Source organism: Lissotriton helveticus, chromosome 2_1, assembly GCF_964261635.1.
Source record: "Lissotriton helveticus chromosome 2_1, aLisHel1.1, whole genome shotgun sequence".
Lineage (NCBI taxonomy): Eukaryota > Metazoa > Chordata > Amphibia > Caudata > Salamandridae > Lissotriton > Lissotriton helveticus.
In genome coordinates, this window is record NC_136059.1 from 747,649,583 (window position 1) to 748,803,015 (window position 1,153,433).

The window sequence follows — 1,153,433 nt, forward strand, 5'->3', positions numbered from 1 at the left end:
TCTATTTGCCATTTTATTGCCTATCAAAGCATCTCATTTTTATTAAAGGAGACTCAAATAACTGATTATATTTGCCATTTTATTGCCTATCAAAGCATCTCATTTTTAAATTTTTGATGATCTGCAATTCATTTACTATGATATACAAACTGTTAAGCACTCTAAAATGTCTCACATTTGGGTAAGTCATGTTGATCTGCTTAGTGCCGCTATAAAAAAGTACATGTAAACAGTCATTTTGTATCCAGTTGGCACCTAAATAATTCCACAGGAAGATCTGATTCCAGCAGCAGTGGATACTAATTGGAAATATATTGCAATCTCACTTTAATGTGAAATCAGGTTTTGCTATTTTTATGGTATACAGTAAACTTCAGGGGATGGCATGCAGCCTAGTAGCAGGTTTGATCATTCCTGGGATGCTCTTACCCATAGAAAAGATACGGCTACTTTTTAAATAGACCAACCCGCATAATCATTATTGAGTTGGCAAGATGTATTGTCACTGCCTTTGCTAGTCATGCACACACTTCATATTAATGGGAGAACTCCCACCAAAACTCCCAGCCAAAACACCAAGCATGGTCATAGAAAGAAGGCAAGACTGTGCAGTGATCATCTGTAAACAAAATATTTTATTAAATCACCATTGCTGATTGACATGAGACCTGGATAAAAAAATACAATTTATGCTCAAATTAAACAGCATATTTTTATTTTATTTTATATTCTTCTATAGCGCAAGACTAAACCCTCGGAGGGGTATCTCCGCGCTTTGCCAGTGAGAATAGCCTTGGGTGGTAATGAAGAGTTGTATGGTGCATTATGAGAGAGGGGGATCAGTTACTGGGGAAATAAGTGTGTTTTTAGGACCTTACGAAAGGTCAGATGGTTGGTCAATGATCTCATCTCAAGGGGTAGGGAGTTCCAAAGCTTTGGTCCAAGATAAGCCAGGGCTCGCCCTCCTTGTCTGGCCCTTTTTATTCTAGGCACCTGCAGAAGCTGCTGGCTACCGGAGCGCAGGGTTCGCCCAGGGGCGTATGGCAGGAAGATGTTGGTCAGATATTTAGGGCCTTTGCCTATCACACTTTTGTGGATTGTGCATAAGGTCTTGAAGTGCACTCGCTTCCTCACTGGTAGCCAATGGAGTTTAGTCAGCAGTGGGAGGGAGGGAGTCCTGGGGGGGACGTTGAGGACAATCCTTGCTGCCGTGTTCTGGATTACCTGCAGTTTTTTAAGCTGCCCTTCATTTGCTCCCAAGAGAAGGCCATTGCAGTAATCCACTCTGCTGATAACTAATGCCTGCACTAGTGTTTTTCTATGGCAGTCTGGCAGGTAGGGAAACACTCTCCTTAGCATTCCGATGGCTCGGAAGCAGGTGCTCGCCACCTGGTTTACGTGGTCCTTGTAGGTAAGTGTTTGGTCTAATAACACTCCTAGATTTTTCACTGTGTTTTTGGGACTGGGAACAGGACCTAATTCCAGGGGCCACCAATCCGGTGTCCAATGTGTTACTGCTTGTCCAAACAGCATGACCTCCGTTTTTCCTATATTGCATTGGAGACAGTTTGCTGACATCCAAACAGATATTGCTCTCATTCCCTCTGCGAAAGATTTTTTTATCGCAGGTGTCAGTTCTTTAAAGGGAAAGAGGAGTTGGGTGTCGTCAGCGTATGACACTGGTGTAAACCCAAATGTTCTTGCTAGGTTGGCTAGGGGGGCCACATACACGTTGAAAAGTGTAGGGCTTAAGCAAGAGCCCTGTGGCACCCCCTTATCGAGCTCCCTGTGGATGGATTTGTGGGAGCCCAGCCTAACCTCTTGAGAGCGTCCTGACAGAAAGCTTTCCATCCATGCTAGTGCCATACCCTCCAGACCTACGTCTTTTAATCGCTCAAGAAGTACTTTGTGAGACACCGTATCGAAAGCGGCGGAGAGATCCAACAGCACCAGAATCATAGAATTGCCCCCATCCAGTGCCATTCTGATGTTATTGGTCACTGTTTGGAGGGCAGATTCGGTGCTGTGGTTTGGCCTGAAACCAGATTGGGAGTAGTCCAGGCCCTCCGTCGCTTCTAGATGTTGTGACAGGTAGGTGTTCACATGCTTCTCGGCTATCTTACTGATGTATGGTAAGAGTGAAATAGGACGCAGGTTAGAAAGGTCGGTCCATGGGGAAGCAGCTTTCTTGCGTATTGGGTTTACCACCGCCCTCTTCCAGTCTGCTGGGACTTGTCCTTTTGTGAGAGATGTATTGATGACATTCTGTATGAAGGGGCCCAGGAGAGGGATCAGGGGGGGAACCATCTTAGCAGGAAGGAGGTCGTTTGGAGACCCTGATTTGATGTGAGTAATGAGATGAGGGAGGTCAGCACTTTCAATGAGAGGAAAGTGTGATATGGGGCTTGCACTGTTTTTATCTTTAGGCAGGTTTGGAGATGTGATCCTGTTAGTGCCATTCGTACTATTATTGGCAGCCACTATTTTTTCATATATGGTATTGATTTTACTCTCAAAGAAGGATGATATCTCGTCGCATAAGGTCTGTGAGAACTCTTCCGAGCTTTCACATGCGGCGGGTTTGACAAAATTTTGGAGGATTTTAAAAAGCTCCTTAGGACAGTTAGTAGCTTCTACTAGTTGTTGCAGAAGACGGTTTTTTCTAGCCTGTCTGATGTTTTTATAGTATTGAGATTGAGCTTGATGGAAGACCGCTCTTGTTTCCTCGGTCTTGTGTTTCCTCCATTTTTTTTCGGCTTGCCTGCATTTTTGTTTTTCTTCCCTTAGCTCCTGAGTATACCAACTTTCTTGTTTGGAGGCGGGATACTCTTTGTATAGTTTTAGAGGAGCCAAAGTGTCAATGGCTAGCTTGATAGAGGCTGTAAGCTTTGCCAGTGCTACATCTACTGTATCTTCTGCTAATATGGTGGGTTGAACCCAAATTCCCTGTAAATTGCTCAGGGAAATTTTGTGCCATTGACGGCGCCAAGTAGGAAGGGAGGGTCCTTTGTTTGCCGGTCTTTTGGGAACTGAGAGTATGATTTCTAGCAGGAAGTGGTCTGTCCATAGAATCTCTCTAGCTGGAAGACAAATAACCTTGGAGCAGTTGGAAATAACAAGGTCTAGCGTGTGGCCACCATTGTGCATAAGCATAAAGACAACAAAGCTACTGATCGGCTGACAGGGATTAGTGAACTGCACCTCTAAGGCTGATAGGACAAAGAGATGAGTGTGCCCCTGTTGGCATGGAAATCATGCAGCAAAAGGCATGTGTGTGTAGAAAGCAAGCCAGCAAAGCAGCTAAATGTAGGAACAAGAGGAGAAATGACAATGTGCTGGAGCAGCTGAGTGTGAGAGCGAGAGGAGAGCTGGCAATGTGGTGTAATGGGTACCTTCTGGGATGGAAAGAGAGTGGAGAATGTATAGCTCACATTAACACTTATAGCTGGAAATCATAGAGTTTCTCTTGCTTTGCTGAGAGGGGCTTGTTTGGTGATCAGTGCATATTGCATCTGTATATGCCAACATTAGGCAAACTTCCTATTAAGGGAAACTGCTCTCCCCTTGTGCAGCTTCATCATTGCGTCCCTGCCCCCTGATCCTCTCTGTGAGTTTTTTGTGCTGGTTCTTCTATTTCCCATTTTGCCTTTGCTCCCTTTTACCGCAGCTGATGCCCCATGAGCCCCTTCCCCCTGCATTTTCCCACTCCCACTTCCAAGCTGCTCTCCCTCCCTCCGACCCTAATCGGTGGCCACTGTGAGACAGTGTGAGCAAGACCTCTGTCCTCCTGGTCAAGGAACCTGCTCTCCCCTCGCGCAGCTCTGTTGTTGCGTCCCCTTCCCCAGCACTTTTCTGCTTCCAGGTAGGAGTTTGAGGCCCTCCTCCACCCACAGGCTCCTGTCTGCACCTCACTGCAAGTGGGAGAGACTTGCTTTTCTGCTGGTCCGCTCTGCCAGCCTTCTTTCTGTTGTTTTTCTCTCTTTCCATTTTTTTGTCTATCTGTGCCTGCTGTTTTTATTTCTTTGTGCCTTTTTGTCAATCTGTTGCAATTTTGTCTCTTTGTGCCTTTTTTGTACCATTTCTTCTATTTTACCGTTTTGCCTTGACTCCCTTTTCCCACTGCTGCTGCCCCCGTAGCCTCTCCCCCACATTTTCCTGCTCCCACCTCCCAGCAGCTCTCCCTCACCCCTACCCTCACTAAATGGTGGCCGTGCCGCAGGCACGCCAAAGATGTGCCAAAGTCAAGCCTTGTGCCAGGGACCTTGGTCCTCCGAGGCCCTGCTGCTACAACTCAGCAACCCTCCACACACTCAACCCTGGACACAACAACAACTGCCAGCTCTCTCAACCGAGTGGCACCCAAGGTCTGTTCTCCTGCTAACACTGCTGAAGCACATTCTCCCACAGTCGGACCCCGACAGCTACCCCCAACCCACCGGATGCCAGTGTGCCCAAAATCCCGAGCTGCATCCTCTTCAATGTATGCTCCAAGCACAGACACGCAGTAGAATCTGGGACCTCCTAATCACCCTCTCGCCCGAAGTGACCTTCCTCACAAAGACCTAGACCAATGCCAGCTCTGCACCTGACATCGCAACGGCCTTCCCCGATGGGTACAAGATCCAGAGGAAAGACAGCCCCAACCACCTGGGAGGTGGACTCGCCATCATACACAAAAGCTCCCTGCGACTCACAACCACCAGTTCGAATGAATCCTAGCCACCATTGAACACCTCCACCTCCATATTCAGATCTAGATCAACCCCACAATGATGCTTAGCGGTACTCTTGCCTACACACCTCCCGGACCTCGCGCCCCATTGCAGACCTCACTGCGCCCCATGCCCTCACCTTCATGTACTATGCACTGCTCGGAGACCTGAATTTCAACCTCGACAACCACAGCACCCCAAACTCCACCACCCTCCTGGACCACCTCGCCAACATTGGACTCAAGCAGCTAATCACCACCCCCACCCACAAGGCAGGACACACCCTCAACCCAATCTTCGCAGGAGGAAACAACTTTCGCTTCAGCCACACCATGCAACCACTGTGGACAAACCACCATTGCATCCATTTCTCCTTTTCAAAATCCACCGCACACAAACCTGCTCCTCGCCCCATGTAGAAACTGGAGCAAGGTCATCGAAGAGCACCTCAACTCTGTCCTCTGCCACATGCCTCCACCCACCATGGCCGACGCCAACTCTACAGCCAACAAACTCAACAGATAACTCACCAACTGCGCAAACACGCTCACCCCCTCAGGAACTTCGACAGGCAACGCACCTCAAAAGCAACAGGGTTTACCACGGACCTCCGAGAATCCAAGCGCATGTGCCGTTGACTCGAGAATGGTACAAAAGGGGTTGGTGATGGACGGAGTATCTGAACCAATCAAACACTCACACCCAGTCAAGAGATCTGGGTTTAATCCATCACCGTTCTTTAGCCCACTCTGCCACCCCAGTTCAGACATGGCCATATGCAAATCAGTCTGACCCTGTGCCTCATGGGAACAGTCCAGCCCGAACTGCCAAGCCATGCCTTCCCTGGACCGGAAACAAGCTTCCGAGGACCGGTTTCTGGCATTACAGCCGTCTTCAGCCCGGCTTGCTTGAATCCAGGGGCAAAGTGAACCCCCTTTTGTACCGCGTTGACTCGAGAAAACATGGAGGAACAGCGAAACCTCATAAGCACGGACCACCTACAAGACCGCCATGACAGAACACCAACAACTCAGGAGGTCCATGTAGAGGAACTTCATTCAGAACAGAATCTGCTCCAACTCCTGCAACTCCAAGGAACTCTTCAGCATTATACAAGACTTCACCAAACCCTACACTCTAGAGGCGGGGGAGATGCTATGCCGGTGAGCCACACCTCCGGATAGCCGATAGTGTGCAGGCGCTGCAGATATTGCGAGAAAACACTGGGAAAAGCCGCCGAGAAGAGCCCAGGCTGCCGCTGCTGAGTGGGAGTCCGGCATTTGCCTACTTTGTATTCTATTTTATAAACGAAGGGACGGCGGAGCAGAGGAGTGATTTTTTTCATCAAGATCAGAGCTCTGGTTGCTGGGTGCTTTGAAATGCTTGGAACACTCTGAAATGATCTGACGAGTCGAGTGAAAGGTGAGAGGTCAGGAGGTCAGGAGGGGCAGGAGAGGTGTTGTGCTGCGAGGAGAGGAGAGGCAGAGGCAGTCCAAGTTAAGGACTTGAATCTAAACAAGGAATAAGGAATAAGAGGAATAAGAAATTTAACTAAGGAAGCTTCAATAAGGACATTGTGCACTGTCTTTTTGTAGACAAAAAGAAAGCTCGGATTGGAGCAGCAATTTTTTTTTTCTCTTTTCTTCTTTTTTCCTTCTTGCTTTGTTCACTCCTTGTTAGAGGTAGAGGTCGATATGGGGAGGCATAATAGATTAAACCAGCCAGCCACTGGACTAAAAGCAAAAACTGTGGCTCTGGCAGAGAAAAAGAATGCGTCTGTGGGAGGAGGCAAGACAGGATTGCTGGGCAATCATCAGGGACTGAATTCTAGCTTTGAGAGCTCTGAAGAAGAATCAGTGCCAGAACCTACGGCAGAGTCCTCTGGCGCACTCCAGGGAGCCAGTACCTCCCCAGCAGTATCTCTGTCTGGTTCACCTAGCCAGGCAGGGACACCCGAGAGTGCCAAATTTGAGAAAAAGCAGAAAAAAAGTGTGAAGAAGTTTCCTCTTTTTGAGAAAAAATTAGCACCATCTACCCCGACCCAGCTTAATACATCCCAGAATGTGGCTTCAGATCTCGCCCCACCTGGGCAGCTACCACTGGATTTAAGCGCTTCATCATCACCGGTTAATCTCATGGAGATACCAGCTCTCTCTACCACCCAAAAACTGCCAGCCTCTCTCCCAACCTCTCTGTCTCCTGAATTGGAATCTAATGAGTTAAACTTGGTCCTGCCTTCTGGTTCAGACTCTTCTGGTTCAGACTCTGTGCAACAGCATTCTGCTCAGTCATTAGACCAGACAAATAACATAGACCGAGATCAGGATTCTAATGGGAGCGGTCCGACACCTCCTATGGGGTCACAGGGCCAGGAAAATCAGCAAGTGACACTCCTAGAGCTGGAGCTAGTATCTCTTAAAGCCCTAATGGAAGATTCAGCTGTCGTTGCTACTACTAAACAGATGGAAGTCAAAACACTACTTAACCTTATTTTGGAAGAGATTAGGGACATGAAGAGATCACAGGAGAACGAAATCGCCTCTCTTCATTCTAGATTAGATAAAATAGAAGAGGCCGTTGCATGTTTTCCCAGAAAAATTCAGGAAGCGGAGACAAGGATCTCCCAGTTGGAGGACCAGATGTCTGGACTGCTCATTAAAGTGCGTGATGCAGCAAAGGATAAAGTTTCATTAAAAAACAAGCTCGAGGAGTTGGAAAACCACTCACGTCGTTCACATTTACGCATAGTGGGTGTTCCCGAGAGAATCGAGGGGGCTCAAGCGCCACAATGGGTGGAGTCCTTTATCAAGGAAAAAGTCCTCCCGGAGGTTAGTGGAGATTTGACAATTACCAGAGCCCATAGAGTCCCTTTTCACCCTTTGCCAAGTTCAAGTGGCTCACGCACAATCTTAGTCAATTTGTCAGACTATCGGATCAAGGAGAAGATCCTCGCCAAGGCCATACAGCAAAAACAGTTCCCAGTGAACGAGACTTCTAACTGTAGATTCTTTCCAGACATGTCCGCAGCTGCAGCCCGGAGGCGAAAGGAATTCGTCAAACTACTTTTTTTGTTTAAGGCACAAGTGGCACAGGCATCGATTGCCCAACAGTCAAAACTACGTGTCCTTTTGAAGGGGAAGTTCCATATGTTTACTAACATAGAGGATGCACAGGAGCTTCTCAAGGAGATGACAGGGCCTCAATAAGTTGGCGACGAGTGTGGGGTCAACGACTGGCTCCGGTCAAATGGTTTGGTGGAGGGTCTTTTTATTTTTTTCTCCAGAATTCTAGTTGGAGATGAAAAGGGCATATAAGATTTAACGGTCTAGCCAGATGGTTTATAATATATTTACCATGGGGGGGAGGGTCAACCTGGGTGCAGATCCATGGCACCCTTCAAAGCAATTGGGGAGGGCAAGAGGTGGAGTGTGTGGGAAATTTGGGGGTCCACTTCTAGGGGGAGGAGGTCGGGGAGGACAAGGGTAGGGTTAAGGGGGGTAAAAAAAATTAGCAGTAAAAAGAGCAGTAACAGAGGCATTGAACTAAAAGAATGTGAGAATTGGTGTGGAGAGACATTTGAAAAACTTAGATAAAAATTAATAATAAGTGTCATATCTTATCTATCAATGTTAATGGTATGCTGAATAAGTCCAAATACGGCGCTCTAATAAGGTGGTTGGCTTTCTGTTCACCACAGGTTTTATTTTTTCAAGAAACCCATTTGAAATCAAATTGTCCAAAACTATATCTTCCCAGGTGTTTCTCCCATGCTTTCTTTGCCTCGGCAGGGATAGCTAAAAGAGGAGTTGCCATATATTTCTGTCGTAGTCTTCCATGGGAGTTTGGACAAATTAAGAGAGACCCAATGGGGCGATGGATTGTGGTAGAGGCCAAGTTAAATGGGATGTGTTTAAATTTTGTTAACTATTATGGCCCGATAAGTGACGATACCACGCCACTAATGAGGATTACTGAGCTACTTAGAGGGATCCCGGGAAAATTAGTATTGGGTGGGGACTTTAATTTTATCCAAGATTTAAAAAAGGATACCTCTAATAAAAACAAAAAAGAGTTGAAACCACAAACTAGGAAAGTTTTGGAAGCCCTAATGCAGGAACATCAGTTAGTGGACCAATGGAGAAATGGTAATCCGTTAGCGGCAGAATTTACGTGCCATTCTAACCAATTCCATACGGCCTCGAGGATTGATTTCTTTCTTAATTCATGATCATTGTTGGTGTCAGATACTTCTATAAGGATAAACCCCTTCTCAGATCACTCTTTAATATCACTTGAGTGTGTGATTGAAGGGGGAGGAGAGGCCTATTCCGGGTAGCAGATGGATCGTCTACTCCTCCAAGACAATAACTGGGTGACCCTAACAAAAGATTGGATATTAGATTTTTTTTAAATAAATGAAGGCACTGCAGAAATCTTCTCAGTCTGGGGCGGGTTTAAAGCAGCTATCCGAGGTCAGATGATCGCACGCACAGCCGCTCAGAGGAAAGAAAGGCGGGACAAGGTCAACAACCTCCACCAGAATGTGGCTAATGCTATGAATAATAGTAATTTGGGAAGGGAGGATGCGAAATTACAATTGGCTAGGGCGAAGGCTGCCTTAAAAGATTTTTTTGTTATTGAAGAAATAAATAGCTCTAGAACGTACCAACAGAGAGTTTACGAGGAGAGGCAAATGGTGGGAAAGATGCTAGCAGGGCAAACTAAAACCAAACAGGAGAAAGCCACTATAATTGAGCTCATTGATCCTATAACGCAAAATATTGTTAGAGAAAGAAATGACATAGCTTGGGTATTTCTGGACCATTATTCTAAGTTATACTCTACAACGTACGCGGTTGGGCCTGATTGTATCTATAAGTATTTTGACGAAGTAAATCTCCCCATTTTACCTGGTCCATCATCAGTACAAATAAAGAGCGAAATTTTAGCTTCGGACGTTTCAGAGATAGTGAGATTAATTGCTGGGGCAAAAGCGTGTGGCTCAGATGGGCTCCCAATCAAATTTTACAAAACCTTTGTTAAAGAACTGACCCCTTTTTTGGTTAATTTATTTAATTTTGTTTGATTGGGAGGTGCGGTTCCTTCGAGTTTTAAAGAGTCCATTATTGTTAGTTTTGTTAAAAAGGGAAAAAACGAGAAGGATGTCAATTCATATAGACCGATCAGTCTTCTTAATGCCGATTTTAAGATTCTTATGAAAATATGGGCACAGCGGTTTACACCAATTGCTCAGGCGTTAATTCATTCTGACCAGTCAGGTTTCGTTTCAGAAAGGTCCATGTCAACAAACACCGCCTTTTTAATTCAGGCGTTAGATTTTGTTTCGGTTAATAAAATTCCAACTTTAATTTCAATGGTTGATGCAGAAAAAGCTTTCGACCTGGTGAATTGGGAGGCACTCTTTATTGGTTTGTTAAAATTTGGGTTTCCAGAAATGATAATAAGCATGTTAAAAAACATATATCAGAATGTGCAGGCAAAAGTGGTAGTTAACGCCAACTCGATAGGAGTGATTAATATCCACCGTGGCACCAGGCAAGGCTGTCCGATGTCCCCTATCTTGTTTACCTTTTTTATTGAGCCTTTGGCAATAAGAATACGCAGCAACCCAAATATCAAGCCACCTATAGAAGGAATGTCAAAAGTTAAATTATTTGCAGATGATATTATTTTATACCTTCATCCCGATAAATTTAATTTTGATAATGCTCTCCAAGAGTTTAATCATGAATAGTTACCCCTAATGCCTGTGCGAGATCGTGAAGGATCGGGCTGTGACTGTGTGGGCCATTTTATGCGACTGGAATGCCGGGTGCGAATCGCGCACACAAAGGGAATAGATAAGGTCAGAAGCTAAGGACGCAGCGGCCCGGAGATATCTGTTTGGCGCCTTGGAGGAGAGGACTGGGTTGGCGCTGTCGGCTTCTCACAGTGGGAGACGTAACCGAGGAGATCCTAAGCGTGCCCTCCATTATGGGATCTAGGGCCTCGTACCATACGGAGTTGCCACTGCAGGGAGTACTGCTGTGTGGGCTGCGACATGGGTAGGACTGAGAGAAATCAGCCTAAGTTGGTGTTTGAGGCAAAGAAGACCACCATGTCTACCGCGCAGGAGCCACCGGTCACCGACGCTGCTGGAGCAACGTGCGGCACGCCGAATTTGGAGGGGGTCCTCGTCGCCATGCAGAAGACATTGCAATCCATTGAAGGCACCATGGAGGCGGTTAATCATAGATTGGACCACATGGCCACCCAATTTGATAGGCAAAATGAACAGATGGGGGAGGTGGAACAGAGGGTGTCAGCCACGGAGGAAGGTTTGACCGCGGTGTCTACGAAAGTGTTTAACATGGAGCGCGTCCTGGCAGTCATACAGGCCAAGAATGAGGAGTTGGAAGGGAGGTCCAGGCGCAACAACATCCGCGTCACGGACCGACCCGAGTCCAAAAATGTTGGTCGCATGGAAGATTTTCATGGAACGGCTGATCACTGACATATTTGGGATGGACCAACTGTATCGAGTGTTCATAGTTGCTAAGAGACCGGTGTCCGGGGCGCTTCCGCGACCAGTTATTGCTCGAATACTGAATTATAAGGACAGGGACGTGATCCTTCGGCTGGCGCGAGAAAAGGGCACCATAGACTGACAAGGCAGTAAACTGGAGTTCTATCCCGACTTTACGGTGGCGGTGCAAACGGCAAGGAAAGAATTCCAGGCTGTGAAACAACTTCTTAGGGCCGAAGAAGTTCCGTACGCAATGCTATATCCCGCCAGACTCCGGATTGGATCGCCGTCCGATAATAAAATCTTCACCTCATCAAAAACGGCTATGGACTATGCGAAAAAGCAAAAGAAGAGAAAAAGAGACGCTGATGCGGCACGGAATAGGGATGAAGAAATTCTGGAAGAGGCTGAGTGATCGGGTGCCCCTGGATGGCAAGGACATTCCCCTATTACTCTTGTGCTGTGGCGTTGGTTCATACTGATCTCATGATCGTGAGTTAGGATATTGTGAACTAGGTGTTTGCAGTTTGCAGGCGGAGTCCGGACTGGAGGAGATAACTGGACTGGCCTTCTGTACACTGATTACGGGGATCTGGAATTAAGTACCCTGTTAATGTTTTTGCTTGCGGTGCTTTGTGGAGCTCACCCGCTGGAACACGGGTGGGGGTGGGCCGTCTGAGCTCCTTTGATAGAGGGGTGGAATATGGTAAAGTTCACTGTTATATCTTGCGATGTTATGATTACTGTTGGGTGAGTAATGATGGCCTCAGGGCCTGTTCCAGTATTTACAACTTGTACCTTACATTTTACTATGTGGGCCGGGGGGCTTGATTAACTAGGGTGGAGATTTGACTGATTATTCCGATCCTCTTCCACTACACGTGTTGGTGGAAGATGGGGCACCTCTACGCCCCCGCTTATGGGAGTTCCCCACGATGTGCTCCGAATAAGGGATTTGGTTGGGGGGCGGGGGGTTGGGGAAGGCTTTGGCAGGTTGGGGGTGATGAAGTGGGTGGGGGGAGGATGGGGGCAGTTCGAAGGTTTCAGATGGATCCGTTGCTCAATGAGTGTGTGTGCGAAGGGGGGGGCTATGATTTCATGATAAGGGCTGATGTTACGTAGTATTCTCTGGCTGATGATTATACTTCCTTGCGTGCTGGGTTCCTACTTCTACTGTTGGGAGGCGAGCTCCACTTGCAGGCTGATGGATTGTGAAATGGACGGCTCTTATGGCTGAGAGTGGGAAGCTCTGTTGGATAACGTGGAATGTGCGCGGACTGAACAGGCCGCAGAAATCTCGACAAATGCTGTCCTTTCTTTCTAAACATGGGGCACAGGTGGTCTTTCTACAGGAGACACATCTCCGGGGCAAAGCTATTGAGGCCGTGGCTAAACAATGGGCGGGAGTGAAAGTGGCAACGACTATTCATCCTATGCACGGGGGGTCATGATTTTAATCAAGAAACAGGTGCAGTTTGATTTGATGCATAAAGAGATTGATAAAGAAGGCAGGTACATTATTCTACAGGGGAAACTCTATGGCACATTGATAACGCTGGTAAATGTTTATGGTCCAAATGTGGATGATCCAGATTTCTATATTGATATGTGGAACCAGGTGTATGCCCTGCCGCCATCGGCTATTATATGTGGAGGCGATTGGAATGTGGATGTGTGGAGGTTGGGACATCCAGGCTTGCAAGAGGGTACTTGCTATACTTCTGCCCATGACACTTGGTCGAGATTGGACTATTGGCTGGTTACCCGTGATGTCAGTGGATGGGTCAAGCGTAGCGCCCATCTGCCCAGGACACTTTCAGATCATGCTCCAGTGCTACTGGAGGTGGGCTGGCCATCGCATACTCCAGCTCCTTTTTCATGGCGTTTAAACCCAGGCATGCTGCAGGATCAGGTACTGCGGGAGGATTTGAGAACCTGTATTGCAGACTTTTTTGATAGAAATATGGGATCTGTGGAGAGTATGGGAACAGTTTGGGAGGCGTTCAAGGTTACAATCCGTGGTGTGTGTATAGGTATGCAGTCTGGGGTGCTTAAATCACTGAGAAACTCTATGAGCAGATTGGAGGAGGAGCTGTTGGCATTAGAACGGCAACAGGAACAAGTCTCTACAGATGCTAGAATGGCTGCGATTCGAGAGAAAGTCACTGAGTATAACGAGCTAGCTGACCAGGAGATTAATTTCTTATCCAAACGCACCAGGGTGCGATACTACAGTGAAGGGGGCGTGCGGGTCGAGGCCTAGCAAATAGAATTAGAGAGGCATGGGCGAGGTACTGTGGCGTTCAGGAAATAATACATGAGGGCGACAAGGTCACCAGTGCTTCGGGTATCCTAGATTGCTTTGCGCAATACTATGAGCAGATGTACAGCTTCAGGGACACGGCTGATGAGGTGGAATTGGTGCACTACTTGGACGATATCGCTCTAGTTTGGCTGTCTAAGGGGCAGCAAGATTTTTTAATGCACCATATCACGGAAAGGGAGTTCCGAGATGCGATTTCTGCTCTCCCCAATGGCAAGGCGGCAGGCACAGACGGTTTACCGTCAGAATTTATAAGGAATACGCTGATCTGTTGTTGCCACGACTGGCGGCTGTCCTGGAGGACTCTTTGGAACAGGGACAATTACCAGCCACAATGAGGGAAGCTCTATTGGTGGCTTTGCCAAAGCCAGGCAAGCCTCCTAATCTGGGCGAGTCATTTAGACCTCTGTCTCTCATAAATACAGACGTTAAGATCATCGCTAAAGTGCTGGCGACATGGTTGAGGCTGGTTCTGCCTGTGATGGTTCTACCGGACCAGTCTGGTTTTGTTCCTATGTGCTCCACGACACACAACCTAAGGGCCTTGTTCGCGATTTTACACCTTCTCAAGCCGGAACTTTCCGCAGTGGCGGTCCTATTGGATGCGGCCAAAGCATTCGATTCGGTGGCTTGGAGATACATGCTGTTGCACCGAATGGGTGTGCCGTATTTTTTCACGTCCTTAATCACTTTACTGTACACGAAGCCGATGGCCAGAGTGAGGATTAATGGCCACGTGTCGGCGACATTCTGTATTGAAAGGGGAACTCGACAGGGGTGCCCTCTTTCGCCCCTGCTCTTTGCTCTTATGCTAGAACCGCTGGCCTGCATTTTGAGGCAAAGATATGCTGACGCAGCGTTGAGGTTTCCGCTTAGATCATTTGCAGTATCCATGTACGCGGATGACATGGTGCTATATATCAGAGATCCGGCTCTGCATCTGGAGAGAGTGCTCAGGGAGTTCATAAGGTTTGGGCTTTATTCTGGTCTCTCGATAAATTGGAATAAATCCATTCTGTTGCCACTCACTGACGCCACCATACCATTCCCGCTAGAATTTCCATTAGAATGGGCATCGGAACCGGTGCGCTATCTGGGAATCTGGGTGCACAGGGACTGTGCTGCGAGCCAATTATGTAGTGGCGATCTCGAAATTGGAAGTGTTGCAGGGTTTCTGTACTCACACAGAACTGTGCACAGAGGAGTGGAACCTCGGCAAATTAGGATGTCCCAAAACTTACCTTAGCAACCAACTCACCCCTTACCGAGCTAGCTACAGTGTCTCATTGGACATATCAAACACCCAATGTTTAGACAAACCAGAACATGAACTTACAGTACCTCAGGGTACGTGGGACTCATGAACACTCTTTCGTTATATTATCATTACAAACCAGAACATGGAGTAAAGAAGACACATGTGCATTTGAAATGTTTATTTACTAATGCCGTCTTCTCAGGCGCAGTATCTTTGATAATACAAGTATACTTATTATCAGTAGCAAAATTATCAGCATAGTTACTAAGACATAAAAAGCGAATGGTGACAGCATGTTAACATGCTGTAATGAATAAGAGTTAACAACACTTATATCTCACCCTCCCTAACACATATATTATATTATTATCTAAGAAGGTCTCTTTGGGTTGTTTTAGGGCGGGCCCATACCTTAGTGTCCTAGCATGAAGGAATCACATCAGCATACACCAGCTCTCTCTGCATGTGCACCGCATCAAGTGTGTGTACCATTCTCGTGCAAAGCAATATCAATCCCGCCTCAAGCCCAAGTTGGCAAAGGCTGCACTTGTGTTATGACTATGAAGGCGTGGAGATCAGACCTCATAACAATTCCATATCGTGTTGCTCCTGAAACTTCAGCACTCTCCGTGCAGACATGGTTTATTAAACAAAACTGATATCAGAGCAATAACATATTATTCTCACATACACCACGGCAAACCACTAGGTTGAAAGCTAAGTCAACAATTAAGGGTCGTGTGCAGAAGTTGCAAGAAAGGAAAAATGGCGTTTAAATCTCAAATGCACCTATGCTAACTTAACACGATATAAGGATATATAGGAGCTATACAACACCCCCCCATGATCCGAGAACGGACTAAATAAGGTAACAGAAGTGCCATCACATGAGAGCAGAATCCATTTATAAACGAGCATGAATAAAAATTCAATTATAAAAACTAATGCTAAAAAATAGCCAATATAATGTGGCTCAAGCCAATAGGCAAGCAAAAATAAAATGTCTTGACCAAAAGTCAATAAAATCAAGGAAATGCTATCAATCAGCATGTCAATTTGAGGCAGTGTCTATGATAAGACTGTATATGAAAAGTAAGGTGCAACAGCCTCCAGGAGGAAGTCACTGTCCTCATCCGAAAACAGTTCAGCCATCCAATTTAAAAGATGAAAGGAACATACGTGATCCTCCAGCACCGGATCCTCTATAACCATCAGAGGACAGCTCGGTGGGTTCTCAAGAAAACTTAGTTCCAAGAAATTTTGCGCTGCCGACAACACATCCCAGGGACCCATTAGTCCATGTGCCACCGCCAAGGCCATAATCCTTTCGTCAGAATAAACCAACTCGTGAGCAATGATAGGACTCATCAGTTGATTAAAATCGACGTCAGAAGATACTGGTCCGCAGAGACACAAATCAATGGCCCAAAGGAAATCACAGGTCAGACAGCGAAATACAGGCTGGACACAGGTGAAATAGGAGAACCGAAAAGATAATCCAAACGCCGTGCTTAGAGTCGCTAACGGCAGTGCGCCATAGTAATCAAGCATGCGGTTGCGAAACCGCGTCAGTAGTAGCCGTGCGTGGTCTTGCACAGGAAGGGCATCCATATTTAAAAAGGCAGAAAACCACCAATGCGCCAGCCGCTAATGCAAGCAAAAACGGGAACCCTCCAAATAAGGATGAAAAAATAGAATGGAAGAAGGCAGGGATGACTCCAAAAATCTTCTCAAAGGAAGTCACGAGACCACCGCTAACAACTTTAAAAAAATGTGCTAGGCCCGTTGTGGAGGATGCGTTAAAGATAGAACGGACCATGGCTCCGAAATGCAAAGGCAAATCAGTGTTTAAAAGAGCCTGAACCTCCGTACGGGTGTTAGCAATGTGAAGCACGAAAGTTTCACGGGCCGAGCTCAAGGCCACCTCTTTCTGGGACAATAGAGCTCTTATTCTAGCCATGCCGCTGAATTCTGCTCCCAAGGTCGGTATCTGTGGCCAAATGGAAGACTCCCTATGTTCACGTGTGGGAGGATAAAGAACATTTCTGCAGCAAATAACTCGCTCACTAACCGTTACTATGAAAGCTATACCTTTAATTAAACCACAACAGTTTTCATTATTGAGCATTAAATAACTACCATTCTCTAACAATTTAAACGTGGGGATGATAGCAGGAACTGGCGTGCCCTGTAAAACGCAAGCCATATTCGGTCTGTCCTTGTTACATGAACCGTGTAACTGTATGTGTCTACACATTAAAGAATGATCTGGCGTCTCAGTACACTCATCCCCTGTTAGATAAACCTCTTGTTCATCCTTGAAACATCTGTATGTGTATGGGAGTGACCAGACCTCATGAAGAAAACCGCTACCTAAGGGTTCAAAACGACCTATTGGCACATATTTCATACAATTTGAAAACTTATATAAAGCAAAAGGCAGCGTTATTAAACCGTGGATAAGCCACGTCGCAGCAGTGGTCTCTGCCACAGAAAAAGGTAAAGATTCCAATCTTTCAATATGGAGCATAGAAAAGGAAGCATCACGCATTGAAAGCAAGCGTTGTTTGTCTGTCAAATTAAATGGTGCAAATAAAGAGGAAACGTTCATGTATCCCCAGGGAACTTTACCCATTTTTAAAGTCTGTAGTGTCCATGCAAACTGCATGATTGAACGTAATTGATTTTGACCATGGTATAATACAGACACTTCATCATGCACAATATCAACAACAGACGACACAATATTATCTAATGTGTAAATTCTAGAGGAAAGCACGTTAATGCTATTGTCAACAACTGCAAGAACTTTCTCAAGATTTGCCTGATCAATAGCCCTAAGGCGTGAAGCAGCCTCAATTTGTGAGAGTTTCCAAATTTCATTGTAAACACCATATAACCAGCGTTTCGACCTGCCACTAGCTGGGCCCTTAATGAAATCATTCAAATCCACGTCTGCATTCAGTTTGGAAAGGTGATACTTAACCGCAGGTAAAGTTGAATGTTTCAGCCAAGCTTGACACAACTTGCCCACTGAGTAAGAGGTGACAGTATGACTCAAATCAAAACGGGGATCAGATCTGACAGTCTTAAAACCGTCAGTTATGTTTAAAAATCTCTTTTGGCAAGAATCAGCACTACGGTGCCAAAGCAGCCAACCCTTGGGATTCATACTGGAAATGTTAAAGGAGGAATTCAGAAGCAGAGCCTGTATATCTCTAATGGACAATTTAGTAAAATTACTCCAATTCTCATATTCCTCCAACTCCGGGAAAGACGGGGTGTTTAACCTTTTAGATGTAGCCAATCCAAAGCACGTGGTCTGGGAAATGGTTTCATTTAAAAACCACATATGATTTGGGATGAGACATGCACGGTGCAAAGCCTCAGTGCCTTGTACCTGCCAGGCCCTTGAGCCCCAAACTGATTTAAGGTCTATGGTATCCTTCCATAAATCATACCCTCCAGTAACTAATTGATCCAGGAAGGCCTTTGAATATAACAATTTTGTATTTGTAAGTCGAACCTTGGACAGTGGCTGTTTGTGAAATTTAAAATAAAAGGACTCGGGATTGGACTGATTAAAGTCAGTGAAATAAGTATACTTTTTAAGAAATGTTTCTGAACTCCCTTGTGTTGGTGCTGGGCAATGTTCCCACTGAGTAAAATTAACCGCATCCCTTCGGGAAGATGTCTTGTGTAAGAAGTGATTGCCATAATGTTGGTAACAGAACAATTCACCATAATTAGCAGATTCTAAATATAAATCCTCAGCATCAAAAGCAGCATAATATTTCAAATCAGAAAACAAACTTTCCACAGCATTAACATCCCAATCATCAGAACGAATGTTTTGTTTCACCACATCCCCCATATTAACTCTTAGTACATTAGGGACATTAACGACTTCCGTTGGACCATGAATCTGAAAACGAACTGCATCCCACGCGATTCCATCCAGAACAGGCCACGCTGTGATGTTAACCAAAGTCAAGTCTCTTTTTAATCTGTGTGTAGAATGTGAAGAGGAAAGTGGGGCCAAAGTTCCATTCAAATGAGTAATGCAAGTTCTCTCCTCGACATAGTGTCCATTCATAATCCGAAAAAAATAAAACACAAAACCAATTGACATAAAAAGGTAAACTGAAAAAAGGACCAGCCAAATGTATATCCAAGGAGGTATCAAAAAATGTTTTTTAAACAGGCTAGCATATAATGCAATTTTAGAGGGTTTTTTCGAGGCAAGGGAAGCAGAGTCAAATGAAAATCTGGATTCCGTGGCTAAACGAGCTTGCAGGTCAGGCATGGACAAATCAGTTGGGTATGTATAGTCTGTCTCATCAAGGTTAGTTCCTGGTAAATTATTCAATAATGGACTGGAAACAGCAGGTAATTCGATGGCCACCTCAGGTTCATTATTAGAAGCAGTGGGCATAATTGAATTTCTCACAATGGAAGGACAGGAAACAGCCGGTGTCATGCTAAGAAGAATCGGCCACTCTGTGTATCTTGACATTGTCAATAGAAATAAACCTGTTTTCCTTACGACCTGGAAGTGGTGGTAAAATGACTGTTCTTGTGCCCTTCACTCCAAGCACTGGGACCGGAGCTCGATAGGAGGGACCAAACTCTTTCTTGTTGTCGATCTTCTCTCGAACCAGTTCTCCAACTTGGGGTAGCCAGCCAACTACCGGGATCTGCAACGCATCATCCGATGTGGAGGGCAAATGTTCCTTTGCAAGAGTGTCTCTCGTCTTTTGTAGATTCTGTAAAACATTGCAATGTTCATCTGCGTCAAAGGAAGTGGCGCGAACCACCGAGTCTAGACCGTCAAGGTCAGGGACGAACATCTTGATGCCAAAGAGCATTTCGTATGGGGTCCGCCCACCCAGAGACCTTCTAGGGAGATTATTAAGAGCACGCTGCACGCCATAGAGGTGAGCCAGCCAGTTTCTGCCAGTGCCTATAACTCGGGCTGTCAAAGATTGCTTTAAATCACGGTTCATTCGTTCAACTACACTATTACCCTCGGGTCTGTAGGGTGACGAAAACTTGACTTGGACCCCCATCGAAGTCATGGCATCCTTATACGCCTTAGAGGCGAAAGCCGGACCCTGATCCGAATGGAAGGTACCACAGGCAAAAATCCCTATAAAGATACGCAAATCTCTGATGACAGTCCGAGAATCAGCGCTGCGATGTGGCCATAACCACACAAAGCGTGTGCATGAGTCAACCGCTACTAAGATGTATTTATACGCAGTATCAGATGAAAATGGACCGCAGTGATCTAAATAAACACAGCCTAGTGGTTTATTAGAAATGTACAACTGAGTCTGTGGCGGACGCGTAGCAGTTGAAGGTTTAATCTGCTGGCATATGTCACAAAGAAGGACATAATCACGCGTCTGTTTGTACAGTCCCCGCCACCAGAAACGTTGTTGTAGTTGCGTTACAGTGGCTGAGACGCCCGCATGCGCAGACGCCACACCTTCATGAGCCGCTGTAATCAAGTCTGTTCTGCGATCCGTGTTGGGAATCAGCCGTTCCCCAACATCAGGAATTGTCACAAAAGGAACCTTTTCGGGACTTAAGTGGTATTTATACTTCGAAGGGAATCCCGAAGGATGTTTACTTCCCTTCTCAGAGGCAGCAATCGCTGCCAAGATGTCGCTATCAATCTTGGTTTTAGACCTAGTAACTGCTGCAACTAAGTATGTAGATACTGCTGATTTCGCTGCTTCATCAGCAAGCGAGTTGCCAACAGCGTGAACTCCCACGCGCTGATGACCGAGAGTATGAATCACATAAACGAGTGGCAACATAGCCTTAAGCTCTGCCACTCGAACCCAGATCATTTTATGTTTTATTGTGCTACCCTTGGAATCATGAAAGTCATTTTGAATCCAAAAGAACAAGTTTTCATTGTAAGACTGGACACAGTAGTAAGAATCACTTACAATCAGAGTAGTAACACTTGGATCTGCGTACTCCAAAGCTAGTAAGAGAGCACGAAGCTCTGCCAATTGTGCGGTGCAATCGCCCAGGGGCAACGTGTGTACCTCCCTGGAAATGAACTCATCATTCAACATAGCACCGACCACAATGGCGCATGCGGAAACGTAGGCATGTTTAGAGCCATGCGCAACCTGCGCCGACCCATCAGTGTAAATGATGCAATGGAAGTCCTCCAAAGGTCGCATCGCCAGAGGAGCAGGATGAACGAATTCATACTGCAAGTACTCCTGTGACCGTAAGGAGGCGTCAAAAATAAACATGACATCTGCGGATGACAATGACGCAGCCCACTGAATCCACCGAGGGTGCAAAGCCTTTGAATTTGGTACACTGGCTTTCGTGACTGCCTCTAAATGAGGACAGGGTGTTACCACTAGCATGCGTTTCCCCTGTGACAGAGCACGTTCTTTTAGAATTGCCATCTGTACAGCAGTTAAAACCTTTTCTATGGTGGGAAACCGCATCTCAGCCGAGGTGTACAAGTGTGACTTGTAAGCAATAGGTACAGTGTCACCTTCATTAAAAGTGAGGTACGTGAAACCCACCGTCCCAGGAATTATTCTTATGACCAGGTTGGTGTGGTTATCACGAGTCAGTAAATATTTAGAAGCGAGCAGATCAGCCTGCAAGGATTGCAAAATGGCTGAATGCTCAGGCAGCCAGCATGATTTTGAGAAAGTTGGTTGTATCAAAGCATACAAAGGCTTGATACGCTGGGCATATTCAGGAATGTAAGTTCTGCCGAAATTCAAAAAGCCCAGTAAGGATTGTAATTTTTTCAGAGTTGTTGGTGCGCGCAATTGTGCGCACTTCTCCAAGAAGTGAGGCGCTAAACCTCTACCTTCATTGTTGAGCTCATAGCCCAAAAACAACACTGTGTGTTCAGCAATGTGCGATTTTGCAAAGTTGAATTTGTAACCCATGTCTGCGAAGTTGCAAACAAGAGAATTAACACGACACAGATGCTCCCAAATATCGTCGTCTGTGAGATATATGTCATCCACATACGAAAAAGCATCAGGGTCGAGTGCCTCCAGAATAGAGACAATTCGAGCGGTAAATACACCAGGACTATTCTTGTAGCCCATTGGAAGACGCCGGAATTGCTTTTGGACTCCAGCGCTTGTAAAACTGGTCCATTGGGAGCTAAGGCTGTCCAATCTGTGGGCATAAAAACCATTGGATATGTCAAGCGTTGTCTTGAAACGCTTACGCACGAGACTATCCACTAGGGCAGAGCCGTGGGTATTCTGTACTGCACAGTTACGGCAATGCGAGTTCAAATGCCGGTAATCCAAAACCAAACGATATGATCCGTCAGGTTTATTCACAGTAAAAAGGGGATTATTCATCGGTGACACACACGTTTCAATAACTCCCTGATATTCCAATTGTTCAAGGATTTCCGCGACGGAAGATTTTGCTTCACGTCGAATGGGATATTGAGGTTGAGGCTGCGGCTGAGACCGCAACGGAATTTCGTGGCAAGGCGACAATTTATCCCAACCACATTGGTTACGGTACAGAGCCGGCGCGAGAGCCCGAGCCCACTCTTCTGCAAAATGCTGCGCATGCTCTTTCGAGACAGTGTTCGCGAAACTGGGTAGGATTACCTCCTCCCCTCGCGGCGCCGCGAGCACAAAAGGTGGGGGCCAGTCAGCCTCCGAAAGTAAAATATCATATGTAGAAGACAGATTCTCCCAAAATACACCTTTAACGGTACGCTGTATGTCACCTTCAATTAACAGGACAATTTCAAAAAGTCTTTCAGGGGGAGCAAGTCTCGTATCCGCTGTTTCTATCACAACGTAGACATCAGTCGCTGTCACCCTCAGTAGTGGACGCAGCGCCTCTCTGACTATGGTTATCTCCGCCGCGCTGTCCAGCAAGGTCAGAGCCCACGTCAGATTCCGAAGCCGCGTTCTCACTATCTGTGGCATATCGATGCGCTGTTAAGGCAGCGACTTTCTTTTTCGCAAACTGCGGACGCCTAGGCGTAGAATCCTCCTGCTTCACTGCGCCGTCCGTCTGGCGGGACTGACCACGTCCTTGTTGGCCACCACGTCCACGTCCACCCCCTCCTCCTCCACCGGTTTTCGGGGCCGATGTGTCCTGAAAGGAACGAGGAGAGCGTTGATCAGAACCCTGAAAACGATCAGGTGATTTAATCATCGCGCGGTCGCGCAAATCATAAACTTTTTCGGGTGGCGCAGGAGCTAGTATTGCAGGAAAAGTACCCTGAGTCTGCGTTGTCAGCTTCCCCTGTGTCTGTTTTTTAGGCCAATTTTGTTTCTTGGACTTGGGCTGGGCATCTGTCACTGCAGATTGTCCCTGTGGTTGTTTTTTCTCCTTCACTGGAAAATATTTCAGACCTCTACTTGTGCGGCCAATCGTTTTATAAGCGGCCACCACAATCTTTGCTAACTGGCGGGGTTTGTCGGCATCGGGCAGAGCAGCCAAAGCATTCGACACCTGAAAGTTAACTGCATCTCCTTTAACATTGGAGAGAATGAGATCACTAACTATCTCAAAAGAACCACACAGGCGCATACCCAATTCAACCGCTGCCTCTGGACCGTGATCATTCTGAACACGTCGAACGATTTCAGGCAGGGCAGTCATAGACGGGGTGCCGAAGCACCTTGTATAAACTGCCGCAAATGTTTTTCCCCAGCTGTCACAGTCAGCAAGTTCAGGAGTAATATCCTTCGGTAGAGTAATCGTCAACATTCTATGTTTATCAGCAGGAGTAGAATTCGGAAAAACCGCCTCCAGTTGATCAAACTTCTCTGCTAGCCAGAATGGGAAGTCATCGTTGTCAACAGGACGCGCACCAAAAACCGAATTTACCATCACTGGATTGAGACGCATTCCGCCTCGTTCCATGGGAGCGGCCGCACCCCCCTGGGGACCACCAGGAAGATGTCGACCAATGTATTGCACTAAAGCACGAATCACGGAAATGGAAACTACATGTAGCCTGCGAATTTCCGCCAGGGTACAAGCCCCGTGATTCGGGTGCGGGGTAAAGCCACCCAACGCAGGCCAATTAGTACCTGGAATTGAGAGTGGACCTAACCTCGCAGGGGACAAAGAGTGGGGGAGGGCGCCATCAAACCAAACTCGATGCTGCCAATGATCAATAGGTATTTCCAATGCCCTGTATGGCGTATATTCAGCCGGGACATCCGAGGCGGTGTAGGAGTGGAACAAACCAGAATTAGCGTCCACAGCCGGAAACGTAACCCAAGAGTAAAACAACTCGTAAGGAAACGCCGGATCTGCACTTACCACGAAAATCACAGCCATCCCATCTACTGGGACCTGGTACGTCTGAAGATGGTTGCGTATCGCTACGCGACTATGCTGCGCAATAGCCACCGCTGCCGCCATTACAGAATTGGAAACAAGAAAACACAAAGAACACTTTGTAGCACAACTGGGTAGTAATTCAAAGAAACCGTTTGAGTAAGAATCAAGCTTGAATAAAGACCTATTTCAAAAAATAGGTAGGTTTCACCGACACCCCGTTTTCCGGAAACGGACGTGAAGGGGTTAAGGCATGAACGATAAACTACTCGAGTGTCATGATATAAGACCACCGAAACCGTTGGGCGCCATGTTGCAGGGTTTCTGTACTCACACAGAACTGTGCACAGAGGAGTGGAACCTCGGCAAATTAGGATGTCCCAAAACTTACCTTAGCAACCAACTCACCCCTTACCGAGCTAGCTACAGTGTCTCATTGGACATATCAAACACCCAATGTTTAGACAAACCAGAACATGAACTTACAGTACCTCAGGGTACGTGGGACTCATGAACACTCTTTCGTTATATTATCATTACAAACCAGAACATGGAGTAAAGAAGACACATGTGCATTTGAAATGTTTATTTACTAATGCCGTCTTCTCAGGCGCAGTATCTTTGATAATACAAGTATACTTATTATCAGTAGCAAAATTATCAGCATAGTTACTAAGACATAAAAAGCGAATGGTGACAGCATGTTAACATGCTGTAATGAATAAGAGTTAACAACACTTATATCTCACCCTCCCTAACACATATATTATATTATTATCTAAGAAGGTCTCTTTGGGTTGTTTTAGGGCGGGCCCATACCTTAGTGTCCTAGCATGAAGGAATCACATCAGCATACACCAGCTCTCTCTGCATGTGCACCGCATCAAGTGTGTGTACCATTCTCGTGCAAAGCAATATCAATCCCGCCTCAAGCCCAAGTTGGCAAAGGCTGCACTTGTGTTATGACTATGAAGGCGTGGAGATCAGACCTCATAACAATTCCATATCGTGTTGCTCCTGAAACTTCAGCACTCTCCGTGCAGACATGGTTTATTAAACAAAACTGATATCAGAGCAATAACATATTATTCTCACATACACCACGGCAAACCACTAGGTTGAAAGCTAAGTCAACAATTAAGGGTCGTGTGCAGAAGTTGCAAGAAAGGAAAAATGGCGTTTAAATCTCAAATGCACCTATGCTAACTTAACACGATATAAGGATATATAGGAGCTATACAACAGAAGATCAGGTGCAAAGATGGAGTAGGTTGCCGCTATCGTTTGCAGATAGGGTATCCATCATTAAAATGGTGGTGCTACCTAAGTTTCTATACTATTTTGTCAATGTGCCCATCGCCCTGACGTCACACTTTTTTGCACAACTTCAATCGTTACTTATCACGCTGGCCTGGGCCGGTAAGAAAGCACAGGTGCGATGGGATGTGCTAACGAAGCCATACGAACTAGGGGGATTTGCAGTGCCGGATATGAAACTGTACTATCTATGTGCGCAGGCTCATTTCGCTTCCTATTGGATATCGGCGCCGCCATACACACCGCATGTCGCGCTCGAGGCTGGCGCAGTGACTCCGCGACCATTGAGAGCCATGTTAGTGAATCGGTACTCTGTGTTTGAGAAAGGGGAAGTGGACACGGTACGTAGTACACACCGCGCTTGGCAAGAGTTAGGCAAACGGTCGGATAGATTACCGCTGTATGATCTGGATATGCCGCTGCTATATCATACTGAGATATCGGTCTCTAACGAAGTGGGTGCACTACAGCTTCTCCAAGGAGCTGGCATATATTTAACATGGGGCATGTGTTCCCTGCTGCTACGTTCATTCAGCTGCAGACTCTGTTGGATAACACGACTAATCCTACTATGGCCACATTCCTCTATGTTAGGCTACGCGCAGCGCTGCGGGACTTATATCCCTCCTTCCCGGCTGAACCCCCAGTGTTGAGTGCCTTACAGTTACTGTACTCGTCAACGACACGTGTGAAGCTGATATCGCGTTTATATCGAGCTTCGCAGGAAGATGAGGGCGGGGGTGGGGCGCTGGCGAAAGCGAGATGGGACGCAAGTTTACCAGATCCGCTGACTGATGAGGAATGGAATGAATGCTGTTCTGGGACGGGTGGATTTGCGGCCAATGGGAATTTCCGTCTCATACACTATAAATATCTACAGCAATGGTATTACGCACCTGCACAATTGATGAGATATGGGTTACGTGATCACTCTAGATGTGTGAGATGTGGCGCAGAAAATGCTGACTTCATACACTTGGCGTGGGGCTGTTCTAAGGTATACGAGTTCTGGACTGCTGTGACGAAAGCTCTGTCTGAGATTACTTCCATAGAGGTGCCTGCGGAACCGCAATTGTGTTTGTTGGGAATAGCTTCGGGATTGTCTGTTGGAGCTCGACATTTGATAGTGTTGGCATTGCAGGTGGCCAAGCGTAGAGTGGCTATGACGTGGGGAGGGAAGCGAGCACCGACTGTCATGCTATGGTTGCAAGACATGGCGTATTGTCGTGACCAACCGACTTGTTACTATGAAGAACTGCCAGAAGCATCGAGGCCTAGAGATGTGTGGGGACCGTATACACTGTATATGTTGTCAAGGGCAGCAATGGAGGGGAGTCCCTAGATCGTGACTGGTATGGAGGGCAGCCTCTGCTAAATATGAGTGACATTAAAGTGACTTATTCTTGCAAAGACTACTGATGGAGTGTCACAGATGGTTCATGACTTTGCCATCCCTCACTGCATGCTAGTTACGCACGCCTTAGAAGTTGTTCTATGTACCTCTCTGGATGCACACTTGAATATAAACTTTGCTGAGATTCGATCTGAAACCTGAAATGTTGGATGGGGGGTTGTTCTATGGTTATGTACTGTTAGGTTGCCTATGAAAAGAGACTGCTTACTATATGCATTAAGAATACTTACGAGACTCAGCCTCCGTATTATTACCTACTTTTGTTTAACTACTTCATATGAATGGAGATGATACGTTTTTGAATGCGATGAAAGACAGATGCTCATTGCAGCCGGCCCATGAATGGGTTGTAGGCTTCAGGCTGTGTTCTTGTACTTTGACCAATAAAAGTCTTTAACAAAAAAAAAAAAAAACAGAATAAAACCGAGGTGCTAGTACTGAATTCGGACTGCTATTTTTTAACATCCCATTTAAGATCACAAGCACTGAATACCGAACCGATCAGATACCTAGGCATTTATGTCTCCAATCAATTCGATCAACTATATAGCTTGAACTATCTAGCAACTCGGAATAAAATTAGAACTCTACTGGAAAGATGGACTTTACTGCCCTTAACTTTGATTGGCAGGGTCGAACTTATTAAAAGGTCGATCCTTCCTTTGTTGGTTTTTCTTTTTTTAAATGTTCCACTAAAAATCAATTCGCGCTATTTTAGGGAAATTGACTCAATGATCAGGGATTTTGTTTGGAATAAGAAAGTTGCAAGGGTGAAATTAAGCACACTACAGCTGGGAACTACACAAGGGGGCCTAGCGTTACCAAATATACGAACATACTACACGGCCGCGATATTGGATCTTGCAGCTCGCTTATTGGCACCTAGTAGACAGCTTGACATGTTTTTTTTATGAAAAAATGGTCCATGAGGCAGGCCGATATTTTTAAAAACAGCAAAGTTACCAAAGAAGACCAGATATAAGACCATTAGAGATATAACAAAAAGATTACAGTCCTTTCTTAATCAGGAAGTGGGGGGTGGTTTGCGCTATTTGAGAATAGAGGAGTGCAAGAGCCTCGGTCTTCAAATCCACTCAAGTAAAATTCAAAAATGGATGGAGACAGGCTTTGGGGATTTGGGGTCCTTCTTTGTTTCAGGGAGGCTCATTACTTGGCAGGAGGTTCTGGCCAGGTCCGATAATAAACTAACAACAGGGTTTTTGGAATTTTTTCAAATCATAAATTTTATACATAAATATAATGTGCCGGCATGGGAAATGCCACTGGCTATTGCCCTATACAAAGTAAAATTAACAGGATTAGGGAATTTGTATAAATTCATTAGGAAGGGGGAAGCTTCTCCTTTAGTTGATGGAATCCTGGCCAAAATATCCCTGGAAACCAAATGTTCCATCTCGTGGCAGGAGTGAGAGCCGATCTCAGAAGTGGGTCGTAAGTCTCTCAGAGCGGCCAATTTTAAAAGAATGTCGTTCCTATCCTGTTGGCTGCCGTACCTCACTCCTAAGGCAAAAACAACAGGTGATGGACAGAATGCAGAACATTGTCATACATTCACCCCAGTACAGAGATCTGGGCCTAAATCCATCGTTTTTTTGCACTCCACACCACCCCAGGTCAGACATGGCCATATGCAAATCAGCCTTGACCCTGTGCCTCGGGGGAACAGTCCAGCCCGTACTGCCAAGCCATGTCTTTCCTGGACCGGAGTCAAGCATCCAAGGACCGGTTTCTGGCTATCAGCCATCATCAGCCTGGATAGCTTGACTCCAGTGGTGTGGAGAGCATGGGACTCACGTCTGAGCATACCCATCCCACTCGGGGCGACAAAGGCAAAAACAACAGGTGATGGACAGAATGCAGAACATTGTCATACATTCACCCCAGTACAGAGATCTGGGCCTAAATCCATCGTTTTTTTGCACTCCACACCACCCCAGGTCAGACATGGCCATATGCAAATCAGCCTTGACCCTGTGCCTCGTGGGAACAGTCCAGCCCGAACTGCCAAGCCATGTCTTTCCTGGACCGGAGTCAAGCATCCAAGGACCGGTTTCTGGCTATCAGCCGTCATCAGCCTGGATAGCTTGACTCCAGTGGTGTGGAGAGCATGGGACTCACGTCTGAGCATACCCATCCCACTCGGGGCGACAAAGGCAAAAACAACAGGTGATGGGCAGAATGCAGAACATTGTCATACATTCACCCCAGTACAGAGATCTGGGCCTAAATCCATCGTTTTTTTGCACTCCACACCACCCCAGGTCAGACATGGCCATATGCAAATCAGCCTTGACCCTGTGCCTCGTGGGAACAGTCCAGCCCGAACTGCCAAGCCATGTCTTTCCTGGACCAGAGTCAAGCATCCAAGGACCGGTTTCTGGCTATCAGCCGTCATCAGCCTGGATAGCTTGACTCCAGTGGTGTGGAGAGCATGGGACTCACGTCTGAGCATACCCATCCCACTCGGGGCGACACAGGCAAAAACAACAGGTGATGGACAGAATGCAGAACATTGTCATACATTCACCCCAGTACAGAGATCTGGGCCTAAATCCATAGTTTTTTTGCACTCCACACCACCCCAGGTCAGACATGGCCATATGCAAATCAGCCTTGACCCTGTGCCTCGTGGGAACAGTCCAGCCCGAACTGCCAAGCCATGTCTTTCCTGGACCGGAGTTAAAGCAGCGATAGGGGCGCTTGCCAGGAACAAGGCCCCAGGCATGGACGGCTTCCCCCTCGAATATTACCAGACATTCTCAGTTCACCTTGCCCCACGTTTAGTGACTATGTTCGAAGACGCACTCAAAGCGGGAGTCCTCCCACGTTCCCTTAGAGAATCACTAATAGTGTCGTTCCTAAAACCACACAGGGACCCCCAGCTCACATCATCCTACAGGCCGATCGCATTACTCAACTCAGACTGTAAAATCCTAGGTAAACTGTTAGCGATGAGGTATGCCCAGATCGTGCCCCAATTGGTCCATCCTGACCAAAACGGATTCGTGCCAAACCGCAACACATCCCAAAATCTCCGTAGGCTATTCCACATCCAAGACATAGCACGCGCCCAGTTCCCGAATGCAGCTTGCCTCATATTAGACCTCGAGAAGGCATTCGATACCCTCCTATGGCCATATCTGTTTGAAATCCTCACTAAGAACGACTTTGGCTCACGCCTAACCCCTTACACCAGGCTCCTTTACACACAGCTCAAGTCCAGGGTCCGGATAGGTACCTACATCTCCTCGGAATTCACCGTAGACAGAGGGACTAGACAAGGATGCCCGTTGTCACCCCTCTTGTTCGCCTTGGCAGTCGAACCCCATGCGATACGCCTAAGACGAGAGGGTGAGGACTGGGGTATTCCCCTAGCACACTCAGGGCACTGTGTATCTCTATACGCAGATGACCTCCTGATTTATGTTAGGGATGCCACGAGCGACCTGACATGCATTTGGAGGACGCTAGAGGAGTTCGCCAAGGTGTCGGGCCTTAGGGTCAACTGGGGGAAATCCTCCATATACCCGTTGAGCCCCCATATGGCCCCCTTCAAAACTCGGGTGGGTACCCAATCACTCCCCTGGAATGCTGACGCCCCCCGTTACCTGGGAGTGCGGTTGTACCACACCTCGGAGGACTTATACGCAGGCCTACGATCAGCGGTCAGTTTCTGGAAGACACTCCCACTGGCGCCTATAGGCCGAGTGGCCCTGGCAAAAATGATTATGGTCCCCCGCCTGTTGTATAGCTTCGCGAATCTCCCAGTGATCCCACCTCGATCATTCTTCGGAGAACTGAACACTCTCCTGATAGACTTGATATGGGGAGGGGGTCGGCGACGGGTGGCGCTTTCCACGCTCTACCTGCCTACCACGGAGGGGGGACTGGGTGCGCCGGCCTTTGAGGCATACTTCCTAGCGGTCCAGCTCCAGTGGCTGTCCTACTGGACGGCGGGACGTCACACAGGGGAAACCATCACAACTAATGGTCCTATCTCGCAAGCCGCGATCGTCAGACTTTTGCTGCCAGGCACTAAACCGTTACGGACTCGACCCCTGCAAGTATCCGTTGCCCGAACTTGCATGATGCGTATCCACCGCATGTCCAAAACACAGCCACCATATTTGCCTTTGTTGCCACTGGTGGGTTTCCCTCGCAGGGATTCATATTATTCCCCGGGCGCGCTTCGAGTCTGGACAGAGCTGGCGGTCACGGAGATCGAATCCCTGTTCGAAGACGGACAGTTAAAGACATTTGCGCAGATGATGGACCAATACAACCTACCCCCAGGACAGTTTTTACTCCATAGGCAATTATTAGATAGCAGCCGCACACACTGGAACCCAGAGTCCGGTGAACCCGCGACACATCCAGTGATTCACGCGATCTTGCACATGGGGGTGGGGAGACACTTAGTAACATGGCTCTACAGAGCGGTGCGTTCTTTACTCCTCCCATCCCTCCAATCACTACACCAGAAGTGGGAGACAGACTTCGGCAGAGTGGTCCATGACGGGGAATGGAGATCAGCCCTGGAATATCCCAAAAAAGTCTCCAGAAACGCAAGGTTCCGCAACATACAATTCAACGTCCCCCATAGGGCCTATCTCACACCGGGCCGCCTCCAACGGTTTTTCCCAGACACCCACTTCGAATGTCCCCGCTGTCGAACCCTGGGGGCAGATTTCAGACACATGTTCTGGGATTGCCCCACCCTCCGCCGTTACTGGGACACGGTCCACCGAACCCTGGAAGAGGTCACGACCATTGCCACCATGAACACATGGGAGGCATGCGCGCTCGGAATTTTCCGTAGACGGAAAACCGAGAAAATGCAATGTCGATTCCTATCACTAGCCATCCTCCTAGCAAAGCGCGGTATCGCCATGCACTGGAGGGCCCCCGCGGGACCACCGGAGGCAGCGTGGATCGGCGCGGTAAATAAATGGGGTAAGGCGGAGGAGGAGATACTCCGGGAGGAGGAGGTACATGGACATCGCAAACATCCCATATCCCTGGAGTGGGCTCAACTACTGTATAACTTCACACAGGCGACACGCCCTCAAGAGTCACCTACAGCCTCGCAATCCCAGGTACGACCGACAACACCGACCCCTACGCATCCATAAACATGTCACGAATTCTGCATACATGTCGTGAGTGGCCGCACCCAGCGACCCTCTGACACCCGGACACATATCAACAACGCCCGCTATGTGCTTACGCCAGACGACCTGAGAGCACGGACTCTGTGCTTAGACACGGTGACCTAGACCCCCCCTCCCGCCTTTCCCTTACTTCCATACCTCTCCCACGTTATTCAGTTCACCCCCATGGTTCCTGGGTAGGTTGTCAAGCTCAACTTAGACAGGGTGCTACCCTTACATATGGTTCACTGATCGAACTCACAGATAACGATACCACGATGCCACATGTTATCGCGAATCACGCCCACATAGTCGGTGCCCCCGGCACCGCCCCCATAGTGCCTGACACAACACGAGTTCACCCCCCCACGGGTGCAGCTGACAGACTAACATGATCAAGACGGTCCCCCCCTGGGGGGTGCATACGCTATGATGGGACGTCACGTGGTACACACTACTGAGCACACAGATAGGGGCGATCGACAGACAACAACCCCGAACTGAGAAGTGCCAAACAGAGACTACTCCTAAAATTGTATCTCTATGACCTCATTTTGTAATGCTCGTTTACCTTGTTTGATCATTGTCATGTTGTTAATGTAAATGCAACCTAAAACCCAATAAACAAATTCAAACAAAAAAAAAATATAGGTACTTTTTGTACTTCTTGCACTGACCTCTGCTCTGCTCAATGAAAAAAAAAATCGAATCCCTATACTTAAATAGGTAAGTACAATAATATTGAATCAACAATATCAAAGTAGAAAATATAGATGTAAAAAATATCGACTTAAAAAATATATATATCTTAAACAAAATATTATAAATAATATTAACATTTTTAACAAAGTAAATTATATTTAATATTTATGTCAACTAAATATAACAAATAAACTTAATTTAAAAAATATAAACACAAAAATGTGTATATAAACATATATTTACTTAAATACATTTTATTAACTATTATCTTTATTTAATTTATAACCTTTTTAAATTATATAAAAATAAAATATATACATATATCAATACTTTAAAATAAAATAAAGCGTCCTATAAATAATTAATACATTAAACTATTTAAAAAAAGCATACATTTCACAACACAATAATTACAATAGCAGGGAAATTGTTGGATAGCGGAGGGTTAAAAATGACTATTCCCACTCCAGGGAGTGTAGCAGTAGGGAAAGTGCTGGATACCACACAAATAAAAACAAAAACATCAAGATTGTTTTCAAATTTAATTTCCATTATTAACATAAATAATATTGGAATTAAAATATAATATTATTAAAAAAGATAATACATATTCATTAATAACACATTGTTTAACACTATAATATCCAAAACACATGCCTAAAATAATTACACAATTACAATTAATAATCAATAATTAATTCATGCAAATTAATTAACAAATAATTAATAATTCAGCAATAACAAAAATTACTTCCCACCCTTCCCAGCATTTACACCTATAAACACAACAACATACACCTCCAATTAATTAAACAATTACCATAATTAATTTAAATTAATTAACAACGAATTAATAATTAATTAATGTACACATTTAACTCAATAACGCTATAAATTATATTCCGCTATAAATCCACAACCGCTACAGAACTAAAAATGCTAAATTCAATTTAAAAAAATGTATTAAGTACTATAAATAATAAATAAAATCTATAAAATTTAATTTCTTCCCTCCCTATTCCCCGATAACCCACAACCCGCTACAGAACTAAAAACGCAAAATTGTAGTTACAAAAAATATTAACTACTAAAATGATAACACATATACTAAAATTGCAAACAATTCTCTTACAAAATACTACAATAGATAAGATTATTAATGAATAGATATTTTTAACAACTATATTTTTGTAAACGATATTTAGCACTTCAATATTTTTGCAATCAATATTAGTTACCTAACAATCGATATTCTTGACCAAGATATCTTTTCCATCGATATTTGAATCCCACAATATTTTTACCTTGATATTTCTGTACATCGATATTTATACATCGATATTCTAGCTCTGTAGCACCTCAACAAAAGAATCTCCTTCCACACCCCTAAAAAAAACCTACACTTCGCTGACTTCGCCCTGGCCAAAATCCCCCATATTTGGAGAGCCAGAACAGGAGGAAAAGCCTTCGCCTACATCACAGCCAAGACCTGGAATGAACTCCCCATCAACACCATCCTCACTGCCCAATATCCCCCCCATCACCTTGAGACCCTCACGGGGGAGCATTGCACTTCACAAATCCCTGATTGATTGAAATGATATCACTCACTCTGCCTGACAAGCCAAAGAAGGAATGGCAGATCCAAAATGTGACTTACGCTGCCTAAAGCCTAAACGGGGCTCATCCAGTCTTCCAGTGAGCCTGACCTATTATGTGAATGTGGAATTACACTCAGAAAGAGCAGTGGCCAAAGGAGGTAGACTTCAATGTCCTTTTATATCACTATTCCACTCTATGCCACTGCAGTCTACTCTACTCCATTCTACTCTATTACACTCTATTTTACTCCACGCCACTCCACTTTAAGCCAATCTACTGTACGTCTCTCCACTCTATGCAACTCCACTGTATGCCACTCCACTGTATGCCACTCCACTGTACACTATTCCACTCTACACCAATCAACTCTGCGACTCTCCACTTTATGGTAGTCCAATCTACGCCACTCAACATTGTGCCACTCCACTCTACCTTACTTAACTTTATGTCACTCCAATCTATACCGCTTCACTATATGCTATTCCACTATGCTTCACTCCACTCTATCTCACTCCACTCTAACCACTCCACTCAATGCTATTCCATTGTTTGGCACTCCAATCTACGCCACTCTACTGCATGCCACTCCCTTCTACAAAGAGTTAAAAACTGGAGAGTGAAGTCTAGTGGAGTAGACTGGAGTGGCATAGAGTGGAGTGGCATAGAGTAGTGCAGCATAGAAAGGAGTGGCATAGAGTCAAGTAGCATAGAATGTAGCAGCGTTTAGTGAGTGTTATACAGTAGAATGACATAGGACATAGAGTGGAGTGGCATCAAGCCAAATAGCATAGAATGGAGTGGCATATAGTGGAATGGCATACTCCTCTCTATGTCCATCGCTCTATGCCACTCCGCTGTATGCCACTCCAGTCTATGCTAGTACCCACTATGCACGACATTCTATGCACCTCCACACCACGCACTCTACTGTATTACACTCTACGCCACTCCACTCTACACCACTTCACTATACTTCACTCCAGTCTATGATATTCAACTCTACGCCACTGCACTCTATGCCACTACACTCTTCTCCACTCCACTCTTCACTATTTTACTCCATGCCTCTCCACTTTAAGCAACTCTACTGTATGCCACTCAACTTTGTGGAACTTTATTCTACACTACTCCACTATACGTTATTCCACTGTATGCCACTTTACTCTATGACACTCCACTCTATGGTATAATATTCCACTTGATGCCACTCCACTCTACACCACTCAACTCTATGCAACTCCACTCTACTGCACTCCACTCTATGCTATTCCACTATATACCTCGTCACTCTCTGCAATTCACTCTATGTCACTGCACTCCCCTCTATGCAATTACACCTTACACCACTCCACTAAATGCCACTCCACTGTACACCACTCCAGTGTGTGCTATTTCACTATACTCAACTCTACTCTGCGCCTCTCCACTCTACACCACTACACTCTATACCAATCCTAATTACACCACTCTCCACCACTGCACTCTAGGGTATTCCACTTTACACCACTCCACTCTATTGCTCTCCACTCTACTCCATTCCACTCTATGCCAATCCACTCGTTGCCACTACACTCTATGGCACTTCCCTCTATGCCTCTCCACTAAACCCCACTACCATCTATGCTATTCCACTCTATTCAACGCCACTCTATGCCACTCCATGCTACTCTATTCCACTCTATGCCAGTCCAATCTACATCACTGAACACCACTCCGCTTTATGGTATTCTACTCTATGCCACTCCAATTGACTCTGCTCCACTCCACTTCGCTCCATGCCATTCCATTTTACTCAACTCTATGCCACTCCACTTTATGCCGCTTACTCTTACTCCAATCCACTCTATGCCACTTCATTCTATAGAAGTCCACTCTTCATTATTCCACTCCATGCAATTCTACATCACACTACACTATGGCACCCCCCTCTATGATATTACACTCTATGCCACACCACTGTAATTTCCTCCACTATAAGCCACTCCAGTCATCGCTATTCTACTCTATGCAACTCCAATCTGTGCTACTCCACTCTACTCCATTCTACTCTATGCCAGTCTACTGTACATCAATCTATGCTTCTCATTTTATAGTATTCCACTTTAGGCCCCTCCACTCTATTCCACTCCACTCTACACTGTTCCAATTTACATCACTCCACTCTACAAAGATCTACTATATGCCACTCCACTCTATGCTGTTCCACTGTACACCACTCTATGATATTCCACTCTACGCCAGTCCATTCTACGCCACTCAACACTATGCCACTCTGCTCCATGTCACTCCACTCTATGGTATCCGATTCTGTGCCACTCCTCTCTATGCTAATTTACTGCATTCCACTCCACTGTACGCCACTCCATGCCTCGCCACTTCGCGCTATGCAATTCCACTTGACTGTACACCCCTCTACCCAACCCCACTCTGTGCCACTCCATTCTACCCTTTTCTAATCTGCATCATTCCCCTCTATGCTATTCCACTCTCCCTCTACACCACTGCACTGTACACCACTCAACTCTATGGTACTCCACTCAATGCCACTTCGCTCTACGCTATAGCTCTATTTGTCATCCACTGTACAACAGTTCACTCTATGCCACTCAGCGCTACATCACTTAACTCCATTCCACTCCACTCTACTCTATTCCACTGTACTCGACTGGACTCTTTTCCACTCTACACCCCTTTTCTCCATGCTATTTCACTCTACACCACTCCACTGTATGGCACGCCACTCTACGGCATTCCACTCTACACCAGTCCATTTTACTCCACTCTACTCTGCACCATTCCACCCAATGTCACTTCACTCTACTCTATTCCAATCTATGCCACTCCACTGTACACTACTTTACTCTATGCCACTCCACTCTACATTTCTCATCCCTACACCACTCCACTCTACATTCTCCCATTCTATGCCACCCCACTCTACACCACTCTACTGTACACCACCCCACTGTATGCCATCCTACACTGCTCTAAGCCTCTTCACTGTATTCCTTTTTTTTTTTATTGAGTTTTTTCCCCTTTTTTCCCGTGGTGGTGGGAAAGGTAGACCATCAAAACATACATCAAACAAGATACATACATAGAAAAAGAAATTATATAAGCTTAACAAATAGAATGAAAAAATGATCATAATTGATTAATTAGTTTGCAACCCATTTTTCAAATGGTGCCCAGTTCTTAGAAGCGATTAGACGTCTTCTCTTTCCTCTGAAAGCCTGAACTGAAGTCTCAAGTTTATACCAGGCCAACATCCTGGCTTTCCAATGACAAAAAGTACGAGGTTCAGGATTTATCCAGAGTGATGTAACACAGAGTCTAACCATGGCCATAGAGATAAAAAGAAAAGCTTGCAAATGTCTTGTTTTTTCCAAGGCCGTAGAATATTCATAGCCAGTAATGACCATTTCAGCGGTAATTTTACCTGAAATTTGAGTAATCTGCATAAGAAAAGTTTCAATTTGGTTAATAAAGAGAGATAACTCCGGACAGCTATAAAACATATGAACAGAATCTGCGGAGGGAAATTTGCATCTTGCACAAAACGAACCTTTACCCCCACAAACAACCCCCCATCTAACAAGTTTTGCAGGTGTATAATAAAGATTGAACATAGCCATATAGCTTTGTGAGCGAAGAGTACCTGATACCAAAACCGACCTAGCTAATACCAATGGAAATTTTAAATCAATACAAGGTACTCCAAATTTTATCGCCCACTTATTGTTCTGATCATCTAAGTCATCAGGAAGTTGGGATAGAAAAGATTGGTATAAACTGCCAATTTTCATTTTCCTTCTAATAGATTCAACTATAGCAAGTTTTTGAAACATTATTGGATTTTGAGAAAGCTTTTTATCCAAAAAACTTCTCAATTGAAGATATTTAAAAAAATGATTAGAATGCAAATGAAATGTATCCTTTAAAAAGGTGAAGGAAGCTATTTGCCCTAGATCGGCTAAGTCACCGATCTCCTTTAAACCAAGGGCTATCCAGATGTTTGCCACTCCCTCTTGAAATATCATTGGGAGTAGTCCAGAGGCAGTTAATGGGGTATAAAAAGTGAGCATAGAGATGTGAAAATGTCGGCAAACTTTTTGCCATACCGAAAATAATGCCCACAATACCTTAAATTTCGTTTTTTTTAAATAACTTGGTTCGAGTATACGAGTAAGTACCCCTTTTGTGGAGTCTCCCAATGATATTGAGTATATTGAAGGTGAAAGATGGACGGGAAGCTCGGCAGCAACCCCTAATAGAGGGACAGCAAAATGTTGGACCATGGCTGCCCAGTAATAAAGGGTTAAATTTGGGACTGTCCACCCCCCACGGTCCTGCAGAAGACAAGTCCACTTAGCTGCCCGTCTTGGTTTACGATATGACCATAAAAATCGTTGGCAAATTCTTTCTGCTTTCTTTAAAATTAAAGAAGGGATTAATAATGGGATAGATCTAAAAAAAATATACAAATTTAGGGAGAACAAACATTTTGAGGATATTGGATCGACCGAACAACGAGAGATGTAAGTGATCCAGCCGCTCTAATTATGAAGAGAATCAATAATAGGGGAGTAATTTAGGGATGGGCGGATTTTGCGGATCCACGATCCGCGGATTTGCGGATTTGCGGATTGTGGATCCGCAAAATCCGCGGATTTTGCGGATTTGCGGATCCGCGTATTTGGGCATTTGGTCCCTTGGGTGAGCTGAGCTGTCCATCATAGTGGGTCAATGGCGGGAATATGGTGCACACCGTGAGTGTGTGGGCGGGGCTTCCATGCGAGTGCAAATGCCTCTTGTGTGTGTAAAAGGTCTGTCTGAGACCGATCAGAGCAGTAGATGAAGAGACAGAAGCTCCTGGTCACAGGAACAGCACGAGGATTGCGCTCGTGAAAGTCAAGGATGCAAAGGCCTCTATCCAGCATCACAGCTGATTTTCGACGGTAGATTTGGGAAGAATACACACCTGCCCAGCCTCGATGACGCGCACTATTGTTTTTGGGCTGATGACTGAGTCACTGAATTGGAGCTTCAACTAGTTCCAGCGACCATGTGTGTGTGTGTTACAATGCAATCTCCCCGAAGGGCGCAGGGGTGCCTTGGGTGAGCTGTCCATCATAGTGGGTCAAAGGCGGGAAGACGGTGGACACCGCGAGTGTGTGGGCGGGGCTTCCATGCGAGTGCACATGCCTCTTGTGTGTGTAAAAGGTCTGTCTGAGACCGATCAGAGCAGTAGAAGAAGAGACAGAAGCTCCTGGTCACAGGAACAGCACGAGGATTGCGCTCGTGAAAGTCAAGGATGCAAAGGCCTCTATCCAGCATCACAGCTGATTTTCGACGGTAGATTTGGGAAGAATACACACCTGTCCAGCCTCGATGACGCGCACTATTGTTTTTGGGCTGATGACTGAGTCACTGAATTGGAGCTTCAACTAGTTCCAGCGACCATGTGTGTGTGTGTTACTATGCAATCGCCCCGAAGGGCGCAGTGGTGCCTTGGGTGAGCTGTCCATCATAGTGGGTCAAAGGTGGGAAGACGGTGGACACCGCGAGTGTGTGGGCGGGGCTTCCATGCGAGTGCACATGCCTCTTGTGTGTGTAAAAGGTCTGTCTGAGACCGATCAGAGCAGTAGATGAAGAGACAGAAGCTCCTGGTCACAGGAACAGCACGAGGATTGCGCTCGTGAAAGTCAAGGATGCAAAGGCCTCTATCCAGCATCACAGCTTATTTTCGACGGTAGATTTGGGAAGAAGGCACACCTGACAGAAGCTCCGGGTCACAGGAAGGGCATGTTGTAACTATTTTACGATGGCGCCGGCAAGCTGCCAGCACCATCCTAAAATAGTTACTAAATTAGCTTCAACAGGAAGCTCTAATAGATAAAATAAAGCAGGTGCTCGAGCACCTGCTTTATTTTATCTATTAGAGCTTCCTGTTGAAGCTAACTTAGTAACTATTTTAGGATGGCGCCGGCAGCTTGCCGGCGCCATCGTAAAATAGTTACAACAGGCCAGCCAGGCTTCAACTTTTGCCCCCGGAATCCGCCGCTCGCGGATTTGCGAATTCGTGGTAAATTTGCGGGAGTTCGCGGATCGCGAATTTACCGAAAATTCGCAAAATCCGCGAGCGGAACGGATTTTGCGCCCACCCTTAGAATAATTCAGATCTAAAATCTGATCTACATCAGACGAGATTTGAACACCAAGGTATGTTGCTTCCGAAGTTATGGGAACTTGAGAAATGGGCATAGCCGTAGATTGTAGAATTTGAGTTTTTGCAATATTTAATTTATAGCCTGAGATTAAACCAAATTGAGCTGCCAGAATCTCCAATGCAGGAAAGAATTGAGCGACATTATCTGTTAAAACTATGATATCATCAGCATATGCCAATGACTTATATTTAGTTCCATGAACAATAACAGGAGTAATAGTCTGGGAATTTTCTATTAAACATAAAAAAGGATCAATGAATAAGGCAAAAAGAAGAGGAGAACATGGGCATCCTTGCCTGGTGCCCCTGCTAATAGAAAAATAATGTGATTCGCTACCAGAGATACGGATTTTAGCAATTGGGGATATATACAGAGCTTGTAGAGCTTTAATACACTTTGGAGAGTAGCCCTTCCAGGATAAAACACCCCATAAATACCCCCAGGAGACCCTGTCAAACGCCTTCTCGGCGTCTAACAGGATCACCCCGAGAGCAGAGTTTGTAGTCTTTGCCCAGTCTAAGAGAGCTACTACTCGCCTGATGTGATCCGCCGTATCCCGACCAGGAATAAACCTGTGCTGACGGATAGAACCCAGAGAGAGAATTGTTTGATTTAAACGAAAAGCAAGTATCCTTGAATAGATTTTAGAGTCTGTATTAATTAATGCTATCGGTCGATATGAAGCTGGGTTTAATTCATCCTTACCTTTCTTTCTAAAAAGTACGATAGTAGAGTGTCGCCAAGAATCGGGGATTGATCCCGTCTGGGCGAGACGAAAAACTTCTAGCATTTGCTGCCTGAATAGGTGTGAGAAAGTTTTATAGAATTCTAGATGAATGAGATCCGGCCCTGAAGCTTTACCATTAGAAAGGGATTTCATGGCGGTCAGAACTTCCTCCCAGCTAATAGGTTCAGCCAGGATTTGATTCTGGTCGTCTGTAACTTTTTGGGTGTCCATAAATTGGAAAAATTGATTTAAACCAGTTTGTTGCTGTAGAGTTATATTGGTAACTTCCGTATATAAAGTTGAATAGAAATCAGCAAAAACGTTTACAACACCGGTAGGTGTGTCCTGAATAATGCCAGAACGGTCTTTAACCCTAATAATCTGGTTGGCTACAGCCCTTTGTTGTAGACGTTTTGCTAAAACCTTACCAGAGTTTTCACCCAGTTCATACATTGAAGTTCAGAATTGAAAGTATTTAGTTGCTATATCTTTGTAAAAAGGCTCTAATAAGTTAGATTTGGCTATAGCAACTAATTTCATGCTAGCTGCTATGTCTTCCCCCATATGGATATTAGAACTTAGATCCAATTCAGCTTGTTTGAAAGCTGCAAGTCCAGTTTTAAGAGTTTGCTGCTCAGTCTTCCAACGATAAGAGGCAAATCTTTTAGTTTCGCCGCGTAATGCAGCTTTGAATGTATCCCAGACAATACCGACTGAAGCAGTACCAGTATTAATTGCAAAGAACTCTAAGATCCATAAATTAAGTTGCTCTTGATATAATTTGTCAGTTAATAGTTTTCTGTCAAATGTCCATCATCTAATTTGGTTAATGGGACGATCCCAGGGACAAGTAAAGACAATAGGGTTGTGGTCGGATATAGTTCTTGAGTTAGTTTCAATCTTGATAGACCCAACAATTTGGAGGGAGGTGAAAACGTAATCAATACGAACCATTTTATTGTGGGGTATTGAATAAAAAGTATAACCCTCTTGATTTGGATGATGATAATGCCATGTATCCGACAAACCGTGTTCAATCAGGAGAATCCGGAGCGCCTTATAAACTTGGGGCTTTCGTCCAACATACATATTGCGCTTTATTATATCTAAATGGCTGGGAATATTTATATTAAAGTCCCCACAAAAAAACAACGGATGAGGCCACATAGCTAACTCTAAATTTAGATTCCTTATAACCTGTGGGTCGTCTAAATTGGAGGCATATATTGAACAGATAGAGAACAAACGACCATTAATCGCTAGTTCTGCTATTAACCATCTACCAAAATTGTCTTGTTTTACTCTTTTAACACACCCTAACCCGGTCTTTAAAATAATAGCAACTCCTCTGATTGTAGAGGTTTGTCGGGTACAAGCCGCTAACTCATAACCTAGAAATCTAAGATATGCCCGGTTGTCCCAAGGGATATGGGTTTCCTGCAGGCAGACTATATGCACCTGCATCACCTTCAGCAACTCATAAAAAAATCTGCGTTTCTTAGGGTCGTTTAATCCACAGATATTCCAAGTTGCACACTTCAATGTAGAGGGAGCCATGAGATTTGATCAGAGACCGACAGCCCCAAACAACTTTGAAACATTTTATAACAGATATAATTACAATCAAACTGTTTTTTGCTGAAGAATGAGAAAATTAGTGCTGCATCAAATACATTGGAAAGATGAAACCAATTATGGATAAATAAAGTGGTCATCTCTGTCCACCACCACCACACCACCCCACAACCCACCCTGGTTGACCCGCCCCCCCATCTGATCCCACCCCCCTTCCCAATGAACCCCACCATCTCCCTCCCCCCACACTGGGCATTAGGACCGTAGTCCTTGTGATGGTTGAGTAAGCGTTACCCCACACTCCGCTGAACCAATAGTGTTCCCCCTTTTCAGATATCAGATGACCCTAACACATCCTAGAAGGACAGAAAGAATGACATCATTTTATATATATCTAACGGGTCATCAAGTAAGAAAAAATAATAAAGCACAACAAAGGGATGACTACTGTCATATGTTAAACAGTCAAACTAATGATACACTGCCTGACTTAGGCTATATTGAGTCCAAGAATTCCTTAGCGGTAATCTCCGACATAAAGAACCTCGTCTGGCCCTTGAAAATACCTTTTAGTTTTGCCGGAAAAAGCAAGAAAACCTGGGCCTCCCTAGCCTGAAATAGAGGGATCTGTTGCCGGAGATGCCAGCGGCGAGTGACCGTCTCTGAGCAAAAATCAGGACGAACGAAAAATTGACATCCCTTAGCAGATCGCTTCTTGTTAGGTCTAGCGAGATCAAATATACGTTCACGGGCAAGGAAGTTATTGAAGCAGACCAAGATGGCAGAAGGTTGTTGGCAGTGGTGGATTGTTTTTTCCTGTTTAATGGAAAGCGATGTGCCCTTTGAATCTCGAGGTTCCAATCCCACTGGGTGACGTCCGGGAAAGCCTCGGTGAAAAGCTCAACTATAAACAACCGGACATCGTCGCCCTCTTTATTTTCCTCTATCCCCAAAACGCGGAGATTGTTCCTTCTCGCCCGGTTTTCAAGATCTGAAAGCTTCCATAAGATGTCCTTGCGTTGTTCTTTGACCTCTATAACTAACTCTTTCTGAGTAGCAGCAGCATCTTCAAGAGCAGAGATCCTTTCTTCAGCTTCGGCGACCCTGGTAGTGGTCTCTGTACATGTTTTACTGACCCGTCGGAGAGAGTTCTGCATTTTGCGACAGGCCCCCTGCGTTCGCATGTTTTCTTGTTTAGTTGCTTCCCTATGCATCATGATAGTTTGGTAGATCGTTACCAATGAGACCTCTTCAGGAATGTCTGGCATGGTCGAAATAGTACCTCCACAGGCATTCTGCGAGTTTGAATCAGATTGTTCATTAGGCGGGCGTTGGAGGAACATGGCGGCAGGCTGACGTCTGCCGAGGGAGCTCCAGACCGGGAGGTGGTTTCCCCCGAAGAAAAGGCAGCGACAAAGGCACGAAAACGGTGAGAGCAGAGCGGTTGATTTCTAGATTAATGCGAGAGGTACCCTGATGCGTTTATCTCTGTTTTTCCTCATAAAACGGAAAAATAACGAGCAAGCGGAGGCGGCGGCGTTTACACCAGTCTAGGAGCGCTCCCGGCACTAGGACCCTGGAGGAGCGGAGGGGCGGAGAGAACGAAGACGAAGACGGAGACGGAGTCAGGAAGTGAAAGCGGCCGGCTGGGAGTGAGTCACCCAACGTGCATCGGCGGTGTGTTATGAGCTCGATCAGGCTTCTTCCAGAATTTAATTCTGGTCCTACGGATGGTGAAGTTAAAGGAATCTGTATCCCTTCCACAGCACATGAGGAGAGGAGGTATCTCAGCAGAATAGTGCGGGGGTCGAGGGACTGGGCTTATGCGTGGGGGCAAGCTAGGCGGCTGTTGGCAAGAATAAGCCTCAGCTCGCCATTAACCAATAATTTTGTTTATCGTGCCTCACTAAAGGAGGGAGAGGAGAAGGGGGTCCAAACATCCAGGCACCAGAGGGGCTCGGTTGGCCTGGAACTGAGCAGTGGAGAGGTATTATGTAAGCTACAGCGTTTGCTACAGGATAAGGGCATGGACTTAGGAGTAAGTTCAATACCTGAGAATCTGCTTATACACCCCAGGCAAGATGAGGAGATAGTCGTGCTCCCAGAGAACCTGGTAGGTGAGGAGTATAAGAACAAGACTGCCACTAAAGATAAGGGAAAGATTAAGGTGCCTTCAAACATACCTTTTAATATACCCTCCAATATACCCTCTAACGTATTTTCCCCCCCACCCTCCCTTACATCCAAACCTCTAGTCAGGAATAGGTATCAGTTGAGGTCAAGATTCGCGTTACAGAAGTCAGGAGTTGAGGTTCCCGCCACCGTCTCTACAGGTGTCATCCCAATCTCCCCGATAGGAAGAAGGAGGGGTAGGAGTAATATCGTGGGGGAAGTGATTAAGCAAAAGCAAAAGCAAAAGCAGAAGTTGCTGAAGACCTGCGGGACAGTCCCAAAGCCCACCCCTTCCTTAAAGGCCTATTTTAAAATAATGGAGAAGGTAGTTGACACCCCAACAGGGGGAGGGAGTATCCCCTGTCCCAGCTCTTCAGGATCCCCAGGTCCATCTAGCCACCCTACGTCAAAGGACCCACAAAGTGTCAGAAATTTATCAGATCATACTTCTCCTGATATACCAGGCATTTCCTTCGCTGTGACTCTAAAAAATAGCTATACGGTATTGGGACAGTTAGAGGATGCAATAAGTCAAGAGAGTCAGGAGAGAGCAGAGGAAGAGCTAGTGCAAGATGATGAAACCGGAACCAGAATAGAGGGAGGACCTTTAGGTCAGAGGCCGGCACAGGCCGCCCTGGCTAGCCCCCCACCCCCTGCAAGATCGTTGGTGACAGTCCCGGACGCAGGTTTGTCACAGGTGGGAGCCCTCCTCTTAAGTCTTAGAGAGGACTTGCTGACGAAACTTGATCAGAAGTTTGACACATCCGAGGCCAACCAAAAAATCATTCATGATCAGTGCGCCAGTTTGGAGCAAAAATTGGTGGATGACAGTAAGCGCACAGAGGAGCTCGAGGAAGATGTTAGTCTCCTAAAAGGAGCCTCACAAAGACATGAAAGAGATATTGAGACATTAAGAGCGCGAAACAGGGACCTTCAGATGGACGTGGAAAGATTAGAAATCCACTCAAGAAGGAACAATCTGAAGTTTTTGAAAATACCTGAAGGGTTGGAAAATGGGGATGTTAAAGCCTTTATCTGCAAAATCCTCAGAGAGGGCGTCCTAAAAGACAGTCCAGAAATAGATCTTGAGAGAGAGATACAAAGAGCCCACAGAGATCCTTTCAGGCAGCGCTCCGGAAGGTCAGAACCACGAAAGATCCTGGTGAATTTTCTATCCTTTTCGGTCAAAGAATTAATCTTGAGTAAAGCTCTGAAGGAAAAATCCCTACAATTAGGTGCAGCAAACTATATGATCCGTTCTGATGTAGGGAAAATAACAGCACAAAGACAATGGGAGTTGGGGAGTCGAATGCCTGAGCTGAGGAGCTTAGGGGCACAGGTGCAGATGAAGTTCCCTGCCTTCTTGAGAGTGGTTTGGAAAAACAAAACTCATAACTTTAATTCAGTACAAGATGTCGACTCCTTCCTTATTTTGATGCGTGAGAAAACATCTGAGTAAGATAAATAGGACTCTGAAAAGCCCCGGGGGGGTTGAGAGCAAAATTAGTCAGATAATTAGCTTAGAATCTAAGTAACACGTGTATTAAGGTAATTAATGGTGTGTGTGGGGTCTCGGGGTGCCAGTAGTTTTCAAGAGCAAAGAAAGAAATGGTAAAGAAAATTAGGAGGTGGAAAAAGAAGGGAAAAAAGAGGGAAAACAAAAAAAAATAATAATATAAAAAAAATAAAAAAAAAATTCTTACCAGATAAAGGGTGTTTAATTTGGAAAAGTAGGGAAAGGGGAAGAATAGATTAATCTATCTAGCTTTTGTCGTACATATATAGTATAATAAACCACAAGGGTTTCCACCCGGGGGTCTGGAGAGCTCCCGACTGGCGACATGATCGCCGTAGGAGTAAAGGGGGGGGGGTCCTCAGGGGAGGGGGGGAGGAGGGAGGGGAGCAGGGGGAAAAAGTAAAATAAATCCTCATATCGGTTTGAAAATAATTCTTGCTCAGGTAGGGAGCTGGCTCAAAATGCTTAAGGTGATGTTAGAGAATTATGGCCGATATGACATATAGCATAAAATGTATAAGCTGGAATGTTAATGGGTTAAGAGACAGGACCAAAGCAAGAAGGATCATAGATTTTTTGTTTAGATCAGGGGCACATATTTGTCTATTAGAGGAGACACATGTGGAGAGGGAAGAATGCAGTCAAATATTTGGGAGATGTAGATGGATCCAGGATATTATTTCCTCGGGACAAAGCGGTAGCACAAGGGGGGTGGCCGTGATTATTAGAGCAGGCATGGGGATTAGGTTGATAAAACACGAAACAGACATTTCAGGCAGATGGTTGATAGCTTCTTTGATGGTAGGAAGCGCCCTCTTGTCTGCGCAGTCTACTATGGCCCGAATCTAGACGCCCCGGGGGCTTTGATGAAACTTAAAACCAACTTAATAGAGACAACAGGCCCAATAATTGTAGGGGGAGACTTTAATCTTATTTTTGATAGAGTACTAGATAGAACATCAAGAGTGAGATTTTCCCCACCAAAAAAAACCAGTTTAGAACTTAAGAATATTATGAGGGATTTTAATTTGATGGACATTTGGAGATTCAAAAATCCAGGGGGAAGAGATTTTTCTTTCTATAGTAGAAGATATGGGCATCACTCTAGGATAGATTTCTTCCTGGTAGATAAGAACCTCTCATCGGCAGTCAACTCTATATCATATGTCCCTGCAATTCTATCAGATCACTCAGTGGTGGAATTGGTAGTCAATATGAAACAGAAAAAACATTACAGGAGATGGACACTGGATCGGACGCTGCTGCTGGATGAAGGGGTCAGACAGGATTTAGTGACCCAGTCTGAAGAATTCTTTACAGTCAATACAGGGTCAGCAAATAAACAAATCGTCTGGGAATCGTATAAAGCTTTTTCCCGAGGTGTGTTAACAACCCTGATGATCAGGAGGAATAGACTGAGGAAAGAGAAAAGGGAAGCATGGATTTCAAGAATTAAGCTTAAGGAGCTGGAGTTACAGAGGGCATCGGCGGAGGAGTCGGATAACAGGCAAATCCTTCAGAGAGAGCTCGATTGTCTGCGAGCAGAATTTCAAGCAGGGTTGGACAAGGATCTGAAGGAAAAGTGGGACATTAGTAATTTACAGCAGTTTGCTTACGGTGAGAAGTGTGGGCGTCTCCTGGCCTGGAAGGCCCGAGCGGACAGAACAAGAAATCAGATAGATAGTTTGGTTTTATCAAGTACAGGGGAAAAAACTAACGAGGATGACTGTATAAGAGAAGAAGCAAAGAGATACATGCAGTCCCTATATGGACCTAACTCCTCTATGGGTAAGCAACAAGCAGAATCCTGGTTTGCAAATGTTCAGCTCCCTAAGTTATCTGAGTCAGACAGCTCTTACCTTAGTTCAGAAATCAAAGAAGGGGAAGTCAGGGCTCAGTTGGCGAAAATGGCTAAGGGCAAAGCCGCAGGCCCAGATGGGCTTCCAGTGGAGATGTTTAAGATCGTTTTAGAGCAGATCATAGGGGTTCTGACCCTATTATTCAACGAAGTTTTACTCAGGGGAGGACAGGTCCCTAGGTCATGGGCGGAGGCAACGGTCACATTACTGTTGAAGCCAAACAAGGACCCGAGTAGGATAGAGTCCTACAGGTCCATTTCATTCCTAAATGTGGACTATAAAATATTTGCGGGGGTACTGGCTACGAGACTAGCAAAGGTAGTAAAATCGGTAGTACATTGTGACCAAAGGGGCTTCATTCCGGACAGGCAGCTCAATGAGTTGACTTTTCAAGTGGTAGCAGCGATTGATCTGGCTCAAGAAAAGAAGCTGCCTCTGACCATAGTAGCAGTAGACGCCGCGAAGGCATTTGACCAGGTAGACTGGAACTACATGTGGTTGGCGATGGAAAAATTTGGCTTTCCGATGAACTACATAACAGCCATTAAGCTTCTATACTCAGCCCCGACAGCAAAGGTCCTAGTAAATGGTTCATTGACTGAGCAGTTTCATATCTCCCGAGGTACTCGACAGGGATGTCCCCTATCCCCCCTTTTGTTTGACTTATATATAGAGCCTTTCGTTTGTTTATTAAGAGCTGATCCAATAATTAAACCCTTTAAGATGGCGGATATGGAGCTTAAGCTGGCATTGTATGCTGATGACCTGTTAATGTATACGATAAATCCGGATGTAGCGATTCCCAGACTATTAGATGTTGCAAAGGGGTTTGGTAATATTTCGGGGTACTCAATTAATGCCGAAAAGACGGAAATAATGGAATGGAATCAGCAGTCTAGTTCGATGGGGAAGAAGAATAAAATGAGGTATCTGGGAATCCATCTGGTCAATGAGATAGATGAAATCCCCAAAATTAATTTAGAAAGGGTCATTAAAGACACAATTGTTTTATTGCAACGTTGGTCCTCTCTGCCTTTAAATATATATGGGAGAGTGAATCTCCTGAAAATGATAGTGCTTCCTAAGGTCACTTTTCTATTTAATGCAATCCCATTATCTTTTCCAGCACCCTTAATTAAAAAACTACAAGGAAAATTGGGCTCATTCATTTGGAATGCCAAAGGCCCTCGTATAGCATGGAAGAAATTAAGAAGGGGTCTCAAGACAGGAGGGCTAGCGTTTCCAGACTTAATGTTGTATTGCCATGCTTTTCATTTTAAGCATTTCAGAATTATGGCGGGCTATATGGACCAATCATCAATGGGGTTGCTATTCTCTGTTTTATTAAAGGACGTCCCTCAGGGATCTAGTTTCTTTCTTTACAAGTTTGGGGACCCAAAATTCTTCAAGAAAGTAAGGTTGAAGATTTTAAGGTCAGCTTTGAAAAATTGGGTATTTGTAAGGACTAAACTAAACATCTCTTATTATGCGCCGCAGGCACCCATATGGGACTCACCAGGCCTCCCTGCCTGCCTTAATGATCAACTATCACTACCTTTGAAGCAGGCAGGGCTGGAGAGGTGGGGAGACCTGCAGGGAGATGGCCAACTCTTAAGCTGGGACACTTTGTTCAATCTAACTAGGGGAGCCCTGACGCGGTTTAAATACTATCAATTGTCAGGCTGGTGGACAACGAGATCTGTGATACCCAATGATAATAACCCCCCTAACCCTAAATTTGAAGCGGTAGCCAGAAGGGGTAAGTGGAAATGCCAAATATCTTTCTGGTATTCGGCAATGTTGGAGGGGGAGGATGTGACGGAGGCTGAAATCAGTAAATTGTGGTGCAACGCTCTTACCCCGGCCAACGGGCCTTTTATGGATTTCTGGCACAACTCCTTCAGGGTGTTAAATGCTGTAATCAAGCCGGCTGCGCTGAAAAGAAATCACATATACACCATGTATAGGGTTTATATAACTCCGAAGAAACTGGCAAAATTCTCAAATATTGACTATAATTGCCCAAGGTGTGGCCTCTTGAGGGCAGACGATGTTCATATGTTTATGGATTGTCCTGAATTGGCGGACTATTGGGGGAAGATAAAGGAATTTTTGGAAGAAGTACTCTCAATGCCTATAGCACTTCCAAGGTTTACAGTTATGTTTGGGCTTGTTACGAACTATCAGGTGAATGACCTTCCCACTAAATTCGTATTCTTTATCATCCTCTTAGCAAGGCGTGAGATTTGTAGGGCATGGAAAGACCCAACTCCCCCTACCTTTGTTAATTGCCTGAGGCAGATTATGTTAACCTGCAAATCAGATGTGGCATGTGATCCCAGAAGTGAGACGAATGTTTGGGCAGCCTTGGTGGCATGGCAATCTCGATGATTGGTTTTCCAATGATTTGTCTGGAGCCCTGCTGGTTCCCCGTACTCCTAAGTAGCAAGGGGCGCACACAGATCGGCGAAAAAAAGGAGTTTGGAGGGGAAGGTAGTGGCCGCTTGAGGGTACGGGCAAACCAACTTGCATCAGGCCAAAACTAACGAGGGTCGGTGCAGAACGGCCAGTAGTGTATGGAGGAGCCAGTGTCCCATCAAGAGTTCCATTTGTGATATATGAGGATTACCAAAAAAAAAAAAAAAAAAAAAGATTGTTCATTAGGCAGATCCTTCTGCGGATTTTGCTGACTGGACAGGGATGATATCTTAATACCAGAGACTTTGCGAACTGTGTCGGTGTTCAGATCTTTCGGTAACTGACTTGCACGCCAATCTGCAGAATCGCTGTCATAGTCCGACCACTGAAGCTTCGGACGATCAGCGTCGTCCTCCCCAGATACAGAATGGTCAGAAACAGAGTAAAAATTCTCAGTAGACTCGCTGACCTCAGACCCCCTAGTATCATAGGAATACTCTGTAGGCATCTCCAATGAAATAGGTATGTTGCTATTAACAGACTGGACTGCATTATCCAGCATGCACTGGGCTGGAGAGATCTGATAGACAGAGGGATCGAAAACAGAACCTGGAGTCAAAACTGATTCTTTTGCTGTAGTGGGATTGTTAGCTAGTGCAGGGAGTTTGGAGGGGGGGGGGGGATTCTGCCGAAATGGAAAGCAGCGAGACAGGCACAGTTACAGAAGTACTCACCCCCCCTTTGTAGCAGAGTCTGCAGACCTTAAGTTTTCCCCTTGCACTGCAACGAGGGAGCCATCGTCTGTGGTGGAAGTTTTCCCCTTCACTCCAGGTTTCTTGAACATTGCCGGTAGTGTCTGGCCCTTGGTAACAATTACAACGGGAGTTACCGGTGCGGGTTTGTCAGAACCAACAGAACGAGTCTTCTGCGCCGCGGTTGCAGCTGCGGCCGCGGAGCTCTTCTCGTCCGCCTCCTGTTGACCACGAGCTGTACTACGGGATTTCAGAGAGGCAGCTGCCGCTTTCGAAAGCACCTTCGGCGGCATCGTTTTCCCTGTTGCCGGTAGCGTGAAGCAATAGCCTGCGAGACACCCAGGAGAGCAACCACTGAGCCGGAAAAAGGAGGATCCCGGGCTGAACACCAGACCAGGTGAGCAGCTGCTAGAGCGAGACGGAGCTTGCCAGAGCCACAAACGTTTGCGAAAGGCTGCAGGTCTGATGATATTTAGACGAGAAATAAATGCCATAGATCAAATTGAGTCTGTGATTCTTGCCAAGTAGATAAGGAGTTTTCAGGCAGTATTTTCGTTAGAACGCAGATAAGGCAGTCATACAGGGTCCGCTATGGCTCAGAGGAGAAGAACGCCAACTCACTAGGCCGAACGCACGGCCGCCATCTTGCCCCGCCCGAAAGCAAATCCTCTTCACTCTATTCCAATGTATGCCACTAAACTCTGTACCTTTGCAAGCCCTTCCCTCTATGCTATTCCATTCTACACCACTCCACTGTACATCACTCTGCTCTAAGAATTCTACTTTATACCGCACCACTGTAGTTCACTCCACTCAAATACATTGAACTCTATAGCACTCAACTGTATGCCACTCCACTGTAAGCCACTCCACTGTACACTATTTCGCTGTATGTCGCTCTACTCTACCCTACTCAATTGTACACACTCCATTCTACGCCACTCCATTCTACTCTATTGAAATGTAGTCCCCTCCACTCTCTGACACTTTACTCTACGACACTCCATTCCACTCTGCGTGACTGCTATCTACAGCACGCATCTCTCCATTATTCGAGAAAAATCTTTACACACAAGGGAAAATCAAAACAAAAATTGTACTAACCAACTAATTATCTACCCTGGGTTTCAGACTGCATGCTACTCACTGCAAAAAAGTGCTTTAATGCCTAATCAGGGGACATAAGTGCAATATAAATACATTTACAATTTGCAAGCATGGAGAGCTTAGAAATGTTTCTAACAGTATAAGCACAAATAGTTCTGTTGGAATTATTTACAAAAATATTTAGGAATGTTTGGAGAGAGCATTAATCTAATTTTCATATTGTTCCATTATTGAATACCTTAAACAGAAAAATAAAGACCAGCAATCTCAATGTTAAAATTGTCCAATTTATTCAAACAATACTGTTATTATTATAACAGAGAATTTTGCTACAACACTTCATAGGATCCGGAGGTGCTGATATAATACTGATAGATAAAGTGCTTATGCAATGGGACAAAGGTGATAATGTTAAAACCAAGACAATTTCTCAATAAAGATTCACACAATTCATCATCTAACAACTTAGCTACATTCCATTAACCAACAATGTGCTCTTAACACAGGTCCCTTGCTCACTTTGCCACTAGATTCAAGCTAGTCAGGCTGATGAGGGGTCTTACTCCCAAAACCGGTTCAAGGATGCTTGTGACTGGTGCAGGGAAGACCTGGCTTGACAGTTTGTGCTGGACTGTTTGCATGAGGAACAGGGTTAAGACTGATTTGCATATGGCTGGGCCTGAACTGGGTGGCGAAGTGAGCTAAAGAACAATGATGGATTCAACCCAGATCTAATAGTGACTGGTTGTAAGTGTCTGAAATGTTTCAGCGCTCCATCCATCATCTCCTTGTGTTTGATTCTCCAATATTGTGGGGAGGGGACTTAAGTTTTATCTTCAAGATGAGGGAATGCAGAAGACGGCACATTTAGGACCATGCACACAATTGACTAACCCCCACATGCATCAAGCATTTTTGTAGTCGCAAACGGTGCGATTCCTTAAAATCGGCCGTTTGCGAATGCAAAAGTGCTTTTTGGGATGCATGAAGCAATTTTAGAATTCGTAACATGTTTGCGAGTTCTAAAATTGCGGGTGCTTTTAAGAAGTCGCAGATGTGCGATTTCTTAAAAGCAATGCATCATTAAATTTAAAACTGTTAAATCGCAATTAGGGTGCCAAATTTACCGAGTGGTTGAACCACTCGGTAAATTTGGAAAAAGTGTTTAAAAAGCTGAAAATGTTTTTTTTTCAACATTCATGTTTCACACACACATGTCCTTAGGACATGTGTGTGTGAAACATGATGCGAAAAATACATTTCAGGGGTGCATGGGGGGATCCTTTGGACCCCCCCCCCTGCACCCATGAAATTTTCTAAGTGCCACTCGCAATTTGCATTGACTCCTATGGGCCTTTTGGCCCATAGGAATCAATGGGAATTGCGAAAATTAACTTAAGAATTCGGTATTTATTTGGGATTCGGTAAAAATTGCGATTTTTACCGAATCACAAATGAATACCGAAAATAATGATGCATAGCATTTTGCACTTCTTAATTTGCGATTCCTTATTTTTCGCAAATTAAGAAGTGCAAAATGTCACAATGATGCATGTGGGGGTAAATGTACTGGAAGAGATATAACGCTGTGCAGGAAGATGAATTGAAAAATAAATTTCTCAGCTTTCTAAAGTAAAAAACACAAGGTTGCTCGATGGTTTCAGTCTGAGGAAGCATTGACAATTATTTTTGATATAACGCGAACGGTTTAGAACTGTAGGTTGGCCCAATGTATCGATTACAAAAGGCGACTCATAACAAATGAGTTTTGGGAAAAAGTAACAGCATTATACTTTTAACCTATCGTAGTACACCGGGAGTCGAGGCCACACAGGAAGACTTGAAATTAATAATGGTTGCTCCTATAGACACTGACAACATGCAGTGTTGTTTGGATTGAGTGTATAGCTAATTGTGCGAATGTTTAAGGTTTTTGCTATTCAAACATCTACCCATTCAATATTTGTAACCGTCTAAATTAAAATTGGGGTGAAAAACTACAGAATATATTGCATACACTAGCAAAATTGACAATCCCGAGTTTTTTTTGTTGCTACTTTTGGTGCATCGGTTGCACTGCTAAAGTTTTTAGTTTTACTTCCTCCTCCTAGCATATTTTTGTTGTTTTGGAACACTGTATAGCTCTTTGTACTACCGGTTGACATTGCTGAAAAAAGCATGCACAAAAGCAAGCTTTCGAGAAAAGAACATTGTTTTCATGAGTTCTACATATTACATTTTCCTAGGTCGACAATTAGATTTTTGGTCTGCAATCATAGCTTCGTGTGACCCACCGGTTAATTTCCTATTTTATTAGATAATATTATTCCTGAATCTCAGTTAATGCGCAGAATACAATTATTTTGAAAGACTGTCTGTTGTTCTTGCTCATGGCATCATCAAGTAATTGCTTGGCCTTTGTTTCAAAGAGCACCAGCAGACACAGCGCATAATTAGCAGAATGATCTGTTTTCGGTATGGGGTAAAATGCAGCTTCATAATTAGCTAAGCAAATATAACCTAAAATCCCACAAAGCATAATAATGTTCCAAACCATTATTAGTTCACAGTGGCATTTAGAATTGTAATTGCTTGATTGATTCACTTCCGAAAATCATTCTGGGATTGTTTTAAATGGCAGACACACCACTTTGCATGATCCAATTGTGTAGTGCATGTTGAAGAAAATCCGAAAACACCACTATTGTTATTAACGTTATCTGTTGTAATTTCTACTCCAAAAGAGAACCACATCCTCCTGCATTGATATCTAGAGCCGCCTTATTCGAAATTGGCCCAATATCCTTCTTTTTCACCTTAACTTAATATTAGATCAGCCTGCTAAAGGGCTTGGGCAATGCAATGACTTGCTCTCGATATCTGAGATCTGACTTGAAGGGGCAACAGGTCAGTAAATTGAATCAACTTATAGGCCACTATCACATTACTGAAGTAAAATTCATGCAGGCTTAGGTACCTCATTTTGAGATGGGTGGTAACTTTATTTATCTTAGGACCTAAAGTTGACATATTCTTTGCGTTGGAACAGGCTACCCTGAGAGGCAAATAGCTCATTACAAATCTAATACTCTTATTACCTTTCTCCCATTGTTTTCTTATAAGGTATGTTGTTTGTAGTAACATATACATGTGAAGTTTTGTATTGTCTAACGCATATTAACTCTTTACTCCAAGCCAGAGACTTTTACATCCTGAACATGCTGTTGAGCGATTAAGGGAAGAAAACATTCTAATGCATTAAAAGTCGAGAGGGTGATTATAACCCTGTGTACATCGATCTGTGTATGCTATATTATTTCAGCTAGGGCATCGTGAATAAAGTGACTTTAGAGGAGAGAGATATACTGTTACATTTTGCCTTGTTCCTTCGGCTGCTAAATGCTACCACTAATCAGAAACAAACCCTTGCTCTCAGACTAAGTGGTTGAGCCAGTCCAGGCACAATACGCGCTCCAGATGTGGAAAAGCCTGAGGATGAAGTATGCTGCAATTTGTGGGTGAAGGCCTTTCATTTCTCAGAGAAAAGTCTAAGAAAACCCATAGGCAGACTAGAACAATTGGGGTCCTACTCTTTCTCTGAAATGAGGAGTATTCTCAAACCACTTGTCCTGGAATTTTTGAGCTAGAAATAGATAGGAGCACAGATGGTATCAATAAGGATCACGCTGTGCCTAGCTCTTCTCACAAATGAACTCAAACTGGCCCAAGTGTGATAAAAGATTTTGAACTGAAAACCATCCAAGTCATCTTGTCCCTGCATTCAGTTGAAGAAGAACCCAGTTTCAGAACCATCCAGGGGAGATATGACAGGGTTGAATAATCTCATACGGTCAAGTTCTATGTCAAGTTATGAACTCTAGGCTCTGCAACAAGGGTCCTGGCATCTAAGAAAGCCAGAGAGAAAAAAAGCTTGGGATAGTTTCTAGAAAATCAAACAGGAACTCCTGAAAAAGTAGACAGCTTGGTCTCTGCAAATTATTGTTGGATTCAGTTAGAGATTGCCAACAATTATTAGCATAGATTGCTTTTTTAAACTGTATTCCTATCACTTGCTTCTCAAAACAAAACTATTCTGGTGATGAACCAGAGAAAAGATGTTCTAAATGGACCTGCGTATTAAAAAGACTGCAGTGTTACCTCATCTCCAGTTTTATCAAGAAATTGTAAGTGCACTCTATAGGGCAGTTGGTTGGCCACCTGTTAGCCACAAATACAAAATAGGCTAGGAAGGGCTCCTCCTGTCTGAAAGAACAGAGGGGCATATTATCAAGGGGGTTTATCTCCGCTTTTTTGGCTTTAAAAGCCAAGAAAGCGGAGATAAAATGATCTCCCTATTACCTAGCTGTCGCTAACACCAGTTAGCGACAGCTAGTAGGAGATAGCGACCATCTTGGGCTCCGCTTTGCATGTCAGTGAAATTTATCACTAATGACATGCAAAGTGGGCGTGCCAAGATGTTAGCGACTGGAAACAGTCGCTAACATCGCTATCTCCTATTACCAACCTTTGGAGATATTCGCACTAAGCGTGAATATCTCCAAAAGCTAACACCTGCCCCTGAGCAGTTCTTAGCCATGTTATCCAATGGTAGGTGGATAACATGGCTAAGAGCATTAGCTGTTTAATGCATGAATATCGCTGACTTTTCAGCGATATTCATGCATTTCGGCCGATTTTTATCGCTTAGGAGATAAACCTTGATAATAGCAAGGTTCCTAAGTGATAAAAATCGCCGCAGCTCGGCGATAAAAATATTGCCGCTAAGCCAACATAGCGATAATTATCGCTAGTTGTTGGTAATATGCCCCAGAGTGTTCTGCACTGGATAATGCTGTGGAACTGGCTGTAGGAAAGACCGGGAGGACATCTTCCAGCTCTTACTTAAAAGTGAGAGGTAGACCTTACAGAGCTTCTACAAGTGAATTCAGAGGCTACCGCCTGTCATGAGCATCGTTCATGCCCTGATGAAAGATTTTGATAAGCACAAAAGTTGTCTCTTCCCAAGGTGAAACTTGAGACAAGGCATCAAAAATATCCCAGTATTGATGCAACATCAATAGCTACACAATCCATCTTTTTCCTTCTCAGAACTTTTTTGGTACCACAACTGAAGCCTTCAGCAGGATTGCGAACTTGATATATAAATCTTTGAGGGACCACTGCTGGCTACAGCATCCTGACTTGTCAGAGTGGAGGATATTGGCTCCTAGGAAAAAGGTAAGGGCCTGATTTAAAATTTGGCAGATGGAGTACAGTCCTACACAGTAGAAGAGGAAATTGCTTTGGCTACCCTGACGGACTGCCATCTACCGAATTTAGGGATGACTGCCGGCCTAGTGTTCATCTTAGTACCTTTCCTGGAACCACCATCATGGTGGATCCTTTCAAGTTACAAAATGTTTGGTGGGCTGCTCCCATCACTTATGCTTTTAAACTTCATTGGGCTTTTCTCCAAGCAGGAGCTTGTTTCTGAAAAACTAAAAATAACGATCTGCTTTTTTTCTGCCCCCCACCGCCAGGTGTACCCAAAATAAAGTACATTACACCATCTACCCTTAATATGGCAAATGAGTAATGCCCTTCCTCAGATGGCTCCTACTCCATCGACCAAAAGCTAAGGGTCTGCCCATCTCTAAATGACTGAGAATTTGGCATACAGGATACATTTGCAATGGAGTACTCTGCCCACCAAACTCAAAATCAAACTCTAAGAGGCTCACTTAGAGGTTAGATTCGAACTGGCGGAACTGCATGGCTTCTTCAGCCTGTCTTAGCTGAAAGTGTCAGTAAAAATTCGCAGCCTGGTGGCCTGTCCACCAATTAACTAGCTAGTCACAATAACAGATACCAGATATCTAGCTATAGTTAAGGCAGGGTGATCGTTTTTGGATTTCCCTCTTTGGAACCACAACACAGCTCATGCAGTCCTGGACAACTGAAGCAAACAGTCACCCTAATGCTCAGAAATAAATCTCCCTGTGTAACAAGGCCATTCATTTTTCCGTTTGACTGAAACAAACTCCCTCTTAAAAAGTTGGTTTCAGTTAAACATAAGAGGGGTTGTTTTTTGGGGAAACAAACCTAGCACCTGCTCTGGAATTCTTAAGAGCCTTCAATGCATCCACAGGAACAGCAAATACATGGACACTGTAATGATTCCTGCCAGTCAGGAGGGAATATTTAGTTGTTAATGGTGGTCGTTTATGGTATCAGAGGCCATACCCTCTGCTGACCTGGTGAACTGGAGGGCAACCTGCAAAAGTTTAAGTAAGGACCTATGGCCCTAAGTCCCAAAATAAAATGTTGACTAGAGTAACCTACTACACTTGCTCAACTCCGGCTACTTTTGAATCGACCTGAAATCATGCTAAGGTCGTCATCGACTCAGCCATTAACATATATTGGCACTTTGTAGCTTCTTTGAGCCTTTTGCCTTAAATGTTATTCAAATTTCCTGTCTCTGTTCATTTAATCAATAATCTAATTCTGACCATCTGTGGTCAGTTTGTTCAGCTATTTTTTCTAAATACAATAAATTGATTGGGAATGTATGGATTTGTTTTGTAGCAGTAATAGTTTTGTGCAGCTTTAATATGGATTTCTCTAGGGAAAATGCTTCAGGCCACAGCTGCAGGTGTTGAATTTCGTTTTGTATCATTGAAACTGTGTTTTGACTGAGCAAGCCATTGTTTTTTTAAGTTGTGGGATGTCTATCCTTCCAATCTAATAAATCAAAATCTCTACTATATTTATAGAAAATCTTTAGTTGCTGTTAGTTGGCATATGTAGGGTGGCAAGTACAAGAGGCACAAATATTACTGCATATGTATTGAACTAATATCATTTGTCTTACACCTGGTCAGGAAGGAGTACCTCCATTGAAGTAATATAAATGAATCCGTACAAATTCATCATAACTTATTTGCCTTCAATTTTGTGAAGTGAGTAGAGGAATAGTGGAATCCCATGTATACAATAGAATAGGATGTTTTCAGCCTTTCATTCCAACCACAACTAGTTATTAGAAAATGTCAGTGTTATCTTAGAAGCTGTGTGGCAAGTTTCTTTATGAATTCCACAGGACCCTGGCTAGATAAATCTGTAAGTCACTTAAGTTACTAATGGTGCCATACATATCTGTAGCGGCTGACAGTGTGTTAGCTTTCAAGACTTCATTCACAAATGATATATACATACATGTTGAGTTCATGGGGTGTTTTAATAAGAAGGCTTGTAGGGAATTTTTCCATAAAGCCATTAGCTCAGCCTGCTAAAGGGCTTGGGCAATGCAATGACTTGCTCTCGATATCTGAGATCTGACTTGAAGGGGCAACAGGTCAGTAAATTGAATCAACTTATAGGCCACTATCACATTACTGAAGTAAAATTCATGCAGGCTTAGGTACCTCATTTTGAGATGGGTGGTAACTTTATTTATCTTAGGACCTAAAGTTGACATATTCTTTGCGTTGGAACAGGCTACCCTGAGAGGCAAATAGCTCATTACAAATCTAATACTCTTATTACCTTTCTCCCATTGTTTTCTTATAAGGTATGTTGTTTGTAGTAACATATACATGTGAAGTTTTGTATTGTCTAACGCATATTAACTCTTTACTCCAAGCCAGAGACTTTTACATCCTGAACATGCTGTTGAGCGATTAAGGGAAGAAAACATTCTAATGCATTAAAAGTCGAGAGGGTGATTATAACCCTGTGTACATCGATCTGTGTATGCTATATTATTTCAGCTAGGGCATCGTGAATAAAGTGACTTTAGAGGAGAGAGATATACTGTTACATTTTGCCTTGTTCCTTCGGCTGCTAAATGCTACCACTAATCAGAAACAAACCCTTGCTCTCAGACTAAGTGGTTGAGCCAGTCCAGGCACAATACGCGCTCCAGATGTGGAAAAGCCTGAGGATGAAGTATGCTGCAATTTGTGGGTGAAGGCCTTTCATTTCTCAGAGAAAAGTCTAAGAAAACCCATAGGCAGACTAGAACAATTGGGGTCCTACTCTTTCTCTGAAATGAGGAGTATTCTCAAACCACTTGTCCTGGAATTTTTGAGCTAGAAATAGATAGGAGCACAGATGGTATCAATAAGGATCACGCTGTGCCTAGCTCTTCTCACAAATGAACTCAAACTGGCCCAAGTGTGATAAAAGATTTTGAACTGAAAACCATCCAAGTCATCTTGTCCCTGCATTCAGTTGAAGAAGAACCCAGTTTCAGAACCATCCAGGGGAGATATGACAGGGTTGAATAATCTCATACGGTCAAGTTCTATGTCAAGTTATGAACTCTAGGCTCTGCAACAAGGGTCCTGGCATCTAAGAAAGCCAGAGAGAAAAAAAGCTTGGGATAGTTTCTAGAAAATCAAACAGGAACTCCTGAAAAAGTAGACAGCTTGGTCTCTGCAAATTATTGTTGGATTCAGTTAGAGATTGCCAACAATTATTAGCATAGATTGCTTTTTTAAACTGTATTCCTATCACTTGCTTCTCAAAACAAAACTATTCTGGTGATGAACCAGAGAAAAGATGTTCTAAATGGACCTGCGTATTAAAAAGACTGCAGTGTTACCTCATCTCCAGTTTTATCAAGAAATTGTAAGTGCACTCTATAGGGCAGTTGGTTGGCCACCTGTTAGCCACAAATACAAAATAGGCTAGGAAGGGCTCCTCCTGTCTGAAAGAACAGAGGGGCATATTATCAAGGGGGTTTATCTCCGCTTTTTTGGCTTTAAAAGCCAAGAAAGCGGAGATAAAATGATCTCCCTATTACCTAGCTGTCGCTAACACCAGTTAGCGACAGCTAGTAGGAGATAGCGACCATCTTGGGCTCCGCTTTGCATGTCAGTGAAATTTATCACTAATGACATGCAAAGTGGGCGTGCCAAGATGTTAGCGACTGGAAACAGTCGCTAACATCGCTATCTCCTATTACCAACCTTTGGAGATATTCGCACTAAGCGTGAATATCTCCAAAAGCTAACACCTGCCCCTGAGCAGTTCTTAGCCATGTTATCCAATGGTAGGTGGATAACATGGCTAAGAGCATTAGCTGTTTAATGCATGAATATCGCTGACTTTTCAGCGATATTCATGCATTTCGGCCGATTTTTATCGCTTAGGAGATAAACCTTGATAATAGCAAGGTTCCTAAGTGATAAAAATCGCCGCAGCTCGGCGATAAAAATATTGCCGCTAAGCCAACATAGCGATAATTATCGCTAGTTGTTGGTAATATGCCCCAGAGTGTTCTGCACTGGATAATGCTGTGGAACTGGCTGTAGGAAAGACCGGGAGGACATCTTCCAGCTCTTACTTAAAAGTGAGAGGTAGACCTTACAGAGCTTCTACAAGTGAATTCAGAGGTTACCGCCTGTCATGAGCATCGTTCATGCCCTGATGAAAGATTTTGATAAGCACAAAAGTTGTCTCTTCCCAAGGTGAAACTTGAGACAAGGCATCAAAAATATCCCAGTATTGATGCAACATCAATAGCTACACAATCCATCTTTTTCCTTCTCAGAACTTTTTTGGTACCACAACTGAAGCCTTCAGCAGGATTGCGAACTTGATATATAAATCTTTGAGGGACCACTGCTGGCTACAGCATCCTGACTTGTCAGAGTGGAGGATATTGGCTCCTAGGAAAAAGGTAAGGGCCTGATTTAAAATTTGGCAGATGGAGTACAGTCCTACACAGTAGAAGAGGAAATTGCTTTCGCTACCCTGACGGACTGCCATCTACCGAATTTAGGGATGACTGCCGGCCTAGTGTTCATCTTAGTACCTTTCCTGGAACCACCATCATGGTGGATCCTTTCAAGTTACAAAATGTTTGGTGGGCTGCTCCCATCACTTATGCTTTTAAACTTCATTGGGCTTTTCTCCAAGCAGGAGCTTGTTTCTGAAAAACTAAAAATAACGATCTGCTTTTTTTCTGCCCCCCACCGCCAGGTGTACCCAAAATAAAGTACATTACACCATCTACCCTTAATATGGCAAATGAGTAATGCCCTTCCTCAGATGGCTCCTACTCCATCGACCAAAAGCTAAGGGTCTGCCCATCTCTAAATGACTGAGAATTTGGCATACAGGATACATTTGCAATGGAGTACTCTGCCCACCAAACTCAAAATCAAACTCTAAGAGGCTCACTTAGAGGTTAGATTCGAACTGGCGGAACTGCATGGCTTCTTCAGCCTGTCTTAGCTGAAAGTGTCAGTAAAAATTCGCAGCCTGGTGGCCTGTCCACCAATTAACTAGCTAGTCACAATAACAGATACCAGATATCTAGCTATAGTTAAGGCAGGGTGATCGTTTTTGGATTTCCCTCTTTGGAACCACAACACAGCTCATGCAGTCCTGGACAACTGAAGCAAACAGTCACCCTAATGCTCAGAAATAAATCTCCCTGTGTAACAAGGCCATTCATTTTTCCGTTTGACTGAAACAAACTCCCTCTTAAAAAGTTGGTTTCAGTTAAACATAAGAGGGGTTGTTTTTTGGGGAAACAAACCTAGCACCTGCTCTGGAATTCTTAAGAGCCTTCAATGCATCCACAGGAACAGCAAATACATGGACACTGTAATGATTCCTGCCAGTCAGGAGGGAATATTTAGTTGTTAATGGTGGTCGTTTATGGTATCAGAGGCCATACCCTCTGCTGACCTGGTGAACTGGAGGGCAACCTGCAAAAGTTTAAGTAAGGACCTATGGCCCTAAGTCCCAAAATAAAATGTTGACTAGAGTAACCTACTACACTTGCTCAACTCCGGCTACTTTTGAATCGACCTGAAATCATGCTAAGGTCGTCATCGACTCAGCCATTAACATATATTGGCACTTTGTAGCTTCTTTGAGCCTTTTGCCTTAAATGTTATTCAAATTTCCTGTCTCTGTTCATTTAATCAATAATCTAATTCTGACCATCTGTGGTCAGTTTGTTCAGCTATTTTTTCTAAATACAATAAATTGATTGGGAATGTATGGATTTGTTTTGTAGCAGTAATAGTTTTGTGCAGCTTTAATATGGATTTCTCTAGGGAAAATGCTTCAGGCCACAGCTGCAGGTGTTGAATTTCGTTTTGTATCATTGAAACTGTGTTTTGACTGAGCAAGCCATTGTTTTTTTAAGTTGTGGGATGTCTATCCTTCCAATCTAATAAATCAAAATCTCTACTATATTTATAGAAAATCTTTAGTTGCTGTTAGTTGGCATATGTAGGGTGGCAAGTACAAGAGGCACAAATATTACTGCATATGTATTGAACTAATATCATTTGTCTTACACCTGGTCAGGAAGGAGTACCTCCATTGAAGTAATATAAATGAATCCGTACAAATTCATCATAACTTATTTGCCTTCAATTTTGTGAAGTGAGTAGAGGAATAGTGGAATCCCATGTATACAATAGAATAGGATGTTTTCATCCTTTCATTCCAACCACAACTAGTTATTAGAAAATGTCAGTGTTATCTTAGAAGCTGTGTGGCAAGTTTCTTTATGAATTCCACAGGACCCTGGCTAGATAAATCTGTAAGTCACTTAAGTTACTAATGGTGCCATACATATCTGTAGCGGCTGACAGTGTGTTAGCTTTCAAGACTTCATTCACAAATGATATATACATACATGTTGAGTTCATGGGGTGTTTTAATAAGAAGGCTTGTAGGGAATTTTTCCATAAAGCCATTAGCCTATCATCCCATTGTAGGTGTGCTGAGGCCTTTGCATAAATCTTTTGCATGGTTGTCTGAGGCAGGAATTGGCAACGATTCTTGCTTCATAGCATTTATTGCACCAGACTGAAACTGTGGAAACCAGGTAAAGGTCACTCCTCTCTATATTTAAAATGTGAGGACGAAATATGAGATTTATTACATGTAGTTCCGGGTACTTCTAAAATAATGGAAGGAAGTGAGGAAAACGTATCTGACATTGTGAAATGTTCTTTTACTCTCATCCCAAAAAAACTCTATTAAATATCCTAGGCGACAATTACACTGATAAATACCAAAAGGCTTTAATATGTTTGATGATGTTTATTGCCAAAAGAACTGATTGAACAGACTTGGAGGGTGTCTGTAGCCCCAAATCTTTCCAAATGCAGAACTGGTATGACCAATGTAGGGTTCTAAAAAAATATTAAATCACTGGCTGTCCTAAGGAACTCAGGGACATATTATCAAGGGGGTTTATCTCCGTTTTTTGGCTTTAAAAGCCAAGAAAGCGGAGATAAAATTATCTCCCTAAAATTATCTCCCTATTACCTAGCTGTCGCTAACACCAGTTAGCGACAGCTAGTAGGAGATAGCGACCATCTTGGGCCCCGCTTTGCATGTCAGTGATATTTATCACTAATGACATGCAAAGTGGGCGTGCCAAGATGTTAGTGACTGGAAACAGTCGCTAACATCGCTATCTCCTATTACCAACTTTTGGAGATATTTGCGGTAAGCGCCAATATCTCCAAAAGCTAACACCTGCCCCATAGCAGTTCTTAGCCATGTTATCCAATGGTAGGTGGATAACATGGCTAAGAGCATTAGCTCGGTAATGCATGAATATCGCTGACTTTTCAGCGATATTCATGCATTTTTGGCCGATTTTTATCGCTTAGGAGATATACCTTGATAATAGCAAGGTTCCTAAGTGATAAAAATCGCCGCAGCTCGGCGATAAAAATATCGCCGCTAAACCAACATAGCGATAATTATCGCTAGTTGTTGGTAATATGCCCCTCAATTAGGTATCTGGAAGGTGGGTGGAGAGATTTTAGACTACACGTAAAGATGGCAACCCAGTTTAATAAAATATTTAAGAAATGTCATGTCAATTGATGTGTGATATGCATAGGTTCTTGCATGGCAACTTGATATTCATGAATACTTGTATTAAATTGAAACAAAATGTGTTTAGTTTGAACTTTTGAAAAAATGCAGATTGCAAGAATAAGCTTGTTAGAATGTGATTTATTATTAGGGGGTAGGTAGGTACCTACCACTAATAATAAAATAACCCTCACAATATTGGGCCGCGCCAAAGTCCTAATAATGTGAATGTGAAAGGTAGAGCATGTACTAGCAGGTGACATGCTCTGGTAGTGAATCACAGCCATTTTCGTTTTTCACTATTGTAAGGCTATCTTGTCCATAGGCTATCATGGGGAATGCCGGTTACAGTGGCTACCAGCATATCTTCTCATAGGAGCAAGATAGGACATAAAAGTTTGGTATCCCTGAACTCAGAATGTAATAACAGATCTTTTAGGAAAGGTTGTTTTTAAATCCTGTGTTTGAGAACAGCACTTTTAGAAAGTGGCTGTTCTCTTGTCTGACCTTTCTGTGTGCCTTGGCCTGTTTGTGAAATGACTGTCTGGTTTGCGAGTGACAGGGGCTGGGTGGCTCCCAGTGGTTGAGTGGGCCATCCCTGGGCTGAATAGCTCCATCTGCAAATAGAGTGGTGGGGGGGATAGCACCTGGGCCTGAATAGGGCTGTGCCTGCATTCCACAATGCTGGCTCCACCTCCTGCTGGGCGTCTGACGACCCTTCCCCTCTCTCTGAAATGAAAGGAGAAGCCAGGAAAACAAAGTGCTCAAGTAACACCCAGAACTTTTTCAGACTGGGCTCAGAGCCCTCCTGCGCAAAGGGAACAAAGACGTTTAGGGGTATAAGTATAGGACCCCAGACCTGAGAAAATTAGATCATCCTGGAATCAAGAAGTAACCTCTGCCAAGGAGAAATCTGGAAGACTGAAGAAGGAAGATTGTCCTGCTTTGCTGGACTGACCTGCAGTTTCTTTGCTGTCAAGGAGAGGGGAAGGGATTTGTTGTTGCTTTGTCCCCTTGTTTGAACAGATCTCCAAGGGCCTGTTGTGAGCTGGCCTCCTGTTAAGGAGTCCCAGGAACAAAAGGACTTCACCTCCAGCTTTCCCTGAACTCTGCTGACAGAGTTCTGCCCTTCCGGAGTGCTGAATCCGACTGAGGGGCCTCTGGATGTTGTGGCCTGCTGTTTGGAAAGCTGGAGAACAAGAAACTAAGACTATGTGCAAATTTTCATGCATCGCTCGCTTGCGGAGCGCATCCCCGTCAGTGCGAGGACATTTCCGCCCCCGCGAAGATCGAGATTGTCGCAGCGCCTGTTACCGCTGCAAGAACTGACGCATCCTTCACTTGCGGAACGCAACGCTCCGGTGCGGGAAAAGTACCATCGCTGCGAGTATCGTCTCAGAGCCTGTCATCGCTGAGTGAGATCGCCACACCACTTGCTTGCGGACCGCATCACGTCGCTGTGAGTATCGTCGCAGAGCCATGGCATCAAGGCGCTGAGAGAGGCGAAGATCAACGCTGCGCCGCGCATCGCTACCGCACCTGAGATCGTCGCCGTCCTGAAGATCGTCGCATAGTGCCTTTGCGAGATGCTCCCTATGGAACCTACGCATCGGAATCCATACAAGGTATCGCCTCCCTCCCCATACAGACCGGATTCATCACAACACGCCTGCTGCGTCCAGCGGGGCAGTCGCATCGTCTCCCCAGGGTCTCAGGAGTGACGCATCGCTTGTTCTCCACCACACCAGTTTCTGTTTTGGAACATTGTCGCCTCTAAAGGTAATGTTGGCAAAAACGTGACGCAACTCTGAACTATTTCCACGCAACTGTGGATTATTTTAACGCAACCTTAAGAACTCATTTGAAACTATATTCTTGAACTGTGTATGTTGGATTTTTGTTCTTTTGGTCTTGTGTAGTTTAGATTAAATACCTTTATTTTTCTAAACCGTTGTGGAGTCAGTTTGTGGTGTTTTCCCTGTGTTACTGTGAGTGTTGGTACAAATACTTTGCACATTACCTTTGATACACCTGACTGCTCTTGCCAAGCTACCAAGGGGATGAGCAGGGGTTATCTAAAGTGTGGTTCCTCCTTACCCTGACTAGAAGCAAGGGTCCCTATTTGGACAGTGGTACCTACCCCTGCCAACTAGAGACCCCCAGTGCTAACAGTGCCTAAAAGTCAAAAGCGCTACTTTGGGGCATCTGGTCATGCTTGACAAAGTTAAAAGTTTCAGGTCAATGCGATGGACCGTGGATTGGATACACTTAGCAGTTGGACACGGTCAACTTTCTAACTTCTGAATTAGTCACTTTTTTCGAGATTTTTCTCTTGACATCAAGTGAGACTCCTTCTCAGGCTGAGTTTCGAGTCGACAATGGTGCCTTGGCTCACTGTGATGCCTTTGTCAACTCCTGGATGTCTTGTTGATGAAAAAAAGCTCTGGAGCTTCCGTGGGGCAAACCTGAATCTCAGACCGGGTCGTTGAATGAAGTCGCTGGCTCGATTCTCATCGACTCGTCGGCCACCTTTGGGAGCTTTTTTCCTCTCTCAAACTTCTGGATCTTCTTCCAGAAGGTATTTTTGGGATTACAAAGTGTCCACAATACCAACTGACTTTCTCCTTGGGATGTTGAGACCACATCTTCCCTGGTACACCTGCCCAAATCGTTTAAAGTACAGCTGAAGATGGTCAGCCGGTTTCTTGTTGCCAGAGATAATGCAGGTGAAGCTGTATTAACCTCACACTTTCAGGAAATCGACTCCTTCACTTTTTGAAGCAAGGTGAAGTCCTCAGGCCTGTATTCCCAAAATGTGCAGCAGGTGTAGTCATTCAGAGTGCAGGCCTATTGGAGCTGGCCAGGGTTCCAGAAGGGCTGTCCTTCTTCTTCTTGTAGTTTAAGGCAGGGATCTGACTTGCTGGGCAGCTGTCCTATAATCATCCAGTGTTCTGGGGTGACAGGCATGGGGCACTCCTAACCAATGGGGTAAAGGGTTACACTAAGAAGTATTACACTTTGCACCAAAGCGTGGCATATTTTTGTCCCAGAAAGAATTATTCCATTAAAATCGAAAGTGGAAAAACTTTTTCCTGGAGGTTAGGACCTGGCTAAGCCACCCTACCTGCTTGGTTAAGTTTCCCTAACACTCCCTTTTCAGCCCATCTGCAAAATCAATTACTGGGGCTACTGTCTGGCTGGGGGTGCAGGAAGCCAGGGTGCGCATATGTCCTGTCCTAACTGTCATTCTCTATTTGAAAACAGGTTTGGCTTCCCCTTCCTGTCCTTTGTTCTGCAGCTTGCAGATCTTCTCCCACCAAATGCCATTTGTCTCTATGCAGGCCACTTCACACCTCAACAAAGCAGTTTGGCTCAGCCTGCCAGAGGCTGGAAATCAGGAGAGGCTGCTGGATGGCTGGATTTGAGTTAATCCGGAGATAAAGTTCTATAACTTGTTTTTTGTAATAGTTATAATAAATGTGACCGTGGGAAGATGTCGGATTTATTCTATCATTTTAATACTTTGAAGTATGAAAGCCTCTCAAGAAAGACAAGGACAATGCACTGAATTATGTACTAGTCCTGAGATCTCACATGGCAGAGTACATGTACAAAACAAGCAAAAAACTAGACGGCAGCCAAGAGCTCATGAAGCCCTCTGATAGTCACTGGGCCAGCTCAGTGGTGCTGGTACCCAAACATAAACCCCAGGGGTGAAGATGGAATTAAGGTTCTGTGTGGGCTATAAAGGATTGAATGCAGTTACTAACACAGATGCTAACCCTATACTGAGAGCTTATGAGCTCATTAAGAATTTCTGGGCTGTAAAGTTCTTGAGTGCATTTGATTTGACTTCAGGCAACGGGCAGATTTCCCTCATTGAAGAAGCAAAGGAAAGGTCTGCATTCTCCACAAGAGTATGGGTTGGAGCAGTACAGTGCATCTCAATTGGATGATATATATTTGTACAGTTTCACCGGGGAGGATCACCTACACCACCTTATGGGAGTGATTCAGGCCTTGAAGCAGGCGGGCCTGACTATCAAGGCCAGTAAGTGCCAGATAATGCAGAGTTCAGTTGTGTACCTGGGCCACCTTATAGGTGGGGACCATGTGCAACTTCTCCAGCCCAAAATGCAAACCATTCTGGATTGAGAAGCTTTTACAATGCAGACACAAGCCAGGGCATTCCTTGGTCTGACTGGGTACTATAGAAGATCTGTTGAGAACTAGGGGGCTATTGTGACTCCCCTGACAGAACTCACTACTAAAAAGCAGCCCAAGAAAGTCATTTGAACTCCGGAGTGTCAGAAGTCCTTTGTTCATCACCAGTGCTACTGGCCCCTGACAACACAAAGGAATTTTTGGTTCAGACAGATGCTTCAGAACAAAGGATTGGGGCATTGTTTGCATACGTAGGTGAGGAGGGCCTAGATCAGCCAGCTGCCTTCATTAGCAGGTGACGTCTCCCCAGAGAACAAAGATGGAGTGCCATTGAGAGGGAAATCTCTGCTTTGCTTTGGTCCCATAAGAAGTTGAGGTCATACCTGTTTGGTACTCACTTCCGCGTTCAAACGTACCACAGACCTCTCATATTGCTCATATTGCGCATTCGGATGAGCAGGGAGAATCCTAAACTGTTGATATGGTACATTTCCCTATGGGGGATGGACTATACAGTGGAAAACAGACCTGAAAAATAATTTCCATGTCCTTTAAGCAGTGCTGTGCAATCCATGCTGTTAGGTTATAATATTCTTGGTAAGATTCACATTTTTAAATGTTTTTTATTTACAATGTTATTGATTATGAAACAAAGGTGAATATATTAATACCATGACACCGTTACTTCTTGACAGTACAGATGTCTCTCTCTCTCCCTCTCTCACCCCCACCCGTATTACAACTATAGATCTTCTGATGTGTAATCCACAATGACAGTGGCAAATCCCTCACCCCTTGGCCATGCATATTCTAATCCCCATGTCTCCAGTCTTGTGTCCCACGCTGCACTCCTTCAGGTTCCAATTCCTCCATTCTCCAAACTGCCTAGCGTGTACCCCCCAACACCTCCCCCCCCAAGTCCCAGGCCTGCTAAATCAACTCAATTTTCTTCTCACATCCTCTGTATTTCTCTTTATACAATTGTACAGAGTTCCATCCCTGTTTTCCAGTCTCTAACCAGTATGAATCTGTCCTTCAGGAGCCCAAAATCCTGCTCCACTGGCCGCTGTGTTCTCCCAAGGGCCTCTATGAAGCAGACTTCCCTTGGCGTTGTTAGATTCGTCAGTGGTGTTTTCAACCATGGGTGTTTGGGGTACACTGAGTCTCCTAGATGGAAGATCCTCATATGTAAATTTAGTAGTCACACATTGGTAGAACAGACAACCTGACATCACACGCAAAAAGTATTGGATATTAGATACTCACCAACAAGCCAGGCCCTCTCCGGTAGTAGTCGTGACATCAGCTGTGATACGGTGCTGTTCCTCATGATAAAGGAGTCATGGGTGATCCTGGGAATCTGGCACAGATGTGTGAGATGTATAGATCTACTAAACACACCACTTGCATGTTGGTAGAATGGAAGTGCTTTCTGTTCCTATACACCTGTTCTCTGACTTGCAGTGGTACTAAGGCAGTATGTGTGCCATCGATAAATCAAACTACATGTGGGATGCAATCAAAATCATAAAAGTGACCCTTCACATTGGACAAATCTTCCCATCTGGTGAAGTGAATGTATCTGTCCATGTGTCTCAGGAATGCTGCCAGCACATCACGTAGCACACCACTAAACATTGGTTGTGACATTCCACCAGCTATGATTGTGGTGTGGGTCACGCACTCCTCGTTGTATCAACCTATACAGTTGTGGTGTGCTTCAAGGATATCACCCCCCTGGCAAAAAGGTGTAGTAATCCAATTCAGTCAGTGGTGCCAAAGGTAGGCACCAGCTCCCTGAGCACAACCTTTAAATGAAAAAATTCACTCTTTAAACCAAAGTTGCATAGAAGCGCTGTCCATGTTTAATTCACATGTCTTGAATTATATCCATTGTCCAATCTCACTCAAATGAATTATGTGTTCAATCCAATTGGTGCATTTAAACTTTTTCACAATTTCCCTCCCGATGCATTTCGGACCTCAGTCCTTCGTCAGGGGAATCCTAAAAAGACAATGACATCGTCTAAGAATCGTACCCCGGGGATCATTAGATTGTTTAAATCAAAATTCTAACGGTGACTTACAGTGCTCAACATATAATAAAGTGTTGTATGAATATCTTAATACAAAATCCATCTGTTAACATAATCACCGTGCTAATTCAATAAAACAGTGAACGTCATTGAGTTCATGATATAGCAACCAATTCCATGGTGTCCAGTGCTCAAATTAACGGTGCCAGTGTCCAATTCATTAATAAGCAGTCGCGTGCTCTGTGCCTAATGTTTTAAACAAAAATACCCTAGAGCGAAAATATATACAAATTAAGCAGTGCAAATTTTAAACTTACAAGCAAAGGTGTAGTGAGAGCCCGCGTCCCACCCGTGTGCTCGCCGGCGTCTACAAACCGAGTTCGAGTGTGAACACTAACATAAATAAGGGATAGTCAACTGCATGCAAACACAGAAATCCGTGGCGGCCATCTTATAATGGTGTAAAAGACGTCTCAAATAGTGTTCATGAATCTTGTGGTGTAAAGTAAGCTAACAGACAAACCATAACCAAAACAAATAATGTTCAGTGAGTTAACTCTCAGCTTTCTGCTGAAGGTGAAACATGTCCAAAGTATTAAAAAGATTCAAAAATACAGTAAATTAATATACAGGCATGAATGTAAAGGCAAGTATCAGAGTCCGTGATAGTGTATTACAGGTAACATATAAATTCCATCCGATCATTGAGACCGGATGGTTTCATGGATTGAAGGAACTTAATCCAGTGGTTCTCACGTTGCAATAGAAAATCGTTATTGTCTCTGCCATCCCGTTTGTTAACCACTTCCACAGCAGCGAATCGCAGTTGGCTGATGTTGTGCCGGTTGTCTTTGAAGTGTAAGGCAAGATTAGATTTCAGATTCATAGTTCTTATATTGCTCTTGTGCTCGTTTATTCTCAGCTTCAATTTCCTTGACGTTTTTCCCGTGTAAACCAATCCACAAGGGCATTTAATGATGTAGATCACATTCTCAGTGTCACATGTTGCATTGAATTTGAGTTTAATATCTGTGCCTTTGAGAGGATGTTTAAGTATAGGGCCTTTTATCGTGTTATTACAGTTCTTACAATTTAGGCAAGGTTGATTTCCTCTGAAGCTGGTTTGTTCATGTTGCCCAGGGTTTTTGATGATTTCTTTCAAGTTTCTGCCTCTTTTATAGGCAAATAGTGGCTGTTGATTGAAAATGCCATTGAAATCTTGTTCTCCACTTATGATCGGCCAATGTTTCAAAATTGAAGCCTTGTATCTCTTAGAAGCTTCTGAAAATTTGGAGACTACCACTGGTCTCTTGGTCTCCCCTTTGGCTTTTGTCACCAATGTGTCTTGTCGTGTCAGATTATCACATCGTTCTTTGGCTTTGATCAAAATGCTTTCAGGATATCCCCTGTGCTCAAAACGTTCCAACATTTGTTGTGCTTGCAATTCATATTCATGTTCACTGGATACAATCCTTTTCACACGAAGAAGCTGCGAGAAAGGGAGGTGGTTTTTTAATGGTCTTTGGTGATAGGAATTGTAATGCAAAATGTTATTTTTGTCAGTTTGTTTTTTGTACAAGTTGGTTTCCAAATGGTCCCCAACCCGTGTCACTCTGACATCCAGGAATGTGATGGTTGACTGGTTCACTTCATGCGTGAACTGTATACGATCGTTAATGTCGTTCAAATTTGTTAATGCTGATAGTAATGATTCAAGGTTTCCATGCCATAAGACAAAAATATCGTCTATATACCTCAGAAACACTTTGGCATGTGACATCCACTGGGTCTGGTTCAAGATATGGTTGTTTTCAAAATATTGCATGAATGCGTTAGCGTACGCAGGTGCCGCACAGTTGCCCATGGATGTCCCGGACAGCTGCGCGTACAGCTGGTCACTCCAAGAAAAGTAGCTTTGGTATAAGGTAAAATGCATCAGCTGCATGATGAAGATTTGAAAATCATTGGGCAAGTCTGAGTGAAGCAAGATATTTTCCACCGCTTCCATCCCCAAATCATGGGGAATGCTTGTGTATAAGGATTTTACGTCAATAGAGCAGAGCCAGATGTTGTCATCTTCCTCAAATGTGATTTCCTGGATATTTAACAAAAAATCAGTAGTGTCTTTTACATATGTACAAGACTGTTGTATCAGAGGTTGCAAATATCGGTCAATGAGCTTGCCAGTATTCTCATGTATACTCCCACGGGTCGAGACAATGGGCCTAAATGGTGGTGATGTTAGACTCTTATGAACTTTAGGAAGCATGTACATGCTGGGAATACGTGGGTTGGTGTTAGTCAGATACTTCCTGGTTTTGGAATTTATGGTTCCATTTTCTTCAGCCATTGATATTATGTTCGTTAATACCTCATTGTATTGGGTGGTAGGGTTAGACAGTAGGAGATCATAGGTGTTGGTGTCTGAAAGATGTTCTTGAACTCGCTCATTATAAAACGTAGTGTCCATCAGGACTAGTGCCCCTCCCTTATCAGCAGTTTGATAAGTAATATCTTTCATCTTTGCCAAATTGTTCAGTGTTGAATATTCCTTGCTAGTTAAATTCAAGTGTTTCTTCTTTCTGGTGAAGGTGATGCTGCTGATGTCATTTTTAACCAATTTCTCAAACGTGTCAAAGGACTTGTGACTGACAGGTGCCATGAAGGTGCTCCTTGCTCTTAATCCTCTCAGTTGGTCAGTGCGTTCACCAACAGGTGGTGGCACCACATTTTCAAAGAAGTGCCTCAATCGCAAATTACGCATAAATTTGAACAGACTGATTTCCAATTCTAGCTCGTTGGTGTGACTAGTAGGGATAAATGAGGTGCCTTTTTGTAGTACTTTGGTTTCCCGATCAGACAGTGCATAAGAGGATATGTTAATCACGAGGTTGTTTTCTTGGTTTTCTCCACTCTCTTGTTTAGAGTTGAACTCCTCATGTCTCTCCCCACCTCTTTTTCCTTTTCTTTTGGCCTGGCTCCTCCTGGGTCGTCTCTTTCTTCTGATCCCTCGACTAAAAAAGGGACCGCAGAGGGGGTGGATGATTCGGTGCTAGTTGTGGGTTTGTTCACGTCCGCTCTTCTTCGGTCACCACGTGTATCCTCCTCTGAAGATGAAGTTTCCGTTGTGTTGGTCTGATCTCTTTGTGGTCTGTTCTGTCTTCTCCTGGCGTAGACCTCTGCCCAGGAGTACACCTCCCCTAACTTATAATCAATAGTATCTCTTCGATACTTCCGTATCTTCCGTTCATTAATTTCTCGAGTGTGCTTGTCCATTTGAACAGTGATGTCGTCCAATATCTTCGACCATTCCTCAGCGGATAACATGTCACTTAGTTCCTGTTTGCATTGTTGTATCTCCTTGTTTAATTCTTCCAACGCTCGTGATAACTCGTCAACAATTAACAGAATTAAGTCTAAAGAGCATTTATTTAAGATGGCGTACCATCTTTCCACAAACTTAGAGCTATTCCTGCACAGGAGTGGCTTTAGTGGGATGCGGAGACCCCTGGGTATCCGCTGTGCGCGGTGGTAGCGTATTAAAGTACTGGCATGGAGCCTTTGACTAATTTCCTTCCTTGTAAAGTACAAAAGTTGTTTCAAACAGTTTTCTTTATTTCTAGTAGGACCTTGAGGACTTGCCACCTCGGGGATTAAAGCGTAGATTTTGTCAATGTCATCAGTATTGAATGCAAAAGTGTCCGCTTTCAGGTCGGTTAATGCCGCAATATCATCATATACCATGGAGGCCATAATTAAACGTTTGATTTGGGGTGCAGCGGCCCTGGTCAGGGTCAGAAACGATTGTGGTGTGGGTCACGCACTCCTCGTTGTATCAACCTATACAGTTGTGGTGTGCTTCAAGGATATCACCCCCTGGCAAAAAGGTGTAGTAATCCAATTCAGTCAGTGGTGCCAAAGGTAGGCACCAGCTCCCTGAGCACAACCTTTAAATGAAAAAATTCACTCTTTAAACCAAAGTTGCATAGAAGCGCTGTCCATGTTTAATTCACATGTCTTGAATTATATCCATTGTCCAATCTCACTCAAATGAATTATGTGTTCAATCCAATTGGTGCATTTAAACTTTTTCACAATTTCCCTCCCGATGCATTTCGGACCTCAGTCCTTCGTCAGGGGAATCCTAAAAAGACAATGACATCGTTTAAGAATCGTACCCCGGGGATCATTAGATTGTTTAAATCAAAATTCTAACGGTGACTTACAGTGCTCAACATATAATAAAGTGTTGTATGAATATCTTAATACAAAATCCATCTGTTAACATAATCACCGTGCTAATTCAATAAAACAGTGAACGTCATTGAGTTCATGATATAGCAACCAATTCCATGGTGTCCAGTGCTCAAATTAACGGTGCCAGTGTCCAATTCATTAATAAGCAGTCGCGTGCTCTGTGCCTAATGTTTTAAACAAAAATACCCTAGAGCGAAAATATATACAAATCAAGCAGTGCAAATTTTAAACTTACAAGCAAAGGTGTAGTGAGAGCCCGCGTCCCACCCGTGTGCTCGCCGGCGTCTACAAACCGAGTTCGAGTGTGAACACTAACATAAATAAGGGATAGTCAACTGCATGCAAACACAGAAATCCGTGGCGGCCATCTTATAATGGTGTAAAAGACGTCTCAAATAGTGTTCATGAATCTTGTGGTGTAAAGTAAACTAACAGACAAACCATAACCAAAACAAATAATGTTCAGTGAGTTAACTCTCAGCTTTCTGCTGAAGGTGAAAAGTTTAAATGCACCAATTGGATTGAACACATAATTCATTTGAGTGAGATTCGACAATGGATATAATTCAAGACATGTGAATTAAACATGGACAGCGCTTCTATGCAACTTTGGTTTAAAGAGTGAATTTTTTCATTTAAAGGTTGTGCTCAGGGAGCTGGTGCCTACCTTTGGCACCACTGACTGAATTCCACCAGCTATGGCCACATTGTACTGAAAAGAACCGATGGCCAGGAAATGCAGTGCTGCCATAAGTTTCACCATTTCTGTCAGTGATGTGGGATAGTTTCTTCAAGGACATAAATGAGCCTCCAACTGGTCACATAGATCTTGTATTGTCTGCCCATTGAGACGAATCTTCCTGATGAAGTCTTTCTCTACCATAGTTTGTAGGTCTGGAAATGGCCTGGTGCACAGGATGCTGTTGTCTCTGCCCTCTACCAGGGTACCTATGTTTTGAGGTTACGCACGTATGAATAATGGTCAAAGTCTACACAAGAACACATACCAAGACACAGCTGTCAGCAGTACACAGCAATACACATCATAAATGAATGACATACCATAGCATACACAGCTACTTCTTGGGTGAGGAAAGTGGGAGAGATGCCGGCCAAGGAATCGGGTGATACATATTACCCGCTGAACACTGTTGTAGGAAAGGCCATCACAGGTGGTAAACAGCCTAAAGCACTTTCAGAGAACAAAGCAAATGAGCGGGAAGATTAAGACACAATTCTATGACTGCAAGCTCCACCTATCATCGCCAATCTGGGGTTTCTCATGTGTCTGTTCCAGCACTGTGCCCATCATACAATCTAGTACTGTATGGTGGACACCTTCATGTTGAGGAGTCTGCATTGCACATACACCTACCATCATCACTGGTGTGCCCTGGCCCAAGGTAATCATGTGTTTATGCACAATCATGTACAACACTGATGTTTGAGGATTGGTGGAGGCAGAGGAAAAGTCTCATACATCAGGGAACATGTTCCAACAATTATGTACTAGTGAAGGAGCATTAAGGCGATTGTTTGTCAATGAGGCCTTCAGCACTGAAATGGTGGATGCATGACCTCATTAATGGGACATGTAGAATCGCAGACCACTGTCTGTTTGAACCTCTTGGTAAGCGATATTGACTACTTCAGTCACAGCCATAGGTCAAAGTTGAAAAATGTGACCGCCGCCATATGAGTCCTATATTCGTCTCCAGATGACACAGCCTATGTGGATGCCTGGAGCATAGAATGAGACACGCTGATACGTTGCCCCCTGGCTGTTTTGAAACGCATGGTAGGCGGTATCGATTATGGCAGTCAAAGCCATAGGCCAACATTGAAAAATGTGACTTTTGCTGGCTAATGGCTGTGTCTATATGTACAGAAAGGCACCTATACTGCATACTTACAGGAGGCAGTTGGAGCATCAAATCAATTGCCTTTAGACACTGCTACTTACTAAACCTCCTCACCGTCAGCTGTTTTTGCCACCTCTGGAAGCAGTAATCACATGCTGTACAGGGAGCAGGGCCCCTGCCTTTACTCCAAAGCAACTGCAGACCCTGGTTACTGAGGTCCTCCCCCTGTACCACCAGCTCTATGGCTCCCCAGAAGAGCAGGTGAGTACTACTATACAGACTGTCATCTGCAAAAACTGTTAGTATCTAAACCCTTAGTCCACATTGTGTCTCAGAGTCCCAGACTGAAGTCAGTGTTGTCTATGTAAGAAAGTGTGAGCTAAACATATGGCTATGATGTAATGGTTTATATTATGCTGTACCTTTTGGGCAATCACATCATAATGGTGAAGTATATACAGGCCTAGACCATGCCTCTGTTGTATGCACATACCTAAGCATATTTAGACCTAATGGTCATGTGGGAACAGCATGCTGAGCATGCAGAGAGCAGACACTGATATGTGCCTTGAATGGTCCATGGTACAGGCTGTTGCAGAGTTGAAGTGGAAGTGCTAATGGAACTGTTGCACAGAGTACACTACCTGTTTCTCAGACGTGGCATCAATCAGTGTAATGGAACATGATTTGGCCTTTTTGCACCGATTATAAGCTCATTTAGTTTTGTGCATGATGAGAAGGCCCTACCTGAGACTATAGTCTATGGTCCCATAAGGTCACTGAGTGGCATTGCCTTAGGAAAGGCATCTTAGTCCGACATGTCTGTGATCTTACCATCATGTGAGTAATGGTGGCATTGTACTGGAGCTTTGCTCATGTGGCACATGTACACTGCAGTTAATTGGTTACATCTGCAATGCAGCTCAAAAGTGCATCACCAGCTTTATCAGAATGACTTAGCATTCAGTATGTACAATGGAATGTTTATGTCGTCCATAAGATACGGCCACATTTTCCATACAGTATGTCCCCTGATGGCAGGACTTCCCACACACAGAAACTCTGACATACTATTATGTCCTAATGAGTACATCACATGTCCACTGATCCTTAGAGTGGGAGCTCTCAGTGACAAACATGCCAGCCCTTTCATAGTGACCCAAATATTGAAATGTAGTAATGAGAATGATAGCAGTGAGGTTTCAAACTGTATGGACCAAGTCATTTGTCGAGACTGTTTAGGTGTCAGTCCAGTGATGCACTAGTACTGTACCCTTCAGGCGTACACAATGATGTGCTATGTTAGATGGTAACTCATTAAAGACTACATTTGGTGTGGCCCAGGGCCACGTGATTTTTGTGTGCTGGCCTAGTTAGTATTGGCATGATAATGATTGAGGCTACTCCTCAGATGACATAATCAGTATGCCGTACAGTTTTTGTATTGCTCAGCTTGTTCCCAGTACACATGTAGTGGGTACGTTTTGATTGATGGGTATGCTATCAGTCTACAACCTCGTTGTCACCCTAGCAGATTACCTATGGAGTTAGGAAAACACTGACAGCTCTGGGTCTCAAAGAATCTTTAGATAGGCAAAATCCCCCCAGAAAGGTAGAGTTGAAACGTCTGTATTGGGAATGAGGGGATAGCCAGGACCTCAGTAATCCAAACCCAGGCAGACCAACGGAAGAATTTTATCATCACGAGCAGAGGCCTGGAACCATATTTACATATAATCCAGGTACCACAACACTGGTTGCTGTACATTCATTTTAGGTTAGGTACGCTCCCTGTCCATGCACTAACTTCAAAATGTCACTCTTCAAAACAGACACCACAGTAATGCCCTTGCTGCAAAGCCCCATTGGAGTGCATTGGCCATGTTATGTTTGCCTGCCTGGCATGCAATGCAGCAAGGTCTAAATGGCTAAAACCAATCTGCAGACAACTGGGCACACCGGACCACTGGGTTGCTCTGCAAATTCTGAAGTCCGATGCAAGAGCTCTCTTTGCTTGCAGAGTGGCCAAGTTTCTTAGCCACGCCTGGATAGTTAGGCAAAAAGCCTTGCTTGGTGTGCCCTAACATCACATCCTAGGAGCCATGGAGGACTTACTCCAGCCCAAGATGAACGTCCAACCCACAGCTAAAGCTTCTTTATATGCACTAGCACTTTATACTAGGTCATCTTACCATCATGTGAGTAATGGTGGCATTGTACTGGAGCTTTGCTCATGTGGCACATGTACACTGCAGTTAATTGGTTACATCTGCAATGCAGCTCAAAAGTGCATCACCAGCTTTATCAGAATGACTTAGCATTCAGTATGTACAATGGAATGTTTATGTCGTCCATAAGATACGGCCACATTTTCCATACAGTGTGTCCCCTGATGGCAGGACTTCCCACACACAGAAACTCTGACATAATATTATGTCCTAATGAGTACATCACATGTCCAATGATCCTTAGAGTGGGAGCTCTCAGTGACAAACATGCCAGCCCTTTCATAGTGACCCAAATATTGAAATGTAGTAATGAGAATGATAGCAGTGAGGTTTCAAACTGTATGGACCAAGTCATTTGTCCAGACTGTTTAGGTGTCAGTCCAGTGATGCACTAGTACTGTACCCTTCAGGCGGACACAATGATGTGCTATGTTAGATGGTAACTCATTAAAGACTACATTTGGTGTGGCCCAGGGCCATGTGATTTTTGTGTGCTGGCCTAGTTAGTATTGGCATGATAATGATTGAGGCTACTCCTCAGATGACATAATCAGTATGCCGTACAGTTTTTGTATTGCTCAGCTTGTTCCCAGTACACATGTAGTGGGTGCGCTTTTGATTGATGGGTATGCTATCAGTCTACAACCTCGTTGTCACCCTAGCAGATTAGCTATGGAGTTAGGAAAACACTGACAGCTCTGGGTCTCAAAGAATCTTTAGATAGGCAAAATCCCCCCAGAAAGGTAGAGTTGAAACGTCTGTATTGGGAATGAGGGGATAGCCAGGACCTCAGTAATCCAAACCCAGGCAGACCAACGGAAGAATTTTATCATCACAAGCAGAGCAGAGGCCTGGAACCATATTTACATATAATCCAGGTACCACAACACTGGTTGCTGTACATTCATTTTAGGTTAGGTACGCTCCTTAGCCACGCCCGGATAGTTAGGCAAAAAGCCTTGCTTGGTGTGCCCTAACATCAAATCCTAGGAGCCATGGAGGACTTACTCCAGCCCAAGATGAACGTCCAATCCACGGCTAAAGCTTCTTTATATGCACTAGCACTTTATACTAGGTCACCTGCCCCCGATAGAGGGCACAACCCGTCCGCTTACTGGGTATGCACAGGGGGCTCCACACTCTTTCCATTCCTTTTTGCTGTGATGTCCCTACGGGGAAGGATTGTTATGACTGAACTTTTTAATTGTTATTATCACAATAATTTATGGTTTTATCGATACATTTTTACCGCTTTTAATTGTGTAGCTTTTGGCAACTGATTTTATTGTTTGTAGCACAATATTGCACTTCTATGTTTTGGTTGTACATAATTTTTGGCCTATTGCTTGTCACCATGTACCTTTTTACTTGTTCTAAAATGCTGCTTCATGCTTTCATGATACCAGTTATCGAAATAAAGCAAATGATGAGGATGATGATGATTAGCTATACCTTTCATGTCAGCTCATTCTCTTCATGTCTTGCATCCATGCAGGTCAACACCCATCTGAAGGTATCCATGTAGAAAGCCATTGCCCAGAGAGTGCGGACCATGGAGGCGGCTTGTCGATGCAGTGTCCACTGCAGAAAACAAATAGGAAGACTTGAGACGCTGGACTTGGAAGATCATGGAGGTCCAGCTGGGGCTGTCCTCCCCAGGTACTAGGGGTACGTACTGGACCCTGACCCCCTGACGGCCTGCATCCTGGTGGTGGCGTACCCGGATCTTGATGGGCAGCTAGGAGGGGGTGAGTATTGTCATGAGTGAAATGTAACCATCTTTCTTCTGTTTCAGGCAGCTATTTCTCCATCAAGTTTGAAGGTGGTTCATGGCCCGTGCAATGGGAGAGTTGTTGTATGTGTATGCTGACACCCATAGACTATTGTCCATGTGACCAGATACTAACTAGGGTCCAGTAAAATGACATTCACACGAGTTTACCAGCCACAGGGCTGGCCAATGTAATAGGTTGCCTACTAGTTATCCTTGTGTCTGAAGTAATGCTTGCTCACTAATGTGTTTCATGTGAAGGTGGTCCACAGACTTGTGGCATGGCATAGAATGTACTCTGGATGCATCCAGTGTGCACTACGTCCCCTTGTTATGTGGGGAATGTACAGTATTCTGATGTGGCTGACACAATTGGTGCCCCCTGTTTTGATGCCTACATGCTGGCATATATACCTTTAGGCATCCTACTGTCATATGTACAACTGCTCCATACATGATATGAAGGCCTATATGCATTTCATTCTGATTCCATCAAATGGGTATGTTTTGGTCAATGTATTCATGACAATACTTTTTGTGTGATGGATGTACAGAGCAGGTGTAACCACATACAGGAGTGTGGAGACATGGGTAGGTGAGTTACACATACCCAATGACATTGTTAGATTTCATTAGGCAGGGAAAACGGTTGTAGCAATGACCCATATGATGGGAAGAGTTGCAGTACTATCTTGAAATGTGAGTTTGCGTGCCATTGAGATGGGTGTATTCAGTGAGGTGTGATGAACATGTGCATTTTTTGGATGCTGATACATTGGCTGGTTACATGCATCAGGGAGATTAACACTGACATGTTGCGGGCCATATGTGTGTGTTAACACTAAGTACAACATTGGTATGAGTGCTTGTGAGACAAAAAAGCTACAGTCATATACTTTTAGTGTTGTAATGGCATTGACATGTTCAATGTTCAAAAAGTCTGCTGACATGGGAAATTATAGGCTGGGGATGTTCCTAGCAAGACTCATGTATAATGCTCAATTGTACTTGATATGTAACACCGCTTGGAGCCACAATGTCTCCATTCTACACTTCGGGACTACATGTGACACCTAGCTAAACCCCTCATTTGCTACTTTCTACAGCCTCATCTGGTAGTTGACAAATGTGTAAGTGTCACTTGGGAAGTTTGAACAGGGTGGAGTGTACACTTCCATGTCACCTCATTCTTAAAAGTTACAAATTGTTGTGACTGAGCTGTAGCAGGTGCCCAGCAGTTCTCCGTGTTGTAGGTTAGGGAAACCTGACCACTTGCTGATTACAGGGCCTTGTGTGAATAGGTAGAGTTGGATTCCATGTGGACATCCCATTTGATGACATCAGGTAACTATGGTATGCTACAAAGGCCTAGGTTTACAGACTGATGAAATATCTTGCAACACACATGTGGCTTGATTCAAAAAAGGTCACACATGCAGCTGGAGCAGACAGTGGTAATGACACCAATATGTGTAACTGTGCACACGTCATGTAGACATCATGCAAGTGCTCATGCCAATGTGGGAGCCAATATATTCATCTTTGTAGGTGTTGTGATCGGTGCAATTGTGTAATGTGTTGTGTTTAAGCATAGGCCTAAAATCCGTTCCGTTCGCGGAATTTGCGGATTTTTTTTGCAATTTCGCGGTCTGCGAATCTCGCGAAATTGCAGAAAAATCTGCGAAATCGCGTTTGGGACGGATTTTCAAAAACTGAAGTACATGAAGCACTTACAGGGTTACAGCAGGAGCTCAAGTTGAAGCTTTTTTCTTTGCAACCATTTACAAAATGGTTACAAAGAAATTAACTTCAACTTGGGCACCTGCTGGAACCCTGTAAGTGCTTCCTGAGCGGCTCCTTCAGAGTTGTTGCCTACTTACTATTCTGTGACCCTGCTCTGACCCTCGAAGCAGGGTCAGAGAATAGTTACAAATATGGCACAATGCTCCAGGTTGTCACAAAAATTAAACCACAACAGGAAGCACTTACAGATGAGGAAGCAGGTGCCGGACTTAAAGCTCAAATTCAGTAACACATTAACCAGCCCCCGGTTGAGGTTGGGCAGGTGTGCTTTCTCCCCATAATCTACAGTTGTAGATTATGGGTGGCAGGGGTGAACCAGAGGGTGCTGTGATAAACCAGAGGGTGGCAGTGATGAACCAGAGGGTGGCAGTGGTGAACCAGAGGGTGCTGTGATGAACCAGAGGGTGGCAGTGATGAACCAGAGGGTGACAGTGATGAACCAGAGGGTGGCAGTGATGAACCAGAGGATGGCAGTGGTGAACCAAAGGGTTCTGTGATTAACCAGAGGGTGGCAGTGATGAACCAGAGGGTGACCGTGATGAACCAGAGGGTGACAGTGGTGAACCAGAGGGTGACAGTGGTGAACCAGAGGGTGGCAGTGGTGAACCAGAGGGTGGCAGTGATGAACCAGAGTGTGGCATTGGTGAACCAGAGGGTGGCAGTGATGAACCAGAGGGTGGCAGTGATGAACCAGAGGATGGCGCTGCTAAACTGCCCGGGAGCCCTGTGGGTGTGTGCCTCTGCGCTGCTGAGCTGCCCAGGGGTTGTGAGCCCACCCGCTACTGAACTGCCCCGGGGCCTAGTGGGTGTGAGCCCCTGTGCTGCTGCACTGCCCCGGAGCCCTCTCAGTGTGAAAATCATTCGTGCTCAATTGCCTGGGAGCCCTCTGGGTGTGAGCACAGATTGTGCTAAGTGTCCCCCTGCCCCCAGTACATATATACCCGTATCGCACAGCACCATTATGCTCTTGCACCATGAAGTCTGGTGCCTGGATGCTCCTGATCCGTGTAGGTGGTACCACCATCTGGTGCAGTCAAAATGTAAAGTCATAACTTGCTACACAGCACCAATAAACACGTGTCCCCCCTGGCACAGGTATGCGCATGTACCAGGCGTGGAGCACCCGCATGCCACTGCACCCTACTGCCCAGCGCCAGCATATGCCTGTACGGGCAGTTTAGTATGAGATGGGACATTGTCCAGCAGCAGCAGCTGCATGCGCCTGAACCCCCTGAACAGGATCAGAATGCCTTTGTACCAACACGCGCAGCGGAGCTATCTTGGACATCTGAAGGATTCTGGGGTCCTGTGCCAAACTTATTTTTGCTCCCATGAGTTTCCCGAGTGCCATCCCCGTGTAGCTCCTGTGACCAGGAGGCTGCTGTCTCCTCATCTGCTGCTCTGCTCGGTCTCTGACCCTTTATAAACAAGATGCATGTGAACTCGCACAGAAGCCCCGCCCGTTTGGCCCCATCCACCACACACTAGCGGTATGAAACGTCTTCTCGCCCATCCCCACTGTAATGGCCAACTCACTCAAGGGACCTGGGCGCCTTTTGGCGCGCTGGCAAAGTTACAGGCACACTTGGTCACATATTTGTGCAAATTGCACAAAAATCTGCGAGTTCGCGGGAAAATTCGCGAACTCGCTGACTTTTTCTGCAATTTCGCACGAATTTGCGGACCCCGAATTCTCAAATTTCACCCATAGTTAGTTGTGTTAGGATCTGTTTGCCTAGTGTGTTCACGCAATAACCATTAACCTATTTCTATTATTCTGGCAGCATCAACCAAGGGCAGTGGAAGAGACAGGGAAGGGACTTTGTTTGATTTTCTGTCCGGTCACTTCTCTGTCAAGTTACAGATGACCCTGTGCTGACATATCACGAACTGTTGGCCACAGACCTAAACGATTCCATAAATAATAGTATTGAGACATCGACGAAGTGGACTGGCGTAGTGCAACTAAATATGACTTACTGATTCTAATAAGCCTGCTCTATAAGGAGACCTAACCCTGCTGATAAAATATGTGTATATATGTATATATGTATATATGCTTCAGTTAATGCAGAGTACATGCAATTCTTCTGGAATGTGGCACATATATTTAGAGATATAGCCAGACAAGACAATATCTGCCATTGGCCCACTCTCGCAGAGTATCAGCACCAGTATTCCCTGGGTATGTCAACATTAGTCTGATATCTGGCTACGGTCCTGAGGAAGGTGGTGCGACCGTTCTTTAAGCCACCGAAAGGCACGTCGACCATTGCTGTTCAGATCCTGCTATATGCAGTCACTTTATTTGGTCGCAGAGATTTTACAAACTTTTTCTTGTTTTTCTACTCGGGATTAGTGATGCAAAGACTGTTTTGCATGCAATTGTCATGTTACAATTATGTAATATTGTTTTAAAAATGTTTAACATATTGGTTTTATATTTAAAAGAAAGGCAAAAGAAAGTATAAATATTTTTGATAAAAGAAAGAAAATATGTAAATAATGTGAATATTTATAAACATGGTTATCTTTTTGGACTTTGTTGTTGTTTAGCCCATGTTGAATTGGGTGTCAGCTTGACAAAAGAGATATGGATGACGAGGGAGCCATTTCAGATTGTGGGGACAGTGATAATGACACCAATATGTGTAACTGTGCACACGTCATGTAGCAATCATGCATGTGCTCATGCCAATGTACCCATCGTTGTAGGTGTTGTGATCTGTGCAATTGTGTAATGTGTTGTGTATGGATCTGTTTGCCCAATGTGTTCACGCAATAGCTAATAACCTATTTCTATTATTCTTGGAGCATCAACCAAGGGCAGCGGAAGAGACACGGTAGTGACCATAGGGGAAGCAGCTGGCCATAGGGGTATACATCACATAAGTGACACCAATACAACCAGTGGCAAGAAGGGTGGTAGGAGTACCCTGGAAGAATAATCCGACAAAGCATCTACAACATCAGAGTCGTCCTCCAGTGGCCAATCCCTGGTGATGGTGGATCAGCCAGAACTTTCATCCACTACATCCATCTCCACCACCCCCTTCCATCTCCACCCTCCTTGCTGCTCCCCAACAAGCTACCATTTAGTTCCCTTAACAAGAGGGCAATCTTCTTCTCCCTGGACACCTCACCCATTGCCCTAGTCTCCTCTGCTGCCCTGAATATGTAGGCCATTGACATCCTGATGCAGATCTCTGTGGGTCAGATAGCAGTGCTGAATGCAATCCAGGTGCAGGGCCCACAGCTAATACAGATGGCCTCAATCCTTGAGGGCACTCATTCTGATATGTCTGCCCTAAACAAATCTTTTCAGGCTCTTGTTTCCACACTCACTGCAGCCTTCTACCATATTGCAGTTTCCACCCCACCTCCTGCCTCCCCTTCCAAAATTCCTATTCCCACACCTGCACAAAGCACATGCACATATAGGCATGCATACATCTCAACATCCCCACAGGGCACACACAAACACAAACATAAGGAAAAACAGAGGCATGGATTCACTATGAAGGCATGTGCACCCCTCACCACCGTATCCACTGATATGCAGCGAGACACCATACCACCAGACACTACACCCAGGCAGCAAGACACCCCACCACCACACAATGCCAGTACCCATATTACACTCCCAGACACTACAACACCACAAGCCACATACACATCAGACGTTGCTACAGACAAGACACATTTCACAACCACATATACATCAGATCAGAGACACATGCACGCACAGCCACACCTCAGAACTCACATGCCTCTACCTCCAAAATTCCACCCATTGTCTCACCTCCTTCCCGTCTCCCCAAGATCTCTGCTTTACTGCCCTTGACTTCTTTCCTGCCACAACTGCCTGCCCCAGTCCCAAACACCAGTCTAGTTTCCCACCCTCACCCATCCCTCTCACTTGTATCCCTGCAAAAACCCAAAGTTAAAAGAGAGGTCAACATCCTCAAACAGACCCACCCTCTCCCAAAACCTCCAAACCCTCAAAACACAAAAAAGAACAAAATACCTGGTGGATCCCCTCCCTACACCCATAGTTACTCTTAAGGGCTGTAAAATCTCCCAATTGGTCCAGCCCTACCCTCGCTAGCCTGAGCGCAGCCCTCCCACAGCCCAAACAACCCTCCTCATCCTGAGCCTAGACTTCCTAGAGACAAACCCAGTCCTCCCTATCCCGATACCCAACGTCGCACAGACCCACCAGGCCATCCCCATCCCAAACCCAGTCCACCCGAGGGACATCATTGAGGTGCTGGCCTCCCACTAGATGCCCCTTCCAGGGGAGGTTTCCCTGGCAGTGTTCATGAAGGCAAGTTTGTGGCACAGCAGTGTGCTGGACTGCACTAAAGACAATGGACTGGCAATTGGCCGTTTTTTAACAACCAAACTTTCTTGTCTGTAATGAGGGCTTTCCTGTTGTTGATTACCTTGGTTCTGCCATTGCTGCTGATGCCAACTGTTGTCATTGGATATTTTGGAAAGTGTGTCTATTATTGTGCTTGTTTGACCATGATGGCCGACCCATTTGCAGTGGTAAGTATAGTCAAACCTTGGGACAAAAATATGGAGTTGCAGATGCTGAGGGTCTAGGTTGAATGGAAGTATGTGTGGGAAGACTTCTTATTGGGGCAGACATGGCATTGTGTGATATCTGCTATGGTAATTATTGCAGCTTGACTTGGCCATTTTCCAGGTGTTTGGGCTTGCGGTAGCACCTGGGATATAGGGGGGATATGTATTTGATGTGTGGCAAGTTGCTATTTATTTTTCCGCGCATGGAGGTGTTGTATTGTGATACCCATTCGATACTTTGGATGCTCATGTAACCATTTGCATGCCTGCTCTTTCCATTTTGTTGTTGATGTCTGACAACTGTTGTTCTTGCTATATATTTTTCTCTAAGGACTTGCACTTACAAAATGGCCACATGTGCATGCCACTTTGTGAGAATATTGTTTATTCCTGCTCAACATCATGCCACATGTCCTGTGCACATGGTGACTGTGAGGCAGATGCAATATGGACTTTGTCCTTTGCCTGCCATGAGTTGTCACAGAAGTTGATTGCTTTATCATTGATGAGGAGGCTGTTTTGTGGCACTGGTTATTGCACACATTAGTACACAAGCTTCCAAGATGATCACTCATTTGTCCACCTCATGTCATTGCACAACATTAAGGTATGTGATACTAGGAGTTGCATTGCAGACAGAAGCCAGGACTGTTGGATTTGCCAGTGTTTGTTAGTAGCATTAGGCATTAGTTATTAGGGATGTCAACTGTGGCATCATTGCATTGGATTATGATATGGCCTCATTACTGATCTGCCAACACTTGGAATGGAGTATTGTGAGTGTCTTTGTAGTTACATCTGCTGTAGAGGATCTGCTGCAGGTGATTTTATGTATCGCCCTAAGGCTGAGAGCAAATTAGTCCGATAGAAGCATCTCTGCATCACCTTTTTTCAGCCTGCATGCAGGGTCAAATTGGGATCACAACTCTGCATGGGCACTCCCAAAAATGTGGCCCACATTTCCAAATTGTTAGTATTATTTTGTAGTTTTATTTAGCATGAACTAGGTCCAAAGTCATTGGAGCATTTTCCATGAGCACCAGCTTCATTGCACAAAGTCAAATTCTTTTCTATTTTAGGTAGGGACATTAAGTGATTTGTCCAGAATCACTTGATGTAGAGCTGATGCTAGAACTTGAATGCACTTCCCCTGTTCCATCTTCATCAGCTCTGAGACCATAACGCTACATCCTATGTTTTTTTTAGGGGTGGGCGTAGTTCGCGAAGTAGTGCTACGCAAAGTGCACTTCGCACTACGCGAGCTACGCGTAGCACTATGCGAACTGCGTAGTAGCATGTTTGCACTGTGCAAGATGTAGTTTTCAATGATTGCACAGTGCGGTCACGCATCCGGCACTGTGCATTCATTGAAAACGGCATCCTGCACAGTGAGAGCTGTACTTTTCTGCAGCTCAAGTAGATTTTCACTCGAGCTGCAGCTTTCTCAATGCGGACTGGTAGTTTCTCATCGCGAGCTGTCGCGAGCATGCGCGACCACTCGCAATGAGAAACCTGACTTCCCCACGTTCAGCATATCGCCGGGAGGTTTATTTTCAATGCTCGCGATCGGCAACTTCATGTTGATGATCACAACCAAGGAAAAAGTCTCGAGAGGATGTCAATTTGCTTCCTCGCGGTCACCAACTTGCCATTGAGGACCGCGAACAAGCAAAAAATTACCGCTGCACTACGCATGTTTGCACTGTGCTATGTGCAGTTCGCGTAGTGCGAAGTTGCGCAAACTTTGCAAACTACGCAAGCATAGCGTAGTGTTTTTCTCAGAGTTCGTTTTTGTGTTTCCTCTGGGGAAGGTGACTTCACAGCGAGGTCTATGCAAACACTCCCTGACCCCTTCACCAAGGCCTAAAAGACACTGGGGCAGAGGTGAAAACACTTAGTTCCTAGCGAGGCCACTTCTCTTACTCACCCCTCTAAATCCCAATATTGCCTCAGGGTATGACCTGGAAGAGAAGGGGGTCCAGAAAAGCACAGGGCTGCTGCTGCTACTCCAGGGGGGCTTATTTGAGAATGACTCAGCAGGAAAATGGCACAACTTCTTGGCAGGGCCGGCCACACGAGGTAGGAGGGCAAGGTGAGAATGCCCTATATGCCAGAGCAACACCTGGAACTCAGCCTCAGTTTGACAGCATGGCCCTTGATTCTGGTGACACTTTACAGTGGTCTGGCAGGGACTGTGGAAGACAGTAAAGTTTCTGTGGGCCAGTTTACAGAGCCCCTAATAAACAAGCCCACAGATGACCCTGAAGCACGTGCCCATCGCTCAATGCCTGACTGCCCACCTCCCAATGTGACCCTGCCTGAAAGTGGTAACCACGGGCAGACCCCCAACCACTTCAAGCCCTGCTACACTTCTTTTACCACTCGCTCTGTCAAATGTCCCTTCAGGCCCCCTCCTATCTTGCTTCTGATACAATATGTATTGGCAACATTTCCCAGTGTGATGACTTAGGAACATGTTGCTTTCTCCACCACCCCACTCATACTGAGCAAGCTCCACATGGTGGTGCATAGCTTGGCAGCGGACTGACTATAAAGAGGTAAGTGTGAGACTTTCCGGAAGTTGCGTCCACAATGATATGTATTTTGAACGACACCGAGCAGGTAGAGCAGTGACAGGAGGTTTACGAGGCGTTCCATGGTGGCACAGTACATGCAGAGCTGTGTACAGGTGGGTTTGGCCCTCCTCTCCCTCCTATTCAGCCAGCTCTGATAAGCCAGTTTGACAGCCAAGATTATGTTGTCAGGATGGCGCATTGTAATTTGGCAGTCAGATTGTGAGGCGTTCCATTCTCCGATTGCCTCCATTGGTCCTTTCTGATACAACCGTGGTTGTAATTTCCTGTCGGCGTCGAAGGAACTGTGGCAGTTGGACAACTGCCTATTTGCATGCATTGTAATACAGTGATCAGGCCTACCGCTTCCGACAGTACCGTGGAGGTCCGATCACCATCAACGGGACTGAGGAAGTCAGTCCTAACTCAATTGTGAAGAGGCCATGGAATCTTCTAGGTACTGGTGTAAATTCTCTTCTACACAATGAGTCAGGATGTGCTCTTTGGAGAAATGAAGTGTACAGCCCCTCATAAGTGCTCACCTGGTTACCTTGAATCAAGCCCTCTAGATCTTTCACTGAGATGTCCACAAAGTCCACCCAGGACGGCGTGCTCACTTTTTGTGTGTCTATGAACTTCACTGTATGCTGCTCTGGGTTGAGACCAAATGTACTGATTAGACATTTTCTCATGTAGGAATAAGATTCTGCTTCAACCATCTCAACGGTAGCAGCCAGTATTTGGTGTGGACCCTTCTCATGCAGTCACCCATTTGTCAATGTCGTCCACCTCCTGGTACTTGGGAACTATCCTCCTGGGAAGGCTGGGATCAAACCCATCTGGACATCTCATCATCTTCCTCATTTTTGTTGCCACCATTTCTTTTCTCTTCCTCTATTGCCAACTTTTTCTTAGATAGGTCCAGTTTGTCCTTCTCTGCCTCTATGTATACCAGCTGAGCTACAAGCTTTTACCTTCTGAGGGCCCTGTCAGTGTCATCTGTGTGGGAGCCTTCCCTCCCGCCATAAGATGAAAGTCTGAACCTAGTACTAGAAGTTATGGACGAGTTGTCATCACCCTCTTCCTGAAGGTGTTGGAGGGGTCCTGTTTCTCCTCCCCTTCATCCCCTGGAGCTGACTCTGACCAGACCTTAAGGAATCTAACCACCTATGCCTTTCTAATTTGATTAGCACCTGGCAGCCTCCAGCCCTACATTGTAATTGAATCCCAGCCACTGTGAGGTAAGTCAGGTTTGACAGATGAAGCGCCATGGTATTCCTAGTTTGGGTCACTAAAAAAATCTTTTTCAAACAGAGGTAGAACAATTTAAAAAAAAATTAAATTGAATTTTAAAAAGTTTCATCCGAATTCAAATATTCAAAAAATCTATTTAATTCAATGTATGACATTTTTTAAAAGATCTTCAGTTAATTACTGTATGATGTGATCAAATACAAATACTGTACCTCTCCACTGTACACCAAATGTTGGAATGTGATTTATCAGTAGGGCAAAGTAGGTCCCTACCACTAGCAATACGGTCATAATCAAAATATAAGGCCCTGTCCAGGTCTCAATAAAATATCCCGGTTAACCCTTGGTAGTTGGCTGCTAGAAGGCAGGCTTAACTTATTTGACAGGTGCGCAAATCATTTAAAAATACCAATTCATTAAATAGGTAAGACACAACATAATAAATTCCAGACACCAATTTATAAAAATGGGAAATATTTTTAGGATTCAAATGACACCAAAACTACAAAAATCTGGAACTGGAGATATGTATTTTTAAAGAATGAACAATTTCTAGTGTCTAAAAGCCAAAAGCACCGCTTTGGGAAATCTGTTTGTAATTGACTGAGACAAAGTCAACGTTTCAGGCTGACTCCGATGGAGCGTGGGTGGGATAAACTTAGCGAAAGGACCCAGTTAAGATTTTACCTTCTGACTTAGTCACTTTTTTGGAGCTTTTTCTTTAGACATCGAGTGAGGCCCCTCGTCAGGCTGGATTTAAAGTTGACGATGGTGACGTGGTTCACAGCGATGCCTCGTCAACTCCCGAAAGTCTTGACAATGTCGAAAAGCTCTGGAGCTTCAGCGGGGCAAACCTGAATCTTAGGGCAGGTTGCAGTTTGACGTCACCGGCTTGACTTTTGTCAAGGGGTTGCTCAGTCTATAGAGCTTTTAAGCAAAAACTTGCCATTCTTCTCTAGACTTATGTGCCTTCTTCATGAAGGTCGTTTTGGTATTTTAATGTGTCCACAACACCAATTCAAGGTTCCAAAAGCTCTGAGTTGCCCTGTGGGATGTTGGGACTACATCTCCCACAATGCACTTGGCCAGATCATTTAAAGTCAAGCTGAAGGTTGTCAGCTGGTTTCTTCTTGCTGGAGACGATGTAGGTGTAGCTCTCTAAATCTGTTGCTTTCAGGGAGTCCACTCCTTCAGTTTTTAAAGCAAGTTAAAGTCCTTAGGGCTGTAGTTCCCAAAGAGTGCAGCAGGTGCAGCCATTCAGGGTACAGTACTCTTGGTGCAAGCAGGGGTTCCAGCAGGGCAGTACTTCTTCTTCTTGTAGTTCTAGGCAGAGATCTAAGTTGCTGGACAGCTCTCCCATATGTATCCAGTGTTCCTAGGTGACAGACAGGGGGCACCCCTGACCGATGAGGTACAGGTTGACACCCAGTAGTATGACAACTTCCTCCAAAGTGTGGCATATTATTGTCCCTGACAACATTATTCCTTTGAAGTCTGAAATGGAGAAACTCTCTCCTGGAGGTTAGAATCTGGTTAAGCCAAACTACTGTTGTGGCTATGTTTCTCTAATGCTCCCCTTCCAGCCACTCTGCTAATTCAATTACTGGGGCTCGTGTGTAGATAGGGGTGCAGGAAGTGGCGGTGAATGTCCTGTCCTAACTGTCATTCCCTCTTTGATGACCAGTTTGGCTACCCAGCCCCCTTCCTGCCTTTTGGTCTGCAGCTTGCCTCCATGTCAGATGTCGATATGCAGGTCATTTCATACCTCATCAGAGCAGTTTGGCTCAGCCTCCAAGATGCTGGCCAATCAGGAGAGGCTGTTGGAAGGCTGGATTTTAGTTAATCAGAAAAGAAAGTTCTATAACATCTTTTCTGCAATCGTTATAATAAATCAAGCCTTGGCAATACTTTAAAGTATATTTTTAGTTGGCTCCTGTCAATATTTATATTTCGTTAGAGTATTCCTAGTTTAACCTATGTAGTCAATGTGCTACAATGGGGAAGAGCTAAATTCACAGGTTTTCCTCACCAGGGCATACAAAATATTGTTTATGATGTCCCTACTTATAGTTACAAGGAACTCTACCCCTAGCGCACCTAGTGGTGACTTGTGTAGAAATAAGGCAGTTTAAGACTTTGAAAGTATTTTTAATTCCAAAGTCAAATTTGGATATTATTTACTTTTAAAAGCATGTTGCAAAGCAGGGCCACGTTTAAAATGACAGAAGGCAGTACAGAAGTGCATACTTAAGTGCATAAAATGTGCTGAACCAAAAATCCTACATGCCCTACCACATACTAGGGGCTTGCAGGTAGGTTGTCTTATCAGTCATAGCTACACCTAATTATCATACACCTTTTACACAGAACAGTGGCCCTGGGTCTGGTTAGCAGAGCCCAGGGCACAACCAGACTCCATTACCACCAGTATCAATCAAAAAATGGGGGTGATCAGGGCAAAAAGGATGATTTTCTCACAGTGCTAATCAGTCCCAGGATGCAATGTATGCAATAATGTCCTTACGGCTAAATCTCATTTTATCAGTTCAACACCAAAATCATCCTAAAATTCTTTAATGATGGATAAACGATCATCCCCTTGCATCTATGTATTCAAATTAATCTGCAATCACTCAGTGTATTTCTACAAAGTAAAGTTGTCTTTTATCCTTCTGTGAAAATATATCTTTACAACATACCATTAAAAAACAAATGTTAACTCTCAATGCATTTAGGGTAATGAAGACCAGTGCTTAGTTTGTAAAAAAAAGAAGGGCCAGGGCTTTCGTCAGGAGGCCATTAAAGCATGCACCACACATTGCCCCAGACATGCTGCCAGTTATAGTAAATACATAGCTACTAACTGTGACATGCCTGGAAGTGTGACAATTCAGATTTTTTCAGGCCCCCAAAGCTATAAGAATGGCTTGGGCGGCAGGTAACAGTAAATTTTAATTAATATTGAATTAATAATTAACGGTTGTTGTGGTCTTTTTTTAATTAGCCAGACTGACACAAGCACCGGTGTTGGCAATTAAGTTCCGGCGCTGAGCACCAGAAACCACAGGCTCAAATTAAGCACTGAATTGAAGACCCTTCATCATACTGAAAAAAAAGAAACACACTCAATCCTTCAGTATCTACGAAACTTGATTGTTGCAATGGAAATGCACTTGATCATCTGATAATAATTGTACATACTGTACCATCTAATCAACCACCTATTGTGAATGTGATCAAAGAATCACCTATGTGCTCTCAAGTGCTTATGCTTAAATGACAATATTAATTCATCACAGTGAACAAGATGCGCGCAACAATCCAAATTCAACACAAAGCCTCTGTGAAAAAAGCTTCAGTGTCATTCACGTACAGCCTCCACCAATTCGATAATGTGAGAAAATGATGAATTAGAAACTGCTAAATAAAAAAGTACGTCAAAGCATAAAATATATATAACAATGATAAAAGAAGTAAGAAAGAAATAATAAGGATGAAACGATTAGTACCTTCCACCTGGGATTCTGAGCAGACTATCCCCGGTAGAAGTTAATAACCGTTTTTTCCTAGTTTTTTTCTTCTTTTCATCTATTATACGCTTTGACTTGCCAGTGCCTCAAACTGATTCTTTTTTAGATGCTAAAGTATGGTCGGCAAACTTGTTTGTGAGACTAAGCAGTCAAGAGTGAGTCTGAATGATCTATGCAGATCCAGGAAGAATGCGCAATGTCTCAGAACTTTTCAAATAGCACAACTCCAGGATTCTCTGCACTAGATCAATGGGAGCAGCAAATACCAACACATAATGATTGACATTAATCACTGAGCAACTATATAATTGTTTCATTAATTTGCATTTTGATACATTAATCGGATGGAGCAAGAAACTCCTCTGGAGTGCCCACTGGAGGTGTGGAAGAACATGTTGTGGACTTTTAAAATGAATTCCCTGTATAATCACTATAACAGTCAGCACTCGGATGCTTTGCAGAATATTTATACACACTGTGAAAAATGGATAGACCCTGATAGCAAACTATGGGGTATATTCACAAGAACATGTGCTAAACATCACATGAGAAGCTAACGCACCTTTACACATCGCAGACGATTGCAGGAAAATATCCCCGCGTTAACGTGGAATTCACAAGGTAGTAGCATGCGATAGTCCGCCGAAACCATGGCCAATATCCGCGATACAACCACCTTGACGGCGATAGAAAAACAAACCCCAACGCGAAAAAATATACGATGGGGCAAAGCGCGATGAGGAAATCAGCGATAAGCAGTGCCAGGCCTGCAAAACACCCACATGGCAGGTGGGAAAAATCACTACAAAAGTAGACAAAAACACCCAAACACAAACTGACCAACACCCAAGCACCATGAAGGCAGCCGGAGCAGGTGCAGAGGACGAGCGCAACCCCACAATCACCCCGGACGACCAGCCTGGGACCTCGGGGACAGAAAAGGGCAAGGACAAGAAGAAGAGGAAGAGGAAGTTCAGTCCGCAGGAAAACAGTATCCCAGTCACGGAGGTGATGGAACACCATGAACAACAGTTTGTCACCTCCAACTGTCATTGGGAACAAAAAAATGGGATATGGTGGAACATCATGGACAAGGTGAATGCCGTCGGAGAGCATGGGAGGTCAATGGATGAGGCCAAGAGGCGATGGATTGACATCAAGCGAAAGACCAAGGAGAAACTCACAGCAAACCAGAAGGCATCAATGCAGACTGGAGGTGGGGGCCCAGTGCCACAGCTCGTGCTGGATGACATGGAGGAGCTGGTGTTAACAGTCATAAGTGGGGAGACTGGCCGGAGTCGGGGGGACGGACACTGCTCGACAGGACACCAAACAACCACAACAAGGTGAGTGACCACTATGCACTGTGTGGACAGCTCGAGTGGGACACAATGGCACACATGTACAATCAAGCAGTGCACACCAACAATTACTCTGGGTCATGGCCCTGATCCACTCACTGTCACAATGTACAATGCCATGCTGTCTGAATGTCAACATGTACCATGCAGCTACATGTGGACACATTATAATACACCATCTACCCTTCACATTGCAGGGGCACTGTCAACACCCCCTGCAGAGCAGTCCCAGCCACTCTTCACTGATGACGAGGAGGACAATGCCAGCATCGACACTCAAACCCTCCAAAACACCCACAGGTGGGCTGAGCACACATACGACGAGGAGGACGTGGATGGGATTGATGTCAGAAGGAGGTAGTAGCACTCATCTCCGCCACCTGGCCTGTTTCTGCTTAGTGTTGCACATGGCCTCATGACCTCCCCCTGATCCCCGATACACTCCGCCGCACTCACATTGGACCGCGACATGAACTGCCATATCCTGTTTGATGACCAATGACATGGCGACCAGACTGCAGACTGTTCCCTTCCTCTTCCGCAGCACCTTTCATCCCCTGATGGACTCTGGCTGGCCCTCCATGAGCCCATATTGTGTGGTGTGCTTGGCATGGCCCTGTACCACTCCAGCTGCAACACTCCACTGGCAATAAACATCCAGTAACGCACTGCTGTGTCATGTCTTTCATCATTCCTGCATGAATGTGTGGATGGAAGTGGGGACAGCGATTTCCTTTACGTCAATGATGCTCATGTAGTGGGATGCCTGTCACTGCCTGCTACATTGCCTAATGTGTCCCAGGTACAGTGGACACCACAACTGGGACACGAGCATTAGTCACTTCCTTGTCCGGAGAGGGACTGGACCACAACCAGAGCCCCCAGTCATTGTTGCAAGCCCTGCGCTGGTCCGGCGTACGCCAGGCCAGACCACTCCGCTTACAGTCCGAGGGGGGGGGGGCCCACATAGCTACCTGTCACAGACATACTCGCTGGTGGTGTGCAGGTCACTGGTCTAGTTGTCAGCATGTCACGGCCACTATCTGAGGGCAGGTCTGCACATTCACCACACCCATATGGCACAGGCGTCATAGGCCATGTGACCCTGCTAATATAAGGGGCCGACAACGTAACATTTCCCTCTACCGGTGGTGACTGGATCGCTCCACGGTGCTCAATCCTAAAGGGCCCATTATTTGCTGTGCACAGGTTTGGATGGCACTCCGCCATTGATGACTCAGGACTCAGCATCATGTATGGGACATGCTGGTCCACGGGGTGGACCCGCATGATGTGGACCGTGCTATGGTGATGTTACGGGGCCTGGAGCTTGCACGGGCACACGGTGTGCCTACTGATAGACACACCGGTGACATCAGGTGAGCAATGGGGCCTGTGTGTGCAGGGGCAGCTGTTTCTCTCTCTTCCCCTGCTCTCTCTCTGTCTCACTCTATCTCCCTTCTCTCTCTCTCTCTCTCTCTTGCATTTCGTTGTGAAAGTGGTGTTGTAGATTTGTCGTATGTTTTTGCACGGGAACGCCTACTCTGCATTTCATTAGGGTTAGTTGGTGGTGTCCACAGTGGTGATAAATTTTGGGACAGTTATAGCGGGAATTCAGGCGATGTCTGCAGTTTGCACCAGCTTGTGAATGGGGTGTTAATTCTTTCTCCGAATTTGTTGTGTTAGGGTGGGGATAAATTGGAGTTGAGTCCTTGTGAATATCCCCCTTTTTCTGAAGGTAGGTATGGTTTGGGGTGGTTATGTAAGACAGCACGTATACAAAGAACTAGATTTGCTCCGTTGTTTACATGTATACTTTGTGAGAACGCTGGATTAACAATCAAGTATGCTGTGATATTATAATTTATAAATATATTTTGTTTGCAATGCATGTTTTTCACAGTGTTATATTTTTCTATTGATGGTTGTCCAAACATTTAAACAAATGCGCTATTTGTCCGTTCCTGTCCAATCAATGCACAATTTTCAAAATACTATATTTATCTCACTGTTTGTTCCTTTAGGAAACTCAATATTATTAGCAACAAAAGACTATACAAAGTCAACATCCTGGCAAGTTTTCTAACAGAAGGGGCTAGAAACTTTGTTCAATTGAAGCTAGACTAAGTTATACATATATATTAGTCAAGGTAGATTATGTCTTGGATTTCTTACTTAAAAATGGAGGTGCCTCTTGAAACTATGAATGGTTCATCCGTTCATGTCTACCACAATCTAGTTTTTTATTAAAGAAAGACTGCCAATATTTCCAATACAGTGTTGGTTTTCATTTGTTTTTTCCACAAGTGAACACACGTGCAATAGTAAGAATAGAATATAATGTGTGCAAAGGTGATAATAGAGATGGCATAGAAGAAAGCTACAATGACCGAGGCTCCACCAGACCCTTTCTTCTGAAGCTTCACTTGCCCTGCCCCACAGAAGACGCTACTTGTAGCAGAAAGTGAGCTGCCAAGGTAAGTAAATAGAGAAGAGAGCAGCCAGGTATTAAGATAACTAGGTAAGACAGTGGCATGGACTACATCTTGATGAAAAGGTGAAAGACTGGGGAGTAGGGGAGTCTGGTGCTGAGCTAAGTGTTGGGGTGCGGGCTTGGCATATTCTGGGCACTGTGGTGGGAAGGCGCTCTGACGTGAGGCTTGGGAGTTGATGGGCCAGGTGCAGAGTTGATACAATGGGATGAGGGTAGTCAGGCGTTGAAATAAAAGGAACAGGCATATGTTTGGATGGAAGCAAACCAAAACTATAACTCCTGGAATGCACTATTTTACCGAATCACACCACAGAAATCTTGTATTCCTATGGTACAATATGGACTGTATTTTTATGGGAAGGCTCTAAAAAAGTGACCATCGACAAAGCCGGCATTTTTTTATTTTTGTTGCCTTTTGCAATAAAAAATTAAAACAGCAACTTTGGGATATCACTACAAAATTATTTTAGAATTGGCGAAACTATTACTAACTGATTGATAGAACAAATCAATATGCTGGGCACATACTCCCCCTCGCGCCCTCCCGCCACAAGCGGAGGCCACGCCCCTTTTAGGCCATGCCCCCTACCTCCACCGCATATAGCTGTTGCGGTCATAATAACCTAGCAAAATTGAAAGGTAAGCTCCTGAGGCGGAAGCCGGGAGCGAGGCACTATCTTTGTAAATAATTGCATTCACAGATTACTTGTGATTTTAAAACTTTGTTTGTGTCACTAATTTTGCCTGTGTATTTTAAGAAAACAGACTGCTTGTATTTCTGAAAATCTCACCTTCATAGACCCAGTTGGTGCACGCAGCGGAGCCAGCGCTGATGCTGCACGCTGGGCACATACTCCCCCTCGCGCCCTCCCGCCACGAGCGGAGGCCACGCCCCTTTTAGGCCACGCCCCCTACCTCCACCGCATATAGCTGTTGCGGTCAGAATAACCTAGCAAAACTGAAAAGGTAAGCTCCTGAGGCGGAAGCCGGGAGCCAGGCACTATCTTTGTAAATAATTGCATTCACAGATTATTTGTGATTTTAAAACTTTGTTTGTGTCACTAATTTTGCCTGTGTATTTTAAGAAAACAGACTGCTTGTATTTCTGAAAATCTCACCTTCTTAGACCCAGTTGGTGCACGCAGCGGAGCCCGGGCTGACGCTGCACGCTGGGCACATACTCCCCCTGGCGCCCTCCCGCCACGAGCGGAGGCTACGCCCCTTTTAGGCCACGCCCCCTCTATCCTTAGCCCCGAACAACATAAAATATGTGCATTTTTCGGTCGCGCAGCGGGAAGGCGCGCCTAAGGCAAGCCCGTCTGCGCCCGTCTGCGGTCGGGCGCGGTCCAGGGCCAAAACCCCTGCCCTTTCTTCTACAGACCGGCTAACCTATAACAGACAGGCCTTATGGAACCTATGCCCGCCGATAAACGAGTGTTGCAAGCACAAAATCGAGGTTATATCCTCTAACAAATGCCGACATTGTACATTTAAAACCTGTAAACAGATAGGCAACAAAGAACGGACTAGGAGCCTCAGAGGAGGCCTGTTAAATTGTCGTTCCCCCCCGAGACACGCCCTACTAATTTGGGACCTGTTCTTAGATGAGGGCCTCGATATACTCTTTCTGACGGAGACATGGGTGGGGGTAGACTCTGACCCCGAGATTATCAAATCCCTTCCACCCGGCTATAGCATAGCCAGAGTGGATCGACCGTCTGGTCGCGGGGGTGGGATTGCAAGGATCAGTAAGGCCCCCCCTGGTATGCTCCCTCGAACCTCTTGGACTAGAGAACTGCGAAGCTGGCAAATTCGCACTGAAACTTGGCCCTCAGGATCATATCTCGGGTGTCCTCCTTTACAGACCTCCTGGGACCCTGGGAAATTTTAGGCCGAGTTTGCAAGAACACCTTGATCACCTAGCACTTAGACATAGGAAGGTTCTCCTTTTGGGTGATCTTAATATTCACTTTGATGATACCCAGCTAAAGGAAGCTACGGAGATGAGGCAGGAATTACGAAATGCGAATTTGGAACTAATCAATCAAACACCCAGACATACCCACGGCCATTTATTGGACCCGGTGTTTGCCAACTGGGAGGGCTTAACCATGAGTACTCCCTACCCACTTCCCTGGACAGACCATTTCCTAGTCCCTTTTGAAATCTGCACTTTAAGTAAGCCTACCCCCCAGTTGAATGGCAATAATAGCTACCCTTACCGGAAATGGAAAAAATTTTCTCAACCCATCTTTAGTGAGATGTTACGTTTAGGTGGGATGCTGGGAGGCACAGATAGTGAAAGTGCAAATCAAAATCTAGAAACCCGGATCCTTGATGCCTTGAACAAGGTGGGTCCCTCTAACCACGGCCAAACAGAGGAACAGAGCTAGGAAATCGGCCCCTTGGTATTATACAGATCTGCGGTCCTACCCCATGAAGGGCTTTAAAAACCAGGCGGAGCGATTTAAAGTGCACTCTCTGTCTCAGAGGGAGCCAGTGAAGTTTTGCCAAAGCTGTAGAGGCGGAGGACCTTCTAGGCAGACATAAGACTAGTTTGGCTGCTGCAGACTGGATCCTTTGTAGTCTGTCCAGCAGGAAGTTGGGGGAGTCCAGCAGGAGGGCGTTACAGTAGTCAAGCCTACTGAGGATGGTACACCTTGCCACTAAGGCGCGCGCCTGAAAAGGTAAAAGCGGAAACATTTTGCGAAGGGACCTAATGATCGCGAAACAGGAGGCTGTTGTTTTTGTGACCTGGCCTTCAAGAGAAAGCTTGCTATCTAACATAATGCTCAGGTTGCAGACAGTTTTTATAGGCCGGACTGTGTTTAAAAAACCCGGGGGCCAGAAATTACCAGAAAGAAGATGAGGGATCCTATTTGCAGCACATATGATCACCTCTGTCTTGCCAGCGTTAAATTGTAAGGAATTGGCCTGAAGCCACCAGGCCGTGTCCTGCAGGCAATTGTGAAATACCTCGACAGACGTTGAGTCCTCTCCATCAAAGGAGAGGATCATCTGAGTGTCGTCTGCATAGTTTACAATATCAATATTGCGAGACTTTGTGACCGCATTCAGAGGTTTTAAGTAAATGTTAAATAAAATAGGACTAATTGCCAATCCCTAAGGTTCATCATGCAGCACATTTGAGAAGGTGGATTGGAAAGGAGGGAGGGACACTGCCTGCTGACTATCCTGCAGAAAGGAATAGAACCAACGTAAGGCGCAGCCTCTCACCCCAGCCTCACTAAGTCTTTCCAGCAGGATTCCATGATTTACCGTATCATAGGCGGCAGACAGGTCGAGCAGGATCGGAGCAGCTGCCTGCCCCCTGTCTGCCCACCTCTGAAGCTCGTCCATAACGGTCACCAGGGCAGTCTCTGTCCCATGTGCCGGTCGAAAACCAAACTGAGCCTCTTCTAACCAACTATGTTGTTCAAGGTGCGTGAAAAGTGTGATGCAACAGCACGTTCCACAATTTTAGATGGGAACGGCAGTAAGGAAATGGGTCTGTAATTTTGAGAACATTCCGGATCTAGAATTAGCTTTTTCAGTAAAGGGGACACTAGGGCTTGTTTCCATTGTCTGGGCACTACACCACTCACTAACGACTGATTACAGATCAGGCGAAGGGTGGGGAGGAGTTCATCCTCATACTCCTTCCAGATCTTATGTGGTACTGGGTCCAGGGGTAAACCGGAAGTGATACCCTGTGCCAAGCGATTGAAATCGTCTGCCGAAAATGACCTGAACTCAGATAGGATTTCAGGATCCTGCCAACCCCGGCCATAATCCACACCCTCCGACTCCTCCCTCACAGGAGCATCAGTGCGCCTAGCCTCGGATGCAGTGTTCCCGAATGCCAGCCGACCTCCTGCAAGGTCATCAATAATCAACTGGATCTTTTCGTGGAAGAAACTAGCCAAGTTCTCACAAAGTTCTTGAGAAGGAGCTATTTCATTCCTGGAACAATCAGGGCTGGTGAGACTATTCAGAATGTTAAAGATGCTTCTAGAACTATTAGGGCATTACAGATTACGGAGGTGAAGTAGTCAGCTTTGGTACCTAATTTTTCCACAGCAGCTTGTCTGTATCCTTATACCCATGCCTCCATCTCCTCTCAGCCTGTTTACACCCAAGTTTCAGGTCTTTTAGTGCGGCATTAAACCATGGGGCACAAACTTTTCCTTTACCTCTGTGTTTTTTGAGAGGGGCACAAGAGTCTAGGATCAAAGTGATCCTTAGACACAGAGAGGCATAGTTCTCCTCAACAGGCTTATCAGGGGAGAAGCTTTCAACGACTTTGAACACAGACCCACCACTCCTCAAGCGAGCGAGAGAACTCCAGTTTCTACTAACTTATTCAGTTGTCGGACGCAGGACCTGGGTTTGACGGATCTTAAATTTAACAAGGAATTTCACCAAAAGTGGTCTGTCCAGTCCATAGGTAAGATCTCACCAATGTGGAGAAGATGGGGTTCGGAGATAACTAGGTCAAGGAGATGGCCAGCCTTATAGGTGGACTTTGAGACCTGCTGATAAAGGCCAAGACCTTCGCAGGAGTGGAGCAGGTTATAAAAGCCTGAATCAAGAGATCCATTAGACCACAAATTGAAGTCCCCCAGGATAATCAATTAATGGTGAGTGGCCGCCAGGTTAGTGAGGGAGTCAAGCAGTGAGTGTTGCTGCTGGGCGCTAAAAGCCCCAGAAGGCCTGTAGCAGACAATCCCTGTGCAAACGAGGCCCGATTGATTTTTTATGGTAAATCCAAGTAATTCCACATCAATGTTAAAGGTCACAATCTTCCAGGAGTCTCTATAGATAATTCCAACTCCACCCCCCCTCCCATGAGACCTGGGTTGGTGAAGAATTGTGTAACCCGGTGGACATGCCCATCCTAAATCGACCTCACAGACGGGCTGGTCCAAGTTTCAGTCATAAATAGTGCATCGAGCATGTGTAGTTGCAGGATCACTGACATTATATCGACCACATAAATATCGAGATACAATAATATCAAGGATGAAATATCGAGGGACAAAATATCGACTGCCTATCTTCAAATAGGTAAGTACTAAAATATTGACTCAAAAATATCGAGTTACAAAAATATAGACTGTCAAAATATCGTTTTTTTAAAATGTCTTTAAATTAAGTTAAAACTAATATATTAATAAATATATTTAATATAAACTTAGTTAAAATTAATAAATAAATGTAATATTAATAAATAATTAATGTAAATTCAAAAAAAATATAACAAAAATAGTACATATATATATATATAAAAACATATTCAATAAACATATATAATATTTTTACCGTAGCATAGCAAAATGGTTAAAATTTATTGTAACAACTCTAGTGAGTTCAACAGTAGCAAAAGCGTTGAATAGCGTAGGGGTAAAATTTACTATTCCCACTCCAGTGGGTGCAACAGTAGGGAAAGCGTTGGATAGCGTAGGGGTAAAAATTACTATTCCAACTCCGAAGAGTGCAACAGTAGGGAAAGCGTTGGATAGCGTAGGGGTAAAAATTACTATTCCCACTCCAGTGGGTGCAACAGTAGGGAAAGCGCTGGATAGCGTAGGGGTTAAAATTACTATTCCCACTCCAGTGGGTGCAACAGTAGGGAAAGCGTTGGATAGCGTAGGGGTTAAAATTACTATTCCCACTCCAGTGGGTGCAACAGTAGGGAAAGCGCTGGATAGCGTAGGGGTTAAAATTACTATTCCCACTCCAGTGGGTGCAACAGTAGGGAAAGCGCTGGATAGCGTAGGGGTTAAAATTACTATTCCCACTCCAGTGGGTGCAACAGTAGGGAAAGCGCTGGATAGCGTAGGGGTAAAAATTACTATTCCCACTCCAGTGGGTGCAACAGTAGGGAAAGCGCTGGATAGCGTAGGGGTTACAATTACTATCCCCACTCCAGTGGGTGCAACAGTAGGGCAAGCACTGGATAGCGTAGGGGTTAAAATTACTATTCCCACTCCAGTGGGTGCAACAGTAGGGAAAGCGCTGGATGGCGTAGGGGTTACAATTACTATTCCCACTCCAGTGGGTGCAACAGTAGGGAAAGCGCTGGATAGCATAGGGGTAAAGATTACTATTCCCACTCCAGTGGGTGCAACAGTAGGGAAAGCGTTGGATAGCGTAGGGGTTAAAATTACTATTCCCACTCCAGTGGGTGCAACAGTAGGGAAAGCGTTGGATAGGGTAGGGGTAAAAATTACTATTCCCACTACAAAGAGTGCAACAGTAGGGAAAGTAAAAACTTCATAAATAAATATAATTAATAGAAATATTATTACCAAGTAAATTTAATTTCCTATACCAATTACTTTTATTTACCAATTAAATTTTATTTAATGGACAATTATTAATTAATTCCCAATTTTAAATAATTTACATAATTAATAAATTATTATTAAATTACTTCCCACCCTATCCCCCTATAAACACACAACCCACTACAGAAAATAATTTACTAAATATTAATTATTTATCAATTAAATATTTATAATTAATTACCAATTATATTTTAATTAATTACCAATTAATAATTAATTAACAATTATTATTATTTTACATAATTAATTCATTATAATTAAATTACTTCCCACCCTATTCCCCTATAAACCCACAGCCCACTACAGAAAATAATTTACTAAAAAATAATTATTAATCAATTAATCAATTATTACTAATTACCAATTATATTTTAATTAATCACCAATTAATTATTATTTAAAAATTATTATTAATTTACATAATTAATTAATTATAATTAAATTACTTCCCACCCTATTCCCCTATAAACCCACAACCCGCTACAGAAAATAATTTACTAAAAATTAATTATTTATCAATTAATTAATTATTATTAATTACCAAATATATTTTAATTAATTACCAATTAATAATTAATTAACAATTATTATTAATTTACATAATTAATTAATTATATTTAAATTACTTCCCACCCTATTCCCCTATAAACCCACAACCCGCTACAGATTTATATTACACAATTATTAAAAACTTACCTTATTTTCGATTTTTTTGTTGTCTATATTCTATCTAGTCGATATTATGTCTAGTCTATATTTTTGATTCGATATTTTGGCTATTAATATCGATATAACTCGATATTTTTGTAGTCTATAGTATGTCTGGTCGATATTTTGTCTAGTCTATATTTTTACCTCGATATTATGTCCAGTCGATATTTTAGAATCGATATTATGTCTGTTTACCGTAGTTGCACAAGCAACTGGATTTCTACACTATGCTTAGGAAGTGACCTCACAATGAGGAGCCCACACATCAGCAGATCTTTATTAAGGAAATCTCCTAATGGAGTCACCGAAACTGAGAGATCAAGTGTCCCTTTGTCAGCATGAGACTCACCAACTTGAAGGAGTAGTTCTCTGGAGTATTTTATAGGACCCAGATCCTCAAAGGAAGCACGTCCGGAGCACAGCCGGGCAGCGTGGCTGTCGCTGAGCGCTAACTTAGAACAGATGGACGGAGACGGGCTTGCCTTTGGCGCGACTTTGGCGCGTCAGCTGCGCACGCCGCTGCGCGCATCCGCTGCACGCTAGCGCAATCGGGGATTAAGTAGCCCTGACCACTAGAGCGTCAGCCCCCACTACCTCCAAGATGGCGGGTCTGATCGCACGAACGGACCCCGCCGGTGGAAGAACTCAGTAGGACCAGACTCACTGCTCCAGCCCCCAGCAGTGCAATGCAGGTAACAATTTTAAAAGCCAAGAGTTAAGATCAGTTCACGAAGTTAAAAGCACTATGGCAGTTGTTCTAAACGAACCGTAATGAGGGTGTGTGACCGCGCTGGCAGGTCCCTGCCAAGCACACACAAACCACCCATGAGCCGCTAGAATCTAGGACATGGATGTACCTCCAAGGATGCAAAGCTTTCAATGGCCAGCTTTTCATAGACGCTAATGACGCTATTCTGCATCTATCTTGAACATTCATATCATATGCATCACATAGTGCGTCAAATCGTTAACGAAGGAAAATATACAAAACTCAGAGGTTATCCATATTGGAAAATGTAATCAGCAAAATGATGAAAGGAACAGAGAAAGTAACTCATTGTTCGGCAACAATTTAGTTTTCAAACTATGATATTAATTCTAACACCACCTTGCTTATATTACAATAAGAGCATTGCTGCTCATTACTGACATGTTACACGTGACACCTTCATTAAAACCAGACATTTTAGGCAACACAATTTTGCCATCTGGTATCACTTTTAACATTGAAAGCATGGGCCTTAAAAATCACAGCATGCAAGGTTTTGTTACAAAGGATTGCTGCACATGATCTAAAACTACTAGCTACATGTAAAATAATGATAGAGAATTGAACAGCGTATGTTTAACATTGTATAATAACATGGTAAATGTGGGATGAAATCTGACCCATGTTGGCAAAGGAATGACGATATTTAAAAAAGGAATGATGATATTTAATTGGTGACAGTTGGATCAGTGCTGACTGATGGATGAGGTGTTATTAAATGCTTCTCCTGCATGAAACCTATACAGAAGTGCTTCTCTTCTTTTGTGGTTGGAGCACCATATTTTGCGACTGAGATATGCGTAAGATGAAGAATACACCTCAACATCACAAATTGCTGTCCTAACTGTTCAAGTAAAAATAGTTTGTTCTGTATTGCTGCTAGTCTCTTGGTCCCGACTTTCAAGGTGAGGAGGTCAGCTGTGGAGGACTACTAGGGGAATGTTTTTTGAAGAAGTTTTGTGGTGCTCCACGTCGAGTGGGCCTTTCAGGCTGGTTTTTCTTGAGTAGAACGCATTTGAAGCGCCACCGCACTGTTTGTGAAACAGTGTGTCTAATCCCAAAAAGGGGGGACCCAGGGAGAGCTGTGCGCGAGCCGGTCTCTCCCTGGGTACGTTTGCGCGAAGGGCTGGCCACGGGCAGGTGCCTGATTAGGTAGCGCGAGGGACAGAGGGGATAAATAGGGCTAGTTTAGAGAGGAAAAGGACTGCGAAGACGGGAGGCGGGTAGCGTAGATAGTTTTGCGCTCGTGTCCAGGCTTGCGGCTGCGTCACTCACCAGTTATTTCATGGAGGAGTCTGCGGAGGTACGGCGGTCCATCCAGGTCCTCCGTGACGTAGGCCGGGAGGACCTTCTCTCCCAGGGAGTTTCCGGTGCAGCAGGGGTGGAGCGTGGGCGCCCTGTAAGGAAAGTGGTGGGAGGCGTGGCCAAGGCGGTGTCGGCCTGTTTGGCATCACAGTCGGACGAGGAGGACGCCGCCATGCCCCTCGTGCTTCTGGAAGGCGAAGCTCCGAGCGCCCTGTCGGATGTTGGCCCCCCCACGCTGCTGGGCGCTCCGGCACAGGTATGTTCTGTCCCTCCTGGGGCAAGGGTCCGGAGGGGAGAGTCCGGTGGCAGGTGTGGGCGGTCCTTTGGGCGGGTTGCTCGGGTGCGGGGCAGAGCATTTGGCAGTGTGGAGCACAGGCTTGTTTCTGGAGCTCGGGGGAAGCGGGGGAGGAGCCTGGTCTTGGGAGCTGCCCTCGCCCGGCTGTTGCTGCCCTCCCTAGCGCTCCTGCCCCTCTGGTGTGAAGTGGGGCTGAGCAGGTTTTGGCTCAGTCCCTTCAGTTCAATGGTAGGCTCTATGTGCTGTCCCCCTCTTCCCAGCAGGTTCTGCCTGGGCCCCCTGTTCCTTCTGTTTCCACTGATTCATTGGTTGTGGGGCATGGGGGTGTCTTGCCTGCGAGCAGCGCGCCTATTGCTTTGGGATGCAGGGTGGTTGGGCCTGACCCCATGTCTGCTACAGTGCCCTTGGCCAGTGGTTCTTTGTCTGGTCCTGTCTCCTCCTCGGCCCCCTCCCCCGCTATCCTGAGCCATACCCCGGTGTCACAGTGCTTGGAGGGTGTTGGGGCTCCCTCAGAGGTACAGCTGCCCCCCCTTTGGCGTTTTCTCATAGTCCCCCTGTAGTGGGTCGGGAGCCTGCGGGTCCGAGGGTGAACAAAGCACAAGGTGGCGGTCAATGGGTTTGGCTTGGGTCTGGTGCAGATTTGGCGGTTGTTTCCACTGGCACAGCGGGGGCTTGTGGGTCTCGCAGTACAGGGTAGTCTGGCTTGAGCGGGTACACCGGCAAGGACACAACAACAGTGTGCCGGTCTTCAGCTGGCAGGACATAGTTACGCGATGAGCAGGAGGCTTTTCAGTCTGGGGTGGAGGGCTCTGGAAGGGGATTTGGAGCGGATTTCTCTTCTGGGATGCGTGGCGCAGTGCGCAGTGAGGATATTCAATGGCAATATTACGAAGGTGGAATTGGTGATGGCGAGTTGCCAAGTGGCAGTGGGGTTTATGTTGGACATGAAGATGACCTGCTTTTGGATGTATATGATGATGATTTGGAGGAGGGTGAATTACGAGATGAGGAGATTGCACATGCTACAGTCTCAAATGAGAGGGGTGTTTTGGGGCAATCTGGTTCTCTTAGTCTTTTGCAAGAGTCAAGTGCAGACCACGCAAAAGTTCGAGTCTCATCGTCCATCAAGTCACGTCAAGGGGACCCTGCTTTGTTTCAACAGAGATTATCACAGTTGCCAAAAGGTAAGGCAGGGTGGTGGTCTGTTTGGCAACAAGGGGAGAGTCTTCCCGCGAAGCGTACTCGATCTATTGGTATTGGGGTTGATGTACTTGGGGAGCAAGTTGCTGCAAACACGCTGCCTGTGTGGCAGGCTAATGCGAGTGATACATCCGCTGCTATTAAGAATGGGCAGACAGGGGATGCTGTTCAATCCAAGGATCAGGTGGAGGAGGATAAGAACATACATAGAAAATTGCTGTATACAGGAATTGGCATGCCTTTGGGTTCTCACTTGTCAGAAAAGACGAAATCTAGGATTTGGCGTACTGAATTTGTTGATGTTTTTAAGTTACTTCATCGTAATATTCAGGCAAAGGAAGGGTCTAAGGAGGAGGAGTGGGAGTTGGCTCGGTGGCCTAGGGTCCCGAAGTCAATTGAGAATTGGACGTCGGCCTTCCTAATATACGCTAGTGTTTATTGCGAGCAGCACCAGGATAAGCCTGTGGATCTGTTCAAGTATGTGGACGTCATTAGTAAGGCACACATTTATTTTGGAGGCTATGCCTGGCTTTCTTATGACGAGGAATTCCGTGCTAGGATGAGTTTGTTCCCTGAGCGTTCTTGGTGGGAAGTGGATGCTGAGCTGTGGTTGCAGTGGATGGCTTCTGCCCATCCATCTGCGACTACTCACACGGCTAGTGGGTTACCTGTGACGTATCGGCCCTTTCAATTTTGTCCCGCTCAGTTTGGGGCGGGGGTCATGGGCAGAGGGCAGACAGCAACCTCCGGTGCCTGCTGGCATTGTAACAAAGGTTTTTGTACCCGACAGTACTGTAAATATAAACATGAGTGTTCGCAATGTGGGGGAAGGCACCCTCTCACACAATGCTTCCCGGGACAACGCTTTGGAGAGCAAGGGAGGGGTCCAGGGGGTAGAGGCCAGTCTTCTCAGTTTGTCCCAAAGGGCTCCTACTCCTATTAGGTTTGCGGTCTTGGAACAATGGTTGCAGGATTATCCGGATTCTGATGCGGCAATGCATTTGTTCTGGGGCTTCAAAGTGGGATTCAAGATTGGGCATCGGGGGCCCCGGCAGGGAAGGTGGTCAGATAATTTGAAGTCCGCGAAGGAAAGTCCTCAGGTGATACACAAAAAATTGGAAGCTGAACTTGATGCGGGCAGGGTTGCTGGTCCTTTCACACAATGTCCTTTGCCTGATTTGATTATTTCCCCACTGGGAGTGGAGCGCAAAAAGACAGCTGGTGAGTTTCGCCTTATTCATCATTTGTCCTGGCCTGAGGGTTCCTCCATCAATGATTTTATCGCTCCGGAAGATTCTAGTGTGTCTTACGCTTCGGTGGATGATGCATTGGGGCTGGTGAGGTCGGCAGGGCACGGGGCACAGTTGGCTAAAAGTGACATCCAATCAGCTTTCCGTCTTTTGCCTATTCACCCTTCTGATTTTGGCCTGTTGGGAATGTATTTTCAAGGGAAGTTCTATATGGACAAGCTCTTGCCGATGGGGTGTTCAGTGTCCTGTGCTTCATTCAAAACTTTTAGTACCTTCTTACAGTGGCGTTTCACTTTCATCAGTGGGCATAGGCTGGTCTGTCACTATTTGGACGATTTCCTTTTCATCGGTGTGAGACATTCCGGTCAGTGTCAGTCGGCATTACAGACTTTTCAGACAATGTCTGGGGAGCTGGGTGTACCTTTGGCTCCTGACAAGACGGAAGGTCCATGTACCACATTGACTTTTTTGGGGATTGAAATCGATACTCTGGCCATGGTGGCGAGGTTGCCGGCTAACAAAGTTCAAGAAATTTGTGACTTTTTGTTGCTGGTTGTGGAAGAGTGTAAATTGGAACTCAGAAAGGTGCAGAAATTGTCGGGATACCTGAATTTTGCCTGTAGAGTGGTTCGAGCTGGTAAGACATTTTGTAGAAGGTTGGGTATGTCCTTGTCTGGGGCATATCTTCCACATCATCGGGTGCGCATTACAGCTGCTGTCAGGGTGGATCTGTCCGTTTGGTTGACTTTTTTGAAAGAGTTTAATGGAGTGTCCTTTTTTTTTGCGGATGAGGACACTGTTTGGCAGGTACAACTTTACACGGATGCGTCTGGTGCCAACGGTTTTGGTATATTCTGGGAGGGGCGATGGTGTGCTGTAAGTTGGCCTGTTCATTGGCAGAGTCAAGGTCGCAGTGTCGCTTTCTTTGAGTTGTTCCCTTTGCTGGTGGCACTGTACGTCCGGGATGAAGAATTCAGGAACAGGACTGTGTTATTCCATGTGGATAATTTGGCAGTAGTTGACTTGATTAACAGACAAAAAGCAAGCGATCTGCATGTGCTGAAGCTATTGCGTGCTTTCATGTTGAGGTGTCTACAGCTGAATATTGTTTTCAAAGCGAGACATATTCCAGGGGCCACTAATTGTACAGCAGACGCTTTATCTCGATTTCAGTGGAAGGAATTCCGCGGACTGGCTCCCGGGGCAGATCTCGAGCAGACACTGATCCCACAGTACGTATGAGCCTAGGGGAATTGAGGGTCGCCCAGTTTGTCGAGAGTTCAGTAGCTGTTTCTACTCGTCGGAGTTACTTGAAAGCATGGCAGGAATTTCTGAAATTTGGTGATGAGTTTCTACTTCCGGAAGGGGGGTTGTCTGAAGAACAGTTTTTATTGAGTTTTGTTTTGCAGTTGGTTGACAAAGGTCTTTCACACACCACAATTTCTGGTAAGCTGGCCAGGATTTCTTTTTATGGGCAGCTAAGGTGGGGCAGGGATCCTGTGGGGGGATTTTTGGTCAAAAAGGTTCTGAAAGGGTTGGGTAGGTTACAGGCTGGTTCTAAGCGGCTGCGGAAGCCTGTTACTTTTGATTTACTTCAGCAAATGTTGTCCCAGTTGCCTTCATGCTGTTACAATGCTTTTGAGTGCGTCAAATTTCGCTTGTGTTTTGTGTGGTTATTTTTTGGGGCATTTCGGGCTTCAGAACTGTTGGGTTTGAGGAACAGGTCAGCTCTGACTAGTAACGACGTCATTGTGGAAGGGGATAGGTTGCGTCTTTGGCTGCAAGTCTCTAAAACGGATCAGTTGGGTAGGGGTAAATGGGTTTTCCTGGGAAGGAGTGGTTTAGATTCTTGTTGCCCGGTTCGGGAATGGGAGGTTTTCCTGGATTCTTCTTCTTTTCAGCCGGGTGTTATCTTTTGCCACGCTGATGGCAGCCCACTTTCTGTTGCTCAGTTATTGTCTGTTTTACGAAAGATGCTGTTGTCTTTGGGACAGAATCCTTTCCATTTTGGCACTCATTCTTTTCGAATTGGGGCGGCGACTGAGGCTGCCAGGTTGGGGTGGGACTGGTCTCAGATACTCAGAATTGGGAGATGGAGGTTGAGATGCTGCAAGAAGTATGTTAGAAAGTAGCCCATTTTTGTCTCTTGTTAATACTTGTTTTTCTCCTAGGTTCTTTACACAGGATGGTCAGAGATAAAAGAAGGGTGTGGATTGTTGGACATTCGTTCGTGAAATGGGCCGCAGTCTCTGCAGAACATTTAATTTGTGGGAGATCTTTAGGTCTCAGCAGTTTAACACATGACGTTTTTTGGTATGGTAAGGGGGGAATGCGTTGGGGGGGATTGTTTCCTTTTTTGTCTAAACTTTGCGAGGGAGGTGGGGGTCCGCCAGACTTGCTGGTAATTCACCTGGGTGAAAATGATTTGGTATTCTTATCTGGCTTATCTTTGATAAAATTGATGCAACTGGATCTAGAAGTCATCAAGGACGCCTGGGCGAGCACCATGGTGATCTGGACGGAATTTGTGCCGCGGCTACAATGGACTGGAGCACGAAATCACAGCGCTATGGACAGAGTGAGGAGGAAACTGAACCGATCTATGAGACTTTTTTGTAAGGATTTTAGTATTTACAGTTTGGCTCATCCTCATTTGCAGATTTCTGAACGGCACTTATTTCGTGCGGATGGGGTTTACCTTTCCCAGTTGGGTCAGTCCTTTTATTTATTAGATTTACGTGATTTGCTTGCCAAAGTACTAGACGTTCAGTTGTGGTGCTCTCAAGGTCAAGTTTAATTTGCTTTTCAGGTGGGGCAGGAAAACTCTAAAGGTTTTCCTGGTTGGCGGGTTTTTAGTGGGGGGTGGGCAGCCTGGAGCGGGTTGGTCCATCCTCAAAGGGCAGTTAAAGGAAAGGAGGGGGTAGCTACAAGAGTTAGTTGTTTCTGGGTTTGTTAGGGTTAACTTGGTGGGGGGTTTACTCTTTAGTAAATATGCTCAGTTAAAGCTGAAGGAATTTTGGTTTATTAAATAAATAATGAAATATGCTTTTAAGATGTTTGTTTTCACACCTGTCTTAATAAAGTGGCATTTCTTGCTTACTAAGAAGTCGTGGACAGTGAGTTTTTGCGCGATGCACATTAGAGAACTGCCTGTATCTCCAAAAGAAACAAACCCAAATGTATGCGTGATAGTGCATGGCAACCATCTTGGCGAACTGTGGAATAAGCTTGATTTCATGCAGAAATAGGCCGGAGGTGTGTGTTTGATGACGCATGGCTGCCATATTATTATTTTGGGAAGGGCTATATCAAACAGTATTGGCAGTTAAGCATTCCATGGCATATGATAAGGACACCAGTTTAATTAGTGATACCTTTAGCAGGTGTTGCGATCCGTAGAGCCTGTCAATTGTGGTGACAGACACGCTATTGAGGGAGTAGTGGCTGTCAATCTATAATGATCTTTGGAGCCTATCAGCTATGGTGATAGGCACACCAAGGGCTATGGGTGGAACTCTGAGGGCATTGTGAAATCGGTGATGGGCACACCCTCACATGCTGACTGTTTTGATTCGAAGTTTCTTTGTGGGGCCGATATAATGCATATAGCCAGACCTTTTCATATGTTCATTTTTTATGGTGTTTTTTCGTGATGGAGAAATCTGGTGTGGTAGTTATTTTTAGTTAAGTAGTGACGGCACAAAATAGAGATAATATGCAGAATGTCATACCTTCACCATTTTTTTAAAGTCATTCAGGAGAACCTAGGATGAAACGGAAGAAATAGAAAAAGTTTTAGCAAATTACGCAAGGATTGTGACACAAATTTAAGTGCAGAGCATAAATATTGTCTGGGGAGAAGTGGGTAATTTTAGAAAAGTTACCTTGGTTAAGTGCTATAGAGCAGAGATCGTTAAATGAGCATGAGATCTGCATACTAAAATTGGATTGTCATCATCTTCCATGGATGAGCACTATAATGGACCATTAATATTTTGGGTTTAGAGCTCAAGGCATATAACAAGTCTTTGGAAGTTGGAGTCACGTTATTAATTTGAGGAGCGACAGATGAGAGGATACAAGATCAGTTACGTTTACACTTTTGGTGACCTGGTATGGATTTGGAAGTGGAGTGTGTAGTTAGAGATTTTTGTTCAATGTAGTGTGAGTAACAAAGTTTCTAATTGTATGTAGAGAGCTCTCAAAATGTATGTGGGATGAGATTGTCAATGATATACTAGGACTGTTACATGGGGAACACTGCGCCGATTATCTCATACTACTGATGGATTTGTATTCTAGGTGCATAGAGGTTGTATACATGTATGACATTCCCACCAAGAAGGAAAGGTTTTGGATGACAATGGAGTTTTCTGTATAGGAACCTTTGTATGCTAACCATTCTTACGCTGTGTGCAAAGAAATGCTGTTATTTAATTATTGGTGAAATTGTTATTGCTCATTTTATGGCCCTATTGGGGAATGATAGTCTTGTCCAGAAGTGCGAGATTTTGGCCTGTGTTCTTCTGGTTATAGCCAGGTTCTGCAACAGTGGCATCATCCTGTTGAGTGTTCTTTTTATTACAAATACCATGCAGATGAAATCACCACATATGTAAGTGTTAATTCTATAAAGTGGATCTATGGCCCTCACATGATGATGATATCCTTATGGCCTAAAGTGCAGGACTTCAAAGTGGTATCTAGAACAGATAGCGACCACAATTGTCTCCTCTTGGAAATTCAGCACCCAACCTTCGCTGTAGGGTTGGTAGTCACTGATGCAGGAGGTGACCAGAGGGACATACTCCTCACCTCAAGTAGACGACGGGTGAAATGGGGGAAGTTGGTCAATAACGAAAAAGCCATGAATAAGTTATATGGTATAGCACTCCCCATGCTTCAGGAGGTGGATGCTCTAATTAGTCAACCCAGACTCTCTGACTATAATGAGAGACTTTCCGGCATCCATCAGACTTTGGTCAGGGACCTTGCTGATGTCTTCAACCCGGTGGTGCCCGCAAGAAGGAAAGCTACCCGTACTGCGACTTGGTACACTCCCACCTGTAGAAAAATCAAATCCGACCTACTTTCAGCCATCAAAGAAGGTAGTGATAGGGAGAGGGTTGCAACCCTGAGGAGGGAGTGCAAGTCTGCGGTGGCTAGTGCTAGGGCTGAGTGGGATTGGAACCACTGGCAGGAATTGTTTGAAGCCCTGAAGTGCAGAGATTCTAGGAAGTTCTGGGCTCTGGTAAATAACGGTACTGGGGTGCTCACGCCTGCGGTAGAGCCTAATATTGCCCCCTCTGTGTGGGAGGCCCACTTTGGAGCATTATACCATGCAACTACACTATGGCCTGATGGGTTGGCGACGGATTTTCCATGTCCCTCAGACTCGCCCCTGGAATTCTCTCTAGGCGAGGTGAAGACAGCGTTGGAGTGTCTGGCCTTGGGGAAGGCACCGGGTTTGGACAAGCTTCCCGGGGATTTGTTTAAGTACCATCCCGATATCTGGGCCCCGTACCTTCTCATTTTATTTAACGCTATATTAGGAGGTATGGCGGTTCCTTCCTCTTGGTTAGGGGCCGAAATTGTCCCAATCCATAAGAAAGGTTCCCCTCTAAATCCAACTAACTACAGGCCAATTAGTCTTATAGATGTCCCCCAAAAGCTCTTTGCGCGTCTCATTCTGAACCATCTACAAGACTGGGTAGATGACAATGACATCTTGAGTCCTCTGCAGGCTGGCTTCAGGAAGAATACGTCGACCATGGACCAGATCTTCCGCCTCGTCCTCCTTTACTGGAAGACCGTGATCATCGAGGGGGGAAGACTGTACATGGTTTTCGTAGACCTGAGGTCAGCCTTTGACCTAGTCCCGCGCAGAAAGCTCTGGGAGGTGCTGGAAAAGCTGGGAGTTCCCCCCCAGCTACTTAACATCTTAGTCAGGCTGCATGAGAACAACTATGCGCAGGTCAGGTGTGGGAAGGATGGCAAATTGTCATCAAGGTTCCCCGTCTCTCGAGGAGTGAGGCAGGGTTGTGTCCTGGCACCAACCCTGTTTTGTTTGTACATCAACCATGTCATCTCCCACCTGGAAAATGTAAATAACAACGACGCCCCTTGCCTGGCAGGAAGGAGGGTACCGGCAATTATGTTTGCCGACGATACCCTCCTTCTTTCCAAATCCCCCATGGGGATTCAGAGGATCCTGGATGGATTTGGACTTTTCTGTGCTCAGCTCGGGTTGGAGATAAACACAGAGAAGACAAAGTATATGATTTTTAATCCACCCACTAAAACAAGACCTAATCCTACCCTGGGGACGGCCAGCCTCGAGAGGGTGTCCACCTTCATATATTTGGGGGTAACATTACAGGAACACTTATCTTGGGACCACCAGATAGCACGCTCAAGGGTAAAACTGTCTCAACTGTCTGGTGCAATTCTGAAGGTGGCCAATTCTTCGTCCTTTAAGCCTGTGAGCCCGGCCCTCGAAACCTATAGGTCCCAGGCCAAGGCAGCGGCCACTTATGGCTGTGAACTTTGGGGGCATAAAGCGGCGAGGGATTTGTCTACAGTCGAAAACAGTTTCTTAAGGCGTTTATTGACCCTTCCGCGTGCAACGCCACTGCTGCCCCTGAGAATGGACCTGGGGCTACCCCCTATTGCAGAGGAGCTTGTGTCCAAACCAGTGAAGTTTTGGCACAGGCTTTGGTCCACGAACGAACTGCACCATTATAGGGAGGACCTCACGCACGTCATGAGTCTTAATTATGGTGGAAAAATTCCTTGGCTTGTCTCTGTTAGAAATGAACTAACTTCAATGAATCTCCATGACCTTTGGGAGGACCCAGCGCGAGGCTGTCAAGCAATCTCGCGCAAAGCCCTGTCAAAAATTTTCAAGGACAGGTCACTTGCACTTCTGGTAAATGCACAACACAGTGGCACCCTTACTCTGCGATTTTTAGAATCCAAAAATTCATATATTTTCGAACCTTTTATGGATTTTATTTTTCCCATCCTGGCCAGAAAACTTTTTGTCCAGTGGAGGCTTGGCACACTGCCTACTAAAACCTTCACATCCAAGTGGTCCAACACGGCCGATAAATTTTGCCCATGCTGTAAAACCCACTTGGAAGATGATCTTCATATCTTATTCGTGTGCCTCGCCTACCAAAGGCCTAGGAAACGCTGGATAGCACCACTTTGTAAAAACCTAGGGTTCAGAGAATATGCACAGGCATATAGGATTTTGAAAACTAGTACCCTGGGTCACATCGTGTTTGCTGTCTCAAAATTTCTCATGGCTATATGGTTGATCAGAAAAAAGAAAGGATCTGCTGAACCCTCTTGAATTTTTAGTGTTTTAAATCACCCCCATGCCGGGATGGAGCATTTTATAATATGTAATTCTCTTAAATATGATGTGTATTTTAATGTATGTGTGTTTTTATTGTCTCTTTTATGGTCTATATGACCGAAATAAAGAATTTTTGGATTGGATGATGATAATATTGATGGCCGCTTTATACCACAATCCTCATAGAAGTCTCTAGGTACTGTACAGCCTGTTCCTTGAACGAACCAAAAGGTAGTGTGAGATTTAAATCACGAGAATAATAGTTCTAATCTCACCTGAACAGGCAGTGTGTTCCAAAACAGGACGCAATTTGTGAAAGAACGTTGGTCCCCACAGTTTTGAATTGGAATAGGAGGGGGGTCCTAGATATTCTCTAACACGTTTGTCTGTCTCCTATCATGCCCACCCCATAACTTGGCATAACTCAGTGGGAGCAATGAAAGACACCTATCACTTTTTATTTTCTCCAAATGGTCTCAGTTTCCCTTTGGAGGTTCATGAAATCAACACTGTGCAAAACTTAACATTTTGGGTTACATCACAGTTGTCTGTTGTGAGCACAAATACAGCCAACATTATGCCTATCTCTGCTGCGGTATGTTGGATATATGCAAGTAGGCATGCAACGCCCATTGAGCTGAAAGGGTTTTGCCCCTCCATCATGTCTCTTAGCTCGGGCTGCTCAGCTTCAGCTTATAGGACTCACGCACAGTTCTTCACCTGCTGTGGGGTCGGCTGGGGAGGGGCTGCAATCTCAGCTTCATCAATGCACATACGTCTTTAAAAGACGATTTACTGTTAGCGAGGCTTTGTTTGTGTTTTTCACAATCTCCCAGCACACTGCGGTGACGCTAGGCCTATTTCTTTAATTTCTAATGGCTTATCCTGCCGGAGTGGGAGAATGTATTAACAGAAAAGAAACTAGGCATATGGAGGAAAGTGAGACTTTATTGTAGGATCAGTGAAACATTTATTTGATCAACCCTAAAACCCTGATTGAAACTATAATAATAATACATTAAATTACATATGAACATCCCAGTTGCCAACAGTCAGTGATATGGTGAGTTACTCAGAGTTTCTGAGGATAGATAATCCTGCATTCAAAACACTCACCTGTCACTCACATACTTCACCCTTCACGCTCCTCTCTTACCTTGTACTCAAATGGTGGGCACATCTCACACTCTGCATTTGGACCACTCACCCTATACTCACTCCTTTAACCAGGCACTCACATGGGCACAAAGCTCACTCTGCATTCACACAGCCACTACGCTCATCGGTCACTCACAAAGACCATTATTTAGTCTTTACGCTCATCCTGCACTGGCACATGCACAATTTTCACATAAATATCTTACCCTGCATTGGGAGGGGCACATGGCTTCCTCTACTCACCCTGCACTCACAAACACAGTCCACTCTCCTGTTACTTATACAGCTCACCTTTCACTCTCACAGATCACCCAGTACTCACATGAGCAAAATTATCTGACAGCACACACACAGGTGCACCACTCACCCTGTCCTCAATTGGGCAGACCGCTCACCTTGCACTTGCACCAACTATTCAGCGCACAAATGGGCACTCCCCCTGTACTGACATCAGTTAACTTACACTCACTCCTGTCACCCACACTCTCTGGTTACCAGGGACTAACATGGCTACCGTGGCTACATGTCAACGTGCACTCACGTTGACGCTTCTCTCACTCGGCAATCATGGAACTGAACCAGAAGTCATATGGGCCCACCTCTCACTCTTCACTTGTGCAACTCAACCTGCACTCACATGGGCCCACCTCTCACTCTGGACTCATTGAACTCAACATGAACTCTCATGGGGCCACCTCTTACTCTGCATTTGTGCAACTCAACCTGTACTGACCTGGGCCACCCTCTGACTCTGCACTTGTACAAATTACCCTGCACTCACTTGCGCAAACCTTTCACTCTGCACTCACAGCTCTTAATACTCACTGACACCCATCACTTACATGAGCATACCGCTTGCACTGAATACACAAAATTGCCAAATTCGTGTGCACATATGCACATTTCTACAAACCTACAAATACCTGCTCTTTCCATATGATTAGATGCCTAGTCAGTTTAATTTGCAACTATGAAGCCGGTGCAAGAGGGGAAAGTGGACTGAGCCTCTGGGGTGGTGTGAAAAGGAAGCTCAAGCTGAGGCTTTGGGATGTAGTTTGGGATTGGGGATAGGTCTCAGGCTGTGAGAATCAACTAGAAGGGAGTGGTGAAGAGGAAGAGAAATCAGGCAAAGTCTGCAGGAGGGAGATGCAAGTGAAAACTAAGGGTGAAGTGATGCAACTGAAGCTGTGGGCCGTGTGAGGAGCAATTGGGGACTGCAGGCTAAGGATGCAATGTGAGGGGGGAGGAAGGCACAGGCTCCAGAGGTCCTTTTTAATCCTGTCCCTCGTCCTATTGCCCTAAACCAAGGCTTGCTGTTTTCAGTGCTGCCGAAGCCAAGGTGTAGATCAGCATTTGGTCCGTATTAGCCTACATGGAGGTAGTGCTATGCAGATGGTGGTACCATACTAAACAGCAGGTTGGGGCTGTGGGCATAGATGCCAACTTCTATAGAACACTGAGATTCAAGACGCAGCAATATTATATCTTCAGCGCTGAGCCTTGAGGAGGCACACCAATGCCTAGACTTGCCATCCTAACACAGGTGCCAGCAGTGAGCATTTCTGTTTATGTTCTCAATTCAGACTCGCTCCCTTGTTGCTGCTCCACAGTGGGACCTGAGAATGGGTGGGGTTTGCAGGTGTTGCTATGACATTGGTATAACAGCTCCTGTGGGCTGTTACTGTGATGGGCAGTCAAGTTTGTATCAGACTCCATTGATTTAGCTGTCCTTAGCATACTGGAGGTAATTTCAGACATAAGTGGGGAACCCATGACAACATTTTAAAATAAGGGGTCTCCTCTTGGCGCACCATGAAAGCATTAGAATATTTCATGAGAGTTCTTTCATGGTCTATGGCTTGTTAGCAAATTTATGTGTAAAATGTGCTTTGAAATGCACAACTTGATCCCATACTTTTTTTAAATAAAATAATTTGATTGATTTTCATGTTGAAAAAACAAACAGGTGTGTCTCACCCTGGACAATAGAACATACAGGTTATGACAGAATCAACTAGAATTACAAAAGCCCCATACATTCACCAACAGGTCACAAATACCATACCCCGTTGTAGGTGCTTCTAAACTTTTTAACTCCATCATCCAGTGAGCTATGCTCGTATTCATGGGAAATACGTATAACTCCTCAGTATTGGGCCCAATCTTTCCAGATTTTAAGTTTCTGTGGGCACCCTCCTGCCTGGAATAGGTTGCTCCAAATGCGTGTACTTTACTAGACCTTTTTTCCACTTCTCCAGAGTGGGAGTGTTTGCGTTCTTCCACTGTCTAGTCATTGCCATCTTCTCAGAATGAAGCCCCAATCGTGAGTACCAATTTTTATCTGTTTGAGTCCGATTCTACGTTTATATGAAGGATGGTCATCTTGGAGTCAGTGGGCAAATCCCATGATCCCATATTTTAAAAACAATTCAGGGGGAAATCTCAGGGGAACGCTCCTACTCCTCCCAAATCTACCAAGAAGAAGTCTGTGTATTGCTTTGCTTGATAGCATTAGGGGGAAGTATTACAGTGAGCATGCCATGATGCCTCTGCCGGTCATACAGCTGCTGCATCGTAGAGAAATATTCTTAGCCAATTCATTACAGTATGGAAGAGGGGTCTTCCCTTTGTAAACTGATCCATGTTAGGTGAGGTACTATACCTCAGACGTCAACAGGAGTGCAACAAGCACTATTTGGCGGTGGCAGTAGACAATGTTGCCCAATTTAATGCTCTTCTCGTGGTAACCAACATATCAGCATAGCCACAGCCCCTCTCTCAAGTGTGCTTCTAAAACTCTGTTGATCACAAAAGGTGAGACAATAACTCAGTTGTGAGGTCTGATCTAGAAAGTATATCTCTAAATTTCAGAAGTTCTGAAACACATCCTTTAGCTAAGGTGCTTTAAAAACAAAGCCCATCACAACACTAAATTAACAGAATTAAATTTGGCTCTTCCCCTAGATATCTACAATCTCTGGTACATACTTACCTTCCGGCCCGATGCCTGAGATCAGCATCACAGGGCTTGTTCAGCGTGCCCAAAGTCTGTCGAGCCAGGATGGGTGGCAGGTCCTTCTCATTCTTGGGACCTAAGTTGTGGAATTCACTCCCCCTTAACTTACGTACAGAAACAAATTATGTTCAGTTTCGCAGAGGCCTAAAGACTTGGCTGTTCAATCAGTAATATAACCCTGCCTTGCATCCGAGCACTATGACCTGCTCAACGGCTATCTTTTTCTTCAGCGCCGGGAAACCCTTTTTGGGTAACTGTCGCGCTTTAAAAACTCAAAAAATAAATAAAATAAAATAAAACACTATACAAGTGTTTCGAATTTTCCAAACTAACACCTAGATTTATGTAATGTTTTGCAGAGTACTGGTGACTAGCCAGAAGCATAAAAACGAATTTTATTAAAAATCAACTCGTTTTAATTTCTTTAACTTTAATTCCTGTAGTGTCAATAATTCTGCACAGTTCCTGCACACACTGTGGCCTAAACTCCAATTGAAATCTAAATACTAAGTGAATAAAAGTCACTTTTTTATAGAGGACATGTTCATGCATGTTATGTTTTCCTAAATTAGTATGGCTTCTCTTGTAGTTTGTTTATACTTACATGTTTAGTCAACCCCTGCAAGTATGAAATTGAGTGGTTAGTAAAACTAATATAAAGTGGGGTTTGAATTTATAATTATTAGACAAAATATATATATTCCAATTACTGCCCATGTCTATTCCGAGCATGCCCCCACAAATAGCCACTGTTCATCCTTTAAATGGTGACCTATATGGATGTTTAATTATCTTTTCTTTTTAAGAACACTCTAGAGTAGGTAGCAAAGAAAGTTGATTGGAGCCAGGACACCTGATGCCAGCCATACTTCAGGGAGGCCTGTCTTATATCCTGTAGAGCTTATATATATCCTGAAGAGGTGACCATTAGCCTGGAGAGTAGACAATGGTCAAGATCTCTGAACATGAAACAAGAAATTTGAACAGGAAGAGCTAAAGAGTGGCCTTACAATCACAAACAATAGAAGAGTTCACAGAAAAAAAGTGTCATCCACCTTAAGTACCTGAAGTGGTAATACCGTAGGACATCACAGCAGAAGGCATCAACGCTGGCCCTTGCTGTATGCATGGTACATCTGTGTAACACCCAACTCTCCAGATAGTTCCAGACCCAATTTCCCTCTCCACTGCTCAATCACAATTCCAGCAGTGCAGCTCACTAGAAAAAAAATCATGAAAACAATCAGTTAGTCACCTTTAACATCGTGACCCCCAAGACTTCATCAAGGCTGTGAAATCTTGGGGCCATCATGATCTCTGTCAGCCCTGTGTCCTGCTCATATATACAAGAACATCCTCATGAATAGCTCTGAAGCTATTCCGGTCAGACCTATAAACTACTCTCTAAATGTTAAACCCTCCTTAAAACAAACAGGCCTCCAACCAAAGGTGCCTTCTAACTTTTGGCCAATAACCAGCTGTTTCTAGGTGAAAAGAATTAAAGATCTTCATTTATCAAAGGGAAAGCTGTCTTTTAGCCAAGTAGGCTGTGGCCCCACTCTCTTCTGGGATACCAAGAAAAAGCAGTAGTCAGCTTCTCTTTATTTCTCTATCCTGTATTTCCAATATAGCCTTACCTACTTCCTGCCAGATGGACAGAATACCGGGACACTGAATAAACATGTTCACATCATCCACCTCCTGAAGCCAGAATTCTGGCCCCTCTTCTTCCTCAGATTTCCCATAATCGATACCCTTTTCAGGGTCCAGTATACTCTGTGAGATGTAAATAGATGATGCTCTCTCTCACTTCCTTTAAGGAGTGAATTTCATTATTTTGTACAAAGCGCACATAGATACTTGCCACTTGTTAACGTTCTCCAGCCTCTGCAGGTACCTTCTGCAAAGCTCCTCTGGCAGTGTGAAGCCTCCATCTGGTGCGTACGAGCATGGCCAATACCATCTTGCAAGCTCTTTTTGTCTTCAGGAGAATCTCCTGTAGCTGATGCAAAAAGAGTACATTCACTGCGCACTCCGGTGTCACGTCCGATGGCCATCAAGACAACTGATAATATTTGAACCTGTACAGCCTATATTTAGTTTTCAAATAGATTACTTCCCACTTTATCAAACTCCCTTACTGAAAACGTTATCCCCATCTATCCATTCCAGCCTTCGTCGAGGGTAATGCTTGTGGGTCAGGCAACAATTCAGTGGTGCCGGAAGAGTTCCAGATGAGGGGGAGAGAATTGACTGTAATATGGTATCCCACATAGTGCCAATATCGGCCCATACCCCTGACCGCTCCTTCTCCAACTTTCCCAAATAACAGACACCACACTATGATTTGTTGGAGAAAGTTGTTGCAGCTTTATTAGCATGTACATTATGCAAACATATAGGTTATCTTACTGGTGATCCAAGAGCCGGCCGCCTCTCGCGACCCGACCACCTGATGAGCCATAACCCCCCGTGGTGTTAACCGCGGGGGCGTTGTCAGTTTTGGGGGAAGGTCTAACCCCTCACCCCGGCGGACCTCTATTCCGCCCCTTACTCACGCCCCTCCCCCTCCGGGGGGGCTGAGCGTTGTAGGCAACCCCCGGTTGCTCATGTCCACAACCGCCCGAAGGACTAACGGGGCGCCGTCACTCCTCCAGGATCCCAGCGTGGATCTCCCTGGGGATAATTTGCTCTCGCACCCTTCCGGTGCTCCTGTAGAGGGTACCCTTCTGTACCTTCCTGCATTGGATTGCCCTGTAACTCCGCCTGCAACACAAAAGACAGTAATATTAGTAGCAACAAGCCCCCCCTTTCTGCCCGAAAGCAGGGTAAGCGGAAGGGCAGGCAAAAAGCACGCGGGCAGCCACCGTCCGAAGTCCATGGGGGAAAGGGGGGTGAGGGTCGGCTCACCACCGCGTCCAGGAACAAAGAGGGCGCTTGACCCTCGCCCCCTGGGTCATATAGCCTATATTGCCCCTCCCCCTGGACAAAGGAAGTGACATCACAGGGGGACCATCTGGTCCCCCCAACACTAGACCGCTCATGGGTCTGTGCCATCCTCTGGCACTAAGGGTGGCCGCCCTCGTAGGTGGCCACCTTTGGTGGCCCGGGGCAGCCAGTCATAGTGCCAATATCGGTCGATACCCCTGACCGCTCCTCCTCCAACTTTCCCAAATAACAGACACCACACTATGATTTGTTGGAGAAAGTTGTTGCAGCTTTATTAGCATGTACATTATGCCAACATGTTGGGTTATCTTACGGGCGATCCAAGAGCCAGCCGCCTCTCGCGACCCGCCCACCTGGTGAGCCATAACCCCCGTGGTGTTAACCGCGGGGGCGTTGTCAGTTTTGGGGGAAGGTCTAACCCCTCCCCCCGGCGGACCTCTATTCCGCCCCTTACTCACGCCCCTCCCCCCTGGGGGGCTGAGCGTTGTAGGCAACCCCCGGTTGCTCAGGTCCAAAACCGCCCGTAGGACTAACGGGGCGCCGTCACTCCTCCAGGATCCCAGCTTGGATCTCCTGATGGAGCGAGATAGAAAACAAAATTTTGTTTAAACTCGCGAAGTCACATTTCCATAACATGAATAAAAATATTAATGATTTGTGATATGTTGTGCTAATACAACTTAGATTAAACTTTACACGTGGGGGAACTAACATGTGTGCTCATAAACGTGCATAAATGTTGCATCTTTTTGTTCGTGCAAAATAATAAAATAATTTATTGTTTTCGTTTTTGTCATTACTAACTGCTGCAAACTTAAAAGAAGCATGTGCTTGTTTTGCTTTTCCTTGTCTGTGTGATGTCATTTCTACTATTCTAGGTGCATATGGGTCTCATGGAATAACGGAGACTGGTAGATATAAACGCTGCTTTATTTGTTTGCAATGGCTAGGTAACATTTTGATTAATCGGGTGGGTTAATTAATTAGTGAACCAAGGGGTGGATACAGAATCTACATTATTTCTTACATTAATACTTTTCTTGTGTTTGTTTTATATTAGAAAACATAAGTTGCCTGCTTTTGGGCCTAGTCACTTGAGCCGCAGAAAAGAGCTGACATGTAATTCTGCAGAAAGTCACGAGACGCCCATTCTGAAATAAATTAGTCGTCAAAAGCTGCGTTCACAAAGCAAAAACTAATGCTGTCATCATTCTGTCGGACATGGCCAAGGTCGAAAGTGAACATTTTGTCAGTCCTTAACTTGGCATCCGCGGAAGTATAATGAAAGTCAATGGACGCTGCGAGAATGACTTTATACATTTGTTGCAATATGAGGAAGCTTCTGGCTTCATGTGGAAAGAACAATGGTCTCTATGAAATATGATTTAGTGGAACTTTTTGAAAACTGGGTGACATGTCACTTGTCACTCTCAGCCAATGGGACGTCGAAGATTTCTGAAAACTTTCCTTTGCGTAGTTTAGTTAGCATAGAAAGGTATAAAAAGTCATGCCCTTAGGGATGGGCTGGCTGCTGCTTTCTGACTTTCCGATGAGGGTGATGTGCTGTTGGACTTTGCGTGGAGCACGTAAGAATCCTCAAAGAACTTTACTTTAATTTCTATCTATTTAGCTCAGTTAGGGAATTAGATTTTAGAAATGCTAAACTTTAAATATTCACTTTGATTTTGATTCACTTGCTTAAATTGTATTTTCTCATATTTCTTTACAATCATGCTTGCTTTATTGCAAATAAAATTCATTTATAAAACTATCAACTTATATACCATAATTTAGTAAATAAAATCTTACTTTTGACAAACAAGCTGGTCTTGGTTATTCAGGAGTGTAGGTTACTATTAGCTAGATCACGTCGCCAATGGTGGTCATTTAAATGGTATAGTTTTATTCTAATGACAACATTCCTTTCGCAGATGTATAAAATGTATATAGTTTGTAGATAATGTGTATATAGATTTAATTTGACCACCTGATTCAGTAGGCCCAAAATATGTCAGGTTTATAAATGGGTCCATATTTAGTATAGAATTTTGTTTATAGGTTATGAAGTTGGGTAGTGTAGTTTATGATATATTTTCTATAGGCCGCTGGATCACTCCCTGGGGATAATTTGCTCTCGCACCCTTCCGGTGCTCCTGTAGAGTGTACCCTTCTGTACCTTCCTGCATTGGATTGCCCTGTAACTCCGCCATGGCTCTGGGTGTGGCAGCCGCCGCCCCAGAGCCCCCCCACATACTAGCTTTCTTTTTAGTTACAACCTGCTGCTCCCATTGCTTCCGTTATATCAAGCAGAAAAATAGCCATCCCTACTTCGGATAAATGAACACCGTCTTCATCAAAGCAACCCGTGCATTTAGTATGTAGCAAACCGTGTCTTATGAACCCAAAACCCCTTTGCTCACAGAATTTGCGCATGGCGCTGTTAAGCCGCCTGCGGGAGGTCTCCATTGCCACCCCTGACCTAGCGCCTTTTCTAATGAAGTCTCGGTGTGATTTCGGACCACCATAATTCACAGGTCCCCAGAAGGTTGCTCAATTCGCACAAAGTGCTCCTCATCCTCTGCAACAGTCCCCTGCGCCCCATGTGCACCAACTGCTCGCCTCCTAAATGTATCATTAACAAGTCGGGTGGTAATTCACCCCCGTCCAGTATCTTCCGAATCCTGTGCTTCAAGGTAATCCAATGTATGTCAAGCCACACTATCCACCTTATCTTAGTTGCTGTGAAACCATGTTTCCACTTTCCGCTATCAGCCCACCGGGCTACCCTTCGGGTTCCCAAATGTCCTGTCACCCAGACCGATTTACCTAGTAAATAAAAGATGCAGATGTTTTACACCTCATTTATTAACAACACACAAAGTTACAAACACTGCAAGCAAATGACACTGACTGAAAGTCACACACATTAGCACATCAAAATTCGAGAAAGATGCTTGTTACACCCTCCTAAGAGCGTATGTAACGTTTGTAGCAACTTGACTCCCAGCGCCCCACCTGTTTTATATTTTCAACTGGCAAGCCTGCCTGGAAAGCCGTGGTTGCTGCCCCTATCCTAAAAGAATGGGTACAACATTTTTTGCCCTGCACTCTGTTGCCAGACAAGTCTAAACAAGTTTCCATAACACGCTGTACATGGTATTTTGTCAAAGGTGTTTCGTCTGCATGTAACAGCAGGTACCCCTTAGTAGTTCAGTGCATTGAAAGGTATATCTCAACCAGTCGTACCGGGCAGTAACTTGTGTAGAACTACTACTCTGCCAACCCCTTCTTGGTCCGTTTTAGATTGTCTCAAACTTAGTGATAAGCAATCCCCTGACAAATGAGCATCCTGTCTACACAAGGCTATGCCTGATCTATCATTCTTCGATTTCGCTACTATCTCCCCTATCCTGAAGGCCCCAAAGAAGGCCAGTGCAAATGGTGGCCCAATCCTGGGTCGCAATATATCTTTAGGGTGTATTGTAACACCAACGTACTACAAATCACCTCGATAGTATATGAGGCGCACTTAAAAAATCTGACGCCACTTGATACTGGCACCCTGTAAGCCTTACAGGGTGCCAGTATCAAATGGCGTCAGACCCAGGATTGGGCCACCATAACTTTGATTGAATTGGTTTGACCAAAACGCGTGCGGTAGTTTACTATGCTCTATTTATTATCTCCTTATTCCAATGTGGAAAATATTTAACTAAGTACTGAGTCCCCCTTGATTTCTTTCATCTTGCCATTTATTGTGGTTTTTCATTTACGTGGGACTCATATGGATAATTTCATTGTGGTTATATATTGAAACTCATAGTGTGGAATCTCCATTGATACTCATCCAGTTATATCTTTGTGATCCACCTATTCAGGATAATTTGGACTGTTGTTATTTCTCTGGAGCCGCAAGTTTACGTTATCATCTACATGATTTGATGATATATGCGCCGCACTTGTCAACCTCATTAGCCTTGAAAAAGTCCTTGTACTAATTGAAAGTATGGACGAAACACGTGTCGGCTGTCGTTTTATCAATTGGAAAATCACTTTTAAGGATTAATAACGAAAAAGATGATACTAAATATGAACTTTATTCATCTATTTGTCCTGTCCTATACGAGAAGTTGCTGACTTTATTTGGATTCATTGCTGTTCTGACTATAATCCATATTAGTCTTGAATATATCTACATTGTAGGATTGTGCTCTCCTGACCATCTCTGTCTAGATGTACATTTGTCAATCCTTCGGCCTGACAAGTTTGTTCCTTCCTGGTAGTGGGGGATACTGGTCTATGTAGTACTCCGTCTTTGATATTTAGAAAGATTCTATTGACTGTCCAGCATTGTCTCTCATTTCACTAGTAATAGTGTATGTGCGGTTTTTTCCAATTCTTTGGAAACACCACTACCGATCACTGTATGCTGGATTGCAATATGTCAGAAGAAAATAAGCAAAACAATGTTATTTTATGTACTTCTATTTCAGATAGGATTGCAGCAACAAACACAATGATTTAACCAACAATTATTGGATGGTTTGACACTTATTTTCACAAACATGTGCAGCTCAATGAATGGTCTTGCCTATAGACCAGACAAACACCATCAACAGAATTGCTCATACACTGGTTAATGAAGAATTGATGCGCAATTGTGTCTGTTCTTATACTACTGCACAACACGTATTTATTTATTTTTTTAGACCTCATTTAAACTCCAGATGCTGGTTTCTCTTCTTGCAAAACAGTCAACACAGCCGATCCGGCACTCATACATGAGCATGAGTGGGACCTTCTCCATCATGTACCCTAAGAACTATAGGACAGGTAAATTGGTCATTTGGACAAATCATAGCACAGCCCAGACTCCCTTTCCACCCTTGCAGCATTCAATCTCTCCCACCATTGGACTGTCCACATCAACATCTCTGCCTTTTTACTTGACAGGTGTTCCCGATCCAACGTACTACGAGGCAGATCCAATTGTGCCCACTCTGTGAACTCGGGGGAGGCCGAAGAGACCCATTAATTGCACAACTCCCTTCCAGCCAGTAAAACTAGATAAAGTAGCAGGGAGAGCCGTCTCAGATAAATAGGCTGTGATCTCGCTCTCTGCTAGGATACCAAAAAACACCAGTAGCAAGCTTACCGTTATTTCTCTATTCCGTATTTCGGATAGAGCCTTCCTTCCAGGAGGGCTGAACACCGGGAAACCGAATAAACACATGCACATTATCCAGCTTTTGAAGCCAGGATTCTGGCTCCTCTTCTCCTCCTGATTTCTCATCATTGATACCCTTTTCAGGGTCCAGAACACTCTGTGTGATGTAAACAGATGATTCTTCCTTTAAGGCGCAAATTATACCATTTTGCACAAAGTGCGCATAGACTGTTGCCACATGTTAACGATCTCCAGCCTCTGCAGGTACCTTCTGAAAAGCTCCTCTGGCAGTGTGAAGCCTCCACCAGGAGCCTCCGAGAACGGCCAGTACCATCTCGCAAGCTCTATTTTCTTGTGAGCCTCTCCTGTAGCTGATGCTCAAAGGGTTCATTCACTCGGCACTCCTGCATCACTTCTCGTGGCAAACTAGACAACTGATAATATTTGAACCTGGACAGCCTATATTCTCTTTTCAACTAGATTGTTTCCCACGAGAGTAAACTATCCTTGCTGAAAAGGTTATGCCACCTACCTATTGCAGCCTCCTTTTGTGGTACAGCTATTCGATCCCGCAAACAACCCGTGGCGCCGGGAGAGTTCCAGATAGGGGTGAATTTACTGTTAATATGGCCAATTAAAACAAATAGCACAGACAGCGGCTTGTCGGTAGCTGTCTGGTCTTGTAAGGTAGACATGTTAGTTTTGCATGTTACTCTGCAGTATCCTCGCAGCCTGTATCTGACCGCCGCCGGAGTGCGTCGGCGTGCAGTAGTTTCTTGGATGGATCAGCCGCGAGGCTGAAAAATAATGGCACGTTGCTAACGTGCTGACCCCTGTGAGATGTGAGTTGTGTCAAAGCAAAGGCTGCATCTGGAGAGGTTCACAAACACCCACACTCACAACAAGCCAATCACTTCAATGTAACCACAAACGCACCTCCAATCAGCTCAGGCTAATGACGACAGCAGGGTATAAACGGAGGCAAACCAGGGAGGCAAGCAGTGTGCAGATGGCTTTGTTATGACTTGTGCGTTTGCACCGGCTTCCAAAATAATGAATGCTGAGTCGACGGGGAGCTGAAATTACAAAGCTGGGACACTTCCCGTGTTGCTGTTTGTTTTCTCAGGGAGAACTGTGAGATACACAGCTGCTGTCTTTCTGTTGGAGAGATAATCTTTTGTTCGTGGGTGTAAATTAAAGTAAGGTGCTAATTGAAGGACGTGTTTTTCTTTTCAGAACATTCAAACAATAGATGGAGTCAGTGCTGGCTTTTTCATGTTACTGTGCAGCATTTTAGCCATGAATTTCATATTTTCTTGACTTTTACCAAAACATGTTTATTTTGAGAAGCATTCAGGCGCATTGACCTACGCGTTTAGTAGTTTTAAAAATAGTGATTTTAAGTTTATATAGCGGTGTGGTACTCTATAGAGCATTTTAAGGTCCTTTAGGTGAAAGTACGCGGTTACTGATCAACACAGGCCTCTCATTAACTGGAAATAAATATCATTGTTTCTTTCATAACACTTTATATTACAATGCTGGAGTCTCAAAGGACGGTAAAATAACAGGTCTTATCATTACTCTGTTTAAATGTAGCTACTTTACTGACCTTGGTGGAACTAATCAGCCATGCTCGGATGTGATCTCATTACTTATGTCACAACAGATGTTCGTGGTGAGTGTTTAACACGCTTGCTCGTCTCAGTGACGTCTTTACTAGTTGGAGGAAGATCATGCATTGACGTGATGAGATGTGTGTAATATCCACAGGCAGCAGAAGTGAAGATAAAGAAGGTTTAATTGTAAGAATAGCAAGTTCCTCGCGCGTGGAGCGGGCGAGGGGAGAACACTACAATGTGTTTACCCCCTTCTGAAAACAATACATCCTTATTGAGTTCTCGAACATTTAGAGTATGGAGCGATCTCCTGCAAACGTGTACTTCATTGCTGAATAGTCAGCAAATGTTGGTGTTTATATGTGCCTGATATCAGGGCAGTGTATTGTAAACCGAAAGCACACTACGAAGACCCCTTCGCCCCGTTATTCAGTCATCCTGGCAGACAGAAGGTAAACACCATGCGATCCAGATTGCATGAGTCAAGTGAAGCGCTAACTCAGTCTGCTCCCAGTCGATGGTGGGTTAAGATCACACACTGACTCGCATCGTTTTTCAGAAAATCCTTCAACATTTTTTTTTTTACCACCCAATTTTCAAATAAATATGAAGTTGACGCTTGTCTCTTGTGGAAGGCGGTGTACATATTATCTGATCAAATTGAATGCCTCTCTGAGTGTGGTGTTAGAAAAAGAGTTCACAAGCACATTTCAGTGAGCACACCGGTAAACTCCACTTCGCCTGCAGTGGGGGGTGTTCTTGTCAAACTCTGCACTCCAAGCAGAGTGTGGCGTGGCAAAACTCTGCGTAATCCGACCACTCGTATATATCGCTATACTTATAGGTAAATTAAATATGCCAATTGGGCATAATCCAATTTTAGCATGTTATAGGGGAGTGAGCAAAAGCATTTTAGCACTGGTTAGCAGTGGTAAAATGAACAGCATCCTAAGGCTAACAAAACGAGTCCAGCGAAATGGAGGAAGAGAGGAAAAAGAAAAGGGGGGGCCAATCGGCCCCCACGCAGGCATGGCGGGGCCCGGCCCCTCCCATATCCCGGTTCCTTCGTGGTGGCTTGCCCCCCGCCCTCGCCCCGGAAGTAGTTGTGCACTTCCGGGGCGAGGGGGCGGGGCCGCGACGGCGAAGGGGTTAAGAGCCTGGGGAGCGCAGGAAGTGGCCTCTTTGTGCCCGCGCTCCCAGGCTCGCTCCTCGCCCCACCGTGGGGCTGTGTAATTTTCAGTTTTTCTCTCCCCTGCAGGGCATACGATGGACGCCGGAGCTACAGGCCGTAGATGAGGCAATCAGCGGGCGTGTCCTGGAAAGGCAGCAGTGGAGGCAGTGGAGCCCGCGATCAGGAGCAGCGGAAGTGTTTGCAAAGAGCCTGGATAGGAACGGGAACGGCAGGCCCTCGAAGGTGGACTCCTCCAGGAGTGGGGCTAATGGCACGGTGAGCGCCTGCTGTGTTTTACCCTGTAAGGGGTGTTGGGCATATATGGCAGTCTCTTCGGCGGGGCTGCTAAGTCAGAGTTCCAGGGGGTGCTTTAATAACTGCCAGAATAATGCACAGAACCAACGGGGTGTGTGTTTTTTATTCTGAACTACCTTTGGGGTGTCTAAAATAAGCACCTTTTCAAACACCGCTACTCGGTGCTTTAACCCATTCCTCGGTGTTTATCCCACTCCTACGGACAGGTCAGCGCATTACACCACGTAACCCACTTCTAGGGAGACTGATCAGCGTTTGGCATTACATGGTGTTTGGGGTGCAGCAGCCTCGTGCAAGACAAAAAGTCGTTGTTTTAAGTCGACCAATCGGCAGGCAAATGCGGACCGGAAGTCGTCAGTGGTGCCAGGGAACAGTATTTAATTTAAAATACATCTGGTTCGATTCCGGTACATTTTTAACCTTTTTTGCGTAGAAAAGTATGTGTGAATGTCATGGAAACTGCATAAAATTGGATTGAAACCTTCTGCAGACCCCATAAGCACCGGGAGTGGTGCGGATGGAATGGTTTATGACTGATTTGATTACAGGAACTGATAGTGTTTTTGGGGTGAAAGTAGCTTGCTTTACGCAAAGCTCTTTTGAACATATGGTACTCCGCGGTATTAGATCACAGCACGTGCTTCAGCCTGCGAAAGAGGGCGCTCGGCACCTCGGGTTTCCTATTTCTGTCGAAATTAAAGGTCTGTAGGCGGGAAGGATTCTACTCGGGGCTGAAATATAGATAATGGCGCTGCATGAAGCACTGCATGCGGTCTTGACGCACATTAGAACAGATGTCGGCAACCTTTTAGCAGGTGTGTCCAAGCATTTAGTGGCCTGTTAAAACAGTTTCTCAGAATAGGGTTACGCTGTCAAAAATATGAATTATGTAGCTAGACATACGCTATTAACACTTTAACTTGCAAATTGGCAACTGCATTGCTATGCAATCTGGTAACGTTCTTAAGCGCAGTTCATGGTAAAGTACAAAGGGTTGCGATATATGCGACACGTACATAATGTTTAAATTGACTGACCCGAATTATGCAATGCATGTAATGCGATACACTCAAGCTAAACATCATGAGAAGTTGTTTCCGTGTTGCTGATAATGAGGTCAAAAAAGCCATGTAATTAGGTGGGGAGGAGATACCAGCGCGATAGGCTTTCCGTTGTACAATAGCTTTGATACAGTGCCTCAGAGATTTAATCTGCAATGCGATACACTCGAGCTAAACATCACGAGAAGTTGCTTACGTGTTGCGGATAAGGGGGCCAAAAAAGCCATGTGATTAAGTGGGGAGGAGATACCAGCGCGATAGGCTTTCCGTTTTACAATAGCTTTGATACAGTGCTTCATAGATCTAATCTGAAGCCCAGCACATAGCCATCGGTAGCAAGTTGTGTGGGATCCTTTTAGTATACAGGGAATTGGATCTAGCTGCCTGTGCTGCAAGTGTTGCGATATATGTGACAAGTACATAATGTTTAAATTAAAACTGACAAGACTTATGCAATGCGATACACTCGAGCTAAACATCACGAGAAGTTGCTTACGTGTTGCGGATAATGAGGCAAAAAAAAAAAAAGACATGTAATTCAGTGGGGAGGAGATACCAGCGCGATAGGCTTTCCGTTTTACAATCGCTTTGATACAGTGCCTCATAGATCTAATCTGAAGCCCAGCGCATAGCCATCGGTCGCAAGGTGTGTGGGATCCTTTAGTATGTAGGGGACTGGATCTAGCAGCCTGTGCTGCTATCTAGTGACAGGTTGGGTGTGGCACTGGATATCAGGGTCATCTTTCTGTCTTGGGGCTCAGAAAAGCCTAGGGCACGCGGGACATTCGGGGGAGTACCTCTAAGCCATTCACCAGTTTACGGCAGGTCTGTTTACTGAATAATAACGTTATGATACCCAGTGGGGGCCACTAACTTATTAGATGCAGTACGGGGCAAGGCGAAATGGGCTAGACAAAGAAAGGGTAAGGGGGGGCAGATCAACATAATCTAAAAAATGGCGATTGGGACACTGCTGGCCATTATACACCACGACCGGATGCTTACAGCAGTGGATTCCCTACACCACCGCCAGCAAGTATAGATCATACCTTTTAAACATCAGCAGGCTCCTGCCGCAGTGGGTTTTCCTGGTACTCACTAGTCCAAGCGTTGGTGTAGCAGTAGGGCAAGACCTGGGAATGCTAATGCAGGGGCAGAGCAGAGTGTTTCTTCCTTTGGTGGTTACTTATACATAAAGGCTGATGTATGTGTAATATTACAGTTCTACTCGCCGGGTGGTGATGCTATATCACCTGGGTGCTTTAGTTTGCTCCGTGTTACCACCTTTCTGCAGTGGTTAAACGTGTTGTATTACGGCATGGTGCTGTTTCATTGTGTACCATGTTTGTAACTTTCGCGCTGTGATTACAAGTTTCCTTAGATCACCCGGGTGCGGGTGTTAAACACATTCCTTAATCGCCGTGATGCCCTGGCTACACATGCCTTTTGTGTTCATCCTGGGCTTCTTTATTGATGTCCCCTGGCACTTGCAATATTTTATCCAAGCCATGGTTGCTGCTTATTTATCTTACGCAAGGAACAGCCATTGACATAAGTCAAATTTTGTCACTCTAGAATTACTATCATTGGTATCTGCTGAGGTGATAGTTAGAACAATCGTGGAACCATTCGCGAATAGGGTATACCTCTTTTCTTGGGGTCCTCCTGGTGAGTAACGCATATCTAAGGGTAGGGCTTGACGAGGCTGTGAAAGCCAGTTTCCCAGGTCCCACATTCCTTTGCAAGCCAAAGCAGAAAGCCAAACAAGGGACTTATTTCATTGTGAAGGTAATCAACATCTGAGGTGCTGTTCACTATTCTAGGGGGCACATTGCACCAGTCCAAACAACCCTTCATTGATGGTAGGTTAAAGTCAACCTTATTAGAAAGCTATCCTAGTGGTAGCTGTGGGGAGCAGCCTTCAGGCTAAGTCTTGAAGGAATGTAGAGCAGCTTGTTTTACCAGTCTATAATCTCATGAATGAGTAAATGAAAAGAGAACAGGTGTATAACAAATATATGTATTTGTTCTAAACACATCCCTCTAGTTCCTTTACGAGGCTAAAGGCAAAAAAAAAAAAAATTACAGTCAGTAAACTTATTTAACACACAAGTAAATTGGCACAATATACGTTGAGCCTATGATGAGATTAGAGGCAAATAATTACAGTCGGTAAACTTATTTAGCACACAGTAATTTGGCACCATATACGTTGAGCTCTAGGGGTGTACCAAAGCCATATATCAATAAAGTGGTAGGGGAACCGTGAATGGCATAGAGACAGGGCCTAGAGCCTGTAGAACTGCTGGGGGCCACCACAATGGCATCAACCGAACTGATGGTCACATCAACAGTGGGAAGCTCTACACGCTAATGACTTTTTTCCTGAGGTCTTGATATTCCTACACCCTGGCCCTTGTTGTTATACCTTCAAAGGTATCCCGGTGCTCCGTTGCAGCATCAATTAGGCAGTGGGGGATCGGTGTCTAAACCCCGGGGCTACATGTGCTGGTAGTGCGCTTTGGTAGCGATGGCAAGTAGTCATGAAAGGGCTATGGCAGTCACTGGGGTATACAGGTTTATTATTAGGCAAGGGTATACTAATAGGCACACCACGGTAGTATTGAGTTAAGTGCGCTACATGTGACTCAAGTGACACAAGCTGATGCTATGCTGACCACTCGCAAGTGACGAGTAAGGAAGGGAATACATACGGGGTTAATGCCAGCTAGGGCCTAGCATCTGAAGACAATGAATGCAGACACGGGTGGGGCAGCTTTAGTTGGGAAGCCAGGAACCCTACCCATCATACAGCGCTACTGCACAGAACTTCACACTGTGTATTGTCAGGAAGGAATCAGGGATGGGCTATTGCATTTACGGTGGACTATAGGTCTAGGCTTTCACGAAGGTCATACTACCAGGCACCCTCACGGTTGCCATGATGTAAATGCCCCGCAGGTGGCACAAGACGGATGCTATGGGACACACTGGCGGTTGCAGGTTGATTGGAAATGCATCTGGGGCAGACTTTAGCTATGGCTTAGCGTGTTACAAAACATAGTACGGGCATGTGTACTGTATTTTTCGTACGGAAACCAGAAACACTAATCGTTCTGTGTCTGTTTTATTTTATGTCTGACTGGACCCATGGTTGACACCCGGGAAGACCCCACACCACAATTACAGGAGGTGGACAGCCAAGAGGATCAGTACACCGGCATCGGGAGTGTCGAAGAAAAGCATCAAGTGTGAGGAGCGGGCATTTCAACGGTGAAATCGGTGCCGGCTGGTAAAGGTGCTACCCATGTATCATAATTGTAATGTGTGATGGTCACGCATTGGTGTTGCCAGGGGCGGGGCCCCCGTAATGTAGCGGGATGTTGCATCACATAAAGTGGCAGGGCCCCAGTAATGTAGCGGGATGCTGCATCACATAAAATGGCATGGCTTATCAGGAAAACTTATTTCTACAGTAACGGCGCCCATGCTCGCAGGGCCACCAGGGTCAGCATGGTCTATTCATAGGTTGCCAATTGGTAGGGCCAGCGATGGGGATGTGGCAATACATAGTGCTAGCCTGGGCAACCCCAGGAGTAGTAGGCGAATGCAACACCTCAGCACCCGGACGGCGGAGGCCAGGTAGCGTCACCGAGAAGGGGCGTTAGGTGCCTATGCGTAGGCCAGCCCCGGCTTTCGCCCCTGCAACTTGGGCAGGCTACTGAGTTAGGTGGGGTGTACACGTATAGGGCCAGGATACCCCGGGTCACAACAACTACAGGGACCCAAAAGATGGGGTTTGGCTGTCCAGAGTGGGGAGTGAGAAGTACTCGAGAGGCACACCCCTCCACCCTCAGTATTTAACTGCGGGTAGTGACGATTTGGTTCAACTGGGCAGGTGGTTTCTGGTGGAAGGGATAATCTCAGTAGTAAGCGGGTTAGCAAAAATAAACCCAGACGGCACCAGGGGGGTCTCAGTTGTTTCCTAGGTTACAGTAAAGGGGGGTGGACTCTGTTAGTGCGCTGAATCACGCAGTAAAGAACCACTCGGTAAAGAGGACCAACACGTGGATTGAGAAATTATTTCGAACACCTCAATTGCAGTAGAGTCAGGCAGTGAGCTGCAGACAAAGAATAGTTGGCCATGGTGGGAGGGTCGCTTCTACTTACAGGATGGGGCATATTTGACGGTCAGGGAAGGCCCTATTGATATGGAATCTGCTAGCAGGGGTAGAGGGTTTTTTATTAGGAAGATATGACCTTTCAGGGTAGGCTGTTGGGGGGGGGGCAGATAGTCGGTCAACTATGCTGGCCTGTGGCGGTAAGGTCATAATCGGTGAGCAGCAATTTAAGGTCCTTATGGGGGGCGGTGCCATTCACGAAAGGGGCCGCCCAGGGGGAGGGGCCACTGGTCTCTCCCAGAACTTCAGGGGCAGGATATCCGCTTGCTTGCACATACACTACGACGTCATCAAGGTGCGCGAGTGTAAGGGCCCTCCTGTTATGGTTAAATGGAGGTCAGGGAGCGCACGTGGGTGAAACGTGCCCTGGGTTGCGCATGCGCATCTCGAACGTGAGAGCGTAGCTGTAAAGGATCCGACACCGGTTAGCGACCTTGCCGTACGACTTAATTATTGAAATGCAGTTAATTTTTCAGGATGTTAGATTCGGTTAGGAAACACGCTGTACTAGCTATTTGTTAAGGTTAGCCCATCATACCATGTAAAAATGGATGTTAATCTAATGTTCTGAAGTGTGCATTTAATAATTGTCTAAATGTTTATTTTATTAAATTTTTTTATTTTGTTTCATATTTTAATAAATACGGCCAGGGGGGCCCTGACCCCCTGACTTCCAAAGACCCATGTGTTGAATGGTTGAATTAAGTAATGCTGTCAGTGTGTTAAGGAGGGGGGTGGCCGGTAGTCCCAGACCATAAGAAAAGGGGGGCCAATCGGCCCTCACGCAGGCATGGCGGGGCCCGGCCCCTCCCATATCCCGGTTCCTTCGTGGTGGCTTGCCCCCCGCCCTCGCCCCGGAAGTAGTTGTGCACTTCCGGGGCGAGGGGGCGGTGCCGCGACGGCGAAGGGGTTAAGAGCCTGGGGAGCGCGGGAAGCGGCCTCTTTGTGCCCGCGCTCCCAGGCTCGCTCCTCGCCCCACCGTGGGGCTGTGTAATTTTCCCCACCCTCCATCCCCTTGATTAGCGGAACTTGGGTACATTCAATGGTAGCTATACTGTCTAGCGATGTGCAGGATCATAGGAATATCATGCTTGCTTGATTAGGCCTTTTTTCCCGTTTACAGGTGGAATGTACATATGGAGATTTTTTGTGCTTTGCTGTGGTTTTTTAACTAATTCTCTCCTTAGGCCTTTTTCTTCCCGTTTACAGGAAAATGTACATATGTATATGTTTTGTGCTTTGCTGTGTGTTAACTAATTTTCTCCTTAGGCCTTTTTTCCCTCTTAGTATAGCAATGTCGTATTTATTATGTGTGTCTGGCGGTAAGGTCATAATCGGTGAGCAGCAATTTAAGGTCCTTAGGGGGGGGCGGTCCCATTCACGAAAGGGGCCGCCGAGGGGGAGGGGCCACTGGTCTCTCCCAGAACTTCAGGGGAAGGATATCCGCTTGCTTGGGTGCGGGGGAGGGGAGTCAACGCTTTCCTCAGGCTGGTAGCCACCCCGCACATACACTACGACGTCATCAAGGTGCGCGAGTGTAAGGGCCCTCCTGTTATGGTTAAATGGAGTTCAGGGAGCGCACGTGGGTGAAACGTGCCCTGGGTTGCACATGCGCATCTCGAACGTGAGAGCGTAGCTGTAAAGGATCTGACACCGGTTAGCAACCTTGCCGTACGACTTAATTATTGAAATGCAGTTAATTTTTCAGGATGTTAGATTCGGTTAGGAAACACGCTGTACTAGCTATTTGTTAAGGTTAGCCCATCATACCATGTCAAAATGGATGTTAATCTAATGTTCTGAAGTGTGCATTTAATAATTGTCTAAATGTTTTTTTTATTAAATTTTTTAATTTTGTTTCATATTTTAATAAATACGGCCAGGGGGGGCCCTGACCCCCTGACTTCCAAAGACCCATGTGTTGAATGGTTGAATTAAGTAATGCTGTCAGTGTGTTAAGGAGGGGGGTGGCCGGTAGTCCCAGACCATGATGTTTGGGGGAAGGACCATCCTTAAGCTGAGAGGTCAACAGACTTAGTTGACAAGAAAGGCGAACTCAGGTAGCATTGAAATCTTGACAATACTGGATTTACCAAATATTGTAAACAGAAGATTCATCTAAGTTTTTAGAATGTATTTTTGTTTCAGCGATCACTTTATTATAATTAACTTATGTCAGTTTATGAAGCTCTTATACCACCTGTATCCCAAGATTTCTTATCTCGCTCTTCACTAAAGGGCCCTCCTACAGAGTATTCGACATCCTTATTTCAGTTTTTGCAGTGTTGACTAAACATCCAGAAGCCTCACAAAATTTCTTGATTATTGCTGTCTTATAGGTCATCAGTATGCCTGGGTGGAGTTTGCGTAGCTGTACATAGCGGAACTCCGCAAAGAGGTAAAAAACTGCACTACACGGACTTCTGCGAGTGGGCGGAGTTGCTTGCTCCTCTTTCTTTTTACTTCCTTTCTTCTTCTCCCTTAATTTGTTACTGTCTACATTTTCTTTTCCGCCCGCCCCTCCAGCATCATGGCAGAGAGTGTGAACCAGGCAAATAGGAGCCACCTTCCTTGCAGAAGGCGGCGCACGAAAAGGGTGCAACCCCAGGCCTTGTTTTTCAAGGTGGAGGTGGCAGTGCCTGTTTTTTTGTACAGCGCCACCTCTCCTCCACCCTCCTCCACCCTTTTTCAGCATCTAATAAAATCATACCGAGTGGGGTGGAATTAGTTGCTGCTACGTCGAATGCTGTTATCGCCATATTTACGTGAGCTGTAGTGTCCCTACCTATCACGAAGCTGTGTTGTTGTGAATTGACTAGTTTTGGCATAAGAGGATCAAGTCGCATGGCAAGAGCTTTAGCGAATACCTTTGCAACCACATTTATCAATGAAATGGGTCTATAGGACCCACATTCCATTGCAGATTTATTCTTTTTTAGAAAAAATATAATCTTTGCACTCCGCCAGGAATCAGGAGCCTATTTCATCAATCACGTTAATAACCATGCAAAAGAGAGGGAGAGTTCTTCAATGCAGATTTTGTATAATTCTATAGGAAGCGAATCCTCCCCTGCAGCCTTGCCTGAGGGAAGAGATGCAATCGCACGTCTAAGCTCAGCAAAAGTGATCTCCTCCTCTAGCTGTTCCATACCTTCTCTGTCTGTATCTTTATTAACTACCATGTTCTGTCGAACATACGATTGTATACTGTCCCCCGTAGGCCAACTTTCCGGTGTATACAGTTTCCTGTAATAGTTAACAAACTGCTCCAGTATTTGTGTAGGTTGAGTATAGGTGACATTATTGGGGCCCCTAATAGACTTAATTAAAGTATCAGCCCTTTCATCAGCAGCTTTGTATGCAAGAATTCTCAATATTCTATCTCCGCTCTCATATTGCGATAATTTGTACTTGTGCAGTTTGACACAACTTTTTTTCCCTAAAATAATTTTTGATGGTGAACCGCAGACTTACTAGTTTCATTTCCATACTAGCAACCATATTTTGCAGGCTTTGTACTCCTAATTGAAGGGTTTCGGCCAATTATTTTTCCAGTGACAGAATGTGAGATGTTGTAGCTTTTATCTCATTCCTTCTTTCAGCATTCTGTCGAAAAATAAATTGCTGGGCAAATCCCCTAATACTTGCCTTAAGAGCATCCCACACATAGATAAGTGAAGCAGAATTGAGATTGATTTCTATAAATTCCTTAATATGCTCTTTTAGCCGTATAACAAATGTTGAATCCACTGGTAAATATCTAGGAGATGAGAATAACCTTAACTCCTGTACCCTTGGTATAATGCTAAACACCAGAAGTATTGGAGTGTGGTCCGAAGTAACCTTTGGGCAAATCTCCATAGTGCAAGACTCTAGTATCTTATCAGATGCCCAAGCCATGTCATTCCGCGAGCACAGTTTGTGGAGTGCCGAATATTAAGTATATCCAGCTACGTTAGGGTGTAAATTTCGCCAGATATCCTTTAAATTATGCAAGCGAGCAAGTTCGAGTATAGCAGCTCGCGTCCTACACATCCGTTCAGAGGCACCATGCCTCGTAGTATCCAATTTATAATTCATTATACAATTAAAATCTCCATCAGTATGAGTTCTCCTTCCCAATCCAATAACTCGATGTTCAGCCAATCAAAGATAGACGAGTTATCAATATTGGGTCCATAGACCGCACATATTACATATTTACCCGTCCCCAAAACTATTTGTGCAATCGGAGGCAGTTTTGACTTCCTCCAGTTTTAATTGCCTTTTCTTAAGAATAGCGACCCCTCTGATAGAAGCATTTAGTGTAGAGCTAACCACTACCTCATAGACCAATTGTCCTTATAGGTTCAATCAATCAATCAATCAATCAAAGCATTTATATAGCGCACTACTCACCCGGAGGGTCTCAAGGCGCTGGGGGGGGGGGGGGGGTCCGCTACTGTTCGAACAGCCAGGTCTTGAGCTGCTTCCTGAAGGCAAGGTGGTCTTGGGTCAGGCGGAGGTGGGTCGGAAGGGAGTTCCAGGTCTTGGCGGCCAGGTAGGAGAAGGACCTTCCTCCTGTGGTGGCTCTTCGGATGCGGGGGACGGCGGCGAGGGCGTGGCTGGTCGATCGAAGCTGGCGTTTGGGAGCGTAGAAGTTGAGGCGGCTGTTGAGGTATCCTGGGCCTTGGTTGTGTAGGGCTTTGTGTGCGTGGGTGAGGAGCCGGAAGGTGATTCTCTTGTTGACCGGGAGCCAGTGCAGGTCTCTCAGGTGTCCGGAGATGTGGCTTCGGCGGGGGATGTCCAGGATGAGTCGTGCTGAGGTGTTCTGGATCCACTGGAGTCTCTTCTGGAGTTTGGCGGTGGTTCCAGCGTAGAGGGAGTTGCCGTAGTCCAGACGGCTGGTGACGAGGGCCTGGGTGACCGTCTTCCTGGTCTCGGTGGGGATCCATCGGAAGATCTTACGAAGCATGCGCAGGATGTTGAAGCATGACGAGGAGACGGCGTTGACTTGTCTGGTCATGGAGAGGGAGGAGTCCAGAATGAAGCCCAGGTTGCGTGCGTGGTCTGTTGGTTTGGGTGCGCTGCCCAGGGCGGGGGGCCACCAGGAGTCGTCCCAGGCGGAGGGTGAGGATCCCAGGATGAGGACTTCCGTCTTGTCCGAGTTCAGTTTCAGGCGGCTGTTCGACATCCATTTGGCTACGTCTGTCATCCCTTTGTGCAGGTTGGCTCTGGCGGTGGCGGGGTCGTTGGTGAGGGAGAGGATCAGCTGGGTGTCGTCGGCGTAGGAGATGATGTTGAGGTTGTGCTGGCGTGCGATGGCTGCGAGGGGGCTCATGTATACGTTGAAGAGTGTTGGGCTGAGCGAGGATCCTTGAGGACCCCGCAGATGACTTCGGTGGCCTCCGATCTGAACGGGGGGAGGCGGACTCTCTGTGTCCTTCCGGCGAGGAAGGAGATGATCCACTCAAGTGCCTTCTCCTGGATTCCGACGTTGCTGAGGCGCTGTACTAGGGTACGGTGGCAGACAGTGTCGAAGGCCGTGGAGAGGTCCAGGAGGATGAGGGCCGCTGTTTCTCCGTTGTCGAGCAGGGCTCGGATGTCATCGGTAGCTGCGATCAGGGCGGTCTCGGTGCTGTGGTTGGCCCAGAAGCCAGACTGCGAGAGGTCGAGGGAACCGTTCGTCTCGAGGAAGGCGGCCAGTTGCTTGTTGACGGTCTTCTCGATGACTTTTGCCGGAAACGGGAGTAGCGAGATGGGGCGGTAATTCTTGAGGTCGGTGGGGTCGGCTGATGGCTTCTTTAGTAGAGCGCTGAGTTCGGCGTGCTTCCAGCTCTCCGGGAAGGTGGCGGTGTCGAAGGAGGTGTTGATGATGTCCCGCAGGTGGGGTGCGATGACAGCGTCGGCTTTGTTGAAGACGTGGTGAGGGCAGGGGTCTGTCGGAGATCCGGAGTGGATGGAGTTCATCGTGCGGATGGTGTCTTCGGTGCTGATCGGGGTCCAGGCGCGGAAGGTGGTGGTGGGGGGCGGTGGTTCGGTCGCGGCGTGCGTCGGTTGAGTGCTGAAGCTGTTGTGTATGTCCGCGATCTTGTTGTGGAAGTAGGAGGCGAGAGAGTTGCAGAGGTCTTGCGAAGGGGTGATGTCGTTGTTTCCGGCGTTGGGGTTGGAGAGCTCTTTGACGATGTTGAAGAGTTCCTTGCTGTTGTGTGCGTTGTTGTCCAGTCGTTCCTTGAATGCGGTTTTCTTGGTGGCGCGGATCAGTTGGTGGTGTTTTCGGGTGGCGAGCTTGAGGGCAGTCATGTTGTCAGGTGTTGGGTCTCTGCGCCAGGTTTTCTCGAGTGCTCTGCAGTTCTTCTTGGAGCTCTTGAGTTCGTCGTTAAACCATGGGGCTTTCTTGCTGCCGGGTCTGCTTGGCTGGGTCTTCAGAGGGGCGAGGTCATCTGCGCAGTCGCTGATCCATTTCGTGAGGTTGGTGGCCGCTTGGCTGGGGTTCGTTGGGCTGGTGGGAGGGTTCTTGCTCAGGGAGGTAACGAGCTGGTCTGCAGTGATCTTGTTCCAGCTTCTGCGGGGAACCTGTTGCTGGTGATGGTGGAGCGTGGTCCTTCTGAAGCTGAAGTGGACGCAGCTGTGGTCCGTCCAGTGGAGTCCCGTGGCGTGGCTGAAGGCGATGTCCTTGCTGGATGAGAAGACGGGGTCGAGTGTGTGTCCGGCGTAGTGGGTGGGGGTGGTCACCAGCTGCTTGAGTCCGAGGTTGGCGAGGTTGTCCAGCAGGGTGGTGGTGTTGCGGTCGTTGTTGTTCTCCAGGTGGAAGTTGAGGTCCCCGAGGAGGATGTAGTCGGCGGAGGGGAGGGCGTGTGGACTGACGAAGTCGGCGATGTCCTCGCTGAATTGTGTGCGTGGTCCCGGGGGTCTGTAGATGAGGGTGCCTCTGAGGGTGGTCTTGGGATTGACGTGGATCTGGAAGTGCAGGTGTTCGGCGGGAGCGAGGGTGTTATCGGTGTTGGTCGTGATGCGGATGGTGTTCCTGTGGATGATGGCGATGGCTCCTCCTGTCTGGTTGACGCGGTCCCTCCGGATGATCTTGTAGCCGTCCGGGATGGCGATGGCCATGTCGGGCGCTGAGGAGGCATTCATCCAGGTTTCCGTGAGGAAGGCGACGTCTGGGGCTGTGGTGTCGAGCAGGTTCCAGAGCTCGACGGCGTGTCTGTGGACGGAGCGGGTGTTGAGCAGGATGCACTTCAGGTGGGTGCTGCTGGTGTTCGGCTTGGTGGGTGCTGGTGTGGCGTGGGTCCGGTTGCAGGTGAACTTGCAGGAGTGGCAGCTGAAGGGTCCGTGGGTGCGTCTCGGTGTGGCTCGGTAGCAGCCCGGGGTTCGGCCGGTGTTGAGTGCGATGAGTTTGGTGGTGTCGTAGGTCCGTCGGGTCGGCTTCTGTCGGTGGGGGCCAGGGGTCCTGGCACTGGGCGCGGTCCAGGCGCGGACGGGCGCAGACGGGCTTACCTTTGGCGCACGTTCGGCTCTCATTCGGTGCTCCCGCTGCGCGGTCGCTGAGGGGGCGTCATAAGTAGGGAGCCGGTCGGGCGGGTCAGCTGGGAGGCGGGAAGGGGTTGACCAATCGTCTGGCGAGGGGGCGGGGCCGCAGGCAGGAAGCGGCGGGAATGGGACAGGCAGAGCGGGCGGCCCAGCGGCGGCTGGGGCGCTGCTGTCGGCGGAGAAGAACTCGGGCAGCAGGGGCTCTGAGGTAGGAGAGGAGAGGAGCAGGGGGGCGACCAGGCCAGAGGCGCAGTGGTCGCCCCCCTGGTTCCTGTCTTTATAGCATATGTGGGTCTCTGTCAGCAGCACCAAATGGGGGTTATACATTTTAAGTTCTTCATATACTAATTGTCTCTTGATCTTACTATTAAGCCCTGCCACGTTCCAGGCTAAGCATCTAATTTGATACATTCCTAAAAAATAAATAAAATAAAATTTCGAATCTTTGCATATGTATTGACTCTCCCTTGCATCCAGTTTCCATATTTCTGATTCCTATGTTGCCATTTTCGCTATTTTTTACCTCCTCCCCAATCCCACCCCTGCATCCCCCCACCCCTTTGTGCCTTTGGGAGGCACCACCCCCTAGCTCTTGCTGCCGCTGTTGGGGCAGCCTCTCAGAGAAGTAGCATTGAAATCCCCCATAGCCCTCTTAAACCAATCACAAAAACCAGTAAAGATGAGTACCTAACTATAGAGCATATTGAAGAGAAAAATAAAAAAAGAAGAAAAAAAAGAAGAAAGAAGTTTCAATTAATCAAATTTTATTCTATAGAAAGAAGAAACGCTGAAAAAAAGGATAAGAGCATGGATTGTATCATATACAAATGACTCAAGAACATTTTTTCCCTTTTTTACCCAGATTTGGAAAGTACTGCCTCAGCCTCTTTAACATCAGTGAAAAAATAAGTATGACCGGCTTTAATAACTTTAAGACGTGCCGGTTCTTGAAGGTATGCCTGCCCACCCTGAGATTTGAAGGGGTCAATGAGCTGACGCAGCTTCCATCGCCTCTCCATTGTTGCCTTACTCAGGTCAGATCTAACAAAAAAAAAGTTGAATTCTCTACTGTAACTGGAGAGTTAGGCCTTGCTTTGAGCGATACTGCCTGCCTGAGTAAAACATTTCCAAAGTAAATCACGATAGGGCGGGGAAATTGACTCTCTTTGTTCCAGTTAAACGTTGGTAATCGATGGACCCTCTGAAGCTGTGAATCCCAGTCCCAATAAGCAAGATCTGGGAAAGCCCTTTAAAATAGTCTTCCAGTATAAGCACGGAGATCTGAACCCTCTGAACCCTCCGGAATGCCAAAGAGTCTGAGGTTTTGCCTCCGTTGTCTGTTCTCCATGTCCTCCAGCTTTCTTTGTAAGTTCCTGATCTCCATGTCATGTTGGTTTGTTGACGTCTCGGTTCGAACAGATAGCTCTTCCACTCCCACAACCCTCTGTTGCAGTTTTTTGATTTCTTGTGTTACATCCCCAAGTTTGTTGGTCACTTCTAATAGACAGTTCTGCATTTTAATATTGTCCTCCCTTAATTGTAAAAAATGTTGTTGTACTTCTTGTCTGCGCAGTTAGGGTTTTTAGAATCAAAGCAAGAGAGGAAGATTCTGAAGCAGCTGGAGGAACCATCTGTCTTGTGTTGTCTGCGTCCACTAGAACATCTACAGCTGGAACTGTAGATATGGACGAGGTTACTATATCAGTTTCCTTTGTTGTTGTATTTGTTGCAATATTATCTATTTCCAATGGAGACTCAGTCTCTGCAACAAATGTTTTTCCAAATCTTGCTTGTGTAGGTGAGGCTATAGAAACCCCTGGGGGGGTATATTGCAGGCAGCCTTTTTAAGACAAACTCTCGGGTGTTCCCCTTCCGGGGGACTATTGCCTGACAGACGTAATGCCATATTCTTAACCCTTCCCTTGGCTTGAATCCACTTTCGCAAAGGGCTTTGATCACTAATCGGTTTACCTTGTGTATTTGAGGACAGTATTGAGGTAGAGAGAGCAGCAGGGTTCGCATTCTTTCCTTTCTTCAGCTTATTCTTTGCATTAGTTCTCCCCTTTTTACAACCTAAGTGTTTAACTGCATCTGAGGGAAGTTCTGTCATGTCAACCTCATCTTCGTACTCATCGTTCGAGCCCTCCTCCGTTCTCTCCGCAGCCATACCACTCCTCTTGATACTGTCATCCAGTATACCCATAAGATCAGGAGAAATTACATTAAAGGCTTAAGGGGTGAGTATCAAAGAGTCCTCCCCTACTTCAGCAGGAGGGACAGATGCTTCATTATTTTGCATATCCTCGGCTCCCTTTAATACCTCTTCTGGGCTCTCCTCTGTGACCAAGTTATATTCAGTCTCCAAGTCAGCATTCAGCCTCTGTTCTATATCACCATTAGTAGGCTCACTGTCAGCTGCATCTATGCTATTATCAGTACGATTGTCTCTGCCCTTAATTTCCTTGCCTGCAACACTGTGGTGTATCTCCAATACGCTAGGGGATAATGTCATATTATTGCCAGAGTTCAAACATACTGCAACATTGTTTCTAGTGGAAGTATTTCCAGTGTTTATTCTAACCGGTAAAGGCTTGTCTGGAGCAACAAAGAAGGAAGGGCGAATTAGCTGTAGCTTACCAGGCTGTACATCCGATTTGCCGGGCTTCCCTGTCTTCTCAAGCGGTAAAGTCGGCAGTGGTATTGGCAGTGCGGCCATCACAGTAGCTACACACTCCCCACTGCAGCTCTCCCAACACCTATGTCTGCTCCTTCAGCAGCCGTCGTCGTCAAAGTCTCTACCAGGGCTCCTCTGCCAGCCCGAGTTGTTCTGGAAACGTTTTTAGGCGCCATTCATCCAGAACAATGGCGTGTTGTTTCCCCGCAGCGTCCGATGCTCCCAAAGTAATCACTGCAACACGGACTGGGAACGACCCAAGGCCAGAGTAGCCGAGCCCCGACCCGAGCAGCCAGACCGCAAGACACGGCTTCTCCGATAATCGGATGCCGAGCCGTCTCCAGTCGCACCGCCCGCGTAATAGCAATAGATGCAACACCAGCCGTTGCTCGCCAGATAAGTAAACAGAAGCAGCTCAGTTTCTTTTTCCTTTTCCGACTTTTCCTCTTTTTTTAGCGATCTCCTTCATGCTCCCAAAACACCATCGCAGGTAAACTTCTTTGGTTCATTTTCAGAGGGGATATGAGAGACTTCAAGAGGCTACTGCTCTGTGGCGTCTTCAACCCGCCATCTTGCCTCGCACTAGTAGTAGTGCATCCATGATGTAGACACTCGAGACAGTCCTCCTATCAAGCACACGGCTTACAGAATGACTGACAGGGTCAGAGCTTACATCAAGGAGGAGTTCTCTAAGATGTTTGCCTTAGGGGTGATCGAGTCATCTAACAGTCCTTGGGCCATCCCAGTGGTTTTGGTCCCAAAGGCTTCCACGCCTGGTGCCACACTCGAACTCCAGTTCTGTGTGGATTACAGAGAACTCAATTCAGTCAACAGGACTGACGCACACCCCATCCCCAGAGTGATGAGTTCATTGATCAGTTAGGGGCTACACAGTACCTCAGCATGTTTGATTTGATGCCTGGGTACTGGCAGATCACCTTGACTGATGGGGCCAAAGAGAGGTCAGCATTCTCCACAACAGATGGGCACTACCAATTCAGGGTTATCCCTTTTGGGATGAAGAATGCCCCTGCCACCTTTTCAGAGGTTGGTCAACCAGGTGTTGGATGGACTGGAAGATTTCAGTGCCGCCTACCTGGATGGCATTGCAGTGTTCAGCGCCAGTTCGGAAGAACATCTGCACCACCTCTGGGAAGTGTTGATGGCGCTGCACAGAGCAGGCCTCACTATCAAGGCATGTAATGCCAGATCGGGCAGGGTTCCATGGTGTACTTAGGGCACCAGGTAGGAATCTGCCAGCTGGTACCCCTACAGACCAAGATTGATACCATCCTGGCATGTGAACCCCCCAAAACCCAGACACAGGTGGGAGGCTTTTTAGGACTCACAGGGTACTACAGGAGGTTTGTCAAGGGGTATGGCAACATTGTTGCACCCTTGACTGAGCTGACTTCCAGGATTGACACCTGTCAGGAAGCTTTTGATGCCCTGAAGACTGCCATGTGCACAGCACCCGTGCTTCAGGTGACCAACTTCTCAAAGGAATTCAATGTCCGAACCGTCACTTCAGAGCATGGTGTGGGGACTGTTCTTTCACAGATCAATGAGGAGGGCCTAGACCAACCTGTAGCCTTCATCAGTAGGGGGTTACCTCAACGGGAACAGAGGTAGAGTGCAATTGAGCGTGAGGCATTTGCTGTGGTCGGGGCACCGAAGAAGTTGAGACCATACTTTCTTGGGACTCACTTCTGGGTGCAGACAGACCACAAGCCCCTCAGATAGTTGATGCAGATGAGGTTTGAGAATCTAAAGTTGTTGAGGTGGTCCATTTCCCTACAGGGGATGGACTTCATGGTGGAACACCACCCTGGTACAGAACACACCAATGCTGATGGTCTTTCCAGGTGTTTTTGCCTTAGCAAAGAGGACTCCCAAGTGGTTGGGTATTCCTCTCCACATTTCAGCTGGAGGGGACACGTGTTAGACCTGGTACCATTAGCTTGAGTCTCCCTTCCATTTTTTGGTGGAGTCTCCTCTGTTTTTTCTATATGTTTTTGCTGTTTAGGTGCTTTGGGCAGTGTGCCACTGCTATTCAGTGCCACAGTGCAAGTGTTCCCTATTGTAAATTATTGAATGGATTAGTGACTCCACGATTGGCTTATTTGATTTACTTGTCAGACCCTAGTACAGTGAACCATGTGTGACCAGGGCCTATAGATCAAATGCAGCGAGTAGATTTGCAGCACTGATTATGCCACCCACAGAAGTGTGTCTCAGGCCTGCCATTGCAGAGCCTGTGTGCAGTCTAGTACTGCCATGTCGACTTGCACCCACTTACCAGTCCCCAAACCTTCTCCTTTCTACATGTTAGTCACCCCGAAGGTAGGCCCTAGGGCAGGGTGCATTGTATGTGAAAGGTAGGACATGCCCTGATGTGTGTTGCATGTCCTGATAGTGAATTACAGCCAATTTCATTTTTCACTATTGCAAGGCTACCTGTCCCCATAGGCCAGAATGGGTATTTTATTATAACATCTTATAATCCTGACTGACCCAGGGAACATGGTAGAAAAACACATTTTGTATGCCTGAACTCAGAATGATAAACTACAGCTTTTAGTGAAGTTAATTTTAACATTCTGTTTGAAAATAACACTTTTAGAAAGTAGGTATTTTCTTGCCTAACCATCCAAGCCTGCCTCTGCTAGGTTGTGTATTCCATGTCTGGTTTGTGAGTGACAGGGACTGAGGGGGATCCAGGAGGCAGGGTGAGTCAGCACAAGGCTGAATAGACCTATATGCATTTGGAGTGGTAGGAGGAGAAGCACCTGGGCCTGAATAGGCCTCTGCCTGCCTTCTACAATGCTGGCTCCACCTCCTGTAGTATGTCTGATGACCCTGGCCCACACTGACAAAGGAAGAAGTTGTGCACTGGCAGAATGCTCTCAGAACTGGATTGGACTAGTTACAGACACTCTCTGCCTTCAGAGACAAAGGATTTGTGTGTAGAAAAAGGGGGACTCCGGAATTTTAGATCAATTCTGGACATCAAGACAGATTTTTTTGCGAAGGAGAATAACTAGAGAATCTTCAGGAGTTTCTGACTTCTCCTGGGCCAGTTGCAGTTGCTGGGTTTGGCCTGCAGTGGTTTCTTTATTGCCAAGGAAAGGAAAAAGGCTTTTGTTTGCAACTTTCATCATCTTAAAGCAGAATCTCCAAGGGCTTGAACTGTGCTTGCCTCCTGCTGGAGTATCAGGGATACAAGACTTCACCACCAGCTCCCCCCCTGAATTACATTACGGGGAATTCTGTCTGACTAAACAAGAGGAATCGTGTTGCATCTGCAGCTTTCGCCGTTGCATCAACGGAGAAGCGTGTCGCCACCGCAAGGTTCGCCGTTGCATCACCGGTGAAGCGTGTCTCCGTCACAGCTGTGTGTCGTCACATCACCGGAGAAATGTGTCGCAACCGCAAGGGTCACCATCGCACCATCGGAGTAGTGTGTCGCAGGGCTTGTCCCGGCTCCAAGGTTATAGAGTCGCCGCACGGCCACCAGCCATGCACGCATCATCGTCACGTCATTGCATCGCATCAAGGGCGCCATCTTCTCACATCGGAATGGATCATCACAGAAAAGTGCCTTTTTTGTCGCATCGCAACAGGGTCGCACCTCGAGATCGTCGCATCACCTCCCCTCCAGTAAGGAACAAACGCATCGCCTACTTTGCGCAAGCACTGAGGAACAGACACTTTGCCTCCCTTGAAGCAAGGAACCGGCACATTGTTCTTCCTGCAAACCTTTTGTTTATCTTGCATGATGCATCAAAAGGTACTTTGTGGGAAACGTGTCGCATTCATCATCTAAAGTGAACTGTGTTATTATTTCTACCATCTTAAAGTCATTTTCCTAATACTGTATAGTGGATTTTTGTCGTTTGGGTCTTGTGTTAAGTCTATATAAAGAATATTTATTTTAATAAAACCTGTGTGGTGTCCATCTGTAGTGTTTTCACTGTATTACTGTATGTGTTCACTGTTTTAGGAGTGTAGCCCCCTTACTCTGACTAGAAGGAAGGGTCCCTATTTGGACAAAGGTGCAGGCCATTGCCAACCAGAGACCCCTCAATTCTAACAGTATTTATCTGATGGATGATTATTAATGGATAATTTGGCCATGGTAAGCAACGTCATTTTGGGGTTTGCCTATGAGGGCTACAAATTTAACTTGAAAAAATCAAAAATAGCCCACCTCAATGTCTTATTTTGGGGATATGAGCTTTCAAGTGAAGGAAAAAGCCTAGCGGCTAATTTTTTAGAAAAGCGTGTGCTACTCCAACCTCTAAAATCTTTGAAAATTGTATAATTCATATTGGGATTTCTAAATTTTGGCAGAACATACATTGTGGATTACGCAGAAAAAGTAAAACCTTTCTACGGTTTAATCAGACCTGATTTTTCAATTAGACATTGAACACAGGAACACACGGATATTCTTTGTTCCTTACAAGCTGACATGATAGCTTTCAAAAACCTACACACAAGTAAATACCACAAATTTGGTGAAACACTGGTCATTCAGGTTACAGTTACTAACTTTCAATGAAGGTGAAACAATGCCCATAGCATATAAATCTTACCTCTTACACAAATACTGAAATGCATTTTGCATCTCAGAAAAAAATCTGACAACAGGACAGACTGCTGTAGTGAGAGGAAGATGGGTGGCGGAGTTAGCTAAAGAATGATGGATTAAACCCAGATCAGTTGACTGGGGGTGAGTGTTTGATTTGCTCAAACGCTCCGCCCATCATCCCCTTTTGTATTGCTTTGTTTGCCCTAAGTTGGCAGGGTATGCTCAGACGTGAGTCCCTTGCTCACTTTGCCACTGGATTCAAGCTAGCCTGGCTGATGACAGCTGTAATGCCAGAAACCGGTCCCAGGATGCTTGTTTCCGGTCCAGGGAAGACATGGCTTTGGCAGTTTGGGCTGGACTGTTCCCATGAGGCACAGAGTTAGACTGATTTGCATATGGCCATGTCTGAACTGGGGTGGCGGAGTGAGCTAAAGAATGATGATGGATTAAACCCAGATCAGTTGACTGGGGGTGAGTATTTGATTTGCTCAAACGCTCCGTCCATCATCCCCTTTTGTATTGTAGTGAGAGGAAGAGCACTGGCTCTGGGGAAATTAATAATTATCATAACTCTGGCACCAGCCTTAGAGGCTGTTATAAAGACAAGCGTTCCAAATGCTAAAGCTTTATATCCAAGATGTAAACAATGGGCTAATTTTCCCGCTAAACAGATGTAGACTACAAATTTGATTCTACACTAAAACATAGGCATTCCTGCAATACCAACAAGAATATTCTCTCCCAAATTAAATAATGCCTCTGGATCAGTATGAATACATTATTTACACTGACGGTTCCGCCCAACCTGCCATAGGAAGTAAACAGCAATACAGCACAGCCTGTGCGATTGTAAAAGGATATATGCAGGACTGCAAGTTCTATCCTAGCAGTACAAATTCACAGTCTCTAGGAGATTGCACAGCACAGCTGACAGCATTAAAAGCTTTATTACTGGCACTAATACAAACTCATCAGGACTTCCCCACACTTATAGTGTGTGATTTGTTCTACTGTGTTCAGTATTACAATTATTATCTTCACTACTGGGGTCAGAATGGGTTTAAAGACTCAAAGTTGCACAATCAATCAAAAAATGCTTGGGGAACAAGTGGTAAGGTCGAAAAAAGATTTATTGAGAGCTTACATGATAGACATGCTGAGTAATCAACATGATGGTGTTCACGTTGAAGGGCATTCATTGGCTGATGAAGCCACCAAGGGAACAGTGCGAACTGCTGATATAGCTGCAATAACTCGTTCTAGCATGGGAATAGATGGAAGCACAATGGTAACTGTCATTGCTTCATGCAAAAATAGCACAGCCTTACCGAAAGGTTTTCCACTCTAGTACTCCTACAAGTTAGATGCAAAATATATCTGTATGCTCAAATTCCAGGAGTGGGGAATAGAATTATACGAAACATGGATCGCAGATCAGGTTTCACTCTAGGTGCACATGAGGGCCTTGCTTCTACACATGCAGGGATTACTCCGACTGTTTCATTATTGAATCACTGCTATTGGTGGCAAGATCTAACTAAACAGATGAAAACGTTTGTACTTAAGGGTGACATCTCTCAACAGTTGATGGGTTTGACCGTAGCATGCCTACCACAAACACCATTACTAACATTATACAGACCTCTCGACCACTGCGGCCCCTTACAATCTGATGGGGCTTACAGGTACATCTTGGTGGCAATGGATTCATGCTCTAGATTCCTGTGCGTTTGGCCTCAACTCTTGTTCAAACTGTTATAAAAGATAGGGACATACGCAGTTGGCACATTACATTCTGACCGTGGCCCTGCATTTAGCTCTCAGGCTTACAAGGAGGCCATGGGATATTTGGGTGTTGCATTGCGGTACTCCTATCCATACCATCCCGAGGGAAATTTGATTATGGAGAGCAGAAACAGGAGCTTAAAGCAATCTCTAACAGCAATAGTATTAGGCTTGGGTAGTAGTTGGGTCAATCACCTATATGGGGTCCAGAGGGCACTCAATCCCATGCCAAGAAGTACCCTAGGAGGTGTCATCCCTCACAAAGTCCTATTAGGGACAAGAATGTGGGTACCTGATCCCGATTATGAAAGCACAGTGGCATATGAAAAATCTCTTGACATCAATAAATGTTTGGCTGTTTTACAGGATCTTAATGAATTTCTGGCACAGTACAAGCAACATGCAGGTAAAACGCACTGCCACTGGGGAAGTTAAATCAGTCATGGCAAGACCTGCCTGGATCCCAAAAGTTGGGGATCTGGTCAGAGAAAAGATTGTGGACAAGAACGAATTTGGGCCATCATACAGAAAGGCTGTACTTGTCCTAGCTGTCTAAGGAACAAGAACAGTACTTCTTCTGCCACTTGCCAGCAAGAAAGAGAATATATATTTATCTCAATTGATCTGATCAAACCACACTTTGTGGCCGATCCTGATTAGCAGGCCATATAGGCTTCTGGGTAGCCACCACTCTCCTCTCGCTACCATACAGGAAGTTCAGACAGAAAGACTGGTAACATTTAAAGAATTAACAATTTGAAGCAAAGGAGTTTCCAACAATGAAATGGAATTTGTTTCAATTAAAATTGAACAACAAAACACAAATGAAACAGAGAAATCATTTTGGCCTAGCATCGACATCTACATCAATATGCCTCTACAGGACACAGCTGCCAGTTCAACCAAACCTGCTGAGCTACCAAAGATAGATCGAACAACAGTTTATCACAAGAGGAACGATGTGCCCTCAAGAGACTCAGGATGGATCAAAGTATAGTTCTTCGGGAGGCAGACAAAGGGGGCAAAATTGTGGTACAAAATAGAGGGGATTATTGCCAGGAAATCAAGAGATAATTGAAGGATGAGAATTGTTATGTCAAATTGGGCACAAACCCCACCAAGGAAGCCATCAGACTACTTTCACAACAATTATTTTCATGGAAAGAAGCAGGGTTGTTGGATGAGGCGGAATTAATCCCTCATACCCATTCATCTACACGTTACCAAAAACTGCACCAATCTAGATTAAATCCCCCTGGTAGACCTATAATGTCAAGCATTGGAAGTGTGACAGAACACTTATCAGAATTTGAGTATGTGCTTTTAAAACCTCTGGTAGTGAACCTACCATCCTACATAAGAGATACGATGGATGTTTTAAACAGGTTACAGGATGTGAAGTGGGAAACAGGCATGAATCTGGTCACACTAGACGTGGTCGGATTATATACTTGCATACATGATGACAAAGGGGAACAAGCTCTGAACCACTTCTTAGGTAGTCGGAGTGCAAGTTTGAATGACCACTCCAAAATGATTGTGGAGATGGGCTCCATCATTCTGAAAAATATTTTTTTTCATTTCCAAGAGGAATGGTTTCATCAGATAAGGAGGACAGTGATGGGCTTCTGGTTTACTCCTTCTTATGCCAATCTATTTATGGGCTGGTTTGAGAAGGAGCATGCCTGGAGCAGGGAGGCTGCCAGATGGACTGACTTTATCCTTTTTGGGGTCGCAACATTTTATTGTTGTGTAGAGGTACGAAGAATGATTTGACTGAATATTTTGACTATCTTAATCATAATGAGTTTAATGTGACTTTCACAATGAATCACCATCATGAAAGAATACAGTATCTGGATGTAGAATTATTTGTGGAAGGTGATTCTATTAAGAGCAAGTTATACAGAAAAAGTACAGCTTCTAACTCTATATTAAGAGCTGACAGTGCCCATCTGGTATCAGTAATTAATGGAATACCATTTGGGGAGATGGTAGGGATTCTCAGGAACTGCAGCTCGGATACTTGTTTTAGAGAAGAACTAGATAAATTAAATCACAGATTACTAAATAGAGGCTATGCTAAAAGAACTCTGAAAAGGACAAGAAACAGAGTTAAGTTTATCCAGAGGGAGACCACGTTGGTGCAAAAGGACCGATCACAATCCAATCAACAATTGGCTTTTGTGACACCATATAGCACACAAAAGGACAACATTTATAAAGGCCTCAGAAAAAACTGGCATTTACTTGAAGGGGTTCCAGGTTTAGTAAATATAATGGGAGACAAACCAGGAGTAATTTATAGAAGGAGCCCCACTATAGGCAGTTTAATAATGAGGAATTACATTGAACCTACAAGAGCAACCAACACTAGTTGGATACCGCAGCTACCAAAGGGTTTTTACATTTGTGGTACATGCAGTATTTGTAACTTGGGCTTTAATCGTATAAGGAGTTCCGATATCATACAGAAAGGTGCTATCAGATCAAAGAAATCATCAATTGTAACAGCACGGGTGTTATTTATTTAACACGATGTGCTTGCAGTAAAATCTACATTGGCAGTACCAAGAGAAATCTAAAGACTAGGATCCTGGAGCATAAATGGGCAATAGTAAATCAGGATCCTAAATCACCCATTTATCAGCATATAATTGAGAACCATAGTACACTAAAAGAATTTAAGTTTCACAGAATACAGAAACTAGCTCTTAGGACTAGAGGTGGTGACTGGGAACTTATGATTAGAAAGCAGGAAGCAAGGTGGATTAGTCGGTGTAGAGCGGTCACTTTGAGATTGAACAGCAACTCTGAACTGCATTATTTTTTGGCGTGAGATTGGTTGGTGAATAGATCTTGATGATACACTGAGGTTGATGTAAGAAGTTCAGCCAATATGTTTGGAATTGTGTTATAGGGTTAAAACATAAGGGAGTGGACTGATCATTCACTTGGCGGGGAACATATTGTATATAGATGTTGGTAAAAATGTTGAGCATTGTCTTTGGTCGAGATCATATGGATGAAGGAGGGAGAGTTAAGGCTGTCTACCGAGAATTATCAGAAGTGGTGGGATCGCAATGGTGGTGTGAAATACAAGGTTGAGGCCTTTTGGGGCAGCGTTGAGGTTTGTTGAATAGTGGTTGAAAGGTTGTTTAACTATGGGGACAATTAAACCCTTTATGATGACTTAGGGCAACGCTAAGTAATGACTGACAGATTAGTGTTTGCAAGGATGTACAAACCGTGTAGGGATAGGTTGTGAGAAAAGCAGGGTTTGGGGTGCAAGAAGGAATGATGTTTACTTGTTTGTTTGGCAATAGCTTGAGTAGATTATTGGACTAATTTCTTAAGGCGTGGGAAACAAAAAGTGGAGAGCGGGCATATTACAACCACAAAGGGATAGGCAGTATACAAATTAGAGTCTTGGAGATAGTGCTTATACTGAGAGTAGATAGCAGGAGGGATATAACAACTCATTGCTTGAATTTGGCGGCTTGTGCGAATACGGACTGGTGTTTGTGTACATGTTTTGATTGTGATAGGATTGGGTGCGGGATAAGTATAGGTTTTGATTTGAGCGAGACAGATATAAACAGCGGCGGAGATATACAAATACAGAGGGGACAGTTTAAGTGACATGATAGCTGATTGGAGGTGGTTGAGAAGTTAACTTGAACGTTATTAGTGCAGTAATAGAAACGGATTGTGACAAGATCGGGTGCATGAAAAGTGCAGTCATTAGTTTGAGCGAGACAGATATAAACAGCGGCAGAGACATACAAGTACAGAATAGACAGTTGGAGTGACTAGACTACCGATTGGAGGTGGTAGAGAAGTTATCTTGAATGCTATTAGTTCAGCAGCAGAAGCGGACCAGAGAGGAAACTGGTAGAAGGCTTCGACTTAGTGAAGGGGATTGGTTGAACAAAAAGGCCGGGTGAATAGAACTGTTTATTTCCGGCTTAACATGGATAAAACACCAGATATACTGGGTGCGGACTGAGATGGGTGCAGGGGTGGAGCCATGCGTGGCAATAAGGACTTGAATTGTGAAATTGTGATTAGATGATAGATGTTTGAAAATGGCATGGTTTCCGATGAGTACTTGCAGCGTGATTTATCATGCCTGGCTGTCCAAGAAGAAAGATATACAGAGAAAGTTAGCCTAAAAACAGGTGAGAGGTGGAGAGCCTTTTGATAGAAGGGACTGTGAAATACTTGAGTTGGTGTGTAGTAATAAGTAGAGTAAGAAGGGTTATATATTGTTTATATTTTATTTACAGATGGGAGGCTATTGACTCAAAACAACAGACTTAGAAAAGAGATGGGATGTTTTTGGAAGAAAGCGTGACAATATTGAATTTAATGGAGGTGAGTGAGTTTAAAGTGGAATAACCGATTTACATAGTGCAAGGCGGTAGGAGGCCTGAATAGGCTTTATCCTTATACTTTATAGGTGATGAGGAAGTAAAAATAAGATTTATGAAGACTACATTTTAATTGATGTGACTTACGAAGGATACCTGACCGAAAACATGTGGTGAGGAGATTGTGTTAGGAGGAGGCGGGTATCTTAGGTAACAGACCTCACCCTGGTTTAGGACACTCATGATAGTTGGTTTCTTTTTACAGATAGATGTTCTTTTCTTTTTGGGTTTCTCCCATAAGGAACTCCACGATTACTCATGATGGCACATCAAATTTAATCAGATTTTAGGTGAGTCAGCCTGATTAACAAATCAGATATTAATGTAACTTGAAGTTTTATAATATCAGCAATATTAAAATTCATTTTTTTTACGTGTAGCAGGCACCAGTGATATTCTAAACAGATGAGTTAAAACAAAGAAGAAAGAAGTGATACAGTGCATAATATTCAATCGTCAGATTAAGGATTAAAGGTGAGATATATGACCTATGATGGTAATATGAGTTATATGGGTAAAGAGACACTCCATCTCCTACAAAACCTTTATGTAAAACATTATTACTATATAGAATAGTATCATTAGATTTAAGAGTAGGATGACACTCGGGCAAGGACCAAGAGGGTCCAGTAAAATTACAGGGCCATGCGTGTTTAATCAGAAGTCTTTAATATGCCTGATTAATATATCAATACCTAAGGGTTTTAATGCAAACTATTTTTTGAGCTGTGCCTACCTTTTTTGTTGATCAGTTGCACAAGGGGAAGAAGATTGTTATATAGGCAGGTTCATGAATGTAATAATCATTGATTGGTATGGTATATATTGTGTTTTACATGAGTGTGTACAGTTTTTGGGAAAATGCATTATATGAAGTACTATATTGAGATTTTGTAGATTATTAGGCATCAGAAATTTAGAATTTATCAGCATGTTCTTTTTCTTTACAGCCCTGATGATGTCCCATGAGGGACGAAATGCGTAGGCTGTGGAATGTACATGTATACATTTTGTAAATATCTTCTTGAAGAATTTTTTTTGTTGAATGATATGAAGATGAACAAGTAAAAATCAGCTTACAACAATAAACAACTGTATACAGTATAAAGGAAGCTTGTGTTGGATCTTGATTCTTTATGGACTACAATATTTAATTGTTAATATTATTGTTACTTAGACGCTCATTCTCTTTGGTAGTTTACAATGATAGATCAAACTGCATCTGGCTACTTCATTGATTTCAACACAGTCTCTCTGGATCCAAGTGAACCCGAGTCAATGCCATTTCCAGTTTCCCATCCAAAAACCTCTTGATTTCTACTTAAAAAAAAAGAGCCTTACCTAGTGTCACCATGGCTACTGCTCTGGATAATAACTGGAATACTGTTCCTACTATTCTGGATAGGTTTAGTGACTGTCATTTTTTTACTTGTGAATTGGACACTGTCTTCCAGAACGCTCCACAGTATCACATGTGAACTTGGTATTGAAACCTCATATGTCATCTCATCGTGAACAGAGAGCCCTGTCCTATGTGAACATTACTACGGTTCCAGTTCCTGACAGAATAGTTTAGGACAGAGTTACATATGATGTATTCGGTCCCAGTGAACTTTTGAAAATACTACATGTATTCAAAAGATTTCTTTAAATTATATCATTACCTCCAGTACGTACTCTGACGATTGGGATTTTGAAACTGTTATTAATATGTTGTCTGATTTAGAATTGTCTGCAGCATTTACGAATAATGAAATGTTTAATGCCTCTTCTGATTTTAATGCAATGTACTGTTATCAACACTATATTCACCATTTGTTGAATAAAACAAGTGCATCAAATATAGTTTTTGCATACCACCAATGGGAACATTGGCCAACACCACCAAAAGGTAGTTCAGAAACATTTGCACAACAGTTTGCTTATTTTTCTGGATTCATTACATCAGATCCTCGCTAATATTATTATAAGTTTGCACCTACATCTGCAAAAAAAAGTATGCTCACTAACACAAAACAGATATACTCTGCATCCTTTATTGCCCAACTGTCTGAACAGGGCTCCGGCTTATGCAAAGTCACTATAGACATTAAATCAGTCTGGGAACTAAAGAATGGCAGGTTCAGGGAACTGAGGCACTATTTAGAGCATGCCTCATATACCACAACAAATTATTTTGCGGAATGACACTGTGCAACAGAATTCCTGACTTGGGTTAGCCAAGATTAAGGACTTGAACACACCTCGTATTCCCTCGCTTTTACACTTGGAGGCTTGACAAAACTTTACTGAAAATGGTGAAGGCACACTTTATGACATCATGCATGATATTTCGTACAGCTCAACAGACCCCAATTGGAAGGGATGGTTAGTTTGGCCTATAGACACACATGGGTGTCAGTCAAGATTCAGGGGTACCGCCGAACGGTTTAGTGGCCATAGGTCTGACTTCTGCTACGTACACCGAGAACATCTGGGGGTGGTGACATCATACAGTGTTGGGAAGTTATGCCTACATTGGCTAAAAGCCTCAACACTGGCTCAGGTGAAACAACACTTGTCCCTACTCTCAGATGACAGAGATCTAAGGGATTTTTTATTAGGTCCCCGAAAGCCACGTCAGACACACTTCTTATATGCTGTTTATAATGAAATTTGGAAAATCTCTAAAAAGGAAGCTGCAGAGAGGCTGAGTGAAATTGCCTGAATTAACCAGATAAGGGGGACACTGATGGGCTCCTGGTTTACTCCTTCTTATGCCAATCTATTCATGGGCTGGTTTGAGAAGGAGCATGCCTGGGGCATGGAGGCTGCCAAATGGACTGACTTTATCCTTTTTGGGGTCGCAAAATGTTATTGTTGTGTAGAGGTACGAAGAATGATTTGACTGAATATTTTGACTATCTTAATCATAATGATTTTAATGTGACTTTCACAATGAATCACCATCATGAAAGAATACAGTATCTGGATGTAGAATTATTTGTGGAAGGTGATTCTATTAAGAAAAAGTTATACAGAAAAAGTACAGCTTCTACCTCTATATTAAGAGCTGACAGTGCCCATCCGGTATCAGTAATTAATGGAATACCGTTTGGGGAGATGGTAGGGATTCTCAGGAACTGAAGCTCGGATACTTGTTTTGGAGTAGAACTAGATAAATTAAATCACAGATTACTAAATAGAGGCTATGCTAAAAGAACTCTGGAAAGGACAAGAAACAGAGTTAAGTCTATCCAGAGGGAGACCACCTTGGTGCAAAAGGACGGATCACAATCCAATCAACAATTGGCTTTTGTGACACCATATAGCACACAAAAGGACAACATTTATAAAGGCCTGAGTAAAAAATGGCATTTACTTAAAGGGTTTCCAGGTTTAGTAAATATAATTGGAGACAGACCAGGAGTAATTTATAGAAGGAGCCCTACTATAGGCAATTTAATAATGAAGAATTACATTGAACCTACAAGAGCAACCAACACTAGTTGGATACCGCAGCTACCAAAGGGTTTTTAAATTTGTTGTACATGCAGTATTTGTAACTTGGGCTTTAATCGTATAAGGAGTTCCGATATAATACAGAAAGGTGCTATCAGATCAAAGAAATCATCATTTGTAATAGCACGGGTGTTATTTATTTAATATGATGTGCTTGCAGTAAAATCTACATTGGCAGTACCAAGAGAAATCTAAACACTAGGATCCTGGATCATAAACGGGCAATAGTAAATCAGGATCCTAAATCACCCATTTATCAGCATATAATTGAGAACCATAGTACACGAAAAGAATTTAAGTTTCACAGAATACAGAAAATAGCTCTTAGGACTAGAGGTGGTGACTGGGAACTTATGATTAGAAAGCAGGAAGCAAGGTGGAATAGTCGGTGTAGAGCGGTCACTTTGAGATTGAACAGCAACTCTGAACTGCATTATTTTTTTGGAGTGAGATTGGTTGGTGAATAGATCATGATGATACACTGAGGTTGATGTTAGAAGTTCAGCCAATATGTTTGGAATTGTGTTATAGGGTTAAAACATAAGTGAGTGGACTGATCAGTCACTTGGCGGGGAACATATTGTATATAGATGTTGGTAAAAATGTTGAGCATTGTCTTTTGTCCAGATCCTATGGATGAAGGAGGGAGAGTTAAGGCTGTCTTCCAAGAATTATCAGAAGGGGTGGGATCGCAATGGTGGTGTGAAATACAAGGCTGAGGCCTTTTGGGGCAGCGTTGAGGTTTGTTGAATAGTGGTTGAAAGGTTGTTTAACTATGGGGACAATTAAACCCTTTATGGTGACTTAGGGCAACGCTAAGTAATGACTGACAGATTAGTGTTTTCAGGGATGTTCAAACCGTGTAGGGATAAGTTGTGAGAAAAGCAGGGTTTGGGGTGCAAGAAGGAATGACGTTTACTTGTTTGTTTGGCAATAGTTCGAGTAGATTATTGGACAAATTTCTTATGGCGTGGGAAAACGAAAAGCGGAGAGCGGGCATATTACAACCGCAAAGGGATAGGCAGTATACAAAATAGAGTCTTGGAGATAGTGCTTATACTGAGAGTAGATAGCAGGAGGGATATACCAACTCATTGCTTGAATTTGGCGGTTTGTGCGAATATGGACTGGTGTTTGTGTTCATGTGTTGATTGTGATAAGATTGGGTGTGGGATAAGTATAGGTTTTGGTTTGAGCGAGACAGATATAAACAGCGGCGGAGATATACAAATACAGAGGGGTCAGTTTAAGTGACATGATAGCTGATTGGAGGTGGTTTAGAAGTTAACTTGAACGTTATTAGTGCAGTAATAGAAACAGATTGTGACAAGATCGGGTGCGTGAAAAGTGCAGTCATTGGTTTGAGCGAGACAGATATAAACTGCGTCAGAGACATACAAATACAGAGTAGACAGTTGGAGTGACTAGACTACTGATTGGAGGTGGTAGAGAAGTTATCTTGAATGCTATTAGTTCAGCAGCAGAAGCGGACCAGAGAGGAAACTGGTAGAAGACTTCGACTTAGTGAAGGGGATTGGTTGAACGAAGAGGCCGGGTGAATAGAACTACATATGATGTATTAGGTCCCACTGAACTTTTGAAAATACCACATGTATTCAAAAAATGTCTTTAAATTATATCATTACCTCCAGTACATTCTCTGACGATTGGGATTTTGAAACTGTTATTAATATGTTGTCTGATTTAGAATTGTCTTCAGCATTTACGAAAAATGAAATGTTTAATGCCTCTTCTGATTTTAATGCAATGTACTGGTATCAACACTATGTTCATCATTTGTTGCATAAGACAAGTGCACCAAATATAGTTTTTGCATGCCACCAATGGGAACATTGGCCAACACCACCGAAAGGTAGTTCAGAAACATTTGCACAAAAGTTTGCTTATTTTTCTGGATTCATTACATCAGATCCTCGCTCATATTATTATAAGCTTGCACCTACATCTGCAAAGAAAAGTATGCTCACTTACACAAAACAGATATACTCTCCATCCTTTATTGCCCAACTGTCTGAACAGGGTTCCGGCTTATGGAAAGACACTATAGACATTAAATCAGTCTGGGGACTAAAGAATGACAGGTTCAGGGAACTGAGGCACTATTTAGAGCATGCCTCATACCACAACAAATTATTTTGCTGAATGACACTGTGCAACAGACTTCGTGACTTGGGTTAGCCAAGATTAAGGACTTGAACACACCTTGTATTCCCTCGCTTTTACACTTGGAGGCTTGGCAAAACTATACTGAAAATGGTGAAGGCACACTTTATGACATCATGCATGATGTTTCATACAGGTCAACAGACCCCAATTGGAAGGGATGGTTAGTTTGGCCTATAGACAGACATGGGTGTCAGTCAAGTTTCAGGGGTACTTCTGAACGGTTTGGTGGCTATAGGTCTGACTACTGCTATGTACACCGAGAACATCTGGGGGTGGTGACATCATACAGTGTTGGGAAGTTATGCTTACATTGGCTAAAAACCTCAACACTGGCTCAGGTGAAACAACACTTGTCCCTACTCTCAGATGACATAGATCTTAGGGATTTTTTATTAGGTCCCCGAAAGCCACGTCAGAAACACTTCTTATATGCTGTTTATAATGAAATTTGGAAAATCTCAAAACAGGAAGCTGCAGAGAGGCTGAGTGAAATTGCCTGAATAAACTTAGAAATGACTTTGGCTGTGGTTGGTAATGGAATGACCACACTCACATCCAGGATTTATCCACTGGGCTACATTGTATCTTCTGCTGGAGATATAATGGAGCAGGATTTGTACATCTTACAACACGGACAACCACAGCTATGTTCTATTGTATCATTGCCTGGACGCTACAATCATTGCGCTCTGGTGAAATGCCTTGCGATATATCAACATTACATCTCTGTTCTCTGCATATAATCTGACTGAAAATCAGACAATAGTGGAACAAAGGGATGCGAAATATACAATGCTGTGCATTGAAAAATTAGACCAATTACCTTTCACAGTTGCAAAGTCACTGTCCACAGAATGGTTAATTCATGGCCATATAAGATTTCCAGTAACAACTTTCCAGTTTCAATATTGCTTAGAACAACACCAGGTGGGCAGGTATGAAGCAATGGGTAGGGAATTCATCCACAAATGTTGGGAATTACCGTATAGATTTAGATGCAGGAACGGGGACACTCAAGTGTTTCTCAGCGGTACAGACTGCCAGAATTCTTTGAGTGGATCTTTCATTTGCCAGTACATTATGCTTCACAGGGCCTGTAATGGTTCAGTAGCCAACTTATCGTGTCAATTGAGAGGTTCCCCAGCTGCTGTGATTATTCCAGTGTTCAGGTTGCTCTCAAATGGGAGTTACCTAATGCTGAATGATCAAAGTTGTTGTGAGATGCTTCCAGGCATCACATAGCTTGTCACTGTCAGTTCAAGGGTAACTTGTTGTATGCAAGTATTGTTTCCACCAACCCACACAGTCATACCTTTATATGGTTTGATACTCTGAGCCGAATGAAAGCCATGCTTTTCCAAAAAGATGTGCCCTTAAACACAACACAAGAGACTTTTGATCTCTAGGTTGCAAGGTCCTCAGCTGAGGTACAGGCACTAGTATGAACTAACTGCCCTTTCCATTTCAGAAAAATGGTACAGCATATCTTTAACATCTCTGATACGAAGGGTATAGTACACCTATTTAAGACCATATGTTCTGGACTGTTAAGTACCTTTCAGACAGTCTTCGGAGTCATTCCCGCTTTCATACAGACTGTATTCAGAAGCATTTTTTGAGGACTTCTGCTGATCCTGATACTGGTAGTGGGAATCCTGATTTTAATTTATCTGCTATCCCAGTCACCAAGGAGATGGAAAACATGCTTTTGGAGCAACATTACTGTGATCGCATGGTACTCTATCTTGGCACATCTCGCCTTCGGGTGCTGAGGGAGTCTTGGTTCCTATCATTCCGACCAGTCTGGATTGACGGTGTTTTGCCTGTTCTCAGCTGCTTGTTCTGTGGACAAGAATGCATGTTGGATTTCTGTCTAACACTTCCATCGGTTGCACCACTGGACGTGGATGCATTGCTGGACCCGTTAACTGCCCACAAACTGCAATGTCCCCAGCGTATTCCGTCGTCTACGATGGCAAGCAGCAGTGATGTTGCGTCTCCCACGCAGGACACATAAATATTTGGCTCACAGTGTGCTGGGAAGAATTCAGCCTTTTTACATAACAACAGAAATTTGAATTTTAAACAACACTTGTTTCTTCTCCACTATGGCACCATGACTTTCAAAAGGCTTTCATATTCTCAAGCCATATATACAAACATATTTTAAAGGGCTTTTTAGAGTTTTTTAAAGCAATTTTATAACTTATTCTAGAAGTTTTATACTATGATCATTTTATTAGAATGTGTTATGATTGTAAGGACATTCCTTTTTATATAGTATATATCATCCAGTTGGATGAGGAGTGGGTGTTATGTTTTGTAATGAAGGCCTGGGTGGTCACCTAACCTTTCATCTACATTTTCCCTGCCATTGTACTACATAACGGTTTTTGGTACTGACCTTTTACCTATTTAAGCTGCTGCGTATATATCATGTGGTTTTCCAGGAAAACTAGCCTCATTTATTATGCATGAGGACTTTCAGAATCACAGCAGTATTACCATCTTCTGTATAATAACTATGTATATGGGCAATCCCTTTTGTCATCCTCAACCGACATGACACAGCAAGGTAGAACCCCTGAGAAAACCTTTTGGGTATATTTACACCATATCTTTGGGGAGGAAAGCAGAGGAGGAAAGACTTCCATGCTGACACACTGACGCAAGATGATGAGGTTTCTGCATGCAGACACTCCAGCTTGCAGTGGTCTGACATCCCTCACGGGGTGTCCATCGCGAGACCAAGACTGGGTCCCACAGTCTCTCACACCAGTTAATGGGGTTGATTTCAGCATAAGGGGATTTTTTACTCCACACCTACATACATGCTAGATGAATTTAGGTACATCTAGTTAGGGTTGCATTAATGGAGTACGTAATATTACTGTCATGAATTTATACACTTGAATATATTCATTGTTTTAGCCCTATGGTAGAAATCTACCACCCTTTTACTCTTTTGGTGCTTACAATCATTTAAATCTGTTTCTGTCTTCTGGTTGTTTCAGCACACCTATTTTACACTAGAATGACGCTGGTTTAATAAATGCTTATTGAAAGTGTCCCTACCGTTTATTCTGTGTATCTCTCTTAGACAAAGTGAGCACGAGTGACTGAGCGAAAAGTGATGTACTGCTTCCACGACCCCTGATGGGACAGGGATGTCATGTTCAATAGTTGCCAGAAACTATTCTCTCGTTGGTAAGAGGAATTTGCAGTGGCACTGTGAGCTAGCTGGTATACAGGCGAACATACCCGGTGGGGGTGTCTGGAATCAGTCTGGACAGCAATTCCACAGTCTATGTTGTCTCAACGAGCAGATCCACGACAACACTGGCTACGGGGCAAGACAGATAGTTTATTGCCAGCTTACTGAACACTGGCCCTTGGCGCCTCTTCTCATATCAATACAGCAATGGGTTTTGATGAAAGTAGACCTCTGTTGGGACGTCCAGAATGGCCTAAACCATCCGTTCAACGGACATGGGTGCTCTGCTTTGCTTGGCCTCTTTTGCTTTTGCCTCAGCACTGGGCTTAAGTCCTGCCAATATAGACTATTCCTTTGCTGATTTTGGGGCTGATGCTCCGGTTCTTGATGTTGTTTTTGCTGTTGGTGGTTTTGGCTGCTGTGAGCCAACTGCACTGCCCTCATGCTCTGAACTTGAAGGCTGCCCTGTGATACTTGTGCCCTGGAGGAGCAGCCCTCTGATGCCGGGCCGTTCTTATTCTAGCTGACCAGCTTGCACAGCTATCCAAGTTTTGTGGTGGCAACCTCCCAGTCTGAAAAAGGATTGAAAGTAGCCAGTAAAGGCTTGTACTGTGGATCAAGAATTGTGGACAAATGTAATGGTTGGATGACACAATTTCTCTTTGCACACTTGTATTTGCAGATAAGCAAAGGATTAATCTCTCCAGGAAATCAAATGCTTCTTTTTTTCCTCCACACCTGCGTACATTGCAGATACTTGCTTTAGCTGTTCCTGTAGTCTGTTCAGCAATAGGATAGCTTGGCCCATGGTGCTGTCCTCCTTGCTGACTTCACTTGTGAACACCTCGAAAGGAAGCAGCATCTCTGTCAGGCAGTTAACTAGGCCCCATTGGTCCATCTCAATGATCAGGCCTTTCACAGTTGCATGCCCTCTGTGCATGACAGATTCATTGATTGGTTAGACCTGCTCAAACATACATTCAAGCATGTAATAAGTGGAGTTCCAACATGTTGGCACCTCATGGATGAATGCTTTAACTGGCATTCTATTGTCATGTAGAATGATCCTCAGGTGCTTCCGAGCTTTAAAAGAATGGCTGAAGTATGTGCAGATTTTTCTGCCGGTGGTCAGTAAGTAGCTGACTACGTCTTCTTTTATCAGAAAGTCTTGAACAATGATGCTAATGCAGTGCATCAAACACAGGGCCCTGAAATAGCCACCATCGGCCATGGCCCTAACTATTTTACTGCCATTGTCTGTGGCAACAAAATCAATGTTATGCCCTCATGGTTGCAGCCATTCAAAGACCATAGTGTGAAAGTGTTCCAAAATGTTTGCAGCAGTATGGAATTTCTCCATGGCAAACATGGCTAATGTTGCATGCTTCCGAGTGCCATTAAAAATCTCAGCGTTGTCAACACCTGCAGATATCTTTTCTCTAACCCCCTCAAAAATATCCAGTGTGCAGTGATGCAATGTAATCATTGGCTTGGCAACTGGTCCACATGTCTGTCACCAGGTGGATAGTGTGAACAGCAGTCTGCTGCAAGGCTTGTCCTTGCAATTCCAGCACATCTTGATGTAGTGCTGAAACAGCAGCTCTGGCTAAAGAGGGCCTGCCGGGAACTGTTCATTTCAGGCAAATGTCTGTCACAAATTCAAGAACCCCCCCCTTCCACAAAATAAAAAGGGAGGAGGTCCAGTGCTCACATGTTAGCCAGCTTCATGTTATACAAACGTGCCGTTGGGTGGTTGCGTTCCTATTGCCCCTCTGTCCTACACATGCCAAGAATTGCCGTCAGGATTTTTTCTTTTCTGGTGCCACCACTGATGCAGGTGACTTATTGAGAGCAGACATTGTTATGCTCAATGCATATTTTGGTCCGGCAGTCACTGTACTCACTTGCCTTGGACCCCTTGGTGTATCGACCTGACTATTGTGCCATCGCAATGTTGCCGATTATGATGTGGGTGCTACCACTGCACTGCTGGGGAGAGGGCTGCTTTGTGAACTGGGTAATTATCTTCCTATTCGTCTCCTTCCACTGTGATTGGATCCTCACCCCCTCCACCCACAACTCTTGCAGGTTTTTGGCTGTTAAGATGTGCCTTCCACTGGATCAAGTGGTGTTTTTCTCAGATTGGTTGTTTGGCCTCTGGTACCATAGTTTGTACCAAGCTTACCCCAACTAAAACTTGCTCCACAAATGGAGCATTGAGCAAATTTCTCGTCCTTGATGCTAATCGAAAAGAAGTCCCAAACTGGGGAGGTCAACTTTCTGACGCTGCTGGTGCCACTAGCAATGTCAGATGAACTGGTAGGCTTGCGTGACGTTTGGCTCTCTGCAATACCTACTTCAACTGAGGTGGTTGTGGTGCATGTAGGCCTTTGCTGGGACTTTGTAAATATGGCAGCTAAAGGTGATGTTGGTGGTATCTGTGTTGGTGGTATCTGTGGTGCCACATCCCTCACAGCAATTTGGGATGGGGTAATGTCGGTCTCCACTGGAGTGGGGATAACGTCCATGATGACTGGCTCATCATCATGCTCCTCTTCTACATCTACCTCCATAACTCTAAGGCTTTCAGGAACCTTCCTTTTTTCTAGCCTTGTCATGGCATGTCTTACTCTCAGCCTAAGGTGGGATCCAAGTGGTGTCTAGATCATCAGAAGGAAGGCTTGGAGAAGAAGTTGATGGACTAACCCTCCTTTTTCTAGCTGGGGATCTGAAAGACAATGGATCTTCTGAAAGAGTGGTTTGCTCTTCCTCAGCAGGAAGCTCTATCTCCTGAACTGCCCCCACTTTTGGAAGAACTACTACTACTGGTGGATGCAGCTGTTGTTGTCCACTTATCTGAGTTTCCTGCATTGATTGGGTACTACTTTGCTATAAAGATAAGTCAATTTCAGCATCACTTTTCGTCAGCGTTGCTGTGATTAGACTTCCTCCTTTGAGACAGACATTGGCTTGGGCCTAGGTAGGTAGGGTGAGTCCGCTGATACTCCCAGCTTGCTTCCCCAGACACCGCTGCTGCAGGAGCAATTTTTGGTTTCCCAAAAAAGGTCTTGGGCAACATACCAGTGGTAGTAAGTGGCAGTGCCTTCCTCTTCTCACTGGCAATTTGACTTTCTTGGTACTGGTACTTTTCTTTGGGGCCATCTTGAAGCTGTCAGTTAGCACACAGCAGCACTCATCTTCGATTCACAACTTGAAGAGATGTCTGTGGTCACACATCACGTCATGCGCAGGCCTTCTGTCAGGCAGTACATTGAGTGATGTTGTCTTCTCCTCTTGTGCACCTAAAAGCAAAGAAGCAAAAAGAACATCAGTGAAAGGGCATTGTTGTAGTTCAATTACTAGTACAAAGAAATATAATATAATTCCTTTAGTGTGTGGTCACACTTGTTAGCGTTACCTCAGTTATTAAACAAATGTAACAATACAGTGTCACCATTTGTGAGACTTTTAAAACAACAAAGGCTTTCATAGTGTGCTGTACAGTACACTCTGGAAAGATAGGAAAGAAGAAGAACAACATTTAAATACAAATTTAACAGTTTGCTTTATGTGCCTTGTGCATCAAGTGGGATGAGGCACTCAGAAGGCTGCATCTGACAAAGGACAATGGAACAATTCCTAGACAATGAATACTGTTGTGCACGTCATATAGCAGACATGGGGGTTCATGGATGCCAAATCTTGTTACTTATGAAAGTGAAAAAAAAGAAATTGAAAAAAATAAACAACATGCAGGAGATCTGGAAAACAAGGAACACAAGCAAGCCTAATGACACAGACTTTAAATAATGCCCACGCCACATGGGAAACTCAACCAGGGCAAATGCATTGCTGGCCTACTATTGCAATGTAAACACTCTCACAGCGTGGCCAGACAAAGGAGGCATGCTAAAACAATGTACACAAATAGGCCTATGGACACAGACTTTTCAAAATGGCCCCTGGCCACATGGGGAACCAATTCAAATGCTGGCCTCCTATAACAAACACACTCACATCTTTAATGCAACAATACTAAAAATGAAATTACACAGGGCTAAAGAGGTTTGCAAGTTGCAACCACACACATCCAACAAAGGTATAAACACACATAAGAAAGTAAAATACCACAAAAAAACACATTTAATTTTTCATTCCACTGCCATCCATGGGCTACATGATGTTTAAATTCAATAGACACCACAGAAACAGTTGTTTCATGCACGCATGTACAGCTCTGGGCCTCTTGACTGAAAAACCATCGGCAGTCTAGGCCACATACTCACAGTGAGTGAATCAATTCAAATCAATATTGCAAATGTATTCAAAAACATGGACGAAATGTAGTGAACTGTGCTACATTTATTTTTGCTGGATAAAAAAATAAAAAAATTGCATGCAAAACTACAAACAGCAAGAAGAAGACATGCCCACAACAAAGAAGGCATGCAGGCTAATGGCAGCAGCACACTGGCTGCCTTCACAAAATGGCTGCCAGCCACATGCAAAACCAAGGTAAATGATGGCCTACTATTACAAACACACTCACATCTTTAATGCAACAATTCCAAGAATGAAAATCCAAGGGGTAAAAAAGGTTTGCAAGTTACAACCACACATATCCAACAAAGGCATTAACACACATGAAAAAAATGCGAAATACCACAAAAAACACATTTTATGTTTCAATCCAATGCCATTTATAGCCCAAATGATATTTAAAAATGTTAAATTCAACAGACACACTAGAAACAGCTGTTTCATGCACCCATAAGTAGCTCTGGACCTACTGGCTGAAAGGCCTGTTGATATTGGCAGTATACTGGGCTACATAGTGAATTAAATCAAGAATACTGCAAATTGATTTCAAAATTTGGGAAAAATGTAGTGAACTGTGCAACGTGTTTCCCTTATAAAAGGAGAAAAATTACTTACAAAGAAACAGCTAACCCTCTACTAAAACCACAGATCACCCACCACAAAACATTTAAAAGAAATTATGAAAAGTACAAATAAATCTAGGTACATGGCCCCAATCAAACAAACAACACCAGTTTACCAACTTACTTATGAAATCTCAAATTCAAAGCCCTCAAATTCAATGACATATTATGCAGCAGGCACAAAGAGTTATCTTTGAAGCTCCAAAATCCAAATTAAAAGTGACCAGGAGATGGACAAAGCACTGGGAGGAGCCTGCTGGACAGGAACAGGAAGTGGGAGACTCTGGGGCACTTCCGTCTTCTTGAAAAAAAAGTTTAAAAAATGACTTCTTGCACAATAAACTATAGCCAAATGTCAATCTGAGGAGTTTTTTGTCTCCAGTTGTCATTTCGAGAAGGTTTTGATGCTGCCCTGGGAGACAACATTCTCCAGATTGCAGTTGTGGTAGTCGTTCAGGATCATATTCATCACAAAACCCCAGCTGGAAGTCTGCTGGCACGTGCGAATAACATGTTTGTGACAGCAAATTCTTGCGAGACCATGCGGTCACCTAGCATATCTCGTGGTGCTTGCGAACGGCTCAGAAATCTTGTCCGCGATCGTGGACACCTGGGAAGTCGCTCTCGCACATGTGAAAACCCATTTTGGGTGGCCCAACGTGAAAAAACTCCGCTCCGTTGCCGTGCTCAGCATTCTACATGGAAAGCGTAGTTGGCAAAACTTTGCAAACTCCGTGAGCGGAGTTTTATGCCCAGGCTTAGTCATCAGTATAAAGGGTAACCTTCCTTTCTAAAACGTTGCATTGAGAGGGCACAATGGCTAGCTTCTCCCTGAGCCTTCTTGCAAATTATCCTCTAAACTGATTAAATAGAATGGGCTACAACGGGCATCCGTGCCTTGCTCATCTTCTTATTTTGATCTCCCTCATCACTCTACCATTTGCCACTATTCTCAAAACATGCTCTCTACAAATCAATTGGGTTACGCTGGAGACCTTCTCACCAAAGAATTATTCCTATGCACTTTATTTAATTGTTGCCAGCGCACCCTATCAAATGTCTTGGAGGCATTAGACATCAAGATAGCTAATGATAGGCTCCATGCTGTTGCCAGGTCGACTGTACCAACAAGCTGGTGTGTTATTTCATGCAGCCGTCACCCCTAATGAACCCCTTCTGATCCTCAAATCACTTTGTCTAGTCTATTTGCAAAAATCTGTTTAAAGATCTTATCACCACAATGCAGCAAAGAGATCGGTCTATAGGATTCTCACACATTTGGATCTTAGTTTAGATTCAAGATTACACTAATTGCGGCTTCATCCGATGGTTGTAGAAGAGTGCTACCTCTTGAAATTATTTCCCCCACTAATCTAGTGTATAGTATACTATCCTCCAGGACAATGTACAGCTCACTTGGCAGGTCTTAAGGGGTTGCTGCCTTACCCTTTTGCCCTTCTCACAATACTTCCTTAACCTCCTCCTGCCCTATCTTTTGATTTAAGAAAGTCAACATCTCTTTTTCAAGCTTCAGTAATGGGTCCTCCCTTAGCCAGTCTTCTATTCAAACCTCTCTCTCCACCGACTACTCTGTATGTAAATCTTGACCGTATCAATATCTCTAACATCTGTCTGCCATTCCCCAGTTATCTTGCCTTTTATGCCCTGAATCAGGTTCATTGTTTTGGCCAGCTTAGTTTTCCAGGTTGGAAGCTCTCCGTATCCTTTTCCATCTTTGAAGTTGGATAACCATCTTCTCAAACGCCTCCATAGAGTGACCCACGTTGTCCTGAACAGGCATTAGTGGGGCCGTCAAGAAGGGTGGTACTGTATCAATAACAGCCGAAGCGCAAATGGCTGTCCCTGTGGATACCGGTCCTGCGGTGCTCTCGGGGGAGGGACCCCTCAGGGGCAGGTACCTGGGATGGTTAGTGGTCTTAGATGGGCAACCCTTTCTAGTGTGATTTGCCCTTTTCCCCTTCCTTTTGATAGGCTCCTGGATGGGTTGCTTTTTGGTCGGCGCTTGTGGGACGGGAGCAGGAACCTCAGGGCAGTGTAGGGACTGAATGCCAGGTGCACCTACTAGAGAGAGCTCGTTGCATGGATCTATAGGCACGGCACATGGACTGGTACCGTGGACACCAGTCAATGAGCTTTCTAACCCCTCTAAACCACCCATTGGGGGTGCAATAAGAGAATCCCCAGGTAAATCCCCAAGCAAAAGTGCAGGGGGAGTAGGATTTAGAGGGGACAACACTATTGCTGGCGATGGACTTTTGGCAGGAGGGAAGTCAAGTGAAAGGCGCCGTTCAGATATGGCAAGTTCATTGTCTATGACAGCCGCCACCCTTGTCAGGAATTTGTCCATAGAGCCAAACATAGCACCCCCGGGGGTACTCTCCCCGCAACCCCTCAAGGCCTTACCGGAGCGTGTTGACATGCTGAGATGCGGCACCACAAGTTGAAACCGGTACAGTAGATGGAAATGGGGTGGCCCTGCCCTGCCTCCTCCTGCCCCGGACGGCCACAGACGGCCCGCCCTCTGCCCGGGCTCCGCCCGGCGCCGCCCGCGCGCGTCCGCGAGGCGGAGGGGGCTGTTGCCTTTTGTAACGCCTCCTGGCGCTTGTGCAGGAAGTGGGCGGTCAGTTCAGCAAGGCACGCTGGGAGTTGTGGTCCGCTCCGCTCCGCGGCCGTGCGATGGCGCTGCACAGCGGCGGGGGCGGCCACAACGTCAGGGACCCAGTGGCGCTGAGCAGTGCTGGTGCTGGTGGAAACAGACGACCCCTCCTGGAGCCGGTAATTGTCAAAAATGATCCCCGCTCCCCTGCGGGTGCTGTCGCCTTTTGTAACGCCTCCTGGCGCTTGTGCAGGAAGTGGGCGGTCAGTTCAGCAAGGCACGCTGGGAGTTGTGGTCCGCTCCGCTCCGCGGCCGTGCGATGGCGCTGCACAGCGGCGGGGGCGGCCACAACGTCAGGGACCCAGTGGCGCTGAGCAGTGCTGGTGCTGGTGGAAACAGACGACCCCTCCTGGAGCCGGTAATTGTCAAAAATGATCCCCGCTCCCCTGCGGGTGCTGTCGCCTTTTGTAACGCCTCCTGGCGCTTGTGCAGGAAGTGGGCGGTCAGTTCAGCAAGGCACGCTGGGAGTTGTGGTCCGCTCCGCTCCGCGGCCGTGCGATGGCGCTGCACAGCGGCGGGGGCGGCCACAACGTCAGGGACCCAGTGGCGCTGAGCAGTGCTGGTGCTGGTGGAAACAGACGACCCCTCCTGGAGCCGGTAATTGTCAAAAATGATCCCCGCTCCCCTGCGGGTGCTGTCGCCTTTTGTAACGCCTCCTGGCGCTTGTGCAGGAAGTGGGCGGTCAGTTCAGCAAGGCACGCTGGGAGTTGTGGTCCGCTCCGCTCCGCGGCCGTGCGATGGCGCTGCACAGCGGCGGGGGCGGCCACAACGTCAGGGACCCAGTGGCGCTGAGCAGTGCTGGTGCTGGTGGAAACAGACGACCCCTCCTGGAGCCGGTAATTGTCAAAAATGATCCCCGCTCCCCTGCGGGTGCTGTCGCCTTTTGTAACGCCTCCTGGCGCTTGTGCAGGAAGTGGGCGGTCAGTTCAGCAAGGCACGCTGGGAGTTGTGGTCCGCTCCGCTCCGCGGCCGTGCGATGGCGCTGCACAGCGGCGGGGGCGGCCACAACGTCAGGGACCCAGTGGCGCTGAGCAGTGCTGGTGCTGGTGGAAACAGACGACCCCTCCTGGAGCCGGTAATTGTCAAAAATAATCCCAGAAGAAGTTGGATAACTTGTTCACTTCCCATTTCCTATGGCAGATCTACTCCATATGGGAAGCTAGATACTCCCTATTGTCTCTATGTGGCCTACTCCCGAGACCCTAACCACCACGGGTTCCCATACCACAGACTAAAACCTGGAGATTCTCTCCTCAGGTTCCCCAAGTTTATTCCAAACCTCTTTATTTTTGTGCATTGCAATGCTAGTATTCTACCCCTAATGAATGCCTTTAAGGAATCCAAAACTATATGGCGGGGGTGTAATCCCACATTTATTTATTCCCTATCTGCTCTCAGCTGATCAACCACCAACTGATCCAACTGCAATTTTCCACCCAGTGTTCAACTTGTGGGGTCCATCCTCTCACTCAGGAATATCTCAAGCATGACTGCTGAGTTTTCTAATAAATGCTGATGTAGGTGAACCACATTCTTCACTTTGCTAGGGATTTTGCTGCCATTTAGAAAATAATCGATCCTGGAGAGGTGGACATAGTTCTTATTATAAAAAGTGAATTATCTGACCCTGCCAGCATTTGACCTCAATATGTCACATCGCCACAAGTCCTTAATCATAAACCTGACCTGAGCTTTCATCTTTTTTGGAGTGATGTAGCTGTTCAGCAGGACCAAAAGATGGGGTTGATCCCACTTTATCGCAACCAAGGAGATGTGCAAACAGGGGTGGAGCCAAAGTGCTATTATTATTATTATCAGCAGCATTAACCCTTTCGCTATATGCCTCCCTTATGCTAAGCCTTTTTTTGGCAATTTCAGGTAGTTAGCGCTGAGACCCCTGTAACGTTTTGTCCACAGAAGGAATCCATGCCAAATTTGTGTCTTTTTCTTCCAACATCATGAGGATTTTAAAGGGATTCAGGGGTTGTGAATTCCCCTGGATGGGACCCAGAAACTAGCCAAAATATAGAGAAATGGGGAAAAAGTGCTGCGGAAGAAAGCATCTGGTTTTTTCCCTGCAAATGGTATCAACAAAGGGTTTGTGGTGCTGAGATCACCATCTTCCCAGCTTTCAGGGACAGGCAGACTTTTTTCAGAAAACCAACGTTTTCTGCACAGTTTGGGCGTTTTTCTGGGACATAGCCTACTTGTGCTACTTTTTGTGCTTTCAAACTCCTTCCAGTTCTAGTAGAAATGGGTTTGAAAGCAATAATGGATACCGGAAAGCCATAAATTTCTGAAAAGTAGACACAATTCTAAATTCAGCAAGGGTTCATTTGTGTAGATCCTTCAAGTTTAAAAAAAAATAAAAACTAACTGCTGAAAATGAGAAATATTGAAAATTAGTTGAAAAACAGACATTTGTGTCACGTTTTCACCTGTAACTTTTCTAAGTATGACAGATATTTCTGGTTATGGGGATATATAGGACTTGTAGGTTCACCAACAACTTGAGGAACCCAGAGCCAATAACTGAGCTGCGTCTTGTATTGGTTTTTCATTATGTACCAGGTATACAGCAATTCATTTGGTAAAATATAAAGAGTGAAAAATATGTACCAGGAAAACCTAAACAGGAACAAAACAGGAACAAAATATAGAGTTTAGAAGCAGTAGTTATTTGCACATCTTCGATAGTGTGGGTACCTAATAATAGCTTGTGAACTATAGGACATTTTTCAAAGTAACTTCTTTTTAACACATTGTCTTACATTTGGAAGGCAAAAAAGCATAGAAAGTCAATAGGTAATAACAGTCGCTCTACAATTCTGTATTTCCCTAAGTCTCCGGATGAAAATGGCACCTCACTTGTGTAGATAGGCCTAGTTCCTGTGACAGGAAACGGCCTAAAATGCAACATGGACATATCACATTTTTCTAGTGAAAACGGCCCCTTTTTCGCAATGTGTCTAGCTGTGGATTTTGAACCCTAACTCAGCCGGCACATGGGGAAACTTACCAAACCTGTACATTTTTTTAAACTAAACGTCCAAGGAATCCAGGATAGGGTGACTTGTGTGGCTCTCACCAGGTTCTGTTACCCAGAAGCACTTGCAAACATCAAACTTTGTTAAAAAACAAATTTTCCTCACATTTCTGTGATGGAAATTTCTGAAATCTGTGTGGATCCACAACATTCCACCCACCCCGAATCCCCAAAGTCGCCAATAAAAATGGTACCTCACTTGTGTGGGTAGGCCTAGTGCCCACGACAGGAAATGGGCTAAACCGCAACATGACACACCACATTTTTTACAGTGAATACTGACCCATTTTTGCAAAGTGCCTAGCTGTGAATTTTGAACCCTAGCGTTGCTGGCACCTAGCGATACCTAGGAAACCTATACATTTTTTAAAACTACACTCTCAGGGGAATCCAGGATGGGGTGACCTATGTGGCTCTCACCAGGTTCTGTTACCCAGAATCATTGCCAAACCTCAAACTTTGTAAACAAAAAGCACATTTGCCTCACATTCCTGTGATGGAAAGTTCTGGAATCTGCATGGATCCACACAATTTTATTCCACTCCACATTTCCCAAAGTCTCTTGATAAAAATGGTTTCTCACTTGTGTGGGTAGGCCTAATGACTGTGACAGGAAACGGGCAAAAACGTAATGTGGACACACTACATTTTTGCAGTGAAAACTGATCCTTTTTTTGAAAGTGCCTAGCTGTGGATTTTGAACCCTAGCTCAGTCGGCACATAGGAAAACTGAGCAAACCTATACATTTTAAAAAACTAGATACCCAGGAAAATTCAGGATGGGATGACTTGTGTGGCTCTCACTAGGTTTTGTTACCCATAAACCCTTGCAAACCTCAAACTTTGTAAAAAAAAACACATTTTCCAAACATTTCTGTGATGGAAAGTTCTGGAATCTGCATGGATCCACAAAATTCCACCCACCCTGCATTCCTAAAAGTCTCTCTATGGAAATAATACCTCACTTATATGGGTAGGCCTAGTGCCTGCTACAGGATATGGGACAAAACACAATGTGGGCACACCACATTTTTACAGTCAAAACGGACCCTTTTTTGGCAAAGGGCCTAGCTGCGAAATCCGAACCCTAGCTCTACCAGCACTTAGGGAAACTTAGAAAATCTATACATTTTTTAAAGGTAGAAACCCCGGGGATTTCAGGAGTGGGTGACTTGTGTGGCTCTCACCAGGTTATGTTACCCAGAATCCTTTGGAAACTTCATACTTTATAAAAAAGAAAACACATTTCCTTAAATTTCCGTGATGGAAAGCTCTGGAATCTGTGTGGATCCATAAAATTCCACCCACCTGCATTCCTCAAAGTCTCCCCATAAAAATGGTACTTCAATTGTGTGGGTAGGCCTAGTGCCCGTAGCAGAAAACATAACAAAAAGCTAAATGGACAAACCACATTTTTACAGTGAAAACAAAGGGGCATATTACCAAGCAATAGCGATAATTATCGCTATTGCTTGGTTAGAGACAAAATTTTACCGCTGAGTTGCGGCGATTTTTACCGCAGATAAACCTTGGTATTACCAAGGTTTATCGCAAATGCGATAAAAAACGGCCGCAATGCATGAATATCGCTGAAAAGTCAGCGATATTCATGCATTACCGAGCTAATGCTCTTAGCCATGTTATCCACCTCCCATTGGATAACATGGCTAAGAACTGCTCAGGGCAGGTGTTAGCTTTTGGAGATATTCGCGCTTAGCGCGAATATCTCCAAAAGTTGGTAATAGGAGATAGCGATGTTAGCGACTGTTTCCAGTCGCTAACATCTTGGCACGCCCACTTTGCATGTCATTAGTGATAAATATCACTGACATGCAAAGTGGGGCCCAAGATGGTCGCTGTCTGCTACTAGCTGTCGCTAACTGGTGTTAGCGACAGCTAGGTAATAGGGAGATAATTTTATCCCCGCTTTCTTGGCTTTTAAAGCCAAAAAAGCGGAGATAAACCCCCTTGATAATATGCCCCAAAGTGCCTAGCTTAGATTTTGAACCCCTGCTCTGCCGGCACCTAGGGAAGCCTAGCAAACCTATACATGTTTGAAAACTAGACACCCAGGGAAATACAGGATGGGGTGACTTATGTGGCCCTCACCAGGTTCTGTTACCCAGAATTCCTTTAAAACCTCAAACTTTGTAAAAAAAACACATTGTCCTCACACTTTCTGCGATGGAAAGTATGGAATCTGCATGGATTCACAAAATGTCACCCACCCCGCATTCCCCAAAGTCTCCCAATAATAATGGTCCCTCACTTGTGTGGATAGGCCTAGTGCCCGTGACAGGAAACAGGCCAAAATGCAATGAGGACAGATCACATTTTTCCAGTGAAAACTGACATTTTTTTCTGCAAATTATCTAGCTGTGGATTTAGAACCTTAGCTCAGCCAGCACTTAAGGAAACCTAGCAAACCTTTACATTTCTAAAAACTAGACACCCAGGGGAATCCAGGCTGGGGTAACTTGTGTGGCTCTCTCCAGGTTCTGTTATGCAAAATCCCTTGCAAATCTCAAAGTTTGTAAAAGAAACCCCACATCTTCCTCACATTTCTATGATGCAAAGTTCTGGAATTTGCATGGATCCACAAACTTCCATCCATTCCGCATTCCCCAAAGACTCCCAATAAAAATGGTACTTCACTTGTGTGGATGGGCCAAGTGTCTGCAGCAGGAAAGGGCCCAAAATTTATAGGGAACACAAGGGGGGCCACCTGGGTGTTAGGCCCCGGGCTCAGCGGCCATCTATGGAAACCTACCAAACCCAAACATTTCTGAAAAGTAGACTCCTGGCGGAGTCCAGGGAGGTATAGCTTGCATGAACCGCCCAGTGTTTTATTACCCAGAATCCCCTGCAAACTTCAAATTAAGCTGAAGAAAATCACATTTTTCTCAACTTCTTGTGAGGGAAAGTTGTGGGATCAATGGGCCAACACAAATTTCCTATCATCCAGAGGTCCCCCGGGTCTCCCGATAAAAATAGTACCTCACTTTTGTGGGTGGGTCAAGTACCCACGACAGGCAAGGGCCCAAAACTTATTGTGGAGACATCAAAATGACATATCACAAAACAACCTGATTTTGCAAAGTAGGCACCTGCGTTTTGGGCCCAGCGCTCAGCAGCCATGTAGGAAAACCTACAAAACACACATGATTCAGAAACCCCAGGGGAGTTCAGGGAGGTAAGGCTTGTGTGGACTCCCCAACATTTTCCTACCCAAAATCTGCTACATACCTCAAATTTAGCTGAAACAAAATCTAATTTTTCTCATGTTTGTGTGGGAAAGTTGTGGGATCAACGGGCCAATACAAATTTCCCATCACCCAGAATTTCCCTGGGTCTGTCGAAAAAATGATACCTCACTCGTGTGGGTAGGCCAAGTACCTGTGACAGGCAAGGGAATTTTTTTTAGAGGTGGGGCCATTCGCATGCCAATTTTGAGCAGCCCCCACCCCTATGTACATAAAAAATCCCTGGTGCCTAGTGTGCTTTCTGCCCCCTCCTGGTGGGGCAGATCGAGGGCTATTGCCCCTATCGGCCCCCGAGGGTGGACAAAAAAGACTATGGAATTAGATGGGGCTGGGGGCTCCCACGCAAAAATGTGCTGAGAAAAAATCACTGGTGGCGAGTGCGCATTCTGACCCCCCAGGCAGGGCAGAAAGGCTGAAAATGCCGGAAAAATATTTGGGCAGAGCACAGGCCCTTGCCCAAGGGGTTGCTCCCCTCTCCCTGGTGTCTAGTGGGTGGATCCCTGCTTGGGGATTATCCCCCTGGGGTGATCCCCAAGCAGGGATCCACTAGGGACCCCTTTCCAATTATACCTTTGCTGTCTTTCTACGTGCCTGGGGGTGCTGAGATAGCCCCAGAAGCACGTAGAAAGTGAAACTGAAATGAGTCTATCAGCACATTTTAGTGCAGTTTCTCTGAAATTATGTCAGCGTGAAGTGCGTGCTAATAATCATTTTGGAGAAACCAGGGGAAGAGCCTTGGGAGCTGGAGAAGCTTTTCCCCAGCACCCGAGGTTGTTGGGGGGGAAAATGAATAAAAAGGGGCATATTTACTGCTAAATGGAAGGGATTCATGGAAATTTAAGGAGTGGTTCAAAGAGAAGGACCTGAATAAACACTCCCAAAGTTCTAATTTTGTTTATATCTCCATATATTCTAGAAGTACTACTGACAAAACAGGTTCACATCTATTCCAGCTAAGGCTTGGGGTAATTTAATCTGCACACTTGGTCAGCCACTGGTACTGCAACACACTCCTATAGAAATTAGTGAAGTCAAGGAATAACATTAACATCATATAGAGATAAATATATACATCAACTCATTTTATAAGCTAACGACCATATAAAATGTAGCCACAAGTGACAGGCAACAGGGCAACATTCACATTAAACACAACTAAGGGCAGGAGTTGCAAGTCAGCAATACACCTATCCCTCAACAGTCAACACTCTACCAAACTTAGACGTCGATTAGGATGGCGGATGGACGCCGAGGTGGAGGGACCGTCCGCAGGGGCAGCAGCGTTCCCTCCATCGGAATTAGGATGTGACCGCCACCCTGGAGGTCACATCCCGTATAGTTAACATTGCGGCGGGTGCTGCTTAAAGCAGCACCCGCTGCAATGTTAAATATGCATGCTTTGCATTTGCATGAACAAAGCGGTATGCACCCCCCGCTCCCCGACACCCTGGGGGCCCGCAAGGGCCCCCCAGAAGCAAATCTCCACATGCATTTCCACGGCGGAAAATCCGCCGCAGAAAAGCATGTTTGCACACACATCGTAATTTGGCTGGTGGTGTCTTGCAGACCCCGCCACCAAATTGCGGTCACAACACCGCGGATCAGCGGCGGACGGACCTGCCGTCCACCGCTGATCCCACCGCCATCATGATCTGGCGGGGGTGTTTTCAGGGTCCGCCGCTGTGAATCCGCATCCTCCGGGCCGGCGGTGGCTTCCACCGGCCCGGAGGATGCGGATTCACCGCAATCATAATCGACCCCATAGTTATTCACAGTCTTCTACTGTAAGAAGGAAAAACACAGATTTGGGTGTTGACAACTCAAACATAGTCACAGGTACTTCACCACATCCAAAATAACACACATAACACTAAAACTGAATAAACCCATGATTACATAATGTAGGACATTTTGGAATAAATCACTTTTTAAACAAATATCACATGTCTTTGTTGCAGGTGATGCCTGATATACTCTGTCTCTCCCTGTCTCTTCATATCTTTCCAACATCTAGCCACACATCATCAACCGGTGTAAAGTAGGGCACAACACATGATTTAATACACTGTTGGTATCCTTAAGCCATGCTTCAGATGATTTCAATATACAGGGGGAGTTCTTATGTACTCTCCAGAACTTCCGTGTGAGATTATTATAGCCTGTTGTGCCTACCAGTGTTTTCAGTTTAGCCTGAGCTGCTTGTTTACCTCCAACATCACTGTGGTTGGACAGCGTCCAATGTAGGATGGTTGGTGAATGCTTAAACCATCCACATATACCATCTTGAGTTAGCATTATTGCAGTTCTGTGATGTCACAATGAAAGAAGCAGGTTATATTGTAATATACAGGCACTAATACATCACTCCCTCCCTCTCTCAAGCATACATTGATTACCCATTGTTAATACAATGATTAGTCACATTCAATATAACATTCTTTTAATGTATATATGTTAGGCGTTAAATGTTGTAACACATATTCTGTATCATATTCAGGAAGTAGATTGTCCCTGATCATTCATCACAACAAAATCCTCCTCAATCCTCCTGCTCCTTTTGGCAATTATTCTCTCAAAATGTCTGAAGCACATGCAGAGAGGGCCCCCAACTTTGCAGACAAATAATTAGATATTATTCGTATGAAGGTGCTCCAAGCTTGCTATTAGCTCTATTGAGTTCCAGATAACTGATTGAACAATGTAGGGTGGACCCATATTTGGTGAGAGATTGTCATGTGATGTAGTGCAGTGGGTGTCCACATCTGCAGAAGAAAGGAGTGTAATAAGTGGTGGTAGTGCCTGCCTTACAGCACATGCTGTGCTGAGCGTATTCTCCCAACCACATTTTCAGCATTCTAAAGTAATTTCACTGCACTGGAGGTTCTAGAAGCAGCTTGGCCGACCGTCCATGCTTAACTAGGGGCATTTGAACAGCAGAAAGGTGGTGAGTCTGATGCCATAAGGGCATGTTTTTATCATGTTTTGTGTTTACAGTCTTTTGTTTTTGTTGATGTTGTATGTAAGAGTTGCTGTGCTTTCATATGAATGGTTGAATGAGAATGTTTTGTTGATTTAAATGTTGAAAATGTAATATGATCACTTAGGTAAAATTGACTTTCACTCTCATAAAAATCAGGTAAAATGCAAGAATCATTAATTAAGTATTGCCAGAAGGCTCTTAACAATGTGTTCACGTTACCGGTGTGCTATGTACATAATCCTTATGATTTGTCTAAATAAGATTGCAGCTTTACAGGTTTTATGCATTATACAAACATCTTTGTCTTATTGACAATATCTGATACACTACATGTTCATCAACATTTAGTGAACATACAACTACCATTTTTAATGGTTGACAATAGCCATGTTTGTTACATCCATCAGGCAATACTATTGCATCTTTAACATAAATCTAGGTTCATGGTTAACAACTGCATATGCAACAGTGTTGTTTTGCGGGGTCCAACAAATATGAATGACAATTATCAGAGTTGACATTACATATTTGTTTGGGTGTTTATAGTTTTGTCACATCCAAAACACATTCGACTGACACTTTTGCATCATTAGCTTTTCCATGATAGACTGTAGTCTTATAAGAATGATGCCTGAGCTGCAAGTGATGATATGACACTGTTATGTTAATGTTACTTGATTCAAAGGAGGACAGTCTTTATTTTAGACTTTGTTTTAAGATGTTTAATTTCCACTTTTGTACTTTAAATAGCAAATATTAACAGTGTAATGTGTGAATTACAAAATAGCACAGCAAAGGGGAGACAGTGTTTTTCCTATGTCAATCTTTGACATATGTAATGCAACTATCTTCTTCATAAGTAACTGAATGTGGACATACACTCTCATAGGTTTTTCATTTTATATACATTTTTATCTAGCGGAGCAAGCTGGTGAAATAATAGGAGAACCAAACCCCAGGGAAATATCAACAAAATCCTTGACTGCTATGTGGGCATGTCCATTTGGCATGACAAGTGATGAGGAGAAACCAAGCACCATCAAGAAGAGTTCATCTGTCCTGAAAGTCACTCACTCTACTACAAAACGAGTTCAAGCAGAGGCTGTTGAGGCCACTGAGGGAGCAGAATAAATGGACATCATATTTCAGGAGGAGGTGGTCTATGCAGCTTCTTCTGGCCAAGACAAACTTACAGTGGCATGCCATGAGCAGGCCGCAGGATCATCTGAGTCTGCAGCTATCAACTTGATCATTCCAGAGACCCTCAACCCCCTGCTTTACTTCTTATTTCTACAAATTCCACCTGGAGGAGCAACAGATGAGTGATCATTTTGACCAGATATCCCTGAGCCCTAATATGTAAAGTACCCCACCTATCGTTAATATGTCACAATGGATGCTTCAAGACACCCATGAGGGAAGTACTTTCTGGTCAGTTAGCCCTCTCTCTGGATGTAAAGGAGATGAGCGAGTAGTACAGTAGGATATCTTTCATCAACTTCTAAATAGGGAGTGGTTTGCATAATCCCTCCCCGGATGTGACGTCACTTCTGGTCTGTTTGACCCGCTAGTGATGTCACCGCTGACCCCTAACTGCAAAGTCCCCCCCTGGAGGTGACATTACTTCCGGCTCATATGACCAGATGGTGATTTGACCTGTGACTCGTAACCCGGAAGTCCCTCCCCAGAGGTGACGTCACTTTCGGCTCCTGTGACCAGGTGTTGATGCCACCTTTGACCCCTAGACCGGAAGTCCCTCCTCTGCAAAGGAAGCCAGCTCATGTGACCCATGACCCAGATGTTCTATGAACAGGAAGTGATGCTGCCCTGACCCTTTACCACCATGGAAGCACTCATGAATCCTGACCTTAACGGCCCTCCCAGGAAATTATACTTTCTTTGAGGCCTAACTCATAAGGCATTCTCTTGAAGTGGCTTTTACACCATGGCCCATGTGACCAGGAGGTGACCTCATAGAAAGTTAATTTTTTTAGCGAAGGGTAGTTATATAAGTAGGTCCTGAGACAGTTCCTGTTAAAGCCAGTGCTACGCTGCACACAAGAGCAACATGCTCTAGGAAGAGATATAGTTACTGATACAAAAATATGCCTTCTGCTAGAGGTCCCAATAATATTGATAAATATTACAGTTGATTGACGCTGCCATTACTGGAGTGGGAGTCACAGCGTCTTGTTTCTAAAGATCAAAGCCATTATGTCACAGGGTTTGAGGAAAAGCTCTACCAATGGTTATAGAACCTCAGATTGCATGACGTGCCACAGCTAATATCTTCTATTAAGGAGGAGCGATGCAGTGCTGCCTCGGACGTCGAAAAACCCATCAGAAAACCAAGTTGCTGATATGGAAATTGTCAAAGAATCTATAATTGTTCCTGACTCACCAGAGTATGAAGATATGGGATTTTTGGATGATATGATTCCTGATGCTGCTGGTTCCCAGAGCCAACACCACAACCTTGAAGAAGGCTATACATTTATAGAAGTGTATGTATGACTCACCGGAGCCAAGAGGGGCATTTGGGCAAGCAGAATGCTCTGAAGCTAATGAAATATGTTCACTTTGTGTTGTTAAACTGTATGCACATACATCTTTAATAGGAAGTAATAGATTGTCCTTCCTTATTTTCAACTATAGAAAGCATCTATGAAAATCGACGGTGATAAGTGTCCACAGCCAGCAGTTACAACTGTACATTTTTGCTGCTTATGCTGTTCAAAACAGAATGTAGTTTACCTACCCAAAGTAAAGAGATGTGCAAGAACTGTGTTTATTATGATAATATTGAAGATTTTGAAAAGACAGTCCAGGGTGTACCCCTCAATGACATTCAGGAGGTTAAAGGTTTTGTAGCTGCTGTTGTAAAGGAATGTTTCAAGAGAGATTTTTATACTGATTGTTAGGGACATAACATCAATGATCCTCAACAGGACGCACATGACTGTCTACAAGCCTCATAGATGTCAAGAACTAGTCACCGTATATGTTTTTTGTTAGATCCTTACAAAGTTTATATATTGTTAAGGCTGTTGTATAATCTGATAGAGAAAAATGTGCATGCAGATATCATACACATCTTGTCAAAAACATTCAGAGAGACCCACGCTATGTATAGCCCTGACAGAAAACTTGAGTAAATACAAGGCAATGTTCAGTTTTTGTTAAAAGTTTGATTGAAAGAGCTATAGAAAAACGTGTGTGTTATGTTTATTCAAAAAAATAGACATCTTGGAAGTTCTTTAGCTCCTATGAGGCTGTTTTTCAAATGTGGTATGGTTATATATTGGTTGTATGTTTATATAATCATCATTTAGGGCAAATTTCAGAATGACCATCCACAAACTGACTGTTATATAAGACTTGCATACACAGGCCCACAAAGTTGCTATACTTGCTGCTTAAAGAAAGACTAGCAGAAGACCAACCTGCAACTTTGAAGTTTTTAAAGTTTTGCTTTCCATCTGAAACACCACAGTGTAGTAGCCACAGATGCATTGCCAATTAATGCGTAACTGCATGATTACCTACAATGGATCAATATTGGTACTTATACAAGTACCATATGAGTGGATTGAGTTTACCACCAAAAGTCAGTGTGCAAGAAGGCTTCGAACATTTCGTAGTGGATTATTTCAATAATAAGGGTTATGTACATTTTGACAGAGAAATGTATGAACTAATGAATGCCACAAATGTTCTATGTGTCAAAGCTATAGGCACAGAGAAAGGCAAACCTACTTTATCCCATTAATATTATAACCAAAAAAAGAGCAACGATAGTGGCTTTACGTCAGCGTATCTATGAACAGTGCATTCATAAATGCACAAGATGTCCTTCCCTGAATACAAACTAATAGGTATGGTGACATGTAGTTAGTATACTGAAGGAGCCTTAATATCTGCAAGTTTTAAATATTAAAAATGTAAACCATGTGTTTGTAACTATTTTTTTTAACACAAAACAAGTCTCTTTCATTTTATCAATTGCACCTGTGAGTAGCATGACTGATGTGCTGCTGAAGAAGCTTTATTTTGATGAAAAAGGGGTTGGAAGTTTTGGAAGTGCCGAAGCTTTGATCAGAAGGGTCAGGCCTGAAAAAGAGCTGCTTGCAAGAACTTTGGTTAAGGAGTGGTTATCTGGGAGAAGATACTTATTCCTTACATAAACCTGTTGGGAAGCAATTTAGGAGAAGACAAAAGGTTGTGGAGACTAAAGACTATCAATGGCAGGCAGATCTAGTTTGCCTTCAGAAATTTGCTAAACATAATATTGGTGAACAATATACACTGATTGTCACAGATGAAGACAACCCCTCTCAGCAAGAGGGAATGAGCCGCACACATAACAATGAATCAGGCAGGTTTTATTGCAATTTCAAAAGCGCTGGCGTTTCTTGATCCCTGATGCATTTCGGTCTTCCAGACCTTTTTCAAGGGGGAGCCAGGAGCATTCAAGAGGCGGCAAAAAACTAAAGAAACCCAATTGCTTCTATTTAAAAGTGTTTGCCCCCTGGTGGGCGCCTTGATAGACTTAACATTTAAGCATTATGGTTTCTGTAGTTCGTTCTCAGTCCCGCAATAGCTACCCTCCAGTGGGTGATGCTTTATAATTTTTTGTGCCTTAAAATTTCATTCTCGTGATCCCCATGCATACTAACTTTGGAGTTTGCTGGGGCCCAAACCAAAGTCCAGTCCTTGGTGGCGACGGTGTCCTTTGTTGCTCTCGCAATACTACAAAAATGGTCCATTTTCGGGCAGTGATGGCGCTCTTTACACTGGTGGTGCGTCGCTCGCGGCAGGACCAAGCCGTGAAACATGAAGACAACCCCTCTCTGCAAGAGGGAATGAGCCGCACACATCACAATGAATCAGGCAGGTTTTATTGCACTTGTCACAGATGTAGAATCAAAGTATGCCATTGCAGAGGCACCAAAGGAGAAGACCTGTCCAAGTGATACTGCAGCTTTTAAGGCCATATTTAGCAAAGACCGAACACATAAAAAAACTACAAACTGATGCTGGGAAAGAATTTTTGAACAAGCCTTTTCAAAGATTATTAAAACAGCATGTATTTTATCATTTCATTACACACACTGATGTGAAAGCAGCAGTATGGAATGTTTTAATTGAACTTTAAAATCTAAAATATGAATGTATTTTATAGCATACAACACCTTCCGCTACGTGGATGTATTACAGTCATTTGTACATCATTATAACATTAATGAAGTCAAGACTTCACTTGATTCTGTAACACCCCAGAATGCTTTAGCAGTTTTGAGGACTGTATACAGTGAACGATTAATGGATAGGTTAAAGAAGCCTTTTCTAAAAGATGGGAATCACATTAGAGTGTTTAAGCTGAAAGATTTATTTACAAAACGTCATCAACAGACTTTCTGTGATGAAATATTTATAGTGGAGAAGATTGAGATTAAAGATGATGTTATATTTATCATTTCCGAGATTAAGATGTTGAAGCTGTTTCGGGGGTCTTGTTCAATTAAGAGTTAAAAAATATAATGGAGAATCCGAGGATAATCTTTGAAGGGTCTACTGTGTTGAAAAGGTGTTAAAAAGGAAAGGTAAAGGTGCAAATAAGAACGCATTTGTCAAATGGCAGGGATTGCCAAGAAATGTAGCAGTTGGGTGATGCTTCCTGAAGGACATAAGAAGTAAAGGCTCTTAAAGAAATAACAAAATGGAAAAAGCATCCTTTCATATTTCCTAACAATCAACTTTCTAACTTTACCGTGAAACTGGCTAAACCGGTTGGATTTACAAGGAGATTTGTAAGTCAACCTCACAGGAATCCAGGACCCCTGGACCTGGAATACCTTTATTAAATTCGAAGCTACGATTACTATTAAGCGGCATTAGGCTATAGAGTTACTTCATGCCATATTTCCTTTTCATGGAAGTCTCACCTTTAGTAATTTAAACACCTCTAGTCCCAATAGAGTTCTTTCTATCGGGGTCTTTAGACATGTATATGGATCTCAACAATACTCTTTTACATCTGATTTGTAAAATCACAAAAGCTAGTGGGTCCAATCTAGAAGCTAAGGTGGTCGACCTCGGACCTGGGGATCTGGGTTTGAGTCTTGGTAACGACGCCAAACATCCTGTGATTCTAAGCAAATCACTTAATCTCCCCGTGCCTAACAAAAATGAATGTGTGTCCTCATGTAACGTAACTGGTGCTATGTAGAGCGCTCTGATACCTGATTCAGTTCGGGTCAAGTTCTCGCTACATAAAACTCTGTAAAAAAAACAAACAAATCACAACAATTTCTTACCCAATTGCTCTTATTTTTAACCAAGAAAACATCACCCTGGTTGATCGTCTCATAAGCCAAAGTGATAATATGTATGCTTATTGAGTATATATCGAGAATGTTCACAATTACAGCAATGACGGCCTAAATATCCAATTTTCTGCAGGACTCTTTTACAAAGACACATTTTCTCACCTTGAAAATACAGATCAGGAAGGTGACCATGGCGGTTTCATAAAGAGAGCAATATTCTAATCTGCAACTAAATAGTTTGACCTCCTTCTTATATACATTCTGATCTCTTTTTTCAAGACAAACTACTTATCAAGTGGGTTGATCCTAAGCTAAAACTTTCCTGCAACAAAGATGCATTTTGCCTCATCAACGATGATTCTGAGCAATATAAATTGGTGATACGTTCAGCCAGTTTATTCATAAAGTGATTGAAAATGTCGTCCAGTGTCAGATTGGTGTACGCTGAAGCTTTACAACTATCAAACATCAAGTACGCTAGATGTAGAAACGCGAGGTGGATCATGCAACTACGGTCAGTATAAAGGGGTATAAATATTGACCATAAACTGCAATATTTGTTGGGGGAGTGATGGAGATATTACGACATGTGTGCTATGTATATACCTTGGATGTTTTTGTTTGATATCACAAGGTCATTGGTTTGAATCTATAGCTTGGTGGGTTCCCATCATAGTGTAATTTGAACCTGCAGGCAGATCAACGGTAGTAGGTTGTATCATGGTCACGAGTCTGCACTCAGAATATATAGCTTATAGGAGTCTAGGACAACAAGGAGACTCACCTAAATGCAGAGCTGATTGTGGTTTATTAATAATGACAAATCTGAATGAGTAAATGATTTTAGTAAAGTGCTAATGCAAAACTGAGTAATTGAGCTACACCTCGACATACTTATTTAGAATACACAGTTTTGTAAAATATTGTAAAATGGTGATATGATCATTTATATTACTTGCCATTATGCTTGGCTTTGCACATATACACAGCGGGAAGTGAGTTACTATCACGATCGACAATATATTTTTATTCAGTACATAAACATTTTTTCAAACTATATCTCCACCAACTTAATCATAAGATCGGAGTATTAATGAAATTCTGGATGGTACCAAGTAATTCACTAAAACTATCTCCTCCTTCTGTCTGTTTTGTGACTCAAAGCCAAATTAAATGGAATCCTAACAATGTTAGTCTACTCGGATAACAATTCTAGTATGGTGACAATTTTCGCTCAGGAATTAGGCAGCTTCAGTTGGGTTGGCTGTCCGTTATCTATTTTGTGTGTTGAAATACAAACTCAAAATGGCGCCTGTGTATTTATTTATTCATTTATTTATTTTGAAAGTTTTATAGAGCGTGAACAAGACCCTTGCGGATACAACAAAGTGAGGTTAATTATTTCAAGGTAGATGGTTATCCAATACATACAATACATCAATCAGGTATACAAAACAGCTTGTGCAAGGCGCGCAAAGTAGATGCTAGCGAGTAAGGTTACGTTGAGTCAAGGCCAAGGCAACTATATTGACTAGGTAGTCGAGTCGGGATGTCATATGACAGATGTCAAAGGAGGAATAATATAGTGACTAGGTAGTCGAATGGACATTTGTCATAGGAGGAATACTGGTGAGGGTAAGAAAGAACATCAGAGATTCATATGTCTATGTTCTTGTGAATTTAGCCATGAGGATCGATTTTACTTCCTTTTTGAAAGAAACAGTGGAGGGATTGCGTCTGGTTTCCGGCGGTAGAGCATTCCAAATCCTGTGTGCCATCCCTGAGAAGGATCATGTATATGTTTTTTTCTTGTTGAATTTTTGTGGTTCAGGAGTAGATTTTTTGCGCTTCTTGTGGATCTTATACCACCAGAGATTGTGAGTTTCTGTGAGAGATATTTTGGCGCATTGTGGTGTAAAGCCTTATGCGTCATGCATGCAATTTTCAGGTGGATTCTGGCTTCAAATGGTAGCCAGTTCAGGGATTTTAGGTCTGGTGAGATGTGGGCCCTTCTTTTAGAGCCTGTGATGAGTCTCGCTGCTGCATTGATGGAGGCTCTAAGGGGTACTGTTGTTGCTTTAGGCAAGCCACATAGAGAGATATTTCATTAATCCACCCGCGGGATGACTAATACTTGGACTGCCAACTTGAAGTCATTGTGGGGCAGGAAGGGTTTCAACTTCCTTAGAGTATTTATCTGGAAGTTTGCTCCCTTTGTTGCAGTGCTAATGTGTTTCTGCATATTGAGGTTACAGTCTAGGGTTATACCTAATGGTTTCGCTGAGTCAACCAAGGTAGGCTGAGTGTTGAATGCCGTTAGATGTTTGAGCCAGTCCTGAAAGAGGGGGACTTTGGCGGGTGGGGCTATTAGGAAGAATTCCGTTTTAAGAGCGTTCAATTTGAGGTGGTTCTCTGCCAACCATGTCTGAGTTTTCCCCAGCGTTGTATTAAGAAGTTTAAAGTCCTCCGGGGTGTGTATCTTAAGGTAAAGTTGGGTGTCATCTGCGTACATGTGGTATTGCATGTTCGATGCTTGCAGCAGTTCGGTGAGTGGTTACATGAATAAATTGAACAGTGTTGGTGATAGCGAGGACCCTTGTGGGACTCCCAGCGTTACTGGAACAGGTTTGGATATGGTGTTATTGACCTTAAATTTTTGGGTCCTGTTTTGAAGAAAGGAGGTGAACCAGTTGAGCACTGAGCCTGATAAGCCCATTCTGTGAGTCAGCAGATCTATCAAGTTTTCGTGTTTGACCGTATCAAAGGCTGAGGATAGGTCTAGCAGGATAAGCAGGCAAGTACCGTTCTGATCAAGTATTTGTAGCGCATCATCAATTATGTGCGTCATAGCTGATTCCGTACTATGGCCTGCTCGGAAGCCCGATTGGTGTTTGTTAAGCAGGTCAAAGCGCTCAATGTGGTTTGTCAATTGGAGGTGGACACATTTTTCCAATAGTTTGGCCAAGGTAGGCATGTTTGAAATAGGGCGATAGTTGTCAAGGTCTGTCGGATCTGCTGTGGGTTTCTTTAGGATGGGAGAGACCTGTCCCAATTTGAGGGTGTCTGGAATGCAACCTTGTTGCAGTGAACTGACTGATTTTGGTCCAGAGAGGCTGTAGCAGTGGGGTCTAGTCTTTAACAGCTTTTGCTGGAAGTGGATCGGTCGGTGATTGGTGGGCTTCAGGGTGCTAAGCAAATTGCCTATCGCATCTTCTGTGTAGGTGTCAAAAGAGGACCAGGCTGCGTTGTGTTTTAGATTAGTCTTTGGCGGGGTTTGTTGTGGCAAACTTGAAAGTATATGGGGTGTTTTGATGCGGCAGCTCGAATGTAAGCTTCAGTCATTGAGGAGGTCTTTCTTGATGTTGTCAGTCTTAAGGTTAAAGAAGGTAGAGAATTCTTCGCATGTGGGTTGGAGACGGGCTATGTCTAGTGGTTGTTGAGGTGCATCCTTAGATTGGGTTTTGATCAATTCAAACAGTTTTTTGGGACGGTTTCTTACTTGGTCTAATTGGTGGCTGAAGAAGTCTGCTTTCGCACGCTTGATCTTTCTATAGTATGCGTTTCTCTTTTTTCTTAGAATTTTAAGGTGTTTAGCAGAAGGTACTGATCTCCAGATGCGTTCCAAAGTTCTAAGGGAACGTCTGTCTTCGTTAAGTAGGCCATTGTACTAGGGTTTAGAGTCTTTCATGGAGACTCTCTTTAGTTGAAGAGGAGCAGCATCATTGATTATCGAAGTCATGGTGCTGAGGTAGTGGTTGGTGAGATCATGTACGTTGGATGAGTCAGCAGGGGGCAGAAGACGCTTGTAACAGGTAGAAGGTAGAGTGAGGGGGGCTGAGTTTTTTTATGGTCTCTTTTCCAGACCATAGGTTTTGTGGATTGAACCGCATTAAATTTCAATGATTCATTGATATAGAAGGTGATGATATGGTGATCAGACCAGTCACAGGAATGGATCGAATCTAGCTGAATGGAGTAATTTTTGAAGATTATTAAATCCAGGATTGCGCCTTTATCGTGTGTAGGGCTGTTGCAAATTTGGGAGGGGTCTTAAGCGCAGAGGAAGTTTTTGAGAATATTGACCACTGAGTCGTTGTGGTCATTTCAATGGAGATTAAGGTCACCAAGGAATATTTGGATATTTTGTCGTCCGGTGTTAGTTGTGATCATGTCCATGAGGTGTTCGGTGAAGAGGAGGTTGTCACCAGGTGGGTGATAGATAGTGTGTATGGAGCAAATTGGTATGCCGTTGCTATTGATGTCTACTGAAAAAAAGGGGGAGTAGAGCCCATGGGACAGAAGGGTTGGCTGGGCCAAATGAAGTTGCAAAAAAAGATTTGCCTACCCCTCATATATTTTGAGTTTTGCAATTACTAAGGCAACAATGATAAACACTTTTCTTCTGTTTATCATAGACATTTATTTGTCATTTCATACAAAATTTTCGTTATTTTTTGAACATGTATGTATGTGGAAAAAGAAACAATTGCACTTCCAACTTCTGCTCACATATCACAAATAATGAATTTCATAAGAAACAAGTGATTTTTATACAGTGAAAAATTAAACAATATGTGATTTATGTACAGTGACAAAAAAGTGATGATATTTGTCAAAACAACGATGCAAGATAATGATTTCAATCAAGCATATACCGCTTTTATACAATTTAGTACATTGCGAACAATGAAGTTATTTTTGAAAGAACTCAAAGTGAAAGACCAACTTGTCTATTTAAAACAGACATAAATCAGTGCGCCTCGTTTTATTACTAGGCTTGTGCCGACGCGTTTCGAGTCCAGACAATCAATCGCCAAACTCTCATTAGGGCTTTATTGTTCTGATCTACAAAATGAAATGTTTTGACAACATTAGGACGGAACCTCTCTTTGTGATTACTGCACTAACTACCGTTACGTTAAAAAGGGGGTACCTGAATGAATGGTTTCGCCTTTCAATGTAATTTAGGAGCGTTGTGGCCATCCAACAAGCACCTGCAGGGGAACATATTTAAAACACTCTCAGTGTTTTGATTCTTTTCTGTGAGTTAATGTTTATGAGGCATGCAGGGAAGAGTACATACCGACAGAGGGTGCTCCTGGACCTTGATTTACTCACGAAGTTGATCAAAAATTGGGGACTATGTTGTATGTATCTGAAATTCAAAAACGTTTTGGTTTTTGATTACATGTCCATTCCTTAATCATCGTTATAAGTGAACCACAAGGATAGAGTACGGCGCAATGGTACCTGGATTAGTCGTTATTAAGTTGTAACATTGCTGGGGATCGCTTAACCACACCCGGTTGGCCAGAGGGATTATACTTCAATTGCTGTCTGCAATAAAGTGACAACACAATTTTGAGTAATCTCTTCTCCTAATAGTGTCATAGTTGCGTGTATTTAGGCTGGAGAAACTCACCGCACTTAGGCGCTCGTTTTCCTGGTAATCAGTCTCTCCTGCCAAAAACGCCATTACTCCTTCACCAAGTGTTTGCTCAAAGTGTTGTTTCTATAGGGTCATGTGATCAATCATGTGACCTGATATTTCCCCTAGGCATTGTGGGATGTGTAGTCCCTCTGTTGTGCCACTGCTGAGTTTCAAGTATTCAAAACCTATTTACTTCGCTCATGCTGTTCAATCCACTCAGTACACTGTCAAATTTCATTATTAGGTAGGCCTCCCTGCGCAATAATGTAGATTCAATATCAGTGGAACTGGGAGCATTTATGACTGACAGCACAGTCCACTGAAATTCGTTTTCACCATGTTTTTCTTCCATAAAGTGTTCCACCATGGGTGCAGTGGACACCTTATTTTTTATGCGTGATCTGTGCTGCGTGATCCTTGCATTCACTTGCTGATTAGTTTTGCCAATATATATTCGACTGCAGGGGCAGCGGATGGCATACACAACGTTTTTCGTTCTGCAATTAGTAAATTGCTCATGTTTCCACCTTATTCCATTGTGGGCAAATTCTATACCTTCAATAGTCTGGCTACAAGCCACGCAGTTCCCACACTTGCGATGGCCTTGTATAGGTTTTAAATTCCATTGGGAAATCAAATCACATTTTTGTTTGGGAATCGAGACATCGGCTCTCACTATTTGCTGGCCAATACTTGTGTTCTTCTTCATTGCAAATATTGGTTTTTGTAAGGGAGTCTCAAGATTCTCCAATAAGTGCCAGTTTCTCAGCACTATCTTTTTGAATTGATTTGTTTGGGGGCCAAAAGTAGTTACACATACCAATTTTTCAAGTTCCGATTTTTCTTTTACTTGCAACAATGTTTCTCTAGGCGTGAACCTGGCTCGTTTTTTAGAGTGGTTTAGCAGTTTCTTTGGATAACCCCTTTTACTCATTGCTTCACAGAAAACCGAGGCATGGTTTTCAAAGTCGGATATCTCAGTGCAATTTCTCCGAATGCGGAGTAGCTGCCCATAAGGAAGGTTATCTTTTAAACTCTTTGGGTGTGAGCTCCTGTAATGTAAAGTGGTGTTTTTATCCGTGTCCTTTCTAAACAATGATGTTTTTAGTTTCTGATCATGTATGCTGACTTCCACATCTAAGAAGGTCATTTTAATTTTGCTGGACTGAATGCAAAATTTTATATCCCTATGTCTGGTGTTAAGCCAGTCATAGAATTCATTGAGTTCCATCTGGCTCCCCTGCCACAGGAGCCAGATGTCGTCAATGTACCTCAACCAATGTAGGATGTGTGTCTTGTAGGGATTATTGTGTTGGATAAATCTTTTCTCGTATTGCGCCATGTAGAGCACCGCCATCTCCGCATAAGGACAACCCATAGCTGTGCCCTTGATTTGAACATAAAAGTTATCTTCAAATTTAAAATAGTTGTTTTTAAGGGTCACCTCTGCCAGCTGAATAATGAATTTAGTTGGGACACGATGAGGGCGTTCTCGTTGGTCAAGGTAAAGTTCCATAACCTCAAGTGCCTCCTCCTGGGGAATTTGTGTATATAGTGATGCAACATCTAGTGTTGCCATCACTTGGGTCTCCTCATTAAACACTGTGTCCTCAATCTTTATGATGAAATCGGTGGTGTCTCTTAAATAAGAGTCCACCCCGTGTAAGAAAGGCTTAAGAAAAAAGTCGATGTACTTCGACACTGGTTCCAATGCCGAGTCACACCCCGAAACAATCGGGCGTCCTGGTGGTCTAGAGCTGTTTTTATGCAACTTGGGTAAAAAATAAAGTATGGGGGTCCTTGGCGATTTCTTATTTAAAAATTCGAACTCTTTAGGACCCAAGTATCCTTCATCTAGGCCGTCTTGAGTGATTTTCAAGATTTTTCCTTGGACTTCTTTTACTGGGTCAGCGTTGACTAGCCTGTACCATTCTTTATTATTGACATGTAATCGTCCTTCCTCAAGGTACATCTCACGAGGCCAGATGACTACTGCCCCGCCCTTATCTGCTTGTTTAATGACCACGGACGTATCTTGTTTCAAGTTTTGGATTGCTTTGATCTGGTCTTTACTGATGTTGTTATGATTAAAATGTTTTGCCTTTTCAAGTTTTGAGATTGAGGATAATACCGCTTGTTCATAGGCAAAAACCTGCTTTGGTATATTGAAGGAAGGCATGAATTTTGATTTGACTCTGAGTCCAGTAGTTTCTGTTCCAGCAGGAATCTCAGAACCTGCAAAAAAAGTTTTTAGTCTAATTTTTCTACAGAAATCTAATGCCTCAAGTTTTAATTTAGTAAAATCAGTCTTTCTCGAGGGGACAAATTTGAGACCTAGACTTAAAATCTTTTCCTCATCTTCAGTCAATTGTTTGTTTGATAAATTCACTATTGCGGATGCCTCTAGGATTTGTAGACCCGGCTGCGGGTCTGCATTTCCCATGGCTGTTTGTAGCGGTTTCTTGATTGTCCTCCCTTCTCTAAAAAAGAGACTTGTTTTTTAGGGTTAGTATCTCTTGAGTCAGACCCTGAGGACTCCGAAGAGGAGGCACTAGAGAAGGTAGTGAACCTATTCCTTGATCTTCCTTGAAATGTATTTAACGCTCGTCGTGACTCAGGTAAAGTGTAAAAATCCTCTTTGAGGAAGGGATAAACTTGTTCAATGTTAAATGACTTTGAATCTTTCTCAAACTGTGTGGTTTTAGAGTTGATGGTGAAATCCCTGAAGCTTTGGATTTCTTTCTCGATTTTATCTAGTAAAGCCTTGGCATCCGTGACAGTCTGATTGTCATTAATTGCCTTTATCAGTTCATCAATCTCACCTTCCTCTTTACTGCAAATTCTCTGGCACTATTAGGAGAAGAGATTACTCAAAATTGTGTTGTCACTTTATTGCAGACAGCAATTGAAGTATAATCCCTCTGGCCAACCGGGTGTGGTTAAGCGATCCCCAGCAATGTTACAACTTAATAACGACTAATCCAGGTACCATTGCGCCGTACTCTATCCTTGTGGTTCACTTATAACGATGATTAAGGAATGGACATGTAATCAAAAACCAAAACGTTTTTGAATTTCAGATACATACAACATAGTCCCCAATTTTTGATCAACTTCGTGAGTAAATCAAGGTCCAGGAGCACCCTCTGTCGGTATGTACTCTTCCCTGCATGCCTCATAAACATTAACTCACAGAAAAGAATCAAAACACTGAGAGTGTTTTAAATATGTTCCCCTGCAGGTGCTTGTTGGATGGCCACAACGCTCCTAAATTACATTGAAAGACGAAACCATTCATTCAGGTACCCCCTTTTTAACGTAACGGTAGTTAGTGCAGTAATCACAAAGAGAGGTTCCGTCCTAATGTTGTCAAAACATTTCATTTTGTAGATCAGAACAATAAAGCCCTGATGAGAGTTTGGCGATTGATTGTCTGGACTCGAAACGCGTCGGCACAAGCCTAGTAATAAAACGAGGCGCACTGATTTATGTCTGTTTTAAATAGACAAGTTGGTCTTTCACTTTGAGTTCTTTCAAAAATAACTTCATTGTTCGCAATGTACTAAATTGTATAAAAGCGGTATATGCTTGATTGAAATCATTATCTTGCATCGTTGTTTTGACAAATATCATCACTTTTTTGTCACTGTACATAAATCACATATTGTTTAATTTTTCACTGTATAAAAATCACTTGTTTCTTATGAAATTCATTATTTGTGATATGTGAGCAGAAGTTGGAAGTGCAATTGTTTCTTTTTCCACATACATACATGTTCAAAAAATAACGAAAATTTTGTATGAAATGACAAATAAATGTCTATGATAAACAGAAGAAAAGTGTTTATCATTGTTGCCTTAGTAATTGCTATTGATGTCTAGGCATATGTATTCACACGAGGTGAATGGGGGGAAATGGCTCTGATTACAGTGATGTTGCTTCGGTGTATACATGCGATACCACCCCCTGTCTTGCCGGACCTGTCCAATCTGATGATGTCGTAATTTGGGGGGGCAAGAATGTCGAGGAGTGGTGAGAAGGATTCTGAGAGCCAGGTTTCCGTTAGTATTATCAGGTCTAAGTCATGTGTGATAATGATGTCAGCTATGCCTGCCAAACATCCTGTGATTCTGGGCAAATCACTTAATCTCCCCGTGCCTAACAAAAATGAATGTGTGTCCTCATGTAACGTAACTGGTGCTATGTAAAGTGGTCTGATACCTGATTCAGTTCGGGTCAAGTTTGCGCTATATAAAACTCTGCAAAAAAAAATAATAATATGGTGGCCGTCTGCATACCCTATGTCATTCTGCTGCAACTGCCCTTTCCAACGCTGTATTGGGTGTTGTGATTGGTGCTGTGGTTACTGAGATACCCGCCTCAAAGGTTTGGGCTCTCTTTATAATATTAATATGGATATATATATATATATATATATCGCAGTTGTGAAATAAACTAACTTAAAACTTACCCAGCGGAGTGCCAAGAGTAATTATTTTTTGTGTGGAATATATATATATATATATATATATATATATATATATATATATATATATATATATATATATATAAATACCCATATATACACCCCTCCAATGAAGAAAGGTGAGAGGCCACACGGGGGAAACCTGTTGGAGACTTTTATTAGGACAATGCGGCATGATGCATTTTGGGGCAAGAAGCGCCTTCCTCAGATGCCCGTTCAAATACAGTCTCATTGGTCCCACGCCTGCATATACCTCCTGATGTGCTCCCATTGGTTGGGGAGCTCCTCCCCATGGTCACATGTCAGCACACCCTCTGCAGTATGATGAAAAGACTACAGGTCCCAGAGTTCTCTTTCCCGGGACTGGTTTTGCTGGGGGGAGAAATGGAAGACCCACATAGGCTGAATTGCAGGGGTAAAAGGTGCAGAGTTCCAACGATTGCCCCCGTATTTGTTAGCATGTCCTCATGCCTCCTTGGGTCCCCACAATCGTTCTAGCCCCTCAGACAGGCATCAGGCGGGCTTTGCGACTGGATGCAATGATTCCCACCACTTCGTGCAGTCACAAACTGCTGTCAGCAGAAGCCCTGTCCCTCGTCTGTCCTCCGAGGCGGGCCGGAGCAACCAAATCCTTGGTAAAGTGAAGAAAGATCAGCGTGAGCTGGACCAGCAACGATCCGGCCTCTTTGCAGAAGAAGGGCTTCCAAGCACGCCACTGCCAGCGCGCAAACATCCAGAAAAACACCCCTCCAATGAAGAAAGGTGAGAGGCCACACGGGGGAAACCTGTTGGAGGCTTTTATTAGGACAATGCGGCATGATGCATTTCGGCGCAACAAGCGCCTTCCTCAGATGCCCGTTCAAATACAGTCTCATTGGTCCTCCACCTGCATATACCTCCTGATGCGCTCCCATTGGTCAGGGAGCTCCTCCCCATGGTCACATGTCAGCACACCCTCTGCAGTACGATGAAAAGACTACAGATCACAGAGTTCTCTATCCCAGGACTGGTTTTGCTGGGGGGAGAAATGAAAGACCCAAATAGTCTGAATTGCAGGGGTAAAAGGTGCAGAGTTCCAACGATTGCCCCTGTATTTGTTAGCATGTCCTCATGCCTCCTTGGGTCCCCACAATCGTTCTCGCCCCTCAGACAGGCATCAGACGGGCTTTGCGATGGGATGCAATGATTCCCATCACTTTGTGCAGTCACGAACTGCTGTCAGCAGAAGCCCTGACCCTCGTCTGTCCTCTGAGGCGGGCCGGAGCAACCAAATCCTTGGTAAAGTGAAGAAAGAACAGAGTGAGCTGGACCAGCAACGATCCGGCCTCTTTGCGGAACAAGGGCTTCCCAAGCACGCCACTGGCAGCGTGCAAACATCCAGAAAAACACCCCTCCAATGAAGAAAGGTGAGAGGCCACACGGGGGAAACCTGTTGGAGGCTTTTATTAGGACAATGCGGCATGATGCATTTTGGCGCAACAAGCGCCTTCCTCAGATGCCCGTTCAAATACAGTCTCATTGGTCCCACACCTGCATATACCTCCTGATGCGCTCCCATTGGTCGGGGAGCTCCTCCGCATGGTCACATGTCAGCACACCCTCTGCAGTACGATGAAAAGACTACAGGTCCCAGAGTTCTCTATCCCGGGACTGGTTTTTTGGCGGGGGGAGAAATGAAAGACCTAATTTGTCTGAATTGCAGGGGTAAAAGGTGCAGAGTTCCAACGATTGCCCCCGTATTTGTTAGCATGTCCTCATGCCTCCTTGGGTCCCCACAATAGTTCTAGCCCCTCAGACAGGCATTAGGGGGGCTTTGCGACGGGATGCAATGATTCCCACTACTTCGTGCAGACACAAACTGCTGTCAGCAGAAGCCCTGTCCCTCGTACTCCACTGTGATTGAGACATTTACGGAAAAATATTTGGACCTGGGAGATTAGGTGTAACTTGTTTTTGGCCAAGAGGGGCCTGTGGTTCTCGAGTTATTCCTTCATTTTCGTGAACTATTGTTATTATCTTTGGCCCATTGATGATATTGAGTTATTGTACATGAGAAGAGGCCACACAACCCAAGGACACAGGGCACTGCTATACAGTGAAGAGAACAAGAAATCCCCTTGGAAATTGTTACAAGCAGTAAACAATGCCAATGTGATATAAAGTAGAAAATTCTCTTTAATAAATATATATATATTTTTTCTGGATGTTTGCACGCTGCCAGTGGCGTGCTTGGGAGGCCCTCGTTCTGCAAAGAGGTCGGAGAGTTGCTGGTCCAGCTCACGCTGTTCTTTCTTCACTTTACCAAGGATTTGGTTGCTGCGGCCCGCTCCAGGGTCTCAAGGCCTGCCTAACTACACATTTCTGAGTTAAGTTTGATGTGGAGATCATAAGGGGCAAATTTGTCAATAAAGATGCAATTTTGTTCTTGTACTTGAATGTATTATTCACATTGACATCAACTATCTCAATGTTTACACCTATATCGTGCATTGTGGGAGCTGCAGTTTATTCCCTTTCCCAAATATGTTACATTAACTGCATTCAGATTTAGAGTGCGTGTGGCTACATTTAGGTTTACTCTTGTTGTCTTACAATGTAGGTCTATCTTCAGGTATTGAGATTCATGTAATGCCATACATTAAAAAACTATAACATAGCAGTGGTTGGATTGCATACATATCTGTTTGGGGTATATGATTGAGGATTGTGTGGTTAGTAGGTAATGTGAGATCAAGGGTAGGTTCAGAATAATTGTGTGATGTATTTGGGTGACTCCAGTTTGTTAGTATTTTTAGTGTACACTTCTATTTCCAGGTCTTATGATTTCCTATGTCCTGCATTGTGGGAGATGTAGTCCATTCCCTTTCCTACATGTGGTAAAGTAACTCAAAAGTGTTGTTGTAAGGGCTACGCTGAGTGTGTCTGTCATTCAGAGTAGGTGAAAATTTAATATGATTATGCAGGTGAGGCATGTAGTCAGACAGGAAAACAAGGTAAATAAAAAATAGATATGGTTTGACGAATATAAACTTTATGTTAGTGTCATTGGTAGTTAACATAGTGCATTTAAAATAGTTTAAAACGTTGATTTTAACATGTTGTGTTTTGTGTTGTGGTTTATCCATCCACCATTTCCAGATAGAGTCCCAGGCACTTAAGTAGCAGGATGATGTTGATGGAGCAGATTTTGTGGTTCAGGTGCATATGGTTTGGATATTTCTGCTTTTTTTCCTTCACCAGAGGTGTGTCAGAAGAACCGTCCAGTGTCTGTCCATGTAAATTATTCTCGAAATATAGCAGCCGGATCAGTGTCTTTCTGTCACGCCCTCCATCATGTTTAGGGTATCCTGCTGTCAATGTAGTACCGAAAATGCAGCAGGGGAGTCTGTTCTGCCTATCCCCTGTTAGAAATTAGGGTTTCTAGTTGGCAGAGTTATACACCCTGACCAAGTACAGACCCTTCCTTCTAGTCAGGGTAAGGGGATTACACAGACAAGATAACCCCTGCTCACCCCATTGGTAGCTTGTCACGAGCAATCTGGCTTATCTCAGAGGCAATGTGTAAAGTATCTGTACATAACACACACAGTAACACAGTAAAAACACAGTACAAACACTGCAAATGGACATCACACCACTTTATAAAAGTAAAGTATCTTTATCTAAACCAAACAAGACCACAATGACAAAAATCCAACATACGCAACTCAAAATATAACTTTTGAAAGGTTTCAAGCAATTCTTCCCATAGAACTACATGTATGATTTTACAAAAAGTACCTCAAATGCATCAAAATCCACAAGGCAAAACAGACGCAGAGGAGGGAAACATCAGAAACACAGCCATGCATCAGTTCCTGTGTCTTTGGGAGGTGATGCAACAGTTCTGCTGCACGCAGGAGAAGTGATGGTTTCAATCCGGTCTTTAGGGGGAAGCGATGCATTGATTCCAAGATGGTTCTGGTCTGCGGGTGCTGTGCTGGAGATGCGTGGCGCACAGGTGGGATGCGTGGATATCCTGAAAGCACTTGAAAGTGATGCAGAGGCGGCAAACAGGTCCCAAGATGCGTCAATTTTGACATTTGCATAGTAGCTCCTGCGTTAGAGTCAGTGTGGTGGGTTCAGACTTCAGAAATACGATGCGCTGAACTCACCGTGCAACAGTTCTCCGGGCGTCAGGCAGGCACTGTGTATATTTCTTCAGCTGAACAGCTGCAGTGCATGGAAAGTTCTACCGCATGGCAGTGCTTCGTCAGAAAAACAAGTGCTGGAAGGATGATGTATCAATTTTGCAGGTTTTCAGCAACAAAACAACTGCCAAGGGCTTAGAACTGAAATTGGCACCACAATGCAGGTCAGAACTCCCAGCAGTGGAGTTCAGAGATGCTGCAAGTGAAGTCTTTGTGTCCTTGATACTTCTTAACAGGAGGCAAGCGCTACTTCAAGCCTTTGGAAAATCTTCGTAATCAAGATACAGTAAAGTAAAAGTCCAGTCCTTTCAACTGCCCACAGACAGAAGCAGCAACTCCAGGCCAACCTAGCAAAGCAACATGGTGCAAAGTGGCAGTACTAATTCTCTTCAGCTCTTCTTCTTGGCAAGGTCCTCCTAGTTTAGAAGTGTTCTAAAAGTCTTGGGTTTTAGGTCCAATACTCATACTCCTTTTGGCCTTAGAAGTAGGTACCCTTCAAAGGATTGTCTTTGTAGTGCACAAGTTTTTGTTCTGCCTGGTTGTGGCTCGAAACACACTCCAAGGGGGTGGAGACATCATTGTGATAGGCCAGGAGCAGGTGCCAGCTCCTCCTGCCACTCTAGCTCAGGAAGGCCCATCAGCCTGATGATGGGCCACCAGGATATGCAGGGCACACCCCAACTCCTTTTGTGTGACTGTCTAGAATAAATGCAAAAACAGGCCCCTGTCAGTCTAGACCGAACTTTGGCAAGTGGGTACATTTGCCTGGTCAACATGGCAGTTTAAAACTGCAATCACAGGCACTGCAATGGCAGAACTGAGATACATTTGCCGGGCTACTCATGTGGGTGGCCACAACCAGTGCTTTACAGTGATTTACAGGCCCTGTGCACACACATTCCCCTTGCTAGGGAATAACTAGCAAATCAAATATTCCAATCACAGAGAACCAATCAGAATTACAATTTGCACGGAGAGCACTTGCACTTTAGCACTGGTCAGCACTTCTACCTAAACTAGTAAAAATGAAGTGCAGCATAATATCAAAAATACAGGAAGTAAAGACAAGAGAAACTGCGCAGAGGATAAGAGTTCTAACACCCCAATACTACAAATATGTCGGACAGGCCTACATGGCTGCAGACAGGTAAATAAATACTTTTTGATGGCCCTTCTGAATCCGCCGACCTTTAGATCAGGCCAGGAATTTTCATATAATGTGCATTAAATGGAACCAAAAATTAAAATTTGGATTCAAAATTATTAAAGTACCCTTAATTCATTAACTAACTGCTCAATTTCAAAACAGATATATAGGGGTATTGAAAGCAAGCCCATGTATTTTCCTTTTTAGAACACGTTCAAGTTCATGATTGTTGTGATTGCAAAGGATTTCCAAGCATTCCTATCTCCATGCATTTCTTGAGCGAAAATTGCGTTCTTCGTCCATTCAGACAGTCATTCATACATGCATTAACCCGTGTGTTTGTTTGTTCAGACACTCACTCACAAACACACAAGTAAACATGGCTGTGGAATTGATATCTTGAAAATATATATTTTTTAAAGGCAGTTCGATATTCAGCAATATTTGTCCTACCAAGAGAGAGCTTGCTATCTTTTAACTCTGGTACAAGTGAGACGTTTGATACTGAGGTAAATAAGCAGGAAGGTGAATGGAGCATCAGTCACATGTCTGAAAAATGAAGTCAGTAGATTGCAAGTGACAGGTTCAATTACCAGGCTGTGGACCAATGACACATCTGCCTTAAACTCTGCGAAATGGGCAGTAGAAAACCGATGAATAACTCCTCAGATTTGAAGAAAATATGTAACCACTGATGCAGAAAATTAGCAATTACATTTGGTGCCATCTGTAATAACTGCTTCAACAAAGATCTTAGGTTAACATAAGACTTTGTTGCTGTGTATCAACTGATACTGTGTTCAATCAGCAGACCCCTCCCTCCTCGTGAAGTTATTCCGAGCAGTTTATTTCAAACCTGGATTGTATTCTGATAATCACTGTCATTTACATCACTAGCAAAATTATTCACTAGAAATCACTTATCAGGTCATTATGCTTGATGTCACAAAAGAATATGTATTGCTCTCACCTGTCAATGCTGAATGAAATGATGCTATTGCCATCATCATACGTCAGCTAGTATGTATAAAACACTATGCGGCATATACTCAAGGTGCTATCGCCGGTTAACGGCACTTTATCGCAGCCAAAGTCGCCATAAATGTATCGCCCCATTCACAAGCTGGTGCTAACAGCCCATAGCACCAGGGCCCCTCCCCCTCCGGACAAAGACATGCCACATAAACTACACAGAATCATGTGCCAACATTCCTCCTGATGTCGCACAATCACATCTGGTTAAATGCATCTGTTGACACAAAAATGAGCTTCACGCATTCACCTTCGAAGCAACAAATGAAAAGATATTAAAACAAACACAGAACAGAAATGAAGACACATGGCAGCACCACTCTGGCCACTCCGTAGGTCACAGCCTGCAAGACAAAAATCATGATGAGAAGGTGTGTCCTGCACACATCAACAGACAGAGAGAGAGTGAAGGGGAGAGAGAGATAGACTGACCGAGAGGGGGAGAGAGGGATAGACAGACAGAGAGGGGGAGAGAGAGGGACCAACAGAGCGGGGGAGAGAGATATAGACGGACAGAGAGGGGGTGAGAGAGAGATAGACAGACAGAGAGGGGGAGAGAGAGAGAGAGATAGACAGACTGAGAGGGGGAGAGAGAGATAGACGCACAAAGAGGGGGAAAGAGAGAGATAGACGGAGGGGGAGAGGGTCAAGGAGAAGAGAGGGACAGGGAGAGAGAGTGCCGACACTGCGCACTCAGGTCGCACTACTCATCTGCTGCCACCTGTGTGTCTCCAACCACGTGCCGGTATGTAGTGCAGAACACCAGGTCCCACATCTGAGACAGACCTGTAATCTGAAACAGAGTCTAGATACAGGAATGGCAAAGTATATACAATTGCAAGTGACATCATTGCCTGTCTGCACCTGCGCACCTAGGCAGCTGCACCCCAGCTCCTCCCACCGCCCAGCTGTACATGCCGGCCCCTGCTCAACCAGGGCTCACTGCTCACCTTCCTCCACTGGCGTGTAGGAAAGAGGGCCCACCACATGCCGCTGCAAGCCACAAGCCCGGGGCCCACGGACATGGCACCCTCCACATCATGCAGCCCTGCTCCATGGGCCACCAGGTCTCACATTTGGTGCTGGGTCTTGATTTCTCCATGGAAGAGGACCTACCAGTTCAACCAGCATCATCGCAGGCTGAATACCCTCTCAGCCTCATAGGTGCCACTATCTCTGTGATCGAGGAGGCGACGCCACATGGCGGTAGGCCCGCGCTGCCCGCAGGCTCAGGCCTACACTGCAGTTCAGCAGGACACAAAAAACCCGAGCCGTCAGTGCATCGAAAGTCACCACCCTGTGGTGGTGTGCCTCTGCTGGCCGCATTGTATCTGGTGCCACCAAGTCTGTGCCCCGCTAGTCATGTTCCCTCTATGATTGGGTATTGTGGTGTGGGTGCCATCATGTCACCTCCGGGCAAGCGAAATATGATGTCGCAGGCCACTGGGTCCCCATGCCTACATGCCCACCACATGGATACACCCTGAGAGAGGTTGGAAATGGTGTCATACATGTGCGTCCTGCCCTTTTTATTGTCAGGGTCACATGTGCTGTGACGCGTGTGCTGGATGGGTGTGGTGTGGGTGTAAACCAGCTGTGAGGGAGTGGCCGTGGCATGCTGACAACTAGACCTGTGAGCAGCAGGTCACTACAGGGGAGTCCTGGCACATGCTGCGTTGTTGTCCCCCCTGGAGCATAGTAGGCTGGCCTGGTGTATGCCAGTCCAGTGAAAGGGTTTGAACAATGACCCCGGGGCTCTGGGTGTGGCTCCGCACGGGGCTTGACAAGGAAGTAACAAATGCGTGTTTCGCTGTTATTGGATCGGCTCCACACGGACTACCTTTGGCAATGGGTCACCCTGTGACCCAAGTACAACGTCATGAGCCACATGGACGTAGGGGGAATTCCCTGACTCTACATTCAGCAATACTACCACACATGAAAGACCATAGACACAACACATCTGTGTGATTCGGAATGTTTAATGCACATTGGAGTGTTGCATTAGGAGCAGTACAGGGTTATTGAAACCCCACTTTACAATGTTTGCCCGTGGAGGGCCAGGCAGAGTCCTTCAGGTAATGACAAGTCCAAAGGAAGAGGGAGATTTCAGACCACACTCTGATTGCTCTGTCAATGGCGATCACACAGAATATGGCAGTCCATTGCAAGGTCCAAGGTGAATATCTCTGAGTGTTTCGGGGGACAGTAGAAGGTGATGATGCAGAGGGCAGAACCAAGCTGAAGCCGGCCATATGGCGGAGATGAATGCTAATGCATCCTTCTTACCATGATGGCTGTTTCATACGTCTCTTCGTCCCTCCTGTTCCATGTGCCTCATGTGTGGGTGGTGCTGGTCTTACTCCAGCACTGTGTGGCAGTGACACCTCAGGGAACAGAGGTGGAATGTCTACAGTACTGTGTGGCACTGACACTTGAGGGGGTGGAGATGTAAATGTAGTCGTAGCAGCAGCATGCATCAGCGCCAGGCTTTGTGGAAGCAATGCCATGAGGATGGTTTTGAGGTCAGTGAGAAACCCAGATACCGCTCGCTGGTGTGCAGCTGTGGCAGCCGCTCTTTCTGCATTGGTCCGCTCCATGGTCTCCATGAGCCTCTGCATTTTTCCCACCTCCCGGGTGAGCTTGATGGAGCCACTCTGACTAGTAAGTCATTCTTGTCTCTGAGTCAGGACTCTGGTGATACCAGCCATGGTTCATTGGAGAGCATGAAACAGACTGTGGGTGTCTGTTAGGGACTGTGAGTGGTCCCTGATGGGACTTAGACGTCCACGTATGGCATCTAGTTTGTCTGCCATGCGGTCGAAGCCCAATCACACCTGTTCAGCCAGCTGCTCCTGGCATCCCAACACCCAGCTTTGGAATGCCATGTGTTCTTCATGTGGGTCCTGGGAGGCAGGTGTGGTGTGGGTGCTGCTTTCTGTGCGGTCTGTGCAGGGAATGGGGTCTCCTCGTTGCAGCTGAGCTGCTCTGCTCCTGGGGGTGGGCTGTGGAGGCTGTCAATGAACTCTTGGAGCGCGTCAGAGTCGAACCTGTGGTGGTCCTCTTTGTCATCAGAGAATAGAGGGTCGGGCTGCTCTGCAGGAGGTGTTGATTGTCCCTCCGCAATGTGAAGGGGAGATGCAGTTTAACAAAGTGTTCACATGTGTGTTGTCGCATTGTACTTCTCTACATACAGACTGCATGACTGTTTTTATCGTGGCTATTTAGGAGGAGCTGCCTATTTGATGGGGTACAGTGGAGAGTTTCAACAACAGATGTGTGTGTAATGAATGAAATGAAATGAAAAATTCCACTTATATAGCGCATAACCACCCGGAGGCCTCGCAGCGCTATAGACTGATTACTGTGTGCGGCTACAGGGTAAAATTAGTACGCTTTTGAAAACAGGTAGGTTTTTAAATCTCTCCTAAATGACATCAAGTTATTGTTTTGTCTGAGGGGTAAAGGCAAGGAGTTCCATGCACATGCCTGTGTGTGTGTTTGTACTTGTCATCTCACATTTCCCTGCAATGCCACTTGTGATTGCTCAGTATCTACACCCAGTCAGCACCAGTTGTGTCCTGTTTTCTGCTGTGGATGTGTTGCGGTGTGTGACACATTGTTGTCAGTGTTGATGTGCTCTGCATGTTATGTGTGTGTGCTGCATTTTGGGGCACTGGCCTCTGCTGCTCTGATTTTGCTGCCCCTTATCCCTTTCCTGCGATGTGCCTTTGACTTCTGTGCTCATGCAGTGCTGAGATGTTGCATACTTGGGTACATTGGTCTCCTGGTGGGAGTTGGGGGTTGGGGCATGGTTTGTCCACACATGTGCTCAGCTCAATTGTGCATGTGTGCTATTGTGTCCATCTCCCCTGTTCCCCCAGTCCCTGGTCCTTCCTCACCCTGATGCTGTTGTGTCTAGTCATGTTGAGCAGTCTCCGGTCCCCCAACTCTAGTCACCGACTCCCCACTGATGACTGTGGAAATCATTTCCTCTTTTATCGTCCAACTCCTCCTGTGGTGCAGGACTCCCATCTCCCGTCTGCATTGCTGCCTCCCGGTTGTTGGCGAGTTTCAGCTTGGTTTTGCGCTTGACATCATTCCAGTGCCTCTTGACCTCTTCCATTGTCCTCCTCAGCACTCCCACTGCATTCACCTTGTCCACGATGGACTGCCATAGTCCATTTTTGGTTGCCAATGACACAGTGGAGCTGATGAACAGTTGTTGATGGTGTTCTACCAGCTCCGTTATCAGGATCCTGTTTTCCTGGTGACTGAAGTACTTCTTCCTACTCTTCTTCTCTTTGGCCTTCCCTGACCCGAGGTCCCAGGCTGGTCCTCCGGGGGGCTTGTGGGGTTCTGGTTCTCCTCTGTACTTGTTGCGGACACATCCATTGTGCTTCGCTGTTGTTTGGCATTTGTTTGTCTGTTTTTTTCTACTTTTATGCTGATTTTTTCCGCCTGACGTGTGTGATTTGCAGGCCTGCTGCTGGTTTTCGCAGATTTTTGTAGCGCCCTAAGCCTCATTGCAGCTTTTATTGCGCTCGTGTTTCACATTTTCGCTGCGTGGCGTTGATTTTAACGCTGTAATTTGACAAGTAAACTGGAGACTATCACATGGTACCGCCGTGTTGTGAATAATTACGGCATAATGTTCCTGCTATAGACTGCAATGGTGAAGGTTGCGTTAAGTTACTTTTTTGATGGTTATCACACATTCTTGAGAATATCCCCCTACATGTTTTTTATATGAACATTATACAGCCTTACTACTGTACACATTATTACAGCACTTTTCATTTTATAAATGTATGTTAAATGCGTAAATGGGCTCAATTGACATTTCAACACTGCAACATGAACCAAATTGTGCCATTGCAAATTTTATTAGTCCATGTGCTTGGGTGTCTGGCCCATATATAGATGTCAAAAACCTTGCTGCTGCTGTATATTATATTTGACTTTCATGTCAATTATAGATTTTGTGATCGCTTACTGTGGATTTACAGAAACATACGAGTGTGCAAAATGCGAGTAACTTGCTTTTGCCTAATAACACAAAATTCAAATAATTTCACAAATTTGTGCGAGATGTGAATTCACCATTTAGCAGTATAGTATAGCGTGAAATTTGTACTTGCGTAAATTTTTTGTTGCAAGGATGCATTTTTACCGTAAAAAAGAACATATAAAACACAGTTGCCATGAACAGCTGCTCACATTCTGGTTGTCCACATTGTTCTTGTAACCTGTGCTATGTATTTTGCCATGAAGGGAAGTGTAATTTGATGGGGTGCAAAGGCATCATTTCAGGAATTTCACATAACAAGCCAAATAAGAAATTCCCGAAATTGTTCCAATTGTCCTATTGTAATTTAAATTTCTCCCATAGGTATCAAAAACCCAATTATTCCAATGAAGCTATTCAAAATGAATATCCATTTTTAGGGGAAAATACATGTAGTCGAGTTGTTTAGCAACATACCACTGCCAGCTGGAAACATACCAGCAATCTGGATACACAGAAAGCAAAAAATAAGGAAATACATCTGGAAAAAAAATTGATTTGCTACACTTTCCATAGCCAATGGCAAATGGGAGAGGATATAATATAGGACTCTGATGCCAGCATTACAGTTGCTAGTGAGGGCTATATTCAGTGGCGGCTGACATGGTTTGCGAGTGGCGGGGCGGGGGGGTCATGCTGGGGATGGGATCGCGTGCAGGGCGCGCACTTAGTGCATCTAGAAAAATAAATAAATAAATGTAACTTTGCGCCGGGTCCCGTGCCTCTGCTCCTGCTCTTTTCATGTAACTTGAGGAACAGGATGCAATCCCCGGTGACCAGTCACAACGCTGCATTGCAGTGTTGTAATTTGGTAACCACCCAGGCTCCCCTGACCAATCACAACGCTGCAGTGAAGCGTTGTGTTTGGTTTTGAGCGTCCCGGAGCGACGTTCAATCTGGGAATGGGGGCCTGCACTGGTTCTCTACACAGGCTGTAATTAAAACTGCATTGATAATGGGAAAAGTGCGCTTGACTGCTTTGGGCGGCCCGAGAGGGCCAATCAAACAGTCATAGCTCACTTAGGAGTAGGCAAACTACTCCTCCCCTGCCCTGCTCTGAGAGCAGAGCAGCCCCTACCGCCGAAAACCCTGCAAAGCAGCAGGAAGAATAAAATGATAATACCTTGAAGTTATTATCATTTTATGTTTCTTCTTCGCACTGCCTAAAGGCAGTGGGGCGACTCTCCTCCAGTATAGTGAAGGAGCCGCTGCTGGCTAGATTGCTCCACATTGATTTGGAAGCAGAAATGGCCTTTGACAGCTCACTAAAATTCTACTGCCAATTATTGATTTGCAGGTTGAAAGAAAGATTGAGTTAATTCAGGTGGGAGTTAGGCATGACCCTTCAATTGATTTTCTACTCGGCAGCAATCTTTTTGAGTTGGGAATGGTGGAGGCTCAAATAAACCACTCTAGCTGTCCTGGATTAAACCCTGTGGAGATGTTTGGCAGTCGAAATTTCGTGGGCCCCCTGACAATCTATATCCTAATACATTTTTTATTTTACCAAACATTTATATTTAATTTAACATTTTCATTTCTTTGAGATGATTTATTCTTTTCTATCTTTTGGAAACAATTTAAGGAAGCTTGATTGTAATTTTCTTTCATGATCAATCAATGTTATATTGATCTGTTGTCACGTGCCCCTAAAAGGAGTGGGGGCCCATTGGCCGGTGCCTACTTTTGCCTATTTGGAATCTGGGACTGCACTCTAGGGAAGTACCAAAGGACCTACTACTGGGAAGAAGGCTCTGTAACAGTAGGTGATAATGCAGCTGTTCCTTGCCACAATTGAGCCTTGAGTAGAACCCTCAGAGGTTTAAACCACACCAAAGAAAGCTCAAAGAAGGAGTATGAAATGTACATGTTTTCTCTAACAAACCTTTCAGAATGATAAATGCTATAAGATGGCAAGAGGTTCATACAGGGCAGAGATGTGCAACACAACAGGAATAAATTGATGGAAAAGAATCTAGGCCTTCAGAGGTCTTCCGGGTTGACAGATTGCTTTACAAAGATCTGTCCTTAGGAACCTGGTGCCAATCACGAGCTGTATGTACCCATGTAACTCAGAAGGCTCCCAAAGTTACTTGCACATTAGATGTCTTTTGCAGGGCATCAAAGATTTAAATGGACCAAAAAGTGGCTTTACCCTTAATTTTTACTGGCTTGACGTGTGTGAATTTAACACAATACTAGAAGTCTGACTCACTTGCTGGAACTATGATATGTCTCATTATTAGACAATTAATTCTCTCAAAGCATTTTAGTGCCTAGAGTTCCATTTGAGAGGGTAGGGAATGAAAATAGTATATACCTGGGTCATTGCACTACCATGGATGATGAGTAAATACTACCTGACACCCAAATGTTACTGTTTTTCACTTTGATTGCTCCAGTCGTGGCCAGTGTAAAAAACTTCATAATAATTTGCATAAGACAATTTCTGAGAAGCATGGGGTTAACTACAGTTTCTCAACCCTATATTCTGGTCCAAAGGGTTAATGAGAAATTAATAATACACTCAAGGGGATAGTGGATACTCTAGAATCCCCATTGAGATGGTGGATCATCCTCCTAACATGGCAGTTTTTGCATGCAGGTAGTTGCCACAGAGGAGTGTTGCTTTCGGCATCTTTGAGATGCTTTATGACCACCCTATTTGGGGCTTTGTCACTCTTATCAATGAGAGGTGGAGCACAAGGACATGGTTTATCACCTGCTGGGTCTTTGCAGGAAGACCAAATGCTCATTGATTGAAAGAGCTATCTCACGAGCACGGACCTTTTCCTGACCTTTTGGTTGGAGGGAGGGTTGACCAAAATAACACAGTAGAGAGAGTATAGCACTTACCGGACCTGAGACCACAGCAACAGGAACATTGCAAGTCTCTGTTATGAAAGTTATCTGAGCTGTTCACTTTGATATCTGGTTTGACTCTGGGTGACAGTATAAACAGATGAAACAGCCAGCCTCTCAAGTCAAAGAGGTACCAGATGTCAGAAAGGAATGTTTCAATCTGGAGATCAATGAGAATCTAGGTGTAGGAGTTAGGGAGCTCCACAAGGCACCAGAGATGGTGCAGTAGTATTGGTAAACACACTTCCATTTATCTGAGATAATTTCATAAGCAAGTTGTCGGCTTCTCATATTCTGAGTCCTTGCATTTGTCTTGACCAATAGTGAAGCAATATTGGCTTAACTACTGGTTCCGTGAGAATATTGCGTTCTCTGCAATACAGGCCTTATTCCAATTAAGCTCATATTTTTAAGGCAGGGTTTACTTTAGGCTGGATTAACCGGTGCAAGCTAACTGGGCGCTGACCTTGGGGCCAGGGCACTGACTTCCAAACAACTTTTAAAAAACTTGCTGCAGGTTCGTTGAGTGTCCAGCTTTCAGACAGCCATACAAATGTCAAGAGATCTCTTGGGATTAATGTTCCTGTTATAGAGAGAGATCTGAGATTTGTCTAGTGGCAGTTTTGACAGACCATAAAGTAGTATATAGGGTTGATATGCCTGCTGCAAAGAACACGTACCATGCAGATCACAGGTCTGTAATTTATGTGGATAGCTGAGGGGATTACTGTTGGAATGTGAATTATTAGTAGGGGTAAGTAGGTACCTACGACTACTAATAAGGTAACAATCAAAATATAAGGCCCTGTTAAAGTCTCAATGAATTATTCCCTTGCTAAACCCTTGGTAGTTGGCTGTCAGCAGGCAGACGTAACTTATGAGACAGGTGTGTAAAGCTTTTAAAAACAGCAAACAGCAATATATTCAATAAGTAAGAAACAACACACAATAAAAATCGAACATTAATTCATAAACATTGGAAATAAATTTATGATTGACAAATGACACCAAAAGGAGAAAACCAGAGATATTAAAAGTAAAACAATAGCTTAGAAGCAAATAGCGCTCAATGGGTTACAAAAGGTCACACTGGACTGGGGCAAGGTTAAGAGTCCAGGCTGCTCATGATGTAACACTTTTACACTTACTTCCAGAAGTGCTTCTTGATGCAGGAAAGTGGCCCACAGCACGAGCCAAGAGTTCAGAAGCTTTGTTTAGCCTCTTGGGGTTTGGGACTTCAACTCCCTAGCGCACATTGTCAATCCAAGTAAAATCCAGGTGAAGTTTTTTCAGCCAGAGTTGCTCTTGTTGTTGATGTTGCAGGTAGCCCTTCCAGCACTTTTTTACCGCTACCTGTTGCTGATCAGGGAGTCCACTACGCATCCTTTAACAAAGGAAAAGTAATTTTCTTGTGCAGGTCAAGGGTCCGGCAGGGCAGTCTTTTTATACAGATGTTTCTTTTAGGTTTTTGAGGGTCCGGAATGCCAACCCAAGGTTTAATGATCTCCGAGGTGTGCCTTGGGACATTAGGACTACAAGACCCACAATCACCTCACCGAATCCTCAAACGTTTACTGAACGCAGGCCAGTTGGGTTCTTCTTGCTGGAGATGATGCAAGTAGAGCACTTTTAACTAATTGCTTTTAGGGAGTCCTCTGCTTCAGCTTTCAGAGCAAGGCAAAATCCTTTTTGGGATTATTACCAAAGTGTGCAGCAGATGTAATCCTTATGAGTGCAGTCCTCTCTTGTGCAGTACAAGGGTCCAGCAGGGCAGTCCTTCGTGTAGTTTCAAGACAAGGATCTGAGTTGCTGGGCAGATCTCCCATATTTAAATAAATGTTCTTGGGCGACAAGCAGGGGGGCACCCCTGACCCATGAGATACAGGGTGCCCATCAAAAGTATGACAGCTTCTTCCAAAGTGTGGTCTATTCTTGTCTCAGAAGGCACTCTACTTTAAAATTCAAAATAGAGAAACTCTCACCTTGAGGTTAAGATCTGACTAAGCCAACCTGCTGGTGCAGCTAACCTTTCCGAACACTCCTCTTGCAGCCCTTCTGCTAATTTAATTACAGCAGCTCCTGTCTGGCTGAGTGTGCAGGATGTGGAGGTGAGCCTGTGTGCTGTCTGACCATTCCCTCTTTGAAGACCAGTTTGGCTACTCCACCTCCATCCTACCTTTTGTCTGCAGCTGAAGCTCTCCTCCTAGCAGATGTACTTTGTCTCTATGCAGGCCACTTCACACCTCATCAGTGTAGTTTAGCTCTGTCTGTCAAAGGCTGGTCAATCAGGAGAGGCTGCTGGAAAACTGGATTTTGGCACATCCAAAAAGCAAGTTCTATAACTTCTTTTCTGCAAGATACATAATAAGTCTAACATTGTCAAGTATTTGAATGTACCCTATCATTTCAATACTTTGAAGTATTTTAGCTCACTCCTGTCAATAGTTAATAGTTTATTAAAGTATTGCAATGTTAGCCTATGGAGTCAATGTGCTACAATGGGGACAAATTAAATTGGCAGTTTTCCCTCACCAGTGCATACAAAACATATTTTAAAATGGCCCTGATTGTATCTGCATAGCACCCCACCATTGGGGCACCTAGGGTAGAGCTTCGGGATGGCTTATATGTAATATTAAGGTAGTTTTACCTCCAAAGTCGAATTTTCATCTAATTTATATTTTAAAAGCGGCCCACAAAGTAGGGCTGCCTTTAAAATGACAGCATGCAACACAGCAGTGCACACTTAGCTGCATTAAATCTACGGTGTCTCTAATCCTACATGCCTTAACATGTACTAGGGACTTACAGGTAGATTGTCAGTACCAATTTCAGTTTTACCCAAATGCTGTGTCCGTTTAATCAGAACACCGGGCCAGGGCACAATCGGAGTCAGAAAGCCAGTTTCTAGCAGCCGGAATGGGGGCAAAAATGTGGGTAGCCACTGCAAAAAGCCCGGGTTTCTTACAATTACAGCTTTTGTCACAGAGAACCTTTGTTACTCCAGTTCATAAGATACAACTCAAATATAGAACAGTGACTGTTACAAGCTCTTCTCAAAGATCTACATACAAACTACATAAACTAGGCTAGGACTTTATATTTTTGTCCCAGTCTTTCATTATCTATTCCTAATGTTGCTAAAAAGGGTTCATTTTAGGTGCTGTAAAACAAATGTAATGTAAGTGAGAGAAGGGCTATGGAGAGATGAGGGGCACGTTTGCCCAATAGTAGTGAGGGGATCTGAGGACAAGATTATGGTGCGGCACCAAAGGTGATTGTTACATCCTGCCCCACCAGCCCTAAAGCAGGCCGTGTTTTAAGGTTAAAGAGCATGCCTGCTACTTTCTAGTAGATGGGAAACCACACCCTGAATGTGCTAGATACATTTTGTGTCCTCTATCTATACACATTATAAAGCAGTTTTCAGAGAAACCTAGATGGATCACATTGAGAAAGGCATTGCAGGTACTTAATAATCCTATGCAAATCGATCTTGCAATAATTTCAAATTGTTAGTGCTCGTTCGTCTTTTTTATTTCAAATTCATTACAATTTCTTTTGATGGCAATGTGTTGTTTAAGAAACATTTCCATCCTGTAAGGATGTCTTGGCATTCACATTCTTTGTGACTTAATTTGTTTTTGGTTCACAATTTTTATAGTAACTTCTATCATTTATGTCTTGCAAGTGTGTTTGAAGAAATATCAGTTATCTACCAACTCGAATTAGGTGGTAGACTGGCATATACATTCCATCGACACTTCATCTCAAATTTACCCTAGGACTCCCTCATTGATCTACTATGAATTTAAATGTTTGGCACTTTAGAAGATATTCATTTATTTCTTGGCGTACACTTTATGATCAATGAATATTAAGAGGGACCAGAAGTGTCTGAAATTGTGAAATGTATGCAAATTCATAAGGTGTTTTTGCTTTAAAGAAAATCATGTTCTAAAATATCAGTTACTGGAAATGTTATCAAGTATGACCTTATGGAAGAACAGAATCAAACTAAATAGTTTGTCATTGGACATGAACTTTCTGAAAGTAAAGTAGTGATTTGATTGCAGGCAAACTCAAGAAAATTATGCAGGTTCACGCGAGAATTATCTGAGGAGGAGATGGCAGCAGAATTATGCGGAAGTCCTAAATATTTTTACAAAGACTTTAGGCACTGAAGAAAAGCTTCAATGTCTAAAGACTTTAAATAAGCACATCTATATTTGTTAATATTAGAAACTTGGAGGCCTATTTACAAACCCCTTGCTCCACTGGTGCGTCACTTTCAGGGCCGGACTAGGAACAAAAAACGTCCCTAGCAAAGTGCTCGGCTGCCCCCCCCCCCCCCCCCCCCCCCCCAGGGGAGAGGGGGTGCCATTGGGGGTGCGACCGAGCTCTTATCGGGCCTGGTTTTCGCCCGATTTTGTTACAGGGCCGATTTTGCAACTATGGTGCGAAAAACAAAAACAAAAACAAAACAAAAACAAAACAAAAACGGCCCCCAGGGGCCCAAAGCCGGCCCCCAACCTTGCAGGGCGCCGGGGGATTGCCCGGTGCCCGCAACGGCCAGTCCGGGCCTGGTCACTTTTTACGGCAGCGAACCGAAATCTACAAGACCACAGAAACCACTTTGCGTGGCTTTTCATGCCCTCGTAGATATGGTGTAAGGCAACACAGCATATGTAGCTGCGTTGTCTTACACTGCATCAGAGAGGTGTTGCATGGGCATTGCAGTGGGTGTTCCCATGCAACACCCTTAGGTTTTGATGTATTTCCAGTTTTACAAGCATCTGTAAATTTGGGAATGTGTCAAAAGTGTACACCTCCCCAGAGCTGGTGTAACAAGGAGAAACAGTGTGGACACCCTTGCACTGCTTTGAGTGCCGGATGAAAGGACAGGACTGTACCATATCTTTTAAATGCTGTACATTTCTGCCCTTTCGATTTTGTGTAGGGCAGTGCAGCAAAAACATGGAATGGAGTTTGCAGGAGGGCTGAAAAGGGAATGTTAATGGAAATGAGCCACACCAGTAGGTTGGTTCAGCTAGCTCTTAATCTAAATCATCTTGAATTTTAAAGTGCAGTACTTTGTGGGACAAGAATATGCTCATAAATGAAGCCCGTAGCCTTCAGAGGTGTAGCTTAGTCAGTAAGATAGGGAGGAGGAGTTGAGCAACAGATTTCCTGACAATTACTCTGGCATATGATGTTAAATACATTATACGACAAGCAGGGCACCTGAGAGGGGCTTAAGAGGCAGTGAAAATAGAGAGGAATGAGGATTGGTAGGAGTACTAAGTGAGAGAAACACAGGGCCATTTTATCAAGAACAGCGCAAACAATATCGCCGCTTTAGCGGCAGGAAACTGCCGCTAAAGTGGGGATAAGGAGCTTGATAATATGCCCTGGAGAATTCCAATAGAAGCCCAGATTTTGGTGTCAAGGGCATCAAACCTTGGCTTCTATTGGATAGTCTAGTGCACATTATCAAGCCCCTTATCGCCACTTTAGCAGCAGTTTCCTGCCACTAAAGCGACGATAAATGTTTGCGCCGTTCTTGATATTATGGCCCTCAATATTTTGTAAACTAATCACAATTCTTAGGGTTTTCAAAAACGAGATGAAAGAGAGAGTGTGTGTGTGTTTTTGTCAGTGTGTGCATGCGAAAGTCTCAGGTGAAATCTGACAGACACCTCACCATATCCGACAGAAAGCCCCTGAACCTAACTATTCAGCAGAAAATACATTTATTAAGGGGGTTTAACAATCCAACCCCCCTCCCCCCTCCCCAAACCCCTGTGAAGCTACAGCCGTTAGCCTTATCTGTCTTCTCTTAAAGTGCTGGGTACATATCATGGGGATAGTGTTCACATAGATTTCGGTCAACGTCTACAGGGAAAATAATGGACAGCCTGCTGCCCAGCGATATATCTGCGCTGCATTTAACTGCGCTCCTATAGAACTTCACAAAATGGTTCCCTGCAAATTAGGCAAAGCAGAGCTTGATTGCTAACATCTTCCCCGAGCAAGAGCATGCATTGTCCACGGGAGCCCACAATTAAAACGAGGTATATACATCTACCAGGCTTCTTGCAAACTTCTACAATCTTAAAAATCACATTTACGTTTAATATTGGTATCCAGGAGAACAACCAAGGCAAAACTGCACTCAGAAAAACAAAATGTAAACAGCTTGAAAGGAGATATAAATGGAAAACCTGTTCATTGGAACAGTTCCTGAACCATTCAAAAGCAGGAACACCTGTCCCACCAAACATACAGACAATCAGAGAAATGCAATTATTGCTAACGACTTAGTCACTTAGCAAAGTAGAAACGACACAAGACCGTATGCGCAGGGCTCGGAAGAGGCAAATGATTGTCAGGAGATGAACACGAATGAAACTTGCTGACTACGTAAAGTAATCCCTGGTAACATGGCGCGGCAAGACCACTACCGTTCTACAGATAGGGCGCAATCAGCTCCCGTTGAGCTAGGCAGGAAACGGGAGCTAATTTAGAGCAACACAGCACCTACGTCTGATCATAAAAAAAGAGTTTAGAACATATCACGCACCACACAAATAAAACAGCTCATAATTAGGTTTGACCAGTTTACATCAAAATCATGCTAAAGGGAATTTGAGCAATAGCCAACCCTGGTAGCGCGTTTGAAACTAAACTAACATTTAGAGGAAGGCTGCACTAAGAAAGGAAATGATTAACAGATAGAGATTCCGGACTGCGTGTGATCGGTAGTAGTGTCCTAAGCATAGATCAAATGTCTAACAGGTTCAGAGTCAAGCATGAGTCTATATGAGAAAGATGGGCGCAATTAAAGGGTGCCTGTTCATGGCTGATAAGAATTATTCTTCCCACAAACTCCACTCACACTGCAAGAATGAACAGGGTAGGTGACACAATAGCCACGTGTCCAAATCTAATAATCACCAATTGGCATGCAAGGAGGACATGACTGATTACGCTCTATCTCACCGTCAATAGTGCTGTAATGAAAAGGGGGGGCCCTCGGCCCCCCCGCACGCATGGCGGCGCGGCGACCGTCGCCCCCCCTTTTCCCTTTGTTGTCATTCGGCGGTGGGGGCGTGCCCTGGGGGGCGCGACCCACCGCCGATTGGCCGGCGGCCTCCCTGACCCGGATCCAAGGTAGAAGGTCCGGGTCAGGGGGGACGGGCTAAAGGAGGGGCCGCCTGGCCCCTCGGGAATAAAGAGGTGGGGAGCGCCCAGGAGACCCCCTTGTCCCTGGACGCTCCCTCGCTGAACGGTGTGCCCCGCGCTCGGGGCTTCTTTGTTTTGTTTTCTATTTTATTTCCCCTTCCAGGTTCCAAGCAAGTCGGGATCGGTCCAGCGGGAAAGGGAGGATGTCCCTGGTCGGTCGTGGACCCGGAATGGACGGAGAATGGCGACCGGCGATGCTCCACGTGGGCAGGATGACCGGGGGGCCAGTTTTTCCGAGAGAGGTTTCGGGCGGGTCGATGGCTCGTGGAGAAGTGCGCCTTTGACACAAGTTAAGTAGGGGGAAAGCAGGGGTGTTATGGGGGGGGGGGGCGGCTCGGCAGGCGATCTACACGAATGGTTTAATTCCAGTAGCATGGGCTATGGAAAGCCCTTGCCGTCGTTGAGCGCGCGTGCGTACAAATAGCATGTATGTCCTTGCGGAGTAGAGGGGGAGAGCAGAAGGTAACCTCATTCTGGGAGTTCTGCAAGGTGTTAATGTTGGATACGTACATGCTTGCTCATTCTGGGAGGGAGAGGAGTTGGCCTAACGGCTAGGGCGCTCGACCTCAGACCTGGGGATCTGGGTTCGAGTCTCGCAAACGACGCCAAAAAATGTGTTTCTGCATAAAATGAAACTCACTCAGGTACGGGAAGCGAAAGTATTGCATTTTATACGTTCATGCTTGCACACGTTTGGTAGTTTTCTGCAGACTACATGTAAATATGGCAGCATTCTATTTATCTATGTGCATGGCCCTCTACTTGAAACTTGTCTTTTATATGAGTACAGGTTAGGTTGTCACTTTTTCTTTGGTCACTTTAGTATTTCCCCATCGTCAGTGAAAATCCTTACTTGGCGGGTTGACATTTCCCCTCCGTAAATCTGACCTCCTGTTTGTTTGGCTTTTGTGCCATAAGATATATACACCTTTTTTATTTCGTTTTTGAACTGACCTCTGGAATTAAAGAGGGAGTCTCCTGATTTATTACACTCTCTGCATGAAAATGAGGCATAATACGGCTACAATCTCTGCCCCGCCTTCATAGCGAGATAAGCAGCTATCGCGGACAGGTTGAGCCAATTTTGTACAGCAAGCTGTTCGTTTGCTTCCACTGCTTGGAGAGTAAGGCGCCCTTGGTGTAATACTCTGTAGCGTTAGCTTCTCTTAAACAATGTCTTATCTGTCTTCAGTGCTGCTTAAAGGAATGCCAATAGCTAGAGGAAAAGTTGAAAGTATATCTAGCAAGGACGGAATTTACGAGATACAGCAGGATGCACGAGGGATAAAGGAAAGTGTAGCTATTATTTTCTTGTGTAATATTTGACTGATCTGGCAGATTGAATGCAGGATGTATTTCGGATATCCTGCATAATGTGTACTGCTGGAGGCGGATGTGTGCGGTGTTGTGATTGTGTAAAAAATTTTCATATTGGATTTATGTATGTTGCGTAAGCCTAGCCAGAAGTGCAGCTTTCTTCGAGGCGTGTTTTCTCAAAAAGGTCTAATGACAGTAGGCGTGGTTTACTATGGTCATCTGAGCAGAATGAAAGTAACCTTTCTAGGTCACGAATTTCACCTTCCCACACCTCCGAGAAAGTCCAGTTTGGAGCAGCGGTGACACTCAAAACCCGTTTTAGTTTGGCATTTAAATAATATGCATTGGATTACGTGCTGGCAATTATTTTGTCAACCTTGGAAGAATGAAAGGTTGAGGGCTTTATGCAATTTTGAAGTTACACACACATCACTTCGGTGAGCACTCAACAGTCTGAGCTGTCCTATCTTAAAGAAACAAGGGATAGTTTTAACAGTGTCTCAAGATACAGGCAATTTGCGAACAAATGTATTTCAGTGTTTTCCTCTTTATAATGTGTATCTTTTAAGTTTCATTAACTGCGGGCTGGGGGTTCCCTTCATGCACGCTCATGCACTTTGGCAGAAGTTTAATTGGATGCAACTATGTGAAGTAATTTCTGGCGGAAAATAGACTCATTTAGCTGATCAAAAAATCTTTTGTGTTTTAGCCCAGGGGCGGCTCAGTCTTCCGGCCCCATCGCTTATACCCAGATCAAGGGCTCTTTAATGTGATGCTTACAAGAAGCGCCTTTCAGGCTCGAATTATCATCACTTCCCAGTCCAAAGCTCGTGCTGGCACACAGCACGCGCGCGAACTATAGCTGGGCGTTTTCAGGGATCGGTGGCGGGCCAGGAAAAGCAGCTATGCCCAGGTTAAGCGTAGAGGGTGATTCGAAAGGCCAGAGGGCCTCGTAAAAGTGGCAGCACAGAAAAAACGGCTTACATCACGAGACACCAGCTGCAAGCTGTGGCGTGGTACGCTTTCATAGTCCTATTTCCTTGACAACCAGTCACACTTGTGGATATTAATAGGGAGATGGATTTGTTCTTCATATTTGATTTCCTCTTATGTGATGTTTTGGCTCGTTCCAGTGCTTAATTTGTGGAACGAGGAGTGCTAGGGCTAGGGCCAAATTTATTTCTAAGGAGTCGATTGCAGCTGGCAGTAGCACCCACAGCTCCTGGAACTGCCTCCGAATGCTGTTTTCAGTGTTTACTCACTAATGATGAGTCTCTGAGAAGTGCGACATTGTGGACCACTCCTGGACATATCAACACTGTATTAGTGGCATGGTTTCCCACATGGTCCTGGCGGGTACCCAGTGAAGAAGCGAGGCAGCAAGTTCACACCCTACTGTGGCCTTTGCATCGGTCCTTTCGACTATTTTATTAAGATAAGAATAGTAGTAAATGCACAAGTCTAACCTCCTGTGATGCAGGGCAAATAACGTAATCACCCCGTGCCCAAGGCAAGGATATTAATATGTTAAGGAGTCTTCATTTTACATCAAATTTGAAGGTGTTTTATTGCGAATACACTGGCCGAAGTGTAAAATGCGTACTTTGCTAGAAAGCGTTGTACAATGGTTCGACAAAACTATTGGGTCTTGCCTTGGGCCGGGGTCTGCTGAGAGTTTCTATTGGGTAATGCACCCTCCATGATGACGGTCTGGACTGCAGAAAAGGGTTATACGGCTGCTTTCACTATACAATTGTTCCTAGTATTAACAGCAGTGTTGAGGGCCGACTATACAAACAATGTTTGGTAGGCATCCCACCAAGGCCCCACATTTTTGGGCGTTTCCAAGGGAATACACTGTATTATAATGGTACAGGGCACGTATCAGAACCAGAACGCAAACACTCTGCGTCCATGTTGGACACACCAACTGGTTTCTGAGCTGCGGAGCACAAAGAGTAGTAATTTTGGTGTTAATTCCTGGGCTTCTTCATTGATGTCCTCCAGGCACTTGCAATATTTTATCCAAGCCAGGGTTGCTGCTTATTTATCTTACGCAAAGAACAGCCATTGACAGAAGTCAAAATTTTTACACTCTAGAATTACTATCATTGGTGTCTGCTGAGGTGATAGTTAGAACAATGGTGGAACTATTCACGAATAGGGTATACCCCCTTCTCTTGGGGTCCTCCTGGGGATTAACGCACATCTAAGGGTAGGGCTTGACGAGACTGAGAAAGCCAGTTTCCCAGGTCCCACATCCCTTTGCAAGCCTAAGCAGAAAGCCAAACAAGGGACTTATTTCGTGGTGAAGGTAATAAACATCTGAGGTGCTGTTCACTATTCCAGGGGGGACATTACACCAGTCCAAACGGCCCTTCATGGATGATAGGTTAAAGTCAACATTATTAGTGAGCTATCCTAGTAGTAGCTGTATTGCGTGCAGCCTTCAGGCTAAGTCTTGAGAGAATGTGGAGCAGCGTGTTTTACCAGTCTATAATTTCATGAATGGGTAAATGAAAAAAGAACAGGTGTATAACAAATATATGTATTTGTTCCACACACATCCCTTTAGTTCCTTTCCGAGGCTAAAGGCACACAGTAATTTAGCACCATATACGTGGTACTCTAGGGGTGTACCACAGCCATATAGTAATAATGTGGTAGGGGTGCAACGAATGGCATAGAGATGGGGCCTAGAGCCTGTAGAAAGACTACTTGGGGTCCTGATAATCATACACACCCTCATGTCACACATAAAAAGGTGCCCATGAGCTTAGTTGCGGCATCACATAGTTCTGGGGATGCTTGTGATCATGTCCGGTTGGCTAGGATGATATTTCCCGGAAGCCAAAGTGGCGAGCCAAAAAGGCCCTTGGGCCAGCTTATGGCCTGGCGGAGTTAGGGCTGTGCTAATTGTTTTAGCTAAAGACTGTGATGCTGCACTGTTAAGTAGGCTGTCTTGTGTCACACATAGATCCTATGCGGAAAATGGGTGGAAAACCAGGAACAGGAGGTGATATCCTGGTTTACGGCAGAATTTTTACGAACCATAAATGTGCCGTGGCGCTGCCACTGGGTCACTGGACTGCACACGGGATAGTGTGACACTGCCGCTGGGTCACTGTACTGCACACGGGGTATTACACCTATTAGAGGTCGTTCTACAGGGCACTCTTGGTAGCACTAATTCAATCGCAATACATGGAGCACAAACTGAGGCTATGCTTAACATTTACTGTCAACGTGTTAATGAGTAGTCATCTGGCGCTAATATTATCTAAAACTTAGCAACTGAGGGTAATGTAAGACTAGCACGTGGACAGCAGTTATCGCCAGAAACATTAATGGTGTGTGTTTATCTTTCCATTTTATGTATGGCCGGGTCCATGGTGGATACCTGGAGTGCTCCACATCACAACAGCTGCAACAGGTGGACAGCTCAAAGGATGCTTACGTCAGTCACGGCTGGGTCCATGGCGGATCCCGGAGGGGTTGCTCCACACCGCAACATCAGCAGCGGGTGGACGTCAAAAGGGAAGCATACGTCGAGAAAGAGGACACCAAGGGCCCAAGTATTGCTGGCAGGTGTAAGTGCTACCCATTCCCTAAGGTGGAAGTGTGAATTGTCCCCCAGGTTTTTCTTGGTCTTTTCCTGGTTATTGCAGTTTCCCAAACCTGTGACGCAGGGGAAGAACGCATCACCGGAAGGGGAGGAGCTACAACGTGCCAGCACAAGCAACAGGCTGGACACGGGACAGGGTAGATTTTGTTTGAGGGGTCTGTGCCTTGGTCACTTCAGGAACTTCTTTCAGGGACTCTTAGCGCAGCAGCCCGACCCCCCCGTCAGTGGTGATACTTCACCTAGGGGGGAATGTCTTGGCCAAACTTGGGAGGCGAATACTCAGTGATGAGCTCATCTCCACTGCGGGTGGGTCTCCTGGACATCTCATTCTTCTGGAGAGGGGGGTTATGTCTCAACCAGTTTAGGGATTACTTCCGAGGGCTGTTAGCGCGCCGGCACTTTCCCCCGTCAGTGGTGATACTTCACCTAGGGGAGAATGATTTGGCTAAACTGGGAAGGCGCATTCTGATTGAGGAGATTATCTCAACTGCAGGGTGGAGTGCCAGGATCTGCCCGGGTTGCACGGTAGTATGGTCGCAACTCATAACTCTGTAGTAGGGGTGGGCGGGGGATTCGGTCAGGGCGTTGAATCACTCGGTAAAGAGGATCGACACACAGTTGGACAAGCTGTTTCGAGCCCCCCCCTGTTGCAGACGATACCTCATGGGCGTGTCGGGGGGTGGACGGTATTACGTGGGGGATGGAGTTCACGTGAATGGAGCAGGTAACGTCTGGTGGTCTGACAGTAGCTGGGCCTGGTTGGAGGGATTGCCAGACGGAGGGGGGGAAGGTCCTGGGGTCTGATAATGTGAGGGCCTGGTTGGAAGGTTTTTTCCTAAAGTGAGAGTTTTCTAGGGTAGGTCAAGGCAGGGGGAGGCCAGATCGTCGGTTAACAATGCTGGCCTGTGGCGGTAAGGTCATTATCGGTGAGCACATATTTGAGGTCTGAGGGGGCGGGCATCATCCTATGGAGGTTCCCGCCCAGGGGGAGGGGCCTGCGGGCCACTCCCAGAACTCCAGGGGCAAGGTAATGGATGCTGCAAAGGAGCGCGGGTAGGAGTAGTTCACGCTTTCCTTAGGCTGGTAGCCACCCCGCGCGCGTGGACTCATGACGCCACCGGCGCAGAGTAAGGGCCCTCCTTTAGTGGGTAAATGGAGTTCAGGGCGTAGACCGGGAATTCCCGGGGTAACACTGCGCATGCGCACGTCTCTAGGGGAGGCGCAGCTTGTAGGACCTGACACCGGTAGTGACCCTGCCATATGGCCAGAAATGTACAAAAATCAAGTGAGGATGTTTAGTCTCGGTTAGGAAACAACATGTATTAGAGTTTTGTTAAGGTCAGGCTCTCAAACTTGTTGATAATAATTGTATATCTAAATGTCCTGCTGATTTTTGTATGAATTGTTGATTATGCAATTAAAACCTTTTTTAATTTCATACTTTAATAAATACGGCCGGGCGACTAGCGCCCGCCTTCCAAAAAGTAAAGACGTCTCGTGTCCCCGTTCCTGGGTGTTGGGTGCCGGATTGGGGGGGAGGCGGCAGCTAGTCGCTGACCATGTAAAAAGGGGGGGCCCTCGGCCCCCCCGCACGCATGGCGGCGCGGCGACCGTCGCCCCCCCTTTTCCCTTTGTTGTCATTCGGCGGTGGGGGCGTGCCCTGGGGGGCGCAACCCACCGCCGATTGGCCGGCGGCCTCCCTGACCCGGATCCAAGGTAGAAGGTCCGGGTCAGGGATGACGGGCTAAAGGAGGGGCCGCCTGGCCCCTCGGGAATAAAGAGGTGGGGAGCGCCCAGGAGACCCCCTTGTCCCTGGACGCTCCCTCGCTGAACGGTGTGCCCCGCGCTCGGGGCTTCTTTGTTTTCCCACCCACCATCCCTTGGAACAAAAAGTTTTGTAGGAGTTCTTATGTCTGGTTGAATGGTAAGTTTTGATGGTACGGTCCACAGGTCTCACAGGGTAGTAGAGATGGAACTGTTGTTATATTGTGTTGATGCTTTTGTTTAGGAATTTTTTCCCCTTTCTAGCAAACAATGTGTGAAGTGAATTGTATTTGATGCCAAGTGTCTTTAGGCCTTTTTTCCCTTTGTAGCTATACGTTGATACTGTATTTATTAGCCAGTGTAGCTGTCCTTTAGAATTTTTTCCCATAGGTCGTCGTATTTATTAGGTATGGGGCATGCGGTAAGGTCATTATCGGTGAGCACATATTTGAGGTCTGAGGGGGCGGGCATCATCCTATGGAGGTTCCCGCCCAGGGGGAGGGGCCTGCGGGCCACTCCCAGAACTCCAGGGGCAAGGTAATGGATGCTGCAAAGGAGCGCGGGTAGGAGTAGTTGACGCTTTCCTTAGGCTGGTAGCCACCCTGCGCGCGTGGACTCATGACGCCACCGGCGCAGAGTAAGGGCCCTCCTTTAGTGGGTAAATGGAGTTCAGGGCGTAGACCGGGAATTCCCGGGGTAACACTGCGCATGCGCACGTCTCTAGGGGAGGCGCAGCTTGTAGGACCTGACACCGGTAGTGACCCTGCCATATGGCCAGAAATGTACAAAAATCAAGTGAGGATGTTTAGTCTCGGTTAGGAAACAACATGTATTAGAGTTTTGTTAAGGTCAGGCTCTCAAACTTGTTGATAATAATTGTATATCTAAATGTCCTGCTGATTTTTGTATGAATTGTTGATTATGCAATTAAAACCTTTTTTAATTTCATACTTTAATAAATACGGCCGGGCGACTAGCGCCCGCCTTCCAAAAAGTAAAGACGTCTCGTGTCCCCGTTCCTGGGTGTTGGGTGCCGGATTGGGGGGGAGGCGGCAGCTAGTCGCTGACCATGTGAATGTTGTCATACAGCACACCAATAATTAGGCACACCGTGGAAAAGGATTTCTCGGCTGACAGAGAGATGGTGGCAGAACAGTAGAATATCTTGATGCAGTGGGGAGGCACCGAGCCTTACTGGAGTGTGGCAGTCTAGCTTGGGCAGGCAGCACTTAGTTTGTCAAAGAAAGAGTGATGTCGCCCGAAGCTCAGCTCAGAAGCTGGCAGTCAGTGCAGTTAAAAGTCGTGGCATCGAGTACCAAGGCTGGTGGTCTTAAATCCATCTCATGCGTCTTTAATCCACTACCAGTTGCTCCATAGTCTTTTATCTCACAATGTCCTGCTTTCTCCATATATGATGGGTATGCGTTTTCATCTTCCCCTCGAGTTTCAGATTTGGGGACTGTTCTCTCTCTTGCTCACACTAATTATCCGTTGAAAAACAGATAAGAAACCGGTCCCCAAAAAATAATTTACGGCGTACTCCTTTCTCTCCCCCCTCCCCATCCACCAGCTCAAATTAAGCACTGCTGGCAGAAATGCAGGAGCTACAGTGTCACTGTTGTAAAAGGTTGCCCATCCAGGATACATTTAGTGAAAGGGGATGACAGTAGTTGACGTGTGTGCAAGCAAAAGACTTCTGGAAATGAAAGGATTCAAACAGGACTCATTCAAAGGACATTGCATGACTGTGATTTTAGTGCATTCAGTGAGCTTTCTGCTCGGTAACTTTCAACAAAAGTGATGTAATTGAGACTCTTTTGACGTTCAGATGTGACTCAATCCGTACCCACTGTATCTACTGGATATGATTGCAAGGAAACTCCAAATGCGGATATTGGTTTTCTGATGCTACCTTGTAAGAGCAGCTTGTCGCACACAGTAAGGCCGTGTTTAGCTCCAATAAATTCTAGCCACTGCAAAGAGATTCCGTCTAGTTGTACTGTGCCTTCATATGTATTGGCTTTCTGTGGCTACTTCACTGGTCTCAGGTAGGCCTATCTGTTGTCTAAAGTCTGTGGTTATTTCTGTCCAACATTATTCCAGAACACTTTTGGCCAAATTTACTAAGGTTTTGGCATTACGCAGTGCAGCAAGGCAACTTGCTACACTGTGTCAAATAGAGAGAGGAGGAACGTTCCACAATTACTACTATATGGCACATTCATGCTCCCTCTGCTCTGGCGCACTTTTGGCAGCCAAGCGGCAATGCAGACACACATGCACCATGGTGCAAGGGTGCCTGTATTACAGGCAGGATTGTTTTAGTGCAGGATGGGGCACCTTCCTGCACATAAACAATTCTTAAAGGCATTTACTTCTTTCTACATGTGCAACAGAAAGCTACACACTTAGAAAGAGGAAATAACGAGGAGAAATAAACATATTTCGCCTCAGTATGCCTCACCTGGCAAAGTGCAGCATTTAGACTCATTCCGAGATGTGCAAGTCTTAGTAAATCTTGTAATGCACCAAAATCAATGGGTAGATGACTGGGAACACCCATGCTCCACCCATGGACTGGCTTCCCAAGGCAGAGTAACTTAAGGCTGCGACTTGCGCTGCCTTGCTTTACTCTGGATTTACTAAGCCACACACAGCAACACAACTTAGCTTTGCAGGGCTTATTAAATCTCACTGAAGCCCTTGTGTTGCTTTGCACCACCTTTCCTGATGCAATAGAAATGCAAGGGCTTTTTAAATCTCTGCCTTTGTTTATAAACAGATACCAGTACGACATAGGCCAACAAAACCCCCTGTTAACAACTGAGCTGCACCCTGAAGCACGCTGCCTGACACAGAACACATAACATTCATTAAGGTATTCTGGGTCCGAATTAAATCTTGGCTGATGGGTTATTCTGTCACAGTGGTGATGGATATCCCGTCCACCTGAAATGTAAATCCAATAGGATATAATGGGATTTAAATTTCATCGGATGAGATGTCTGTCTTCTTTGTGGCAGAGTAACGTGTCTGCTCAGATCTAAACCTGGCCCTCTGTTGGCAGCAGAGTAAACGTACCACAGGTTGATGCAGATTTTTATTCTAGGCATTATGTATAATTACATTTTCTCTTTTGGAGGGATGGGATATTTCCAAATGGTTTATTTCTCATTTAAAGGTTTTTTAATACTCGTTTTATTGCACAAATGCAGTACCAATCCAATGTTCTTCCAGCAATAGTGAACCGTTAAACTAGCATTGTTACTAACTTTAAGTATAAACAAAACAAGATACTGAGATTTCAGAGACAAACCTCCAAACCTAAAAGTACTACCATAATTACACCAATTGAATTTGATGCTTTTTCTCTTTGTCTTGCTTGTTACTTCCTAGAAAGCAATGAATTCGACGTGGTGAGAAGAAAGAACACCACAGACCTTGTGGTGTAAACTATATTGCACCATGTTCTTTGCTTGAAATGATATATAATAATAACAACCAATCGGTGACACATATTTCTCATGTTTTTCCCTTACTATTTAGCCATTGTATTTAACTGAAACCATCTCTGGAGGAAACATAGGGCCTTCCATAATGGCAAGTAGATGAGAGAATATAAATAGTACTAATCCAGAAAATAAGCATTATAAATTATTCACAATATAAAAAGTGATACTGATATAAAGACAAGCATTATTAACTACTGTACTACAATGCCAAACTTAAGTTGCTTGTTCAACTGAGAACAGTTAAAGTCAAACAGAAGTGGATCATTTAAAGGAGAGAATAGCAAACATTTAAGTAATTTAGTGTATCTGGCTGGTAGATTTTGGGTCTAGAAACTGACCATGGGAGCACTTGCAGGGAAATATTAGGTTAGTTTTTCTTCCTCTTGAAAGATAAAGTTTCCAGAACAAAAAGAGCAAAGGTTGGTGGCCTCCCGAGCTAGGAGCCTCACTCACCCTGATCGACCACGCCCAGAACCATGGCATCATCCTGAACTGTAAGCTCCCATGAAAAGACAGATAAACACTGATAGAACTGGGGTCTCTATTTGGCAATGGTTTGCACCTTTGTCCAAGTAGGGACCCTTCCTCCTAGTCAGGGTAAGGGGGATACACTTCTAAAACAACCCATGCTCACCCCCTTGGTCGCTGGCACGAGCAGGCAGGCTTATCTTAAAAGTAGTGTGTAAAGCATTTGTGAACACATACAGTAATACAGTGAAATCAGTACAAATGGACACCACACCAAACAAAAACAAGACCAAAGTGACAAAAATCCACAATACCATACTAAAAATTGGATTCCTAAAAGGTAGAAACTGTTAATTTCCAAGAAAATGTGAAATGCAACACTTTTATACAAAGTACCTTGAATGCATTGAAAAATGCAAGCAAAAAGGGTCGCAGGGAGGGTAATGGGTCAGTTCCTTACACTCAGGGAAGGTGATGCGTTGGCTCCTTACTGCTGCGCAATGGAGGTGATGTGTCGGTTCTTTACCAGAGAGGAGGTGATGCTTCGATTTATTACTGCGTCGGGAGGTTATGCATTGGTTTCTTACTCCAACCCCCAATGTTGTAACAGACTTGACACTTCAATGCGATGCATGATGATCCGGTATGATGCGATGCGTAAAGACCCGGAATGTGCTGCAATGATTTCAGCCGTGTCCCCTTCGATGCATCAGTTCTTCCACAACAGGGCCTGTTTCAGAATTGATGCAGTTATCTCGGACGTTGAAGATCGTGCACAGGATTCGTCGCACAGCAGACACCTCAGCTGTGAGCAGGCACTGCGTCAATACTTCGAAGACGGTGATGCGTCGGAAAATTCTTCTTACACTGCTGCGATGCGACAGAAACAGGCGATGCATCGATTTTCACAGTGCCTGCATTTTCCAGTCCCAAAACAACCTCCAGAGGTATAGAACACTGGCAGACACCTCTTAGCAGGTCAGAACTCCCAGTAAAGGAGTTCAGGTGGAACTGGGGGTGAAGTCTGTGTGTCCCTGAGACTTTGGGACAGGAGGCAAGCTCTATTTCAAGCCCTTGGAGATCTTCCTGAAGCAGGGGGCACACAGCAAAGTCCTTCTCCTTTCCTTGGCAAAAAGTATCCCCTGCAGGCCAACCGCATACAGTCTTTTCTATCCTAGACACTTCAAACAGGAGGCAAGCGTTACTTCAAGCCCTTGGAGGAAACTCTAATAGCAGGATGATGAAAGCACAGTCCAGTCCCTTCCTTGCCAGAAAAAAAGCAACCACTGCAGGCCAACCCCAACAGCACACAGCACAGGGGCAGTACTCCTCCTCCAGATTTTCCGGTCTTCTTCCTGGCAGGTCCTTTAGTTCAGCAGTAATTTAAACTTCAGGAGTCTGGCCCCACATTGTATAGCACAAATTCCTTTGTTCTCTGATGGCAGAGAAGCTCTTCCCACCACTCTAAATGCAGACCGGGCCTAGTGCTAGTGAGCACTCCTCCCCCTACCCTGAATGCAGCCCAGGTCTAATCAGCCCAGCTCTGACTCATTCAGGAAAGGCAGGACACACATCACCCCTCCTGCCGGTGGCTCTCTAAGAGAATGCACCTCCCCAGCCCCACTCACTCCAAAGTCAGACAGTCAATACACAAACCAGCGGAGGCACACAGGATGGCTAAGCAAGAAAATACCCACTTTCTAAAAGTGGTATTTTCAAACACACAATATAAAAATATTCTTTACTAGCAGATGCATTTATATATTCTAAGTTCAGGCATACTAAACTCCATCTTTCTATCTTATCCCAATGTGAAGTTATATTTATAAGCTCTTATAAATAAACCCACATTCTATTCTATGGGACAGAGAGCCTTTCAATAGTGTAAAACGATATTGGAAGTATTTCACCATCAGGACATGCCACACACATCAGGTCATGTCCTACCTTTCACATACACTGCACCCTGCCCACAGGGGTACCTTGGGCCTACCTTAGGGGTGACTCACTAGTAAGAAAAGAGAAGGTTAATGCCTGGCATGTAGGTGCACTTGCCAGGCCGACATGGCAGTACCAAACTATGAACAGGCACTGCAGTGGCAGGTCTGAGTTACATTTACAGGCTGCTCATGCGGGTGGCACAACCAGTGCTGCAGGCCCACTAGCAACATTTGATTTATAGGCCCTGGGTACACATAGTGCACTGTACTAGGGACTTACCAGTACATCAAATATGCCAACCATGGAATCACCAATCCATAAACACAATTTACAGGGAGAGCATATGCACTTTAGCACTGATCAGAAGTGGTAAAGTGCCCAGAGTCATAAAACCTGTAAAAAGAGGGTCCGAAACAGAAGGCCAAAAAGCAAAAATTCAGGGGTTAAACTCTCTGGACAAGCCAGGTTTAACAAACACCAGATGGAGAGTCACACAGGCCCTAGTCACCAACTGACTTGATTATGGAAACACACTGTATATAGGAATCATCTCACTCCTGCTCATGAGAATGTAAACAATACTGAACTCAGCGGTAAGAATCATCCTAGACCTCCTTATACTGACCCACGTCACCCCACCACATGAAACTCCACTGGTTCCTCATTCAGAAGAGATACCAGTGTAAGATGTTGATCCACAACTTCAAAGCCCTCCACAAGAAGGTGGCAGCTCATTTCAACCACAAATTGAACTACCATTTTTCCTCACGACACCTGTGCTGCCCCCTCTCTCTACTCACCCACGCCACCAGCATCCACCGCAGCAACAGTGGTGTATGCTACTCCTCCTACCTCGCTGCAAAGTTCTGGAACAACCTCCCACTTCACCTTCGGATCTTATCCTCTCTGCTGGAATTCTGAAAAGGACTCAGGATATGGCTTTTTACTGAGCCTCTCTGTAGCAGTGCTCTCAGCACCTGCATACACTCATGGGTGATTAGCCATGTTATACAAATCCAGAATGATCAAATGATTGATTGAAAGCTCCTCAGGTTGTGTTGATCAATTGAGCAGACCAGTTAGTGGGCAAAATAGTTTGGCAATATGGTATGGAGTGATTTAAAACTGTGCAGAACAGTATCACGAATCATCTTGCTTCGACATGTAGCACACTAGTGACCAGTCTGGCAGCAGCGTGTAGACCAGCTTTGAGAAAGGCTAGGTGAAGCTTGGAAATAGCAATGCATACGGAGTTGCCACATCCCAATCTGTTACACATGGGATTAAACACCTTGCTTGAATTCTTATTAATTATTCATGTGTTTTATTCATTGCAAGTGTCTAAATTGAGATTGTGCAACTTAGTACTGTTCAAACTCTTGTTCAGGTTAAAGCCAAGTAATTTTGTTGGCACAGGACAGGAGCAATTGGGAGAGTAAATCTGGAGAAAATCATCTTTAAGTGGTTTTGAGATTTTTTTAGGTAGGAATCTTAGTGTGACATATAGCAGTGAATGTCTTTGCGAATCTGGAAAAAGTACATTATCATTGGGCCAACACAATAAGTATATTGTTGATGAGCTATCCATTTCTGACATAATAAGACTGAAGGTAACGAAATGCACTCATTTAAAAAAAAGGCAGCACTCATTCACTATGTATTCAGGATCTGAAGTTACATCTTGATATCCCTCAAGACCACCTCACCCCATTTCAATGTAGGAACGAGCTGAAGACACATATCTTTAAAGAACAATAATCATGATGCAATAACTGTCCCCATCCACTCTCAAGCCCAATCACTCATTGATTGTATCTTTGATTTTGACCCTGTGCAGCTCTCACTTCCTTTCACTTAGGTTTACGCTATACAAATAAAACATCATACAAGAAAACATATGGGGCCAGATGTAGGAGCCCTAATACCGGTCGGAAACGGCCGATTTTGGCCGTTTCCGACCGGTATTAGGGTTTTCAGATGTAGGGCATGCATTTACAGAATCGGTATTTTACCGAATCTGTATTTACCGATTCGGTAAAATTACCGAATCGATAAATACAGACTCGGTAAAATACCGATTCTGTAAATGCAGATGTAGCTGGCACATGTCAGAGTGCCACAGGGCTTTAGGAATCGATATTTTACCACCCAATCCAATTGGGTGGTAAAATACCGAATCCAGGTGTGCATGCACATGTGTGCATGCACACCTGTGCCATCTGACACACAGACATGCCCTTAGGGCATGTCTGTGTGCCACATGGCGCACATGCCTATTGTGGGGTGCCAGAGGGTGTCAAAGTGACACCCCCTGCACCCTTGCTGAAATCGGTATTTACCGAATCTGTAAATACCGAATCGGTAATGCCCATTGATTCCTATGGGCTTCAATGCCCATAGGAATCAATGGGCATTACCGATTCGGTATTTACAGATCCGGTAAATACCGAATCTTAACGATTCGGTATTTACCGAATCTGAAATACCTACATCTCCCCTCCTCTTTTTTACCACTTCTTAAATACCGATTCGGTATGAATCGGTATTTAAGAAGTGGTAAAAAAGATTTACCTACATCGGGCCCTTTGTGAGGCAATTTTCAAGTATGTCTGAGTTGTGTTCCTTTCTAAATCATACATGATTTTGAAGTGCTGAAGAAGTGAGTTAAGACTTTGCATAGATACGTTGAAACAAATAGGGCAGAAAGAATCCTATAGGGCTGAGAACGAGAGAGAAAGAGAGAGAGAGGGAGAGAGAGAGAGAGATTTCGGTTTTCAGTGGAGAATGTGGTCAATAAAGGAAACTGACACACACCTATTCTCTCTTACGGGAATTTGAGGAGAGTGAGACGGTTAACTGTGTGAAATGGCACAGACAGTTGCAGGAATCAAAGTGATTTCTTGGGGTTTCAAAGGTTTAAGCAAAAGGTTGACCAAAAACTATAGTTCAAGAATTCTCCTCCAAGTTTTTGCTCAATGCAGAAAGACTCATTTGATATTGGTGTTAAAAAGCCTAACCTAGGTTTGCAGCATTATGTATCCTTTGCCGATCCTTGCCTTGATGTTAGCATCTGTGCCACCCTGCTTGTCTATGACACTTCCCAGGTACGTGAAGGACTCAACCTCTTCCAGTGCATCGCCTGCAAGAGTGACTGCAGTTGTGCTGGCCATGTTAGCCTTCAGGTTCTTGATTTTTTTCCCTGTGAATGTTGAGTCCAAGTTGGGCTGATGTGGCTGCCACCTTGTTGGTCTTCTCTTGCATCTGCAGATGGTTATGGGAGAGTATGGCCAGGTCATCTGCAAAGTACAGGTCTTCGAGCTGAGTCCAAGATGTCCACTGGATTTCATCTCTTCTCCGAGCTCTCGATGTTTTCATTGATCCGGTCTATTGCCAGCAGAAAGAGAAAAGGCAAGAGCAAACAACCCTAGCGGACTTTGGTCCTCAATTGGAAGGCTTCTGTCAGTTGTCCTCAATGGACTGTCTTACAAATGGGGCACATGTAGTAGAGTTCCCTCTAAATGGCATAGTAGAAACAAAGGAATGCATTAGGCAAAGCAGTACTGATCATACAAGTTATGATGGTATTACTTAGAAGTATTTGTGTCTGTTGCAGTATAGCTGTAGAACATGTTTATACCCTTTCCTTTTCCAAATTTGTACCTAGAATTTGATGCACATTGGCTCTCCATCCTCCGATTCCAGCAAGAGCATATTGTGTTTTGACCCTTTCTTTGCCGCAACAAGTAGGCAGCTGCAATGATTGCACTTTTGAAACACATCTGGCATCATGGGGCAAGATCAGCTCCAGGGTGCTATGTATCCTTTCCAACCTCTGACTCCTAAATGTAATAAGATACTTATGCACACATTATTACACTACAATTTAGGATCTAGTACATGCTACTTAATATTGCTTAGCAGTATTTATGTCTGTTGCAATACAGATTGAGAAAAATGTTTACATAGTTTATTTTTCCGGATTTATACCTAGAATTTTATGTACATTGATTATCTATCCTTCAAATATCTCAAGTGCATATTAATTTATCTCCTTTCTTTGCTGGAACAGGTAAGCAGCTCCATCAATCACACACATCTTACATCTTGTTGCTGGATCAGCCCCATGGTGTGGTGTATCCTTATAAAATCCTTACAATCGGTCCCATGCCACAGTGTAGCATTATACTACAGTTTAGGATCTTGATACATGCTACTTAGTTTTGCTTAGTAATATTTGTTTCTATTACAATAGAAATGAACACATGTTTATATAGTTTCATGTACTTAGACTTTGATGCACAATAATCCTCATTTTATTTATTCCTTCATCGTTGGTTTTGGAAATAGTAAGGCAATGGCAATTTAAATGTTACACTTTTCTGTTGATGAAAGACATCAGCAATAAATGGGTGCATACAGGAATTGAAAATTAGGATGTCAGGTTGGCTTCTAAATTAGGAAAAGGATATTGAACCTGTCCATCTATGCCTGCTTAAGCTCTCTGTTCATAGACAGATGTTCACTTCCTTTTTATCTTAAGGTCACTCAGCCATTGCTAATTGGTGCCACTTTCATTTCAACATTATCACGTCAAGGATTTGAACTACATTCTGTTGGGGCATCCTTCCCTCACCATTATCCACAGTACATAAATATGGACAGAACAAGCAGCACTTTTTTTACCTAGTGTGCCACAGTATATTAAAATAATGAGGGAAGAGCTACAGAAACACAGATGGCCTGCTTATTCGAACATGCCTCGTTTATTCCATAGGTCCTATTTAGTTAATTAAACAGATGTGCATCCGTAACCTATTAACCTCCCTTACCATTAGTCAGATGTACTCATTTGTATCTTTGATTTGATGGTACTGTAGAAGCGCCAGAAATTATGCCCAACTCATACGTGTATTTAAACATGGATACAATCACAGCAAATAACATTCAATATGGGAAACAACTGTCAATAAGAAGTAAATCATGGAATTCAGAGAATGCACAGTAAGAAGGAAACACATGGACCAAAAGGCAAAAACACAGGACCATTTGAAATTGTATTAATGATACCAGCAACAATAATGCACATAATTATAACAGCTGTAATAATAATAACAGCCACAATAATAATATTACATTTATTATTATTAAAGACTGATCCAGGTGCTCACATGAACAGTTCAGCTCTGTGTGCTGCTGCTTCACTCTGTCCTGTGATGCAGGGATGCAGCTGCTAAAGCTGCTCTCCATGACGAGGTGTCTATGCTGACAGGGCGAGTTACTTCCAAGTAGGGCAATCGGCAGACCCCAAGAACAGTCTCTGTAGGATAAAACATGTGCATTTTCATATGATTGTGACTAAACTGGGGTGGCATGGTGAGCAAAAGGAGATGGATTTAAGCAAGATCTCTTGACTGGGTGTGAATGTATGATTTATTCAGCATTCCGTCCATCATTTGTTTGTGTAACAGGTGTATTTCTTCCTGACACAGACACAAGGGGCCTGCGTGTAGAGTGGGTGGGTATTCCTGATAGGATCGCTGGGAAGGAGTGATTCCTTGTGCTGATTACATTAAAAAGGACCCTGGATGTAGCATACACAAAGGAACTTAACACTATGCTTGCCCTTGCATTTGTCAGTCTAGGCAGTTTGGAGCCAATCCTAGGGGAAGGAGAACAACTGACCAGAACAAGTTTGGGAGTAGGCATGGAATTGTTCCTCATACAAAGGCTGGAACTAGGTATAAATGTGACCCCTTCGAAACCTCTCATCAGAACGCTCCTGGACCAGAGGAAGATTCAGAAAAAGGAATGCCCTGTTGTCTGAAGTAGGTAGACTGGACCTGCTTGCCTTGAACACAGGCTCCCTAAAAGTGACTCCAAGGCTCATTTGGCTGACCTCCTATTTGTGCTACAGGGGCACAATAAGCTTCCACAGTCCTCCCTGCAACTGCACAGGTGACCAGTACTACCTGGACCTGCCTGGGCCCTGATGCTGGCCTTTGCTGGAGTGAGGCCTGGTCCTTAAGAGATGCCCCCCAGGTCACTGACCCCTGGCTGGTATCAGAGTGTGCTCCTCCTGCCTATAAAGAGAGCTCCTGGTGAAAATCCAGACATTTTGAGCGCCTTGCGACTGTGAATGGCATCCTTGTGCTACGGAACTATTGTCCATGATGTTGACTAATAAAAAGCTGCAGCACTGACCTGCGCTTCATGTCATATAACCATCTGCATCAGCAATGACTACCACATACCCACTAATGCGTAGCTCCAGCAATGACCTACTCTCTGTGCTAAACAGTGACTATCCACGTCAAATCCCAACACGAAGTTCCAGAAGCGACATGATCCTTTCACCAACAATGGACTCTTCAAAGGTCCAGCCAACATGAAGATGAAGCTAAGGCTCCCCACATAGTCTTGGACTGTTAAAAGGTAACTTCTCCAAAGGTCCCTGTATCCAACCCTTTTTCCACTGGGATCAGCATGAACTTGTGACTTTGATCTAGTCCAGTGCAACCAGGTGGAGCTTTGCACCTTTTGGCGATATTTTGTCTTCGAAATGTAAAAGTTTATAACTCAGGTTCTATAATTGGAGTTCATTTTATTTATTGAATTGTACTCTAATTTTCTAAATTAGATGGGTAGTTATTGTGTTGTGTTTTTACTTTATTATTGTTTGAGTGCTGCATAAATACTTAATACATACCTCTAAGATTGCCTGACTGCTTTGTGCCAAGCTACTAGAAGGTGAACCAGAGGTTTATTTAATACAATAATAATGATGATAACAATGATTAATGTTAAGATATTGTGACAGAAGTCACCAGGCATAGATTTTGTGACTTTTGTATTTGTGATATGAACATCTTTAATGAATTTTGTGCATTATTTTATTTTAGTCTAAATAGATGTCGCTGAGGCTATAAGTGGCAGAACCTACTTTTTCCCTGCCTCTACCTTCCCCTAGAGGCTCAGAATGAAGGAACACACACATTTACTCATAAGGCTGTCCACATGCTTTTTTTATGCATGTGAATGTAAATGACCTTCATGCATATGTCTGGATATATCTACCTTAATGCACACACAGAAGCCAGAAAATGTGCTTGTAAAGCAAAATACACAGAAATGTGTGTGTTCCCTGTCGAGCCTTTGGGTGGATCAGTGATGCGAACTGGGAACTAGCTAGATGTATGCAGCCTCAGAGAATCTTGTGCACTTCACATGGCTAATAAACAGGAAGTAAGAAACTAGTCTGTGGTCTACTGTGCTTTAATGCTATAGTTCCCAAAATTAGGGTGACCAGAATGTTAAAGCCAAAAACCGGGACATTTCACAAAAATAGAAGAAGGACTACAATTTTACTTCAAGCGATGAGAGCGCTCCTCAGCAGAGAATTACAGAACAGGCACTAAGAACATACATAAAATGCAATTTTTAAGCCCAGTAGCTTGCCTGTTAATTAAATTGCTTTCTTGAAACAACTGCTAAGTATCCCTGCTTTGTAAAACATAAAAAACACCTCCCACCATTTTCAGTCGACCCTCTCCAAAAACGGGGACATGAGCTAAATTTCTTGAAATTTGCTGGGACAACTGGTTAAAAACAGGGACCGTCCTGGCAAAACGGGGATGCCTGGTCACCCTACCCAAAATGTGCATCATGGCACCACAGTGCGCCATCAGAAGTCACCAGGGGTGCCGGGCACTGCTTGGGAATGTGGCAAAGGTACTGCTTTAGTACCGTAACTTTAACCTAATGCTTTTCTTTCATTGGTGATGAAGACTGCCATGCGTTTGTTTTCCCTGCGTTAATTCTTTTTCATACTTTAGCCCCCTTATAGAGTCATGCACTTACCTTTTTTTGTAATGTGCATTTGCAGGCCCTGAGTAAACAATGTATGAATGCCAGGTGGGGGAGTTACGGAAGGTGCACTGATCAGCGTGTGGATTGGTTTAGATGAGGTGTGAAGTGAGACAAAAAGCCCGTGGGCTTAGGCGGGGCCAGGCACAATCAGGACAGTGATACCGAGCAAGTGTTGTAAACATGATCATATGAAGCGAAGGCATCAATTATGATTAGCTGCAAGTGTTTCTGGAGTTTTGGATGGGTGTTTGAGATTTCTGGTTAACTGTGCTATGTACTTTGTATGCTTTACTGCCACTGAAAATACCATGTTCTCAGTTTCCTTGCCTTTCCTTATTTTCCAAAGTTAAAAATCCAAACTGCTTATGCTCTATTTATTCAAAATGTTCACCATGCTGTGTGTACTGTAAAACGAAGTACAGCAATGCAGAGACACACGCACGTTTGAAAACGCCCACACATCCATTAAAATGGGCTTATCTAAACACATGGGTTTTTCAATGTAAGTTTGGAGTAGCTAAAACACTATTGAATGATGGGCTGCAGCTATTATACTTGAATTTTGTTTATTACAGCCCGGTTTCTCATTTATTACATCTCCTTCTTAATCACTGTACATTCCAGTGCCTGTGGTCAGGCTTACATCACCCCACCTAAAAATAATTGACATTATGGGAGCCGCGGCCAATGGTCAATTATGTCAAGGGAGCCACAGGTTGAAAAAGTTTGGGAACCACTCCTTTAATGCATACTGGTGAGACCGAAAAAGAGTGATTGGCTGTATGGGTGCATGAATATGTGTGTGTAAATTTGTGTATGGATGAGTGAACAGGTGGTGTGTGAGTGACTGTTTAGGCGAGTGAATGGATATAGGAGTGGTGTATGTGTGCGTGAGTAGGTGTGTGAGTACCTGTATGGGGACTGGTTCAGTGTGTGAATGGCTGTATGGGTATATGAGTGGGTATGTAAGTGTCTCTATGCCTATATGACTGGATGTATGAGTTGCCGTATTGGTAAATGAATAGGTACACGAGGAGTTGTAAATGAGTGGGTGCGTTAGTGTCTGTATGGGTGAGTTGATAAGTGAGTGGCTGTACAGATCATTGGGTAGATGTGTGAGTGTTTGTATGGGTCTTTGAATGGGTATGTCAGTGGTTGTGTGAGAGTGGTTTTATAAGATGTTATGGGGGAATAAGTAGGTGTGCGAGTAGATCTGTGTATAATGCCATCAGTGATGTCATTTGAGATGTCTTCAGTGATGTCATTGGTGATGTCATTTGAGATGTTACCAGTGATATAATTAGGGATGTCACTGACCATGTTATGAGTGATGCAATATGGGCGGGAGTAAGTTATAGTTAGCTCAGGTACCCATAACTGTTGAATTTTTCTGGTTTTGTATAAGTGAAATCTGAGCCTTACTATAACGTCCCTGTAATTTTTTTTCAGTGAACTTCTAAGGTTTTTTTCATTCTATTTCCTAACTACAATATCTCTATAACCTTTGTTAGTGATTTACTAATAAAGTCCTAAAAGTAATATTACTATAGATAATATATATACTAAGTAATATTCATTTAAATCCTAAAAAAAAAATCTGGAGTCGTGACTCCATCATGGCTCCACAAAGCAAAATCACAAATTCAATGCTCAACAACACATTTAAGATTTTTACAGTTTTGAGTTATTTTACCAGTGTCTAAATGTGTGATTCAGTGGGTGCAGGCATCTGAATAGGTCTCAAAATACCTATGTCAGTTCCTGAGTGAATGTGTAAGTGGGAGCAAGAGTGTTCAAGTGGGTGTCAGAGTGTCTGCATGAGTGATTCTATGACTGGGAGCATGAGTGTCTGAATGATTCTCTTACTGAAAGTTTATGTGTCTAACTAGGTATGGGAGTGGGTGAGTAGGTCTCTGAGTGGGTCTGTGAGTTGCTGTTTAATTTGGTGCATGAGAGTATCAGTGGGTCTACAGATGAGAGCATAAGTGCATGTAGATGAGGCTAGGCCTTCATGCATTTGTCTGGATATATCTACCTTAATGCACACACAGAAACCAGCAAATGTGCTTGGAAAGCAAAATACACAGAAATGTGTGGGTTCCTTGCCGAGCCGTTGGGTGGATCAGTGATGGGACCTGGGAACACAGTTCGGAGAAGTTTTAAGATCCACGTACTATCTGTTTATACAACTACCTATGCCATTGGATTGTTACCATCGATCTTATGGATCATGTCGCTGCCATTTGGAGATTAAAGGTCATTATTCGACTTGGCGATATGTATCAGGCTGAAGAGATATTATTTTTGTTATCAGAGCAGGTGGATAAATATCACTTATCTACAACTTAATTCTTTAAGTTCTGCAATTAAGGGACTTTTTAGAAACACATCCAATTAGTACTACAACATATAAAATTGAGAAGCTATTAGAAAACAGGGAAACATTGGCTCATTATAGAAAATATTATTAGAGGGAAGAGCAGACAACTTAGAGAAGTATCACTGTAAATGGGGAACCTGGTTGGGAAATCCCTCAATTTCATTAGAAAAATCGATCAATCTGTCTGGGAGGATTCTAATGGCAGCTAATTTAAAAACCCAACATTATAAAATGCTATTTAATCTGTACCATACTCCTGCCAAGGTGATGAAGTGGGGGCCATAATGATGGAAAGTGCTTTCGGTGTGGAGCGGATAATGCAGATATTCTTCATGTTTTTATGTATGTACTTCTCTGAATCCCCTGGTGGGAACTATGGAAAGATTCTTATCAGAGATCATGCGAGTCCCTGTTAAAATTCCCAAATCTATGTTGTTAGGAATTGGGGAAGAACTGAGCCAAGGGAAACCAATGTATACATTTTGGTATTTAATTTTTATGGCCACGGCGGTGGCACGGATATCAATAGCTTCCTTCTGGCTACAACAAGAGGCTCCATCTTTTGAAATGTGGCGAAGCTGCTCAATATTTTTTATATGGAATATAGCCTCTATTCTGTTAAAGGACCTAGAAAAAGAAAGTTAGGATTACTGGGTTGGGGGGCTTTGAGGGATTATGTGGCGGGATAATGTGTTATGGTTATAAGAAATCTGCTAGTTTTGATTTATATAGATTGAGAGCTCTATATTAAAAAATTGGTGCTCCTTAAGAGAATAAGAATGCATATAAACTATGATCTTTCAAGCAGGATTCAACTTAAAAGTATCTCTACGAATTCGCTGGATTTTAGCTTCCCAGACTGGTGCCGCTGCTATCTGAATGAAAGCCTCTCCAGTCTCTCTGCTAAGTCCCGCTCTTTCTCTTTTAGTCTAATCACTTCTTGGGAGTTATCCCTTACCTCTTGCCCCAGTTGAGTGACCCGAGTCTCGGCACCCACGGTGTGTTTTCCCTTCCTTCCGATCTGACCTTCCAGGTGGCGCCGGTCTTCGACTGAGATTCTGATCTTGGATTGTCGTGACGTGCCGTTTTGGCTGATTTGACCACAGAACTTGGCAGTTGGACTTTGGACGTTTGAAAATATACCTGGTAAGCTTTTAGGTGAGGTAGTCTACTGACACTTGCTATGGCTTTTTGAAACTTTGAATTTGAATTTGAATTTGTTGTTAGCTAACGTTTTGAATCTTTGAATTTGAATTTGAATATGTGGAGTGCACCTCACATAGGCAGGCATGTAGGGATATTTCTCTGATTTATTTGATTTGAACAGTGCACCGCGGTAGGTGTCATTTTGAAGTATCACGTTTTCGTGGTGCTTTTTGAAACATGCCTGTTTTTAGCACACTCCGTAGGATGTGCTGTTCTGAAAATGGTACCAATTATCGATTAAGTGAACAGCAGCCGGCTCCCCCAGAGGGGACTCCAAATCGTGAAATGTATGTCAAGTTTGGTATTCCACCTATAATGTATAGTACGTTATGCCATAAGTATACTAAAAACGATCGTGAATTACAGTGGCCACTATATGGGTCGTTTGACCTTCGAAAGGTACAGTATGTAGAACAGTGTTTGTTTCAGCGAAGGTCTAGGCAAGATATGTTTGATTGTGTGCGTATGTGGGAGAAAGAGGTGCGTGAACGAGCAAAGCGTGAGATAGCCTTGGCGGAGAAAGTGCAGCAGAAGGCTACACATGATAAAGCTTTACAGCTACAGGAGAAGGAATTACAGGAAAAGAAAGAGAGGGAGAGACGAGAACGAAATTTACAGGTTAATGGTCAATTCCCTATCAGGCGTCCTCTTTATCCGGTCCTTACTAATGAAACAGATGATTTTTCCTTACTAGATCGTTGTCCGCCTCCGTACGTCGTACCTACGGCTCCGAACGAGGACTCGGATGAGGATAGTGATCGAACACAGCGTACCAGGTTACATGCGGAACGAACTGCGGAATTACGCTCATTTGCACGAAAGCTAAATATTAATACTGTTACTGTTTCTGACGTTACTGACCTAATGAAACAGTGGCCTGATAAGGAACGACTGTATTTTCTAGATCATTTTGGAGAGGAAGTTGTTGAGCGGTTTAGAAAATATTCTACTGAGTTAGAGCCAAAGGAGATATCCAAGAGTCGTGAGAATTTTCGTAAAGGTCTTTTTGTTCTTTCAGATGCGGACGACTTCTTCAAGCGTTTGATTGAACTGCGTAATGAGGCGACACGACTACGGGAGTTGGGAAAGTCGAAGAAGTCATCTACGTCCGGAGCGACGGGGATATCCAAAGAATGCTCTATCTTTGAAACAGATAAGATCGCTGCGATTAATGTTAGACCTATGCGAGAAGCTGCGCCTTTATATGTCCCTCATAAAGGGGAAGGCACAGATGACGATAAAAGATCGAAAGATGCGAAAGGGTATTTTGTATATAATTGGGTTTATACGCCTTGGAATAGAGCAGATGTTATGGCGCTTAAAAATGCTTTACCTGATCCCCGTAAAAATCCTGCGGCTTTTTATGAAAATGTTGAAAGTGCAATTTCTTCATGTATCATGACGTTAGTTGATATTGATTTATTCTTCGGGTTGATATTGCCCCCTGATATGTGGAGAGCGATTCGCAGGTTCGATGACCTCACAACTCTCGGGGCCACTTGGAAAGATCTTGTTCAGGCTGATTTAGACAGAGAACCAGCATGTAAGCCGTGTCAATTAATATTAGACCTTCCAGGGGCCATACTAACAAAACTAAAAACTCTTGCTCCCGCTAAAAAGATTGATTGGACTATATTAGCCTCTTGTAAGCAGAAGGCGGATGAATCGGTTTCTGATTTTTTCTCTCGCTTCGAGGAAGCGTTCCATGATTACAGTGGTCAATTATTGACAGAAGATACTGGCAGGCATTTATTCGTTGATAAGTATGTGGCTAATCTCCTACCGGAGATTGCGAAACGATTAAAAGCGAGTGAAAGTTCATGGACCACAGCAACCCCTGCTTCTTTATTGACTATGGCTCAATATTATGAAAGGCAGGAATTGGAGGCGAAAGAAAGTAGTGAAAAGAAGGTGAAGGATTTAAAGACGAAGGTAATGTTAGCTCAGGTTCAGGCTACGAGGGGAAACAATAGAGGAGGGCGAGGGTCATACAATAATGCTCCTCCCCCTCGTTCTGACATTTCTGTGAATCAATGTGCATACTGCAAACAGTTTGGGCATTGGATTGCAGACTGTCCGGTGTTTCACGAGCAGCGTAACTTGAGGGGACGAGGTAGTGGTAGGTCTAGGACTTATTATGGAGGGTCAAGAGGAGGTTTTAGTACAAATGGTCGAGGAGGTTTTAGCACGAATGATCGTGGAGGATATGGAGCAAGGGGTCGTGGTCAGTCTGATTATAATACGTTTGATAATCGCAATCAATATCAGATAAATGAGGGTGGTCCTGCTGAACAACGGGATGAATATTATGCATAGGATTGCGTAGGACAGGGTGTGGAATCGGTTGAGGTACCAGTTGATCAGAGGGGTCCATACATAGAAGCACATGTTCTGGGTTCTACTGATCAATTTCTGGTCGATACAGGAGCTACTCGTAGCGCTTTGTCCAAACACTTGGTTCCTAGGGCTCCCCTGTCTAGCGAGGTAATTACAGCAATAGGGTTCGATGGAACGCCTACTTCTAGCCCACTGTCTCAACCAGTTGCATTTCATGTTGATGAATTTGCTGCCCATTGTCCCTTTTTGTTGTCCCCCAATACACCAGATAATATTATGGGACTTGATATGTTAAAACACTTCCGAGCTACTATTCGCTGTGCCCCAGAAGGAGTGCGAGTCGTGTTGAATGAGAATTACCCAGAACTGGAGCGAGTGTGTTTTCTTCATGAAACGGAAGTCCTGGCCTCCTTACCGGAAACATTGTGGGCCACTTCGGATACGGATGTAGGACAGATGTTAATTCCTCCAGTGCGTATTACTGTAAAGGAGGGAGTATCTCTGCCACGTGTCCCGCAATATAAGATTTCTAGAGAAGGTGAACTTGCTTTGATACACATTGTGAATGATTTGATTTCGGCAGGAGTAGTTGAGGAAGTCCCCTACAATGTTTGCAATAGCCCAATTTTACCGATCCTTAAAAGAGATACAGATGCTAAGGTTTACCGGTTTATTATTGATTTGAGGGAAATAAACAAGATAGTAGTGCCTCAGTACCCGGTGGTGTCTGACATCACCACGTTGCTTACGTTGGTTCCATCGACGGCAACTACTTTTACAGTCATCGATTTGAAAAATGCCTTCTTTTCGATCCCTGTACATCCTGATAGTCGATATCTCTTCGGCTTTACATTAAATAATAAATCGTACAGATTCTGTCGAGTTCCTCAAGGCTATACTGAAAGTCCTAGCATTTATAGTCAGGCATTAAAAAGACAGCTTGATTCCTTCGATTTACAAGAGGGAGTGGTTCTTATTCAATATGTAGATGATATCTTACTTGCTGCAGACACGCCAGAACAATGTGAGAAGAGTACCTTTTCTTTGCTTTCCTTTCTGGCCAAACATAATCATAAAGTTTCGAGGAAAAAGCTGCAATATTGTAGACCAAAGGTGACCTACCTCGGTCATCTTTTGTCTAAGGAGGGCCGTGCATTGACACCAGATCGAATTCAAGCAATCCTAGATACTCCAGTCCCTCGCACTCAGAAAGATGTTCGCGCCTTCATAGGTTTGACGTCTTTTTGTAGGCAATGGATATTGGGTTTTTCACATATCGTTAAACCATTGTTGGCATTGTTGTCTAAAGATACACCGATTCCCATTGAATGGTCGGATGAATGTCAGAATGCTTTTGAGCAATTGAGACAAGCTCTTTGTTCTGCACCAGTGTTGGGTACACCTGATTACACGAAGATCTTTACATTATATGTACACGAAAAGGATGGGTGCGCATTGTCAATGTTAGTGCAGACACATGGAGACAAACAGAGGCCTTGTGCATACTTCTCGGCGGTACTCGACCCTGTGGCTCGAGGATTGCCTGGATGCTTTCGAGCAGTTGCAGCAACAGCAGTAGCGATACGACAAAGTGAGGGAATAGTTTTGTCACACAAATTGTTGGTGCTAGTTCCCCATGCGGTAGATGCGTTACTGAACCAAACAAAAACGCAGCATCTAACCAGTGCCCGTCTGACAGGATATGAGCTAACGTTGTTGGCGCCGCACGTCACACTAAAACGATGTGCGACACTAAATCCTGCTACTTTATTGCCGGATCCTGTTGCTGGGACCCAGAAGGAAGAACAACATGATTGTGTTTTTCTGACTGAGGAACAGACAAAGGGTCGTATCGATTTACAGGATACGCCATTTCCAGATGTAGATGGGGAACTGTGGGTTGATGGATCGTGCGTGAGGTTACCAGATGGTACGACTTCCGCAGCTTATGCAATCACGACACTTAAGACTGTGGTAGAAGCAGCACGGATACCCCAAAAATCGGCTCAAGCAGCCGAATTGATAGCCTTAACGAAAGCATGTGAGTTAAGTGCTGGACTATGTGTGAACATTTATACGGATAGTCGTTATGCTTTTGGAGTAGTGCATGATTTTGGCCTAATTTGGAAGGAACGAGGATTCCTAACTTCACATGGAGTACATATCATGCATGGAGAATTGGTACGCGATCTCCTGAATGCACTGTTATGCCCAAAGAAAGTTGCAATAGTCAAGTGCAGTGCACACAAAAAGGTGACGGACAAAATAGGGCAAGGCAATGCTTTCGCAGACCGCATTGCGAGAGAGACCGCTATGCTGCAAAATCATTTCCCCATGTATGTGGTGAAGTCACAAGCTGAGCGGTGGCATGATGCTAGAGAAGAGATATTAGATATACAGAAGTCAGCATCAGAGGCAGAACTTGTGAAATGGGCCACCGAAGGAGTATTGGATGATGAGGGTTGCTGGCGTAGTAAAGATATGGAAAGATGGAAACTACCCATGGCCTATTTACAAACAATGGTGCAAATGACGCACGGGCTGGCACATATTGGAGCTCTCGCAATCACTAAATTGCTTACACGAGTTTGGGAAAATGCTGACATTGCTAGCACGGCTAAGAGAGTAGTGCAGACCTGTCTGATATGTTTGCAGCACAATCCTGGACAAGGGACTCATACTCCTAAAGGAGGGTTTGTTCCACCTATTGCACCATTCGAAGTACTACAAATGGATTACATCCAGCTGGAACGCTGTAATAATCTCAGGTATGTCCTAGTAGTGGTGTGTGCCTTCAGTAAATGGATTGAGGCTTACCCTACGAAAGACAATACAGCATTGACAACAGCTAAGGTGTTACTCAAGGAGTAATTCCCGCGTTATGGTGTTTGTAAACTTATGTGGAGTGATAATGGCCCTCATTTCATTGGGAAAGTAGTGGAATACGTCCTGAAAGGATTGGGAATCAAGCAACGATTCCATGCTGTCTTTCATCCGCAATCAGCAGGTTTAGTAGAGAGATACAATGCAACTCTGAAGCTGAAGCTAGCAAAGATAGTGGCATCGACATCTCTGAAATGGCCGGACGCTTTGCCTCTGGCATTGCTGTCCATTCGATCAGTGCCCCATTCTCGATCTGGCCTCACACCCTATGAAGTGGTGTTTGGAAGGCCTATGAACATTTGGGGAGTTCCAAAACCTCGTTTGATACATGATATGCCTTGTATAATGATGAACGATTATCTGGCACGATTAACAAATGATTTGCTTTCTATTCATCAACAGGTTCGAGAGGCGCTCCCTGATAACTCTGCTGGTGAGGCTCACGATCTCCGCCCTGGGGACCACGTGATGGTCAAAGTCTTTGAGCGATCCAGCAGTTTGGAACCGAGATGGCATGGTCCTGAGCAAGTGCTGCTGGCTACGCGAACTGCTGTGAGAGTCACTAATAAGAAGCGGTGGATTCATTCAACGCATTGCCGACGTGTCTCTCCGGATTTGGTGAGCCCTGTGGTGCTATCCGATTACAGAAAGATTTTGGATACAGAAAAGAGCCCAGCTGTCACGCCTGATGAATTGTGAGTGAAATATAATCTACGCCTTAGGAAATAAGATTTCTTTTGTGTTCTTTTTGAAACTGGTTGGTGACCGCTCTGAGGTTTGTGAAACGGAAGCCGGGAATATCAAGGGGGGGGGATCAGTTCTGTCCAGTGTAGCGACACCCGTCTTGAATCCCGGAGAACAAATCAACGGCAGCCTCAGTCCAGAACCATCGGGGTTTTTTTTTCCTCTTTTCGCTTAGTGTTGCTTTTGAAGAAGTATTATTTTACTATGGCATCTCCTCTGACACGAAAAGGGAGAATTCTTGGTGCTGTTTTGTTTGTCTTGACCGTAGTGGTGATCGCAGTATTAGCTTGGACTATAGAACTGTTGTTTCCTGTACGAGAACATTTGCTGCCCACCACTCCAAGTCCATCTGAACATTTTCATTTCACTCTGCCTTTTCATGAAGAAAGACATAGGCAGACTTATTTGAATAACAGTTTTATTAAGATTTTGCATCATACTCATAATATGACCAATACTTCCAATTGTTGGGTATGTGGAATGTTGCCCGGACATCAGAAGAAGGGAGGAACACCACTCATTCCTCTCCCGTTTTCTCATAATGGTTCTTGTCATGCTTGGTACACTCTCCTTTTTACTCTGCGATGGCCAACGAAAGGTGGACTACTTTTTCGGTTGAACAAAATATGCTATAACGATAAAGATGGCTACCCACACGCTGAAGGAACTAAATTCGAATGGGAAGAATATCGTCCGGACAATGTTTCTACACCTCGTGTATATACGAATCAAAGACTTACAAATGTGACGAGCATGCATATAATAACAGTTATCGATACAAAAGCAGATTTGTGTATTAGAAATAAAGGTACAATCCCTGTAGGCCGTAGTGAATGTAATATTACACTTACCTTTGATACACCGACTGGAATTGCATTTATAGCTTCACGTAACACATATTTCGTTTGCGGAAATAAGGGATACCATCGTCTACCATTGGGATGGTTGGGAACGTGTTATATAGCTTTTGTATTACCACCTGTATTTATTGCTCCTCCCATGTACCACAATGATTATGTTCTATACCATGATTTCATATTGAATAGAGTGAAACGAACAATAGATCTTGATGAAATAGACCAGACTGATACTACTTTGCAACAATATGTAGATTTCAATTTAGGGTTATTCTCATTCGTAGGAGCTGCACTGAATAGCAGGAAGATAAGGCGGCTTACACGTGTGGTGGAAGCCGTTGCCAATGAAACAGCCTCCGCTTTAGGGAATATTACTGAGGAATTGCAAATTACCAGAATTGTGGCGCTCCAGAATCGAATGGTTCTAGATGTGATATTAGCTGACAGGGGTGGAGCATGCCGCGTCATCGGAAGTAGTTGTTGCGTGTACGTGCCAGATAACTCACCTTCTGTATATGATTCGATTACAAGATTACATAAGATAGCTGCTGAGATCCACCCAGAAAATGGAACATGGACCTTTTCTGGTTGGTTCTGGACTCTGCTTAGTACTTGGGGTTGGAAATTATTAACGATTCTCTGTGTTTTTATTGGAGTACTATTTTTCCTTTGTGTATGTATTCAATGTGGCCCTACATTATGTTCTGTATGTATCACAGCCTGTATTCCGTCCAAACGAGCTACTGTCAAGCAAGAGAAACTGATCAATGATGAAGTATTAAAAATAATGGCTATTGACATTGAGGACGAACATTCTGACTATGTTCGCTATGAGGTAGCTTTTGCTAAACGCTAAAAGGGCCGTCTGTCGTGTTTTGGCAGCTCCTGAGTTAGCGTTTAGCACAGCTACACGGTCTTTTCTGTTAACTTGACCAAAATGAACGGGGGCCATTTTGAATCCTTCTACCTTCCGTTTCCTATGAACACGCTGCCTCGTGGTCAGTGTGCCCTTTTCGTCCTTTCTCGATACCCATGGTCACTATTCTGCTCGGCAACAGGCTATTTTTAGTACTGGTCAAGCGCGCACATGCGCACTATGCATCAACTGGTCACTCTTTAGGAATGTGCATATTAACTGACCAGTGCTGTTTAACTCCTCCCACGTGCTGGCTGTGTTCCAAAAATGACCTTATATGTACCTAAAATGTGTAACTTGTAACCGCCTATCTTTTTATTGCTATTAAATTGTATAAAAGAGGTCGCACATCGATGTTCGGTGTGCTACTTCTTACATTGCCGAAGGGTGCTGTAGGAATGTATCACCACCCCATGGGGTCTTAATAAACTTGTCTTTTACCTTTTCCAGTGTCCGTGCCAACTTCTATACTAAGGTGTTCGAGAATTTAGCAGAGTATGTAGGCCTGATTTGAACCCAACACCACACATCCTATGTGTCAATGCCAACACATTTTCCTCTAAACCAGTACAGGTGTCTTGTATCTTTTTTTGATTTGCTTCAGAGGTAGAGAAACGAGCTCCAGTCTCTAGTGACAGCTGTCTTAACATTCCATGTACTGTATCTGGACTCTGAGCTACAGCCTCGGATAACATATACCCTACCTCCCCTCATTCTTCTTGTCCACCCCCCTGTTGTAGAGGTCATCATGCTTAAGGGAGCGAAACGGTAAAAAAGTGTAATAGAGGGGTTTACTTCCAGGCTTTCTCCTCCTGCAGCTACTAGCCCACCCTGTTTTACGGGTTCCATATTGCCCTGTGGGTTAGCCAGAAAGTAGGACCTAAGTGAGGGTGTCACCATTGCGGGAAGTTAGTGGCATATTATCAAGAACGGATTTAAGATTATCGCAGCCTTAGCGGCAGGAAACTGCCGCTAAAGCGGCGATAATGGGCTAGATAATATGACGTAGAGAATTCCAATAGAAGCCCATGTTCACACCAGAACATCGGCTTCTATGGGAATTCAGAAGGGCATATTATCAAGCCCATTATCACCGCGTTAGCGACAGTTTCCTTTCGCTAAAGCAGCGATCATTTTAACGTTGATTCTTGATAATATGCCCCCAAGTTCTTATTTTTCTTCAGGCTCTTTGCTGGAGCGAGCTTCTCTGGTTTATTGAGAGGCTGCCTGTGCTTGTGCTTTTGCCTACTTTCACCAGTCTCAACAGCTTGACACGACTGTGTCGCAGGAGGATCCCCCCAAAAAAGGTACGCAATCTAAGTTTATATCTCTTGCCTAGGGGTATCTCGTGATAGGAGCAATAGTAGAAGCCCCAACTCCAGAAATATTTGAGTTTGACTGACCCTCCTTGATGATCTCGGTGTATCCAGGTTGCTGAGTAGTTACCTCCATGGAGTAGAGGCAGACACATATCTCAGCTTTGTTGTCTGCTTTGACTGCCCACAGGGTGTAACAAGCCTGGCCACTAAAATGCCCTTTCCTACAGCCCCTCTTAACTCTGTGCCAAATTCTGTTCCAGAATTAATCTCAAAATCGCCCTTGCTAAAAGTGGGGGTGAGACTAGCCCTACATTGGTTTGATCTATAGTCAGAATGTTGATCATAGAGGGAGCACCAGGCACAACGGCACTCTGCTAGCACCCCAACTGCCCTAAAAAGTGTAATCACAAAAAAGTCATGCATCTAGGGCCCAGAAGAGCGAGAAACAGAACTGTTACCCCCCTCTTACCACTCCATTTTCCACGACTTCTCTCTGAGCTCTCTGAACTCTCTCCGCTTTGCTCCACACTTTGCTTCGCCTCCCTACACTACGGAAGGCCTGAGGCGTCAAACACCCATCAGCCAAGTTCCTGTCCCCCGATCGCAACTGGGCAGTCACTCACCGTGATGAATCTATGTTATCATTTAATGAGTGGCATGCAAATGATGTTTTTGTTCTTTTTTTTTAGGATGAAAATGGAAATCAGAGATCTTTGAAAAAAACTTCCATGTGACAAAATATATGGAGAAGGAAACAATAGTTGAGGAAAATCGTAGAATGAAACTATTGCCTGGATGGGTATTTCTCTTCCTGTAAAGCGTATCCTGGGTAAGTCTAGTTGTTTCAGAAGAAGAAACACTTTGCTTACACAACCAGCAAAACAGAGCCTTGTTTAAATAGACAGGATTGGCCTCAGCCTAACTGAACAGAACTTCGTTTTGTAGTGCATCCCCATGTGCAAAAGATGTACAACCTTATGATATGTTGCCTATTTCAGAAGAGCATGCAATCTGACTACTGCAAAATCTCTGTGGATGCATATATCTTAATTTTATCTATATACCAGTAGTGCTCATGTTGTAGTCATTCTTTGTTCCTCTGATGAATTCTTTTGTATAAAGTTTGCAAGTCACAAAATTCTCATTTACCTTTTTTCTCCTGCTCTTGTATTAAAACACTGTCTAACAAGAGGGTGTTTTCAAAGTTGAGCAGCTTGAGCTGCTGAAACTGCTGAAGCCTGCTGATGGTTGTATTCTTTCTTTTAGAATTGATGATATAGTTTATTGATATAGTTATTTTTGGTGTGTAATTCTGGTACATTTTAGTAATGATTTTATTTACTTATTAGAAATGTTAGATTTCATTATTATTACAGCATTGGAATGTTAACTGAAGCAGCCACTTCCATCTCCTCAGACTGCATTGTTGTTCCTGGAGGTATATGTGTCTATACCGTACTATGCACTTCTTTTATGCCAGTGAGCAGTGTTAGTGGAAATGCCAGCTATTTGTAGGTCTTTCTATGTGCACTTAACGGAGTGAGGTCTCAGTAGAGAGATCAGTCCTTGTCCACACTGTGATATGTGTCTCTCCACAGCCTACTACACACTTCAATCAATTATAGACATTTGAAAAGTGCACAGTGCATCTTCAGAAGCATCCCAGTACTCACAGCTTAGAAAGAATCACGTCTAGTAATAGCAGATGGGGACTAATCTAAAAAAGAAATGTTTGTAGCTCTATTATAAAGATAGAAACAGAGGCAGAGGTTAACTGCGAGAACATTCCACAATTTGGATGTCTAGAAATGTAAAGGAAATACACTTTGGAATTGTGGGATCTACATCAGACTAAGGTTATGACCTGAGGGATCTACATTGCTTATAAGATCAAAGTCTGTTTCTCAAATGTGTTACTCTGGGGAGAGGTCTGAGCTGATAGTGCAGTCTCTCTCCCTCCCCAAGTCTCTATCTTTATTACTGTGGTGGAACATGTCTTGGGAGGAGTGTTTTGCACCTGAGATCCCGTTACAATCATTAGCTGTCATGAAGAAAGGAGTGAGTGGATAGAAGACCTTCTCTTCACATCATACTATGTACATCTGTTTGCTTGGTGAGAAGTGTGAGTAGAGAAGCAACTCTCTCTCCATAACCTGCTACATACACTTGTTGCCCTGTTATTTACATGTTTCATCATACTGGATAGAGATACTCGTGGAGAGGTATGTCCTCTCCACACACTACTACCCATGCATGTCACCCTGAAGACAAGCTTTAGAAGACAGGCCAGGTTCTTCTTACATGCAAGTATGTATGCTTTTCACCAAAGGGAGCGATCTAAGCAAATAGGTCACTATTTTCTCGTACCCTACCATGCATATATGTTATCAGAGAAAGTGGTATAAGCAGAGAGGCAGTCTGTTCTCACACACTACTATGCAAATCCGTAGTGATGGGTAGAGGTTTCAACAGATAAACCACTCTCTCCTCACATCCTAGAGGACACAGTTGTGATCCTGGGGAGAGGTCTGTGTGGGGAGTATCCTCCCTCACCACACTCGACCATGCACATGGATGGAGAGAGGTGTTACTGGAGAGGGCAGTGTCTTATCATACTCTACTCACACAGCTATTGCCCTGGGGGTGAGGTGTCAGAAGAGAGTTCACTGCTACCCCATGCTCTAATATATACAGTTGTCAACCTGAAGAAAGGGCTAAAAAAAGAGGGTATATCTCCTTACACCATCCTTCACACTTTTGTCACCGTAGGTAGTGTTTTCAACTGTGGTTGGTGTTTCCCCACACTCTACTCTAAATCACTCATTGTGATAAGAAGTCACAGTGAAGGAGCCAGTGTCTCTTTATACCCTACGGCACACGCTATTCACCCTGGGGAAAGGTGTCAGAGGTGTGGCTTTTTCCTTCTACACCCTACAATGCACATTTGCCGCTGTGGAGACAGGTCTCAGTGGACAGGTCAGTGTCTGCTTACACCCAACTATGCACATCCATTATTTTGATTTGAGGTTATAGTAGAGAGGCCACTCCCTTCCCACACCCTACTATGTGCTGTTGTCGACCTGGGGAGACATCTCAGTGGAGAGGCCAATAACTCACCATACCCTAGTATGTTCGGACATCACTCTTGTGACAGGTCTAACTTGACAGACCAGGGCCCATCTACACTCTACCACACACACCTTTTACTCTGGGGAGATATCTAAGTAGAGAAGATAGTTTTTTACCTGACCCTACTGTGCATGGCTGTTATCCTGGGTGAGGACTCAGAGGAGATACCATTCCCTCTGCACGCCTTACTATGTACACACATTACTCTGGGGAGAGGTTTTAGAGAACAGGTCTGTCACATCCTACATGCTGCTACTTATGGATATGAACTTGGGGACAGATGCCAGCAGAGTACAGTTGTTTGACACAATGTACTACACATAACGCTGTTTGGAGAATTGTTAATGGAGAGGACATTCTATCCTCACACTGTATTATATTTGCTTATTAATCTGGAGAGAGTGGGTAGTTCTTGTTTATACCTTAGTATGTATTACTGTCACACTGGGGAGAGCTCTTAGTGCAAACCCATCACCAAAGACAGAGTTCTGAGCATAGAGGCCAGTCACTTCCCACAGCCTACTTGCACATCTGTCACCCTAGGGAGAGCTAAGTCCCCGCACACACCCTACTATGCACACCACTCCCTCTGTACAAAACTAGAGACTGTGGTGGTGGGACTACTTCTGTCTCCTCATCAGAGTCAGTGGAAGACATTATTTTTTCAAATAGATTTCCACAGTGTAAAGAAGATCATTTTGGGAGAACTGCCCACCCCAAAATCCAAAACACAAATGAGGAAAAAGGATGGATTCTTTATTTTACAGTTAATTACATTGATAATACCAATCATAATGTGTTTCATGGTTGTGTCTTTCCTCTCATCAACCTCTCCCAAGTCGCTTGTGGGTATCTGGCGAGATTGCAAAAATTTGAAAACATTATTCTATGTTTGTAATGTTACCACCAACTCCAAGTTGGTGGTAAGTAGCGATTTCCTTACAAAAAAGCACTTTTTTTTAATGTGGCATGTGGCACACATCCATGCCCTTAGGGCATGTATGTGCACCACATGTGCAAACATGCAGGCAATGCAAACATTTCAGGCATGCAGCAGGGTGTCCTTTGGACACCCTGGCACCCTTGAAATACCTCCCGCTATTAACGATTCGGTAATATTGAATCGCTAATAGTGAATCTCTTCCCATTCATTCCTATGGGCCTCCTAGCCCATAGGAATGAATGGCTAGGTATTCCTTAATAAAGAATCGAAATTACCGATTTTTTATTAAGGAATGTTAAGGAATCGCAAATATTTTAGCGATGATTTTAGCGATTCGTACCTACATTCCATTTAGCAAGTCCTTAATAGCGATTTGGTAATAATCGCTATTAAGGATTCGCTAATTCGTGGAGAAGTGTGGCTCAGGGGTTAGAGGCAGCAGACCCGGAAGCTGAGATCGGTCCTGGACCAGGGTTCAATTCCCCGCCTCGGCGGGTCTTGGGCTAAAAATTCCACGGACTCGATAATTCTCGCCCCGGTTCCTCCTCGACTCACGGGTTCACACTCTGCGTCTCTGGGCAATAGCTTGCTTAATCTCCACAACGGCCCCTCGCGGCGGGATGCCTGACTTTCACCTTGTGGATACCCTGCTATCTCACAGGGGAATACCAGGACGGGTTCCCTAAGCAAGCGCCGGGAAACCCACTGCGGGTAGCTGTGCGCTATATAAGCTCAACTACATTTACATTTACATTTACATTGGAAGTAACCTACATCTGGCCCTGAATATGTTATCCAAAACAAAGTGTGTATTTGGTCCCTGTATTTGCGACAGTGACATCCAATACATAGGGACAACTGCTGGGCTCAGCACATATAAAGAGACAAGGGGCAAACGGGGGAGAAGGAAGAACGATTTTCTCTCCTTTTGACTGAACCTTAAAGTAAGAACAAAGTGATGGAGTGATCTTCACTTGATCAGCCTTTTGCAGGTGCTTTCTTCCTGCTCTTTTAGGTAGTGGTTTGTCAGTCATTGATTTTGGGGCCACATAAGAAGGAGGTGGGGAAATTCAGAACCCTTTATTCGAGGATGTTTTTCTCTGTGTAACCTGAGGGGGATTCTTTTTTGTAGAAAAATGTACTGAACCATTCCCTTGTTTAGGGAGAGGAGCACTCAGCTGACAGTGCAATACCACCGCATGTCGGCCTTGCAGCTCAGCTGATTTCTGTTTACCAACTTGAGGGATGTTCAGCTCTACACCAAGATGGAAAGCTTGATAACACTTACTCGCAGGTAGTGGGGAGTTAGTCCACTCGGCAAAGATTTGGCATGTCACCCACCCTATGCAAGAGTTAGTTAGGGAGTTCAAGGTTTGTGTGCACTGTACCTAGAATGTATATGCCCGCATATATTCACTGTCTTAGTACAACGGTGGAATTGTTCTTCCTTTTCACTGTTCTCATAATGCTAATTACGCTAATCTGTTTCATTCTACTAATTATAGCAGTGCACGTTTTTTATGCAAGAATCACCATGCTTCAATACATATTGAAATGCCTTGCTGAGTATATCATGTGTATTTCTTTGGGTATGTATGAGAGGACAAATGAAAATCTTATAGATCTAATATGACAAATTCCTTGGGGGATCAGGGTTGGCAAGTTCTAAGGTTTCACAAACGTTTCTTGTTACCATGTAAAATTAGCTGTGCAGATGCTGCACTGTGCACTAGCAGGACTATAGGCCAACATATCCTGAGGATGTGCATGAAATCATTCTGGAACAATCCTGACGTTTATGTTGCCCACCAAGCACACAGTTTTACTGGTGAGGAACAAGCCATACCACCATATGTAGCAAACATGTGTCATGTGCAACATTGTCCTTATTCTGTACACTTCATGAGAAGCCTAATTTACATTAACAACAAACCACCGATATATGGGAAACTCATTGCACACGGTGTTCAATATGAATACAACTGTTCAGAAAAAGCTAATTCAATAATGAATACCCAACTAGAGAAAAATGTCACCAGTTTCAAACCCCTCACAGTCACTGAATCTATATTAAGAAATAAAGTTGATATGAGTAGGAAATTGAATACTGTAATCACAGTTTACTGTATGGAAATAGTTAACTCTGTACCACATTGCTCTCATGACAAATACACCACAGAGTATTAACAAAGTATCTAGCAAGAACAGTAGATTCTCTGTGGAACACGTAACCAAAAAGACTCTATTCAGGTAAAATAACCAAGGTCTGAAGGTGGTAAAGATCATTCTGTGGTGAAAATTTACAGATAGCCCATCTTCTGAATTAAAAGAATCTCCTGTGCATAGGTTAGTTGTAGTACCTGCTGCACACAGTTTTCTATGGTATGTAGAAATGTTCATGCTGAGATAAGTTTGTTTAATAAGTAAAAAATGATTACAATACTTAGTATCTACTATGTAGAACCTTACCCTGTTGGGTACTTTCTCTGTAGAACCAAAAAAGTTGGGTGGAGCATACTGGACACAAGTCGCAAACTGAAATCTGTACACAGAGGTACTCTTCAATACAAAGATTTATAATGTGTTCAATACTTCTACAATCCTATCATAAATTAGGAGCACATGCCTTTTGAAAAAACTTACAACCATTAGCTAGACACAGGCTTTACAAAATTAGGTACAGAAGTACTTTGGTAGTTACCAACCACTATGTAAACTATAAAACAAACTAGCACAAGACGCGCTAACGCGTCAACCAAGACGGCCGCCGCCACCGGAGCTCCGTGATTACTACGGCCCGAATATTCCTATAACGACGAATTTTGTTTCAGGAAGTTGGCGAAAATAGCGGCGCTTGCATGTACTTGCTAATTCCTACCTGTGGAGTGAATTTTGGACGATTTCCTTCGACGGAAGTGTTCTTCGTGGCTCCCTGGTTCCTGTTCCCAGCCGCTCCTGCAGGTACTACTGGCTTTGAGTGCCTGGGGGCGGAGTAATGTTTATGACAGAGCCTGGCTTTGGCCTAGCCACGCCTACAGTCCAATTTAGCTGCTGCATCTTGTAGTTTGAAGAGATTTTTGGTGTTTTCTTCAATAATTCCATCTTTTTTCTAACATTTTGAGGTTGTCTTCCTCATTTTATTATTCTTATGTACTGTTGTGAATTATTTCACCTCTGAATGGATTCCAAGAATTCCATTACTAATAAAAGGAAGCAGCAGGTTTCTCCTCCTCCAACCAAATCTAAGGCGGTAGAATCCTCAGAGCCTTCTCCTGCACTTATTTTGAAGGAAATTAAAGCATTGCGTCTAAATACTGATACTATTGCCTCAGAAGTCAAAAACGTCCGTAAAGATATGGCATCTATGTCTATGAAGGTTTCTGACAATGCCATTAAAATTCAAGATAATAAAAATAAACTTGACGCTTTCACGACTTTAACGGCCAAAATAGTTCCAATGCATGCTCAACTATTGGATATGGAAAATCGTAATAGGCAATACAACCTTTGTATTTTTAATTTGCCTGAGGATGTTTAGGGGACAAATTGTCATTTATATCTTGAATCTCTTCTACCTGGTCTTTTGAATATTAAATTTGCAGACAAATTTGAGATTGATAAAGCCCATAGAGTCCCTTCACATCGGAATCCTCGACATACTAAACCCAGGCAAATGATTTTCAAGGTCCTGCGTCATCATCTTCTGGTTCTCATTCGTAAGGCTGCCAGAGAAATTCCTTCATTATTGGTGAATGGAACCAAAATCCTTATTCACCAGGACTTTGCTAAAGAAACTGTGGCTATTCGTAAAGAGTTTTCTACCTTTCGTCCACGGCTGAGAAGCCTTGGATTTAAATATGGACTTTTTGATCCTTCAACGATGCGTGTGTGGAAGGACAACGTCTCTAAATCTTTCTATCGACCTGAAGATCTTCGGATGTTTCTTGACCAGCAAGCTCCTCCTTCTATGGACACTCATGATCCTAATACTTGAGCTCGCTTAGTTTGACTTCACTTGTCACATCTTTGCATAATATTATATTCATGGGCTTCAACCGTTTCTGGCCATACTTGTGGAACGGGTGTGCGTTTCCTTGCCTCTATTTATGTTTCTTGTTTGTTCCTTCCTCTTTCTTTTCTGTTTTTCCCATTCATATTTTCTATATAGAGTTACTCTTTTAACCTGGCTATTTCTTCCTTCTTCTTGTTCTGATTCCTTTCTTTCCTTCCTTCTAAGTCTTAATGGCTAATATTCATAATAATAAAATTGTTTCTCTTAATGTAAAAGGTTTGAGACATCCAATTAAACGTACGAAAATTCTAGATTATCTAGGTAGTTGCAAAGCCGATATTTGTTTTGTTCAAGAAACTCATGCTGAAGATAAGATCCTACAGCACATGAATAAAAAATGGGTAGACACTATTGTCTCCTCACCTGCCAACGGTAAGAAAAATGGGGTCGCTATTTTCTTTGCTAAAAGATTACATTGCCAAATTCTCAGTAAGGTTTCAGATTCTGAAGGGAGATATATTATAGTTAAAATCAAAATTCATGACTCTATTTTCTTTTTGCTGAATATTTACGGCCCTACAGCAGATGACCCAGTATTTTGGACTACTATTTCTACTGAAGTTTTAAAGTTGGGAAAAGTTCCATTGATTCTTGGAGGGGATTTTAATGTTATTGCTGACCCATTGCTAGACAGGTTATCTACCACTCGATTCCGACCATCCAAGGTTTTCCATGCCTTTAAAGCTTTTATTCATACCACCAAATTAGCTGACACTTGGAGATTACACTTTCCCACTGGTAAAGATTTTTCTTTTTTCTCCAATCCTCATAATTCCCATTCCAGAATTGATTATTTTTTGCTTTCCCCTTCTCTTATTCAATCTGCAACTAATCCTATCATTGGTACCATTGATATCTCAGACCATGCCTTAATTTCTTTTGTTTTGAATGTTTCGTCCACTTTTGCTAAGCAAACTAGATGGCGTATGAATACTGGCATTGTCCTTAACGACACTCATAAGCCTAAATTAGTACAAGCGATTCAGGATTACTTTCTTTTCAATCCGGAAGACTCTACGTCTATAGTAAATAGATGGGACACGTTTAACGCTTACATTAGAGGTTCTATAATTTCTATTATGGCCCATGAGAATAAACAATTCAACTCTAACATTAAACTTCTAGAGAAGCAAATAGCTAAATTTGAGCGTTAATTTATTACTTCCAATGATCCTCAATATAAATTGAAACCACAAAAACTTAGATAATGGTTTAATGCAATCCTTAGTACTAGGGCTGGGGTCCAACTCTCTAAATTTAATGCTAGATTTCGCTTTAATTCCAATCGGTCTGGGAAACTCCTTGCAAATTATTTGCGTATTAAAAGGGACAAAACACAAATTACTTCCATTCGGGGCCATCAAGGGAAAGTGCACTCTCCCATAAGGATATTGTTCAGGAATTTTTACACTTTTACTCCAACTTATATAACAAACCGGATCTTTGTGATAATTTCTCAATTGATTCTTTTTTAAACACATGTCATTTACCTCACATTTCTCCTTCTGACAGACTTGGGTTGGATTTACCTATTACTAATGATGAAATCCTGAATGCCATCAAATCACTACCAAAGAATAAATCTCCAGGTCCTGCTGGGATCCCTGCTGAATTTTATAAAGAATTCCTATTTCATCTATTGCCTCATTTATACCAAATTTTTTCACATTTTGGGTCTTCAAGTACCATTTCGGGCTCTTTTTCAGAAGCCTTAATTATTGTGCTCCCTAAACCTGATAAAGATTCTACCCTCGTCTCCAATTACCGTCCCATTTCTCTAATTAATCAAGATTGTAAACTATATTGAACTTCTTGCCTCACATTTTGGTCCCCACCCATGTCAAGGGTCATACCCTTGACCAGATCTGGTCATTTCGCCGTGATGTCTCACCCCCTTCTATACTTCCCTGTATTTGGTCTGATCATTTCACTATCTCTTTTTCCATTTTTTCCGCATCTACTGCCAAACCGCTTTTACCTAAAAATATACTAGCTCGCAGCTGGAACCAAACGAATCTCAACCTACTCTCGTCTTCCCTGGCCTCCTCAATGCCTGATCTTACTGGTCTCTCCTTAGATTCGCAGACAGAAGCCATTAGCACCTGGCTCTCTTCCTCCTGCGATCAGGTTGCCCCGCTTAAAAAGGTTAAATCTGTCCACCCCTACGACGCACATAAATGGTTCACCAGGGAGCTCAAAGATCTTAAACTCGATCTCAGGCGTTCGGAACGCCACTGGAGACGTAACTACTGCCCCACTCTCCGCGCTAAATATAAACTCCTCCTTAACTATTATAAAAAAGCGATCTTGACGGCCAAAACCAACTACTTCACCGAGAGAGTTGCTCTCTCTGCCAATAAACCCCGAGAAATGTTCTCACTGGTTCATCATCTCGCCACCTCCGACCGCACCAGCACCAGTCTTGTCCCTACCCAGACCCTCTGCCTCTCACTTAACGACTATTTCATTGACAAGATCGCCAACATAAAGGCCAAAATTCCCTTGCAGCATACCGGTGTTCCCTGTCCCCTCCCTCTGCCCCCCTCGTCATTGGACCACTTTTCTCCCATTTCCGTTGATTGCTTTTTTAACTTGCTCTCCAAAGTCAAATCTGGCTCGCCAGCGGACTGTGCCCCGGCACGGATCCTCAAAGCTCTTTTCACCAGCTGTCCCACTCCTCCTCTTGCCCTTCTTAACGCCTCTTTGGCTTTGGGCTCTGTTCCTTCTTCCTTTAAAACTGCAATGGTTCTTCCCATTCTTAAGAAACCCGGACTAGATCCCTCTCTCCCCTCTAACTTCCGGCCTATTTCTCTTCTCCCTTACTTGGGGAAGATCCTTGAAAGCCACGTTACATCTTGCCTGTCCTCTTATGTCGAGGAGAACCACCTCCTGGCCTCCCATCAGGCAGGCTTTTGACCAGGACACTCCACGGAGACAGTGATCATCGCCGTCCTGGACGAACTCAAGGGGAAAGCTGACACCAATCTTCCCCAAGCCCTGGTTCTCCTCGACCTGTCCGCTGCATTTGACACGGTCGACCATGCTACTCTTCTCGACCGTGTCAGCGCAGCGGGCATTCGAGGCGTAGCCTTTTCTTGGCTTGCGTCCTTTCTTTCGGGCAGGTCCCAAGCGGTTCACCTCTCGGGTTTATCCGCTCCCCCTCGTTTAGTTACCTGTGGGGTCCCTCAAGGTTCCTCCCTCTCCCCTCTTCTTTTTAATCTCTATATCCACCCCCTTATCATTTCCCTTCGCGAGCTGGGGGTCTCTGTGTATAATTACGCGGATGACCTCCAGCTCGTCTTTGATCTTTCTTCCCCCTCGGTTTCCCTTCCTAAATTCTGCTCCACTTTAGTTTTTATTTCTGAATGGATGAGCACTAATCATTTAAAGCTCAATCCTGATAAAACGGAGCTCGTCCTCACGGGTGGTCCCTCCAATCCTTGGTCCTCGATCCACTGGCCCCCTTCCTTTGGCTCCCCTCCCTCTCCGGCCCCCTCCGTTCGGACCTTGGGCATTAAGGTCAGCCATGACCTCACCATGCATGCCCAAGTCAGCTCCGTCGTATCCTCTTGTTTTTTGTCCCTTCACCTCATCCGGAAGATCTCCCGGTATTTCTCAGCGGACGCCCTTAAATCCATAGTCCTGGCCCTTATCACCTCTCGCCTTTACTATGGGAACGGCCTGTACGTAGGCATACCTGCTTATGAAACCCGACGCCTACAGGCCATCCAAAATCAGGCTGCCCGCCTCATCCTCCGCCTTCCCAAATCATCCCACATCACGCCTGCACTCAAGTCCCTCCATTGGCTCCCCGTGCACCTCAGATCATTTTTCAAATTGGCCTGCTTGGCCTTTCGGGCCTACACCCACTCAGCTCCCCTCTTTATTAGTTCTATGATTACTCCCTACACCCCGACCCGTACTCTTCGTTCCTCTTCTCTCTCCCTCCTGCATGTCCCCCACTTTCGCAAATCCAGAACGGGGGGCACCCGTTTCTCGGTTCTGGCCCCCCGGTTCTGGAACACTCTCCCTCTCTCTATCCGTTCTATCCCCATCTATGCCCACTTTCGTAAAGCTCTGAAAACATTTTTGTTCTCCCAGGCATTCCCCTGTTAGCTCCCTCGGTCTCCCCCGCAGAGTCTAGTCTAGTCTCAGCGCCAGGACTTGGCCGCAGTGCGCTTTATTAAGTTTCTTTTTCATTTCATTTAATTTCATATGCTAAAATCCTTGCATCTAGATTAGCTCCTATCCTCCATTCCATTATTCACCCAGATCAATCTGGTTTTATGAAGAACAGATACTCCGCTAACAACACTAGAACATTTTTACATGTCATTGAACAGAGTTCTACACTTCTTGTCCCTGCCGGTGTCATGCCTTTGGATGCAGAAAAAGCCTTTGATAAAATCCATTGGCAGTTTTTATTTAAAACGTTATTGTCTTTTAATTTTGGTCCCTCTTTTATTCGTATGGTTTCGGCTTTATATCATGCTCCCACTGCCCGATTGTTTATTAACGGTCAAATTTCTACTCAATTTTCCCTTTTTAGAGGTACACCTCAGGGATGTCCCCTCTCCCCTCTCTTATTTTTATTAGGAATAGAGCCTTTTCTTAATTACATACGTAGGTGTGAGGATATTCAGGGGATCACCATTAAAGACTTTACTGTTAAAACTTTAGCATATGCTGATGATGTGCTACTGTTTATTAGCAATCCTCTGTCTTCTGTTCCGTTTTTACTTGACAATATTTCCAAATATTCAGCTGTCTCAGGGTATAAATTAAATGTTAGTAAAACTTAATTTTTCCCTTTAAATATGCTTTGTACTTCCGATATGTTTCCCTCACCTGATATTGTTTGGCAAAAAAACAAGTTGAAATACCATGGCATATTATTTTCATCTTCCTTACATGCTACGTTAAAATTAAATTGTAATTTTATATCTGACTATGTCAAGCAGAAAACTTCTAAATGGTCTTCCCTTCATCTTTCTTGGCGGGGAAGAATGGAATCTATAAAAATGAATATTGCCCCAAAAATATTTGATCCCCACTCACTTCCCACTTAAATTTTATAAAGATATTGATAAACTATTGTCCAAATTTCTTTGGAATATTAAATCTCCTCGTATTGCTTATAAAAAATTGAAGATTCCTAAATGACAAGCAGGTTTTGCCCTCCCTGATTTTTATTTGTACCATAAGGCCTTTATCTTAAAACAGAGTTTGTTGTGGTTTAATATTTCTCATGTTATTAAGCCTCCTGTCTGGTTTCATATCGAAAAATCACTTGTAAAACCTTTTCCACTACCCTCCCGGTTAACCATGTCTCATACCTCTAAGGTTGTACATTACTCGTCCATAATCAAATCATCCAGATTAATTTTTAATGATCTGGATTCAAAGTTTGCCTCTCCTTTACTTTCTACAGTACATTTGTCACTATGGCACAGTGCTTTAATAAAATTAAATAGAAATGTCACTTTTTGGTCCTCATGGATTACCAAAGGCATTTTCTTTCTTAAAGATGTTTTTTCTAATGGTGCATTTATTCCCTTTGCTCAACTCCAATTACACTACAGCTTGCCAAAGTCCGATTTGCTAAAATACCAATTTTTGTGTAACTCCATTTTAGACTCCTTCCCAAATGGTATTCCATCTACATTCTCAGCTGATTTTTTAATTTACCTCAATACTGTTTCTGCATCTTCTAAAGCAGTTTCTGTATTTTATAAAAAACTTACTTCTTCATTGGGCACCAACATTGATGTAATATCTACTTTTTGGAATGCTGAGCTCTCCATTTCCCTCTCTGTTGACTCTTGGTCATTAATCTGGACCTATAGTATTTCTGGATGGTTACCAGTATCACTTTATCAAACTAATGCGTACATTTTGTTTAACTCTTTATGGACCCCACTCCGTTTATTTTGTGCTAAATTATTGCCCTCAGATCTCTGCTGGCACTGTAAATTATCCCCTGGGTCTTTAAGTCACATGTTAATTGATTGTCCTGGTATTATGAAATTTTGGTCTGAAGTTTGGGATGTAATATTGAAAATGTTACCTATTTCTGATGTGCTTTCTTATAAATTACTAATTTGCAAATCAGTTGTTTTGACACATCCTCTTGAAGATGCTGAGGCAAAGTTGTTTAATTTTCTGGTTTCAGCTGCGTTAAAATCAATTACTTTTTGTTGGAAGGATGCTACCTCCCTTTCAGTTCCTGCTTGGTGGTCTTGGATTATCTTTACAAGAAGAGGTGCTCAATTTTCGTTACAAGGTGTTCATCATAATTCTATGCATTTTCAATCTTTTTGGTCTCCTATTGATTCATATTTACTGTTATGATTCATGTTCTACATTGTTATTGTTTTATTTATTCTTTCTTATACTCATGTTTAGCTTATTATTGGTAACTCTATTTATTAACTTTTTTATGCTATGACATGTTCTACTCCCTTCCCTTCTTCCCTTCCCCTCCCTCTTTCCTCTCTTGATTTTGATTTCTCCTTTTATTGACTATTGCGTATTGTATTGCAATTTTTTATAACTGATTATTTGCTTGTAATTTACTGATATGACTTGTATTTTTCTGTTTTGTCTTTTTGTGTCCTTTCTCTGCAAAAAAAAAATTCAAAAAAATCATTTTTGAACTTAAAAACAAACTAGCACACCTATTGGATAATGTCATTAGTGATGTCATCAATGATTTAATTTGAGATGCCATAAGTGATGTCATAAATGCTGTCGTAGAACATGTCATGAGTGACATTATTTGTGACATAAGCAGTGCATGGTGGAGTGAAACATATAGCCAGCTCTGCTAACTTTAACTGGTGAATTTCTCTGTTCTTTTTTAGTTCAAAATGTTAATGTTCTCACTGACATATTAACCTAACTATAACGTTATTTTAAACTTTATTTTATTCCAGTTTTTCAGTGTATTTATATTTATTTACTGAGAAATTTAGAGGTTACTGGGGCGTTATATTTAGGTCCAGATTTTACAAACACAAGACCATAGAAATTCAGCAGGTATAGTTATCCCAGTGACTATAACTCGTGCCTTAATGTAACTATAAATCGCCCCATGCACTGTTTACTTATCAATCATTTCAATCCAAATGTTGCAGTAATATTATCAATGATGTCATAGAAGATATCATGACTGATGTAATATGTGGGGAAATTAGCAAGGCGTGGGGTGGGCGTGAATTATAGTTACCTTAGGGCATGAGTTATAGTTATTTGAGATAACTATAACAGCTGAAGTTCTATGGTTTTAGGTGTGTAAAATCTGAACCTAACTATAATATCTCTGTAATCTTTGTTTTTTTAGTTATTTTCTAGGGTTGTTTCCATTCTATTTCCTAACTGTAATGCCCTGTAACCAACTTCAATGTCCCTCTAACCTTTGTTTTGTTGGAAATTTAACTGTATAAATTGTACTACGCTTAGAACCATAAGTTCCATGTACAAATATACATTTTCACAAGTTTATAAATACATTTTATTCACACATTCATTGCTATTATAGATTTTTTTTATTTTTTAAATAAGGTAAGGTATCTTATGCAGACTTTCTATAAATGCAAAGCACCAAGTCTTTCTCTTTTTTTTAAATTATTTTATGGATCCATGGATCGGGCGCAAATCCTCAGGCAGGGAGTCTGCTGGTTATATTGCACACATTCAAAAGTAAAACAACAACACATTTAATACAAACATATGCTATTGCAATTTCTGGCAATCATCAGACAGTAGCAATAGTTAGGACCTAGTTTCCATAGCCAAAGCATAACTTTGGCACCGTGTGACGAATCTTCATGAAATGTTCCAAACTGATATGCCAGTCACTTCAGCTGCTGCATGGAAAGTTTGCAGGTGATGTGTCAAGTGGGGTCTAGAAAAATTGGGGTCCCAAAATGCATTTTCTTCATAGGGATTTTAGACATGACTACAGCCTGAACCTATGAATAGAATTGCACAAAATTTGAGGGAAAGTTGCATCTTGGTCCAGTGAGAGTTATTTTACTAATTTGGTGTAAATCTGTTCAGTAGTTTGGAGTTATTAAAGAAAAAATATTTATGTATATCTAGAGACGGATCCACCACTGATGATCCACAAATCCACGGGCCAAGATAATTTCTGTGATTGGCTGACCACAAGCTGAGGGAAAATTTGTGGCCGGCATTTTGTGAACCAAGACATGGTTCCTGGAAGGGTAAATAAAGTAGAAATAGGATATTAGGAGTCACAATAGAGGTATCCTAACACCATGGGACTGATAGAGGTATCTGTGAGGGACCTCTCATGGGAAAGAAATTGTGGGAAAACATTTTTTTGGGAGCACACGAGGATCTCGGGATCCATTGCGGTACTCGGTGTGTCCCCATGTGACTCAGCGGCAGATCTGCAGCTCTATACTCCAATTTAAAAAACACATTCTGTGAGAGCGGGGCCACTCACCCGAAAAGGACATCACTCTGCACTACTGATATGGTACAGGAATTCCGGCAGCTGTCCCAAAAGGGAAGGGGGATAGGAAGAGCAGAAAAGACACTGCTACACCATGGTGCCTTGTCAAGCTGAGGCCCCCGGGTCTTCGGGAATGGTGAAGCTCGTCAGTGTCATTGTGGAAACACGTTCTGGATTGGCAAGAAAGGACACAGGAATAGTGAAGCATTATGCTTATGAAGGGGACTAGCAAATTGTCACTCAGTTTGTTCTCATTTGTTTCAATGGATTGAACAGATAAGGAGTTTTTCCTGACATGTACTTTCTTTAAGAATTAGGAGGGTCTCGTGTAGTACTTAAATCTCTTTACTAACACATGTGCTACTCTGGGACCTCAGTCAGTTCAATCTCTCCATAATCAATAATATAATCATAAGGAATACAAAGAAAGTAAAGCTCTCATGAGTTGCCAGTAGGTGGCAGGATGCTCAAGGAAAATCTAACGGAAAGGAACATCTAAAAGGCACTGGCTCTCATGCATATAGTAACTGTGTCTGCTTGTTCAACCTGAGTCTCTCTATATTTCAAATGTGCTGCCTAAGAGCTTCAAATCAAATCAACACAACTCAATTAGCTCAACATATGTGTGTTCAAGAATTCATTTTGGAATGTTCATAATCACACAAAGTCTCTGTTTCCAATGTTATAGTGTTGCTTGCATAATTCACATGTGGCCCAAAAACACACGCAGTCTCACCCAGAAGCATTCGCCGCTTAGCTGCATTGGAGTACTGCTGCTGGTGAATTTGCAGGGTGCTGGAGCCAGAGCAAGCCAGAGGGCTCGGATAAAGCCAAAGTGAGGAGCTGGGAGGCAACCAGGAATTCACTTTGCAACAGGAACAAAGCCAACACTGACAGGTGCGAGGCAATGGCTTTTATAAGTAATCAGGGTTGCCAGAACAACTTGATTTGTGTGCCAGCTAACCAAAGTCTGAAAAAGCATTGGCAACAGCAAAATTAATACACAATTAGAACCCCAATAAGCATTGGTAGTTCCAAACATACATTGTCCCAAGCGCTAACTATAGCCCAGGAAGTACTCCCTAAAAGGATTATGGTGACATGACAACGAACACCATATAATATCCCATATACCTAGGCAGTAAACGTACATGACTGAGTCATGATCTCTGGAACAGCTGACAAATGATGCAGGCCTGGGACGGGAGCTAGGGAGTCCTGATATATATACCCACTCACAGACCCACTCACACACTCTTCGCACAACCACTCATAAATCCACTCGCACATCCATGCACCTGCTCACAAACCTATACAGTCACTCACACATCCTCTCACACACAAATACAGTCACTGATAAATCCACTTCGAGACCCAGAGCACCACTCACATACCCACTCACAGACCAACACAGAGATTCACACACCCACTCAGACATTCACATACTCACTCACACACACAATCATATACCCACAAAACCACTGGTAACTAGTCACAAAAAATATTGAGAAAAAAATATCGACTGGACAGAATATCGAGTTTTTGGTATCAAATGGACAGAATATCGAAATGCAAAAATATAGTGGTGCAGAATATCGAAATGCAGGTAAGAAATATCGAGTTTAACATTATCGAAGTTAGCAATATATAATTATTTTTTGGGTGTTTTAAGTGTTAGTATATGTTGTAAAAGTATGTATTATTTTTGTAATGTATGTTTGAGCTTTTTAAAAGTAATACATTTTATGTTAATTAATTTTTGTGTAATATAATTCCTCAGTGGGTTGTGGGTTTATAGGGGAACAGGGTGGGAAGTAGTTTAATTCTAATATATATGTTTCGCATTATTTAGAATCAATGAATTATATGTTGAACATGTTTTGCATAATTTAATTCTGTAGCCGGTTCTGGCTTTATAGGGGAATAGGGTGGGTAGTAATTTAATTGAAATTCATTAATTCATCATATTTAATAATGTATATTGTTAATAAAGTCAATTAATTTATTATTAATTAATTATGAATTGATTAATAATAATTAATTGGTATTTATGTTAATTGTGTAATATGTTTTATTAATTAGTAATTAATTTGTTGTTAATTATTAACAATTAATTTGTAAATATGTGAGTTAATTATATTAATGTATTATTGTGTTACAATATTGTAGGTGATGTTTATAGGGGAAAATGGTGGGAGGTTAATTATTTTTTACAAATATTTAATTGTTTATTAATATTAATTATATTTCAGGAGTGGGTATATTAAAGTATTCCCCTACGCTATCTAACACTTTCCTTACTGTTGCACTCACTGGAGTAGGAATAGTAATTTTTACCCTCCTGCTATCCAACGCTTTTCCTACTATTGCACTCACTGGAGTGGGAATAGTAATCTTTACCCTCCCGCTATCCAACGCTTTTCCTACTGTTGCACTCACTGGAGTGGGAATAGTAATTTTTACCCTCCCGCTATCCAATGCTTTTCCTACTGTTGTTATGTTAAGCGCATTTTTATAGTGCACGACTCACCTGGGGGCATCTCAGCGGGTACATAGTGATAGGAGGCTGATGGAAGAAACCAGAATCAAATTGATACATAAATTCAAAACAGAAAGGCTTTTAAATGTTTCCTGAAGATGCTATAGGAGGTACATTTACGCAATTGGTACCAGTACCTAGGGGCAAGGTACGAGAAAGCTTTGCCTCCAGTGCGGCTGAGATGTATTTGGGGGACCTTTAGGAGAGCTAAGGAATTAGATCTAAGGTTACGACCAGATACCTATTTGGTAAATTTATTTTGCAGATAATAGGAGCCTTTGCCGTTTAAGGCATTGTAGGTGAGGCAGCAGATCTTAAAGTTAGATCGCTTCCTTACTGGTAACCAGTGAAGCTCTCTCAGCAAGGGGCCAGAGGGGGAACCTGCAGGGCGATTCAGAATCATTCTTGCTGCGGTGTTTTGAATCACTTCCATAGTCCATAGTCCAGGCAACTAATCACCATAGCCAGGACCAGGGTTCTGCGGTGTTTGGTGGGCAGATAGGGCAAAATCTTGTGTAGGAGACGTACGCTACAGCAACAGGAGCTAGTAATGGCCGCAATGTGATCTTTCATAGATAATTTCTGATCACGTTTTAGTCCAAGATTTTTCACAGATTGTTTGGGGATGGGGCAACTCCCAGCTGAGACGGCCACCAATCACCCGCTAAATGGTTGATGTTTTCCCCATTAGCATAACCTCGGTTTAACTTGGATTCCACTGAAGGCAGTTCTCCGTCATCCAGTTTGATATGACGAGCATACCGGCCGAAAATCGGGTTTTCGCAGCTTCAATTTTGGAGCCGATTGTAAACGTAAGCTGAGTCCCATTAGCATATGAAATTATCTCAAACCCTAATGGTTCTACAATTTTCGCCAAAGGGGCCATGTAAACATTAAATAATGTTGGACTTAGACAAGAGGCCTGGGGTACACCCTTGTATGAGTGAATTTACTCTGAAAGGTAGGGCTCTAGCATACTCGTTTGATGACTGTCAGATAAAAAACTCTGCAGCCATTTTAGGGCTGTGCCTTGAATACAACAGGAATGTAGTCTCTCCACCAGCTTTGAATGTTGCACTCCCTTGAGTGAGAATAGTAATTTTTACCCTCCCTCTATCCAACACTTTCCCTACTGTTGCAGTCACTGGAGTGGGAATAGTAATTTTTTATCCTCCCGCTATCCAATGTTTGTCCTATTGTTGCACTCACTGGGGTGGGAATAGTGATTTTTACCCTCCCGCTATTCATCGCTTTCCCTACTGTTGCACTCACTGGAGTGGAAATAGTAAATTTTATCCTTCGGTTATCCAACGCTTTCCCTACTGTTCCATTCGCTGGAGTGGGAATAGTAATTTTTATTTACCCGCTATCCAACACTTTTCCTACTGTACCACTTGTTGGAGTGGAAATAGAAATGTTATCTTTTACGCTATGCAATTTTTCAGTATTGTTATATTTAATAAAGTGTAAAATATTATTATTTTTTAAAACACATTTGAATCTTTCAACTTATATATATGTAATAACAAATAATGCATGTTTATTTTTTTTACTTACATTTAATATTTATTAATTTTAAGGTTATTTAAGTATTTTTAAGTATATTTTACTAAATTATAGTTATTATTTCATAAATTTTACATTACTTTTAAGAGATTTAAAAAAGTTGATATTTTAGCAAACTATATTATTTACAACGATACTTAGGATTCAATATTTTTGTACTTACCTGTTTGTAGATAGGAATTCATTATTCTGGTAGTCGATATTTTGTCCGCGATATTCTGGCAGCTCGATATTTTGATCGTCGATATTCTGTCGGTGATCCCACTCACATACCCATCCCATATTCACACTCACACAACTACTTGCACACCCATTCACATACCCATACAGCCACTCACACACCCACTTACCGACCCAGAGAACTACCCACACACCCATTCACAGAACCACACTAGCACTAACACATTTACTCTTATACCCACAACACTCCACATACCCAGTTACACTCCCACACAACAAAAGGTTACAGGGACTTGATAGTTAGGAACGAGCTTTAAAAAACCATAGAAATTCACTGAAAAACAAGAGGTTACAGAGACAATATAATTAGGAAATGGAATTAAAAAAACTTTGAACTGCGTTGTCATCAGTAAAGTCATTAGAGATGTCATCAGTGATATAATCATTGATGTCACTGATCATGTATTGAGTGATGTAATATGTGGGGTCATAAGCAGTGCATTGTGAGGGTGTAAGTCATAGTTAGCTCAGGCAACTTTAACTGGTGAATTTCTATGGGTTTGTGCATGTAAAATTTGAGCCTATCAATAACATCCCTGTAACCTTTGTATTTTTTCAGTGAATTTGTAAGTTTTGTTTCTGTACTAACCTCTATAAGCAGCCTTGAGTTATGAGAGAGAATCATGTCAACATGATAATTTATATTTAGGGCTCCCTGTTTTATGGTATTGTTTTTTTTTGCCATTTCCGTCTTTATTCATCCATATTTATGTTTGGGGCATTTTTTCTGTATTTATCCACATTTATTTTCCCACAAGCAAAAGACGAAGCTACAGCTAGTATTTTTCTACATTTATTTAAATTGACAATGCACACATGCGCTCACTTAAACTAGTGATTTGTTGTGGCTTTAGCACTGCTTTGAATGGTCCGATACTGAGTAATTTGAAAAGGAGAGGAGCTGTGCTTCTCAGTTCTGTTATAAGACACTTTATGATAGAGTACAAGCACTTATCAGGAGTAAACATGTGGCAGCGCTTCTGTATCTCCATCTAAAGCCCTGGGGTGGAGGTTGGTTGAGATGCATGGAATACAGGGTGCATGCTGTGAGCTCGAGCTGCTGGGATCTGCAGGCTGTGGTATTGCAAGTCATTATGTCATGAACATGCGGAGTGGTAACACAGAAAGGGGGCATGAGCAACCAAGGGCGCCAGGTGGGAGTGGGCGATAGTGATGGACACTCAAGGCAGAGACAACATATCTGTCTGGGGGTGGGTGGGCTAAAGGCATCAGTGGACAGAGCTAAGCAACTGTATGGGGCTTGGGACAGGCGGAGTCAGGGGCATTGGGGGAGGCTATGGCATGATGTTGGCGCCCCTGGTTGGAGAAGGGACAGGTGAGAGCCCGGACAGCACTGATGTGGGAGTGTGAATTTTGGGGACTAGTTACCGTAATAGGGTAGTACTGGAGAGGAAGTGCCGATCTGCCGGGCCTCGATGAGTGGGTGGTGGTGTGCCTGGGTTCTTTTAGGAGTCTCAGATATTTGCTTTTTACATAGGGGAAATACACGTACCTTTTAAGTTGAAATAGTGGAGGGTTGGCGCAGAGGTCACTTGAGAGGCAGAGCCTTGGAGATGGTGAATTCTCGGGCAGCAACGAATGCCCCTACCTGTACACAGATTCCAAATGTGTTTCAGAATATGTGGGGAACGGAAGCTGTCTTTGTTCAATAACGTCGTACTTACTGGAAATATGGTTCCCCTAAATGGAATGGGATGCCTTATTTTCCAATCAATGTGTACACATTAGGCAATTCTTCAGGTTTAAAAAACAGGAGCGTTAGCCAAGATTCTATGAGAAGGCCCTATGTGTATATATGTACAGTATGATACAGGTACTTCATGCAGGCGTGCCAAAGGTTAACATGGGGAATTCTTTAGGTAACAATGTTTCTGCTCATTTATTTTATTCCTCATTTTAGCATTCTCCTCTGCTTCTCTGCCACCAGCCTTGTGGTATCAGTTGGCAAAGACTGGAATTAAGAAATAGGAATGTACCTAGCGCACTCGGATTCAGTTTTAATCTCTTTTTTTCGATAGGTGTGCAATGTTGTAATGAATGCCTACTGAGCATAAATAACAATGAATAATAGAGGCCCAGCCCCACATGGGCGACTAGGACTACAACATGCACCAACACTTGAATTATTTTTAGCAATAAACAAGTTCAAACCATGTTATCATTTGCTTATTCATAAACTTTATCTTTATCTTTCCATCAAAAATTGTTGAAGTTTTTTACATAAAAAAACTTTTCAGTGACATTATACAATTCAATGTTTTACATACATACAAAAAATACATTTTAACTTCACACCCAATGCATTTCGAGACCTTGGTCTCTTCTTCAGGGGTACAGCTGTAAAAGAAAATATATCATGAGACCAAATTATTCAAAAGATAATTTTTCATGTCTAAATTCTAAACTACTCAAGCCAATTAGTGCCATGCTCTATCACCAACACCTGTGCATCACACTGGTTGAAACCACAGCTGACTTGAAGTCCTCAATGCTTCCCTAAATGAAACAACTGAAAAATAAATCAAAAAGTAAACTGGGGTCCAACTGGGGTCCAAAAGGGTAAATTTATACTCTTTCTTAACTAAATGCAAAGTGTCAGATCATATGTAAAAATGCCTTCATTTCACTAAGTGATTTCTTCTCGAGATGGGACGGTCAATGAATTCCTCAGTGCTGGTGAAACTGTAATATTATATAAGCCTTAGTCAATATCATGAACTCCAAGATGCATAAGAACGAGTAGAACAAGATAGCCTTTCCCTTACCTAAAATCGTGTTCAATTGTAGTTAACCCAGAGTGAAAGTTCAAGGATTATCTGAGAAATAATTCAAGAGAACGACCTGTCAGAATCAAGTTCTCATGAGATGCTAGAAGTTAACGCGATCGAATGCGTTATCTTTCTGTGAATAGATGGGTTCCTTACCTATAGTTCAGTAGATAGTAGTTTGTTCATATATAATCCTCCATTCCCGACCCTGTCCCAAAACGCCATGACAGTTTCTAGATTCGACTATTCAAGACATACTTCCGTGTCACATGGTCGTTGGCTTTAGTTCATGAAGCTAAAAAGCGGACTGTATGTCAACACGGAGCTCCGTAATGAAGCAAATAATGCTTCAATAGTCATATATCGTGTTTCTAATCCCTGAAGTGAAGGTGACGCGTTTTTTCAACCTTCCACTAATAATATTATTAATATGCCTCTACCGAATATAGGAACAAGAATTAGTCACGCAAGTTAGAGAATAAACGAGTGCGTACACAAAATTATCTATCCTCAGAAATATACCCCTGAGAGTCTAGCTGACAGAAAATCGACTTAATTAACGTTGTTTATATGATGAACCAGCTACTACACGGATCCAGATCATGGTGAAATCAAAAAAGGACTCAGTCTACCATGGTATGATCTCAGGAGTGTCCAGACCAATAGATTTGGACGTACCGAGATCAAAAAATGACTCATTTCATGCCTTCTGACATAATACTTATCACCTGAAATAAATAAAGACTCTCTAAGTGGCTACAGCAGTAATACTAATTCTCAATTCAAGTACTCGATAATGAATATGTACAAAAGTATACACTGATAAGTAAAATAAAACACTTCAATTATATACATTCATGGTACTTTGCCAGTATGGCATTGTTACCATGGATACAATTCCAACATTTAAATGTTCCTGTTTTTTGCAATTTTGCTCTTTTCTTTTTTGTCAATAGTTCTTTGAGATTATTCGCCCTCGTATACGCGAATAATGGTTTACTTTCAAATAGTTGGTGGAAATCTTCTTCTGTCTCTAGTATTTCCCAGCGGTTAAGTATACTTTCCTTGATATCCCAAGATGCTGTGGAATATTTGAAAACAAAAACAGTTCTCTCTTTAGTTGGTCTTAATGTTTTTTTCATGAGTTTTTGTCTTGGAATCAGACATGCCTTCTGAATTTGATTTTCAATTAAATTCTCAGGATATCCTCTGATCAAATAGTTCTGTTTTTGATGCAAACAGGACTCTTCACATACTCTGTCATCAGAAGAAATGCGACAAATACGTAGGAACTGTGAAAATGGTAAATTGTTCACTAAAGAAGAAGGATGAAAGCTGCTGTAGAGTAACGCGTTGTTTTTATCTGTGGCTTTTTTATACACACTTGTGTGTAAAGTTCCATCTTTCAATTCTATTTGTACATCTAAGAAAGAAACTTTCCTCTTGTCCATCTGGTAGGTGAACTGAATCCGTGGGTCTACCAAATTTAGTGTTTGAATGTTATTTTTTTATCTTTCTTCTGTGCCCTTCCATATTTTAAATATGTCGTCAATGAATCGAGGAAAACATATTAATCCTTGCTTCCACGTTTCGTCCTGTAGAATATATTCATTCTCAAACCTTGTCATGAAGGTATTTGCGTATACCAGCGCTCGCGGAAAGCCCATGCTTGTTCCATTCAGCTGAATGAAGAATTTATAATCCCACATGAAATAGCTATTCTGCAAGCAAAATTCCAGAATTTCTAAAATGAAACTTTTGGGTGCATCCAGATTTTCCTGGTTCAATAGAGCCCACTCTACCGCCTCTATTCCGCTCGCATGTGGAATAGAAGTGTATAATGACAATACATCAATGGTACACAAGATCTGTTACTTCATCCTTAATGTTTTGTAAACATCTCAAAAAGTCAGATGTGTCCTCAATGTATGTTACCCACTGTTGGACAAATGGCTGTAAATAATAGTCAATGAATCTTCCCAAGTTTTCAAATAGGGAACCACATCCTGCCACGATGGGTCTGAACGGAGTATCTGTTTTGTCTTTGTGAATTTTTGGTAAAAAATAAATTCTAGGACGTTTAGGATACATGTTCATTAGGTATTTTTTCGTTGTTGTATTTATCCAGCCTAGTTCTTCTGCTTTATCCAAAATTGTATTCAAGGTCTCCATTATTTCTAAAGTCGGATCAGTATCCAACATTCCATATGTTTTCCTGTCATTGACATGTTCTAATGCTTTTTTGTTGTAAAAATCTTTATCCATAATTACCAACCCTCCTCCTTTATCCGCTTTCTGGATTTGGATATCCGTTCTGTTAGCCAATTTCTTAAGTGCACTATGTTCTGCTCTACTTAGATTTTTCTGTTTTCTCTTGTAGTTTATTTTTTTCAAATCTTGTTTGACAAGTATCTCAAAGGTGTCAAGGGATTTGTGTGAACGTGGTGCCATAAAAGTACTTTTGGCTTTGAAGACTGGAGTTTCTTTGGTTGGATCTTGTGGACAAACGTTCGCAAAAAAGTTCTTTAATCTGAGAGTTCTCATGAATTTAAATATTGCAATATCAGTTTCAAGTTCGGATGTGTTGTAGGTGCTCACAAAAGAAGTTCCTTTGTTTAAAACTTGGTTCTGAAATTTAGTCAACTGTAGTTGTGATATATTTACTACTAAATTCATTTCTGAGTTTGACTCCGTAATCCTGGCTTGGATTTTTCTTTTTCTTTGTCTTTTTCCTTTTCCTTTGCCTCTCCTTGTTTTTTGTTTACGGGTTTGCTTGTCTGTGTTGTTGTTAATTCCTCTGGTGGGCGTCCTGTTTGGGCTGCCCCCTCTAAAAAAGACACACTTGGTGATGGTTTTGAAGTTCCGGGTGTTGAAACTTTGGTTAAATCAGTAGTTATTGTAGATCGACCTGCTGGTTTTCTTGAGGTGTCTATATCTGCGTCGGAAACTACGCTTTCTTCAGATGACATTTGGGTGGTACGTTTGGTGAATCTGCGTTGGGCATATACTTCTGCCCAAGTATATGCCTCATTCAATTTATAATCTATTGTATCTCTTTTGAACTTTCTTAGTTTTGTCTCTTGTGGTTTCAACCAGTGTGATGCACAGGTGTTGGTGATAGAGCATGGCACTAATTGGCTTGAGTAGTTTAGAATTTAGACATGAAAAATTATCTTTTGAATGATTTGGTCTCATGATATATTTTCTTTTACAGCTGTACCCCTGAAGAAGAGACCAAGGTCTCGAAATGTATTGGGTGTGAAGTTAAAATGTATTTTTTGTATGTATGTAAAACATTGAATTGTATAATGTCACTGAAAAGCTTTTTTATGTAAATAAACTTCAAACATTTTTGATGGAAAGATAAAGATAAAGTTTATGAATAAGCAAATGATAAAATGGTTTGAACTTGTTTATTGCTAAAAATAATTCAAGTGTTGGTACATGTTGTAGTCCTAGTCGCCCATGTGGGGCTGGGCCTCTATTATTCAAAGACTGGAATTAGTCATGTGGTGTGTATGTAAAGATTCTGGAGTGTACATTGAAATATGGGAGTGTACATTTTATTGTTGTGAAGAATCGCTGTATTTTTTTCCATTCGTTCCAGAGCCCAAATATTGTTCTCCTCATATAGAGAATAGATCAAGACAGTACTGGCTTTTGAGCAGCTGAGGCCCTTTAGGCCCAATCGGCTTTGCGCGCATGGTATTAACCATTGTGGAAGATACAGGTCCCACGTTCAATCTCTGTGCGGTCTTGGTTTTTAACCCCTCCAAAGCTCTGCACATTATCCCATTTGCAGTGCTATGAATTCATAAGAATCTGGCAGCAAGCACTACACAAAAAAGTGTAGTTTGCTGTTTTAACTTCCTTTCATTGTTCCAATGTCCAGGTCGAAGGAGATAGCTGAAAATCGGTATGGTTCCCGAGTAGCGCTAGAGGGCATATGGGTTGAATCCACGAGCTATGTAATTATTTATTATTTGCACCATTGTTGCCCTTAAACAGATCTTCAGCAGAGGTGTGTGTGAGTATGTGTGCGTCTGTGTGTCTCACCACCAGTCTGTGTTTGTCCTAAAAAGCTGGTGATTTATGTTGCCTTTCACACTCTAAATCCAAGACTAGAAAGCTGACTATAAACCCGGTCAGAGTGATGCGTTTCCTTTTTTTATTAAATAAAATCAGTTTATCCGGGACCTTCTGTTGATAAGGAGTTTGTATGAAGAACAGGTCACAAATCCTTGTTATAAAATGTTCAGCCCAGAGGTGCAACTAGAGCGAAATTTCGGGGGGGAGGGGGTGTGGGGGGGTGAATGTTAAGAAAAAAATTCTAGGGGGGGGGGCTGAATCTGTAAGCAATAGCCAGAGTGGAGCTGCAGGGGCACTTAGAAGGGCTGAAACAACAACAAAGCCTCATTAACATGCAAATGGTCTTTTAAAGACCTGTGAAGTGCTTGGTGCGGCTCTGTGTGTGCCCGGGAAGCTGTCTCATACCAGGCTGCCACACACGACGGGGGGGGGCTGGTTCAGCCATGTAGGGTTGTTTAATATGGGGGTGCAAGCCTTGGGCAGCGACTCAGTGCCACTCAGAACCCACTCAGTGATGCTTCAATCCGACCAAGATTGGTTCAAGGGCACAGCAGTAGGTCACTAAAAGACCCTGGCTGGAAGGATTAGAATGAATTTCCAGCAGCAGGAAGGGAGCGTGGCGAGATAGCTCTGGATTCGAGCACGGCAGCGCCGCAATTTTCTAGTATTTTGCCGTTTTGACATATAAAAACAGATAAAGGAAAAAATGTTTAAACGAAAAACCGGGAGCCCTATTTATATTTATCATTGAACAGTGTGTGCACCAGATCCTAACTTATGTATGCATGCTTTTTGCTTCAGAAGACGGATTCAATGCAAACCTTTCACCACAGTATGAAGGATACATGTAGTATGCTCTTTAGCACTATCAGATCTTGTTTTTTTTTTAGCAAATAGTTTTGTTCTTGACAACTGTAGAATGTACACCAAATCCAGTTCATGCAGTACGCCAACGACCTGGTACTCCCGGACCATACTAAAATAGGAATACAAAAGGCGTTGACCGCCCTGGCAGCATATAATGATGAAAACAGGTTGGTGGCAAACCCTTCCAAGTCAAAAATAGTCATTTTTGGGCACTACCCAAATAAAAACGAGCGAAATGGAGGCATGGTCACCTCTCCCTGGAAAGCACACAGTGATACACCTGCCTGGGAGTCTGCTATCATGAGTCAGGGCTTTCTGGCACCCAGCTAAAGAAAATCCAAGGCAAAGGGAAAACCATCACCTATGCACTCTGCAAATTACAAGCCTCCTTACATAGCCCATATACAACGGCCATTCAAAGAGTACTAAAGGCTAAACTAATGCCGGCCCTAAATTACGCTCAGCAAGCGTTCCTGGGAAAACTCAATAAGGAACTTGAAAAAATCCATTGCGGAGCATACAAGAGATTATTCCACCTTCCGAAGTGCACCAGAAACACTCTCGTCCGCCTAGAATTCTCACTTAACCAACAAATTCTGGAAGAGATGGCGGCCTTAAGCAAATATTATTATCTCACAACAGTGGCAAAAGATAAGACACTTAAGGCAGTTCTGAAACAGATTTTTATGGAACCCGGGAATCCTTGGTCAGCTACTCTCAGTGCGGCAAAGGGCCGCCTCAACCTGGCCACCGAGCCTTGGGACCCTGAACAAGTGAACTACATGGCAATCAAAAATGCAATCATGAAACAAGTTCGTGCCCACTCACGCGAACTGAATGTGGAATCACTAGCACCAAGAGACTTGCATGAGACCCTATGCCTCCCGCACACTGTGTACAATCCTAAACACCTTCTCACGCAGGCCGTGGGCCGCTCAGCCTTTCACAAGATTTTAGCCTACAGACTACACACCCTGCCCCTTAAAGAACTATACGCCTCTGAATGGACAGGATTGGGAGTTTTGGAATGCAGGCTCTGTAATTACAAACGCGAGTCTCTTGCACATCTGTTACTTTGCTGCCCGGCCCTGCGCGTAGCACGCAGCCTTTATCTCAGGCCCATCTTAAGACAAGCGGGGACCCGCACTGCAAAGGAGGCGGTCTATCAACTATACACATTGTCCATAGTAAAAGACATGGCCTCATTTGGCAAGTTCATCCAAGTGACACGGTCCAAGCTGATGGCCACTCAGGGCACAAATTAATAGAGACTTTGTAGATGCATGCTGGGCCATGCTATAGTGAACATTATCTCTTGAACTTACCAGCGCCCCGGGTTCCATTATACAGATTCGTTTGCTGACATATTTCCCTTTTTAACTTTTGTAATTTTATACTTGGTTTTAATGTAATGGTTTTGAGTAACCAAACAATAAAGTTATTCATTCACTGTATTTTTAATACTCTCTGGTGTATTTCTCATGGGAGTTTAACTGATTGCAGTTTTTTTTGGGCCCTGGGGTGTCCCTCATGGCCCAACCAATGGGACCAGGTGGTCAAGGTATCCGTATCCTGCTACTATAAACTACGCTGTCCAGTTGCCAATAAAATAGCCTCACCTGAATTTCCCTGCTTGTTGGCTCTTTCCTTCCACACTGCTGGAGGGCGGATGTTGATATTTCGTGTCAACCAGAAGACACGTAAAGGAGCCCCGTTCTGCTAAGCGGCTGCCTGCTTTCTGGATTCTACGTCAGTGGAGCAATGGAGTGCGCCCAGGTATGGGCTAACAGGCAGTCCACCAACTGTGCGCCGGCACGCGAAGGACACTGCGAAGATGCAGACCGTGACTTCACGGGAGTGTTGGTGCAATCTCGCCAACCTATGTCCCAGCGAGTCAGCGTCCTGAGGGTTGGAACGTTATGCAGGGACTCGAGGAGCCAGGACTTCATAAAGCGACCTCATCAAGTTTGCCGAGTCTCACAACGTCTACAAACTACCAGAAAGAACTGCAGTTTCCCACATCACGCCATCTCAGACACATTGCATTCTGGGTGTTGGAGTTTTCCATTATCTTCAACAGGGCGGATGATCACATGGTTGGGAGGCGTTGGTGAGCATACCGCTTTAAATAGCTGCGGACATTTAATTTCGGCAACACGGACATGAGGCGCGGCAGCAAGAGGTATCTGAAGAAGGAACAATCCAAAATGCATCATACCTACGCTGTCCAGTTGCCAATATAATAGCCTCACCTGAATTTCCCTGCTTGCTGGCTCTTTCCTTCCACACTGCTGGAGGGCGGATGTTGATATTTCGTGTCAACCAGAAGACACGTAAAGGAGCCCCGTTCTGCTAAGCGGCTGCCTGCTTTCTGGATTCTACGTCAGTGGAGCAATGGAGTGCGCCCAGGTACGGGCTAACAGGCAGTCCACCAACTGTGCGCCGGCACGCGAAGGACACTGCGAAGATGCAGACCGTGACTTCACGGGAGTGTTGGTGCAATCTCGCCAACCTATGTCCCAGCGAGTCAGCGTCCTGAGGGTTGGAACGTTATGCAGGGACTCGAGGGGCCAGGACTTCATAAAGCGACCTCATCAAGTTTGCCGAGTCTCACAACGTCTACAAACTACCAGAAAGAACTGCAGTTTCCCACATCACGCCATCTCAGACACATTGCATTCTGGGTGTTGGAGTTTTCCATTATCTTCAACAGGGCGGATGATCACATGGTTGGGAGTCATTGGTGAGCATACCGCTTTAAATAGCTGCGGACATTTAATTTCGGCAACACGGACATGAGGCGCGGCAGCAAGAGGTATCTGAAGAAGGAACAATCCGAAATGCATCATACCTACGCTGTCCAGTTGCCAATAAAATAGCCTCACCTGAATTTCCCTGATTGTTGGCTCTTTCCTTCCACACTGCTGGAGGGCGGATGTTGATATTTCGTGTCAACCAGAAGACACGTAAAGGAGCCCCGTTCTGCTAAGCGGCTGCCTGCTTTCTGGATTCTACGTCAGTGGAGCAATGGAGTGCGCCCAGGTATGGGCTAACAGGCAGTCCACCAACTGTGCGCCGGCACACGAAGGACACTGCGAAGATGCAGACCGTGACTTCACGGGAGTGTTGGTGCAATCTCGCCAACCTATGTCCCAGCGAGTCAGCGTCCTGAGGGTTGGAACGTTATGCAGGGACTCGAGGGGCCAGGACTTCATAAAGCGACCTCATCAAGTTTGCCGAGTCTCACAACGTCTACAAACTACCAGAAAGAACTGCAGTTTCCCACATCACGCCATCTCAGACACATTGCATTCTGGGTGTTGGAGTTTTCCATTATCTTCAACAGGGCGGATGATCACATGGTTGGGAGGCGTTGGTGAGCATACCGCTTTAAATAGCTGCGGACATTTAATTTCGGCAACACGGACATGAGGCGCGGCAGCAAGAGGTATCTGAAGAAGGAACAATCCGAAATGCATCATACCTACGCTGTCCAGTTGCCAATAAAATAGCCTCACCTTAATTTCCCTGCTTGTTGGCTCTTTCCTTCCACACTGCTGGAGGGCGGATATTGATATTTCGTGTCAACCAGAAGACACGTAAAGGAGCCCCGTTCTGCTAAGCGGCTGCCTGCTTTCTGGATTCTACGTCAGTGGAGCAATGGAGTGCGCCCAGGTATGGGCTAACAGGCAGTCCACCAACTGTGCGCCGGCACGCGAAGGACACTGTGAAGATGCAGACCGTGACTTCACGGGAGTGTTGGTGCAATCTCGCCAACCTATGTCCCAGCGAGTCAGCGACCTGAGGGTTGGAACGTTATGCAGGGACTCGAGGGGCCAGGACTTCATAAAGCAACCTCATCAAGTTTGCCGAGTCTCACAACGTCTACAAACTACCAGAAAGAACTGCAGTTTCCCACATCACGCCATCTCAGACACATTGCATTCTGGGTGTTGGAGTTTTCCATTATCTTCAACAGGGCGGATGATCACATGGTTGGGAGGCGTTGGTGAGCATACCGCTTTAAATAGCTGCGGACATTTAATTTCGGCAACACGGACATGAGGCGCGGCAGCAAGAGGTATCTGAAGAAGGAACAATCCGAAATGCATCATACCTACGCTGTCCAGTTGCCAATAAAATAGCCTCACCTGAATTTCCCTGCTTGTTGGCTCTTTCCTTCCACACTGCTGGAGGGCGGATGTTGATATTTCGTGTCAACCAGAAGACACGTAAAGGAGCCCCGTTCTGCTAAGCGGCTGCCTGCTTTCTGGATTCTACGTCAGTGGAACAATGGAGTGCGCCCAGGTATGGGCTAACAGGCAGTCCACCAACTGTGCGCCGGCACGCGAAGGACACTGCGAAGATGCAGACCGTGACTTCACGGGAGTGTTGGTGCAATCTCGCCAACCTATGTCCCAGCGAGTCAGCGACCTGAGGGTTGGAACGTTATGCAGGGACTCGAGGGGCCAGGACTTCATAAAGCGACCTCATCAAGTTTGCCGAGTCTCACAACGTCTACAAACTACCAGAAAGAACTGCAGTTTCCCACATCACGCCATCTCAGACACATTGCATTCTGGGTGTTGGAGTTTTCCATTATCTTCAACAGGGCGGATGATCACATGGTTGGGAGGCGTTGGTGAGCATACCGCTTTAAATAGCTGCGGACATTTAATTTCGGCAACACGGACATGAGGCGCGGCAGCAAGAGGTATCTGAAGAAGAAACAATCCGAAATGCATCATACCTACGCTGTCCAGTTGCCAATAAAATAGCCTCACCTGAATTTCCCTGCTTGTTGGCTCTTTATATATATATATATATATATATATATATATATACTAGCAGCCCGTCCTGACGTTGTCCGGGTATGAATTGCTGTCGGCAAGTAGTATATTGTTTTGTAGGATTTCGTTTTGATAGCATTTCTTATCAGTGACAGGCCTGTGAAACGCTCCGATTCACAGTACACTGCTGATGCATTTAAGAGTGCGCGTTCAGTAGTGTGTGAACTCGAGTTTCCCTACTTTATTTTTCGTTGCAATATTATGTAGCTCGAACTCGACAACATGGCATGAGCACAATTTACATTACAGAAGAACACATTCATTTGTGGTAGGCCCGCGGAGACAAAGGGATTTGCCTGGAATCACAGGATGTTGAGCTGATGCCGAGATTCGAACATAGCTCCCCAGCTCTAAAGTTCGCAATTCTAGAACTTGTGGCGGGAGGTGTGTCTAAAAGTGTATGTTGGTGCTGGCCATCAATGAGAGAGACCTGTGCATTTTTCAAATGGGTGGTGAAAAAATATGAGTATGTTGCTGGAGATGTGGGCCGCCGTGCCACCAATGTACTAACCGGGGGAGGGTAAACACCCATTTTTCTGCAACTTTCTTTCCGCATACCATCACTCCGCATACTTTCATTACGAAAGTACCATGACTCCGCAATGCCATTATAACGCATGGCATTACATTTTATATGCTTTTACCACGCATACATTTACAACGAAATTCGTTGTAAATGCATGAATGGTAAAAGCATGTTTTTTTTATGTTTGGATAAGGTAAGTATGGGTATAGGGGTATATGTTTTGGGGGTACTGAGGTGTTTTGGGGTGTTTGGGTATTTTAAGCGTTCAGATATAGTTTAGGTTTATGGGGTAGAGGGGTTGTTTTAGGGTTTAGGGATAGGTATGGGTTTTGGGGTACAGGGGTATTTTTAGGGTTCAGGGCTAGGTTTGGGTTTTGGGGTATAGGGGTATTTTTATGGTTCAGGGGTAGGTTTGGGTTTTGGGGTACAGGGTTCTTTGTAGGGTTCTGGGCTAGGTTTGGGTTTTGGGGTACAGGGGTATTTTTAGAGTTCAGGGCTAGGTTTGGGTTTTGGGGTACAGGGGTATTTTAGGGTTCAGGGGTAGGTTTTTTTTTTGGGTACAGGGTTATTTGTAGGGTTCAGGGCTATGTTTGGGTTTTGGGGTACAGGGGTATTTTTAGGGTTCAGGGGTAGGTTTGGGTTTTGGGGTACAGGGGTATTTTAAGGGTTCAGGGCTAGGTTTGGGTTTTGGGGTACAGGGGTATTTTAGGGTTCAGGGGTGGTTTGGGGGTACGGAGGAATTTTTAGGGTTCAGGACTAGGTTTGGGTTTAGGGGTACAGAGGTATTTTTAGGGTTCAGGGCTAGGTTTGGGATACAGGGGTATTTTAAGGTTCAGGGGTAGGTTTGGCTTTTGGCGTACAGGGGTATTTTTAGGGTTGAGGGGTAAGTTTGGGTTTTGAGGTACAGGGGTATTTATAGTGTTCAGGGCTAGGTTTGGGTTTTGTGGTACAGGGGTATTTTTAGGGTCTAGGGATAGGTTTGGGTTTTGGGGTACAGGGTATATTTATAGGGTTATGATGGGTTAGTGTTTAAGGGTGTTGGGGTATTTTAAGGAGTAAGGGTGGGTTATGATTATGGGGTGCAGGGGTATTTAAAGGGAGCAGGGTGGGATTAGCACAAGATATGAGACATGGCATGAAGGGCGGAACGTACCACACGCCCCCAGCGTTTGTCAAGCCCCCAGCACGCGCCCACGGCACAACGCAGACACGCCCACAAGGGACTACTTTGCTGGCACGGTTCTTTTACCTTTTAAATGTATATGGTGGGCGTCTGCATAGCCTATGTCCTTCTGCTGCAACTGCCCTTTCCAACGCTGTATTGGGTGTTGTGATTGGTGCTGTGGTTCCTGAGATTACCCACCTCCAAGGTTTGAGCTCTCTCTTTATTATATTAATATATATATATATATATATATATATATATATATATATATATATTCACTGAAAAAACCATAGGTTATAGACCATATATAGTTAGGAATTAGCATTTACAAAACCTTGAAAATTCACTGAAAAAACCATAGGTTATAGACCATATATAGTTAGGAATTAGCATTTAAAAAACCTTATTTTATTCACACAAAACCATTGAAATTCCATATATAGTTAGTTGTACTAACTATATATCGCGCACCCGCAATCCACTGCTGATCATGTCACATATTACATCATTCATGACATGGTCAGTGACATCACTGATGACATCACTGATGACATCTCAAATGACATCACTGATGACATCACTGATGACATCTCAAATGACATCACTGATGACATCACTGATGTCATCTCAAATGACATCACTGATGACATCACTGATGACATCACTGATGTCATCTCAAATGACATCACTAATGACATCACTGATGACATCACTGATGACATCTCAAATGACATCTCAAATGACATCACTGATGACATCTCATTTGACATCACTGATGACATCACTGATGACATCTCAAATGACATCACTGATGACATCTCATTTGACATTACTGATCACATCACTGATGACATCATTCATGTGATATTATGATGAACCTCTTCAGACTCTTATATAATCTTAGATACACTCAGTATAAACATACACTCACAGACTGTCACTCATCCATGGAGTTACTCACACACCTAGTCAGTCATGCAAAGAATCAATCACACCTCCATTTCCTCAACTATACAGTTATACACACCTTACTTATTCAAACATATACTAAAACATATTTACTCACTTATACAATCCTGGATACAAGTTCACAATGATCCATACAGCCACTCACACATTCACTGGCTCTTATGCACAGTTATTTATATATGTCAACTCTCACATGTACTGTATTTTACATATGTACTTACTTTGACATGTAGCACTGAGATATCCATTCACTCACCAATACACTCATGCACACAGTCAACCGCCCATACAGCTGTTTCCACATGCACTTTTGAACCCATACATCTAGTGAATCAACTGCTCACACATCTATGCAGAGAGTCATACACCTCCCAGCCACCCACACACACACTCAGTCTCCCATACAAATGCTTGGGCAACCAATCAATAACCCATATAGTTAATCATATAGCTACTGATCAACACATGCAGCAGTTTACAGAACAACAGACATAATGATGCACAAATTAAGACAGTTTAGTCACTAACCCATGCACTCAGTGAGACACATTTAATCAGTCACTCATACAGTCAGTCATGCCCCTACTAAATCCATCATCAAGACACTTATACATCCACTCATTCTTCAATATGTAAGACATATTTTAACTTTACAGAAAAATACAGTCACTGGATGTTGTCATCAGTGATGTCATCAGTGATGTCATTTGAGATGTCATCAGTGATGTCATCAGTGATGTCATCAGTGATGTCACTGACCATGTCATGAATGATGTAATATGTGACATGATCAGCGGTGGATTGCGGGTGCGCGATATATAGTTAGTACAACTAACTATATATGGAATTTCAATGGTTTTGTGTGAGTAAAATAAGGTTTTTTAAATGCTAATTCCTAACTATATATGGTCTATAACCTATGGTTTTTTCAGTGAATTTTCAAGGTTTTGTAAATGCTAATTCCTAACTATATATGGTCTATAACCTATGGTTTTTTCAGTGAATTTCATTGGTTTTTTAAAAGCTAATATCTGTAGCTGTAAAATGTATTATTCTTTAAATCCAAAAATATATGTTATATGTTTATTAATAATTTTTTTTTGTAATATTTTTTTTTCTTCGCTCCCGGTTCGCGAACCGGGAAGCTTCCCGTTAGCTCAATTTGATGCCGCGACCCGGTCCGCGAACCGGTAAACGTTCCGTTTGCGCAACTGCCGCGTTAGAAATCAACATCGTGACGCGTCGCGGAAGCGCGTCGTATCGCGTTGTCGCGTAATGCGTCTTATGACGCGCCGTGCTAGCGCACCCGGAAGTGCTCCGGTAGCGAACTGAGACGCGAAGCGCAGCTCCCCAGAAGCGATCAGGGGCGCGTCGCGAAAGCGCGACGTATCGCGTTGCCGCGTAATGCGTCTTATGACGCGCCACGTTAGCGCACCCGGAAGTGCTCCGGAGCGCGAAGCGCAGCGACCCGGAAGCGATCCGGGGCACGTTCCGCAGCGCGTAACATAAGCGTAACAGGTCATGTGACTTGTTAATAAAACTTTTCATTGGTTCATTTCACTTTTGGTTTCATAATGATGTAAGGCTAGGTCAGGTGACCTAAAAATAACACTTTTCATTGGTTTAGAACTATTGTTTTTCCCAAATGATGAAAACCCCTCCTTCTTTCCTCACTCTGACTTTCATCTTTGTGAGAGGAAGACCTTTTTTGATAGTTCAGCAATGGCTTCATTGGTAGCTTCAGCTGGTGGACCCCCACCACCACCACCACCTCCTCATGGGAAGAGAGGACCACCTCCCCAGTTCATCAGCAACACAGAGGAGGAAGAGGATGAGCAAGAGGAAGAGGAGACAGAAGGACCACAGTTTTTAGAAGAGCAGCCCCGGGTTTCTCATCGGAAAACCAGTTTTATTTGGCAGTTTTTTTCGATCCCTGAAGGGCAGAAGAAAGTAAATGCCAGATATGTCACCTGCCTCATATGTAAGGAGAAGTTATCTAGAGGCACCTTAAAAAAATACAGCTTCGGTAACTACACCATGCATCGTCATATGAGCAGGTGGCATCCTTTAAACTACAGCCGGGCAGAGATGCGTGACCAGCAGGACAACCCAACACCTCCTGTGGCCAGGTCATCATCACAGATATCTTTGACACCAGCAGAGGCACGGGAAACCGTGCCAAACATTCAGGACAACTTTGTCCATATGAAGTTTACCTGCTTGTATTGTGGTGCATTATTGTCTTGTGGTAATATGAGTATTACCTTAATCAACCGAGCTTATGAAAATCACAATTGCCCTAAACGCCCCAGACAGTAATTTTTTTTTTTGCTCCTGTTGAGCCGTTTCCAATGCCTGTTTTTTGTTGTTTCCCCTCCATCAAAAACAAAAAAAAAACATAAAACTGTTCAAAAAAAAAAAAAAAAAAATGTTCAGAAAAATAAAAAAATATATAAAACAACAAAAACATAAAAAAAACAGTTCTTTTCAGAACTACCTCCCCTTTCAAAAAAAATTGCTAGAATGTTTAGCACTCTGGCAAGCTCTATTTCTTTTGGTTCGCTTCCCCGTTCGCTTCCCGGTTCGCGAACCGGGAGCGAACCAAAAAAAAAAAAAAAAAAAAAAAGAAGAGTTAGTATAAGGGAAGTAAACAGAGAGTAATGTTGAAAGAAAGACAGCTATAGGGATTAAACCAGAGATACTGTTTAATAGATCTATTTACCGAAGAAAAGATGGAAGAGGGTATAATTGTGAAAAACAAAATAAAAAAGGAAGTGAAAGAAAAAAAAGAGAGTAGAACAATAACAAAGAAGAGTTTCTTGGAGAATGTGAGTGAATGTTCAAAATAAGATTAAAACATGTGGAATAATAGAGAGAAAAAACAGAAAACAGAAAAGAAAAAATAACAGAAAAAAATTAATTGAAACAGCAAAGAAATGTAAATAACATAGAGCCATATCATCAACATAGCCAATAAAAGTTTTGCAGCTTTTATCGTCAGAAATGTGTCGCTAAAGCCGCTTTTGCGGCAGAAAACTGCCGCCAAAACCACTTTTGCAGCAGTTTTCTGCCAATAAAAACAGCAATAATTTTATTGGCTGTGTTCATAATATGCTCCTTAGTGTGCTTCAACTACACAGAGAAAGCATTATGAACAAGTAGTGAAAGAGTGATCAGTCAGAGACACTAAGAGTAATAGAGACGGAGTGAGTGAACAAGAGTGAGGAACTATGAGAAGAGAGGGACTGAGAAAAAGAGTGGAAGGAGTTGAGTAAGTAGGTAATAGAGAAAGGAATGAGGAAAGTAGCAAAGGCAGGAAACTGAGGGTTAAAGAAATGAAGCTGTGGAACTAATAGTAGGTGAATGTGATAGAAATGTAACGAAAAGAGTACAAAACATTTACCTTATAATTGTCGTTAACTTACTCACTTTTTATTTTTATACTTTCAATCTGTGAAAGAGAGAACAAACATTTGAAAAATATTAAAACATGTATTTAAAAATTAGAAAAGACAAGGGAAAAGATTGAAGGACAAACAGTTTTTCAACAACTTTGACACTTACAGAAGCTTCTGCTTCTCCAGGCCCCCTACACAGTCCTAAAGATATACATTTTAAACTAACAGTATCTTGATGCAGATGAAGTGAGGCCTATCTTAAAACATGGTGCATCTTTTGCACTGCTGTTGTCTCACAAAAGTGTCGCAAGACACTAACATTTTAAATGATTGTTTCAGGATGCCAATAAGATGTGTCCTATCCAGAGGTTTGTTTGAGGTGAGGCCTACTCAGGGTTCCAAATGAAATTTCGAGTTGTTGAAGAGAACAGAGGACATAATACATGTGAAGGCCTACCAATGAAGTAAGTCATGTCCACTTCACTCTTGAACAAAGGCCAGACCTCTTCTGTGTCCGTGGACAGACCTAAAGTTCATCTGCACAATGTCATTCATAAACTTAGGAAACACTGGTGATGTAATTGAAAAATGTGGAGTTTCTTTTCCTCATTTCACAATCACATCACCTGTGTTGCCTTTGGTTAGGTATCTCATAGTGCAGATGGAGTCTAGCATATCAAAGAGTACATAGAAGTTGAGCAGTATATACAACAATTTTGACATTTACAGAAGACTTAGCTTCTTATCTTGTTGGAGATGAAGTCAAGCCTGTCTTGCAACATGGTGCATCTTTTGCATCACTGCTGCATCGGTTTCATGTGGCACGGGTTTTTTACAGCATGACACATCTGCCTAGATGCATCAATTTGTAATTTTGTCGCCTCATAGCAAATCTTTTGCACCGCCGCTGCATCACAAAAGTGACGCACAGTGGTGCAAAAGAGGCATACACCTATCATAAATCTGTCCCTAACATTTGAACTGATTGATTCAGGATGACGATAAGGTGTGGCCTCTCCAGAGGTTTGTTTAAGGTGAGGCCTACTCAGGATTGCATATCAAATTTATGCTTGTTGAAGAATACAGAGGAGATAATACATGTGAAGGCCTACCAATGAAGTAAGTCATATCCACTTCACTCTTGAACAAGGGCCAGACCTCTTCTGTGTCCGTGGACAGACCTAAACTTCATCTGCACAATGTCATTCAGAAACTTAGGAAACACAGGTGATGTAATTGAAAAATGTGGAGTTTCTTTTCCTCATTTCACAATCACATCACCTGTGTTGCCTTTGCTTAGGTATCTCATAGTGCAGATGTAGTCCAGCATATGAAACAGTACCCAGAAGTGCAGCACTGTATGCAACAACTTTGACACTTACAGAAGCCTCACCTTCTCCATGCCTCCTACACAGTTCTACATGTACATCATAAATGCAAACAGTACAGAATTAATTATACATGTTAAATGGTTTATTTTTGCTGTTCTCAGAATGTATCAAATTTCACTAAAAACAGTGACTTGAAGGTATTCATCATATAACAGCGGGGAAAAAAAAACACAATCAAAATGATTGTGTTTAAAAAACCCATACAACATAACAAATCAGAATTCAGAACTCCTTAAAGTTAACTTACTTTCCATGACGTCGAAGGATGTCCTATGAACAGCTTACACTCTGTTGTGCTGTTATTACTTTCAGCCCGCCACTTTCTGAAAGAAAACCTCCATCGTTTTGAAAAATATGTTACATACAATAAATGACTTCTCGCTCTCTACCACACGTTTCCACAAGGCCAAATCATGTCAGAGCCATTTATACTCTTGGAATTCTTATAAGCCAATCCCGTCATGTTGTATTTCCGCAACTTTCAGAATTAAAATGTTGAAGATCATTTTCACAATCCTGGACTACTAATATCTTACCCTTCTTGCTCACTCATGTTCTACATTTCCTATGACACTGATACTGCTTACTATGAAGCAGACTTACACTACCTCTATGACTACTACAATTATTTAATTCTCTACATCACTTTTAATCACAAAGCAATATAAAACAGTAGACAGCATTGCAGACTTACATTCCCTCTACTCCATGTTTTGATTGGCTGCTTGAATTAGCTTATAAAAAGAAATAGTTTTTCTGAACTCATTCAAAGTGCACTTATTTTTCCATGACGTCCAGTGTTACGGTAAGAAGTTATGTCTCTGTACTACACTTATCCTCAAGGCCAAATCGTGTAGGAGCCATTAGAACTTCTTGAAATTCCTCAGAGCACATCCCGAGATTCTTTCCCTAAAATTTTGGTTTTAAAAACACCAGGTAAGAATTTTTAAGGTCATACGGCAATTTTGTTTTGAAAATTAAAACAGAATCGTTGCAGAATGACCAGCCATTTCTAGACTTTAAATAAGCTGTGTAATGTCCTGATGTTATTGAAGGACCGTCATGATATATAATTGCTACAGTTACAAAAGTCCTTCCTGATATTGACAACTGTGAAGCCACAACATTTTTAATTAAAGTTGTCAATTTTGTTCCATCAGGCCTACATCGTTGGAACATTAAAATGACATACTGGCCATATGTTCGTATAAATAATGTTGACATCATTTCAGATTTACATTGGCTACATTCCATGTTGTGATCAGCTGCTTTTACTAGCTTATTAAAGGAGACTGATTTACTGTCTGGCAAAGTTAACTATATAAATCTTTCTGAGTCTACACTAGTAGTACTTGATACCCTACAGTTCTTGCAGTCATGCTGCCATTGATAAGAAAGCCCAAACAGGTGATCTACATCTACACATTCAGCATGCAATACATCAAGAATATACATTAAAAACTCCTGACAATCTTGCTGAATATTTTGAGAGAATTGTGTTTGGCCTGAACATCTGTCTAACAGATTTCGAATTTCAGACACACTTTCTATTTTTGTTCTATCAGTGCTACATTTCTCTAACACAGAATTTAACAAACTGCATAATCTTTGATCAGAATTGACCACAATCTCTTCTTTTACATTTTCTAGAGAAAACAAAACATTAACCACTACATTAGCATAGCAGTTGACACCAGAAGTGTTTTCAAATTGAAAACCAACAACATCTTCAACAGAATCCTTTTTGTTTCTGCTTATAATTTCAGGTTCATCGACTTTTCGTCTTTTTGCTACAACCTCCCCAGTATTGGTCACATTTCTTCGTTTCCGGCCTACCACACGTTTCTCAAACAAAGGATATTGAGGCAAATGTGGTGCATACTCTCTTCTCAACCTATTGTATTCCTTAACACAATCTAGATCCGCACAAATGTTTGTGACATCACACTCAATCAAGTACAATCCCGATAAAGTTCTAACTCTTGACAATGCCACATATGCCATACCCTCCTTGAACACAGAACTGCCGATATTCACCAATGCACTGTCTACACTTAAACCTTGTGATTTATGGATTGTCACCGCATATGCCAAGCAAACAGGAAACTGCTTACGGCGAACATATAAGTCTTTTACAAGCAAAAATCTAGCAGAACAACGACCAATTAGCTGTACTTCCTCAATGCCATCAAATTTAATTTTTAAAAATTCAATTCCATCTCTATTTCTGTATTTCACAAAATCAACAACATTACCCATTGATCCATTTACCAGACCTCTTTCAACATGTAAATTCCTTCTTAAAATTATACGGCAGTTCAAGCACACATTCAGACTCTTTTCAAAACCTGCAGTTTTAGATATAGTCTTCTCTAATGAATCCAATTTTGATTTCAAATTCTCAGACAAAATAATTGTTGATCCCATATGCTCTACTCTGTCAATAGCTTCCAGTTTCACAATCTCTTGCTTTTCTAAATTCAACATTTTGTTGTTGAAGATGGCACATTCTGCAAGAGTTGGCATCAAACATATTCCAGATTTCTTCTCAGTAATTTTCTGAAAAATATTCTCAGGTACAACATCTTGTTCTGGATATAAATTTGACAGTAATCGTGCATGTAAAGCTTCTTTCCCATGCTCGGTCACTTTTCCTATTCTAACATCTTGTAGAATATTCTTGTAAACTTCATCCTTCGCCTGACGCATATTTTCATGCAGTTCAGCATAATTGAAGTTTAACAATATATTGACGTTGCCAATGCTCCCTAGGCACTTCCTGGTATCTTCATGCGTGAGCATTTTGAACACAGGTTGCCCTTTCACTGGTGTCAGCTGCAGAAGATCTCCGAAAACAATGATGTGTTTGCCACCAAATAACACATCATACTCTGTTTTGAGAACTTCTTGCATTCTCAAATGCACAAAGGCAAGCATGACATTGGAAACCATGCTTACTTCGTCAATGATAAGAAGTTTCATTTTCCTCAAGATTCTTGAAACTTCACAACAAGCATCTCCAGATAGCTTGTGATATTGTAATTTGTTGTCATGCTCCACTGGCAGCATCAGTAAACGATGTAAAGTAATCCCTTTAATGTTATGTGCTGCCAGTCCAGTTGGAGCGGTGACAACACAAGACAGCGATGACTCAGTCCTTTCCTGCAAATAACATGAAATTGCTTTAATAAGGAAACTTTTTCCAGTTCCCGCTTCTCCACTCACGTAGAGTCGGACAGGCTTCAACGACGTACATGAGCACTCTTTCTTCTCATGACTTAATCCATGATCAATTTGCATGGTAACTTCGTCATATATTTTCCTCTGCTCAACGTTGAGTTGTCTTTCCAACTCTTCTAAGTTAACCGCATCCTCCTGAGCATGTGCCATGGCTCTTCCCACTTCATTCATAGCAGTGGCAGCTTCATTTTCGATAACAGGTCCTCCTAGTGGATCCTGACTCAATGAAGCAGAACTCTGACTGTCCTGAGAACTGTCTCTGGCAATCTCGGCTGCAATCGTTGCTTCCTGCTCGATTTCCACATTCAACATTTCTACATATTTGGGAAAAGCAGGACATTCTATGGTCTCCTTGGCGGCAGTGAAAGAGTCTTCGTAACAGAGGAAATCTCCAAGCAGTTCCTCTTCTGCACGCCAAGGCTTGAAAAGTTGCAAAAGTGCTAAATAGAAAAACTCCTTTTTTTCAGGAGATTCGCCACTCAATTTTCGATGGTTTACGAAGTGGCATTTTCTTTGCTTGACCAGACATCCCTCACTTCCAATTACAGCATACACTCCTTTCTCAGTATCTTCTTTGATGTTCCTCTTGAATATGTAATTTTGAAGAACCTCATAGAGACAAACATTCTCGAGGTGACTGCTTCGATTTGGATAATATGTATCCAACATGTTGCTCTTCAAAATGTCGGTACTGTTTGGCTCCTTTTCCGCCAAATACTCAATTTCCCGCACAGGTTTCAGAACTCGATTACGCGTTGCAGCAAGACCAAGACTCGCCCAAACGATACTCCTGGATTTGGCATAGAGACTTGCTGAAGACAACCGGTCAGAACATTCGTAAGCTCCGATTTCTCGATGCGACAACATCTTCAGACTGAAACTGTACAACTTCTTGCTGAGGCTCTTTTCATGGGAAATGTCCTCCCACATATCCTTCAATTCTGTCTTCTCTTTTTTGGTGATGTAAGATGTCACATACCGAGCCACAGCCATACAGTTATCAGCCACAAACTATATATCCATGTTAGCATTCCACATGGACAAAATCACCGGGTTGTAGTCGTTGATGTACTTGGACTCTTCGTTCCTCTTCAAATTGTATGTGTTTTTAGGTGATTTCTTCATCACATTATGTCGCAGCGAAGACATCAAACTGTTTACTCTTCCTTTAGAAATCAACGGTCATGGAAAGCCGAAACGACATTTGGTGTAGAACTTGTCCTTGTTTCGGAATTTACGACGACAGTACTTTCCACAATGATGGCTTTGGAAACGTAGAACTTTTTCTCTTAGGCTTTTCTTCTCCTTTGCGTTTGGAACAGCACACGTAGAATACTGTTGTATGAAACTCATCACTGAGTCTTCTGGATCTGTTCCAAATTTAGGTGCATCCTTGATCCACAACAGCATATGTATGTGAGGAGCACCTCTTGCTTGGTACTCCTTTCTCCAGAAGAAATCCAACACCTCTCCAAGAGGTGGATTCTTCTTATTCATGATGAAAGACATCATAGCTTCAAATCTATGATTGAAGTACCGGCATACATTGACTGGATCCAAAGAGCACAGTTCTCCGGGTGTCTTGAATTCGATGTTTTCGATGTTTCCATTTGCCTCTCGTAGAAATTCAAGTAAGTCTTCCCAGCCATACTCGGCACAGCTCAGAGTGAGGAACCATGTGGGAGTTCCTAAGTTCCTCAGCATACATTTTAAATCACCATGACGACGGTACCAGTACTCATTAGTACCACGCTGACACGCCATGAGATTAATCAGGTGAGAATCTAAAATACTGTCTTGGACATTGACTTTATCCATAAAGTCACTTGCCGAGATGTTTTGCATGTGTATACCACTTTTCAAGATGTGGTTCACTGCATATGACAGTCCAGACAGATCGCTTTCAAACAGGAGATGAAACAAATAGGGAATACATTGTCGAAACCTAGCATCTCCTGCATACAATCGCAAAGTCCGGTATTCAGAAGCAGGAATTTGATGAGGTCGCTCATCATATCTTCCTCCCTGACCTGTTGGAAAAAGCTGTGGGAAACACCGAGCTTCCAAACTTTCCTCCCAAACACTAATGGGACTCCCTTTGGCTTGTTTCATTTGAAACAACTCAATAGCATTCCCCATGACTTCCTTGGAATGCAAAGGATGAACACTATAATGTTCATATATTTCTTCACTAGTAGAGGGTTCTACTTTCTCAATTTGACCAGCACACAAATCGCTATCCTCTTCCTCACTTACTTCCTCTTCTGCAACATAAACATTCTTATAGTACTTATTATTTTTTTTCAAATACAATGTTGCCTTTTTGATTTTCCTAACATCCACTAAATCTTGCCATATTTTCTTATTCTTTGTCGGAACCCCATTAACTAAGATAACCAGAGGTTCCTCTTCCACTTTTTCTACTCCAATTGTGTTAATGTTTTTCTTCAAATCTAGAGGCAAATAAACAACTCTTCCCTTTAATCCTCTCTGTAAATCTGATGGAGGCAATTTCCCTGTCTTTGGCTCCATTCTTACAATAGCCTGAAAGGGATGGATACTTTGAATCAAAATAGATTCATAAGTATTTAAATCCTTCAATTCAGAAGGAATCTCAACCAATTCCAGATTATTATGAACTGCTCTAGCAGGCATCTGGTTTTGATTTAATTTGCTACAACAATAAGTACACACACGTTGATCCGATCCCAAATCAAAACAATTTTCTACCATCAAGTATGTTGTGAAATCCTTCCATTCACTATTATTTTCCCTTTCACTTTTTGCATATAAATCCACTAACTTAGTCTGATTCTTATAATAAGTGCGTCGACAACACACACAAGTGAAATTAGGCCTCTCACTTGATTTCACCTGAAACGTCGCAATTTCCCTCTGAAAATTATCTGTACTGGAAACCTGTACTCTATCTTCCACATTACCCTCTTCTTCTTGGTCAATTTCAACATTCTCCTCTTTACTTCCAAAGTAACCAAACTCAATTTCTGCACAAATATTCTTCACATCTACTTCTGAACCATGCAAAAGAGCAGCGCATAATTGTTTAAGCATAATTGCTGGACTCTTAGCATAATACAACATTCTAACTAATTTCCTCACTTTATTATGATGCACTGCTAGCATCCTGAAATGATGAAAAACACTCTGGCATACTCTCCTGGAAAGACAAGCCAGTGAATGACCTTGCAAACCTGTCACTTCTCTCACTCTGCAAGGATCTAATTCTTGCAACAACTTCATTTTCTGCTTCAAACTTTTCTTATTAAATGTCCATACAAAATCACAAAGCAAATTGATGGAATCCTGTCGCACACTGCAAATACTACTACACTTCCAGGTGTACACAGGACCCTTAGGACGTCTTCCTAAAACCTCATTACCTAACACCTCTTCTGTCTCTGTTGTCACAAGTTTTTCTTTTTCAACTGGACAACCATCTTTCACTTCATAAGCTCGACCACTGGTGTCAACTGCATGCACCAAATCATTATCCTGGAAATAACTCTCCTCATTAAAAAATGCCTCACAACTTGAACTATGCATCCATTCTCCGGAAAAAACTTCACAAAAATTACTACGATTAACTATTCTCTTCCATCTACTATTTCTTTTGAAATCATAAATCGCCTTGTTTAGCTTCCTAATTCTATTGATTATGAAAATAAATAACTTACGTTTAATTTCAAATGCCTGATCAATAACTTTCTCAACTTTTTTTTTTCTCTTATAAAAAACCACTTTCTGTTGACCTTTCTTAATATTTTTTAACAAATTGCCAATTATCCTGTTGCGGAACATTCGTTTACGAATGTCCCTAAACTGTTGTTTCCTTCTACTATCATGCACAGAGTTATCTCTTGCTCTAGCAGTAACATTTTTGATTGGCCTTTCCTTTCCGTTTAAAATGCTTCTCTTTTTCTGGACTGAAACATTTTCTGTAGTAATATTTTTTTTACTACAAATATTTCTTATAAATGTTTTTGTGCTCTTACCCGGTGCTTTCTTGGTGACTTGACAAGTTTTTTTGTTAGAGGACTGCTGCATTATATCATTTACCTGCTGTCTTTGACGTTTTGCAGCCTTTCTAAGTCTTTCTTTAGTTGGCATGCTGAAATCTTGAAATGACCTGCAGTTGAATCTGTGGTAAAATATAATAAAAAATGTTATTAACCACTATTACCAAACAGTAAATCAATAACAGTCATCAAAAACTTAACACACTACTTGACATTTTTAGTGCTTGGCAAATTTAGAATACAGAAATAGCAGAAAAGAAATGGAATTCATATTCATTTTACCTGTGCTGTTTTATATGTGAATCTGATCTAATTTTATGAGCATATTTTAATATGTTATTGAAGACACTACACATAACCTGTTTTTGAAGGTGTCTTTATTTTTAAATGAAACGGTTTACATTTTTACTTTTCATTTATTATAAATTTTTAAAAATAAATGTTTATAGTTCCATAGGCTTAAGCACGTCAGCTTCCCACCCTATGTCATACAATTTTGACAAATCTGCATCCTCATCATGTTCTTCTTCATCCTCAGGATTTAAATCATCCAAGGGATCTACTTCCACTGATGTTTCAATTACGAGTTCAATTATGAGGTCGAGATCAACTGATTGCTGATTGTCGCTCATGTTGATGTTGTCGTTATCTTTAAAGAAAGAGAACAACAATGAGATGTTGCAGAGTAAGGCACAAATCTCAGAGACTATAATAGTAAAATTGTTTAACAAGAGTAACATTTTGCAGCTATTATTTAGCCATGACCAGCGATGCTGAGGAGGTAAGGCCTATGTCCAAGTTTTCAGTGAACAGGACTCATCTCTTCTTAACCTTGGATAAGCCTCACCAACTCTGTGTCCCCTGCTCATACTTAAATGTAAAGTGGCAGATTTATGTTAACTGACGCATTCCCAGGGATGCACCAGTTAATGTGCACCGCTGCTCTGCCACCCATGGTGTGCCGCATTTACAATGTGGAGCACCATTGAGTGAAAACAGCACAGATGCGTCACGCATCTGTGCCGCAAAAGCAGCACATTGCAGGAATCACGTCGTAAGCGCAACATGTCTACTGCAATGCACAGGAGCAAGCCACACATTGCATGGTGCATCACTCCTTATGCCTGTTTCAAACAGGCGTAATGATTTGATTCAGCAATGCTATAAAGCTGAGTCAGTGAAATCTTCTAAATTTCACTGTGTTAGTTTTACAGGGCTTTCTTGCAAATTAATGCATACCTTGCAACAAAACACCTATATGAAAACTGACGCAGGTTTCATGTGGCACAGGACTTTACAGCATGACACATCTGCCTAGATGCATCAATTTTTAAATATGTCGCCACATAGCAAATCTTTTGCACCGCCGCTGCGTCACAAAAGTGACGCACAGCGGCACAAAAGAGGCACACGGCTATCATAAATCTGTCCCTAACATGTTAAATGATTGATTCAGGATGACGATAAGGTGTGGCCTATCCAGAGGTTTGTTTAAGGTGAGGCCTACTCAGGGTTGCAGATTAAATGGAGATGGGGCACCCCTGAGGCTTGCTGGAGCTGCATGGCACTTGCGATGCAGCTCCAGCAATGCGCCACCTTTACGGCACAGATGCGTCACGCATCTGTGCTGTTTTTGCCCCATGGTGCGCCGCATTGTAAATGCAGCGCACCATGGGTGGCGGAACAGCGGCGCAGGATTGTGAAAATAATTGGGGGGCACTACCAACCAGAATATAAGATCCTTAAGTATTTGCCCGGCGGTGTCGCCTCTTGAACCCACAAAGAAGTTAAACTATTGAAGAGGCAGGCGCTGGAGACTGGAAGGCAGGAAACAAGGTTTTTATTCTCTCCGGAGGAGAACACAACGAAACGGACAGAAGGTATCGTTCTGAGGTGCTCTAACTGCATCCCTGAGGCCTGGCCTCTTATACACAAGTTTATCTTTTTATTGCATGTAACACATTCTCGTCGATACTTTGATGTACGGAAAGACATCCTCCGAATCCCCCCTTCCCAGCCCGTTCCCACGCAAGGTTACAGTGGGAGTCCCCGCCCCGTTCACAACAGGTGATGATCATCGCGCAGCTGGATATTCCGCCGATTCACGGAGTGTGTGGGGTTTGATCGGATCTCGTAGGGCGGGGGGGCTTTGATCAACCCGGGGATCCCTTGCTGGGGGGAAACTTTCTATTGCACGGGGAGGGGCAAGGAACAGTATCGGCAGAGCTGGGTGTCGGCCTGGGAACGAGGAAGACAAACGGGCACACGGGGAAAAGGGGTTTGCATCAAAGGGCCGGGGATCATAAATGGGAAGAAGGGAGGTGTCGCGCTGGGAACAGGACGAGGGCCTGGCGCAGAGCAGCGCTGAAGAGGGGTTTTATGATTCGCGGCAGGTGCAGGCAGGGGGGTTGTCAGTATGCGGGGGATGCCGGCGAAGCTAGGAGTGGGAGAGAGGCGCGCTGGCTCTCGGCGGGAGCAGGGAAGCCATGGTGTTCAAAATGGCGGCTGTTTTACGCGCACAAAAAGGTTAAGGAGAGCAAGAGGGCGCCGATAATGTTGACGGTCTCAGTCCAACTTTCAACAGTCCCCCCTTTTCAACATATCTAGCCACCTTGCTTTACTCAATGTCAATTTTCATCAAATTCCTAACTTCGGTATCATACAATGCTCTCATATGTTCGCTTCCAATGTCCACAGTTTTGGGAAAAATACAACTCGCACATAAAGAACACATAGGTGGCAAACATTGAATTCCTAAGCATAGGCCACATATTATAACTACGGGAATCAGGATAATGGTGAGCAGTCTCCAGCCCCAGCTTTTGACGGTGTCCCAGAACCAACCACCAAGCGACCATTCTTCTTGCTCTTGGTGAACTTCCGAAGAGAGTCTGTGAAGATGTTCGATGGCTTTGTACACTGAGGGTGAGTTGTCCGGTATGTATGTACAACAGCTGGACCCAATAATGCGGCATGCTCCTCCACGGTCCGCCAGAACCACATCTAGAACGAGGCGGTTCTGAAGAGCCACCAAACGGACCGCTTGGAGTTCGGCAGTGTTGTTGGCAAAGATGCCCGCTGTGATGTTCATGGTTGTCTCGACTGCCTGAGTCAAATGTCGGATGGCACGGCTGTTTGCCATCGGGCCCCAGAGGGGGACGAGTCCTTTCATAGCATCGAGGAACTGCGCCCCTGTTGAGTCGGCTTGCTCAACGTCTTTGGCTCGTTTTTGCCGGTGGTGATTCGCTGGGGCCACATAAGTTGGAGGAAGGACGAAGGAGATGTAGCAAGTGCCCCCCCAGCCTTTGGGGAGCCAGGTGTAGGCCTTCGTGCCGCAGATGAAATACATGTTTGGGGATGACACAAAGGAAGGTGGATCCGTGGAATCCAGAGTTCTGGTAAAGCGGCAAGCGCTGCGACCCACCAGCTGTGTCCCAAGTCCTTCTACACACATGTGGCCTGTGACGTTGATGACCGTCAGGGCCACAGTCAGAGTGGCAGCCGTTCGTTTCCGCAGATAGGAGAAGGTGGGTCTGGTTGGATTGTTGAACACCTGCATTTCGATTCGTTCTTTAGCCGGGATGTCCATTTGGATCGAGTCGCTGGGGGTCAGCGGGCAGAAGTGTGTCTTTGTCTTGTTTCGCCCGGCCCCATGAGAAGAATGTGCTGCAGTTCTGCTGGAGGTGGCATTGCCCGTATAGCTCTCTTGCAGGAGGATCAGCCAGGCAAGGCAGGAGCCGTGGACAGAGAAGGGTGAAGGGATGAATGGTATTGAATGTCCAGTGGCATGGGGTAGCAACCCACAGATCCAGCAGTTGGTGGTATTGGTGGCAAGATTGTGCTGGTGAAGTAGCTGCACGAAAGAGTTGTTCCAAAACTCCTTTCGCCTCTCTCTTAGTTGAGGAGAGAGCGAAATTAGATAATGTTCCTTCATGGTGGTAGGCTGAGCAGTGGTTAGGAATGTTTCGTGAGCAGGTGCGTGTTCTTCCATAATCCAGAGCGTAGTCATGAGGAGAAAACAGAGGAGGATTACGATGAAGAGTGCAATTGTCTTTGAGCTATGGAGTCTGTCTATTCTCGGATTTCTGTAGTGGGTATTTCCTGCTGTCTTCGTCGGCTTCTTATTTGGCGCTTCCATCATCTTCTTATCTGGCGCTTCCATCATCTTCGTCTTCAAGGTGCTCGGTAGTGGGCAGGACCACAGACTTAGTTTTAGCCTCTCTCCAGGTAACCCTTGGTAGTTTGGGTCACCGTTCTGAGATCCTTTAACCTAGTCCGTGGCCTACTTAGCCGAAGCTCCCTCCTTTCGACGCAGGAAATACCCTTCTCGAGATGGCACAGTGGGGTCAGGATGTTTTGAAAGTTCAAGTGTCTCAGTATCAGGGTAGCAGTTCAACGATGGTCGGTCCTGGTTCAGGAGCTCTTCTTGGGTGTTGACGGTGTCTGTCGTGGCCAGGGCTGGAGAGACCTTTTTGCAGTGATGAGCGTGCAGCCAGTGTTTCTTCCCCTCCACTCGAAGTGCGGTCCGAGTGGTGATCAGCACTTGCCAGGGGCCCGTCCACCGGGGTTCCAAACTCTTTGATCGCTGAAAATTTCGGATCAGCACGAAGTCCCCCGGCTGGATGGCGTGACCCGGACCCCTGGAAGCATCGGGGATGGCCTGCTGCACCTGCTGATGAAGGACAGACAAAGTTTCAGTCAATTTGTACAGATAATCAGACATTAGGACATCCGGAACGTCATGAATGGAAGTTGGTTTCGGGGCAGACCAGACGCTCATGGGTCGACCGAAGACAACTTCGTAAGGGGTTAAGTGATGTCGGGTGGGGGTAGAGCGCATCGATAGCAATGCCAATGGGAGGGCGTCTGGCCATTTCAGGCCCGTCGTAGCCACTATTTTGGCCAGTTTAAGCTTTAGTGTGGCATTGTGTCGTTCGACAAGCCCAGCAGATTGAGGGTGGAAGACTGCGTGGAATTTCTGTTTAATACCCAGCCCATTTAGGATGAGCTGGATAACTTTGGCTATAAAGTGGGGGCCATTATCACTCCATAAAACACGACAGAGGCCATAACGGGGGAAAAACTCCTTTAACAGAACCTTTGCAGTGGCCATAGCGGTGTTGTCACGGGTTGGATATGCTTCCACCCACTTGCTAAATGCGCACACCACGACGAGTACATATTTCAGGCCTTGGCATCTGTCTAGCTGGATGTAGTCCATCTGCAGGACTTCAAATGGGTGGTTTGGGACCCCAAATCCCCCCCGGGGTACTACAGTTCCTTTCCCGGGGTTGTGTTGTAGGCATATTAAGCATTGTTGGACCAGGCGTTTGGCGGAATCTGGGATCTTGTCATTGTGCCAAACCCTGGAGACAAGTTCGATCATGGGGGCTGATCCTATGTGGGCAGGGGAGTGTGCCATGGTTAATATGGGAATCAAGTACGAATCAGGTAGCAACCATCTGTTCGTGTCTTTTGTCCGCCAGCAGCCTTCATCGTCTTTCAATCCCACCCGTGTCCATTCAGTCAATTCGTGTTGTGTGCTAGTCGTTTGTATGTCTCTAATCGTGTCCTTGGCGTCAGTCCAGTTTTCTGCTTGTGACCTGGTCACGTACATATGTGTTGTCGTTCTATTTTCAGCTGTCGTTCGGGCGGTGATGTCGGCTAGTGCATTTCCCTGTCCAATAATGTCTGTCACTTTCTTGTGTGCCTGGCATTTGATAACGGCAAGTTTGTTGGGGAGGAGGACAGCTTCAATTAAGGCGGAGACTAGATCCCCGTGCAAAATGGGTGTGCCGTGTGAGGTCAAGAATCCTCTCTCCCTCCAGAGGAGCCCAAAATGGTGAACCACCCCGAAGGCATACTGGCTGTCGGTGTAAATGTTCGCTGTGGTCCCTGTTGCCAGGATGCAGGCTCGCGTCAAAGCAATCAGTTCCGCTGCCTGGGCAGATCGCTGGGCGATGCGGGCTGTTTCTACTACAGTTCGAGCCGTGGTGACTGCATAGGCAGCGGAAGTGGTACCATCGGGGAGTTTGATGCAAGAACCGTCCACCCACAGCTCCCCGTCGGGGTCAGGGAAAGCCGTGTCTCTGAGATCGACCCTACTCCTGGTCTGTTCGTCCGTAAGAGTCACGCAGTCATGTACGGGGTGCACATTGGGATCGTTCTCTGGCAAGGGTAACAGAGTTGCTGGGTTCAGTGTGGTGCATCTTTTCAGGGTGATATGGGGGGCAAGCAAGGTCAGTTCGTATCCAGTCAGTCGTGCACTCGTCAGATGTTGCGTCTTGGTTTGGTTCAGGAGGGTGTCGACTGCATGGGGTACCAGTACCGTGAGGGAATTCGAGAGTACAATCCCCTCACTCTGTCGGATAGAGATTGCAGCAGCAGCTACAGCTCGAAGGCAGGCAGGCAAGGCTCTGGCGACAGGGTCAAGAGTGGCAGAGAAGTAAGCGCACGGTCGTTGCTTAGGGCCGATGGCCTGGGTCAGGACAGATAAAGCGCACCCCTCCCTTTCGTGAGTGTAAAGGGAGAAGGGCTTTTTGTAATCAGGGGTACCCAGGACAGGGGCTGAGCAAAGGGCATCTCGCAGTTCTGTGAAGGAAGTTTGACACTCGGGAGTCCAAGGGAGTGGGAAAGGGACGTCTTTGTTTAGCAGAGAAAGCAGTGGTTTTACAACGAGGCTGAAGTTTGGTAACCATTGTCGGCAGAAGGAGGTGAGGCCTAATAGGGAGCGAACCTGCTTCTGGGTTTTAGGGACAGGGGTATCTAGAATGGTTTGGATTCAATCAGGGGTGAGTTTTCTTCCATCTTTGGACAAAAGGTGGCCTAGGTAAGTGACCTGGGGTAGGCAGAATTGCAACTTCTTCTTGGAGACCTTGTGGCCATTTTCCGCAAGGAAGTGCAAGAGTTGAATGGTGGCGGTAACCGCTAGAGGGGTGGTGTCGGCTGCCAAAAGGATGTCATCGACATATTGTACCAACACCACCCCGTCGGGTAACTGGACTTGGTCTAGTTGTCTTTTGAGGGCCTGGCTGTAGATGCTAGGGCTTTCCGTGTAGCCTTGAGGCGCTCGGCAAAACCTATATGAGCGGGCTTTTAGGGTAAAGCCGAAGAGATATCGGCTGTCTGGGTGGATGGGGATGGAGAAGAATGCGTTCTTGAGGTCGATGACGGAAAAGGCGGTGGCAGTGGATGGAATCAAGGTCAGGATGGTGGTGATGTCTGAGACCACAGGGTACTGGGGTACCACCACTTTATTGATCTCTCGGAGGTCGATGATGAAACGGTATTCTTTCTCATCTCCCTCTCCCTGCTTCTTGATAATGGGCAAGATAGGGCTGTTGCAAACGTTGCTAACCACTTCCTCTACCACTCCTGCGTCTATCAGTGACTGGATAATCATTACCAATGCCTTCTCGCCCTCTGGCGATATCCGATATTGTGGGAGTTTTGGGAGTGTTGCGTCTGGTCGGACAGTAATGTGCACTGGGTCAATTAACATACGCCCTACGTCCGAATCCGCTTTGGCCCACAGATACGGAGGTAGAGTGTCAAGCAGGGACGCGTCAACGTCGGTGATGGAAAACATGTGTCGGGGAGAGCAATGTCTAAGCAGAACGGGGTTGTCGTAAAGAAACACTCGAACTCCATCTTGAGAACACCTAATCGTCGCTCGGAAGTGTTTCAGTAAGTCAAGTCCCATAATGGCGTCAGGGCTATTGGAGGAAAGCAAGAACGTGGTGTCGGTGGTGTTGTTTTCTACGTCAAAGAGAATCGGGGCAGACAAAGGGTTGGTGGAGGGCGTTCCATCGAAACCTGTCGATGTTATGAGTGAGCCAGACAAGGGTGCCCTTGGAATCAGTCGTTTAGATAACGCACTACGTGTTGCGCCAGTGTCCACCAGAAATGGAGACTTGGTACCCAGGACCTTAGCAGTGACATAAGGGCCCTGCTGGTCAACATAGAGCTCGACTGGATCCCTCCCTCGCCCTTGGCTGTCCTATGCGAAGGTGTGAGTATCGTCATAGTCAGATTGTTGATATTGGTTCTGCCTGGGTCGATCGAACGTATTTGGTCTGCTTGATCTGTCATTAGTCGCGTCATTTGGGGGCCCTCGTTGTTGTCCCTTAGGTCTCGGTCCGTTTGCTACATCCCTGGGGTCTTTGTTTCTGATCATTTCCAGAAGAACTGGGCACTGGGATTTCCAATGGCCAGTCCCTTTGCAGAAAGCGCACTGGTCTTCTCTAAGGTCTGTGCGTCCACTGTAGGAAGTCACAGTGCGGTCCTGGGGAAATGTAGTCTTAGGGACGTTTGTCTGGTAGTTTCCCCGGTATTGGTCTCGTCCTATAGTCACCCCTTGCAGTTTGGCAATCATCACCCTCTCTTTTAAGTCCTTCTTCTTTTTCTCTGTCGCCCTATCGTTTTCATTTTTCTGATGCTCATAATATTGGGCCATTTGGAGAATCGCTGTAGGTTTGGAGGCTGCCCAACTACTCTCGCTGGCCTGTAGTTTCTGGGAGATTTCCGATGATAGGCCCTTAACATAATTCTGGACAAACAGATGGTGTCCGGTTGCAGTGGTCATGTCCTGGCCGCTGTAATCGGAGAACACCGTTTCAAACCGGGAGAAGTATTCCGATACATCCTCCTGGGGTTTTTGGCGACAGGCTGTTACTATCGACCAGTCCACTTTCTTTTCTGGGATTAGGGTTTTTAATTTCTCTACGATTTTATCTGGGAGGTCTAGAATGGATTTCAACGGCTTTTGTCCTGGTCCCCGTTGTTTGTCCAGGTCATCGAGTTGTGACCAGGTATGTCCAAACAGCTCAAGGTGGTCGACTTTCCGGATTTGCTTCCACACATCAGCTGGTAGACATAACCCGAAGAACAAGTCGATGTCAGCCAGGGTCATGATCGTTGAACCCAGGGCTGTACCCAATTCAGTATAGAAGGCAGTGGGGTTTTTACGTAGGTCGGGTAGAGATTTCCGGAATGTCAGTATCTCTTGCCGGTCCCATGGCTGGTAGACCCAGTTGTACACTACCCTTCCCTTCGCATCTTGGTTGTTTGCATCATCGTGAGTCCCTGTACCCCGAGGAGGAACCCAGTAAGGGGCAGCCTCACGTATCGGCATCATGGTGTTAGATTGCTCGGTTGGTGGTTCGGTCACTACGGGGGCTGCGGATTTAGCTCCCGGCTTTCGTTCAGTGAGGTGGCGGAAAACCTCAAGCGTACGCGTAAGGAGGTCCGACACATCACACTCGCCCTCATCCCCGATATCGACCTTCCGGTACAGAGTCCTTAGGCTCTCGGGACCTTTGTCTCGATATCGGTCCTCGTATGCATTCAAGACATGATAACACAGTCGTACGGTAAAATGTCGTCTGTGACTCCCTGTATACGAGCTGAACATATCTGCGATGTACTCTTCATCATCCTTCCTTTCTACCAGTGTCCTTGCTATTTTGTCGATCCCCGCTCGCTCATCTTTGTCTAGTCTGTTTGTTCTTGCAGAGCCAGCCCCTCGAGTCTCATGGTCGTCTAACGTTGTTGTTGATGCGGGTTTTAATACAAGGGGTTCGGCTGGCACAGAGGCCATTGGGGCCGACGCTGTGGTGGTACCTTCGTTTGTACCTGGGGGTGGCGCGTGCTGCGCCACGGGTTGAGAAGGGGCATATGGAGGGGGCATGTAGATGATAGGAGGACCTAACAGCAGGTCCTCATTGGCTTGTCGTTTCGAGGGTAAATCAGGGTAGAGCATGGAGGGGGTTCTAACCGGACACTGGCTTGGCGTTTCCATTTCTAGTTTCTGTTTAGCTTTCTCTCTTTCTTTTATCTCTTTTTCTAGTTTCTGAGCAGCTAGGTGGGCTGCTTTTCACAGCTCTTTTTCCAACCTACTCTCAGTTTTCTTTTTACGTTGTTCAGTTTCTTTTCGCCACATGCCGAAGCTGTCAAGCATAGTAGGTGTTGTCTTGTTTTTACCCAGGGCAGTTTCTAGCGTTTTTATTTTATCATCATCGAAGGATCCTATCAGGGGCCATTGACTTTCTTGACCCTTTTTTGTATATTTATGCCATAGTTTACTATAGGCTATAGCGGTCAATCCATGCTTCATGAACATGTCCTTATTAGGGGTGCCTTCCAGTGGGGCTGGATGGTCCATCTCTAATAGGCGGTCCGGGCTAAACAGGCTACTAATCAGTGGGGAGAAGACAGACATGACGGCTCGTAACGAGGGACTAAAAAGTCAGCACTGCCTATCTTATCACTAGGTGCAAAAGACTGGACAGAATATTTCTATTCTACGTTGTTTGCAGGCAGTGAATACCTCATGGATCAAAATAACAAAAGACCAATAAATAACAATGGGGAGAATGAGTAGGTCCGCAAAGATCTGCGTTACCTACCCTTTTCACTATCTGCAAAAAGGGTGGTCTCTTCCCTGTTTGCAGACAGGGAATCTCCAGGAAACAATAGTTTTGCGAACAACAGTTCAGTTTCAAGTGATTATTGAGTGGGGGAGAAAAAATAAGCACGGCTGCTGCCCTACCTATCCTCCACTGCTTGCAAAGAGAGAGCCCGTTGTTTCTCCGTTTGCAGACAGTGAATCTCCAAATAAATAAAAAGAGCAATACTAGTATTTTTAAACAAACAAGCAATCAAGCAATTATTTCGTGACTTGTCGTGGTTACACGACCTTACCCGGACCGCATGGACAGTTTCCTGTCTTCCGAATCCAGCGCCCGATCGTCCTCTCTTCTTCGTTATCCTCGCGGCATTCCTGATGGTTCCCAGTCAGGACCGTAGATCACTCGAGAGAGGTCTGTTCGGAACCAGTGAAGTTCGGATGATCGGCTGTCAGACGAGGGTCTATCGGACAGACGCGTTCCCGATCGTTGCAGTCGTTCACTTTGTCGTCAGGACCTCTCCCACTGGATCCATGGGTCGCTGATGGGCCCCACGCTTGGGACGCCAATTGTGAAAATAATTGGGGGGCACTACCAACCAGAATATAAGATCCTTAAGTATTTGCCCGGCGGTGTCGCCTCTTGAACCCACAAAGAAGTTAAACTATTGAAGAGGCAGGCGCTGGAGACTGGAAGGCAGGAAACAAGGTTTTTATTCTCTCCGGAGGAGAACACAACGAAACGGACAGAAGGTATCGTTCTGAGGTGCTCTAACTGCATCCCTGAGGCCTGGCCTCTTATACACAAGTTTATCTTTTTATTGCATGTAACACATTCTCGTCGATACTTTGATGTACGGAAAGACATCCTCCGAATCCCCCCTTCCCAGCCCGTTCCCACGCAAGGTTACAGTGGGAGTCCCCGCCCCGTTCATAACAGGTGATGATCATCGCGCAGCTGGATATTCCGCCGATTCACGGAGTGTGTGGGGTTTGATCGGATCTCGTAGGGCGGGGGGGCTTTGATCAACCCGGGGATCCCTTGCTGGGGGGAAACTTTCTATTGCACGGGGAGGGGCAAGGAACAGTATCGGCAGAGCTGGGTGTCGGCCTGGGAACGAGGAAGACAAACGGGCACACGGGGAAAAGGGGTTTGCATCAAAGGGCCGGGGATCATAAATGGGAAGAAGGGAGGTGTCGCGCTGGGAACAGGACGAGGGCCTGGCGCAGAGCAGCGCTGAAGAGGGGTTTTATGATTCGCGGCAGGTGCAGGCAGGGGGGTTGTCAGTATGCGGGGGATGCCGGCGAAGCTAGGAGTGGGAGAGAGGCGCGCTGGCTCTCGGCGGGAGCAGGGAAGCCATGGTGTTCAAAATGGCGGCTGTTTTACGCGCACAAAAAGGTTAAGGAGAGCAAGAGGGCGCCGATAATGTTGACGGTCTCAGTCCAACTTTCAACAGGATGACTGGCACATCCCTCGGGATGCACCAGTCATCATAAATCTATCCCTAAGCTTCTTATCTTGTTGGAGATGAAGTGAGGCCTGTCTTGCAACATGGTCCATCTTTTGCATCACTGCTGCATCGGTTTCATGTGGCACGTTTTTTTTACAGCATGACACATCTGCCTAGATGCATCAATTTGTAATTTTGTCGCCACATAGCAAATCTTTTGCACCGCCACTGCGTCACAAAAGTGACGCACAGTGGCGCAAAAGAGGCATACACCTATCATAAATCTGTCCCTAGCATTTTAAATGATTAATTCAGGATGACGATAAGGTGTGGCCTATCCAGAGGTTTGTTTAAGGTGAGGCCTACCTACATTCATGGGGAAATGAATTAAAATGTCCTTAAGACAGATGAAAGCATTTTTTTAAAGCCTTTGCAGCATTTTTGGGTCACTTTTAACATGGCTATGTAACTTAAACAATCAAAATCTAAATTTGCCAAGCACAGGTGGGAGCATATTTACAAGGAATTTGCACCACGGGGAAAGGTCTTACATTAAAATGGAAAAATGACATCAGAGACACTCAAATGCCTTATAAAGAAGCATACACCATTATGTCCTTCTCATAAATGTTAAAAGCATTCCTTTTCCTCAAAAACGATTTTCAAGTAATTCATAATTTGAAAACACTGCACAGCTCCTATGCACAAAAACACCCTGTCAGTACTAATACTTCACATTTTCTCCAATTACAATTTCTCAAAGAAACAAAATCTATTTGTAAAACACTTGAGGCAAAGCAACATTTTAAAAACACAACTTTCTTCATAATTTTCTCCTTAAAGCACACTATTCTCTATCTAAATTAAATAAATCTTTTCTCACCTTAGCAAATACTTTATGAGTTTCAAAACAGTCTCTGAAACACACCACTTTGTCTTTAGCAGAGCAAAAGGTATGCACTCCAGAGTCTGCAGCTATCAAAAGCACAGAAATGCTGTAATTCTTCACACATATCTCTCATGTCACCCAATCAAAACTCTTCCCTCACTTTTTTCAAATCAAAACCCTTCCCCCCTCTGCCCTCTCTGCCTTTTTTGCATAGCAACCACCTCTTGGAAGACCTCTGGTGTTTGCAAGTTCACACAACAATGTTTCAATTGAACTCTGAACTCTCAGTGCACCTGCATATCCAGTGCAATCTTTCATTTAATGATTTTTTCTTGACCATTCAAAATACATCTTTCAAAGAACTCATCCATGCACCCTAACTTTCTGTTTTCAGCAATCAAAATCCACCAATCACTGTTACTGCTTCATTAACACAGAAACTCCACAGTTTTTTTCATTTTAAACTCTTATTTTTTCAACTGCCATTTCATTGCCACACTTCATCTGACTGCAGCAGAACCTTCTCTCACCATGTTTTCTGTCTGGATTGTTGGACATAGTTACATCTACTGGGCTCAGAGGTAAGCTGATAACAGAAATTTACCTAACCTCAATTTACAAGATGTGGAAATTAAGTGGTTTGGCCACAGAGGATTAAAATGTCACCAATTGAAACCATTGGTGAAAACATTTATGCATTTGCCAAAACCTGACCTGTTAATTGTGCACTGTGGAGGTAATGACTTGGGCACTTTGACTGGGGTAGGTCTGGAAATGCTTTTAAAGGACACCTTTGAGCAATTAATGGCACTTTTTCCTCAGACTGCCTTAGTATATTCAAATATATGCCAAAGACAGAAATGGAGGTGGTCGAACCAATTTTGTCCACAAATTGAGAAGTCGAGGAAGCATGTAAACAAATCTGTTTCAGCTTACATGAGACACCATGGAATGGGCTCCTTGTACAACAATAACTTGCGTTACTACATGCAAGATATCTACAGAGGAGATGGAGTTCACTTCTCAGATGAGGGCAACAGAATTTTCATTCTGAATTTAAGACTGTGCATTGGTACCTACTTATAAGTACCTACATGTACCATAAACCCAAAATCTCTTCTCAGAGCTACCTTACATCTGATCACTCACAATTATTATTTTACTCTAACTTTTTTCACTAATTTTCAACAAAGTACGCTCCCCGGGGCGCTACCCGTTACGCGAACCGGAAGCTAACCTCGCGAAATTTTAAAAAAAATTGTTTTTTTTCGCACATATGGGCCTCCTCAGCCACCCTCAGAAAACCTAGGGGGTCAAGATAAGTCTACCGTGCCCCCTTCTACCCATTCTGAACATTAGTTGCCCTCCATCTTGTATCTTAATTCGACCGAAACACAAAATGGTGGACTCCCGTAACGCTTCAGGTTCGCGTACCGGGGCGCTCGCCAGTTCGCGTACCGGGGCGCTCCCCGGGAAGCGCTCCATCAAAAAAGGTGGGAAAGTAATTTACAGAAAAACGACTGGAGACACTTTCACCAAATATAGATTAGCTCATACTACATACCAATCCCTATCATTTTCACAAATTTGATTGAAATTCCATTTAGCCATTTAGCCTGTAGACCTCTCTAAATACAGTGAGGTAAATTACTTCACAAAACACATCTGAAGTGTTGGAATTGACAACCAATGAAAATGTTACTTTCATTTTCTACTTTTTTTACCTGACATTTGATTGGTTATATACCTGAATATATATAAAGGAAGAGAAGGAAACACAGCCATTTTGACTACTACTTCCTAGTGTACATTTCAATTGGATTTTCACTAATCACTTCAACTTCTTTGTAAAGGTAAGTTGTTATTTTAAAAACTGAAGTATATTGTGCACTATCAGTTAATATGGTAAACTTTTTCTGATAGTTATATACTATCCCTCTGTAGTAGTTATAGATTTAGATAGACTTCTCTGTTATAGTTATGGATGGAGTTAGGTTTCTCTTGTATAATTATGAATTTACTTACGTTAAATCACATACACTTTTTTATATTCCTACTTCCACTCTGATACTATACACTGCCCAAAGATAAATTCACTGATAAAAACTGCCTATCTAAAATTAATCCCAACAGTGCCCTATCTCTACTAATATATTTTTTTTTTATCCAAATTTCAGGCAACATGGAAGGCAAACAGAAAGTTTCATTTCAAATTGTCCTGCAAGAGAGCAGCCAAGAATTAATTGATCCAAATTATATAGAATTTATGGATGAAACTTGGGACCAAGAACTACTGCAATGTGTGCAAGCAGTAGATGACCTCCTTCAAAATGAGGACATTTTACACACTCAGAGATTACAAGCTATGTTCAATGAAAATAACGACATTTCAGACAGTGAAATGTTAGAAATGTTATTAAATTTTGAAACACAATCACAATAATAAATAATTGCTTAAAAAATAAAGAAATTAAAAAATAATCAACAAAACCAACAATCAATTAACATACAGTATTTGAAAAGTCTATCATTCTTTTTTCCTTATAGTACGCTCCCCAGAACGCTTCCCGGTTCGCGGACCGGGCGCTCCCCACGCAAAAAAACAAAAAAATAATTATTTTTTTTTTGCACTGCGGGGCCCTTTTAAAGCCTCCACATCAAACCTAGGGGGTCAGGGAGGATCTACTATGCCCCCTTATGGTCATTTCCCCCTTTGTTTTGGCCTCCTCTTGTCTCTCGATCCTACCGAGAGACAAGATGGCGGCCGCTCCGGACTGTTTAGAATGTTGACAGACACCGGAGAGCCAATCAGCTTCGCTACGTGAAGTTCCGTTACGCGTCAGGTACGCGAACCGGAGCGCTGCCTGGAGCGCGCTTACAGATATATATCTTTTTTTGAACGTTAATTTCTCAAAATCCACTGGAGCACATATATTGAGACCTAGCAAAGGCACATCGGGCTAACAGTCCCTACAATTTTGCCAAGTTTCGTGCAAATCCATTCAGCCGTTCGGCCTAAAAGTGAGGCCAACCGCCCTATGGAAATTAACATGGGAAAAACACGTTTTGGGACCCCCCTTTTTTCTCGGCCACCCCTTGACGAACCCCCCCCCAAATTTCCAGGGGATGCTCAGAAACAAAATGTTCCATTTTCCTGAAAATTTCAGCCAATTCCGTCCACAAACGCCAAAGTTATTAGACATAGAATTTTCAAAAATCCCATAGGGAAAAAATCCTAACTATATATACCTACTGGCGACCACCAGTAGGTAATATATATATATATATATATATATATATATATATATATATATATATATATATATATATATATATATATATATATATATATATATATATTTTAGAACTTCAGGACAGGAGACTAAGGGCTTGATTACAACATTGGCGTTCCTAGAGCAGATGGTTCAGCATGCCGTCTGCTGTAGAACCGCCATTGCCGTGGTAATGCCCCTGCCAAATAAGGAGTCAAATCCTGGTCTGGCGGGTGGGGCTGCTAGAGTCTGACAGCAGCGTTTTGTCAGTCTCATAGAAGAGCCTAATGTGCACATCAAAACTGTCCAATCGTGGACTGTACCTTATTGCATGGTGAGGCATTGTGCAGGAACTGGGGGTGCAAACCAGAGGGGCACTACATGTTCCTTCCCACATGCACCCACTGGGCCCAGAGGTGGCAGAGGTAGTTGCCTCACAGCCATATTTTTCATGGCAGGCTCACTACCTTGGAAAGTATGGTGGTTTGGCAACTCAGAATATGTTTTTGCAGTGCCGCTGTGGCACCACCAGAATATTCCTGCCTCAGACCACCACACTACAGGATCTTTGATCTCAGCAGGGGTAGTGGTCCTGTGGCGGTCTGACCACCATACTCAGAATGCAGCACACAGTCCTGTAGTGTGGCAGTGGTCAGACCGCCACCGTGAGTGTCAGCCCCTCAGTCCCTAAATTCTGCAATGTTTGACTGCAATATTTTTCTTGTGTTGCTGGCAGCTAATCAGAAGTCTTGCAGGAGTCTGACAGCCTCAGTGAATATATTCACCAAAACAACAAGGTTTACAGGGAGGTTATAATTAGGTTCAGATTTTACACACACAAAACCGTAGATAATTCAGCAGTTATAGTTATATTTAAATCAAGAGACTTACTCTTCACCTGCGCTCCCCCCTAGATCTTGGTCCACAGATTGTGCTTTCTGTGATTCTGTGTAAAATCTGAAGCTAACTATAACATCCCTGTAACTTTCGTTTTTTTAACTGAAGTTTTTAAAAATCCAATTTCCTAATTTTAACATACATGTAACCTTTGTAGTTTTCAGTAAATTTCTAGTTTTATTTTAAACCATGCACATTGCAGCCAATCCCACGCCGTGCATGGTGAGGGTTGGCCATAGGCTCTAGCCGCAATCTAGGCACTGTGGGAAACCTCCCAAAGGCTGCCAACCCGGTGCCCATTTTGGCCCTGGAGACCCCATTCCCAAGTGACTTACACATATTTTAGGTTAAGTGGTATCGGCCCTCTCCACAGACCATTTTTGCCCCCAGGGACCCCATTCCCAAGGGCCCACTGATTTATGGGGGAGGGGGACAAACAGTCCCGTTACCCAGGCCCATTTTGGCACGGGGGCCCCATCCCTCGGAGACCTGTACCTTTTGAAATAGGTAAAGGGCACCCAGCCCCCAAGGGCCAATATTTGCACCAGTGACCCGATCTCCTGGTGCCCTACTAATTATTCAAGGGGAGTTGTCCATGCGGCCCCCTGCCCCTGGACCAATTTTAGCCACGGGGACCCTATCCCCCGGGACCTGGCCAATAAAGAGTGAGTGCCATGGAGCCCACCCAAGGCACCCACTGCATCTTTGTTGGGTGCTGGGGGGGGAGTACCAACATCCCTGCAGTTCCAGGCAGCTCACAGCCTCCAGGGGGAGCCAGCATTGCTAAAAATGCTGCTCCATGCAGGCGGTATCAGTATTTTCATCTGTTTACCTGTCCACTTCAGGAAAACAAATGAAAAGTCAGCTTCCAGCAGAGCATTTTCCATGCTCCCACCCACTGGGAGCTCACTTAGTGTTTGGACCATTCCCCCTTACCATTATATAATAATTATCCCCCCCGGAACCTGGCTCATCCAGGGGGGCTAGTATAAACAAGTATTGGAAACCGCACTTGGTTTTTTTTCACCATGGATTTGTTGGCCTGGAGCTGTACTTACAGGAAAATTAAAATAAATTTTTTTGGGGCACCAGTGGGGTCCCTGTGGGACCCCACCATTAGGCCTAGGGGTCAGGGTATTCCTACCTGAGCCCTTGTCTTTTCTAAATATTTTTCTTGGAACTCGGCCAAGTCCAAGTCTCAAGACAGCCGCCACCATTGCTGGTTGAAGTGGTGGCAGCCAATCAGATTTCATTGTGATATCTGTTGGATTCATGGACCCTCTGCGTCACTAGATAAACATATAAACCTTTTATCTTGAATAACTCCAAAACTGCTGAATGGATTTACACAAAATTACAAAAAGCACTCTTTTTGTACAAAGGTCTAGCTTTTTTTCCGAATTTGGCGTAATTCTGTTCATCGGTTCGAGCTGTAGTTGTGTTAAAAATCCCTAGTATTGCCACCCTCTTTTTTCTTGTTCCAGCTTAATGAATTACCCCAAAACTTTCCAAACAGCAGCTACAGTGAGTGACAAACTTGTTTTGAAAAATTCAAGAAGAGTTGTCAAACGGCTCCGAATTAATTAGCACCAAAAATTATTTGTAAAAAAAACAAGCTCTGACTTCCACTCCTGTTTTCTTAATACCCACCAGGTGGGCCAGGTCCGTGGAGGGAAGTGCATGTGCCTCCCTCCATGAGCCAATTTTGGTCCCAGGGATCCCATTCCCGTGGCCCTGCCTTTCAAATATATTGGGATTGGTGATGCACAGACCCCCTCCCGGGCCAAATTTGGTCCTGGGGACCCCAAAACCTGGGACATGACTATACATTTAATAGTAAGGGGGCATGGAGATGGTGGGTACTGTGGATGGGGGAACCAGGGAAACCAACCATTGTTGGCTGGGCCTCAGGGGATGGGGTCTCCAGGGTCCAAAACATGTCTGGGGAGGGGGGCAATGTGCTCCCTTTAATCATTGTCTGGGTCTCTGGGGATGTATTCCTCAGGTCATAATAGGCCTGGGGAGGAGGGCACAGGCCCCCTTTAATCATTGGCTGGGACTCTGAGGATGGGGTCCTCAGGGACAAATACTAATTGGCCAGGTCCTGGGGAATGGTGGCCCCCGTGGCCAATATTGGCCCTTGGAGGGAGGCAGCATACCCCCTTCCCCCATAATTATAGTCTTGGGCCTCAGGAGATGGGGTGCCCAGGACCAAAAAAGTCCCTGGAGGGAGACACTTGTCCCTCCCCAACAAATGTGCCATGCCCTGGACCAACCCCCAAATGCACAAGGCCGCGGTTGAGTGACCTAATTGTAGCTAAATATTACTGAATTGAAAAAAAAAACTAGAAATTCAATGAAAAAAGCACAGGTTACAGGTACTTTATAGTTAGAATACAGCATTAAAAAACCATAGACATTCACTAAAAAAACAAATGTTATCAGATGCTGCCTCTGGGGGTGCAGATACAAAAGGGGATGATAGACGGAGCGTTTGAGCAAATCAAACACTCACCCCCAGTACACTGATCTGGGTTTAATCCATCACCATTCTTTAGCTCACTCGGCCACCCCAGTTCAGACATGCTTGTTTCCGGTCCATGGAAGACATGGCTTGGCAGTTCGGGCTGGACTGTTCCCATGAGGCACAGGGTCAGACTGATTTGCATATAGCCATGTCTGAAATGGGGTGGCTGAGTGGGCTAAAGAATGGTGATGGATTAAACCCAGATCAGTTGACTGGGGGTGAGTGTTTGATTTGCTCAAACGCTCCGTCCATCATCCCCTTTTGTATCGCCTCTGGGGGTGCCAGCAGGTAGGGGAGGAATTATTGCCCTGGAAGCTAACCAATTTTGTACCTGGTACCTTTTTCACCCTTGGCTACTCCTTACCTTAATGTCATCATAATGTCTCATCATGATATATGGCGCTGGGGCAGCTGCATGGGACTGCTAATAGCTTTTTATGAAAGTATTCGCAACACACTGAATCTGACTGAAATGCTCCATATGCTTGCCCTGTAAGTGGCTACTGACACAGATTTTCCTGAATAGATGGTCAACAGCTCATGCACTGGTTTCACACCTAATATTTTTACTAAAACTGAGCAAAACCAAACTTGTCTTTTCTAGAATAGCAGCTCACAATCGATTTCCAAGATTGTTTGATGTCAAAGAGGATACCCAGGGATGAAAAACTCAGAGCATCACCCACCCCACAGTTGCTAATACAAAAGACAGGATGTTTCATTGACACAGGATGATTCTTTGTCTTTTCCTAAAATTCATTATAAAGTTTTTACTCTTGTTGACCTGTAAATTCAGCTCATGCATAAAGGCAATGTAGTCCTCGATTAGACCTTACGGTGCCCTTCCAGTTCTCGTTAGGAGCACTGCATCATCCACATAGAGGAGCATTGGCAGAGGATGTATGCTGATGTAAAGGGTATCTCTGGGTCTCCTCATACGAGTTGCTTCAACTCTTTTGGTATACAAGGAGAAGAGGAAGGGGGCAAGAATACACCCTTGCCTGACCCCTCTTTTGATCTTAAATGACTGTCTGCCGTCACCCTCCCATCCATAATGCTCACAGGCATTCCCCTCAAAGTACAGTTGCTTGATAAAGGTAATATTGGGAACCTCAATATCCATCTCAGGCATGAATGGCCAGAGTTTGGAGTGAGAAACACAATCAAACACAGCTGTTAAATCCATTAATTGAGGTGAAGAAAGAAAGGAAAAAAGAGGGAGTTCATGAAATGTGGGACAATAATAACCCTGTTATGGTGCTGGGTGTCCACTAGAGATGATCTAGAGGACAACTAGCACCATAACAGGGTTAGTATTGTCCCACATTTCATGTTTTTAATCATCCATCCCTGCACCACCAATGAATAAAGTATAGAATAGGAGATTGGTAGGTGGCAAGGATTTTTATTGAACGCCCCCTTCTGTTCTTTCTTCGGCTTAGTTTCCTACTAATACTGGAACTACAACCCTAACATGGGCTCGTTCACCATTATTGGATACTTTGGCGAATGTGTGATGGCCAATGATGTAGCCTGACACCTGGAAGTGTGTGAGGCCATTCTGTTTTTTTTTTTTGCACAATTGTGCTGGTTCATAATATTTGAATTTTTTGAGTAGCTAGAGATATCCCTCCTCGATGGAGAACCTTCACTGTAAGGTGAAAAAAGTCACAACAGGTGGGTTTACCAACAGATGGACCCGTTTGTTTCTTTGGTGAATTCAGGATCAGTGAATTCCTCAAAGTAGGGAGCGTTTATCACCTTACAAAAGCTGGAACCATCATACTCCATACTAGCTGTCCGAAGAGCCTCCCGGGCCCTCTCCTTCAACTCATTTATCCTGGCTACTCATGCCTCTTTGTAAGCAGCATGTGCCCATCTGATTAGTTCCCTATCTTTCGGGTCAGTGCACAAGGCAAGAAGTAAGTTTGTTAAGGCTTTTGTGTATGTTGTTTCAAACCAACTCCAGGAATGTTTTATTTTTTGAGGCAGTGTTTGCTTCATAAGGCTAGCTTGATGTTAGTCATGATACCCAGAAAGATCCGCTTAGCTTGTGATGGGTCCACATCCTCGTTCAGGCATGCAGTGGCTAAAAACACCTGGAAGAAAAATCACTTCATCCACCTTATTCCACCTAATAAAAAAGCAATTTTCCTCGCTAGCTGTGGTTTGAATCCCACCCTAGGTCAGACTTTGCTCGCCCCCTCTAGCTTCAGACAACTGGACAGTTTGGCATGAACACAAAAACCCAAGATAAAAACCTGAAAATTGTCAATCGGAATGCCTAATCCCTTGGATGCTAGGATCTAATTAATTGTGGATTCTCTATTGGTCTCCCTAAAAGTAGGGATAAGACTACCTGATAGTTCTAATACCTTGTTCATTATTGCAAGATTACATTTTACCAGAGGACTACAGAGGGCATTACCATAATCACTGTGTTCAAAATGTAGAGGTGTGCTCATCATTGTATAATAGCCCACATACTGGCCTCCAAACGTTTGAACAATGGTGAGCATTATAATCACTTACCCAGAGTAGCTTCAGGGGTCTGGGATGATCCTGACCAAACCACCATAACTCTGCTTCAAGGGGTGCCATAAGTGAGGCGTGTCCACCAAAGCAGTTGTTGTAATAATTAATCATTAGCTAGTCCCAATCCCCAGCAACGTCACACGCAAGGCAATGGAACTATGTGGAGTTGTTATAAAACATAATCACACCACATAAAAAGTGTTTGCAATCACAGTGAGTAGGCTACCTTAAGCTCTGCCAGTATTTGAAGGTAGAGCTAGAGAATGGTATGTACAAAACTTATCTAAGTAACTAGTCTCAATCTCCCAGGTTTCTTGTAGGTAAATCATGTGATAACTAGCCACATGATTGATCCAGTCATGGTCACCTAACTTTCTCCTCAATCCTGCAATGTTCCAAGTTAAGACCTTAGTTGACTCAGAGGTGTTAACAATCAGATTGACATCTGCCAGTACATCAGTCTCCATACCCCCCTACTATCGATGGCATCTGTTTTGGTTGGAGCATTCAGTCAATCACATCTCTGAAACAAATTCAAATGTGCATATTTGTTGCTAAGGAACACCCCGACTGGACTAGAAAAACAGACTTCTATGTTGTAATCCCTAAGAATTGGTCTTCCTGTACTAGGGAGGAAGCAGGGATTGTGAGGCTTGTTTAAATACCCCAAAGGGAAGACAGAGATCTGAGAGCCTCTTGATTGGAGGGGTGGGGGTTGCCTGAAGAGGGACGCAACAAGTCTCGGGTTGTTAAAATTGACCTCAATGCAGTCACCAGCAATTGTTTTATGAACTAGCCCTACCCAATCAACACTCCTGCCATCAAGAAATGTTCAACTGAAAGGTGATCATACCCTCTGAATTTAGTTAGTCAGTGGAAAACTTTTAAAACCAACTGGTCTGTGGTCTAAGTCTGTGCTAGTTTGAGCCTTGGGACATTTGTGTGGTTCTAAGCAGGGGCACAATGCTGGGGGAGGATTTAATACTTGTACTTCCCTACCGGGCTTCCCTTATATGTCTCCCTGAACACTGTGGCTGTACTAGAAACAAAATTCCCCTGCCCCCATAGAATAGTTGCCCGGTAAGTGACAATGGAACTATTTATAAGGGAGATAGAATGGGTGCCATTTTCTCATATACCTGCAAAGAATGTGTATATCTAATGTAGGTCTCTATCAACGTAGCCCCTCCACCAGAAAAGAGCAAGTAGAGACAGTAGGTGGGATTAAGTGATTTATATGGGTTATGCTACACAAATTGCTGGATTCTGTGAATGGATGGGAGGAGACCGTTGGCGCCTCAGGGGCTGAATTAGGTAAAGGTGGGCGGAGCTGGCGTAGTGCCTGTACGTGGAGCTCCACGGAGTTTGAAAAAAACTCTGTGGATCTCAGCTTCGATCCGCTCCCTCCCCCTCCCAATTGATTTAAAAATGAAAAAGGCACTTACCTTCTTTTTTCATTTTGAAATAATTTGGAAGCTAACTCCGCTCCGCCACGGGTTGGAATTAGGTTACGCAAAACTAAGCATTTTGGACACGTTTTGCTTTTGGTAAGGTAAGTTCTATCCTGGTACATAGTTCCACAATAGAAGGAGTCATCAGTGGTGAAGCATTATCCTGCTTAACTTTGTTTCCATTGTAATCTAATGTCCCATTTTTACGCTGCCTTTCTTCTTTTTAATCAGGGATTTCATGCATAGCCAATTGTTAGGGGGAAACAAACAGGCACTCCCCATTCTTGCTGGGGAAGCAAACAATTAGGGAATATCTGCACACTCATTTGAACCCACATGATTGGCTCGACAGTTTGTAGTAATTGAATTTCCCCATACCTCTTCCAGAGAAAGGTGTCTTTCAGTGAGTTTGATCTCCTTCGAGACGACACCAGCTGCTCGCATCAGGAATGATCCAATGGAGGCTATTGGATCCCCCCACCTGTTGCACCAGGCAGTGGAACAACACTATGCGCTATATATTAAGCCCGGGCGGGTAACTACGCTCTGCCAGCGGAGTTTACATACTTTTGCCTACTCTGTGTTCTGTTGCGAACGTGGAGTTCAGGCAAAACTACAACTCTGTGGCAGAGCGTAGTTAGCTGGCCCCTCCACCCTCCCAAAGTAATTAAAAGTAAATAAAAAGGCACTTACCTGCCCCATGGCTGCCTCCTCCTCGACATGGCCGTTCTGCTGCCTCCACACGCAAGACGTACAATGTAGGGGTAATTAGTGAAGAAGGATGGTGAGGATGAGGCAGGAGAGCGGCCATGTCGAGGAGGAGGCAGCCAGGGGGCAGGTAAGTACCTTTATAATTACTTTTCATTACTTTGGGTGGGGGAGGGCACGGAGCAGAGCTAAGTTCCACGGAGTTATTTTCCAACTACGTGGAACTTTACATAGAGGCACCATGCCTTCTCTGCCCAGGGTTACAGTATATAGTGCTGAACTACCCCAAGGTGCACATAGGTTGTTGGAGATGCCTCCTGACCCAATGGTGTTCTAGAAAGCACAATACTGAAAGCAAGAGGTCTGCAGCTCCCCAGGCAGTGGAACAACATGATTTGCTATGTAAGGATGAACTGCCCTCGGGTGAAAGCAGGATAATGGGACAGCCTCCTGGCCTAAGGCTGATGAAAATAACTTTTGATGACATTGCATAGTCATCTGTGACCCCCTAAAGGGGTCAGCTTCACCAAACCACATGTCAAAAATTCACCATCTTAGGATTTAATGCAACAATTTAATATAACCATGAATGAGGACACTGATTACGGCCAATAAAGCAGATGTGCTGTGATCACAAGTGACTGTCAACATCATTATTTCAACAACACATTTCACCATTTTAGGAATAAATGCAACAATCTGATATAGCCATGGATGGGAGCACTTCTTACAGCAATAAGGCATATGTACCTTGATCATGAGTAGCTCTAAACATCCTTATTTCAACCAATAAATCATGTACCAGAACTGAGCTTCACACCTGCCTGGGCACTTTTTGAATACTTGAAGAACTGAAATTGCAATGGTAAAAACAGCCCCTATACAAATACATTTTGCCCCTAGCGGGGACTGCACAACATGTACATTTCTCTCACCCCCTTTAAACCACAGCAATTACAGCCAAAGACTTGGCCCCTAGAGGGTGCAGCGCTCCTAGCTGAAGAGCACATGCTCCAGCCTAGGTAGAGCTCGAACCGCAGGAAGAATCCTGGGGAAGTCATCTTTTTAGAGTCCCCTCCAACTTAGGGTTAGTTCTCCTCAATCCATTGGGGGGATTCTGCACAAATCCTGCAGTTCTCCTGGCACTCCTTTTGGGGCATTTTGGTAGTAACCCAACCGTCCTGGGTTCCACTAAAATATAAAATATGGTGCTTTCAGATCAAGCCCCACAGCCATTATGGGGCCATCCTCCATGAGCAATAAATAATTAATGTGAGGCTCGCGAGCTGAGCTGGGGAGAGCCACCGCCCTTGTTTCATTTCTGTTTTCCTTTTTATCCCGCCACACAGCCTTCTGCTGCGCAGTTTCGTCATTTCATTTTGGGGTGCCATGTCCCACCCCGGTACCCCGTCAGCCAGAAGAGCTTGTGGGAAGCACAGGGAGCCCACTAGTCTGGAGCAGAAAATCAAATTGGGCTTGTGGAGTTGCCTGAACTTGGTAGTGCTGCGCCACACATGTAACGTGGAGTTCTGGCCAAATTCCGCCAATCGGTGCATGGCATAACTATTCTGCTGTTGGCACCTCTCGGTGTTCACATGAACAATGCAAGACACCTGTAACAGATGCCCATTCAAGATGGATTTGTTGGCAGCTAGCATGATTTCTGGTCACCCCAGAGCCTTCTGGTGCCATTTTGTGATTCCGGCGACGGGTCAAGGCTGCTTCTTTCATAGACTAGAGAAGCAGGTAAATCAACTTGAAAATAACTTTTCAAGTTGATATTCTACTCAAACAGGTTGTTTTTTAGTATAAATGACATTTATTATGATAATAATATTAATAATAATAATATTTATTATTATTATTAGTATTATTATTCTTATTCTTATTAATAGAGGAAGGGAGTGCACAGAGGCTACAGCTTCCTTTTCCTGTCCAGAAGGCTCACCCACTGCTTTTTCCATCTCCTGGTCACTTTTTATTTAGCTTTGTATTTTGAAGTAAGTTAAAAATCTTCTCAGAGAGAGGGCATGGACCAGTACACAATTGTACTTTTATGTATTTTTCAAAATGTTATTTTGGTTACGGTGACTGATCTGGATGTTCAAGTAAGAGCCTAGTGTTTTTTTGCATAACATTTTTGAGCTTTTGTAACTGAAAAGGGTTGCACAGTTAAGTATACTTTCTCCATGTTTGGTAAATTTGAACTATTTCATTTATTTGACCATGTTGCCTAGTCTTCCCACTTGCCATCTAGCCAGTGCTAGCCATTGGGTATATAAAACAACTGTTTATATGGTATATGTTGCTTTAAAATGTTTATGAGGTAGAACAGGAATGTCATTGGATTAAATTATGCACTTTTTTCTGCAAAATGTGTATTTTATTTTGATGGGTAACATATTTTGATGCATTGAGAGGATTTGAGTTGTAAAATCTTTATAGCTGACTTAATATTCGTTTTTAACATTTGTCAATTAATGTTACTGTTTTCTTCATTGTTTACCTAGCCATCTTTGTGTGGCCAGTGTGTGTGTTTGTGTGGGCGTGATGTGATGTGAAGCACCCAGAAACTCTATAGTGGGAGGCGCAGCAATATAAAAAAGTTCAATCAATATGGGAGAGGGACTATAAAGAGTTAAGGGGCATTGGTACTTTATATTCGTTAAACAGGCTTGTTATTGATTTTTTAAAATAAGACTGCTACTGCTTTTATACTTGCTGCACTTTGCACTTTCAACAGGGACTTCATTGCTCTTCCTGCCCGCACCCCGGTCTGTCACGGCAAGTGCCGATTGAACGGAGGTTGATTTCTGGGCCTTACCTTTCATACACTTCCAAGGACATTGCTACTTTTGGGTGGTGAGCGGGCTAGTTGTTCCCGCTGCTTACTCATCATAAACCAATGCCAGAGTGGAGACACAGCGGACGCGCTGAAGGCGCGCCAATGGCAAGCCCATCTGCACCCGTCTGCACCTGGCTCGGGCCTAGGGCCAGAACCCCTGCATTTTTGTCGAATAGATCACCTGTCAGAACTTACACTCGCAACAAGTTATATATGCTCAAGGGTAAACCAGGATATCCACTCTTAGACATGCAGACTGAGACCAAGCAGTGTGAGCATTGCAAACTGACGTTTACTCATACAAACATTAACGTGCTACAACCAAGGTGTTCCCCCCAACTTAAGAAGGCTACTAAGGTCATTATGGCGATGCTACTTAACACATGATCTTTAGTGAAAACCAACACGGAGGTGGCGAAATTGATTGAGTTTCATAAACTGGACCTGGCTTTTATAACAGAGACTTGGGCAGATAGGGCCTCAGAAGTGGACATCGCGCTAGCACTCCCAGCCGGCTACTCCACTATTCGAGCAGACAGAACTTGGAAGAGGAGAGGCGGGCAGGCGATTATTTTCAGAGAAGAGCATCCATAGCAGGTAGAGAAGAAGGGGATCCATAGCAGGTAGTTCCCATGATTACGAATTTCTATCCTTTCAGGGTTCACCTGACAGTAATCATACCCTAAAAGGTCTATTGCCTTATAGACCACCAAGGGCACAGACTCCTCTCCTGGATATACTTAGCCCTATCCTAGAATCAAGTTTTATTTGCCCCGATTTCACGATTCTAGGAGATTAGAATTATCACCTAGAAAAACTAGCCAACAACAACCTTACTTGTTGACGCTATGGCCAGTGTCGGTCTAGATCAGATTGTTAAACAGGATACACATGTGGCCGGGCATACGTTGGACAGGATTTTCTCCTCTAACTCCAACATTAAAATTAATGAAATGATACCTGTTCATTGATCAGACCACAAAGTTATATTGTTCTCTGTAACTATAGATTAGAGACAGCAAACTCGCATAAATGAGCATAGGCCAGTCACCTATCAGGACTGGGCCAATATTAATGCCCCAACGCTACACGATTTATTAGCTAGGACTAAACCGAAAGTAGCGCCTAACAGCAACGTGGCCGTAGATAGGCTCTGTTCATGGATTACTTCCACGGTCAATAGTGTAGCCCCTACAAAACGTTTTGTTTCTAGGAGGAAACATCCGTCAGGACCATAGTTCATGGAAATACTCAGGACACAAAATCAAATCTGCAGAAGTGGCGCAAGGAAATGGAGAGCTAACTATGAGTAAGATAGGAAAAGGGAATATGCACACACACTGGCGGAATATAAACAACTGCTCATATTGGAAACAAGCAATTATTATACACAAAAAATAAGTGAGGCCAAGAACTCTTGAAAGGAGCTTTTCGCCACAGTCAAAAAACTCGCACATCTTCCTGCTGTGAAACAAATGGAAAGTAGTACAGAACTCTGCAATACTCTCGGAAAGTTCTTTGTAGATAAAGTTACATCAGTTTATGAATCTTAATTAACTAAGTAATAATAACACCAGCAATTTAGTCAAAGACTTCAAGAAGGGCATGGATTTTTCTACTTCCAAAACTGGGTCCTGCTTTTTACCTCCCTCAGCAGAACAAATCAGTCTGACGGTAAAGAGGTTTAGGTCCGGGGGTTCAATTGACCCATGCCCACCCAAAGTGATGCACATATTCTCAGAAATTCTTAGCAAACAACTAACTCTTGTGTAAACTGAGATAATTCAGTCAAGTAAATTCCCAGACACATGGAAAACAGCATAGGTGCTTCCACTTTTAAAAAAGCTAATCTGGACCCAAAACAACCCAGCAGCTGCCGGCCAATTTCCAGAATCCCATTTCCAGCCAAAGTTTTTCAATAACTGCTTAATAACCAATTGACAGATTTTATAGCATCTAAAAACTTTTTAGACCAATCACAGTATGGTGTCAGGGATGAGCACGGAACAGAAACTGCATTGGTTATGGCAGCAGAGGGACTCAGGAGTATATTAGGTGCAGGAGGGAAGGCCGCCCCTTATTCTACTGGATCTTTCGGCGGCCTTCAACACTGTGAACCACGAGATACTCTGTGCTAGTCTAGCTGATTTGGGGCTTCAAGACTCTGCACTCATGTTGATGCAATCTTTTCTAAGAGACAGATCACTCTCGGTCAAACTGGGAGATTTTACATCTGAATCCTTTAAATCTCCTTGTGGAGTGCTGCAGGGTTCTTCCCTGAGCCCCACGCTTTTTAATTTTTATGTTGCTCCTCTGCCAGAGAGTATCAGGCAGTGTGGGTTTCTTCTAGTATCGTATGCTGATGACACCTAAATAGTGGTGTCAGTTACAGGCAATATGGAGGAAACAGCTGAGCGATTCAATGACTGCATGACGCAAGTAGATCAGTAGATGCTGCTGAACTGCCTGAAACTGAACGGTGATAAAACCTAGGTTATGCTGTTGGGATCAAAGACATACTTTTGCTTTCCCAATTGGTGGCCAGCCAGGTTGGGCGTCTGCCCAAAACCAGTGCGCAAGGTTAAAAATCTAGGAGTCATATTTGATAACAAATTGACTTTTGACACCATGATAAACAACCTCTATTCGACCATCTGCTATATTTTAAAGATGATTAGAAGAGTCTGCCAGTTCATTCTCCCCAATTCACGTATAACGTTGGTCACAGCATTGGCATTGTCCAGACTGGATTATGGCAACGCCTTGTATGCAGGTATCCAAGCCCAACATCTTTCAAACTCCATTGTCTGCAGAATGCTGCTGCAAAGCTGGTCCTCGACATTCCCAGATCTGACCCAGTTGGATAGTGTCTGAGGGCCCTTCATTGGTTACCCATGGCAAAAAGGATTATGTTTAAATCACTGTGCCTGGCCTTTAAGGCCTTGCATGGATCAGGACCACAGTTCTTGAGATCACATCTGAAATGGTATGTACCAACCAGAAGCCTAAGATCAGCCCTCACAAAATGTCTACAAGTCCCTTGGTTTAAGCAGGTGAGGTGGGGCGGGAGAAGCTTTTTGTTGCGGACTGCCAAAAACCGGAATCTCCTTCCGATTGCAATAAAAAGCAGTCCTTCACTTTTGCTTTTTAGAAAAGCCGTAAAAATGTGGCTCTTCATCTGTTAAGGAAGCACAATACTTTTTCCAGGAATCCTTTGTGCCTCGGACCCAGCGGCAAGACGCCTTCGGGCAATCACGCGCTTTATACATTTTTAATCAAATCAAATCATTGTTGGTGGGCAGTTGTGAGTGAGGAAATCAATGGAAAAGAAAGTAACTGGGGGGTGGCAACCTAGATTGCAGCACTAGGTGCCCTCAGTGCTATAGCTGGCCCTGAATTGATAAGAGTGTATACCCATGACAAAGCGAAATTGAAAATTATTAAATGTGCTGAAATTGTGAAGGAATTTAAAACTGGAGGCTAAAAGTTAAGGTTGCTATCCATAAGTCGGAATCAAAACCTTTTGTTGTGCCCCCTAAAAATTTACCAAACCTTTGTCCTGAAGAGAACCCCCAAAGAAAGCATTGGTTCGAAACGCGTAGACCGGGATCAACAGGGGAGCCTAGTTCAACCAGAATCAATATGGATGTATACATTAATTTGTCTAAAGAAACCATTGGAAGCCCATATTAGCCACGTAGCTGGCACTAGCTCTTTGTGCATTGCTCTCACACAGTGATACAAAGGGATGCAAGGTGCTGGTAGGATGGGCTACTCTTGCTTAACAAGGGGGAGAAGCTGTCACATACCACACTTGCACATCAAAAAGGCCCTGACTGATAACTCTCACAAATGGTTTATCACTGGTCTTTGTGCCCTCAGACAAGCTGGGGCTAGGCCAGGGAGGAAGGAGATGACCCCAAATCTTAAGTAAACTCCCAGGCCTAAGGATGATAGAGAAGAAGAACTGATATCCAGCTGTATTGCCAGAAGGACTGCCACTCGACTACCCTGCTGCTCTGCTGACTGCTGTCCTGCTTACCAAGAAGGAAGACTTGACCTGCACCCTTCATCCTAGGCTGTGGTGACATCAAGGGTCAGTCAGGTGACCTCCTGTTCTGATCTACAGATAGTTAACAACCTCTAGAGGTTCCCTACCACTGTCCAGCTGTCCTGCTGCCTGGACCTCCAACTAAACTTGAAACAGTAATTAAGTAAATTTTTTATTGTTAAGTTAACTAAAACCATAACATTTTGAATAAAAAGTCAGATAAAATTACGATAATTTCCATCTTTTTAAAAACTCAAATTTCATTGTTTGTACAGAGCATATTTGACCGAGTGATCAGTGGGGTTCATTCACATAGGAGTGTTCTTGATTTTGCATATATCGTGCTCAAATATCCTTGTAGAGGATAGAGTAGCTGCAAACACCTATTAGGCAGCACATTTGCAACAGACCTTTATGGGCACTGCTGGCCTCCACTTGAGTAAGTTCCTGACACCCAAGAGGTACCCTTCCGGTTCCTGGACCCATTTGTGGGTTCTCAGTTGAGCTCCTCTGAAGTTTTTTAACTGCTCATAAACAGGCTAATTCACACCAAGTCCTTGCTGCTCATGCCACCACAAACATGAAGTTCTGGTGAACCTGACTCTCCACTCTACAGTGACCACTGATGATGCCTGACAGTGTGAGATCAGCACTTCACACTACGGCATTGACAGCCTACGGTGACCGCCAATTTGAATCTCCAGTAATGACCATCCATGACAACCGGCCTGCTCTTCGCACTTCTGTGATGGCCACACATGACTCAATCCCTGCCCCTCACTGCTCCTTCCACTGCAAATTAAACTCTTTGTGCTGGACTTTGAAGGTAGCATTTTCAGTTGGACTAATCTCTACCCTGTACCCGGCCCATGCTCTATCGCGGTCAGCCTGAACTTGTAACTTTCAGGCTCCCTTTGCCCTGGAAAAGGGCGATGGTGATCCCCCTCCTCAAAAAGCCGGGATTGGATACCGGGGTTCTGGCCAATTATCGGCCAATTTCTCTTCTTCCGGCCCTTGCGAAGCTCACGGAGAAGCACGTGTATGGCGTGCTCTCGGGTTTCCTTGAATCAAATGATCTACTGCATCCCTCGCAATCCGGCTTTCGGCCTAACTTGAGCACGGAGACGGCACTCCTTGAGGTGTCAGAGGTCATCCGCGAGACACTGGATGCAGATGGGAAGGCTATGCTTGTCATGCTGGACTTGTCGGCGGCCTTCGACACCGTCCCCCACGAGGCCCTACTCACCAGACTCTATGACATCGGTCTGAGGGGGACGGTGTTTAAATGGTTTACATCGTTTTTGGAGGACCGCGGACAAACGGTCTGGGCCTCTTCGAGCTCCGCTGAGATGCCGCCACTGGGAGTCGGAGTTCCACAGGGTTCTGTGTTGAGCCCGACTCTTTTCAACATCTTTATGACCCCTTTGGCGGCACTTGTGGAGGCTTCGGGGGCCCAGATCGTGTCATATGCGGATGACACACAGCTTCTCTTCACCTGCAGGAAAGATCAGTCATTTGATGGGGAGAGCATCCGGGGATGTCTGAAGAGGGTCTTTGACTGGTTCCAGCAGAATGGTCTCAAGGCCAACTCCAGTAAATCGGAGGTTCTGCTTTTTGGTTGTGCTTCGGAACCGGAATGGCGTGAGTGGTGGCCAGCGGACATGTGTCCCCCCGCCCAGCCATCTGTGGCTGCCAAAAATCTGGGAGTAAAGGTCGATAATAACCTCACGTTCAGATCGCACATTCTTGGTCTGACGGGCACCTGTTTCGGCATCCTAAAGATGCTCCGGAAGTTCCTACCCCTGCTTACAGAGGAGCATAGAAAGATCACTGTCCAAGCTCTAATAGGATCTAGACTGGACTATGCTAATGCTCTTTATTTAGGGCTTCCAGGTTATCTGGTCCAAAGGTTGCAAGTGGCGCAGAACTCTGCGGCTCGCGCCATTTTCGGCCTTCACAGGCGGGCAAGAACATCTGGGGTGCTACAGTCACTTCACTGGCTCCCCATCCGAAAGCGGATAATGTTTAAAACCTTCACGCTGGTGCATAAAGCACTCTCTGGTTCCGGAGCAAAGTATCTGCAGCGTAGACTGGCCCTCTATCGTCCGGCCCGCTCTTTGCGGTCGGAATCTTTGTTCATGGCCGTGGTTCCCCGCGTGAGGAAGGCTCGCACTGGGGGTCGTTCCTTCAGCCTTAAGGCTCCCCAGCTGTGGAACTCTCTGCCCCTTGCTCTACGCAGCATTCCTAGTTTGTTCCTGTTCAGGAAAAGCCTGAAGACCTGGCTTTTTAACCTTTAGGTTGTTTCTTTTCTTCTGCTCTCCTGTGTTCTCTGTTATGTTTTTTAACCGCTGAGTCGCCCTCATAAAGCGCCGGGACACTTTTGTTGAGTAGCCGTGCGCTATATAAATAAAAGTTTAACATAACATAACATAACATAACATAACATAACTTTCTTATCTGACCAGATAGCCGTGAGTGGAGCATTGTGCTTTTTGGTGCTATTTCCACTTGAATCTTTGAAGTTACATACCTCCTGTTCTACCGATTTGATTTTTGTTGTTTTGATGTTGAATTATTTATTATGTTTTGTTCTATATTTCTAAATTAGTGTGTTTTTTTTTATTGTGTTGTGTTTTCACCCTATTATTATTTGAAGTGCTGCATACATACTTTACATATTGCCTGTTAGTAAAACCTGCCTGCTTTTGTGCCAAACTACCAAAGGGGTTAAGCCCAGGTTAATTTGATGTTTGCTTGTGACTTCACTATGGCAATGATTGTAGGTGTTGCCTGAGTAGGATTTCACTTGTTCCTAGGAATGTTCTTTAAATGCATTTAACCATGTTTACGTAACTGTTGTGGTGTTGAGTTAATAGAAGGACTGTATGCTCCTATACAAGAGCAAGTTAACATGCTTCATAACATCTTTTGTATGTGAGAAATTGGCTAGCTGTTTGAATGGGGAGTGAGCAAAGGTCAAGTAACAGCCTGAATCCCCGGAAGGGTGAACCATAAAAAGTCACTAAATTTACCTGTGCTTAACCCTCTGTAGCTTGTCACACAAAGCAGTCAGACTTAACTTAGAGGAATTGTGTAAAGTATTTAAGCACCACAGAAACAGTAATAAAGAGAAAACACAGAATGAGAAAAATTCCACACCAATTTAGAAACATAGAGTAAATGTGAATAAATCATTTGAAACCAAAAATACAAAAATCCAATTTGTAGAACTGGAGTTATGCATTTTCAAAGATTTTAGTAAAAACTCGCACCTAAAATATCAAAACGTCAACTAAGTACATCTGGTCGTGCAAGACCGGGTCAAAGTAGAAAAATATGGCAGACCACAATGGAATCCATTTCGGATTCAAGAAGTGGATAGGGCCCGATCAGTGGTTACCTATGAACTTTGAAGAATTTCAAAGAAAAATGTTTTAAGAAAGTAAGTTCAGTGGGACAAGGTTGCAGGCAGTGTCTGGGGAGAGAGCAATGGAATTGGATAGCCTCTGGAAGACGTTGCTGTGAAGATTTATATGTTCGGACGTTGTCACTTTTTTGAAAGTCAAAAATCTCCAGCGAGATGAGGCTTGAGGCTGTAACTGAAGACAGTTCCAGGTGGTTGGATACATCTTTGGCAAAGGACCGCTGAACAGGATTAGCTGCTGCAGGGCGTACATAGCGGGAGGAGCCAGGAAGTTAGGTTGGCTGGTGATGCATCTTGGGTGGATAGATGAGCACTTCGGACCTGTTCTTCCTTCGGTTCTCGGAGCAGGTTTAGGCCAAAACTTTAGAACATTTTGGTTTTTGGCTGTCTGGGCACCTTTAGCATCACAACCAATGTACCAGGACTGCTAGGACACTGCTTGGGGGTTGAGAGGTCACTCAGGATGGGTCCAGGTGTGGGTTCAAAATAGTGGGAGTCTTGTGTCCCTGTGGCTCTGAACAGGAGGCCAGCTAGCTACTCATTTGAATCACTCTGAAAGTCCTTGGTTTGGGTGAAGATGCAGGGCTCAAATTGCAGGATTGGCTCCGAAGGGTTCCAGGTAGGCTCCAGGTAGAAAAGCAGTTCTTTCAGATGCAGCAAAGCAGTCATGTGGCGTACACAGCAGGTCACAACAGCATGCAGTCTTCTGAGAGTCCTTCTGTAGTTCAGTAAAGTGAACTGAAGAGTGGGTCTGAGGGTCCTAACTTTATACCTGATGCCTCCTTTGAAGTCGGGAAAAGTTTCTAGAGGTTTCTCTTGGAAGCACTTGGAATTTCCTGGCTTCTCTGCCTTGGCTAGCAGCAGAGACAATGAGGCAGTGTCAAGCCCTTTGTGCGAAGGTAGATCACAGCCTATTTACGTGCAAGTGGGGCTGTGCCTAGCTCTATCCCCATCATGCCAGCAGATGGCCCCCTCGGGCACACATTGTCCATCTATTGTGTGACTGTCTGGGAGGAAGTCTAACTGTCAGGGAAATGCCACTTTTTAAAAGTGGCTTTTTAAAAATTGTAATTTAAAACCCAACTTTACCTAGAAAGAGAACTTTTCATTAAATATCATAGTTACCAAACAGGAAAATGCTTACGTGGTCAGAATTAGAAGTCAGCACTTATTAAATGTAATAAGACAATCTAATGTTATCCTAAGGGACAGATAGGCCTCACAGTAGTGAGCATATATTTAAGACTTTTGAGCTGCCAGGACATGTAAAACCTAATTGTACATGTCTATCCTTTTAATTACAATGCACTCTGCACCATGGGCTACCTATGACCTACCTTAGGGGTTACAGGTGCAGTTAATGGGGAGCTCAAGGCTTTGCAAGGGGCAGTATTGTAAAGTCGAATTGGTAGTTCAAAACTTCATTTTTGCTGCAAGGGCAGACCTGGGACATAAGGGGCTACTTAAGTGGGTGACACAATTTGTGCTGGATGGCCTACTAGTAGCTTTTGAATTACAGGCCCTGTATATATACTATACCACTCTTCAAGGGACTTATAAGTAAATGATGTACTCCAAACAGGTGTAAATCAATTTAACTATGTTAAAGCACAAGCACTTTAGCACATGTCAGCAGTGGTAAAGTGCACAGAGTACAAAGGCCATAAAACGAATTTCAGCAGAAAGAAATGGAGGAAAGAGGGCAAAAAGACCACACTATGCAAGACAGGTCAAACATAATACAATATTTGCAATAGAAAAAAATATGTACTTCTTTCAAATAAATCGTTGTTTAAATCTAGTTGAAAACAGGGTGTGCTTCTTTATAAAAGTCAGGTGTATAACATTTGTTCGGTTACTTTCTGCACTTATCTGATTCAATAACAAACTCGTTTTAAAAACAGCCATTTTCATGTAATTTAAAATAATGGCATTTCACATGTTCATTCAGGTTTCGTTTAGACGACCCTGGTGGAAAAATACACCAATAAGCCTGAGAATGTGAGTATTTTGTTTTATTTTTTCAAAATAATTTTATTGTTATAAAGAGGTAAATGAAGATACAGATCATAAGTAAAAGTGATACAATTGATAGCAGATAAATAGTAATCAGGAGCTGACAATCAAAAATGAATCATATCAAATACATCCATAGATAAAAGTAGTCTGCCAAAAAAAAAACAGAAAAAAAAAGAATTAGATAAGATAAAAGCAGTAACTTAGGCAGAGTCCTCCAACAAGAGTATCACTATCAACTGGTATAAACATGGGAAGCGAGGGAAAGAGCAAAGAAAGAAGAAAGAAAGAGAAAAAGAGTGAAAAAGAATAGAAGAAGAGATAAAAGACAGAGAAGAAGGAAAAGAAAGAAAGAGAGAAGGATTTCCAACAAACTAACCCTACAAACAAGACGCCATTCAACCAGACAAATCGAAGGGATACTGGTCAACCAACCCCTTTGAGGACAACTCCATGTAAGTATCTAGAGCATTCCAAACCCCACTAGCAATAGATGGAGAAATGTGAGCATGGTCAACCGAGGTATGAGCACTTCGTAAAAAGGAAACCCAAGCCCACCAAGTATGATAACAAACAGAGGAAAATGATTTCCAGTCCATAAGAATTACTTTCACTGCAATAGTCAATAGGAGATCCAAGAGCTGTAATTCCATGGGCTCCAAGGGGAGAGGGACTGGGGCAGCTAATGGACCTAATAGAATTAATGGAAATGAGAGTGGGAACCTAATACCAAAGATAAGCATGAGGTGTTTGTGAATGAGGTCCCAAAAGGGTTGGAGGAAGGAGCATTCAAAAAACATATGCGGAAAGTCACCTGTCACTAAACCGCAGCTCCAGCATAGGTTATCATCTTTGAGATTGAGCGAGTGTAAGCGGACAGGAGTCCAATGAAGAAGGTTGACAGAGAAAAATTTAGATTGCATTAACGATGGGGCGATTTTATTGCGAAGAGAAAGTTTACCAATCAGCTGCCAGGTGTCTGAAGAAATATGGTCAGTAATACTCTGATCGAAATGGTGCAGCCCCTTCTGTTGGGCAACCGTATGAGTGGGTAATGAAACCGTTGATAAAAATTTATAGATTTTAGAGGCTACATGGCCAGTTTTAATCCAAGTTTGAAAAAGAGTAATCGTAGGAATAGTAGGATAAAGACGCACCTTAGCAAGTGCTATTTTGATTTTGAGAAAAGTATAAAAATCCAAATTAGTTAAAGAATGTTGTTGAGCTAAGGAGGAGAAAGGTAGTGGCTGATTATCAGAACCATAAAAGTGTTTAACAAGGGAGATCCCTTTAGTAGCCCAATAAGATATCAGAGAAGGATCAATATTAATTTTAATTTTAGAATTCCGCCAAATAGACGACCACCTAGATTTGTGGATTGGAATCGCCACTTTCTTGTCCATCTTCCGGACCGCAGCAAGAGTATCTAAAATAATAGATCGGGAGAAGGGGATGGACAAGGTAGATGCAGTGCAAAAGGAAGCAGTCGGTAAGGGAGAAGTCAATTCTTGTTCTATTAACAGCCAAGAAGGCACATGGAGAGGGGGAAAAGAGAACCATAGAGCTCCTTGAGACGCCAAAAAGGCAGTTTGGTATTTTTCCTAATCCGGAAAATTACATCCCCCATATCACAAGGCTTCCGCAAGAATTTATATGCAATTCTAGCCCGTTTATCATTCCATAAAAATGTAGAAGTCAGAACATCAATTTCATGAAAGAAGGAGTCCAAAAACTTTACCGGGAGCATAGAGGATACAAAATTAATAATAGGTGTGATCATCATTTTAAGGGTCTGCAGGCGACCCCACCAGGAAATGTGTTTCGGAGACCATGTGTCCAAAAGACGCCGTATTTTAAGAATAGTCTGGGTTTCATTATAGGTAATTGTAGCCGATAGGGTAGAGCAAAAATAGATACCCAAGTACTTTAATTGCTTAGACTGCCATTTAAAACCAGCAGAGCCCATATGCGTAGAAAAGCAGTAGGCATTCAAGGGGAACATCTCCGTCTTATCCTTATTTAAAGTGTACCCTGAAACCTTTGAAAAAAGGGAAATCGTATCCGAGATAGCAGGAATAGCCAAGGCAATATCATCCGAAAAAATAAGGACATCATCCGCATACGCAGCAGTTTTAACACGATGAGGACCAATAGAAAAACCTTTAATGTCTGGGTGTAGCTCAATCAATCTGAGGAGAGGGTCGATGGACAATAAAAACAAAAGTGGAGATAAAGGGCAGCCCTGTCGGGTTCCCTGTCGAAGATTAAAAAAGGATGAAGTAGCACCGTTGACTCTGATGTTAGCTCTAGGTTGAGAGTATAGGGACATGACCATATTAATAAAGGAGTCACCAAGATTATGTGCAGACAAGACAGCACGAAGAAAGGGCCAAGAAACCTTGTCAAAGGCCTTTTCAGCATCAAGAGCTAAGGCTGCGGCTGGGAGATGAGAACGTTTAGCTGATCCGAGAATATGACAAAAAGTACGTATATTATCACGCGCAAGACGGCCCTTTACGAAACCAGTTTGAGAGGAGTGTACCAGTTTAGGAATGAAGGATTCTAATCTCTTGGCCAAAATTTTAGCAAAAATCTTAGCTTCCATATTAAGAAGGGAAATATGACGGAAGTTTTTGGGATCAGAATGATCCTTTCCCTCTTTTGGAATCACTACAATGGTAGCCTCAGCCGCTGTGCCAGAAACAGACCCATCCTTAATAAAAGTGTCAAAGACAGATTGAAGCTTGGGAACAACCACAGGAAGAAAAGTCTTATAGAACAGAATAGGGTAGCCATCAGGCCATCCCAGAACGAGTGGCTTTAATTGCGGCAATAATTTCTTCAGGAGTAATTGGACCATTTAAAATGGTGCTATCCTCCATGGAAACAGACTGCACCGGGACAGATTTCAAGAAGTCCTGACACTGCTCAAAAGAGGCCTGATTAGAAGGGGTGTATAAAGTATTGTAGAAGTCGCGAAAGACCTCAAGAATTTCCTCAGTCTGAAATTTTTTAGAACCAAGATGATCAGTAATAGAAGAGATTTGAGAGGACTTAAAGGAAGAATCCTGAAATTTTAATGTAGCCGCGAGAATCTTCCCAGCTCGATTTTTTAACAGTAGCCTTTTGGATTTCTGAGCCTGAACCCCAATATGTGCTCTTTTGGTAACTATAGTATTGTATGTGTATTTTAACTGCTTAATTGACTGTAGGCAAGATGTATCCCTAGAATGTCGAAAGGTAGATTCCAACTGTTTAATTTCATTCGCCAGATCTGTAAGTTCTTTTTTAATAGCGGCATTTCTTTTTGACATACATTTAATAACCTGGCCACGGAAAGTACATTTAAACGAATCCCAGAGGACAATTGGGGAAGAGACTGAGCCTTCATTCTCGAGGAAAAAGGTTTCAATTGCACTAGAGAACTCATCGATCTGAGCAGTATCATGCAAAATTTCTGTATTTAATCTCCAAGAGCGAACTCTTGACTTAGGAGCAAAGGACGACAATGTAAAAGTTACCGCGGCATGATCAGAAATCAAAATAGGGTGAATAAGCGGAGCGGAGGAAGACGAAACAAGAGAGGAGTGAACCAATAAATAATCAATACGAGAAAAGGTAGAATGAGGTGAAGAAAAGAAGGAAAAATCACTACCAGTGGGATTGTGAAGACGCCATACATCCTGAAGATGAGTTATGGAACACATGTTAAGCATTTGTTTATGGGATTTTGGAGGTCGAAAGTGAAAAGCTGAATTCCTATCGAGAATAGGATCCATTGGTAGATTAAAATCCCCACCAACAATAAGATTCCTAGAATGAGGTGTATCATTTAATTTTTTGGTAACCGTTTTCCAAAAGGACGGATCGTCCTTGTTAGGGGCGTAAATGTTCATAACATAAAGATCAGCATTACCATCAGACAACTTAGTTAATAGCCAACGACCCTCAGTATCGTGATCAGACGAGATTATGGATAAACCTGAATTTTTTGAAATTAAAGTAATGACTCCATTTCTTTTGCCACAAGCATCGGAACAACCAACATCTGAAACCCATTCCTTCTTTAGGAATATCGCCTCTCTGGTAGAGACCTTTGTTTCTTGAAAAAGGACAAGATCTGAAGAGAGAGATTGGCAATAATCTAAGATTTTTGACCTTTTCACTGGATGATTTAAACCCTTAACATTAAGGGACAGCACATTCAAACCCGACATAGACATAAATAGAAAAAGATAACATAATCCATAGATGAAAAACAAAAAGCAACCAGCACGAAGACAAGCATGCAAACATCAACCATTAACGTCAAAGAGGGAGAGTCCATGGAGGAAATCCGAAAAAAGAAAAAAGACAAGAGAGGAGAAAAGAGAAGAAAGAGAAGAACCAGCAGGGGAGGTCTGAAAGAGACCAAATTCATACTAGGGGGAACGTGGGAAGGCGAGCAAGGGGACCGTCACGAGGAATGATCACAATCGATATCAAGAACCCCAAGGCAGTCCAGAACTGAGAGTACTTAATTAGGAGAAAGGAGCATCTAAAATATAAAATAATACTAGTATAGTACAACAAAAACAATGCATTACGGAAATCTAGAAAGTGAATACGCATATATCAAGTTACTATACATGTAGCATATCAAGTAGACATCTAATAGAATAAATGTAATAGCAAGACTTAGTCATATAAATATCTTATTATAAAGAAAGAAACATCAAAAACATCAGTAAAGTAAACGAAGAGTGGATAGAGCAAAGGTGAAACCATCATTATAAATAACAGGAAAGAAAGATTAGAAGAAAAAACATTCTTCACAAGAAGACGACAGGGTGCAGTATAAAGAAATAGATGAGATAAAATAGAGAAAGGCACTAAAAAGTGGAGAATAGAACAATTAATGAAGCACCATGCTAGATGAATACAAGGAACTATACTATAATGAAGAAGACTATGGAAAAAGGCAAGATAAACAATTAATTAACCGTCCTTAAATATGGAAACCTTGTTATAATACTTTGATACGAAAACGCAGGAACATGTGGAATGTGTAATAATAGAAAGTAGGATAACAGGAGACGAAAGAGTGCAATAAAAATAAAATATCATATCATAAAGTACAAGAAAAGTACACAGCTTGCAAGGAACTAGCACCGATAGAGGAAGATATTAAATAGTTGTGAGGCAGAACAAATAGTGAAAATAGCAATGTAAATATATATCAAAACTATATACATAATAAATATGCAAAGGCACTTATAAGCAATTAATTACCATGCATAAGGCATATAAACTTTGTTATAATTAGCTAAAGTAAACAGGAAGGAACAATGAAAAAATAATACAGCCATATATGATACTTAAATAAGCTAAAAATATAGTAGAAATGAAATCCACTACCTTAGTCCTAATATAGAAAAGCCAGTGATAATGGTAAAGCACTCTAAGCAGTAAAACAAAAACTAATTAAGCATATAAATAAATGCAAAATACAGTAACTGTAACATGGTGGGCGCAGCTAAACACCACTATCTACAATAGATAGTAATAAACCTATGACCAGGCTTGTACCAGAATACGAAACAGTACAAAACACGCTTAAGTCAATAAGACGAAAGACATACAAGTAGAACGACCACACAAAATGGAAGAACCAAGTACAAATCAGGTGAGAAACTAGACTACGCAAAAAAAAACAATAAAAAACCACGGATGGGGGAAGAGAAAAAACCAAAACAGACGATTACTACAAAGTGGAACAAGGAAATAGAAATGAGATATGCCCAATATAACAATAAGGATGGAGGAAACGAAGACAAGAGGAACTACCCATAAGGAAGAAGGAAGAACACTACCAAAGCGAAAAAACAACAACAAGGTGAAGGAGAACCGATAAAAAACGAACAGGCACAACTACACGGATGAGAAAAAGACGACAATTAGAAAAACTTACGACAATTAGAAAAACTTAATGCGCCAACGGACACCATCATAGAAATGGAAAGGAGACAGCACCAAAATAAAGGAAAAACACCATCCAAAAACATGACTAACAACACCAGTCACGAAAGAAAGCCATAGACGAACCAACAACCATGAAACACACAGGTCTAAAAAGGTAAGCTCAATAGACCCGGAAACAAGAGAAAACCAAGTAAGGCAGAAGAATCACATCAGGTGCTAGAAGCACCATGAACAAGCGAAGCCTCCATTTGAAGTTCCATCTGTAGTTCCATCTGATTATCCAAAAAAAAAGCCAGATCAGCACGTTCGTCGAAGATTCTGGAGCGACCTTTAAAGGTAATGCGAAATTTGGAAGGGCCCGAGGAGGAAAAAGGGATATGCATCTCTGATAGAGGCTTCCGAAGATTGAGAAAGCCCTTCCTCCTTATCACTGTGTCTCTGGCAAAGTCTTGAGAAATTGAAATACGGTGGCCTTCCCAAGAAACAACTTTAATCTTCCGCATATGAGCCAAAATTTGTTCCGTGTGCTGATGACGCAGCGGCTTAAAAATGATAGCCCTTGGTTGCGTAGCAGATTTAGAGCGAAAAGAGGGGACACGATGTGCGCGTTCCAGCTCAAAGTCTCTTTGAAAAGAAATTTGCAGAGTAGAAGGCAACCATTGGTGTAAGACGTCAATGATAGACGGAGCACCTTTCTCGGCTTCTTCAGGAAGGCCAAAAATGCGCAGGTTGGATCTACGATTACGGTCCTCCTGCTCAGTGAGATCCCTCCGCAATGCCGCCATTGAGCGCTCTAATTGTGAAAGAGATTTAGATTGCTTGTGTATGCTATCCTCTGCGCCACTAATACGTGTCTCAGTGGCAGAAACACGAATGGATAGAGCCTTAAAATCATTCCTGATGGCTGATACCTCCACCTGTAATAAATCTGTATTAGTTTTGGTAGACTGCACAATGTCATGGACATCATTGAGACGCGTCAAAATAGCCTCTAAAGTGGAGTTAGCATCTTTTTGAGATAAATCAGGTGTAGGAGATACTTGTTTGAGTCTCTTAAGAGAAGCTTTCGACTCTTTTGAATCTTTAGCAGTCTGCGACAAGCCCATATTGGCCGCCATAGAGCTTCAAAAACAAAGGTAAGAGAAACAACCACTTCAGAGAACTGAGGAAAGGCAGAAGGCACGAGGATATTGGTGTACTCAGTAGGCAAGGAGAGAAAAACAAGAATGAGCAAAAATGTGAGAGCACAAAGTCAGCAGGTATCGCAAAACCATAAATAGCGGCGGGCTTACATGCACAAAAAATTAAAATCTCAAACACCGTAATGTCAGGATCCTGCCGATATGAAGCATACGCCTGCATAAGCTAAGAAGACAGCAAATAGGGTCTCAAAGAGCAGGTATTGTTATTAAAAGGCACTGTAGGCGCTCCAAAGAAAGGCAAAGTAAAATAAAATGCATGAAAAAAGTTTCATTGAAAGCCACACAGCATCGAGAACGTAAAAAAAAAACGTTACCAGCTTGCAAAAGTTAACATTCGTCACCAACACCTGATTGTTCGCATTCCGAATAAAATAGCCACCATGGTACCTCCGTTCGTGAGGAGACTCGGAACTGCGTGTGTGAGGCGAGACAAAATGGCGGCCGCTCGTAGAAACACCGAGCGCCACCTCGAAGAGTCAAAATAGCAGGCACCAGCAGCTCCAGGGCGCAGGAAGGACTTTCCACAGGCACACGGCACCTTCCGATATATGAGGCTCCGTTTCTGTTATTGTGGGGACCCTGGAAACGGAGATGAACCTCCGACGGCCCTCGCTCGTCTCGGAGCTCAAGCGCAGACCGCCATTCCAAAGCGGCGCGCAAGCCACGCCCCCCCCTGAGAATGTGAGTATTAAACCATTGCGGCACGCAATTTATTTTATGAATACATTTTATTAAGCAGTTCCTTTCCCCAAAAAGTTGTTTGAAGCTCTATAATTCAATTATTCCTGCAAGATTTAGAAACAAATGAAAAAAAATAGTTAAAAAAAAAGGTATAGCTGCATTCTGAAAACAGAGGCAAAAATTATTCTGGATCTGTTTTTAAAAAAAACCCACATACATCATATAAAGGTACGCAAAGAAAATACATTTTCAAATGAGTTGTTCCAAAATCTAGAAGCATCTCTTTTTAAAAGTATGCAGCTTTTGAAAATGTATCGCTAGAATATTTAGCATGTTTAATTCTTTGAATTTTTAGAAATAAAAAAAATATTTCACCATGTATTGTGCTATCGAGCACCTATATCAATCCCGTACACACACCCATGCACCTTGACAAGTCACTTGGCAAGTAGGATAACCTAAGGAGATTGGATTTGCTCAACCTCAGTCCCAACTCCATGACTCTGACTGAAGCTGGTAATTCCTGGTTTATCATGGTGACTGCCACCTTCCTGCAGTGAATGCGGAGCATTACTAGTCATCAGTTTCATGGACAGCAATCATTAAGGCAGGAAAAAGTAAATACCAACACCTTGTAATCAGTGAAACTGCAAAAAACTGGGGAACAAGATAGAAGAGTACAGTAGCCACGTATGACAAGCACTTTCAAAATAAATAGGATGCTATACCAGTTCATTAGCAAATAGGCCCCATCCAACATAAACAACTCTTAAGATTGGAGCAATAATGAATGGCAATAATTAAGGCACATTACCCGACAGGCGAAAGGCAGCACAGAGCACAGGGCCCACGGCCCAGGTACATTGCGGGAACTCCATCGTGAGCAATCTGCGACCAAAGAGCAAAGTAGTCACACCAGCTACAGCTCCAATACTTTGGTGCATTTAGATGTCTAATTGTTTCAAAACCACTTCAGAGATTGACAATGGAGTGGAACACTCACTTTTCCAGGGCTACACCATGGTAGAAAAATTCAAGCAGTTTCAAAACCTCCTCTGCACAGTAGAAGAACATTTTGACAGGTCATCAATTGCACTAGAAACCCACATCAACCCAAGCAAAACCATCATTATGAGACATTTAAATGAAGAGCTCAAAAACAAAATAACAAACCCATTGGCTGCTTCTACACCCAAGTGCTCAACCTCTTCTGTGCATGACCAGATGACCCAAGGTAAGAAGTCTGCGCAAAATCTATTTACCTTTGTAGGTCTTCTGTACTGTGGCACCTGATACAATGGCAAGCAAGGATGTCATTAGATCTAATATTGACAATTGGAAGGGTCCATGAGTTACCATATCTCAAAGCTAAACAAATGGAGACCACCCTTTCAAAACATTCCATGAAAACAGAGCACGATGAACCCAAAACCATCAAGTCAAGTCTAAAATCTATTAACCTAAAAAAAGCAGATAACTCCACAGAGGCAATGCACAATCAAACAACAGATATTACTAAGGCCATTACAACTTTTGACACTACCTGGAAAAGTAATGATTAACAAAAGCTAAAACATGTTGCAAATATGGGAAGCCAAATTACTTTCTTGGAGTCTGTCATGGAGGATGTAACAGCAAAACACTCAAAGGTTGTCGTCAGTTCCAATATCACCATTCATGATACAGCACAAACAGGAAGACAAACTACTCTACCTATCATAGCCAATGCCTACTGGCAACTCTGAGGATGAGGGTAAGGAGGAAGTAATCATCATAGCTTTACCAAACTCTGTGTCAAAGAGAAGCGGAGCCACGACCAAAGCGCATAAACTCACATGCAAGGTCTTCCCAACACAGTTTTTATTGGCAAAGGGGCATTAGTGAACTTTATGATTGAAAAGCAGTTCTAAGAGTTAAAATCGCACCGAGACACACATTTATGTCTAGGAGGCCTGATACATTTTACTTCATAGACACCCTCATACTTAAAAAATTAGCAACTGGATAACAATGACATATTCATAACTGAAACTGGCAGGGCAGCTGAACAGCTTGTATTGCCTACTTTTGCAAACAGTATCAAGTGCGTAATGTTGAGGATTTCAAGGACTTGGGTGCCTCAAGGCTCAACCCATCAAAGTGTATACTGATTTTACTGTCAAATATGTTGTCCTGAGGCACAGAAGCAAACATTTCAATCTGAGATATAGTGTTAAAGCAGATCTACAAGCTCTAGGGACATTTGAATTCTGGTGTCTGGGCTCACACCAAAGGTGTCACCAATGATTCTTACTTTGAATATCCATCAACCTAATGCAATGCAAATCTGAACAAACATACAGTCGACCTTAAAGCCATTAAAAGGGGAAAACACCACGGCCTCACCATAGACAAAATCATGACAGATTATTATTTTTTTTTTTTCAAAAACCTTTATTTGAGCAAGCATAGAAAAATACAAGAATGGGACTACAACCTCACGGGCTGGCCGCTAATAATAAGGCACAAGGCATGAATTAGAAATGTACACCCGTGGTCAGGCACAAATGCAGCACAAAGCATTACTCCCAACATATCACAGAGCATATTGAATTTTTATTTTATACAAAAAGAAAAACAAACACTAAAAAGGCGAATGCATGGTAATCAAGGTCAGCCCAAAGAACGGAGGGGATGGTCTACAATCAGGAGAACATAGCAAGAGCCCTGAGACTCTAACAAGGTCGGGGGGGGGAGCAGCGGGGAGAATCGGAAATTAAAAAAAAACAGTATGAAAGGGTTCCGGGAACGCTCGCCTAGGGAGATAGGACAACATCAGTAGTGCCTACAAGGGGAGGGGTACAGATATCCCCACGATATTCATTCCACTGGCCCCAAATCTTCGTCCACGCCCTGGGTCTGCCCCTGGCCACATAAACAGTCTTCTCACGAAACATGGACCAGTCCATGTTGTCCTCCCATTGCGAGACCTCAGGGGGCCTGGAAGCGCCCCAGAGTTGCGCAATATCCCGTTTTGCAATCATGTAACCCAAGGTAGCCCATCTGGTCTGGGCCACAGAGTAGTCAGTGGGCTCCCACACATTCAACAGACATCGTCGAGGCTCCGGCCGCAGGGCTACATCAGTCACAGCAGTCATCACCTCAGGCACAGCAGTCCAGTAAGCCGCCACGACCGGGCACTCCCGAAGAATGTGTAAAAAGGTAGCACTGGACCCACAACCACGCTTACATAACCCATCCAAGGAAAAGCCCATCGTCACCAGACGCAGACCAGTGACATACACTCGATGAAGGATTTTAAGTTGAACCAAACGGAGACGGGCAGGAATGGCTACCTCCTTGGGAGAAGAGAGTGCCGATTGCCAATCCTCGTCGTCCAGTTCCAACCCATCGCCAACCCAAGCCTCCCGAAGTCGGACCAATAAGTCCGCCCGATTATTGATCAGCTTCTTATAGATCAGGGAAATAGTGCTATCAGGCAGGTGCCGATCAAGGACACGATCTTCGAGGGGGGAAGACTCGGGCAGGGCCCTATCAGGAGTCAAGACTGAGGCGAGGGCGTGCCGGACCTGCAGATAACGAAAAAATTCCCTACCATTCAAACCATATTCCGCCTGGAGGGCCTGGAACGACTTCACACTACCTTTCGAACATACATCACCCACCTTACATATCCCAATCATATCCCAGCGGTCGAAGCCCTTAGTAGACCAGAGACACCCCAGACGTTCCGAGGCATAAAGCGGCGTTGCCAGCGTCATTCGATCCTCCCACCCCAAACTCACATTCGCGGCTCGCCACACAGTTACTGCAATCCTGGACGGGCCCACAAGATGGCGCCCGGCTGATCGAGAATAAAGCGCTCTATTAAAGTCCCCACCCGGCAGCTGGAGTCTATCCATCTCGAATGCAGGATTTCGACCCGGTGAAAACATCACGTGATTAATAGCAGACAACTGGGAAGCCCAATAATATCGCTTGATATCGGGGAGCGCCATGCCCCCGTCGTACCAAGGGATGGTGAGTTTCGCGAGGGCAATACGTGGACGCCCGTCCCAAATCAATTGCCTTTGAAGACTTTCGATCTCTCGGAAATAGGTCTTGGGGATAGTGTCATAGGAGTTCTGGAGCGTGTAGAGGAACCGCGGCAAGGACATCATTTTAAACAGGGCCGCCCTGCCCAGAGGAGACAAAGGAAGCTTACGCCAACGGGCCACGTCCAGTCGCAATCTAAGCAACGGGGGGAGGAGATTACGCTCAAATCGGAGCGAGGAGTCCAACGTAATAAAAATCCCTAAATATTTGAAGCCAGACTGGACCACCTGGATAGGAAGTCTGCTCGGCAATGGGGGTAAAACACCCGAAAGAACATACACGCAGGACTTGGCCCAGTTAATAACGAGGCCTGAGTTGGCACCAAATGAAGTAAGAATGTCAAATAAAACAGACAGAGATTTACGCGGGGAGGTGAGATATAAAAGAATGTCGTCCGCGTAAAGCGAAACGCGGTCCTCAAAGTCCGGAGACCAGCGAATCCCCTTGAGCGAAGGTTCCCACCGAAGCCAAGCAGCCAATGGTTCCAAGGCGAGTGCAAAAAGCAACGGAGACAAGGGGCATCCCTGACGGGTACCCCTACCAAGGGTGAAAGGGGCCGAAACTCTACCATTTACCACTACTTGTGCCAGAGGTTCCGCATATAATAACTTGATCCAATCAATAAACTCAGGCCCGAAACCAAATTTCTCAAGAGCCGCCCAAAGATAAGGCCACTCCACAGTGTCAAAAGCCATTGAGGCATCCAACGATGCCAAAATGACCGGCTCCGTCAGAAGCCCCGCCCTCGCAATCGCGCCGTGAAGACGACGTAGGTTCAGAGCCGTGTTGCGATGCGGGATAAATCCGGATTGATCTGGATGGACCAAGCCACCAATGACTGTCAGGAGGCGGGACGCCAGGAGTTTCGCCAATACCTTGGGTTCAACATTTAGCAGGGATATGGGCCTATAGGATGAACAAAGGTCCCGCGGTTTACCATCCTTGGGGATGACAACTATCGTGGCCAGTCGCTGATCATAAGGGAGAATACCCCGTTCCCGGGACTCCAGAAACATGGCGCGAAGATATGGCGCCACCCTGTCGGGACGTAACTTGTACAGTTCAATTGGCAACCCGTTCGGGCCCAATGCTTTGCCCGAACGGAGTGAACGGATGGCAGTAGCTATCTCATCAACAGTAAAGGGGGAATCCAACGCTGCACGATCCAAATCGGAAACAATGGGCAGAGCTATATCACGCAATAGAAGGCGAGAGTCAGCCACATCTCTCACAGACACAGGGGTATACACCACACGGAAGTACTCAGCAAAACGGTGAACTATTCCAATCGGGTCCGTCACACTCTCACCACTCGAAGACTGAATCACGGGTACCACACGATTAGCTCTCTCCTTCTTATCCAGCCATGCCAACAATTTACCCGCTTTTCCACCCACATCATACAAACGACCCTGTTGCTCCCGAAACATCACTTTAGCAGCATCCGTGACCATGGACTTATAGGCAAATTGTTTCAGACCCAGGGCGTGGAGTTTCGCAGACGTGACACCAGATTCCAAAGCATCCTCCAATGCAGAAATCTCTCCCTCAAGATCCACCACCTCCCTATTCCTCGCCCTCTTAGCTTCAACAATAAGGGAGAGGGCCTGCCCACGAATCACCGTCTTAAAGGCCTCCCATAGGGACACAGCTGAGGAAACCGACCCCTCGTTATCCAGAAAATACGCGTCCAAAGACTTAAGCAAAAGGCTGCGGGTCTCGGGGGAGGTAAGGTACCACGGATTGATGGGAGCCACCCGGCCCACTGCCTCCACTCCAACCTCAAAACGAAGCCAGAGCGGAGAGTGGTCAGAGATACCCCTGGGTAGGTGTACAATCTCACGCACCGCAGGCGACTGAGCCGCAGGCATCAGGAAATAATCCAGCCTAGACAGACTCCCATGGGCCCCAGAATGAAAGGTGTATTGAAGCTGAGTAGGATGCAAAAGCCTCCAGCAATCCACCAAGCCAAAGGTATCCAAAAATCCACCCAACCACTGTTGGGCCGCAGGAGTATCTCTAGGGGGGTGGCGATCGTGGAGACCGGAGAACACCGAATTAAAATCACCAGCCAGAAAGAGAGTACTATCAGGGAGGTCCAACAAGACACGGCCCAAATCTGAAAAGGTAGAAGTCTGCAAGCCGGGGGGCACATAAACAGTAAATAAGGAGAGGGCACGACCCTCATAGCGACCCACAATGACCGCATATCGCCCCCGATCATCCTGAATCACATCATCAATAGCTAGGGGGAGGGAAGCCCGAACAAGGATACCCACACCCCTAGAACCCGAGGTAAACCCCGAATGTGCTACGAGGCGATAGCCCCACCTATTCATTGCATGACAAACATTGCCTACCAAATGAGTCTCCTGCAGGAAAACAATATCAGGAGATAAACGTCGTATACATTTCAACACCACACTTCGTTTGATACGATCTCCCAGACCGTTAACGTTTCACGAAACAAATCTCAACCCGCTACCCCCCATCCCACCCAACAAAGCCAAAACCCCCCACCAATGAGCATGACACCAGAAACTTCTTCAAATACAGGATAAAGTCGCCTTGAAAACAGAACACACAAACAACGAACTCCTCAACCACCCACCCCCCAAACAACAAGAAAACACCCCCCACCCTGCACCCCTGCAAAAAGCTAAAAAGCCACCCCAACCTGCAGTGTGCCTGTCGCCCAAGAACCCCTATTCTACACAAAGACCCCGGAGGAGGAAAGGCTCCGTCCCACCCGCCACCCCGATCAAGACCAATGACGAGAAAAAGAACATACATCAAATCACATAAGCAATAGAGGAACATAGGCATACACTCCTGGAAGAGTTATTCAAAACAAGGTACCAGGCATAAACGAAATGTTCAGCTCTCTACACCACCTTCAGCACCGCCCGGGTGGGCATCGGACTCAGTCTCAGGAGGTCGGCTAGGCAAGGAGTCTAGCCAGTCATTCACAGCGTCCGGCCGATCAAAGAAAAAAGTTCGGTCATTATACTCAACCCGCAGCCTGGTCGGAAAGAGCATAGCGTAACGCATCCCCATGTCCCTAAGGCGCTTCTTGGCACCACGAAATCCCATCCGCTGCTTCTGGACCTGTTGGGAAAAGTCCGGATAAAAGTTCACCGTGGCATTCTCAAAGGCCACCGGGCCCTTCACCCGCGACGCCTGTAGGATAGCGTCCTGATCTCTATAGTGGAAAAGCTTTGCAACAATAGGTCTCGGCGGGGCGCCTGGCTTACCCTGGCCCCCCGGAACACGATGTGCACGCTCCACTGCGAAAAATTTACTAAGGCCAGATGGGGAAAGGTGGTTCTGGATCAGGTCTTCAACCAGGAGATCAACCGAGTGGGGTTCTGGGTTCTCCGGCACACCAACCACGCGAACATTACAGCGACGTGCCCTGTTCTCAAAATCTTCCAAGCGCCGGGTCATGAAATCGTTCACCCTACGGAGATTGCCAATCTCCGTCTGTATCTCAGAGACGTCCGCCGTGAGGCTGGATGATTTGATATCCAACGACTTCACCTTTTCGTTCGTTTTGGAGAGATCGGCTCGAATTAGGTTTACCTCGATTGCCACGGTGTCAATTTTGTGGGCCAAGGTTTCGTACTGTTGGCCTATTGACTCCTTCATGCCAGAAATGGCGCCCATGATGTCCTGCAAGGAAGGCTCCGTCGACGCATCCACGACATGGTCAGACGCACTGGGACCGGGCAGGGCAGCTCCGGGGGACCCCTTAGAATGGGTATAACGGTCCATAACATTAGATTGGACCGGACCCCCGCGCAGAGGTGTCTTCGTCTTGCGCGTCTCCCGGTCCCATCTGCCCGCCATTTTGGAGATGCGTCACAAGGAGATTCACCAGGGTCAACGGACCGGGCACCAGAAATGGAGGCCTCGGGACCAAAGGACCAGAACAAGGGTATCACTAGGAGAGGGGCAGCCAAATAGAAGAATAGTCCAGCCAAAGGCCCGACAGCCGACGCGTGTCCTGGAACCAGCTCTGGCCCGACCCTCTCACCGATGTCCCAGTCAGAGGCAGAATCGAAACCGAAACTTAAGAAGGGGACCCACAAGGCCAATCCCCCTGCCGTTGTTGTTCAACTCCAAGACGGCCACCGAACCTCACCCAGTCCCGGGCGCACCTCAAGGGCGGAGCCCAAAAGTCCAATTCACCATAACTCAGGCACCCGGTGTCAAAATAAAGTTCTGAAAGGTCCAGGTAGATCAGCCCAACGTCCTCTATACAAATCCTCGCGAAAAATCAGGATTCATGCAGGATATTATGCCGGGAGCGGCGGGGGTCCGGGGAGCGCTGTGCTCACGCGGCCATCACGGATGCCCGCCAAGCTCCTCCCCAATCATGACAGATTTGATAAGGGAGAAAAGGCTTTCAAAGGCAGATCTTAATTCAGGAAACCATCAGCTGAACTAAATTACCTACATATGGAGACCTGCAGCATAACAAATGCTTCCATTTTGGAACTTCATTGGCAGCCACAGCCTTCCACAACACAATCAAAGTAATTTCGACACTAGAATCTCTTGGGCACACCATTGAACATATCTTGATTCATGTATAAATAATCACCATTGAGCAACAATGCAAATGATCTCTCAATGTGGGCTCATGCTTTGCTTCTACAAATGTGAACTTTTCACAGAGCACAAACGTATGCGACTAAATACTCTCCTGGTTTAGGTTTGCGCTGGTGAGTGCTGTGCTGAGGGCTACGACCACATGTAAACTAACTGGGAATCAACCAGTTCTTTAGGTTTTTCCTGAAAGAGATTTTATTAGGCAGTGATCTAAGGTCGAGTGAGAGGTCATTCCACAGCCTCAGTACCAAATGGGCAAATGATCTGCCTCCCCATCTTGCCCTTTTGACTCCGGGTGTCCTCAGGAGCTGCAGGTGGGGAATCATAGGTGTCTGGTAGGAGTGTACATTGAGATCAGTAGTCTGAACTTTACTGGAACTTTTTTATTTATGGCCCTGTGAGCAAAGCAGAAGGATTTGAATTTGTCTTTGATCGCTAGCCAGTGGATCTGTTTGAAGGATTATTTTACTATATGTGACTTGGGAGTTTTAGTAAGAGCCTGGCTGCCACATTTCGCACCACCTGGAGCCTCTTTGTTACATATTTCGGTGGGCTTACGTGAAGGGAGTTTCCATAGTCCAAGCAAGAGACTATAAGGGATTGAATGATGGTTTCTCTTAAGTGATCTGTGATCTGTTCAATAATCTTACTAATTATTCTGAGTAAGGCAAAGCATGTTCCAGATAGTTTATTGGTTTGATAGTCCATTGTGAGAATACCCTCCAGCCAAATTCCTGGATGTTTTATAACGGGTTTGGAATCATTAGGGTTGTCCATATCATTTGGCCAGTGAATCAGGGGTTTGTGCATGGTTGGGTTTCCCAGTATCATGAGCTCGGTCTAATCTCCATTTAGCTCCATGCAGTTGTTTGGCATCCAGTTGGCCACCTTCTCCAAACAGGGAATCAGCTGTTGGTTTCCTGAATTAGGGTCATTAGTCAGAGACACCACCAACTGGGTGTCATCTGTGTATGATACAGCTGGTCTATAGAACTCCTGCAGTATGTTGGCAAACTGTCGTACATAAATGTTAAATAGTGTAGGGCTGAGTGATGAACCCTGTGGGACACCAGAGACAGTTGGCAAGAGGTCTGAGAAGCAATCCTGTTCTATCACTTGATAGGATCTGTTCTCCCAAAAAAAGTTAGCCAGTCCATGTCATTATCCTGTATTCCTACTTTCCTTAGTCGGTCTTTTAAGATGACACGATCAACAGTGTTGAATGCCACGCTTAGATCTAGCAGGAGAATGGCGGCCAACGCTCTGTTGTCTAATAGAGCCTTGAGCTCCTCTGTGACCACCATTAATGTGGCTTCTGTGCTATGAAAAGCACGAAAGCCCACCTGGGAGGACTGAAGGATGTCATTAGCTTCCGAAAAATTGGCTAATGTCTGATTTACGTGTGTCTCCAAAAGTTTGCAGAGGAACGGCAGTAATGAAATAGGATGCAAATTGGTGAGTATTGCTGGGTTAAGATTAGCTTTTTTTAGTAAGGGTCTGATAACTGCATGCTTCCAGAGTTTTGGAACCAGCCCTGTGTCTAGTGAGTGCTTAAGTAATCCCTTTATAGATGGCACAATGATGTCCATCGCTTTAGCTAGGACATGCAGAGGTGCTGGGTCAAGAGGGGATCCAAATTTACTCGCTTTAATTATGATGAGAATAGTATCTTCCTCAAGCCTAGGGAATTGAGCTGGCATTGGAGATGAGGGTAACTCTCTGACCTTAATTTCCTTAACTGGTACAAATTCAGTATTGCTCAGGAAATGGTCATATATGTCTGTCACCTTTTTAACGAAGAAAGATGCTTTCTCATTGCATCTTTCTTTTGTGGCATGAGAAAAGATGTTGCTTTCATGAGAGGTGATCAAAGTTTAGACCACTCTGAAAAATTCCTTCGGTGAGTTTGAAGCCTGCGTAATTTTATCCTCATAGTATTTAGCTTGCGCTACCTTCATTTCGTTGTGATAGGACCTAATTGTGGATTTATATCGGGTTTTGAGGGCATGGTCGTACTCCTTTCTCCAGAGTCTATCCATTTTATCTACATTGTTTTTTCAGTAAAATGAGATGGTCACTGTACCACAGTGCTGTTTTAGGATGTGTTTTGCTGTTGGTAGTTTTTCTTGGGGATGCATGCATCTAACGACTAGGTAATCCAGCTCTCTCATTGCTGATAATCATCTTCTAGGTTTCCAGCAAAATTGGGGATATTGTCCCTCAAAACTGTTCTCCAGGTGTCGGGGAATAGCTTGGGCCAGCTTCTAGTAGCAATGATCTGGGCCCTAACCTTAGTCTGCTGAGTGGGTTTGGGTAGTCTGAAGGGAATAAGGAAATGGTAAGACCAGGGAACTGGGATTGCTTTAGATACTGTGATTCGGGGATTGTGTAGGTGTGGACACATGTTGGGATAATTGTAGTGCCTCAAGGTCTCCCTGCAACCTTCTAATGGTGGGGTTTCTGGTGCACCGAAGTGCAAGTTTAAGTCCCTTAGTATTGTCATGTGGGATTTTACTACCGCAAGACTGGTCAGTGAGACTTGTATTGCCTCCATGAGTCTGGAGCAAGCACCTGGAGGTCTATAGATTAGTACCCCTAAGAATGTGAGAGTGGGGCAGAGTGTGATGTGAAACTGAAAGCTTTCACACTCTGGGAGAGTAAACAGGGAGGTAATACATTTAAAATAATCTTTTAGAATAATAGAAATGTCAGCCCCAATTTTGTCTACCCAATCTAATCTATGTATCTGGTAGCGTAAGGGGAAGGTGACATGAACGAGCGTTAATCATTCCCAAATTCCATGAGGCTGCTTGTTGGTTGGTCGTAGTTAGGTGTGTTTTCTTGTTTGTTTGTGGCTCATGTCTGCAATGAATACAGGCTCCTTTGGGAAAGGGTGGGTTATTAGCTCCTGGCGAGGGAGCACATGGTGAGTGTAACACGGGTCTAAGCAATAGAAGCTGATTTCTAGTGTATTTATATGGGGCTGTGTTGCAGGGATCAGTGTCCCTGGCCCCTGGACCCGTTCACGCCGGACAGGTGCAGATGGCTTGCCCACAGTTGTAATTTAAGGAGCAGTGGAGACGGCTACCCTCCCACCTCTTCCCACCCCTCTATGGTTAGTGAGGCCAAAAGCCTCTCTGTAATTCCTTTGTGCTGCAACTCGCGGTAAGAGGATATCTCTTTATACAAAAAGTATTCCCTCCAAACTTCAGAACATCAAATTCAAATTCAATTCAATTTAAGACAACATTTAGAGCATAAAACAAAGTCAGTTAAAATGTTAATTAAAATGTACAAATTGCAGGGGTTAAGTAAGTTAGAGCTCAGAAAGCAGCAATCTCACCTTCGCGCCCAGCCCACAGCTGTCATTTAAGGAGGAAGTGGAGTTGGCTACTAGACTGCCAACCTACCACCTTTTCCCACCCCTCTATGTTTAAAAAAATAGTTCTTAGTAGCATTTTTCCATTAATTAACATCATACGTTATTTAGACCATTACACGTACATAGTGATTTATACAATATTACTGTATCTCAGGTAGGGTGAAAAGTAGTAGAACATAGGATCACAGCAACATTTCTAAATTTGCTATCATATCTTAATCCTCATTATTTTAATCTTGAAATTTGCTAGTATCTTATCTACCAATATTGGGTTTCTGGTAAATAATGTTCTTGGTATGGAGTATGTAGTGCTCCTAGATCTTTTTAAGTATTCATTTTCTATGTGCTTTGATTATAATAGACAAATACATCAACTAACTGCCACATTCTCCTGGGGTCCCTCATGTTTTTCCTCATACGAAAAAGTTCTGCATATGATTCGGTTACTGCCTGTCTAAAAGGAGGGTTGGCGGTGGGTAGATCAGGGGTTGCATGCAGGGAAGTGTGCCTACGTATTCATCTTTACAATCTTTTACACTAATCTCTCAAATCTGGTGGGCCTCCCCTTGCTCGACTATGTTGAAGCAGGGAAGGAGGGGTGCCCTACCTCTTCTATTGATGTGGGGCCTTCACTATTTCTCTCTACGTCTTCAGATCCTCTGAACTCCCGGCCCCCAATATTTCAAACCAAGGTTCAGCTAGAATCTTGCGCCTTTTCGTTATTTTGTCCTCCCTGTCTAGCGCTCTTTCCTCCACTCTGGCCGAAGTCAAGACTTACAACTACCAGACAGACAACCTGGGGCTCACTGTTGCTCACCATTTCCGAGCTATTTGCCTTTTAGGCTAGGACCTAAGCCAGGTCAATGAACCTGTGGCCCAGTTTTCTGGCTTTGGGTCTCGGTGAAAGCCCTGCAGGCAGACCTTGGGACTGCACCTCAGAACTCGTGCCAGTACTCCATTAAGGGTCTCGATTATTTTTAACAAGTACCCTTGTATTTCCCTACATCCCCATACCATGTGTGGGAAGTTAGCATTTAATTCTTCACATCTGGGGCATTTTTTGTCAGCAATCCCTTACATGATGTTAAGCCTATGTAGTGTGAGGTATGTCATATGGAGAATATTAAACTGCATACGTTTGAAATAGGAATTCCTGGTTACCTTCCTATTGTTCGCTAAGGATTTCTTCCATTCCACGTCAGTCAAAGGTCTACAAACTAGTTCCCCCCACTTCTCCTGCAAGTGTGTGAAATGTCTGGCAGTTCCTAGTGTTATCATTGCCTGAAGGACTGGGTGTGTGTCAGGTTCCTGTGTGTCCCTGCCCCAGAGCGCTGTCATAGCGCCCCTAACTACATGGTAATTCAGAAACTGGTGTTGACCTAATTTGTGGTACTTTCAAGAGGGGTAGTAGCTCTCCGTCTTGGTAACAGTCACAAACTGTGAGCACCCCAGGCTTCCACCCATTCTTTCAGCTGGCCGTGTGTGAAGGGACATCCGTCACCCTCCCGAGGTAGTCCTACCACAGGCAGGTCAGCGGCATGTACAGGGATACCCAGTCCCCTTTTTTGCGTCTGTCCCAGCATTTCTGGTCTATCTCTAACAGCACTCCTATGTGTTTAATCTTATATTAGGTTTGCAGCATTCTGGGTAATAATAGCCTGTGTGTTTGTTTCCCAGATAACGCCAGCATCTCCCTTCCCAGTCCGCCCAACCATTGCGCTAGCCACTAGAGTTGCGCTGCCAGGTAGTATGCTTGAAGATCTGGGGCACCCAGTCCCCCCATATTCAGTGGCTGTCTTTACACCATGAGAGACACTATGTGCCATCCACTATCCCAAATCAAATCCCTTAGTAGGGCGTCCGTCTCTTTGAACTATTTCTTGGGGATTACAACAGGAAGATTCATGAAGTAATACAGTAATCTTGGTAATATAACCATTTTAGAGAGAGCTATTCTAACCATGACTGGGAGCTTGAGAGTCCTCCAAAAGGTCACATTTGATTTCAAAGCACGAACAGCCTTTCCCAGGTTCCCTTTCAATAGATCCATCTGGTTATGGAATACCTGAATACCTAAATATTTGAAGGAGGGTGGTGACCAAGTTAGCCCCTCTGGCAGTCCCACTGGTCTAGTCAGTGCGGGTCTCACTGGGAAGATTTGGGTCTTACGTGTATTAACGATAAGTCCAGACAGTCTTGAGAATTCTTCTAAGATATGAAATGCTCTCCGCATGCCCTGCTCTCCATCCCTGATGTACAGTAGGATATCACCTGCATATCATGAATTTATATGCACTGACCCATCTAGTATAATCCTGTGTCTACCCCTTCTTGTCTAAAGCACTCTGCCAGGGGCTTCATGGCAAGGGCAAAGAGCAGTGGTGAAAATGGGCAGCCCTGCCTCATTCCTCTCTATATAGGGTAAGATGAGGATACTACTCCGCCCGTGCGTACCCTTGCCATAGGCTTTGAGTATAATAGGTGTATTCATCATAACCACTCAGCTCTCAAACCCATAGTCCTCATCACCTGATGCATTGAAATCCCACTGTAGCGAATCCAAGGCATTTTCCCGGTACATTGTCAGATCTCTGTGGAATAGCACCTGGTATAGTCTCCTCAGGTTGTTAGAAGTCGACCTGGTCGGGATAAAACCATGTTGGTTGATGGCGACTCGTTTTGGCATATATGACATTAGGCTGGTGGCCAAAACTTTGCTCAAGATTGTAAAGTTAAGATTCAGCATCAACAGTGGTCTAAAGTCAGCTGTGCTCTGTTATTTCGATTTGTTTTTTGGCAAGGGAACTACTAGAGCCTTCCTGGTGGATGCTGGGAGTAGGCCCCCCCTTTAATGCCACTGCACACATTTTTTTCAGGTGCGGGGCCAGGGGTGGCAACGTAAAGCCTATAAAATTCTGCCTGATGGCTATCCGGCCCGGTTTCTTTTCTCTGGCCATTTCTTTGATTATTGTGCTAATTTCCTGCGCTTGATCGTCTCCTCCAGGCCCTCCGGTGCTGTCTGGTCTACTCCCTTGAGCCCCAAATCCTCTAGACACGCTACCATATCAACCTTCTGTACTTCCCTCGGGCTCTGTATAACACAGTAAAATAGTCCCTGAACGTTTCGTTAATTGCCTTAGGCGAGAATAGTGTGTGCCCCACAGGCGATAATAAATTGGGGATCGGGGAACCCCTGATTTCGGGTTGGATCAGCCAGGCTAACATTTTTCAAGCCTTCCCTCCTTCTACATGTTGTCTCTCTTGATATGTTCTAGAGTCTAATAGCCTCAGCCTTTCCCAAGTCTCACTTTATCTACTTTTTATATCTGATAATTGTTTCCTGTGTCCCATGGCATTCCCAGCAGCCCTGCCCAGTGTCTGTATTTGTGTCTCAAGTGCCTGGAGCTTGTTGTTTATCTCTCACCTGGTGCCCACATTCTGACCCATGCACTGTCCTGATTACCACCTTAAATGCATCCCATTCTATCAAGGGGGTACCAACGGAACCCTGATTAGGTTCAAAATAACTTGAGATAGAGGTGGATAACCCTTGCCTAAAGCAGTCATCCTTAAGGAGGTTAGGGTCTAGTCCCCACTATGGAATAGCTGCTTTCTCCATGGAAGGAGCAAATCCTAATAAAAGGGGACTATGGTCCGATTGGGAACGTCCTAGATATTCTGACCCCACCAGATTGGATGCTATTTGTTTAGAGCAAAGGAACATATCCAGTCTAGCATGTAGGTCTTAAAGTGGCAAATATTGAGAGTATTCTAGCCGTTGGTCGTTTTGCAACCGCCAAATATCTAACAACTACCACCTGTTCATCCATTCCATGAGGCCCTTAGCTATTGCTGCAGCCACCGTACCCTGCAAAGATGTTCTGTATCTATCTATAGTCAGATCTACCACGCAATTGTAATCTCCCCCCAAGATCAGGTCGCCTGCTGCTATTTCGGACAGAGGACCCGAGAGCTGCTGAAGGAATTGCATCTGGTGTTGAATCGAGGCATATAAGCTCCCGAGTACTATTTCTTTCCCGTTCAGCCTCCCCTTCACTAGTACAAAGCGGCCCACTTGTCTATGATTGTGTGTGTAGCATGAAAGGGGGTTCCTGGTTTAATCCATATATGGGCCCCTCGAGCATAAGCAGAATAAGCTGTCACAAACCGCTGAACCCCAGATCTACGCTTAAGCCTGGTGAATTCCTCTATCATTAGGTGCGTCTCCTGGAGCATCACCACCTGTGTGCCCCTACGTCTAATATAGCTGAGGATAATAATTCATTTGGCGGATGACCCAATGCCCCTAATGTTCCAGGAGACCATCTTAACCCCTACGCTTCTAGGCCTTCCCCCCCCCCCTGTGCTAAGCCTTTTTTTACTATTTGGGGTAGTTCGTGCTTAGGCCCCTGTAACGTTATGACCACATAAGGTTTCCACTCCAAATTTGCGTCCTTTTCTTCCAACATCCTGGGGATTCCAATGGTACCCAGGGTTTGTGGATTCCCCTTAAGGGGACCCCGAAATTAGCCAAAATACAGCTACATTTTGTTTTTTAGGGGGAATGCCAAAACTTTTCCACACAAAAATGTGTGAAAAAAGTGATTTCTTCAGCTAAAATTGAGGTTTCCAGAGGATTATGGGTAAGGTAACGTTGGGGGATTCACACAAGCCATACCTCCCTGGAATACCCCAGGTATCTAGTTTTCTAGTTTGTGTGGGTTTTTTAGGTTTCCCTAAATGGCCAGCGAGCACAGGGCCAAAAACCCAGGTGACCCCCTTGCAAGTTGTATGGTGATAGGCAATTTTGATGTTGCCTCAATACGTTTTGGGCCCTTGCCTGTCGCGGGTACTTGGGCCTCCCACATGAGTGAGGCACCATTTTTATCGGGAGACCCTGGGGAATGCTGGGTGATAGGAAATTTGTGTCAGCCTGGTGGTGCCACTACTTTCCCACACAAAAAATGTGTGGAAATAGTGATTCTTTTCAGCTAAATTTGAGGTTTGCAGGATATTCTGGGTAAGAAAACGTTGGGGGATCCATGCAAGCCATACCTCCCTGAAATACCCTTGGTGTCTAGTTTTCAGAAATGTATGGGTTTGGTAGGTTTCCCTAGCTTGCGGCCGAGCACGGGCCAAAAACCCAGCTGACCCCCCTTGCAAAAGCAGGTTGTTTTATGATAGGCAATTTTGATGTCACCTCAGAAGGTTTTGGGCCCTTGCCTGTCACGGATCCTCGACCCACCCACACGAGTGAGGTACCATTTCTATTGGGATACTTGGAGAAAGGCGAAGGGGTAGGAAATTTGTTGTTTCTTTCTGCAGCATGAACATTTTGGCACAATATTGCAAGGAAAATGTGACAGACATTTTGAGGTTTGCAGGACATTGTGGGTAAGATAACTTGTTGGGATCCACAAGAGAGACATCACCATGTACTCCCATGGGTGTTTAGTTTATGACAAAATCTACAGTTGGTAGGTTATTCTTAGATGAAATGTACACCTTGGCAGAGAGACTTACTGCACAGCCATCTATTTCTCAAGCACACACACATACTGGTTGGATTTGGCACACAAATGAAATGCACTGTAGATAATTAAAAGGACAAAAAACTGAACCAGTGACTCGCAGCTCGTGAGCTGTAAAGCCACGTCAAGACACCAACCGCTTTACAAGCCATTCACACATTTTTCATACATGATACACACAAGACCATTCACACCACCAGGCACAAAACCAACACATTACAACATTCACAAAAAGGGACAAGGCATACCCTGCTTGACAAAAACAGAAAAGACAAATGTTTCTGCACAGCCACCTATTCCTGAAACACACCTACATACTGGTTGGATTTGGCATGAGGGTGAGTGATGGTTCAGTATATAGAGTTGTATTAACCAGAGATTTCACAAAAATGAAATGTACTGTTAATAATTGAAAGGACGAGAAACTGAACCATTGACTCACAGCTCGAGAGCTGTAAACAAGGCACCAACCTCTTTACAGGCCATTCATACACCTTTCATACATGTGACACATACAAAACCATTCACATTGCCAGCCGCGGGCTCATCACATTACAACACTCACACCAGCAGACAGCGCCATTCAAGGGCCTATCACTTTCACTCGCCCATATTCCAGACACAGCAACCACACCAGCTCATGGATTGCGTGGAGTGGCGTTAGGCTAGCAGTGTGTGTAGTGACCAGCAGCTAGTCACTACTCACAGACTGCTAGTCAAGCACAAGTCCTCATACACCACCAGCCGAGCACCAGTCCACACATACCACCGGCCAAGCACCAGTCCGCGCACACCGCCAGTCAAGCGCCAATCCACGCACAGAGCCAGTCAAGCACCAGTCCACGCACACTCCAGCCAAGCGCCAGTCCACGCACACCGCCAGCCAGGCGCCAGTCCACGCACACCACCAGCCAAGCGCCAGTCCACGCACACCGTCAGCGAGGCACCAGTCCACGCTCACCACCAGCCAAGCGCCAGCCCACGCACACCGCCAGACAAGCGTCACTCCACGCACACCGCCATCACATTTAGGATTGTTTTATACAAATAAGAAAACACAAACAAATTGCAAATAGATACAAATCTACTAACACAAAATCTGAAACTAAATACACTACACAAATGCCACCCTTGAAACTGAACAAAAAATATTAAACAATTGGTGCCAGGCAGTTCACTTTACCACTCATGGATGCTCCCAAAAATTATTTTCCATGTGGTACGTTCTAAAACAAGCCGGCACACACATCCCAGGGTTAGAAGGACACTCGGGGCAGTACCTACGAGTCTCCTTCCGCGTACGTCTTCGCCAACAGACTCTACATCTCCTACTGGGAAAGTCTTTTGAGGGTGTGGGAGGCATGTGATCAGGAAAGTGGCGATCTTTCAATCTAAGGATAATCAGAGGAGGGACGAGGAAAACGTGTCCATTTATTTCCCCAAACAGTATCAGAGTTAATCAAGTGAAAAATGGACACTTGTAACAAGTCCAGACCGTTGGTTGGAAAAACTATGGTACCCTCAAAAGACCCAATGTGAATAGGTATAGCGGTATATATCGTTCCTCCGCCCCTACATTGTGGTTCGTTGGCAGTTATCATTGGGTACCATAGATAGTGTGGGTGCCTGCCTCAACCAGAGGCTCCTCTGGTCTGGGTTGCAGTGGCCAGAGAAAAAAAATTTTGTGCAAAGAAAGATCAAATAAATTCAAAAAAAAGACTGTTAAAAATGAGATCAGCACCTAGGGAAATTTTAATGAAATGGTGAAGATCTTATAATAAAACCAATGGGTACTTGTCCTAGATCGGATTATGTGATCCAGAAGTATTCAATTACAATAGTGTCGACATGTTTCAGCCCCCCTTGGCTCAAAGGAGTCTACGGGGCTTTCGTCAGGACGGAAAAGGACAGACAAACATGAATGTTCTACTCACACTTATTATGTGGAGTTCAATGGAAACAGCGAGGGTCAGTGTTTAAACCACTCGAGTTTGAAAAGCCTGCAAAAGAAATTACATACAGACATGTTGTGCAAGGTAATGAAACATTTGTACCATATTGCATGAATGAGAAAGGCACAGTAGTAAGCATTAGTCTTAACTACTACCACAGAGCCTAATTTAAGCTAGACACATTGTATTTCATTTCTAAACAGTAGGAGCATTCCCTGGTAGAGTAGAGGAAAGAGGGATGAGTTGAGAGCGGTTGAGAAAGCTGTAAAGATGTATGATACAGCGCCATTAAATGCGTGCGTTATGCCCGTGATGGAATGTGGCCCATCATACGTACTGATTGTTGGAGAGTCTATCACCCCTATAAACTCGTTGGAGACCAATACAACGAGGATATTTACGTTGCTGGTGAGGGATACGCCCTGCTTATGAGGAACGCGGAGTGCCTGACTCTAATGCGGTAAAATAGTGAAAGCGCGCTCAAACAGACGTTCTAGATGAGGCACTTACCCCCTAATGCGGAGATTGTTGCTTTCATCGGGGAGGTTCAGAGCTGTAGAGAACAAGTATAAGTAGTTCAAAAATCTCTTACCTACTCGGAGAAGAATTTGGAAATACCGAGAGAGATGCGCGTTTCGCCATTACCCGCGTGTCAGCGATCCTACGCTGCTTGTGCTGACTCTGCCCCCGGACGTCAGGATAGCGTCTGTGGGAGGGTTTAAAACTACGTTTCTTTGAAGAAACTTTATTGAGTCGTTACACAGTCACCTGGATGTTAGGATCAGCGAGTGTGTGTATAACTCCTCAGAAAGAGTGTGATATTAGATTATAAGATTATAATGTTACATTATAATGCAGTACAAAATGTGGTATGATTTGCGAGTGGGTTACTTGACCACAATCGGATGAGAGTAAATGCAGCGACCCCTTATGGGAAGTTGTAAGATTCCACACTGGACAGATTCAGTACTGAACTTGAGATTTCTTTAGATTTATAAAGCGGTGTACAGACCTCAATTTGAAAAGATGTAAAGTAACTTCAAATTTCAGGGTGTCTTTAGTGAACCGCAAATTGGTGCCAGGGCACGTTATCATTCATCCCAGTGATGTTGGTCTTCAAACGGTCCACCCACCGTTGCTCTTTTTCGTGCAGAATTCTTTCTGTGTTATGGGTTTTATCGGTCAACATCTCTATGACCGTCCATCTTATGTCATCACAGGAATGTCCTTTCTCTAGAAAGTGGGCACACAGTTTAGTAGTGGTTTTCTTCAGGCGAATGTTGCTGCGATGTTCCCCTATTCTGATTTTGATTTTGCGGCACGTCATACCTATGTATAGTTTTTTACATGGACAAATGACCAAGTAGATGACACAGGAAGAATTACAGTTCGTGTGCTGTTTTTGGGTCCAGTTTAGAGTCTCAGATAGTTGAAGTTGTTTTGAGTGGGTGGTGAATTGACAGGCTGTGCAGTTACCACAAGGATAGTGACCACTGACCGGGGACATTGAGACGCTCCTGATGGTTTCTTGACTGTACGTTTTACGTGGCCGGGTGTGGACCAATGTGTCTCGTAAGTTTTTGGATCTTCTATTTGCAAAACGTGGTTTTGGCCAGTCGAATTTCCCAGTGTTGAGGATTTTCCAATTCTTGTTGACCAATTTTTGGACCTCATAGGTAGACGGGCAGAAAGTAGTTACACATGTCGTGAGATCTGGAATGGGGTCTTTAGGGTAAGTTTGTAGAAGACATTCCCTCGGTTGATGGTTAGCACGTTTCATGCATTTCTGGATGGTCCTCTGCGTGTAATCTCTCTGTTTTAATTTTATACACAGATCTTTCGCTTGGGCTTTATAGTCATTGTTCTTTGTACAGTTTCTTTTCAGACGTAAAAATTGACTATAAGGTAAATTGTCCCTCAGTGGTTTGGGGTGATGGCTCTTATAGGATAGTAGACTGTTTTTAGCAGTAGGTTTGGTGAAAGTTTTTGTTTTAAGTTGATTGTCTTCTGCAAAAATAGTGAGGTCGAGGAAGTCGATGGATACATTGTTGGCCATGTGTGTGAATTTCAGCCACGGGTCTTTTTCATTTAGCCATCTCAGGAAAGGATCCAGGTCAAGTTTGATGTCCCAAATAAGGAAGATGTCGTCTATATATCTCTTCCAGTATAAAATACTGGAAGAGTATGGGTTTACCTCATTGAGCACGAATTGCTGTTCAAAGTTGCTGACGTACAATCCTGCCACCGAAGGGGCAAAGGCACTGCCCATCGAGGTTCCGTGTTTTTGTAGATACAACGTTCCGTTGTATTCAAAGAAATTATCTTTAAGTGCAAGTTGACAACACTGTAAGATGAAATGTCTAGGAGTGTGGTATTCCCAGTCTTCACTGTAGAGGACATCTTCCAGCATTTGTAGAGTGTCATCTTGGGGCAGGCTGGTGTACAGTGACTCCACGTCAAGACCTACCAAGAGCATCGTGTTCTGATCAAACGGTATATCCTTGATTTGTACTAGTAGGTCACGTGTATCTTTCAGATAGGTAGGTGTCCTTTGCACTATTGGTTTCAAGAACTCATCTGCGAATTTCGATAGGGGTTCGAGCAGTGATCCTATGCCAGCCACAATGGGGCGTCCTGGTGGAGGTGATCTGTTTTTATGGATTTTGGGTAAGGAATAGAAGAAGGGGATTTTGGGTTCCTTAGTACAGAGGTAGTCTGCTTCCTTCCCTGATATCCATCTGTTGGTTTCAGCTTCATTGACCATTATGTTGATTACGTTCTGGAGCCTTTCTGTAGGATCCTCCTCGATTTTCTCATAATATTTAGTGTCTGATAGAAGGGAGAGGCATTGTAAATCATAACCCTCTTTGCTGAGGATCACGATCCCTCCCCCCTTGTCTGCTGGTTTCAAGACAATGTCTGTGTTGGATTCAAGGGTTTTTAAATCTAGCCACATCCTCCACCACTCCAACTCTAAGAACACATGACTGTTCCACTAGGACAAGGCTGCCTTTTAGAGACTCCTGAAACTTAGCAAAAGTCATCTTTGACTCAGTACAAGAATCCTTAAATACAACAATAGCATTAAAGGTTGCCAAGTGGAAAAGGTGGATAGCCAACTTCTTATACCAAATGTAAGCCTTACAAAGAGCAGCGTGAGGTTCCAACCTCTGATCTACTCTATCAACTAATCCCATGTGACTGTTATAGTCTAAAATGCACACAGGTTTGCGTGCTTCAGCGACCTGCCCCAAACAGTCACAGGTGAAATGCTTTCATCATGGATGGTAGTCAGCATACAGACATCTCTCCTGTCCTAAAACTTCACAGCTAGAAGCTCCTCGCAACGCACTGCACTGTCCCTGCACAAGCCATTGACAAACACGTTCTTTTGCCCCCGGGGGAGCAGAATACGCGTACAAAATCAATATGCCTCCTGGAAGCGACCCTTGCCCATGAGGTCACTTCCATTTTAATTTAAAAATTAGTCACTTGTGTCTGGTGGGGTTTTCTGCCCCCCTGGGGGCAGAAAGGCCCAATAAAAATGCTGATCTGCAGCCAGGGGGGGAAGAATACACATAAAAAAATGTGCCCCCTCGAGGCGACCCTTGCCCAAGGGGTCGCTTCCGTTTAAATTTTACATAACACCCAGATGTCTAGTGGGGGTTTCTGCCCCCATAAATGGGCTGATCTGCTCCCAGCGGGCGCAGAATTCCCATTACAAAAAAATTGCCACCCTGGAAGTGACCCTTGCCCAAGGGGTTGCTTCCATTTCAATTTAAAATAATTCCCAACTGGCTGATTCCTATACTAAAAGAATTGGCCCCCTGGAAGCGACCCTTGCCCAAGGGGTCGCTTCCATTTACATTTTCTAATAATCCCTGGCTCTAGTGGGCTTTTCTGCCCACTGGGGCCAGAAATGGCCCAAAAAACAGCTGATCTGTCCCCAGGGGCGGCAGAAAAGTCTTAAAATTAATTAGCCCCCATAGGAAGTGACCCTTGCCCAAGGAGTCACTTCCTTTTTTCCCAAAAAGACATCCCTGGTGTCTAGTGAGGCATTCCTGCTGCACGATCATGATGCCTCGATGTGTGTGCATTTGGACCCACGGGAGCACACAACACTCACCCTCCTCCTTAGGATGCCTGGAAGCAAATGGCTTCCAGGCGTCCCAGCGTTTCCTGATGAGGTCGGCGCGTGCTCTGCGTGCTAACATCACAGGATCGCTCTTCCGCTACCATCCCCCTTTGTGGCAACATGTTGGGCAGCCCATGGCGGGAGCGCCAGCGCTTCCCCCATGGGTGGCTGCCATGACGGAGCGGTTCCGTCATGAGCACAGCTCAACGGATGCTCATGACGGAACCACTCAGTCATGAGCATTGAAGGGGTTACATTATTCAGCCCCAGCTATGTGGCTAGCCATAATCTGCATTCATTGACCCTCCTTCCCCCCACCGACGGACCTCATTCCATCTCCCGAATATGGGACCCAGGGCAGCAAACAATACACCCCCCCAAAAAAGGGGGAGAAAACCACAAACCCCACACCCAAGAGCAGACCGGCAACGGCCAGCTGCCCAAACCTGCAAAAAAACATTAGATCTTGAACGCCACCTTCAGTTTCTCAGATGGATCACTCTAGTGGGGGGAGTAAAAAAGGATAGGGGCCCCTGGAAGGGCATTGTGTCTGTCCCGGTACTCCAGTTCATGGTGGAGGTCAACCATTACTCGCCCCTGGGGATCATAGTGTGCACAGTCTTTAGGTTTCAGCTCCTCGTGCGGGTGGAGGTCACACGCCATCCCTTCCACTAATATTATGTAATCTGCCATGTGTGGTGTAATTTTCAGTAGGTCTGAATCTTTCATGTATTCTCTTCAGAGTCCGAAGATCGGGCAAGATGATCAGATGATGATACCATTATTTTATATGAATTTTCGGAAGACATCAGCGATTCCACAGCTTGCAGAGTGGCTTTCCTGTCCTGCTGTGACTGTGATATCATAGGTTTCTTGTGACATCTTTGTCTGGGCCTTGCTGTACGTTTTTTCCCTCTGGGGCCCTGTTGTGATTTGGGTAGAGGTGTGCCTTTCGCTTACGCATCTAGCCAGGTCCATGTTTCCTCAGGAGTGTGGCAGAAGTGCATTGAGCCATCTAGCATGATTTTGAGCTTCACCAGGAAGATCAAGGAGTAATGTAGGCCAGCCTCTCAGAGGGCATTCTTTGCTTCAATGAAGGAAGCCTGCTGTGCCTGCATGTGAGCAGTCAAATCCGGAAACATCAGCAACTTATTGTTGTCCAGGATGTTCGGCCCATGGGTCTGGGCCTGTTATAGATCGTGCCCTTATCCCTACAATGCAGGAATTTGACCACCACTGGTCTTGGAGGTCTCCCTGGGATCGGTGGCCGGCCTGGCACTCAGTGAGCTCTTTCTAGGGCAAGCAACTTAGAGAGGGAGTCAGGGGGCATTTTGTCATTCAGCCATTTCTCTATGTAATTTATAATGTCTGTGCCCTCCAGAATACCTACTATCCTAATATTATTTCCCGTATTTCTCCCTTCTGCATCTTAGGCCCTGTGCTCCAATTCAGTCACTCTATAGTCCTAGCCCCACTGATACTGCCCCTATATCTTGTTGGAGTGACACCTTGGTATCCGCTATGGTAGCAAGTATCTTGTCAATATGTAGGTGTAGCATGGATTCAGGGCTCGCAGGGTCTCCATTCTCAATTTCAGGGAGGGCTGGGGAGGGCTCCCGTGTGGTAGGCTGAGTTACCCCTGTTTTGCCTTTCGGTTTCAGCATGTTGACATCCACCCGTTCACTTCAATGAAGGAAGCCCGCTGTGCCTGCATGCGAGCAGTGAAATCCGGAAACATCAGCACCTTACTGTTGTCTAGGATGTAGGGCCCATGGGCCTGGGCCTGTTGTAGAATCGTCTCCCTGTCCCTGCAATGCAGGAGGTTTGCCACCACTGGTCTTGTAGGCCTCCCTGGGACCAATTGGCCGGCCTGGGACTCGGTGAGCTCTTTCTAGGGCGAGGAACTTAAGAGAGGGAGTCAGGGGCATTTTATCATTCAGCCATTTCTCTATCAACTTTTTCATGTCTGTGCCCTCCGTAATACCTACCAGCCTAATATTATTTCTCGTATTTCTCCCTCCTGCATCTTCGGCCCTGTGCTCCAATTCAGTCACTCTATAGTCCTAGCCCCACTGATACTGCCCAAATCTTGTTGGAGTGTCGCCTTGGTATCCGCTATGGTAGCAAGTATCTCGTCAATATGTAAGTGTAGTGTGGATTCAGGGCCCGCAGGGTCCCCGCTCTCAATGTCAAGGAGGGCTGGGGAGGGATCACGTGTGTGGTAGGCTGAGTTGCCCTTGTTTTGCCTTTTGGTTTCAGCATGTTGACATCCGTCTGTTTCCTTAGTTTCTCTCTACTGGATATGGGCCCGATAATCCTTCCCGGCGTTGTCTCTCCTCCCTCACCATCGGCAGCGCTCTAAGCAGGAGTCTGCTCACTGTGGGGGCCTGGCTGGGCCTCTCTTCTCTGCAGTGCAGTGCTCAACTGGTAGTGCCCTTAGTCGTGGAGTGGTCCTCTTCTGCATTTGGGCCCGGGCTTTCAATGGGCGCTACCACTCCCCTGTCTATGTGTTGGGCACACCTGCGCATCTCAGGCCTCCTACCCTGCCCATAGCTCCTTGCTCCCTCCATTTTTTAATTTAGTCACGTTTTCCACGCTCCATGTTTATAGGGCTCCGGATCTGCCTATGGGCCCCAAGTGTTATAGGCCGACTCTGTTCCTTACGGCTCGAGTCTCTCCAGCCTGGCTTCATCTGTCTTATCTGGCAGCGTTCTCTGTTGTTGGGCACTTAGGGATCAGTTACTCTGCACCTGTGGTGGCGCTGTGTGTGAGGCTGGGATCTCGGGACCTTGTCCTCCCCAATTTGTGGAGGGATCTGGGGTCAGGCTCCCCGCTCGTCTCCACTTCCGGAGCTAGGCTTCAGGTCTGGGACCCGATCCCCTTACCACATTCTGTGTTATGATGCTCCAATCCATACATGCCAAAATTTCAGAAGAGCAAAGTGGGAGATTAACAAAAAAATCGGGAGAATCTGGCCTTGAATCGGATTACTGGCATGTACGGGCTTTGGAAGTGTGCCACTGCAGGATCGGACATTTGAAACGCAAATGCACTTTTTTTCTTACCTTTCAGAAGTATGGAGCGCAATGGCAGGCAGAGAGAGGGTAATGCATGTGTTGTGCACTGGCCTGGCAGGTTGCTGGCAGTGCATGCATCCGCCCCACCCCCTGTGTGGCAGCCCGGGCTGAAACAGCTTCCTGGACACACAAACTCCCCCGGAACATCACAGGTGTTTAAAAGACCATTCCTTTGTTAAAAACGCTTTGTTGGTTTTTCACCCCTTCCTGAGCCCCTGCATCACACGGACTATTGCTGAAAGAATTAACAAGTTACACAATAAAGACCAAGCCCTGTCAGCTGAATCCCCAGAGGAATCGGGTTTTTGCTTGCAGGAATCGGGAGGCGGGAGACTAGCCTTGAAATCGGTAGTCTCACGCCTGAATCGGGAGAGTTGGCATGTCTGCTCCAATCACCCCCAGTTCTCTTGCTCTGAATCCGTTTGTTCGTTCTACTGGGATTCCGCTTCTGATCCGCTACATTTTGGGTTCCAAGGAAGTCTCCCAGACTACTGCTTTCGATTTCATATCCTCCGGCGCCTCGGGTCAGATTGACAAGGCAGGTCTGTCACTCATTTCTGCTGGCTCTCTACGGTTCGGAAGCCTTCTTTTCCTTCTCTTTGCACGCTACAGAGCTTTAGTGCTGTGTTTTTACCCCCATGGTGTGGGTCGGCTTCGTGCCTTTAGGCGGATAAACAAAGGATTTCTGCTTCACAGGGACAGAGCTCCGCACCTACACAACCGCCATGTTGGTGCTCCCGGCCACGCCCCCCCTTCCCAACTCTCTATTGTTAGTGAGGCCAAAAGCCTCACTATGATTCCATTGTGCTGTTCCTACGTGCCGCAACTCGCAGTAAGGGTAGACCTCTTTATACAAACAGTATTCCCTCCAACCTTCAGAACATCAAATTAAAATTCAATGCAATTTAAGATAATATTTAGAGCATAAAACAAAGGCAGGTAAAATGTAAGTTAAAATTTACAAATTGCAGCGGTTAAGTAAGGTAGATATCAGAAAGCAGCGTGCTCACCGATACACACTCACTAGTAGGGAGTGAGTGTGGATCTGCAGAAGGTGAAACGTGTTAAAGAGGCAAGCACATCACAAATGCATCAGAACTTTACCATTTTATTAGAATGGCAAATTATTGTTGGTACTCTATTGTAAATACGGCCAGCCTAACAGACGCTCTACAGCAACTCACTAAAGCTTCTCCTAAATATGCTCTAATGTCCACAACAAGCAATTACCCAAATGAAAAATGCGTTAATATATAGCGCTGTTTTGAAGTATTTTGAACTAAGCTTGCAAACTGTAATGGTCATCGATTCCATTCTCATGGGCCTGTGAGCTCCACCTTACAGGTTCAAAGGAGGGATGCCATAGTGCTTGTGGCAGTCATGAGCAGATTCTTGCCGACAAACGTTCCAGATATTTGCAGATCAAAATGTAATTGGTTCCAATCAGGTGTACTGCATCTATTTTCCCATATATGTATATATACGGGCAAAAATTCACTATGGTTAATTAACAAAAATCACTAACATACACCTTTGTGTAGAGTTCCCGTCAGCCCTTTCGAGTATTAGGAAAATATTGGTACTGCAACTACAGATATAGACGATTTGTTTATTGTCCGTGCTGTGACAATCCAGTGGTTTACCTATAGAGACAACATAGAAGCCAGTTACACAGATCTCTGCAACTACCTGTTGGGGCACAACACATTCAACTTGTACACAAATGACATAAAGCACTGTTGATGACGGGAATACCTGAAACCATGGCAGATGATGAGAGTTCCATGACAATGGCTCTATCTGACGACAAAGATAAGTCAACACCAGCCAACAAACCAAGACGGCTCTGTAGAGAATTTTCAATGAATAGGCTGCAAGAATGATGCTGTGAAAGCGAATTGGAGCAGACGAGTGATCCCTCAATCACCAAAGTGATCCGGCTGCCATACCAAGGTCTATAAGGCATAGTAAAAAATAAAGTGAGACCGTGAAAGAAAGTCTGGTATGTTCATATTGATTTTCTTATAGAAAATATGGTCAGTGATTTCCTCTTATGCCAAGTTACTTGAATGGGTAAATGCTGAGCGCTGATTATCGATGAAGAAGTTCGTGAGATGTCACAGAACCACCTCCATGCTGCCATCCACCTACTTCAAGTAGGCCGCAACTGCTATTCATCATAAATGCCTGTGCCAAATACTGAGTGGCAGAGATTGTGCCGTCAATTGCTTTTGCTCTTGTTGTTTTTGCATTTGTCACCCCGAGTGGGATGGGTATGCTCAGACGTGAGTCCTATGCTCTCCACACCACTGGAGTCAAGCTATCCTGGCTGAAGACGGCTGATAGCCAGAAACCGGTCCTAGGATGCTTGATTCCGGTCCAGGAAAGACATGGCTTGGCAGTTCAGGCTGGAATGTTCCCATGAGGCACAGAGTCAAGGCTGATTTGCATATGACCATGTCTGAACTGGGGTGGTGTGGAGTGCAAAAAAACGATGGATTTAGGCCCAGATCTCTGTACTGGGGTGAATGTATGACATTGTTCTGCATTCTGTCCATCACCTGTTGCTTTTGCATTTGTCAATTGTCCTAAAGCACGTTCATCCAAACTAGAAAAAAGTATTGTCGCATGCATCATCTCAACCATGCTGAGAACAAAAAACATCCCCTGTTCTCTACAATTAGGAATCTCTCACCACAATATCATACTTATGACCTTAACCTAAGTAGAGGGTTTCATGCAGACTCTCAATACGGCACAAAAGCTATGAATAAAGCAGAAAATAAATATTTACTGGGAGATCAGCAGCGTTTTGCGCAGGTATAAGAGTGGGTTTCCAATAACAGGCTGGCAGGCTGAGTGTCAGCTCTGCAATGGAAATTGACTGCAGGGCTACACCAGTACCACACCGGGACCATGTAGAGCAGTAAGAGACTGCTGGAACATCTTGAGGTGCAAGAGAGATGTTTCTGAAGCATTAAGACTGGTGGTACATCTGGAGCAGTATCAGACAGTGTGCATCTGGCAAAGGGGAGGACTGGTTACACCGGGAGCAGTAGGCAACTGCAGTCACGTCCCAGTGGAAAACATTGGGGCATCTGGAGTAGTAGGAAATAAGGTGCATCGGGTGTAGGGAGAGTCAGTGTGGATTTGGAGCAATAAGCCATTGAGTACAACTCCAGTGTTCCGTGTTCCAGTAGAGACTGGTGCTACGACTAGAACAATAAGAGACTCTAGTGCCATGATACACAGTGTGCCATACCAGGCAAATATTGCTTTTGAAGCAGAGAGACAATGGGGTCACACCTCAAGCAGCAAAAACATTTAGCACATCTGCAGAAAGAAAACCTTGCATCTATTTAAGATAAAAGCTCCATATGTGCCTTTAGAGACGAGGGTCACCTCTGGAGCAGTAAATCACGCCAGTTCAACATCAGGGGCCGTATTAAACGTTATCATTGATAGCCCCGGCACACCTTTGAAAAGGTGCGCCGGGGCTAACAATGATAATGCGCACTATTATGATGACTGCGCTGCCCTCAGGTAAGCTGTGAGCTTATGTTGCCCTGGCGGCAGTGCATTTATGTGGAAACACGGAGCAGCTGCTCCATGTTTTCACTGTGCAGGGGGCACCCGCCTGCAAGGGGATGTCTGGGGGGATCCATGAGACCATCTTTAACCCCTGCAGACTGCTGCTCTCACGGGGCGCACTGACAGTGCACTACCTTTTAAATGGTGCACTGTTAGTGCGCCTCCTGCGGGCTTCTCTGACTCTGCGCCCTTGTCTGTATTATGGCATGGGTGCAGAGTCAAAGTAATTCCCTCATTTACATACGGCACGCCCCAATGCAAATGAGGGAACACCCTCAGAAGGTAGCACTTGAACGCTATTGGTATGACAGAAGGGGACATACAAGCGTCTGCCCCCCCTTTTGTTATACCAAAATGCCCCGGTGGCATGTAGAGTGGGCGCAAACGCCCATTGCGCCCCCTGGGTACCTTCTATAATTTTGTCCCAGGAGCACAGAGAGACTTGTGTCATCTAGAATGGTAAGCAATCAAAATATCGAAAAAAATATATCGACCTACATTAATATTGAGATGACAATATCGAAGGCACATAATATCGATGTTAAGAATATCGATGGACAGAATATCGACCCTAAGGTAAGTAATATCGATTTTTTTATATTGATGTAAGTAATATCGAAGTTAGTAATATCAATATCAAATATATCGATGTTACTAATATCTATGTTACTAATATCGATTCTTATATTATTGTAATGTATTTATTATGTATATGTTATATGGGTTTTGTTAAGTATTCTACTTGTTTTAAAATATATGTATACCATTTTTACATGTTAATAATGTTTTTTTAAGTTATTTTTGTTTTTTAGTACCGTAGCGGGTTGTGGGTTAATAGTGGAATAGGGTGGGAAGTAATTTATTATACTAAATTAATGAATAATTTTTAGGAATTATAAATGAATTTTAATTCGTTTTTGCATTTAAGTTCTGTAGCGGGTTGTGGGTTTATAGGGGAATAGGGTGGGAAAGAATGTTAATGTAATTAAGTATTAATTTATTTCAAATAATTGGTATTGATAATTATATTATTGTTAATTAATTAATAATTGCAAATTAATTTTCAAGAATTGGTAATACATTTTTATTAATTGATTAATTGATAATTATTTCAAGTGCATTATTTTATTATTGAAGTGTGTTGTGCATTTATAGGTGAATAGTGTTGGAAGTAATTGAAATCTAATTAAGTAATCATTACCTTTATTTTTGGGTATTGATAATTAATTTATTCGACATTAATTATTAATTGGTAATTATTTTAAACTATAATTTTTTTTATATGAAAATGTATTTATGGTTGCTTTATCATTAATTGGTAACTACATATTATTACATTTTATTTATTGATACATGTAATTAATATATTTTCAAGTAATTATTAATTGGTAATTAATGTTTATTGAATAATAATTGTGGTATACAAATCTTTTAGTTGTTCAATATTTGTTAATTGGAAAATATGTATTAATTATTATTTATTGGTATTTATTATTAATTTATTGTTAATTATTCATTGGTAATTATGTTTTTAATAATTATTTATTGGTAATTGTAAATAGTTTATTTATTTAATAATTAATTCATTGATTATTTGTACCATTTATTTGATTTATATGAATGTTATTTTTAAATTCTACGCTATCCAGCACTTTCCCTACTGGTGCACTCTCTGGAGTTGGCATAGTAATTTTTAACCCTACGCTATCCAACACTTTCCCTACTGTTGCACTCACTGGAGTGGGAATACTAATTGTTACCCCTACGCTATCCAACACTTTCCCTACTGTTGCAATCACTGGAGTGGGAATAGTAATTTTTACCCTCCCCTATCCAACACTTTCCCTACTGTTGCACTCTCTGTAGTTGGAATTGTAATTTTTACTCCTACTCTATCCAACACTCTCCCTACTGTTGCACTCTCTCTAGTGGGAATAGTAATTTTTACTCCAACGCTATCCAACGCTTTCCCTACTGTTCCACTCTCTGGAGTGGGAATAGTAATTTTTACCCCTACGCCATTCAACGCTTTTCCTACTGTTGCACTCTCTGGAGTTGGAATTCTAATTTTTACCCCTACGCTATTAAAATCTTTTCCTACTGTTGCACTCACTGGAGTTGGAATAGTAATTTTTACCCCTACGCTATCCAACTCTTTCCACACTGTTGCACTCACTGGAGTTGGAATAGTAATTTTTACCCCTACGCTATCCAAAACTTTCCCTACTGTTGCACTCTCTGGAGTGGGAATAGTAATTTTTACCCCTACGCTATCCAACACTTTCCCTACTGTTCCACTCTTTGGAGTGGAAATAGTCATTTTTACCCCTACGCTATTCAACGCTTGCCATACTGTTGCACTCTCTGGAGTGGGAATAGTAATGTGTACCCCTACACTATCCAACGCTTTCCCTACTGTTGCACTCTCTGGCGTGGGAATAGTAATTTATACCCCTATGCTATCCAACGCGTTCCCTACTGTTTGCACTCTCTGGAGTTGGCATAGTAATTTTTAACCCTACGATATCCAACACTTTCCATACTGTTCCACTCTCTGGAGTGGGAATAGTAATTTTTACCCCTACGCCATTCAACGCTTTTCCTACTGTTGCACTCTCTGGAGTTGGAATTCTAATTTTTACCCCTATGCTATTAAACTCTTTTCCTACTGTTGCACTCACTGGAGTTGGAATAGTAATTTTTACCCCTACGCTATCCAACTCTTTCCACACTGTTGCACTCACTGGAGTTGGAATAGTAATTTTTACCCCTACGCAATCCAAAACGTTCCCTACTGTTGCACTCTCTGGAGTGGGAATAGTAATGTTTACCCCTACACTATCCAACGCTTTCCCTACTGTTGCACTCTCTGGCGTGGGAATAGTAATTTATACCCCTATGCTATCCAACGCGTTCCCTACTGTTTGCACTCTCTGGAGTTGGCATAGTACTTTTTAACCCTACGCTATCCAACACTTTCCCTACTGTTGCACTCACTGGAGTGGGAATAGTAATTGTTACCCCTACCCTATCCAACTCTTTCTTTACTGTTGCAATCACTGGAGTGGGAATAGTAATATTTACCCTCCCCCTATCCAACACTTTCCCTACTGTTGCACTCTCTGTAGTTAGAATTGTAATTTTTACCCCTACGCTATCCAACACTTTCCCTACTGTTGCACTCTCTGGAGTTGGAATTCTAATTTTTACCCCTACGCTATTAAACTCTTTTCCTACTGTTGCACTCACTGGAGTTGGAATAGTAATTTATACCCCTATGCTATCAGACTCTTTCCACACTGTTGCACTCCCTGGAGTTGGAATAGTAATGTATACCCCTATGCTATCCAACTCTTTCCACACTGTTGCACTCACTGGAGTTGGAATAGTGATTTTTTACCCCTACGCTATCCAACACTTTCCCTACTGTTGCACTCTCTGGAGTGGTAATAGTAATTTTTACCCCTACGCTATCCAACACTTTCCCTTCTGTTCCACTCTTTGGAGTGGAAATAGTCATGTTTACCCCTACGCTATTCAACGCTTGCCATACTGTTGCACTCTCTGTAGTTTGAATTGTAATTTTTACTCCTACTCTATCCAACACTTTCCCTACTGTTGCACTCTCTGGAGTGGGAATAGTAATTTTTACTCCTACGCTATCCAACGCTTTACCTACTGTTCCAATCTCTGGAGTGGGAATAGTAATTTTTACCCCTACGCTATCCAATGCTTTCCCTACTGTTGCACTCTCTGGAGTTGGAATTAACATTTTTACCCCTACGCTATTAAACTCTTTTCCTACTGTTGCACTCACTGGAGTTGGAATAGTAATTTTTACCCCTACGCTATCCAACTCTTTTCACACTGTTGCACTCACTGGAGTTAGAATAGTAATTTTTACCTCTAGGCTATCCAACGCTTGCCATACTGTTGCACTCTCTGGAGTGGGAATAGTAATGTTTACCCCTACACTATCCAACACTTTCCCTACTGTTGCACTCTCTGGAGTGGGAATAGTAATTTATACCCCTATGCTATCCAACGCTTTCCCTACTGTTGCACTCTCTGGAGTGGGAATAGTAATTTTAAGCCCGGACGCTATCCATCATTTTCCTTAATGTTGTTTTTTTTTAGTTGGAGTAGTAGTATTATTCCCTCTGCTATTTAATATTTTGTGTATTATTTTAGTTAATGTAGTGTATAATTAATTAAAAAAATATTAAAGGTAAATTTAAGTTTTTTAAATTTGTTATGCATAATTTTTTATTTCATTTATGTTATTGTTTTATGTGTATAGATGTATTTGTAATTTATAATATTTTAAAATAATGTATAAGTTATTACAATAATTATTAAAATTGATTAGGTATATATTATATGTATTTTTTTTAATTTGTGTTTTATTAAATTATATATATATAAAATGTATTAATTTTAAACATTATAATTTGTTTTAACTATATTTCTTTTATTTACAAATAATATTTAGTTTATTTTACATATTTTTTTTAAATAAAAAAAACCTGATATTTTTAAGAACAATATTTTTGACATCATTATTTTTGTACTTACCATGTTGTAGATAGAATATCAATATTCTTGACATCGATATTCTTGCTCCAATATTTTTGTAGGTCGATTTTTTGACCTTCGATATTGTGACAGTGATCATCTAGAACAGTGTTTCCCAAACTGTGGTCCGCGGACCCCCAGGGGTCCGTGACACATTCCCAGGGGGTCCGTAGGCAACAGTTTTAAAAGCACAGAAACATTTCTTGTATAATTAGCAGCTTTCCAGCCAGCAACAATAAAAGTGTCAAGAGAATGCCAGTGATTAATGTACCTGCTGGAGAGAGACGAGAGTTTTGTTCAGTGGCAGCTTTGATTTAACTAATGCAGCACAGAGGGTTAATGTGCCTACTGCAAAGAATGTGTAACATGCATCTTAAAAAGCAGCATTTTATGTGCCTAGGTTCGTGGTCACCGCTTTTGTCACAGAGATTCCTTTATTACTGTGCACTTTATAAGTGACAATCGTAATCTAGCAGAGGGACCTATAAACTGCCATCAAAGAGCTGCTTGCAAACTGCATTGTACCAGTTAGTAACTTATATTTTGTCCCAGTTATTCATTATCCTGATGCTGCTAAAAAGATATATTTGGTGGAAATACATTTTTTATGTTAAAGTCAATGCTAGCCACTGTGTTATGCTCTGAATCCTGAGTTTGTGCTTTTCCACACCAAGCACACTTTAAACATTTTATATACACACTGATTTACATGTATGATTCAATGTCTCTATATGTGTGTGATGTAAAGTGCTCTGACATCCTACAATTGTATGAGAGATGCTACAAAACAAATGAAATACATGTGACAGGGGCTATTACTTCAATATAAAATACTAAGGGCCAGATGTACGATCTGTTTTTATATGCGCGAACGGGTTCGCGAACCCGTTTGCGCGTGCAAAACCTATTGGGCCATGTACATAGCCTATTTCGCGAGTCGCAATTTGTTTGCGACTGTCTAAATAGGTTTTGCAACTTGCTATTTGGAAGGGGCATTCCCTTAAATAGCGAGTCTCAAAACCATGTACAAATGTTTTGCGTTCGCAAAACAGTCACAATTACCACCTACTTCAAGTAAATGGTAATGAATTCGCAAATGGGAAGGGGTTGCCAGGGGACCCCTTCCCAAATGCATGCATAATTATTTTTGAAGGTCAGGCAGTGGTCCCAGGGACCTCTGCCTGCCCTTAGAAAATGAAACAAAAACGTTCCATTTTCTTTTTTTTTTTTTTAAATGCATGGTAAACAGGCTGCATTTTTTTTTTAAACTGCTTTATTTAAAAGCAGTCCGAAACATGGTGGCCTGCAGAGCCCAGCAGGCCACCATCGCTTGGAGGGCTGGCATTCCCAATGGGCTCGCAAATTGCGAGAGGCTCATTAATATTAATGAACCTCGCAATTTGCGACCCCATTGAGAATCCCAAACAGTGTTAAACAAACTGTTGTACATTTCATTTAGCGACTCGCAATTTGCCAATCGCAATGTGTCGCCAATTGTGAGGCGCTAAATGAAATGGTCGTACATCTGGCCCCAAAATCCTTAGTACTTTGAGTATTTGTTTTGTGTGCACACGTGTGTTTTTTTCGAATTACTGTTTTAACCCCTTGGCCGCGGCGGTAGTTTTGCCGCGGTGCTAGGGGGCAGGGGGGCCGCGCGGCGCCGCCATGCTCGTGTTGGAAACACTCCCTCACGAGCTGCGGTGGCGCTGTGCTTGTGACGGAATGGTTCCGTCACGGCCCAGCCGGCTCAATAGAATGCGCCGCGCAGATGCGAAATCAGCGCCGCGCAGGTGCGGCGGCCGGGCCGTGACGGAACCATTCCGTCACCAGCACAGCCCCACCGTGGCTTGTGACGGAATGGTTCCGTCACAAGTGCGCAGGGGGTTAATGTTTGAAATTTAACTCATAGAAATTGCTTGGGGGTCCCCGGATTCCAGTGGTGACTCAATGGGGGTCCTCAGGAGTCAAAAGTTTGGGAACCACTGATCTAGAATATTATGACTAGAGTGTTACGTGTGGAACCCACAGAGACTTGGTCAATGTTGAGCAAAAATCAGCTCTGCAGTCACATCTGGAGCAAGGAGAGGCGGATGCTGCACATGGAGAAGTAAGGCACAGTCACATATGGAGTAATAAGATGCAGGGCCCACATGTATCTGTAAAGATAAGCATGAGGTCTGGAGCAGTAGGTCACAGGGGTGTTATACTGTGAAAAGTAAGACTCTCCAGTGCCCCATTTGCATACGGGAGAGGCAGGTGGCAGCTAAAGAAGTAAGATACTGGGGCCACATGTAGACATTTTTAAGACTGGGATTCCTTTGGAGATAAAGGATACTCTGGTACCATAGCTACAGCAGTAGGCACATCTTTTGCAGTAAGTGTCAGGTTGTGTTTTGAGCAGAAGGAAGGAGATTCTGCATCTGGAGCAGGGAAAGGCAGGCTACATCTAGAGCAGAAAGAGAGGTGCTGCACTCTCATTATGTGCCTGCAGATATTCTGATGGTACATCTGGATAGAAGATTAGTCTCACATCTGAAACAGAACGTTGAATCACTTATGGAACAGTCGGATGACAGTTCACATCCAGAGCAGTAAGAAACTGTGGCCATCCCTAGAGCTTGTAGAGACTTGGGCCACATCTGAAGCAGTAAAAAAACAAATGTTATCCATTGCAGGGGAGAGGAATCAGTCATATGGAAGTAATACACTGGGCCAATATGTTAAGCTTGCTGATACTATGGGCCCCATTAGTATGGCGGCAAACCCTGGTGCACCTGGACCGCCAGCGGAGGGTGCAGGTGTCCCGCACTCCTGATAAGCATGTGCTTGCCACACTGGCGGGCACATAGAGCATCTTCAACGTAGCGGCGGGCGGTGCAGAGAGCACCGCCCGCCGCAATGCCGCAGAGGCAAGTTGTGCATTTCAATGCACAACGTGATAGCGACCGCACGGTACCTGCCACGTTGTTCATTGAAAGGCAGGGGGGTTCCATAGGTATCCCCATGTGCACCCCCCACCCTCCCCGGAGTCCCTGGGGGCCCACAACGGGACCCCCAAGCAGACTCCGCATGCCTTTCCGTGGCGGCAATGCCGCCACGGAAAGGCATGTTCAAGGCCACATTCTAACATGGCTGGCAGTGTCTTTCAGACACCCCACCATATTGAACCCTTTTCCGCCCGGTTGACATGTCGACTGGGCGGAAAAGGGGTGGACGGTCTTTCCCTCCACCGCAGACCACTGTAATATGGCAGAGGGGCCTTTTCTGCAAGGATGGGGGGCGGATCGACCCCGCCGGGCCGACAGTGACTACCGCTGGCCGGGAGAGGGGTGATCCACTCGCTATCCTAATGGGGCCCTATGGTCCCACCAGGAAGAGAAAGTGACTTTGAGGGTGTACATTTGAAACTCAAATAGCCTCCTAGGTAGTAGCGTAGAGTCACATCTGGAGATATAGGATGTGAAGGGGGGAACACATGTCACCTAAGAGATAGAGATCCTATCTGAACTGGTGTCACATTTAGCCTAATGTTACATTTTAGGATGAGATTATAGGGGCACATTCTTATTTCAATTTTTTTAGGGGCAAACACAAATCAAACAGATCACTACGCTTCATGCTTGCACTACTTATCATCATTCCACCTTACCATTAGAAATCCATAGGAGGCACTGCTTTCTCAGTACAAGCAGCCAAGCCCTAAAACTCTCTACGAGCCAGGATTAGAAGCCCCCAAGAGCAAGTCCCTTGTGCCAGCACCTCTGTTGCCTCGTTCTCACTTGCTGTTCCCTCTGCATTGCTATTGCTAATCTCTGATATCTGTAACTTCTGCAGTTGTCAATTCCTTGTTTCATTTTCTCTGCTGTTGCTATTATCTGTTTTACGCCTTTTACTTTAGTTATTTTTGATGTTGACAATCATTGTTTAATTTCATCTTCCTGTTGTTAATGTTTGCAAATCTTTTACTTTATTTTGTTTCCTTTGCTGTTGTCATTTACTGGTTGTATTTTTTGAGAAAGAAAATGTTATTTTCACCACTGTTACTGCTATTTTTCTCTACCCAACTGTCCTCACATTTTACCCACCATTTTGCCCTCCAGCTTCCAGAGCCCCTCACTCCTCCTAGACGTACTTAATAGAGGCAGACTGCACCCATTCATGCATGGTACGTGCCCAGCACTAGGAATCTTGACTCTCACATCACTCAAATATACACAGTCACTGACCTTGTAGCCCTGGAACCCGGAGTTGCACCAACAACTGCTGCCACACTTTGCCTCGATCGACAGTAGGATCTATTTTCCATCCAGTACTTTCTTTTCTCCTACAAAACCAAAGCACCTCCTTTCTCGACGGCCACCACCACACCAACCACAAGTACATCAGAACAACTCCACTGCCTCCTGCTCAACGTATGATCACTCTGCAAGCAGACCACCAAGATCTGGGAGACCATCACCTCCCCACCTCCTACATCCTCTTCCTCACCAAACTTGGCTCAACCCCACATCCACTCCCGACATCACCCCCGCAATCTCAGACGGCTACAAGATAGCCCACCTAGGCTTCATCAACAAACATGTGGATGGGATCAAAAAACACCATCCACTGGACTACCACCACAGACAAAACCACCTCAATCATGGAACACCTCAATTTTCAACCTCAACCCACCAGCAAAATCACCATGAGAGGCACCCTCACCTATAGACTCTAGCTTCTGTGACGCCATCCCCGAATTCATTGCGCTGCTTTGATTGACTCCAAACAATTCATCCACCTCAGAGACTTCACCTTTCACCTTGAGGACCCTAACAACACCAACATTGCCAACCTTCTCAAAAGCATCAACAGCATAGACCTCACCCAACTAATCACTGACCCCATGCACAACACAGTACACACGCTCAACCCCTTCTTCAGGTACAGCCATGTCACCAAGCTCACCTGGGTAGACTGCGCCATCCACCATTTCACCATCTCAGGACCTCACAGATCCTCTACCAAGCCTCCCAACACCTCACACCACAACTGGAACAAACCTTTAGAGAGCCAGTGGAACAAGGCCCTCAACACAATCATCCCTGTCAATGCAACCAACATAGAACACGCTTGTCAAGAACTTCTCCCCCTGGATCAGAAACTATGCCAACAGTGTTGCTCAGGTCAAGTCCACCAAACTTAAGAGATCCACCAGACTGGGCATTTGGTACACCATGGAACAGGAAAAACCAAACACAACTGCAAGCGACTAGAAGGGATGTGGCTGACCAGCAAGGAGCCCGTAGACCGAGTCACTTTCAAGACTTCCCTCAACCAATACCACCAACTGCTGAAAAAGATGAAAAGGAATGCCCTAGCCTACCAAATCGAAGCCAGTGCCGACCACAGCAAATAACTCTTCATCCAACCCCACAGCCACCGAAACCATCATTATCCCATCCCAGGAACTCTGCAACTCTCTGGCGGACTTCTTTCATGACAAGATTTCCACCATCTACAAAAAATTCCAACCTCTGCCACTGATATCCTCAGCCTCCTCGCATCCACAGAGAGAAACCCGACCTCCTGCTCACCACCTGGGACCAGCTGACCATGCAACACACCACAGCCATCATGAACACCATCCATTCAGGAGTTCCCACAGACCCCTATCCCCACCACATTTTCAACCTCCGAAGCAAGCTGATCAGCAATAAGCTCATCTCCATATTCAACACATCCATCACCATGGCCACCGGCCCCGAAAAATGGAAAAATCCAGACATCAAACACCTTTTCAAGAAACCGGCAGCTGACCCCAGCGAAATGAAGAATTCCAGCCCCATCTCCCTGCTACCCTTTCATGTCAAAGTCCTTGAGGAGATCGCAAACTCACAGATCACCTGGAGAGTAAAAATCTTCTGGACTGTTCACTACTGTTGCACAGACTGAAATGAAAATAATACATTTTAAACCTCTGCAATTCAACACTTTCCCTACTGTTTCACAGACTGGAATGAAAATAATGCATTTTAAACCTCTGCAATCCAACACTTTCCTACTGTTGCACAAACTGGAGCTGGAATAGTAAATCTTATCCCTACTGAGTCCAGCGCTTTCTCTACTGTTGTGCAGACTGCAGTTGGAATAGTAAATGTTATCCCCCCTTGAGTCTAATTCTTTCCCTGTCATTGGCTTGAGTAGGAATAATAAATGTTACCCCATCCACAATCCAACACTTTCCCTACTGTTGCAGTGACTGGAGTGGGAATAGTAATTTGCACCCCTCCTGAGTCCAAAACTTTCTTTATTGTTGCAAGATTGGAGTTGGAATAGTATAGGTATTTATTGCTATAAATGTATAGTTTTCTTTATATTGTTTACATTTATATTATTATACTGTTTCTGTGTATTTAATATTATAACATTTATATTTATTAATGTTTGTAATATGTACTAAAATGTAGTTTTTGTTCATATTGTTTCCTTTTTATGTTTAAGTACATCAGTATGTTTATAAGAAATTCTTCAAGTTTATTTGTTGCACATAGATATGTTTTTTAATGATTAAAAACTGTATATATCATTTAAAATTATTTAACTATATTTAAGGTATATTGTATTACTGTTTAAAGTAAATATAGTCAAAAAATGGGGATCTGTTCCATGAGAGACTGTTATTCCCCTTCTCGAGAGCAGGCAAAAATTCACAGCAAAACATGGCTGCTCGGAGCCTCTGCTCCGTTGAAGCCCCGCTTTCAACAACCAAGCAAGGTGCTTAATCCCCTCTTAAACGACGGATTGAGCCATCTCCTGACATCGGAAGATTGGGAGCGTCTGACGCTGTGGCCGCCGTTCCAACCGGACCCTGCAACGCTGAGATATTGGCAAATGTCTGGCCCGGTGTTATAGCCTCAAGATGGCGCCTGGGAATGAACTGACCCGCTTTTAGAAGATTCGGAAAAGATCCATGGGAACCTATCCCTAATTAGCGGCATTACCGGGGGCTCCACTACTCGCTTCCCCGGTGGACGCCCGCAGTTGTAATTTGACCAGCTACACTTTTTAAGATACTTCACCTCCGCTGGACAAGGCTCAGCCAGGTGGCGAGGCAAACCTGTTCCCCGCCATGCTACAGTGCCCACCGCAGCCCCCCAGGCTGCAGGGGAAGCCGCTGGGGGCCCTGGCTGCGGGGGGGGCAGCTTCAGCGCCCACGCTCCCCTGAACCGAGGTCAGGAGCGGATCTTGGAGGAGGCAGCCAGCTCGGTCTGAGTCTGAGCGGCAGAAAGCTGAAGGAATTGCCCTGGACTTCACAGAGCCTCGACCTCTTGGACATGGTGCAGGCAGGCTGCCAGGCCGGTGAGTGGGGAGTGCGAGACCTGAGGCGCGAATAGAAGAAAGGCGCCGGCCCCGGTGTATAAGTGGTGCTTTCAACGACGAGATTTGTGTGAGGTTCCAGTGCTGCTGCGACTTGCGACACTGGCAAGCCTGGGGTCGGTTGGGGTTCTGAGGCTGCAAGGAGCGGTTGAAGTTGGGTGCCTGACTCTAAGATGGCGCCCAGCTGAGACGCTCCATAAGCGGAAAATCAGCAGCGCTCACCTTGTGGACTCCGGAGCATTACTCACTGGTGAAGATCCTGCATTGCAATGGTAACCCCACCTGCAGAATCTGTTCTTGGTCCGGGCCCTGAAAGTGGTTTAAAGTTTGCTAAATTTGGGGGGGCGCTAGAGGGCGCACTGCGGGATGGCTGGCTCCTGAGTCAGCTCCGCCGGACGGTGGACCGTTTAATGAATTAAAAACGCTGCTGAAACTACGAAAACGAGCGGACATTGCTGGGCGAGCGATCGGAACATTAGCGGCGTACAAGGCTGTGATTGCTGAGGTCCACAACTGCTGAATTCGGAACTTGTGGAGTGAAACAGCGCAGACCTCGGACGGACTTCCAAAATGGCGGACATCGCGATGTAAGGAGACGGCAGGCATAGCGACCAGGTAGAAGCCTCGGATCTGGCTCTGAGCACATCCCTCGCATAGTGTGGAGATCGTATACACGCCGGGATGGAGGAGGTTCTGCCTGGCAGAGGTAAACACAAACTGTGAGTCTTCTCGGCTGTGCGTTCCACATAGCGCAAGATGGCGCCCGCAGTAAAACGCACAGACTATTGCGAGCCTTTGCTGTGTAACGGCCGACACAGTAATGTCATTCACCACGTCCGTTAGCTGAACATGTCAGCCTCTCCCTGCTTACATGCCCCATTGTAGCGACTGTCCATCTGCTGAGTGCTTCATACCTGTTGGTGGAAGCGAGAGCGTGTGGAGCTGATGGCTCTGGAAATGACCCCTCGGCGCAGAGCGTAGGAGCTGGAGTGATCGGAGCTGACGGGCTGCTGTGGGTGAACAACTAGCCTATGCCCTCGGAGTGCCAGGACCCTGGAGACGCGAGGTGCGTGCACCGGTCCAGTGAACGGTGCTCGGAAGTGAGAGTGTATGCTTTACACATGCAGTGGGGCGCTGTGAGGGTTTCGTAAATAACAGCCAAACTGCGTCGTCGTTGAGCAGGGAAAAACAGAGGCTCTACCAGACGTTGTGAGCTGCTTGCAACTAGTGGGCTGATCGCGCTCTGAGTCACGTTCATATGAGCTCGGTGGTATAGATACGCCTGGGAGCGGAGGTGTGAGTAACCAGCTTTTGGAAGGAAATAGATACCTAAATCCCCCCTGGGCCACGGGTGCGGTATTGGCAAAGACACGGTCCCTAACATACGTCGCCGCAGACGGCCGGTCAGTGTCACTAACACCGGATGAACATGGAGACTAGAAGGGCACCCGCCAGTGACACTCTGCCGCGCACAATTCGCAGAGGGTCCGACATAGCCAGCGCAATGGGGAAGCCAGAAAAACAGCAGACAACGCTGCAATTTGAGGCAAAGAAGCAAACCAAAGGTGCAACTGGTGGTTCGGAGACGGAGGGTGACCACGAGTTGGAGGACGGAGCTGGGATGGAAGGAGTACTACGCGCTATACAGCGCAGCCTACAAGAAATGAACGGTAAATTGGACACTCTCACACAGCGTGTGGATCATATGGCTTCCAAAATCGACAAACATGGGGAACGGTTGGTGGAGGCGGAAACAAGGATTTCGGCAGTTGAGGACGTCGCTAATACCAACACTACAGCCTGCACCGCCATGGAAAAGGCGATGGAAGCACTACGAAGTAAGGCGGAGGATTTGGAAGCGAGGTCCCGCCGCAATAACATTCGTATAGCGGGTCTTCCGGAGTCAACAAACACTGGCAAGACGGAGGTATATGTTGAAAACCTCCTTAAAGATCTATTTGGGGCGGAAGAGTTCTCGACGGTATTCCTGGTGGAAAGAGCCCATCGATCCTTAGCACCGCGTCCGAAGCCTGGGGCACTCCCGCACATTATAATTGCACGATTGTTAAACTATAGGGACAGGGACATGGTCCTCAGGAAGGCACGTGAAAAAGGCAAAATCACTCACCAAGGAAATAAACTCGACTTCTACCCAGATCACACTATGGTGGTCCAGTTGGCCCGCAAGGAATATAACTCGGCGAAAAAGAAGCTCAGGGACTTGGGCATGGAATACTCCATGCTCTATCCCGCAAAACTTAAAGTCAATCACGAAGGAAAAACGATGGTTTTCACCACACCGCAAACAGCGCACAAATTCATCAAAAAACTGAACAGGCGACGACGCACTCCAGAACGTGAAGAACGGCAAGATGAAGCAAGCTGAGGGGTGCCCACAAGGTAATGTTGTACCAGTATAGACTTATGATATACAGAGCCACTGATGCGTTGTGCCCGAAGACTGCACTGTAGTTGGACTGAGAAACGGCAGGACTTCCGACTACTTCTCCCGCACACGCTGACCAATGTCCGAATACACAAAGTGTCAGACAGATACTGTGTTGTTGATGGGTGCGATGCCCTGTGCGCTCACATGGGCAGGGTAATACAAACTCACGACAGTTAAATTTGCCGTAATTAACTCGTGCTCGATGACTATGGTTCGCGTGTGCACGGCAATTACGAGGTGCAAGGGCACAGGAGACTGAGATGAATGCACCGATCAGACACGAACTACAGTAAGTTGTTTGGCATTGTTGTGTTGTTGCAAGGTGTAGCCCATATTGATGCACAGGTAACCAATTACTTGGTAACTCTGAGAGATGGGGTACATTGCGAGACCCAGCTACTCACTCATTGTCCACAGACACTGCACAGGCATTGGTCTTGACAGGGACTCCACTATCGATGGTCTGCAGACTGGCATTGTAGATCCTTCCTGTCATAACGATGTGGCACTAATAGTCTAACATTTTGGCGCTCCCACAGTGCAGGGGGCAAGGACTTGAACTAGGGGCTCAGTAGCTCCGTCACTCTGCATGGCAACACAGCAGTATGAGCAGGAACTGTAGCTTTATAGCACCATGATTACGCTAGTTGAATAGGATGGTCTACCCGTCCACATCCACAATGTGGGTGGAGATGTGTGAACCTGGCGGATCCCCTACATGGGTGTTCCCCAATACATGTTGGTTGCTGAGTTTACTTTATTTGGGGATTTGGCTTTGGCAGAATTGGGTTGCTGAAGTGGGAGGGGGGTACGAAGGAATGCTTGGGGATGTTTATTGCAAATCACTGTATCTAAGAAGCATTGCGAACTCCAAATCTTATTTTCTGTACGTGAGGATAAGGTTCCCAGTGGTAGACACCTGGACTAATAGCGATTGCCAACATTTAAATAACGTCTGGATAAAGAGTGTTAACACATTCACACGCTGACATTCAGAGGGGCACTAACCTGAATTTTCTCAGTTGGAATGTGAGGGGTATGAATCATCACAAGAAAGTGCGACTGATATTTGCATACCTCACACGTCACAAGATAGACATTGCCTTCCTTCAGGAGACGCACATAGCGGCACATACAACGGGTACCATGGGGAGGAGGTGGGCGGAATCCGTGCATAGTTCCAACTACTCATCGTATGCACGAGGTGTAAGCATACTAATCAGAAAAGGCATTAATTTCCGAGTGTCAAAGGTACTTGCAGACCCGGAGGGTAGGTATGTCGTAGTCCTTGGCTTACTCCGGCACCACACAGTAGCTTTAGTAAACACATACGGACCTAACACGGACGACCCAAGTTTTTTCACACGAATATGGCGTGTTCTGTCAGATTTAAATGTACCGCATTTGGTGTGGGGAGGCGACTTTAATATAGCTTTACATGATGGGTTGGACAGGTCACCTGCCACGGTAGGATCACACAAACTTGCACGCGATGAACCACAAGACGCCATGGCAGAGTTACATCTCAGGGACATTTGGAGGTCGCGATACCCAGAATGCACGGAAGCCACACATGTCTCGGCAGCACATAACAGCTGGTCGAGAATAGACTATTGGCTAGGGTCTAGAGATGTCTCGTTGTGGACAGCAGATGTGAAACACTTACCACGCACACTCTCTGACCACAGCCCAGTACTATTGTCACTGCAACTGCCTGATTATGTACCCCCTCCTTTCACATGGCGATTCAATGCAACGGCACTACTGGACACAACATACACAGAAACCATACACAAAGCCATTGCAGAATACTTCGAACTAAATGCTCCAACAACGGAAGACAAAGGGCTTTTGTGGGAAGCTTTCAAAGCAACGATAAGGGGAAAGTGTATTAGCACAACAGCAGGGATACTAAAAGATATAAGACAGCAGCTACAGACTAGGGAAGCCCAACTGAGTGCACTAGAGCACCAATTTGAACACACACAAGATATTTCAGTACTGGGAGATATCAAACAAGTCCTGTCGGAACATCAAGAATATGCTAACGCAGAGATTAAGTACACCACGAAGCGGGGTATAGCCAGGGCATATGGGGAAGGCGGCAGGCCAGGCAGGGCACTCGCTCAGAAGATATGCACAGGACGTGCCCCACAGCGCATTCATACAGTTAGGGACGCCAATGGCAACAATAGATATGACATGAAGGGGATATTGGAGGAATTCTGTAAGACTTATGGCCGACTGTATAAATCGACCGTATGCGTCTCACCTGACACCATCTTGGACTACATGGAGGATGTTGAAATCGCTTGGCTATCAGATGGTCATAGGGCATATCTGTCCAGCCCGATCACGGTAGAAGAGGTAACCGAGATTATTAAAGCTCTCCCTAACGGTAAGACGCCAGGACCTGATGGGTTTACTGGATAGTTTTATAAGGCGTTTGTTGATCAGTTGGCCCCGCACCTGGTGAGGATGTATGGGGAAGCGCACGAGAAACAAATTCTCCTGGCATCTCTCCGTGAGGCTATGTTAATCACACTGCTGAAGCCCGGGAAGGACCCAGAGTTTTGTGACTCATATAGGCCCCTATCGCTTATCAATGTTGATGCCAAAATCCTAACGTCATTGCTAGCCACACGCCTAAAACCACTGATGCCGTTGCTAGTTAGACCAGACCAATCCGGTTTCATACCGGATAGAGCAACAACACATAACACAAGGACCCTATTTGCCCTTTCCCATTACCTAACACCAGACACTAAAGCGGCGGCGATCCTTTTGAACGCAGCAAAAGCTTTTGATACTATTGAATGGGAATACCTTCACGCAGTACTGAGGTGAATGGGCTTTCCGATAATGTTTGCACAATGGATCAATATGCTGTACTCAGATCTGTCGGCTAGAATAAAGGTCAATGGTTATGTTTCGGATCCGATAGCGATCGGTAGGGGGACTAGACAGGGCTGCCCCTTGTCCCCCCTGCTATTCGCATTGGTGCTGGAACCACTAGCATGCAAAATCAGGCAACATCACCACTACTCGGCACTGCAGTTTCCGACACGACCATTACATATATCCTTATATGCCGACGATATGGTGCTTTACATGAAAGATCCTGCTCAAAACCTCAACCCGCTGTTGAGGGAATACATTAAATTCGGTCAACAATCTGGTCTGCAGATCAACTGGGCCAAATCCCTAGTACTGGCACTAACTGACAGCACCAACCCTATTGTATTGGATTACCCATTGGAATGGCAGGACGAACCCACAAGATACTTAGGCATTTGTTATCACCGGGACCCTGAACTGGTCATCCGCACAAATTATGGCAGGGCCATTTCCGACATGGAGGAGAAAATAAACAGATGGAATAAATTGCCACTCTCGTTAGTAGACAGAACTGCCATAGCGAAAATGGTGCTTCTACCTAAGTTTCTCTACTTGTTTAACAACATCCCTATCAAACCACCAGCTGCAGTCTTCCAAAACATAAACAGATTGGTTCTGAGTCTTATCTGGGCAGGAAAGCAGGCTAGACTCGAACTCCGGACATTAACACTACCATATGCACAGGGTGGGTTTAAGGTGCCAGATCTTTATCTCTATTATCTGTGCGCCCAAGCGCAATTTGCTTTTTACTGGTACCACGAGATACCATTTATGTCACACGTAGCTATTGAGACAGGAGATGCCCAACCTATTCCATTGTCAGCGATACTCCCTCACAAGCGTCCACCATTGCATTCAAAAGACATAAATACGATAGATACCACCAACGCAGCATGGCAACTGATGGCAAAAAAAGCAAAGAAGCTTCCACTGTATGCACCTGACTTACCTATAGCACATCATCCGGAGCTGTCGGTGATGCAAGAAACGGTAGGCATGGAACTGCTACAACGTGCAGGAATTGATAAAATGGGCGACCTTTACGAGGCAGGGCGGTTTAAAACACTTGACACATTGAGTTATATCAGTAACCCGACATTACTTTTCACTTTCACTTATTATCGGTTGCAGAGGGCTATGAAGGAGTTATACACTGTGTACCCTAAAGAGCCTCAGCAACTACTCTCCCTACAGTATCTGTTGACAACGCCGACAGCAGCGCATTGGGGGCCAGATGTAGGTAGGCCTTTACCGGTCGGTAACGGCCGAAAATACCGATTTTCGGCCGTTACCGACCGGTATTGAGCGATCGGTATGTAGGTGATAGAAAATAGGCCGAATCGGTAAATTTACCGAATCGGTAAACTTACCGATCGGTAAAATACCGATTTGGGAAAAATTACCGATCGGTAAACTTACCGATCGGTAAACTTACCGATCGGTAAACATACCGAATCGGTAAAATACTGATTCGGTAATTAAGAATAGGTAAAATTGAAGATTGAGATGTAGGGAGGCCCTGAAAAACCGATTTTGCTTCAAGATCGGTATTTAAGAGTCGGTATTTACCATGGATTCAAATCAGGTGGTAACCAGGTGCAGCCTATAAAAATGGACCCAAAATGCAATTCTGTTTGCACAATGGCGGCATTTTATGTCATTGCAAGACGGCTACGGCTACAGGAGGAAGGAGAGAGGGAATGGCTGAGACAGGAGCAGGTCTATAGGCAGAGGGTGACCCTGTTCATGCTCACAGAGGAAGAGATACTGCAAAGGTACAGGTTGGCTCCAGACACCATCTTGGAGCTCATCAGGGACCTACAACCACTGTTGCAGCACCCCACCCCAAGGGCACATGCAATTCCACCCCATGTACAGGTGCTGTGCAGCCTCCACCTGCTGGCATCAGGGAGCTACCAGAGCGTGGTTGCTGCGGTGGGAGGGGTGACCCAGAGCAGCCTCTCAAGGTTTTTTCACACATTCCTTGACGCCATGTTGCATAGGATGGAGCATTACATTTCTTTTCCATCCACCCATGCTGAACTGGTTCAAACCAAATCTGAGTTCTACCAGATGGCAAGATTTCCCCATATCATCGGATGCATTGATGGCACGCACATCCCCATTTGTCCCCCTGCTGCCACAGAATACATTTACCGCAATAGGAAGTCAAGCCACACCATCAACGTCCAGGTGATTTGCAATGCAAAGTACGTCATCACAGACCTTGTCGCAAAATTCCATGGAAGTACCCTTGACTCCTATATATTTCAGAACAGCGGCATCTATGCACGGCTGTCAGCAGGGGAATTTGGCGAAGGATACCTCCTAGGTAAGACAGAGTCAGCGACCCCTTCAACACCTATTGCAGTGAGAATTACAAGTATGCATGTGAGTAATGTATTTCCATTTCCCTTTTAGGAGACAGTGCATATGCCCTACGTTCATTTATCCTCACTCCCTACCTCAACTCCTCCACACCCAGCCAAAGGAGGTATAACCGGGCCCACAAAAGTACACGCAATGTGGTAGAACGGACCTTTGGCATCTGGAAGAGCAGATTTAGATGCCTTCACAAGAGTGGAGGTGCAAGGCAGTATATCCCCATCACCTGCTGCAAGATAATAGCTGTCTGTGCCATGTTGCACAACTTGGCTGTTAAGAAGGGTACTGAGGTGGAGTTGTCTGACTACGAGGATCATGACGACGACAATGCTGTGCCTGACAGACAACCTGCTGGAGTCACAACACCAAGTGATGGCAGATACAGATGTGAGGAAATAACAAGCAACTATTTCTGAGTAAGTAATGAGACACAGACAGGTTGTGTATGGGACAAAAGTATTTTTATGTTGCCACAAAGTTAAAGCACTTAAGTGCAACTAATTAAATTAAAGAAAGGTGGGGACAACATGTCCTGGGTTACATCACCCACACTGGCAAAGTCATTTGCGCGCACGCTTCCCAGAGCCACTGGGATGTTCCCCACTGCCTTCCTCATGGCCTGCAGGCTCAGCTGGGCGCCTGCTGCTCCTACGAGGCTGAACCACAGCGCTTCCTGCGGCTACTGCTGTCCTCTCCCTCAAGCACATCCAGGGCAGGATTGTTTGCAGTTTGAGATATCATCATTGCCTCTAGGGCACTGGTGATCCTGGCCATGCCCCTGATGACCTCGGCCATGTTCTGGGTGAGGCTTTCCTGCATGTTATTGCCTCTACGGCATAGCTGTGCTGTGGCTGTGGCCAGGCGATTCATGGGCCTATTGGTTACTCGGGTGTCCCTGCGCCTTGTGTGCTCCATGCTGTCCAGTTTTGTGCACAGCTGCGTGATTGCAGTAGTAATTCCTGCAGCTAGGTCAGCATCCGATTTTGCAATCTCCCTGTTGCTTTGTACCATGTCACTGATGCCCTTCCCCATTTCTCCAATTTGTTGGTTTAGGGCACGGAATTGGCGGTGGCAGGCCTGTATTGATTTACCCTGCATGCGTTGGATGTGCACCATGCTTCCCTCCAGCCCACGGAACACAGTGCCATCTCCAGAGCCACCTGCACTGCTGGGCCTGCGGCGACGTCTGCGCATGGTGTCAGATTCTGTGGTGGGCTGCAGTGCAGCAGGACGCATAGATGCAGTGTCTTGAGCCTCAGCCTCTGCTGCCTCCATCACTGGCAGTGGGGCCACGACTCGCCTCCTGGCTGGTGGGGTTGCAGGTGCAGGCAGTAACATTGATGGGGAGGTCTCAGGAGAGAATTGCAATGAAGGGGATTGGGAAAGGTGTGGGGAGTGTGGAAACTCGGGGGTCAGGACTGTCTCCTCTTCCTGGGTGATGGCAGTTGTGTCCTCCTCATCCTGCGATGCATGGACATGGCTTGGCCCTGCCTCGTCACTGTCCTCCCTCGGTGCTGCAGTCCATGCTGTTGGTGTGACTTGACTGGCTGATGTTGCCCCTAGGTGTAAATAAGCGTATGTCAACTGAGTGCTACTGTGTCACAGTGACTAAAATAAAATCTTTACACATTTTACTTTCATTAATCAGCATTACTTTCACTGCCTTGCTGATGTCTGTTCAGTTATACATGGTCTAATATTAGCAGACTACATTTCCCATAATGCATTGCTCCTGTATAGTGCTAGCAGTACTGGACTGGGGTTGGCCTGTGCACAAAGGGTTAAGGGATGCTGCTTGGTATGGGGTGTCATGCTGCGCATGCGTCTTACCTTTTGCTTTGGCTCTGGCTGAGCTGTCCACATCTCCCACTCCCACAACACTGTCTGCCTCGATGGTTGACGCCACCAACTCCTCCAGGTCAGTCAGGGGGGGTGCTGGGTTCCTGCCTCCACCGGTGAGACCAGACTGTTTGTGTAGCTCTGCCATCTTTTTTTTGTGAGGCTCCTAATGTCGTAGAACCTTTTTTTCAGATCTTCAATGCTCCTGCTGGTGACTCCCACAGCATTCACCCTTTCACCAATGTGTAGCCAGAGCTTGCGTTTAGCTGACTCAGCTACAGTGAGGGAAAGCTTTCCAAAAAGTTGTATGTGGACTCTAACCACCTCCTGCACTAGTACCTGCAGCTCCATGCTGCTGAACTTCACTTTCCTTTTCCTCTCTGCCTTCTGACTCTCACTGCTGCTAGCCATTTTCAATGTAAAACACTCCCAGAAAACACTCCCTGCTGCTCTGTGTCTCTGCTCAGCTCTGACTGCCTCTCCAGAACCTTCTAATAAGTTGCAGCTGCCTGGGTAGCCACTTCCTGGTAGGAAGGGGGAGGGTGGTTGCACCTGATTGGCTGTTGTATTAAGTTTCACTTTTGTTTGCTGCCCGTTTTTGTGAATACCGATCGGTATTTACCGATCGGTATTTACCGATCGGTATTTCCAATGCATTCCTATGGGCCTTTTGGCCCATAGGAATGCATTGGAAATACCGATCGGTAAATACCGATTCGGTATTTACCGAATCGGTATTTTCCGATCGTCCGATACCGACTTTTACCGATTCGGTAAAATATACAGATTTTTTACCTACATATCATTTACCGATTTTTAAATACCGAATCGGTAAAATTCAGTATTTAAGAATCGGTAAAATCAAATTACCTACATCTGGCCCCTAGTTTCCAGGCTCTACGCCAGATTACAGGAAGACATTGCGAACAACACTGACAAAATGAGGCTTAAATGGAATAGCGTTATGGATGACCCACTGTCTACGGAGGAATGGTCTGTAACATGTACGTTAACTGACATGCTTACCCCAAATGGCAACCTAAGAATCATTCACTACAAATACTTACATCAAACGTACTACACACCACACAAACTGCATAGGTACGGTTTACGTGAAGACTCAAGATGTAAGAGATGTAGAATGGAAGACGCAGATTTTATACATCTAGCATGGGGTTGTCCAGGAATAGCGGACTATTGGGGAGAAGTGACAGAAGCACTAAGCGTACTGCTGGACACGCCTATAGAATGTTCAGTAAAAGTGTGCCTATTGGGTCTGGTCCCGAATATAAGAGCAAGAAAGCGTAAATTCTGTGTAATCGCATTGTTAATTGCTAAGCGTAGAGTCTCAATTCTCTGGAACAGCAGAAAGCACCCTAAGTTGAAACACTGGTTGGCAGATCTAACATATTGTAAAGACACGTTAAATACGTATGAGGAAGAACTACCAGCAGGTGCTAGACCCATAGACTATTGGATGTATCTAATTGAATACCTGAAGGGGAAGTCGACCACAACGGATGAATGAATAATGTTTTCCCTTAATTTTCCTTTTTTTTCTTTTGTGTGATTCCACTGTTGGCAAGGCTCGTGGTAACATGGGAACATCATGTCAGAAATCACTAACAGTATACAACAAACAAGACAGGAGTGAGAATGTTGTGATACAGTGCTTGTTGTTGAATTTTTGAAAAGTTAAGAAAGTTGATGTATAAGAAAAATGTACGAAATGTTCAGCTGTGACGACATATTGAAAACGTATTCGCAGTAAAAGCAATGACTGTTAGCGCAAAACATCGCCGGGCCTCCGGGATGCCGGTAAAAAAGGCTGTGTCACACCAGTTGCTATCTTTATATTGTTTTAATTATCATGCTGCCGGCCCCAGGGTTGTAGGCGCTCAAAGCGGTGTACTGTATATACAAAGCAATAAAACAGCTTGAACTTAAAAAAAAAAAAAAAAAAATTGCTAAATTTTGTTTCCTGGCAACAACTCTGTGTTGCTCCTTTTGGGACAAACCATGACCTTTAAATGGCTGTGGCAAACTCAAAACGGGGAGCCCCGATCTGAATACAGCGTGGATGTGAAGGGCAGCCCATGCATGTGTGATACCGCTGCTACTGCAGCGCATGTGGCCTAGGTGCAGCACTTCCTGCAGAGACGGATGTCATCTACCTGGCAAACTTACTAAAGAATGGTTCCTGACCCCAAATGGAGGTCAAATGAAGACAACGTTTTATTGTTTTCCCCTGTTGATAACAACTCTAGTGTGTGAACATGTATATTGCCACAGTGCCTGCTTCAAATGGGGAGCGATCCAAAGCTTGTCAAATTTAGTTTCCTGGCAACAACATTAAGCCGATTGACCCCAAGATGGCTGCCAGAGTTTCTCCCTACTACCGGACTCCGACTAGACCTTGATCACATCCCCCATCGGCCTGTATGGTAGCCCTAGCTCCCTCTCCGACTTGTTTTTACTCCCTCCCCTCCCCCGCCTTCTTGTACCTCAACCCTCGTAGCCTATGTATCTATTCAAATCTGTTTTTACCGAACGTTGAGACTTGAGAAACATGGCTGATGCCCGGTGGAGTTGCTAGACAACTAATGAGGAGATTGGCCCTGGTTTCCCTCTCGACCATCACCTACCCAGCCGTACATTGGACACAGTTCTTCCTCGTCTCCCTGTTATGGCTCCTTCTTCCCCTCCTTTCCTACAAATTCTCTCAACCTCATTGTTTATTTACTGTACCTTACTACACTATTGTAACTGATGTAACTTGTAACACAATGTTCCTCTGTTGTAGCGCTCTGATACCTCCGGGTCTAGCCAGCGCTATATAATCCTTTTTGATGTACCTTGTAATGCAACGATCCTCTGGTTAAGCACTCTGATACCTCCGGGTCTAGACAGCGCTATATAACCATCGCAAATCAAATAAACTAAAAACTGGTTTTCCCTGAATGCTGAGACCTGAGCATCATGGCTGATGACCGATGGAGCTGCAAGACATCTAATGAGGAGATTGGCCTTGGTTTCCCCTTGACTGTCACCTACCCAGCCGGACATTGGACACAGTTCCCCCTCGTCTCCCTGCTATTACTTCTTCCTCCCCTCCCTCCTACGAATCTTGAAACATTTTTTATGTGTACTGTATCTTACTATGCTCTTGTATCTGATGTAAATTTTAATGCAATGATCCTAAATGTGAAGCGCTCTGATACCCTCATGGGTCAAGTTCACGCTATATAAAACTTTATAAATAAAACAAAAAAAAATAGAATAGTATTGTCTTCAATTTTAGTGTATAACAGTATTTGTTTTCTGTATTTTTGTTATTTAAATCATAAGTATAGGATAACGAAAATTTGGGTTCGATATTTATGTCCCACGTTATTTGTTGTTTAAGTATTTTGTCAGAGAACCTTCAAAAACACAACTCACAGCAAAATCGCATCCAGGGGTAATATCAAAACAGGTAGCCCCCAGCAGGAGAATCTTCTCGGGAGGGGGTCGCACAGCAACCGCGCTCTTATGCATGCACCGGTTGAGTCCTTTTTGGAAAAATGATTGACACCCATAGGACCCCTGCAAAAGCCACAATCCTATCCCTCCCTGAACTCACAGGACCACTCCACAACATCCCTAACACTGAGCTGACCACCCAGAGGCAAAATGTTAGAGAAGGTCCAAAAACACCCTAGTAGGACAAGCGGGGCTCAACGGCTTATAAAAATAAGATCTGTCTTGTTAATAATGTACATAGCAATCACCCTTACCCCCAAATCACTGAAAGACATATCCAACAGAGGTCACCTTCCAATACCTCACCAGATTGCGACTAGTAGGTTGATGGGCTAACTCCCCTGTAGTAAAATAAAAGTTCTCCAAAACCAGTGAGAATGGAATTTATGTAACTAAGCTGAGTTAACAGTCAACAAAGTTCCTATTCAAAACAGGTATCCGCAAGGACAACAAAGTGCACCAATGCTGAATTATCATCAACCCCCATGACCCGAAGAAAAAAGAAGAACATTACTAAATTCGTGCAAATTCAAGGAGAAAAAACTACGGACCCTCTGCGGGGTGTTTGCCTAACAGCCATGGCCCTCAAAAAGGAGGGGATGGGTGCGCTGTTCCAACGAACAGTCAAGCTCTTCCACGGTGCTATTACCCTAGAACTAAAAACTGTGAACTTTCATGAACTGGTCAGAAAGAGCACAGCCAAAGGAGTACATGGGACCCATACATAGAACTACAGTGTCGCAAAAAAAGTTATGTATATTTATATGGTTATGTACAATCTGTCTACTATGGATAGTCACACACTTGAGATCTACCAAGCAATTGTAGAGGCAAAAGAAGTTCACTAACAGGGTACTACAGCACGTGCATAGGGATCTCTCATAGGTTACCTCTAATTACATTAAACAGAACACTCGCACCTATGTAGAATAAGGGCCAAGATTCAAACCAAAAAAGAGAACCACATAGGGTAGTTGTAAACATAACCCAATATGACACCCACCCAACAGCTCTATACATCCTAACTGAATCCACTGTTATCCAAACCAAGCTGGACAGGATGCATAGAAAAGGCTATATAGGGGGAGATATCACATGGCTCTAAGATTTCCTGCAGGAAAGATTTTTGAAGGTTGAAAAAACACCCAACTCAGTGCAAAAACATGTTTGCTCCGGCATCCATCTGTGAACCAAGAGTTGCTCCTAGTGTAACCGGGGTGGGCTTCATAAACAACAAATGGTCTCCTGACATGGAATTTCTACTGTCCAGATCAGGGATAAAAAAGGGAATGGGTCGCATCATTGAGGATTGAATTAAAGTATGACCACCCCATGCCAGAAAATATGGGACACCGAGGTGTGAAAATTCACTTGGTTAGAAGGGAAAAGACAACCCTTGATTATATGAAAATTAGCACTGTATTCCTTATGTTTCAGAGGAAAAGGAAAGCTTCTGATGGGCACTACTGCTAACTGCTGATTGATATTGCATATTCTGGCTATGCAATGGAGCACCTCCATGTTGATGGACTACTACTAGCAGTGCGGCGAGTACGCCTACATTCAGCTTGTTCCCGGATAGAGGGGACTGTGTTCCCAGGTCCCTATGCACATCCGACCCAGGTCAATTTTAGAAAAGTGCTACCAGACTTGTACCAGCCTCCGTTAAGGAAAAAGACAACCTTGCTACACCAAGTTTGTGAAAGGAGAGCTGCAAAATATTTGGCTAAGCATAATTTAAAGACATTCCAGAAGAATTTAGACTGGTCATGGAAGCACAGCTGGGGCATGGGGTTCTATACCCTTCTTCACACTGCAAAAAAAAAACCTATGCCCATTGGTTACAAATAACCTGGTGGGATATGCTCAAAATGACAAACAGCACTGAGTTCAGCCTCAATTCTATCAAAGAAGAAATGAGAGCCATTTGCCTCATGGTAATGCAGTACTGATATGTACTAGACTTTATGACCATAATGGAGGGAGGGGTCTGTGCCAAGATTGGGGCAGCTTGCTGTATAGTCATCCCAGGAAATGAAATGGAAATTGAACACTAATGCTTGACATTCAAGCACTGCACAATATACAAAGAAACATGCACAAAGAGGGAGGTGTCCCTGAGCAGGAGTGGCTTTTAAATTGGTTCTCCGGGCTCCCAAGATGGATATCTAGTTTATGTAAATCACTGTTCACAGTTATCAATATGTTGCTATTGGTATGAGGAGTTATAAAATTGGGGATCACCTGCTGTGAAAACGCAATCCTATAACTGAGAAGAATGTAAGTAAATTATAAGGTAGTTGTTGTCAAAAGCAAGCATAATGAACAACAGGCCCTAACAAAGTAACTGTCAAAATGCATGAGTTAGGTAGTGTAGTTGAAGAATCAACAGGGGGGTAATGTTAATATGGAAACCGATGCATTCATCGATAAAACGAAATGTTTTCCTTATTAACAGATTCACCCATTGTGAGCTCCACATCAACCTTGAATCACAAATATGTAGTCAAGCGGGCCTTGAGACCAAGGCCCAGGATTGCTGATTGATAGGTCCCAGGAGGGAGGGTGCTTAGCTGGCAGGCAAACGCTTGGGCAGGAAACTCTTGATCACTCCCATGGATAGGTGCAGCAACATTACAGGGATCAAGGGAGATTGCCTCAATAAAGCATACATGGCCAGAGAGGGGATGCACACTCCTAAAACACAATAAAAGTCAAATGCCACATTAGGTAGGAACACATAGCCAATCAGGACCTAGCATGCCAAATGCAGACAAAAATATTTGCTTTTTCAGTAACCCATTCACAAACAGGAAGGGGCTCCCAGGGGACCACTTCTTCTTTGTGAATGCATGCAAAAACATTTTTAAGAGCAAGCAGTGGTCACGCTGACCACTGCCTGATCTTAAACAATTAAATTGAAACATTTAATTTTTTCTGAACCACATCCTGTATTTCTTTAAGGAAAATGGGCTGCAGAAATTGCTTTATTCAGAAGCAAACACAGACATGGTGGTGTGCTGTCCCAAGCAGGCCACAATACCTGAGTTTTTAGCAATTCCCAATGGGTTGAAAATGGGCGACTTACCTCATGCATATTTAAGAGGTAGGTCTATTTGTGACCCACTAGGAATCACAAATGAAACTCAATACAGTTTTGCACATTTTAACTTGAGATTTCCTAATTGTGATTTGCATGGAATCACAATTAACGTATGTGCATGAGACCCAGTAACATCTCCATACGGTTGCAGTAGTTACCCATGGCATTTTTATATGCTCTTTTGTTGTTTCTTAACTTCTGTAAAAGTGCAATATAAACAGTACCATTAATATCCTGTCATTTACTACCCTAGCAATTTGTACATGCATGTTTAAATTATTATATCTGAACATTGGCATTCATGTCTAAACATGCAACCTAGTCCAACCTAGGAATGCTTCCTGTCCTGTCATGGGAACATTTATTAACAAGTAACAACAGTCTTTGTAAGAGTTCCGAAAATACTCAAGAAAAAAGTTAATTATTTGTGTTCACCAGCAACACGACGAGTACATCTCTGGATTCCCAGTATTCATCAATATGAATCCCTAGGAAGCAATACAGCAATTGGTCTTAGCAAGAGAAATCGGAGAGCCATGTAGTTAGTTCCTGGCTTCAGTATCATATCATCATGATTGCCTAGAAAAGGACTCTGTGAACCATGAGGGAAGGTATAACCGACAATCCAATGATGCTGCATGGGGTCATGTAGCACATTTTTTGCTCATGAACAGCCTCAATTCAGGCAGTGCTAGTACTCTGTGATGGCCACCCACCTCCCCTTTGCTGAAACAACTTAGTGTAAACATGTTTGAAGTACTGCTTATTGTGGAAGTGTCACACTGAGTAGTAAGCAATATGTCTAGCCTTCGATTCCTAACAATTTCTTCTAAAAATCTAACTACTGGTCTGTTTCTGAAAAACTTTCAAGTCTGTGAAATCTTAAATTCATAGATATTTACCCATGATTCATGTCATTTTACATCTTTTAGAGATTTTTGAAATGTGCCTAACGAAGTCATAGTAATGTCTCAGGGTGTATGTCCATAACACCACAATTAATTATTGCAGTGCAACCTTACTATTTAGAAGCATGCTTACCCAAAATCTTCCAGGATAGATGTGTTACTATTTCCATCATGACAGTGGCCATATAAGTATGTTTGTGACTATCAACAAGACAATTGTATGAGTTCTAAATACTAGACAATTACTTTGACCTCCCTCCCGCCACACTTTAATGTTTCATACTCAAAACCTCAAACTGGAGAAAAGTTGCTATGCTAGAATGTCAGACGTTCTGTCTCCTGTGTATATCTTGATTATATGAGTTAGGTCTGTGAAACAACTTCTGCACATTGTGCAAAAGTATTGAACACATTAAATAAATGTGAGGGTAAAAAGTATAGCAAAAGCCTTAAACACCTACTGAATGGCCCTACATTCCTCCTGCTACTAAAGCCACCAAGCTTTGCAAGCAAACCAATAGGTAATAAAATGCAAATAGTACTTCAAAACATGTATACCCACCAAAGACATAGCATTTCTGGATAGAATATAGGCTCAAGCACCGGTTGGAAGAGCAAGGTCTGCTTCATACTGGTGGTGAAAGGATACTAGGTTGATTTCAGTTGGCTACCTGAAACAGGAGTAATCCAGACTCCCATTTAAAGTAATACAATATATTTTTAGGTGGTGAAAGCTGACATCTATTCCAATCTTATTCGGTAAGAAGGCCTATTGACATTTCTGGAGGCACATACGTGAATTTTTCACTAATGAGTTGATTCTTTTCTAACTTGCTAATGGTAAATCATTAGGTGGGTGCAGACTGTTCATAGTATTAAAAGGCAACAACTACTTAAACCCTGTCTTAAAATGTTAAGAAAAAAATATTGCAACAGACTGTCATTCCAGGTGAGAATTTGCAACACTTGACTCTGCAAGATGCCTATTGAATATCCTTTTCAAAGAGAGGAATATTGCTTTCTCTGAAAAATCAATACTGGCAGGCAAATTCACAACTGTAGAAATTGCCCCTCCATTCCTAAATAACTAGCTAAGCCAAATTCCTCCTATGGAGCAGACAGCTAGCACATCCTTAGAGACCTGTTGGTTATTTTTGTGACAAGGAAAACTGCTCCCTTTACTTATTTGAGAGTATATGATACAGAACAGGTCTGTTGTGAACTCTGCTTCTCCATTTTTGCTTACATATTGACACAACAGTAAAATAATGAATGTCAATCCTGGGGCACATGTCAGCTAAAATCTTCCTTGTTCATGATTATACCTCAACCTGTTGGTTCGTTCCAAATGTATGTTTTTGTTTTCACCTATGACAGAGATGGAATTCTTCTATTCCAGTAGGTCCTTCCATCAGTGAGGACATGCATTAATTCAACTCTCAATACAGCTTGTACAGTGCGATTCATGAACTCCTATTGGCATCAAAAGTGGTAAAAATAGATGGTAGTCGGTAGAACTAGTGATTGTCATTGACTTGTCTGACACTGCATGGTCTGTGGTCACTTGGGAACAACTGTGGACATGTTTTGGTTGGATCCCTTGGGGGAAATGTTTCTCTCCAGACAGGAATATTCTCTAATATGGAGGTTCATATTTAAATGGAGTCAACAGTTAAGTTCCTGTCAGGTCTTTCCTATGTGTACCTGCTTGCTTGCAGTGGAAATGCTTTGTTTCCATGTTCCCATACCCATTTCAAGGTCCTGATGGTAGATATCAGTAGCCAGATGAGATTATATATGCATGTTCTCCCTTCCTCTTTATTTGCTATCAATCACAGATAATATAGACAGACAAACAGATGCTTTTATTTTAGCCAAGTTTTGTTAGAGAGGCATCCGTATGGGTCCAGGCAACCTACTGTCTCCTAGTATTGCCATATGTCAGAACCCCTTTTAGAGGGCCACAAGGCACAAAGGGGTTACTGGGCCCAACCATGTTGGCTGAGGCAATTTAATCATGATATCCCAGGCCCAACATACCAAGAATCCTGAGCAACTGGGTCCAATACCCATTCTGCACTTGACTCTCAGCGGCAGCTATGGACAAACAATCAAGCCTTCCTTGAGGGTGGGGCGAGTTGTAGATACAGGTCAGTGAACACGACTTTCAACTCAAAGTGCAAACAGTACGAGCAATAACTCAATGTCGAGTCAAATACTTGCTTTTATGAGAAAAAAGTTTTATTTTATTTCCAAGCCTGCATGTGCAAAGGAATATGACATTCAGAAGCAACAACAAAACCCCCTTGAGGTCAGGGCTCTAATAGTTGTCAGGCACATCCCTGTCCAACCCTCTGTTGTGTAACGGGTTTCGGTTATTCACTGGTAGCCGCATCCAAGGAATGCTCACTGTTAGGCTACACTGAAGTGATACCCCTGACTATTCAGGTTTAGTCAAAAGTGTCTATGCTGCCGCAGCACCGTTAGCACTGAGTTCCCAGGGCCCCAAACAGCCCAGTTTACCTCTTACTCTCGCAGCACAGAGGAGTTCAGAGGTGCCACAGGTGCCCTCAGCGTGAGCAACCGTGAGACCTGTTCTGCTTGGAAAAGTTGGGATGCCAGTAGGCACTCTATCCTGAGTAGCACTGCCGGAATTTTCTTAGTTGTCAGAGCAGCTCCCAGCAGTAAAAAGGCTTTACTTAGTGGGGGTGGGGGTGAAATCCTTTCTTCAGCTCCCAACTGAAGCCTGCCAGGATGGATTGTCATCCACAACGTCATTCGCAGTCCTCAGTAGTGAGTCAGGGGCATTTCCCTTGCTGTGCAGGTCCAACCCACCAAATGTAGCATCAGTCTCTCCTTTGGGCAGTGGCCCAAATACTTTGGCAACATAGTTACTAGAGGCCCCTCCTGACATATGGGGTTGCTGTGGTATGGGATATACAGGCACAGGCTCCCCAGCACAAGCACCCCTGCCAAGAAGATTGCATGTCACAGCACTTCCCAAAAGTAGCAACTTTATATGTTGCCCCCTCTGGCATATTGGGTCACCACAGGGTGCTAGTATGGGCTTAGCAAGAACCGCATGGTGCTCAACATATGGCCACAACAGTCCTCTCCTGAAATGAAGGGATCATTTTGTGAGCACTGCACATGGGCAGCAACCCGGTTGGTAAACAGCTGAAACCTCAAAGCTTGCACAGAATCCCCACTGGATCTAGCCTCCTCCAATGCTCTCCTCTTCCACAAGACATACTGGTTTTGGCATGCAGGCAGGAGCTGGTGCTCAAGGGCAGGTGGTCTTGGTTTCCCTAGGTGATGTCCTCTTACCCTGCAGGGAGACTAGCAGGTCTTCGCCCCCAGACCTTGTCAAAGGCATAAGTCTTGCAGAGCTTCCCCTCTTCACATAGCCTGCCTGTCTGCTTGGCAGATGACAAAGGTTGGTGTCTCAACCTCTCTTACTTGTAGTCCATTTCCAGACAACATAATGCAATTTGGAGTCTGAGTCTTTGAAGTTTTGTGTTGTGGCTCTGCTTCTTTTGAAGTGGACACTTTTTCTTCTTTCTTCATGGAAGATTGTCTGTAACAGCAGGCAAGACTCTGAAGTTGATTATCCAACAACAAATGTCATGAAGGTGACGAGAGTTTACACCTAAATGTCAGCAACAGTGATAGTGTGCCTCAAATGGTTAATCCTAGACTCCCAGCACTACTCTTTATGATTCTCTTATCACCCCCTCTTCTTTCCTAAGATGTGTCCAGGCCCCTTCCTTGTGATCTAACATCTAATCAAAAAACAGTAATGAAGTGTTAAGTGAGCCTCTTCCAGTATGTGTCACACCCAGCTCACAGGAATGCAGCAATATACAAATTTGCCTGGGGGATTACTCTCCTCCTCATGCCTTCACCAGGCAGGTCTGAACTTCCCAAAATGAAACCCAGGGTTCTCCATGTAATGTAAATTGCAGACACATTTACTCAGTGTAGATTCACAGCACAATTACCAGCACTGCTACCTTCATGCATTGTACCATTACAAGTACACATGCATTCAGGACCTTTTCAGTCTGCCCTCACTAATCAGCACTGAAGCTCTTGTGTTTTTAACCGGGGTGCACTATTTACACACACACACAAAATGCCAGCACACACACTCACCATGTGTGCGCTGCACAACACTTTACCCTTCATGTATTGTACTTCACCAAGCACAAATACACCCAGCACATGCACACACACTAAACATGACCACATTGCTCATCTATGCATTTCTCACAGGCATACGTACACCCAGTACATAAAGTAAACACACATGCAACGCACAGTATTGCTCTATCACTGCACTATACATTTACAAGGCACCAGCTCAGAGGTACTACTCCTGCGCTATGCAGCACTCCACATCTACCTTATGTAGGCCAAAGGATGAGTTAAGCACACATAAGCAGAACATTTTTAAAGGTGAGTGAGCCTGTAGGCCTCACTCCAGCGACACAGAGTAAAACTGTCCTGTTCACTGCTACTGGTGACTAAACAGTATTCTGAGACTCCACTTGTGCTTCTTAACTCATGGTGAAGGCAGTATTCTTCCACCTCTATGTGGGTAGTGCTTTGGGTGCCCCTCCCAGTTCAACAAGCGAGCAGTCTGTGAGACTGAGGAAGTGGTGTACATTTTATAATCTTTCTCAATATCTTCAATATATCATGAACCAAATATACACCATTATTTTCTATAACCAAGCGTTTGGGCCCAAAGAAACTCCATAACCACTTACAAATCATGAGGTCCTCTTATTGATCTTTGTAAGATCTAATAGGGACTCAGATAATTAGAGACGGATGCTATTTCTTTCATTAGGACCTCTAATGAAGAAAATGCCTAACCAACAACGATAGTTAAAATACATATCATGTCAATAAAACACATCAATAAAGACAAACTCTATATTTAAGTTCAAGAAAATTTTATTGATGGTAATAAAAGAGAAAACCAGGTGTCAAAACAAAGTACAATATGATATTAAGGTAAAAACTCTGAGCAAAAGAAAACAAACATACAATAGCAAGCAGTATAATAAAACAAATCGAAGTGCAAGATGAGAGAAGGGAAGAAGGCATTGAGAGAACATGTTAAGCATGGAATAAAATAAGCATGAAAACATGAGAAAGAATCAAACAAAATGGTACAATGGAGAATAAGTGGAACGTATCGGGGATTAAGGCGGTTTAGAGACTTCCTGTTGTGGAGGCAGAGGATGGAACAAGCGTGCACTGCATGAGTCCAAATAAAGCGTGATGGGAGTCCATAAGATCATACGTTTAGTAGCCATAGAAGCCGGATAAACAAAAGCAGTGTCGAGTCGGTGATTATGACATACATTAAACCACCACGCCTTGAAGGAAATTTTTGAGAAGTCTTTCCAATTAACAGTTATTTGTTGGAAGGCAGCGGCAATTAACAGATCAATAATCTGGGGCTTTAGATCAACATCAGCCCAACAAGGGGAAAGGCTTCCCATAAAAACATGTGTGTGGGAGAAAGGGATAGTAGTGTGGAAAATTAAGTTAATTTGAGCCCAAACCTGTAACCAAAAAGTACGAACAGGAATGCATAAAAATAACATATGAAATAAATCAGCTTGTGGTGATAAACAAGACCAGCATGTGTGAGGAGTATTAGAAAAGCGTTTGTGAAGGGCAAAGGGTGTGAAGAGGAGTCTATTGTAAATAAAAAACAGAGTCTGAGTAAGTGTCGCTGCTCTGGAGGATTTGCGAAGTTTGGTCCAGAGTTTGTCCCAGAAGGAAACCGACCAAGAGACAGATAAATCGTGTTCCCAGGACTCCTCCACTTTAGATTTAGGTCTTGGAGACTCACCAGCATGAAGGTATCTGTAAATAACAGCAGCTTTCGGTGTAGTGCGTAAGAAGGAATGGAGTGTGGAAGCGGGAGTGGAAGAAGGAGGAGGAGGGCAAGGCTGAGAAAGGGCAGAGTATTTCGTGAGGACAGCATCTTTGAGCAGCTGATATTTGCGTGCAAAGGAAGTGGGTAGGCCATAGAGGGAGCAAAGGGTGGCAAAAGAGAGGAAAGAGGAGTGAGAAAAAAGTTGGGAAATCCATCGAAGGCCTCGGGAATGCCAAGTTTTCCAAAAGAAGGGTCTGGCACGTATGAGTAAAGACGTGTTATGCCATATGGGGGAGGAGAGGAAAGCAGCAATGGTAAGAGGAGGTAAGTGCGTGGAAGAGAGGAGTAATTTAGCGGTAAACTTGTGAATCGGGGTAGAGATAGAAGTAGGTTTACGGGAAAAAGAGAGGTATTCAGCAAAGGAGAAGGGAGAGAGAAGTAGGCGTTCAATTTTAGTCCATAGAGGGCACGGGGTCTCAGGATCTTGCAGCCACAGAGAGGCTTGCTTTAGCTGGAACGCCTTGTGATAAGCTGGGAAGTCAGGAAAATTAACCCCACCTTCAGTTTTAGGACGAATCAGACGCACTAAAGACATTCTTGGTTTCTTTTTACTCCAGAGAAAGGACATGAGAATAGAATTGATCTTTTTGAAAAATTTGGAGGGGATAGGGACCGGAATATTGGAGAGGGTGTAGAGAACAATGGGAGACAACATCATTTTTATGGTGTCAAGGCGCCCCCACCAGGATAGGTAAAGGGGATGCCACTTGGAAGTGAGATCTGTTAATTTCTGAATGCATTTGGACATGCAGAGAGAGACAGTGTCTGGGATGAGAGGGGTGATATGCATTCCCAAGTACTTGATATTGGAGGGTTTCCACGTGAAAATAGAGGCGGCAAAATCGGGTTGAAAAGTAAATTTAGTCAGGGGAAGGATCTCGCATTTGTCATGATTAAGTTTATAGCCAGATATTTGTGAATAGGCATGGACTTCACTGAGAAAGGCAGGAATGGAAACGGATGGGTTGAAGATAAAGAGCAAAATGTCATCTGCATAAGCAGCTAATTTAATGTGGGAATCTGACATTTGAAAACCATGAATGGAGGGATGTTGACGGAGTTTGGAAAGGAAGGGTTCTAAGGCCAGGTTAAAGAGAAAGGGAGATAGGGGACAACCTTGGCGCACCCCCCTGTTTAGATCAAAAAAGGAGGATATTTGACCATTAGCGCAAACCGCTGCGCGCGGATGAGAATAAAGGAGGGAAATTAAGGATATAAAAATAGGACCGAAACCAAACCAGCGTAGGGTGTGAAAGAGATAGGTCCATTCGACTCTATCAAACGCCTTTTCGGCATCCAGGGCAATGGCCGCAAGGGGGTGGGGCAAAAGGCGGGATTTAGAAAGAATATTGAAAAGGAGTCTGGTGTTATCAGTGATGTAACGACCCTTGACAAAGCCCGACTGTTCCTCGCCCAAGAGGTCTGGAAGGAGAAGGTCGAGACGTGCTGCAAGGGATTTTGCAAAAATTTTATAATCAATATTGACAAGAGAGATTGGCCTGTAATTCTTGCAGTGTTGAGGATCTTTTCCCTCCTTGGGTATGAGGCAAATATGGGCATCTGAGAAAGAGCCTGAGGAGGAGCCTAGGGAAAGGAAAGTGTCAAGAATGGAATGAAGTCTAGGGAGAAGGAGGTTTGAAAAATGAAGGAAAAATTCTACAGTGAAGCCGTCCGGCCCAGGGGCTTTATCTTTCTGGAGGGTTTGAAGTGCTTGAAGTAGTTCTTGTTGGGAAATGGCGAGTTCTAAGTGAGAAAGGTCAAGTGGAAAGTGAGATGGCTTTTGAATGGAGGAAAAAAACGTGTCTAAAGAGTGGGAAGAGGGCTGAGTTTCAGAAGAATACAATGTCTTGTAGAAGGTAGAGAATTCAGTAAGGATGTCAGCATCAGTGTGTTTGAGATTCGAGTTGGCATCGTAGATTGAGTCAATGTTTAATCTATTGTGTTTCACCTTGAGATAGTTGGCTAAGATTTTGCCTGCCTTATTTTTGCCTCCATAAAACTTGGCACTAGATTTTAATAAGTACAGAGATGCATCATCCGTAGATGTTTTGTTAAATTTCATTTTAGCATGAACCAGGGCGGTTAGAGTTTGCTGTGAGCGGGAAGTAAAATAAGAATGCTCCAATTTCTTAATGTCCAGAAGGATAGCCTTTGTAAAGTCGCGAGCAGCTCTACGCTTTGTAGAAACAAAGCGAATAATGAAATCTCTCGCCGCCGCTTTAAAGGCATCCCAAATGGTGTGTTTGGGGACAGGGGAAGTATCATTGAGGGAAAAAAACTCGTGGGAAAAAGAGGTAAAGGAGGTAGTGAACTTGGGGTCCAAGAGGAGGGAGTTGTTGAAACGCCAGCGCTTGGGACCTGTTCATTTGGGTAAGATGTCCAATTGAACTAATGTGGGGGCATGATCAGAAAGCAAAATTGGACCAATTTCCGCATAAGTGAGGGTTTGAGCAATGTGGTGGGTAACAAAAACATAATCAATTCGGGATTGGGAATGGTGGCATGGAGAGTAGAAAGTGAATTCCCGAAGTTCAGGGTTACAAAGGCGCCAAGCATCTGTAAGTTTGTGTTGGGAGATAGCTTGAGAGAAGGATTTATGAGATTTGTTGGGTATGAAATGTGCTTTGGAGTGCCGATCTAGGAAGGGGTCTAGGGGCTGATTACAATCTCCTGCCAGTATAAAATTATCATCAATGAATCTGGTGATGTGCTGGGAGAATGAGTGCCAGAAAGCGGGATCACCAGTGGTAGGGGCATAAACATTGAGGAGAGAAATTGGAACATTCTTAATAGAGAGTTTGGCATATATCCACCGGCCCTCAGCATCTGACTCTTGAACAATTAGGGAATGGGAAAGAGCTTTATGACATAGAATAGCAACACCATTGCGCTTACCATCCCCAGGAGAATAGTAAACATCGCCCACCCAACTTCTTTTCAATTTAACAGATTCTTCAGCAGATAAGTGGGTTTCTTGTAAAAAAGCAATATCTACATTCAAACGAGCAAGGTGAGATAAGATTCTCTGCCGTTTGATGGGGGAATTAACACCCCTAACATTCCACGTAATAACTTTCAAAGACATAGGAAATAAGAAGGAAAAAAAAGGTCATGAGAGAGAAGGAAGATACAGTAAGAACCCAGAAGGAGAAGAAAGCCGGAGAGAATGAGAAAGACAACGAAAGGCAATACAGTAGAATGGTGAGGAGAGAGGTGATAAGGAAGAAAAGGGAGCAAAAGAAAGAGAGAAAGAAGCAGTTGATAGGAGAAACATGAGAAGGTAGACCATAAAATAGCAAGAATAAGAGTGAGGAAATGATAGAAGAAGAGGCGTTGAGGAAGAAGAAAGAGAGACACCTGCGGAAAAAAGGAAATTAGTGAACTTGAGGGAAAAAAAACTAGAACAAGGAAAGTGAACATTTGGGAAAAAAGGGAAAACATACTTACGGAGGGCAGAGGCGGGGAGGAATGATCACCAGGGAAGGACACGAGAAGAAAGAGTGAGGGGGGAGCACCAGGCAAAGGAAGCAAGCGTCCAATGCAAGCGAACCAACAAGTCGAGGGGAAGACGCCATACAAATGGTAAACCTGCGAAAAAGAGGAAGGAAAAATACAAATGAGGGAGACTGCTTAAAGAGGGAGGAAACAGCATAACGTTAAAAGAGAAAAAGGGGTAAAGGAATAACGTGAAAAAGAGAGAAATGAGATAAAACAACAGTGCAAAGGAAGACAACATAGAAAAACACTAAGGAAGGTTACCTGTCCATCCAACAAAAATGCGAGAAAGGGAAGAGAGAGTCAGGGGGAAGCACAGAAATGGAAGGAAGCAAGGTGCCTAGGAAAGGCGAACTGTAAAACAGCAAACGTCAACCAGAAAACATGTAAAGTGAGTAAGACAATGAAGCCACATTAACAAGGTTCATGGAGGAAAAGCTGATGAGGTGCCAGAGAAGTCCATGTCAGACGACTGTGCAGCATTCAAAAAACTTCGGAGGCGAACGGGATCCTCGTAGGTCGTAGTCTTGTTGTTGTGGGTCACTCTGAACAAGCAAGGATGGAAAAGGCCGTATCTGGCGCCAATAGCTCGTAATTCTGGACGCATATCTAAAAAGGCTTTGCGACGACTGGCCGTGGCTTTGGCATAGTCCTGTGCAAAGAAGAGGTTGGATCCTGACCATTGTAGACGAGGAGAAGCACGAGCCGCTGTGATGACTTTGAGAAGGTCAGTGTATTCGAGGAAGTACATGATGACACCACGCGGCCGTGAAGAAGGAGAGGGAGTAGAGGGGAGACGACCCAACCTGTGTGCTCGTTGAATATTAAGCATGGTACCTTCAGGTAGATGAAGAAGTTTGGGTAAAAATGATTTGAAGAAGGCAATGGGATCAGTCCCTTCGCAATTCTCCTCCAGGCCGTAGAGACGGAGATTATTGCGCCTGTTTCGGTTCTCCAACTCTTCAACTTGCTTCTGAAGAGAAGAAATCTGGGACTGCATGTGAGAGACTTTGGAAGAAGATTCCTGAAGTGAGGTCAAAGAATGTTCCACTGTGGTTACTCTGGCTTCCATCTGAGACCAATTATCGGTTAGAACCTGTAGCTTGGAGTTGGTGTCCTCCATGAAGGGTTTAAGAGCACGGATTTCCTCCAGCAGGAGCTCCATGGAGACAGTTGAAGTAGATCCAGGTGGTGATGGAGGAGCTTTTTTAAGGCGTTTCAACGCAGCTTTCCCTGATGGCTGGGCAGACCCTTCTGTACTGGATTGCGACATCTGATCTGCCAACGCTTGAGAGCTTTCAAGGTGCGCTAAAGCTGAGAAAACTTTAGAGTTTTTAAGGAAGACACCTTGCGAAGTTTTGGGAGTGCGTGAGGTTTTCTTGCCTTCCATAAGAAGGAGGTGCTGATGAGTAGAAGTAGAGTTGGAAATGAATACCGTGAGTCCACCGACAGCCGGACGCGAACACAAGATCTGTTGGCAGAAAGCTGACAAGTAGGTGCGCAGGAAAAAGAAGGCTACCTGCGCAAAAGTCAAGAGTGTCCAAGGTGAAAGCGGCTGACGGGATAGTAAGCAGAACGTGGAAAAAGCGAGCACACCAATGATGAAGGCAGGGAAGCACCTCAACGTGTAGAAAAAATAAAACAGGCGAGTGTAGGACTGAAAGAATCCATCAGGAGATAAACCTCAGTAATGAAGAAGAGCGCAGAGAAAAAACGTGCAGGAACCTCGAAAAAAACACTTCAAAGGTGTAGCCAGCAGTGAAAAATAGAGCGCATTTGAATGAAATAAAGTAGAATGCTTGAATAATTGCACGCAGGTTACTTGAGGGAGAAGAGACAGCAGTGCTCTAAAATGGCCGCCAGGTTAACAGACTTGAATGTGACTTGCTGAAGCTTATGACGAGGAGAAATGGTCACATTGGACAGAGTTCAGCAGCGTTGGAGGCAAACGTTAGAAGATATCTCACCATGTGAAGCGGTGGGCGTGAGGAGCTCCGTGGTGTGTACACATTGCAGCAAGCGGGGGCGCCGCGGTACGCGGTAACAGGAAGCAAAATGGCGGACGCGACTTTCACTCAGTCGCGTCCACTACGAAGCAGCAAAAAGGAGCATTTCACCACACAGGAGAGCCACCGCAGGGAGCACGCTGATGTCGACAGCCTCCGATGCACAACAAGCCGCTTTGCAGGCGAAAATGAGGGGATAAGGTAGGCGAAAACCCCTGATGACCTGGAGCGCTCACATAAGAGCCGCCGTCCTCGCCGGGCGCTAAGCCACGCCCCCTCACAAACTCTATATTTAACAAGGTACATTTATCTAAATCGTCAAATATGAATGGACAAAACACTGAAACACATAAGAATGTCAGTACTTTTGTTATTGCAATGATTACAGGTAAAATCACAAACGAAAATACATACATCAAAAATCAATAACTAGAGTGAGAGAGAGAGAGAGAGAGATATTCATTGTAATTTCAGTATGCAATTCGAGATTTCATGCAAACCTAAGTTCAAGAACTAATGCTCAGCATACAAAAGTCAGAATCAGCTAAGCCTTCTGTCCTAAAAGGTATAGCTTGTGCAAGATCACCAGCCAATAATGTGCAAAGGGTAATCAGGATAGTTCAGTTCTGGGAGGGAGTCAAAGTTCAGACTGACAGCATGTCTCGCCCAGAATCAAAAGGAAAACAGCCAGCCAGCCAGAGTAGCGTCAGGAGCAGGTGCCAGAGCACATGGGCATAAGCATTTAACAGTTATTTTCCCACAGAGTAGTTATACCTCAAAATGTTCACAATTCCAGCCCCCAAATGTAGCTTCTTCACAGTTTGACACAATCCCATTGTTTAGGAGCCTAGTTCATCTGGCACTTTAACCATTTCATTCTCAAAACACCATGTCACCTCGGAAGTAGGAAGCAAATTAAAACTTTTTTATATTGACACGCTCACTTCCACATCAGCTTGCAACATAGTCAACCCAATTATTCATAGAGAGAAATACTCTAACCATAGGAGGGAAACTCTAGTGATATGATAAACATGTATGTATGACTGAAGCACAAAGTTCAGCATTTTAAAAATAACAAAAGACAAAATACATTCTTCTGAGGCCTATGTTAGGAACGAAAAATAACTCTATTATTATGTTTTGAGGCCTTCACAGAAAAACCACAAATCATCATTTTATAAAGAAGGAAACCATTGTTAATAATATATATGAAAATAGAAAATGCATATGAAACCATAAAAGAAAAATATCATTCCAATTAAAATCATAAGCATAGACTGATTTCGAATTTTAAAAGTATAAGCAATCACTTTTCTAATATGATTTTCATGATCAAAGAAAACATAAACAAGTATCATTTTACTTTAAGCATTAACATTATCATATTTCTATAATTTTACTTGCAAGTAACTTTTGCGCTATATTCTTTAGTACACTTAATCCGTTTCTCTCTCATGACATAAGGATCTCTCATAACACCAGTTTGCAACCTATCTGCATGCTTTTCATTGCAGTTATTTCTAACTCTAAATGTGTTGTTTATTCACTCTTGCACTTTTTCACATTGCACTATTTATAAAAGCTCGTGTTTTCAAAACCACCACACTGTTAGTTATATTTATAAAATAAATATTACTACACACTTGATGAGCAGACTTGCTCGAGCAAGATTATTCTCAAATAATCATGCTCTATCAGAACTTTAAAAAAGGTGAGTGAGCCTGTGGGCCTCACTCCAGTGACACAGAGTGTAACTGTCCTGTTCATTGCTACTGGTCACTACAAAGTATGCTGCCACTCCACTTGTGCTTCATGAATCCTGATGCAGGCAGTATTCTTCCACCATGAGGGTTGCCCTTCGGGTGCCCCTCCCAGTTCAACAAGTGAACAATCTGTGAGACAGGCCTATGTCATGGCGCACATGCATAATTGATGTCTGCCTCTGGCACGAAATCAGCTTCAAGGATCCAGACAAATGAAAGTTTAGGCACTCATGGTAGGGGTTCACATCATCTCTTACCATGCAGAGGAATTTTTGCTGTCCCAATGGCATAGTTCTTAAACAGTGAATTCTGCTGTCCTCTTAACCACACATATCCATCCTCACATTCTAAAGCTACAACTGGGTTTCTATTAAAAAGGCATGAATTAGTGGGTAATGATATACAGGCATAGCAAGAGGTAGCTCATTTCCAATTTGTTTAAAACATGGGTCTAAAAATGACTATTTTTTTACTGTTTTGTGATATTAGCCTGCAATCTAGGCAATATGGAATCACTGAGGGAATTTGTCAGAGATAAATGGGTTTCTCAAAGCATTAACTTTCTCCAGATCAGTCCAAAAGTCCCCATTATCTGCATGGTGTCCATCTCTAGTGCTGCAGTTCTATAAGAGTTATCCATTCAAAAATTAAAGTTAGATGGTGATTAAGTTTATATGAGACATATTTTTTTCTCATAGCTATCATACAAGACAGTTCTCTGAGGGTACTGGAGTACCTGAGGTGACTTCTATGTATTCTATCCGATCTTAACATTCAAATTTAACCTTTATTTGTCCTGAATCACCTGTCAGCAAGAGGCACTAGAAACAGGCTTGGTTAGGCAAAAACATTTTTGCCAATGTGGTGTACTCTTTGTAAATATTGATTGACGATGAAAAGGATAACTTTAAGATGTATTCCACAACAGGTAGAATACACCTTACACGACTGTGGTTCAGAACAAGCTTTGTGAGATTCAGGGGAAACTGATGCAAAGTCTCTTCAAGTCCTGGGTTGAAGACCAGTGAGTTCCAATTATGTGGTGTTGTTTCTCAGGTAATTTGCTCAATTTTGATATTGCAGTACATGCAGCAAGTGGGCACCTATGTCATTAGATGTTGGGTCTTTGGTCCTGTCACTTGTTCAGCACACTGATTTGCTCAGCATTAATAGAGCTAAGTGAATATTTCACAAGTTATTAAAATATGGTTTTAGTACGGGTGTTGTGTTCTTCTCCAAAGTCTCTGAAACTGAGTAATGGATGGCATGAGAAAGTGGTCAACAGTGGTAATGTTGTTATTGTTTGCCAGTAATGTCCGGTAATCACAAGTACTGCAAGACATCTTTTTCTTGTTCTATTACTTAGTGTGCTCTCTCCCCAGGAACTAAGGAGTGCCCAAATACTTTTTTTTCTAGCTACCTTTGAATGTATTCTGGGACGATGGCTGCTTTATGCCACATCCCCGATGGGAGAGAGAAATGAAATGGGTTAACAAAGGCAAGATACTTTAGTTCTGTTGATGGCAACCAGTGCCTATGTGTTGAAGGGCTGGTGCACCTCTGAGCATGGGCATTAGAACGAGGCATAGAGGATGGACATGGAAGTCTGTATCTATGTGGGTGGTATTTGTTTACAGTGAACGTAGCTAAAAGGCAATGGAGCACAGTATAGTACAAGTATGAGAAAAGACAAACCTGGGCAAGGTTGATTACAACAAATACGGGCAACACAATTTCAATGTGACTTAAACCATTGACATTCACATATTATATTCAAAAATAGAGATTTATTTAGTAAGTAAACATATAAAAAACACTTTTCTCCATACAAATATGTATTTTTTTGTTATTATTTAATTTTTTATAGTCAAGCTAGTCGATCTATTTAATATTCATTTATTATAAGACTAGATAATTTTGAGGAAATTGTTTTAAAAAGCTCATTCAGTGAGTTGACATATAGGACAATTTCACAAACAATACATTGATAATATATACATTCTCAATTGTAAAACACATTGTTTACAGATAGACACGGTGATCAGGAACTGAAGATGTGTTCTTGAACGCACAGTATAGTACAGCCATTCGGTGACTGGAGTGAAGCTGGGTTCAGAGAGTGGATGTGAACTGTTTGCTGTGATGTAGTGTCCTTTAAATAGGTGTACCTGCAACTGTTTCCTAAATTAGAGCAGGGTTGGGGAGGGCCTCATGGATACAGTGACGATATTTTTGAACCCTGGGGCTCCACTGGAGATGGTGAACTTTTCAGCCAGGTTAAGGCACCAGTCTTAATGGCTTGATAGATTACCCCGCTGATTTTGAAGATCTTACAGGATTTCAAGGAAAGTCAAATGAGTTTCGTCGCTCTGAGAGTGACGGAGATTGTTTCTTGGTATCTAATGAAGACTTTTGCTGGCCCACGTATCTCCTCTTTTCAATCTGTTGCTTGGACATATGTATACCGCCTGAAGTGTGTTGCTGTGCAGTAGCTTTGTACCATGGCAATAGATTTTATGAAACCCCCTTATTTTCTACATGTATGTCTATTTTGTGCTGCTGTTTACGTGATTGTAGTAGGTGAATATGCTTGAGCACTATTTCCTTTTTGTTAGGAGATCACGGGTTGATCCCATCCATACAGCTGTTGTTATTTTTGACGACTATATTTTGATTCAGTTTGGAGATATACACTTCTTCGTTTTATCTGATCATGGCTTTGCTGGATCAATGCTCCTCACATTTTTGTATCTGAAAGAACTTACATATTAACCCTGTCTGGGAAAGAGAAAGCTTCCTAAATTAAAATTAGCTAATACAGAATAACTGTGATATTTTATTTTATTTGGCGTATGCCCAATAAATATATCCTTTATAAATATTGCAAAAATACAACTCGAAACATGGTATGCAATTATTTGAGCTAAATCACCATTGACATTCATTGTGGAACTTTGATATTTTGCCTCCTACTCTTAGTACATATTGTGTTAGAAAATCATCCTCAGTGTAATACACATCATATTTTACATTTATATAAAAGACACTGACATTTTCTCCTTTGCAGAAAAGTAAATTTCAAAGGTTTAGTTTCGTTGGGTTTAGCTCATGACTCTTTGCTTGTGGGATGGTTGAAACACACATGGGATCTATCATCTGCAATGGAATGAAACTCAATATGAACAGGAGGTTGGAAAGCAAGAAGGTTTAGTAGTTAATATTCTAACCTTTTGCACACTGAGACCTGGTATTGAGGAAACAATGAAGTAAGTCTTATGGCAGTCTATAAAACAAGCAAATGTAACTGAACGAAGTTCTGCTCAATTTAAGATGAGAAAAATAAGTGCTGCATGTGGTAAACACATGAATCTCGAGAAAAGTATTTTTTATGTAAATCGATGCTAGTTTTTCCCATGTTTATTTCATTCATAGCAATATTTCATACCATCAGACTCGCCTTCTAGTATGGCGTGGTTAAGCAAGTACGAATGGTCTTTTCAATGCAGTCAAAAAAGATTTGTCTAGAGAGAACGTGTGTCACACTAAAAGAGAGTGAGAATAGCACGGCCTTGCAAGGGAAACCAGTGGAGCTTGTTGTGTTGGGCACATTTAGTGACATTTTAAAAAATATTTGGAAGTTTTCTAAATCCTGCAACAATTGCAAACATGTTCCCGAAACAAACCTCATGGAACAAAAACTCTCAGTTGGAAAATTATCTTCCAGTAAACATTTTATAGGAAACTCCTTCCAGATACTCATGGGCATATTTATGAGTCCCATTGTACCGCACTTGCACCGAGCGATGCAAGCTCAAAATGAGATTTATGAAGCTATGCAAGGCCACTTTGAGTAGTTTCATAGATCTGGAGTAGCATGACGCAGCACACATAGAAAGATAAATATGCTTTAGGGGATTGTTTTGTGTGGGAAGGTGCCCCTTCCTGCACAAAAACAAGCCTACATGCAAGTGACTCACCCTTGCAATATGGTGCCAGGGTGCATGGGTTGGCGCTACGCTGCCAAAAGTGCAGTTCTGCCCTTTCCCTGTGAGGAAGCACAGCGCAAGTCAGCGCCACTTGGCTATAAATCTGGCCCTCAGTTTTTGCAAAACAAACTTTTCAAAAATGTGTAGCTTACTAAACTTTGTGCCTGAATGCAGCACATACATTTCAAATGCCAGCAATCTATAAATAGAGTTGGACAGGAGGAAAGAACACCATTAAATAAGATGTGTTAGAGAAGACATAGGAGTAAAGTGATTTTGCATTTACTTGGACCTGCAAACATGTTTGTTTGTTGCAACAATACGTAGTCAAGAGATAATCTGTAACTTTATTGTAAAAGGCCACATTTGGTGTTGCCGGAACAATGAACTTTGTCCATTTAGGAGTTACAGAAAAATATTCTTGCTCTTCCATTTTAGGAAATAGCGCTGGCAGTGCTTACAGGATCGCACTGATGATGGGCCCAGGAGTAACATGGAGATTTGTAGGTTGGCAGACAGGGCACTCTTTAGCGAACACGATGGAGTATTCTGTCTCCCAAAATTAGGGTCCACCGTATTGAAGACCTAGATGACTGTCAGCTTCAGCTTTCTGTTGACATAAACTCTTCTGTCTCTGTCAACATAAGACATAAGTCTTCTTCTGGAGACCTAATGGATGAAAACCCGTCGCAGGTAGGGCATTGCATTGCCCACTCTAATTAGGATTCTTTTCTATCCAGCACCACCAGTTAATACCTTGTCGTGAGGGACAGAAACATCTAAATATTGACCCCCCAACATCCTGGGGAAAAAGTGTCTGGGTGTGGGGGGGTAATTCGTTTATTTTGCTTCACTTTATCGAACTCCCTCTTTGGGTGCTTGCTTCTGAAAAACAAAAACCGTGTAAAGATTTCGTTGAAGGCCATCAAAATCATTGGTAATCATCCACCAAACGTATTGTACCTTGAGAAGAATTCCACGATGGTGCACTCATTCAAGTGACAGAGATCATCGCTGGAGCCAGTGGTAATCTCTAAATTTGGCTGGCTGTGGTCTATCTGGGTGGTGGACGTAATGTCCTCAGCCATCCTGATGGATGGAGTTTAGCCCTCCAAATTCTAGGTCTGGTCCTAATCCTCAAAGAAAATAGGACCTGCAAGGACCTACAATCATAACTGGGCTCACCTTGGTTGCAAATAAATCAAGCACTCCCTGAGTTCTTCTGCTGGCTCATCAAGTCGTATATTGCTTTCAGAATACAGCAAAGAACTATATATTTGGTGAAGGCAAACTGCATGGCTAATTTGCTTTGGGCAAATATATTTACATATTCAATTGCAGTAGTAATGAGACAGCTATAATGCTATAAGTTGTTTCACGAAATGCTCTTTAATAAGCAATAGAGTACTTTTACTTTGTGAAAATGTTATAGTCCTACAGTCTAAAGAATATGTTCAAATTATTTTAGTCTAGAATAATTCTGATAATTGTAGCACAGCTATCATGATGTAGGTATTCCTCGACTTCAATGGCATTTTTAAAACCTTATGATGGTTGAATAAACGTTACTTAAGTTTGCAGGTTTTTGCTTGGCTCTGATCAGATTTGGGAATGGTAAGTTGCGTATCTGGGTGAATGCATAATTTTGGGCTTTACCACTTCCGAACTCCTTTATTTGGCCTATACCATTGAGCAATGTATACACAACATATTACTTGGAACTGCTACCAGACAGCATACACATATATAAAAATGCATACATAAATAATGCCCAGAGTACCCTGATACCATTTACCTTGGATGTATAAATAAGTCAGCTTATGCCAATTGGTAGTAGTCAATTCAACATACATTTTTAAGGGGTTAGAACTCGGGCACTGAGGTCTGGTTAGCAGGTCCCTGTGCACTCTTAGATTTAAAAAAAAAAATGCAAAATGCCTGTTCCCTCCCAGGACCTTACTCAAGGTGTAACTTGGCACCCTGAACTGAAAGTGAAGGTGAATAAGAAAAACATGGAACAATAAAAATAATAATCTTTTCATAAAAGAATATAACATTATCCAACTAACATGGCAGTGTGTGAAAATTCAAACATTGTTAATTGATATAATTATTTCAATGTGTTAAGGGGGCAATTGGTCGGGCAATGAACGATATAGAAAGACAATTCTCTCAAGATGTGGCCTTACCAGTTTTATGTTTTCTGTGCCTATATAATTGGCACACATTTTTGCATCACCAATTCTATTATAAACAGTGAGCATTCAATAGAATATTTTAGGTTGTGTTTAAGCAATGTATGCCTCTTTCTATTCAAAAAAAGAATGATAAAGCTCATCTAGAATGTACAGTTACTGTATTTTCTATATCAACTCACCTGGGATCAAGTTATTGAGATAAACACTGTGGATATGCTAGCACATAATTCTGATGCCTGTGCGCATTACATTTGATTAAATATAGGTCTCCTCTGGATTAGTTCACTGGTATCCCAATGCTTCTTTTAAATTACGTTCCTCGGTCTCCAATTACAAACTAAAAGTGATGATTTTTCACACTAACCTAATTTTGGAGGATTCATTAATGCAGTTTAATGTTTAACATTTGAAAAAGGTCATCCCCAAAGAGAAGATTTATGATTGTATTTTGCAGCATGAATTACATTTTTTGAAGCTCCTTTTTATCAGATCAATCTGTTTTATTTCTCCTTTTCGCTTTTGATTGAAGTGTCTTTGGAAATCTGCATGTTCTCTTTCATCACTAGACTTCTAGGGCAGCGATACCTATCTGAGCTAGTCAGACAGAGGACACTAACAGTAGTACCCTTTGATCTCTGGCATTCAGGGAGATGAACTTTCCATTTAAAACACTATTATAACAGACTTTTAAATGAGGTGGTACGTCCTTTCGTGTCTTGTACTGCTTTGACTTTGCCGACGGTAATTAAAACCTTGTAAGTACACAGCGAGACTCACACGTTGAAATGCCATGCTCACCTCGCTTCTGTGCTTTAAGTAAAATTCGCGGGAGTTGAGCGTAGCAATTCATAATCTGACAGCTGTTTAAACCGTACATTTTTGTAATTGGCTGCATCAGTAATGGAAAGGCAACATGTGCTGGGCAGCCTGTACAGGGCCGGCTCTAGGCTCATGGTGGCCCTGTGCAGGGAGCGTAGGTGGGGGCCCCGGAAGAGGGGGTCCGGACGGGGCGGAGCTCAGGAAGGTGTTTTAATAATACGATCACAAGAACAAACGTTACGTTCATAGGCAAAGGCAATGGTGGCACTTGTGCAAGTATCAAAGCAAACAAAATGCCATTACCACGCAGTCCCCAGCCTAGGGCTGCTTACCTTGCTGCCAACACCAATGGTTAATCTTTTATGTCCAAGAGGGACAATTCATGAGGTGAAAGTAATTTTAACAATAAATGAGACAAACAAGCCAGGATCCACAAAGACAAATCCAACATCTGTAGATATGAAGTTTGTGCTGCCAACATAGTCAGATCTAAGAACGAAAGTAAGACCTGCCTAGTGAGCACCAATTCTGTCCTGCCTGAAGTCACCTTCTTTTAATGTTCAACAATGAAACTGAGTTACCACTACCCAGTGACACTAGCAGTAGTACCTGTGGCCTAACAGGAGTATCCCCTGGGTTTTACTGACCCAAGGTCAGTACAGCTTCCACAGCATGTCTCTGCCGCTGCTCAGATTAATGCACCAACCCCAGGTTGCACCACTGTCCACCCAAAAAAGAAATCTAAACAAAAGGGCCCGCAATTAGGCCATTCCAAATTCAGAAAACTAAAGTGGAGATAAGAGGCTTGATAATACTCCCTTGAGAATTCCAATTGAAGCCCATGTTCTGCTGTGAACATGGGCTTCTATTGGAATTCTCAAGGGCGTATTATCAAGCCCATCATTGCCGATTTAGGGACAGTTTTCTGCCGCTAAAGCGGCGATAATTTTAACTCAGTTTCTAGATGATATGCCCCTCAGTGCGTGAGGTCGTTTTTTCCAGCCATTAAATCACAAGGAACCCCATATTCCATGTGGATTTGCCACATACATTTACCACCTGCTGTAAGTAGGTTGAACATTTATAGGGGGACCTGTGCATAGGGTAAGGGGTACGAAAGGGTGTGGGTGTTTTGGGGGGGGGGGGTGATGCATTGTATGAATTTTCTGGTTAAAATACAGTGGGTCAAGATCTTTCACATCAAGTAAATCCAGATCCGGAAAACCTAAATACTAATAATCAGTCAGAGAGAAATTAAGGCGCAAACATCCCTTAATTTTGACAGTTTGCCTTATATTTAACTAAAGCCAGGCAGTCGTCAGGAAGGGAACCTAGCCAAACAGCCAGTTTACTTTACAATTAAATGTCATTGTAATGATAAGAAGTGCGTCCCTTTTAATGTCTGAAAAGTCTTTGACTACTTCCAGAAGGACGTTTGATGTCACACTTTTCTTTCGGCGCTCTCTATTTATCATTAACATGGTACATTGTCAGGAAAATAATAAATAGCCTGTGAACACTGATTTGGAAGAAAGAAAGCAAAAGACTTTGTGATATCTAGCCAGCATCTGCATTACAAATATGTGCAGATTTCACCTCAGTGACAATGTCGCTCTGTAAAGATGGCATGTGCTGCGGGATGGTGACAATGTCCGACCTCAGTCAAAGTAATTGTAAAGATGCACTTCAGTAAGAGTACTGTACACAGTCATGAGCGCATTGCAGAACTGCCGGCAATACCTGGCAATCCGGAGACTCGGAGTTGGACATGGGACAGGTGTTCTTCTCTGATGATCGTCGGTGGCCGCGTAATATTCTCACAGTCACACTGCAGACACGATGACGACGCCCAGTCAGTGGCACCACCGCTCATGCACTCTCCTGGGCCTGGCGGGAGCGTGACCCATCGTGACGCGTCAGAGCGGCAGCAGGTGTGCAGTTCCGCACTGCGCACAGCGCGCGGGGGCTGTCCCAGGGCCGTTACGTCATACGGTCATTGGTAGTGGGCTAAGATTGACGGCCCTGGGACCCCGTCGCTGGGCAAAGTGAAACTAACAACAAGATTGTGAACAACGCTGCCATTGCTAGCCGGGGTCGGAGCCGGAGGCCACCAAATCCTGCCAGGGGGCCGCCACTGCCTCGATTATCAGATCCTTCCGATCCGATCCTCGTCGTGGCGGCCCCTGGGGTTTGGCAGCCCTGTGCAGGTGCACACTTTGCACATGCCTAGGGCCGGCCCTGATGGGCTCACAGTGTTATTGATGTACTGAAATATAACAAGGCGAGTTCTGGGAACGCCTAGGTGAGCTGCTGACATTTCGATTCATTAAGGAACAAAAAGAGGTGCAGATTATTTCCTAACTCCTGAGAAAGTCAAAATGTGCAACCCACTGATCATGTTAGAAAGGGTGAGTACACATTTGTATTTTAAATTTAAATAAATTACTGTAGATGAAATGGTATTCTGTAGCTTTATTTCTGAAACAGTTTAAAAGTATTAATACGCATGCGTAAAATACTGCTGCTCTAGCTTTCAACAGCGTTAGCAGGTGATTACATGTTTGAAAATGAGTATACTTTGTTATTTCATATTATCATTACTCGCTGGTTAGCTAGGCTCAGATTTACCATGAGTTGCACAAGAGGGATGAATCTAATCTGCCAGTCTTTCTTTCTGCTCATTTAATCATCAGACACTTTATAAAGCAGCGAGGTGGTGTAAGGCTGTAGAAGTGCACTGTCAGGGTATAACTGGAAATACATGAAAAGCGGCTGCTGTGGTCAACATATGGCGATTCAATTCATCTGCAAAATGTGCTTTATTTATCGCCAAAAATGTTACATTTTCTTGGTTGCCCATACTACCCAAATGCATATGGTTCAAAAATGTTTCAGCCTTTTCATAGTGTAAAATGTTCTTCCTTACTTACAATCGTGACCCTGGCATTTTATTGGGCCTTTGTGTTTCTTCAGCGTGCTCTCAGATCACAGACCAAAGGCGTCCCTTTGTCCGTAGACCTCCTGAAGAGGTAGGAGGCCCGCGGGCCTCTATAATTTTGGATATTTTTATTTCATTAAGGCAGGCAGTTAAAATGTTGCACCTTGCTCAGTCTGGACACAATAAAGCACTTAAGCAGCAGAGCATTAAATCCCAGTCCAATATTTACTGGGAATCCACAGTGAAGCCACAAATTGAATTGGGGTTTGCTGTAGTCAGCCCAAATAAATTGTCAGTTCTTCTGAAATGTTTCAGTCGAGCAGCGTGCCATCAGAGGACAGGCAAACAATGCAAAACCACTATTTATTTTTGCCAATTGTCCTCACCTTAAGGAGTCGGGGTCGGAGCCGGAGGCCACCAAATCCTGCCAGGGGGCCGCCACTGCCTCGATTATCAGATCCTTCCGATCCGATCCTCGTCGTGGAGGCCCCTGGGGTTTGGCGGCCCTGTGCAGGTGCACACTTTGCACATGCCTAGGGCCGGCCCTGGCCTGTACACGTGTAGTAGAACTGCAAAACCTATATAGTATAACCTAAAAGATGTAAGATTCAAGATCATTTTAGCAGGTGCAACCGCTCCTCTTCAACCGTTAAAATGGGCTTTTAAGTACTGAATACATTTGAGGAGTTCGTAGCTTTTACCCACTCCTAAAATGTCTTTGGGGATAGATACCAATTCGTAATTAGGAAAGGAAGTTGAAGGAATCCATTTCAAATAGTAAATTGGTATTAGATGTACCAATGTTTTGCAACTGTCATCTGGTCACAAAACATTGAACACGTATTTGCAATGCAAAAGGTCTCGCATTTACGCAAGTTTAAGCTATTGGCATTGTAAATGATACTGCCTTTTATTTATGTTTTAAAAACGAAAAAATAAATAAAAGGCATTGTTATTTGCAAGGTCAATAGATTAAACCCGCGTAAATGCGAGACCTATTGCATTGCAAATGCTTATTATGGCATGTCTTGTGGGCCAAACGACCGGCAGTTCATGCTTAGAAACTTAAAGTCCGTATGGTCAGGAGGACATAGGACAGACTCCTCCAATTGGAGTTGGAATGAGCAGAACTTACATTTAAAAGGGCCGTTCAGGGGAACGCTTATATATATTGCAATGTAAATTTGTCCTAATCTGTTTCTTCTGAAGAGCACTATGTAAGGTTTGAGAAGTATTGTTAGGAGGGTTAGGGTTGGGTGTGGATGAGGCCATAATAGAGAGGGCGCAGTGAGTAATGTAGCAAAATTCTAGTCTAAGGGGGTAGATGTATCAAGCCTTTTGCGATGCGCAAAGGCCGAATTTTGGCCTTTGCGAATCGCAAATGGATTTTTAGAATTATTTGAAATGTAACAAAAAATCCCAAAATAAGGAATCGCAAAAATGTGCGATTCCTTATTTTGCTTAAGCATTTAAGGAATCGCAAATTTTGCGAATCCTTAAATGCGATGTATGTGGCTTTTACAAATTGCGAATTTGTGTTAAGAAATCGCAAATTACCACCAACTTGTAGTTTGTGGTAATTTGCGATTTCATTTAAAAATGCCCTATTTGGCATTTGTGAAGGTGGCATGTGACGCAGATACATGCCCATAGGGCATGTATGTGCGCCATATGCACACACATGTAAATTTCAGGGGTGCAGAAGGGTGTCTTTGAGACACCCCTGCACCCTTGAAACTATTCTTAATTAGAGAATTCGCAAACTGCGATTCGCAAATTAAGAAATATTTCGCAATCATTCCTATGGGCCTCCTGGCCCATAGGACTGCATGGGAAATTATTCCTTATTTGCGAATTCGCAAAGTGCGAATTCGCAAATAAGGAAGACTAAGAAATCGCTAAAAAATAGCGTTTTTTTACATACATTCCATTTTGAGAATTCTAAATAGCGATTCCTTAAAAATCGCTATTTAGAATTCGCAAAAAGGAATTTTGATACATCTACCCCTAAGTCTTAAGATGCCTAAATATCACTCATTATTTATAATTGGAATTGAAGAATAAACTTCACAATTATGAGCACAGTATCGTGTCTATGTGTGATGATAGAGAAGGACTTAAATTGTGTAAAGGGAAGAGGGCTTCGATTCATAAGAAATACAACAATGTTTTGAGTGAGGTATCAATTCAAAATAAGACTAGTATTTTGGTAAAATTAATATAGCTATATGATGGGCAGTCAATATCAAAGAGTCAGGCAAGTCATGGAGCTCAAAAGACAATTTTTATCAAAAGTTCACATTTACGAATAAGTAAGTGGTCATTGTCAATAAAGTGTAGACTGGCTTGATTCATAAAGTACATTTTGATGTACTACAAAATGTATGTTTTGCTGATATATACATGCACAGAGTTCTTTACTGAGACTGCAAAGTGTCTGCACGTATGGATTTAGTAGTAGAGTAAGCTAATTGCATTTCCCTGGGGGTGGAGACATGTGTTTTACACATTTGTAGTAAGTTTACACTCGGAGCTTGTGAATACCAAAGTGGCAGACTTACGAAAAATAATGAATGTGGAAATGATGGTGTGTTATATGGTATGGTTGTACTATCTCTCTGTTTAATGCACTCGCAGAACTGTCTGGGGTCCAGTTAGGCTTGTTTGTAAAACCTTTAGTTCAGTCCTGGGTAGCTGTTGTTTAAAACATCAAGGCTTAAACAAATGATCTAGTGTAAATCATTTAGAAGCACCAAACAACTAAATATGAAAGCCAAACAAAAAGAAATAAATCTAACACAAATTTATAGAAGTAAATTATATGTGTATGGATTTTTAGATAACAACATTAGCAGAATATGCCAGAGGGTTACGGAGATATTGATTTTTTTGTAAAACATAAATCTTTGCTTTTTAGTCCAAAGTGCAAACAAGCATTGGTAGCATTAAAGCCTAGAATTTGAAACCTTTGAATGAATTGTGTTCAGCTACTACCCATGCCCAAGTGGGTGACCAATTCCAACAGGGAGAAGGTCAGGGGGCCCAATAAGCAGTATTTAGACAGTTACCTGACTACCGAAGCAGTCTCAAGTCCAGTTCCCCACTTTCCATCAAGACCACCATAAACTTCAATGAAGTGCTCCTGATGCTGTGGATTCTGGATGCTGAGAATGCTGAAAGATGCTCTGGGTATTGTGTGGTTGTTGGGTGTCTCCTTGTGGGTATTCTTCAGTCCACGAGTAAGGTTGGGTGACATTGGTCACAAGGGTCAATATCCAACTTTTGACTGCCGAAGATTGGTCTCATGGGCTGACCATCAGCAGTCAGCAGTGATTCGCAGAATGTGGCTACTGACTTGCTGGCGTGGGCTACTGCAGCTTTGATGGCCCTGTTGTTCGTTCCAGGGGGTCAGTCGACTGATCCTTGGGGTCACTTATTTAGTCTGGAGCTCAGGAGGGACTTTTCCATTACCCAAGAGACACAGAGTCTGTTTTAATGTTACACTTAATTTGATACACGAAGTACCCATTTTAGTAGTCCCGTTCAGAAGTTAGCTGGACTGAGAGGTCAGCCACTACTTCTGTGTTAGACAAAGGGCTACTAACTTTTCCACAGCAGAAACAACAATCTGGAGGTTTTACCGTTGGGGCGTATTAAAAGTGTATGTACTACTTTATAATATATGGTTCCCTGCCCTAGGGCTCCAAAGTCCTTCTTAGGGGAGGCATATATATTTTTATGAGAAGTGGGGACTCTACCATTACTATAGATGTCAAAGTCGAATTAGCAATTTTAAAATTGCTCTTCCTTACTGCAGAGGCAGGCTAGGGGCCATTTCTACTTTGACTCACACAGAGTGGCACAATCAGTGCTTCACCACTGAATTGAAGACCCAGCTGAACGCCAATGGGACAGGACACAGACTGCAGATGCCCCCGACAGGTCTTCCGCATCTCACCCCATTCAGAACTAAATAGCCATTCCTGCCACCAATGGGACCCCTGGAGCTGATTATCATGACCTTGCAAGTACCCTGTTTGGGTGAGCTGCAAAGGTAGGGTCTTTTTCTGCTTTTCTACGAGGTCGGTCTTTGGCTCTGCTGCAAGTTGAAGACAAGATGGCAGCTTCTGGACTGACTCCCCCAGTGTTGCCGATGCCCACACTCTAACTCGGGAAAGCCATTGGGGGCTCTCCAGTCAGAGTGAGAGAATACCACCCCACCACCGGCATCCACGCTTCAGCCTACTGAGCCTTGCATCTCACTGGTAAAAAACGTGGTAAAGTTTTGACCTGCGGGCAATGAGTCCCCGCAGCCCGTAGGGAGAGGCTCCTGTCACCTACTGCCATTGCGGAGCCCCGGGTATATTATTTGCATCTTGCGAGGGGTGATCAGCAGTTCACTCTTCATCACGAGGCGCCACACTAAGCCACAAGAATCTACTGGCAGGGGAGTGGTCCCTCTCAAGTTTGTGGGAACGCAAGGCTCCCACTACCAGTGGACGCCTGTGCCACAGTGAGACCCCGAAAACAGCGCCAGATGGCCAGTGAGGTTTTGGCTCAAGGGAAGGCCGTCACAACTGGAAGGCAATGCTGCAAGAGGTGGTGCTGTACAGCCACCCCAGTACTGCCAACAGTAGGCCTAGGCTGGTGGAGGAAGAGAAGAGTGGGTCACCTGTTGCCCAGTCATGTCCACATTGTGAAGGACCTATGGCCAGACTTATCTGCTTGGGCCTGGCGGATGGCTCGTGGTGTGCCGCATAGAGGAGGCTGGGAGTTTATCTGTTTTTATCTTTTATGTAATTCATGTACTCTCAAGTCCTTATGTAATGTAACTGGTTCTATTGTAAGGTGCTCTGACTCCTTTGGGTAAAGTTTGCGCTATATAAAAATGCATAAATAAATAATTCCCAGAGTACCCTGATACCATATACCTTGGTTGTATAAATAAGTCATCTTGCGCCAATTGGGAGTAGTCAATTCAACATACATTTCTAAGGGGTTAGAACTCTGGCACTGATGGCTGGTTAGCATGCTTCTGTGCACTCAGAGTTAAAAAAAAACTGCAAAAAGCCTGTTTCCTCCCACAGGACCTTACTCAAGGTGTGACTTACCACCCTGACTCAGACCCAATGAACTGAAAGTGGAGGTGTATAAGAAAAACACGCTGCAATAGAAAAAATTATATTTTCATAAAAGAATATAAAATTATCCAACTAACATGGCAGTGTGTGAAAATTCAAACATTATTAATTGAAATAATCATTTCAATGTGTTAAGGGGGCAATTGGTCGGGCAATGAACGATATAGAAAGACAATTCTCTCAAGATGTGGCCTTACCAGTTCTATGTTTTCTGTGCCTATATAATTGGCACAAAAATTTGAATCACCAATTCTAGTATAAACAGTGCGCATTCAATAGAATATTTTAGGTTGTGTTTAAGCAATGTATGCCTCTTTCTATTAAAAAAAAGAATGATAAAGCTCATCTAGAAGGTACAGTCACTGTATTTTCTATATCAAGTCACCTGGGATCAAGTTATTGAGAGAAACACTGTGGATATACTAGCACATAATTCTGATGCCTGTGCGCATTACATTTGATTAAATATAGGCCTCCTCTGGATTAGTTCACTGGTATCCCAATGCTTCTTTTAAATTACGTTCCTCGGTCTCCAATTACAAACTAAAAGTGATGATTTTTCACACTAACCTCATTTTGGAGGATTCATTAATGCAGTTTAATGTTTAACATTTGAAAAAGTCATCCCCAAAGAGAAGATTTATGATTGTATTTTGCAGCATGAATTACATATTTTGAAACTCCTTTTTATCAGATCAATCTGTTTTATTTCTCCTTTTCGCTTTTGATTGAAGTGTCTGGAAATCTGCATGTCCTTTTTTATCACTAGACTTCTAGGGCAGCGCTCCCTATCTGAGCTAGTCAGACAGAGGACACTAACAGTAGTACCCTTTGATCTCTGGCATTCAGGGAGATGAACTTTCCATTTAAAACACTATTATAACAGACATTTAAATGAGGTGGCACGTCCTTTCGTGTCTTGTGCTGCTTTGACTTTGCAGACGGTAATTAAAACCTTGTAAGTACACAGCGAGACTCACACGTTGAAATGCCATGCTCACCTCGCTTCTGTGCTTTAAGTAAAATTCGCCGGAGTTGAGCGTAGCAATTCATAATCTGACAGCTGTTTAAACCGTACATTTTTGTAATTGGCTGCATGAGTAACGGAAGGGCAACATGATCTGGGCAGCCTGTACACGTGTAGCAGAACTCCAAAACTTATATAGTATAACCTAAAAGATGTAAGATTCAAGATCATTTTAGCAGGTGCAACCGCTCCTCTTCAACCGTTAAAATGGGCTTTTAAGTACTGAAGACTGAAGACATTTGAGGAGTTCGTAGCTTTTACCCACTCCTAAAATGTCTTTGGGGATAGATACCAATTCGTAATTAGGAAAGGAAGTTGTAGTAATCCATTTCAAATAGTAAATTGGTATTAGATGTACCAATGTTTTGCAACTGTCATCTGGTCACAAAACATTGAACACGTATTTGCAATGCAAAAGTTCTCGCATTTACGCAAGTTTAAGCTATTGGCATTGTAAATGATACTGCCTTTTATTTATGTTTTAAAAACGAAAAAATAAATAAAAGGCATTGTTATTTGCAAGGTCAATAGATTAAACCCGTGTAAATGCGAGACCTATTGCATTGCAAATGCTCATTATGGCATGTCTTGTGGGCCAAACGACCGGCAGTTCAAGCTTAGAAACTTAAAGTCCGTATGGTCAGGAGGACATAGGACAGACTCCTCCAATTGGAGTTGGAATGAGCAGAACTTACATTTAAAAGGGCCGTTCAGGGGAACGCTTATATATATTGCAATGTAAATTTGTCCTAATCTGTTTCTTCTGAAGAGCACTATGTAAGGTTTGAGAAGTATTGTTAGGAGGGTTAGGGTTGGGTGTGGATGAGGCCATAATAGAGAGGGCGCAGTGAGTAATTTAGCAAAATTCTAGTCTAAGGGGGTAGAAGTATCAAGCCTTTTGCGATGCGCAGAGGCCGAATTGTGGCCTTTGCGAATCGCAAATGGATTTTTAGAATTATTAGAAATGTAACAAAAAATCGCAAAATAAGGAATCGCAAAAATTTGCGATTCCCTATTTTGCTTAAGCATTTAAGGAATCGCAAATTTTGCGAATCCTTAAATGCGATGTATGTGGCTTTTACAAATTGCGAATTTGTGTTAAGAAATTGCAAATTACCACCAACTTGTAGTTTGTGGTAATTTGCGATTTCATTTAAAAATGCCCTATTTGGCTGTTGTGAAGGTGGCATGTGACGCAGATACATGCCCATAGGGCATGTATGTGCGCCATATGCACACACATGTAAATTTCAGGGGTGCAGCAGGGTGTCTTTGAGACACCCCTGCACCCTTGAAACTATTCTTCATTAGCGAATTCGCAAACTGCGATTCTCAAATTAAGAAATATTTCGCAATCATTCCTAAGGGCCTCCTGGCCCATAGGACTGCATGGGAAATTATTCCTTATTTGCGAATTCGCAAAGTGTGAATTCGCAAATAAGGAAGACTAAGAAATCGCTAAAAAATAGCGTTTTTTTACATACATTCCATTTTGAGAATTCTAAATAGCTATTCCTTAAAAATCGCTATTTAGAATTCGCAAAAAGGAATTTTGATACATCTACCCTCAAGTCTTAAGATGCCTAAATATCACTCATTATTTATAATTGGAATTGAAGAATAAACTTCACAATTATGAGCACAGTATCGTGTCTATGTGTGATGATAGAGAAGGACTTAAATTGTGTAAAGGGAAGAGGGCTTCGATTCATAAGAAATACAACAATGTTTTGAGTGAGGTATCAATTCAAAATAAGACTAGTATTTTGGTAAAATTAATATAGCTATGTGATGGGCAGTCAATATCAAAGAGTCAGGCAAGTCATGGAGCTCAAAAGACAATTTTTATCAAAAGTTCACAATTACGAATAAGTAAGTGGTCATTGTCAATAAAGTGTAGACTGGCTTGATTCATAAAGTACATTTTGATGTACTACAAAATGTATGTTTTGCTGATATATACATGCACAGAGTTCTTTACTGATACTGCAAAGTGTCTGCACGTATGGATTTAGTAGTAGAGTAAGCTAATTGCATTTCCCTGGGGGTGGAGACATGTGTTTTACACATTTGTAGTAAGTTTACACTCGGAGCTTGTGAATACCAAAGTGGCAGACTTACGAAAAATAATGAATGTGGAAATGATGGTGTGTTATATGGTATGGTTGTACTATCTCTCTGTTTAATGCACTCGCAGAACTGTCTGGGGTCCAGTTAGGCTTGTTTGTAAAACCTTTAGTTCAGTCCTGGGTAGCTGTTGTTTAAAACATCAAGGCTTAAACAAATGATCTAGTGTAAATCATTTAGAAGCACCATACAACTAAATATGAAAGCCAAACAAAAAGAAATAAATCTAACACAAATTTATAGAAGTAAATTATATGTGTATGGATTTTTAGATAACAACATTAGCAGAATATGCCAGAGGGTTACGGAGATATTGATTTTTTTGTAAAACTTAAATCTTTGCTTTTTAGTCCAAAGTGCAAACAAGCATTGGTAGCATTAAAGCCTAGAATTTGAAACCTTTGAATGAATTGTGTTCAGCTACTACCCATGCCCAAGTGGGTGACCAATTCCAACAGGGAGAAGGTCAGGGGGCCCAATAAGCAGTATTTAGACAGTTACCTGACTACCGAAGCAGTCTCAAGTCCAGTTCCCCACTTTCCATCAAGACCACCATAAACTTCAATGAAGTGCTCCTGATGCTGTGGATTCTGGATGCTGAGAATGCTGAAAGATGCTCTGGGTATTGTGTGGTTGTTGGGTGTCTCCTTGTGGGTATTCTTCAGTCCACGAGTAAGGTTGGGTGACATTGGTCACAAGGGTCAATATCCAACTTTTGACTGCCGAAGATTGGTCTCATGGGCTGACCATCAGCAGTCAGCAGTGATTCGCAGAATGTGGCTACTGACTTGCTGGCGTGGGCTACTGCAGCTTTGATGGCCCTGTTGTTGGTTCCAGGGGGTCAGTCGACTGACCCTTGGAGTCACTTATTTAGTCTGGAGCTCAGGAGGGACTTTTCCATTACCCAAGAGACACAGAGTCTGTTTTAATGTTACACTTAATTTGATACGGGAAGTACCCATTTTAGTAGTCCCGTTCAGAAGTTAGCTGGACTGAGAGGTCAGCCACTACTTCTGTGTTAGACAAAGGGCTACTAACTTTTCCACAGCAGAAACAACAATCTGGAGGTTTTACCGTTGGGGCGTATTAAAAGTGTATGTACTACTTTATAATGTATGGTTCCCTGCCCTAGGGCTCCAAAGTCCTTCTTAGGGGAGGCATATATATTTTTATGAGAAGTGGGGACTCTACCATTACTATAGATGTCAAAGTCGAATTAGCAATTTTAAAATTGCTCTTCCTTACTGCAGAGGCAGGCTAGGGGCCATTTCTACTTTGACTCACACAGAGTGGCACAATCAGTGCTTCACCACTGAATTGAAGACCCAGCTGAACGCCATTGGGACAGGACACAGACTGCAGATGCCCCCGACAGGTCTTCCGCATCTCACCCCATTCAGAACTAAATAGCCATTCCTGCCACCAATGGGACCCCTGGAGCTGATTACCATGACCTTGCAAGTACCCTGTTTGGGTGAGCTGCAAAGGTAGGGTCTTTTTCTGCTTTTCTACGAGGTCGGTCTTTGGCTCTGCTGCAAGTTGAAGACAAGATGGCAGCTTCTGGACTGATTCCCTTAGTGTTGCCGATGCCCACACTCTAACTCGGGAAAGCCATTGGGGCCTCTCCAGTCAGAGTGAGAGAATACCACCCCACCACCGGCATCCACGCTTCAGCCTACTGAGCCTTGCATCTCACTGGTAAAAAACTTGGTAAAGTTTTGACCTGCGGGCAATGAGTCCCCGCAGCCCGTAGGGAGAGGCTCCTGTCACCTACTGCCATTGCGGAGCCCCGGGTATATTATTTGCATCTTGCGAGGGGTGATCAGCAGTTGACTCTTCATCACGAGGCGCCACACTAAGCCACAAGAATCTACTGGCAGGGGAGTGGTCCCTCTCAAGTTTGTGGGAACGCAAGGCTCCCACTACCAGTGGACGCCTGTGCCACAGTGAGACCCCGAAAACAGCCCCAGATGGCCAGTGAGGTTTTGGCTCAAGGGAAGGCCGCCACAACTGGAGGCCATGCTGCAAGAGGTGGTGCTGTACAGCCACCCCAGTACTGCCGGCAGTAGGCCTAGGCTGGTGGAGGAAGAGAAGAGTGGGTCACCTGTTGCCCAGTCATGTCCACATTGAGAAGGACCTATGGCCAGACTTATCTGCTTGGGCCTGGCGGATGGCTCGTGGTGTGCCGCATAGAGGAGGCTGGGAGTTTATCTGTTTTTATCTTTTATGTAATTCATGTACTCTCAAGTCCTTATGTAATGTAACTGGTTCTATTGTAAGGTGCTCTGACACCTTTGGGTAAAGTTTGCGCTATATAAAAATGCATAAATAAATAATTCCCAGAGTACCCTGATACCATATACCTTGGTTGTATAAATAAGTCAGCTTGCGCCAATTGGGAGTTGTCAATTCAACATACATTTCTAAGGGGTTAGAACTCTGGCACTGATGGCTGGTTAGCATGCTTCTGTGCACTCAGAGTTTAAAAAAAACTGCAAAAAGACTGTTTCCTCCCACAGGACCTTACTCAAGGTGTGACTTACCACCCTGACTCAGACCCAATGAACTGAAAGTGGAGGTGTATAAGAAAAACACGCTGCAATAGAAAAAATTATATTTTCATAAAAGAATATAAAATTATCCAACTAACATGGCAGTGTGTGAAAATTCAAACATTATTAATTGAAATAATCATTTCAATGTGTTAAGGCGGCAATTGGTCGGGCAATGAAGGATATGGAAAGACAATTCTCTCAAGATGTGGCCTTACCAGTTCTATGTTTTCTGTGCCTATATAATTGGCACAAAAATTTGAATCACCAATTCTAGTATAAACAGTGCACATTCAATAGAATATTTTAGGTCGTGTTTAAGCAATGTATGCCTCTTTCTATTCAAAAAAAGAATGATAAAGCTCATCTAGAAGGTACAGTCACTGTATTTCCCATATCAATTCACCTGGGATCAAGTTATTGAGAGAAACACTGTGGATATACTAGCACATAATTCTGATGCCTGTGCGCATTACATTTGATTAAATATAGGTCTCCTCTGGATTAGTTCACTGGTATCCCAATGCTTCTTTTAAATTACGCTCCTCGGTCTCCAATTACAAACTAAAAGTGATGATTTTTCACACTAACCTAATTTTGGAGGATTCATTAATGCAGTTTAATGTTTAACATTTGAAAAAGGTCATCCCCAAAGAGAAGATTTGTGATTGTATTTTGCAGCATGAATTACATATTTGGAAACTCCTTTTTATCAGATCAATCTGTTTTATTTCTCCTTTTTGCTTTTGATTGAAGTGTCTGGAAATCTGCATGTTCTTTTTCATCACTAGACTTCTAGGGCAGCGCTCCCTATCTGAGCTAGTCAGACAGAGGGCACTAACAGTAGTACCCTTTGATCTCTGGCATTCAGGGAGATGAACTTTCCATTTAAAACACTATTATAACAGACATTTAAATGAGGTGGCACGTCCTTTCGTGTCTTGTGCTGCTTTGACTTTGCAGACGGTAATTAAAACCTTGTAAGTACACAGCGAGGCTCACACGTTGAAATGCCATGCTCAGCTCGCTTCTGGGCTTTAAGTAAAATTCGCCGGAGTTGAGCGTAGCAATTCATAATCTGACAGCTGTTTAAACCGTACATTTTTGTAATTGGCTGCATCAGTAACGGAAGGGCAACATGATCTGGGCAGCCTGTACACGTGTAGCAGAACTGCAAAACTTATATAGTATAACCTAAAAGATGTTAGATCCAAGACTATTTGTTAGAAGTGATGGCCAAATATAGGAGGCATCATTTTAGCAGGTGCAACCGCTCCTCTTCAACCGTTAAAATGGGCTTTTAAGTACTGAAGACATTTTAGGAGTTCGTAGCTTTTACCTACTCCTAAAATGTCTTTGGGGATAGATACCAATTCGTAATTAGGAAAGGAAGTTGCAGGAATCCATTTCAAATAGTAAATTGGTATTAGATGTACCAATGTTTTGCAACTGTCATCTGGTCACAAAACATTGAACACGTATTTGCAATGCAATAGGTCTCGCATTTACGCAAGTTTAAGCTATTGGTATTGTAAATTACAATGCCTTTTATTTATGTTTAAAAAAAAAAAAAAAAAAGCATTGTTATTTGCAATTTCAATAGTTTAAACTCGCGTAAATGCGAGACCTATTGCATTGCAAATGCTTGTTATGGCATGTCTTGTGGGCCACGCCGGGAGGTGGGGGGGAAGGAACACTTACAGCAGAAGACAGGGACAGTGAGGTCAAAGAAACACAGACAGAGAGGCAGGGGCAAAACAACACAGACAACACGCAGGCAGGGGCAAAACAGACAACATTTGAAGAGTATCGGGCAAAGCAACACGGACTGCAGGGAGGGTGAGCAAAAAGCCATAAGTACGGTGGAGCAAAGCAATTCGGATAGCGGTCAGTGAGGGTGGGGGCAAAACAGCAAGACACTGCTCAGGAATAATTCCATTTTGATTTTGTTTAAACTGCATGCAGGCACCGCTCCCTTTACACTTCGTCCCATGTGCATTAGATCCAAAGATGGTTCCTCAGTTCAGTGGTTTAATGTGTACACCACTACACCGAGGAGCCATTTTAATGGGGCAGTCACTGTAGGTCAATGTACTCGAACTACAGAGACAACCCCGTTAAAAACACTGGTCTGCACTCTGTGGGGAGACTGAACGTGTGCCAGGGATCCACCTCTGCGCTCAATACTACATCCCTGGTCTATCACTGCGAAGGTGGAGTGTGCCTACGGGTAGGGCAGAGGGAATGGAGGGAAATGGCTCGTTAGCATATTCGGCCCCCTTCACCGCTTACCATTGCCTCTTTCCTCGCAAGCACCAAGGTTAGGATAAAGCTCCTCCCCTCTTTCCTTATTGCGGCACAAACAACAAACAAAGACGTGCAGGCACACACTTGGGTTCAAGCAGTTACAAACACACAGGCGCATGGCGTCACAAACATACAAAGACATACAGGCACATGCATGAGTTCACACAGTCACAAACACACAAAGGTGCAAGCAGTCACTAACATACAAAGACATACAGGCACACACTTGAGTTCAAGCAGTCACAACACACACACAGGCGCATGCAGTCACAAACATACAAAGACATACAGGCACACGCATGAGTTCACGCAGTCACAAACACACATAGGCGCATGCAGTCACTAACGTACAAAGACGTACAGGCACATGCTTGGGTTGAAGCAGTCACAAACACACTCACAGGTGCATGCAGTCCCAAACATACAAAGACATACAGGCACACGCATGAGTTCACACAGTCACAAACACACATAGGTGCATGAAGTCACTAACGTACAAAGACGTACAGGCACACGCTTGGGTTCAAGCAAACAGAAACCCGCACACAGGCGCATGCAGTCACAAATACATAGAGACGCGCATGCACGGGTTCAGGTAGTGACAATCATGTCGATGCTCATACAAAAGCACACATCCGCACCAGCAGACACAGATACACACTCACACCAGTGGTAGAAGTGGGCGGGGACGGAAGGGCACGGCATGCCCCTACTTAAAAAAAAATTTCAGTCCGTTCCCCTACTTCTTTCTTTCAAAGAAGCATCCCAGGACGGCAAGAATAGTTGTACTTTATTAAAACAATAACTTTTTCATTCAGCTTGTGTGGTGGCCCAGGGGCGGCTCGCACTTCTCTGTTGAGCTCCAGAGGCTGCAGCAGCCCCTCCCTGAGCTCTCACAGACTATAGGCAGGCCCATTGTCATTCCGATTGAGGCTGATTATCCCCTTTGGAATGACAATGCGCCCGCCCGCTGCCTGCCTTTTTGCATATCATGTGCCAGACAAAGCCGTTAGGTCTCGCCTGTGTGAGCCATTATAAATGGCAATGGTTTTCAGCAACGCTTCACAGCATCAGTGATTCAATGCAGGGTGGCTAAAGTAAAAAAATTAATAATACGAAAGCCTTCGACATGGCCACCTGTGTATATTTATAGGCACACACACCATACATGTGAGCCCCTACAAAATTACGTGTTGCTTTAAAAACCTTTTTATTACTGATCCAAGTTGTACCAGGTAACTAAAAAAATGAATGTGCAAAGGTCTGTTTTTTTGTAAGTGAACGGGAGGGTGGGGGGCAACGCAGCAAGACAGTAGGGACGCAGGAGCAACAGATGGAGAGAGCTGAAGGGGACACAAAAGCAAGAGTGGAAAGGAAGGAGAAAAAGCAATTCAAGGATTGGTGGAAAGCAACACGGAGGCCGCTTGTGGGGAAATAATGGGGCAAAGCACATGGGCGAGCTCAAGAAAGAGGAGGGCATAACAGAGGAGCTTTCCCCAAACAGAGTATTGTGGGGAACTTGCTCCCTTGTGTAATTTGTCAATGTTCTACACAGAGTGAACTGGGCAGGAGCAGTGACGGGACAGATGAGGCAACGGGAAAAGAGAGGTGATGGGGCGAAAGAGGTGACCGGGCAGGAGAAGTGACAGGGCAGGAGAAGTGACAGGGCAGGAGAAGTAACGGGCAGGAGAAGTGAAAAGGCAGGAGAAGTGACGGGGCAGGAGCAGTGACGGGGCAGGAGAAGTGACGGGGCAGGAGCAGTGACTGGGCAAGAGCAGTGACGGGACAGGAGAGGCGACAGGAAAGGAGATGTCATGGGCAGGAGAATTGACGGGGCAGCAGAAGTGAAGGGGCAGGAGCGGTGATTAGTCATGAGCAGGAGCGGTAACCGGGCAGGAGCAGTGAACGGATAGGGGCAGTGAACGGATAGGAGCAGGGAACGGGGCAGGAGAAGTGATGAGACAGGAGAAGTGATGGGGCAGGAGCGCGTGATCGGGCAGGAGTGCTGAACGGGCAGGAGCGGTGAACGGGCAGGAGCAGTGATGGGGCAGGAAAAGTGATGGGGCAGGGGCAGTGACGGGGCAGGAGCAGTGACGGGCCAGGAGCAGTGACTTGCCAGGCGAGGCAACAGGAAAGGAGAGGTGACCGGGCAAGAGAGGTGACTAGGCAGGAGAGGTGACCAAGCAGGAGAGGTGACGGGGCAGGAGTGGTGACTGGGCAGGAGTGGTGACGGGGCAGGAGAAGTGACGGGGCAGGAGAGGTGATGGGGCAGGAGAGGTGACGGGGCAGGAGAAGTTATGGGGCAGGAGAAGGGACGCAGCAGGAGAAGGGACGGGACAGCATCACAGCATCATAGCACCACACCTTCGAGACGTCATCAACTGCTCCCTCAACTCCGCGACCTTCCCGGAAAGCTGGAAACACGCCGAACTAAGCGCCCTTCTGAAAAAACCCACAGCGGACCCCACCGAACTCAAAAACTACCGCCCTATCTCACTCCTTCCATTCCCGGCCAAAGTCATCGAGAAAGCGGTCAACAACCAGCTCGCCGCATTCCTCGAAACCAACAAATCCCTCGACTCCTCACAATCCGGCTTCCGAGCCAAGCACAGCACTGAAACCGCCCTCATCGCAGCAACAGACGACATTCGATCTCTACTGGACAATGGAGACACAGTCGCCCTCATCCTCCTGGACCTCTCCGCAGCCTTTGACACGGTCTGTCATAGCACCCTTTTACAACGCCTCAGAAACGTCGGAATCCAAGGAAAAGCACTGGAATGGATCACCTCGTTCCTCACCGGAAGAACCCAGAGAGTCCGCCTTCCACCATTCAAGTCCGAGGCCACCGAAGTCATTTGCGGCGTACCACAAGGATCTTCACTCAGCCCCACCCTCTTCAACGTATACATGAGCCCCCTCGCGGTCATCGCACGCCAACACAACCTCAACATCATCTCCTACGCCGACGACACTCAACTGATCCTATCACTCACCAGAGACCCTAACACTGCCAAAACCAACCTGCATGAAGGAATGAAAGAAGTAGCCGAATGGATGAAGCACAGCCGTCTGAAACTGAACTCAGACAAAACAGAAGTCCTCATCCTAGGCACCTCCCCCTCCGCCTGGGATGACTCTTGGTGGCCAGAGGCCCTTGGAAAAGCACCCATCCCGACGGACCACGCACGGAACCTGGGCGTCATCCTGGATTCCTCACTCTCGATGAACAGACAAGTCAACGCCGTTTCTTCATCTTGCTTCAACATTCTTCGCATGCTCAAAAAAACATTTCGCTGGATCCCCACCAAAACTAGAAAAACAGTCACCCACGCTCTGGTCACGAGCCGACTGGACTACGGAAACACCCTCTACGCCGGTACCACCGCAAAACTCCAGAAAAAACTCCAACGCATCCAGAACGCTTCAGCCAGGCTCATTTTAGACATCCCGCGCAAAGAACACATCTCCGGTCACCTGAAAAGCCTCCACTCGCTCCCCGTCAATAAGAGGATTACTTTCCGGCTCCTAACCCACGCACACAAAGCACTCTACGAAATCGGACCCGAATGCCTCAACACACGACTGTCCTTCTACACCCCCCCCCCCGCCAGCTACGATCCTCCAACCAGGCCCTTGCCACTGTACCTCGCATCAACAAAATCACCATGGGAGGTAGATCCTTCTCATACCTGGCAGCTAAAACCTGGAACTCACTTCCCACTCACCTACGCCTTACTCAGAACCACCTAGCATTCAGAAAGCTACTTAAAACGTGGATATTTGACAAGTAAGTCCCCACCCTTCTTCAAGCGCCTTGAGACCCTCTGGGTATGTAGCGCGCTATATAAATTTATTGACTTGGCTTGACTGACTTGACAGGAGAAGTGATGGGGCAGAAGAGGAAACTGGAATAACATGGTGAGCAAAAAAACAATGGATTTAGGTCAAGATCTCTGTACTAGGGTGAATATATGACATTGTTCTACATTCTGCCCATCAGTTGTTCTTTTTGCTTTTGTCACCCCGAGTGGGACTGGTATGCCCTGTGCTCTCCATGCCACTGGAATCAAGCTATCCTGGCTGATGAGGGCTGAAAGCCCAAATGGGTCCTAGGATGCTTGTTTCCAGTCCAGGGAGGACCTGGCCTGGCAGTTCGAACTGGACTGTTCCCATTGGGCGCAGCATCAAGACTGATTTGCATATGGCTGGGTCCAAACTGGAATGGCAAGGTGAGCAAAAAACTATGGATTTAGGCCCAGATCTCTGTATTGGGGTAAATGTATGACATTATTCTGCATTCTATCGACCAGTTGTTCTTTTTGCTATATTATGATTGAGCAGCTGGCTAGCTGACAGGAATATGAAGGAGCTTTTGTGGGTTTCCTTGAGTCTAGATTCTCCTGAAGAGTCCCTTTCTTTTCTGAACCCTCCTTAATACATGTGTACAGGAGGAGCCATGTATTCATGTCCTCAATGTTTGAAACAAAAAATACTCATGGATTTCTGAACAATGAGTGTAAAGGCATTAAGGTAACATGTTGTTCCTGCTTATATTTTGCACGCTTTACATAAACCTGTATTCCCTATGAGTGTTTGCTTTTTCCTTAATTAAACCTCAAATACACATGTGTATCCATTGTTTGAATTAAATACCATAATAAGCTGTACCTGGTCAGTGAAATGCTAAACGTACAAAAAATTGGTATGTTTTGCTACTTTTAGCCACACCCCTGACTCCGTCCACTGATCCAATCTTCAGTTATTCCCGCCCCCTGATTCTCCACCCACAGTTCCCCTACTTTTTTTCCCCACTTCGAACCCTGACTTACACAACACAGAGGTGCAAACAGGGAGACACACCAAAACCCTTGAGAACAAAGGAAGGAGACGGCCTAGTGGCGTAGCGAAACTTGAGGGGCCCCTGCAAATTCCACGGATGGCCCCCCTCGCTCTGGACCAGCCAGGAGCTTTCAGGCCTGCGTCCTGTGCACAGTGCCGGAGGGGGCCCTCAGGAGCTATGGGGTCCCCCGCACAGCGGAGGTTATTGTTAAGCCACTGAACCGGCCTCATATTTTATTTTTGCTGTTCTTTGAACACATTTCCAGTCTGATCCATTTTAGAAGGCTTACCTGACCGAGCATAGGCTCACAAATCTTCTGTGGTGATCACCACACACAGACTGCCACGCGAAGGGCGTTAAATTCTCACACAAAAGGCTAGTGCCCTTAGACCTTGCAGACACAGATTCCATTGAGCCTTGTTTTGGTACTTAACCGATTTCCCATTAGGCATCGTATCTGCAGCATCCTTGATCTCACCATTAACTTTCACAATGTTCATGCGCCTCAGCCCCACAACCAAAAGAACCACAATGAGAACAATCTGATTTGTGAAGGGCACCATGGCTGAACGTCTTACCTGGACCTCTCACACTGGGTGCCAAGTACGGGGCGTGCTTTGTACTTCTCTGCCAAGGACACACTGCCCTGACAGGGGAGCCAATCTGCATTTAGCGGTGCCTCCGTCCTTTATGAAATCCTGTTTGTTTCCACTGGAAGCCGCGGCAGTGAAAAGAGACCCCACGGCCTACTGATGGTTTACAAAAATTAACGCACTGTCTGTGGAGCTCGACTTTTTCTGGAGGGGCACTCGAGGGAGAGTTATTTATTAAGCGGGGTTTGGTTGCGCCGATCGGAGGCATGGACTTTTATCACGGGACTTAGTAAAGCATTGCTCAGTTTGTGCAGGTGTTAGAGTGCCCCCTGTAGGATGGAGGTGGATAGGGTAGGCACGCAGAGGGAGAGACGGGGGGCCTGAGCAAAGTGGATGAAGCACTGGGATGCCTTTGCATTGACTGGGCCATGCATTCAGGGTTTTTTGCAATGGATTCCCAGGAGGTGGACCAGGAGGATTATCGCTCGCCGTTTGACTTTGACGGTGAAGTCAATCGAAATGATCTTTTCCTGTCACCTGGTGAAAGCCTGGCGCAGCCCAGGTCACCATCTCTGCAGCGCTCTGGTAAAGGCTGTCTTTCTGTCGCTCATGTAAAGTAAGCCGCTAGGGAAACCAGCCACATACATATGCGCCACTACATCCTTTACCACAAAGCATATTTACCTAAAATAAGTGGTAGTACTCGATGCTGGATGTAAGGCATCCCACACCAATGAGCTGTAAATACGAGTGCTCAAAAAAGAGAATAACCAGCAGCTTTGTGTTTGCCCGAGGCTTCCCTTAACTGGTCTTTCTCATCGGAGTTGATTCCCACGTGATCTCGGCGAATCGCGGTCACTTCCATTATGCCCCATGGGAAATGTAGTTCCTGGGTCCTGAAACAGGATGCAGGCCGCATTGCTGTGTAGTGCTGACGCAGGGACGTCCACGGAATCAGAGACCCCGCTTTTGGAGCACCAACTCGACAGCCAAGACCAAGGCCCACCGTAGCGTGCGTGCAGAGGCGAAGCCCCATTGCCCACATGTATGTCCACCGACTGGCCGGAAATTGTACCGGGGCTAATGGAATGTGTAACATCAAGAAGCAAAAAATAGAAATGTGTCTGGCCGCCACACAGACCAAGCGTGGTGTGCCGCTGCATAACAAAATATAGTTTTCATTAAAAAATTATTTGGCGAGCTGCATCTTCCGTTGATGCAAGCGCGGCTTCACAAGCGCGTCCACACAAGCGTGTCCACAGGCTCCGACTGCCTACTGCCTTGAGCCTAATTAATGCGGCGTCAAACACCACCTGTACATGTTGATGCAAGCGCGTCTTCACAAGCGCGTCCACACAAGCGCGTCCACAGGCTCCAACTGCCTACTGACTCAAGCCTAATTAACACGGTGCCAAACACCAGCTGTACACGTTAGATGCAAGCGCGTCTTCACAAGCGTATCCACAGACCCCAATCGCCAAAAGCCCTCTGCGTGCCCATCTCCATCCCACTTCCGAGGCAGGTCAGCAACAATAGATCTCGCTGGCGACAGCTCTTTCGCTCTGCCTTCGCCAGGCGAGAACTAAAAACGACAGGCTCCTGAGTTGGGGGATAAAGCATTCACAAAAGGGAAGGGGTCCTCATTGGAGCCCCTTCCACTTTGTGAATCTTGAAAAAAACAGTGGTCCAGGGTGCAGTGCAAATTCCTGAAAAACTTTAAATAAGAAGACACTTTTTTTAATGTAGCCTGCCTTTTCTTAATGGAAAGTGAGCTGCGTTTAAAATAGAAAATTCTTTATTGAGAGGCAGTCACAAACATGGTGGTCTGCTGACCCTAGCAGGCCACCATCCCCGTGAAGGCCTCTAATCGGAGTTAATCACCATTTGCAATCTACCCCATGAACATTAATGAGGTTGGTAGGATTGTGACCCACTCTGAATCCTTTTCATGCGAGCCAACCTATTCGTATATAGCTGATAGAATGTACGGTCAGGGAGAGGGTGGGGGGAATTGAAGCAACTTAGAAAGAAATCAAAATGCTAAATAATCGATTTAGAGAACAAACAGTGCAGTGCAAAAATCTGGTAATGGTGCCATTAGTCAATCCCACTGGAGGACAGGAGGGACTGACCCTATTTTATGACTAGGGGCAGTGTCAGGGTCCCTACCACTGAGGCTGACACTCCACGTGGAGGGCCAGGAGAGATCATAGATACATGACCTGGGAGGGGCAGGGATTATAAAGTGGGGGTGTGGTCCACAAGGCGCCATCTTTTATCTTCCATTTGAAGCTTGATATCGCTGCTTGCCACTGACAGAATCACACACCATACCAGCATATAGAAAGGCCTGGACAAATTATTCCGTGAAATGTCAATGCGTTTCAAGGGCACCAGAGCACACAAGCGCCGATTCTCTTCAGGAGAAGTTACCTATAGGATGAGGCTGGTTGGAAGAGGGCCTCGGCTGCCAATGGTCATCTTACTTCCATCTCTGACTCGGTTATCCCGGCAGTGTTGGGGCATGACATAAGCTGCCCAAGATGCCCTGGCAGGGACAAGGCTGTATGCAGACCCTGGAGAAGCATAAAGACGTAATGTGAATTTTGCTTTTGGCATGCGTGTATGTTTCTGATATGTTGGCCGGAATTCACCCTCCTGTCCTTGAAAAGGGATGCAAATAGGAAATGCGTGCAATTTTCATTTGTAATCTTTAGGGTGGTGTAAGCACTGTTTGATGATGTGCATTGTATATTGTCATTGTTAATCATTTTATGTCTTGCTGAGCGTGTGTGAAGTAAAATTACCATGTTCCAAACCAAGTCAAATGGTGTCCTGGTTTTTGTGGATAAATGTGGATATGGGGTCAGGACCATTGCCATAGTACAAAGGAGCGCCCTAATGCAGATGTACTTATTCTAAACGTTTTTAAACAATCGACCTCAATTTCCAGATCACACAGGGCTGTCTGCAAGGCATGAAGACGAGCATAAAGACCAGCACCACATGCAAATGCAGCTACTCCTGCACATATCCTGGCCAATTCCGGATAAGTTGGAAATCACACAGTAGAAGATACATAGATCCACAAAGTGAAAAACGGATTAGGACGTCAGGGGCAGGGAATTTACCCGGGTGTATTGCTTATCAAAAATCTTCAGTGAGAATATTCTCTGCAAGATCAAAACAACACATAAAACTCAAAATCAGAGCACTTCAGATCCTGTTTGCTGAGACACATGCGTCCAGTTTCCTTGCCAGAGGTTATTTCCAGAGTGCCACTGGAAACACTTTTGAAATTTCATAACCAAACATCTGCATCTGCAAGTTAATCTTGCTAGCCACGGACACAGCCTCGAATCAATTACACAGTTTGTGTGCTAGTGAGCTGCACAACCTGCCTGTAGAGACTCATAAATCTGTGCAAGTCCGCTTTACCCAGTACACTCATTATCCTGCCAGTTTTGGTGCCAAACCCATTGAAGCCATTGTGACTTTGGGTGACTTAAAATTAACGGTGTTTTCCAGTTTTGTCTCAACTGTGTCGTACCAAGAGCATCATCTTGTCACCCAGGCTCGCACCTTATTATGTTCTATGTAAAACATTATGTTTGAGTTGTTCTGGCAGCAATACAAATGTTCTGTGTAAAGCGCTTCGATGCTCCCCGCGCTATATTTCGGCTAAATCGGATATCTATAAAATATACATAGCAACACTTCTTTCCATTGTGTGAATTAAAAAATGCTCACACCGTCGGAAATATCAAAATTGTACTTTACAGCTAATCAGAAGAACAAGAAATATTGGATACAATAATTTACATGCAGTTTCATTGGCCCTTAACCATAAATAATGTCGTTTTTGTCATTTTCATGTCTGACACAATGTGTTTCATTGTGTTAAAAAGTTACAGTTATTTTAGCAGACCCATTTTCCAATAAAAACCCACTTAAGTCAGATCTGTTAACGCAATACTGAGAACAGACTGAACCTGGGTCTTTCCAATTCCACACCAGTAGCTCTATACATTAAACAGAGCAGTTTGCTGCCCCTTTATAGTAATTGAGACACTTTGAAAAAGTCACAAAACACATTTGCAGGGAGCACTCAACTCGATTGATGTAATTCTAATGATCAAATAGGTAAAGAAAGAGTTTGAAAAGCTCTGCATCACTTCTGACAGCAAGGCAGATATATCTGACACTCCTCGTTCTGAGAAAGAGCTATTGCATTGGATGTGAGTGACATGTTGAGCAACATGATTGAGTGAGAGCATTTAAAGCTAAATACAGCACCACACCAGGGCTGCAAGCTGCGGAAAGAAACACACACTTGTGATTCCTAAGAGCACACGCTGCTGTCACATGCCATTAATAAGAAGGAGATGTTTACGGTGCAAAACACTCAGGTTGAAGTTTGCTTTTTGTAGGTTTTGGCAATTAGGTTTATACACATGCAGGTTCGCCAGTCGGTTTAGTTTGCAGAGTACACTTGCCTTTCTCTGACCAAACAATGGTAACATGTACATGGTGTACTGTAATGTAAAGTCGCAGAAATAAAATAGTTTTTCTGGGTGACTTGACTTCCACAGTCTCTGCACAAGCCATTTGATTAACATTTGATGGGTGCCACGATATGGTTGATCACTCTAACTATTCATTTTTAAAACGGGCTTCATAGAGCACATGTCGGCGTGTTAACTTGTCTGTAGCCGGGACAGCCTGTTATGCTGATTCAATGCGTTCAGACTAGGTTAGTCAGTCAACCCCTGGCGGCCTCGCAGCCTTAAAGCTGTGTTTCTTCATTTGACTGTTTAACAAAATTAAAAGAACAGATGTAGCCGCTGCAAAATGTTATCTCTACCTGTCTTTTAGTCTCATCTTAATAAATAAATGATCTTTTGAAAGACAAATTTCCGTATATGCATATAATGGTCTCGGGTAGTGTCCAGTACTTGAGAGCAGAGGCAGTGAAGAGCTATTGCAGGCAGTCACTACTAATGCCCAGTCAACAACAGACAATTGTGAGCTGCTCTTCTTGAATTGCTGTGCTGTGTTGCACCAGGATCTTTGTTTTTACAGCTTGTTCGCCCACAAGGTTTTTTGGTTTCTGGTGTACAAGCACTCCCCTGACGTAAATGTGACTGTTTCACCAGGCGTGCACCTCAGTTGTAATAAACCAACACACTTCCCTGCAGAAGCCAGACTACTGGGGAGGACCCCCAAACTGGTTCCTAAGGGACACCACTACAGAGTAAGCACAGCACATTCTCCCTAACTAGGGATATATACTTTCTCCCACCAGTGGCCATTGCAGCAGCTCCATGCAGCATCAGAGCATTTGTTTGACCAACACTCTCATGGTAAAAGCCAGAAAGATGCCCAACCTCCAAATACACTTGGAAGGCCACCAGTCTGCACACAGCACACCCACCCAACCACTTATTAAATACAGCAGAATCTAGTGACAGTCACAGCATGCCCATTCAAAGTACCCTTCATCCTACTGACTGCCCAAGCAACAGCTCTGGGCAACACCAGAGAATACAATGGAACATTGTCCTCCAAATAGTCATAAGAATTCATCTCATCATGATAACAAGAGAAATCAAGCAGTGCTGCTTATGGTGCCGTATGTGCTTTGTAATATTGCCCTTCCCTACCTGTCGAAATAGAGTATAAAACAATCCCTACTACCTACCGACTAGCGACAGTGGGCACACTCCATACAGTCTTCCTCAATTATACCCATGTTATTCTTGCCCCCCAAAGGCCAATGGACATAATTAATCATGGGGTACTATGCTGTGAACCCTGTGTACTGGGTAGCTGTATTACCAGCAGTCACCAGGGAGCTATAGCGGCGTCAATATAAGTACTGGCTTTCCCAGACAAGGAATATACTCCCGTATGAACCTTGGGTTCAAGAAAGAAGAACCAAACAAACCTCCTTGAAATGCTGGTCAGCAGACTTAGCATGTTCCTCTTTGCCCCCCTGCAGAAGAAATACTACCGAACACAAGGACTGTGTCAAAAGCTGGCTCCAGATGATTTACTTGTTGCCTGTTTGCAAAATGTTGTCTGATAAAGAACCCTACATACTCGAAAGGTCAACTTTTTACCTTGGCTATATAGAAATGGCTATAAGTGTATGAAATGGATCTTTGATATTATTCTGCTGGACCTCCCCCTTGCAATCATTTGAAGGGTAAGAGCCAGCTGGCCTTCTGCTGACTTGCTTAGCATAATATGATGTATTACTGTCTTGAGTTTTGGCATAACCTGTGATATAGCGATCCCCCAATGTATGTACAGTATGGTTAACTAGTATTGACCCTCTCTATGACTTGAGCCTACATGATAACTCTTTCTACCATCCTTCAAGCTATTGGTGCCTTAGCATGTGCCTTGCCAACTTGGCCCCTTAAACGCCACTAGCGGTGCTGCAGTTGTCATCCATCAATTTGGAGACGCAACTCCATCTGAAGGACATTTCTACCCCCTTAAATCTAAGTCTGTCCCACTGCGTGTAAAGTTTAATTCAACTTTCACAGGGATCAGGATCTCAAGATGAGAGCCCACTACAACAATCTGTGGATTTTACAAATTAAGTGAATCTCCAAATTGTAATGTAATCTGTAATTCCTACTATTCTCTTTGACAAAATAAGTAATTGTTGTAAAAGTGGCAAGAAAATGTATGGGCTAACTGCAAAAAATTATTTTCCTTCCAATGGTTCCCAAGACTCATAATTTAATGTGTGCCCTAAATATCATTCTTTGTGCTAGCTGGGCAACATTGTAATTGGGTTAGCCTTAGCCTTCAGGCTATCACAGAGCACATAGCCAATAAGAGTTTATGAACATAGCATCCTTTTGTTCTTATTATAGGAAATGATGTTCTATGTCTTTGGGGACCATGACTACAGCGACACTACATCTACTGACAGAATAACTTCCTTTTTGAGTTCCATACTCTGGTGGGCTTTTGCACAATGTAGGCCCTATATATGTGCTTTCTGTGTTGTAATCACTGACTCAAGGAGACATTTCCCATCACTGAGTTAATTTTTCAGCCTTTTACAATGACTATCTTGTGATTTCTGAGCGACATACCACTTTTTACACATACCCTTCAGTAAACTGGTTAGAAAAAAACCTTTTCGTAAGGATAAAAACGTATCCTTCTATGGTCTGGGTCTGAATGGCCCTTTTAATATTTAGTCTTGATTAAAAACCACCATATGTCAGGTGCAATGAGAAATACACAATACATCTATCTTGTGACTAATTTAAGTTTGCATATAGTGTATAAAAGGAACGAGAAAAGATGATGTTCACAGAAAAATAGAGGATGAATTGATCTAGGGTAAATACCCCAAAAGCATTTGGCGTGCAGGCACCAGGTGACTTCCAAAAATAATACAACCATTTGCTTATAGTGCTACCTACATCAAAGTTGTAGTTAAAACACAGTACATAGCAAACATCACTACTAACTCATTCTCAATACTCGAAATTTCCCCCTCAGGAAGCTGAGAACTGGCCCTGTCTCGTCGAAATTCGAATCCACGAACTGCAACGCACCGTATCTGCTCATCAGCGAGTGATTGGCCCCTTAAACTGTGACAATGGGTGAGCATGTGTTTACATTGTCACCGACTGGCGAAGTAGCAGCTGTTGCTTTTTCTTCAGGCCGTAATGGTACACAACCAGAACACATGCACGCGGTTTGATATTGCATTTGTAATCGAGTATCAGCTCTTAGCGGTGGCCAGGCCCATCGTTATCATTAGCAAACAAATGGCCTCCACATCTGGCAAAGCTCCAAAGTGACCTGTTGAGTGACTGCACAGTGGTGTCTCTTAATTCAGGTTATACCCATAGGAGTAACAATATACTGAACTCACAAGGCTGTTGGCATTACAAAATGAAATGCCCTTCCAGGGTTCAATCTTCCGACTTGCAGTTGCACAAAGGTGTCAGAAGTGCCGACCCCACCCCCGCTGCTCCTTTGCCGAAAGTGTTTAATAAGATATGGACTACGAATGGAGGGGGTACGAATTACCGAACCGTAGGCGACAGCCCCACTCTTACCAAGTTGTTTTACTATTTTTTAAGAAGGATTTAACATCAATCACCTGCCATTTCCCAGCCACATAAATAAAATATGCACCTCTCTCATTGCTATAATGACATTAACTGTCACTGGGCTCAAAAGAGGGCCTTGGTAGCAGAGTAGGTTCTCCTAGTCCAAACAGGTGGGGCCTTATTAGGATCAAGTTATAATGCATTTAAATGGGATGTTTTCCAAATAACAGCTCTTTTGCAGCAATGTTTTGCCAACATTAGATCGGCGAGCCATGCATGATTACCTTCACATTAGCAAAGCAGTGAGATAACATACCTGCCCCTTCTCCCTGCTCATGCCTGTTCACCCTCTGTTTCAGCCTGGACCGGACAGGCCTTCCTTCATGGTCGACAACGGACCTTTTTCGATCCGCTTGTATTGTGCCTGTGACACTTCTGCTGACTGCTGGCATATAGATATCCTCGACATCTCATTTGAAGAGGACCGCCTTTTGGATAGTCGAGTACTTGAGTCTGAGCGTTTTCCGATAGTGCTCCCTCTCCATAGACTGACACATTAAATAATTAAAGGGGGAAGAGGTGAATCATCAAAAAGGAGATGCTCCCACCAATAAAGTTTTGCAGTGTAAGACTCTTTATCAATGCTGGTGCCCTTCATAGCTCAGACACACACTTGATCCTACATATTTTTAGACTTTAAAGACATGATATGTAGAAAGTACGAGACTCTAATCAATCACGGAGCGACACGACACTTAAACGATGAGCATATTATGCACTGATCATGACTATCATTAGAAATCCCCCTTTGCAATAGAGCAATCAACGGTGCTGCAGGATTTAGTCTTCATGATCACACTAAGAAATCATACTGAAAGTGCAGGCTATAGAGTTAAAATGCAAGAATTCTGTCAGCACAAAATGTTTGGTAAGGTTACAATCTACATCCACCCATTTCAGGTAAGAGCAATGTATTGGGCTTCAGACAGTCATCTTTCTGGCTGTTAGTACATAACACACTGTGTTAGCTCAGTCCTTACTGATATTTGAATCACTTGACATACAGAGGAGACAATGAAAGTGCACTCTCTAATGGTTTCTGATTGACTGCCTGCCGCTTCACCAGAAAGTGCTGGAAGGAACAAGTCACTGAACCCGGGATGTAACTGCGTCAAATACTGGAGAACTAGCTTATAATTGAACTACATGACCTGTTAACCATGTTACCAAACCAGAATTAGCAGGGGCGGAGACTGCTGTCTGCAGCTGATGTGTGATTTGTGATTAGGGCTGACTTTCTCCCCTGCCCGCTGTGCTTGGGGCTGACATTGTTGCATCATTGTTAACTCAATTCTGTGTCCCTCCTTACCTGCTCCTGGTTCTCCCTGCCTAGACTTGCAGGGATAACTACGCAATCATCGTGAAAGGAGACCCTCCGCGTGAATGGATAATGAAAAATATAAGGAAATAATCATCAAAAATAAAGTATTAAAAATAAGGCATGGCTAGATTGTGTGCATTATAATAGTAGCGGGACATTAGACAGCAGAAAAGATAACAACAAATTCAAGCGGTGACTGCAAAAGTGTTCTGAAACCTAGTAGTGCAGCACCCAGTATGAGGTCATGCACAGCACACTCTTTAAACAAGCATTTGCAATGCAATCGGTCTCGCTATTGGGACCTTGTAAATGTTTAGCCAGAGCTATTGGCTCTGCCAATATGTTTAAGTTATGTTATTAATAAATAACTTAATTTAACTACAGCCCACAAACCACTCTGTACAGACTTCCCATTGTAAGGGCTACTAGAATTATGTCTCAATGTATGTAAATAATCCGACACAGTGAATGTACCTTTTTAGCGCAGACTGCCGGCTTATTAACATCTAGATTGGTGTATGCTCGTGACGGAACCACTCCGTCACGAGCCTCGGGCGCGCTGTGCTTGTGACGGAGTGGTTCCGTCATGGCCCCGCCCGCTCAATAGATCGCTCAGCGGAGGCGCGAAATCGCTGCCGCGCAGGCGTGGCGGCGGGGCCATGACGGAACCACTCCGTCATTAGCACAGCCCATCCGTGGCTGGTGACGGAGTGGTTCCGTCACCAGCACCCAAAGGGTTAAGTCACACTGGAATTTCCATATTAAGCATGTCCATAGAGTGTTAGGATATGGAGAAAGGGTGTGAAGATGGATATACCTGCACCGCTGGCAGTCAGGGAGTTAGGCACCTCTCCACGTATTGTGGCATTAGTGCTACATGCACATTAAGGTTATTTGCGTCCATTTACATCAGCAACCATGAAAACCTTTCTCAACCCAACAGTGCTGCATAGGAGTTATTGATGTGGAAGGGTGGGGGCGAGCGGGGAGAGTGGCTGCACTGCAGAATAATGTTGGTTCCTAGGGGATATCTGTTGAAAGTATGGAACAGGTGGCATGTATGTTATAGATCTGAAACAGATAATATGTGTACATCTGCTAGGTGTTGAGCAGCCACAGATGCTGAGAAAGAGTTACTTAACAGGAATCTTCAATTCTCATTTATCCAGTACAGTAATCTGAGAATTTCTTTTTTTTGTATCCAACCAGGAGCCTACTAGAAATAAGTACACTTTTTTATTAAATTCAAAGTGTACTAAATGTGATTTAATACTACACCCCCCAGCAGTCTTCAGGGATAAGACAATCCAAAGGAGGTCACAAGTTGCCTGTGTCTGAGGAATCTACAATAAGACGTTTTAGGCTCTGGCGTACTGCACCATGTTTCAGATCTTTACTATTTTTCAAGTACATCAAAACACATACAAAGGAAACAGAGTGCATGAAAGCGAGCAATATGACAAAATAAGCAATACCTTCAGAGTGCATAACTGGTCTTTAGGTACATCCATAGCACACCCAATAAAAAGAACCCGAAAAAACCTGACAGAAGAAATCCAAACACTCTGCTAGAAAATCACACACACCCTACAGTGAATATTTAGACCCAATATCCATGTACATCCCACAGAGCCAACACAATGCCAGTTGATGGTATATCATGGTGCCCTCAACACAGACACCTATACGGCCAGCAACACTAGAATTAGCCTACTTCTAACTGCAGCACAAATGGAAAACTACTTGCCTGGAAGACAGCTGATCATGACACCGAGACCTACCAAAGATGGACCAGAACACACTACCCAGAACATATTATCAACATAATATTACAGGAAGACTCAGAGTCTGGTTTGCAAAGGAAGCCCCGCAATGATGTGCTAAAGCGCCATCTAAAAGACGGCGAGCTATAATGGAATGTGGGATTCTTGTAAAGCGCACTGTTACTCTACCCGAGTGTCCTGGCGCTGTAGACCGCTGGGGAACCCGTCCTGGTTTTCCCTGTGAGATGGTCCCTTTCTGGGTATCTCCAGGGTGAAACCAGGCATCCCCGGCGTCTGTGGCGGGCCGTTGTAGAGATGAGGCAAGCTTAATGCCCAGAGTTACTGAGTGTGTTCCCTGGTTAGAGTAGGCACTGAGGCGAGAATTATCGAGTCCTTTGACCCTGGTCCAAGACCCTGCCGCGTCGGGAATTGAACCCTGGTCCCAGGCCGTTCTCTGCTTACAGGTCTGCCGCCTCTAACCAGTGAGCCACACCACTCCAATGACATACTAATGGCAGACGGTGTACTATACAAATCCCCAAAGCATACTACATTACTTCCAGTGAGGTGCTATGGAACTGTTAAAGAAAATTGTTATGCCCTTATGTACCATGTCTGCTGCTTTGTAGTCCTCACTTGCAGGAGTGCTATTTAAGGAACTCATTAAATAGAATTAAAAAAGAAATCACATTTGCAGCGCAGATGCTTCCAGTGAGATGTTTCTCTCTTGTACGGATCACTTAACCGAATCACACTTACAATTGAGTAGATTTAATAATTTGTTTAATTTCATGTTCGTTTTATTGAAGCCCTTACAATCTTGTGCACGTCATCCTGAACTTTAGTGTTTTAACTCAATAACAACTCGCGGAAACAGAAAGCAGTAGCTGAATGGAAAAGTTTTAACAATCCTTAGACGGGAGAGAAAAATAATGAGAAGAGAAAATGCAAATATGTCAGCTCAATCAAGGTGCTATCTCGTTTTTTCTCTCGTTTTAACACAGGATTATTCCTAGCCACCTATGTATGCAAACACACAGTTATTTACTGATATACTAATATAAGAAACATACCAACCCGAGAGGAGTTGAGGGTGTTGTGACGCTGTGATGATGTGAGTAGTAGTATGATGAAGGTGGCTGGTTTCTCTTGTGCTCACTCAAGCTTCAGTAACCTGAGGTTTCATAAAACATATTTTGCTGGCGTCCTCTACCAGTCATCTGCTGCCTTCAACCGGTTGCTCCGTGCTTTCATAAGTTCCACAAAAGATTGCGTTGGGCTGGACAAAGAGCCGGCGCCATGGTAAACATGGATGCTGCGAATGGTGGAAGGTCGCAGGTAGCACGAGCCAGAGAGCTCAGGTGGGTGCACACACCGGAGAGGAGCAGTGCTCTTGTTTTGTGCAGCATGTGCATTTTAGATGGTGTTTTAGACCACTTGAGTCTGTAACACCTAGAGAGGTTCACTCACACATACTACTAGATTGTTGCCCTTGATGTATATATAGCCTTCATCATTTAACTGGTTAGTAAAATTGTTGTGTGACATTACAACGTCACTGCACAACGGCACATCAGAATGCCTTACTGCTAGCAAATGGGAAGCAGGCTGCATGTGTTAATGGATGTTGTTGTGAAGTTGTTCTTTATTGGAAAAGTGGATTTATAAAACGTCCCGTTAGTCTCTCGGTTTTTGTGTTAATAAAGAAACACATAAAAACATCTAGAAACGGAGTAGAGAGCGACTTTGTTAGAGTTTAATATAATTTTAATAGTTTGACAGGCTACTTTTCTAAGCGCCCTCTTAAATCCTTGCTTTGTCCTGAGACAGATCTCCCAAAGGTGTTAAGTGGACATATTGATGCTTCTCGTCCTGATGGTAGCTCACCAGTGTAATGTGATTGACGTGCTTTGTGGGCAGAGACGCTCCACAATTGCCGTTATCATTATTGTTGTTGTTATATTATCTATGTTTGCAAAAGCGTGTTTGCTGAATGGGATGTCTGTGGCGTCCCATTTCAGAAGAGAAGGACGCTGTTGAAGTGGTTCAGAAAGACTTTATTCTACAGGGTTCTCAAGCACAGAAACATCGACCCCAGCCACAGCTGACCGACTGTCACGCTCCAATGACAGCTCACTCAAAGGCGCTCACTTTGGAACGCTCGCAGCAGTGACATTCTAAATGATGTCACACGGAGCGCTCCAACGTGGGCAAAGGGACAGGAGGGTGGTGGGTGAACATTACATCACTGTAAAGTGGGCGATACCACACATCCCCCTTCCCTACGTAACACAAGAAAATAACACATATGGAACAGCATATGAACAAGAATTGCGCTACATAGTTACATATTGCTCCAGGTATCTGGGACGACTAACCACCCTTTGGCTAGTTCTGCAAGCAGTGTGGCATACCCCAAAACGCTCCCTACCAAGCAGTTCACCCTGCATCTGGGGTCTGTCTTCCCTCCTGACCTCAATTTCTTTGTCTTCAAGGGGAGGGTGGTATCTCACTACTCTTCCCAGATTCCAAATCTTCCCCTCCTGAGTTTTCACAGCATTTTTAAATAGTTTGACAATCTTTGTGGGTTCGGTAAACTCAGCTCTGCCTGTGGGTGCTTTATTTTTTATTGCATCTCCTACTTTGAACCCAACCTCTTTAGTGGAGTGCAATTTATCAAACCTGTCTTTTCTCTCTATCATGGCTTTGCACTGTCTGTCCAATCCTTTTGACTCTCTAGTGTGATCTGTCCATCCTTTGTGCCACCCCATCCATCCTGGTGAGAGTTTCATATTAGGTCTTCTCGCTCGGAGCAGTTCAAAGGGGGTGGCCCCTGTCGTCTGGTGGGGAGTCAAACGGTAGGCTTCTAAACGTCTCTCAATCTCTTCCCTCCAGTTTATTCCATTAGTTTTTGCTAACTGGATGCTCTCCTTGAGAGTTTTGTTAAACCGCTCGACCATCCCGTTGGTCTCTGGGTGGTATAATGCGCAGCGTTTGTGTTCAATCCCATTCTTCTCGAGAAAGTCTCTCATTTCCTTTGAGCATAGTTGCACTCCATTGTCTGTCAACAGACTACTAGGTAGGCCTTCCCTGAGGAATAGTTCTTGTTGGAACTCAATGATTGCCTTCGTGGTGATCTCAGATACAATGGCCACCTAGAATATAGATCCACAAGCACTAAGATATAAGGAGTGCGTAACTCCCCCGTCAGGGGACCTAGTATGTCCAAAGCCACTTCTTCCCATGGCCCGATGGGGGTGGCCTCCACTGCATGGGCAGCGCATGCTGTATCAAGACTTTGTCACTGACTGTGCATGGTATGCAGTCTCTCACTTTCCTCTCGATCACGTTGTCCATGCTCGGCCACCAATAGTCTTCCCGCATCCTCTGTTTGGTGTTGGTGATACCCAGGTGTCCTTCATGGGTCAAATCTACTAGGTACTCCCTCAAAGTTTTGGGCGGGATCAACCTTGTACCACGGAACAGACACTTGTCAGCGATGGACAGTTCATCCCTGACCATCCAGAACGGCCGTAGGTTCTCGTCTTGTTTGTCTTTGTGTTTCCAATTCCCTTTTACCCTCCCGCATACTTCCATCAACTGGTCATCTGCTCCAAGGGCTTCTTTCCAAGATTCTTCCCCAATGGCCCCTTGGGTAATTACGCAAACTTTTTCTGTTTGAGACTCATCCTTATCTTCTCCGTTCTTGTCGCCTACCTCATCTTCTTCCGTTTCTCCCACCAGACGCGAAAGGCAGTCAGCTGCTAGATTCCTTGTCCCAGGCACATAATCTACGCTGAACGTCTATTCCTGGAGGTTCACAACCCAACGCCTGATTCTACTCGAGATCGCGTCGAGTCCCTTCCTATTGAATACTTCGACTAAAGGCTTGTGGTCAGTTCGCAGGTTGAACTTAGTTCCCCAGATGAAGTCCCGGAACTTGTTCATGGCCCAGTGTACCGCCAAGGCCTCCTTCTCTATTACCGAGTAGTTGATCTCGGACTTCCGTAGGGATCTCGATGCGAAAGCTATGGTCTCCTCACCACATGCCCCCACTTGTGTGAGGACTGCCCCAAGTCCTTTTGAACTCGCGTCAGTTGTCACCACTGTCTTCCTAATCGGTATGAATGCCTTAAGGGTGGGCACCTCTGCAAACGCTTTCCTCACATGTTCAAACTCCTCCTGGCACTCCTCATTCCAACTGAACTCCACGTCCTTCTTGAGCAACTGCCATATGGCATAGGTCCTGCCTGCGAAGTTCCTTACAAATTTTCTGTAGAACTCCAACATGCCCATAAACGATTTTATTTCTTCTTTGTTTTTCGGTGGCGTCAGGTTGATTATGGTGTTCTGGAGTTCTGCTTTAGGACGAATCCCACCTGGTGTTACCTGCTGTCCTAAGAAATCCAGCTCTTTACTGCCAATCCTGCACTTTTCTCTTTTCACCGTGAGGCCTTGCATTCCGAATTTTGCCAGCACCTGTCTCAATCTCGTGTTGTGTTGTTCGTTATCTGTGCCAAAGACCAGCACATCGTCTTGATAACACAAAACGCCAGGAATGCCTCCAAGGATACTGCCCATGATTCTTTGGAACACAGCCGCGGCCGAGACTAGACCGAAAGGCATTCTCTTGAATTTGAATGCTCCCATTGGTGTACCGAACGCCGTAAGTTCCTGCGAGTCCTCATGTAACCTGATTTGGAAGTAGGCCGAGGTCAGGTCTAATGTTGAGAATACTTTCGCTCCTTCCAACATGCTCATAATTTGTGCGATATTGGACAGCGGGAACTTGTCGACCACAACCTCTTTGTTCAGTGCCCTGAGGTCAATGCATAGGTGGACCGTTCCATCTTTTTTCCTTGCTGCGACGATCGGCGCCAGCCACTCTGTGGCCTCCACAGGTTCTATGACCCCTAGGTTGCACAATTTTTCTAGTTCAGTTCTAACTGCCTCCTGGATCGCTATAGGGACGTTCCTCACTTTAGCTACTGCTGGTACTGCATGTTCTTTCAGTTTTATCTTGTGGGAATAGTTCTTTAAGCACCCTAGTTCTCCACTGAAAACTTCCTTGAACTCTTCTTCGATGCTTCCCCAAGATTCACCTACCTCCTGCACTAAAATCTGTGGTGTTTTGTTAGGGTTGAGATATACACCTAGTTCTTTTTGGGCTTGCCACCCGAGTATGTTGTCCCCCACTGAGGATACATAAATTTTAGATACCGTCAGTCTATCCTTATAGCCTACTGTGCCCCAGAAATAACCCTTCATGCAAATGGGTTGTCCACCATACCCCCAGGCCTCACATCCAATTTGCTCAATTTGAGTTTTCCTTTAGCCACCCTTTCAAATTCTTTGGCATTAATGATCGTTATCTTGGAACACGAGTCAAACATAGCCTCTACTCCTGTCTCTTCAACCTTTATGGTGTCCTTGGGATGCTGACTTGTCCACTCTGCACCTGCAGGATGATCTCATCACACATCCTGGTAGTGCTATCCTTTCCTTGTTTCTTATATCCCTGACCACTCCTGCAGTACTGTCTAAAATGACCTTTCCTGCCACATTTACCACACGTATATTTCAGCGCAGGACAATCTTTGTCACTCGCCATGTGTCCTTGCTTGCCATACCTATAGCAGTTGCCTTTGAAAGGCCATCCCACTTTGCTCTCCTTTTGTTCTTTCTGCATGACATTCTGCTCTTTGACAACCAACACTCCATCACCTTCTCCCACCACTTCACTCACCTTAACCTTGCACTCACTGACCTTACTCTCACTGTCTTGTTTGATTTCATTTACACATTGCATCATGTGTTTCACTTGCTTGGCAACTATGAGCACCTCTCTTAGTGGTGGGTCATCCTTTAGCCACAACTTTTCACGCATACGCTCAGTCCTGCACGCTAACACAAACTGGTCTCTGATTCTTTCCTCACATGCACCCCGAAACTTGCATGTGGCAGCCAGTTTGTGTAGATCTGAGACAAAGTCTTCGATTGATTCCCCTTCCTTCTGCCCCCTTTTACCAAAATGGTATCTTTCCATAATGGTGCTAGTTTTGGGAAGGTAATGTAAATCTAATTTTTTGAGACTTATTTTGAATTCATTTAAACCCCTAGCTTCATGTGCACTTAGCTCTGGGAGATGCTCCAACACATCTTCTCCCTCTGCCCCCAAATAGTACAATAGCAAAGCAACTTTTCTTTCCAACCCCAAATTCGGCCCGCAGACTACTGCATAATTCATGAAAACCTTCTTCCATTTGTTCCACTTGATGGCAGGCTCCCCTGGACTTGACAAAAAGAAAGGGGTGGGGGGGCGTTATATTCTGCATATCTGTACAGGTAACCTGCTATGCTAACACACCTAATGTAAGTTCGTATAAACCACACTATACAAGTCTGGATGGGGTTACAAAAAACGAGGCACAAATCACACTTTGCTAAGTCCGCCAGAAATTTGGCAGTTAACTCTACACGTTTGAAGATGAGGATAGTACGCCCTGGAGCCCACTGGATGGCGCTGTCTTCTACTGAGAATACTTTTTTTTTTACAAGATCTTCCACACCTTATGCAGGGTCCCAATCCTTTATTACAGTTCCATTTCCCTTTGTGTGACAGGAACTGCCAGAAGACGGTGAAGACACACCTCCAGACACCTCAGGCTACTTTCACCAGAGTTTAGCGAAGGAAGTTCCAAAACGCCTCCTTCCGCTTTGCGACTGCACTTTCTCACACCAGCACCGCTTATTTCCCGGCTCTAGCCACTCACCAAACAAAGTCCGTGACGCTCAAGGACCTTGCAGAGCGTTTATACGGGGCTCGTCCGATCTCTGTCAGCACACCATGTCGTGCAGTGTCGCCCCTTACAGTTGCTCCCCGCTTACACCTGCCCACGATCGCCGCCAGTTCCTGTTGCCTCACCACTCCATTGATGCAATGGCTTCGCCAGCACTTCTCTTGCCATGCGCTCATTGCTGATTGCGCTCAACAAGCGGCATTAGCAGTGTTTATTGCTGCCTCCCTTTCCATTGACGCTATATCTTCGCCAGCACTTTTACGCTGTGCGTTCAACAGCCGGTATTATCAGTGTATGTCGTATGCCAACTTGCCCCTAAGCCCTATAATCCGCTATGCTGTTTTTGCTACGATGGAGGGTGCGCATCCCAGTCAGCCCACGATCTCACTCACCGGGTATGTTCCAATATTCGTCCTGGTTACTACGTACTCCAACGCTGAAGGGGATGGGTGCTCCGGACTCCGCGACAGCTTGCTGGTTCACAGGTGAAGCAGGTGAGTGTTGTCCTGCTCCCACACCAGTGGCGAATGCGGCTTCACACAGTTAGTCACACCCGGATGACTAATTCCTTTTCCTCCTTTAACAAAGTGAGCCAGTATAATAACTGATTTCTTCTCCGTTACTGCTTTCTTCTGTTGCGTGTTGGGGCCGAAAATTTCTTTGTACAATTCGTTTGTCCTCGTCGCCAGTGTGGCGTCCAATTACAGAAGAGAAGGACGCTTTTGAAGTGGTTCAGAAAGCCTTTATGCTACAGGGTTCTCAAGCAGAGAAACATCGACCCCAGCCACAGCTGACCGACTGTCACGCTCCGATGACAGCTCACTCAAAGGCGCTCACCTTGGAACGCTCGCAGCAGTGACATTCTAAATGATGTCACACGGAGCGCTCCAACGTGGGCAAAGGGACAGGAGGGTAGTGGGTGAACATTACATCACTGTAAAGTGGGCGATACCACAATGTCCTTTGCTCTTTAGGGCACCTTTTTCATCAGATTGAATGAAAGCCTTTCTTCACAGCTCTGCCTCGCAATACCAGTTCCGCACACCAACTTTTACCTTGGAGGCACTTAAAATCCCCTTTGAACAATATAATTTCACAGACCCAGGGACCGAAAGATGTGCGCATGTGTGGTTACAAGCCAGCGTGCTCTTGCAGCCTCATGACCACATTGAATGATAGTGCGTGCTTCTTCATGTCTTGCTGACACACATTCAGAATATGTGGATAGCAGCCTATGTGTTTATATAATCCTGGGGAGAAGGCAGTGTTTCTTTAAAGGAAGGGTGTACATGGAATATTCTGTTTGGTTGTATAGTGGGCTTGCTATATGTGATTTGTCGCCTGGTAGTGCGGTCAGTAACCAGTGTTGATAGAATGCAGCTCAGTGATTCTGTTTTTATAGACTTCGTAAGTATAAAAGTCTGAGTTGGCACTGCTGGTATTCCATGCTGGCCGTAGTGCATACACATCTGTAAAGCCTTTATCCTAACTTGTATTCCCTGAACTGCCACACTGGAAGCGAGTTGCCGTGTTGGGTCACACAACTTTGTATTAGTCCACATGTTCCCTGCATTGTCTGCCATTTGCAGGGTAATGTGCATCTGGTTATAAAAAGCTAAAGGTAACCCCACCTCATGCACAGATTCACTTTCACAACTGTTAACATGCAAGTCACCACAGAACCAATGCTCTAAATTCTTTCGGATTTTCACTTTACATGAAACCGCACTTGTGGCCTTCAAAGTGGTCACATGATTTATGTGGATAACTACACCACCAAGTCCCAACCAGTTTAGTTTGATGCTCCTGAGATGCCTTCTATGATTTTTGTCACAACTGTAAATGCAAAATAATCTGTTAAGCACTCTGTCACAATAAAAAACCTCATACAAAATGTGCTACGTTAGTCAATCGCACAGTGCAAGAGACTGTGAAAGATGAAAATGGGAGGATTTCGTATGGTCGCAGGAAGATTTCAGCAGCCTAACTAGCATGCTCTTAAGAACCTTCTGAAAGCCAATAAAGTAGACGCCAATACTGAAATTGAGGGGAAAGGTATTCAAACGTTTTCTACCTTTAAAACTAAAGTCAACAATGGCTGGCTCTGCTCCAGTCATGAATGACCAATGCTATGGATGACGCATGGAAGAACGAGATGGCTTCTGTGCCTTTGTTTCATCTTTGCTGATGAGTAATGCTCTAATTGAAAACTAGTCTCTACCAGGCTGAAAGTGAAAGTACGCACGGCACTCTAAACGTAAGCAAAGCACATCGTGACAGTTAGTACTGGGATTTCTGGTTGGCTAAGGCTTACGCCAAAGCCAGGCAGAAACCACCATTCTAGTCAGGGCAAGGGGGTCACATGCCAAGATAACCCCTGCTCAACCCCTTGGTAGCTTGGCACAAGCAGACAGGCTTATCCCGGAGGCAAGGTGTAAAGCATTTGCGCACGCACACAACAGCAACAACATCCTAGGCACACCACAAAAGGAACTACACACAAGGTTATATAAAAATAACTTTTGTATTATCAAAAACACATCAGATAGTAATCACACAATATACATTGTGCCAACTGTCACGGGCACTATTCACATGGGATTATTTACACCAGGACAGGGCCACAAGGGCCACTGTCAGAATCAGCACTTAGTAGAAATAGCACTTCTAGAACATAGAATAATAATCACTTTAGCACACCTGTACTAGAAAGAACAACCACCTAAGTATCACCATACATTTAGGGGTATAGGCAAGAACACATTACACATGATGCATCACAATATTCAGAGGTGTAGGGAAGGAAAACCCATGATGCATAAACATACATTCAGCGGTGTAGGTAAGACACATAATGCATAAAACACATTCAGAGGTGTCACAGGCATAATGGCATAGCACATTACGCATAATTCACATTTGGGCCTAACCGGTAAAAATACAGTAGGCAATCTCCTCACTAGTCTAAACACATTAGACTCTGCCTCCTAAGAATAAATCATATTTAGGGGTGTAACTCACATAGTGAAACCATCTCACTAGCATAAACCTACATAGGTAAAATAACCTCATAGTCACATTAACATCACATTGCGCAAAAATCACATTAGGCAATTACCGTCATAAACATAGTGGAAAATCACATTGCGCAAAAATCAAATCACATACCAGCCCCATGGCCAATGGGCCATCTAATAAAGGGACTTAAAAGCCCTGTGTCCAGAATGTCAGGGTACGCTGCCAATGCAGCACCAGTCAGGGGTGCTCCACCGGCGCAAAACCTAAACGTTGCAGCTTCCCACTACTTGCTGGGCAGCTGGGAACAATCATAGGGCCTAAACGTTGCAGCTGGCACTAAGTGCTGTGCAGCTGTAGAAGGCCTGGCACCTCTGTGCCATCTCTGTCCCACACAGGGACTCTCTGATTGCGCCTAAATGGTGCAGCTGCCCACTAAATGCTGGGAAGCTGGGAATCAGCCAAAACTGCAACAGGGCCCTCACTGGACCTTAGGACAACACTGCGCCAAACGTTGGAGCCACACAAGCTCTACAAACAAATACAAGGTGCCCCCAAAACTGGAGCTCTCTGGCTCTAAAACGAATGTGTCCCAAGTCCCTCGTGGGGACTCTGCAAATCAATGGGTGACCTCGTGGGAGCAACACGGCCCTAAAACAATTATGCCCCCATAGGTAGGAGCAGCCCGCGGCCAATGGGGCTGCTTTGAACACTCGAAATGCCCCTTCAGCTCTGGGGCCTCGTACTAAACAACTGGGCCCCCCCAAGCCCCTCACAGGGACTCTTAACAAATATGGGCCCGGGTTGGAGCCCCCCTGGGCTCTGGAAAATGTTGGGGCGGCCCACTGCCATTCGGATCCGCCCTACATGCCACCGTCACACTGTGGCTCGTGTTGGCACCCGCCTGGAGCCCCCAGCCCGTTTCTACTCACTGGGCTATTCTCTGCTGGGGAGGCGCCTCCGGTCGGCGGTGCGGGTGGCAGCTCCACGCTGCCTCCTCTTCTTTTGGAGCATCGGTCTCTGGTCACCGGACACCGCGGGGCTCGCTCAGCACAGGGGAGCCCCGCAACAGGCCACAACACTCCTCCTCTGGTCGCGGCGGGGGGCAGCCATAATCTCCGGTCTCCCTCTCCCTACGGGAGACCGGCAACCACGGCACGGCTTCCTCCAGGCAGGGGGAAGCGGAAGTGAGTCCATCCCGGCCCCGCCCACAGTCAGGCGGGCGCGGCCCAGACTTTCGGTTTTGCCACGGCTGCGGCCGCACTTTCTTTACGGGGCTGCACCGAGGGGTGGGCACCCTCGGTGCACGAAATAAAAGTAGAAACGGGGTTGGCACCCATCAAGGCTCCTTTTAACTGGCAAATAAGCGAGGTGGGCACTCGCGCCAAAAATGAGCCAGGGGCAATCCCCACGCCGGGGAATTCGTCGCACAGGATGCAGTCCAGCGCGGCAGGGCTGAGATAAAGCGCTCCCTCAGGAGATACAACGCGCTCACTAGGATAGCATGTTTTTTAAATGTAAAATACAGCATTTCCATGCTGCCAGAAATCCTGGGGGACAGTAATGCCACAAGGATTCCAGGGCAAGGCAGAATGGCCCCAGAAAGCAGTCCTCCAGCAATCCAGGGGCTGGGCAGGGCCCAGGGAGGCAAGCCGTCCGCTGGGCCCCAGCAGCAGCATGCCCCTGGTAGATTCAAGTGTCAGAACAAGAACATTTTGTAAGGGGACACCGCCCCTTTTTATACAGCAAATCCCTTTGTCTCAGGGTGCAGGGTGGGGGAGAAAACAGTTGCAGCTGGTTTTGGAGTACTTTGTTTTCCCCAGACACCCTTTCCATTCACCAGGCAGGCTAGGTTCATCAGTCGCACCACAGGGGGCGGAGCCAGCATTGTGTGGGGAAAGCCCAGCCCTATTCAGGTCCCAGATGCACCCCTCCCCTCACATCAGCATGCTAATCTCAACACTCACCACTGGGTAGACCCATCCAGACTCCTGGAGCCAGGCTCCAGCCAAAATTTGTGTCAGCACACTCACTACACACACACACACATGTCTAGAAGTGGCACTACCACACTAGACACATTCATGCCGCATACATCATTACGCAGCATTAAATCTCACGAGTTCGCACATACCAAACTCGACCCTGCACTCCCCACACATGAGGAACTACCATGGTCACACATTTTCCCCATGCATTCCTATGGGAGGGCAGGTCTCACACCACACACACAGAGAGCTCACACACTTTACACTGTACCACAGTGAAAAAGTGCGCAGAGGCCTAAAATCACCAACACCAGGTTACAGAAACAGGCTCGGAAAAAGCAAAAAGTTTTGGGGTGAACCTGCCAAAAAGGTCCGGGTCCAACAGTGACATAGAGAACAATAGTGCTTATAAGAATAAAAAAGAAACATTTGCAATGCAATAGGACTCGCTTTTATGCGAGGCCTGTTGCATTGAAAACGGTAGTGCCGGCAGGCAAGAAGACACAAACGGGAGTGGGGTAGCTGGGTAGGGCGGTGCGAGAAGTAACAGATTGAGAGAGGGGGTGGGGGAAGACAGGAAAGAAAATAGTGTTACGTGTAAAGGGGCCAATAGCCGTGGAAGGATACAAATGATGATGGATAAGGGTCTAACATGCCTCAAACGAATCAGAAGGCAGCATTTAAGACAAAGGCCAATGGGCAGAGAGTGGGCAGAGCTTCCATGAAGCTTCTCCGCTACAGTATATACTGCATGCCTCACAAAGTGATGCAATACATTTGGGCTGCAACGCAAGGTGAGACCTAAAAAGGAGACAACATTGTTATTCAAACCACCTCGGTCCGCAACTCACCACCCATTGTCACATTCTCAACATGTAAGTAATTTGTCAATCAATAACCTCTAAATTGATCCTTAAAGTGAAAGAAAAATAAATACATTTGGAAATATGTGCCTAAATGGAATGAAAGGGAAACTGAGCAAAGTAAAGCTAGAACACTCAAAAAGCTATGGGCTTCTTGTCCTCACCAATGCCTTTACCTGCACTGCAAAAGAAACAATTGATGGATGGAATGCTGGACAATGCAAACATTCACCCCCAGTCACAAGGATCTGGGTTTAATCCATCATTCTTTTGCTCACCACACCACCCCAGGTTGGACCCAGCCCTATGCAAATCAGTCTTGGCCCTGTTCCTTAAGGAAACAGTCCAGCCCAATCTGCCAAGCCAGGCCATCCCTAGACCGGAAACAAGCATCCTGAGACCGGTTTTAGAGCATCACCCAGGCTATCCTGGCTGATGAGGGGTGAAACCCCAAAATTGGCCTAGAATGTTTGTTTCCAGTCCAGAGAGGACCTAGCCTGGCAGTTCAGCCTGGACTGTTCCTATTAGGTGCAGGGTCAATACTGATTTTGCACATGGTTGGGTTTAAACTGGAATGGCATGGGGAGCAAGAAAATGTTGGAGTTAGGCCCAGATCTCTGTACTGGTGTGAATGTAAGACATTGTTCTGCATTTTTTCCTTCAATTTTTCTTTTGGCTTTTGTCAGCCCGAGTGAGATGGGTATGCCCAGACGTGGTCCTGTGCTCTCCATGCCACTGGAGTCAAGCTGTCCTGGCTGATGAGGGGTGAAACCCCGAAACCGGTCCTAGGATGCTTATTTCCAGTCCAGGGAGGACCTGGCCTGGCTTTTCAGACAGGACTTTTCCTATTGGGTGAAGGGTCAAGATTGATTTGCATATGGCTGGGTTCAAACTGGAATGGCATGTGAAGCAAAAAAGTGATTGATTTAGGCCCCGATTTCTGTACTGGGGTGAATGTCCATCAATTGTTCTTTTTGATTTTATCACCACAAGTGGGTTGGGTTGCCCTTCCCCAAAGGCTATTTTCTTCCTTAGAATGACATTTGTTTGTCTGAAGATGAAGGGACTCTCTGAAAGAAGGAAGGAGTGTACTGGACCTCCTGGGTACACACAGGGGTGGTGGTCTTTCACAGGAAGGGATAGGTTTATAAGCCCGGACAATCCCCATTGAGCCCTCCTAGTCTTTACTCTTGTAGGTGCCTACATGAAGCAGTAACTTGAAGATCCTGCTGCCCTTCAAAATACTGACATGGCTGTCATGGGGAGGGACTAACACGATTAAAACCAATAAGAAGGCAGCATTTATAACCTAAGCCAATGAAGAAGATGGGCCTGAGAGTGGGCGGAGCTTCCACGAAGCTTCCACATTATTATGTATACTGCATGCCTCGCAAAGCGATGGCAGCGCATTTGTGCTGCAACTCTAGTACAGGGAGAGAACAGAAAGTAGCTTTAGTGGGTCACAAGCAGCTGAGCCTCCGTTGACTGGAGTACGCAACGCAGTTTCTCGCCATTAGAATGGCCTTCAGCGTGGGATGTCTGACCCAAGCATGAAGGAAGGTGAAACTTCTCACAGCAGGAAAAAATTTGATGTATCTACAGCTCCGTGGGAATCAGTGGTGTAGCTGGAGCACCAAGGGCCCTAATGACGTAAAGAAAATTGCCCCATGTCATGGTAGTGAAAACAAGTCATTAACTGGGGCCAGGCAGACCCTCAAGGCCCAGGTGCCACTTCACCTGTTGCACAATTTATAGCTACTCTTCATAGTGGGATCCTCCAGCTTCAAAGTGTCAGTATACTTTGAACTTTGAGGGCTGCCTTCTGGTAATTTTCAGGGCTGGCAGTGGAAGTGAGAGGCTCTGGATAAGAGCTGCTGTGGCCACTGCAGCAAAGAGAGAGCTGCTGCCGCTGAGTGCACGCACCTATGTCAACTTTGCATCACCCTTCGTCCTCAGGGCCGAAAAAAAGGCTAGTAAAATTGGATACAATCTAACATGTGCGGTGGGTTCTTTAGCAGTAGATGTCTTTAGCTGCGAAGGGAGGGTTCCGAAAGGCGGTTTTTAATCGCCAAGGGAATAGTAGGAGGATTCCTCATGAGTGGGCAGGTCGGGGGGAGCACAGGGTGTTGGGAGCAAGGGGGAAAAAACAAAAAAATGAGTCCTCATACAAGTCCTAAAAATTCAGAGTCGGGAGGGAAGAGCCAGGGGAGTTGTAAAGATGAACAGGCTAAATAAAGTTAAATTAATAACATGGAATGTGAATGGGTTGAGGAGTAGGAGAAAGATGTCCCGGGTCATTGAATTCGTGAAGAATAGTGAGGCACATATTTGTCTTTTAGAAGAGAACCACTTAGAGTCCCATGAGTGTAAACAGGGTTTTAGCAAGGCGAGATGGATACAGGAGGTGTTTTGTTCTGACCAAACAGGAAGCACTAGGGGAGTAGCGCTGATCATAAGAAGCAATGCAGGTATAAATGTGGTAAAGCAAGACACAGATCAGTCAGGGAGATGATTAGTGGTCACTTTGACAGTTTGGAGTACACCCCTAGTATGTGTAGTATACTATGGCCCGAATGAAGACAACCCAAGGGCACTTTTGAAACTTAAGGCCAGTCTGTTGAATACTACTGTACCAATAATAATAGGGGGGTACTTCAATCTGGTTTTAAACAAAGAGATGGATCGCACTTCGAAAGCAAAATACAACAGTCCACCAAAAATGTTTGTGGCGTTAAAAAATATAATTAAAGACTTCAATTTGCTTGATATATGGAGAAGCAAGAATGGGGAAACTAGAGATTTTCCGTTCTACAGCAAAAAGTAGAAGCATCATTCAAGAATTGATTTTTTCCTTGTAGACCAGGCGCTATTTTCAGAAGTTGAGGAAATAAATCATATCCCCGCTATTTTATCAGACCATTCAGCAGTAGCTATGACTCTGGGGCTTAAGTAAAGAGAGATACAAAAAAGGTGGACGTTAGATAGGACAATGTTATTGGATGATGGAGTGATAATGGAGGTAGGAGACAAACCGGATGAGTACTTTAAGTTCAATATTGGCACAGCCAAGGATCAGATAGTGTGGAAGGCTTTTAAAGCCTATATAAGGGGGATACGTAGTTCTATAATGGTAGGAAGAAAGAGAGTTTTGACAAATGAAGAAGCAGATAGTATAAGTAATATTAAGGAAAAAGAAATAGAAATACAGAAAGCATCAATGGAGACCCTGAGTACAGTGCCATGTTTGGAGAAAGAGTTGGAAAATTTGCGGGCCAAATTTCAAGCCAATTTAGATAAGAAGCTTTTGGATAGGTGGAAAGCTAGTAAGCTTCAGCATTTTGCTTATGGAGAGAAATTCAGTTCTCTATTAGCATGGAAGGCGAAAATGGATAGAGCAAGGAAACTGATAAAGAATTTAATCCAAAGAGGGCCAGGAGGAATAATATATGAGGATGATAAAATTTGTGTTGAGGTCAGAACTTTTATGAATGATCTGTATAAGGAGGATATTAGATGAGGGCAAGAGGCAGCTCAGGACTGGTTAAAATTATTTAACCTCCCTCAGTTGACAGAAGAATATAGGGTACTCTTGCAAGCTAATATCACTGAAGAAGAAGTCAGAGCGCAATGCAAAAAAATGGCTAGGGGAAAAACCGCAGGCCCAGATGGGCTACCAATTAAGTTTTATGTAGGTATTCTAGATATTGTAGTGCCAATTTAAAAAAAACTTGTTTAATAAAATCGATATCGGTTGAGAAGATACACCAGGTTCATTGGCTGAAGCCACAGTGACCCTGATATTAAAACCTAACAAAGACCCACAGATGATAGAGTCCTATAGACCAATATCTTTATTAAATTCAGATTACAAGGTTCTTACAGGTATATTGGCAGCAAGGGTGGCAGAGGTTATAAAGGCAGTAGTCCACTCGGATCAGAGAGGTTTTATACCAGGGAGGCAGCTAAATGAGCTTACCTTCCAGGTAATGGGGGGCATAGATATATCCAAAGTTTAGAAGACTCCTCTGACAATAGTAGCAATAGATGCTGCAAAAGCCTTTGACCAGGTTAACTGGTTATACCTCTGGGAGACAATAAAAAGTTTTGTTTTTCCTACAACGTTGTTCAAGCGATGACAAGTTTGTACATGAGCCCCAAAGCTAAGGTTTTGGTAAATGGTGCCCTGACTGATTGGTTTAATATTTCGAAGGGCACTAGGCAGGGGTGCCCCTTGTCACCACTTTTATTCAATCTTTATATCGAGCCATTTGTCAGCTGGATCAGGATGGATCTGGTTTTTCACCCCTTTAAAATTGGAGAGTTAGAACTTAAGCTTGCTCTCTATGCAGGCGCTTTGCTTCTATATACAACAAACCCAGCAGAGGCAATCCCTTGACTAATTGAGAAGGCAGAGAGAATTGGTGAAGTTTCAGGGTATAAAATCAATTATAAAAACTGAAATAATGGAATGGAATCAAGTAAAGGGAAGTCAGGGGGTAAATAGTCAAATTAGGTATTTAGGGGTTCAGCTAGTTCAGAAATTGGAGGATATTTCTAAAGTGAATTGGAGGAGGGTTTCTAAAGAGGTTGCCAGTTTACTTACACAATGGGCAAATCGCCTTCTAAATATTTATGGGAAGGTAGATCTTGTGAAAATGATAATCTTGCCAAAAATTACCTTACTATATAATTCAGTCCCATTGTCATTCAGGGGAGAAGATATAGCTAAGTTACAATGCAAAATAGGCACTTTTATTTGGGCAACGAAGAGTCCTAGAATAGCCTGGAAAAAATTAAGAAGAGGTCTTAAAGTGCGTGGGTTAGCACTACCAGACCTACTCACATATTGTTATGCTTTCCACTTTAAACATGTTAGGATGTTGCTAATAAAACGGATTCATCATCATTAGGTCTACTGTTTGAGGCTGTGTTAAAAGATGTGGTGCAAGGGCAGGAATTTTTCTTATATAAGTATGGAGATCCAAAGTTCTATAAAAAAGTTAGGCTAAAGATCTTGGGAGCTGCTTTAAAGACTTGGATGCATATAAGAAGAATGATGAAAATACCATACTATGCAGCACAGGCCCCAGTCTGGGACTCCCCTGGAACTCTGGAATCCTTATAAGACCATCTCAGTCAGCTTCTAAAAACAGGTGGTGTGAGATGATGGGGTGACCTGCAAGAGTATTTTAAGCTTATGAGTTGGGAGGCGTTTAGCAGGTTAACCCGCGGAACTTTGACGAGGTTTAGGTTTCATCAGATATCCTCTTGGTGGGCGACGCAGAATTGGCATGAGGAGGAGGTAACCTCGAAAGTAGATCTAGTTACTATGAAATGAAATGAAATGAATTTGTACTTGTAAAGCACACTTATACCCCAACCGAAGTTTCCTGGTGCTGTGCATACCGCTGTGGAACCCTTCCTGGCTTTTCCCTGTGAAATGTCCACTCCTGGGCACCCCCAAGGTGAAGCGAGGCATCCCAGCATTGTTGGGGCCATTGTGGAGATTAAGCACGCTATTGCCCAGAGTTGCAGAGTGGGACACATGATTAGAATAGGCACCGAGGCGAGAATTATCAGGTCGGAGGAAATTGAGCCCAAGACCCGCCGAGGCGGGAATTGAACCCTGGCCCCGGGCCAGACCTCTGCATCAGGGTCTGCCGCTCTAACCATTGAGCCACACTTCTCCACTTCTCTACTAGAACAGGGCATATGGTAAAAGGAAGTCTTGTTCTGGTATTGGGCCTTATTGGACGCTGAAGATGATGGGGAGTCTGAGGTCATAAGATTATGGGACGAAGAATATGGACAAAGTGAAACAGATGTTTATAAAATATGGTCTGATTCTTTTGTTATGTTGCAGGCTATAGTTAAACCAGCTGCACTTAGGAGAAATCACCTGTACACTGCCTACAGAGTTTACTGGTCTCCAAAAAATGTATCTAAGGTGATAGGGAACATATATAGCTGTCCCAGGTGCAAGCATTCAGCAGCGGATGATATTCATATGTTCATGGAATGCCCAAGAATCAAATCTTACTGGGTGGAGGTATGTGAATTTCTGGAAGCTGTGTTGGAAAGGCCGATGGAAGTGAGTGCCAGTTTGATTTTCTTCGGTCTATCGAATGACTAATATGTGAATGCACCTGTATCTAACTTCATATTTTACGTGATAATCCTTGCAAAGAGAGAAATCTGTAGGATCTGGAAATCAGAAATTCCCCCGACCTTTGCCGAATGTTTGAAGAACATTATCTACACTAGCAAATCAGATATGGCCTGTGACCAAAGAAGCAAAATTAAGATCTGGTCGGCTTTGTTAAACTTAAGGGAGAAGGAAAGAGGGTCCAATGATTGAGCCAATACACCGTCGGACCTGGCCTCCTAAGTAACATCCAGGGGGCTCCCAGAAATGTGAACAGGAGTGGGAGAAGGTAACGGTATTATCTTGGAGGGAAAGCTCTTTTTCTCTCCATCTGCCTCTCCCAAGGGTCAGCAAAGGTAAGCATTTAGTGATTGGAGGAGTCCCATCAAAGGTTTTGGCAGTATGAGGACAAAAAAAAATAACCCTAAGACTTTGCAAATCTCAAGCTTTTCAATGACAAGAAACTGTTTCAAATTAGACACTACCGGCCCTATCACAGGTATACGTGTTATTTACTGCTCATGCTAAATACCAATACTCTCTGTGGTTTGATATTAATCAGGTGCAATAAATCGACCCTATTATGAGTTTCTGGGGAATAACATGCGGATTTTGGTGTTTGACGCACCAAAATTTGTATATGGTAATTACTGCATGGTTCTTCCCTGTTAACTTTCTGCAGGTTTTATTGTTCAAAACAGATTTTATTTGGTATTTCCTATAGCATTTGCGTGTGAACCCTACATATATTTGTAAGAAAGCATTAATTTGCAGAGACACCATCTTTTCACATTTCATTTAATACATGCAGGACAATCAACAACAACAATATGCAGACAGATCCAGAGTCAGCCAAACAAAACCCCAGGAGATACATCAGGGATCTAGCAAAGCCCAGCGTGGAATCAAGGAGAACCATGTGTACCTACTGAGGTATGCCATTCAATGGTCCACTGGTGGTAAGGGGGGAAGCCCAGCGGGTCCAAATTTTACGGTGCATCTACGGCCACCATGCACCAAAAACATGGCTGTTTCTGCACCCATGCATTTATCCAGTCAGCCTTCATATTTAGCAATGGTGAGGGCCAGGAAGAGTAGGTGCTGCTCATAAATAATGCGCCCAATCCCGTCTGTGCAATTCAGAAGAAATAAACGTGGATTATGAGGGAGCTGCCATGCTAACACAGTGCTGAGGCATGAGGAGACCCTGCACCAGAAGGGCTATAGGGCGGAACACTCTCAAACTGTATGGAGGAATTTCCCTTCTTCTTGGTCGCACCACAAGCATGTAGGGGATTGAATTGTGCCCATAACCCAAACTCTAGTTCAGGTGTAATACACGCGATGCAGGTATTTGAATTGTATGAGTCTATATCGTGTGGAAACCGCAACTTTCAGCAGGTTTGACCTGCCAAAATTTACCAAACGTTGAGTTATTTAACACATTTGATAATTATCAGATGAGTTAAATAAAATTCAAGGGTTTCAGCAAGGCTCAGAAAGAAAAGAACGACTCGTAATCAGGCTCTAAGTCACCTCAAATCACAGATCTTCAGTCAATTGACTTATAGGCTACCAAGGCAGAGGCCAAACTGATTCATAAACAGTCATGTTGTCTGCCCTGAAACTTCATATTAGATGTATAGTGCAGGGCACTTTTGCAGAATTGGGGATTCGTATTTCTAAGACTAAGCTGAGGTTTTATCCCCATCTTTCTTCAGGTCCAAGCTCAAGAAGCTAAGGGTTCTATATTAAAAGTGAAATGTGCCACATCAATATCCATACAAACGTGATGAAAATGTAAATTTTCATAGGAAAGATACAGAATCTCAAAGTAAAATCAGAGTTACTTGGGCAAAAGTTATTCACTCATGGATGAAGGAGGGCTGAGGCTCATAACATTAAAGCATGTTACTGGAATCTGATATTTTACTCTTTCAAGGTTACTTCCAGACTCTCACAGGTTTATAGTAAAATCACTGAAAGTAGCTAGCTTGATTGAGCAATGTAGAACTTTGCAATTGATATTACTTCTTACTTCTGCATTAACCTTATGATAGTGCTGTTGACTGTCTCCTTCTTTGTGCTTTTTAAAACAGAGGGGTATAGTTGCGGGGTGCTAAATAACAGTTGGCTGCTAACAAATATGAATAGAAATCCATAGCCATGTATAAGATGGCTATTGATTTAGGGGATTATTACCAGCCTGGTGGTCCACGGACTGTCAGACTCGCAGGGACCTGGCAGTGGTACTACCAGGGCATGGTTCAGTGACCTTGAGGCTGAAAAATGTTTGGGAAGGCTGCTACAGCCCCAGCAAGCATATAACAAGTTTACTCATGCCACTCATGTGCGACCACCATGAAAAGTGTGATGATGAGAAAAAAAAGGGGTCCTACAGGCCCCCTTTGTGCCTCTTCGCATTAGGGTGCATGCAGAGGGGCATATATTGTGCCCCCTTGTGTGCCTGCATCCCAGTACCTCCACGGCATGGACTGCAGCAGCCCATGCCGTGCAGGTACTGATTTTGACAATCCCAATGTCATGCTTATTTATTATGTACCGCCGTGGGAATGCCAAAGAACCGCCCACCAGACAGTAGAAACCCCCTAACTGGCACGCAGTTCCGGCACTCGTCTGGTGGTGCAGGAGCGGGGTGGCCCTGTTCCCGCACAGCCAAGCTCATAATAAGGCCCTTAGACTTCATTGTCCTCTTGCTAGTCATTAAAGGAACACGTAGCAAAACTAGGTACTGTTTGGATATTTTCCTTTTATTTTGACAGTGAGACATCTGGGCAACAGCTTATTCTTGTGAGGGCTGGGATACCACATATTGTTCAAGTCCTATTCAGAAGAAAAATAAAGAAGCTACTTCTAAATTTTTTACAACACTTTGGGATGAGGTGTTTGAATGCCAGTAACTATTTATCCATGCCTTGGATTTTATTATCTCTCAGTGGCTTCAATTACGTGCCAGGATAGAGAATATTAGAAGGGATAGAGTGAACAATACATTTTCTAAACTATGATTATGCATTGAAAAGTACATGCCAAGTCAATTCTTTAATATGCTAACTAAATCTGTTGTCAATTTCGAAGTGGGATGAGTGTGTATGAAAGGTTAATTGTTTACCTTTAACAAAATGTAGCCTCAGAAGCAGCTAATAAAGCTATTTATTTCAGTGACTACATAATTATAGCAAATATATTTTGCAGGTTTTAAAAGATAGAAAGAAAGAGCTTAATAGGTAGGTTAAAAGATTAAACAGATAAGGGCAATTTGGTAGCTGATTTAAAATAAAAATAATGGGTTTTATCATTTAAGGTTTGAAAAAAAAAGACTCGGGGAAATATCTGAACAATCTTCGACAGAATATTGTGTTTTTGTAACAATGTCGCTCCACAGATTTGTGAGTAAAACATTGTATTGTTTTATGTAACAGATTGTCAGGGTCTCTAATTGCTTTAGTGTGTTTACTATCTCAACTAATATTAAGCACAGCCCTTAATGTATAGAAGAGTCAATAAAGACCAGGATGAATAATGGCCACCCTGGTGCGAATGGTCTCCTGTTGCACTATTCAAAAGAGACGTGATACACTGAATGTAATGGTTGCACTCATTGGTCGCATACTGCCTGAAAAATGCGACGATCCCCAAACTGTGTAGTCGATCAATTTTAAAGCATTATAGAAAATAGGTTCCTCTCCTTGCCCTCCATCTATTTTTTTCCCACATTATTACATTCAGGTGCCATACGTTATTATAAATTGCACACCAACAGATGTACACAACCAAAATGATGCATTTTGCTTGGTAACTAAGATGTTGATTGATATGTACCCAGGAGATGTATTACTACTAACTGAAACGCGCCTCATTACAACATCAGTCCACTTATCACTACTCCTTTTTCCAATAGAAGTAGAAGGTGCCTGTGAAGATCACAGTGCTCTATTGTAATGTTTGAGGTCATAGTATGGTACAAAAGGGGGTGGTGATGGACGGAGCATCTGAACCAATCAAACACTCACACCCAGTCAACAGATCTGGGTTTAATCCATCACCGTTCTTTAGCCCACTCTGCCACCCCAGTTCAGACATGGCCATATGCAAATCAGTCTGACCCTGTGCCTCATGGGAACAGTTCAGGGAAGGCATGGCTTGGCAGTTCGGGCTATTGACTGGGTGTGAGTGTTTGATTGATTCAGATGCTGCGTCCATCACCACCCCCTTTTGTACCGTTGAGGTCATAGTATGTGCATGGCAAGGGCACAAGTTATAGTTATACCTGTCCCTTGTATTTGTCAGTGCTGCTGCTGTACCATGATACCACTGCAAACTTAACCGCATGCGCGCTAGCGGTTTTCCCGCTGCGCGTTGCATTTTTAAAAATACCGCGTTACGTGACGAGCTGAGCTCGTCATCAGCGTAGCGCAGGTTACGCTCATGACGAGCTCAGCTCGTCATCAGCCCCGAAGGGGTTAAACGGGGACTGTGCTGAGCACTGCGATAATACTGGGGTGCCGTCCCACTGGGGAAAATATATTTTTAATTTGCACACCGCCCCCCCTATCCCCCCATCCCCCCATCCCCCCTTGGTGTCCATCTGGGACAGACCGACAAGGGCCAGGAGGTCCAGGTACCCATACCATGACCCTTATTGCTTATATTCATTATTTTTGACGAGTCATAAAACGATTTACTGATTCACACCTAATCATGAACATTCTGACAAATTTAGTGTAATTCTATTCAGCGGTTTTGGCTGAGCTATGTCTAAAGTTCCTATGGGAAATTGCATGGGAAAGTGCAATTTGGGAACCTCCTTTTTCTCCTATCCCACTTGACGGATGTCCCCAAAACTTCCCAGGAAGGACCTGAGATGGATAAACCTCTCTTTTTGTAATGACTTGGGAAGGTTTGTCAACGGTGCCAAACTTCGAACTGTGGATGTTTGGTTTTCAATTACATTTGGGGCACCTCTTGCCCTTATGACACTAACACCTCCTTCATGTGGGTCAGCAGAGATGTTGTCACTTGAGGCACTGTTTCTAGGATTTACTGCTCTAAGTGCACTGTCTGAACTCCACTTTCCAGGGCTGCCAGTTTGAATCCAGACTTAACATGGGACTCGGAGGACATTGAGTCGAAAGAATAGCTCGTCTGAGTGAGGGGATGTGTCTTCTGTTTTTAAATACAACAAAATGGAGGTACCAATACCATTTATTTTTAAAATGACTGCAAAACGCGAAGGCAGAAGAAAACGCAGCAGACAAAATATTTATAGGTAACACTCAAATTAAGAATAGCAAAAATGTGACTGCTAATGGCAGTGGAAAAACAAGCCTTATTTCAGACATTTGAAAGACCCTCAACAAAGGATTTACAGAAATGTGGGAGGAAACTGCACTTTAAAAGTAAATAGAAGGTAGGATTCTAAGAGGTCTCTGAATTTTATCGATTCCTTCACTATTCCTTTACGAAGGTTCAGGCAGAATACTGTTAGAAGAAAGGCATGCTACTAAAGAATGTTTTTCAAAGACAATGCTCGAATTCTTATAAAGTATGCATTGAATGATTGTAATCGAAATATGAAGCACATAGAAAAAAATCTGTCTGATTTGATGAAAAGTGATGTCCAAGAAAACATTGAACAAATATTCAGTATCTGTAAATTAATGACTAGAGGAGCAGAAAAATGTTAAAAATGCTACAAAAAAAATTCATAGAAAACTAACTGACTAAACAACAGTTGTTGTGCTCATCTCTGATATAAAAAAGCAGCCTCACCATGTGGCAGACTGTCATAGTTATCGGTGCAGACAATGAAGTGCCGGTTCCGAGCACCGGAAACCACGGGGTCAAATTAAGCTCCAACATTTGGTTACAATTTTGATGGCCTGTGGAAGCAAACACAAGAAGATGATGGATGGAGCGCTGACACTTTTTAGTCACTTACCCCCACTCACAGATCTGGGCTGAATCCATCTTTGTTCTTAAGCTCACTTCGCCACCCCAATTCAGACCCAACTATATGCAAATCAGTCTTGACCCTGTGCCTCATGGGAGCAGTCCAGCCGAACTACCAAGCCAAGTCTTCACTCGACCAGAAACAAACATCCTGGTGCAGGTTTTGGGGTAACACCCCTCATCTGCCCGGCCTGTGGAAGCCACATCAAAAAGATCTGCGGCAAATCAAACCTGATGCAGTATTAACAAGGGAAAATATCTAATACAGGGGACAAAGGTGATGTATTGGACCTGGGAGAAGAACCAAGCACAAGCACTGAAGACAAATAACAAGAAAGAGATCCGTCTAGGAAATTTGTAAATGAGTTTAGGCTGCTGAAAAAGGCAGGACTCAAAATGGAGGAAAGAGAGGACGCCGAAGAGGTGGAGGAGGTGGATGAGCAAGAGACAAAGGAGAAAGAAAACCAGGCGAATCTGGAAAAAACACCAAAGGCTCTGTGGTAATAGAAAGAAGGGGCAGCCAATTTAAGAAATTATGAAAAACAATGACACTTGAGGAATTAATTCATTCAAAAGAACCAAAACGAAGCCTTAACTAGAAGAACCATAAAAAAATATATATGCTTAATGGCAATTACATTTTACAGTTTTCAAGCAGATTATCATAATTTCCTCTAGGTGACATTGATCACAGCGGTGCATCTACAGCATAACATTATTCTCTACATACATTACAAGTAGTCCATGTGTCTGCAGGTCTTATCGGGAGTCTGAGAGAGGTCACATATAAGATACAAAAGCTGCTGGTCTGTTTGCTTCAGAGACTCTGTCCATCACCACCCCTTGTTGTAAATATTTTTGTCCACCCTAAGCGTGGAAGGGTATACTCAGATGTGAGTCCCTTGCTCATTGCACCATCAGGATTCAAGCAAGCCGGGCCGAAGACGGCTGAAATGCCAGAAACCGGTCCCCGGAAGCTGGTTTCCTTCCCAGTGTAAGAATTGGCTTTTGTAGTCTGGTCTGCCCTGTTCCCATGATGCACTGGGCCAGGGACAGACTAATTTGCATACAGCCAGGTTCTGAAACTGGGATGGTGCAATGAGCTAAAAAACGGTGTTGGATCTAGCCCTGATCTCTTGACTGGGTGAGAGTATTCTGCTTAATTCAGAGACTCTGTCCATCACCACCCCTTGTTGTAAATATTTTTGTCCACCCTAAGCGTGGAAGGGTATACTCAGATGTGAGTCCCTTGCTCATTGCACCATCAGGATTCAAGCAAGCCGGGCCGAAGACGGCTGAAATGCCAGAAACCGGTCCCCGGAAGCTGGTTTCCTTCCCAGTGTAAGAATTGGCTTTTGTAGTCTGGTCTGCCCTGTTCCCATGATGCACTGGGCCAGGGACAGACTAATTTGCATACAGCCAGGTTCTGAAACTGGGATGGTGCAATGAGCTAAAAAACGGTGTTGGATCTAGCCCTGATCTCTTGACTGGGTGAGAGTATTCTGCTTAATTCTGAGACTCTGTCCATCACCACCCCTTGTTGTAAATATTAATGTCCACCCTAAGCGTGGAAGGATATACTCAGATGTGAGTCCCTTGCTCATTGCACCATCAGGATTCAAGCAAGCCGGGCCGAATACGGCTGAAATGCCAGAAACCGGTCCCCGGAAGCTGGTTTCCTTCCCAGTGTAAGAATTGGCTTTTGTAGTCTGGTCTGCCCTGTTCCCATGATGCACTGGGCCAGGGACAGACTAATTTGCATACAGCCAGGTTCTGAAACTGGGATGGTGCAATGAGCTAAAAAACGGTGTTGGATCTAGCCCTGATCTCTTGACTGGGTGAGAGTATTCTGCTTAATTCAGAGACTCTGTCCATCACCACCCCTTGTTGTAAATATCTGTTTGCTTCCCTAAACACGAACCTACGGCTTGTGCACTACAATGCTTGTGAGTGATCTCCCAATGTGCTGTCCCACCAGTCAGGTGGAGCAATGCATCCCAAAGACGTCTCCTACTTTTTTCACAGAATATGCCAGTGCACGAGGCTTACACTATTATGCATGTGATAAAGCGCGGGCTCACCTGCCCGAGAATTTTACCATACTCACCTGGGCCCAGAAACACATGCTTACTTTGAACAGGTAAACCTAAGCTATACCAGTGATTTAATTTTAACCTTTTAGGACCTATACCTTAACTTACCATTCCTAGTCACCGGTACCTAGAGTCCTAAGGGATCAAGGAAGTTAGCAAAAAAATAGGTAGTAAATAACCATTTGCACTCATAAAATAACCACAGACTCTGGAAAGGTTTAAACGCTTTATCTTAATAATTTCTTTAACTGTCAATGCTCATACTAGAATAATCAGAGCTTGATCAATTAGAAAGAATAAAATCAAAGCAAGATGATGTGAAAGTATCATGAAATGTTCTTTAAGCATTGAATGATAGGAAGGGTAAGAAGAGGGAAACAGCACAATGACATGCAACTTTATATTTACCTAGAATGGTGTGAAGACCAACCCTGGCCACGGGCTGGGATAAAGGACAGCACCCCCAATAGTGCAGGTGCCAACAGGATAGAACAGGTGCAGACCAGAATCAGGATAAGTACGGACCAAATTAGATCAGGACAGGACCACCGTAGGTCAGGACCGGCACCCACAGCTAAAGTGCAACGCCAGCGTCACACCCCTCTCTGCAGCTAACAGTCGGACCCCGATTGGGTTAGCAAATCTTCTCCCTCAGGAACCCTGATTGGGTTATCGAACTCCCTATCAGAACCCCGATTGGGTTATCGAATCTTCTGACAGAGTGGTCCGCCAGCACCTCTGCTCTCGAATCTTCTGATAGAGTGCTCCGCCAGCACCGCTGCTCTCGGTCGCCTATTGAGTGCGTTGGGTCAGTGACAGGTCAGCTATTTGGACAAGTCGGACAATCTAACTAGCTAAGCCTACCTTAGATATACCATTTTCCAGGGCAGTGTACTACCCCCTATGTTGCAAATGTGTGAATTCCCTCAATTTGATTGGTCAAAAGACGAGGAGAGGTCATCACAGCATAACAGTTATGAGGTCAAGCTCTTCAATATTCAGATTTATGTTCCCGCCCAATATTTTATTTTCCCATGCACTTTTATTCCACCCGGCAGTGAATGTATCAATAAGAACTAAAATGTAATATAACAATTCGGTTCAGCTTCCTCTCCATGGGTCAAGAGGTAAGGTTCCCAAGAACATCTTCTAGCAAGTCAAGAGTTTGCCGGGTTTCAATGTCAGTGCTTCAGGAATTTGAGCTTCTCTGCACAGGCGCAGTTCCTCCAACGATGGAGTTCAGAAGTACATTTCAGGCTCAAAGTACGATACATGCAAAGTAGAAAAGAAACAGTTTTAGAACAAGAAATAAATGAATGCACTGTATGCCACTTATCTCTACTCTATTCCTATTACTTTAATTTAACTAAAGCATTAGAGATTATGCAGAACAAACAACTTAGTAAAAGCAATAGTGCAAGCGTTAGCACGTTAACACACAGAGTAGACATCTTAGTTCTAGTGCGCAGAAGCAACGTTTTTCAACCAAGTAGTAAGTACGTCATGTCACGTGAGTGTGACAGACGCATGTGCAGAAATGTTCCCGCGTTGCGGTAGCCATTTTAATGCATTTGAGTTACTGTTAGTAAAAGCACATAGAAAAGCTTCCCCTAGATACTAGAAATGTCGTTTTTTGCATTGTTAATAAGACAAAACATGTTTATTAGTGTATTACAGTTTATTTCGAGAGGGCTGAGTCCAAGCAAGTCACTTTACATTCAGAACCTTGCTCCATCACATGTACGAACGCTGGTTGAACAGTAGAAAAAGATAACAATTACATGGTGTTAGAAATGGGATCTCTGGTTGGCTAAGGCATGCGCCAAAGCCAGGCAGAGACCAACACTCTAGTCAGTGCAAGGGAGTTACACACCAAGATAACCCCTGCTCACCGCCTTGGTAGCTTTACACAAGCAGTCAGGCTTATCCCGGAGGCAATGTATAAAGCGTTTGCGCAACACACACACACAGCAGCAACACACTAGGCACACCACAAAAAGGGACTCCACACAAGGTTATATATAAAAATAGCCTTTATATTACCATAAACACATTAGATCATAATCACACAGATACACTGTGCCAACTGGCACTGGGCAGTATTTACAGGGGATTTTATACACATGACAGGGCCACGTGGGCCACTGTCAGAATCAGCACTTAGTAGAAATAGCACTTCTAGAACATAGAAAAATTGTAGCACAGAATAACAATTGTAGGACACAACCAGTAACCACTGGTAAAAGGTAGGTACACACTATGCAATACTAATCACCTAAACTCACTAGCATAAACTATACTATGCAAAACAACCTCCTAATCTTAAAAACACCTTTAGAGGTATATGCATAAAGGCATTGCACATTACGCATAAATCACCTTAGGCATCATGTAATTACCATCATAAGTACATTAGGCAATCACCTTGCGCAAGAGTGACATCAGGTACTGACCCCAGGCCAACTGGCCTTCCAAAGGGCAGCAACGCCCTACGTCCAAAAGTCAGGGCTGGCTGTGCATGCAGCCAAAAGCAACAACGCAAAAGACCAGCCTAAACATGGCAGCTGCCCACTAGTTGCTGGGAAGCTTTGGAAATGAGCATGGGCACCCGCGTGCCCTATGAGCCCTCGGTGAGACTCTAACTGAAAGACAAAATGCCCCAAAGCGTTGCACCTGCCTGCGCTCTCGCAGGACAGCTGGAAGAATGTACAAATACAGCCTGGCACTCCTGGTGCCTCCTGGGCTTTTCAACACAATCTGCCCGGGCACCACTGTGGGGGCCCCACTCGGGGGACTCTTGCACCCACTTGCCCCCAACTGTGCACTTCAATGTGCAGTGGACGAGCTGTGGGAAAAAATTGCTTCCTCCCGGGGCTCCCCTTTTAAGAATAATGCCCCCAACATCAGAGTCCCGCTCTGGGACTCCTACAGAGACAATGTGGCCCAAAATGAAGATAGCACCAGCAGGAGGGAAGGGGCGGGCACCGGCAATGTGCCCCGACGCCCCCTCTACAACACTGAACACAGGGGCCCAACTCTCCGGCTTTGCAGGACTCCTCCGAACACTGTCACCTACTCATCCGGTCCCGCTCCTGGGGGCTGGGTTTTCTCACAGGCGGCGGGCGGGGCTCTCTTACTTGTGAGAGCCTCGCTGGGGGATCTGGTGGTGCCTCCCTCCTTCACCCGGTCACTTTAGGCCGCGTGGAGGCTCCTTCTCCGGCTGCAGGCTCCTTACGGCGGGGTAGGCTCCCGCCTAAAGGTCGAGGTGCCGATCTTCTCCTTCCTGCATGTGCAGGGCTCTCCTAACAGCACAGGAGTCCTGCTGGTCCATACGTGCACGCAGGGCTCACACCGCGGCCACGGGAGCGCGGCCTTCCAGGCTTTACTTTTCTTCTCGGCACAGGAGAACTGGGTGGTCTGCCGTCTGCTTCCTGTTTCCTTTTAAGCACTTCCGGGTCGTCGCTGGCAGAGCAGCGGCCCTCGGTATCCCAACTTTCTGCTGCAATACGGGGTAGGCTCCCGATTAAAGATAAGGTCCCTGGCGAGGTGGGCACCCGCTAGGGTTTTCACAGCACGGCAAGGTCCCTGGTGGGGTGGGCACCAGCTAGGGTTTCTAAAAATCAGCAGGGTTTCCTAAAAACCGGCAAATATGCGGGGTGGGCACCCGCGCCAAGAATACAGACGCAGGGGGATATTCACGGTGCAGCTCCTCGCTGCAGTTAAAAACAGAAGCACTGCTCCTCCTGACAGCACAGCAAGAGGTTCCTTATGGAAGGAGAAATAAAGCGCTTCCCAGGCACTTCAGTCCAAGAACAAGTCTTTCAGCAGGCAGGGGGGGCAAAGGCTGGGCCCAGGGGGCACTCACAGGGCCCTCCAGCAGGGAGGTAGCACCTAGTGGAGGTTCCTCCTGTTGCCCAGCAGCAGCAGGCCCCCCTTTAAGGCAGGATCAGAGAACCACTTCATGGGGTCACAGCCCCTTCTTATACACATTTTCCTTTGTCCTCAAGGTGCAGGGCAGGGGAAGGACCAGTTACAACTGGTTCTTGAGCACTTTGTTTTGTTCAGTCCCTCTCCCTTTTCACAGGACAGGCTGGGGACATCAGACAGCCACAGGGAGCGGATCCAGCATTGTGGAGGGAAGGCCCAGCCCTATTCAGGTCACAGGTGCACTCCTCCCTGCCATCAACATGCAGATCTCCGCATTCACCACCGGGCAGACCCATCCTGACTCCTGGAGCCAGGCACACCAGCCAGCTCCAGTCAATCACAAGCCAGACATCAAGTCACATTTACTGCACAGACATGCCTACTTCTAAAAGTGGCACTTCCACCATAGACACATTAAACAGACCCCCCAGGATATAGCGGCATGGATTAGCAAATTTAGCGGCACAAAAATGGAAATTTAGCGGCACAAATATGGAAATTTAGCGGCAATTTTGCGGCATTTTATGTGGCCATTTTTCCTACAACAAACACAGATATCTTAGTTTTTTTAGTTATTTAACAACATGAAGCTCTCCTGCTGCGGTGGGTGAAGGCTCACAGCTACGGTAGGTTTCATGTCTAGCTGCCACTAGCGTTTCCATGACCATTAAATGACAGGAGAGTTAAGAATGTTCTAAGGACACGAAGGATGGCAAAGCCCATGCCCACCACAGAGTTGATTTGAGTATGAAATGATAGTTGCTTGTTGAATTTAAAGCCCAGGGGGCAGATTTATGATGACTGGCGCATCCCTGCAAATCAGCAGAGATGTGCCAGATGAGATGTGTCATGCAAGTTTACCCATGTGCCACCACAGATGCGCCGCATTTACAATGCGGTGCATCATGGCGCAAGGATAAACAGATGCATGACGCATCTCCTGTCAGAAGGGTGGCGCATTGATGGAGTCGTGTCGCAAACGCGACGCAACTCCAGCAATGCTCTTGGCCTGCCCAATTACATTCACTCAGCCACTTTTAGGAGGCGTTCCTGTGCCGGAACGCCCTCCCACCCCCCCGCGCCAGAACACCTACATGTGGCGCAGGGCTTTACAACGTGATGCATCTCCCAGGTGCGTCACGTTGTAAATACCCCGCAGCATGGCGATGGCTTTGCGCCACGGCTGTGTCACAAAAGTGACGCAACGGCAGCGTAAAAGAGGCACAAGTGGCTTGTAAATCTGCCCCTCTGTACTTTAGTAAAGCTTTTAAAACCAGACTACAAAGAGGCCCAACCTGTGGACTTTGTCAATTCCTGTTGACCTTGCTCTGTGGTGCGAGTTCCTGTTCGCGCAATATGTGGGCACCCCTGCGTACTCACCAGTCTGACGATGGTTAAGCCATCGCTTTTCATTAAAAAAAAAAAAAAACATTACAATCCAACAAGTGTTATCTGACAGCAGTATAATTGAATTACCCTTCAGGTGTGACATATTATCCAACAATCTGAATTGTATGAGCTGACTATTACAAATCGAGTGTCTTCCTCCTCTTTTTATCATACCTTAATTTTCAACTCTTTTTTTAAAGCGTGGCTTGCGTAGTATGTTAAAGGTCCCAGGGCTTGGTTTCAGTTTCAATCCTGCTATCCTACCCACCCACCAATACAGCGAGGCTTCCTTTGGGCAAGGGGGCGAGGACACCCACTGAGCGGGTTAAATTTCCGGATTTTCATTTAGCAAAGTGGACTTCCAAATGCGTGTTCTTTATTAAGGCCAACACCTCACGTTGTTTTTTTCGTACAGTACAGAAATGTATCTGAAATACAGAATCAGAAATCTAGCCAAATAAAAACTAGAGACAATACTTTGCAGACATCAATGTACTCATGAAGCAAACAGAGTGTCATTCCCCTTTAAACAGATTAGTCACAGGTCGCACGGGGTTCCTCAGTCCCTGCATCGGTTGTAACCCATAATTGTTTTGCTAGGAGGCGAGCAGCCGAGAAATGCTAATAAAAGGCCAGCACACAGAGGTACCGGTGTCAGACGTGCTTACCATGGCGATAACATAGAAGAGAAGACTGCCGAAATTACGAGGACACATGAGTTTAAATATGCCTGACACTGAATAATGTATCCCGCTTCTAACACGAGTAATCAAACCTTCGGAAAGAAAATAGAAACGCCTCGTAATTTTACACTTTTAAATAGTATAAGCACACAAATGATGTGTTTGAAATGGAAATGTGCCATAGCACCCAAGAGGGATCTCTCTGGCCGTCTCGGTCTGTCTTAGCTACAGCCAACAGTTAATTATTAACACAATTTAACAGACCCCCCAGGATATAGCGGCTGTTGTAAAAATGCCGCGCGATTTCTACAAAGTGCCGATTTCGCGGGCACATTTGTAAAAATTGCGGAATTTTTACAAAAGTGCCGATTTAGCGTCAAACTTCGAAATCGCGATATCCTGGAGGGTCTGATTAAATCTGCGTACACCGTCGCGCAGCATTTAATCTCACCAGTGCCCACATATTAAACTCGCCCCTGCACTCCCCACACATCGGGATCTACCATGGACACACATATTCCCCATGCATTCCTATGGGAGGGCAGGCCAATCTCACCACACGCACTCAGATTGCGCACGCACTTTACACTCGGACACAGTGTTAAAGTGCGCAGAAGTCTAAAACAACTAACAACATGTCACATCTAAAAGCAAAAAATGTAGGGGTGAACCTGCCAAAGGGGCCAAGTCCAACACATGGTAAGGAAAATAACTCTTAACTTGCTGTCTCTAGGGGTTGCTGCCACTGCCTGCAGGTGAAAGATCCAGAGTAGCCACTGGGGGTGGCCCCCAAGGAGCTAAGGGCCAGATGTAGGAGGCCAAATACCGGTCGGTAACAGCCATAACCAACAGGTATTTGGAGATTCAGATGTAGGGGGCCTTAAATTTACCGATTCGGTAAATTTACAAATTCTGTAAATTTACAGATTCTGTAAATTACCGAATCGGTAAATTTACCGAATCGCTGTTTTGTTATGTAGGTGGCACTGAAAACAGTGCCACAGGCCCTTCAGAATTCGTTATTCACCATGACATACTATGTCATGGTAAATAACAAATTCCTGTGTACATGCACATTTGTGCATGTACACCTGTGCCATGTGTGCCATGCATGTATGTGTGTCACATGGCACACAAGCCAGAATCAGGGGTGCAACAGGGTGTCAAAGTGACACCCTGTCCCCCTTGCAAAATCGGTAATTTTACCGAATCAGTATTTACCGATTCGATAATTGACATTGATTCCTATGGGCCTCAAGATTCGGTAAAAATTACCGATTTTGTACCTACATCTTATTTACCGAATCTAGAATACCGAATCGGTAAAATTAGGTATTCTAGAGTCGATAAATCAGATTTACTTACATCGGGCCCTAGGAGTTTCAACACAGTCAGGGTGGATCGCCCAAGTTTATGGGGTGACGGGGTGTGGGTTTAAAGACTGTCAATATTAGAGGGGCATACTGGACCAAGGATAACAATTTCCACCTGACTAGGCGGCCACCCACATTGTCTTTGGTCACTCAGCCATCTGCTGGGTTAGGCATGGTTTTGCTCATCTTGTTCTTCAGTCCGGATTCGGATCCATCTACTGGGCTCTCCCAAGCCTCCAGTACCTCTGCCCACAGTCTTGATACCTGAAGGCTATTCAGTTACTCCCCTGGCTTCTTCCCTTATCAATGCTCTTTCCTATGCTGTGACCCACTTGGTCACATCTTTCACAGGAACAGTAAGTTTACAGCTGACTGTATAGCCCCAGGTCATGTGGCACTAGTCAGCCTCAGTGTGCATGCATCAGGAACATCCTAAGTTAAAATATATGCGTGTTCCAGGACACCTTGTGGGGGTATACTAGTGGTCGGCGTCACTCATATTTGGCAGACTGACCTCAAGCTATCTAACAAGGGTCTGTCATTTTGCCCTACCTACACTGGTAATTCTTATCAGAAGCGTGTTGTTTTCTCCGTCCCCACGGCCACCATCCGCACCGACCCCCTGCTCTCCTGGACCAAAATAAGTGACGACGACACCATCCAAATCATGAGCACCATCCACTCCGGATCTCCGTCAGACCCATGCCCACACCACATCTTCAACAAAGCCAGCACCACCATTGCACCCCATCTCCGGAAAGCCATCAACATCTCCTTCGAGACAGCGACCTTCCGGAGAGCTGGAAGCACACCAAGATCAACTCCTTACTCAAAAAAACCAAAGCCAACCTCAATAACTTCCGGCCCATCTCCCTGCTCCCGCTCCCAGTGAAGGTCTTTGAGAAGACTGTCAATAGACAACTGACCCGCTAACTCGGGGTGAACCACATCCTGGACCCCTCCCAGTCCATGTTCTACAGCAACCACAGCACCGAAACTTTCCTCATCGCCGCCACTGATGACATCAGAGCCCTGCTAGACAACAGAGAAACTGCAGCCCTCACCCTCCTGGACCTGTCAGCCGCCTTCGACACTGTCTGCCACTGCACCCTACGCACACACTTCCACGACGCTGGGATCCAAGACAAGGCTCTGGATTGGACCACCTCCTTCCTCTCTGCCGGAACCCAGAGTGTCCGCCTCCCCTTTCCGCTCCGAAGCCACCGAGATCATCTGCGGCATACCCCAGGGCTCATCCCTCTGCCCAACATTGTTCAACATCTACATGGAACCGCTCGCCCACGTCGCCCGCCTACTTGACCTCAACATCATCTCCTATGGCGACGATACCCAGCTGATCCTCTCCCTCACCAAGAACCCCTCACTGCGAAAACCAACCTCCATGAAGGAATGAAAGCCGCCACTGAGTGGTAATGCCCTATACGCAGGAGCCTTAGCCAAACTCCTGAAATGACTTTAACGCATTCAAAATGCCTCGGCACGCCTGATCCTCGACATCCCTCCCCGCAGCCACATCACACCCTACCTGAGAGACCTGCACTGGCCCCCGTCAAAAAAAAGGATCACCTTCAAGCTCCTCACCCATGCACACAAGGCACTCCACAACACTGGACCAGCATACCACAACAGACGACTCAGCTTCTACACCCCCAACCACCAGCTCTGGTCCGCCGACTTCGCCCTTGCCACAGTCCGCCGCATCCGAAGAGCGACCTCCAGTGGCAGATAGTTCTCGCCGCCAAGATCTGGAACACCCTCCCCATCCTCCTACAGCAGACCCAGGACCTGCTAACCTTCAGAAGACTCCTCAAGACCTGGCTATTCGAGCAGTAGCAGCACCCCCCCCCCCCCCAGTGCCTTGAGACTGATCTTACAGTAGATGATGAGACACGCTGAATGCATTGCTGTCTTTTGACAATGAAAATGTTGCTATTAACGTTAATCGATGTGGATAGGGCGCTACAGGGCACACAGCAAGGTGGCTGCCCCTTAGTGCAGCTCTGTCCACCGTTCAATAATCCAACAACAATCCAGCTTCCAGACCTGGCAGACAGCTACAATTCACATGCTACTGAAACAGGCACCTAGGACAGGTTTGTGGTAGCAGGAGACTCTGAAGTTGCTGCAGAGAGTTATTTTTTCAGAACTTGCGGTGCCGCTGCGAGAAAACCAAAATGACAACCGTCGCTGAGGGTCAGGCTTGCTCCCATGTGCAGTTGTGGATTCTGTGGGATAGGACGTGGCCGCAGAGTCCCTGGAAGATTTACCCGCTTGTGATATTGACAGCGGAGATCGCTGTGGAACAGTGGAGGCCTGAGTAAATAAGAGGTCTGATCCCGGTTGGCCCACTGGGAGGTGTTGATGTCCTAGGCGTACACTGCCGATGGGCCTGCGAGGAGCCTTGGTCACAGCAAACGGGTGCCATTTTGCATCCCCCTTCTATACCTAACCACACAGTGCAGATAGTGATAGACACAAAACAATACTCCTCTATTTCTAGACAAATAAATGGGGATAACTTGTTAACTTATACACTAATAATTTCATTACACGTATCAACTTTCAAAACGCATTATAGATGATCATAATCAAAATTATCAATGTTCAACCAAACATTTTGTTGTGAATATATCGAAAGCGTATTTTATACCAATGCTATTGTGTGGAATTGCTTACTCATTGATTACTCCATTCATTATTATAATCATATCTTGCAATTAAAGTCCCACAATTAGACCCCAGTGGGCTTGTTCTCTTTCTCAGGTTTCTATATTATGCTCCACTGGGGTCCTGTTGCATATTAACTTCCTTGCAGTATCTTACTCTAAGACATGTTCCTCATGTCATTCTATTCCATATAACGTAATCTTCAATATTCTAATCTGTGTTACCCAGATAGAACTGATCCCCATGTATCAATTAGTAATACATCAAAAAAGGTTGCAAAACGAACACAATATAACATTCTTATGGCAAAGGTTACATGTATACATTTACGTGAAGAAGGCATGATATATGTGAGTTGCAGATGCTTCTGGTTTCTATTAATCTGTTCATAGGTGTACAAAAGGGTGTTACTTCATGTTTAAATTATGGGGTTCAATTGTATTCAGTTCTATGACATTCTAGCACTTAGAGAAATTGAGTAGATGTTACTAAATTGCAATAGGTTGAAATTACCCACATGGTGTGCCTAGAAATGCTTACCCATGGTATAACTACTTTCCTTGTTCTATATTCCTCGTTCTATGTATCCCTCATGTGCTGTTGGATTCTTTTACTTTCATTTCATTCTCTCTATATACCTTTTTGGTAAAGGGTATGTAAGAATGTATACTACATGGTCAGTCAATCAATCAATCAATCAATCAGGGTTTTATAAAGCGAGCTACTCACCCATGAGGGTCTCAAGGCGCTGGGGGGGAGGGGTGCAGCTCCAAATCAGTCAAAGAGCCAGGTCTTGTGGCTCTTCCTCAAGGTGTTATAAAAATGAAGGCGGACCCCACACAGACTTATAGGGGACTGGGGGGGAAATAGTTTTCAAAGAAGAAATGTCCCCACAGAAAATGGACAAATTAAGGGTGTCCAATTTCAATGAGTATTCACTCGAGTAGACCTGTTATCTTAAGGACAGCACGCCATCAATTGGGCGGGAAAGGCAAAGGTACAAGGCTTTGTGTTAAACTTATCACAATATGTTCAAACTGGACAACTAAAAAGTTATTACTCAAATACTACTGTGTTTGATGGAAACCAAAATTAAACATTGAAGATTGAAAAAGAGAGATGATCCCCACACTATGCGTTTGGTAAAAACTCTGTTAACATTTATTCTAATACAACATTTTTTTTTCATTATCACAATATTAAAAACACATGTCATACATTTTATTAAAAAAATACAATTAAAAACACAAAGAATCAAAAGAGTCGACGCGGCGTTTCGGTATTCTGATAGTAGACCTTCTTCAGGACTGATTCTAAATCAATTTAAAAAACACAGAGTTACCATTCTTTTTTTGGTGCAGATTCAACATACATCTCTCTTTTCTCAAAATCATGTCTTCATCTCATGCTTGGAATTCGACCCCTTATTTATTAATCTTGTGTTGCCATTCTTCTATACACTAGTTCCTCTTAATACATTAAGGTACTACACATTATGTAGATCCAGTTTGTGTAGCATTTTATGTACATATCATCACTCTAATAAATATATTGATCACTATACCTCCACATAACTACACTTATAACAAAACTAACGATGTTTACCTTTCCCTTGGACTTATTGTCCAATGCTGTTGACCCCTCGCTTAGGCATATTGCGAACATATTTATGGTGTTCTTATCATGACGCATACCTTATTCCAGATGGATTTAATATCTCTACTGGGCAATGTTGTTTCTTTCATAAAAATCCTAAGAGCTTCGGAGTGATAGACCTGTCCCAGGATTCTCTACGCACTTTTCAATTTATGGTGTCACTGAATGGAATAAACATTTTTTAATTCTTTATTTATTCCAAGACCCTTCAGTGATATTTTTCTTTATCTCAAAGAAATTTCATCGGGAACTAACTGTTTTGCATACCTTGTTGGATGAAGAAATATTCTCAACGTTTCTTTGGGTTGTCGTATATATTGTTATTTCTCCTGCTCGACAAGTATCTCTCTGCTATATGGACCAAAATGAATAAAAACTTATTTTTGTAGCTAACATTTCTCTTATTGCCTTATTCATTTAGTACTTATTATTAATTAATGTACCTGTCTTTATGGCATGGATTTGCAGAGTATTTAACCACCAGGAGGAGCCACCGTTTTATTGGTCGTAGTTGCCGTATTTTTACCTATTCAATTTAGGTGACGAATGTACTTTCTTTAGACCCTTGAATCCAATACGGTCCGTTCTCAATTCGGTCCATTCTGTATTATGGCGACAAAAAGACAAACAAGAATAAGGGGTGTCTTATTCTTATTCCTAATGATCTGTTTCACAATTTATCTTATCCACCTCTTTCTATTTCTATTTTTTACTTAAAGGGTGTTTTCAGGGGTTTAAATACCTCCACCCCAATCCCTCCTTTTATTATTATGGACGGGAGTCCCGCCCAATTGATGGCGTGCTGTCCTTTAGATAACAGGTCTACTCGAGTGAATACTCATTGAAATTGGACACCCTTAATTTGTCCATTTTCTGTGGGGACATTTCTTCTTTGAAAACTACTCTTCCTCAAGGTGTGCAGAGTAGTGGCTTGCCTGATGTTGACTGTGAGCTCATTCCAGGTCTTTGCTGCAGGTCTTCCACTTGCTCTGGCTCTGTGGTTCCGCAGCGAGGTCGGCAGAGCTGAGGTTCCTTTTGGGTGGGTACGTGGAAGGAGACTCTCTCGTTGAGGTATTTGGGTCCGATGTTGTGGAGGGATTTGTAGGTGTGGGTGAGTAGCTTGAATGTTACTCTCTTCTCAATGGGAAGCCAGTGGAGGTCTTGTAGGCACTGGGTCAAGTGCTCGTGTCGTGGGGTTCCAAGGACGAGTCTGGCTGCGTTGTTCTGGATGGTTTGGAGCTTGTGTAGCAGGGTTCTGTTGATTCTGGCATAGAGGACACTGCGGTAGTCCAGTCTGCTGGTAATGAGTGCTTCAGTGATGGTCTTTCTGCATTCGGGGGTGATCCACTTGAAGGTCTTGAGGAGGAAGTTGAAGCAGGTGCAGGCGACGGCGTTGATCTGGAGGTCATGGTGAGGGAGGAGTCTAGGATGATGTCGAGGTTTCAGGTGTGGTCTGATGGAGTAGGTGGGTTTCTGAGGGTGGAAGGCCACCAGGTGTTGTCCCAGGCAGAGGAGGAGAGTCCGAGGACGAGGACTTCTGTCTTCTCCGAGTTGAGCTTCAGGCAGCTGTTGTTCATCCAGGCTGCAACGTCCTTCATTCCTTCATGGAAGCAGAGTCTAGTGTCTTTGGTATTCCTTGTGAGGGAAAGGATGAGCTGGGTGTCTTCGGCATAGGATACAATGCTGAGCCCATGCTGTCTGACAATGGCAGCGGGGGACCATGTTGATGTTGAATAGCTTGGGGCCGAGCCAGGATGGTTAGGGTACTCCACAGTTGACCTCTGTGGGCTCAGAGAGGATGGGTGGGAGTCTGATCCTTAGGGTTCTGCCGGAGAGAAAGGAGCAGATCCAGTCGAGGGCGCTTCCTCGTATACCGGCATCGAGGAGTCTGGCTGCGAGAATGCGGTGTGAGACGGTGTCAAAGGCTGCAGAGAGGTCTAGTAGGATGAGGGCCTCAGTGTGGCCCTGGTCGAGTAGGATGCGGATATCATCAGTGGCAGCGAGGAGGGAGGTCTCGGTGCTGTGGGTGCTGCAAAATCCGGATTAGGAGGAGTCGAGAATGGCATTCTCTTCGATGAAGGTGGTCAGCTGGGTGTTGACGAATCTCTCGGTGACTTTGGCTGCAAAGTGAAGGAGACAGATGGGCGGGTAGTTTTTCAGGTCCGTCAGGTCGGCCGAGGGTTTCTTGAGGAGAGGCTTGACTTCTGCCCACTTTAAGTCATCAGGGAAGATGCCAGCTTCGAAGGAGGCAAAAATGGTCCGGCCTAGTTTGGGTGCTGTGGCGGTGGCTGACCTGTGGTAGATGTGAGGCAGGCAGGGGTCTCTTGGGTCTCCTGAGTGGGTGTTCTTCATGGTCATGGTGGTGTCTTCTCTGGTACCAGGTTTCCAGGTGGTGATGGTGGACTGGTTGTGGGTGGTAGAGAGGGGGTTGGTGTCTGGAGTCTGTTCGCTGAAGTTGTCATAGAGGGCCTTGATATTAAGGTGGAAGTAGGAGCTGAGCTTGTTGCGGAGTTCCTGGGATGGGGTGACGTCTGTGGCTGTGCTTGGGATTTTGGTGAACTGCTTTATGACGTTGAAGAGTTCTTTTGCGTTGCTGGTGTGGATTTTTTTCTTGATAAAGGTCTGCTTGGTGTCTCTCATGCACTGGTGGTATTGCGTTCCTGTAGGTGTTCTGGTCTTTGTGGTTTTCCTGTTTCTCCAGAGTTTCTCGAGGTGCCTGCAGGAGCACCTGACTTCTTGGAGGTCGGTGTTGAACTAGGCGGCCATCAGGGGGCGTTGTTACATTGGGTGGCGGAGGGGTGCGAGCTTGTCTGCGCAGCTGGAGATCCAGCGGTGTAGTTCTTTGGCTGTGGAGTTGGTGTCAGGCGTGGTGGAGGAGGGGTCATGGAGGAGGGTGGTGTTGAGGTTTTCATCTGTGATCTTACTCTAGTTTCTTCATGGTGGGCGTGGGGCGGGTTTGAGTGCGGAGGTGTTGTTGAAGGTGAAGTGTACGCAGTGGTGGTCTGTCCAGAGGGGCTGCGTTGTGTGGCTGAAGTGGATGTTTGCCCCTCCTGCGAAGATGGGTTTGAGGGTGTGTCCCACTCTGTATGTGGGGGTGGTGACGAGCTGCATGAGTCTGAGGTTGTCAAGGAGGGTGGTGGAGTCGGGGGTTGCTGTGGTTGTTGAGGTGGAAGTTCAGGTCTCCGATGAGAATGTAGTCCGTGGAGGCGTTGGCATGGGGTGTGACGAGGTCGGCAATGGTGGTGGCAGAAGAGGTGCGAGGCTCGGGGGGTCTGTAGATGAGGGTCCCATGCAGCATGGTTCTGGGTCCGGTCTGGATCTGGAAGTGGAGGTGCTCTGTGTTGCAGTCACTTAGGTAGGCTGGGATGAAGTAAGTAGGTCCAGTCGTCCATCTCAGACATAATCACAACAAGGGGCTCAAGAGGGAAAAATATAAATCAGGTCGCCCTTCACTCAATAACCATAATGAACAAAAAAGACCTGATTGGAAAGGGCATACACTAACTTAGTGCTGATTTTGAACCTTTACCAGCCTTATCTAGTCCTAAATGCCCAAATATTTCTTTTTAAAATAAAATATGCTTGGCAGTCATCTCCATATAGATATACCCCCTACTAAGGAGGTGTATGAAAACAACCGAGAGATATTTGCAGAAAAATGTGAGTAAAGGAGAGAAAGTACCTCCAAGGGTCATAAGGCTGACCTCCTGCTAAGGCTGCGAGATGCCTTTTTCCTTTGCCCAGCTGTCCAGTACCATCTAGACATGTCATGGGACTTCCTGTTGGAGGGAGGCCTGACCCCCCAAAAGCTGTTCCTGAGGTCCTAGAACCCTTGACTGTGCCTGGCTGAACTTCTTCTGCCGCCCTTGAAAACCTGGGACTTCATCTTCAAGAACTCAGGAGAACCAGGACAAACCGTGTAAGTCAATCTGCCCAAGATGCATTAAAGCTGGGTTGATGATCCAGGTTGCTTCCACTTGTAGCTTCTCTGCAGCAGCAAATCCAATTTGGCAGGATTTAATGGGGAAGCTATCTGGCCTTGCGGGTACTCTGTGGCTGCAGCCTGCAGCCTTGTCCAGCTGCATGATTCTGAGCTCTGGAAACATTACTAAGAGCAAATGTAGAAATCTTGGCTGGATGAAGGCTCCAAAAGTATCTGCCTGGCGAGAGTACTTCCCTAGGTGTGAAATATGAATTTCTCACAATCTGAGCATTCCCATGAAAAACCAACAGGTTCATTGGGATCACATCCAATAGCTATCGGACTTCATGGAGCCTTCTTCAGCTACAGCCTGCTGCCTTTCCCAGCTGATGATTTTGGACTTCCATTATTGAGACAAAGTACCAGGGTAAACCTCCAACTGTTTCAAACCCGGTTTCTTTATCTCATCTGTGCTCCATCATGGTTGGACTGAAAGTGCTGCTAGGTTTCAGTCTACCCTGAACAGTTGACCACAGTTGATGCCTATTGCTTTTATGTGCTATTTCATTCAAAACTTTAAAAATCCATATCTCTGGGTCCTCTTTTTAGACTCATGGCCTTTTGGTGTATTTTTATATTTTTTAAGGTTACTCTAGTTTTCAAACATGCCTGTCTTCTCTGAGCTATATCTATAGCTACCAGGTAAAGTTTGTAGCTTGGAGGGTTGACCCTGACAAGAATTGTCATTGTTACTCAAGGAGCTACCTCCTTGACTAATACCCAATTTTGTACACTGTACCATTATCAAATTGATGTTTTGAGCATGGCAGATGGTGTGTATTGCATGCCTTGCTAACTGTAGTAGGCGAGTTTCAGTAGTTTAATTAATTTGAGCTAAGTACATCAGATCATCCACCCTATTTAGAATGGACCCCCTATGCACCTTTTTCCTAGGACCAGTAATAAAAGCCTGGCAGTTCTGCAAAAAAAATTGACTTACATACCCTACGAGAAAATGTCTATGATCAATAGAAATGATGGCAGCTGAGCAAGTGTTGAATGCCTTCAGAGGAAATTCAATGGCGGCAGCTCCTCTGAAGGCATAGGGATCTCCATTAGGCTGATGGAGTTCTCTAAAATTGCTGGACGGTCATCCACCAGGGTAGCTGAGGTTATTACCTCTGCTCCCCTTAGGGATTACAGCCCACCCACTGATCTTTAAATCGTGCCTCAAGTCTGAATGTAAAATCTTCGACCAAGATGACCTTCTTAGTGTATCTCAGCTCCGCTCATCTTTGTCAGTCTGATATTCTGCCTATGTCATGGGTCCACTGTGAACTGCTTTCTAAGTATGGGCGAATTTTGCGGATTCGCGGTCCGCGTATTCACGCGAAATGCCCAAAAAAACGCGCTTTCGCGGATTTTTCTGCGAACTCACGTTTTTTTGGGCCATTTGCACAAATAATGTGACATGCGTGTCTGTAACTTTGCCACCGCGCCGAAAGGCGCCGAGGTCCCTCGAGTGAGCTGTCCATCATAATGAGGAAAGGGCAGGAAGACCTTGCATACCCTAGTGTGTGTGTGGCTGGGCCAAACGGGCGGGGCTTCTATGCGAGTTCACATGCCTCTTGTTTATATAGGGTCAGAGACCAATCAGAGCAGCAGATGAGAAGAAAGCAGCCTCCTGGTCACAGTTAGTACACGGGGATTGCGCTCGAGAAACTCGTGGATGCAAAGACCTCCATCAAGGATTATATCTAATTGTAGGGGGTAGATACGGGGAGGAAGCACACCTGGACCGTGCTCACTAGTTGTTTGGGCTGATTATAATGTGCGACTGAATTAGAGCTTCAACTCGGGCACCTGCTTATATCTGTAAGGGCTTCCTGTTGAGGTATGATTTTTGTGACAGAAGCATCGTGCCAGAATGAATCCTGCCTGCATATTTATCCACGATGATGCCACCGGTTGTGCCATACCTCTATTCAACTGGAGTACTTTCTACTGTCTAATCAGTAAGTGCTACCTCGTTGGGTAAATGTATAGTGCTTTTCCTACACTGCAGCTGCGTAAAGGGCCAGAAGATTTGCCTCCGGTGACTGTGTGTGCCTGTAACTTTGGTCCCTTGAGTGAGCTGGCCATCAAAAAAAATGTAAAAATACGCCCGCGAGCGAATGTGCGAATTTTTAGGCAATTTCACGAGTTTCGCGGATCGCAAAATTGCCGAAAATCCGCAAATTTCGCGAGCGGAACGGATTTTTGGCCCATGCTTAGGCAGTACAGGAGAAGAAAAATTATTTATTGCCAGTGGACTACCCTAATTGAACTCAGGGAGGAAATGGATATCAATGTTATCAGCTGAGGAGGAAGTCCATTGTAGAGCTGCAATACTTGATGGCACCAAGGCTCCAGCTAACAGCTGCAGGTCTCCCAACATCCCTCCAAAGGTAAAGCTCATAGCGGTACAACACATGCTGGCATCAATGTTCTTCCAGATAAAAGCCCCGCAGAGTGGCCAGAAGTTCCCAGCCATCTTTCTTCATATTCCTTCCCTCCATCCTGGATGCCATCATCTGTTTGACTCCCGCTACCTCCTCTTCCCAAATGCCCACAAACTACAGTTGGAGACCAAAATAGGGTTGTATGCCATTGCTGGGTTCCCACACATCCTTGTGCCATGGACTGTGCAGATATGCAACTGGTTTCTCCACCAGCCACATCCCATCCCTACAGGAACCAGAAGCAAATCTACTCAATAAATGTCCAGGCCATCATGGACTATTGGGGCCTGTTCATTAAAGTGCTGATCAAATACCCCAGGAGTGTGCATGACACATACATATTTAGGCACTCCATCATAAATGACCACTTCCAGAATGGAAAATATGGGAATGGATTACTTGTGATAAGCAAAGCCTAAATGCCAAATACACACTAGCAGCTAGGAATGGATGACATAGTACCCAGCTCTGTACCTGTTGATGTTGATAGAGACGTACATATGAGGGGTGTGCCTCATGCATGCACCATGCATCATGTTACATGTGTCATCCAAAACCATAGGTTACACATGTCAAGACATGCAAATCCACTATGGTGGACGTTCAATGGTGGAAGGATACAGATCAGTGCATTGCTGGGCCAAATGCTGTGTAGCATCACTGTGTGCAAGGGAGGAGTTCCATGGGGGTTGTGGAGGTGTCTACCTGCCACTCCAATGGTTTATCAGACTTGTCATGTGTCCCACCACCAAGATCTGTGGCTTTACATATGCATAAGTGTAAGTCATGTCTGCTATGTCACTGCCTGCCTAGGGAGAATCAACTACCCAAATTCTTTATCCCCAATCAGCCACTTCACACATGTAGAGGGAGCACATATCATAGAATAGTCAGGAGAACCTCCAAACAGACATCACAGAAACTTCTGGATCAATGTAACAGTCAGGATGTAGAAGTGTACAATGTATCAGCCCATGCTCTGTATTTGCTATTAACCAGAGTAATGGAGGAGATATGTGTTATCCTATGAAAAATTGTATGGCTAACACATATTGTGAAACCAATGTTTGGAATATGTATGACAGTGTAAGTATACATACCACACTTGGTTTGGCATGTATCTGTAATACTTACCAAAAGTCTTGACAGTGGTTATTTATTTTCACTTTCAGCTGACCAGGGATATGGACTTTAGCCATGGGTAATGACTCAATTCGCACAACCCTAGACTGAGCCAGAGAAGGTCTATAAGCAGGCACTCAGCGAGACACCAAATATTGTTGAGCGCACCTTTTGCCTGCTCAAGGTGAGTTTTTGCTGTCTGGATATTTCATGGGGTAGATTGCCCCATTCCCAATATGGTGAGCAAAATAATACTAGTGTGTGCCATACTGCATAATATATGTGAGTGAACCAATGTCCCATGGGACGGGGACCATTTACAGCAGGACCCGATGGAGGAGGAGAAGGAGAGAGAGGAAGATGCTGATGGTGGAGACATCCAAAACACTACGGATGGCAATTGCAGACACACACATTGTGCAACATTTCTTCACTTGATCCACATGTTCGTGAATGGACATACCAACATGTTCTAAGGGTTCAACATGACAAAAAATGCTTGAAACCATTAGTTGTCTTTACATATATGTCCCAGATCCAGTAAACATCAACTTACACACATCTCATCAACTAGAAGTAGCCCTCAAAAGTTTACAATCAGGTCGGAAGGCAGGCATCAATGTCAAAACGTCAGAAACAATGCACTGTTCACTGTCATGTGTTCTGTGTAACTTCTGCTTTTCCTATTTCCTTAGCGATGCATCAGTAAAAGACCACACTTTAGTAGGAAATGTGACACTCTAGTAGGAAAGGTGACACTTTTCTAGGAAAGGCTTACACCAGCTACTCCCTGGATTGGAAGCAAGAATCCTGGGATCAGTTTCAGGGTATGTCACCATTCTTCAACCAGGCTAGCTTGAATCCAGTGGCACAGTGAGAAAAGGTCCCACGCCTGGGCACACCCTTCCCACTGAGGGCGAAAAGTGTTACAGCAAACAAATGATGGACGGCATGCTGACAATGCAAACATTCTCCCCAGTCAAAATATCTGGGTTAAATCCATTGTTCTTCTGCCCACTACGCCACCCCAGTTTAAACCCAGCCATATGCAAATCAGTCTTAACCCTGTGCCCCATGGGAACAGTCCAGACTGAACTGCCAGGCCAGGTCCTCCTTGGACCAGAAACAAGCATGCTGGGACCTGTTTCAGGGTATGTCACCATTTTTCAGCCAGGATAGCTTGAATCCAGTCGCTCAGCAAGCAAGGGGCTCACGTCTGGGCATACCCATCACACATAGGGCGAAAAGTGTTACAGCAAAAAAATGATGGACAGAATGCTGACAATGCAAACATTCTCCCCAGTCAAAAGATCTGGGCTAAATCCATCGTTCTTCTGCCCACCACGGCACCCCAGTTTGGACCCAGCCATATGCAAATCAGTCTTGACTCTGTGCCCCATGGGAACAGTCCAGACTTAACTGCCAAGCCAGGTCCTCCCTGGACCGAAAACAATCATCCTGGGACCGGTTTCAGTGTATGTCACCCTTCTTCAGCCAGGCTAGCTTGAATCCAGTGGCACAGTGAGCAAGGGATCCACATCTGGGCATACCCATCACAATTAGGGCGAAAAGTGTTACAGCAAACAAATGATGGACAGAATGCTGACAATGCAAACATACTCCCCCAGTCAAAAGATCTGGGTTAAATTCATTGTTCTTCTGCCCACTACGCCACCCAGTTTGGACCCAGCCATATGCAAATCAGTCTTGACCCTGTGCCCCATGGGAACAGTCCAGACAGAACTGCCAGGCCAGGTCCTCCCTGGAATGGAAATAAGCATCCTGGGACCGGTTTCAGGGTATATCACCCTTCTTCAGCCAGGCTAGCTTAAATCCAGTGGCACAGTGAGCAAGGGACCCACGTCTGGGCATACCCATCCTACTTAGGGTGAAAAGTGTTAAAGCAAACAAATGATGGACGGAATGCTGACAATGCAAACATTCTCCCCGAGTCAAAAGATCTGGGTTAAATGCATCCTTCTTCTGCCCACTACGCCACCCCAGTTTGGACCCAGCCATTTGCAAATCAGTCTTGACCCTGTACCACATGGGAACAGTCCAGACCGAACTGCCAGGCCAGGTTCTCCCTGGACTGGAAACAAGCATCCTGGGACTGGTTTCAGGGTATGTCACCCTTCTTTAGCCAGGCTAGCTTGAATCCAGTCGCACAGTGAGCAACGGACCCACGTCTGGGCATACCCATTCCACTTAGGGTGAAAAGTATTACAGCAAACAAATGATGGATAGAGTGCTGATAATGCAAACATTCTCCCCCAGTCAAAAGATCTTGGCTAAATCCATCGTTCTTCTGTCGTTCCTCTGTCCACTACACCACCCCAGTTTGGACCCAGTCATATGCAAATCAGTCTTGACCCTGTGCCCTATGGGAACAGTCCAGACTGAACTGCCAGACCAGGTCCTCCCTGGAACGGAAACAAGCATCCTCGGACCGGTTTCAGGGTATGTCACCCTTCTTCAGCCAGTCTAGTTTGAATCCAGTGGCACAGTGAGCAACGGACCCACGTCAGGCCATACCCATCCCACTTAGAGTGAAAAGTATTACAGCAAACAAATGATGGACGGAATGATGACAATGCAAACGTTCCCCCCACCAGTCAAAAGATCTGGCTTAAATCCATTGTTCTTTTCTAGGAAAGGTGACATTTTAGTCGTAAATGTGAACCATTTGTAAGAAAAGTGACGCTGTAGCACAAAAAGTGATGTTTGAGTAAGAAAGACTTACACGTTTCTAGTAAAGGAGGCTTTTTAGTAGTGAACATGATGCCTCTTGAAGGAAAATTGACACTGGAGCAGAAAATGTGATCAACAACAAAGCATCAGAAACAATGCATTGGGCACTGTTTAACTTGTGTCTTGGCTATTTGTCTAGCGAAGCATCAGAAAAAAAGAAGATGTAGTGGGATGAAGTTTAACGGCTAGAGCGATGGACCTCAAAGCTGGGCAACTTGGTTAGAGTCTTGGCAACGACACTTAGCATCCTGTGATTCTGGCAAATCACTTAATCCCGCCATGCCTAACAAAATGTAATGTGTTCATCTGTAATGAAACTGGTGGTCTTGTAAAGCGCTCTGATGCTTGATATCTTCAGGTCTAGTCTGCGCTATATAAAACTAAAAAGAAAAGTGATACACTTCTGGAAACGTGACACACCCACACATGAAATGATATAATGGTCCAGCCATGCTGCTAACCAGGGAATGTGAAGTTCCTTTCAATTACAGTCTTTTTATCTGTGCTGACTGATGGAGGTGTTTGTTGGTTACTGAAGAATTTGGTGCTGTTTCTTGGTCTCGTTGGTGTCTGTGCTGTCCCTGTTGTATCCCAAAACTGTCATTTTGTGTCTTGTAATTGCATTTTGGTTAATGTTGTGTACTGTATTTTGGGTTGCTTGTTTAAATAGGGGTTATAGTTATAGGGGTAGGGGGAATAGATAGTGTATTTTGTTTGGTTAGTGTGGCTAGTGGAGGTAGTGAGCTGTCTGGCAGGGCCAAAAAGCTAATGGCTGAGGAGGTTGTGGGCTTGCTGTGGCTGTTAGACAAGTACCTGCCCAATATGGTCAGAAATGGATGCAGGGTTAGCCAAGTGCACCCAGCCATTTAGAAGCGGCACCAGTGGGAGATGGTGCAATTCCAGATGAGTCAAATATTTGGTGTCCAGCAGATCATCCACCAACTCAAGCACCAGTGGGCAGATGTCTCCAGCTGGGAGTAAGATCTTATGGATCACTTGGGAAAAAAAGTTGGTGGGGCTACCTGTAAGTACCTATATACCTTGAGCTAGCAGCGCTGTGGCTTTTGCACAATACTTTAAACTGTTTACATCCTTTCATTATACAGGCTAACTCCATTAATTACACTGAACATGTCACAGTGGATGTTCACAGGGGCATTATGATAGCCAAAACATACCATGCAGGTCAAGGGAGACACTCACATATCATCAGGCCACAGGCTGGATGGGGTATTTGGTTACCCCCAAAATGGTCACACGTACATCTATATTACAAAAAATGACAATCATGCCTTTATGAGTCTCTACGGTCACATCTAAGAAGACAAAGAAGCATGGGAACTGTCTGATGTGTGTAGCATTATAAAGAACACATAATGACTTGAGAATGCCCCAGCATTGTCATACTATGCAGAGTGTGGTCAATCAAACTGAACTGGTCACATAGCCATCAAAGCCTGGCACCCTTGCACATCTTGCATGATGTTCCTTGTATTATGTAAATATTAACTGGGTGGTAAACTCCGCTCTGCCTATGGAGTTCCTGGAGCATTCGCAAATCCCCATCGGACACAGAGTTCACAAAACTCCAGCAACCACTGGTGGAGCATAGCTTATCGGTGCATTAAGAAGACAAAAACACAATTGCCTCACACCCCTGCAGCCACGTTAAAATCAGCAAGGAAATTATATGTTGCGCATCACGTCCTTCTTGACCCAAAGAAGACAGAATATTATAGCTCGCCCTTTCATGTCTAAAGAGCCTGTACGATCCTTGTAGGTGCTAGGTGGGGCCTGCTCTTCCCGGGCCTTCGAACATAGCCACAAAGGAGCCCACTGCTCCCACTGCAGCTCTGGGCAGATGGCCACCCTGTTGCCAATAAAAAGTGCATGTCAGCGCTTAGAAGCTGTAGGTGCCACTGCACTCCTAGCGACACTGAAAGGAGGGTGCGAGAAGATCCTGCTGTGACACAATACCAAGCCAGGCCAGTGAGGTGGAGCAGCCAGGATCCTTATAACCTTGCCAGTTGGTGGGCCCAGAGCAATAGATAAGTCTCGGAGGAGCCCTGATTCGTACACTGCATGCATTAATGCAAGGAGGGGAGGTGGGCGCAGTTGTCACTGGTGCCTGACTGGTGATGCTAACATTGCGAGGACATTTTTGTTACTGTGTGCTAGAGAGCTACAAACTGGGGGGAGGTTCCGTCTATGCAAAGGTCGGTCCAGGGGATATCATCATCTACATTTTCTGTTGTTTATTTCATTAAATGCAAATGCCTACATTTCCTCCACCATGGATGGTTACAGTGGCCCATGTTGCCACAGGGGGCTCAGGCTCAACTTGCAAGTATTTAGGAGCAAACTTTTCTTTTACCTTGCCATCAGAAACCCTGCTGACGCAGAGTAACTGCTCCCGGCTCCCGCGAAGATGTTAGAAGCCCATCTTAATAAACATCTGGCTGCATTTGTGGAGAGCTCGGGTTGTTTGGATCTTTCCCAGCATGGATTCAGGAGGGAACATAGCACCGAGTCTGCCCTCACCATAGTGCTTGACAACATCCGCACTAGGGTTGATGAGGGACAGACCTCCCTCCTGATCCTTCTTGATCTCACGGCTGCCTTCGATACCCTATCCCCCTCGGTGTTAACATCTCGACTGAGGGAGATTGGGGTTCGCGGGTCGGCCCTGGGACTCCTTTCCTCTTTTCTCGACCATAGAGAGCAAAGGGTGATGCTGGGATCGTTTCTATCTCCATCCCTGTCTGTGCAATGTGGGGTCCCTCAAGGGTCAGCGCTTAGTCCTACCCTTTTTAATATCTATGTGACCCCCCTTGCCAGACTTATTAGATCTTTTGGGATGGAGGTAGTTTCCTATGCGGACGACACCCAGATCCTAGTCTCTCTCTCCCAGTCAGTCACGTCGACTGCAGCCAATTTTAGATCTTGTATGGAGGCAGTCGGCCAGTGGATGATCCACAATTCACTGAAACTGAATGGGGAGAAGACGGAGGTGATGGTATTTGGAGGAAAGGAAAAGATCTAGTCTGATGAGTGGTGGCCGAACTCGCTGGGCGTCTGCCCCGATCCTACCTCCTCAGCAAAAAATCTGGGGGTTATGATTGACCCCAACCTTAGCATGTGCCAACAGGTCAACAGGACTATATCGACCTGTTGGGGGACTATCCACATCCTAAGGAAAATCAGGCACTATCTGTCACTCCAGGCAAAAAAGCAGCTTGCCGTCGCACTTCTGGGCTCCCGTCTGGACTATTGCAATGCGCTGTATGCAGGACTGATTAAGAGTCAGCTACAGCGCTTGCAGGTGGTCCAGAACGCGGCTGCGAGATTTGTTCTCGACTTACCCAAACGTGCCTCTGCCACTGAAGCCCGGAAGCAGATCCACTGGCTCCCCGTTGAGGATCGTATCCTTTTTAAATCCATGTGTATGGTGTACAAGGCCTTAGCCAAAACCAGCCCTACAGGCATTGGATTGATCCTTTCTCAGTACAACCCTGGCAGGAATCTCCGTTCCACACATAAGCTTCTTCGTTCTGTGCCGCGTGTTAGGAAAACAAGATGGGGAGGCAAGGCCTTTTCTAATCTGGCCCCCAAATGGTGGAATGCTCTCCCTTTGGAAGTAAGGTCCCGCCCCACTCTACAAGCTTTTAGATCTGCTCTGAAGACCCACCTTTTCACACGTGCATACCTGTAGTGGTGCTCTGCAAACTTTCTGATCTGTTTTGATAGGCGCCTTGACACCTTCGGGTTTAGTTTGCGCAATACAAATTGCAAATAAATAAAATAAATAAATAAATCCCACTGTCAGTACCCATTCGTCATCACTGCTTGGGGGGCAGTGTCTAGTGTGTTATTGTGCTCACAGCACTACACACTATGCCATGGCAAGGAGGAGAGAGTTTTGCTTCAAGTACTGAAGGCAAGACCAGCCAGGATTCATGTTTGCAGGAGTCCAGGGGCTTACAGTGGCTGGGCTGTGGCACATTCTCATGGAAGGCTGCCACTGAATATCCAGGATCTTGGAAGTCTGAGGCAGTCCCTATGATAGGGCTGAAGTGTTTGTGTGCAGAAGCAAGAGGAGCCCGAGTCCGCATGATGACAAATCAAGTGAGGTGAAGTGTTACTAGGTGAGGCCAGTTTTAGTGACTGAAGGCCAGCTTCAAAGCCTGCTACTAGTTGCACTGTGTCCGTAGTGCAAAGTCCAGGATCAGGTTGGCTGCCTCACCCCTCCTGAGGCTGGGCAGAGTCTCCTCAGCTCCTGGGCCACATCCCTCACATGCATGCGCTGCTTCCGCTGCCTTCCTCCGCCTTCCCCCTCCATGACCCGCAGCTGCATTGTCAGAGCGGTCTCCTTCCTCCTTACCAGGGAGATGCTCGTCTGACTTCCACTACTCCCTACCTCATTCAAGGAGGGCCCCATCCACTGGTGCAATTAGCACAACACTGAGCACTTGAAGTACCATAAAAATAACATAAAAGAGCTATACCTACCAATAGCCCCAATCCCATTACCAAATAATCAGTCAGTTGGCAGTGAAGAAAGTTCAATCATTTATTAAGCAAAAATACTCTATAGAGGAGCCTCTCCAACCCTGACCGATCAGGTGCGCGGAGAAGACTGTTGGCTCGCATTCAAACATGAGGTTATATACTTTTCAGTTCAACATATATGATCACTGTAAAAGGAAAAACACCAGTTGGCCCTCGAGCTCCAGGAAAGGACCATATATGGCACACATGATTAGTTCAAAGCTTAACTATTTATTACTGGAAAGGTCAGGAGGGGTGACTCCCTTTCGTCTTGGTGCCCGGGACTGTAGGCACAGCACCTCCAGGGATGCGCTTATCGCACCCAAAGCCAGATGCGACCTTGAGTCTCAGGACAGTCGAGTAAACAGCCTACGTTCAGATGCTCCCAGAAATTCAGATGAACTGGGGCTGGACAACTGCCAGAGACTAACACGTGATCACAGCCCGTGTTTGAGCATAGGATCAGATAATGGCGTCTGTATGGTTCTCGGCCTACCATGTTAGCAGTGTCAACGCAAGAAGTGAATAAATGCTGTCGTCCCTGCAAAAGCAATATATATATATATATATATATACATATATATATATATATATATATATATATATATATATATAAAGCAAAGAGGGTACATATAGATGCATCATGCTAACATAATATGGTCCGATACTCCTTATGTACGGGAAATCTATTTTTTATCCCTCAGAACGGCCCTTTTAGCATGATGTAGCTAACTAAAACAGCTCAATCTTCAAATATTCCTTCATCAATCTGCATTAAATCATTGAGCTCCTGCTGAACTAACTGAGCCTTTACTGCTGCTGGGGATGGACCGGCCAAGAAGGAGGTGAGTTTAGTTGCGCAATAAGAGCAACATGCAGGTCCACATTGTACACAAAGGCGACACCTGATTATGATACCGGCTTTACCTGCCAGCACTATCAAAATTGTCCATCCCCAAGTAGACAACAACAGACCCCAGAACCAACCAGAGAGGGACCACGCACCAGTCTCTACATGTATTTTGGAAGCCAAACGATGTAGCTTCTGGATAGACAAATGAACGGATGAGGTGTAGTCAGGGATATAAACACAGCAAGAACTGCCGATCACAAGTCCTGCTCCTCCTTGATCAGTCAAGATAACGTCTAAAACCATACGATTTTGTAGCAAAACGAGTCTGGTCACTTGTAGCTCTACGGTCAGATTAGTCAATATTCCTGCAGTGGTGTTAATTACCCCTTCAACTACTCTGGACAAACGGCGTACTTCTTTGCTGGTGATTATAGGCCCCCAGATGGGAAACACTCCTTTTACAATGTCGGTAAAATGCTGTTCAGGAGTATCTGTCTGATCTATATCGGTAGTATCTATCATTCTTTTATTTCTCCTAACAGGCATACTTCGTTTATCTAAGCGGTGATCCTTGTTTTGCATAATGTGACCATGACGGCATGACCACGTGTGTCTTTAACTTTGCCACCGCGCCGACAGGCGCCGAGGTCCCTCGAGTGAGCCGTCCATGATAGTGAGGAAAGGTCGTGAAGAAGTTGGATACCCTAGTGTGTGTGTGGTGGGGCCAAACGAGCGGGGCTTCTATGCGAGTTCACATGCCTCTTGTTTATAAAGCGTCAGAGATCGATCAGAGCACCAGATGAGAAGAAAGCAGCCTCCTGTTCACAGGAAGTACAGGGGGATTGCGCTAGAGAAACTCGTGGTTGCAAAGACCTCCATCAAGGATTACATCTAAATGTAGACGGTAGATATGGGGAGGAAGCACACCTGCCTAGCCTCGACCGTGCTCACTAGTTGTTTGGGCTGATTATAATGCGTTACTGAATTTGAGCTTCAACTAAGGCACCTGCTTTATTTATATCTGTAAGTGCTTCCTGTTGAGGTTTAATTTTTGTGACAGGAGCATCATGCCAGAATGAATCCTGCCTGCATATTTATCCACAAAGATGCCATTGTGTTGATAGTATCTACTGCAAATTTGCGGATTTTTCGGCAATTTCGCTTGGTTCGCGGATCGCAAAATTGCCGAAAATCTGCAAAATCCACGAGCGGAATGGATTTTGCGCCCACCCTTACCCAGAAGCGCATCTAACAGACATTCGTGGAACAAGTCTGTACCCTATCACTCAAGTCTCTCCCTACCTCCTACCATATTCACCTGGGCTAGCCCGTTATCTTCTGGACCGCAGGTTGTATCGAGCATGGCCAGGCACTTCCTGATCAGAGAACAAAACAGATGATGATGAATCTGGTGCATCAGGGGTACTGCGAGCCTCTCGTTCGACTGTAGGGGCAACAGTGCCGCGCATGCGCATTTGGATGGAAGACGCGGCGCGAAAGAGAAGCGGGAGCCCCAGGACGCCGCGGACCAGGTAAGTGCCTTTAATATACTTTTCAAGTATTTTTGTTGCTGAAATTAGGTATGTAGAAGAGGGCAGGAGGGAGGCGGGCCGCGCGTAGTGGGGCTACGCGAAGGGCATGGGTGTTGGCATAGTTTCATGCCCACTTCACGTAGCCCCACTACGCATACTACGCCCACCCTTAGACCAAACTCATCCACCATTGGTGAGATTGTGACCTTCAGAGAACCCAGTGCAACCAGTGAATACCAACTGATGGTTCCTGTGCTCAGTGAATAGTGTGAGTGTTCCCATAAATTATCTGCAGTGACATGTGCAAGGGGTATCATGAGTCAGCCAAAATATGCTTTACATGTAGAATCACAAGAAAAGTAGGACAAAGTTGCATGAGCTAATGTCACGGACAAATTGCTGTGGGGAATTAATCCCAATGTATGTAGGCTCACATGGTAGATACCTCAGAATCTGCAGTGCAAATTCTGTGCAAGCTATCAAGTGGATGCTCATGGCACATGTCCCATCTCCTGCCCAACACCCAAATTATGATTATTACCTAAAATGTCTCCTTCTCACACTTAATATGGGCAGAGAATGATAACATGTTGCTCGGAATATGTGACAGAAATGTGCCTTATTTACTAAGAACTGGTGTAGGGCAAGTAATTTTGCAGCGCTGCCCTACACCAATTCAAAAGGGCAGGAAACCACTTTTTTGACATGATACAGTACATTCCTGTCTTTTCAGCCAGCGCAGGCACATAATAAGTAGCCTTGCGCAAACACAGGCACCCTTGCACCATAGTGCAAGGGTGTCTGTGTTGTTGGCATCATTGTTTCTGTGCAGGAATGGACACTTTCCTGCACAAAAACAATTACAAGAGGCATCCCCAGTTCTATGTGTGCTGCAGAATGCAGCAAATGTGGAATGAGGAAAAACGAGGAGAAATGTAAACATTTCCCCTAGTTATGCCTGCTCTGGGGAGGCGTTGGTTTTTGACCCTACCCCATTACAGCATGCATGGTTAAAATGCTCACCACTCCGGCAGGGCTGGACTGGTAATGCCGGGCAATCCCCCGGTAGGCTGGATGGTGTGGGGCTGGTTTTGTGACAGGGTGCCGGTTTTGTTGCCGAGGCCGATTTAGACCCTGAGGGGCGTTTGACCGACTAGCAAACAAGCACATTTATCTGCATAAAATGCAGCATCTGCAGGTACCGTCCGTGTCCGTGATGCTGCATGTTATGTCACCTAAATTTTATTTCTAGCCACTGCCAGGAGGAGGACTAAATTTATTATTTTATAAATCCACGCACTGCCACTGGCTGAGTAGCTGCCTGCACGCACCATGATTGATGCGCAGCACGCAGTGATGTAATTTTGCCACCGCGGTAAACATTCACCCTTAGGGTGTGGTCTGGTGCGCGTGACTGCGAGGCAGAGAGAGGAGGCCACGGCCCCTACTCCAGAGAAAGAGAGGCTGGAGCGGAGACTGGAGGCACTCCTTTAATTATTTCCCCTTGTCTCTGCGGCCCGGCACCCGCAGGTGAGGCACTGTCTGGGACCTGGGACTGGGGTGGGGGTGTTGCGACCCGGACTGGAATAAAAAAAAGTAAAAGCCTGTTTGGTGGTGGTTACTTAGGCCCCTGCCCAGTTCCGCGACCGCAGCGCAGTGGATTTCCTGAGTGAGAGCAGTGCAGTGCTCACAAAATAAATCCTGAATAAAATCAATGCGGTGCGGTCGCAAAACCAGGCCGGGGCCTAAAAGTAGTACCGCAATCTAAGAGTCAGCCTGCCAGGACTCATTGAGAAAGCCGGCAGCCTGGACCGAAGTCTAAGGTGGATAGCTGCTTTTTAGAATGAGTTGCTGACGCACCAGTCACGCTGGCTTTAAAGATCATTCAAAAGACAGTTGTTTACCAGCCATTTGCTACCCCAGACTGTTTGTTAGTGTTAACACAAATTAAATGACCAGTGCCTAGGAGCAGCCATAAGGGCGCTGCTGCAGCTGCTTGCTGTCTGTGTCACTTAGTGCTCCATCACCGAGATACAGGTGGGTCCGTGACTAACTGTTGTGCTGAGGCCTATCACATGATCCCTGCTGTTGGACCGGGTGACGTCAGCCGTGCCACAGAGAGCGGCCCGAGTCCTGAGATGGTGTTCTCCAGATTGATTTGGCTGTCAATCTCAGTGCTCTGTCTGTCTCTTTCCAAAATTTTCTTGAGGGAAGAATCCCCCCAGACCCTCCTAGTAGTGGTCGGGCATGCCCGCTGTGCTCGCTCGCTATGCGCCAGACGCAGCTTGTCTGCCAAAATTTGCCAGGGCTGCTTTCATTGCCCCGATCCTACCTCCTCAGCAAAAAATCTGGGGGTTATGATTGACCCCAACCTTAGCATGTGCCAACAGGTCAACAGGACTATATCGACCTGTTGGGGGACTATCCACATCCTAAGGAAAATCAGGCACTATCTGTCACTCCAGGCAAAAAAGCAGCTTGCCGTCGCACTTCTGGGCTCCCGTCTGGACTATTGCAATGCGCTGTATGCAGGACTGATTAAGAGTCAGCTACAGCGCTTGCAGGTGGTCCAGAACGCGGCTGCGAGATTTGTTCTCGACTTACCCAAACGTGCCTCTGCCACTGAAGCCCGGAAGCAGCTCCACTGGCTCCCCGTTGAGGATCGTATCCTTTTTAAATCCATGTGTATGGTGTACAAGGCCTTAGCCAAAACCAGCCCTACAGGCATTGGATTGATCCTTTCTCAGTACAACCCTGGCAGGAATCTCCGTTCCACACATAAGCTTCTTCGTTCTGTGCCGCGTGTTAGGAAAACAAGATGGGGAGGCAAGGCCTTTTCTAATCTGGCCCCCAAATGGTGGAATGCTCTCCCTTTGGAAGTAAGGTCCCGCCCCACTCTACAAGCTTTTAGATCTGCTCTGAAGACCCACCTTTTCACACGTGCATACCTGTAGTGGTGCTCTGCAAACTTTCTGATCTGTTTTGATAGGCGCCTTGACACCTTCGGGTTTAGTTTGCGCAATACAAATTGCAAATAAATAAAATAAATAAATAAATCCCACTGTCAGTACCCATTCGTCATCACTGCTTGGGGGGCAGTGTCTAGTGTGTTATTGTGCTCACAGCACTACACACTATGCCATGGCAAGGAGGAGAGAGTTTTGCTTCAAGTACTGAAGGCAAGACCAGCCAGGATTCATGTTTGCAGGAGTCCAGGGGCTTACAGTGGCTGGGCTGTGGCACATTCTCATGGAAGGCTGCCACTGAATATCCAGGATCTTGGAAGTCTGAGGCAGTCCCTATGATAGGGCTGAAGTGTTTGTGTGCAGAAGCAAGAGGAGCCCGAGTCCGCATGATGACAAATCAAGTGAGGTGAAGTGTTACTAGGTGAGGCCAGTTTTAGTGACTGAAGGCCAGCTTCAAAGCCTGCTACTAGTTGCACTGTGTCCGTAGTGCAAAGTCCAGGATCAGGTTGGCTGCCTCACCCCTCCTGAGGCTGGGCAGAGTCTCCTCAGCTCCTGGGCCACATCCCTCACATGCATGCGCTGCTTCCGCTGCCTTCCTCCGCCTTCCCCCTCCATGACCCGCAGCTGCATTGTCAGAGCGGTCTCCTTCCTCCTTACCAGGGAGATGCTCGTCTGACTTCCACTACTCCCTACCTCATTCAAGGAGGGCCCCATCCACTGGTGCAATTAGCACAACACTGAGCACTTGAAGTACCATAAAAATAACATAAAAGAGCTATACCTACCAATAGCCCCAATCCCATTACCAAATAATCAGTCAGTTGGCAGTGAAGAAAGTTCAATCATTTATTAAGCAAAAATACTCTATAGAGGAGCCTCTCCAACCCTGACCGATCAGGTGCGCGGAGAAGACTGTTGGCTCGCATTCAAACATGAGGTTATATACTTTTCAGTTCAACATATATGATCACTGTAAAAGGAAAAACACCAGTTGGCCCTCGAGCTCCAGGAAAGGACCATATATGGCACACATGATTAGTTCAAAGCTTAACTATTTATTACTGGAAAGGTCAGGAGGGGTGACTCCCTTTCGTCTTGGTGCCCGGGACTGTAGGCACAGCACCTCCAGGGATGCGCTTATCGCACCCAAAGCCAGATGCGACCTTGAGTCTCAGGACAGTCGAGTAAACAGCCTACGTTCAGATGCTCCCAGAAATTCAGATGAACTGGGGCTGGACAACTGCCAGAGACTAACACGTGATCACAGCCCGTGTTTGAGCATAGGATCAGATAATGGCGTCTGTATGGTTCTCGGCCTACCATGTTAGCAGTGTCAACGCAAGAAGTGAATAAATGCTGTCGTCCCTGCAAAAGCAATATATATATATATATATATATACATATATATATATATATATATATATATATATATAAAGCAAAGAGGGTACATATAGATGCATCATGCTAACATAATATGGTCCGATACTCCTTATGTACGGGAAATCTATTTTTTATCCCTCAGAACGGCCCTTTTAGCATGATGTAGCTAACTAAAACAGCTCAATCTTCAAATATTCCTTCATCAATCTGCATTAAATCATTGAGCTCCTGCTGAACTAACTGAGCCTTTACTGCTGCTGGGGATGGACCGGCCAAGAAGGAGGTGAGTTTAGTTGCGCAATAAGAGCAACATGCAGGTCCACATTGTACACAAAGGCGACACCTGATTATGATACCGGCTTTACCTGCCAGCACTATCAAAATTGTCCATCCCCAAGTAGACAACAACAGACCCCAGAACCAACCAGAGAGGGACCACGCACCAGTCTCTACATGTATTTTGGAAGCCAAACGATGTAGCTTCTGGATAGACAAATGAACGGATGAGGTGTAGTCAGGGATATAAACACAGCAAGAACTGCCGATCACAAGTCCTGCTCCTCCTTGATCAGTCAAGATAACGTCTAAAACCATACGATTTTGTAGCAAAACGAGTCTGGTCACTTGTAGCTCTACGGTCAGATTAGTCAATATTCCTGCAGTGGTGTTAATTACCCCTTCAACTACTCTGGACAAACGGCGTACTTCTTTGCTGGTGATTATAGGCCCCCAGATGGGAAACACTCCTTTTACAATGTCGGTAAAATGCTGTTCAGGAGTATCTGTCTGATCTATATCGGTAGTATCTATCATTCTTTTATTTCTCCTAACAGGCATACTTCGTTTATCTAAGCGGTGATCCTTGTTTTGCATAATGTGACCATGACGGCATGACCACGTGTGTCTTTAACTTTGCCACCGCGCCGACAGGCGCCGAGGTCCCTCGAGTGAGCCGTCCATGATAGTGAGGAAAGGTCGTGAAGAAGTTGGATACCCTAGTGTGTGTGTGGTGGGGCCAAACGAGCGGGGCTTCTATGCGAGTTCACATGCCTCTTGTTTATAAAGCGTCAGAGATCGATCAGAGCACCAGATGAGAAGAAAGCAGCCTCCTGTTCACAGGAAGTACAGGGGGATTGCGCTAGAGAAACTCGTGGTTGCAAAGACCTCCATCAAGGATTACATCTAAATGTAGACGGTAGATATGGGGAGGAAGCACACCTGCCTAGCCTCGACCGTGCTCACTAGTTGTTTGGGCTGATTATAATGCGTTACTGAATTTGAGCTTCAACTAAGGCACCTGCTTTATTTATATCTGTAAGTGCTTCCTGTTGAGGTTTAATTTTTGTGACAGGAGCATCATGCCAGAATGAATCCTGCCTGCATATTTATCCACGAAGATGCCATTGTGTTGATAGTATCTACTGCAAATTTGCGGATTTTTCGGCAATTTCGCTTGGTTCGCGGATCGCAAAATTGCCGAAAATCTGCAAAATCCACGAGCGGAATGGATTTTGCGCCCACCCTTACCCAGAAGCGCATCTAACAGACATTCGTGGAACAAGTCTGTACCCTATCACTCAAGTCTCTCCCTACCTCCTACCATATTCACCTGGGCTAGCCCGTTATCTTCTGGACCGCAGGTTGTATCGAGCATGGCCAGGCACTTCCTGATCAGAGAACAAAACAGATGATGATGAATCTGGTGCATCAGGGGTACTGCGAGCCTCTCGTTCGACTGTAGGGGCAACAGTGCCGCGCATGCGCATTTGGATGGAAGACGCGGCGCGAAAGAGAAGCGGGAGCCCCAGGACGCCGCGGACCAGGTAAGTGCCTTTAATATACTTTTCAAGTATTTTTGTTGCTGAAATTAGGTATGTAGAAGAGGGCAGGAGGGAGGCGGGCCGCGCGTAGTGGGGCTACGCGAAGGGCATGGGTGTTGGCATAGTTTCATGCCCACTTCACGTAGCCCCACTACGCATACTACGCCCACCCTTAGACCAAACTCATCCACCATTGGTGAGATTGTGACCTTCAGAGAACCCAGTGCAACCAGTGAATACCAACTGATGGTTCCTGTGCTCAGTGAATAGTGTGAGTGTTCCCATAAATTATCTGCAGTGACATGTGCAAGGGGTATCATGAGTCAGCCAAAATATGCTTTACATGTAGAATCACAAGAAAAGTAGGACAAAGTTGCATGAGCTAATGTCACGGACAAATTGCTGTGGGGAATTAATCCCAATGTATGTAGGCTCACATGGTAGATACCTCAGAATCTGCAGTGCAAATTCTGTGCAAGCTATCAAGTGGATGCTCATGGCACATGTCCCATCTCCTGCCCAACACCCAAATTATGATTATTACCTAAAATGTCTCCTTCTCACACTTAATATGGGCAGAGAATGATAACATGTTGCTCGGAATATGTGACAGAAATGTGCCTTATTTACTAAGAACTGGTGTAGGGCAAGTAATTTTGCAGCGCTGCCCTACACCAATTCAAAAGGGCAGGAAACCACTTTTTTGACATGATACAGTACATTCCTGTCTTTTCAGCCAGCGCAGGCACATAATAAGTAGCCTTGCGCAAACACAGGCACCCTTGCACCATAGTGCAAGGGTGTCTGTGTTGTTGGCATCATTGTTTCTGTGCAGGAATGGACACTTTCCTGCACAAAAACAATTACAAGAGGCATCCCCAGTTCTATGTGTGCTGCAGAATGCAGCAAATGTGGAATGAGGAAAAACGAGGAGAAATGTAAACATTTCCCCTAGTTATGCCTGCTCTGGGGAGGCGTTGGTTTTTGACCCTACCCCATTACAGCATGCATGGTTAAAATGCTCACCACTCCGGCAGGGCTGGACTGGTAATGCCGGGCAATCCCCCGGTAGGCTGGATGGTGTGGGGCTGGTTTTGTGACAGGGTGCCGGTTTTGTTGCCGAGGCCGATTTAGACCCTGAGGGGCGTTTGACCGACTAGCAAACAAGCACATTTATCTGCATAAAATGCAGCATCTGCAGGTACCGTCCGTGTCCGTGATGCTGCATGTTATGTCACCTAAATTTTATTTCTAGCCACTGCCAGGAGGAGGACTAAATTTATTATTTTATAAATCCACGCACTGCCACTGGCTGAGTAGCTGCCTGCACGCACCATGATTGATGCGCAGCACGCAGTGATGTAATTTTGCCACCGCGGTAAACATTCACCCTTAGGGTGTGGTCTGGTGCGCGTGACTGCGAGGCAGAGAGAGGAGGCCACGGCCCCTACTCCAGAGAAAGAGAGGCTGGAGCGGAGACTGGAGGCACTCCTTTAATTATTTCCCCTTGTCTCTGCGGCCCGGCACCCGCAGGTGAGGCACTGTCTGGGACCTGGGACTGGGGTGGGGGTGTTGCGACCCGGACTGGAATAAAAAAAAGTAAAAGCCTGTTTGGTGGTGGTTACTTAGGCCCCTGCCCAGTTCCGCGACCGCAGCGCAGTGGATTTCCTGAGTGAGAGCAGTGCAGTGCTCACAAAATAAATCCTGAATAAAATCAATGCGGTGCGGTCGCAAAACCAGGCCGGGGCCTAAAAGTAGTACCGCAATCTAAGAGTCAGCCTGCCAGGACTCATTGAGAAAGCCGGCAGCCTGGACCGAAGTCTAAGGTGGATAGCTGCTTTTTAGAATGAGTTGCTGACGCACCAGTCACGCTGGCTTTAAAGATCATTCAAAAGACAGTTGTTTACCAGCCATTTGCTACCCCAGACTGTTTGTTAGTGTTAACACAAATTAAATGACCAGTGCCTAGGAGCAGCCATAAGGGCGCTGCTGCAGCTGCTTGCTGTCTGTGTCACTTAGTGCTCCATCACCGAGATACAGGTGGGTCCGTGACTAACTGTTGTGCTGAGGCCTATCACATGATCCCTGCTGTTGGACCGGGTGACGTCAGCCGTGCCACAGAGAGCGGCCCGAGTCCTGAGATGGTGTTCTCCAGATTGATTTGGCTGTCAATCTCAGTGCTCTGTCTGTCTCTTTCCAAAATTTTCTTGAGGGAAGAATCCCCCCAGACCCTCCTAGTAGTGGTCGGGCATGCCCGCTGTGCTCGCTCGCTATGCGCCAGACGCAGCTTGTCTGCCAAAATTTGCCAGGGCTGCTTTCATTGCCCCGATCCTACCTCCTCAGCAAAAAATCTGGGGGTTATGATTGACCCCAACCTTAGCATGTGCCAACAGGTCAACAGGACTATATCGACCTGTTGGGGGACTATCCACATCCTAAGGAAAATCAGGCACTATCTGTCACTCCAGGCAAAAAAGCAGCTTGCCGTCGCACTTCTGGGCTCCCGTCTGGACTATTGCAATGCGCTGTATGCAGGACTGATTAAGAGTCAGCTACAGCGCTTGCAGGTGGTCCAGAAAGCGGCTGCGAGATTTGTTCTCGACTTACCCAAACGTGCCTCTGCCACTGAAGCCCGGAAGCAGCTCCACTGGCTCCCCGTTGAGGATCGTATCCTTTTTAAATCCATGTGTATGGTGTACAAGGCCTTAGCCAAAACCAGCCCTACAGGCATTGGATTGATCCTTTCTCAGTACAACCCTGGCAGGAATCTCCGTTCCACACATAAGCTTCTTCGTTCTGTGCCGCGTGTTAGGAAAACAAGATGGGGAGGCAAGGCCTTTTCTAATCTGGCCCCCAAATGGTGGAATGCTCTCCCTTTGGAAGTAAGGTCCCGCCCCACTCTACAAGCTTTTAGATCTGCTCTGAAGACCCACCTTTTCACACGTGCATACCTGTAGTGGTGCTCTGCAAACTTTCTGATCTGTTTTGATAGGCGCCTTGACACCTTCGGGTTTAGTTTGCGCAATACAAATTGCAAATAAATAAAATAAATAAATAAATCCCACTGTCAGTACCCATTCGTCATCACTGCTTGGGGGGCAGTGTCTAGTGTGTTATTGTGCTCACAGCACTACACACTATGCCATGGCAAGGAGGAGAGAGTTTTGCTTCAAGTACTGAAGGCAAGACCAGCCAGGATTCATGTTTGCAGGAGTCCAGGGGCTTACAGTGGCTGGGCTGTGGCACATTCTCATGGAAGGCTGCCACTGAATATCCAGGATCTTGGAAGTCTGAGGCAGTCCCTATGATAGGGCTGAAGTGTTTGTGTGCAGAAGCAAGAGGAGCCCGAGTCCGCATGATGACAAATCAAGTGAGGTGAAGTGTTACTAGGTGAGGCCAGTTTTAGTGACTGAAGGCCAGCTTCAAAGCCTGCTACTAGTTGCACTGTGTCCGTAGTGCAAAGTCCAGGATCAGGTTGGCTGCCTCACCCCTCCTGAGGCTGGGCAGAGTCTCCTCAGCTCCTGGGCCACATCCCTCACATGCATGCGCTGCTTCCGCTGCCTTCCTCCGCCTTCCCCCTCCATGACCCGCAGCTGCATTGTCAGAGCGGTCTCCTTCCTCCTTACCAGGGAGATGCTCGTCTGACTTCCACTACTCCCTACCTCATTCAAGGAGGGCCCCATCCACTGGTGCAATTAGCACAACACTGAGCACTTGAAGTACCATAAAAATAACATAAAAGAGCTATACCTACCAATAGCCCCAATCCCATTACCAAATAATCAGTCAGTTGGCAGTGAAGAAAGTTCAATCATTTATTAAGCAAAAATACTCTATAGAGGAGCCTCTCCAACCCTGACCGATCAGGTGCGCGGAGAAGACTGTTGGCTCGCATTCAAACATGAGGTTATATACTTTTCAGTTCAACATATATGATCACTGTAAAAGGAAAAACACCAGTTGGCCCTCGAGCTCCAGGAAAGGACCATATATGGCACACATGATTAGTTCAAAGCTTAACTATTTATTACTGGAAAGGTCAGGAGGGGTGACTCCCTTTCGTCTTGGTGCCCGGGACTGTAGGCACAGCACCTCCAGGGATGCGCTTATCGCACCCAAAGCCAGATGCGACCTTGAGTCTCAGGACAGTCGAGTAAACAGCCTACGTTCAGATGCTCCCAGAAATTCAGATGAACTGGGGCTGGACAACTGCCAGAGACTAACACGTGATCACAGCCCGTGTTTGAGCATTGGATCAGATAATGGCGTCTGTATGGTTCTCGGCCTACCATGTTAGCAGTGTCAACGCAAGAAGTGAATAAATGCTGTCGTCCCTGCAAAAGCAATATATATATATATATATACATATATATATATATATATATATATATATATATAAAGCAAAGAGGGTACATATAGATGCATCATGCTAACATAATATGGTCCGATACTCCTTATGTACGGGAAATCTATTTTTTATCCCTCAGAACGGCCCTTTTAGCATGATGTAGCTAACTAAAACAGCTCAATCTTCAAATATTCCTTCATCAATCTGCATTAAATCATTGAGCTCCTGCTGAACTAACTGAGCCTTTACTGCTGCTGGGGATGGACCGGCCAAGAAGGAGGTGAGTTTAGTTGCGCAATAAGAGCAACATGCAGGTCCACATTGTACACAAAGGCGACACCTGATTATGATACCGGCTTTACCTGCCAGCACTATCAAAATTGTCCATCCCCAAGTAGACAACAACAGACCCCAGAACCAACCAGAGAGGGACCACGCACCAGTCTCTACATGTATTTTGGAAGCCAAACGATGTAGCTTCTGGATAGACAAATGAACGGATGAGGTGTAGTCAGGGATATAAACACAGCAAGAACTGCCGATCACAAGTCCTGCTCCTCCTTGATCAGTCAAGATAACGTCTAAAACCATACGATTTTGTAGCAAAACGAGTCTGGTCACTTGTAGCTCTACGGTCAGATTAGTCAATATTCCTGCAGTGGTGTTAATTACCCCTTCAACTACTCTGGACAAACGGCGTACTTCTTTGCTGGTGATTATAGGCCCCCAGATGGGAAACACTCCTTTTACAATGTCGGTAAAATGCTGTTCAGGAGTATCTGTCTGATCTATATCGGTAGTATCTATCATTCTTTTATTTCTCCTAACAGGCATACTTCGTTTATCTAAGCGGTGATCCTTGTTTTGCATAATGTGACCATGACGGCATGACCACGTGTGTCTTTAACTTTGCCACCGCGCCGACAGGCGCCGAGGTCCCTCGAGTGAGCCGTCCATGATAGTGAGGAAAGGTCGTGAAGAAGTTGGATACCCTAGTGTGTGTGTGGTGGGGCCAAACGAGCGGGGCTTCTATGCGAGTTCACATGCCTCTTGTTTATAAAGCGTCAGAGATCGATCAGAGCACCAGATGAGAAGAAAGCAGCCTCCTGTTCACAGGAAGTACAGGGGGATTGCGCTAGAGAAACTCGTGGTTGCAAAGACCTCCATCAAGGATTACATCTAAATGTAGACGGTAGATATGGGGAGGAAGCACACCTGCCTAGCCTCGACCGTGCTCACTAGTTGTTTGGGCTGATTATAATGCGTTACTGAATTTGAGCTTCAACTAAGGCACCTGCTTTATTTATATCTGTAAGTGCTTCCTGTTGAGGTTTAATTTTTGTGACAGGAGCATCATGCCAGAATGAATCCTGCCTGCATATTTATCCACAAAGATGCCATTGTGTTGATAGTATCTACTGCAAATTTGCGGATTTTTCGGCAATTTCGCTTGGTTCGCGGATCGCAAAATTGCCGAAAATCTGCAAAATCCACGAGCGGAATGGATTTTGCGCCCACCCTTACCCAGAAGCGCATCTAACAGACATTCGTGGAACAAGTCTGTACCCTATCACTCAAGTCTCTCCCTACCTCCTACCATATTCACCTGGGCTAGCCCGTTATCTTCTGGACCGCAGGTTGTATCGAGCATGGCCAGGCACTTCCTGATCAGAGAACAAAACAGATGATGATGAATCTGGTGCATCAGGGGTACTGCGAGCCTCTCGTTCGACTGTAGGGGCAACAGTGCCGCGCATGCGCATTTGGATGGAAGACGCGGCGCGAAAGAGAAGCGGGAGCCCCAGGACGCCGCGGACCAGGTAAGTGCCTTTAATATACTTTTCAAGTATTTTTGTTGCTGAAATTAGGTATGTAGAAGAGGGCAGGAGGGAGGCGGGCCGCGCGTAGTGGGGCTACGCGAAGGGCATGGGTGTTGGCATAGTTTCATGCCCACTTCACGTAGCCCCACTACGCATACTACGCCCACCCTTAGACCAAACTCATCCACCATTGGTGAGATTGTGACCTTCAGAGAACCCAGTGCAACCAGTGAATACCAACTGATGGTTCCTGTGCTCAGTGAATAGTGTGAGTGTTCCCATAAATTATCTGCAGTGACATGTGCAAGGGGTATCATGAGTCAGCCAAAATATGCTTTACATGTAGAATCACAAGAAAAGTAGGACAAAGTTGCATGAGCTAATGTCACGGACAAATTGCTGTGGGGAATTAATCCCAATGTATGTAGGCTCACATGGTAGATACCTCAGAATCTGCAGTGCAAATTCTGTGCAAGCTATCAAGTGGATGCTCATGGCACATGTCCCATCTCCTGCCCAACACCCAAATTATGATTATTACCTAAAATGTCTCCTTCTCACACTTAATATGGGCAGAGAATGATAACATGTTGCTCGGAATATGTGACAGAAATGTGCCTTATTTACTAAGAACTGGTGTAGGGCAAGTAATTTTGCAGCGCTGCCCTACACCAATTCAAAAGGGCAGGAAACCACTTTTTTGACATGATACAGTACATTCCTGTCTTTTCAGCCAGCGCAGGCACATAATAAGTAGCCTTGCGCAAACACAGGCACCCTTGCACCATAGTGCAAGGGTGTCTGTGTTGTTGGCATCATTGTTTCTGTGCAGGAATGGACACTTTCCTGCACAAAAACAATTACAAGAGGCATCCCCAGTTCTATGTGTGCTGCAGAATGCAGCAAATGTGGAATGAGGAAAAACGAGGAGAAATGTAAACATTTCCCCTAGTTATGCCTGCTCTGGGGAGGCGTTGGTTTTTGACCATACCCCATTACAGCATGCATGGTTAAAATGCTCACCACTCCGGCAGGGCTGGACTGGTAATGCCGGGCAATCCCCCGGTAGGCTGGATGGTGTGGGGCTGGTTTTGTGACAGGGTGCCGGTTTTGTTGCCGAGGCCGATTTAGACCCTGAGGGGCGTTTGACCGACTAGCAAACAAGCACATTTATCTGCATAAAATGCAGCATCTGCAGGTACTGTCCGTGTCCGTGATGCTGCATGTTATGTCACCTAAATTTTATTTCTAGCCACTGCCAGGAGGAGGACTAAATTTATTATTTTATAAATCCACGCACTGCCACTGGCTGAGTAGCTGCCTGCACGCACCATGATTGATGCGCAGCACGCAGTGATGTAATTTTGCCACCGCGGTAAACATTCACCCTTAGGGTGTGGTCTGGTGCGCGTGACTGCGAGGCAGAGAGAGGAGGCCACGGCCCCTACTCCAGAGAAAGAGAGGCTGGAGCGGAGACTGGAGGCACTCCTTTAATTATTTCCCCTTGTCTCTGCGGCCCGGCACCCGCAGGTGAGGCACTGTCTGGGACCTGGGACTGGGGTGGGGGTGTTGCGACCCGGACTGGAATAAAAAAAAGTAAAAGCCTGTTTGGTGGTGGTTACTTAGGCCCCTGCCCAGTTCCGCGACCGCAGCGCAGTGGATTTCCTGAGTGAGAGCAGTGCAGTGCTCACAAAATAAATCCTGAATAAAATCAATGCGGTGCGGTCGCAAAACCAGGCCGGGGCCTAAAAGTAGTACCGCAATCTAAGAGTCAGCCTGCCAGGACTCATTGAGAAAGCCGGCAGCCTGGACCGAAGTCTAAGGTGGATAGCTGCTTTTTAGAATGAGTTGCTGACGCACCAGTCACGCTGGCTTTAAAGATCATTCAAAAGACAGTTGTTTACCAGCCATTTGCTACCCCAGACTGTTTGTTAGTGTTAACACAAATTAAATGACCAGTGCCTAGGAGCAGCCATAAGGGCGCTGCTGCAGCTGCTTGCTGTCTGTGTCACTTAGTGCTCCATCACCGAGATACAGGTGGGTCCGTGACTAACTGTTGTGCTGAGGCCTATCACATGATCCCTGCTGTTGGACCGGGTGACGTCAGCCGTGCCACAGAGAGCGGCCCGAGTCCTGAGATGGTGTTCTCCAGATTGATTTGGCTGTCAATCTCAGTGCTCTGTCTGTCTCTTTCCAAAATTTTCTTGAGGGAAGAATCCCCCCAGACCCTCCTAGTAGTGGTCGGGCATGCCCGCTGTGCTCGCTCGCTATGCGCCAGACGCAGCTTGTCTGCCAAAATTTGCCAGGGCTGCTTTCATTTCCCAGTCCTCCGGCACCTGGCTGCAAGACTTGTACCGTTGTAAATTAGCAATCACACTGCCGCATCGCAGCATTGTGATTGAGGGTAGGGAGCCTGGTGCCGAATTCCCGTTCCTGGAAGCAGACGCAGGGGAGCAGGAGCTATGAAGGCACGGGCTCGGCTTCGAGGTAAGACTTCCTTCATTACAATATTTACAACATGCGCTCACACACACATCCCCGCGTCCAGGCACCATCCAGAATTCTTTCAGACATTTACCACCTCACAGCTGTCCCACACCCTCCAGCACTTCTTAATGTGGCCGCTGTGCGCACATGCACAGCGGGACTAACACTCATGTGCCAAAGGTCATACGTAGTTACAACGCATTACATGACATTGCATTCCATTCTAATGCATACTAATAGTAGGCACATTGCAACAGTGGGTAAGGCGTTGCATTGCAGAGACATGAACATCACTATTCCCACTCAATTGAGTGCAACCCTAAACTAACCTTTGCACCCCAATCCCAACCGTGAACTCAGAAATTCCTTTTTGAGACCCCATTACACAGCCAAATATCTAAATCGACCCAAATGCACACCTCTAGTTTCATATTTTACCCCAAATCACACCCAAAATATCATATTTTACCACAAATCACATCCCAAATTTCACATTTTACCCCAAATCACACCCCATATTTCACATTCGACATCCAAAACCCATCCCACACAAAGTACTTAACATTACCCCATTACTGACCTCACAATGTGTTGTACTCAAATGCAATCTAAGGGCACCTGCTTTGTTGGAGTTACGTAGTTAATGATGTACTGCCTGCGTTGTACTGGACGTCTCCCGTGCCAAATGCAAACCATAGGCTGGCCTGTCTGCATCCGTCTGCCCCTGGACCACCACACTCAGCACCAAGGAGCCTTTATATTAGACACTCCACCACTACGACGCCAGGACCCTCCTTGTCATCAACCCTGGATGCCACCTCGCCTGCCAGGACCAACCTCTGCTCCAGACCGGACATCGCTATCGCCATCACTGACGGCTGCAGTATCACCTGCAAGGAGCATCCCAACCTTCAAGGCCAATGCATTGCCATCACCTACAGAGGCACACTCCCACTGACCACACACCCTAATGAGCAAAGTGTGACCATGGACTACCTCAACTCCCATATCTGTACCAAGCCCAAGTACATCCAATGCGGCACCCTCATGTGCAGGCCCCCTGGCCCTTGGACCCCGGTTCTCAAATACCATTGTTGACCTATTTGCACCCCAGGGTCTCCCATCCACCGACGACATCCTACTTGATTATCTCAGGTTCTATCTGGACAACTCCAGTGAGCAGAACACCACCGCCTTTCGGGGAAGGTCCCCAACATCAGACTTAAGCTGTAACTCACCTCAACAGGACACATAGCAGGACACATGGTCAAGCATGTCACCTCTGCCAGCGGGAGCTTCACTTTCAGCCACAACACTGGACTCTCCTGGAGTGACCATCATTAGGTACATCACGTCTTCACCTTGCCTACCGGTCACCACCGCCATCATCACAACCCCTCGCAGCTGGATCATGGCCACCGAAGAACATCTCGTCAACCCTCTCTGCACCAACACTCTGCCACTGCTTCCAACTGATGACACCGCTGCGCACAACCACCATTGATGGTTCTCCAACAGTGCAGACATTCGGGCACCCCTCTTGAATGGCACTGCGTCAGTACCTTCCACCTGCCTGATGGCAGGCATGAGGGTGAGGCAGAGCCATAGGGATAGGCTGGCCCCAAGCATTGTTGGAGTTGCGTCATGGTTGTGACACAACTGCAGCAATGCGTTACTTTAGCGTAGACAAATACATCAGGATTCCAGACGTATCTGTTATTACTTGCATCATGGAGCGCTGTCCAGTGAATCCATCCTTCTTGTGCAACTATTTTGCATTGCATATGATCACATTCTACTTAGGCTTGTCGCCATCATGGGCTGCAATTAGAGGTTTTAACCATCTATTTTGCTCATGGTAAGCATATGCGCCAGTGACTTGCCCGCAGGGGCAGCTCAGTTCGTCGTGCCAAAGCTGGTCCTTCCCTGACACCTATTAGTGTGCAGGTGCGAGAGATCAGTTTTCCCACGGACGGCGATTTTGTCCATTGAATGTTAAGTATACTGCCAGCGAAATGTTCCTGTATCTATTATTAGCCCCGGACTCACTCTAGTGCGCACGCGCAAGAGACCAGTATCTCGGGCAGACTCCGCTATTTCAGTAGACGGCTCCCAGCTGATCCCTGATTTACGGCGCATGCGCGAGGGAGCAGTGCTTGGAGAGACGCCGAGCAAGACGAGGATACTTTCACTAGTTGGTGAGCCTAATTCTGAGACTAATGTCTGATTTTCTACAAGTGTCTCGCGGCAATTGTAAATACTAATGCCCTGGACTCTGTTACAGGAGTCAAGTACAGAATCAGTACAACCCTTCAAAAATACGGTGGGGACGCCCTTCAACAGAGCCCGGGTGCTGTCCTAACACAGGTGATTTTTACCGACCGGTTTTTGAATGCCCAACTAGCGGGCCATGTTGTCATGATTGTTGGGCGACAGTATGCCTTTGGGTGGGTGTCAGTTGTTAAGACACTGCCCCTGACCCTTCCCTGGGTTTCTTCTTAGGCCACCAGCCTTGACTTCGTCTGAGTCACCTGGTCGACGATTAAGGGGAGAACGACTCCGCATTCGACCCCGGGAAACCACTTTAATTGAGCGAGGTAAGAACTATTCCTTGTAGATATTTCTCACTACATTTTGGTACAGTGAGAACACTGGAGGCTAATGCTTGCTACCTACCTTTCAGTGTGACCCGGCCATTCCATAAACAGAGCACCACCAGCTGCGCCCATACTTTCTACACCCTTTAAGTGGCCTTGCAGACCAGTGGGGTAAGCTGTTAGAGGAAATTGGTTTTTGCTCAAATATTTCCTTAAAGGTCTTAAAATTTTTTACATGGAGATATATATCTTTTTCTTCCAGATTTTTCCTTTGGCCCTGATGAGAGTCCCCTCACTTTATAGGACTCGAAACGCGTAGGCCCTTGTACAAAGTGTTGCTCTCCATAATCAGAAATCTAAATAGTAACAACCTGTAGGTGTTAATTTGAGTATATACGTTGTTTTCCATCGTTGAAGCTGATTAGGATTAATCTCTTGGTGTATATATACATATATGGTATACTACAGATCCCTATGTTTTGAGCAACCTTTGTTCTCCCCTCTTGTTTTTTCCCCATGGTAATTCTTTAATTTTCCCTTGTCATTCCTTGGTTTTTGTACATATGTATGTTTGGTCTTGCATGAGTGTGATATGGATGATTAGCTGAATGAGCTTTAGTATGAAATAATGGTGTAGTATTGTATATAAAATGAAAAACTTTTTGTAAAAAATTATTTTCAAATTGAATGAATAAATCGCTATTTGCTAGCAATATTGCAGGCTGAAATGAGTTTTTCTACCTGACAGAGTAAAGTTTTTGTTCAATTCACACATCAGTTTAGGCATGTCTTTTTGGTCAGATGTCCAGTGAATACAGCGCATCCATGGTGTTGCAAGAAGGGGGTAGTGAAAAGTGTTGTGACGCTGTCTTGTTGCAGCACTGCAACACTTTACATGCGTGAGGACCAGGAATGCGCACTATCTTATTGATGGTACCCAGTCCAGCTCTGTAATTTTGTAGCAGGCAGCACAGCAACATTTCTTGCAGAGCAGTCCAGCAACAAAACATGCAGAAATAAGGCCCTGTAGGTTATCTCCATTTTAAGACCAGATATTTTCTGGTCTAAAAAAACTGCCCCTAGTTGGAGTTAGAGACACTTCTTTTGATCCTCTGGGCTTAAGGAATCCCCTTGTGAACATGGAGATGTTGGGTTAACGGCGGAATTTGCATTGGAACGCCTCCCTTGCATGTAATTAGTGATCATTATCACTAACAGAAATCGCGATCTTTAAAATGGTAGTTTTCACATGAAAGCTGTCGCTAACGGCTGTTAGCGACAGCTTGTGAATAGTACGATAAAAATATTGCCACTTTAGCAGCAGAAAAGTGCTGCTAACACGGCGATATTGCCTTGTGAATATGCCCCAATATGTGTGATGGTTGACAATGTGGACAATTGCAGGTGGCAACCCTCATGCAAATCGTGCGGAACTTACAGCAGACTATGGACCATATAGAGAATCTAATTTAGGCCTTCCCTCCAACTTTCTGGCCCTCCCCAATTATTTTTGCTTGTTTTAATAGTTAGACTTTTAGCATAGGTTAAGATGGGTCTTAGCAGAGTGGCAGGTTAGATTAGGTTAGTTTTAGTGTTTTTATAGATTTAATATTTATCTGTTTTTAGGTGGGGATATGTGTGCGTATGTTATTAAGTTGGTTAGGGGTTAATGTTTATTATGTGTATAAGTAAACAAAAATAAAAATGCAACCAAAAAATATTTCTCAGGTTTTATTGTTTAGGTAGTTTGCTGCAGATTTAGAAGTCCCTTGCGCCACTTTTGCCTCATTTTTAACATGGGAAAAGTGACGCAAAAGTGGAGCAAGGGCCTTGTAAGTAAGCCCCTTTGTGTGTAGATGTAGCTTATGTTAGTCTCAAGTGCAAATGCATTTTAAGGGAGGTAGGTTTTGATGTTTAACCTGTATGTTATGGTATATGTGTAGAGTAGGACAAGTTAACGTTAGGTAGGTTAGGTTAGTTTTAAGTTAGGATAATGAAGGTAAGTTAGAATAAGTTAGTTTAGGCATGGTGTAGATTAGTATACTTAGTGTAGGTTTTAGATTTTAGAATTAGTAGTGTGTGTTAAATAAAATCTGTTTTCCACTTTCACAAATGCCTACCTATTTTCTTCATGGCAGCTGCGACATCTGCTTACGTTGGGTTCAGCACATGCAGTAGGATTCCCTGCCAGTGTATGTATATGTGTGTTGCTAGGTGGAGCACCTAAGGAGCAGATCATTTCAAGTTAGCAATAGAGTCACTTAAGGTATATTCAAACATGATTGTACACTGTAAGTGGCCCTCTTGCTGTGAATGTAAACACAGCCTAAAATAAGTATTAGCCTAATGTTGCACTGTGTGTGTGTGTGTGTGTGTGTGATACTATATGTTTTGTATGGATGAATGAGTCAAACCACTGTGACTAAACGTGGAAGTGTTGTATGTCACACTGATGGCAACCACTTACACATCCTCTGTAGCACCATTTGGTTGTCACATCAGTGTTTTCTGCCGGCCAGTATGCATGGAGGTGTCCCCCACCTGGACTGAAATTTCATTCAGTCAAACCATTGAATGATTGCTTATTGTGACACTTCATGCAAGTGACCTTGGGTAACTATTTGCTAGTTTAGATTCACATAGGGATCACAAATACTATTTCACCCTGCCTGTGCAACTCTACCCCAGGGTTTTTAAATACTCATTTTATTCTACATAGTAGGTAGTATATTTAGGGTCAGCACCTCCACCATGGTCTGCTTAGTCAAACCATGAACAGACAGACAACACGCTGGTTCTGGTTAGTGAATTTTTTGGTACATGAACCAAGGAGCTACGTGCAGTCCTTGGGGCAACAACCCCAACATAGTTTGTGAGTTCTTAGATGCCCAACAGAATCCATGGGGATACATGTCATGGGACATGAGGAGTAGAGCAGAGTTCCAGTGAGAAGGGGACTAAATTGACTTTAAGGAAGATAAGCGACATTGACAGTTCATAAATGTGTAAGATCAAAAGGTGAGAAAGCTAAAGGAGGACAGTACCTTTTGAGATGTGCACAGGCATGGCCATAGGCACAGTTAATTAGAGAAATTGCCCATGTGGCACAGAGAAAAGCTACCGGCCAGTTTTTCAGTGCAAAGAGGGGCGGTGCACATCATCATTCTCTGATGTGTGTGATGACTCCTATGAGGAGGATGTTGTTGGTGCCAGAGGCAACAGAGGCAAACACACATCAGGAGATGAAAATGTGGATACCCTGTCTCCAGTGTTTCTCTCCACTAAAAATTAAGACAGCACAGCAGTAAGAAGGGTCTACATGTCTGTGGTACAGCATGTTGTTGTCAATGTGCTGGCAACCACTGCTACAATGTAGGAGTCATGGTACCTCTCCATGGACTCCAGGATGTTCTGGATTGCCCCCAGCTTCTTGGCAATGTCATTGGTGCCACTTTGTCGGGGCAGTTGTTCATGCCTCTGCCTCACGACAGCAGCAATGCCAGCCAGGGCCTGCTTCAAGTCATGAAGTGGAGGATAGGTGCCTCTTATGGCCTCTGAGGTCTTCTTATTGGGGCTGAAGCGCCTAAAGACTCCCTCTAGGGTGCCCACCATGGTCCACATCTCTGCCCACACTGCATCTATCAGCTCCCACTTGACTCCTACCACACAACGCTGGAATTCAACTTGGGGGTTCTGGGAGTCAAACTCTGGGGGTGGGCTGACTGGTGGTGTTTGTTGGGTGAAAGGCAGACTATGGAGACATTGTGACGTTGTTGGCCCTTCTTGCCACTAGAGATGGTGGCCAAATGTAGTGCAGGATTTCTTAGAGGAATTGCAGGCTGTCATCGCCAGCAGGATCGTCATCCAGGACATGCAGCTGCTCTAGAATGTTGGTACAGCCTCTGAAATGAAATAGAAATATGTTGTTCTAAATTTATGTTAGATGGTGACATGAGTAATCATATTGATATTCCGATGTCCTACTGATTCACTGTCTGGTCAAAATTGATGGTTTGGACATCTGTTTCTCACAGGTATAGAGGCCAAGCTGCAGTGTAGTTGCCTTTCAGATGGAAGTATCTCCACATTGTTGAAACAACCAATGTGTGACAAGGCTGACTTGTTTTGTCATGAGACTTGTTGCAACACAGTTACTATTTATTGTGTTTTTGACATATTGGCACATCTACTGTGCACATTGCAGCTAGTCCCTAGGCTGTCTGCATTCCCTGTGACCAGTACTCAACCCACAGCTTGTGTGAGGGTGAAGTAGGTTTGTTCATGACTTAGTTATGTTCCAGCAGTCTGCCTTTCACACAATACACTATGGTACTAAGTCTTGTTGTGCTGTATTGCATGTACATTATATACATGCATGTGCCCAGTGGTTCAGTTATTCACACAAATTCTTAAAAACTCTACACAGCTTCCAACCTTGCTACATTGCAGAAATGTGTGAGAGTTTCCTACTTGTGTTCACTCATGTGAATTCATAGCACACACACTTGGCTCCATATTTGTGGGCAGTAAGCACTGTGCAGCAACTCTTTTGGTATGTGCCCAGTAAAACTGGGTAAATTGCTAAAACTCACACTCAGGCAATTTCAGAGTTGGTCATCTGCAGACTTTCACTCCTTTTTTTACTCAGGCCCCCTTATAAGTACATATATATGTCTCCTCTAGCAATCCTAATTTTGGACCAAGCACTCAACTTACTGACACACATTGATGGTATCCAGTTACTACAATGACTCTCATGTGCCTACAATACCAACAGTATGAGTGATAATATCCAAAGCACTGACATGACTGTCAGATTGTGATGGCTATGGGATTAACTGTAGCCCACATGGTAGTAGCACAGGACTTGGGGACATATACCTACCCAAGTTAGCCACACAATTGGGCATATCCACCCCATTCTCCAGCCATCCCTGACTCCTAGGCTCTGTGTTAGGAAAGAACTTCAACCTATCCCTTGACAGATCCCTGTTTCACATCCTCCGACTTTGACATGGTGAGGCATTTTGGCTTCAGACTCCTTCCTGCCACATGCTACATCTTCACCCAGACCCATATCACATGTAGGATGTGAGTCCTCACTGGTGTCTTCTCTCTCATCCCTCCCCAGCTGCAACACAAGTGTGACACTGTCAGACACAGCAGTTTCTTGGTCATGCATGCTACCTTGCAATATACATATTATATTTAGTTGTGGCCGATGTGCGGCCACGCCGCTGGCGCACCACAGGCAAGCCTGTCTGTGCCTGTCCGCAACCCGACTGCGACCAGGGCTAGGGACCCTGGTTTGCCGACCACCCACCGCTGTAACTCAGCTGCCCCCTCTGACTCAACCCCGGAAGGAGCAACAACTGCCAGCTGTCTATGCCAAACACCACACACAGTCATTTCTCCTGCCGACATTGCCAACAATCCATTACCACCCTCCGCACCCCCATGGCCGCTGCCCCCTTGCTGGTCTCCAGCACCCCTGAAGCCCTGAGATGCATCCTTCTCAATGTGCTCTCCCTACACAGACATGCTGTAGAGACCTGAGACCTCCTCGACACCCTTTCGCCAGATGTCGCGTTCCTCACAGAAACATGGACAAACCCCACCTCTGTCCCTGACATCGCCAACCCCGATGGGTACACGATCCAGAAGAAGGACGGCCCAACCAACCAGCAGGAGGACTAGCCATCACACACAAGAGCTCCCTCCGAATCACAACCTCCAGCATGATTGACACCCAGCCCACCACAGAACACCTCCATTTCAGAGCCAGACCATCCCTAGAACAACCCTACACAGCACCCTCACCAACAGACCCACTGGACCTCGAATTGCACTTGCCACAACCATCGCCAACCTCATCGCACTCCACGCCATTGCCTCCATGGACTACATACTCACCGGATGCTCAACTTCCACCTCGACAACCTCAGCAACCCCAACTCCGCCACCCTCTTGGACAACCTCAACAAACCTCGGACTGAAACAGCTCGTCACCACCCCCACCCACAAGGCAGAACACGCTATTTGACCCCATCTTCGCAAAAGGGAACAACATCCACTTCAGCCACACCACGCAACCCCCCTGGACCAACCACTACTGCATAGACTTCCACATGGACAAACCCACCACCCCCAAACCTTCACCCCACCCTCTGTGAAGGAACTGGAGTAAGGTCACAGAGGAGCACCTCAACTCAGCCCTCAGCAGCAGTGCTCCCGACCTCTACCAACTCCAAGCCTGCAGCCAAAGAACTTTACAGATGGATCACCAACTGCACCAGAAGTCCACCAGGAAGGCCACCTGGTGCGCTGCCAACCTCCAACCTCCAAGAATCCAGACGCACCTGCAGACGCCTAGAGAAGAACTGGAGAAACAGCTAAACTTCAGAAGATCACACCACTTACAAGAACGCCATGACAAAATACCACCAACTCATCAGGTTCACTAAAAGGACCTTCATCCGAAACAAAGTCCACGCCAACGCGAGCAACTCCAAGGAACTCTTCAGCATCGATCAAGAATTCACCAAGCCCCCCCCAGTGAAGCCACAGACATCACACCCTCACAGGACCGCTGCATCAAACTCGACTCTTACTTCCACCATAAAATAATATCCCTCCATGACAACTTCAATGAACAGACTCTAGACAATGAACCCACTCCTCCCCCCAGCAACGACAACCAGCCCACCATCCTCTCCTGGACCCCAGTCACTACCGAAGACACCGCATCAACCATGAAAGGCATTCACTCAGGAGTTCTAACAGACCCCTACCCTCCATACTACTTCCACAGAGCCACCGCCTCCATTGCACCTGAACTACGATGCACCATGAATGCCACTTGCGAACCCAGCATGTTCCCCGACAACTGGAAACATGCAGAAGTCAAGCCCCTCCTGAAGAAGCCCTCAGCAGATCCAACGGACCTCAAGAACTATCAACACATCTCTCTCCTCCCTTTCATGGCCCAAGTCACAGAGAAGATTGTCAACGTCCAACTCACTAAATTCATTGAAAGGGAACTCCATCCTCGACCACCCCAATCAGGATTCTGCAGCAACCACAGCACCGAGACGGCCCTACTCGGCGCCACAGACGACATCCGAACCCTTCTCAAGCAAGGCCACACCACAGCCCTGATCCTACTTGACCTTTCTGCAGCCTTTGACACGTCTCCAAGGACACTCTCCCCGTCAGACTCCACAATGGTGGCATTCATAGAACCACTCTCGGCTGGATCCGCTCCTTCCTCACCGGCAGAACTCAAAGAGTCAGACTTACACCTTTCCCCTACAAACCCACAGAGATCAACTGCAGAGTACCCCAGGGATCGTCGTTCAGCCCCACGCTAGTCAACATCTAAATGGTCCCCCTTGTCGCCATAGTCAGACAGCATAGACTCAGCATACTATCCTACGCCAAAAAACACCCAGCTCATCCTCTCCCTCACCAAGGATCCCCTCACCACCAGACTCAGCTTCCAGGAAGGAATGAAGGATGTTGCATCCTGGATGAGCAGCAGCTGCCTGAAGCGTAACTCAGAGAAGTCATAAGTCCTCATCCTCAGAACCTCGTCCTCTACATGGGAAAACACCTGGTGGCTCACCGCCCTCGGCAGGCCTCCTGCCCCCATGGATCAGGCCCAGAATCTCTGCATCATACTCAACTCCTCCCTCACCATGACCCGACACATCAACACCGTTGCCTCCACCTGCTTCATCACTCTCAGCATCCTTTGGAAGACCTTTAAATGGATCCTCGAATAAAAAAAAACATCACCCATGCACTCATAACCAGCAGATTGGACTATGGAAACGCCCTCTATGCTGGATCAACAAATCTCTATTCCGCAAGCTCAAGACCTTACATAACACCGCAGCCAGACTCATCCTCGGCATCACCCGACACAAACACATCACCTAACACCTGCAAGACCTCCACTGGATCCCTGTCGAGAAAAAGGAAACTTCAAGATACTCACCCACACCTACAAATGCCTCCACAACACCAGACCCCAATATCTCATAAAAAAAACTTCATTCCACATACCCAAGATAAACCTCCATTCTGCCAACCTCACCCTTGCCAAAATACCACTCATCCACAGAGCCATAACGGGTGGAAGAGCCTTCTCCTACATAATGGGAAAATACCTGGAATGAGTTCCCCATCATCATCAGAAGTGCCCCTACTCTACACATCTTCAGGAAGACCCTCAATATCTGGCTCTTCGACTGACCGTAGCTGCTCCCCCTGGCCCCCCCATTGCCTTGAGACCCTTACGGGTAAGGAGCGTGCTTCACAATTCCCTGATTGATTGATCCCTTCTCACCTCCTTGATAAATATGTCTCCCCATTCAAATACATTGGTAGTTGAACGTGCTCAGCCAGCGCCTACAATGCACTGCACTACCAGGGGCCCACCAGGGCTAAACCAATCATCTTACCCAACTTTTCATTTGTCAATCACAGCCTCCTCTGCTCTTAGGAGGGAGTACAACATTGCTTCTGTCAATAAAGGAGAGCCTATGTAACAATATAAAGCGTTATCATACACAAAATGGTAAATGCATGCATTTTTTTATGTATGAAAATCAGCAGTATCAATACATTGTTTTCATTTGGTGGCTCCAGATAGAATATAAGAAAAAAAGGTGCTAAAAAAAGAGTTCCCTTGAGTGGAATTGCAATAGAGAAAGGATGGAGAAAATAGATCTCTTACATTTATCATAATCATTACAGATAAGCCTGTCTGTTACACTTATTTTTTATTTTACAGCATACATGTTATCTCATTAGTACAGGCTTATTGATAAAAAAAGAATTGCCCATTTATGGACCAAATATCCAATTCAGGCTGCATAAATCGACCTGGAGAAAGGGAGAAGGGCCAATCTAAGCCTCAACAGCTGGCATTCATTAGGACTGGGTGACTTAATAGAAGGGGAGCAACCTTGAGTTATCAATCATTCGGTGAATGATCTGATTAAATTATCATTGGCCATGAGAAATGACTTAAGTGGCTCATCCGTTTCAGTCAGAGAAGAAATTTGTTAGTAGACGGAGAGCTCAAACGGATTTGTGCAATATAAAAGGTATCTTTTTACACTGCAGTTGCACATAGATTTTCTGTGAGAATCTGGAACTTAAGCAGAAACTTTCACTTGAGTCTTTCCTCACAGCCAATGGATATAAGGAGTCTGACTAATTCTCCTTCACATGAGGAGCTGGCTGCCATTCGCCACCTAGATTATCAATTTAACAGGTCACCCACTGAATGATTGATAATTCCAGGTTGTGTCCCTTCCATTCAGTCAACCAGGTCGAAATGTCAGAGACATATGCCTTACTCCCTTCCTCGGAGCGTAGGAGGTTGTGATTGATTAATGAAAAGTTGGGTAAAGTAATTGCTTTGGCCTTTTCCCATTTTTTTTAACGGTATCTCCAATTGGACCAGTGTTGTTGAGTATCGCAAGTTACCCAAGTCCTTCGGGTTATTTTTAGGTCACCCCTCATGTTTTATGTAATGGCTAAACTGAAATGCTAACATGACAATAATAGTCATGGCTTCTCTTGCTCTTATGCAGCGTAGTCGTTCTTAGGACCTAAATGTTCACTCCCAGACACAGTAGCCTGGCGGCTGATTGCAATTTTTTTTGCATGTCTGGCTGTAAGGTCTTCATTGCTTGGGACTCATTATGGTCAGAAATCAGTGTGACACAAGACTGGAGAAATGACTCAATGTTGTTTTGAAATTCATGGCTGTATATGAGTGGTGCCTCCTTTTACCCGCTGCATTCCCCCTCCTTTCTTCCCAACCATCATTCCTTTTCCTGAATCCTTGGAGAAGTACTGTGACTCGTTTGTTTAACCAAATAGCATTCTTTATGATACATAAAAGTAGACAGTTATTCCTCTATCTTAATTAGGGGTAGATGATCTCTATTTGGCAGCTCCAGCACTGGGCTATGAAGAAAAACTTTGGCATGTGCACTTTTTTATTGTACAAACTGAGCATTTATCACATTGCATTGACTGCAATCATTACAAATATTCAAAATATAATATTGATTAATTCCTGCAAGAAACCATTTATCTGGTTTCTAATTAGCGTATTGTACACATTAACAATATATTTCCTTATTGAAAAGTGTTTAAAAATTACTGTAAAGGTGTTTGAAAGGAAAACGTTTGAAAGAGTAGTGCACTGTAGGAATGAACATGGGTTATTTTCCATACATTTTAGGATAGCTAAATTTCAATTTTGTTTGTGATTTTTAAAGATGCACATCTTTATAACAGTTATTTCTAAGCCATAGTCAGAATCCAATTAGCAGCAGATGGAGTTTTTAGGTAGTCTATTTGCAAACATGTTCTACTTTTGAATTGAACTAAAACATTAGGAAATGAAAAAGAAGGAAGATGAATAGTGGGCCAAATACATTCTTCTCTTGATGAATAACATAATGGAAGGAGTGGGAGTACCGAACTCGTGGAAAGAAGCAGAGGTAATACCTATCTACAAAATAGGCGATCGCCAGGACCCTGCCAACTATAGGCCTATTAGTCTACTAGACTGCATGCAGACAGTGGTAGGCAGAACCCTCCTGAACAGGACACAGCTCTGGATGGAGGAGGAGGAAATCCTCTCAAACTGCCAAGCAGGCTTTAGGAAAGCCACCAGCACAGTCGACCAAGTCTTTAGACTTCTTCTTCTTTATTGGAAGGTGGTAGTCATTGGTAGGGGAAGTTTATATCTGGCATTCATTGATCTTAAGACAGCTTTTGATCTGGTCCCACGCGCAAAGCTATGGCAGTGCTCCAGGATATGGGTATCCCCCCCTATATTTTATCTCTCCTAATACGCCTCCATGAGGACACCTTTGCTTGAGTTAGATGGGGGGACCATGGACAAACCACCAAGAAGATACCAGTAAACAGGGGTGTCCGCCAGGGGTGTGTGCTGGCTCCCACACTCTTTTCAGTGTACGTGAACGGTGTGGTTGACTTTTTGAGCCAAGTTCCAGCAGATGCACCTACCCTGGCAGGGGAAAAAATTGCTACCCTCCTCTTTGCGGATGATACCCTCCTTATATCTAAAACTCCGATGGGTCTCCAAAAACTCCTTACTCTTTTCCAACTCTTTTGTACCTTAAGGGGCCTCACCATAAATATTACTAAGACCAAGTTCATGACTTTTAATCCTGGGAGCCACTTTAGACCTAAACTCTCCCTGAATGGTTCTCCTTTAGAGAGAGTCCATTCTTTTGACTACCTGGGAGTTAGGCTTTCAGATAAAATGGCTTGGGGGTCGTATCTGAGTAAGATGTTACTAAACCATGAACGGGCGACGGGTGCCATCTCAAGAGAGCAGCGTTCCTCCATGTCCCGATTGGTTGCTCCGGCTCTAGTTGTGTATGAGGGCAAAGCGGTGAGTTCGGCAATTTATGGTGCCGAACTCTGGGGCTTTGAGAATATTGTAGAGATCCAAAGATCAGAAAATAAATTCATCAGAGACTTGGTCTCCGCCCCATCCATACACCACTGAAGCCAATATTTCTCGACATGGGCAGACGCTCGTTCAGTGAGAAGGCCAGACTCCGTTCCCTATTGTATTGGGCAAGAGTAAGAAGCACCCCAGAACTGACACATTATGCGGCTGGCCTTACTGAGTTGATTGCTCTGGATACAAATAAAAGAGTAAAATGGCTAAGGGATCTGAAGGATCTACTGTGTAAATTAGGCCTAGCAGAATCCTGGGAGGATCCGGCCTCCCTGTCTAAGGTAGAGTTTAAAAGAATTTACTGGAACTGGGTTAATTACCAGCTTGTGCATCATTCCAGGTTTGGGAGACTAACTGACGAATTCCTCCAACACAAACACGTTAGTTACCAGGAACCTTACTTAGATTTTATTAGACTTCCTATAGACGGGATTCTCTATATGCAGTTCCGCTTTGGCTCCTTATACTTAAATTCTACGCTTGCTCAACGGGACTCCACAAAATATACTTCAGCCGACTGTCCGTGTTGCGGAGCCCAGCAAGAATCGGTAGCCCATCTACTATTTGCATGTCCTGCCTATAAACAGGCCAGGACAAAATGGCTCACCCCAATTTGCACCCAACTGGGGACCAGGGACCATCTAGTGGCACTTCGCATCCTGCGGACTGATGCCTCTAGGTCTCTGTTCGTATGCGGAGTTGCCAAGTACTTGGGCTGTGCAATGCTTATTATCACAAAAAAAATTATTATCAACAAGGCAGTGGTTTAAAGCTGAACAATGATTCTCTGTGCAGGAAGCACTTCCATGATTGTAATTTTGTTATTAACTGTTGCCTAGAGTTATGATGGGGATATTTTGATAATAACAGAAAATGTGTCCTGTAAAAGAAATGCACTACCTTTGGGAAACCATGTCTTAAACCTCTGTTTTTAATAACTTAACTTATCTTTTTTTAAATGTTTTAACTTGTTTATATTTTACAAATGTATTGGCATTCTATATATTTATGGTTTTGTAACGCTTTTATGATACTTGTGATCGGATAAAGCTTATTTGATTAAAGAAGATGAATTTTCTTTAGGAAAGCGAAATATTTACTTTAGGGAATGGCAGGTAAGTATTTGAGGACTGTTTTAAAAAAGTACAGGTGCAACTGAAAAAGACAGCCTGGCTGGAGATTTAAGAGATTTCCTAATAAGCAGATGTCTACAGCAGCGGCATTTTTGCCTTTGGTATGTTTCTATTCCTAGCGCAGATATCGCATCGTCAGGATGCATTGAATAAATGCATGCAAAGCAACTATCCTAAAGCAAATGACTGAGAGCACACCCGTTTTGATTGGAGAGAGTTATGTTGCAGATTTATTTGAAAAGTCAATTGGTTAACTTATGGGCGATCCAAGGGCAGACAGCAATGATATGACCAAAGCTGGCTGCCGCCTGATTAGCAAGTTAGAACTGGGAATACACAACATCTGGCGATGATTCATTGGGGGTTCACCCCACATTTGGCCCCTTAATCCTGTAAATAAGGAGACGTCTACAGCAGCAGCATGGTTTTACTACCATTGGTATGTTTCTACTCAGTTCCTGGTCACATATCTGCACCAAAGTCATGACATCCCTCTGAAGTCGGCTGCATTTACTGTAATGTCAGTGGGCACCCCAAATCCATTGCAAACCAAATATTCGGTGGTTTCCCACACGAGGTAGATAGGCACAGTGGAGTGGAGCTATCTAGGGGATTTCCACCTCCTGCATCAATGTTTTCCTATTCGTGATATTTAAGCATTAAGCGAATAAAAATGATGCAACAGCAGATGAATGCATTTATGGAATATGGGGTCATATGTATCATACTACCGTTTTGCGAATTCCAAATAGCAAATTTTAAGGAATCGCTATTTGGAATTCGCAAAACGGTATGTATGTACAAAATCGCTATTAAATAGCGATTCTTTACCATTCCTAATTTGCGATTAGCAAATTGCTAATCACAAATTACCCATTTATTTCTATGGGCCAAGAGGCCCATAGGAATGAAGGTGCAATTTGCGATTAGCAATTAGCTAATCGCAAACTAGGAATTTCTTCAAGGGTGCAGGGGTGTCTCAAGAACACCCTGCTGCACCCCTGAAAAAGACATTTGGGGGCATATGGCGCACATACATGCCCTTTTTTTGAAAAAAGCTTTTTGAAAAGAATTCGCAAATTACCACCAACTAGAAGTTGGTCGTAATTTGCGAATCTTTAATGGCATTTTTTGAATATTTTTTGTTTGATACATTGCATTTAAGGAATCGCAAAATTTGCGATTCCTTAAGTGCAATCGCAAAATAAGGAATTGCAAATTTTGCTATTCCTTGTTTTGCATCAAACATGTTTGATACATACCATTTGTCAAAATAGCATTCGCAAAGGTTTCGGCCTTTGCAAATGCTAATTAGCTTGATACATATGGCCCCTGGTCATCGTTTCGGAATGCATTCCACTGTTATAAAAAAAAGTCAAATTAAACCTGAGAGCTAATTCACAAATAAGAAAATCCATTCGAACCTTCCGTATATGCTATATATTCTCAAAAAGCTGTATGGACATGCTGTTCTCTTCCATTTTCGGCGGTTCACGTCATTTTCCGCGCAGTAGCAGTTTGCAAACATTAGGAAGCTATTAAACCCAGCTCCCTTATTAGGGGGAGCACTGATCACACGTCAGCAATCCTCGGGCAGCCACCGAATCACTGACTTGGACGTGAGCGGATGTGTGAATTTTGACTTGATCAATCTCCCTCATAACGCAATGTGTTGAACTTGATTTTGCATTTAATGGACTGCAGCGTAAATACCTCGTTTTTCACGTGGTGATGCGAACTTGCCATTCAGTTACTGATTTATTGCTGGGGTCCACTACTTCAAAGAGTACAGAAAAATAAATATGAAAGTCTTATTCCACCAGGGATCTTTTTATTATTAACAGATGCAATCTGACTGCAGAGTCTCATCATGCCGTGAAATATGAGCTTTAGTTTGCTACGTGTTTATTCAGCATGCGCCTAGAGGGTCTGAAATGTAGAGAAGCTGCGTCTGAGTGGTTTGCTTTTGGATCGGGCTGTGGTCAGCCCCCTGCGCGCTTCTTCTCACTGCAGCCTCTATGACTCGCCCAATATTTTCCTTCCTCACTGGATAAACAGTAATCTGTCTGCTTCCACAAGTGGGGACCATGTCTGCCCCCTCAACTCCACTTTGCGATAATAAAAACCTAATTTTTCAGTCACGGGAGGATATTCACTCATGCCCTTGCATTTCTCAAACACAGAGCACCTCAGCTTTCCGAATTTAAGTAAACAAAAAATGCTATCTTTCATGCTGACAACCGCGAACTGTAATATATAAACAGGAAAAATATAAGGGCACCTGGTATAATCTTTGAAAATCGTTATTTTTCATCAGCCCCATTTATTTTCAGGACATTCGAAAAAAAATGTTTTAAATGGAATTGAAGCGCTTGTTCTTTTAAAACTTTGTTCATAAGTGTTGGAAAGAACTTTCATTAGAGTCGTTCCTGAGGTGTCGATATAATATGTTGGAAATGATTGTCAGTGTCATTCAGTGAAATAACGATTACCTGTTTCTGAATAAGAATTAAGCAATTAAATTCATGTCATTCTTTAGCACGTTATCTGCCAGAGTACTACATTTAAAATTATTTTTCTGTGTCATGTGATGGAGCGAGATAGAAAACAAAATTTTGTTTAAACTCGCAAAGTCACATTTCCATAACATGAATAAAATTATTAATGATTTGTGATATGTCGTGCTAATACAACCTAGATTAAACTTTACACGTGGGGGGACTAACATGTGTGCTCATAAACGTGCATAAATGTTGCATCTTTTTGTTCGTGCAAAATAATAAAATAATTTATTGTTTTCGTTTTTGTCATTACTAACTGCTGCATATTTAAAATAAGCATGTGCTTGTTTTGCTTTTCCTTGTCTGTGTGATGTCATTTCTACTATTCTAGGTGCATATGGGTCTCATTGAAAAACGGAGACTGGTAAATATAAACGCTGCTTTATTTGTTTGCAATGGCTAGGTAACATTTGATTAATCGGGTGGGTTAATTATTTAGTAAACCATGGGGTGGATACAGAATATACTTTATTTCTTACATTAATACTTTTCTTGTGTTTGTTTTATACTAGAAATCATAAGTTGCCTGCTTTTGAGGCCTAGCTATTTGAGCCGCAAAATGAGAGTTGAACTATAATTCTGCAGAAAGTCACGAGACGCCCATTCTGAATTAAAACGTTTATTGAAGCTGCATTCACAAAGCAAAAACTGATGAGCTGACATCATTCTGTCGGACATGGCCAAGGTCGAAAGTGAACTTTTTGTCAGTCCTTAACTTGGCATCCGCGGAAGTTGCACTGTAAGACTATGGAAGCTGCGAGGATGTCTTAAAACAAAGTTGCAATCGCAGGAAGCCTTTGGCTTCACGTGGAAGAGACAATGGTCTTTGTAAGACATGATTTTGTGGAACTTTTTAAGAATCGGGTGACATGTCACTTGTCACTCTCAGCCAATGGGACGTCGAGTATTTCTGAAAACTTTCCTTTGCTAGTTTAGTTAGCGTAGAAAGGTATAAAAAGTCATGCCCTTAGGGTTGGGCTGGCTGCTGCTTTCTGACTTTCCGATGAGGGTGATGTGCTGCTGGACTTTGCGTGGAGCACGTAAGAATCCTCAAAGATCTTTACTTTAATTTCTGTCTATTTAGCTCAGTTAGGGAAATAGGTTTTAGAAATACTAAACTTTATATAATTTCTTAAATTGATTCAATTGCTTAAATTGTATTTTTCCCATATTTCTTACTATCATGCTTGCTTTATTGCAAATAAATTTCATTTATAAAACTTACAACTTATATACCATAATCTAGAAAATAAAATCTTACTTTTGACAAACAAGCTGGTCTTGGTTATTTAGAAGTATAGGTTACCTTTAGCTAGATCACGTCGCCTATGGTGGTCGTTTAAATGGTTGGGTTTTATTCTAATGACAATATTCTTTCTGCAAATGTATAAAATTGTATATAGTGTGTAGATAATGTGTATATAGATTTATTCTGACCACCTGATTCAGTAGGCCCAAAAATATATCAGGTTCATAAATGGGTCCATGTATAGTTTAGAATTTTGTTTATAGGTTATGAAATTGGGTAGCGTAGTTTATGATATATTTTCTATAGCCCGCTGGATCAATTATCTGGTAGCAGAGGATGGTTGCTAAGGAGTAACCAAGGTAACATGTTGGTTGCTAAGGATTGCGTCATGGTATGCAAATAGGATTAATGTTTTAACACTCGTTAAGTTCGTTTTTCGTGCCTATCTGTAAGCTATACCGGTATAGATTGTGTGGCGAGAAATTAGTCACGCAAGCCATCTGTTCGTTTGTAGTGATATCGCCGAGTATCACAAGAGGTATCGCCGTGTACCATAGTGTTGTCGCCGAGCAGCACAGTTTTAGGGCTAGGTCTGAATCTTGTATAGTGAGGATTTTCTAAGAAATCAAAGCAGCATGAGAATAGGGACAAAGTGCCTTCCATAAAACTCACTGTGATGAGAGTATTAGTTATATCCGAGCTTGAGTGAAGGGTAAAATTTTACGTCGGTGCATGATTATCTATAAACAGGTTAGAGTCCTGTACGGGTACATGTTTCATATCTATAAATAGGTGAAAGCCCTGTACGGATAACGTCGTTATTTTGCTAACGGTGCATGATTTCTATAAACAGGTGAGAGTCCTGTACGGATTTCGTGTGTGTTTGAAATTAGGGGAATTTTCCGTGTAAAAGTGCGAGTTTGAATTGTATTTTATGTTCAAGTGGAACTCTTAGAACTTTCACTTCGCGGTGGGTTCAGAGCAAAGCGAGTTCATAATTATACTTGCTTGAAGGGTGGGGTAAGGTTACTCTACTAACAATTGAATATTATCCTTAGTGTGAATAGCGCCGTCTATTCCGAAGTGTGGATACTTGAATGTATGTAAACTATCCTAATTAGTGAAACGAACAGATGTTGTCTTTATAAGTCATTGTTAAGAATTAATTTACACTGAAAAGTGTTCTTAAAATGGCGCTGTGAAAAGATTTTGTGAAGGAGGGGTAAGCGCCAGGAGAGAGAAGCGAGAAACCGCAGCTGCTGTGTACGTCACAGAGCCGCGCTGGGATTGGGTGACCTACGTCACAAGCTGTATTCTGATTGGCTCCTGAGTCTCTGACGGCCTGTGAGCTGATTGGTCCTTAGGAAAATCTCCAAAATTATTGGTTGAGCAGGAAACTGACGTAACTCAACTGCCATTGGCTTGTTGGTGTGTTTCGCGCACGGATTGGTTGTTTGCGGAACATCCCGGAAATATTTTACGAACGATTTTGTGAATTAAATTTTACTTTTAAAAATGAGTTATCATTTTAAACATGTTGAGAAGAAGACAACATTATTTCAGAAATTTAAGAATTTATTTTCACCTGACAAGAAAATCGAAACGCGAGGTGGTAAACTACTTCATAAGTATAAAACACCTGCAGCGTACATGGAAGGTGAATACGGATATCATACTGTCTTATGGTTCGACAGTTGGAAACGTTATACTAAAAACGATGGTGTTTTGGCTTGGCCTGATGATGGTTCATTTAATGTAAGAGTTTTAAGAAACTTACGAGAGAAAATGAATGCTCTTGTTCCAAAACCGAGACCAACTCAATTTGAAGCTTTAGTTGAGTGGGAAGATGAGATGTATCAGTTACAAAGAGAAGCTAGTGGAATTAAAAGACCTTCTAAAAGTCCATCATGGAAAAGAGAAACTCATGAAGATAGATTACGAATGTGGAGACAGGGAAACATGAGTGAAGGATTGTATTTAATTCATGAAATGGTAATGGGTTCTCCTACAGGAAAATCTATGGAAAGTGAATCTGAGGATGCAATTATGGAAGAAATATATACAACTTCTAGAAATAAACAGCCTAATCAGCCTTTGAGACCTTCTAGATCATGGTCTACTCCGGTGGTTTCTACTGAAACTTCACCGAGTGCACCTCCAATTAGTGAAGCTCCTAAACTTTATCCAAATAATTGTGAAATCACTGAAACTCCTAGAAGACCAGAATTTGAGAATGCTCGAAATGAGGGTAGACATTTTTCAATGACTCCAAGAGCAAGGGAACCTCCAAAAGATTATACAAGAGAAACAAGAAATGTTGAGGATGATGATTATAATGAATACTTAAGGTCTAAAGAAGAATTAATTAAAAGAATGACAAAAGGCATGGAAGCTGTCACAGTTCCAGTAACAATAGGTCCTGTTCAGCCTGTATTTGATCAAAGAAATACAAACAAAACTGGATTAACTATTCCTTTAAATACAGAAATTCAAAAGCCTGCTGAAAAATTTTATTCAGATTTGACAGAATTAAACACTTCTAGATCGAGAATGCCTGATTTAACCTTTAATGAGGATTTATCTCCAAAAACACCAATGGGTGCTATATCAGATATAGGGAGTCCTGAAGTCAGGGTAACCACACCAAAACTTGATGTGGCCAAATTAAAAGCGAATATCGAAGAATTAATAATTGGAACAATTGGTCCAGATAGTTTAAATTACTATCGAGATGATGAACTACTGTTCATTTGCAAAAGCATACAGTGGAAAACGAAAAACAAATATGATCAATTAGAGGATCTAGCTGCAGAACTTGAAATTGATGTGAGTAAACAAAAGAATTTTGCAAAACATTACAGATTAGATTTCTCAGAAAGCGACATTGAGAGTTTGAACTCAATGGGAAGAATAGTTCACATTAAAGATTTAATTGTCTATATCAAAAAGCTAGGAGAACTGAATAAATGGAGAGTGAAATGGACTAAAAGGAAGGAAGATGAAAGATTAGAAAGAATGTCAAAACAATTTCCAATGAGAGAAGTTGCAGGTGGAGGATATGTTCATGTCCCATGGTCGAGACAGGACATTCTGTTATTCACAAATGACTTTCCTAAATTAAGAGAGAAACCTGTTGAGTGGTACAGACAAGTCGATAGATTTATCAAAGTGTCAAAAGTTCTGTGGATTGATTTGGATGGATTTTTTGACATTGTTGTTCCATCTGATCTTTGGACAGAATGTAAAATATCTATTAGTTGGCCAAAAACAGAACCTGAGCGAATTAAAGAAACAGGTGCCCCAAATCCACTCGTAATGGATTTTTACGAGAAAGTAATTGTTTGGATGAAAAACAAAATTCCACCCAAAGAAGTTGATTGGGTTAAAATAGAAAGAACAGAGCAGGAAACAAAAGAATCAGTTCATTCTTTTTATGAAAGACTACTGTTAATCTTTAAACAATACAGTGGTTATGAAAAATTAGATGAGAAAGACATGAGTCATTTTATCTATAGATTTGTTTATGGACTAAAACCTGAAATTGGAGAAATGATCAGAACTAGTATTGTTGGATGGCAAGCACTATCTATTGATGATATTCTGAGAAAGGCAAAATATTGTAGCGATGAATTAGAAGTAAAACAGAAGAAGCTGAAGGAGAAAGCCATGTGGGCACAGGTAAAAGTGGCTGAGCAACAGATTGCCAGCATGGGAAATAAGAACACTAATTTTGTTCAAACTGGAAATACGAACCAGATACAAGGAAAGTTTAAAGGTAATAATTTCCAAAAGAAATTTAGCCCAAAGATAGAAGAGCTGAAACAAAGATTACCTTGTTTTAATTGTGGCGAAATTGGACATTGGAGGGACGAGTGTCCTCATCCTCCTAGAAATTTAAAGAATCCCTTATTGAATCCACAGATGCAGAATGGTGTTAACGTGCAGCAACAACTACAGATGCAACAGGGGTTAAATGAATTTAATATTCAGCGACAATTACAACAACAGCAACAACAACAGGTGAATAATCGTCAGGACCAGTTGCCACAACCACCTTTTCCGAATTGTGGGGGAGTTCAAAAATATAATCCAAACGTGGGATTTCAGGGATGTGAACAGGTAATAAAACCACAAAAACAGCAAAAGCAGCAAAGGGTTCAAATGCAAAATGCTTCACAACAGTTTTTATTGACAGAAAGCCAAGACAGTGATTCTGATGATTATTGCTGACGGTGCCCGAGAGAGGAGGAAGAGTGTGTTGTTGGAGCCACTCTTGAGGTTGACCAGTCCGGTCCTTATGTAAACGGGAAAGTTAATGATGTAGACATCACTTTTCTAGTGGACACTGGTGCTACCCGTTCTACTGTTAGATCAGTGGAAATTGAAAACCTACCTCTCTCTGGGGATACCATCCAAGTTGTCGGAGTAAGTAATCAGCAAATTAAAACAGATTTAACTGATCCAGTACCAGTTGAAATTGGAAATTACAGAGACAAACACAGATTTGTGGTTTGTAATAGTAGTCCAGTAAATCTATTAGGTAGAGACATCCTATGTAAAATGAATTGCAGAATATATTGTTCTCCTGAAGGAGTTGAATTACAAACAATGGAGGAAGATGGTTTGTACAGAATGACAATGATGATGATGGAAGCAGAAGAAACAAAATTGTTTCCTGCATTTGAGGAAAAAGATTTACCTGAAGAGCTAAAAGAAACAGTGAAATCTGAAATATGGGATTTTACTGGGAATGAGATGGGTCTGATGAAAAACGTAGATCCTGTTAAAATTGCATTGAAGCAGGGAATAGAATTTCCAAACACTCCACAGTATAAAATGAAAACAGAGACAATTGAAGGTATTACACCTGTAATTGGAAAATTAATCAAGCAAGGTGTATTGGAAGAAATGAAGAGTAGCTCTTGTAATTCACCAATTATGGGAGTTAAAAAGGCTAACGGAACATTTAGGATCGTACAAGATCTGAGAAAGGTTAATCAAATTGTTATTCCATGTTGTCCTGTGGTTCCAAATCCAGCAGTAATTCTATTTCAGATTCCATATGATGCTGAATGGTACACAGTCATTGACCTTTGCAATGCATTCTTTACTGTTCCTCTACACCCAGACAGTTATGAAATCTTTGCTTTCAGATTCCAAGGTAAGACCCTTGGATGGACAAGAATCCCTCAGGGCTATACAGAAAGTCCTTCAATCTTTAACGAACTGTTAAAAAGATCATTAGAAGATTTAGACTTACCAGGTAGGTCTACGTTGGTGCAGTATATTGATGATTTGTTAATAGCTGCAAAGACAAGAGAAAATTGTGTAACAGACACAATAATTCTGTTAAATCGCCTTGCAGAAGAAGGACATAAAGTGTCCCCAGCAAAACTACAGTTTTGCAAACAGGAAGTGAAATATCTTGGTCACAGAATTGCAAAGGGAAAAAGACAAGTAACAATAGAGAGAATAAAAATGATTCAAGCAATGTTACCGCCAAGAACACAAAGACAGGTCAGAATGTTCCTGGGAATGGTAGGTTACTGTCGACAATGGATAAGTGGATTTTCAGTAATTGCGAAACCACTACAAAGACTGACCAAATCAGATGTAAAAGATCCAATTATTCTCAATGATGTTGAGATGGAATCTTTTGAAAACTTGAAAAAGAGCTTATGCCAAGCTCCTGCTTTGGGTATGCCAAATTATGAGAAAGATTTTGAACTGTATTGCAGTGAGAGAGAAGGATGTGCATTATCTGTGTTAATTCAGAGACATGGAAACCTAAAGAAACCTATTGCATACTTCTCTGCAGTTCTTGATCCAATTGCAAAAGCATTACCAGGTTGTTTAAAAGCAGTTGCAGCTACAAGTATCAGTCTTGAACAAAGTGAAGGAATCATTATGGGATTTCCTGTGAAAGTTTTTGTGCCTCATTCAGTTGAAATATTACTGACAAGAGGTAAGACTCAACATTTAACAAGTAGCAGATTGACAAAGTATGAGAAAATCATACTAGGAGCAGATAATGTTTCGATTTCAAGATGTTTGAATCTGAATCCTTCTACATTACTGCCTGATTCAGAAATCGTTAATGACATTGAGACAGAACATGAATGTTTAGATGTCATGGAATTCTGCACAAAACCAAGAAAAGACATCAAAGACAGACCTTTGCCTGAATCGGATTTTGTCTACTTTGTAGATGGCTCATGCTTAAGATCCGAAGGTGGTGTCTTGAAAGCTTCATACTCAGTTTGTACAGTCGAAAACATTAAAGAAGCATCATGTCTTGAAGGAGTTCGTTCAGCACAAGTGGCTGAATTGATTGCTTTAATTCGTGCATGTGAAGTATCAAAAGATATAAGAGTTACCATCATTACTGATAGTCAGTATGGGTACGGAGTTGTGCATGATTATGGACAACTCTGGTCACAGAGAGGATACATGACATCAACAGGGTCACCAATTAAAAATGCAGTTTTCATTAGAAGATTAATTGAAGCAATACAATTGCCAAAAGAAATTGCCATAGTCAAGTGTGCAGCGCACACTAGAGGAACTGATTATATTTCCAAAGGAAATGCCTTCGCAGATGAAACAGCAAAGTACTGCGCAAGGAAAAATTATTCTTACAATCGGAATAGAAGTACAGAAACTGATTCAAATTCATTAATGCTAACAACTGTTGTAGAAACATGGAATGAGATTAGAGATTTACAAAACGAAGCAGATGATGAAGAAAAAGACCAGTGGTTAAGATCAGATTGTAGACAACGTGATGAAGATGGAGTGTGGGTTTACAAAGATGGCAGAGTAGTTTTACCAAATTGCATGATTTCTGACATGGCCAGATTATATCATGGTCCTGCACATTTAGGAAGAGATTCTATGGTCAGACTGTTTAAAGAAACATGGTTCAATACCAAATTTAGAACCATTGCAGAATCTTTTTGTCAAAGGTGTTTGTCATGCCAACAAATGAATCCAAACAGAAAATCAGTGGTGGGGACAGGAATAATTGGTCGAGAGGGTGGTCCCTTCACCAGGTTACAAATAGATTTCATTGAAATGCCCTTACACAACTGTTTGAAATATGTACTTGTAATTGTATGCTTATTCTCAAGGTGGGTAGAGGCTTTTCCTACACGACATTGTGATTCAATTACAGTAGCAAAACTAATGCTCAGAGAAATCATCCCAAGGTACGGTTTTCCAGTCACTATTGAGAGTGATGGAGGAAGCCATTTTGATAACAAACTGTTGAAGTTAATTTGCGAAGCTATGAGCATTGAGCAGAAAATACACTGTGCATACAGACCAGAGGCATCAGGTGTAGTTGAACAAATAAATGGAACTATCAAAAACAGAATTGGAAAAATGTGTCTAGAGACAGGAGTGAAGTGGACTGATGCTCTTCCACTTGTTTTGATGTCAATAAGAAGTACACCAGATAAAAAGACAGGTTTGAGTCCTCATGAAATTTTGATGGGAAGAGTTATGAGGCAAGCTTTTGTACCTGTAGGTAAACTGTTGAGCATAAATGACAGTGCAATTTTGGATTACTGTAAAAGGTTATCTGATATGGTAACTTCTGTGTCTAATCAGGTGGGAACTGAAGCACAATCAAATGACAAAGTTTTGACACATGATCTGAGACCTGGAGACTGGGTCAGAACGAAAGTACATCGGAGGAGGAATTGTCTATCTCCTAGATGGCAGAAACCTAGGCAGGTAATCTTGATCACTACTAATGCTGTAAAGTGCAGAGGATTGAAGCGCTGGATTCATCCAAGTCATACTATTCCAATACCAACTCCTGAGAGTTCTGATGTTGAAAGTGATACCACAGATGACTCTGATTCTGAAGCAGAAGACAGAACAGAAGGTGAAGTAATTCCAAATTCTGAAGATCGACAAGAAAGTCGACATCTGGAAACTGTGCCAGTGAATGGAAATCTGACAAGAAAAGACTTAGAAATAATTGAAATAGATTCTGAAGGTGAAGAGAATCTGCTAAAAGGAAAGATAACTGAGGATTCGGTTGTCTATATTGAAGACAAAGAAGCTGAACCAAAAGAAGTTTCAGACCAGGAGAGTATCGAAAGGCAGAGAACAAGCTCTGAAGTAAGGAACAAAAATCCGAAATCTGGGAAGCTAGAGGTAATTGAGGAAGAGGAAGAGAACGAATTACCGAGTACCAGTGATGGAAGACAAAGTGAAGTTCCTGAAGGAGTGAAATTGCCGAATAGAGAAGTTCCTGAGTCAATTGAAATTTCAGACTACGAAACTGAGGAAAGTGACGTGGAAGGTGGAAGTGAAAGCAGAAAGAAAAGGACTTGGAAATCTGAATCGAATAATTCTGAACCAAAGAAAAAGTACGTGAGAAAAGCAGACTACTGGCCTGGTGGAAGATTGAGAGTCAGATTGATTAAAAAGCCAATAGAACAAGTTGAAGAAATCAGTAGTCAAAAGAGTCCTGGAAAAGAAATTGGAGTTGGAAGAAAAATAGAAGTGATATCAAGAAAAGGGAAGAGAATAATTAGACCAAACCAGAAATACAAGTCTCCTGAGTGGACTTACTTAGTAATTCCACCTGTTATTGACATATATGATAGTAGTGAAGAAGAAAACGAAATCCAAGAAATTAGTGACAATGATTGAAGTACAAATTTATTAAATTGGCATAAGGCTGAAGAAATCCTGTTAGTTGACACAAGGTCGAAGAAAAACTGTCTAGTAGAAGAAAACTTATGTATGACATAAGGTTGAAGAAATCTTGTTTAGGGTTATAAAAGAAAAATATATTTTAAAAGGGGGGTGTATATAAATTTTAAAATTTATTTTTATTTTTTAATTTTATTTTTGAGGCTAAAACTAACCTAAAAATGCCTTACATTAAGGAGAGCACTTCAAAATGCTCTGTTTTTAAAAGATGCTGTAAGATGACTCTGGTGTGTCTGCTCATTTTAGTTCTGCTCTGGTTGATACTAGCTGTGATTATACCTTTAGAAATGAATAGAGAATTACACAAAGTTAACTTAACAAGCAAAGCTCTGGTTAGCCAAACTAAACATAGTGCATCTGCAAAAGTAATTGATCATCAGCCTAACATTCATCAAGATAAATCAATAGGTGATTTTTCAAGCAATACTTTCACAAAGCTTTTGAGTGAATATGTAAAGGTAATGGATGCAAAGGATTGTTATGTATGCGTTAAGTTACCCGCTTCTGTTTCTGAGGGAGTAACATATAATATGCTTCCTCTCACTTATGCTGTTACATGTAGTGTATTAACTAGTTTATTTTATCAAACTGGTCGTTTAGAATATTACTATTCAAATTATGATGAGATTTTTGCTAATGTCAAGATTGATAATGCTTTAAATAAGCATAAGAAAGCTAAACAATTGAGAGAATATTTCCTTGTTACTAACGAACTCACTTATGAGTATGCTTACAAGAATAATCTAACATGTAAATTAAGTGCTGAAGGAAAGAAATTTTTGAATATGGTTGAGGAGAGAAGAGCAATTTATAAGAGAAATGAATTAGTCAAGCAGACTAAGTCATCATTCTGGCAAAAAGAGGATGAGAAACTAAATGGCAAAATGCTTGAAAATATTGCAATTCACATAGACAAACCTGTTAGTGGAAAGCTTTGCATTAGAAGAGATAACACACTTTTTGATAATTATTTTGTAGGTGCAAGCAACTGTGAAGATACTTATCAGATTTTGGGAGGTTGGGGATTTAAAGGTGGAAAAGATCCTATCTTTCCTGGAATTTATTTTGTTTGTGGTGACAAAGCCTACTACAACCTTCCAGACCATTGGTATGGAACTTGTTATGTGGGAATTGTTTTTCCTAAAGTGTTTCATGTTGACAGAGATTCAGAAGGATTATTTAAAATTCATAATTATGTAAATAGAGCTAAAAGAGAAACTTTTACTGAAGTTCTGGGAGATATTTTTCAAGCTGTAATACCTTTTGTTGGTATAACCCTAAATGCAGGGAGAATCAGAAAATTGTCCACTATAGTTGATAGATTATCAACTGACACTGCTGATGGGTTTCAATTAGTGAATGTTGAAGTTATTGCAATTAGATCCATGGTAATTCAAGACCGTCTTGCTTTAGACATACTCCTAGCAAAGGAGGGAGGAGTCTGTGGCATTTTACATGTCCAACATTGCTGTACATATATACCGGATGAAAGTAAAAATATTGAAATGTATATTAAGAATATTACACAAATGCATTCTGAAATAATTCCTTTAGAAGAAGAAGATTTTACTGGGAAACTTTCAAATAGGTTTCAAGCAATTAAAAACTGGTTTCATAATATCGGAAGTTCAATTCTTGGCAAGATTCTGGCACCTTTGATTATAATTATATTCATTTTTATTTTGACTAAAGTAGGTTGTTTGTTGCATAAAAGAAAGAAGCATTTGAGAGAAAAGAAGAGAATTTATAAACTCAGAAAAGAAGAGGAAAGGGAGATTGAGTTGCAGGAGTTACATAGAGAGCGTCATGTTAATTGCAAGGATTATGCTGAAACAGACTTTTAGGTTTACTAATACAATGAATTTGAATCGATTTCTTATAAAATAAATTTACCAAATTTTTGAGTGCTGGTGTGGTGATTTGTTAATCACCAGATGAGGGAGTTGATGGAGCGAGATAGAAAACAAAATTTTGTTTAAACTCGCAAAGTCACATTTCCATAACATGAATAAAATTATTAATGATTTGTGATATGTCGTGCTAATACAACCTAGATTAAACTTTACACGTGGGGGGACTAACATGTGTGCTCATAAACGTGCATAAATGTTGCATCTTTTTGTTCGTGCAAAATAATAAAATAATTTATTGTTTTCGTTTTTGTCATTACTAACTGCTGCATATTTAAAATAAGCATGTGCTTGTTTTGCTTTTCCTTGTCTGTGTGATGTCATTTCTACTATTCTAGGTGCATATGGGTCTCATTGAAAAACGGAGACTGGTAAATATAAACGCTGCTTTATTTGTTTGCAATGGCTAGGTAACATTTGATTAATCGGGTGGGTTAATTATTTAGTAAACCATGGGGTGGATACAGAATATACTTTATTTCTTACATTAATACTTTTCTTGTGTTTGTTTTATACTAGAAATCATAAGTTGCCTGCTTTTGAGGCCTAGCTATTTGAGCCGCAAAATGAGAGTTGAACTATAATTCTGCAGAAAGTCACGAGACGCCCATTCTGAATTAAAACGTTTATTGAAGCTGCATTCACAAAGCAAAAACTGATGAGCTGACATCATTCTGTCGGACATGGCCAAGGTCGAAAGTGAACTTTTTGTCAGTCCTTAACTTGGCATCCGCGGAAGTTGCACTGTAAGACTATGGAAGCTGCGAGGATGTCTTAAAACAAAGTTGCAATCGCAGGAAGCCTTTGGCTTCACGTGGAAGAGACAATGGTCTTTGTAAGACATGATTTTGTGGAACTTTTTAAGAATCGGGTGACATGTCACTTGTCACTCTCAGCCAATGGGACGTCGAGTATTTCTGAAAACTTTCCTTTGCTAGTTTAGTTAGCGTAGAAAGGTATAAAAAGTCATGCCCTTAGGGTTGGGCTGGCTGCTGCTTTCTGACTTTCCGATGAGGGTGATGTGCTGCTGGACTTTGCGTGGAGCACGTAAGAATCCTCAAAGATCTTTACTTTAATTTCTGTCTATTTAGCTCAGTTAGGGAAATAGGTTTTAGAAATACTAAACTTTATATAATTTCTTAAATTGATTCAATTGCTTAAATTGTATTTTTCCCATATTTCTTACTATCATGCTTGCTTTATTGCAAATAAATTTCATTTATAAAACTTACAACTTATATACCATAATCTAGAAAATAAAATCTTACTTTTGACAAACAAGCTGGTCTTGGTTATTTAGAAGTATAGGTTACCTTTAGCTAGATCACGTCGCCTATGGTGGTCGTTTAAATGGTTGGGTTTTATTCTAATGACAATATTCTTTCTGCAAATGTATAAAATTGTATATAGTGTGTAGATAATGTGTATATAGATTTATTCTGACCACCTGATTCAGTAGGCCCAAAAATATATCAGGTTCATAAATGGGTCCATGTATAGTTTAGAATTTTGTTTATAGGTTATGAAATTGGGTAGCGTAGTTTATGATATATTTTCTATAGCCCGCTGGATCACATGCTAGCGAATGTAGTTCAAATATGCATGTGGCTTCTGTATTTCACAATCGCCAACCTACTCAGTAGCGGCTGGCATTTAACAGTTTTCACGAGGGCGGGGCTTTGAGGGGGTAGGAGAAAATAATAAAATAAACAAGTTTCTGCTGCCTCCTCTAGTTCCTCTTTGCCCACGTCCAGGGCAGTAAGCAGTAAGCACCAAGCTCCCAGCCTCCCCATAGCCAATCATAACGCTGTAATGCAGCCTTGCGATTGGTCTGAGCGCTGTGGTTTGGTGCTCAGCCAGAGATTGGGAGGCTGGGGATGTTCTTCATGCAGGCTGTAATGCAGCGTGCTTGGAGAATATGCAAACTGCGAATGACAGTTTGACTGCCTAAGTGCCTTATCACTTGGAGTGGGCACACCACTCCTTCCCTGCTCTGCTCTGTGAGCAGAACAACCCCACCCCTGAGCAAGGGGAAGAACAGAATGATATTCACAATGAGCTATTATCATTATATTTTTTCCTTATTCGACCTGCTCAGTGAGGCGATATTTCTCCGCCTTAGTGGAGGAGCCGCCACTGCCTATATACTCATGTTGTGATGCATACTATATGACTAAATATCCTATCTGCTCTGCCAGACAACGATTGGCATGAAAAAGATAAATAATAAGAATATTTTGCATCTCATTTGTCTTATCCACAAAGACAGTGCAAGAGAGGAATGCTTATAGGATTTAGCTACTGAGAGTCTAATGTGGAGTCCGGCAGACAGGATACTCTGTCAGAAACTCAGAACATGTCTTGTCTCCATATCACAAGTTCAATATAAAAAATAATACTGTTAATATGGTAGGCGGGTCATCCACCACATTTTGTGGCAATACCCTGTCCCCCAAACACTAAATAAAGTGCTAAGCGTCACGCCTTAAGCTACAAATAAATGTTTCATCATCACTGACCATGCTGAAAAACCTGCAACAATGAGGTTACAAGGTTACTGCTGGTATTAATGATTCAAGTTGAGTATGAATAATGCAGTGATTCTGCGCTACTTTATCAGGATAGCACTAGCTAAAGGCAGATGAGGAGAGAACACAAACATTGGTAAAAAAACACAGTACTAATTGCACTGCCTTTTCCACCACTTTTAAGACATGATTTTTCTCATGGACACCGAGAGGCCGATTATGATGCCGGACGGAGCAAAGTCTGTCCGGCATCGTTCTGGAACTGGAACTGAACGACCTACAGTCGTCGGTTCCAGCCCAGGAATTAGGATGCGACCGAATAATACTTTGATATGAGAGCATGCATTCCAAACGGAATATACAAGGGGGCTTATTTACAAGTCCATTGAGTTGCCGGTGGGTCAATTTTTATAATGCACTGGAGCCTCAGTGTGCCTGTACATATTTACAAGGCCAGGCAAATTCACCCTGCATGACTTTTTATGGCCTTGTAAATATGGGCCTCTTTCACACATTACTCTGTGTGAAAGGGGCATTCCATGGGTGTTGCTGTGGGTGAACCCACGTAACATCCATGGAACTTGGCACATTTCTAGATTTACAAAGTGTTGTAAACCTGGGAATGTGCCAGAATCCTGCACCTCCCCAGGGATGGCATATGAGTGGGTGCATCGAGAAGAAAAACTTTTATTTCTTCACTTTTTATGCTCTTTCCATGTGTGCTGCATTAATGATTGTTTTTGTGCAGGAAAAGGTCCCTTCCAGTACAACAAAAATTATCCCTGCAGCGCAGTCACCCTTGCACCATGGTGCAAGGGTGTCTGCATTGCCGCACGGCTGCTGTTTAAGCGCTGGTACAGGGGAGAAGGACAGGAATGCCCCATATCTCGTAGATATAGTGCATTCCTGCCCTTTTATTTTGATACACAGCGTGCAACAGGAAGGCTTGCTGCACTGCTGTGCGTCAAAATATAGTAAATGAGCCCCTCGAGATACTAGCTCTCTTTCCAATTGTAGTAACATATTAGAATGCTACCTCTGAATTTGCTGTCTATCTCCAAAAGGACAGTTGAGGTGGGTTGTAAATTCAAGGACCGTAATGGCTTCATTAACAATGAATTGGTGTAGGGCAGAGCCACATGACTTCTTTCTGCGCTGCCCTATGCAAACTCTTAAGGGCAGGAGTTTACCATGTGTACAAGCTACTGTGCATTGCTGTCCTTTCCAGGAATGCACAATTTGGTGCCTAGCGGCAAAGCATGTGCAGGTGTCTCTGTTTTGTTAGCAGGATTGTTTTTATGCAGTGACGGCACACATAGAAAGAGGAAATAAATAGGTGTAATAAACATATTTCTCCTCATTACCCCACCCCTGGGGAGGAGTACAGTTTTGATACATTCCCAGGTTTACAGATCCTTGTACATCTGGGAATGTGTCAAAACCCACTGGAATGCCCCCTTGATGCAGTTTAAGGCAACACAGCAACTTGTGATGCGTTGCCTTACACCATATCTTCAAGGCCATGAAAAGCGATGCAAAGTGGAGTTGCTTAGCCTCGTAGATAACCCTGGGCGGAGAACTACGCTCTGCTCGCGGAGTTTGCGAATTTTCAGCAACTTTGCGCTCCGCGGTGAGCGCGAAGTTGTTGACTACTTCGCAATCTACAGCGTAGCGTAGTAGTTTTTCTTCCTCGCGCGCTCAATAGCATTCTTGCATGCGCGGTAATGACTTACGTGGTTCTGCGTTCGCTTTCTCGCTTTTCTCTCCCGGTCGCGTTCGCCACGATGTTTGGAATCCGGCCGCACAATCCCATGCAACTGTGCGAACGCGATCACGTCATTCGGATGCGCAATCACGTCATTAGGACGCGCGATCTTCCTTCCGGCGCCATGTTGGTAAGATCGCGTTTCCGAACACGCAGAAACTGCAATCTGGCACAGAATATCTCCCGAGCATGTTAAAACCTTCTAAAAAATTATCATTTTGCTAAGGAAAAGCCCTCAGATTGTGATTTGGCAGTATTTTTTTGTGCAAGGAGTCCTCTTTTTGTTTCTACTCTTTTTTTCAGGAGAAAGGAAGTGCCCCTGAGTCTCCAACTTCATGTTCCTGTCCACCAGGCTCCTCTCAGTACTTTGTCCATGTGCTGTTCACTTTCATTTTGATTTTGAGCTGGAAGGATCACTCTTTGTGTATGTCTGCTGCATCATAGCATTTGATTGGATTTATTGAGGACTTTTGGATTTGAAATGCTATTTTACAAGTAAGTTTGAGAATTCAGAAATTGGTGTACTGTAAATGTTTGTTTGATTTGGGTTTTTTTTAACTACAGTTTTCTGGGCTTTTCAATCTTTCTTAAACATTATTATTGAGGGAGGCCTGTACTTTCATGAGGGGCCAAGTTGTATTTCTTTGAAATTTCATCCAGTAGGCCTAGAGGTACCCATGGGTTCAACCATGTTTCTGTGGTGTCTGTAAAATTTCAAGTTTATAAACATCATGGATTCAATTGCAAACTCTGTTGTAGTGGAATTTCAGTTTTTATGTGTGTAATTACATTTTGGTTTTTTTCAGCCAATAGGTAACCCTAGTAGTTCATGTAGTTAGTGTAGGCCTGCTTGAGTTCATTTACTTTCTGTGGGTGGCTTGGCCATGTGGTGGTGGCCATTTTGTGTTTTCAGCCACTGTGCTTTTGCCATAGGCCTCCAAGCTTGTGGCCTACTCTGCCAGTAGGCCCAAGGGTACTACTAGAGTCATCATGGGTGCATGAAAGTTTATCAACTGTTATTGTGGTGTTTAAGTTGTAAGTGTGACATCATGTACGGCATGGATGGCTTTGGATTGATTTGCAAAATGTGTTTTTGGTGTTGAATTGCAGGTTTTGGGTGTGTGTTGAATAATATGGCTTTTTCTGCCCATTAGGTAACCCTAGAATTCAGCTCGCGTAGTTTTGGTAACTTTGCACAGTGCGACAATGCAACCTTACAGTTTTTGTCTTCTTTGAGTGCTCGGGCACGCGATACTGCTGCCGAACATGCCAAATTTGCAATCTCGCGAGCAATATGTCTCTAGTTGCATAAAACCTTCTTGAAAATGTTGATTTAGTTCATTTTGCTAAAAAAAACTCCCCAGGTTGTCATTTGGTTGCAGTTTTTGGAGCATGGACCATTTACTGTTTCTGTCCTCTATGTACTTTGTTTTTTGAGGGTGGGCTGACCATGTGGGTGACGGGGTGGCCATTTTGTGAAGCCAAGCATTGTCCTTTTGCCATAGGCATGTATTGTCTGTCTTCTCTTTCTTTTCATGTTGTTGGGGGTGGCCAGGCCATGTGGTGGCGGCCATTTTGTGTGACCTTCCATGGTGCTTTTGCCGTGGGCCTACAAACTTGTGGTCTATATTCTGCCAGTAGGCCTAGAGTCCCAGAGGTAGTCAGCGGGGGTGCTTGAAGTAGCTGTTTCCATTTTGTCGGTTGAATTTAACATCATTTAAGGCATGGATGGCAATGGATTGAATTTCCAAATGTGGTGTTTGGGGTGTAGTTAACTTTTTGGGTGTGTGTAAACTGTAGATGCCTATGTTGTATGTGTTGTTGTTGTGTAACTTTCCAACTTTTTAGCCATGGGGATTTTCTTTTTTTCATTAAGCTGTGATGTGTAACATGCATCCTCCTTTTTCTGGCCATATAGGGATATAAAGGCCTGCTTGAGTTTATTGTTTTCTGGCCTTTACCCATGTGCCTGTGATGAGTGCCCATGTGGCTGGGAGCTGTGGTGGTGGTAGTAGTAGTGTGCTGTTTTGTTTTTGCCACATAGACCTGTGTGTCTTTCCATTGTTCCTGTTGGCTTACTGTTCACATCCCCATTGCTATCTGCTGCAGGTCACTGATGATGCATCCATCCGAAATGATGCACAAATTAAGGATAGACAAGTTCCACTTCCACTACATTTGTATTTTAGTTCTTTGCTATTCTTACTCTTACTGAGTGTACTAATACTACTAGTAGTAATTAAAATTAAAGCTAAACAAATTCCACATTTGACTGATATTCTTCTGCCTTCTGTGCTTTGTAGGTGCACAAAAGACTGAGGAGGAGGTGTCTGTCATCATTCATCGTCCGTTCTGCTGCCAGACGGACGTCCTTCTGTTCTACGTCACGTGTGGTGTGACTCACCTGACCAGACATCTCAGAAACCTGTGCAACTGAGTGCTGCTGCTGACATCTGAAGAATATGGGCCCAAAGAAAGCACGTACCAGGTCTTCCAAGACCAAGAAAGTTGCTAAGAAGAAGAAAGAAGAACAGAAGAAGGAAGTGACACTTAAGTCTGGTGTTGACCCAAAAACCTTTTTTGGGAAAAAAAAGTACGCCTGCAGCAGCGGTGTCCGGGGTGCAAAGCTGGGGCCAGCACCTCCGCATTAGTGGGCCCAAGCCACCAACCCATGCCCAAGCAGATGAGTGGGGAAGAGGTAGCCAGCCTAATGGTGGAAAGCAGTGATACTGAGCCTGACCTAAACTTATCGCTATCTCAAATTAGTACACAATCAACGCAAGAGCGAACACAGCAGAAAAGTGGTGAACAACAACCACCGCCCGCAATAGTAGATGTTCAACAACAGCATCCACAACCACCGCTCGCAATTGTAGATGTTCAACCAGAACCACCGCCCGCAATAGTAGATGTTCAACGAAAACAACAACCACAACCACCGCCTGAAATAGTAGTTGTTCAACAATCACCACCCGCAATAGTAGTTGTTGTTCCTACCAAAGTCGGGGCAGTTCAGGAAATTGAGCCTCATGCAGAGCAAGAAGAAGAGGAAGCCACTCATGCAGGAGATTTATTGTTTTCCAAATTCCCACCAAGGAAAAGGAGGGTTAGTCCATCGAGTTCTTCGTCAAGCATCCCTTCTGATGGTCTTGATCTCAATTGGGAGCCACAACAATCTGAGCATGAGCGGGAGAGACATCCCAAGACCAGGCTAGGGAAAAGGAAGGTTCCAGCAAGCCTTACATTTATGGAGTGCGATGTTGAACAGCCGGATAATGATGGTGATGACGAGTCAGACCCAGTCATCACAAGCATTACTCCTGGCCCTGAGGACATAGAGACCAACATTTTTACCCTATCGAGAATGGCTGCGACTAGTAGGGATGTAGCACGCATACCTCCAACACAGGCAACACCAAAACAACCTCCAGCTTCCATTTTTACATTTGCACAGGGCCGGCAGCGTCCTACATCCAGCACAAGCTCCACCTCAGCAGAAGTAGGTAGTGGTACTACTGCGCAGCCACACAGTGAAATTCAACACACACCCTCCAGTTCATCCGGCATTGGAAGTGGCACCTCTAGCAGGAGACAAAAGTTAAGCTCCCCAGTGTGGGACTTCTTTACAGTTAGCACAAATGAGGACAACGTTGCTATATGCTCCATTTGTCATTCCTCTGGTAGTCGTGGTAAGCTTGGTACAAACTATGGTACCGGAGGCCAAAAGACTCATTTGAAAAAACACCACGCAATTAAGCGGGAGGACCACCTACGTAGCATAAAAGCAGGAACCATTAATGTTGGTGGGGAAGTAGTAGAAGGTCCACTCACGGTTGAACAGAAAGAAGAGAGAGACATTCTATCTGGTAGTGGTACACAAAGTACCCCTGTCCCCAGCACTACAGTGGTACAGCCCACATCCTCCACATCAGCAACATCTCAGTGGCACCAGAGTAAGAGTAACCCAGAGACACCAAGGAGTACGGGTGCAAAGTCTGCGATGCGAAATGCTGCATCGAGCATAACCAACAGAAATACTAAGCAGCGTACCATTTTTAGCATGTTTAGGCAGGAGGGAAGTACGAGCGCCACCACCCAATAGCACGTTTGTACAATGCTAAGCTTGCTAAAATGTTAGCACTGGACCTTCTCCCTTTTAGTTTCGTTGAAGTGGTGGGTTTCCTGGAATTTGTGACAACCATCTGCCCAAAATGGAAAGTTCCCAGTCGCTACTATTTTGTCAGAGTTGTTGTTCCAGCATTACACCACGACGTGCTTGAATTGCTTGGAAAAGCCTTACATCAGAGTGTTGTTCATAGTATACACCTGACAACAGACATGTGGACCAGTTGCCAAGCCACTGATTACATTCGCATCACTGCACATTGGATCTCTTTTTCAGGTTTTAGAGGCAAGCTATCTGCAGGCGTTGACACTGTTGAGATTTTTAATGATACTCGCATACATGCAACTGTAGCCATGTTTGCTATGGAGAAATCTCATGCTGCTGCAAACATTTTGCCTGAGTTTAACAGCAAGGTCTTTGAATGACTGCGACCAAGAGGCCTTAACATTGGTTTTGTTGCCACCGACAATGGCAGTAATGTAGTTAAGGTCACGAACGATGGTGGCTATTTCAGGGTCCCGTGTTTGGCACACTGCATTAACATTGTTGTTCAAGACTTTCTGAAAAATGAAAGCAAAGTCAGCAACTTACTGACCAACTGCAGAAGAATATGCATGCATTTCAACCATTCTTTTAAAGCCCGAAAGCAGCTACGGGTCATTCAACGTGAGCATAAAATGCCAGTCAAAGCACTCATCCAGGAGGTCCCAACACGTTGGAACTCTACTTATTACATGCTTGATCGGCTGTTTGAGCAGTACATACCACTTAATGCTTATGTCATGACAAGAAGATTAGGGGATCCTACTGATAAAGCCATGGCCGTTGAGATGTGGCAATGGGACCTCATTAAATGCCTGACAGAGATGCTACTTCCTTTTGAGGTCTTCACACATGCAGTCAGCAGAGAGTACTGTACTATGGGCCAAGCTATCCCATTGTTGTACATGCTAGAGCAAGAGCTGAAGGAGTTGTCTGAAACATATGAAGGTGTGGAAGAAAAACTTGAAGCATGTTATTTGGCGAACGCCTTAGCCGGCCGCTTATCTGAGAATACAAGGATTCAAAATAAGATTGTGTCACATCAACATTGCATTACTGCCACAATTTTGGAATCCCCGGTACAAATTATATGTGAACGTTAATGCAGTAAATCCTTTTTCAGAAGGGGATGTTGCCAAGTACAAAACTTTAATAGCTGAGGAAGCCACTGATTTAGAAAACAAACGGCTCTTAATTAGAGGCCTGCCAGTGCCAGCCGAGGACAGTGCAAGTACTACAGGGCATCCTCCAGAGTCAAGTTCTTCTTCACAGCATGAGGGTAGTGTGTTTGCTTCCTAGCAGTCACCAACACAACCAATAACAACAACAGCACCAACAGGATCTGATTCATCAGACACAACCAAAAAAATAGCTGCTTGGTTTATACAGAAAGGGATGGGTAAGTCCGTTGCTGTCACAAACCCAAAAGAGGCCAAGCAAATCGGAGCACCACTGAACATTGAGCGGATGGTCAAGGCCTATCTTTATGACACAACAGAGGTGTTCATGGAGCAAAGCCCATTGATGTATTGGTATGGGAGAAGAATCCAATGGCCAGTGCTCAGCAGGCTGGCGATAAAGTATCTTGCCTACCCTGTTGCAAGTGTCTCTTCTGAGTGTGTTTTCAGTGCTACTGGTGTCATTGTAACTGTGAAAAGGACCAGTCTCTCGCCCAAAAGCGTGGAGAGGTTAACCATGATCAAAATGAATCAGCACTTCATACCACCAGACTACAAAATACGTGAATCACAGCAGGAAGAGGAGAGCGAGTCCGAAGACATAACTAGTGGGTTACAAGACAGACTTCTGTCAGAAGAACCACGAGGGTTTGAGGACAAGCTCCTCTTCCCTCACAACTAGGCTTTTAAATTGTTACTTTCTCCCTTCCTTCATTTGTGTGTATATCTGTCTTTCTGGTTCAAACTTCAAATCCATCACCACCGTCTCTTATTTTTATTTACCTATTGGAATTGCAGATCTGTGCATTTAACTGTGCACTCCACTCCTCAAAGTCCTGCTCCATCTTCCTGACTCGCCCTAAATACATTTCCATCTTGACATACATTGGATGGAGATGGGGAATAGTACAATAATGTAGCCTCTAACAGTCCCTCCATAACAAGTGAAACGCACGTGACTATAGCCATCTTCTGTTTTGTTTCCAATCTGAAACTCATCACTGTCTTAAGGCTACCTCCTCTGTCTGCAGTCATACACAACTCTTCACTGTCAGAACTTGAGCAGGGCTCCAAAACTAAAGTAAACTCGTTATCACTTTCAGAAGGCTCTGCAGCATCTGTGATCTGACAGTCACAGAGAAGAGCAAGACAGGTATATGAAATGAATGATGCCATGCATTGCATTGGATGCTTGCTGAGCCTGAGCAAATGTGCATGAAGTAGAACTATACTAGTAGTTTAATATAATAGCGAAGTACTTGTGCCTCACGTGATAATCAATGTTTCCATGATGTTTAATAATATCCAATTGTACTCCTACTACTGCAGGTGCAGTCTGGACTTACTTAATCGTAGTCACTCACTAGAGACTGAGTTGCTGTTGGTCTGTTTGACAACACGTACACGTGCCACACCGGATAATTTTGGTGATGACCACCATACTATCTTTGCACGCTGTCAGTCAGTTTGATCTCAGATGATTGATGGAATACGTTCAGGAAGTGGAATACAAGGTAAACACAACCAATCAACAAGAACCACAGCAGACCTAGGCTACATGTGTGTGCAGTGATGGAATAGAATAGTGGTAGCATTGACTGACAATGGCGCATTGATTTAATCACTTGATTTGGAAAATGCTAGGTTGTTGTATATGCCTTTTGTCTGGCACTGTGAAAAATTTAGGTAAATGGAGTTTGGGTCACAGACTCACGGCCAGGTGTCGTGGCGTGGTCCTGTTCTGTGCTGGCTCCTATCTTGTTGTCCTTCTCGATGAATGCTGTGCAACTAGTAGAGTAGAGTTACACAATGTATCCAAGCTGCCTCAGTCTGAAAGTCTACTCGCTCACGAGTCGTGTCTTTTTGCACTACACTGTAATTGATTTTTATGTTTTCATTCAGTTATTTTGTAATCCCCATTTCTTTTTCCATCAACACTTACAGGTCGGCCTTTTACCCAGTGCTATTATACTTGGAGCAACAACTCACACTTACCTTACCAATCCTCCTCATCATCATCCAGCCAGTGGCACCCAAGAATGATATTCAGTCACAGTGTCCATGGAAGGGAGGACAAAGATGAATGACGAGATACAACTACACATTTTGGACCTGGATAATACAGTAACTTTAATATCATTTTCGTAATTTATTTGATTACTTTTTCCTCTCCATTTATTTTACGCTTGTGTGACTTTGTTTGGTAATTGTTCACTAAAACTATTTCTTTATTTTCTTTGCTAGCTTTCAGCCCTTCTACAGCAGGTATTACGGTTTCTCTGAGGGCATACAGCCTAGGCAAATGTCATATTCATATCATATATAAGAAATACTTCCTTGTAGTGTCGAATTGTGTAGTAGTAGTTAAGTACCACTCATTATATATTATTAACCATCAATTTATAAATTATAACTTATCTTCATCATGCATGCATTTCCTTTTTCTACCTTCACTTTAGATTCATTGGGTAGTAGTGGATCATCAATCATCGTCGTCATTGTTTTGCTTTTGTTGTCTCCATGCGTACTGTTTTTCTTTGTCAAACCTTTCCCCAAACCCCCGTTCCCATCCATTCATCAAACCCTAACCTTCTTCCCCCGGGCTGTGTGGTTTTATATTGAGGTGTGATGTGACTACATTAAAACTACACCAACAATTGATCACACGCTTGCTGGGGCAGATGTGGTGAAAGCAACACTAATTAAATGTCAACGAGGCACGGCGAAGATCTTCTCCTGCTTGCCCACCCAAGCTCAGTGTATGTACTAGTGTACAAGGCAATTAATTTTCCAAAGGGACCCACCAAATACATCTAAATAATTGGCGGCATTGTTTGAATTGAATTTTACAGCAGTAAAGTTTACTAATTAGGATTGTGTTTTAGTGGCTCCTTCAACACAACTACAGTTGAACTTCTTCTTATCTTCTTGTACTTGGCAGTCCCCGACACCATTGATTTCTTTTAGTTTAGCAGTTGCAATATTGTTTTTATTTTTTTGTCAGTCTTATGTACTGTACTTTTCTACTACTCCCACATTCTCTCTCAGGAAAAGTCTCTTTGTTTTTGTTTGCCAATGCTAGTGCCCGTGTCTAGTCTACTACTACCAATTGCATCCAATGTGGAGATTCACTATCGCCGCTAGACGCTTTCCCGACTCTGGGTAAAGCCCACGGCCGTTAAGGACAACGCCGCTTACAACGCATTAACTGCAGACTCCATTGATCCATTAGAGACGGGAATAACGCCGCTTACAACGCTCCAACTGCAGACACCATTTGTCCATCTGAGACGGCATTAATTCCGGTCCCGGGACAAGATCTATATTGTTCAACATATAAATGACAAACATCTATATCCTGCATTGCCCGCTTCTTTAGGCGGGTAAAACTCTACTGATTGAATATCACCTTTGACTGAAGGCCCTTTTGATCTGATTGGCCCTGATGAGAATCCTGTCAACCGTGAGGATTCGAAACGCGTAGGCTTTTGTTGTGGTCTACTGTCTAGGTCTTGGTGCTAATTGGAATTAGTGCATCTTGACTTTTTTGTACACTTCAATTGTATTAATTGAGATGTGAACTACACTATAGAAAATTCTGTATCAAAGTGTACTGTTGTGAATTTTATGATTAGTCACCTAGAATACAGCAGACTTAGTTCTCACCCCACTGGTTTACATTTTTCCTCAGTGGGTGTTGGGCATCTTTGTTTGATTGTTTGAATGTGAGAGGTATGACTGTGAGATGTGTCAAAATTATGAATGATTGTTTGCTTGAGGAGTTTTATTCCACTTAAGTGTCTTTCCTTTGATTGTTTCCTTCTATTTAGCGTTGTCTTTTTGAACCCCATGACTAATTTAAAAAGTGTGTTCAAACAAAACTCTTTCAAATAAATTGCTATTCAGTAGCACACAAATGTATTGAACTGTGGTCTTTACATTCGGAATTTATTTTGTAAATCAATTATCAGTACTGGCATTTTCCTTTTGTTATATAATCACACAACCACGGCATCTTCTTCATTGTATTAGGAAACCATGCAGCCCCTGCTGTGCCGAACTTAATCATCATCAATCACAGGAAAGAAGATAAGTTTGCTGGGAGGTATAATGGAGGAGAGACTGGTAGTACTAATATGAAGAATATAACTCAGTGAGGGGTACCGCATCTATCTGTTGGCGTGTTACAAATGTCACCAATTAATACATTATTTAAATCAAACACTGGCCGCTGCCCTGCATCTAGAAGTAAACCTTGTGACATACATTAATTCGTGAAACAGTAACCCCACCACAAAACAACATCATATGTGTACATTGAAAATAAATAACATTTATTCATGTCCATCAAAAAATATCCTCCTATCCCACACCTCACCCACCCCTCTCCCGTCCCTAACCCCAACCAATGTCAAAGTCCAAAGAATGTCCCACAAAAACCCCAACACCCAATTCCCACCCACCAACAAAAGTATTAAAAAAGGGGCAAATTAACAGGGTCCATTATAGTCGGCGGGCTTTGAGGTGTTTGTCCACTATTATTTTCACGCGCTCCTCTAATTGGTCCTCCAGCTTTGCCACCCAGAGGAGAAGTTGTTGCCGAAATGCACGGCACCTGCATTTGCCTCCATGATGTGGGAGGGCGGCATATGTTGCGAAATGCTGGCGGTGAGCGGCTGCCTCACCACGGCGCCGTACTCCTGCAGGTGGGGCCTGGCAGGGGCCTGGGACATTGGAAGAAGCAGCAGCTGCTGCTGCCGCAGCCGCCTCTTCCTCCTCAGCCTCTGCCACCAGCCGGCGGTACTCATCCACAATGGCTTGCGGTTTCCTTTGCCGGGCCCTGGCTGCCAACTCCTTCCGGGGTGGTTTTTGGGAAGGAGTATGAGTATCGATAAAAAAAGAAACAGAATTGTAACTGAAACTCTTCAAAATTAATTCAACACATAGTGGCATAGTAGCACTAGCAAGCGCAGTACATACAATTGGTGGCAACTTTAAGTATCTAATCTATCCTCATGCTTCCCCTGCCTGTAACATTTGTTGACGTTTTTTCCGGCATTATACTTGCCCTAGTACTATGGGTGGACTTCAGTACACAGAAGAACACCCGTCTTTTTTGTATCTCCTTTTATATTTTCAAAGTAAGACTCTGCTTCCAGTGACAGTCTCCACCTAAAATAAATACAATACATCCAGGGGGCATCCATCCATTAAAAGTAAATGTCTATCATTCTTTATTATCGCCTTAGCTGGGTTCACTTTCACCAACAACCACCCATGCATCTACTCCTTCCTTGCCTTGGGTTTGACACAAACACCGCTGATGATTCTCCACTATATCCATCCACCCATATTGTGTTGCCCACCCAGGCATGTATCTTCTTTCACCTTCCACCCATCCTTCAACAACCCATGCATCGTATTCCTATCAGCCACCTGCATGAACCTTACATCTCTTTTGTCCTTCCTCCTTCCACCCTAGTTCACTTCTTTCCCTTTTTGTTCAACACATCCCTCAAGGTCATCTGATCTCACTTTTAGTCTTCTCCATAACTTTCACAGCTGAGTTGGAGTCTGATAGAGGCCTTGTTTACTCAACTCACGTTGGTAATGCTGGTAAGGGTGTCTCCTTCAACCATTGTATATTGTCCAGTACAACTTCAAGTTCATACTTTCTTAATAAGTCTCATAGCACAGTGAGGGAAATGTACCCCTTCCACCTAGTAATGCAAATAAGTAATGAATATAACTTACCACCGCCCACCGCTGATGTTTGTTCCTCCCCCACTGGTGCTCCTGCAGGTGCCGCAGCCACTGTCCCCTCCTGGATGGCAGCAGATTCGCTACTGGCCCCGTCGGCACTGGTGGTTGGTAGGGGTTGTGCACCTATAAAAACAAGTACACCTTTTTAGATGCCTGCACACCTCCCCCTATTTTACTAGTTGTACTTTTTTCACCAGGAAGGAAGATTGAAAAAACAGTTAAGTACAACATAAATCATCGTAACTAGTTCAAATTGCGTGCTACTGTACAGCACAGTCAGTAGACAGACATTAGTATTAATTTATTAGATGGTCCCTAGGGCCATCTCATCTCTACTCCTACTCTAGTCTTTGGAAAGTTAGCCTGAGCCATGTAACCATTTTAGATCCATGTCTACTGTTTTTCCCATGTTACCTCGCAGCTTGTTGCACAGTAAGAAAGACACCTTTGAGGCCACATGAGTGTTGCATACAACTAAAGAGGTTGAAAAACAAGGCACGCTTTTGTATGGAGTTTAGTTAGTCCCTTTTGCTTATCCATAATGTCACACTTTTGTCATGACTGCAAAAAGCCCACACCATTTTTCTCATAGGCAGATGAGAAGATTGCCTTCTACGAACCAGAGATTTGCAGAGCTTTTGAAAGATGCATGTGTAACCAGTATACGTTCAACGGTGAGGGGTCTCCCACAGTTCTCTATCGTGCACCAGTTGTACAAAATGTATAGTATTTAATCTTCTTTATTTTGCATGGTGGAGCCGGATGTTATTCGTGGTACAACTTAAAAGTTACAACAATACAAAGCTTGTTCTTAAAAAAATAAAGTTTTTGAACTTGCACATAGACTCTGTGGTATATTTTGAGTGTCTGTGGTGTTGTGGACTTACACGAGTGAGTGAGCGAAAGGGTGTTACTTATGTTCTGGGTTGTGTAATGGGTATTTAATCTATCTTCATGTGGGGGGTCGGGAGTTGGACAAATGACTATGACTGAGACACTATAGGTAGGTACCTGGTCAGTGAATTGTGGGTTCTTCTGAGTTCTGTGACTGGGGTGTAAGTAAGGTCCAACCTCCCTATCACCAACATCCTATTTTCTTGTGCATAGTTCTGTATGTGGCTGTGCAGAGAATAACCACAACAGTAGTAGTAGTATACTAACCCAACAAAAATTAGTAGACAAACATCTGGTTGCGCATTTTGTTGGTGGGAATTGACAAAGCCTAGAGATTTCAGAGGACAACACAAAAGACAGGAGTGGACCCAGTGGCTACAGCTATTCTATCACAGCTTTATTCAAAAGAATAGCTTAACTAAAGAGTGGCCAACAGGGCAAGCTTAGCTACAGGCAGTCTAATAGTAGTAGCACAGAGAGTCATAGGGCAGAGGCAGTTTGAAGGAACTGAAAGTCAGCAATGGATACCCAAAATTTGAAAACAAATTGAAGACCAAAGAAGCTTTTGCTAAAATTGAATTAGGAAGGAGGCTTAATTAATAGGTTGGAAAAAATAAGGTGCGTTAAAAAGTTAGGGAAATATAATTGTTAATAACATAAGCACTGTAGGAGTTACTGGGGCCAGCAGCAGGATCCTCGGTAGAGGAGCGCTCCTCTGGTAGTTGTCCCGCCGACTCGGACCCCGTCTTCTTGCCCCAGGGTGGTGCTGATCATGTAAGAAATAATAAAGAAAGAGTAACTTTGAGTGCTGTGAAACAAATACATCATTCAAAAATCCGCTCAAACATTTTAGGAAACAACAATTGCAATAAAATTTACCTCTAAATGACTACTGGCTTGCAGGATTCACAGACCGTCTACTTATAGAACACTAATCAAATGTTCCATAATCATTCTGATTGCAAAATATACTAACGAAGCCAGTATCACCTGACCTACACCTATTCCAGACGGGCCAATTGTTCAGTAAGTCGGCATTTCCATTTTATTTTTGCCCGCAAAAATGCATAGATGAGATGGAGGACACATGCATAAATTTGTGCATACACGACATTGTTGGTTGCTTGCGTCATATGAACTGCTACTGACTGACGTGACAATGCTGTTGATGCTAAGCCTACCACTGAGTAAACAAACTTCAAAAAGGTTCTATTGAGATAAATAAGAACTAACTAAGCATTCAGTGACAGAGGAGGCGTCATGCAGACCGTTAAAAAAAATATGAACTAAAACTAAGTAAACCTATATCCATCCACAACTATTTCACTAAAGGACAATGGAAGGACTAGACTCTAGCAATAGCATTAACTAACTTCAGTTCTCTAAAGTAAACTCTAACATCAATAATCAACCCAAGCTAGCTCAAAGTTACAAACCAGTAAGAGAAGTTGTGAGCAGCACCTGTGTCACAGACGATTTTGAAACAGAATTGATCTGCAATGCAACTAAGCGCACCAGTAATCGTGTTACTTATTCGTCCAAAAATTGTACACAATACTTATACTACAATATATATATTACTAGCTACTCACCAAGCCCCACAACCTCGACACCTAGCAGGTTCAACAGGTCCTGCTCCCTGTCCAGAATGTCTGCCCACCGGTGGGCCAGCTGCTGGTGGTTGCGCCGGATACACAAGCGGCGGAAGACTGCCCGGCACACCTTCGCCCACCGGTGGTGACGCTCCACTGAGAGGTAACCGGAGCTTGGCCTGCCGCCTTCTGCCAAGGTCAAGGGGAGGTGGCGCTGGATAAAAAAAACAGGGCGGCCACCTCCGCCTCCCCGAATAGTTTCCAGGGCTGCACCCCTGCAGGTCGCATTCTGCCGCAAGGTAGCCGGCTCTTGGGCGCAGGCGCCTTGCCCTTCGAGCCGGTACTGCTGCTGCCCTTTGCCATGGTTCTGGGGTGGGGCGGAAAAGAAAAGTTAGAACAAAAGGAAAAAAACTTAGGGGGAAGAAGTAGGAGCTTAAAGAAAGAAGTCAAATAAAACAGTAGAAAAGTAAAAAAAAAAGGTGTAAAAGTAGAAATAAATGCAAAATATAAACTTAGGGACAGAGAGAGAAAGATGATAAGTAAAAAAAAGTCAGAACAAATGTGAAAATAAGTAAAGATTGCAAAGATAAAAGCTGGATAGAAAACTAGGCCCAGAACCATAGCATAGAGTGTGAAGAACAAGATGGCTGCCCCCATCGTGACCACGTGGGTAAGTTTGCGCACGATTTCTCACGAACACGCACTTTGTCGGCGTGAACAAGTAGATGTGTTCCTGAACAAGACTTGCACAATGCGAACACATTATGCGCGACCTGGTGAGGAAATAAGGCAACGCGAGCAGGCGGGACAATAGAAAAAAGAAGATGTCCGCACCCATAGCCCACCGCATGGGTAAGTTCGCGCGCTACAATCCCCGAGCACGCATACTTCACCCCGAACACGCACAACGTGCTCCCGAGCAAGAAAAACAGCTCGCGAATGGTTCCAACAAGCTACTACGCACACTCGCAAAGCTCGCGTAGTGCGAGAACGTCTTCGCGTAGCGCGACTACGCGTACTACGCCCAGGGTAACTCGTAGATATGGGTCTGTGCTCTTCGCCACTCGAGATTCATAAAAAGGGACATACCAGTGTCGCAGGGGGCTTGTAAATAAGTCCCTATGTGAATTTCTTAGCAGTTCCTCATTGCAAGCATTCACCAAGTATTCCCACAACACAGTTCAAATAAATGACTTCAGAAAAATGGATATATATGACAATGATAAAACAAGACATATTACAATTTGCACAGCTCTGTTTATTTTTAACATTGCAAACGTACAATTCATTCTTGCAAGTGTTAAAATGGTTAAAAAGCTCTGTTACTTCCAGACCATACAAAAATGGAGATGTGATTGGGTGTTACCATGCCAGTAAAGAAAGTCACTTATTCAAACAGGGGTTGTCCCCATAATTTCTGTAGGGTATGCAATGGCTGGCTCAAATATCATACACTGGGGTCCACAGGGGGAATAGCGGGGCCTACTCCAACCGTCGGCACCAATTAGTACCGATTAAATCTAGATGTATAATGCTAATATTGTCTGTGGGATTTTGCTTTTGTTTTTCTTCCTTTAAAAGTGCAGTGCATCTCGGACGTCTGGAATATTACAATGAAGGCAAAGTGTCTGCCTCAAATTGAATCTCTACTTTTGTGGCTGCAGGTTGGGCACCGCTTTAAGTTGTTTTGCAAAATAAAAATACCTTAAAAAAAGCTCTATTACTTTCATGAAGTGATATCCAGAATATTAACTGTGATATTTAATATATATATATATATATAGCCAGTTGCTAGTAGGTAGCTTTAGTTAGGATCATGTTTCCATAGGAAAAGAGTTTTAACTTGCCTATCTCTTTGACACCATTTGATAAATATTCAGGAACCTTTCCCAAACAAGTGTGCCTGTGACTCTTGTTGTACATGGAAAGGTTCAGGGTGATCCGTCAAGTGGGGGGCCAAGAAAAAGGGACAAAAAATGCATTTTCCTATGTTAATTCCCAAAGGAGTTGTCAATACGCCTACAGTCCGAACCGCTGTACGGAAGTAAGCCAAATTTGGCAGGAAGGTAGTTTTGGTTACGCAGATTTAGTTTTTTCTTATTTGGTGTAAATCCATTCAGTAGTTGTGAAAAATGTAAGTAAATACAGTTAGTGATAACAGCAGTCATGATGGCTTTGTGAAGGTAAATGCAGACCTCTGATTGGCAGCCAAAACTTTAACTAGGAAATGTTGGCAGGCATCTTGGGACAGAGAAAAAAAAAGGGGGACAGTGTAGTAATACCCTGACCCCCAGATCTTGATCTTGGCCTCCCACACTTGCCTATAAATGACCACAGGATGGATCAGGTCCCAAGTGCATAACATAAAATTAGGGGGGTGGGTGCACAGGGCCCTTCTGCCCGAGCTAACAAAAGCCCCAGCAACTGCACACTGCCCCGGGACAGGGCTTATAATTTATGTGGGGATTGTCACCTACTAAGGGGCTAATCTGAAATAAATGATGGGGGGACCTGTGTGCCCCCCTGCAGATTTAGGGTCCACCACCTTTTGGGGGAATTTAAAAGTATGTGTGAGGGCGGTCCTTGCCCTGGGGACCGTTACATCCCTGACCTAAACCTAAAAAGAATCTGGGGAACCAGTACGACCTCCCCCGCAACCCCAGGGACTGCCACCTCCCTAGGAAAATTTACAAAAAATATGAGGAGTACAAGGGCTCACCCACAACCACCTGCCAAGGGCTAAAATAAATGAATGAAGGGAGTGTGTTGGGGACCCTGGCCCTGGGCACCCCACCTCCCTGGGGCTACTTCGACGATGGAGGGGAGGCCAGGCGGCCGTACTCTTGAAGCCATTTATGGCCCTTGGGACTGCCACCCCCCAAGGCCATCCTGCTACCTCCTGAGATGCCTACACTTGAAAGGTAGCTGTTTGCTTGGGGACCCCAGCTGTTTACTTTTGTTTGTTGGGAGTTGACAGTTCCCACCAAACAAAAGCAAACATAACTCTGCTTTCTGTAAGTCAGAGGTGTCAAATAGCTCTGGCTTGCAGAAAGCTGAGTTTTCATCTGTTTCCCTGGATGTTAATATGCCTGAAGGGAAACGGATGAAAACATTTTATCTGACAGACAGGGAGCTGCCTTTCAGCAGTCTCTTGCCTGTCATGGCAATTCCAGCTGGGTCAGCGGGGGCATTGAGGCTCATTCTGCAGTCCCTTTGTACACTGGGTACACTGGGGGCACCCAGGTGACATGGCCAGGTCCCGGTGAAAGGGGTTCCCATGGCCAAAATAAGCCCAGGGGGCTGCCAGTCCCCTCCCTAAAAAACATTTATTTTTGTAAAGTAAAATCCTCTTAGGGTGTTCTGTAATCTGTTATGGAGGAGTTTGAATCCCTGCTTATCTCAATCTCAATATCTCATGTAGTGTCTGAGATGATTAGGTTCTTGTTTGCTATCTGCTGCTGAGACCACAGATCATGTTCTAAACTTTTAAAAACTAGAAGTATGTAAACTTGCCTACAAATCCAGCACATTTGGCCCGTCCCGTATACATTAGATAAATACACAGGGCAGAATTCATTCTAGCACAATGATTCCATGGATTTTATGTGTAAGAAATAGAATTAAAAAAAACTAAAGGTTATAGGGATGTTATAGTTACACACAGTTTCACTCATACAAAACCAGAGAAATTCAGAACTTATAATTACCTCAGCTTACTATAGCTTACACCCCGAACACACTACTTATGACCTCACATTTTACATTACTGATGGTATGATCAATACTATCACTAATGGCATCACTGATTGAATATATATATATATTCACTTACAAAATCAAATGTTACAGAAACATTATCGTTAGGACGTAGAATTTGAAAACTCTTAGAAATTCACTTAAAGACCAAAGGTTACTGAGTCGTTATAGTTAGGAAATAGAATTTAAAAAAGCTATAGAAATTCCCTGAAAAACCCCAAAGGTTACAGGGACATTATATCTAGGTTCAGATTTCACTTGTTCAAAATTTAATGTTTTTTTAACTAGTAGTCGTGTTTGCATAATGACAGAGAAAATGGGCTGGCCTCCAACCAGCGCTCAGGAATCCTGCTGTGTTGGACTTACTACAGATAACAGGGGGGTTTCCGGGCCCCCAACATTCCGCAGCATCCAAGAGGACTTCATCCCCCAACCAGCAGTGCACCAAGATGTGTTTGCAGAGTGGTGAATAAATGGGGGTGGTCTCTGAAGACCTCTCATCATTTCTGCTTTGTGGGACTTACTGAAGGTAACAGAAGGGCTTGTTGGCCCCCAAGGACACTCTAGAGCCAAGGGGACTTCATCCCCCAAACAGACGGGTGGAGGTGGAGAAAGGGGGTATGGCCTCTAAAGGACTGAGAGGACCTCAGCAATTGTGCGTGTTTGACTTATTGGAGGTAGCAGGAGGGCTTGTTGGGTACCAATGAGCCTCAGCATCCAAGAAGACTTCATCACCCAACCAGCAGTGCACCAGGAGGTGCATTTGCAGAGTGATGATAAAAGGGGGTGGGCCTCCGATGACTTGCCAGTCCACTTTATTTTACCTTATTTTTCAGGCATGAAGGGAGGGGGCTGTATGATCCCCCATTCCTAGGCAGATTTTCCCTCCAGGTACCCCATCCAACGGGGCTTGGCCTTATTTATATTTTAATTAAAGGGAGCGAGGCTGAGTGGCCCCTCTCGCAGGCTCATTGTGCTCCTCTTCTAGCAAGCAAGAGCATGTTTTATGCTATCACTTGCTAGAAACAGAGCTCAGTGTGCTATGGCTTTGTGGGAGCAGTAAAACTTCTGTACAGCTATTCAAACAGCTATTTCCCGGGGGTGGGTACCTCGATTCTTAAAATGTTTCCCGGGGAGGTAGTGATCCCCGGTGCTGTGGGTGCACAGAACAGCCCCCATTGCATTACATTTGACAAAAGCACCAAGGAGGTGGCAGTCCCCAGGGCTGCGGGAGTGGTCGTGGCAGCCCCCTGCCTTAATTAAAATTAAAGCGCTGGGGAGGTGGTGTTCTCTGGAGCAAGTGGGTTTCAAGAGGCCCTCCCATTGATAATTAATTAATCCCCTGGGAGCTGGTGGTCACCAGGGCATCAGATACCCCCTCCTTTATAAAAATGCCCTGGGACCTGGCCCACCTGGGGGCCGATTAGTAGCAAAGCGTGGGAACCCATGTTTAATTTATTTTCAGTTTTGCTCCAAGTGCACTTGTGGCAAAATTGAAAACAAAAAGGCTTTAAACACCCGGTGGTTTGTTTGTGGGACCCCCTACCACATCTGGGTGATCAGGGTATTCCTACACTGTCCACTTTTCTTTAGTTTGTAAATTGTTTGTGAGACTCGGATTCAAGCTGAGTCCCAAGATGCCTCAGACATTTTCTGGTTGAAGTGTTGGCAGCCAAACAAATTTCAGCACGGGGACTGTGAATCTGCGAGTCCACTGCAAGAATCTTCTTCACAGATAGCTATATTGTTTAACCTTAAATATCTCTAAAACTAGAGAAGATATTTACACCAAATCACAAACAGCAAGCTTTCTGGACCAACATGTAGCTCTCAGACTAATTTAGTGCACTTCTGTTCAGTGGTTCAGGCTGTAGTCGTGTTCAAAATCCAACATGGGAAATTGCATATTGAAAACACTTTTTAGGATACCCTTTTTTTCTTGAGCCCGCGTGACAGATTACCTAGAAACTTTCAGCATAGCAGCTGAACCGACTAAAGAAAACCTTTTGAAAATTCAGTGCAGATTCTTCATGCAAACCCAAAGGTATTGGCAAAACAAAAAGTGCACTTATTATAGAAACTAGGGGCTCTGATTTACCGACTCTAGAACACCGAATTTTACCGAATCGGTATTCTAGATTCGGTAAATCAGATGTAGGAATAAATTCAAATAAATTCGGTAATTTTTACCGAATCTGTATGAATTCGGTAATTGCCATTGATTCCTAAGGGCCTTGAGGCCCATAGGAATCAATGTCAATTACCAAATCGGTAAATACCTATTCGGTAAAATTACCGAATTTGCAAGGGGGGCCAGTGTGTCACTTTGACACCCTGTTGCACCCTTGATTCTGGCTTGTGTGCCATCTGGCACACATACATGCCCTAATGTGCATGAACACAGGAATTCGTTATTTACCATGACATAGTATGTCATGGTAAATAACGAATTCTTATGGGCCTGTGGCACTATTTTAAGTGCCACCCACATCTAGATTTACCAATTCGGTAAATTTACCGAATCGTTAACATTTGGGCCCCCTACATCTCACAAACCAAATACCGGTAGGTAACGGCCGAAATCGGCCGTTACCGACCGGTATTTGGTGTCCTACATCTGGCCCTAGGTCCTAACTCTAACAAGCTACTGGCAAATGCAAATAGTTTGGTGCACCCAATGATAGACCTATATATAGACCCAAAAATATATAAATATATATATATTACCTACTGGCGGTCGCCAGTAGGTATATATAGTTAGGATTTTTTCCCTATGGGATTTTTGAAAATTCTATGTCTAATAACTTTGGCGTTTGTGGACGGAATTGGCTGAAATTTTCTGGAAAATGGAACATTTTGTTTCTGAGCAGCCACTGGAAATTTGGGGGGAGTTGGTCCAGGGGGGGCCGAGAAAAAAGGGGGGTCCCAAAACGTGTTTTTAACATTGAGTTTTCCATAGGGCGGTTAGCCTCACTTTTAGCCCGAACGGCTGAATGGATTTGCACGAAACTTGGCAAAATTGTAGGGACTGGTAGCCCGATGTGCCTTTTGTAGGTCTCAATATATGTGCTGCAGTGGATTTTGAGAAAATAACGTTCAAAAAAAGATATATATCTGTAAGCGCGGACCAGGCAGCGCCCCGGTACGCGTACTTGACGCGTAACGGAACTTCGCGTAGCGAAGTTGATTGGCTCTCCGGTGTCTGTCAACATTCTAAACAGTCCGGAGCGGCCGCCATCTTGTCTCTCGGTAGGATCGAGAGACAAGAGGAGGTCAAAAGCGAAGGGGCAAATGACCTTAAGGGGGCATAGTAGATACTCCCTGACCCCCTAGGTTTGATGTGGAGGCTTTAAAGGGGCCCCGCGGGGCAAAAAAAAATTTTTTTTTTGTTTTTTTTCGTGGTTAGCGCCCGGTACGCGAACCGGGAAGCGTACTGGGGAGCGTATCACAATAAAAAATGAATGATGTAATATGTGACATCATCAACAGTGGATTGTAGGTAACAGTATCCTTAGTTTACTCCCTAGAGCTGTCTTTCTTTTAACATAACTGTGTATTTCCTTCCCTTATAGTTACTGTTCTTTTTAAAAAAATATTTTTTTGGTTAGCTTCCGGTACGCGTACCGGGTAGCGCTCCGGGAGCGAACTAAGAGAAATACAGGTTGGCAGAGTTCCAAATATTCTACCAATTTTTTTATAATGGGGAGTTAGTTCTGAAAAGAACTTTTTTTTTTATGTTTTTGTTGTTTTATATTTTTTTTAGTATTTTTTGAACATTTGTTTACTTTTTTTGTATTTTCTGAACGTTTTTAAAAATTTTTTGGTTTTTTTGGGGGGGGGGGAAACAAAAACGATCCATTATAAAGGGCTCAACAGGAGCAAAAAAAAAAAAAGAATTTATTTTTTGGTGCGTCTTGTGCAAACATTAATATGATTTTGAATTGCTCGCAAAATCAAAGTGATGCTACTTTCTCTGTAGCAGATGAAAGCGCCACATTCCACGCACACTTGTTTTACGTGCCCAAACAACATTTGGATGTTTGCAATCACCTCCCTCGCCTCTGGTCCCGACACCTCTGGAACCACCGATCTTCTTGCCATTTGGAGGGGATTTTGTTGTTGGTCACGTAGCTGGGCAGCACTATAATTATTTGGGTGCCACCTACTCATATGCCGATGCATAGTATGATTGCCATAACTATATTTTTTATCAGTGCCCCTTGACAATCTGTCACCGCATATGCGGCAAAACACGTAACGAGCATTCACTTTCTTTTGCCCCTCAGGAATTCTGTAGAATTGCCAGATATAATTCTCCTGTCGATTGTACCTCCTGGGCTCCTCTGGCAAAAACTCATGCTCTTCCTCCTCTTCCTCCTCTTCCTGTTCTTCCTCTTCTTGCAGAATTACTTCTGCAGGTGGTCCTCTCTTTCTTGGATTTGGTGGAGGTGGTGGGCTAGCACCAGCTGAAGCTACTAATGAAGCCATCACAAAGTCTCAATAAAGGGTCTTTCTCTCACCAAGATGAAAGTCAGAGTGATGAAAGAAGGAGGGGTTTTCATCATTTGGGAAAAACAAAAGTTCTAAACCAATGAAAAGTGTCCATTTTAGATCACATGACCTTGTATTACATCATTAGGAAACCAAAAGTGAAATGAACCAATGAAAAGTGTTATTATCGAGTCACATGACCTGCTATGTTTACATTACGCGGTCGGCGCCGTGCCGCGGATCGCTTCCGGTTCGCGTACCGCTGCGCTTCCGGGTACGCGAACGTAGCACGTAATATGACGTATTACGCGAGAACGCGAAACGTCATGCTGACGCGAAGCGTCGCGATGTTGTTTTGTAACGCGAGAGGTGCGCTAAAGGAACGTTTACCAGTTCGCGTACCGGGTCGCGCCTCCAGATTGAGCTAACGGGAAGCTAACCGGTACGCGTACTGGGAGCGAAACAAAAAAAATACAAAAAAAATTGTATAAAAAACATGTAAAAAATATTTTTCTTTTTAAAGAATAATACATTGTAAAGGTTTTGATATTAGCTATTAAAAAACCAATGAAATTCACTGAAAAAACCATAGGTTATAGACCATATATAGTTAGGAATTAGCATTTACAAAACCTTAAAAATTCACTGAAAAAACCATAGGTTATAGACCATATATAGTTAGGGATTATCATTTAAAAAATCTTATTTTACTCACACAAAACCATTGAAATTCCATATATAGTTAGTTGTACTAACTATATATCACGCACCCGCAATCCACTGCTGATGATGTCACATATTACATCATTCATGACATGGTCAGTGACATCACTGATGACATCACTGATGACATCTCAAATGACATCACTGATGACATCACTGATGACATCTCAAATGACATCACTGATGACATCACTGATGACATCTCAAATGACATTACTGATGACATCACTGTTGTGATAATACGATGAACCTCTTCAGACTCTAATATAACCTTAGATACACTCAGTGTAAACACAGACTCACAGATTGTCACTCATCCATGAAGTTACACACACACCTAGACAGTCATGCAAACAATCAATCACACCTCCATTTCCTTAACTATACAGTTAAACACACCTTACTTACTTATTCAAACAAATACTAAAACATATTTACTCACTTATACGATCCTGGATACAAGTTCACAATGATCCATACAGCCACTCACACATTCACTGGCTCTTATGCACAGTTATTTATATATGTCAACTCTCACATGTACTGTATTTTACATATGTACTTAATTTGACATGTAGCACTGAGATATCTATTCACTCACCAATACAGTCATGCACACAGTCAACCGCCCATACAGCTGTTTCCAACATGCACTTTTGAACCCATACATCTATGCACAGAGTCATACACTTCCCAGCCACTCACACACACACTCAGTCTCCCATACAAATGCTTGGGCAACCAATCAATAACCTATATAGTTACTCATATAGCTACTGATCAACACATGCAGCAGTTTACAGAACAACAGACATAATGATGCACAAATTAAGACAGTTTAGTCACTAACCCATGCACTCAGTGAGACACATTTAATCACTCACTCATACAGTCAGTCACGCACCTACTAAATCCTTCATCCAGACACTTCTACATCTACTCATTCTTCAATATGTAAAACATATTTAAACTTTACAGAAACACACAGTCACTGGATGATGTCATCAGTGATGTCATCAGTGATGTCATTTGAGATGTCATCAGTGATGTCATCAGTGATGTCACTGACCATGTCATGAATGATGTAATATGTGACATCATCAGCAGTGGATTGCGGGTGCGTGATATATAGTTAGTACAACTAACTATATATGGAATTTCAATGGTTTTGTGTGAGTAAAATAAGATTTTTTAAATGATAATCCCTAACTATATATGGTCTATAACCTATGGTTTTTTCAGTGAATATATATATATATATATATATATATATATATATATATATATATATATATATATATATATATTACCTACTGGCGGTCGCCAGTAGGTATATATAGTTAGGATTTTTTCCCTATGGGATTTTTGAAAATTCTATGTCTAATAACTTTGGCGTTTGTGGACGGAATTGGCTGAAATTTTCAGCAAAATGGAACATTTTGTTTCTGAGCAGCCACTGGAAATTTGGGGGGAGTTGGTCCAGGGGGGGCCGAGAAAAAAGGGGGGTCCCAAAACGTGTTTTTAACATTGAGTTTTCCATAGGGCGGTTAGCCTCATTTTTAGCCCGAACGGCTGAATGGATTTGCACGAAACTTGGCAAATTTGTAGGGACTGGTAGCCCGATGTGCCTTTTGTAGGTCTCAATATATGTGCTCCAGTGGATTTTGAGAAATTAACGTTCAAAAAAAGATATATATCTAGAGCCGCGCCTGGAGCGCTCCCACGTACGCGTACAGGGGAGCGCTCCAGGCGCGCCACGCGATCTGCGCACGGCAAGCTGATTGGTTCTCGGGTGTCTATAAACATTCGAAACAGTCCGCAGCGGCCGCCATCTTGTGTCTCGGTAGGATTGAGACACAAGAGGTGGCAAAAATCAAAGGGGGAAATGAGCAAGAGGGGGCAGGGTACACACCCCCTGACCCCCTAGGTTACATGTGGGGGCCATAAAAGGCTCCCGCGGGTGAAAAAAAAAATAAAAAAAAATTCGATTTTCGCGGGGGTGAGCGCCCGGTACGCGCACCGGGGAGCGTACGGGGGAGCGTACCATGGAGATTAAAAATGACAGACTTTAAAAAAAATAAAGCTTCTTTTTAAAAATTGGAGGTAGTTCTGAAAAGAACTTTTTTTTTCATTTTGTTGTTTTATATATATTTTTTTTTTGTTTTTTTTGTTTTATATTTTTTTAGACTTTTTAAAACAATTTTATATTTTTTTTGTATTTTTTTCAAGGGAAAAACAAAAACAAGGATTCCAAAACTGCTCAACAGGAGCAAAAAAAATTGAAAATTTAGGGACTGGAAGAGCAGCGGTGTTGCTGTTTCTTTAGGGCAATCAGTTCAACACTCTGCTCCCCATAGCAGAGCAGTTCGTCACACTCTGCGCACAAAAATTTGATGCCCGCAAACACCGGCTGAATGTTAGGGATCATTCTTCCACGGGGTGGTCCCGAAGGTGTTGCTCCACCAGTGGAGGTGCTGCCGCCATCTGTTGGTACATTCCGTGCCAGCTCTCTGACACTCTCCCTGGCAAAGTTGTTAGGGTGTCTTCTTTTGACATGCCGGATCAAATTGGCATTGCCAAAACTATATTTTTTCAGAGGATTGCCTCTGGATAAACTACTCCCACATATTTTGCATGTTACTTTGGGAGCGTTCACTTTTTTCTGTCCTTCTGGGATGTCGTAAAATTTCCAAATGAAATGGGTTTTTTTCTTTTGCTGAGGAGGGTCCTCATCCAAAAATCCCTCTGAATCACTGCTGGATGACTCTCTTGCAGCCATTGCTGGAGATCAGAAAAGTAGGAGATAGAGTAGACACAACAGCTCTTGCTCTCTCCAAGTACAAAGCAATAGTGAGAGAAATGGGTGGGTTTCACACAATTTGGAAAAAAAAAAGTTCTGAACCAATGAAAAGTGTTATTTTAAAGTCACATGGTTTGACGCGCTTACGCTACGCGCCCGGGGCGCGTCCCGGGCGTGTATCGTAAGCGCATCGGGGCGCTTACGTTGCGCGATCGTATGCGCTTCCGGGTGCGCTTACGCGGTGCGTCATAAGACGCATCTCGCGGCTACGCGATACGTGTCTTATGACGCAAGGCGTGGCGGCTACGCGATACGTCACGATGTTGTTTTCGTTCTCGACAATAGCGCTTCCGGGACGCGCATTAGTACGCGCCTCGGGGCGCGCCGCCAGATTGCGCTTACCCGTGCGTTCACCTGTCCGCGCCCCGGGAGCGCACTAAAAATAATATTAAAAAAAAATAAAAAAATTATAAAATATAAAATTAGATTTAAAATGTATTATTTTTATAAAGATTTGCTATTAAAAAACCTATGAAATTCACTGAAAAAACCATAGGTTATAGACCATATATAGTTAGGAATTAGCATTTACAAAACCTTGAAAATTCACTGAAAAAACCATAGGTTATAGACCATATATAGTTAGGAATTAGCATTTAAAAAACCTTATTTTACTCACACAAAACCATTGAAATTCCATATATAGTTAGTTGCAGTAACTATATATCGCGCACCCGCAATCCACTGCTGATCATGTCACATATTACATCATTCATGACATGGTCAGTGACATCACTGATGACATCACTGATGACATCTCAAATGACATCACTGATGACATCACTGATGACATCTCAAATGACATCAGTGATGACATCATGACACACCAATACCAGTTACTACATACGCACTCACTGATTCCTACGTCTACACACACATTCACTCATTCACCCATACAATCACTCATAAATACAGTCACTCATTATTACAACACTATCATATGCACTCATACACCTAGTCAGTCCTGTGAAGAATCAATCACACTTCGATTTCCTCATCTATACAGTTAAACACAGAACACCATACTTTTCACACATAAACTAACACATACTTACTCTCTTATACAATCACTGATACAAGTACACATTGATATGCACAGTCACACACCTCCCAGCCAGCCACACACACACTCAGTCTTCCATACATCCACTCATTCTTCAATATGTAAAACATATTTAAACTTTACAAAAACACACAGACACTAGATGATGTCATCAGTGATGTCACTGACCATGTCATGAATGATGTAATATGTGACATGATCAGCAGTGGATTGCGGGTGCGCGATATATAGTTACTGCAACTAACTATATATGGAATTTCAATGGTTTTGTGTGAGTAAAATAAGGTTTTTTAAATGCTAATTCCTAACTATATATGGTCTATAACCTATGGTTTTTTCAGTGAATATATATATATATATATATATATATATGCCAACAACTTTTCCCCAAGGGGGGAAAGAACGGGTCGCACAACCAGTTCGAATTTTACAGCAATCTCCTTTTATTGCTCAAAGTTACACAGGGCAATAGCGCATATGATCTACGCGTTTCGGTGTCTCGCCACCTTGCTCACGATCAACAGGTTTGCCCCACCCCTTTGCTTTTTAAAAGATTACATTTTTTTCGTTACTCTCATTTCCTGTCACATGTTTCCCAAGGATTCTGGTCCTTGTAGTTTTCACATTGTTTTTAACAAAAGTCAACCACAATAGTGCACATAGTGATGTTTTTTACCAAAGATCTTTTCCAAAGTCCTATTCTTTGCTTTGTTTTAATCTCCTGTGCGTACTGCCTTCCAATAGGCTTCCATATTTTTATTATTGTTCTGCCTTCCAATAGGCTGACTTTTTCTATAGCCATTTCAGCACAGTTTATCATTGTTCATCATGAAATTCTTTTTTACTTTATTTCATATTTATAAGTGCACATATAACTCCTCCGATTGATTTAATCCATTCGGATGCAGGCTCCTCAGGTTGATGATAAATCTCGATTCTGCTTGCCTCAATTTTCTCTCCCGATCACCTCCACGTTCTCCTTTTGGGATTGTTTGTATGCCATAGAATCTCAATTTTTGTGAGAAATTGTGATGGATCGCAAACATTCTAAATTCCTTAGAGATACGAATGACTATGCGGAAGGCCGTATCTTCTCTTTTGCAAGAAAATTTGATGGTCTGAAGGAACAAATGGCTTGGGCAAGTATGTCTAGCATGTCTAGCTCGGCATCCTCAACGGTATCCAATGAACAAGTACCAAGTAAGGAAATGGATGCAAATAAAAGAACTCCTTTTTTAGGGGATATGCGCCTCATGTTGCAACAATGATATTGGGAGCAGAATCGACCAACCCCACAATTCCAACCACGAAGAGGAAGAGGAAGGGGAAGGCAATGGCCAGGAAAAAACACAACAGAAGAGGAAAAAGGAGCAAGTGGTGGAACAGAGAGAACAGGGGTGGAAACGAGGAACATGCGACAGAGACGGAAGTAACACCTGATGAGCTACAAGTAATAAATTTATCAAGCAGACAGTTAACAGCCACCGAAACATCCTTACTAAAAAGGGGTATACATTTTTGCCCGAAAAGTCATATGAATTTGGCCCAGGTCAGGATTGATCTATACCTGTATATCAGGAAAATCAAATTGGCAAAAGTCTTCAAGGAGAAGATACTAAAGGAGAAAGTGCCTAATCAAATGGAAACAAATGATGAAATGTTACAAATAAATGACGCAGCAGGATTTTTTACTCTAATGAACATTGACCAAGATTCAACGGAGGAATTAACTTTATCACAAGCGGTAAATCAACGTGGGGCAGGTTTGAGTGGAAAAAAACCAAAATCAAGATTTTACCCACAATTGAATCCAGGAAACAAAGTGGATTTATTCCAAGAAGCTGTGATTCAAGATCTCTATAAATTAAAATGGAATTTTGACCAGGATAATCTAACAAAGGAGGAACGGATGGCACTAAAAAACTTATCAGAGCATGACAAGATAGAAATAAAAGTCGCCGATAAGGGCGGAAACGTGATAATAATGGATCGAAGTGCATACATGATAGAAGCTCATCGTCAATTAAGAAACAACAATCATTATGAAAAATTGAAACAAAATCCAGGAATGGAAATCAAAAACAAAATCGATGACAAATTAAGTGTATGGACATCAGAAGGACTCATTGATGAAACGGAGAGGAAATTCCTCACAGTGACACACCCCATATTGGCAACTATATATTTCTTGCCAAAGATACATAAAGACCAAAAAAAACCTCCGGGAAGACCAATAATATCCGCCAAAGGATCTTTATTGGAACCGATGGCGGAATATATAGATCACTTCTTACGACCGTTTGTTGCAAATCTAAACTCATACATTCAGGATACGAGTGATCTACTGCGAACACTACTGGACACACCTTGGCAAGAGTCTTATTACCTGATTGCAATGGATGTAATCGGGTTGTACACCAATATTGACAATGACATGGGAACAAATGCATGTAATTTTTTCCTAAAGGAGAGAAATCTGGAATTCAGTAGTCATAACAAAATGCTACTGGAAATGATCACAATTTGTCTGGAAGAGAACATTTTCACGTTCGGAGGAGAAATTTTCAAACAACGGAATGGGACAGCAATGGGATTTTCTTTTAGTCCCTCCTACGCATGTCTCACTATGGGATGGTGGGAGCAAGAAATAGCATGGGATCCAAAACATGAAACATCATTTGATAAAATCGTGAGCTGGAAAAGGTTTATCGACGATTTGTTAATAATCTGGGACGGTACAGAAGCAGAATTCCAGGAATTTTTTCAAATAATAAACAACAGTGTAACAAATTTGAAATTTACTTACAATATGAGTAAAGAAAGAATCATCTTCCTGGACACTGAAATTTACATCAAGGATCGGCAGATTCACACAACTCTGCATAGAAAATCAACCTCCACCAATGCCACCCTTGAAGCTACTAGTTTCCACCAGAAAACATTACTAAATAGCATACCGTACGGAGAATTCTTGAGAGTCCGTCGGATATGCAGTGAACAAGATCAGTGGGAAACAAACAGTAAAAATACTATGGAGAGATTTATAAAAAGAAAATACCCACAAAAAATCGTACGAAAAAGTCTGAATAGAACAAGGATAAAGACACGAGAGGAATGTCTAGAGACAAAAAATCCGGAAGATGATACAGAAAAAGGAAAAATCCGTTTGATCATGGATTTCTCTCAAGAAAGTGAAAAAATTGGGAAAATCCTAAGAAAGAATTGGAAACTGTTACAGTTGGACGACACAGTGAAGGAAATTGTGGGAAATCATCCAACGATAACATACAGACGTGCAAAAAATTTGAAAGATCATTTGATTCACAGTCATTTTCAAAAGAAACGACAAGATGATTGGCTCAAGACCAAAGGGTTTGTGAAATGCTACGGATGCAAAATGTGTCAAATAGCTAAACCTACAAAAGAGTTAACCTTAGCAAACAAGAAGAAGTGGCAAATTAGACAGTGCATAACCTTTAAAACTCCATTTACTGTGTATGTAGTTGAGTGCCCATGCCCAATGAAATATGTTGGCAGCACAACAGTGGAATTGAAAAATCGAATATTGCAACATATGCGGGCAACAATCCACAAGGACCGTTCGAATGCCATAGCTAAACATATGGAACAATGCCATCAGGCAGACTGGCAAAAATTGAGATTCTATGGCATACAAACAATTCCAAAAGGAGAACGTGGAGGTGATCGGGAGAGAAAATTGAGGCAAGCAGAATCGAGATTTATCATCAACCTGAGGAGCCTGCATCCGAATGGATTAAATCAATCGGAGGAGTTATATGTGCACTCATAAATATGAAATAAAGTGAAAAAGAATTTCATGATGAACAATGATAAACTGTGCTGAAATGGCTATAGAAAAAGTCAGCCTATTGGAAGGCAGAACAATAATAAAAATATGGAAGCCTATTGGATGGCAGTACGCACAGGAGATTAAAACAAAGCAAAGAATAGGACTTTGGAAAAGATCTTTGGTAAAAAACATCACTATGTGCACTATTGTGGTTGACTTTTGTTAAAAACAATGTGAAAACTACAAGGACCAGAATCCTTGGGAAACATGTGACAGGAAATGAGAGTAACGAAAAAAATGTAATCTTTTAAAAAGCAAAGGGGTGGGGCAAACCTGTTGATCGTGAGCAAGGTGGTGAGACACCGAAACGCGTAGATCATATGCGCTATTGCCCTGTGTAACTTTGAGCAATAAAAGGAGATTGCTGTAAAATTCGAACTAGTTGTGCGACCCGTTCTTTCCCCACTTGGGGAAAAGTTGTTGGCATAAATGAGCGGCGTGGGTTCAGCCGCAGGATAACGCACATGCACGAGCGCTGCAAAAATCCCGAGTGGTGAACCAACGTGGAGGTGATATATATATATATATATATATATATATATATATATATATATATATATATAAACGAGCAATGCGCCAGGCGCTTCAGGAGGGCTACCCACAGCGTATCCAACCATCCAGTCTTTCTTTGCCCCATCAGCTACACAGCTTTCCTCCAGAGTGATAACAAGGAAGTCCGACGCGTTTCGGGGCAGACACGCCCCTTCCTCATGGACTGCTGCAATAAGCACATTCCACCCACCATGATGATTTAAATGCATTTTATTTAAATCGGGCCGCCCTGAGTGGGCGTTGCTCTTCATGACGCTACACAGTATGCTGGTAGCTGTAGTTCGTATGGCGAGTGTAATAGTGTTCCTTCAGTAGGCTGTGCGTTATTGTTTTTATAAGTCATCTTGATTTATTACCCTTAGTTTTCAAGGTTGGAGGTGGGTTGTGAGGCTGATGTTCATTAAAATCGATGCGCTGTGCTGAATGAGCAAGGAAGGGTTTCCTCGCTCCAGTCCCCGACTTCAGAGGCTTGAGCGTCTGTCGAGGTGGAGCCTCTCCCACGGTCATGGCAGACCGGAAAAAAATAAACGAGCAATGCGCCAGGCGCTTCAGGAGGGCTACCCACAGCGTATCCAACCATCCAGTCTTTCTTTGCCCCATCAGCTACACAGCTTTCCTCCAGAGTGATAACAAGGAAGTCCGACGCGTTTCGGGGCAGACACGCCCCTTCCTCATGGACTGCTGCAATAAGCACATTCCACCCACCATGATGATTTAAATGCATTTTATTTAAATCGGGCCGCCCTGAGTGGGCGTTGCTCTTCATGACGCTACACAGCATGCTGGTAGCTGTAGTTCGTATGGCGAGTGTAATAGTGTTCCTTCAGTAGGCTGTGCGTTATTGTTTTTATAAGTCATCTTGATTTATTACCCTTAGTTTTCAAGGTTGGAGGTGGGTTGTGAGGCTGATGTTCATTAAAATCGATGCGCTGTGCTGAATGAGCAAGGAAGGGTTTCCTCGCTCCAGTCCCCGACTTCAGAGGCTTGAGCGTCTGTCGAGGTGGAGCCCCTCCCACGGTCATGGCGGACCGGAAAAAAATAAACGAGCAATGCGCCAGGTGCTTCAGGAGGGCTACCCACAGCGTATCCAACCATCCAGTCTTTCTTTGCCCCATCAGCTACACAGCTTTCCTCCAGAGTGATAACAAGGAAGTCCGACGCGTTTCGGGGCAGACACGCCCCTTCCTCATGGACTGCTGCAATAAGCACATTCCACCCACCATGATGATTTAAATGCATTTTATTTAAATCGGGCCGCCCTGAGTGGGCGTTGCTCTTCATGACGCTACACAGCATGCTGGTAGCTGTAGTTCGTATGGCGAGTGTAATAGTGTTCCTTCAGTAGGCTGTGCGTTATTGTTTTTATAAGTCATCTTGATTTATTACCCTTAGTTTTCAAGGTTGGAGCATGCTGTGTAGCGTCATGAAGAGCAACGCCCACTCAGGGCGGCCCGATTTAAATAAAATGCATTTAAATCATCATGGTGGGTGGAATGTGCTTATTGCAGCAGTCCATGAGGAAGGGGCGTGTCTGCCCCGAAACGCGTCGGACTTCCTTGTTATCACTCTGGAGGAAAGCTGTGTAGCTGATGGGGCAAAGAAAGACTGGATGGTTGGATACGCTGTGGGTAGCCCTCCTGAAGCGCCTGGCGCATTGCTCGTTTATTTTTTTCCGGTCTGCCATGACCGTGGGAGGGGCTCCACCTCGACAGACGCTCAAGCCTCTGAAGTCGGGGACTGGAGCGAGGAAACCCTTCCTTGCTCATTCAGCACAGCGCATCGATTTTAATGAACATCAGCCTCACAACCCACCTCCAACCTTGAAAACTAAGGGTAATAAATCAAGATGACTTATAAAAACAATAACGCACAGCCTACTGAAGGAACACTATTACACTCGCCATACGAACTACAGCTACCAGCATGCTGTGTAGCGTCATGAAGAGCAACGCCCACTCAGGGCGGCCCGATTTCAATAAAATGCATTTAAATCATCATGGTGGGTGGAATGTGCTTATTGCAGCAGTCCATGAGGAAGGGGCGTGTCTGCCCCGAAACGCGTCGGACTTCCTTGTTATCACTCTGGAGGAAAGCTGTGTAGCTGATGGGGCAAAGAAAGACTGGATGGTTGGATACGCTGTGGGTAGCCCTCCTGAAGCGCCTGGCGCATTGCTCGTTTATTTTTTTCCGGTCTGCCATGACCGTGGGACGGGCTCCACCTCGACAGACGCTCAAGCCTCTGAAGTCGGGGACTGGAGCGAGGAAACCCTTCCTTGCTCATTCAGCACAGCGCATCGATTTTAATGAACATCAGCCTCACAACCCACCTCCAACCCTGAAAACTAAGGGTAATAAATCAAGATGACTTATAAAAACAATAACGCACAGCCTACTGAAGGAACACTATTACACTCGCCATACGAACTACAGCTACCAGCATGCTGTGTAGCGTCATGAAGAGCAACGCCCACTCAGGGCGGCCCGATTTAAATAAAATGCATTTAAATCATCATGGTGGGTGGAACGTGCTTATTGCAGCAGTCCATGAGGAAGGGGCGTGTCTGCCCCGAAACGCGTCGGACTTCCTTGTTATCACTCTGGAGGAAAGCTGTGTAGCTGATGGGGCAAAGAAAGACTGGATGGTTGGATACGCTGTGGGTAGCCCTCCTGAAGCGCCTGGCGCATTGCTCGTTTATTTTTTTCCGGTCTGCCATGACCGTGGGAGGGGCTCCACCTCGACAGACGCTCAAGCCTCTGAAGTCGGGGACTGGAGCGAGGAAACCCTTCCTTGCTCATTCAGCACAGCGCATCGATTTTAATGAACATCAGCCTCACAACCCACCTCCAACCTTGAAAACTAAGGGTAATAAATCAAGATGACTTATAAAAACAATAACGCACAGCCTACTGAAGGAACACTATTACACTCGCCATACAAACTACAGCTACCAGCATGCTGTGTAGCGTCATGAAGAGCAACGCCCACTCAGGGCGGCCCGATTTAAATAAAATGCATTTAAATCATCATGGTGGGTGGAATGTGCTTATTGCAGCAGTCCATGAGGAAGGGGCGTGTCTGCCCCGAAACGCGTCGGACTTCCTTGTTATCACTCTGGAGGAAAGCTGTGTAGCTGATGGGGCAAAGAAAGACTGGATGGTTGGATACGCTGTGGGTAGCCCTCCTGAAGCGCCTGGCGCATTGCTCGTTTATTTTTTTCCGGTCTGCCATGACCGTGGGAGGGGCTCCACCTCGACAGACGCTCAAGCCTCTGAATTCGGGGACTGGAGCGAGGAAACCCTTCCTTGCTCATTCAGCACAGCGCATCGATTTTAATGAACATCAGCCTCACAACCCACCTCCAACCTTGAAAACTAAGGGTAATAAATCAAGATGACTTATAAAAACAATAACGCACAGCCTACTGAAGGAACACTATTACACTCGCCATACGAACTACAGCTACCAGCATGCTGTGTAGCGTCATGAAGAGCAACGCCCACTCAGGGCGGCCCGATTTAAATAAAATGCATTTAAATCATCATGGTGGGTGGAATGTGCTTATTGCAGCAGTCCATGAGGAAGGGGCGTGTCTGCCCCGAAACGCGTCGGACTTCCTTGTTATCACTCTGGAGGAAAGCTGTGTAGCTGATGGCGCAAAGAAAGACTGGATGGTTGGATACGCTGTGGGTAGCCCTCCTGAAGCGCCTGGCGCATTGCTCGTTTATATATATATATATATATATATATATATATATATATATATATATATATATATATATATATATATATGTATATACATATATATATATATATGTATATATATATTCTCACTGTTTGGGTCCACTTTGACGCCGGCGCTCCAACTTGGTGTGGTACCTCCTTCTGTCGACAGGACCAGTTGATAATTATTATTGCGGGTCTGACACTCGGTCGGTGAATGAAGAAGACACTCACTCAGGTATAGTTGCTCAAACCAGCAGCTTTATTTTTGCCAGCTTCTCGTCACTAACCCACTAACCCAGCAAAAAATTCACAAAAATGTGATAAAATCCGTTGAAATGCTTTATAAAACTCTTCCTATGTTAATGAAAAGCCATTATGAGCACTCTCACCCCTTTTTTTAAATTTAAGTGTTAATATCGAAAGATATGTGAAAAACTACATCACCCACAATACAATTGCATATATATGTTTTTTCAATTGTGCACCAAACATAAAAGAAGGCTCAAGTTAGAGCTCAACATCCCATGATCAAGCCTTCAGCGCAAGGCGAAACACGTTGGGTTAGTGACGAGAAGCAGGCAAAAATAAAGCTGCTAGTTTGAGCAACTATACCTGAGTGAGTGCCTTCTTCATTCACCGACCGAGTGTCGGACCCGTAATAATATATAAATATATATATATTCACTGAAAAAACCATAGGTTATAGACCATATATAGTTAGGAATTAGCATTTACAAAACCTTGAAAATTCACTGAAAAAACCATAGGTTATACACCATATATAGTTAGGAATTAGCATTTAAAAAACCTTATTTTACTCACACAAAACCATTGAAATTCCATATATAGTTAGTTGCACTAACTATATATCGCGCACCCGCAATCCACTGCTGATGATGTCACATATTACATCATTCATGACATGGTCAGTGACATCACTGATGACATCACTGATGACATCTCAAATGACATCACTGATGACATCACTGATGACAACATCCAGTGACTGTATGTTTCTGTAAAGTTAAAATGTGTCTTACATATTGAAGAATGAGTGGAAGTATAAGTGTCTGGACAAAGGATTTAGTAGGTGCATGACTGAATGTATGAGTGAGTGATTAAATGTGTCTCACTGAGTGCATGGGTTAGTGACTAAAGTGTCTTAATTTGTGCATCATTATGTCTGTTGTTCTGTAAACTGCTGCATGTGTTGATCAGTAGCTATATGATTAACTATATGGGTTACTGATTGATTGTCCAAGTATTTGTATGGGAGACTGAGTGTGTGTGTGGCTGGCTGGGAGGTGTGTGACTCTGTGCAGATCAATGTGTACTTGTATCAATGATTGTATAACAAGGTAAGTATGTGTTAGTATATGTTTGAAAATGTAAGGTGCTCTATGTTTAACTGTATAGACAAGAAAATGGAAGTGTCATTGATTCTTTACAGGACTGACTAGGTGTGTGAGTAACTCCATGGATGAGTGGCAGACTGTGAGTGTCTGTATAGGTGTATGAGTGCATATGATAGTGTTGTAAAGATGAGTGATTGTATGTATGAATGATTGTATGGGTGAATGAGTGAAGGTGTGTGTAGACGTAGGAATCAGTGAGTGCGTATGTAGTAACTAGTATTGGTGTGTCAATGGTTTCAAAAATTATATTCTGTATTTAACACTGGGTGAAACAGAGGTTATATTAAAATGTGAGGAGATGCATTGTATTGTCACATGAATGATATCATCAGTGATGTGGTCATTGATGTCAAATGAGATGTCATCAGTGATGTCATCAGTGATGTCATTTGAGATGTCATCAGTGATGTCATCAGTGATGTCACTGACCATGTCATGAATGATGTAATATGTGACATCATCAGCAGTGGATTGCGGGTGCGCGATATATAGTTAGTGCAACTAACTATATATGGAATTTCAATGGTTTTGTGTGAGTAAAATAAGGTTTTTTAAATGCTAATTCCTAACTATATATGGTGTATAACCTATGGTTTTTTCAGTGAATTTTCAAGGTTTTGTAAATGCTAATTCCTAACTGTATATGGTCTATAACCTATGGTTTTTTCAGTGAATTTCATTGGTTTTTTAAAAGCTAATATCTATAGCTGTAAAATGTATTCTTCTTTAAATCCAAAAATATATTTTATATGTTTATTAATACATTTTTTTAAATATTTTTTTTGTTTCGCTCCCGGTCCGCGAACCGGGAAGCTTCCCGTTAGCTCAATTTGATGCCGCGACCCGGTCCGCGAACCGGTAAGAAATCAACATAGTGACGGTATCGCGTTGCCGCGTAATGCGTCTTATGACGTACTGCAATAGCGCACCCGGAAGTGCCCCGGGGCGCGGACCGAGGCGCGAAACGCAGCTCCCCGGAAGCGATCCGCGGCGCGTCGTGAAAGCGCGACGTATCGCGGTGCCGCGTAATGCGTCTTGTGACGTACCGCGTTAGCGCACCCGGAAGTGTCCCGGGGCGCGGACCGAGGCGCGAAGCTCAGCGACCCGGAAGCTAACCGGGGCACGTTCCGCAGCGCGTAACATGAGCGTGAGAGGTCATGTGACTTGTTAATAAAACTTTTCATTGGTTCATTTCACTTTTGGTTTCATAATGATGTAAGGCTAGGTCAGGTGATCTAAAAATAACACTTTTCATTGGTTGAGAAGTATTGTTTTTCCCAAATGATGAAAACCCCTCCTTCTTTCCTCACTCTGACTTTCATCATTGTGAGAGGAAGACCTTCATTACTATATCAGAAATGGCTTCAGTAGTTGCTTCAGCTGGTGGACCCCCACCACCACCTCCACCTCCTCATGGGAAGAGAGGACCACCTCCCCAGGTGATGACCAACACTGAGGAGGAAGAGGAAGAAATGGATGAAGAGGAGGGAGAAGAACCACAGTTCTTAGAAGAGGTGCCCCGGGTTTCACATAAGAAAGCCAGTTTCATCTGGCAGTTTTATTCGATCCCTCCTGGCCAAAAAAAAGTCAATGAGAGGTATGTCACCTGCCTCATCTGTAAAGAAAAATTATCCAGAGGGACGGATAAGAAATATAGTTACGGAAATCATACAATGCACAGGCACATGACAAGGAAGCATCCACTCAATTATAGCCGGGCGGAAATACGGGATTTGCGGGAAAATCCAAGATCAACTCCTGTGGCCAGATCAAGAATACCCATTTCATTGACACCAGCAGAGGCACGGGAAACTGTGCCAAATATACAAGAAAATTTTGGCCACATGATACACTCTTGTATGCACTGTCGTGCGTTGTTAGCATGTGGCAACATGAGCATAAATGCTATAAACCTGGCGTATGAACACCATAATTGCCCTAACCGCCCCCAGTAATTTTTTTTTTGCTCCTGTTGAGCCCTTTTCAATGCCTGTTTTTTGTTGTTTCCCCCCCCCAAAAAAAACCAAAAAATATATAAAATCGTTCAAAAAATACAAAAAACCTAAAAATGTAAAAAAAATTAAAAAAAATATAAAACAACAAAAATATATAAAAAAAAGTTATTTTCAGAACTACCTTCCCTTTCAAAAAAAATTGCTAGAATGTTTAGCACTCTGGCAAGCTCTATTTCTTTTGGTTCGCTTCCCGGTTAGCTTCCCGGTACGCGGACCGGGAGCTAACCAAAATTTATTTATTTTTTTAAAAAAGAGTAAGTATAAGGAAAGTAAACAGAGAGTGATGTTAAAAGAAAGACAGCTATAGGGAGTAAAGAAGAGATACTGTTTAATAGATCTATTTACCGAAGAAAAGACGGAAGAGGGTATAATTGTGAAAAACAAAATAGATAACGAAGTGAAAGAAAAAAAAAGAGAGTATAACATTAACAAAGAAGAGTTTCTTGGAGAATGTGAGTGAATGTTCAAAATAAGATTAAAACATGAGGAATAACAGAGAGAAAAAATAGAAAACAGAAAACAAAAAATAACAGAAAAAGATTAATTGAAACAGCAAAGAAATGTAAGTAACATAGAGCCATATCATCAACATAGGCAATAAAAGTTTTGCAGCTTTTATTGGCAGAAATGTGTCGCTAAAGCTGCTTTTGCGGCAGAAAACTGCCGCTAAAACCACTTTTGCACCAGTTTTCTGCCAATAAAAAGAGCAATAATTTTATTGGCTGTGTTCATAATATGCCCCTTAGTGTGCTTCAACTACACAGAGAAAGCATTATGAACAAGTAGTGATAGAGTGATCAGTCAAAGACACTAAGAGTAATAGAGACGGAGTGAGTGAACAAGAGTGAGGAACTATGAGAAGAGAGGGACTGAGAAAAAGAGTGGAAGGAGTTGAGTAAGTAGGTAATAGAGAAAGGAATGAGGAAAGTAGCAAAGGCAGGAAACTGAGGGTTAAAGAAATGAAGCAGTGGAACTAATAGAAGTTAAATGTGATAGAAATGTAATGAAAAGAGTACAAAACATTTACCTTATAATTGTCGTTAAATTACTCACTTTTTGTTTTTATACTTTCAATCTGTGAAAGAGAGAACAAACATTTGAAAAATATTAAAACATGTATTTAAAAATTACAAAAGACAAGGGAAAAGATTGAAGGACAAACAGTTTTTCAACAACTTTGACACTTACAGAAGCTTCTGCTTCTCCAGGCCCCCTACACAGTCCTAAAGATATACATTTTAAACTAACAGTATCTTGATGCAGATGAAGTGAGGCCTATCTTAAAACATGGTGCATCTTTTGCATTGCTGTTGTCTCAGAAAAGTGTCGCAAGACACTAAAATTTTAAATGATTACTTCAGGATGCCAATAAGATGTGTCCTATCCAGAGGTTTGTTTGAGGTGAGGCCTACTCAGGGTTGCAGATGAAATTTCGAGTTGTTGAAGAGAACAGAGGACATAATACATGTGAAGGTCTACCAATGAAGTGAGTCATGTCCACTGCACTCTTGAACAAAGTCCAAACCTCCTATGTTTCCCTGGACAGACCTAAACTTGATCTGCACAATGTGATTCATAATGATAGGAAACACAGGTGATGTAAATGAAATACGTGCAATTTATTTTGCTCATTTCACAATCACATCACTTGTGTTTCCTTTGCTTAGGTATCTCATTGTGCAGATGTAGTCCAGCATATGAAAGAATACGCAGAAGTGCAGCACTGCATGCAACAACTTTGACACTTACAGAAGCCTCACCTTCTCCATGCCTCCTACACAGTTCTACATATACATCATAAATGCAAACAAACAGTACAGAATTAATTATACATGTTAAATGGTTTATTTTTGCTGTTCTCAGAATGTATCAAAATTCACTAAAAACAGTGACTTGAAGGTATTCATCATATAACAGCGGGGAAAAAAAACACAATCAAAATGATTGTGTTTAAAAAACCCATACAACATAACAAATCAGAATTCAGAACTCCTTAAAGTTAACTTACTTTCCATGACGTCAAAGGATGTCCTATGAACAGCTTACACTCTGTTGTGCTGTTATTACTTTCAGCCCGCCACTTTCTGAAAGAAAATCTCCATCGTTTTTAAAAACATGTTACATGCAATAAATGACTTCTTGCTCTCTACCACAAGTTTCCACAAGGCCAAATCTTGTCAGACCCATTTATAACTCTTGGATTTCTTGTAAGCCAATCCCGTCATTTGGCATTTCCGCAACTTTCAGAATTAAAATGTTGAAGATCATTTTCACAATCCTGGAATAGTAATATCTTCCCCTTCTTGCTCAGTCATGTTCTACATTTCCTATGACACTGATACTGCTTACTATGAAGCAGACTTACACTACCTCTATGACTACTACAATTATTTAATTCTCTACATCACTTTTAATCACAAAGCAATGTAAAACAGTAGACAGCATTGCAGACTTACATTCCCTCTACTTTATGTTTTGATTGGCTGCTTCAATTAGCTTATAAAAAGAAATAGTTTTTCTGAACTCATTCAAAGTGCACTTATTTCTCCATGACGTCCAGTCTTATGGTTAGAAGTTATGTCTCTGAACTACACTTATCCTCAAGGCCAAATTGTGTAGGAGCCATTAGAACTTCTTGAAATTCCACAGAGCACATCCCGAGATTATTTCCCTAAAATTTTGGTTTTAAAAACACCTGGTAAGAGTTTTTAAGGTCATACGGCAATTTTTTTTGAAAATTAAAACAGAATCGTTGCAGAATGACCAGCCATTTCTAGACTTTAAATAAGCTGTGTAATGTCCTGATGTTATTGAAGGACCGTCATGATATATAATTGCTGCAGTTACAAAAGTCCTTCCTGATATTGACAACTGCGAAGCTACAAAATTTTTAATTAAAGTTGTCAATTTTGTTCCATCAGGCCTACATCGTTGGAACATTAAAATGACATACTGGCCATATGTTCGTATAAATAATGTGGACATCATTTCAGATTTACATTGGCTACACTCCATGTTGTGATCAGCTGCTTTTACTAGCTTATTAAAGGAGACTGATTTACTGTCTGGCAAAGTTAAATATATAAATCTTTCTGAGTCTACACTAGTAGTACTTGATACCATACAGTTCTCGCAGTCATGCTGCCATTGATAAGAAAGCCCAAACAGCTGATCTACATCTACACCTTCAGCATGTAATACATCAAGCATATACATTAAAAACTCCTGACAATCTTGCTGAATATTTTGAGAGAATTGTGTTTGGCCTGAACATCTGTCTAACAGATTTCGAATTTCAGACACACTTTCTATGTTTGTTCTATCAGTGCTACATTTCTCTAACACAGAATTTAACAAACTGCAAAATGTTTGATCAGAATTGACCACAATCTCTTCTTTTACATTTTCTAGAGAAAACAAAACATTAACCACTACATTAGCATAGCAGTTGACACCAGAACTGTTTTCAAACTGAAAACCAACAACATCTTCAACAGAATCCTTTTTGTTTCTGCTTGTAATTTTAGGTTCATTGACTTTTTGTCTTTTTGCTACAACCTCCCCAGTATTGGTCACATTTCTTCGTTTCCGGCCTACCACACGTTTCTCAAACAAAGGATACTGAGGCAAATGTGGCGCATACTCTCTTCTTAACCTATTGTATTCCTTAACACAATCTAGATCCGCACAAATGTTTGTGACATCACACTCAATCAAGTACAATCCCGATAAAGTTCTAACTCGTGACAATGCCACATATGCCATACCCTCCTTGAACACAGAACTGCCAATATTCACCAATGCACTGTCTACACTTAAACCTTGCGATTTATGGATTGTCACCGCATATGCCAAGCAAACAGGAAACTGCTTACGGCGAACATATAAGTCTTTTACAAGCAAAAATCTAGCAGAACAACGACCAATTAGCTGTACTTCCTCAATGCCATCAAATTTAATTTTTAAAAATTCAATTCCATCTCTATTTCTGTATTTCACAAAATCAACAACATTACCCATTGATCCATTTACCAGACCTCTTTCAACATGTAAATTCCTTCTTAAAATTATACGGCAGTTCAAGCACACATTCAGAGTCTTTTCAAAACCTGCAGTTTTAGATATACTCTTCTCTAATGAATCCAATTTTGTTTTCAGATTCTCAGACAAAATAATTGTTGATCCCATATGCTCTACTCTGTCAATAGCTTCCAGTTTCACAATCTCTTGCTTTTCTAAATGCAACATTTTGTTGTTGAATTTGGCACATTCTGCAAGAGTTGGCATCAAACATATTCCAGATTTCTTCTCAGTAATTTTCTGAAAAATATTCTCAGGCACAACATCTTGTTCTGGATATAAATTTGACAGTAATCGTGCATGTAAAGCTTCTTTCCCATGCTCGGTCACTTTTCCAATTCTAACATCTTGTAGAATAGTCTTGTAAACTTCATCCTTCGCCTGACGCATATTTTCATGCAGTTCAGCATAATTGAAGTTTAACCATATATTGACGTTGCCAATGCTCCCTAGGCACTTCCTGGTATCTTCATGCGTGAGCATTTTGAACACAGGTTGCCCTTTCACTGGTGTCAGCTGCAAAAGATCTCCGAAAACAATGATGTGTTTGCCACCAAATAACACATCATACTCTGTTTTGAGAACTTCTTGCATTCTCAAATGCACAAAGGCAAGCATGACATTGGAAACCATGCTTACTTCGTCAATGATAAGAAGTTTCATTTTCCTCAAGATTCTTGAAACTTCAAAACAAGCATCTCCAGATAGCTTGTGATATTGTAATTTGTTGTCATGCTCCACTGGGAGCATCAGTAAACGATGTAAAGTAATCCCTTTAATGTTATGTGCTGCCAGTCCAGTTGGAGCGGTGACAACACAAGACAGCGATGACTCTGTCCTTTCCTGCAAATAGCATGAAATTGCTTTAATGAGGAAACTTTTTCCAGTTCCCGCTTCTCCACTCACGTACAGTCGGACAGGCTTCAACGTTGTACATGAGCACTCTTTCTTGTCATGACTTAATCCATGATCAATTTGCATGGTAACTTCGTCATATATTTTCCTCTGCTCAACGTTGAGTTGTCTTTCCAACTCTTCTAATTTAACCGCATCCTCCTGAGCATGTGCCATGGCTCTTTCCACTTCATTCATGGCAGTGGCAGCTTCATTTTCGATAACAGGTCCTCCTAGTGGATCCTGACTCAATGAAGCAGAACTCTGACTGTCCTGAGAACTGTCTCTGGCAATCTCGGCTGCAATCGTTGCTTCTTGCTCAATTTCCGCATTCAACATTTCTACATATTTGGGAAAAGCAGGACATTCTATGGTCTCCTTGGCGGCATTGAAAGAGTCTTCGTAACAGAGGAAATCTCCAAGCAGTTCCTCTTCTGCACGCCAAGGCTTGAAAAGTTGCAAAAGTGCTAAATAGAAAAACTCCTTTTTTCAGGAGATTCGCCACTCAATTTTCGATGGTTTACCAAGTGGCATTTTCTTTGCTTGACCAGACATCCCTCACTTCCTATTACAGCATACACTCCTTTCTAGGTATCTTCTTTGATGTTCCTCTTGAATATGTAATTTTGAAGAACCTCATACAGACAAACATTGTCGAGGTGACTGCTTCTATTTGGATAATATGTATCCAACATGTTGGTCTTCAAAATGTCGGTACTGTTTGGCTCCTTTTCCGCCAAATACTCAATTTCCCGCACAGGTTTCAGAACTCGATTACGCGTTGCAGCAAGACCAAGACTCGCCCAAACGATACTCCTGGACTTGGCATAGAGACTTGCTGAAGACAACCGGTCAGAGCATTCGTAAGCTCCAATTTCTCGATGCGACAACATCTTCAGACTGAAACTGTACAACTTCTTGCTGAGGCTCTTTTCATGGGAAATGTCCTCCCACATATCCTTCAATTCTGTCTTCTCTTTTTTGGTGATGTAAGACGTCACATACCGAGCCACAGCCATACAGTTATCAGCCACAAACTGTATATCCATGTTAGCATTCCACATGGACAAAATCACCGGGTTGTAGTCGTTGATGTACTTGGACTCTTCGTTCCTCTTCAAATTGTATGTGTTTTTAGGTGATTTCTTCATGACATTGTGTCGCAGCGAAGACATCAAACTGTTTACTCTTCCTTTAGAAATCACCGGTCATGGAAAGCCGAAACGACATTTAGTGTAGAACTTGTCCTTGTTTCGGAATTTACGACGGCAGTACTTTCCACATCGATGGCTTTGGAAACGCAGAACTTTTTCTCTTAGGCTTTTCTTCTCCTTTGCGTTTGGAACAGCACACGTAGAATACTGTTGGATGAAACTCATCACTGAGTCTTCTGGATCCGTTCCAAATTTAGGTGCATCCTTGATCCACAGCAACATATGTATATGAGGAGCACCTCTTGCTTGGTACTCCTTTCTCCAGAAGAAATCCAACACCTCTCCAAGAGGTGGATTCTTCTTATTCATGATGAAAGACATCATAGCTTCAAATCTATGATTGAAATACCTACATACATTGACTGGATCCAAAGAGCACAGTTCTCCGGGTGTCTTGAATTCGATGTTATCTACGTTAGCATTTGACTCTCGTAGAAATTCAAGTAAGTCTTCCCAGCCATACTCGGCACAGCTCAGAGTGAGGAACCATGTGGGAGTACCTAAGTTCCTCAGCATACATTTTAAATCACCATGACGACGGTACCAGTACTCATTAGTACCACGCTGACACGCCATGATATTAATCATGTGAGAATCCAAAATACTGTCTTGGACATTGACTTTATCCATAAAGTCACTTGCCGAGATGTTTTGCATGTGTATACCACTTTTCAAGATGTGGTTCACTGCATATGACAGTCCAGACAGATCGCTTTCAAACAGGAGATGAAACAAATAAGGAATGCATTGTCGAAACCTAGCATCTCCTGCATACAATCGCAAAGTCCGGTATTCAGAAGCAGGAATTTGATGAGGTCGCTCATCATATCTTCCTCCCTGACCTGTTGGAAAAAGCTGTGGGAAACACCGAGCTTCCAAACTTTCCTCCCAAACACTAATGGGACTCCCTTTCGCTTGTTTCATTTGAAACAACTCAATAGCATTCCCCATGACTTCCTTGGAATGCAAAGGATGAACACTATAATGTTCATATATTTCTTCACTAGTACAGGGTTCTACTTTCTCAATTTGACCAGCACACAAATCGCTGTCCTCTTCCTCACTTACTTCCTCTTCTGCAACATATACATTTTTATAGTATTTATTATATTTTTTCAAATACAATGTTGCCCTTTTGACTTTCCTAACATCTACTAAATCTTGCCATATTTTCTTATTCTTTGTCGGAACCCCATTAACTAAGATAACAAGAGGTTCCTCTTCCACTTTTTCTACTCCAATTGTGTTAATGTTTTTCTTCAAATCTAGAGGCAAATAAACAACTCTTCCCTTTAATCCTCTCTGTAAATCTGATGGAGGCAATTTCCCTGTCTTTGGCTCCATTCTTACAATAGCCTGAAAGGGATGGATACTTTGAATCAAAATAGATTCATAAGTATTTAAATCCTTCAATTCAGAAGGAATCTCAACCAATTCCAGATTATTATGAACTGCTCTAGCAGGCATCTGGTTTTGATTTAATTTGCAACAACAATAAGTACACACACGTTGATCCAATCCCAAATCAAAACAATTTTCTACCATCAAGTATGTTGCGAAATCCTTCCATTCACTATTATTTTCCCTTTCACTTTTTGCATATAAATCCACTAACGTATTCTGATTCTTATAATAAGTGCGTCGACAACACACACAAGTGAAATTAGGCCTCTCACTTGATTTCACCTGAAACGTCGCAATTTCCTTCTGAAAATTATCTGTACTGGAAACCTGTACACTATCTTCCACATTACCCTCTTCTTCTTGGTCAATTTCAACATTCTCCTCTTTACTTCCAAAGTAACAAAACTCAATTTCTTCACATATATTCTTCACATCTATTTCAGAACCATGCAAAAGAGCAGCGCATAATTGTTTAAGCATAATTGCTGGACTCTTAGCATAATACAACATTCTAACTAATTTCCTCACTTTATTATGATGCAGTGCTAGCATCCTGAAATGATGAAAAACACTCTGGCATACTCTCCTGGAAAGACAAGCCAGTGAATGACCATGCAAACCTGTCACTTCTCTCACTCTGCAAGGATCTAATTCTTGCAACAACCTTATGTTCTGCTTCAAACTTTTCTTATTAAATGACCGTACAAAATCACAAAGCAAATTGATGGAATCCTGTCGCACACTACAAATACTACTACACTTCCAGGTGTAGACAGGACCCTCAGCACGTCTTCCTAAAACCTCATTACCTAACACCTCTTCTGTCTCTGTTGTCACAAGTTTTTCTTTTTCAACTGGACAACCATCTTTCACTTCATAAGCACGACCACTGGTGTCAACTGCATGCACCAAATCATTATCCTGGAAATAACTCTCCTCATTAAAAAATGCCTCACAGCTTGAACTATGCATCCATTCTCCAGAAAAAACTTCACAAAAATTACTACGATTAACTATTCTCTTCCATCTACTATTTCTTTTGAAATCATAAATTGCCTTGTTTAGCTTCCTAATTCTATTGATTATCAAAATAAATAACTTACGTTTAATTTCAAATGCCTGATCAATACTTTCTCAACTTTTTTTTTTCTCTTATAAAAAACCACTTTCTGTTGACCTTTCTTAATATTTTTTAACAAATTGCCAATTATCCTGTTGCGGAACATTCGTTTACGAATGTCCCTAAACTGTTGTTTCCTTCTACTATCATGCACAGAGTTATCTCTTGCTCTAGCAGTAACATTTTTGATTGGCCTTTCCTTTCCATTTGAATTGGTTCTCTTTTTCTGGACTGAAACATTTTCTGTAGTAATATTTTTTTTACTACACATATTTCTTATGAAATATTTTGTGCTCTTACCCGGTGCTTTCTTCGTGACTTGACAAATCTTTTTGTTAGAGGACTGCTGCTTATTTTGTTTCACCTGCTGTCTTTGACGTTTTGCAGCCTTTCTCTGTCTTTCTATTGTTGGCATGGTGAAATCTTGAAATGATCTGCAGTTGAATCTGTGGTAAAATATAATAAAAAATGTTATTAACCACTATTACCAAACAGTAAATCAATAACAGTGATCAAAAACTTAACACACTACTTGACATTTTAAATAGAAGATTTTTTAGTCCTTGGCAAATTTACAATACAGAAATAGCAGAAAAGAAATGACATTTATATTTATGTTACCTGTGCTATTTTATATGTGAATCTGATCTAATTTTATGAGCATATTTTAATATTTTATTGAAGACACTACACATAACCTGTTTTTGAAGGTGTCTTTATTTTTAAATTAAACGGTTTACATTTTTACTTTTTATTAATTATAAATTTGAAAAATAAATGTTTATAGTTCCATAGGCTCAAGCAGGTCAGCTTCCCACCCTATGTCATATAATTCGGACAAATCTGCATCCTCATCACGCTCTTCTTCATCCTCAGGATTTAAATCATCCAAGGGATCAACATCCACTGATGTTTCAATTACGAGTTCAATGATGAGGTCAAAATCAACTGATTGCAGATTGTCGCTCATGTTGATGTTGTCTTTATCTTTAAAGAAAGATAACAACAATGAGATGTTGCAGAGTAAGAGACAAATCTCAGAGATTATAATAGTAAAATTGTTTAACAAGAGTAATATTTTGCAGCTATTATTTAGCCATGTCCAGCAATGCTGAGCAGGTGAAGACTATGTCTAATTTTTCAGTGAACAGGACTCATCTCTTCTTAACCTTGGATAAGCCTCACCGACTCTGTGTCCCCTGCACATACTTAAATGTAAAGGGGCAGATTTATGTTAAATGGCACATCCCCAGGCATGCACCAGTTAACGTGCACCGCTGCTCTGCCACCCATGGTGTGCCGTATTTACAATCAGATAGGAGAAAGCTGCGTCAAAACCCTGCGCCTGCTTTAAGCAGGCATAGGTCTTGACGCAACATTGTGGAGATGGGGCACCCCTGAGCCTTGCTTGAGCTGCATCGCACTTGCGATACAACTCCAGCAATCACTACCTTTACAGCACAGATACGTCACACATCTGTGCCATTTTTGCCCCATGATGCCCCGCATTGTAAATGCAGCACACCATGGGTGGCGGAACAGCGGCGCAGGATGACTGACACATCCCTGGTGATGCACCAGTCATCATAAATCTATCCCTAAGCTTCTTATCTTGTTACAGATGAACCGCCATATGTACCATCAAACTATTTTGCATTTCCTAAATAGCGAATTTTAAGGGATAAATAGCAATTCTTTACCATTCCTAATTTGCAATGAGCAAATTGCTAATTGCAAGTTACCCATTCATTTCCATGGGCTAGGAGGCTCATAGGAATGAAGGTTTAATTTGCGATTAGCAATTTGCTCATCACAAATTAGGAATTTTTCCAAGGGTGCAGGGGTGTCTCAAAAACACCCTGCTGCACCCCTGAAAAAGAAATTTGGGGGCATATGGCACACATACATGCCCTAAGGGCATGTGTTGGCGTCATATGGGACCTTTTGTTTTTGGGAAAAAGAATTCACAAATTACCACCAACTAGAAGTTGGTGGTAGTTTCCAAATCCTTAATGTCATTTTTTACATATTTTTTGTTTGATACATTGCATTTAAGTAATCGCAAAATTTGCAAATCCTTCAGTGCGATCGCAAAATAAGGAATAGCAAATTTTGCTACTCCTTATTTTGCATCAAACTTGTTTGATACATACCATTTGTCTAATTAACATTCACAAAGGCCGAAATTCGCAGAATTTTGATCTTTGCGAATGCTAATTAGCTTGATACATATGGCCCCAAGTGAGGCCTGTCTTGCAACATGGTGCATCTTTTGCATCACTGCTGCATCGGTTTCATGTGGTACGTTTTTTTACACCATGACATATCTGCCTAAATGCATCAATTTGTAATTTTGTCGCCTCATAGCAAATCTTTTGCACCGCCGCTGCATCATAAAAGTGACGCACAGTGGCGCAAAAGAGGCATACACCTATCATAAATCTGTCCCTAGCATTTTAAATGAATAATCCAGGATGACGATAAGGTGTGGCCTATCCAAAGGTTTGTTTAAGGTGAGGCCTACTCAGGATTGCAGATTAAAGTTACGCTTGATGAAGAATACAGAGGAGATAATACATGTAAAGGCCTACCAATGAAGTAAGTAATGTGCACTTTATTTCGCCAGTCATCATAAATGTATCCCTAAGCTTCTTATCTTGTTACAGATGAACCACCATATGTACCATCAAACTATTTTGCATTTCCTAAATAGCGAATTTTAAGGAATAAATAGCAATTCTTTACCATTCCTAATTTGCAATGAGCAAATTGCTAATTGCAAATTACCCATTCATTTCCATGGGCTAGGAGGCTCATAGGAATGAAGGTGCAATTTGCGATTAGCAATTAGCTCATCACAAATTAGGAATTTTTTCAAGGGTGCAGGGGTATCTCAAGAACACCCTGCTGCACCCCTGAAAAAGAAATTTGGGGGCATATTGCGCACATACATGCCCTAAGGACATGTATTGGCGTCATATGGCACCTTTTGTTTTTTGGAAAAAAATGCTTTTTGAAAAGAATTTGCAAATTACCACAAACTAGAAGTTGGTGGTAGTTTCCAAATCCTTAATGTTATTTTTTACATATTTTTTGTTCGATACATTGCATTTAAGTAATCGCAAAATTTGCAAATCCTTCAGTGCAATCACAAAATAAAGAATAGCAAATTTTGAATTAAGGACATTTTAAGTAATTTCCACATGTGCAGTGTTTTCAAATTATGATTTGAAAATCGTTTTTGGGGAAAAGGAATGGTTTGCAAATTTATGACAAGGACATAATGGTGTATGCTTCTCTATAAGGCATTTCAGTGTCTCTGATGTCATTTTTCCCATATTACATTATAAGACCTTTCCCCATGGAGCACATTCCTTGTAAATATGCTCCCACCTGTGCATGGTGAATTTAGATTTTGACTGTTTGAGTCACATAGCCATGTTAATAGTGACCCAAAAAAATTGGAAACGCTTTAAAAAAACACATTCATGTGTCTTAAGGACATTTTAAGTCATTTCCCCGTGGACAGTGTTTTGTAAGTGGCGCAAAAGAGTCATACACCTATCATAAATCTGTCCCTAGCATTTTAAATGATTAATTCATGATGACGATAAGGTGTGGCCTATCCAGAGGTTTGTTTAAGGTGAGGCCTACTCAGGATTGCAGATTAAAGTTACGCTTGATGAAGAATACAGAAGAGATAATACATGTAAAGGCCTACCAATGAAGTAAGTGATTTGCACTTTATTTCGCCAGTCATCATAAATGTATCCCTAAGCTTCTTATCTTGTTACAGATGAACCACCATATGTACCATCAAACTATTTTGCATTTCCTAAATAGCGAATTTTAAGGAATAAATAGCAATTCTTTACCATTCCTAATTTGCAATGAGCAAATTGCTAATTGCAAATTACCCATTCATTTCCATGGGCTAGGAGGCTCATAGGAATGAAGGTGCAATTTGCGATTAGCAATTAGCTCATCACAAAATAGGAATTTTTTCAAGGGTGCAGGGGTATCTCAAGAACACCCTGCTGCACCCCTGAAAAAGAAATTTGGGGGCATATGGCGCACATACATGCCCTAAGGACATGTATTGGCGTCATATGGCACCTTTTGTTTTTTGGAAAAAAATGCTTTTTGAAAAGAATTCGCAAATTACCACAAACTAGAAGTTGGTGGTAGTTTCCAAATCCTTAATGTCATTTTTTACATATTTTTTGTTTGATACATTACATTTAAGGAATCGCAAAATTTGCAAATCCTTCAGTGCAATCGCAAAATAAGGAATAGCAAATTTTGAATTAAGGACATTTTAAGTCATTTCCACATGTGCAGTGTTTTCAAATTATGATTTGAAAATCGTTTTTGGGGAAAAGTAATGGTTTGCAAATTTATGACAAGGACATAATGGTGTATGCTTCTCTATAAGGCATTTCAGTGTCTCTGATGTCATTTTTCCCATATTACATTATAAGACCTTTCCCCATGGAGCACATTCCTTGTAAATATGCTCCCACCTGTGCATGGTGAATTTAGATTTTGACTGTTTGAGTCACATAGCCATGTTAAAAGTGACCCAAAAAAATTGCAAACGCTTTAAAAAAACACATTCATGTGTCTTAAGGACATTTTAAGTCATTTCCCCGTGGACAGTGTTTTGTAAGTGGCGCAAAAGAGGCATACACCTATCATAAATCTGTCTCTAGCATTTTAAATGATTAATTCATGATGACGATAAGGTGTGGCCTATCCAGAGGTTTGTTTAAGGTGAGGCCTACTCAGGATTGCAGATTAAAGTTACGCTTGATGAAGAATACAGAGGACATAATACATGTAAAGCTCTACCAATGAAGTAAGTGATGTCCACTTCATTGCGCCAGTCATCATAAATGTATCCCTAAGCTTCTTATCTTGTTAGACATCAAACGCCATATGTATCATATAACTATTTTGCATTTCCAAAATAGCGAATTTTAAGGAATAAATAGCGATTCTTTACCATTCCAAATTTGCGATGAGCAAATTGCTAATTGCAAATTACCCATTCATTTCCATGGGCCAGGATGCCCATATGAATGAAGGTGCAATTTGCGATTAGCAATTAGCTCATCGCAAATTAGGAATTTTTCCAAAGGTGCAGGGGTGTCTCAAGAACACCCTGCTGCACCCCTGAAAAATAAATTTGGGGGCATATGGCGCACATAAATTTTAACAACATTCCATTACCTCAAAAACGATTTTCAATTCATAATTTGAAAACACTGCCCACAGGGAAATTACTTAAAATGTCCTTAAGACACATGAAAGTTTTTTTTAAAAGCCTTTGCAAGTTTTTGGGTCACTTTTAACATGGCTATGTAACTCAAACAGTCAAAATCTAAATTTACCATGCACAGGTGGGAGCATATTTACAAGGAATGTGCTCCACAGGGAAAAGTCTTTTAATGTAATATGTGAAAAATGACATCAGAGACACTGAAATGCCTTATAAAGAATCATACACCATTATGTCCTTGTCATAAATTTACAAACCATTCCTTTTCCCCAAAAACGATTTTCAAATCATTATTTGAAAACACTGCACATGAGGAAATGACTTAAAATGTCCTTAAGACACATGAAAGTGTTTTTTGATTGCCTTTCCAGCATGGTTGGGTCACTTTTAACATGGCTATGTAACACAAACATTTAAAATCTAAATTTGCCATGCACAGGTGGGACCATATTTACAAGCAATTTGCGCCACAGAGAAAGGTCTTACATTAAAATGGGACAGTCAATTGCCGTATAAAGAAGCATACACCATTATGTCCTTGTCATAAATTTAAAAACAATTCCTTTTCCCCAAAAACGATTTTCAAATCATAATTTCAAAACACTGCACATGGGAAAATTACTTAAAATGTCCTTAAGACACATAAAAGCGTTTTTTGATTGCCTTTGCAGCATGTTTGTATCACTTTTAACATGGCTATGTAACACAAACATTCAAAATCTAAATTTTCCATGCACAGATGGGAGCATATTTACAAGCAATTTGCGCCACATAATTCATAATTTTTTCCTTAAAGCACACTATTCTCTATCTAAATTAAAGAAATATTTTCTCACCTTAGCAAATACTTTGAGTTTGAAAACAGTCTCAGAAACACACCAATTTGTCTTCAGCAGAGCAAAAGGTATGCACTCCAGAGTCTGCAGCTATCAAAAGCACAGAAATGCTGTAATTCTTCACACATATCTCTCATGTCACCCAATCAAAACTCTTCCCTCACTTTTTTTCAAATGAAAACCCTTCCCCCCTCTGCCATTTCATGCCTTTTCTGCATGGCAACCACCTCTTGGAAGACGTCTGGTGTTTGCAAGTTCACACAACAATGTTGCAATTGAACTCTGAACTCTCAGTGCACCTGCGTATCCACTGCAATCTTTCATTTAATGATTTTTTATTGACCACTCAAAATACATCTTTCAAAGAACACATCCATGCACCCTAACTTTCTGTTTTCAGCAATCAAAATCCACAAATCACTGTTACTGCTTCATGAACACAGAAACTCCACAGTTTTTTTCATTTTAAACTCTCATTTTTTCAACTGCCATTTCATTGCCACACTTCATCTGACTGCAGGAGAACCTCCTCTCACCATGTTTTCTGTCTGGATTGTTGGACATAGTTATATTCACTGGGCTCACAGGTATGCTGAGAACAGAAAATTACCTAACCTCAATTTACAAGATGTGGAAATTAAGTGGTTTGGCCACAGAGGATTAAAATGTCACCAATTGATACCATTGGTGAAAACCTTTATGCATTTGCCCAAACCTGACCTGTTAATTGTGCACTGTGGAGGTAATGATTTGGGCACTTTGACTGGGGTAGGTCTGGAAATGCTTTTAAAGGACACCTTTGAGCAATTGATGGCACTTTTTCCTCAGACTGCCTTGGTATATTCAAATATATGCCAAAGACAGAAATGGAGGTGGTCAAACCAATTTTGTCCACAAATTGAGAAGTCGAGGAAGCATGTAAACAAATCTGTTTCAGCTTACATGAGAGACCATGGAATGGGCTCCATGTACAACAATAACTTGCGTTACTACATGCAAGATATCTACAGAGGAGATGGAGTTCACTGTGCATTGGTACCTACTTATAAGTACCTAAATGTACCATAAACCCAAAAGCTCTTCTCAGAGCTACCCTACATCTGATCACTCACAATTATTATTTTACTCTAACATTTTTCACTAATTTTCAACAAAGTACGCTCCCTGGGACGCTACCCGGTACGCGAACCGGGAGCTAACCTCGCGAAATTTTTTTAAAAAATGGTTTTTTTTCGCACATATAAGCCTCCTCAGCCACCCTCACAAAACCTAGGGGGTCAAGATAAGTCTACCGTGCCCCCTTCTACCCATTCTGAACATTATTTGCCCTCCATTTTGTATCTTAATTCGACCGAAACACAAAATGGTGGACTCCCGTAACGCTTAAGGTTCGCGAACCGGGGCGCTCAACGGTTCGCGTACCGGGTCGCTCCCTGGGAAGCGCACCATCAAAAAAGGTGGGAAAGTAGTTCACAGAAAAGCCACTGGAGACAATTTCACCAAATATAGATTAGCTCATACTACATACCAATCCCTACCATTTTCACAAATTTGATTGGAATTCCATTTAGCCATTTAGCCTGTAGACCTCTCTAAATACCCTGAGGTAAATTACTTCACAAAACACATCTGAAGTGTTGGAATTGACAACCAATTAATATGTTACTTTCATTTTCTACTTTTTTCACCTGACATTTCATTGGTTATATACCTGAATATATATAAAGGAAGAGAAGAAAACACAGCCATTTTGACTACTACTTCTTGGTGTACATTTCAATAGTATTTTCACTAATTCCTTCAACTTCTTTCTAAAGGTAAGTTTTTATTTTTAAAACTGAAGTATATTGTGCACTATAAGTTAATATGGTAAACTTTTTCTGATAGTTATATACTATCCCTCTGTAGTAGTTATAGATTTAGATAGACTTCTCTGTTATAGTTATGGATGGAGTTAGGCTTCTCTTGTATAATTATGAATTTACTTACGTTAAATCACATACACTTTTTTATATTCCTACTTCCACTCTGATACTATACACTGCCCAAAGATAAATTCACTGATAAAAACTGCCTATCTAAAATTAATCCCAACAGTGCCCTATCTCTACTAATATATATTTTTTTAATCTAAATTTCAGGCAAAATGGAAGGCGAACAGAAAGTTGAATTTCAAATTGTCCTGCAAGAGAGCAGCCAAGAAATCATTGATGAAAATGATATTGAATTTTTCGATGAAACTTGGGACAAAGAACTACTGCAATGTGTACAAGCAGTAGATAACCTCCTTGAAAATGAGGACATTTTACACCCTCAGAGACTACAATGTATATTCAATGATAATTATGAAATTTCTGACAATGAAATGTTAGAAAGTTTAATAAATTATGAAACACAATCACAATAAAAAAAATGCTTAAAAAATAAAGAAAATAAAAAATAATCAACAAAACCAACAATCAATTAACATACAGCATTTAAAAAGTCTATCATTCATTTTTCATTGCAGTACGCTGCCCAGAACGCTTCCCGGTTCGCGGACCGGGCGCTACCCGCGGGGCCCTTTTAAAGCCTCCACATTAAACCTAGGGGGTCAGGGAGGATCTACTATGCCCCCTTATGGTTATTTCCCCCTTTGTTTTGGCCTCCTCTTGTCTCTCAATCCTACCGAGAGACAAGATGGCGGCCGCTCCGGACTGTTTAGAATGTTGACAGACACCGGAGAACCAATCAGCTTCGCTACGCGAAGTTCCGGTACGCGCCCCGGTCCGCTGTTACAGATATATATCTTTTTTTAAACGTTAATTTCTCAAAATCCACTGGAGCACATATATTGAGACCTACAAAAGGCACATCGGGCTACCAGTCCCTACAATTTTGCCAAGTTTCGTGCAAATCCATTCAGCCGTTCGGGCTAAAAGTGAGGCCAACCGCCCTATGGAAAACTCAATGTTAAAAACACGTTTTGGGACCCCCCTGCTCAGAAACAAAATGTTCCATTTTCCAGAAAATTTCAGCCAATTCCGTCCACGAACGCCAAAGTTATTAGACATAGAATTTTCAAAAATCCCATAGAGAAAAAATCCTAACTATATATACCTACTGGCGACCGCCAGTAGGTAATATATATATATATATATATATATATCAAAAGCTCCGATTACACCATTCAACGAGTCACTCACAGAAGCGGGTGCTGTCACACGACGGTGTCCGTGTGAAAAATGCAAGCTCCAGAATCCTAAAAATACCCAGCCGGGTTTAAGGAAAAACAGCACTCACGCATCTAGCAGCATGTCATCAAAGGGCTTTATTCAGAACAAACGCGTTTCAGGAAAAAATCCCTTCGTCAGTGTTCACATCGGAAACACGCTATGTGGCACCATTATCTATGTTTGCAGATGTCATAGAAACAAACAGTGGACTACATCACCGGCGCTATTTCGCGCGCCATCTTTAAGTGTGTGGTAAGTAAACAGGCATCATTTGAAACATAAAATGGGTTATTCACTCCATATTTAAAGCCGTGTATCGGCAAACGTTGATTCCAGTCATTGCTTGTAATCATTAGTAAGGCAAAATAATCCAAACTAAAAACAAGAATAGACATCATGCAAAATATCGCAACATCCACATGAAAACCACATTAAACGATGATCACGGGGGCATATATCTTGCCGTGGATCGGCACAGGCAGCCAAATATTAGCTGCAAAAACTAGGAATTTATTCCCAATTGTTTCCTGATGCAAGAAATACAATAAATGTATAAGTTTAGGTGCAGCTTAAGACAAAAACCCATTCTTATGCATATTGTTTTACAAATCAGTCAAACTTACACATAAAAAATTCAAAAAATTCAAAAAATTCAGAGAATGCCATATCAAAAAATTGCAGAGTTATAGAATTACACATTGATATATTACTGATTCATCATCCTAAGTGTGATGCCAGTTCTTCACCCATGTTCAGGCCCTTTGGCGCCCTTGTCTCTAGATCAACAATATATCGAGATTCTAATCTCCTGAGTGTTTGTAACCTGTTGCCTCCTCTAGGATTTTCACTGACATAGTCTAGGCAAAAATATCTCAGGAGATTCCTGTCACTCTTGTGCTTCAGAGCAAAATGTCGAGCCACCGGATACGTGAAATCTCTATTAGTGATGGCTCTCATATGCTCGAGCACCCTTAGTTTGACGGGGTTGATGGTACTCCCAACATATCTCAATAAACAAGGACATGACAGACAGTAAACCGCATGGTCCGTGTGACAAGACATGAATTTGTCAATTTTCTTGCCATCTCTACAGCCAGGGACTACATATGTTAACGTTCTCTTGCTGGCTGTACAGTCTTTGCATTTCCCACAGGGAAAAAACCCTTTTGCATCTTTTAAGGTACCTGTTTGTTTTTCTTGAGGCTGCAAGTAACTATGGACCATCTGATCACGTAATGATCTTGCCCTTTTGAACGTGATTAGTGTTTTTTCTGGAATATCTGGCCCTACAATCAAATCCGATTTCAAAATGTGCCAGTGCTTGGACATTATGGATCTCAATTTGTTAGAGTTAGCAGCATATGGTGTTATCATGCGGAATTTACCATCTGAAATGGGGCGTGTTTTCTTAACAAAAAGGTCTGTACGGGGTAGTTGTCTAACTTTATTCAAAGTATCCTGGAGAATTTGTCCACTATATCCTCTAATTCTGAATCTCTCCATACTCTCTAATGCAGCTTGCTCAAAATCCTTGGTCTGACTACAGTTCCGTTTGAGTCGTAAAAATTCCCCGTATGGGATACTATTAATGAGTTTACGGGGATGGCTGCTTGACGAGTGCAATACACTGTTCCCAGCTGTTGGTTTTCGAAAGAGTTGGGTGCATAAGTGTCCCTCTCTAACACTTACTTGTAAATCTAAGTAGTTAACACTGTCTTTACTCACATCACCAGTGAATTTTAGATTGCACTCATTCTGGTTAAGTATTTTTATGTATTCTATGGCTTCCTCTATAGACCCGTCCCAAACAAGGAACAGGTCATCAATGTACCTGTGCCAAGACACCACCTTGTTAGTCCAAACTGCGTTCTCCGGGGCCCAGGCTACCTGCTCCTCCCACCAGCCCACGAATAAATTCGCGTAGCTGGGGGCGAAGCAGGAACCCATGGCCGTGCCAGAGAGTTGGCAGTAGATGGTATCAAGAAAGAGAAAGATGTTATTACGCAAACAAAATGCAATCAATTCTAGTAACATTTTGTTGTGCATTGCGTACTTCAATTCTCTTTTCTTTAGGAAATATTCCACTGCATGAAGACCTTGCTCATGGTCTATGCACGTGTACAAGCTTGTAATGTCCAATGTGATTAGTACATAAGAGGATCGCCAGGTTAACAATTCCACCTTCTCAATGAAATCAGTGGTATCTCTGATATAAGAACTCAAAGATAGCACAAAGTCAAAAAGAAAATGGTCCAGAAATTTAGAGAGATTCTCGGTTAAACCTCCTATAGAAGAAATAATGGGTCTCCCAGGGGGACTGTCACTGTTCTTATGGATCTTAGGTAGATGGTAGAAACAAGGCAAAATAGGGTTCATGATCTTCAGAAAAAGGTATTCTTCAAGATCCAACATCTGTTTATCATGCCATTTTTTTAGCAAAATGTACAAGTTGTCAATGCTTTTCAGATAATCTTGTTTTTTTATTGGCTTGAAGCAGGACACATCTTGTAATTGGCGCATAGCCTCTGAGACATAACTCGACCTTGACATGATCACGATGTTTCCTCCTTTGTCGGAGGGTTTGCACACAATTGTTTTGTCCTCCATTAATGTTTTGATTGACAGTTTTTGTTCTTTTGTGATATTATGAGATTTTGTTCTCTCTTGATTATGGTCTCTCCTCATGGCCATCAGATCCCTAATGACCGCATCAGAAAAAACGTCTATTGCATCAGTTGCAATCTGGGGGACAAATTTTGATGCCAATTTGAATTTGCTTTTGGGCGCCTCTTGATCAACATCAATGTTCCTCAATCTCTGTGTGAGAGTGTGGCCACTCCCCACTATTTCCATGTCTCCTTCTTGTCTAAGATTTTCCAGGACCTCGCACGCTGTTAGGTCATTGACAGATAAAAGGTCAGTGTCTTTCTTGTTGTGTCGCAGTTGTTTTGCTTCTTTCCCAGTAGGTTTTGTCTTGAAGAACTTATGAAGTTTGACCTTTCGGATGAATTTGTATAGGTCAATCCGGGTTTGGGTGTATTCCATGTTGTTATTTGGACAGAACGTGAGACCCAGCTTAAGAACAGATTCCTCCGCTGGTGTCAATGTTCGCTGGGACAAATTCACGATGGTTAGCTGGTCAGATGCTCTCACCATCTGCCTCTCCTCTTGCTCCTGGTTACCCTTGGGACTGTTCCTGTTTGTGCGGTTCCTTTTCCCCTTCCAACCGCCACGTCTGGTTTGTCTTGATGTGTTTTAGTAGTTGGTACTGCTGCTGTGCTTGGAGTTTCATCTCCTGATAATTCGCTAGCAGTCAAATCAGATTCTGAAGTTACAGCCGCTGATTCTACTGTAACATTGGATATGTGGCTCTTTCTTGCGACCTCCTTGCGTGGTTGGTCGTACTTCTTAGAGAACGTGAGGACCCTATCCATAGCGTAGTCCCGCTCGTCCCGGTCAAACTTTTCTTGTTTTCTTTGTTTGATCTTTGTTTCACATTTATGTAATCTCTTTTTCATATTTTCCCTCAATTTCTCTTGTTCCTCTTTATCGGTATTTTGGGCAATCAACTCCTCCAGAATTTCGATTTCCTTAACGACCTTATCGCGATCACTCCATGCGAATTGGACTAAGATCTCCAACATACCTTTGCAGGAATTCGCTATGTGGCTCGCAGCAGGAGGGGGTCAGGGTTTTCATTCGCGGGTACAGTAAAAATTCGCAAACCTCGCGGTACTCTCTGTACCTCAATGTACCCCTGTAGAGATGTACCCTCCCACCACTTGCGGAGTTCACGTTCGTATAGTCGTTCTAGTTTCTGGAATTGAGTTGTCAAGGTATTATGAATTGGACCGCTGGGTGTAGGTGGCGGTTTCGAAATGTCTGGGTTTTTGTTCTTAAAGATGTCACCAGCCGCATCTCTGCGTTCCGACATGTTGAACATGTTCCGTTATTTCGTTGTTAGTCACTTTGGTCACCCGGTCCCGGGGACCAACAAATGCCCGATGACTGTTTGCTGCTAATGCCTCGCTTCGCTGCCCACGACCACCAAACACAGCATCACAGAATTGTAGTTAATTTGACTGGCTTAACGATTCTAGATGAGCCGGTCTCCACAATGTCAATGCGCTGTTCCAAGCTGTGTTCACAATGTGAGGCGATCACTCTTTACTCCTCGTTCCTTCAGGTCGGTGGCAGCGGTGCACTCGTTTTCAAAATCCAAGCTCTGATTACACCATTCAACGAGTCACTCACAGAAGCGGGTGCTGTCACACGACGGTGTCCGTGTGAAAAATGCAAGCTCCAGAATCCTAAAAATACCCAGCCGGGTTTAAGGAAAAACAGCACTCACGCATCTAGCAGCATGTCATCAAAGGGCTTTATTCAGAACAAACGCATTTCAGGAAAAAATCCCTTCGTCAGTGTTCACATCGGAAACACGCTATGTGGCACCATTATCTATGTTTGCAGATGTCATAGAAACAAACAGTGGACTACATCACCGGCGCTATTTCGCGCGCCATCTTTAAGTGTGTGGTAAGTAAACAGGCATCATTTGAAACATAAAATGGGTTATTCACTCCATATGCACTCAAGATTTTTTCCTGAAACGCGTTTGTTCTGAATAAAGCCCTTTGATGACATGCTGCTAGATGCGTGAGTGCTGTTTTTCCTTAAACCCGGCTGGGTATTTTTAGGATTCTGGAGCTTGCATATATATATATATATATATATATATATATATATATATATATATATGTATATGATTTCTTGCTCAATCACACAACCCTTTACGGAAAAGACGAGGGTGGACCCAAGTATTGCGCAGAAATGTTGTCTTTATTTAGCCAGCTCTGCCACTACGCGTTTCAGGCGCTCCCACCCTTGATCACATGACAACAAAACAACAACTCTTGTCAGAGCCACCCTAGTACCGGAAATATCGTTAATTCTCTTGAAGAAGATCCTTTTTTTCCAGTTTTGGGGATCCACTCAGAGACTCACACACCCAGTCATGGGCCCACTCAGACACTCACATATTAACTCACAAACCCACTGAGAGAGTAATACTTCCACTCGCACACCCTCTGATAGTTTGGTGCACCCACTGATAGACCTAAACATAGATCTAACAAATATATATATATATATATTACCTACTGGCGGTCGCCAGTAGGTATATATAGTTAGGATTTTTTCTCTATGGGTTTTTTGAAAATTCTATGTCTAATAACTTTGGCGTTTGTGGACGGAATTGGCTGAAATTTTCAGGAAAATGGCACATTTTGTTTCTGAGCAGCCCTTGAAAATTTGGGGGGGGTTCGTCCAGTGGGGGCCGAGAAAAAAGGGGGGTCCCAAAACGTGTTTTTAACATTGAGTTTTCCATAGGGCGGTTGGCCTCACTTTTAGCCCGAACGGCTGAATGGATTTGCACGAAACTTGGCAAAATTGTAGGGACTGGTAGCCCGATGTGCCTTTTGTAGGTCTCAATATATGTGCTCCAGTGGATTTTGAGAAATTAACGTTTAAAAAAAGATATATATCTGTAACAGCGGACCGGGCAGCGCACTGGTTCGCGGACTTTTCGCGCAACGGAGCTTTGTGAAGCGAAGCTGATTGGTTCTCCGGCGTCTGTCAACATTCCAAACAGTCCGTAGCGGCCGCCATCTTGTCTCTCGGTAGGATCGAGAGACAAGAGGAGGTCAAAACAAAGGGGGAAATAACTATAAGGGGGCATAGTAGATCCTCGCTGACCCCCTAGGTTTGATGTGGAGGTTTTAAAAGGGCCCCGCGGGGCAAAAAAAAATAATAATAATAATAATAATCGAACGGCTGAATGGATTTGCACGAAACTTGGCAAAATTGTAGGGACTGGTAGCCCGATGTGCCTTTGCTAGGTCTCAATATATGTGCTTCAGTGGATTTTGAGAAATTAACGTTCAAAAAAAGATATATATCTGTAACAGCGCACCGCTTCGCGTACTTTTCGCGTTACGGAGCTTTGCGAAGCGAAGCTGATTGGCTCTCCGGTGTCTGTAAACATTCCAAACAGTACGTAGCGGCCGCCATCTTGTCTCTCGGTAGGATCGAGAGACAAGAGGAGGCCAAAGCGAAGGGGCAAATGACCATAAGGGGGCATAGTAGATCCTCGCTGACCCCCTAGGTTTGATGTGGAGGTTTTAAAAGGGCCCCGCGGGGCAAAAAAAAAAAAATAATAATAATAATCGAACGGCTGAATGGATTTGCACGAAACTTGGTAAAATATTAGGGACTGGTAGCCCGATGTGCCTTTGCTATGTCTCAATATATGTGCTTCAGTGCATTTTGAGAAATTAACGTTCAAAAACAAGATATATATCTGTAACAGCGCTCCGCTTCGCGGAGATAAAATTATATCTGTATTACCTAGCTGTTGCTAACACCAGTTAGCGACGGCTAGTAGGAGATAGCGACCATCTTGGGTCCCACTTTGCATGTGAGTGATATTTATCACTAATGACATGCAAAGTGGGCATGCCAAGATGTTAGCGACTGGAAACAGTCGCTAACATCGCTATCTCCTATTATCAACTTTTGGAAATATTCGAGATAAGCGCGAATATCTCCAAAAAGTAACAGCTGCCCTGAGCAGTTCTTAGCCATGTTATCCAATGGGAGGTGGATAACATGGCTAAGAGCATTAGCTCGGTAATGCATGAATATCGCGGAGTTTTCAGCGATATTAATGCATTGCGCTCGTTTTTTATCGTATTTGCGATAAACCTTGATAATAGCAAGGTTTATCTGCGATAATTTCTGACGGTAAAAAAATCTTTGCAATGCATCGTTAGGGATAAATATCGCTTAACTTTGGTAATATGCCCCAACGTCTGTTAACGTTCGATTCGAAGGAAATCAGGAATTGTTGAAAAACATTGTGTGCGCCATCTTGTCTTTTTTCAAATGCCACACTTTTGTCGTGCACGGCAGCCATTTTAGATGCCTTGACCAGACCCACTCTGTGCACGCTGTCGATCCTTAGCATGGCTCCCCACCCTCGCAAGCATCTCACCCAGGCAGTGGTCACCCCCGCTCTCTGTCTTATGCATGGGTAATAAACCTCCCCCCATCTGCGCTGCTCTTCCCTGAGAATCACACCCTGTGCCCGCCCGACACCTCCCTTTCGCCCTATTCACTACCGCACCCTCTGACACTCCTTTTCCTCTGTGTCCGATTGTCCAGGCCGGTCCTAGGCTATCAGCTAGCCCTGCAGATGTAGTTTATGGCCACAGCTGTAAAGAATCACCCCTCTTCAAAGGAGTTATAGTAGATCAAGGCCCACACTCGATGAGATCCGTCACAGCAGAAGCGTTGCTATTATCTGAAAACCATCCTGTATTGTGATTGGGGAGGGGACCGAGCGTGAAGCGGAAGATTCCAGGGATGACTCTTTGTACATCAAAGTTTTTACAATTATGTGTCACATTAAAAATATATAGCACTCCGACAAAGTAGTAAGATTATAAAACTTTAATAATTTATAAATATATACAAGAAAACAAAAATAGTAATAACATATAAACATTTTTAGAGAAAAACAACGAAGTAGCGGTCGGCTGTGCGAATAGTCCCAACGCAGCACAACGTCCAGATTTCCGGCGTGGGGCGTCGCGGGGGGTGGGTCATCAGTAGCAAACTGTTGTGCGAATAGTTCCAAGGCAGCAGAACGCGCCGAAATCTAGATGACACGAAAGTGATGTCTAGTAAGTTGCCACCCAGCAAATAACGGCGTGGGGCGTCGCGGGGGGTGGGTCATCAGTAGCAAACTGTTGTGCGAATAGTTCCAAGGCAGCAGAACGATGGCACCAAGGTGATGTCCAGTAAGTTGCCGCACTGGTTTTGGTATCCTACAATGCTGCTCCGAATAACGGCGTGGAGCGCCCCGGGGGAGGCGGCGTGAACGGGCCTCTCCAGGTGGAGTCTCATCTGTTTTAGTGGGGCGCCCCTTTACCGTTTCAGTTGCCATTCCGTCCGCTTTTGGTCCACTGTGTCAAAATCCGCCATTCAGCTGAGTTGCGCCCACTCTTGCGGTGCAGCGATAGGCGGCTGCCACAGGACTCTCAAAATGGCGGCAGGCTCTTTCCTTTTTGGGCGTGGTCCACTGAAATGGCCCTGGGACACCTTGGAAATCGGACGCTTGTCTGCTAGGTCTTGGACCCCATTCTCGAAAGCGTCCCCTCCGCCTTGAGAATTCATCAAAAGTTTTGGGGGCCCCGACTCCTGCAGGCTTCTGGTGGGGAGCGGCTGCCATGATTGCTCGCGGAATGACCACGACGGAGCTACGAGATGGTGGTGCTCTCATGCTGACGCCAGTTTAGTCTGAAACATCCAGAAACAAGGTGGGGCTTTCATCGTTTGGGGGAAAAAAAAAGTTTTCATCCAATGAAAAGTGTTGTTTTTAGGTCATATGATCAAGCCTTCCATCATTCGGAAACCAAAAGTAAAATGAACCAATGAAAAGTTTTATAAACAAGTCACATGACCTGTTATGCGGCATAGGGTATAAAATGCGGAGAAAATACGTTGGCACGTGAGGCGGCGTCAGTAGCGGACCGATGTGCGAATAGGCCGAAGGCAATACAACGCGCCAAGATCCGGATGGCACCGAGGTGGTGTCATAGTTGAGAGTTCTGAGCAGCGGTTGTAACACTGTCTGAAGCTTATTTGCAGCTGCTGCAGCTTCACTACGCGCCAAGATCCGGATGGCACCGAGGTGGTGTGTAGCAAGTTGCCGCACTGGTGTGGCCATCCTACAATGCTGAAAGTCGGCGTGGGGCGCCCCGTTGGCCTGTGAGTTTGCATCAGTAGCGGACCGATGTGCAAATAGGCCGAAGGCAGCACAACGCGCCAAGATCCGGATGGCACCGAGGTGGTGTCTAGTAAGTTGTCGCACTTCTGTGGCCATCCTACAATGTTGAAAGTCGGCGTGGGGCGCCCCGTTGGCCTGTGAGATGGCGTCAGTAGCGGACCGATGTGCGAATAGGCCGAAGGCAGCACAACAATATTTTCTGACTGACACCACAAGGCGCTGAGATGCCAAGATCCGGATGGCACCGAGGTGATGTCTAAGTTGCGGACTGATGTGCGAATGGGGCCAAAGGCAGCGTAACAATATTTTTTGTATGGAAGATACCACTAGGCGTTGAGATGCCAAGATTCGGATGGCACTGAGGTGATGTCTAGCAAGTTGGTGTGGTCATCCTACAATGCTGAAACTCGGCGTGGGTCGCCCCATTAGCCTGTGAGATGGCGTCAGTAGTGGACCGATGTGCGAATAGGCCGAAGGCAGCACAACGCGCCAAGATCCGGATGTCACCGTGGTGGTTTCATAGTTGAGAGGCACTTCATCTGCAGTGGGGCGCCGAGATCCGGATGGCACCGAGGTGATGTCTAGCAAGTTGCTGTACTGGTATGGTCATCCTACAATGCTGAAACTCGGCGTGGGTCGCCCCATTAGCCTGTGAGATGGCGTCAGTAGCGGACCGATGTGCGAATAGGCCGAAGGCAGCACAACGCGCCAAGATCCGGATGTCACCGTGGTGGTTTCATAGTTGAGAGGCACTTCATCTGCAGTGGGGCGCCGAGATCCGGATGGCACCGAGGTGATGTCTAGCAAGTTGCTGTACTGGTGTGGTCATCCTACAATGCTGAAACTCGGCGTGGGTCGCCCCATTAGCCTGTGAGATGGCGTCAGTAGCGGACCGATGTGCGAATAGGCCGAAGGCAGCACAACGCGCCAAGATCCGGATGTCACCGTGGTGGTTTCATAGTTGAGAGGCACTTCATCTGCAGTGGGGCGCCGAGATCCGGATGGCACCGAGGTGATGTCTAGCAAGTTGCTGTACTTGTGTGGTCATCCTACAATGCTGAAACTCGGCGTGGGTCGCCCCATTAGCCTGTGAGATGGCTGTTCTTTGGATTTGGGCCTGGTCCACCAAAATGGCCCTGGGACACCTTAGAACTCGGACGCTCGATTTTTTTTTCCTTTCCTGTACATGCAAAAAAAGGTAAATGCCCGGTACGTTACACGCTTCATCTGCCACGATGAACTCTCCAGAGGAACCGAAAAAATATATAGTTGTGGTAACTATACCATGCATCGTCATATGGAGAGGTGGCACCAATTAATTATAGTGCTGCATAAAAGAGAGATTTGGAGGAGAACCCCTGACCTGCTAGTACATTCATCAAAGAAGTGGCACTGAGAGCTTCAGAGGCAAGGGAAACGGTCCCAAATATTTAGAAGAACTTTGGAAAGATTAAAATGACATGTTTAGATTGTGGCAAATTAATTTCATGTGGACAGATGAGTGTTACTCTAATAAATACAGCATATGAACATCATCATAGTCGATGGTTGGTAGAGACATTTTGACTATATCCTGGACCTGCCCGTCCTCACCCAAAATGGCGCCAGAATAAATGGGACTCGTAACTCCTTGTTGTGTACTGGTTGCAGAACCTTGAAATCACGAGATACGTATGCAGTTTTGAAGCACATGGCGGGCGGGGACGAGAATTGGTTGAATATTTCGACATCCCTATTGATATTAAGTTCTGATGTGTTATTGATTACTGTACTGTTGAAAGTTCGAATTAACGTCACCCATGGTACTTGCCCGCAAATGTATATCTAGATAATTTTATTGTAACTGGCCCTGTCGTATTTTAATTATAAAATGTACGTCCACCGATTCCGTAACTGTTAGACACCTTAGTTCTTGCAACCTAATGGCCCGCCCGTTACGTTCCTCTACAGTGTAAATGTCTATTCATCATATACGATTACAGTTTGCTCTGTGGCAGGCCCACGTGGTTATAGGCTCGTATTTGTATAATGAAATTTTCTCAATAAAGGTTTTTAAAAGAAAACATGGTAGTAGTATATACATTGGTAAAGTTTTTAATAATAGTGACTGTTTTAGAATCATTAAAAGGCAAGTGAAATAAAGCAGACCAATTACATGAAGGGTAAAAGGTATAATACGAAGGAACGCAGTAAAGATAAATGGTCAAGGGCTGTTGTGTTTTCTATTCCTGCAACATAAAGTGATCGATAAGAATCTCATATTCAGGCGTATCGGCGACTAAGACAGCAGGTCGACCCTCTTTTGCTCAACGGCTCCGTCATGGGACGAAGAAACGCTCTTTTTCTCGAAAAAAGAATATATTTTACTTGCAGGACAGTTGTAAAATTTCCGGGAAAGTACATTAGCCTGGAACATTATAACATATATTTAAGAAAAAATAATGTTCGGAAGTAATGAAAAGCGTAATTTTTAGGTCATATGACCAAGCCTTTCATCATTACAATAAGAAAAGTAAAATGAACCAATGAAAAGTTTTATTAACAAGTCACATGACTTGTTATGCTTACGTTACGCGCTGCGCGCCCCGGATGACTTCCGGATGCGCTAACGCGGCGCGTCATATGACGCATTACGCGACAACGCAGGTACAGAATATAGTCAAAATGTCTCCACCAACCAGCGGTCGGAACACAACCCCTTTCAGCAGGCTAAATAGTTCTGTTAAATGACAACAGAAGGGACAGGCAACAAGAACCATCAGTCAAAGAGGGGAGAGCTAGTTCTTCTCTACCGGGTTACATTGGGGCGCTACCGGAACTGATCGAATTGGTAGTCTACAGTGTTTCTGGATGTTTCAGACTGAAGCTGGGGTTAGCATGAGAGCAGCACCATTTCGTAGTTCCGTCGTGGTCATTCCGCAACCAATCATGGCAGCCGTTCTTTATCGTTATTTTGGGCGGGGTGGGTGGCGGAGCCGAGCTGTTTTGCAGCCATCATTGTGTGGAGTTCAGTTCATCTCACTAGTTTTGTATTTGTCATGAGGGGTTGTTCCTAATGTTTCTATTTTAGCGAGGTCAAAAAGAGATCCCATTAGTGGCCTACTGATTTTGCTCGATTCCTTTTCTTTTTTTTTTACACGATTTTTCGTTATCTGCAAAGACTAAACAGAGTATTGCGACTCTGTGTTTGTTTGTAAATAGAGAATGAACCAAAGAGAACTAATTCTAAAACAGTAAATACTTGGATAACAATCAATCAAATGGAGAGAGAAGCAGGCACGACGGATTACAATGGGGGCAAAGACCTGCGTTAACTACCTTTCACTATCTGCAAAGAGAGAGTACTCCTAATAGAAATGAGGGGGGGGGGCACCATTCAAAGCAGATCAGTGTGCATAAACACGAAAATGTTTTCACTTACCACGTACTTGACATTCGACAGCTTATGATATTTGCTATTAAAAAACCATTGAAATTCACTGAAAAAACCATAGGTTATAGACCATATATAGTTAGGAATTAGCATTTACAAAACCTTGAAAATTCACTGAAAAAACCATAGGTTATAGACCATATATAGTTAGGAATTAGCATTTAAAAAACCTTATTTTACTCACACAAAACCATTGAAATTCCATATATAGTTAGTTGCACTAACTATATATCGCGCACCTGCAATCCACTGCTGATCATGTCACATATTACATCATTCATGACATGGTCAGTGACATCACTGATGACATCACTGATGACATCTCAAATGACATCACTGATGACATCACTGATGACATCTCATTTGACATCATTCTTGTGCTAATACGATAAACCTCTTCAGACTCTAATATAACCTTAGATACACTCAGTGTATACAGACACTCACACACTTCCACTCATCCATGGAGTTACTCACACACCCAGTCAGTCATGCAAAGAAACAATCTCATCTCCATTTCTTCAACTATACAGTTAAACACACCTTACTTATTGAAACATATACTAACACATATTTACTCTCTTATACAATCCCTGATACAAGTTCACAATGATCGATACAACCACTCACTCATTCGGTGGCTCTCATGCACAGTTATTTATATATGCCAACTCTCACATGTACTGTGTTTTACATATGTACTTACTATGACATGTAGCATTGAGATATCCATTCACTCATCAATACACTCATGCACACAGTCAACTGCCCATGTAGCTGTTTCCACATGCACTCTTGAACTCATACACCTAGTGAATAAACTGTTCACACATCTATGCATAGAGTCACACACCTTCCAGCCACCCCCACACAAACTCAATCTCCCATAGAAATACTTGGGCAAGCAATTAATAACACATATAGCCTCTCGTATAGCTAATGATCAACACATGCAGCAGTTTACAGAACAACAGACATAATGATGCACAAATTAAGACAGTTTAGTCACTAACCCATGCATTCAGTGAGACACATTTAATCACTCACTCATACAGTCAGTCACACACCTACTAAATCCTTCATCCAGACACTTATACATCCACTCATTCTTCAATATGTAAGATATATTTTAACTTTACAGAAACATACAGTCACTGGATGTTGTCATCAGTGATGTCATCAGTGATGTCATTTGAGATGTCATCAGTGATGTCATCAGTGATGTCACTGACCATGTCATGAATGATGTAATATGTGACATGATCAGCAGTGGATTGCAGGTGCGCGATATATAGTTAGTGCAACTAACTATATATGGAATTTCAATGGTTTTGTGTGAGTAAAATAAGGTTTTTTAAATGCTAATTCCTAACTATATATGGTCTATAACCTATGGTTTTTTCAGTGAATTTTCAAGGTTTTGTAAATGCTAATTCCTAACTATATATGGTCTATAACCTATGGTTTTTTCAGTGAATATATATATATATATATATATATATATATATATATATATATATATATATATATATATATATATATATATATATATATATATATATATATATATATTACCTACTGGCGGTCGCCAGTAGGTATATATAGTTAGGATTTTTTCTCTATGGGATTTTTGAAAATTCTATGTCTAATAACTTTGGCGTTTGTGGACAGAATTGGCTGAAATTTTCAGGAAAATGGAACATTTTGTTTCTGAGCAGCCCCTGAAAATTTGGGGGGGGGTTCGTCAAGGGGGGGCCGAGAAAAAAGGGGGGTCCCAAAACGTGTTTTTAACATTGAGTTTTCCATAGGGCGGTTGGCCTCACTTTTAGCCCGAACGGCTGAATGGATTTGCACGAAACTTGGCAAAATTGTAGGGACTGGTAGCCCGATGTGCCTTTGCTAGGTCTCAATATATGTGCTCCAGTGGATTTTGAGAAATTAACGTTCAAAAAAAGATATATATCTGTAACAGCGGACCAGGCAGCGCTCCGGTTCGCGGACTTTACGCGTTACGGAGCTTTGTGAAGCGAAGCTGATTGGTTCTCCGGCATCTGTAAACATTCCAAACAGTCCGTAGCGGCCGCCATCTTGTCTCTCGGTAGGATCGAGAGACAAGAGGAGGCCAAAGCGAAGGGGCAAATGACCATAAGGGGGCATAGTAGATCCTCCCTGACCCTCTAGGTTTGATGTGGAGGTTTTAAAAGGGCCCCGCGGGGCAAAAAAAAAAAAAAAATAATAATCGAACGGCTGAATGGATTTGCACGAAACTTGGCAAAATTGTAGGGACTGGTAGCCCGATGTGCCTTTGCTAGGTCTCAATATATGTGCTCCAGTGGATTTTGAGAAATTAACGTTCAAAAAAAGATATATATCTGTAACAGCGCTCCGCTTCGCGTACTTTTCGCGTAACGGAGCTTTGCGAAGCTGATTGGTTCTCCGGCGTCTGTAAACATTCCAAACAGTCCGTAGCGGCCGCCATCTTGTCTCTCGGTAGGATCGAGAGACAAGAGGAGGCCAAAGCGAAGGGGCAAATGACCATAAGGGGGCATAGTAGATCCTCCCTGACCCCCTAGGTTTGATGTGGAGGTTTTAAAAGGGCCCCGCGGGGCAAAAAAAATAATAATAATAATAATCGAACGGCTGAATGGATTTGCACGAAACTTGGCAAAATTGTAGGGACTGGTAGCTCGATGTGCCTTTGCTAGGTCTCAATATATGTGCTTCAGTGGATTTTGAGAAATTAACGTTCAAAAAAAGATATATATCTGTAACAGCGCTCCGCTTCGCGGAGATAAAATTATCTCTGTATTACCTAGCTGTTGCTAACACCAGTTAGCGACCGCTAGTAGGAGATAGCGACCATCTTGGGCCCCACTTTGCATGTCAGTGATATTTATCACTAATGACATGCAAAGTGGGCATGCCAAGATGTTAGCGACTGGAAACAGTCGCTAACATCGCTATCTCCTATTACCAACTTTTGGAGATATTCGCGCTAAGCGCGAATATCTCCAAAAGCTACCACCTACCCTGAGCAGTTCTTAGCCATGTTATCCAATGGGAGGTGGATAACATGGCTAAGAGCATTAGCTCGGTAATGCATGAATATCGCTGAGTTTTCAGCGATATTAATGCATTGCGGTCATTTTTTATGGCATTTGCGATAAACCTTGATAATAGCAAGGTTTATCTGCGATAATTTCTGACGATGCTTAGCGGTAAAAAATTTGTTGCTAAGCATCGTTAGGGATAAATATCGCTTAACTTTGGTAATATGCCCCAACGTCTGTTAACGTTCGATTCGAAGGAAATCAGGAAGTGTTGAAAAACATTGTCTGCGCCATCTTGCCTTTTTTCAAATGCCACACTTTTGTCGTGCACAGCAGTCATTTTAGATGCCTTGACCAGACCCACTCTCTGCACGCTGTCGATCCTTAGCATGGCTCCCCACCCTCGCAAGCATCTCCCCCAGGCACTGGTCACCCTCGTTCTCTGTCTTATGCATGGGTAATAAACCTCCCCCCATCTGCGCTGCTCTTCCCTGAGAATCACACCCTGTGCCCGCCCGACACCTCCCTTTCGCCCTATTCACTACCGCACCCTCTGACACTCCTTTTCCTCTGTGTCCAATTGTCCAGGCCGGTCCTAGGCTACCAGCTAGCCCTGCAGATGTAGTTTATGGCCCCAGCTGTAAAGAATCACCCCTCTTCAAAGGAGTTATAGTAGATCAAGGCCCACACTCGATGAGATCCGTCACAGCACACGCGTTCCTACTATCTGAAAACCATCCTGTATTGTGATTGGGGAGGGGACCGAGCCTGAAGCGGAAGATTCCAGGGATGACTCTTTGTACATCAAAGTTTTTACAATTATGTGTCACATTAAAAATATATAGCACTCCAACAAAGTAGTAAGATTATAAAACTTTAATAACTTATAAATATATACAACAAAACAAAAACAGTAAAAACATATAAACATTTTTAGGGAAAAACAACGAAGTAGCAGTCGGCTGTGCGAATAGTCCCAACGCAGCACAACGTCCAGATTTCTGGACGGCACCCAGGTGATGTTGCCTGGGTGCCGCACTGATTTCGGCATCCGGCGTGGGGCGTCGCGGGGGGTGGGTCATCAGTAGCAAACTGTTGTGCGAATAGTTCCAAGGCAGCAGAACGATGGCACCAAGGTGATGTCCAGTAAGTTGCCGCCCTCCGAATAACGGCGTGGGGCGCCCCGGGGGGGGGGGGAGGCAGCGTGAACGGGCCTCTCCAGGTGGAGTCTCGTCTGTTGTAGTGGGGCGCCCCTTTACCGTTTCAGTTGCCATTCCGTCCGCTTTTGGTCCACTGTGTCAAAAGCCGCAATTCAGCTGAGTTGCGCCCACTCTTGCGGTGCAGCGATAGGCGGCTGCCACAGGACTCTCAAAATGGCGGCAGGCTCTTTTCTTTTTGGGCCTGGTCCACTGAAATGGCCCTGGGACACCTTGGAAATCGGACGCTTGTCTGCTAGGTCTTGGACCCCATTCTCGAAAGCGTCCCCTCCGCCTTGAGGATTCAACAAAAGTTTTGGGGGCCCCCAACTCCTGCAGGCTTCTGGTGGGGAGCGGCTGCCATGATTGCTCGCGGAATGACCACGACGGAGCCACGAGATGGTGTTGCTTTCATGGTGACCCCAGCTTCAGTGTGAAACATCCAGAAACAAGGTGGGGCTTTCATCGTTTGGGAAAAAAAAAAGTTTTCATCCAATGAAAAGTGTTATTTTTAGGTCATATGATCAAGCCTTCCATCATTAGGAAACCAAAAGTAAAATGAACCAATGAAAAGTTTTATAAACAAGTCACATGACCTGTTATGCGGCATAGGGTATAAAATGCGGAGAAAATACGTTGGCACGTGAGGTGGCGTCAGTAGCGGACCGATGTGCGAATAGGCCGAAGGCAACACAACGCGCCAAGATCCGGATGGCACCGAGGTGGTGTCCAGCAAGTTGCAGCACTGGTGTGGCCATCCTACAATGCTGAAAGTCGGCGTGGGGCGCCCCGTTGGCCTGTGAGTTCGCGTCAGTAGCGGACCGATGTGCGAATAGGCCGAAGGCAGCACAACGCGCCAAGATCCGGATGGCACCGAGGTGGTGTCTAGTAAGTTGCCGCACTGGTGGGGCCATCCTACAATGTTGAAAGTCGGCGTGGGGCGCCCCGTTGGCCTGTGAGATGGCGTCAGTAGTGGACCGATGTGCGAATGGGGCCAAAGGCAGCGCAACAATATTTTCGGAATAGAAGACACCACAAGGCGCTGAGATGCCAAGATCCGGATGGCACCGAGGTGGTGTCTAGCAAGTTGTGGCACTGGTGTGGCCATCCTACAATGGTAAAAGTCGGCATGGGGCGCCCTGTTGGCCTGTGAGATGGTGTCAGTAGCGGACCGATGTGCGAATGGGGCCAAAGGCAGCGCAACAATATTTTCTGACTAGAAGACACCACAAGGCGCTGAGATGCCAAGATCCGGATGGCACCGAGGTGATGTCTAGCAAGTTGCTGTACTGGTGTGGCCATCCTACATTGCTGAAACTCGGCGTGGGGCGCCCCATTAGCCTGTGAGATGGCGTCAGTAGCGGACCGATGTGCGAATGGGGCCAAAGGCAGCGCAACAATATTTTCTGAATAGAAGACACCACAAGGCGCTGAGATGCCAAGATCCGGATGGCACCGAGGTGGTGTCTAGTAAGGTGCACTGGTGTGGCCATCCTACAATGCTGAAAGTCGGCGTGGGGCGCCCCGTTGGCCTGTGAGATGGCGGCAGTAGCGGACCGATGTGCGAATGGGGCCAAAGGCAGCGCAACAATATTTTTGGAATAGAAGACACCACAAGGCGCTGAGATTCGGTTAGCACCGAGGTGGTGTCTAGCAAGCTATGCAGCTGAGTTGCGTGCGCACTTGCGGCGAATAGGTCGAAGGCAGCACAACAATGTTTTCTGAATAGAAGACACCACAAGGCGCTGAGATTCGGTTACCACCGAGGTGGTGTCTAGCAAGTTGCTGCACTGGTGTGGCCATCCTACAATACTGCTCCGAATAACGGCGTGGGGTGCCCGAAGGGGGGGGGGGAGGCGGCGTGAACGGGCCTTCCTAGGTGGAGGCTCTTCTGCTGTAGTGGGGCGCCCCTTTACCGTTTCAGTTGCCATTCAGCTGAGTTTTGGCCACTCTTGATGCTACAGCGACAGGCGGCTGCAACAGGACTCTCAAAATGGCGGCCTGTTCTTTGGATTTGGGCCTGGTCCACTAAAATGGCCCTGGGACACCTTAGAACTCGGGCGCTCGATTTTTTTTTCCTTTCCTCTACATGCAAAAAAAGGTAAATGCCCGGTACGTTATACGCTTCATCTGCCACGATGTACTCTCCAGAGGAACCGAAAAAATATATAGTTATGGTAACTATACCATGCATCGTCATATGGAGAGGTGGCACCAATTAATTATAGTGCTGCATAAAAGAGAGATTTGGAGGAGAACCCCCGACCTGCCAGTACATTCATCAAAGAAGTGGCACTGACAGCATCAGAGGCAAGGGAAACGGTCCCAAATATTTAGAAGAACTTTGGAAAGATTAAAATGACATGTTTAGATTGTGGCAAATTAATTTCATGTGGACAGATGAGTGTTACTCTATAAATACAGCATATGAACATCATCATAGTTGATGGTTGGTAGAGACATTTTGACTATATCCTGGACCTGCCCGTCCTCGCCCAAAATGGCGCCGGAGTAAATGGGACTCGTAACTCCTTGTTGTGTACTGGTTGCAGAACCTTGAAATCACGAGATACGTATGCAGTTTTGAAGCACATGGCGGGCGGGGACGAGAATTGATTGAGTATTTCGACATCCCTATTGATATTAAGTTCTGATGTGTTATTGATTACTGTACTATTGAAAGTTCGAATTAACGTCACGCATGGTACTTGCCCGCAAATGTATATCTAGATAATTTTATTGTAACTGGCCCTGTCGTATTTTAATTATAAAATGTACGTCCACCGATTCCGCAACTGTTAGACACCTTAGTTCTTGCAACCTAATGGCCCGCCCGTTACGTTCCTCTACAGTGTAAATGTCTACTCATCATATACGATTACAGTTTGCTCCGTGGCCGGCCCACGTGGTTATAGGCTCGTATTTGTATAATGAAATTTTCACAATAAAGGTTTTTAAAAGAAAACATGGTAGTAGTATATACATTGGTAACGTTTTTAATAATAGTCACTGTTTTAGAATCATTAAAAGGCAAGTGAAATAAAGCAGACCAATTACATGAAGGGTAAAAGGTATAATACGCAGGAACGCAGTAAAGATAAATGGTCAAGGGCTGTTGTGTTTTCTACTCCTGCAACATAAAGTGATCGATAAGAATCTCATATTCAGGCGTATCGGCGACTAAGACAGCAGGTCGACCCTCTTTTGCTCAACGGCTCCGTCATGGGACGAAGAAACGCCCTTTTTCTCGAAAAAAAGAATATATTTTACTTGCAGGACAGTTGTAAATTTTCCGGGAAAGTACATTAGCCTGGAACATTATAACATATATTTAAGAAAAAATAATGTTCGGAAGTAATAAAAAGCGTAATTTTTAGGTCATATGACCAAGCCTTTCATCATTAGAATAAGAAAAGTAAAATGAACCAATGAAAAGTTTTATTAACAAGTCACATGACCTGTTATGCTTACGTTACGCGCTGCGCGTCGCGCCCCGGATGACTTCCGGATGCGCTAATGCGGCGCGTCATATGACGCATTACGCGACAACGCAGGTCCAGAATATAGTCAAAATGTCTCCACCAACCAGCGGTCGGAACACAACCCCTTTCAGCAGGCTAAATAGTTCTGTTAAATGACAACAGAAGGGACAGGCAACAAGAACCATCAGTCAAAGAGGGGAGGGCTAGTTCTTCTCTACCGGGTTACATTGGGGCGCTACCGGAACTGATCGAATTGGTAGTCTACAGTGTTTCTGGATGTTTCAGACTGAAGCTGGCGTTAGCATGAGAGCACCACCATTTCGTAGCTCCGTCGTGGCCATTCCGCGAGCAATCATGGCAGCCGCTCTTTATCGTTATTTTGGGCGGGGTGGGTGGCGGAGCCGAGCTGTATTGCAGCCATCATGGTGTGGAGTTCAGTTCATCTCACTAGTTTCGTATTTGTCATGAGGGGTTGTTCTTAATGTTTCTATTTTAGCGAGGTCAAAAAGAGATCCCATTAGTGGCCTACTGATTTTGCTCGATTCCTTTTGTTTTTTTACACGATTTTTCGTTATCTGCAAAGACTAAACAGAGTATTGCGACTCTGTGTTTGTTTGTAAATAGAGAATGAACCAAAGAGAACCAATTCTAAAACAGTAAATGCTTGGATAACAATCAATCAAATGGAGAGAGAAGCAGGCACGACGTATTACAACGGGGGCAAAGGCCTGCGTTAACTACCTTTCACTATCTGCAAAGAGAGAGTACTCCTAATAGAAATGAGGGGGGGAGGGCAGCATTCAAAGCAGATCAGTGTGCATAAACACGAAAATGTTTTTACTTACCACGTACTTGACATTCGACAGCTTATGATATTTGCTATTAAAAAACCATTGAAATTCACTGAAAAAACCATAGGTTATAGACCATATATAGTTAGGAATTAGCATTTACAAAACCTTGAAAATTCACTGAAAAAACCATAGGTTATAGACCATATATAGTTAGGAATTAGCATTTACAAAACCTTGAAAATTCACTGAAAAAACCATAGGTTATAGACCATATATCGTTAGGAATTAGCATTTAAAAAACCTTATTTTACCCACACAAAACCATTGAAATTCCATATATAGTTAGTTGCACTAACTATATATCGCGCACCCGCAATCCACTGCTGATGATGTCACATATTACATCATTCATGACATGGTCAGTGACATCACTGATGACATCACTGATGACATCTCAAATGACATCACTGATGACATCACTGATGACATCTCATTTGACATCAATGACCACATCACTGATGATATCATTCATGTGACAATACAATGCATCTCCTCACATTTTAATATAACCTCTGTTTCACCCAGTGTTAAATACAGAGTATAATTTTTGAAACCATTGACACACCAATACTAGTTACTACATACGCACTCACTGATTCCTACGTCTACACACACCTTCACTCATTCACCCATACAATCATTCATACATACAATCACTCATCTTTACAACACTATCATATGCACTCATACACCTATACAGACACTCACAGTCTGCCACTCATCCATGGAGTTACTCACACACCTAGTCAGTCCTGTAAAGAATCAATGACACTTCCATTTTCTTGTCTATACAGTTAAACATAGTGCACCTTACATTTTCAAACATATACTAACACATACTTACCTTCTCATACAATCATTGATACAAGTACACATTGATCTGCACAGAGTCATACACCTCCCAGCCAGCCACACACACACTCAGTCTCCCATACAAATACTTGGGCAATCAATCAATAACCCATATAGTTACTCATATAGCTACTGATCAACACATGCAGCAGTTTATAGAACAACAGACATAATGATGCACAAATTAAGACAGTTTAGTCACTAACCCATGCACTCAGTGAGACACATTTAATCACTCAGTCATACAGTCAGTCATGCACCTACTAAATCCTTCGTCCAGACACTTACACATCCACTCATTCTTCAATATGTAAGACATATTTAAACTTTACAGAAACAAAAAATCACTGGATGTTGTTATCAGTCATGTCATCAGTGATGTCATTTGAGATGTCATCAGTGATGTCATCAGTGATGTCACTGACCATGTCATGAATGATGTAATATGTGACATCATCAGCAGTGGATTGCGGGTGCGCGATATATAGTTAGTGCAACTAACTATATATGGAATTTCAATGGTTTTGTGTGGGTAAAATAAGGTTTTTTAAATGCTAATTCCTAACGATATATGGTCTATAACCTATGGTTTTTTCAGTGAATTTTCAAGGTTTTGTAAATGCTAATTCCTAACTATATATGGTCTATAACCTATGGTTTTTTCAGTGAATTTTCAAGGTTTTGTAAATGCTAATTCCTAACTATATATGGTCTATAACCTATGTTTTTTTCAGTGAATATATATATATATATATATATGATCAAGGTCCAGGAAGGACCGAAACGCGTCATGGCCGACTAAAGGAATAAATGAAAATTTTGCACAGAAACGTGGTCCGTGCCTGTTTTAATATTCCCAGATTGGGGTCGAGATGAGCAGTAGTAGAAGATATATATATATATTACCTACTGGCGTTCGCCAGTAGGTAGTTATAGTTAGGACCTAGTTTCCATAGGAAATCTGCAACATTTCATTGGGAATACCTTTGCCGCCGGTTGATGAATCTTCGCAAGTTTCTCAAAGAAGATGGCCCGCTCTGCTCCGCTCCTTCCCTAAAAGTTTTGGGGGGATTTGTCAAGTGGGGGCTGAGTAAAAAGGGGTTCCCAAAACGTGTTTTCCCCATGTTATTTTCCATTGGACGATTAGACACAGCTACAGCCCGAACTGCTGAACGGAATTAGAAGAAATTTGGCAAAATGGTAGAGTATGATTCGCGGATCACGCTTTTGCTTCAATGGTGTAAATCCCTCCAGTAGTTCCTGAGAAAATCAAAAGAAAAAATATATATCTAGGAGCGCGCACCGTGTGCGCACCCGTGTGCGTACAGTGCGTGTATCGGGTGTGCGCGCGCAGAATTCTGATTTGCTGTTAGACATCTGTCAACATTCCAATCGGTGGAAACCAGGAAGTGTTGGCCACCATTTTGTCACTCCGAGGCAGAAGAGAGCCAAAAACAAAAGTGGAGAACGTGAAAAGGGGGCGGGTAGAGACTCCCTGACCCCCTAGGCCTTCTCAGGGGTTCCCTGATGGACCCCAAAGGCCCAAAACACATTTTCTTTTTTAAATTGCAGGGTGCGCGCATGGTACACGCACCCGTTGGCTGCCATTTTGTCACTCCGAGGCAGAAGAGAACCAAAAACAAAAGTGGAGAATGTGAAAAGGGGGAAGGGTAGAGACTCCCTGACCCCTTAGGCCTTCTCAGAACCCCAAAGGCAAAAAAACCCTTGTTTATTTTTTTAAATCGCGGGTTGCGCGCACGGTGCACGCACTCGTACGCGCACGGTGCGCGCACGTCGGCAAAAAAAGACAAAAAAAATACAGTTAAATAACAAGTTTGAGTGTTTAGACGTTGGTCGGCTCTAAAAAGAGCAGTTGTGTTCAATGAGTGTTTTTTTCTACCTACAAGTAAGTACCGATGCAGAGTCTAAAGTTCAAGAGGAAGACTCTGTTCCCCTCATCTGTGAAATGTACACCGTCTCCTCTATAAATGCCTTGCATGTTGTAACGCAAGTTGTTGTGGTATATAGAACCCATACCATAGTCTCTGAGGAAAGCTGACACAGACTTATTCAAATGTTGCCTTGCTTTCTCAATCTGCGGACAATATTGGTCGGACCAGTTTCATTTTTGCCTTTGGCATATATTAGAATATACAAAGGCAGTTTGAGGAAAAAGTGACATCAATTGCCCAAAGGTGTCCTTTAAAAGCATTTCCAGACCTACCCCATTCAAAGTGCCTAGGTCATTGCCACCACAGTGCACAATTGTGAGGTCGGGGTGTGGGAGATACAAAAAGGATTTTACCAATGGCATCAATTGGTGACATCTCAATCCTCTCTAGCTAATCCACATAATATCCACATTTGGTAAATCAAGGTTGAGAAAGCATCTATTTGCTGCATACCTTTCACTCGAGAAAATATAACTGTGTCCCACAATCCACACTCTAAGCATCTTGAAGGGAGATCTGGTTGTACTCAGATGGGCTCTGGAAATGAAATCGCAGTTTGAAAAGTAGGAGTTTAGAAGAAATGTGGATGAGATTCAGTGCACTTGAAAAAAAAGAAATGGTTGGTGGTTTCTGAAAATTCAACATTGAAAACTAGGGTGCATGCTACTGTTTTTTAAAAGGAGAAATGCTAATGGTTGAGAAAAAGTCATTGAAAGCAACATTGCACATGATAAGCTGGTGTATTGAGAAGTCAAACACCCTTGCTGGTTTGGTTTGCAGATGAACTTTTCACCTGTGTGTTCAATTAGGTGTTCTATGGAGTGTTACCATGGTAACAGGCAGAGAGAGCCGGGGGGGGAAGGTTGAATATTATTATGTGAGTTTGAAAGTGTTGAAATGTAGAACCAATTAAAATGTTAGTTTGGTTTTGAATTCGTGTGGGAAGAAATGTCATTGGTTATCTATATGAATATGTATGGAAAATGAGAGGGAAGCAATGCTATTCTATGGTTCCAGTGACTGGTGCACAATTTAGAGATTCTGCTTAAGAAAATCTGGTGTGTGATTGACACTGTTCTAAATTAAGAAAATCATTTTTAAAGGTGAGTTGTTAATTTGTAAGGGGATCTATGGTGTGCCCTTTAAGTTGATAAGAAAAATGTGTTCTAATGTAGAAGCAGGAGTTTATTTGTATAGAGTCTGATTCTGAATCTGTCTGCTTTGGGAAAAACATTGTGATAGGACCTTTTGGTATGTTAATGTGTTTGAGGGGATATTTTTTTGCAGTACAGTGCTGTTGTTAAAAATGTAGAGTGTGTACATGAAGTGGTCTAACTACTTACACACTTGTATATCAGGGTTAGAATTCTCAGATAGTCTCCTTGCAGTCTAGTAAACATTCTGGGTGTGCTGCACAAATGCCATAGAACATCTTTCAGTAGCAGATAGTAATCCCACCATGACCCCTTATACTGCCTGAACACCACTGCACTGTCCTAAACCCTGAAACACCATCCCTAGCAAAACCTGCTAAACTCTTTCAACACTACTGCACTGCTCTAACCCCTGAAACAGCACTCCCAGCAAGACCCTCTTTCACTGTAGTAATCATTTTACTGTATTGTAAGGGATACTGTCATTTGTCTAAGATCACAGTGTGAGTCAGTATTCATTTCAGAAAATTGTGGCAGAATAATTTGCTTAGTTGATGTGTTTAAAAATATGGGAATACATGTACTCATGAAGTGAATCAGGCTTTAGGACATGTAGTGCTAGAAAGTCCTATGCAGCATGTGAGTCAGGCCTCTGAATTCCCAAATAGTCTCCATGCCGTGTAATAAAGATCCTGGGTGTGCTGTAGAAATGCCATAGCAACTCTCTCTGTTGCATGTAGTAATCATTTCAGTGAATTGCCAGGGATATTTTGATTTGTCTAGAATCAGAATGTGAGTCAGTGTGTTTTTGGGAATATTGTGACAGGATCACTTGCTCGGTGCATGTGTTTGCAGACATGGGAATACATGTACTCATGGATTGACTTAGGCTTTAGGACATGCAGTGCTTTATACTCCTAGCCCTTGCATGATACCATACACTGCCCAAACATAACTACACTTCTCTAAACTCAGAAATATCAATCTTAGTATGACCCCTTACACTGCCTGAACACCAATGCACTGTCATAAACCCTGAAACACCATCCCTAGCAAAACCTGCTAAACTCTTTCAACACTACTGCACTGCTCTAAACCTTGAAACAGCACTCCCAGCAAGACCCTTTTTCACTGTAGTAATCATTTTACTGAATTGCAAGGGATACTGTCATTTGTCTAAGATCACAGTGTGAGTCAGTATTCATTTCAGAAAATTGTGGCATAATAATTTGCTTAGTTGATGTGTTTAAAAATATGGGAATACATGTACTCATGAAGTGAGTCAGGCTTTAGGACATGTAGTGCTAGAAAGTCCTATGCAGTATGTGTGTCAGGCCTCTTAATTCCGAAATATTCTCCATGCTGTGTAATAAAGATCCTGGGTGTGCTGTAGAAATGCCATAGCAACTCTCTCTGTAGCATGTAGTAAACAATTCAGTGAATTGCAAGGGATATTTTGATTTGTCTAGAATCAGAATGTGAGTCAGTGTGTTTTCGGGAATATTGTGACAGAATCACTTGCTCGGTGCATGTGTTTGAAGACATGGGAATACATGTACTCATGGATTGAGTTAGGCTTTAGGACATGCAGAGCTTTATACTCCTAGCCCTTGCATGATACCATACACTGCCCAAACACAACTGTATTGCTCTAAACTCAGACATATCAGTCCCCCCTGACCACCTACACTGCCTGAACACCACTGCTCTGTCCTAAACCCTGAAAGACCAGCCCTAGCAAAACCTGCTAAACTCGTTCAACACTACTGCACTGCTCTAAACCCTGAAACTCCATTCTCAGCGAATGCCCCATAACGTTGAAACACCACTATACTGCCTTAAACCCTGAAACCGCACTCCCTGCATGATCTCCTACACTGCCCGAACACTGCTGCCGTGCCTTAAACTCTGCAAAAACACCCCCTGCTATACCGCCTACACTGGGTGAATACTACTGTAGTTTTATAAACCCTGAAACAGCACTCCCAGCAAGACCCCTTTCACTGTAGTAATCATTTTACTGAATTGCAAGGGATACTGTCATTTGTCTAAGATCACAGTGTGAGTCAGTATTCATTTCAGAAAATTGTGGCAGAATAATTTTCTAAGTTGATTTGTTTAAAAATATGGGAATACATGTACTCATGAAGTGAGTCAGGCTTCAGGACATGTAGTGCTAGAAAGGCCTATGCAGTATGTGTGTCAGGCCTCTTAATTCCCAAATAGACTCCATGCTGTGTAATAAAGATCCTGGGTGTGCTGTATAAATGCCATAGCAACTCTCTCTGTAGCGTGTAGTAATCATTTCAGTGAATTGCAAGGGATATTTTGATTTTTCAAGAATCAAAATGTGAGTCAGTGTGTTTTTGGGAATATTGTGACAGAATCACTTGCTCGGTACATGTGTTTGCAGACATGTGAATACATGTACTCATGGAGTGAGTTAGGCTTTAGGACATGCTGTGCTTTATATTCTGAGCCCCTGCATGAGACCATACACTGCCCACACATAACTACACTGCTCTAAACTCATAAATACCAATCCCACCATGACCTCCTACACTGCCCTAACACCACTGCACTGTCCTAACCACTAAAAAAACATCTGTAGCAAATCCTGCTAAACTGCTTGAACACTACTGCACTGCTCTAAACCCTGAAACACCATCCTCTGCAAATGCTCCTATGATGTTGAAAAACCACTGCACTGCCTTAAACCCTGAAACAGCACTTCCTGCATGATCTCCTACACTGCTCGAACGCTACTGCTGTGCCTTAAACTTACATATGGAGTGAACAACACTTTACAACATATAGTGCTTCGAATTGCTATGTAGTATGCTAGTAGTGGTCTATAATTGTAAAAAAAAAAGAATTGTACATGGTTTTTTTTCTTCACAACAGATTTTAATTATCTACAGAAAGAAAAAACATCATGCCTTCAAAGAGTGACAAAAGAAATAGATATAAACAGCCTTACTTTTCCAAGAAAAAACAAGTACAAGATTTATCTAAAAAGCAATGTGTGGAAAAAAAAGAAGAAAGCTCCTGGTAAGACAACAAAGGATTTTATAAGGAAGAAACCACAAACTAAAAAAAGTGTGGAGAATCAGAAAACATTTTTTTATCTGTTACTACAAAGAAAAACCAGACAAAAAAGAAAAATGATGGAAAACTATGTGGTAAAGATATTGTGTACAGTAATAGACGAAAAAATCAGTTTGTTGAAATTCGGAAGCAAATGTTTTATAACAGAGTTGTTTTAAATTTATTAAAAAAATATAAAGAATCGTAAAAGAAAAATAGCTTTTTATAAGAAAAAGAAACATATTGAAACAATTGTTGAGAAGGCTTTTGAATTAAAAAAACGTTGTTCATTTTAGTAATCAATAGGATTCGAACACTAGATAAGCCAATCAATGTTATGAAGGCCAAAAGTAAGTGGAAAAGACTAATTAAAAGAAGTAATTTTTGTAATATTTTTTCTGGAGAATGGAAACATAGTTCAAGTTGTGAGACGTTTTTTAATGAAGAGAGTTACCTTCAGAGTAATGATTTGTTACATGCAGTTGACACCAGTGGTCGAGCTTATGAGGTTAAGAATGGTTGTCTGATTGAAAAAGAGAAAATGGTCCCTAGAAATGCGGAAGAGGTGTTAGCTGATGACGTTTTAGGGAGATATCCTAAGGCTCCAGTATACAGTTGGAATTGTAGTAGTATTTGTAGTGTATGATAGGATTCAATTGATTTTTTTCTCAATTTCTTACGTAAGTATAGTAAGAAAAGTGTTAAACAAAAGATTAAGATGTTGCAAGAATTAGACCCTTGCGGAGTGAGAGAAAAAACAGGTTTGCAAGGTCATTCTCTGGCTTGTCTTTCTAAAAAAAGTATGTCAGAGTGTTTTTCACCATTTCAGGATGTTAGCAGTGCATCATACTCAAGTGAGGAAATTAGTGAGAAGGTTGTATAATGCAAAAAGTCCAGCACTTAAGCTTAAACAGTTAAACTGTGCTCTTTTGCATGGATCTGTATTAGATGTAATCAACATTTGTGAAGAAATTGAGGTTAGTTACTTTGGTCCTGAAGAAGACAGTGCAGAAATAGATACATTAATAGAAGGAAATGTTGAAGAAAATATACAGAATTTTAGTACAGAAAATTTGGAGCAAGAAATTACAAGGTTTAAGGTCATTTCGGGTAAAAAGGCCAAACTTTTCTTGTATTTGTTGTAGACGAATTCATTATAAAAATCAGACCAGGTTAGTTGATCTATATTTAAAAAGTGAAAAGGAGGATAATAATCAGTGAAAGGAATATGCAACATATTTGTTGGTAGAGAATTGTTTTGATTTGGGTTCTGATCAACGTATTTGTAAATATTGTTAAAATAAATGAAATGAAAACAAAAGGCCTGCTAGAGCTGTACATAATAATCTTGAGTTGGTAGATATTCCTTCTGAACTGATGGATTTAACTACTTATGAGTCTATTCTTATTCAATGTGTGCATCCATTTCAGGCTATTGTTCGTATGGAGCCTAAGACAGGGAAATTTCCTCCTTCAGCTTTACAGAGAGAATTAAAGGGAAGAGTTGTATATTTCCCTCTAGATTTAAAGAAAAATATTGAAACAATTGGTGTCAAAAATGTGGAAGAGGAACCTCTAGTTAATCTAGTTAACGGCGTTCCTACGAAGAGTAAGAAAATCTGGCAAGAATTAGTGGATGTTAGGAAAGTGAAAAAGGCAACGTTGTATTTGGTAAAAAATAATCAATACTATAAAAATGTATATGTAGGAGAAGAGGAAACAACTGTAAAAGAGGACAGTGATTTGTCAACTGGACAAATTGAAAAAGTGGATATGTCCAGAACTGAAGAAATGTATGAACATTATAGTGTGCATCCACTTCACTCTAAAGAAGTGATGGGGAATCCTATTGAGTTATTCCAAATGAAAGAAGCGAAAGGAAGTCCCATTAGTATATGGGAAGAAAGCTTGGAAGCTCGTTGTTTCCCTTAGTTATTTCCAACAGGCAAAGGTGGGCGATATGATGAACGACCTCTGCAGATTCCTAAATCTGAATACCGGACCTCAAGATTATATGCAGAAGATTCAAGGTTTCGCCAATGTATTCCATATTTGTTTCATCTTCTGTTTGAGAGTGACTTGTCTGGACTTTCTTATGCAGTGAACCATATACTAAAAAGTGGAGTATATCTGCAAAATGTTTCGGCAAAGGACTTTATGGATAAAGTCCAACAGAAATATACTGTTTTGGAATCTCAGCTAATTAATCTCATGGCATGTCAGCGTTGTACTAATGAGTATTGGTACCGTTGTCATGGGGAATTGAAATGTATGTTAAGAAACTTAGGAACTCCTACATGGTCCCTTACTCTAAGCTGTGCAGAGTATGCTTAGGAAGATTTACTTCAATTTCTTCGAGAGGCAAATGCAAACATGGAAAATATAGAATACAAGACACCTGGAGAACTGTGCTCTTTGGATCCAGTTAATGTATGCAGGTATTTCAAACATAGATTTGAAGCTCTGATGTCTTTAATCACAAAAAATAAAAATCCTCCTCTTGGAGAGGTTCTGGATTTCTTTTGGAGAAAGGAGTATCAAGCAAGAGGTGCTCCTCACATACATATGCTGCTATGGATCAAAGATGCCCCCAAATTTGGAACAGATTCAGATGACACAGTGATGAGTTTTATTGAACAATATTCTACATGTGCTGTACCAAAAAGTACAGAACAAAAGAATTTAAGACATCAAGTCTTACAGTTTCAAACCCATCGTTGTGGAAAATCCTGTTGTCGAAAGTACAAATCTAAGGATAAGTTTTACAAAAAATGTTGTTTTGGATTTCAACGTCCAGTAATATCAAAAGGAAGAGTGAACAATTTTATGTCATCTTTGCAACATACTGTCACAAGAAAATCCCCGAAAAATACCTACAACTTAAGAAGAAATGAAGAGTCAAAATACATATATGACTATAACCCAGTAATTTTGTCCATGTGGAATGCTAACATGGATATTCAATATGTTGCCGACAACTCCATTGCTGTGGCTAGATATGTAACGTCTTACATTCTGAAAAGACGGAACTAAAGGAAATGTGGGAAGAAATTTCTCATGAAAAGAGCCTAAGTAAGAAATTTTACAGCTACAGTTTGAAGATGTTGTCTCATCGAGAAATGGGAACCTATGAATGTTCAGATCGCTTATCATCTGCATGTCTATACTCCAAATCTAGAACAATCATTTGGGTGAATTTAGGTCTTGCAAGAACATGAAACCGAGTTTTGAAATCTGTAGAAGAAATTGAGTATTTAGCAGAGAGAGAAGCAGACAGTACAGATATTTTGAGGACAAATATGTTGGATACATACTATCCAAATAGAAGTAATCAACTTGAAAACGTTTGTCTCTATGAAGTACTGCAAAGCTATACTTTTAAGAGAAATATTACAGAAGATATCAATAAAGGAGTATATGCTGTGATTGGATCTGAAGGATGTTTAGTGAAACAAAGAAAAGGACATTTGATTAATCACCGAAAACTGAGTTGTGAAACTCCTGACAAAAGAGAATTTTACTATTTAGATCTTTTGCAACTCTTTAAGCCATGGCGTACAGCACTGGAACTACTTGGAGATTTTGACAGTTATGAAGATTCATTCAACGCAACTAAAAATACTATAGAATGTCCTGTTTTTACTAATTATCTGAAAATGTTGAACGACGAAATACAGCAAGAAGCTACAATTGCAGCAGAGATTGCAAGAAACAGTTCTCAAGACAGTCAAAGTTCTGCTTTGTTGAGTCAGAATCCACTAGGTGAACCAATTATCCAAAATTAAGCAGCAACTGCCATGGATGAGGTGAAAAGAGCAATGCAACAAGCTCAAGAGGATGTAATAAACTTAGAAGAATTGGAAAAACAACTAAATGTTGAGCAAAAACAAATATATGATCAAGTGACAGAACAGATTGAGCATGGTTTATATCATGAGAAAAAAGAGTGTTCTTTTACGTCATTTAAACCTGTCCAACTGTACGTGAGTGGAGAAGCAGGAACTGGAAAATGTTTTCTGAATAAAGGAATTGCAACTTATCTACAGAAAAGAACAGAGTCGTCACTCTCTTGCGTTGTTACTGCTCCAACTGGGTTGGCAGCACATAACATTAAAGGGATTACTTTACATTGTTTATTTGATGGTATCAAATTTAATGCTTGCCTTGGTGCATTTAAGAATGCAACAAATCCTTAAAATAGAGTATGATGTGTTATTTGAAGGCAAACACGTCATAGTTTTTGGAGATCTACTACAACTAACTCCTGTGAAAGGACAACCAGTATTTAAAACAGTTACACATGAAGACACCAGAAAATGCCTGGGAGGAATTGGAAATGTTAATATTTGGTCATATTTCGAATATATAGAACTCATTACAAGTACGCGACAGGCAAAGGATGCTGATTATAAAAGTATTCTTGAAGATATAAGAATTGGAAAAGTGAGTGAACATGGCAAAGAATCTTTAAAGGCACGATTACTTTCAAATTTGTTTCCAAACGAAAATATTGTTCAAGAGAATATATATAGAAAAATTGCAGAAAAGAAATCAGTGATATGCTCTGCAAGAATGTTCAATATTCAATGAAAAAATCTTAAAGTTAAAAAATCAAGAAATTATAAAACTGGAAGCTATTTATAGAATAGAGCATGAAGGAGCTACTATTATTTTGTCAGAAGAGTTGAAGTCAAAATTGGATTCTTTAGAGAAATCAATATCTAAAACTGCCGGTTTAGAAAAGAATCTATATGCATGTATAAATTGTCGGATAATTTTACGACGTAATTTACATGTGGAAAGAGGTTTAGTAAATGGAGCAATGGGTAATGTTGTTGATTTTGTTAATTACCCAAATAGAGATGACATTGAATTTTTGAAAATCAAATTTGATGAAATTGAAGAAGTACGATAATTGAGTCGTTGTTCAGCTCGATTTTTGCTTGTAAAAGATTTATATGTCCGCCGAAAACAGTTCCCTGTTTGTTTGGCATATGCAGTGACTATTCATAAATCTCAAGGTTTAAGTGTAGATGGTGCTTTGGTGAATATTGGAAGTACTGTGTTTAAAGAGGGTATGGCATATGTTGCTTTATATCGAGTCAGAACTTTATCTGGATTATACCTGATTGATTTTGATGAGACAAAGATTAGTGCAGATGTAAATTGTGTAAAAGAGTATAATAGGTTAAGAAGAGACCATGCTCCCAATTTACCTCAATATCCTTTATTTGAAGAGCTTGTGGTAGGTCGAAAAAGAAGATATGAGAAAAATTGTAGCGAGGTTGTAGAGAAAAGAAAAAACTAGATGAACCAGTGATAGTAGGCAAAAAGAAGAAGGATACCATTGAAGAGATTGTTGGTTTTCAGTTTGAACACAGTTCTGGTGTCAACTGCTATGCTAATGTAGTAGTTAATGTTGTTTTCTTTCTTGAAACTTTACAACAACAAATTGTTGAAAATCAGGACAAAAGATTTTGATATTCGAAATGTTTTAGACATATGTTCTGGTTTAAATCAATTTTCACAGAATATTCAGCAAGATTGCAGGAATTTCTAATGTATATGCTTGTTGTATTGCAAGATGAAGGTATAGATACTGAAAATCTTTTTGGCCTTTCTTATAAATAGCAACATGACTGTGACAATTGTTCGTTTTCAAGTAGTACTAAAATAGACACTGAAAGATTTATATATTTGACTTTACCAGACTGCAAATCAGTGTCTTTTAATAATCTAGTTAGAGAAGCAAAGCAAAACATGGTCTGTACCCAATGTAACTCACAAATGTTATCAACATTAATTTTACAAAGATATGGACAATATGTAATTGTAATGCTGCAACGAGGCAGACCTGATGGGAGAAAACTGACAACTTTAATAAAAAATGTTGTGGCTTCTCAACTATCAATATCAGGAAGAACTTTTGTAACTGTAGCAATTATTTTCTATGATGGTCCTTCTACAACATCAGGACATTACACAGCTTATTTAAAATGTACAAAAGGCTGAACTCATTGTAATGATACTCAATTGATTTTTAAACAACGTTTGCCTTATGACTTACCAAATTCTTACCTAGTGTTTTTACAACCAAAATTTTAGGGAAAATAATTGGCCAGGGAAAATTACTGCTGTTAAGAAAGGGTAGTCTGGTGTTGAAAAGCACTTTGTGAGTGAGGGTGATCAAGTTAAAAAAATTCTTGTAGTTGACGTAGAGGTAGTGTAAGTGTATTAGATAGTGGGTGATGTGGCATTCACAGGAGATGTTGATCATCAGTGAGGCAGAGGTGTTTTAGATTTGTTGTAGTTGTTGTAGATGTTGGTGACATTTTTTATTCCCTTGTAGAGGTTTCTTTTAATGGTATACGGCTCCTTGCTAAGATAAAGGATGAGCAGAGTGTCATCGGCATACCAGATGATGTTGAGATTCCGATAACATGCAAGTTGTTTAAGGTTCTATGTGCATGATAAATAGCAGCGGGTGGAGGTATAACCATTGTTAGATGGTACAAAAGAAGTTGGTACTTTTGATTCAGGAGGTTGGGAAAAGGAAGCTTAAGAGTACTATTAAGTAACTTCCAAACTGAGGATTTTACACATACTATTTGGCCATGCGGAAAAGTACCTGAAACAAAAAATGACTATTTCGGGTAAATGTTGTTAGCATATGTTTTACATAACTTTATTTAGAGTGTATAAAAAAGAAGTAATAATGTTTTGTTACTTTGTGATTGTTGGAGATGTCCCATATTTACGTAAGAAATTTCTGTTTGAAAAAAACATTTAAGATATGTTTTTTTCTAATTTTTACATTATTAATGAAAATTTTGAATGGGTTTTTAAAGACAATTTTATTCATTGTCTTTTTTTTGCCCGCTGTTATATGATGAGTACTATTGAACTCACTATTTTCAGTGAAATTCAATATATTCTGAGAACAGCAAAATAAGATACATAACATATTGTACAAATTATTTTGTATTGTGAAATATATATTATAACTACATTTTTTCTTCTCTTCCACATATACTATATTTATCAAAAATATATTATTAATTTGTAATTACTTATAAGGTAAGTATGACCAGCAAAAAATAATTTTTCATCACGCTCTTACTTCTCTTTCCCTTTCTTCACTATCTCCCTAACTCCCCTTCCTTTACTCATCTTACTCCCCTTCTCTCACTCTCCTTACTCCCCTTCATTCACCTTTACACTCCTTCTCTCACCATCAGTACCTTTCCCTCACCCTCACTCACCTTCTCCTGCTCCCTCTTTCCCCTCTGTGTCCCTCACTTCTCTTTCCTTTCTTCCTCCATCACTATCTTTGTCTTGCTCTATCCCTCACTCTCTTCTCACTCTCTTTCCTTCACACCATCCCTCACTCACTTTCACTCACTCCCCTTCTCTCACTCCCTCACTCCCTTTTGCTCACTCCCCTTCCTTTATTCCCTCCCTCACTCCCCTTTCCTCCATCCATCTCTAACTCTCTTCCTCTGTCTAAGTCACTATAACTGCCTCACTTCCTCACAGTCCCTCACACTCCCTCTCTTTCTCTCTCTCACTGTCTCCCTCTCTCTCCACCACTCTTCCTTTTCTTTCTTCTCTCTTTCTATAAATTCTTCTCTCTCACTCACTACTTTTTCCTCTCTCTAAATATGCTTCTTTTCCCCTCACTCCCCTTCCCTTACCCTCATATCCCTTCCCTCGCTGTCACTGCCCTTCACTCAATCTCACTCCTCTTCCCCCACTTCATGTTCTCCTCTCTGTGCCTCACTCCCATTCCCTTTCTCCTGCACCCATTCCCTCACTCCTCCTCACTCTCTTTCCCTCACTCTATCCGTCAGTCCCCTTCCCTCACTCCCCTTTCCTCACTCCCTTTTGCTTACTCCCCTTCCTTTACTCCCTCACTCCCCTTCACTCCATCTCTCTCTCCCTCTCTCCCTCTGTCTCACTCAGTCTAACCGCCTCACTCCCTCTCAGTCACTTGCTTTCCCTCTCTTTCTCTCTCACTGTCTCCCTCTCTGTCTCTCCCTCACCCTTCCTCTCTTTCCCTTTCTGTTTCCTTCACTCCTACTTTATCCCTCAGTCCCCTTTCCTCTCTCTTAATCTCCTTCCTTCTCTCTCATTCCCCTTTCGACACCCTCATACCCCTTCTCTCACTGTTACTGCCTTTTACTCACCTCACTACTTTTCCCTCACTCCCCTTCCCTCACTCCCCTTCCTTCACTCCTCTTTCCTCACTCCCTCACTCCATCTCACTTACTCCCCTTCGTTCACTCCCTCCCTCACTTTTTTCCATCCATGTTTCTCTTCCTGTCTCCCTCTGTCTCACTCACTCTAACTGCCTCACTCCTTCACAGTTCCTTGCTCTCCCTATCTCTCACTCTCTCCCTCTCCCTTACCCTTAATTTCCTTTCCTCTCTCTTTCTATCACTCCTCCTCTCTCCCTCACTCACTTTCCCTCTCTCTTAATTTTCTTCCTTCTCCCTCATTCCCCTTCCCTCACCCTCAAACCCCTTCCCTAACTGTCACTGCCCTTCACTCACCATCACTCCCCTTCCCCCACTCCAGTTCCTCCTATCTGTATCTCACACCCCTTCCCTTTCCTGCTCCCTTTCCCTTACTCCCCCTCGCTCTCCTTCCCTCACTCCATTCCTTACTCCCCTTCCCTCACTCCCCTTCCCTCACTCCCCTTCCCTAACTCCCTCCATCCCCTCACTCCCCTTCTGTCTCCCTCACTCCCATTCTCTCATTTTCCCTTACCCCCCTTTTCTCATCCTCATACCCCTTCCCTCACCGTCACTCCACTTCCCCTACCTTCACTCCCCTTACCCTGCTCTCCTTCTCCCTCTCTGTCCCTTACGCCCCTTCCCTGTCTCCGTCCCCCGCTCCCCTTATCTCACTCCCCCTCCCTCACTCTCCTTTCCTTACTGTCCTTCCCTTACTCTTTCACTCCCCTTACCTCACTCCCCTACCCATGGTCCCCTTCTTTCAGTCACTCTTTGACTCCCCTTTCCTCACTTACCATACTCCCCTTTCCTCACTCATTCCCTTCGGTCCCTTCCTCCCCTTCACCTAGTCATTTCAATCATCCATTTATACACCACATATTCATTCAAAAAAGTATGACACAGTATATAAGAAATATTGCTCTTCTGCAAGTGAAGTGAAGTGAAGTTAGTTCTTAGAAGAACTTTTTTTATCTCTTTTTGTTTAAATTATTTTTTTTTTAACAATTATATATTTTTGGGGTATTTTCTGTAACAAAAAAATAAACAGGTAACCAAAAACTGCAAAACAAGAACAGGAACAAAAATAATTTTAAAAAAAATTAACTACGGGAACATCTGTGCTGCCGCTTCTTTTGTATGATTAAATCAATACTTTGCTCTCCATAGCATAAAACTTTGTTGCAATAGTTGCAACGTATGTGTAAGTCCGCAAAATACGGCAGATATCTGGACCAGCTGGAGATGGAGATGCACCCGGTTGTGAAGTAGAGGTGCTGGGGACAGCAGCTGGAGGAGTGTCCCTCACATGTGCAGTAGAAGCTCGAGCATAGTTATTCAGGTGCAATTTTAGAAGATGGTGAGTCATGCTCGCAATCCCAAAAGAATAATGCTTAGAGGGATCTCCTCTTGAGACAGTGGTGTCACAAATTCTGCATGTGACTTTAGAAGCATTAACTTTCTTTTGGCCTTCTGGATAGGAGAAAAATTTCCTTACAAAATGTTCCTTTGTTTTCTTTTGTGGTGGATTCTCTGGTACAAACTTCACCTCAGAGTCAGATGAAGACTGGTGTTGTTTCTGTTCTGCCATTGTAAAAATGGTTTTGAGCACGATGATGTCTCTTCAGATGTTTCTCCCAGGAAAGTGAAAGAGATAGTGAGGGAAGTGGATGGGGTGTTTGAAGATTTGGAAAATAAACTACTATGAACCAATCAAAAGTGTTGTTTACAAGTCACATCACTTTACGCGCGCGCAGGGTGCGCGCACGGAGCAAAAATGGAGCGCGCATGAGTCGCATATGAATGACGTTTTACCCGATTTTCGTATATGTGTTTAAAGCTAATATACGGTTCTTCAAAATCAAAAATACTATTTTTACAATTATGTCAGATAATGTCTTGGGTTATTATGTACATTACATTTACAGAAATGTCTTTTTGGAATGAAGAAACTTTCGCGGAGTGCTAATTGTTATTGATACATTTTACAATTAGCATTTAAAAAAACCTTTGAAATTCACTTAAAAACCATAGGTTTCACACAAGTTAAAGTTAGGAATTAGCATTTAAAAAACCTTTGAAATTCACTGAAAAAACCATAGGTTTCACACCAGTTATAGTTAGCTTGACATTTACTCATACAAAACCATTGAAATTCTCCCGTTATAGTTAGTTGTACTCACTATAACTCGCTCGCCTGCAATCCACTGCTGATGATGTCCCATATTACATCATTCATGTCATGGTCAGTGACATCACTGATGACATCACTGATGACAACTTTTTTGGCAAAGTGCGCAGCTGTAGAATGCTGGGTGGTAGGAAATGTGTGGATTTGCATAGATTCCAGAACTTTCCTACACAGAAATTTAAGAAAAAAGTGTTTCTTTCAGCTAAATTTGAGGTTTGCAGTGATTCTGGGTAGGAAAACGTTGGAGGACCCATGCAAGCCATACCACGCTAGACTACCCTGGGTGTCTAGTTTTCAGAAATGTGTGGGTTTGGTAGGTTTCCCAAGATGGATGCTGAGCCCAGGTCAATTCTGTTGCAAAACTAGGTTGTTTTGTGTTAGGTCATTTTGATGTCCACTCAATACGTTTTGGGCCCATGCCTTTAGCGGGTACTGGACCAACCCACGTGAGTGAGATATCATTTTTATCTGGAGACCTGGGGGAACGCTGGGTGATAAGAAAGTTGTGGATCCATGTAGATTCCAGAACTTTCCCACACAGAAATTTGAGAAAAAAGTGTTGTCACAAATGTCCTAACCCTCAGCGATCCCCGTCATCTCCCGAGTAAAATGAAACCTCACTTGTGTGGCTGGGGCAAGGGCCTGTGACTCCGAAGAGCCCAAAACATAGGGAATAAAGGTATAGCACCGAGAATTCTAAGTGCTACATTTGAAAAAAAATATGTTTTTAGCCAATTCAGCTTTGGATACCCACGCAAGTGAGATATCATTTTACATGGGGGTCATTTTCACTCACTGTTTTGGAGGAGGGGGGAGGCGAGCAGGCCCCCATTGTAGCCACCACCGCCAGGAGTCAACTTGTGCAGTCCACAGCGCCGCCGCCCTGGGACTACATCTCCCGGCAGCCTTAGCGGCGGCGCTGCTTCCTGACACCACCACGGAAGCGCCAGGAGGCGACTAAAAGCAGCGCTCTGCTCGGCGGAGCGCGGGGGTCATTTTCACTCACTGTTTTGGAGGAGGGGGGAGGTGAGCAGGCCCCCATTGTAGCCGCCACCGCCAGGAGTCAACTTGTGCAGTCCACAGCGTCGCCGCCCAGGGACTACATCTCCCGGCAGCCTTAGCTGCGGCGCTGCTTCCTGACACCACCACGGAAGCGCCAGGAGGCGACTAAAAGCAGCGCTCTGCTCCGCTCCGCGGGACGCCAGGCGAAGCCCAGGCAAAGGGCGGGCCCTCTGTGGCCCTCATAGGACCCGAGGAGGACGGGACCGGCCACCCCACTTGGCCCCATCTAAGGAGGAGGTACAGAGACTCTAAATCTTTCTATCTTTTCCGCTTTGATTTTCCTATTATCGTTTCCGGATTTCTGCTGCCCAATAATTATGTCCATCTGGGAGGAGCTGAATGCCCTGTGTGGCACAACCTATATACCGGAGGTATCAAGCCCCCCTATAGTGGGCAGAGACACTGACCAAATAAACTGCACTCCCCAGGATGTACCTTTAGCCCCCGAAAAAATCCTTCCTCAAGCTAACATACTATCCCGGGGCTCAACCAGTAAAAGGAACCATGATGAGGCTAATAACGATCAAATGTGCTGTAGCCCCTCATTATCCCCCGCCAACCCAACTTTATTAATGACAGATAAGGCTGGGATTAGAACAAAGGACTCTGTGTCGCCCCTCCAATTGACCCTACTGGCTCAAATCGAGCGATTGCTCGAGCACCTGCTTTATTTTATCTATTAGTGCTTCCTGTTGAAGCTAACTTAGTAACTATTTCAGGATGGTGCTGGCAGCTTGCCGGCGCCATCCTTAAATAGTTAAAGGATATGAAGGGCAGGGTTCATTCTGGCACGATGGTCCTGTCACAAAAATTAAACCTCAACAGGTAGCACTTACAGATATCAATAAAGCATGTGCCCTAGTTGAAGCTCAAATTCAGTGACGCATTCATCAGCCCAAGAACAATCGTGAGCGTTGTCGAGGCTTGGCAGGTGTGCTTTCTTCCCAAATCTACCGTCGAAAATCAGCTGTGATGCTGGATAGAGGCCTTTGCATCCTTGACTTTCACGAGCGCAATCCCCTGGCTGTTCCTGTGACCAGGAGCTTCTTTCTCTTCATCTACTGCTCTGATCGGTCTCTGACCTTTTATACACACCAGAGGCATGTGAACTATGATGAATATGTGGTGAATATGATGATATAATATATATAATAATGTGGCTCCCTTTGGACTCCAGTGATCGAGCAAAACTTACAGTGAGGGGGCAGCTAGAGCACTCGGCCGGAGTCCTGAGGGGGCAGGCGGCAGGACTGCAGGGTCAGCTTCCCAGGCAGTGGCTGGCTGAAGTCGGAGCAGTCGACCCCGGCTCCTGTCGCGTTGCTATGAGGCTCTGGCTTCGTACGGCCACGCTGGGGGCGGTGCCAGCCACTGCTGGGCACATGTCACCCTGCTGTCGTCGGCCTTTCCCATTTGACAGGGCCGCCAATCTGGTAGCAGCTCGTGTCATATACCGCCCTCAGCCATTCTGAGAGGATCTGCCAACATTTCTGCAGAGTAGTATCAATCATGCAAATGTAGGGGAGTCAGAGCTGACTTAAATTATCTTAGCTCTCAAGGCCCCGGTCTAGTGAAACTACTTAACACTTATTTTATGGCAGCCCACCTCTTTCGTCACTCGTGTAGCGTTCTCTTCATCTGGCTCTAGAACAGTAGTCTTCACATTTCTATCCCTTATAACTAATAAAATAGTTTATCATTTACCCACTATGATGGACAGGTGAAGCTCAAATTCAGTGATGCATTCATCAGCCCAAAAACAATCGTGAGCATTGTCGAGGCTGGGCAGGTGTGCTTTCTTCCCAAATCTACCGTCGAAAATCAGCTGTGATGCTGGATAGAGGCCTTTGCATCCTTGACTTTCACGAGCGCAAGCGGAAAAAAAATAAAAAATCTGCAGATCCGCGGATTTTGCGGATCAACAATACGCAAATCCGCAAAATCCGCGGATCGTGTATCCGTGATATCCGCCCATGCCTAATTCTGGGTAACAGAACCTGGTAAGAGCCAGACAAGTCACCCCATCCTGTATTTCCCTGGGTGTCTAGTTTCTAAAAAATGTATAGGTTTGCTAGGTTTCTCTAGGTGCCGGCAGAGTTAGGGTTCAGAATCTACAGCTAGGCACTTTGTAAAAAAAGGGTCAGTTTTCACTGTGAAAATGTGGCGTCCACGTTGCGTTGTGGGCAGTTTCCTTTCGCAGGCACTAGGCCTACCCAAACCAAGAGAGGTACCAATTTTCTCAGAAGACTTTTGGAAATGCGGGGTGGGTTGAATTGTGTGGATCCATGCAGATTCCAGAACGTTCTACCACAGAAATGTGAGGAAAATCTGTTTTTTTTGTCAATTCTCTAGATTTGGAATGGATTCTGGGTAACAGAACCTGGTGAGACCCAGTCAAGTCACTCCATCCTGGATTCCCCTGGGTGTTTTCAAACATGTGTAGGTTTGCTAGGTTTCCCCTAGGTGCCGGCAGAGCTAGGGTTAAAAAACTACAGCCAGGCACCTTGCAAAGAAAGGGTCATTTTTGACTGTGAAAATGTGGTGTGCCAATGTGGCGTTTTGCGCCGTTTCCTGTCGTGGGAACTAGGACTACCCACACAAGTGAAGTACCATTTTTATTGGAAGACGATGGGGAAGGCGGGGTGGGTGGAATTTTGTGGATCCACACAGATTCCAGAACTTTCCACGACAGAAAGTTGAGGAAAAATTATTTAAAAAAAATATTTTTTCAGGTTTAAGGGATTCTGGGTAACAGTACCTGGTGAAAGCCAGTCAAGTCACCCCATCCTGGATTCCTCAGGGTATCTAGTTTTCAAAAATGTATAGGTTTCCTGGGTTTCCCTAGGTGCCGGCAGAGTTAGGGTTCAACAACTACAGCTAGGAACTTTGCACAGAAAGGGTCATTATTCAATGTGAAATTGTGGTGTGTCCACGTGGCGTTTTGCGCCGTTTCCTGTCGTGGGCACTAGGCCTACCCACACAAGTGAGGTGCCATTTTTCTCTGAAGTCATTAGGAAACCCATCCTAGTTTTCCCTGGGTGTCTAGTTTTATAACATATATTGGTTTGCTAGGTTTCCATAGGTGCCGGCAGAGCTAGGGTTAAAAAACTACAGTAAGGCACTTTGCAAAAAAAGGGTAATTTTTCACTGTTGTGCTTTGCGCCGTTTCCTCTTGCGGGCCCTAGGCCTACCTAACCAATTAAGGTACCATTTTTCTCTGAAGACTTTAGGGAACGCGGGGTAGGAGGATTTGTGTAGATTCACGCAGATTCCGAGGGTCAGAAAGACTGGAATTTCTCTGGGGGGTTATTATCATGCCCATTTTGGGCACCCCAACCCCTACACGAATAAAAATAAATCCTGGCATCAAGTGGACTTTCTGCCCCCCCAGGGGGCAGAATGGCTGTAATGGTGGCGGGGTGGGAGCATTGGGGTGCCCATTTCAGGCAGCCTCCACCCTAAAAACAAATGCGCCCAAAAAAATCCGGAGGTGCTTTCTGCCCCCCCCAGTTGGTGGAGGGGTGGGGCATTGGCATACCCATTTTGGGCAGCCCCTACACTCATTGAAATTGCTAAAAAGATTCCTAGCATCCAGTTGGCTTTCTGCCCCCCACAGGTTGGCAGATTGGGGTTACTGCCCCCATCTGCCCCCCTGGTGGGGGCAGAAAGGCTGTAATGGTGGTGGGGCATTGTTTCAGCCTACCCCACCCTAAAAACAAATGTGCCCAAGAAATCCCGGGTGTTTAGTGGGCTTTCTGCCCCCCAGGGGGGCAGATTGGAGGCTTTAGCCCCCATCTGCCCCCCGGGGCGGCAGAAAGGCAATATTGGGGCCCGGGTGGGGGCATTGGTGTCCCCGTTTTGGATATCCCCCACCCTCATGAAATTGCACAAAAAAATCCCTGGCATCCAGTGGGTTTTCTGCCCCCTTGGGTGGGCAGAAGTACTAAATATGGCCAAATGTTTTTCGGGGCAAAGGCTTATGCCCAAGGGGTGGCTTCCCCCTCCCTGGTGTTTAGTGGTGGATCCCTGCCTGGGGATCATCCTCCTGGGGCGATCCCCAAACAGGGATCCACTGGGGAGGGGTACCATTTGAAAGGGGAGACTCTCCCCTTTCCAACCAATCTAACCTTCCCTATCTTTCTACGTGCTCAGGTGGCTGCGATAGCCCCCGAGCATATAGAAAGTGATACTGAAATGAGCCTAAAGGCTCATTTCAGTTTTGGTTTCGGGGAAACGACGTCAGTGCGACGTACGTGGTGATCGTCATTTCACTGAAACGGGGGCCTCGGCAGCTGGGGAAGCTCTTCCTCAGTTCCCGAGGCTACAGGGGAGGAATAGAAATCCCTCTGGTGACCGCACCAGAGGGATTTTGGGGCCGATGTGTCATGAGGCCGGGAGCCGTCGTGCGCACATGAGCACCGTTGCACACGGCGGCCCCCTGGCCGCCGTGTGCATGGAAGGGGTTAACCAAAGGCAGTAACTGATGAAAGTTTAACCCCCTCTAGCCAAACCAAGCAATCTGCACATTTTGCAAACCCAAGTCTCTGTCAATAACTCTCTTTTTTGCAGCCTCTTTAGCCTAATAGATATAGCTGTTGCCCACAATCCATAATCTAAGCATTTTGAAGTGAAGGAGCAATAGCAGTCAGGAGAAGGCTGGAGATGTCTGAACTGGGGTGGCAGAGTGGGCTAAAGAACTGTGATGGATTAAACCAAGATCTGTCGAATGGGTGTTAGTGTTTGATTGGTTCAGATGCTCCGTCCATCACCACCCCCTTTTGTACCGCTTTGTTCGCCATAAGTTAGCAGGGTATGCTTAGACGTGAGTCCCTTGCTCACTTTGCCATTGGATTCATGCAAGCCTGGCTGAAGATGGCTGAAATGCAAGAAACCGGTCCTAGGAAGCTTGTTTCCGATCCAGAGAAGGCATGGCTTGGCAGTTCAGGCTGGACTGTTCCCAGGGGATGTATGACATTACAACGCAGGCTATTACAACGCCTGCCTTTACAACGTGGTTTTTACATCGCATACCATTACAACGCATAGCGCTTTTGGGTGCTGGATAGTGAATAGTTTAATTTACTATTCCAACTCCAGTCCCCTTAGACACTAGGGAAGGTTATTCGATAGCAAATTAACCTATTCCCTATCCTAGAGCGCCCCCCAGCGCAATGCGTTGTAATGGTTTGCGTTATAATGACCGCGTTGTAATGGTAGTGCGTTGTAAAAGTTTTGTTGTAAGTGATGTTTCCCGTTCCCAGGAGGCACAGGGTCAGACTGATTTGCATATGGCCATGTCTGAACTGGGGTGGCAGAGTGGGCTAAAGAACGGTGATTGATTAAACCCAGATCTGTCGACTGGGTGTGAGTGTTTGATTGGTTCAGATGCTCCGTCCATCACCACCCCCTTTTGTACTGGTATCTTATTTGTAAGCAGCTTGTTCCTTATAGAATTTGTTATGAATTTGTGACCTACTGATTGTACTGGGTTTCTAGGTACACTGGCGTAAGATTTTTTTGGGAGGGAGGATGTTAAAGGGGGGAAACATTTTTTTAAAAGTTGAGTAGTGATGACACAATTAAAGTAACTTGAACTCCATTTTTATCGATTTCTCTGTGATAATCTAAAAAACATTTCGAACACACATAGATAGGAATCTTTTTTGGAAATTGAGGGAAAGGGTTAACAGATATAACCATTCAGAAGAGTAGATAGTGTAGTCTAAAATGAAAAACATGATTTCATGTAATGCCTTTCTCATGATCACAGAGTAAAAAGTGGAAGAGGTTGCCATTTTATGGTGGCTTTGTGTGAAAGTGGTGTGCCATTTTTGTGCATAGTTTTCAGCAAACCTAACAGTATCAAAACTATCTACAAAGAGCTAAAACAACAATATAGTATGCAGACAGAATTCACTGGTATGTATATAACTGTTTAATTGTTTACAAAAATTACATAAGAAAAGATGTATATGGGAGTTTGATGATAAAAGAATATCACAGTGATATGAATATATCTATATCACAGAAGTAGTGTACACACAATTGAAAGATGAGAACATATTGTCTGCCTGTACATGAATTAGAAAGAAGCAATACTTGTTAGGCATGTATTGAAAAGTGTTTGTCAATGTGGTTTTTAACCTTTGTGACCACTTTGCATTTGCTTAGATGGTGAGATATGGTTCTTGTGGTTGCACATAGCTATGTATATGGTGGGACTTTTGAGTTTACTTAAAGCTGCAGAAAAGTATATATTTTCGGAAGGATGGCTTGAAGGTGTACATTAAGAAATCGCAAATATGTTTACATGTTGATCTATGATGGGAAAGCTGATGGAAATTTCATGTATGTGGTTTCGTGGTTTGTTTGAAATTGAGAAGGATTAATAGTGCAGAATGCCTTGAGAGCTTCATTTGGTGTATACATTTTGTTTGGAAAATGCTGAATATATGTTTTAGAGGCAGAAGAAGTGTTTGAGAAATGATGCAGCTACACCATTTACAAAAGGTTTTGTGCTTTAAAAACATTTTTGTTTTCTGTTATAGAAAGTTATTGATGCATGTAGATGCTGAGAAACAAAGCAATGTATGCTGCTAGAAAGCTATATATGCAATCATATACCAAGTGTGATATCTACACTTCAGTCATACATAGATCAGTAGAAACGTATATACAAGAAACTCCACCCAAAGGGAAGGAAGAGGCCGCAGACGGGGAGACATGGAGGCACAGAGACATTTATTCGGCAAACACAGCATAGCATATGCATTTCGGCAGGTATTCGAGCCATCTTCAGTGCTGGAGGTGTTGCGTGGATGCGGGCACACAGTAGCGTCTTTAAGTATCCCGCCAACATTCTGTTACCAGGTTAGTCGCTCCGCCCCTAAAATTCATCATCAGTGCAGCGTGGGGTAACGCGCCTACAGGTTCAAGAATGCAATGTTCTGGCACAGTGTGGAAACTGGGGAGGATGGGCTGCCTGGAAAATTTCAACCCTCAAACTGTGCAAGTATTACGAAAGTCCAAGCCTCCTCGGGTCCCCTAGACCACATCACCATCCACAGCAAGCAGGATCATAACGGCGGGGGTAAGGTATGTAGCAGCCTCGCCCAACGTGCCATCAATGATGACATCACCGCCCCAAATCTTTCACTTGCCTGGATGGGGGCCACAGAAAATCCAGTACCCTGGAAAACGAAGAAATCTGCGTGAGCAGAGAACCAGCAGCTCTGTAGCCCAATTTTCAGATGCAGGGGCCTCTTGTGCGTGATGCCGGCGGTCACGCTGTAAAATGTCCAAGAAACTCCACCCAAAGGGAAGGAAGAGGCCGCAGACGGGGAGACATGGAGGCACAGAGACATTTATTCGGCAAACACAGCATAGCATATGCATTGCGGCAGGTATTCGAGCCATCTTCAGTGCTGGAGGTTTTGCGTGGATGCGGGCACACAGTAGCGTCTTTAAGTATCCCGCCAACATCAAGTTACCAGGTTCGTCGCTCTGCCCCTAAAATTCATCATCAGTGCAGCGTGGGGTAACACGCCTACAGGTTCCAGAATGCAATGTTCTGGCACAGTGTGGAAACTGGGGAGGATGGGCTGCCTGAAAAATTTCAACCCTCAAACTGTGCAAGTATTACGAAAGTCCGAGCCTCCTCGGGTCCCCTAGACCACATCACCATCCACAGCAAGCAGGATCATAACGGCGGGGGTAAGGTATGTAGCAGCCTCGCCCAACGTGCCATCAATGACGACATCACTGCCCCAAATCTTTCACTTACCTGGATGGAGGCCACAGAAAATCCAGTACCCTGGAAAACGAAGAAATCTGCGCGAGCAGAGAACCAGCAGCTCTGTAGCCCAATTTTCAGATGTGGGGGCCTCTTGTGCGTGATGCTGGCGGTCACGCTGTAAAATGTCTAAGAAACTCCACCCAAAGGGAAGGAAGAGGCCGCAGACGGGGAGACATGGAGGCACAGAGACATTTATTCGGCAAACACAGCATAGCATATGCATTTCGGCAGGTATTCGAGCCATCTTCAGTGCTGGAGGTGTTGCGTGGATGCGGGCACACAGTAGCGTCTTTAAGTATCCCGCCAACATCCTGTTACCAGGTTCGTCGCTCCGCCCCTAAAATTCATCATCAGTGCAGCGTGGGGTAACACGCCTACAGGTTCCAGAATGCAATGTTCTGGCACAGTGTGGAAACTGGGGAGGATGGGCTGCCTGGAAAATTTCAACCCTCAAACTGTGCAAGTATTACGAAAGTCTGAGCCTCCTCGGGTCCCCTAGACCACATCACCATCCACAGCAAGCAGGATCATAACGGCGGGGGTAAGGTATGTAGCAGCCTCGCCCAACGTGCCATCAATGACGACATCACCGCCCCAAATCTTTCACTTGCCTGGATGGGGGCCACAGAAAATACAGTACCCTGGAAAATGAAGAAATCTGCGCGAGCAGAGAACCAGCAGCTCTGTAGCCCAATTTTCAGATGCGGGGGCCTCTTGTGCGTGATGCTGGCGGTCACGCTGTAAAATGTCCAAGAAACTCCACCCAAAGGTAAGGAAGAGGCCGCAGACGGGGAGACATGGAGGCACAGAGACATTTATTTGGCAAACACAGCATAGCATATGCATTTCGGCAGGTATTCGAGCCATCTTCAGTGCTGGAGGTGTTGCGTGGATGCGGGCACACAGTAGCGTCTTTAAGTATCCCGCCAACATCCCGTTACTAGGTTTGTCGCTACGCCCCTAAAATTCATCATCAGTGCAGCGTGGGGTAACACGCCTACAGGTTCCAGAATGCATTGTTCTGGCACAGTGTGGAAACTGGGGAGGATGGGCTGCCTGGAAAATTTCAACCCTCAAACTGTGCAAGTATTACGAAAGTCCGAGCCTCCTCGGGTCCCCTAGAACACATCACCATCCACAGCAAGCAGGATCATAACGGCAGGGGTAAGGTATGTAGCAGCCTCGCCCAACGTGCCATCAATGACGACATCACCGCCCCAAATCTTTCACTTGCCTGGATGGGGGCCACAGAAAATCCAGTACCCTGGAAAACGAAGAAATCTGCGCGAGCAGAGAACCAGCAGCTCTGGAGCCCAATTTTCAGATGCGGGGGGCTCTTGTGCGTGATGCTGGTGGTCACGCTGTAAAATGTCCAAGAAACTCCACCCAAAGGGAAGGAAGAGGCCGCAGACGGGGAGACATGGAGGCACAGAGACATTTATTCGGCAAACACAGCATAGCATATGCATTTCGGCAGGTATTCGAGCCATCTTCAGTGCTGGCGGTGTTGCTTGGATGCGGGCACACAGTAGCGTCTTTAAGTATCCCACCAACATCCTGTTACCAGGTTCGTCGCTCCGCCCCTAAAATTCATCATCAGTGCAGCGTGGGGTAACACGCCTACAGGTTCCAGAATGCAATGTTCTGGCACAGTGTGGAAACTGGGGAGGATGGGCTGCCTGGAAAATTTCAACCCTCAAACTGTGCAAGTATTACGAAAGTCCGAGCCTCCTCGGGTCCAATAGACAAAATCACCATCCACAGCAAGCAGGATCATAATGGTGGGGGTAAGGTATGTAGCAGCCTTGCCCAATGTGCCATCAATGACGACATCACCGCCCCAAATCTTTCACTTGCCTGGATGGGGGCCACAGAAAATCCAGTACCCTGGAAAACGAAGAAATCTGTGCAAGCAGAGAACCAGCAGCTCTGTAGTCCAATTTTCAGATGCGGGGGCCTCTTGTGCGTGATGCTGGCGGTCACGCTGTAAAATGTCCAAGAAACTCCACCCAAAGGGAAGGAAGAGGCCACAGACGGAGAGACATGGAGGCACAGAGACATTTATTCGGCAAACACAGCATAGCATATGCATTTCGGCAGGTATTCGAGCCATCTTCAGTGCTGGAGGTGTTGCGTGGATGCGGGCACACAGTAGCGTCTTTAAGTATCCCGCCAACATCCTGTTACCAGGTTCGTCGCTCCGCCCCTAAAATTCATCATCAGTGCAGCATGGGGTAGCACGCCTACAGGTTCCAGAATGCAATGTTCTGACACAGTGTGGAAACTGGGGAGGATGGGCTGCCTGGAAAATTTCAACCCTCAAACTGTGCAAGTATTACGAAAGTCCGAGCCTCCTCGGGTCCCCTAGACCACATCACCATCCACAGCAAGCAGGATCATAACGGCGGGGGTAAGGTATGTAGCAGCCTCGCCCAACGTGCCATCAATGACGACATCACCGCCCCAAATCTTTCACTTCCATGGATGGGGGCCACAGAAAATCCAGTACCCTGGAAAACGAAGAAATCTGCGCGAGCAGAGAACCAGCAGCTCTGTAGCCAAATTTTCAGATGCGGGGGCCTCTTGTGCGTGATGCTGGCGGTCACGCTGTAAAATGTCCAAGAAACTCCACCCAAAGGGAAGGAGGAGGCCGCAGACGGGGAGACATGGAGGCACGGAGACATTTATTCGGCAAACACAGCATAGCATAGGCATTTCGGCAGGTATTCGAGCCATCTTCAGTGCTGGAGGTGTTGCGTGGATGCGGGCACACAGTAGCGTCTTTAAGTATCCTGCCAACATCCTGTTACCAGGTTCGTCGCTCCACCCCTAAAATATATATATATATATATTTTAAAAACAGGTAGTTTGATAGTAACTAAAGGAGCTAACCAATGAGTCCGATATACAGTCACAACTGTTATGTATCTAACAGTAATTAAGATACTTTCATAGTCAGTCAGGGAGTACTCAGGTACTCTTGCAATCCTACAGGCACTAGTGAGGCAGGAATCAAATCACTGTTTCAGTATCCATGGAGTTATTCTATTACCTAGACACTAGACATACTCTTGCAATCAGGCAGGCAGAAATCATGTAGTCATTCAACTATGGAGGCACTACTTATACATTCATCTAATCACCCATACACTAACCATTTACTTATGCAATTACCAAGGCTGTAGCTATGCAGTCATTGTAACACTTGCGCAGAAGCTATGCAGTTATCTAAGGATACACTTACAACCTATGCAGTATTGAAATACTGAGGCGCACACATGAACTCATGCACACACTCAGGCACTACTCATGCACTCATCTAATTATTTAGGGAGTACCATTGTAGTAAACATATCATCCATCCAATACTTATGCACTCATTTAATTGCTGAAGCAATACTCTTGCACTAATACATTCACAGCAGCTGTATACTTTCTTTCTTCCAATCTCTCAAGCTTTAACAATGGAGTTGTGCAATCACTCCTACACTAGTCATGCAGTCATTTAATCAGCCAGGCACTAATGATGTACTCATTGAATTATCAAGCCACTACCCATGTAGGTATCTAAACACCCAGGCACATTATATGAACATCATCATAATTAGAAAAAAATCAAATCTGACCCTGAGTTTAATACAACAAGGTTGTACATTTGCAACCATCATTTTAGATAGGTGTTGCTTTATCATTCTGTAGCACTCTTGCTACATTATACAGCCAGACAAAAAAGAACTTGAACATTTGTAGCAGTATCTATAACATATCAATTGTATTCAGAAGCCCAGTATGAAGAGACTTTTTAGGTGTAACACTTACTGCTAACATTTAATCTTCTGTTTCTTTGGCAGAAAACACATCTGTAATGGTCTTCTTTAATTCATTTGACTGAAATCAGATTGCTTGCTCTGTTATTCAAACAAGCATTTCTACACTTACTAAAACAACAACATTGTATGTGAGATGCTATGCCCATATGTGAATACATTCTGCAGTTGATCAATGTTTTCTGTTTCTATTACAGCTCAAACGTTAGGGAGTTGTAGAGTACAACCCAATTAGTTATCAGGAGAAAGCTATAATTACTAACCAACAAATAATACATATTTGATATTTCTCTGGCATACTAATTTACACTATTTATACTAACAACGACTCCTTACTTTTTTAATGTCTTTGATAGCATCAACAAGTCTATCATGTGTACTGTTCCTTAGGAAATTGATTGTACTTCTATTGTTGCCATATACCATATGCATATATTTCAGAGATTACAAAATGGTGATTTAATAGCAATATCCTATCTGGTTAACACTGTAAATTCTAAAGGTAAGGTTGTAGACATCTTAAATTGGTACTTTAAAAATCTTTCTGTATTAAATCTTTCAAATGAACGGAGCATAATGTACTTATTAAAACCCTATGGTATGCTCCCTGTGAATGACAGTACTCTATAAACCACATGGCATGCGTGAAAATAAAAACAACTGTATGGAATAATTTTGGGTGATGTTTATAATTAATCAACATATGTCTCTATTTAATCTATTTGAAGTATGTTTGGTTCACATTCAGCAAGCATATTTGGGACTACGGATGATTTCTATCAGAACTGGCATCCTTAATTTTAGAAACACTGTTACTCTAAATAGGAATACACCTGATTATTTAACTTAATTTAATATAGATATTTTATAACTAAGCATATAATGTTTTAAGCATCATCCCATCTATATACTTCTTTTTCAGTTAAGCCACTTTGCCTCTACTGAAACTAGTTTAGATGTTTAAGATTTGCACATCACCATTTGCATATAAAAAATATTTTAAATAATAAGACACATTTCAATTCAAACGTGTCACTGAAACCCTTGGATGCAATTTGCCTAAACTTTTTATTTAGAAGTGTTCTTACAGGGGGGGCAGTCGTTCAATGTCACCATCCCTTGTTTGTATCCTTACTCATTTTAGAACATTGAAACTAATCTGCTTTAAGTTGTGCTTCTTCGCTATCCAATGTAGTGCCTCTATGGTGTTTTATTTTTAGGCACACATATGTTGCTTGTATGTTCAGTGGATCATGACCTTGTATTTGCGCTGCTCTTTCCAACATTGCAGAATCCAGAAAAACATTTTATCATGTATGTTCACTTTGTAGTCTAACAAGTCATAAATACCATTAATCTAATTGTTTCTCTAGTTTTATAATATTTCCAAAATGAGTGTGTTTTGTGTTAAAAAATGCATTGCATTATCTATGCACATAACAAAAAACATTATTCAGGACTGATTAAAAAAGATTATAATTTGATCTTTAGATATATTACAAAACGAAAATTGTTATATTTGAGTCACAGGGTTGTTTTTTCAAACATTTTGTATTACATATTCTTGCAAACTGTTTCAGATGCAACTACCAGCGATGACAGGTCCAGTATTGTAGTCATTAAGCACCATAAGGTTAAATGTTTTCCCTTATCGACCCTATTTGTGATATTTACATGGTTACGCCCAGATCTTTCAGGGGTAATCACACTATCGCTGATTACCAGTAGCTAAATAACCAGTCTATTGCACCCACAGACACTGTTTATTGCTGCTTTTTAACCTAAAAACTTTAAAAATGTATATCTCTAGTTCCCCTAATTGGATTTTAATAATTCTTGTGTGATTTTTCATATTACCTTTTTCCTGATTTTTTAGAAACCGATTGTGTGATTTATTTAACTTGTTATGTGTTTTGGTACTGCTAAATTCTTTCCATACCTTTCTTAAGTTAATCATGTCTGTTCTGTGCCAAAGCTAATAAGCATGGAGCCCAGGTTTACAATATTGAAAATGAGTGTTTAAACTGACAAAATGTTGGGAGTTATTACTTGGGAAGAACTCACATCCTCCCCAACTAATAACCATTTTCTTTCAATGAAAAGTTGTTGATTTTTGCATCCTTGTTACAAGCTGAATATCATAGACTCCACAGAGAGAGATGATAGCATGTAACACCTAGAGTACTATGAAAGGTCTTAAACAAGGGGAGTGGCTAGCTGGCCAAGATGGCAGACGCGCTCTGAGGCGGCTCTGCACTGAGGCCCTGTTATCCACAAGAATAAGAGCCGGCGCCACAGACAGATAACACCAGAATATACCTTACAGCTGAGAATCTGGAAGATGAGGCGCAAAGCAGGCCTGGAGTGAGGTCCGCTCTATCCCTAGGTGGACTGCGGGTGGCAGTCCTCTTGCTGAAACCAGTGGAGATTTCTCAGCTCTTATTTGGTCAATAACCACGGCATCGCTGGGTAGCAGCCCCACGAGCTGGAGATCCATGCTTCTGGGCTCTGTGAAAAAGCTGCCTGCGACAAAGGGGGTGCACCTAAATCCTGATGTGGGTAAGAAGCAGTAGCGAGGGAGAGCAGTGCAGGCAGAGGTGAGGCACGCTGTGGAGACGTAGGTGCATGGGACCCTGGACCGAGGCTCCACCGAATGCAGCCCAACCTGTGGATCCCTATGATCACGCAGCCACGCGATCACTGTAAGTGTTGCACTGCTGGGTCCTGAGGGCTGTACCGAGCCCTGGACCTGGGGCAATTATTGACCAACAAGACCACTCAGGAGAAAGGGAACTGCAGACATCCACATGGAAGGGGACACAGGCAACGGGGGTAACAGAACCACACGCGGAGGCTGTTCTGAGGGGACAGCACAAAGAACCTGCGTAGGAGGTAGCAAGGAGAGAGTAAAATCTGGGGCAAAGAGAACCCGCGTGGCTCGGGCTGAGGAGCACTGGGGCCGTTAGAGTGCACAGCTGCCGATTGGGTCATACTGTGAAGGCCCTGGGGCTGGGTCGAGTCCCGACCTGACTCGAGTTGGTGCGCGAAAGATGGCAAGTGTGTAGGAGGTAGAGAGCGGCATCAGTGCCAACCCAGAAGCTCGCACCAAGCAGCCACTTAAACATATAGGCAGTGTTCCAAACTTAGGTGCCCTGGGACCGAACAATACAGCAGCTGCTGCACTGGCCAAGAAGCAGGGATACTGGGGCTGAACCAAGCCCAGGCCCGGTCAGGAGAAGTGCATAGGAGTGCCAGCGCTGATGAAGCCACTGTAATAACTAGTGAAACGGCGAGCCGTGGAGCAGAAACAACAGAGCCACACTTGAAGCACAGACCTATCCCATATGAGAATTACAGCTCCACCAAATGTCAGCAGAGACAACAGAAAACACTGGCCACAGGAACAGCGGCCTAATAGAACATGCGACTTGTACCTGTAAACTCTTGCATAGGCTGGGAGATTGTGACAGCCCTAAAGAGAGACTCATCAAGTGGCCCAGTAGGTTGACTGTGGTGCCAGGAGCAGCACACAACCACATACAGAATCAGAAAGTGGTGCGCAATTTCTCTAAAGCCACAGATAGACTATATCAATAAAGTAGCATGACCGGAGAACTAGAAAGGAGCAGCAGTGTCTTGCCTTGCGCTGACGCAGCGCATGTACCTAGTACATACACGATTGGCATTAACAATGGGCAGCCAACGTGCAGTATCAACCGTACCAGTTGCACAGACCACAGCACTTCCCAAGCAACCAGAACAGGAAAAGGTATCTGTGAAGGCCTCAGGAAAACCCATGCTGGGATTTAAAATAGACTCTGGACTCCAGGCGGTGACACAGTTAAGCATTGATTTTATGCAAACCTGCACATCCCTGGAGAGACGTATAGATGAGATTACGTCGGATTTCACATGGCTACATGCAGTCCACCACAAATTAACTGAAATAGTTGATGAAATAGAAGCAGAAATTGAAGGGATACTCCCAACCATTAAGGCTTCGACCACTTAGGTGCGGGAGCGCAGGGTGGTTGATGCGAAAGGGTGCTCACACAGCAACACCGTCCAGGTGGTTGGCCTGCCTGAGGGAACAGAGGGGCGACACGCGATGACCTACACGGAGACCTGGCTGCAGTCCTTGATGTCACCAAACACACTCTCCCCCTTTTTCGCAGTGGAAAGGGCACAGAGGGTCAGGTTGGGCCGCCCGCCACCGGGCACTGGTACCGGTCCATTCTTGTTCCGTCTTCTAAACTATATGGACCAAGATGCAATACTTTGTGAGTTGCCAAGATAGAAGAGGTTAGAGTTGATAATTCTATAGTTCTATTCTTTCCAGACTACTCCCTGGGAGTACAGAAACAGAGAAGCACGTTCATGGTAGTAAAAAATTGAATGCAAGAGCTGGATATAAAATACTGACTCCTGTTCCCAGCTCACCTCTGAGTGGTCAAGGATGGCTCTACTCACTTCTCCAATGCTGCAGAAGTGTATGGGACCGGCTCAAAACTACAGGTCACAACACATTGTCCAGTAGGCAATATAATGCTGCCGGTTCTGGAGTGGGTATCCATAGAAACCGGCAGAGGCATCGGAAGCACGTCAAGAAAGGCCCGACCCAGCTCAGGGTAGCTCCCAACTTAGAACAAAGACTACATGAAATACGCAAATCCCTGCAAGCAGCAGTAACCATATGGAGAAATCAAGACAGCGGGGACACAGGCGCCTCTTCAGGGCAATCTATAGGTGCAAGCAGCTCGTCCGCGATATGGCCAGTGGGTCAGTACTCGCATACATTACCAGAAGTGACACCACAGACGGCAGACAACATTGCATAGAGACTAAAAGAATGCTGCAGCGGCTTTCATATAGAACTATGCATCCGTACATAAGACACGTTGCTCTCATCAACACAAGTGAAACGCATCATGACAGGGTTTCAACTCCACTGACTGCAAAGTCAAGCACAAGTGTGCTATTTCTCTTTTTGCTTCCCCCTCCGCTATGTAGGTGCAGGAATGTAGCTAGGACAAACAACAGTGAGCAAAATTAAGTATAGACACAGGGCCTGCACTTCTACCAGCCCTCTATAGACCCATCTAAAGCCTCCTCACTCATATAGAGTAGTACGGTGTGAACAGCCAGCAGATGCCATAAGGCAAAGTTCAAAGTTTGGGCAGACACCTGTTGTCACTATGCCATGTCCCAGTTTATAACACAATGCCTATTCCCCCACACTATGCCTCACAAGCACTACGTCTGGCATTAAAAATACCAAGGATTCAGGGTAAACCTAGAGTTCACATATACACTTACAACTCCACCTGTAGGGCAGCATGTCTACTACCCATGCAACTATTCTACATGATTGACAAATGCTGCCGACTACTATAATTTCATGGAATGTCAGGGGCATGCACATGCCAGCGCACCGATACGAAACTCATGCATGTCTGAAGCGACATGCAGCACATATAGCATTCTTACTAGAAACACACATATCGCAGCCTGAGATACACAAACTACAATGTGAGTGGACGGGGCAGATATTCACTTCAGGATACTCCTCATATGCGAGAGGAACATTGATGTGGGTTAGACCAGGCACACAGTACATGCCAGAAAAAACAGAAATAGACATCCACTGCCTATTTGCCTTAACAAAAGGCAGAATAAACAGTAGGCAAATAGCATTGGGTTCCATATATGCTCCAAATACAGAACAAGCTCCTTACTGGTGCGCAATATCAGTAAAACTGTACCCATGGTGTGATATCCCGTGGTTATTAGGTGGGGATTACAATACAGTGTTAGACACAAGCTTAGGCAGATCCTTCACTCCACTACAACAAACAACCCAATGCCAGAGGCTTACTAGAATGTTTTTTTTGTTCTCATTTGCCTCTTTAAAAGAACACTCTTTCACTTGCAATTGGATAAAGTGTCCTGCCCCTTTGTGCTGGAAAACAGAAAAGATGATTTGAAGATCTCGCTCAATACCGCCCTCAGGTTTAACCTCCATCTTCCATAGTTCACTTTTTTTTCTTTGTCTCTCGCTCGAGCCGCTGCCAGCCGTCTGGGGAGAAAAGAAACCAGGAAGCAGGAAGAAAGGAATACAAAATGTGCTAATTGAGGCAGAGAAGGCTTAATCATTGGACCCCTATTTTTATTTACTTGAACTTATTGCACACACCATTCAAGCATCTGGAGACTAAGATCATGATTTCTGGAACACAACATATCCAGACAGGCTATATGCTTAACAGAGTGCACCCAATCATCAAAACTAGGAGGAACCACGGCCACCCATTGTTTGCATATCTCCCTACGTGCCAATAGCATACAGTAAAATATCAGCCTTGCCTGCCTGGTTCTTTGTCATTTTTACCAGCAGGTCCACATATCCAAAAATAACAAGCCTGACACTTACTTCGATGTTAATCTCCAACATATTGGACAAAGCCCTACTCAGGTCTTTTCAGAATGTCTGGATTTCTGGACAAGCCACAAACATATGCACATCATCCTCTTTCATACTACGTCACCTCCTCTCCCAAACTTTGATAATTTCTGGTGGGACCAGTAGGCTCTGTGAATGGAGAAAAGATGACTGCTTCTCAGGTATGCAGGTTTAACTATTTTAAATAACTTGGTGATAGATACTTGCTATTGATGTTCCAGCGATGCCTCCGGCAAGTATCTTCCCCACGATTCCGTTGGCAAGGTCAAAACGCCATCCTCCAAATCAATCATCAACCAATAGATAGCAGCCAGTTCCTTCTTAACTACTGTCTCTTGCATCAATCAAACTTCCAACTCATTTTCTTCCCCAATTATTTTTTCCGGGGCATGATACCAGCTCCACATTTAATATGAATAGTTTGTGGACTCCTGGTTGGTTGCACATTTCCCAAGTGATCAGGTTACCGTATAGGATTATATGCTCCCATCTTGGAATAATGGTCCTGCAAGAGCATCTATTTTCCATTCCGGAGGGCCTGATGAGTCCCAGATCAGAGCCAGTAGGCTGTAGTATGGTATTTTTAAAACCTTCCTGATCTTATACCAAGTCTTAGCTAACCCCTTCAAAATCTTTAACCTGAACTTCTTAAAGTACTTAGGGTCTGCGTATTTAAACAAAAACCCTTGTCTGCCCCCTACCTCCAGGCTCGACAGCAGGGCCCACATTCCCCATGTCTTTGTTGATCTTTGTATATTGAACAAACTTCTCCCGTTCTTCAGTAGAAAGGCCCATGAGTAGAACAGCAGATCTGACAAACCTATACCTCCTTTCTCAACCCTCCGTCTCAGTTTTTTCAATGCTATCCTAGGGCCTTTACTTGACCAAATAAAAGTACTGATCTCGCTTTGCATCTTCTTTAGCCATTCCTTCTCAAAAGGGAAGGGTATAGTATTGAAAAGAAAAGTAAGCTTCGGGAGGACTATCATTTTGATTAAATGTATCCCGTCCCATAAGAGATAGCTGTGGATGAGACCACATCCTTACAAGTCTACAACCCTCCTTCTTAACTTTCCTCAAAATTGACTTTAATCACGTAATGTGTTACCCACACAGCATGAATGCCAGCTTTTCCCTATGATTAGAGGAAGGTGCTTCAAATTGATAAGTGGAACTTATGAATACTTGCTGTTAGTTATTTTATTGAGATCTTGTGATGTCATGACTACCAAATATCAAATTGTTCCTCTTCTAGCAGCACCTCATGCGTCTAGATTCCAGGTCATAAGCTCCGTCTTGCCCCTTTTGATGTCATAACCCGAGATTTTTCCAAAATCGGTAGTCAAAATCATAATACGAGACAGGGTATCTTGTAGATTAGTAGTATAGATGAGAATATGGGCGGTCTCGGTGCTGTGGTTGGCTCGGAAGCCAGACTGTGAGGGGTCGAGGGATCCATTCGTCTCGAGGAAGGCGGCCAGCTGTTTGTTGACGGTCTTCTCGATGACTTTGGCTGGAAACGGGAGGAGCGAGATGGGGCGGTAGTTCTTGAGTTCGCTGGGGTCCGCTGTTGGTTTCTTTAGTAGAGCGCTGAGTTCGGTGTGCTTCCAGCTCTCCGGGAAGGTGGCGGTGTCGAAGGAGGTGTTGATGATGTCCCGCAGGTGGGGTGCGATGACAGCGTCGGCCTTGTTGAAGACGTGGTGAGGGCAGGGGTCGGTCGGAGATCCGGAGTGGATGGAGTTCATCATGCGGGCGGTGTCGTCGGTGCTGATCGGAGTCCAGGCGCGGAGGGTGGTGGTGGGCGGCGTTGCTGCGGTCGTTGTGTGCGATGGTTGACTGCTGAAGCTGTTGTGTATGTCCGCGATCTTGTTGTGGAAGTAGGAGGCGAGGGAGTTGCAGAGGTCTTGCGATGGGGTGATGTCGTCGTTTCCGGCGTTGGGGTTGGAGAGCTCTTTCACGATGTTGAAGAGTTCCTTGCAGTTGTGTGCGTTGTTGTCCAGTCGGTCCTTGAATGCAGTTTTCTTGGTGGCGCGGATCAGTTGGTGGTGCTTCCGGGTGGCAAGCTTGAGGGTGGTCATGTTGTCCGGTGTTGGTTCCCTTCTCCAGACTTTCTCGAGTGCTCGGCAGTTCTTCTTGGAGTTCTTGAGTTCATCGGTGAACCATGGGGCTTTCTTGCTGCCGTGTCTGCTGGGCGGGGTCCTCAGAGGGGCGAGTTCGTCCGCGCAGTTGCTGATCCACTTCGTGAGGTTGTCGGCGGCCTGGCTGGGGTTCGCTGAGCTGGCGGGAGGGTGCTGACTCAGGGAAGCGGCGAGCTGGTCGGTTGTGATCTTGTTCCAGCTTCTTCGGGCAACCTGTTGCTGGTGGTGGTGGGTCGTCGTTCTTCTGAAGGTGAAGTGGACGCAGCTGTGGTCCGTCCAGTGAGTCCTGTGGCGTGGCTGAAGGCGATGTCTTTGCTGGATGAGAAGACGGCGTCGAGTGTGTGTCCGGCGAGGTGGGTGGGGGTGGTCACCAGTTGCTTGAGTCCCAGGTTTGCGAGGTTTTCCAGCACGGTGGTGGTGTTGCGGTCGTCGTTGTTCTCCAGGTGGAAATTGAGGTCCCCGAGGAGGATGTAGTCGGCTGAGGGGAGGGCGAGCGGGCTGATGAAGTCGGCGATGTCCTCGCTGAATTGTGTGCGTGGTCCCGGGGGTCTGTAGATGAGGGTGCCTCTGAGGGTGGTCTTGGGGTTGACGTGGATCTGGAAGTGCAGGTGTTCGGCGGGTGCGATGGTGTCGTCGGTGTTGGTCGTGATGCGGATGGTGTTCCTGTGAATGATGGCGATGCCTCCTCCCGTCTGGTTGACGCGGTCTCTCCGGATGATCTTGTAGCCGTTGGGGATGGCGATGGCGATGTCGGGTGCTGAGGAGGTGTTCATCCAGGTTTCCGTGAGGAAGGCGACGTCTGGGGCTGTGGTGTCGAGCAGGTTCCAGAGCTCGACGGCGTGTCTGTGGACGGAGCGGGTGTTGAGCAGGATGCACTTCAGGTGGCTGCTGCTGGAGTTCGGCTTGGTGGGTGCTGGTGCTGTGCAGGTCCGGGTGCAGGAGAACTTGCAGGCCTGGCAGATGAAGGGTCCGTGGGTGCGTCTCGGGGTGGCTCGGTAGCATCCAGGGGTTCGGCCGGCGTTGAGTGCGTTGAGGGTGGCGGCGTCGTACGTCCGGCGGGTGGGCTGGGGTCTGCGGGGGCCAGGGGTCCTGGCGCTGGGCGCGGTCCAGGCGCGGACGGGCGTAGACGGGCTTACCTTTGGCGCACCTTCGGCGCTCAATCGGTGCTCCCGCTGCGCGCGTCCGCTGCGCGGTCGCTGAGGGGGCGTCATAAGAGGGGAGCAGGGAGGGCGGGTCCGCTGGGAGGCGGGAAGGGGTTAACCAGTCGTGTGGCGGGGGGGCGGGGCCGCAGGCAGGAGGCGCGGGAACGGGACCGGCAGAGCGGGCGGCCCAGCGGCGGCTGGGGCGCTGCTGGCGGCGTCGGAACTCTGTCAGCAGGAAGCAGGTAAGCAGGGCTGCAGTGGCAGGAGAGGAGCAGGGGGGCGACCAGGCCCCCCTGGGGCCAAAACCAAACTCTGCCTTCTGGAACCTCGTAGAAACCAGCCAGGGCCCTACAAAAATGTAACTCAATATTCAAAAATTTTGCTACAGCTTTGAAGTACGCCCAGTTTACTCGGTTGAAAGCCTTAGTGGTATCCAAAGCCACTACTGCAGCAGGGAGATTATAAGAAGTTTCCAGGTTCATTGAGCCAACTAGTGCATGGATATTCCACGTATAAACCCTTTCTGGTCATCATGCACCATCTCAGCCATTAACTCATTCAACCTGTCGGCCAAGATTTTAGCATAGAACTTATAGTCGCTATTTAAAAGTGAAATTGGCTGATAGGAATCGCAACTCTTTGGGCATTTTCCTGGCTTCAAAATTAGCGAGATAGTAGCATCCTTCCAGGAGGCTCCCATACCAGACCCTTCAAAAAACAGGTCGTTAAAGATCGTCACTAAAATGGGAGTTAATGTATCTTCCAGGGCCTTGTAAACCTCTTGAGGCAGCCCATCGGGCCCAGGAGCCTTCCCCTTCTTGACCTGCCTAATTACCAACTCTACATCCCTCATATCAATTTTCCTATTCAGCTGTCCTGTTTTTTTCTGATGAAAGGGAATTAACGCAGTCTTTCCCTAACCATGCTTTTACTTCTGCTTCCATTTGTTTTAGATCTTCTCGATAGACTTTACTGAAGTAGCTTTGAAAAGTTCGCTTGATCCCCTTGCTGTCACCAATTAGGGCCCCAGCTTTCTCACATATGACCTGGTCTATTCCTCCCTTGCTCCTTTTATACTACACTCAAAATGAGCCACCCGACTGGCCTCCCACCTTTTGCTTGGCCTATGTTGTACAACCATTGCTAAGTTGTATTTTACAAGCGTCATTTTCTTTAGCAACCCTACCCTAACCCCCTCCTCCATCCTAGGGTCAATTAGGTCCCTTTCTAGGGAGAGAACCAGCTCCTGATACCTCTTCATAATATTGCCTCCTTTTTCCCGCAGCCAATGCCCTAGTCTTCCCCTTAAAAAGGTCTTGTAAGCATCCCAGATCACACCTGAAGTGGCTGAGCCCCAATTAAACTTAAAACACACTTCAGTCTCTCTACTTAGTATTTCTATGACTCCCTCATCCTTCAGAATCGCACGATCCAAGGTCCATCTGGACTGAATCACCCCCTCACCAAATTTCAATTGGAGAGACACTGTGGAATGATCAGACAGATGAAATCCCACATGGTCAATTTGCTGAACCTCGCCCCTTATTCTGGCATCGATGAGAAAATAGTCAATCCTCGAATGGTGACTGTATTTTTTATTATAGAAGGTAAAGCCTTTTTGTGAACCTGCCCTTTGGTGCATATATATCGCACTGCCCCAATTGATCCATCATTTGTTTTAATAGCCCAGACATTTTAGGATTGACCAATGCTCTGCTATGTGAAGATCTATCTAAAGTGTAATTTAACACTACATTAAAATCTCTTGCCAAAATGATTGGGTCAGAGGAGTTCAAATGTTCAGTCAACAGTTCACCCAAGGGAGTGACATCATCCTGATTTGTTGCACAGTAGCCTGCAAGGGAAAGACTGTGGGCCAAAAACTTTAATTTAGCCACTAACCATCTACTGGATTTGTCTGAAACATAGTACCCTAGGCTATTTGTGCCCCTCATTTAATTAATATCGCTACCCCTTTTATTATGGCTGATTGAGCTGTGCATGCCACTTGGGCAATCCATTTTTTTTGCCTTAAAAAGTTCCATGCCTTCCTTCTCCGTTAAGTGTGTCTTCTGTACTAATATAATCTGGGCCGGGCAATCCTTTAAATACTGCAATATTCTTCCCTGCACCATAAGGCTATTTAGATTCCACAAGAGAATTTTACTCTCTCTCTTTTCACCCATCCCTGATACCAGCTAAAAAGGTTAAACACCCCATAGCAAAAATAGGCTTTAGAGGAACTTTTGCAACTTTTTTCTCCACTGCTTCCCACCCAGTGCTCCCCCCATGGAAACCCCATCCATAGCTCAACATGGCTAAAAGCCATGGGTTCCCTCCCAGAGCGTACTTCTCACTAGGTATTCATTTTCTATCTGAGTGAGATAAGCGTATTTTAACTTAGTTATATAAAATGTATTGAAAAGGACCCCAAAAAAATAATAATTCACTTCTCAAAACCGTGATTATTTATTTACTTATATACATCTTTTCCCTTTTATGAAATATTCTCCTGCTTGTTAAAGGTTATTTAGGGTTTTGAACCTCCTGCTTGAAAGTCTTTATTAAAATCGTCTACCTTTTCACTGGATTGGAAGATGAGCATTTTGTTATTGTATATCACCTTCAGATTTGGCAGAAACCTTAACTGAACCACAGTGCCCAATCTTTTTAGTGAATCCATCCTTTGCCCCAACTCCCATTGTCTATTTGAGGTAACATTAAAGACGTCAGATCTAAACTCATATTTGGCACCTTAAACCTCTATCTTTTTCAATCTCAAAGCCTTCAACAGAATCTTCTCCTTTCGCAAAAAGGTTAGAAATTTGAGCAACATTTTCCTGGGCTTAGTCCTATTAGTATTTAATCTAAAGGGATCTCTAGGTACCCGCTACAAACCTTTCGCTATTTCTTTTTCTGATTTTTCCATCTGTAGCTCCCTCTTAATCAATTTCACTACATAGGTTTCTATGTCTCCACCTTCCCTGCCCTCCTGCACCTTCAAAAATGTTATATTGTTTCTTCTTTGAAAGTTTTCCAGTCTTTGCAATCTGTCTTGTTACTCCCTCCCCACTGATATTAATTTTTCTATTTCAGAGCCATTTGCCTGCATCTTTTCTCAGAGCTCTTTAACCTCATCTTTCTCTCAAGAACTTCAAAAGCATTTCTTATCTCCCTCTGGTTTTCCTCCGATGTCCCAAATCTGTTTTTAATTTCAGCAGTCGTGGATATTAAGAGAGCTCCAATAGTCGGATCTTCCTTCTCGCCTTCTTCAGACTCACCTCTGGGCCTTTAGTATTGGACTCTGAATTTATTAGCTCTACTGAAGCTTGCCTCTCCACTTCTGAAGGTTGTTGGTAAATGTAAATGTAAATTGATACTTTTATAGTGCAATACTCACCCGCAAGGTTCTCAAGGCGCTTGTACGAATACCGCTGTGGAACCCATCCTGGCTTTCCATGTGAGGTGTCCACTCCTGGGCACCCCCAAGGTGGAGGCCAGGCATCCTTAGCGTTGCAGGGGCCGTTGTGGAGATTAAGCAAGCTATTGCCCAAAGTTGCAGAGTAGGACTCTGTCGTGTCGCCATGCCTGACTCTGCCTAGGGACAGAGCAGGCAGACAGGAAGCGGAAGCAGCAGGGACAAGAACAGGAACACTGATTTAGTCTGTGAGCCAGTCACGTCCTGGCAGGGAATAACGATGGAAGCATAGAACCTAGCTCCGACTCCTGTGTGTCATTTGGGCGGGCCAGGGCGCGACAATGGCGACGAGGATGGGATGCATCTACCCCACAAGGAACATCGCGCAGCCCAGCTGAATGTGCAGCCCCAAACGACGAGTCAGCAGTCCTCCGGTCGGCAGCCCAGAAAAAAAAAAAAAATAATAGTAAAAGGGCGTGCAGAGGAAAAGAAATACCGGCACCCGAGACTGCCAAGATCTCCGACCTGGCCAGACGACGTTGCGCTGCCATCCAGCAGCACGAAACGAGTGAAGTGCCTGCGCAGCGCCAAACAAGTGAGGAGTCCGCTGAGAAGCGCCGCGGCGGACGCGAAGGTCCCGCTACCTCGCGAGGCAAGAAACACATGCGAGGGTGAGTCCCGCTCTCAAGCGACAACCAAGCAAGAAAGCGTGTAGCAACTGCGTGAGAGCGTGGTCAGGGAGTGTCTGGGCCCAGAAGACAGCGTCATAGTTGGCGGCCATCTTTAGGTCAGGCGCCGGCCCATACACAACCCACGTCTCAATCACGGCGGCCATCTTAAGGTCAGGCACACTCATTTCAAACCACGAAACAGAAAAAAGGCGGGAACACGCATACTCACCACAAACAGAAGCTGGGAGCAACAACCAAAGGTGCGGAATAACGCAAACAATACCAGCAAACAACATCAGCAGCAAGGAGAAATAGCATGTCTGATACCGACGCTCACAGTACCTCTACAAGTGGTGGGGGCCCACCGGCACAACCTAACACAACCATGATGACTCAAGCAGCGTCCGTGGGAGGACCCTTCATGCGACAACCACAGCCGCTGGTGTTGAAGCCTGGAAACACCATGGGACCCTCGTGGAAGACGTGGAGCGAGGATTTTGAAGATTACATGGAGGGCTCTCTGGTACAAGATTCCAAACGCAAGCTGGTTGCACTGCGAAACTTAGCAGGCCAACAGATAGCACAAATAATCAAAGAAATGCCCGATGCAGCAACTGCCACATATGATGAAGTGAAAGCTGCCCTTGACAGACGATTTCTACACAAGCGTAACGTGGACTATGAACGCTATGTATTCAACCTCGCCTCTCAAGAGAAAGGAGAGTGCATGGGCGACTTCATCACACGTATCAAAAGAATGACGCGGCATTGCGATTTCGAAAACTTCAAAACGGAAGACGCCCTGCGGCTTCGCATCATTGATGGATGCCGATCTGAATCACTACGCAGGCGACTTCTAAAAAAATCTTACACCTTAGAACAAATTGAAGAACTAACAAGAATAAATGATCAAGCGGAAGATCATGCCAAGCGAATAGAAACTCACAAACCTGATCACAGAGAGCACGCCCTCCGAGTACAAGCACGCAAGACCACTCGGCATGCGCCGAGCGCGCACAGAGCAAGCAAACACCACCACAGCTCCCGGAAAACGTCACCCAGACGAGAATCACGGCACACCAAGTCCACCAGATCTGCACCCGCGTGCTATCGATGTGGCCAAGACTATCCACACTCGGGACAATGCCCAGCAATTGGCCAGCGGTGTCATCGCTGCGGGAAAGATAACCACTTTGAGGTAGCATGCCAAGCCAGACAACCAACACGTCAGTCTCCGTCTCCCGCCCCGCGATCTAGCACCGGACATCACGCACGTGCTGTAACAAGAAGAGAGAGACACTCATCCAGCTCATCGAGATCAAGCAACCAATCGACAAGCTCGTATCAACCGCAAAGCAGATCCACGAGCACGCACTACTCTCGACATCACACAACGAGATCACGTCGAGCACACAGGTCCACGTCCAGCGACTCATCGTCACACACGACTGTGTCACAAGACAGTGATGAGTACATTTGCATGGTGGCTGACCCGGACCGGCTGAAACGATACCCCAAGTTAGATATCATGATAGGGGATCACCCAGCGAAATTCGTCCTGGACTCAGGAGCCTCGCTAAATTATAGCTGTGCGCTGGAGTACTACAACATGAAAACTCAACCCAAACTGGAGCCAGCAGCGGTTCGTATATTCACATGGATGTCCCGAAAACCCCTACCATGTCTAGGTCGGTTTCACACCACACTGACCTTCAAAATTAGACAAATCCCAGCATACGTCCATGTGGTAGAAGGACCTGATGTTGCCGACTGCCTGCTCAGCTTGCCAACGGCTGAAAGACTAAAACTGGTGGAGCTGCTGTATATGACTGAAGATGCCCCCGACATCGTGGCGAAGTTCCCAAAACTCTTCAAGGGCTTGGGCAAGCTAAATCACTTCAAGGTGAAGCTACACATCAATGAAAGTATAACACCGATTGCCCAGCATCACAGAAAGGTGCCTTTCCACCTACAACAAGCCGTTGATGACGAGCTCCAAGACCTTTTGCAAGCTGACATCATTGAACGTACGTCGGGACCCACCCCCTGGGTATCCCCAGTCGTGGTAGTCCCTAAGAAAGGACAGGACAACAAAGTCAGATTATGTGTGGACATGCGAGCGCCCAACACCGCCATAGAGCGAGAACGTCACCCAGGGCCACACATAAGCGACATGATCACAAGACTAAATGGTGCTACAATATTCTCCAAACTTGACCTTAATAAAGGTTATCACCAATTAGAGCTCCATGAACAATCAAGGTACATTACAACGTTCACCACGCACCAGGGCTTATTCCGCTACAAACGTCTGAACTTCGGCATTTCATCAGCCGCCGAAATCTTCCAAGAAACCATACGGAGAATCATTCAAGGCATACCCAACTCATTCAACTACAGTGACGACCTACTAGTGTTTGGTAAGGATCAGGTAGAGCACGACACGGCACTGGACAGGGTATGTCACGCCCTACTAAAAGCAAATCTGACGCTGAATGCCACCAAGTGTGAGTTCCACAAAAACACCCTGAAATTCTATGGCCACACCTTCTCAAGTGAAGGGATGAAACTGTAGTGTAGTTCCTATTATCCCAATAGGCTCTGCGCATTGGAATAATACCTCCAATAGTATAGACCTAGACCAGACGTTAACTAGGTCTTCTACTGTCGATATTAGACTTAAAGTTTTGGGTTTGCCAGCTAGCTCAGAGTTCACTAGAAACTTTCTCGAATAGGCAAGGAGGAGTTGAACCTCCCTGGATAGACAAGAAGGGATTTAGTTTCTGACAACCATAGAACATGACAACTTTGCTCTCCCCTAATCAAGAGTGTATCTCTAGAGTCGTGTGAAAACAAAAGACAACTTATTTTACTCAGTCAGTACGTGCATTCTTAGTTTCACCAGATTGTAGAGAAAAGGAAGAGACGGGCGTGTTCAATAAAAGATGTTATTTATTGATCAGTCTCTTTTCTCGTACAAGAGAAATGAATCGATATTATTGCAATACTTATGGTTAAGTAAAGTGCATACAATAAAAGCAGAAGTATAAAATAATACTGTAAAAACATTTATATGGTTTCTAAGCCATATGGTGGTTTAAAATGGATAAAATAGATACATACATATAAACATTTGACTAATCGTACTCAACTGGTGCTTCTAACTACGCCTACCCCAGTGTACCTGACCTAAGCCTAATACGTGGGCGGGGATAGAAAGTAGCAGTTGAAGTTAAGTTTGTTTTGCCAAGTGACTGATTCAAGAATTCTCTGCAAGGGGTTATTCAGTTCCGTACCTTGAATCTAGGATGATTGAGGGATGGTATCTCTCATCTTTGGTCTCGATATTCCAGGCTGCCTGCAAGGGCTGCTCGGAAGCGCCGGAGCTGGATTTCTCGGCAGGAGAAAGGCAGCGTCTCGTTCTCAGCGCGTCAGGAAGGCGGGGCAGCGTCAGTGGGCTTCGGCAAGTCTCGCTGCTCCGATCTCGTCACCACCGCGTGTGTTTGCTTAAGGCAATGTCGGTAATATTTATACCTGTAAGGTGCCGAGATTGACGTAAGGATGGACATAGATACGTCAATAAGGATGTCATACGAACTGGTCGTTAGCACATTCTTATGCTGAAGTTCTCGGTGAAATCAAAACAATGGCCGCAGGGTTTTTCCCAGGTTGTCATAGGTTTGATTTGTTTTGAGAACTCCGTATGCCTTATCAGGGGCTGGAGGAATATTGCTTTGCCTAATTAGATGGCAAGCGTTATGACCTAATCAGATAACGCGCTCCTGTGCCGTGGTCTGCGTAATCAGATAACGGTTTCTGCATCATGGGATGGCTGCTAGTTAACTTGTTAACCAGAATAGGGTCAGGAATAGGGGGATCGATACAGAACCTATAGGAATACATCACACCCACTCCACGCTAACTATGGCCATATTTACGAATCTAGGCATAGTAAAACATACTGTAGAGTATCGTGTATACCTTACCACCCCAAAATACATATAATGCATTTCGATATTATGTAATATACGGGAAAATAAAATAGCCAAATGTATTATATGCACTTAAGCAGTAGACTAATGCTAAATTAATCACGCATGTATACATTATTAGTAATCGAATATGAGAATTACACATGAAATGGCTCTTAATACAGAAGAAAAGTTCGAGACCACTTCATCACAGTTCAAAAATATTTATGAGCATACCAGCGGGCAGCTAATGTCTATGAAGTTGCTAAAAACAGAAATTAGTTCTCTAAGAATAGTTCCTACTTTAAGCAGAAGAAAAGTGTCCCGTAAAATGTAAAAAAAAATATATTTTGGGGCTGCTAAAAAAATTGCTGTCCGTGGACTGGAGGAAAAGTTGATCTTGCTACTTTATTATTAAAGTTGAAGGCCAAATTCAAGGTGTCGGGAACGCCGTGTGCTAGCTTGTTCAAGAGTCATTATTTCTGCTCTGGTGAGAACATCATATCATTGAGACTGCTGAAAAAGCTGTCAACAGCTTCCTGTGAGAGTTCCACTAACTCGGAAAAAGATGTAACCATGCATTCATGTGCATGATTGTCTCCATTGGCGTTTTGAGTAGTATTGCTGACAGAAGGTCGTACCTGATCGATGCTGCTTTCATCTTGATCTTCACTACCCCTTAATCGTAGTGGTGAAGTTTCCACGAATGCCGTCATCAGGATTGGCAGCCGTTGAGGGCAGCACAATGCATGAGCCGTTACCGGACCCAACAATGTTTCTGCATCCATTGGCGCATCCGATTGTAGCGTCAGACAGGTGTCCAACACGCATTCTTCTCCGCACAGCATGCACCTTAATACAGGTAAAACACATCTTTGCCATATCGGCCGAAATGAAAGAAACCAAGTCATGTTCAGGTCTCTAAGCCGGGTTAGTCCCAGGATTTTTGATATCCGGTCCCGGTATCCAATGGCTCGGATTGTTTCTTCCCTTGTCGCAGGTGTTTTGTCTGTGACATGGTTTGCCATAACGAAATATAAGGACTAAGAATAGGATTCCTGCAATTAGTCCCAAAATGAGGGGAACTCCTCCAAAAATCGAATGGACGAAGTCTGGCAAAATACCCAGTATGGCTTTGAATGGTGTTAATGCCATCGAAAATACTGTCTTAAATACATTTGAGACTCCACTGGTATCAGAAATATTTAAGATTTCATTCAGGATTTCTGCGAAATATATGGGGGAATTAGTTGATAACAATGAGTGAATCTCTGCAGTCGTCCTTGCGACTAGGAGATCATACGTTTCTTTTGATGACGTGAGCCTGGTCGGCGTCTGAAGAAGCACTGTTTTCATTCTGCTTAAAGTATCAACTCGAATAGAAGTAATTGTCAAGTTAGGCCATGCCCTTGCCTCCCTGTCTGGAAAGGAGCTGGGGAACAATAAGCGTCCACAGCACATGACCTTCGCAGTCGTACTAACGAGATAAGGAACCCCGGGCAGTAGACTACAACATCTGCGATCCACAATTAGAATGTAACTCCCGTTATAGAGTCTTTTAAAGAATGGTTCTATCTCTGTTGCAGGTGTGCCTAGCTGGTGACATGAAAGGTTATTTGAGTTCCCTTCACAGGCTCCATGCAAACTAATTCCATTACACAGAAGTGTACCGCTTAGTGACATCGCACAATTATTGCCACTAAGAAACACTTTCTGTCCTTTATTACTGACACATGCATGTGAATAGGGCAAGTTCCATGTTGTCTTAATGTACCCTTTTCCCAATTTTTCGTACATGCCAGCCTGTATATATTTTTGGCAGTATTGAAACTTGAAAGTAGATATCGGAATATTAATTATCCCATGTATTATCCATTCAATGACAGGTCGTTCTGACATTGTCAATGGTAATCTCTCGAGTTTATCAATGCTCAGGATTGTATAATCAGCACCCTTTTGTGCCATACTGATTTGTTTATCAGTAAGGTTAAAGATATTGAATAGTGACGTTGTGTTGATTAAACGCCAAGGCACATAGCCTGAACGCAGATTTTGTAACGTCCAGCCAAGCTGTACAATAGAACGCAATTGAGACTGACCGTGTTGTAACAACAGTAAGTCTTGCGATATTATGTCGATTGCTGAAGACACAATGCTGTCCAGTGAAAAGATTCTGGAGGACAGAGTCATTAACCCATTGTCCACTACAGAAAGCGATTTTTCCAAATTAATACGGTCAATTTCCCGTATACTTTCTGCTGTCTCAATTTGAGTTATCTTCCAGGCCTCGTTGTAAGCTGCATATATAGAGGCTGCTATGAAGCGTTTTTGACGCTGTTTGCGTGGTCCCATAATGAAATCACGCAAGTCAGCACCATCAGTAAGTAAAGTTAGGTGTTGCTTAATTTCTGTCAGTGTGGAAGTTTTTAGCCATTGAAGGCAGAGTTTGCCCACACTGTAGGTGGTGATTATCCCTGGGTGTTGTCTTTGGGAATATCTAGGGTCTGGCCTGGTCAATTTGAACCCCTGTGTTTTGTTCAGGAATCTGTCTTGACAGTTATTAGTATCTGTGGGCCAGATTAACCATTGTTTCCAATCAGGATTTGTTCTGGTTTAATACATAGTTTACGTCTATCTCTTCATCCGCAGAGTTATTGCTGTTCATTGTTGGTTTTGGAATAGACGGTTTATTTAAGTCTTTGATTTTGGCTAATCCAAGACAGGTAGTTTGTTGAATAGTTTCATTCAAGAATATAATTTGTTCTGGGATCATGCAGGCTCTAAACAATGATTCTATACCTTGTACTTGCCATTCTTTTGTACCCCAAACACTTTTTACTTCCACATTTTTATCCCAATAATCAAAACCAAATGTATTCATTTGTTTAAAAAATGAGTCCGAATATATAAATTTCGTGTTTGTAAGCATGGTTTTTGTTCCTGTCTTATTCGACAATTTAAAATAAAATGTTTCAGCATTACTTGTGTTGAACCCTGAAAAGTATGAATATGTGTCATAAACGGTTCTTGAGCTTCCTTTTGGAGGGGTTGCACAATGTTCCCATTGATTATAATTTAAAACATTTCTAGGTTGTGCTGATTTATGTAAAAAATGGTTACCATAGTGGTTGTAGCAGTACATACTATCATAATTAGACGAACCCTGCAAATAATCATGTTTGGTAAATTTAGCAGACATCACTAGGTCAGACATCATGTCATTGATACTTTCAAAGTCCCAATCATCAGCAAATGAGTTTGGTTTTACAAAGTCACTCAACGAGATCTTGATTTGGTGTGGATATTTGAGGATTTCGACCGGACCATAAATTTCATAGTCAGTATTGTCCCATGCTACCCCACCCGGTATAGGATTGGCTGTGAAATTGACTGAAGAAAGTTCTCTTTTCTTGACGTGTGAAGACGTGTGTGGCTTGAGGATCAAGTTGATTTTCTGGCTTGCTGTGTCCATTTTAGCATATTTTCCCTCAATGAAGCGTCCCAAACATAGTATCATGATGAGCCAAAGTATCAGGATAAATACACCAAAGGACACCCAAAATTCAATCCATGGAGAAATCAGATAGGTTTCTTTCAGCTGTTTCAAAAGTTCCTTAGCTTTATCTTTAAAAGTTTTTGTTGATGGCTGTGTCTTTGATTCACTTAGATCTTCAGAAGAATCATCAAAGTTGATGAAGTAGCCGGATGCCGTTCTGTCTATTGTTCCAATTGCTTCAGGATTACCGTTTCTTGCAGCTTCAGCATATTCATTTGTTACTTCATTGTAGGTTGGTGTGTCTCTACTAAATGTTTTTATTTGGGTTTTCAGAGGTGTGAGTTCCATTGCATTGTTGCATAGTCCTTGTTGTTGTTCTGTAGGCGTTTCGAATGTGATTAGCCTTTTAGTTAGCACCTCTGTATTTGTAGCAAACCTCGGTGTTCTACTACTTATCGGGAGTCCACTTGGCCTACTGTTTGTTATCGGCCACATGATTGTGGTTTTACCAGGTCGATGGATACAACTCGGTTCTCCTTTTTACCAGCAAGTGGCGGTAGTACAACTGATCTCGTCCCGTTGATGGACAAGACAGGAACTGCTTTTCTGTAAGAAGGCCCAAATTCCTTCTTTACCGCGATCTTTTCTCTGACTAGATCCCCGACTTTTGGAATCCAGACAGGTCTTGCTGGGACAGGTGGTGGTTCTTCAGTGGTTGTTGGCTGCTGTTTCAACTTTATGTTGCTCAGGTCTTTTCTTGTTTCGTTTAAGTCCTGCAAAATAGCCAAACGGTCTTTGATATCAAAGCCTTTTTCTTTCACCACTGAAGTCTGACTGTCAAGATCTAAGACTAACATCCTAGTTCCAAACAACAATTCGTACGGACTGAATCCCTTCAGAGAATTTCTTGGCAAGTTGTTTAGACTACGTTGGACACTTATTAGATGTTTGACCCACCCAGCTCCCGAACCTAATATCCTTTCTGTTATAGACAGCTTTATGCCTTGGTTTTTTCTTTACACCATCCCGTATCCCTCAGGAAGGAAGTGAGAAGAATCCCGCTTCACTATGCTCATTTGGCCGTGCTTCCCCACAAGCTTGAGGGCTAAAGTGAAAACATTGGTCAAACGTAGCATGCTCCTAGCGTATATGCCATTTAGACTCGCAAATCTTTGTATAACAGTCCCGACGTCAGCCGAGTGCTGGGGTCTACATTATAAGTGGAAACTAGTCTTTATTTGTTAATGGGACGCCTTATTTACACTTGTGTCACTGAATATTGTTTAGCCCTTATTGAGTGAAACGCCATGGTATTACCCCGTTCCTCTCGCCGCTGCGATCTCTGTTGCAGCCCGGGCATTTTTTTACAAAGATGTGATGATGCAGGCTCATTCCTGGCCACCAGTACACTGATTGTAGTTCTTCCAGAGAATCTTTTATTTTGAGGTGTCTGAGACCATCGCCCATATGTGCGTCTGCTATTAACAAAGTTCTCCTGTCCTTGTTTGGAATTACTCTATCCCCCACTCCAGGGATTCGAGCAAAAGGAACGGAGTTCGCATCGATTATGTATGTATATTTGAGTGGGTAACTGATCGGTAACGCTGAGCAGTCGCCTTTTGATGACGTTTTCACCGCCAGCATTGTTTCACCGTCAATGTATGTTACTGCACGCTTTTTTCTAGCTACGGAAGCCGATTCAGTTGCTACCGCTGTGGCTTTCTCAGCCAATGAATTCCCTGCAACGTGAACGCCATCACGCTGATGACTCAGTGAGTGTATCACGTGAGTCTTTGGTAGTTCTTTTTTTAACAGAACTATTTGTTCCCAAAGCAGTTTTTGCTTTATTGTTGCACCTGTGTCATCTTTGTAACCGTTTTGAATCCATTTCTGTAAATCGCTGTTATATGATTTGACGCAGTAATATGAATCGGACACTATGAGTGTCGGGAATTCGCGATCTGCATTATCTAGCGCCATTTTCAATGCTATTATTTCAGTCTGTTGTTCTGAATTAGTTTCTACTGAGTGTGTTTTTGTTAATAGAGGTCTTAGTATACCTCCGCGCCATACTTCTTTTGTAATCTCACATGTGGGGTTGTATGCTTGTTCCCCCCAAACGGATGGTTGAGCATGTCCGTCTGTATAGATTACACAAGCGTACTGTCGAAATGGCAGAATGTCGATTGGCAGAGGGAATATTCTTTCATATTCTAGATATTTTAGTTCCTCTAGTTCTGGATCAAAGTAGTATTTTACTTTGTCCATTGTAATGGAATTCACCCATTGTATCCATTCCGGATTCAATGCTGTTGTTGGTAAATTACACGGGGTTGTTAATGCCTCAAAGGCTGATTCTGCTGTTCTGACTGTGATGTGTCTACCGTCAGCTTTATCTTTTTCTCTAGCTATTGCGGTTTGAACTGCATGAACAATGTTTTCTTTAATGCTGAATTTCTTTTCAGCTTCTGTGTACAAGTGTGATTTGAATGCAATTGGTACCTTTTCTCCCTCATTAGAGGTCAGGTATGTGAATCCGCATCTTCCTGGGATGACTCGAATCACAAGATTGCGTGTGTTTTCACGTGTTTCTAATTTTGTTTTAATTAACATATCTGTTTGTAAGGATCTCAGAATATCTGTGTGTTTTTGAGTCCAATTGGTTTTTTTAAAATCTGGTTTTATTAGATCATAAAGGGGTTTGACCCTTTCTGCGTAATTTGCAATGTATGTTCTTCCGAAATTTAGGAAGCCTAGAATTGACTGTAGGTTTTTTAGTGTTCTAGGTGCTTGGAGTACGGCACATTTCTCTAGGAAATTGTCAGCCAGGCTTTTGCCTTCACTTGATAATTCATATCCTAAGAACAGGACTGTTAGATGGGCAATTCTAGATTTTTTAAAGTTGAATTTGTAACCCTCTGCCGCGAACCCAAGTATTATGGTGTTCACTCTCTTCAAGTGAGTATCCAAGTCATCGTCTGTTAGGTATATGTCATTGACATAAGATAATGCTTCGTCATCATATGTTTGTAGTAACTCTGTTACTCTCGCTGAGAATAATCCTGGGCTGTTCTTGTACCCCTGGGGTAACCGACAGAATTCTTTTTGAGCGCCATTTATTGAGAACGCTGATAAGTATCTGCTCTCTGGTGCTATATTTTGACAAAAGAATCCATTAGAGATGTCTAATGTTGTTTTATATTTTTTTGCGCACTATGTTATTCATTAGTGCAGCACTATGCGAGTTTTGTACTGCAAAAATTTTGCAACATGAGTTAAGGTGTCTGTAATCCAAAACTAGACGATATGAATTGTCTGGTTTGGAGACAGGAAACAAAGGGTTGTTCATTTGTGAGGTGCAAGTTTCAATCACCCCCTGGTATTCTAGTTGATCTAGAATTTCTTTTACCTGTTTTTTAGCTTCTTGCTTGATTGGATACTGCCTTTGTGCAGTAGGTTGTGATTTTAACTGGATTTTGTGAGGAGGAGAGTCCTCATCCCATCCTACATGATTTTTATATAAAGCAGGAGCTTGAGCTACTGCCCACTTTCTTGCAAGTGTATATTTTTTATGAATTGTAATATGATTTGAGAAGGCAGGCATAATTATTTCTTCGCCATGTGGGCACTCCCTGACGAACTCTGGGGCCAATCTTTTTCAGCTAGAAGGATGTCATAGCCCTTGGAGAGATTATCCCAAAAAAGGCCCCTTATTTTTCTAGTCTTATCCCCTTCTATACGTAAAGTTATTTCATATATTTTGTGAGGTTTGCTAACTCTGGTGTCTGCAGTTTCCACCTGAATGTATTCATTCGTGTCCACTGTCTCCAGATGATTCATAAGGACTTTGCGTGCTATGCTCACTTCTGCTGCGCTGTCTAGCATTGTCTGAGCCCACTCTCCGTTTTTCAGCTGGGTCCTCTGTATTCTCGGCATTGTTGAATACTTTAATGCTGGCTACCTTCTTCTTGGGAAACTGTAATTTTTTATTTGGATGAGCAGGTTCCTTGTCTTTGGACTTGACGTGCCCTTCCCTGGGTTCCGATCGTCCTCTTCTTTCCGATTTCTGCGAGGAAGTCTGAAAAGATTGAGAGGGACGTGTATCAAAATCTTGATATCTATCCGGTTTCTTTATGTTATCCCTATTTCTAAGGTTGTATTTTTTCACAGAGGGCTCCCTTTGGGGAGACTTGGGTCCTTGGTCCGGAGATCTTTCTCTCCGCCCAGGAGACCTTCCTCTGGACTGGAATCTCTTTTCTTTTGGATTGGATTGTTTGTTTCCATCCCAGTTCTTCTTTTGACTGTTTAGATTATTTTTAATAAATATTTTTTCAGGACTTTCAATTAGTTGGGGCTTTACTGGTATTCCACCCAAACTATCTCTACCTAGTTCTTCATAGGATTTTTCTATAATTCTGGCAATTTCAGCTGGTTGGTCTGCTATATCTGTCTCTTTTAACCTCTGGCGGATCGCCACATTCGCTGCTTCTCCTTTTATGTTGGCTAGTAATATTGCCGAGACCTGCTTGAAGTCTTTTAGTAATTTCATACCAAGAGTTAAAGCGGGTTCTGGACCGTATTCGTCTTGAATTTGTTTTAGCACATCTGGTATTACTGACATGGATGGAACTCCATGTGTTTTTGTGTAAATGGAAGCAAATACTCTACCCCAAGTGTCACAGTCCTCCACGTGTGGTGCGATTCCCATTGGAAGACAGATAGTCAGAATCCTGTGTTTATCCACAGGGGTGGTGTCTGGAAACACACCTCTATTTGGGTGATTTTTTGTGCTAACCAGAATGGTATTTGTTCCCGTTTAGCTGGTACTTTACTTAGGCAGGACTGTATGTTCTGTGGTGTAATTTTATTTGTGTTCCCCTGATGTGGGGTCAGCTGTGGAATTTTAACTACAGGTTGGATGGTTGAAGTCCGTATTACATATTGGACTAGTTGTCTATATATTTTAATTAGTTGTTTTAGTTGTACTAAAACATCTGCTGCAGACATTCTTTCGATGTCTGGATGTGGTGTGTATCCGGCTAGGACCGGCCACGTTGCTCCTGGTCTACCTAGTGGACCGAGCCTGGTGATGTGATTATTATGTTTTAGGGCGCCATTAAACAAGAGCAGATGCTCTTGGAATTTAAGTGGTACTTCCACTTCCTCGAAAGGAGTGTAGGTATCCGGTGGTTCCTCTATTTTATAACAGTGGAACTCCTTTGTTATAGCATTTGCTGCTGGAAAGTTTATCCATGAATAGAATACCTCTGTCTGCCGATATTCGTGTGCCTCAATTACGAATATGACTGTACCACCTCTTGGTGTCAGTCCATTGTCTATAAGTTTTAACGTTATAGATCTTCTTATGTTGACCGGGATGAGTTTTATATCCGGGTCTGCTTCTTGCATAGTATTATCAGCTTCTATTACTTCAGCTGCTAATCTAGCTCTCTCTCTTTCATCATCACTTTCTGGCATTTTACTGTCAGGAAGGTTATTCTGTTTGTTTGCAGATCAGGTTTCTTATGGAAACAAAGATTAGATGCACAATATTTTGGAACAGTGTATCCTTCAACGTTGATTGAACCAAGAACCTTACATAGGAGTTCCCTCCTGCGAGGTTTGGCGGATTTTACCTCTCACCCACTCCAGACGTCTTTGGAGTATTATGGGGAAAAAGGGGTCTGAGTGAAAGAGCACGACTGAGTTACTCTAAAGTCTTGCGTTAGTTTTATCGCCTATCCAAACAAGTTGGGCGCCATGTAGTGTAGTTCCTATTATCCCAATAGGCTCTGCGCATTGGAATAATACCTCCAATAGTATAGACCTAGACCAGACGTTAACTAGGTCTTCTACTGTCGATATTAGACTTAAAGTTTTGGGTTTGCCAGCTAGCTCAGAGTTCACTAGAAACTTTCTCGAATAGGCAAGGAGGAGTTGAACCTCCCTGGATAGACAAGAAGGGATTTCGTTTCTGACAACCATAGAACATGACAACTTTGCTCTCCCCTAATCAAGAGTGTATCTCTAGAGTCGTGTGAAAACAAAAGACAACTTATTTTACTCAGTCAGTACGTGCATTCTTAGTTTCACCAGATTGTAGAGAAAAGGAAGAGACGGGCGTGTTCAATAAAAGATGTTATTTATTGATCAGTCTCTTTTCTCGTACAAGAGAAATGAATTGATATTATTGCAATACTTATGGTTAAGTAAAGTGCATACAATAAAAGCAGAAGTATAAAATAATACTGTAAAAACATTTATATGGTTTCTAAGCCATATGGTGGTTTAAAATGGATAAAATAGATACATACATATAAACATTTGACTAATCGTACTCAACTGGTGCTTCTAACTACGCCTACCCCAGTGTACCTGACCTAAGCCTAATACGTGGGCGGGGATAGAAAGTAGCAGTTGAAGTTAAGTTTGTTTTGCCAAGTGACTGATTCAAGAATTCTCTGCAAGGGGTTATTCAGTTCCGTACCTTGAATCTAGGATGATTGAGGGATGGTATCTCTCATCTTTGGTCTCGATATTCCAGGCTGCCTGCAAGGGCTGCTCGGAAGCGCCGGAGCTGGATTTCTCGGCAGGAGAAAGGCAGCGTCTCGTTCACAGCGCGTCAGGAAGGCGGGGCAGCGTCAGTGGGCTTCGGCAAGTCTCGCTGCTCCGATCTCGTCACCACCGCGTGTGTTTGCTTAAGGCAATGTCGGTAATATTTATACCTGTAAGGTGCCGAGATTGACGTTAGGATGGACATAGATACGTCAATAAGGATGTCATACGAACTGGTCGTTAGCACATTCTTATGCTGAAGTTCTCGGTGAAATCAAAACAATGGCCGCAGGGTTTTTCCCAGGTTGTCATAGGTTTGATTTGTTTTGAGAACTCCGTATGCCTTATCAGGGGCTGGAGGAATATTGCTTTGCCTAATTAGATGGCAAGCGTTATGACCTAATCAGATAACGCGCTCCTGTGCCGTGGTCTGGCGTAATCAGATAACGGTTTCTGCATCATGGGATGGCTGCTAGTTAACTTGTTAACCAGAATAGGGTCAGGAATAGGGGGATCGATACAGAACCTATAGGAATACATCACAAAACCAGACCCGGACAAGGTGGCTGCGCTCGCCGACACCCCGACGCCCCGGGACGTGAGTGATCTCCGCTCTTTCCTCGGAATGGCGAGTTACTGCGCATGCTACATCCGTGACTACGCCACCATCAGCTACCCACTTCGAGAACTAACGCGTCAAGGTCAGCCTTTTGAGTGGTCACAAACATGCGAACGAGCCTTCATGGAAATCAAACAAGCCGTTGGTACAGCCATTAACCTTGCCTATTTTGACACGAACAAGAGGACAGAGATCACTGTCGACGCCAGTCCTGTGGGCCTAGGCGCCATCTTAGCTCAGTATCGTGAGCATTCTGACCAACGCCATATCATTGCATACGCCAGCCGCAGCCTCACGGACACGGAGAAAGCATATTCCCAGCCGGAAAAAGAAAGCTTGGCCGTGGTATGGGCATGTGAGCACTTCCACTTATTTGTGTATGGGAAACATTTCACAATCATCACTGACCATCAGGCGTTAATCACCATATTTGGCAATCCCAACGCCAAGATGCCGCCACGCATTGAGCGGTGGGGGCTGCGCCTCCAAGACTACATATACACAATTGTCCACAAACCTGGCAAGGCCGAGAATCCAGCTGATTATATGTCTCGACATCCCCTACCCAGCGCCACGACTGCACAATCACTAGCAGATGACTACATTCACTTCGTCATTGACGCAGCGTGCCCTCCGACGGTCCCCCTTGAGGCCATTCAAGAAGCATCCGCCTCGGACCCACTCATTCAAGCGGTCATGACTCACATACGTGCAAACTCCTGGCGGCACGTCAAGACTACACCCCCAAGCTCAGAAACACACCTCAGTGACCTCACGGCGTTTCAACGCATTCATGAGGAACTCTCCATTAGTGACAATGGCCTTCTCCTGAGAGGGGGGAGAATCGTGATCCCACACAAACTACGCCAAGGAATTATCAACCTGGCCCACGAAGGCCACAGAGGCATAAACGCCACAAAGAAGACCTTGAGAGAACGAGTCTGGTTCCCTTCTCTCGACCTGCTGGTAGAGACAACCCTAAAAGACTGCATAACCTGCCAACTGGTCAGTCGCGAAGAACCCCCAGCCCCACTTCAAATGTTCAAACTTCCAGACGGAGTGTGGCAACAAATCGCAGTTGACTTCTTCGGACCACTGCAGTCAGGACAATACATCATGGTTGTCATGGATGAATATTCAAGATTTCCGTTTGCACACATGATACCATCCACCAGAGCAACAGCAGTCATCCCCATACTAGATGACATCTTCGCAGCATGGGGTGTCCCCTCAAGAGTCAAATCTGACAATGGACCCCCGTTCAACGGCCATGAATTCTCAGACTTCGCGAAACATCTCGATTTTAAACATCAGAAAATCACTCCCTTATGGCCACAAGCCAACGGCATGGTGGAGCGATTCATGGGGACACTAAAGAGAGCGATCCAGCAAGCAGAACTAACGCGCAGAGACATCCAGTAAACCCAGAACGAGGTGCTGAGGGCCTACCGGACCACGCCGCATAACACCACAAACCAGTGCCCAGCCACAATAATGCTGGGAAGGACGCCCAGAACGCGACTACCCACAATAGGCACGACATCTCAACCACGGACCATCACTGTTGATCACGACACGCTGGTTGAAATCGACAGGAAAAAGAAGCAGAAGATGAAGACATATGCAGACCGGCGCCGACACGCCAAAGATGTCGACATCCAAGAAGGAGACTGGGTCATAGTACGAGGTGACCGGCGAACAAAAGTAGATAGCCGATACCTGGACATTCCACTGCAGGTCCACAGGAGGAAAGGAACGATGATTACAGCAAAAGCTGATCACAAGCAAATAACAAGAAATATATCACACTTCAAGAGATATAAACCCCCAAAACGGGCGAGAAATATCCTCGGGTCAAACATCAAGTGACCCCGCCAGTCAAAGCGATAACAACGACTCCCATCGCCACAACTCTCCAAGAATCACCAGTGACTCTGATCGACGCAACCAAACGCCGGATCGAGAGGTTCGTCCCAGACGTCAAGTAAGGAGACCCAGGCGACTCGTGGAAGAAATGTAGGGAGCAGCAAGACTTCGTACAAAAGGGGGAGGTGTCGTGTCGCCATGCCTGACTCTGCCTAGGGACAGAGCAGGCAGACAGGAAGCAGAAGCAGCAGGGACAGGAACAGGAACACTGATTTAGTCTGTGAGCCAGTCACGTCCTGGCAGGGAATAACGATGGAAGCATAGAACCTAGCTCCGACTCCTGTGTGTCATTTGGGCGGGCCAGGGCGTGACAGACTCCATGATTGGAATAGGCACCGAGGCGAGAATTATCAGGTCCGTTGAATTTTGAGCCCTAGACCCGCCGAGGCGGGGAATTGAACCCTGGTCCCGGGCTAGACCTCTGCATCAGGGACTGCCGCTCTAACCATTGAGCCACACTCCCACATGCGTCGGTAGAGAGCGATGCGAGAACCTGATGCCTATTTGGTGACATATCTTCAGTCCAGTCCATCCCGCCAACTGTACCCAGGCCTTCAGGAGCTTCTCCCAGCTTTGTACTAACCTTCTCTTGGGGATTTATTACCTCCTCCATATTATTGTCAGCCAAAATTATCGTTTTAGGCAAAATTCTGAAAAACATCTTAAAAGAGGGGGTAACCTTTACCCTTTGGTCTGTTGTGCTTTTCCATATCGCTGTTTTGTTCGGTTTTGCTTCAACCTGAAAAACTGGAAAGTCTTTCACAGTGCCGTTTTATCAGGGCCTTTCAACTCCTTATCTTCCTCCTTATCTCTCCTCAAACACCTTAATGTATAATGAGAAAACACCTCCATTTGAACAGCCCCACTCACTGCCTTTCTCCTGCATCTAACTAGTTTTGTTCTCACACCGTCTGCTGCCTAAAGTCCTCCCGTTGCCTCTTGTTCCAGGAGAAGGAGCCGACTCTGCCCTCTTTCTGACTCAATCCTGCTCCCCTCTGGCTGCTTATCCGTCCTAAGATCTCTCGCAGTTGAGTAACCTAGCCGGAAGGGTATCTTTACAGCCACACCTCCCCCCCCCCCCGAAGCTCCAGGGCTGCTCTTCTTCACGGCTGCATCGTCTCCGCTACCTTTTTTGCTACCCTCCACCGCTTGTGAATGGCAAGTACACTCGCCAAACCTTCTTACAAGGGAAAATTATTAACTTTTTTTCCTAAAGATGCCTACTTCATTATACTTTCATACATTGTTGGCTGTGGAAAGAGCTTCTCGCTCAGAAGCTAAGCGTGATTTCTTCGCCCTGAAGGTGCTCTCGCGACCCGCTACTCGCCGGCTGCCATGCTTTCCCAAGCTTGCGAGAATGGTTACATAGATGGGCTTTAGTGGATATACAGAGGTCCTTAAACCTACAGACATACCAGTACACACACTACTCACACCCACATGGCCTGCATGTATGCACAGATAGATTTGTGAGAAGTGCAGCACTGCTAGCCGAGTGCACCAGTGCGGACTATCTTGGCTGCCACATTCAGGCCACAACCTGCATATGTTATAACTGCATGGCACACACCACTAAATTGTGGAGGCTGCAGAAAGCGACTCTAGAGGATTCCACTTTTCAAGACTCATTCGGCAGAGCCATAACAACATATTTTGACACAAACGAATGCTTAGTGATGGCCCAAGGTGTACTGTGGGATGTATGGAAGGCAGTGGTTGGAGGCCAAATGCTTGGGCCTGAGCTGGAGCATTAGCTGCCAGCTGGGCCATAAAACTAAATAAATTGAGGTCACATTCATTGGGCTACAAACTGATTTCGAAGACAACACTGACACACAGCAAGCTCTAGATGGTCAGAGGAAGAAACAAGCTGAGGTCAAGACTACACTGCCTGAATTATACTGCTCATTCAGCTCGCACCCATGGAAGGCTGTTGGAAAGATTAATTAACCAAGAGCATACACAACAGTCGACATTGCACGTACGATCCAAGACATTTCAATTATTGACACATCAACATGACATTCACAGTGACTTCGCCACCCACTATACCGCAAACCGGTGGTGCAAACGTCACCAGAAGCTCTAGAAACATACTTGCCCTATCTCCTTGTGCCGTCTGTGACTAAATCTCACTGAGCTGAGATGGACGAACCAATAACATTACTGGAGGTGCATCTGGCGATTTGGGCACAGGCTACGGGCAAGGCACCTGGTCCTGGCAGGCTGCCCACAGAGTTTTACAAGGCGTACCAAGAAATCTTCACCCCGAAACTGCTCGCACTATACTGCAGTTCACAGGAGACATCTGCCCTACCATTGTCACTGCGGGTGTCTTTACTTGTCTCATTGCCCAAGCCAGATAGAGGCACAGAACTCGTAGGCACGTACAGCCCACTAGCACTGCTAAACTCGGATAAAAAATATTAGCTAAGCTGTTGGCGGGCAGGTTTGTCCCATTAGTCCCAAAATTAGTCCATGCGGACCAAAATGGATTCGTACCGAGATGCTGTACTTCACAGAATCTGAGGCGCTTCTTTAGAGTGGCCCATTACTCTAGGAAGCGCTGGCCGCACTCAAGTTGCTTAGTGCTAGATTTTGAAAAGGCGTTCTACACGCTAGAATGGGACTTCTTCTTCGCCACGCTAAACAGATATAGCTTAGGAGCAGACTATTTGGGTCTCCTTAAACTACTATATACGTGATCTACAGCCAGAGTCAAGACAGGGCCATATTTATCCAAACTCATCCCAACAGGGCGAGGAACGCTGCAAAGCTATCCTCTCTCTGCACTATTGTTCATGCTGGCCATTGAGCCACTGGCTGGATCTCTGTGCGAAACAAGGAAAGACTGGGGTATCCTCCTAGGAGATGGCATACATGCGGTATCCTTATACACAAATGACCTGCTGTACTTGTGTGATGTTTGGCAGCCCTGTGATGCAATAGAAAAAGCAATCTCGGAATTTGCCTCCCTATCGGGCTACACGTAGACTGGGGAAAGTCATGTCTATACCCATTTAGTAAGTCAAACCCTGATGCTGCATTGTCAGTTAATGACATGTCAGTACACTAGCAGCAGACAGCAGTTTGGTTATTTAGGAATCTGAGTTTATTGTGAGCCACTGGATCTACTAGAAGGTAATTACACTTGCACAATAACTGTGATCAAATCACCAATGGCATTCTGGCGCACGCTACCTCTCGCTACTATGGGCAGGATCAATCAATCAATCAATCAGGAGTTTGTTAAAGCGCGCCTACTCACCCGTAAGGGTCTCAAGGCGCTAGGGGTGGGGGGGGGATTTGGGGGGGTGCACTGCTAAAAATAGTGGCACTTCCAAGACTCTCATATTACTACACAAATGCACCTTTATATATTAGGCCTGCGCTGCTTCAAGTATTCAAAACAGATATGAGACAGTTCATTTGGCATTGCACCTGTAACAGGGTGGCGTTGGCCACACTCTACTGGCCTACCTACAGCAGCGGGTTAGCTGTGCCCAACATAGAGGACTATTACCTGGCAGCACATCTGCAATGGGTGGCCCACTGGCTTAGTGGCCTGCAGCTTACTGATACTGCTTCTCATCAACCGGTCTACATCCATCCGCAGATTGTGACTCTTTTCCACCCTGGCAGTAAAGGAGTCGGACCCCCAGCAATCGGTAAAGGTGGCTATGCCTGTTTTGACATAGCATGCGGCTCACTAAGGCTGCCATCTCAAAAGCACCTTCCTTTCCAAAATTAGGCATGCCAAGACAACAGCATGAAACCACAGCAGCGGAACTCCATATATGGGAAGAGGCAGGAATCCAAACTATAGGGGATCTATACCAAGACGGGCAGATGATGGAGTTCAACGCCCTCATGATTGGATATGACCTAACACAGAGCCGCTTCTTACTTCATGCTGCGCTAACAAGGGCGATGCAGGCAGTCTGGGGGGACATAGCAGAAGAACCAGGGACACACCTTACGATACAGAACCTACACAAAATGGGCATAGGTCGATACCTTACCAGATGGCTAGCAGAATCACTACGCACACATGCAGCAACCCCATTGACAACACTTAAATGCTGATGGGACACAGACTTGCAGAGACAAAGTACAGATCGTGAACGGACAACAATTTTGAAGGACCCACCTACATCCTGAGGGACACCAGGTCCTGGCTTATACAATACTATATAACCGAGAAAGCTTATATGACGTTAGCAAAAATAAATACATTCTTTGATTGAGAAGGTGCTCAGTGCCCGAGGTGCGGACTGGTAGGTGACGACCTCCTACACATGTTATGTGCCTTCACCACATTGGCCACATACTGTGAGACTATCACAACACACTTGGCGCAATGTACGGACCGCACACTGGAGTAGACCTGGAAGGTGTGCCTTTTGGGATTATACCAGAGCCCTAAGAAACACAGGATGACAACCTGCTTTATGAATTTGGGACTTATCATGGAAAGCATCTCATCACTAAGCGCTGGAAGTCCCCTGATCCCACAACAGAGAATGCATGGTTTAATTTAATTGTATGCTGGGCGCAGGCAGAAAGGGTAGCACTTTGACGTGAAGACGCCGCTGCCATTCATAGGATGCCAATGGCAACAGCATGGGATATGATACTCACAGACATTTGAGTTGCCTGGAAGACGCACCTGGAGGCATAGGGTAACCCCCAAGAGGCAAACACGGCACAAGAACAAACGAATAACACACAATAGCTGGCGTCCTCACATGGCGCTTCACTAAAGGAAAGATATGAGCGTGGAGCAAGGAGAGACCCAGACAGTTATCCAATTCAAAACGTGTTGGAGTACACAACAAAATAAGGCAATATACAACTTCAGTGAGAAAAGCAGGAATATAAAGCTAAAACAAAAAATAGAAGGAAAGGTAGTATAAACAAACAGCACGCAGGGACAGAAGCAGCGGCGGCTGGTTATAACAGGCGAAAGGGGCGTTGCCCTACTAGCATCCGAGAGAATTTACTCCACGAAGCAGCTTTAAATTAAATAAAGTGCTGTTCTCTCTGCTTCGTGCTAAATGCAACTTGCAAGACAGATTCCGATGTTTTTTAAGGAATGAACTGAGGAACGTCGGAGTGAGACAAAACCTCGTGCGCAGGTGCTGACTTTCACTGAGTTTTGTTGTATTCACATCTACCTTATTTGGATATTCCAAAAGACTGGCATGGGTCCTGTCCTCCTGGCGCTACCTGGACACCTCTATGTTAACCAGTCAGGAAAAAGAGTTTAAGCTCTTAAGCATCTGTTGTCATCCTTCTGGTTTGCTTGAAAATGCACCATTTGCACACTTTTATTAAAAATGTTTTTGGGGTAAACCCCCGAATCCTCCCGTAGGTGGTTCAGGCGCGCTCGCCGCAGTGAAGTATGACAATTGTTTTATGCCTCACCACTTTCAAATGTCACCAGCCACCACTGGGACAGAGTAGAGTTGCATAGTGTTATGTAGACAGCACATTAGCACAGGAATCTGCACCCAACCTACTAAACTACATAGATGAGGCACCCTTCCGCTCACCCTACAGCTCACCCCCCAAGAATTAACATGCTGATAACGCACGTACATCTCACCAGGCGCTGCCTGATGTGATGATCTAATATGTTGTAAAGGCATTTATTGTTTAATGCATGATTCAGTCGAGCAATGTATGGATGCGTATTTTAATCATTGGCAACTGTTGAAATTCATAAAAAAAAAAGAAAACAAAAAAATGAGAGGTCTTAAACAATTTAATTTGATCTGTGGTTTGCTTATCAGTTGTTGAGCCACAACCAGGAATTTTTCAGCAGAGGTTGTTCAATTAGCATTAAAGGGATACTCATCCAAGGTTCGTGGATGAAAGTTTAATTTTGATAATTTAAAGGGGAAACGTTTAAAGAGAGCTTTAGCACTTGGGTTAGTACCTGCATCAAAGCTCTTTCTTTGGAGCTGGAGCTCCATTCGTTAAGTTCAATAGAGGAAATTCAGACAGTATTTTTTGGAAAATAAATGTGCTAAAACGATTTGATTATATCCAGACACAAGTAAGCTAAAATCAATATGCAAAACAGTTTGTTTAAATCTCAAAATTAAAACTTCCTGAGCTTGGTTAAATAATTAGATTAGTCTTATTATTGCACTATTTTCTCTAACACTAAAACAGTAGCTAAAAACCAGCACCCATCAGAGCCCGGGGGCGGCTGGGGTCCCCCTATTTGAATGACCCATAGATGAAGATACCAAACTCCCCTGTCCCTGCGTGATTGTTGCACCTGTCCCTGCGCTGCTTAGTGACCCTGTACCTGCTCTGCCTGCTACCCCTGTCCCTGCACGGCCCACTGGCCATGTCCCTGTGCTGCCTGCTGTCCCAACCCCTGTGCTGCCTGCTGCGCCTGCCCCAGTGTGGCCTGCTGTCCCTACCCCTTCGCTGCCTGCCATCCCTACCCTTGAATTTCCTGCTGCCCTGCCCCTGTGCTGCCGACCGTACCATGCTGCCTGCTTTGCCTGCACTGCCTGCTGTCCCTACCCCTGGGCTGCCTGCTGCCGACGTCCCTGCATGGCCTGCTGTATCTGCACTACCTTTTGTCCCTGTGCTACCTGCTGCCCCGCACTTCCTGCTTCCCTGTTGTGCCTGCTGTCCCTACCACTCCGCTGCTATTTTCCCTTCCCCTGCATCACCTGCTGTCCCTGCCCCAGCACTGCCTCATGCCCCGGTCCCTGCACTGACTGCCTTCCTGTGCTTCCTGATGTCCCTGTCCCCACCCTGCCCGGTCCAGGTCCCTGCCTGGCACCCAGGACCACTAGAGCCACCTTCCAGATCCAATAATATAGACTTCCCCATGACCACACAGCCGATATGTGCAAAGGGCATGCTGCCCAGGCACTTCTGGTAAGTCAATTTCCAGCCCCAGGACCCCTACACTTCCCGCCACCCGATGGTACACTGCCAAGGAACTCCTGGACCCAGGACACTGAAACAGCAGTGTCTCCTACTCCCCACAATCTCCCAAGGGACCCTTTGTCTGCCAACACTGCCACTTCTCCTGCGACACAACCTATGAAAGATCCTGCACCACTCCTGCCCACAAGACTAAGAACACCTCACACCTGCTCCATTGTATCCTGCACAAAGCCCACTTACTCTTCGAACTTGCCACGGAAAACTGAGACACCATCACCACCCTCTCCATAGACATCGCCTTCATCACCAAAATGCGTCTCAACCCCTCCTCGTCCCCGACATCACCACTGCCACTCCTGGAGGCTACAAGATAATACATTGTGACTGCGCAAACAACCAAGGCTGAATCATTGCATTCATCTTCAGGGAAACCATCAGATGCACCATTACAAATGACAACCCCACACCTATCTTAGAACACCTTAACTTCCTTCTACAAATTGACCTGAAGACCACGATAAGAGGCATCCTTGCCTATAGACCCCTGAGACCTTATGCCATATTATGCGATGATATTTCCAACCACAATGCCCTCCAGCAATCGACTCTCACCCCTAAGTCTTACTCAGTGACCTCAGCTTCCACATTGATGACCACAACAACGCCAACTCCATCACCCTCCTGGAGAACCTGAACAACATCTGCCTCATCCACGTGGTCACTGAACCCACACAGAAAGCTGGACACACACTCAACTCTATTTTCACCTCCTGCAACAGAATCGGACTGACCACACCATTGTACACTTCATCATCACTGACACCCAGCACATCATCACCAGGTGTCAGATCTCCTCCCACCACAGCTAGAGCAAAGTGACTGAAACTCAGGGGTCACATGCTCTCATTGCCTCCCAACCTGAGGCCTCACCAGGCCTCAACAAGCCCATCCACATCTTCGTCACCTGGATCACTGACAACACCAACAGAGTCACCCCACTGAAACCAGCCACATCGACTCTGCAGCAAACGACACAACAGAACTCTTCAAAATAGTGCAAGAATTCTCCAACCCAACAGCCATAGAGAACACCACCCACCACTCCCAAGAAATCTGCAACATCCTCACAGACCACTTCCACAGCAAGATCACCAACATCTACAACAATTTCAATATCCAACCTGCCACCATCAACTCTGAGCACCTCAACCAACCAGCGAACACCAGCAAAACCATCACTAACTGGTCATCGCTCAGCACCCTGACCCCCTCAGCCATCATGTCTTCCATCCACGGTGCCCACTGACACCCTACCCTCCCAACTCCACAACCTCAGCAGGAACACAATCAGCATGCAACTCACAAGCATCATAAAATCCTCCATCTCCACAGCAACCTTTCTGGACAGATTGAAAAATGCAGATGCCAGACACCTCCTACAGAAGGCCTCCGTTGACCCAAAGGATCTCAAAAATATCATCTGATCTCCATGCTTCCCTACCCATTCAAAGTTCTTGGGAAAGCCATCAACGAACAGCTCACTGAATTCCTGGAATAAAACCACCTAATGGACGCCTTTCAATCAGGATTCTGTGACTAAGACTGTGTGATTGGTGCCACAGATGGGGTCAGAATACTTTTCAACCGCATAGAGACTGTGGCCTGATCCTCCTCAAACTCCATGTGGCACTCAACACAGTCTCCCACAACACCCTCATGAACACACTTCACAATATAGGCATACAGCAAGACACCCTAAAATGTGGATCGCCTCCTTCCGTACAGGACGCACACAGATCATCCTACAGCTCCACCTTGTTCATCATCTACATGACCCCTCTCGCAGGCGTTGTCAGATCCCATGGACTCAACATAATCTCTTACACAGAGAACACTTAGCTGATCCTTTCACTCACAGAGGAACCTTCCAATGCCAAAACCAACTTCAGCAACTCAATGACCAATGTATGCAAATGGAAGAGATACAAACTGCTTCAAACTCAACTTTGCTAAAACTGAAGTACTGAAGTTCAAGAAGAACTACTCCTCATGGGACCACAGCGGGTGGCCTACAGAACACGAACACACGCCCACACTGTACAACTATGCATGCAACCTCTGCATCATCCTCAACAACCAACTGACCATGAGACAAGTCAAAACATTTGTATCCTTCTACTTCCACACACTTCACATGCTCTGCAGAATCTACAGATTGATCCCAACCAACACCAGAAAGACCATCACCCAGGCCCACGTTAACAGCCAATTCGACTTCGGCAGTGCCCTCTAGGCCAGCATTGCCACCCAGCTTCTCACAAGACTTCAGACCATACAGAATGCTGCAGCCACACTCATCCCGGACCTCCCCAAATGAACATGCATGCCCCCCCTCCTGAGAGACCTCCACTGGCTCTCCACCTAGAAAAGATGCCAGTCCAAGGTCTTCACACATGCCTTCTTAGACATCCATGACCCAGGACCTGTCTACCTCAACCATCGACTGAACTTCCATCAACCCGCTACACACATGTGCTCCACTTTACTTGCCCTTGCACACACACACCATATCCATCTCAGCCTGAGAGGTAGCTGCTCCATCTCATACATTGCTGAAAAGACCTGACCAACCTTCCCTCCAAGCCCCTTTGCTTGCAGACTTTAGAAAGAGACTCAAGACCTGGCTCTTTAAAGGACACACAATGCCCAGATACCCCTAGGGGTGACAGTGTTGCACTCTACAAATGGTGTTCGATTGGTTTGAGAGCCTCCTCAGAAGATCTTACTTTTGCATTTAAAAAAATGATCCTTAAATACAAGAGTTTGAGACAAATATATAACATGTGCATGTCCTTTTGTACGTCCATTGAGTCCACAAAAGGTTTTTCTTTGAGTGATAGGTTCCATTTCAACTGAATTTAATTTTAACATAGCCTGGCAGGTTTTACCCTAGATACCCTTGGCTCTGTAAGTAAAAAGTGTCAAAAACTAAGCCCATGTAAATATATTGTTTTGACTATGCCAAGTCAGAATCCTTCTGTTTGGGAGTTAAAATTCCAGAGTACATTTTTCCGAGCCAGTCAATTTAACTTTGCCAGCACCTCTAGATAGGGTAGTTTGCAAGTTTGAATGTTTGGGGATAAGTCATTATATGTTATTGTTCTTATTTCCTGATGGATTAAGGATTTTAAAGTTGATGTACGCATACTTGCACAGTCTGATGAATATTTCAAAGCTCTGTGATGAAATTACATTAATCTTTTTAAGCTCAGTTCATGGATCATAACCAATACCAGGCGCTGGTGCTCCTGGATCTCTCCGCCGCTTTTGACACGGTGGACCACAACATCCTCTTGTCCCGTGTCAGGGCGGCTGGAATCCGGGGCACAGCCCTGGTTTGGCTTTCCTCCTTCCTGAGGGACCGTACCCAGGCGGTTCGGCTAGGAGACTTCACGACCACCTCACTCCCCGTCACCTGTGGTGTTCCCCAGGGTTCTTCCCTTTCTCCCCTACTATTCAATCTCTACATCTCTCCGCTTATTTTCGCTCTTCAGCAGCTGGAGGTCACTGTATTTAATTATGCAGATGACCTCCAGCTCATCTTTGATCTTTCCTCCTCTTCTCTCTCTGTTTCTAACTTCCAGTCCATTATGATTTTCATCAGGGACTGGATGAACCACAACCACCTCAAATTGAACCCGGAGAAGACCGAGTTGGTTCTCACTGGTGGTTCGTCCAGTCCCTGGAACCCCCTCTTTTGGCCCTCCACTTTTGGTCCCGCCCCTACCCCCTCAGTCACGGTCAAAACACTGGGAGTTAAAATGAACAGTCACCTCACCCTTCACTCACAAATCAGTTCCGTAGTCTCCTCTTGCTTCCTCACCCTCCGAACAATCCGTACTGTCTCCCGCTTCTTCTCCCCCCAGGCTCTCAAATTGATCATGGCCGCATTAGTAATCTCGCGACTGGATTATGCCAATGCCCTCTACAACGGCATCCCGGCATACATTTTGCGGAGGCTCCAGATGGTGCAGAACCAGGCGGCCCGGTTAATCTACGGTCTCCCACGCTACCATCATTCTTCACCCCTCCTTAGGGAGCTCCACTGGCTGCCTGTCAGGGAACGCTCCCTTTTCAAGACCGCCTGCATGACCTTCCAGGCCCGGCAAGGCACTGCCCCTGCCTTCATCTCTTCGCTGATAAGCGAATATGTTCCCACCAGAGAGCTTCGTTCCTCCTCCAAGTCTCTCCTCCAAATCCCACGTTTCAAGCGCAAAAAGTGGGGTGGTGCCAATTTCTCTACCTTGGCCCCCACTTTTTGGAACTCCCTGCCCGATCATCTACGTTCTGCCACCCACTACGTCTCTTTTCGAAGAGACCTCAAAACGTTCCTGTTTAAACAGGCTTTTTCTGTATAGACCTGCTCACCCCTGTAATTTGACGGCTTTATGTCTCAGTACTCGGACCTCTCGTTAGCGCCAAGAAACCGTACCGTGGACGATGCGCTCTATAAATGTTTTAAATTAGAAATTAGAAGTCTGATAACACAGTGCAAAGTAACTGTGTGGAGATGTAGGAGATTATGTACATGTTGCATAAATGTTTTATCAAGACATTCTATGACCTTATGGTTTAACACAGAAGATGCATAAAGCAGGTATTTAATACGTTTCATGATTAATGGTTTCAATGATGACTTGATTGCTCTGCCACCCAACAGGCTGACAAATCTTGTAACAGATGTTGTGTTCGTGGCTGACTTGAGCTTTCTCATGGCTAGATGGTTGATCCATGATATCCTACTGTCAAATATATCCCCAAGATAGTCGTATTGATTGATTATTTCAATCGAAGCATCCCCTAAGACCCACGACACAGGATTAGGTTTCTAAAGATCAAGATTTTTGTTTCTGACAGATTAGTCAAAGATACATTCTCCATATTGAACCAATTCAAATGATTTAATAGGTGTTGTTTGACCTTTTGGAGTTTGCAACAATATCACCAAATCGTCAGCGTAGTATAGATGTAATATTCTTGTACCTCCCAAATTAGGTGGAATACCAAGTTTCAAATGCAGTGACTCAGTTAAATCAGCAAAATACAAGGAAAATTATAAGGGTGCCAGTATACACCCTTGTTTGAGGCCATTTCCACTGCGAAATTTATATGTCAAGACATTGTCGGTGAATAACTTTACCTGAAGCCATGTGTCGGTATGTAGTATGACAAGGAAATGTAATAAACAAGTGTTGATGTTCCACTTCTTGAGCTTTGTCCATAGTATTTGCGGGTTCACTTTGTCAAATACAGTGGAATATTCTACAAAGCAGGCATACAATGTTGTTTTGTTTTTGAATGATTTTGATGCAAGAAGGGTCAGGACCATAATGTTGTCAACAATTGAACAACCAGAGCAGAATCTGGTTGTTCTGCTGCCCAGCTATTCTGTTTATTTAGTAAGTGTTTGGTGAATAGCTTCCCTTCAAAGTCTAGGAGGGCTATTATTCTGTAGCTAGCTAGATCTTGTTTGGGGCTACTTTTATAGATAGGATGAACCACAGTGCCTTTCCATGAGGACAGAATTTTCCCAGTCATGGTAACACAGGAGAATCGATGTTCCGAAAGTGTACTCCAGAAGGGGACATCTAACTTGACCAGGTCTATAGGTATACCATTTGGACCAGCAGCTTTGGAAGGGCGAAAAAATCTTACTGGTTTTGCTCTTTCCTCTTTAGAGATGGCAGGATATGAGGCAAAGTCTAGTGAAACTTGAATGAGCCTTTGATAGCTGATAAGCAACAGAACTCATTTATTAAAAGTATTAATGCAGAATACATGAAACATCAACAAATAGCCCACTATGAAGTAAAATAAAACTCTGGCATTTGGAAGCCCTATAGCACTTATAACAGTGACCTACTTGAAAAAACAATCTTCATTCTGTAAGAAAGTAAGTTTAATAATGCTCCAAAACTAAAAACCATAACCTCAAAATGTTGTTCCATAATCAAAAATAACAATAAACTGTAAATGAATGGGTTATTAGTTGCAAGAGTGGATTTTACAGTATTAATCCCTCTTCTTCTTCCCTGATCTTAAAATGTGAGTTATTCCACTGCTAGAGACAAGTGAGCTAAAGATTTAGGGCCTGATTTATATTTCCGTGGACAGGTTAACTCCATCGACGTGGACATCCCGTGGCCCAAACATAAATCCCATCATATTCTATAGGATTTAGATTTTGCCGGATGGGATATTCATCGCCATTTTGATGGAGTAACCTGTCCTCTGAAATATAAATTTGGCCCTTAATTTCAAATTCCATTTGAATATACAGATTTGGAAAATAAATACTCTAGAGAAAATCCTGCTGCTTGTGAAAACATTGCTCAGCACTACTACAGCCGGACCCTCTGTTACTTTTGATTTGGGTGATTTGATAACCCTATTTTTGGAGCTTGTATCTGCTGAAATTAATAAATGCATTTTCCCTTTACAGCTGAATCCTCTGTTCATCTTGGTTTTGTGGATTGAAAGTCTTAGTCTGTCTCTTCTGCTATAGATAAATGTATCTCTTCTCTAGTACCTCCCAAGTAGATGCCTTTTTTGCCAAGCAGAGATAACAGAGGAATTTAATATTTCATACCAGAAGCCATGCAAGGCCATCTTGCATGACCCTGTGGTGCTTGGTTAATCTAGAGTAAACAGGACCTTCCTGCACAAAAACAATATTGCCTGCAGTGTAGGCACCCTTGTACCATGACACAATAATGCGTACATTGGCGATAGGCAGCCAAAGGTGAGCCAGCACAAGGATATGACAGCAATGCACCATATAATGCCAAATATGTTGCATTCTTGCCCTCTCCCTTTTTACGCAGTGCAGCAAGGTGTCTTGATGCATTGTGTGAGCTATTGATAAATCTTCCCCCAGCTTCTGAAGACTAATATTGCAATGCTTAATTATTGGGGTTGTCTTGCAAGCTCCATACTTAACATCGAGAGAATTTCTGTTTATTTGTCAATTCTGTAGGAAAGGAGCTGTAAACTGGGGAACCAAGTTCAAGTCCTGCTGTTTGCTCAACATTGTGAGATTCTGGCTGAATCAGATAATCTCCACGTGCCTCAAATTATTAATCTGGACTTGTGTAACGTAATCTGGACCTCATTCACAATGCTACAATGCCTTTGGGCTGCGTTTGCAATATAGATTAAAAAGAAATCTAAAAAGAAACAATTCTATCTCGTTCTAGAGGAAGAATGTCTGTTTCTTGGGTGGTTGGCCCTAGTGTTTCCATTGTTGATGGGTGCAGTCCTGTTAATAAGGCATCTGGAGGAGTATCTATTAAGCACTACAGACTTATTTTTGTTAATTAGTACTTGAGTGACATTGACTCCAAACACAACAACCATGATTGCAAAATTGTAGGTGTTATTAATCTTTCTCTCGAGGCCGGGTCACCCCCCTCACTCGCCTGCTGCCCTGCTAGCCAGCCTCCTTGCCAGCCTCCTGCCTGCCTGCCTGCCGCCTGCCTGCCGCCACCGCCGCCCCCCCAGCACCCCCGAGCGGCCCAGCCACAGCGGAGCCGGCCGCTCGCCACTTTTCCCGCCGCTGGCCCCTGCGGCCCCGCCCACCACCGGCCCATTGGCTCGGACGCTCGCCCAGCCCAGCAGACCCGCCCTCCCGTCCCCCTTCTTAAGGGGAGCGCCTGGGTGACCGCGGGAGTGACCACTGTGCCTCTCGAGGCCGGGTCACCCCCCTCACTCGCCTGCTGCCCTGCTAGCCAGCCTCCTTGCCAGCCTCCTGCCTGCCTGCCTGCCGCCTGCCTGCCGCCACCGCCGCCCCCACAGCACCCCCGAGCGGCCCAGCCACAGCGGAGTCGGCCGCTCGCCACTTTTCCCGCCGCTGGCCCCTGCGGCCCCCCCCACCACCGGCCCATTGGCCCGGACGCTCGCCCAGCCCAGCAGACCCGCCCTCCCGTCCCCCTTCTTATGACGCCCCTGAGCGACCGCGCAGCGGACGCGCGCAGCGGGAGCACCGATTGAGCGCCGAAGGTGCGCCCGTCTGCGCCCGTCCGCGCCTGGACCGCGCCCAGTGCCAGGACCCCTGGCCCCCACCGCCGGAAGCCGACCAGACGAACCTACGACTCCACCGAACTCAACGCTCTCAACACCGGCCGAACCCCGCGCTGCTACCGAGCCACACCGAGACGCACCCACGGACCCTTCAGCTGCCACTCCTGCAAGTTCACCTGCAACCGGACCCACGCTACACCAGCACCCACCAAGCCGAACTTCAGCAGCACCCACCTGAAGTGCATCCTGCTCAACACCCGCTCCGTCCACAGACACGCCGTCGAGCTTTGGAACCTGCTCGACACCACAGACCCAGACGTCGCCTTCCTCACGGAAACCTGGATGAACGCCTCCTCAGCGCCCGACATCGCCATCGCCATCCCGGACGGCTACAAGATCATCCGGAGGGACCGCGTCAACCAGACAGGAGGAGGCATCGCCATCATCCACAGGAACTCCATCCGCATCACGACCAATACCGACGACAACCTCGCACCCGCCGAACACCTGCACTTCCAGATCCACGTCAACCCCAAGACCACCCTCAGAGGCACCCTCATCTACAGACCCCCGGGACAACGCGCACAATTCAGCGAGGACATCGCCGACTTCGTCAGCCCGCTCGCCCTCCCCTCAACCAACTACATCCTCCTCGGAGACCTCAACTTCCACCTGGAGAACAACAACGACCGCAACACCACCACCCTGCTGGACAACCTCGCCAACCTCGGACTCAAGCAACTGGTGACCACCCCCACACACTACGCCGGACACACACTCGACCCGATCTTCTCTTCCAGCAAGGACATCGCCTTCAGCCACGCCACGGGACCCCAATGGACGGACCACAGCTGCGTCCACTTCAGCTACAGAAGGACCACGCTCCACCATCTCCAGCAACAGGCTCCCCGCAGAAGCTGGAACACGATCACTGCAGACCAGCTCACTACTTCCCTGAGCAAGAACCCTCCCACCAGCACAACGAACCCCAGCCAAGCGGCCACCAACCTCACGAAATGGATCAGCGACTGCGCAGACAACCTCGCCCCTCTGAAGACCCAGCCGAGCAGACCCGGCAGCAAGAAAGCCCAATGGTTTAACGACGAACTCAAGAGCTCCAAGAAGAACTGCAGAGCACTCGAGAAAACCTGGCGCAGAGACCCAACACCGGACAACATGACTGCCCTCAAGCTCGCCACCCGAAAACACCACCAGCTGATCCGCGCCACCAAGAAAACCGCATTCAAGGAACGACTGGACAACAACGCACACAACTGCAAGGAACTCTTCAACATCGTGAAAGAGCTCTCCAACCCCAATGCCGGAAACAACGACATCACCCCTTCGCAAGACCTCTGCAACTCCCTCGCCTCCTACTTCCACAACAAGATCGCGGACATACACAACAGCTTCAGCACTCAACCAACGCACGCCACGACCGAACCACCGCCCCCCCACCGCCACCCTCCGCGCCTGGACCCCGATCAGCACCGAAGACACCATCCGCACGATGAACTCCATCCACTCCGGATCTCCAACAGACCCCTGCCCTCACCACGTCTTCAACAAGGCCGACGCTGTCATCGCACCCCACCTGCGGGACATCATCAACACCTCCTTCGACAGCGCCACCTTCCCGGAGAGCTGGAAGCACGCCGAACTCAGCGCTCTACTCAAGAAACCATCAGCAGACCCTACCGACCTCAAGAACTACCGCCCCATCTCGCTGCTCCCGTTTCCAGCCAAAGTCATTGAGAAGACCGTCAACAAGCAACTGGCCGCCTTCCTCGAGACGAACGGCTCCCTCGACCTCTCGCAGTCTGGCTTCCGGGCCAACCACAGCACCGAGACCGCCCTGATCGCAGCTACAGATGACATCCGAGCCCTGCTCGACAACGGAGAAACAGCGGCCCTCATCCTCCTGGACCTCTCCGCGGCCTTCGACACTGTCTGCCACCGCACCCTAGTACAGCGCCTCAGCAACGTCAGAATCCAGGAGAAGGCACTGGAGTGGATCACCTCCTTCCTCGCCGGAAGGACACAGAGAGTCCGCCTCCCCCCGTTCAGATCGGAAGCCACCGAAGTCATCTGCGGCGTCCCTCAAGGCTCCTCGCTCAGCCCAACTCTCTTCAACGTCTACATGAGCCCCCTCGCAGCCATCGCACGCCAGCACAACCTGAACATCATCTCCTACGCAGACGACACCCAGCTGATCCTCTCCCTCACCAACGACCCCGCCACCGCCAGAGCCAACCTGCACGAAGGGATGACAGACGTAGCCAAATGGATGTTGAACAGCCGCCTGAAACTGAACTCGGACAAGACGGAAGTCCTCATCCTGGGATCCTCACCCTCCGCCTGGGACGACTCCTGGTGGCCCCCCGCCCTGGGCAGCGCACCCAAACCAACTGACCACGCACGCAACCTGGGCTTCATCCTGGACTCATCCCTCTCCATGACCAGACAAGTCAATGCCGTCTCCTCGTCGTGCTTCAACATCCTGCGAATGCTACGCAAGATCTTCCGATGGATCCCCACCGAAACCAGGAAGACGGTCACCCAGGCCCTCGTCACCAGCCGGCTGGACTACGGCAACTCCCTCTACGCCGGCACCACCGCCAAACTCCAGAAGAGACTCCAGCGGATCCAGAACACCTCAGCACGACTCATCCTAGACATCCCCCGCCGCAGCCACATCTCCGGACACCTGAGAGACCTGCACTGGCTCCCGGTCAACAAGAGAATCACCTTCCGGCTCCTCACCCACGCACACAAAGCCCTACACAACCAAGGACCAGGATACCTCAACAGCCGCCTCAACTTCTACACTCCCACGCGCCAGCTTCGATCGACCAGCCACGCCCTCGCCGCCATCCCCCGCATCCGAAGAGCCACCACAGGAGGAAGGGCCTTCTCCTACCTGGCCGCCAAGACTTGGAACTCCCTCCCGACCCACCTCCGCCTGACCCAGGACCACCTCGCCTTCAGGAAGCAGCTCAAGACCTGGCTGTTCGAGCAGTAGCGGACCCCCCCCCCCCAGCGCCTTGAGACCCTCCGGGTGAGTAGTGCGCTATACAAATGTTCTGATTGATTGATTGATTGATTCTCATGCTTTATTACACTGCTCCGGCGGAAACCACTTTGAGACCGTTGTCTTTCATATACATTGCCTAGAATGGCTGGAGAAAATTGTGTTCCTATACAGACAATTTGCCAGACACAGAAGAACGCGTATAAGGAATATATATCCAAATCTATAATTTTTCTATAACGGGGACACGAGAAAAACATTCTCATCATTTTATTAGGAACAAAGTGAAGAAACTAAAACCACAAAAGCTCAGGCATTCAGTCATCTGAGCCAATCAGGAAGTGCCTCTTCCTAGCACAACTCATGGAGGTCACAGGAAGGTGGTACACTGCATTGCTTCAGCACAGAAAACCAATGATGTTCTACATAAACAAAGGAACATAAATGACTGATTGAAAGTAATTACGTTTTTAAGTGCCTATTAATTAGAAATATAAATACATAGTGACAGCAAATTAACTTAGAAATATTAAATACGTGGATAACAAGTGCCACTGTATTCCTCTATTGTTAAATGTTTTCTATGAATAAAACGATCGCGTTATAAATACATGTTTAAATAAACGTGAACTACAATAGGCAGAAACATGCAGACCAGCATCTAGAGATAGAGTGGAATCTTAAAACAGACTCATGGACAGAAAGATGGTTATGTCCAGACCGATCTATTAGAAAGTTCATAATCTAGTTTAGGAACAGTTTTAAAAAACATCTTTTGTGTTGAATAGTGGTCTAGAAGGATTACAAAAAGCAGGAATCTCATTTAATGTATCTATTTCCATACTCAATATGAAACACAGCATTATGCATAATGCAATGCAAAGAATAGGTCCCAGAGCCAAACACAGAAATGAATAAATGCCTGTGTATAGCCGAAAGATGTTCAGCGCCTGAAACATCAATTCATAAAATTCATCATATATTGATGCATTACTCTTGAAATTGCTGACCAAGGTCACTGTGAAAGTAAAACTGAATAATGTTTAAATTCATATTGCAGCAGTTACTGTGGGGAGAAGTAGAATTTGTACTGCTGTCATTTTATGCAAGTTTTCATTTTGTGTGCAATACTGTTTACTTCGTGTAGCATTTTTAGTGTGCTGTAAAATGTTTAATTAACCAAAAGCTGTTCCAGGGTTGCACAGTAAAAGAAAGGTAATGTGACACATAATAAAACAACCTCAAGAACAAATCTGCACTATATTCCTCATGGGGGCAGTATGTTTTGGCAGTAATAATCATAGTTCTACAGTCACAGAATACCATTTCTTTTTACGGATGCTATACAGATATAGGTTGGAAGAAATACTTTGTTTGACAATATTAAAAATATTCTATTTTTAGTCTCTCCCAGATTGTAATACACGTGGTACTCTAGATCTATTACTGAAATAGGTGGGTGTGAAAAACAGCACATATAAGGAAGTAACAACATTGAATTAGTGATAACCAAGTCAAACAATGCATGTCTATACACAAAGAGGAGTTTAAACAGGGATCTTTATTCTGAGTTTTGCACTAGATCTTTCTCTCTCTCGCTCTCTCTCTTTCTTTCTCTCTCTCTCTCTCCCCCTCTCTCTCTAACACACACACACACACAATTTCCCCCTTAGAAGTTATTTGTATTTGCTGTGAAATTACTACAATAGCCCCAACACCATATTGTTTAGCTGTAGCCATCTTGTTTACCAATGAAAAAAATGATAACGCTGTGCACCTGCAATATTGATAGAACCAGGGGGCCTTTTTGTAAGTTTACAATTTTTTGAATCCACAAAGGAACTTCATGAGGAGTATCTCTATGAATGTGAGGACCCCACACTCATGACAGATACTCATATGTAGAAAAATAAGCAGTCTTAAAGATATTACTCATACAATTATTTAATAGCTTTCTAAATTGCAAAAAATAGTACAGTTACACAAGTGTACGTTTAGCTTTGTGATTCAGTTCTATCACGTGTATTCTGTTTTTTTAATAGGTGTAGGAAGAAAAGCTATAAATTGTCCATATAGGTGAAAGGTGAGCATTAAATGCTCATTGTAAATGAGGTGTAACCTAGTCGTTTTGTATTGTGATATCAAATGTTGATTTTTTTTACTGAATACACCTGACCAGACTTCAAGTAGGCACTTGCAGGGTTCTTTTGTACCAAACCTCACATAGATTTTTCCAAGATGAAACTGGTACATTTTATATGGGGAATACCTGTGGAACAATTTGTGCAGTAAACGTCCATTATTAATTTCATTCTCATTTTAATTCCCTGCACAAACTCTGTTGAAGAACAAGTGGAGCATGAAACAGAATTGCAGTATTTTGCATAGGTTTTTCTTTGTTAACTAAAGTGACTGTTCCGGTCTCTTATGAACCAGAAAAAATGCCAACAACCTGCAAATATTTAAATCTGTCTAAGTGTGAAAGGGCTTATCATCACCTTAAGAGAACAAAATGAGCGCCCATCACTCAAGCCCCAAACAATGCAAACCCATAATCATCTCGAGAAATTTCCAATATTACAGTTCAACACATTCCCCCCCTCAGTGTCTGCTACCAAATGAATCATCAATCAACTTAAATCATCACTCACGCATTCAGTCACTCACTATTGCACTAGTTGAAGTGCCCTCATCCAATCCAAGCACATGTAGTACACTTAGGTATCTCAGTAATCTTTGATGCAGGTAACACATAGGAATTTGCTATTGGCATGCAGACTTGTAGGTAATAAATAATTGTATGGGGCAGCCCTTCTAGTGCTAAGTGGTGCAAAAAGGAATAGGCACTAGGCAATAGATATTTGAGGAGGACAGGCCTTGTCCCTAATGTCTATAACACAAATGTGGATAGGTCTCTGGTTTGCTCTGCAATTCACCTCTTTTATTTTAAAACATCCCTTTCAGAAAAAGGAACGAAAGTGGGCCGAATTTTTTTGTACCATGGATCAAGTAGTGTGCCACATATGTACCCTTTGAACTCAATGATATCATGTTGTAGTCTTATATTAGAAGCCAAGCGCAGAACTAAGGTCTCAACCAAGTCATGTGCTTCTGTGTTTTCATTCAAACCTGCAGGCGCAAACTTTTCTGTTGCCTTATTTACCTGGTCTTGTAGGAGATGCAACAATGGGATAGCTTGGTCCATTGTACTATCTTCCTTGCTAACTTTCCATGTGAAAACATGGAGCATTTCACTAGGCCCAATTTGTCCCCATCCGTGGACATAGCTTTCCCAACTGCATCCCCTCCTCTTTGAATAACGCAGTCATTGATCTGTTTGTACTGCTCAAACTGACGTTGCAGCATGTAAAAGGTGGAGCTTCAAAGTGTTGGCACCTCCTGTATCAGTGCTTTAACTGGTGCTCTGTTATTATGCTAAATAACTGCAGCTGCTTCCGGCTTTAAAAAATGGCTGAAATAAGTGCAGACTCTTCTGCAGGTAGTCAGTATGTTGCTGACTATGTCTTCCTTTTTAAGGACGTTTCGTGCCGACAGGTTGTTGCAATAGGCCAAACACAGGACCCTGAAATAGCCTTCATCTGACAAGGCTCTGAGTGAGTGCATGTATGAGTGACTATATAGAACTGTTGGTGAATGAGTGGATATGTATTTAGATTTTTTAATTACTGAATAGGTTGTTGTAACTGGTCTTGGTATCTCCATTGTTTTGAAAATTTTAGTTTCTATTTTTCAATGTGTTTATCAAAGGTTATATTATGGTGAGAGGAGGTCTGCCACTCTTTCACAAGGATGATGTCATCAGTGATGTCATCAGTGATGTCATTTGAGATGTCTTCAATGATGTCATGAGTGATGTCACTGACCATGTCATGAGTGATGTAATATGTGACGCCATCCGCAGTGCATTGCGGGCGCGCGAGTTATAGTTAGCTGAACTAACTATAACGGGGGAATTTCAATGGTTTTCTTTGAGTGAAATGTCCAGCTTACTATAACATGTGTGAAACCTATGGTTTTTTCAGTGAATTTCTAAGGTTTTTTAAATGCTAATTCCTAACTATAACGTGGCTGAAACCTATGTTTTTTCAGTGAATTTGCAAGGCTTTTTAAATGCTAATTCCTAACTATAAAGTGTATAAAACCTATGGTGTTTTCAGTGAATTTCAAAGGTTTTGTAAATGATCATTTTTAACTGTATTAATTATTATATTTCTTTCTTTTTATACTAATTTCCTACATTTTTATTATAAATATTTATATTTATTTTATTTTTTTAATTATATTTCATATTTTTAATGTAAAATAATAAAACTAAATTCCAAAATATATTTTTAATTAATTTTTTTTTCTCAAAATATTAAAATTAAATTATATATAATTCTTTTTTCATAGTTTTTTTTATAATCGTACTGTACGCATACGGTGATCGCACCATACTTTGTACGGCAAATCGTACCCTGCACGTACCCGCACATACGTTATGAATGCGCTTTGACGTTACGCGTTGCATCAACGCTTCCGTGTGACGTCATGTACGAAGCCCCGTACGCGTACGGCGCGAAAGTTTGTAATGGTTCAAAAACATATATTTATGTATTTAATGTACATATTAAGGGAAGACATTATCTGGGATAATCATAAAAATAGGTTTTTTTTTAACTTTTAATAAGCGTATATTACTTTGAAAAGCAATTACGCAAATCGCGGCGGTACATCGTACGTACTCGCAGCGTAAGAGCACCTTAAGCGCACCGCAAGCGTACACAAAGCAATGTGACTTTCAAAAGAAGAGATTTGATTGGTTCATAACACTTCCTATTTCAACTGTTGAAAGACCCCTCCCATTTTTATCATTCTACTTGGCCTTTCATAGAAGAAGCATCTATTCTGTGGAGCTGTAGTCCTTTAGAACCAAACTCTACAATGGCTGCTCTTCTTTTCAGACTTCATCAGAACATTCCTCTACGGAAGAATTTATTGCTGAACCCCCTCAGAAAAAGAGAAAAGAAGCTTTCATTTGGAAGTTTTTTACATATCCTGAGGGACAGAGAAAAGTCAACACACCGAAAGTAACTAGCAAGATCTATGAGGTTACCCTTTCCAGGGGTGGCCACACTAAAAAGTACTCTTTCGGGACAGCCAGCATGGTTCGCCATGCCAAAAATTTGCATCCAAATAACTTTGCAAGGATGGCTACCCAAAGCTTGCAGGAGAATCCTGAACCTGCAGTCCCTAGTACCTCAATTGCACCACCACCTCCTCCGAGCAGCCCGCATCCTAATATTGTGCCACAGTTTGCGGATCTCAGTATTCATTGTAAATATTGCAAATAACTACTTTGTTACTGTGAGCAGTCTATTGACCTCATTGTGAAGTGGAAAGAAGAGCACCGTTGACCAAAACATTATTATTTTTTTTTACTTTTTTGGTCCTGTTCCACAGTTTTTTTGTTTCCAGTTCCATGTTTTGGGTTTAAAAAAAAAAACCTGTTGAAAAAATACAAAAAAAATTGAAAACTAAAAACACAAAAAAAACAGTTCTTTTTAGATTTTTAGAACTACCTTCACTGGTCAAAGAAAGAACTATATTTCTATTTTAGTATGTAAAAGTTTGTCAGAATGAATGTGTAGTTCTTAAATGAATGAATGAATACATTACTAGTGTATGGTGAATGTGAAAGTGCAGAACTATAAGGAAACGCTACAGCATAAAGCTATAAGGTAGTTACCTATAGTATACTGTAGTACCTCCGAAGCACTTGAATGTAACATATGCACATACATATGTTACAAGTCTATGCTTCAATTTGCACTGCTGGTGAAACTGCCTGGGTGAATTTGTATGTGTTAGGAGCGGATGTACACCCCCCCTTGTGCCTCTTTTACACATCTGTTGCGTCACTTTTGTGTCGCATCGGTGGTGCAATAGATGTGCTATGGTGTGTGGTATTAACAATGTGACGCATATGGAAGGTGCATCACATTGTAAAGCCCTGTGCCAGAAGGAGGCTTTCCTGCACAGGGGGTGGGGGGTATTCTGGTGCAGGAACGCCTCCTAAAAGTGACTAAGTGAAATCTATAAGATTTCATTCAGTCACTTTTGGGCTTATGCTGTGTCAAAACCCTGCACCTGCCTGAAACACAGCATTGTGAGCCGCCTTCACAACACAAATACATCACATATCTGTGCCGTTTTTGCCCCATAATACACCACATTGTAAAATACGGTGCATCCATGGTGGTGATGTCACTGTGCACAATAACTGGCATATCTCTGGGGATGTACCAATTATTGTACATCTGCTGATTAGTGTTTGAATGTAGTGAATGGATTACTACACACTGATCAATGAGTCACTGCAAAACTATAACAGGAGTGACAGAGGGTTTGATGGAAGTGTAAGGATAGAGACTGGGGAATTGAACATATAAAAGGTAAATTTGCAGGTGCATAGACCAGTGCATGCATAGTCTATAGGAGTTTGAAGCAGTCCATGCCCTAAGGCCCACTTTGCACCATGTGTACTTGGGTACTGGCTGAATGAATACAATTCTGCAAGGAGAGTGTGAGGCTAAATGTATAGCAGCTTTACTTTTACAACAGTGTATAGATAAGCACATACTGCTGTATGGTTCACTACAATACTAAAACAGTAGTGTGAGAGTGTTTGGTGAAAGGGTAATGATACAGACTGGGCAATTGAAGTTTTAAAAAGCAAGTTTGCTGGTGTATAGAACAATGAATGCATAGTCTATAGGGATTTGAAGCAGTCCATGCCCTAATGCCTACTTTGGTGCATGACTACTTGGAAACCGACTGAATGCTTACACTTCTACTAAGAGATTGTCTAGCTGAATATATAGCACCTTCACTTTTAGAACAGTGCATACATAAGAACATACTGATGTATAACTCACTACAATACTAAAATAGGAGTAGCAAAATGTTTGGAGGAAGTGTCAGGATACAGACTGGGCAATTCAAAGTTTAAAAGTCAAGTTTGCAGATGTTTAGAAAAGTGCATTTATTATCTATAGGTGTTTGAAGCAGTCCATGCCTTTAGGCCTACTTTGCTGCATGACTACTTGGGTAGTGGCAGAATGATTACACTTCTCCAAGGAGAGTTTAGAGCTGAATGTATAACTGCTACACTTTTTGTACAGTGTATAGATAAGCATATATTGCAATATGGCTCACTACAATATTGAAACAGTAGTGGCAAAGTGTTGGAGGGTGTATAGGGATAGAGACTGGGTAATTAAAAGTTTAAATGGCAAGTTTTCAGGTGCATAGAAGAGTACATGCATAGTAAATAGGATTTGAAGCAGTCCATACACTAAGTCCTACTTTACTATATGAATATTTGGGTACTGACTGGATGATAAGAGTTCTGCAAGCAGTGTCAAGCTGAATGTGTAACTGCTTCACTTTTAGAACAGTATATAGATAAGCGCATATTGCTGTATGGTTCACTACAATACTGAAACAGTAGTGTGAGAGTGTTTGGTGAAAGTGTAACGATACAGACTGGGAAATTGAAGGTATAAAAGGCAAGTTTGCAGGTGCATAGTAGACTGCAAGCATAGTCTATAGGGGTTTAAAGATGTCCATGTCCTGAAGCCTACTTTGCTCCATGAGTAGTTGGGTACTGACTGGATGATTACAGTTCTGCAAGGAGAGTGACTATCTAAATTTATGAGAGCTTCAGTTTTAGCACACTGCATAGATAAGGACATTCTGCTGAATAGCTCAGTACAATACTGAATCAGCAATGACAGAGTGTTTGCTCAAAGTATAAGGATACAGACTGGGGAATAGAAGATATAAAAGGCAAGTTTGCCGGTGCATATAAGAGTGCATGCATAGTCTATAGGGGTTTGAAGCAGTCCATGCCCTTAGGTCCACTTTGCACCATGAGTACTTGGGTACTAGCTGAATGATTACAATTCTGCAAGAAGAGTGTCTCAAACCATTATTATTATTATATAATAATACATTTATTCTTGTAACATCTCTTAATTTAGTAGAGCTTCTAAAATATTTTCATCGGGTATTTCATTTTCCTGGTTATCAATTTCAAAAGTCATATGATCAAACTCGATGTCATCTAATGCTTCCACAAAATCAGCATCCAAAGTTTCATCTAGGAAATCACAGCTGATATCTGCAGCATTAATTTTTTCCCATTCTCAACTACTTTATAAAATTATATAAATATAATTATTTATATGAATGTTCAGTTTTAAAATGTTCTTAAATTTGCAAACCAGTCACTCCTTATCACTATAGGAAAAAACTAAGGATGTTATAATAAAAGGCAGTATTAAAAAAAGTACAATATGTCTATTCACCTTACCTGTTCCAAACTAGTAGATGTGTTGTAGTAAAATGCAAAGAATACTGGTACACTCGTATATATATTTTAATTTTTTCAAATGTCTATAAAATATTCAAACCATCTTTACACACTTATGTACTCCATTCATGTTTTGTTACTTCAGCTCTGTAGAAGCACATCCCATCGACCATTTTTAACAGTTACTTATACTTACCTTCAAAATAATAAATAATAAAAAAAGTATATATTATAAAATTAGCATCTGTGGAAGACAAAAAAATATTTACAATATATCTTTTACAACACAAAATATTTTGTAAAGCATTTCATTTGCCTTTTTTGCTGTTCTCAGAATATATTGAATTTCACTAGAAAGAGTGAGTTCAATAGTACTCATCACATAACAGCAGGCAAAAAAAAAGACAATCAATAAGATTATCTTAAAAAAAATTCAACATTCTCAATAACAATCTAAAAAATAGAAATAAAACATATTGAATGTTTTTTTCTAACAGCAATTTCTTACATAACTATGAGATATCTCAAACAATCTTAAAATAACAAAACACTGTCATTAGTTTTTATACACTGCAAATAAAGTTACTTACAAATATATGCTGACAAAATATACAACAAATAGTCCTTAATGGTTTTATATACTTTTCCTCATGGCCAAATAGTATATCTCAAATTCTTAGTTCAGAAGTTCTTCAGTACTAATCCTCAGCATCCGTCTCCCACCTTTCTGATCCACCGACATCATTTACAACGTCCCCCAGGGCTCATCCCTCAACTAGACACTATTCAACATCTACATGGCACCCTAACACAAGTGGCCCACCATCACAACCTGAACATTATCTGCTAAGACAACGACACCCAACTCATCTTCTCCTTCACCAAGGAGCCACATACCACGAAAGACGTTACAAACTGCATAAGGATCAACTCTCTAAATCTCAACTCGGACAAACACCTACAATGACTACAACGAGTCCAAAACACTTTCCCCGACTGATTATCAACATCCCCTGCCGCAGCCACATCATCCACCACCTGACAGATCTACACTGGCTTCACGTCAACAAGAGGATCACCTTCAAGCTCCTCACCCTCACTTATAAACTACTCTACAACACCAGACAACCTACCTTAACAGCAGTAATCCTGAAAGGCCAAAGTTTGTTCCTAAAATTTTGGCTTTAAAAATATAAGGTAAGAATTTGGTAACTCTTTAGGCAAACGTTGTTTAAAAACCAATTAACTATCATTACAATGTATCCAACCTTTCAGACATTTTAAATAAACAGTGTAATGTCCAGATGTTGTAGAAGGTCCATCATGAAAAATAATTGCTACAGCTGCAAAAGTTCTTCCTGATATTGATAGTTGAGTAGCTACAACATTTTTAATTAAAGTTTCCAATTTCCCTTCATCAGCTCTACAACGTTCCAGCATTAAAATTACATAATGTCCATATCTTTGTATAAATTATGTTGCTGACATTTCTGATCTACGTTGGCTACACTCCATGTTTTGGCTTGCTCCTCTAGCTAGATTGTTAAAAAACACTAATTCACAGTCTGGTAAAGTCAAATATATAAATCTTTCACAGTCTATGTTAGTGCTATATGTAAACAAACAATTTTCACAGTCATGTTGCCATTCATGAGAAAGGCCAAAAGGGTTTTCAATATCTATACCTTCATCTTCTAATACAACAAGCATATACATTAGAAATTCCTAACAATGATGCTGAATATTCTGCATAAATTGAGTACAACCAGAACATATGTCCAAAACATTTCAAATATCAGAACCACTTAGTTTTTTTACTTTTATCACTACTACATTTCTCATAAACAGAATACAACAATGAATTGAATCTTTCTTACCGATTTTCAACAATTTGCTGTTGCAAACTTTCAAGAAAAAACAACAACATTAACAACTACATTAGCATAGCAGTTGACACCAGAACTATTTTCAAACTGATAACCAACATTCTCTTCAACACTGTCCTTTTTCCTTTTGCTTACAATCACAACTTCATCTTGTTTTTTTTCTTTCTCCACAACTTCACTACATATATTCTCCAATCTTCTTTTTCTATCTACCACACGCTTTTCAAATACTGGATATTGACCTAAATTGGGTGCATATTATCTTCTTAACCTAATATATTCCTTCACACAATTCGCATCTGCATGAATTTTTGTCTCATCCAAATCAATCAAGTACAATCCAGATAAAGTTCTCACTCGAGACAAAGCAACATATGCCATACCTTCTTTAAACACTGTACTTCCAATATTCACTAAAGCACTATCTACACTTAAACTTTGAGATTTATGAATGGTCACCACATATGCCAAAGAAATAGGAAACTGTTTTCTGCAAAAATACAAATCTTTTACAAGCAAAAACCGAGCTTAACAACGACTAAAATGTTGTACTTCTACAATTTCATCAAATTTGATTTTTAAAAATTCAATACCATCTCTATTTACATAATTAACGAAATCAACAATTTTACCCATTGCTCCATTTACTAAACCTTTTTCCACATTCAAATTACGTCGTAAAATTACCCTACAGTTTACACATGCATATAAATTCTTTTCTAGACCAACAGTTTTACTTATCGATTTCTCTAAAGAATCCAATTTCCTCCTCAACTTTTCGCTCAAAATAATAGTAATTCCTTCATGTTCTATTTTATCAATAGCTTCCAATTTAATAATGTCTTCATTTTCCAACTTTAACATTTCTTCATTGAATATAGAACATTCACGCAGGGTTGGCATCAAGCAGATTACAGATTTGTTTTCTGCAATTCTCATATATATTTTCTCAGGAACAACATTTTCATTTGGAAACAAATTGGAAAGTAATCGTCTCTGTAAAGCTACTTTGCCATGTTCAGTCACTTTCCTAATTCTTATATCTTGAAGAATACTTCCATAATCAGCATCATTTGTCTTTCGCATATTTGTAATAAGTTCCATATATTCAAAAAATGACCAAATGTTAACATTTCCAATGCTCCCCAAAGGCTTTCTGGAATCTTCATGCGCCAGTGTTTTAAACACGGGTTGTCCTTTAACAGGAGTAGGTTGTAGTAGATCTCCAAAAACTATGACGTGCTTTCCTCCAAATATTACGTCCGACTCTGTTTTAAGAATTTGCTGCATTCTTAAATGCACAAAGGCAAGCATTAAGTTTGATACCATGCTTATCTCATCAATAATGAGAAGTTTCATTTTCTTCAATACTCTTGAAACTTCACAACAAGCATCTCCAGATAGCGTGTGGTATTCCAATTTGTTTTCCTGCTCTACTGGTAGCATTAATAAACGATGTAAAGTAATTTCTTTAATATTGTGTGCTGCCAACCCAGTTGGAGCAGTGACAACACAAGACAAATGCGACTCTCTTCTTTTAAGTACATAAGTTGTAATTCCTTTATTTAAAAAAACATGTTCCTGTTCCAGCTTGTCCACTGACGTACATTCGGATAGGTTGAAATGATGAGCAAGAGCACTCTTTCTTTTCATGAAGTAATCCATGGTCAATCTGGTCTCTCACTTGCTCATAAATTTGTTTTTGCTCAACATTTAGGTGTTCTTCTAAGTTTCCTAAGTTTGTTACATCTTCTTGAGCTTGATACATTGCTGTTTCCACCTCTTCCATAGCAGTTGCTGCTTCATTTTGAACAATTGGTTCTCCTAGTGGATCCTGACTCAATGGAGCAGAAGTCTGACTGTCTTGAGAACTGTCTCTAGCAATCTCAACTTCAATTGTAGTTTCTTGCTCAATTTTGTCGTTCAACATTTTCACATAATTAGCTAAAACAGGACATTCTATGGTATCTTTACTTGCGTTAAAGGAATCTTCATAGCTCTCAAAATCTCCAAGTAATTCAATTCTGAATGCCACGGCTTGAAAAGTTGCAAAAGAGCTAAATAGTAAAATTCCCTTTTGTCAGGAGTTTCGCAACTTAGTTTACGGTCATTAATTAAATGTCCTTTTCTTTGTTTTAACAAACATCCTTCAGAACCAATCACGGCATATATACCATTGTTGATGTTTTCTTTAATATTCTGTTTAAAAATATAGTTTTGCAGCACTTCATAGAGACAAATGTTCTCAAGATGATGACTTCTATTTGGATAATATGTATCCAACATATTCGTTTTCACAATATCTGTACTTTCTGGCTCTTCTTCAGCTAAATATTCAATTTCTGGTATAGATTTAAGTACTCGATTTTGTGTTGCAGCAAGACCTAGACTCACCCAAATGATTCTTCTAGATTTGGAGTATAGACTTGCAGATGATAAGCAATCCGAGCATTCATATGCTCCAATTTCTCGATGAGATAACATCTTCAAACTGTAAGTATATACTTTCTTACTTAGACTCTTCTTGTGGGAAATCTCTTCCCAAATTTCCTTCAATTCCGTATTTTCTGATTTTGTTATGTAGGATGTTACATATCGAGCAGCAGCAAAGGAATTGTCCACAACGTATTGAATATCCATGTTCGCATTAACCATGGACAAAATGACTGGGGTGTAGTCATTTATGTGTTTTGAGTCTTCATTTCTTCTTAAGTTGTAGGTATTTTTTGGGTACTTTCTTGTAATAGTATATCACAAAGATGACATAAAACCGTTCACACTTCCTTTCGATATTACAGGATGTGGAAATCCAAAACGAAATTTGGTATAGAATTTGTCCTTAGATGTGTACTTTTGACGACAGTATTTCTCACAACGATGGCTTTGGAATCATAAGACTTGTTGTCTTAAGTCCTTATCTTCTGTACTTTTGGGTATATCACATGTATCATATTCTTCAATAAAAGACAACACAGTATCATCTGAGTCTGCTCCAAACTTGGGAGCATCTTTGATCCATATTAGCATATGTATGTGCGGAGCACCTCTCGCTTGATACTCATTTCTCCAAAAGAAATCCATAACCTCTCCAAGAGGAAGATTTTTTTATTGGTGATAAAAGACATCATAGCTTCAAATCTATGATTGAAATACCTGCACACATTAACTGGATCCAAAGAGCACAATTCTCCAGGAGTCTTGTGTTCAATATTTAGTATATTTGGATTTGCCTCTCGAAAAAATTCAAGTAAATCATCCCAAGAATATTCAGCACAGCTTAGAGTAAGGAACCATGTAGGAGTTCCTAAGTTCCTTAGCATACATTTAAGTTCTCCATGACGACAGTACCAATACTCATTAGTACCACGCTGACATGCCATGAGATTAATTAGCTGAGATTCCAAAACATTATCTTTCTGCTGTACTTTATCCATAAATTCCTTTGCCAAAACATTTTGCAGATGTACATCTGTTTTCAATATATGGTACACTGCATAAGAAAGTCCAGACAAGTCACTCTCAAACAAAAAATGAAACAAATTCGGAATACATTGTCGAAATCTTGGATCTTCTACATATAATCTTGATGTCCGATATTCAGATGCAGGAATCTGCACAGGTCGATCATCATATCGTCCTCCTTTTCTTGTTGGAAACAACGAGCTTCCAAGCTTTTTTCCATACACTAATGGGACTTCCCTTTGCTTCTTTCATTTGAAATAACTCTATAGTGTTCCCCATCACTTCTTTGGAATGAAGTGGATGAACACTGTAATGTTCGTAGATTTCTTCAGTTCTGGGCACATCCACTTTTTCAATTTGTCCCGATGGCGAGTCACTATCTTCTTCTACAGTTATTTCATCTTCTCCCGCATACACATTTTATAGTATTGATTATTTTTTACCAGATACAATGTTGCCTTTTTCACTTTCCTAACATCCACTAATTCTTGCCAGATTTTCTGACTCTTAGTAGGAATGCCATTAACAAGAGGTTGATCTTCTACATTTTCTACACCAATTTTTTCAATATTTTTCTTTAAATCTAGAGGCAAATATACAACTCTTCCCTTTAATCCTCTCTGTAAATCTGAAGGAGGCAATTTTCCTGTCTTAAGCTCCATACGAACAATAGCCTGAAATGGATTCACACATTGAATAGGAATAGACTTATAGGTATTTAAATCCATCAGTTCAGAAGGAATATTTACCAACTCAAGATTATTATGCTCAGCTCTAGCAGGCATTTTGTTCTCGTCTAATTTGTTATAACAATATTTACAAATATGCTGATCAGAACCCAAATCAAAACAATTCTCTACCAACAAATAAGTTGCAAATTCCATCCACTCATTATTATTTTCCTTTTCACTTTTTAAATACAGATCAACAGTCCTGGTCTGATTTTTAGAATGAGTTTGTCAACAACAAATACAAGAATAATTTGGCCTTTCACCTGAAATCACCTTAAACTTTGTAATTTCTTGCTCAAAATGTTCTGTACTACAATGTTGTACATTCTCTTTTTTTTTTTATTTTTTTTTTACAAGTACTGAACATTTAATGGAAAAAGATGCATCTTGATTACATCATTAACTGCTGTATAGACGAGATCTGAAAGACTTATGCTGTTTGGATCTGCTGAGGTGGTTCTGTGCAAATAGTGCTCCAAGGAAAGGTTTAGGGGTCAGTCTCATTCCTGACCTAACACCTGTGCACTGTACGAGTCAAGGCCCAGACACTCCAGCTCAGGCACCTCAATCCTGAGCAGCAGCAGCCCCTGCTGGCCCAGTACTGACTGCGTAACTCTACCAATGTACCTCCATTAGGAACTGCTCCTAGACAACAGTGACACACACAGATCAGCTGATGCACCTCAGTCCTGAGCAGCAGTAGGTCCTGCTGGCCCAGTACAGAGTGTGCAGCTCTGCCAATGTACCTCCATTAGGAGCTGCTCCTAGACAATGCTGAGACACACACGCAGATCTGTTGATGCACTTCAGTCCTGAGCAGCAGTTGGTCCTGCTATCCCAGTACGGAGTGCTCAGCTCTGGCAATGTACCTCCATTAAGAACTGCCCCTAGACAATGCTGAGAAACACACACAGATCCAATGAGGAGCCACAATCCTGAGCAGCAGTGGGTCCTGCTATCTCAGTACAGAGTGCGCAGCTCTGCCAATGTACCTCCATTAGGAACTGCTGCTAGACAATACTGAGACACACACACAGATCCGCTGATGCACCTCAGTCCTAAGCAGCAGTGGGTCCTGCTATCCCAGTACTGAGTGCCCAGCTCTGCCAATGTACCTCCATTAGGAACTGCTGCTAGACGACGCTGAGACACACACACAGATCCGTTGATGCGCCTCAGTCCTAAGCAGCAGTGGGTCCTGCAATCCCAGTACTGAGTGCACAGCTCTGCCAATATACCTACATTAGGAACTGCTGCTAGACGACGCTGAGACACACACACAGATCTGTTGATGCACCTCAGTCCTGAGCAGCAGTGGGTCCTGCTGGCCCAATACCGAGTGTGCAGCTCTACCAATGTACCTCCATTAGGAACTGCTCCTAGACAATGCTGAGACACACACACAGATCCAATGATGCACCTCAATCCTGAGCAGCAGTGGGTCCTGCTATCCCAGTACTGAGTGTGCAGCTCTGTCAATGTACCAGTTGTACATTCTCTTCACCATTTCCTTCTATTAATGTATCAATTTCTAAACTGTCTTCCTCAGGACCAAAGTAACTAACCTAAATTTCATCTCAAACATTCAGTACATCTGATACAGATCCACGCAAAAGAGCACTGTTCAACTTTTTTAACATTAGTGCTGGACTTTTTGCGTAATACAACGTTCTGACTAATTTTCTCATTTGAGTATGATGTACCTCTAACATCCTGAAATGGTGAAAAACACTTCAACTTACTTTTTTAGAAAGACAAGCCAGAATGACCTTGCAAACCAGTATTTTCTCTCACTCTGCAAGGGTTTAGTCCTTGCAACATCTTAATCTTTTGTTTAACACTTTTCTTAGCATGATTGCATAAGAAATTGCGTACAAAATCAATAGATTCCTGCCGTAAACTACAGATACTACTGCAATTCCAAGTGTACACTGGAGCTTTAGGATGTCTCCCTAAAACGTCATCAGCTAACACCTCTTCTGCATTTCAAGGAACAATTTTCTCTTTCTCAATCGGACAACCATTTCTAAACTCATAAGCACGACCACTAGTGTCAACTGCATGCAACAAATCAATACTCTGAAGGTAACTCTCTTCATTAAAAAAAGGCTCAGAACTTGACCTATGTTTCCATTCACCCAAAAGACCTCAGAAAAATGACTTCCGTTAATTACTCTTCTCCACTTACTTTTGGCCTTCATTAAATGGATTGGCTTATCTAGTGATCGAATTTTTCAATTTGAAAGCTTTCTCAACTATATTTTCTATCTGTTTCTTCTTCTTATAAAATGCTGTTTTTTTTTTTTACATTTCTTCACTTCTTTGATCAAATTCGGCAAAACTCTATTATAAAACATTCTTTTTCTAATTTCCTAAAATTGATTCTTCCTCATTTTACTATACACCGTTTTTTTACAAGATGAATTCCCATGGTTGTTCTCTTTTTTCTTCCTTTTCTTTTTATTTACAGATACACAATTTGTGTTTTTCACATTGTGTACACTACTCTCAGTGTTTGATAATTTCCTCAAAAAAATCTTCGTTCTCTTACCAGGACTTTTTTTCTTTTTGTTCACACATTGTTCTTCAGGTAAATCTTGTGGATGACTTCGCTTTAAAAAAATAAACTTTCTTTTGTTGTTTCCTCTTTTCACTTTTTGAAGGCATGATGATTTTTTTTCAGTGTTGATAAATAGAATCTATTATAAAAATAAATATATGAAATATACTATTCTATTAGTTATAAGAAGAAACAGGGGATTATGAGGACAACGGTGGGAGTATGAGAATAGAAGGAGGTAAAACAAGAGAAGGAGAAGTATGAGAGAAGGGAAAATATGAGGAGAGGGGGGAGTATAAGCAGACACTGCAGTATTAGGGGATACCGGGAGTATGAGGAGAGTGGAAAGTATGAAGAGAGAAGGGAGAGTATGAGGAGAGAGGTGGGAGTATGAGGAGAGAAGGGAGAGTATAAGAAGAGAGAGAGAGAGAGTGAGGAGAGAGGGGGGCAGTATAAGAAGAGAGAGAAGGAGTATGAAGAGAAAAGAAGGAATATGTGGCAAGAGGCGCAAGTATGAGGACAAAAAAGGAGTATAAGGAAAGAGGGGTGTGTATAAGGAGAGAGAGGAGACTACCAGAAGAGAGGAGGGAGAATGTGAGGAAAAGGGGAGCATAGGAAGAAAAGAGGTATACAAGAGCAGAGAGTACAGTATGAGGAGAAAGGGAGGAGTATAAACAGATGGGAATTATGAAGAGTGAAAGGGGTATGAGGAAAGAGGGAGGAGTATGACGAGAGGGGAAAATATAAAGAGAGAGGTCAGTATGAAAAGACAGGGAGTATGAGGAAAGTGCTGCAGAGTGTATGCAGGGAGTCAGGGAGGAGTAAGAGAAAAGAACAGGGAGTATGAAGAGAAAGGGGAAGTATAAAGAGAGAGGAGAAACAATGAGAAGAGAAGAGGAATATGAAGAGAGACAGGAGAATATGAACACAGAGAGAAGGAGTATGAGGACAAAAGAGAAAGAGAATATAAGAAAAAGGGGGTGGTATGAGGAGACAGGGAGAAGTAAGAGGAGAGAGGGGAGATTATGAAGACAGGGAGGAGTATAAAGACACAGGGGGAGTATGAGCAGAGAAGGGTGAGAATGAGAAAAGAGGGGAAATATCAAGAGAGAGTGGGGAGTATAAGGAAAGACAACGGGAGTGTGAGGAAAGTGTGGGGAATATTAGAAGAGAGAGATAATATAGAAAAAGGAGCAAATATAATTCCTTAATGTACACAGACAACCACTGTGATATTAGACAAAAAAATATGAGACCGTGCATTTTACCAAAACACATTTACTACTGTAAAATGGTTAAGTGACTGCACACATCCCATGTATATAACTACTACATTTCAGTGAAAAACACTGACTAATTTTGCAATTTACTACATTATTTTTGGGCTAGAATGGGGAAAGAGGAAGGAGTAAGAAGACAGAGGAGGGAGTATAAAAAGAAGGGCGAGTATTAGGAGACAGAGGAGACAATGAGGACAGAGAGGAAATATGAGGACAGGGAGGACTATAAGGACAAAGACCACTATGAGAAGAGAAAAGTGAGAATAAGGAATAAGAGGGAATATCAGAAGAGAGGGGACACTATAAGTAGAGAGAGATAGACGGTAAGGAGAGAGGGGGAAGATTATAGAAAAAGGGGAAAGTATAATTCCTTAATGTACACAGACGCTCAGTGTGATTCTAGGCAAAAAATATGAGACCATACATTTTACCAAAACACATTTATTACACTAAAACGTTTAAGTGACAGCACACATTCCATATATATAACTACTACCTTTCAGTGGACAACCCTGACTCATTTTGCAAAAACATTTTCAATCTGTTGCTTTATTTTTGCCAACATTACATCCAAAAAGTGACACAATAGAACAACAAAGAGGCACAAGGGGCTTGTAAATCTGCCCAAGAGTGTATGCAGCAGTGTATGTATACTGACTGGGGAATTGTAAAGAGGCAGGTATGATGAGAAAGGGAGGAGTAAGTGGACAGAGGATGGAGAATAAAAAGAAGGGGGAGTATTAGGAGACAGAGGAGACAATGAGGACAGGGAGGAAATATGAGGACAGAGGGGACTATAAGGACAAAGAGCACTATGAGAAAAGAAAAGTGAGAATAAGGAATCAGAGGGAATATCAGAAGAGAGGGACTGTATAAGTAGAGAGAGGTAGACTGTGAGGAGAGAGGGGGAGATTATGGAAAAAGACGCTCAGTGTGATACTAGGCATAAAATATGAGACCACACATTTCACCAAAACACACAGACGCTCAGTGTGATTCTAGGCAAAAAATATGAGACCATACATTTTACCAAAACACATTTACTTCACTAAAACGTTTAAGTGACTGCACACATTCTATGTATATAACTACTACATTTCAGTGGACAACCCTGACTCATTTTGCAAATATATTTCCAATCTGCTGCATTATTTACGCCAACATTACATCTAAAAAGTGACAGAATAGAACAACAAAGAGGCGCAAGGGGCTTGTAAATCTGCACAAGACTGTATGCAGCAGTGTATGTATACTGACAGGAAAATTGTCAAGAGGGAGGTATGATGACAGAGGGAGGAGTAAGAGGACAGAGGAGGGAGTATAAAAAGAAGTGAAAGTATTAGGAGACAGAGGAGACAATGAGGACAGAGGGGGAATATGAGGACAGGAGGGACTATGAGGACAAGGAGCCCCCAGGTTTCAGAGTGGACTTAGGGCGGTGGCGAGCTGGATGAAGAACAACTGTCTCCAGCTCAACGCGAAGAAGACGGAGATCATGATCGTCGGTAGGAGGGCGGATCTTTGGGGGGACAGGTGGTGGCCTGCGGAGCTGGGGCCGGCCCCGCTTCCGGTCACTGAACTAAAGAACCTGGGAGTATGGATGGACCCTGTGCTTTCCTTTGAGGTCCACTCTAAGAAAACCGCGGCCTGTTGCTTCGGCATCTTACGGTCGTTGCGGCCCATTCTGAAGTTCTTTGACCACAGTACTAGGCAGCTGATAGTCCAGGCTACTGAGTTATCTCGCCTGGACTATGCAAGCTCTCTTTTGGTAGGCTCCAATTTGGCTGAGGTTGTTCGCCTCCAGCGTGTTCAGAACGCCGCGGCGAGAGCCATAGTGGGCTTACCCCGTACTAGCCCCATTTCCAGCACACTGAGATCTCTGCATTGGCTGCCCGTCAGAGCCAGAATCCAGTTTAAAGTGTTGTGTCTGGCGTTCAAGATCCTGAGGGGAGAGGGTCCCCCAATCCTTGCGGACCTTTTGTCCTGGTATGTGCCCTCCCGGCCCCTGAGATCCTTGGGTCACGCTCTCACTGTGGTCCCTCGATTCAGGTTGTGTCGGGCTGGTGGCCGGTCCTTCCGGGTCAGAGCGGCTCAGCTCTGGAACTCCCTTCCGGTAGAGCTGCGGTTATTAGATGACCTTTTAGCTTTTCGTAAAGCTTTAAAGACCTTTTTGTTTTAATAAACTCGCCATCTGTGTCTTTTATCTGTTGTGTTTCCATGTAGGTGTTGCATATTACCTGACACGCGCCAGGACGCCCCTTAGATGGGGCAGCTGTGCGCGTTACAAATGTATGTAACATAACATAACATAACATGATGAGCACTATGATGAGAGGGAAAGTGAGTAAGATTTAGAACACAAGTCTAATTGTAAGCAAGCAACACTATTAACTACTCTACAACTAAAAAAGTGACTGCGCACATTCTACATTTTTTAGTACTGCACTTTATTGCACAAAGATGACTCACTAAACACATTAACTTACAAAATGATTTTATCACATTAGTTATCCAAATGCAGACACACTTTAGAAGGATAAACACATTACTCTTACTAAAAATAAAATGCACCACATACATTCCCTTAAAAGTTATCAACTCACCTCTTAAACTGATTGGTAGATTAAGAAGAATGCCACTCACACAGCAGATAGTCTTATACAGAATCTCTCTACTTCAGTGCTTTCTGCAGAACCAAAGAATGGCACATTTTCCCTCTCAATTTATACATATATACACATTAATAACAAGTCAAATTCCTTCACACATTAATTCAAAATCAAACACACATTTCTATTGGTTCAACATTTCAAACCTTTCCAACTGACATAACTTTCCACTCTACCCCCAACAGATCATGCAAAAGTCAACTGCCAACAGAGGTAAAAAGTTCAGCCCTCTATAAAACACTGCTCCTCAACAAGTTTAGAATATGCATAAGTACTTACTTATAAGTACCAATAAAGAGAAAAGGTCTCATTAGAACCAACCAACATATAAACATATAAACTTGATAGATATCTGTAAAGTATACTTTTTGAATTGCTTTTTTCTTGCTTAGGTACGCTTACAGGACGACTTACAGACTTCGCACCATACGTCGCACGTACGTGCATGGTACGCGCACGGTAAATCTATGGTAAAATTTTTTTGCCCTTATCACTAGAGAGAGCTTCTCTGCAGCTCTTTGACTGCTTTCTTATGCCTCGGTTCGACCGAGGCACAAGATGGCTGCCAACACTTCCTGGTTTCAAGTGTTGACAGACAGGTGACAGCCAATCAGCATGCAGCTCATGCTCATAATTTTACGCTTTACAGTACGCTTACCGTACGCGTATGGTACTTCATCTGTAGATATATCTATGATTTTTCTTTTGATTTTCCCAGGAACTACTGAACGATTTACTCTATTTAACAAACAGCGTAATCTGCGAACCAAACTCTACCTTTTTGCCAAATTTGGTGTAATTCCGTTCAGCAGTTCGGGCTGTAGTCGTGTCTAAAGGTCCCTATGGAAAATTGCATCGGGAAAACATGTTTTGGGACCCCCCTTTTTTCCTAGCCCCCGCGTCACAAATCTCTTCGAAACTTTCAGGGAAGGAGCAGAACGGAGCAGGCCATTTTCTTGGAGAATTTCAAAAAGATTCCGCGACCGGCGCCAAAGTTATTCCAAATAGAATGTAGCAGATTTCCTATGGAAACTAGGTCCTAACTATAACTACCTACTGGCGACCGCCAGTAGGTAGTTAGATCCGACGTGTTTAGGCTTGAGAGCCTGGTTAATAATTAAATGGGGTCTTGCAGATAAGTGCGTACTTATTCTGCAAGAAGCCTTTTGGGGTCTTGCGAAAGCAATTCATCTTTAATAATTGCCTCTCGCTGTGTGTACTTGCAAGGTCATCTGATTTGCTCGTATGTTAAAAACAGAAACTTTCTACATCTCTTTTTCATTGGTTGTGAAGCATTGTAAGAAGATGTATTACCGACCAATCCCTTTCCTTGCGCAGATTTTGAAAAACGTTTGGTTGGGTGTTGTGTGGTTAACTCTACCTTCCTGATCCTAATGTTGATTGGCTTGTTTTTTCTATGTGACGTACCCTCACCATGTATGTAGCCCATTTTGTGATGCACTTTATTTTACAATGCATTTCAAACCCTTCTTGATAATATGCCCCCTGTTGTGGTAGGGTGTTTTTAATTTAAACTGTCTACTGTGCTTAAGAGTTTGTTGACTGTGAAGGTATTTAAAAATATTATTCTATTTTCTATTCTATCATAATTCTGCTGACTTTTCTCCTTCAGCGTGGAGTACTTTGTTCTTTCATAAAAAGTATAATTCTTCAAACCATCCTTGAAAGAAAAATTCTAAATATTTTTATTGAGTCTTTTTTATTCATCACATGGGTGAAATGCAAAACCTTTTTTTCATTCATTGGTATCACGTGTTGGACCACATTTATTTTATTTTATCATGAGCACTCATTCCTTAAGTTTACATTTTTCTTAATAAAGCATTTTTTTAGGTTACTGTTTTTTTAATACGAGTATTAACATTCATTACCCTTTTTTTCCGACTTATTATTCTAGTAACTTCCCTTTTTTTGTAAAACCTTTTTTATTATTCTTCATGACCCTAAACCCCTATTTTCCCTGCATCCCGTGCCAGAGATACTCTCTATTCATTTTTGAGTATTCTAATGTATATTCGACTATTAATTTATTTAATTACATTACTCCGAGTTTTAATACATTTATTTATCTACTATTTTAAATCTTTCTTTATACACTGCAAGGGCTACTGCTATTTGTCTAGAACCACACTATAAATCAGTGTCCATTTGGCAAAATTAAGAGAGAATGATTTGGTTGGGTGATGTGTTTGCAGTAACATAAGTACATATACTCTTAAAGTAAGCCAGGCTTTAGGTTATGCAGTGCTTCAAACTCCTATGCATTATGCTTGTAGTGGTGTCACCACTTTCACACTTGTACCTCAGGCCTACAATTCCCCAGTCACTATCTGTATACTCCAGCAAACACAGTGTGAATACTGTTGCAATTTCAAAATGACTCTTTCACTACCATGTAGTAATTCATTCACTAAAGTAAAAGTCAACCAATTAAGAATTCACCCAGTATCTTTACTTATATTAATCTAATAATTCAGTCAGTCAGCATGTACTTATGCAGTGAGCCAGACTTTAGGGAATGGAGTGATTCAAAGTGCTATGTTTTATGCATGTAGTGATGTGATAAACTTCACATTTGTGCTTCAGGATTACAATTCCCCACTCACTATATATACCAGGGGTCTCCAACTAGTAGCTCGGGAGCTACTGCTAGCTCACCAGCACCCTGAAAGTAGCTCTCAGAGGTGAAGCCAAACCAAGCCAATCTCAGAGATTTTGTGTATATTAAAGAAGGTAGTACTGCTCATTTCACTACCCTTAAGAGTTACAGACAGCCAAACCAATGGCAGGGCCTGTTGATAACACTCAAACATACACACTGGTGGCGTATCAATTAATCAATTAGGGATGTATAGAGCGCTCTACTCACCTGTGACGGTTTCCAGGCGCTGGGGGAGTATGTGGGGGTATTTTTGCAGGCTTTGGTGATTTGAAAAGCCAGGTCTTATGGCTCTTTCTGAATGCTTTCAGTGTGGCGATTCATCTGATGCTCGGGGTAGTTCATTCCATCTCTTGGCCATGATGTAGGAGAAGGGTGTGCCTCCTGTCTGGTTCTGTGGATACAGAGGATTTCAGCCAAGGCCTGGTCAGCGGAGTGGAGGTTTCTTTCTGGGGTGTAGAAGAAGATTGAGGTATTGGAGTCCGGTGTTGTGGAGGGCTTTATAGGTGTGTGCGAGCAGCTTGAAGGTCATTCTTTTTCCGATGGGGAGCAAGTGAAGTGCTCGTTCATGCTGGGTAATGTGGTCTTGTCGTGGGATGCTGAGGATGAGTCTGGCTGCGTTGTTCTGGACAGTCTGTTGTTTATGGAGTCGGGGTGGTGGGTCTATTTGAAGGTCTTGCTGAGTATGTGGAGGGTGTTCAAGCATGTGGAAGCTGCAGCGTTGGCTTATGGGTCTGTCACAGGAAACATTAAATCTAAGTTGGGGAGACTGTGCTGTGGTAATACCATTTTTGGCACACTGCATGTAATGCTTTGAATTTTCTTTGATTAGAAGCATTTAATATTGATAAACATTTTCCTAGCATTCTGCTGATAACTTTACCTGGAATTTGTTGGTGGTTACTACTGATAACTGTGCTTAGGGAGGTCATAGGGTAATGTTAATACATACCCCCAGCACAACCCCTACACTTCACCAACACCACTACACTACCCTAAACCCTAAAACATTACCCTCAGCATGAACTTCTATACTACATAAACACCACTGCACTACTTTAAACCCTAAAACACTATCCCCTAACACCACTGCACTATCCTAAACCTTAAAAAACTACCCTCAGCACGACCCCCTACACTACACAAACACCAGTGTACTACCCTAAGTACTAAATCTACCACCAACACGACCCCCTACTCTACACAAAGACCAATGCATTACCTTAAACACTAAATCTATCCCCAGCACAGCCCATTCATTACACAAACACTACTACACTACCCTAAACCCTAAAACTCTTCCCCTAACACTTATACAAATAGCACTTCATTTATTCATATAGTTAGTAACTCATAGTTAGTGTTATAAAATCACTATTACAAGTATACACTTATCCATACAGTTACTGATGCAATCACTGAGTCATTTGTATACTTATTTATATACAACAAATGTCACATACACTGCCTTTTATGTTTGTACTTTATTGCACATGTAACATTGAGAGATATATTTGCTCATTACCACACCCATAAAGATATTAACTCACCCAAACAATTGTTATAACATGTAGTCTTAACGTCATGTACCTACTGAATCAACTATTCACAGATCTTTGGGCAGTCAGACACCCCCAGCGAATCCATGTCTAGAGACACATTGCTGTTCAAATCCAACAAAACTAAACCTAAGCCTAAGACCTAATCTAACTCACAGGGCTCTGTAAAAATGATTACAGGTTATAATACCTATCACCAGAGAGAAAGGAACATTCTTCACTCACATTGGAATATGATTCACAGCGATCTGACTATTGGACTCTCCATGCCCAAACATCTACTTGTATCATTCAGGCGGGCAAAATCTATGAGGGAGAATTGTGCTCCAGTAGTCCTGAAATGGACAAATTAGATTCCTGGCTGATAGCACCCCAAGGCTTTCATAAATGTCACAAATGTAAGGCATGTACAATCGGCCAAACAACTAGTGAGGTATATAGTCCTCTGAGTATCACCACTTTGAAAATCAGTCACTCACTTGATTGTAGGAGTGAGTACATTTTGTGCATGCTCCAATATTTTTGTCCCAAATGCTATGTGAGCAGTATGAAACACATGGTCCACCTAAGAATCCTCCAACATCTAAGAGCAATTGCCAAGGATGACAAGACATATCCTGTTGTACGACACATTAATGACACCCATTGTGGCAACAGTGTAGACCTGGTGTATTTCGCCATAGCTTCAGTCCCAAGTCACATAAGGGGTGGCAATAGGGAATGAGTCCCGTCACATTATCTTGCTTAATAGTAAGATCCCCAATGGCCTGAACTTGGATGAGGAATTGTATATTCATTTGTTACTTTCCCAGCATTCAGTCACATTGGGTTTGCTCCTCATGCCCCTTGAGCCCAGTTCCAAAGCATTCAGCTGCACGCAGAACATTCTGCTAGCCTTTTATATCATTATTTAATTTTTTTCACAAGGATGGGGTAGGGTCATTTCACGTATCGAACACTCATCTCAAATTTGTGCATTTATTTCTTACTTTAATGTGATAACCATTCCGTTATATTGTGTGTGTGAAAGATCCAGCTGGAGGATTTTCTCTTATATTTTGGGATTGAGATGGGGACATATGGGACACTGGTTCAACAGATTATCATTTTTCTTTCTGATCTTTACATGATATGTTATTTGAATTGTCTGTCGCTTATAAGCCCACTTGGGAGTTACATATGCGTTCTAACTTCAGCAGCTTGGGTTGAATCTGCTCTCTTGGCTCACTTTATTGGATTGTATCAATTGGTTTGAATTTATTTAAGTTAGCAATTCCCTGTATTGGTTTTGTCCCAACCTCACAGTTTGTGTTATATGCTGGAGCCATAACACTTATAAATGGGTACCCATTTTTTCCTGGCACATTGCAATGATCATAATAACAAGGCTACACTGTAATTTTATTTTCATAATGCCAAGAATGGGATGAAGTGCCATAGTGTGTTGCTTTACATTGCATAGCAATAATTTGTTTAAAGAAGGGTGTTCATATTTCTTTAGTGTTGTTACAGCAATGAACTAATGTGTAATATGTTTCATGGTATAGATTTTACTATGAAACATCATTGCTTTATTTACTGTGTCATTTTCACTTTACATGCATGCATGCATGAGTATGTTTTCCATAGCCTATACTTTTCTGAAAACCACTGGTGGTACTTAAGGCTTGAGTAATGGCGACTGTGCTATGTGATCAAGGTGGCTGTTTCCACTGAAACGTGTCGTCCTACAAGTGTGTTTTACCCAATAAACAGTTCCTCCACATTGCATGTTGCCAGTGCCTGCTTTTGAGGATTGAAGGAGAGCGGGTTTGAATGAAATATTACCTACTGGCGATAGCCAGTAGGTATATATAGTTAGTTTCCATAGGAAATCCACAACATTCTATTGGGAATAACTTTGGCGTCGATAGAGGAAATTGCGCGAAATTTTCTGAGATTTTGGCCAGCTCAGTTCTGCTCCTTCCCTGAAAGGTTTGGGGGGATTGGTCAAGCGGGGGCCGAGAAAAAAGGGGGGGTCCCAAAACGTGTTTTCCCCATGTTAATTTCCATAGGACGTTCAGACACGGCTACAGCCCGAATCGCTGAATACAATTACACCAAACTTTGCAAAATTTTAGGGACTGGTACGCAGAAGTGCCTTTTCTATATTTGGTGAAAATTGCTCCAGTGGTTTTTATGAAAATTGACTTCAAAAACACATATATATATCTATTTAAGCTTACTGTTAGCTTACTGTAAGCTTACTGTACTCTGTACCTTCCCGAGTACGAGCTGCATTCTGATTGGCTGCCAATGTCTGTCAACACTCCAAAACAGAAATTGTTGTCAACCATCTTGTACCTCGGTAGACTGAGGCACAGGAAAGCAGAAAAACAAACGTGTAGAACTCAAAAAGGGGGCAGGGTAGAAGCACCCTGACCCCCTAGGCCTGCTCAGGGGGTCTCACAAGGACCCCCAGGCCTCAAAAATATTTTTTTTTTGTTGAAAAATCGCAGGGTACGCGTGAGATCTGATTGGCTGTCAGCACTTCATCCAAGAAGTGTTGGCAGCCATCTTGGGACCAATATACATGATAGCACCTCATTAAAAAGCATTGTAGTTAATAGAGGGTTTTAGGACTTTAGTTACATTATAAATCATTTGTTGATGGTACCATACTCATTTTAGGAATTTGTGTGTGTTCTAAGGTGATTTTACCATGTGAAAAAGCCTTCTGCTGGGATATCATGAATCATGTTTGAAAGAAAACTATTATCTCATGCTTTTCCCACAGTGGTTTGGAAGGGGATCTATAAGCTACACTGAAAGCATATTTTCTGTAAATTCACATTATCTTTATCAGTCATGTGAGAATGAAGTCTGACATTCTCAGTAAAACATGTACATCCAACAAGGACAGAGACTGTCAGTTGATTCCTTTGTGTTCTACTGCAGCCTCCTAGAGTGTTCTAAAGAACAACTAGAGCGCTAACAGTCCTACTTATTTCAAAGGTATGGCACACCTTAAGCCATCTTGATTGGAATAAAGTGGTAACTCTTAAAACATTTAATTTAAAAAGGAAAAAAATGAGGGGGTATATTTTGCCATAGAAAGTATGATTAGTGCTGCAGAAAGAAAAATTAGGGCACATTTTGAGTGACTTCTCAAATCCTCTTCTATTTCATTTAAAAATTCTGACATGCAGTCTCCCAAGATGGCCACGAGAGACAAAATAGCCCAAATGTAGCTCAAATATCACCCAGATGTAGCCCAAGTATAGCCCAATGTCAGAGTGCTAACATTCAGAATTCATGGCAAATGTGTGACACATCTGAATGCCTTCTTGATGGAACCAAAGTAAACAAGCATTGAAAATGCAAAAGATCTCGCCCTCGTTTAAGTTAAAGCCAATCTGTTTGTAATGAGGTGGCTTTTTAGCTTTGCTTTTATTAGTGTTTTTAAAACTTTCATTTAAATAACATGCATATGCATGCATATATGTATATGTATGCATGCATTTATATTTGTATTTATATAGATATGCAGATTATATATGTTTATATATGTATGTATATATACACATACATTACCTACTGGCGGTCGCCAGTAGGTATATATAGTTAGGATTTTTTCTCTATGGGTTTTTTGAAAATTCTATGTCTAATAACTTTGGCGTTTGTGGACGGAATTGGCTGAAATTTTCAGGAAAATGGCACATTTTGTTTCTGAGCAGCCCTTGAAAATTTTGGGGGGGTTCGTCAAGGGGGGGCTGAGAAAAAAGGGGGGTCCCAAAACGCGTTTTTCCCATGTTAATTTCCATAGGGCGGTTGGCCTCACTTTTAGCCCGAACGGCTGAATGGATTTGCACGAAACTTGGCAAAATTGTAGGGACTGGTAGCCCGATGTGCCTTTTGTAGGTCTCAATATATGTGCTCCAGTGGATTTTGAGAAATTAACGTTTAAAAAAAGATATATATCTGTAACAGCTGACTGGGCAGCGGCCCAGGACGCGTACTTTTCGCGCAACGGAGCTTTGTGAAGCGAAGCTGATTGGTTCTCCGGCGTCTGTCAACATTCCAAACAGTCCGTAGCGGCCGCCATCTTGTCTCTCGGTAGGATCGAGAGACAAGAGGAGGTCAAAACAAAGGGGGAAATAACTATAAGGGGGCATAGTAGATCCTCGCTGACCCCCTAGGTTTGATGTGGAGGTTTTAAAAGGGCCCCGCGGGGCAAAAAAAAAAAATAATAATAATAATCGAACGGCTGAATGGATTTGCACGAAACTTGGCAAAATATTAGGGACTGGTAGCCCGATGTGCCTTTGCTAGGTCTCAATATATGTGCTCCAGTGGATTTTGAGAAATTAACGTTCAAAAAAAGATATATATCTGTAACAGCGCTCCGCTTCGCGTACTTTTCGCGTTACGGAGCTTTGCGAAGCTGATTGGTTCTCCGGCGTCTGTCAACATTCCAAACAGTCCGTAGCGGCCGCCATCTTGTGTCTCGGTAGGATTGAGAGACAAGAGGAGGCCAAAGCGAAGGGGGAAATGACCATAAGGGGGCATAGTAGATCCTTCCTGACCTCTTAGGTTTGATGTACCATTTTGCCAAGTTTGGTGTAATTCCGTTCAGCCATTCAGGCTGTAGACGTATGTAAATGTCCTATGGGAAATTGCATGGGGAAAACACATTTGAAAGTGTTGAAATTTAGAACCAATTAAAATGTTACTTTGGTTTTGTATTTGTGTGTGATGAAAGTTAATTGGTTATGTATATATGTCAAATGAGAGGAAACCACAGCCATTTTGTGATACTACTGTCTGAGGTACATTTGTGAGGAATTTTTGGTGGTGAATTTCTGGTGTTTGATTTACACAGTACTAACACTTTTCCTACTTTTAAAAAGGTGAGTTGTTAATTTGTAAGGGGAACTATGTTGTACACTTGAAGATAATTTGAAAAATGTTTTCTGTTATTTATTTGCAGTCCTTCTGTTATACTAAATACTTGATAAAGTTAGTTTTATATTATGTATTACTAAAAACGATAAATGAAAGTGATTATTTTTTTCTGCAATTTACAGCAAGCAATTTCAAAATAAAATGGCTCACAATGAAGAGACCGTGGCAATTTCTTTTGAATTGTCCACTACATTGATTGAAATTGAGAGCACCAATAATGAAACATTGTCACAAGGAGGACATGACTTGTATGATTCCATTAGATTGATTGAAATGGACAGCACCAAGAATGAAATATTGTCACAAGGAGGAGATGACTTGAATGATTCCACTACATTGATTGAAATTGAGAGCACCAATAATGAAATATTGTCACGAGGAGATGACTTGAATGATTCCACTACATTGATTGAAATTGACAGCACCAATAATGAAATATTGTCAGAAGGAGGAGATGACTTGAATGATTTTTTTGATCAATCTCTTGATGGCGAATTTATCGAGTGTTTGGAGACCATAGAGTTACAAGAATCATTATTGCAGACTTTTCATGAGGACATTGCTGATGAGGACATGTTAGTAGTTGTTTCAAATTTAGAAAATTCTAGAGAATAAATTTATATTTAGAAATCAAAAATTGTTTGAGACATTATTCATTTTTATTTTTAATTTATGAGGTTGTAGCGAAGTGATTGTAGTATAAAATGAGACTTATAGTATAGAGTGCAACATTTTTATGTTACATGGTAAGTTTACTCATATTTACTTCCCTTCTGCCACTATATTATCTCCAATGTGTATTTGACATCTCTTCTTCATCTCCGGCCTCCTTTCTCTCACTGTGTGTCTCCGATGCATCTTATCGCTGGTATTTTGTGTAATTACAGAAGAGAGTAAAATAAAATAGTTCGGAACGTGAAAAGGGGGCAAAGTAGAGTACTCCTCACCCCCTAGGCCTTTTTAGGCGGTCCCAAAAGGATCAGTTTCTGCTTTCCTGAGAGATTATGGTATGAGTTCCATATACCACAATAACTTGCATTACAACATGCAAGATATCTATCTCCTATTACCAACTTTTGGAGATATTCGCGCTAAGCGCGAATATCTCCAAAAAGTAACACCTGCCCTGAGCAGTTCTTAGCCATGTTATCCAATGGGAGGTGGATAACATGGCTAAGAGCATTAGCTCGGTAATGTATGAATATCGCTGAGTTTTTAGCGATATTCATGCATTGCGGCCGTTTATTATCGCATTTGTGATAAACCTTGATAATAGCAAGGTTTATCTTCGATAATTTCTGACGATGCTTAGCGGTAAAAAATTCGTTGGTAAGCATCGTTAGCGATAAATATCGCTTAACTTTGGTAATATGCCCCAACGTCTGTTAACGTTCGATTCGAAGGATATGAGGAAGTGTTGAAAAACATTGTCTGCGCCATCTTGCCTTTTTTGAAATACCACACTTTTGTCGTGCACGGCAGCCATTTTAGATGTCTTGACCAGACCCACTCTCTGCACGCTGTCGATTCGTAGCATGGCTCCTCACCCTCGCAAGCATCTTCCCCAGGCACTGGTCACCCCCGCTCTCTGTCTTATGCATGGGCAATAAACCTCCCCCCATCTGCGCTGCTCTTCCCTGAGAATCACACTCTGTGCCCGCCCGACACCTCCCTTTCGCCCTATTCACTACCGCACCCTCTGACACTCCTCTTCCTCTGTGTCCGATTGTCCAGGCTATCAGCTAGCCCTGCAGATGTAGTTTATGGCCCCAGCTGTAAAGAATCACCCCTCTTCAAAGGAGTTATAGTAGATCAAGGCCCACACCCGATGAGATCCGTCACACCACACGTGTTCCTACTATCTGAAAACTATCCTGTATTGTGATTGGGGAGGGGACCGAGCCTGAAGCGGAAGATTCCAGGAATGACTCTTTGTACATCAAAGTTTTTACAATTATGTGTCACATTAAAAATATATAGCACTCCAACAAAGTAGTAGGAATATAAAACTTTAATAACATATAAATATATACAACAAAACAAAAACAGTAAAAACATTTAAACAACGAAGAGACCGTGGCAATTTCTTTTGAATTATCCAATAGATTTATTGAAATTGACAGCACCAATAATGAAATATTCTTGTCAGTAGCGGTCTGTTGTGCGAATAGTTCCAAGGCAGCAGAACGCGCTGAAATCTAGATGGCACGAAAGTGATGTCTAGCAAGTTGCCGCCCAGCACATAACGGCGTGGGGCGCCGCGGGGGTGAGTGAGTCCAGTAGGCACCACAGCTATTCTTACCGGCATTGCAGAATTACTGCTGGGGACAATGCCTGTGCTGTAGCAGGGTCACAGCAGAAACAAAAAGGATTCTGTTGAAGATGTTGTTGGTTTTCAATTTGAAAACAGTTCTGGTGTCAACTGCTATGCTAATGTAGTGGTTAATGTTTTGTTTTCTCTAGAAAATGTAAAAGAGGGGGAGGCAGTCCAAAGTTCCGTTAAAAGGGCAAAGGAAAGGATCGGTGGTTTGAACTATTAGTCAAAAAGGGGAGGGGGTGCAACAATTTTTCCTACCGGGTCACACTGTGCTTTCACCGGAAGTGAGGTCTGCAGGATTCTAGTAATTGAAAGTGAGGCTGGCGCCGACGTCCCGCGGATACAGTTTCGTCACTCCACGGGTGATCATGGCAGTCATTCCCCATCGGGGGTCGGAGACTCCCGCGGCTCCTCTAGAATCTTCAAGGTCGTGGAGGACTACGGTGGTGGAGTCAACCAGTGACCGGGCCATTTCTTTATGCTGGGCCCGCTCTTGCCAGGTCGACCGCCATTTTGAGAGTTCGGTAGCTACTGGCGATCGCGGGGTCAAATGAGCGGACGGGCTCCACCCTGCCGGGCGAGACGTTGCAGCATGGCCACAGTGGAAGAACTCTTTTCCGGGCGCCTGGAGCGCTGAGGGTGCAGCTGGGAAGCCTCCACTGGGGAGGCGGGAGAGGCCTGTTCGCACCGTCTCTCCCTCCCAGTGCACCCCACGGCGTCTCGCTTGATATTTGTTATGGCCGGACCAGGCGATGAGGACGAGGGGGGGGGGGTCGGAGGCATGTGCAAGACATCCCCCCCCAGGGTTGTTGCAGCAATTATACAAGAAAGAAGAAGTGTCCCGTCCGTCTTCAGGCCGGGCTTCCGGTAGATGTCGGCCGGACGCCCCTGGCTCTGGCCCCATGAACGGGTTTCTTGGATTATCGGCTGCAGCCGGATCCCGTCGGCCTCGGCCCCCCGACCGTTGGTGGCCGGACCGGAAGAGCATGTGGCGGGACTACCTGCAACTCTCAAGGGCCACCGCGGCCGGACTGGGAGAGAGAGGGGAGGGTCGAGGAGACATTCCCCCCCCCTGCAACTGTTCAGCGTTGTAAAGGCAATCCCCTGGCCGGGTCCCGCTGGTCTCGGCCTCTCCTCCGGCTACACCCTACGTTAGGAAATCCTGGCCGAGGCGTGGCAGCAGGACCTGCCTTATATGGGCTGCTCCCGGCTGGGCGTAGCCGGAACCCTGCCCCACCTTGGAAGTTTCCAGAGTGGGGGCGGATGTTCTACTGACTTGCATTTTCCCTAGTCTATCGATTTTTTTGGCGTGGCAGGCGGTGGGACAGCGAGGGGTGATTTGGTTTCTCTTACTGTTTTTCTGGTCTCTCACCAATGGCATATTTTAACGTTTTCTTGTTTCTAGGACATTAATAGGTTTTATCATTACGTTATGTTATCGTTTCTTTGTTCGTTGTTTAATAAAAGTTCATGTTCATCAGTGGCCTACTGATTTTCGTTTTCCTATTCTTTTCTTTCCAGGTTGTTTCATGCTAAAGTTTCTGTTAACAGGATACAGTGATCACTTCGTTATTATTGCATATGTCCTTTTCACTAGGGGTGCTCTCTGGTCGGGCCAGATGACGTATGTCTAGTAAATGGTCCGGGTGAAACAGGTGCATCAATCAGTGGGGAGTAGATAGGCATGACAGATTACAACGGGGGAGAAAGGTCCGCATTACGTACCCTTTCACTACTTGCAAAGATTTTCCTACGTTTATTTGCAAACAGGGAATACCTCCAAAAAGAACTAATTCCCAAACAGTCAATGTTCGGACAATAAATCAATCAATGAGGAATGAAATAGGTACGACGTGTTAAAGGCTTGCGTTACCTACCCTTCACTATCTGCAAAGGGAGAGAGAATATTCCTATTCTTCCTCGTTTGCAGGCAGAGAAGATCCTTAAGAGAACCAACTTCGAACAATTCAATGCTCGATTCAAACAATCAACAAGGGGTACTGTAAACACAAATGAACGCCACTTATGTACATACGCATTGCTATTTTCAACAGGTTGTTCCTAATGTTTCTATTTTAGCGAGGTGAAAAAGAGATCCCATTAGTGGCCTACTGATTTTGCTCGATTCCTTTTGTTTTTTTACACGGTTTTTCGCTATCTGCAAAGACTAAACAGAGTATTGCGACTCTGTGCTTGTTTGTAAATAGAGAATGAACCAAAGAGAACAATCAATCAAATGGAGAGAGAAGCAGGCACGACGGATTACAAAGGGGGCAAAGGGCTGCGTTAACTACCCTTCACTATCTGCAAAGAGAGAGTACTCCTAATAGAAATGAGGGGTGGGGGGCAGCATTCAAAGCAGATCAGTGTGCATAAACACGAAAATGTTTTTACTTACCACGTACTTGACATTCGACAGCTTATGATATTTGCTATTAAAAAACCATTGAAATTCACTGAAAAAACCATAGGTTATAGACCATATATAGTTAGGAATTAGCATTTACAAAACCTTGAAAATTCACTGAAAAAACCATAGGTTATAGACCATATATAGTTAGGAATTAGCATTTACAAAACCTTGAAAATTCACTGCAAAAACCATAGGTTAGAGACCATATATAGTTAGCTGGACATTTTATTGACATAAAACCAATGAAATTCCATATATAGTTAGTTGCACTAACTATATATCGCGCACCCGCAATCCACTGCTGATGATGTCACATATTACATCATTCATGACATGGTCAGTGACATCACTGATGACATCACTGATGACATCTCAAATGACATCATCCAGTGACTGTGTGTTTCTGAAAAGTTTAAATATGTTTTACATATTGAAGAATGAGTAGATGTAGAAGTGTCTGGATGAAGGATTTAGTAGGTGCGTGACTGACTGTATGAGTGAGTGATTAAATGTGTCTCACTGAGTGCATGGGTTAGTGACTAAACTGTCTTAATTTGTGCATCATTATGTCTGTTGTTCTGTAAACTGCTGCATGTGTTGATCAGTAGCTATATGAGTAACTATATGGGTTATTGATTGATTGCCCAAGTATTTGTATGGGAGACTGAGTGTCTGTGTGGCTAGCTGGGAGGTGTGTGACTCTTTGCAGATCAATCTGTACTTGTATCAATGATTGTATAAGAAGGTAAGTATGTGTTAGTATATGTTTGAAAATGTAAAGTGCTCTATGTTTAACTGTATAGACAAGAAAATGGAAGTGTCATTGATTCTTTACAGGACTGACTAGGTGTGTGAGTAACTCCATGGATGAGTGGCAGACTGTGAGTGTCTGTATAGGTGTATGAGTGCATATGATAGTGTTGTAAAGATGATTGATTGTATGTATGAATGATTGTATGGGTGAATGAGTGAAGGTGTGTGTAGACGTAGCAATCAGTGAGTGCGTATGTAGTAACTAGTATTGGTGTGTCAATGGTTTCAAAAATTATACTCTCTTTTTAACACTGGGTGAAACAGAGGTTATATTAAAATGTGAGGAGATGCATTGTATTGTCACATGAATGATATCATCAGTGATGTGGTCATTGATGTCAAATGAGATGTCATCAGTGATGTCATCAGTGATGTCATTTGAGATGTCATCAGTGATGTCATTTGAGATGTCATCAGTGATGTCATCAGTGATGTCACTGAAGTATGGTGTTCTGTGTTTAACTGTATAGATGAGGAAATGGAAGTGTGATTGATTCTTTACAGGACTGACTAGGTGTGTGAGTAACTCCATGGATGAGTGGCAGTGTGTGAGTGTCTGCATAGGTGTATGAGTGCATATGATAGTGTTGTAATAATGAGTGACTGTATGTATGAGTGATTGTATGGGTGAATGAGTGAATGTGTGTGTAGACGTAGGAATCAGTGAGTGCGTATGTAGTAACTGGTATTGGTGTGTCATGATGTCATCAGTGATGTCATTTGAGATGTCATCAGTGATGTCATCAGTGATGTCATTTGAGATGTCATCAGTGATGTCATCAGTGATGTCACTGACCATGTCATGAATGATGTAATATGTGACATCATCAGCAGTGGATTGCGGGTGCGCGATATATAGTTAGTGCAACTAACTATATATGGAATTTCATTGGTTTTATGTCAATAAAATGTCCAGCTAACTATATATGGTCTCTAACCTATGGTTTTTGCAGTGAATTTTCAAGGTTTTGTAAATGCTAATTCCTAACTATATATGGTCTATAACCTATGGTTTTTTCAGTGAATTTTCAAGGTTTTGTAAATGCTAATTCCTAACTATATATGGTCTATAACCTATGGTTTTTTCAGTGAATATATATAAATGCATATGCATATATATGCATATATATGATGATGATGATGATGATGATTACGCACTTGTATAGCGCACGACTACCCATAGGCATCTCGGCGCTTGTACGAATACCACCGAGGAACCCTTCCTGGCCTTTTCCTGGTGAGGAGCCCACTCCGGGGCACCCCCAAGGTGAAGTCAGGCATCCTCAGCGTTGTTGGGGCCGTTGTAGAGATTAAGCAAGCTATTGCCCAGAGGTGCAGAGTGGGACTCATGATTAGAATAGGCACCGAGGCGAGAATTATCAGGCCCGAGAAAATTGAGCCCGAGACCCGCTGAGCAGGGAATTGTACCCTGGTCCCGGCCAGACTACTGCATTAGGGTCTGCCGTCCTAACCATTGAGCCACACTTCTCTACTATGTGTATATGTGTGCGTGTAGAGAGAGGGAGAGAGGTTGAGGTGTAGAGGTAGAGAGGTAGAGAGGTAGAGGTAGAGAGGTAGAGGTAGGGAGGTAGAGACTAGTAGAGAGAGAAGTAGAGAGAGGTAGAGAGGTAGAGAGTGGAGAGTGAGTAATAGAGAGTAGAGAGTGAGTTGTAGAGAGCAGTAGAGAGAGTAGCAGAGAGTGAGGAGTAGAGAGTAGTAGAGTGAATAGTAGAGTGAGTAGTAGAGAGTAGTAGAGAGTGAGTAGTAGAGAGTGAGTAGTAGAGAGTAGTAGAAAGTAAGTAGTAGACTGAGTAGTAGAGAGCAGTAGAGAGTGAGTAGTAGAGAGTAGTAAAGAGTGAGTAGTAGAGAGTAGTAGAGAGTGAGTAGTAGAGAGTGGGTAGTAGAGAGTAGTAGAGAGTGAGTAGCAGAGAGAGAGAATAGTAGAGAGTAGTAGAGAGTGAGTAGTAGAGTGAGTAGTAGAGAGTAGTAGAGAGTGAGTAGTAGAGAGTAGTAGAGAGTAAGTAGTAGAGTGAGTAGTTGAGAGTGAGTAGTAGAGAGAGAGTAGTAGAGAGTGAGTAGTAGAGAGTAGTAGAGAGTGAGAAGTAGAGAGTGAGTAGTAGAGTGTAGTAGAGAGTGAGTAGTAAAGAGTGTGTAGTAGAGAGAGTAGTAGAGAGTGAGTAGTAGAGAGTAGAGAGTAGTAGAGAGTAGTAGATAGGGAGTAGTAGGGAGTGAGTAGTAGAGAGAGAGTAGTAGAGAGTAGTAGAGTAGTAGAGAATGAGTAGTAGAGAGTGAGTATTTGAGAGTATTGGAGTAGTAGAGAGTAATTAGTAGAGAGTAGTGGAGAATATTCCAAAGTTTGGCACAGCAACACTTGCACAATAAGTCCAATCAAATCATATCACTTAGAGTCCTTATTGAAACGCTGAATCTTGGTGTATATTCAAATGCTTTTATTTTCCTTAAGTTTATGTACCACAGCCAGCCGACGCGTTTTGTTCTGTACAACAGTACTTCTTCAGGTCGTTCTTATTTCCTTCAAGTTATGTCGGTATCCTGTTGTCATATAACTAGATATTTCTTCCAAATGTTAGACGAGACGTAAGTACATTCTTATTCAAAGTGACTAGGTATCAATTTTACCCACATAATTCGGGCAGACTTGAGAAATTTATAGCATCCTCAAAGTCAGTCTTTCAAAAATTCCAAAGTATAGGACATGATAATCCAAATCCAAATGTTTCTCAAGAAAAGTCATTTTCAATCGTTCGGAATATCGGCGTTTGGGCAGATATGACCCAGGGACCCCCAGTATGCAAGGGGAATTAGTCCCCCCTCTGCAAACGCGCCAGTGGCCTGCGTTGCAGAGAGGTGTAAAAAGGGGCATAGCCTCATTACACCTCTCTGCAATGCAGCCCCCTGGCGCATACTGGAGGCTCCTGGTGGGCTAGTTGGCCCCCAGGGACCCCAGTATGCAAGGGGAATTAGTTCCCCCTCTGCAAACACGCCAGGGGGCTGCGTTGCAGAGAGGTGTAACAAGAGGCATAGCCTCATTACACCTCTGCAATGCAGCCCCCTGGCGCATACTGGAGGTTCAAGGTGGGCTAGTTGGCCCCCAGGGGCCCCCAGTATGCAAGGGGAATTAGTTCCCCCTCTTCAAACATGCACGGGGGCTGAGTTGCAGAGAGGTGTAAAACGGGGCGTGGCTTTATTACACCTCTCTGCAATGCAGTCCCCTGGCGCATACTGGAGATTCCTGGTGGGCTTTCAGGTCTTATATAGTTAGGAATTAGCATTTAAAAAACTTTTAAAATTCACTCAAAAAACTATAAGTTTTAGGGATGTTATAGTTAGCTGGACATTTCACTCATACAAAACCATTGAAATTGCTCCTATATAGTTAGTTGTACTAACTATATTTCGCGCACCCGCAATCCACTGCTGATGATGTCACATATTATATCATTCATGATATGGTCAGTGACATCACTGATGACATCTCAAATTACATCACTGATGACATCATCCACGTGACAATCACATACACCTTTTTATACACTAGTAAAATCTTTCATCACTCTTTGTAAAATACAGAGTATCATATTTGAATCCATTGTTACAGCAATACAAGTATCTAAAAACCCACTCAGTGATTCATAGATGTATACACACATCTAATCACTTACCTGTAGATTCACTCATACATGCTGTCAATGAACAATAGAACACTATCAAAAATACTTATACACCTAAATCGACATTGCTCACCAGCACACATCCTATTCACATATGAAGTCATCCTACTCACTTATGCAAACAATGGATCATACTTACATATTTACTTAGCTACACACTTATACAAACACAACTTCATCTATTCATTTAGATAGTAAGTCATACTTAGTGAATTATAAAATCATTATTACAAGTATAAAGTTATCCATACAGTCACTCACACAATCATTGAGTCTTATGTATACTTATTGATATACAACAACTGACACATACACTGCCTTTTATTTTTCTAGTTTGTTGGACATGTACCATTGAGAAATATATTTGCTCATCACCACACCCATAAAGATATTCACTCACCCAAACAACTGTTAGAACATGTAGTTTTAACTTCATATATCTAGTGAATCAACTATTCACACATCTTTGGGCAGTCCCACACCCCCCACCAAACCACACACACATTTACTCTCCCATACAAATACTCAGTTAACTAATACAGACTTTCACATAGCTAGTAACCAACTGGAGAACCAGTTTACTTAACAACTGACAAAGTGATACAGATATTCAAACAGTTTAGTCACTATCCACTATATTTAGTGAGACACTATAAATTGGTCAAGTAAACAGTCAATTACACTGCTACTAAATCCTCCATCCAAATATTTATTTTTATATATCCACTCATTCTTCAATGCAAATTGCTATATATATAATGCATATTTAAATAACGAAGCAAACCACATTCGCTGGATAATGTCATCAGTGATGTCATCAGTGATGTCATTTGCGATGTCATCAGTGATGTCACTGACCATGTCATCAATGATGTAATATGTGACATCATCAGCAGTGGATTGCGGGTGCGCAAAATATAGTTAGTACAACTAACTATATAGGATCAATTTCAATGGTTTTGTATGAGTGAAATGTCCAGCTAACTATAACACCCCTAATACTTATAGTTTTGTGAGTGAATATATATATATATATATTTTCACTGAAAAAAACAGGGGTTTCAGGGACATTATAGTTAGCAATTAGAATTTAAAAAACCTTAGAAATTCAGTGAAAAAAAACCCATAGGTTTCAGGGAGGTCACAGTTAGGAATTAGCATACAAGAATAGATATTCACTGAAAAAATCACCGGTTTCTGGGACATTATAGTTAGGCTCACATTTCACTGATACAACACCAGAGAAATTCGAATAACTCACGCCCCAGCAAAGCACCGCTGGTGACGTCACATATTACATCACTCATGATATGGTCTGTGACATCACTGATGACATCTCAAATGACATTACTGAACTTGGATGAGGAATTGGATATTGACATCATCAGCAGTGCATTGCGGGGGCGTGAATTATAGTTAGCTGAACTAACTATAACAGGGAAATTTCTATGGTTTTGTATGAGTGAAATGTCCAACTAACTATAACAGGCCTCAAACCTATGGTTTTGTCAGTGAATTTCTAAGGTTTTTAAAATGCTAATTTCTAACATTATTGTGCCTGAAACCTATGTTTTTTTCAGTGAATTTCAAAGGTTTATTAATATTCTAATTTCTATCTATAATGTGCCTGAAACTGATGTTTTTTTTAGTGAATTTCAATATATTTTTTATGCTAACTTCTAATTATAATGTTCATCTAACCTATAGTTTTTTTTCAACACCCAAGAAGGACACAACACCCACTGCCACAACCCTCAGGACCTCCCCCCCCGTACCACCCCTCTCTATACTACCACGAAGGCAGAGCAGAACAGGACAGCGAACCCTCCAAAAACGGCATGGTCCCTCAGACATATAATAGCTCAATGTTGGGCAATGAGGCAATCGTTTTTTTAGTAAATGTGATTTTTATTAAAAAATACTAATTTCTAACTTTAACGTTCCTGATACCTTTTTTTGTGTATTTCAAAAGTTATTTAAATACTCATTTCTAATTATAAAGTTAAAAAACCTATGATATTCTCAGTAATTTTGAAATTATTTATTTATTATTTAAACAATATAATGTCTTCTTGTTTTCAAAATATTAAACAACTACATACAGTATGAAAGGGAGCCCAACCCAGAGCCACATCTGAAGACTAAGCATGGGCTGAAAATTCGTTCTAATTTTGCGTTCCGCGAATCACGCAAAATTGCCAAACAATCCCCAATTCGCAAGTTCGCAATTTTTTTTTTTTGCTCGTTCGCGCTTCAAAAATACAATCTCGCACGCGCTGCATTGACTTACCTTGATTCTGAGTTTGGCGAGTTGTTTTGCTCCCGCGAACAAGATGGTCGCTCCCAAAAATGACCACATGGGTAATTTTGCGGTAGCTGCGCTGAAAAAAAACCCAGCGAACACGCCAAAATAAAAAAATTTGCACGTTCGCACAAATTCGTGGATTTCGTGACCCGCGAATTCGCTTTCGCGCAAATTCGCAAATATCACGCATACTCAGTGAAGACCAACACATGTCGTAGACCTACTGATCAAGCAGCTCCAACACCCAAGAATGCCACAACACCCACCAGCATCCCCAGAAACCCCCTACGACCGAGGCAGAAAACAACACAGCAAACTTTCCAAAAACAGCATGGCCCCTAAGCCACACAATAGCTGAAAACGGGGATGGGTGTGAACAAACTATATGTGAAGGATGCAATTCACCCATGAATAACAATGCACACAATGCAAAGTGTAGCGGTGATGTGCTGGACACATCTCAGTATGCATAACACACACCTTTCCATATGCACAAGTACTACTGGTGCTTGTAGTGTTGTGGACAGTGGACCCAACCATGTTACGTCAAACACTAGGGAAGATCTTAGTCATGTAGCTATGTCGTCGTCCCCTGTAAGCATAAGCGTAAACGCAGTGGGCTGGTCCAACGTATGCCACCTCAGCGTAGGAGTGTGAGTAAATAGACCGGAGCTCTGGGTGTGGTGCATTTGTGGGAAGGCCAAAGTGTCTGCCAGGGTGGCTCCCTTCATCCTGCCATGAGGCTGCCATCATGACCGCCAGCATACTCAGCCAATCGCTGGTTTCTGCCACACAGGCCCCCAGTGGCACAACACCGTGGGCTTATGTCTGTACAAACTACTGCCTTCGATATACACTGCTACCAACAAGGCTCACAATTGAGATTGAGTTGCAATTGCAGATGACGCAGTCCAGTAGGCAACAGACTTTGCTCAAGTCAACAACACGTGGCTGTGGGCCCTTCCTCGCCACTGCCTCCAGCCTTCACTGTAGTGAGTAGGGCTCACAATACAGATCAATTCACGATTGCAAATGACGCAGTCCAGGAGGCAACAGACATTGTTACCAATATGGTCTGCCCGGATGACGCATCTGAGTTGCTCAGGGTTAGTGCTACCCGAAGCTGATGTGGCCGTCAGGGGCCTACTACCACGTGGTGTGGACTTGAGTTACACAGGGCTAGTGTCACCCAAAGCATATGTGGCTGTCAGGGGCCTACCACCACATCGCCTGGACTTGAGTTGCACAGGGTTAGTCGCACCCTTAGTAGTATGGCCGTCAGCAGCGTACCACCACGTGGCACTGACTTGCATTGCACAGGGTTACCAGCACCAGAAGCTGATGTGGTCTCCGCCATTGATGACTCAGGACTCAGTCACATGTGTGAGATCTGCTGGGTCGCGGCGCAGGTCCACATAATGTGCACCAAGCCATAGTGGTGGGACCGGGCCCTTGAGATTTCATGGGCATGTGGAGTGCCCACTGGTAGACACTCCGGTGGCAGCAGGTAATTATTTGGTCTTGGATACGCAGGGGCAACAGAGTCTCTCTCTCTCTTTCTCACTTCCCTCTTTTCACTCAATCTTTCACTCTCTTCCTTCCTTTCCTTCTATCTCTCTCACTCTCTCTCCCTTCTCCCTTTCTCACTCCCTTCCTTTCTGTCTTCTCTTCTCCTCTCTGGCTTTTTTTTCCTTTTTTCTTTCTCTGTGTCTCACTCTTTTCATATGCGCATTACACACATCCTTAGTTTGTGCTTTATTTTCCGGACTGTGTCGTCGACATTCATGGTCCCAACAGGAGTCTTCCGCCTTGTTGTTTTGTATTGAGTTTATTCAATTTAGTTTAACTAAAGTTTGAAAAAAAAGGTTAAATAACGTTTATGGTTGTTACTTAAGTGCTGTGTGACTCTCTCTCGTTCTCATTACTGTTATTAGGTGGTGTCCACCATGATGTTAAATTTTGGAACAGTTATCGCGGGAATACTGGTGATGTCTGCAGTTTGCACCAGCTTCTGAATAGTTTGTGACATTTATCTCAACTTTAGTTGCATTAAAGTGCTGATAATGAGATGCAGAGTAGGCGTTCCAGTGCAAAAAGACACGAGGTGCACCTTTGTGTTTTATTCTAAATACTAAAATCCTGTATTGAATTGCACTGTGGTAGTGGGTGCATTTACAATGTACACACCAAATCAATGAAGAAATCTCATTGTATTTATATTGATTGGGAATAGTGAGTCAGGTGCTCGATCTTGACGGGATACACTGCCAAGTTTGTTTATTTTTCTGTACAAGAAAAAAACCATATCACAACTTTCACAACAAAAGGCAAAAACTAATGCGAAACAAATTCAGGCGATAAGCAGCGTTAGCACGAGGGATTTTACACCTGCTTTCTGCTGGTGTTAAGCCGAACGACTACCTCTAGCATGAAAGGGAACACAGACAAGAGTCATACCGGAACACCCAGAGGTGCTATAGAGTCAATGAGCATGATACACAGATACCCAGGAGGGCCACAACACTCATCTCAACAATCCCATGACTGCCAACGCCCCCGAACCCGCATCTAAGCAAGTGTGTCTGTGTGGTCATTGTGTTAGCATGTTGGGCACGGACCCTGCAATATCACAGTGTGCTGTCTTCAGCGGATGTTACCATGTCACCTCAGCATTAGCATTGTGCCTGGACATGCATCCTCTTGCATGCACAGATGGCGTGTGCTGTTCCGGAGTACACAGGTCAGCACAGGGGTGTGCCTATCCGGTAAGGGGAACGGGGTGTCTCGGACATGTCTGTTCGCAGGAAGTGAGGTAAGTGTGTCTCTGTGTTCTGGTGTGGCCGACACAAGGGCCGCAGCAGTCGATGTTGTAAAGTGGCATGCACCACCGCCAAATGGCAGTATCACTGTGTGGTTGGAATGCCACTGGACATGCGCGATGAAATAGGCATTACAATGGTGTGACTTAGGAGTGCACAGGATACAACAGCGCACTGTGCAAAAGTGTGGTGGCTCGTGGGAGCGAGCAGCAGCTGTTTGGCAATGTAACATAGAGTAAACCCTCCCAGGTGCCACATACTAGGCATCTCATCCATGATGACCAGTCTCACAGACATCCCACAACACCCACAACCGGCCTTTGTACACATCCTGTATGAATGCAGCTGGAGAATTTACTGTAAGGATGGAAAGTTCTTTGTCCCAGCTATCTTGAGCTAACACATCTGCTGCTCAGAGAAGAAACTTGCAAGTGGCCAGCCCCCTGACAGATATGCTAGTATTTGCATCCATCTCCCACACTACGCACTGCCCTATTTGAGAACAACAAGTACACACATCCCACACTCAAAAGTCCTTTGTCGTAGTTAGCGTGTGTGAAATGGCCTTCACATGTACTCCCACCACACCCCTGCCATGCACCCATTGCACAAAGACCCAGCTCAGTTCACCAAGCTGTACCATTTCATCCACAAGACTGGCACACTGCAAGCCAGTGCAGCTACAAGCAGAGCCACTCACGCAATGGCAGGGCATCCCAAACACATGGTTGAATCCAATCACGTCCACCTATACCTTGCATGTCTGCTGCATGTCCTGGGGCACTGCCTTTGGCAGTACTGCGGATCACTTACCGACTGAGCTTCGACATTGCAGAGGTCACCTGTGTTCAACCTGTATTGCAATATCGCACTTGCCTATCTGAGTGGTGCATGGACCTGTGCCTCTCCAACGTGTGGGCAACTCACATGGATTACGATGGGTGTGTGTGCCCCCTGTTGGCCCACAACCAGGAGGGTCATGGTGATGCCCGTTTATGGCACGCATGGATGGTTTTTTTTTTAGAATCAATCATTTTTATTAAGCAGTATTTCATCATGTAACACAGCTTAGCTGCCTACATCCACCGGCCAGCAGAGCACAATCCAGCAATATTTGAACACAGCCGTTGGCCCTACACCCCGGGGGGTGACCCGGCGAGGACACATGCACAGCCAGGAGGACAGCCATAACCTGTAGCGTTTACTGCATTTTACATAGAAAAACAAAACCGTGAAACAATAACACAAACCCCTCCCACCGCCCCAATCCTGCCCCCACAACCTTGTGAATTGTGAAGTGTGCTACTTGCGAGTAGGAGAAGGCATCAGATTATGGGAGGACATAGTGGTCCTGGCGCAGTGAAGAAAACGACATCAAGCCATCGAGGTCAAAGAGGTGGCCTACCCTCTTGCAGCCCGCCTCTCTCCAGCGTTGGAAGATCGGCGATGAGCAGCACGGCGGGAAGTCCAGGTTATCGACGATGGGTGTCATGGGCGACGGAAAAGTGGTCCATCCCTTACGCCTTGCCAGCTGATCCCACGCCTTCATCGTCGGTGATGTCACTGGCGACGAATATAAGCCCCACGCTCTGAGTTTGCGAGGGTGCCACAATTCACGCCAAATGTTGCGTCCCGCCACTGCCTGATCCATGAAAAGCCAGTGTTTGCTGGAGAGCGGTCTGTTCTATTCGAGAATAAAGCGCAAACAAGCCGCCTGATTGTATGCAACAAGCGAGGGAAAACCCAGACCGCCGTTAGCCCCCTGAACCGTGATCCACGAGGATGCAAGCCGCGGACATTTGTGGTTCCACAAAAACCTAGTAAGCAGCCCCTGAAGTTTCTGTACGGTACCCGGCGGAGGGCACAAGGGCAACATTTGGAAGAGGTAAAGAATGCGCGGGAGGATCGTCATTTTGACTGCTGCTAGGCGACCAAACCAGGCGAGCTGCAAGCGGGACCAGTCAGATAAAGATTTAGTTGTTTGCTCCACTAAGATCTTATAGTTGAGAGAGACTGTCTGCGCTATAGTGGGAGCCAAGCGAATCCCCAGGCATGGGATGTCCGAATGAACCCACTGATAGGCGAAGTCCTTCTGGAGCTCTTGCACCTCAGTAGCTGGAACCGAAACGTTAAGGACCTGAAAGTTGAAAAAATTGACCTTGAAGCCGGCCACGCCACCAAAGTCACGTAGTTCCCTCGACAAATGCCGCAGGGAGGTGTGAGGGCAGGTAAGCAAGAGGATCACATTGTCAGCATAGAGGCTTATCGTGTGCTCATATAGAGCGCGAAGAGCAACGCTGACAGGGGGCACCCTTACTGCGTCACACGCGTGATGGGGAAAGGGGCGGATTTGCAACCATTGTACCGAACCGTTGTTTTCGGGGCAGCGTAGAGACAACGCACCCATCTCACGAAGTTGTTTCCTAGTCCAAAAGTCCTCAAGACCGCAAACAAGTACGACCAGTCGACGCGGTCGAAGGCCTTCTCGCCATCTATTGATAGGAACAGGGCCTGCTTGCGCGAACGGTGCACTGAGTCCATAAGGTGTTCTCTCCCCCTTGTCGTGTTGGGATAAACCCGACCTGATCCGGTTCTATAATGCCATCCATGAAGGGGCTTAGGCGGGCAGCTAGGACGCAAGCGAACAGCTTCATGTCGATATTGAGGAGGGAGATAGGCCGATACATGCTGCGCTCCATGGGGTCTTTCCCTGCCTTGGGGATAACCGTAATCACCGCCACCGACATAGAAGGTGTCACTTCTCCCGTCTCACGGAAGGAATTAAAGAGGCGGGTCAAAAGGGCGCCAATTCCCTGCAAATTTTTTTTATATAAAATGGCCGAAAAGCCATCCGGTCCCGGGGACTTGGCCAGTTTCAGCCGCGAAATTGCGGAAATGACTTCCTCTATGCGTATGTCAGCATCGAGTGCTGCTGCCGACGCCTGTGTGAGTGGCGTCACTCCGCAGGACGCCAGATATTCTTTCACCCGATCTGGGTCTGATGGCTCGTGACAATAGAGTGTGTGGTACAACCGCCGGAAGGAGTCCTCGATACAGGCGTCGTCCGTCTGCTCCACCGCGTCTGCGTCCCGAATGGCCTGGATGGCGGCCTGTTGCGTACGCGCCCGTAGTCTGTGTGCCAGCATTGGGCCCCCTTTGTCCCCACTGAGATAGAATTTATGGCGTAAGTGTAAGAGAGTGTACTCTGCCCGGTCAAGGTCCAGATGTTTAAGCATGCGGCTCTTCGTTTCCAGCTCACTCCAAACACGCGGGCCCCCGTCTGCTTATGGATCACCTCCAAGCTTCCCACCTCCCTCTCCGATTCCTCATGCTTTTCTCTGTGCAGCTTAGCCAGTGACGCAGCAACCACAATAAGTTCTCCCCGGGTTACCAATTTAAGTGCTTCCCACAACGATCCTAGCGACATACCATCTTTGTCGTTTTCCGCGAAATATTGAGTAATTGTGGATCGCAGTTGATCAATCACAGAATCCGAAGTTAGGAGGGAATCTCGGAGGTGCCACCCTGACGACGGTGGCCGTTGCTCGGTACAGGCGACCAGCATGGAGATAAGGGCATGGTCAGACAAGGAGCGTGGAGAGATCTCTGCGGCAGAGAGGTGGGGCATAAGCGACGTCGTGGCGAGGAAATGGTCTAAGCGGGCATAGGTTTTGTGGGCCACGGAGTAATAGGTGAAATCACATTCCTGGGGGTGATGAGCACGCCATACATCGTGGAGCCCCCCCTTCCTGCAGCCACTGCTTCCCTACCTGGGACATGGCCCCCACCTGGTGCGTGCGCGCAGCTGACCGATCCAGCGCCGGATTCATAACCACATTCAGATCTCCCCCCACTAACACACATACATCTGTAAAAGCTAAAACTTCCGCAAGCGCCGACTTCAGAAAGAGTTCCTGTTGGACGTTTGGAGCATACAGTGAGCCTACTGTAAGGAGTGTATATCCCCATTGAATACTGACAGCTAAGAAGCTGAAATGATAATGGTAAATAAGAACACAAACACAATTTGCTCACAGCACACAAGTTTTGCAAGATTTATTAGGAACCCAATCAGAATGCAAAATATACGTGCACACGGAGGCCTCAGCAAAGCTTACTGAGTGCCCAATTGGTATGACAGTGCAGAGACATTTTATAGGTACAAGCCCTTTAGGATGGGCATCATAGCATATGTAACCTAGATCAGACTATGTCCTGCTGGACCAATCAATGAAGGGCAATTGTGGCGTGATACCCTTTTAAGGCTCGAAATATGTCTATAACCTGGCGTTGCTGCCCACGTGCCATCTACAAGAGCAGATTTGGGTTTTTCCCTAAAGGTGAAATCTGTGCCTCTGGTATACGTGGACTTAGCACGGACGTGACCGGCCAGGTCATGTCGACATTATTTGTGAAATGTGAGGTTTTGCAATAGCTAGCTGGAAGCTGGCATGTTTGTTCTCGGAAAGCCTTCCGTTGCTTTGCACGTTGCAGCTGACTGACACACAAAATGAAACGTGCGACCATTTTGTGAATTCCTGCTGGTGTCAATTCTTTAGTAGCTCAAAGAAGACTATAGGCCTGGAAACAAATGTATTTGGTATCATAGAAATATCCGCTTCATCCTTCCCAAATCTGATACCAAATCATATACTAATCAGAAACCATCTGTGCTCATCATCTCTTGTCCCTCATCCTCATCCTTATGGGTGTGGTGTGGTGAATCACTATTCCTGGATATGCAGCGGGCACAGGAACTGGAAATTACTGTACAATAAGCTGGGCATATTTTGACCAGGAGACATAGTGTCAAAAAGGCTGCTAACACTATTATAATGGCCTTTAGTATCCAAGAACCCCAGTCTGCGAACCAGTCCATCATGTTTTCCCATAGGCCTCCTGTATGTATACCGTGGGCCTCATCTCTAATGTCTTTGATCTTTTTTATTGCCTTATTTATATTCCCATTGTAATCCGGTATGAATACACAGCACTGGGCCTGGGCCTGGGAAGGTACTTGATGAAGGATGGAACAGACTCCTCCTTCTTTGGCCAGAATGATATCGAGAGCAATCCGGTTTTGGACCACGACCACCCTCATGGAGGTGAGTTCCTCTGTTATATTTCCTAAGGCATCAGTGGTAGAGTCTGCTAGATCCTCAATCATCCTGGATAACTGGTGTATCCTTTCTGAGGTATAGATATTGCGTACTACTGGGATCATTGCCCCAAAACCTGTTAACATGTTGTCTACCCATTCTGCTGTTTTCTTGGCCCTAACTAGTGTCAACTCTTTCTTTTCTGCTGGCTATAATTTTGTGAAGTGTGTCATATGTTGGATGATGGATGCTAGGTAGCAACTTCCATACCATCCTGGGGGCAGGTAGAAGTATGCCCACGGACCACGGATAAAGAAAAGGCCCTTGTAACCTACGAGACCTGGTGACGACTCGTCACGATTCCTAACTCGAGTTAGTCTTGTGGTGTGGTTACAGCTGCTGGTCCCCATGTATATCTGGGGAACTGTCTTGGTGGGTAGTATGCCTTTTATCCTGTTTATCCTGTCCTCACAGTCAAACAATCCCTGCTCTCCCCGAAGTTGTTCTTCGAAGGTGCATCCAAATGAAATGCATTCTTTCCAGTTTTCTTTGGACAGTAGTTCTGAAAAACTGCATGTTCTAGCAGCCCCTTTTGGCAAAACCGGTATTCTTTTTGGCGTTATCTTTTCGTCCTTGAGGATGCAGGAGGGGGCTGAAACTTCCCCTACCCTGAATCTTGGCACTTTTATGTGACCTGTCTCTATGTCATCCCAGCCCGCTCGGCCTTTCCAATCCTCATTCCTAGAAGCCCTGTCAAATCCTTTTAACATCTCTAGGTCTCCCTGAGTTGGCTGTATATTCATGCAAGGGACCCTCTTAGGTCTGAGAGGAGGGCCTGTTGTCTTTCTGCTATAGCTATAGCCATTGCTACAGCTGGGATCAGCAGCCAGTACTTCAGATAAAGTCACACCTATCGATACTGACACAGACATGCTGTGTTGACTTGGTAACATGTCAAGCATCAGAACACAGCCTACATATTTGGATAACGACAGCACGTGGACATCAAACTATGTGTGGCATTTGTGGGCAGGTGTGTGCAAACATAGCAATCTGATATATTCAAAATTGTCACACATAGCTTTAGCATTTCAATGTATTGATTTCCTTCATGTGTATCCCACAATCTTCCTTCGTCCCCTTTATTCGCATCCACCCCCATTTCAGTAATGTTCGTGGTCGTATTCTGTTCATAGTCTTTTGGGGATTTTGTTGGCTCAGCTCCATCACTCCCATCCCCCACTCTTCCATTAAGATGCGGTATTTCAAGTTCTGCAGAATATACTATAATTATCGTTGTCACTAGTATTGCTGGTGCCGGTAACAATATTGCAAGGACCACTGCTTTCCAGTTACATGTGTGTCGTTCAGTGGATGGCATGGCTCAGAACAAACCTGACCCTTCTCTATGCTTTGCAATCTTCTTGTGAATCGACCCTAAGTTTATTCTTGGTCCACTTGGGCTGGTGAATAGGCCCTAATTTATTCTTCTTCCTTTGGCGCTATGCTAACTAACCCTTAGAGCCAGGCACTTTCCCACTCTGATAGTCCTTTCAATGTCTCGTATACATCTATGACCAGTGTCCTCTGTTGCAAAAATGGCAAAATGGAGAATGTTTAAGGTTTTGGATAATGCTAGAACCAGTGCTTTCTATCGCAAAAATGGCACCATTGAGAATGTCAAAACGTAGGTCTGTTAATTCTTGCTCAGGTACATGCTCTGAACCCGTCGGAAAGGAAATGTCATTAAAAGTTAGCCTTATTAGCTCACTGAGGAATACTGGACTTGGAATAAGTAGTGTTAATGTTGCACTTATGTCTTTCCCCGGACACAAAAGCGTTAACTGTATCCGTGACCATTGACCACAGGCTTGTATTAACACAGATTGAAGTCTATCAGTTCTGAGCCCTTGCATTAGGCAGCAGTTCGTTAATCATTAATCTACTTCTGCAGCTTTCTGTTTGTTGGAGCGAAGGTTATATTCCCGGCGAGGCCCTGCTGTCGGTACCAGCGTTGGTGGGATCCGTCCTTCGCTCTCAGACGTCGCTTTTTTCGTGTGTGTCGCGTGTAGCCACGAAGTTAGACCATCACATTTCACTGCTGTAGCCGTTGTTAGAATAACCTGCATGGGTCCTCTCCATCTGGGCTGAAAGCAGTTCCTCCGTGTGTGGGCTTTTTCCCAGATCCAATCTCCTGGTTGTAGATCGTGGGCTGGCGGAGTTGCGGCTTCTGGGAGGGACTTCAGCACCTGACAATGGAGGTAACGTAAAATGTCTGTTCATTTCTTACTGTAACACAATAATAGGTCATCAGTTACTGACAGTGGGGCTGTTGACATATGTCCTGGAATGTGCATTGGCCTACCAAACACAATGTCGTGTGGGCTCAGCTTCGTTACTCTGTCTGGTGTACATCTCATTGCTAGTAGTGCTAAGGGCAGCACATCTACCCAAGAGAGGTCTGTTGACGCACAAATTTTAGCTATTTTGTTTTTCAACACCCCATTCTTCCTCTTAACAGCGCCTGCTGCTGGTGGATTATAAGCACAATGCAATTTCTGTGTTATTTCAAGCCCCTTACATAGTCCCTTTATGACATGGGAGATAAATGCAGGCCCATTGTCGGACGCAAGGAGGGAGGGTACCCCAAACCTTGGTAGTAGTTCCTTCAGTAGGCACTTGGCCACGGTCTGTGCATCACAATGTTTGGTGGGGTAGGCTTCTGTCCATTTGCTAAACATACAGACCTCGACCAAAACGTACTTGTATGTCTGGGTGGGGGGCATGTCTATAAAATCAAGCTGAAGGCTTTCAAATGGCCCATGAGGAGGGGGGAAGTGAGCAGGCGCAGTTGGTGTACCTTTTCCGGTGTTGTATTGGGCACAAACAGAACATTGCTTGCAAAGCCTTTCTGCTGTCTGACAAAATTTTAAGTTATACCAACATTGAGAAAACAATCTGATCATACCATCACGTCCCACATGTGAAGGCCCATGGAACAGTCTGCTCATCGAAGGGAGCATGGTGGAAGGTAAACATATCCTGCCATTAGGCCCTGTCCATAACCCCTCCTTTGTTTGTATGCAACCCTGTTGCGCCCATTCTTCCTTTTCCTGGTTGGCCGCACTTGTCTGAATATGTATTGGGTCAAAATGTAATGAACCACTATCCTCTCTTGTTTCTGTTCTTCTGTCTACTAATTGTATCATGGTTAGCTGGCAGCCTGTAAGTGCTATCCTCTTTGCTTATTGGTCAATGAAAGCATTGCCACTGGAAACGGGGTCTTTTGATGAGGTGTGGGCAGCACATTTTATGATAGCCACTTTGAAAGGTAGTAGCAGCGCTTGGAGAAGGTCACAAATCAATTGTGCATGCTGTATCTGCTGGCTTGCTGATGTAAGGAACCCCCTCATTGACCACAGCTGGCCAAAGTCATGGACCACCCCAAAGGCATACTGGCTGTCCGTGTATATATTCACTTTCTTCCCTTCAGCCCACACACATGCCCTTGTAAGTGCCACAAGTTTGGCTGCCTGTGCACTCTTTGCTGCTGTCAGACTCCCCTTCCAATAATTTAGTAGCTGTGCCCACCGCATAGGATGCTTGTAGTACTCCTGTGTCATCCCTTAGACATGACCCATCTACAAACAAATCTCCTTTAGCATCTGGGAGTGGTGTATCTTTAAGGTCTGGGCGTATCTTAGTAGGCCTATCTATGGCCAAGGCACTATCATGAAAGGAATCATCTGAATCAAAATTCTCCAGCTCATGTTCAGTTGGTAGCAAATACGCAGGGTTCAGGGTGGTACATCTCTTGATGATAATGTGTGGTGTCAACAGTACCAACTCATACCTGGTGAGGCGTGCATTGGTGAGATGCTGTGTCTTAGTGGATGTGAGAAGTGTGTCCACGGCATGTGGAACGTGTAGTACTAGTGTGTGTCCTAACACTAAGTTGTCTGACTGTTCCACGGCAAGTGCTGCAGCTGCCACTGCTTTCAGACATGGCGGGAGCCCTGAGGCCACTGGGTCTAGCGTTGCAGAGTAATATGCCACTGGGCGGTAGAAGGCTCCATGTTTCTGAGCCAAGACCGCTATTGAGCAAACTCCCATCTCGTGGCAAAACATGTGAAAATTCTTGCTATAGTCCGGAAGGCCTACTGCTGGTGCTTCTCGCAATCATCTTTTCAGCGAATTGAAGGCTTTCTCACATTCTTGTGACCAGGGTACAGTGTCAGGTATGTCTTTGTGTGTGAGTAACTGTAAGGGTTTCGCAATGAGAGAGAAATTTGGTATCCAGTGACGACAGTACTCTGCAACCCCTAAGAATGCCCTAACCTCCTTCTGAGTGCGGGGTCTGGGAAAATGGGTTATTGTCAAGATTCTGTCTGGCAGCAGTTTTCTTGTTCCTTCTGTCAACTCATGGCCTAGGTACTTCACAGAGGTGAGGCAAAACTGTTACTTCTTTGGGGAGACTTTGCATCCCTTTAGTGCTAAGTGGCACAGGACAGCGATGGTGTCCTTTACGCAAGCCTCCTTTGAAGGCGAGGCCAATAGAAAATCATCAATATACTGGATAAGTGTCGATCCCTCCTTGAGTACCAGGGAGTCTAAATCCGTTTTCAAGGCATGTGTGAAAATAGAAGGTGACTCTGTGCAGCCCTGTACGAGCCTTGTCCAACAAAATCTCTTCTGTATGAAACTAAAGGAGAAGAAATGTTGGCTGTCAGGGTGCAAGGGGATGGTAAAGAAGGCGGAGCTAAGATCCATCACTGTGAAGGTGGTGGCTGTCACTGGGATGTTGGATAATATTGTTGCTGGGTTTGGGACCACTGGGAAGGAGGGCAACACTATTTTGTTCAATTTTCTCAAATCTTGTGTGAATCTATAGACAGGGGCCCCGTCCGGGCCCTTGGTGGCTTTCTTCACCGGGAGTATGGGTGTGTTACATTGACTGTATTGAATCTCTCCTAAAATTCCTTGCTTCAAGAGATCCTGTATGACTGGTGCGATGCCTTCCTCCCCCTCTTTAGAAATCTTGTATTGTGGCACTCTTGGGAGAAGTGCCCCTGGCTTTAGTTTTATCTGTGCTGGTGGGTAGTTCAATACCCGCCCTACGTCATTGGCACTTGTTGCCCAGACTTCAGGCGGCACACAATGGCGTAGTTCTGGTGGTATTGTGGGGTTGTGCATGTCATGCAGGCTTGTAACATTAGGCCATTGGCCTTGCTCTCTAGAAAGACCCCTGTTGGTGTGCAGTGTATGGTGCATTGCAATTTGCACAACAAATCTCTACCCAGCAAATTCACGGGGCAAAATCTGCTAAGAATAAACTGGTGGTGCACTGTTATTGTACCTACTACAAACTGTAGTGGCTCAGTAAGGTATTCTGTAATAGGTTGTCCAGTCATGCCTACTGCGGTTACCGTAGTCCTAGAAAGTGGAGCCTCGGGTGTTGTGTAGTGCCTTCAGCATTGATCTTTGAGCCCCTGTGTCAATTAGAAAGGGAACAACCCTACCCAACATTTCTCCCTCTACATATGGTCCGGATTGATCCACTGCTATTGCTGGTGCTATCACGCAGTTTCCTACTTTCAGGCAGCACTAGAATGATGTTGGGGGTGGGTGTAGAGGCCAGTCATTGGTTACTGGTGTCCACCCCTCCCCTCCTGTCCATTGCTGCTGAGGCTCATTTTCCTGTTGTGCATTGTCTCGGTACCCTGTGTGCCGAGTGTAATTGGTGTGCTGGTGTCGGCCCTCCTGCCCGCTGTTCTGTCCGTACCTATTGTCCTCATTTCTTTTCTTTAATATTGGGCAATCTGCTTTCCAATGGCTGGGGTCCTTACAATAGAAACATGATGTTCCTTGCGGTGGCAGAGAGGCTGATCTGCGGGGTAAGGAAGGTGCCCTACTGGTCTGTTGTTTTCCTGCGCCTCGTGCCTCTCCTCTGCTCCTTCCCCTTCACCTGTTATTGCTGGAAAACCGTTCTTGTGCCACCATTAGCCTCACTTTTTCTTTCTTTAATTTTTCTGTCTCCATTGCCTGCGCACTAGACTCGAAATCTGAGCAGTATTTCGCTGCCGCCAGCACTTTTTCTATTGGTTCCTGCTGCCAGCAGACAAAAGAAGTTTGTAAGTGTGTTTTGATAGGTTGTGTGAGACCTTGTACAAATGTAGTTACCAGGGTGGGCATTGCATCCCCCATGGGGTTTTTTAATCCACTGTTCTGCCTATACACTTGCAGGAGGCGATCGAAGTATGTATTCACACTTTCGTCCTTCTCCTGTTTAGTACTCGTAATTTTGCTCCAATCAACCCTATCTTCAGGTACCTTCTCCTTCAAGTGTGCTACTACCTTCTTATATAATTCATCTATTTCTGGACCTGGCATCCCTCCCTTGCCCCTCTTTGGCTCCACATCTGGCCACCCGACCTTCCCTTTACATTCTTCCCAAAGGTCTTTTGGGATAATGATATTAAACAACGTATCAAGATGTCTCCATATTAACCCACCTAATGCAGCCATTCATTGTAACTCTTCATACCACTTACTAGGCTCCTCTCTAAGCTTGGGGAAGTCTCTAGAAAAACAATGAATGTCCTGCCTGCACCATGGGACATAAACATATGCTAAATCATTTGGCGCACTGCCAGGTGGTGGCGGTATCTTCCACAGGGGCATGATAAGCGATGGGACTTCTGTTGTGGTGGAGGAGTCTGTTGTGTTGGCTGTGGTGATAGAGTGGGCAAGGGAGTGGGCTATGTCAATTACTGCACATGTGTGTATTAGCTGTTTCCATTGTTGTAATTTTTCTATAGCATATTTAAGCGTGTCCTGTAACTTAGACCCCTCCCATGTTGTTAAATCTTAGTCTGTTTATTCGAACCTACCTACTTCCGAATCATATTGTGCTGGTAGTGGGGTACGGCTACCCGTGGTTGTCTGGGTGTTGGATTGTTTAGCATATGCCAAATGGGCCTGAGGTCCTTTGTTCATTAACTCTGCTCGTGCTAAGGACAGTGTTTTCTCTAAATACCTTCTACCCTGTGTTTGTATAAAGGAGTCAACTGTTAGTGAGCCCTCCACGAGCCGCTGTAGTAGTGCTTTACAATTTAAAGAATCGCTCTTTAGCATCAATTTTGGTGAGTTTGGAGTGGACGCAGAAGCTCCTCCCACCCCTCCCCCCAAACTGCTTCGTCTTTTGCTCTCTGGAGTTGAGTCTGTTTCTGCCAAACACTGCTCTAAGGTTGAAATGTTGTGTTCTGTGTGGTGGACATATTTAAATGCATCCCATATTAGTGAGTGCCACTGTGACTGTCTGAATGAATCATCCTGTGATTTATCCTCAAATAATTGCTGCCACTGTCTGTCTATTAATTGAGGTATTTTAACCTGTTTCTTAACACATTCTTTGAGAATGCTATGTTTCTTATCGTTGTATTCTGAAGCAGCTTGGACTGCTGTGTCTCTCATTAGTTTCAGAGAACCCAGGTCTTGGACAGCGTCCAACTCTAGTCTCGCAACCTTATTTTTCAGCGCTCTGTGTACAAAGGTTATGGCTGCATCCCTCTCCCCGGGAGTTAGCTCAGTGTGTTCTGGCTCAGATGCAGGCAGCGGTGAATCGCATCCCAAGCATCCTAAAAGAATATCTTCTAGGAGTTGGTCCTCCACCCCTGCCTCACCCTCTACCTTCTTTTCTTCTTTAACTGGGACGCATGGGAACACGCCCACTACGTCTAACTGATGTTTTCTCCAATTGCCCTCCAGTTTTGCCTGCAATACCCTCTTCTTAATCTCCATTTTTTCACTGTGGACTTTTGCCTTAACTGCATTTGTTGAACACATCTCACTCAACACACAGACCCGGTTATGGAAAGCCTCCCATTCTATACTTCTAACCTTCTTTCCCTTTAAATTCAACATCTGGCGCAAATAGGATAATTTTGCCGTGTCATATGTGCCATTACATGGAAACTGTAGGTCCGGGTTTTTAGATGTGAGATCGTTCCATTTGTGGGTGTACATAATTGAGCTTAAGCCTCTTTTTAAACCCACAATATATGCAAGTGAATTCTTGGGTGGGGCTGGCTGAGCTGTATCTAAATTCTTTTTACTATTGCTGTTTCCCATGGTTTAATTGTGTGTAGTGTAGCAACTAGTCCTAAACGCTTCACAAATAACTGTTCAGGTATACCAGACAGATGGGTTGCAGGGTGGACTTCAACACTGCAACATGTGATACAATAGGTTGGCAGAAATACTTCATATATATTTCAGCCACACAGTATTTGAAAGAGGGCAACAAGAAAGCCATACATTGATCACCCCAACAGGTCATGTTGTGCCAATTCACCAAAGCTGTTTCACAAGGAAGAAAGAAGCCAGATCCTGGTTGTCTGATGAGCCTTGATGGCCCGTGAAATAAGTAAGATGGTTGTGCCACAGGGTCCCGACATCCAACAATAGAGCAAGAGTGGTGAATTGTTTCGTGCAGTTCAGACAATCACATAAAACATCTAGGACAAATTCAGGGGATCCTACGCTGCAGCGTTGTAGAAAAAAAACAGAAATTCTTTTTAGTTTTGAAAATGTTTGAGAAATGTACATTAATAAATCTTTACAGCCAGTCCCTTTTAGAGGCCAGAGAGTATTATGGAGGGAAGTACTTATTTGGCCACGTTGGTAAATGGGTGTGTAAGATAAAGGTCTTTTATCAGATCTCCGTCAAGTAATGTTCTAATACCCAGAATAAATGAATAAGCTGGCAAAGGAAATCTAGAGCCTGGTACCAAGTGAAAACACTCCACATACCTAACAGTATTTTGCCACTAAATAAGCCAAGCACCTCACAAGGACACAATAAAAGAATGCAATGAAACTTATAATGATTGAGAAAAGAAACACTGGTGTATCAAGCGTCACCCCCCCCTCTTTGCCGAGAAGAATCCCGAGGCACGAACCTAGAACCACTCTGGCGCCTAGAAGGGCGTCTCCAATGGGGGAGGGTGGAGGTGGAACCCCTGCAGGGCGACGGGCGTCATCCAAAGAGCCAGGAGTGCCCGGAGCGTTCCTCATAAATGCCCAGATATTAGGCCAGCGGTGCGTGGGCGATAGGGCTGGACCCATATCAGAGCTCATGAGAACAAACAAAAGTATGATTGACAAATACACAGTAGACAACAAAACCTGGCCGCTAATCCGGCCATCCGTATCGCGATACCTAACAGGCACAAACACTAGGGGCCAATCTGGGGAGCAAAACTGCCACGCCCTAAAATGGCATGCTACCAGCTACCACCCACAGGGGAGCCAAAACTGCCACAGCTCAACAACGAGGGGCCAACTGCTACAACCCAACACCGGAGGATGTAAATCCACCCCAAGTGTACTCACCGGGCTTCGTCCAGTCTGTCAGAGCATACCGACTTCAGCTGCAACCAATGGAAACGGTCTGGCAAGGGTGTCCTCCACTCCCTTCGGCCGGTGACTCTCTGCTGGCAGGGAAAGGGTGCAGAACTTTGCACTCAATGGCAGGCCAAGGGCCTTCCAATACCGAAATCACCAAAGAGTCACTGCTGGCCAGGAATCCTGCAGAAACTTGCCGTCACGAGCCAGGGAATGTTGGAGACCCGGGCCAGACCCTACAGGACAAAAAATGTATGTGAGAAAAGGCAGCGGACTCCAGGTAGGAATGACAGAGGTGAACACACGCCAGTGGCACAGAAATGAAGAAAAGTCAATAGCGCAGGGAGCGAGAGAGAAGGCTAAACAGGAGTTACCTCCTGGGCAGCGTGATGACAGAAACAAAAAAAAATCATCAGAGCCAATTACAGGAGAAGGAAGAACGTGATCAGAAAAGGGATAATGAAAGACATGGAGTCCGGACAGGCAGTGCAAATTTCCCAGGACACAGGCACACTGGCCCAGACATAGAAAGCCAAGAACAAGAGCCAGAAGAGGCAGAAACAACACAAGCGTGCTGAGAGTGAAAAGAGCAGGATCACCCAAAGACAACAGAGAGGCAACAAACAGACCATCCACTGGGTCCGACCCTTCCAGCAACCAGAGAGATCGGGGAGAGATAAACAAATGGAACGTTATCACCTCAAATCCCCTCCCTCAGAAGGGAGCTGAAGAGTCCAACCACCAGTGTCCGTCAATGGAGCCAGTCAGTTGTGATGAGTCCGCACTCTTCCACCAAATGTCGAAGCTGAAATGATAAGGTAAATAAGAACACAGCTCTCAGCACACAAGTATTGCAAGATTTATTGGGAACCCAATCATAATGCAAAATATACGTGCGCACGGAAGCCTCAGCAAAGCTTACTGAGTGCCCAATTGGTATGACAGTGCAGAGACATTTTATAGGTAGAAGCCCTACAGGATGGGCATCATAGCCTACGTAACCTAGATCAGACTATGTCCTGCTGGACCAATCAATGAAGGGCAATTGTGGCATGATACCATTTTAAGGCTCGAAATATGTCAATAACCTGGCGTTGCTGCCCACGTGCCATCTACAAGAGCAGATTTGGGTTTTCCCTAAAGGTGAAATCTGTGCCTCTGATATACGTGGACTTGGCACGGACGTGACTGGCCAGGTCATGTCGACTTTATTTGTGAAATGTGAGATTTTGCAATAGCTAGCTGGAAGCTGGCATGTTTGTTCTCGGAAAGCCTTGCGTTGCTTTGCACGTTGCAGCTGACTGACACACAAAATGGAACGTGCGACCATTTTGTGAATTACTGCTGTGTCAATTCTTTAGTAGCTCAAATAAGACTATAGGCCTGGAAACGAATGTATTTGGTATCATAGAAATATCTGCTTCATCACTCTGCCCTGTCAAGGTCCCGATGTTGAAGCATGCGTCTCTTTGTTTCCAGCTCTCTCTAAACACGCGGGCCCCTGTCTGCTTATGGATCGCCTCCAAGCTTCCCACCTCCCTCATCAATTCCTCCCGCTTTTCCCTTCCCAATGTAAGGGCTTCCCACACCGATCCCAGCGACATAGCATCTTTGTTGTTTTCCGTGAAATATTGAGTAATTGTGGATCGCAGTCGATCAATCACCGATTCCGAAGTTAGGAGGGAATCTCGGAGGAGCCACCCCGACGACGGTGGCCATTTCTAGGTACAGGCGACCAGCACGGAGATAAGGGCATGGTCAGACAAGGAGCGTGGAGGGATCTCTGCGGCGGAGAGGTGGGGCATAAGCGAGGTCGTGGCGAGGAAATGGTCTAAGCGTGCATAGGTTTTGTGGGCCGCGGAGTAATAGGTGAAATCACGTTCCTGGGGGTGATAAGCACGCCATACATCGTGGAGCCCCCCTTCCTGCAGCCACTGCTTCCCTCCCTGGGACATGGCCCCCGCCTGGTGCGTGCGCGCAGCTGACCGATCCAGCGCCGGATCCATAACCACATTCAGATCTTGAGGTTCCGTGAATTCTGAACCTGGGTCATAAAGGTCGTGGTTCTGTTACGATTTTGGTAACAGCGAACCGTAAACAGTGAGCTCAGCAAGTATGAGTTTTTTCGTCATGTTACACCGATGGATTCACTGTGTATTTGAAGATTTGTTCTGAATCCTTGGGTTCCATTTTATGCATGGCAGCCATTTTGTAGTTGCCCTCACATAGGCTGATGACTTTAGCTGACTCTTAGATGACCTGAGTGGACTGACCCTGTTGCCTGAAGCTGACCTTGCCAAACCAGTTCTTGCCCTCTAGCTGATCAAGATAGAGATCAAAGAGCAGGACATTGCTGAGTTTATGGTACATGCACACACCTTCTATCTCGCCTCTCATCTGTTTCTGTTCCTTCTTTATGGCCTATTTACGATGGGGATGTGCCCGTTTTTATTATGGGTCTGATCGACCTGTCTGATGAAAAATATTAAGTTTAACCCATGATTGATTTTGGGCTGGACAAACTGAAAAATGGGCTTGTCATCATGATCCTGCTTTTGTCGTGGAAACATGTGAGTGGTCAAACTGTAAGGAAGGAATGATGGATTTTTTGCATGCTTGCAAAAGCTAGGACTGCCCCTTACTTGTATGCTAAAGTTTGTAACCGTGAGAGCATATAAAAGGCCTCTGTTCTCTGTACTCTGGAGACTGCCTCATTCAGTCGCTAAGGCATCTGGGTGACGTAGCCTCACTTATTGAAAGTTTAATAAAGATGTCTTTTCATATTTCAGCTTCTGTGCCAAGTTCTTTGTTATATTAGTAGGTATTCCCTGAGATGAAAATTGTTGTTTCTTCAAATGGCGCAGCCAACGCCAGGCTCATCAGAGAAGTGGCTTTCTGTGGGAGTAATCTTGTCAGGAGACTGAAATCTACTGAGGAGGACAGAACGGGATTCTACTAAGAAGGTACTCTGTGCACAGGGATTCTGGAGATTCTTTGATTCTGCAGCCCAGTATATTTCTGATCTTCCTGATTTTGATCCTCCACATGATGTCACTCATGACTGAGAACCTTTTTGGCGTGAGTATTCTTAAAAAGACCATTAGGTCATGTAGAACTTGACAGCTAGAATTTGGATAACCTTTTGATTAGTAAAAGTAAGAGTTAAGTATAAGTGGGTCGCTCCCAGTCCTTTGTTCTTTGGTACCTTAGTCTGGTTCTTAGTTTGATCTGTCCTTAGTTTTTATTTGAAGATTGCAATTTTCAAAAACCGAGGGTCTTGTATATTTACGAGTATATCGATAGAGATAGCCCCTTGAAGTTTGAAGCTAGATTAGTGAGCTATAAGATGCCTGATCTTAGCAAATTTGGAGCTTTGTGTTGGCCAACTTTGTATACGTTTGGATTAGCCGGTTTCCCCTAAAGGGAATATCTAAATAGGTTTAGATTTAAAAACATATTTCTTCCTTGGTGATTTTGTATCCCCAGGGATTTAAAATATGACATATTACAAAACAAGGATCCTTTGTTCTGCGCAGTTTTGTGAATGAAGATATGCAGACCGATTTTTTTGTGTTCTGCTAGCCAAAGCTAGTGAATTTAGTGTATTTTCGCTTCTTGGACATACATCAGTCTGTTGGGCTGTTTTTGCAGTCTTTTGAAACACAATTGAGAAGCGTTTCTTGTAAATATGACTTACAAATAGTATTTGCAAGTGGTTTGATTTAAGTACAGTCTGTGGGCTGTCCTTTGTTTCTGTCCTAAGTATTGATATGTGGGTTAAATGTGTGTTTAAATGTCTATGTGGTTTTCTGATTAGTGCAACTTTTGTAAGTGAATAGCAATGGCGTTATTCACGAAATGCATGGCGTGCAAAATGTCTAAATGTTTAAAATAATAAAATTAAATATTTACATACACTAGGAATAAAGAAGCCTCAAAAACGAAAAAGGTGTGTTTTGTAGGAAAACAAGCTTATAGTATTTTTTGCTTACAAATATTGCATCAGATATTAACAGGCAAACACTCTTCAGCTGAAGTAAAGTCTTGCTGAACTCAGAAGTATATTATAGAACATGTATTTATGTGTTTTTGTTTGAAAAAGACTGCCATCTGTGCTCATGTTACGATGCTGGGAGACAAGCTAAAAAACAGGAGTATTTACTCAGACACGGTTGAATACTTGCATTTCAGAATCAAAAGGTTCCAAAACTAAGGATAATGCGTTCCAATTAAGGGTTTTTTCTCTTTAAGCATTTTTGTAAGCATATTCTGGGGTCTGTTGCTAAATAAAATTGTCCTTTTTAAAAAAAAATAAAAAAAAAATATAAAAGTGGCGCAAACATTTTGTCATGTTTCAAGTTAGGCGTCTGTGCTTAAGCTTATAAATGAATGCGTCTAAAATGATAGGCAAGGGATGCAGCTCGCTTTTATATGTGGAATTATAAAAAAAAATTGGGTTTATTAAAAATAAATATTAAATTATGAAAAATAATTATTAAAAATAAGTGCTACAAAATTCGTTTTTTACTATTCATGAAGCTTAATGCTCATACTATCACATCCTAGCATTAAAATGTAATTTAAGTTGTGCTATACCGCATAATGAGAACATTAGCATATTGAATTTCACTTAGCGCAGGCGTAAAAAAACTCATTTTTCTAAGGATTTACATGAGATATGACTAATGTCTAATCTCTGTAATGTGTAAAGAACATTTTGAGGATGATTGATATGTAAAGCAATTATAGGATGTTTATTTTTAAGGGCCCCTAATATTAAAGTCGAATTTGGGTAAAATAGACCATTTAAAACAGCATTCTTGCCATTTGCAATGGCTTTGAAGTGCTTTGGGCTTCAGTGGATGCATACATTTAGGTATAATACAAATTTGCAGGTTGTCCCCATTTGGGTTTACTTTTAAATGGCCCAGTGAGATCCAATTAAAGTTGCTGAAATGAGTACCATTGCAAAAGCATTTGTTCTAAAAACTGGTATGTGTGTTATTAGGTTCTGTGAATCATTCACAATAAATGCAGTAGACCTTCTGTCTTTGTCAGCCTCAGAATGAGCAGAAACTGTGGGCTAGGAGAACAGGCTGCTCAAGTTACGCTAAGATGCTATCTTTAGTTTTCCTGTAAACAATGGAGGAGGCTGTCATGTTGACATTTGTGACCTTTTAAATTCGAGCCTTGTCTCTGTGAAATGCAGAATGACCTTGCTAAACAGCCTCTGAAAGGTGGGATTTCTGGTTTCTCCATAAGAACATCAATACAATTAAAGAACTTAATTCCAAAGGGAAATATAAAAAAGGTTTCTTTAAAAGTCCCAACATCATGACATTTGTATTTCTGCTCTAAAAAATAATGTCTGCTAGTCGCTTTTATTTGACAGAAAACGAAGTGTTGCATTAAGTCTTAGACAAAAAAATAAGATGCAGCCTTTTACTAACATTTTGAAGCCTACATGAATAAGTAAGAACGATTTGCCAATTGCGAAGTATTTTTCAAAGTGAAAGTTGTGGCACAAAGCTAACATGGAATATCAGTAAAACAATTGTACTTTTGGAAAGTCAAAAGGGCTTCATGTTGCAAGGTGACTGACAAGATGGTAACAGTTAAGTAATGGAAATTTATTTTTGTGTTTGTTAATGTGTATCATGTTTTGCCTTCTGCTTATAAGTTATAATTGATGTCTGTGTATTATGAGAAATGTCTCTCTTTTGTGTGCTGTGTATTTTTTCTTTTCGCTTCTGCTTACAGATCATTCATGGATTACTCTGGGGGATTTTAAGCCTAACAAGACACGTGAGTTTGGTTGGTTGAAATGAGATTTTTTTGCGCAACTCCTTTGGAAAGAAATGTCCATGCGTTTTTCATGTTTGTGTATTTGGTTCTATCATGAATTGTTCTTGCTGGTTCTGTGTGTCTGAAAGTTGTATTTGACAGCAGATATCCACTAATTGGTGATCTACTGTCAAAAAGGAGGGTAAGGATTTTAAACCTGACACTGCATTATGCGTCACCACTCATTTATATATGCTATTGTTTTACAGCGAGTATATCTGATGGCTTGATATGTCCGTTTTGTGCGTTTTTGCATGTTTTATGTTTTATGTTGCTGCTTATGATACTATTACAAGTTTACCTGTGTTGTCAAGGGACATAAATGACGATGTGTATCCTGCAAACATTTGGGTAGATTTTCTTTCACACTAAATTTCACAGAAAGACAGACAACACTTCATCAGTGTATGTCAAATTTGGCTTTAATGGTATTTGAAGGAAAATAAAAAGATATACAGGAAACAAGGTTTCACCTACAGTCACATTACTGCCCCCTTTCCTGTAAGGAACAGGCAGCCCTAAAATTATGTATCCTGATTGGACGTAAGGATAAATTATAGATTTGTGACTCTTGTACATGGTGACCTAATTTCTATATTACATTAGTCAGTTTTATTCTGCTTCCTAAGTAGTATATGGCTTTGTTCCGTAAAGGAAACCAGGTTTCATTTTTCCCTGAAGAAGGAACTGGAACATTAAATGAGATTACCGTATATGGTGTAGCGGCCAGCGGTAGAGTTAAATTTGTATACTATTGTGATTTTTTTGTGTATCACCCATACTCTTGGTATTGTGTCACATGCCTGACTATCACCCAAGCGCATCGTGCCTAGCCATTGGGGATTTTAGCTGTGTCCTAGTCCCATTTCTCTTTTTTGTATTCCTTTCACCAGTCAGCTTTTATTATTATTAGTGTATTGTTCAGGTTCACACTTTCAGATTGCAGTAATGTACCATGGACCCCCATCTTATGTATAATTCTCTTTTGCATAACCAGACTGTTTTCCCCGATAATCTGCATTATGCGATTTTTCTTTTGAGATGTTCTAGATGAGGAATTTAGGAACACCTATATGTATTCATTGAGATAAAATGTGTTTGCTCCATTAGACGATGCCACTATGTGTGAGGACATCCATTCAGATAGAATTCCCATGTCGCTATCTACCCTTAGATGATGGAGGATATGCTCTCACACGGAAACCCAATTGAAAAGCCTAGAGACACTGTTTTGCCTACTGCCTTTATATTTGTATTGCTTTTTGAGAATGACAGTGTATTCTAGACCACAATTGTCCCATGGCGTATGGCCACTCCTTTGAAGATTGCAGGCCACCTGTTTTCAGTCCTTTTGTTATACAATGAACTGTTTAAAGCACCGCACTTGCTTCATCAGAAGGCGTTCAACATCAGAAAAGAAGGAGGAGCTGGTTTTGCCACAGAACCAGAATTTCAGTGCAAAAGAGCGCCTGTCATGTGCTGGTTAACCTCTGACAGTGTGCAGTCCCTTGTGCCCCTTGGCCTGAGTTTTGGCCACGCACCGAGCGCCTGTCATGTGCTGGTTAACCTTTGACAGTGTGCAGTCCCTTGAGCCCCTTGCCCTGAGTTTTGGCCACGTACCCCCCTTTTTTTTTCCTTTGCTCCAACGGAAGTGCAGTGCACCGGAGGATCCAAGATTGGCAAAAGGCACTACATTCTGGTGCCCATGAAAGAGCAGCCTGAGCGTCCTCTGACACTGAATGATGAGTGTTGGAGCCTGAGAATGGTCCCAGGTCTGCACGAGATGATCTGTGCCCATGACCAATGAAGAGCACAATATCTGTAGTGTCTGCCGCAGAGGAGAGATACTGGTGCACTGCATTGAGACATTGAGACTTTTGAATGAGCTATGAGTGTTTGCCAGGAGGGCACTCCAACGGATCATGAAAGGCCTGGATGAAGAGGCCCATGCAACAACAAAAGAAGATTTGATGGACAATAGAAGCCTGCCAGAGAGGCTTTTTGAACGGACTCTGGGCATAGTTGGTTTCACAAGTGGTTTCCGTGTGATTGCATATAATAGGTGTTAGGAGACGAGTTTTTGATTGTTTTGCTGGCATTGTTTTAAAGTACAATTCTGTTTAGTAAAAGCAGAATAAAGTCCATTCTCTGTGGAAGAGTATCCCCTTTTCACCTCAGAGCATTAATGAGGGTCACCACTGTTTCACTTGAACATACAATAAATTACTGAAATGCATAGGAAACCCTAAAAATGTTACTAGATAATTTTAGGATTTGCTTTTTTTTTGCTTAAGGTTGTGAAAAATTATAATTTCGTTTGTAATAGTGGTCACTACTTTCTCCTGTTGTCTATATGTTCTTAATAACGTGTTTTCTAGTGTTTTTTTTTTAAAACATGACGTTGTCTTTTATGGGTGGGATTGTTTTTTCTACTCAATTGACATCTGTACCCACCTCCCAACCTATGTCTCTTCCTACTACTACTTCTTTGCATTCTTTCCATATTTTACCTGAACATGGACTAGTTAGGAGGTCAGAATTTACTGATAATTCCTTTTGTATAGTTTCTACATCAACACCAGTTAGTAGTGAACATCACTAATTGTTGGGTGTGGTCTTATGCCACATACTACAGATAGAGGTATTCCCTATGTGGTCCTGCCATATATGGCCTTTGTGCTACTACGTGTGTAAGGAGACCTGTCCCGAGAGAGTTGCTAAGTAATAGGATTATGCTCCAGCAACATCTTGATGATCTGACGAATATAGACCTGGATCCAGATTGATGTGAGTTTAGGTTATTGTCTATGTAAGGGCAAAAGGAGGGCCTGAGGTTCCGTCAATTCTGAACCTGGGTCATAAAGGTCGTGGTTCTGTTACGATTTTGGTAACAGCGAACCGTAAACAGTGAGCTCAGCAAGTATGAGTGTTTTCGTCATGTTACTCCGATGGATTCACTGTGTATTTGAAAATTTCGTTCTGAATCCTTGGGGTCCATTTTATGCATAGCAGCCATTTTGTAGTTGCCCTCACATAGGCTGATGACTTTAGCTGACTCTTAGATGACCTGAGTGGACTGACGCTGTTGCCTGAAGCTGACTTCGCCAAACCAGTTCTTGCCCTCTAGCTGATCAAGATAGAGATCAAAGAGCAGGACATTGCTGAGTTTATGGTACATGCACACACCTTCTATCTCGCCTCTCATCTGTTTCTGTTCCTTCTTTAGGGCCATTTACGATGGGGATGTGCCCGTTTTTATTATGGGTCCGATCGACCTGTCTGATGAAATATGTTAAGTTTAACCAATGATTGATTTTGGGCTGGACAAACTGAAAAATGGGCTTGTCATTATGATCCTGTTTTTGTCGTGGAAACATGTGAGTGGTCAAACTGTAAGGAAGGAATGTTGGATTTTTTGCATGCTTGCAAAAGCTAGGACTGCCCCTTACTTGTATGCTAAAGTTTGTAACCCTGAGAGCATATAAAAGGCCTCTGTTCTCTGTACTCTGGAGACTGCCTCATTCAGTTGCTAAGGCAGCTGGGTGACGTAGCCTCACTTATTGAAAGTTTAATAAAGATGTCTTTTCATATTTCAGCTTCTGTGCCAAGTTCTTTGTTATATTAGTAAGTATTCCCTGAGATGAAAATTGTTGTTTCTTCAATCTCTCCCCACTAACACACATACATCAGGGGAAGCTAAAACCTCCGCAAGCGCCGACTTCAGAAAGGGTTCCTGTTGGACGTTTGGAGCATATAGTGAGCCTACTGTAACGAGTGTAGATCCCCATTGAATCCTGACCGCTAAGAAGCGCCCTTTAATGTCAACGACGTGGGACAGGACCATACAATGAGCTTTGGCGCTGACCACTATTGCCACTGATCCAGCGGGCTATAGAAAATATATCATAAATTACGCTACCCAACTTCATAACCTATAAACAAAATTCTATACTAAACATGGACCCATTTATGAACCTGATATATTTTTGGGCCTACTGAATCAGGTGGTCAGAATAAATCTATATACACATTATCTACACATTATATACATATTTATACATTTGCAGAAAGAATATTGTCATTAGAATAAAACCCAACCATTTAAACGACCACCATAGGCGACATGATCTAACTAAAGGTAACCTATACTTCTAAATAACCAAGACCAGCTTGTTTGTCAAAAGTAAGATTTTATTTTCTAAATTATGGTATATAAGTTGTAAGTTTTATAATTGAATTTTATTAGCATTAAAGCAAGCATGATGGTAAGAAATAAGAAAATTACAATTTAAGCAATTGAATCAATTTAAAGAAATTATATAAAGTTTAGCATTTCTAAAACCTATTTCCCTAAATGAGCTAAATAGACAGAAATTAAAGTAAAGTTCTTTGAGGATTCTTACGTGCTCCACGCAAAGTCCAGCAGCACATCACCCTCATCGGAAAGTCAGAAAGCAGCAGCCAGCCCAACCCTAAGGGCATGACTTTTTATACCTTTCTACACTAACTAAACTAGCAAAGGAAAGTTTTCAGAATTACTCGACGTCCCATTGGCTGAGAGTGACAAGTGACATGTCACCCGATTCTTAAAAAGTTCCACAAAATCATGTCTTACAAAGACCATTGTCTCTTCCACGTGAAGCCAGAGGCTTCCTGCGATTGCAACTTTGTAATAAGTCATCCTCGCAGCTTCCACAGTCTTACAGTGCAACTTCCGCGGATGCCAAGTTAAGGACTGACAAAAAGTTCACTTTCGACCTTGGCCATGTCCGACAGAATGATGTCAGCTCATCAGTTTTTGCTTTGTGAATGCAGCTTCAATAAACGTTTTAATTCATAATGGGCGTCTCGTGACTTTCTGCAGAAATATGGATTAGCTCTTTTTCTGCGGCTCAAATAGCTAGGCCTCAAAAGCAGGCAACTTATGATTTCTAGTATAAAACAAACACAAGAAAAGTATTAATGTAAGAAATAAAGTATATTCTGTATCTACCCCATGGTTTACTAATCAATTAACCCACCCGATTAATCAAAATGTTACCTAGCCATTGCAAACAAATAAAGCAGCGTTTATATTTACCAGTCTCCGTTTTTCTATGAGACCCATATGCACCTAGAATAGTAGAAATGACATCACACAGACAAGAAAAAGCAAAACAAGCACATGCTTATTTTAAGTATGCAGCAGTTAGTAATGACAAAAACGAAAACAATAAGTTATTTTATTATTTTGCACGAACAAAAAAGATGCAACAAATATGCACGTTTATGAGCACACATGTTAGTCCCCCCACGTGTAAAGTTTAATCTAGGTTGTATTAGCACGACATATCACAAATCATTAATAATTTTATTCATGTTATGGAAATGTGACTTTGCGAGTTTAAACAAAATTTTGTTTTCTATCTCGCTCCATCAACTCCCTCATCTGGTGATTAACAAATCACCACACCAGCACTCAAAATTTTGATAAATTTAATTTATAAGAAATCGATTCAAATTCATTTGTATTAGTAAACCTAAAAATCTGTTTCAGCATAATCCTTGCAATTAACATGACGCTCTCTATGTAACTCCTGCAACTCAATCTCCCTTTCCTCTTCTTTTCTGAGTTTATAGATTCTCTTCTTTTCTCTCATATGCTTCTTTCTTTTATGCAACAAACAACCTACTTTAGTCAAAATAAAAATGAATACTATTATAATCAAAGGTGCCAGAATCTTGCCAAGAATTGAACTTCCGATATTATGAAACCAGTTTTTAATTGCTTGAAACCTATTTGAAAGTTTCCCAGTAAAATCTTCTTCTTCTAAAGGAATTATTTCAGAATGCATTTGTGTAATATTCTTAATATACATTTCAATATTTTTACTTTCATCCGGTATATATGTACAGCAATGTTGGACATGTAAAATGCCACAGACTCCTCCCTCTTTTGCTAGGATTATGTCTAAAGCAAGACGGTCTTGAATTACCATGGATCTAATTGCAATAACTTCAACATTCACTAATTGAAACCCATCAGCAGTGTCAGTTGATAATCTATCAACTATAGTGGACAATTTTCTGATTCTCCCTGCATTTAGGGTTATACCAACAAAAGGTATTACAGCTTGAAAAATATCTCCCAGAACTTCAGTAAAAGTTTCTCTTTTAGCTCTATTTACATAATTATGAATTTTAAATAATCCTTCTGAATCTCTGTCAACATGAAACACTTTAGGAAAAACAATTCCCACATAACAAGTTCCATACCAATGGTCTGGAAGGTTGTAGTAGGCTTTATCACCACAAACAAAATAAATTCCAGGAAAGATAGGATCTTTTCCACCTTTAAATCCCCAACCTCCCATAATCTGATAAGTATCTTCACAGTTACTTGCACCTACAAAATAATTATCAAAAAGTGTATTATCTCTTCTAATGCAAAGCTTTCCACTAACAGGTTTGTCTATGTGAATTGCAATATTTTCAAGCATTTTGCCATTTAATTTCTCATCCTCTTTTTGCCAGAAGGATGACTTAGTTTGCTTGACTAATTCATTTCTCTTATAAATCGCTCTTCTCTCCTCAACCATATTCAGAAATTTCTTTCCTTCAGCACTTAATTTACATGTTAGATTATTCTTGTAAGCATACTCATAAGTGAGTTCATTAGTAACAAGGAAATATTCTCTCAATTGTTTAGCTTTCTTGTGTTTATTTAAAGCATTATCAATCTTGACATTAGCAAAAATCTCATCATAATTTGAATAGTAATATTCTAAACGACCAGTTTGATAAAATAAACTAGTTAATACACTACATGTAACAGCATAAGTGAGAGGAAGCATATTATATGTTACTCCCTCAGAAACAGAAGCGGGTAATTTAACGCATACATAACAATCCTTTGCATCCATTACCTTTACATATTCACTCAAAAGCTTTGTGAATGTATTGCTTGAAAAATCACCTATTGATTTATCTTGATGAATGTTAGGCTGATGATCAATTACCTTTGCAGATGCACTATGTTTAGTTTGGCTAACCAGAGCTTTGCTTGTTATGTTAACTTTGTGTAATTCTCTATTCATTTCTAAAGGTATAATCACAGCTAGTACCAACCAGAGCAGAACTAAAATGAGCAGACACACCAGAGTCATCTTACAGCATCTTTTAAAAACAGAGCATTTTGAAGTGCTCTCCTTAATATAAGGCATTTTTAGGTTAGTTTTAGCCTCAAAAATAAAATTAAAAATAAATTTTAAATTTTATATACACCCCCCTTTTAAAATATATTTTTCTTTTATAACCCTAAACAAGATTTCTTCGACCTTATGTCATACATAAGTTTTCTTCTACTAGACAGTTTTTCTTCGACCTTGTGTCAACTAACAGGATTTCTTCAGCCTTATGCCAATTTAATTATTTTTGTACTTCAATCATTGTCACTAATTTCTTGGATTTCGTTTTCTTCTTCACTACTATCATATATATCAATAACAGGTGGAATCACTAAGTAAGTCCACTCAGGAGACTTGTATTTCTGGTTTGGTCTAATTATTCTCTTCCCTTTTCTCGATATCACCTCTATTTTTCTTCCAACTCCAATTTCTTTTCCTGGACTCTTTTGACTACTTATTTCTTCAACTTGTTCTATTGGCTTTTTAATCAATCTTACTCTCAATCTTCCACCAGGCCAGTAGTCTGCTTTTCTCACGTACTTTTTCTTTGGTTCAGAATTATTTGATTCTGACTTCCAAGTCCTCTTCTTTCCGTTTTCACTTCCACCTTCCACGTCACTTTCTTCCGTTTCGTAGTCTGAAATTTCAATTGACTCAGGAACTTCTCTATTCGGCAATTTTACTCCTTCAGGAACTTCACTTTGTCTTCCATCACTGGTACTCGGTAATTCGTTCTCCTCTTCTTCCTCAATTACCTCTAGCTTCCCAGATTTCGGATTTTTGTTCCTTACTTCAGAGCTTGTTCTCTGCCTTTCGATACTTTCCTGGTCTGAAACTTCTTTTGGTTCAGCTTCTTTGTCTTCAATATAGACAACCGAATCCTCAGTTATCTTTCCTTTTAGCAGATTCTCTTCACCTTCAGAATCTATTTCGATTATTTCTAAGTCTTTTCTTGTCAGATTTCCATTCACTGGCACAGTTTCCAGATGTCGACTTTCTTGTCGATCTTCAGAATCTGGAATTACTTCACCTTCTGTTCTGTCTTCTGCTTCAGAATCAGAGTCATCTGTGGTATCACTTTCAACATCAGAATTCTCAGGAGTTGGTATTGGAATAGTATGACTTGGATGAATCCAGCGCTTCAAACCTCTGCACTTTACAGCATTAGTAGTGATCAAGATTACCTGCCTAGGTTTCTGCCATCTAGGAGATAGACAATTCCTCCTCCGATGTACTTTCGTTCTGACCCAGTCTCCAGGTCTCAGATCATGTGTCAAAACTTTGTCATTTGATTGTGCTTCAGTTCCCACCTGATTAGATACAGAAGTTACCATATCAGATAACCTTTTACAGTAATCCAAAATTGCACTGTCATTTATGCTCAACAGTTTACCTACAGGTACAAAAGCTTGCCTCATAACTCTTCCCATTAAAATTTCATGAGGACTCAAACCTGTCTTTTTATCTGGTGTACTTCTTATTGACATCAAAACAAGTGGAAGAGCATCAGTCCACTTAACTCCTGTCTCTAGACACATTTTTCCAATTCTGTTTTTGATAGTTCCATTTATTTGTTCAACTACACCTGATGCCTCTGGTCTGTATGCACAGTGTATTTTCTGCTCAATACTCATAGCTTCGCAAATTAACTTCAATAGTTTGTTATCAAAATGACTTCCTCCATCACTCTCAATGGTGACTGGAAAACCGTACCTTGGGATGATTTCTCTGAGCATTAGTTTAGCTACTGTAATTGAATCACAATGTCTTGTAGGAAAAGCCTCTACCCATCTTGAGAATAAGCATACAATTACAAGTACATATTTCAAACAGTTGTGTAATGGCATTTCAATGAAATCTATTTGTAACCTGGTAAAGGGACCACCCTCTCGACCAATTATTCCTGTCCCCACCACTGATTTTCTGTTTGGATTCATTTGTTGGCATGACAAACACCTTTGACAAAAAGATTCTGCAATGGTTCTAAATTTGGTATTGAACCATGTTTCTTTAAACAGTCTGACCATAGAATCTCTTCCTAAATGTGCAGGACCATGATATAATCTGGCCATGTCAGAAATCATGCAATTTGGTAAAACTACTCTGCCATCTTTGTAAACCCATACTCCATCTTCATCACGTTGTCTACAATCTGATCTTAACCACTGGTCTTTTTCTTCATCATCTGCTTCGTTTTGTAAATCTCTAATCTCATTCCATGTTTCTACAACAGTTGTTAGCATTAATGAATTTGAATCAGTTTCTGTACTTCTATTCCGATTGTAAGAATAATTTTTCCTTGCGCAGTACTTTGCTGTCTCGTCTGCGAAGGCATTTCCTTTGGAAATATAATCAGTTCCTCTAGTGTGTGCTGCACACTTGACTATGGCAATTTCTTTTGGCAATTGTATCGCTTCAATTAATCTTCTAATGAAAACTGCATTTTTAATTGGTGATCCTGTTGATGTCATGTATCCTCTCTGTGACCAGAGTTGTCCATAATCATGCACAACTCCGTACCCATACTGACTATCAGTAATGATGGTAACTCTTATATCTTTTGATATTTCACATGCACGAATTAAAGCAATCAATTCAGCCACTTGTGCTGAACGAACTCCTTCAAGACATGATGCTTCTTCAACATCTTCGACTGTACAAACTGAGTATGAAGCTTTCAAGACACCACCTTCGGATCTTAAGCATGAGCCATCTACAAAGTAGACAAAATCCGATTCAGGCAAAGGTCTGTCTTTGATGTCCTTTCTTGGTTTAGTGCAGAACTCCATGACATCTAAACATTCATGTTCTGTCTCAATGTCATCAACAATTTCAGAATCAGGCAGTAATGTAGAAGGATTCAGATTCAAACATCTTGAAATCGAAACATTATCTGCTCCTAGTATGATTTTCTCATATTTTGTCAATCTGCTACTTGTTAAATGTTGAGTCTTACCTCTTGTCAGTAATATTTCAACTGAATGAGGCACAAAAACATTCACAGGAAATCCCATAATGATTCCTTCACTTTGTTCAAGACTGATACTTGTAGCTGCAACTGCTTTTAAACAACCTGGTAATGCTTTTGCAATTGGATCAAGAACTGCAGAGAAGTATGCAATAGGTTTCTTTAAATTTCCATGTCTTTGTATTAATACAGATAATGCACATCCTTCTCTCTCACTGCAATACAGTTCAAAATCTTTTTCATAATTTGGCATACCCAAAGCAGGAGCTTGGCATAAGCTCTTTTTCAGGTTTTCAAAAGATTCCATCTCAACATCATTGAGAATAATTGGATCTTTTACATCTGATTTGGTTATTCTTTGTAGTGGTTTCGCAATTACTGAAAATCCACTTATCCATTGTCGACAGTAACCTACCATTCCTAAGAACATTCTGACCTGTCTTTGTGTTCTTGGCGGTAACATTGCTTGAATCATTTTTATTCTCTCTATTGTAACTTGTCTTTTTCCTTTTGCAATTCTGTGACCAAGATATTTCACTTCTTGTTTACAAAACTGTAGTTTTGCTGGGGACACTTTATGTCCTTCTTCAGCAAGGCGATTTAACAGAATTATTGTGTCTGTTACACAATTTTCTCTTGTCTTTGCAGCTATTAACAAATCATCAATATACTGCACCAGTGTAGACCTACCTGGTAAGTCTAAATCTTCTAATGATCTTTTTAACAGTTCGTTAAAGATTGAAGGACTTTCTGTATAGCCCTGAGGGATTCTTGTCCATCCAAGGGTCTTACCTTGGAATCTGAAAGCAAAGATTTCATAACTGTCTGGATGTAGAGGAACAGTAAAGAATGCATTACAAAGGTCAATGACTGTGTACCATTCAGCATCATATGGAATCTGAAATAGAATTACTGCTGGATTTGGAACCACAGGACAACATGGAATAACAATTTGATTAACCTTTCTCAGATCTTGTACGATCCTAAATGTTCCGTTAGCCTTTTTAACTCCCATAATTGGTGAATTACAAGAGCTACTCTTCATTTCTTTTAATACACCTTGCTTGATTAACTTTTCAATTACAGGTGTAACACCTTCAATTGTCTCTGTCTTCATTTTATACTGTGGAGTGTTTGGAAATTCTATTCCCTGCTTCAATGCAATTTTAACAGGATCTACGTTTTTCATCAGACCCATTTCATTCCCAGTAAAATCCCATATTTCAGATTTCACTGTTTTCTTTAGCTCTTCAGGCAAATCCTTTTCTTCAAATGCAGGAAACAATTTTGTTTCTTCTGCTTCCATCATCATCATTGTCATTCTGTACAAACCATCTTCCTCCATTGTTTGTAATTCAACTCCTTCAGGAGAACAATATATTCTGCAATTCATTTTACATAGGATGTCCCTACCTAATAGATTTACTGGACTACTATTACAAACTACAAATCTGTGTTTGTCTCTGTAATTTCCAATTTCAACTGGTACTGGATCAGTTAAGTCTGTTTTAATTTGTTGATTACTTACTCCGACAACTTGGATGGTATCCCCAGAGAGAGGTAGGTTTTCAATTTCCACTGATCTAACAGTAGAACGGGTAGCACCAGTGTCCACTAGAAAAGTGATGTCTACATCATTAACTTTCCCGTTTACATAAGGACCAGACTGGTCAACCTCAAGAGTGGCTCCAACAACACACTCTTCCTCCTCTCTCGGGCACCGTCAGCAATAATCATCAGAATCACTGTCTTGGCTTTCTGTTAATAAAAATTGTTGTGAAGCATTTTGCATTTGAACCCTTTGCTGCTTTTGCTGTTTTTGTGGTTTTATTACTTGTTCACATCCCTGAAATCCCACGTTTGGATTATATTTTTGAACTCCCCCACAATTCGGAAAAGGTGGTTGTGGCAACTGGTCCTGACGATTATTCACCTGTTGTTGTTGCTGTTGTTGTAACTGTCGCTGAATATTAAATTCATTTAACCCCTGTTGCATCTGTAGCTGTTGCTGCACGTTAACACCATTCTGCATCTGTGGATTCAATAATGGATTCTTTAAGTTTCTAGGAGGATGAGGACACTCGTCCCTCCAATGTCCAATTTCGCCACAATTAAAACAAGGTAATCTTTGTTTCAGCTCTTCTATCTTTGGGCTAAATTTCTTTTGGAAATTATTACCTTTAAACTTTCCTTGTATCTGGTTCGTATTTCCAGTTTGTACAAAATTAGTGTTCTTATTTCCTATGCTGGCAATCTGTTGCTCAGCCACCTTTACCTGTGCCCACATGGCTTTCTCCTTCAGCTTCTTCTGTTTTACTTCTAATTCATCGCTACAATATTTTGCTTTTCTCAGAATATCATCTATAGATAGTGCTTGCCATCCGACAATACTAGTTCTGATCATTTCTCCAATTTCGGGTTTTAATCCATAAACAAATCTATAAATAAAATGACTCATGTCTTTCTCATCTAATTTTTCATAACCACTGTATTGTTTAAAGATTAACAGTAGTCTTTCATAAAAAGAATGAACTGATTCTTTTGTTTCCTGCTCTGTTCTTTCTATTTTAACCCAATCAACTTCTTTGGGTGGAATTTTGTTTTTCATCCAAACAATTACTTTCTCATAAAAATCCATTACGAGTGGATTTGGGGCACCTGTTTCTTTAATTCTTTCAGGTTCTGCTTTTGGCCAACTAATAGATATTTTACATTCTGTCCAAAGATCAGATGGAACTACAATGTCAAAAAATCCATCCAAATCAATCCACAGAACTTTTGACACTTTGATAAGTCTATCGACTTGCCTGTACCACTCAACAGGTTTCTCTCTTAATTTAGGAAAATCATTTGTAAATAACAGAATGTCCTGTCTTGACCATGGGACATGAACATATCCTCCACCTGCAACTTCTCTCATTGGAAATTGTTTTGACATTCTTTCTAATTTTTCATCTTCCTTCCTTTTAGTCCATTTCACTCTCCATTTATTCAGTTCTCCTAGCTTTTTGATATAGACAATCAAATCTTTAATGTGAACTATTCTTCCCATTGAGTTCAAACTCTCAATGTCACTTTCTGAAAAATCTAATCTGTAATGCTTTGCAAAATTCTTTTGTTTACTTACATCGATTTCAAGTTCTGCAGCTAAATCCTCTAATTGGTCATATTTATTTTTCGTTTTCCACTGAATACTTTTGCAAATGAATAATAGTTCATCATCTCGATAGTAATTTAAACTATCTGGGCCAATTGTTCCAATTATTAATTCTTCTATATTCGCTTTTAATTTGGCCACATCAAGTTTTGGTGTGGTTACCCTGACTTCAGGACTCCCTACATCTGACATAGCACCCATTGGTGTTTTTGGAGATAAATCCTCATTAAACGTTAAATCAGGCATTCTCGATCTAGAAGTGTTTAATTCAGTCAAATCTGAATAAAATTTTTCAGCAGGCTTTTGAATTTCTGTATTTAAAGGAATAGTTAATCCAGTTTTGTTTGTATTTCTTTGATCAAATACAGGCTGAACAGGACCTATTGTTATTGGAACTGTAACAGCTTCCATGCCTTTTGTCATTCTTTTGATTAATTCTTCTTTAGACTTTAAGTATTCATTATAATCATCATCCTCAACATTTCTTGTCTCTCTTGTATAATCTTTTGGAGGTTCTCTTGCTCTTGGAGTCATTGAAAAATGTCTACCCTCATTTCGAACATTCTCGAATTCTGGTCTTCTAGGAGTTTCAGTGATTTCACAATTATTTGGATAAAGTTTAGGAGCTTCATTAATTGGAGGTGCACTCGGTGAAGTTTCAGTAGAAACCACCGGAGTAGACCATGATCTAGGAGGTCTCAAAGGCTGATTAGGCTGTTTATTTTTAGCAGTTGTATATATTTCTTCCATAATTGCATCCTCAGATTCACTTTCCATAGATTTTCCTGTAGGAGAACCCATTACCATTTCATGAATTAAATACAATCCTTCACTCATGTTTCCCTGTCTCCACATTCGCAATCTATCTTCATGAGTTTCTCTTTTCCATGATGGATTTTTAGAAGGTCTTTTAATTCCACTAGCTTCTCTTTGTAACTGATACATCTCATCTTCCCACTCAACTAAAGCTTCAAATTGAGTTGGTCTCGGTTTTGGAACAAGAGCATTCATTTTCTCTCGTAAGTTTCTTAAAACTCTTACATTAAATGAACCATCATCAGGCCAAGCCAAAACACCATCGTTTTTAGTATAACGTTTCCAACTGTCGAACCATAAGACAGTATGATATCCGTATTCACCTTCCATGTACGCTGCAGGTGTTTTATACTTATGAAGTAGTTTACCACCTCGCGTTTCGATTTTCTTGTCAGGTGAAAATAAATTCTTAAATTTCTGAAATAATGTTGTCTTTTTCTCAGCATATTTAAATTGATAACTCATTTTTAAAAGTTAAAATTCAATTCACAAAATCGTTCGTAAAATATTTCCGGGATTGTTCCGCAAAACAACCAATCCGTGCGCGAAACACACCAACAAGCCAATGGCAGTTGAGCTACGTCAGTTTCCTGCTCAACCAATAAATTTGGAGAATTTCCGAAGGATCAATCAGCTCACAGGCCGTCAGAGACTCAGGAGCCAATCAGAATACAGCTCGTGACGTAGGTCACCCAATCCCAGCGCGGCTCTGTGACGTACACAGCAGCTGCGGTTTCTCGCTTCTCACTCCTGGCGCTTACCCCTCCTTCACAAAATCTTTTCACAGCGCCATTTTAAGAACACTTTTCAGTGTAAATTAATTTTTTAACAATGACTATAAAGACGACATCTGTTCGTTTCACTAATTAGGATAGTTTACATACATTCAAGTATCCACACTTCGGAATAGACGGCGCTATTCACACTAAGGATAATATTCAATTGTCAGTAGAGTAACCTTACTCCACCCTTCTAACACGTATAATTATGAACTCGCTTTGCTCTGAACCCACCGCGAAGTGAAAGTTCTAAGAGTTCCACTTGAACATAAAATACAACTCAAACTCGCACTTTTACACGGAAAATTCCCTAAATTCAAACACACACGAAATCCGTACAGGACTCTCACCTGTTTATAGAAATCATGCACCGTTAGCAAAATAACGACGTTATCCGTACAGGGCTCTCACCTGTTTATAGATATGAAACATGTACCCGTACAGGACTCTAACCTGTTTATAGATAATCATGCACCGACGTTAAATTTTACCCTTCACTCAAGCTCGGATATAACTAATACTCTCATCACAGTGAGTTTTATGGAAGGCGCTTTGTCCCTATTCTCATGCTGCTTTGATTTCTTAGAAAATCCTCACTATACAAGATTCAGACCTAGCCCTAAAACTGTGCTGCTCGGCGACAACACTATGGTACACGGCGATACCTCTTGTGATACTCGGCGATATCACTACAAACGAACAGATGGCTTGCGTGACTAATTTCTCGCCACACAATCTATACCGGTATAGCTTACAGATAGGCACGAAAAACGAACTTAACAAGTGTTAAAACATCGATCCTATTTCCATACCATGACGCAACCCTTAGCAACCAACATGTTACCTTGGTTACCTCTTAGCAACCATCAATTTCTGCTACCAGATAATTGATCCAGCGGGCTATAGAAAATATATCATAAATTACGCTACCCAACTTCATAACCTATAAACAAAATTCTATACTAAACATGGACCCATTTATGAACCTGATATATTTTTGGGCCTACTGAATCAGGTGGTCAGAATAAATCTATATACACATTATCTACACATTATATACATATTTATACATTTGCAGAAAGAATATTGTCATTAGAATAAAACCCAACCATTTAAACGACCACCATAGGCGACATGATCTAACTAAAGGTAACCTATACTTCTAAATAACCAAGACCAGCTTGTTTGTCAAAAGTAAGATTTTATTTTCTAAATTATGGTATATAAGTTGTAAGTTTTATAATTGAATTTTATTAGCATTAAAGCAAGCATGATGGTAAGAAATAAGAAAATTACAATTTAAGCAATTGAATCAATTTAAAGAAATTATATAAAGTTTAGCATTTCTAAAACCTATTTCCCTAAATGAGCTAAATAGACAGAAATTAAAGTAAAGTTCTTTGAGGATTCTTACGTGCTCCACGCAAAGTCCAGCAGCACATCACCCTCATCGGAAAGTCAGAAAGCAGCAGCCAGCCCAACCCTAAGGGCATGACTTTTTATACCTTTCTACACTAACTAAACTAGCAAAGGAAAGTTTTCAGAATTACTCGACGTCCCATTGGCTGAGAGTGACAAGTGACATGTCACCCGATTCTTAAAAAGTTCCACAAAATCATGTCTTACAAAGACCATTGTCTCTTCCACGTGAAGCCAGAGGCTTCCTGCGATTGCAACTTTGTAATAAGTCATCCTCGCAGCTTCCACAGTCTTACAGTGCAACTTCCGCGGATGCCAAGTTAAGGACTGACAAAAAGTTCACTTTCGACCTTGGCCATGTCCGACAGAATGATGTCAGCTCATCAGTTTTTGCTTTGTGAATGCAGCTTCAATAAACGTTTTAATTCATAATGGGCGTCTCGTGACTTTCTGCAGAAATATGGATTAGCTCTTTTTCTGCGGCTCAAATAGCTAGGCCTCAAAAGCAGGCAACTTATGATTTCTAGTATAAAACAAACACAAGAAAAGTATTAATGTAAGAAATAAAGTATATTCTGTATCTACCCCATGGTTTACTAATCAATTAACCCACCCGATTAATCAAAATGTTACCTAGCCATTGCAAACAAATAAAGCAGCGTTTATATTTACCAGTCTCCGTTTTTCTATGAGACCCATATGCACCTAGAATAGTAGAAATGACATCACACAGACAAGAAAAAGCAAAACAAGCACATGCTTATTTTAAGTATGCAGCAGTTAGTAATGACAAAAACGAAAACAATAAGTTATTTTATTATTTTGCACGAACAAAAAAGATGCAACAAATATGCACGTTTATGAGCACACATGTTAGTCCCCCCACGTGTAAAGTTTAATCTAGGTTGTATTAGCACGACATATCACAAATCATTAATAATTTTATTCATGTTATGGAAATGTGACTTTGCGAGTTTAAACAAAATTTTGTTTTCTATCTCGCTCCATCACCACCCCTTGTTTCTTTGCAGTGCAAGAAGACGATACCTGCACGGGAAGCTCCTGTCTTTCATCCTCTTAGTATCCTTGGATAGAAGGTGCGTTTCCTGCAATAAACACACATCACCTTCTGCCCCCTCCAACATTGATAAAATGGCTGCACGCTTAACCGGGCTATTGAGACCGCGCACATTCATGCTAACAATCTTCAAATCTTTCCCCATAGTTGTGGCCCCGGGATAAAAGCAGTATATGTGGCTCTTGAGGTCTTACCCGCCATGGATCGCTCGGGACCCCCTATAAACAACAATCCCATAGCAAGCTGTACAGAACCGCCAAGACCCCTCACATTGGACCCCATTGCACAAACAGACCTGGACATTTGGTCGAGGACCATAGCAGCGCGCAAACCCCCGAGCTATATCGAAACCAGCAGTGCAGGACCAGCAAATTACAAGACTCTCGGTACAGCGCCATGCATACGTAGGAAGGACGATCAACAGCTTACACACAACACCCTGGGACTGATGCAAAGCTCCTCCACCCCACTGCCTCACCCTGCTCCCACCACCCCTCTCCCCGTCAGCAACGAGACCCCTGAAGAACATAAACCCCAACAAAGTGTCCGTAAATCCCAGCCAGGTACGAAGATCAGGTGAACGATAGTGCGCCAGGCAGGCCCTAAGGCAGGGGAACATGGCAAAAAAAAACATTACCCAGGACCTGATACAGGACATCCCCCAAAGTAAGAACATTGAAATGTTACCCATCCGGTTCCTGTGGACCTTCACCTCCGGCACCAGCTATCGGCCTGCAGGGGCCAAGCAAAGGACTCAGTTCTCAGGTGCCCACTGGGGCTTCCGTCACCTGGGCTACAGAGACCACTGCTGCTCCTCTTTCTTGCAGGGTTACTGACAGGTCAGGTCTCGTCGCTGCCACCGGGTTGCCAACCTTCTGCCACTCCAGGGACCGGCGCCGTTGTCGGTTGGGAGTCGACAGTGTCAGTCGGGGTATTGGGTCGCTCCAGACCTAAGATTTCATGGGCCACTGCCAGCGACCGCACCTGGATCAACTTGGTCTTCCACTTGAAAATCAGTCTGAATGGGTGTCCCCACAAGTAGGGCACCCCTTGCTCCCTCAGAAAGTTAGTGACCGGCTGGAAATCTCTTCGCTTAGCCAGGTTAGAGGCCGCCACATCTTGGTACAACACAGCTCGATGTTCTCGCAATTCAAGGGGGGTGTGATCGTGAGCCTTCCTCAGAATCCTTTCTTTGAGCTGAAAATCGTGGACACATACCAGAATATCTGGGGGGGGCTTAGGTCCCCGCGGCAGGCCAACCCTATGCACTCTGTCCATTTGGATCTCCTGTAGGTCTTCTTCGTTAAAGACGTGCCAAAAGAGAGCCTCTACATATTCCCGCAGGTCCGCCCCTCCCTCTTCCACGGCACCGCTCTGATCCATATATTGTTGCGGCACAACCTGTTCTCTAAATCCTCAGTGTGTGCTTGCAAGTCCAAGTTTTGCTCCGTAAGGCGTGAGACATCTTGCTGGAGCCGGTGCACGTCCTCCGCAGTCCCCAAATCATGCTCCTCTAGTGTCGCAACCCTCTCGCCCACTGCATCTACGTCTCGCCGCACCTCTTTCAGATCCGATGCAAGCTGGGAGCACAATTCTATAATGTCTTCCTTTATCGCCGCGAATAGTTCCATCATGAAGGCTTTAGCGGCTGGCGCCTCGCTGTCGTCACGGCGCGGAGACTTGTCAGCGACCGGCAACTGCAAGGTCATGTGTGGCACGTTTTTCTGGGCGCTGTCTTTCGTCAGTTTGTCCTTTTTAGGCCTGTTCGCCGCCATTGTGCCACCTTCTTGCAGCCGCGCAGATAAGGCGTCCACCGCCCGGTCCCCCTTGCCTGCGGTGCTGTCTCTCCAAGCTCGCCCATCCAGATGCCAGGAAAGGTCAACGCTGAACCCTCTTCGTGACCGGTGGCCAGTCACCGAACACGGAAGATCATAGCGCACCTCACCGGAATCGACTGAGCCGACCAGGCTGTCACAGCTCAACGCTGTCAAAGGCTGACGCGGGGACGAGAGGAGTGACCCCCTCGGGCCAGGTATTCAGGGCCACCAGGGTCCATCCAGTGGCGTGTTGTTAGACCACAACTGCGCCTCTCCGGCCTCAGCTGTTGGCAAATCCCAGCTCCTCAAGACCCTGTCCCCTTCAAGGTGCCGGGAGCGTTACAGGCCTCACCACCACACTTTCGGCGCCAAGTGCTGTTTCTCCTAAGGCCAGGGGTGGGTATCGGCCTCCACACCACCCCCAGGCCTCCTTCTGCTGCTCCGATGCTGGGAGCCACCAGGATTCCTCACCTACGCGCTAGGTGCCCAGGACCTCCCGTCGGGCCCTGATGGTGCTGCCGGTCCCCAGCACGAGTCTGCCGCAGGTCGCAGCACTGTCCGCTAAGCTGCGGACCGATATATAGGGCCCCCTCTCAGTCCCGCTGCATGCCTCACCTGCCAGGGGGTCAATAGGCCTAGGGCCGTAAAGCTGGAGGCCGCCGACCGCTATCGGGCACTCTCTCACCACCACACTTTCGGCGCCAACCGCTGCTCCTCGGAAGGCCAGGGGCGGGTACCGGCCTCCACACCACCCCCAGGCCTCTTCCTGCTGCTCCGACGCTGGGTTCCACAAGGCTTCCTCCCCGACGCGCTAGAGGCCTAGGACCTCCCTTCGGGTCCTGATGGTGCTGCCGGCCCCCAGCACGAGTCCGACGCAGGTCTCAGTGCTGTCCGCCGATCTTCGGACTCTCATTCCCGCTGCACGCCTCACCTGCCAGGGGTCAGCAAGCACAGGGCCGTAAAGCTGGAGGCCGCCGACCGCTACCGGGAACTCTCGGTAATCTCTGACCCCCCTGTGCCGCTCCGAGGTGGTGTCGCTGTGGTGCCTCGCAGGGCTCTGCCCGCCTGTCGTGCAGCCTCGCGACAATCTCGGGGTCAAGCAGTGCCAGTTCCGACCTCCCCTGCCGCCGTCGCTCCGGAGGCCCCACTGGGAGTGCAGCAGGCCCCGTTCGCTTCTCAAGCAACTCCCAGGGCTCGCAGCTCACGCAGGCCGCACCTCGGCGTGTCCCGGTATCAGCACGCCACTTCGTGAAAGAATGTCTCTCTGACCTTCTAAACAGCCGAAGGGCACCGGACACCTCTTCTGGGCCGGGGATGGGCGCCCTGCAGTAAGATTTACAAAGCTGAAATTCAAACGGCGCCGGAGGGACTAAGAAGCACGTCCTACTCCGCCGTCATCTTAGCCATGCCCCCTTTAAAAAAAAATGTTATTAGCATTTTCCAAGACTTACAATGTACAGAATAATTGGACAACATACAGACCGCAGTACTACAACAACCATCATCCAGTATATTGCAACTATACAATGTCACCTTTTAAATAACATATTTTATATTACAAATCGATTTAAGCAGCTTGATTCTTTTGCAGATATTCAACCAGGTATTTCCAATGGTCTCTTGGCTTGGAACCAGTGGGCAGTTCCTCCTCATATGTTTGTAGAGTGTCTTTACAGTAGGTCTTATCTTTAATCCACTGTTTGTTTTTTGGGATCTTCCTACTGCCCCAGTATAGTGAGATTCTGCGTTTGGCTAGAAGTAGGGCTATTATGCAACATTTATGCTTAGAAGCTCGCACATCAGGGATGAGTCCCAGCAGACATGAACATATTGTGCATTCAAAAGTAAAACCCACCATGTCACTCAGCATCTTTACAACTGTTACCCAATATACATTGATTGATTCACAATGCCAGGCAAGGTGTATGAAATTGGCTTCTTCTGCATCACATCGTTGACATTAGGAATCGGAATGTAGCCCACATTTACAGAGTCTGGCAGGAGTGTTATATATTTGATGTAAGTATTTATAGTGTGATATGCGCAGGTTGCCACTCGGTGTTAGCATGCTACTTAGAGTGCAGCATATTGCCCATTCTTCCACCGTGAGGTGGTTGTCAAGTGTATCATTTGACCTCATTAGTGCCTTGTGCATAGTGTCATCTATATCTTCCTGCAATTTAACGTATAGTTTGGATACCATAAGTGTGTTACGGGGTTCAGTGAGAATCAACTGTAGCACAGATAATTGTGATGTTTAGCAGGGTAAGAGGGGTATAGTTTCGTGAAGGCTCCCTGTAACCTATAATACGTGAATCTAAAGAGTAATGTCTGATTACTAATATATGTGAGGTCTTTAGGTTCTATAAAGGTGCCATTTTGTACAGTTCCCCCCTTTTATCAATACCCACTTGCTTTAGTAGACCTGTTCCTACTTCTTCCCGAGCGACTGGAATAAAGTGGGGGCCGGCAATGAGTTAGGATAGCATTCAGCGAGTTGGGTGTTTATCACCTTCTTCTAATGCCACGTGTGTTAGGTAGGGGACATAATGATACCAGTAATGCGCATATTGCACTTGCGCACAGAAATAATAGAGAAGAAAATCTGGAACCTTGAAACCTCCTCTGGAGCAGGGCAGGACAAGGTAACGCATCTCGATTCTGGCTTGCTTACCCGCCCATATCAGTGGTGTTACCATAGCATTCAGTCTGTTAAATACAGCTCTATTAAAAAGATATAGACATTTAAGTAAAATAACCATCTTAACAATGGCCAGGCTAATGTTAATGGAAGTTGAATCCAGCGCCCTATTTTGTCCTCCATTGCTCTAATCGCCATACCGTAGTTTGTACGAATCACTACTTCTAGATCCCGGTGGTACCAGACACCTAAGTATTTGACAAGGTCTGACTGCCAATCAAGCGGGAACTCTGTGGGATGTGGTCGCATGGTGTCTGTTAAGGGTATAATGAGAGATTTAGACCAGTTAATTTGGAGCCCAGAGTGTTGGATGAATTTCATATATTGATTCAGGAAAGGGGCCAGATGTGTATCAGGGTCACATACAAATAGCAACATATCATACCGTCTGAGTATAATGAGATATGTAATGGTCTCTGTGAGAATTGGAGCGCTGAGTAGTGGTGACCTTGCCATATTTTGCACGCCAATGGTTCAAGGGCTAGTGCAAAGAGTAAGGGGGATAATGGACATCCTTGTCTTGTTCCTCTTGCAATCAGTATGGCATCTGATATATATTTATTAACTTTAACTCGTGCTGTAGGCACTCTGTAAAGTATTTAATTGAACCCACTGAAGGAACATTGGCCGAAACCCCATTCTTTGTAATACAGTGTGAAAATAGGGCCATTCAATTGAATCAACTGCTTTTGCTGCATCCAAAAGGACTGCAGCAGCCTTTGTGTTTGGGGTCAAGTAGTGCGATAGTGCAAATAGTGTTCTGGTGTTCTGGGTTGTTGATATAGTGGGTAGAAATCCAGACTGGTCTGGTAGTATGAGATTAGTCATTAGCGGCTGTAGACGTTTTTCAAGAAGTATGGCCAGTATTTTTTTATCGGCATTGATTAAGTACAGCGGCCTATATGAGTCCCATTGTTCTGGGTCTTTATTCGGTTTTAAGAGGGCAATGAGCATGGCTTCTCACAGTGTAGGAGGTAGTATCTGTTTATCATGGGCATCTCTGTACATTTCTACAAGGTGAGGCGCCAGTTGGTCAACAAATGCCTTACAAAATTCGCAGGTGAAGCCATCTGGGTCTGGCGCTTTACCATTTGGGAGTGATTTAACTAATTCAGTTACTTCCTCTACTGTTACTGGCAGGGAAAGATATTCTCTTTGCAGGTCCGATAGCCATGCTATCGCCACATCCTCTAGATAAGTCATGATTTCAGAGGGTTGAGCAGTGTTTTGTGAGGCATACAGTTCACCATACATTCCCATGAAAGCGATCAGTATATTCTGTGTATCGTATTGGAGCTCACCTTTAGTATCCTTTACTGCCAGGACCGTTTGTGGCGTGTAGCCAGAGCAAATTTTGTTCGCTAAAACATGACCTGGTCTACCCCCTAGGCATAAGATCATGCAATTTGGCGTTTTGTTAGATATTTAAGTTCATCATCTGCAAATGACAGATATTCCGTCACGACATTTCTAATATCACCTAATGTCTTTGCGTTGTGCGTGCGTTCGTATTCACGTTCCAGTGCGCTCAGTGTGGCCTCCCGCTTGCTAAGTTGGCCGCGTATATCTTTTAATATTCCTGCATTAGTGCTAATAAATACACCCCTTATGGTGGCTTTAAAGGCTTCCCACAGTAGGCTAGGGTTGTCAGTAGAGGGCTGGTTTAACGCGAGGTAGTCAGTGATGGCCTGGCTAATAGTTACAGTGTATACAGAGTCTAGTAGTGCCTTTGCATTGAATCTCCAGACATTCTGTGGAGGTGTGTAATGCAGAAGATCTATAGTCAATAGCACCAAATTATGATCAGAGAGGGTTTTAGGCAGGTGACGTATGTTTCGTATCCAGGACACTATTTCCTCTGTTCCTAGCCAGAAGTCAATACGAGACCAATTGCTATCTGTCACTGAGGTATGGGTGGCCTCCATATACCCAGGGTATCTGGCTCTCCAAAGATCGATTAGGCGGATTTCAGACATAATATCTTGTAATACTACCACCGCCCGTCTATGTGGCTCTTTTGAGGTGCCCGATCTATCCAAGTTGTCATTTAAAGCGATATTTAAGTCACCTCCCCAAAGCAGAGCCTTGTCAGGTAACTTATTAGTTTTACACCAAATTATTTTGTAAAAATCGGGGTCATCCACATTTGGGCCATACGTATTGATCAAAGCCTGTCGCTGCGCCCTGATTCGTCCCGTTATAATGACATATCGACCCAGGTCATCTGTGATAGTGCTATCCATACTAAATTGTGTCCCTTTTTGATCATTACACCCCTAGAGTATGTAGAGTATGAGGAGGTGTATGTTGTTTCTGCCCATTTGTTCCCAATATTACTCTTGTGTGTAGGGGCGAGATGGGTTTCTTGGAGGAGGGCGATATCAACAGGAAGTCTATCGAAATATGCAAATATTTGGCCTTTTTATCGGGTTATTAAGCCCTCTAACATTCCAAGTCAGCAGATTTAGGTGCGCTGATAGTAATCTATCTTTAGGTGATGTCATAAGTTATCTTATAATGTATTGCTGTACAGTTCTCGTAATGTGAGAATCTAGCGTTGCTATTAGAAGCCTGGTGACAATGAACATATTGGAATCAACCTGGATATCCGCGATGCATCTCAAATACAGCAGTCTGCATAACACTTCCTAATCCCATCCCACCCATCCCCCTCCCACTTTGGCATCCCAACTATGCCAAAGACAGACCCCTAACTGAAATAACAACATAACGAAACTCGTGTTGGGGAGCACCCGCCTAGGTCGATCCGCCAAGTGCACACAACTCTATTCATCTTAGTGGATGTGGTCGGGTGTTACATTACTAGTGCAGACATAGAGACTACCCTAAATATGCCATCCATTGCAGGATGTACAGCTACTATTCGGTCCTGGTTGTTGTACAGGGTAATTCACTATTCAGATCCTATATTCTTACCGAATCAACTTACTTAGTTACATACATTAGGGAACCAAAAAACACGATATAACAATCCACAGGAAACAGTCTCAGCTACAGTAATTGTGGTACACATAGAAAATATGTAGCATTGTTATTTCTTAATGTATATACCAGTGTCTGGTACCCTAATATCTACAGCATTATGGTCTAACATACATTTGTCTAGCGCAGCCATAGGGCAGTAGTCACAGTGAGCAGGCAAGGCTGTCTACATGTCTAGCATCCGGGTCCTCTGCCTGGAATATATTAATATATGCATAGTCCATACATTACCTCCAGTAGGGATTGGCGCATTTTGTCCTTTCAACAGCTGGGTCGCGTTGCGTAGGACGCCCAGCATCAGGATTCAATGCACAGGAAAGACACCTATCTCTCTGAGTTAACAGCGATATCATGTATTTGACCTAGTGGTACCTCATTGTATTCCATATAATACGCGATATCAGTCTTCATATGTTAGATGACATCTCCTGTAGTTATGTTCAGCCTCTCCAGCCATCCGTGGTGATTTTAGTCCGAGGAGACCATCCCAGCTGTTCATTGGTTATTCAGAATCTTGACCCTGTTCAGTGCGTTTTTGCTCTTTACGCTTGTTCATTACCTTTTTTATGAAGTTGTGTGCCGCTTTTGGCATCTGAAGGATCGTGGAGCACCCATCATATGTCACCCTCAGCCTAGCCGGGTAGAGCATTGCATATTCGATACCCAGCTCACAAAGTTTCTTTTTCACAGGATTAAAGTATTTACGTGCTGTCTGTACCGTCATCGTAAAGTCCGGGTAGAAGGCCAGGGTGTTGCCCTGGTAGGTGAGTTGTTGCTTTTCCCTGGCCATCCTCAGAACTGTGTCCCGGTCCCTATAGTTAAGGACCCGGGCAATGATGGGCCATGGCGGAGCACCCGGCGGCGGTTTCGGGGCAAGTGATCTGTGTGCACGGTCTACAATTAGTACCATTGAGAAGTTATTGGCGCCAAAAATGCCGCGTAGCATGTCATCCACATATGTTTACATCTTCCCGTGTTCGTAGACGCCAGGATGCCCGCAATTCTGATGTTATTGCGACATGATCTTGCTTCTAAATCCTATGACTTGTTCTTTATGACCTCTAGGATCATCTCCATATCCGTGCACAAGAAGGTCCTAGTGTGTGATTCACCCTCCACTACAGTTATGCGATTCTTGGCCTTATCCAGTCGTTCACCTTGTTTATCCAGTTTCACAGACATGTTATCTCCTCTCTGGGTAAGTGAATTCTATTTACCGTTTATGTCTGGTAGACTTTGTTGTATAGCTTGGAGGACGTTTTCCATGGTCTTACTTGTCCTGCACTCCGCTTCTAGTTCTGTATCTGAATGGGCAGTTGCGCCTTTGGTGTGGCGCTTTGTTTCAAATGTCAGTTTTGGTTGCTGTCTATCTGGCTTACCCATTGTGCCCAAGAGCCAGTGCCACAGGTGGTTTCAATAGGTGGCTTAGACAGAACACCTCAGCCGTGAGCTTGGGGTATCTTTGAGCAGCCGGGTCGTACTTAACTCCAATTGTATGAACTGTAATTAGGCTTTAGAGCAGTGGTCAGTCAGCGCCGCGGGTCGGCCCACAAGCAAGCGCAGTCAATGTAACCATGTGCCTATCAGCAGGATGTCTCCTCAAGGTGTGACGGCCCCACCGCTATGTCAGACAGTGTTAATTTCACTACTATTGTTGAAGATTCCTCCATAGCAAACATGTGTTATGTCCCTTTTGCCATTTTGCGGACATGGATTCCGGGGACCTTTAGCAGTGCCAGTGAGGTGCCTACACAGCGTACTATTATGAGTGGCCGGTGCAGATATCTATGCGGTATATCATCTGAAAGACATCAGTGTCAACAAGTGTTAGTGGCAGAGCCAGCCACACACAGATAGTGTTCAGGGTTTGTGCACAGCAATGCCTGGCTTGCCTTGCCGCACCGCAATACCTGGACAGTCTGTCACAGCGTCGTCGCATGATGGATCGGCTTATATACACTGTGCTAGTCAGCCCACCTGTAGCACTGCCGCACTATGAGGTACAGCATGTCCCATTCAGTATGTGCAGCAGTATGAAGGGCAGTGGAGCATATCATAATCCACTATATGTGGAGCGCTGTCATTATGTTTATTTTTCTGTCTCTCCTCGCTTTTGTGCAGGATTTCTGCCCACCTGTCCTATATGAGGATATCTCCTACTACGCCGCTGTTGCTCAGGTCCGCCATTTTTCTTCGCCCTGAAGCACGTCTCCCACCGTGCAGGGAATGTAACCTGTTCTGCAACCAGTAGCTTTCAGAGTGCTCCAGTGGATGCCACAACCAACAACACCCAACGTCAGGCGTCCCAGGAGTGCAGCTTTTGGTGTTAGGCACTAAGATAAGCCTCATCGCAAGTCACAGCCGGTCTGGTCGGACATCACACTGGGCGCCGCCATTTTGAGAACTCCTGGTAGTTTCCATGAGTCGTTATTTCACTTACGATTTGCAGGAATGTGAGGCATCTTTCAGGGCTTAGAGCCTGTTCCCTCCACTGCCGAGCAGTTCTGACATTCTGAGGAGTGTTTTGTGGTCAATTTGGCATTCACAGCGTGTTCTTTTTGTCGGATAATAAACTCGACCAGCGGAGCTGTCTTAGGACACAGCTATACTGCAGTGCGCCCTCTAGTGCCCCCAGCAAGCACGGATGTTTGACATGCATGTTGGGAACTGGGCCTGGGAGATTGCACATGTTGCAGTATGCAGTGAGCACATTCACACACTTCCCGATTCTGCTTTGGTACACATTGGGTACAGTGGTTGGAGTCAGCACATCTGTTCTGGTCAACTGAAGGATTTTTTATTGATATTTATTCATTTAACATTTGTAAGGCATAACGAATCATCCCCAGGGGGATCTCTCGGCGCCCGGCAATACAGGGCACACAGGCACATTGGCCGGCCTAGGCTCCTAAAACAGCCAGGTCTTTAGGCTCTTTTTGAAGTAAACCAGGGATGTACAGCCCAGCAATGCTTCTGGTAGCCTGTTCCAGTGGTGGGGGGCCAGATGTGAGAAAGCCCACCCTCCCTTTCTCACTTTGTTGATTTTGCACGTGGCTGAGAGATTTAATTGACTCACCGGCACATATTCTCTTACCTTCTTTTTTAGGTATGCTGGACCCAGGTCTTGCCTTGCCTTGAACACCAGGATCAAAAGTTTAAAGACTGCTCTCTTCTTAACAGGCAGCCAATGTAGGGACTGCAGCAGGGGGTGGGACGGGGTGCATCTAGGTTTGTTCAAAGCCATTCTAGCTGCAGAAAGAGAACAATTCTTCTCTGGCCCCGACAAATAGGGAATTCCTATAGTCCAACCTACTCACAATCAACGCCTGAATGAGAGTTTTTCTTGCATCCAGAGGAATCCAAGGAAAAACTTTCCTTAGCATTTTCAAGATCCCAAAACAGGAGCTAGACTGACTTTACATGATCTTCAGAAGATAGCTTGCTGTCCAGATTCCTGGCCTGCTTTGTGGGGGAGGGAGAATCCCCCAGTTCCAAAGGCCACCACTCTGGAGTCCATATTTTTTCCGCCTTTCCAAAGAGGAGAATCTCCGTCTTGTTGGAGTTCAGCTGGAGGAAATTGTCCCTCATCCAAGTCGCAATGTTCTACATACAGGTCTTAAACTTCGTTCTAGTGACCACAGGATCCGAATCAAATGGAATAATCACCTGTGTGTCGTCTGCATATAAGATGATCTCGAAATAGCAGGTAATGGGGCCACGTATATGTTGAAAAGAGTTGGACCTAGGATGGAGCCCTGCGGCACCCCCTTATCCAGTAGGGTGGTTGGTGACAGAAATGGCTCTAGTTTGACCAGCTGAGATCTCCCTAACAGAAAGCTTTCCAACCATGCCAGGGCTTGCCCCTCGACACCAATCTCCTGTCATCTGCAAAGCAGGATGGAGTGGGAGATGGTTTCGAAAGCAACCGATTGATCTAACAATACCAGCATAGTAGGAGTCCCTTTATCTACCGAAATTCTGATTATGTCGGTCACTTCCATCATGGCTGCCTCCATGCTGTGTCCACCTCAGAAGCCTGATTGAGCGAGATCTAATAATTGGTTCTGCTCCAGATACCTTGTCAATTGTTGGTTAATCAACTTCTCCATAACCTTTGCACAGCAAGGCAGAAGGGATATTGGCCTATAGTTCTTCATTTCTAAAGGGTCGGCTGATGGTTTTATTAGGAGCCGTCTGATCAGTGCGTTCTTCTACTTATCTGGGAAGGTGGCCATGTCTATGGAGATGTTACATACGTCCCTCAGTGAAGGAGCAAAGGTAGTGGCCAAAGCTGCCATGAGAAAAGGAGGGGCACAATCCGATTCTGCTCCTAACTTGGTTGGTGGCAGAGCCCCCCATATTTGCTCTGTTATGATGGTGGAAAAGAAGTCCAACTTGGGTAGAGAGGGGATTCTCGCCCTCGGGTTGGGTGGCTTTATACTCTCTTCTCCCCCCAGAGAATTATAGATAATGTCTATCTTTTCTCTGAAGTGGGTGGCTACCTTATCATGCAGATCTTGAATATGTGGGACCGTTGAACTGCTTACAGAGGGATTCGTAAATTCTTTTAATATTGCAAACAATTCCTTGGAAGAATTATTTGCTTCCCTAATCCTCCTGCTCAGATGTTCTCTTCTGGCGGTTTTACAATGGCCTCGTTATAAGCCTGCTTGTCCTCAGCACATTTAGTTTGTCTCCATTTTCTTTCCCGCCCCCTACACCGACCTTTCTCCTCCTTCAATTCTACAGAGTACCATGGAGCAGGTACTCGCTTCTCCTATATTTTCACTGTTTTTAGTGGGACAATAAGGTCCAGGGCCTTCTCCACCGTCCCTTCCCACCTCTCCAATGCTTTATTACTGTCCATTCCCTCTGACGGCGGGGCTAGGAAGGCCCCCCCTAAATGCCCCAAGTGTGACTTTCCTTTCTGGACGTGACAATCATGAGGGTGGGTAATCGACTGAAAACCAAAACCTATCATAAGCCGACAGCTCCGAATAATCTTTTACATTTCACAAGCTGCCACCCACGCCCGCTTCGTGAAAATGTACCTTTTGGACAATACTTACGCCTTAGGCGTAATTGCAGTGATACCAAGGATTTCAAAGATCAGTCACAGGAACTTACAAATAAACTAAAGAGACGTGGCTATCCACATCAAATCTTTGAGAAAAGTCGCAAGAGAGCTAGGAACCAGCAGAGGGATGCTCTGTTGGAAGATAATCGTAGGACAACGGAGGATAAAATCCCTCTTACTTGTGACCTCTTACGTGTGTCACTACTTACAATGAACCTACGAGCTCTAATATTCGGACGGTGGCTGTGAACATACTAGGATGCAGGTGGGGAGTCGCTGGGAGAAAAGTAAGTCATGGATGATCTGGTGCATTCACGGCGTTGCGTTATCGACGCTTCGCCGGGTTTGCTTGATCGCCTTTTCTTCTCTTTTCCTTTCTGCAGTACCTCCGGCGTGAAGTAACCCCCTCTACTGGGCCCATGGAGTGAAGTGCAATTTGCTTTCACGTAATTCTTTATGTTTTTACTGCCATTTATTTTCCACCTCCTCTCTTTTATTGAGCTATACCAACATGCTCGGTCTTTTCATATTATGACCAAGCGGACTCATTGTTATATACTCGAGTCTTCTGGCTGCATACTGTTCCTTTATAATTAACTAGCACTGTCCATAGAAAAGATGTGATAGATTTTTAGAAAGTGTCGTGATTTACCGAATGGGTATCCGACCAGGGGCCATTCAGACTCCTCATTTGGGCAACTATTTAAAGTTATTAAATATTGTGGCAAAAAATTTCTTTTGAGCATTGAAGATATGTGTACACCATTTGGTGTTTTGTAACGTGGTATATAAAGAACTGGTCTGATAAATGTATTCAGTCAAGTCCAGCACAACAATGTATGTATGTTTTTTTCATTTGTTGTTTTGTCTGTGTGTTCTGTTTTCCTTTCCCACAGGTTCGGACACCTGGAAATACCAGGGGAGTCCGTTACTAAATTGTGAGTTTTTTATTAATTTTACATTTCTTGCACCTTCACCACTGAGGTTAGGGTACACCTTAGCGTGTATACACCGCCCAGTGGGGTCTTCTTCTTTTTACACCATTTTGTGGTCCTGATGAAAGCTCAGCCAACTTGGCGTCTCTGAGCAGAAACATGTCAACCTTTGTTCACCATTTGGACATAGTTGGTTCAATTTAATGGCCAATTGTTTGTCCATAATTGTTTTTAATGAGAACTTGCTGTGTCTCTATTAAAATTGATTTTTGACTACAGCAAGGTCTGTTTTAACTCCACTTATCACCCATTCACTATCACACACGAACAACCAGCTCCACTGCAATTGCAGGTGTTGTAGCACACGGGGTAGGCATTTGGCCCGCCCAGTGGAACCCGATGATGAAGCATGTCACCCACTAGGGGTGAGTGAGGGTTTTCTTACAAACCTTTGTGGTTTTTCGGCACACTTTTGTCACGTTACTCGTGTTTCTTTATTTTCTCTTTTTGGCAAAGGATATTAGTCTTTCTGTGTTTTTTGCCAGAATTCGTAGTCACTCCTCAATCAATCAATCAATCAATCAGGTCATTTGTAGAGCGCACTACTCACCCGTAGGGTCTCAAGGCGCTGGGTGGGGGGGGGGGGGTGCCGCTACTGCTCGAACAGCCAGTCCTGAAGGAGAGGTGGTCTTGGGTCAGGCGCAGGTCGGTTGGGAGTGAGTTCCAGGTCTTGGCGGCCAGGTAGGAGAAGGACCTTCCTCCTGTTGTCGCTCTTCGGATGCGGGGGACGGCGGCGAGGGCGTGGCTGGTTGATCTGAGGAGGCGCTTGGGAGTGTAGAAGTTGATCCGGTTGTTGAGGTAGCTCGGGCCTTGGTCGTGTAGGGCTTTGTGCGCGTAGGTGAGGAGACGGAAGGTGATTCTCTTGTTGACCGGGAGCCAATGCAGATCTCTCAGGTGTCCGGAGATGTGGCTGCGTCGGGGGATGTCAAGGATGAGTCTGGCCGAGGCGTTCTGGATCCGCTGGAGTCTCTTCTGGAGCTTGGCGGTGGTTCCGGCGTAGAGGGCGTTGCCGTAGTCCAGTCGGCTGGTGACGAGGGCCTGGGTGACCGTCTTCCTCGTCTCGGTGGGGATCCACCGGAAGATCTTACGTAGCATGCGCAGGATGTTGAAGCAAGACGAGGAGACGGCGTTTACTTGTCTGGTCATGGAGAGGGAGGAGTCCAGGATGAAGCCCAGGTTGCGTGCGTGGTCCGTTGGTTTAGGTGCGGTGCCCAGGGCGGGGGGCCACCAGGAGTCGTCCCAGGCGGAGGGCGAGGAGCCCAGGATGAGGACCTCCGTCTTGTCCGAGTTCAGTTTCAGGCGGCTGGTCGTCATCCATTCGGCTACCTCTCTCATCCCTTCGTGCAGGTTGGCTCTGGCGGTCGCGGGGTCGTTGGTCAGGGAGAGGATCAGCTGGGTGTCGTCGGCGTAGGAGATTATGTTGAGGTTGTGTTGGCGTGCGATGGCCGCGAGGGGGCTCATGTAGACGTTGAAGAGGGTGGGGCTCAGTGAGGATCCTTGAGGGACGCCGCAAATGACTTTGGTGGCTTCTGACTTCCTTAGTTGTTATGTGACTTTCCTCAGGCCTTTTGCACGCCATTCCTTCCAAGGGTCTTTATTGCCCTTTCTGGTTGAGGGAAGGAGAACCTTAAGGACCGACGGTCGGTCCAAGTTAACTCTTGAGGTGTTTCTACAGACAGGCCGGGGACATTGGTAAAGATACAGTCCAAGGTGTGCCCTGCCCGGTGCGTCAGGTCCTGTACTCTAGATATAAGCCCCAGTGAATCCATCGCTGAGAAGAGGGCCCTTGCTTCTATGTTTGAGCGATCTTCCAGATAAGGATTGAAGTCCCCCACTAACACAAAGCACTCTGACTGTAAGATGTAGGGGGCAAGTGTTTCAAGGAGGGAGGGGCAAAACAATTGGTTGCTTTCCATCAGGGGACGGTATACTACAGCGCCCATCCATCTGGTGATTTTTCAGAGAGTCTAACTGAAACACTAGTAGCTCCATGAAAGATGTAAGCACAGAGTCTATCACCTTGATATGATGGGGCTCCCTTGTTGCTACTGCTACCCCCTCCCCATTTACCCTCTCTGTCAAGTCTAGTCACCTTGTATTCTTCAGGGAATGCCACTGCTAACACTGCGTTTAAGTGGTCTTGAAGCCAGGTCTCGGTCAGAAGACATAAGTCGGGCTGCCAGAAAGTCCCATAGTTCTCCCGCATGTTTGGAAACGGACCTAGCATTCACGTATAGCCCCTGAAACCGTCCTCTGCATAGGTGATTATCTGGCAGGGGGAGACCCTCGCCCTAAGTGGCTGGAAGGCTAAAGGCGTGTGGGTTGCAGGCCTTCCCAGATTTCCCGGCCCATCCTGATCCCTCCCACCACCCCTCCAAACCTCTACTTTCGGTGGACTCCTTACCCCACATCCTTGCCTTATTCCCAAGAGTCGTTCTCTTGTGTAGGTGACTGGAGTCATCCTGTCTTTAAACATGGGCTGCGCTTCCTGGCAGCCGGCAGCGTCCTTATTCAGGCATGCTGCTGCATTTGTCTCCATATCATGGCACTACTCTTAGCCATACTGACAGGCACTTTTTAATAAAGTTTCCACATTTTCACTTGTCTCCAAATATGTTGTGTCTTCATTTCTATGCCATTTCTATGCCAATGTGTGTGTCATGGACTCTCTGGCTGCCTGCCATACATACATTTCTACCCCATCCGAACTGTGGGTTTGTACTTATGCGTTCCCATGTGCCTGTTTTGTACTGATTCTTTTCGACATTTATTTGCCACAGACGAGTGCATTTGTGTCCTGTGTTTGATTGTGCGACTGTTTGTGTTTGGACAACATTGAGTTGGATTTTGGTGTACTCTGGGTCCTATATGTGTGTGCTGCATTGTGTGTGAGATGTCCCTTCATGTGAGCTTTTGTTCACCCTTCTTCCTTTCAAGCAGTGTAGTTTTCACTTGTATACTTGTGATAGAGCGCGCGAGGTCACCCAGCCAATAATTTCGCCGTTTCCGGCTTCAGGGCCCATATACTTTCAATTCACACTATTCATTGACAGGGCGACTTCACGGGCTGCTACCAATTGTGTGTGTTCCCTACTGTTATCACTCAGTGTACCCGACTTACCATCCACCAACACGGGTACCTATGACGTCAACGGATCAGGGGCCTAGCTGTAAAAGGAAAGGCAACAAATGCAAATTCAAATGACATTCAATACTGTTGTAAAATGACCACGGACAACTGGAAGTTTTAAAATGTTTATCTAAAGTTCGTTTTCATCAAGCATTAAACTTACAAGAATAAGGCAATCAATAACCAAGATAATGAAAAGTACATAACTATAGAGAAATAAAGTCAGGGTAATCATTCAAATGCAAATATGAGAGGCAAGGGAAATATGCTATGCATTCAGGGCAAAAACTCTTTAGAAAATTTAAGTAAGGCTGTTCTAGACCATATCAGAAAATGACAAACTGCAATGCAAAATATGATTTCTAAAAGGTAGGATAGCATAGGAACAATTTAAGAAAATATGCAATTGACTTTAAGATTCAATAGTTTGCGGCAAAAGCATGGAAAATCAACATGTGCAAGATGTCACTTTATTAAAGCAAAGACAGAAAAATAGAAAGGTGCAAGTTTAAAGAACTTAGAGCAGTATTTACCTAGACTGGTGTGGAAACCAAACCCTGGCCACGGGTCAGTTTAAGGACAGGAAACCCTCAAAGAAGGATACCCCTCAAAGGACAGCAGGTGCAGAATGGACACCCAGGACAGGACAGGATACCCTCAGATTAGGAATCAGGACAGGACCTCAGGACAGGACCTCAGGACAGGACAGCAAACCCTCAGGACAGGACCGCTTCAGGACAGGACCGCACCCGCAGTTTGGAAGCAACGCCTGCGCTCCACCCTCTCTGCAGCTATCGATCAAGACCCCGATTGGGTCAGCGAACTCCCAGCAAAGTGCTTCGCCAGCACTTTTAAGGTTCAGTAGAACCTTAGTCTATGGTCAATTTCGGACAGAGTGCTCCGCAGCGCTCTGTATCTTCAGTCACCTATTGAGTACGATGGGTCAGTGACAGGTCAGCTAAACCAGACAAGTCGGACAATTTCCCTAGGTGAACCCAGGGTAGATATACAGTTTGGGGACGGTGTACCACCCCCCAATGTTGCAAAGTGTCAGAATCCCTCAATTTGGATTGGTCCTAAGATAGGATTTGGGTAACACACCAATCATAACACACTATTTGGATGCTTCATTTACATATCTGGGTACCGCCTAGCGAGATTGGGGTTCCCATGAGAAACTGCATAGAAATACAATAGAGATATTACATTGTTTCGGAATAAGAAAATGTGATTCCGTCCTGCTAGAGTTGCAGGTCAGTTCTCAGGAGCATCTTGCCCATCACTGCCAACTGGCGGTGTTCCATCAGCCAAGGTTGTCGGTGCCCCAGAAAGTCGCAAATGCGTAGAAGGGACCTCCAAGATGGCTTTTGGTGCAGTTAGACCCCCATTCCCCACGGTACATGAAAAGTAAGCGAAAACAAATTAATACATAAAAATAACATTATGAAAACACATCACAGGGTTTGTACTTTCAACTTATCACTATAAAATATACTTATGCAACCTAAATGTTAGCTACATACAAACTAACACAAGAGCAGTGGCACGAGCAGTACCACGTTACTGGCAAAGCTATGTATTACTGTCATGGTTCCACTAACCCTTAGTACACATGTCCTAAGACATGTGCTAATTCCCCCTTGTGAAAACCCACCCCTGTCCCGTGCTCCACGCACGCTTCTAGTCAGTGTGATTTGGTGTTTACATATACTTCTTCTGCAATGCATGTTTACCACCTTCTTAAGGTTTTGCTAACCATGCCTTTACTTTTGCCTTTTGCTTGCCTTGTGTGGTTATTGAGGTTAAGAGCGCTTTGTATTTGGAATTGTGACCTTCGCGTATGGCTTCGTGAGAGACAATGCCCCCGCGAAGGTCTCACTGATCTCTCCTCGCATCCCTACACGCTACCATTCGGTGCGCGCTAGAGCTGGGACTGCATGCAGCGTCCCCGCGCACGTTCTCAGAGCGTGACTGGGAGCGGCTGGGTGCGGTCCGGTATTTAAACCGCACCCAGCCTTCTGGAAGGCGCTTTGCCTCGGATTTCCCTCGGAGAAGGTTGCGTCTGATGGAGGTGCTCACCTGGAGGAGTAATCAATCCTGGCAGGACTCCACGGCGGTGCTTCTTATTTCCTGGAGCTTGAAACCTCAACAACAGAGTTCAAAAGCTAAGTACATTTTCTTGATTTAAGGCGCCCTTCGCAAGAAAGGACTTCAGAATTTTTGGAACAATACTTTGTGAAAGCCTTCGCAAAGAAAGTGACTTTGGACATTTTTGCCTATGTATATTTGAGAACTGATTGACATTATTTGCCTATGTATAATTGAGAACTGATTGACATTATTTGCCTATGTATATTTGAGAACTATTTGCCAATCATTTACGAGTGTTGAGTTGTGAAGAGATTTACCTAGAACTTTCAGATTTTATTTGAAATAGTGTGTTTGAAGAAAGACACATAGGATTTGGTGTGTTTTGTTTTATGCTTCTTTTATAGCACTAATAACAGATCTAGAAACCCGAGACCAAGAAGCAAAATGTTATGCCAAGTAAGTCTTAGGAAGAGATAGAAAGAATGCAAAGGGCCTCTTAAAGAATAGTGAATTAATCCTTTCTTTCTTTGTGTGAACTTCCAGATGAACAAGTTGACATCACACCTGTAAAAGAACTATCCTAAAGGACGTCTGACGACTTCATCACAACTACCCTACATCCCTACAAGACATACTGGGCGAAGGCCGACAACTTGCTGATTGCAGGTAGGGGGACCTCAGAAAAGCATCACTTGATTTTGGGGGCTCTGCTAAAATAGAGATTGTAGTGGAGGGTCTAGGAATAGTTTAGGAACATTGACTCTTAAGACTGAATACTAAAGTCTTGGTGCTTGTTGCCTCGCAGGTCGACAGCAAGATCCACAGTCTTCTCCTCGACGCCCGGTACCGGCCCTCCTCCCTGAATTCTAGTTTAAACCTTGCTGTGCATATTTAAGTCAGTAAGTTTTAGTTAGGGATTAGGGAAGTTGGCCCCTTGCGTCTCTGCGAAATCATCCACGTCTTCCAGGAGAACATCAGTCAAGACAAGGTAAGGGACGACGTGGTTAGCTTTGACAGAAGGCAAAGCCCACGAAGATAATTTCGCCCGGACGCAATGGATCACGTTAACATGCAGGATTTGGCAGCAGTTTTAGAAGCTATTAGGCAGGATAACGTAGCCTTACGTAGGGATTTATCCTCTCTTCAGAACTCTATTCAACAACAACCAACCACTTTCCAGGGTTCCTTGTCCAGTGCGGATACCAAAACTCAGATTCAAGTGGTAACTCCGTTCCCCACCCCCTTAGCCCCACCAGAAAGATTCTATGGGGATTGTAATAAGTTTTCTGTATTTTTACAGCAATGTCACCTGCATTTTATAGCTAAGACTACAGCCTTCCCAGACGATTCTTCCAGAGTAGCATTTATGTTATCCTACATGGGGGGAGATGCAGCCCTTTGGTCAGTTCCTTTAGTAGAAAGAGATGATCGGATTTTGTATAATTTTAAGGATTTCGAGAGAGCTTTAAAGAAGATGTTTGCAAAACATCTTTTCGTTCAGTCTGCAGATAATGAGCTTTTAAGTTTAAAGCAAGGATCTTCGGATCTGATACATTACATATCCACCTTTAACCGTCTGGTGTTAGAGGCTGACTGGCCACACGACAAGAGAGTGTCCATCTTTTACAGAGGTCTAAGGGAGGAATTAAAGGACATGATAACTCAGATTCTTGAACCCCCAGAAGACATAAGTGAGTTCATTGATTTAGTGGTAAAACTTAATCATCGTATTTCAGAGAGAAAAGGAGAAAGAGGGAAGACAGAGCATAAGGTAGTTTTCTTTAAGGAAAAGTCGACCTTGAATCGAGAATCAGGTCCAAAGTCTGACACTGTCGAACCCATGCAAATTGGTTCGATTCGTGGTCCTTTATCTAAGGAGGAGAAGGACAAAAGGCGACGTTTAAACCAGTGTTTATATTGCGGTAAGACAGGACATTTCGTAAAAGAATGCCCTACACGACCTAACAAGTTTAAAACCAAGACTTCCGATTTGGCCATCACGCAAGAAAGGTCGGAAAACTAGTACACTCGGTAAAGGGAGAGGTCAGTTTATCGGGTGGTCTTTCTAGTTTGGCCTCGACTCTTCCTCCTGCAGGAATTAGACACTTTTCAATCCTAGTAGAACTCCGAGATCTGCTTCCAGAATCCCACACAAGAAAAGTGGAAGCCATTATAGATTCCGGGGCTACAGGTAATTTTATTGACTCCCAATTTTTCTTACAGTTAGGCTTTCAGTCTGTGTTTAAAGATCACCCAGAAACTGTCAGAGCAGTAGATGGTAAAGAGTTGACTTCAGGGTTGGTAAACAAACAAACTGAACCTTTAGAGATGGAATGTTCACCCATACATCGAGAAAGAATACAATTCGATATAATTGATGCCCCTCAGTTTAAGATGATTTTGGGGATACCTTGGTTAATAAAACATAAACCAATCATAGATTGGGTAACCAGGTTAATTACCTTCAAGTCATCCTTTTGTACTGAGCAATGTTTTCTAATCAAGAAATCTGAAGACATAGTTCAAGGTTTTGATTTTGGAATTGAATCACCTAATGTCCTGCTTTTGGAAGGGGTCCCATCTGTTTATAACAGCTTATCTGATGTGTTTGACAAAAGAAAGGCCAATACTCTACCTCCTCATAGAGATTTCGACTGTAGAATCGATCTCGTGCCCGGAGCAACCTTGCCCTGCAGTCGCATATATGCTCTTACTGAGGCAGAAAACACTCATCTCAGAGCATACCTTGACGAGTATCTTACAAACGGCTTCATTAGGCACTCCAAATCTCCAGTATCTTCAGCTCTTTTTTTTATTCCAAAGAAGGGAGGGGAATTGCGCACGTGCATAGATTATAGGGCATTAAACAACGTCACCATTAAGAACAGGTACCCCTTACCTCTGATTCCTACACTTCTGGACCAAATTAAGAAGGCTAAGATATATACAAAACTGGACTTGCGAGGAGCTTACCATTTAGTCAGGGTAAGAAAAGGAGACGAATGGAAGACTGCCTTCCGCACTAAGTTTGGTCTCTTTGAGTATCAAGTTATGCCATTTGGACTGTGTAACGCTCCCGCCGCCTTCCAGTTCTTCATAAATGAGGTATTGCATGAATTTATTGACATCTGTTGCGTAGTTTATATAGATGATATCCTCATCTACTCTGATACCGAGGAAGAACATGTACAACAGGTCCGTGCCATTCTTTAAAAACTACTCTCAAATTCTCTTTATGTTAAATTGGAAAAAAGTTTGTTTCATGTCTCCAAGGTAGACTTCCTGGGATACATAATTAGTCCCGAAGGTATCGAAATGGATCCTAAAAAGGTGGAAGCTGTAACAACCTGGCCCAGTCCAACTTCCGTGAAACAGATTCAAAGCTTCCTAGGCTTTGCAAACTTTTACCGTAGATTCATCCAGAACTTTTCTCAATTACTTACACCCATAACCAAGTTACTGAGAAAAGGAGTGAAATTCTTGTGGAACTCTGATGCTGAAGAAGCCTTTCTAAATTTAAAGAAGAGGTTTACCATGGCCCCAATCTTGTGTCATCCAGACCCCAATCAACCGTTCATTGTAGAAGCAGATGCATCTCAATATGCATTAGGAGGAATTCTTTCACAACGAAATACTGATACAGGCCAAATGCACCCTATAGCTTACTTTTCCAGGAAGTTGTCAGAAGCAGAACAAAATTATGCCATTGCTGATAAAGAATTATTAGCAATTAAGGCGGTTTTTGAAGAATGGCGCCACTACCTGTTAGGGGCTCGTCATCCCGTAACTATTTATACAGATCACCGAAATCTTCAAGCTCTAAGATCTGTAAAAGCTCTAACTGCTAGACAGTTACGTTGGTCTATGTTCTTTAATGACTACACTTTTGTGATTACTTATCGTCCTGGAAAAGAGAACTTGAAAGCGGACGCTTTGTCTAGAATAGGTGAGAAAGGCCTAGAACAACCCGAAATTGTCCATCCTGTAATCCCGACTTCTTGTTTTCAGGGAAGTTTAACCACGAGTAACATTATTTCTGACATCAAGGAGGCCTTGAAAGATAAGGATGTTGAGATGTTGAAAAAGGATCATCCTTACCTTCTAGAGAAGAATGATTTATTGATGGTACATGGTTTGATTTTCGTTCCTACTGAAAATATTCAAAGATCCATAATCCAGCTTCACCACGATACTATGTTATCTGCTCATCCTAGCATTTTGAAGACTATGGAACTTATAAGACGCACCTTTTGGTGGCCTTTGATGTTCAAGGACATTCAGTTATTTGTAGAAACTTGCGATGTTTGCATTCAACATAAGACTTCTCATCAAGCTCCTAGTGGTTTGTTAATGCCTCTGCCTATCCCACCTCAACCCTGGCATACAATATCGCTAGACTTCATAGTTGAACTACCTGAAACCAAGAAGGGATTTAATACAATTTTAACAGTAGTAGATCAGTTCACTAGGATGGCCCATTTCATTCCTTTAAAGAAACTTCCCACTGCTTTAGAGCTTGCTCATCTAATTATGTCACACGTGATTAGATTACACGGTATTCCATCAGTGGTCATTTCGGACAGAGGCTCCCAGTTTATTTCTAAGGTTTGGCAAAAACTGGGTACTTTACTACAAATGGACGTTCGATTGTCTTCTAGCTACCATCCCCAAACAGATGGTTTAACTGAACGAACTAATCAAACAATCGAACAATATCTCCGATGTATGTTGCCCAATGTTCTAGAAGAATGGTCTGATCTCTTAAGCCCCTTAGAGTTCGCTTATAATAACTCCGAACATTCATCTATCAAGATGTCTCTGTTCTTTTGTAATTTTGGATTCCATCCCAAATGTATTCCTGAAAGCTCTACTAACTATGATTCTGTACCTGCAATTTCCGATTATGTATCCAAAGTATTTTCCATCCAAGAAGAGGCTAAATTCAACTTGGCGAAGGCAAAAGAATCTCAGAAAGAAACCAAAGACAGACATCGATCTGAACAACCTCAATATAAAGAAGGTGATAAGGTATGGCTGAGTACGAAGAATCTGAAACTTAGGGGAAACAGGAAATTCAACCCGAGGTTTATTGGCCCCTTTCCTATTGAGAAGGTAATTAACCCGGTTTGTGTAAGGCTGAGTCTCCCTCAAAGGTACTTGATACACCCGGTATTCCATGTTTCTCTGGTTAAGCCTTTCCATCCCCAGACCCGTATCTCTAAATCTCCGCCTCCCATCATGATTGATGATCACCCTGAATTTGAGGTTAAAACTATCTTAGATTCCAAAAGAGTTCGAGGAAAACTGTTTTACCTCATAGATTGGAAAGGATATGGCCCTGAAGAAAGGTCATGGGAACCTTTGGACCATCTAAAAAACTCTCCTAAATTGATCCGACTCTTCCATTTAAGACATCCTGAGAAACCGAAACCCATTTCATCTGTTCTTGGGGGGATCTTGAGGAGGGAGTACTGTCATGGTTCCACTAACCCTTAGTACACATGTCCTAAGACATGTGCTAATTCCCCCTTGTGAAAACCCACCCCTGTCCCGTGCTCCACGCACGCTTCTAGTCAGTGTGATTTGGTGTTTACATATACTTCTTCTGCAATGCATGTTTACCACCTTCTTAAGGTTTTGCTAACCATGCCTTTACTTTTGCCTTTTGCTTGCCTTGTGTGGTTATTGAGGTTAAGAGCGCTTTGTATTTGGAATTGTGACCTTCGCGTATGGCTTCGTGAGAGACAATGCCCCCGCGAAGGTCTCACTGATCTCTCCTCGCATCCCTACACGCTACCATTCGGTGCGCGCTAGAGCTGGGACTGCATGCAGCGTCCCCGCGCACGTTCTCAGAGCGTGACTGGGAGCGGCTGGGTGCGGTCCGGTATTTAAACCGCACCCAGCCTTCTGGAAGGCGCTTTGCCTCGGATTTCCCTCGGAGAAGGTCGCGTCTGATGGAGGTGCTCACCTGAAGGAGTAATCAATCCTGGCAGGACTCCACGGCGGTGCTTCTTATTTCCTGGAGCTTGAAACCTCAACAACAGAGTTCAAAAGCTAAGTACATTTTCTTGATTTAAGGCGCCCTTCGCAAGAAAGGACTTCAGAATTTTTGGAACAATACTTTGTGAAAGCCTTCGCAAAGAAAGAGACTTTGGACATTTTTGCCTATGTATATTTGAGAACTGATTGACATTATTTGCCTATGTATAATTGAGAAATGATTGACATTATTTGCCTATGTATATTTGAGAACTATTTGCCAATCATTTACGAGTGTTGAGTTGTGAAGAGATTTACCTAGAACTTTCAGATTTTATTTGAAATAGTGTGTTTGAAGAAAGACACATAGGATTTGGTGTGTTTTGTTTTATGCTTCTTTTATAGCACTAATAACAGATCTAGAAACCCGAGACCAAGAAGCAAAAGGTTATGCCAAGTAAGTCTTAGGAAGAGATAGAAAGAATGCAAAGGGCCTCTTAAAGAATAGTGAATTAATCCTTTCTTTCTTTGTGTGAACTTCCAGATGAACAAGTTGACATTACACCTGTAAAAGAACTATCCTAAAGGACGTCTGACGACTTCATCACAACTACCCTACATCCCTACAAGACATACTGGGCGAAGGCCGACAACTTGCTGATTGCAGGTAGGGGGACCTCAGAAAAGCATCACTTGATTTTGGGGGCTCTGCTAAAATAGAGATTGTAGTGGAGGGTCTAGGAATAGTTTAGGAACATTGACTCTTAAGACTGAATACTAAAGTCTTGGTGCTTGTTGCCTCGCAGGTCGACAGCAAGATCCACAGTCTTCTCCTCGACGCCCGGTACCGGCCCTCCTCCCTGAATTCTAGTTTAAACCTTGCTGTGCATATTTAAGTCAGTAAGTTTTAGTTAGGGATTAGGGAAGTTGGCCCCTTGCGTCCCTGCGAAATCATCCACGTCTTCCAGGAGAACATCAGTCAAGACAAGGTAAGGGACGACGTGGTTAGCTTTGACAATTACGCATGCGCATAAATTTCCCTCCAAACCTGCAGACGCGTCAGGACACGTGAGTGTGACTGACGCATGCGCAGTAACTAAATACAAGCAGCGGCCATGTTAAGTGACTTGAGTAAATTATTTTAGTAAAACACATAGGCAAGCTTCATGGAAACTTAAAATAAACGTTAGTAAGACGTACAGCTTATTACCTTATTACACATAGACAAGGTTCATGAATACGGCAAGTCGCAAAATATACGAAGCTTTGCTTCATCAATCCCCTCTTTGATGATATTTACTATCATCACAAATTAAATGGAACCAGATGCCAACTTTCTTTCACACTTTGTACAACTCTATCTCTTCCAGCAATTTCTCCAGTTTTTCCCTTTCTGTTTTGGTAGGGTGAGAATTCTTCACCTTTTTATAGATCTGATTATTCACTTCCTCCAATTCGAGCTCATCCACACTTCGTTTCACCCCTCTTGCATTCACTTCATGCTTTCTGGTGTGCTTACGGCATTGGCAACAGACAAATATGAAAAATAGGATGAGACCTATAATTCCAATTGGCATCAGTACTTTAAACAATAAGCCTTTACCTATGCTAGCAAACCAATGACCTACATTTGAGAGACCATCTACCAATCTCTTCCAGGCACTATCAACCTCGAGTGGTCTGAGTTCCTTTGCCAAATTAGTAATGTTTTTCACATATCTTTTGAGCTGCACACTTTTGTCCGGAATATAAGTGCAACAATGTTGCGCCTTCAACATCCGGCAGACTCCGCCCTCTTTTGCTAATAAGGTATCAAGAGCAAGTCTGTTCTGCAAAACCATTGATCTGATCGCAACCATTTCGGTATTGACCAGCAGAAATCCATGAGCTGTCTCAGTCGACAACACATCCACTATAGTGGACAATTTGCAAATTCTGTGAGTGTTCAGAATCACTCCCACTCCAGGTATCAGTGCACTGAAAATACTACCCATTATTTCACCTATGCTTTCTCTTTTACTACGCACTAAGCCATTAGTATTTTCACTGCTTCCAGCAACTCCATTCACATGGTATATTTTCGGGAAGACAATGCCAAAATAGCAGCTTCCATACCAGTGATCCGGCAATTTGAAATAAGCCTTGTCCCCACAAATATAATAAATTCTGACCCATTTTTGAAACCCCAACCTCCAATTACCTTGTAATTATGTTCGCATTCACTGGAACCAATGAAAATGTTATTATAATAGCTAGTCTTCTCGCGGTGAAGACATAGCTTGCCTTTCTTTTCAAAATCCAGCAACAGAGCAGGACCCGCCCCACCAGTTGAGGTGCCTTCCATGTTCTCTGCCCACCTTGGTCTTTTCTGACTTTCGTCATTTGCTTTCTTTTGTATTTTAATTCTCCTTTTCTCTGCCATGTTCAGGAACATCTTTTCCTGCTCATGTAAAGAACAAGTCAAGTTATCTCTGTGTGCTTCACCTATGTCAATATCACCAATAGTCAGGAAATAATCTCCCATATATCGTATCACGTCACTTTTGGTATGTACAGGATTCAAGTTCCCACGTATAGGAAGCTCAGAAAAGATCACGTCATTATTAGAGTAATAGTACTGTAACGGTCCTCTTTTGTAAAATAAACTAGCTAAAATGCTACAGGAAATTCCGTATGTCAGCGGCAAGTGATGGTATGTCACGCCTTCAGCTACAGAAGTAGGTAGCTTCATGCAGACATAGCAATCTTCAATTTCCATAGTCTCTACATAGTGTATTAATAAGTTTGCGAAAACATTTAAGCGTGTCCTGTTTTTAATTCCATGATAATGTAGTTCTCCCTCATCTGATGCTTCTAAGTTTTGTTTTGTTTGTCTCAGTGCTCTCTCATGTCTAGCTACACTCTGTGTTGTCAGCTCCTCACTGTCAGTATTTACAATTTCAGTAGGGACAATATTAGTATCTTTGCTTACAGCAAAGGGAATGAAAATTGTTAGTCCTATCCAGAGTAATATCAGGACAACTATACTACAGACACATACCTTGCAGCAAGTTTTGCAACTGCTGCGACTAGGTCTACCATTCACGTTTGCATCAGACATTTTGGCTCAGAAGAAGTTTTCGACCCCTCTTTGTGACTTTACACGAGTATCTTACTTTGTGCAAATTCACGGTGGCTCTTCCTCTTCTTCGTCCGAGTACTCAGGGACGGGCTCTCCGTCGCTTACGTCAGTGATATCGAGATCTTCAAGTTCTTCTAACACAAGGGTCCATTCAGGTGACTTGTACTTTTTGTTTTGCCTCTTTATTCGATCACTCCTTCTTTTGGAAGTGTCTTCTGGTTGTTCTGCTATGCGAGCACTTCTCCTTTCTTCTGCACGTTTTTCTTCTACCGTTTTTATTCTCAGTCTCAATTTCTTTACGAATCTAGGCTCCAGATGCTTTCTTTTCTTAAGTCTTTTCGTTGGCACTTGGACTTCGTTTTCTTCTCTTGCCCTTTTATTTTCATTAGCTTGTGGCGATTCTGCTTCAGTTTCTTCTTCTTCTATCTGACTAATTCCAGGGCTAGTATCTGTTTCTTCTGCCTGGATACTAATCTGGCCTGGTTCAGGTAAATTGTGTGTTTGCTCTTCAAGTGTCTCTGACTCTGTTTCCTGAACACGTTCTTCTAATTCTATCTGATCCTGTTCAAGCACTTCGATCTCTGGACTTTCTTCTGCTCGAACTATTACGCTATGTCTAGTCTGTCCCTTCCCGATATCAGGTGTCAGTGGAGGAGTATCAATCACTTGCTCTGTATTCCTCACTTGTTCAGTATCCTTCACTTGTTCAGTATCGGGCACCGGCTCTGCAGCATTCACTTGTTCTGTATCAACCACGTGCTCTGTCCCTGTCTGACCTTCTCCTTCCTCAGTTTTGATGTGAATCTCAAGAGTCTGAGGTTCTTCGCCTGTGCCTTGCTTTTCCTCTGTAGTCCACTCTCTACCTTCCCAAAGTCGTTCACTTGTTCGAATGGGGTCTTCGGTGAGATCAATCAAGGGAATCCACTCCTCTGGCCATATGCTCGGCAGCTCGTCTTCAGCTACTTCTGGCTCAGCTTCTTTGACCCCTTCAGCAGGATGGGCTCCTGGTAGTTCGTTGTCAACTATTCTTGGGCCAACGTCTGCTGATTCTGTAGCTCGACTGGTACTGGGCTCTACTTCGTCAGCTACTTCTGGTCTGGCTCCTGCAGAGTCCTCTGCGGGACATCCTTCTGCTTCAGGCACCTCGTCTGGTGGTACCTTCTGGGTGTGGCTGGCGTGTACCCAGCGTGGAACTCCTGCACACTTTACTGCTGTGGTAGTTACCAGAATCACCTGTCGTTTTTCTCCCCACCTTGGCTCCAAGCAGCTCTTCCTAGTATGCTTCTTTATCTTCACCCAGTCCCCCGGGACCAGTTTGTGGAGAGGAGTCGTTGGATTGAGGATGGCGTCTTCTCCGATCTGGCGAGAGATAGAACGCACTTGGTCACCCAATCTCTTGCAGTATTCAAGCACCAAATCATCAGTAATACTCAACAGTTTGCTTCCAGGCACCCATGCTTGTTTCATCACTCTTCCCATAATGATTTCATGGGGACTTAGGCCTGTTTTGCGATCAGGAACATTTCTTAGTCCCATCAGGACCAGAGGCAGGGCCTTCACCCAGGTCAATTTAGATGCATCACACAGTTTTGCTAGTCTGTTCTTGATAGTTCCATTTATTTGTTCCACTACTCCAGAAGCCTCTGGACGGTAGGCACAGTGAAGCTTTTGTGAAATTCCAAAGGCCTTACAGAGTTCGTCGATCACTTCATTATGAAAATGTGAGCCTTGATCTGATTCAATAGTGACTGGAACCCCGAACCTAGATATCAGTTCTTTTAATAAACACTTAGCTACTGTTTTTGCGTCATTTTGGGGAGTAGGGAAAGCTTCCACCCACTTTGAAAATAAACAGACCATGACGAGGACATACCGCTTCCCTTCACAACGGGGCATGGTGATGAAATCAACCTGTATTCTCACAAAGGGACCCCCTGACCTCCCAATTTTTCCCAGTTCAACCACCGTCTTCTTCCCTGGGTTCATCTTTTGACATGTCAGGCACCTCTGGCAGAGGGATTCTGCTACTTTCCTGAACTTTTTACTGTACCAAGTCTGTTGGAACACTAGAATCATGGCGTCCCTACCAATGTGTGATCCTTCATGTATCAATCTCGCCATTGTGCTAAGTAAGTGTCTAGGTAACACAGGCATACCAGTTGGACCTATGATGACACCATCCACACGTCTTGGTCTACACCCATCGTCCTTCCACTTCTCTCTCTCTTGCCAAGGTGCCGCCTGCTGCCACTCTTTCACTTCATCCCATGTAGGCACTTCTTCAAACACCTGAAGTTGGCAGCTGGTTCCTGGCCCCCCTCGTTTTGGATTTACGATATACCGATCTCTGGCGCACCATTGGGCCACTCGATCAGCAAAATCGTTTCCCAGTGATACAGTGTCCAGGTCCTTCTTATGAGCGACACACTTTACCACTGCCAGTTCCTTTGGTAACTGGATTGCCTCTAAAAGGTCTTGAACAACCTTTCCATTTCGAATTGGGGTACCTGATGAAGTCAGGAACTCCCTCTGTAGCCACAACTGGCCAAAGTCATGCACAACCCCATAACAGTACTGACTGTCAGTATACACTGTTATGCGTAGGTTCTTCCCAATTTGGCAAGCTTTTATCATAGCAATCAATTCAGCTACTTGTGCAGACTTTATGTGATATAAATAACCTGCTTCTTCAATTTTGGTTAAGGAGACTACCGCATAGGCAGCACTCAGGCCTCCTTGTTCATGTCTCAGACAAAAATCCACAAATAATTCCTTATCATGCACAGGCAATGGTGTTTCTTTAATGTCTGGACGTGGCTTGGTATTGAATTCTGTTAAATCGATGCAATCATGCTCATCATCCACCCCACCTTCCATATCCATTGGGTCGGGGAGTAAGGTGGCAGGGTTCAAAATACTGCACATGTTTACGTTGGCAGCACCCACCAGAATCCTCTCGTATTTAGTCAGCCGACTAGGGGTGAGATACTGAGTCTTTGTTCTGGTCAGTAAAATTACCACTCCATGTGGGACATACACAGTTACCGGATGTCCCATGACAATGGACTCACTCTGCTCTAAACTTGCGCAGGTAGCAGCTACTGCTTTCAGACAACCTGGTAATCCAGCAGCCACTGGATCCAGGGTGGCAGAGAAATATGCCACAGGCCTTCTCGTTGTGCCATGATCTTGTGTCAGGACTGACAGCGCACAATTATCACGAGTGTCACAGAATAGGGCAAATTCTTTGGCATAGTCTGGCATTCCCAATGCAGGGGCTGTACACAGACAATCTCGCAGTTTGGTGAAGGCTGTTAGGCTTTCATCATCCCATTCTACAACATCTGGTGTTCCTCTCTTGGTCATTTTTATCAAGGGCCTAGCTAGGACTGCAAATCCCAGAATCCACTGCCTGCAGTATCCTATCACACCCAAGAACATTCTGATCTCCCTTTGAGTACGGGGTAACTGCATCTTTTGGATTATTCTCACTCTTTCCGATGTCACTTTTCTGACACCTTTCTCTATCTGGTGCCCCAGATATTTCACCGATTTTGTACAGAACTGTAATTTGTCAGGGGCCACTTTATGTCCCTTCTCACACAGGTGATTCAGTAAGGCAATGGTGTCAATCACACAATCCCTATGACTTTTAGACGCCACCAAGAGGTCGTCTATGTATTGTACTAAGACAGATTTCCCAGGTAAGACCAAAGTTTCCAAACATTTTTTCAAGATCTGATTAAAGATAGAGGGGCTCTCTGTGTACCCTTGAGGGACCCTGTTCCAGCAATACACGTGACCATTGAAGGCAAATGAGAAAAGAAATTTGCTATCTGGGTGCAAAGGAATGGAAAAGAATGCATGACACAGGTCTATCACAGTGAACCACTCAGCATCCCAGGGAATCTGATACAGAATCACTGCTGGGTTCGGGACAATAGGGCAACAGTGGACCACTATTTTGTTGACTTTTCGCAGGTCCTGCACTACCCTGTATTTGCCGCTAGGCTTCTTAATGCCCATAATCGGGGAGTTACATGGGCTACTCATTATTTCCTGTATGATGTTTCCTTCTAGCAATTTCTGTATTTCCAGAGTAACACCAGCTTTCACTTCTGCATTCATTCTGTAGGGTTTAGTATTGGGGTATACTGCATTGTCCTTGATGGCTATCTGTATGGGGTCCACATTTTTCATTAACCCTACATCTTTCCCAGTAAAGTCCCACACCTCTGGTTTCACTGCTTCTTGGAGTTCTTTGGGTAAATCCTGCATGGTCATTCGTTTAATTTCCGAGTCAGGGCGGACTAACATTATTTTATAAATGCCGTCTTCATCTGGGGTCTGAATTTCAACACCCTTTGGTGTGCAAAAGATGGTACAGTTCATTTTGCACAGCAAATCACGTCCCAGCAAGTTCACTGGACTGGTGTCGCAAACAACAAATCTATGCATTTCCTTAAAGTTTCCAATTGAGATCTCCATGGGCTTGGTAACAGGAGTACTAATCAATTGATTAGATACACCCACTACTTGGATGGCTTCTCCCGAGAGGGGTAGGTTTGGAACGTCCACTGTTCTCACAGTAGAACGGGTAGCGCCAGTGTCCAACAGAAAAGTGACATCGTTTCCGTCAACCTTTCCTTCAATGTATGGTCCGGACTGGTCTACCGGCAAGGAGGCGCCAAGTACGCACTCCTCGTCCTCCCCTCTCAGGCCCCGTCAGTACTGGTCATCACAAAGGAAGGTATCATTTAATAGATACTGCGAAGTTGCTGCATTTCTGTTCTCATTGCTTTCCCAGACTTCTATCTCATCTCCCTCTGTTTGTTTTCCCTTGTATACTTGCTTTGGTGCTCGGGGCACCTGAACTGTTTTTACCTGTGGTTGAGTCTTTCTTGGTCTTTCTTTCTGCGTCTGTGGAGTTAAATCAGGTGTTTTGGGGTTATCATCCGGCAAGTAAGGACACTCGTTACGCCAGTGTCCAATTTCGCCGCACTGATGGCAGGGAAATTTCTTCATAGCCTCCTCCCTGCTCATTTTGGGCCGGGGCTTACCTCCTCCCCCACCCCCAGTACCTTGGTTCTGAGTGTTCTTGACCATGTTACTCAACTGTTTTCCTGCTGTTCTGCGAGCTTCACCTGAGCCCACATCACCTTCTCCTTTAGAGCCTTTTTCTTTTCTGCCATCTCGTCCTCGCAGTACTTTGCGTACCGCAGGACCTCGTCTACCTTTTTGGTATGCCAACAGATTTTATTATCTTTTATCCACTGACAAATTTCAGGCCTTAAACCGTTTACAAACCTGTAAATGAAATGCGTCATATCCTTCATTTCGATGTTATCTATACCACTGTATGTTTTAAACACCTGCAACAGCCTTTCATAATAGGAGTGCACTGTCTCCTCTCTTTCCTGCGTTGTTCTATCTATCCTGGTCCAATCAGTTTCCTTTGCTGGCACCTTGTTTTTCAAATGCTGAATCACTTGTTCATATTTTTTCATCACTTCAATTGACGGCTCCCCTGTGGCGGAGTCTCTCGGGTACTCCTCACTAGGCCAGCCTATGCCTATTTTACACTCGGTCCATAGATCGACCGGGACCACAATATCAAAAAACCCATCCAGGTCTTTCCACAGGCATTTTTGCACCTTTACGAACCTTTCCACTTGCCGGTACCATTCAACTGGCTTTTCGCGCAACTTCGGGAAATCGTTAGTAAAGGACACAATATCCTGTCTGGACCATGGAACGTGCACATACCTCCCACCTGGTACTTCACGCATGGGGCATAATGTTTCAGGCTTGTCTACTTCTCTTAAAGGGAACTCAGGGGTAGCTTGTCTGGATCGAGCCTCATCTTTCTTTCTTGCCCACCTGCTTCTCCACCTTTCCACATCTCCCCATTTTTGCAAAACTGCAAGCAACTCTTTAATCTGCGCCTTCTTCCCTGACACATTCAAGTTCTCTAAATCCTTGTCTGAGAATTCAGCTCTGTAAGGCTTTTGTAAGGGCTTGGATCTTGAAATATCTACCCCCATACTAGCTGCGGTGTCTGTCAGCTTTTCGTGGAGCACCCTGGTACTTCTGGTAAGGCTTTTACACATGAACAGCAATTCTTCTTCAGAATAGGTGTTTAATTTGTCTAACCCCACATTTCCTGCCATCAATTCCTCTATTTCTACCCTCAGCTTGTAGAGGTCTAAAAGTTTCGTTTGCGGAGCCTGTTTTTCTAAATCACGACTCCAACTTTCAATCTCTTCCGGCGTTACCAAGGAAACACTCCTAGTCCCTGTTGCTGATTCTAATTTAATTTCTTTCGCATCAAAAGGATTATGCCTCTTCTGCACTCCCTTTCCGGTCTGTTTGTTTGGCAGATCCAAGAACACCACTTCGGACTCGCACTCACTGGACTGATCGTCTATCAGTAGGGGCTCTTGTCTCGGCGGGGCCATTATCGGGTTCATAACTGGAGGGTTCGGACTTCCTTGACTATTCCCATACAACGGAACCACTGGTCCGATTGTTACCGGAATAGTCAAAGCTTCAGGACTGGTATTTAACTGGGAGATTTTCTGAATTATTTCTGTCCTCTGTCTAGCTAGGGCCTCTTGCTCCCTTTCATCTAGTACTCTTCCTAATGTCCGGTCAGGTATCATCTGTGGGGTCAGGTGAGGGGTAAGACTCGGGGCAGTAGGATGCGTTTCACTTGGTCCTCCACCATAATTTGGTTTTGGGAACAAAGTTCCTGTGCCAGATGACCTGCGCTCCTCCCCATATGGGGGCTGCAAAAAGGGTACTCCTGAACCTACTGACTTTTCTTCGTTTTCATACAGAGGTCTGGGAAAAAATGTTCTTTCACGGGAATATTTTTCCTCTGAGCTCACGGGCATTCTAGGATAAATATCGCGTACCTCTGCGGGTCCGGGGTTCTCAAAATAGGGCAACACCTGGCCACCTCCCCCCCTGCATAGGGATCTGTCCTCCTCCTTAATAGATGGACGCTGGGGATTTTCTCCTGCACTGGAAGGTCGGGCTCCCTCATTATAAGGGGGCGGACTTCTCGTAAAGATGTCATCTAACAATTCATCGTCTGACTCCCCAAGGGCCCCCCAATGCTTACTCTTTTCTGTCCTTTTCTCTCCCCCAGAAGGGTTACCTGCTGGCATCATGGGAAACAGACCCTCAACAATCATGCTCTGCCTCCACTGTTTCATCCTCTTGTCCCTAGTCTCCTGTTTCAGCCTTGGGTACCACTTGGTCAGACCTTTGTCCATCCGGGGTTTCTCTCTTTCAAAGGCCTCAATCTCCCATTCCTCTAATGCCTCATACTGCGTTAGTCTTGGTCTGGGATGCAATTCATTCATTCGGGTTCTCAAATTAAATAAAATTCTGCCATTGAAAGTACCGTCTAACGGAAAAGCCAATACTCCGTCATCTTTTGTGTACTTTACCCAGTTCTCCAACCACACACAGGTATTATACCCTCGATCAAACATCATGAATGAGGCGGGAGTATTCGGTGGCGGGATAGTAACGCCCTCTCTAGACTTAATCGGTTTGTCCGTTTTGAAATAATTCTTTACCCTATTTACAAGGGACATCTTTCTCTTAGCTCCGTACATAATATCGTATCTATTAGCTTTCCACTGATCCCTTTCAAACCCTTGGTTTCTTGGATCGGGTCTAGTCTCTGGACAATACGAGTGCCACATACGATTTCTACGCTTAACTCTGTTTACAAAGTTACCTCCAATCAGAATGCGCCTTGCAATTCTGTGCGACCAATGGGTGCACGCGTTCAAATAATTTCGGCCAATGGGTGCGCGGCTCCTTCGTGAGACTGTCCTCACGCTCCGGCGCTTCACCCCTCCTTTACAATTCCAGCCCCGCTACCCGCCCGCTGTTTCTACCAATCCCAGCGCGGCACGGAGTGACGTCAGAGGCGCTTCGCGACTGACTCCCTCCCTTCACAAGGTAACGGAAACTTTCTTTCCTTTTAAAGTGCTCAGTGCTTGGTTATTTTACAACAAATACACATTCGCCACAGTGCTCAAGTGTCTAGACAGGATAGCGTTGTTTTACTGCAAGTAAACTACTTCCATTTACTTTTCACGCGCTGCGGGTAGATCTCTTCCGCCTACCCTTCACTCTAGCATCGGTGAACCTGTTATTCCCCTAAACTCATCCACTTCTCCGGGATATATCCGAGTCTAAGGTTTCCCAGCGGATCCCTCTGCTTTCACCCTAGCTCCGAGGAACCTGCTACTTTTCCGATGTGACCCTTACTAGGTTACGCCACTATGGGAATTTTGCCAATGAACCTCGTTACTGACATTTATTCATACATGTATTCAGAAAACCCTAGTTAGTGCTTCCCGGTTATCCTAACCTGCACCTAACTTTCCTTAAGCCTGTGACCTCAGGACAATGGATTCTATTCACCACTTGCCCTTTCAATTCCCCGGGGAGTTCGGACAACACTGACTGACACGATTTACAAACGCATGGATTAATACATATAACAATATAAGAACAAGAATAATAATGAAGAAACAGTTCATTGATTTTCAGCAGCGTATTCACAAGAGATTGATCGGGTCCCTCGGAACAGCCGCTCTTATAGCAGCATTAATGTACTAGCAGCTACCGACATAACTAGTCTAACTAGTCCTACCTAACCTTTAGCTAGTCCCTAACCATCCTCTGATCTACCAGAAAACTGATAGAGCGCGCGAGGTCACCCAGCCAATAATTTCGCCGTTTCCGGCTTCAGGGCCCATATACTTTCAATTCACACTATTCATTGACAGGGCGACTTCACGGGCTGCTACCAATTGTGTGTGTTCCCTACTGTTATCACTCAGTGTACCCGACTTACCATCCACCAACACGGGTACCTATGACGTCAACGGATCAGGGGCCTAGCTGTAAAAGGAAAGGCAACAAATGCAAATTCAAATGACATTCAATACTGTTGTAAAATGACCACGGACAACTGGAAGTTTTAAAATGTTTATCTAAAGTTCGTTTTCATCAAGCATTAAACTTACAAGAATAAGGCAATCAATAACCAAGATAATGAAAAGTACATAACTATAGAGAAATAAAGTCAGGGTAATCATTCAAATGCAAATATGAGAGGCAAGGGAAATATGCTATGCATTCAGGGCAAAAACTCTTTAGAAAATTTAAGTAAGGCTGTTCTAGACCATATCAGAAAATGACAAACTGCAATGCAAAATATGATTTCTAAAAGGTAGGATAGCATAGGAACAATTTAAGAAAATATGCAATTGACTTTAAGATTCAATAGTTTGCGGCAAAAGCATGGAAAATCAACATGTGCAAGATGTCACTTTATTAAAGCAAAGACAGAAAAATAGAAAGGTGCAAGTTTAAAGAACTTAGAGCAGTATTTACCTAGACTGGTGTGGAAACCAAACCCTGGCCACGGGTCAGTTTAAGGACAGGAAACCCTCAAAGAAGGATACCCCTCAAAGGACAGCAGGTGCAGAATGGACACCCAGGACAGGACAGGATACCCTCAGATTAGGAATCAGGACAGGACCTCAGGACAGGACCTCAGGACAGGACAGCAAACCCTCAGGACAGGACCGCTTCAGGACAGGACCGCACCCGCAGTTTGGAAGCAACGCCTGCGCTCCACCCTCTCTGCAGCTATCGATCAAGACCCCGATTGGGTCAGCGAACTCCCAGCAAAGTGCTTCGCCAGCACTTTTAAGGTTCAGTAGAACCTTAGTCTATGGTCAATTTCGGACAGAGTGCTCCGCAGCGCTCTGTATCTTCAGTCACCTATTGAGTACGATGGGTCAGTGACAGGTCAGCTAAACCAGACAAGTCGGACAATTTCCCTAGGTGAACCCAGGGTAGATATACAGTTTGGGGACGGTGTACCACCCCCCAATGTTGCAAAGTGTCAGAATCCCTCAATTTGGATTGGTCCTAAGATAGGATTTGGGTAACACACCAATCATAACACACTATTTGGATGCTTCATTTACATATCTGGGTACCGCCTAGCGAGATTGGGGTTCCCATGAGAAACTGCATAGAAATACAATAGAGATATTACATTGTTTCGGAATAAGAACATGTGATTCCGTCCTGCTAGAGTTGCAGGTCAGTTCCATCAGCCAAGGTTGTCGGTGCCCCAGAAAGTCGCACATGCGTAGAAGGGACCTCCAAGATGGCTTTTGGTGCAGTTAGACCCCCATTCCCCGCGGTACATGAAAAGTAAGCGAAAACAAATTAATACATAAAAATAACATTATGAAAACACATCACAGGGTTTGTACTTTCAACTTATCACTATAAAATATACTTATGCAACCTAAATGTTAGCTACATACAAACAAACACAAGAGCAGTGGCACGAGCAGTACCACGTTACTGGCAAAGCTTTGTATTACGCATGCGCATACATTTCCCTCCAAACCTGCAGACGCGTCAGGACACGTGAGTGTGACTGACGCATGCGCAGTAACTAAATACAAGCGGCGGCCATGTTAAGTGACTCGAGTAAATTATTTTAGTAAAACACATAGGCAAGCTTCATGGAAACTTAAAATAAACGTTAGTAAGACGTACAGCTTATTACCTTATTACACATAGACGAGGTTCATGAATACGGAAAGTCGCAAAATATGCGAAGCTTTGCTTCATCACTTGTTCCGTGGTGTGATGTTGGCGGGTTGGGTGACTGATTTTGGCCATGGATTGTCCGTAGTTGTGCTGTACTTAATTGTGCATGTGTGCCATTGTGCCCATCTTCTCCATCCCCCCACTCCTTGCATGTTCCTCTTCCTGGTGCTGTTAAGTCTGTAAGTTTGTAATTTTGTTGCTCAAACACATAAATACATGTAAAGCACAAATTAGAATAGTTTGTTGATTATTTTAGATTGCAAAACTTCTCTCTATCGTTTTTTTTTAATTTTCCATATAAACAGTTTTTTCAATATTAAAGGACAAATAGAAGTCAGAAGTGCAACATATTCTATCAACACACTTTCTTTTTTTAAACCTAACGATATTTTTTTGCAACATTTTCTGAAAACATTTAGCGGCAAGTTAAAAGTTCACGATTGTTTTAAGTTTGAACAGTCCCTTCCAAATGCAAGTAGCAGGTGCGGTTGAGTTGCGAAAATGTTATCCTATGATATGTACTCCACGTTTAAACTGCTTTTTCTTAACCAATCACAAAGATGCTTTTCCACAAAACAAATGTGCACCCTACTTTTAAAAAACAATGCTTTTCATCTCCCAATCAGTTATCGTTTTGGATGGGAAAAATAGTTCTCCATCTTTACAGTTATCTCTTTTTTTACGAACGGACTGCATGAGCTACAGACATCTATCCATCCCTTTCAGCCATACCTTCAAAATGCTAGTGTGGATCGTAGGACATAGCTATGTTTTCTGGTGCAAGAGGTATGCAGAACAGAGACGTCTTGACTTAGACCTAGGTTTACAAAATGTGGACATTAGGCGCCATATGTAGGTAAATGACATTTACCGATTCGGTATTTACAAATCGGTAAATGCCATGTAGGTAATTATTTGGTAACAATTACTGAATCGTTAAGATTTGGTAATTACCGAATCGGTATTTACAGATTCGGTAATTGCCATTGATTCCTATGGGCCTCGAGGCCCTTGGAATCAATGTCAATTACCGAATCGGTAAATACCGAATTGGTAAAATTACCGATTTGTCAAGGGGGACAGGGTGTCACTTTGACACCCTGTTGCACCCCTGATGCTGGCTTGTGTGCCATGTGGCACACATACATGCCCTAAGGGCACAGGTGTACATGCACAGATGTGCATGTACACAGGAATTCGTTATTTACCATGCAATAGTATTTCATGGTAAATAACAAATTCCTAAGGGCCTGTGGCACTGTTTCCAGTGCCACCTACATCCCATATTACCGATTCTGTAAATTTACTGATTCGGTAATTCACAGATTCTGTTTCTGGCCCCCTACATCTGAAACTACAAATACCGGTCGGTAATGGCCGAAATCGGCCGTTACCGACCGGTATTTGGCCACCTACATATGGCCCTAGATGGTTTGGACAGAGAGGATTGAAATGGCAGCAATTGTTGCCTTTGGTTAAAACCTGTTTGCATCTCTAACACCCTGACCTCATGATTGTGCTCTGTGGTGGAAACGACCTAGGCACATTCACTGGGGTAGGTTTGGAAATGCTAATGAAGGACACCTTTAGACAATTTATGTTGCTTTGGCCTAAAACTGTCTTTGTATATTCCAATATATGTCAAAGACAGAAGTGGAAATGGTCAAACCAATTTTGTCCTCAGATTGTAAGATCAAGGAAGAATTTCAACAAAGCTGTGTCTGCATACCTCAGAGACCACAGAATGGAGTTGAGCTACAACAACAACATACGTTTTGATAAGGACGATATCTGCAGAAGTGATGGAGTACACTTCACAGATCCGGTCGCTGAGACAGAGCTCTTCGGCCTTTCCATTAATTGTCTCACTGGAGCCACGTTCACGGCCATTATTTGTTATCGCCCTCCGGGGTTCTTTAGCTCTCAACAACAGCAATTGCTACTCACCACCTTTACAAACATGGCGATCTCCCACAGTAAGTTAATCATCTTAGGGGATTTCAATCTCTGGCCAAACGGTAGTCTGGATACCGGACTGCACAACCTCCTGCTTTCTTGTGAAAGCGTGGGACTCTATCAACTGGTCAAAGAACCCACCCACAAAGCAGGTCACATACTTGACCTTATTTTCTCCACCCCCCTACTAGTACACCTGAACGAGATTCTGCCTATGGCCTGGACGGATCACGCCCTCCTCAAATTTTTTATTACCACTAAACGGACTAGACTGCCGGCACACAGCCCCTTCTCTGAATTTCTGTACAGAGATTGGAAAGCTTTGGAAAGGCTGAGCACCACCGATGCAGTGTTCCAGGTGCAAGACAGCTTTTCTTCCGCCAACTCGGTAGAAGGCAACTATGAGGCCTTCTGTACAACAATTTCCTCCACGACGGATTCCTATGCTCCCTTAAAAAGATGCAAACCTAAGGGCAGACCATCTGCCCCCTGGTTTGACGATTCTCTGAAAACCCTCAAAGCAGCCTGTAAAAAGGCCGAGAGGAAATGGAGGCAAGGCTACTCCGACATAAACAAATCACGTTGGAAAACGAAACTTCAGGAATACAAATCCCAAATTGTTAAAAGTAAATCCATCTACTTCTGCTCTACTATAACTAATGCTGCTAATAGCTCCAAGAGCATTTTTCAGATTCTCAATAACCTCATCCACCCTGACTGCGCTAAAAAAACTACTCCTCCGACACAAGCACTCTGCAATAATCTTGCTCAGTTTTTTCATGATAAAATTGAGACCATTATCCATAACCTCAACACCTCCCCCTCACTGGACAGTCTCAATGTCCCCGGGACTCTCCTCCCTGACTCCGAGTCGGCAAACCTAGAGAACTTGGTACGTTTGCGGGATTTTCCCCCTATTCCAGAATTGGATTTTGTGAGACTGACGCATGGGATCACTTCGGGCTCCCCTCTCGATCCTCTGCCTCCTAAAATATGGAAAATGTTTGGATCAGAACTCTTTGGTATCCTTCGGAAGATCTGTAATCAATCCTTGCGTTGCGGACTTGTTCCGACGCTTTGGAAGCAGGCTCTCATCACCCCGCTGCTGAAGAAACCCTCTCTGAACCCCGAATGCTTATTAAATTACCGGCCTATCTCCCTTCTGCCATTCCCGGCAAAGATTGCCGAGCGCTGGGTGAGCTCCTGTCTCTCCACACATCTGGAGCAGAATCACATGCTGGACGACATTCAATTTGGTTTTCGCCCAGCGCATGGGACTGAAACAGCTGTCCTTACGGCCATGGAAGATCTTCGTATGGGTGCAGACAGGGGCCAAGCAATAGCTCTGATCTTGCTGGACCTGTCTGCCGCATTCGACACGGTCAACCATGTGATTCTGATGAAAAGACTAAGGGAGTCTGGGGTTGATGGTACGGCCCTGCTTTGGTTCCAGTCCTATCTTAGAGACAGGAAGCAGGCTGTGTCCCTCTCCCCCTTCCAATCTTCCTTCTCCTCTGTGCCCCATGGGGTACCCCAAGGCTCATCCATCAGCCCCATTCTTTTTAATGTTTACCTAAAACCTCTGGTCACCTTAACAAAAACCCATGGACTAAAAACCATAAACTACGCAGATGATACACAGCTCTTTTTTTCTTGGGATGGGGTAGAATCGATCCCCCTAGAATCATTTCACGATTGCCTGAGAGACACCGCTAGGTGGCTGCACAACAACTCCCTGCAGTTTAATTCCACCAAAACTGAGGTGTTGTTTTGCGCAGGAAGTAAGATTCCCCGCCCGCTCCCAACCGATTTCAGGCCCCCAGAGGCTCCAGAAAAACCACAGCCGGTGACTACTGTCCGCAATCTGGGGGTTATGATAAACAACAAACTAAGCATGGAGACTCAGGTTGCGAGAACAGTGTCCACCTGCTCGGGCCTACTACGCTCTCTTCGCAAGATTATGCCACTCCTTCCGGTACAAGCCCGGGCGTTGGTAGTCAGGTGTACTATTCTTAGTCGCCTTGACTACTGTAACGCTTTGCTGCTTGAGTCCCCAGCTGTTCTGTTAGACCGACTCCAAAGGGTCCAGACGGCCGCCGCCAAATTAGCTCTTGGCTGGACAAGGAGATCCTCGGCCACTGCGGCCTTAGCCGAACTGCACTGGCTCCCTCTGAAGCAACGAGTGGCTTTCAAAGCACTTTGTCTTGTGTTCAAGGCTTTGCATGGCGTCGGACCCAGACCCTTGCAAGCTATGTTCACTTGGTATACCCCTACAAGAGCCCTCCGTTCAGCTTCAGCCTACCTTGTCTCAGTCCCAAGATTCAACAAGGTTAGGACTGGAGGAAGATCCTTTGGAGTTGCAGTGGCAAAACTATGGAATAGTTTGCCCCTGGATATCCGCCAAACACCGCAACTCCTTCCCTTCAGAAAACGCATCAAGACCTGGCTCTTCCCCTAACCTTTGTTTATTTTAACCTCCTTCCCTTAACCTTCTCAAACCATTCATTCTAGTTCACTCGTTCTTAGCCTCCCTATCTTTCCCCTCTGTGGAGCTATTCTCTGTTTAGCGCCAGGATGCCTGCAAGGCGACAGCCGCGCTCTATAAATGTTTTATATAAATAAAAATAAGATCAGGGAAATCGTGTTTTTCTGAATAACCTGAAGCTGTGCATCCTCACTTATATGTAGATCCAACTAATAAACACAAGGGCTCTTTTACGAGATGCATTATATTCCCAATATCGATTTGCAGAGCGACAGCTGTGATCTGGATAGCACAGGGACGGCGTGCGGGCTTGCAGAGGGAGAGCTGCGGCATGTCGACTCCGCTCGGCTCGCACAGTGTGAGCCACGGGCCGTTGGCTGGCAAACGCACACCAGTGTGCTGGCTCACAGAGGGACAACTCAGGTCTAACTCACAAAGGGACACCAATGGGCCAACGGCCCTGCTAGCAGAGACACACTTATCACCTAACGGACTGACTCGCACATGTACAGCTAGGGACATGACAGCTTGCAGATGCACAGCTGCATGCCGACGGACTGGTACTCTTTTATGCTTTAGGGTAGTACAGTAGTGTTTCTGTACTGTAGAGGGTTTGTGCTGGGTAGTGTAAGACTCATGCTGGAGGTAGTGTTTTAAAGTTCACAACAATGCACTAATGTTTGGGCAGTATAAGGGGTCATGCTAGTAGAACTGTTTTGGGATTAAGATAGTGCAGGGGTGTTTGTGTAGTGTAGGGGGTCATGCTGGGAGTAGTGCTTTAGGGCTTATGGCAGCACAGTGGTGTTTGGGTAGCGTAGGGGGTCATGCTGGGAGTAGTGTTTTAGGTTTTACGGCAGTGAAGTAGTGTTTGTGTAGTGTAGGGGTCATGCTGGGAGTTGTGTTTAGTGTAGTGCAGTGGTGTTTGGGTAGGGGGTCATGCTGGGGGTAGATTTACTGTTTAGTGTAACCTTGGGCGGTGAACTACACTCCGCTCGTGGAGTTTGCGTAGTTTCTGTAACATCGTGGTTCGCGTGGAGAGGGAAGTTGCTGATTACTACGCAATCTACAGTGTAGCGTAGTTGTTTTTCTTCCTTGCACGCTCAATATGCGTTCTCGCGTGCTTGCATTCGCCAACTTGATTTTCTATCCCGGTCGCGTGCTCCACGATGTTTGGAATCCAGCCGCATTATCCCGTGGGACTGTTGCGAACGCGAACACGTCGTTCAGACGTGCGAACACGTCGTTCGGACGCGCTATCTCCTTCCGGCGGCAGTGTTGGTAAGCTCACGTTCCTGAACACGCAGAAACTACAATCTGGCAAAGAATATCTCTCCAGCACGAAAAAACCTTTTAAAAAATGATCATTTCGCTCATAAAAACTCATCAGATTGTGATTTGGCTGTAGTCTTTTGTGCAAGGAGTCCTCTTTTTTTCTACTCTTTTTTTGAAGAGGAAGGAAGTGCCCCTGAGTCTCCAACTTCCTGATCCTGTCCAGCAGGCTCCTCCCAGTTCTTTGTCCATATGCTGTTCACTTTCATTTGGATTTGGAGCTGGAAGGATCACTTTTTGTGTATGTCTGCTGCATCATATCATTGGATTGGATTTATTGAGGACTTTTGGATTTGAGATTTTATTTTACAAGTAAGTTGGAGAATTGGTGTACATGTTTGTTTGATTGGGTCTTTTTTTTACCTACAGTTTTCTGGGCTATTCATTGTTTTAAAAAAATTATTGTTGTGGGTGGCCTGTACTTTCAGTAGGGGCCAAGTTTTATTTCTTTGAAATTTCAGCCAGTAGGCCCAGAGGTACCCATGGGTCCAACCATGTTTGTGTGGTGTCTGTTGAATTTCAAATTTTAACCATCACGGATATCATTGGATTGAATTGCAAAATGTGGTTTTTGGTGTGGAATTTCAGTTTTTGGTTGTGTGTTAATTAAATACGGGCTTTTCAGTAAATAGGTAACCCTAGAAGTACATATAGTGATATAGGCCTGCTTGAGTTAATTGTATGTATTTTCTTGTTATTGTGGGTGTCCTGGCCAAGTGGTGGCGCCCATTTTGTGGGACCATCCACTGTGCTTTTGCCATAGGCCTCCAAACTTGTGGCATATTCTGCCAGGAGGCTCCGACTCCCGGAGGAACTCATCAGGGGTGCTTGAAGCAACTGTTTCTATGTTGGCTGTTGAATTTAAACATCATTTAGGGCATGGATTGCATTGGAATGAATTCCAAAATGTGGGTTTTGGGGTGTAAGTAACTTTTTGGATGTGTGTTAATAAATGCCTTTGTTGCATGTGTATGTGTTGTTGCTGTGTAACTTTCCAACCTTTTTAGCCTTGCAGATTTTCTCTTTTGCATTACAGCTGTGTTGTATAACATTCATCCTTTGTCTGGCCATATAGGGATATAGGCCTGGTTGAGTAGAGTGTTTTCCGGGCTTTGCCCTTGTGCCTGTGATGAGTGACCATGTGGCTGTGGGCTATTTCGTAGTGGTACTAGTAGTGTGCTGATTTTGCCACATAGACCTATTTGTGTCTATCCATGTTTCCTCTTGCTTACTGCTTCCATTCCCATTGCCAGCTGCAGGTCCCTGATGCTGCATCCATCCCACATGATGCACAAATTAAGGCCAAAGAGGTTCCACTTCCACTATATTTGTATTTTTGTTCTTTGCTATTCTTACTCTTCCTGAGTGTACAGACACAGTACACTAGTAGTAATTAAAATTAAAGCACAACAAATTCCACGTTTGACTGATGTTCTACTGGCTTTTTTGTTTTAGGTGCACAAAAGACTGAGGAGGAGGTGTATGTCATCATCACCCGTTGTGTAGTGTAGTTCCCATATTCCCATTAGGCAATGCACATTGGAATAATATATCCTATAGATGTAACATAGGACTTATGTATAGTAGGTCTCTATTAAATATATTAGACTGATTTGTGAGTGCCAGATAGCTCAGAGGTCACTAGAAACTTTCTCGAGTTCACAAGAAGGGATTTGCAGCCAGATTCATCAAGCTTAAATTCGCTCGCAAAGGGCCAGATTCTGAGAATCTGGCCCTTTGCGAGCAGTATTTTTGCATTTGGGATGCATCATCCCAAATGCAAAAATCGCTAATTTAGAATTCGCTAAATTGAGATTCCTTAAATGCAATGCATGAAAGTGATAAAAATAGCGAATTCGCTATTAGGGCACTCAAATTACCATGAAGTACATCTTTGTGGTAATTTGCAAAAAACTTTGAAAAATGCACCAAAGTTTCATGTTGCGCACTCACATGCCCTAAGGGCATATGTGTGCGCAACATATGTGCACACATCAATTTCAGGGGTGCAACAGGGTGTCCTTTGGACACCCCTGCACCCTTGAAATCGCAATCTCAATTTGCGAATCGCTAATTGCGATTAGCAAATTGAGATTGTCTCCCCATTCATTCCTATGGGCCTCTAGGCCCATAGGAATGAATGGGGACATATTCCTTAATTTCGACTCGCAATTTGCGAGTCGCAATTAAGGAATTATTAGAAATCGTTATTTTTGTAGTGATTTCTTGATGCATAGCATTTTGCTATTCCTTAATAGCGAATCGGTATTTTTCGCTATTAAGGAATAGCAAAATGTGTTCTTGATGAATCTAGGGGTTAGTTTCTGACAACTGCATAAACATGACAACTTTGTTTCCCCAAGATGAAACTGATCTTCAGAGTCGTGGAAACAATAGATAGATATTTTACCCCAGTCATTTGTGCATGCTTCGTTTCAACAGAGTTGCAGAGCAGTAGATACACGGGTATTTTCAATAAAAGTTATTTATTGAACAGTCTTCTTTCTCAAGCATAAGAAATGAACTGCTACCATCGTAAAACTGGTTGCAAAATATAATGCATACAGCAAAAAGAGTAGAATAAAATAATACGGTGAGAGCATTATATGGTTCCTAGACCATAGATAAATACATACATCAATAACAAAGGCTAAAAAGTACTCAACTGGTGCTTTCTAAAATACGCCTACCCCGATGTACCTAACCTAAGTCTAGTACGAGGGAAGTACGTGAGGTGTAGCATAAATTTAGTATTCTCTGCCAAGAATCTATCCAAGATTTCTCTTAGGGTCTATTCAGCTCCGTACCTTGGTTTTAGAATGAAGAAGGTCAATCTCAGGACTCGATTTCCCAACAACCCACAAGGGTAGATTGGAAACACTGGAGCTGGATTTCTCAGCAGGAGAAAAGTCAGCGTCTCTCTCAGTGCATCTGCTGGAGGGTCGGCTTCCTTCAGCACTTGCTGTAGCAGGGTGCGTCTGGCAAGTAGATAGTCGAACTGCTCCCAACCACCGTGTGTTTGCTATGGCAAGTGTGGGCATATTTATACCTTGAAGGCGCCAAGTTTGATATAAAGGTGGACATAATAACGTCATCAAAGAGTCTCAGTTCTTTGAAAACTCCATGAGTTCTTGGATAAATCAGTATGCAAGCAAGGGAAAGTCCCTAACTGCTGAAGCTGAGTTTTGAAAGAATTCGTTGTAGATTTTCGGAACTAGTGGAAGTAGCCATGCCGTATTTGGACTGCATGAGCTATGTCTAAATATGGTTATGATTTCTATGCCTATATAAGGATATGGTGATTTATACCTCTACGAGGGCATGAATCGGGAAAATTACACTCGGGTCCTAAAATGCTATACAACATTTGTACTGCCAGACAGACGTCCTGCTGTTGAACGCGACGTGACGTGTGGTGTGACCTGACCAAACATCTCTCTGCAACTTGTGCAACTGAGTGCTGCTGACATCTGAAGAAGATGGGCCCAAAGAAAGCAGGTACCAGGTCATCCAAGACCAAAAAAGCTGCTGAGAAGAAGGAAGAACAGAAAAAGGAAGTGACACTTAAGTCTCGTGTTGACTCCAAAACCTTTTTTGGGAAAACAAAAATTACGCCTGCAACAGCGGTGTCCGGGGGTAAGCTGGGGGCAGCACCTCCACATCAGTGGGCCCAACCCACCAACCCAGACCCAAGCAGATGAGTGTGGAAGAGGTAGCCCACCTAATGGTGGAAAGCAGTGATGCTGAGCCTGACCTATCACAAAGCAGTACACAATCAACGTAGGAGGGAACACAGCGGATAAGTGGTGAACATCAACAGCCACAATCACCGCCCGCAATAGTAGTTGTTGTTCCTCCCGAAGTAGGGGCAGTTCAGGAAATTGAGTCTCATGCAGAAGAAGAAGAGGAAGCCACTCATACAGGAGAACCATCGTCTCCCAAATCCCCAGCACGGAAAAGGAGGGTTAGTCCATCGAGTTCTTTACCAAGCATCCGTTCTGATGATCTAGATCTCACTTGGGAGCCACAACAATTTGAGCATGAGAGGGAAACAAATCCCAAGACCAGGCTAGGAAAAAGGATGGTTCCAGAAAGCCTTAGATTTATGGAGGTCGATGTAGAACAGCAGGATAATGATGATGAGCCAGTCATCACGAAGATCACTCCCGGCCCCGAGGACATTGAGACCAACATCATTAACCTATCCAGAATGACTGCGACTAGTAAGGATGTAGCACGTATAACTCCAACACAGGTAACACCAACACTCCCTCCAGCTTTGATATTTACATTAGCAAAGGGCCGGCAGCGTCCAATATCCAGCACAAGCACCACCTCAGCAGAAGTAGGTAGTGGTACTGCACAGCCACAGAGTCAATTTCAACACGCACCCTCCAGCTCATCCGGCAATGGAAGTGGTACCTTCAGCAGGAGACAAAAGTTAACCTCCCCTGTGTGGGACTTCTTTACGGTTAGCGTAAAGGAGGAGAACATTGCTATATGCTCCATTTGTCATACCTCTGTTAGTCGTGGTAAGCTTTGTACACACTATGGTACTGGAAGCCAAATGACCCATCTGAAAAAACACCATGCAATCAACTGGGAGGAACACCTTCGTCGCATAAAAACTGGAACCATTGCTGTTGTTAGGGATAAAGGAGTAGAAGGTCCGCTCACGGTGGAACAGGAAGAAAAAGAAGAGGGAGACATTCTCTCTGGTATTGGTACACAAAGTAGCGCTGTCCCCAGCACTGCAGTGGTACCGCCCACATCCTCAGCATCAGCAACATCTCAGTGGCACCAGAGTAAGAGTCAGCCTGAGACACCAAGGAATACTGCAATGCAAAAAAGTGCCGCGTCGAGCTGAACAGAAAGGAATACCACGCAGCATACCATTCTTAGCATGTTTACTAGGTAGGAGGGACAGTACTAACTCAACCACCCAATAGCACGTTTGTATAATGCGAAGCTGGCTAAAATGTTAACAATGGACCTTCTCCCTTTTTATTTTGTTGAAGGGGTGGGTTTTCTTGAATTGTGACAACCATCTGCCCAAAATGGAAGGTTCCCAGCTGCTACTCTTTCGCCAGAGTTGCTGTTCCAGCACTACATCACTACGTGCTGGAATTGCTTGGAAAAGCCTTAAAACAGGGTGCTTTTCAGAGTATCCACCTGACAACAGACATGTGGACCAGTTGCCAAGCCACTGATTACATGTGCATCACTGCACACAGGATTTCTTTTTCAGGTGCGAGAGAAAAGATATCTGCTGGCGTTGACACTGCTGAGATTTTTAATGACACTCGCAAACATGCAACTGTAGCCATGTTTGCTATAGAGAAATGTCATACTGCTGCAAACATTTTGGATGAGTTTAACAGCAAGGTCTTTGGGTGGCTTCGACAAAGAGGGCTTAACATTGGTTTTGTTGCCACGGACACTGGCAGTAATGTAGTTAAGGCCATGAAAGATGGTGGCTATTTCAGGGTCCCGTGTTGGGCACACTGCATTAACATTGTGACTTTCTAAAAAATGAAAGCACAGTCAGCAACTTACTGACCACCTGCAGAACAATATGCACACATTTTAACCATTCTTTTAAAGCCCAGAAGCAGCTGAGGGTCATTCAACGTGAGCATAAAATGCCAGTCAAAGCACTCATCCAGGAGGTGCCAACACGTTAGAACAGTACATACCACTTAATGCTTATGTCATGACAAGAAGATTAAGGTATCCTACTTTGAAAGCCATGACCTTTGGGATGGGTCAATGGAACCTTGTTAAATGCCTGACAGAGATGCTACTATCTTTGACGTCTTCACACGTGTAGTCAGCAGAGAGGACTGTACTATGGGCCAAGCTATCCCATTGTTGTACATCCTAGAGTAACAGCTGAAGGAGGTGTCGGAAATCCAAATGGTAACTGATTGGTTTCTACGGAAAGGGATAGATGAGTCCATTTGCTGATGCAAAGTCAAAAGAGGCCAAGCTAATTGGAGCACCCGTGAACATTGAGCAGATGGTCCAGGCCTACCAGGATAACACAACAGAGGTCTTCATGGAGCAAAGCCCATTTGGTGTATTGGCATGGGAAAAGAAGCCAATGGCCAGTGCCTAGCAGGCTGGCGATAAAGTATCTGGCTTGTACTGTCGCAAGTGTCTCTTCTGAGCGTGTTTTCAGTGTTGCTGGTGCCATTGTAACTGTAAAAAGGACCAGTCTCTCACCCAAAAGCGTGGAGAGGTTAACAATGATCAAAATGAATCAGCACTTCATACCACCGGAGGACACAATACGTGATCACAGCAGGAGGAAGAGGGGAGCAACTCCGAAGAGATAAGTAGTGTGTTACATGACCTACTTCTGTCCGAACCACCACAGTTTGAGGGCGAGCTCCTCTTCCCTGACAACTAGGCTTTCAAATAGTTACTTTCTTCCTTCCTTTATTTGTGTGTGTATATGTCTTTCTGGTTCAAATCAAATTACAACAAATCCATCACCACCATCTCCTATTTTTATTTACCTATTGGAGTTGCAAACATATGCATTTAACTGTCCACTCCACTCCTCAGAGTCCTGCTCCATCTTCCTGACTCGCCCTAAATACATTTCCATCAAGGCAGACATTGGATGGAGATGGAGAATAGTACAATAAATGTTGCCTCTAACAGTCCTGCCATAAGAAGTGAAACATATGTGACTACTATAGCTATCTTCTGTTTTGTACTTTCCAAGTCGAAAGTCCGAAACTCATCACTGTCCTAAGGCTACCACCTCTGTCTGCAGGCATCCACAAATCTTCACTGTCAGAAGTTGAGCAGGCAGACAAAGAGAAGAGCAAGACAGGTATGATTAATGAATGATGCCATGCATTGCATTCGATGCTTGCTGACTTTGAGCGAATGTGCATGAAGTCCAACTATACTAGTTAATCTACAAAGTAAAAGTGACTCAAATGACAGTCAATGTTTCCTTGTTGTTTAATAACCACATTATTTGTACTCCTACTACTGCATGTGCAGTCTGGATTTAATCGAAGTCACTCACTACAGACTGAGTGGGTGTTGGACAACATGTACACGTACCACACCATGATGATGATGACGATACTATCTTTGCACACAGTCAGTCAGTTGGATCGGAGATGATTGATGGAATGACTGCGTTTCATGAAATTGCATAAAAGGTAAACACAACAATTCAACGAGAACCACAGCAGACCTAGGCAATATGTCTGTGTAGTCGAATAGTGGTACGACTGACATTGGCTCATTGTTTTAATCACTTGATTTGGAAAATGCTAGGTTGCTGTATATGCCTTTTGTCTAGCTCTTTCGAAATTTAAGGCACTTGGAGGTTGGGTCACCGGCTGGCCCAGCGCCGTGGGCCTGTTCTGTTCTGGCTCCTTTTTCGTCTTGTTGTTGTAGCTTAATGCTGTGTAAATACTAGTGTAGACACAATGTATTCAAGCCGCCTCAGTCTGAAAGTGTTCTCACTCAAGAATCTTGTCTTCTTGCACTACACCATAATACCCCTTTTGTTTTTCCATCAACACTTACAGGCCGGCCTTTACCAAATGCTATTATACTGGGAGCAACAACTCACACTTACCTTACGAATCCGCACCAGGCAGGCAGTGGCATCCAAGAATGATGTGCAAAGTGTCCATGAAAGGGAAGACCAAGATGAATGATGAGATGCAACTCCACAATTGGACCTGGATAATACAGTAACCTTAGTATCATATTCCTCATTCGTTAAATAATTTGATTCCTTTTTTTCTCTTCAATCATTACAACTGTGTGTTGTTGTATTGTTGTGTGTTTGCTAATTGATCCCTACAACAATTTTTTAATTTTCTTTTCTAGCTTTAAAAGTAAGCCCGGTACAGTCTCTCTGATGGCATACAGCCAATGCAAATTTCATATAATACTGCTGCCTTGTACTCTCTATATGTGTAGTAGTAGTTAGTAAGCATTACTCATTAATCATCAAGTTATATTCCTCATGCATGAACTTCCTTTTTCTCCCTTCATAGATTTATTGGGTAGTGGATCATCGTCGACTTCGAACAGTGTATTTTACTTTTGTTGTGTCCATGTGTACTGTTTTTATTTCTCAAACCTTTCCCCGAACCCCCCTTCCCATCCATTCATCAAACCCTAACCCTCTTCCCCCGGGCTGTGTGATTTATATTGAGGTGTGATGTGACTACATTAAATATACACCAACAATTGATCACACGCTTGCTGGTGCAGATGTGGTGAAAGCAACACTAATTCAATTTCAAGGCAGGGCGAGAATCTTCTACGCTTGCCTACCCATGCTCAGTCCAGTATGTACAAGTCAATTGTTTTCCAAAGGGACATACCTAATACATCACAATTAATTGCTGGCATTGATTGTATTCATCATCCAATTCAACTACCATACAGCAGTCAAGTGTACGAATTATGATTGTGTTAAGTCACTCGCTTAACCCAACTACAGTTTATTATAACTTCTTGTACTAGGCTGTAACAGCCACCATTATGTTTTATTTTACTTTAGCAGTTGCAATATTGTTTGTTTGGCAGTCTTCTCCTGTACTGTACTTTATTTCGTTCTACTACTCCCACAGTCACTCTCAGGCAAGTGACTGTCTCTTTTTTTGTTTGCAAATGCTAGTGCCAGTGTCTACTACCACCACAACCATGGTATCTTCTCCATTCTTTTGGGAAACCATGCAGCCATTGCTGTGCGGAACTTAATCCGGTAAAAACACTATGGGGTAACCCAGTATCTAGTGTTTTAAAAGTAAATATAAGGACGTTGATTCAGTGTGAAGTATTCATCAGCTTTCACATTTTATTCATGATTTTGAAAGTGAGAATCAAGGAAATAATCCAAACGAATATCATTCCAACAGTCAGTCTATTCCAGACAGATAATCACGCATCCCGATGCATTTCGGGCCAAGCCCTTCTTCAGGGGAATACTCTATGAAAACAATCCAAAGGAAAACGGTTCAGTTTGGTGTAAAAATAAACTATGCTCGGTTCCATGCATCGTGCACAGTGTGAAAAAAAATATGTATAAGGTCATGCAACGTATGAGTACCTTGGTTTTCACACTGCCAGCGCAGACAGTGTTTCCTCTTGCTGCACACTAATCGTCAAAAAGACACCACCTTGATCACCTTCAGCTGTGCGAGCTCCTGTTCTAATTTAGTTGCTACTGATTTCTGCCTTTGGACCTCAGCACGCTTTGAATTTCGATTCGGTCTCTGGCATGACCGACCTTAAGGCGAGCACATTTGCCTTTACTGCAGCTGATGCAGATAAGATTTATGGCCTCATTCAAGATGACATCTCTTCCACTGGTAACACTCGAAGTGCGGAGAGCAACATCAGACAATTACTTTACTTGCTAAGAAAACAATCCAACCAGAAATTGCATGCCAGTACTTTGATTCGGTACCACCGGGCACAACGGATCCCCCGGGGCTTGAGAGTCCCGTTAAAACCTTTACTTTGCAAGAACAATGTGAAATTTGTTGAGCGTTGGTATTCCATCCTCAATAAATGTTCCCTCGACTTGATCCTCTTGATCGTCGAGGAGTTATCCAAGACTTTGGAAGAACTAGCACAAGAGATCACCAGCGTAAAATAGGAGCTGGACGAAGCCGTGCCAATTGAAGAATTCACTAAAATGTTGGAAGATCTACAAATTCAAATTGACAAACACACTAAGGAGACACAGGAAAGAAAGCTTCGTAAATTCAAGAGAGACACTATAGACTACAAGCTCGGCGAGGTGTACACCTGGGCAGAGGTGTACGCCCGCCGACGCCATAACAAAGCTTACAACCCTTTTTCGGGCAATGAGACCTCATCATCTGAGGATGATAACAGACAACGACCAACACGCGAGACATCAAATGCAGATCCTCAAACACCAAGTACCTCCACCGATCCTGCGGTTCATTTTTTAGAATCAGATCAAACACAACAAAAAGAACCCGGGGGGGAAAAACCTGCCGAGGCAACCGGAAAAAATCAAACAACAACGAAGCCAAAGAGGAACAACCGACGACGATAAAACCGGATGAAAATCTGGTCATCAACATCTCTTCCACTGCTTTATCGACCCAAGAAATAAAAACTTTACAAAAAGGTCAATCATTTGTGCCCACCACCCGATCCAACACTTTGGAGTTAGAAGTCAGTGTCTTCAAACTTGTACGGAATATCCGTTTGAGACATTACTTTCAGAATATATGCCCTACACCCACATTGGAAGACGACATGTTGAGAGGACTTCGCCCGCACAGCATTTTCCTGGCTCCGCAAAGCCATAAGATCATTGATTCATTTGAGAATTTAGTTAGACAGGAAATCTCACAATTACCCTTTCAAACTAATGTGAAACATGGGAATCTGTCCAAAAAGGAGAGAGACATCCTTAAGAAACTCGCAGACAACCCGAAGATCACCTGCATGAATGCGGATAAAGGCGGAGCATTGGTGGTCATGGATACCACCTTTTATGAACAACGGATTGAGGCTCATATCAACGACTCCAACACCTATGACTTTTTACCGGGAGACCCTACCCTGGAATTCTCTAAAAAAATTGACTGAAATCATCAACTCAGCATTCAATAATGGCACTATTGATGACAGAACTAGAAGATACCTTACGCCTATCAACCCCAGACCTCCAGTCATGTATATGCTCCCCAAGATGCATAAGCATCCGACCCAACCTCCTTTTCGGCCCATCGTGTCTACGAGAGGAAGCATACATGAGAACACAGGTAAATTCTTGGACAGGTATTTGCAACCGTTTGTACTCAAATCTCAGTCTCATGTTCGAGACACAACAGACTTTCTGGCTAAGCTTGAACCTATCATGAACAATCTCAAAAACACCGAGTTAATCATGTGTACGGTGGACGTATGCTCTCTTTATACCTCCATCCCCCATGATGGCGGTATGGAAGCGATTGAACAGACACTTATCATATCAGATTTGGACTCTGACCTGAAAGTTTTCTTGATGCAACTGACTATGTATACTTTGTATCATAGCTACTTTACTGTACTTGACAAATGGATACTTCAGTTGAACGGCACGGCCATGGGAAATTCGGCCGCTCCTTGCTACGCTAACATCTTCATGAAAGTATTTGAAGAGTCACACATTCTGAACCAAAGCAACTGGATACAACATGGTAAACTGTACCTACGGTACATTGATGACGTCTTTCTATTGTGGGACGGCTCTACTGAAACTCTGGTCAACTTTCTGGAATCATGGAACAATGTGAACGAACGCATTCAGTTCACCTGGGAGTACAGTGATAAATGCGTCCATTATTTGGATGTGGAAATACATCGAGACCCTAATGACTGGTCTACGACCATATATCGAAAACCAACAGACAGGAACTCTATACTACATTACAGCAGTTTTCATCGACTCAGCCTCAGGAACAACTTACCTTTTGCTCAGCTCTTAAGAGTCAAACGTATAGTTTCCAAAGAGTATGAATGTAAACAGGCCCTCAAAAACACCCTGGAGAGACTAAAAGCACGTGGGTACCCCACACCTATTTTGGATTTAGCCATGGAGAGAACTGACAAATGTGTGAGATCACAATTACTAAAACCCAAACCAAAAAAAAACACTGATCGTATGGTTGTAGTTTCCAAACACTCTAAATTGTCGAATCAGTTTCAACACATCATTCGGAAACACTGGCCTATACTTACAATGGAACATGATTTCAATGGTCTATTTAACCAATCTCCTATGTTTGCATTTACCAGAGGTCGTAATGTCAAAGAACTATTGAATAAATCCACGTCCATCACCACCCCTTTGGTTTATAATGGCTTCAAACCTTGCTACAATTGCAGTAACTGTGGGAATTGTATCCCTGGTAACAGAACTACTCATCCCATGAAAGGACATGTTATAAAACTGAAAGTGAACGCTACATGTAACACCAGCAATGTCATCTATATGTTGAAGTGCCCATGTGGCAAGGGTTACATTGGACACACGGAGAGAAAGATCCGTGCACGTATTCTGGAACATAAAAGCAATATACGTACACAAAACTTGAAATCCAGTGTGGCTACTCACTTTATGGAACAGAGACACAGTGTGGCTCAATTGAAATTTCAAGTACTCGAACAAGTTAAGATCACCCTGAACAACAAGAATACGTTGTTAAAAAGAGAAAACTTCTGGATCCGATTGATGTCCACTATGGCACCGCATGGTCTTAATGACCGTATGGAATTTTTGTGTTATCTGTAATTTATTTATGTATACCTGTTTGGCTCATTTACTTGAGTTTCATCATATGTTGTTTTGTTTTGTTATTTTAATGTCACAAAGTCACCCATCTTTCACGTTATTTTGGCTTTCCATGGCCCTATTTACCGTTCCAAAATGGCCCCCACCTTGTTTACCACTCTTCCTTGAGTTATACTAGATTGGTAGTCCTTCGTTTATTTCCGGTTTTTTCCCGGGTCACCTTTGGTTTTTGAATGCTTTCACATCGGCTCTCCTGATAGTTCACCGACTTGACGGCTCTTCGCGGAGCTGGTTCAACGACTGCATGACGTAAGTACCCTAACTGGGACACATTAGGCTGCACGCTATTTCGATTTCGGAGCACGATTGTTTAACGTTCACTGACCCTCAGTTTCTATCACGTATTTTGGTTCTTTACCGACTTTAACCACAGCGGGTGACACGAGGGCTTTTCACAACCGTTTCTTCTCACCTCGCGATGTAACAGCGCCGACTGTTTGAAGCGACGACTGTCTGCACCATTACTGAGCATTTGTTTTGTTATCTTCATTCACTTGGACACACAACCATTTTGGCTGTATTAGTTTCGTTGCATGACCTTATACATATATTTTTTTTTCACACTGTGCACGATGCATGTAACCGAGCATAGTTTATTTTTACACCAAACTGAACCGTTTTCCTTTGGATTGTTTTCATAGAGTATTCCCCTGAAGAAGGGCTTGGCCCGAAATGCATCGGGATGCGTGATTATCTGTCTGGAATAGACTGACTGTTGGAATGATATTCGTTTGGATTATTTCCTTGATTCTCACTTTCAAAATCATGAATAAAATGTGAAAGCTGATGAATACTTCACACTGAATCAACGTCCTTATATTTACTTTTAAAACACTAGACCTTTTGGTCTTTAATGTTGTGCGCAGAGGTGCTCTCTCAACTGAGTGAGCTTCGTATGAGTACCTTGGTTTTCACACTGCCAGCGCAGACAGTGTTTCCTCTTGCTGCACACTAATCGTCAAAAAGACACCACCTTGATCACCTTCAGCTGTGCGAGCTCCTGTTCTAATTTAGTAACCCAGTATCTATCAGAACCTGGGCAGTATTTACAAGACATGCAAATGGTTCTGTCGGGTGCGTATTATTTCTTCAAACTTTGTTCAATATTCAGCCAATTATTAATTTCCAAACCAATCTTATCAAAGAATAAATTACAAGAAATGCAAAACCAAACCTACTAGGGTATGATAAGAGAGTCTTTATATAAATTGCTTCATTTATAAATACCCTTATTCAAATATATACATGGCCCTCAACAATACGTGGTGGTGCATCATTCGTGAAAGAATTGTGACATTCAGTGCTCTATGATATTCGTAAACATGTACTATATATAGTGATAAGGGAAGGGGAAGAAGGGGAGACATCGGCCAGTAGTACAAGGTTCTTCAGATAATTCTGCGTACCACACGCGCAAAATCCAAAAATCTGGTCCAGATAGTTCTATAGTCGACATTTCAACCCTAGGAAAGCACTCTTAAAGTGTCCTTGCGGGTCTTCATCAGGACAAGGTAAGGGGGGTGTGGGATTTCAGATAGCCTCAAGGGGTGTGGGGCCAGGTGAGTATCTCTGAGGCTGGCTCAAGCAAGGGCACTCGTTATTCTATGGCAGGCTAAGGGTAATTGCTCCCTTACCGCTATATGTATCAAGCTATTTAGCATTCGCAAAGGCCGAAATTCTGCGAATTTCGGCCTTTGCGAATGCTAAATAGACAAATGGAATGTATCAAACAAGTTTGATGCAAAATAAGGATTAGCAAAATTTGCTAATCCTTATTTTGCGATTGCACTTAAGGAATTGCAAATTTTGCGATTCCTTAAATGCAATGTATCAAACAAATATTATGGAAAAAATGCCATTAAGGATTAGCAAATTACCACCAACTTCTAGTTGGTGGTAATTTGCGAATTCTTATCAAAAAGCTTTTTTGAAAAAAACCAAAGGTGCCATATGACGCCCATACATGCCCTTAGGGCATGTATGTGCGCCATATGCCCCCAAATTTCTTTTTCAGGGGGTGCAGCAGGGTGTTCTTGAGACACCCCTGCACCCTTGGAAAAATCCCTAATTTGCGATCAGCAAATTGCTAATTGCAAATTGCACTTTCATTCCTATGGGCCTCCTGGCCCATGGAAATGAAGGGGTCATTTGCGAATGACAATTTGCTAATCTCAAATTAGGAATGCTAAGGAATCGCTATTGGAAAGCGATTTTGTACATACATACCGTTTTGCATTTCCTAAATAGCGATTCCTTAAAATTCGCTATTTAGGAAATGCAAAATGGTTTGTTGATACATATAGCGGCAAGTTCTGTGTTTCTCCAAGGTCAATGGTGCCTTAATACAATCTAACTGAGTGTGTTAACATCAGGGCTGAAAACCAAATACTACGTGGCCCAGAAGAAATCTTGAAGAGCCACGGTTTCAGTATCTCTCTCGCCCGGGTGCCGTAATCACTCGCTGCACCAAACGCGATCTTCTCCATAAAACATTCACAGCTGAGTTGGAGTCAGATAGAAGAGGCCATTGGTTACTCAACTCACGCTGGTAATGCTATTGCTAATGCATTGGTAATGCTAAGTAAAGGGTGTCTACTCTTCTTCAACCGTTGTATATTGTTCACTACAACTTCAAGTACATACTTAATTAATAATTCTCACAGTACTGTGAGTGAAGTGTTCGCCTTCCGGCTAGTAGTAATGTTAATAAGTAATGAATATAACTTACCAACGCCCACCACTGCTGCTTGCTCCCCCCCTGGAGCTGCTGCATCTCCTGACCTCTCCAGAATGGCAGCATCTCCATCGCCGATGGCCCCGCCGGCACTGGTGGTTGGTACTGGTAGTACGCCTAGGAAAAAAATTAGGTTAGTCCCTATTGCTTAGCCATAATGTTACACTTTTTGGCATGACTGCGAAATGCTTGCATAATTGGAAACCTCCTCGCTTAATGACATCCACAGACTAAATGCTGTCTTAAAAGATGTTCAAGACTGGCTAACAAGAAACCACCTGAAACTCAATCCCGACAAGACCGAAACTCTTCTCATCTCAAACAAAGAAGACAATCCTCAAATCACTGAATGGCTGAAGTCGATCGATGCTCTTAAAGGTTCTCTCACGCCAACTGATTCCGTCAAATCCCTGGGTTTCACCCTTGACCCCAAATTAACCCTGACAAACCACATTAAGAACTCGGCAAAAAGTGCTTTCTTCAACCTCAGACTGCTGAATAAAATAAAACGTTTTATTCCAAACAAAGACCTCAAACTAGCCACCCAATCTCTAGTTCTATCTAGACTGGACTATGGGAACTCAATCCTTACAGGCATACCCAAATCACACTTGGCTCCTTTAAAAACAACACTACATGCGGCAGCAAGAATGATCACAGGATGCAAAAAAAATTTGACCACATCTCCCCAGCACTCAAAGCTTGAATGGCTCCCGGTGGAAATGCGTAGCTCCTTCAGAACGGCCTGCCTAACACACAAGGCCCTCCACACCGGTAAACCAGAATACTTGGCTAACAAGATCAAAAAAGCAGGCCAAAGCAGATATTTGAGAAGCTCCAACTCCCTGTTGCTCATCCCACCAAAAACCAGAAAGAAGAAAACTGCGGACTGCTCCTTCACTGGAAATGCCCCCAAAATATGGAACTCTATCCCCCCTCATATCAGAACTCTACCTTCCTATCCGGACTTCAAGATCCAACTCAAATCCTTGTTCCTCACCCGTTCCCTGGGTCCTAGATAACTAGGATCTCCCTCTGAACTATGTGCTATCTCTGTATCCTTCTACCAAAAGGCCTACTGTTACGAACTTCTCCTCCCCCAACATTGTCTTGAGGACTGCCTTTATGTATCTTTTTGCTCACCATGCCTTTCCTCTTACTGTAAAGCGCTCTGCTACCTTCGGGTCTTGTTAGCGCTATAGAAAACTTCTAAAAAAAAATAAAAAAATAAAAAAAATAATTGTATAATACTGTCTAGCGTGCACCATTTTTCTCATAATAGGCAGAAGATTCCCTTCTACAAAGTAAACCAGAGATATGCAGAGCGTACGCAGCAATGCATGTAACCAGTATTTCTACGTTCAACGGTGGGATGTCTCCCAGAATTCACACAGATCTTTTGTCTTCTATCATGCACTTGTAACAAATGTTTACTGTTTTAATCTAATGCATTTTTGTATGTTGGAGCTTGCTGTAGTAATTGCATAGCACAACGCACAAAGCTTGTTGTTTGAAAATAAATAAACCTTTTGAACTTACACATAGACTCTGTGGTATTTGGTGTGGTGTTGTGGACTTACACGAGTGAGAGAGCGAAAGGGTGTTATGTTCTGGGTTGTGTAATCATTGGGTATCTTTGTGTGGGGATTCGGGACCTAATGAGACACTATCGCTAGTTGGTCAGGGGATTGTGGGTTCTGAGTTCTGACTGAGGTGTGAGTGAGGTCCAACCTCCCATCACCAACATCCTATTTTCTTGTGCATAGTTCTGTATGTGGCTGTGCAGAATCCCCACAACAGTAGTAGTTTGTACTACTATCCTGACAAAAATACTAGTCAAACATCTTGTTGGGCATTTTGTTGGTGGGAATTGTCAAAGCCTCAAGATTAAAGAGGACAACACAAAGGACAAAAATGGAACCACTGGCTTGAGCTATTGGTCTATCTGAGCTTTATTCAGAAGAAAACCTTAAATAAAGAGTGACCAAATGGGCAAGCTTAGCTACATACAGAATAATAGTAGTAGAGAGTCATAGCAGAGTGCAGTAAAAGTTAGGGAAATATAATTGTTAATGTAACCACTGGAGGACTTACTGGGGCAAGCAGCAGGGCCCTCGGTAGAGGAGCGGTCCCCTGGTGGTTGTCCCATTGACTCAGACCCCGTCTTCTTGCCCCTGGGTGCTGATCATGTAGGAAATAATAAAGAAAGAGACAAACATTAACGAGTGCTGTGAAAAAAATAAATCATAAAAAATAAAAACATTTTAGGAAACAATTGCAAAAAAATTGACCTATCTAATCTGATCAACTACTGGCTTGCAGGATTCACGGATGTTTACTTATTTATGAACACTAATCAAATCTTCCATAATCATTCTGATTCCAGAATACTAACGTAGCCCAAGTACCACCTGACCTAGACCACCTACTCCAGATGGGCCAATTGTTCAGTCTGCATTTCTATTATATTTTTGCCTTACAAAATGCTTAAATGAGATGGAGGACACATGCATAAATTTGTGCATACACCAAATTGTTGGTTGGTTGCGTCTGATGTTCTTCTGCTACTGACTATGACAATGCTAAGCCTACCACTCACTAAACAAACTACAAAAGGTTCTAGGGAGGACTGGGGTAAGCAGCACCCAGTGACAGAGGAGGCGTCAAACAGACCGTAAAAAAAATATGAACTAATACTACGTAAACCTAGTATCCATCCACCATTATTTCACGGAAGGACAATGGAAGGACTAGACTCTCACTAGCAATAGCATTAATTAAATTCAGTTCTCTAAAGTAAACTCTTACATTAATGAGCCCAAGCTAGCGCAAAGTTGCAAACAAGTAGAGTAGCGCCGAGCACCTGTGTCCTAGAATCACAGAAGATTTTGAAACGTAATTTACCTGCAATGTAAGCATCAGTAATTGTGTTATTCATCAAAAAACTATACACGATACTTATACTACTATATATTAGCTACTCACCAAGCCCCATGACCTCGACACCTAGCAGGTCCAACAGGTCCTGCTCCCGGTCCCAGATGTCGGACCACTAGTAGGCCAGCTGGTTGTGGGTGCGCCGGATCCCTAAGCAGCAAAACACTGCCCGGCGCACCTTCGTCCACCAGCTGTGACACTGCTTGGTAGGGTACCCGGAGCCTAGCCTGCCGCCTGCTGCCAAGGTCAAGGGGAGGTGGCGCTGGATGAAAAAAACAAGGGCGGTCACCTCCGACTCTCCAAAAAGCTGCCGGGCCTGCACCCTGCAAGGCACATTCTGCCGAAGGCAGCCAGCTCTTAGGCGCAGGCACCTTGCCTTTGGAGGCGGTACTGCTGCCCTTGGCCATGGCTCTGGGGTGGAGGCGGAAAAGGAAAGTTAGAACAGAAGGAAAAAATAAAGTTAGGGAGAAGAAGTAGGAGCTTAAGGAAAGAAGTAAAATAAAACAGTAGAAAAGTGAAAAAAACAGTAAAAGTAGAAATAAAATGCAAAATATAAACTTAGGGACAGAGAGAGCTAGATGATAAGGAAAAAATGTCAGAGAAACAATGTAAAAAACTAAGGATTGCAAAGCATAGAGTTAAAAAACAAGATGGCCACACCCATCACGACGGTGTGGGTAAGTTTGCGTGATATTTCTCACAAGCACGCACTAGTCATTGTGAACAAGTAAATAGCGTTCCCGAACATGAGATGTGCATCACGAACACGCTATACGTGACCCGGAACGGGAAATAAAGCATCGCGAGCGGGCGGGACAATTGGAAAAACAAGATGGCTGCGCCCATAGGTGACCGTATGGGCAAGTTTGCGAGCTACTATCCCCGGAGCACGCAAACAGCACCCCGAACACGCACAATATGCTCCCAAAAAGGAAAAACGCATCACGAACGGGCGTGACAAGCAGCTATGCACACTCGCGAAGCTACTTGTAGCTTGCGTAGTGCAAGAACATTTTTTGCAAAGCTTTGCGTAGTGCCACCACATTCACAACACCCAGGGTTAGTTTAGTGTAGCGCAGTGGTGTTTGGGTAGTGTAGCGTGTCCTGCTGAGGGTAGTGTTTTAGAATTTACGACAATGCAGTGGTGTTTGGGTAATCTTAGGGTAGTGCAGGGGATCGTACCGACAGACTGACTCGAAGAGCTCCGAGCCGACAGACAGGCTTATAAAGGCATACCCTTGACCTGGGGAAATGAGCAGAGGCAGCGTGGAAGGGATATCTCACACAGACACAGATGCCAGTGTTGCCTCACACAAGTAAAACTGCGGACCCGATGGCTTCTACATGGAGAGATGCGAGCTGACAGAGTAAGTCACAATATGGTTGCTAACACTTCCTGGTTTCAACTGTTCATAGCCAATAAGCCGCAAGCTGGGGCTTGTAACCCCTCAGCCAATCACATGTAAGAATTTTCAAATGTCGATATCTGTAAAATGTGATATTTCTCAAAAACTACTGAACCGATTTACAACATTTAAACAAAAGCGTGCTTTCCGGACCATCACCTTTCTCCCTGCCAAATTTGACGTAATTCTGTTCAAGAGTTTCACCTGTAGTCTTCTGTAAAGTTTCATATGTAAATTGCATGGAGAAAACAAGTGTTAGGACCCTTTTTTTGTCAGCTCATCCTACACCATTCACCCCAAACGATCAATATAGGAGCTAATTGAAAAAAGAGAAATGTTTTGGATAATTTCATAAAGATTCAACAAACGATGCCAAAGTTACAAGCACAAAAAAGACTCCAGGAGGGGGCCACACAACCCCCCTCCCAACATGAGTGAAGCCCCGGGGCTGTGTGGACCCCAGCGGACCCCTGCAATCCCTGTGAGCCCCTGTTGTTATTTTTTAAGAAATACCCCCGGAACCTACGATCCCAGTGCAAATTTTTGCTGATTTTTTTGGGGCCATGGGGTCCTTCTGGGACCCCCTGAGCAGACCTAGTGGGTCAGGGCATTTCTACCCTGTCTCCTTCTCTTGTTTTATACCTTTGTTTCTCTGTTTTTGGGTGACTCGCTTCTACTGAGCCACATGATGGCTGCCAACACTTCCTGGTTTGGAGTGCTAGCAGCCAATCACAGTGAAGCTCGCACACGCGACTTAGGCTCCGCCCAGATATCAAACCTTTTATTTTTCTAATTTCTCAGGAACTACTGAACAGATTTATACCATTGTTGAAAAGGTCGCTTTCCGACTCAAGCACTACCGTTCTGTCACATTAGGAGTAATTCCGTACCGTATGTTTTCTATGGGAAAGTGATTTTTTTCACTCTTATTTTTTGAATTTCTCAAAAAACTACTGAACAGATTTACACCATTTAAAAAAAGGTCGCTTTCTGAACCAAGCTCTACCTTTCTGCTAAATTTGCGGTATTTCCGTTCAGCAGTTCAGGCTGTAGCTTGTTGCAAAATTTCCTATGTATATATATATATATATATATATATATATATATATATATATATATATATATATTACCTACTGGCGGTCGCCAGTAGGTATATATAGTTAGGATTTTTTCTCTATGGGATTTTTGAAAATTCTATATCTAATAACGTTGGCGTTTGTGGACGGAATTGGCTGAAATTTTCAGGAAAATTGAACATATTGTTTCTGAGCAGCCACTGAAAATTTGGGGGGGGTTCGTCAAGGGGGGGCTGAGAAAAAAGGGGGGTCCCAAAACGCGTTTTTCCCATGTTAATTTCCATAGGGCGGTTGGCCTCACTTTTAGCCCGAACGGCTGGATGGATTTGCACGAAACTTGGCAAAATTGTAGGGACTGTTAGCCCGATGTGCCTTTGCTAGGTCTCAAGATATGTGCTCCAGTGGATTTTGAGAAATTAACGTTCAAAAAAATATATATATCTGTAAGCGCGCTCCGGGCAGCGCCCCGGTTCACGTACTTGACGCGTAACGGAACTTCGCGAAGTGAAGCTGATTGGCTCTCCGGTGTCTGTCAACATTCTAAACAGTCCGGAGCGGCCGCCATCTTGTCTCTCGGTAGGATCGAGAGACAAGAGGAGGCCAAAACAAAGGGGGAAATGACCATAAGGGGGCATAGTAGATCCTCCCTGACCCCCTAGGTTTGATGTGGAGGCTTTAAAAGGGCCCCGCGGGGCAAAAAAAAAAAAAAAAAAAAAAAATTTTTTTGCGTGGGTAGCGCCCGGTACGCGCGCCGGGAAGCGGTCCGGGGAGCGTACTATAAGGAAAAAAGAATGATAGACTATGATATTTTGAAATATTGTATGTTTATTGATTGTTCTTTTTGTTGTTTTTTTATTTTTTTATTTAAGTAGCAGTATTAATGATTATTAAATATAAATGTATTTTTGGAATTGTGCACAATATACTATAAGTCTGACTTTACATTATAATCAATTTGGTACTAGTTTATGAATTACATATAAAAATGATTAAAGACTCAAAAAAATTTTTAATATTAAATATAATTTTATTTTTCTGATTCTTTTTCAAAATTTAATAGAACGTCTAACATTTGACTGTCCGATATGTCCTCTTGTTGAGTGAACATAACTTCCCACATTTGACCGTCATCATAATGAAGTAAATAATCCACAGATTCTACACATTGTAGAAGTTCATGGTCTCGTGATTCATCCATGAATTCCAAGTCAATGGGTTCAATTATTTCCTCATTATTCACGTCTAGGACAATTTCAAAGGAAACGTTCTGTTCTCCTTGCATTTTTGTGCTGAAATTTGAATAAAAAATAAATATATCAGTAGAGATAGGGCACTGTTGGGTTTAAGTTCAGACAGGTACTTTTGAGGCATGAACTAGTACTATTAAAAAGTGCCTGTGAGAAAGCCTATGTAAATTCATAATAATACCACAGAAACCTAAATCAATCCATAATTATAATAAACAAGCCTTTCTCAATGTCTAACTCTTACAGAGGGATAGTATATAACTATCTGAAAATGTTATCAAATTTATAAAATAATATCTTACCTTTTAAAAACAAGTTTAAGTTGTGAGTGAAAATGATCTTGCAATGTAGTTCAGGAAGTAGTAGTCAAAATGGCTGTGTTTCTCTCTCTTTTTTTTATATATATTCAGGTACATAACCAATCAAATGTCAGGTAAAAAAAAGTAGAAAATGAAAGTAACATTTTAATTGGTTGTCAATTCCAACACTTCAGATGTGTTTTGTGAAGTAATTTACCTCAGGTTATTTAGGGAGGTCTACAGGCTAAATGGCTAAATGGAATTCCAACCAAATTTGTGAAAATGGTAGAGATTGGTATGTAGTATGAGCTAATCTATATTTGGTGAAAGTGTCTCCAGGGTTTCTTCTGTAAATTACTTTCCCACCTTTTTTAATGGAGCGCTTCCCGGTGAGCGCCCCGGTACGCGAACCGGCAGCTTTACGGGAGTCCACCATTTTATGTTTCGGTCGAATTAAGATACAAGATGGAGGGCAAATAATGTTCAGAATGGATAGAAGGGGGCACGGTAGACGTATTTTGACCCCCTAGGTTTTCTGAGGGTGGCTGAGGAGGCCCATATGTGCGGAAAAAAAACATTTTTTTAAAAAATTTCGCGCGGTTAGCTTCCGGTTCGCGTACCGGGTAGCGCTCCGGGGAGCGTACTTTGTTGAAAATTAGTGAAAAAAGTTAGAGTAAAATAATAATTGTGAGTGATCAGATGTAGGGTAGCTCTGAGAAGAGCTTTTGGGTTTATGGTATATTTAGGTACTTATAAGTAGGTACCAATGCACAGTTTTAAATTCAGAATGAAAACTCTGTTCCCTTCATCTGAGAAGTGAACTCCATCTCCTCTGTAGATATCTTGCATGTAGTAACGTAAGTTATTGTTGTAGATGGAGCCCATTCCATGGTCTCTCATGTAAGCTGAAACAGATTTGTTTACATGCTTCCTCGATTTCTCAATTTGTGGACAAAATTTGTTCGACCACCTCCATTTCTGTCTTTGGCATATATTTGAATATACCAAGGCGGTTTGAGGAAAAAGTGCCATCAATTGCTCAAAGGTGTCCTTTAAAAGCATTTCCAGACCTACCCCAGTCAAAGTGCCCAAGTCATTTCCTCCACAGTGCACAATTAACAGGTCAGGTTTAGGCAAATGCATAAAAGTTTTCACTAATGGTATCAATTGGTGACATTTTAATCCTCTGTGGCCAAACCACTTAATTTCCACATCTTGTAAATTGAGGTTAGGTACATTTCTGTTATCAGCATACCTCTGAGCCCAGTAGATGTAACTATGTCCAACAATCCAGACAGAAAACATGGTGAGAAAAGGTTCTGCTGCAGTCAGATGAAGTGTGGCAATGAAATGGCAGTTGAAAAAATAAGAGTTTAAAATGAAAAAAACTGTGGAGTTTCTGTGTTAATGAAGCAGTAGCAGTGATTGGTGGATTTTGATTGCTGAAAACAGAAAGTTAGGGTCCATGGATGAGTTCTTTGAAAGATGTAATTTGAATGGTCAAGAAAAAATCATTTTATGAAAGATTGCACTGGATACGCAGGTGTACTGAGAGTTCAGAGTTCAATTGAAACATTGTTGTGTGAACTTGCAAACATCAGAGGTCTTTCAGGAGGTGGTTGCTATGCAAACAAGGCAGAAAGGGCAGAGGGGGGAAGGGTGTTGATTTGAAAAAAGTGAGGGAAGAGTTTTGATTGGGTGACATGAGAGATATGTGTGATGAATTACAGCTTTTCTGTGCTTTTTATAGCTGCAGACTCTGGAGTGCATACCTTTTGCTCTGCTAAAGACAATTTGGTGTGTTTCTGAGACTGTTTTGAAACTCATAAAGTATTTGCTAAGGTGAGAAAAGATTCATTTAATTTAGATAGAGAATAGTATGGTTTAGGGAGAACATTATGAAGAAAGTTGTGTATTTAAAATGTTGCTTTGTGTCAAGTGTTTTACAAATAGATTTTGTTTCTTTGTGTTACATAGCCATGTTAACCCCTTCAGTGCTAATGACAAGGGTAACTCGTCATGGAGTTTCCATTGATTTCAATGGAAAGTCAATGGGAAGAGGGGGATGTACCTTAGCAGCCAAGTGGTTAAAAGTGATGCAAAGAAAGTGCAAGGGTCTTACAAAAATACTTTCATGTGTCTTAGGGTATTTTAACTCACTTCCCCATGAATGTATGAATATAATTGCTTTACAAGATGTGTTTAAAAACGTTTTTTGAAATCAATTAGGTTTCTTGATATGTACTGCTAGAGTTTCATAGGTTGCTTGGGGCATATTTACAAGGCTTTTGAGTTCCTTTGATGTTATTTTTTCCATTTTAATTTAAGACCTTTCCCCGTGGTGCAAGGTCCTTGCAAATATGCCCCCATCTGTGCTTGGCAAATTTAGATTTTAATTCTTTGACTAACATAGCCATGTTAAAAGTGACCCAAAAATGTTGCAAGGGCCTTAAAAAAAACGCTTTCATGTGTCTTAGGCCATTTTAAGTCATTTCCCCTTGAATGTAGGTATATAATTAATTTAGATGATGTGTTTAAAAACGATTTATGAAAACAATTAGGTTTCTTGATATGTACTGCTAGAGCTTCATAGGTTGCTTGGGGCATATTTATAAGGCCTTTGAGTCTCTCTGATGTTATTTTTCCCATTTTAATTTAAGACCTTTCCCTGTGGTGCAAGGTCCTTGTAAATATGCCCCCATCTGTGCTTGGCAAATTTAGATTTTAATTCTTTGACTAACATAGCCATGTTAAAAGTGACCCAAAAATGTTGCAAGGGCCTTAAAAAAAACGCTTTCATGTGTCTTAGGCCATTTTAAGTCATTTCCCCTTGAATGTAGGTATATAATTAATTTAGATGATGTGTATAAAAACGATTTATGAAAACAATTAGGTTTCTTGATATGTACTGCTAGAGCTTCATAGGTTGCTTGGGGCATATTTATAAGGCCTTTGTGTCTCTCTGATGTTATTTTTCCCATTTTAATTTAAGACCTTTCCCTGTGGTGCAAGGTCCTTGTAAATACGCCCCCATGTGTGCTTGGCAAATTTAGATTTTGATTATTTGACTTACATAGCCATGTTCCATACAGTTCTAACCTTCTGCGTAGTCTTTGATATGCTAGAGTCCATCTGCACTATGAGATACCTAAGCAAAGGAAACACAGGTGATGTGATTGTGAAATGAGAAAAAGAAACTCCACATTTTTCAATTACATCACCTGTGTTTCCTAAGTTTACGAATGACATTGTGCAGATGAGGTTTAGGTCTGTCCACGGACACAGAAGAGGTCTGGCCTTTGTTCAAGAGTGAAGTGGACATGACTTACTTCATTGGTAGGCTTTCACATGTATTATCTCCTCTGTACTCTTCAACAAGCGTAAATTTCATCTGCAACCCTGAGTAGGCCTCACCTTAAATAAACCTCTGGATAGGCCACACCTTATCGTCATCCTGAATCAATCATTTAAAATGTTAGGGACAGATTTATGATAGGTGTATGACTCTTTTGCGTCACTGTGCGTCACTTTTGTGACGCAGCGGCGGTGCAAAAGATTTGCTATGTGGCGACATATTTACAACTTGATGCATCTAGGCAGATGTGTCATGCTGTAAAGTCCCATGCCACATGAAACCGATGCAGCAGTGATGCAAAAGATGCACCATGTTGCAAGACAGGCCTCATTTGATCTCCAACAAGATAAGAAGCTGAATCTTCTGTAAATGTCAAAATTGTTGTATACACTGCTCAACTTATGTGTACTCTTTGATATGCTAGAGTCCATCTGCACTATGAGATACCTAAGCAAAGGAAACACAGGTGATGTGATTGTGAAATGAGGAAAAGAAACTCCACATTTTTCAATTACATCACCTGTGTTTCCTAAGTTTACGAATGACATTGTGCAGATGAGGTTTAGGCCTGTCCACGGACACAGAAGAGGTCTGGCCTTTGTTCAAGAGTGAAGTGGACATGACTTACTTCATTGGTAGGCCTTCACATGTATTATCTCCTCTGTACTCTTCAACAAGCGTAAATTTCATCTGCAACCCTGAGTAGGCCTCACCTTAAACAAACCTCTGGATAGGCCACACCTTATCGTCATCCTGAATCAATCATTTAAAATGTTAGGGACAGATTTATGATAGGTGTATGACTCTTTTGCGTCACTGTGCGTCACTTTTGTGACGCAGCGGCGGTGCAAAAGATTTGCTATGTGGCGACATATTTACAACTTGATGCATCTAGGCAGATGTGTCATGCTGTAAAGTCCCGTGCCACATGAAACCGATGCAGCAGTGATGCAAAACATGCACTATGTTGCAAGACAGGCCTCATTTCATCTCCAACAAGATAAGAAGCTGAATCTTCTGTAAATGTCAAAATTGTTGTATACACTGCTCAACTTATGTGTACTCTTTGATATGCTAGAGTCCATCTGTACTATGAGATACCTAAGCAAAGGAAACATAGGTGATGTGATTGTGAAATGAGGAAAAGAAACTCCACATTTTTCAATTACATCACCTGTGTTTCCTAAGTTTACGAATGACATTGTGCAGATGAGGTTTAGGTCTGTCCACGGACACAGAAGAGGTCTGGCCTTTGTTCAAGAGTGAAGTGGACATGACTTACTTCATTGGTAGGCTTTCACATGTATTATCTCCTCTGTACTCTTCAACAAGCGTAAATTTCATCTGCAACCCTGAGTAGGCCTCACCTTAAATAAACCTCTGGATATGCCACACCTTATCGTCATCCTGAATCAATCATTTAAAATGTTAGGGACAGATTTATGATAGGTGTATGACTCTTTTGCGTCACTGTGCGTCACTTTTGTGACGCAGCGGCGGTGCAAAAGATTTGCTATGTGGCGACATATTTACAACTTGATGCATCTAGACAGATGTGTCATGCTGTAAAGGTCCGTGCCACATGAAACCGATGCAGCAGTGATGCAAAAGATGCACCATGTTGCAAGACAGGCCTCATTTCATCTCCAACAAGATAAGAAGCTGAATCTTCTGTAAATGTCAAAATTGTTGTATACACTGCTCAACTTCTGTGTACTCTTTGATATGCTAGAGTCCATCTGCACTATGAGATACCTAAGCAAAGGAAACACAGGTGATGTGATTGTGAAATGAGGAAAAGAAACTCCACAGTTTTCAATTACATCACCTGTGTTTCCTACGTTTACGAATGACATTGTGCAGATGAGGTTTAGGTCTGTCCACGGACACAGAAAAGGTCTGGCCTTTGTTCAAGAGTGAAGTGGATGTGACTTACTTCATTGGTAGGCCTTCACATGTATTATCTCCTCTGTACTCTTCAACAAGCGTAAATTTCATCTGCAACCCTGAGTAGGCCTCACCTCAAACAAACCTCTGGATAGGCCACACTTTATCGTCATCCTGAATCAATCATTTAAAATGTTAGGGACAGATTTATGATAGGTGTATGCCTCTTTTGCGTTACTGTGCGTCACTTTTGTGACGCAGCGGCGGTGCAAAAGATTTGCTATGTGGCGACATATTTACAACTTGATGCATCTAGGCAGATGTGTCATGCTGTAAAGTCCTGTGCCACATGAAACCTGCGTCAGGTTTCATATAGGTGTTTTGTTGCAGGGTGGGCATTCATTTGCATGAAAGCCCTGTAAAACTAACACAGTGAAATTTAGAAGATTTCACTGAGTCAGCTTTATAGCATTGCTGAATCAAATCCTTATGGCTGTTTGAAACAGGCATAAGGAGTGAAACACCATGCAATGTGTGGCTTCCTCCTGTGCATTGCAGTAGACATGTCGTGTTTACGATGTGATTCGTGCAATGTGCTGCTTTTGCGGGACAGATGCGTGACGCATCTGTGCTGTTTTTACTCAATGGTGCTCCACATTGTAAATGCGACACACCATGGGTGACAGAGCAGCGGTGCACGTTAACTGGTGCATCCCTGGGGATGTGCCAGTTAACATAAATCTGCCCCTTTACATTTAAGTATGTGCAGGGGACACAGAGTCGGTGTGGTTTATCCAAGGTTAAGAAGAGATGAGTCCTGTTTACTGAAAACTTGGACATAGGCCTCACTTCTTCAGCATCGCTGGACATGGCTAAATAATAGCTGCAAAATGTTACTCTTGTTAAAAATTTTACTATTATAGACTCTGAGATTTGTGCCTTACTCTGCAACATCTCATTGTTGTTCTCTTTTTTTAAAGATAACGACAACATCAAGCATGAGTGATAATGAGCAATCAGTTGATCTCGATCTTATCACTGAACTTGTCATTGAAACGTCAGTGGAAGTAGATCTCTTGGATGATTTAAATCCTGAAGATGATGAAGAAAATGATGAGGATGCCGATTTGTCAGAATTGTATGACATAGGGTGGGAAGCTGACCTGCTTGAGCCTATGGAACTATAAACATTTATTTTTAAAATTTACAATAAATGAAAAGTAAAAATGTAAACCGCTTCATTTAAAATTAAACACACCTTCAAAAACAGGTTATGTGTAGTGTCTTCAATAAAATATTAAAATATGCTCATAAAATTAGATCAGATTCACATATAAAACAGCACAGGTAAAATGTAGAAGCATTCCATTTCTTTTCTGCTATTTGTGTATTCTAAATTTGCCAAAGCACTAAAAATTATTCTATGTAAAAATGACAAGTAGTGTGTTAAGTTTTTGATGACTGTTATTGATTTACTGTTTGGTAATAGTGGTTAATAACATTTTTTATTATATTTTACCACAGATTCAACTGCAGATCATTTCAAATTTTGAGAATGCCGTCTAAGGATAGAATCAGAAAGGCTACAAAACGTCAAAGACAGCAGGTTCCTCAATTATTGCAGCAGTCCTCTACAATAAAAAATCGTCAAGTCACCAAGAAAGCACCGGGTAAGACCACTAAATCATTCATAAGAAACATTTGTAAAAAAAAAAGTAGTACTACAGAAAATGTTTTAGTCCAAAAAAAGAGAAGCAATTTAAACGGAAAGGAAAGGCCAATCAAAAATGTTACTGCTAGAGCAAGAGATAACTCTGTGCATGATAGTAGAAGGAAACAACAGTTTAGGGACATTCGTAAACGAATGTTCCGCAACAGCATAATTGGCAATTTGTTAAAAAATATTAAGAAATGTCAACAGAAAGTGGTTTTTTATAAGAGAAAAAAAAGTTGAGAAAGTTATTGATCAGGCATTTGAAATTAAACGAAAGTTATTTATTTTGATAATCAATAGAATTAGGAAGCTAAACAAGGCAATTTATGATTTCAAAAGAAATAGTAGATGGAAGAGAATAGTTAATCGTAGTAATTTTTGTGAAGTTTTTTCCGGAGAATGGATGCATAGTTCAAGTTGTGAGGCATTTTTTAATGAGGAGAGTTATTTCCAGGATAATGATTTGGTGCATGCAGTTGACACCAGTGGTCGAGCTTATGAGGTGAAAGATGGTTGTCCAGTTGAAAAAGAAAAACTTGTGACAACAGAGACAGAAGAGGTGTTAGGTAATGAGGTTTTAGGAAGACGTCCTAAGGGTCCTGTGTACACCTGGAAGTGTAGTAGTATTTGCAGTGTACGACAGGATTCCATCAATTTGCTTTGTGATTTTGTACGGACATTTAATAAGAAAAGTTTGAAGCAGAAAATGATGTTGTTGCAAGAATTAGATCCTTGCACAGTGAGAGAAGTGACAGGTTTGCATGGTCATTCACTGGCTTGTCTTTCCAGGAGAGTATGCCAGAGTGTTTTTCATCATTTCAGGATGCTAGCAGTGCATCATAATAAAGTGAGGAAATTAGTTAGAATGTTGTATTATGCTAAGAGTCCAGCAATTATGCTTAAACAATTATGTGCTGCTCTTTTGCATGGTGCTGAAATAGATGTGAAAAATATTTGTGAAGAAATTGAGTTTTGTTATTTTGGAAGTAAAGAGGAGAATGTTGAAATTGACCCAGAAGAATAGGGTAATGTGGAAGATAGTGTACAGGTTTCCAGTACAGATCATTTTCAGAAGGAAATTGCCACGTGTCAGGTGAAATCAAGTGAGAGGCCTAATTTCACTTGTGTGTGTTGTCGACGCACTTATTATAAGAATCAGACTAAGTTAGAGGATTTATATGCAAAAAGTGAAAGGGAAAATAATAGTGAATGGAAGGATTTCCAACATACTTGATGGTAGAAAATTGTTTTGATTTGGGATCGGATCAACGTGTGTGTACTTATTGTTGTAACAAATTAAATCAAAACCAGATGCCTGCTAGAGCGGTTCATAATAATCTGGAATTGGTTGAGATTCCTTCTGAATTGAAGGATTTAAATACTTATGAATCTATTTTGATTCAAAGTATCCATCCCTTTCAGGCTATTGTAAGAATGGAGCCAAAGACAGGGAAATTGCCTCCATCAGATTTACAGAGAGGATTAAAGGGAAGAGTTGTTTATTTGCCTCTAGATTTGAAGAAAAACATTAACACAATTGGAGTAGAAAAAGTGGAAGAGGAACCTCTGGTTATCTTAGTTAATGGGGTTCCGACAAAGAATAAGAAAATATGGCAAGATTTAGTGGATGTTAGGAAAGTCAAAAAGGCAACATTGTATTTGAAAAAAAATAATAAGTACTATAAGAATGTATATGTTGCAGAAGAGGAAGTAAGTGAGGAAGAGGATAGCGATTTGTGTGCTGGTCAAATTGAGAAAGTAGAACCCTCTAAAAGTGAAGAAATATATGAACATTATAGTGTTCATCCTTTGCATTCCAAGGAAGTCATGGGGAATGCTATTGAGTTGTTTCAAATGAAACAAGCCAAAGGGAGTCCCATTAGTGTTTGGGAGGAAAGTTTGGAAGCTCGGTGTTTCCCACAGCTATTTCCAACAGGTCAAGGAGGAAGATATGATGAGCGACCTCATCAAATTCCTGCTTCTGAATACCGGACTTTACGATTGTATGCAGAAGATGCTAGGTTTCGACAATGCATTCCCTAATTGTTTCATCTCCTGTTTGAAAGCGATCTGTCTGGACTGTCATATGCAGTGAACCACATCTTGAAAAGTGGTATACTCTGTTCCCTTCATCTGAGAAGTGAACTCCATCTCCTCTGTAGATATCTTGCATGTAGTAACGTAAGTTATTGTTGTAGATGGAGCCCATTCCATGGTCTCTCATGTAAGCTGAAACAGATTTGTTTACATGCTTCCTCGATTTCTCAATTTGTGGACAAAATTTGTTCGACCACCTCCATTTCTGTCTTTGGCATATATTTGAATATACCAAGGCGGTTTGAGGAAAAAGTGCCATCAATTGCTCAAAGGTGTCCTTTAAAAGCATTTCCAGACCTACCCCAGTCAAAGTGCCCAAGTCATTTCCTCCACAGTGCACAATTAACAGGTCAGGTTTAGGCAAATGCATAAAAGTTTTCACTAATGGTATCAATTGGTGACATTTTAATCCTCTGTGGCCAAACCACTTAATTTCCACATCTTGTAAATTGAGGTTAGGTACATTTCTGTTATCAGCATACCTCTGAGCCCAGTAGATGTAACTATGTCCAACAATCCAGACAGAAAACATGGTGAGAAAAGGTTCTGCTGCAGTCAGATGAAGTGTGGCAATGAAATGGCAGTTGAAAAAATAAGAGTTTAAAATGAAAAAAACTGTGGAGTTTCTGTGTTAATGAAGCAGTAGCAGTGATTGGTGGATTTTGATTGCTGAAAACAGAAAGTTAGGGTCCATGGATGAGTTCTTTGAAAGATGTAATTTGAATGGTCAAGAAAAAATCATTTTATGAAAGATTGCACTGGATACGCAGGTGTACTGAGAGTTCAGAGTTCAATTGAAACATTGTTGTGTGAACTTGCAAACATCAGAGGTCTTTCAGGAGGTGGTTGCTATGCAAACAAGGCAGAAAGGGCAGAGGGGGGAAGGGTGTTGATTTGAAAAAAGTGAGGGAAGAGTTTTGATTGGGTGACATGAGAGATATGTGTGATGAATTACAGCTTTTCTGTGCTTTTTATAGCTGCAGACTCTGGAGTGCATACCTTTTGCTCTGCTAAAGACAATTTGGTGTGTTTCTGAGACTGTTTTGAAACTCATAAAGTATTTGCTAAGGTGAGAAAAGATTCATTTAATTTAGATAGAGAATAGTATGGTTTAGGGAGAACATTATGAAGAAAGTTGTGTATTTAAAATGTTGCTTTGTGTCAAGTGTTTTACAAATAGATTTTGTTTCTTTGTGTTACATAGCCATGTTAAAAGTGATGCAAAGAAAGTGCAAGGGTCTTACAAAAATACTTTCATGTGTCTTAGGGTATTTTAACTCACTTCCCCATGAATGTATGAATATAATTGCTTTACAAGATGTGTTTAAAAACGTTTTTTGAAATCAATTAGGTTTCTTGATATGTACTGCTAGAGTTTCATAGGTTGCTTGGGGCATATTTACAAGGCTTTTGAGTTCCTTTGATGTAATTTTTCCCATTTTAATTTAAGACCTTTCCCCGTGGTGCAAGGTCCTTGCAAATATGCCCCCATCTGTGCTTGGCAAATTTAGATTTTAATTCTTTGACTAACATAGCCATGTTAAAAGTGACCCAAAAATGTTGCAAGGGCCTTAAAAAAAACGCTTTCATGTGTCTTAGGCCATTTTAAGTCATTTCCCCTTGAATGTAGGTATATAATTAATTTAGATGATGTGTTTAAAAACGATTTATGAAAACAATTAGGTTTCTTGATATGTACTGCTAGAGCTTCATAGGTTGCTTGGGGCATATTTATAAGGCCTTTGAGTCTCTCTGATGTTATTTTTCCCATTTTAATTTAAGACCTTTCCCTGTGGTGCAAGGTCCTTGTAAATATGCCCCCATCTGTGCTTGGCAAATTTAGATTTTAATTCTTTGACTAACATAGCCATGTTAAAAGTGACCCAAAAATATTGCAAGGGCCTTAAAAAAACGCTTTCATGTGTCTTAGGCCATTTTAAGTCATTTCCCCTTGAATGTAGGTATATAATTAATTTAGATGATGTGTATAAAAACGATTTATGAAAACAATTAGGTTTCTTGATATGTACTGCTAGAGCTTCATAGGTTGCTTGGGGCATATTTATAAGGCCTTTGTGTCTCTCTGATGTTATTTTTCCCATTTTAATTTAAGACCTTTCCCTGTGGTGCAAGGTCCTTGTAAATACGCCCCCATGTGTGCTTGGCAAATTTAGATTTTGATTATTTGACTTACATAGCCATGTTCCATACAGTTCTAACCTTCTGCGTAGTCTTTGATATGCTAGAGTCCATCTGCACTATGAGATACCTAAGCAAAGGAAACACAGGTGATGTGATTGTGAAATGAGAAAAAGAAACTCCACATTTTTCAATTACATCACCTGTGTTTCCTAAGTTTACGAATGACATTGTGCAGATGAGGTTTAGGTCTGTCCACGGACACAGAAGAGGTCTGGCCTTTGTTCAAGAGTGAAGTGGACATGACTTACTTCATTGGTAGGCTTTCACATGTATTATCTCCTCTGTACTCTTCAACAAGCGTAAATTTCATCTGCAACCCTGAGTAGGCCTCACCTTAAATAAACCTCTGGATAGGCCACACCTTATCGTCATCCTGAATCAATCATTTAAAATGTTAGGGACAGATTTATGATAGGTGTATGACTCTTTTGCGTCACTGTGTGTCACTTTTGTGACGCAGCGGCGGTGCAAAAGATTTGCTATGTGGCGACATATTTACAACTTGATGCATCTAGGCAGATGTGTCATGCTGTAAAGTCCCATGCCACATGAAACCGATGCAGCAGTGATGCAAAAGATGCACCATGTTGCAAGACAGGCCTCATTTCATCTCCAACAAGATAAGAAGCTGAATCTTCTGTAAATGTCAAAATTGTTGTATACACTGCTCAACTTATGTGTACTCTTTGATATGCTAGAGTCCATCTGCACTATGAGATACCTAAGCAAAGGAAACACAGGTGATGTGATTGTGAAATGAGGAAAAGAAACTCCACATTTTTCAATTACATCACCTGTGTTTCCTAAGTTTACGAATGACATTGTGCAGATGAGGTTTAGGCCTGTCCACGGACACAGAAGAGGTCTGGCCTTTGTTCAAGAGTGAAGTGGACATGACTTACTTCATTGGTAGGCCTTCACATGTATTATCTCCTCTGTACTCTTCAACAAGCGTAAATTTCATCTGCAACCCTGAGTAGGCCTCACCTTAAACAAACCTCTGGATAGGCCACACCTTATCGTCATCCTGAATCAATCATTTAAAATGTTAGGGACAGATTTATGATAGGTGTATGACTCTTTTGCGTCACTGTGCGTCACTTTTGTGACGCAGCGGCGGTGCAAAAGATTTGCTATGTGGCGACATATTTACAACTTGATGCATCTAGGCAGATGTGTCATGCTGTAAAGTCCCGTGCCACATGAAACCGATGCAGCAGTGATGCAAAACATGCACTATGTTGCAAGACAGGCCTCATTTCATCTCCAACAAGATAAGAAGCTGAATCTTCTGTAAATGTCAAAATTGTTGTATACACTGCTCAACTTATGTGTACTCTTTGATATGCTAGAGTCCATCTGTACTATGAGATACCTAAGCAAAGGAAACATAGGTGATGTGATTGTGAAATGAGGAAAAGAAACTCCACATTTTTCAATTACATCACCTGTGTTTCCTAAGTTTACGAATGACATTGTGCAGATGAGGTTTAGGTCTGTCCACGGACACAGAAGAGGTCTGGCCTTTGTTCAAGAGTGAAGTGGACATGACTTACTTCATTGGTAGGCTTTCACATGTATTATCTCCTCTGTACTCTTCAACAAGCGTAAATTTCATCTGCAACCCTGAGTAGGCCTCACCTTAAATAAACCTCTGGATAGGCCACACCTTATCGTCATCCTGAATCAATCATTTAAAATGTTAGGGACAGATTTATGATAGGTGTATGACTCTTTTGCGTCACTGTGCGTCACTTTTGTGACGCAGCGGCGGTGCAAAAGATTTGCTATGTGGCGACATATTTACAACTTGATGCATCTAGACAGATGTGTCATGCTGTAAAGTTCCGTGCCACATGAAACCGATGCAGCAGTGATGCAAAAGATGCACCATGTTGCAAGACAGGCCTCATTTCATCTCCAACAAGATAAGAAGCTGAATCTTCTGTAAATGTCAAAATTGTTGTATACACTGCTCAACTTATGTGTACTCTTTGATATGCTAGAGTCCATCTGCACTATGAGATACCTAAGCAAAGGAAACACAGGTGATGTGATTGTGAAATGAGGAAAAGAAACTCCACATTTTTCAATTACATCACCTGTGTTTCCTACGTTTACGAATGACATTGTGCAGATGAGGTTTAGGTCTGTCCACGGACACAGAAAAGGTCTGGCCTTTGTTCAAGAGTGAAGTGGATGTGACTTACTTCATTGGTAGGCCTTCACATGTATTATCTCCTCTGTACTCTTCAACAAGCGTAAATTTCATCTGCAACCCTGAGTAGGCCTCACCTCAAACAAACCTCTGGATAGGCCACACTTTATCGTCATCCTGAATCAATCATTTAAAATGTTAGGGACAGATTTATGATAGGTGTATGCCTCTTTTGCGTTACTGTGCGTCACTTTTGTGACGCAGCGGCGGTGCAAAAGATTTGCTATGTGGCGACATATTTACAACTTGATGCATCTAGGCAGATGTGTCATGCTGTAAAGTCCTGTGCCACATGAAACCTGCGTCAGGTTTCATATAGGTGTTTTGTTGCAGGGTGGGCATTCATTTGCATGAAAGCCCTGTAAAACTAACACAGTGAAATTTAGAAGATTTCACTGAGTCAGCTTTATAGCATTGCTGAATCAAATCCTTATGGCTGTTTGAAACAGGCATAAGGAGTGAAGCACCATGCAATGTGTGGCTTCCTCCTGTGCATCCGCTCGGTGTTTCCCACAGCTATTTCCAACAGGTCAAGGAGGAAGATATGATGAGCGACCTCATCAAATTCCTGCTTCTGAATACCGGACTTTACGATTGTATGCAGAAGATGCTAGGTTTCGACAATGCATTCCCTAATTGTTTCATCTCCTGTTTGAAAGCGATCTGTCTGGACTGTCATATGCAGTGAACCACATCTTGAAAAGTGGTATACAGATGCAAAACATCTCGGCAAGTGACTTTATGGATAAAGTCAATGTCCAAGACAGTATTTTGGATTGTCACCTGATTAATCTCATGGCGTGTCAGCGTGGTACTAATGAGTACTGGTACCGTCGTCATGGTGATTTAAAATGTATGCTGAGGAACTTAGGAACTCCCACATGGTTCCTCACTCTGAGCTGTGCCGAGTATGGCTGGGAAGACTTACTTGAATTTCTACGAGAGGCAAATGGAAACATTGAAAATATCGAATTCAAGACACCCGGAGAACTGTGCTCTTTGGATCCAGTGAATGTATGCAGGTACTTCAATCATAGATTTGAAGCTATGATGTCTTTCATCATGAACAAGAGAAATCCACCTCTTGGAGAGGTGTTGGATTTCTTCTGGAGAAAGGAGTACAAAGCAAGAGGTGCTCCTCATATACATATGCTGCTGTGGATCAAGGATGCACCTAAATTTGGAACAGATCCAGAAGACTTAGTGATGAGTTTCATAGAACAGTATTCTACATGTGCTGTTCCAAACGCAAAGGAGGACAAAAGCCTAAGAGAACAAGTTCTACGCTTCCAAAGCCATCGTTGCGGAAAGTACTGTTGTCGTAAATTCAGAAACAAGGACAAGTTCTGCACCAAATGTCGTTTCGCCTTTCCACGACCGGTGATTTCTAAAGGAAGAGTGAACAGTTTGATGTCTTCACTGCGACATAATGTGATGAAGAAATCACCTAAAAACACATACAATTTGAAAAGGAACGAAGAGTCCAAGTATATCAACGACTACAATCCAGTGATTTTGTCCATGTGGAATGCTAACATGGATATACAGTTCGTGGCTGATAACTGTATGGCTGTGGCTCGGTATGTGACATCTTACATCATCAAAAAAGAAAAGACAGAATTGAAGGATATGTGGGAGGACATTTCCCATGAAAAGAGCCTCAGTAAGAAGTTGTAAAGTTTCAATCTGAAGATGTTGTCACATCGAGAAATCGGAGCTTACGAATGTTCTGACCGGTTGTCTTCAGCAAGTCTCTATGCCAAATCCAGGAGTATCGTTTGGGCGAGTCTTGGTCTTGCTGCAACGCGTAATCGAGTTCTGAAACCTGTGCGAGAAATTGAGTATTTGGCGGAAAAGGAGCCAAACAGTACCGATATTTTGAAGACCAACATGTTGGATACATATTATCCAAATCGAAGCAGTCACCTCAAGAATGTTTGTCTGTATGAGGTTCTACAAAATTACATATTCAAGAGGAACATCAAAGAAGATATTGATAAAGGAGTGTATGCTGTAATTGGAAGTGAGGGATGTCTGGTCAAGCAAAGAAAATGCCACTTGGTAAACCATCGAAAATTGAGTGACGAATCTCCTGAAAAAAAGGAGTTTTTCTATTTAGCACTTTTGCAACTTTTCAAGCCTTGGCGTGCAGAAGAGGAACTGCTTGGAGATTTCCTCTGTTACGAAGACTCTTTCACTGCCGCCAAGGAAACCATAGAATGTCCTGCTTTTCCCAAATATCTAGAAATGTTGAATGCGGAAATCGAGCAGGAAGCAACGATTGCAGCCGAGATTGCCAGAGACAGTTCTCAGGACAGTCAGAGTTCTGTTTCATTGAGTCAGGATCCACTAGGAGGACCTGTTATCGAAAATGAAGCTGCCACTGCCATGAATGAAGTGGAAAGAGCCATGGCACATGCTCAGGAGGATGTGGTTAACTTAGAAGACTTGGAAAGACAACTCAACGTTGAGCAGAGGAAAATATATGACGAAGTTACCAAGCAAATTGATCATGGATTAAGTCATGAGAAGAAAGAGTGCTCATGTACGTCGTTGAAGCCTGTCCGACTGTACATGAGTGGAGAAGCGGGAACTGGAAAAAGTTTCCTCATTAAAGCAATTTCATGTTATTTGCAGGAAAGGACTGAGTCATCGCTGTCTTGTGTTGTCACCGCTCCAACTGGACTGGCAGCACATAACATTAAAGGTATTACTTTGCATCGTCTACTGATGCTGCCAGTGGAGCATGATAACAAATTACAATACCACAAGTTATCTGGAGATGCTTGTTGTGAAGTTTCAAGAGTCTTGAGGAAAATGAAACTTCTTATCATTGACGAAGTAAGCATGGTTTCTAATGTCATGCTTGCCTTTGTGCATTTGAGAATGCAAGAAGTTCTTAAAACAGAGTATGATGTGTTATTTGGTGGCAAACACATCATTGTTTTCGGAGATCTTCTGCAGCTGACACCAGTGAAAGGACAACCTGTGTTCAAAATGCTCACGCATGAAGATACCAGGAAGTGCCTAGGGAGCATTGGCAACGTCAATATATGGTTAAACTTCAATTATGCTGAACTGCATGAAAATATGCGTCAGGCGAAGGATGAAGATTACAAGAATATTCTACAAGATGTTAGAATTGGAAAAGTGACCGAGCATGGGAAAGAAGCTTTACATGCACGATTACTGTCAAATTTATATCCAGAACAAGACGTTGTGCCTGAGAATATTTTTCAGAAAATTACTGAGAAGAAATCTGGAATATGTTTGATGCCAACTCTTGCAGAATGTGCCATCTTCAACAACAAAATGTTGCATTTAGAAAACCAAGAGATTGTGAAACTGGAAGCTATTGACAGAGTAGAGCATATGGGATCAACAATTATGTTGTCTGAGAATTTGAAAACAAAATTGGATTCATTAGAGAAGACTATATCTAAAACTGCAGGTTTTGAAAAGACTCTGAATGTGTGCTTTAACTGCCGTATAATTTTAAGAAGGAATTTACATGTTGAAAGAGGTCTGGTAAATGGATCAATGGGTAATGTTGTTGATTTTGTGAAATACAGAAATAGAGATGGAATTGAATTTTTAAAAATTAAATTTGATGGCATTGAGGAAGTACAGCTAATTGGTCGTTGTTCTGCTAGATTTTTGCTTGTAAAAGACTTATATGTTCGCCGTAAGCAGTTTCCTGTTTGCTTGGCATATGCGGTGACAATCCATAAATGGCAAGGTTTAAGTGTAGACAGTGCATTGGTGAATATTGGCAGTTCTGTGTTCAAGGAGGGTATGGCATATGTGGCATTGTCACGAGTTAGAACTTTATCGGGATTGTACTTGATTGAGTGTGATGTCACAAACATTTGTGCGGATCTAGATTGTGTTAAGGAATACAATAGGTTAAGAAGAGAGTATGCGCCACATTTGCCTCAATATCCTTTGTTTGAGAAACGTGTGGTAGGCCGGAAACGAAGAAATGTGACCAATAGTAGGGAGGTTGTAGCAAAAAGACGAAAAGTCGATGAACCTGAAATTATAAGCAGAAAGAAAAAGGATTCTGTTGAAGATGTTGTTGGTTTTCAATTTGAAAACAGTTCTGGTGTCAACTGCTATGCTAATGTAGTGGTTAATGTTTTGTTTTCTCTAGAAAATGTAAAAGAAGAGATTGTGGTCAATTCTGATCAAAGATTTTGCAGTTTGTTAAATTCTCTGTTAGAGAAATGTAGCACTGATAGAACAAAAATAGAAAGTGTGTCTGAAATTCGAAATCTGTTAGACAGATGTTCAGGTCAAACACAATTCTCTCAAAATATTCAGCAAGATTGTCAGGAGTTTTTAATGTATAGGCTTGATGTATTGCATGCTGAAGGTGTAGATGTAGATCACCTGTTTGGGCTTTCTTATCAATGGCAGCATGACTGCGAGAACTGTAGGGTATCAAGTACTACTAGTGTATTTAACTTTGCCAGACAGTAAATCAGTGTCCTTTAATAAGCTAGTAAAAGCAGCTGATCACAACATGGAGTGTAGCCAATGTAAGTCTGAAATGTTGTCAACATTATTTATACGAACATATGGCCAGTATGTCATTTTAATGTTCCAACGATGTAGGCCTGATGGAACAAAATTGACAACTTTAATTAAAAATTTTGTGGCTTCACAGTTGTCAATATCAGGAAGGACTTTTGTAACTGCAGCAATTATATATCATGACGGTCCTTCAATAACATCAGGACATTACACAGCTTATTTAAAGTCTAGAAATGGCTGGTCATTCTGCAATGATTCTGTTTTAACTTTAAAAAAAATTGCCTTTTGACCTTAAAAATTCTTACCTGCTGTTTTTAAAACCAAAATTTTAGGGAAGGAATCTCAGGATTTGCTCTGAGGAATTTCAAGAGGTTCTAATGGCTCCTACACGATTTGGCCTTGAGGATAAGTGTAGTACAGAGTCAAAAGTTATTTTTGAGTTTTAAATAGTTCCTGGAAAAAAAGAAGATTTTCTTACAGAAAGTGGTGGGCAGAGATTAGTTGAAGGACAACAGAGTATTTCCCAAAGCAAACGGTGTTCTTACCATAACACTTGACGTCATGGAAAAATAACTGCACTTTGTATGAGTTCAGAAAAACTGTTTCTTTTTATAAGCTAATTCAAGCAGCCAATCAAAACATGGAGTAGAGGGAATGTAAGTCTGCAATGCTGTCTAGATTATTGGTCCAAACTTTTGATTATAATGTCATTTTAAAAATCCAACTATACAAACCTGATGAAAGTAAGTCTTCAACTTTAATTACAAATGTTGTGGCTACACAGTCGTTGATTTTAGGAAGAACATTTGTAACTGCAGCTATTATATGGCATGATGGTCATTTGACAAGATCCGCTTATTACACAGCTTATTGAAAATGTAAAAAAATGTGCTGTTTCGGAAATTATTCCCATTTGACTACGATACAATGTTGTCTTTTTACTTAAAAATATTCTTACTTTCTGTTTTCAGAAAAGAGAATTTAGGGTAGGTAACTGGCGTGTAATGATTCTAGGGGTTGATATAATTTTATCTACTGTTTTATATTGCTTTGTGATTAAAAGTGATGTAGAGAATTAAATAATTGTAGTAGTCATAGAGGTAGTGTAAGTCTGCTTCATAGTAAGCAGTATCAGTGTCATAGGAAATGTAGAACATGAGTGAGCAAGAAGGGTAAGATATTACTAGTCCAGGATTGTGAAAGTGATCTTGAACGTTTTCTTTCTGAAAGTTGCGGAAATACAAAATGACGGGATTTGCTTACAAGAATTCCAAGAGTTATAAATGGCTCTTACATGATTTGGCCTTGTGGAAACGTGTGGTAGAGAGCGAGAAGTCATTTATTGTATGTAACATATTTTTCAAAACGATGGAGGTTTTCTTTCAGAAAGTGGCGGGCTGAAAATAAAAACAGCACAACCGAGTGTAAGCTGTTCATAGGACATCCTTTGACGTCATGGAAAGTAAGTTACTTTTGAGGAGTTCTGATTTCTGATTGGTTATGTTATATGGGTTTTTTAAACACAATCATTTTTAATGTGTTTTTTTTTCCCCGCTGTTATATGATGAATACCTTCCAGTCACTGTTTTTAGTGAAATTTGATAAATTCTGAGAACAGCAAAAATAAACCATTTAACATGTATAATTAATTCTGTACTTTTTGTACTTATGATCTACATTTAGAAATGTGTAGTAGACATGGAGAAGCTGAGGCTTCTGTAAGTGTCAAAGTTGTTGCATACATTGCTCACATTCTACATAGTCTTTCATATGATAGACTACATTTCCACAATGAGATACCTAAGCAAAGGAAACACAGGTGATGTGATTGTGGAATGAGCAAAAAAAATTGCACGTTTTTCAATTATATTACCTGTGTTTCCTAACATTACCAATCACATTGTGTAGATGAGGTTTAGGCCTGTTCCAGGAGACAGAGGAGGTCTGACATTTGTTCAAGAGTGCAGTGGACATGACTCACTTCGTTATTAGGCCTGCACATGTATTATCTCCTCTATACTCTTCAACAAGCCTAAATTTCATCTGCAACCCTGAGTAGGACTTACCTGAAACAAATCTGTGGATAGGTTACACCTTATCAGCATCTAGAAACAATCATTTAAAATGTTACGGGCAGTTTTATGAAGGCTGTGTGCCTCTTTTATGCCGCTGTTCCGTCACTTTTGTGTAAAAGATGCACCATGTTGCAAGATAGGCCTCAGTTCATTTCCAGCAAGATACCGTCAGTTTAAAATGTATATAATTAGGACTGTGTAGGGGACATGGAGAAGCTGAGGCTTCAGTAAGTGTCAAAGTGAAGTGAAGTGAAGTAGTGTGGCTCACTGGTTAGAGGCGGCAGACCCGAGAGCAGAGGACGGCCCGGGACCAGGGTTCGATTCCCGGCGCGGCAGGTTTCTGGACCAGGGTCAGCGGACTCGATAATTCTCTCGCCTCGGTGCCCACTCTGATCAGCGATCACACTCGGCAACTCTGGGCATTAGCTTGCCTCATCTTCACTAACGGCCCCACCAGACCGCCGGGGATGCCTGGTCTCACCCTGGAGATACCCATTAAGGGACCATCTCTCAGGGAAGCCAGGAAGGGTTTCGCAGCGGTCGAAGCGCCTTGGGACCCTACGGGTAAGTAGTGCGCTATATAAATGCCTATACATACATACATACATACATACAAAGTTGTTGCATGCAGTGCGTACTCTTTCATATGCTGGACTACATCTACACAATGAGATACCTAATCAAAGGAAACACAAGTGATGTGATTGTGAAATGAGCAAATGAAATTGCACGTTTTTCAAATACATTACCTGTGTTTCCTAACATTACGAATCACATTGTGCAGATGAAGTTTAGGCCTGTCCAGGGAAACAGAGGAGGTCTGAACTTTATTGGTTGGCCTGCACATGTATTATCTCCTCTGTACTCTTCAACAAGCCTAAATTTCATCTGCAACCCTGAGTAGGCCTCACCTGAAACAAACGTCTGGATAGGACACACTTTATTGCCATCCTGAAACAATCATTTAAAATGTTAGGAACAGTTTTATGATGATTGTGCACCTCTTTTGCGCTGCCATTGCGTCACTTTTGTGAGACAACAGCAGTGCAAAAGATGCACCATGTTCCAAGATAGGCCTCACTTCATCTGCATAAAGATACTGTTAGTTTAAAATGTATATCTTTAGGACTGTGTAGGGGGCCTGGAGAAGCAGAAGCTTCTGTAAGTGTCAAAGTTTTTGAAAAACTGTTTGTCCTTCAATCTTTTCCCTTGCTTTTCTAATTTTTAAATACATGTTTTAATATTTTTCAAATGTTTGTTCTCTCTTTCACAGATTGAAAGTATAAAAATAACAAGTGACTAAGTTAACGACAATTATAAGGTAAATGTTTTGTACTCTTTACATTACATTTCTATCACATTTAACTACTATTAGTTCCACTGCTTCATTTCTTTAACCCTCACTTTCCTGCCTTTGCTACTTCCCTCATTCCTTTCTCTATTACTTACTTACTCTACTACTTCCACTCCTTTTCTCAGTCCCTCTCTTCTCATAGTTCCTCACTCTTGTTCACTCACTCCGTCTCTATTACTCTTAGTGTCTCTGACTGATCACTCTTTCACTACTTGTTCATTATGCTTTCTCTGTGTAGTTGAAGAACAATAAGGGGCATATTATGAACACAGCCAATAAAATTATTGCTGTTTTTATCGGCAGAAAACTGCTGCAAAAGTGGTTTTAGCGACAGTTTTGTGCCGCAAAAGCGGCTTTAGCGACACATTTCTGCCGATAAAAGCTGCAAATCTTTTATTGCCTATGTTGATAATATGCCCCTATGTTATTTAGATTTCTTTGCTGTTTCAATTATTCTTTTTCTGTTACTTCTTCTTTTCTGCTTTCTGTTTTTTCTCTCTGTTATTCCACATGTTTTAATCTTATTTTGAACATTCACTCATATTCTCTAAGAAACTCTTCTTTGTTATTCTTCTACTCTCCTTTTTTTCTTTCACTTCCTTATCTATTTTGTTTTTCACAATTATATCCTCTTCCATCTTTTCTTCGGTAAATAAATCTACTAAACAGTATCTCTGGTTTAGTCCCTATAGCTGTCTTTCCTTTAACATTACTCTCTGTTTACTTCCCTTATACTTACTCTTCTTTTTTTTAAAAAATATTTTTTGGGTTCGCTCCCGGTTCGCGTACCGGGGAGCGAACCGGTAGGCGAACCAAAAGAAATAGAGGTTGCCAGAGTGCTAAACATTCTAGCAATTTTTTTATAAAGGGGAGGTAGTTCTGAAAAGAACTTTTTTTTAATGTTTTTGTTGTTTTATATTTTTTTTTATTTTTCAGAATTTTTTTGTTTTTTTTGTATTTTTTGAACAATTTTATGTTTTTTTTGGTTTTTTTGGGGGGGAAACAACAAAAAACAGGCATTAGAAAGGGCTCAACAGGAGCAATTTTATTTTTTTATTTTTTGTGGCGTTTAGAGCACTTGTGGTTTTCATATGCTCTGTTTATCAAATTAATACTCATATTGCCACATGAGAGTAGGTTACCGCAATATATACACACTATCTTCATGTGCACAAAATTTTCTTGAATGTTTGGCACTGTTTCCCGTGCCTCTGGCCCCGACAGAGTTACCTGTGCCGTTGTCCTGGCCACAGGAGTTGGTGGGTTGTCTTGCAGGTCACGCATCTCTGCCCTGCTGTAATTCAGTGGATGCCACCTCTGCATGTGACGGTGCATAGTATAGTTGCCGTAACTATACTTCTTATCTGTGCCTCTAGATAAATCTTCTTTGCATATGAGGCATGTCACATAGCGAGCATTCACGTTTTTCTGTCCTTCAGGAAAAGAAAAAAACTGCCAAATAAAACTATTTTTGTGGTGAGATATCCGGGGCTCCTCACGTAAAAACTGTGTTGGCTGTATTTCCTCTTCCTTTTCTTCATCCTCTTCCTCCTCTGTGTTGGGAAGGAACTGTGGAGGTGGTCCTCTCTTCCTTGATGGTGGTGGTGGTGGTGGTGGGGGTGCACCAGCTGCAGCTACTACTGAAGCCATTTTCTACTCAGCAAAATAGGTCTTCCTTTCACAAAGTTGAAAGTCAGAGTGAGAAAAAAGGTGGGGGCTTTCATCATTTTGGAAAAAAAATAGTTCTAAACCAATGAAAAGTGTTATTTTTAGGTCACATGACCTAGCCTTACATCATTAGGAAACCAAAAGTGAAATGAACCAATGAAAAGTTTTATTAACAAGTCACATGACCTGTTACGCTTATGTTACGCGCTGCGGGACGCGCCCCGGATCGCTTCCGGGGAGCTGCGCTTCGCGCCTCGGTTCGCGTACCGGAGCACTTCCGGGTGCGCTAACGCGGCGCGTCATAAGCCGCATTACGTGACAACGCGATACGTCGCGCTTCCGCGACGCGTCACGATGTTGATTTCTAACGCTGCAGTTGCGCTAACGGAACGTTTATCGGTTCGCGGACCGGGTCGCGGCACCAAATTGAGCTAACGGGAAGCTACCCGGTTCGCGAACCGGGAGCGAACCAAAACATAATAATAAAAAAAATTATTAATAAACATATGAAATATATTTTTTGATTTAAAGAAGAATACATTTTACAGCTATAGATATTAGCTTTTAAAAAACCAATGAAATTCACTGAAAAAAACATAGGTTATAGACCATATATAGTTAGGAATTAGCATTTAAAAAACCTTTTTTTACTCACACAAAACCATTGAAATTCCATATATAGTTAGTTGTACTAACTATATATCGCGCACCCTCAATCCACTGCTGATCATGTCACATATTACATCATTCATGACATGGTCAGTGACATCACTGATGACATCACTGATGACATCTCAAGTGACATCACTGATGACATCACTGATAACATCTCAAATGACATCACTGATAACATCACTGATGACAACATCCAGTGACTGTATGTTTCTGTAAACTTTAAATATGTTTTACATATTGAAGAATGAGTGGATGTATAAGTGTCTGGATGAAGAATTTAGTAGGTGCATGACTGACTGTATGAGTGAGTGAATAAATGTGTGTCACTGAGTGCATGGGTTAGTGACTAAACTGTCTTAATTTGTGCATCATTATGTCTGTTGTTCTGTAAACTGCTGCATGTGTTGATCAGTAGCTATATGAGTAAGTATATGGGTTATTGATTGGTTGCCCAAGTATTTGTATGGGAGACTGAGTGTGTGTGTGTGGGTGGCTGGGAGGTGTATGACTCTGTGCATAGATGTGTGAGCAGTTGATTCACTAGATGTATGGGTTCAAAAGTGCATGTAGAAACACCTGTATGGGCGGTTGACTGAGTGCATTGGTGAGTGAATGGATATCTCAGTACTACATGTCAAAGTAAGTACATATGTAAAACACAGTACATGTGACAGTTGACATATATAAATAACTGTGCATAAGAGCCAGTGAATGTGTGAGTGGCTGTATTGATCATTGTGAACTTGTATCAGGCATTGTAAAAGAGAGTAAATATGTGTTAGTATATGTTTGAATAAGTAAGGTGTGTATAACTGTATAGTTTAGGAAATGGAGGTGTGATTGATTCTTTGCATGACTGACTAGGTGTGTGAGTAACTCCATGGATGAGTGACAGTCTGTGAGTGTCTGTTTACACTGAGTGTATCTAAGGTTATATTAGAGTCTGAAGAGGTTCATCGTATTATCACATGAATGATGTCATCAGTGATGTGATCAGTAATGTCAAATGAGATGTCATCAGTGATGTCATTTGAGATGTCATCAGTGATGTCATCAGTGATGTCATCAGTGATGTCATTTGAGATGTCATCAGTGATGTCATCAGTGATGTCATTTGAGATGTCATCAGTGATGTCATCAGTGATGTCACTGACCATGTCATGAATGATGTAATATGTAACATGATCAGCAGTGGATTGCGGGTGCGCGATATATAGTTAGTACAACTAACTATATATGGAATTTCAATGGTTTTGTGTGAGTAAAAAAAGGTATTTTAAATGCTAATTCCTAACTATATATGGTCTATAACCTATGGTTTTTTCAGTGAATTTTCAAGGTTTTGTAAATGCTAATTCCTAACTATATATGGTCTATAACCTATGGTTTTTTCAGTGAATATATATATATACATTATGGAGACAGGACTACATTTGGCAGAGCACTTACGAGTGGAGAGGGGCGCCGAAGAAGGCCCACAAGCCAAAATGCATCCGCCTGAGTTTTCACCGAAATAAAGTGCTCCTTTTAAATCTCCCCTGGGGTCACTACTCTTTCATTCGGAGGAGATTCCTGTTATACAATTTTGCGACATGCCAGAGCGCAATTTTAGTGCACCCTCGCCGCACAAGAGGTCCGAACGTCCTGGCAAGCTCGTCTGAGCATCTTTGTTGGACTGTGTTAGCAGTTACGTTTGGCACCCACCTCGACGTCTGGAGAAAAACGGCGGTCGGGAGATATTGCTTCTCCTGTTTGGGCGACGGGGATTTCCTTGCCTGCCCCCGCTAAAGGACTCTACACGGAGCGGTTGTAGCGATGAAGGGGAGACCCGAGGGAGAACTGGACGTTGGTGTTGCCTCACCTCCCAGCAGGTTCATGGTCTGTGCCTGTCATCCAGTGCCAAATCCAGCGTTGTTACCCCTAACGTGCATCACTGATCCCGCTATGCACCACATTGAAGCATTGTGGGTTTTGCAGTCCTCCCACGCAGGACTACATGGGTGTGCCTATTTTCATCTGGGGGCGGAGCAAGGCGCATAAAACATTATGGAGACAGGACTACATTTGGCAGAGCACTTACGAGTGGAGAAGGGCGCCGAAGAAGGCCCACAAGCCGAAATGCATCCGCCTGAGTTTTCACCGAAATAAAGTGCTCCTTTTAAATCTCCCCTGGGGTCACTACTCTTTCATTCGGAGGAGATTCCTGTTATACAATTTTGCGACATGCCAGAGCGCAATTTTAGTGCACCCTCGCCGCACAAGAGGTCCGAACGTCCTGGCAAGCTCGTCTGAGCATCTTTGTTGGACTGTGTTAGCAGTTACGTTTGGCACCCACCTCGACGTCTGGAGAAAAACGGCGGTCGGGAGATATTGCTTCTCCTGTTTGGGCGACGGGGATTTCCTTGCCTGCCCCCGCTAAAGGACTCTACACGGAGCAGTTGTAGCGATGAAGGGGAGACCCGAGGGAGAACTGGACGTTGGTGTTGCCTCACCTCCCAGCAGGTTTGTGGTCTGTGCCTGTCATCCAGTGCCAAATCCAGCGTTGTTACCCCTAACGTGCATCACTGATCCCGCTATGCACCACATTGAAGCATTGTGGGTTTTGCAGTCCTCCCACGCAGGACTACATGGGTGTGCCTATTTTCATCTGGGGGCGGAGCAAGGCGCATAAAACATTATGGAGACAGGACTACATTTGGCAGAGCACTTACGAGTGGAGAGGGGCGCCGAAGAAGGCCCACAAGCCGAAATGCATCCGCCTGAGTTTTCACCGAAATAAAGTGCTCCTTTTAAATCTCCCCTGGGGTCACTACTCTTTCATTCGGAGGAGATTCCTGTTATATATATATATATATATCCAACAAACCCTCCTCGAAGAAAAGGCAGAGGCCAGCAATGGGAGACACCATGGAGGAAATTTATTAAAGAAACATCACAGCGAATGCATTTCGGCATCTAGCCTTCGTCAGCGCCCTCGATAGTTTCAGCAACAGTCACAATGGCATTTGCCTCAATTTCAGTGTCCTGCTTCTCTCGGATTGGATCAGTATCCGCCCCGCCCCCTGTAGTAGTACTGCACACCTGTGGCACTCCTCGAAGCCTCGAGGAACTGCAAATCCCAGCATCCAATGTCCGGAGCCTGGTAAGTAGTGCAGTATATTCACTGAAAAAACCATAGGTTTCAGGCCTTATATAGTTAGGAATTAGCTTTTAAAAAACCTTTGAAATTCACTGAAAAAACCATAGGTTTCAGGAGTTATATAGTTAGGAATTAGCTTTTAAAAAACCTTTGAAATTCACTCAAAAAACTATAAGTTTTAGTGGTGTTATAGTTAGCTGGACATTTTACTCATACAAAACCATTGATATTGCTACTATATAGTTAGTTGTACTAACTATATTTCGCCCACCCGCAATCCACTGCTGATGATGTCACATATTAGATCATTCATGACATGGTCAGTGACATCACTGATGACATTTCAGGAATATTCCTCAACCGGCGCCAAAGTTATTCCCAATAGAATGTTGCGATTTCCCTATGGAAAACAATACTAACTATATATACCAATATATATATATATATATATATATATATATATATATATAAAAAGACTCAAAAAGGAAAGAAAAAGTCACTAAAAGCACTTTATGTTTCATTACCACTTTCTCCCAAGATTCTAAAAAGATTCAGTAAGTTCTCTCACGTAACTGGCATATCCTTAAATCAGATTTCACCATAGGCAAGAAGATTTCTGATTTTCCGCAGATTACGTACCGACCAAATCGATCATTGAGAGACTTGCATGTCATAGTCATTTTGACCCTATTCCAAAAACTTCAAGACTCGGAAACCTTACTGGGTTTTTTCCTTGTCATCACTGCAAGGCATGTAAAACTAGTCCCAAAGTCACTCACTATTTAATCGCTGGTGGAACCTCAACCAGATGGATCAACAAATTCATGACGTGTACAACTCCTTATTGTGTATACTGTCTGGAATGCGCCTGTAAATTGCGTTATATTGGCAGCATGAAACACCCTGTGAAGAGAAGGATCTTAGAACACGCTAGAGCCATTGAACATAATGATCCTAATTACCCTATAGCCCGGCATTTTGCCCAGAAACATCGGAGTGACCGTAACCTCCTTCGCTTCTTCTGCCTTGACCACATCCTCTTAAAAGATCGTGGGGGGACAGAGACTTACAATTACGCAGGTTAGAATCCCGTTTTTTTATTGACCTACAAACCAAGATACCATCAGGCCTCAATATCGAGGAGGAACTAGCAATTCATCTAGGGTAGTTATACCCCTCTCCAGATTCCCTCCCGTATTTAGCTCACCTGTAGATCAAATTAATTTATTTTGCACAGTAAATTGTATTATATAAATATATATATAGATAAAACTATTGTTGTGGAATAAAAGCCTATCCAAGGCTGGATTGTAAATAGTTGATGAATTTTTGGCAAATGAATTAATAAACATACATGAATTGAATGTAATGAAAGTATATGTTCTTGTTCATATGAGTTTGAAAATGAATTGTGTAAATCCACAGCATTGATTGTATTAGGATACAGTGCAGTAGCCGATACACGGCTCAATCAGTTCAGTTTTTCCTATATTGGGAATCATGATGAAATATACTTTAATATGGCCACCATTTACATATGTGCAGAAGTGCATCATTTATGTTGATTACAAATGCTAATGACGTTGTTTAGTTGAAAACTTTATTTAAATACCGTTTTCAAAAGATGTGCCTAACAGCAAGAAAAAGGCGTGAAGCCGAAACGCGTCCTGTTTTGATTTAACTGATTAATAAACCCGTTTTATTTTCCACTAACGGACTGCAGTCGGTTCTTTTGGTTTTCCGGAAGAAATTGGAGTGTGATATATATATCTGGAGCAGACAAACAAGGATCTAGGATGTTCCCACATGCCACCAACAGCACCGGCACTCCATCTCCCATGATACTTTGCACAGTTACATAAGGTGCAGCCCAATAGGTGGCGTGTGATTACGTTTATTAGGAAAGGGTGTGACAGGACTTTACTTGTTCTTTGCCACTGCAGCCTCTGAGGAAGACATTTGAAACGCGTCAGGCACCGCAACATTGCTGTGAAAGGGTTTGGCTGGCTGAGAACTTCTATACTTGATTAAATAGACTTTCAGTCGAGTGCGGATGTTTGGGTGCTTTCTCAATCGGAGGGTACCACAGGAGCATGAATATATATATATATATATATATATTGCACACACACGGAGTTGGCGTGCTAAAGCCTCTTTGTACGGCGGGCTCACGACGGGGTACGCCAGCCCCTATTATTCCACACACTCCTGGTCGTGATTCCTTAGTTGAAAAACCAGAGTCGGAGCCCAATTGTTTTACGATGCTGTCAGTTTATTGGCAGAACAAAACCCAACGCGTTTCAAGATCCACCGATCTCTTGCTCACGGGTGGGGCTATGCTGGTACTGACCTTCATTTAAAGAGACATGGTGTTTACAATTTGTGCACGTGTGTATAGACATAAAGGAAATACCACATATGCTCAGTCTGTTCATTGTAAATCACGTTTCATGTAAACAATTATACCACTCCTCACAGAAATATGGGAATAAATGGGGAAGCCGAATATTAGACATATTATTCAAACTATACATACAATGGTTGTATTCCAAGGGCAAATAATCAGTTTGCCCAAATAACAAGCGCGCTTGCGCAAACCATAATGTCCGGTTCTGTGTTATTATCACACGATTCCCCGATTCTAATTCGATTATTATTTTGCCCCATTGGGCTAAAGTTCATCAATTCAATCAATATTGGCTTCCAGTGATGCCCATGTGGGCGGTAGTATCTCCCATATCCTGTAAAGGAAAAAAGAAAACAGGACTGTAGCAATATTCTACGATATTTACATTTCAAATTAGTGCAAAAAATTATTTTTGTTAAAAGCAATTTAAAATTTAAACTTCAGATACCAAAAGAAGCAGCAGCCTATTCTACATACAAGAAACCGTATTCTATGTTTGGAGGTGAATGGCTAGCTCCTCACCCAAATTGTGTCCAGTGGGCTGCAAGGTATTGTACATTATAATGTATTTTGATTCCAACTTGCGTAACTCTAGCCACCTATTCCCTCCCCTCTCATTAGGTTCAACGCTGTCCAATACACAGAATTTCATCAAATTTGGATTTTTGTTGTGTACCCGTGTATGACGAGAAATTGTGTGACTGGAAAGCCAGAGGTATACTTGAGGATGATGAGTTTAACTATCTTCAGGTAAAATATCCAAAAGTACCGGCTTTATACTTTCTCCCAAAGTTACACAAGAACTTGAAGGCACCCCCCGGCAGACCTATTGTTTCGTCGGTAGGTAGTCTTTATGAAAAAACCAGCAGGTATGTGGATCATTTTCTACAGCCCTATGTGAGTGAGTTACCCTCATATGTCAGGGATTCATCTGACTTTTTGGGTATCATTAAGGATGTTGTGTGGAGCCCTCAATATTGGCTGGTTAGCTTTGATGTGGCTAGTTTGTACACCAGTATCCCACAGGAGTTAGGGGTAGAAGCATGTGAATTCTATCTCAGGAACAGATCTGTTTCCCTTCTATCACACACCCACATGTTACTCGACATGATTTGGGAATGTATGAAAAACAACTTTTTCATCTTCAACAAATCTATGTATAAACAGATCCGGGGGGTGGCGATGGGCACTTGTTTTTCCCCCAGCCTGGCTTGTTTATATCTAGGCTGGTGGGAGGAGCTAGTGGTGAGGAAGATCGCCCACTACAGTGCCCACGTCATCCTCTGGAAACGATACATAGACGATATTTTCTGTGTTTGGGATGGCACTTTGGACCAAATACACGAATTTGAAGCAAATTTGAACAACAACTCTCTGAATCTTAAATTCACAAGTGTGATCAGCAAAGACCAATTGGAATTCTTAGACGTTAAACTGACAGTCAAAGGTGGTAAACTCACAAGTACTCTATTTCGGAAACTGACGGCTGGAAATAGTCTGCTACATGCAGGGAGTAGCCACCCCCAAAGCCTGATACGAAGTATTCCCTTGGGTGAACTAATAAGGGCCAAGAGAAATTGTAGTTCTAACGAAGGTTTTCAGGAAGAGAGTGAGATTATGATACAGCGATTCTCAGAGAGGGGGTACAGTGATAAAATTATACAACAGGCAGTGACAAAAGTCAGTACAATGGACAGGAAAGATCTATTAATCCCCAAAGAACATAAAAAGGATGAGAAGGTACGGTTTATTACGACTTATAATAGTCAATCTTGGAAACTTCGTAAAAGCCTTACCAAGTACCGGGAGACACTGAAATTGGACAACGATGTCAAAGAGGCAATCCATGATATTCCCTCATTGACTTACAGGAAAGCAAAATCCCTTAGGGACACTCTGAGCAGTACTTTGATAAAAGAGAGTAAAAAAACTAATTCTATTCAAGGATTTTTTCCATGTCTTAGATGCAAAGCCTGCAAACACAGTTGTACTCGGAAAACGATTGAACTATCTAAAGACAGAAGTGCCCATACAATCACCAAGCATCTTAGCTGCACTACACAGTATGTGGTCTATGCTCTGGAGTGTCCGTGTAAGAAATTTTACATAGGCTGCACTACTAAACAGGCAAAGTTAAGAATTCTAGAGCATCAGAGAGCAATAAGAAACGAGAATCAGCAATACCCGGTAGCGAGGCATTTTGCACGGGTACACAACAAAAATCCAAATTTGATGAAATTCTGTGTATTGGACAGCGTTGAACCTAATGAGAGGGGAGGGAATAGGTGGCTAGAGTTACGCAAGTTGGAATCAAAATACATTATAATGTACAATACCTTGCAGCCCACTGGACACAATTTGGGTGAGGAGCTAGCCATTCACCTCCAAACATAGAATACGGTTTCTTGTATGTAGAATAGGCTGCTGCTTCTTTTGGTATCTGAAGTTTAAATTTTAAATTGCTTTTAACAAAAATAATTTTTTGCACTAATTTGAAATGTAAATATCGTAGAATATTGCTACAGTCCTGTTTTCTTTTTTCCTTTACAGGATATGGGAGATACTACCGCCCACATGGGCATCACTGGAAGCCAATATTGATTGAATTGATGAACTTTAGCCCACTGGGGCAAAATAATAATCGAATTAGAATCGGGGAATCGTGTGATAATAACACAGAACCGGACATTATGGTTTGCGCAAGCGCGCTTGTTATTTGGGCAAACTGATTATTTGCCCTTGGAATACAACCATTGTATGTATAGTTTGAATAATATGTCTAATATTCGGCTTCCCCATTTATTCCCATATTTCTGTGAGGAGTGGTATAATTGTTTACATGAAACGTGATTTACAATGAACAGACTGAGCATATGTGGTATTTCCTTTATGTCTATACACACGTGCACAAATTGTAAACACCATGTCTCTTTAAATGAAGGTCAGTACCAGCATAGCCCCACCCGTGAGCAAGAGATCGGTGGATCTTGAAACGCGTTGGGTTTTGTTCTGCCAATAAACTGACAGCATCGTAAAACAATTGGGCTCCGACTCTGGTTTTTCAACTAAGGAATCACGACCAGGAGTGTGTGGAATATATATATATATATATATATATATATTTATTCAAAGAAAAGGCTCGATATTCACTGCATATCGCGGCACTCATTTTTTACTTTTGGCATCCGTGTTGTGGTGGGCGGTTTTGTTTGCAGGTACCGAAGTTTGCAGGTTCCAAAGTTTGCAGGTTCCGAATTACTCTCATTTGTTTGTTCAAAGAAAGGAGAGTCCATCAACTCCGTCCATTTTGCTTCCCTTTTTTTCATCTCTGTAGCCATTTTTACTCTGTGTTATTTCTCCGCGATATAATTCAACTTCTGCCTTTTAACAGCTTTGTAACGTTCGTTATAATAACCCCTTCCAACTTTCACCTTCAGATAATACTGAATACTAGTGGCAAGTTTCTAATGGGTTTATAACTGGCTAACACGCAGACAAAATCGGCAAACACAGGGTGTTACATCAAATGCTTCTTACCTCCGACGTTTCATTTCTCCGAGTTGTAGCCGTCTGGCTTGCAACAATGTTTCCCGTCTGTAAGATTAACAGTTTGTTTTGTACCAGCGATCACCGCTGCAGCATTGTTACATGTTCAAAGAAAGGCTTGATTTTCGCTGCATATCGCGGCGCTCATTTTTGCGGTGCAATCTCCTCGGCTGAGCCCAGCCATTATTAATCCATCAAAGAATCCTCCCTCATCAAAAGGACACACGGAGCGCACTCCCTAAAGGTTTTCAAAAGGTGTTTATTGTTCTCAAATCACTTTGCACGGGTCAATCCACAGTCTCTACCAACGCGTTTCATTCTCCATGAGGCCTTGGTCAGGGTGGATTAGAAGCAATTTACTGACATATTTATTTGAAACAAAGTCACATGACTTCCTGCCACAAACAATTGTTTATTATAAAACTGACAATCCCAAAATGGGCGCTTGGCTTTCTGGTCTCTGTAGTTTGTAACATGATAATCACAGAATGGCAAGTATTTCCGATTTTACAAGTTACATCAGTCGTAATTTCACCATTATTTTAAAAAGTAGTATTTATCATTGTCCCCTCTAGTGGGGTTTTACCGCGTCCGGTAATATTTATTGATAATATTTTTCCCTTATAAAGTTCAGAGCTCCGACTCAACATTATTACATGGCTATGTCCATGAATATATTAAAACCCTCTGGTGGATTTCATGCGTGAAATTTTGGAGCACACCATACACATTATTACAAGATTGCATTATTGTGTGGATTAGAACCCTCCGGTGAGATTTTACCACTATTCCTCTAATTATAGTATGTAACATTGAAAAAAATATTGTTCCAGTTTGCCATTACCCCAAAACTAAAAAAATAAATCTAAATAAAAAACAGCTTTGTTAAAATTAAGGGCAATGCCTCAAATTCACAGTCAGCGAAACCTATTAGTTCAATATTTACAAATGTACGTAAAGCTCTTCATCCTGGTTAAGACCGTGTGGCATACATGTTCGAAGTGCAAGTATTTGCCGTGATTCCTTTTGTCGTAAATACTTCTCCCGGTTACCACCCCTCACATGTGATTCCACTGATTCAATACCGTTAAATCTCAATTGCTTCTAATCACTGTTGTGTGCTTGTTCCATATTCTTTGCCACAGTATTTCCCTTATCCTTGGCAATGATTGCTCTGACATGTTCCAGAATTTGTTGCTTCTTCCAAAAATGACTTTGTACCAAAGTATCTTTTAAATTCGGAGCTCTACAAAATGTCGCACTCGGAGGATCTAATTTTAGAATTTTCCAATGTTTTTTCAAAATGTTTTTTAACTGTTTTGTTTCTTGAGACAGTGTGGTAATCAGTCGAATTTCATTTGTTTCTTGTATTTGCAATTTTTCTTTGATTATTTCATCCCTGTATTTTGATTCTGCTCTTTTGCAACATCTTGTGAATATTTCCTCATTATGGGCCATATGTATGAAGTAAATTCGCATTCGCATTCCATTGGTGCAAAATAAGGAATCGCAAAGTTTGCGATTCCTTATTTTGCAATTGCATTTAAGGAATCGCAAATTTCAAGTTGGTGGTAATTTGCGAATTCCTTGACAACTGCCCATTTTTGCATTTTTCAAAGTGCCATGTGATGCACATACGTGCCCTTAGGGCATGTATGTGCACCACATGTGCACCAATGCTTATTTCAGGGGTGCAACAGGGTGTCCTTTGGACACCCCTGTACCCTTGAAATTATTCTCAATTTACGACAGGAATCTCCAGTATGTGCCAGGGAGCTGCGTTGGAGACAGGTGTTCAGAGGCCATGCCCCTTTGAACATCTCTCTGCAACGCAGCTCTTTGGCGCTTACTGGAGGTGTCTAGTGGGATAGTTTGAAACTAGGGACTTAATCTCTCAACTTGGAATGGTGACAGGGTGCGTTTACACAGTGGTGAAGGAAGGACGGGGCCTGACGCGATGTGTGCAAACACCCTCTGTGGCGCGTTTTAAGTTGGGGAAAAAATTCAACTTCAAACCTGAGGGACCATGGGGGCCAAGTAGTGCACCAGGTGCTTCCAGGAAGTGCCACTGCGCTGCGCTGCAGAGAGGTGGTGCAGGCCGTGCCCCTTTTTACATCTCTCTGCTACGCAGCCCTGTGACGCTTACTGGATGTACTACAAATACCGATTTACTCACCTGTTATCAGGAGAGAACCCAGTGCTGCATCTTTTAGCCCAGCACTGACCCTGAAAAGTAATTCTAACCGTACTTACCAGTAACTTGTATTTCCTTCCATAGGAATCCATTGTCTGTTTTTCACCAGAAAAGTTTCTGTGTCTATTTTCACAAACTAAAAATATTCCTTAAAAATCGCAAGTATGATTTAAACGCATTCTTCCAACTGTTTGCAGAAGATGCACCAGTGCTGGATACAGGATCCACCACTGAGTAAGAAAAAGTAATGATAGCACTACTTACCTGCTAAGTGAATTTCCTCCCATAGGATAACATTGGTCATTCTCTGTGAAAAAGTTTTTGTGTCAATTTTCAAAATACAATAATATTCCTTAAAAATCACTACTGTAACCAAAACGCTTTTACTCAACTGTTTACAGGAGATGTCCAAGGACTGAATCTAGGATCCAGTCCTGTGGTTAGAAAAGTAATCCATAAAGTAACTAATTGTATTTACCTAGAAATTCACATTGAGCTCAAAGTTGTATAGTGTTTGAAATTGTGTTGCCCATTGCAACAACTGGAACTACTGTACTTAAAAGTCTATTGTGTATTTACAAAGTATTTAAATTAAAGTAATTAATTCTGAGAAAGTATATTTTGTAATGTAATGTATCATGTAATTATAATGTAATTTAAAAACAAAAATATCTAAAAATAAATTGTTTAAAAAAATGTAGTAAATCAGTATCAAAAAAATAAATATAACAATTAATACATTTAAAAATTGTCATTTACACAACCTTTGAAATTCACTGAAAAAAAACAAAGGTTTCAGACATGTTATAGGTAGGAATTAGCATTGAAAAAAACGTTGAAATTCACTTAAAAAGCCATAGGTTTCAGATTTGTTATAGTTAGGAATTGGCATTTAAAAAACCTTTGAAATTCTCTTAAAAACAATAGGTTTCAGAAATGTTGTAGTAAGGAATTAGCATTTAAAAAACCTTAGAAATTCACTGAAAAAAAAACATAGGTTTTAGGGGTGATATAGTTAGCTGGACATTTCAACCATTGAAATTCCTCCGTTATAGTTAGTTGTACCAAGTATAACTCGTGCTCCCGCAACCCACTGCTGATGATATCACATATTACATCATTCATGACATGAACAGTGACATCACTGATGACATCACTGATGACATCTCAAATGACATCACTGATGACATCATCCATGTGACAATCTGATACATCTCATCATACACTAATATAACCTTTCAACACTCATTATAAAATATGGAGTACCATATTTGAAACCATTGACACACCAATACCAGTTTCTCAAAACCCACTCAGTGATTCCTTCATCTACACACACATCTAAACACTTACCTATTGATTCACTCATACATATTAACAAAGATCAATAGAACACTGTTAAATATACTTTTACACCTACATCAACATTACACACCAGCACACATCATATTTACTTATGCAGTCATTCTACTCACGTACGCAAACAATTGATCATACTTATATTTACTAAGCTACACACTTATACAAACACCACTTTATTTATTCGATAGATAGTAACTCATACTTAGTGTGTTATAAAATCACTATTACAAGTATACAGTTTTCCATACAGTCACTCATACAATCACTGAGTATTATATATACTTATTTATATACAACAACTGTCACATACACTGCCTTTTATATTTCCAGTATGTTGGACATAAATAATTGAGAAATATATTTACTCATCAACACACCCATAAAGAGAGTCACTCACCCAAAGAATTGTTTCCACAAACAGTCTTAACCTAATATACCTACTAAATCAACTATTTACACATCTTCAGACAGGCACACACCTGCCACCCAACCACACACACATTCACTATCCGATACAAATACTCACTTAACTAATTAATCATTAATATAGACTTTCACATTGCTAGTAACCAACTTATGTAGTAGTTTACACAACAGGAGATTGAGTGATACAGGTATTCACACAGTTTAATCACTATCCCATATTTTTTGTGAGACACTTTAAATTAGTCACTAAGACAATCAATAACATTGCTACTAAATCCTCCATTCAGCCACTTATACATCCACTCAGACTTCAATGTAGATTGCTATATATGTATATAATACCTATTTAAATATCGAACCAAACCACTTTCACTGTTTGGGGGAAAAGTAACATCAATTCTGCAAAGGTGTCCTTTATTAGCATTTCCATACCTACCCCAGTCAAAGTGCCTAGGTCATTGCCACCACAGTGCACACTTATGAGGTCAGGGTGTTGGAGATGCAAAAAGGAATTAACCAATGGCATCAATTGGTGCCACTTTAATCATCTCTCTCAATCCATTTAATGTCTACATTTGGCAAAGCTAAATCTTTGTCAATACCTCTGCTTTCAGCATACATTTTGCACCAGAAATTATAGCTGTGTCCCACAATCCACACTCTGAGCATCTTGAAGGGAAGTCTGGATGCACTCAGAATATATCTGCAGGTGAAGTAGGCAGTTTGTAAAATAAGATATTTCTAAAAAAAGAAGAGAAATGATTGGCTGATTCAGAATATTATACACTGAAAAATAGGGTGCATGTTTCTGTGTTTTAAAAGCATGTTTTTTATTGGTTAGTAAAACATTTTTGAAAGGTACATTAGATAAGATAAGCTTGTACTTTGGAAAGTCAAGCACACTTGCTGTTTAATTTTGTAACATTGTTGCTGAGCTTGTGACCTGTGTGTTCAGTTGACACATAACTGCTTAAAAACCTATCCTGTTGTCAACTATTAGAAGTATCAGAACCCAGTCACTACTTATGCATTTGCAGAATGATTCAGGCATTCAGACAAGCAGTGATGTAGTCAAATGTATAGAATGTTTGCAGTCACCTAACCGCTTCCAGACTACTGAGTCTCTCCTGCTAAAATCCAGGGAATAGTCTTGCTTGTCTAGAATCACACTGTGAGTCTGTGTCCACTTGTACAACCATTCTAACAAAAGCATGTGGTTATTTAATCTCTGCTGACACATAACTGCTTAAAAACCTATTCTGTTGTCAACTATTAGTAGTATCGGAACCCAGTCTCTATTTATGCACTTTGACAATGAGTCAGGCATTCAGACAAGCAGTGGTACAGTCAAATGTGCACAATGTATGTGGTCTGCTAACTTTTTGCAGACTAGTGAGTCAGTCTTATAAAAGTGCTGGGTATAGTCATGTTTGTCTTGAATCACACTGTGAGCCTGTGTGCACTCCTGCGATCATCTTGACAGACGTATGTCAAAATGTAATCACTCTGGTGAAATATAACTACTTATAAAGTTACTTTGCTGTGAACTACTACTACTCTAGGTACTCATTTATATTCTATGCATTTGTATTGCACTTATTAATTTGAATAATTATTTAATTAGTAGGTGTGTACTTCATTATATTAAATGTGAGCTGTAAAGGGAGTGTTTAAAAGTGTTTATGTAGAATGGGTTTGTTTAGTAATATATTAATATATTTTATATATTTTTTAAATATTATCTCATATATTTTTTTCAGATATTGTTCATCATCAATAAAAGAAAGTTATTATGGCTAGAAAAAGAGAAAAGAGAAAAAAAACACATTAAGGACAATTATTTGAAAAAACTCAACAACAAGTATTGGATGAACAACAGCATGTTGGAAAAAAGAGAAAGTCTTGTGTTAAGAGAACAAAATAATTTATTAAAAAACTTTCAAAGCCTACCAACAGTGTGCAGATTGTGGAAAGTATAAAGAATGCCTCAACAACATAAAATAAAATGAAGAAAAACATTTTAAAAAATGGAAAATAACATTCAAAAGACATAATGTTTGGTAAAAGGCGGCAGAGTCAGTATCAAGAAATAAGAATTTTTTTTTACAATAGACTTGTCTTTAATTTGTTAAAAGCTGTGAAAAATATAAAAGAAGAGCAGTATTTTATAAAAAGGAAAAAGAAATTGAATTATTGTTGAGAAGACTTTTGAAATAAAAAGGAAATTATTCATTTTAGATTTAAAAATAATTTGAACACTAGGTAAACCAATCCATTTTATGAAGGCCAATAGTAAGAACAAAAGAGTAATTAACAGAACTAATGTTTGTGATTTTTTTTGGGTGAATGAAAACACAGTTCAAGTTCAGAGTCTTTCTTTAATGAAGAGAGTTATTTTCAGATCAATAATTTATTGCATGCAGTTGATACCAGTGGTTGAGCTTATGAGGTTAAAAATGGTTGCCTTATTGAGAAAGAAAAGATGTTTTTTAGAAATGTAGAAGAACTAATAGCTGATGAAGTTCTAGGGAGACGTCCTAAAGCCCAGTGTATACTTGGGATTGCAGTAGTATTTGTAGTATACAACAGGAATCAATTGATATTTTACGCAATTTCTTACGAAAAAATATAGCAAAAAAGTGTTAAACAAAAGATTAAGATTTTGTAAGCACTAGATCCTTGCAGAGTGAGAACAAATACTGGTTTGCAAGGTCATTCTCTGGCTTGTCTTTCTAGGAAAGTATGTCACAGCGTTTTTCATCATTTCAGAATGTTAGCAGGACATCGTTCTCAAATGCGGACGTTAGTCAGAAGATTGTATTACGCAAAATGTCCAGCACTAATGTTAAAGGAGTTAAACAGTGCTCTTTTGCGTTGGTCAGTCTCAGATGTAAAGAAGGTTTGTGATTAAATCGAGTTATGTTACATTGGTCCTGAACAAGAGTGTGCAGAAACTGACACATTAATAGAAGAAAATGTTGAAGAGAATGTGCAATGTACTAATACAAAACATTTTGAAGAACAAATTACAAAGTTTAAGGTGATTTCAGGTGAAAGGCCAAATTACTCTTGTATTTGTTGCCGGCGAACTCACTATAAAAATCAAACTAGGACTGTTGATCTGTATTTAAAAAGTGAAGGAGAAAATAATAATAAGTGGAAGAAATTTGCAACTTATTTGTTGGTAGAGAATTGTTTTGATTTAGGTTCTGATCAGCGTATTTGTAAATATTGTTATAACAAATTAGACGAGAATAAAATGCCCGCTAGAGCTGTCCATAATAATCTAGAGTTGGTAAGTATTCCTCCAGAACTGATAGATTTAAATACGTATGAGTCTATTCTGATGCAATGTGTGCACCCATTTTAGGATATTGTTCGTATGGAGCCTAAAACATGTAAATTGCCTCTTACAAATTTACAGAGAGGATTAAAAGGAAGAGCTGTATATTAACCACATAATAAAAAAAGGAGTAAATCTTCAAAATGTTTCAGCAAAGGAATTTATGGATAAGGTACATCAGAGAGACGATCATTTAGAATATCAGCTGATTAATTTGATGGCATGACAGTGTGAAACTAACGAGTATTGATACCGTCGTCAATGAGAAATTAAATGTATGCTCAGTAACTTAGGAATTCCTACGTGGTTTCAATCAATCAATCAATCAACAACATTTATATAGCGCACTACTCACCCGGAGGGTCTCAAGGCGCTTGGGGAGGGGGGTCTGCTACTGCTCGAACAGCCAGGTCTTGAGCTGCTTCCTGAAGGCGAGGTGGTCTTGGGTCAGGCGGAGGTGGGTCGGGAGGGAGTTCCAGGTCTTGGCGGCCAGGAAGGAGAAGGACCTTCCTCCTGTGGTGGCTCTTTGGATGCGGGGGACGGCGGCGAGGGCGAGGCTGGTCGATCGAAGCTGGCGAGTGGGGGTGTAAAAGTTGAGGCGGCTGTTGAGGTATCTTGGGCCTTGGTTGTGCAGGGCTTTGTGTGCGTGGGCGAGGAGACGGAAGGTGATTCTCTTGTTGACCGGGAGCCAGTGCAGGTCTCTCAGGTGTCCGGAGCTGTGGCTGTGTCGGGGGATGTCGAGGATGAGTCTTGCTGAGGCGTTCTGGATCCGCTGGAGTCTCTTCTGGAGCTTGGCGGTGGTTCCGGCGTAGAGGGCGTTACCGTAGTCCAGTCGTCTGGTGACGAGGGCTTGGGTGACCGTCTTCCTGGTCTCGGTGGGGATCCACCGGAAGATCTTACGTAGCATGCGTAGGATGTTGAAGAAAGACGAGGAGACGGCGTTGACTTGTCTGGTCATGGAGAGGGAGGAGTCCAGGATGAATCCCACGTTGCGTGCGTGGTCTCTTGGTTTTGGTGCACAGCCCAGGGTGGGGGGCCACCAGGAGTCATCCCAGGCGGAGGGCGAGGAGCCCAGGATGAGAACTTCCATCTTGTCTGAGTTCAGTTTCAGGCGGCTGTTCATCATCCACTCGGCTACGTTTTTCATCCCTTCGTGTAGGTTGGTTCTGGCGCTGGCGGGGTCGTTGGTGAGGGAGAGGATCAGCTGGGTGTCGTCGGCATAGGAGATGATGTTGAGGTTGCGTTGTCGTGCGATAGCCGCCAGGGGGCTCATGTAGACGTTGAAGAGGGTGGGGCTGAGCGATGATCCTTGAGGGACGCCACAGATGACTTCGGTGGCTTCTGATCTGAACGGGGGAAGGCGGACTCTCTGAGTCCTTCCGGCGAGGAAGGAGATGATCCATTCTAGTGCCTTCTCCTGGATTCCGGTGTTGCTGAGGCGCTGCACAAGGGTGTGGTGGCAGACGGTGTCGAACGCTGCGGAGAGGTCCAGGAGGATGAGGGCCGCTGTTTGCCCGTTGTCCAGTAGGACTCGGATGTCATCCGTGGCTGCGATGAGGGCGGTCTTGGTGCTGTGGTTGGCCCGGAAGCCAGACTGCGAGAGGTCGAGGGATCCGTTCGTCTCGAGAAAGGCGGCCAGCTCCTTGTTGACGGTCTTCTCGATGACTTTGGCCGGAAACGGGAGGAGCGAGATGGGTCGGTAGTTTTTGAGATCGGTGGGGTCCGCTGATGGTTTCTTCAGTAGATCGCTACTTCAGAGTTCGGCGTGCTTCCAGCTCTCTGGGAAGATGGCGGTGTCGAAGAAGGTGTTGATGATGTCCCGCAGATGGGGTGCGATGACAGCGTCAGCTTTGTTGAAGACGTGATGAGGGCAAGGGGTCGGTTGGAGATCCAGAGTGGATGGAGTTCATCCTACGGATGGTGTCTTCGGTGCTGATCGGGGTCCAGGCGCAGACGGAGGTGGTGGGGTGCGATGGTGCGATCGTGGGGAGCGTCGGTTGTGTGCTGAAGCTGTTGTGTATGTCTGCGATCTTGTTGTGGAAGTAGGAGGCGAGGGAGTTGCAGAGGTCTTGAGATGGGGTGATATTGTTGTTTCCGGCGTTGGGGTTGGAGAGCTCTTTGACAATGTTGACGAGTTCCTTGCTGTTGTGTGCGTTGTTGTCCAGTTGTGCCTTGAATGCAGTTTTCTTGGTGGCGTGGATCAGTTGGTGGTGTTTTCGGGTGGCGAGCTTGAGGGTGGTCATGTTGTCTGGTGTCGGGTCTTTGCGCCATGCTTTCTCGAGGGCTCGGCAGTTCTTCTTGGAGCTCTTTAGTTCGTCGGTGAACCAGGATGCTTTCTTGCTGCCGGGTCTGCTGGGAGGGGTCCTCAGTGGGGTGAGGTCGTCTGTGCAGTTGCTGATCCACTTCGTGAGGTTGTTGGCGGCCTGGCTGGGGTTCGCTGAGCTGGTGGGTGGGTGCTGGTTCAGGGATGCGGTGAGCTGGTCGGCTGTGATCTTATTCCAGCTTCTGCGTGCAACCTGTTGCTGGTGGTGGTGGATCGTGGTTCTTCTGAAGCTGAAGTGGACGCAGCTGTGGTCCGTCCAGTGGAGTCCGGTGGCGTGGCTGAAGACGATGTCCTTGCTGGATGAGAAGACGGCGTCAAGTGTGTGTCCGGCATAGTGGGTGCGGGAGGTCACCAGCTGCTTGAGACCGAGGTTGGCGAGGTTGTCCAGCAGGGTGGCGGTGTTGCGGTCGTTGTTGTTCTCCAAGTGGAAGTTGAGGTCCCCGAGGAGGTTGTAGTCAGCGGAGGGGAGGGCGTGCGGGCTGATGAAGTCAGCGATGTCTTCGCTGAATTGTGTCCAAGGTCCCGGGGGTCTGTAGATGAGGGTGCCTCTGAGGGTGGTCTTGGGGTTGGTGTGGATCTGGAAGTGCAGGTGCTCAGCGGATGTGAGGGTGTCGTCGGTGTTGGTCGTGATGCGGATGGTGTTCCTGTGGATGATGGCGATGCCTCCTCCCGTCTGGTTGGTGCGGTCCCTCCGAGTGATCTTGTATCCAGCCGGGATGGCGATGGCGATTCTGTGCTGAGGAGGCGTTCATCCAGGTTTCCGCGAGGAAGGCAACGTCTGGAGAAGTGGTGTCGAGGATGTTACAGAGTTCGATGGTGTGTTTGTGGACGGAGCGGGTGTTGAGCAGGATGCACTTCAGGTGGTTGCTGCTGGTGTTCGGCTTGTTGGGTGCTGGTGTGGGGCAGGTCCGGTTGCATGTGAACTTGCACGAGTGGCAGCAGAAGGGTCCGTGGGTGCTTCTTGGGGTGGCTTGGTAGCATCCCGGGGATCGGCCGGTGTTGAGTGCGATGAGTTCGGTTGGCGTCATAGGTCCGGGGGGTGGGCTGGTGTCTTCGGGGGCCAGGGGTCCTGGCACTGGGCGCGGTCCAGGCGCGGACGGGCGCAGACGGGCTTACCTTTGGCGCACCTTCGGCGCTCATTCGGTGCTCCCGCTGCGCGCGTCCGCTGCGCGGTTGCTCAGGGGGAGTCATAAGTAAGGAGCCGGGAGGGCGGGTCAGCTGGGTGGCGGGAGCGGGGCGGACAATGGGCAGTAGGGGGGCGGAGTCGCCGGGGGTCTGTGGCGGGAAGGAGGTCCGCGGGCGGCTCAGCGGCGGCTGGGTCGCCCGGCTGAAGAACTGCACACAGGTAGGAGGAGGGCAGCAGGAAGGGGAAAGGAAAACCCAGAGGGAAAAGCGAGGCAGCAGATGGGGGGAAAAGAATACCTACAAGGAGAAAAACGAAGGCAGCAGGTGGGTGCAAGGGATGCACAGAGGGAAAAGATGAAGGCAGCAGGAGGGGGAGGAGGGATTAACACAGGAGCACAGGAGGCAAACGAGGCAGCAGAGCAGCGTACCGGCAGTCAGCAGGCAGGAGCAGCGGTGTGTGGGGGCGACCTCGCCTGAAGCAGGCTCGGCGGTTTCTTACCCTAAGCTGTGCTGAATACACTTGGGATGATTTACTTGAATTTCTTCTCGAAGCAAATTCGAATATAAAAAATATTGAACACAAGACACCTGGAGAATTGTGCTCTTTGGACCCTGTTAATGTATGCAGATATTTCAATCATAGGTTTGAAGCTTTGATGTCTTTTATCTGCAATAAAAAGAATCCTCCTCTTGGAGAAGTTGTGGATTTCTTTTGGAGGGAGGAGCATCAAGCTAGAGGTGCTCCTCACATACATATGCTGTTATGGATCAAGGATGCACCCAAATTCGGAACTGATTCGGATGACACTGTTTTGTCTTTTATTGAAGAATATGCCACATGTGCGATACCAAAAAGAACAAAAGAAAACACCTTAAGGCAACAAGTCTTATGATTCCAAAGTCATTGATGTGCAAAATACTGTTGACAAAAGTACACGTCTAAGGAAAAGTTTTATACAAAATGTCGTTTTGGATTTCCTCTCCCTGTAATATCCAAAGGAAGAATAAACAGTTTTATCTCAGCTGTGAGACATACCATTACTAGAAAATCTCCCAAAAATTCATACAATTTGAGAAGAAGTAAAGAATTAAAATATATCAATGATTATAATTCAGTTATTCTCTCAATTAGGAATGCTAATATGGACATTCAGTATGTTGCGGATAATTCAATTGTTATTCCCTGGTATGTGACATCTTATGTTACAAAATCAGAAAAGACTGAGTTAAAGGAAATGTGGGAAGAAATTTCTCACAAGATGAGTCTTAGTAAGAAATTGTACAGTTTCAGTTTGAAGATGTTATCCCATCAAGAAATTGGATCGTATCAATGTTCAAATCGGATGTCATCTGCAAGTTTATACTCAAAATCTAGAAGAATCATTCGGGTGAGTCTAGGTCTTGCTGCAACTCGAAATCGAGTCCTTAAATCTGTACAAGAAATTGAATATTTAGCAGAAAAAGAACCAGAAAGTACAGATATTGTCAAAACAAACATGTTTGACACATATTGTCCAAATAGAAGTCATCATCTTGAGAACATATGTCTTCATGAAGTGTTGCAATATTCCACTTTTAAACGGAATATTACAGAAATCATAAATGAAGGAAAATATGCAGTGATTGCTTCAGAAGAACGTTTGGTAAAACCAAGGAAAGGAAATTTGATTAATCACAGAAAACTGAGTTGTAATTCTCCTGATAAAAGGTAATTTGCTATTTAGCACTTTTGCAACTCTTAAAACCGTGGCGTACAGAATTGGAATAACTTGTAGATTTTCAGAGCTATGAAGAATCCTTCAATGCTTGTAAAGATACCATAGAATGTACTGTTTTTCCAAATTATCTCAAAATGTTGAACAATGAAATCGATCAAGAAGCTACTATTGCAGCTGAGATTGCTAGAGACAGTTCTTAAGACGGTCAAAGTTCTGCTCCGCTGAGTCAAGATCCACTAGGACAACCAATTCTTGAAAATGAAGCGCCAATCGCAATGAATGAAGTTGAAACAGCAATGCATCAAGCTCAAGAACATGATATAGACTTAGGAAACTTGGAAAAACAACTAAATGTGGAACAGAAAGAACTATATAAGCATGGGCTGAAAATTCGTTCCGCTCACGGAATTTGTGGATTTTCCGCGATTTCGCGATCCGCGAATCTCGCAAAATGACGGTAAAATCTGTGAATCAGCGGGGGAAGCTAATTTTTTGTAATCTTTTACAAAAGGGCTACAAAGAAATTAACTTCAACTTGGGCACCTGCTGCTGTAAGCCTGTAAGTGCTTCCTGGCGCCTCGTTGCCTACTTGCAACTCTTCTCTGACCCTGCTCTGACCCTTGAAGCAGGGTCAGAGAATAGTTACAAGTAGGCAATGAGGCGCCTGTCACGAAAATTAAACCTCAACTGGAAGCACTGACAGATATAAAAACAAGCATTTGCAATGCAGTAGGTCTCGCATTAGGAAAGTTTGGGCTATTGGTCTTGTAAATGACAATTTTTTTTATTTATGTGTTGGTTTTGAAAATAGCTAAATTAATAGCTTTGTCATTTACAATGCCAATAGTTATCACTTTCGCAAATGTGACACCTATAGCATTTGTAATGCAACATGTTTTGTATTTACGTGACTTAGCTGTATTGATATTACAAATTATAATGGCTTTTAATTTTTTTAAATAATTAATACTTAAATAAAAGTAATTTTAATTTATAAACTTTTGTAAATAACTTTTGTGAAGATTATGTTCAGTGTATTTTATTGTGACGAAAATCCAAGAACAGAAGTGAAATATTAACTTTTTTTGGGACATTTGTAATAAAGTTTGAAATATTGAGAGAACATATTTGAACCAGTTGTTGTTGAATGGTTGCGCAGATTGATGCTGGGGTGGCGCTGAGTGGTGCTGTGGTGGTGCTGAGTGGTGCTGTGGTGGTGCTGAGTGACACTGGGATGGTGCTGAGTGATGCTGGGGTGGTGCTGAGTGGTGCTGTGGTGGTGCTGAGTGATGCTGTGGTGGTGCTGAGTGATGCTGTGGTGGTGCTGAGTGGTGCTGTGGTGGTGCTGAGTGATAATGTGGTGATGCTGAGTGATGCTGTGGTGGTGCTGAGTGATGTTGTGGTGGCGCTGAGTGGTGCTGTAGTGATGCTGATTGGTGCTGTGGTGGTGCTGAGTATTGCTGTGGTGGTGCTGAGTGGTGCTGTGGTGGTGCTGAGTGATAATGTGGTGGTGCTGAGTGATGCTGTGGTGGCGCTGAGTGGTGCTGTGGTGGTGCTGAGTGGTGCTGTGGTGGTGCTGAGTGATGCTGTGGTGGTGCTGAGTGGTGCTGTGGTGGTGCTGAGTGGTGCTGTGGTGGTGCTGAGTGATGCTGTGGTGATGCTGAGTGATGCTGTAGTGGTGCTGAGTGGTGTTGTGGTGGTGCTGAGTGATAATGTGGTGGTGCTGAATGATAATTTGGTGATGCTGAGTGATGCTGGGGTGGCGCTGAGTGATGATGTGGTGATGCAGAGGGCAGAAAGGCACAAAAAGCAGTCTAACAAAGGGCAAATGGGCAGAAAAACAAGGGAAAAACGAGTCTAACAGAGGGCAGAAGGGCACAAAAAACCAGTCTAACAGAGGACAGAAGGGCAGAAAAACAAGGGAAAAACGAGTCTAACAGAGGGCAGAAGGGCACAAAAAACTAGTCTAACGGGGTAGAAAGGCACAAAAACGAGTCTGACAGAGGGCAGAGGGCAGAAGGGCACAAAAAACTAGTCTAACAGAGGGCAGAAGGGAAAAAACAAGGGAATAACAGAGGGCAGAAGGGCACAAAAAACGAGTCTAACAGAGGGCAGAAAAACAAGGGAATAATGAGTCTAACAGAGGGCAAAAGGGCACAAAAAACGAGTCTAACAGGGGGACAGAGAGGGCAGAAGGGCACAAAAACGAGTTTAACAGGGGGGAGAATGAATCCCGCCCTGCGTGTTTGTCCATGAAGATGCCACCTTTTTGTGCAATACCTCTACTCAACTGGAGTACTTTCTTCTGTCTAATCAGTAAGTACTCCCTCATTGGCTAAATGTATGAGGGCAGATTTACAATAACGGGTGCATCCCCAGGGATGCGCCAGTTATTGTGCGCCGCAGCTCCGCCACCCATGGTGCACCGCATTTACAAGGCGGCGCACCATGTGGCAAACACGGCACAGATGCGTCACGCATCTTTGCCGTAAAAGCAGCGCATTGCTGGAGCTGCGTCGCACTTGTGACGCAGCTCCAGCAATGCTCTGGAGGGCCCTATCTCCCCAATGCTGCATCAAGCCTTGCGCCTGCTTCAAGCAGGCGCAGTGTTTTGATGAAGCATTGGCCTAAAAGTGACTGAGTGAAATCTTGTAGATTTCACTCAGCCACTTTTAGGAGGCGTTCCTGCGCAGGAACGCCCTCCCCTGCGCCGGAACACCTCCTGATGGCGCAGGGCTTTACAACGAGACGCATCTCTCAGATGCGTCACGTTGTTAATACCCAGCACCATGGTGCATCTTTTGTGCTGCCGCTGCGTCACAAAAGGTCTCGGTAGAAGGTGGCAGTGGTGAACCAGAGGGTGGCAGAGATGAACCAGAGGGTGACAGTGATGAACCAGAGGGTCGCAGATGTAAACCAGAGGGTGACAGTGCTGTACCAGAGGGTGGCACTGCTGAACCAGAGGGTGGCAGGGGTGAACCAGAGGGTGGCAGGGGTGAACCAGAGGGTGGCAGTGATGAACCAGATGGTGGCAGGGGTGAACCAGAGGGTGGCAGTGGTGAACCAGAGGGTGGCATGGGTGAACCAGAGGGTGGCAGTGGTGAACCAGAGAGTGGCAGTGGTGAACCAGAGGGTGGCAATGCTGAACCAGAGGGTGACAGTGGTTAACCATTGGGTGGCAGTGGTGAACTAGATATGCTGTGATGAAACATAGGGTGGCAGTCGTGAACCAGAGGGTGGCAGTGGTGAACCAGAGGGTGACAGTGCTGAACCAGAGGGTGGCAGGGGTGAACCAGAGGGTGCTGTGATGAACCAGTGGGTGGCAGTGGTGAACCAGAGGGTGGCAGGGGTGAACCAGAGGGTGGCAGCGCTGAACCAGAGGGTGACAGTGGTTAACCAGAGGGTGGCAGTGGTGAACCAGAGGTGCTGTGATGAACCAGAGGGTGGCAGTCATGAACCAGAGGGTGGCAGTGGTGAACCGGAGGGTGACAGTGCTGAACCAGAGGGTGGCAGGGGTGAACCAGAGAGTGGCAGTGCTGAACCAGAGGGTGGCAGTGGTGAACCAGAGGGTGGCAGGGGTCAACCAGAGGGTGGCAGTGGTGAACCAGAGGGTGCTGTGCCCATACACGACCGCATGGGTAACTTCGTCATGCAAACGGCCTGCGAACACGCAAAAAGCCCCACGAACACGCAAAAAACCCCGTGAACACACAAAAAAACCCGCAAACATGCCAAAAACCAAAAATCCGCAGAGTTACACGAATTTGCAGATTTTGTGGATTGCGAATTCGATTTCGCGCAATTTCGCGGAACGCGAATTCGGAAATTTCGCCCATATTTAGAAATATATCAGCAAGTGAGACAACAGATTGACCATGGATCTCTTCATGAAAAGAAAGAATGCACATGCATATCATTTTAACCTTTCCGAATGTATGTCAGTGGTCAAGCTGGAACAGGAAAAAGTTTCTTAATTAAAGTAAAGACCAGTTATCTACAGAAAACAACTGATTCACATTTGTCTTGTGTTGTAATTGCTCCAACTGGGTTGGCAGCACATAACATTAAAGGAATTACATTACATCATTTACTTATGCTACCTGTAGAGCCTGAAAATAAATTGGAATATAACAAAATATCTGGAGAAGCTTGCTATGAAGTTTCACGAGTGCTAAAGAAAATGAAACTTCCGAATTTTGTTGAGGTGAGCATGACCTCAAACTTAATGCTTGCTTTTGTGCATTTAAGAATGCAGCACATTATTAAAACAGTATACAATGTTATTTGGAGGAAAACATGTGATAGTTGTTGGAGATCTACTGCAACTTACTCCCATAAAAAGACAACCAGTATTTGAACACTTGTACATGAAGACACCAAAAAGAAGTGTTGGAAACGTTGACATTTGGTCATATTTTGAATACAAAGAACTCATTAAAAATATGCGACAGGCAAATGATGTTGATTATGGAACTATTCTTCAAAATATGAGAATTGGAGTACTGACAGAACATGGCAAACTTTCCAACGTTGACTACTTGTTTCCAAATGAAAATATAGTTCCTGAAAAAATATATAAAAAATTGCAGAAAATAAATCTATAATCCGCTTAATGCCAACACTGCGCGAGTGTTCTATAATCAATGAAGAACTTTTGAAGCTAGAAATCGAACAAATAATCAAAATGGAAGCCATTGACCAAATAGAGCATGAAGGAATCACTATTATTTTGACAGAAAAATTTAAAACAAAATTGCAGGTTTAGAAAATAATTTATATGTCTGTGTAAACTCTCGGGTAATTTTAGGGTGTAATTTGGATGTGGAAACGGGTTTAGTAAATGGGTCAATGGGTAAAGTTGTTGATTTTGTTAATGATCAAAATAGAGATGGAATTGAATTTTTGAAAATTAAATTTGATCAGATTGAAGAAGTAAAACAAATTGGTTGTTGTCAAGTTAGTTTTTTGCTCGTTAAAAAATGTATAAGCTTTGAGATAACGAGGCGAGAGCGGATTTTCTGACAGACAGAGAATAAGGCCCAACAAATCTTAATTATTTTTTTTTTTTAAGTAGCTCGGTTCTAAAACATGCGTTAATACTCCCTTGGCAGCATCACCGAGCGCTATTTCATAAATGGATGGGGACATACATAAAGGAATATCAACGGTGTCACCCAACAGAGGTAAGCCAAAATGTTGTATCAGGGCTGCCCAATAGTAATATAACAGGTTGGGAACTGTCCAGCCACCACGCTCCCGAGGGAGATAAGTCCACTTTGCAGCTCTTCTTGGCCTATGATAGCTCCATAGGAATCGTTGGCATATTCTTTCAGCTCTTACTAGTGTTATCTGGGGGATTAAGAGAGGGATGGACCTGAAAAGATATAAAAATTTTGGGAGGGCAAACATTTTCAGGATGTTGCAACGTCCATAAAGAGAAAGATGCAGGTGGTCCAGTCTCTCAAACTTAGTAAGAAGTGAATCAATTATAGGAGAGTAATTTAGGTCTGGAATCTGGTCCACCTCGGGAGAAATTTGCACCCCCAGATACATGGCCTCTTTAGCTACAGGAACCTGCGAGGAGGGCATGGCTGCTGACTGGATAACTTGGGTTTTTGCAATGTTCAAATTATACCCGGATATGGCACCGAATTGACCCGCAAGAATCTCCAAGGCTGTGAAAGAGGAACCAACATTGTCCGTTAATACAAAAATATCATTGGCGTAGGCCAATGCCTTGTGATTCACCCCCTGAACACTGACTGGAGAAATACCCTGACATATTTTGATCATGTTCAAGAAGGGGTCAATAAACAAAGCAAATAGCAGGGGGGAACAGGGACAACCCTGTCTAGTCCCCCTGCTGATGGGAAAGTACTCTGATTCTTTCTCTGAGATACGAATTGCAGCAGTTGGAACCGAGTAAAGCGCTTGAAGGGCCTGAATAAATTCAGCGGCGAATCCTTTCAAACGCATTACAGCCCACAGGAACCCCCAGGAGACCCTGTCGAACGCCTTCTCGGCATCCAACAGCATCACCCCGAGGGGAGAACCCGTGGCCTGAGCCCAATCAAGCAGCGCAATGACACGATGGATGTGATCGGTTGTGTCCATACCAGGAATAAACCCGTGTTGGCGGATTGAAACTAAGGGAACTATAGTTTGAACTAATCTGAAAGCTAAAATTCTCGAATAGATTTTGCTATCAGTATTGATGAGTGCAATTGGCCGATATGAGGAGGGGTTCAACTCGTCCTTGCCTTTCTTCTTGAACAGAACGATAGTAGCCCGCCGCCAAGAATCGGGAATAACCCCTGCTTGAGCAGCCCTAAAAACAGCAAGCATTTCTTGTCTGAATATTGGCGAAAAGGTCTTGTAGAACTCTAGATGAATAAGATCGGGGCTAGCGGCCTTGCCGTTGGACAAGGATTTAATAGCATTTTCAACCTCCTACCAGCTAATAGGAGCCGAAAGAGCTTTATTTTGTTCTGGTGTTACCCTCAAGGTGTCTAAAGCCTGAAAAAACTTATCCAAGCCAGCTTGATTTTGAACGATACTAGGGTCTTCTGTATATAAACTGGAATAGAAACTCACAAAAACATCCATTACGCCGCTAGGGGTCTCCTGCACACAGCCCTGTTGATCCACAACTCGGACAATCCGGTTAGCCATAGCCCTCTGTTGTAATCTCTTTGCAAGGACCTCGAGTTTTCCCCAAATTCGTACATTATAGTTCGAAATTGGATATATTAAGCTGCAAGATCTTTATAAAGTGGTTCGAGCAGATTAGACTTTAATATGGCGACCGCCTTCTGACCGCTGGACATCTCTTGGCCCAATCGAATATTAGTACTCAATTTGAGTTCCGCTTGTCGTAACGCGTCCAGCCTGTCTTTAATCTGTAGCTGTGCTTGTTTCCACCGGTGAGAAGTAAAACTTTTAGTTTCTCCACACAAAGCAGCTTTAAATGTGTCCCAGACCACTCAGTCACGGGCGGTCCCCCTATTAATGACCATGAATTCTGGAATCCACGCAGCCATGTGTTCCTGATATTGCTGATCTAAAAGCAACTTCCTCTCGAAAGTCCATGATCTGACCTGTTTAGTAGGGCGATCCCATAGAAGATCAATAATTATAGGATTGTCATCGGATATGGTCTTAGGAACAACCTCAATTCTAGCAGACCCAGCGCTTTGGTCGGAGAGAAAGACATAATCAAGTCAGACCATTTTATTTTGTGGAATAGAATAAAATGTGTGTTCATCCTTATTTTGATGATGATAATGCCACACATCTGTCAGACCATGTTCCAGGAGAAGAGTCTGGAGAGCTTTAAATACTCGAGTCTTCCGGCCTATATACCCACAATATGTTAATAGATTAATTTGACTAGGTAAATTATTATTGAAGTCGCCACAGAATAACATTGATGGGGCCACCCCACTAATTCCAGATTTAAATTCCTAAGGACTTGAGGGTCATCCAGATTGGAGGCATACATTGAACAAATCGAAAGAGGACATCTATTTACCAGTAATTCGACAATAACCCATCTTCCAAAGTTGTCTTCTTTCACTCTTTTAACACACCCGACCCCAGTCTTTACCAAAATAGCAACACCGCTCAGATGTTTGGCGGAAGTAAGCGACTAACTCATACCCAGGGAATCTTAAACACCCTCGATTACTCCATGGGATATGAGTCTCTTTTGGATAAGGCAGTTCAAACTAGATAGAGCCCAGAAACTCCTTAGCGAGTATCTCTGATGTAAAGTACTTCATTTGACCTTTGAAAATTACTTTTAACTTGGATGGAAAAAGCAGAAAGACCTGAAATAGAGATATCAGCTGGTGAAGGTGCCATCGCCGCTCAACTGTTGCCGGGCAGAAGTCAGGCCGAGCAAAAAACTGGCAGCCCTTCCCCAACCGCTTCTTATCCGGTCTGGCCAAATCAAATATTTTCTCGCGAGTGAGAAAATTGCTGAAGCAAATCAGAATCGCTCGTGGGAAGGTGTTATTAGTTCCAGATGAAGCTGAAGTCTGCCTCTTCCGAAATGGGAACCGATGTGCCCGCTGTATGTCTAAATTCCAGTCCCATTGTGTAACTTCTGGAAAGGCTTCGGTAAAAAGCTCAACTATGAACTGCCTAGCATCCTCACCTGCTTTATTTTCTTTGATTCCTAAAATTCTTAAATTATTTCTTTTTGCTCGATTTTCTAAATCCGTGAGTTTCCACAGAATGTCCTCACGTTGCTCCTTGATCTCAGTTGTAAGTTACTTCTGAGCTACCGCTGCGTCCTCTAAGGCTGAAATTCGCTCCTCAGCCTCGCCAACCCTAGAAGTGATATCAGTACATGTTTTCACCACCCGGCGGAGGGAATTTTGCATTCTGCGGCAGGCCCCCTGTGTACGAACGTTCTCCTGTCTTGTTGCCTCTCTATGCGTGATGATGGTTTGATATATTGTTGAGAGGGTCACCTCCTCAAAGGTTTCCATTGGATAGCCTGAGGGATTACCAGCTACAGCTTCACTATTTGTTGTAGGTTGGTCTGATAATGTAGCATATGAACCTGTAGCATTTGTCATTGCCTTTGAACTGAACACTTTGCGGACTGTGTTAGATGCATCAGCTACATTCACATCCTTAGAAGCCTCACTGAGGCGCCAGTCCCCAGATTCGCCTTCATAATCAGACCAGTCAAGTGCTGGATCCTCATCCGCCGATGAGTGCTTCGAGACTGAATAAAATTTGTCAGTGGCCTCACTGCTCTCGGACTTCCTTGTATCTAAGATATGTTCAGCAGGAAAATCAATAAAGTTAGAAAGCAATAGATTAGAGCTCTGCTCCGGAATAGAAATTAGTTGGTTACTAGGCTGAACTGCATTTCCCAGAGTGCATTGGGGAGGCAAATTGAAGCAGTACCAGTCACATCATTTGATATTTGTACAGGTGGAGCCCCCAAATGCCTATCAGCATCAGCCAGCACTTCAAAATGTAATAAAATATCAGCTGTGAGTTGCGGTAATATATGCTGGGTCAGCGGAGCTGCAATTTTGCCGATTTGGGAGCTGTTAGACACAGCCTCACTAATGACCATTAGATTCGTAGCTACATGCGGGGTATGAAACAATTGCGATGATTGTGGCAACATGGTAGCAGTAACAGCCTCCCCCTCCTTACCGGCCGTATATTTTACTCCTTTCCCTTCTTTAAAAGAGTCCTGCGGCTTTTCGGTTGTTCTGACGCCACGCCGAGATACTGGAGCTTTCTCTTTTGAACCACACTGGCTGAATAGATCCGGAAGGGTCTGCCCTTTCTTCGGTATTGGAGCTGAAGAGACAGAGGGAGGCGTGGATTTCAAGGTGCCTGATGTAAGCCACTTCTCACTCACACCTGCAGAACCAGCCGAGAGATCTTTACTCTCCATTTCTGTTGCATTTCGTGTGGAGCCGCGGGTCTTTGATGCGGTCGCTGCTCCTTTTGCTGCCGGTTTCAGAGGCATATTTACAGTTGGGGCGAAGCTGTCACGGACCGCCAGACAGCTGCTCCACTGATTCAGCCCAAGTGAAGGAAGAGCCGAGTGAGAGAGAGAGTTGAGTGCAGCACGCCAGACCCAGTACAGTTTAGCAGAAAGTCCCACTCTCACGGAGTCAAGCCTGGAGACCAACGCCATACAGGTAGGAATGAAATATACGTTTAAGCTATTTATTTGTTACGTTGTTAAGCGCATAGCCCTGGATAGAAACACCAGCCAGGGTGGCGGTAGTGGACCAGGAGAACTTAGCACCAGCCTACTTGGCCGATGTCTCGGCCGCCATCTTGCTCACATCTGGACATTACACTGTCTATTTAAAATGCAATAAAGTATGGACATATTGTAATGGTGCACATTTACCTCATTAATTACCAAATTCCTACCTAATATTTTTAAAGCGAAAGTTTTAAGAGCATAAGTCGGTCTATTGGAAATATGTTCAAATGTATTTTTTTTATACTTTATATCTTTATTCGGCAAATTAATCACCATAAAAGAATACATACGCAATATACATTTTCCAATTCTCCAGAGAAATTATTAAAACGAATAAAAGAAAGAGGTACACCACAGACACTAGTTTACTACCAGCGGATACAGCATCAGACCGTAGGGCCCCCCGGATGCAATTTCAGTAATCGGGAGCACGTCATCCACGTATTCAATACGATTACTATTGGACAATTTCATTATAAAGGATTTCAGGAATACAATTTGGTTTAGAGGAAAGGTATTAATTGCAATTAAGGACTTTTTCTTGGACATTCTCACAGCATATATTTTTAAAGAACATCATTTTGAGTATATGGAAATTATATAGAATTGCTCATTGAATTATTATTTCAGTTCTTTCATATTGAAGTAAGAAAATTCTCTTAGAAAGAAGCATTTTACATGTGTGATTTGTATTACATGGTATGTTATTGAGGATGTTGTTTTTATGGAATACGCAGAAATAGTTGACTATTTTGAAAATATTTTTGACACAGGATTGGGTTTTTTAAAACGATCTCATTAATTGTTTTTTTTTGCCGGCTGTTATGTGATGAGTAACATTGAAATCACTATCTGTAGTGAAATTCAATATATTCTGACAACAGCAAAAAAGGCAAACAAAATAATTTACATAATGTTAAAAGTATATTGTGTTGTAAAAAAATATCATATATTATAACTGTATTCTTTTCTTCTCTTTCAGAGATCCTAATTATAAAGTATGACATTTTAAGAAATGTAAATTGTAAAAAACAAGTAAAACAATGTTGAGCATTTTTTCATATGTACTACTGTCAAGTTAAGATTAAGTAATGCAAACACTATCAATGCACTACTACATTCAGCTGTGCACTATATATATAAACCTCTAACCAACTACTAAGTAAAGTATTACCTATGCAATCTAGAAATCCTCCTGTCTGTTCCTTGCACTGCTGCATTGACCCATCCAGCACTATCTATGTATCCTATCACTCTGCCAATATCTAAGCAGTTATAAATTGAACATGTACTTTCTTTGCAGCACTGAAATTATTCTAGTTACTAGTCATGTACCTAACGAATGTCCTAGCCAAGAAAACTAGTACAGCTGCAATATTCTGAGCACTATGTATGTAGACCTCTAATCAGGTACATAGCATTCATACATTATTATAAATACTCAGTTACTACCTATGCTGTCTAGGAATCCTCCAGTCTGTCCCATGCATTCCTCCAATCACCAATTCAGCACTAGCTACTTATCCTAAAACTCCACCAATACCCAAGCACTTATAAATTAAGTGTCCACTCTGTTTGCAGCACCATCATCATTCCAGTTACTAGTGGTATTCGTATAAAATAACATAGGCACCAACATGAGTACAGATGCAGTATTCTGTGCATAATCCCTACAAACAGTACTTAATTTGTGCCGGTGGTTTCCGGTGCTCAGCACCGGCACTTAATTTACAGGGCCAGGACTATAATACTTTCTTCTCACTACCTCAAGCTTATCATTCCCCTGGTACCAGAAGCTGCCCCTGTTCCAGTATTAGCATTCCAACAGGTTTATCATCTCCCCAATGCCAGCTGCTGCGTGTGTCCCAGTACTGGCTCCCTGTCTGCCAGAGGCTACCAGAAGCAGGTGGGGGATTCCCGCCAGACTGGATCGGTCTGTGCCTGCGCCTGTCTGCCTGGCTAGCACCAAGAGGCTTAGCTGTATATAAGCGCCGGTGCCATACCCCCTCATTCATCCCATGTGCGCCCCTTTCCCTTCCAGCCCATCCAGCCTGGCACCAGACCCAGGGCTGGCTGTCTGCCTTTCATGGTTTTGCGGGTACTGCTGTGAAAGAAGTTTCTCTGTCCTGTGTGGGACACTACTTCCTGTCCTGGGCAGTTTGTACAGGGCCCAGTTGCCTGCTAGGAGAAGATTCCATATAGTCAAGCTGTGTGAAACAACATGTTCTTGCTGTCTTGTCGCCGCAATCAGTGGCCATGTTTGGCATGATATCAAGGTGAATGTATTGTGCAACGACATCCACCCCTGTTTTCGCAAGTGTACATTTGTATTTCACAGGATTTTCTTTTCGAAGTTAACAAATGTTCATTCCAGTCACCTGCCTCTGATGATACATCACAAATTCGCGCAAACCAGTATTGGTAGGGCCTGTGAGCTGAGCGCAAATTTTGCGTGCTTACTTATTGCACCTTTTAGCTCTTGGGTAGTAGTGAAAGAAACCAGTAAAAATAAAATGCTTGAATAAAAGTATGCCACAAATACCATTTCCACCTTTGTGCCCATTTGTGCACCTATCTATGTACAGAGAGTTGAAATTGTGTAGCGGACACAAATGTTATGTGCGCTGGGTGATTTGCACAGCATGTATAACATCAATATCAGAGTGAGCCACCATGTCACACAGCACCAATCTTCTGCTGACTCTTGCATGGATGAAAGTTGTGCATACATCTTTACAAATACTTTCCAGATATCATCACATGCCTTCGTCTGCTTCAAAATAAAAATTATGTCTGCAATCCCCATTAAATAGTTGCATCAGGGGGCTGGATCCTTATTAAACTGAGTGAGGTAGGCTGTGAAAGCACAGGCGCAGGACAGACAATGAATACTTTTGCATTGTCCATGTAAATAGTGGTCACGACAATGGTACAATGGCTGGGTGATTTGCACTGCATGTATTACATCAATATCAGAGTGAGCCACCATGTCACACAGCACCAATCTTCTTCTGACTCCTGCGTGGATGAAAGTTGTGCATACATCTTTACAAATCCTTTCCAGATATCATCACATGCCTTTGTATGGTTCAAAATAAAAATTATGTCTGCAATCCCCATTAAATAGTTGCATCAGGGGGCTGGATCCTTATTGAACTGAGTGAGGTAGGCTGTGAAAGGCGCAGGACAGATAATGAATACTTTTGCATTGTCCATGTAAATAGTGGTCACGATAATGGTACAATTGAGTGGTGCCAGGAATAAAGCATGTGCGGACAACTGGTAGAAGTGGCTGCAGCCTCCTAAGGAAAATGTTGAGCACCGGGACTTAATTTTTTACAAATTAAACACTCCCTACAAATCTCTAAACAGATACAAATTATTGGTCCTCTTAATTAAATACTGAAGTACTACCTATAGTGTAGGATACCTCAATCTCATGCAATTATTCAATCAACCAACCAGCAATATATTCTTATTGTGTCAGTCTGCCAATACCTAAGCACTTATGGGGCAGATTTAGAAGCACCCCGTACCACCAGTACATCACTTTTTGTAACATACTGATAGCGGCAGGCACTCCTTCATATTTACAAGGAGAGGAAAAGGCACTACTGCGTAGCTTTTCTTCTCCTTGTAAATACTACCTCTTCATACACAGCACTTTGCATTGAAAGGGCATTCCATAGGTTTTGCTGTGGGTGCTCCCACGCAACACTCATACAATAAGACACATCTCCAGATTTAACAGAAATCATACATCTGGAGATGTGTGTGAATGCTGCACCATTCTTCAATTGGTGTAGCAAGGCACAACAAGGAGAATTGTTTTAATTTCTCCTAATTGTTTCCTATTTCAATGTATGCTGCATTGCACAGCATACATTGAAAGAGGAAAATGCCTTTACTGATTGTTTTTGTGTAGGGAGGTGTCCCTTCCTGCACAAAAACAATCTCCCTACAACACAAACTGCAAGGATGCCTGTGTCAGTGTATGTCTGCAGTTTGTGCAGCAGTGCAGAGGAAAGCATAGAGTTGCAACATATTTATGGACATATGTCACATCCCTGTGCTTTGGAAGTACCACAGTGCAGTACAGCTAAAGAGCTTACAGTGTCACGCTGCAGCACTTCCTTATATTTCTGCACTTATACATTCACCATACACTACTAATGCATTCTTTCAGTCAGTTATGCTCTACACATATATTCAACCAAACTTTCACACATTATCATACAAATATAGTTATTCTTTAACCAGAGAAGTTAGTTCTGAGAAGAACTTGTTTTTTCTTGTTTTTTCTTTTATATATTTTTTTCATTTTTCTGAACAATTTTGCGGGACATTTGTGTTTGCTATTAGAGGGCTGGTGCATGGATTCCACCCTGTGATAGCAAATCCTTTTTTGACTACTTGAAGCGAGAGAAAACCTTGTATCGCTTTAATAGAGGGGATGCGGATGGTCAAAATGGAGAGAAAAAAAAAAAGCAGGGTCCCACCCGTTCATTTAAATGAGGCCCCTGCTGGGTAATGTTCCGTGGCCAATTCCCATAGATGCCCAAGGGCATATTAACAAGCCCATTATCGCCACTTTAGCAGCAGTTTTCTGCCGCTAAAGCAGCGATTATGTTATCGCCGTTCTTTGATAATATAGTCCTACATTATTAGCTAAGGTAAATCGCTTGCATGCACCTGAGCACCAAGGGTGCTGTACACCAGCCCCTTCCCCCGCACTTTGCTCAATTTTAGGTCCTGCACACCGAGGTTTCACTGCTCACCTGCCACCACTGGTGTGTCCCACAACGTGTTGGTAGAAGCTCTGAGTCCGGGGTACGTTTGTACAGTAGGAGAGCAGGTCTCCGGTCGGCGACGGTGTCTTGATACCACGGAGGAAAGCGTAAGAATACCCAGGGCATCATTGAGGGGTGTGCTCTCGCTCCGCCCATCTTGAGCCAATCAATTCAGTGTCTGAAAAGGGAGAAATAATTTAATGGTGAAAACATCTGGAGGTAAATTAAGTTTTATTTTAAGCTTGATAGAAAACAGGAGTTGAGTGTATCCTTCGTTTTTGAAGTATGATCTACCAACTGTTAGTGGTAATCGTTGTTCAAAAAGGAGTTGGAGTGCACAAGAACTCAGAAGGTTAAATAATAACAAGTTATACGAAGTTATACGAAGTGCCCTAAAAGCCAACGCCACATGTCTGTAGGGCAGCGCTGCCCGCTGGCTCAGGCCTACAGTATGGTCCAGCAGGTCCTTAAAATGAGACTGGGATGTGACTGAATGAGGTCAGAGATCACACCATTATGCATGGCAACATTGCTTGTTCACACCTGCGCAGCCAGGCTGATGCACCCCACCCCTTCAGCCGCACCGTGCTCAATTGGAGGCCCTGTGTACCCCGGTCGCTCTGCTCACCTTCTGTCATTGTTGTGTGAGCAAACACTACGGGCAGCAGTGCTCACAATTCAGTTGGAGTGATGATTTTGGGATGGTGTTCACCTCATGGATCCCTTTCGAAGACGACGGGCAGTAGGGCTCACAATTAAGAACCAGTGTTGATTACCATCCGTACACCTCATGGATCCCTTTTTTTTATTGGGCATTGTGATATGCGAGGTGGATGCGGCCATATCACCTGAGGCAGTGTGGAAGAAGAGGGACATGTGGCGTCGTGGTTATCCTATGTATACGTATGCATAAAGGGCTGGGCTTGCATACACCAGGCCAGCATAGGGGTGAGAATAATTATTCCAGGGATCTGGGCATTGTTCAGTTCCTGGTTGGCCAGGAAGTATACTTATGTGTGTCACTTTTGTTGTTTTGACCTCGCAGAGTGTGCAATTTACATTAGTGTAGCATGTGTCAGGAGGGCGGCAACTATTGCTAATGAGACGGTGTTTGAAAAGATTGAATGGCGAACATCACATGTCGTTGTCAAGGTTGTGGATATGCGCAGACACGCATGTCAATGGTGTGCGGTATTATTGAAAGTGTTGCTATCGCGAATCGTACACATGTGAATGTGCTCGGATGGAGGGAGGATCAGCAGAGAGGCTACGTCATACACAGTGATAACACTCATGACAGTCAAGCAATGCATGTCAAATGTGAATCTGAAAGTCTCACAGATAACACATTACTATATTGGTAAAGCCTGACAACAGAGTGTGCAGCAATAGAAATCTACACATTGCTGTGTACTGGTTCTCACATGTGATCAAGAATGTGCATTCTGCATGTGGCTCCTGATACTTCTTAGAGCCACAAAGCCCAAGGCCGAAAGGGAGCACAATAATGTGCACACACACACACACACACACATAAGGGGCATCGTGTAACACACATTTGTTTTTTGATGGAACCTTTGAGATGCATGGCAATCACACGTGGAAGGCTAATTTACAGACCATGAATATTGATCAAGATGATTGTTGCATGTTGTGTGTAGTATAAGATATGTGTATACAGGAAAAAACTTTTCAAAAAAGCTTTCTAAGCAGAAGAGGTGTCTCTCATCAAATGCTGTAGAGAGAATGAGTAAAATGTGTGGGGTCATCTAACTGTTACAATGGGAATTGTTATGAAGCAATCACATTTTATTTTTTAAGGTCACATGGCAATCGCACACAAAGCGCATAAGGAGTCCGCACATGACGCGATTTTGACAAAATATATTTATCATAATATAAGTTTATTACAGTAAGATATATATAAATGTTAAAAATATTTTAGATTATCGCTTGCTCTCATATACGGTTTAAAGTTATTTAGATATACTTTTGAGGCAAAATAAATACGAGGGAATGACGTACCCGGTGCAACACTATACGTCTATGACATAACACAGGACCTGGCAGCGTGTACTTATCGCATATGCTACTCGTAGCGGGCGCGACCCCATATGTAAATGACATAACGTTTGCTTGGTACTGCGTACCCATCGGATACCAAAGTAGCGGCTGGGGTGACACGAAGTCATCGGACACGAAATGCGCATCTTTTATGAGTTTAGCAATATGGCGGATAGGATTCACGTGGTGATGGAGCTTGGTACGCTACCGGTATGGGAGTGCAGTTTTCTCCCCAGAAAAATAAATATATACATATTTTTTGGGAAGATATAAAACATTACATATTTTTTAAAGTTTAAAGTTTAAAAGAGAAGTATAATAGAGTTCCAAAATATTTAGAAAAAATATACGTTTTAGAAACATTAAAATATGAAATTAACATTTAAAACACCTTATAAATTCACCGAAAAACTATAGGTTTCAGGCACGTTATAGTTAGGAATTAGCATTTATATAACCTTAGAAAGTCAGTGATGTAATTTGAGATGTCATGACCACGTCATGAGTGATGTAATATGTGGAGAAGTGTGGCTCATCGATTAGAGAGGCAGACCCTGAGGCAGAGGTCTGGCCTGGGACCAGGGTTCAATTCCCGACACGGCAGGGTCTTGGGCTCAAAATGTCCACGGACTCGATAATTCTTGCCCAGGTGCCTACTCTAATCCTGGGTCCCACTCTGCAACTCTGGGCAATAGCTTGCTTAAACTCCACAACGGCCCAAAAGCGCTAGGATGCCTGGCCTCACCTTGGGGGTGCCCAGTAGGGAGCATCTCACAGGGAAAGCCAGGAAGGGTTCCACAGCGGTATACAGCGCCAGGATGCCTGAAAGGTGATAGTGCGCTTTACAAGTATACATACATTTACATTTACATGTGATATTGGGCCATATGTATCAAGCTAATTAGCATTCGCAAAGGCCGAATTTCGGCCTTTGCGAATGCTAATTAGACAAATGGTATGTATCAAACATTTTTGATGCAAAATAAGGAATAGCAAAATTTGCTATTCCTTATTTTGCGATTGCACTTAAGGAATCGCAAATTTTGCGATTCCTTAAATGCAATGTATCAAACAAAAAATATTCAAAAAATGCCATTAAGGATTCGCAAATTACCACCAACTTCTAGTTGGTGGTAATTTGCGAATTCTTTTCAAAAAGCTTTTTTCCCAAAAACAAAAGGTGCCATATGACGCCCATACATGCCCTCAGGGCATGTATGTGCGCCATATGCCCCCAAATGTCTTTTTCAGGGGTGCAGCAGGGTGTTCTTGAGACACCCCTGCACCCTTGGAAAAATTCCTGATTTGCGATTAGCAAATTGCTAATCGCAAATTGCCCCTTCTGGCCTCCTGGCCCACAGAAATAATTGGGTAAATTGCGATTAGCAATTAGCTAATCGCAAATTAGGAATGGTAAGGAATCGCTATTATATAGCGATTTTGTACATACATACCGTTTTGCGAATTCCAAATAGCGATTCCTTAAAATTCGCTATTTGGAATTCGCAAAACGGAAGTATGATACATATGGCCCATTATCAGCAGTGCATTGCAGGCGCACAAGTTATAGTTAGCTCAACTAACTATACCAGGCGAATGTCTATGGTTTTATATGAGTCAAATTTTCAACTAACTATAACGTCCCTGAAACCTATGTTTTTTAGTGAATTTCCAAGGTTTTCTAAAGGCTAATTCCTTTCTATAACATGCCTGAAACTTATCGTTTTTGTGTAGTAGGGTTTGGGTAGTGGAGGGACTGGGCTCTCCTTTTAAACCTCTCTCTCAGATGATGAGTGTGCATAATAGGATGTGTGGATGAGCCTTAACTATATTCATAAGTCTTCCAAAACCAGTGAGCATAAATATTAGACTCTGGTAAACACCATCTCCAGTAACACTGCTTCCTACAGTAACAAGTGTGCATAGCAGAGTTTATTCAAACATCACCTACTCCTTCCTACTTTTCGCAATTCTACAAGAATCTCACAAGATCATAACTTTTGTTTAAAAAAGAATAAACCTTTTACTAATCACCGTACTTATCTGTTACTTGCTCTTCTCAAAAACAAGGACCATAATATTCATCCGTAATAGTAGGGTCTATTGAGAACGCATCTACTCTTTTTTACTATACACGATCCCACAAGATAATAAAAATTTGTTGAAAGTAATATGCATTTATTTTCTTCACATCCTCTCTAAATCCACGGGACAGCATGCATTTCTGCTGCCCCTTATGTAATAATAATAATGATAATTCTGAGTTTTTAAAGCGCCTGGTTACACCTAACGGTAGCTTTCTTACTTTGTTTCCACACCAACTCCAACATCTCACAGTAAACAGTAATTAAATTAATTTAACTCCTAAAATCCCAAAAGCCCAATCAGAGCGCTTCCTTTCACGGTAATCTCTTGCTTCTGTGAGAGAGTGAAGGCTCATGGGATTAATGGGCTTCTCCATCAATTACAAGCCTCCATTTTATTAATTGTGATCTTGCAAGATACTTGCAAGATTTGCAATCCCAACTGCCAAAATATAATAGCTTGAAAATTACTGAATACACCAAATAAGTGTAAAGTTATATGAAGATTTCCCATGTGAGACCAACATTATTAGCAAACAAAGAAATGCTCCATCCATGGAAAACTTGACTTAACTAAAAGTACCTAGGTGAAAAATTCAGGGACAATGAAATGTTTTAAACAAAAAAAACTGAAATTCACTATTTGTAGTTGTCACTAATAACTATAACTTGAGCGTTAGTTAACTCTAACCCACATCCCCACCATGCACAGTCTGTATGTAATTTCAAATGGTGCAGTGATGTTAGTAGTGATGTTCTAGAACATGTTATGAGTGTTGTAATATGTGAGATCATTACATGTGCATGGCAAAGGTGAACCTTATAGTTATGTTAGGGCACAAGTTATAGTTACTAGAGATAACTGTAACTGGTGAATGTCACTATTTTTGTTGTTTAAAAAGTTACGTTGTCACTGAATTTTTACTTTAAAGGCTGTCTCCAACATTTTTGCTCATGTTCCAGGGAGCCAGACAGACCATTATTCCCAATGGAAAAACCCACCAGGCACATATATATATATATATATGATTTTCTGAGATAAACTATGAATGACAGGAAGCCAATACCTAGACCTACACAGTTTGAGGCACTGAACAAAATATTTTGCATGGCTACTGAGAAGTAGAGAAAGTAGATGATGAAAAAGGTGAAGTGTTCATGCAGGCACCGCAACGGAAAGCACACAACAGCTGCAGCACACACAAAGCCCTTGCTCTTCGCCCGGGAACCAATTCCACAAACGCCAAATCATCAACCTGGAAGAACCCAGTCCTGTTCTGGAATTTCGCGCCTCAGATGTACAGGGCCACCAGCAAATGGAACAACTCTAAAAATGCAACACTGCGACCCTGATGCTACAGTGAACAGGCCAGCTCGCAACGCACCAGCGCCCCACCCAGAAGGCCAAATCCCAATAGGTCAACTTCCAAGTCATTCCCCACAACCCGGGGACTCTAGTTCGCGGACTGCAAGTCATCCGACTCCTACCATGCCGGGTCCCCTGTAACCAATCGCGAAACCCACCGTGAAGCCCCATAACAAGCGCACTGCTGCAGCAAAGTCCAGAGAATCCTGCAACCACTTTTCCAAGACCGTCACCTTGAAAGGAGTAGGAGCACTGTGGGACAACCAAAAGAACTGGCCTCTGCCCCCTTGCCCCTCCCCCACCCCCCATTGAAAACCAAAAATCTGTCCCAGGAAGCAGTATGCGAAAGGGTGCCTGCCCCCACATTGTGAACACGTTTATACCTACCGTACTGTCAGGTGACACATCAACAACAGCATGATACCAAATCCTGGTTTTTCGTTTTGCCTGACAAGTGAGAAACCAATGGCATACCAATACCTGAATAAGGCCATTGCATACGGTTTAGCGTATCCTCTTCCTCCTGGGCCTTGTGGTGATCAGAGTCCCCTGTCCGCCCATGTGAAATGGCGGCATCGTCCCCTCGAGACGTATCATTCACAACAGCGTGCCGCACAGGCAGCGGTTTAATAGCAACTTGCTCCCCAACATGCTCATCCCCAATCCCAACAAGTACACGTAACTGGGAGACCCTCCCCTTGTCAACCAATTTCCGTCGAAACACCACAGGGTCCCCTTGTCGGGCTTAGCTGGACGAAGAGAAAACTATGAAACACGTGCCTTTGCGTGGTCCGCACTAGACTCCCACAAAAAATGTGTCTTTGCGGGGTCCGCACGAGACTCCTGCAAAAACGTGCCTCTGCGTGGTCCGCACGAGACTCCCGCAAAAAACGTGCCGTTGCATGGTCCGCACGAGACTCCTGCAAAAGACTAAGTGAACCAGAATGCCCCAAAACTCCGCTCCGAGTCATGACTGTCACAAGTGGAACTTCCACATCTCGTAATGCACCCTCCTCCAGATCATCATCATAAACATCCATAATCAGGTCATCTGCATGCCCAGCATAAACCCCTGCCACTGGGCCAGTTTCCATCACTCCCACCATCGGGAAAGTGCCATAAAATTATCGTCATTGTGCACTGCGCCGCACACCCCAGAAGAGAAATCCGCTCCAGATCCCCCTCCTGTACCCCCCCCCACCCCAGACTGAACCGATTCCTGTATAGGGTAATTTTTAGTACATGTGATTGTCCCCTTCATCATGAACCATAGGTGTAGTAGCATCCCCTGTCCGCCCATCCCGAACCGCGGTGGCGTCCCCTCCAGACTCAGCATGCACATCAGCTTGCCGCACTGGCAGCGTCGTAAGAGCAACTTGCTCACCAACAGCCCCATCCCCAATCAATAGATCGAATGCGCTGAACGGGGAGACTCTCCCCCTAGTGCCACATCTACCACCAACCCGCCGTACCCGTAGGCAACTGCAGCAATGTCCGAAAAAATGCCATAAAACCGTCATTGCGCACTGCGCCTCACACCCCAGAAGATAAATCCGCTCCAGATCCCCCTCCTGAGCCACCTCCTCAGGCTGAACCGCCTCATGCGCAGACCGCAATGTCTTCACAAAGAAACTGACAACGTCACTGCAGGCGGTAAAAAGGCAGCCCCTACAACCCCCCCAACGGAAGAGGCACACCCTGAAGCGGCAAATCCCCCCCCATGCCCCACAACCAAGCCAGCTGGGGAAACGGAGGTTACATTTATTTATTTATGCGTGGTTATAGAGCGCGGACCTTACCCCAAGGTGTCAGAGCGCTTTACTATAGGAACAGCTGAAAATGAGAACATGACAAGAACAAATCACAAAAACAAAAGGTACAGTACATGAGGCGAAAGCGTCAATCGTGGGCAAACAAAATACAAGAAGTAGCAAACAGGGCATAACAAGAAGAAAATGACGTGTGGAGGTTCCCAAAAGCGTACAAAGTACAAGCAGCAGTAGAATACCGCATGAAATGGAAGACACTCAAACACAAGAACCAACGTACGTAGGCAATGGTGGCACCTGAGCCAGTATCTAAAGGAAACAAAGAGAAGAGGCAGCAAACAGTATGTCACAAGAGAACAAAGACGAGTGCACAGTACAAAAGAGCACCAAACACAGGCAAAAGGGGGGCATCACTGCAATAAATGGCAGTCTCTCAAACCACACGAACACACTGCGAAGACACGTCCATAGACATGGAGACTAGAAATTCTCCACACGAAAGGGCCCTCCCACAGACAATTACCAAATGCCAAGGGTGGAAAGGAGACACAACAGAAGTCCTGAAATAACACTGAATGGCCTGAGCAAAAAACCCGGCCAGGACCAAGGCATACCGCGAAGCAGGGGCATTGGGAGGAGGGAAACAGTGAAGTGAAGCAGGGGCATTGGGAGGTGGGAAACAGTGAAGTGAAAACTGCTCACAACGACAGGGCTCGCTCGCTCCATTCCCCACCCACCCACCAACAGAGCAGCCCGCCCAAAGGACCGCCCCCTGCCTAACACCAGACACCCCCCAGCGGCCCCCCCGCCCCAGAGGGGGGGCAGAACAGACCTCTGGAGGAGCGCCCGGTGGCGCGGGGGCATCACCAACCAACTTGCACCCGACCCCCCCACTTACCGGCTCATGGGGCATGGCAGCAGCGCCGTCCGTCGAGTCGACGGCGTAGACAGGCAGGCAGAGACCGCCTAAGCCACGCCTCCAGCCGCCGTCCTGCAAGGACGCGCGCGCCCAACCAGTGACACCAGAAGCTCCAGCAAGAGGGGGGGGGGCACTACCGGAAAGGACTTAGGCGAGCCCACCCAACCTCCGCAAAAACAAACTCCGCTGTGCGCCTCCCACCGAAAAGCCCTCTCTAAACCCTGCCCTGGCCCTATATATAGACTCTGTCCCTCTCCCTAATCAACCTCACCTGTGGCCACTCCGTCTGCGCAAAACCTACCCAGGGAGAGACCGGCTCGCGCACGGCTCTCCCTGGGTCCCCCCTTCCCATGTTACCACTCATGCCGTTTGACGCAAAAACCTATCTACAAACATTTATAGATTGGGTTTAGCGCAAAAAGCTCAAGCAATCTGAAAGGAGGCCTAAGAGGAGAAATGTTTTCATTTCTCCTTTTGTTTCCTACTTTGCATGTGAGCTGCACTGTACATCACAAATACAAAGTAGGGAACGTGTTTAGGCCTAGTATTTTGTACAGGATGGGTACTCTTCCTGTACAAAACCTAAGCTAGACTCAGGCACGCACCTTAGCCCTATGGGACTAAGATATGGCCCAGGCGCATGGCAGCTGAAATGAGCATAAACACTAGGGAGAGTGGAGGAGATAGCAATATCTCTGTAGATATGCATCTCCCCTGTTTCCTCCCTGTCACAGACTGCAGCACACCGAGAAAAAGCAAAGAATAACCTTCCTGTTCATAAACAGGCATCCCTGCAACTCAGGCACCCTTGCACCATGGCGCAAGCGCATCTGAGTTGGTGCTAGGCAGCTTTTTTAGTGCTGGCACAAGGAAAAACACAGGCATGAGCTATATTCTTGTAAATATAGCGCATCATTAGATTTTTTAATTGGTGCGGCGCTGCTAAATTGCTTGCAGCACTGAGTCATTTTGTTGTAAATCTGCCCGCGTGTTTTAAGTTATAGACTGATGAATGTAAAGAAAATCTCATTTGAAAAGGCAGGTCATGCTGTTCGCAGATTACCTTGGTCTATGATTATCAAGAAATTGTCTTGAGTATTTAGGTGTCGATGTGTCAGGAGTTCCAGAACCAAACATTTGCGAATTATTAGAACACAGATTACTTCAAAAAGAGTAAAGGAACAGCTAACATTACTTCAGTTTTGTCCTGTTCACCTCATGTGTTATGTGTCCATCCACACCTGTCACATACATTTTTAACTCATGAGAGAAGTGGTAATGATCGGAAACTTGCTAGTGGTACTAAATATGTGCTTTTGTTTTGCCCAGAAAATCTCTTGAGCTGGTAGAGCTGGTAGAGCCATAGAATACACTTAAATCCTCCATGGAATTCGAAAATCTATATCAAGGCATAGTTGTGAACCTATTTGTTTAGATTGTCTAATGTATGTCCGTGTAGTCTAGTTTTATATGTGGCCAATGTAGTCCATTTGAGTATATGGCTCTCTTCTTAGCTGCTGTGTGGACCGTGGTTCTTGCAGAGCTCCTGCATTCTCCACTGCTATGTGACTGCTTTGTAGGCTGTGCTCTCTTACTTCATTCAGCTGATTGTGCTCGCTTTGTTAAGAGAGCCTATGGTATGCATGACTAAATTATTATACATATTTTGGGATTTAATGTAGGGCAGTGCAGCAATCCACTTTACAGCATTGCCCTACATCAAAGTGAAAGGGCAGAAATGCGGTTGGCAGCCTAGAACTGCTTCGGCAGCCTAGAACCAACCCAGGCACCCTTGCAGCATGGTGCAAGGGTGCCTGTGTTGTCGACTGGATTGTTTTTGTGCAGGAAGGAGCACCTTCTTGCACAAAAACAATCCTGCACAATTTAACACACATGGAAAGACGAAGAACTTAGGAGTTATTTCTCTTTGTTGCTCCTTCCCTGGGCAGGGGTAAGGTTTTTGTGCAACCCCAGGTTTACATAGTTTTATAAATTTGGGAAAGTGTCAAAATGCATGTGCAACCCACTGCAACACCCATGGAAAACCTCCCTGAGGCAGACTAGGGCAGCACTGCCATTTGCGCTGCCTTGCCTTACTCCATAATTTTGAGCCCATTCAAAGCCATGCAACGTGGCTTTGCATGACCTCATAAATATGATTTTGTGATTTGAGCCTCTGGAGCATAGCAAAAAGTGCAAAGAGCTCATAAATATGACCGATAGTGGTTGCACTGTTATGTTTTAGTTCTAGTATAAAGCTAGCTTTAGGTACCTTTCAGACTAATATTAAAATAATATGATCCTTCATAAAGGTATTTTTCTTCAACCTCCTTAAAGCATTGCTCTATTGCATTGCCAGTCAAACTTTGGATCAGCCAACTGGAGGTTCGACATATAGTGGGCAATAGCCATCCTTCCTGAAATGCTTGCTTGTCCATTCCATGCACACCTTGATTCACCCCACAGGACATCTATTGGGTGATTTAAGGGTTAGGCATTCTGAGCGACTGCATCTTGCCTGTTTAGCAAATCTATTCAGCCCGGAAGGCGCAAGTGCACAGAGGTAATGGAGCAGTGATCTGTAGTCCACATAGACTGTAGACAGGACCACAAATACAAAACAAAATATGTTATGTTTGGCATGGTGAACAAGCTGTAGGGAGGTCCACAGCTTAGCACCAATAGGCCTGTTCTTGTGTCACTGCAATTGTCACATATTATAGCACCACTACCCCTGCAGATTGCCTGCATTTTATTTTATGGTCACTGTTAAAGTGTGAGTATCATGTCATATAGTGTTTGGCGCACTTCACAGGCCATCTTGCAAGTCCTTGCAATTTATGCCTGTCACCACCTCAAACAAGGTTGCCAACAACTTCCTTTTCTTGGCGCCACAATATTGTATATTTATCTGGATATGGTCAATCCAATATACCCTGTTGGGCCTGGGTAAATAAAAGTGAGGTAATAGCACCAGAAATATATATTTCATGATGATCTTTGTCAGAGCCTATTATTAGTACCAGATGTCTGATCATGACATCAACAATCAATTGTAACCAAGTTTCTATTAGTTATTAAAGAGAAGAAATGAATTTGCAACACCAGATGTATCTCTTATTTGTTATACGTAGAGAAAAGCACCTATTTACCTAGGGGTTCATAACCAGAAAGTTCTTCAACCCATTGATAACAGAAATTCAAATGCTTCTCAGTTAGATTTGCCTAGTCATCAATGTAGCACGGATGTATGACGTTACAATGCACACTTTTACAACGCATACCTTTACAACGCATTTTTTACAACGCAACATCCATTACAACGCACACTTTTACAATGCATACCATTACAACGAATTCTTAAAAAATACCTTTACAACGCATTCCACTACAACGCATACTACATTTACAACGCATACCATTACAACGCATTACATTACATTGCAAATAAGGTAAATGTTGGATAGTGTAGGGGTTAAAATTACTATTCTAACTCCAGGGGGTGCAACAGTAGGGAAAATATTGGATAGTGTAGGGGTTAAAATTACTATTCTAACTCCAGGGGATGCAACAGTAGGGTAATTATTGGATGGTAAGTTTTGCGTTGTAATGGTATGCGTTGTAATGACTGCGTTGTAATGGTATGCGTTGTAGTGGTGTGCGTTGTAGTGTCATGCGTTGTAATGACTGCGTTGTAAATGTATGCGTTGTAATGGATGTTGCGTTGTATAAGTTTTGTTGTAATGGGAGTGTGTTGTAAAAGTTGCGTTGTAAACGTTGTATACCATGTAGCACAACCTATTACCTATAATAACAAATAAAGAGTCTGTCCTACACATAGGACCTAGATCTCCCAAAATGAATTTTAACAAAGACTAAAAGGGTAATTGGATTTACACTTTGACATGTTGGTCTGTCTTGTAGTACATCTATGAGACCATCTTCAGGACAGAACAATTCATATGAAGATCCAATGCCCCTTGATCAATGAGTCAAAGGCTCATATTATTTACTTATTATTGTCTGACTCTCTAATGCACATCAATTTTCTTGGCTCTATATGTCTTAAAACTTATTGTCCCTTTCAGCTGGCAGACACTTCCATGTGGAGCATCACAGAGAGGACTGCTGGCAGCTCTTGTGACTGTGTCAACATGTTGGGCACGAACCACCTCTATTTCTTCACTGTTAAGGTGGAGGAGTAAAGGGGAAACAACCAGCATTTGCTCTTCTATCACCCTGTGCAAGCTGGTTGAGCATACACCACAGTATTCAATAAATACAAATACTCAGTAGCAAGATTTAAAGAATGGCAGAGAGCAACTGTCACTAGTAGAGTTTGTGCCTTCCCTTCTGTTGGATCTGTCATCCTTCGGGTGGTTCTTCTTCCGGGCTTTTTGCGTTTTTCCTCCACGTTTTGCAGATTATTTTTGTTGGCCTTAGGACTCTGAGCAGCTTACCACTGCTAGCCAGTGCTAAATGGCATGTGCTACTCCCCTGAACATGACATTGGTGTATATCTGTTAAGCATATTTGATGTAGCAGTAGGTCCCTTGAAAGTAGTGAACCATATACCTAGGGCCTGTATTTCAAATGCTACTAGTGGGCCTGCAGCACCAATTGTGCCACCCACAGAAGTAAACTTTCAAACCTGTCTCAGGCCTGCCACTGCAGTGCCTGTGTGCGCAATTTACTGCCACTTCAACTTGGCATGCAAAACTATTTGCCAAGCCTTAAACTCCCCTTTTACCAACTATGTCACCCCTAGGGTATGCCCAAAGTAATCCTAAGGGAAGGGCGCTATGTAAGTAAAAGGTAAAGCATGTCTTTTTATGTTTCATATATCCTGTTAGTGACAAACAACTCTATTTCGTTTTTCACTCCTGTGTGGCCTACTCATCTTATAGGCTAGCATTGGGAATTCCTAAATACATTTTTCAGGCGTAATTTCTGATTAGAGATAAGTAGCTTTTTCATGTTTCATATCTTTGGAATGATAATGACAAATCATCCTTACTGGTGAAGTGGATTTACCATAACTGTTTTAGAATTGACACTTTTAGAAAGTGAACATTCCTCTGCACTTACTGCTCTATGAGACTGGCAGCCTGACTCCAATATACGTCTGAGATGGGTGACAGCTACTTTTAGTGCATTCCATCTAGACAGACACAGTCACAGGATGGTGAGGCTCATATGTCTTCTGAGCCCTCATTTGCCTGAATTCTTATGGGTCTTCCAGGGCAGGTAGGAATGGGAGGGGCCGATACTTACCCTTCAATAGGTAACATCCTGTCCACACACAAATCATTAATTTATCCACACAGATAGCCTAGTGGACAGGACTGGGTTGAAATAGATCCTTGTTCACTTTAAAGTGCTGCTTTTAAGTCACCCCTTACATCAAAGGTACTTTGGGGTATAAGAACAGGTTCTCTGATCCCTAAAAATCAGACACTTCTGGATCTTGAACTGAACCTCTGTCAGAGGGACTGCTGTGCTGCTGATTGGACTTAAGTAGACTGCTTGTTGCCCAGCGGTTTGCTGCTCCCTGACTCTGCTGAAGGAGAGCTTGGCTCTGCCTTCTCTCCAAGTGATGACCAAGTGCTTGCCTCCTGTTTTCTGTAGTCTCTGTGACACAAATGACTTCCTGCAATTGCTACTCTGCTTTCTGCGAGACCTACCCTTGCCTGAGGTGCCCTCTCCATGTTTCAGGCCTCAGAAGTGGGTTCTGCAGCTGTATTCTATCTAACTGATGCATCAGCACCACTGCAGCTGTTGGGACCAATGCATCACCCTTCGATGAAGAAGCAGATGCAGTTCGATTACAGCGGTTCTACATCCTCCGCAGCCCAGTGATGACACTTTGAGTGAACTCAATAACGATGCATTGCATTCTTCTCAGCAAAGCTCGATCATGAAGCACTGACCCAACTGCATGGAAAAGATTGGTACATCATGCTTTGCTCCCTCCAAGGTGCTTTCTCAATGAACCCTGCATGGGTCCAGTAGCCAGACCGCCCTCCTTCATGGTCGGCCTGAACTTTGGATTTGTACTGGTCCCTCATGACCTCACGTAACCTTTTAACTGCACTGTTTTTGCGTTTAGTATTTAAAAATCCATATGTCGACTTCTACTGATTGGATTTTGTGTTGTTTTGATCTTGTTTCACTCATATGAATACTCTCTATTTTTGCTAACCTGTGTGGAGTCTTTTTGTGGTGTATTCATTGTGTTACTGTGTGTGGTTGTGTGTATGTTTCACAAATACTTTACACATTACCTCTTTAGACAAGCCTGAAAGCTCTGTGCCAAGCTACCAGAGAGTGAGCATAAGTTGTTTTTTAGTGTGTTTATTTATCACCCTGACTAGATTGGTGGTTGCTGCCCAGCTTGGGTGCATACCTCAGGCAACATGGACTCCCATTTCTAAAACCTTCCTTGTAGCTTTCCATTTTTAACACAATGGCATTAGGACAGACTTCTGCTCGAGATGTTGAGGTTTGCAAAGCCAGGCCTATAATGCTGCTTTCATGACCAGGAGACAAAGTAACAACCAGATGCCACTTGCTGGGTCTAACCAGTACTGCCTTGGCACAAGGTGTGCCACTTCTCCAACAAGGAGGCATTAAGTACCCACTACCCACTTCTCTGTTCCTGCATGGATGGATTATACTACATTGTCTGCGAGTTTCAGAGGGTAACCAACCTGGCTGTGAACTCCCATCCATGGGGGTGCATTTTTTACTTAGTTTAGAATAGAATGTCTTACTTCTTTGGAGGAAATTACCTCTTAGTTTCTGCTTGCTCTCTGCCAGGCCAGGATTGACAGTATAGCTTACTCATTTTGGCACATGGGGTTTTAATACAAAGAGAGGTCAAGAAGTATGTAAAATTCAGGGACATTTTATTTGGAGTTGCTTATGTACAGCTGTACACCCTACTCTTCTTGTTTGTGCAGTTTCCTGCCAGCAATTGCAATTATTTCACATTGTATTACATACTGTATTTCCCGTCTCATGTAAATAAGTGGTATGTTTTGCCACTATATCCCACAAAATCCATGGTATCTTAGGTGTCCAAATGTTCCAATGGCTCGAGGCGGTTAGAGAGGGTGATCTGTGGAGCCTGTGAGAGAAAAGTGTGGGTGATTGATACTCATTCATACTGGATATATCAATCTGTGTCAGCTCAGATGAGAAAACCTTTCCAGAAGTAGGTTTCTCAAATAAAATGCAGCACAGCAGTGTGGGAGAGATGTGAGTAGGAAAATGGATTCAACACAAAAGATAAGTAAAATGAGCAAATGTGAGATATGGGCTAAAATGTATGATCTACTAATCTTGTTATTGCATTCTTGGTGTGGATTTTGGAGAACCTATTGAAGCAAAGAGGCAGATGAAATATTAAATGACACGAGTTCCAGGGTAATCCAAGCAAGAGAGGAACTAAATCCGTTGTATCCCATTCTCGTATAGTTCATCTCTGAATTACTGATTGGGTAAATCTAGTTTGTCCATCTCTTTTGTAATGTTCAAACCAAGTCCACCATAGATCAGGTTTCCCCAATGCGTCTCATTAGTTTGGGGCAGAATCAATCACACACTGAGATTGTCCAAACCACCTCTGTTGTATGCTTGGTATGAAGTCAGTTACACAACAGGCTCCTACAGCCCATCTTTTTAATGAAAGATCTGACAAGACATTAGCTCACTACCAAATAATAATACACTGCAGCCTCCGTCCTAGTTCACAGAATAATTGTATGAAATATTTATCAAATTGGACTTGGAAAACAAGGTATTAACCTTATTTACATAATCTATACTGCCAAGTATTCTTCAATGCAGGAGTTAAAGCTATGGGTGAGTTTTGGCTTGACCTGCAGGCCATTTACAAAAGTGTTCCTTTTAAGTAAATGGTATTCAGAAGACTGAGACAAGTGGGCTCCTTCCTAGTAAGGGAATGCAAGGGGAAGTGAGTCCATCATTGATTATATATTTATGTCCCCAGGTCTTCTTCATTATGTAATTTTCTACAATGCCATATTAAGTGGGTTTAGCGATCATAACCCGGTGACGCTTGTTATGGATGGGTCTCTTTGTCTCCTCAAAAGTGCCTTTTTGGGCACTTCTGTGAAGGATGTTAGGAGCAAAGATCAAGGGAGGCGACTAAAATGGTGTAGAGTGTGTCCTGAGGACTTTCTAGGTTTGATCGAACAAGAATTGGCAGTTGAATTTGATACATGCAGGGATCCAGACATGGGGGGGAGGAGGTAGTTGCCGCCTTTGAGGCTATTTGCTCTAGAGTGGATGATGAGGTCACAGTTAGCCCAAGGAGGGGACCGGCCCCAGTCAATGGTTGGTTTGATCATGCATGTTCTAAAGCTCATTCTGCTTTGTTGAGAGCGCTTAAACACACTCCTAGAGACAAGTCACTGGTTGCCCAACTTAGGAAGAACTACGCTGAGGTGGTGAAAATACAGAAGAAAGTCATAAAAGAAGAAGCCTGGGACTCATTAATGGAATCTGCCACTCTCAAACAAAGCTCTAAATTCTGGTCAATAATTAATAACCCTTTATTTGCCCAAACACGAAATACAGATCTTGAAGTAAATATCCCTGAAGCAGACTGGCTTAAACATTTTTCTGCAATTTATGGGAGTAATGAGGTATTTGAGACATTTCATATGCCTTGCCCCACCGATATGCTACCCAATCTAGAGTTTAGTGTATCTGAAGTTGAAGTAGCGATAAAAGGTTCTGCTGGGAACAAAGCCCCGGGACCGGATGGGGTGCCATTGGATCTTTATAAATCAAACTCAAAGGTGTGGGCAATAATACTTGCGAATGTTTTTAATTGTGTACTTGTATGGGGTTTCCCTAAAACCTGGCTATGCTCAATCATTGTGCCTATTTTTAAAAAAGGGCAACGGTGTGACCCCAAATGTTACCGTCCTATATCCTTGTTGGATTCTTCTATGAAGGTCCTGGGCAAAGTACTGCTTGCTAGAATTAATAAGTGGACGCTGGACAATGATATCTTGTCCAATGCCCAGTATGGGTTTTGATCAGGAAGAGGTACTGAGGACCAATGTTTAAATTTACACTTGATTATTTCAAAATATACAAGGGCCTCTAAGGGGTCAATTTTTGTGGCCTTCATGGACCTGTCTACAGCGTTCGACCTGGTAAACAGGTCTCGGCTATGGTCCATGCTGTTAAAATGGGGCCTTGACCCACCTCTGGTCCATTTTCTAGCTGAACGTCACAAAGATCTAAAGGCATCTATTAGAATGAATCAAGAAGGTAATCGAACAACATGGTTTAAATCTGGCAGGGGTGTGCGCCAAGGCTGCATTCTTGCCCCCATGCTGTTCACTTTATATATAAATTCTCTGGAGAAAAAACTTTTAGCTGCATCCTTGGACATCCCGTGTGCAGGAGATACTCCTATTCCTGTTCTCCTGTATGCGGACAACGCTGCATTAATAGCCCGGACACATTTAGGTCTCCAAAGATTATTAAACACATTTAGCGATTTTATGTCCTCACTTGACCTAGTGGTAAATAACTCAAAATCACATGTTATGACAATTGGGGCTGTTAAAAATAATACTAAACCCTTTTTTTGTAACGGTGTAGCAATCACTAGCGTCAAAGTTTTTACATATCTTGGAGTAATATTTGATAACAAGGGGAGTTGGACTCCACAAATAATAGCCAAAACTAAAGCGGTGAGGAGCTCGGCCAATGCAAATTTAAGCTTTGCGAGGAGACTTGGAGGGAAACCGAGCGGTGCATTAATAGCTTTGTACAAGGCAAAAACACTTGCAATAGCAAGGTATGGAGCGGGCCTGTGGGGATATGCTAAAAATGATACTATCCAAAGGGAGGAAAATAAGTTCCTCCGGTCTATGTTAGGGCTCCCTCAGTCGACAGCCACTTTTTCAGTCCATCAGGAGCTCGGACTGGGGTACATTACTGATATCCTGTCCATGGCACCTATTCTTTTATGGATTAGGGTTTGGATTAATAATAACCTAAGCCTGAACCATAAAATATTGATGGATTGTTTAAAACTTGATAAATTCAAAGATATTGATTGGCTGTCATATATTAACAAGTGTTCAATAGAACTAGGGCGCCCTGAGATATTTTCCTGTCCTTCGGGACTAAAAAAAGTAGACCTAGATTGGGTCAAGCATAACTTCCCTAAACTGAAGGGTTTGGATCGGGATGCAAACCAACTAATCAAGCCCTCGGTCAGAGCCCATTACATGACGATCACCTGTTTAGCTATTCAACCGTACCTTGCTGTAGTAAACATCCCTTTTCACAGGTGGCTCCTGGTTAAATTTCGATTTAACCAAATCTATACGGTCCTCTGGGATAGCAATGGTTGGTATAAGCCTGAGGATGCACCTGTGTGCAAATGTGATAATTTTTCATTACAAGATAACATGCACCTCACGTTGTTTTGTCCTTTTTATAATACCCCAAGAATGAAGTATTTGGTCCCTTTGCTTAAAGGTAAAGCTTTTCTACAGGCAAAACCAGCTCTTTTGTATCTTCAAATGCTAGAATCACCCTTGGTTATGTTTAGTGTGGCTAATTACCTTGTTGCAGCTGTCAGGATCAGGAGGAGGAGATTGAAAATGTAGCATTGGGGTCTGTGATGGGCGACAAACTGCTTTTTAGACATGACAATTCTTTTTGTTACTATTTATATGTCTTTTAATCTTTGCATAAATCATGACATTTTATTGTATGAATTTTTATGTAATTGAAATGCCCTTTTGATTGTAGCATGCTTTTATGATTTTAAAAAAAATCGAATAAAGTGGTTTTTGAACTTGAACTTGAACTAGTAAGTGAATAAAAAACTACAGATTTCCAAAATGTTGTTGTCTATTGTAGGATAATGTTGATCCCTAGCATGGATTTCTTTCTCTGCCAAGCCCTTGTGTGTTACACTGGGAACTGACAAGCTTACACTTAACTGCCATTTGTAAAGGTCTGGCTTTAATGTGCTAATCTTTGCAAGCAAATTTGTTTATGCCTGGATTTCCATGTGTCAACTAGTACAATTAAGCAAGACCTATTCATTTTGGGAATGTTTTTTTCCAGCCATAGTACAGTTATGAATAGGCCCTTTTTCCAAAGGATACCTTGAGAAATAAACCATAGAAGTAAAACATGTACTACCATGTCCAGAAAATGGACCCAATTCACAAATCTTCTTTTAAGTCAGGTAAGCAAAACATGATTGGGTACTTCTTTACAAAGCCATACTTTACGCATGCCTAGCTGCAGCATATCTGCATAAATGTCAACTTAAGAATTTTACAAAATCGAAATGTACACTTGTAAACAGATTTGGTCACCGTAAATATAGACAAGGGACTAAATCCCCTCCTATGGGTGAGGATCATGCAGGAGCAGAGATGCGAACACTGAGGGGCATATATATGGGCCCCTTGCACCGCCGTAGGGTCACTTTTTGTGACGCTCCGATGGGACAAGAAACAAAATCATATTATGAGGCCACGCAAAGTCAATTTGCGTAGCTTTGAATGGCCCCATGGATATCAAGTTAGGCAAGGCATCACAAATCGCTGCATTGCTCCATGAGCATTGCAGTGGGTGTTCTCATGCAACACCCATGGATTTTGACACTTTCCTAGATTTACAAGACCATGTAAACACTGGGGATGAACAACAACTTTACTCCTCTCCAGGGGAGGTGCAGGGGGGAGAAATAACTGTATTTGTCCTAGTTTTTTCCTCTATATATGCTCGGTTCTGCAGCACCCATAGAAAGAAGAAAAAGCTGCCCATTAATGTTTTTGTGCAGGAAGGTGTGCCTTCCTGCACAAAAACAATCCTGCCAACAACAAAGGCACCTTGCACCATGGTGCAAGGGTGCCTGCAATGGCGCTACCCTGAGGAAACGGCACCAGTGCAGGTGGAAAATATAGGAATGCACAGTATTAGATAAATATGACGTATTCCTGCCTTTTCACTTTGAAGCAGGGCAGCGCAACAAGGTGAATTTTCTGCTGTGCCCTACGCTAAATCACCATTTTATAAAGTTTTATACAGCACGAACAAGATCCTGCCAACAACAAAGGCACCTTGCACCATGAGCGCTTTACAATAAATTGGTAGAGAGGACAACATGAAATAATCATAGGAATTGAGAAAAAGAGAAAACACACAAAAAAGTATGGGTTTTAGCAAACACATCTTACTGCCCATTTCTACACTTTATATAGTGAAATATTTACTCATATCAAGTGCAGGAGTAAATCCATTTCTAGCTCGATAATTTTTAGAGACAAACTTCGTGGGGGTTTGGGAGAAGGAGGTTATCCGTGAGCAAAAATATTTTACCAATGGAGAAAACTAAAAAAAAAAGTCAACTGGTGCAAATGTCCTTTTGTCATGCCTTTATACACATGTAAACTTCCACCACGAAACGGCATGTCAGTGTAAATGATGAAAAACACATGACTGTTGCAGTTTCCAATTAGAAATCTTGAACTTTTTTGAGACTTGAACAAAATTGAACTTTCACTTTCAAAAGTAGGCTTACATGAGCGGAGTGAATGTGTGATTTCGTTCAGGCCTAGTACACGCGAAAAGTACAGGTATACTGATTAACTAAAACAAAGGAGACTAAATGTACCCATGTACTGTATTTATCCACGCCTGATGATACTTATGTTATCTGATGACAATTGAAAATTCAGGAATAGAGGTATGTGTTGCGAATTCGACATACATTTAAAAACCCCTTGCATGCACAGCGTCATCAGCACACGGCCATCATCAGCACCCACCCACCGTGACGCATGACGGCTGGGGGCCGTCATGAGCATGCAAGGGGTTAAAAAGCATGAATGGCCAAACTTAAGCTGTTTGGGAAGTGTTCAGCATACAAAGTTGCCAATTTCTTTTTGGTTATTTTACTTCATTAATAAAAAGCAATTGGGACTTCAGATTTGCAAATTAACTTTTCACAGAAACAACCGTGAAGTACTTCCATTTCAGAGACAATGTTCTTAACACTCTGTGGAATTTGTAATCTAACATCACTGTTCTCTGTTTCTTTTACAGAAATCCAATTTCTGATTTAAACACTTAACTATACTCATAAGTACACCGATACATTAATAAATCGATAGAAAGTTGTTTCTTTGATGTCAAATTAGGAACAGTAAATTAATTTCCCCTTTGAATCATGTGAAATTGAATTATGTAAGTTAGTCTTGGCAAGATTCTTTTTTTAATTAATGTTTTGTCACATCATCAATCTTACTTTTCTCCCTTTGAGCTAATACCCAATTTGTTTTGCATTCACTTAAATCCCAATCTCCCTACTTAAGATAAATTTGGTCTTATTAAGTTATTAAACATAAGTAAATGTAAGTTTAAAACACATGTGTTCCATATTATAACTCATATAACTCAGAAAATGTTCTGAAGACAAATACGAAAAATAATGATGTGAATAAGACAAGGGAAGATGCCGAAAATTATAAGAAACGGTTGCACACGATATGCCATGAAAAAATCACACAAAGTCTATTTACCAGAGCCCAGTACACCCCCTTTTGAACAGAAGAAAACAAGACTAAATATAACTTGGGGGCATATTACCAAGGGCTTTATCTCCTCTTTTTTGGCTTTAAAAACCAAAAAAGCGGAGATAAAGCTATCACCCTATTAACAAGAGGGTGTTAACATGCATAATTGCACGTTAGCAACCTTTTTCCCGATGCTTTCCCTTGCTGATATGCCCCTAGATGATTAAACGGCAAGTTGGGTTCACACCACACATAGTTGCAAGCACTCTAACATAAACGATGAAGGATTGGCAAAGCCAGTGGCCATAGCTTTCCTCTACTATTTGTGAAATGTGACTGTGTAGGATGGTTAGAATGCAGATTTTTGTTTTTTTTACATATAAAGTCCACATTTGTAAAGCGCACAATCACCCGTAAGGGTCTCTAGGCGCTGGGGGCCGTCGGGAAGATTAAGCGAGCTATTGCCCAGAGTCACATGGTGCTGGGCTAACCTGCCGCCGGAGCCGGGGATCGAACTGTGGTCCCCAGATTCCAGCGTCAGTCGCCCTGGCCGCAGCGCCACACCTCTCCATAAGCTACTGAATATACATTTGGCTCGTTTTTTCTGATCTGTGCTTTTTGTTTTTTGTTTTCTGTTTTTTGATTTGTGAACAACAGTTTTCGGTATCCCAGAAGGCCACATCTTTTTAGCTTCCGGGTTAACACATTCAAAAGGGCAAGCGTGATTGATATTTCCCTTTATTCCTGGACGCTACCTCGCGGTCCGAAATATACTACAGAAGTGTAAGTACACTCCAGAGCTAAGTTTGTCTGCTACAATAGAGTGGCTCTATGTGACGCGGAGAGTGATCTGTCACTCCGGCGTTCTTTTGTTTCACCAATTACAGCTTTAGTAAGTGGCCCAACTTCTCGCTACTGTTGCGTATAGAGCGACTGACGCCAGGCATGCAACAGCTTGCTCGAGCATGTTTGTTTTGAGTCTGACCATCGAGGATGCTATGACATTTTTACCTAATGCACACGCTACAAAGAGTACTTTTCAAATATGCGTGGCTTTATATGGGTAAAATACGGGAATTGATCAAGCATCCAGACTCTGTAAACATTTATATACATTCCAGTAGGAGCTGCTTTTACAAGGAATCTCAATTCTGATTCTAGAGGTATCCTTTATGACACTCTTGACAAATCCTTAGTATAAACGGAGCCGTATTTGACTCATTAGCGTGACCTCCGTTCTTGCGACCTAATAGTCAATAGACAGATAACATCTAGTGTCAATTGCTATTTCTGATTATAATGTGCCTTTCGCATCCTATCGTCTATTTGAGCCTCTCTATTAGAGTTTTAAGACTCTGGCATCTAAGTAGTAGATTGAGTGTCCAACTATGAACACACATCTGTTTCTGTCTCATTATAACAAGTTAGACAGCATGGTGTTCAATCCACAATAATTTGGTGGTCTTGAATACTATTTTAATATACATAATGTATCTGTGAGCAGGTCAGTGTAATAGTTTCCCCATTTATGATTTGTCAGGAGTATAACGAGGTATGTTCCTGTAAACAGATTCACAGTGATCATATATTGGTATACTCTCACGCTTGATGTCCCTGTTTTCCTCTTGGCATACATCGATTTAAGTTCCTCTTTTTAATCAGGATAACTGCCATATTACACAGTCTACACCAATGGGTTAGTCCATGAATATCCTCTGATGTATTTTTCATTATTATTCATTCATAGAAATTTGGCTTTTTCGCACCTTTGAAGAATAGAGCAAGACCCGATGTTGGCTTCACCAAGACCATAATTCGGGTGGGTCATACCACAAGGTACACATTTTGATGGTTATTCATCTTACCTCTCAATATATCAGTGACTAGTGGAGTAATGATTACTCTTCTAATTTTCCTCGGTAGTGATTCTAACGTGGTCTCCAACCGCTATCCCGATTCAAGGTTATTTGTCATTACCTTGTTAATATAACAGAAGTAAGCTATTGTTATTTTTGGTTTGTCCTTTACCTCAGTTAAGATCCAAGGGCTAAGGTGGTGATGTCTTAATTTATTTGCACTCACATGGGCTGTGCACACATGTGATCTTCTGACACTGTTGAACATGTCTTGCTAGTTCACTATTGTCTCCAATGCACACGGTCCTTCCCCATTTGTTATTTAAACCTGTGAGAATACAATGTAATGTGAAGAAAATATAACATATTTTATTATATCTGTATAGGGTTTTTTATCTTTCAAAAAAATCAATTGTCCTGAGGATGGCCTAATGGACTGCTGCCACACAGACCAAAACATCGACAGTCCCGTCAAATCCAAGAAAATCTTCAGTTTCTTTAGCAATATTTATTTATGTTGAGATAATATTTGCTTTAGTATTTTTTCAGGAGCTGATGCAGGTTATGAACTGTGTCTAAATTCATTTGTACATCCTTTCATAACGTTTTTGCTGATATTCACTTTTGTCAAATGTACCCTTTTCAAATTTAATATGCTAAAATTATATAAATTAATTTTATACGAATAGGATCTTCCGTGTGCTTTTTGAAATTTGCATTTATTGTGTTTGTCCTGTTGGACACTTTGGAGTTTGATTGTACATAACTGACTCTTGATTAATTGAAATAAAAGAACAAATCTAGTACGAGTGAAATCCCTTGTTGACATTTTTTACTTTGAATTATTCATTGCCCAAGCCTACAAGGGTATATTGGGTTTTCTATTTTTTGTAAACGTTTCATGCGCAGGCTCTAGTTTGCTGTTGGTCACTTATTTAATGGTTGTGTAGCGATACACTGTCTCCTCTATTTTCTAAGCCCAGACTGACATTGCCCTGTCTTATTGATGTCTGAAGCCGAGACTCTGTCATATACTGACGAATATGTATTAAAGATTGCCTCTGGTCCCTCTCTTCTGGGAGCTCGTGGTTCTGTAACACATCTCCCATGTGAATAAGATTTGAATCAGCTGGAGAGGTTACGCAAGAAGTTGGTTTGCACCGAGCTTCATGCAACATTTCTCACAGACTGCCTGAATGCTAATATCATTCCCACTGGTTTACAGATTAAGAACATCACTATTATCGTTATTGAAGACGAGGATTTCAAGCTTGGTTTCAGCTTTGCATCAAACAAGTGCTCTCGCACCTGGATGGTGCTTAGCATTGAAACAGCTATCAAACATATCAAGTTACTGTCTAAGGAAATAGAAATACTTGAGAATAAAATCAACTCAGATACCAGCATTGTCAATGCTAAGGCCTTGTTGGAGAAAATGAATTAACAATTTAAGACTTCGAAGACTTCAACTCACATAAAAAGACAGCTAAATTTCACCAAGATATTAAGAGATATAGTAAGGAGAAAACCTATCCATATCTCTTAAAAGATTTTCATCAACCTCAGAAGGCCACATCTTTTTAGCTTCCGGGTTAACACATTCACAAGGGCAAGCGTGATCGATGTTACCCTTTATGCCTGGACGCTACCTTACCAGAACCTATCGCGGTCCGAAATATACTACAGAATTGTAAGTAAACTCCGGGGCTAAGTTTGTCTGCTACTATAGGGTGGCTCAATGTTACGCGGAGATTGATATGTCACTCCGGCACTTTTTTGTTTCACCAATTACAGCTTGAGTAAGTGGCCCAACTTCTAGCTACTGTTGTGTATAGAGCGATTGACGCCAAGCATGCAACTGCTCACTCGAGCATGTTTGTTTTGAGTCTGACCATCGAGGATGCTATGACATTTTTACCTAATGCACCCGCTACAAGACCTGATGTTGGCTTCACCAAGACCATAATTCGGTTGGGTCATACCACAAGGTACACATTTTGATGGCTATTCATCTTACCTCTCAATATATCAGTGACTAGTGGAGTAATGATTACTCTTTTGATTTTCCTCGGTAGTGATTCTAACTTGGTCTACAACCGCTATCCCGATTCAAGGTTATTTGTCATTACTGTGTCAATATAACAGAAGTAAGCTATTGTTATTTTTGGTTTGTCCTTTGCCTCAGTTAAGATTTAAGGGCTAAGGTGGTGATGTCTTAATTTATTTGCACTCACTTGGGCTGTGCACAAATGTGATCTTCTGACACTGGTGCACATGTCTTGCTAGTTCACTATTGTCTCCAATGCACACGGTCCTTCCCCATTTGTTATTTAAACCTGTGAGAATACAATGTAATGTGAAGAAAATATAACATATTGTATTATATCTGTAGGGTTTTTTATCTTGCAAAACAATCAATTGCCCTGAGGATGGTCTAATGGACTGATGCCACACAGACCGAAATGTCGACAGTCCCGTGAAATCCAGGAAAATCTTCAGTTTCTTTAGCAATATTTATTTATGTTGAGATAATATTTGCTTTAGTATTTTTTCAGGAGCTGATGCAGGTTATGAACTGTGTGTCTAAATTCATTTGTACATCCTTTCATAATGTTTTTTGCTGATATTCACTTTTGTCAAATGTACCCTTTTCAAATGTAATATGCTAAAATTATATAACTCATTTTATACGAATACGATCTTCCGTGTGCTTTTTGAAATTTGCATTTATTGTGGTTGTCCTGTTGGACACTTTGGAGTTTGATTGTACGTAACTGACCCTATTGAAAGAAAAGAACAAATCTAGTACGAGTGAAATGCCCTGTAGACCTGTTTTACTTTGACTTATTCATTGCCCAAGTCTACAAGGGTATATTGGGTTTTCCACTTTTTGTAAAGAGGAGAACAACATTTATGATAGTGTGATGCATAAGTGTACTTTTGATGAAGTGCATTTTACAGGTTTGCAGGTTGGGCTCATAAGATATTTAGGGATATATGTCACTGCCAATACAGGGGTCTTAATTGAGCTAAATTATACATCTAACCAAGACAAGAATCATAGGCTGTTGGGCAGATGTCAGAATGCCTCTATGACAATCATGGGGCAAGTGGCCTAGGTGAAAATGAGTATGTTACCATTGCTATTATTTGTGTTTACTAATATTCTGACCAAAGTCCCTTAGTATTTTTTAGGTTAATCGAATCAGCCATCTGATATTTTATTTGGCAGGGCAAAAAACCAAGATTGATACTAGAGGCTGTCAAGTTGGAATTTGAGGACGGATGGCTGGCATTGTCTAATATAAAGTGTTATTACCAGGCAACCTTTACAAACTGGTTAGCAAGGTCTACCTCCAATGTTCCTAGTGATGCTAATTTTTATCTACAACAATTGCTGAAAGTATCAGAAATTGATCTCCCTCTTCCTGCTAAAGCCAAGACTTCTGAAAAAAACAAGGTATACAACACCACGTATCATTGTAGAGAGATTTAGCAGGATATGGGAAAGCTGGGAAATCCCAAGGCTACAGCCACTTTCTGTAAAAAAGTAGACTGCAGGTTAATAGGATTGCAACTATGCACCAGTATGTGTAGTAAGTGGTGTAGTATTGTTGAGTGGCGTTTTAAGCTCCGAGTGAATTTTCCCGATTCATGCCCTTATATAGGTGATAGAGCGTGGGCTCACCTGCTCAGCTTACTCACCTGGGCCCATATATCAATATATACAATAAACAGGCAAACCTACACTCAATCAATTGTGAATTTACCATTCAAAATCGATCTATACCATTTTGTCTTACCAATCTAGGCCACCGTAACCTATAGACCTAAAGGATCAAGGGAGTTAGCAAGAAAATAGGTAGGAAAAAAAATAACATTTAGCATTTCATAAATAACCACAAACTCGGAAAAAGGTTTAAATTCTTTTATCTAAGAAAATCTTTGGAAAGTTTGAAACCATAAATTCAATTAATTTCTCATTCTATTTAGAATGATGCAGTTTTCAAAACATAAACATATGCAAATGATTTGGAGAGAAAAATATCATTAAGCATTTAGACAAAGGGTGGGTAGAGAAAAAGGAAAACAGTACAATGACAAACCCACACTTTATAGTTACCTTGAATGGTGTGGTGACCAACCCTGGCCATGGGCTGAGTCAAAGAATAAGAATCCCAAAGTACAGGTACCAGCAGGAAAGAACAGGTGCAGATCAGAATCAAGACAGGTTACGGGCCAAATTGAATCAGGACAGGACCACCACAGGCTAAGACCAGCACCACAGCTAAAGTTCAAAACACCAGCGTTGTAAACCCTCTCTGCAGCTAACAGTCGAACCCCGATTGGGTCATCGATCTCCTTTCCAGAACCCCGATTGGGTTATTGAATCATCTGACAGAGTGCTCCGCCAGCATCTCTGCTCCCGATCACCTATTGAGTACGTTGGGTCAGTGACAGGTCAGCTATTCAGACACGTCGGACAATCTAACTAGCTAATCCTACCCTAGTTATACTATTTTTCAGGTCAGTGTACCACCCCTAAATGTTGCAAATGTGTGAATCCCACAATTTTATTGCACAAAGAATGAGGAGTAGGCATCACACCATATTCTTATGAGGTAACTTGTCAATCATGTATTCAAATTGTTCCCTCCCATAACGTTTTCTTCCCATGTACTTTTATTCTGCCCGGTAGTGAAATGTAACAATAAGATATAAAAAACATTTTGTTAAATGTTTTTGTTCAATTCAGCTTCATCTGGCAGGGTAAGGGTTCACTCATCCCATAGTTCTTGCCATCCATGTCAGATTGTCTTGAGTTCAAGGCTACAGCTTCAGTGGCTCAGGACTTCTGTCGCACAGGCGCAGTTACTCCAAAGATGGAGTTCAGCAGAATATTTAGACCCAAAATTTGTAACATGTAAAAATAGAAAAGAAACAGTTTTAGAGATACAGAATAAATGAATGCACCGTATACCACTTCTTTCTACTCTATTTCCATTATTTTATTTTAAACTATTGCATTAGATATTAAGCAAAAACAGACAGCTTAGCAAAGCAGCGATGCAAGCTTCTTGCACATTAGGACACAGAACAGCCATCTTAGTTCTAGTGTGCAGAAGCAACAGTTTTCCCACCAATCATGTCACGTGAGCATGACAGACGCATGCGCAGTGGAAAATCCCGCATAGCAGCGGCCATTTTAATGCAAGCGGGTTATAGTTAGAAATAGCACATTGTCAAGCTTCCCCTAGATGCCTAATATGTTGTGTACTGCAATATTAATAGGACAAAACATGTTAGTTAGTACATTAATATTATTTTCGAGAGGGCTGAATACAAGCAAGTCACTTTACGTGTGAAACCTTGCTCCATCAATCCCCTCTTTGATGATATTTTATATCATCACTAATTAGTGAAACAGATGCCAACTTTTACACTTCACCCAACACGATTTCTTCAAACTTTCAGTTAATATCCTTTTCATTTTTCATATGGAGATCTTTCACTTTCTTGTACAAATGTCTATTATACTCTTCTAATTCTATTTAGTTAATCATTCTTTTCTTTCCTTTTTTATTCACTGTATATATCCTTTTATGCTTGTGACATTTGCAACAAGTTATTATCCCTAAAATCATTAGGGCTATTCCCACCATTGGCATAAGTATTTTACCTACAAAATTTTTCCCTACGATAGAAAACCAACTACCACCAGAGAAGAGACCATCTGTTAGTCTCTTCCATGCACTATCAACCTCCAGTTGTTTGAGTTCCTTTTCTAAATGTGTAATATTTCTTACATACCCTTTTAATTCTATACTTTTGTCAGGTATGTAAGTGCCACAATCTTGCGCTTTCAGCATTCTGCGGTCTCCGCCCTCTTTTGCCAACAAGGTATCAAGAGCAAGTCGATTTTGTAAAACCATTGACCTTACCGCAACTAGTTCAGTATTGATCATTAAGAAACCTCCAGCAGTGCAGTCGATAAGCGATCCACCACTGTTGATAATTTACAAATTCTTCGAGCATTTAAAACCACTCCCACTGAAGGCATCAATGCACTAAATATATCACCTACAATGTCTGAAAAACTAACTCTTTTACTACTTATTAGTCCATTAGTTTCTTCATTGCTTCCAGTGACTTTATTTACATGGTATACCTTTGGGAATACTATTCCAAAATAGCAACTCCCATACCAATGATCAGGTAATTTATAATATGCTTTGTTCCCACAGATATAATAAATTCCAAGAAACACCGGTTCAGTTCCATCTTTGAAACTCCAACCCCCAATTACTTTATAATTGTGTTCATATTCACTAGAACCAATGAATATATTGCTATTATAACTTGTTCTCTCCCTGTGGAGACAGAGTTTCCCTTTCTTTTCAAAGTCCTGCAACATAGAAGCACGAGTTTTGCCATTCAAGATGTATTCTTTATTTTCTGCCCATTTAGGAATTTTACGTTTCTGTTCTGTAGCTTTTCTCTGGAAATCCTCTCTCTTTTTTTCAACTAAGTTAAAAAATATCTTCTCTTCTTCATGTAAACTACATGTTAAATTATTCTTGGGTGCTTCAGCTATATCTATTGTACCTATTGTTAGAAAATGTTCTCCCATATGATGAGCTATGTTACCTTTACTATGTACAGGATTCAGATTACTATAAATTGGAAGTTCAGAGAAAATCACATCTAAATTAGAATATTAATATTGTAAGGGTCCTTTCTTGTAAAATAAACTAGCTAAAATACTACATGAAATACCATAAGTCAGTGGCAAATGTTGATAAGTGACACCTTCTGCAACAGATAATGGTAGCTTCATACAAACATAGCAATCACTTAATTCAATTGCCTCTACATAATGTACTAACAGATTTGCAAATACATTCACGTGTGTTCTATTTCTAACTTTATCGTAATGCAATCCTTCCTCATCTGATGCTTCTAATTCTACTCTTTGCTGCCGAACATTATCTATTTTTCCATGTATATCTAACTTTTCAGGTACATCTACTTTCTCATGAATGTTAGTGTCATTCTTCTCACTTCTATCCATTAGATAAGGAATAGCTACTGTCAGTTCTAACCATAATATGAGTACTATTACTACACTACATGTACATATTGTAGAACATGTTTTTAAGCAGTTTCTTTTCGGTGTACCATTAACAGTATGATCAGCCATTTTTCGATTAAGGAGTCTTAGCCCCTCTTTGAGACTTTTTCACTGAATTTTCAGCCTGTGAAATGTTCACACACCAGCGGGATCGCCCCCTAAGGACTGTGGTAAGTGTAGTTCGTGTTCCGCGATGCATCTTCTTTCGATTCTCTGCTATCTTCGCCATCCCAGGACACGTGTTTCGGGGTATTTATCCCTCATAAGCAGGGATTAGGCCGTGTTCTGGGGTTGCCAGTGGCTGCCAAATATTGCCAGGTTTAGTACTACTCAGGCGCGCAGGTGCGGGGTCCCAGGCTCGTCAGCCAACTGCTCGAGGGAGATTTAACATTACAATTGGGGGTGGGGTCGCACACTACTCACACACCAGCGCGATCGCCCCTAAGGACTGTGGTAAGTGTAGTTCGTGTCCCGCGATGCATCTTCTGTAGATTCTCTGCTATCTTCGCTATCTTCGCCATCCCTGGACATGTGTTTCGGGGTATTTACCCCTCATCAGCAGGGATTAGGCCGTGTTCTGGGGTTGCCAGTGGCTGCCAAATATTGCCAGGTTTAGTACCACTCAGGCGTGCAGGTGCGGGGTCCCAGGCTCGTCAGCCAACTGCTCGAGGGAGCTTTAACATTACAATTGGGGGTGGGGTCGCACACTACTCACACACCAGCGGGATCGCCCCTAAGGACTGTGGTAAGGGTAGTTCGTGTTCCGCGATGCATCTTCTTTCGATTCTCTGCTATCTTCGCTATCTTCGCCATCCCTGGACACGTGTTTCGGGGTATTTACCCCTCATCAGCAGGGATTAGGCCGTGTTCTGGGGTTGCCAGTGGCTGCCAAATATGGCTAGGTTTAGTACCACTTAGGCGCGCAGGTGCGGGGGCCCAGGCTCGTAAGCCAATTGCTCGAGGGAGCTTTAACATTACAATTGGGGGTGGGGTCGCACACTACTCACACACTAGCGGGATCGCCCCTATGGACTGTGGTAAGTGTAGTTCGTGTTCCGCGATGCATCTTCTTTCGATTCTCTGCTATCTTCACCATCCCAGGACACGTGTTTCGGGGTATTTACCCCTCATCAGCAGGGATTAGGCCGTGTTCTGGGGTTGCCAGTGGCTGCCAAATATTGCTAGGGTTAGTACCACTTAGGTGCGCAGGTGAGGGGGCCCAGGCTCGTCAGCCAACTGCTCGAGGGAGCTTTAACATTACAATCTGGGGTGGGGTCGCACACTACTCACACACCAGCGTGATTGCCCCTAAGGACTGTGGTAAGTGTAGTTCGTGTTCCGCGATGCATCTTCTTTCGATTCTCTGCTATCTTCGCCATCCCTGGACATGTGTTTCGGGGTATTTACCCCTCATCAGCAGGGATTAGGCCATGTTCTGGGGTTGCCAGTGGCTGCCAAATATTGCCAGGTTTAGTACCACTCAGGCGCGCAGGTGAGGGGTCCACGGCTCGTAGGCCAACTGCTCGAGGGAGCTTTAACATTACAATTGGGGGTGGGGTCGCACACTACTCACACACCAGCGGGATCGCCCCTAAGGACTGTGGTAAGTGTAGTTCGTGTTCCGCGATGCATCTTTTTTCGATTCTCTGCTATCTTCGCTATCTGAGGAAAATGAAATTTTGCCTGACCAGGATGCCCCCTACGTATACCCTATGTTACATGTGTGTGCATGTCATCCATGCATATTCCCTTGTTGTGGCCTGAATCACTAGGCCTCTACATTCTTGTCCTGCATTAGTGTTAGAATTGGGGGTCTCTGGTTGGCGCAAGTAGGTACTTGTGACAAGCAGGGACCCTCTCCTCTAAGTCAGGGCAAAGGATGACCCTTCAGAATTACCCTTGCTCACCCTCTAGGTGCGTGGCGTGAGCAGCCAAGGCGATTCTCCAGGCGTTAGTCAGTTAAGCATTTGTAGACACACACACAGTAAAATGTACCAATCCCCCCACAAATGGACACCAGGCTGTGAGTATATAAAAATACGCTTCTTTATGTAAAATATATATATCTCTTAGGTCAGACTTATCACAAGATCAAATAACGGTTCTGTATGCCCACAGGTTGTAAATAGGCAAGCTCTCTTTTAGTTATAGTTCAAAAATGCACTGTTCTTCTCTTAAGTTGTATTCCACAATGTTCTCTTGATTCTTTGTTTGTTTCTGCACTCGGGTGCGCTTTAGCCGGGTGAAATCCCGACGCCCTGCCAAGTCTCACGCTTCCCGCGTGAGACGCGATCGGCCCGGCCGGGTCTCTGACAGCTGATGGCCCTCCTGGTCTGCGGGACCCCCTCGGGGGGGAAACACCGACCTCAGAGCTGTCCAGGTGGAGGGGAGGCCCACGGACCCAGCGCAGCCCCAGTCACTCGGTCAGGGGCTCTGGGTGCAGCCTCGTCTCCCCGACAGCTAGAGGATTCCAGCGGGAGGGGCTGGAGCGCTCTTCTCAGCGCGGAGCTGCAGGCAGGCACACAGAGCGGCGCGAGTCAGCGGAACAGGGGCGGCTCGCACCGCGGGTGATATTCACAATTCCTGGGCCCTTGCAGGCAGGCTGGCAACCCCAAAATCAAGGGTAGAAACAAACGTTGCGGGCCCCGAGCCCGTTGACGGTCTCGGTGGCGGCTTTCCTCCGGGGACAAAGGCGAGGTGCCCAGCGGCTCAGGCAGAGCGAGGCTGGCACCCGAGGCGTCCGTCCAGGTCGGAGGTCTGTCCCCTGGGTCTGTTTGCGTCCGGTGGGGATTTCTGGCGGGAGGGTGAGGCACAGCAGCGGGCCCTCTTAGGCGGTCAACACAGCGATCTCCTCAGCGGGGGGAGAGCGGCTCAACGGAGCGGAGCTCTTCCTCGGCGGGGACGAGGAGACACAGTCGGTCACGGCCTCAGGGAGGGGCTGGGGGGCACCACAGCAGTGAGCCTTCCAGGCGGTCAACACAGCGATCTCCTCAGCGGGGGGAGAGCGGCTCAACGGAGCGGAGCTCTTCCTCGGCGGGGACGAGGAGACACAGTCGGTCACGGCCTCAGAGAGGGGCTGGGGGGCACCAAAGTCACAGCGCCGGCAGTAGTAGATATCCCGGTTAATCACCGGCAGACGAGCAGAGGCAGGTTGAGCCAGATGGTCCTGTGGCTCAGGTCAGGGGGCAAGCTCAGTCAAGCCCTTGGAGAATGTTCAAGCACAAAGCAGCAAAGTCTTTTCTTATCAAGTCTTTTCCTCTCCTTTCTCAGCAAGGCAAGCAGCAGGCCAGTTCTCCCAGCGTCTCTTCTCCTTCTAGTCGGGCAGAGGTCCTTCGTGGTGAAACAGGATTCTAATTTACAAGGAGCAGGGCTCCTACTTTTATACACAGTTTCTTTTGTTCTCACTGGCCAGGGGGGCCTCTGCATAACTGCTTCAGTCTCTGAGCACTTGTTGTGGGTACTTAGGACTTCTGTATTCAGTGTGAGGGCAGGCACATCAGCCGCTCCCCAGGGGGGCGGAGCCGGCATTGAGAGGGCAGGAGTGGCCTGAGTACTTTGTTGACAAGCTTCGGTCCTTCCTGGGCCAGGTGCAGGCTGAGTCATCAGTCGCTCCCCAGGAGGGCGGAGCCAGCATTGTGGAGGCAGAGCACAGCCTGATGCATCATTCAGGGGAAACTCCCACCACCCATTAAGGGGTCCTCCTGCTAATCACTACCTGTCAACTCCCAGCCCTGTCACTCACACACACCAGACAGTCAGATCCACATCCAAGCAGAGGCGGGCTGAAATGGTTAGGCAAGCAAATGCTAACTTTCTAAAAGTAGCATTTGCAAACACAGGATATTAAAATAAACTTTACTAAAAGAAGTATTTTATTATTCTGAGTTCAGGCATACTAAACATGAATTTCTACCATGTTCCCTGAGCCTGCTGGGATTATAGAGTGTAATAATTCCAGCAGCCCATCTGGCCTAGAAGGGAACTGGTAGCCTTACAATAGTGAAAAACGAATTTGGCAGTAATTCACTATTAGAACATGCCACACACATCAGGGCATGTTCTACCTTACACTTACAATGCACCCTGCCCTCAGGCCTACCATAGGGGTGACTAATATGAAGTTAAGGGAAGGTTTAGGGGCTGGCAAGTGTGTGCACTTGCCCAGCCAGGGTGACAGTACCAGACTGCACGCAGGTTCTGCAATGGCAGACCCTAGACACATTTTAAGGCTGCTTCTGTGGGTGGCGCAACCAGCGCTGCAGGCCCACTAGCAGTATTGGCATTCACAAGCCCTGGCACTCCTGGTGCACTTTACTGGGGACTGACAGTAAATCCAATGAACCAATCAGGTATATCAATCACATGTACACTTTACAGTAGGGAGCACTTGCACTGCGGCACGGGTTGGCCGTGGCGCAGTGCCCTGAGTAGCGGACACCAGCAAAAACATCTGAGGCACAACAGCAAAAAGTGGAAGGGAAACTCACGCCAAGGTGCCAGGTCTAACAATTAGAAATGCCAGTCATCAAAGTCTCCTAAACGTTAAGGTAGCATAAGGCCCATGTATTTGCATTTCATGACTCCTGACACACTGAAAGCCGCAAGAAGCCCAGTAAGGCCTGCCAAGACAGTATTATGATTAACAGTGATCTGTTTGCTTTACAGAATCACATTTCAGTCTGGTGAAGAAGGTACACAGAACCCATCTGCATCTGTTTAAGTGGATTACAGTGCTTGCATCCATAGAAAGCTCATGCAACAAACGAATAAATATGCCCTTTCTGTCATTTAGTGACGAGCAACCTTTGCTTCAGATAATACATCCCCTGACTCAAGATATCAGTTAGTACTAGATGTGCTGGTCGCCCTGACAGAAGAGATCTCTCTTCTAGACTGAAAGTCAGCTCTCCTCCCAGTTACACGTCAATTGCACGTCATGCTCATGTTGCACACAAGTAGGACAAAGTTCGAGCTGGTCATGCAAACTCCTCCTCTAAGTACCCACCCACCTATGACACCTACCTATCACCTACCTATGACTCATCGAAGTACACACCCTCATGTACGCCCACATGCTCTTATCTCTTTCTTTCTTGCTCTGCCTGGAGCGCTCCGCCCTATGTACAAGGAGTAAAATGTATATATTCTGTTCATTGTTATTAAATGTTAGATGACCCTTCCTGAACCTCTGTGGTGATGGAACTGATTCTCCCTTTGACTCGAGTTATTGGAATAAAGCCCATTTAACTTGGACACCACGGATCCTGTCTCTCATTTGATGCATGATACGTTGTTAATGCCTAGAAATTCTGCCAGGGTAATATTTTATTTACCACATAATTTGGCGCCCTTACAGGGACATATCCCTTTCCCCACTCGCCGGAGTTGTAGATCTAGTCTTTGCCCCCTTCTACAGCCGTGACGGACTTCAAAGTGCGCACGCCATTGGGATTTCCCGCTACTCCCTCAGGCCCAGGAGGAGGACGGACTGCGACCAGCCATCCATACGAGGCGGTGAGGAACGCGGATCGTCTCAACCAGAGCCCAGCCCGTGAGAGAGCAAGGTCCGAGGTCTCCAGAGGTCCACCTGTTCCAAGGCGCAAGCGTAGTCAAGTCAAGTTTCCGAGGCCTTCAAGTTTCAAGTTCTGCTTTCCCGGTGAGTACCACTATGGGGAATGTATCAAGTTTCAAGACGGGTTCATTTTAAATGAGAACGGTCAAGACGGGTCCACGGTTAAACGTGGGCCCGGTAAAGACGTGTCTCATTTCTGAGACCGGTATGGTTGTACTGTATTCCAGTGCACAAAGTTTATTGTTTTCAAGTACATGTTTTATTCCATGTATCAGGTTAGACTGTGTCTGTTTTAGTGTTATAATGTTTCTTGTATGAATGATTGTTGATTGTTTCAGTCTATTTTTGTGTATTGTGTTTTCATTGTATTGATTTCAAACATGCCACTGTTCTCAGAAATTACGTCAGATAGGGACCAGGAAAGGTATACTAGAAGAGTCAGTGAACATCCCGCCAAGAGATACACCTGGTCATGCTATGTATAAAAGAAGTCAAGACCCTCTTAGAAAGACGCTATTGAGTTATGGCGCAAAGAGTCACATAGGAGAACAGAGAGAATTCAACAAAGTAGAGAGACAAAAAACTAGCAGAGGAAAAAGCCAAAGAAAAAGAATCACGTCCTCTCAGAAGAACTAGCTAGAGTTAGAGTTAGAGCTATAAGTTTACTGTGGAGTTCCTTGTAAATAGCGCCTTGTAAATATGCCTTGTGAATAGCGTGTCATTTTTGTGACATGTTGAGTTTCTTGTAAATATGGCTTGTAAATAGCGCCATGTGGTTATGTTTTGTGCAGAGCTTGTTATCATTACGTTAGTCAGGAGAGAGCTGGATCTCTTTCAAGTACTTGGAGAAAATGTTTTGAAGATGTGCGTACGTGTTATGTGATAACGTGGAGAAATGAGTTCATGACTTTCCCATGTACTGCAGTCATTGAGGAAAGATTGTGCTTCAGCTGCCAAAGAGTTAATATCTTATATTGAGAAAGCAGTATTTGTTTTAACATGCTGTTTAACAAGGTGTTGAGGGATTTTGGCGTTTTTTGGTGTTTGCGGGGGGCGTGTTTTTGAGCGGAAATTCGTACCCGTTCCAGTGGAGGGATTTGGTTGCGTTTTGGTGAGGATTTAGGGAATAGCTTGGACTACTGTGATGCAAAATTTGAAAAGGATCTGAGCTGTGGAAGTGGTGGAAAAAGCATGTTTTGTGTGGAGGTGCGATTTGCCATGTTATCCAATGGATGTATTTCTGAAAGTTGAGATAAAGGTTTCCTTGATTTTTCATTCTGGGTCTGCCTATGTGCTTTGTCAGTTTGCAGATTGAATGGTAAACTCTTGCATGGAGAGTAAAGAAGTGTATTTGTAAAGGGTTTGCCTTGGAACACTTGATTTTATTGTGTTTAACTCAGAGGTCGGTAGTTGTAAATGAACCAGTCTTATTGAGATAAGGGTTTTTACACGGAGAGTGCTTTAATGTTTTTCACGGTTGAGAAGAAATTATAGAATAGACCCAGTAGAGGATGTGCTTTTAATTAGTGTACTGCAACCGTGTTTTTTTTTAAATAGGAATGTTTCTACAGAATATTTTTCCCAATGCAAGCTGCCCTTTAGAATAGCGTTGTGACAGTTAATAGACTCAATTAGAAAACATGGGTTTTTATATTTATTTTGTTTGAAAAATTATGAATCTGGCCCTTTTTATAGGTAGAATAGAAGAGCTTGCACACTTAATTAGGAATAGTGGCTATTTGTAAATTAATGAACGTGGCCTTTTTGATAGCTATAATACACTACCATCTTAATGCATTGCTATGTGTCCCCTACATTAGTTTAATTTGCATTCATTTAGTTTCAAGGCTCACCTATGTGCTTTGACAGGCTGCTGATAGAAAGGTATAATCTTGCACGGTAAAAGCAGTATTCATAAAACAAGACTTGGAAAATAGGATTTATTATGTCTGATTCAGAGGTCAGTTAGGCTGCAATGCTTACACAGATGGTTACAGATAAACATTTAGTGGAGACACTTCAATTGATGTATGCAGAGAACAGTCCCAACCCAACAGTCCATGATAATTCGTTTTTTCTCTCATCTGCAAAATGCATAGCCTTGTGTGCAGAAGCAAATTGTCCCTTTTTTTCTTTTTTGTGTGTTAATTTGCATGCTAAACAAATGCCCGTGTTTCAAATGTCTTGCCTTCTAGCTGAATTAGTTAGATGAAAGTGTTTATTAGAAAGTGGAGCTTTTAAGTAGCAGTACATTGTAACAGAATTATTTTAAAATGCTAGCATGTCACTTAGTTACAACAAAATACATGTCTTTATTAATTTACTTTTTATCACGTTTTAAATTTACTTCAGTTAGTTAGAGAATAATGGTCCTGGCCTGGGATCAGATAAGTTTTGAATTACTCAGAATGTGTTTTTTGAAGGTCCTGGCTTCCAGTATATGTTTATGTAAAGGGAGGGTTTTTCCCTCTTGCCGTGCCTGTCTTGTTATTATTGGCCATAACCCAATTCTTTCCGCGATCCCTTTGTTTAAGTAAAGGGAGGGCCACTCCTACGACTGACACTAGCTTTCTTGGCAGACGCTTGACTCTTTCAATGAGCTCAGCGTTGGCAGCGACCCAATTTTAGAGAAGCAGAGACGAGTGAGAGGCTTGTCTCCTCTTAGTGATGTTTGACACTGAGCCAGCTCCTGGCTCTGAGGGGAGGGGCAGGTGAGCAAGGAGTGAGTTCGTAGCGAAGTTACCTCCCCAGCCCCTCTGACTTGTGTACAAAAAAATTGTTCTTCCTTACAGTCAACACTAAAAGCTTCATTGACTTCAGATAAAGTCACGCTTGCAAATGAATACGTTTTTCCTTCAGCCGTGTAAACAGAATAATTGGCAGGAGTTTCGCTCTTGCAATGGGTTCAGCATCTGGCAGTCATTCAATTTTAGATCACAGTGAAGCCCGGCTTGGAGTTGATTCAAAACTCCGAGCGCGGACATCTTTCAAAAGGGAGGGGCTGTTTCTCACAGAGGTGAGGAGTAGCGAGGTTCCAGCCTTCTGTCTATGCTGGGATAATTTGTATTTTATTCAAATACATTTGGAGAACATGTTGTAGGTAGTATGGTCATACTGTTCCCAAGATTTAGAGTAGGATTTTTTTTTTAAACTGCAGAGCTTTTGGAAAGAGGTTTCCCCAAAATAAAAATTGTGCTTTTGAATTGAAAATACATTTTTATTTGTTTATTTATTTCTATATAATTTATTTTTGCTAGATTGATGACAGTGAGCCCTAGTATTTACAGTCAGACACTAAAGAAACGGCTAGACAGTATTCACATGCCTGCCAACACAGGACTGATACAGTACGTAGACGACATCCAGGCACAGAATGCGAGAATGCATCACTGACAGTTGCAATTCTGTGAAAAGCAAGTGGTCACACTTGCTTTCCAAGGGGGGTAGTCAGCTGTAGACAGCTAACACAAGAACGTATTCAGTTACTTACTAACCTTTCACAGCCCATGACACAAAAGGAAGTTCGTGCATTTATTGGCCTCACTTCCCCAGTATGCATATCTAGCCAAACCACTCATACAGTTAACTACACAGGAGGCAGCCACTCTGACTGTACTCCCTAGGACACAAGAACACACCTTGGCATTTGAGTAATTAAAAAGATCATTATGTCAAGCGCCAGTTTCAGCGACTCCATGTTACAGTAAACATTTTATGCTTTTTTTATTTTTTTTATTTTTACATTTGACTGTAGCGAGACTGACAGGATATGAACTGACATTATTTCAGCCACACATAGAGATCAGACGTTGTAACATTCTGAATCCTGCAAGAAAAAATAGACACACTGTCAGCACAAGCAGCAGAGCTCATTGCTCTGACACAAGCCTGCACAAGAGCTAAGCACTTGAAAGTGAACATTTATACTGACTCACAATATGCCTATGGCGTAGTTCATGATTTTGGGGTCCTGTGGCAAAAGAGAGGTTTTTTTACCTCTCATGGTGCCAAGATTCAGCACGGCCAGCTTATTCAAGCCCTGTTAGAGGCCATACATTTACCTACAGCCATTTCTATCCTGAAGTGCAAAGCTCACACCAAAGTTACAGACATCATTTCCCAGGGTAATGACCTGGCAGACCGAACAGCTAAACTGACAGCCCAGACACCAACAGACACGACAAGGACAGAGGTACCATTACTGACAACATGTATGACAGTCAGGGATCCCACTCAAGATGTACTCGACATACAGACACATGCCACAACAGATGAGATAAAGAATTGGACTGAACAAGGAGGGGTCCAGACTAACCAAGGTTGGATGACTAAGGGAAAAAGCTACATGGTTTCTTTCAGATTCTATGGTACAAGTAATCATAAGCACGACACATAGTCCCACACACTTGGGAGAAAAAGAAATGTTAGACAGCTTACAGAATATGCGAACATGTATGATCTGTTGCCAGTTCAATCCAGGTAAAGGCATTCCGGTGGAACAAGGCGGATTTCATCCTCCTGACCACCCTTTTGAAGTTCTCCAGACGGATTATATCCAAATGGACAGATGTAGAGGTTACAAATATGTCTTAGTAGTTGTGTGTGCACTATCTAGATGGACAGAAGCATATCCAGTTCCAGATTATACTGCTGTGACAACAGCCAGACAATTAGTGCGCGAGTACTTCCCCAGGTATGGATTGCCGCGTGTGATCTATTCAGATAACGGGCAGCCATTCTCTTCTGAATTAATGAAACAAGTGTCTCTTCTGTTAGGATATACTTGGAAATTCCATTGTGTAAGACACCCAGAAGCAGCAGGCCTTGTAGAAAGACATAATCAGACAATTAAGACAAAAATTGCTAAGATCTGTACAGAAAAAGGCGTGGATTGGATGGTAGCCTTGCCGGTTGCCCTCTTTTACATGCGTATGGTAGCTCATTCCAGAACAGGCCTATCTCCTTATGAAGTAGTTTTCGGTAGACCGCCAAATATGTGGGGTACGCCTATGCCAAAAAAAATAAATTACTGATGTTGACAGTAACATGCTGACAGATTACCTGGCTTCCTTGATGTCTACACTACTCTCTTGTTGTTCACAGGTTGCTGCTGCCTTCCCTGACAACACCCAGGTCAAGGAACACGCCATTGTCCCCGAGAATTTTGTATGCATCCGGAATTTTGATCGTTCAAGTCCCCTTGAGCCACGTTGGAAGACGCCGAAGTTGGTGGAACGACGTAAAGGCCGAACTCACCTTCATCACTACAAAAGATACTTTGGACTATTTGGAACTTTGGAACTTTTATAAAGAACACTGACCTTTGCTAGAAAAGACCCCTCAGCAGGAGTATAAATCTAAATTAAGTTGCGATCTAGTAAGTCAGACGTAGTTTAATTGTTTAAGCCCACCCAGTGGTGAATCGGTTAGACTTGATTTCTGACATGTATAAGATCACATATGAGAATAGCAAGAAAAGAGATAAGAAGGAAAAATACTGCAAGACATTACGCAGTAGATGTATAGTTACCTTGATCATTTTTTTTATTCTGTGCATTGTTATAATTGGTATTAGTTTATTGCTACATGTTTTCTTTCCCATTTCCTCACATATACATTCTTCCAGTAACAGCACCGCAGAGCACACATTCAGTGACCTGCCTCCTCATGAATTGTCATATCGACTTGCACTACGTAACAATACATTTATTCGAATGTTACACCATTCTCACCAGACCAGCAATGCAACTGATTGCTGGGTATGTGGCCAACTGCCCCCTTACCAGAAAACTAAGGGAGTTCTGCCATTCTATCCTTTACCGTTCTCACACAATGGTTCATGTGGAGCATGGTTTGCTCTAATGACCTCAATAGATAGAAAGTACATAGCTTATCCAGGTGGCTGGATATATGGAAACCTGAATGAAGTAATGAATGAAGCATGCTTTCCAGACAAAGACGGATTCCCCCAAAGAAAGGGAACCGATTTAGAGAATGAAGAGTACGAACAGGGAAATGCATCTGTTAATTTTATAATGTTAAATGTTCAGCCCAAGCAAAATACAGGTCCACCGTTTATATCAGTCCTGCCAGCAAAAGGTGATTTATGTGTTAGTAAGAAAGGCTCAGTACTTATGGGACATAGCGAGTGTAAAGTTGTAGTAGAATTTAATGATAAAGGACTTTCTTCTTTCAAAATATCACGCCATACCTATTTCATTTGCGGTCAAACAGCCTATGTACATCTGCCCTTAGACTGGGGTGGGACTTGTTATATAGCATTCTTATTGCCACCTGTTTTTCTGGCCCCATCCAATTATCATAGAGATTCACGACTAGAACATGTTAGACAAAAGAGAGAGACAGATTCTGCAGGGATTGATCAGACTGAAACAGCTTGGGAGCAATATACAGACTTCAACAAAGGTTTCTTTTTCTTCGTTGGCCCCGTCCAAAACAGTAAACTGATACGCAAATTAACAAGAACCCTGGAAGCAGTAGTGAATGTGACTGCATCTGCCCTGGCGAACTTAACCCAGGAGCAATCTGCTATGAGACTTGTCGTTTTACAAAATCGCCTCGTTCTAGACGTCATCTTGGCGGATAGAGGCGGAGCTTGTAGAGTCATCCGATCTAGTTGTTGCATTTTCATCCCAGATCATGCACCATCTGTGTACGAAGCAATAACAAGACTACACAAGATTGCTCATGTCATACATCAAGACCCAGGCACATGGACTTGGTCCAGTTGGTTCTGGGGTGTAATATCGGCATGGGGATGGAAAGTTATGTCCTTCCTAGGAATGATCCTACTTATGGTATTTGGTTGCTGTCTCTGTCTGCAGTGTGGCCCGGCGATTTGCGGCCTGTGTGCCACTGCCTGTGTTCCCCATCCACGTAAACAAAGAGTTAAAGATGAACAAATGATTCTGTATGATCAACTATACGGTCTCATGAATATAGATGTATCCTAAAGGGTTACGTAGGGGACAAGGAGGGAATGAGGAAAATGAAATTTTGCCTGACCAGGATGCCCCCTACGTATACCCTATGTTACATGTGTGTGCATGTCATCCATGCATATTCCCTTGTAGTGGCCTGAATCACTAGGCCTCTACATTCTTGTCCTGCATTAGAAATGCCAGTCATCAAAGTCTCCCAAACGTTAAGGTAGCATAAGGCCCATGTATTTGCATTTCATGACTCCTGACACACTGAAAGCCGCAAGAAGCCCAGTAAGGCCTGCCAAGACAGTATTATGATTAACAGTGATCTGTTTGCTTTACAGAATCACATTTCAGTCTGGTGAAGAAGGTACACAGAACCCATCTGCATAGATCGGGCCCAGCCATTCCGTCTCTGTTTAAGTGGATTACAGTGCTTGCATCCATAGAAAGCTCATGCAACGAACGAATAAATATGCCCTTTCTGTCATTTAGTGACAAGCAACCTTTGCTTCAGATAATACATCCCCTGACTCAAGATATCAGTTAGTACTAGATGTGCTGGTCGCTCTGACACAAGAGATCTTTCTTCTAGACTGAAAGTCAGCTCTCCTCCCAGTTACAGGTCAATTGCACGTCATGCTCATGTTGCACACAAGTAGGACAAAGTTCGAGCTGGTCATGCAAACTCCTCCTCTAAGTACCCACCCACCTATGGCACCTACCTATCACCTACCTATGACTCATCGAAGTACACACCCTCATGTACGCCCACATGCTCTTATCTCTTTCTTTCTTGCTCTGCCTGGAGCGCTCCGCCCTATGTACAAGGAGTAAAATGTATATATTCTGTTCATTGTTATTAAATGTTAGATGACCCTTCCTGAACCTCTGTGGTGATGGAACTGATTCTCCCTTTGACTCGAGTTATTGGAATAAAGCCCATTTAACTTGGACACCACGGATCCTGTCTCTCATTTGATGCATGATACTTTGTTAATGCCTAGAAATTCTGCCAGGGTAATATTTTATTTACCACACCATCCCTGGACACGTGTTTCGGGGTATTTACGCCTCATCAGCAGGGATTAGGCAGTGTTCTGGGGTTGCCAGTGGCTGCCAAATATTGCCAGGTTTAGTACCACTCAGGCGCGCAGGTGCGGGGTCCCAGGCTCGTCAGCCAACTGCTTGAGGGAGCTTTAACATTAAAATTGGGGGTGGGGTCGCACACTACTCACATACCAGCGGGATCGCCCCTACGTACTGTGGTAAGTGTAGTTCGTGTTCCGCGATGCATCTTCTTTCGATTCTCTGCTATCTTCGCCATCCCAGGACACGTGTTTCGGGGTATTTACCCCTCATCAGCAGGGATTAGGCCATGTTCTGGGGTTGCCAGTGGCTGCCAAATATTGCCAGGTTTAGTACTACTCAGGCGCGCAGGTGCGGGGTCCCAGGCTCGTCAGCCAACTGCTCGAGGGAGCTTTAACATTACAATTGGGGGTGGGGTCGCACACTACTCGCACACCAGCGCGATCGCCCCTAAGGACTGTGGTAAGTGTAGTTCATGTTCCGCGATGCATCTTCTTTCGATTCTCTGCTATCTTCGCTATCTTCGCCATCCCTGGACACGTGTTTTGGGGTATTTACCCCTCATCAGCAGGGATTAGGCCGTGTTCTGGGGTTGCCAGTGGCTGCCAAATATTTCTAGGTTTAGTACCACTCAGGCGCGCAGGTGTGGGGTCCCAGGCTCGTCAGCCAACTGCTCGAGGGAGCTTTAACATTACAATTGGGGGTGGGGTCGCACACTACTCACACACCAGCGGGATCGCCCCTAAGGACTGTGGTAAGTGTAGTTCGTGTTCCGCGATGCATCTTCTTTCGATTCTCTGCTATCTTCACTATCTTCGCCATCCGTGGACACGTGTTTCGGGTTATTTATCCCTCATCAGCAGGGATTAGGCCGTATTCAGGGGTTGCCAGTGGCTGCCAAATATTGCTAGGTTTAGTACCACTTAGGCGCGCAGGTGCGGGGGCCCAGGCTCGTCCGCCAACTGCTCGAGGGAGCTTTACCTTACAATTGGGGGTGGGGTCGCACACTACTCACACACCAGCGGGATCGCCCCTAAGGACTGTGGTAAGTGTAGTTCGTGTTCTGCAATGCATCTTCTTTCGATTCTCTGCTATCTTTGCTATCTTCGCCATCCCTGGACACGTGTTTCGGGGTATTTACCCCTCATCAGCAGGGATTAGGCCATGTTCTGGGGTTGCCAGTGGCTGCCAAATATTGCTAGGTTTAGTACCACTTAGGCGCGCAGGTGAGGGGGCCCAGGCTCGTCAGCCAACTGCTCGAGGGAGCTTTAACATTACAATTGGGGGTGGGGTCGCACACTGCTCACACACCAGCAGGATTGCCCCTAAGGACTGTGGTGAGTGTAGTTTGTGTTCCGCGATGCAGCTTCTTTCGATTCTCTGCTATCTTCGCTATCTTCGCCATCCCTGGACATGTGTTTCGGGGTATTTACCCCTCAATAGCAGGGATTAGGTCGTGTTCTGGGGTTGCCAGTGGCTGCCAAATATTGCCAGGTTTAGTACCACTCAGGCGCGCAGGTGCGGGGTCCCAGGCTCATCAGCCAACTGCTTGAGGGAGCTTTAACATTAAAATTGGGGGTGGGGGTGCACACTACTCACACACCAGCGGGATCGCCCCTACGTACTGTGGTAAGTGTAGTTCATGTTCCGCGATGCATCTTCTTTCGATTCTCTGCTATCTTCGCCATCCCAGGACACGTGTTTCGGGGTATTTACCCCTCATCAGCAGAGATTAGGCCGTGTTCTGGGGTTGCCAGTGGCTGCCAAATATTGCCAGGTTTAGTACTACTCAGGCGCGCAGGTGCGGGGTCCCAGGCTCGTCAGCCAACTGCTTGAGGGAGCTTTAAAATTACAATTGGGGGTGGTGTCACACACTACTCACACACCAGCGCGATCGCCCCTAAGGACTGTGGTAAGTGTAGTTCATGTTCCGCGATGCATCTTCTTTCGATTCTCTGCTATCTTCGCTATCTTCGCCATCCCTGGACACGTGTTTCGGGGTATTTACCCCTCATCAGCAGGGATTAGGCCGTGTTCTGGGGTTGCCAGTGGCTGCCAAATATTGCTAGGTTTAGTACCACTCAGGCGCGCAGGTGTGGGTTCCCAGGCTCGTCAGCCAACTGCTCGAGGGAGCTTTAACATTACAATTGGGGGTGGGGTCGCACACTATTCACACACCAGCGGGATCGCACCTAAGGACTGTGGTAAGTGTAGTTCGTGTTCCGCGATGCATCTTCTTTAGATTCTCTGCTATCTTTGCTATCTTCGCCATCCCTGGACACGTGTTTCGGGGTATTTACCCCTCATCAGCAGGGATTAGGCCATGTTCTGGGGTTGCCAGTGGCTGCCAAATATTGCCAGGTTTAGTACCACTCAGGCGTGCAGGTGCGGGGTCCCAGGCTCGTCGGCCAACTGCTAGAGGGAGCTTTAACATTACAATTGGGGGTGGGGTCGCACACTACTCACACACCAGCGGGATCGCCCCTAAGGACTGTGGTAAGTGTAGTTCGTGTTCCGCAATGCATCTTCTTTCGATTCTCTGCTATCTTCGCTATCTTCAACATCCCTGGACACGTGTTTCGGGGTATTTACCCCTCATCAGCAGGGATTAGGCCGTGTTCTGGGGTTGCCAGTGGCTGCCAAATATTGCTAGGTTTAGTACCACTTAGGCGCGCAGGTGAGGGGGCCCAGGCTCGTCAGCCAACTGCTCGAGGGAGCTTTAACATTACAATTGGGGGTGGGGTCGCACACTGCTCACACACCAGCAGGATTGCCCCTAAGGACTGTGGTGAGTGTAGTTTGTGTTCCGCGATGCAGCTTCTTTCGATTCTCTGCTATCTTCGCTATCTTCGCCATCCCTGGACATGTGTTTCGGGGTATTTACCCCTCAATAGCAGGGATTAGGTCGTGTTCTGGGGTTGCCAGTGGCTGCCAAATATTGCCAGGTTTAGTACCACTCAGGCGCGCAGGTGCGGGGTCCCAGGCTCATCAGCCAACTGCTTGAGGGAGCTTTAACATTAAAATTGGGGGTGGGGTCGCACACTACTCGCACACCAGCGGGATCGCCCCTACGTACTGTGGTAAGTGTAGTTCGTGTTCTGCGATGCATCTTCTTTCGATTCTCTGCTATCTTCGCCATCCCAGGACACGTGTTTCGGGGTATTTACCCCTCATCAGCAGAGATTAGGCCGTGTTCCGGGGTTGCCAGTGGCTGCCAAATATTGCCAGGTTTAGTACTACTCAGGCGCGCAGGTGCGGGGTCCCAGGCTCGTCAGCCAACTGCTTGAGGGAGCTTTAACATTACAATTGGGGGTGGGGTCACACACTACTCACACACCAGTGCGATCGCCCCTAAGGACTGTGGTAAGTGTAGTTCATGTTCCGCGATGCATCTTCTTTCGATTCTCTGCTATCTTCGCTATCTTCGCCATCCCTGGACACGTGTTTCGGGGTATTTACCCCTCATCAGCAGGGATTAGGCCGTGTTCTGGGGTTGCCAGTGGCTGCCAAATATTGCTAGGTTTAGTACCACTCAGGCGCGCAGGTGTGGGGTCCCAGGCTCGTCAGCCAACTGCTCGAGGGAGCTTTAACATTACAATTGGGGGTGGGGTCGCACACTATTCACACACCAGCGGGATCGCACCTAAGGACTGTGGTAAGTGTAGTTTGTGTTCAGCGATGCATCTTCTTTAGATTCTCTGCTATCTTTGCTATCTTCGCCATCCCTGGACACGTGTTTCGGGGTATTTACCCCTCATCAGCAGGGATTAGGCCATGTTCTGGGGTTGCCAGTGGCTGCCAAATATTGCCAGGTTTAGTACCACTCAGGCGTGCAGGTGCGGGGTCCCAAGCTCGTCAGCCAACTGCTCGAGGGAGCTTTAACATTACAATTGGGGGTGGGGTCGCACACTACTCACACACCAGCGGGATCGCCCCTAAGGACTGTGGTAAGTGTAGTTCGTGTTCCGCGATGCATCTTCTTTCGATTCTCTGCTATCTTCACTATCTTCGCCATCCGTGGACACGTGTTTCGGGGTATTTATCCCTCATCAGCAGGGATTAGGCCGTGTTCAGGGGTTGCCAGTGGCTGCCAAATATTGCTAGGTTTAGTACCACTTAGGCGCGCAGGTGTGGGGGCCCAGGCTCGTCAGCCAACTGCTCGAGGGAGCTTTAACATTACAATTGGGGGTGGGGTCGCACACTACTCACACACCAGCGGGATCGCCCCTAAGGACTGTGGTAAGTGTAGTTCGTGTTCCGCAATGCATCTTCTTTCGATTCTCTGCTATCTTTGCTATCTTCGCCATCCCTGGACACGTGTTTCGGGGTATTTACCCCTCATCAGCAGGGATTAGGCCATGTTCTGGGGTTGCCAGTGGCTGCCAAATATTGCCAGGTTTAGTACCACTCAGGCGTGCAGGTGCGTGGTCCCAGGCTCGTCAGCCAACTGCTCGAGGGAGCTTTAACATTACAATTGGGGATGGGGTCGCACACTACTCACACACCAGCGGGATCGCCCCTAAGGACTGTGGTAAGTGTAGTTCGTGTTCCGCAATGCATCTTCTTTCGATTCTCTGCTATCTTCGCTATCTTCAACATCCCTGGACACGTGTTTCGGGGTATTTACCCCTCATCAGCAGGGATTAGGCCGTGTTCTGGGGTTGCCAGTGGCTGCCAAATATTGCTAGGTTTAGTACCACTTAGGCGCGCAGGTTAGGGGGCCCAGGCTCGTCAGCCAACTGCTCGAGGGAGCTTTAACATTACAATTGGGGGTGGGGTCGCACACTGCTCACACACCAGCAGGATTGCCCCTAAGGACTGTGGTGAGTGTAGTTTGTGTTCCGCGATGCAGCTTCTTTCGATTCTCTGCTATCTTCGCTATCTTCGCCATCCCTGGACATGTGTTTCGGGGTATTTACCCCTCAATAGCAGGGATTAGGTCGTGTTCTGGGGTTGCCAGTGGCTGCCAAATATTGCCAGGTTTAGTACCACTCAGGCGCGCAGGTGCGGGGTCCCAGGCTCATCAGCCAACTGCTTGAGGGAGCTTTAACATTAAAATTGGGGGTGGGGTCGCACACTACTCACACACCAGCGGGATCGCCCCTACGTACTGTGGTAAGTGTAGTTCATGTTCCGCGATGCATCTTCTTTCGATTCTCTGCTATCTTCGCCATCCCAGGACACGTGTTTCGGGGTATTTACCCCTCATCAGCAGAGATTAGGCCGTGTTCTGGGGTTGCCAGTGGCTGCCAAATATTGCCAGGTTTAGTACTACTCAGGCGCGCAGGTGCGGGGTCCCAGGCTCGTCAGCCAACTGCTTGAGGGAGCTTTAACATTACAATTGGGGGTGGGGTCGCACACTATTCACACACCAGCGGGATCGCACCTAAGGACTGTGGTAAGTGTAGTTCGTGTTCCGCGATGCATCTTCTTTAGATTCTCTGCTATCTTTGCTATCTTCGCCATCCCTGGACACGTGTTTCGGGGTATTTACCCCTCATCAGCAGGGATTAGGCCATGTTCTGGGGTTGCCAGTGGCTGCCAAATATTGCCAGGTTTAGTACCACTCAGGCGTGCAGGTGCGGGGTCCCAGGCTCGTCAGCCAACTGCTCGAGGGAGCTTTAACATTACAATTGGGGGTGGGGTCGCACACTACTCACACACCAGCGGGATCGCCCCTAAGGACTGTGGTAAGTGTAGTTCGTGTTCCACAATGCATCTTCTTTCGATTCTCCGCTATCTTCGCTATCTTCAACATCCCTGGACACGTGTTTCGGGGTATTTACCCCTCATCAGCAGGGATTAGGCCGTGTTCTGGGGTTGCCAGTGGCTGCCAAATATTGCTAGGTTTAGTACCACTTAGGCGCGCAGGTGAGGGGGCCCAGGCTCGTCAGCCAACTGCTCGAGGGAGCTTTAACATTACAATTGGGGGTGGGGTCGCACACTGCTCACACACCAGCAGGATTGCCCCTAAGGACTGTGGTGAGTGTAGTTTGTGTTCCGCGATGCAGCTTCTTTCGATTCTCTGCTATCTTCGCTATCTTCGCCATCCCTGGACATGTGTTTCGGGGTATTTACCCCTCAATAGCAGGGATTAGGTCGTGTTCTGGGGTTGCCAGTGGCTGCCAATTATTGCCAGGTTTAGTACCACTCAGGCGCGCAGGTGCGGGGTCCCAGGCTCATCAGCCAACTGCTTGAGGGAGCTTTAACATTAAAATTGGGGGTGGGGTCGCACACTACTCGCACACCATCGGGATTGCCCCTACGTACTGTGGTAAGTGTAGTTCGTGTTCCGCGATGCATCTTCTTTCGATTCTCTGCTATCTTCGCCATCCCAGGACACGTGTTTCGGGGTATTTACCCCTCATCAGCAGGGATTAGGCCATGTTCTGGGGTTGCCAGTGGCTGCCAAATATTGCCAGGTTTAGTACTACTCAGGCGCGCAGGTGCGGGGTCCCAGGCTCGTCAGCCAACTGCTCGAGGGAGCTTTAACATTACAATTGGGGGTGGGGTCGCACACTACTCGCACACCAGCGCGATCGCCCCTAAGGACTGTGGTAAGTGTAGTTCATGTTCCGCGATGCATCTCCTTTCGATTCTCTGCTATCTTCGCTATCTTCGCCATCCCTGGACAAGTGTTTTGGGGTATTTACCCCTCATCAGCAGGGATTAGGCCGTGTTCTGGGGTTGCCAGTGGCTGCCAAATATTTCTAGGTTTAGTACCACTCAGGCGCGCAGGTGTGGGGTCCCAGGCTCGTCAGCCAACTGCTCGAGGGAGCTTTAACATTACAATTGGGGGTGGGGTCGCACACTACTCACACACCAGCGGGATCGCCCCTAAGGACTGTGGTAAGTGTAGTTCGTGTTCCGCGATGCATCTTCTTTCGATTCTCTGCTATCTTCACTATCTTCGCCATCCGTGGACACGTGTTTCGGGGTATTTATCCCTCATCAGCAGGGATTAGGCCGTGTTCAGTGGTTGCCAGTGGCTGCCAAATATTGCTAGGTTTAGTACCACTTAGGCGCGCAGGTGCGGGGGCCCAGGCTCGTCCGCCAACTGCTCGAGGGAGCTTTACCTTACAATTGGGGGTGGGGTCGCACACTACTCACACACCAGCGGGATCGCCCCTAAGGACTGTGGTAAGTGTAGTTCGTGTTCTGCAATGCATCTTCTTTCGATTCTCTGCTATCTTTGCTATCTTCGCCATCCCTGGACACGTGTTTCGGGGTATTTACCCCTCATCAGCAGGGATTAGGCCATGTTCTGGGGTTGCCAGTGGCTGCCAAATATTGCCAGGTTTAGTACCACTCAGGCGTGCAGGTGCGTGGTCCCAGGCTCGTCAGCCAACTGCTCGAGGGAGCTTTAACATTACAAATGGGGGTGGGGTCGCACACTACTCACACACCAGCGGGATCGCCCCTAAGGACTGTGGTAAGTGTAGTTCGTGTTCCGCAATGCATCTTCTTTCGATTCTCTGCTATCTTCGCTATCTTCAACATCCCTGGACACGTGTTTCGGGGTATTTACCCCTCATCAGCAGGGATTAGGCCGTGTTCTGGGGTTGCCAGTGGCTGCCAAATATTGCTAGGTTTAGTACCACTTAGGCGCGCAGGTGAGGGGGCCCAGGCTTGTCAGCCAACTGCTCGAGGGAGCTTTAACATTACAATTGGGGGTGGGGTCGCACACTGCTCACACACCAGCAGGATTGCCCCTAAGGACTGTGGTGAGTGTAGTTTGTGTTCCGCGATGCAGCTTCTTTCGATTCTCTGCTATCTTCGCTATCTTCGCCATCCCTGGACATGTGTTTCGGGGTATTTACCCCTCAATAGCAGGGATTAGGTCGTGTTCTGGGGTTGCCAGTGGCTGCCAAATATTGCCAGGTTTAGTACCACTCAGGCGCGCAGGTGCGGGGTCCCAGGCTCATCAGCCAACTGCTTGAGGGAGCTTTAACATTAAAATTGGGGGTGGGGGCGCACACTACTCACACACCAGCGGGATCGCCCCTACGTACTGTGGTAAGTGTAGTTCATGTTCCGCGATGCATCTTCTTTCGATTCTCTGCTATCTTCGCCATCCCAGGACACGTGTTTCGGGGTATTTACCCCTCATCAGCAGAGATTAGGCCGTGTTCTGGGGTTGCCAGTGGCTGCCAAATATTGCCAGGTTTAGTACTACTCAGGCGTGCAGGTGCGGGGTCCCAGGCTCGTCAGCCAACTGCTTGAGGGAGCTTTAACATTACAATTGGGGGTGGTGTCACACACTACTCACACACCAGCGCGATCGCCCCTAAGGACTGTGGTAAGTGTAGTTCATGTTCCGCGATGCATCTTCTTTCGATTCTCCGCTATCTTCGCTATCTTCGCCATCCCTGGACACGTGTTTCGGGGTATTTACCCCTCATCAGCAGGGATTAGGCCGTGTTCTGGGGTTGCCAGTGGCTGCCAAATATTGCTAGGTTTAGTACCACTCAGGCGCGCAGGTGTGGGTTCCCAGGCTCGTCAGCCAACTGCTCGAGGGAGCTTTAACATTACAATTGGGGGTGGGGTCGCACACTATTCACACACCAGCGGGATCGCACCTAAGGACTGTGGTAAGTGTAGTTCGTGTTCCGCGATGCATCTTCTTTAGATTCTCTGCTATCTTTGCTATCTTCGCCATCCCTGGACACGTGTTTCGGGGTATTTACCCCTCATCAGCAGGGATTAGGCCATGTTCTGGGGTTGCCAGTGGCTGCCAAATATTGCCAGGTTTAGTACCACTCAGGCGTGCAGGTGCGGGGTCCCAGGCTCGTCAGCCAACTGCTCGAGGGAGCTTTAACATTACAATTGGGGGTGGGGTCGCACACTACTCACACACCAGCGGGATCGCCCCTAAGGACTGTGGTAAGTGTAGTTCGTGTTCCGCAATGCATCTTCTTTCGATTCTCTGCTATCTTCGCTATCTTCAACATCCCTGCACACGTGTTTCGGGGTATTTACCCCTCATCAGCAGGGATTAGGCCGTGTTCTGGGGTTGCCAGTGGCTGCCAAATATTGCTAGGTTTAGTACCACTTAGGCGCGCAGGTGAGGGGGCCCAGGCTCGTCAGCCAACTGCTCGAGGGAGCTTTAACATTACAATTGGGGGTGGGGTCGCACACAGCTCACACACCAGCAGGATTGCCCCTAAGGACTGTGGTGAGTGTAGTTTGTGTTCCGCGATGCAGCTTCTTTCGATTCTCTGCTATCTTCGCTATCTTCGCCATCCCTGGACATGTGTTTCGGGGTATTTACCACTCAATAGCAGGGATTAGGTCGTGTTCTGGGGTTGCCAGTGGCTGCCAAATATTGCCAGGTTTAGTACCACTCAGGCGCGCAGGTGCGGGGTCCCAGGCTCATCAGCCAACTGCTTGAGGGAGCTTTAACATTAAAATTGGGGGTGGGGTCGCACACTACTCGCACACCAGCGGGATCGCCCCTACGTACTGTGGTAAGTGTAGTTCGTGTTCTGCGATGCATCTTCTTTCGATTCTCTGCTATCTTCGCCATCCCAGGACACGTGTTTCGGGGTATTTACCCCTCATCAGCAGAGATTAGGCCGTGTTCCGGGGTTGCCAGTGGCTGCCAAATATTGCCAGGTTTAGTACTACTCAGGCGCGCAGGTGCGGGGTCCCAGGCTCGTCAGCCAACTGCTTGAGGGAGCTTTAACATTACAATTGGGGGTGGGGTCGCACACTACTCACACACCAGCGGGATCGCCCCTAAGGACTGTGGTAAGTGTAGTTCGTGTTCCGCAATGCATCTTCTTTCGATTCTCTGCTATCTTCGCTATCTTCGCCATCCCTGGACACGTGTTTCGGGGTATTTACCCCTCATCAGCAGGGATTAGGCCGTGTTCTGGGGTTGCCAGTGGCTGCCAAATATTGCCAGGTTTAGTACCACTCAGGCGCGCAGGTGTGGGGTCCCAGGCTCGTCAGCCAACTGCTCGAGGGAGCTTTAACATTACAATTGGGGGTGGGGTCGCACACTATTCACACACCAGCGGGATCGCACCTAAGGACTGTGGTAAGTGTAGTTTGTGTTCCGCGATGCATCTTCTTTAGATTCTCTGCTATCTTTGCTATCTTCGCCATCCCTGGACACGTGTTTCGGGGTATTTACCCCTCATCTGCAGGGATTAGGCCGTGTTCTTCGGTTGCCAGTGGCTGCCAAATATTGCCAGGTTTAGTACCACTCAGGCGCGCAGGTGTGGGGTCCCAGGCTCGTCAGCCAACTGCTCGAGGGAGCTTTAACATTACAATTGGGGGTGGGGTCGCACACTATTCACACACCAGCGGGATCGCACCTAAGGACTGTGGTAAGTGTAGTTCGTGTTCCGCGATGCATCTTCTTTAGATTCTCTGCTATCTTTGCTATCTTCGCCATCCCTGGACACGTGTTTCGGGGTATTTACCCCTCATCAGCAGGGATTAGGCCATGTTCTGGGGTTGCCAAATATTGCCAGGTTTAGTACCACTCAGACGTGCAGGTGCGGGGTCCCAGGCTCGTCAGCCAACTGCTTGAGGGAGCTTTAACATTACAATTGGGGGTGGGGTCGCACACTACTCACACACCAGCGGGATCGCCCCTAAGGACTGTGGTAAGTGTAGTTCGTGTTCCGCGAGGCATCTTCTTTCGATTCTCTGCTATCTTCGCTAGCTTCAACATCCCTGGACACGTGTTTCGGGGTATTTACCCCTCATCAGCAGGGATTAGGCCGTGTTCAGGGGTTGCCAGTGGCTGCCAAATATTGCTAGGTTTAGTACCACTTAGGCGCGCAGGTGAGGGGGCCCAGGCTCGTCAGCCAACTGCTCGAGGGAGCTTTAACATTACAATTGGGGGTGGGGTCGCACACTGCTCACACACCAGCAGGATTGCCCCTAAGGACTGTGGTGAGTGTAGTTTGTGTTCCGCGATGCATCTTCTTTCAATTCTCTGCTATCTTCGCCATCCCTGGACACGTGTTTCGGGGTATTTACCCCTCAATAGCAGGGATTAGTTTGTGTTCTGGGGTTGCCAGTGGCTGCCAAATATTGCCAGGTTTAGTACCACTCAGGCGCGCAGGTGTGGGGTCCCAGGCTCGTCAACCAACTGCTTGAGGGAGCTTTAACATTAAAATTGGGGGTGGGGTCGCACACTACTCACACACCAGCGGGATCGCCCCTACGTACTGTGGTAAGTGTAGTTCGTGTTCCGCAATGCATCTTCTTTCGATTCTCTGCTATCTTTGCCATCCCAGGACACGTGTTTCGGGGTATTTACCCCTCATCAGCAGGGATTAGGCCGTGTTCTGGGGTTGCCAGTGGCTGCCAAATATTGGCAGGTTTAGTACTACTCAGGCGCGCAGGTGCGGGGTCCCAGGCTCGTCAGCCAACTGCTCGAGGGAGCTTTAACATTACAATTGGGGGTGGGGTCGCACACTACTCACACACCAGCGCGATCGCCCCTAAGGACTGTGGTAAGTGTAGTTCATGTTCCGCGATGCATCTTCTTCCGATTCTCTGCTATCTTCGCTATCTTCGCCATCCCTGGACACGTGTTTCGGGGTATTTACCCCTCATCAGCAGGGATTAGGCCGTGTTCTGGGGTTGCCAGTGGCTGCCAAATATTGCCAGGTTTAATACCACTCAGGCGCGCAGGTGTGGGGTCCCAGGCTCGTCAGCCAACTGCTCGAGGGAGCTTTAACATTACAATTGGGGGTGGGGTCGCACACTATTCACACACCAGCGGGATCGCCCCTAAGGACTGTGGTAAGTGTAGTTCGTGTTCCGCGATGCATCTTCTTTCGATTCTCTGCTATCTTCGCTATCTTCGCCATCCGTGGACACGTGTTTCGGGGTATTTACCTTTCATCAGCAGGGATTAGGCCGTGTTCAGGGGTTGCCAGTGGCTGCCAAATATTGCTAGGTTTAGTACCACTTAGGCGCGCAGGTGCGGGGGCCCAGGCTCGTCAGCCAACTGCTCGAGGGAGCTTTAACATTACAGATGGGGGTGGGGTCGCACACTACTCACACACCAGCGGGATCGCCCCTAAGGACTGTGGTAAGTGTAGTTCATGTTCCGCAATGCATCTTCTTTCGATTCTCTGCTATCTTCGCTATCTTCAACATCCCTGGACACGTGTTTCGGGGTATTTACCCCTCCTCAGCAGGGATTAGGCCGTGTTCTGGGGTTGCCAGTGGCTGCCAAATATTGCTAGGTTTAGTACCACTTAGGCGCGCAGGTGAGGGGGCCCAGGCTCGTCAGCCAACTGCTCGAGGGAGCTTTAACATTACAATTGGGGGTGGGGTCGCACACTACTCACACACCAGCGGGATCGCCCCAAGGACTGTGGTAAGTGTAGTTCGTGTTCCGCGATGCATCTTCTTTCCATTCTCTGCTATCTTCGCTATCTTCGCCATCCCTGGACACGTGTTTCGGGGTATTTACCCCTCATCAGCAGGGATTAGGCCGTGTTCTGGGTTGCCAGTGGCTGACAAATATTGCCAGGTTTAGTACCACTCAGGCGCGCAGGTGCGGGGTCCCAGGCTCGTCAGCCAACTGCTCGAGGGAGCTGTAATATTACAATTGGGGGTGGGGTCGCACACTACTCACACACCAGAGTGATCGCCGCTAAGGACTGTGGTAAGTGTAGTTCGTGTTCCGCGATGCATCTTCTTACGATTCTCTGCTATCTTCGCTATCTTCGCCATCCCTGGACACGTGTTTCGGGGTAATTACCCCTCATCAGCAGGGATTAGGCCGTGTTCTGGGGTTGCCAGTGGCTGCCAAATATTGCCAGGTTTAGTACCACTCAGGCGCGCAGGTGCGGGGTTCCAGGCTCATCAGCCAACTGCTCGAGGGAGCTTTAACATTACAATTGGGAGTGGGGTCACACACTACTCACACACCAGCAGGATCGCCCCTAAGGACTGTGGTAAGTGTAGTTCGTGTTCCGCGATGCATCTTCTTTCGATTCTCTGCTATCTTCGCTATCTTCGCCATCCCTGGACACGTGTTTCAGGGTATTTACCCCTCATCAGCAGGGATTAGGCCGTGTTCTGGGGTTGCCAGTGGCTGCCAAATATTGCCAGGTTTAGTACCACTCAGACACGCAGGTGCGGGGTCCCAGGCTCATCAGCCAACTGCTCGAGGGAGCTTTAACATTACAATTGGGGGTGGGGTCGCACACCACTCACACACCAGCAGGATCGCCCCTAAGGACTGTGGTAAGTGTAGTTCTTGTTCCGCGATGCATCTTCTTTCGATTCTCTGCTATCTACGCTATCTTTGCCATCCCTGGACACGTGTTTTGGGGTATTTACCCCTCATCAGCAGGGATTAGGCCGTGTTCTGGGGTTGCCAGTTGCTGCCAAATATTGCCAGGTTTAGTACCACTCAGGCGCGCAGGTGTGGGGTACCAGGCTCGTCAGCCAACTGTTCGAGGGAGCTTTAACATTACTATTGGGGGTGGGGTCGCACACTACTCACACACCAGCGGGATCGCCCCTAAGGACTGTGGTAAGTGTAGTTTGTGTTCCGCGATGCATCTTCTTTCGATTCTCTGCTATCTTCGCTATCTTCGCCATCCCTGGACACGTGTTTTGGGGTATTTACCCCTCATCAGCAGGGATTAGGCCGTGTTCTGGGGTTGCCAGTGGCTGCCAAATATTGCTAGGTTTAGTACCACTTAGGCGCGCAGGTGAGGGGGCCCAGGCTCGTCAGCCAACTGCTCGAGGGAGCTTTAACATTACAATTGGGGGTGGGGTCGCACACTGCTCACACACCAGCAGGATTGCCCCTAAGGACTGTGGTGAGTGTAGTTTGTGTTCCGCGATGCAGCTTCTTTCGATTCTCTGCTATCTTCGCTATCTTCGCCATCCCTGGACATGTGTTTCGGGGTATTTACCCCTCAATAGCAGGGATTAGGTCGTGTTCTGGGGTTGCCAGTGGCTGCCAATTATTGCCAGGTTTAGTACCACTCAGGCGCGCAGGTGCGGGGTCCCAGGCTCATCAGCCAACTGCTTGAGGGAGCTTTAACATTAAAATTGGGGGTGGGGTCGCACACTACTCGCACACCATCGGGATTGCCCCTACGTACTGTGGTAAGTGTAGTTCGTGTTCCGCGATGCATCTTCTTTCGATTCTCTGCTATCTTCGCCATCCCAGGACACGTGTTTCGGGGTATTTACCCCTCATCAGCAGGGATTAGGCCATGTTCTGGGGTTGCCAGTGGCTGCCAAATATTGCCAGGTTTAGTACTACTCAGGCGCGCAGGTGCGGGGTCCCAGGCTCGTCAGCCAACTGCTCGAGGGAGCTTTAACATTACAATTGGGGGTGGGGTCGCACACTACTCGCACACCAGCGCGATCGCCCCTAAGGACTGTGGTAAGTGTAGTTCATGTTCCGCGATGCATCTCCTTTCGATTCTCTGCTATCTTCGCTATCTTCGCCATCCCTGGACAAGTGTTTTGGGGTATTTACCCCTCATCAGCAGGGATTAGGCCGTGTTCTGGGGTTGCCAGTGGCTGCCAAATATTTCTAGGTTTAGTACCACTCAGGCGCGCAGGTGTGGGGTCCCAGGCTCGTCAGCCAACTGCTCGAGGGAGCTTTAACATTACAATTGGGGGTGGGGTCGCACACTACTCACACACCAGCGGGATCGCCCCTAAGGACTGTGGTAAGTGTAGTTCGTGTTCCGCGATGCATCTTCTTTCGATTCTCTGCTATCTTCACTATCTTCGCCATCCGTGGACACGTGTTTCGGGGTATTTATCCCTCATCAGCAGGGATTAGGCCGTGTTCAGTGGTTGCCAGTGGCTGCCAAATATTGCTAGGTTTAGTACCACTTAGGCGCGCAGGTGCGGGGGCCCAGGCTCGTCCGCCAACTGCTCGAGGGAGCTTTACCTTACAATTGGGGGTGGGGTCGCACACTACTCACACACCAGCGGGATCGCCCCTAAGGACTGTGGTAAGTGTAGTTCGTGTTCTGCAATGCATCTTCTTTCGATTCTCTGCTATCTTTGCTATCTTCGCCATCCCTGGACACGTGTTTCGGGGTATTTACCCCTCATCAGCAGGGATTAGGCCATGTTCTGGGGTTGCCAGTGGCTGCCAAATATTGCCAGGTTTAGTACCACTCAGGCGTGCAGGTGCGTGGTCCCAGGCTCGTCAGCCAACTGCTCGAGGGAGCTTTAACATTACAAATGGGGGTGGGGTCGCACACTACTCACACACCAGCGGGATCGCCCCTAAGGACTGTGGTAAGTGTAGTTCGTGTTCCGCAATGCATCTTCTTTCGATTCTCTGCTATCTTCGCTATCTTCAACATCCCTGGACACGTGTTTCGGGGTATTTACCCCTCATCAGCAGGGATTAGGCCGTGTTCTGGGGTTGCCAGTGGCTGCCAAATATTGCTAGGTTTAGTACCACTTAGGCGCGCAGGTGAGGGGGCCCAGGCTTGTCAGCCAACTGCTCGAGGGAGCTTTAACATTACAATTGGGGGTGGGGTCGCACACTGCTCACACACCAGCAGGATTGCCCCTAAGGACTGTGGTGAGTGTAGTTTGTGTTCCGCGATGCAGCTTCTTTCGATTCTCTGCTATCTTCGCTATCTTCGCCATCCCTGGACATGTGTTTCGGGGTATTTACCCCTCAATAGCAGGGATTAGGTCGTGTTCTGGGGTTGCCAGTGGCTGCCAAATATTGCCAGGTTTAGTACCACTCAGGCGCGCAGGTGCGGGGTCCCAGGCTCATCAGCCAACTGCTTGAGGGAGCTTTAACATTAAAATTGGGGGTGGGGGCGCACACTACTCACACACCAGCGGGATCGCCCCTACGTACTGTGGTAAGTGTAGTTCATGTTCCGCGATGCATCTTCTTTCGATTCTCTGCTATCTTCGCCATCCCAGGACACGTGTTTCGGGGTATTTACCCCTCATCAGCAGAGATTAGGCCGTGTTCTGGGGTTGCCAGTGGCTGCCAAATATTGCCAGGTTTAGTACTACTCAGGCGTGCAGGTGCGGGGTCCCAGGCTCGTCAGCCAACTGCTTGAGGGAGCTTTAACATTACAATTGGGGGTGGTGTCACACACTACTCACACACCAGCGCGATCGCCCCTAAGGACTGTGGTAAGTGTAGTTCATGTTCCGCGATGCATCTTCTTTCGATTCTCCGCTATCTTCGCTATCTTCGCCATCCCTGGACACGTGTTTCGGGGTATTTACCCCTCATCAGCAGGGATTAGGCCGTGTTCTGGGGTTGCCAGTGGCTGCCAAATATTGCTAGGTTTAGTACCACTCAGGCGCGCAGGTGTGGGTTCCCAGGCTCGTCAGCCAACTGCTCGAGGGAGCTTTAACATTACAATTGGGGGTGGGGTCGCACACTATTCACACACCAGCGGGATCGCACCTAAGGACTGTGGTAAGTGTAGTTCGTGTTCCGCGATGCATCTTCTTTAGATTCTCTGCTATCTTTGCTATCTTCGCCATCCCTGGACACGTGTTTCGGGGTATTTACCCCTCATCAGCAGGGATTAGGCCATGTTCTGGGGTTGCCAGTGGCTGCCAAATATTGCCAGGTTTAGTACCACTCAGGCGTGCAGGTGCGGGGTCCCAGGCTCGTCAGCCAACTGCTCGAGGGAGCTTTAACATTACAATTGGGGGTGGGGTCGCACACTACTCACACACCAGCGGGATCGCCCCTAAGGACTGTGGTAAGTGTAGTTCGTGTTCCGCAATGCATCTTCTTTCGATTCTCTGCTATCTTCGCTATCTTCAACATCCCTGCACACGTGTTTCGGGGTATTTACCCCTCATCAGCAGGGATTAGGCCGTGTTCTGGGGTTGCCAGTGGCTGCCAAATATTGCTAGGTTTAGTACCACTTAGGCGCGCAGGTGAGGGGGCCCAGGCTCGTCAGCCAACTGCTCGAGGGAGCTTTAACATTACAATTGGGGGTGGGGTCGCACACAGCTCACACACCAGCAGGATTGCCCCTAAGGACTGTGGTGAGTGTAGTTTGTGTTCCGCGATGCAGCTTCTTTCGATTCTCTGCTATCTTCGCTATCTTCGCCATCCCTGGACATGTGTTTCGGGGTATTTACCACTCAATAGCAGGGATTAGGTCGTGTTCTGGGGTTGCCAGTGGCTGCCAAATATTGCCAGGTTTAGTACCACTCAGGCGCGCAGGTGCGGGGTCCCAGGCTCATCAGCCAACTGCTTGAGGGAGCTTTAACATTAAAATTGGGGGTGGGGTCGCACACTACTCGCACACCAGCGGGATCGCCCCTACGTACTGTGGTAAGTGTAGTTCGTGTTCTGCGATGCATCTTCTTTCGATTCTCTGCTATCTTCGCCATCCCAGGACACGTGTTTCGGGGTATTTACCCCTCATCAGCAGAGATTAGGCCGTGTTCCGGGGTTGCCAGTGGCTGCCAAATATTGCCAGGTTTAGTACTACTCAGGCGCGCAGGTGCGGGGTCCCAGGCTCGTCAGCCAACTGCTTGAGGGAGCTTTAACATTACAATTGGGGGTGGGGTCGCACACTACTCACACACCAGCGGGATCGCCCCTAAGGACTGTGGTAAGTGTAGTTCGTGTTCCGCAATGCATCTTCTTTCGATTCTCTGCTATCTTCGCTATCTTCGCCATCCCTGGACACGTGTTTCGGGGTATTTACCCCTCATCAGCAGGGATTAGGCCGTGTTCTGGGGTTGCCAGTGGCTGCCAAATATTGCCAGGTTTAGTACCACTCAGGCGCGCAGGTGTGGGGTCCCAGGCTCGTCAGCCAACTGCTCGAGGGAGCTTTAACATTACAATTGGGGGTGGGGTCGCACACTATTCACACACCAGCGGGATCGCACCTAAGGACTGTGGTAAGTGTAGTTTGTGTTCCGCGATGCATCTTCTTTAGATTCTCTGCTATCTTTGCTATCTTCGCCATCCCTGGACACGTGTTTCGGGGTATTTACCCCTCATCTGCAGGGATTAGGCCGTGTTCTTCGGTTGCCAGTGGCTGCCAAATATTGCCAGGTTTAGTACCACTCAGGCGCGCAGGTGTGGGGTCCCAGGCTCGTCAGCCAACTGCTCGAGGGAGCTTTAACATTACAATTGGGGGTGGGGTCGCACACTATTCACACACCAGCGGGATCGCACCTAAGGACTGTGGTAAGTGTAGTTCGTGTTCCGCGATGCATCTTCTTTAGATTCTCTGCTATCTTTGCTATCTTCGCCATCCCTGGACACGTGTTTCGGGGTATTTACCCCTCATCAGCAGGGATTAGGCCATGTTCTGGGGTTGCCAAATATTGCCAGGTTTAGTACCACTCAGACGTGCAGGTGCGGGGTCCCAGGCTCGTCAGCCAACTGCTTGAGGGAGCTTTAACATTACAATTGGGGGTGGGGTCGCACACTACTCACACACCAGCGGGATCGCCCCTAAGGACTGTGGTAAGTGTAGTTCGTGTTCCGCGAGGCATCTTCTTTCGATTCTCTGCTATCTTCGCTAGCTTCAACATCCCTGGACACGTGTTTCGGGGTATTTACCCCTCATCAGCAGGGATTAGGCCGTGTTCAGGGGTTGCCAGTGGCTGCCAAATATTGCTAGGTTTAGTACCACTTAGGCGCGCAGGTGAGGGGGCCCAGGCTCGTCAGCCAACTGCTCGAGGGAGCTTTAACATTACAATTGGGGGTGGGGTCGCACACTGCTCACACACCAGCAGGATTGCCCCTAAGGACTGTGGTGAGTGTAGTTTGTGTTCCGCGATGCATCTTCTTTCAATTCTCTGCTATCTTCGCCATCCCTGGACACGTGTTTCGGGGTATTTACCCCTCAATAGCAGGGATTAGTTTGTGTTCTGGGGTTGCCAGTGGCTGCCAAATATTGCCAGGTTTAGTACCACTCAGGCGCGCAGGTGTGGGGTCCCAGGCTCGTCAACCAACTGCTTGAGGGAGCTTTAACATTAAAATTGGGGGTGGGGTCGCACACTACTCACACACCAGCGGGATCGCCCCTACGTACTGTGGTAAGTGTAGTTCGTGTTCCGCAATGCATCTTCTTTCGATTCTCTGCTATCTTTGCCATCCCAGGACACGTGTTTCGGGGTATTTACCCCTCATCAGCAGGGATTAGGCCGTGTTCTGGGGTTGCCAGTGGCTGCCAAATATTGGCAGGTTTAGTACTACTCAGGCGCGCAGGTGCGGGGTCCCAGGCTCGTCAGCCAACTGCTCGAGGGAGCTTTAACATTACAATTGGGGGTGGGGTCGCACACTACTCACACACCAGCGCGATCGCCCCTAAGGACTGTGGTAAGTGTAGTTCATGTTCCGCGATGCATCTTCTTCCGATTCTCTGCTATCTTCGCTATCTTCGCCATCCCTGGACACGTGTTTCGGGGTATTTACCCCTCATCAGCAGGGATTAGGCCGTGTTCTGGGGTTGCCAGTGGCTGCCAAATATTGCCAGGTTTAATACCACTCAGGCGCGCAGGTGTGGGGTCCCAGGCTCGTCAGCCAACTGCTCGAGGGAGCTTTAACATTACAATTGGGGGTGGGGTCGCACACTATTCACACACCAGCGGGATCGCCCCTAAGGACTGTGGTAAGTGTAGTTCGTGTTCCGCGATGCATCTTCTTTCGATTCTCTGCTATCTTCGCTATCTTCGCCATCCGTGGACACGTGTTTCGGGGTATTTACCTTTCATCAGCAGGGATTAGGCCGTGTTCAGGGGTTGCCAGTGGCTGCCAAATATTGCTAGGTTTAGTACCACTTAGGCGCGCAGGTGCGGGGGCCCAGGCTCGTCAGCCAACTGCTCGAGGGAGCTTTAACATTACAGATGGGGGTGGGGTCGCACACTACTCACACACCAGCGGGATCGCCCCTAAGGACTGTGGTAAGTGTAGTTCATGTTCCGCAATGCATCTTCTTTCGATTCTCTGCTATCTTCGCTATCTTCAACATCCCTGGACACGTGTTTCGGGGTATTTACCCCTCCTCAGCAGGGATTAGGCCGTGTTCTGGGGTTGCCAGTGGCTGCCAAATATTGCTAGGTTTAGTACCACTTAGGCGCGCAGGTGAGGGGGCCCAGGCTCGTCAGCCAACTGCTCGAGGGAGCTTTAACATTACAATTGGGGGTGGGGTCGCACACTACTCACACACCAGCGGGATCGCCCCAAGGACTGTGGTAAGTGTAGTTCGTGTTCCGCGATGCATCTTCTTTCCATTCTCTGCTATCTTCGCTATCTTCGCCATCCCTGGACACGTGTTTCGGGGTATTTACCCCTCATCAGCAGGGATTAGGCCGTGTTCTGGGTTGCCAGTGGCTGACAAATATTGCCAGGTTTAGTACCACTCAGGCGCGCAGGTGCGGGGTCCCAGGCTCGTCAGCCAACTGCTCGAGGGAGCTGTAATATTACAATTGGGGGTGGGGTCGCACACTACTCACACACCAGAGTGATCGCCGCTAAGGACTGTGGTAAGTGTAGTTCGTGTTCCGCGATGCATCTTCTTACGATTCTCTGCTATCTTCGCTATCTTCGCCATCCCTGGACACGTGTTTCGGGGTAATTACCCCTCATCAGCAGGGATTAGGCCGTGTTCTGGGGTTGCCAGTGGCTGCCAAATATTGCCAGGTTTAGTACCACTCAGGCGCGCAGGTGCGGGGTTCCAGGCTCATCAGCCAACTGCTCGAGGGAGCTTTAACATTACAATTGGGAGTGGGGTCACACACTACTCACACACCAGCAGGATCGCCCCTAAGGACTGTGGTAAGTGTAGTTCGTGTTCCGCGATGCATCTTCTTTCGATTCTCTGCTATCTTCGCTATCTTCGCCATCCCTGGACACGTGTTTCAGGGTATTTACCCCTCATCAGCAGGGATTAGGCCGTGTTCTGGGGTTGCCAGTGGCTGCCAAATATTGCCAGGTTTAGTACCACTCAGACACGCAGGTGCGGGGTCCCAGGCTCATCAGCCAACTGCTCGAGGGAGCTTTAACATTACAATTGGGGGTGGGGTCGCACACCACTCACACACCAGCAGGATCGCCCCTAAGGACTGTGGTAAGTGTAGTTCTTGTTCCGCGATGCATCTTCTTTCGATTCTCTGCTATCTACGCTATCTTTGCCATCCCTGGACACGTGTTTTGGGGTATTTACCCCTCATCAGCAGGGATTAGGCCGTGTTCTGGGGTTGCCAGTTGCTGCCAAATATTGCCAGGTTTAGTACCACTCAGGCGCGCAGGTGTGGGGTACCAGGCTCGTCAGCCAACTGTTCGAGGGAGCTTTAACATTACTATTGGGGGTGGGGTCGCACACTACTCACACACCAGCGGGATCGCCCCTAAGGACTGTGGTAAGTGTAGTTTGTGTTCCGCGATGCATCTTCTTTCGATTCTCTGCTATCTTCGCTATCTTCGCCATCCCTGGACACGTGTTTTGGGGTATTTACCCCTCATCAGCAGGGATTAGGCCGTATTCTGGGGTTGCCAGTGGCTGCAAAATTTTGCCAGGTTTAGTACCACTCAGGCGCGCAGGTGCGGGGTCCATGGCTCATCAGTCAACTGCTCGAGGGAGCTTTAACATTACAATTGGGGGTGGGGTCGCACACTACTCACACACCAGCGGGATCGCCCCTAAGGACTGTGGTAAGTGTAGTTCGTGTTCCGCGATGCATCTTCTTTCGATTCTCTGCTATCTTTGCTATCTTCGCCATCCCTGGACACGTGTTTTGGGGTATTTACCCCTCATCAGCTGGGATTAGGCCGTGTTCTGGGGTTGCCAGTGGCTGCCAAATATTGACAGGTTTAGTACCACTCAGGCGCGCAGGTGTGGGGTCCCAGGGTCGTCAGCCAACTGCTTGAGGGAGCTTTAACATTACAATTGGGGGTGGGGTCGCACACTACTCACACACCAGCGGGATCGCCCCAAGGACTGTGGTAAGTGTAGTTCGTGTTCCGCGATGCATCTTCTTTCGATTCTCTGCTATCTTCGCTATCTTCACCATCCCTGGACACGTGTTTCGGGGTATTTACCCCTCATCAGCAGGGATTAGGCCGTGTTCTGGGTTGCCCGTGGCTGACAAATATTGCCAGGTTTAGTACCACTCAGGCGTGCAGGTGCGGGGTCCCAGGCTCATCAGCCAACTGCTCGAGGGAGCTGTAACATTACAATTGGGGGTGGGGTCGCACACTACTCACACACCAGCGGGATCGCCGCTAAGGACTGTGGTAAGTGTAGTTCGTGTTCCGCGATGCATCTTCTTACGATTCTCTGCTATCTTCGCTATCTTCCCCATCCCTGGACACGTGTTTTGGGGTATTTACCCCTCATCAGCAGGGATTAGGCCGTGTTCTGGGGTTGCCAGTGGCTGCCAAATATTGCTAGGTTTAGTACCTTTTAGGCGCGCAGGTGAGGGGGCCCAGGCTCGTCAGCCAACTGCTCGAGGGAGCTTTAACATTACAATTGGGGGTGGGGTCGCACACTGCTCACACACCAGCAGGATTGCCCCTAAGGACTGTGGTGAGTGTAGTTTGTGTTCCGCGATGCATCTTCTTTCGATTCTCTGCTATCTTCGCTATCTTCGACATCCCTGGACACGTGTTTTGGGGTATTTACCCCTCAATAGCAGGGATTAGGCCATGTTCTGGGGTTGCCAGTGGCTGCCAAATATTGCCAGGTTTAGTACCACTCAGGCGCGCAGGTGCGGGGTCCATGGCTCATCAGCCAACTGCTCGAGGGAGCTTTAACATTACAATTGGGGGTGGGGTCGCACACTACTCACACACCAGCGGGATCGCCCCTAAGGACTGTGGTAAGTGTAGTTCGTGTTCTGCGATGCATCTTCTTTCGATTCTCTGCTATCTTTGCTATCTTCGCCATCCCTGGACATGTGTTTTGGGGTATTTACCCCTCATCAGCTGGGATTAGGCCGTGTTCTGGGGTTGCCAGTGGCTGCCAAATATTGCCAGGTTTAGTACCACTCAGGCGCGCAGGTGCGGGGTCCCAGGCTCGTCAGCCAACTGCTCGAGGGAGCTTTAACATTACAATTGGGGGTGGGGTCGCACACTACTCACACACCAGCGGGATCGCCCCAAGGACTGTGGTAAGTGTAGTTCGTGTTCCGCGATGCATCTTCTTTCGATTCTCTGCTATCTTCGCTATCTTCACCATCCCTGGACACGTGTTTCGGGGTATTTACCCCTCATCAGCAGGGATTAGGCCGTGTTCTGGGTTGCCAGTGGCTGACAAATATTGCCAGGTTTAGTACCACTCAGGCGCGCAGGTGCGGGGTCCCAGGCTCGTCAGCCAACTGCTTGAGGGAGCTTTAACATTAAAATTGGGGGTGGGGTCGCACACTACTCACACACCAGCGGGATCGCCCCTACGTACTGTGGTAAGTGTAGTACGTGTTCCGCGATGCATCTTCTTTCGATTCTCTGCTATCTTCGCCATCCCAGGACACGTGTTTCGGGGTATTTACCCCTCATCAGCAGAGATTAGGCCGTGTTCTGGGGTTGCCAGTGGCTGCCAAATATTGCCAGGTTTAGTACTACTCAGGCGCACAGGTGCGGGGTCCCAGGCTCGTCAGCCAACTGCTTGAGAGAGCTTTAACATTACAATTGGGGGTGGGGTCACACACTACTTACACACCAGCGCGATCGCCCCTAAGGACTGTGGTAAGTGTAGTTCATGTTCCGCGATGCATCTTCTTTCGATTCTCTGCTATCTTCGCTATCTTCGCCATCCCTGGACACGTGTTTCGGGGTATTTACCCCTCATCAGCAGGGATTAGGCCGTGTTCTGGGGTTGCCAGTGGCTGCCAAATATTGCCAGGTTTAGTACCACTCAGGCGCGCAGGTGTGGGGTCCCAGGCTCGTCAGCCAACTGCTCGAGGGAGCTTTAACATTACAATTGGGGGTGGGGTCGCACACTATTCACACACCAGCGGGATCGCACCTAAGGACTGTGGTAAGTGTAGTTCGTGTTCCGCGATGCATCTTCTTTAGATTCTCTGCTATCTTTGCTATCTTCGCCATCCCTGGACACGTGTTTCGGGGTATTTACCCCTCATCAGCAGGGATTAGGCCATGTTTTGGGGTTGCCAGTGGCTGCCAAATATTGCCAGGTTTAGTACCACTCAGACGTGCAGGTGCGGGGTCCCAGGCTCGTCAGCCAACTGCTTGAGGGAGCTTTAACATTACAATTGGGGGTGGGGTCGCACACTACTCACACACCAGCGGGATCGCCCCTAAGGACTGTGGTAAGTGTAGTTCGTGTTCCGCGAGGCATCTTCTTTCGATTCTCTGCTATCTTCGCTATCTTCGCCATCCGTGGACACGTGTTTCGGGGTATTTACCCCTCATCAGCAGGGATTAGGCCGTGTTCAGGGGTTGCCAGTGGCTGCCAAATATTGCTCAGTTTAGTACCACTTTGGCGCGCAGGTGCGGGGGCCCAGGCTCGTCAGCCAACTGCTCGAGGGAGCTTTAACATTACAATTGGGGGTGGGGTCGCACACTACTCACACACCAGCGGGATCGCCCCTAAGGACTGTGGTAAGTGTAGTTCGTGTTCCGCAATGCATCTTCTTTCGATTCTCTGCTATCTTCGCTATCTTCAACATCCCTGGACACGTGTTTCGGGGTATTTACCCCTCATCAGCAGGGATTAGGCCGTGTTCTGGGGTTGCCAGTGGCTGCCAAATATTGCTAGGTTTAGTACCACTTAGGCGCGCAGGTGAGGGGGCCCAGGCTCGTCAGCCAACTGCTCGAGGGAGCTTTAAGATTACAATTGGGGATGGGGTCGCACACTGCTCACACACCAGCAGGATTGCCCCTAAGGACTGTGGTGAGTGTAGTTTGTGTTCCGCGATGCATCTTCTTTCAATTCTCTGCTATCTTCGCCATCCCTGGACACGTGTTTCGGGGTATTTACCCCTCAATAGCAGGGATTAGTTTGTGTTCTGGGGTTGCCAGTGGCTGCCAAATATTGCCAGGTTTAGTACCACTCAGGCGCGCAGGTGTGGGGTCCCAGGCTCGTCAACCAACTGCTTGAGGGAGCTTTAACATTAAAATTGGGGGTGGGGTCGCACACTACTCACACACCAGCGGGATCGCCCCTACGTACTGTGGTAAGTGTAGTTCGTGTTCCGCAATGCATCTTCTTTCGATTCTCTGCTATCTTTGCCATCCCAGGACACGTGTTTCGGGGTATTTACCCCTCATCAGCAGGGATTAGGCCGTGTTCTGGGGTTGCCAGTTGCTGCCAAATATTGCCAGGTTTAGTACCACTCAGGCGCGCAGGTGTGGGGTACCAGGCTCGTCAGCCAACTGTTCGAGGGAGCTTTAACATTACTATTGGGGGTGGGGTCGCACACTACTCACACACCAGCGGGATCGCCCCTAAGGACTGTGGTAAGTGTAGTTTGTGTTCCGCGATGCATCTTCTTTCGATTCTCTGCTATCTTCACTATCTTCGCCATCCCTGGACACGTGTTTCGGGGTATTTACCCCTCATCAGCAGGGATTAGGCCGTATTCTGGGGTTGCCAGTGGCTGCAAAATTTTGCCAGGTTTAGTACCACTCAGGCGCGCAGGTGCGGGGTCCATGGCTCATCAGTCAACTGCTCGAGGGAGCTTTAACATTACAATTGGGGGTGGGGTCGCACACTACTCACACACCAGCGGGATCGCCCCTAAGGACTGTGGTAAGTGTAGTTCGTGTTCCGCGATGCATCTTCTTTCGATTCTCTGCTATCTTTGCTATCTTCGCCATCCCTGGACACGTGTTTTGGGGTATTTACCCCTCATCAGCTGGGATTAGGCCGTGTTCTGGGGTTGCCAGTGGCTGCCAAATATTGCCAGGTTTAGTACCACTCAGGCGCGGGGTCCCAGGCTCGTCAGCCAACTGCTCGAGGGAGCTTTAACATTACAATTGGGGGTGGGGTCGCACACTACTCACACACCAGCGGGATCGCCCCAAGGACTGTGGTAAGTGTAGTTCGTGTTCCACGATGCATCTTCTTTCGATTCTCTGCTATCTTCGCTATCTTCACCATCCCTGGACACGTGTTTCTGGGTATTTACCCCTCATCAGCAGGGATTAGGCCGTGTTCTGGGTTGCCCGTGGCTGACAAATATTGCCAGGTTTAGTACCACTCAGGCGTGCAGGTGCGGGGTCCCAGGCTCATCAGCCAACTGCTCGAGGGAGCTGTAACATTACAATTGGGGGTGGGGTCGCACACTACTCACACACCAGCGGGATCGCCGCTAAGGACTGTGGTAAGTGTAGTTCGTGTTCCGCGATGCATCTTCTTACGATTCTCTGCTATCTTCGCTATCTTCCCCATCCCTGGACACGTGTTTTGGGGTATTTACCCCTCATCAGCAGGGATTAGGCCGTGTTCTGGGGTTGCCAGTGGCTGCCAAATATTGCTAGGTTTAGTACCTTTTAGGCGCGCAGGTGAGGGGGCCCAGGCTCGTCAGCCAACTGCTCGAGGGAGCTTTAACATTACAATTGGGGGTGGGGTCGCACACTGCTCACACACCAGCAGGATTGCCCCTAAGGACTGTGGTGAGTGTAGTTTGTGTTCCGCGATGCATCTTCTTTCGATTCTCTGCTATCTTCGCTATCTTCGACATCCCTGGACACGTGTTTTGGGGTATTTACCCCTCATCAGCTGGGATTAGGCCGTGTTCTGTTGTTGCCAGTGGCTGCCAAATATTGCCAGGTTTAGTACCACTCAGGCGCGCAGGTGCGGGGTCCCAGGCTCGTCAGCCAACTGCTCGAGGGAGCTTTAACATTACAATTGGGGGTGGGGTCGCACACTACTCACACACCAGCGGGATCGCCCCAAGGACTGTGGTAAGTGTAGTTCGTGTTCCGCGATGCATCTTCTTTCGATTCTCTGCTATCTTCGCTATCTTCACCATCCCTGGACACGTGTTTCGGGGTATTTACCCCTCATCAGCAGGGATTAGGCCGTGTTCTGGGTTGCCAGTGGCTGACAAATATTGCCAGGTTTAGTACCACTCAGGCGTGCAGGTGCGGGGTCCCAGGCTCATCAGCCAACTGCTCGAGGGAGCTGTAACATTACAATTGGGGGTGGGGTCGCACACTACTCACACACCAGCGGGATCGCCGCTAAGGACTGTGGTAAGTGTAGTTCGTGTTCCGCGATGCATCTTCTTACGATTCTCTGCTATCTTCGCTATCTTCCCCATCCCTGGACACGTGTTTTGGGGTATTTACCCCTCATCAGCAGGGATTAGGCCGTGTTCTGGGGATGCCAGTGGCTGCCAAATATTGCCAGGTTTAGTACCACTCAGGCGCGCAGGTGCGGGGTCCCGGCTCATCAGCCAACTGCTCGAGGGAGCTTTAACATTACAATTGGGAGTGGGGTCGCACACTACTCACACACCATCGGGATCGCCCCTAAGGACTGTGGTAAGTATAGTTCGTGTTCTGCGATGCATCTTCTTTCGATTCTCTGCTATCTTCGCCATCCCTGGACAAGTGTTTGGGGGTATTTACCCCTCATCAGCAGGGATTAGGCCATGTTCTGGGGTTGCCAGTGGCTGCCAAATATTGCCAGGTTTAGTACCACTCAGGCGCGCAGGTGCGGGGTCCCAGGCTTGTCAGCCAACTGCTCGAGGGAGCTTTAACATTACAATTGGGGGTGGGATCGCACACTACTCACACACCAGCGGGATCGCCCGTAAGGACTGTGGTAAGTGTAGTTCATGTTCCGCGATGCATCTTCTTTCGATTCTCTGCTATCGTCGCTATCTTCGCCATCCCTGGACACATGTTTCGGGGTATTTACCCCTCATCAGCAGGGATTAGGCCGTGTTCTGGGGTTGCGAGTGGCTGCCAAATATTGCCAGGTTGAGTTCCACTCAGGCGCTCAGGTGCGGGGTCCCAGGCTCATCAGCCAACTGCTCGAGGGATCTTTAACATTACCATTGGGGGTGGGGTCACACACTACTCACACACCAGCAGGATCGCCCGTAAGGACTGTGGTAAGTGTAGTTCATGTTCCGCGATGCATCTTCTTTCGATTCTCTGCTATCGTCGCTATCTTCGCCATCCCTGGACACATGTTTCGGGGTGTTTACCCCTCATCAGCAGGGATTAGGCCGTGTTCTGGGGTTGCGAGTGGCTGCCAAATATTGCCAGGTTGAGTTCCACTCAGGCGCTCAGGTGCGGGGTCCCAGGCTCATCAGCCAACTGCTCGAGGGATCTTTAACATTACCATTGGGGGTGGGGTCACACACTACTCACACACCAGCAGGATCGCCCCTAAGGACTGTGGTAAGTGTAGTTCGTGTTCCACGATGCATCTTCTTTCGATTCTCTGATATCTTCGCTATCTTCGCCATCCCTGGACACGTGTTTCAGGGTATTTACCCCTCATCAGCAGGGATTAGGCCGTGTTCTGGGGTTGCCAGTGGCTGCCAAATATTGCCATGTTTAGTACCACTCAGGCGCGCAGGTGCGGGGTCCCAGGCTCGTCAGCCAACTGCTCTAGGGAGCTTTAACAATGCAATTTGGGGTGGGGTCGCACACTACTCACACACCAGCGGGATCGCCCCTAAGGACTGTGGTAAGTGTAGTTTGTGTTCCGCGATGCATCTTCTTTCGATTCTCTGCTTTCTTCGCCATCCCTGGACACGTGTTTCGGGGTATTTACCCCTCATCAGCAGGGATTAGGCTGTGTTCTGGGGTTGCCAGTGGCTGCCAAATATTGCCAGGTTTAGTACCACTCAGGCGCACAGGTGCGGGGTCCCAGGCTCGTCAGCCAACTGCTCGAGGGAGCTTTAACATTACAATTGGGGCTGGGGTCGCACACTACAGCGGGATCGCCCCTAAGGACTGTGGTTAGTGTAGTTCGTGTTCCGCGATGCATCTTCTTTCGATTCTTTACTATCTTCGCCATCCCTGGACACATTTTTCGGGGTATTTACCCCAGAACACGGCCTAATCCCTGCTGATGAGGGGTAAATACCCCGAAACACGTGTCCAGGGATGGCGAAGATAGCGAAGATAGCAGAGAATCGAAAGAAGATTCATCGCGGAACACGAACTACACTTACCACAGTCCTTAGGGGCGATCCCACTGTTGTGTGAGTAGTGCGCGACCCCACTCCCATTTGTAATGTTAAAGGTCCCTCGAGCAGTTGGCTGACGAGCCTGGGACCCCGCACCTGCGCGCCTGAGTGGTACTAAACCTGGCAATATTTGGCAGCCACCGGCAATCCCAGAACACGGCCTAATCCCTGCTGATGAGGGGTAAATACCCCGAAACACGTGTCCAGGGATGGCGAAGATAGCGAAGAAAGCAGAGAATCGAAACAAAATGCATCGCGGAACACAAACTACACTTACCACAGTCCTTAGGGGCGATCCCGCTGGTGTGTGAGTAGTATGCGACCCCACCCCATTTGTAATGTTAAAGCTCCCTCGAGCAGTTGGCTGATGAGCCTGGGACCTCGCACCTGCGCGCCCGAGTGGTACTAAACCTGGCAATATTTGGCAGCCACTGGCAACCCCAGAACACGGCCTAATCCCTGCTGATGAGGGGTAAATACCCCGAAACACGTGTCCAGGGATGGCGAAGATAGCGAAGATAGCAGAGAATCGAAAGAAGATGCATCGCGGAGCACAAACTACACTTACCACAGTCCTTAGGGGCGATCCCGCTGGTGTGTGAGTAGTATGCGACCCCACCCATTTTGTAATGTTAAAGCTCCCTCGAGCAGTTGGCTGACGAGCCTGGGACCCCGCACCTGCGCGCCTGAGTGGTACTAAACCTGGCAATATTTGGCAGCCACCGGCAACCCCAGAACACGGCCTAATCCCTGCTGATGAGGGGTAAATACCCCAAAACACATGTCCAGGCATGGCGAAGATAGCGAAGATAGCAGGGAATCGAAAGAAGATGCATCGCGGAACACGAACTACACTTATCACAGTCCTTAGGGGCGATCCCGCTGGTGTGTGAGTAGTGTGCAACCCCACCCCCATTTGTAATGTTAAAGCTCCCTCGAGCAGTTGGCTGACGAGCCTGGGACCCCGCACCTGCGCGCCTGAGTGGTACTAAACCTGGCAATATTTGGCAGCCACCGGCAACCCCAGAACATGGCCTAATCCCTGCTGATAAGGGGTAAATACCACAAAACACGTGTCGGGGATGGCGAAGATAGCAAAGATAGCAGAGAATCGAAAGAAGATGCATCGCGGAACACGAACTACACTTACCAAAGTCCTTAGGGGCGATCCCGCTGGTGTGTGAGTAGTGTGCGACCCCACCCCCATTGTAATGTTAAAGCTCCCTCGAGCAATTGGCTGACGAGCCTGGGACCCCGCACCTGCGCGCCTGAGTGGTACTAAACCTGGCAATATTTGGCAGCCACCGGCAACCCCAGAACACGGCCAAATCCCTGCTGATGAGGGGTAAATACCCCGAAACACGTGTCCAGGGATGGGGAAGATAGCGAAGATAGCAGAGAATCGAAAGAAGATCCATCGCGGAACACTAACTACACTTATCACAGTCCTTAGGGGCGATTCCGCTGGTGTGTGAGTAGTATGCGACCCCACCCCATTTGTAATGTTAAAGCTCCCTCGAGCAGTTGGCTGACGAGCCTGGGACCCCGCACCTGCGCGCCCGAGTGGTACTAAACCTGGCAATATTTGGCAGCCACTGGCAACCCCAGAACACGGCCTAATCCCTGCTGATGAGGGGTAAATACCCCGAAACACGTGTCCAGGGATGGCGAAGATAGCGAAGATAGCAGAGAATCGAAAGAAGATGCATCGCGGAACACGAACTACACTTACCACAGTCCTTAGGGGCGATCCCACTGTTGTGTGAGTAGTGCGCGACCCCACTCCCATTTGTAATGTTAAAGGTCCCTCGAGCAGTTGGCTGACGAGCCTGGGACCCCGCACCTGCGCGCCTGAGTGGTACTAAACCTGGCAATATTTGGCAGCCACCGGCAATCCCAGAACACAGCCTAATCCCTGCTGATGAGGGGTAAATACCCCGAAACACGTGTCCAGGGATGGCGAAGATAGCGAAGATAGCAGAGAATCGAAAGAAGATCCATCGCGGAACACGAACTACACTTACCACAGTCCTTAGGGGCGATCCCACTGGTGTGTGAGTAGTATGCGACCCCACCCCATTTGTAATGTTAAAGCTCCATCGAGCAGTTGGCTGACGAGCCTGGGACCCCGCACCTGCGTGCCTGAGTGGTACTAAACCTGGCAATATTTGGCAGCCACCGGCAATCCCAGAACACGGCCTAATCCCTGCTGATGAGGGGTAACTCCGAAACACGTGTCCAGGGATGGCGAAGATGGCGAAGAAAGCAGAGAATCGAAACAAAATGCATCGCGGAACACAAACTACACTTACCACAGTCCTTAGGGGCGATCCCGCTGGTGTGTGAGTAGTATGCGACCCCACCCCATTTGTAATGTTAAAGCTCCCTCGAGCAGTTGGCTGACGAGCCTGGGACCCCGCATCTGCGCGCCTGAGTGGTACTAAACCTGGCAATATTTGGCAGCCACCGGCAATCCCAGAACACAGCCTAATCCCTGCTGATGAGGGGTAAATACCCCGAAACACGTGTCCAGGGATGGGGAAGATAGCGAAGATAGCAGAGAATCGAAAGAAGATCCATCGCGGAACACGAACTACACTTACCACAGTCCTTAGGGGCGATCCCACTGGTGTGTGAGTAGTATGCGACCCCACCCCATTTGTAATGTTAAAGCTCCATCGAGCAGTTGGCTGACGAGCCTGGGACCCCGCACCTGCGCGCCTGAGTGGTACTAAACCTGGCAATATTTGGCAGCCACCGGCAACCCCAGAACACGGCCTAATCCCTGGTGATGGGGGGTAAATACTCCGAAACACGTGTCCAGGGTCGGCGAAGATAGCGAAGATAGCAGAGAATCGAAAGAAGATGCATCGCGGAACACAAACTACACTTACCACAGTCCTTAGGGGCGATCCCGCTGGTGTGTGAGTAGTGTGCGACCCCATGCCCATTTGTAATGTTAAAGTTCCCTCGAGCAGTTGGGTGACGAGCCTGGGACCTCGCACCTGCGCGCCTGAGTGGTCCTAAACCTGGCAATATTTGGCAGCCACCAGCAACCCCAGAACATGGCCTAATCCCTGGTGATGGGGGGTAAATACCCCGAAACACGTGTCCAGTTATGGCGAAGATAGCCGAGAATCGAAAGAAAATGCATCACGGAACACAAACTACACTTACCACAGACCTTAGGGGCGATCCCGCTGGTGTGTGAGTAGTGTGCGACCCCACCCCCATTTGTAATGTTAAAGCTCCCTCGAGCAGTTGGCTGATGAGCCTGGGACCCCGCAACTGCGCTCCCGAGTGGTACTAAACCTGGCAATATTTGGCAGCCACTGGAAACCCCAGAACACGGCCTAATCACTGCTGATGAGGGGTAAATACCCCGAAACACGTGTCCAGGGATGGCGAAGATAGCAGAGAATCGAAAGAAGATGTATCGCGGAGCACAAACTACACTTACCACAGTCCTTAGGGGCGATCCCACTGGTGTGTGAGTTGTGCGCGACCCCACCCCGATTTGTAATGTTAAAGGTCCCTCGAGCAGTTGGCTGACGAACCTGGGACCCCGCACCTGCGCGCCTGAGTGGTACTAAACCTGGCAATATTTGGCAGCCACCGGCAATCCCAGAACACAGCCTAATCCCTGCTGATGAGGGGTAAATACCCCGAAACACGTGTCCAGGGATGGCGAAGATAGCAAAGATAGCAGAGAATCGAAAGAAGATCCATCGCGGAACACAAACTACACTTACCACAGTCCTTAGGGGCGATCCCGCTGGTGTGTGAGTAGTATGCGACCCCACCCCATTTGTAATGTTAAAGCTCCCTCGAGCAGTTGGCTGACGAGCCTGGGACCCCGCACCTGCGCGCCTGAGTGGTACTAAACCTGGCAATATTTGGCAGCCACTGGCAACCCCAGAACACGGCCTAATCCCTGCTGATGAGGGGTAAATACCCCGAAACACATGTCCAGGGATGGCGAAGATAGCGAAGATAGCAGAGAATCAAAAGAAGATGCATCGCGAACACGAACTACACTTATCACAGTCCTTAGGGGCGATCCCGCTGGTGTGTGAGTAGTGTGCGACCCCACCCCCATTTGTAATGTTAAAGCTCCCTCGAGCAGTTGGCTGACGAGCCTGGGACCCCGCACCTGCGCGCCTGAGTGGTACTAAACCTGGCAATATTTGGCAGCCACCGGCAACCCCAGAACATGGCCTAATCCCTGCTGATAAGGGGTAAATACCACGAAACACGTGTCGGGGATGGCAAAGATAGCAAAGATAGCAGAGAATCGAAAGAAGATGCATCGCGGAACACGAACTACACTTACCACAGTCCTTAGGGGCGATCCCGCTGGTGTGTGAGTAGTGTGCGACCACACCCCCATTGTAATGTTAAAGCTCCCTCGAGCAGTTGGCTGACGAGCCTGGGACCCCACACCTGCGCGCCTGAGTGGTACTAAACCTGGCAATATTTGGCAGCCACCGGCAACCCCAGAACACGGCCTAATCCCTGCTGATGGGGGGTAAATACTCCGAAACACGTGTCCAGGGTCGGCGAAGATAGCCAAGATAGCAGAGAATCGAAAGAAGATGCATCGCGGAACACGAACTACACTTACCACAGTCCTTAGGGGCTATCCCACTGGTGTGTGAGTAGTGTGCGACCCCACCCCTATTTGTAATGTTAAAGCTCCCTCGAGCAGTTGGCTGACAAGCCTGGGACCCCGCACCTGCGCGCCTGAGTGGTACTAAACCTGGCAATATTTGGCAGCCACCAGCAACCCCAGAACACGGCCTAATCCCTGCTGATGAGGGGTAAATATCCCGAAACACGTGTCCAGGGATGGTGAAGATAGCGAAGATAGCAGAGAATCGAAAGAAGATGCATCGCGGAACACAAACTACACTTACCACAGTCCTTAGGGGTGATCCCGCTGGTGTGTGAGTAGTGTGCGACCCCACCCCCATTTGTAATGTTAAAGCTCCCTCGAGCAGTTGGCTGACGATCCTGGGACCCCGCACCTGAGTGATACTACACCTGTCAATATTTGGCAGCCACCGGCAACCCCAGAACATGGCCTAATACCTGCTGATGAGGGGTAAATACTCCGATTCACGTGTCCAGGGATGGCGAAGATAGCGAAGATAGCAGAGAATCGAAACAAGATGCATCCCGGAACACAAACTACACTTACCACAGTCCTTAGGGGCGATCCCGCTTGTGTGTGAGTAGTGTGCGACCCCACCCCCATTTGTAATGTTAAAGCTCCCTCGAGCAGTTGGCAGACGAGCCTGGGACCCCGCACCTGCGCGCGTGAGTGGTACTAAACCTGGCAATATTTGGCAGCCTCCGGCAACCCTAGAACATGGCCTAATCCCTGCTGATGAGGGGTAAATACCCCAAAACACGTGTCCAGGGATGGCGAAGGTAGCGAAGATAGCAGAGAATCGAAAGAAGATGCATCGCGGAACACGAACTACTCTTACCACAGTCCTTAGGGTGATCCCGAAGGTGTGTGAGTAGTGTGCGACCCCACCCCCATTTGTAATGTTAAAGATCCCTTGAGCAGTTGGCTGACGAGGCTGGGACCCCGCAACTGCGCGCATGAGTAGTACTAAACCTGGCAATATTTGGCAGCCACCGGCAACCCCAGAACACGGCCTAATCCCTGCTGATGGGGGGTAAATACTCCGAAACACGTGTCCAGGGACGGCGAAGATAGCAGAGAATCGAACAAAGTTGCATCGCGGAACACAAACTACACTTACCACAGTCCTTAGGGGCGATCCCACTGGTGTGTGAGTAGTTTGCGACCCCACCCCCATTTGTAATGTTAAAGCTCCCTCGAGCAGTTGGCTGACGAGCCTGGGACCCCGCACCTGCACGCCTGAGTGGTACTAAACCTGGCAATATTTGGCAGCCACCGGCAACCCCATAACACTGCCTAATCCCTGCTGATGAGGGGTAAATACCCCAAAACACGGTTCCAGGGATGGCGAAGATAGCGAAGATAGCAGAGAATCTAAAGAAAATGCATCGCGGAACACAAACTACACTTACCACAGTCCTTAGGGGCGATCCCGCTGGTGTGTGAGTAGTGTGCGACCCCACCCCCATTTGTAATGTTAAAGCTCCCTCGAGCAGTTGGCTGACGAGCCTGGGACCCCGCACTGCGCGCCTGAGTGGTACTAAACCTGGCAATATTTGGCAGCCACCGGCAACCCCAGAACACGGCCTAATCCCTGCTGATGAGGGGTAAATACCCCAAAACACGTGTCCAGGGATGGCGAAGATAGCAGAGAATCGAAAGAAGATGCATCGTGGAACACAAACTACACTAACCACAGTCCTTAGGGGCGATCCCGCTGGTGTGTGAGTAGTATGCGACCCCACCCCATTTGTAATGTTAAAGCTCCCTCGAGCAGTTGGCTGACGAGCCTGGGACCCCGCACCTGCGCGCCTGAGTGGTACTAAACCTGGCAATATTTGGCAGCCACTGGCAACCCCAGAACACAGCCTAATCCCTGCTGATGAGGGGTAAATACCCCGAAACACGTGTCCAGGGATGGCGAAGATAGCGAAGATAGCAGAGAATTGAAAGAAGATGCATCGCGGAACACAAACTACACTTACCACAGTCCTTAGGGGCGATCCCACTGGTGTGTGAGTAGTGTGCGACCCCACCCCCATTTGTAATGTTAAAGCTCCCTCGAGCAATTGGCAGACGAGCCTGGGACCCCGCACCTGCGCGCCTGACTGGTACTAAACCTGGCAATATTTGGCAGCCACCGGCAACCCTAGAACATGGCCTAATCCCTGCTGATGAGGGGTAAATACCCCAAAAAACGTGTCCAGGGATGGCGAAGATAGCGAAGATAGCAGAGCATCGAAAGAAGATGCATCGCGGAACACGAACTACACTTACCACAGTCCTTAGGGCGATCCCGAAGGTGTGTGAGTAGTGTGCGACCCCGCCCCCATTTGTAATGTTAAAACACCCTTGAGCAGTTGGCTGACTAGCCTGGGACCCCGCACCTGCGCGCCTGAGTGGTACTAAACCTGGCAATATTTGGCAGCCACCGGCAACCCCAGAAAACGGCCTAATCCCTGCTGATGGGGGGTAAATACTCCAAAACACGTGTCCAGGGATGGCGAAGATAGCGAAGATAGCAGGGAATCGAAAGAAGATGCATCGCGGAACACGAACTACACTTACCACAGTCCTTAGGGGCGATCCCGCTGGTGTGTGAGTAGTGCGTGACCCCTCCCCCATTTGTAATGTTAAAGCTCCCTCGAGCAGTTGGCTGACGATCCTGGGACTCCGCACCTGCGCGCCTGAGTGGTACTAAACCTGGCAATATTTGGCAGCCACTGGCAACCCCAGAACACGGCCTAATCCCTGCTGATGAGGGATAAATACCCCGAAACACGTGTCCAGAGATGGCGAAGATAGCGAAGATAGAGATCCGAAAGAAGATGCTTCGCGGAACACGAACTACACTTACCACAGTCCTTAGGGGCGATCCCGCTGGTGTGTGAGTAGTGCGTGACCCCTCCCCCATTTGTAATGTTAAAGCTCCCTCAAGCAGTTGGCTGACGAGCCTGGGACCCCGCACCTGCGCGCCTGCGCGGTACTAAACCTGGCAATATGTGGCAGCCACTGGCAACCCCAGAACACGGCCTAATCCCTGCTGATGAGGGGTAAATACCCCAAAACACGTGTCCAGGGATGGCGAAGATAGCGAAGATAGCAGAGATCCGAAAGAAGATGCATCGCGGAACACAAACTACACTTACCACAGTCCTTAGGGGCGATCCTGCTGGTGTGTGAGTAGTGTGCGACCCCACCCCCATTTGTAATGTTAAAGCTCCCTCGAGCAGTTGGCTGACGAGCCTGGGACCCCGCACCTGCGCGCCTGAGTGGTACTAAACCTGGCAATATTTTGCAGCCACCTGCAACCCCAGAACATTGCCTAATCCCTGCTGATGAAGGGTAAATACCCCGAAACACGTGTCCAGGGATGGCGAAGATAGCAAAGATAGTAGAGAATCGAAAGAAGATGCATCGCAGAACACAAACTACACTTACCACAGTCCTTAGGGGCGATCCCGCTGGTGTGTGAGTAGTGTGCGACCCCACCCCCATTTGTAATGTTAAAGCTCCATTGAGCAGTTGGCTGACGAGCCTGGGACCCCGCACCAGCGTGCCTGAGTGGTACTAAACCTGGCAATATTTGGCAGCCACCGGCAACACCAGAACATGGCCTAATCCCTGCTGATGAGGGGTAAATACCCCAAAACACGTGTGCAGGGATGGCGAAGATAGCAGAGAATCGAAAGAAGATGCATCGCGGAACACGAACTACACTTACCACAGTCCTTTGGTGCGATCCCACTGGTGTGTGAGAAGTGTGTGCGACCCCACCCCCATCTGTTGTGGTTTTACTTCTTCGTCTGTTGGTTCATCAATTAATTTGTCATCATCTTCATCACTCAGTTCTAGTTTTTCAAGATCTTCAAGGATGACATAAGTCCATTCAGGGCCTCTGAACTTATTATTCAGTTTTTTCAATTGCAGACTTTTTCTTTTTGGTTGTTCTGAGGAAAGCCCAGTTTGACTTGATATTTCGTTTACTTGTTCTGGTTCTTCTTTTATTGATTTAAGACGGAATTTTAGTTTCTTGACAAAACCAGGCCAATTATCTCCCTTTCTGAGTCTTTTAGCTGACACTGTGCTTTGTTTTTCTTCAATTGCTCTTTTATTCTCATTCAGTTGTGGCACAATTTGTATATCTTCATCATCTGTATCCCTCTCTATCTGACTTGGTCCAGGTCTTGCTTCTGTTTCTTCTGCCTGGATGCTAATCTGACCTTTTACAGTTGTATGCTGCAATTGGTTTTGATTTGGTTTGTTCTCTTCTTCCTGAACACGTTTTTCTACAGCTAACTGTTTCTGCTCAGGTATCTCTATTTCTTGTTCTTCTTTTTCCTGAGCATTCGCCCTTTTACGTATCTGTCCCTCCTCAGACTCTGAAATTGTGACAGGTATCTGGAATGTCTGAGTATACTGATCTTTCCTTATCTGTTCCTCCTCAGGAATACTATTGGCTTTGATTTCTGTAATCTGAGTACATTCTTCTATTCCTGACTCATCCTCACTATCACTCTGTCTATTTAGATAGGTCTGGCTTCTGGTTCACACAACATCTGCAGGAATGTCAATCACTGGAACCGATTCATCTTGACTGGTGCTCGGTTGTTCATCATCAACAACTTCGGAATCACTTTCTTGAGACCCCTCAGCTGCACAACCTTCAGCTTCAGTTTCAACAAGTCTAGCCACTCTTTTAGTGTGACTCGCATGGATCCAATTTGGAATTCCTTCGCATTTTACTACTGTAGTGGTAACCAATATTACTTGTGTTGGTTTTTCCCACCTCGGAGCTAGGCAAGATTTTCATGTATGTTCTTTTATTACAACCCAGTCACCTGGAATCAGATTGTGTGCTGGATTTGTTTGCCTGGCGACAGCGTCTTCTGTAACCTGATGAGAGATAGAATGCATTTGGTCAGCCAGTTCTTTGCAGTACTCTAGTACTAAGTTATCAGATATATTTATCAGCTTATGTCCTGGCACCCATGCCTGCCTCAATGCTCTTCCCATGAGTATTTCATAAGGACTCAAGCCTGTGTTTCTGTCTGGAATGCTTCTGAGTCCCATCAGAACAAGAGGTAAAGCATCTGGCCATTCTAATCGAGTTGATTCATACATTTTTCTCAATCTTGACATGATTGTGCCATTCAGTTGTTCTACCACTCCAGAAGCCTCTCGGCGGTATGCACAGTGCAGCTTCTGCTCTATTTCAAATGCTTCACAAATTAGACCAATTATTTCATTATTAAAATGTCTTCCTCGGTCTGATTGAATTGTTACTGGAAAACCGAAATGCGGTATGAGCTCTCCAAGTAATAGTTTTGCTACTGTGATGCTATCATTCCTACATGTAGGGTAAGCTTCCACCCATTTTGAAAATAGGTAGACAATGACAAGAACATACTTCATTCCTCTGCAAGGGGGTAACTGAATGAAATCAATCTGAAGTCGAATAAAAGGACCTTCTGTTTTTCCAAACTTTCCTGAAAACACTAAAGTTCTTTTCCCAGGATTTATTTGTTGGCAGACCAAACACGTATGGCAAAGACTCTCTACAACGTTCCTGAACTTTACATTAAACCAAGTTTGTCTGAATAGTCTTATCATAGAGTCTCACCCTAGATGAGAATCACCATGATACATCCTAGCCATATGAGCAAGCATACAGTTTGGCAACACCGTCTTCCATCAAGGTAAACAATGACACTATCTCCAGCCCTTCTCTGACATCCTATTTTCGCCCATTCTTCCTTTTCTTCCTTTTCTGCGTCATTTTGCAAATCTTTCACTTCTTCCCACGTTTTCACTTTCTCAAGCAACATAAGTTGGCAGCTGCTTCCTTTTGGTTCAATTTTCTTGTTTATTGCCATCTTATTTTTGGCACAATATCGAGCTAATTAGTCAGGATATCGGTTACCTGCTGTCACTCTGTCATTGCCAGAGTTATATTCTTGGAAAATAATCGTATGACAAGTTACTGAGTGACTAAACTTTTCTGACATTATAGAGAATGTTGAATGTATTCACTCGATGTATTTTCTCTAACCTAAAACAAGAAACGATAACATTTGTGATATGCAAGGTCTTAAGGGAAAAGAACACATTGAGTAAGGAATACCAGAAACACTGTTGAATTAAGAAGGAACATTAGTGAAAAACATAAGATATTCAAGGATTGACAGAATAGATAAGAAGCAACTGCATAAAGAAAGGTTAGTAGAAGAGCACAGGGAAATAAATAAAATAAAAATTAGACAATAGACTGAGAGGCCTAGGTTAATGAATGTTACGTAATTATAGGTTATAAGCAGTGAGAAAAATAAAGAACCGCAAGCTAGAAGGTTGCAGATAAATACTAGAGGAGAGGCTAGTTCCAAAGTCCAAGGGGTAGGTAATTAGTAGGGTTAGACTAAGTTATAGATGAGGAATAGAGATAGAGTAGGGTAGGTTATTAAATAATTGTTCTTTGTTAGTTTCCGTTATGAATCCATGTGAAGGGATTGTCTGTGAATAAAACAAGGCAGCCAGAGAGAAGTTGCCAAGGAGGAAATGCAGAGGTTGTAAGCGAGTCTCTTCTTCTTTATTATTTTTTCCTATCCCCCTTCTCCCGTGTGTTTTTTTTTAGAGATTAGATTAAAAAGTTTAGTCTCTGGAGGATCCTGGTGGGGGAGTTGGGAACTAGCGTCATCTGTTCCTGTGCAAGTATTCGGTAAGAATTTCTGGGCTTACTGTTCCTGACAGTAACAGTGTTCTATGACTTATATAAGGAATTACTACTTTCTAATTATGTTAAAAGGTAAGTATTGGATAGGTCTTTAAGAGTTTATTTGTGTGAAAACACATGAAGTATTCAAAAAGTAGTGTGATAATGATGTCTAAATATACACAGATAAACAGTGTTATTCTGGATAATCAATAGTACCTTTTGCATTTTACTAAAACACATTTACTATTTTGGAATGGGTAAGGTGAATAGACATATTCTACATTTTTTAGTAGTGTATTTTATTATAACAGCCTGAGTCTTTTCCTATAGTCATAAGGAGTGACTGGTTTCAAAATGTAAGAAAAGCTAAGAACAGGATATCCTTATAAGTAATTATATTTATATAACTTTGCAAAGGACTAAAACTCTACTAATGGAATGTGATTAGATAATAGTATTTACATAGTATTTTTTGTAGGCCATAATAGGTGAAAACTGTAGTTTTGTATGATATATTACGAAAAGTGATAAAATGAACTGTTTATATTTTTATACAAGGAGCAAGAACATAAAGTAAACATTATGAAAAGAGAACAGCCTCATACTGAGGAGATTTTGGATATTACCTTGAGTGTAATTGAAGAAATAATCGTATCTGTCACAGGCAATGAGAGTGAAGAAGGGGAAATTAGTGCTGCTGACATGAGCTTTGATTTCAAAGATAAAAGCTTTGATGCAGATTTTCTGGAAAACAAACAAGATGATGGATGGAATGATGCACAATGGCAAAACATTCACCCCCAGTCACAGATGTGGGTTTAATCCATCGGTATTTTGCTCACCAAGCCACCCCAGTTCAGACATGGCCATATGCAAATCAGTCTTGACCCTGTGCCTCATGGGGACAGTCCAGCCCGAACAGCCAAGCCATGTCTTTCCTGGACCGGAATCAAGCATCCTAGGACCGGTTTCTGGCTATCAGCCGTCTTCAGCCAGGATAGCTTGACTCCAGTGGCGCAGTGAGCACGGGAACCACGTCTGGGCATACCCTTCCCACATTAGGGGTGAACAGCAAAACAAACAAGATGATGGACGGAATGTTGCACAATTGCAAAACATTCACCCCCAGTCACAGATCTGGGTTTAATCCATTGTTATTTTCCTCACCAAGCCACCCCAGTTCAGACATGGCCATGTGCAAATCAGTCTTGACTCTGTGCCTCATGGGAACAGTCCAGCCCGAACTGCCAAGCCATGTCTTTCCTGTACCGGAATCAAGCATCCTAGGACCGGTTTCTGGCTATCAGCCGTCTTCAGCCAGGATAGCTTGACTCCAGTGGAGCAGTGAGCACGGGACCCATGTCTGGGCATACCCTTCCCACATAGGGTGAACAGCAAAACAAACAAGATGATGGACGGAATGTTGCACAATGGCAAAACATTCCCCCTCAGTCACAGATCTGGGTTTAATCCATCGTTATTTTGCTCACCAAGCCACCTCAGTTCAGACATGGCCATATGCAAATCAATCTTGACCCTGTGCCTCATGGGAACAGTCCAGCCTGAACTGCCAAGCCATGTCTTTCCTGGACCGGAACCAAGCATCCTAGGACCGGTTTCTGGCTATCAGCCGTCTTCAGCAAGGATAGCTTGACTCCAGTGGCACAGTGAGCACGGGACCCACGTCTGAGCATACCCATCCCACTCGGGGAGACAAATGCAAAGCAATAGTTGATGGACAGAATGCAGAACAATGTCATACATTCACCCCAGTACAGAGATCTGGGCCTAAATCCAGCGTTTTTTTGCACTCCACAACACCCCAGTACAGACATGGCCATATGCATTTCAGCTTTGACCCTGTGCCTCATGGGAACAGTCCAGCCTGAACTGCCAAGCCATGTCTTTCCTGGACTCGAATCAAGCATCCTAGGACCGGTTTCTGGCTATCAGCCGTCTTCAGCCAAGATAGCTGGACTCCAGTGGTGTGTGAGTCCCATGCTCTCCACACGACTGGAGTCAAGCTATCCTGGCTGAAGACGGCTGATAGCCAGAAACCGGTCCAAGGATGCTTGATTTCGGTCCAGGAAAGACATGGCTTGGCAGTTCGGGCTGGACTGTTACCATGAGGCACAGGGTCAAGGCTGATTTGCATATGGCCATGTCTGAACTGGGGTGGTGTGGAGTGTAAAAAAACGATGGATTTAGGCCCAGATCTCTGTACTGGGGTGAATGTATGACATTGTTCTGCATTCTGTCCATCAACTGTTGTTTTGCATTTGTCACCCCGAGTGGGATGGGTATGCTCAGACGTGAGTCCCATGCTCTCCACACCACTGGAGTCAAGCTATCCTGGCCGAAGACGGCTGATAGCCAGAAACCGGTCCTAGGATGCTTGATTTCGGTCCAGGAAAGACATGACTTGGCAGTTCGGGCTGGACTGTTCCCATGAGGCACAGGGTCAAGGCTGATTTGCATATGGCCATATCTGAACTGGGGTGGTGTAGAGTGCAATAAAACGATGGATTTAGGCCCAGATCTCTGTACTGGGGTGAATGTATGACATTGTTCTGCATTCAGTCCATCAACTGTTGTTTTGTATTTGTCACCCCGAGTGGGATGGGTATGCTCAGACGTGAGTCCCATGCTTTCCACACCACTGGAGTCAAGCTATCCTGGCTGAAGATGGCTGATAGCCAGAAACCGTTCCAGGAAAGACATGGCTTGGCAGTTCGGGCTGGACTGTTCCCATGAGGCACAGGGTCAAGGTTGATTTTCATATGGCCATGTCTGAACTGGGGTGGTATGGAGTGCAAAAAAAATGATGGATTTAGGCCCAGATCTCTGTACTGGGGTGAATGTATGACATTGTTCTGCATTCTGTCCATCAACTGTTGTTTTGAATTTGTCACCCCGAGTGGGATGGTTATGCTAAGAACGTGAGTCCCATGCTCTCCACCCCACTGGAGTCAAGCTATCCTGGCTGAAGAGAGCTGATAGCCAGAAACCGGTAATAGGATGCTTGATTCCGGTCCAGGAAAGACATGGCTTGGCAGCTCGGGCTGGACTGTTCCCATGAGGCACAGGGTCAAGGCTGATTTACATATGGCCATGTCTGAACTGGGGTGGTGTGGAGTGCAAAAAAACGATGGATTTAGGCCCAGATCTCTGTACTGGGGTGAATGTATGACATTGTTCTGCATTCTGTCCATCAACTGTTGTTTTGCCGATTTTCTGGAAGCATTAAATTATGTTGAAATTTTAGAACAAATTAATTGAGAAACTGCTAAAGAGGGAATTGATCTGTATGACATATCTGAAGAACTTGTATTGGAAGGTCTGTTAAATTATGAGATGTTACAAGAATACATTTATTGTTTAAAAATAATAACGGTTTGAGCACTATCTACTAATGTATTCATTGTACTAAAAGTGAAGAACTTATAGATTCAGTTATATATTCTTTGAATCTTTGTATTGATTTAAAATATGCAAAGTGGGTCTGAGGGTATGGTTTGCTTAAAATACGTATGGAGTATACATGCAGTCTTGTATGCACCTGCAAACTTGTGTTTTATACCTTCAATTCCCCAGCCTGTATCCTTAGACTTCCACCAAACACTCTGACACTGCTGTTTTAGTATTGTAGTGAGCCAGTTAGCAGTATGTTATTTTCCATTGTACCATGGTAAAACTGAAGCTGTAATAAATTTAGTGAAGAACTTTCCTTGCAGGATTGTAATGATCCACTCGCTATCTAGATACTCATGGATTAAAACAGGCCTTAGTCCATAGACTGTTTCAAACCCCATATAGACTGTGCATGCACTGTTCTATGCACCGGCAAACGTATGTTTTATACCTTCAATTCCTCAATGTGTATCCTTACACTTCCAGCAAACACTCTCACACTACTGTTTCAATATTGTAGTGAGCCATCAGCAGTATGTGTTTATCTGTATACTGTGGTGAAACTGATGCTGTTATAAATTCAATCAGGGTCTTTACTTGCAGAACTGTAATCATCCACTCACTACCTAAGTACTCATGCATTAAAATAGGCCTTAGGCCATAGACTGCTTCAAACCCTTATAGACTATGTATGCAGTCTTCTATGTACTTGCAAATTTGTCTTTTATACCTTCAATTTACCAGTTTGTTTTCTTCCACTTCCACCAAACACTCTGTCACTGGTGTTTTAGTTTTGTAGTAACTCTTTCATCGGTATGTAGTAATTCATTCACTACATTAAAACACTAATGGGCACATATACAATAACTGGCATATCCCCAGGAATATGCCAGTTATTGTGCACCCTGACACCACCATCATGGATGCGCCGTAATTACAATGCGGTGTACCATGGGACAAAAATGGCACATATATGTGATGTATCTGTGCTGTAAAGGTGGTGCATTGTTTGAGTTATGTTGTAAGTGCAACGTATCTCCAGCAATGCTCTATGGGCCCTATGCTCAGACTGCTGTGTCAATCCTTACACCTGCTTCAAGCTAGTGCAGGGTTTTGACACAGCATGAGCCCAAAAGTGACAAAGTGAAATCTTGTAGATTTTACTCAGCTACTTTTAGGAGGTGTTCCTGCGCCGGAACACCCCCCGCCCTCCCATGTAGGAACGGCTCCTTCTGGTACAGGGATTTACAATGTGACACACCTTCCAGATGCATCACATTCTAAATACCACAAACCATGGCACTTCTTTTGCACCACCACTTCATCAGAAAAGTGATGCAACAGTGGTGTAAAAGAGGCACAAGGGTGTTGTAAATCTGCCCCTAACAAACACTTACAAATTCACCCAGGCAGTTTCACTAGCAGTGCATTCTTTTTGAATTTACTTTTGTTATAATTTTCATTAAAAATATGAAATGTAACTTTAAGGATAAAATAAATATAAGTATTTATAATAAAAATGTAGGAAATTACTATAAAAAGAAGGAAATATAATAAATAATACATTTTAAAATTATCATTTACAAAACCTTTGAAATTCACTGAATAAACCATAGGTTTCAGGCACGTTATAGTTAGGTATTAGCATTTAAAAAACCTTAGAAATTCACTGAAAAAACCATAGGTTTCACACGTTATAGTTAGCTGGACATTTCACTCATACAAAACCTTTGAAATTCCCCAGTTATAGTTAGTTCAGCTAAATATAACTCGCGCGCCCGCAATGCACTGCTGATGACGTCACATATTACATCGCTCATGACATGGTCAGTGACATCACTCATGACATCACTGATGACATCTCAAATGACATCACTGATGACATCACTGATGACATCATCCAGTGATTGTGTGTCTTTCTGAAAAATAAATATTTTTTATATATGTATATGTAAAGGTCAATGGAAGAATAAATGGTTAAATAAGTGTCTACATGGATGTTTTTTTGTAAAATTGATTGTATAACTGACTTATTAAGTGTATCTTAGTGAATACATCTATTAACGAGTAATGTTTAAATATTTAAATATCTGTATCAGTGTCTCACTTTGTGTATAAGTGGCTGCATGGGTTGGTGAGTAGCTACATGAGTGTGTATGGGATATTAGTTTGTTTTTTGAGTATCAGTATGAGTGTCTGTATGGTTCAGTGGGGGTTATTACTTAGCGTATAGATGGATGAATAAGTGACTCACTGTATGTGTTTTAAAGACAGCATGTGTGCAGGACTGTATGGCTGGATGAGTGTGTGTATGGGTATGTTAGTGAGTGAATGACTGTCTCAATAGTGTCTTTATGAGTAACTACATATGTTTTTAACTAGTATATGTGAGTATTGATGTACATAAGTTAGTATATGTGATAGTGAGAATTTAAAAGAGTTCCTGTATAAATAAGTATGTGTTTCTATAAGTGATTCTTTAAGAGAGTAAGTATGTGCACGTTTCTGTAGAAGTAAGTGTAGTGATGTGTGTGTATAGCTGTATATGCAAGTAAATGGATGTTTGATAGTTTATTTGCATGTGTGAGTATGTGTGTGAGTAACTCTATGGATGAGTATCGGTGTGTAACAGGATGTATAGGTGTATGAGTACATATGATGAGTGAGTACATGTATGAGTGACTATATGGAACTGTTGCTGAATGAGTGGATGTGTATGTAGATGTTGGAATTACTGAATAGGTTGTTGTAACTGGTATTTGTATCTCTATTTTTTTGAAATTTTTTGTTTCTATTTTTGAATGTGTGTATCAAAGGTAATATTAGGGTGAGAGGAGGTCTGCCACTCTTTCACAAGGATGATGTCATCAGTGATGTCATTTGAGATGTCATCAGTGATGTCATGAGTGATCTCACTGACATATCATGAGTGATGTAATATATGACGTCATCAGCAATGCATTGCGGGCGCCCGAGTTATAGTTAGCTGTGATAACATCTACAAACTGTAACTATATAATTTCTTACTTAGACTCTTCTCATGGGAAATCTCTTCCCACATCTTCTTCAATTCTGTCTTTTCTAATTTTGTTATGTAGGATGTTACATATCGAGCAACAGCAATGTAATTGTCTGTAACATATTGAATGTCGATGTTAGCATTCCACATGGACAAAATGACTGGGTTGTAGTCATTTATGTATTTTGACTCTTCATTTCTTTTTAAGTTGTAGGTATTTTTTGAAGACTTTCTTGTGATAGTATGTCGCAAAGATGACATAAAACTGTTCACTCTTCCTTTCGATATTACAGGACGTGGAAATCCAAAACGACATTTGATGTAGAACTTGTCATTTGATTTGTACTTTCGACTACATTATTACTGATGGCTTTGAAATCATAAGACTTGTTGTCTTAAGTCCTTATCTTGTGCACTTTTGTGTATATCACATGTAGCATATTCTTCAATAAAAGCCAACACAGTATCATCTGACTCAGTTCCAAATTTTGGAGCATCTTTGATCCATATTAGCATATGTTTGTGAGGAGCACCTATCGCTTGATACTCCTTTCGCCAAAAGAAATCCAAAGCCTCTCCAAGAGGAGGATTTTTTTTATTGGTGATAAAAGACATCATAACTTCGGATATATGAATGAAATACCTGCATACCTTAACTGGATACAAAGAGCACAATTCTCCAGGTGTCTTGTATTCAATATTTAGTATATTTGGATTTGCTTCTCGAAGAAATTGAAGTAAATCATCCCAAGCATATTCAGCGCAGCTTAGAGTAGGGAACCATGTAGGAGATTTAAGTTCCTTAGCATACATTTAAGTTCTCCATGATGACGGTACCAGTACTCATTAGTACCACGCTGACATGCCATGAGATTAATTAGCTGAGATTCCAAAACATCATCTTTCTGCTGTACTTTATCCATAAATTCCTTTGCCTAAACATTTTGCAGATGTACACCTGTTTTCAATATATGATTCACTGCATAAGAAAGTCCAGACAAGTCACTCTCAAACAAAAGATGAAACAAATACGGAATACATTGTCGAAATCTTGGATCTTCTGCGTACAACCTTGATGTCCGGTATTCAGATGCAGGAATCTGCACAGGTCGGTCATCATATCGTCCTCCTTTCCCTGTTGGAAACAACTAAGGGAAACAACGAGCTTCCAAGCTTTTTTCCCATACACTAATGGGACGTCCCTTTGCTTCATTCATTTGGAATAACTCTATAGTAGTCCCCATCACTTCTTTGGAATGAAGTGCATGAATAGTATAATGTTCGTAGATCTCTTCAGTTCTGGACTCATCTACTTTTTCAATTTCTCCAGATGTGGAATCACTATCTTCTTCTACAGTTATTTCTTCTTCTCCCAAATACACATTTTTATAGTATTGATTATTTTTTACCAGATACAACGTTGCCTTTTTCACTTTCCTAACATCCACTAATTCTTGCCAGATTTTCTTACTCCTAGTAGGAGCGCCATTAACAAAAGAGGTTCATCTTCAACATTTTGTACACCAATTGTTTCAATATTTTTCTTTAAATCTAAAGGCAAATACACAACTCTTCCCTTTAATCCTCTTTGTAAATCGGAAGGAGGCAATTTCTCTGTCTTAGGCTCTATACGAACAAAGCCTGAAATGGATGCACACATTTAATAGGAATAGACTCATAGTCTATTAAATCCATTAGTTCAGAAGGAATATTTACCAACTAAAAATGATTACACAGCTCTAGCAGGCATTTTGTTCTCGTCTAATTTGTTATAACATTATTTACAAATAATAAAAACCCAGATCAAAACAATTCTCTACCAAAAAATAAGTTGCAAAATCCTTCCACTCATTATTATTTTCTATTTTCACTTTTTAAATACAATTCAACAGTCCTGGTCTGATTTTTTTAATGAGTTCGTCGACAACAGATACAAGAATAATTTGGCCTTTCACCTTAAATCACCTTAAAGTTTGTAATTTCTTGCTCAAAATGTTCTACACTACAACATTGTACATTCTCTTCCACATTTCCTTCTATTAATGTCTCAATTTCTAAACTGTCTTCCTGAGGACCAAAGTAACTAACCTGAATTTCACCAAAAACATTCTTTACATCTGATACAGATCCATGAAAAAGAGCACTGTTCAACTTTTTTAACATTAGTGCTGGACTTTTTGCATAATACAACGTTCTGACTAATTTCCTCATTTGAGTATGATGAACTGCTAACATCCTGAAATGGTGAAAAACACTTCAACATACTTTTTTAGAAAGACAAGCCAGAGAATGACCTTGCAAACCAGTATTTTCTCTCAATCTGCAATGGTCTAATCCTTGCAACATATTAATCTTTTGTTTAACACTTTTCTTAGTATAGTTACGTAAGAAATTGCGTAAAAAATCAATAGATTCTTGCCGTACACTACAAATACTACTACAATTCCAGGTGTATACTGGAGTTCTAGGACGTTTCCCTATAACTTCATCAGCTAACACCTCTTCTGCATTTCTAGGAACAATTTTCTCTTTCTCAATAGGACAACCTTTTTTAACCTCATAAGCATGACCACTAGTGTCAACTGCATGCAACAAGTCATTACTCTGAAGATAACTCTCTTCATTAAAAAAAGGCTCAGAACTTGAACTATGTTTCCATTCACCCAAAAAAACCTCAGAAAAATGACTTCTGTTAATTACTCTTCTCCATTTACTTTTGGCCTCCATTAAATGGATTGGCCGATCTAGTGATTGAATTCTATTGCGGATATGCGGATGACACTCAGTTGGTCCTGGCCGTCAGAGACGATGGGGATAGAGTAGCGGAGAATTTTAGGGCAGGTATGTTGGCTATCGGACAGTGGATGTCGGCAAACTGCTTAAAATTGAACTCCGAGAAAACCGAGGTGGTAACCTTTGGCCACCTCAGCCCCACCTGGTCTCAGGTGTGGTGGCCATCATCTTTTGGAACTTTGCCGAAACCCTCTACGAAGGTGAGAAATTTGGGCGTCATCTTTGATGATAGCCTGAACTTCATGGCACATGCCAACCAAATAGCTGCAACAGCATTTTATAAACTACGCTTGGTAAAGAAGGTTCTGCCTTTCCTCCCTAAAAATGTCGGCAAGACATTAGTCAGCGCTCTTGTCCTGTCAGCATTGGACTATTGTAATGGCCTGTTCGCCAATACTCAAATCAGAGTCATCAAGAAAATGCAGACAGTTCAGAACGCTGCAGCAAGACTTCTTGCTAACATTCCCAAGTTTGAACCAATAACTGAAGTCCTGAGAAGCTATCATTGGCTGCCCATCAGAAATCGAATTAAATTCAAAACCTTGTGTATTGTCTATAAATCACTACACTACCAAGCACCTCAATTTCTGAGAAACCATTTGGTTCCATATATTCCTTCTCGCCCATTCCGTTCAGCTAAACAGAATGATCTGATTGTTCCACGGACCAAGTTAGTCAACTGGGGAGACAGACGTTTCCTGGTTGCGGCTCCAAGGCTATGGAACACACTTCCTCAATCCATCAGATCTAGTCCTAACCTGCTTGTTTTCCGAAAGAAGTTGAAAACGTGGCTGTTTAACCTTTAGAACCCACTGCTTATCTCAGGAGAGCTGTTGACATTACAGCGCCGAGATGCCTGCGGGCAATTGTTCGCGCTTAAGAAATGTTAAAAATAAATAAATAAATAAATATTGATTACTAAAACAAATAATTTCTTAACTTCCTTAATCAAATTTGACACAACTCTATTATAACCCAGTTTTTTCCTAATTTCCATAAATAGGTTTTTCCTCCTTTTACTATACACTATTTTTTCAGAAGTTGATTTTCCGTGACTGTTCTCTTTATTGTTCTTTTTCTTTTCCGTTGCAGATACACTAATAGTATTTTCTTCTTTGTGCACACTATTATTAGTCCATACTAATATTATGAAGAGAGAGCCCAAACTTTTGAGGCGGGTAATCTCAGTAACCACAGCACCAATCACAATACCCAATACAGCGTTGGAAAGGGCAGTTGCAGCAGAAGGACATAGGCTATGCAGAAGGCCACCATATTTATTTTTTGCAGAGTTTTATATAGCGCAAACTTGACCCGAACTGAATCAGGTATCAGAGCGCTGTACATAGCACCAGTTACATTACATGAGGACACACATTCATTTTTGTTAGGCATGGGGAGATTAAGTGATTTGGCCAGAATCACAGGATGTTTGGCGTCGTTACCAAGACTCGAACCCAGATCCCCAGGTCTGAGGTCGAGCGCCTTAGCTGTTAGGCAACTCCTCTATACATTTAAAAGGTAAAAGAACCGTGCCAGCCAAGTAGTCTCTTGTGGGCGTGTCAGCATTGTGCTGTGGGCGTGGGCTGGGGGCGTGACTATCGCTGGGGGCGTGTGGTACGGCCATCACATCGTGGGCTGGGGGCGTGACAATCGCTGGGGGCGTGTGTCCGCCATTCATGCCATGTGAGTCATACATACAAGCGCCAATTATGTTGCTGCGCAGCATCAAGGGGCACGCTGGGGGCGTGAGAAATGCTGGGGGCATGTGTCCGGCCTTCATGCCATGTGAACGCAATTGCGCCGCATCAAGGGGCACGCTGGGGGCGTGAGAAATGCTGGGGGCGTGTGCTACGTTCCACCCTTCATGCCATGTGGGTCGTACATTAATCAGAAGATAGTCTGCTGTGGCCGTGTGCTGGGGGCGTGACAAACGCGTTCACCTGGAGGCCTGGTAAGTAACGTTAATGCAGCCTCTCCTGCGCGGTGTTACTGAACTCTCTCATTCAACAAATTTACACGTGCCTGCTACCATCAACCAGGGCTCTAGCCGGGCTAAGGCTGAATCTGCCCAGAGTGTATACAGAGTGAGAGAAAGGAGAAAGAGGACAGAACAGGGAGTATCAAGAAGAACATGAAATATGAACAGAGAGGGAAGAAAATGAGGACACAGAAGGAATAAGAGGAGAGACAGAGAAATATAAATATAAAGACAAAGAAGGGCAATATGAGCACAGAGGACAATATAAGAAAAAGCGGGTAGTACCAGGAGAGAGGAAGGAGTAAGAGGAGAGAGTGGGGAGTATAACAAGAGAGGGTAGAAATTATAGAAAAAGGGACAAATATAATTCCTTAATGTACACAGACGCACAATGTGATATTAAACAATAAACAATATAACACCATCCATTATACCAAAACACATTTACTACTATAAAACTTTTAAAAAGGGACAAATATAATTCTTTAATGTACACAGATGCACAGTGTGATATTAGACAAAAAAATATGAGACCATGCATTTTACCAAAACACATTTAGTACTGTAAAATGGTTAAGTGATGGTACACATTACATGTATATATTAACTACATTTCAGTAAACAACCCTGACTCATTTTAAAAATACATATGCAATTTACAACATTATTTATACCAACATTATATAAAAAAAAAGTGACACTAAACAACAAAAACGCACAAGGGGCTTGTAAATCTCCTCAGAGTGTATACAGTGAGAGAGAAAGAGGAAAGAACAGAGAGTATGAACAGAAAAATGAAGGATAAACCGAGAGAAGAGAAAATGAGAAGACAGCTGGAATATGTGGAGACACAGGGAAATATAAACACAAAGAAGGGCAGTATGTGGACAGAGGAGAATCTAAGAAAAAGAGGGTAGTACCAGGAGAGCGAAAGGAGTAAGAGGAGAGAGGGTGAAGTATGACAAGAGAAGGTAGAAAATATGGAAAAAGGAACACATATAATTCCTTAATGTACACAAATGCACAGTGTGATATTAGACAAAAAATATGAGACCATGCATTTTACCAAAACACATTTACTACTGTAAAACGGTTAAGTGACTGTACACATTACATGTATATAATTACTACATTTCAGTGAACAACCCTGACTCATTTTGCAAATACGTATGCAATTTACTACATTACTTTTGCCAACATTACATCAAAAAAGTGACACAGTAGAACAACAAAGGCGCGCTAGGGGCTTGTAAATGTGCCCCAGAGTATATGAAGGGAGAGAGTGAAGAGTAAGAGGACAGATCAGGGAGTATGAAGAGAAAGATGAAGTATGAACAGAGAGGCGGGAAAATGAGGAGATAGAAGGAATATGAGGAGACACAGAAGAATACAACAACAAAAAGTCAAAAGGGGCTTATAAATCAGCCAAAAGTGTATGCAGCAGTGTATGTATACTGACTGCAAAATTGTAGATTTAGAACACAAGCCTAATTCTAACGAAGAAACACTATTGACTACTCTACAACTGAAAAAGTAACTGCATACATTCTACATTTTTTAGTACTGCACTTTATTGCACAAAGGTGACTCACTAAAAAAATTAACTTACCAAATGATTTTTAACCCTGGGCGCAAGACTACGCTCCGCCCACGGAGTGTACGTAGTGTTGCCTACTTTGCATTTTGCAAAGTAGGCGTAGTAGGCAACACTTCGCACGCTCCGTGGACAGAGCGAAGTTGCCCGCCACCCGCCTCCCTCCCGCCCTCTTCTACATACCCGGGGTTCCCTCTTCCATTTTGCGACGACATCTCCCATCGAAATGCGCATGCGCGGCCGCCTGCCCATGCGCATTTCTCACATGAAATGCGCATGCGCGGGCGGCCGGGCGCAGTGGACCAGGTAAGTGCTTTTATCTACTTTTATTGTACTCGTTACTTAAAATTATGTATGTAGAAGAGGGCGGGAGGGAGGTGGGTGGCACGTAGTGGGGCTACGCGAAGCACGTGAGTGGGCGCATCATCATGCCCACTTCACGTAGCTTCGCGTAGCCTCACTACGCATACTAAGCCCAGGGTTAATGATTTTCATCACAATAGTTAGCCAAATGCAGAGAATACATTACTCTAACTAAAAACAAAATGAACCACACACATTCCCATACAACTTATCAACTTACCTTTGAAATTGATTTCTAGAATAAGAAGAATGCCACTCACACAGTAGATATTCTTATACAGAATCTCTTTGGTTCAGTGTTTGCAGCAGAACCAAGAAATGGCACATTTCCCCCCCTCAATTTACACATATATACATGTAAATAACAAATTAAAATCCTTCACACATAAATTCAAAACGAAACACACATTTCTATTGGTTCAACATTTCAAACCTTTCCAACTGACATAACTTTCCATCCCACCCCCAACAGATCATGCAAAAGTCAACTATCAACAAAGGTCAAAAGTTCAGCACTCTATACAACACTGCTCCCCAACAAATTTATACTATGCATAAGCACTTACTTATAAGTACCAATAAAGAGAAAAGGTCCCATTAGAACCAACCAACATATAAACACATAAACTTGATAGATATTTGTAAAATATATTTGTAATTGATTTTTTCTTGCTTACGTACGCGATCCCAGCCAGCTTACATGCTGCTCTCTCTGACAAAAAGCAATCTGATTTTCTACTTGAAAGAGAGCTCTCGCCCTACCATAGCAAACAGCAGTGCCCTGGGGATAGGCACCCTGTAACACTACAGAAGCCGGCCCTAGGAGGTGGTGGTCCCCAGGGCCATCAAAGGCTCAACAAAGGGCATCAAAGATTTTGACCGTGGGGATCATTGTAAAACCACTAATCAGTCCTAGGGGGTCAGGAAGTCCTATAGTAAATAGAAAACTTTTCTTGTCAATCTACACACTCAATCTACACACATATACGAATAAATAAAAAATCACATTTATTCCCACATTAAATCAAAATGAAAAACACTTTTATATTGCTTTAACTTTTGAACCCTTTCTACTAACAAAACTTTCAACCTTTCCCCATTCCACATTCTCCCAGTTACCATAGAAACACTCCAGGGAACACCTAACTGAGCACACAGGTGAAAAGTTCATCATACATTGTTGCAAATTAAAACAGCAAGTGTGCTTGACTTGAGAATATACCAGCTTATCTTATCTATCAGTTTTTCTTAACCAATAAAAATGAGGCTTTTAAAAAACTGAAACATGCATCCTAGTTTTGTGTAGAATGTTGTCAAACAACCAATCATGTCTTTTCTTTTTTCAAAACTGAATGTTGTCCACCATTTTAGAAAAATCTTTACTTTTCATACTGCCATTTCATATACGGAGATCATCTGAGTGCATCCAGACTTCTCTTCAAGATGTTTACATTGTGGATTGTGGGACACAGCTATATTTTCTGGAGCCAAAGGTACGCAGAACATACATAAATTCACAAAGACCTAGATTTACCAAATGTAGACATTAAATGGATTGGACAGAGAGGATTAAAGTGGCACCAATTGATGCCATTGGTGAAATCCTTTTTACATCTCCAACACCCTGACCTCATAATTGTGCACTGTGGTGGCAATGACCTAGGCACTTTGACTGGGGTAGGTCTGGGAATGCTTATGAAGGACACCTTTGGACAATTGATGACACTTTTCCCCAAAACTGCCTTTGTCTATTCTAATATATGCCAAAGGCAGAAATGGAACCGGTCCAAAAACTATTGTCCACAGATTGAAAAAGTTAGGAAACATGAGAATAAATCTGTTTCTGTCTTTCTCCGAGACTATAGAATGGGGTCCATCTACCACAACATTCTACATTTCAATATGCATGACATCTATAGGAGAGACGGTGTACATTTTACAGATGATGGAAACAGACTCTTCCTCTTGAACTTTAGACTCTGCTTTGGTACTTACTTGTAGGTACTACAATCTCCCAATAAACACAAGGGCTATTTTTAGAGCCACCCAACATCTAAACACATATACTTCATAAATATCTGAAAAATATTTTTCTCTTTCTTCCTTCAGTACGCTTATGGGACGCCTTCTAATCTTCGCACAGTACGTCATCCATACGTGCATGGTACGCGTATGATAAATCTACCATAAACAAAATAGCCTCTATCACTAATTTTTTATAATCCCCGAGGACCTCATCTCGCTGAAATTTCCGGAATATTACCAATACAAATAGTTTGTAGAAATGTGAGAAGGAACGTGTATAAAAGCGCAATGTTATCTAAATCCAAATTATTATTGTAACAATTACCAATCATAACATCTTTCTTTTATTATCTTTTAGATGTAGAGCTTCAGGGTGCATTATGTCCAGCACGTGTTAAAAAACACCGGTGACAGAAAGGTGAGCTGCGAGTATTGTTTTCAGTCACTCTCTTTTTTCTTCTCTCGTTTCATAAAAAAATTACACACAATATTAACTACCTTTTTATCTTATAGGTTGTGTTTTACAAATTGACAAAACTCCTGCAAAAAGAAACCTACAAAGCTCTACGTTTGTGCATTCTGCGATGATGCGTGGCCATTGCAACGACTGAGGAGCCTGCTTCCACACGTGATGCACCCTCTTTGAATGACGGCAACGGCACAAGGTGAGCAAAGAAGCTTGTTTCCGAAAGAACAACAAGTTATCTGTGAAAGGAGAGAGTGTGCACCTCCCAACAGTGACAACAGATAGGTTACAGCAGTCTGAGGAACATATTTATAAGCTTATTGCGCCACTTTAGTGACACTTTAAACATGTGAAAACTGGCGCAAGAAGCTTGTAAATCTGCGTCTGACTTTTCAAGAAAAACTCTCAACTCCAGACTCTGCGAGTTAATGGGGTGCAATAGTGTAGGTACGCAATTTTAAGAACTCACATTAAAATTCACTTTTGTCAGAAGTTTCGCAACTCAGTTTACGGTGATTAATCAAATGTTATTTTCTTTGCCTTCAACAAACATTCTTTAGAAGCAATCACAACATATCAAGCAACAGCAATGGAATTGTCTGCAACGTATTGAATATACTTTGACGTGTAGAAGCAGAGTTGAATTGAATTTGTGAACTCTGGTGGCCGCAGTGTTTATACAAGGTAAGCACAGCGGCCTAGATATAAAAAGCCTCCATTGCAATGCATTAGAAATAAGTCAGCGTATTTTCAATCCAGTTGTGCCACTTTTGTGTCAGTAACACAGTAGGCACTTCCATATAGACACCACTTGAATGCGGGACTATAACAGAAGTGAAATGTACTAGGCACACTGCACACATAAAATCATAGTGTTACCTTCACTTATAATACTTCACCTTATTTAGTCACATCTACATAACTTTAAACACTTTTTTACTTTTTTGTTTTGCAGATTACCTACCCAACGTCTTTTGGAGTCCACATCACAATTTGTTTATAATACTGTTTTATTAAAGTTATTTTTCTAGTTGTTTATTATATAATCTTTAGGTTAAGTTTACAGTTATTGTTGTTTTAATAAAAGTTAATAAAAAAACTATATACTTGTTTTTTATTTGGGGGGGACAGTCCACAACAAAAATAATATTTATATTTTGAAGTACTATAGTAAGAAGTTTGACAGTAGAGTTGAAAAGTACTGGCTGTACAATAAGTTATATTTTCTCTGGATGGACTACAACATAGAAAGGAAATCAGAGTAAAACAAAACAATGTTTCACACATTTACAAACCTACCCCCACACAAAATTAACTGTGTGGGCCTCAATGATGCCCCTCAAAACCACGAAAAGGACCACCCGCCGGAGATTTCTATATTGTGTGAGGGAGGCTGCATGGCTCACCACCTGATGCCCTGGAGTCCGCCACACCCAGACCCGATTCCTGCAGTGTCCTGGGAGGAAACAGCCATTACAACGCGGTCATAACCACGCGGGCGTTAGCACGCATATGGCTTTACCACGCATGCCTTTACCACGCATGCTTTTACAACTATTATACATTTACTACGCATGATAAAGGCATAAGCACGGTAATGGCTTTGTGGTGACGGTCACGCGTTGTAATGGCTGTGCCTTACGTGCTTCAAATTAGTTGTTAGTAATATACATTTGTAGTCGCATATCATGTAACAGGAATGTTCTACCATATTTCTTAGAAATGTGCGTGGGTTGCCAACTAGAAGTTACCCTGTTAAACAGAGTATTAATTGTACAAGGCACACATGTCACCACGATTGAAGTGCAAATAGTAACAATAATGAGAGGGTAAATTATAGCGGTCTATATTCTCTAAGTATTTTAGCCCTGATGAAGTTGTGGGATTGATTCACTGAGGCAATGAAACACATGTTGGCTAAAGATCTAAGAACCAATTTAAGAACAAGAACAAACACATTTGTGAAAATGTAATACACTGTTGTAATTTATTTTATGATGATATTAGCATGTGCTGGAGGATAACAATCAAAATATAATCTAGGAGTACTCCTGGCTTACTCCTAAATTTGCAGTGTAAGCCAGGAGTACTACAAGAACTAACCATTCTTTACTACTAGCTCATATCTCCCAAAACCCTGGAGTTATCAATATCAGGGGTACCAGTAACTCCATGGATGAGACCACTATGATCCACTATTATCTTCTATGAAATATGGAATTACCACAAGAATTGGCAATTCAGTTTATAATTCACATGGTGATTCCTGAATTTTCCCTAAACTTCCACAAGGAGATTTTGACTACCTTCCCCATGTGAAAATAACGAGATCTGCAGTGTTCCCTTGGAGCTCAGAATTCTGATGGCTCCTGTAACAATGAACTCCCAGAGGAACAATTGATTTAATTCATACGCAATGTAGGATAATAATTTGTTTTTTCTGTAGATACTATGCAGATATTGTGTAAAAATTCTGCACAAAATGCATTTTAGTAAATTGCACTGGCACTCATTTGTCACAAGTATATATGTTCGGTGGTGAGTAGGTGAGTATGAAATATCCCAAAAATGTGTGAAGCTCTCTGAGTACTTCTCTATTGGACCTACACCTAGCTGGGGCTATGACTCACTAATCTTTCATGCAATGTAATGCAGCAAGGTAAGTTGATGCACTGCATTGTGGGAAGGGGAAAGAGCTGATCTGCTCAATTGTGGATACCTTTCGCCAACGTAGGCACAATTGGGTCATGGTGAAATGGTGCTTGCATTGTGGGCACAAATGTTTTTGTGCAAGAAGGAATATCTTCCTGCACAAAAACAATCCTTAGAGGCATTTTCCTCATTGTATGTATACTGCAGAATAAAGAACACATCCAAAGAGGAAGTAATAAAGAGAAATGAAAATATTTATACTTGTTATGCCAAGGGTGGGTAGACACACCATTTTGACACAACTCAGGTTTACTAACTTTTGTAAATCTGGCTGCGCATCAAAATGCATGGGGGGATGAGAAGGAAAGCTCCACCCACGTAACACATAATATCCAAATGAAGAGGCAATGTTCAATTGCTAGTTGATTGAGTTCAAATAATTAAGACTTCAGATATCATGAACCAAATAATTTTCTTCATAGAATACAGACATACAGACAATGCATTTCAAATACAATTAATTGACAAACCAATCACCCTCAAACACAAATTAATGACCATGTAAAATATTTCAATTGTATCCCAGAAAAATGTCTATACATTGATGTAATGCATCAAGACCTGGTATTGCACAGTCACAATTGTAATGTTATTTCCTGAGATATTTTCTTTCCAAACACACAAATATAGATATTGCTTTACCATAGCCCAAATGTCAATGTTATACCAAAGGGTGTTTTCTTACCAGTACCACAAGCTTTCATTGGTGAATTAAGAATTAATGCATTTACTGTTGTCATAATTGATATCACTCCCTAAAGTTGCTTTTGCAGTTTATACAGAAATTGTTAATTCCAATATATATTGTCCAAAAATGGTCATCTATACACTGGTTATGACTTTACTATCAACAATGTTCCAGTGGAATGTACTTCTTTTGGGTTCATATATGCTATCGAGAAAATACAAAGTACATACACATACCAAAGGATTGTGGAAAAAATAGATACTTGTGTGCCAAATTTCTTATTTCCATACCACTAAATCGATTTTACCTATAAAACTGGTTATTCAATGGACATGCCAAGGCATTAGGGGCCATATGTAGGTAAATACCAAATACCGATTCTTAAATACCGAATTTTAATAAATTTTACCGAATCAGTAATTAGAAATCGGTATTTGGGATGTAGGTGAAAAATCGGTAAAAATGACCGAATCTGTATAATTCTTGAAATAAATACCGAATCCCCAGCACCGATCGGTAAATACCAAATTGGTAAAAATAGAAACAATTAAGGAATCAGCGAATCTGATACAACCATCCCTCCTCCCAACCAGGAAGTGGCCACACCCATGCAGGTGCACTCAATCTGAAGCTGCTGGAGAGGCTGGGAGAGCTGAACAGAGCCCTTGAGCCACTGGGAAACATTCACTCCTGGAAACCTGCAAAATGACAAGCAAAGACACTGACAGGGAAGGTGCAGAGAGAAAGAGGAAGGTTAAATTCAGCACCATGGAGCTGCAGGTCCTTGTGGAGGAGGTAGTCATGGAACACCACAAGTTGTTTGGGAAGCAGTCCCTGCAGGTGGCAGAATCTGCCAAAAGGAAGATTTGGCTGGCAATACAGACAAAGGTTAATGCCATTGGAGTGACACCACGGGACATTGACGACCTGCAAAAGAGGTGGTATGACCTCCGGAGCGTGACAACGCGAAAGATGGCTGAGCTCCACAAACAAGCAAACCTGACAGGAGGAGGGAGGAACAGGGCACCTGCCCTGACTGCTTGAGGAGTTGGTGGAGTCCACCATTGAACCAGACAGCGTCTGTGGGATTGGGGATGCAGACAGCTCAGCCCGAGCTGCCACCAGAAAAGGTAAGAAGCATGCACAGCAATCACCCCCACCCCTTCCCCTTCCCTTTCCCCTTCCCCAATGTGGTAGTGTCAACCCCACTCCAGTAGAGGTTTTAGTATACACCAGCAATGCATTATGAGAGATGTAGTCATTGAAACACCTACCATGTCAGACAGCACACCAAACAACAAGGCATGCGACACACATCAGTGATGAGCAAGCTGAGGCAATAGCAACAGTGTTTCAGTGATAAGAATTTAATTGTATAAGCAGGGCTGCAGGACCACAGAGCTAATGGACGATTTTCTATCTACAGGCGAGACACCTCGCAAGTGTCCCAAGGACAAGGAAGGGAGTGCACCACGGCGGAGACACACAGGAGTACCAGTGCAGGGCAAACCACACAAGAAACTGCTGCATCAACAGCACAGCCAGCCTCCCAAGACCTTCCAGCGTCACCACAGCTGCAGGCCTCCCAAGACCTTCCTGCGTCACCACAGCTGCTGGCCTCCCCAGAGCTGTTTGGCTCACCACTACTCCTGTCCTCACCTGAACTGGTAGCGTCACCGGCTGCAACCACACCAGCAGTGCAAAAATCCAAGAGGCATGTCATAGCCACACTCAGGGAAATGGAGTCTTCTGCAGGAGACACGGTGAGGGATGATAGTTCAACCGTGGCAGTTCAGGACAGCAATGCTAATCAGCAGTCCACCACCGAGGGGGCCCACACAGGTGCCAGACGCCGCAGGGCCAGAGACAGCAGTCAATACCAACATGGCGAGGGTCCTGGTGTCTTCTGCAGACTGGAGACCAGTATGGTCAAGGTGCAGCGCATGCAGGGGAGGGCATCCAGTCGGTCCAACGACGGATGAGGCACCTAAATGAAAATGTGGAAAGCATGAATAAGGGCCTCAGCTCAATGGCGGAGGGAATGAGAGAGATGGCTGCGGGCATGTGGGACATGTCCCAGACTGTGCTGCTCTTGTGCAGCAAGCTGGACAAGGACAGGGCAACAAGGCGGAAGGAGAGGCAGAGGTCAGAACAGCACACAAGGGCAGTCAACCGCCTAGCCACTGCCACTTCCCTGCTTTGCAGGCGCTGCGTTAACATGCAAGAGGGACTGGCACACAGCAGCAGTGAAGTCTCCAGGGGTCTTGTGAGGGTGACAAGTGCAGTTGAGGTGCTGCTGACTGCTCAGTCGGCAAATACTGTTGCTCTGGATGTGGGGGAGAGCAATGAGAGCACTAGTAGGACCAACATACTCCCCCCTATTACTGACACCCAGAGGAGCAGCAGGCTCTATGGGGCTGGCATTGCCCACACAGCTAGTGAGGACTGCCAGCCATTGGCATCCAGCACCGGTAGACGTGCCCGCTAAAACTGATGATGCCCACACTCCCTGACTTGGAATGGGTGAAGTAACCCAGGACTTCCATCAAGGATGGCTGCAATTGGACTGGCACATTTGGGCCTTTGTGTACTGGCGTAGTGCCAAAAGATTAAACTACGTCGTGTACATACTACAACTGTCTGTGTCTCCTTACTTACTTAGAAATAGTTGCGTGTGATCTCTGCCCATCTCTGTCCCTCATCTGTTGCTTGCGCCACTCCTGCTGTGTTGGGCTCAGGGTGTGCAAATTCATCATTGTCATCCTCAATATCTGTTAATTCTACTGCTGTTCCTGTCTTAGTGGCAAGGTTGTGCAGCATTGTGCAAGTTGCAATGATTTTACAGCAGATGAGGGGTGTGTACTGATGTGCGCGTCCGCTTTTGTGAAGGCAGCGGAACCTGCGTTTTAACAGCCCAGAGGTGCGCTCCACAACATTGCGAGTGGATTTGAGTGCCACATTGTATCGTCTCTCACTCGGGGTTGATGGGTTCAGGTAGGGTGTCAGGATGAACGAGCAGACGGCATATGCGCTATCGCCTATGTGGAAAAGAGAGAGCCATTAATCACATGCACAACAACACCTGCATCTGCATTATCTATCAGGGTGTGTCACAGAGTTTTAGCTAGCAGGTATCCTTCTCTGAATTCCCCCGCTGTCAGGCGGGTGTAGATCCCACTGTTCTCGAAGATGTAGGAGTTGTTCATGCTTCCTAGGAATTTGGCCACGATGTCTGTGATTATGTTGGCAGCATCACAGATTACCTGCACATTTATTGAGTGTGTGGACTTTCTGTTCCTGTAGATTTACTCAGTGGCTGCAGGAGGGCAGATTGGGATGTGTGTGCCATCAATGCAGCAATCACATGTGGGAACTGAGCTATTTGATAAAAGTCAGTCTAGGTCTTCAGCAGTTCCTCATATGTGTAAGGGAAGCTGATGTAATGATGCATTCTCTGCATCATGGCCTCCAGGAACTTCCTGAAGAAACGGGGCAGGCAGCTCTGGGCCATCCCACCTATCGCAGCTATCACCCCCTGGTAACTGCCAGATGCAAGCATGTGTAGGCTACAGAGCACCTGCACATGTGGTGGTATGGCGTGGGCCCTTGGTTTTGGGTGCTCCAGGAGGGGGTGCAGGTCCCTTATCAAGTCAAGGATGGTGTGGGGGTGTAGCCTGTACCTGTCATGGATCTCTGCCTCAGTAAGTTGGAAGAGTGTGATCTGCTGTCTGTAGACTTGCTACTCCCGTCTCCTATGCCTCTCCTGCTGCCTGTAGCTGTAGCCGCCTTGCTATCACATAGAAATCCGCCATTCTGATCACACTGTTGCATTTTGGGGCCTGTTTTATGGCCTGCACCTGGTTACCACCTGCTTTCAATCCATCGTAATTACGACTTTTAAATACCGAATTTCATGAAATTCGGTATTTTAAAAGTTACCTACATCTCTATTCTCATTTATACCGTTTCTTATTTACAGATTCAGTAAATAAGGATTTGGTATCTACCGATTCGGTAATTTAGAATTTGGTAATGTATAATCGGTATTTACCGATTCATATTTACCGAATCTTTAAATTTGGCCTCCTACATCTCAAATGCCTAAATACCGGTCGGTAACGGCAAATTTACTGAATTTCAGCCGTTACCGACCGGTATTTAGCTACCTACATATGGCCCTAGATCACTAATTGGGTACAACATTGATCACAGTTTTTTATGAACAATTGTATCCAGTAATCCTCTCAAACAGCATACACACACGTTGTTACATCGAGCTCCATCTTAGCATGGCCATTGTAACGACACTCAAGCCAGTTCGAGGACCATGTACTGTCAGGACCGTCTGATCAGCTACCAAAATACGTTTATCCATATGCTTCCCAGTTAAGAAAAAGACTACAATAGCATACTTTCATTAGCAAGAAGCTTTGTACAGTACAATCTGTTCAAGCACAGGTGTGCCACGATTTTACTAATTATATATACGTTGGACATTGTATACCAGAAACAAGGTTCAACAATAAACCTTCCTAATGTTTCCCTTGTAAGCCTACCTGTGTTTGGCATGCAAGCCTCAAATCACCATTCTGTCAGACAAAAAGTTTGTCCTTCAACTGACACCATCATTTAAGCAGCGTCAACCAATTGAAAGCCCACATTCTCTCCGTTACGTAGTCCTTAGCTGTAATATAGGTGCATATTACCAAGGGCCTTATCGCCGCTTTAGCTGCACTTTTTGCCGCTAAAGTGGCATTTTTTTTATCGCCCTATCAGCAAGCTGTAGCTAACAGGCGTTAGCGACAGCTTTCTGGCGATAGCGGCCGATTTGGGTGCTGCTTTGCATGTCAGCGACATTCATCGCTAATGACATGTAAAGTAGGCATTCTCGACCAACAGACCTAGTAAACAACCGCTAACAGGCCTATCGCCTATTAGCAAGGAGGCCTTGGCCCCGGTTAGCGACGTGAAAAGTCGCGCTAACCAGGGTCTTTGCCGTTTTCTTTACACCTGCTAGTATCCTGACTACACCATACCTAACATGGGGGGATGGATTATGCTGATACAACCACAGGGTCGTATCAGCAAGGTTTTCCCCCTTCCCCATGCAACCTCGCTGGTTTTGTCATGATGTTGGCCCTTCCCTACCGCTATCGCTGGAATATATATCACCATAGCGCTAATTGTTGCTAATACAGCGTTAGTGTGGCTATATATTCCAGCGATAGCTGGCGATGAAAATATTCGCGCTAAGCACGCTCTGCGATATTTTTTGCAGTTTCTTGCTAATATGGCCCACATACTTATAATCGAGGGGCTCAGAGCAGTCAAAGGTGCTCAAGTCAAAGGAGTATCCCAAATGTATGCAGTGAACATCAATCACCAAGAGTGCTAATTTGTGTTAATGCCAGAGTTTGTATAGTGGAAAGAAATTATGTAATCTTTGTGTTAGAGTGGGCTTTCTGGTGAAGATGTGTATATTTGGTAAAGAATCGGCCATTCTTTCCTTCCCACACCTGAAGATATATACAGAAATAGGAATGCAGAGAAAGTGTAGCTTTGTGAAAGTCATTACTTTACAGCATCAGTAGTAGTAAAAAGCTCAGTACTCTGAAGTTAATACATGTCAGGAGTTTGCTTCATGAAGTTTCTGGAAGCATGTTTTACACGCTCTGCATATTACTTGAATAAAATATACATTTGTATCATCACGGTTCCCAAGGCTGATAGAACATGTATAGTACAATAATCTTAGTTTATAATAAACACATTTGTTTTTGTTACTGGAGAACCGATTCGTCTTGCTAAAGAGACACAGCCAATGTAGAACTGTAAAGCAAGAAAAATAGGAGGAAATCCCAGGTTGGATTTTCTAGGAATATCGCGTTAGTGATCATATTGACGTTACTTAAATTTATGAAGCCAGTGTATGAAAGGTACACACCGATGTGCCTGCACCTAGTATTGGCGGCAGGGAGCATGAAACTAACTTCAAAGAAGCAATCCTTTTACCTCTGAGATTCCAGAGGAAGACACCGTGAGAATGGCCGTATGAGACAGACGTAATTGGAGCCTGATGGTCAGCACAATACAGTGCTAATAATGAGGCTACAATTTGTGAATTGTTTCCATATATGTGTTAAAGACCTCCGTTATATTAGGCGGAGAGTAATATACACTGCACGCAAACATGGAAGGTTTTAGAAATATTTCAACAATTTATTTGGGTAATTTTATGAAAATATTTAGCAACAAAAATGTTTGCGTTTTTAAAAAAAAGTTAAAGATCCTTTGACAGTTTTTTGCAGGGCCTAATTATCCCAGGTTTATTGTTCTTCTTGGCTCTTGCTCCTTTCTTATTTTTCATACAGAATGTAAATCGCAGCATATGTTCTACTGGCCTGCTTATGTTTAAATCAATTTTGGAGTACTGAGTGATGATGGCCTTGTCTATGTTAAAATCCAGGAAAGCCAGAAGCTGTTTTTTTTTTTAAAGTAAACGAATAAATGTTCTTTAAAATTCAGTACATCTGCAGAAGGTATGGTTATGTAGTAAAACTCCACCACAGGCTAGGTACAGCCATACACATTTTCACGACTTACAAGATTTAATTGTTTACAAATGCCAGTAGACTATCAGGGGGGCTCTTCTGTTCTCAGTGCGCATGGGCTTTTTCTTATTGCTGCTGCCTGTTGACAGCCACCTTCATGTTGTTTGAAATTGCAATCATCTTTTGGAAAATTAATATACATGTTAATGAATTAGAATATTAATAGAATAAACACTTGATTTTCATCATTTTCTAAAAATATCCAGAGCAATCATCCACAACTATGGTTCAAAGGGCAAATTTACTAACAGTGAACAGCAAAACATAAACAATTGTCTGCAATCAAACCGCAGACAAATTCACTATAAGAGAATATAGATGTGTGTATAGTAACCCTGGGAGGAGTTAATGCAAAAAAAAACCTCTGCTGCGCTACGCGGAGCTCCATGAGCTGCGGAGTGCGTTGGATGAATGCTGTTCGCAGTGATTTTCAGAGCCAGGTGCTTGTCTACACTGTGCAATCATTGCAAACGGCACCATGCACAGTGCATGTGGGTGCTTCTTTCTTTCTGCTTCTCAAGTAAATTTTTAGTTGAGCGGCAGCTTTCTCAATGCGAACGTCAGTTTCTCAATGCGAGCAGTCGCGAGCATAAGCGACCACTCGCAATGAGAAATCTGACCACCTGCATTGAGAAATCTCCCAGGGAGGTGGATTTTCCACACTTGCACTCAGCAACTTGATGTTGACGATCACGAACAAGTACAAATCTCACCAGGAGGTGGACTTTCATTGCTCACGCTCGCCAACTCGAAGTTGACGAACGCGAGTGAGGAAATAAACTCTGCGAGATCCGCATAACGCAGAGTGTGGAAATCTCTGCCAACTCCATGAGCGGAGTTCACCACCCAGACTTAGTGTAAAGTCAGTAGACAACACAGAGCTGCCACATCTAAGTTTAACATACATGCTTTCACATGTCTTGCCCTTTGTCTCATTTGCTGCATGTGGTTAACATAGAAATAGACGGCAAAGACTTTAAAACCCCTCGTGATGATTACAGAATACTGTAATCAAGTTATTTTGTACATCTTTTGATAAGATGATTGTTAGACCTGGCACCATTGGCGTGAGTCTCCCTTCCATTTTTGCTGTTGCCTCATGTCTTTTTGCTGGTGTTAGATGCTTTGGGCACTGTGCCACTTCTATTCAGTGCCACAGATCAAGTGCTCCCTATTGTAAATTGATGTATGAATCAGTGGTTCCTGTTTGGCTATTTGGTTTACTTGTCAGACCCTAGTCTAGTGCACTGAGTGTGCTCAGGGCTTGTAAATCCAAATGCTGCTGGTGGTCCTGCAGCACTGGTTGTGCCACCCCCAGAAGCAGCCATGTAAAATGTGTGTAAGGTCTGCCATTGCAGAGCCTGCGTGCAGTCGGGTACTGTCATGCTGACTCGGCAAGTACACCCACTTCCCAGTGCCTAAACTTTCCCTTTTCTTCATATCAGTCACCCCAATTGTAGGCCCATGGGCTGGGTGCATTGTAAGTATAAGGTAGGACAAGCCCCGATGTGTGTGCCATGTCCTAATAGTGAATTACAGCTATTTACGTTTTTCACTATTGCAAGGCTACCTGTTCTCCATAGGCCAGAATGAGTTGTTAGAGTTATTACATTTTATAATCCTAACTACCTCAGAGAACATGGTAGAAATTTGAGTTTAGTATGCCTGAACTCAGAATAATACAATACATCTTTTAGTAAAGTTTATTTTAATAGTCTGTGTTTGCAAATACCACTTTTTGAAAGTAGGTATTTGCTTGTCTAACCATTCAAACCTGCCTCTGCTAGGTTGTGTATTCCTATGTCTGGTTTTGAGAGTGACAGGGCTGGGGAATTCCAGCAGACAGGCTGAGTCACCCAGTGGTGAATAGAGAGATCTGCATCTAGATGGGATGGAGGAGTTGCACCTGAACCTTGAATAGGGCTGTGCCTGCCTTCCACAATGCTGGCTCCACCCCCTAGGGAGCAGCTGCTGTCTCTGCCCTGCACACTGAAAGAAGAGGAGTCCTGTAAACAAAGTGCTCCAGGACTGTACTTGCCTTCCATAATGCTGGCTCCACCTCCTGTGGGGCGTCTGATGTTTCTGCCCTGCACTGTGAAGGGAAAGGAGAAGTCTGGTAAACAGAATGCTTCAGAACTGGTTTGGACTGGGCAAAGGCCCCTCTCCCCTCAGAGAACAAAGGATTTTTCTGGTATAAATATTGGGACCTTGATCCCATGAAATTAGATCACTTTGGACTACAAGAAGAAACCTTTACTGAGGAGAGGAACCTAAAGAAACTGAGGAGAAACTATTCCCAAGCTGAAGTGTTGCTTGGGGGATTGGCCTGCAGTGGTTACTTTACTGCCAATGGAAGGAGAAAGGAACTTTGTGTACTTTGCTTTCAACTTGTGAAGGATCTCCAAGGGCTTGGTAAAGAGCTTGCCTCCTGCTGAAGTATCAGGGACAACAGACTTCACCCCCCAGCTCCCCAGAGTTCTTTTGGAAGTGCCTGCTGCTGTTTTGGGCCTTCTGAGGAACTGCGTGTTGCAAGGAGCAGGAAGCGCGACTCAACGAGAAGAAGCGTGTCGCCGTAGCTATTCCTGCCGTTGCAACTCTGAAGGAAGGTGTCGCCGCTGGAACTGTCGCACTGCACCGCATCGGAGAGAAGCGTACCGCAACGAAAAGGAAGCATTTCGCCGTCGCTGCTGCTGCTGTCGCAACTCTGAAGAAGGAGGGTGTCGCCGCTGTAGTTGTCACACTGCACCGCATCAGGAGAAGAATCTCGCAACGAGGTCGGAGCGTGTCGCCGTCCCTGTGTTGGCTGTCACAACTCCGAAGGAGGGTGTCGACGCTGGAACTGTCGCTCTGCGCCGCATCGATCAAGAGCTCCTCACATCCCTGAGAAGCGCACCGCCATTAAAGCTGCTGCCGTCGCATCTTGGATGTCGCAGCTGTAGTTGTCGCATTGAGCAGAAGCTTCACGCATTGTGGAGAAGAATGTCGCCACTGGAGCTTTTGCCGTCGCATCGTAAAGGTGTCGCCGCTGAAATCCACGCATCCAACCGAGGACTTCTCGCATCCCCGAGAAGCGTACCGCATCTGGAAGATCTTCACGTCTTTATTTCTTTGTATCTGAACTTTGCCGCATCTCCCATTGCTGCTACATTGCTTGTCGTGGAAGCGCAATGCAACTTAAGGTATATTGATACAGAGTGTCGCATCTAAGAACTGAACTGAACTAAGCTTAAATCTACCATCTTAAATTAATCATAGTGTGTATTTTTGTCGTTTATGGTCTTGTTGTATCTCTATGTAAAGTACACTTATTTTTTATATAAAACCTGTGTGCTGTCCATTTGTAGTGTTGTCACTGGGTTACTGTATGTGGTCACAACTGCTTAACTTACAACTTATCTCAAATAAGCCTTGACTGCTTCGCCACGCAACCTAGAGGGTGAGGAGGGGTTGTTTTAGGATTGTAATCCCCTTGTCCTGACTAGAGGAGAGGGTCCCTATTCGTCACAAGTACCTACCTGTGCCAGCTAGAGACCCCCAAATCTAACATTGGCAGCCAGCGGTGAGGATTCTGGATTTGCATTTGTGACTCATGTACAGTGACTGGTGAACACTACTTAGTGAGTGCAGACCATAACGATACCACATACTTTTTGGTAGATGTCTTTTTGGATTTTTGTTCTATTTTTGAAAGATGCCCAATTCAGTGGAGAGAGCAGAATCTGTAGTGTCCCTTAATTGTGAATGGGAAGAAGAGAGGCTGGAATGCTACACACTAAAGCAGCTGAAGTACTTTTGCAAGAAATTCAAGGTTTCAACTGTTGGGTGCACCAAGAAAGAAAAATTCTACAAGGTGCTGAGGGCCTGGGTAGAAGCAAGAAAAACTCCTGAGATTGAGGAGGATGATGATGCAGACGTACAACAGTGTCAGCCATTGGGCTTGGGAAGGAAGATAATACCTTCCCCTGCTGGTAGCAATGCTTCTAACAAATGTCTATCTCCAGAGGAGCTGGAGGACAGAGAGAGATCAAGAACGCATGAAATGGAGATGACCAGCTTCAAGGTGGATAGGCAGCTGGAATTAGAAAATAGTAAGTTAGATCTTGAGGAAAAGGAAATGCAGTTTGAGCATGAAAAAGTTTTGAAGGAGTTGGAGTTTAAAACCAAAAGTTTAGCAGTTACTCCCTCTGGAAGCAGCATTCCCTTTCCATGAAGCTCCAAGTAAATAGGACGGTGGCCACCTGTTGGGGTGTGATTAGGATCCTTAATAGGATCCGTAACTACCTCTCTCTCCAGGCTCACAAGCAGATTGCAGTCGCTCTTGTTGGCTCAAGGCTTGATTACTGCAATTCCTTGTATGCGGAATCCAACAAGGGTCTTATTCATAGACTGCAAATAGTGCAGAACGCGGCAGCGCGCTTTGTGTTGGCCCTTCCCTTGGCATCTTCTGCCACGGCTGCCAGGAGAGACCTTCATTGGCTCCCTGTCCAGTACAGAGTCTCCTTTAAGATTTTATGTCTTACGTATAGAGCTCTTGGGGCAGGTCCGGATGATTCACTTGGGTCTCTGCTTTCTCACTATCTTCCATCCAGACCCCTTCGATCTGCTGGCCTATCTCAATTGGTAGTGCCTCGTATACGGCTATCCACATGGGGAGCAAGGGCCTTTTCTGTAGTGGCTCCTAAGCTTTGGAACTCCCTTCCAATTGAGGTTAAATTGCTTCCCTCAATTGATTTGTTTAAAAAAGCCCTGAAGACGTGGTATTTCATCAAAGCCTATCAATGATGGACTGTTGGGTTGGTATGCTAGCTGCATTATTTGTTTTTAGGCGCCTTGACGCCCATTGGGCTAAGTTTGCGCATGATAAGATTCACATCATCATACCGTCAGTACATACAGAAAGTAGAGTGTATATTCCCAAGGATGTGGTGAAGGAGTTTCACAAGAATGATGATATTGGTCAGTGGTTCAGAGCCTATGAGGTAGCCATGTCTTCCCACCGGGTCCCTGAAAGAGATTGAGGAGCGGGGTTGTGGGGAAGGTTCCTTAGTGAGGGGCGGGATACATTGTTAGACTTGCCTTCTGAAGTACACAATTCATACAGCCACATGAAAGATGCATTGATGTCTAGATATGGTTTGACACCTGGGCTCTATGGGCAGAGGTTCAGGAAATGCAAAAAGTTAGAAAACAGTACTTGGGTTGAATATGTCACTTTCTTTTGCAGAGCATTGGATGGTTGGGTAAAGGGCAGAAGGTTAATGATTTTCAAGGTCTCTTTGATTTGATTGCATGGGAGCACTTGTCTGATAATTGTTTTCCATAGCTGCGCCAGCATCTAATAGATAGCAAGCTGACTAACCCTAGGAAGCTTGCTGAGGAGGCGGACCGCTGAGTGAGTACCCGGGTCCACAAGGGTCACATGGGAGATTCAGCCAAAGGTGGGCAGGGTCCCCAGCAGAAGAGAAGAGTGGGGGGACAAGGGTAAACAGAAGGAGTTCCGCAAAGGGCCCCAAAGTAGTCCCCATGGGAACCCCGTGAAAGGTTCCCAGCCTCCCCCTGAGAGAAAGCAAGGGGCCCGACAGGTAGTCCTGTTCCCAAGGGGCCCCTGAAATGTTACAAGTGTGGTGACCTGGGTCATAAGGCAAATGATACCAGGTGCCGCCTGTTTGGTAAACAAGCACCCACTGGTGCTCCGTCCCGGCAGATGGCTAGTGTAGCCTTGGGGTGGAGATTGAAGTCCAAGGTGGGTGGGGTCCCGCAGAGATGATCTTAGTCTGTTTAGGAGACAGTGAGATGGTTTCAGAGGCGCAGCTGCCCAGGAACACTAAGAAATATGGGCAGCGAGTGACCGTCAATGGCCAAAAGCTGGAGGCTCCTAGAGATACAGGAACCAGTGTGACAGCTGTTAGGTGTCACCTGATGTCTCATGAGCAGATTGTCCCTCATGCATTTTGCCGAGTTGTTAACGCCGACAACACAGAGAGCCTTTGTCCAATGGCTCAGGTTCCCTTTGAATGGGGGGGGTCTCTGGTACTCTTCAGGTAGCTGTGAGGCCTGCCGTGCCTGTGGACTGTTTGTTGGGAAATGATTTGGAAAACTCCCCTTGCGAAAAGGTGGAGAAGATAACTCACTTGAAGATGGTTGGACTGCCTGACTGGGCTTGCGTGACCACCCGGTCAATGTCAATCAGTAGGGGTTCTCAAGAGGACCTGGAGCCTGGGAGGGAGGCCCATGACCCTGCCGGGGAGAGAAGTGGCGAGGGGCGTGGGAAACTGGCCCCCAAAGTTCCCACGGCCCAGGAGGAGATAGACCCTGAGGGGGTTGCCGTGGAGCCTACCGGGGAGCAAGTAGCTGTACTAGGGGATCTGCCTGAGCTGACCCATTGGCAGCAAGAAGGAGGCCGCTCCAGGGAGGAATTTTGCAAGGAACAGAGAGAGTGACCTTCTCTTGTGGGCCTGCAGCAACAGGCTGCAACCCAGGCAGCAGGTGATCAGTCAGGGTCACACTTGATTTATTGTGAGAATGGTCTCCTGTATAGTGAGCCTAAGGTTGTTGAACCTGGGTAAGCCAATGTGCTGGTGGTCCCCCAGAAATTCAAATCCTTCCTACTGGGATGGCTCACGATGTGCCGCTAGCTGGACATTTGGGGCAGGACAAGCCCTTTGAAAGGCGTGTCACCCACTCTCATTAGCCCCAAATGTGCAAGAACTCTGATGCTCATTGCCGGACTTGTCAGACTTGCCAGGCAAGTGGAAATAGTGGGAGGAAGCACAAGGCTCCTCTCCAGCCTTTCCCTGTGGTCAGTACCCCCTTTGAGCAGGTGGGAATTAACATTGTTGGGCCACTGGACCCCAAGACAGCCATGGGCAACAAGTTCATCCTGGTCTTGGTGGACCATGCCACCCGGTGCCCGGGAAGCCATACCTCTGAGGACAGTGACGGCCCCCGTGGTGGGACGAGCACTGATGGGAATTTTCTCCCGAGTGGGATTCCCTCGCGAGGTAGTGTCTGACCAGGGTACCAACTTCATTTCCAAGTATATGAAGTCCCTGTGGGAGGAGTATGGTGTAACCTACAATTTCACCACTCCTTACCACCCCCAAGGAAATGGGTTGGTTGAGAGATTCAACCGGACCCTAAAGGGCATGATTATGGGTCTTGAGGAACCCATGAGGTGTAAGTGGGACATCCTCTTACCATGCCTACACTTTGCATCTTTGAGATGCCACGGAAATCTCTAAGGTTCAGTCCCTTTGAGCTTCTCTATGGACACCCTGTCAGAGGACCTCTGAGTTTGGTTAAAGAAGTTTGGGAGCAATCTCCCAGGAAACCTCCCCAGGATGTATATAGCTACATGCTGGCCTTCAGAAACCAGACTAGGTGTTTCAGGCAACTCGCTCAGGCGAATCTGGAAGCCAGCCAGGAGGAGATGAAGCGCTGGTATGACCAGAAGGCCACTCTGGTAGAGCTTTAACCTTTCCAGAAAGTGTGGGTCATGGCCCCAATGGAGCCCTGCGCGCTCCAAGATAAGTGGACCGGACTATTTGAGGTTGTGGAGCGCAAGAGTCCAGTTACCTACTTGGTGGAATTGCGGTCTCCTAGGAACCCCTTGAGGGTCCTACATGTCAACCGCCTTAAGCCCCACTTAGAGGGGTCCGAAGTGGGCATGCTCTTGGCAACAGATGCTGGGGTGGAGGAGGAGACTGAGCCTCTTCCTGACCTCCTGTCAGCCTCAGAGCAAGATGGGTCAGTGGATGGTGTTAACCTCTCTTCCACCCTGACCCATGACCAACAGAATGACTGCTGCCATTTGCTGGGACAGTGTTCTGATCTGTTCTCTCTGGTTCCTGGTGTCACAGATTGGTGTGTCCATGATGTGGACACAGGAGACACCTTACCTGTGAAGCACAAGTCTTACAGAGTAACTGACAGGGTAAGGGCTTGCATTAAAGAGGAGGTCTCAAAGATGCTTGCACTTGGGGTGATTAAGTCATCTAGCAGTCCTTGGGCCAGCCCAGTGGTCTTGGTCCCGAAGGCTGCAGCGCCGGGTGCCACACACGAACTCCTGTTCTGTGTGTACTACAGAGGGCTCAATTCAGTTACAAAGACTGATGCGCACCCCATACACAGAGCTGATGAGCTCATAGATCGGCTAGGGGCTGCCCGGTACCTCAGCACGTTTGACTTAACGTCTGGGTACTGGCAGATCGCCTTGACTGAGGGGGCAAAACAGAGATCAGCATTCTCCACACCAGATGGGCATTTCCACTTCTGTGTTATGCCCTTTGGGATGAAGAATGCCCCTGCCACCTTTCAGAGGTTGGTCAACCAGGTGTTGGTTGGACTGGATGAGTTCAGTGCCGCATACCTGGATGACATCGCAGTGTTCAGTGCCAGTTGGGAGGACCATCTGCACCACCTCTGGGAAGGCAGGTCTCACGAACAAGGCAAGTAAGTGCCATATTGGGCAGGGTTCCGTGGTGTACTTGGGACACCAAGTTGGGAGCGGCCAGGTGGCGCCCCTAACACCCAAGATTGAAATCATCCTGGCTTGGGAGCCACTCAAAACCCAGACAGAGGTGAGAGCCTTCTTAGGTCTCACAGGGTATTACAGGAGGTTTGTCAAGGGGTATAGCAACATTGTTGCACCCTTGACAGAGCTGACTTCCAAGAAGCAGCCCAAGAAGGTGATCTGGACAGACACCTGTCAAAAGCTTTTGATGCCCTAAAAGCTGCCATGTGCACAGCACCCGTGCTCCTGGCACCCAACTTCTCAAGAGAGTTTTATCATCCAAAAAGACGCTTCAGAACATGGTGTGGGGGCTGTTCTGTCACAGAAGAATGAGGAGGGCCTAGATCAACCTGTAGCCTTTATCAGTAGAAGGTTACTTCCACAGAAACAGAGGTGGAGTGCTATTGAGCGTCAGGCATTTGCTGTGGTACTGGGCACTGAAGAAGCTGAGACCATACCTGTTTGGGACTCCTTTCTGGGTTCAGACAGACCACAGGCCACTCAGATGGTTGATGCAGATGAGGGGTGAGAATCCAAAGCTGTGAGGTTGTCTATTTCCCTACAGGGTATGGACTTTACGGTGGAACACTGTCCTGGTACAGAACACGCCAACGCTGATGGTTTATCCAGATTTTTCCACCTTAATGAAAAGAACTCCCAGGAGTTAGGGTAGTTCTCCCACTTTTCAGCTGGAGGGGACACGTATTAGACCTGGCACCATTGGCGTGGGTCATGTCTTCCATTTTGCTGTTGCCTCATGTCTTTTTGCTGGTGTTAGATGCTTTGGGCACTGTGCCACTGCTATTCAGTGCCACAGTGCAAGTGCTCCCTATTGTAAATTGATATATGAATCAGTGGTTCCATGTTTGGCTTTTTGGTTTACTTGTCAGACTCTAGTCTAGTGCACTGAGTGTGCCCAGGGCGTGTAACTCCAAAGGCTGCTGGTGGGCCTGCAGCACTGGTTGTTCCACCCCCAGAAAAGCAGCCGTGTAAAATGTGCTTAAGGACTGCCATTGCAGAGCCAGCGTGCAGTCTGGTCCTGTCATGTTGACTTAGCAAGTACACCCACTTCCCAGTCCCTAAACCTTCCCTTTTCTTCATATCAGTCAACCCTATGGTAGGCCCAAGGGCAGGGTGCATTGTAATTATAAGGTAGGACAAGCCCTGATGTGTGTGTCTTGTGCTAACAGCCATTTTCGTTTTTCACTATTGCAAGGCTACCTGTTCTCCAAAGGCCAGAATGGGCTGTTAGAGTTATTACATTTTATAATCCTAACTGTCTCGGAGAACATGGTAGAAATTCAAGTTTAGTATACCTTAATAATAAAAAACATCTTTTAGTAAAGTTTATTTTAATATTCTGTGTTTGCAAATACCACTTTTAGAAAGTAGGTATTTGCTTGTCTAACCATTCGAATCTGCCTCTGCTTGGTTGTGTATTCCTATGTCTGGTTTTGAGAGTGACAGAGCTGGGGAATTCCAGGAGACAGGCTTAGTCACCCAGTGGTTAATAGAGATATCTGCATCTAGATGGGAGGGAGGAGTTGCACCTGAACCTTGAATAGGGCTGTGCCTGCACTCCACAATGCTGGCTCCACCCCCTGGGGAGCGGCTGATGTCTCTACCCTGCACACTGAAAGAAGAGAAGGAGTCCTGTAAACAAAGTGCTCCAGGACTGTACTTGCCTTCCACAATGCTGGCTCCACCTCCTGTGGGGTGTCTGATGTTTCTGCCCTGCACTGTGAAAGGAAAGGAGAAAAGGAGAAGTCTAGTAAACAGAGTGCTTCAGAACTGGTTTGGACTGGGCAAAGGCCCCTCTCCCCTCAGAGAACAAAGGATTTTGGGGTAGAAATATTGGGACCCTGATCCCATGAAATTAGATCACTTTGGACTACAAGATGAAACCTTTACTGAGAAGAGGTACCTGAAGAAACTGAGGAGAGACAATTCCCAAGCTGAAGGGCTGCTTCGGGGATTAGCCTGCAGTGGTTGCCTTACTGCCAAAGGAAGGAGAAAGGAACTTTGTGTACTTTGCTTTCAACTTGTGAAGGATCTCTAAGGGCTTGGAAAATAGCTTGCCTCCTGCTGAAGTCTCAGGGACAACAGACTTCACATCCCAGCTCCCCAGAGTTCTTTTGGAAGTGCCTGCTGCTGTTTTGGGCCTACTGAGGAACTGCGGGTTACAAGGAGCTGGAAGTGCAACTCAACGAGAAGCGTGTCGCCATCGCTGTGCCTGCAGTCGCAACACCGAAGAAGGGTGTCGCCGCTGGAACTGTCGCACTGCAACGCATCGGAGAGAATCATGCCTCAAAGAAGAGGAAGCATGTCGCTGTCGCTGCTGCTGTCGCAACTCCGAAGAAGGATGGTGTCGCCGTTGTAGTTGTCACACTGCACCGCATCAGGAGAAGAATCTCTCAATGAGGTCGGAGCGTGTTGCCGTCTCTGTGCCTGCTGTCGCAACTCCGATGGAGGGTGTCGACCCTGGAACTGTCGCACTGCGCCGCATCGGTCAAGAGCACCTTGCATCCCCGAGAAGCGCACCGCCGTCGGAGCTGCTGCCGTCACATCTTGGCTGTCGCCACTGTAGATGTCACATTGAACGGACGCTTCACGCATAGTGGAAAAGAGCGTCGCCGCTGGAGCTGTCGCCATCGCATCGTAAAGGTGTCGCCGCTGCAGTCCACACATCGAACCGAGGACTTCTCGCATCCCCAAGAAGCGTGCTGCATCTGGAAGATCTTCACGTCTTCATTTCTTTGTATCTGATCTTTGCCGCATCTCCCATCGCTGCGACATTGCTTTTCGTGGAAGCGCAACGCAACTTAAGGTACATTGACGCAGAGTGTCGCATCTAAGAACTGAACTGAACTAAGCTTAAATCTAGAATCTTAAAGTAATCATAGTGTGTATTTTTGTCCTTTATGGTCCTGTGGTAACTCTATATAAAGTCTACTTATTTTTAATATAAAACCTGTGAGGTGTCCATTTGTAGTGTTGTCACTGGGTTACTGTATGTGGTCACAACTGCTTAACCTACAACGCCTCTGAAATAAGCTTTGACTGCTCGCGCCACTCAATCTAGAGGGTGAGCAGGGGGTATTTTAGGAGTGTAATCCCCTTGTCCTGACTAGAGGAGAGGGTCCCAATTTGTCACAAGTACCTAACTGTGCCAACTAGAGACCCCCAAATCTAACAATGATTATGAATTCTTAGATTCAGTGTGAGAAGCAGTAACATAAAATGGTATTCATACAATTTTATGTTACTGCTTCTTGCACTGCGAGAAAGCAGTGTGGCGACTCTCCTCCGCCCACATGGAGGAGCCGCCCCTGCCTGCTTAGCCTAGCAGTGCAAAAATCTTTAGATAAACATTGTGTTCTCCTCAACTTTAGAAACTTGGCACATTTACTAAGCAAACAGGTGTGGCTTCACAATCTATTTTGCACATGCACCTTTTTGTCTAATTTTCTTTCTTGACACTGATAAATTTTTAGGGTTTTCGTGACTGTAAACGTCTATCTCTGTTACATACATTAAAAGAATAAGAAAACAATGTTTGATGTGTCTCAAGAAGTTGCTCCGGTGTGAATATAAAGTGTTCTATCAGTCTACAATAAAAAGTTGTTGCAAAGCAAATAGTTGTTGAGGTGACAGCAATGCTTTCTATATGCATACCTAAAAATGATGTAGGATATGTTCCTAATATACTAGTTCTTTAACATTGTGCTACTTAAAATATACTATTTTTACACTTGTGTTAATGAATTGAAAAGCTTCTATGATGCATAATATTTTCATGGACAGATTTAGATTTCCAAACACATTGATCAACTAGGGTCGATTGTGTAATCAACCTTTACCCATTCAGTTTTAGGAGCAATCTAACATTCTATCTAATGCTTCTTTAATTTGGAAATGCCGTAGAGAAAGTTGCAACATAGAAATCAACAGCTCATTGTCATAAACAGCCAATGGTTTTATTAATTCCACTGTAAATACTAAAAAGATGTTGCTTTCCTTCAAACTGTCTTTGTATACTCTAACATATGCCAAATACAGAAATGGAAGTGGTCTAATCAATTTTGTCCTCAGATTGAGAAGGCTAGAATAAATTTCAATATTGTTGTTTCTACTTACCTCAGAGACCATAGGATGGGCTCCATCTATAACAACAATCTACGTTTCCATATGGATGGCATCTACAGAATTGATGGAGTACACTTCACTGAACATGGCAACAGAGTTTTTCTCAACAGTCTGAAGCTCTGCATCCAAACTTACATGTACCTAGAACAATCTCCCACTGAAAACAAGGGTTCTTTCTAGAGCCACCCAATAACCCAACATATTACCTAGCTCTATATAAATGATTGATGATGATTACGCACTAGTATAGCGCACGACTACCCATAGGTATGTCGACGCTTGTACGAATACCGCCGAGGAACCCTTCCTGGCCTTTCCCTGTGAGGAGCCCACTCCTGAGCTTCCCCAAGGTGAAGTCAGGCAACCTCAGCGTTGTTGGGGCCATTGTAGAGATTAAGCAAGCTATTGCCCAGAGGTGAATCGTGGTGGGACTCATGATTAGAATAGGCAGCTAGGCGAGAATTATCAGGTCCGAGGAAATTGAGCGCGAGACCCGCCGAGGCAGGAATTGAACCCTGGTCCCGTCCAGACTACTGCATCAGGGTCTACCGCTCTAACCATTGAGCCACACTTCTCTACAGAAGATAACAGACAGACAAAAAAATCATAATTATTTTTGCTTGGAGTCACTCACCCAGCATGACAAACAGAGCCGTACACCCATTGCGTGCACACTAGGGGGGCACACTGAGAGCGGGGCACCCATTGCATCCACACTAGGAGGCCACACTGAGCGCCGTGCTAGGGTTGCGACTCCCAACTTTGATGAAAAAAACCTTATTTATTTTCTAAATTTGTAAAGCGCACATAAGCCCCAAGGGCGTCTCAGCGCTGCGGACAGCGGACAAAGTAAATGAGAAAGTTATTGGTTAAACAACCAGGTCTTTATCATCTTTCTAAAAATTAGCAGTGAGTGACTTGACCTGATCTTGAGCGGGAGGGAGTTCCAGAGTTTTGCCACCGTAACAACAAAACGCCTGTCGCTCCAAGAGATGGTTTTTGTACGTGGCACAATAAGGAGAAATGCATTAGATGATCGAAGTAGTCTATTGGGAGTGTAGGTGGCTAAGTGATTTATTAAACACTGGGGGCCTGTCTTGCTTGAGGCTTTATAAGCAATACATAATGGCTTACATTTTATTCGGTTCCTCTCTGACAACCAGTGATACCCTTTGATAACATGTGAAATTGATTTAAACTTGGGAGTTCCTGACAGCACTCTGGCGGCCGCATTCTGGACGGTTTACAATTTTTGTATAACCCTGCTTTGTGCGTTAGCAAACAGCCCATTGCAATAGTCTAAAGATGACATCACCAGGGTGCTAACCCGAGTTTTTAGTGAGTTCAGAGGGAGAAATGGTAAAATATTGTTAATCATTCGGAGTTTATAGAACGCTGTCCAAGCCACCGAATTGGCATGGGGTGCGAAGGTCAGTCTATCGTCAAATAAGATACCTTAATTCTTGACCTTAGTTACTGGGTTTGGTGGAGAACCTAAGGCAGGTGGCCACCAGATGCTGGACCATATGGGGGGATAGCTTACCAAAGATAATAACCTCAGTTTTGTCGGAGTTCAGTTTTAGACAAGTGCTGGCCATCCAGCTACTGATGGCCAGCATGCCCTTTTGGAAGCTAGCTGCTACCTTTTCTCAATTGTTGTTAATCGCAAGCACTAACTGGGTGTCATCAGCATAAGATGTAAGGCTCATCCCGTTTGCCTTGATGACTCTGGCTAAGTCCGACACATAGATGTTAAAAAGTGTTAGGCCTAGGGATGATCCTTGCGGAACTCCACATGGGAGTGTCAATTGGGCCAATTGGAAGGGGCCCAAAGTCACCGCCTGAGTCCGATTTGTAAGAAAGGATGATAGTAATCCTTTGGCCTTATCCTGAATTCCCTTTGTGGTGACACAGTGGATCAAAATGGTATGATTGACCGTGTCAAATGCTGCTGAGAGGTCTAGCAATATAAGCACAGCTGTGCCTCCCTGGTCCAGAATAGTTCTTATTTCTTCTGAGGCCTTAATTAGTGCTGTTTCTGTATTGTGGGATTTCCGAAAACCAAATTGGGTTTTATCTAACAAATGGTGATCTTCCATATATTTAGAAAGTTGTTGATTCATCACATTTTCAACCACTTAGGCCGGAAAAGGAAAACTGACTATAGGCCTATATTTCTTGGTATCCTCCGGATCCAAATGGGATTTTTTTAGTAGTGGCTTAAGTATAGTTTTCTTCCATGAGATGGGGTATATGCCTGAGTTAAACATTACATTGCAGATTTTCGCTAATACAGGTGCTATCTGGTCAATAACTGGTGCAAGAACAGATGGAGGACAAGGGTCATTAGCTGAGCCAGATTTAATAGTAGTCATTACATCAGTAATTTGATTCACAATAACTTTTTCGAACTGTGCAAAGAGATGTTCTGAGGAGTTAATAGATATGTACTGGTTTCTTTGATTTTTGTGTAATGAGAACTCAGAGTAAATATTGTTTACTTTCTCATAGAAATAGTCCACTAAGGAATTACATAATGACTGAGATGGCGCTGGAGCTGACAATAACTTAGTGACTACTTGGCAGAGTTGTTTATTTGAATTCTTAGCCGATTCAATCTGGGCTGTTTTTTCAGTGATGTCGCTGACCATGTCATGAGTGATGTAATATGTGACGTCATCAGCAGTGCATTGCAGGCGCGCAAGTTATAGTTAGCTGAACTAACTCTAATGGGGAAATTTCTATGGTTTTGTACGAGTGAAATGTCCAACTAACTATAACACCCCTGAAACCTATGAAACCTATATATATATTCACTGAAAAAAAATAAAATATATATATATATATATATATATATATATATATATATATATCACCTACTGGCGGTCGCCAGTAGGTAGTTATAGTTAGGATTGTTTTCCATAGGAAATCCGGAACATTCTATTGGGAATAACTTTGGCTCCGGTGGACGAATCTTCGTGAATTTCTCAAAGAAGGTGGCCCGCTCCGCTCCTTCCCTGAAAGTTTGGAGGGGATTTGTCAAGTCGGGGCCGAGATAAAAGGGGGGTCCCAAAACGTGTTTTCCCCATGTTAATTTCCATAAGGCGGTTGGACTCACTTTTAGCCCGAACGGCTGAATCGATTTCCACCAAACTTGGCAAAATTGTAGGGACTGGTAGCCCGATGTGCTTTTGCTATGGCTCAAGATATGTGCTCCAGTGGATTTTAAGTAATTTAGGTTCAAAAAAATATATATATCTATATGTGCGCCCCGGTACGCGCACCGGGGCGCATACCAGCGCGCTACGCGAGTTCGCGAGCGGAAAGCTGATTGGCTCTTGGGTGTCTGTCAACATTCCAAACAGTCCGGAGCAGGCGCCATCTTGTGTCTCGGTAGGATCGAGACACAAGAGGTGGCAAAAACAAAAGGGAAGTGACCAAAAGGGGGCAGAGTAGACACCCTCTGACTCCCTAGGTTTTCTGAGGTGGGCCTAGATGGATTCTTAAGGGCAAAAAAACGTTAAAAAAAAAATAATAAATCACGGGGTAAGTGCTGGGTGCACTCACAGGTGCGCGCTCCGGTACGCGTACCCTGAGCGCACCACGGGGAAAAACTGTAAAAAATTAGAGTGAAAATACAGCTCTTTTTTGAGAATTGGAGGTAGTTCTGAAAAGAACTTTTTTTTAATATTTTTTTTATACTTTTTTATAACGATTTTATATTTTTTGGGGGATTTTTTTCAGGGGAAAAACAAAAACAGGGATTCCAAAACTGCTCAACAGGAGCAAAAAATTCTGAAAAATTAGGGACGGGGAGGGCAGTGGTGTTCCTGTCTCTTCATAGCAATGAGTTCAACGCTCTGCTCCCCATAACAGAGCAGTTCATCACAGTCCACGCATAGAAATGTTATGCCTGCAAAGACCGGCTGCACGTTAGAGACCATTCTTCCACGTGTTGTTCCTAAAGGTGTTGCTCCACCAGTGGAGGTGCTGCCGCCATCTCTTGGTAAATTCCGTGCCAGGTCCCTGACACTCTCCCTGGCATAGTTATTTGGATGTATTCTCTGGACATGCCTAATTAAAGTGGCATTTCCAAAGCTATATTTCCTATTAGGATTGCCTCTGGATAAAATAGTGCCACATATCTTGCAGGTTACCTTAGCAGCATTAACCTTTTTTTTTTCCTTCAGGGATGTCAAAAAATTTCCAAATGAAGTGGTCCTTTGTTTTGTGGTGAGGAGGGTCCTCAGGCAAAAAACCATCAGAATCATTGCTGGATGACTCCCTTTCAGTCATTGCTGTAGATCAGTAAACTTTGAGAAGCAGATAATGCACAGAACACCTCTTGCTCTCGCCAAGTACAAAGCAATAGTGAGAGAAATGGGTGGGTTTCTCAATATTTGGAAAAAAAATGTGCTGAACCAATGAAAAGTGTTATTTTAAAGTCACATGGCTTGACGCGCTTACGCTATGCGCTCCAGTGCGCTTCCGGGGGCGCTTACGCGGTGCGAAGGCAGGCGCTTCCGGGGGCGCTTACGTTGCGCGATCGTATGCGCTCGGGTGCTACCGGGTGCGCTTACGCCGTGGGTCATAAGACGCATCACGCGGCTACGCGATATGTCACGATGATGTTTTCGTTCACGGCACACTCACCGGTACGCGCACCGGGGCGCGCCGCAAGACTGCGCTTACCGGTGAGCGCACCGGTAGGCGCACCGGGAGCGCCCTGAAACAAACATTTTTGTTTTTAAAAAACATGAAGAATATACATCAAAAAATAGTATTACATAAATATACAATATAGGATTCATTATAAAAAATATTATATTTCATAGCTATATAATTTTGCTATTAAAAAACCTTTGAAATTCACTGAAAAAACCATAGGTTTCACACCAGTTATAGTTAGGAATCAAAATTTGCCTAGCTTATGTAACGGTAAGTTTCAATTCTATTAAGGACACGGAGGCGAGGATTATGCTATATTCTTCCTTCGCTTTATTAGAATATTGCACACAGCAGCTCAGGAAACCAAATGTACAACCATGCTCAAAGGAACAAAGAGCATCAAAACACTTGTACAAACTAAAAAGAAACTACAAGTCCCATGATATCAGTCCTGGTCATCAAACGTAGTCCTTCCACTATGTCCGCTACCAGGGTAGAAAGCCAGTCCTTCCTTCGACTTCCTCCTCTTTCTTCGCGCAGATCACACCCCTCACTCACTGGTCCTGTTTGGCGCCATCGTTTCCTAGCAGAAAACAACAGCGTAAACCAGTTGCCACAACATGCGAACAGAGGAGCATCGTAAGACTGGCACAACAGAACTACAATGTAGAACAGTCCGAAAACGCTTTACTTACTGCCATACGGGTGGGTCCCGACTATGGAGGGTTAGCTGGGTGGGATAATCCTCGCCTCCGTGTCCTTAATAGAATTGAAACTTACCGTTACATAAGCTAGGCAAATTTCGATTCTATGTCAGGACCGGAGGCTTCAGATTATGCTAGTTCAAAGCTTACTCACCACCAACTGGGCTAGGTCCACTACTGGTTTGAAATAGAACCTCTTAAACGTGGAATCCGAGGACCAATCCGCTGCTCGCATGAGATCCTCCAAACGAGCTCCCACTGAAAAAGCCTTCGAGGCCATGGCCCCCCTGGCCGAGTGAGCCCCAAAAAGTTTCGTATCAATGCCTGCCTCTTGCATGACCCAACGCACCCACCTTGCAATAGTGGGGGAGGAGACTGCTTTGTGTGGTTTACGCAAGGCAATCAGTAACTGTCGCTCGCCCGCCGGGCGAATGTCTAAGGTAATGTCCTCATAAGCTTTCAAGCAATGCACAACACATAACTTCGGGGTGTCCACAAAAGCCGGGTACGAAATAGATCGAGTTGCGGATTTCGTGCGACGCCCCACCGTGAAGGTAACTCCATCCGGAGAAAAAACACGGGCGGAAACATCCAATGCGCGCACATCCGAAACCCGCCTGCAAGATACCAGGCACAGAAGCATGGCTAATTTCGCCGAAATCTCTTTCAATGACAAGTAACGATTAGCCGGCCAGGACAAAAACAAATTCAAGACCACGTTGACATCCCAAAGAACCGAATACCTGGGTTCTGGAGGCAACGTCAGGCGAATACCCCGCAAGAGTCTACAAACAAAGGGGTGCTCCCCCACCGGGGAATTCTCCACCGGTTGGTGACCCGCAGAAATCGCAGAACGCATAGCTTTGATTGTCCTATAAGCCAGACCTTTCGTCGCCAATTCAGCTAAGAAATTTAAAATGGGAACGAGGCCCGCGACCAGGGGATCCAGGTCCCTTCGAAGACACCAACGCATCCACCGAAGCCAAGCGGATTTGTATCGCTTTGTCGTGCTGTCCGCCCAGGCTTTTGACAGGAGGCCCTGAGCCGATCCCGAAAGGCCTGGGAGCGACCAACGGCCCCGGAAAGCCTCCACGCCATGAGGCGGAGCGAACTCCGAGTGATGAGAGGATGCGGTTCCTGACTCGGATTCAGCAGGAGGTGAGGAAACTGGGGGAGTAGGATTGGAAAATCCCAAGAAAGTTCCAGAAGAACCGGAAACCATACTTGCGATCTCCAAAGTGGCGTGATCAACACCAAGTCCGCCCCCTGGCGGCGCAGCTGCGCTGCCGCCCGGACCACCATCGAAAAAGGGGGGAAGGCATAAGGCCGGTTCCGTCTCCAATCTTGTAGGAAGGCATCCGTGGCCTCCGCTAGAGGGTCTGGTCTCCAACTGTAAAACCGTGGTAGTTGGTGATCCAGGCGGGACGCAAACAGGTCCACCGTAAACGGACCCCACAGGTCGGCGAGCCACTGAAACACACGGGGATCTAACATCCACTGGCTGGAATCCCGCAAGTGTCGGGAATGCCAATCCGCCACCTGATTGACTCGGCCCGGTAAGTATTCCGCCGTCACCGAAATGTGCCGGGAGAGACAATAGTCCCAAAAAGTCTTGGCCAAATCCGCTAGTGCTCGAGAGCGCGGACCTCCCAGATGGTTCACGTAGCGTACCGCCGAGACGTTGTCCATTTTCAGCAGGACACAGGCTGTCGCCGAGTCCTTGGTCCAGCAGCGGACCGCAAAGGACCCCGCTAGGAGCTCCAAACAGTTGATATGTAACTGTTGTTCGTCGGAAGACCAGGCGCCGCCGATGGAGAAATCCCCGCATCGGGCGCCCCAGCCCGATCGGCTGGCGTCGGATTCGATGACCAAATCCGGGACCGATCCGAAGATCGCACGCCCATTCCACGCCTCCATGTGCGTGAGCCACCAAGACATCTCCTCTTTCACTTCCTCCGTAAGGGGCACCATCTGGTCGTAGGACATACCCCGTCTCAGATGGTGGGCCTTGAGGCGTTGAAGCGCCCTGTAGTGTAACGGCCCCGGGAAGATCGCCTGGATGGAAGACGACAGGAGGCCCACCACCCTGGCAATGTGACGCAACGACGTCCGATCTTTTGCGATCGTCTGTCGAAGCAAATGTCTGATCTTGGCGGTTTTCCTTGAGGGAAGACTGAGCGTAGCTCCGATTGAGTCTATAACGAAGCCTAGAAAGGTAAGTTTCTGAGAGGGAACCAAAGCAGACTTGGGACCGTTGATCACGAACCCCAATCGCTGTAGTAGGGAGACGGTCTGCCGAAGCTGACCCGCCAGGACAACTGGACACTGGCCCATCAAAAGAAGGTCGTCTAAATACACCAACATCCGAATACCCTGACCTCGCAGGTATTCCACCACCGGGTGCAGCACTTTCGTGAAGCACCACGGAGCTGAGGAAAGTCCGAACGGAAGGGCGGTGAATTCGAACACTGCGCCCTTCCAACAGAACTGCAGAAAACGGCGGTGTGGAGGGTGGATAGGAATGACCAAGTAGGCATCCTTGAGATCTAACCGAACCATCCAATCCAGAGGGAGAAGCACGTCCCGAAGGAGGTGGATCCCCTCCATCTTGAAATGCCGGTAGACCAACCACCCATTGAACTCCTTGAGGTTGATCACCGGGCGTTTGCCGCCATCCGTCTTGTCCACCAGGAACACATTGCTGATGAAACCAGCGGGGTGGCGCGTTGATCGACAGATGGCTCCCTTGCGGAGCAAGTCCTGAACCTCCCCGTCGATCAAAAGCGCGTCGGGTTCCGAAAAGACAATCGGCCGAGGCAAAACCTCTTGAAAAGGTTGATCGTAGAATTCTATGTGAAAACCACGGACGGTTTGTAAGATCCATGCGTCGGCAGTGAGCGATGCCCACTCCTCGTAAAAGGTTGCCAGCCTCCCCCCTATGGGAACCTGGTCCAGAGAAAGGACACTTACCATTGGTATTGTTGGGTCCAGGGTTCTTGCGGAAGCCTCTGCCGCCAAAGCGCTGTCCTCGTGTGGGATAGAAATTGTTGAAGTTGGCAGAGGTCTGGTACTGTCCTCTGCCGGAGCCTTGACCTCTGTTATTGGCATTCTGCCCTCGGCCGGGCGCGCGGCCCCTTCCGCGACCGGCCCCTCCAGAAAAACGCTGGTGAAAGACGCGTTTAATGGTGGACTGCGCCTTGTCCAACGAGGTAAAGGTAGAGACAAATTTACCTAATTCTCTGATGAAGGGCTCACCAAAAAGACCACCCTGGGCTACCACACCTGCTTCTGACGAAGCCAAGTCTGAGGTTCCGTAAAAATTATTATGATGTTCTGGGCATTGCCGAATATGGATAAGTTTGGTATCTACGAACCGCAAATGATGAGTTCGGCAAGTGTGCGAATTTTCACTACACTACCTGCCAGGGTTCGCCTAATATTACGTGTTCTTCATCTGAACCCTCGGGTTCCATTTTAGATACTGCATCCATTTTGTTTCTTGCCCTCACGTAGTCAGCGAGCAGGTAACTGTTCGCCCCTTGACCCTCTAGTTCCCAAGCCTTGCGGAAGACGCATATTCCTTTCATGCGTCTTTATGGCCGGAGGAATGACACAGCAAAGGCAGATGGCTCAGCTTGAGGGTAATCTGGCCGTGCCGGCCTATTGTGACAGCCGTGCAGGCGATGGGATCCAACTCTTTGATCCTACGATCATGCTTCCTATATTACCCCCACACTCTTTTCTCTACACGTGTCTGACTTCCTTGCAGCTGCTCTTGTCTCTTCTTCTTTGTCATTTACAAACTCTAATGGGTGTGCCTAATGGTGGGAATGTGTACTTTTACAGTTGGGAACCGGCATGGCTATTGTAATTATGTTCCGGGATTCTGAACACATGAAAGCGACCCTTTTGAAGTCTACTGTGGGAACTGAATTGTAATCTTTTGTCCACATGTTATGCAATGGCAACATTCTGTATAAAAGAGAGCGACCAACGTATACAATTTGAAGCAGACTCGCAGAACCTACATGTTCATGTACTTCTTATGACTCCTGTTTCCCTGCAGTAATAAAAGCTGATCTTTGACGCCGAAGGAAGTGTCCCGTGTCTCTGTAGTTTGTGCGCCGAAACAGGTATCCCATGAAGGTTATAGGCGTTGTTCCCTGGCACCGCTGGTACTGTTAAAAGTCCAGTCCTTCAGTTGGCGCCCAACTTGGGGCGACTTCAGCGGTACCGGTCCAAAGCCTGATGATCGTGAGGAACTTCGTGTGAAATCTCCGAGGGAAGGTGCACCCCGCTTCATCGATCTTGTTGTCGAAATAAGTGGCCCGAAGTTTTTCCCTGCGAAGATTCCCGCCTCCTGACGGCTGCGACGGACCGATGCCCTGACTGTCGACCTGTCTTCGACGCCCGGTGCAGATCTTACGTACAAGCGAGACGATAGACGGGCCTTCCTGGTGACGCCATTGAAGTTCTGAGTTAAGTATTTGTGGGTCGCTCCCAGTCCTTAGTGATTGTTCTAGCTTCTCGAAAGCTTTGTTGTAGCCTTTAAGGCTTTGTTGTAATAGCTCACCGAGCTTTGTAATAGCCTCCTCAGGCTTTGTGGTTAGCTCTCCGAGCTTTGTAGTAGCCTTAAGGCTTTGTTGTATTGCATGGTTCCATTGCATTTGTGGTTCTTAGTATTGGTTCTTAGTATTATTTGACAGTTGCAATTGCCAAAAACCGAGGGTTTTGACTTTCACGAGGTTTAATTACTTCGGTAATCCTTGAAGTTTGATACTAGGTTAGTGTGCACGATGCCTAGCCATAGTAATTTGTTTCGTATTTTCAAATGTTGCGCAATGGATTCCCGGTTGGAGGATTCGTGTCCGATACCTCCAGTTGGAACTCCGATACATGATCTTTATAGTCGACATGGGGTGGGTCCTATAATATATAATGATTACTGGGTCCGCTATACAAAGAAAGACGGTGACCTTAGATGGCCACCACATGGAACTTTTGAACTTTCGATTTTAGATAATCTTGAGGCAAAATTATTTTTAAAGAAAGCTAGGCCAGCTATGTTTGATTCCTTTCGGATATGGCGTAAAGAGGCCAAGCAGAAAGAAACCAAACAACTTAAAAAGGATCAGAAGCAAGGGTTCGTTCCGATAATGCAAGCTATACGAGAATGTAAACAGGACAAAGAAGAAAAGGAAATGGAAATCTCTACTAGATTGCACCATATGAAAATAGATAAATGTTACCCAGTTTTACCGAATAATCTAGAAAAGAAAGAAGAAGATTTGAAGGAGGATTCCTTGTTATCGTATTTAATGAAATCACCACCTCCTTATGTACAGGGTGCTACTGCTCCTGTAGCTCCTCCTGTAGCTCCCCCTGTTGTTCCCCTTGTTGCTCCAGCGGCTGCGGGCCAGCCCGTTGTTAATCCTACGTTTGTTCCACCACCTGTCCTTGTTCCTACTGCTCCTGTACCTGTACCTTCACAAACTGTTATTTCTGCTACTCCGACTACCTTGTCCGTTCCTACTATGCCTTCCTTCACCTCCAGTGCTGTTGCCCCTGTTTTTCTTTCCCCTTCTGTTCGTAAGCGTGTTCCTAACTCTGTTGCTACCCTTTATTCACCTCTTTCTGGTCCGTTATTTTCGTCTGATTCATCTGAAACTCCTCAGAGACGGAGTCAGATCCCTAGTGGTAGGGAGAAAGAGACATTAATAACCATGGCACATAGGTGGATAAGACATCCTGCTAATTACACTCCTCGTGTGGTCTTTGATACGTTTTCTCAGTTTAATGAGCCTACGCAGAGATTCGTGTTTGAGGAGATGTGTAACTTTATGAGGGAAGAATGGTATAATGATGATGTAGATAATGTACCGTCCGACATAATTGAACTTCAGAGTCACTTTTCGAACGGTATGATCGTAGGTGAAGATGTACGACGTGCCGTGGAACGCTTATTAGCGTTTAGATCCACAGCACATTCTCGGGTGTCCTCAGATGATACCACCGAGAATTGGAAAGCGGTTCCTGGTCAGTATCCCATGAGAGAGGTTCCGCCACTGTGGGTGCCTGGTGATCCTAATGCAAACCCTGTGGTTCTACCACATTTTCGAAGAGTGTGGATACATCTTCCATGGAAACGATCGGAAGTTTTGCAAGTGAAGCAATCCTTACCCGATCCGCGTAAAAATCCGGCTGGTTATTATAAGGAGTTATCGCAACTGGTGGAAGCTTCTATTATGAACCTTGCCGACATCGACATGTTGTTTGGCAATGTTGTACCGCAACCAGTTTGGGCCAAAATTCGTCAAGCCAACCACGCAGTTGAGTTAGGGGGTGATTGGGCTGCACTGCTAGCAGCTGATGCATTACAAGTTGGTGGGGCTAAACCTGACCAGTTGATCTTGGATTTGCCTCAGAAAATAATTACGCTCATGAAAACTCTCATGCCAGCGATGAAGGTGAACTGGGATAAGTTATCAGCTTGTAAGCAAAAGAAAGACGAGAGTGTCTCGGATTTCTTTACAAGGTTTGAGGAAGCGTTTGTCGACCACAGCGGCCAGGATATGGGCGCTGAGGGAAGCCAGCGGTTATTTGTTGACAAATTTGTGTCGAATTTGTTGCCTGAATTAAGCAACAAACTGAAAAATTCAGAGAGTGCGTGGGCAGTTTCAACCCCTGCGCAAATACTAGCAACAGCCCAGTATTATGAGAATAGGGAAAAGGAAGAAAGTGATCGTGTAGAGAAGAAAACGAAGGAGCTAAAAACGAAGGTTTTGTTACAGCAAGCATACCCTCCACGATCAAACCAAACTGATTCACAACAGCAGTATCGACCACGAGCACAGCCCGATAGGACACAGCCGCGTTCTGACAACTTTGATTATAGATCTTCCCTTGGGTATAATCAGTGCGCATATTGTAAGAAAGAGGGACACCTAAAATATGATTGTCTTGCCTTACGGGACTGCCTAAATGGTGTGTCAGCACGAGGAAATCGTGGTAGTGGTCCCCAACAGGCATCACGAGGTAGAGGTCGTGGTTCATCCCACAATCAGAGTGATCGTTATCAAAATCAATCAGATGCAAATAATTGTTTTGACCAGCGAAATGCAGGGTCAGTTCGATCTGCACAATATAATGTTGACGATTATTACGTAGAGCATGAGACTGTTGTAAATGACCATTACTGGGACAGCCAACGACAAAGAGAGGGAGTAGTGTCAGTTCCGGTCGATCAGAGTGGGCCTTACGTTGCAGTGGCTACATCGGGTGTAGTTGAGCCTTTTCTGTTAGACACTGGTGCGACGAAAAGTTCCATCATGCATTCGAAACTCCCTGGCGCACCTTTGTCTGGCTTAACGAACGTTTCCGTTGGATTCTCTGGCGCCCCTGTTAGCAATCCAGTCTCTATTCCTTTGCCCCTTATGATTGGTCCTCGTGAGCTAACGGCTCCACTGATTCTATCTACAGGTTGTGGTGAAAATCTTTTGGGCCTGGATTTGTTGAAACGATTATATGCAACATTGTATTGTTCCCCCGAAGGAGTGGAGCTTACATTGGGACGGAGAGTGATCTCTCCCATGTATTTGTCGGTCGATAAATTCCCACCGGAATTGAATTCCCTCCCTGCGTCCTTATGGGCCACAGGTCCTAATGATGTAGGCTTGTTAGACATTCCACCCTATGTGATTCAATTGAAACCAAATGCGCGATTACCGCGTTTACCTCAATATCGTATTTCTCTTGAGGGCGAACGAGCGCTGTTAGCAATCGTTCATGATCTCATTGGAAAAGGTGTTGTTGAAGAAACTCGTGGAAATGTGTGTAATAGCCCTGTATTACCAATTCTGAAACGAACGGACCCAACTAAAGCTCCTGTGTATCGTTTTGTAATAGATTTAAGAGAGGTGAACAAAATAGTGGTTCCACAATTTCCTGTGGTACCTGACAGTACGGCATTACTAACAATGATTCCGGCATCTGCCTCCTGGTTCACAGTGATCGACCTAAAGAATGCTTTCTTTAGCATCCCGATTGCCGAGGAAAGCAGAGACCTATTCGGATTCTCGTTAGGTGGTCGCAGTTTTAGGCTAAAACGCGCTCCACAGGGCTACTGCGAGAGTCCGTCAATCTACAGCCAAGCACTTAAAGGTCAGCTTGATGCCTTTGTATTACCTAAAGGAGCAGCTTTGATTCAATACGTTGATGATCTTTTAGTGGCAGCTGATACCGAAGCTATTTGCAAAACGGCTACAGTATCATTGTTACACTATTTACATAACTTACACCACAAGGTATCACCTTCAAAGCTACAGTATTGTTGTCAAGAAGTTACCTATTTAGGTCACTTATTGTCAAGAGAAGGGAGAAGGTTGACCCCAGAAAGAATTGCAGCGATTTCCCGAATGACTGTGCCAAAAACCCAGAGAGATGTTCGCGCCTTTTTAGGTATTACGTCCTACTGCAGACAATGGATTCCAAATTTTTCATTGTTGGCGAAACCATTGATAGCCCTTACGTGCAAGGATGTCCCATTCCCAGTACCTTGGTCTGAAGAATGTCAGAAAAGTTTTTCGGAATTGCGTGATGCGTTGTGTTCGGCTCCTGTGTTGGGCACTCCTGACTACAGTAAGCCGTTTACACTATACGTTCATGAGAGGGACGGTTGCGCGTTGAGTGTTCTGACACAACCTTTTGGTGGTAAGCAATGCCCATGTGCCTATTTTTCTTCGACTTTAGACCCAGTATCAAGAGCCTTGCCAAGTTGTTTAAGGGCAACAGCGGCAGCTGCGGCGTCCATTCGACAGTCCGCAGGTTTAGTTATGGATAATATGCTCACGGTAATGGTTCCGCATGCAGTTGACACTCTATTGAATCAAACGAAAACTCAACATCTGACAAGCGCAAGACTGTCTGGATATGAGTTGACGTTGCTGGCCAGTCACATACGGATAAAACGATGTAATGTGTTGAATCCAGCAACATTGCTGCCGATCGACACAGAATCAAGTGGTGAAGCAGTACATGACTGCTATCTCAGAACTGAAGAGGAAACCAAGGGTCGTATTGACCTAAAAGATACTCCATTGACAGATCCCGATGGTACTTTGTATGTGGATGGTTCTTGTTTCAAGTTGCCGAACGGTGATGTGACGACTGCGTATGCTGTAGTTACATTGAGAACGATTGTGGAAAGCGAAAGACTAAGTCAGAATTCGGCTCAGGCTGCCGAGTTAATTGCTTTGACGAGAGCGTGTGTATTGTCTAAAGATAAACGGGTGAATGTGTTTACAGATAGTCAGTATGCGTTTGGTGTGGCACATAGTTTTGGACGACTGTGGAGAGAGAGAGGATTCCTTACGTCGCATGGCACGAAGATTCAACATGGTCAGCTTGTAAATGATCTTTTAGATGCACTCACATTGCCTAAACAGGTGGCCATAGTCAAATGTAGCGCACATCAGAAAGTAACGGACGATGTGGGTCGTGGTAATGCGTTTGCGGATGAAACGGCTAAAGAGACGGCTAAAGATTTGACGAATAGAATGTATGTTACGAGCTCAGTGAGATGGCCAACAGAGACTGGTATGTGTGAAGACACATTTGAAAGCGTGAAAGGAATACAGAATGAAGCCACCGAGACGGAAAGGACTAAATAGAGAGAGAGCACGGGAAGATTAGATGAGAATGGATGTTGGGTTGATTTATCAGAGAAACAGAGATGGATGTTACCGGATGCGTATGTGCTCGCTGTTGTGACAATGGCTCATGGTATGGCACACATCAACACGAAAGGTATATGCAAGTTGTTGTCTCATGTATGGAAGAATGATGGGATTACTAAGTGTGCCGAGAGAGTGGTTAAGAATTGTATGGTGTGTTTGATGCACAATCCTGGTAAGGGCACCCACACTCCACCTGGCCATTTTGCCCCTCCTACGTACCCTTTCGAAGTTATCCAGTTGGACTTTATCCACATGGAGAGATGTAATAACTTGAAGTATGTGTTGGTTGTGGTGTGTGCATTCTCTAGGTGGATTGAGGCTTACCCCCTTAAGGATAATACGGCCTTATCCACGGCAAAAATGTTGCTCAAAGAGTATTTTTCCCGCTACGGAATGCCTCGGGTCGTATGGTCGGACAACGGAAGTGAGTTTGTTGGGAGTGTGATGAAGAGTGTGTGTCGCGGTTTAGGGATAGTACAAAAATTCCATAGTGCAAATCATCCACAATCAGCAGGATTGGTGGAAGGATATAATGGCACTTTAAAACTGAAATTGGCTAAAATTCAGGCAACAACTGGTTTATCATGGCCCGACGCTTTGCCTCTGGCTCTCCTGTCGACCAGGGCAACTGTACACTCTCGAGTAGGGCTCAGCCCATATGAGATTGTCTTCGGTTGTCCTGCTAATGTATGGGGAGTCCCAAGACCAAAGGAATTTGACAGAATTGAATACCCTATGTTGATTGATTATCTCTATGATCTGACTGCTAAATTGAGTTTGATTCATCAACAGGTCTTTGAGTCTCTGCCGTCACAAACAGAGGGTCCTGGTCATCGACTTCAACCAGGGGACTGGGTCCTTGTTAAAAACTACGGACGAAAACGAAACCTAGAACCAAGATTTGTGGGTCCGTTTCAAGTACAGCTGGCCACGAGGACGGCGGTTCGACTACACGGACGCCGGAACTGGGTACACGCTACCCATACCAAAAGAGTCCCGTTTCCTTTGCCGTCGGACACCTGGATGAGAAGAGGTCTTTCTTCATCTGAGACCGACACTCCACCACATTTCGTTCCATTCAGCGAAGCACGGCTTGTATCTGACACCGTTGCTGACTCCTCTCAAACAATTTCCTCCACATCAACCTTGGAAAATTCGACTGTTGAACAATTGCCTGAACAATTGAACACTCCTTTGCCGTCCAATCCATTGTTTGAAGATCAGACTCGCCCTGGAAGTAGCCGATATTTTCTTCGTCCACGAACAAGCCATAAATAAAAAGATTTTTTTTTGTTTCTAGGTTCTACATTGCTCTGAAAATAGTGGACATTATATATTGTGTATCTTTTTCTTTTTCGTACAGCCAAGAACATTATTTAGCTAGAACCTACCATCCAGGTTGACCGTAAGGCCGTGCGGGTACTTCCTTCTATTTAGCAGCTACCGACACAAGGTTGGTTTCTATTATCAATTTCTGGGAACTCCTGGGAATTGATAACCGCTACTCAGAACGAAGTGCGTCAAGAACGTCGCGGACGGTCGTTAGGGGATGGAATCATCATTTGAGCTGTCGAAGAGAGAAGAAATGTTGGCGCAAAGATCTACATTACAGAAAATATGTCATACGAAATGGTTTTTCTCACAAGTAATCATACTGTTTCTCACCATATCTATGCTATTGGTAGGAGGAATATATTATGGGTCTCAGTTCTTATTGTCTTCTGCTACACCTACTCTTCCATCTCATGATCAATATTTCGTGTCTACTGTTTCTCCACATTCCTTTTATCCTTTGCCTCAACACGAACAAGTCAGACGTGCAGAATTCAGAAACAACTCTTTTATCCAACTTTTGCATCAGCATCAATTAGTGGTAAACACTACCAATTGTTGGGTGTGTGGGTTAATGCCACATACTATGGATAAAGGTATTCCGTACCTAGTTCTGCCTTATAGTGCACAAGGGTCAGCTCGAGCATTTCAAACTATGTTCCGTAGCGCACTAGATTCCTACCCCCATCGAGAACCACGCTCAGCAAACTCTGGTCCTGGCCCGTACCACAAGACTCTGGCGAGAGCTATTGCAGACTTAGATAGAGATATTTTTGACGCATCGCTCATCCCAGAGGAAGAGGTGCGAGCGTATAAGGAACTAAGTGAGGCTGAGTACAGCTTATCAGTGGGTGAGAGGCAGCTTAAAAGCTCGCCACCGATATGGATTGTACCTCACCTTGGTAATTTCTGCTTGAAAGGTCTTGGTCGAAATCCGAGAGCTCAGTTTGGGGAGAGTGCTTGTACCGAGACGTATGTCTTACCGACGCTCTCTTCCCCTGTCTTCCTGCCTGCCAAGGGTACTTACTTTGTATGTTATGATCGAGCCTATACATGGTTACCTCATGACTTCTCGGGTACCTGCTATATTGCGAATCTTTTGCCTCCCACTTTCACTGTGGCCTCTGATTACCACAGAACTAGAATTGTAAGAGGCGTGGTTAGCAAAGAAGATACTTCCGGACAAGAAGCGGGAGACTTCTTTAAGGGTTTCCTACCGTTCTGGGGACCGATGGTTAATAGCAGGAACCTGAGACAGTTAACTCGTGTAGTAGAATCAACTGCCAACATAACTGCAAATGCCCTTGGAAATTTAACAGCCGAAGTCCAGGCGGATAGACTGATGACGTTGCAGAACCGTATGGTTCTAGATATCATTCTAGCAGATAGAGGTGGGGTTTGTAAAGTCATCCATTCGAGCTGCTGCATATTCATACCTGATAACGCTCCAACGGTTTATCAAGCCATCTCTAAGTTGCACAAAATTTCGGAGTCCATACACGTGGACGAAGGAAATTGGACGCTTCTGGGATGGTTTTGGGGTCTGATATCGACTTGGGGTTGGAAGATTCTGATGATCATAGGGATTGTTGTGACATTTCTATTCTCATGTTGTCTTTGTGTACAATGTGGTCCTGCCTTATGTGGCCTTTGTGCTACGACGTGTATAAGACAGCCCGTTGTCACCAAGGAGGCATTGAAGGATAGAATAATGTATCAACAACATCTGGATGATCTGATGAGTATCGAAATCGATTATGATTCCGACTAGTGCTTGCCTACATGAGGGCAAAAGGACCGTCTGAGGTTCCGTAAAAATTATTATGATGTTCTGGGCATTGCCGAATATGGATAAGTTTGGTATCTACGAACCGCAAATGATGAGTTCGGCAAGTGTGCGAATTTTCACTACACTACCTGCCAGGGTTCGCCTAATATTACGTGTTCTTCATCTGAACCCTCGGGTTCCATTTTAGATACTGCATCCATTTTGTTTCTTGCCCTCACGTAGTCAGCGAGCAGGTAACTGTTCACCCCTTGACCCTCTAGTTCCCAAGCCTTGCGGAAGACGCATATTCCTTTCATGCGTCTTTATGGCCGGAGGAATGACACAGCAAAGGCAGATGGCTCAGCTTGAGGGTAATCTGGCTGTGCCGGCCTATTGTGACAGCCGTGCAGGCGATGGGATCCAACTCTTTGATCCTACGATCATGCTTCCTATATTACCCCCACACTCTTTTCTCTACACGTGTCTGACTTCCTTGCAGCTGCTCTTGTCTCTTCTTCTTTGTCATTTACAAACTCTAATGGGTGTGCCTAATGGTGGGAATGTGTACTTTTACAGTTGGGAACCGGCATGGCTATTGTAATTATGTTCCGGGATTCTGAACACATGAAAGCGACCCTTTTGAAGTCTACTGTGGGAACTGAATTGTAATCTTTTGTCCACATGTTATGCAATGGCAACATTCTGTATAAAAGAGAGCGACCAACGTATACAATTTGAAGCAGACTCGCAGAACCTACATGTTCATGTACTTCTTATGACTCCTGTTTCCCTGCAGTAATAAAAGCTGATCTTTGACGCCGAAGGAAGTGTCCCGTGTCTCTGTAGTTTGTGCGCCGAAACAGGTATCCCATGAAGGTTATAGGTGCTGTTCCCTGGCACCGCTGGTACTGTTAAAAGTCCAGTCCTTCAAGTCCCCCAACTTGGGATCCAGTTTGATGAGGAGGGAACGTCTACGTTCAGTGGAAAGGGCGCAGTTAGCGTTTCCAAGGAAAATTATCACCCTCTGGGCCCAGTTAGACAAAACCTCAGGGGAAATGACGGTACCATTGGCTTTCGCCTCCTCCGCCATGTCCAGAATTTTCGTGGCGGGCCCGACCGCGTCAATGAGCTTATCCTGGCATGACCGCCAGGAGCGGTCAATGCCTTTGCGCGGGTTTTTCATAAACTTGGCCAAGAAAGTGGCCATTTTCGCATCTAACTCTGGGGTCAGGGCTACCTTACCCTCTAGAGAGGGCCTCGGACACTCATCACGCAGACAACCCCTAGCCTCTTTCTCCAAGGGCTTGCGCAGGCGACCCGCTACAAACTTAGCCACGGTCTCACCCGGTGTCCAAGCCGCAGACCTCGGATGCACTAACTCATCCGGGTCCAACATGCCCGAACCATCCCGCGGTACGACCACAGCCGAGCTCGAGGGGCGCCACGAGCGCACAGATTCGCCATCGTCGTCCGTATCGGGGGAAGACAGCACCGGAGACGGGGGAGCAGTCCCCACGTCCACTGAAGGGTCAGGGCCCGCGAGCGGCGCAGGGGAGGCATTAGACGCGTTAGCCAGGAAGGCATCCCTAAGGCGTTCGAACGCATCCTTGTCCACCCCCTGTGCCCCTAACGGAGCACTTTCCCTACGTGGCAACTTAGGGGCCGGTGGGCCCTCACCCGAGGGACCCGGGAGGGCAGGCGAACCCTGTAAATGGGCAGACGCTAACTTCTGGCACTCCTCAACAATACGTGCTGACAGGCGGTCCTCCATGGGCCCCACTATTTCAGTCACGCAGCGGTAAATGGAACTGTCAACCGCTTGGTAAAATTAATCATCCTGAAAAGAGGGGTTAGAGTCCTCAAAATAATTATCTTCCTCCATTCTAGACATGTAAACCCAACAAGGGAGGGTGAGCAACTGCCTACCCCACGGGGTGTCTGAGGGCAGAGTATGGGCAGTCCCCTAGGGCTGCAATTCAGTTATGGGCCAAGAACCTGGCAATAGGGGCTGCACTGTGGCCCCCCCAACGCGCAGACCCTCACTCTGGACTGGGTCTAAGCCACCCCCACAGCGCGTTCACCACACACAGGCAACTGCAGTGCATATCACGCCTTCCGGCGTTTAGCGCGGTCCAGGCCGCTGTACAGACCCTTAACAGGGCGTCTTTAGTGTAAATAGGGACAGAATACCGACCCGGGTCTACCGGGCGTGAAGGGGTGGCGAGGGCAAGGCTCCGGCGCTGACTGACTCCCCCGCGCGTCTCCCAGAGTGAGGAGAGCGCCGAGGAGCCAGCGAGACGAGTGGGCGCCCTCTGGCGGGCGTCTACCGCACCGCAACAACAACTTGGAAAAGACCGCGAAAGGAGCGGAAAAAAACGCTCCCGCGGTCGGGGCTCTGCAAGGCAAGACGCCGCGACAAGCCCCCAACAAGCGCTGACACAACGCGCAGTGAAATCTTCACACAAACATTCAATTATAAGAGAAAACAAGAAGAGCACTTAACTGGCTGCGTGAGCAGCGAAGAAAGAGGAGGAAGTCGAAGGAAGGACTGGCTTTCTACCCTGGTAGCGGACATAGTGGAAGGACTACGTTTGATGACCAGGACTGATATCATGGGACTTGTAGTTTCTTTTTAGTTTGTACAAGTGTTTTGATGCTCTTTGTTCCTTTGAGCATGGTTGTACATTTGGTTTCCTGAGCTGCTGTGTGCAATATTCTAATAAAGCGAAGGAAGAATATAGCATAATCTGAAGCCTCCGGTCCTGACATAGAATTAGCATTTAAAAAACCTATTAAATTCACTGAAAAAACCATAGGTTTCACACCAGTTATAGTTAGCTGGAAATTTTACTCGCATACAACCATTGAAATTCCCACGGTATAGTTAGTTGGACTCACTATAACTTGCCCGTGCAATGCACTGCTGATGACGTCACATATTACATCACTCATGACATGGTCAGTGACATCACTCATGACATCACTGATGACACCATCCAGTGAATGTGTGTCTTTCTGAAAAATACATATGTTTTATATATGTATATGTAAAAGTTGATGGAAGAATAAATGTTTAAATAAGTGTCTAAAGGGATTATATATATATATATATTACCTACTGGCGGTCGCCAGTAGGTAGTTATAGTTAGGACCTAGTTTCCATAGGAATGGAATTTCTCCAAGAAAATGGCCTGCTCGGTTCCGCTCCTTCCCTAAAATTTTGGGAGTGATTCGTCAAGTGGGGGCCGAGAAAAAAGGGGGGTTCCCGAAACGTGTTTTCTCCATGCAATTTTCCATAGTGACCTTTAGCCAGGGCTACAGCCCGAACGGCTGAACGGAATTACACGAAATTTAGCAGAGAGGTAGAGTTGTGTTCGCAGATTGTGCTTTTTGTTAAATGGTGTATATCCGTTCAGTAGTTTCTGAGAAAATTGCAAGTAAAATCATAGCGATATCTAGAGACGGAGTTCAGCACGCGTACTGAAATCTATTCAATTACGAGCTGCATACTGATTGGCTGTGAACTGTCGGTCAACACTCGGAACCAGGAAGTGTTGGCGGCCATCTTGTGCCTCCCTAGAACCAAGTCACAGGAAAACAGTAAAACAAAGTTCAGAAATAAGGGAAGGGGGTAGGGTAGAGACATTCTGACCCCTTAGGCTTGCTCAGGGGGTCGTACATGGATGTTTAGGCTCTATTTTTATAAAAAAATTTCTTAAAGAAAAATCGTTGCATACGCGTATGGAAATACGTACAATTATGAACAGGAGCTGCATGCTGATTGGCTGTCAATGCTCCAAACCAGGAAGTGTTGGCAGCCATGTTGTTTGTCGGGAGAGCAGAGTCGGAAGAAAACAGTAAAACAAAGTTGAGTAATAAGGAAACGTGGCAGGGTAGAAACATTCTGAGCCTATAATCTTGGTCAGGGGTTGGTACATGGATCTGTAGGCTCAATTTTTATTTTTTTTTAAATAAAAAATGGCAGTGTACTCGTGCAGTACTTTTACGCAGTGGAAAAGGTGAAAATAAAGTAGAAGTCCGTTTTATTCAGTAGGTCCCGGGTGGGGCAAATTACGGGGGCAATTTTTCTGCATAATGGGGGCCTGTAAGGTACCCTGAGCACTGGGGAACGGCACTCCTCTGGTTTTAATTTTGAAGTATGTGGGGGGTTACGGCCCTACTCCCCGCAGTCTCGGTGAGCGGCACCCCTCGGGTCTTTTTAAAAATAAAATGTTTTGAGCTCGCTCTCTCTCCCCGTACATGTCGCGGGGAACGCCACATTTCTGGGGCAGTGATATGTAAAATGACCTTCCAGCTCCTTCTAGCTCCGGGTACCTGCTCTGTTTTTTATTAATGTTGGGAGGGTGGGCTTGATAATACGTCCTTGTAAATTGCCATAGAAGCCTATGTTCTGGTGTTAACATGGGCTTCTGTGGGAAATAACAAGGCCGTATTATGAAGCTCATTATCACCATTTTATCAGCAGTTTCCTGCCAATAAAATGGCGATAATTTTAACACCGGTCCTTGATAATATGCACCTAAGTTTACTGGTCAAAAAAAGAGCAATGAGCCCTATTATCAACAAAAGGCGATTTCGTCGCTTTTCTCAGAAGGAAACTGCCGATAAAGTGGCGATAATGGGCTTGATAATATGCCCTCGTGAATAACCATAGGAGCCCAGGTTAACACCAGAACCTGGCCTGCTATGGCAAGTTACAAGGGCCTATTGTCAAGCACATTATCGCCGCTTTATCGGCAGTTTCCTGTCGATAAAAGCGGCGATAATGTATCACCTTTTTTTGATAAAATGCTCCTTCATTTCAATGATAGTATGTAAAGCTTTCCTTTTTTTTTGGTGTAGCAGTTGTACTCTCTTCGCTTGCTCAGCGTCATTTCGAAGCCCACGTTTTCTTTTTCTTCAAGTTTAACAAGCAAACATTTCTTCATATCAGTTAGTAAATCTGTTGCTTTCTTTTCCCGGTTCGTGTGTGTCATCCACTGCTATACTTTTGTACACTAGTAATAGTCATATTTTTATATATTTATTTGAAAGGTAGCGCCGAGGCGCCAAACGTTGATTACGTACTCCGTCCACCGCCATTTTAGTAGTTTTTCACCGTTGTTTTTATTATATCTGTTAGTTAGAACGCATTAGTTTTCAATCCTAGTCTTGAATATTTTACTATAGTATTTCAACATTATTTTTATTGTGGGACGTCATGCCCCTCCCCACACAAAATAAAAGAAGTATGTAGTTTTTTTTTATTAACTTTTATTAAACAATAAATATAAACAAAACTCAATTATAAGTATATTAGAACTGGAAAAAGAACTTAAACAATGTTATAACCAAATTGTGAAATGGATTCCAAAAGGTGTCCGATTGGTAATCTGCAAAAGAAAAAAGAAAATTAGAGTTTAGAATTATGTAGATGTGAGTAAAGCATTACGGGGCATATTATCAAGAACGGCGATACAATTATTGCCGTTTCAGCGGCAGGAAACTGCCGCTAAAGCATCGATAATGGGCTTGATAATATGGTGTTGTGAATTCCCATAGCAGTCCTGGTTCTGGTGATAACCTGGGCTACTATGGGAATTCACAAGGGCATATTATCAAGCCCATTATCGCCGCTTTAGCGGCAGTTTTCTGCCGCTGAAATGGCGATAATTTTATCGCTGTTCTTGATACTATGCCCCTACAAGTTTTGGTAACTCTACGGTTTTATGTGTGCAGTGTGACTGGTACATTCCAGTTCTGTATATAGTGCCGCGTTCAAGTGGTGTCTATATGGAAGTGCCTACTGCGTTACTAATGCCCGTTATGCCGAATTATTTCTAATGCATCCAGCGAAGTCCGGAGCAAGTGAGCCGGTGAGTGCGGGTGGGCCCTGTGGGTTCTCCCGGGTGGCCCCCATTGGTCTTAGATCCCCGAGAGGCTCCAGGCATTCCGGGGGTGACAGAGCGGCCCGAAAGGCAGCGGGCCGCTCCAACGTGCATAGTTGCTCCGAGTCCACGAGGGACTCCAACGAGTTGGGCATTTCTTTCTTTAGAGCCTGAGGGGCTCACGGGGCATATGGCTTGAGGCCCCGAGGCCCAGTGGGCTTCGCGTTTTTAAAACTGCCTGTTTAATATTTTATTTAAAGTTGTGTTGTTTTCCCCAGGTTTTTAATGTCCATGCTCACTTGCCTGCACACTAATTGTTGACACACCGCGTTTCGTGGGCCCTTGTCCTGGTCACTCGTTTTCTTGGCGGCCATCTTGCGTGAGTAGACGCCTGACAGCGCCATTCTGTTAGACGGTCTAGACGTCACAAGGACGCTAGACCTCTACTTAAGGAGGCTAAATTAGGGGTTTCGCCATTTGCTGACCAACACCTCTGGAGACCACTTAGCCCGCACTGCGCTTATTAATATTACTTTACTGCCATCACGCGCTTCGCGTTTTTAAAACTGCCTGTTTAATATTTTATTTAAAGTTGTGTTGTTTTCCCTGGTTTTTAATGTCCATGCCCACTTGCCTGCACACTAATTGTTGACACACCGCGTTTCGCGGGCCCTTGTCCCGGTCACTCGTTTTCTTGGTGGCCATCTTGCGTGAGTAGACGCCTGACGGCGCCATTCTGTTAGACGGTCTAGACGTCACAAGGACACTAGACCTCTACTTAAGGAGGCTAAATTAGGGGTTTCGCCATTTGCTGATCAACACCTCTGGAGACCACTTAGCGCGCACTGCGCTTATTAATATTACTTTACTGCCATCACGCGCTTCGTGTTTTTAAAACTGCCTTTTTAATATTTTATTTAAAGTTGTGTTGTTTTCCCCGGTTTTTAATGTCCATGCCCACTTGCCTGCACACTAATTGTTGACACACCGCGTTTCACGGGCCCTTGTCCCGGTCACTCGTTTTCTTGGCGGCCATCTTGCGTGAGTAGACGCCTGACGGCGCCATTCTGTTAGACGGTCTAGACCTCACAAGGACGCTAGACCTCTACTTAAGGAGGTCACGCTGACGCGCAGCAGGTACGCGCTGCGGGAACGCCGGTATCACGCCGGAGTTACGCCAGAGTTCAGCCCGTCTGCGCCCGTCCGCGCCAGAACGGGCCTAGGGGCTAGGGGCCATGATGACTCCTACTTCTCGGCTGTCTGTTCGTCCTTTATCCTCAGAATCTCTAATATATATCGGCGAGGCTTTGAAATCTTTACGCCCTCTGACCTCCTCAGACTGTACGACTTGTTTTTTACCGACTCATAATTTTTAATGCGCTGGCTGCAATTTCCGCACTGGTAAAATGTAAGGCAGAACACCAAGTCCGAACGCGAGGGAAACGAAGGAAAAAAAAAATTCTCCCTCACACCCCACACTCCAGTTCTGGAGCATTAATTGTAGGTCCCTCCCAAAACACAAACTAAATATCTATGACTTTCTTGTTGCTGAGCAGCCTGATGCTCTGCTTCTGACTGAAACCTGGCTCCACAAAAGCTCAGGACCGGACATCGCCACCGCGGTCCCTAACAATTATGTTATGTTGAGACAGGATAGAGACTCCGAGAAAGGAGGGGGCATTGCAATTATTTTCAAGTCTTGTTATTTCTGTAAACTTGAAGCCCTTCCCCTATCTGGATGTGAAGCCGTGCTTTTTAAGCTAGCAATCAACCCCCAATTTACCTTGTCTGGCCTTTTGGTTTATCGTCCCCCTGGCAATGCCCTTTCTTGGATATCCTAGTTCGCTGAGACCATAGCCCCTTTACTTCTCAGGGCAGCAAATTTTACAATTCTCGGAGATCTAAATTTGCACCTCGAAGATCCCCTATGTACCGCCAGTAAACGTTTCTTAACCGATTTGGAGGCTCTCAACCTTATGTTGTGCAACTCTGGCTCTACTCACTCTGCTGGGCATCTACTGGACCCGATTCTTTCGACTCTTCCTTTCGATTGCTCACAGAGTGCTTGTCCGTTGGAGTGGTCTGACCATTTCGCAGTCCATTTTTCCCTATTTAACACCAAGTATTCAGCTGAAAGTGGTCATGGTAAGGGCGAACTAATTCATCGGTGGGGTAAACTTGACGTAACGAAGTTTAACCAGCACCTCTCTAGTACTCGCCCTGAGAACCAGAACGGTGATGTTCCACTCAAGCATCTGAATATTGCAGTATCACATTGGCTCGCCAATGCTGTAAACACCCTTCTTCCTCTCACCCCGAAATATTCTAGATCTCACCGCAGCCCGGCACATTGGTTCTCTGCCGATCTGAAGGCCTTGCGAACCAACTGCAAGGCTCTCGAAAGAAAATGGAGGCGTTCTTACTCGGTCTCCCGTAAGACCACCTATAAAGAAGCTCTGAAGGGGTATCATTCCCAATGTAAAGCTGCGAGAGTTGCGTACACTGTAAACACAGTGACGCAGGCACAGAACTGCCCTCTTACCCTCTTTGCGGTCATCAAAAAACTGACAGGAGCGGACACTATTCCGACTCCTCCAGTTTTGGAGGAACCTCAGTGTAACTCCATTGCGGAATTTTGTTTCGCCAAGGTTGAGCACATATATGACTCTATGAATGCTCCCCTGATAGTAAGTCAACATCAATCAGGACAAACTGCTGTCAATGAATTAGCACCTCCAATGGCAGTGTTAACAAATTGGCATCTGTTTTATGATATTTCATTCTTGTCCTGTCTGAACAGCGTAAGATCTGGCTCACCTCGTGATCCAGTACCTGCAAAGATCTTAAAGCTGCTGGATCTCGAACCTCGGCGAGTTCTTATGAAACTCTTGAATGCTTCATTAAACGAGTCCCATGTGCTACAGGACTGGAAACACGCAATGGTTGTCCCTCTCCTAAAAAAGGCAGGAGCTGATGTGTCCAATCTTGCATCTTGCCAACTTCAGAACTATATCCTTGTTGCCTGTTCTATCTAAAGTGCTGGAGATGCACGTGAACACTCAGTTGATCCACCTCGTAGAAAATCTGGGTTTTCTACATCCTTCCCAGTCTGGCTTTTGTGCGCATTACTCCACTGAGACCGCGCTACTCGGGGTGACGGAGCGGTTACGGCACAGTATCGACCGTGGGGAAACATCTGCCCTCATCCTTTTGGATTTGAGTGCGGCGTTCGATACCGTGTCTCATTCCATTCTATTACACTCTCTCCGATCCCTAGGAGTAGATGGTCCCGCGCTGGCCTAGATGGCTTCCTTTTTAAGTGAACGCACTTTCCAGGTCTTCTCTACGAAAGCCGCATCTGCTATCTGTCCGTCGGCGTATGGTGTCCCTCAGGGGTCTATTCTCAGCCCCTTATTATTTAATATCTACATCAAACCCCTTGCTTCCATCGCAGAGGATGCTGGGCTGACCATATTTTCATACGCCGACGACACTCAAATTGTTTTTTCCCTCTCCAGCTCTGAAGGCGACAATGTGTCCAGTCTGAAAATCAGACTGTCACGAATAGCTGAATGGATGCAGAGGCATCTCCTCAAGCTAAACGGTAACAAGACCGAGATTGTCATCTTGGGGAAACATAAAGATCTTTGGGGCCCACAACATTGGCCTTCTGCCATGGGTCCCCTTCCTCAACCAGTCCCTGTGGTCCGAAATCTTGGATTTCTCATAGATGACAAGCTCTCTATGAGGCATAAAGTCACCAAGGTAGCTGCCATCTATTTCACCACCTTGAGATGGCTCCAGAAAATCCTCTGGATGCTGCCACACGCCACCAGGAGAACCGTTGTCCAGGCGTTAGTAACGTCTCGCCTGGACTATGGTAATGTCCTCTACCTTGGTGCCGATGTAGCGACTATAAACAAATTGCAGGTCGTACAAAACTCATCAACCCGACTTTTATGTAACATCCCGAGGAGATCTTCGGCCACTCAGGCTCTTCGCGATTTACACAGGCTCAAGGTCTCGAGTCGCATTAAATTTAAAGCTCTGTGCTATCTCTTTAAGATTAAGCAGGGATCGGCCCCACAGTACCTCCAGAATCTTGTTCAAAGTTACAGGCCCAGCCGTACACCAAGATCTTCGGCGAACTGTGATTTTGTAATTCCAAGATTTAAACTTGTGAAGATGGGGGGTAGATCCTTCTCCCATTTAGGCCCTAAGTCCTGGAATGCGCTACCTATTGCCCTGAAATCAGAGACTAATATATTCTGTTTCCGAAAAAAACTGAAAACTCAACTTTTTTAATAGGTCTTTTGCCGCTTTAGCTGTCAATAGTATGGTTGTTGTGTCTACTCTTTCAGCTCTTGTCTATCCCTTGCGCCGGGAAACCCATTGCGGGTAGCTGTTGCGCATAATAAGTTCAAATAAATAAATAAAAATAAAATAAATATGAAGGATTTGTAGATCTAATCCTCTGTGCTTACCGTTATAAACCTTGCGGCCAAACACATAAGGAAGTAGACTTCACAACTTCACTAAAACACTTCTTCTACACGTCCAAGCAGATAGCAGTGTCTAAGTTTAAGAGAGAAAGAGAAATGATGTCACAGAGAGTGAGAGAGAGAAAGAGAGAAAAAACAACATTAAAACTGTGTTGCAGAGTCTGGAGTTGAGATTTTTCTTGAAAAGTGAGACATATATTTACTAACTCCTTGCATCACTTTACCCATGTTAAAAGTGACTCAAAAGTGGCGTAATAAGGTTGTGGATCTGTTTGTCAGACTGTTGTAACCTTTCTGTTGTCACTGCTCGCAGAGTAATTATAGATTTTACAGAGAAGCTGCTGTACACTACGCACTCTGGGCCATAATATCAAGCCTGCGCGACAAAATTATCGCCACTTTAGCGGCAGGAAATTGTCGCTAAAGTGGAGATAATGGGTTTGACAATATGCTCTATGGAATTCCAATCGAAGCTCATGTTAGATGTCCTTCACATTTAAGATGAGCTTCGATTGGAATTCCATAGAGCATATTATCAAACCTATTATGGCCACTTTAGCGGCAGTTTGCTGCTGATAAAGTGGCGATAATGTTGTTGCCAAGGTTTGATAATATGGCCCTCTCTCGTTTCATAAATAAAGCTAACACTACAGTTTTATGAGTGCAGTGTACCTGGTATATTTTAGTTGTTATAGTGCCACGTTCAAGCGGTGTCTATATGGAAGTGTCTACTGTGTTACTAACGCCCGTTATGGTGAGTTAATTCTAATGCATTGTTATGAAGACTTTGTAGATCTAGGCTGCTGTGCTTACCGTTGTATAAACCTTGCGGCCAAACACTTCAGCCAGTTGGATTGAGAACTTCATTTCAACAATTCTTCTACACGTCCAAGCAGACAGCAGTGTCTAAGTTTAAGAGAGAAAAAGAAATGATGTCACAGAGAGTGAGAGAGAGAGAAAGAGAGAGAAAACAACATTAAAACTATGTCGCAGAGTCTAAAGTTGAGATTTTTTCTTGAAAAGTTAGATGTATATTTACTAGCTCATTACGTCACTTTACCAATGTTAAAAGTGACTCAAAAGTAGCGTAATAAGGTTGTGGATCTGTTTGTCAGACTGTTGTAAGCTATCTGTTGTCACTGCTCGGAGGTAATTATAGATTTTACAGAGAAGCTACTGTAGACTATGCACTCTGGGCCATAATATCAAGCCTGGTTGACACAATTATTGCCACTTTATCGGCAGGAAAGTGTCTCTAAAGTGGCGATACTGGGTTTGACAATATGCTCTATGGAATTCCAATCGAAGCTCATGTTAGATGTCCTTCACATCTAAGGTGAGCTTCGATTGGAATTCCATAGAGCATATTATCAAACCTATAGGGCCACTTTAGCGGCAGTTTGCTGCCGATAAAGTGGCGATCATTTTGTTGCCAAGGCTTGATAATATGGCCCTCTCTCTGCTTTCACAAATGAATGTTACACTACAGTTTTGCAAGTGTAGTGCACCTGGTACATTTCACTTGTTGTAGTGCCGCGTTCAAGTGGTGTCCTTATGGAAGTGCCTACTGCGTTACTGATGCCCGTTATGCCGACTTATTTCTAATGCATTGCTATGAAGGATTTGTAGATTTGGAGTAGTGTGGCTCACTGGTTAGAGGCGGCAGACCTGAGAGCAGAGGACGGCCCGGGACCAGGGTTCGATTCCCGACGCGGCAGGTTTCTGGACCAGGGTCAGCGGACTCGATAATTCTCTCGCCTCGGTGCCCACTCTGATCAGCGATCACACTCGGCAACTCTGGGCACTAGCTTGCCTCATCTTCACTAACGGCCCCACCAGACCGCCGGGGATGCCTGGTCTCACCCTGGAGATACCCATTAAGGGACCATCTCTCAGGGAAGCCAGGAAGGGTTTCGCAGCGGTCGAAGCGCGGAGGTACCCCTTCGGGAGTGATTCCAGCGCTATATAAGCACATAATTAAATTAAATTAATTAGATCTAGGCTGCTGTGCTTACCTTGTATAAACAGTGCGGCCACCTGAGTTCACCACTCGACTTGAAGGCTGCTTCTATACGTCAAAGTATATTCAATACGTTGGAGACAATTCCATTGCTGTTGCTCGATAGGCCGTGGTTGCTTCTGAAGGATGTTTGCTGAAGGAAACAAAAGGACATTTTGATTAGTCATCGTAAACTGAGTTGCATAATTACTATCAAAAGTGAATTTTAATGTGGGTTCCTAATATTCCGTAGTTAGACTGTTGCAGCTCCAGTAAACAAAGGAAGATCAATAAGTTAATAGAGGCCTGTGACGACCTCGTGACGCAGAAAAAAAAATACTATAATGGACGCACAATTTAAAATAATAGAGGCCTAAGCACGTGGTGTCGTACAGAAATACGACAGAAATTTATACACGCACAATTTTTAAGATTAGAGGTGTATAGGACCTCGTGACTTGTAAAGAAATATTTCAATTATGTAAGCACAATTTAAAACTATTGAGGGGTAGGAAAGCCATATGAAGGATAAAAAAATAGCATTATGCATATACAATTTACAGTGGAGGCTGATGTTATGACGTCTTCTCTTACCTTTGCTTCTGTCGTCTTTTGTCGTGTCTTGAAAGGTTGCAGCTTCGCTGAGTCTGGGGTGTTTTTGACAGTCTGTCTGTCACCGCAGCAGATGCAGGCAAAAGAGAGCGTGCTCACGTCAGTGCCCGCATTATATGGGAACTGCGGGGGCTGACCGAACCAAGCCCAGGGACATCATTGGTAGCGTTTTCGTGGTCTGCAAGAATGATGGCCCTGGGGGACATGCCATTGGGTAATGTATTGGTTTCCAGGCTAATTGATAGCACGCATGATAGGTGGTGGCATGTGGGTAGTGTGGGCGGACGTGCACCATGCATGTGCAAGTATGAGTGTGTGCTCTAACAATTAACAACAGAGATGGGGGCGGAGTTATCATGTGCGCTGAGGCAGGCCCAGAATCGGATCTGCAATGAGTCAGCACTTCTAATCATTCTCCTTAGCGCGCCCTGACCTCTGATTAATCACTGAGAGGGTGATCGCACCATAGTTTGTACTGCTTATCATACTCAGCGTGTACCCGCGCATACAGTACGAATATGCTTTGACATTACGCATCACATTAAAGCTTCGGTGTGTCGTCATGTACGGCGTTCTGTACGCGAAAGGGGGCAATGTTTCCACTTGGTTTAAAACATATATGTATTTAATGTACATACTAAGGGCAGACATTTAGGATAACTATGATTTTTGTTTAATACTTGTAATAATCATATATTACTTTTAAAAAGAATTACACAAATCGCGGTAGAACATCATGCGTACTCGTATTGAAAGAGCTGCGCAATCGCATCATAAGCGTACGCAAAGCCATGTTACATTAAAAGTAGAGATTTGATTGGTTTATAACTTTTCCTATTGCAACTGTTGAAAGTTCTGTCCCATTATAATTATTCGACTTTGACTTTCTAAGAAGAAGCATTTGTTCTGAGAATCTTCTCAAATAGAAGGAAGATCATAATAATAGGAGCAATGGAGTCATCTTCCAGCAGTTCTTAAGAGGGAGATTTAATTCCTGAAGAACGTCCAAAGAAGAGGAAAGAAGCTCTAATTTGGAAGTTTTTCACTTTTCCAGAAGGTCAAAAAAAGTTAATGCTCCAAAAGTAACCTGTAAAATTTGCCAAACAACTCTTTCAAGGGGTGATCCATGTAAAAAATACTCCTTTGGCATAGCAAATATGGTGCGACACGTGAAGAAATTGCACCCCAAGAACTTTGCTCGAGCTGCAAGACGGAGGTTGCATGAGAACCCATCTGCTGCTATACCAAGCACATCAACTGTGGCAGCAGCATTTTCAGCAAGCAGTCCACGCCCACATATTGATTCTGACTTTGCTAAAGTTAAAATTCTATGCATTTATTGCGATAAACTTTTGTGTTATGGGGAACAGTCTATAGACTTGATGAAATGCAGGATGCAGGATCATTGATGTCCTCGACATAAGTTGTTCTTTTTTTCATTCTTTTGTTCCGCTTGGAATTTGTTGAGAAAACACAAAAAAAATACAAAACAAAAAAAACAGTTCTTTTTAGAACTACCTTCACTGGTCAAAGAAAGAACTATATTCCTATGGTAGTGTGTAAATGTTTATCAGAATGATGTGTAGTTCATAAATAAATGAATGAATATGTTACTAGTGTATGGAGAATGTGAAAGTGCAGAACTATAAGGAACTGCTACAGCATAAATCTATAAGGTGTTTATCTATAGTATACTGTAGTATGTCCGAAGCACTCGAATGTATCTTATGTACATAAATATGTTACAAGTGTATGTTTCAATTTGCGCTGCTGGTGAAAGTGTCTGGGTAAATTTGTATGTATTAAGGGCGGATTTACAATCCCCTTGTGCCTCTTTTACAAAGCCGTTACGTCACTTTTGTGGCACAGCGGTGGTGCAAAAGATGTGCCATGGTGTGTGCTATTAACAATGTGATGCATCTGGAGGGAGTATTACATTGTATAGCGCTGCACCAGAAGAGGCTTTCTTGTGCAGAAGAAGGTGCAGCAAGGCCTCGTAAAAGTGACTGAGTGAAATGTATAATATTTTATTCAGTGACTTTTGAGCTTATGCTGCGTCAAAACCTTGCACATGCTTGAAGCAGGTATAAGGATTGATACAGCATTGTGAGCATAGGGCCCCAAGAGAATTGCTGGAGCTGTGTTATACTTGCAACCGACGTCAAGCAATAATTCATCCAAAAATTACTTTGCAATTTAGTTTTGTTATTATTTTATAATACGAATATGAAATATAATCTAAGAAATAAAATACATATAAATATTTATATTAAAAATATAAGAAATTATTATAAAAAGAAAGACATAATAATTAATACATTTATAAATTATCATTTACAAAACCTTTGAAATTCACAGAAAAATCCATAGGTTTTACACACGTTATAGTTAGGAATTAGCATTTAAAAAACTTTGGAAATTCATTGAAAAAACCATAGCTTTCACACACATTATAGTTAGGAATTAGCATTTAAAAAACTATGCAAATTCATTGAAAAACCATAGGTTTCACAAAGTATAGTTAGCTGAACATTTCTCTCATACAAAACCTTTGAAATTCCTCCGTTAAAGTTAGCTCAGCTAACTATAACTTGTGCGGCCGCAATGCACTGCTGATGACGTCACATATTACATCACTCATAACATGGTCAGTGACATCACTCATGACATCACTGATGACATCTCAAATGACATCCCTGATTACCTCACTGATGACATCATCCTTGTGGCAGACCTCCTCTTACTGTAATATAACCTTTGATAAACACAATCAAAAATAGAAAAAAAAATCCAAAAAATGGAGATACCAATTCCAGTTAGAACATCCCATTGAGTAATCCCAAAATGTACATACACATCCACTCATTCACCAACAGTTCTATATAGTCACTCATACATGTACTCACTCAGCATATGTACTCATACACCTATATATCCTGTTATAAACCAGCACTAATCTATAGAGTTACTCACACACACACTCACACATGCAAATAAACTATCAAATATCCATTTACTTGCATATACAGCTATACACCCACCACTACACTAACGTCTACAGAATCATAGACATATTTACTCTCTTAAACAATCACTTATAGAAACACATACTTATTTATACAGGAAGTCTTAGAATCTCTCGCTCTTAGATATACTGACTTATATACATCAATACTCACATATACTAGTTTAAAACATATGTAGTTACTCATAAAGATACTATTGAGACAGTCATTCACTAACACACCCATACACACACTCATCCGCCCATACAGTCCTGCACAAATACTGTCTTCAAAACACATACAAACAGTGAGTCATTCATGCGTAATACTCCCCACAAACCTCACAAACACTCATTTTGGTACTCAAAAAACTAACTAATAACCCATATACACACTCATGTAGCTACTCACCAGCCAATGCAGCCACTTATATACAAAGTGAGACACTGATACAGATATTTAAATATTTAAAGATTACTCGCTAGTACACCTATTCACTAAGATATACTTAACAAGTCAGTTATACAATCAATTTTACAAAAAAAACATCCATTTAAACACTTATTTACCCATTTATTCTTCCATCGACCTTTAGATATACATATATAAAAAAAAAAATTTCAGAAAGACACAAATTCACTGGATGACGTCTTCAGTAATGTCATCAGGGATGTCATTTGAGATGTCATCAGTGATGTCATGAGTGATGTCACTGACCATGTTATGAGTGATGTAATATGTGACGTCATCAGCAGTGCATTGCGGGCACGCAAGTTATAGTTAGCTGAGCTAACTATAACGGAGGAATTTCAAAGGTTTTGTATGAAAGAAGTGTTCAGCTAACTATAACGTGTGAAACCTATGTTTTTTTCAATGAATTTGCATAGTTTTTTAAATGCTAATTCCTAAATGTAACGTGTGTGAAACCTATGGTTTTTTCAATTATATATATATATATATGTTCATTGAAAAAACCATAGGTTTCACACACGTTATAGTTAGGAATTAGCATTTAAAGAACCTTAGAAATTCACTGAAAAAACCATTGGGTAAACACATGTTATAGTTACCTGGACATTTCATTCATACAAAACCATTGAAATTCCCCCGTTATAGTTACTTCAGCTAACTATAACTTGCGCGCCCGCAATGCTCTGCTGATGACGTCACATATTACACTCATGACATGGTCAGTGACATCACTCATGACATCACTGATGACATCTCAAATGACATCACTGATGACAACACTATAACATGTGTGAAACCTATGGTTTTTTCAGTGAATTTCTAAGGTTTTTTTAACTGCTAATTCCTAACTATAACGTGTGTAAAACCTATAGGTTTTTCAGTGAATTTGCAAGGTTTTTTAAATGCTAATTCCTAACTATAACGTATGTGAAACCTATGGTTTTTTCAGTGAATTTCAAAGGTTTTGTAAGTGATCATTTTAAAATGTATTTATTATTATATTTATTTCTTTTTATACTAATTTCTTACATTTTTATTATAAATATCCAATTTATTTTATTTTTTAAATTGTATTTCATATTCTTAATGTAAAATAATAGCAAAACTAAACTCTTTTTTTTCAATATATCAAATTTAAATTCTATCTAATTCCTTTTTCATTGTTTTTTTTTGATAATCGTACTGTACGCGCACGGTGATCACACCATACTTTGTATGGTAAATCTTCCTCTGCGCGTACCAGCGCATACGTTACACAAATGCTTTGACGTTGTGTGACGCATCAACGCTTCCACGTGAGGTCATGTGCGGCGCCCCGTACGCGCACGCCGCAAAAGTTTCTAATTGTTCAAATACATATATTTATGTATTTAATGTAAATTTTAAAGGTAGACATTACCTAGAATAATAATGAAAATATTTTTTTTCACTTTTAATAAGCGTATATTACTTTGAAAAGCAATTACGGAAAATTGCGGCGGTACGTCATATGTACTCGCATCGTAAGTGTACCGTAAATGTAGCGTAAGAGCTCCGTAAGAGTATGCACAACCATGTGACTTTAAAAGAATAGATTTCATTGGTTCATAACACTTCCTACTACAACTGTTGAAAGACCCCTCCCATTTTGATCATTATATTTGGACTTTATCAGGAGAATCATCTATTGTGGGGAGCTGAAGTCCTTTAAAACCATTATCATCTAAATTGCTGGTCTTAAACAACTTCTGACCATTCCTCTGATGAAAATGAATTTTTGATTGAGCCTCCTCAGAACACGAGAAAAGAAGCCTTCATCTGAAAGTATTTTACTTTTCCAGAGGGATAGAAGAAGGTTAATGCACCTAAAGTCACGTGTAAAATCTGTGACGTTACACTGTCCAGAGGTGACCCATCAAAGAAGTACTCATTCGGGACTGCAAGCATGGACCGTCACGTCAAAAAATTGCATCCCAACAATTATGCAAGGGCAGCAACGTGAAGCTTGGAAGAAAATCCTCCACCTGCAGTGGCTAGCACCTCAACTGCACACCACCTCCTGCAAGCAGTCCACATCCCATCATTGTTCCTCAGTTTTCTGAGATCATTTTTCATCTGAAAATATTGCAAACAAATGCTTTGCTATGGTGAACAATCTGTTGACCTGATTGTTAAAAGGCAGGAGGGGCACCTTTGCCCTAAGAAATATACATTGTTTTACTTTTTTGTTCAGGTTGCACAGTTTTTAGGTTAAAAAAGTTCGATTTTTCTGGTTAAGAAAAAATAAAAAATAAAAAAACTTGTTGAAAAAATAGAAAAAAATACAAAACTAAAAAGACAAAAGAAACAGTTCTTTTCAGAACTACCTTCACTGGTCAAAGAAAGAACTATATTTCTATGTTAGTGTGTAAAAGTTTGTCAGAATGAATGTGTAGTTCATACATGAATGAATGAATATGTTACTAGTGTTTGGAGAATGTGAAAGTGCAGAACTATAAGGAAATGCTACAGCATATATCTACAAGGTTTACCTATAGTATACTGTAGTACCTCCGAAGCACTTCAATGTAACATATGCATATAAATATGTTACAAGTCCATGCTTCAATTTGCACTACTGGTGAAACTGCCTGGATGAATTTGTATGTGTTAGGGGCGGTTTCACAACCCCCTTGTGCCTCTTTTACACAACCGTTGCATCACTTTTGTGGTGCAAAAGATGTGCCATGGTGTGTGGTATTTACAATGTGATGCATTTGGAAGGTGCATCACATTGTAAAGCCCTGCGCCAGAAGGAGGCTTTCCTGCACAGGTGGGGGGTGTTCTGGCGCAGGAATGCCTCTATAAGATTTCATTCAGTCACTTTCGCGCTTATACTGCGTCAATACCCTGCACCTGTTTGAAGCAGGTGTAAGGATTGACACAACATTATGAACATAGAGCCCAAAGAGCCCGTAGGGAGACGGTGGCAGTGTCCCCCAGACCCGCTGCTGTGCCTGAGAGCGTCAGTTACTTGTTCAACAACTGTGGTAAATACAGGGGGCTGCGAGAAGCGCCACTTATAGCGGACTGATTTTAGAGTCGGTTATATTTTTTAATACTGTATATTATGATTTTAATTGGACAGACTCACTTGTTCAACTGAAACAACTTATTCTCTCCCTCTGAATCTCCTGGGCTCGATCTTGCCGCCTGCCCGCCTCGTTCCGACCCGGCAATAGTGCCGTTGTGCGGAGGGCGGACAGGCAAGAGCCAGGTAGACAGCACTTCCGGTTTCCCGGAGTTGAGGTTAGCGCTCTAGTGGCTACCTCACTCCGGGCTATTTAGGCCGTCCTGACCCTCGAGCCAGCGCGGTAGGGAGACGGTGGCAGTGTCCCCCAGACCCGCTGCTGTGCCTGAGAGCGTCAGTTACTTGTTCAACAACTGTGGTAAATACAGGGGGCTGCGAGAAGCGCCACTTATAGCGGACTGATTTTAGAGTCGGTTATATTTTTTAATACTGTATATTATGATTTTAATTGGACAGACTCACTTGTTCAACTGAAACAACTTATTCTCTCCCTCTGAATCTCCTGGGCTCGATCTTGCCGCCTGCCCGCCTCGTTCCGACCCGGCAATAGTGCCGTTGTGCGGAGGGCGGACAGGCAAGAGCCAGGTAGACAGCACTTCCGGTTTCCCGGAGTTGAGGTTAGCGCTCTAGTGGCTACCTCACTCCGGGCTATTTAGGCCGTCCTGACCCTCGAGCCAGCGCGGTAGGGAGACGGTGGCAGTGTCCCCCAGACCCGCTGCTGTGCCTGAGAGCGTCAGTTACTTGTTCAACAACTGTGGTAAATACAGGGGGCTGCGAGAAGCGCCACTTATAGCGGACTGATTTTAGAGTCGGTTATATTTTTTAATACTGTATATTATGATTTTAATTGGACAGACTCACTTGTTCAACTGAAACAACTTATTCTCTCCCTCTGAATCTCCTGGGCTCGATCTTGCCGCCTGCCCGCCTCGTTCCGACCCGGCAATAGTGCCGTTGTGCGGAGGGCGGACAGGCAAGAGCCAGGTAGACAGCACTTCCGGTTTCCCGGAGTTGAGGTTAGCGCTCTAGTGGCTACCTCACTCCGGGCTATTTAGGCCGTCCTGACCCTCGAGCCAGCGCGGTAGGGAGACGGTGGCAGTGTCCCCCAGACCCGCTGCTGTGCCTGAGAGCGTCAGTTACTTGTTCAACAACTGTGGTAAATACAGGGGGCTGCGAGAAGCGCCACTTATAGCGGACTGATTTTAGAGTCGGTTATATTTTTTAATACTGTATATTATGATTTTAATTGGACAGACTCACTTGTTCAACTGAAACAACTTATTCTCTCCCTCTGAATCTCCTGGGCTCGATCTTGCCGCCTGCCCGCCTCGTTCCGACCCGGCAATAGTGCCGTTGTGCGGAGGGCGGACAGGCAAGAGCCAGGTAGACAGCACTTCCGGTTTCCCGGAGTTGAGGTTAGCGCTCTAGTGGCTACCTCACTCCGGGCTATTTAGCCACGCCCTTCCCACAAGCGCGCAGCGGTTGCGCGCAGGGGGCGCCTTCGAGCGCGCCTAAGAAGCGCCGAAGAAAAGCCCGTCTGCGCCCGTCCGCGACAGGACGGGGCGCGGGGCGATGGACCCTGGCTCTGTCCCACGAACCGTTACCGGTAAGAACTCCCAACCCCTTCCTTATTCATCCCGTCTCTTACGTAGCCTAAGACCTGTCACATGTTGTAACACAATCATACCCTGGCATCGCATTGAGGCAGCTTACTCTTGCCCTGAATGTCGACATCTATCTATCACCAACGTGTCTTCTGCGGACCGTCATACCTCAGTCAAGGGTTTGAAAAGCTTCTTGTTAAACGTACGTTCCCTACCTAAACATCAGCATCAGGTCTGGGACCTAATACACTCAATCCAACCGGACATATGTTTCCTTGTGGAAACCTGGTTGAAACCCCACACTGTCACAGCCATTGCAATGGGGATTCCCTCTGGCTATAAGATCAAACACCTTGACAGAGACATTAAAACCGGAGGCGGTTTAGCGATCATATACAGGGATCATATACACTGTACTATTATTGAACAACACTCAAACGCGCAATTAGAAACCCTGCTTTTTAAATTTCATTTAACTAATCATTTTACCTGGAAAGGGGCTTTGGTCTATCGACCCCCAGGAGCAGATCCCAACTTTGCACTCTCTCTCCAAGAAATCTTAGCCCGACATATTAAATCAAAAGAAGACTTTCTGCTTCTAGGCGATTTTAATATACATGTTGACCAGCCACTGTTGACCGAATCCATGGCTCTAATTACAGATTTACTGAATTTGGGCTTGGAATTAAAAAATCATGGACCTACTCATACAGGGGGACACATGCTCGATCTTATCTTCTCTAACTCTACCAAAATAAACTGTTCTTTGGCCACCAGCATATCGTGGACCGACCACTCCTTGTTGGAATTCACTCTCCCTACTCCTACGAGACCTATTAAGAATGTCCCCCCCCCCCCCTCTTGGAGACGTCAATGGCACAAAATTAATATTGATACGGCTCATGAGGTATGGACAGATCCCATTTTTCTGGAGTCAGATACAGCAGATACTGCATTAGTCAAACTCAATGAATCTATCAAAAAAACCATTGACACCATTGCCCCCCTAAAAAGACACAAACAACACCTAGTATCAAAACAAGAAAAATGGTATACAAAAGAACTGAGAGCAGAGAAACAAAAATGTAGACGTCTCGAGAAAGTCTGGAGAAAAACTAAAACTGATAACAACCGTCTGATTTTCCTAAAGGCCCAATCAGAATACTATAAAAACATTAAATCAGCAAGGAAACTACAACTGACACTACAAATAGAAGAAGCAGGTAACAGCCCTAAAGAACTTTTTAATATTTTACAAAACTTTATAAAACCCACAGCGTGTGAAAGTTCAGACGACTTTTCACAGGAATTGTGTGATAAAGTCTCGCTGTTCTTTGAGGACAAAATCAACACTATCTATGAAAAGATATTAGCTGCCAACAATATCAGCAAAAGTCAAACTAAAATTGGTCCCACCGCTATTTCTGTTTTAGACAATAAAACCTCCCTGACGCTTTTCCCTCCCATCACTCATACAGAGCTTCTTACTCTCTGTACTCATATTAAAACAGGATCCCCTAATGACCTGGTACCGGCTAAAATGGTCGGCCCTTTGATCCCTTTATTAGGTCCCCATATTCTGGAAATGGTAAACATCTCCCTCAAAACAGGCCAAGTCCCAGCAGATTGGAAAAAGGCAGTGGTGAACCCAATAAGAAAGAAGGCTTCATCCCCCTGGACAGACCTATCCAACCTGCGTCCCATCTCCCTCCTACCTTACCTAGGCAAGATCACGGAGAAGCACGTGAACACCTATCTCTCGAAACACCTTGAAGCGACGGAAGGCCTGGACCATTCCCAATCTGGGTTCAGGCCTAACCACAGCACAGAATCAGCACTTCAGACAGTGACCAATAACATCAAAATGGCACTGGATGATGGTTGCTCTATGGTTCTGGTGCTGTTGGACCTTTCCGCCGCTTTTGATACGGTGTCTCACAAGGTGCTTCTCCATCGCCTGAAGGAGGTAGGAATAGAGGGAGAGGCTTTGGCATGGTTGGAGAGTTTTCTGTCCGGGCGTTCCCAAGAGGTTAGGCTGGGCTCCCACAAGTCCACCTATCGGGAGCTCAATAAGGGGGTGCCACAGGGCTCCTGTTTGAGCCCGACACTCTTCAACATATATGTGGCCCCCCTTGCCAACCTAGCAAGATCTTTCGGGTTCACCCCTGTATCCTACGCTGACGATACCCAACTTCTTTTTCCCTTCAAAACTCTCACACCTGCAATAAAAAAATCTTTTGCAGAGGGGATGAGAGCCATTGCAGACTGGATGTCATCGAATTGTCTGCAGTGCAATGTCGGGAAAACAGAGGTTGTGTTGTTCGGCCAAGCAACAACACACTGGTCCTCTGACTGGTGGCCTCTGGAACTTGGCCCTGTTCCTACCCCCAAGGTTAAGGTCAAGAACCTGGGAGTTATGTTTGACCAACAACTCATTTTTAAGGACCATGTCAATCAAGTAGCCGGCACCTGCTTCCGGGCTATAGGGATGCTCAGACGTGTCTTTCCCTATCTCCCGGATCACCACAGGAAAACCCTGGTGCAGGCTCTTGTTATTAGTAGGATCGACTACTGCAACGGATTGCTCCAAGGAGCTAATGAAGAGCAAATCAAGAAATTGCAGGTCATTCAAAATACGGCCGCAAGGATTATCATGAATGCTCCTCCTAGGACTCCATCCTGTCCCCTATTGTCTCAGCTTCACTGGCTCCCTGTGAAGAAGCGTGTTCATTTTAAGACCCTGTGTATCATACACAAGAGTCTAATGGGGATGGGCCCGAAGTACTTTATAGATATTTTCAAGCCTTACACCCCAGGACGCTCTTTGCGCTCTAGCGACCAACTTTTACTTAAAGTACCCAGAATTAAGAAGGCCAGGCAAGGTGGACGTGCACTGGCCCACACTGGACCTGTCTTATGGAACTCACTGCCGCTCGAACTAAGGTCAATTACCAACCACATGATGTTTAGGAAAAACCTCAAGACCCTTCTGTTCCCCAGCTACTAACTGCCCTCCCATCTTTGGACACAGTTTCTTACTCTCTCAATACTCGCAGTTATAGCGCGGAGATACCCCTTCGGGGGTCTAGTCTGGCGCTTTATAAGCATATAAAATAAAATAAATAAATAAAAAAATAAAAGAGCTTTGCTGGAGCTGCGCTGTGCTTCCAATGCAAGTCAAGCAATACGTCATCTCCACAGCACAGATACATCACATATCTGTGTCATTTTTGCCTCATAGTGCACCACATTGTAAATACGGTGCATCCATGGTGGTGATGTTACACAATAACTGGCATATCTCTGAGGATGTATCACTTATTGTAAATCTACTGCTTAGTGTTTTAATGTAGTGAATGCCTTACTACACAATGATCAATGAGTCACTATAAAAGTATACCAAGATTGACAGGGTGTTTGGTGGAAGTGTAAGGATAGAGACTGCGGAATTCAACATATAAAATGCAAATTTGCAGGTGCATAGAACAGTGTGTGCATAGTCTATAGGGGTTTGAAGTACTCCTTGCCCTAAGGCTCACTTTGCACTATGAATACTTGGCTACTGACATAGCACCTCATTTATGAGATTTTGCTGTAGGGAAGCACAGCAGGCCTTCCTGCTGCACTTCCCTATGTCAAATGAAAAAGAGAGGAATGCACCATATCTATAATATATGGCACATGCCTCTACTTTTCCCCTGCACCAGCACACAATGATGTGCCTGTGCCAAAGCAGGCACATTTGCACAATAGTGCAAGAGTGCCTGTGTTACGGGGAGGATTATTATTGTTCAGCAAGGGAAACCTTTCTGTACAGAAATAATCACAAGAGACTTTTCCTTTTTCTATGTTAAAGGGCCTGATATATATCATGCAGCAGTATGCCCAAAAAATGTGCTTATTTGTGCCTGATAAATATCACGCAGACAGCTGTGCCACGGAACATCACTAAAAGTGTAGTTCTGATGGAGCAAGTGTGCTCATGAAACAGTAGAGTGAAAGTGATTGCTGAATGTGTAATGATACAGACTGGGGAATTCATTGTATAAAGGACTACTTTGTAGGTACATAGAAGACTGCATGCATAGTCTATACAGTTGTAATGCAGTCCAAGGCGTAAGGCAAAGCTTTCCAAACTGTATGTCCCAACACAGTACTGTGTCGCAATTAAGAGGCATTCTTTGACACTCTGCTCTATGGTCTTTTAAACACCTGTGAAGTGCAGCAGTACTGACAGCTCTCATTTCCAGGCTAGAGGAGGGGAAATGCTGCCTGCCTATCAGCTTAAAAAAAAGCACAGTAAAGGCTTTCCGTGTTAATCGAAGCTCTAGAATTCCTTTTGTGGAAATTCCTTAGGTGTCTCGAACTTGCACAACAAAGCCTTAACCTTGGCCGTGGCTGCCTGCGCACAGCGAAGCCAGGGAAACCTCTTCCAGAGAAGCTGGATGTACAGTATGCATGCCGAGTTAAACATGTGTGTGCATGCGTTCATAGTTTATCTTCACTTTTGGTGCACGCCAGGGCTATTCTCCATAGAACCATTAGAGAGATGTTCCATGGCTGCTCTCTGAAAATTCAAGGCACATTCTCTTTCCTTGCTCTCTCATTTATTGATGGTAGAATGTTCATGATGTGTTGTAAGCTAAAACTGTGGACAATTTAGCAAGAGTAAACCCTATTGAAGAAGTGGTCTGCGTGTGGATCAAGGCTTGGCTTTTCTTGTGTCAGTGGTGTCTACACGGCAGACATCTGCTCCTGCAAAGGGCTCTAGTTAACCCCTTTCAGGGTATAAACCAGTATGGAAACCAACTTCAGTTGGGTGTAAGGGAGGGTTTCTTGCTGGGGGAAAATTGCAAAATGTGCTGGCTTCCCCCTCTGCGGCCTAGTGACAGAGAGATAGGGAGACAGAGAGAGTGAGTGAGACAGACGGAGAGAGAGGAAGAGAGAGGTAGAGAGCAAGCAAGAAGAAGGTAAACAGAGAGAGAGGAATGGAGACAGAAAGAGACAGAGAGACAGGGAGGGAGAGAGGGAGAGAGACAGCAAGAGGGAGGGAGAAAAAGATAGAGACAGAGACAGAGACAGGCAGATAAAGGCACAGACAGGGACAGGGGCAGAGAGATAGAGGCAGAGACAGACAGAGACAGAGAGACAGAGAGGGAGACAGAGGGAGGAAGACAGGGAAAGACAGAGACAGAGATAGAGGGTGACAGCCAGAGGGAGGGAGACAGACAGAGGGAAAGGAGACAGACAAAGAGGGAAACCGTGGGAGACAAACAGTAAGGGAGAGTGAGGGAGACAGAGGAAGGGAGACAGAGGGAGCGAGTCTGCAATAGACAGAGGGAGGGAGGATGGCGACAGTGGAATGGACAGAGAGAGAGAGACCATTTTTTCACTTGTATTTCAAAATGTTCTTCCAGAGGGAGAAAACACCCCTCCCCCATTCGGGCTCGCTCGCTACACTATCTTACTATGTCACAAAATTATGCCTCTCCAAAAAGTGTTTCACCAACATAAACAGGTTAGAAAGCTGTGACCTAATGCCTACTTTCCTCCATGAATATTTGGATACTGGGTGGATAATTACAGCTCTCCAAGGAAGGTGCCTGACTGAATTTAAAATAGGTTCATTTTTAGCACAGTGCATAGATAAGAACATTCTGCTGAATAGCTCAGTACAATACGGAATCAGCAATCACAGAGACTTTGCTGGAAGTCAAATGATATAGACCTGGAAATAAAAGCTGTAAAACACAACTTTGCTGGTGCATTGAAGAGTGCATACATAATCTATAGAGGTTTGAAGCAGTCCACGTCCTAAGGCACACTTTGCACCATGAGTACTTGGATACTACCTGAATAATTACAATTCTGCAAGAAGAGTCTCTCAAACCATTTTTAATTATAAATCATAAATTTATTCCTGTAACATTTCAGAATTTAATAGAGCTTCCAACATGATTTCATCAGAAATTTCATTTTCTTCATCATAAATTTCAAAAGTGATTTCATGTAACTCGATGTCCTCTAATGCTTCAATGAAATCCTCATACATTGTTTTATCTAAGAAATCGCAGCTTATATCTGCAGCAATATTTCCATCTTCATTTTCGCAATCAATAAAAGGTAGATTTAACTCCTCTATCAAAGTGTTAGAAATGTCAACACTTTCTTCTACATAGTTCTGCTCTTCTTCCATAGTGATTTTTTTAAAGGTAGTTTTTCCTTGTAGAAAAACATAAACACTTTTTTTTTATTGTTTTTCCTATTACTTAATTACAAAACTAGCTTTATCAACTCATTTTCCCTTTAAAAAATATTTTACAAATACCATTGTCAACTACTTTATAAGACCATATTAATAAAATTGCTTATATGATTTTTTAGTTATAACATTTTCTTACATTTTCAAACCAGTCACTCCTTATCACTATAGGAAAAAACTAAGGCTATTATAATAAAATGCAGTACTAAACAAAATACATTATATCTATTCACTTTACCAGTTCCAAAGTAGTAGCTGTGTTGTAGTAAAATGCAAAGAATACAGGTACACTCAGTATATATTATTCCTATTTTCTTCAAATATGTTTAAAAGATACACACCATCTTTACATACTTATGTAGTTCATCCACGTTCTCTTACTCCAGCTCTGTAGAAGTACATCTCATTTTTAACAGTTACTTATACTTACCTTCAAAATATTAAATTAAAAAAATGAATTATTATAAAATTAGCATCTGTACAAGACAAAAAGAAAAACAGTTACAATTCGTCTTTTACAACACAAAATAATTTGTAAAGCATTTCATTTGCCTTTTTTGCTGTTCTCAGAATATATTGAATTTCACTAGAAACAGTGAGTTCAATAGTACTCATCACATAAAAGCAGGCAAAAAAAAGACAATCAAGAAGATTATCTTAAAAAAAAAAACAACAATCTCAATAACAATCTAAACAATAGAAATAAAACATATGTTAAATGTTTTTTTCCAAGACCAATTTCTTACGTAACTATGAGGTATGTCAAACAATCTTAAAATAACAAGACACTATCAATAATTTTCTTCCATTATAAATAATGTCACTTACAAATATATGCTTACAAAATTTACAACAAAAAGTCCTTAATGGTTTCACATACTTTCCCCATGGCCAAATAGTATGTGTGAACTTCTTCGTTTAAAAGTTGTTCAATAGTAGCTCTGAGTATCTGTATCCCAGCTTTCTGATCCAAAACCACTGACATCATTTGCACCGTCCCCCAGTGCTCATCCCCCAGCCCGACGCTATTCAACATCTCCATGGCCACCCTCACACAAGTGACCCGCCATCACAACCTCAACATCATCTCCTACACCAACGACACCGAGGTCATCCTCTTGCTCACCAAGAAGCAACATACCACAAAAAACAATGCCCACGACGTAATTAAGGATGTCACCAACTGGATAAGGAGAATTTTTCTAAACCTGAAGTCGCACAACATTAAAGTACTCATCCTCAGACCCACCCCCTCAACCTTGGATGACTCCTGCTGGCCAACTACACTGTAAACAGTACCAACACCTACTGACCATGTACACAACCTACGATTCATCCTCAACTCCTCCCTCTACATGTGTAAACAAGTCTACAGCATTTCCTCATACTTCTATAACACCCTCCACATGCTCCGCAACATTTATGAGTAGACCATAACCAAAAGAAGAAGAACAGTAACACAGGCCCTCATTAGCAGCAGACTACACTATGGCAACACACTCTAGAGAAACATTCCAGCCAAACCCCTACAACAACTACAACAAATCCAAAACACCTCCACCTGACTGATCTTCAATGTCCCCTGCTGCAGCTACATCACTCATGACCTGATACTCCTACACTGCCTCAACATCAAGAAGAGAATCACCTTCAAGCTCCTCACCATCACTTACAAAATACTCTACAACATCAAACTAATCTACCTTAACAACAGTAATCCTGAAAGGCCAAATTTTGTTCTTAAAATATTGGCTTTAAAAATATTAGGTAAGAATTTGGTAACTCTTTAGGCAAACATTGCTTAAAAACTAATTGACTATCATTACAATGTATCCAACCTTTTAGACATTTTAAATAAACAGTGTAATGTCCAGATGTTGTAGAAGGTCCATCATGAAAAATAATTGCAACAGCTACAGAAGTTTTTCCTGATATTGATACTTGAGTAGATACAACATTTTTAATTCAGGTTTCCAATTTTCTTCCATCAGCTCTACAACGCTGCCGCATTAAAATCACATACTGTCCATATCCTTGTGTAAGTAATGTTGATGACATTTCTGATTTACATTGGCTACACTCTATGTTTTGACTTGCTCCTCTAACTAGATTGTTAAAAGACACTGATTCACAGTATGGTAAAGTCAAATATATGAATCTTTCAGTGTCCATGTTAGTGGTACATGTAAACAAACAATTATCACAGTCATGTTGCCATTTATAAGAAAGGCCAAAAAGATGTTCAATATCTATACCTTCATCTTCTTTTTTTTAATATATTTTTATTAACAGCAAGACAGGTGGAAAAGAATAAACAAAGATAAAACATAGAACATATCATATCATAAGGGAAAAGAGTCATTTTAAACATAATACGGCAGAATGAGTATGTTAGGAATTCTTTCAAAACCACATTGCGTTCATTACGGACAATCGGAAAAGAAAGATATTACAAAGGACGCCGAATTAATCATATTAAATTATAAAACTGGAAAGAATTAACAGTACTTAAACATACTAAAGAAACTTACCCCACATTTTTTCCAATTTACATAAAGGTCGAACCCCTCTAAGCCTGGCCAAGGCCGCTTCCATGCTATAAATTTCATTAACCAAAGCCCACCATTCCATTATATGTGGAGGCTGAGGGGAAATCCAAGCACAAGCAATGGTTAATTTCGCACAGGATAGTAAGTTGGTAATTAAGGCCTGTTGAGGGCGAAAAACATCATGTATGTCTAGTAAGATTAGAGGAAATTAGAGAAAAGGTGGTCTGGCCAGTTTTAGTTTCAGAACTTGATCAAAGGCAAGCCAAAATTGATTTAGAGCAGGGCAAAAAAACAACATATGCTCTATATTAGCACCTGCCAGATCACATTTAGGACATTTTGTGCGATCGCTAGTTGGAGCATTTGCCGACCATTTGAGGATCATTTCAGGAGTATAGTATAACATACAAGTCGTTTTGAATTGTTGTAATCTTAGACTTGATGACTGGACCAAGTTATTTAAATTTGAGAGAGAGTGAGCGATCTGATTGGAATTAATCGGAAGTCTCAATCTCAAGCTCCATTTCTCCACCAATTTGGAGCAGTTGTCAGTCTTATATGAAACAAAACAACTTTACCCTTCACTGATCAATAATTTTGTTTTGGATCAATATAAATATTTCCATATATCCGAATCTAAAACCACCAAAATGTTCATCTTACGTATCAAGTAGTCATGAATTTGCATATATTTGAACCTCATTTCCTCGGTCAAATTATGTACAAATTTAAGTGCAACAAAATCTAGAAAACCCTGAACACCATAGAGATCCCCTAATGTAACGATTCCAAAAACAGACCATAATCTTGCTTGACCATCATTAAAGATCCCAGGAAAACCCGGCTTTCCCCAGAGCATTAATTTAGGGTGAAAGAAAGAAGTTTTACAAAAGAACAAGAAATTAGACCATATTTTCGCAATATCCTTTGCAGTCTTGAATCTGACCCTTTTAAAATATTTGGGGTTGTTCAATCTTAACAAAAACATTCTGGCGTCTGATTTTAACAAAATAGTATGATAGAAAAGTTGCATTTCTGGATTAAGCAAAGAACTCAAACAACCAATAAAAGAGGCCAAAAAGTATAATTTAAAGTCTGGAAAGTTGAGACCTGCTGTATCTGGAGAACCTTTAAGTAGCATTAGAGATCTACGTGCTTTCCTATAACCCCAGATGAAGCTACTAAACATTCCGTCAAGCTTCTTAAAAAAATAATTATTTAAAGCCAACGGTATGGATCGAAAAAGATAGAGAAACTTTGGTAATACTTTCATTTTTATCAGGTTAGTTCTACTTATGATATTTAAGGGTAATTTATGCCATTTTTTCAGTAACAGAGCTGTTGATTTCACTAAAGCATCGTAGTTTACTGTAATGATATCACTGATTTTGGCAGAGATTTTAACCCCTAAGTAATTGGCGGCTTTACAAATTCCAGAAACCGAGGCCGGTAGCTTATGGTTGGCCACTATTTGTGTTTTGTTTATGTTAAGCTTGTAGCCTGAGTCAATACTAACTCTATCAGCCTCAATAGTTATGCCTGCCAGTGCTTCTGTGACATTAGTAGAATATATAGCTATGTCATCCGCATAAGAGGTAATTTTCAATGTATGCGGTCCATATCTATATGGGAATATTCTAGCCTGAGACTGTAGAGCAGATAAAAAAGATTCCATTGAAAGTGCAAACAATAGAGGTGATGGAGGGCACCCCTGCCTGGTGCCCCGAGAAATAGGAAAAATAGATGAAGACAAACCGGCATAACTTATACTGGCAGTAGGTCTATCATATAAAGCTTTTATCCACCTAACCAGTTGACCCTTAAATCCCAAAAAGGACATTACCGACCAGAGATAGTCCCACCCCACTCGGTCAAAAGCTTTTTCAGCATCTAATAAAATCATGCAGAGTGGGGTGGACTCTATCTCAGCCATGTCAAAAACGGTAATAGCTGTATTGTTATGGGTCGTTGTGTCCCTACCCGACAATCTTTAGGATAAACGGAGCCAGTCTACCTGCCAAGATCTTAGCGAAGACCTTGGCATCGGTGTAAGTGAGATGGGTCTATAGGACCCACACTCATCTGCTGCTTTATCCCAAAAATGTTGCTATATTCCATGATTTAGGGGCCTGCCCAGTAGCCCCAATTGATTGGACTACCTGGGAAAAAAGGGGAATCAGTTGCTCAATGCATATTTTATATAGTTCAATTGGGAGAGTATCTTCCCCCGCTGCTTTGCCTGAAGGTAAAGATAATATAGTTTTTCTAATCTCGAGCAGAGTGATCTCTTCCGATAGTTGCTCCAATCCTTGAGTGTTATGTTTGTCCTTAATATTATTATGTAATAATCTAAAATATCCGATGAACTAGGTTTATGCTCAGGAGTGTATACGATTTTATAAAATTCAACAAATTGAGCCAGAATCTGCACTGGCTGATTGAATTTAATGTTGTTAGGACCTCTAATGCTCTTTATCAGGGTCTGAGCTCTGTCATCTGCCACTTTATAGGCCTGAATTTTCCCAATTTTGTCCCCCCTTCATATTGAGAGATTTTTAATTTATGTAGTTTGGCACTGCTATTTTCGAAAAATATTGTGTTTAAGTTTGATCTATAAGTTCCGAGTGTCAGTCCTAATTCGACCACATTAGAGGAGCCAGTTCATACAGCATCAGCGAAAAGTAATTTTTGAGCTAAAATGTTAGAAGTCAATTTAGCATTACTATTTCGTCGCTCCGCATTCTGTTTAAAAATATATTGCTGAGTGAACCCCCTGATACTAGCCTTCAGAGCGTCCCAAACAATTATATAGGATGCAGAGTGAAGGTTAATATCCATAAATTCCATAAGATGTGATTTAAGTTGTAGAATATAATCTGAGTCAGAAAATAAATAGCGGGGGCAAGAGAAACTTCTTGGAGCCATTTGAACTTGGAGATTATTGAATGTCAATAGAATTGGGTTGTGATCCGAGGAGATCCGGGGGCCGATTTCCATAAAGCTAGACTGTATTATATTATCCGTGGCCCAAGTCATATCAATGCGAGAGCAGAGTTTATGGGGCGCAGAATAATACGTATAGCCCGGAATGTTTGGGTAGATAGTACGCCATACATCTTTAACGTTGTGTATCCGACTAATGTCAAGAATTGCGGCACAAACTTTATGCATACGCTGAGAGGCGCCCTGCCTCGTAGTATCTAATTGATGGTTCATAATACAATTAAAATCTCCACCCCAGAAGCTCTACATTCAGTTTATCGAAAACAAAATAATCATCAAAATTTGAACCATAGATGACACAGAGCAAATATTTACTATTCCCTAAGGATATTTGTGCGATGGCCCATCAACCATTTTTATCTGTAGCAGTTTTATGTGTTTCAATTCTAAATCGTTTATCCTTAAGGATAGCAACTCCTCTAATAATGTTTCTTGAGTAGAACAAACTAAAGTATCATAACCCAAATGACTTAGTAGCTTCCTATCTTTATAAGCGATGTGAATCTCTGATAAAAAGACTAGCTGGGGGTCGTAAAGTCTAAGTTCCTCCGAAACTATTCGTCTTTTGTTCTTGCTATTAAGACCCGAAACATTCCAGGCTAGGCATTTTAATTTATACATTTGAGCACATATATTTAAACCAGTTCTAACATTCTGCACAAAAGAAAAAACCAAAAACAACTCCTTCCCTTCATCTTGCTCCATTAACCACAAAACACCAATCGTGCTGTTACTTTGATCATTTATGTCCCCCCCACTCCTACCCAGCTTCGGAGAGGCTACCCCCACCCCCTCCCCCCTCTTCCTCGCTCCCAAGCGAAGGACACCCCCCCCCGCAACAGGCGCCGCTGAAGAGGCAGCTCTGAGAGGAGCAGCCCTAGGACCACCTAACTACCCCACTTCTTCTCTTAAAAAGAAGTAGAAAAAGAGGAAAGAAATGAGAGAGAAGAGAATGAAAATGAGACAAACCAAAATAAAGGTGAAGACACCAAAAAGAAAAAGAAAAACAGATCCTGAGCTGGCATCTCAAAGATTTTTTAGAATTTAGATAGCGCACTTTTGGCTTCCTTCTCGCCAGAAAAGAGGTAGGTATGACCTCCTTTGACAATTTTAAGGCGGGTTGGTTCCTGTAAGAACACTTGCGCTCCCATGGATTTAAAAGGATCAATACATTTCTTTAACTTATATCTTCTGTCCATAGTAGCTTTGCTGAAATCAGAGCGTACAAATAAAGACAAATTTTCAAAGACGACAGGAGAGTTAGGGCGCGCTTTCAAAAAGACAGCCTGTCTTAAAAGAAAATTACCAAAACAAAGTAGGAAAGGTCTAGGAAATGTACCCTCCCTGTTTCTCTGAACTACGGGGAGGCGATGGGCTCTTTGAACCTGAGAATCCCAGTCCCAGTCAGCTAGGTCAGGGAAAGCTTTCTGTAGCAACTTAACTATAAACGCCCCAGCGTCTGATCCTTCTGAACCCTCAGGAATGCCAAAGAGTCTTAGATTGGATCGCCTTTGGCGATTCTCTAAATCTTCCACCTTAAGCTGCAGGGCAATTATCTGTTCATCGTGTTGAGATAAAGACGATTCCATCCGTGTAGATCCTTCTTCAATGTTAGCCACCCTTTGCTGGAGGTCCTCGATATCCTGTGAGATCCCTCCTAGTTTGGAAGCCATCTCCGATAGTGAACTTTGTAACTTAGTATTGTCCTCACGAAGATGCAAAAAGTGCTCTTGCGCTTCATCTCTATGATTAGTCAGAGTTTGCAAAATAATATCTAAAGGGGAAGAGGTAAAATGTTGCTCTCCAAGGATGTCAGTTTGGCGTGGAATCGTGTCAGTTGAAGTTATTAAGTCCGATGTCACCAATACCGATGGAGCAGCTGGGTGACCAGATAAATCCGTGGGAGTTAGAGAAACCATAACAATTTTAGGGGTTAGGTCTAAAGGTACTTCCGACAGCTTCGGGAGAGCCAGGTTGGAGCCATCAGGTGGAAGCGCTGGATCAACCCCCAAGGCTGGAGGGGACAAGCTAGGACCGGAGGAGCTTTTCTCAGTTTCAGGTATTGGTGGACTAGTACCTGATAGCCGTATGGTCATGATCTTAACTAGCCCTTTAGCCTGTATCCATTTCCTCAAAGGGCTTTTATCAGTGAGAAGAGTCTTTTTAGGGGCAGGAGCAATGATGTTAACTGGCAAACCCTCCACTATACCCACTTTCCCTTTCTTGCTCTTTGTCTTCATTTTGACTCTCAATTTTGCTTTCGGCTTACCCGAAGTTTTGCCTCGTCCAGAGGAGTACCGTTAACAGAATTATCCAATTCTCCTTCCTCAGCCTCATCAGTCTCCTCGTATTCCTCATTCAAACAGTCCCTTTCTTGTTCCTCAATCCCCCCGTCAAGGGGAATAGAAGCACTTGTACCACCCCCAATCGTCAGGTTCTCCAAACACCCTGATTCACAGGACAGTACCTCTACTTCCTTCTCCATTTTAAGACTCCTCTCATCCGGATATTCCGAAGTTGGAACTTTAGATACGGCAGCCATGTTTGTGGTACGAATCTCGGAATCAGCTGCACCATCATCATTACTGCCAATCCCGTTGTTTTTGACTGAGATATCGGCGTTATCATTGGCTTCAGTAGGGTTAAATTTATTCCCAACAAGTGATTTAGAATTAATCCTAGTACTGTTCACACCACCCCTTTTAGTGTTGATTGTATTAAGTGAAGCAGAATCAGTTACTTCCGGTATAATTAAAATGAAAGGGCAAAGAAATTGCCTGTTAACCGCTGAACCCCCAACAGGTGGTTTCACTGGGGTTGCTGAAGTCGCTACTAGAGTAATAGCAGAAGTGGTGACATTGTTGGGGATAGTGGGTAGACCCCCAGTCAGTGAAGCTGCTAGAACAGGTGCAGGTACAGTAGGAGCGCCTGGAGCCATGGACGTTGTACCAGACTCTGCCACTACTGTCTTAGTTGCTCGTGTGGATCTTGACACGTTTTTAGGTGCCATTCTCCCTGCTGACCCCCGCTCCGCACGTTCGGTGTTTCTCATCTCGTTTCTCGTGAAAAGGGAAAAGGAGTCTGTTGACCCAGTCGAGCTCTCAGCCCCTACCAGCCGCGCGCCGAGCCACTGACCAGACGCGGTATTGTGTATCGCGCGAGCTGCACAAGCTGGAAGGGGCGCTGGAGCAGTACAAGCCACAGCATTCACAACGCCGTAAGCTTTCCCGCAATCCCTCCGAAACTCCGGGCCGCGCCGGTGACAGCCGCGGGACACGGGAAGCGAGAGAAGGCAGCCTGTTATAGCCAAGATGAAAGATGTGCAGCGCTCAGGACCGCCAGGTACACAATTCAGTTTCTTGCTTTCGTGACCGGCATTATAGCATTTGTATCATAGTTCGTCTCCTCAATCTCTCCCGTAGCAGTCAAGTGGGGTGGGTCCGTAGAGCTTAAGCGGGCTGCTTCTCTACGGAGCCCTCACTGCGCCATCTTGGACGCTGTGCCCGGTCCCTAAACCTTCATCTTCAAATACACCAAGCATAAACATTAAAAATTCCTGACAATCTTGCTGAATATTCTGCGTAAATTGATTAGAACCAGAACATATGTCCAAAACATTTCGAACAACAGAAACACTTTGTATTTTACTTTTATCACTACTACATTTCTCATAAACAGAAGACAACAATGAACAGAATCTTTCGTCGCGATTTTCAACAATTTGCTGTTGCAAACTTTCAAGAAAAAAAACAACATTTACAACTACCTTAGTATAGCAGTTGACACCACAACTATTTTCAAACCGATAACCAACATTCTCTTCAACACTGTCCTTTTTCTTTTTACTTGCAGGCGCAACATCATCTTGTTTTTTTCCTTTCTCTACAGTTTCACTACAGATATTCTCAAATCTTCTTTTTCTACCTCCCATACGCTTTTCAAATACTGGATATTGACCCAAATAGGGTGCATATTTTTTTCTTAACCTATTATACTCTTTCACACAATTTGCATCTGCACTAACCTTTGTCTCATCAAAGTCAATCAAGTACAATCCAGATAAAGTACTCACTCGAGACAAAGCAACATATGCCATACCCTTTTTAAACACACTACTTCCAATATTCACTAAAGCATTATCTACACTTAAACCTTCAGATTTATAAATAGTCACCGCATATGCCAAACAAATAGAAAACAGTTTTCTGTATACCTACAAATCTTTTACAAGCAAAACCCGAGTTGAACAACAACTAAATTGTTGTACTTCAGCAATTTCATCAAATTTGATTTTCAAAAATTCAATCCCATCTCTATTTACATAATTAACAAATTCAACAATTTTACCCATTGCTCCATTCACTAAACCTTTTTCCACATGCAAATTACGACATAAAATTAACCTACAGTTTACACATACATACAAATTATTTTCTAAACCAGCAGTTTTACTTATTGATTTCTCTCAAGAATCCAAATTCCTCTTCAACTTTTCAGTCAAAATAATGGTGATTCCGTCATGTTCTATTTTATCAATTTTATAATTTCTTCATTTTCCAACTTTAACATTTCTTCATTGAATATAGAACATTCACTCAGTGTTGGCATTAAGCAGGTTACAGATTTGTTTTCTGAAATTCTCCTATATACTTCCTCTGGAACAATATTTTCATTTTGAAACAAATTGGGAAGTAATCGTCTCTGTAAAGCTTGTTTGCCATGATCTGTCACTTTTTCAACTCTTATATCTTGAAGAATATTTCCATAATCTGCATCATTTGCCTGACGCATATTTGTAATAAGTTCCTTATATTGAAAAATGACCAAATGTTAACATTTCCAATACTCCCCAAAGACTTTCTGGTATCTTCATGTGCCAGTGTTTTAAATACTGGTTGTCCTTTTACAGGAGTAAGTTATAGTAGATCTCCAAAAACTATGACGTGTTTTCCTCCAAATAATACGTCATACTCTGTTTTAAAAATTTGCTGCATTCTTAAATGCACAAAGGCAAGCATTAAGTTTGATACCATGCTTACCTCATCAATATTCAGAAGTTGTATTTTCCTCAAGACTCTTGAAACTTCACAACGAGCTTCTCCAGATAGCTTGTGGTATTCTAATTTGTTTTCATGCTCTACTGGTAGCATTAATAAACTATGTAAAGTAATTACTTTAATATTGTGGGCTGCTAATACAGTTGGAGCAGTGACAACACAAGACAACTGCGACTCAGTTGTTTTCTGTAGAAAAGTTGAGATTACTTTAATTAAAAAACTTGTCCCTGTTCCAGCTTGTCCACTCACGTACATTCGGATAGGTTCAAATGATGAGCAAGAGCATTCTTTCTTCTCATAAACTAATCCATGGTTAATTTGTTTTCTCACTTGCTCATATATTTCTTTCTGCTCAACATTTAGTTGTTCTTCCAAGTTTCTTAAGTTTGTTACATCTTCTTGAGCTTGATACATTGCTGTTTCCACTTCTTCCATAGCAGTTGCTGCTTCGTTTTGAATAATTGGTTCTCCTAATGGATCCTGACTTAATGGAGCAGAAGTTTGACTGTCTTGAGAACTGTCTCTAGCAATCTCAGCTGCAATTGTAGCTTCTTGCCCAATTTCGTTATTCAACATTTTCACATAAATAGCAAAAACAGGACATTCTATAGTATCTTTACTTGCATTGAAGGAATCTTCATAGCTCTCGAAATCTCCAAGTAATACCAATTCTGAACGCCATGGCTTGAAAAGTTGCAAAAGAGCTAAATAGTAAAATTCTCTTTTGTGTTTCGCAACTCAGTTTACGGTGATTAATCAAATGTCCTTTTCTTTGTTTCACCAAACAGCCTTCAGAACCAACCACAGCATATATACCATTATTGATGTTTTCTGTAATATTCCATTTAAAAATGTAGTTATTCAGAACTTCATAGAGACAAGCATTCTCAAGATGATGACTTCTATTTGGATAATATGTATCCAACATATTTGTTTTCACAATATCTGTACTTTCTGGCTGTTTTTCAGCTAAATATTTAATTTCTTGTACAGACTTAAGTACTCGGTTTCGTGTTGCTGCAAGACCTAGACTCACCCATATGATTCTTCTAGATTTGGAGTATAGACTTGCAGATGATAAACGATCCGAGCATTCACATGCTCCAATTTCTCGATGAGATAACATCTTCAAACTGTAAGTATATAACTTTTTACTTAGACTCTTCTCATGGGACATCTCTTCCTACATTTCCTTCAATTCCGTCTTTTCTGATTTTGCTATGTACGATGTTACATATCGAGCAACAGAAATGGAATAGTCCGCAACATATTGAATATCCATGTTAGCATTCCACATGAACAAAATTACTGGGTTATAGTCATTTATGTATTTTGACTCTTAATTTCTTCTAAAGTTGTAGCTATTTTTTGGAGACTTTCTTGTGATAGTATGTCGCAAAGGTGGCATGAAACTTTTCACTCCTCCTTTCGATATTACAGGATGTGGAAATGCAAAACGGCATTTGGTGTAGAATTTGTCCTTAGATTTGTACTTTCGATGACAGTATTTCCCACAACGATGTCTTTGGGATCATAAAACTTGTTGTCTTAAGTCCTTATCTTGTGTACTTTTGGGTACATCTCATGTAGCATATTCTTCAATAAAAGACAACACAGTATCATCTGAGTCTGTTCCAAATTTGGGAGCATCTTTGAACCATAATAGCATTTGTATGTGAGGAGCACCTCTTGCTTGATACTCCTTTCTCCAAAAGAAGTCCAGAACCTCTCCAAGAGGAGGATTTTTTTTATATGTGATAAAATACATCATAGCTTCAAATCTATGATTGAAATACCTGCATACACTAACTGGCTCCGAAGAGCACAATTCTCCAGGTGCCTTGTATTCAATATTTAGTATATTTGGATTTGTCTCTCGAAGAAATTGAAGTAAATCATCTCAAGCATATTCAGCACAGCTTAGAGTAAGAAACAATGTAGGAGTTCCTAAGCATACATTTAAGTTCTCCATGACGACGGTACCAATATTCATTAGTACCACGCTGACATGCTATGAGATTAATTAGCTGAGATTCCAAAACATTATCATTCTGATTTACTTTTCCATAAATTCCTTTGCTGAAACATTTTGAAGATGTACAGCTGTTTTCAATATATGATTTACAGCATAAGAAGTCCAGTGAAATCATTCTCAAACAAAAGATGAAACAAATACGGAATATATTGTCAAAATCTTGGATCTTCAGCATACAATCTTGATGTCTGGTATTCAGATGCAGGAATATGCACAGGTCGGTCATCATATCATCCTCCATTTTCCTGTGGGAAACAACTGAGGGAAACAACAAGCTTCCAAGCTTTTTTCCCATACACTAATGGGACTTCCCTTTGCTTCTTTCATTTGGAATAACTTAATAGTATTCCCCATCATTTCTTTAAAATGAAGTGGATGAACACTGTAATGTTCATATATTTCTTCAGTTCTGGAGACATCCACTTTTTCAATTTGTCCAGATTGCAGCTCACTATCTTCTTCTACATTTATTTCTTCTTCTCTAACACACCGATTTTTATAGTACTGATTATTTTTTACCAGATACAACGTTGCCTTTTTCACTTTCCTAATATCCACTAATTCTTGCCAGATTTGTTTACTCTTTGTAGGAACACCATTACCAAGAATAACCAGAGGATCATCTTCTACATTTTCTACACCAATTGTTTCAATATTTTTCTTGAAATCTAGAGGCAAATATACCACTCTTCCCTTTAATTCTCTCTGCAAATCTGAAGGAGGCAGTTTCCCTGTCTTAGGCTCCATACGAACAATAGCCTGAAATGGATGCACACATTGAATCAGAATAGACTCATAAGTATTTAAATCCATCAGTTCAGAAGGAATACTTACCAACTCAAGATTATTATGCACAGTTCTAGCAGGCATTTTGTTCTCATTTAATTTGTTATAACAATACTTACAAATAGGCTGATCAGTACCCAAATCGAAACAATTCTCTATCAACAAATAAGTTGCAAAATCCTTCCACTCATTATTATTTTCCATTTTACTTTTTAAATACAAATCAACAGTCCTGGTCTGATTTTTATAATGAGTTCGCCGACAACTGATACAAGAATAATTTGGCCTTTCATCTGAAACCCCCTCAAACTTTGTCATTTCTTGCTCAAAATGTTCTAGAGTACACTGTTGTACATTTTCTTCCACATTGTCTTCTATTAATGTCTCAGTTTCTGCACTGTCTTCCTGACAACTAAAGTAACTAAGCTGAATTTCATCACAAACATTCATTAGATCTGATACAGATCCACGAAAAGGAGCACTGTTTAACTTTTTTAACATTAGTGCTGGACTTTTCGCGTAATACAATGTTCTGACTAATTTCCTCATCTGAGTATGATGAACTGCTAACATCCTGAAATGGTAAAAACACTTCAACATACTTTTTTAGAAAGACAATCCAGAGAATGACCTTGCAAACCAGTATTTCCTCTCACTCTGCAGGGGTCTAATCCTTGCAACATCTTAATCTTCTGTTTAACACTTTTCTTAGTATAGTTACGCAAGAAATTGCGTAACAAATCAATAGATTCCTGCCGTACACTACAAATACTACTGCAATTCCAAGTGTACACTGGACCTTTAGGACGCCTCCCTAAAACTTCACCAGCTAACACCTCTTCTGCATTTCTAGAAACAATTTTCTCTTTATCAATAAGACAACCACATTTTAACCTCATGAGCACGACCAGTAGTGTCAACTGCATGCAACAAATCATTACTCTGAAAATAACTTTCTTCATTAAAAAAAGGCTCAGAACTCTATGTTTCCATTCACCCAAAAAATTACTTCAATTAATTATTTTTTTCCACTTACTTTTGGCCTTCATTAAATGGATTGGCTTATCTAGTGATCGAATTCTATTGATTACATTTCTTTTTCTTATTAAATGCTGATTTTCTTTTACAATCTTTACTACCTTAGTCAAATTACACAATGCTCTATTATAGAACATCTTCTTCCTTATTTCCATATATTGGTTTTTCTTCCTTTTGCTGAACACGTTTTTTTCATAAGATAGTTTTGCATGGTTCTTCTCTTTCCTCTTAGTTGCAGATGAAATAATACAATTTTTCTCTTTGTGCACATCACTCTTAGTGTTTAACAATTTATGCAGAAAAGTCTTAGTTATCTTACTAGAACTTTTTTTCTTTTTATGAACACATTGTTCTTCAGGTACATTTTGTAGATGACTTCTCTTAAATAAACTGTTTTCTTTCGTTCTTTCGTCTTCTCAATTTTTGTAGGCATTATGAGTTATTTTCAATGTTGATCAAAACAATCTATTATAAAAAATATATATCACTTTACAAAAATAAATATAAGAAATACACTATTATATTATAATATATTATTATATATAATATGAACAAAAACAGGAAGTATAAAGAGAGCCCACACAAAATGAAAACAGAAAAAGAATATGAAGAGAGACAGGAGAAGACAAACACAAAGAGAAGGAGTATAGGACAAAACAGAATATAAGTAAAAGAGAATAGTATGAAGAGACAGGGAGAAGTAAAAGAAAAGAGAGAAAAATATGAAAACAGGAGAGACTATAAAGACAGGGGTGAGAATGATAAGAGGAATATAACAATGAGAAAATTGTAGAATATCAGGACAGATTTGGGAGTATAAGAAAAGAGGCGAACTGAGAACAGAGACAGAACAGTATGAGAAGAGACAGTAAAATAAAAGAAAAGAATGTGAAATATGTGCAAAGAAAAGCAAAAATAATAAGAAAAGGAGAATATAAGAAAACAAAAGCATATGTGAGAAAAATATAAGGAATGTAAAGAGAGAGAGAGAAAGAGATATGTGGAGAAAACAGAAATATAAGAAAAGGCTGTGTGTATAACAAGAGAGAGATTATTATGAGGAGACAGTAACAACTATGATGACAGGGATGAATATTAAGACAGGAGAGATTATGAAGAGTAGGAGAACTATGCAAAAAGAAAGGCAAAAAGGAACAGAAAAGAGAAGTATAAGCAGAGAGGAAAATGAGACACAATACAAAAAGAAAGAGGCCCAAGGGGCTTGTAAATCTGCCCAAGGGTGTATGCAGCAGTCTATGTATATTGATTGAGGCATTGTTAAGAGGGAGGTATAATGAGACAGGACAGATTAAGAGGTCAGAGGAGGGAGTATAAAAAGGAGGACTATTAGGAGACACAGGAGACAATGAAGACAGAGCAGGACTAAGAGGACATGAGCGACTATCAGAACAAGCAGCACTATGAGGAAAGACACATGAAAATAAGGAAACGGCAAATATCACAAGACAGGGGACAGTATAAGCAGAAAGAGGTAGACTGTGAGGAGAGACACGGGAGATTTTTGAAAAAGAGGCAAGTATAATTCCTTAATGTACACAGACGCTCAGTGTGATACTAGACAAAAGTTTTAAAACCATACATTTTACCCAAAACACATTTACTACACTAAAACTTTTAAATGACTGAACACATTCCATGTATATAACACCTACATTTCACTGGACAATCCTGACTCATTTTGCAAACACATTTCCAATTTCCTGCCTTATTTTTTTGCCAAAATTACATCCAAAAAGGAGACAGAATAGACCAAGAAAGCGGCCCAAAGGGGCTTGTAAATCTGCCCAAGAGTGTATGCAGCAGTCTATGTATACTGACTGGCGCATTGCTAACATGGAGGTATGATAAGACAGGGAGGATTAAGAGGTCAGAGGAGGGAGTATAAAAAGAAGGAGTACTATTAGAAGACACAGGAGACAATGAAGATAGAGCAGGACTAAGAGGACAGGAGCGACTATCAAAACAAGCAGCACTATGAGGAAAGACAAGTTAAAATAAGGAAAGAGGGGAGATTCACTTAATGTACACAGACGCTCAGTGTGACAAAAATGTTAAAACCATACATTTTACCCAAAAACATTTATTACACTAAAACTTTTAACTGACTGAACAGATGCAATGTATATCACTCCTACATTTCACTGGACAATCCTGACTCATTTTACAAACACATTTCCAATTTCCTCCATTATTTTTTTTTGCCAACATTACATCCAAAAAGGAGACACAATACAACAAGAAAGAGGCCCAAGAGGCTTTTAAATCTGCCGAAGAGTGTATGCAGCAGTCTATGTATACTGACTGGCGCATTGCTAACAGGGAGGTATGATCAGACAAGGAGGATTAAGAGGTCAGAGGAGGGAGTCTAAAAAGAAGGAGGACTATTAGGAGACACAGGAGACAATGAAGATAGAGCAGGACTAAGAGGACAGGAGCGACTATCAGAACAAGCAGCACTATGAGGAAAGACAAGTGAAAATAAGGAAAGAGGGGAAACATCAGAAGAGAAGCAACAGTATAAACAGAGAGAGGTAGACTGTGGGGAGAGACAGGAAATATTTTTGAAAAAGGAGCAAGTATAATTCCGTAATGTACACAGACACTCAGTGTGTTACTAGACAAAAAATTTAAAACCATACTTTTTACCCAAAACACATTTACTACACTAAAACTTTTAAATGACTGAACATATTCCATGTATATAACACCTACATTTCACTGAACAATCCTGACTCATTTTACAAACACATTTCCAATTTCCTGCATTATCTTTTTGCCAAAATTATATCCAATAAGGAAACACAATACAACAAGAAAGAGGACCAAGAGGCTTGTAAATCTGCCCAAGAGTATATGCAGCAGTCTATGTATACTGACTGGCGCATTGCTAACAGGGAGGTATGATGAGACAGGAAGGATTAAGAGGTCAGAAGAGGGAGTATAAAAAGAAGGAGGACTATTAAGAGACACAGGAGACAATGAAGACAGAGCAGTACTAAGAGGACATGAACGACTATCAGAACAAGCAGCACTATGAGGAAAGACAAGTGAAAATAATCAAAGAGGGGAAATATCAGAATATAGGGAACAGTATAAACAGATAGAGGTCGACTGTGAGGAGAGACAGGGGAGATGTTTGAAAAAAGAGCAATATAATTCCTTAATGTACACAAACACTCAGTGAGATACTAGACAAAGAATTTAAAACCATACATTTTACCCAAAACACATTTACTACACTAAAACGTTTACCTGAATGAACACATTCCATGTATATAACACCTACATTTCAGTGGACAATCCTGACTCATTTTGCAAACACATTTCCAATTTGCTGCATTATTTCTTTGCCAACATTACATCCAAAAAGGAGACACAATAGAACAAGAAAGAGGCCCAAGAGGCTTGTAAATCTGCCCAAGAGTGTATGCAATATAATTCCTTAATGTACACAAACACTCAGTGTGATACTAGACAAAGAATTTAAAACCATACATTTTACCCCAAACACATTTACTACACTAAAACGTTTACCTGACTGAACACATTCCATGTATATAACACCTACATTTCAGTGGACAATCCTGACTCATTTTGCAAACACATTTCCAATTTGCTGCATTATTTCTTTGCCAACATTACATCCAAAAAGGAGACACAATAGAACAAGAAAGAGGCCCAAGAGGCTTGTAAATCTGCCCAAGAGTGTATGCAGCAGTCTATGTATACTGACTGGTGCATTGCTAACAGGGAGGTATGATCAGACAAGGAGGATTAAGAGGTCAGAGAAGGGAGTATAAAAAGAAGGAGGACTATTAGGAGACACAGGAGACAATGAAGACAGAGCAGGACTAAGAAGACATGAGCGACTATCAGAACAACAGCACTATGAGGAAAGACATGTAAAAAAGGAAACAGGGCAAATATCTCAAGACAGGGGACAGTATAAGCAGAAAGAGGTAAATTGTGAGGAGGGACAGGGGAGATTTTTGAAAAAGAGGCAAGTATAATTCCTTAATGTACACAGACGGTCAGTGTGATACTAGAAAGAAATTTTAAAACCATGCATTTTACCCAAAACACATTTACTACACTAAAACTTTTAACTGACTGAACACATTCCATGTATATAACACCTACATTTCAGTGGACAATCCTGACTCATTTTGCAAACACATTTCCAATTAGCTGCATTATTTCTTTGCCAACATTACATCCAAAAAGGAGACACAATAGAACAAGAAAGAGGCCCAAGAGGCTTGTAAATCTGCCCAAGAGTGTATGCAGCAGTCTATGTATACTGACTGGCGCATTGCTAACAGGGAGGTATGATCAGACAAGGAGGATTAAGAGGTCAGAGAAGGGAGTATAAAAAGAAGGAGGACTATTAGGAGACACAGGAGACAATGAAGACAGAGCAGGACTAAGAGGACATGAGTGACTATCAGAATAACAGCACTATGAGGAAAGACACATAAAAAAAAGGAAACAGGGCAAATATCTCAAGACAGGGGACAGTATAAGCAGAAAGAGGTAAACAGTGAGGAGAGACAGGGGTGATTTTTGAAAAAGAGGCAAGTATAATTCCTTAATGTACACAGACGCTCAGTGTGATACTAGACAAACATTTTAAAACCATGCATTTTACCCAAAACACATTTACTTCCCTAAAACTTTTAACTGACTGAACACATTCCATGAATATAACACCTACATTTCACTGGACAATCCTGACTCATTTTGCAAATACATTTCCAATTTCCTTCATTATTTTTTTGCCAACATTACATCCAAAAATGAGACACAATACAACAAGAAAGAGGCCCAAAGGGGCTTGTAAATCTGCCCAAGAGTGTATGCAGCAGTCTGTGTATACTGACTGGCGCATTGCTAATAGGGAGGTATGATAAGACAAGGAGGATTAAGAGGTCAGAGGAGGGAGTATAAAAAGAAGGAGGACTATTAAGAGACACAGAAGGCAATGAAGATAGAGCAGGACTAAGAGGACAGGAGTGACTATCAGAACAAGCAGCACTATGAGGAAAGACAAGTGAAAAGAAGGAAAGAGGGGAAATATCAGAAGAGAATGAACAGTATAAACAGAGATAGGTAGACTGTGAGGAGAGACAGGGGAGATTTTTGCTGTCATCCCAGCAACTTAGTTAATTCCATGCCAATGGGCGAATTTTTACGTGCAAAGCGTAACTGCTCCAATGAAAAAGACTACGCAATGGAGGTAGGCATCATGACAGAATGATTCAGGCAGAGGGGATATGGCAAAAGATGTATTGCCTTAGCCATAAAGAAAACCAATATCCTTGGCAGAGAAAGTCTCCTTAAAGATAAAAACAAAAGTACAGGCAACACTGAAAACACCCCCTCTAGATTTATCACTGATTACCATGGACAAGATAGAGAAGTTAGCAGAGCCATAGACAAATAGTGGAATGTCCTTAAACTGGATAAGGACCTAGCTAAAGGAATCAGTGAACACCCACAAATAACATATAGGAGAGCCAAATCTCTTAAAGATATGGTCTGCACCACTTTGATCCCCGGGAAAACAAAACCGAACCCTGCTAGGGGATTCTACATCTACGGGAAGTGCAAAGCCTGCAGATTTAATGGGAACACAAAAGAGGTTAAACTCTCCAAAGACTGTGACCCTTTTAAAATTCTGACACCCACATCTTGTCTGACTGCCCATGCAGTATATGCCCTGAAATGCCTATGTCAATTGCACTACATTGGGAGCACCAAACATCCAGCAAAAGACATAGTATTGCAACATATGAGGGCAATTACAAAAGGAGAGAAGCAATATTCCATTGCTAGACATTTTGAATCACATCATAAAAGCAATGCTAGTCTTTTGTCTTTCTGCGTCCTGTTGTCAGTCCCCCTTAGAGAGCGGGCGGTGACAGACTGCAGGAACTGCGCAGATTAGAGTCCAGACTCATCATTAAGTATCACACCATGCAGCCAGGGGGACATATTCTTGATGAGGAACTGGCGGTGCACCTGGGATAGCTGTTTTTGTTATGAATACCTTTTATATAACAGTATCCCTTCAGCTCGATAAAATTTTAAGTGGTTTGTGAGATGTATGTGGTTGGTTTAATTCACTTTTGCACATTAGTCACAATGTTTTATGTTTATCTTCACAGATATCTGAAAAGCTAAATAGGAGAATTCATTTCACGGTCGTCTGACTTCACATTCACGTATGGCAGTTGGGAATGAATGAAATTTGGGACTTGGTGACCTTCCTCTTCAGGCTGAAACAGTCTGATCAAGTATGCCTTACATTTTTGCCCACTGGGGCGTAATTAAGACTAAATACATAGCACACAGGCGTTTCATACTGGGCTGGGATCTAATGCGCTGGCGCAGGATTGAATTGAAATATTGTATTGACAGCTTGCATATGAATCTGTTGGTTGAATGCGCAACCAGCGCGTTGCATAGAGAAGCCCACTTGGGCTAAAATGTCATTCAGTGTAATGCTCTAAATGAAATGTATGTACCAACACGCGTTTAAACAACACAATCGCCAAAAATCTTATAAAATTTCATTTTATTTAATTTTATTTTATTTCTTTGCAACATGCTAATTCTGCCATGATTTATAATGGTATTTTTGACAAAATTATGTTTAAAATCATGTTTGAAGTTACCAGTTGAAATGTAGCTCCGTGAATTGTTCAGACTTGGGAGTCTGTTTACTGTGTTTATGAACATGTGGCAGTACTTAATTCACTCGAACACAAACACTCACGCTCGTGAACAAGAGGTTGTATCCTCGAAACGCGTCGAGTGGAGCCTTAATAAAGCTCGTTTTTTTCTGCATAAGTGGCCCGGACAATCCTTTTCTTACTGGACATCAGGATAAGTTTTGGTATTTGTTGGGACTCGCTATCCCGTCGGGGCCCGCCGCTGGAAGTGGCAGGGGTTCGGAGCGACTGCTAGCTTTGGATATATATATATATATATATATATATATATATCAATCCACAATCCTGAGGCGCGAAGGGACGCGCGGAAATCAGGTACAGACCACCGAAGTTTAGAGTCCAAAATGAGTGCTTTGTTCCAAAATGGGCAGCAGCAGCATGACGCATTTCATCTGCGAAACCCGGACTCGATCACATGATATTGCTCAGAAATACCAGCGTATAAATACTGACATCAATTACAATATGTCCCACCTTCTAAATGCCATAGACATAGAAGAAATACTCTGTATTCTCTTTACAAAGTATACAAATCTGGTAAAAACAGTCAATGCAATTCATAAAATAATGCTTAATACAATCTCCAATGTGATCCTTACGATGTAGCTTATAAATTAATTTACATAATGTAAAATATTACTTTACAAAATATTTCATAAGTCTGGAACCAGGTATTGTAGCTAGATCACCAGCAAATGACAACATTAGAAAAATAGAGGGCAAGTGCCCAAATGAATATACTAGACCAATATAATACCAGAAATAGAATCTCTATTAGGCCTAATTCAGTGGGATATAAAATCGAACACAGTAATTAGGAATATTTACAGAAAAAAGTGCAAAATAGTGCAATAGTTAAAATCATCTGATTATGTAGAGAGTTTAAATACCTAAACAATATAAGGTATAAGTAGCAATAAAGTGCAATGTGTTTGTGCAAAAGTGAAACGTGAAAAACCAGAAAATTATTATTGCAACAATTAGCAGCATACGAATTGATAAAGTGCAAATTTCAATGTATAAATACAAGAATCCATTATTGAATTAAAAAGTGAAATACACAAATGCAGTATATATATATATATATCTCTCCTTAAATGTGTTAACTGGAAGGAGGTCATAAGGTTTATAGAGTCAAGTACTGCAACCCAAAATGCACAAGATTTAATTTCATGTACGGGAATTCACGACAATAATTGTTCAATAATTGAAAAAAGCCCAAATAGTTCTAGAAAATGTTATCCTCAGCACATGTAAAACTGGTAAAACCATAAAACCAGTAAAACTAATATAAAAAATGCGCTTTAAGAACAGGGCAATAAAAATACAATTAAGACTAAATGGATTGAAAGAATAAAGAGTTTCAGACATATGCAATCAATGACGGAAAGAAACTGAGAGGACTTAAAAAAGGGGGACAAGCCTGTCACCTTAAAAACGACTTAATTAAACCCCTTAGAGTAGAATACATCCTAAATGGGTTAAAAGGGTTAAAAGAGTAGTTTATAAAAAGTTTTGTAAGTCCTCCCCCATGTTAAGACCATTAGGAATCTTTGTGTTAAGCAGTACAATATAATGACTCACTAATTGCCTTAATTTCCTTTCTCTGTGTCCACCTCTTTTGGAGAGAGGAACTGTGTCAATTACATAATACTTCAAGTCGTTAAGATTATTATTGTGGACCAACTTGAAGTGACGGGCCACAGGGTAATTGGGATCGGAATTAACTATCGCCCGAAGATGTTGCAAAACACGATTGAACACCTGGAGCTTAGTGCTCCCAATGTACTGCAAATTGCAAGAACATTGTAAGACATATACAGCATGATCCGTCTTACAGGTGAACAGGCTGTTAATCTTACAAGCAGTTTGTGAAAAAGCCTCATAATATTCCTTGGTGTTAATTCCAAACTTGCACTCTCTACAAGAGCTGCATTTGTAGAACCCTGATCTGTTCAAGAGCCAATTAGAAGATTTTGTGTCTTCAGGACTGGTCTTCACAAGGGCATACCTCATAGAGGGAGACCGACGAAGAGTGATAGCAGGATGGTCATCTATTAATGGGGCTAAAGTGATGTCCGTCTTGAGAATGGGCAAATTGGATTTCAGGATCTGTTTAATTTTTCTCTGTTGACAACTGAAAGTTGTAATGAGTCTAATTTAATGTTTCTCAGTCGTAATAGTATGGTTTTCCTCACGTATAACGGTGTCAATGATAGATCACACAGGGCGATTTATCTGTTTGGCAATTACTTTGTTCAAAGACACAGTTAGATCAGTTTTATTGTAGCCCCTGGCTAAAAACCTTTGGAAAGATTCCTCGAAACAAACCCTAAGATCTGCCTCATTATTGCATATTCTTTTTATTCTTAAAAATTCCCCATATGGAATGCTTTTTATCAGGTGGCGAGGGTGACTACTATGAGCATGTAAAATGGAATTTCCTGCCGTGGCCTTCCTATGCATTTTAGTCTTGATTTCATTATCAGCAATATATATTTCAACATCAAGGAAATAAACCTTAGCATTGTCTATAGTTTCAGTAAATTCTAGATTCAATTCATTCACGTGGATCCTACTAACAAAATCTACTGCAGATGCTCTAGATCCCTGCCATATTATGAAGACATCATCTATAAAGCACCACATATGAACAATGCCTGTCTCAGTGTTGTCAACAACAGTACGGGGGTGACCAAGAATATGCTTCTCCCACCAGCCCACGTGTAAACACGCGTAGCTGGGGGAGAAGCATGTCCCCATAGCCACACCCCGCACCTGTTGGAAAACTTCATTATTAAAAAGAAAAAAATGGTGATTAATGCAGAGTTCAATCATTTGGAACAACATTTTACTATGTTCATAGAATCTAATATCTCTGTCAGATAAGAAGTGCTCAATTGCTATAAGGCCATCAATGTGGTTAATGGAAGTATGGAGAGAGTAAATGTCCATAACTATGAAATAGTACTCTGGCTTCCAACATATTTCTTTCAATTTATCCAGGAAATGACTTGTGTCCCTGATATAGGTTGGAAGAGCCTCCATATATTTATTAAGGAAAAAGTCCACATATTTAGAGATGGGTTCTAACAGTCCATTTTGGGCAGAGATGATGGGTCGCCCTGGTACTGTTAAGGTACCTTTATGGATCTTTGGCAATAAATACAGTGTAGGTATGATAGGATGATCCTTCTTCAAGAATTCAAATTCTTTTTTGCTGATTAACCCATCCCTTTTCCACTGGGCCAAATGTTTGTGGACCAAATCCTTAACTTTGTTAAGTTAATTAAAAGAGGCTTTTCTATTACACAATGGTTCATTCAATTGTCTCTCAGCTTCCTTGATATAGATATCTCGGGCCATAGAACAACATTGCCGCCCTTATCGGCTTTATTTACTACAATGTTTCCTTGGTTGTTGATTTTACGCATAAGAGCAGAATACTGTTTTTCTTTATAAGTCCGTTGCTTCTGGCTTTTTGCAATGGTAAGGTTCAAACTTTTCAAATTCTCAATCATACGGTCACTGAAAATATCTATGGCGTCCCTGAGCATCATAGGAACGAAAGTAGATCGAGGTCAAAAAGGACTTATAGGGGCATTTCCACTATTGATATCCATAGAATGTAGCACTACTTGCGTATTCAGACTGGTATTTTTACCTCGCGGTAAAAAAAAGAATGAAACGCACACACTTGTTGACAGAAGTTGTGGCGGTTTTATTCACAGAGTTCCACCATGCCCGACGCGTTTCGCCTTAACATAAGGCTTGTTCACAGGAACAAGCCTTCCCGAAGGTTCCCCTCATGACAGCCCTACATTCTAACATTATAAACTTACATTCAAGTAGAATTACATACTAACATTCTACTATGTCTTACATTGGAATACTACACAGAGCACATGACTTTACAGCGATGAGCTCATGGTTTCATCCAGGAGTCTTCAGACCAGTAGGGGTGAAAAGATAGCTTCCGACTCCCTGTATTATATAAAGGCAAAATAACGCTACTTCCACAGGTATACTACAGCGCCCAGAGCACATCACTTTGCAGCAATGAGCTCCTGATTTAGGCTCACGGTTTAACCCCTGAGTCTTCAGACCAGTAGGAGAAAGTAGTTTGCTGCCCACTCCCTATATACTATAAACGCATACTAACACTACTTAGACAGTTATACTACAGCGGTTAGTTTCCTACAGCGCTCAGAGCCCATCACTTTACAGCATCAGCTTGGTTTGTTTCCCAAGTCTTCACACCGTTAAGCATGAGTAATTCGCTTCCGGTATAGTATAAACACACGGTAGCGGTCGGTAGTTCGCTACCCACTCCCTGTATAATATAAACGCCTAGTAACACTACTTGCACATGTATACTACAGCCTCCAGAGCCCATCCCTTTACAGCAATTACCTTGGTTTGATCCCCAAGACTTCACACCGGTAGGCGTGAGTACTTTGCTTCCCGCTTATGGAATAGTATAAACCCACGATAGCGGTCAGTAGTGTGCTTCCCACTCCCTGTGTGGTATACACATGTACTAACACTGCTTGCACATGTATACTACAAAGACCAGAGCACTGTACAACAATGAGCTTAAGGTTTAGGCTCTCCATTTCATACCCGAGTGTAGCAGCATATCATCTCAGCGCCATGTCACTCTGAGCAACATCTCACTTTCAGACCGGTAGGAGTGACTACTTCGCTTCCCAATCCCCCACAGAGCTTACAGTGCTCCTCCGCTCTTTTCCTTCTTTGTTTGCCCTTTTTTCCCCTTACTCGCTTCAACGGAATCATAAAAAGGTGGCCAACACTTCCTAGTTGCAACCGCTTGCAACACTCGCAACCAATTATCAGCAAGCTCGTGCGCGTAACGCCGCAGCCAATCAGATGGCAGAATTCCCAAATATCAATATCTGTATATGTTGATATTTCTCAAAAACTACTGAATGGATTTACACCAAATAAACAAAAGCATGCTTTCTAGTCCAAGACCCTTCTCCCTGCCAAATTTGGGGTAATTCTGTTCACTCGTTCGACCTGTAGCCTTTTCTAAAGTTTCCTATGGAAATTCAAATGGAGAAAACACGTTTTGGGACCCCCTTTTTCCTCAGCCCCCCCTTAACAAATCACTCCCAAACTTTCAACATAGGAGCTGATATGAAGTAATAATTAGTTTGGGAAATTTCATGAAGTTTCATTAAACAACGCCAAAGTTATGAGCAAAACAAGAAATGCTCTTCCTATGAAAACTAGGTCCTAACTATAACTACCTACTGGCGACCGCCAGTAGGTAATATAGATATATATGCATATATATGTGTATATATATATGTGCTTTTGACATTAGGACATTTAAAAAAACACAAAAAAGAATGAATGTAACGTAAAATATATATATTTAATATTAGTAGTTTAATATGGAGATCTATATATGAGCACACACATATTTTTCTATGTGTATATGTTTACATAAGTATATATTTATTTTAAATATTAAATGTTTTTTTTATTTCTTTATTGTTGTTTTAAGGTACACTTCACATGTTTAAACAGTTATATCTCACAGACAACTCAAAACAGCCAGCAGTATTGTCCCCTTTCAGTAGCAAGTTATCAATTTGGGTCGTCTCTTAAGTGCTTACCGAACCGACACTTAATAGGATCATTGTCATTGGTAATCATAGAAACTTAGAACTGAGCACCCCCATCCCGGCCCTACCCCCCCTACAGGGCCCACTCACCTAGAGGTCCATCTAACATTAGTTCAATCAGGGGTATCCTCTCGTCTCTGACACTGTCTGTGTAGAGTTGGAGGAGCTTCTCCCTATCTCTAGGACCATTAGCCCCCATGCCTGCAACACTTCAGGGAGTTTGGCATCCCTTCTAGCACTACGTATGTGCCTCTCCTCTGCCACTGTCCATTCCTTCAGGTCCGCTATCCACTTCTCTATCAGCAGCCATTGCTGTGCCAGCCGTTGGATTGCTATTTCCTACCTAGCTGGAACAAGCCCCAATACCAGGAACTTCCTGGATGTTTTGCGTTTAGGGTCTCGGGGAATCAATCCAAGGAGGCAAGTACGCACCTCTAATGCAACCCTTCATCGCGTTATTCTGTGCAAATCATCTAGGATAGCTGCCCAGAATACCTGCATCGTCGGACACGACCAAACCATGTGTGGGAAATCTGCCGGTGCATAATGACATCTGGGGCACCTTGGGTCTCTCGAACTATCAATGGTATGTAGGCACTTGGGCGATAGGTATGTCATGTAGACCATGTCGTATTGCATCTGCTTAAATCTATTGGAAACTGCCACCTTTCGTACACCCCCATGAATTTTTTCCTAATCCTGTGGTTTAATCTCCTGTGGGCTCACCTCCTGCCATCTACCTTCTATTTTGAGAGGTGCGCCTTTTCTGTCTTTCCTTAATGCCCTGTATAGGTGGGTGACAAGTTTCCTTCCTCCCGCCATGGCAATCATCGTGGCCAGGGTATGTGTGTGTTCTGGGGCTTCCGAGAATGTAGGCCATAGACGTAGTGCCGTTGTCACTATTTTGGCGTATTGTAAGATTTGCCCCGATATCAACTCAAAAGAGTCTACCGCTTCTTGATATGCTATGAACCGTTGTTCTGGATAGAGGTCCAACAGCGTAAGACAGCCTCCCCCTTCCATTTGTAGTAGACATGACCCGCTCTATGAGCGCAAAAGGCGGCATCAGCCAAAAGTCTGCCTCTGGGGCATACGGTCGCACCTGGAGAAGACGTTTAACCACCCTGTCCAAGATGGCAGCCAACAATCCACCCAGTGGTGGACATTGTTCCTGGCGCCCTTTTGTGTGCCATAGGAGCGCTACCAACTATCAATCCCCATATGTGTCCGCCAGAAGCGAACGTTCCCAGGAAGGGTCCGTATCGAACCAGGCAACTGCGTGCGGTAATTGGGACGCAAAATAATAAAGTTCAAGGTCAGGGATTTCCAAACCTCCTTACCCCAAGTGCGTTTCATGACTTCTAGACTCACCCGACAGCGTTTTCCATTCCACAGTAGTTGTATAAGCATTGCATCTAGATCCTTGAATAACTGGTGTGGGAGCTCAAAGAAAAAACCCTGCATTGTGTATAGACATCGGGGCAGCACCAACATTTTAATCAAGGCAATCTTCCTCATCAATGAGAGTCTGAGCGTATTCCAGAAGTCAATACTGCCTCGGAGACCTCTAAGTATCCTCCCCATATTATGGTGATAAAAATCTTCTCTGTCTCTACTTATCCAGATCCCGAGATAGCGCAACGTATCGAACACCCATGGAAGCCCCATCTTTGGGAGTTGGACCTCGCCCCTTTCAGCCCCCGACCCAACAGGATATAATTGTGATTTAGTATTATTTATATGGAGTCCAGAGGACTTGGCAAACTGTCCCAGAGCTACCAGCAATATCGGAAGCGAGTGGGTTAGCTCCCGCAGGTACACCAGTGCATCATCTGTATACAGTGATACAATATGTTCCAAGGCCCCAATTTGAATACCCTGTGTCTGGAGGACCCTAAAGAGACGGCACGCTAATGGCTCTATCACCAGGGTGAACAGCAAGGGGGATAGTGGACACCCCTGTCGCGTCCCCCTGGCTATTGCCATCGCATCTGAGACAGAGCGCCCTTTGCAAACCCTTGCCACTGGCTGAGTATAGAGGAGTCTCACCCAGTTCACAAACCCCTCGCTGATCCCCATTTTTAGTAGCACCTGCCATAGATATTCCCACCTGAACGAGTCGAACGCCTGTTCGATATCTAGGACTACCAACGTATTCTGCTAGGCCCTGCCCTCTAGTGATTGCATGATATGGGCCAAGCGGTGGATATTTCGCAGCGTGTTTCTTCCTGGAATAAAACCAGACTGGTTGTCATGCACCAATCATCTGAGATATGGAAGTAATCTGTTTACCAATAACTGGCTAATGATCTTAAGGTCGACATTGAGCATAGAGATTGGCCTGTAGGAAGCAGGGATCATCACAATCAGCGCTTCACGCGTGGAGGCAGGCAATATGCCCGTTTCACCGGCCTCCATAACAATGTCCAGGAGCCTAGGAGCCATAATTCTTTATATAGTTCCGCCACAAGGCCGTCCATCCCAGGAGATTTAGCCATTTTTGAATAAGCGATCGCCGCTCTTACCTCCTCCCATCTAAAGGGCGCCCCCAGGGGTTCCTGACTTTCTGGGTCAAGGTAAGGTAGATCCATCTCAGCAAGGTGGGCTTCCAAAGCTTCTGAGGCACCATTGGGCTTGGGTTCGGAATATATTTTTTGGAGGTGAGTGGCGAATAGCACGTAAATCTCCTGCTGGCTATAAACCACACAACCCTAATCGGATTTAAGGGGCAGTATCGGGGTAGGCTGGGTTTCCTAATCAAGCGCGCCAGTAGGTGTCAGGCTTTATCACCCTCAGTGTACCAATGACGTCTACTCGTGGACCTATTGTATTTGCCCAGTGACTCCCATAGATCCCCTATTGTTTGTCATTGCTCCGTCCATTTGGTCAGACCCCCCGGGTCTGTGGGAAGCTCTATCTCAAGGGTCTTTAGACGTTCCTCCTGTTTTTTTAGGTCTTGTTCTATCACTCTCCTCACCCCCACCTCAGTGGACATACATATTCCCTCAACACCATTTTTATTGCATCCAATTTGAACGCCCAGGAGCTGGCCGTGTTCCAGATTGCCTTAAAATAGCCTTCTAACCCTGCAGCGATCATCTCCTTATAAACCAGGTCCGTCAAAGCCTTGGTGTTAAGTCTCCACAGCGGTTTTTGGAAGCGCAGGTGGCCCAAAGTGTAGGCCTCCAGCAGGGGGGAGTGATCGGACATATTTCGGGCCAGGAACTGTGTCTCCAAAATCCGACAGGCCGCCGTTTCCTGTATAAAACAATAGTCCAGTCTGCTCTACGTATTTGCTGCCGGAAAATGACAGGAGTATACCCGACTATCAGGGTTGCGGTGCCGCCATGTATCCAGCAAGTGATAGTTGCTCATCATGTGCCGCAAGGCTTCCCGTGTCTTGGGATTAGCATCCACTTTTGGGAGGTGTCTATCCCGTTCCCCATCAAAGGCACAATTAAAGTCTCCTGCTATAATCAATTCCACATCGGGTGCCAAGTCTAATTTCCCCAGGACTGTAAACAAAAATCCCCTATTGTCGGTGTTTGGGGTATAAATGTTCACTAAATACATGTGTCTCCCATCCAATGTTCCCTCTACCACCACATAGCGCCCATCTGAGGCAGGACTACATTTTAAAACTTTAAAGGGGACTTCAGGTGCCCCCCTGGCAGGAGGAGGTCGCGAAAATCTGGCCCCTCCACCGCCGCTAGACTTATTCCAGGCAATCTCCCCAGAGATGTGTCTCTTGCAAAAAGGCCACACTTATCTTGTATCGCCTAAGATATGTCGCTATCCGAATCCGTTTGACTCTATTGTTGAGCCCCCTAACATTCCAAGTTATAAGGTTATAGGCCTGCCATAAGTAGAGAATTCTGGGTGCCCACGACCCCTGATGTAGAGGTGGGATGAACTGCAAGGCATAGTGTTGGGAACCCCCCACTCCCCTCTGAAAGCGCTCATGACCTCCGGTGACCCAGCATAAAACATTCCCATCTGAGAACTGTAAAACGAAACAAAGTGAACCTTCCTGCCAACCCTCTGGCAGTAGAATCTCATTCTCATAGCCAAACCTTGGTCTGAGAACTCAGGACTCTGCCCCATAGCCGCCTCCCTCCCTGTAAAACCCCCCACATTATTATAAGCAACAATAACAGTCAGCAAAAAGCAAACCCCAGTTCTTGTTGTACAGCCAAACTGCGTTGGCAGTGCGCAGCCCTGCCGGACTGTTGGCCTAGCCAGGCCGACACAGCACACTACAGTTGGACTGTCTAGATTGTAGTGTGGCGGAATAGTGGACCTTCCCATCTGCTACGATCCAAACCCCCCCTAGGTCCCTGCAATTGAGTACCCCCTCAGGCACTCCGCAGTAGAGTCAAATTGCAGCACCGTTGAAGTCCGTACTTGCAGCGTCATGTGCAGCCCAGCTGACCCACCTCCCCTCCATTGGCAGTCCCCTTACTTGTTTTTAGGCGGCTCACGAGTCGCCATTGATTGGGCCAGCAGTGCCTTCCATTTCCGATTGAGTTTCTTGTACGAGGCATAATGGGGAAAACTGGTTCTGTGTCGGTATGCCCCCCAACTCTTATCCCAGGATGCCATCTGGCCCACCATGATGCAACCTCCGTCTGGTTCCCCCTGTGGCCCGGACCATTGTCCTCCAGTGCAGCGGTGCTGGTTCAGTTGATGGCCTCTCCATCTCCTCTGTTCCTGCCATCCGTGCTGTTGATCATGCCCTCCAGGCCCATTGAATCCATCCATTCTGTGGCCTCTTGCTGGACATTGAAGAAGTGGACCCTGGCTGCATATTGTACTCTGAGCCAGGCCGGACACATTAGGCTGTATTTTATATTGAGATCTCTCAGCCTCCGCTTAACCCGTTCTTGCAGATGAACTGCAGGATCATGTCCTGGTCCCTAAAATTAAACCGGCTGGCGATCAGAGTCCAAGGCGGCAACCCTGGTTTCGGGGGCGGGGGGTTAAGTATGGGCGAAATTTGAGAATTCACGGTCCCTCACAAATATGTGACCACGTGTGCCTGTAACTTTGCCAGCGCGCCAAAAGGCGCCGAGGCCCCTTGAATGAGCTGGACATTATTGTGGGGCGGGCGGGAAGACGTTTCATACCGCTAGTTTGTGGTGGACGGACCCAACCGGGCGGGGCTTCTATGTGAGTTCACATGCATCTTGTTTATAAAGGGTCAGAGACCGAGCAGAGCAGCAGATGAGGAGAAAGCAGCCTCGGTCACAGGAACTACACGGGGATGGCGCCCGGGAAACTCATGGATGCAAAAATACGTTTGGCACAGGACCCCAGAATCCTTTAGATGTCAAAGATAGCTCTGCTGCGCGTGTTGGTGCAAAGCCATTCTGATCCTGCTCAGTGGGTTCATCACTGCCACCCTCTGGTTCACCACTGCCACCCTCTGGTTCACCACTGTCACCCTCTGGTTCATCACTGTCACCCTCTGGTTCATCACTGCCACCCTCTGGTTCATCACTGCCACCCTCTGGTTCACCACTGTCACCCTCTGGTTCATCACAGCACCCTCTGGTTCACCACTGTAGATTATGGGGAGAAAGCACACCTGCCGAGCCAGCCTCTACCGAGACAAATTAATTTGGGGCTGGTTAATGTGTTACTTATCTGCAAGTGCTTCCTGTTGCGGTTTAATTTTTGTGACAGGAGCATTGTGCCATACTTGTAACTATTCTCTGACCCTGCTTCGAGGGTCAGAGCAGGGTCAGAGAATAGTTGCAAGGAGGCAACGAACTCTGGAGACGCCACTCAGGAACCACTTACAGGGTTACAGCAGGTGCCCAAGTTGAAGTTAATTTCTTTGTAACCATTTTGTAAATGGTTACAAAGAAATTAGCTTAAACTTGGGCACCTGCTGTAACCCTGTAACTGCTTCCTGGAAAAAATTAGTCCCGCTCGCGGATCGCGAAATTGCGGAAAATCCGCAAATTCCGCGAGCAGAACAAATTTTCGGCCCATACTTAGGGGGGGACCAAGGGAGCGGTGGGCCCGTTCCACCGCAACATCTTGGACAGTCAAAGACCTGGGAGGGTGGAACCGATCCATTCCTCCAGAAATTGGTCCGCCGCCGGTCCCTCCGCCTTCTCTGGAAAGCCCAAAAAGCAGAGGCTGTTCCTCCTCGAGCGCCCCTCAGCGTCCTCTGCCCTGTCTTCGAGATGAGAGGTGTGTTCCTTGATTGCAGACACCGTCGCCTGGAAGTGTTGGACCTCCGTCCGCAAGGAGGCCAGGTCCCCCTTCGTGGTAGTGACTCGATCCAGCACCTTCCATAGGTCCAGGCACAAATGATTTATGCCCATGGCCATACCATCCATTTTTTATTTCAATTCTGCTCGTGGGTCTCTAATGGCCTCTAGGATGTCAGCCTTATCCTGGGCCACTGATCCCTGTGGCAGTCCTTGCTCAGGGTTTGGTCTGATGCGCTCCGCCGACGGTGGGCCTGGCACTGTATACTGCATAATCTTGTTTGCTTGTGCTCCTCTAAGGGCTTATCTCTCCCCATTTCAAGTGCGAGCCAGTCAATGCTGTCCTCGGGGCCCTCCACTTTTCTACCCCAGGCTCAGAAAAACCGCCAGGGGTCAATCCGGGCCCAGGAGGTGTCTGCACGAGTCCCCCACTGCATCTTAGTTTACCAGCTGGCAGAGTGTCGTCTGGAGAAGGGTCCCACAAAGCTTTTCACGCCAGGGTCTAGGGCAACCGAGGGCCATTGCGGGAGTCGCAGTCCAACAGTGGTCCACCTGTGGCCCCCGCATCTTCTCACCTTGAATATAGAGTGTTCTCTTCACCAATCTCCAGGGTGCCTCTCACCGCCAAAGGCTTTCTCATATGGGTATGAATCGGCCACCTTCAGGAGCGTGCCCACAAACAGAGGTCCAATCCTCTTTACCCAGCAGCCTGCCCAGCCGGACCATACAGCGCTGTCAATGGTCCCCCCATGCCGGATGACTGCCCGGGTAGGCCAGGGCCGGTCCCTCTGATGCCCCATGCTCGCATATAGCGTGCCCCCAGGTGCCGTCAGCCGCCACAGGCCAGCACGTAATCATGGCACACCCTTCCGGATTTCAGATCTCTCCGGACCCCTCATTCCATAAGGCAGGTGTCGGGCCTCCTTCGGCTCCTCAGCTTAGGTGTTTCCAGCGAGGCCTTGCCTCCGTCGCCATCCGCCGTCTCAAGGAGCAAGGCTCAGGCCTCCCCATAGGGCCCCCCATAGTGCGGATTCCTGCACCAGAGTCCGCACTCGCGGACCTCGTCATGCTGTCTCCAGACCTCGTAGGGAGGAGCTCAAATCAAGTGGGCCTACCCCAGCCCTCACGAAGCCCCGAGGTTGCGTGGTGATTGCTTCTGGGCACTCCAGCAATCAGCAGCAGGCAGGCTTTTGCTGGGACCCTATCTATGGGTCAGAGTCTCCCAAGGGCCCTCTTCGGTGCGGCAGGAGTTCTGGACCGCAATCAGCCCCGGGTTCCCGTAGCGAGGCCGGCCAAAAGCAGGCGTCCGGAGGCTGTCAGTCAGGCAGTCGCGGTCCCTGCTGCCATTTTGCGTGCAGGAAGGCTGACGCCTCTCCAGGAGAGAAAAGCTGATTTCCCAGTCTGTTGGCAAGCGGACCCGCAATCGGCCCGGATTCTCGGGACCAGGGGGGGTTCCGACCCCTGTTTGTGTTAGAATGGGCACAATTCCACCAGGATACAGGTAGGATTTTGCCTTACGGGGCAGGAGCAGCACTGATCATCGACTAGCCCGCCATGCGTCCAATCCACGCCCTCTAAATATTAAATGTTACTTACATTTATGTAGTATACATTATAAAGTAACAGATTAAAATGGTTATGTTTTAATATTGTAAAGTATGTGTTTATCGAATAACGGTATATTTGTCCTATTTTGAAGGATGTTAGTGTAAACTATACTTTTGAACTCGCCTTTATAAGTATAGAAAAAACATATTTGTGTCAACGATATTCTTGACACAATATTTGTGTGTCACAATATTTCTGTGCTTGATATTATTACACTGATCCGCCTCTACAGCACACAGCATGTAGTAAAGAGTAAGGGCTTTTACGCCATTGGCTAACTTCACTATGAGCGACAGCTTTCTGTTCTTTCATAAAGATCACATCCATGCAAAGTAGTTCCCTTCAGTGCAAAGCAATACTATGGTGAAGTGGGCTTTGTGATGCCAAAACATATATTTGTTTTTGTTTTTTGTTAGTGAGGGCTCAGCAGCTCCTCAAAAATAACCATGACAACCTACAAAACTGAAAACTGAAAAAGCCGAAAGGCTGGTAATATTTGTGCAAATAATTGTTTGATATATAGGAAATGTATATGTCTGGAAGAATGCATCTTGGAATGGTGAGCTAACCACTTTCACTCAAAAATAGAAGTGGCAATTGTGTATCTTATGTTAATACATGTTGTTTGCCATCAGGGGCGGTTCAACCGTTATAGAGGAGGAGTGTCAACCCGGCTGAAAACCAGCAGAAGCAACCAACAAAAATAAAATGCTAATAAAAAATGTTATTCGTATTTTACTGATGCTGCAGCTGCATTACCAAGGAGGAGGGGGAGTAGTGGGCACTGCTAAGTGTGCATGATGGCTTGGCTGGCCTTCTGGGGCAGGTCAAATGATCATGCACTGTTAGCCTTTCTCCTGCCCGAGCTGTGTTGTACAGCTGAATGAAGAGCCAACAAAGGCTTGGAGTCCATGTCTGAGCGTCGAACCAACAATGCTCTTATGCTGGAAAAAGTATTTCCAATATAAGTGTAGTGCTGGGAGCCTGCGATGTGTGCAGCAGTTCCTGGGCTTCTGGAAGGAGAGGATGGGGAGAAAGGCGGAGGTTGTCGGAGCAGGTAAGTGCAATTTGATATATTTATAATTAGGTCGAGCATTCAAGACTTCTTGTATATACTTTAGTATATACTTATATGTGTATGTACTTTGTGGGATCTGGAGATTGCCCTAGAACTTGTCTTCTTACGTTTAGGGACTTTTTTTCTGTTCAACTGCCTCTATTTAACTGTCTTGCTACTAAGCGACCAGTAGAGATCAGTAAAATACCAGAATTCCTTTCGGCTTATTCAACTGCCTCTATTTAACTGTCTTGATAGAAAATGAACAGTAAAGGTCAGTAAAATACCGGAATTGCTTTCTGATGAGGGACTTTCTTTTTTTAATTTTTTCTGGTAACTGCCTCTATTTAACTTTCTTGATAGAAAACGAACAGCAGAGGGCAGTAAAATACCAGAATCACTTTAGCATTCTCTAGATTCCAGTCCATAGAAATTGTCTTCCAGAAGCACCTGTAGACAATAATATTTTTTCCAAATCTTGTATTTTCAGTGATATGAGCACCAAAGGCCCTGATTTTATATTAAAAACAGAGCTTTGGACTGTACGATTTCCCGCTGAAAGGCAACATTTCTCTCCATGTCTTCCCATACCTGTTGTGTCATGCAGTTTGGTGCTTACTTTCCCCCCATGGACAGTAGATGTTTCAGCACCCAGGCTAATATGCTGCATAGTTAAAAACATATAAAGTCCCAAAGGCGAGACCGATTGCATTGCAAATGCTTAGTTTTTTTTTTGTTTGTATTCCCACAGCCCCACCACTTCACAATACGAGCAACCACTATTGGTTAATATTCGATATACACATTAGCTAATGTGTAATTGTAAATATTTCCACAATGCCTTGAGTCTACAGGGAAGATATTCGACTATAAAATGCTATTTTATCATAATATCCTAAACTGCTTGGATAAGATATACAATACTATTCAGATTAAAATACCTACAACACAGATAACAAATCTGATATTCTATATTACTCTCATGTGTATCTTTTACGTTTTTTTGAAAAATAAACTTTGTGTTTTTTTGGTAAACGACTTAAAAAATACATCTCTCTTTATATCTTTGTTGTTTTACCACATTTCACATTTTTGATTAGATCAGTATAAAACATTGGTTATGACAAAGTATATATAGTCGACAGCAGTTTTCATACTGTTTTTAATTCTGGGGTATGCGAGAGATACTGCTATATTTGTTCAGCTCATGTGATTATGTTGTAAACGAAACACTCAGGGGCAGTCAAGGGGGTGTTATAAAATTAATACCGTATTAGGTATGCATCAGCATTATGAATTGTACAATAAAATACATAATATGACCATTTCTTTTGATTTTGAGAGTTCAAACCATCGATTTACACATAGTTCTTTGAGACAAGCTGGACCATTTCTAATGAAGCGTTTGTTCACTGACTTGAAGACACAAAAAGAACATATTTTTCTGACACACTGTAATTTGAAATGCAGTTCTATAGTAAATGGTATCTTTAAAAAGGGCATTCTCATTGCCATTATATGATTGGGCCGACATTTTGCTTTATGGTCTGAATAGATCTTTTCAAAAACATCTGTGAAAAGGGCCTGCCAAGAGGGGAGTTCACGTCAAATATTTTGATTTATCAGAGCTATTCATCATAGAGCCTCTGTTCTAAAACGAATGAATGATCTAACGCTTTGTAGCACATTCCTCACAAATCAACACTTTCCAGCTTTCACAATACATCTTTCTTCAAAATAGGAACTGAATACCTACTCTCACTGTACTCCATCTAGGATCTTGTTCTCTCATTCCACTTTATTTAATTTAGCTAAAACGCCTGTTAGTTGCGTGGAGGCTTCTGCCACAATCAGCAGCAGAACATGTGCTACTTGGTTATTTTTCCCTCTCTCTGTCATAGGGAAAAGTCGTTCAGATCAGTGCCCCTTGCCAAGTGTTGTTGATCATCAAATGGATTTGCGCATCCAGCTGCCAATACATTTCCATTCAAATTGCTTCAGTGTTCTCTACAATCTTTGGAAGAAAATTAAATAAGTAGCTTGTTAACCATGTCTTGCAGTTTTTGAATGCACACTCTGGGCTCTGTAATGTTGCCTTAAGTGGGTCAGCCCACCCTGTCACTGTTGTGAGGGGTGTTGCGCACACAGACCCCGACAGCGTTATCATAGTAGGGTGGCCTAGCGCACGCTCGGCAAGCATGTAAAGGAATTAATAAAGAGCCCAGGGAGCTGGGCGTGGTTTTAGTATGCTGCTAGCTGCTAACGCAATCTACACGTGTGTCCTGGTGTCTCATTGTAAAGGCCCAGCCTAGAACACTACACTGGTGACGAGGTGGTCTGCCTTCCCCGCCGACCCTGCCACAGCTGCTGTGCCTGCCATCAGCACTTTCACTGCGGTAGCGGCCCTGCAGCAAGTCCGACGGCTCGATCCCACGCCTACAGCTGGCAACGCAAGGCTCTGCCACGGCCTACCTTGTGTACCTGCAGCCACCTGCAAGGCTTTATCCGGCCCGCCAAGACTGCCTGCATACGCCGCTGCAACACCCTGCTCCTGCCTCCAAGTGTGGCCCGCTGCTGCCGCCTACGTCCGCGCCTCAGCCCTGTGCCTACCAGCGACCCGCCTTCTGACACCGTGTACCACAGGCTCACCTATGAAACAGTAAGAACGCAGTGAGCCTGCTCGTGGCCAGCAGCCTCCAAGCAGCTCTTCAGGCTGAGCAAGACAAGTGTTGGCTGCAAACGTCCAGTGTTAAGCGTCCATTGTACCCAGCACCTCGCCACCTGCCTGAGGCAGCCTGCAAGCCCACATCCAGCTCCACATCGCTAAGGACAGTGACGTACTCGCTCCCAGCATCTGCAGGCCAAGCAGCAAATCAGCTCGCGTGAGCTTCAGCATGGCTCCCCCCTGCGGTGGCACACCTCCGCCAACCACACCTCGTCCCTGCAACACGAAGCTGCCCTTAGCTATCACTGCTCTGCACATCGTCCCGCGCTGCCTCCGGCCATGTGTCATGCTCTCTGCCTATCGGCACCATCTGCGTCCAGATCTGCACCCACATGTCGACAGTTTCTCCGCTCGAGCCGTTCACCATAACTGGCCCCCCACCGTCCCAAGCAGCTCACTGGAAGGCATGGGTAGAGCATCTGGAGAACCTCTTTGACGCCACTGACATCCCGGCTCCATGCAGGAGGCCCATGCTCCTCCACCTGGGTAGGGCGGACATCCATAAGATCTCAAAAAGGGTAAGGGAGGCCTGACCCCCCAGAAACTACGCCTCACTGCGTGATGCCATCACAGCTTAGTTTGAACCATTCACCAGTCCCAACTACAAGCGTTTTTTATTCTGCCAGGCTTGCCAGCTACCGGAAGAGTCAGTGGATGTATTCTACGCCAGGCTGAAAGAACTAGCAAGTACCTGCACCCTCCCAGAAGAGGACGACGAAGTCCGGGCCCAGTTCATTCAAGGTTGCTCATCGTCCAATCTGCGCGAACGAGTCCTGCAGGAGCACAACATGTCGATGAAGGACATCCTAACACAAGGCCACTCCAAAGAACTGTCGAAGGCCAGGGAGGCACACAGGGTCCCCAAACCAAGCGTCTCCGTCAAAGAAGAACCATTGTGCGCCATTCGCACCGATGCCCAGGAGTTACGACCAAGGACAACCCGGCCAAACAACACGGCATCCCACCAGAGCACTCACAGTCTCCCCTGCGGGTGGTGTGGAGGCCCCTCACCACACGACGGAGCATGTCCAGCTCAAGGCAAGACCTGTAGTGCTTGTGAAAAGATACATCATTTCTCCAAAGTGTGCCGTTCTACCCCGAGGAGAAGAAAGAGTGGCCCGCCCCGATGAGTTTGTGCGATTGAACCACCGCTAATGGTCCCGCCAGCAGCGACATGGATGATGACGAAGCCGATGCCGCCACTGTTCATGTGGTCAAAATGCTAAACATTCTATCGGCCGCTCAACCTGCTTATGCCCATGTGTAATGTCAAAGTACAAGACCAAGCGGTTGCAGCTCTCATTGACACAGGAACCACCATCAACCCCATGGCAGACAGCATCTACAGGAATCTGCCAAACCCCCCAACGCTCGGCCCCACCAGGGGTACCAGGTCTCCACTCAGACTATGCGGAGTGTTCCAGGCCAATCTCTCTCATGAAGCCGCTCATCAGCAAGCCTAAGTGTATGTATCCCAAGAAGGTTCAGGATTTCTGCTAGGCTGCCGGATGGCACAAGACCTCAACCTGATTCACTTTGCATTCACTGTACATGCCAACAATCTGGACCACCTGCTGCAAGGGTTCCGAACACTGTTCGAGGGAATCAGATGCCTGAAAGGCCCTGCAATCCGACTACACATTGACAAGTCTGTCGCTCCGATGCCCTCCCTCACCGGAGGATTGCCTGCCATCGACTCCCCAAAGTAGAAGCAGAGCTGCGCCTCTTGGAGAAAGCCAGAATCATCGAACGTGTGCGAGGCCCCACCCCCTGGGTGTCATCCATCGTTGTAGCAAAAAAGCCGAAACAGCCTGATGCGGTCCTCATATGTGTGGACATGAGGGTCTCAAACCTCGCCATCAAGCTCGAGCGCCACCTTACCCCGACATTAAACGACATCATCTGAGAACTGTCAGGCTCCAAATGGTTTTCAAAAATGGACCTCCACTCTGAATACCACCAAATTCCGCTCCATCCAGACTCTTGCCCTATCATGACTTTCTCCACCCATGCAGGACTCTGCGCCACACCCGCCTCAATTTAGGAATTTTCCAGCGCCGCTGAAGTGTTCTAAAACAATGTCAAGAACATCCTCCAAGGGCTAGAAGGGGTTCTCAATGTCAGCGATGACATTTTAGTGCACGCGCCCACTCTGGAAGAACACATCCAAGTTCGTGTTGGTTGATATGCTGATTGACTTCCCTGTACCTTAAGGCAGGGTTACCCAAGCATGCTATTTTATGATATTTTGGTAAATTGCTGTGTGCAGATATTCTTTTAATTTTAGGCTCACCATATGAACTGTTCCTAACCCCCTTGTCCTCCTCTCCCGCCCGCTCTTTGTTCCACCCCTGTTTTTTTCAGTTCGAGTGGAGAGAGCGCTAAGGGAGAGAATCGAGCCACGGCTACTTACAGTCTCCTGTGTTATCACAGGGCTGATAGCCATATTGTTCTTAGCTGATACTTATTTAAACACTATGACGAGGCGTGCCGTTGTCATGCTGAAGGTGCGCCAAAGGCAAGCCCGTCTGCTCCTATCCATGCTCTGACCACGCTCAGCGCCAGCCACCCTGTCAGCTTTTCACTGCAAAGGTCACATTTTCATCAGTTCTCATGAGGTGAACTGCTTCTCTATCGAGATTCCTGTCAGAAGTGCCCAGGACACACGTTGAAACCTTATTACTAAGCATGGGCTGAAAATTCGTTCCGCTCGCGGAATATGCGGATTTTCCACGATTTCGCGATCCGCGAATCTTGCGAAATCGCGGTAAAATCTGCGTATCAGCGGGGACGAATTTTCAGCCAAGCACTTACAGGGTTACAGCAGCAGGTGCAAAAGTTGAAGCTAATTTTTTGCAACCTTTTACACAAGGGTTACAAAGAAATTACCTTCAACTTGGGCACCTGCTGCTGTAAGCCTGTAAGTGCTTCCTGGCGCCTCGTTGCCTACTTGCAACTATTCTCTGACCCTGCTCTGACCCTTCAAGCAGGGTCAGAGAATAGTTACAAGTAGGCAATGGGCGCCTGTCATGAAAATTAAACCTCAACAGGAAGCACTGACAGATATAAAAACAAGCATTTGCTATTGGTCTTGTAAATGACAATATTTTTTATTTATGTGTTGGTTTTGAAAATAGCTAAATTAATAGCTTTGTCATTTACAATGCCAATAGTTATAACTTTCACAAATGTGACACCTATAGCATTTGTAATGCAACATGTTTTGTATTCACGTGACTTAGCTGTATTGATATTACAAATTACAATGGCTTTTAATTTTTTTAAATAATTAATACTTAAATAAAAGTGATTTTAATTTATAATGGCAATAGCTTAAACTTTTGTAAATAACTTTTGTGAAGATTATGTTCAGTGTATTTTATTGTGACGAAAATCCAAGAACAGAAGTGAAATATTACCATCTTTTTGTGACATTTGTAATAAAGTTTGAAACATTGAGAGAACATATTTGAACCAGTTGTTGTTGAATGGTTGCGCAGATTGATGCTTGGGTGAGTGGTGCTGTGGTGGTGCTGAGTGGTGCTGTGGTGATGCTGAGTGGTGCTGTGGTGGTGCTGAGTGATACTGGATGGTGCTGATTGATGCTGGGGTGGTGCTGAGTGGAGCTGTGGTGGTGCTGAGTGATGCTGGGGTAGTGCTGAGTGATGATGTGGTGATGCAGAGGGCAGAAAGGCAAAAAAGCAGTCTAACAAAGGGCAGAAGGGCAGAAAAACAAGGGAAAAACGAGTCTAACAGAGGGCAGAAGGGCACAAAAAACCAGTCTAACAGAGGACAGAAGGGCAGAAAAACAAGGGAAAAACGAGTCTAACAGAGGGCAGAAGGGCACAAAAACAAGGGAAAAACGAGTGTAACAGAGGGCAGAAGGGCACAAAAAACGAGTCTAACAGGGGGCAGAATGAATCCCGCCCTGCGTGTTTGTCCATGAAGATGCCACCTTTTTGTGCAATACCTCTATTCAACTGGAGTACTTTCTACTGTCTAATCAGTAAGTGCTCCCTCGTTGGCTAAATGTATAGGGTCAGATTTACAATAACTGGCGCATCCCCAGGGTTGCGCCAGTTATTGTGCGCCGCAGCTCCGCCACCCATGGTGCGCCGCATTGTAAATGCAGCGCACCATGTGGCAAAAATGGCACAGTTGCGTCACGCATCTGTGCCGTAAAAGCAGCGCATTGCTGGAGCTGCGTTGCGCTTGCGACGCAGCTCCAGCAATGCTCTGGGGGCCCTATCTCCCCAATGCTGCATCAAGCCTTGCGCCTGCTTCAAGCAGGCGCAGGGTTTTGACGCAGCATTGGCCTAAAAGTGACTGAGTGAACTCTTGTAGATTTCACTCAGCCACTTTTAGGAGGCGTTCCTGCGCAGGAACGCCCCCCCTGCACCGGAAAGCCTCCTGATGCCGCAAGGCTTTACAACGTGACGCATCTCTCGGATGCGTCACATTGGTAATACCCAGCACCATTGAGCATCTTTTGTGCTGCCGCTGCGTCACAAAAGGTCTCGGTAGAGGGTGGCAGTGGTGAACCAGAGGGTGGCAGTGATGAACCAGAGGGAGACAGTGATGAACCAGAGGGTGGCAGGAGTGAACCAGAGGGTGACAGTGCTGAACCAGAGGGTGGCAGTGCTGAACCAGAGGGTGGCAGGGGTGAACCAGAGGGTGGCAGGGGTGAACCAGAGGATGGCAGTGATGAACCAGATGGTGGCAGGGGTGAACAAGAGGGTGGCAGTGGTGAAACAGAGGGTGGCATGGGTGAACCAGAGGGTGGCAGTGGTGAGCCAGAGAGTGGCAGTGGTGAACCAGAGGGTGGCAGTGCTGAACGGGAGGGTGACAGTGGTTAACCAGAGGGTGGCAGTGGTGAACCAGAGGTGCTGTGATGAACAAGAGGGTGGCAGTCGTGAACCAGAGGGTGGCAGTGGTGAACCAGAGGGTGACAGTGCTGAACCAGAGGGTGGCAGGGGTGAAGCAGGGGGTGTTGTGATGAACCAGAGGGTGGCAGTGGTGAACTAGAGGATGGCAGGGGTGAACCAGAGGGTGGCAGTGGTGAACCAGAGGGTGGCAGTGCTGAACCAGAGGGTGACAGTGGTTAACCAGAGGGTGGCAGTGGTGAACCAGAGGTGCTGTGATGAACCAGAGGGTGGCAGTCGTGAACCAGAGGGTGGCATTGCTGAACCAGAGGGTGGCAGGTGTGAACCAGAGAGTGGCAGTGCTGAACCAGAGGGTGGCAGTAGTGAACCAGGGGGTGGCAGGGGTGAACCAGAGGGTGGCAGGGGTGAACCAGAGGGTGGCAGTGGTGAACCAGAGGGTGGCAGTGATAAACCAGAGGGTGGCAGTGGTGAACCAGAGGGTGATGTGCCCATACACGACCGCATGGGTAACTTCGCCATGCAAGCGGCCCGCGAAAACGCAAAAACCCCCACAAACACGCAAAAAAAAACACGAACACGCAAAAAAACAAAAATGTCGACTCACTCTGAAAACATCAAAATTAAAGGCACTATCCCTACAATGCCAGCTGCTTCCGCCTCCAATTCACATCAAACTACTTAATCTACTCCTTTGAAGATAGGGTCAAAATAGTATAAAGAGACGCCTATTAATGCCAGGTCACTGATAAAAAAACGCATTAGATTTTGCTGATTTCTCATAGTTTCATGAATTGGATTTGGCGTTTGTTACAAAAACCTGGGCTGATGCCAGGTCTGATCCTGATCTTATTATGGTCGCACCTCTGGGATTTGCCATTTCAAGATTAGACCGCCCTATAAAAAGGGACAGAGGGTTAGCAATTATCTTTCATGAACATCTGAAATTCTCCTTTGAGCCCCTACGGGCCTTATCGAATTGTGAAGCATTAGCCTTCAAAATTGCCTTGACTAACTATTATTCTTTTACCTGGCAGTTAATGTATAGGTCCCCAGGCCCTAGTGGGTCTTTTCTGAATAACAGCAGTCAACTGCTGCATATCAACGTTCATTTTTCCAACTTTACTATCTTAGGAGACTTTAATTTTCAGCTTGAAAATACAGCTGATAGAGACACTTCTGCCTTTACTGACCTTTTGGAAAGTGCAGGTCTCTCACAGCTAGTTATATGCCATACGCATGTGGCCTTCCACTCCCTGGATGGCACTTTTTCAATTAATGCCTATCCCAAAATCTCATCCATTCTTCCTCTGGCATGCTCAGACGACTTAGCTAGGATGTTCAGTATTTTTCCAGAAGTGGCAGCTGATCCTGTGTCCCCCTCCTTGGCCAAAACGCTAAATCGTCCTTGGCATAAAATTACCCCCAACATTTTTAAGACTTACCTGTGTAATGCTAAACCTGGAATTCCGGTGGACCTGGTTGAGGCCACTAATACTTACTATAATTGGATTATTGATAACCTAAACATCTTGGCACCTAAAAAAAACGCAAAAAATAAAAGAACCTCTCCTTCCAAGCCATGGTTGGAGGACAGCCTGAGACGACAGAAACAAATCTTCTGTAGGCTTGAAATGGAATAGCACACTCCTTATGATCATAATGATAAAATCTCCTATAAAAAATCTATCTTGGGGTACAAAATAAAAGTTTTAACCGCAATTTTTTTTATTTTTATACTAAAATCAATACCCCTAAAGATCTTTGCTACAGTACAGAAGATGAATAAACTCCCTGAACAGAAAAACATTGGAGTAGATCAAGAATTCTGCAATCATCTAGCAGGTTTCTTTCAGGCAAAAGTAAAATCAGTATGGGACTCTTTTAGTTCCACTCATCGGGTTTTGGGAGTGCACATAGAGTTATCCAACTCCTCTAGTCTTGTGGGAATAAATTGTAGAGATATCACAGCAAACAATACACCCATTTTTGACATTTTTAATCCCATTTCCAAATCACTTGAAATTACTATTTTTGGTCAGACTAGATCTGGATCGCCTTGGGACCCGTGTCCTCCCAATGTCCCCCATTTGGTTCTTGAGGTTACAGCTAGCTACCTTAAAGGTATCTTCAACAGGATGTTTTCAGATGTGTATTTTCCAAGAGAATGGAAGAAGGCATCCATTCTCCCATTGCTGAAGAAACCAAATCTGGATAATAAAGACCCTAACAGCTACAGGCTAATTTCTCGATTACCTTTTCTTGCCAAGATCGTAGAATAGGAAATGAACATAGAACTAGCCCAGTTCATTAAAGATAAAAATCTCCTTGATGGCTCTCAATACAGGTTCAGAAGTAAACATAGAACTGAGTTGGCCCTGATTAATGTGTCAGAAGAAATTAGAGAGGTCCTGGACAAAGGGGGGAAGGCGGCCTTGATCCTGTTGGACATTGTGGCGGCCTTCGACAGGGTTGATCACAATCTTTTCATTGATCAACTCTTTGCCTTAGGCATTAGAGGTAGGGCACTGGAATTACTAAAGTCTTTTCTCAAAGATAGGGAGCGGCTGGTGGAGCTGGATGGGTTCAGGTCCTCCTTGTTTTCTTTTCCCTGTGGAGTGCCGGAGAGCTCCTCTCTGTGTCTGACCCTTTTTAATCTTTATGTCACCCCCCCTTTACTCACTTCTAAATTGCTTCGGATTTACAGTGGTGTCATACGTCAACGACACCAAAAATTGTGGCATCCTTTGCTGGTGACCCGAAGGACACCACTTCTAAATGTCATGGCTGTACGCTGGAAGTTGTGGAATGTATGTCCAAAAACTGGCTTAAGCTGAATGCCGGAAAAAAATTAGGTGCTTCTATTTGGGCGTGATATCTCCGTATGGACACCATGAATTGGGAGAACTTCCCGATCCTGTCACCAAGGTAAGAAATGTGGGAGTCTACTTTGACACCAAACTATCTTTCGAAGGGCAAATTAATGCTATCACCTCATCCTGTTTTTTTATGATCAAAACTCTCAGGAAAGTGTTTCTGTTAATTCTTTGGAGCTTCAGAAAGCTGTGGTGTTGGCTCTCATTCTGTCAAAGATTGATTTTTGAAGTGGTCTCTTTCTTAATATTCAATCAAGACTCATAAACAATTTGCAGGTCCTCAATATGCAGCAGCGTGTCTGCTGCTCGCCATCCCGAAACATCAATTGGTGGCTCATGCCTTGTCAATATTGCATTGGCTGCCAGTCACAGGGCGAATTGAATTTAAGTCCATTTGTATTGCCTTGAAAGCCCTACATGGGCTTTGTCCCGAATATTTTACATACAGATTCATGTGCTATGTCTCAGAAAGGCAGTTTTGCTCGGCCTCATCTCTTAATCTTGTAATCCCAAGGGCAAAAACTGCTTCCTGGTGGGGAGAAAGTTTTGTGGTGGGCACAGTCAGCCTGAGGAATTTTTTGCCTCTGGCACTTAAGAAAGAAAGCAATATTCTTTCTTTTTGCAAACCTTTAAAAACCAGCCTGTTTGACAATTAGCTTGAGGTCACTAACCAGCCTTTCCACCTCCGGGTAGCCTCTTTTTCAGATCCGCCTTGCCTAGACACCCATGGGTAGAAGTGTGCATTACAAATTAAAATGTAATTTGATTACATTTCATTTCATCAGTAAACTGAAAGAGCATGCTAAATGCTGCCCTGCAATCATTAATATTGTGCCTCCTAATCAATGGGAGCAAAAAATGATTTGCATACATGGAAAATCTCCCACAAAAACAGCTCACAAAGCATGAAACAAATAGTGAGTCAAGATTAGCAAGACCAAAGGGAAGCATATCAAATATTTGATATTACCAACTCTAAAGCAGAACAATAAACTACACTCTGAGTGACTTATTGGTTTGGTGCTGCACCCTGCAGTTGAGCAATCTGTTGTAATATTCAGATATGCTCCCACACTCACCTTCCCACTCTCTGTAACAATACTTTCATCAGGGGCATGATTAATTTAGGCTTGATGTAACTGTTTTTTGCTGATGCTATTATTGCCCTCAGGGTCAATACAAACATGCTGAATTCCAATCGTTCACAAACATAATTCCACCCATACAACCAGGGAATCTCTAGACCCTCGTCACAACTGAGGCAGTCCATAATAATATCTCTTGTAAGAATCACCTCCTTGTTTTTCCACACTTTTAATCCTAATAAGGGTGGACGTTCTCTGATAAAATCTTCTATGTATGGCAGATTCAATTCACTGTAACAAATTAGGAAGGAGGATGAAATGGGAGCAGCCAGAACTTTCGACAGTACCCATTTTCTTCATTCTGAATAATATTGCATTTGGAGATACCACCATACCTCTGCCACATATGTTGGCATCAGAATTCACTGCATAATTTGCAAGATGGTCATGGGAAAACTCCCCCACCCCCATTTGCAGTAGGCTAAACAATGCGCTGATAGCCTTTGTTAGTTTAGTCCTGCAGTAAGAAATATGTGTAGCCATTGACCCAGTAGCAGCAAAGGTTAAACTCAAATATGAAAAGGTGCTAGAGCATTTTAAACTGTTATTTCCAGCTTGATGCATAGATCTAGTGTGTCCATAAAGTCCACAAGTACTAGAAGATGCAGGGCTCTTGGTGTACATGCCATCAGCACTACGGCATTCACAGACAGTAGATTGGGTAAAAGGGAGCTTGAACATTTTGGGACATCTGGGGTGATGGTTATTTAGGGGGCAACTGTTTGGCTATGCTATAATTCCCGATAGTCAGATTCAGGTTCAAGAACTGCTCAACTGTGCTGGCCCTGTTCCTAAATCCATATTGGCAAGGGTACAAGATGGACCTCTCCGCTGCCCACTCCATGATCTTGTTATACAGAACCCTACCCATCATTTTTTACTGTAGTCTTATTTAAAGAATTGTGACTGTAACGACCTGGTCGTGAGCAATCACCCTTTTTAAAAATGGGAACTATGATAGAGTTTGACCATGAGTTTGGTAATGGCGAATGAGAAAGACTATTAAAAACAATCAGTAGAGGCAGTGCCCAAAAGTCAGGATTATGCTTAATAAGGTTGATTGGTTCCCCATCCGGGACCAGAGCTTCCCCCCAATACTCTGGTCAATAATACTGTCAACCTCACTCAAAGTTAACAACACTCCTTAGGAATCAGGGCCTTGGTCGCTTCACTTTCTGCTGCATAGCAGCATATATATTTGTAAAGTGCACCTCCCAAGCCTCACTAGTTATATTACGGCTAATTGAGGCTGCTACCTAATGAATTTGTCTCATATCTAATACAGCCCCCCCCAAAAGTTTACTGTTGTTTTTGTTTGCCTCCTAGGCTAATAAATCCCATTGTTGATCTAGCACTTCCTTCTTTCTCTTGGTAATGACATCCGTATATGTCTTACTTACAAACGGTCCCTAGGTTTTTCCCTGAGGGCCCTGCATAATTGGTGATTACCCGCAGAACATTCATGGTTAAACAATTGTTTGCAATGGTCTTAATAGATCTTCCTTAATATTCAAAATGAGCTGAGTAAAGGGACCAACCACATGATGTTCATTATCGTTGTCGGCTAGACAAGCCATGACTAGGTTTTGATTCTCCTTGACTACTTTATGAAACAGTTGGGTAACTTCCCCTATCAATCTCAAACCATGAGTAGACGGTTCGAGGCCTCCTGCTCCACACTCCCTTCTACCTCAATGAGATTATGTTCTCCATATTTCGAAGGGAGAACTTTACCATACAGCAATAATTCTTCCAGGTTAGATGATATGAAAAAATAGTCTGTTATAGAGGAACAACCTCTGCCCCTGTAAGTGGGTAGCAGTGGGTTATGTAGGCCTGCTATGTCCATAGATTACGCAGGTTCCATGAGGCAAAATATGCCATCAACATTGAGAGGGAAACATCCATCACAATGAACATATCAGAATGCAGGCTATCACATAACATGCCATAACAAATCAAGTGTCATTACAACGCATTGCCATCACAACGCATGCCATTACAGTGCATTTGCCTTTGCCACGCATGCCTTTACAACACATTTTATTGAAAAGGCATGAATGGTAAATGTATTTGTGTGTTTAAATGTAAGTAAAAGGTAAGTATATATGGCTTACAGTGAATAAATAAATGAATTCTTTAATTGTGTGGTTACTTAAAACCATTACAAAAAATACAGTTTATATAAAAATGGTATAAAATCTAAACATCTTTAAAAAGCAAGTGTATATACAATACAATGTTAAGATTCTCTTTGCTTTTTTGGGTGAATACAGCCAAGTGTTGATTAGTCTTTTGTATTAAATCAGTCTATTTTGAGAAGGAGGCCGAATGGCAGTCCCGGCAGTACCTGCCTAGCGGCCTAGGGCGAAGTGTCCATCAGTTTTAGGCTAGTGAGATTGACAAATTTGCCAAAGTTGGCCATGTGCTTCACTGTGTCCAATGTGTAAAAGCAAAGGACTGCCTCCTGTGCCATGCGAGTGCCCAGTTGGAGGAGAATTAGTCTAAGATAAAGTCTGTGGGCTAGACGCAGGGTTGGGCAGCAGAGTAAAATATTTTGTTTAAGGCTTGTCTCCCCACCGCCTGCGTAAGGTGGAGTTTGAGGCTGGGGAATGTGTGGGGGAGACTTTGAGTCTCGTGAAAACCTCTTGTTACTAAGGATTCCATGTCCGTAGTCCGAGACCGTAGACGTACTTGGCTTTTTATTGTTTTTTTATTAGTGGAGTATTTAATTATGCTAGGGTCCCAATTCTCTGTTGCAAGTTGCAGCAGATCTTTAGCAGAGGCGAGACAAGCGGACCAAGGATTACCAGTTTGTTCAAAGATGCACTTTATGACGGGACATCTGGGGTGATGGTTATTTAGGGGGCAACTGTTTGGCTATGCTATAATTCATTGAGCTCAACGGAGCCGCCGTTGTTTGGTACAAGTATTTACTCAGAGCCATCTCTTCCAGTTTTTGTTGGTTGAGGTTAAACTCTAGTGGAATTAAGTTGTTCCTGGTGCAGGCTGGTAGGCTAAATAGTTTTTTGTAGGCAGTGCACTGTGTTTTTTCTAGATGGCTTAGAGTGTGTATGGGCTTTAGGGTGGGAAGGTTAATTTTAGGGTTTTAGGGTTTTAGGGTTTTAGGGTGGGTATAGGTTTTGGATGGCAAGGGTAATTTTAGGGTTCAGGATGGGTATGGGTTTTGGGGTGGCAAGGGAAATTTTAGGGTTCCGGGTAGGTAGGGATTTTGGGATGGCCAGGGTAACTTTAGGGTAGGTATTGGTTTTGTGGTGGCAAGGGTAATTTTAGGGGTTAGCGTGGCTATGGGTTTTGGGGTGGCAAGGGTAATTTTGGGATTTAGGATGGGTAAAGTTTTTGCGGTGCCAAGGGTAATTCTAAGTTTTAGGGGGTAGGGACTTGGGGATGGCTAGGTTCATTTTAGTGTTTAGAGTGAGTAGGGTTTTTGGGATGGCCAGGGTAATTTTAGGATTCATGCTGGGTAGGGGTTTTGGGGTGGCAAGAGTAATTGTAGGGTTGAAGGTAGCTATGGGGTTTGAAGTGGCAATATATAATTTTATATTTTAGGGTGGTTAGCGGTTTTGAGGTGTATGAGTAATGTTAGGGATTAGGGTGATTAAGGGTTTTGGGGTGCGAAAGGTAATTTTAGGTTTTAGGGTGCTTATGTTGTTATTTTAGGAAAGTGTGCAGTTTTGGAGAAAAGTGAATATCAAGAGCATTGGTTGAGAAATTCTTGAACAAATGTCTCCAGATTTTGAAGGGCTATTTTTGAGGTGATAACAGGATGGAGGAGGATGAGTAGAAAGGTAAGGGTTAATGATATGACCAGTCTATCTCATTTGGTGCTCTTCAATTATTTGTGGTGGGATTAGCAGTGATAAGAGCAATGATTAAGCCATTGCTGTGAGTGGGCAGAAAGGAATGCACCTGTAGGCCATACCGTCAAAAAAGGAAAGTTGAATATTTAGTAAGTTTGCATTATTCATTGTCTCAGAAAATATTGAAGTCTCCAAGGTAAGTGTTATTTTCTGAGAGCATTTCAGGGGAGCCACCATATTCAGTGAATTTGGAATCCATGTCTACTTTGCAATTGAGGGGTGGTTAATGATATGTACGAAGTGGTGTATGAAGGAGAGATCTACATAGCCAGTCTGAGACATCTAAAGGTGTTAAAGGATAATGGCCCTGATTTTTATGTCAGTGGTTCCAACAGCCAGGATTACATTTGGATGGTTGCAAATATCCATTTGTCAATGGAAGCTTTTGTGGACGAGCTTCCATTGACAAATTGATGTTTGTAAACATCCCAGCACCATGTGGCAGGCATCGTAAAGGGATGTTTAGGGGCACCATAGGTGCCCCCCAGGCCCAGTAGTGAAGGGCCAGGGGGAAACGGGGCTCCATTTGTGGCCCCCATAGACCCTTTCTGACCAACATGAAAGGGCTGTCAGAAAGTGCCATCATAATCCCGATGGGGGAGCCGAGTCTGGCTCCCTCATCATTAGCAGATTATTGTCACTTCCGAACCACCGATGGGCTCCCTGATCCCATTGGAACCAGGTCGGAATCCTCCTGCTGGTTTTATTCTGACCACAGTCATCTTTATACAGTGGTCTGAAGGAAACCTATAATGTTGGGCAGATAGCATAATGTTTTGATACTGACACAGAGTTCGGATTATCTATCTTTGTGAGACTAACAAGTCTAAAATGGTGTTAAAGAGTTTATTCATCCAGGATTCCACGAATATAGGAGAAACAGGGCCAGATTTACCAAATAAAATAATAATAAACAAATAAATGAGGGAACCCCGCACAGCCAGTGAAGTTGCTGCTCTGCTTTGCATCAACAGAAAAGAAGAGAACCTCACCATTTCTTGAAAGATTTGCCACTGTTCTGGTCTCTCTCTGTGCATAGTGCATGGCTGTCTGTGTTTTGGCCAGCATATTTTTGTGGAGATTAGTTTGTTTTAAATATATTTCTCCTCAATAGTCCAGCCTCGGATAGTAACATGATTTTGGTGTAAAAGCTTGCCTAGAGGTCTTCTTCATACATATAGATTTGTGTCAAAATCTATGGGTGGATGCACAGGAATATCCATGACCTATCATTGTGCTTGAATATGAATTTACCTTGAAAAAACAAAAGACAAGAGTCATTTGGCAAAACAGGAACAGTTGGCTTAATTAAACACTTCGACCAGGAGCACATTTAAAAAAGTGGGTCTTAGGACTGTCTCAAAGTGCACTCAATCTTAACAAGGTTTTATACATTTCCTTGGGTATCGTAAAGTACTTCCGTTGATCCTTTTTTGGTAAAAGAATGCGGGCCTTGTCTTTAGAGTCATAAATAAGGCCCCTGATAACAAATGTAGGTGGGCATCAACCTTGTGTGGACACAATTGGGGCCAGTGGGTAACGTGTCCAGATGCCTGACATGAGGGTTACATTGTAGTGTAGTTCCTATATTCCAAATAGGCTCTGCGCATTGGAATAATATATCCTGCAGCTTATACGTAGGACTTAGGTCGACTAGGTCTCTGCCGAATATATTAGACTTAATTGTGAATGCCAGCTAGCTCAGAGGTCACTAGAAACTTTCTCGAATAAACAAGAAGGGATTAGTCTCTGACAACCATATAACATGACAACTTTGTTTCCCCAGAATGAAACGTATCTCTAGAGTCGCGGAAACAATAGACGGCTATTACACTCAGTCAGAGGTGCATGCTTCGTTTCACCAAAGTTGCTTAGAAATAGAGAGACAGGCTTTTTCAATAAAAGTATTTATTGAACAGTCTTATTTCTTAAGCATAAGAAATGCACTGCTACAAATGAAATGCTAGTTAAGAAGTACACTGCATAAAATACGAATAGTATTATAAAATAGTATTGTAAAAGCATTATATGGTTTCTGAGCCATATACATAAAATACATAGAATGCATAAAATACATACAATGATAAAATAGTGGCTAAAAGTACTCAACTGGGGCTTCTAACATACGCCTACCCCTGTGTACCTCACCTAAGCCAAGTACGAGGGAGGGAGTAAATGAGGAGTAGTTTAAGTTTTAGTATTTCTCTGCCAAGAATCTGTTCAAGAATTCTTTAGGGATCTAATCAGCTCCGTACCTTGGTTTCAGAATGATAGAGGTCTGGTATCTCTCTCTCAGGACTCGATCTCCCAGCAACCCGCAAGGGTAGCCTGGAAACACCGGAGCTGGATTTCTCGGCAAGAAAAAAGACAGCGTCTTTTCAGTGCGTCAGTTGGAGGGTTCGGCTTCCTTCGGCACTTGCAGCAGCAGGGCGTCGGGCAAGTAGGTAGTCGATCTGCTAATGAACCACCGTGTGTTTGACTGGGCAAATGTAGGCATATTTTTACCTCAGAAGCTGCCTAGTCTGA